The 989,254-nt window shown below is 38.3% G+C and overlaps 3 protein-coding genes across 6 annotated transcripts; 2 read left to right on the top strand and 1 right to left on the bottom strand.

Moving 5' to 3' along the window:
* Nucleotides 1-24,786: 24,786 nt before the first annotated feature.
* Nucleotides 24,787-222,842, top strand: ITGBL1 (integrin subunit beta like 1; the record flags this gene model as incomplete). Its single annotated transcript, XM_081084144.1, has 11 exons — nt 24,787-24,884; nt 25,739-25,956; nt 111,292-111,438; nt 118,097-118,219; nt 121,881-122,021; nt 125,746-125,886; nt 132,306-132,452; nt 201,100-201,216; nt 214,164-214,310; nt 220,851-220,964; nt 221,978-222,842. The coding sequence occupies 11 exons, from the start codon at nt 24,787-24,789 to the stop codon at nt 222,067-222,069; spliced, it is 1,485 nt and encodes a 494-aa protein (XP_080940270.1). The 3' UTR covers nt 222,070-222,842.
* Nucleotides 222,843-227,263: 4,421 nt separating this feature from the next.
* Nucleotides 227,264-796,397, bottom strand: FGF14 (fibroblast growth factor 14). Of its 3 annotated transcripts, none has more exons than XM_081082495.1 (5): nt 795,375-796,397; nt 354,310-354,420; nt 347,762-347,865; nt 233,650-233,848; nt 227,264-229,400 (listed from the first exon to the last, which is right to left on the bottom strand). In XM_081082495.1, the coding sequence occupies exons 1-5, from the start codon at nt 795,580-795,582 to the stop codon at nt 229,264-229,266; spliced, it is 759 nt and encodes a 252-aa protein (XP_080938621.1). In that variant the 5' UTR covers nt 795,583-796,397; the 3' UTR covers nt 227,264-229,263. The 3 variants fall into 3 exon arrangements, with proteins under 3 accessions (XP_080938621.1, XP_080938619.1, XP_080938620.1); XM_081082493.1 differs by lacking the exon at nt 795,375-796,397 and adding an exon at nt 405,132-405,872; XM_081082494.1 differs by lacking the exon at nt 354,310-354,420 and having other exon boundaries at nt 227,360-229,400; nt 795,375-796,316.
* A 110,548-nt stretch (nt 796,398-906,945) lies between these two features.
* TPP2 (tripeptidyl peptidase 2) lies at nt 906,946-988,273 on the top strand (the record flags this gene model as incomplete). Of its 2 annotated transcripts, XM_081082490.1 has the most annotated exons (30): nt 907,037-907,201; nt 916,565-916,693; nt 923,212-923,307; nt 925,050-925,154; nt 926,897-927,021; nt 936,465-936,628; nt 939,953-940,107; nt 940,965-941,041; nt 945,163-945,290; nt 949,488-949,587; nt 953,367-953,515; nt 956,033-956,148; nt 956,684-956,852; nt 957,796-957,953; nt 958,249-958,325; nt 960,581-960,687; nt 963,120-963,274; nt 964,692-964,808; nt 965,065-965,165; nt 965,759-965,855; nt 966,636-966,773; nt 968,020-968,264; nt 968,518-968,596; nt 970,388-970,426; nt 975,944-976,095; nt 980,697-980,793; nt 981,747-981,877; nt 983,116-983,323; nt 985,679-985,798; nt 988,044-988,273. In XM_081082490.1, 30 exons carry the CDS (start codon nt 907,037-907,039, stop codon nt 988,131-988,133), a joined length of 3,789 nt encoding a protein of 1,262 aa, XP_080938616.1. In that variant the 3' UTR covers nt 988,134-988,273. The 2 variants fall into 2 exon arrangements, with proteins under 2 accessions (XP_080938617.1, XP_080938616.1); XM_081082491.1 differs by lacking the exon at nt 970,388-970,426 and having other exon boundaries at nt 906,946-907,201.
* Between the last annotated feature and the right edge of the window lie 981 nt (nt 988,274-989,254).

Raw genomic sequence — 989,254 nt, 5'->3', positions numbered from 1 at the left:
ATAAAGACAGCAGTGTCCCCAGTCTCAGTACCACTCTTTGCCAATCAAGCATTGCAGACCCTTCTCTGCACATGCCTGCTGCTATGTCAGTATCTCTAATTCAGGCTTAGGAATCAAACAATCTCCTGGACAATGGAGAGTGTCATTGGAATTCCGTGGGTTCAATGAAGTAGTCATGGAGAAACTCAGTGCACCCATTGAGGAATCTGTAGCAACTCACTGTGTATAGGAGTAGACAATCATCCTAAAAGGCAGATACTTACGTCCCAGATACCACCTTACTCCTTCTACCTGCTCATCATTCTTCTATTTTCTTATCAGTAAAATTAGGGAAGATGGATAAGCAACTTTTCCAGGTCCAATGGGATCTGTAACTATGCTCATTTCTATAATCTAATGAAAGTGAGTTGCTGCCCTATGGGTTCAGTATAATTCAGAGGTGTGTTTTATTTGGCTTGCAACAAATTTTTGACAAATTAAGATCAACTATCAACATTTGAAAATCATGAGGTTTTTATTTACTTTATTTTTTAAAATTTTTCATTGTTGAAAGTATTACATATGTCCCTCCCCCCGCAATTACCCTTTCTAGTCCACCACCACCCCTTGCCCCAGGCCTTCACCACACTATTGTCTGTGCCCATGGCTTATGCATACAAGTTCTTCGGTTGATCTCTACCTACCTACCCACCCAATCCCGCCTTCCCTCTGAGATTCAACAGTCTGTTCAATGCTTCTATGTCTCTGCATCTATTTTGTTCATCAGTTTATTTTGTTCATTAGAGTCCACAGATGAGAGACATCATGTGATACCTGTCATTCTCTGACTGGCTTATTTCGCTTAGCATAGTACTCTTTAGGTACCTCCATGCTGCCTCAAAGGGTAAGAAATCCCTCTTTTTCACTGCTGCATAGTATTCCATGGTATAAATGTACCACAGCTTTTTTACTAACTCATCTACTGATGGGAACTTGGGCCGCTTAACTATTATAAATTGCGCTGCTATGAACATAAATGTGCATGCATCCTTTCTGATAGGTGTTTCGGGTTTCATAGGATATATTTCTAGAAATGGGATCACTGGGTCAAATAGCAGTTCCATATTTAATTTTTTGAGGAAACTCCATAATGTTTCCCATAATGGCTGCACCAGTCTGCATTCCCACCAGCCGTGTAACAGAGTTTTCTCCATATCTTCGCCAGCACTTGTCATTTATTCATTTGTTGATGGTAGACATTCTGACAGGTGTGAGGTGATACCTCATTGTTGTTTCAATTTGCATCTCTCTGATGATCAGTGACTCTGAGCATTTTTTCATATGTCTCTTGGCCATCTGTATGTCCACCTTGGACAAGTGTCTATTTAGATCCTTTGCCCATTTTCAATTGAATTGTTTATCTTCCTTTTGTTAAGTTCCTTTTATATTTTGCATATTAACCCTTTATCAGCTGTATCATTGGCAAATATGTTTTCCCATACAGTGGGAAAAATAGATGCATTTTAATGATGGATGGCCTGGGCAAGGTTTAACACAGTTTATTTCTACACCTCCCAGACAGGAGCATGATATTGAGTGCCTCTTGGGTGTCTTTGTCTTCTCATAAAAAGAATTTCCAGGAAACCACAAAGCATTAATTCACCATTCAAATATTGGAAGGTTCTGGAAAAATAAGACATCTTACTCTTTCCTTAAGGCAATGTTTCCCAAGTTTTCTGGATAAGGATCACCTGGGTGATCTTAAATATTTTCAGGACAATTCTGATTAAGTATCTTTGAAGTGAGATATGCAACTATGGAGGATCTCTCTTAATAGAACAGGTACCCCCTTAAGCAACACAATTCCAGTGGTTGGTACCTATTCACAAGCATTTCTTTCTTACTAGACCAGAGTGGATTTTCCCACTCTCTTCCCTCTCCTACAAGTCCCCTGCACCTCCATCCTCATATAAACCCTGGAGCAGTACTGGAATCCCAGTAGACCCTGCACTTATGTTGTAGCTGTGTGATCTGAAGCACTAAAAATGTGTGAGTGAAACTAGGTGGTAAAAGACCATCTGCTGAGTCAAATGTGAGGTCTTTGCAAGATTGTCATATGGCCATTTAATGTTTCACATAGTTCCTATTTGCATTTAAATCAGCCATAGATAGGAAATAGGCTTAGCATATCCTCAACAGCAATTTTTTTAAAGATGATAAATACCTTAAACAGAAGCTATGGATATTAAAACAGGCAGAAATGTATTGGAGCAAGAAATGCAGTTGATTTCTCATATGGAAAAATAAACTGCCTAATGATCTGAGAGAGATTCCAGAGGACACACTTGACTTGGAAAATCATATGATGTACAGGTAACTGTGGCCCTCCCCCACTATGCATACTTTACAGGTTAATTGAAAAAAAAAATCTTGGCTCACCATTATTCCTACTTTAGATTACATTTTCAGAGGAAGCTAAATTCTAGGAGAAAAAAAAAAGGAAGGCTGTGAAATCTGGGATAAACAATAATATCAGTTAGGCAGTCAGGCTGGGAGCTAAACAGAGGTCTCATTGTACTGAGCAGGAGCTGAGCTGGTGGCCCAAAGGAGCTGGTGGACTATTGAAAGCAAAGGGCATGTTTCAAGACAATCAGTCAGTAATCAAGTGGTGCAAGTTTTGACTATTTAATAATAAAAGCTTCTCCCAGACAACAGTAACTATTTGAGTTTAAAGTAACCTTGAATATCTCATTTATTATATAAAATATATTAATACGTTCCCTTCAAGGTTGATGGAATGGGGCACTCCTCAAGACAACCCACTCAAAAGTGCTAGCTGAGGGGAGACGGGTTCCAGAATGGGTGACAGGGAAGAGGTGTGATGAGCATCACTTATCAACTTGGGGCCGGGAGTGGGGGCTGTTGTTCATAGAGCTCATTTTCCTCTTGTAAATCACCCAGAAGTTGGGAGCAACCAGAATCCTGTGCCTGGGTGGATTAAACAATGGGAGAAACAAGTAGATCTCAATAGCACTACAAAGGGGCGGTCAGTGTTGGCTACTATTGGTGCCATCCCCAGAGCTCTTTACCAGGTCAGGATGCCCATTCCCCAGTTGCTATTAGGATCAGTGCTAATGTCTCATAACTGTCCCCTTTTTCAGAATGGGAGATGCCTCACCCTGGCAGATAAAACCTCACTCCCACCCCAGGGAAGGGGGCAGTCTGAAACCAATGAGAAATGGACAAGCTGGCATTTCTGTGTAAAGGTGGATCAACTCTAGTGTAATTCATCTCTAGAGTTCTCAGTATCACCCAGCTGAAGCTTGACTCCAACGACATCTTTCCTTGGCTCCTTCTCCTATTCTCCCCTGCTACCCTCACTTCCTTTCTCCTGAAAGTATCCCTTGAATAAACCATGTGCCCCTGAATCCTTGTTTCAGTCCCTGCTTCTAGGAAGCTAATCTAAGACAACTTTCTACTTTGCATGCTATTGCAATAGGAGTTAGTACTTTCATTCTCTTACTAGTTGTCTCTGTATCCAGACACCTTATAAAACTTTAGTCCTGAGAATTCTAAAAACGTAATATGTTCTTTATAGATTTTCTGCATACATAAGAACCGGATCTCTGGGCAAATCACACTTTTGCTTTCCCTTTCCAAACTTACACATTTTTTTTTCTTTTCCTTGCCTTTCTTGGCTGGCCACCTTGGAGATATTGGACACAGAAGTTGTTCTGGATCTCCAAGGGATAGCTTCTAATATTAACATTATGCATAATATTTGCTATTGGCTTTTTGGTTGATAATGTTTTTTAGTTAAGGTTATTTTTATTTCTAGTTTACTAAACATTTTCTTTTCTAATGTTGAGCAACTTTAAGAAATATACTTTTTCTACATCTATTGAGAAAAACATGATATTTCTCCTTCAACCTATTCATGCTGTGAATGATAATATAAAATCATCTTTAGTGTTCTCTTAAATTATGGTATCCATTGAAAGCATAGACAACTAGAGCAAATGGACAACTAGAAGAAAATTATTTACAATGAAAAGCTGCTTTATATCTGGATCAGAACAAGATATTATAACTTTTTGTTTCAGGGTAAATTTTCCTCATTAGATGATTAATAGTCATTACAAGGTGGAGTAATATACTCAGCAGTCACCTAAAACAAAGCCTTTATTTTTAGATAGAACAAGTCCATTTGGAGACATCAGAAAAAAATCTATAATGTACTAATTTTCTTATGAAGCGCTTCCAAGCTACTCTATATTGTAACTTAAAGTTGCTACTTCACAAAACCCTGGGATTGCCATTACAGAGTGTGAAATAAGGGTGTTTGGCCTCTGCTCTAAAACATGTTCATAGTACTCCTAGCACAACATCTGTTGGAAAATTTAAAAAGCAAGCATGATCTTACACATACTTAATGTTGAAATCATCTTCTAAATAAAAGTGTTGACTTATTTCAAGCATAATTTTCTATCATTCACCGTCAAAGATGTATCAAATGATTTATTGTACTTCACTTTGCAGAGTCAGTGGAGAGCTGGGCAGACAAGACCTTTCATACTGTGGGGGAGGTCCTTGAGAAGATGTGACCGCCAGTTGACCAGCAAGCCCTTTGGTCAGTTATGGTCTCCATTGAAAGCATAGACAACTAGAGCAAACAGACAGCTAGAAAAAAAAAGCCCCCTCTGTCCTTGGAATATATGTTCTGCACACAGAGGGAGCCATTTTCAAGAGCACAGCCTTGAGAGGGCAAGATGTTGAGGCCATGTGGACTGAATATGTGACTGACACTCAGGCCTCTATGTAACCTTTTAAAGATTCTGGTGGGCAGGTGCTGGGATCTCCTCATTTTGAGTCCACCTAAGAACAGCCTAATAAGTATGTTCCCTTGCTTATTAAACCATTATATATCCAGATTTGTTATTGCTTTACCAAGGAAAGATGTCTGGTCTTGTAAATTTATCATATTTTTGGACTTTTTCTGAATTTTAGATGTTTTTTTCTGAATTTTAGAAGTTTTTTTCTTAATTCATATCAGTTGTAATTATTTTACTAAGTTTAATGGGGTGCACCGAAGAATACCTCTTTTCTCTTTTGAGTGGTTCTAACATTGGTATTCTTTAGTTAACAACTATTTCTAAAACCATAGACTTATTTGAGGTTTGTATTCATACCTGAGAATGTTGAATAATGAACAAGGAATTTATTTAGATCTCCTTGTCCATTATCACTTCAATCATTGGACACCAGAGACTGAATTATGGAGAAATGTTTCTACATTTTCTGGGAGTTTTCAATCTTGTTACATATAAAGATTATCAGAGGTAAAAACTTGGGTAAAAAGTTTTCAACTTATATTATGTCAACTATTTTAGGGTAGGCATTAAGACCAATTTTGTTGTGTCCCCAGCACTTATAAGACTAACTAATAGCAGCAGTCAACAAATATCTGTTGGGAAAAAAAATTGAAGAACTGCATGTGTCTATAGGAGAAAACTAACCTGATACTGACAATGAAAGGCTTTGGAGTGAGTTTTAGCCAAATTTTTCTAGCGAGAGTTCTTGCCATTTCTATAAACATTCATCCTAAACACATACTAGCAGACATTGTTGGTTGGCTGACAAAATAGTTTTCTCTCTTCTTGGCCACATACTCAGGGCAGAAGCCAATCATCAACTCCAATTATCAGCTGAATTAATTCCATTTCCTCTCCAGTAGTTGCATTAGACATATGCATATGACATATTTCTGGCCAATGAAATGTATGAGAAAAACTTCTGGAAGCTCTTGAGAAGAGTTTTTCACTCTTAAAAAGGAACATTAGTCAGAGACATGCTTTATTTATTTTCTGAAGACATTCTGGGTGAGTTGTGTGAATTGCTGAGACTTGGACTTGATGTAATCATCTCGTGACTATGAATGGATGAGTCTGAGACCAAAGCCAACAGCCTGAAGGAGATGGAGCAAAAAGAAAAGAACCTGGCCCCTTGTGTCATTGGTGAGCTGCTGAAAAAAAACCTGAGATTTTGTGAATTAACATTTATACCACCTTTTACTAAGCTTCCAATTATGGGCAGTTGAAAGCATTCATGAACCAATGGATACAAATGATATTTAGAAGCACACATAAACTTAAATGAAATAAATAGCCCCTGTCTACTGTATTAATAGTAAAAACACTTTCAGTCTTGTTTTATATGTTCTTTTAAAAGGAATAAGAACTTTATATTCTTTTAAAGAGAGGGATTCTTCAGACATTTGGGGAAAGAACATTGCAGATAGGACATAGAGGGCAAAGGGCTGGAAGTGAGGGTAATTTTGAAGAAGATCAAGGAGCTCAGTGTGACTATGATTAGGTGAGCATAAAGATAAGTGGGTGAGGTGCAGGGCTTCTGGGTCCTTTTAAAAACTTTGACTTTTGCCCTGGCTGGTGTGGCTCACTTGGTTGGGCATCATCCCCCACACCAAAAGGTTGCCGGTTCTATTCCCAGTCAAGGCACATGCCTGGGTTGTGGGCTCAGTCCCCAGTAAGGAGCGTATAGGGGATAGCCAATCAATGTTACTCTCTCACATTGATGTTTCTCTCTCCATATCCCTTCCTCTCTCTCTAAAAATTAATAAAAATATTTTAAAAATAAATACAAACTTTGGCTTTTCTATTTCCCCAAAGAATGAAATGGTTTTCAGCAAAGGAGTGCTGTTTTAGATTGTTCTTACTAAATTGTTAAGAATACACCTAAAAGGATTAAGAGCAAAAGCAGAAAGACCTGATTAGGTGACTTCTTCAATTCAGGCGAAAGAAGATGGTGGCTTGGTTTGGAGTGATAGCAGTAGAGATAGTGTGATGTGCTCAGATTCTGAATATTTTTTGAAGAATCTGGCAGGATTCACTCATGGGCTATGAGAGAAACAGAGCAGGTGAGGATAACCCTGAGGTTTGAGGGCCTGAGGCTGTGGAAGAATAGATTTACCATTTATTGAGATGAAGAGGACTCTAGAAGGAGCAAGTTTAGATCTATGTGTGAGGTAAGGCAATAACAAGAGCTTGGTGTTAGATAGGTAACATTTTATATGCCTATTTTGCATTAAAGATGAGACTCTGAGTAGGCATTTGTGTCATATATATACACACACTCAGATATAGGTATATCTGTATGTATATGTATGAGCAAGCATTTGAGTATTTTATATATTTATGACAGTTTCCGGGTGCCGAGAGGGGCTAGAGTTATAAATTTGGAAGTCTCTGGTATAGAGAAGGTATTTAAATCAAGAGACTGGATGAAATCGTCTAGGTTTCTTTCCTATGTGTAAACATAAAATAGAAGTAGACCAAACTGAGCCGGTGCACAGAATCATTTAGAGGCCAGGGAAATAAGAATGCAGACATTATGTATAAACAACTCTTTCAAGGAATTTTGTTATAACCGAAGGAGAGAAAGGCAGTAGGAACTGAAGGAGGAAGTCGAGCCAAGACAATTTTTTTTTTAAGGATAAGAAACTTAACAGTACGTTTTATGCCAATCTAGTGGATAGCGAAAACTTGGTGACGCAGGGAAGACAGGAATAAATCGAGCATGTCCCTAATGAAATGTGGGAATCCTCTCTGCTTCTAGGTCTGGAGGGCTGGCCCAACCTAGAAGCAGAGATGATTCATCCACCCATTCATATTAATACAAAGTTAATTCCACTGAGTGTAAGTCCTAAATGCAGGGAGGTGGGTAGTTTGGTGGCACATGCTTCTGGAAATTATCCTCTGATTTTATTATTATTTTCCATGAAATAGGAAGAAACTCATTAAGGAGAGTGAGGATAGAGGAAGGACTTGAGAAAAAATAAATGGTGAAATTATTAAGTAGGAGTGTGGGGGAGTGGCTGGATGAGAAAAACATAGCATGATTACTGGCAATCTTATGGACCCACTTGAGATTATGAATGTAATTTGAGGCATGCATATTTCTCCTAACCATGTTCAGTTGTGTGAGTGGAGGTAATGACTGCAATCTATTTTTCCAAAGGTTGTAGTTTAGCCTGGTGAGTAATACAATATCTTTGAGCCCAGTACAATGGTAACAAGGCTTCTCGTGAAAGTTCATTGATTTCACATCACATTATTTCTGCAGGTACTAAAGTATATGCAAATGTTTGGGCTAAAAATAAAAAGAATTCAATAAGCTAACATCAGATTTATGTTACTTTGTGAAGTCAGTGAATCTTACACTAACACAGATTTCTTAGAACTTGATAGCTCTTCTGTTCATGGACGATATCTACAAAGAAGGGAAATAAAATGTATTATCAAAGGGGAAAAAACACACACACACAAAAAGCCATTTGGAACAAATCAAGTAAAAGATGCTTTAATAAATATGCATTGTGGTTTATCTCCAAAACTACTTAATCTTATTCACCCCAATGGTAACCTGAAAATTTTATTTTGAGATTTTACAGCTAGACTCTATCAAAATATATGACTGTTTCTTAAATAGTACAAGTACAGTAGTTGAGAAAAATTTCTGAAAGAGATGGGAAATATATTCACCCTATATATTATTCTATGTTAATATTTTGAACACATTCTTATTTTCATACTGTCTTACATGGTAATTATTTACATTCAGAATTATGGTAATTATGGCAATTATTCTTATTTAGATTTTAAGGTTTCGAAAGAGAGTGACCTAACCTTATACTGTAAGTCTTTGCACTATGTTGCCTTATCTAATACTTCTTTACCCTATAAGGTGCTTAATCAGTATTCACTGAATAAATTAACTAAATACCAATTAGTTCATAAATTCAATTATTGAAGATTTAAATGTTTTGCATGAAAATTTTTTGCATTTGATCTAATAGGTATTTCGGGTAAGACAAATATTTGTGTATTGGAAACTGAAAATTTTCCATTCCCTGACCAGAAACCAATCTCAAAACACAGCCATGATAATGTCTAATTACTAAGCCACCGGGGAACTGAAGTTTCCTATTTTAGTGTGAAAATAAAATGGAGGGTGATGTTGAATAAGAATGTCCTCATTAGTCTTCAAAAGAGCCTCACATTGAAGAACTGGAAAAAGCGTTCAGATGTCATTGAAGTTAGCATCTATATCTAGGCAGGAGGATAACTAAATTATATAAAAAAATATTCTGCATTTTACACAAAAATAATCAGTAAAAAACATTCATAAAATGTTCTATCTGTAAATTTTGATGTTTTATAACAAAAATTATGACTTATAAACATAATCTGGATGTTTTCTTTATGTAACACCAAGCCATGGGTATAATGAATCTTCGTAACTAAATTTGTGTACTCAAGCAATGGTTTTCTTGTTTTCAAAAGCCATTCAGTTATCCAAGAGTATATTAATTTTTTAAATAGTCACCAAACTTCTTCTTTTTCTATTTAAACCTATGTCCTGCCCTGGTCACATTGTAAATGTATATAAACGATTGCTCATCAGGAATTCTATCATGTATGTGTGTATATGCTTATATATTCCTAGAGGCCCGGTGCACAAAAATTTGTGCACTCAGGGGGAAGGGGGGGGGTCCCTCAGGCTGGCCTGTGCCCTCTCGCAGTCTGGGACCCCTCGGGAGATAACGACCTGCTGGCTTAGGCCTGCTCCCGGGTGGCAGAGGGCAGGCCCAATCCCTAGGTACAGCCCCTGGTCGGGCTCAGAGCAGGGCCGATTGGGGGGTTGGGGCACTGTCCCCTGTCACACTCAAGGCAGGGTCGATGGGGAGGTTGCGGTGCCACCCCCTGTCACGCACAGAGCAGGGCCCATCAGGGGGTTGGGGAGCTCCCCCCTGTCACTCACAGAGTAGGGCCGATAGGGGAGTTGGGGCACCACCCCCTGTCACACTCAGGGCAGGGCGGATCAGGGGGTTGGGGCACCGCCACTGTCATACTCAGGGCAGGGCCGATGGGGAGGTTATGGCTCTACCCCATCACACACAGAGCAGGGCCCGTGGGGGGGGGGGGGGTTGGGGAGCCACCCTCTATCACCCACAGAGCAGGGCCGATCAGGTGGTTGGGGCGCCGCCACTCTCACACTCAGGGCAGGGCCAATGGGGAGGTTTTGGCTCTACCCCGTCACACACAGAGCAGGGCCCGTGGGGGGCGAGGGGGGGGGGTTGGGGGGCCGCACCCTGTCACACACAGATCCGCAGGGGGATCAGGGGGTTGGGGAGCTCCCCCCTATCAGGCACAGAGCAGGGCTGATCAGGGGGTTGGGGCACCTTCCCCTGTCAGGAACAGAGCAGGGCCGATAAGGGAGGTTGTGGCCCCGCCCCCTGTCACACACAGAGCCGCAGGGCGATCAGGGGGTTTGGGCGCTGCCCCCTGTCACGCTGATCCCGGTGCCAGGAGGCCTCTCAGCTCCGCTGATCCCGGTGCTGGGAGACATATTACCCTTTTACTATATAAGATAGAGGCCTGGTGCATGGGTGGGGCTGGCTGGTTTTCCCTGAAGGGTGTCCTGGATCAGGGTGGGGGTCCCCACTGAGGTGCCTGGCCAGCCTGGGTGAGGGGATGATGGCTGTTTGCAGCTGGTCACACACCTTTTAGGGTGGGGGTTCTCACTGGGGTGCCTGGCCAGTCTGGGTGAGAGGCTGAGGGCTGTTTTCAGGCTGACTGAAGCTCCCAACTGCTCCTTTTTTTCTTTTCTTTTTTTTTTTTTTTCTGGGCCAGCTTTAGCTCTGGCTCCAGCTCTGAGGCCTCTGCTGCTGAAAGAAGGTATCTGGTTTGTTTAGGTTCTATAATCAAAACTCTGTATCATGTCCAGCTCTGAGATCCCGGGCTTGCTGAAAGCAGGTTTCTTGGGTTTTGTTTAGCTTCTATATTTGTTACAATGTTTCTTAAACTGCAAGCTCAGAGGCCAGCAAGGCAGGGGGGGATCGTTGGAGTCCTCTGTCACTGAAGCAAGCAAGCCTCATGTTAGTTTCAAGCTGCCTGGCTGCCGGCGCCATCTTGGCTGGCAGTTAATTTGCATATCTCACTGATTTGCCAATGGGAAGGGTAGCGGTCGTATGCCAGTTACCATGTTTCTCTTTTATTAGATAGGATTCTTTACAATGGCAGTGCTGAATGTAGCCTAACTACTTTCCCTCCAAATTAAGTAATTCATTTTCTCTTGATCAATCATTCAATATTGAGCCACAAATATTAGATAGACCTGACCATATTTATTGGTCATAAACAGCTGAATAGCATCAATCTTATATGCTGCAAGCTAATATATCCTACATAATGTTAGTTGCTACATGCAGTACACAGAAAATATATAATATGTCATTTTATTTTGAATTTTCCAGAAGCAAAATTTTGAGTGTTACTAATTTTTAAACAAGTGCTCCCAAGAGAGAACAAATGGGGAGGATGCAGGACAGGAAGAGGAAGAAGATATATGCAATTGTGCATTTTTAAGCACAATTTTAGGCATGTGAGTTTTGCCATGGGGAATAGGATTTAGCAGGGTTATGTAGGGGAATGCTGGGTTATAATTTATACCTCAGAGTTGTCTAAATTTTGGCAAATTTTCTGGGCTTACAGTCATTGGTTCATGGCTTTGAGAGGGTAAGTGGGAGGCAAAGAGGGGTGAGGGTGAGGGAATAAAAAGGAACATCTAGGCACTTTTGTTTGCATTTGCTGACAACATGGTCTAATAGTCTGAAGGCAGTGCCCTGAAGAAGATATGAAGGTGCTGGGCTTTGGAAGTACACCAAAGGAATGCCACTTACACCTTCAGGAATTGTGAATCTGAGACAACTTGTGCAGGGCGCTGATTATGTCTGCCACCTACGGTAGATTCCTTGAAAATGCTGAGAAAGTTCAACCACATAAGGTATATGAGGCAGTTATATTACAATACAAAAATTAGTTAAAAATGGTCACTATAAGTCTAACAAAAGTTGAGATAGTCAAGATTATTCTTATGGGTTGAAGAAGACTGGACTTGTGGAAAGCATTGCACTAAAGTAGATATTTTTTTAAAATTAAATTTATTGGGGTGGCATTGGTTAATAAGATTATATAGTTTTACATGTACATTTGACTCATATGTAGGATATAAACTAAAAGCAGCAAATGAATATACAAGAAAAACAAACAAACTAAATTAGATCTTTTAGATCTTTAAAACTTGAAGACAACTGCATAGAAGATAAAAGGGCATTTCAAGTGTCTGAAAAAGCAAAATTTGTATATTTTGAAATAAATGTTGAGAAGAAATTAAGAGTACAGAAGACTTTGCGGGGAGTAACACCTGAGAAGAGGAAAGGGAAGAAGCATGATTAGGCAGGGGAAGCCATCATATTACTGTGCTGACCTGACATTGCTCTATGCCAGCCCCTGGGCAGCTCTTGCACAGTGATTGTCCCTTAGAGGATACCACATTGGGCAGAAATGGCTAGGCTCTCAAACACTGCCTTTAACAGTCAATGATGGGTCATCCTGAGAAGAGCTTGACCTTGGCTAGAAAATTAAAATAGTCTCTGAAAGGGCCAACAACTTGAGACTTTCAAAAGACCACATTCCTCACATCTGGTTAACTAGTCTCTTCTACGAGGGGTTCTATGCAGTGTATCTTCATTTCTGCACTTGGGACTAAGTGAAAGACGGCATAAATTATGGAATCATGCAAACCAAACCACTAATTTGAAAGAATATATGCACCCCTATGATCACTGCAGTGTTATTTACAATAGCCAAGATTTGGAAGCAGCCCAAATGCTCATCAGTAGATGAGTGGATAAAAAAGCTGTGGTACATTTACACAATGGGATACCACTTAGCTATAAAAAAAAAAAGAAGCAGAAAATGTTGCCCTTTGTGACAACATGTATGGACCTGGAGAACATTATGCTATGTGACATAAGCCAGTTTGAGAAAGACAAGTGCCAAATGACTTCACTCCTATGTGGAATCTAACAAACAAACTGAACTAACAAGCAAAATAAAGACAGACTCATAGGTAGAGAACCAACTGACAGCTTCATGTGGCGGGCAGGGAGGGTGGAGGGATTGAGCAACAAAGGGGAAAAGAAAGAACTCAGGGACATGGACAGCAGTGTGGGGATTGTTGGGGAAGGGTGGTGGGTGGAGGTAGAATAAGATATGGGGAGATACATGGTGATGGGAAAAAATAAAATAAGAGATTCTAAAAAAATTTATGGGAACTTATGACACAACATCCCTGATTGTAAAAGTGGACTATGAACCACTTTTTAAATGAGAAATATTAGAAATTGTGAAAAATATTTCTTGGGTCTGTCCTCCTAATATTTTTCTTGTATCTAAAACCTGGTATTCTTAATGGTATTCACAGATAAACACTATTTTTTTTTTAATGAATCGATGAATGATTGCAGGCAGGTAACTGTTGCTAAAGGAAGGCTGTGAGGATGTTCCAATATTCAAGCTAAAGCAAAGAGCGCTGAGTTATCAGAAAAGAAGTAGCAGGAAAGGAGAAAGAAGTAACTGAAATGGAAAAAAGAGGGGTGAAGGACAAATTTTGCCTTTTTTGTCATTTAACTTAATACTAATTCTGTTCCAAAATTAAACTTAATGCACATATACTTTATCTATAACTTATTAGCATTTTTAAAATTAATCCTCACCCAAGTATATTTTCCCATTGATTTTTTAGAGAGAGTGGATGAAAGAGGGAAAGACAGAGAGAAATCTTGATGTGAGAGAAGCACAGCAATTGCTTGCCTCCTGCCCACGCCCCAACCAGGTCCGGAATTGAACCCTGGACAGTCCTCAGTCCAAGGCTTTATCCACTGAGCAAAACAAGCTTGGGCAATTTATTAACATTTTAAACTTGGTTTATTTGCATGACTTTTGTGAGCAACATATATTCCACCTAAGGATTCAATAAGATAAAATGTCACATCTTGCTGATACTCAGAGGCAATTATTTTGTTCACATTTTTAACAAATCTGAAGTAAGATCAGTAACAATTGCTGGCATCTTGCAATGTCTGTTGACCAGGCAGTCATGATGATGCACCAAGGTCCAAAGCTCTCATCTTAAAACGTGCAAAAGTAGCATCAGCCTCTTGAAATAAAATCCCAGAGACACTAGCAGAGCAATCTTGGAATCAAATAGGTGTGGTGACCAAGTGCAGATCATGGTGATGTAGATGAGTTTAGCAAACTTCTAGCAGTTGAACCCAAAATCTGCCTAGCTCTACATATATGCTAGTAAATCAGCACAAAAGAGATTTGACTTTTTATATAGATTGTTTAAGTAAAACTGCATCATCAACACTTATTGACATAGAGGATTATGTGGTAAGGAAAAAACATAATCACACAACTCTAAGTTGAATAGTGAATATTAGATTCTGCAACATTTTAGGAATATCTCAACCAACTTACTTCACTTGTGCTTTCCCTTTTATTTATAGAACAGAGAGCTATGATAAAAATAAGTGTACTTCTAAAGAAGCTTAAAAGGTCTCTTTCAATAATTATGAAATAAAAATGTAACTGATAAGAACATATGTTATAGTTTAAATGGCCACATTTTTCTTTCTCAGTGGTATGTAAAATGATGACGAATCTTACAATAACTAGCATCTGTATTTAATGAAATATGGCATGGAAAGTGACTGGCATGATAGGTTCTCAATGAAAATAAATGGATTGATTTTTCAATTATTTGTTACTTCACAAATCTCAGAAAACCTAGGTACTAAAATCACTGCAGTAATTCTTTGGAAGAACTAACACAATGGAAGTAAAAATAAAAATATACAAGTTAAATCATTTGATTAATATCTTCTTGTTCCATTTTATAGTTTTATCTTAACTTAAAGAAGTATATGCTATCTCTTTCTATCCACAATTATATCTAATCAATTGTAAATAGTAATAGGAAGAGAGTTAATTAAAAATATAGCATGTATGGCAGTTTTTAAGTTATTAGCTTTTAAAATTAGTACTTTTAAAACAACTTGACCAAAAATCTGTCACAGAATTTTGAGACCCATTAAAACAAAGTTTAATGAGAAAAAAATCTGACAATTGTGAAACAGTGAACTCAATTTTCCCAATTGTGTTCAATACCTTTTCAGTATACCAGGAACTATGAAAGACATTTAGATTTTCAAGAATTTTTGAATATTAAGCTTTATTGGACTCTACAATGCTAAAATAACTGATTTAGGGGCAGAATTAACTAAAGGAGAAAGTTGTTTGACTATTTCAACCAGAGCTTGAAAGGCAAGAGTAATTGCTGATGTTTCTGTGGTCAAGAGGGGAGCAGAAGGTGAAAGAAGTGATAATTGACAGAGTAACTCACACACAAGATAAGGAGCTGCCCTCTTTTCAAGAACTGACTGTATTATTCCGGTTCTTAGTCAGCTACTCAGTTATTTTTCTTTTTGGTTACTGGCTTTATTTACTTCTCTCACTTTTTCAGAGGCAATTTAATTCACACCCCAATTACAGTAATGTATCTCAATTGATTAACAGACTTATATCAAATAAAAATGTTCTGTGAGATAAAAAGTTTTGCTGACAAATTTCTAAAAAGAAAATTTTTGCAAGTTGCCTAGTCAAACAAATTGCATCCCATTTGTATATCTTTTATACCTATCATTTCAGTTTTATAAATTGCATATTACTGTGGGAAAATGCTTAGCTCTGATATGGGCTCCTATACCACGATTATTATTCCCATGATACTTATCAATGTCTCAGACAACACACTCAGGGCAAGCATCCTGACTGAGATACTAGCACATAATCCGCCAAGCATCTTATTTGGAGAATGAATCCTACTCATGTTGGAATAAGAGTGAAAATAATGGAAATAGTGGTGTGAATAAAATTTTTAAACTAAGTGGTGTATGGTATACACCACACAACAAGCCTAATAGTGCTTCAATGAGGAGGAAGCAGAGAGGTTACTGAGTATAGCTTCAGAGACCAGCCTGTGTAGTGGGAAAGGCCCTGGCACAGAGTTCAAATAAAAACGTACATGAATGAAAAAATGTTTTAACTTTTGAATGCATATGTTATATAAAATAGCTCTATATAAATCTCATTACCAGAAAACTAATTACTAGTTTTCACCATTTTCTCCCTAATGTAGGTTCAAATGTAAACATATATATATATATATATATCTACACTAATAAAAGAGAAAAATGGTAATTGGCGTACGGCGATACCTTTTTCATTGGCTAATCAGGGCTATATGCAAATTAACTGCCAACTAAGATTGGCAGTTAACTGCCAACAAGATGGCGGCTAATTTGCATATGTAGGCACAATGCAGGGAGGCGAAAGGGAAAGCAGGAAGAAGCCCCCTGCCACTGACAGTGATCTGAAACCCAGGGGGGAGCTAAGAGCTTGGGGGCAGGGCAAAGGTGGTCCTGGGGCCGCCTTTGCCCTGCCCCCCAGCCATGATCAGAGAATCAGGCGCCTTTGCCGCCCTGGCCAGTGATAGCAGGAAGTAGGGGTGGAGCCAGCGATGGGAGCTGGGCATGGTCGAAGCTGGCAGTCCCGGGAGCTAGGGGTCCCTTGCCTGGGCCTAAAGCGAAGCCCACAATCGCGGCGCCCCCCGCTGCCACTGCAGGTCCCCGCTGCCTGGGCCGGACGCCTAGGCCAGGGGCGTTAGGCCTGGGCAGGGGCGGAGCCTGCAACCGCGGGGAGCTGGGGGTCCCCTGCCCAGGCCTGACACCTCTGCCGGAGGCCTCAGGCCTGGTCAAGGGGCCGATCCGGTGATTGGTGATCGGAGGGTGATGAGGGTCAACTCCTCTGGCCGAGGCATCAGGCCTGGGTGGGGGGCGGAGCCGGGGATTGGGGGGATATGATGGTCCCCTTGCCCAGGCATGATTCCTGGGCCAGAGGCCTCAGGCTTGGGCGGGGGCCAGAGCCAGTGATCGGGGGGAGATGGGGGTCCCCTGTCCAAGCCTGACACCTCTGGCGGAGGCATCAGGCCTGGGCAAGGGGCTGATCAGGCGATCGGAGGGTGATGGGGGTCAACGCCTGAGGGCTCCCAGTATGTGAGAGGGGGCAGGCTGGGCTGAGGGACACTCTCCCCCCCACCCCCACCCAGTGCACGAATTTCGTGCACCGGGCCCCTAGTGTATGTATATATATATATATATATATATTAGAGGCCCGATGCATGAAATTCGTGCAAGAGTAGGCCTTTGTAGGGCCCAGCTGCCTCGGCCCTCACAGCCCCAGCTTTGTCCAGAAGGTCATCTGGAAGGTTGTCCAGGTGGTTGTTCCGCTGTACAGCCGTTCAGTCAATTTGCATATTACACTTGTATTATTATAGATATTCCTATTTTCCTCTTTATTACAGGAAGATTTTGTAAAAATATTTTCAGAGAGAAAATATAAACACAGAAATTAAAATGGGAGAAAATCAATGTTCTCTTAAACCATGCCACTTTGGAAACTGAAATTCAGCAGGTTAAAGAATGCAGCCAAGATCAGCTATGGGACGATGGAGCCAGCATCAGAACAAATAGTGCAGTGTTCTCTCCCCTTGTCTGTTTCTGATTATATCCTTCCAGTTGTTATCAACTGATTAACAGCATCATTTTATGAATTAAGAGTCTATTAGTTATGATAAAATAATATTGAAATGATAAATCTTTTCCCCCTGTAGTCAATGTAAACAACGTCTAGATTTGTTTCCCTAAACTTTCCCTTCAGCATCAACCAGAACTGTAAAAATACTCAGAAGACTGAAAGATTATTTCTTATCCCAGAGGCTACTAATATTTCCAGGTGTTTTTACTACATGGGAGGAAAAAATGCTTTCTGGTCCTGCACTAATGTCTGGAAAAGATGTTAACTAAACACCTTTTTATTCCACAGCTCAGGCCCAGCTGAAAAGTTCTTTTTCTTGGAAATTTAAACTTATTTTTATTGCTGCCTGGGAATATTTAGTCTTCCTGAAAGCTTTGGTGTACATTTGACTATTTGAAAACCTGGAAGCCTCCTTTTAACTGAAAATATTATCCAAGTGGGTTTTAAGTGAAATTAAGATTTTTAAAAATTCAAACTTGACTCTGGGTGATTGAACAATTAGTGTACATCACATATATGGAGAGTTTTATAGGAGCTGCTAATTATCTGACTCTGGATTAGCTTTCTTGTTTTTTTTCTTTTCTTTTTTTCATGAAAAATACAATTTTCTTGCTGATTTTTATACTTTAGTTGCCTAAATTCATTTAATAACAGGGTGTAAATTCTTTCCTTCCATTTTACCTGAAATACTCTCCTTTAGTTCAAATTGTTGAATTTTATCAAAGTGTATCAAACTTTTAAAAGTCATTCATTCATTCTTTCATTCATTTATTTATTCATTCAATCAATCATTCTCTAAACAAATACTTGTTGAGATGCTACGCTGCACCAGGTACTGGAGTTATAGCAAAGTACAAGGGAGCAAAGGTCCCTGAGCTCATGGAACTTGCATTTAAATGGGGAATGGTTGACTATACACAGAAGGTAAAATAAACAAAAAACCATAATGTTAGACCCTGGTAAGGGCTGCCAAGAAAATAAAACAGAATTAAGGGTGCTTGGTCAGGGCAGCAGCTTTAGGCAGAAGAAGAAAGAAAGGAAAGAAAAAAGGAGAAAGGAAGGAGGAAGGGAAAAACACAAACACACGTACTCCTAAATAATAGATAAAATAAATAAATAAATTCTATATAATAAAAAGGTAATATGCAAAATGACCATCATGCCCTCACACAAGATGGCCTCCCCTATGTGGTCAAAAGATAACCATCATAAGATGGCTGGCTGGGGAGGCAGTTGTGGGCAATCAGGCCAGCAGGAGAGGACAGTTGGGGGCAACCAGGCCTGCAGGAGAGGACAGTTGGGGGCAACCAGGCCTGCAGGGGAGGGCAGTTAGGGGCAATCAGGCTGGCAGGGGAGCAGTTAAGCGTCAATAAAGCTGGCAGGTGAGTGGGTAGGCAGTGATCAGGCTGGCAGGGAGAAGCGGTTAGGGGCAATCAGGCAGGCAGACAGGCAGGCAAGCAGTTGGGAGCCAGCAGTCCCAGATTGTGAGAGGGATGTCCATAGGGATCAGTCCTAAATTGGCAGTCAGACATCCCCTGAGGGGTCCCAGATTGAAGAGGGTGCAGGCTGGCCTGAGGGACACCCCCCCACACACACACATGAATTTCATGCACTGGGCCTCTAGTAAGTAAATAAATTAATTAAATAATTTTTAAAAACTTCTTGTTTAGCCTCACACCTCACACATCGTGTTGCCTTTTTAATTTTGAGTCTTTCTTGCTCTGTTGATATGAAAGACAGTGATGAAGGTGTCCAGCTCTACAATTTCCATAGTGGAGGGGATATAAGAATGTCAATACTGTTGCAAGTGGGGAGACTGTCTTGGATATGAATGATCAACTTTAGTGGAGGCTTTTTCTGACATGCAGGGCAATTCCTGGTTAAGGGTGCAGCTGTGAGGCATTAGCAGCCAATACTACCATCAGCTAGGTGATGGGTGCATGGGCCCTGGACAGGGAATCCTGGTGGAACATGCATTATGGAAGTAGAGTCCAAACATAAAGTGTCTTGTATAAAATTATAGAGGACTTCAGCTTTATGCTATAAACAATGGAAAGCTATTAAAATATTTTTCAATAGGAACGGATATGATGAAATTTGTATTTGATCTCCTAATGGAGCAGGATAAGGGTAGATACAAAAGAATGAGAATGAATGTAGCAAGACCAGTCAGTAGTCTATAGCCATGGTGTACAAATAAAAGTAAACGTAAAGATGTTGAAGTGGGAGGCTAAGAAGAAGAATCAATATAATTCAGGGATTTACTGAATAATCCAGGCAAACAATAGAGAGGAACTAAAGAGAGCTCTCAGAATTATGGTTATAAGAATTAGGTAAAAATGATATAATTAATAAAAATTGTGAATATGAAAAAAAGGATCTGATGTTTTTTAGATTAATTTTGTATCTACACGATGTCAGGAGGATACTAAAGTTTACAAATGTCGTGTGACAACTGATCCAGAAACCACTGTGTCACTCAAATTCTCTGTTATTTAAGTATTACATCATTTCCAATGAATTTATTTATGCCAAAAATATATATTGATATATAATATGAATTGGGCACTATTGTAGGTGTTGGCAGAAAAGGTGTGAAAGCCCAACTTTTACCTGGTAAACTAAAATTACTGAGACCACTCTTGGGACTTTCCATAGGACTCTTATGAACATGATGAAGACATAGGTTGATTGCAGACAAAGCAGGACACTGGTAAGTGGTTGGATTGCCTATTCAGTGTTTGCTGATGAAGGGATTGCTATGAGCTTAATAAAATTCTCACCTAAGTTTGGGCCTATTTTTTTCAGCTATGTCATCAATAATTTGGATAAAGAAGGAGAAAATGTATTCATCATAATTACTTTTGAAGGATGTGAGAAATATGAAATAGTATCAGATAAAATTGAACAAAGAGAAATAACAACTTGTATTTTGGGGAAAATATACCTGTGAAATCCTACTAATGGAGTAATGAGACAGTCAAAAAGTTAATTTGATCATCAGTTTATTAGTAGAAATATAGTATATGAACGGAGTGCTGAAAGTGCCAACCTATGAGTTAGACCTAGGCAATAGGATGCTCCCCTCTCCTTCCCCTGTCTATGGAGTATACATTCTGCCCACTGTTCCAACAGGGGGAACAATTTTCAAGGACACAGCTTTGAGAGAGCAATGTGTTGTTGATGATATCTGGATGGTGCATGTGACTGAACCCAATTAATAATTTTATTAATTATAAAATTATATAAACTTTTAAGATACTGGTGGGAAGATGTGGAGATCTATTTTTCTTGTGGTGATTACCCAAGAAAAGTCTCAATTCTCTTATTAAACTATGACCTATGCATCTAGAGTGGTCTAACTCTCTCTTTGGTCTCTCATTTCCCTCTATGTACAGGAGCCAGTTTACAGAAAAACAATTCCACACACATTAGACAACCCCTACTTTATGGTCTCAGTTGTGCATGTTATACTTTACAGAAGCATCCACACCAGACAGAGCAAAAACACTCCGAAAATCAGAGTATTGAAGGCTTGAAGTTGTAATACACGAGGAAGTGGTGATAAAAATGAGAATATGTATCTTGGGAAGTGTAGAATTATTTGGATAAAATGATGGGACTGGGGTACCTACATGTTATAGCTTAAAATATTAAGCTATGGCCAGGCTGAATGACCTCTTGGGGTAGATCTAAAACCAAGGGGTGAAAACGGTACAGCTACTTTTACAAAGAGTTGTGTTCTTCTGAATGTTTGTTTTCTTGATGAGTCTACCTAATCATTTGGCAGTTGTTGTTGCATATTGTCAACAAATATAGTTTTGAATTAGATAACCTTATTTTATTTTTATTTTCAATTTATTGATTTTTTTTAGAGAGAGAGAGGAAGGGAGAGAGAAAGAATATTCAATTTGTTGTTCCACTTATTTATGCATTCTCTGGTTGATTCTTGTATGTGCCCTGATGGAGTTCGAACTCACCACTTCGGCATATCAAGATGACACTCTAACCAACTGAACTAACTGCCCAGGGCAGATTAGATTGCCTTTTCACCTTTAAAAAAATCCCTTGAATCCTTAGATTCTGTGATTTGTGACCTGAGGAGTCAAAGACTACATTCAAGGACTAAGATGTTTTCAGTTCCTTTGAGTTTGGTTCCAGATGCTGGGGGTCCTCCCAGGCTCCCCCCACTGTGTGTCCACTACCTTGGCTTTTCTTCAGAGCTCTCACAGGGTCTTCAGGGTCAATGAGAGACTCGCGGCCTCCCATTCAGCAATGGAGCCCAGCATCTGCTCTCACAAGAAGGCGTGTTCTTGAAGTTTCTGCAAACTGGGAGATGGGAGATAGTAGGCATTTAGGACTTTGGCAGAAGAACAAAAACACCAACAAGAAGTTTGCTAAGATGAGATAATTTTAAGTTGGTCTTTTTATTTTGACAGAGTTTTTGTGGACCCAAGACTTTCTACTGAGTCAGCCATAATAAAACTATTTCAACTTACTGGGAATATTATTTCTGAGTCACAGTAATACAATGATCAGAACATTTAAATGTTTTCAGTCACTAGTACATACTATCTTTACGTCACAGCAGCATACTCTTAATGATAATACTTTTTATTGCACACCACACTATGAAAACACCACAAGTTAAAGACATTTCTTTTAATTCATGAAAGAAATGTTCAAACATCAGGTCCCAATTTCACAATGATTCTTTCTTTTCCCTCAGAAAATATGCAAACAGTAAGTAACTCATGACTCATTTATTAAAAGTCCCATGATTTCAGTGTAAATTCCTAGTGAGGCTTTGGAATTGAGGCTTCCTTTCTACTGTTCCCATAGTCTCTGAGTCATCAAGGTTTTTAGACATTGGCAGGAGAGCCTGCTCCTACATCCTCATAGTGTTACACGTGGCTAGGAAGGAATATAATGGCAGAACTTGAACTGTGAGTGAGTGTAAATACCATGCTTAGCCCCAGGCATCGTGGCCCCAGCCCGCAGCCCTGGACTTTGCAAGGCTCCTCCAATTGTGATGTGCAAATAGATTTATCAGGATGTTGTTAAAATACACCTTGTGATTCGGGAGGTCTGGGGTTGGGACCTGAGAACTTACATTTCTAACAAGAACCTGCTGCTGCTGCAGGTTCACAAATCCACTTTGAGAATTATTGCTTTAATGACTCCCGCTGTCTTTCCTCCAGACACACCTCCTCCCCATAAGGTGAGTCTTTCATGCAATGCAGGGAACCTGCCAACACAAAGCCTATGTCGTTCCTTCTAAAGCAGGACTCCAAGAATTCCCTTCCCAGATCACTCCGTGGCCTATGCACACCTCTCCCCAGTCTATTCACCCCATGGTAGATCCAGCCACCAGCCAGTACATGCCAGGGTCTGAGGGCTGACGAAGGACAGCTATGTGGAGGAGGCTTAGCTGTGGGCTGGGGTGTGCCCCAGGCAGAGCTCCTCCTGGTGCAGATTGAGGCTGAGGAAGGGAGAGGGAAGGGGTGGGCTCCAGCAGGCAAATGTTGGAATGGTCTTATATCTGTTTATATAACTGACAGGGAAATCCCATCCTTTATAGCTTATTCCAACTTTAAGGTTGTAGAATCACAGCTTGGATGGTTCTATTCACGAGAAACCACTGCATCCAAAGTGCTCTTGTGAGAACATGGGAACAATGTTTTCTTCCTTTCCATATAACCCTCCACAGCAATTTTCCCCAATGACCACACAATTTAAGGGACAGTGTGTAGTGTGTGGGGTTTGAGATGCCACAGGTTTTAGCTGAAATCTCGCTTTAACTTCTTGTGTGATTTTGAGAGTGTCAGTTACTTTTTCACAAGAGGCCATTCTTTGCCCTCAGTTTCTTGATCTTTAAAATGAGAATACAAATGCTTTCCTACTCTCTTGCACCTCTTCCCCATTTACACCCAACTTCTACTTTATCCTTCATTCATTAGCTCAAATGCCACCATACTGATTAGATCAGGTGCCTCTAGATCAGTGGTCGGCAAACTGCAGCCCCTTGAGTGTGGCTCTTCCACAAAATACCACGTGTGTGCGCGCACGTACAGTGCGATTGAAACTTCGTGGCCACACTCAAGGGGCCAAAGAGCCGCAGTTTGCCGACCACTGCTCTAGATAATCTGCAAGTCACTGCACTTTTTCATTGCATTTGCAAACCTTTGTTCTTTAATATTTGTCTTTTTGTTTTGATTAATGTCTATTAACCCACTGGATATCAAGAGCAGGGGTCATGTCTCCTTAATTTCCTTAATTGTGTCCTCTCCACCTGGCACAGAGGCCGGAACCTAAGAGATGCTAAATCCATGCTTACTAAATGATCAAACCAATGTTTGGTTATTGTCACAATTAGAGAAAAAATATACTAAGTGACTGGCACATAGTAGGTGCTTAATAAATGACATGGGTGAGTTTTCAGTGCAATTGATATTATAATTAGACATTTTATCTTGTTTCCTCATACTTGATTCATGGAGGGAAATGGGGTGAATTTGGGACAGCCATGATTTGAACTGTCCAAGTCAAGAAAAAAAATGTGGTGTGATAAACTACTGGCTTGAACAACTAGAATCATGATACACTTTTCAAAGGCTTAAGAAATGAAAAACCCACGATTTAAAACAAAGGGGGAAAGTACAAGTAAAAGTTTTGTTTTTGTTTTTTGTCAATGTTGCTAGTTCCTCAGAACTCATGCCCCAAACCGTGCATCTTCTTAAAAGACATGTGGTGGATAACTCCTTTACCCAAGTCCTCACGCTGACATCCTCTGCCGCCTCCTCCCCTCACTTCTTGGGGCTTATTTTATCTGTCCCTTCAATATCAGCCAGCCCAAATATTATCCTGTCAGATATTTCTGGGGCCTGTACTTGAAGAGACATTTCTTTTTTTTAATGTCAAAATAAACCATCTGCTTGTACAACTGTTTCTAATTACTTTCCTGCCTAAACTCTCCACTTGAGGGCTTTGGCACCAGCACCCCGCCCAGAGCGGTGCTGCTGCCCAAATCTTCACAGGCGGCTCATCAACGCACTTGCAGCTCCCGGCAGAGCCCGGGATCTGCGCGCCTGAGTGTCGGTGTGTCCGTCTGCCCTGCCTTCTGCCGGTGGCACCCCGCCCTCCTGCAGCCCCCCGCCCCCCACCCCACCCCCGCGGTGAGCCCCTCCTTGCAGAAGCACAGCTCGCCTCCACCGCCCGGGAGCTCAGCATGCGTCCCGCGGGCTTCAGGAACTTCTTGCTGCTGGCGTGCTCCCTCCTCTTCGCGGGGCTGTCAGCTGTTCCTCAAAACTTCTCGCCATCTCTGAGGTAAGTTTGGTTTGTTATTCAAGACAGACTTGCCCTGCTTTGTGCGGCAGGGCTCAAGCCTGCAGGATGGCTGCCCTAAGGAAGTTGGACACAGGATGAATGTTTTCAACCTGCTCCCCTTCCTTTCCTTATATCTGTGCTGCGCGTGGCTCCTCTTCTGTTCTTGTTGCTTGTACTTTTTAAAAAAGAACCACCGAATAAATAAATAATTTCCTCCTACGCCAATGCATATCTGGAGGAATTTCTGCCATGAGTTGAAGGTAGTTCTCTCTGTGTGTATCTATGTGTTACATTTTGTATTACATTTGTAAGAGACTTGGAGGCACATGGCAAAGCTAAACCTTTAAAAAGTATACTTTATAAGCACTGCTTAATGCAACTTTAGAAAGCTTTGTGTCTTATGCCATCATAACCTGTATAACCCTTTCTATATGTTCATTTCTTCCTTTTCATAAAATAACTGCCCTGGCCATCAGGTTGTAATGGGGCTTTTCAAAAATAACTGAAAAGGCAGCTAGCTAAGTGTCATACTTTGGATTAATCTGTATTTAATCTTAATGTGCATGTAAGATTCGGGTACACACTTCCCAGGGGCGGGGCTGGATCACCTCTGTCCAACCAGGAGATGGCCCTATGCCTAGGTGGGCAGGTCATTTCGGGTCAAGGTCATTTCTCAGGTGATAGCTTATGGGCGGTGCCCCTTGCAGGGGATGCCAGGGCACTTCTAGAGGAAGCTTGGCCCCCAGAGCAATGCGGGGCCTCGTGGGGTTCTGTCTGCATCTGGGTGGGCTCGGAGCAGCAGGAGCAGTGTCTGTGCTTGACCAGGGCCCTGCTGTGGTTTGTCGCCCATGCAGAAGCGGGCCAGGCGCCACGTGCAGGCTGTCCCGGGCCGAGTCCGAGCGCCGCTGCAGGGCACCCGGGCAGCCCCCAGGGGGCGCTCTGTGCCACGGCCGGGGCCGGTGCGACTGCGGGGTCTGCATCTGCCACGTGAGCGAGCCGGGCGTGTACTTCGGGCCCCTGTGTGAATGCCAGGAATGGGTGTGCGAGACCTACGACGGGAAGACCTGCGCAGGTAAGGGAGGGCGCCGTCTCCTCTCGCTGACTCACCCGCACGCGCGGGGGCCAGGAAACCCTCCTTCTGGGGTTGCTGCCTCTCCCCACAAGGGGAAAGGGCGGAGAAGTGTAGGGACTGACCTCTGCTCACAGCCCCCCAGGAAGTTACTGCCATCCCAAATGTATCCTTTTGTTAGTCAATTCGGGAATTATGCGTGATAATACTTTCCTCCACCCTAGAGTTCAAACTTCAGTGGAAATAGTATTTACAAAACTCATTCACTTACTTGTCTCACTTGTCTCTATTTTAGTTTCTTGTTACAGACGAAACCTCCCAACTTCCTCACAAATGGAGTTATTTTGCTGGGTTCCCCACTAACATCAGTCATAATCTTTGCAGAACATAAGCCTGAGTTTTATTTGTACTAAGGCAATACAGGGAAATACCATTTTCCTAAATTCCAGGGTGGGGCAGGCAGGGTCTTTGAACCCTGATTGGCCCTCTCATACTTAGGATATAGTTCACAGATATAAGTGCATATCAGGAACTGTGACAAGGAAAACACAAATCGTCCATATTTACTTAGAAGCAACTGCTTTTGTATTGTTTTAGCTGCTTGAAATTTTTAGCTGCAATGAAACTTGTTATTTTGTAAGGGTGGAGTGAAAATAAGTTCACTGCCTTGCACGTTTTTAAAAAACATATTTTTATTGATTTCAGAGAGGAAGAGCGAGGGAGAGATAGAAACATCAACGATGAGAGAGAATCATTGATCGACTGCCTCCTGCACACGCCACACTGGGAATCGAGCCTGCAACCCTGGCACGTGCCCTGACCAGGAATTGAACTGTGACCTCCTGGTTCATAAGTCGATGCCCAACTATGGAGCCATACGGGCTGGGCACCTTGCACATTTTTAAGTGATTTGGGCCCTGATTTTGGAAAGCGTCAAGCTATTTCTTTAGAGAGAACACCCCACCCTCTACCAGTTTCACCTAAATATGCCATTTACTTAATGCCAAGAACCTCAATTAGGTCATTGTGAATGACACAGGCACTCCATTAGTATAAGGACAACACAGCGCATTCCAACCAGGGTTTGGCATATTTGTAGGGGGGGGGGGGGGAAATCACAACTTATTTACCCACAATATGTCTAAGAATAGAGTCCAACGCTAACATACAGAGTTCAAAAATATGTTTATAGCAAAATGCTTTTTTCTTGACATCTGGGCCCAGGAGAGCATAGAGGGAATGCTTAATATGTAGGCTGCTTGGCAGTGGGAAAAATAGTCATATAAGTAATTCAGATGGGCACAGGTGCTTCTATGTGATTTGTTTACCCTAGGAAGGCTATAGCTCAACCCTTTAAAAATAGTGAATGCCACAGCTTGTTATTTTAACTTCATCACTCCCATAAGCTTCAATACTTAGCTTTGGAATGAAAGCTAAGTATTGTCTAATATTTCATTCCAAATTCAACTTCTACCCTGCTTTTCTGGATTTTATTGCCTCTGGCAAGGCCTCCTCAATATCGTGAGTTCTGAATACATTTTCTAAAGGGCATTTTTCTGTTGTTCTTTCATTGGAAAAGAAGAAGTAAGATGCGGTCTTCAACCAGTGAACTAGTCGTCAGATCATCAGCTAAAATCAGAAGAAGCTTCTCTGGCTCCTGTCTTTAAAATTCTGCAGACGGAACACTGTGGTATACAGTGTTCTTGTTTATCTTCCATGGAAAGTGATTTGTTGTTTAACCATGACATCTTAGTCACTGCATTCCTTCCTCCCTGATATAAAATGCAGTACTGAGTCACCCATGGCTTTGTTTGCTTGTGTGTTCATTCCTGTAGAAGTCAGTCAATGTCTCTTCATTTCAAGGTTGAATGAAATAACTGTTCATTTTCCATTCGCATCACTCTGACTGATGCCCTTTGAGGCCTGTGCTACAGGGCGTCATGCAGAATCTGCCCCTGCAAATGCTCTGACTCTCTTTGCCTGATCCAACAAGGAAATCCTTACATACAGACCACCGGACTGCCTTGCCAGCTTGCCCACTTGTTCTTTGCTTTAAATTTAGCTTCTCAATTTCATCTTCAATTGTTCCCCCTAGCTGGTTTGCTCAGTGGATAGAGCGTCGGCCTGTGAACTGAAGGGTCCCAGGTTCGATTCCAGTCAAGGGCACATGACTGGGTTGTGGGCTCAGTCTCCAGTAGGGGATGTGCGGGAGACAGCCAATCAATGATCTCTCTCATTATTGATGTTTCTATCTCTCTCTCCCTCTCCCTTCCTCTCTGAAGTCAATAAAAATATATTAAAAAAGTAAAGCAGTAGTTCCAATATTATAGCTAGTAACATTGAAAGATAGCAGGTTGTCTTTTTTAAAAATATATTTTATGCATGGCTGTAATAATATTATGTTTTACACATATTAATATGTATTGAGCACTGACTTTGCGCAAAACGCTGTTCTATGTGGTTTACATATGGTAAACCTCACAATAATTATGTAATATAAGTACTGCTCTTATCCCATTTTACAGACAATGAAATCAAGTTTAAGTAACTGCCCAAGTTCACATAGCTGATTTAAATCCTGGAAAATTTCCTCCAGAGGACAAAGTGTTAACCACTCTAAGATATACTACCAGAGCAGAATTTTATTTTCTTAACAGAGGTTGAAGAGGTCTCTGGAAGCTACTGTATTTCCAAAAAGTTCTTACAGGGGCTTATCCTAGAGGTGAAGGCCCAAGTGCCCATCCTATATAATAAAACCCTAATATGCAAATTGACCAAACAGCAGAACGACTGGCAGGACGACCGGTTTCTATGATGCACACTGACCACCAGGGGGCAGACACTCAACACAGGAGCTGACCCCTGGTGGTACTCCCACAGGGGGAGCACCGCTCAGCCAGAAGCCAGGCTCACAGTTGGTGAGTGCAGCGGTGGTGGCGGGAGCCTCTCCCATCTCTGTGGTAGCGCTAAGGAGCAGTGAGCCAAGTGGTAAGAAGCAGTGAGCAGGCAAGCAGTAAGGAGCGAGGGGTCCCTGACTGTGAGAGGGCGCAGGCCAGGCTGAGGGAACCCCCACCCCAGTGCACAAATTTCGTGCACCTGGCCTCTAGTAAAAGGTAAAAGACAACCTGCTGCCCTAGCTGGTTTGGCTCAGTGGATAGATAGATAGATAGATGGACGGATGGATGGATGGATAGATGAATAGATAGATAGATAGATAGATAGATAGATAGATAGATAGATAGAATATGAGAGAGAGAGAGAGAGAGAGAGAGAGAGAGAGAGGGAGAGAAGAGATGGCTTGGCTTTGTATTTGTTGGGCATTTGACTCAGTGAAGGCAATTTAGTTTTCTTAGTGTAGTCTGGTCCTGTTGTTATTGATCCAGAACTCAAAAGGTCAAGCAAGGATAGCTATTTTGGCCCAGCCTCACCGCAGCTGTATGAGATACACCATGCCCTTTTAAAGTTAGGTCCGTTGGGATTCTAATGCTGTGAATCACAAGAAACATAGTTATTTCAGTTTGCGCTGATTGAAAGTGATCGCATTTACAAGATCACAAGTGGTCTATTTCTTCCAGTATTCACTTGTTCCTGGCCCATGCATCTTCCTTAGACTTCAGTAGCATGAAGCCTGGCCCAGTGATTGGTCATGAGGGTGTTATATTCTAATAAGGAGTAACCTAATTTTGGTGAAGTATGTCTTGGAGAATAGTAAAATGTTTGGTTACATAAAAAAACACCTTTCAGTTAATATTTAAAGGCATCCTTGGAAACCCCCAACAGCTATGATTACACTTAAATAAAATAATTGGTTTCTTAAAAGACATTTGCTAATCACTTTTAATATAAGTAGGTCTACAGTTGTATATTAAACAGTTTATTCTTATATTATTTTTTAATTATTTTCCATACTAACAAATGTAAACCTACTTCTGCCATACCCCCGTAAATGTATGTGTGATATATATATATCACTTAAAACAGTTTCAGTTTTGCCCAGCTGGCACGTCTCAGTGATTGAGCATCGACCTATGAACCAGGAGGTCATGGTTCAATTCCCAGTCAGGGCACATGCCTGGATTATGGACTTGATGCAGGAGGCAGCTGATCAATGATTCTCTCTCATCATTGATATTTCTCTCTATCTCTCTCCCTTCTCTGAAATCAATAAGAATATATTTCAAAAAAAGAATATATATTTTTAAAAAAGAGTTTCAGTTTTAATAACTGGGAAGAGCTAACTGAATTTAGCAAACACTTACGACATGCTGTATATCTCTGTTTGCTATTGAAGGGGGACAGAAAGTTGAGGAGAGCTTCCCATTGAGTAAGGAGGTCAAGAGAAATACCAAATACCTATAATTCAACCCAGAATATAATTTCTACAAATTTCTTTGAGGATTCCTTTAAGGTAGAAATTAAATGTTGTGTTATTGTGGTTAGACATTCTGGAGAATGTGGTAGCACATCCATCTTTAAGTTTAGGAAGGTTTTTAGTCCAAAAGGTGGACCGTGGGAATTCTGAGTGAAGAAAAGTTCAAGCAAGGGTGTAGAGGAAGAAAAGTATGTGGGTGTGTTTGGGGAATAGTGAGGGATTCTAGGTTTGGCTTGGCTGGATCCAGGACTGTGGGAAAAGTAGAAGATACATTGAGAGTTATGAATGGATATATTGTGGAGGACTTTGAACGTGGATGTGAAGTTTGTGCTCAGGTAAACAACATACGGGAGCCATGAAGTGGCTGAACATGGGAACTGTGGTTAGCGCTCGAACTCATGGCAGGTACTGTGGTGCCTGAGGGCACAGCAAATTGGGGTAGACACTCGAGGGGAGGAACTCTGCTTAGATGCCACTTATATTACAGTCCAACTGAGAGAGAATAAGGTTTGAATTGTGATGAATTTAAACTCTTTGAAACCTGCTCCTTAACACCCTCTCCAGTAAAGGAATGTGTTGCACAGGCAGACTCTGACTGCCTCCTTTCATGTATGCGCATTTTCATCGTGGTCCTTACATCTCCTGTAGTTTCTATTTATTTAATTTTTACTTCGCATCCAAGGATATGGTTTTTTTGTTTGTTGTTTTGTTTTTGAGTGAGAGGATAGTACAGAGAGAGAGAAATACCAATTTAAGAGAGAAACATTGGTTGGTTGCCTTCCATATGGGCCCCGACGGGGGATCGAACCTGCACACGTTTTGGTGTATGGGATGACACTCCAGTCAACTGAGCCACCGGGCCAGGGCTCCTGTATTTTTGGAGAACGCATTCAGGAGTCCCCCTCTACTAGCTCACTCACCCACTCTGTGCAGTCCTCTTGTTCGAGCCCTACCCTCCCTAGGTTCATCCAGTTTGGATAAGTGTACCTTGTCTTACGCCCAGGGACACATAAAACTAAAGGTTTCCAAGCTCAGGAAAGTGCCAGACCTGCACACCACTTTCTGTCAACTGCACTGCTTTATGTGCACACCCCTCTGCAGCTCCAGCACAGAGACCAAAACACATTGTCTTTGAGCCAGGCCATTCCCACACTTTGATAATCTAAAAAGCATACTTATCATATGATGGTACTTAGGTCAAATAGTGTCACTGTGACAAGTTCAGCAGTTATTTTTTTTAGTAAAATTGCCCCAGAAAGAAAGAGGAACATATGGGAACAAAATTATTAGTGTTACAAGTTTTAAATTTTCAAAGCATAAACCTCCTTCATAGGGTTCTCAAAATTCAATATATTTTGAGACATGATGCTAAAAGTGACATCCCATGTCTCTTGAAATCATAACATCCCCTCCCCAAACAAACAAACAAACAAAAAATTGCTCAGCTCTCTGGGCCTCAGACACAGATGTTAAATCTGACCAGTGACTCATGATGCTCAGGGTTTGGAGGTGGGCAATCAATGCCATAGAAACAGAGATCCCAGATATAGCCCTTTGTCTGAAGAATTTCCTGTCTGAGGAGTTATGACGTGAGACAAGACATTTCCCTAAATTCTAACTCCTAGTTCATGGGTCGACGCTCAACCACTGAGCAGCACAGGCCAGACCCTTCCCCCTTCCTAAAGCTAAGTATGGACGTGGAATAAAATCCTGGCCAAAAAGAAGTAAGCAGACGGAGCGGACTTGCAGAGGTATTTGTTTTGCCCGTGTACCTTTCTCCACCTGGCGTTCCAGCGTCCTTTGAATCAAGAGATGAATAAGGTGACCACCGGTGAGGCTGGCTCAGCACACAAAATAGGAATCTGGCTTTGCGGGACTGGGAGCTGCCATACCATTCCCAGACAGCTTGCCTCTGGACTACTTTTGCACATAAGAATAATAAAACTTTTATCTTGTTTGCCCCTGTCATTTTGGGGTTTTTGTCATTAGCAGCTAAGGGTAAACCTATTTGAAGCAATGGTTTTATTCAAGAAGTTCAAAACTATTAAAATAAAGCAAGAGTAGAGTATGCATAGTGATTGAGAGCTTGAGTTCCTGAGAACAATAGGGCAGGGCTTCATTCACACCAGTTCACCTGATATTTAGACTTCAGCAGTTTGGATAAACTGCACAAGACTCCGTTTGTTCTTCTCTACAATGGGGTCTAATTAACACCCTGGGGAGGCTTATGGTAAAGTTTAAATGCTAAATGAAGCACTTAATAAAATAACTGACACATAATCATCATTCTAAATAGTAGCAATTATGACTGTGTTGTTATTAAACCTAGAATCTCTAAGAGGATTATTCTAAGAAAAAAGGGAAAACATCTATGCTTTAAATGTACTATAAGTAACTAAGTGAACAGTGATGAGCGAATATTCCCTGAACCTCTTTTTAAAGTTTTATTTGTGTTGATTTTAGAGAGGGAGGAAGGGAGGAGAGAGAGAAACATTGATGGCTGCCTTCTGCATGCCCCCTACTGGGGATCTAGCTTGAAACCTGGGCCTGTGCCCAGACCAGGAATTGAACGGTGACTTATGATGCCCAGGGTAACGCTTAATCAACTGGGCCGCATCAACCAGGGCCCTGTACCTCTTAATATACTCGATATAATCTAATTTTTTGCTTAGCAGTTTTTAGAAGGTTACTATTTCTAGAAAATTGTGGTGTAATATTTAAAAATCTGGTTTACCAGAAATTAAATGACCATAGAAAATATAAAAATTATTTATGTATTTAAATGCTTAAATTTTTAAAATTTATCAGTATATTTTAAAAATATTAAAATACAATGCATGTTTGCTACATGTGTGTAAATAAAAATTTACAGTGGAGATGAATTTTGTGTACAGAACAGGTTCTACATTAGCACATTTGAAATTTTGTGGTTTGTTTTTTTAATGTGTTTTTATTGGTGTTTTTAGAGAAAGGAAGGGAGAGGAAGAGAGAGAGGGAAATATCAACGTGAGAGGAACATTTCCAAGTGCTTCTTATAGGCAGGGATTAAACCTGCAAACTGGGTATGTGCCCTGACCAGAAATTGAATGGGCGACCTTTTGGTACATGGAGCAATGTACAACCAACTGAGCCATACATACCCAGGTTAGACATTTGAAATTTAAATAATGCCCTGACAAATATCTAAAGAAGGCTCTATGTTTGAGTTCATTACACTGTCTCCAGCACAGGAAATACTAGGAAATAAGTGTTTACTCCATGACTGGAAGGCCATTTTGGTTTGGGGCTGGGTATTAGATAAGTATCAGGTGGATTGTTCTTTTGGGGCCCCTCAGCCTGGTGAGGTGCTCAAAGTAGGAGATATACACCAAGAACCTCAGCCCACAGAAGTAACATCCCTTTCACACTCCCATTTCACACCCACTTGGGGCCTCTGCTCACCAAATGGAATGGCAGAATCTCTACACAGTTAAAATTATTATTTCACCTCCCTTTATTGCCAAATATATATGATAAATGCCTAAGCTCATATGATTGAATTCAGGTAAATTAAATATGTATGTGTGGGACTCCCCTTTAGTCTACCTCTTAATCACAACCTTTGGAATCAATCAACATTAAATTTAGGGTGTATACTTTCATATTTCCCATAGTTATATAAATATTAGAGGCCCGGTGCATGAATTCATGCACCAGTGGGGTCCCTCGGCCTGGCCTGCGGGATTGGGCTGAAACCGGCTCTCCAACATCCCCTGAGGGGTCCTGGATTGTGAGAGGGTGAAAGCCAGGCCAAGGGACCCCACTGGGGCACGATCGGGGCTGGGGAAGTTCACGGGAGGTTGGCCAGCTGGGGAGGGACCACAGGAGGGTTCCAGGACATGTCCAGCCCATCTTGCTCAGTCCCGATTGGTCAGACCCCAGCAGCAAGCTAACCTACCATTGGGAGCATTTGTCTCCTGGTGGTCAGTGCACATCATAGAGAGCGGTTGAGTGGCCTTAGCATATCATTAGCATATTATGCTTTGATTGGTTGAACAGATGACCGGGCGACCAAATACTTAGCATATTAGGCTTTTATTATATAGGATAGGATGTGTGTTAAACACACACACATATACACACATACACACAGCTATGTTCCTCTCTTTCTTGCTTTTTCCTTTAAGAACATATCATGGCCTTCATTCTCTTTTAATGATATGTATAATTAGGAATTTTAATAGGCATACAATGTTCTATAGTATGAATGTATTACTTTGTTAAACTGAGTATTACTGAACATTCTGGTTGTTTCTGGTTTTTGTTATTTTTTTAATATATATATAGGAGGACTTTAAAAAGTATTTTCAAATGCCAATTTAACCTTGTACAGATACACACATACAGTTCTGGCTCTTGCACCTACATGTAGACATTTCTATCAGAGGAAGTTGGGTTCGAAGGCACAAGGGAGGAAGAAAGGGAGTCGCCAGCCAATAGATGTGTTAATAAACGTGTCTTCAAACATTGCTGATCTCAGCAAAGGGAAACTTCACATGAGGTGAACTGGGATATCTGAAGCTTTTTTCTTTAGGAAAATTTAGATTCCAAGCCTGGTGTGGGATTCAAGGTCAAGAGTCACATCTGAGAAGGGGAGAAGTGTGGTATTGTTGGTGCCGAGAGTACCAGAGGGATTTTCCATGGCATTTTCAGGCCTCTACACAGGTAAATTCTCAAGATATTTTCCATTAACTCTTAAATTGATAAGGATAGAGAGCTGCAAGAAGGTTGCAAATCTCATTTTCTTTGGAAAAGAATGCTTTGTCTTTTCAAAGATCACATTTCCTGGCAAATAAGAAACTATATTTCGTAATAGAACTCATTCTTCTGTCTGCTCTAAATAATCTTAGTTAAGCCTGGGTAGAAGAATGACGGCTTTATAAAGGGGCAAAAAAATAAGACCTTTTATAAAGATGCTCACTGGTTTGACCTTGTGTCACCCCAGGCATAACTTGTGAGGTAAGATAATTTTCTATGGCAAAACACCTATCATCCTAATTATACATAGACTAGTTCAAATACGTAATTATTCCAAGTGGATAGTTACGCACTCTGTTTTCCTGTTTTATTATTGTATCCACATACTTCCTAGGGAATGGCAGGCTAAAAATGTTTTTTAAAAAAGGTCAATGAGTTTTGGTATTGCTTAAAAACTCTTATGGCAAGGTATTAACTGTAAATTTGTGAGTTAGTTGGGGTGGTAAGGAGCAAAATTAGAAAGTCAGAACATGGTAACTATATTTCCCAATTGGTCACTACTGCTCTTTAAAAACTATCATTTTCTGCTGTGCAAAATAGTTAAACAAAACTAGTTATTTTTTCTAAACAAAGTGACTTGGCCATTTAAGTATTTTCCTCATCAAAACACAAAAGACAAATTACAGACTTTTGTTTCTTGTTTTCTTAGTCAACACCATTAGTTATATAAACTTCAAGAGCAACTTGACATGTAAATAATTCATTTGTTTTAAGAAAGAAATTGTTTGATCTATTAGCTATGTACTGGATAGACTTCTCTCAATTGCTGCTTGGATGGATTTGAACCTTAAAATTAATGCTGCATAAGCAATGGATGCAGACAACAGGGGGTGAGGGTGAGGGCAGGACTGGGGGGATGAAGGGACAATGGAGGGATAAGGACACATTTATAATACCTTAATCAATAAAAGAAAATTAATTAATTAATTAATTAATGCTGCATTAGTAATGCAAAAGAATAATGGGAAAACATCTACTTATATTTGAATATCTTTGTACATATGACTTCATTCAATTCTTATATATCTTTTAAGAGGTAGTCAAAATTATTATTCTCCAACTATCATACTATGTAATTGAGAAGAAATCATTAGATGGTTGCTCTTCAAGCACATTAAAGTTGTTCTGAAACCACATACTTAGGTAAATATTTTCATAAATTTGAAGTTCTAAAATGATAACATAATTTTAGAAACCTCATTTTTACATTTAAAAATATATATTCTGTTGACATTTTTTTTCATGGGAAAGCAGATTTGGACCCTCATTTCTGTCTTATGTCAGAGAAGTACACATCGAAGCTCAAATAGTGAGCAGAACACCTTACTCATTTACATCAAAAGAAATTCAGGTAACAAAAATCACTTAAATTATTTGTCATACCAACAAAGAACATTTTTCTTAGCTATAATTGAAATTCTTAGAGTGATTGCATTTAGCACCAACTATTATCCAAATAAGGATTCTCTGGAGTCAGCAATGGGGAGAAATTCTTTCATAATCTTTGGTTTTCTTTGTCTATAAAAGTGAAAGAAAAGCTAGATAGGAGAGTTGAGTGTATACATTTGTTATTTCATGGATATTAACTAGTGTTATTTTGTGTATTACATATTTGGCTATTATGAATAGATAACATTAGATATTATCTTTTGCACTTATGAAATCAAAATATTTGTTATATGAAATCTGAAAATTCCAGTACATAAGAATTTTAATATGTATATCCTCTTTGAGAACAAAGAGATTCAAATGAACAGAAATGCATGGGGAGGGAAGAAAGGTGTCTATAGAAAACTGAACAATTTTGATTGGATCATCATGAGAGTTTACTTTGTACTTTGAAAATGAGTGTGTCAATCTTTGGGTTGTGACATGAAGGCTTCTGGGGACATCCTACAAATGTCATTCATCAATCTGCTTGGGATTCCTGAGATTCTACTGCTTCCAAATATCATTCCTGCTATTTTGTCAGGTGTGGGATTCTAAGACTCATGAGTGGCAATGCCCTGATCTGTTACTAATATAGTCTTTATTGAATTTAGTCATCTTTCCTTTGAGAAAGCTAAGTGAGCAGGTTTGGATAGGATGGAAGTGCAGAGGCAGAGCGCTCTAAATAGTGCTTGGGAATTGGAAAGAAAAACGGACTGTTCTATCTCCACTAAAATTACTTATGCTGTGACTTTGAGCAAGTCACTTGACTTCTCTGAGCCTCAGTTATTAAATTCAGCAAAAAATTTATTAAATATCTCCAAAATATGTCTAGAGGAGGACAGGGCATTGGTAGCTGGGGGACTAGAACCATCAGAAAGAAGCAGGAGCTGAATCCAGTGAAACTGCAGGTTTAAGGAAGGGGTGGAAAGACTTCCCTTGCCTACAGGTGATCACTAAGGAGAAAAGCCCTGTTACCTTCAGCTCACCTTGAAAGCTCTACTATTTTTGAGAATTTTCAGAACTTTAATTTCCATCAATTATTATTTAATGAGTTCTCAATGTGTGCCTGGTATTGTAATATAGGCATTAATATTGTATAGAGTGGATTTGGTGTTTAATTCCCAACTATCTGCACAATCTTTTAGAGTATAATAAAATAATATTTATGCGCATATTAAAATTTGTCCCCTGAGTGTGAAGGTATCAAAAATTACAGTATTTGCTACTCTTTCCATAGACAAGTTAACTAGTCAACCCAGCATGAGTTTGAAGAACAATTAGTAAATAATAAGCATGGGGTATTTGGGGGAGAATAGCAAGGTCTAGAAAAATATTCCTTGGAATATAGTTAAAAGTTGTTTAATTATATTAATGTATCCCATATTGTTATTATGAAATTGGAACATGGTAATGATAATACAGTTAACATTTATTTAGGATTTGATGTATGCTTCTTGTGTGGTGTTAAATTCTCACAGTCAGCCTATTGGTTAGGTCATCTTGCCATTCTAAAGATAAACACCTGAGCCTGAGCCTGAGCCTGAGAAACATTAATGGAACATTTATGATCACATTTTGTTTGACATCAAATGCTATGCAGTCACTCCTATATTTAGCGCAGTGCCCCAAAATATTTGAATTCCTTTTCTGCAATTTTGAGTTAGCATATGCAGTATTAATACACAATAATTAAATGTGTGCGCTTTTCCAAATGTGGAAGTGCGAGAGGCATGTTAGTGAGAATAATTCAAAGGGAAGAATTCTGTGCTTCAAAAATTGACTCTGCCCATTATGAACTATATGATCTTGGGAAGTTAATAAACTTTCTTGTGCCTCTGTTTCCTCATCTCTGTGTTATTGTGAGAATAAGGACTCAGGAAAATCCCTGTATAACAAAAATAACCTTACTTTTTGTTATAGATTTTATTAGGCTATTTCCATATAAGTACAATTCTGTACTCCTCAAAGGCAGGCATGAATTTTATCTAATACTCTCTCTTAGGGCTTTATTGTTATTGATATAAGAATGCTCCATTACAAACCAGCCCAAAATTCAGTGGCTTATCGAAAAGAACCAGAACTAATAGGTATGTGTTATTCTTGGGTGTGCAGTTCAGCTACAACTCCGCTGTGCTCAGATCTGGTCCACATTATCCTTATGCTCTTCAGGGTAGGCATATATCATGATAGAACACAGTAACACTGGAGGGTGAGAGGAAATACTGGCTATTTCTAAGGCTTTGTGTAACTGTACTTCATAACCACATACCATTAGGCCAAAGGAGCCACATGGCCAACTCCGGTATCTATGCTGTGCCTTCTCCTGTGCTCTACAAGATGGCGTGGCAGGAGGGAGTCAAGTTGTTGACAGCAATAATTCTGTCAACCACAGGATTTAACATAGGCTTCAAATATGGTGGCTTCTCAGTGAAATTAGTTGATTGATGTGATTGTGAATATCTGACTGACACTTAAATTTATTTTGGAGGTAAGTATGTTTTGTTTTTAAATGTACCTAAATTAATTACATAGAAAATTATATGGCATCCTGAGGATCTTTATGAGGGGCCAAGAAAACTAAAAAGCAAAAATATATCTAGAGCTAAAATACAATGAGGGAATTTATCTCAATCTCATAAAAATGAATCCCTTAAATATAGACTTAATGTCCTAAGGGTCAAAGGAGACGTGTTCATTTCCACTACACTTAAATTTACTCAATATGTCATTTTATGGCATTGTCCACCTGATCTTTGTATAAATGTGTGTGCCAAATTTCATAAAACTGGTTTGGTCAAAACCAAACTATTGATACATGTCAATGAGAAAGGTTCAATAATTTCTGTTTTCATATGAACATTCACTAAGCCATTATCTACCATTAGTTAAATTACTCCCTTTAATTTTCAGATATTTTCTACCTTAAAAGAATATTTCATGGTAATTATTGATGTATAAGGATTTCTTAAAGCCCTTTTATCTGTTGTTTTCTGGTAACTCTGTGCCTCAATTGGTTCTTTTCCTTTATGCTTCTTCTGATGTTAATTTAAAAAAAAATATTTTATGGCTCTGGCCCATGTGGCTCAGTTGATTAGAGCATCATCTTGTACACCAAAAGTTGGCAGGTTTGATTCCTGGTCAAGGCACATACCCAGGTTGCAGGTTCAATCCCTAATCCAGAAGAGGCGGCCCATCAATGTTTCTCATATCAATGTTTCCCTCTGTCTCGAAAAAAAAATCAATAAACATTTTTAAAAGAATATTTTATGTAGCATATGTTTGATTCCTTCAATAAGTTATTTTTGAAATTTCTTTTATCTTCTGTGAACCTTTAGAAAGCATAGGAATTAGTCAACATATTTCATATTATTTAGATTTCTCTTTTTCAAATTAAAAAACCACTAGAATTTAATTTACTTAAGAATAAAGGAGAACGTAAGGAGTTTTAAATTGTGTGAGCTGTCAACAAAATCATTGGTTGGCTAGCCAACCAGTGTAAACTAATTGATAACACTGTTAGGTAGTTAATTAACTGAATGCAGAATGTATTTCCTCTTTCTAATGAGGGACTGTAGGTCCTTTAGGGACTAATTTTTTCATAATGTTTGATTAGTTTTAAAATTTAAAATACTTAGTTTTATTGGAAGTTCATAGAACTATAAATATTTTTGACAAAAATATGTGTATAATTGTTAGAAAGGTTGTATAAATTAGTCACCATCTTTAAGGGTTTAAACTCTGAAAATTGACTGTTTTCTTATATATGAAGAGCCAAGGACTTATATACAGATATAAAATAAGAGATGTACATATTTGTGTTGTATGTGTACAATTTTATGTCATTTGTTTGTTCAAGCACCATGTATTTATTAAGCAACTGCTGTGGCTCAGACCCTGCATTGGTAGCTGTAGGGGTTCTAAATATTAAAATATATGATTATTTTCCTTGGGAAATGTAGTAGTAGGTTTAAATTATAGTATTCTGAATTATTAAAGAGGTACAAAGTGCCTCACACAAGGGGAGTTTGAGCTGTTTTGAAGATGAGTAAGATATTGACTAGTGGATGTGAGAGTACTGGCATTCTAGTTAGGGGGCAAAAATAAGCAAAATTTGAAGGTAAAACACAATGGGCTGTAGATTTGCTTGCTTATGTCAATGGATTTTTTTCTGAGAGGTTATCCGAAAGAAGCCTGCAGGGATAGGTGGGAACAGCTCATAGAGAGCCTTTCAGTGCAAAAAAAATGACTGGACAGCCCTTGGCAGGCAATGGTGAGCGGGTAATTTCCTTTTCCAGACAGAAGTTTCAGGGACATTGATCTTAGGATAAGTGAAAAGAGAAAAGTCTTTAAATGGAGGGAACAATGAGAAAGTTATTTTAGTAGCCAAGAGTGAGCACTAATAATGTGAATGATGTCGTTGTCCATAGAAAGAAAAGGGAAAGAATGATGTTAACTACATCGTTATATGATGGACATGACAGAGGTAGGAAATTGTACTGGGGAGGTGGCGGCAAGATTTAATTGGTAAATGTAAACTATTATGGTCATACTGGTTTTCAAAGAGTCTGAATCCTGCCACCTCCCACCCGCTCCCCAGAGTCCTGGGCCTATTTATCACTAGAAATTAAAGGGTTAAATCTCTGCATATGTAGAGAACTCTTCCCCTGCTCTGGGGCTAAGTACTGGTACCTTTCCTCATTCAAATATCTCCTACCTGAGAGATTGGAGGAAGGTATATTGGGGTTAGAAATAGGAAGTTGAGAGGGCAGTGTTTTTGAGAGCAAAGGGATGAGGAGCAATTGTTCATAATACAGCCCTCTGAAGGTGGCAAGTGGTGGCCGAAAACTACATGAATTCCCAAAGATTGCCCATTTATCGCATAATGAGCATGTCCTAGGACAGTGATGGCGAACCTATGACAGGCGTGTCAGAGGTGACACACGAACTCATTTTTTTTTGGTTGATTTTTCTTTGTTAAATGGCATTTAAATATATAAAATAAATATCAAAAATATAAGTCTTTGCTTTACTATGGTTGCAAATATCAAAAAATTTCTATATGTGACACGCACCAGAGTTAAGTTAGGGTTTTTCAAAATTCTGACACACCGAGCTCAAGAGCTTCGCCATCACTGTCCTAGGAGCTGAGAAAATTTTAAGAAGTTAATGACCCCTGATCTCAACTCATTTTCTCACAATTCATTTCTCAACTCTAGATAAGTTGTTAGTTATTTAAATACCTATTTTTATTTGTGGATGTCTAGGACACTTTGACTCTTTAGCTACAGGTAACCATTTTTCTTTTAGGAATTTGAAAGGTGATTGAGAAGTGAAATTATACATTGTATGGTAAGCAAACAGTAGTTACAACTCTTGAGTATAGTGTTATTTTTACTGTACTCAAAATAAAATAGTAACTGTCTTAATTATATTCATTTGTAAAAATAGCTTCAATTTTAAGTCAGCAATGAAATTCCTTATGGAAATATCAGAAACTTACAACATTTTCTATGGAAAAAAAATCTAGGTATTAGTTTTTTTGTGTGTACCTCCAATATTTCATTACAAGATGCTATGAAATTTAATTTTGGTATATCATGAAGTATGAAAAAACCCTAAATATACTATGAAATCTATCTATTCTGTGTAATAATTTCCTCATGACTTCCCTTCCTATACTTTTAAATGTATAAGCACTAAATAAGATGGAGTAATTCATGCTTATTTGGGAGGTAGGTGTCTTTCAGATACTTAGGCATATTGGGTAGGACACTTTTGGGGGTCCAAGTAATAGAAAACCCAACCCAAACATGTGAAAGACAAAAAAAATCACTATTTATTGGCCCACTTAATTGAAATAGGCCAGTGATTTCCAAAATGTGGTTCTTGAGCCAGCCTCAATTGGGGACTTGTTAGAAAAATGCAAATTCTGAGGCCCCAACCCAGATTTACTGAACCAGAAAGTCTGACTGTGAGGCTCAGCCATCTGCTTTAATAAACCCTCTGGGTTGTTCTGATGCATAGTACTTTCAGCAATAAAGATAAATTTAAAATTTTTTGAGAATTAGTGGTCTAGGACTAAATCTTGCTTTAGGTGCAACTCAATTTAGGGCTCAAAGGATTCCACCAGGGTATGAATGTGGGCTCTGCTACCCCTGGGATAGTCCCATTTCCAGGTTTCACATGGTGGCCAGTGACAGCTGTAGATACCTGATAACTCAGCACCCTGCTCAGTGGACAAGAGAAATTATTTCACCTCAAGTTGAGTGTTTAATATCAGACACAAATCTGGATCTACATAAGGAAATGAAGAGAACTAGAAATGATCACTACAGTGGGTCAATATATACAATATATTTTACTTGTATTCACATCTCTTTTAGACAGATCGAGAAGTATGTAACTGTGAAGAGGGCCAAAGTCAGGGATGAGATATTGGGAAAAAAAAAACAGGAGATTAGGTGTGGGATAACAAAGACTATTTGAGAAGTAGGGAGAAATGGTAAATAATGCAAATAAGCAACATTGGTTTCACAATTTTTTTAAATATATTTTATTGATTTTTTACAGAGAGGAAGGGAGAGAGATAGAGAGTTAGAAACATCGATGAGAGAGAAACATCGATCAGCTGCCTCCTGCACATCTCCTACTGGGGATATGCCCGCAACCCAGGTACATGCCCTTGACCGGAATCGAACCTGGGACCTTTCAGTCCGCAGGCCGATGTTCTATCCACTGAGCCAAACCGGTTTTGGCATGGTTTCACATTTTAATAGACTTGTAGCTTTCAAACTTCATAAGCTATTTAAATGTTATGTTTAATATTATAAAATAATGATAATTTTAATTATTCATGCTAATTGCTATTCTCTATGGCTATATTACTATTCATTTATTCAATCAGTGCATGTTTATTTAGCACTGTAAGGGACATAGGCACACCCAGTATTCCATATTCCACTTAGGTTAGTTTTACACATAAAACATGACTATACTAGTTTTTTTTAATCCTTTCTAAATTGCATCAGTCAAATGGCAAAAAAAAAAAAAAAAAATCTAAAAATATGTAAAGAACTACCTAAATATATTCTTAAGGTCAGTATTTTATAATAAAATTTTCTTTATAATATGTCTTTCTAAACCTTGAATTTGTTTTATTGCTGTCAGCATTTTTAATAACCTACCTTATGTTTTGTTACTATATCTGTATTGGGTAAAAATGCCCAGGTTTATCATATTATTTGAGCATATTACAAGAGAAATGTACACTTATGGCTCCAAGGCAGGTGTTGTGATCCTGTCAAGTCACTCAAGCTAATTTCGAGCCATGTCAGGTCAGTTGCAGGGAGACATTTAAGCAGCACAAGAAATCATATGGAGCCTGTTGATAACAGCTTGTCCTGTACAGTGACCCAAAATAATACCAAGCCTGCCATATTACCAACCCTCTTGTTCAAATAGGAGGCCCGTGTTGGAGGTTTATAACACCACTAAAAGAAGAAAACTAGGATGATTTTAAAATATGGTTGCAATTATTGAAAATTTGCCACTGAAAATATAAATAAAATTGGCAATTCTATATAATAAAAGCCTAATATGCAAATCAGCCAAACAGTGAAACGACCGTTGGAATGACTGGTCTCTATGATGCGCACTGACTACCAGGGGGAAGACGCTCAATGCAAGAGCTGCCCCCAGCCCACAGGCCCCAGGCCAGCCAAGGTGGGGGCCCCCTGATTGTCCTGCCAATCGCCCCACAGATTGGCCCTGATTGCCACCCAGGCCTAGGGACCCTACCCATGCACAAATTTCATGCACCGGTCTCTAGTTGTAATTATATTTGCAAAAACATTCTTTTAAAATAAATATTGTATGTTTAGCTAAATTACTTCCGTTCTGTTTTACAAGCTTGGGTGATCATAGGAATTAATTGTGTTTTTCTGTCATCAGTTTCCTAAGCCCCTATTCTGGAGAAGTGCATTTCATAAGTGTGCCTATTTAACCTGCGTCCCAGGTAACTGAATGCTCAGACATAGTATGTTGGCAAATCTCTGGCCTAAAGTAAGGAATTTGTATACTTTTCAAGTAAATGAATATGGGGAGCTCATATAAATATATCCAACCTTAGCTAATAAATTTCATTTCCTTTACATAGTGTTCCCCTCAATATTTCCAGTATCCCAACTGGCACCAAACATAGGGAACACTATGTAAAGTATGTGATTTTCTAACCACTAAGCTGTATACCTGAAACCAATACAAATTTAAAATTGAAAGAAAAAAATATTGCATATCTTTAGAGTTCATTTAGATCAGAAAGAGGGGTCAACCTTCCTGACTTAAATAACGCCTAGGAAGATAGATGAAGGGTTAATAGGTCTATGTTCAGTGTGAAATTGGCAGAGAAGGAGTGCTGCATACAGCGGTGCAGAAAGATTGAGGCCAAGGAAGTGGTGATACTAGAAATACTGGGGTTCTGAGGAGAACATCAAGTGGGTCGAAGTTGGTCATGAAAGAGGGGGTAAAGAGGAGGAAATTGATGGGGGCCCTAGTAAATGGAGATATTGATTTTTCCAAAAGGATGTTTAGATTATACATGCCAAACCTTTCAAACCAAAGAGCCAGTGCCCTTGCATTGCCATTTTGGGGGAGTGTACAGTCCCAATGAGGCTGTTGTCAAATGAGTCATTGCTGTCTGTATTAGAAGGCATGGTCTTTCCAGAGCAATCTGCTCATTCTTTATTGTCATTGTAAAGGGAGTTTAGTTTCTAGCTTGACATATACATTCAACTGAGTCTATATACTTGGCTTAAAAAAGTGGATGGCATTCCACAAAGAGCCGGGTTCGTTCCTTTACTTGTAAGTAGGTGAAGGACATATGCCTGCTTAGTTTTCCCATGTTCCTTGTGAAACAGGGATGCCTTCAGGAACTGACACCGCAGGAGATTCAAGGTCACAGAGTTTGTAACCAGAAATATTTAAACTGACTCCTAATTCTCCCCTGTGAGAGCTGTGTCAGAATGTAAAAACTACTGAACCCGCCAGAGAAGTTTCCTAGTCTATAAACTGAAAACTAGGACATTTTAATAAAGGTGCTATTTGCCCAGCCTATGCCATGTGTGCCTAGGCACTGTGCCAGGTATCCTAAATATCACTCAGAGTATTCCCACTACAAGTTTTTGAGATCAGCATTATTGTGTTCTGACAATAGCAATAATGATGGATCTTTCTTACAGGATTTTTGTGAGTAACTAATGAGATTAGAAATATTAAATAAAACAAATAAAGATCATGTTCCAAAGTAGGTATCAAATTCTACTTTTTTTTTGGAGACATAAACTGTACACAGCTTTGAAGTCGTAGTTCTTCTCCCCAACTCTCACCCATTAAATTTTTATGGATCCCTTTCTCACCTATTAAACACATGACATATAGGAGGTGCTCAATATACTTTAGTTCCCCTTCAATGCTTAGGCATGTGACTTGAAAAGACCAGATGGTGTAATTGAATATATATGGGCTTTGGAGCTAGAAAAATATTGAATAGATAAAATCTTGTCTGTCTTGGATTGGCTGGGGCACAATGAACAGCTTATTTCACGTCTTCTAAGTCTATTTCTCACTGGAGGAATGAGAATTATCTTTTAGTGTCTGCCAGGGCTGACCAGCAGGCCCTTAGCGACAGAGGAATGTGAAAGAGAGGGCTAAGGGAATGCCTGGCTGAAGGAACCAGACAACCTTGATTGCCTACCTCGTTAGGCTTTTATTGCAACAGCATTTTGAGATAAAGTTTATCTTTTAGACACAATCAGTAGAGTAAGTAATCTTGGGAGACACATGTGTTTGTAGTGTCCTTTAAGCAAGGACACCCAAAGATTAAGCATAAGGATTCCAGTAAACACCTGGGGGTCTACACATGCACAGATTTGTTTGGAAAGGTCAAGGAATAATTAGGGGCACCGCCTTTGGCACTCCCCTAATCGGACTTCCGATAAACAGGGCAGGTCGCCTTCGGCACACTTTCCTTATCTTGGAACATCCTCCTTACAAACTTTCCAACCAAATCTCCTGTGCTCCCCAACAAGTGTCCTTAAAAAAAGAATGTCAGGTGACCTCTTATAGGGATTGTAAAAAATTAGATTATATTTTAAATGAAATATCACACTTGAATGACATTGTATAGAATAATTCTTTGTAAATGTGAGTCTATGATATTACATCTGAGGCAAAAAGAAAAAGGTCTGTTTTCCGAAGTGTGAATGCAAATAATGTTAGAATAGCATGTTTTTATGTAACATTGGATAAGATTCATTCTGAGTGAAGGAAATTAATGAACTTTTGTTTTATTTTTTTCACACTGCTAGGGATGAGGCCACTGACCTCAAAGGACATTGAAAATACTGATGCATGCTGATAAAATAGATGTCAGTTTGCCTGACTCATTGGTGAAAAAATAGAAACCACTGAGAGGTGGACTAAAGGTCTAGATGTGGGAATTGCTAGCTTTTAGAACAAATGAAAAACAAAATGTCTTCATTTTAGACTTTGTCTCAAGAGCTTACTTGCAGTGACGGGAGCACACAATAAGGGTAATTGTTTTTTATTCAAATTAGTTAGCACTTTGTTATGGACTGAAAGTTTGGGTTCCCTCCCCTAAATTCACATGTTGAAGCCCTAACCTCAAATATGATGGTATTTGGAGGTCGGGCCCTTGGGAGGTAAATAGGATTAGTATATGAGGTAGTGAGGGTGGAACCCCCATGATAGGATTAGCGCCCTCATTCAAAGCGGAAGAGATAAGAGAGCTCTCTCTTTCTCTGCCAGTTAAGAATATGGAGGTAGCTGTTTCTAAGCCAGGAAGTGGGCCCTTCCCAAGAACCAAATCTGCCCCTTGGATTTTTTTAGCCATTAGAACTTTGAGAAATAAATGTCTGTTGTTTAAGCAGTCTATGGTATTTTGCTGCAGCAGCCTGAGCTCAGACACACTTGATGAGCAGCTGCTATGCGCAGAGTCCTCATAAATAAAAAGGAACAGTCCAACCCTGCAACCAATGAAGTCAAGAGTGATTAAGATAATGTTATAAACAGAGGTATGAGTAATTTGCTGTTCAGGTACAGTGTGAGAAGCCATTAATCAAAGGGAGCTGCCCTTTGAGCTGGGTCCTGGAGAATGAGAGGGATTTGTATCTTTGGGTGTGATAGCTTGAGAGGGGTAAAAAGTTATAAATGAGTAAAGAGAAGAGGCTAAGCTGCAAATAAATGTATTGGCAATATGTGCCAAAGCTAACTAATGTAGGTCAACCCAAATGCAACAGCTCTGGCTCTGTTTATCTCCTTGTTTCAGATTTTAGTGTAACAGATTTGCAGAGAGAGGAAAGAGGGTTTCTTAGTCATTAGAAAAATTGTCACTGAATAATACGTGTTTTGTTTTTTTTTCAGTTGATAAGCTGGGAATCCCTTAATGTTCCCAGCATCAGTGTTGCCCAAATACTAAAGACATTTATTGACATTTAGTAAAGACCGCTAAAATTTCTTCTTCATACTGGCTTCATTGTTAATAAGTGGTAGACCAGCATATTGCATGAGTAAGATCTTTCTAGGGTTCAGGGTGAACCATTTGGCTAAAAAGTCAATAGGAGTGGTTTTTTAAAAAGGTTTTAATGACTCTTTTGCTCTATAATTTGTAAGTGCCAATATCTCCAACTTACAACTATGTAAATTTCTATAAGTTAAATGAGTTTGAATTTTGTTGTTAATATAACTGTCTGGCTCCCTGTTTCTGCTTAAAGGTTGTAAATAAAATGTTCTTGTCTCCTTTCAGCCACAGTCTCCTCTTCCAGGTCAGCAGATGACCAAGTTTGTCAGGGCCAACCTCTCTTTCTGACTGGCTCATTAGGTCAACTTACCTTCCCCATCTCAACAACTTACCATGTAAAGCTGATAGCTTCCAAACTAAGCCACATTTTGCCTTCTCTTCCTGAGGAAGTTTGTATAAGCAGGTATGAGCTATGCATTTGTGTTCACATTTTACATTTGAAGGGATTTTAAGATTAGATAGACTCGTAGAGGGGCCGAGCCTACACTCATCCCAACACCCTTCCCTCTATCCTGCTTTGCCATTTCCTTACACCACACATTCCTTGATGATTTTGCATATTTCACCTGGTCCTAAACTGATGAATAAGATGACAGAACCTGAGTCACCGGGATGAACATTTTTTTTTTCTACAGGAGAATCTGGAATGTGGAACTTCTTTTTGAAGTTCAAACTTCAAATATAGGGCTGTATTGGTGGTCACGCTCAGCAGTTACACATTTCGTAGGTGGTTTTGCTATTTTTGGAGAAAAGGGAAGTGGAATAAATGGGGTTGCTTTTAGAGTCCAGAAATCCATTTGGCTCAGTGGAGCTGACACACCTTAGTGCAGTTTTTAGGGCCTCTTTGTAATTTACAGTGGATTCTAAATTCCTGCCCAGGTTTCCTAGGGCAGCTCCCGTTGAGTTAAAAAGGAGGCCAGGGCTGGTAGTTTTATGTGGAACAGCACCCTGAGAGGGGCGGTCCAGATTCATTCTTATGGCTCTATTTCTCCTTCTTCCCCCCTCTGGTCCCCTGTTTCTTTGCCTTTCTTTTCCCAGAATTCCTCAGAGCTTGAAAGGATGAGATTTTATTTTACTTCCCTTTCCTGTGCTCCTGGGATCCATTACGTAAAACACTAGGATTAACTTCACCAGCCTCAGATGTTAATAAATTAAAAGGAATTTAGAAAATCCTCTCTTCACAGAGCCTGGCTCTCATGTAGATTGTCTTGCTATACAATCCTCTTTTGAATGTCAGGAGCCAAATAATAATCCTAAACTTTCTCATTCCCTTTCACCCTCCAAATTCCCATGGAGAAGCCTCAGGCTGCCTGAGGATAAATGCATTTATGAAGAAAACAATAATTCCTCCGAGCAGGCATTTTCTGGGAGTAAACCCCAAGGATTCTGGGAGTAAATCCTTTGCTAAGCACTTGGTAGATGGTCTATAAAGTTTATTGCACAAATAAGTAAATAAACAAATAAATAGGTGATTGGGTGAAAGGGGAGGCGGAACTGACAGTTTTTGTAGAAAGAGCAGATTTCAAATAATCCTTAAGTTTTCAAACCTTGACTCATAAGAGTTGCTATGTAGAGCTAAGAAAACCTCTATTAGCTCATAAATAAAGGGTTATTTGAATTCTCTAACTTCTACCTGCTGAAAATGGAGCTCATGCCTTTCGATCTTTTACCCTGTATCCCAACAATTTGACAAAGAATGATGAATCTAAGGAGCACTGGGGAAACTTTAAGATGATACCAAGTTTCTCTTTTTGGAAAAAAAATTAAGCTATTTCTTATTAATAATTTTAATGTCCCTTACATACTCTTTTTTTTAACATTATTAATTGAGTTGAGCAGAGGCTGTAAGGTGGCCTTCTGCAGGCCTCCAAGGTGCCTCGTGGGCCCGGGCGGGCACCTGTGAGGGCCCCAGCCATCTAATGAGGACCTGCCACCGAGGGAAGGGACGGGCCTCCGCCGCCAGAAGACTCCTATTCTGAGGAGTCAGCTGCTGCAGCTCAGTGGCCGTCCTTCTCTCCTCCGCCCTCAGGAAAGCAGGGCCCTTGGAAGGCCCTCTGGAGCTGTGAAGGTGTTCTGTGCTTTCTCTGTTGGTGCTCAGAGCTGTGAGATGGGCCGCGGGATGCTCGGTGGTCTCCCTCCTTCTCCTCCTCCGGCTGGGGGGGAGGGGGAGGGGAGTGGGTGGGCTTTCGGATTCCCTCTCTCTGAGGCCCTTTTATCCCAGTGTTTCCTTCCCCAGGAACCAGCTTCTTGTTCGGAGTCCCTGGCAAGGCTTCTGATGTGCTCGCGTTTGGGCTGGCGACTATCTTGCTGGTCCCCGTGTCACCAGATTGGTTACTGCGAATGGCCCAGCAGCTCTTTATATACTGTCCAGCTTCTAACATGAGGCCAGGCGTTCCCAACTTGGTGCCCTGTCCCTGCCCCCATGCCCAGGGCGAGGGGTGGAGTTTAGTGCATCCCTGGGGAGACCCAGGCTCCACTGGCCCCTTGAGAGCAGGAGCCAACTTCCTTTGTGGTGGGAGCTGGGCCATGATGTCCGTTATATTAATCCCATCTTCTAGATGAGGAAACTGAGGCTTAGGGAAATGAAATTAATTTGCATACACAGGTCACGTGACAGGAAGAGAGGAACCTGGAATTTAAGAAGTTTGGGTCCAGTTTGAGCGAACCTTTCTGAAGAGGGTGAAGAGTGGAAGTCTAGAGAGAGAAATGGATCTGTCTGAAGTCAAACAGCTTAGCCCTAATGATGGCAATAATAGTCCCTGCATCTGGTTGGCCTGCAGAGCAGTGTCTGACCTAGGCATCAGTCAGTTCTTCTGGAATGAATGACTGAATGGCCATTTGCTCTGATCACTTGAACAGCAGCAGTTGGGCCTGACTCGGATCAGCCCTAGGCATTCCAAGTGGTGGTGGTGGTGTTGTTGTTGTTGTTGTTGTTCTTCTTCTTCTTCTTTTTAATATTTATTGTTGAAAGTATTACATAGGTCCTCCTTTTTCCCCATTAACCTCTTCTAGCCCACTCTCATCCTACCCCCTCTACCCAACCCTCCCACCTCTACCCCTCCATACCAGGCCCTCACCACCCCATTGTCTGTGTCCATGGGTTATGCAAATATGCATACAAGTTCATTGGTTGATCTCTTCCCACCCACCCTCCCCTGTCTTCCCTCTGAGGTTGAACAATCTGTTCATGCTTCTATGACTCTGGGTCTATTTTTGGTCATCAGATTATTTGGTTCATTAGATTCTACATAACCTCATGTACTCTTTATTATGATTATCAATGTTGCAATAAATTGTGTTTTGAGAGTCTTTGACTAAAACTTACATTTTTATTTCATTTACATGTGGTCTGGAGTGGTTCTGATCCGTGGGTGCAAAAATGACATTGGAAATCAGCTCCTCTTTGTCCAGGACATGCTTTAACCACACAGCTCTCATCTTGAGTGATGTGTGAGTTTGGCCTTCATCACCTGTTCATTCATTTTCCACATCTGCCCTCCCAGTCACTCGAAGATTTATTCTCTATGCCCTATGGCAAAATATCCTTGTACCTGGGGGATGGAAGCCGGTAGAACATCGATCTCATCTTCTTTCTTTGACACAAGTCCATCTGTCTTGAGGACAATCTCAGCTAAGAGCCCATCTTATTTTTCTTCTTTGGAGACCTTTCAGAATGTCAAGGTTATAGAGAAATTGGCTTTGTGCAAAGTGTGTTACCATCTGTTGCTAGTTTCTAATCTCAGATCCATTTAAGAGATTTGCCAGGTTAGATTTATATGGACATTTTAACTAATTGTATTTTATTGTACTTACCTAAAAAGTACATATTAGGTTTGTCTTTGCATTATTATTTACCAAACTATTCTATTATGCCTTTTTTTGGGGGCGGGGGTGGGGGTGGGTGGGGGTGCTGGACATAGTGTTTATCTGGCATCTATTGTGATAAGACATTATATATAGCATGTGTCTATTTGGTAATCATAAAATAATAATGAATATGAATAGAGTCAAAAAACAAGCAGGAGATTTAGATGTCTCTTTTTATTAATGAGCAAATTGAAACATACAGAGTTTATGTGGCTTCCAGTCAAAGTCTCAAAATTAGCTTGTGTTTCAGATGAAATTTACCTTGAAGTTCTAAATAAACTATAACACTGAAGTTTTGTGACCATTTCTTTCCCCTCAGATTTTGTTTGATTCCTTGATTAATAAGTGATTCTTTTAAAAGTTTTGAAAGGTATTTTCTAGTAAAACTGAAAGAGGCTAAAATATATGACAACACTGTGGTCAAAATATGTGAGTATACTCTCTCTCTCCACACTGGTATTGCTATGTGTATGGGAATTTTCTGGGTGCCCATTTTTTTGGGGGGGGAGGATATAAAGTACTAACTAGCACTCTTCCCAGAAATGATTTTTGGTACTTCCCAAATCGTACTGTATAAAGGGCCTACTTCACATAGGGTGGACCCAGGTTGAGGGCGGGGGGCGGTGGGTGGAAGAGAATTTCAAAGGTCTTCACTTGGAGTGACCAGGGAGATGTGGGGGATTTCACATACCTCTCTGGGGCATGATAAGGATCAGCTTTTCCATTTGGGTAGGTAATTTACATAACTTACATAACTGGCATAGCTTATCTTTATCTTGAAACAATGATTCCAGGTAAAAGTAATTTATTGAAATGAAAGTTTATTTCCTACTAGAGGCCTGGTGCATGAACCTCGTGCATCGGGGGGGAGAGGGAGGGTTGTCCCTCAGCCCAGCCTACACCCTCTCCAATCTGGAACCCCTCAGGGAATGTCTGACTGCCAGTTTAGGCCCGATCCCAGGATTTGGGTCTAAACTGGCAGTCAGACATCCCTCTCACAATCCGGCACTGCTGGCTCCTAACCACGAGTCTGCCTGCCTGCCTGATCACCCCCTAACCACTCCCCTGCTGGCCTGATTGATGCCTAATTGCTCTCCTCCTGGCACAGTTGCCCCCAACTGCCCTCCCCTACCGACCCAATCACCCCCAATTGCCCTCCCCTTCCAGCCCAATCACCCCCAACTGCCCTCCCCTGCTGGCCTGTTCACCCCAAACTGCCCTCCTCTGCCAGCCTGATCACCCACAACTGCCCTCCCCTGCCAGTCATCTTGTGACGACCTGGGGTGGCCATCTTGTGATGATGTGAGGGTGTCACATGAGGGCATCATGCGAGAGCACGAGGGCCACCTGGGCTTTTATTAGTATAGATAGTTTGTATTTCATAATCAAGTGGTAATTTTTAAAGCTTTATTTGTGCGGTGTTGGTTTTCTTAATACTCTAATCTTTCCACGAGCCTATTTCTACAATTTATCTGCAGGTAGATAACCCCTGCTCCAAATCTATATTTCCCAGTCTGTATTACTCCAGTTTCTATTTTTTGCAAAACATTTCTACTTGGATGACTTGCTAATATTTGAAAATGAATATATTAAAGTCAGGGTTCAAAAGGCATTTCTGTTGCAAAACAACAGATAGTACTCAGTATAGAATTCCACACTCTAATCAAATCTCATTTACTCCAAAGGTAGATAAGCTCCCAGCAAAGACCCAGCCTGGGCTGGCAGTCAGGAGACCTGGGCTAGGGTTCCCTCTGCCTGAGGACAGCTCTGTGATCCAGTAAATCATTTAACTTTGGATATTTCAAACTCCCTGCTTGGGAAAGGAGTGGTTTGACCTATGTAATCTCAAAAGACTCTTCAAGCTTAAAAACACTGGTTGATTTTAATATTTAACAATACTCATAATTGTGCTTGTGTTGCATGATAATCAGGCATGAAGATAAATGGCTCACATGAATGGCTGTAATTAGTTATAATCTACAGAGAACAAATCTATTTTTAAATCTTTCCTCTTCTCATTTGATTGGTTTTTCCAATATCAATAACCAGTATTAATGGCCTTTGCTTTTTCCCTTGAAACCTTGCACCTTTACCCATTACCATCCTCAACTCCTTCCTCTCCATTGTTTTCTTATCATTATACTCCTCGTGATCATACATGGACACATATGTTAAGGACTATTGCATTGAATATTATTTCCACACTGCTGAATTCTCCCTCTTCTGATTTTATGGTAGGTGGTGCTCTCCCGTGTCCTTCATTCTCATTCCATGAAGATATTATGTTGGTACCTTCCTGCCCTATCCTGACAAGGGTGTCCTTAAACACCCAGAGATGGAGGACTTAAAACAGGACATTGAGGGTTGGAATGTCAAGCATCTACCATGGCCAGGGAACATGGTAGAGAGCAACACCCACAGAGAGAAAAGCTTTGGAGCCTGCCTTCCTATGTCAAAGGGGAAGGAGAGGGAGAGGTGGCCTTATAGGATGGGAGAAGCTAGAATTGAGGCCACTAAAGTAGCCTTCTGGCTTTGTAAGTAAATTTACTTGACAAGCATCATATTCATTATGATAACAAGTGTTAAGTGAGCACTATAAATGCGCAAGGCACCATAACAAGTACTTATTATTCTACTCCTTCCTTTATTACTTTTAGATAAATGCTTTTGTAATACCTAAATCATAGGTCAAGTTCTAAGACCTAGAGAGTTTGGGAAACTTAGGTTTAGTCACATGGGTAGGAGATAACAGTGCCAGCTTTAGAAAATAGATGCTTTAGGAATGAGGAAAAGACATTTTCTTTCCCTTTATCTTACCTCATGGTATTTAGTCCTGTTCCCAAAATGTATAATTGATATATTGATTTTTCTTGTTGAGTTGAGCAAGGACACTTAAATAAGGTAGGCATTGAGACTCTGAAAGTTCTGTGTAATTGGATAAACTAGTCAAAAAGTAAACCTGGAAATATAAGGAAAACTTTGATTGCATGTGGTATATTTTAATTTAAATTGGCTACTTGGAAGTCCCGAACAAAGGTGGTCCATGTCCTGCGTGGCCTGGTACTTGTCTTCTTGAGTGGAAAGGGCATCATGCCTTCTATTACCCTGTGACCCCTCAGGTCCCCTTAAGGGCAGTCCCTTTGAAAAAGGACAAGTGGTCTTGAGAAATAACCTGGAAATTGATTCTGATGCTAAGGAGTCCTTGAGAGAAATAGTGTTTGTCTCTTTTTTCTAAGTAGTTCAGTTGAGATACACTTCCCTTCCGGGAAGATACAAAAGTCCTTGCTGTCAGGTTCAAAGATGAATGTTCCCTCTGTAGGGTTTAATTATTTGACAGCTCCAATAGAGGAGTGGGAGATTTGGATGTCAACCTCTGTGATGTTTTTCCAATAGTAGTATTTGGTTCTGTGGTAGGATTTCAGTCAGTAAGGTTTCAGTTATATGACTTGGCATTTCCTGGTATTTACATCTTAATTTAATATATCTGACCCATCACTTGAATTTTTTATTGCACTTTTCTTTTTCTTTTAATTTGGAACTGAAAAACATGTTCTCTCCTTGAGACCTCATATGACTTCCATTGGGAGTGGTCTTCACACTTTCAACTTACATTTCCTTTGAAATTTCACTGGCTAGTCTTAGTTTCCCCATGTAATGATGAGAAGTCTCTCATATAAAGCCTGACCATTGTATTCCTCTTGCAGATGTGAGCATGTTTGTTTTTTAACTTCTCAAATAGGATGTGTAGCCAAGACTGTTAAAATAATCTGTAACTATGCCCTGGCTGGGTGGATCAAGTGGTTGGAGCATCATCCTATACACCAAAAAAAGTTGCTGGTTCGATTCCTGGTCAGAGCACATACCTCTGTTTCAGGTTTGATCCCCAGTCAGGGCATGTACGTGAGGCAACCCATCAGTGTTTCTCTCTCATTCTCTCTCTAAAATAAATAAAAACATATTCTTGAGTAAGGATTAAAAAATAATAATAATCTGTAACAATGTGTTTTAGGGTAGAAATATGCAGCATATCTTTCTATAGATATACATAATACAACCATTTTTCTGTAAAGATAGGTATTAAAAATAATATTATATCATTTAGTACCTATGAAATACCTTTATAAATTGCTTTGCTTCCTTAGGACATTTAGAAAAGGGTGAGGTTAGTGTTGGCTTATGTCTAGAGATCAGTAGCAAAGTATTCAGTGTGATTCATTTAGGATTCAAGTAATTTGGATTCATCAAGGCTTTAGGATTTTATAAAAACAAGAGAATTAGTTAAGAAGATGTCCTAGCCAATTTTGCTCAGTGGATAGAGTGTTGGCTGGTGGACTGAAGGGCTCTGGGTTCAATTCCAGTCAAGGGAACCTACCTTGGTTGCAGGCTCCTTCCCTGGCTCTGGTCCAGGTGTATGGGGGAGGCAACCAACTGATGTGTCTCTCTCAGATTGATGTTTCTCTCTCTATGTCTTCTCCCCCTCCCTTCCACTCTCTTTAAAAATCAATGGAAAAATATCCTAGGGTGAGGATCAACAACAACAATAATAAAACCCCAAAAACACACAAAAAAAGAAAACATCATTCAATTTAAAAAATATACAGGTGACCTGAATAATTTATTCAGATGCATACTTATATACATGAGTATGATATATGTATATCAGCTTATTAAATCACCAGTCCTATCTCCTTGAGCCTAGTAGCAGACACGGCCCAAGATGAGGATTTCACCTTGATTCACAAATGTTCACTTCCATCACAATTTTGCTTTGTATTGTCTGTGTCTTTAACTTTTTTTCTGATCATTTCTTAGCTATCTATTAAAAACAAAACAAAACAAAACGAACACCTTCAGACTCCTTCTGCCTTTACCCCATGTCTTTTTATTATGATATGCAGCCTCTACTCATGTAGGAAAGAGCTATCACTGGACATTCGCCTTTGGTTCCTACTTTTCTCTTAGCTCTGTCAACCCTGATCTCATGTCTCTGTACTTACACTTACACGGAGGTACTTCATTCAAAATGTATTGTACTGGTGACACAGATGGCTGCAGTAGTGATTGCTTTACAGTGGAAGGTCACACAGTATTTTATGGTTTTATGTGGAGAAAGAAAGAAGACTGTTGACTAGCACTGAAATATTCTTTTCTCTGTGTTCTTTATGTTCATATTTTCCCTTTAACTTTCATTATAAAATGTCCTGACTCAATTTTGGAACTAGATAAAAGAGAGGAAGAAAAGTTGTCTAGAGTTGCAACTTCTGGTTTAGACAAAAAAGTTCTCAGATTAACCCTGTCCCCTTAATGTGAGTCACATGTAAATAAACAGACTTTGGCAATTGAGTTTTCTACTTGTAATCAGATGCCCCATAGGGATTGTTAATGGATGACTCTGAAAAAGGAACCCACATTTCTATGAGTTTGAACATTTTTATAACAATATTTGGAGAAAAGAGAAGTGAGAGGTGGTTCAGGGCTTGGGTGACTGACTGTGTCTCCTATTTTGCTCCTCAGATGGAACCCTGGGCCTAGAACAGCCGTGGGCAAACTACGGCCCGCGGGCCAGATCCGGCCCCTTCCGCTGTTCTATCCGGCCCTCGGAGCCGAAAGAGCGGAGGGTTCTCTTGCTCTCCCCTCCACCCCTTCACCAGCAGCAGTGTTAACATGGCAACGTCGGGAAACACGGCTGCAGGTCCTTCTTCTGAGTCCAGCTTAAGAACCCACTGTGGCCCTCAAGTCAAAAGTTTGCCCACCCCTGGCTCTAGTTTCTTCTTCCCTAACACATTAATATCATTTCTATTAAAATCAAAGTTAACAAGTCCCTATACCAGGCAACCTTCTTGACTCACCTTTGCCAATGCAGGTTATACCCTTACCTGACAGAATGCTAACTTGTTTGTGATCTCTAGGTGTATATTTTCACATTTGCTTTGTCTCACTGAACACTGTTTTAAGTTCACCAAGAGTAGGAGCTCAGTATTTCCATTTCGTGTCTCTTACAGTGCCAGGTGCAATGCAGTCCCCATTGTCGGTACTTGGCAAACACTTCTAAAAGAAGAAATAGCCAATTTATTTATTTTCTTCTTCCTGTGCATTTTGCCCTTTCATTAGCTACATGATGATGCCACTGATTAAATTGACTCTTTTATACATATGTATGCAGTTAAATATAGAAAATTCTGTATTTAATTATAGCACCTGTACTATACAGAACCTCCCCTTTCTTTTGTGCTACAAGTAAAGTGTCTCCCCCAAGTAGCTATTTTCATCCCTTTTAGGTTATGTTGAATGCTCCTTAAATGTGACTTTGTTTTTTATCCAAAACACTTATTTTGGAGTTGTCTTATAAGTATAAGGCAATATTTAATTTGTTGACCTTTGACCTTTTGGTCCCGGGTAGGGGTTGCAGCCGTGGGCAAACTACGGCCCGCGGGCTGGATCCAGCCTGTTTGAAATGAATAAAACTAAAAAAAAAAAAGACCGTACCCTTTTATGTAATGATGTTTGCTTTGAATTTATATTAGTTCACACAAACACTCCATCCATACTTTTGTTCCGGCCCTCCGGTCCAGTTTAAGAACCCACTGTGGCCCTCGAGTCAAAAAGTTTGCCCACCCCTGGCCTAGAACCTATTCCTGTCTTCTGCTGCTTCAGCTTTCTGTCCCCTCCCCCCACTGCCTCTTAGACTTCCTTCCCCTCAGTTTGGCTTTCCCCAGAGCCACTGACTGATGTGGTCTACCTATCACTGCTCCCTTCCTCAGGCGCCATCTCCTATTGACTCTGTGGCCTACGGGTTTATCCCACAGACCAATTACACTCACCAAATGTGGCGCACAAGGCATTTTCATTTTATGTGGTCTCTCAGGGTAAAATCATAAAGATAAAGACAGTAAATTCAAAGTAGCCTTGTTTGATTGGTTGTGGTTAGGATAATTTTTGATCATGGCCTGCAAGCTTCAACTAACTAGCATAAAGTCCAGTAAAATGTATCATGAAGTATCACTTTATAAATTATTTTAATAGTTATGAACAAAGTTCATTCCTATTGAATTTTTATGTATAACAGTGAGTTTAATGTAGTTAAATTTCTGTTGACTTACATTGGAAATATAAGTTTTATTTATAAGGATGCAGTGAAAACATTGCCAAGTTAAAAATGTCATGTCATCCTCTGTCAATGAGGTTCATTGTGCTATATAGTGAATTTGTCTGAATCTTTTCTTCTAGGGAGCTAAATATTCTCTCTGAATATTAAACAACTGGCAAGATTATTCTTCCAAATGACATAAAATTTAAAAAGCATTTACTAATTAATTCTTCCAAATCTCTTAAGAGTAGGGAGAACTCAAGCAGATATACCCATTGAGAAAGGGGACATCCCCCTTTCCAGTGTGGTGTTGTTATTGCAGTATCCCTACAGTTATCTTTTATGTAAGTAGTTATAGAAGCAGAAGAGGCATCCTAGTGGGTAACGGCATTTTATATCCTTCAAATAGCTTTCCTCAAACAAATAATAATAAAAACTATACAGTCTCAAGGATTAGTTCCTGGGGAAGTCTGTGTCTAGCAGAAGGGTTTGAATGGACTCCAATATCCCATCTGGAAGTGCCCTGGACTTTTCACGACAAAAATAAATAAAGTTTGGAATCCTACACCGGTGTAAGTCATTCACAATTTATCTAACCTAATTGCTCTGCCTGCTTCCTCGTGACAGTAAAAAAAAATAATGAAAAGATATTTTTAAACATCAAAGTGGCATATATTTCAGTGGTTATTACTATGATTATTACCAGGCACCACCTGTTCTGTTTCACGGTGGAGAAGGTGCTTGGTTTGATATGGGTTCACCTTTTGGCTCCTGCTGTTTGTTTGATGCCTTCAACTTGTCCTGCTTGGCTTGTGTTGTAGGTTCTGGAATCTGTTCTAATTCAAGTAGCTGAGATACGATTACTCTTCTGGAAGGAAAGAGGGTGAAACCGGGAGGTGGTAGGAAGTTCCCCCCACAATTCCTGGTCTTCCTGGCAGCCCAAACTTCTGGAAACCCCTGAATCACATTCCTCTACTGAGCATTCACAGCAGTGGTTGATTATGGTATGGTGAGTTGTCAGCTGTCCCTGTCACCTACTGCTAATGCTGCCAACTGTACTTGGCCAACTCGTCCTGTGGTTCTCAGGGTCCTGATGAGGTGTGACAGTGTGGCATGCAGTGCCCTGTCACTCTTCTAATGATTTAGTTTCCTGGAAAAACCAAGGAAGAACTTTCCCATTGAGAGTCCAGCTGCCTGACATTGATATCCTCACTTGAAACACTGACTGCAGGAGACCGAATTGAAATCATGTGAAAGGGCAAATGATCTTTGATGTCCCCTGGCAAGGAAACCACAGTGTTTCAGAGAATCGCAATGCCCCACAATAGCCCTGAGGATCACTCGCCTTAAATTTTCTAGTTGAAAACTCTGTAAGTAGTGTATGAACTTAGACTCTACTCTCCAAGGGAGTTAGTTTCTTTCATAAAATGTACTGTACTTTTCATTGTTTGGTTCCCATGAGGTCAAGATTTTCTCCAAGGTCTGTCACATGGATAAGCCTTTGGCACAGTAATAAATGAACTATGGCTTGGGGGTGGGGGCATATGTTGCCTAACCAGTGTCCTGAAGTGGCTCATGATCTAATTTTTGAAATCTCTGATGAAGAAACTGAGGACCAGAGGATCAGATGTAAGCCAGATTTGTTCTGCTTACTCTGCGTATATGCCTCCCCGCAAGGACTCCAGTGATTGGCCTGATCAGGAAGGGCTACTGGGACTAGCCCCATTACAGAAGGAACGGATGCGGGCAAAATAACAAGAATGTGTACTGTTTCCCAAGGAGAAACCTCAATTTAAGGGCCAGATGGATTTCATGAGCATAAGTATACACTTAAAAAAAAACCAAACTTGATGATCTTTGAAATACACTATTATATAAGTAAGAAAAACACTTTAAGCTGTTAAAGATCCTTAATTTTTATGCAAATTCATATTTTTATTCTTTAATTTAAAAACAATGCATTGTTAAATAAAATACAGGTCAAGAAAACCACACAAAACCATGTATGACATAGTGAGTGATTAGAAGATTGAACACTCTGGCCAAGTAATTGAAATCTGCAGCCATGCCAGAATCCCACCCCAAATCTGACCTCACTCTCTCCCTTCAAAAGTAATCATTGTAGGAGAAACCAAGATGGTGGCATAGGTAAACACCTGAAATTGCTGCCTCACACAGCCACTTCAAAAATACAACTAAAAGACAAAAAGGACATCATCCAGAACCACAGGAAGGCTGGCTGAGTGGAAATTCTACAACTAGAAGGAAAGAGAAAAGCACACTGAGACTCAGAGGAAGTAAAGTACAGAGGTACGAAGGTGCGCGGAAAGGGCTGGCAACTGAGGACACTGTTCTCTTTTTCAATCGGGAGGGAGACACAAGCTCCCGACAGCCCTGACTCCAGTTCTGGGTGAGTCTCTGGGGACCCAGACTCATATGGGGAGAAACTGGACTGTCTGGCAGTGGGCGGAACTCGAGGGCAGCTTTCTCTCAGAGGTGTTTGCAGTGATTACTACTGGCTGCTGAGACCCGGGACCTCTTAGGGCAGGGCTGAGGATCAACCATAGCAGTTTGCTCCACCCTGTTGATTCCCTGAGACGCCGCCCCACCCAAGTTGTGTGCAGAGGTTTTTGCATATGAATGACCTGGCCCTTTGCAATTAAAATTACCTAACAAACTGCAGCTGGGTCAGAGAGACCCAGAACATACAAAAGAAGGCCCAATGCCCCACAGCAGACTGCATTGCTTCACAGCTGGGCCTCATCTGGGCACCTCCAAATCCCAAACAAAGAAGAGGAATCTGCAGATCTCTCCATACCTCCTGCTAGGTAGCCTCAGGCAGAGGCTAAATTAGCACCTCCTTAGAGATCCAAGTGCCAGTGTACCCAGTGGTCAGAGTGGGACCATCCAGATTACAACTCCTCAGATCCATAAGGGACACACTAAGGGGGCAGACTCAGTGAGCACCAAAGCCTCATTGAAACAAGTCTTGCCCCATAAGGGTGTCTCCAGCACAGAAGTTCGCCCACCACAGACACAGCTGAATCTCACAGCCAATTGACCTGGAGGTCAATTCCTCCCAGTGATATGAACTACAATCAAGGCTTAACTATAACAAGACTGTGCACACAGACCACAAAAGGGGTGCACCAAGAGTGTCCACCTCAGGTAATTGGGGTGGCTGAGCCAATGGGCACTATAGGACACCTAGCACAGAAAACCACTCTATCAACACAGGAAAGCAGTGAAAGACAAAGAAACAGGTCACAAATGACAGAAAAGGAGGAAAGCAAACTACTGGAGATAGAGTTCAAAACCACGGTTTTAAGGTTTTTCAAGAATTTTTCTAGAAACGGCCGATAAATTTAGTTAGACCCTCAATAAGTCTAGTGAGACCCTCGAGGATATGAAAAAGGACAAACTAGAAATTAAGCATACACTGACTGAAATAAAGAATATTAGACAGAGATCCAACAGAAAACTAGAGGATCGCAAGAATCAAGTCAAAGATTTGAAATACGAAGAAGTAAAAAACACCCAACAAGAAAAGCAAAAAGAAAAAAGAATCCAAAAATATGAAGATAGTGTAAGGAGCCTCTGGGACAACTTCAAGCATACCAACATCCGAATTATGGCAGTGCCAGAAGAAGAGAGCAAGATATTGAAAACCTATTTGAAGAAATAGTGACAGAAAACTTCCCCTACTTGGTGAAAGAAATAGACTTACAAGTCCAGGAAGCACAGAAGACCCCAAACAAAAGGAACCCAAAGAGGACCACACCAAGACACATCATAATTAAAATGCCAAGAGCAAAAGACAAAGAGAGAATCTTAAAAGCAGCAAGAGAAAAACAGCTAGTTACCTACAAGGGAGTACCCATACGAATGTCAGCTGATTTCTCAACAGAAACTATGCAGGCCAGAAGGGAGTGGCAAGAAATATTCAAAGTGATGAATAGCAAGAACCTACAACCAAGATTACTCTACCCAGCAAAGCTATCATTTAGAATTGAAGGTCAGAGAAAGAACTTCACAGACAAGAAAAAGCTAAAAGAGTTCATCATCACCAAACCAGTATTAGCTGAAAGATATTCTTTAAGAAGAGGAAGAAGAAGAAAAAGGTAAAGATAAAAATTATGAACAACAAATACATATCTATCAACAAGTGAATCTAAAAATCAAGTGAATAAAAAATCTGATGAACAGAATAAACTGGTGAATATAATAGAATCAGGGACATAGAAAGGGAGTGGACTGACAATTCTCAGGTAGAAAGGGGTGTGGGGGTGCGGGAAGAAACTGGACAAAAATCATACACCTATGAATGAGGACAGTGGGGGTGAGGGTAAGGGCAGAGGGTGGGGTGGGAACTGGGTGGAGGGGAGCTATGGGAGGAAAAAAGAGGAACAACTGCAATAATCTGAACAATAAAGTTTTTTTTAAAAAAAGGGAAAAAAAGTAATCATTGTCATGGTGCTCACTTCCTCATTTATTCATTTACTATTCAACAAGCATTTATGAAGGGCCTGGCATACATCAGCCTTTTCTCTTTCATCTCAAACATATAGAATGGCATTTTAGATATCTAAGACACAGTTCTAAATAAATTTGAGTCTTCTGGCCTAGAAACTTATTCTCAAACCTGCTATATATTATGGCTGCTCTGAGTATTTGGGTATAGAGAGGCTGGTTCATATAGTTACTAATTAAATATACTTTTATTGGTAACTTTTAATGTTTGACACCTTATGTTGGCTATTATGAGAGATGAATAGGAATAAAACACAATATTTGTTTCTATAATACTTACACTATAAGGGCAGCAGACATAATACAAAGGAAATGTTATTAGTAAAAATGTCAGAGAAAGAGAAATGATTTGGGATATTTCTTTTCTCCACTAGCCATTTCCTGGGAGAGAAGAGAATAAGGCAGGATGAATTGGATTGTTCCTCATTCCTTTTCAATTATACCTCTCCATCTGCAGATTACATCCTCTAACACTTCCTTCCTCTAATTTAAATGCAGTGCTCCTGGGAACTTATTTTATATATACCCAATAAAACAGCATTAATCTGATAGTCGTTTCTTCAAACTGGCACAAAATTTGAAGCAAGTGCTATTTTCAACCTCCCAGATGTCTTATTTGGTAAAAGAAATATGGAATAATTGATTTTAAAGTCTCCAGGGTCTTTCTATACTGTGAAATTTAGGGGATGTAAAACTCAGGATTCAGGCAGAAGGATCCAGGACACCAGAAGAAATAAAGTCGTGTGCTTAGCCACTAGCCCCATGCATTCTCCCCCTACCCCCCAAATTTGAGACTGTTTGTAGTGAGGGTCAGGAGTGAGGCTGTCATCTCTAGGACCACTTCAGACACTATGGGATATAATAGGGGTTCACCAGGTGTCTATTCCCTGAAGGGGTTGCTGCACCTGTGAAGAAATGGTGACAAGAATTTGAGCTAATAGTCAAGGATAGAGAGGCTAATTAAATATACTTTTATCGGTAACTTTTAATATTCAACACCTTGTGTTGGCAATTATGAGAAAAATAAATATGAATAAATCATAGTGGAAAAAATGGAATGGAAAATGCTATTTGGAAATAATGAAGGAAAACACATCATGATCCTACTGTAGGAACTGGAATCAAGGACAGACCTCCAGGTGAGTCAAGAACTCACCCTTTAGCTGGACAGATGCACCTTATTTGTTCATGGTTAGTGGAGAACATATCTTTGAATATGACACTGACAAGCAGCTTTAAAATTACTTCCAACAGACCCCCTGCACCTCAGATTCCTTCAAAAGTGAGGAACCATTAGACTGACAGAACTAGTTTCTTTTGGGGGCCCTTAGTTCCTGCTGGGAAAAATTCTTACTTAGCCTCAACAGCTAAAACTTCCTTGCAAGCTAACAAGTTAGTCTGGCAGTTTCATGGGTGCTGACAGAACACATGAGATTCTTGGGTTGAGACTGTCCTCTTTTGCTGTTTAAAGTGACTAAATAGGGTCTTTGGACATCAGAGCAATTAATATCTGAACAACAGCACATGATATATGGTGGGGGATAGTCACTGGGAAGAGGAGTTTTCAAGTCTGGGTAGCTGTAAATCCTGAATATATTACTCTAATTTTGGTGGTCATTTTAGTTTAATGTGACCTGGCAATGCAAGTATTACATGGAAAACTCAGGTTGTAGGTGAAATAATGGCTTTCCCTTTAATCTGTAAAAGATAAAATCAATTTTTAATAAAAGCACTAAAATACCATTAATGAATAAAGTAAGTGTTCTGTGCATTTCCTTAAATATCCATGTATTCATCAAGAACAGCAAATGCTACTATGCTTACATCACTAGTGTTTGCAATCAATGATTTCACAAATTCACTTTATATATACAAAACACATCCTGTACATACATTTTATGTGAAAAGCGAGTAGTCTTAAAATAAATACCAAAATAAGACACATTGCATGAGCATTCTACCTTAGCCAGAATTTCTTTTGTACCTATTTTGGGGGAAAGTAATTTAAAGAAGCCAAAATAGTACATGGCAAATGATAGCTGGCTAGCTGACTCATTGCTTTAACTTGCTTTGGTAGCTGCTGCTTCTTTCTCATCTATGTTTAAAGGGAAAATATACCTAGCAAATTTCTCTAATGTGCATTGCACTATACTTGAAGAAAATGACATCTTCACAAAATGCCAAAGAAAAAAGCAGCATTGTGTGGCCTTTTTGTACAATTAGGGATAATTCTACCTAAGTGGAAGAAGGTGAGGGCAAAATAGAATGTTCAGCAGGTAATCTCTCCAGGAAGTGGTTAATACTGAGACATTTTGGGTTTCCACGCTGTGCTTTAAGCTGTTACCAACTCTCAAGCTTGCCTACTTATTTGTTGTAAACATTTAAATCTGAGACCTTCGCAAAAGGCCAAAATTAACAGTGAGCGTATTTACACTAAGAAAATGAATTTGAATTAGATTTTTCTACTGCTAGATGGGTTGTCAGTAGAATTGTCTAAAAGGATATTTGTGCTTATCTCCAAGTTGTTTGGCTTTGACAACCAAGAATATGAAGATAGCTATCGTAGGAATGTGCACATACATGGCTTTTCTTAAACCAATTTCCCAAACACTTTTTAAGAGCCTACTATGTACTGGATGTGTAGGTGTTTGAAGAGCTCCTAGTCTAGCAAAAGATATACATAAGTGGATAAATATTTATTGTGCCACATGATGAAATATTTGAGGGAAAGGTGTTCTTTGTGCCCTGGGAACCCTATGTAGGTTGTGGCTAACTCTGCCTAGAGGATTTAGGAAATAATAATAGCTAAAATAATGGCTATTTTAAAGGTAGTATTTTAATAATATTCATAATTTAATTTAACCTTTATTTAGTGCTTTATTGTATGTAGAGCATGGTATTTGATGCATGGAAGACACTAGTGACAAAACATAACTGTGTCTAGAACCTAAAGGGTCTGAGACTTTTACCCTCCTTGTATGCTAACAAGTTAGTCTGGGAGTTTCATGGGTGCTGACAGAAGACATGAGATTCTTGGGTCAGAGACTAAGCACTTTACTTATCATTCATGTCACAGCAGGCAGCATAAATTTCATATTCATAGAAGTTTTTCTTGCTCTACAAATCATATGGGGAATTGCAGTGTGGGTCCAGGTGGATGCTGTGTATACAAGTATGAATTCATATTTTCTACTTCTTGAGTAAATCTTAATAATTTATATTTTATCTCAAAATTACTTGTTAACATTAAATTTTTCAAATTGTGTTACCACTTAATTACTATGTAGCTCTTTATTATTAGTGAAAATGTTTTAATTTTTACTTACTTTTTATTTTCAACAGTAATTTTATTATTTCATATGGCCTTAGCTTTTGTTCTTCATAAATGTCTGAGTTTTACCTTTCCTTTGGCTAGATTTTAAAGAACACCCTATTGAACTTATTGATCAATTTTACTAATTTTAATCAATTTTTTCTTTATATTTATATTTTCTCCTTCTGTCTTTACTAAAACTTGTGTTATTCTTTTTGTTACTTTTTAAATTTAGAACTTAATTTTTTCCATCCTTTTGCTTTTAATTCATAATCATTTAATACCATGGATCTAATTGTATACTGATTTGTTATTGTGTATATTAGGCCACAAGAGATGCATGAAATATCTGGCAGACATTTATGTATCCAAACAGATAAATTTAAAGCTTTGAGTGTTTAGAATAGCATTTCTAACCTGCCCTTTGCCCTGAGGAGTAGGCTTTTGTGATCAAGTCTACTTAATCACAAATGACCTCCTTCTTTGCCCAGAAAGGTCATTCTCAGTAAAAGAGGATAAGAAAAGAATAAATTGAAAATATTAATGTATAAAATATTCTTATTCTTATATTTTCTCTTAAACAAAACAAATAGATCATTCTTATAAGATGGAATATATATATATATATATATATATATATATATATATATATATGGTCCCAAAATTCATGCAAGAAATAATTTTGATAGAAAACACAGGTTTATAATTAAAAATTGTAAATTTTTTATTGACTCATAAGGTATACAGTATAGGGTTATGTATTGAATAACACATCAGGTAAATGGCCTTCATGGCTTTGCTGGCACATATGCAAAGCCTTGGTCTTCATTGGTCTTCATTGGTCTTCATTGTCCCTGCTCCTGGGCCATATTGGTACGTGGTAATGCTTATCAAATTGAAGGGATTGAAATCAAAGGGCAACAGATAGTAGAATCTGATTCAATCAACCAAGTAAAATTAGGCTTTGATTTTTTGTTGTTGTTGTTGTTAATGCTCATGCAAAATTCAAATCTTGCGTGAATTTTGGGACACCCTATATAATCTAATAAAAGAGAAACATGCAAATTGACTGCACCTCTGCTACGCTCAAGCCCTGCCCACCAGCCAATCAGAGCAACTATATGCAAATTAACCCAACCAAGATGGCGGCCACAGAGCTGGAGCAAGCAGGAGGCTTGGTTGCCCCGGCGATGGAGGAAGCCAAGCTTCCCACCTGGCTGGCTGTGGCCTCTGCTCAAGGCAACAAAGTTTAAATTATAGAAGATAAATAAATCCCAGATACCTGCTTCCAGCCAGCCTCCACTGGGAGCTTGGGTGACTGGGGGCTGTAGCCAGCCTTCAAACAGCCATTAGCCCCTCACCCAGGCTGGCCATATCCTCATGGGGTGAGGGTCCCTGCTGGGGGGCTTGGCCAGCCTGCAAACAGCCATCAACCCCTCACCCAGGCTGGCCAGGCACCCCAGCAGGACCCCCCTCCCTGAAGGGGGTGTGACCAGCCTGAAAACGGCCCTCAGCTCCTCACCCAGCCTGGCCAGGCACTCCAATGGGACCCCCACTCTGATCCGGGACACCCTTCAGGGCAAACCAGCTGGCCCCCACCCATGCACCAGGCCTCTATCCTATATAATAAAAGGGTAATATGCAAATTGACTCTAACAGCAGAACGACTGGGAATGACTGGTCACTATGACACACACTGACCACCAGGGGACAGATGCTCAATGCAGGAGCTGCCCCCTGGTGGTCAGTGCACTCCCACAGGGGGAGCTCTGCTCAGCCACAAGCCACGCTGATAGCTGCCAGTACTGTGGTGGTGGTGGGAGCCTCTCCTGCCTCCTCAGCAGCACTAAGGATGTCCGACTACAGCTTAGACCTGCTCCCCGCTGGCAAGTGGACATCCCCCGAGGGCTACCAGGCTGCCAGAGGGATGTTTGACTGCCAGCTTAGACCCGGTCCCCCGGGAAGTGGTCCTAAGCCAGCAGGTGGACATCCCCTGAGGGGTCCCAGACTGCCAGACTGTGAGAGGGCACAGGCTGGGCTGAGGGACCCCCCCCCCCCACCTGAGTGCACAAATTTTTGTGCACCAGGCCTCTAGTATATATGCCTAAGCTACCACCAGGGGTAGACATTCAATGCGCAGGCATGGAAACATGGAGCAGACTGATGAATCTCAGACATGGAACAGACTGATGAATCTGGGTTTGTGCATCGGTGGGGTCCCTCAGCCTGGTGGTGGGGTTCAGGCTGAAATCGGCAATCTGACTTCCCCCAAGGGGTATAAAGAAAAAAGTGAGAGATTCCCCTCCACCACCACCATTGTGTCCTGAGACTCACAGAAGTAACCATATTCTTAATTCCCTGTTAACCATCTGTGATACCAACAAAGGATCTGATCTCAGGACTTTCTCTGGGCCTGAAGAACCATCAGTAGCTGGCTTTACCACCCTCTTCCTGCATGCTAGCACTCACAGAAGCAATTGTACTACTGCTTTACCCAACTACTGCACAGATGGACAAGTAAATTTGGGGTGGCAGATTTTCATTTCTTCAGAAACTAGTAAACAGACAGAAAAGAAATTGGACTTGCTGGGACTAGGTCACTAGAATTGAAAGTTGTTTTGGCAACAGAGCACCAGCGTCTGAGTTTCCTTTTTGGCTGCGTGTCACCCCCAGGATGACAGTGCAGTAGTGACATGAGAGAGCTCTATTACCAAGAGGCTCAGCTACTTCTGAAGAGGTAGGTTTTCCTGCCAAGTGAATATTCTTTTGATGATGAACTTACTGCAATATGTTCAATGAGGGACTAACCTAGGGACATTTGAGAATATTTCAGATGTGCTAACATGTGATAATGCACTGCTGAGCTAAACAAAGCCATTCCTGATGTGTTGAGTTTTACTCCTTGGTTTGATTCAGGACAAAATACCAGGAGGCATATCTTTCTGCTTTTATATAGCTTCTTGACATTGAAGAGAGAAGAAATGTTAAATGTGTTTTATTGTTAAAGACAAAAGTAAAATATGTCAACTACAATGTCATATTTCCTTCCTTTTTTTTTTTTATCCTGAGATAAATTTCTAGAGTCATGGTAAGAATAGAAATGAGGTTTTGGTGACTGGCAATTTTTCCATAGCAACCAAGAAAGACCACAGGCAGCAGGATATTAGAACATGTGGAAGATGTGCCAAATATTCAGGGTGAAGTATCAGGAATATATTTAAAGAGTAATCCCTCTCCATGCCCCAGTCGTCTCCCCACATGATATACCACATAATTACCTGTTTTTTTCTAACCTCATGACATCTTTAGGAAGGCATTGGTTTCTCATCCATCTGTTGTGAATTCATAGCTATCTGGTGGGGTTGCTTTTTTTGTTTTGTTTTGTTTTCTGCTTTTCTCACTGGAAGTTCTTTCATGGAAGAAGGATGGCCTGTTCTATTATCTGCTTTAACATAACACCAAGGATAGTGTTTGGCATAGAGTGAGTACCCTATTAAATACTTGTTGAACAAATATTTTTTTTTTATTTTTATGATTGTATGGAATAAACTATGTTTTCCTTATTCGTCACTCCACTTCAATTAACACCTATTTTCTAGTACATATGCTTTTAAATTTTTTTCATAAGATAAAAAATGTAACAATTTTTCAATATTTTTAATACATAGAAAAAATGTGAGGCAGGAAAAGCATAATTTCATCTACCTTTGGAAACCATTAGCTCTTTACATACTTCTTTATAGTAATCTTTATATAGCCTATGCAATAAAAGCCTAATATGCTGTCTAGTTGTCCAGTCCTCCATTCAACCAATCAAAACATAATATGCTAATGATATGTTAAGGCTGCACAGTCGCTCACTGTGACATGCACTGACCACCAGGGGGCAGATGCTCCAACTGGTAGGTTAGCTGGCTGCTGGGGTCCGGCTGATCCGGACTGAGTGAGGCAGGCCATACATGCCCCGGAGCCCTCCCACGGTCCCTTCCCAGCTGGCCAACCTCCCACATCCCTCCCAGGCCTGGATTGTGTACTGGTAGGGTCCCTCTGCCTGACCTGCACCCTCTCACAATCTGGGCTGAGGGACACCACCCCCTCCCCCCAAGTGTACAAATTTTGTGCACTGGGGCTCTAGTATTGTTATATAGTTTTCTATTAACTATAGCATCATTTCTATAGTCAACTCAAGATAGTATTTCCAGGAGAAATAGATATAACAAGTTCATTGGCATAACCAAGTCTTTGTAAATAACTTCCCATTAATCCTATTTTCTTTCCCATATCTTCTTGTAAAACTGAGGTCCCCTGTGAGGTATTGCTTGCAAGGGAGTCTGAGAAGTATAGTTCTTATCCCATGAAACTCTTTCCTATGTATTGGTTCTTGTACTTTTATTTTGCTTTTCTAGAATACTCTTCTTACTGTTGTTCACAAAACTGACCCATTGACATATTTCATGTTTCAGTTCAAAAATCTAACTCAGAGAAATCTCACCTGCCCACTTGGCCTCTCTCAGTTTCTCCACCCCACCAGCCAGTTCATTTTCTTTGTAGCATTTCTGACAGTCTGTAATTACTCATCTGTGCCTCTTGGTTCTCTGTTCCACTTGAATGTAAGCTCTATGAGGGCAGGAGTTTGTTTCACTTACTATTATACTCATAGTACCTAGTACTTTGTCAGGCTTTACATATTTTTATACAAATTTGCTATGTAATAGATTCACCTAAAGTTGTATCTTCAGTTTATTTTCAATTTACCAACATAAGAACTGCATTGGTGAGCATCTTTGCACAAAATACTTTGTCTACATTTCTGATAATTTCCTTGGATCGATTAATAGGATAGGAGCTATTGGATGCTCAGGACTGGAACAGCTCACATTTTCTAAATTGCTTTATAAGAATACTGTTCCAGTTCACTTTCCTGCCAGCAATATGTGAGAACTTCCATCTTATCACATCACCACCGGAGCTGAATATTTTTGTGTTTAAACCTTTACTAATCTTTTCCCCCTGAAATTTAGAGGTGTATTTTTAAAAATAACTATCAAGTTTTTGTATATTATGAATATTTATTCTGGTCATATTTTTTGAAGTACAATTTACACTGTTGTGTTCTATGCTAGAAGTATTCAACATCTATGTAGTCAAATCAATTTGGTTCTTTCCTTTATAATTTCTTTCATTGTTAAGAAAGCCTTCATTCAGAGACCAGATGAATATTCTATTTTAAATTCTTTGATGTATTCATATTTAGATTTTGGGGATAATTTCCTTATCTAATTTATTTTCACAATTTACCTTTTAAGAACTTTTTAAATTGTCTTTATCAAATTTGAAACTGGATCATAATAGTAGGTAATACAAAACATGGCTCAGAAACTAAACATAAATCACAGACAATAAAGAAAGACCATAAAATTGAAGTGTTTATAGCTTATATATTTGTCTATTCTTGTACCAGTATTAAGCAACTCTGAAAATCACAACCATACATCCCTAATTTTAACTATATTCACAAATATAAATTAACATTATGTTCTTGTTCTAAATGGAATGATGACATAAAGTCTGGTTTGCAGAATGTTGTGATTGTTTTGATATTAATTATTATTGGATAGTCTGATTATTAGATGGTAAGTTTTGTACATTGACCTCATTGTAGTTTTGAAACTGCTCACAGTTCTTCCCCCATAAGCAACAGGGGAAGAAATTTGATTTTGGCAGTGCAGGAAGCCAGTCACCCTCTGTGTCTGACTCTAGAGTAGAGGAAATAACATGCACTCTGTAATTCCTTTAAGGTGCTATCAGCTGAAGCCCTTAAGACTAATATCTTTGACAAGCACTCCTCAAATTTTCTGTTGCTAATTGCAGGTCAACATGAAAATAGCCAATATTTTATAACTGTGATTAGTCACTGCAATAATTAAATTTAGCAGTGTGCCCTCCTAGACATAGATTATGAAGTGACCTTGAAAGAACAAAGAATATTATACAAATTGAATCTGCCATATGCTGATTTCTTAGTTTTCCTCCTTTATTGGCTTTTTATTTTTAATAGTCCTTCTCTTCTACTCTATTTGGAAACAAAACAAAGACAAGTTAGAATGGGAGGTGATTTTAATTTGCAGAAACTATGGGTTTACCTGTTTAGTCAGTATAAGTGAGTACTGTGAAAGGAAGTTTAGAACTGAGTGTAAAGGAATAGTGATTGAATATAAAGTAGTATGGAGACACACCCTAAGGGGATCCCAATGAGTCACCCCCTTGTATAATCTATTCCCCTTGAGTGGAACCTAGGAGTTGCCTCTCACAAACAGAATATAGCCTAAGGGAGGAGTTGTCACTACAATGATCATGCTAGTTTATATGGCAGAGGAGAAAGATATTGCAGATGTATTTGTCCCTAGTGTGCTGTCTTGAGCTCATCAAAAGGAAGATTATACTAAGTAGGACTGACCTTATCAAATCCTATATAATAGAAGCGTAATATGCTGTGTCTAGTCATCCAGTTGGCCATTCAACCAATCAAAGTGTAATATGCTAATGATATGCTAAGACCGTTCAACTGCTCGTTAAGATGTGCATTGACCATCAGAGGGAAGACAGTCGACTGGTCGACCAGTTGCTATGACATGCACTGACCACGACGGAGTAGATGCTCCGAATGGTAGGTTAGCTTGCTGCTGGGGTCTGGCTGATTGGGACTGAGTGAGATGGGCTGGACATGCACTGGAGCCCTCCCGCGGTCCCTCCCTGACTGGGCAACCTCCCATGTCCCTCCCCAGCCTCATTCATGTACCAGTAGGGTCCCTCAGACTGGCCTGTGCCCTCATGCAATATGGGACCCCTTGGGGGATGTTGGAGAGCTGGTTTCGGCCTGATGGTGGAATGACCGGTCACTATGACACACACTGACCACCAGGGGGCAGACGCTCAATGCAGGAGCTACCCCTTGGTGGTCAGTGTGCTCCCACAGGAGAGCGCCGCTCAGCCAGAAGCCGGGGTCACAGCTGGTGAGTGCAGTGGTGGTGGCAGGATCCTCTCCCGCCTCTGCAGCAGCACTAAGGATGTCCAACTGACGGCTTAGGGGGAGCGGGCCTAAGCCGTCAGTCAAACATCCCCCAAAGGTTCCCAGACTGCAAGAGGGTGCAGGCTGGGCTGAGACCCTCCCTCCCCCCGCCTCGCGGCCAAGTGCATGAATTTCGTGCACCGGGCCTCTAGTGAGTATATAAAGGAAGGGTCAGGCTTTCCTTGAAGTTAGAGATTCAAAGCAGCAGCAGTGCTTTTTCCCTCCTTCACTGGCCTTGAAGGAAAAGGTGTCATCAACCCTGCAGTCACTAGGAATGAAGTTCACTAACAATTTGAGCGGACTTGCAGGTGGAGCCTCCCTATTTGAGCTGCCAGATGAGAATGCAGCCCAATATATACCTTCACACCAGCCTTCTGAAGCTCTGATCAGCTTGTTCAGACTTTTGATCTACAGAGACTGTGAGATAATAAAGAGAATAAAGCAGTGTAGTTTTAAGGCTCTCAGCTTGTGGTAATTTGTTGTGTTGTAACAGAAAACTGAAACAAAAAGTTTCCTTCAGGGCATCAGCTAAAGGAGGGAGAGTTTCTTCTCTCAGACCAAAATGTTAAATTCCTCTCTCTGTTTGTAGCTTAATTTGAATGTTGCCATTCTAATTTGAAATTATGTCCATGCTGAGTATTGGTCGTACTCTTTCTACTTCTTTCTTTTTAGACTATTTTATTAAGGGATGTTGATAAAACTGCCAAAGGAAATATTCTTGAAATAATATTTCCTCTAATAGTATCACTTATTCCTGTGAATTTTGAGTTTCCCTACAATTGTACTACTCTTCTAATCTTGTCTATTTTCAGTTAAGTCATTTTACTTTTAAGTTCAAGTGGACACTCCTTTTCCATTTGCCATTGTGTTTGATTTCCTGATCTCTTCTTCCCCATGTCATTTGAACCTTGTCTTTGCTGGGTGATTCTGCATTTCCCCCTTAGTTCTACAGGGTCAGGGTGCTCTTTCCATTTTCATTCTGGGTCCATTCTTGACCCTCCGTGCCAGTCAGCACCCAATAAATTTCTGTCTCAAATTTTCCTCCTTTAAGATTTACCTCCACTGAAGAATTTCCATTTTCTGCTTGACAAGGTTCAAATTTGGAAATATGGAGTTTAGGCCTATTCCTTTGTAAGATTTATGTTTATTTTCCTTGAGAAAAAGTGAACAAATTCGTATGCAACTCTGAATGAGTGTGCGGTTTTCATCATCATTAGATATGAATCACATATAAGCATTTTACCTGAGCTCTGAAATTGTGGGACTACTATTCAAAGGCTGCTAGTGAACATGAAGACCACTCCCCATGGATGTATGACCCCTTAAGAGCCAAAAGCATTGCAGGAAAAAATGGTTATTGCAGGACATCTGCTATAGGCTGAGTGTTTATGCCCCCCAATATTCACATGGTAAAATCCTAATCTCCAATGTATTTGGGGGTTGGGCTTTTGGGAGGTGATCAAATTACGAAGGTGGAGCCTCATGAATGGGATTAGTGTTGGCATAGAGAAAATTTGCTCCTTGTGCCACCTGAGGACATAGTGAGAAGACAGCCATTTATGAACCAAGAAGTGGACCCTTACCAGATACTAAATCTGCTGGCACCTTGATCTTGGACTTTCCAACCTCCAGAAGTGTAAGAAATACATTTTTATTGTTCATAAGCCACCACAGCCTGTGGTGTTCTGCTATAGCAGCCTGAAAAGACTGTGACAACCCTTTTTCTGCTCTGAGGTTTATGGATTCTCAGCTGTGACTGATTACCTTCCCTTAAGCTTACCTATGTGCCAAGGTCTCCCTCAGTTCCTGTATCTGTGCCTCATTCTCTCCGAAGCTGGATTCAGAAATGTTATAACAGAAGATATTGTAAGGATTGCTTGGGTGTTTTCTACACCAGGACATAGCAGTGGCTTGGTGTCCTGCCCATTTGTGTGGCAGGAAATACTTTTATTTGTTCTGGTGAACTCATTTGTCTGGGATTTATTCCCTCACTAAAAAATTTTGCATTATTTTACTGAGGAAACACGTAGTGAGTAATGATGTTTTCCAGCGAGTGTGCAAAGGGTTATCGAAGGTATAAAGATGGCCCTCTGAGAGGTGACAAATGTAAAATATACTGGGAAGGTGACACATATGTGGTGGGTGCACATCTGGCACAAGGTTGGTACATGGTAAGACTAAATCTTTTGGGTAAATTTCTGGCTATGGAGCTTGGGGGTTCTTATGCAAACTAAAGTTTAAGAACATTATTACCTGGTGGCAAAATAATGTCATTGTTCATAAAATACCACAAATTTTCCCATTTCTTATTATGTCATTAAGATAATATTATAATTTCAAAAGAGAAATCAAAATACTCTTCAAAATTGTTTTCATTAATCAAAATTAGCTTTTGGGTTAAGGCTAGAATTCCTGTGCTTTTATGGTTCTCTTCTACTTGTAAGTCTAAATCTTTTAATATGTTTTTTCATAATTATACTTCTGATTAATGGAGAACCATTGACCCCGTGAAATCAAGTTCTGAAATTGACCTACAAGTAATGAATTTTTAATAAGGATGTGTTATTCACATCTGCAGTGATTATTTTGGGCTAATAATATTTTAGATTGCAATGATCTTGGAAAATATCTCACAAGCAATACTTCCTGATCTCAAAGCACAACTTAATAATGAATGATGTATAGCTACTTCTATTTTCCTGTGCTAACTGGGAATGAGGTACTTGCCCTGAGCATATACAGATGTATATATGTAGCATTCATTTATCCATTGTTTGAATGTAATTATATTAACTAATACTTTCTGCAGTATTAGCTACTGCTTTGTATCATGAGATTCAAAACATTTATAATGTTTAACATGTTGTGTTTTCATGTGATGATATGTACATGAGGACACATTCTGAAATTAGAAGCAAAATGGCCTACATCTAAATATTCCCTCCTACATATCACCATCCTTTTGCATTGTATGAAGAAGTGTGTTGATTAGTTTATACAAACTTAGTAAGTAAATATACATTTATTTCTGGATTGAAGATAAAGGGAAACATGCATCTATAAGTGGTCAAATGTTGGCATTGGTATAAAACTTGCTCAGTTTCATCATTGAAATGACCATGACATAAAATCCTCCAGCGAATAAATACCTTCCTTGGAAGAAACTATCACTTTTAGCACATTAACTCTTCCAGGTCATAATGATGCTATACATTTAATTTTTTTTTTTTTTAGTTAGGAATTATTTTTAGGAATTAATTTTCTAAAGTCTTTCATTCATATTTTGTATGTCATGTGTGTAGTGAGAGATAAACGTTTATGTGATGATAAACTAAAAACAAAATAATTATATCTATTAATATTATGAATTTTCCATTTTTCCCTGCAGCTGTTGTCAAAATCACTGGCATTTTATATGACAGTCTAACTTTGAATTTGAAACAACCACCAAATCTTATGTTAAAAACCTGTAGACATGTGAGCGTGGTATGTGCACACCCTCACTTATCTGAACTTGGGTGACTTCAGTTCATTCCAACCCTCTTTGTTCCTGAAGCCCTAGACCAGGTGAATCTGGGTTGTACTAACAAGCACTTTAATATTGGCCACCAGAGGGCTCCCATATTCCTTCCATCTAAGTAAAAAACACATAGTGCAATTAACATAAAGTTCACTAAATAGGAAGCATGTACGGATTTATAATATAGTTACCTATAAGAGGAAATATTCCAAATCCACTGTGTTCTTCTTACGCAAAATACTTTCAGTGGACACACGAGAAACTAAACACGTCTATTAAAGTGATTAAGTTGTGCAGTTGATTTTGTTTTTGTTTCTGGAAGCCATGGCACTGACTTATAATACTTAATACTCAGTGACTCCATTTAAAAACTATTTCCATTAGTTAATTTGGGTGTAAGTCTATTATATATTTATGGGTGATGTTAAATATAACTGATTCTAGCCATTGGAGTACAGGTTTTTTGTTTGTTTTTTATCACAAGCTAAGCTATATAGATTATCCTGAAATAAAACGTTGGGTATTTTTATTAGCCCAGCTTTTGATATTACACAAAGTTTTATAGAACAAGATGGTGGGTGTCTTGAGGGGGTGTTAGTGGTAAGAGGAATAATGTCATGAGCTATAGATATTTCCACTGGAGAGGAAGGAAAAGATTGCTTTCTTCGTGGGTCTTTCTACTGGTTCTTACTGAGCTGTGTTAGCTGAAAACCAGTCCCAGGAGCTGAGGCTTGCCGGGGTTACTCTAAGGGCTTCTAGAAGCAACAGAAGCATTTGTCATTTTTCTTTTCTTTAGTTTGTGGTCATTTGTCTGGGTTGGACAATCCAGGTGCTGTCCATAGAATTTATGTATGCAGGGATATTTCCTCCCTGAGATAGAGCGTGGGGTCAGCTGTTAATGGAAATGTTATAATTTGCAGCAGAGCCAACTTGGAAACCAGCATCTTTAGGAACTCTTTGGATCGAGGTGAAACACTTCAAATGAGTCATGACATTGATCTTCCCTGTGATGTGTTTAAACTACATTTCATTTATCATCAGTAACTGAAAATGCTATTTAACCATTCTACATTTTTTCAATTACTTTTTGTAGAACACATTAGTTATTATGCCTGCACTTAAATGTGCATCAAAGAGAATGACAACACGTAAGGCCTGATTAGCTCAATTATACACCCACACCTACATGCTGTCTTTTTTACTGTAAGACTGAAATATCATGTTATAGGAGAAAATAAAACAATCTGTTCCCCCTTTTATCCATTATGTTCTTCTGGTCTAAGAATTGTTTTGAGTATTCTTTAGAGAAAGAGAATTTAAAAATAGAGCTAATTTTGGTTTATCTTGCACTCACTGCAATACTTTTAAAGCAGTGTTATGAATTCTGTTTTAATCTGTTTGTAGTTGAAATGCTATTTCCCAGCGCAGGCTTTCTTTGAATCCTGCATTTCAACCATCGCTTTTTCTCCATGAGACGATGGTAATTTAAAAACCACTCTAGTCCGTGGGCTTAGATTACCATGTCTAAGTGAAACATAGATGTGAAATTATCAGAGCGTAAAACCTATTCTGGAAGTTCAAGTACAGTTATAGTTGTGACCAGTAGTAACCAGTCTAGTGCTCATGATTCACTGGATTTAGATTTGACGCCATTTCTACTCAAGGAAATCCACAATATTGCAACTGGTAATTCACTGCATTTTAAGATCATTGCTAAACTCTAGTTCAAAACATGCACAAATAAAAGAAAAAATTAAAAAACTTGATAGTGACCCGTAATATCACCTAGCTTGTAGCTAATTATGTTTTATATTTCTCATGAAAGTCTTTAAATTAAAAACCAAGGAAAATTTTCTGGATTAGATAGATTCTGTTCAGGAAAGTCTTTGCTAATTACCATACCATTTCTAAGATTCTATTATTTAGTAATAAAAATATCAGAAATTTTTAAATTAATATGTCCAAACAATTTCATGTAAAGTGATTGGTTCCTAGGTTTCTGAATAATTGCTTCAATTCTGAAATTTAGTATATTTAGATACTGCTCCAATTGTATGTGTTTACCACTTAGGAAGAATTATTTTTTCCAATCTAGACTATGTAAAATCAAATTGGTATAAAGTAAACTGCCTCAAAAGAGGCTCCTAATGTTTATTTGCAAAGGTTTCTATGGCCAATATTCCTGCTACCAAGGTGATATTAAGCCTTGTCGGTCACCAAGGAAATGTAACTTTTCTCTTCACTAATTCTGAGTGTGAGAAGAACGGTACTACTTGAGCATATGCCAACCCTGATGTGCCTCTTTCTGCCCCTAGCAATACATTTCAGGCATAAAAACAAAAATCTCAATTCTCAGCACAGGTGGACAGTGATCAGGGAGAGACCCTGCATTGCCCAGCTCTTAAAAGCTACAGACGTACCTGTTTCTAAGCCACTGGTGGTACCTAGAGACCTTCCTTTCTCAAGTTGTTGATGCATATTATTCTTTACCCAGGATTTTGGGATCTCTTTAGCAAAAAATAAAATGCAAGCATTATCTTAGAATCCTGGTGCTCAATCTTGGCTGCACACAGCAGTCACCTGGGACTACGTTTTAATTAGCAATGCTCAGGCTGCATCACAGACCAGCTACATCAGAATGTCTGCAGCTGGAACCAGGCATCAGTTTTCTTAAGTCCCCAGGTGACCACAACATGGAGCCAAGTTTTAAAAATCACCGTCTTATAAGCAGACATCTCCCACTGATATCATAATCATATATCCTGGCCTGCGTCGTGGATGGGGATCTCAGTCTACAGGTCCATATATTCCAGAAATACAGGTTATTTTTTTATAGCCTAATTTAATTTTGATTACGAGTTAGTCACACACTCTAGCTTTTGTAATTCAGCCAGTGTGGTGAAGAGCTGATCTTGGACACTTAGGGTTCTTTCTTTCCCTAGATTTGCAAGTGGATTTCAAGTTATTTCTGATACTAAAGTGTTTGAGAGTGGGACTGGAGAGGGCTCTGTCCTAGGTTGCTCCTTACCTGTGCTAGCTATTGAAATGCTCTCGAATGCATCTGTCCCATGATATGTCGGTGGTCCCCTGGGTCCCCACAGCACTGCCCTTCACCCATTTCCATCTCACCTGAAGGGCCTTTTCCTTCTCCCATGCAAGTCATGGTGTGCAGCCATGAGGTGAGCTGACTCTAGTCTGCCTTGTAGTACCATCAAGTTTCTCCTCCCCGTCTTCCCCACACTTGAGAAAATGGCTATGCATTTGCTGTTTCTAAGAGACTTGGTGTGATGTTAAATAAAATGTTAAGAAATGGACCAGCTGAAACCGGTTTGGCTCAGTGGATAGAGCATCGGCCTGCGGACTGAAAGGTCCCAGGTTCGATTCCGGTCAAGGGCATGTACCTGGGTTGCGGGCACATCCCCAGTAGGAGATGTGCAAGAGGCAGCTGATTGATGTTTCTCTCTCATCAATGTTTCTAACTCTCTATCTCTCTCCCTTCCTCTCTGTAAAAAATCAATAAAATATATATATATATATATATATATATATATATATATATATATCTACACTAATAAAAGAGAAACATGGTAATTGGCGTACGACCGCTACCCTTCCCATTAGCTAATCAGGGCGATATGCAAATTAACTGTCAGCCAAGATGGCGGCTGGGAGCCAGGCAGCTGAGAACAGAAGGCTTGGTTGCCCCAGCGATGAGGAAGCCAAGGTTCCCCATCTGTGGCTGCGGGGGCTCTGAGCTCCTGAAGCAACAACTCCAAAAGATACAATGTTTCAATTATAGAAGCTAAAAGATGGCGGTTAATTTGCATACTCAGGCTCCAAGTGGAGCGAAGCCAAACAGCCCTGAAGCGGCAGGGCAGAGAGGCCTCAGGGCCCCGGGATCAGTGGAGCCGCGAGGCCTCAGGACCCCGGGATCAGCGGAGCGGAGAGGCCTCCCGGCCAGAGATCAGTGGAGCCGAGAGGGGTCCTGGCCCTGGGATCAGCAGAGCAAGGAGACCTCCCAGCACCGGGATCAGGGTGACAGGGGGCAGCGACCAAACCCCTGATCGCCCTGCAGCTCTGTGTGTGACAGGGGGCAGTGCCACAACCTCTCTATCGGCCCTGCTCTGTTCCTGACAGGGGGGAGCTCCTCAACCCCCTGATCGGCCCTGCTCTGTGCGTGACAGGGGGTGGCGCTGCAACCTCCCTATCGACCCTGCCTTGACTGTGACAGGGGGCGGTGCCCCAACCCCCCAATCGGCCCTACCCTGAGTGTGACTGAGGTTGGCATCGCAGTCTCCCAATCTGCCCTACTCTGTGCATGACAGGGGGCGGTGCCCCAACTCCTCAAACGGCCCTGCTCTGAGCCCGACCAGGGGCTGCACCTAGGGATTGGGCCTGCCCTCTGCCACCCGGGAGCAGGCCTAAGCCAGCAGGTCATTATCTCCCGAGGGGTCCCAGACTGCGAGAGGGCACAGGCTGGGCTGAGGGACCACCCCCCACCCCCCCCGAGTGAACAAATTTTTGTGCACCGGGCCTCTAGTATATATATATATATTTCTTTATATATATATATAAAGAAATGGACCAATATGAAACTAGAGCTTCTTTCAGCAAAATCATTACAGGTATCTTCCATCCCACCCCCCCACCCCCCCATTTCCCGTCTGGCCTTCACTACATTGTTGTCTGTGTCCCTGGCTATGCATATATGCATATATGTTCTTTGGTTAATTTCTTCCATTCTCCCCACCAGCCTCCCCTCTGAAACTGTTTTTTCTTCTTCTTTATGCAAAAGCCTATAAGTTCCTTTTCAGTTTATAAGAAACCATAAAATTATGCCTCTTTTCTTGAAATGATGTTTTTTTAGCATGGGATTGTTTGATTTAAAATTATTGTTTAAAAGTATATTAATATAAATATTCAACTCAAAATGGTTTCACTAGATAAATCTAACTGTGTCTGTCTTCCTCAGGTACTTTTGTCATCTGCCTAAACAGTATGAATCATCTTTAAAATTATATCAACTGGTGCCACCTCCAACGGAACAAGGCAGAGTTGCCTTAATTCTGCTAGGGCTATCCATTTTGTCATTCAGAACCTTTCCTTAATTATTGATTTGAATTAACTACTGCATTTTAGTGACTCAAGGAGAGAAGAAGAACAGTTTATTGTTAGTACCAATACTGAGTACATCTGCTCAGTTTGTCTAACTTAGGGAACCTCCACCTTTGTATTACCTTGGCCTTAAGAAAGTATGATTCTTCCTTACAAAGTCCAAGTCAAATACACGTAGCATTTATGACACTATCATTGTAACAATAAAATTAATCACATGCTTATTATGTCTCGAAACTATGCTTATACCTTGTAAACATTGCCTTGTTTAATTGGACAATCTCCATTTCACAGATGAGGGGACTACTCAAATCACTTGTCCAAGTTCACTCACCTCATTAATTGCAGTTAGGACTTGCTTCATGCTCTTGCCCATTATGCTTAGACATATGAATTGAAGGCAGTTCTTGATGTTTGACACTGATTATTTTAAACAAACACATGTACACAATAGAATACTCCTTTTTTTTTCTAATAGGTACTAAACTGGGAAAATAAAATTAGTGCCATGCACTAAAATAAATATGTCCAGATTCATAATGGAATATGAAGAGAAGCTTAACAATAGTTGGGGAATAAACCTTTTGAAGGTTATGTTATAATATTCTACTCAAGCCTCCACAGAAAGTGTCTAAATGCCCATGTATGATACAGGGTATTGTGCTAAGGGGGCCATGGTCTGACCCAGAGCTGCCTGATAGAACTACATGCAGTGATGGAAATGTTCTTTATTCACACTGTACAATATGATAGCTTACTGAGCACATAAAATAAGGCTAGTGAAAATAAGGAACTCGATGTTGAATATTATTTGAGTTAAAAATTATTGGACACTATTATCAGAGATAAAAATTTGACAGGAAAACAGAAGGCTGCATTACTAAATCCCAGACAAGAGGGTTACTGATTAAAACACACAAATAAAAACCCCTTAAGACAATGTCCCATGTACAGAAAATGTGGCTCTCTTTATGTTAAGATGGTTGAAGTTGCCATGTAGTAATTGCTGGGGTGGAATGGGGTCAAGTGTGGCAGGATCTTTTGTTTAAGTAGCTGGTGAGAAAGACCCAAAATCTTATTTGAACTTAATGAACCTAAATTTAAGTAGCCATATGTGGATATTGGCTGCTATATTGGAAAGTGCAGTTTAACCTTCACTGAACTTTTTTCTCTCTCTTTTTTTTTTTACTTTCTTTTGTCTTTTCTCTTGAATAAAGGGAATATATACAAACTTTGGAGTCAGACAGAGAAAAGTTAAATTCCTAGCAATAATCTCCTAAATGCAAACAGACCTACTTACATTACTAATTTGTAGGATGAATGAGATAATCTGCATGAAGCATCTAGTAGAGTTCCTGCTATAAATGATGACCTCTTGATGATGATGGCAATGCTAATGCTAATGGTCAAATGGGATGAAAGGAGGTCCTCATGTTACATTAGTGTCTCGTGCTAAGTCATCTATTTCCTCAGTAGCATAGCAACATTTCACATGATGTTAGCAATGTCATGTGTGCATACAGTGGTTTATGAGTATGAAACAATTTGTCACTCACGAGCATGTACATGTTCTTTTGAGATAAGAGTTGAAATATTAGGCTTATATTGTTAGTGATAACATGAAAACCTGGCAAGGGGAAGATTTGTGATAAGTCACATAGAACTTTCACTCAAATTTCCATCTTCTGTTTCTGTCTACTTCTCTTACTGCACTATCATATTGCCTCTTAAAAAATCTCTATATATAAAAGCCTATAAGCGACTGTCTGACCGTTCAACCATCCGCTCAGTAGCTATGACATGCAATGACCACCTGGGGGCAGACACTCAATGCAGGAGCTGCCAAGCTGCGGTGACTTGGCAGCTGCGGTTCTTGTGTGACGCACCCGGAATCAGAGAAGAGCGAGCCCGATTCCAGGGTGTGTCACCCAAGAACCACCCTCTCACAATCTGGGACTCCTAGGGGGATGTCAGAGAGCTGGTTTCAGCCTGATCCCTTCAGGCCAGGCCAAGGGACCCCACCGGTGCACAAATCCATGCACTGGGCCTCTAGTAATAATATAAAGACTCTAAGGTGCATTGAAAAATATAAATACTTGTGGGACTTCACTAAAGCCTTTAGTTATGAAATAAAACAAAAATGTATTAGAATCAGTGGTTTAGTAAGATCAAAATTCCAGATGAAATTATTTTTCAGTAATGTCATCTCTTTATTAACAGACCACTAGTGCTGCTTTGTAGAGGTAGTATTTCTTTTGTTTAATCCTGTATTTGGAAAGTTTCAGCTACTTGAAATGAGTGCAGTAGTGGTGAGTGGTAGAGGAAATCCAGTGTTCTTAGGGGATAAAAATTAAAGAAGTAATTCTTTAGCCAGGAAACTTGCCAAGTCATGTATCATCTTCCATCTTCCACGTTGTCATAGCTCCATGGAGGAGACAGCACCTCATCATGTTTTTAAAAGCTAATCATTGTTCTGCACAGGATATCCTGCCGACTTCACGGCGACTTTGGCAGGATGTGAGAGATACCGCAAGACTGGTTCACTGGAACCCAGGGATTTAGCAAATGGCAGGAAAGGATAAGTTTAAGCTAAAAATGCAAGTGATTTGCTAAGATACCAAAGCAAGAATAATGAAACCAGATGATGGCTGGGTACCTCACACATCTATGGGGCTAGGGGAGGTAATGCAGAATGTTACAGGCCAAAATATGCTTCCAATCAAACACTGGTGGCAAGGGCTTAAGAGGGAAGTGGAAACCTCATTTATTAGTTCATCCATTCTTTCACTCTTTCCATTCATTTCTTGGGACTGTTCTAGAATTAGAAAATACAGAAAATAAAAACCTACAAAAATCTCTGTTCATAGACAGCTTTCATTGTAATATGGGGAAAATACAATAAGAACAAAATACGTAAAAAATAAAGTATATTAGATGGTGATAAATACTACAGAAAATTTAGATAGGGAAAGGGAGTAGGGATTGTTGGGGTGAGGAGAGCTGCAATTTTAAATACAGTGGCCAGAAAGGCTTGCAAATGTGCAAGACCTTGCCTTCATATTCAAGGAACAGGATGAAGACCAGTACGGCTGGAATGGAGGAGATGGAGGGCAGAGGAGTAGGAGATGCAGTCAGAGGAGCAGTGGGTGGTAACAGGGGTACAGTAGAGACTCACAGACCCGCACCAGAAGGCCTGGACAGGATGGTTTTCCCACCACCCACAGAAGCATCATCAAGGCCTCCTAACAATGCAGAACAGCTTCCCATTCCCTTTTCTTGACATTATTCATCCACAATGAGCACAAGTAAAATCATAATTGAAACACTGTACTGATTACATCTGTCCCTCTAGTTATTTTTTCTAGATAACTACACTAAGAAGAAAGAAAGAAAGAAAGAAAGAAAGAAAGAAAGAAAGAAAGAAAGAACCACCTACTATACCATCCAACTTAACTCTATTGTCCCAGCCATGGAGGTCACGATTTCTCTTACTCCTAATACGTCCAGAAAGAATTTGAGTTCAGCTGTGTGATACCATTAAAACCCTCTCAAAAGTGAGAAGAGAAATAGCTTTGTCAGAACCATGATTTAGGGGGGGAAAAAATACAGACAACTGCTTCCTGGGAGGCAGAACCATTAGGAGCAGTAAGACCAGTCCACCAACTTTTTGAGTACACTGAGAGAAATACGATGAGGTTCTTAAGTGGGACACTGATGGAGGTTTATTTAGTCAGCAAATGTTTATTGAGTGTCTGCCATGTGCTAGTATGTACAATGTTCCATCTGCATAGTTGTAGGTGCCAGGAACAATTCAGGACTCCTTCACTCATGGTATTTACATTTCATGAAAAGAATGAAAAAAATTCAAGGAGCTTTCAACGCAGACACAGGAAGACATATTTTTGAACTATATCGACAAGTGTCAAAGAGCAAGAGCAAAGATTAACAATGGCATAAAATGTCAAAGTTCGAAAAATGAAGCAATATCTTCAGAGGTAAAGAGGGTGGTTGGTTATACAGCTAAAGGCAAAATAGTGCTAGTGGACGGACATCTCCATTCTCATTCATTTCTCACCCAATGATTTCACCTCAGGTCATTCAGAGATTTTTTTTTTCCTTTTGTTTAAATTCAAAATGTAAACTAAATGTAAATACTGCTGCTTTAGGGAAAGCCACTCTTTCGCTACCTTTCTTAGAGCATATCAGTCTGTTAAAAACACACACCACTGATTGCCCATCCCAGTTTCTTTGTTCTTGAAATAAATATTTGGTCCTAGATCCAAGATTTCTTAGGAAATTAATTTTATTGTTGGAAGTGTTTCAGCAATCTGTGAATAACCCTAAATTACCTATTTATAAGAGGAGAATGCCAGCCCTGTGTGGCAAACAAAGTAGCCTTTTCATTTTTATCACGACTTCCTGTCCTTGGCAAACCATCTCAGTCTTCTTTGTGGAGAGCCCAACTCTCTGATTTCCTGGCCATTGAAGTTGGCTTAGAAGTGTCCTGGAGCCCACAACACACCACCCACTATGTTGGAAGCTGTAAGTGTTTTTGTTAGCTGAATGTCAGATTAATGAGATTTTACTATCTAGGAAGCATGTTTTGACAAAGATACTCTGTATGTGTACTGACAGTGAGCCTTCTGCTCTGGATTAATGCTAATTCAAGACTGCTTATTTTTCACCTTAGAAAACCATAGACTTGTTTTTAACGCAGGTGACTTCCAAAATGTCAAAAACTAAACACTATGTTGTTCACATTCGGGGTTACTTATTTTTAGTCCATTGACAGCACTTGGAACTTAAAATGGAAGCATATGAGAGAGTTCCAGAGTGCCCGTGACTAGTAAAAGAAAATAGAACCGTGTGCTTATGTGTCACTCCTTCATAGTAATCTTTGATTTTGTCCCAGACCCAGGGTGTGTCACTTCCATAATTCAGAATCAGCTTGTGGGAGGGACCATCACTGCACATTGCCATGAGCAATTGCCACATGGACCATGATGACTTTCGTAAAAGCTTTACTCATTGCTCCTCAGACTAAATCTGTCTGTTGTAGTAGAGGAAACGTGATGGCTGAGAATTACGGACTGTGTGTCAGTCCTCGGTCTTAATGTGGGTTCAAAAGAGAAGGTGACAGAATTGTTTCACTGCAGTTAAGGATGATTAATCTATGCCTCCTAATGAAATTAAGGGAAAGCAACTATTTTCTCTCTCTCTCTCTCTCTCTCTCTCTCTCTCTCTCTCTCTCTCTCTCTCCCCTCTTTTTTTTGCCAGCTGTCCTCTACACTGTGAGTTAAGTAACATATTCTGCTGAAGTTATATAGCAGGGAACAGTGGTTCCTTTGTTGGAAGTTTTCCCAATTAAAAGCATAGCTTTCTTTTCAAAAAACAATTAATACTATTGATGATATACTTCAGATTATATATAATCCTCTTGCATGGCTACTATTGTGATTTACTTTATGTAGGAAATAATCCAGTTCTTTTATTAGTGAGAGATAGATTATAGAACTCAATATTTTCTCACGCATTCTTTTTTCAGTTATTCTTAAATCAAAAAATTTAAATACGACAGTAGAGTTTGATACCTAAAGTAGAGACTCTCAAAAAATGAATCCATATCATGTTTGGGAAGAATATGCTCATTAGACCAACTGATTTATTCATAGAGCTATCATTGCTAATGTAATTTTACATGTGTTGTATAATTTCTTAATTAATATCTGCCTCCTCTACTCATGTATAAGGACTACGAAGACAGGAGGCATAGATGTGCAGGCTCACCACTCCTTTAAGATAGCTAATAGTGCCTTTGGCCCTCAGTACCTAACACAGCTTTTGACCCAGAGTCAGCACTCCATTTGAATGTTCAGTTAAAGAATGAGTGAAACAACTACCTACCTCTAACTAGAGTTTTGTGCAGTTTCTCTTTTTAAAAAAATAATATATTTCTATTTATTTCAGAGAGGAAGGTAGAGGGAGAGAGAGATAGAAACATCAGTGATGAGAGAGAATCATTGATCTGCTGCCTCCTGCACACGCCCTACTGGGGATCGAGCCCGCAACACTGAGCACACTGACCTTGACTGGAATAAAATCTGAGACCTTTCAGTCCGCAGGTCCACACTCCATCCACTGAGCCAAACCAGCTAGGGCTGTGCAATTTCTTTTTAAAGTGGTTGTTTAAACTATTTTGAACACCTTCAGCAATAAGAGAAACCCTTTTTTCACAAGGATACCCAATGCATTTTAAATAGTTTTGGCCACTAGAAAGCTTTTTCTATTATTGAGCTGAAATATGTTGATGTGTAGTCTTTACTATTCAAAAATAAATGTGGTATTGTGTAGAGTAGAATGACTGACAGTGTTAATGTAAAAAAAGAAAAATACTAAGAATGTAAAGGCACATATTTGAAAGTACCCTGTAGGTTTATTTTCCTTTTTTATTTTCTCCCCGCCCCCCCCCCCCCCCCCCGCCGCCTCCTCCTTTTAAAAAAGGGGATTGGCACTGTGATAGGAGTTCCAATTCATTCTAGTAATTAATTTTACAGGAACATTCTGTTGATTTTCAAAACTTTTGGAGGTATATGGATAACATTTAAATGGTCAAATTCACTAAATTTACTAAATTCATTAAGTTCATGAAATATCTAAACCATATAGTTAGTTTTACAGTCTTATTCTAGTGGTTTCAATTGGGGGTTTTCAATATTCATGTAATGAAAAAATGACCAAGAGACTTACTGAACAAGAAGTAGAATCATTGCCTATAGGATGAGCTCAGTGCTCTGATCTTTCTGCTACTTCACCACTGGACTAAAATTCCTTCTTGTAGCTTAAAGGTGGTTTAAGCTTTTCACAATCATTAATGTTTATTCACTTATTCAGTTGTTAAGTATTATCTAAATCCTATTTTATTTGAGTTAGATATTGGGCTGTTTAAAAGCAATACAATTAATATCATGTGAAGTCAAGCTCATTGAGTGTTTTCACAGAATTGGAAAGATGATGTGTGTGCTGAAACACAGGGACTGCTAGCCCTGCCCATGTGACTCAGTGGTTGAGCATCGATCTATAAACCAGGATGTCATGGTTTGATCCCCAGTTGGGCACATGCCCGGGTTGTGGGCTTCATTCCCAGTAGGGAGTGTGCAAGAAGCAGCCAGTAAATGATTCTCTGTCATCATTGATGTTTCTATCTCTCTTTCCCTTTCCCTTCCTCCCTGAAATCAATAAAAATATATTAAAAAACAAAACAGGGACTGCTAGTATCTGGAACATGCTACATTATTTTGTGTCATAGCTTTGTTGAAAAAATAACTTGCCTATTAAGTAGTTTAGGTGCTTTGTTAGTGAGGTGGTCATTTCTAGAGGGTTTCATTCTTTTTGATTTGCTCTAAAAGATCCAAGACAAATAAAATGTACATTTAAAAATAGGTTATCTATAATAATAAAACTGTAATATGCTAATTAGACCAGACATCCTTCTGGACGACCTTCCAGATGAAGCCAGGGCTGTGATGGAAGCCTGGGTCCCGGGTGCCTGCCAGTGGCTGGAAGGAAGCCGGGGTCCTGGGTGCCAGAGGAAAGCCAGTGCCGGCAGCCAGGGGAAGGCTCTTGCACAAATTTCGTGCATCGGGCCTCTAGTACAATTATATTTACAGAACTAATCTCTTTTTGTTGTTGTTAATCCTCACCTGAGAATAGTTTTTCCATGATTTTTAGAGAGAGTGGAAGGATGGGGTAGAGACAGAGAGAAACACCTATGTGAGAGAGACACATCAATTGGATGCCTTCTGCACAGGCCTGTTCGGGGCTGGGGATAGTGCCTGTTACATGCCCCTAACCGGAATGGAACCCTAGACCCTTCAGTCTGAGGGCCAGCACTCTAACCACTAAGCAAAAGTGACTAGGGCTAAAGAACTAATATTGTCAAATTATTACCTAGACGTAAGTTATTTGTTTGAAGCAATGTTAATTTTTTAATGATTTTTGATACCATTAAGTGCATTTATACAAGCAAAAAGTAAATGCATACAAAAATTATTTGCAGTAATTCTCTGCTTTTCTAAAAAGCTAATTTCTATTTTAAGATCATACAGAAAGTAAATATTCATACACTATCTGACAAGTGATGGGTTTATTCATCACAAATTAAAACTCCAGTTCATAATTGTTCTGCTTAATAGATGCTTAAATAAATTCTAAAAGATTCCAAATATATGTTAATGTATATTTTTGGAGTTCAATATCAGCATATTTAGATGGTAATTCCCTATTCAACTTTCTTTTAAAATTTTAAGTTCCATGGATTATAAATAGCATCCCTATTAAACATTTTCTAAATACTGTTTCTTCCAGGAAAGTTCTTTTTACTCCCTGGTGCTTAAGATTAGAAAGAGGAAAGAAAAGCAGGTGAACATATAAAATCTTTCTTTCAACATGAAGTTATAAAGAAAGAATGTACAAATGCAAAACAATTTTAAACTGTCAGTTTGAAAATGTTTTGTTTTCTACAATATCTATCTATCTATCTATCTATCTATCTATCTATCTATCTATCTATCATCTATCTAACCCTAATATGCAAATAGACCAAACAGTGGAACAACCGAACAACCAGTCCCTATGACATGTGCTGACCACCAGGGGGTGTGTGCAGAACATGGTGGACATCAGCAGCAGGCAGCAGAGCAAGGAACATGGCGGGCATCAGCCTCAGCAGGATGGTGGAGTAGGTGAACAGGGTCTCCAGACCAAGGCAGGGCGCCAGTCACTGTCATCGGGGCAAGCCTCTGGTGGTTACTGAAAATTCTTTGGTCCTGTGCTCCACGGCCTCGCCCAGCACTCGCACCTGCTGCCAGCATCAGCCCCGCTTACACTCGCTGTCGGCACCAGAGCCACCGCTCGCACCTGCTGCTGGTGCCTGGCGTTGGCCCTGATCACTTGGCACTGTCAGCGGGTGCGAGCAGCAGCTGCCAGCCCTGTTGCCCCTCAGGGCTTCTCCACCTCCCCCTGCTCCTAAGGTGCAATTGGGGCTAGTAACTGCCTCTCACACCCCCTGCTGGCAATGGCCCCGCTCACACACATTGCCGGTACCCGGCACTGGTCCCTATTACTTGGCGTCGTCAGCAGGTGTGAGGGGCAGATGCCAGCCCCGATCGTCCCTGAGGGCTTCTCTACCTCCCCCTGCTCCTGAGGGGCAATCAAGGCAGCAGCTGCTGCTCGCACCCGCAGATGGTGCTGGTCCTGCTTGCACCCACTGTGGGAGCTACAGCGGGAGCAGGGCTGCTGGCAGACAGGGGACCAGGGGCCATACTGGGAGGAGCTGGGTGAGGGCGTGGAGGATGGGCCGAGACCCGCCCCTGTGCCCACCACAGCCTCGCGGCCCACAGTTCCTTTCAAGGTACACAAATTTGTGCACTGGCCCCTAGTTGTTTTGATAAATTAAAAAGATTAATTGAAGTAACAAATCTAAATAATAGCCTATCATACAGATTATTGTAGTTATCAGTGGAAGCTTAGAAACATTAGTCCCTAACTCCTAACATTAGGTCCAATTTTTAGTGCATGGTTAAAGACATATAATTAAACCAACATAAGATTATTTGGAAAATAAAAAACTATTGGAAGCAATATTAACATACACAATGACGTCAACAATACCATATTCTCAATGGCTGTGTTCATATCAACATTCAACTGAGTTTAAGCCAAAGCTGAATACCATAATCAAAGAACAAACTTCTATAATTACAAGAATAAATCTGAAAATTGATCAATAGTTTAATGGTATTAATTTTACCATTAAAAGGCTTAGTGGTCAAATTTCAAAAGTTATCTGGTCAAAGTTTAGTTTGAACTTTTCGCCTCTTCTAAAACATCTTCAAACCCATATGGAAATCATGACTGGAGAGATTTTTCTCCACTTCTTTTCACTTGCTGGAATTTGATTGTGTATCTCCATATAGAAGTGGATGTTTTTCTATGTTGAGGAGTAAAATCTACATTTCATTAAGTTATTCCTTAAACCTATTCTAGCATCCAATGTTTCTCTCCCTGATATGATCACACATATGTTACTAGAATGGTGAGCATATAGAGGGGATAGTGTTAATGTGGTATCTCCTGCCACCTTCCATGATTAGTCTCTTGAGATATATGAAATTCATGATATTCTAATAAAATGGACTACTATAGCCCTGACTGCAGAACAATTATACCAGCTCTGCCTGGAAGCACGTCTTGGCAGTCAGAGACCGGCTCTCCAGGCTATTCTATGTCTTTATTTGGGAAGAACTAAAATAAATTTTGGCCAAGGAACTTAGGCAATATTCTAAACTAGAATACATAGCTTAAGTAACATAAACGTATTAGATTAAAATAATTTCATATACAACTTAGTCTTTAGCAATACGTAACATTTTAAAGAAAAGTTTTGATTTCAACCATTAGGACTGACAAAATGTGGCAACTTGGAGATGCTGTGATGTGGCTTTGGCAAAAGTTAAGTTGAAATAAAAATGCAAATTTTGACAGCTGGGCAATTTATTTAATTCAACACATAACATTATGATAATCTCACTAAAGTTCCTAGATTCAAGGTTGATTCAATAATCCTAAATAAGCAAAACTATTAATTTTTTTAAATTTATCTTTATTGTTTAAAGTTAAAGCACACATTGTTCATATAAATCAGAAATGTTTGTCTTCTTTCATAGAGAATTAAAGTTGTCACATAGATCAAAAGTTATTAAGTTACTATAATCAACTCTCAGATATTTTACCTAAGAATGGACTCTAAATGTAGTAGATATCTTCACTTGAAAAAGCAATATGGGATTCTGTATGGTTGTTTGCATGAGGAGCAATTGAGTTTGAGTCACAAATATCTATAGTTGGTTAGTGGCAGCTTAATCAAAATAGAATTATGCAGTAATTTTATGAGGCTTTATTAATCTCATGTCAAACTCTGGTTACATAGATAGAAACTATATCTGGACCAAGCTTCAAAATCCATATGAATTAAAACATATTATTACTGTCTATGCAAACCATACACCATAATTTTGTCAGTATTAGAATGAATAAGAGTCATTTGCAATTTGAAGGATAATTATAAGTCTGCGAAATAGGTTTTTGACCTAGATGCAAGTCCTTTCATTTATATTCATATAATTTGGAACATTATAGTGGAAAAGTATGATTTGTAGGGAGAAAGCTGGATTCATAATCTACTTGTCCTATTTACTGGAACTGGGCCTATGGACAGTAATTTTGTATTACCTTTACTATTTATGTATTTATCAAACACTTTTAGGGGACAACTATTATGTGCCAAAAAAAATTGGATATGAGCCAAGGATATAAAATTAAGATGACACAGCGTTAGTCCTAAAGAAGTTAACAATTTAGTGGGGAAGAGAGCCATGTAAAGAGATTATTAAGTTTTAGTGAAGTAATAGATACATACATGGTATAATTGGAGTCTGGAAAAGGTTCCTCTCTCAGTTTAGAGTCAGATAGCATTTTATTTTATTTTGAATTTATTGGAGTGACATAGGTTAATAATGCTATATAGGTTTCAGGTATACTCGGGTAGCATTTTATGAAGAAGGAAAAGCATAAGCAATGCAAGGCAAGAAGTACTGACTTGCAATTATTGGCAGAAATGAAAGTCACAGACATTTTAGAGAACATTATGGCCATAACTATTAAACTTAAATATACGTATAACATTTAATTCATCAAGTTTACCTTTAGAAATTAATAATAAAGTATTTACACATATGTGCAAACGAATGTTCATAGAGAAATTCACTTCTCTTTTTCCTCTCCACATTATCTTTTCAAATATAATTGTTCCAGAAAAAAATCCCTTTCATTTGTGATGAATAATAATAAAGTAATTAGCATAAGAAAATATAACACAAGAAAGAAATACAAAACATGAACATAACAAACAAAACTCAGGTAATAAATCAACACCTGAAAGATCTTACTATGGAGCTGATAAAAATTATGAACCATTTTTGATGTTATGAAATTAAGAAGAGTTCTTTATAAGATTATATATATATCACTTCCAGGCAATAGAGTTAAACGGAGAGATGCAAGTACTCCAGGAGGAAAAGAGATAATTTATATAATAATTTAATAAATACTTACATAGTGTTTATTATGTGACAATCACTGTCTTAAGCTCTTTACAATTATCTGAATTAATCCTTATAGGAACACTTTTACGTAAATACTACCATGTCCCCATTTTACAGATGAGTATTCTGAGATTAAATAACTTGCTCAAATTCACACAACAAAGCTATATAGTGAGAATTTGTACACCAGCAGTACAAAAAGTACTTTAAACTTTGTGCTGTGCTGCCTATAGAAAAGTAAAATGAACTGGTGTTGTGTGTCTAGGAGTATATAGGAGTCTTTAAAAAAACCACAGTAATGAATGCAGAGAAAAGAATAGGCACTTCTTAGGTCAGTCAGGAACAAGAAACACAGGCTTGAGACTATTAAGAATGAAATGAGCCCTAACCGGTTTGGCTCAGTGGATAGAGCATCGGCCTGCGGACTGAAAGGTCCCAGGTTCGATTCCGGTCAAGGGCATGTGCCTTGGTTGCGGGCACATCCCCAGTGGGGAGTGTGCAGGAGGCAGCTGGTTGATGTTTCTCTCTCATCGATGTTTCTGGCTCTCTGTCCCTCTCCCCTCCTCTCTGTAAAAAATCAATAAAACATATTTTTTTAAAAAAGAGTGAAATGAAAAATAACCAACTGTTTTACCAAAGATTAGAGAGAAAATGACATATGAAGAAGGAAAAAAGGAGATCTAACATAATTGTAATTGGTGTACATACATAGAATTTGTATACCATGGAATTGGTATACAATAGAATTGACATATAGAAGAGAAACAATAACATGAAACTGAATGATTTGAAAGATATAATTCAGAATTACTTGGTTTAAAATATGTTCACTTTAACCTCTAGAAAGGGAACAACATGTTCCAGAAAAACATACAGATCAACAAACAGTAGAACATAACGTGGTAAAATTATTGAGTTGAAAGAGAAGGAATCCTGTGGGAGAATCAGGCTCAATACAAACAAGAAACCAAAGTCACTTTGTTCAGGGACATTTAGATAACAGACGACACTTAGACATATTTTCAAATGTGCAAAAGCTGAGAGAATATGTATGGTTATAACATTTTTTTTTTTAAGAAACATCCAGAGAAAAAAATCTGTCAAGGAAGTAAAAGATGAAAGTGTTTAGTAAATTCGTTTTCTAGGTACTTTGCATACAATCGTGAATAAGACAAGACTATCTTGGTTCTCATTGAGCCAACATTCTGGTTATATAATGGTATAGAAAGAAAGAAATCATAGAAGAGAAATTCTAGAGTATGTTCAAGAATATTTATAGTCAGGGTAGTATACAGCTTCTATGTGCTGATTAAATTAGAATAGTTGTTAATTTTGAAATACTGCTAATTAGTGCATAGCAGGTGTTAAGAAGATGTAGCCCTGGGTTCCTAAGATCCTCCAGCTGTTCTCTTCACTGCAGGACTTCACCTGGAGCCTCAGATCTGATGAGGACCCAACCACTAGAGCAGTGGTTCTCAACGTTGGCTGCACATGAGAATCACCTGGGAATCTTGTTCAAATCCTGATTTCTGGGCCTCATCATTAGTAACAAAGAAACAGAATTTCCGGAGGATGAGGCCCAGAAATCAGGATTTTAACAAGATTCCCAGGTGATTCTAATGTGCAGCCAACGTTGAGAACCACTGAACTAGAGGGATCAGCCAGAGGCTAGTTGGGAGCTTCTAGGCTGGCCTGTGTTTAGACATGTTACTCATAGTTGTTAAATATTTCCAATATCTCTCCTAATTATAGTCACATTATTGGTATTGACACTACTTGAAACAAACCCAAAGTCCAACAGCAGCTGAAAATATAGTTTTCAAAAATAATAATGCAATGAGCTACTAGTATATTAAATGAAAATGAATAAAATACAAGTACATGTGACAAGATAAATGAATCTTACAAACATAGTATTAAGTAAAAAGTTGTTATAAAATTAAATATAACCTTGAGTGACAGAGTATTGATATAGTATTTTATAAAAGAAAATATGTAAAGTTAAACCAGTATCTATGCATGTATACAAATGCAATAAAATATAAAGAAAATTATAAACAAAATTCAGCGTAGTTTGCGCAGTTGTAGTTGCAAATGGGGGTTCGGCACTTACTGTGATCTTATTCTTCATTATCTGGGTAGTGAGTACAAAGCCATTCATTACTGAGTGTTAAATTGAAATTGGTAGACTGTTTTTACCTTCTACATTAGTGTATATTTGTTGAATTTATTCTAAATTAATCTTTATATTTAATGTGTTTAATGCTTCTTTCCCCAAAGTTCCAAAAAATTATTTTTAGAATTAAGCTGAGTCTAAAGATAAATACTGAAAACAAAGGATACAAAAAAGAGACTAGACCTACTAAATATTTTTAAAAACACATTATTACAATCAAGCATGCAAAACAGTTTGGCATTCACACATAATTAATAGAGATAGAAATACAAAATTATACAGAGCTGAGAAAAAGATATGTAGTACTAATAAAGGTGATGTTTTAAATCTATGGGAAAAAAACAAACCATGTATTAGTGGTGTTGGAAACCATATCTCACTACATGGAAAAATAAATATAGACACTTACCTTCTAGCACCAAAAGAATTCCAGATTTATACATGAAATCAAACTTTTAAGAAGAAAGCATGAGAGAATTTGATCAGGTGATTTAGAATTATGAGAAACTACATATGTCATAAAAATATTTCTAATATAATGGTAGTCAGAAGACTAACTTATTTAATATATAAAACCTAACAATGCTCTTAAAAATAATGAAAATGTCCAACAAATTCATTAAAAAACAGGCAAAATACATAAGCATAAAATTCTAAGAAAATGAGACAAAAATGATTTTTAATAAAAAAATACTTGTAAAACAATGAAAAGATGTTGAACCTCACCCATAGTTGACACATGCCATCAAAGATATCCAGTATGATTTTTAACGCTCAGATTGACACAGATTACTTCAAAATATCCTGAGTTACGTGTTGGCAGGTGTATACTCACACACACATGGTTGGTGGGAATGTATTTAGTATAGTTTTGGAAACAAATTTGTCTATATCTATTAAAATTTTAATGGTACGCATACTCTTTTATCCATAAACTTCACATAATAATAATTCCCCCAAATCTATTCACACTTCTGCCCAAAGATACATGTGTAAGGAAGAATAATTCTGACCACATTGTTTGTATGGCAAATGATCAAAACTAATTAAGTGCACACCAATAAAGGAAAGCTAAGTTATTGTGCTTATATACAATGGGACATTATGCACCTGTCAGAAAGAGTAACAGAGGTGTCACTCTTTGAAGAGGTGTTAGGAGATAATTCCCCATGGGTCTCTTCTGTTTCTGTAATTCTTTTCTACACAGGCACTCATAATTCTTTTCATAGATGTTTGTACAGAGAGCAGCCTTGGAAGTTGGACCTGGTATTTCCCTCTGGAGCAAAGGAAAATTTGTTTACAATTGAGTAAAATAAAATAATGTCTCCTTCTGGGAAATGTTCAGGCATGTTTACTGCCCATTATACAAGAGTTGGGATCTCTATCCTAGGGGTTCCTTTCCTGTACACAACTCACCACATGTGCAAGCATCACCTGGCCCTTGTCATGTTGTCCTGTGGGAATTGGGGCTTAGATAACTGACTCAAATTGATTTTTCAGTTACTGCTATTGATATCCTATATAATAAAAAGCTAATATGCAAATTGACCAAATGGTGGAATGACAGGTCTCTATGATGCACACTGACCACCAGGGGGAAGACGCTTAATGCAGGACCTGCCCCCTGGTGGTCAGTGCACTCCCACAGGGGGAGCTCTGCTCAGCCAGAAGCCAGGCTCATGGCTGTCGAGTGCAGCGGCAGTGGTAGGAGCCTCTCCCTCCACCTCCAAGGCAGTCGGACATCCCCCGAGGGCTCCCAGTCTGTGAGAGGGTGAAGGCCAGGCTGAGGGACCCTCTCAAGTGCACGAATTTTGTGCACCAGGCCGCTAGTGAGTACTAAAGTCCTTTGACTCTAACTCAAAAGTCTCCTGTCTTCTGCCAGAAACCAGGGAACTGTGGCAGGTTAATTTATTAATTTCAAATGAGGGAAAATCATATCTCAGTTCCCTTTCACAGTTCTTGACAAAAGTTCTCCAAGATATATTTTACTTGGAAAAATAATTGTCTCAGAACAATGTATATGCCATATTGCTAATTATAAGAAAACTGTTAAGTGTGTGTATGTGGCCAATTCAACTATATTATCTTGAAACTTGGATATTTAGATATGCAAAGGAAATTTTGCTTTTAATTCCCTTTTTCTTTTCTCTGGTGTTCCTTATGAGCTTTCTTCCCTACCCTCAACTTCTCATTAAATACCAGGAGGAAAAATTAAACAAAACAGTAAAACTTAACAGTTCAAGCCTGCTTAAAACCTAATATGATTCAGTAATGTAAGGATTATCTTTGTTTTAATTAAATCTCTTTGGAATAAATGCTCCAGTCTTTTTTATTCTTCTTACTTGCCTTGTCTTTTCTAAGACGCATTGGGGAATGTGGATTTTACTGATGCTATGCATTTAGACTTGATGGGGGAAGCCAAGGAGCCAGCGAAGAGTAAGAAAAGGTGTGGTGGGGGGGAAGGAGATGTCAAAGGACAGAGAAGTGAACAATATGGCTAGGACTTAAATGTTAATTGAAGTAAGGAATAAAAAGCATGCTGGTTATCTTAGAAACACTGATAGAATGGTGGAAATGAAATCCAATTGTAGAGAAAAGGTGAGACTGAGAGTGAAAACTTCCTTTTTGGAGATTTGAATAAAAAAGGGAGAATTGAGTTGGAATTGAGACTAAAAGTAGGGCCATGTGTTTACTAGAGGAAGTATTGATTTTATTTTGTAAAGATCAGGAGATCCTTATTCAATTTCATGGCATAAGGGGAAGGTGCTAAGAATGAGGCTTAGGTTGTAATAGAGGAGAGAGAGGAAGTAAGGCCCCCAATGAACCAGAAGACAAGGAAGTCAAGGCTCCTTGAAAGGAATGGACCTTGATGTAGCCTCTGGAGCTGGAGAGAAGGATGCAACATGTGGGAGGGTAGGGTAAGACGATGGAAGGGCAGGAAGTTGGGAATTTCATTGCTCCTGAGTTTGAGGGTACCCAAGCTGAGTGGATGACTTGGGACCGTGGCTAAAAATTTGGAGGAATCATTTAAAGATACTACCAAGAATCTCATCTTCTATGAGAATGATAATACTTGTTTTCTATTTTTTTGCATCATTTGGATAGCCATAACCAAATAAGATAATATAAATTGAAGTGATTTGTAACTCAGAAGTTTGTTTTATGCATTATAGTGTAGGTTAGTAATGCTATTTTCCAAAGTAAATATCTGTATGCCAATGGAAAAAGAAAGACAAGATACATTATCTAGAATTCTATAAAAATGGGTTGCCTATAAAATTTAATGATAGGTGAAGCTTATCTATCATGAGTTATAATAACTATAGACTTCCAGATTGGGGAATGGCACAGCTCATCAGTCAAGAACAGGAAGAATATCCTGGACAGGGGTTGGTAAGTTTTGAACTGTTCTTATTTTCGCATGAAGCTGTTCCTTCTCTTTGGAGCAATGACCACTACTGTTATGCCCTTTTCTCCATCTCCAAATGCCTTGGTTTAAATGGCTTCGGGACAACTGAGTGCACTGGCTGTTATAGAAACTTTTTCTTTCTATTTTTATCACCTAAATGCACACCTCAGTGTGGTTTGCTCTCCTCTACAATATATGTGATTTCAGTAAGAGTGCTACTTCAGGTGACTGATCTTTGTATTGTAGAAAATGTCATGACTTAAAGTGCTTTTACCTGCTTGCAAGAGAATTATTTCATTCTTTCCAATCAAGTCAACCAAATTGTCAACAACTTTTATTAACTACCCACTTTAGAACAGCTGAGAGCAGAAAACCCTAGGGAGTTACTGAGTTAATAGAAAAGTCATTGCAATTAGAAGATTTACAATAAAGTTAACTGAACATACAAATGTTTGTTAATTTTTGAACTAAGTGAGAAGGAAATAAGAAATAAATCATTGCCATCTGCTCCCGTTTAGTTGGAATAGGAGAAAATAACATTCCAAAGAATTGCTTGATCATAATATTTGAAAAATCATGAGATGACATAGATGATGTTCAGTTTAGCCATTGCACAGACTTAATTAAGGAGCAATAAAAGAGTTCTTTCTTAAAAGTACATTTTATAAAAAGTACATTTTATAAAAAGTCTCAGGCTTATTTTGGAATCTTTGACTGGGGCACCTTTATAAACCCATTGGAATTTAGTAATGGAACTCATTTTAACCACAGTCCTCTTTAGCTAATGACCTTCCCTCTCCAAAAATTTGTGATTGACCTGCTGTGCCCTGCTGGGTCTGTAGGACACTTCAAGGCCTGTGTCAGATACTTGCTGCCTTTGAAACCTTTTCTGTTTCTATTGAAACTGTTCCAAGCTGGTCCAGACAAAATTGGCAAAGCTCTCCAGAGATGTGCAGTTGGATCTCCAACCTGTCTCTCTGTGTCCCATACTTTACCCCTTCTGCAGAGGGCAGTGACAGATCCCTTTCCTGGAGGCCCACACAGTTCATTGCTCTTGCTAGCACCTTGCATACAGCATGTATTTTTCTGAATAATAGTGTCTTCCCATTCAGACAATCAAGTACACTCTATCAAGTTCTTCATAGACCCTCAGGCTATGAAGATTTATATTCCTCAGTCTGCCCCATGCAGTGTCTTTTGGATATGATTCAGGATTGTGACATCTCCTGAATGCCACTGAAGTTCTAAAATGTAACTCTTTGACATCATTACTTATATGAGTGCTAAAGGCCCAGCGCACGAATTTGTGCACAGGTGGGGTCCCTCGGCCTGGCCGGTGATTGGCGCCAATCAGGGCATCTTGCCCAGTCCTGATGGGGCCAATCGGGGCTGGCCATCCTGGGGGAGGGGCCATGGGAGGTTGGGGGGAGGGGCCTGGAAGGTTGGCCCAATGGAGGGTGAAGGGAGGTGGGAGGTTGGCTGGCTAGCTTGCGGAGGGGCCACAGGAGGTTGGCCAGCTGTGGGAGGTTAGCTGTAGGAGCAATTGACCACCAGGGGGCAGCTCCTGCTATGAGCCTCTGCCCCCTGGTGGTCAGTGTGCATCATAGCGACAGGTTGACTGGTCGTTCAGTCACGTTGGCCTTTATATATATAGATTAATTCTGACAGATGTGGGGTTTTTTTTCTTTTTAATTTTTTTGAGTGAAATAGTATCAAGAAGTGTAAAAGGTAACAAAAATGATATTATTCTCTACCACCTAGCTTAAGAAATAGAATCTTTGTTATAAATTTACAAACCTATTGCTTAAATCAATTGTCTCAAAACCCTGATCATACATTTAAAAAATGAATTTACCCATATATAGGTATACTAATTTATAAATTATGTAGATCGCTTCTCGGCCTTTTGGCTAAGATCAAGTGTAGTATCTGTTCTTATCAGTATAAATTATGTAAACATGTTTTATATCAATAAATTGCACACATAAAATCTATAAAATTATTTTAAAGACAATGAAAATAAGCATAAATATTAATTCTAGATATTTTCTTCTTGCATCACAAATATCATCTTGTACACGCCTTGAATTATGGCTGTCACATTTTGGAAACTACCAATTTGTCAGGAGCTTTGCTCTGAAGCTGAATAAAAAAGATAAACATTTTTGCTGCTTTTTGTATTTTTGGTGCTTTCCCAAAGGCATCTAACGCCAAAGTGTGCAGGATGAATGTGGGGAAGTTTTAGGGACTTTAGAAAAATACATAGATGCACACACATATAAATAGGTATATATTTGAGAGCACATTAGCACTTTGAAATGTTTAAATTATTATTCAGCCACAATTAATCATTCACTTAGCTTGTTGGTCAGTGTACTCATTAGTTTTGTGAAATGTGGACTCATCCAGGGAAAGTTTTTTCCCTGTAACCCAGATGGACTATTAGTCCTGGAGGAGGGATTTTTCTCTGCAGTATGGGAGAGGGAGAAACATGAGTCAGAATTTGCACTTAACATCCACTTTTTACTCTACACTTAAGTTTAGAATTGCAGTAATCATGACAGTTGTGTTAGGGTGACCTGCTCTCCCAATATCTTCAGTATAGATTGTAATAGCTAACATGTTATTGATGGGCAGTGTTTGAAATGATTTGTGGGAATGAACTCATTCTATTCCCATAACAATCCTGTGAGATAGGTATTATTATTTTATCCACAATTTACAGATGAAGCAGAGATAATGAGAGGTGTTATGGATTGAATTGTGTCCTCCCAAAAGAAAATGTTGAAAAAATCCTAACCCCTAGGATTTCAGAATGTGACCCTGTTTAGAAATAGGGTCATTGCAGATGTAATGAGTTAAGATGAGATTACACTGAAGTAGGGTGGCCCCTAATTCAATATGACAGTTGTTCTTATAATATAAGTAGAGGAGAAGAGACACAAACAGACACCTGGAGGAGAAGTCCAGGTAATAGCAGAGGCAGAGATTGGAGCAATGCAGCTGCAAGGCAAGGCTCTCCAAGGATGGCTGGCTCCCACCAAAAGCAGGACGAGGCAAGAAAGGGTTCTATTTAGAGTCTCAAGCAGCTTTGGTCCTGCTGACACCTGGATCTAGAACTTCTAGCCTGCAGAATTGTAAGAGAATTAGTCTCTGTTGTTTGGAGTCACCCAGCTTGTGGTACTTTGGTAAGGCAGCCTAGGAATCTAATTAAGTATATGCTGAAGGTGAACTAGGCAGCAAGTCATAGAACCTGGCAGTCTGCCTCTGGTGCCTGCACACGGAGGCCCTGCATTATACCACCTCATGGAGTAGACAGTTGTCTCCATTTTGACACACAATTCTTTAATGCTATGAGGAATAAAGACATATACAGAGTTTGCTCTATGGACAACCACTAGAACTTGAGATGAAGGTTCATATAAATAGATGAAGAATATTATTGATATTTATCTAATGTAGAGATACAATAAGTTCTGGGGAAACATTTCAACATTGGGATGGACACTAAATACCATCTTATTTGGTGCTTTCCCTTTTGGGAACCATATTAAAAGACAAAGTTTAGAGTCTCATACATGCACATACTTACATATGTATATGAACACACACATATATATAACACAAACACATATACATATATCTCCATTGATTAGATTATTCATTGCACATTTACAATGTGGAAGGAGTAAATGGTAAGGGTGGAGCTACATTTTTTAAAATTTTGTGTGTTCATTTATTTTGTTCTTTAAATTCCACATATAAGTTATATCATATGGTATTTGTCTTTCTCTGTCTGACTTATTTCATTTAGTATAATATCTTCTAGGTCCATTCACGCTGTCACAAATGGTAAGATTTCATTCTTCTTACGGTCAAGTAATATTCCTTCTCTTTCCCCAGTACAGCTGAGGAGATTTCATTAGTTCAAGGTCCCCTGCTCTGGTTACCATATTCTGAGATTCTTATATTCCAGTTTGAGTACATTCATTTCCACTGACTAAGAAATATCATTGGTGAATGTTAAGTTTCAAAGGCTTGAATGGCTTTTATCAGTTGATGTATTTGATACTGACACTCCTGAATCAATAACCCAACAGAGGACAAAAGGCCAAGGCAGAAACGAAAGGAAATGAGGGCTCTTTATGTGTATTTTTTAAAATATATTTTTATTGATTTCAGAAAGGAAGGGAGAGGGAGAGAGAGATAGAAACATTGGTCGATACAGAGAGAGAATTATTGATCAGCTGCCTCCTGCAAGCCCCCTAATGAGGATTGAGCCTGCAACCCAGGTATGTGCCCTTGACCTGAATGGAACCAGGGACTCTTTAGTCCTCAAGCTGACGCTCTAACCACTGAGAAAAACCAGCTAGGACTGTATTTTTTTATTGTAGAAAAAAGTGAAGGAATCTCTGAAAGCTTTCTGATGAATAAAATCTTACAACTGGAAGATAGAAAGAGGAAAAGAAAATTGAGCACTTCTGTCATTTAGTCAAGTGGTCTTTCCTCTCTCTCTTTCCATCCTCAGGAACCTGAGAAATGCAGCTTAGGCTCTTAGTATCATGGATTTTCAGATAGGGAAGGGAGTACCAGCTTCCTGGGAAATGTGGATAAAACAGGGTCTGGGAGACAGGTCTAATAAAGAAACATATCCTGCATCCCTCGAGAAATACTGAGAGACGTACATTTTTAATTTACCAGACCCCCGCCCCCCCCCCCAAAAAAAAATGAGGCCAGAAAAGTTCAAAGATTAACTAGCCTGTTGAAGGTGACAAAACCAGCTGTGGAAGAATCTATACTAACAACTAGGTTTTCTGAATCCACTAGCTTGTGTGTGTGCGCGCGCGCGCGCGTGCGTGCGTGCGTGCGTGCGTGTGTGTGTGTGTGTAATTCTTGCAAGAATTTGATATATAGTTATATGGTTAACTTTATAAAATGTGCTACCTAAGAGTCATCCAAAATATTATGTATTGTTTGCTATAATTTATATTTTATTCCCCATTCTAAGGTCACCAGAATTTTAATTTTAAATCCATTAATTTTAGCAGTACTGATTCATGCCAAACCCACTTTAAAAATAAACATATCACGATAATCTACAATATTGTAATGGGTGCTTTTAAAAACAAACAAGATTTTAACTGCTCATGATTGTTTTCAGTAGCAAACAATATTTGGCAACAATTGATGTCCACTGCCATTACCTTGTACTAATATGTTGAATGCCTATTTGAAGAAACCATTTTGCTTTGTCATGAGACAAAGAAACTAATTGAAGCTATCTTATGGAATTTTCGAGATGAAAGGCATCTTGGAGTTAGTTAGTCCAACTCTTACTTTTGCAGATGAGCACATTGAGGTTTGGATTCCTGAACTCTTTTATCTGACGGCTGTGGCATTCTTTCATTTTAAATAGTAAAGTGGGATAATTTCACTGTTACAGTTCTTTCACCAGCTATGATGAATAATCCAATTCTATGCTTGTGAGTCCTGAAAGGAAACCTCCAAAGCTAAAGCAGTGTTGTCAAGCCACCAGACCATACCTTTTACTGGCATCACCTTTCCGAGAACAAAAGCGCCCTCTCAAGTCTATTGTATTGCAACTAAACAGATAATGCTGGGTGTAATGGTGAAAACATAGCTGTTCAGTTTACAAACCATGTTACTTTGAGCAAGTAAATTATACTTTAGTCCTCGTATTTGTAAAACTTGGAAATGAAATCTATCTCACTGGCTCCTTATGGAAATTAAATAGACTAGCTAGCCTGTATAAAAGACCATCAGTACCTGAGAGCCTGTTATTACTGGCTTCCTGTTTTTCTTTTCCATTTTCCTGACCAAGGCCACATGACTGATTAGTGTCCAGACAGGAGGAGAGAACAGACCTTTTAATTTCTTAGGGCAAATGTTCCCTCTACACAGAACTCTTCTATTGTTCATATTGTAACTTTCTCAGGATTGAGAAGCAGATATATTTAAGTCCTTTTTTGTTAGCCTGAGAAGCAAACGGGACTGATGCCCCATCTTGAAAATGGTCAAGTTTCTATAGCAAACCATAATAATTGTAATATTACTTAAGGGATCCTTTCACAATCTTTTCTTAGAATTCTAGATGTGGCATAGTTAGTTTTTTGTTTGTTTGTTTGTTTGTTTGTCTTTGTACCTATAAAAGACTGGGAATCTATAGTAGCTCAGAAAGAATAGGAGAAAAATTGAGTGTGTCTGTTATTAAATGAGCATGTTTGAATCTACTGGGAAATAGGACACAATGCAGGTCTTGGGAATATACATATTTGACCAAAGCAAATAGATTTGCAGGGCCAACTGGGTGCTCAAATTTCAGGGGTATCATGAGGCTCCATCAGTGGTATACCTTGCTAATTTGACACCCAGAATCATTTTTGGAACACCCACCCTCTTCCATATAAAATTGTTGTCAGTGGTAATGAATAATAATTAATAACCAGGACTTTTGCTGTTTTATTGAGATATGATTGACATACAGCACTGTGTATGTTTAAAATATACAGGATAATGACCTGACATACCTATATTATGTAATAATTTCCACAATAAGTTTAGTTAATATCCATTATTTCATATAGATACAAAGAAAAAGTTGTTTTCCTTGTGATGAGAACTCTTAGAATTTACTCTTGCAAGCATTCAAATATACCAGATAGCAGTGTTAGCTACAGATCATGTTGTTCATCATATCCTCAGCACTTACTTATGACTGGCAGTTGGTACCTTTGACCACCTTCACCCATTTCACACACTCCTCACTTTTTGCCTCTGATAACAAATCTGAGTTTTTTCTGTGAGTTTACTTTCAGTTGTTGTTTGTTTGTCTATTTTTTAGATTCTACACATAAATGAGACTACACAGTACCTGTCTTTCTCTGACTTACCTCGTTTAGCAGAATGTTCTCAAGGACTATTCAGGTTGTCCCAAGTAGCAGGATTTCCTTCTTTTTAGTGGCTGAATAACAAATATTATCTTCTTTATTCATTCACCCTATTTCTATACCTAATCTACCTATCTATTATCTATCTATCTATCTATCTATCTATCTATCTATCTATCTATCTGATTTACCTAAATACCTACCTATCTACTTTTTACCTTTTAAGACTTCAAGAGGACTGAAGCCAAGGACATATAGCTAATCCAATAAACATATTCATTTTGGCAGTTTATTTCCATCCAAAATATCAGTAAACTTGAAAAAGAGAGATAAGGGCTGTCTCTTTCTATTTTTTCTTCTTCCATATATTTGCCAAAGAAAAGTATAATTATTTTTCATTGGTATTTAGTAATGGCTGATTGGTTTTTAAAAGTTCTTTCAATACTGGTAAAGTCCTTATTTCCATGTTGAAACAGCTTTTCATTTAAAAATAAATAGTGTCAACTCCCCTCTATTGTGCACTAATGGATTTTAATGAGTTCATCACCACTGCCTTTGCATTACTCAGGTGAAAAGGATTATGAAGAATGGTGATGCTGCTGCTGTTGCATTGTTTAATTTAAAATTACAAATTTTTATACTGTTTGTTGGAATGCCTTTATCAGTGGAGATCAAGGCCCCAGCTTACTGGAAGCACTGGAGAAAGCCAACCACACCCCTCTGCCTCCTTACTGAAAATGAGACTAAACTATTGGGTTTTACTCTCCACTCTGGTTTGTCTTCCCTAAACCACTGAAAGCCCTGGAAACTAAGCCTTTTACATCTCCATCTTCATTATTTTGGCTGGGAGTTGTTTTGGCATTTCTCTGACATTCTTGTTTTGTGTGCTTGTTTTCTTTGGATTCCTTAGGGAATTTATTTGAAGGGCAACAGATTTATTGTCAAGCATGTTGGACTGTTTATTTTAAGACCGCATTTTGTAGTTGTGGAAATTGACTTATCTGGAGAAGAACCAGAACTGGAATGGTCTTGACCAGTCATTTTCAACTGGTTTGCCACAGAAATGTTTAAAACATGCAATACTTGACTATTGAGTCAGGAACACTGACCTCTTTTCTTTTGGATTGTGAAATAAAATTTAAAAATGACAACAGTGAACACAACAATAGCCTTCCAGTGTGAATGAATCAAAATTATACCCTTTTTTTAATCTGATAAGCAAAAAATATATTTTCAATGTGCCAAAGAATTTTAGTAATTGGTTTATGTGTGCCATGGGATGAAAAACGTTGAAAATTGCTGGTCTAGACAGCCAGGAATGGTGAATGCTGTGCTGGTTAGGATTTCATGTAGCTCTAGGCAGGGGCCATCCTTTTATATATATACTAGAGGCCTGGGGCGTGAAAACTCATGCACTGGGGGTGTCCCTCACCCTGGCCTGCTCCCAATTAAGCTTGTGATACTTTGTATGGAAGCCCCAGAAAGCTAATACACAATGGATAATTTTTTGAAAAATGTGATATTTTTAAAAACCATGTTATTGATACTTTAATGGAGATTACCACAATAATATCATAACCTTATTCCCCAAGGTTTTCCAAAGCTCTTCCTAACTGTGAATAAAGAGTAAAAATCATCTGAAGATAATTTTCTTTCTAAAAAATTATATATTTATCTCCAAATAAACTGTCCCATCCGATATAAATAAGAATTGAGTATTCTTTTATTCCAGATTTAGCAAATCATTACTGTTCCTTGTTCTTCTAAATCATTTCTATTAACATTGTTGATATGAAGACTGTATATGGAGATGAAGATAAGAAATAGCTGATATTCAACTTAGAAAAGTTAAAATATTATGTGGTTCAACCTAATACACTAATATTAAGAGTCCTTACAGTTACCAACACACTTGATTTATCAAAAAGGCTTAGCTCCTTCAAGAATGTGGCTTAATATATTATAAATAGACTGAATGGTTGGCAGGAGAGATCACTTATGTTTGTGAATGATACCAAGTTGGCGGAGATTAACATTATCATGTAGGGCCAGACAGGAATGCAAAATGAAACAATCAATTTGAAAGAGTAATGTGCACTGGATGAAGTGAATTACAATTATGGTGCATGCAATATTTGAAAAATGCAACAGGAATAGAAACGTTTACATGGACTGGGTCACACACAGAGGACTTTTAAAGTCACAGCCAATCACAGATGCAGGCTCTGCTGAACTTGCCCAAATGGGACCTCTGAGCCTTTCATTCTGACTGACCATCTGGACCTCATCATGTGGATTTTGGCTGCCACATTGAATAACTGTTCGCACCAGATCAATGATTCCATTCCGTTGTGGTCTATGAATTTCAGGCATTAAGACATCCTATATAATAAAACCCTAATATGCAAATCGACGGAACGGCAGAATGAACGGTCGCTATGTCGCACACTGACCACCAGGGGGTAGACGCTCAACACAGGAACTGCCCCCTGGTGGTCAGTGTGCTCCCACAGGGGGAGCACTGCTCAGCCAGAAGCCAGGCTCATGGCTGGCAAGTGCAGTGGCAGTGGTGGGAGCCTCTCCAGCCTCTGCAGCAGCGCTAAGGACCCCTCAGGGGTGGACTGCGAGAGGGTGCAGGCCAGGCTGAGGGACCACCCCCCCCCCCCCATGCACAAATGTCGTGCACCAGGCCTCTAGTAATATTATAATATAAGCGAGTCAGAGAAAGATAAATATCACATGATCTCACTCACTTGTGGAATATAATGAACAACATAAACAAATGAACAAAAACAGATCCAGAAACAGAGAAGCATCAATCAGACAGTCAAACCTCAGAGGGAAAGGAGGAGAGGGTGGGGGTAAGGGGAAGAGATCAACCAAAAGACTTGTACATGTGCATATAAGCCTAACCAATGGACACAGACACCAGAAGAGTGAGGGCATGAGTGGGGAGGGGGGCGGGGGGGGGGGCAATGGGGGGATAAGGACACATATGTAATACCTTAATCAATAAAAAAATAAAATAAAATAAAGAAGAATACTATCCCTGCAACCCATTCAAACTCTCCTCACCTTTCAAGGCTTATTTAAAGGTCAAGGAAGTCCAGAAAGTCTCTTCCTTTTTATTTCTATAGGTCATAAACTGTATTGCTCAAACTTAACAGAAAGTCTGACATCAATTCTCTTCATATGTCAGTCTCAACTTCGAATTTGTAAATTCTTAGAGCCAAGGTCCAAGGGTTATACATATTTTGCACTTCAATCTAACTTATATGTAGCCAATGAAAACATTACTAGGCTTCATTAAGCAGATTTAATAAAGTTAATGATCCCAGCAATAAAAACAGCAAACTGTAGATTTGAGAGCACGAAAGGTTGAGAAACTTGTGTGGCAATAGATGAATGTGGGTCTTATTCTTTTGATTCTTGAACCAAATTTCCTCATTGAGAAACAAGCTATATACTTAGCTTTCATGTCAATCTTACCCAAGGTGATATTTATATATCTATACAATTTTATTACATGTTAGATTCAAATAAATAAAAGGCCAAAGTTTGGTTGAGTGGAGATTCATGTAAGATTCCTTACTCAGAATTTGTAGTTTTATGTGCTATAAAGTGTACTTACATGAAAATAATTTTTACTGGGCTTTTGTCTCTGTAATGTGGAGGTACTGAGGTTTTCTTCTATGTTAAATTTTTTTATGTTTATTACACTTCAGATTTATTATCTATCCTAATGTCTCTATAAATTAACGTTTTAGCATGATTTCTCAAAGTTGGTTATTTAAATAAATTTTACATACTCCATTATACTGTATATAATAATATCATTACCCTTTAGTCAATGTAATATATATGTTTGAATTTATTATTGCTCAATCTTGAACCAACATTACCCTTAACTCTTTTAGTTATAATAATGTGTGTTTTTTGTTTTTTGGAAAACAATTTGAGTCTAACTGGATGTCGTTAAATCCTCAGGCCATGGTAAATGTGACTGTGGAAAGTGCAAATGTGACAAAGGATGGTCTGGGGATGCTTGCCAGTACCCAACTAATTGTGACCTGACAAAGAAAAAAAGTAACCAAATGTGCAAGAATTCTCAAGATATCATCTGCTCTAATGCAGGTAAGAATTTGATTCTATGAAGATTCTTAAGTGAAATAATCAAATTTGGGTTTTTAATGGAAGTACTTATGCATTTTGGAGTGTTGAACCTCTGAATGAAACTGCTTCTGAGTATATTTTTTAGAAATGAAATTCAGATAAATCAATAGAAAAAAATGTCACCTTGCTGAGACTGGCAAGTTTGATATTCTCCAGCTGTTCCAAATGCCTCCTTCAAGTAGGAAATTCACTGGAAACAACACCCCGATGACATTTGATGTACATTGTCGGCCCTGATTTTGAATGCTGAAATAAATCTTTGAAAAATTATTTATATAAACTGACTTAATTATTTTCTGTTACAGATCCAGATTTGTCAGCCATCAAATAAAACCAAACCTTTTTAATTAAATAGAAGTTTCTGATGCACTATGTGAAACTCATTAAAGAATACAGTGACAGCAAGCTTTTTTGTTTGATCAAAATATTTTTACCTCTCACAGAAATCATTTAAAATATATTTTTAGAAATTTAAAGAAAAGCTGTTAAAATTAATTACCAAAACGCTATTTAAAAAAATAAAACAACTACAGTTTCATACAGTTTCAATTCCAATGGTTTTCAGCCAGTATTGCTAGAATTAAATTCTCTTAACATTTGGTCACATGGAGCCTCAAAGTCAGATTTTCACAACCTGACTGGACTTGAGAATGTTGGTGTCCTAAACTATAGGCTGTGATTCAGTTGTCTCAGGGTATGGTCTCTGGACTATAGTGGATTTTTAAAGCTCTTGAGTAATTTGTATGTAGATCCAGCTGTCTGAGCCTTTGCTCTTCCTGTTATTAGCAAGGATTTGACGACAGGCATGACTATCTTCCCTCCGGAAGCTCACTTTGTTGGTAGAGTCCTGCAATCGTAGATAAGACCTTTCCAGTTTTTGATTTGCAACGAATTGCTCTTGTGCAGCCCAAGTGCAGTGAGGCTTTCTGCTCTTGCTCCTGGGAATCAGAGCCACGTCCAATGCAAGATGTGAATGGACCAATCAGGGGCCATGACTAATGGTCTCAGCAGCCAGGCCACTTTCTGTGTTGACTGATATTCTTGCTTCTTTCAGTCTTTTCTTTTCTCTCAATCAGATTTCTCTACTTCCAGTTCATAACACCCACCCCTCCAAATGTGTGTGCACCCACACGCTCGCCCCTCACACCCCCACACAGCTTCTTTTGTTGTGAAAACTTTATGCTTTCCAAACTTTCTTAAGTCATAATACTTGAATTTTGTTTGTTTCTTTGTTCTTTATTTTTTGGATTTATTTATTTTGTTTGCAAGTTAAATTCAAGGTATTGGGTTTTGGGTTTTTGGTTTTTTTTTCTTCTTTTTAATAATATACTCAACAGGTAGATTTTAGCTTAGGAATCCAAAGATGTTTCAACATAAGAAATCTAAACATGTGATGCACTACATTTAGATATCTTTAAGGAGAAATTTTACAGAATTCTTTTAATAGATAAAAACATTTAGTAAGGTACAAAACACATTTCTCAGATATCTATATCCCTATATTTTTTAACATTAATACAAAGCTTTGATGCAATCTGCCATTCATATTCCAGTTTTTTCAATTGACCCAACAATGTTTATTCTTTATAGCCTATAGTCAGTCTTATTTTGACCAGCCTAGTTCAGGACCACTCCCCTCAAATTGCATTCGTGTATGAGTTCTTTCTACTAATCTTTCTTTCCACTTCATATTACAATGTGGTGTTCTGGAAGTAGCTTGGAGCAGAAGAGGAAAGAGGTAAATGGAGTGGGGCATAAGACTGAAGAGCAGGCTGAGATGGAGCTGGGGACTAATGGAGTTCCAGAATCTTCTGACTCTGTAGGGGCCCAGAAAGGCAAGCACAGTCTGCAGGGTGAAGTAAAGTGTGATGCCATTGCACAAGGGTATAGGGCGGCCAATGTTCAAGACTGGGAAGCTGCCCTAACCGGTTTGGTTCAGCGGATAAAGCATCGGTCTGCAGACTCAAGGGTCCCAGGTTCGATTCTGGTCAAGGGCATGTACCTTGGTTGCGGGCACATCCCCAGTGGGGAGTGTGCAGGAGGCAGCTGATCGATGTTTCTCTCTCATCGATGTTTCTAACTCTCTATCCCTCTCCCTTCCTCTCTGTAAAAATCAATAAAATATATTAAAAAAAAAAAAGGACTGGGAAGCTATCCTAGAGAGACAGCTACATTAGTCAGAAGGATGTGTCTGTGCTAAAATAATCTGGCATAACAGAAGACCAGTCCTAGAACCTGAGTTAACTGGCAACCAAGAGAGAGAAGCAGTAGGACATAGCATGAACACAGGAGTCTGGCACTTTTGCCAGGTCTTCCATACGCCATATCTTGGAGCCTCAATTGTGATTTCTCCTTGGTAGGTGAGACAGGAAGTCTTTGAGCTGTTGTAAACTTCCTACATCAGCCAGGAATGGTTCCAATGTGTGGAAGGGAATGAGCCTGCCTGTGGGAGATGTCAGTGAGAAGTTGTAGAATTCAGAGGAAGAGACCGTTTCTTCCCATCTTTCCTGAAAATAACTACTGCATACACTCCTATGTTATATCTTTCTCTCCAAAACCACGAAGCCTCCAGGAATTCCAACAGATAAATTCTAAAATTTTTCACTAGTAGTCTTGATCCTCTACTATCTGGCTTCAACCTACCCTTTTCTTCAAACTCAGGTCAGATGCTTCACTGTTCTTTAATTCCCCACTTGTAATCCTTAGCTCAAGCTCTTTCCTCAATATCACATCTTTTCTTCATTTCCACTTGTTGAAATTCTATCCATGGTCAAGTGCCAGCTCTAGAACTTACTCTTTTATTGTGCCTTCCCTCCTTCACAGAACCAGACTAGGATTTAAGTTTATACTTTCTATAAAGCATTTGTCACAAATCTGTTGCAAATGCCTTTGTATCATCTGGTTTTATCTACACTAATAAAAGAGAAAAATGGTAATTGGCGTACGGCGATACCTTTTTCATTGGCTAATCAGGGCTATATGCAAATTAACTGTCAACTAAGATTGGCAGTTAACTGCCAACAAGATGGCGGCTAATTTGCATATGTAGGCACAATGCAGGGAGGCGAAAGGGAAAGCAGGAAGAAGCCCCCTGCCACTGACAGTGATCGGAAACCCAGGGGGGAGCTAAGAGCTGGGGGGCAGGGCAAAGGCGGCCCTGGGGCCGCCTTTGTCCTGCCCCCCAGCCATAATCGGAGAATCAGGCGCCTTTGCCGCCCTGGCCAGTGATAGCAGGAAGTAGGGGTGGAGTCAGCGATGGGAGCTGGGCACGGTCGAAGCTGGCAGTCCCAGGAGCTAGGGGTCCCTTGCCTGGGCCTAAAGCGAAGCCCACAATCGCGGCGCCCCCCACTGCCACTGCAGGTCCCCGCTGCCCGGGCCGGATGCCTAGGCCAGAGGGGTTAGGCCTGGGCAGGGGCGGAGCCTGCAACCGCGGGGAGCTGGGGATCCCCTGCCCAGGCCTGACACCTCTGCCGGAGGCCTCAGGCCTGGTCAAGGGGCCGATCCGGTGATTGGTGATCGGAGGGTGATGAGGGTCAACTCCTCTGGCCGAGGCATCAGGCCTGGGTGGGGGGCGGAGCCGGGGGTTGGGGGGATATGATGGTCCCCTTGCCCAGGCCTGAAGCCTTGGTCAGAGGTGTCAGGCTTGGGTGGGGGTTGGAGCAAGCGATCAGAGGGAGATGGGGGTCCCCTGCCCAGGCATGATTCCTGGGCCAGAGGCCTCAGGCTTGGGCGGGGGCCAGAGCCAGTGATCGGGGGGAGATGGGGGTCCCCTGTCCAAGCCTGACACCTCTGGCGGAGGCGTCAGGCCTGGGCAAGGGGCCGATCAGGCGGTCGGAGGGTGATGGGGGTCAACGCCTGTGGGCTCCCAGTATGTGAGAGGGGGTAGGCTGGGCTGAGGGACACTCCCCCCCACACACACCCAGTGCACGAATTTCGTGCACCGGGCCCCTAGTATATATATAAAATATTATAAATAGATACATATATACATACACAAAGATTAGCTAAAGCAGGTTTACAGTTGTATGTGAAACAGAGTTTATTCTTGTATTACTATTTATTATCTTATTATTTTTTGTATTACAACTGTAAGCCTACTTTTGCTCACCCCTGTATAAATTATTAATCATCTAGCTCTTTCTGCCTGGTCTATGATTTACTTAGTTTTAATTTTATTCATCTTATTATCTCTTATAATTTTATTCATCTCATTATCTTCTATAGTTTTCCTCTTATTATCTCCTATAGTTTTCCAATAATATAATAGGCAACAAGAAAATTTAATGAATACTTATGTGGATGGTTGAGAGACAGCATAAATGTGACAATGAAAAATAAGGTTAATAATTAAAGAAAAAATTGAAATGAGGCAGGACCATGAATTAGAGCACTAGATTTGAAACAAACTTTTATAAGTTAAAATCATTTTCAGAAAAAAAGCACACAAAAAATGAAGTTTAATAAAAGTAAAATTCATACATGCATTCTCAAGGAAGAAAAATAACAAGCTCAAATTCTGCAAAATCACGCATTTATATGTGACTATAAGATAAAAACAAGTGTTATAGCTAATAACAAATTTCAAGTGACTAGAGAGTAACAAAATCATGCAGAGGGTATGAAAACAGGGGTGCATAAATATAAAGTGTACCTGAAGAAATATACTAGGTATCTTAATGGGAGAAGAGGAAAAACCCAGTTTTCTGGAAGACTACTATATACTAGACACAGTAGTGTTTTTAGAAAGATGATTGGATGATATCACTTGGTCCTCACCGCAGCTCTGTGAGGTAGATATCATTTGTAGATAAGGAATTTGAATTAAAGATTAAAGTAATAACCTCAGAAAGGTGTAGCTAGCCCTGGCTAGTGCAACTTATTTGGTCTGGCATTGTGCCATGCACCAAAAGGTTGCTGGGACTGATTCTTGGTTAGGGCACATGCCTGGGTTGTAGGCTTGATCCCCAGTAGGGGGTGTGCAAGAGGCAGTGTGTTAATGTTTCACTCTCACATACATGTTTCTCTCTCTCCCTCTCTATTCCTCTCTCTCTAAAAATCAATAAAAATATAGCTAGTGGGGATTAAAACCTGGATTTGGCTACACGTCTACCTAAATCCAAGATTTTCAAGTAGGTCACATATAGAATCTCCAATATCGAGTGGCTTAAATCATTTATCAATATCACCTCTGGTTCTTCCCTGTTCTTCACCAAGTCAAGCCCAATCAGTCACCAAGTTTTGTCTGTTTCATCTACAAAAGGTGCATTTGTTTCTTTCTAAAGTCCTTGCCATCACCTCGGTCAGCTTCTACCTTCTATGCAATAATTCTTTCCTCGTATCTACTTTTCCCCTCATTTCAGCTTATTCTTTGTATGACAAATAGAGTAATCTGATAAAAATTCATAAATTACCACATGACTCTGTTATAAATATATTTATGGCTTCTCATTATTCTTGGATTACAGTTCAAAATTTTTAACATGACCTATAAGACTTCCATAAATTGCACCTTTAGTTGCCTAATTCTTTTTATGCCACTTTTCACATTATTGTTCTTCACTATCTCTCATTTCTCTTATTTTTTTTTTTGCTTGGTTTTTAGTTTTCAGCTTAAATAAGAGCTACTTCTCCAGGGACCCTATCTTTGACTTTCAGGTGTCAGTTAAATCCCCTTGCTATGTGCTTTTGCAACACTTTGCACTTCTCCATTTACTTTGTCACATTGAGTTCTGCTCATATAAAAAATCTGAGAGAAGGATTTGATTGAGTTGATCTGTTATATTCTAGAGTCTAAGGTGGTGTCTGGTGAGTGGTAAAGTCTCAATTTATCTTTAATGTTGTGATGATCAATTAAAAATTGAAAATAAATATTCAAAAGGAAGTTCCTTAAATGAACATTCTATCTCTCGGTATCATTTAAATGCTGTTTTACTGTCAGTGAAATCACTCTCAGGAGTTGAAGTGAAATCCTCAAACTTGGCTGAATATGTGGTATATGGTAGACCAGATAACTCCAGCGCCTCTATCACCCTGAGCTGCCTTGTGGTTCTGATGAGCTCCTAGGTTTCTCTGCCTAAGAAAGCCCATTCTGAATATGTATATCAGTTTGACACTGTGGATAGGAAATTATTAGGGGCATCTACATTTTTCATTTATGCATTTAATAATGAATTCCACAAATGTTTATTACATAAATAGTATGTTCAAATATTGTATCAAGCATTGAGTAAATACTGGTGAGGCAGATAAGTAAGGTTACTTTCCTCACAAAGCTTAAAATTTTCTGCTTTAGTTCATTTCAGACCCAGGTAAATCAGAAGGTATTCATTCATGCATTGATTGGAAGGACATGAATAAGCAGCTTTGCACTGAGGAGGTCAAATTTAAATTCATGAAACTATTAGAGGTCAATCATAATGGCTGTGCTAGAAAAAATAATTTCTGTGCTACAATAATCTTAAGAAAGAATGTCTTGTTATCTATCTCATCATACCCAAAAAAGTACATAATTTCAATAGTAAATTGATTTGAATTTTCTCTTTTTGAAAGAGGTTAAAATTCATTAAGTATAATTTATATGCATTTGACAAATAATTTTTGCTTGGTTTTAATGGTTTAGGTACATGTCACTGTGGCAGATGTAAGTGTGATAATTCAGATGGAAATGGACTTGTTTATGGCAAATTTTGTGAGTGTGATGATAGAGAATGCATAGATGATGAAACAGAAGAAATATGTGGAGGTATGTATATTAACTGCAGAAATTAATAAAGTACTTGATTTTTCACTTGTTTCATTGTGCTTTTATCTCTCTATAAATTTCTGTACCAGCTTTATGAATTTTATCTGAACTTACATTATTTGGAAAACATTTTATATAAGGAAAGTTATACTAAGGCATTCAAAGTAACTTGTACTTTTTAAATGCAAAATCAGATTATTGCTGGAGGAGAGTCAGATCTTATGTCAAGCAGGCCAACTACATAGTTCTGAAGTGGTTCGACTTCATCTTTTCTGCTCATCTTATCTGCTTTTATTGTCTCTTTTCTCCCAATCTTTCAATTGCATATTTTATTTTCATTCTCTTTCTACGTCATTAACCTTTAAATGGTCTCAGGTCCTATTGGAGACATGAGGCCAATAGATTTATTAGCTTAGTATTTATCTACCCCGCAACACACACACACAGATAACATTTTTCATGATCTTTTCTATGTACCACCATTACTCAAATCATTTCTGTCTGTTGTACTAGTGATTGCATACTTGCTAGTGCCAATCACTGGTACAACATGAGGTAATGCCAAAGACTGTACTCTTGACCCCTCCCCAATGAGAACTGCATCAGTGCCCAGGATGTGGCGTTCCATGAGAAGATCTGCTCCTCGCCACCCATCGTGTCCCTCTCTTCTGTTTACCTAACTGCAAGCCTGTTCCTAAAGTTTCAATTTGCAATCATGACCGACACAGGAGAGGAAAGTAGAGAGCAATGAAAATCCCTTTAGTTTAGGTAAACCCTTCTCTGCAATTGATAATTTGTTTTAGTGTGAGATCATCTTTCTACTAAAAGCAATTGCTTATTTCATTTATTTCTGACAAGATTCCAGATCATGGAATCCTATCCTGTTTGCAGAATGGGTGATTTCAGAAGAGTATTCCCTTGGGAGGATCAGGGGAACCAAAGGCCATTGAGAAAGGGTCAATAACATAAGACAAACTGTCCCTTTGTTTACTAAAACAAATTAGTGCTTCGATTCCCGTGGTCATCCAGATATTCTTATTTAGGTCTGCTTGGTTCTTTCTCTCTGGCTTCATTGCTGGGCAATCCACCAGGATAAAGCAAACAAATGCAAAAGTCTTCTTTTTTTCAGGCCAGTGACCTAAGCTAGATACTGCTCAGAGAATTCTGCTAAAGGGCTCAGTCCAAAATAATTAGAACAATTAGATAAATACACCCACAAATACGATGTATTTGTCTTCCTGCTGTTTCAGTTAAAATTATTACAAATCAAAAAAAGAGGAATGGAACATGCTTGGGGCCAAGGTGTTCTGATGCAGACCACCAAAGCCAAGTCTATTTGCTTTTGTAAATGTAAACATTTAACTTGAAACAACACAACAGGAGATTGTTAACTCTCAACCTTTCACTTAGATTTCCATTTGTTTGAGGCTTAAGCAATTTCATGGTGCAAAGTCTCTGACCACAGACCCCAGCTTTCTGGTAAACCCTCTGGGGGTGACATTGACTGGGCTTGTAGATCTTTCCACCTGTCATTCACAGGGAACCAATCTGTTGAGAGGTGATTCTACAGCCCATCAGTGAAGCAAGGCAAAATGAGATTTTCTTGCTCCAACAGTTTATACAAAGCAAACAATGATCTTTATTGTCCAGAATGTGTATTGCCCTGAAGCTTTTATTTTATCTCAATTATTCAGATGTCTTGTTACAATATTTTCATTTGAGTTATGAGGATATCTGCTTACATTGCTATACATGCAGAAAGGTGTAGCTTTACATGATTTTTCTTTTCTTTTTCACCTCTACCTCAATGATTGTTTTTAGTAAAACTGAAATTGAATACTAAATTTTATAAATATACAAAGATTTTGGTGGGAAGAATGTAGATTTATGATCATTTGTTAATGTCAAAGTAATCCTTACATATGTAGCAGCTTACATAAATTTCCTGAAATTACAGAAAAAATAAATTCTGGTTTAAGAAGTTAATCAAGTTTTTTTAAAGAACTGGCTCATAGGAAAAGCTTTCAGTACACTGTTGTCTTTCTATTTTCCAGGGTAGCCCTCAAGTTTCTGAGGCTTGTGATATAGCATTTTAATGTAATATTGTGTGTGTGTGTGTATGCAGAGATATTTTTAAGTTCATAAACAAAATATATAATACATACATATAATTATAATATGTAATTATAAATATAAATGTATAATTTAATAGCCTTTATATTTACTTATGTGAATAAATTAAAATTAAATCTGTTGTGGAAATTATCATATTGGACTAAGAAGAGGTGTGTGTTTTTTTATGAGTTTCTCATTTACTGCTTATTCAGACAGAAAACATGGACTTGTATGCATGGGTCTCTTCCTCTGTATCTCATTAGAGCAGTTTCTCTTCACCTCTTGTTCTTCCTCTTTATCTCTCTGTTGTGTGTCCGCTTGAAAGAAGTCTCATCTGAAGGACAAGAGTTGCACAAGAAACCCTACTGAAACTCTTGCCATTGGCCAGGTTGCCATAGTGTTTAGAAAGAAAAATAGCTTCACAATCAGTTTCCTATGGATGCTCTGGAATTATGGCTGTGGGAGGAAAAAGAGGGAAGTTGAAAGACGTTAGCCATAGACTCTGATAAAACATAAATTCCTATATTACAGAAAAAATTAGACTAAAACACAGTGTGACCCTGGTTCTTATCATATTTACAAGAACAAGAAACACACATTCATGTTTGGAAGGCATAACTACAAAAAGGGAAGACATAAGAAGGATGTTAAAATCCTGACTCATAGGAAAAGCTTTTAGTACAGGGTTGTCTTGCTATTCTCTGAGGTTGCCCTCAAATTTCCGAGGCTTGTGATATAAAAGAATTGCCATCTTTGGGAATTTGTAGAAGGACTGATAGATATGGATGCAGGAAGTGATGGCATGATGATTCATTACAGATTCATTGGTTGTAAGTACAAACAAGTAGGATAACCGTTTGAAAGGGTGTGGTGATATCTGGACACAAAATGATGGGGTGCCTTTACCTACCATTTGTGTCCCCTTCACAGTTATGGTGGGAATTTGACTGTGAGATCCAAGGTCTAGGATATTTCATTGATCTAAATGAGTTCTAAACATTGATTTAGCTGAAAACCTTTTTCCATGTGGTGGAACACAACAGCTTGTGGGATACAGTTGAATGGAAAGATGAAACAGTTCCTCTGGTTTAAGCAATGGTTCAGTCATTAATAATATGCATCCAAGTAAATACACACCATTGGTTTCTCAGTAGTTGATTTCATAAATAAAATATTTTAATGACCAATTCAAGAAGTGCCCTTAGAGTAAGTACTTAAGTGCATTTGAGTTTGGTGCATACATTTGAGATTTGAATGTAATAGACTTTCACAGTCTTTCCTATCATTTCTTTAAAATGCATTCATTTTAATCAGCTGCCTGGCTAGGACAAGTTAGAGGACACTTTGACTTGCTCGGTGTGTGTGATTATGTAAGTATAGGCATAACTATAATGTTTTGGGGAGAAACTACTTGATTATTTTAAGCAATAAGTGTGAAACAGATATATTATTTCAGAAAGCAACAGTGACCACAAAGAGGTAGAAAGTTAATTCTGCTTTTAAAGTTGCTTTTTTCCTCACTGTATAAAATTCATTTTGGGTAAAGGCCATGGAAAGTGTTACTGTGGAAACTGTTACTGTGATGCTGGTTGGCATGGAGATAAATGCGAATTCCAGTGTGATATCACCCCCTGGGAGAGCAAGCGAAGATGCACATCACCAGATGGCAAAATCTGCAGTAACAGAGGTGTGTCATTCATACACATTACTATGGATTTGGGAGGCAAACAGAGCTCTTAATTGTTAACACTCCTTTTCTCTGCATTTCCTTCTGTGTGGGAGGAAGTCATCTTTGATAGTCATTGACTTTGATGAAAATCAACATTTATTATACCAACAATTTTCTCTTTTTTGTCTGTTATTGGGTAGAAAACAGAAAAATTAGAAAGCTACTGTCATTCATTAAGCTTCACTGAACAAATAGTTAACATAGGAACTGTAATTTCTTTGGCGGCCGTCCAGAAATAGCATAGTGCTGCTAAAAGGCAATTCTTGTAGATACTTCTGTTAAATGTCTCTTGACTAACAGAACCATCTACAGCATGAGCATCTAATTACCCAGAGAACATTAAAAATATAAAATCTCCTCTTAATGATGAGTCAATTGAAGTCTTGGTTGAAATACAGAATTGACATAGAGTCATTTTACTTTTATATACAATAATAGAAATGTCATATTGAACATAATATATTTGGAAATGTTATAAAAAGCCATATGAAATTTAGACTGGCCTTAGGCATACATTTAAAAAATATATTACTATTGACAAATTATCATTTAAATTAACTGTTGATATAAACTGTAAATCATCAGCTGGACTGATGGATAAAGAGAGTCATGCTGTAGGTGTTCTTTGCCTACCTGATGAAATGAATAAGTCGTCATATTTCCTTCTATAAAAATCTAGAAACTGGAAAAATATTTTTTCATTTCTATAAGTAAATGATGCATTTTCAGAGATAATACTTCCAGGGAAAACCTTAACACACACCAATTTTATCCTTTTAAAAACTGACATAGAACAGTAAAATGTGCCACATATCTGAACATAGAGAAAAGAAAGGAAAAGACCTGAACTTGTAACAAAAATCCTTTAAAAGACTTCTCTCTTCAATTTATATAGAATAGATATGACTGTATATCATACTAATTCACGCTATGTTTTCCTTTCATATATAAGGACCCTTTTCTGCTTCAGTTCTTTTATGCAGTAGGGTCCATAGTCTCTGTAAGAATGTCAGTGTAAGAAGCTTGAACTGTGTGACAGTGGGAAATAACCATTTAGGTGTTGAAGAGAGAGAGGAGAAAGGTGAAGCTGATTGGACTGTGGATCAGGTCCTCGTTCTGCAGGGATATGTGGGCTGTGAGGCAGACATCGTTCACAAACACACGTTACTTGCCACCTCTCCATCTCACCTCCTGCCTTCCCTCTCTTCTGGTGCTGAAAGTTTTCTGATTTGGAGATGGGGCCGAGGCAGAACAGGAAGCAGCATGTCTAAATGAGGCTGGTAGCAGGTGAGATTCAGGAGTGTGTGAAGGCAAGCCAGGGCAGGCACCACAATGAGTTCCTTTTCCCAGAGCTACTACTTATGTCTACCCTAGAACTCTCCTTATCATTGCTTCCCCGGTAGGAGAGACACATTAATCCTGCACATGTCTGCCTCATCTTCCTTTTTAGCCCATCTTTAAGGACCAAAACTCCAATGTTGTGAACACAGCTCATCGGTGATAGAATAAATGTTCTTTATTGCCCACTTTTGTTTAATCACAATTTCTCAGTGGACCCAATTTAACACATACCCATCCCCCCACATCCTGTAACTTATTGCAAAAGCAATGCATATTCATCTTTAAAAATGCAGATAGTAAAGAAGAAAATTAGCCATAATCTTAACATACAGATATAACCTCCTTTTACATTTTGGTGCATAATATTTTGGTCTGTTTTATTATTTATTTTTTTTAAATTCATAATTTGTGTGCTCCCTGACATGTATTTTCTTCTAATTTAATACAAAAATTAAAGCATACTATACATACTAATTTTTAAAAATATATTTTTATTGACTTCAGAGAGAGGAAAGGAGGGGGAGAGAAACATCAATGATGAGAGAGAATTATTAATCTATTGCCTTTTTCACATCCCCTACTAGGGATCTGAGCATGCAACCCAGGCATGTGCACTAAGAATTGAGCCCTGTCCTTCTGGTTCATGGGTTGGCACCTAACCACTGAACCACATCGGCTGGGCTATAATTTGTTGTTTTTTTCATATAATCATATATTTTGGGTATTTTTCCATGCTCACAGAGCAAAAGCCTAATTTTTACCTTTAATGGCTGCTTAGTAATCCAAGCTACACATTGTACTAATCCCTTTTTGATTGATATTTATGTCACTAGTTGTTTTTCAATAACATAAATGCCATCATATTTAATATTCCTAAACATATACTTTTGTGTACTTTTCCTTTCCTGTGGATATATTATTTGAAGTAGATTTTTATACTAAAATTCCCACATTTTCAGAGTACATATTGTGAAAAAAAGTACATCCAGAGTTGTACTATTTTGTCTTCATACCTCACCAATCTTTGATCTTAGCCATCTCTTCACCTCTGCCAATCTGACATCCAAGATAATTCTAACTCACTATTGTTTTACAGATTCCCCACCCCCACCCGTTAGTAATCATAGGTTGAGTGGTAAACAATTGTATGTTTATCTATCCTCATTACATCTCTACAAAATTTCTGATTGGTGTTCTTTTTGCCTTTGTCTATTTCACTTTAGGCATATTTGTCCTTTACATATTGATTTCTAAGAATTGTTTAAGTTTGTGAAAGTAGTTCTTTGTCTTTTGCCCACATATGACTATTTATTCCAACTGTTGGTTTTTGGTGTTTTGTTTGCAACCAAATTTTTACATTTTTATATAGATCTATTTCTATTTTTCTTTATAGTAATTTTCTTTTGGGATTTTGAATAAAAAAGATTTATTTTATGATTTTAGTTTATATTTTTAAATCTTCAATCTAACTAGATTAGAATGTACTCTGATGTGAGAGGTGAGAAAGAAATTTAACTTTATCTTTCCCTCAAATGATGATTAGCTCGTGGCTCTAAAGATGATTATTGATAACTCACACAAAGTAAATATGATCTATAACTGGGCACTTCCCCTTTGGAAATCTACATGTGACCACAGTTATATTTCTCTATCTAATCCAACATACTCTATAACTTGAGCTCATCCTAGCTAGCAAAACTTATCATTGGGTTTCCTTACATGTACCTTCTGCTCCTGGGACTCCTTAGGATCCCCACACCCATCCCTGCCCTTCTTTGCTTATTCTTGCTTTCTTGACTCTTCTTGATTTGTTCTACTTCCAATCGATCCTAGAATATTTCCCCATCCCCCTACATATCCAGACCATCTGCCCTAATTACTTCAGCCCACATTGATTTCTTCTCCCCCAAACTCTTACAGTATTTCTCACAGTATTTATGTCTTAGTTTAAAAAATGCTAGTACTCAGACATTTATTGTTTGCTTATTTTTCTTTCATTAGCTTTCTTTTTGTCAAGTATATTGGAAGCTTCTTGAGGACAAGGATTTTATCTTGCGCTGTTTTAATTTTGGGGGTATTATCTTTGAGATGAACCAACACAGAGCTAATGACATATTCCACAATCCCATATAAATATTGACAGAGATAATAACTTTTGTTTATTAAAAAATCTCTGCTATCAACTTTAGATGGAATTTTTCTTTGTAGAATAATTTTTTTCTGAATACATGTATTTTTCAAATACAAAATAAGTCACAGATTTTTAAAAAAGTAATGTATAAGCCTTTTGCTTTCATGAATTTTTCTCACTAGACTCACATAAAAGCATTTTTCCATGTAGGGACTTGTGTGTGCGGTGAATGTTCTTGCCACGATGTTGACCCAACTGGAGACTGGGGAGATATTCACGGAGATACCTGTGAGTGTGATGAAAGGGATTGTAGAGCTGTCTACGACAGATATTCTGATGACTTCTGTTCAGGTAAGTGCTCTCTAAATTCCTATTTAAAATTTTAAAAATATTCATTTTCCTATTTGAAGATTCATTCTGATTCTCACAGAAACTATAAAGGAACTGAATGTGCATTCTGAAACATTGGATATCCACAGCACTCCTATTAGTCACTTGGAAACCTTTAAGATAATTCACACTTTGAGCAAAGACTGAAGAGGAAAATGCATCACTCCCTTAAAATTAGTCTAATTTCCCACCAGGGAAAGCCATTAGCTCTAGATATCCATTGCTTAACTCAGAGAATTCAAAACTGGCAGACCTTATGACAATTAACAGAATAGGTACCATGATGACAAGCTATAGTCATATATTGCAAAACTTAGGATAATACATCTCTCATGGATATTTTAATGCATTAATTCTTCAATATAATTTACATACCAAAATTATTCTGCAAATTAGTTTAAATTGAATATCATTAGTGGATTCAAAAAATTGTTTCATAAATATTTATTGAGGAAATAGTATTTGCCAGGGTCTGGACTGCATCTGGGCTTCTGGGCCCAGCAATGAAGGAGCTAAACATGATTCTTTTTATAAAAATTATATTTTATTGATTTTTTTAACAGAGATAAGGGAGAGAGATAGTGAGTTAGAAACATCGATGAGAGAGAAACATCAATCAGCTGCCTCCTGCACACCCCCCACTGGGGATGTGCCCGCAACCAAGGTACATGCCCTTGACCGGAATCGAACCTGGGACCCTTCAGTCCACAGGCCGACGCTCTATCCACTAAGCCAAACCTGTTAGGGCTAAACATGATTCTTGACTTTATGGAGCTTGACATCTAAATGAAAAGGGATAAATATATGACCTGCCAGAATTTTTAAGGGTTCAGTGGGAAAAAAGGATCTGTCTGCATAATCCATTTAGCAAAAATGGATTATGGGTGTTCAGCCCAGTTAGGTTTGATAATCCAAAAGGCAGAGACATATGCATAGACATCTCTTTAAGCTTGACTTCTTGGTGGTGTACATGGATAGGAAACACCACTGGTCTATTCAAAGCAAAGGGAGATAAAAGAGCTGCCCTATCTAAGTGTGATTTTACAACTGCAAAGACCTCTGGCCTGCTGCTTAAACTTCCCACTATGGAATGTTTTCTCTTCTGATTAGCCCTCATGTTCAGGAGGATTTCCTAAATATTTCAAGAATCCTGTTCTCTTGAGGGGATGATGCTCTTTTCAGATTTTTCTATTATTCATTAATATGAATGTTCTTTATTATCACACCAGCATAATGCAGGGCTTGACTCTATTGTAAAGACAAGGGGGAGTTTGTGATGGTTTTATGCAGTGGAGGGCTGTAGTCACGGGTCTGGTTGTGTGGGTGAATGTTACTGAGATGGGGAATATAGAAGGAAATTGTCGAATATATCAGTCATAAAGGACAAATGGCAACCTAACATTTATTGAGTATGTGGGTCTGAAGGGTCAGAACTGAATGTGATAAGCACAGAGTTGGTAATGAGAACTGTACTGCGACGCAATGAACATCATTTAAGAATGTCGTTTTAAGATTGTGAGTTAAAATATGAACTCACACAATTTAAAATAAGAAAATAAAGGAGATAACCAGGGTTTTTATGTATGAAAAAATGTGTGTGGCTTTCTGATAAACTCCCCCCCCCCGCCCCCCCCCCCCCCCCCCGCATAGGGTGTGTTCTTCCTTGTTAAATTCATGATCTGGATTTGGGAGTGGGGCAGAAAATTTCAAAATAAATATATTATAGTGATAATTCAGGCGCTTGTGAATTGGTCTATCTCAATTGTGAGGGACTAGGACCATGAGGTGAAGATGGATATTGGCATTTCGGTTGATATCTCTATCCTTTTATAAGTTCACAATTCCTGTTGCATGTTACTTAAGCTTAGAATTACTATTATATGTTGGGCAGATAAAAGCTATTAAGAAGGACTACTTGGAATCTGAAACTTTGCACTTCATGTAATCCCTCCCTTTTTCCTTCTATCCCATTTTTCTTTTCCTCTCATTTTTCATTCTTCCATATCCTATGAGATTTCAGACAAGAATGTTAAGCAGTTGAGGTTTCTCATGGAAGGCAGCTAGAGGAGAATGATTAACCGTTTATATGTGGTTTCCATGCTGTGGGTATAAACAGGTAGGAATGGGCAAAAGTGTTAAGGTAATAGGCTGCAGTTTGAACAATAAGAAATAAGACAATGAGACGTGAAATCTGTAATTGTGATTTTGTCATTATTTGAGTGAACTGAATGTGTCCAGTTCTCCATAGCCTGCCTCTCACAGTTAAGTTGAGGCATTTAGGAAAGAAGAAACATTGACAGAGATCCTACTCTGATAGATACTTACCAAGTTCTTTCACATATCTCATTCCATTTTAGGCTCATACTAACTCAGAGAGGGAGACATGATTATCTGTATTTTAACAGAAGAGGAAACAGGTTCAATGAAATTAAGTAACTTGAAAAAGTTTGCACTGCCTTTAAGTGTCATTTAAAAACACATATGGCCCAAATACTCATGTAATTTAATCTCCAAGTGATGAAAATAAAATTCTTCAATTTATTTTGATAAGGAAGAGCTATCCTCTTGGTGCTCAAAATTCTTATAAAACTAAACTTCTCTGAACATCATTATGATCTTGGGCAGGCACCAATCTCAGCAGTATTTCTTTATTCTTACTAAATCTGTAATTTTATATATAAGGCTTAGTGAATTATTAGTCTTTACAATTTTTTCTAATTGCCTAAGTCACACCATAGGAAGGATGCCATGCAGCTGATTACTGAGTTTGTTAATAGCTTAGTTTTATGAGACAAAAGTAACCCAACTATGTCAATATTCTCTAGTGATTTATATAAGACTGGAGTATAAAATGGTTCAGATGAAATGCAGCTTTATTTTTAGTTTATATTCTTGCCATGCAGAGAGTGTTGGTCTTATTTAAATCCAACAGAAATCTCCTGATGGATTAGTTTAGGTTGGCTCTTCTCAGTAATACACTTAAACGTAGATATTTTGTGCCTACTCCATCATAGGTATGAAAGTACAGATATTTTCAAACATAATCCCTGCTTTCAAATAAACTTGCTTTATTTATCTTTTCTTTTATTGCTGTATATTGTTCACCATTCACATGGTGCATGTGTTAGTATGTATTTAGTCATACACAAACATCACACACGCATACACACAAACACCTCAAAGATGATATTATTGACAAAACTTGGGTGCTACTAAAATGGCCAGGACATGACCAGTAATCCTAAAGTATACCAACTGCTACTTCAGTTCTATGAGCTGCTCCTTTGAATTTACTTTCTGATTCTGAAATACATTTCTATTCCTGATGATTGCTTACCACCCTGGTCTCTTTCTCAAATTTCCATAATTGAAAAATTATGTTGCAGTGTGACCTTAAACTCCATCTTTCAGTTTGGGGTGCCTATCAAAATAATGAAAATATAAGATTAGTCCTGGCTTACAGTAGTTTGGAAAATGGAATCATTTGATAGAACCTATATTATGTGGGAAATTTTATCATTGTGGATTACCAAAGCACTAAGGAAAGAAACTGAAGGAAATTATTAAGTATGTTCAGTTTGCATTGTCTTGAAGGAAAATCAATATATTGAAGGATTTTTTAAAATAACAAGTACTGATTAGATCTAATTTATTCCCCCAAACTTTTCTCTATTGATTGTCTTCATATTACTTGGTAAGAAACTACTTGTCAACATCAGATTCCATTTCATGACCATTTTAAAAGAAAGGAATGTCCACTATAGCATAAGAGTGTTTGTGTTTGTCTGGAGTGAATGAAACTGCATTTGTCCTGTATTTCTGAGTTTAGATAGCTTACATCAAAGGAGCACAATAATTGCAAAGAAAAAATTAGTTTTGGTGTCAACAGTCTCTAATATCATGGCTTGAGAGCCTTTTTAGTTTTACCTGCCCAACATAGCCATGATGACACTTGATGTCTGGTCTTGCTGCCATCTCCCCACCCATATGGTACAGATTTGGCTGTGATCCCATTTACCGTATGTACCAGCACCAACACCGTGCTGTTCTCCCACTGTGTGTGTGTGTGTTTGTGTGTTTGTGTGTGTGTGTGTGTGTGTGTGTGTGTGTGTTAATGTATGCTTACAGATCTTTTGAAAGCAGTTCTCCTCATATTTGATATCAGGAATAAATAACAATCTGTATCTTTTATTTCTGTTTTGTTATCCCTTGCTTGCAGAGTTTAAAGGAATATTTGTTAGAAGCAATGAAATTAACTCCTGCAGGCATACTCTACAAGCTTGATAAACTAGCATGGAAACATTACATATCTGATCAGAGTGGTAAAATTCACATCTTTTAGTTCTCTCACTTTTAAAGTCCAGTGAGATGAGGCCCCAAAAGATGAACTAGTGACACATTTAGATCAGGGACACAAGTATTCTAATTTCTTTTATGCCCTTTCTACTATTTGTGTATAAAATACTCTGATAGTGTATGTTATGATAGTCTAAAAGATTTTGATACTAAATACATCTTATCTTTTCTAAACTTTTCTTTGTATATTAAAACCATGCATTCTCATCTTCTTTATTTTATCTTTATAAAATGATTCCTTCTCTCTCTCTCTTTCTCTGGCATAACTTTTACAGAAGAATTGAGAGGCTAGGAACTCCAGAAAAATTGCAGTTTCCTTTATGACTGGAGGTGAAGCATAAATTCATAGGATTCATCCTTAAGATGCCCCATGATACTGCATTAAATGTACAGGAAATAGAAGTGCAATATTTCATAGGCTACATCTTCCTCTAGTGTTTATAGCAGAGCACAGAAATAGCAAAGGATTAAAAAAATGAAGCTACAATCATAACATAGAGCTATTTTTTCTAGGGCAGCTGCATTTTTCCATAATTAATGCATCCACAATGAATCTGAAATATTTTGATATTAATTGGACCATATTTTAACTCTAAAAATACCTTATTAATAACTTCTGACTGTCCTCACAAATTTGTTTTATTCAGCCACAATTATTTTAGTATTTCCATGTGGATGATCCTCAGATAGATAATAATAACCACTCTTAAATCTGTGTCCAAACGATACAACTTGAGATTGTTCTCCCTTCAGTCACAGGTGTCCCCAGCACAGGCTCCTGCTTCATTTTAGGTGCCTAGTTATTGGGACCTTCACACTGGGCATGGGCTGCTGCCCGAGGATTTCAAACTGCAGCAGCAGGCGACATCCTCATTGGTAGGGACTTCCTGGCATCTTAAACCTGCTGGATATTTTGTTCTAACTTTTACAGCTATTTTAAACTCTCAAGAGTAAAGCTTCCCCCCTTTCAATCTAACTCTCTTCTTCAGTTTTTTTGTTTTGTTAAAGTGTTAACTGATCTTTCACAAATGACAGCATGTTCTGTACTTTGCCCGGTATCCTCATGGCAGATCTAAATGTTCTTGAAATGAAAACGCTTTGTCTTCAAGAGTTTCAAAGCCATTAGCTCTTATAAGATGGCAGAATAGATTGTACTTTAAATGTTAAAGATTTTGTTTTTATAACTGTTATTTACCTATGCATTTGCAATACAACTCTGTTCACAAATTTTGCTTGAAATGGCATGAGGGTTGAGGAGAAGAGTAGGAATTTCTTAAGCTGGGATAAATGGCAAAAAGCCACAGGATCTACAACCAATGAAATCTAATTGCTAATAAATTAAACTACTAAAATAAAAATCCTCATATTTGAAGGCCTAAATGATCCTATCCACATGTTATACATACAGGGTATCCCCAAAAATGTATACACACTTTGAATAAGTATTAATTCCAATGGATTAAATCTGAAAAGAAAGAAACATTGACATTAATAATTATTCAAAGTGTGTATACATTTTGGGGGAACATCATCATTGATGTTTCTATCTCTTTTTTCCTCTCCCTTCCTTTCTGAAATTAATAAAAATATAATTAATTAATTAATTAAAGAAATAAATATAATGAAAATAATGTGTGGGTGACTTCAAAAGATAAGACCCTGTTTCACAAACAAATTATTTTCCATTTCCAATGCTTTCTCCACATGAATTAATTGTCAAATCCATCAAATATTCTATTTAGGCTACAGCAGGCCAGTACAATCACATGCATATGGATTTTGATAAATTCACATTTATAGCCCTATAAGCCTGTTAATCATATCTGGAGTTGTTGCTTTTCTTTACCCCTTATGAGCAATTAATATAAATTAGTTATTTAGGATCTTGAGAAAAATGTACCTTTGCTTTAAGGTCTAATATTGTTAACTAAGATCCTGACTCATAACATTCCCTATTGAAATGAATTCTGACTTCAATATATTTTTCACACGTATATATATTTTTTACTGCCCTCATTGTGAAGGTCATGGACAATGTAACTGTGGAAGATGTGACTGCAAAGTAGGCTGGTATGGGAAGAAGTGTGAGCACCCACGTTCCTGCCCACTGTCGTCTGAGGAGAGCATCAAGAAGTGCCAAGGGAGCTCCGATCTGCCCTGCTCCGGAAGGGGTAAGTGAGGGCTCTCAGGCCTTACCACCACCTCCTAATCCTATGCGACAGACGAATTCAGTTCACATATATCCTATTGAAAAGATAGCTTAGATTCCTGAATGAGCGATGAGTCTTTTAAGAACTAATAAAACATACAATGTATCAGAATTGTACACTTGAAAATGTATATAATCTTATTAACCGATGTTACCCCAATAAATTTAATGAAAACAAATCCAAGTTCCATGAATGAAAGTACCTGGAGAAATATAATCTCTCTTTCCCTTTCTGTCCCACACACCCAGACACACTCACATGCTATCAATTCACTGTAACCTTAAGGTTTGTTCAATTTCAGTTCATTTTGACTCAGTTCAATGATACATTAAAAAGAATATAAAAATGTTTGAATATTTTCTCAAAATGTTCTGAATGAGACCATCTAATAGTTCACTGCCATTTCTGAAACTCAATAACATTGTATTGGGGAGAGTGTTGGCTTCTGAAAGAGCATTGTATACACAGATAGTTCTGAATAGGCTTTTGTTGTCTTAGAAGGCATGTGGTCTCAGGTGCACTCTTGGTACCAGATCTGTACAAATTGAAGAAGAAGGCATTCATCTAGCGGAAAGCTGGTTCCATTCTGTTTGATTTATCAAAATAAGAAATACAATTTCACCTCTAACTTGAAAACGGCAACAAACATTAATATAAACTATGCTTTCAGAGGAACTGGTAATTGAAGTTATTGTAAATTTTATTCGTGAGAGAGGAAAAAGAATACTTCCTTTACCTGAATGCTGGGGTCCAACCCCAGCAAGTCCAGGGGTCCCCAAAGGTGTGGACAGAGTTGGCGAAGAAGGAATGACATGGAGACAGCGTTCAGTTGATCAGCAGCCTAGCCAGGATCTCTAGCCAAGTTCTGGTCAGGATCTCCAGCCAGGTTCTGTGTCCATGTTCTCTTGCTAGGTTCTCCAGCCAGGTTCTGTAGCCATGTTCCCTCGCTAGGTTCTCCAGCCAGGTTCAGTCACCAGGTTCTAGTCAGGTTCTCTTGACATGTTCTATCCAGGTTCTGTAGGTTCTCCAGCCAGGTTCTGTAGCCAGGTTCTGTCCAAGATCTTTTGCCATGTTCTCTCGCTAGGTTCTGTCTCTAGGTTCTGTGGCCAGTTTCTGTCCAGGATCTTTTGCCATGTTCTCTCCAGCGAAGTTCTTCTGTCTCTAGGTTCTGTGTAGGTTCTGTGTCCTGTTGTCTTGTTACATCTGTATTTATACCAGTTGATTCCAATCCTATCAATCTCTATTCCAAAGGTTAGGGCGTTTCTTATCTCCATTGCAGGGAGTAAAGATTATGTAGCTTAAGCATGATTGTTCATAGTTAAAGTGATTAATTACCCGCCTGGCACTTAGTTAAGGGGTTTTATTCCCTCCCTAACTTCAGGGGAAAATCCCTACCTGGGGAAACAACCTTTCTCAGAGAGGTGACCTTGGTTAAAACACATAGTGCCAAGAAGGTGAGCAAACATATTAAAAACAGTATGCCATATATGCCAGATCCCTTGAAACAGCAAGGATGGACCGGCTCCCGGAACCTGAATGCTAGATCAGATGTTTAATTTTGTTACAGTTTTCTTTTTGAAAAATAAATTTGTTATTGCGATATAATTCCAGTACCATAAAAGTTGCTTTTTTAAAGTGTATAACTTAGTGGCTTTTAGTATATTAACAGAATTATGCAACTATCACCATTATCTTATTCTAGAACTTTTTCATCACCACAAAAAGAATCTCTGTCGCCCTTACCAGTCATGCCCCATTCTCCTCTCCCCTCAACCCCTAAACACCATTAATCTATGGATTTTCCTAATCTGGGTATTTCATATAAATGGGATTATAAAATATGTGACCTTTTTGTTTCTGGCTTTTTTTCACTTAGGATGTTTTCAAGCTTTATCCATGTTTTAGCATGAACTTCATTCCTTTTTATGGCCGAATAATATCCATTTGTATGGATAGGCCACATTTATTTATCCGTTTATCTTTTAATGGACATTTGGAACATTTCTACTTTTCAGCCATTGTGAGCAATGTCCTATAAACATTCATGTATAAGTTTTTGTGTGAATTGTGCTTTAATTTCTCTTGGGTTTATACCCATAAGTGGGATTTCTGGGTCATATTGTAATCTAGGTTTAACTTTTTGAGGTACTGTCTTTAAGGTGGCAGTCATTTTACATTACCACCAGCAATGCTAAGGTTCCAGTTTCTTCACATCCTTGCCATTATTTGTTATCATCTGCTTTTAAAAATTACTCATAGTTTTCCTCATGTAGAAAACTCCCAAAGTCTCCAAGATTATTTGTACCATAGGAATTTTCCTATACTTTGATACTTGTTCCCGATGATTGTAAGTAGGAAGATAAGAAAGATATGGGTAGAGGAATATTTTTATTTCACAAGCATTTCTGACTTACCCCATCTCTCACTGATAGCCCTAAACCAGTGATCTGCCTGTGTTAATACAGTATTGCCATTGTAGTGCTTGAGTCTCTCATGCTTTTAAAGTAAGATTAAAAGTTAGTATCTTTCAGACTACTGTTATTTATTTATTTACTCATACATACATTCATTTATTGTTAAAAATAACATATAATGGGGGAGAAAAACAAAAACATACAAAATATCTCTCAGAGATATTTTTCTTTTTTCTCTAAAATTTTAATATAGTGCTAGTGCAAGAAGGTTCTTATGGGCTTTATCTATAAATTTTTAATAAACTCTAATAAACACATATTTGTTTCTTACCTTTCTAGAGATTAGCTAATAAATTTAGCTACAATTTGAAGAAGTAGAGTATATCTAAAGTTTGTTATCAAAAAGGTGTTGAATATATGGATTAAGTTATAATTTCTATTTCTTATAATTCATTTAAGCCTTTTGAAATACTTTACAGATAAATAATAAGCTTTTCTAGTTTCCTCATGGAGAAATCGAGGTATTGATGAGTGAAGTGATTTCTCAGGGACCATAACAAAATATAAGGATATTGAGAGTGAAGACCAAGGATTTATGGGAGCCAGTACTCAGACCAATGATCATAGACCCTTCCTTTTTCATAGTGCTACATCTGCAAACTCATTGGCATTGGATGTTTCATAGAAAATAGTCAATATGAAACTTGCGAAGGATTAGTTTTGTAATATATGAGTGACAATTGCATCAGTGGTTACATGACTGAGGAAAGCAATTACAAGGCCCATCGGTTCACAAGCCAGAGAGCCTCTTCAGCTTACCAGCTGGGGCCAAGAAAAATAAATTATCCTGGAAGAATGTACTGAAGTTCCTCAGTAGAGTCCACCTCAGAGGTGAGGTGAAGGCATTTTCCACTGGAAATTAAATTGGATGACTTGCTACTGCTGGTGATGACTGAGTGTGCTCCTGTGTCTTCAAGGTAGGGGAATAATTTACATTATCTCTTACATATCTACTTATCCTCTGATTCCTTGATTTCTATTTCCTATTGGCTAGGAATAACTTTTCATTTAATTTAGTTGACTCTCATGTAGTCAATATGGATATACAGTTGTTCATCTTAATTTCTACTCCTGGGAGTTAGGCATGATGTACAACTTTCTCTATTTTCATACCAATGTTCTGCTAAAAAAACTGAAATGATATGTTACACATTAGTTTTAAACTCTTCGTGACTTAGAAATACATTTATTATTATTATTGAGGTTCTCTTCCTGAGTCTGTGTCTGGCTTTGTTAAAAATTTGTGAACAACGTGATGTGTTCATTTTGGAGCAGACGCTAAAGAGGTGCTGAGAGATTTGCCATCTCCGTTTTCCTCTGGCCCAGGGATTTGGAGTATTTGAGATGGTGGCTGGTTAGCCGGGGTCTCTGAAAGAGGATAATTAGCAGAAACCTCTGCTGACACCACCAAGGGACCTGTAACAGGAGCAAGAAATAAACCTATCTTTTTTTAATCAGCTCAGATATTGGGGTACTTTGTTACTGCAGCAGAACTCCTGACTCATACTGTCTGCCATGTACAAAATTTAGGGAACACATTTAAACCAAAGCAAACAAACAAGCAAATGCAACAAAAATCTCATTTCAAACCATAAATGACAACTGAGGTTAATAATATATGCACATCATATCAATATCTAAATCAAAATAAATATAAACGTGCATATTTTACAAATGATGTATTTATGCTACTCTATCAACAGCATGTTATGCACACTTACTCAATGGGTAAAATGTTAAGAACATTGCACGCATTGTCTTTTTTGCTATCCCCCAAATATAATGAGGTAGGAAAAAGAACAATTATTCTTCTCTTTACAGAAAAAGAAATTAGAAGTTTTAACAGTTTGATACCTTACACAGTAAGTCCCAGAGATTCAAGTTTTAACACAAACTTTCACTACAGGCCCTCCGACTCCAAAGCTGTCATTTTAGATGATTTACTGCTTCTTTTATTATACCAGTTTGCTGAACAATATGTAATGAATATATTTATTTCTATGTTACAAACATTCTTATGCAAAATCATTGGTATAATTGCATGGTATTCCATAATATGATTGTAACAAAAGAACTAACTTTCTTTTCTTAGACATCTAAATTGTCTCATTTTATTCACATTCTAAATATTATACTTTATGCCCTAGCTCAGCGGTTCTCAACCTGTGGGTCGTGACCCCTTTGGAGGTCGAACCACCCTTTCACAGGGTTCACCTAAGACTGTCGGAAAACATATAATTACGTATTGTTTTTGTGATTCATCACTATGCTTTAATTATGTTCAGTTTGTAACAATGAAAATACATCCTGCATATCAGATATTTACATGATGATTCATAACAGTAGCAAAATTACAGTTATGAAGTAGCAACAAAAATAATTTTATGGTTGGGGGTCACCACAACATGAGGAACTGTATTAAAGGACCACGGCATTAGGAAGGTTGAGAACCACTGCCCTAGCTAGTTTGGCTCAGCCTGCAGATTAAAGGGCCCCGGGTTTGATTCCATCAAGGGCACATACCTCGGTTGCAGGCCCCTCCCTAGCCCAAGCCCTGGTCAGGGTGCATGCAGGAGGCAACCAATCGATGTGTTTCTCTCACATTGATACTTCTCTCTGTCTTTCCTCTCCCTCCCACTCTCTCTGGAAAAATATCCTCAGGCGAGGATTTAAAATTAATAACAATAATAATAATAATAAATACATATTGTGCTTTATATTCAGATAGCCTAAAAGTTGCACAAATTGTTAGTGTTAATTCTGACATGTAGAATGCATACACCTAAATGAATAAAAATACATTGAAGTTTTTCAATTAAAAATTGCTGCACCCAACAATTTATATTCTCTATAAAAATTGTGCCAGTATAGCCTCCGCCAGGAGCATATCAAGGGTTCTCTTCACCCTCCAATGCTGACAGTTTAATCAGTAGCTCTTCTCAATCTATTTTTCTTTTAGTGTTATGCACTTTTTATCAAACTCATTTTATTGACTCCTATAATCGTAAAAGAGTAATATTTATCTGCAGGCATTATTAGTTAGAGGCTTGTGTTGAGGTATTTTTCCTTCTTTGATCATTTGTCCTTGTACCCAAGTCATCTTTTTGTTTGGTACTCAAATCCCGTGTGTTTTTGTTGCCTATCCTCAGTGCCGTTTGGTTTTTTTTTTATTAGACTTGTTCTAAGAGGTATTGTATATGTTTTAGTCCTTAAACACACAAAGGGAAGGTGTGAAATGGAGCAAGAATGATAAATTGAGGTTAATTATTTAATATTATAGCTTCTAGAAAATAGAAAACATGTCCTCATTTTTATCAATTAGTATGTTTTAATTAATGAATTAAGCAAGTTGGTTCAATTCCCTTACCTAGGAACATACTTTCAAAGAATAATAGTGTGCCAGATTTATACCATCTGGAGATTTTTCAGTTTATCTTTCTTTTTTTTTTTACTGGCAAAGCACAGCTTTAAAATGTCTTGCTTTTATTTATCAGAGACGTTTTCCATGATGCATATACTTTTTAACCCTATGTATTAATTACTCTATGTGATGTTTTACAAGTGAACATTATTTTTCTTATTTATGTATACAGAGATGTTATTATTGGGAAGTGATATGCACTTTTTAGAAATTTGAAGTCCTCTCTATATATTTATTTTTAATTTGGGGGGAGAGAAAGGCTTTTTATTTTTATTAAAATTTTTTTTACAGCTTTATTGAGTTACAATTGATATACAAAGAAAACCTGCACTTATTTAATGTATGTAATTTGATGAGTTTGGATGTATGCATACATCCATGATGCCTTCACCACAATCAAGATATCTGCAAAAATGTCCTTGTGTCTCTGTGTGTGTGTGTGTGTGTGTGTGTGTGTGTGTGTGTGTGTGTGTGTAAAGAATACTTAACATGAGAGGCATCTAAAATAGTCAAACGCATAGAAGCAGAAAGTGGGATGGTGGCTGCCAGGAGATAGGGAGGGGAAAGGGAGTGGCTATTCCATGGGTCTAGAGTTAGAGCCATATCAGATAAATAAGTTCTTGAGATCTGCTGTACAACCTAGTGCCCACAGTTAACAATGTGATATAGTGAACTTATACATTTATCAAGAGGTTAGACCTCCAAATATTTTACATTAAGCACCAGACCACCTATTGTGATTTTGATTATATTTAAAAAATTCTCAGTAGCCTAATTGAACGTCATTGTAAGTTAATTGCAATGGGAACTGCACAGTTTTCGAGTGGCAAGGAAACCTGGTGTGCGGTTTCAGCAGTGCTTTGGGACAGTGAAGGGGATTCAGATTAGCTCTATTCTGAGTGCACAGATTGGTCAATCCACTGCATCTGCCAGTGCTCGAGGACTCTGGAACAGACATGCACTAAGTTATGGTACTTCAAACAGTCGTTAAGGACCACAGCCAAAGAAGAAGAAATGACCCTGTAAAATCAATTTCTTTATGTTTCCACACCCAGAAGGAATGTCCTGCTTTTAGTGCTTCACTAAATGGGGGAAATATCAGTGAACTGCTAAATCATGTCAAAAGCAAAAGTTTGCACTTTTTTGTATTGTGACATTAAAGGTCTGTGCATCTCGAGAGTTTTCTGTGGATCTCTGAGGACACTTTTGAACTTACAGTGTTCCCTCTCTGTTATGTTTTTTATATGTTCTACTAGAGGCCTGGTGCATGAAATTTGTGCGTGAGGGGAGTAGGGGTTGGGGTGGGAATCCCTCAGCCTGGCCTGCACCCTCTCCAATCTGGGACATCCCTCTCGCAATCCGGGATCGCTGGCTCCTAACTGCTCACCTGCCTGCCTGCCTGATAGCCCCTAACTGCCTCTGTCTGCCTACCTGATAGCCCCTAACTACCTCTGCCTGCTGGCCTGGTCACCCCTAACTGCCCTCCCCGCTGGCCTGGTTGCTACTAACTGCCTTCCCCTGCCAGCCTGGTCGCCCCTAACCACCTCTGCCTCAGCCCCCGCCACCGTGGCTATGTCTGGAAGGACGTCCGGATGGATGTCCAGTCTAATTAGCATATTACCCTTTTATTAGTATAAATTATACAACATAAGCTTTAAGGTAGAATTGCATTAGTAGACATGAAGAGACATTTCATTAAAAAATGTATATTGGTTTAATATAATTCAAATCCACTTGTTTATGACAAAAATCAAGTCTTTAAGAATAGGATTCTTGCCCTAGCTGGTTTGGTTCAGTGGCTAGAGCTTCGGCCTGAGGACTGAAGGGTCCCAGGTTCGATTCTGGTCAAGGGCACATGCCTGGATCACAGGCTCGATCCCCAGTAGGGCACGTGCAGGAGGTAGCTGATCAATTATTCTCTCTCCTCATGGATGTTTCTATCTCTCTCCCTCTCCCTTCCTCTCTGAAATCAATACAAATCTATTTAAAAAAATAAAAGAATAATATTGCTTTGCTATCAAAGCCAAGTAGGGTGTGTCATTCATTGTCCCTGATGAAGTCTGAGCAGCTCAGTTGCTAAGTGACTTCGCTGGGTTCTTATCAAATAAACTCCATGGAGAAGCAACTACACCCACCATGCATTTAAGCTATAAAGACCGAAAGTTGGGGAGGACAGAGTGCTTCTGGGGTAGGAGACAGTGAGGGTCAGCAGCTGGGAGGCAGGGAAGATGCAGGCATGCCCAGTGCCTGGAAGCACCAAAGGGTCTGAGATATGCAAATCTGCTGGAGGTGAGGTCAGGCCCTGTGCTCCAAGAGGTCAGGTCCAGAGGGAGGGCAAGGGTGCGGTTCCCGGGGATCTCCATCCTGCGAGGCTCCTCCTCCTCCCCTTAACCCCCTAACCCTGTGGTTGTCAAACTGCGGCTGGCGAGCCGCATGCAGCTCTTTGGCCTCTTGAGTGTGGCTCTTCCACAAAATACCGCATGCGGGCACATGTACAGTGCATTCGAAACTTTGTGGCCCATGCGCAGAAGTTGGTATTTTGTGGAAGAGCCACACTCAAGGGGCCAAAGAGCCACATGTGGCTCGTGAGCCACGGTTTGCCGAGCTGCAGTTTGCCAACCACTGCCCTAACCTGTCCATTTGGATGAAGTGGGTGGGAAGCAAGTATGCAATGCCTGGGTGGGACGCCTCTCAGTCCCAGATCCCTCCCGAGGAAGGGGTGTTTGTATTGGTTTATTTAATTCTTCTTACATGTTGAAGGGGGTGGCAGGGGAGTCGTCTGCCAGACATGGTTTCCTTCTGCTTGCTTGCTCGAGCTGCCCCGCGTGATGCCTTTTCCCTTCCTTCCCCGCTGCCCCGAGCTCACATGCATGAGATTGCCGGGGACAAAACTGGAGACCTCGTTGTATTGCGTGGAGATTGCGCTCCACAGGAACCTGCTTGATCCAGGGAGGGTTGGGGTCATTCACTGCTGAAAAAGCTTGATTTAAAGGAGCCGCTTAGATCGGCGCCGGCTGAGCCATTTGGGGAGGGTTTATCATCCCTTCTGGCTGTTTCCTTGGAAACCACAAACTCAAGATAGCAGTGGAATGCTGCATCCCCTTATCTGAAAGCCTGATTCTCTAGGCCAGAGACTTAGATGCCCCAGGCAAGTGTGGGATGTCCCTTTCTTACTGATATGATGGCACACAGCCACGTTTTAGGTCGGCTAGGATTTGGGCTCCTACCTGGGGCCGGCCCAGGGGGAGGGGACGCAGCCTGCTGATCTGATGTTTCATGAGGGCATTCCAGGCAATTTGCATATTCCTCTATTATTAGTATAGATTACCATCTATTATTAGAATAGATTACCATGGAATGACCTATAACAGTAATATGGTATCTAGAAAGATTAAACAGCCTATTTATCATTTGCTTTCTTTGGACTCAGGAAAACTCATTAGAATGTTATAAACTGTAGATGCAGCCTATATTTCACAAAATCTCAGAAATTTAAATATTATTTATTATGACTTTACTAAAGATAGTATGGAGACAAAACGATTGGGATTCAGGGAGAACTAAATATGGTGCCTCCAGCATGGTTCCTCTATGTCCTCAGGATGTGCTGGGACTTCTGTGTGTTCGGATATTTTCTATCCTCATGAGCAGGCCAATGGTGTGGGTGCCCAGATGTGATGGTTTACTGGATGGTCCTGATTAAATCCAATATTAAATCTCTCACTCATATGAAGAAGCAGCATTTACTAAACTAAAACCATGATCTTCATATAATGAAGGGAATGATTAAAACAAATCATTAAAACAAAGAGCCAAATTAAACAGAAACGGTCTGGTCTCATGAAAGATGTTTCTTATTTCTCCATCTTTATTTTATCTAGCCTTTCTTCTTGTTATTTTTATATTCAACAGAACATATAGGAGAAGAAATGCAGAAGCTGAATTGTGTATCTTTTTAAAGGATGATAGAAATTATTTCTGTGGAAAATAATAAAAATAGTATTTTTTTCAATTACCTGAGGTTCCTCTAATCCATAGTCCAAAATCTGTATCATCCTCAAGAGAGTATTTTATTTTGTGTTCCATTCAATGGTCTTGTTTAAATTTTTTATCTATGGCAACAGAACATTTTGTTTAAAAAATAGAATCTATCCAAATCAATAGATAGTTTTTATTACATTTTGCATAATATAAATTGAAAACCAGTGAAATTCTTTGGCCAAGAAAACTTCCTAGGAAAGGCTGCAACAAATATTGTCAACATCTATTTGAAATGAAAATAGAAACTTGGACAAAAATTCAATCCTAATTTCTTTAAGTGAGCTTAAAATGAAATGTGTGACAACTGTGACAATTTTGTTACCAACATTATATATTTATTTCTATTAAAGCACTAAATACATAGTGAAGGATGTAATGTGGGGCTCTAGTGTTTATTTACTTGATTTTACTCAATATAAACAAGCAAACCAGATACTTTTAGTGGGAAACAATCTGGAATGGTTATTAGCCAAAATCTTCATGGAACCATACACTCTACAGAGAGTGTATGGCACACAGAGTCTAAAATATTTACTATCTGGCCCTTTACACAAAAAGTTTGCAGACCCCTGTACTAAGCCTTTGTGATAAATGTGAAACTATGGTGAGAAAAGGGTTTAAGTGTCTTGAGTATCAGAAGAGTAAGATAATCTTTTCTAAATACATTTAGGTGCAAAAATATGACTTCATGAAGTAAGTGAAGCTAGACTTGAGTCTGCAGGGATGGGTAGCAATAGACAGATGATAATTTAGTTAAAAGTGCATTCCAGGTCAAGGGAGCAGCATAGAGACACTAAGTTAACAAGGGAATGACTTTCACAGGAAACATGAAACAAATTCACTTTTGATATATAAAGAATAAGGAAGTGGTGGGAGACATACTAGGGGCAAAGGCCATCTCTCCCATTCCCTCATAACTCTTCCCCATATGGCAATACATTTGAGACGGAAGAAGGAACTTATTTGAGAGCTCTTGTTCTCCTAATTGTCTTCTGAGGTCAATTGTTAGTAAGAAAGACACACATTGGAAGTATGGATTGTAAATACACTGAAATGATGTCATGGAAATGCCAGGCTAACCTTGCTTAGTGCCCATTCCATTACGCCATTGCTAAAATACCATGTTTAGCATAACTAAAGTTACCAAGATCCAACTATTTCCATGAAACAGAAAAATGCATTAGCATCCTCTCATGTGCCTTTCTTCCTCTTTCTTGCACATCAAATCATGCTTACTTATTTATTGACAGCCTATGAAAAGACAAATACAGATCTAAAGTGGCTGTTTTATTCATATAAGCAAAGTAGCAAAATGAGAACAGTTTAGCAGTCAGATTAGTATCTGAGGGTCACATTATCTGTATTGGGTACATATACACATACCTCCATGCTTTAAATACAGAGGGAGATCATGTCACAGCAAGGCAAGATTGGGGGTTATTGGTATGGGAGTGAGAGAATGTAGACTTAGGCTGGGCTCTGTTAGGTATGTGACCCAACAAGTCACAGACTAAAATAGCAGCAACATCCTAATGGTGGCTTTGAACTTAGTTTCTTCAGGCTACTTTCCCGCCTTCTTTTCTCTCTGCAGTATGTGAACTTGATTCTATGTTCCAATTCATTTGGACCCCTAGATTTTGTATTTACCTTCATGGACTCCATGCCTTTTATTTCCAACTCACTTTTGCAATAGACCGTGTGTCTGGTTTGGCATTGTTAATGAGACATACAGAGAGCTGACTACTTAGGAGAATCAGGTGACTAGCCAAGCTGTCTTTCTCGACTCTGCTTTCTACCACCAAGTGACTGTTTTGAGCATAGAGTAATATATTCCTCAGTTACGGCATCCTTTTATTTGGAATATAACAGTTGAGATGGATGAGTTTTTGTTCCCCAAAAATATTTATTTCTCATGTGATGCCTTTTATTTGGATACAAGAGGAAAATCAGGATTCTTTGGCTGCTTAAAGTTTCTAAATAATTTTGGCCTATTTACTGCTTAAAATGTCCATGGCATGTGGTTGCTTGTAAATAGCACCAAATGGTCTGGCATAGTACAGTCGTGAGTTGTTAAAGGTTTAAATGGTCCCAAAGATGAAATAGCAAATATTTGAGGTCATAAGTAAAGTCCTTTATAAGGACATTAAATCTTTTGCCAAGATTTCTTTCTCTAAATTTCTTCTGAAGACCCTGAATTGCACAATAGTTAACTGAAGGAGCTTTAGAAAAGCATGAAAAATGCAAGCAAATGCAGAGTATATAGTGACTGGAGAGGTCTCTTGTTTCATTTGATTAATTTGCTGGACGTCTGGTTATGGTTAATGTCACTAGTGAATTATTGTTGCATTGGTGAAACAGAATAACAGAACTTATACTCTTGAATGTAGTTTATTGTAATTGTAAAAGAAGTAGTAGCCAAACCCAAGTGGTGTGATGCATGTTGATTCTAGATCCACTCTTCTGGATGATTCTACTACATAAAGAAACAAATTTAGAGGAATTATTGGTAAATGAGTTATTGGATATGTTATGAGCCTGAAGTCTTGTGGTTACACAAGGGTGTGACAGGCCTAGTATATGCTCATGTTGTCCAACCCTCTTTCCAAATGTTACTCCCATCCTTGTATGATGCCTGAGAAAACTATCAACAAACTTCACTTTCCTGGTTGGGTAGAGAAACTCAGACACCCTGCCAATATTGACTTTCTTCTAGAACCTTCACCAGTTAACCACTCTAATTATGAGAACATAGCTTTTGAGGGGACAAGAATTAAAAGGATGGCCACATGGCTTATGACATCCATACAAGGCAGATGTGCTCACACCATTTATTAGTGTGCCCCTATAAAGATATTTTTGTTTTTTTTTTGTCTTTGGATGTTTTTTTAGTTCCATGGAACCTGTTTTGTTATCCATAAAAGCAATATTATAACTGCTCTGTTTCTTAAAAAATATTGTTGTGAAGCAAATTAAAATGGTACATAGGATGTTGTTCTGTTTACTTAAAATTAATACGCAATTGTAAAGGATTACAAGGGTTTAAGTAGATGACCACAGATGAATTCAAGGACATAGAGTTTAATAGAGATAATATGTCCAATATTAATTCACTCATTCATTCATTAATTCATTTATGCATTCAACATATATTTATTGGAATCTTACTATGTGCCTAGAACCAATCCAGGTGCTGAGGATAGAATAATCAATAAGGCAGCCAATGTCAGGGATTTCATAGAGATTCTAAAAGTTTGACTGGAGAAGTTAAACAAGAAAATAAATAATTGTGGTTAGTGCTGGGAGAAGGAAGTCAGGATATTACATTAGAGTGGCCCAGATGGACCCTCCAGAGGGAGCTGCTCCAGATGGGGTGGTCAGGGACCGTCTCTGAGGAGGTCCTGTTTGGCCAGATCTGAGTATTAAAAGGGGACCAAATGAGAACTGAAGGAAAATGGCTGGAAAATCGCGGCGGGTGGGGGGTCGGGGGGAGGTGGAATAGGTTTGCACAAAATTTTAGACTCAGGTAATGAAGGTTTCCAGGAAGAAATCAAAGTCAGGTAGCCTTTGTCCTTCAAGAGTCCATGGAGGAAACCTAGAATTTGTTGAAGAAGTATCTTAGAAATACCAGTGCTGAGCTTCCACATGATTTAATTTGTCTGTGATGTGGCCTGGGCATCAGGGATTTTAAAAGCTCCCTGGTGCTTCTTTCCTGCAGCCACATTAGGAATCACTGCTCTGCGAGGTTGTGTAATGGGCAGCAGAATGGACTGAGCAGAAGACACTTTTGATTCTGCCCTACTTCCCACAGAGCAAACAGGGCTTCAGGGAGTGCTTCAGATTGCAGAAAAATTACTATCTTGTGGGGTCTCTTCTGATGCTCTGTTGAATATGCAGGAAAGCAATAAGGGAGGGGCGGAGGTTTGGGGGAAGATATGCTCTTGGAAAAGAGGGACAATAGTTTCAAAAACAGGAAATTGCATTAGAAGACACAGAAATAAGAAAGAATATGGTATGTTTGTTCAGGGAATTATTCCATCCCAGTTTTTACGTATCTGTGGTGGAAGTGAAAATCTGTATTTTTAAATAAATCTCCAGTGTAATTATGAAGCATTTGGGTATGAATTCTGGGGGTATATTGCTTGCACAAAAATGTCCTTCCATGGTCTTTAATCGCTCAGAAGCCTTTAGTCCTGCTTTCAACCTTCATAGTTTTCTTAGAACTAATCTGTGATGTGTTTCCTCGACCAGAATAATTTGTATCGTAAAGAAACCTATAGACAGGGATTCTTAACCTTAAATTCATGCAAACTTTGCAGTTTATGATTGGGTATCAGGGCAAAAAGAACCTCTTAAAATGGCACAAATATATTGTATATGCCTTGTTGCTTATATTTTTATGAATAGAGTGTCCATAGCTGTTTTTTAACCAAATTCTAAAAATACTACATGATATTTACAAAAGGTGACAGCTTCTTAGATATAACTGTATAAAACTCAATCACTCTAAGAGAGGTGTGACAGATTGTTAAGGAACATATTTTGAACTAGATGTGCCTTTCCTATACAATGCATAGTTTAATAATTAAATTAGTAAATATTTCAATAGAGATAACATGTCTAATGTTCATTCATGCATTCATTCATCAATTCATTTATGCATTCAGCATATATTTATTGAGACCCTACTATGTGCCTAGAACTAATCCAGATAAAGATAAAATATATAGATACTTTGTGATACCTAGTTGTATATGGAACTTATGATTTGGCTTATTTTTTTTGATGTGTTCCCATGATTCAAATTTGGAATGTAAAGATGGATCAAACCCAAAACCATTTTATTCAAATTCATGACAATTTGTCATTGAAAATTTTTATTAGGATGGAAAACAAAATTCCATTCATGTTTTTCTCTCAGAACAGAATGACATTTCTTCTGTAATGCTTTAGGTTTTAGTTTGTACCCATGAGAGTTGTCCATTCTGAATAATAAATGTTGAATGCTCGTAACAGTACAACCTGGCATTCTAGGAATAACAGGAGTATAGGTACAAAAACAGAAGGCAATTTAATTTGTATGCTAACCCAAGTTTCACTTGGAATTGTTTTAGGAAGACCCATTTCATTATGTGAAAATAGTTTTTTATTAAAATTTTTACAAAGGAAATATATAAAAATTTAATAAGGAAATGTAATACTGTTTTGTGATTCTTACATGGTTCCAAACTAAGATTTAGTTATTATCAACTTATTTCCAATCAACATTCAGCCACATTGCTCTAGTTTTAACTGTGGCTAGGTAATGTCCCCATAGATCTTGGAAATGTGTGGAATAGGGCTAAGTTATCAAAGAAATTTCAAGCAGTGTTACAGAGCACATAATGTGAGGAAATAGTAGAAAAGGTAGACAAACACATCACGAAGCAGCTATAACTGCTGTTTATTAACATTGAATGATCCAGGGCCTATATTCTGGACTTATCACTGTTCATCATACATTCATTTATTTATTCATTTACTTTTCAATATAATTAATTACATTGGTAACATAATATGATAAGGAGGATCTCTATAATATTTACTTATATGAGATAAGCTGGGTAACTGTTTTTTTGTTTGTTTGTTTGTTTGTTTTGTTTCATTTTGTTTTTTCTTTCTGATGTAGCTTCATCCTCAGGTTGAGTCCAAGGGCTCAGTTTCTATATCATAAACTGGCCACCCTGAGGGAAACGATGTTGAGTGAGAATATTTGCTATAACTTGTTTAATGTAAATTTTAAATTGTTCAAGAGACCACGGTTGATGCCTTCTATAGATCAAAGATGCTCAGCTACAAAAAGGTGTAGCATGACCGCCATCTGATCACACTTAACAGCAATCTCCAGTTTGGGACATGTAAGAGCTGCTTAGTTCTTATGTCCTGAAAGAACTCTAGCTTTCTTGATTATGTTTTTAATTTCTTTGTCATTAATTACAGTACTGAGGATATAGCAAAATTACACAGCATCTATTTTAATTAAGAGTCATCTGGATGCAAATGGCAGAACCCCAATTCAATCAGAATAAACAAATGACTTATGTGCTCACATAACCAGAGATAGGGGGTAAAGATGACCTTTAGAATGAGTGGAAAGGGAGTTAGACAACCTCACAACAGTCTTTCTCGTTCTCTCTATCACACACACACACACACACACACACACACACACACTCACCTGCCTCCACCACACACATTTCAATTTCTGTCAGCTGTTTGGTTTCAATCTTGCCTACTGTAAAGTGAGTTTTGTCCATGTGAAAGGAGCATGGATTTTTAGCATCATTTAAAGTTATGTTTTCACTGTTACCTGATCAAATAGGATGAGAGACTGTTTCTTCCCTGGCAGTTCATGGGGGAGGTAGAGGAAATCTGAGAAAATGCTGATTGGCTTAGCTTGGAACAATGATTAATTTGGAACCAATCACTGTCTAAACAGAGGGATGGTAGACTACTCAACTTGGCCCAACTTGGGGCAATGCTGGAGGGGTGAGATGTAAGACTAAGCGAAACGAGCCAGTCAGAGGAAGATAAGCATCATAAGATCTCACTCATTGTGGAATCTAATGAAAAAAATAAATGGATGAACAAAATAGATCCAGAGACATAGAAGCATGGAGCAGACTGATCAACTTCAGAGGGGAGGTGGGGTCCAGGAGAGGGTGGGGAGGAGTGATTAATAGGGAACTTACTAGTATATGCTTATATGCATAGCCCATGGATACAGACAATAGAGTGGTGAAGGCCTGGGAGGGGCAGGTGGAGTGGGTCAATGAGAAAACAAACAAACACACAAACAAAAAGGAGATCTGTAATACTTTCAATAATAAAGATAAATTTTTAAAAAAGACTTAAAAGAATTCCTATGAGCAAAACAATTTTTACTAATTACAGCTGCCTTTAGGGTTGATATCAATCTTGAGAATCTTTGATTACATGAAGAGCCTTCTCGGTGTAGGAAAGATGATATATAGCATATTTTCAGATTTATAACTAAAGGACAATACCACAGGACAAGACAATTCATTAATGATTGTGATAAGCAAAATAATGGGTCTCAAAGACATTCATTTTCTGATCCCTGGAATCTATGACTATGTTAGATTACATGGCAAAGGGAGAAAAATTGCCTGTGGAATTAAGATTGCAACTCAGGAGATTATAGCGGATTATCTGGGTGGATCTGATGTAATCACAAGGGTCCTTCCAAGTGGAAAAAGGGGCAGAAGAGGAGTCAGCATCAGAGCAATTCAATATGAGGACTTTGATGGTGTTGCTGACTTTGATGATGGAAAAATGGGGGCAGAGAATGCATTTTGCCTCTAGAAACTTGAAAAGGAAAGGAAATAGATTGCTCCCAGAGCCTCCAGAAGGAATGCAGTCTTGCTGATATCTTGATCTTAGCCAAGTAAAATCCATTTAGATCTCTGATCTCCAGAACTATAAACTCATATGTTTATGTTGTTTTTAGTCTCAAAATTTGTGGTAATTTGTTATAGAAACAATAGGACACTAACACAGTCTTCTATCAAAATAATTCTTCTGCCTAGTCACTAAAATTACATCAGAATCTGTTACTGAGCAAATTATGTATTCCTGGGAATTACTAAAGTCTTTATACAGATAATCTGAAAAAGATTACTGTTAAAATGCTTATTTCTTTTACTGCTAGTACTTTAACTATTTGCATAAACCTAAAGATATTAGCCAAGGCATAATTCCCTGTTGACTTCCCCTTGCATTATTTTTAAATAATGGAAACTAACTTTTAAGCACAACTTTATATCCTGCTTTTTTGCATTTATATGAAGTCTTACACTTTATTCTGTGTTGTAATATAGTCTGGCTACATTGTTTATAATGGCTAATGTTATATTAAGGTATTTTGCCAAAGCATAATAGGCAACTTTGTTCCATGATTTAAGCCATTATTCTATGTAAATCGCCCATGAGTACAATTGTAAGAGTTTAATACTCTGATTTCAATTTTTTCCTGTTTCTCCATTGTCATTCTGCATTGTATTTGGGTACACATTATTACCTAGATAGATAGGTAATCCAAGTTTTGCAGGACTTACATTTTGGGAGCCCTTTTTAAAAAAATGAATTCAAAATTGCAAATACAAAATTAGTTAAGGTGAATATACACTGAGTGGCCAGATTATTATGACCACCCCATCAGTACTTCATTGACACTTCCAAAAATACTGAATATTGAAAACTTCCTAAGCAAATACTCCCAAGGTTTTATTATTATTATTATTTGCATAACTAATTCACTTCATTGTACTGATGGGGTGGTCATAATAATCTGACCAGTCATAATAATCTGGCCACTCAGTGTATATTTAGGACTAGAAAGTAAATCAACAAAAATTATAATTTTTAAAGCAGGCAAATACCACAAACATCACAAAATTCAGAATATTATGTAAATATAATTTTATGAATCTGTTTTAAGTAGCTCTGTGTACTTTAAAACTTGTTTCTTTTCAACTTCTTAAGTGTGGGCTGAGCATTATAGAATGTATTCAAATTATGAAATGATCTCTGTCCTTGCATTGTCATGACCAAGGGGACTTTACAGAAGCCATTCCTACACCCTGAAAAACTATGGAAGTCACTCTTCCCCAACTAATTGCAAGTAAATGTATCCTCAATTCAACCTCCCTTTGGCTGAATCCCAAAAGTGCCGGAGCCATCGCAGGGCCACTTAACCTGAGGGATAGTATGACTGAGTGGAAGTTGGGAAAGAAAGAGAGAGTGCCTAGCCCGTTTGCTCAGTGGATAGAGCTTTGGCCTGAGAACTGAAGGATCCTGGGTTCAATTCCGGTCAAGGGCACATGCCCGAGTTACAGGTCAATCCCTACTAGGGGATGTACAGAAGGCAGCCAATCAATGATTCTCTCTCATCATTGATGTTTCTATCTCTCTCTCCCTCTCCCCTCCTCTCTGAACTCAATAAAAATAGATTTTAAAAAAAGAGAAAGAGAGTGATCCTCATTGATTCAGTTAAAATTTCTTATTTTTTGAAATTTTCAAAAATATATGTCACCTCTTCCAGGATCCTCCCCCGCACCATGGAAAAGACTGTCACGGGTGAAGACATCTGAGGATTCATTGCCATTAGCTCCATGGTCAATGTGGTCTGACTCTTTGATGATTGACCCTGAAGAACTGCACTTAGGCTATCCCTAAAGTAAAGTATGCCGAGTTTTACGATCTGTCATTGACTTTCTATGCTTCCCTCTTCTAAAGAAGAATAAGCAAATCATTTGCACAGATGAGACACGTGCTGTGATTCCCATCCTTCGTGATATCACTATATAAAGTGAAGTCTGTCCTAGCTCTTTAGGGTGCTCCTCCCCCCCTCCCTGGGGACTGCAGCCACCTCTGTAGCCTGGCAGCTGTCTGTTTCATGATAACATTATAAACATTCTTCTGAACTATTAACAGGAAAATATCTGTTTAGAGTTTTGTTACATGTGGGTGCCGCCAGCGCAGGCATCCTTCCATATTTGTCACATGATCAGCTTCCAAATCATTTTTTTTTTAACTGAAAGTATATAGCCTGGAGCCTCAATGTTTCTATTTTTGTTTATTTATTATACAAGATGCCACTTCTCACCCAACCCCTTGCAGACAGTAAGCTCTTCCACCAAAATGTAATATGACCTTGGGTTTTAGTTTCATGGTCCATAAAATGCTAGATTTTTGGTGATAGAAATTCAGAGTTGGATCCCTCACTTAAAAAGAAATAAGGAAGCTGATCCATTGCAGATTGATGCTAAGCCTAAACCTAAAATGAGCTTTGCATCCTCATTGAACGCGTTCCCACACTCTAGAGTCCTTATTCCACCTTTTGAAATGCTTGTGTCCATCTCTTCGCAAAACTTTGGAGACAGAAAATTTTCAGAGTTTTTAATGATATTAAGATAACACAAGAAGAAAGTTTCTCAAAACTTTTTTATTCTTTACAACTCTTGGAGAAAAAGCAGACCTTTATCTTTGTCAAAAGGGAATAAAGCTGTTGGCATGACAAATGAAGGTTCTAGGGGGATAAGTGAAATAAGGAAGTGGAGAAGTGTGGTGGATTATTCCCAAAGCCTGGTCCAGACAAGAAAATAAACCATAGGCAGCACAGATTGAAGTGAAGATGTGTATCCTCAGGTCAAGGGCCTGGGCTGGTTGGAAGAAAAAGATAGAACAGAACAAAAAGAAACGGGAGGCCCAGCCGGCGTGGCTCTGTGCTTGAGCATCGATATGAGCCAGGAGGTCACGGTTTGATTCCTAGTCAGGGCACATGCCCAGGTTGCAGGCTTGATCCCCAGGGTGGGGCATGCAGAAGCAGGCAGCCAATCAATGATTCTCTCTCATCATTGATGTTTCTCTCTCATTCCCTCACCCTTCCTCTCTGAAATCAATAAAGAAATATATTTTTAAAAAGAAATGGGAGGAAATGTCTTAACAATGGTGTATATATAAGCAGGGCTTTTGCAGGCAATGGTTAATCCCCCTATTTCTTCACATAGAATAGTACCCAACAAGGTACTAGAGGCTTAAGTATTGATTGAGTGAACCTTTCCCTATATGCAAAAATCTGTAAGAATAAGCTTCTGTTCTTATGTAGTACTTCTAATATTAGATTTTGAGTGAGTGATAGTACTTAACACCTAATGAGTACTTACTAAATGCTAGTGCTAGGTACTGTGCTCAGTGCTTGATATATGTATCTCAATATTCTCATGACCTTATAACGGTCGTACCATAATTATCCCTACATAGCTAATAGCAGCATGTCTCTCTTTTTCTATGTAAATTTCATTGCTTTTATTTCCTTAGATACTATTTCAGCCCAGGTTCTAGCGTGTGTGTCCTTCTCTGTACCTAGAATATCCACTGAGACCTTATATGCTGGAGTGAATCAAACTTCACATGTAAATGTAATCATTTTTCTCCATGTTACAGCTAACCCCGTGGATACCTTTATTTTTGCATATAACCTACTTTATTATAATTATTTATTTATGTTGGTCTCTCTCACTCCGGGCTCCGTGAGTGCTGGTATTTGTATTTCTAGATTCTAACATCCAGCAAAGTCCTTGGCTGAGAGTAAAGAACAGTGATTGTGAAATAAATGACTAAGTGAATCATACTGGACTCCAGTATTCCCTCTTTTAAATAAATGATCATGCACAAGTAGTTAAAGAGCAGATCCTCAGCATGGGTTTCTAACTAGTTGGAGACTCATGAGTGGAAAATGTTAATTTCAGTGAATACAGGGTATGGGTTTAGCTCTATATTCCCTAGCAGTACTCTGGGAAGGAAAAGGAAAATTGAATCTGGAGTGAAGTTGGTGTGTGTGTGTGTGTGTGTGTGTGTGTTTTCCTGTACTTGTGACTTAATTCTAAGGTCAACTAGCAAAAAATATGGAATTTTTCATTACCTATGCTTTTTTTCTCTAATTGAGTTTAGACTACATTTATATTTTGCACACATATGAACAAAATTGTAATTCATTGATAATATGTAATTTCTATACATCACTGGCACTCATTAACATTTAGATGAATTTTATTCTCCATTTAAATTGTAGGTTTTAATCTTTTTATTAAAAGTAATTCTCCACAAATTTGAAGAAAACTTTAACATTTGATATAGTAATGCAAACTATTTAGTACTTTAACTTGATTGTGTGATAAAGTGAACTATTATTTAATATATGATTAACAACCTATAAAAATGTTTATAGGTTACCTGTTAGTTATTCTAATAAGGGTAATAACTGCTGTTTTTTTCAAAGTTAAGAAAAAGTTTTTTAAATGAATTAAATCTCATATTTTTATACTGAAATTTTTTTTTTAATTTCTACCCATATACCTAACCCATAGCTTTATTTTATTTCTTATTCTACATAGAAAGACATTATGTCATTATTTTTATAAAAGACATAAAAATACATTTACTTTCTCCTTCATTTTTGGTTCCATACAGATTCCTGACAAGATGATTCTATAAAATTATAAAACCCAGGTCTCCTGTTGACTTGCATCTGAGGACAGGTAACGAGGTCACCTGTGAGTCATTGTAGTTAGTTCCAGAGATGTAAAGAAATCTCTTGCCATCACACTTAACCTTCACAGAGCATGGATTTCAGGGGGAGATGCCCAGATGTAAAAATGGGCAATTGACATAAGAACTTTCTCCTCCACATTGAGTTCATCAGAACAGGCTGGTGAATAGTCTGATTATAGATCATTTTAAAGGAATGAAGTATTTTTTTTGGCTATACATTCTATAGCCTTTTGATCCCAATTTAAATCTCATTTCAAAATTCCCCACTGCATAAAACAACTAAAGGAACAAATTTCATAAAAATTCCATTAGGCTGGTTAAACATGCCCCTCTGCAATCTATTTAAAATAGCCGTGCCCGGCTGGCATGGCTCAGTAGTTGAGCATGGACCTATGAACCAGGAGGTTATGGTTCAATTCCTGGTCAGGGCACATACCTGGGTTTCGGGCCGGATCCCCAGTTAGGGGGCGTGCAGTAAGCAGCCAATCAATGGTTTTCCCTCATCATTGATATTTCTCTCTCTCTCTCTCTCTCTCTCTCTCTCTCTCTCTCTCTCTCTCTTTCTCTCTGAAAACAATAAAAATGTATATTTTAAAGAATAGCACTACATATAGTCCATTGTGTTCATTCAGGGTTGTGATGTGCACAGGCTGGCCCCCAACTCCCATGATTCCTAGAGACATTCTCCAGAGGTTACTTGGGAGAGAGAAAGGTCTGGGTCTGGTGCTCGTTGCCCATTCCTACCTTTTGCTTCTTCCAAGGGGTTTCACTTATGTATGGTTTATTTACCAAGGGTCTTTTAATGATTTATTTTGGACTAGAATGTTTTTGCAGGTTTCTACTTCTTGATCGCTCAAATGTGAAAACCTTTGCTTTAGTGAAAGCAAGCATCATGTCTTCCCAAATCACATCTCCACTCCAGGCAAACATTTACATTCTAGGCTCCAGTAACCACAATCCCTTTAATTTTCCCTGATCGGAGCCTTTACGGGTTCTCCTGAAAGCATTTGGTCCGTCACTCTAAAAGGAAAGAAGTAAGGGTCCCTGGAAGTGGGGCTTGGGGAGGGCTCAGGATTACAGATGTCCCTGGGCTTGGTCAAGGATTGAGGCCGAAAGCAAAACGAGGTAGAATAAAATCAAAAGAGAAGAATGAGCATCTGTGTTCTCTCTTTGTCCAGTACCGACACGTGGCTCGCATCTGCTCTGCATTTTATTCGTTAAGTCAGTGACTGTACTGAGAAGCAGGCAGGAGAGCCCAGCATCGAGGATTTCCTCTCCCTTCAAAGCCTGGTCTCTGCAACCTGCGGAGCCAGCCCCAGATTCCCTTTGTTGGTAAGTGGTTCAGGGAGATAAGGGAAACCCTTCCATCCGCAGGCTGCAAATGAACTGAACTGCAGCCCAGTTCATGACAGGACGAACATTCACCCTCATTTTTGTAGGGGATGGAAAAGGTATTTTTAAATAACAATAAGGTGCACGCTGCCAATCCTGCCATATACCAGATTAAAGGAGCCCCTGCTGGTAGAGCAGTGCACGGAGGGAGAGAGGAAGCAGGTAGTTATTCAGAGATAATGCTTCTGGGACAAAATGTTGTCACCACATAATGGTCCCCTGCGGGTAGATACAGAGGCAAAGGCAGTGTACTTATTTTTTAATGCAAGAGACACTTTGTCGGTGACACAATCACAGCTCTCATGATTACCTTTCCTCTTTTACCAGATGAAAGGCTGTAGATGTAATCATCATGCTGGATGGAGGACTGGTGTCACAAAGCCATAGAAGTAAGCCCAGTAACAATGGCCTGCTGTGTGCAGGTTGACTTAGTAAACACTTTCGGAGCAGACTTTAGCCATTGAAGAACTATTTAGTTATAAATGGGTAGATTCTTAATTATGCATTTTCTAAAATTCTTAATCCTTTCTAGTCCTGCCAGGTAAAAATTACTGTGTTTGCTTTGTCAATGAAAAATCATCTGGCCAATGACATATGAGAGGATACATTTAATTTGATTATAGGGATGACTGTTTCATCTCTAGGTTGAGGGTTATGTAGAGTGGCTAGATAGTTCTATAAGTACACCGTGCTACAAGAACTCATCTGGCCCAACTGTATTTAAATCCAATAATAACAGCAAACTACATTGAGTACTTTACTTACAATATGTTAGACACTGTTATAAGAATTTCACATAAAATTTTCATTAATCCTATAATATTTAAATATATGGAGTATTTCATGCAGATCATTATATTGGAGAAAGTTGGCCACATGGTCAGAGAGGTAATGAGAAGCAGATACTTCAGGGCCAGGTCCTGTTAAGGATTTTTGCTTTTACTTTGAGTGATTTGAGAAGCCATTTAAAGGTTGTGCACATGAGTGGTATGGACTCAGCGTGAGCAGTCCACGCTGTGTTTTGTGACAAGACACAGAAGAATGGCAAAGGGAAGACAAGGATGCCAGTTAGGAATCTCTTGCAATATTCCAAGAGAGAGATAACTGTGGCTTGAGATAAGTTAGTGGCATTTGGGGTTATGATGAAGTGCTGGGTTCTAGATATTTTCCTGAAAATAATACCAATAGGATTTCCTGACAGAACATGAATGGAATACAAAATAAAGAGGTCAAGAGTGGATCAATAACCAAATGGAAGAGAGTTGTTAGTAACTGAAAAAAATGCAGTAGATATTCTCATTTTACCCAGGAAGAAATTAGAACTCGGAATGATTTGTGCAAGATCACATAGCTAATAAATGGTGAGTCTTTGACTGAGGTGAATTGAATGCTGATACTTGTCTTCTTAGCCTTTGTATCTTTGCTTTTCAAAGTGTGGTCTTTGGCGTGGTGGTAGAAGCATTGCATCCTCTGGGAACTCATGAGAAATGCAGACTTTCAGACCTCACACCTGACCTACGTAATCAGAATTTGCATTCCAGTGATATCCTGGGTGATTGATATTCACCAGGTGGTTTAATAAGGACCATTTTTGTTACATGTTTGCCCATATGTCTTGCTCTGTTGGTGAAAGGAAGTGTTTGAGTGTCTGGGTGGTTGATGATGACTTTCTTGAAAAATCATAGCAATGCCTAGAGGTTGAGACTTTTATCTGAACATGGTGGAGAATAAGAGCTTCTGCTTTTAATGACAAGAGGCAAAAGATTACCCTGGGCAGTATCTCTACGAAATCCTAAAAGAAAAGAATGACAAATTCAGAAAGAGATTTAGAGGTACCCAAGCATACTTTCAAAATAATTTCCTCTTATGACCCTGGGTAAAATATTTTGATTCTTAATTACTTCACCTCATGTCCTAGCACAGTGATGGTGAACCTTTTTTTGCGTGTCAAAATTTTGAAAAACCCTAACTTAACTCTGGTGCCATGTCACATATAGAAATATTCATATTTTTTTGATATTTGCAACCATAGTAAAAAAAAGATTTATATTTTTGATATTTATTTTATATATTTAAATGCCATTTAACAAAGAAAAATCAACCAAAAATATGTATAAAATGAACAAAAACAGAAAAACAATGTACATTTAGGAAAAAAAATAATAAAAACAATGATAATCAAATGGTACGAAAACTAGAAATTAGTGCCTTTTTTGGTGCTGAAGTTTGTCTGCTAATTCTTCGATTGCAGGTTCATACTTGGTGCACTTCAAGGCCAATCAAGTGCCACTAACTTCATCTGTTAGCCGGTTTCTTTTGTTCATTTTAATATTATTTAATGCTGAGAACAAAGTCTCACAAACATACGTTGATGAAAAAATTGTTAGCAAAGCCATCGCTAGATTTTTTATGTCGCTAAAAGTGTCAGGTACTCTGTTCCAAGAACTCAAAATTTCTTGTTCGTAGTTGCACTCTTCTTCATTATTCAAACGATTTCATTCCAGATTTTCAAGTTTCGACCATAAGTCGACAAACACATGAGTCCAAATGCTACCTTGAAAATCTGCAAGTGCATCTCTAAATCGTTAATTTGCATCCATTGGAAATCCTTTAATTCCAAAGTACGGTAAACAAGTACATCCGGATACTTAATTATTTTAATGGTCTGTTCTAGGCTTCTAAATTGGTTGAATCTTTCACTGAACTGTTTAAATAACGAGTTTATTATATTCTGGTACATAGGTATGGACTCCATTACACTCGTTGTAGTGGCCTTCTCGAAATACTTTTTTATCCGAGCAAAATACTTATAAGTTTTAGTTTCAGTATCTCGCTTGAAAATCTTGTTTACTTTCAAAAGATTTGATGTATGCAAACATAACGTCAATACTTTTGCCAAAACCTTGTAATTTTAAGTTCAGTTCATTCATATGAACAGAGAGATCTGTAAAAAACATCAAATTGCTGACCCACTTATGATCATTGATCTGAGGAAAGTTTGCCAGATCCTTATTCTCAATGAATACCATAATTTCTTCAAAGCACTCCACAAATTGCTCAAGTACTTTACCTCGACTCAGCCATCTCACATTATTGAACATCAGTAGTCCACTGTAGGTTGAATCAATTTCCTGTAAAAGTGCAGAAAATTCTCGCTTGTGAAGGGGTTGAGAAGCTATAAAATTCAAAATTTTTGTTACAACTGACATTAAATCATTCAATTCTGAGAATCCCGATTTGGCACACAACACCTCCTGATGGATCATGCAATGAAAATGTACAAGTGGATGTCTAATAGCTTCCATAAACAATTTCAGGAATCCCACATTTTCCCCACCATATTTGGTGCCCCATCTGTCGTGACTGACACAATTTTAGAGATATCAATGTTTAGATCACTGAATGTTTTTATAACAACTTTACATATTTTGTTTCCTGATCTACTTATTGGCACTGATTCTAACTTTATCAACTCTTCTCTCATGGTGAGACCATCAGAATATCTAGCAATAATGGCCAACTGAGCATTTGATGTGTCATCAGTAGTTTCATCAAGAGAAATCAAAAAATATTTACAACTAAGTCTTTTTTTAATTGATGTACGTTTTTGTTATGATCTATTATTCTGTTTTTGATAGTATTTCTACTGAGTGGTAACTCAGAAATTCTTTTAATAATATCATCTTTATTTTTCATATCGTGAAATAGAGCTGGTGCACATCTTAGAAATGTTTTCTTAATAAATTCTCCATCACGGAGGGCTTTTCCATGCTGAGCTATGGAGTGAGCAATACAGTAACTTGCTGATGTTAAATTTGTAGAGCATCTTACAAATTTAATGATGGAATTTGATTGACTTTTATAGAGGTGTAGCTGCCTAGAAATGTATTCCTTCCTTTCATCGATACTTTTTTTCAAGAGCTGACAATGATTAATTTCAAAATGTCTCTTTACATTCCACGTTCTGCTTACTACCGTTTCATTACACAGTGTGCACAATGATCTGTTGTTTCTGTCGACAGTCCCGTACATCTTGGTTCATATGTCTTGAAAGGGTCGGCTACTGCTACTTCCACTTCCTTTATCATTCAGTCTTGCTTTTTTATTTTTTTGATTCTCCATCACAAGGCTGCAAAAAATAAATAAATATAAATCACGGCGTTTTTTATAAAAGGTTGATAGGTTTCTTACCTATTAACTTTTTGCAGTGTTGTTGCACTGACTCCTGGTGCAAAACAATTCAAAGATAGTATGTATAACCAACAAATATATGGTGCTGTAATCAATTACCCGACACACAGAATGTCTCGTGGAGCACTGTTGCACAGTATATCTTTTTCTTCTAACCCTTCCACTCCTGTCTCCTAACGAACATGGCGATCAAGTGCGTCCGTTTGCCGAATGCCCCCGAACGCTCGGGAAGCTTACCTGAGGCACATGTTGACAATAACGAGGCCGTTTCCAGAATTGGGCATTTTGTCACTTGAGTAAAAATAAAATGTCATGAGTAAAGATTAATCTCTTTATAGTGCAATTCTCAACCTTTCTATATTAATGTCAATATTGGAACAATGTATCTTGGATGTTTTCACTATGTATCTTTGCTACGCAACACCGATGTACATGTTTACATCCGGTTTTAGAATTGCATTATTGATCATGAGTAACGTGAGTAATAATATTACTTGAGTGATGCCCAACTCTGGCCATTGCGAGAGACAAATATTTGAATTATGCAATTTTTTGTCTCTGTCTATGTGTGTCATCCAAAATGAGTTCGCCTGTCACCTCTGACACGCGTGTCATAGGTTCGCCATCACTGTCCTAGCACTATCCTGGAGGCCACTCGAGTCACATTTGTAAGATCATATGAGGGCCCTACATCTAAGCATGCTGAAGCCAAATTACCCGTGAAGGTGTGCTGGCCCCTTCCAAACTAAATGGCAAATTTTAACAGAAATTTGAAACCTGTAACTTAAATACATACATTAGTCATTTGCTTATTCATTACAGTTCTGAAATGCTTTCTCAACACACAACATGGAAAAGCTGATATTTCAGCATTTGACAAATTAATGTTTAAAAAGGAGAGGACAGGAAATATACTTTCAACAGTTTGCCATCATTGCGGGTAGTATTTCAATTCAGTATTTCGAATAGGCCCTGGAAGCAATGTAAGTGCATGGTTTTAAATTAGAAACAAAAAGCTGTAATTGCAAAGCCTGAAAAATAAACCTAATTACTATGATCATATTCTATTATATTACTTTTGTTGTTAACTTGAATTATTTGAAGAAATGAAACTGATATCTCAGGTTTTATGATGCTTGTCAGCTTCAATATTACCATCCTAATGAAATTAAATTTGAGTTGAAGTGTTCAATGAAATAAGCACAAATTGAAACTTTGAAAACAGGTGAAGTGGGTGGATATTGATCTCTTTCATGGAGACAGTTGTCTGGAAAGGACTGGGGTGGTCCAGGAAAGGAGCTGTAACATCCCACTACGCCAAGCCCAACCTATTTTCTACATGTCAAACATTCAATGATAAAGCATACTGATGACTGGCAATATTTGAATAACAGGTTCACGCATAGGAACACCATATACAATGGCTAGATTAAAAAATTGAAAATAGCAAATATCTATTCTTATTTATATATATAAAAGCCTAAGTGACCGGCCGACTGGCAGGTAGCTATGATGCATACTGACCACCAGGGGCAGATGCTCAATGCAGGAGCAGAAACCACAGGCATGGAAACATGGAACAGACTGATGAATCTCAGAGGGGAGGGTGGAGGGTGGGAAGAGATTAACCAAAGATCTTATATGAATACTAGAGGCCCGGTGCACGGATTCATGCACCTGTGGGGGTCCCTCAGCCTGGCGGCCTGGCCTGCAGGGATCAGGCTGAAACTGGCTCTCCAACATCCCCCAAGGGGTCCCAGATTGTGAGAGGGTGCAGGCCAGGCTGAGGGACCCCACCAGTGCACAAATCTGTGCACTGGGCCTCTAGTTTCCAATAAAATAAAATTTAATCTAAGCCTTCTTTATAAACAGTGACTACAGACTCCACATAAGCATTTTTTTGTTGTTGTTATTTTAAGACATGCATCATTATGGCCCGTACATTTTTATAGCCTTTCCCATAATACTTGATCTATTAAACATTTTGAAAATGACACTATAATTTCATGGCACAAAAAGGAATAACAGAGTTTTTGTGAGCATTTCAAGTTTTTAGAAATGGAATTGTAAATGAATAATTTTCTCCAAGATAAGCCACTTATCTTAAAGGTTAGCTTGTCACTGATTAGTTTTAGTACTTGAGTCATGGCTCTTTTTAAAAAAAAATATTTTTAAATTGATTTTAGAAAGAGAGGAAGGGAGAGGGAGAGAGAGGGAGAGAAACATCGATCAGTTGCCTCCTGCACACAACCCTGGCATCAAACCCTGCGATCTCTAAGTGCATGGGATGGTGCTCAAATAACTGAGCCATATTGCCCAGGGCTGGGTGATGGTTCTCTCTCATCTAGCTTTCAAAAATACCATCTACTCCAGGAAACCTGGCATATTCTACTGCCATTAACTGCATTGATTTTTGCTTTGCCTATGATAGTCTTTTTCAGGTACAGTAACTTTCTTCTGTTTCAATGATTTGTAAAGATATGTTAAATACAAATGAAAGATTTGAATTGAAATTAAAATCCCACTGCATAATTCAATTGAGAAGAAAATCTAATTAGTAAATTTTCTATTGGTGTTAATTTGCCTATTCTTAGGCAATGAAAGTACATCATTTTTTTAAAGAAATAAATGTGATTCAATCTAATTTCAGAAAACTTAAAATATGAAAAAGTATTTTAGAATCAAGGGACTAGCACTTAAATGCTTTCCAGTTATGATCTTAGTCATTCAATAGAGAGCTCATGGAATATCTTGAAAATGGCTCTGGAATAAGAGACAAGATCTGGGTTGAAGTCCCACGTCAGCCACTTTCAGGCTGTGTGACTTTGCAGTGATCACTTAACCTTTCTGAATCTCCTTTATCCTGTCTACAAATAAGAATAAACCTCTTGTTCGGATTAAGTAAGGATTAATTTGTGGACTTTTCTTTTGTTTGTTTGTTTGTTTTTACAGCTTTATCGAGATATAATTGGCATGCAATAAACTACTCATATTTAATATGTATACGTTTGATCCATGTTGACATATATATGAACATATGAAATCATTACAATCAATATAATGAACCCATCAATCCCCAAAGTTCCTCGTGACTCTTTATAATTCCCTTCTAGTCCCCAACACTGCTTTCTGTCACTATAAGTTAGCTTAGATCTTCTAGAATTGCACATAAAAGAAATCACACAGTATATAATGTTATTTTTTTTATTTGACTTCTAATCTCTGTGACAGATTTTATGTTTAACTTTTATTTTCATGGCTTCCCAAAGTGTAGGATTTCTCTTTCAGTTACATTTGTTTTGGGTTATTTCTCTCTAGCTTTATGATATGATCACAGAATATAGCTTATAGAAACAATGTTTTAGAATATTTCAATGATTTTTTTGGTGTGATGTATATCATGCAGATAATTTTGGTAAATGTTCTATGGATAGTCTTAAAAAGTTGGAATTTAATAAATTAGCCCTATTGCTTATTTTATTAAGATCATATATGATTTTCTTTTGATTGAATCTATCCAAGACTAAAAGAAGAATATTAAATTTTCCCTAGCAATAATCAATTTCTCACTTTGTTTCTAGCAGTTGTTATGTCATATGTATTGAGAATGCATGATATGGACAAAAAATTCATAACTTCACATATTCATTAACATTGAAATTTTAAAACAACTAAATAATACAACTTTCTTGTTTAGTTGTTTTGTATTTCTACTGTGTCTGAAATTTATGTTGCCATCTGTTTTATTTTTTTTTCTATATTCTTGATAAATCTTTTCCAGCCCTATTACTTTTATCCTTCTTCATTTTTCAAGTCAAATTTGTCTCTTGTGAGCATTACACATTTGGATTTATGATTTTGTTTATTCTTTGTATAATTTGTGGATCTTTTCTCTAAAAGGGTGGGGATTAAGCTATTTGAGTTAATTATCATAACTGATGTATTTGATTTTATTCCTGCTAACTTGTTTTACTCTTTCTTCATGTCATTTTTTATTTTCTGTGTTTTGTTTCAATCCCTGCATGAATCACATTTTATAGGTTTCTATCTCCAATGCTTTGTAAATAAATATATCAGTTTTTATTAATCCCAATGATTACCTTATGTAATTTTAAAACTATTGTCAGTATTAATTTTGCAGTTATTAAGATCTCAAGCTTAATGGTATCATTTGTTCTTCATCTATTTAAAAGGAAAGATTTAGCATCTCTTTATTTTCCTCTAATCTTTACTCATTGGAGGTTACCATTTGAATTCCCAGTCAGGGCACATGTCCGGGTTTTTGGCTTGATCCCCAGTAGGGGGCATGCATAGGGCAGCCTATTGATGTTTCTCTCTCTCTCCTTCATCTTTCCCCTTCCTCTCTCTAAAATAAACAACAATAACAAACCAATAGGATTTAAGAACTAGAAAAACAAATTAGACTATGACTATTTCATAGTATTTCTGTTTCAAGCACTGTTTTTTGAAATTTTCATTGAACGGTGTAAGCCTATTATATTGGCCATTAAATCTAACTACTGTGGGTAATGATTATAGTCCCATTTTCCACTTATCTTATATTTTTTAGTCCTTTTATTCACATTTCTCTGTTATGCTTTTTAGAGTAAAATTTTACAGGATTAAATTTGGGAATAGCCAACATTATATTTTCTGTAGTTTCCAAACCTGAGCATTGATTTACTTTGGGAAATCAATGTCTTGAACGATAATATTTGATATCTATATGCCCATTTTCTTCTGATGTTTTAATTATAATAAAATCTGATTCTTTGTAGATGATCTATGCTTATTTTCCACCTATATACTTAAATTCATCATTATGTGAATTTCTTTTCATTGATCTTTCTATGGAGCATGATCAATTGTTTTAGCTTTATACTCAGATGTGAGTTTAGGTACAAAATGTATTCTTTAATGATTTAGTCAATATCCCTTCTGGTATGTTGCACTTGATTCTTCCTAGGTAAGAGCCATGATTCTTAAATTGTATTGTTCTACATCTAAGATCATCTTTCAGTAATTTTGTCTTTCTTCATTTTCACTGCAATTTGGGAGATATTATAATATTTGTATTACAAATCACTGGTTCAATTGATCCCCTCTTGTAAGTGCTGCTCTTGATTGTTTTCTTAAGATAATTTAAAGTTACAGATATTCTTTACTTTGTTCTCTCTTTCTTAACATGTTCCCTTTACTCTTCGTTTTCACTTCTGTTTGGCTTTTTAAAAAAGGATGAAACCATGTGTGTTTATTGCAATCAATAGAGACAAAAAGAGTCTTCTTTCAGTGCTAAAACACTTTCCCATGCATGTATTTTCTTAACTTGGACTTGTTGTTTTCCTTGTTCTGTTAACTTACCCTCCCTATGTTGATTACTCTGGCCTATTCTTAGAAATACATAATGCCTGTCAGTTTGTTATAGGCACTGATACATCCTGCAGTAAGAAAACTCTTTAACTATCTCCATACCAATATCTCCTAAAGTTAATGGATCCTAGAACTTTCTTCTCTGTGAAATACCTCACAGAGCAAGTGTTTCATGAAATTACATTTTATCATAAATGGCTAAAAACAGATCATTTATAACCTGTTAACATTATAAGAAATTTTTGATTGCTATAATTATCAATTATAACTTAATTTCACTTAAGGACAATTTATTATGTTTTTATACTTAGCAGTGTCATTACAAATGAAAAGAAATAGTGATGAAGAGTTGACTAATGTTTTTTCTTGTTATGCAAAAATAATATGTAGATGTTAAGAATATATCTTCTAATTCTTTAAATGAGGAGGAAAATCATTTAATGAAATTTTTATAGATACCCACACAGAGAAACTGCAGAAGAAAATTGCAAAATCTATCACACGTTATACCATCACAGATCACATTTACTGTGAGAGAGTGCTAAAAGTTGTCAAAACAACTAATTACAGGATGTGAACTGTTTTTTTCTAACTTCACCAATTGGAAGATTCCCTATCGGGGGTTGGAACATTTCAAAGAATCTTATTTTTTGTGTGTATCTTATAGCTACATAGAATATAAAAGATGTTTGCACAAAAGTACATAAAAATGAAGAAGGAACTGCAACTAGTCACCAAGGTAAACCAATGAGGATAGGAAACCTCTTCAACAAATGGTTCTGGAACAATAAAATAAATAAAATAAAATAAAATACATGGACTACTACACACCAGATATAACCCAATGTAAATGTTAGGCAATAATATTGATATAAAAAAACATGAGACAATATTTTTATGACCTTAGTTTGGGCTGAGATTTTTATAGGGGACACAAACCATAAAATAAATATTGATAAAATGAACTGCCTCATAATAAAAACAATAAGTTCTATTATCAAAAGACACTCTTAATAAAACAAAAAGGAAAGGTGCACATAGGATAAAATAGTAAGATAAACACTTCTACCTACAATACATGCCAGTAAACAATCTTTATTAATCAATAATAAAAGATAAACAACCCAATTGCATGGGGTAAAAACTTGATTATACTTCACAAAAGACATTTGCTTGACATAACCATATGAAAATGTACTCAATGTCATTATCAGAGAAATATAAGTGAAAACCCCAGTGAATTGCTCCTACACAACCACTAGAATGGACAAAATTAGAGACTAGAAACACCAGATGTTGGTGAGGACATGAAGCCCAGAGCTCTCAGATATTGTTACTGAGAGAATAAAATACAACACTTAACTTTGAAAAAATTATACTATATTCTTTGACTCAGCAATGCCATTTAGGTGTTAACCCAAGAGAAATGTCTACAAAAAAGAGTTGTAAGTAAATAATGGTAATTCTTAAAATGGAGTACTAGTCAATAAAAGGGAATACAATCTGGCCAGCATGGCTCAGTGGTTGAGTGCCAACCTATGAACCAGGAGGTCAGGGCACATGCCCAGGTTGTGGGCTGGATCCCCAGTGTGGGGCATGCAGTAGGCAGCTGATTCTCTCTCATCATTGATGTTTCCATATCACTCTTCTTCTCCCTCTCCCTTCCTCTCTGAAATCAATAAAAATATATTTTAAAAATCTCTATATATAAAAGCCTAAGCAACTGTTTGACTGTTCGACCCTTCAACCGGTAGCTATAATACACAATGACCACCAGAGGGCAGATGCTCAATGCACATGCATAGAAAAATGGAACAGACTGATGAATCTCTGAGGGAAGGGAAGAAAGAGGAGGGCAGGAAGAGATTAACCAAATATCTTATATGCATACTAGAGGCCCAGTGCACAAATTTGTGCACAGGTGGGGTCTGGCTGGTCTGCCCCGATTGGGGCTGATTTGGCTGAGTAAGGCATGGGGAGGGGACGCTGGTGGTTCGTAGGCCAGGGAGGGAACACGGGAGGGCTCCAGGGTGTGTCTGGCTCATCTCGCTCAGTCCTGATCAGCTGGACCCCAGCAACAAGCTAACCTGCCAGTCAGAGGATCTGCCCCCTGGTGGTCAGTGCATGTCATAGAGAAAGATTGAGCGGGCTTAGCATATCATTAGCATATTATGCTTTCATTGGTTGAAGAGATGACTGGGCACTTAGCATATTAGGGTTTTATTATATAGGATAGGATGTAAGAGAGTGGTCTAATTTCATTTTTTTACTTGTATCTGTCCAATTTTTCCAATACTATTTATTGAAGAGATTATCTTTTCATCATTGTATAGCCTTCCCTCTTTCATCGTAGATTTAGTGTATAAGTGAGGATTTATTTATGGGCTTTCTATCTATTCTATTGATCTTTATATTTGGTTTTATGCCAATATCATGCTATTTTGATGACTTGTGTTATAGGATGGTTTAATATCAGGGAACATGATACCTCTCACTTTGTTCTTTCTCAAAATTTATTTGGTTATTTGGGGTCATTTGTGGTTCCATATAAATTTGTAGGATTAGTTCTAATTCTGAGAAGAATGCCCATTGATATTTTAAATGGGGCTGGATTGAATCTTTATATTGCTTTAGGTAATAAGGACATTTTAACAAAATTAACCCTTCCATTCCATGAGCAAAGGATAGCCATCCATTTATTTATATCTTGTTGAATTTCTTCAGTCTTTTATATTTTTCAGAGTATAGGTCTTTTACCTCATTGGTTTAATTATTCCTTTCTTATGCTTTTTTATTGTAAATGGTATTTTTTTCTTAATTTCTTTTTCTGGTTGTTTATTATTAGTGTTTATAAAGAATACTGGAGGCCTGATGCACAAAGATTCGTGCAAGAATAGGCCTTCCTTCCCCTGGCTGCCGGCACCGGTTTCCCTCCGACACCCAGGAACTGGGCTGCTTTGCTCCAGCCGCCACCAGGCATCTGGGACCGGGGCTGCTTTGCTCCAGCTGCTGCTGCCATCCACCAGGGGCTTGCTCCAAGCTGCACCATGTGGCTCCTTGGAGCATGCCCCCACTCCTGGGTGTGTGTGTCCCCTGGGGTGGGGGTAGCACACAGTCCCCTCCCCCCCATCTGCACTTGCAGCTTCTCCTGAGCAGTCGTGATGCAGCCTCCTCGAGCAGGTTGTGACGCCCGGCTAATTTGCATATTACCTGCTTATATATATATATATATATATATATACAGAAGATAATTTTTATTTCTAATAAGTTTTCAGGTGATGCTAATACTACTGGTCAGGGAACTGGATAATGGCTTCTCTTTGTAACAGCTGAAGAACCGAGAAGAATAATTAACTTTCAAATTAGTACTTAAAAGAATACATGAATATCAGATTATAGCAGAAGCCCCTACTGAGTCCTTCCCTTCCAGGTATATCACTACTCTGACTACTGTTTGAGTTCTTTTAGCCACTTAAGGCACATTCACAATTCATTGCATTCATTTGGGTCAAAATTTACTGCTTTCATATCTACTTGACCTGAGAAGTTGCAATCATGACAGGTTATTAAGCTTCTAGAGGCCCGATGCATGAAATTTGTGCAAGAGTAAGCCTTCGCAGCATCGGCTTTGTCCGGAAGGTGGTCTGGAAGGTCATCTGGACTGTTGTTCTGCTGTTCAGCCGTTTTGTCGATTTGCATATTACACGTTTATTATTATAGATGTCAGTGATTTATTGGAAGGGGTGGGATGGTGTGGCAGATTTGATTACTGAGCCTAATTCTTTCTTCCATGCATATTGTCATATGACTTATATTGCTGTATGGATGGGGACACGAGAAAGGATACTTTTTTACTTGACTAAAGCTTAGACATCTGAGTTGTCTTGGTTAACAAAAAGTGAGTTCTGCTTGGAAGCTTTGAGAACCCTCCTGTGATTTTTCAACTGTTTTCCTCCATGTGCCAGAAGAATAATATGTTACAAATAATGGCTGCTCCTTGGCTAAGATGAGAAATATATGTGCAGAAGAGTAATAACCAATATGTTATCTGAGCAATAAATGAATATTTGTTATTATATGTCAGTGACATTTGGAAGCTATTATTGTAGCAAAATCTAGAGGAAATTGTTGCATTGCCTCCTACTTGAAACCAGGTATCAGGTGAAGCTGATTATGAATAGTATTTTAATTTTAGTTCCCACAATAATCCTATTACTTAGATACTCATAGTCAGATTATAGAGAAGAAAATAAGGTTTGCAGAGAGCTTATCACACTAATTGCTAAGAGATTTCTATTAATTATACTAATAATGCATAAATGGTGAGATATAAGTAAATAAGATTATATCCAAAGAAAGTAAAATTTATTAAGAAATATTATGTTTACCCTTTCTCATCCCAATATCTTAATCAATGTGCAGAGTTAATGTAACAATAGATTATATCAGAATCTTCTCCACCAGAATTGGTTTTTCCACTCCAGAGTCAATTAAATATATTTTAACCACTCAGAGCAGATACCTCCAGTTAACAATATTTAATCTTCAAAATTCTGAGTATAATTTAATTGGTTTTCTTTTGCAGTCGATAGGCTAATCAAAGAATGGCCTAATGTTTTGATGTTTGGAAGTGGAAGATAAACTCCAATAAGTTGAATGAATGGGGAGAAAACATTAGCCTAAATTTAAGAAAAATTTAGTTGAGTTAATAAACATGATAACTTAATAGATCATAAAAAGATTGGTTGTTAGTGATGCAGTCAATGAGGAATTCCAAGGCGAGATGATAAAGGCCTGGCATTCAAGGTTTGTGGTCAGGAAGCCTGTGTTAGTGAAGCGTCTATGATTAGGGATGTACAAGGTGAGGTACTTTTCCATTACGGTGAGAAAGATGTTTTATGAGGTAAGATTAGAGAATCCACTGTGATTTAGGGCTAGCTTTCTCATATATTTTATTCATTCATTCTTTAAATAAGTGTTTACGAAGCACCTGCTCTCTGCCGAGTGTGTTAAGTGTGGGTTATATTCAGCGAATAAGAAATAAACCTGCTCTCACAGGTCTCTTACTTTCTGGTGAGGGGAAACAAACAGAAGCAATAATCTTTTGGAAATTATAAATTCAATGAAGAGAATGATGAAGGAAGACTGGATTGAGTGTGACTATTTGCTAGTAGGATGGTATTTGCAGGAGAGGCAGATGGAGTTACCTGGAAAGGACACTGAGGAGAACTTGATGTTTGAGGTGAGACCTGAATGAAGGAAAAAAACTAGCCAGGGAGAAGTTTGGAAGGATACTGTTCCGGGGTGGTACCTGCAAGGGGAAAATGCCTTAAACTTCAATGAGTTCTTCATGTTCCATAACATCACCAAGGCCAGTGATTCCTACATTTAAAAGGATATACAGCCTGGTTAGTGGGCTAAGTGGTTGAACGCCGACCCATGAACCAGGAGGTCACAGTTCGATTCCTGGTCAGGTCACATGCCTGAGTTGTGGCTCAGTCCCCAGTGTGGGGCATCCAGGAGGCAGGCAATTAATACCTCCTTCTCATTATTGATGTTTTTATCTCTCTTCATCTCCCTTCCTCTTTCTGAAATCAATAAAAAACATTTTAAAATAAGGATATATAAATATAGATACTACTAGTATATATAGCCTTTTGAATATGAGTGTGTGTGTTTCATTGTTAGGCTTCTTTTAAATAATTATTTTTATAGGCAAGTACTCTCAATTTCTTGTTTGATTTATTTTTACTTTATTTATTTATTTTTTTTTAGCTTCCAGGGCATGTCTTAACTATAACAGCTGTATTGGGAACATGGGAAATTATATACCATACAGTCAGAAAGAAAGTGAGAAAGTACAATTATCTGGGAAGTTTCATATGATTCATACACACGTTTTAAAACATAATCTTTGTTGTCTAAATTTTCTGTGCTGCACTTACAAATAAGTGTTTCTTAAGCTTTTGTGAAATTTTGACCCCAAATATTCTATGGAGCAAAAGATTTAGTCACTGGACTAGTCCCACCCATGATCCCCCCTCAATAAATCCCCAAAATATCAAACCAAAGAAAATAAAATACATGTTAAATATCGGGATAAATAAACCAAATTAAAGAACCCCAAATAACCACTATTTCAGTAGAATGATCAGGAATAGCATTTCTTTGAAAACAACTCCAATTTAGTGATAAGAAAATTACTTTTGTTAATCACAACAATGTCATTCTATATGACATAGTTGTATGCAGTTTTTAAAAGGTCAGTCTCAACGCCTGTTAAAGGGAGTACGATTGTGTTATATGATCAAAGGGTTAGAAATACATAAAACATGGCCCCTTTTCAATTAGGGCTATTGTATACATACTTCACTAATGCCCATGGCGGGGATAGAAGAGGCATCCCTTAATCTGAATGCACTCAGGTAGAGAAGATTATATGCACAGCTCTTTGTGCTTTTGAGCGAGGTCCAATCATTAATGTTAACTGAACTATATAGCGATAGTGATTATATATGAATAAAGTTGAGTGTATTAAGCTTTTCCAAATACTCTCATGTGAGGATATGAACTGAAGGAAATTCAAACTATAAAATGCTTCATCATTTATATTCATCATAGCTTAATTTTGGCATAATTCAACCAGTATTTAAAGAAAACTAAGAGGAAATGCATATTGTTCATCTAACCATCAATATCAAAAAACAAAGCTATTTTTGTCTTGAGTGACATATTTTCCAATGACCTATGAGAAGATATTTAGCATCTAGAACTCTAAAAATTAATATACTCATGTTAAATTGAATGTGTTTTCCAATGTGTAAGAGACCACATTTTGGTATTTTTCCTTCCATTTTATCTTTTATGTAGTATATTTTACAATTTCACAATGTGCTTCTTTTTAGCTTGTCCCTAATGTTAGCCAAGAGATTCCCAATGGCAATTCAGAATAGAAGAACATTTAAATCCAGGAATATAATTTGGGGCATCAGAAAGCTTTTAGAAATGATTTTCTTTTCAGGGAGAAAGGCTACTGTCTAATTAGCCAGTGACAAGAATCTAATTAGCCAGTGGCAAACCCACCTGATCTTCTAATCATCAATCACATATCTTGTTAGTGGGAAAGTTATCTTAGTTTATTATAATTTAATCTTATAATTCATTTTCAAGCTGAGTGAATCAGACACTTGCATGACCTGTTGTTTAATGAAGGGCTCCTAGAGGAACCAGCATATAAATATAGAGCATTCATAATTGACTAGATTAGACTTTTAAGTATATTACTTATATTTCCTCAATTTTTAAATAAAAGGAATCTATTTAAGTATTAATTGGAACCTTTTCATTGACTTTATTTGGATACACTGAATTCTACTCCTAAATTTGCAAAGTATGTTTCAGTGCATTGCACTACTTAAAAATAGCTTCAGTTTGTGCTCTGCAGAGGTGGCAAGGGCAAACTTTTGCAGATAATTATTCCTCACTTCTACTTGGTAATAAACTGGTCATGACAATTTTTAGTACTTCAGTGTGTCCCAGCATTTCTGAATTTTCTAGTCTTGATTTAGCTATACCTTGTACTGGAACTATCATGTCATATTATTTGTTTGGATGCCAAAGTTCCAGCCTACTGCTTTGATAATTTTTTTCCTACATCATTACATCAAATATGTTTTATAAAAGAATTTAATTAGAGTAATTTCATATGTGATGTAACTGAATAATCATATCCAACTTACTTCTGCAATTCTTCACTGAAGATAGGGTTTGAATCTACTGAGTCTAGACAATTCAATGAGTACTATTTTTAAAAATTTGTCTTAGTCATAAATAGTTTTATATGTTCATCACCGAAAACAACAAAATTGGAAGATACATCAAAAGTTGTATAGAGCAGGTATTGCTAAAACTGAATTTTTGGTACATATTGGCATTTTCAATTACTTATAGATGTTAAAATAATTTAAAAACACTTCAATTCAATGTGTTGTATTCATACCTTAAGATGACATATATATGTATGCATATGTATGTGTGTACATGCATTGGCTTTGAAATCAAATCAATGATGTTGGAAGGACAGTAAAACTGAATGGAACAATTATTTTAAGACATCAATTATTGTCATATTGACTACATTCCACACACACAAAAAAAACCTCCCACTACTCTATGCCAAGCACCTCTTCTAACCTTAGTTTACATGGAAATCCCATATCTGCCTAGAGAGAAATATATTTCCTAGAGAACTGGCAGTACACCTTCCCGTTGCCCAACACTGCTAGCACTTAAATTAACCTGACATCCTTTAGCACCTCATGACTGAGTTGAGTTGATTTTGTGCAGGAAGACTTAGTTCTACAACAAAAACAAATCCTTACTTACTTGTGTTGCCCCATTTAATTACCAAACAAAAACCCATTAAAATAAAATAAAGCCATTTTTAAAAAGAATATTCCTAGTAGACCACTAAATATATTAGCAAATATTAATGTGAAGTTAGAAGAAAGGAAGAATGAAATGAAAAACGTATTTTAAAAAGATTTTACTTGAAATACAAAATGTAAGAATATTTTCAGATATTCTCATGAAAGTCTACTGTTCATCTTTGGAAGTTCAATGCCCCCCTGTTCAAAGAGAGCCAATGGCATTATTTTATAGAATGTTTGGCAAGAATGAAATGTAATTTAATGCCATACAAAAACAAAAGCATTATATTTGGAATTGCTATATAATGTGTATGCTACAAGCTGCTGCTTCCCATAAGACACAGCATTGAAGTTCAAAGAGAAGAGAGTACTGTCACATCTTAGGGCAGTGGTTCTCAACCTTTCTAATGCCACAACCCTTAAATACAGTTCATGTTGTGGTGACCCCCAATTTCATTGTTACAAATTGAACATAATTAAAGCACAGTGATTAATCACAAAAACAATATGCAATTATATATGTGTTTTCCAATGATCTTAGGCAACCCCTGTGAAAGGGTCATTCGACCCCCAAAGGGGTCGCGACGCACAGGTTGAGAACCACTGTCTTAGTGTGATTTGAGGATTAAATGAACTAGCACATTGGTTGGCATGTATTTGGCTTTCAATATCTGTTTATTTTCCTACTCAAAAAAATCAGCCATTGTTTGGAATAATTATTATGAAAGGCAAAAGTAGATAGAACTGAAAATCTTTCACAGTAATTTCTTTTGGAGTTAAAAACTAATTTTTCATTCAATAGTGAACATAGCGTTGCATGTTTTACTTAATTGTTTGCATTTATTAATCATTTAGAAACATTACAAAAACATAACTAACTAGGAAAAACGGAAGTGAACAGTGCTATATTCAAATAGATAATCTGGTTTGCAGCATGTTTTCCTCCAAAAGGGCCAGCCCCTATCTCCCATCTGAGAACGCACCACTAGGAGTTCAACCCTTGCTTCCTGAAGTCAAGACCTAAAATAGCTGTTCACATTTGGAAGATATTATTATAAGTATTCTTTTTAAACACCTTATCTAGAAATGAAAAAAAGAAACTTTTTTTTTTAAAGTTCAGATATCTCATACATTTCCTCTACAATATTTTTCAACTCATGGCCACTGTTTTTCTAAGACAAAATTTTCTTTTATCCTGAGTTTCATGGGTAACATAGCTTGAATGAGTGATATTTGAAGGTACTGATGAATGTTTCACAACAAGCAAAAACAGACATATTTCATTGTCACTGGCAGTTGGGTGAATTGTGTTCAAATTATTTCACATTAAATATGATCAAGTCAATTATTAAAGTATAGCCTACAGATCTGGTGAAATTGCTATCTTTCAAATATATTAAAAATGTAAGTAAATATTTACTTTAAATATTTATTCTAAAACATAATATGTTACTACTTGGAATAAATGCAAGATTTCAATTTGGGTTTTTAGGTGTAAGGAGGGCTTTTCTCCCTGGTTTGTACTTTAAAATGTGTTTAAGTGTGCCTTTATTTGTCTATATTTTAGGCATAATCTCTGTGTGTTTCTAATTATAAAACATTGGATTCTTTCAGTCTTTTACAGAGTTTTGTTTTTGTTTTTGAAATATTTTGTGATTGCATCCTCCCTAAAATGCATTAAAGCAATTTTATTTAAACTTCGGATCATCCAATTATCAGAATAGCACTATATAGACAACACATGGAGAAATGAGTCATTCACCCATCTCCCGTCTTTTGTTTCCTTTCCTGATTGAAGGGTTCAACAAATTGCTTGGGCTGGTAATGACTATGAAAGTTAAACACTATTTTTATCCATTCAGCTGGGAAAGTTTCAGTACAACATGTGGACCCATCATTCTGTCCTGGGCAGAAGCTCTGGAAATTCTTGACAGCTTATAATCTTCCTTGCTCATATTCACAAGTGAAAATGATTATACTTAAAAGCAGGAACTTCACACACTAATTTTTGAATCAACTTTCAAAAAAGCAGCCACCCCATGAAAATCGCTTACACTCTATAGCTTTTGAGAAAGTACTTATCTCAGAGAACAAAGCATTCAGGGTTTAAGGATTAAATTTACTTGTTTGTCATAATTTAAAGAATAAAATATATGAAATCTATATATTTGTGATAACACTTTTGATTTACTTATATGTAATGTTCTGAGTAAAGTTGAATCAAAAAGTTGGGAGTCTATTTGGTAGAAAACATTATTTCCACATTAGACATATACAAGATCTGGCTCACTGGGGCTAATCTATATGGAGCACCAAGCCCCTTCACTGTTATATATTTTTTCGTTGATTTTTTTTACTATCTGAAATCATATATCTTTGTGTTTACTTCTAGAAGTCTATTTCACCCATTAGAGTAGAAATTATAAAAGAGTGCACATTTTTCTTATTTTCCTCTGTGCTCTTTAGCTCTAGATTAGTACATGGCACATCAAGAACTATGGTGTCCCAATGAATAGCTGATGACTGCCTGAGTCAATGAAAAATCCCTTATCTTGTTTATTTAGTAGGCGCATACATTTTGCTACCAAGTACTTTCCATATGCAGCATCTGTGACAAAAGGTTTTGAAATCGTCACTGCAGAACTTCACCGTGGATCTTTATGTCAGTCAGTACAGTTTCTTATGCCTGTTTTCTGCATGTAATTATTCTTTAGTTGATATATATATATATTTTTTCCAAGTTCCTGCCTATGAATCTTCTCAATTAGAATGGAAACATGCCAAAGGCAGGAACTTGCAATATCTTCATCTTATGAGTTCTGTAATATCTGACATAGATTAGGAGCTCAATGACTAGTATATGGTAAATGTCTGAGTACCTGGTGGGTGTCAAATGATGGTTATTAAATAAATGCTTTAGTTCAAAAAATAATCTGACTATTCATGAATAAGGTAACTTTCTCTTCTGTGTATGTATATACCTATATATACACATATCCTATATAATAAAAGCCCAGCAACCGAATGGCAGAACAACCAGAACAACCAGTCGACCAGTCGCTATGACCACCAGGGGGCAGATGCTCAATGCAGGCGCTTCCCCCTGGTGGTCAGTGAGCTCCCAAAGTGGCAGCACTGCTAGGCTGACCTGGATGAGCAGCTGCTCCCACTGCGAACCCCAGGCCTACGGCAGGAACCCGGGCAGAGATCATCGCCTCCTTGCCCTAGGCTCCTCCTCCTTACTCCCTGTCACTTCCTCTGGACACTCGCAGGCCACGCAGCATCGCTGCCAGGCCCACAGAGCTGACCCCGGAGGCTGGGAGGCAGGTTCGTGACCTCTGCGGGACTGAGGCCTACTCCGCCATCTCTGTGCTATTGTCCCTGGGCTCGGCTTTGACCAGGTCCCCTGGAGACGAGTGCTCTGGCTCCACGGGAGATGCCAGACCAGGGAGCAGCTGCTCAGAGGGCGGGTCCATAGCCGCTTGGCTAATCTGGATGAGTGGCACTCCCACAGCAGGCCAACCCTGCAGGCCACGCCTCCACCAGTGCATGAATCCCGTGCACCAGGCCTCTAGTTAATTCATAAAAGGAATTTTTTTTAATCTTCTCTTTGTATATTTTCTTTATTTTCTCTTTATATAAGAAAGGAGTTAAAATAGATTATTTTATAATCCCCTTCAATTTTTTCAGTCATCTGTCTATTCAATTAAGGTTTTTATTTTATTTTCAATTCTGCACAGAACTCCTTCAAACTTTATGTGTATTTCTCCATTCCATAACTGTGTTGTTTAAATCAAAGGCTTCATTTTCTCACATGTGATTTTTTAGCCACCAGTGAGAACAGACTTTCATTCCCTCATAATCTTGGTATAGGGTATCAGGGGGACCTTTGAGAGCCAGGTAGGTCTACGTTATGGCTTGGGAGAGTCACTTACTCTCTTCAGGTCTCTATTTGCTCACCTGAAAATCAGAGCCATTGATGTCTACTGTGGCAGGTAGGGCTGACTTCATGGGCCTGTGGCCTGTGCAGTCTCTCATTTCCATACACTCAGAACAGTGTGCTTGGTTTAATGGTCCACTATCGCTGCCCTGAAATTCTTAAGATTTTTTAAGCAATGAACCTTACATCTTTATTTTGTACTGGGACATGCAAATTATGCAGCTTGCTCTTTTGGCAGGATATTGTAATGATTCAATTAAATAACATTACAAAATATTTAGAGTACTTCGTTAAGAATAAATTATCTCTTCCCAATTATTTCTTAAAATGTATAGACTTGTGTATTTCTACAGAACATTCAATAGCTCAATGACCAATAATTGTGTAAAGAAATAAGTACATATATATAAATATTTTTAAATGAATTAAATAGCATTCAATGTCGGAAGATAGCGTTCTCACGTCATTCAGTTAGGTGCCTAGAGTTTTGCAAAGGGCCCGTTTCCCCCCATTGTATATAGTTACAGTAATCATAGAGAAAATACATTCAACTTTCCTTTCTTAGACTAATGACTAGTCTTAAGCTTTTCCATGGGCCATTTTTTTCTGTTTTCTATATGTATTTCTATATTCACAATATATTTTATATTATACATAATTATATAATTAAACATTATAATTGTACATATTAAAGAGAATACATACAAAATAAATGGCTGATGCAACATGATACTACAAAAAATAACCAAGTCTGTTTTCCATATTAAAATAATTTATAAATTAAAATAAAATGGAAAGAAATAGTTAGTTACAAAATAAATATTTAGTTTATAATTAAGCAAAACTAGACAAAATTTTTAAAGGACACATTTATAAATTAAGTGATAAATATAAAAAAATAAAATAAAAAATTTAAAGTAAATGCTAGCTATGTAATGGATAAAAGAGAATAAACAAATATAAGAAAATTAATCCAGAGAAACATGAAATTTCACTAACATAAGTTATTAAAATACTGTAAAAATCACATAAAGCTTTGCTCTTGTAGTGCAATGAAAGAACATACATCAGGAGGCAGGCTAAGTTCAAGGCTTCACACAGTCTGCAGAGAAGCTCAGAGCCCAGGGCTTAAGTCGTCTCATGGGCTTTGGACTTGATTGGCCTCTCATGCCTTTAGGGTCTGGCCAAGGGTCCCTGGCAGCTGCACCCTTCCCTGTGTGTGGCTGAGGGTGTATAGCCTGGGTAGCCCTCATTCTCTCACCCTGAGATTAAGTGGTTATCATGTCTCATGGTTTTGCAGTGAGAAGTGCTGCAACTTCTTAATAAATACCAAGTTCTTTCTCCTATTCCCAGGGTTGTAACCCAGTGATTCTTATAATTGGTCCACATAGTGTTAGCTCCTTTTCAAAACTAGGATCAACATTAAGACTTCTGGAAACTCTTGAAAAAGTGGAAGATCTGGCACCATTGGTCCAGATTCCTGACTGGCTACATCACCTCAACTGAATACTACTGCATGGGAGGTCACATGCTTCCTCATTGGCCCTAATACTCCACTCAGTCAGAAGCCAGGCTCATGGCTGGTGAGTACAGCGGCAGTGGCAGGAGCCTTTTCCATCTCAGTGTCAGTTGGACATCCCCTGAGGGCTCCTGGACTGTGAGAAGGCACAGGCCAGGCTGAGGGACCTCCCCCACCACCCAAGTGCACAAATTTCATGCACTGGGCCTCTAGTACTTTATAAAAGGCTCGGTTACTATTATTTTCTGGATATCTTCTTAATTATAAAACCAATTTATTATACATGTGGGTGTTTTTTTTTTTCATTTTTTAGTTAACTGTGGCTCTGATTTTCTATTTAATGAAAATTCAGTAACTCAGTTGACAAATAAAGGAACCAATTGGGTGGTATGAAGTACCTGATGAAATATTAGACTGTATAAATAAAAGTAATTTCTAGTTATATGATATGTTAAGCATTAGATTTTGAGAAAGTCTACTTAGTCAGTTGTAGAGGGAACACTATTAGATAGAATAAAATGTAATCAAAGTAAAGAGGCAGCAGAGGAAAACAAAGATGAGTTGAATGAGTACTTAGAGAATTGCATCAGTCAGGAATAACTTTTGGTTCTGATTAACAGACATCTCTCCTCCCAATCAAATAGTAGCTTAAACAAATTTTGGAGACCTTATTCTAAAGAACTTTGAGTGAAGGTAGGGTATCCAGCATGACACTTTCTAGTATGGCCACTATATAATGTCATCAGGGGCCCAGGCTTGCTTTGGTTCTTAGGGTGGGACGACCCTTGCCCTCACACTTTCAAGATACCTGTTGAGACTGCAGACATCATGCCTTGTCTCAGGAAGGATGAGAGTGAAATACCAAGGGAAGAAAAGTTGATTGCAAATACCTTTTTTAAAGGCGCTTTCTCAGGAGTCTACCCAATGGATTCTGTTTATATCTCATTCTACTATATTTCACTAGAGGCCTGGTGCACAAAATTCATGCACAGGTAGGGTCCCTAGGTCTGGCCAGCGATCAGGGCTGATTGGGGCCTTCCAACTGCTGGCCAGGGCCTTCCTTCGTTCTGCACCACCCCCTGCTGGTCAGCACACATCATAGTGAGCAATCGAACTCCCTAGGGGACACTTTGCACATTAGCCTTTCATATATATATATATATTGCCTTATATCTCTTTAGACAGGATACTAGCTGTGCCTAGCTACAAGTGAGCCTTGGAATAGGTTGTTTTGTTTAGTCACATTGCAAACATGAATAAAACAGGAGATTCGTCAGTAAGACATTAGGTTACCATTATATTGTATAGACCACTAGCATTATGTGACATTTTTCTCATTCAGAAAAATTAATTTAAATATAATAATATATTGATGCATAGTTGACAGTCTCTTTGCAAGAAACTTATCTGGTTTGGATCTAGCAATAGCCATGTGATAGAGTCAGAGTCTGGGCACAGGCCCTTAGAGAAGAAGGTGACAAGCTCAGGGATGGGTTATAGTATGGCCACTTCAAGACTTAGACCCTGCCTCCTGCAGGAGGGACATGTGGTCTTTTCTTACCTGTGTTATAAGAACATTGAATTTCAGTAAGTAGGTTTTATAAGTGAATCTCTCATTTCCCATCTTTTATTTGCTGGAATAGTTTATTTTTACTTTTTGAAAATTAAGTAGGAGAGCAGCCTAATATTTAGCTTTTGATGTTAAGAGTTTTCTCTTTTTTTCCAATTGAACTTGTCTTTCACCTGACTCCAGAAATAGTCTCTAATTTTGCTGCAGGAACAATATAATGCTGTTCTCCACCTAATGAAGAAAGTAGCTAATGATTGATGCTAATGAGTACGTGTTCAGTGAGAGGAACAGAACTGTTGGATATTTTCTTGAACTCTCCATTAGATTGATGTGTTTCCACTGGCTTTAACCCTCTGTTTCCTTATATTCCCAACAGTGTGAACTTTAAGCGCTATGTTGAGAATAACATGCCTTTAGTAGGGCACCAATTTGGAATGTATTCTACCCCTCCACTGAGTTTCTCAGTGAACAAAGAACAATTATGGAAATTTGTATAATTACTTTTCCTGGTTAGAGTTCAGTAGAAAAAAAAAGTCCTTAATATAAAAAAAAAAGCCCAAATATTATATGAAAAATACACATTACACAAAAAGAATGGTCGAAGGACTTAAACAACTTACCCAAAGGAAAAACATAATAAAAAAAATGTATATATAAAATTTCCTTTGAATTAGAAATGTAAACTTTTTTTTTTTTTCAAAATATATTTTATTGATTTTTTACAGAGAGGAAGGGAGAGAGATAGAGAGTTAGAAACATCGATGAGAGAGAAACATCGACCAGCTGCCTCCTGCACATCCCCCACTGGGGACATGCCTGCAACCCATGTACACGCCCCTGACCGGAACCGAACCCGGGACCCCTCAGTCCGCAGGCCGACGCTCTATCCACTGAGCCAAACCGGTCTCGGCGAAATGTAAACTTTTTAACATGTAAATTGGAAGAATGTTTTTATGCTATTTAGTGTTGAACATGCTTTGGCTTAATTTTTCTTAGAGTAATTTGCCAATGTCAATTAAAGAATCTTCAAAATCTATACCCATTGACCCAAAAGTTTTATTTCAAAGAATTTACTTAAGCAATTCCCCAAAAGGCAAAGATTTAAATGTATAAAATTAGTCTTTGCAATTTTACTCAATAGTGAAAAAAAGGAAAACTTCCTATATATCTAAAAATAATATTAAATGATTAAATGCAATAGACTAGAGCCACACTAAAAAAAAGTTTTCAAAGGATAATTGAAAACCATGGACAACGGTCATGATGTAATAAGTAAAATAAGCAAGATTAAAAATATATTCTTGAGTATTATATTGTGTATATAATCTGTTTAAAATGAACAAATAGGCCAAAAATGTGAAAGCAATAAACTCTGAGTGGTGAATTTCACAAATTTATATTCATTCAATCATCAAAGTATAATTAAATGTACTGGTTAACATGATATATATTATTCACTGAACTATTTGAAGTCAATTTTTAGGACAAATGGTAGCAAAAATGCCACATGATTCTGAGAATAGTCTTTTACACCCCTATTTGTCAAAATTAAAGAAACCAAGTAACATCAAGCAAGTGATTCAGTGATAATATAGTTACATGAATTAATATTTTCTATTTTCAAAATCCTCTGTGATGAAAAAAATAATATTTGTCTATAATTTATTTGCAATAAAATATAAGATTTTATGTGGCAAAACTTCAGTAAAAACACATTTTAAAAATTAACAAGTTCTGTTTCTCACTATAATAAAATAGTTTTAATAGACCTATGATATGGTCAAAGACAAGAAAAGCTTGAAAAATATCCCAAAAAATCTATTTGAAGGAGTTGGAATGCTTTTGAGACAGCCAGGGCTTGAGAAACCAAGACCTCAAAGAGGAGAAAAGCTAATTTAGGCGTGAACCTGGTTTCTGTGCAATGCTTTCCCCTCAGATCATTTGCTGGTTTTTATCTTGTACAGGGAAAGAGGGTAAGAAGCTCGCAGAGGGCTTAGATATAAGAAGAGAAGATAATTGAACTTTCTAGAGTATTAAGGGGATGGCAACAAAATATATAAGATTGAACCTACCAAGACTTCCAGGATTTGAGAGGTCATGATCTTCTTGAAGATAAGGGAGGGGCAGAACATGAGCCAATACTTCACTCTAGTTTTCTCTCCAAGGTGTTTGCCAGTCACAAGCAACTAAGACTCCAAGAAGAAATGGTCTAAGCAGCTGATTAGGACTTCAGGGAATAATATGGTCCTTGGGAGACAAACATTGAATCTCTGGAACTACTAAGAGCCTGGATCCCAGGTTCTCATAGAAGCCTGGAGAAGTATTGTTGAATCAGAGACAGATCAGACCTCACAGGAAATGCAATCTATTTGGAATCAGCTCAGTCCCTGACTGGATTGGGGATATCTACCTCTAATGTTGATGTTTATTAGAGTATAAGATAACTTATCTCTGGATAAGTATTACACTACTCAGAGCCTCTTCTGTGTCCTGCATTCAATAAAAATAACTTCAAGAAAACAAAACAAATAAAAAACAACCAACTAGGACCATTTGGAAATAAAGACCAAGAGAGGATGCTGGAATATCAGATATATGAAGTCTAAGTTTAAGAAAAGAGATGACAAACTGTAGAATTTCAACATATATTTCTAATGAATATAAGAATACTGCTGTGAATTATAGTTACTAATATTGGGAGCTCAAATGGTGGATTAACAGCAGATTGCACATAACAGAAGAGAGTATTAGTTAAAAAGAATGTAAAGCATATTTAATGGTGAAATGTTTTAAACTTTTCCACCTGAGATTGGGAACAAGACATGGATTCCTGATAGTACCACTATTGTGTTTATCATTGTTTTGGTGAACCTAGTTGGTACATAAAGGCAAGATAATTATAAAAAGATTTAGCAATGGGGAAAAAAGAAATAAAACTATCCCAGCAACAAAACTAGACCCAAAAGAATGTGCTCTGTATGGTCCCATTTATATAAATTTCAAAAACTGATCTATAGAAATAGAGGCTAGATTTGTTGTTGTGTTTGAGGGCTGATCAGTAGGGCAGAAGAGAAACACCTGGAGGTGTAGGTAACCTTATATTTCTTCACTTGGGTGTTACACTTAATGAAAATTCTGAGTCATACACTCTTGGTTTGTGCACTTTTCTGTATGTATATAAGACTTTAAAATTAATACACTACAAATAGACATCTAAGCAGGATTTTAAAGATTAAAATAATAGCCATAATTAAAATTATGATTAACATATTTTCCTCTTAATAAAAAGGCATATGCATATGAATCAAGAAAAAGATCATTTTAGTTTTAGAATCTTGTTGGCTTTTGAACATCTGCTCATTTTGGTTACTCACAGGTTTTTAATTTTTATTGAAATTCAAATGTGAAAACACATCTGTTTCGCTTATTCATATTTTATGGTGAACACTGAAATGAGACAATTGTGAACCAAGAGATCATTCAAAACAGGGCATGTGTCCTCATATTATTTATAGGGAAGAAGTACACGATAAAGTCCTTAAATATTTAATATAAAATCTCACATAAACAAGCCAGACAGACATACAACCTGTCTGTCTGGCTTGTTTATGTGAGATTTTATATTAAATATTTACTTTTTTACGTGTATATGTTAGTCTTTCTCAATTAGGATGTGAGAGGGTCCCTAAATAAATGATTGGGAAAAAATGAAAGAATGCAGAGCCTGGTTATTGTGATAATTTTGCAAGGCAACAGATGCTTACTAACTTAGTGTGGTAATCACATCGTAAGTGATATAAATGTCAAATCATTATATTGCACATCTGAAACTAATATTGTATACCAACTATACTTAAATAAAATGAAATAAATAAATAAAAATAAAGTAATGTATTTTTTTAAATATTTTAAGATATTGGCCACGTAGGTGATAATATTTCTTATGGAAATTTTATACTTGTTTAGATATCCTCCTTTCAGTTGAATGAAGAAATATTTCAATTTTTACACATCTCTGGTATAACCTTAGCACAGATCATCATCTCTAAGAACCTGTCACCTGGTTCCTCTATTACTTGTCTTGTGTACTTTTAGTTATATTTTCTCTGTACTGCTGTCAAATTTGCTTTCCTTTTTTTTAAATTTTTTTTTATTTTTTTAGTTTTATTGCTTAAAGTATTACAAAGGGTATTACATATGTCTCCTTTTTTCCCCCCGCCCTTGACATGCTTTCCATTTTTTAGCTTAAAGTGTATTAAGCCTTTAGGAAAAGTCTGGACCCCTTTCCTCCTCATGCCCTCCTAGGCTAACATTAGAACTCACTGCAGGTGTCACCTTTTCCAAAAGGCTGCTGAAGTCTCTGTTTTCTCCTTTTATCACATTCTCATAATACAGTGCTCTAATATATAAGCCTCTTTGCTCTTCCCAACAGAGTATAAGATACCTAAGGAGGAGTATTGAGAGGAAGAGAAAAACTCACAAGCATGTCAAGCTTGCTGCCCGCCGTGAGTTGACATGCTTAAAGGCATGGCGGCTCTCTTAGTTCACAGAGCTACTATTCCCAGTTTTCTCATCATGTCCTCAAATGCCCCAAAATAGTTTTGATTAAGGTAAATATAGCTGATGCCCAAACTATGGTTTTATATTTTGTCAGTTATACTAATAGCGTTAGGAGATATGCCCTTATTGTCTTTCCTTTAGAAGAAATAATAGGTTAGCTTGTTTTTCAAATGAACAAACTGGTTTGCAGATGTGTTTGTAAGGAGATGATATAAAGGTTTTTTGGACTTTCTCCCCTATACCTGATAGCAGATCCTTGGACTTTTGCATGAGACATTTCCCCAGTAACTGCCCTTGTATTTAAAGTAACTTTTCTAATATGACCCTTATTTTATTTTGAAAAGCAAGAAACACATTTATGCTAACTGATAATGTCAATTACTTATCCTTGGCATATGTCCAAAATAAAGAATAAATATAATCTAGATATGTGTTTTTGACTAAGCCAGATATTGGATGGAATCCTGGCTCTGCCTTTTACTGACTGCATCACTCTGAGTACATTACCTAAACCCTATCAGTCTATGGGCCTCATCTGCAAAACAGGGATAAAATCAGGACGTTCATCCATGGAGTCTCAGTGGAAAAGAAATCAAATGAGTACTTAGTACAATGCCAGGAAACTTGTATGGTCACAGTCACACAAAGGCAGCAGGCTGTCCTCAGCCCCCAAAGCTATATGTGGAAAACACAAAGTCACTGTCTAAGGACAATGAAATTCTCAGTGACTATCCACTCCCCTGCAAGTGATTTCTTAACACTTAAACATACCAACTTCTAGATGGGAAAAAGTGGAAGTGTTCAATTCAGAAACACATAGGATGCATGAGAAGGACATAGATATGCCAGAACTACCACTTTGGTTGATGGCATAGAATAGGTGTTTGGTTTATCGTATCTTTTATCTCATGTGAGAGGAATGGACATAGTTATTGCAAAAAGCAGTTGTTAGACATGCATATTTAAATGTAACAAAAAGCGAGGTGGCAGACAAGATAAATTTAGTCAAATTAATGCACTAATAACTTATCCTCAGAAAATGCAAACCCCTGTGGTAGTTCTCTTTCTATTCCTACAAATGTAGTTAAAGCATTGGTGTTGCAAGGAAATCAGATAACTGGAATTGAGAGCAACCTGGTATATGAGAAAAGAAGCATTGAAAATTGTATTTTTAAGTTCCTCTCTCTTCTGCTTTTTAATTAACATTTGTATATCTATAAATCCAATTTTCACTTCCCTTTCTTATGAAGCTAACTGATAGATCTTATGTCTTTACCTTCATTTAAAAGATCTACTATTATCTTTAAAATTTATTTGCTTCTCCATTGTTTAATCGGATGGTCACAACATCCCACTGATGTGCCATGTTGACTAGTGCATGAGCTGACCGGTTTGGTAACAGTTCTTGTCACAGTAGTGATGCCTTTTTCTATCAATTGCCACAAGTGAAAATTAAGATCAGCAGTTGCAAGCCTTCATATTCAGAGAATGTGATATATACTTATAGAGCAAATTGAAGTTCACCATATTAACTCTCTACTTTTTTCAATCCTCATCTCACCAAGGACATGCTTTTATTAATTTTGAGAGAAAGAGAGAGGGGGAGAGAGATGTCATGGTTGCCTCCCATACATGCCCTAACTTGGGATTCAACCCATAATCTTTTTGATGTACAGGATGACTCTCCAACCAACTGAACCACCCGCCAGGGCATTAACACCATACTTCTCAAAATGTACTTATATTCTATTTTGTTTGTAATAGTTGGCAATATTTTCCCTTCCTTTGTTAATAACTAATCTTCACCCTTATTGAATATCTTGTTTGAGAGTAGTTTAACACTTTTATTTCATCTCTAAGTCTATGTAATCTATTTTTACATCCTTCTTATTTACTTCTTTTTCTTTTTGTCAATAAAATACATCTTTGATATATATTCAGGCTCCTCATTAGTTCAAATAGTGTGAAGTTGATTAGACTGTGTCCCAGTATTGCCTCTGATGGAAAACTAGCCCAAATGCAGGAAGAACAGTGCCTAGACTTGGCCTGAACCACAATGAAGCTGTTATAGTGTTCATTGTATTTTGCATTTGAATATGGATGTAATTGCTACACTTTATTGAATTTTTTAAAATTATGTTTTCCCCAGCATAGCTTCAATTTTAATCCAAGTTGCATAAAAATTCATTATTTTGTTTTTTAATAAAATTATTAATTGTTAACATTTTACTTAATTCATTATTTAAGCTTTTAGTAAACATGCCCCCTGTCTGCTAATCTGATGTTATATTGGCCCTGGGTAAACAGTTTAATCTAACCCATACACCAAAGTCTATAACGAAAGTCTAATTCATACACCAAGGGTGTAATTCTACCTTCCTCTTCATTTGCCCATCAAACATAAACTAAAAAATAAATGTAAAGCATCTTATAATGTGTTCTTATCTCTATTCTGTTTTTTGTTGTTTGTTTTTTTATTTAAAGAAAAATTATTTTAAATGTAATAATGTTACATGCAGTAAAAATTAATATCTCAAGAAAAATGATTTTATTTTAATAAATTTTATTGATTTTTTACAGAGAGAAGGGAGAGGGATATAGAGCTAGAAACATCGATGAGAGAGAAACATCAATCAGCTGCCTCTGCACACCCTCCACTGGGGATGTGCCCACAACCAAGGTACATGCCCTTGACTGGAATCGAACCTGGGACACCTTCACTCCGCAGGCCAATGCTTTATCCACTGAGCCAAACCAGCTAGGACTCAAGAAAAATGATTTTAAATATAATAGCATTACATGCAATAAACACCAATTATTCAAGAAAAAATGATCTTAAATATAATAATATTATATTTTTTACATGTAATAAATATTTCTGTCCACATTAATATTTCAAGAAAAAAAGGATTTTAATTATAATAATATTACCAAAACTCTCTATTCTGCATTTTACTATGGGTCCCCTTTCTTTCATTTTGATTTGTTTTATTATGTATGACACCCCATTAACTAAACCTACTCAACCCATAATAGTGGTTTTCTTTATAGTTACAAAACACTTGGAGGTCAGTTTTCTTTCTGTGAAAATTGGAATTCCTATTGGAGGGTAACTTTCTCTTCCTTGGGGTTATCAATCTTCATAGACTCATCAGTTTGATTAAGATTTTAGACCCTCTCCTGTGTGCTGTCCACATGGTTGAATATTAATTGTTATCTCAGCAGATAAGAAAGCAGAGAGCAAATGATTCTCTATTAATAATCCACATTAGAACAATCCTGAATGAAGGGAGCAAGGGAAAGAGTTCCCAGGACCCTTACAATTCTTCTTATTCTTGGGTAGCACACAAGGCAAAGAAGCTTATTTGTGAGTTCCTGGGCAATTTTAAAAGAGTGGTATAGAAATTTTTTTTCCTCCTACAGATAGTCTAATTACAGATTTAAGTGATTAAATCATCACTCTCTCTTCTTGGGAATGAATGGCTAATTAGTCAAGCTCTTAGTAAATTAATGTACATTTGAAATTCTGTCAGCAGGAGGAATTCAAATGTGTGCAGCAGAGGTCAAGGCTGGTAACATATACTATCTGCTCCCTTGAAAAAAAATATTGTACTTTAGGATTAAGTCTAGCCACAGTTTAGGTCATGAAAAGGACTACTAAAAAAATGATCTCAATTAAAATGAATCCTCTTAAAAGTGCCCCTAACTAAAGTACTTATGTTGTAATTTTAGATAAAATATATTGCCTTGTTTAATCACATATGTAAAAATAGGTGTAGATAAAAGACTAGAATGAAATTCATTGCAACAGTAACAGGAATTGTCCCTGAAGCTGAGTTTAACAGGGAATTTCCTGCCTTATGCATATGTATTTTCTTTTTATTTACATTGATCCTGCATTGAGTTGTGATTATTTAGGCATTGCTTTATATAATATATTTTAAATCAGTGAAATCATAATTTAAAAAGTAAAGGCACTTAGTATTTCAATATGTGTGTGTTTATATGCAATATTTTAAAATCTTGATTTAAAATTAGGGGAGTGATTCTTAATAAGGGATAATAGAGGTATACATAAAAAATATAGTGAATGGTTGTTTTAGGAAATGGCATAAAAATGCTAATGATTTGCATAAGCACCGGATGCAAGATGCAAATGAACAGTTTAGAATTAAAAAAATTATGTAACAGACTTCAACACCATAGAACACATTTTAGATCAATCAATATCTGTTGGAACAGTACCCAGATTCTATTTTAAACATCATAATGATACTATTCAAGCCTCAAGTGGTGATTGAGTGTGTGGGCTGAGGCAGTGGCAGGCACTGTTTCTTAAAGGAGGTGAAAATGATCAGTCTTAAAGGATGAGGTGTAGACTTGCGTGGGGGTCATTTTCATGTGAGCATTTCTATGTATGTATGTCTGTGTGTGCATGAGCTCAGGTGACAGTGTTTTTGGATCTCTTGGGAAGAGGAGGGTAAACAAGATGTAAATGCAACTCAGTCTCTGGTGAGCTCAGCTGCTATTTGGATGTGCCTTCACTTTTCAGGTTTTCCCAATAGCAGCACTCTTTCACATTTTGGGCTGGAGTCTGTGCTGTGCTTTGTAGGATGTTTAACAGCATCCCTGGCCCCTCCCCATTAGATATAGTGCACCTCCAACCCATCACTACACTAAAAAGTGTCTGGGGACATTGCCAAAGTGCCCTGGGGTAAAAATATACCTGGGATGAGATACATTGCTCTATTTACTTACAAGAGGTGAACTCGCACTACTGCCCAAAGGCTCTGTAGTCCTTTCATATGCCATTTCTGACAATCAAAAAATGAGAATCAGGACCAAGGAAATAACAACAGACAATAGAAACAAATGCCTAAATGACCCAGTTATTGGGATTATTAGATACAGATATTAGAATAATAACAAATATATTCAAGAAAGAAAGTGGCAAGATGTCTAATTAGACAATAACCAGTATATAGCACAGAGCTAAAAAAAAAAAAAAAAAAAAAGTGTGTGTTTTTTCTGACTTTCACTCATGGTGGTTTGTTTCCTTATGTGTGCATGTGTTGTTTTCAGTATACGTGCTATCAAAGAGAGCACACATGTTGATCTTCAACTGTGAGCTTATACATGGTTTCTCCTAAACTTTGCAAAATCTTAAAGCTTAAATGCAGGACACTTTCCTTCAAGGAGTATTTGTATCAGTTTCTTACAGGATGTTACTGATCTTGGGTCTCTTTAAGTCCTAGTCTCAGGAGTCTCAAGTTCTATTTCTCTACTTTTATTCCTTAAGGTACCCCCAGGACCCCTTTCATGGGAGCTTATAGGAATTGCTCTTGGTCTAGCTCATAGTTTTTGTTTTTGGGTATTTGGAAAATTATATTTCTTCCCATAAGCCCAGCAATGGTATGAACACTTTATTTTATGTACAGATGTCACTTGCTCTTCATATTGCTGGAACCTAAATCCCATATAAAGTGTACTTGATTGGGGTATGTAGTTTGCAATGCTATTTCTTAAAGTGAAAATTAATTAAAACACATTTAAAATCACATTTTAACCAAAAAGTAAATAAAATTAAGTGGAGGATAAACCAAAAAGTAAATAAAATAGAAAATTAAGTGGAAGATAAACAATACACTTAGATTTGGGAGCGAATAAGTTTAGAATGTTTACTAACTACTAAAATCTAATGTTATGATTTCTCTACCCATTTTTCTTCCACAATGCTTTGGCTATTTTTTCCCTTTACATTTACATACCATTAATGGTATCTGAATACTTAGGGATGCATTCAACCTATAGATCAATTGTCGGAGAATTAACAATTTTTTTTTGTTTTTTTTTTGTTGTTGTTTTTTGTTAATCCTCACCCGAGGATATTTTTCCATTGACCTTTTAGAGAGAGTAGGAGAGAGAAAGACAGAGAGAAACATCGAAGTGAGAGAAATACATCAACTGGTTGCCTCCTGCATGCACCCCGACCAGGGCCCAGGCCAGGGAGCAGCCTGCAACCAAGGTATGTGCCCTTGACCGGAATCAAGCCCAGGACCCTTTGGTCTGCAGGCTGATGCTTTAACCACTGAATCAAACCGGGTAGGGCAACAATTTTAAGGTTCTAATTTATGAATATGGTACACCCTTCCTTCTATGCTTCCCATAAAGCAGTTGTCATTTTCTAGCAAAAAAAAATATATATATATGCAAATGAAAATTCTAGTGGAATTCATGTAACACATCATGGACTAGCAGCCAATCCTTTGGGCTCTCTGGCAATCAGATGTATTTAAGTCAAAGATAACTCAAGACAAGAGTAATCAGGGTCCTCTAACACTGCTTTTTGTGTGATGTGGAGCTTATCATTTTTTAAAGCATCTCACTTAGCCTTTTTTTGTTCTCTGTTATCACCTCATTTCATTCCCTGAATAGCTTTTGTGGTATGATGTTAACTATTGTTGCTAGGACTGACGGGATAATTTATTTCTTTTGATACATCAGGTGAACGCAAACGTCATTTCACTGCAGAGCAGATACTGCAATTTCCTGTTGCTGCAGAGAAGACACTGCTTTTCAGATAGCGGCAGGGCGTTTTTGACAATTAGCAATTACATGTGATTTTGTTTTGTTTTGTTCTTATGTTCCGTATTCACTTCTTTGATTTTATTGAAGATTTGAATGAGAGAGAGACATAAGCTCAGTTTAGCTCATAATATAAAGGCACCTAAAGAAAGCTCTGGTTCTACTTCAAACAAGTGATTATTTATCTTACATTTTCTTTTCTTTTTTTTTATTTTAATCTTCACCCAAGGGCATGCTTAGCTAGAGAGAAGAAGAGAGAGATACAGAGAGAGAGAGAGAGAAACATCAATTGGTTGCCTTCCTTAAGCTCCCAGACTGGGGAATCAAAGCCACAACCCAGGTATGAGCCCTGACCAAGAATCAAACCACCAACCTTTTGGTACACAGGGCAATGCTCAACCAATTGAGCTATTCTGGCCAGGCTATCCTACATTTTCTACGGTTAAGAAGTTGTGAATGCCTACATAAATGACCTGAATTTCAAAACCTTTATTTTCTGGCATTTTTTTTCCATTGCCAATATAGAGGATCACATGTATTTGGGTGTTATTTTTCTTTAAACACCTTCCTTTTCCCCCTGAATTGGAAGCGTATGTCCCCTCTTTCTTCATCTCTATACTACCCCTTTGATATTCTTACTAAAACAAAATGTTTTGTCTGATAGAATCCAAGGAGCACAGAGGGCCCTCATTTATTTGGCCATCAGACCGTTTTTCTAGTTAGCTAAGTTTAGCCACTGAGGTCTCCATGGTCTCTTCTAAGCATAAATATTTAATTATCTTGAAATAGTGGAAAAGATGGGCAAGTAACTTTTTTCATGTCTTCCCACAGTCTCTGATCTTTCCTATGACTTTTTACTGCTCTCTTTGGCCTTTACAAGTAATATTCATTTGTATATAATTTGAGAATATATGTATTTCCATAGATCTGGATCACTATGATCCCAGTAAGTCCCAATTACTTGAAACTGTATTTCTATGCTTAACTACCTTTACTTTGTAGTCAATGGTAGGAAGTATTTCTGTCTTGGTTTCTGTATTAATGAACATTTTGAGGATAAGTTGCTCACATGGAGTTTCAGCATCCTCTAATTTAAATGTACATATGCACCTACATCCTCGTGTATGTATACACTTACGTGTATAAACTATGTTCTTTCTACTGTTTTATGATTTGGGGGAATCAATATTGGTAAATTTAGAAACAAAGAATAATAAATAAATGATCAGTAGAAAATATTGTTTTATAGAATTTTTAATTGTAGAAAATTAGCTTGTTGATGGAAAATATGTTTGCTGTTATATGGATTTCACTGTTCAATTTTTAAAAAATGAATCTGCTAATTATTCCTGATATGAAAGAAAGCTCACACTTGCTTTAAATCAATTTAATTAACACTGCTTAAATGTGTACTAAGGAAGTGATATATTCACTCATACTTTTGAATTTCTTTAAGTAACAAAAACCAAGAATTTAAATGTGACTAAGGCCTGATTCCACCCCCAAAAAAGTTCATCTTCAAGAACTTTTTATAAAACCATTTCTCTAATTATAGCACACAGAACACTGTCTTGAACTGGTGAATAATATTTGTTTCCTGTGTCAGTCCTTTGGCATTTATCCCATAGACATAGAGTGTTTCATGGTGAATTACAGTTGCATGTATTTATTTATTATTTAGAATGGAATCATTAAAGTCCATACCAGGGATGGGTCCATGTGTGATATGATTTTTGTTTGCAGAATCCTAAAACCTTGTTTCTGAAGCAGGTACTGCCCACTGTCCAGTCAATGAGTTTACTAGGGAGGAAGAAGATTCTTATTCTAATTGATCATGGCCACTTCATGATGGGCACATTAATTAATTACTTAAGCTCCATATTTTCCATCTTAGTTCATTCATTGACTTTTTAACCCTGGTCTTGTCACTTAGTTTTTTAGTTACTTGGTAAATGAATATGATATTGCCACCTAATTGTATCGCCACCTAGTTATGATATTGCTAACTGTATTTATCTAACTTATAGTTAGAAAAAGTGAATCAAGCAATTTCAGTTTTTATTTTAGGAACTAGCTTAAGGTTGAAATAATGAGATAATCTAATTTAGAGGTCTAATAGACCTCCTCTGTGATATTTTTCTCCATATCTTAGGAAACCTTTAAGGAAAAGTGAAGCCTAGTGCTCTCATTTTCAATTTTAGACATTCTGGGGCAGACAACTGAAAATTATATTAGCACAACATTTGCTTAAATGTCTTTTTTTCTCTCACATAGTTCATGATTGATCACTTTAATCCTTTTGTACTAAGAAAGCACAAACAGAAGGATTGACATTTATCTGTGTCTTTAAAAGTCATGAGCAATTCTTCATTGGCTAGCAATTGTAATGTTGAGGTGGCTTAAATTATGTCTCACTGCCCATTTTGAAATGGAAGGTGAAAGGTGCCTCTTCTCTTTCAAATGATGGAAGATTACTTGATTCTCAAAAAAAAATATTTGAACTTGGATGAAATTGTACAGAATATTATAGTTCTCAAGTGCTTAATTCCTTCTCATAGAAATTTCAAGGGAACTTAGGATGCATTTGGCAGGAGCTTTTTCTCGTGCAATCAGGTTGCTATGGTAAACCAATTATTTTAGGCAAAGGAGGACTGTGTTAGTAAAGTGCTAATCTCTTTTCTGTTTTATGTGAGACTCTAATTACTCTCCAACTATTGAGCATGTACTGCAAGTGTGGTTTTTCCCATTTTAAAAAGTGAAAGAAAATAAGGTCATGGAGAGTGTGCCTGCTGTTACCATGCTGGCAGGCTCATTTGATCATATAGTGCTCTTCTTAAACAATCTCATTTTAGATCAGGAAATGCAGTTGTTTTTAGAGAAATGCAATGAGAAAGAAGAGGTATGAATTTTATGTGAGCAATTGAAACCCAAGCCCCCAACATGTTTTTATTATAAAAATATAAATAATATCTATAATTTATTAAATAATATTAGGTGTTAGGCCCTGTCTTGTGTACTTTATATGTATTACAATAATTAGCTTTTAAAATAATCTTATGTTATCATTATTATTTTATTCCCATCATGCAACCATGATAAAGGAGGTTTGATTTACTCTTCCAAGGAAACACATTTAACAGTGGATGTCTCGATAAAAATCTACATATATATAAATTCATAGCCCATGCTTTTAGTTATATCTGCGCCATAAACTTTATTAGTTTTCCTCTTTGCCCCATTGACGTTTAACAGACAATTTAAGACTCACTCCCAGGTCACCTTTGCCAGGGAACTTCTCTAATCCTACAGGGTGTGCATACTCATGTATTTTACCTTTATTCCCTCTACTATTAAACATTTTAAATGTCCTACTTAATTTTTTATATTCAGCATCTAGCACAATACTTAGCCCTTAGCTGATATTCAAAAGTGTTTGTAGAGTGTATGACTAGAGGGAGTGATCAAATCAATGCAGTTTTTCAAGGTTGATGAGCCTTATTCTTGAATAAGAACACATATGTGTTCTCTGTAGTGTAGTTTGAAGGAAGTTAAAATCATTTTTCCACAACTCAAATGTGAGCATAGAGGATAGAAATGATTTGTGATTGTGTGTGTGTTGTATTTTTACTTATGGCTTCTGGAGATGATTTCAGTTTTTAGCAATCATTGTTCAGGTCCACACATCTACCATGTGGTGTCTGAAAATTCCAAATATTTACTCCTTTACAAATGCCCAATGATATGACTGGTGGTAAAGAAGAGAAGATTGAATTGGTTGTTAACATTTAATGACCTATGAGTTTATCCATTTAGTCAATCAAAGGATTCTCTCTGACTGTTAATTCTTGGATTAGGATGTAGTGTCCCTTTTGCTTTTCTTTGTATCTCCCTATCTAGCATATAGTCGCTGCTAATTTGAAGGCTCTGTCCTATGGGAATAAGACATTATAAAGACGAGTTTGAAGAGAATGAGGGAAGGAGAAGACAAGTCTAAAGACTGAGAACTTTGTAATGGTTAAAACTGTGCAAAAAGAGGAATCCAAAAAGAAAAGACATAAAAAAAAGGAAAGGAGAGGGCATGTATGTGTGCATGTGAGTGCGTATGTGTGTGTGTATGTGTGTGTGTGAGAGAGAGAAAGAGAGAGAGAGAGAGAGAGAGAGAGAGAGAGAGAGAGAGAGAGAGAGAGAGAGAGTTGGAGGAGATGATTGGGGACAAAGAGAAGAAGTAGAGAAACAAGAGGAGAAAGAAAGAATGAAAGGAGGAGGAAAGGATATATAGCCTGAAAAACAAATGTTGTCACCTTCACAGTTCCATATAGTTACCCTGTACCAGTGTTAGAAAATTAATCTCTACCAGAGATAAACACCTTTTCTCAGACAATGCTTTGACATATCTCCCATTTTCATTAGCAAAGAGTCACACGACCATTCCTAACTATTAAAAAGGAAAGCAACAATAGGTATAGAAATGATTGAGGAGTGCCCCTTATTTACTCTGTGACTGCAAGAGATGACCTTTGGATCCCTTGTTTTCACATTGTGACCTCGAATAAGACACACGTTATCTCAGGCACAGAGGTTCATTTTCTCTTCTGTAAATTGTGGGGCTTTTCCTCCCTGTAAATTGACTTTTCCATCTCCAACAGTCTCCTATTTTGTGAAATAAATTATTATTTCTACTGTAATTGCACTCTAGCAGTTAATAAGAATAAAAACTAGTGAAATTCCTCAATAAATTTTCGATCTTTTAATTTATAAAAATGAAAATGAGGCAATCTACATTTTATAAAGGTATCAAGCTACTCTTTCTTTATCTCATCTTATAACTTAGTGATATTGAGTTATCTTATATATAGAATAAAATTTTTGCTTTTCCTTACTTTAGTGTTTTTGAGTTGTTGTTTTGTTTGTTTATTTGTTTGGCATGTGCCTTGCAGCATTTTGTGGGCAAAATCCAACAAACAATAAATGAGGGTTTCTTCCAAGATGTATAAGGTAAAATCTTATTAACTTAAAAGATCTCAGAAATTTTATGTATTTTAATTAAACCAGGTGACTTCTCAACAAAGCATAGTTATTTAAAATGTGTGGATTATTTTTAGGGGGTTTACTAAAAGATAAAAATAATTCACCATTGATAATAATTATCATGTATTATTTGTATTGTGAATGATCCATTTTTTGTCCTTGGTCTATTTTTCTTGTAGGTGTACATCATTTCTTATTTACATATGAGGCTTACATATAGTAATTTTTACTTATCTGTCTTATTTGTAGAAAAGTTTTGCCTCAGGTTCATTGTTTATTTTTAGTCTTGTGCTATTTGTTGATTTAAATAATTTAAATATCATATTTTATGGTTAAATTTATCAATGGTTAAATTTATGTTTCTGGTTTGTTGTCATATTTAGTTTTTCCTATCTTAGGGTTATGAAAACTCCCACCTATATTCCTGTCTAGCATTTTACGTTTTAAATTTTTACATTTAAATGTTGAATCCACTTGGAATCTATTTAGTTGTAAGGAGTTAAGTAAAGAAACTGATTAATTTTGCAACATGGCCCACCGTTATACTAGCCTTGTTTCTTGAAAAATCCATTATGCCTAGAAAAGTATATGGTGGGTTAATTTATAGCATTAGGAAGTTTTGTAAAGTAATCACACACCAAACCATGACTGAGGTGCAGAAGTAGAGTGAAGCCAGAATCCCAAGAGCAACCAACCTCTTATCTCCTGCCACATACCCCACATACCTCCCCCAAAAGATGACCATTATTCTCACTTTCATGGTAATCACCTCTACACCTGTCTTTAGTTGCCCAGCTAAGCATATATTCCTAAACACTAAGGTGTTTGGCCTTGCCTGTTTTGAAATTATATCATCTAACAATATGCATTATTTGTGGCTGGCTTCTTACACTCTACATTTTTAAGATTCAAGCATGATGTGCAACCAATGGTGCTTCCTTCATTTTAATTGTTGTAGAGTGTTCCATTTGAGAATATAATAGATATTTATCTATTCTATTATTGATAAACATTTGGGATATTTTTCCTTTGAAACTACTTGGAATAGTGTTTCTCTGGCTGGACTGGAATATCTCCTGGTACAAATATGTATGCTTTTCTCCAGGGAACGTAGCTAAGAATTGAGTTCCTAGTTTAAATATTATGCATATTGACTTTACCAGACAATGCTAAATAGTCTTCCCAAATACTCTACTAATTTATACTTTCACTAGCTGTAAAATAATATCAAACAAACACCTGCTTTGTACTTCCAAACCACTGCCAAACTTATGGTCATTTTTTGAATGCTTGTTTATCTGATTAGTTTTGGAAAGAATCTCATTGTGGTTTCAGTTTGCATTTCTCATATGCTTAAGAGGAGAGGATCTTTATATATTTCTAGTGATCATGTGAATTTTTCATTAAAAAAATATTGAAAAACTTTAACTTTTAAATAACATGACTTATTATTTCAGAATAAATTTTTATTATAAAAAAGCCAATAATTTTGCTCAAAACAATTAAGATTTTGATACTTAGAAATCATTCTACAAAATTTGTATTTGGAGTTAATACTTAGTGAAAATAAATTGGAAATTATATAGCATATCAGAAATTACAGGCACGTACCTTTTGTTTAACATTAACAATATTATCTAATCAAATTATTCACACAAAATAGGTTCTCAATAATTATTGAATTTCTTATAATAGATATTTTTGAGTAAGTGCAGCAGGACTTTAAATTTTAATCTAATACTTGTGGCAAATATAAACACATCTTAATGATTGTGAGAAATTTTAAAGTAAAAAGATCTAAATTGAGTGAGATATATTTTATTTGTTAAAATGATTATTTGCACATAGAGCTATATACTGTGCTTCTTGTAAATGTATTGACTTTTTTGTATTTTATTTGAGTATCAAATTTGAAATGTTTAAGTAAAATATATTTTGATCAAAAATCCTAGACATCTGCCTTATTTCATTACTTTTCTTTGCTAGTAGTTTGTCTCTCTGTCTCCACAGTCTGGGTGATTATTATTATTCATACATCCACTCATGGTGAGGGCTGGCATGGTTATGCACACCAGAAGGTAACTGGGGCTCAGATAATCTGGATTCTAGCACCAACACTGCCGATGTCTACTTCCCTGGCTATAGGCAAATCATTTAGCCTCAGCATGCTTGAGTTTCCTCATCTATTAAAGACATTGCAGCAAGTCGTGGATCTTCCTGACATTTTACAAAAAATAAATGTGTGCTGGTATGTTCTTCCAGGGAGAGATCTGGAGTCTACCAGTTATAGTTCTTGATAGCAAACAACAGAAACCAACTTTATGAACTGGAATGAAACAGGATTGAATTAGAAGGGGTTAGGCTCAGAATGCAATGCTGCACAATCAGCTCATGCAACACTCCAGCTAAGCAAGGCACTGCCAAGACCAGCCCCAGCTGCCACCACTTTTGAACTGGCCGCTGTGTGTCAAGCTCACTGCTCCTGTGCCCTTGAAGTCACCCTCAAAAATCAAAGCCCTGCCAAGAGTATCTGGTGTGTCCCTGTCCTGTCTGCCAGGGCATACAAAGAGGGAATCTCGTTGGGCAAGGAAAGGGACTCTGTCTTCTGCTGAACTTGGGACCGTCTCCAAGTAGAAAAATAGACAGGTTGAAGGGCAGCCAGCACAGGAGTATCTATTGCCATGTCTTTCACCAATTTCTCAAAGGGACCACGACCTCAACACTTCTGCCAGAAAAGATAATGAATCACTTCATTGGATCATCTATCATTACAGCTCTAAAATTATATGATTCTAAATACTAATTTTCCCTTCTCCCATTCTCTACCAACTTGGAATTTCTTTAACAAGATACAAATGCAGCAACAGAATGACTAACAACAGTGTGGGGTCAGTCCTGAAGCATCTCATGATCATTTCAGTGGGTGTATAATTATGATGGTTGGCTAATGACAGAGAGTAACAGATGTCTCAAAGTAGTTACCCAGCTGAAATTTTGGCAAACTAGTCCAAATTCCTCAAACAAAAGGAATTTACTCTCTTGTATAGTCTTCTGGTGCTCTGTTATGGGTATACTCAGGTGCAGCATGGCTCAATGGTTAAGTGTGCATGGATATAATTTTAACATTAATGAGCATGGATATAAATTTTGAATCTCTCCCTTATGAACTGGGTCACCATGGAAAGTAACTTGGCCTTGTTTTTTTCTTGTTTAGTAAATGATAGTGGTTATGCTAGTCAATGGGTGTTACTATGAAAACAAAATGATGGAATTTAAGAAATTACAATGTTTGACACATACTTACAGCTCAGGAAGTGATGATAAAAGTCATAATGATATTAGGGAAGTCCCCAACGCTGAACCAAACTCGTTCCAAAAAAAATGTCTACATGTTTATTTTTAAGTCAAAAATGATAAAGATTTTTAAGTCATGTGCAGTGACACATGCTCCATGTTAAAATGTGTTTAATGAACTATAAAATTGATGCAAAACAATCACTAAAATGTCATGTTGGAATGTACCAATGAACATTTTTTTCTTTATGTGGTGGATACACCCAAAAGAAAAATATTTTTAAGTGAACACATTAGGCTAAATTTCTCAATATATGTAAAGTTGATTCAGTTACATTCAATGGTACCATCAAACTAAGATGAATATGAAATACCCCGAGAGTTTAATAACTGAATTAGTCTTCAAAGATGAAAGAAACAAAAGGTGGACAGTAGTAAAGGTGAATGACTTCTGAGCCAGCAGTTGTCACTGGAATTGTCACTTCCACTCCCGACCGCCTTGGTGCTTGTGTCTGACCTTCAGCTCACCATAAGGGGTTCAGAAAAGTTGTTTGCTGAGCTAGAAATGGTCCAGCCTAGAACTGGTCCGGAGGTCTGGCTTTAATAGTGTGCTTGTTTCCTTTGAAAGCCTTCCTGGTTCTATAAATCTCCTAATGTATGTGCTCCCCCTTTGTATTTTGCAGGTAAATGTGAATGTGGCAAATGTACCTGCTACCCGCCGGGGGACCGCAGGGTGTATGGGAAGACGTGCGAGTGTGATGATCGCCGCTGTGAAGACCTCGACGGTGTAGTCTGTGGAGGTGAACAATTTAACAGCCTTCCGCTACTGCATGCCACATGCTTCACCTGCCTTCCTTATTCTACTTAACCTTTTTTTTATTGTTGAGAAGAAGATAAGCAAAAAACAATACACAATTCAACCTAAAAGCAATATACAGTTATGCTTGTAATGACCTTTATGTTCTTGGACTCTTGATTTCGGGCATGTGAAAGTACACAGTGCACTATTGAGAAAAGGTGGTTGAGACTAAACTAAATTCTATGGAGATAGTAAAAGGCTTTGCTGCCACTGAACAGTTTAAGATGATTTTTATTATTGTACTCATAAATCCTGAGGGAAGTAAGTATCACCCATAAATTTGAAAAATAAAACACACACACATAGTAAGATAACTTCCTAAGTTTAATTACAAAATCACAGGAAATACACAATATCTCAGTTCCCATGATGGCTCTGAGACCCAAATGAGAGCTTATGAAAGCAAGAAACTGCAAAGAACAAACGAGACAGATAGAAGGTGATCGGCAAAACTGAGAGTCCCAGAGACAGAAGGTTGACAGTGTCTACCTGGTCTTCATTCAGGGGAGGGGATGGGAGTCAACATTATTCTCATAGTTCAATCTTGCAAAATCTGATACTGTAGGGATGATACATGCTGATGATACCTCCTCCTAGGTTTCCAGTACAACCGAGGAGCACTGGGTATGGAATCAGACTAAAAGAATATAGCTGTATTTCTTTCTTTTTTTAAATATATTTTATTGATTTTTTTACAGAGAGGAAGGGAGAGGGATAGAGAGTTAGAAACATCAATGAGAGAGAAACATTGATCAGCTGCCTCCTGCACACCCCCTACTAGGGATGTGCCCACTACCAAAGGTACATGCCCTTGACCAGAATCGAACCTGGGACCCTTCAGTCCGCAGGCCGACGTTCTATCCACTGAGCCAAACCGGTTAGGGCTATAGCTGTATTTCTTCAAGACAGTTATCATAATGCAATTGGGCATTTTATTGGATAAAATCAACATGCAGGTACAACATAGAAAAGGCAGGGACATTATCACTACCATCTGTCTAATGTCCATGTGTATCTATCTATTATCTCTCTAACCAACTATGAAACACTTGCAAGTTGACTGAAAATTTCTTCTTTCTTTTCTTTGTGAGCCAAAGTAAAGGCCCTTTCTAAGGACTGTGGTGCCAGGTGGTTTATTTCACGCAGCCCTCACGGCAGCCACCTTCAGTAATTGTTCCTGCTTTCTTCATCTTTCAAATAGAAAAGTGAGTGAGGTTTGAGGTGTTGATGTCCCGTAGCTAAATAGCAGCAGTCCCAGGATCTGACACTGATGTTCGGCTCACAGATCTCTCCCTATACCACAGTTTCCCCCAGCATAACATTAAACTGTTTGGACTTTATCTCAATATTACTTTTAGTTGAGATTGTCCCTTCACTGGTATTAGTTACCAGAAGTATCTAGGCAGAGAGCGGTCTTTTTTATTAAGTACAGTAGGTATATTGACTCATTTAATTCTCACAACGGGGTATAGAAAGCCTGCCAGGCACCTAGAGAAGACCTTGTTATCATTGCCATTTTCTCTGGCATGCAGTGTCTACCTCACCTGGGTCTCCTTACCCAGCTGCTCTGGTGACTTGGTTGAAATGGTTGATGTTGTAGAAACCTCTTATATCTACACATCCTTTCACATTCCAGTGAGTACGTTTTTTGTTTTCCTTGTTATTGATTTCTTCATTTTTCCTCTTGATGGTTAACCCTATTGCTTGGAGAAAGAGCTCCAGGAGGGAGAGAGTGAAATATCTTCATGCTCATGTTTATCCTAAATAACACAGCTTGTCAATATCTTTTGTGACAACAATGTGTTCAGAGCTGTGACTGTCTGGTCTTCAGTTTTAGGTGGCATTGATTTCTCCTTTCTGGTCATTCTTATCACACTTGACACAGCTATCAAATCAAAGTGACTGTCACTCATCTCAGAAGTATGTTTCGTGTCTCTTACCCTGCGGTGCATCTTCTGTGGAGAAGCTTCACATGGATTCGCCCAAGCATGGAGGAGCACAATTAAGAAGACACTGGCCATTAGGGTTCCTCAAGCCACAAAACGCACTGGCAAAGTTTCTGTGTTTCTCAGTCTATCTAAAAATGCCCATTATCATAAGGAAACCTCTCTCATTATTTAGCAATATCCTATCATGTATATAGCACAAATTTAATCAAATCAGCAAATACTTACTGCATACTTATTCCACATAAAGCCCTGCATTGCTCTTTAAACATATATGCCCTTAAGTATTTTTAATCACTTGATGTCATTACCCCTGACCTATATGCTAGCATTCCTCTTGGTTCAATCTTAAGTCCATAGAAACTTGCTCTGTCTCCAACCATTCCACATAAGCGATTCTTCCTGAGTTTATTAATAATTCTAGTTGCCCAGTTCCTAGTTGATTTTTAGTTCTCATTCTACATGACCACTTTTTAGCATAGAGTTATAGTTACTCTACTCTGAAAGCCCCATGAAATGGTCTCCTCACTGGGCCTCAGAAATACCTTCCCCATCCATTTCTTCTTAGACCTCTCCCTTAACCACTTAATTTTTTATTCTTGCTCATCTCCCAGAGCTTACCAATGACTCTGTTTCCCTTAAAATGGATGTTGTTGGTTGCTGTTCTGCTTGCTATTTGTTGCCCTTGAGTAATCTCAGCCTCTTCCACTTGCATCTTTAGTTTTCAACTAATTTGGAAAGGATGGATTATGAATGAACTCTGTATGTCTGATGGGAATGCTATGCTTTTGGCTTCTGTGAGTGCCATGACTCTACAGGCATGTCCCTTGCAGAGTTTATGGAAGATATGTTAAGGAATTGTTAGAAAATATTTTAGCTCCTGTGGAGCATGAGGCTTCTTTTAAACCAGAGGAGTCTCAACATCTGTGCAACATGGATCTCATCTCTTTGCATCTGAGTTGTGTTATCTGAAGAGAAGGTGGTCCCCAGACCACCATGTTGAGTTGTCATCCTCATGAATCCTTGCAAGGATTCCCATGGAGATGAAGGCCCAATATTATCCAGCTGCCAGGATGTGGTTCCTCCCCATGTCCTTCTAAGGAGACTAAAAATACTTAATCTCCTTCAATCTAAACACAGCTGAACCTGAGAAAAGTTGCCCCTCCTGCTCCCACTGCTGCCTTGAGGGTACAAGCAGCATTTATAGAAATTCATGATTGAATAATTTGAGTGAGGGGCAGGGCAGAATCAAGGATGAATCTTGATGGCTTCAGTGATTGGATGGGTGGAAGATACTATGCTTTTATTGATCTAATTGTCTCCATTTATTGAAAAAGTGAGGGTTTTTTTTTTATAGAGATGGGGGCAATAGAGATGGACAAACTTAAATGTATTATGGTTTTGTTCATTTTACCTGACATTGTATTCCTTATCTTTGCTTCTCCTTCTAAATTACTCCTTATCATTTTCCCATTCTTCCAAATAATCTCCTTTAGAATGCCTTTCTGAAATTATTTTATACTTCCTCCATACTGCAATGCCTTCATTAAAATACCATCACATTTTATTGTAAGTTCTTTTCTTCAAGTTCTTCTATACAATTCTCATGGATATAATAAAACCTTTTTTACTCTGAAAAATTATTGTATCCTCAAACTTAGGATAAAAGTTGGTGCTTAAGAACTTTTTTGAATAAATTATAAATTAAGGAAGTCACAAGTAAATTAAGGAGTAGAGGAACACATGCAATATTGACTCCAGTTTTGGATCAGAGAATTCTTCAAGTTGGAGTTAACATTTGATGTGGGCCTAGAATAGCTAGTATTTAGAGATGTGAAAATGGGATGTGAACATTTTAGGCCTGAGGAAGCTAAACAAAGGCACAGAGGTAAAAATATTTGATATATGGAGGGAAAATATTTATTTAATTTTCTTACATCAGAGGTTTTCCTCAGCTGCTCTTGAATCCATCCTTGGAAGGATTTTTTTTCAAACTATTTACTCATTTATCATTTACAACAGATATTATTTCCTTCCATTTATTTTACATTGCTCATCTTTAGATATCAGGACATTGTGAAATATTTTTATATTAATGTTTTTCCTTCAACACTTAATAAAACTAAAATAGTATTAAAAAAAAAAGAAAAGAAAAATCACCCACGAATCCACCATCCAAAAATAATACCTGATAACATTGTGTTGTGTTTCCTTCTAGTTTTTTTTGAGGGGTAGATCTCTTTTTGAATCTAGACTTAGGAATGTTCTTTGGGCATTTTGTATTTTGTGTGGAGAAAGCCCACATTCTATGGTATGTTCACTTGCTTCAGTTTGTGTTGTGTACACTCTGCTACATTTTTTTCACGTGAGATTATAGTGGGTAGAAGGAACCATTTTCTTTTAAGCAAAGTGAGGAAATGCCCTACAACAAAATGAATATGAACCTCATATTCATTAAAAAAGACCAGCATTTGGATTCTGGTTCTGTTTTTCACTAATTGTAGTAACTTGGAAGGGCCATTTGGTCTCTCTGCCTTGGTTTACTCACGTGTACAATAAAGAAAATAATGCCCACCTATTGGCTTTATGTGAGAATGAGACACAAAGAATGAAAAGTGCCTCGTACTATGCGATAAGCAGACAATCAATGAATGCCCTATGTATGCAATGCAAAGTAGAAGATTCAAGTGTCCATCACCATAACAGAGCAAAACAACCCATTTAAGATCTCTGGAGGCACCAGTTACATAATGTTTTGGAAGGAAGTTGGCATCCTACAGATCTGCATGTCTGTGTCAGGGAAGGAATGGCAACTACTTTGTTCAAAGCCTTTGGTTTCCTATCACTTGGCAGCCAGTGGTGAATGGATCTTACTACCATGACATGTGAAACTCACTGACATCATCCCTCTGGTGTGGCTTCAGAGGAAAACAAAATTGAGAAGCACTAGTTTGAGTAATTTTCTCAGTTCACCACCAGACACTGGGCCATCCCTTCTATAGCCTTTCACCTGGAGGGATGAACTAGAACCCCATGTATCTTCTGTGTGTTCAGAGCAAAAGGCTGGTCCCTGACTCCAAAGCAGCATTTCGGCAAACAACAAACAATAAAACAAAAAACATTCATAAACCTACCTAATCAGCACATGCAGGAGAACTGACAGCCAGTGTTGTTTCTCCACCTTCCTAACAATAACACTGAAGATGATTAAACCAGTTCTGGCAGGCTGGGATAAATTAGCAATTGTACCTGAAGGTGATTGTACGTAATTACATAATTCTAAGCAGTTCAGTTTTGATTACAGCAAATTACAACCTGAAAATGACTGGCAAAGAGAGTCAGTATGAAGACCGTTCTCCATTTAATTAACTTATTGGAGAGTTATGTTCAATGATCATAGAAACAGATGTGGACCTTCTCAAAATATCTTTATTAACAACAAAAATTTTACATGGCCTATAAACGCATGGATTTTTAAAATCAGATAAGTCATTGCTAAAAAAAAAAATGCTTTGTACCAAGTGATAGTCCTTAAGATATACTTATTTTTATTAGTATATGACTTTAATATTTCACAAAGAAAATATATCTACAGGCTGGCTCGTGTGTATTTGTTTGTAGCCTAACATAAGCTGGACCAGAGCCCTCCCTCCTGTACTCCATATACCCGGGATGAGATTAAGAAATAGACTGCTTATTGCTTGCCTTCTTCCTTCTATGCTCCTGGAATAACTGCCCATGAGTCCAATTTAAAAAACAAGTGGGGATAATGAAGAGCCACCTCTTAATCACACAATCCATTTACATTTCTCCGGGGAGTTCTTCAGTTGTAGCTACAATTGGAAGGAGCGCACGCAGCCTGAGTGTGTGAGTGCAGAGAGCCCAGCACCACGGGATTTCTCACGTTGAGGAGGACCTCGGGCCAGGTCTTTCTTAGCTGGACAGTATCGGCAGTAGTGGGATTGTCTCCAAATGACGTGTCAAAATCATAGACCTCTTTTCTGAGTTTGTTAAGTGTATCAGAAGGTAATTTACGCATATAAGTCTGATGGATGTTGAGGTGACTGCCTGAGATCCAGCAACACCCCACACCCCTCCTATCTTCCCTGCCACTCCGTCCTTCCAGTATGACTTTTACTGTCATGCTCCTAGAAAACCTCCAGCTGTGTCCATCTTCCAGGAAAGAAGAAAGGGGAAGGAAAAAAGGGCAAAGGGCAAAGGACACATGCTGACTGAGCCTGTCCCATTTTCTTTGGGAGACAATCACTTTCCTGGAAACCTCACCCACAGGTTTTCTCTTGTATCTCAATTATTAGAGCTCTGTCCTAGGGGCAGCTCTAGGTAAAAAGGAGCCTGGGTAATAAAACAGCTTCCATATGGACATATTATCACTTCCCTGAAAAACAAACAAATAAACAAATAACAATAACAAAACAAGTGCTCTCCTAATATTAACAAGGGGAAAAAAATGTCAGCCAGGCAGAATATCATATCTGATACAATCAGTACCCATTCATGGCCCAGTTTCCCAATTGAGAGCCATCATTGCAGTGTTTTAAGGAAATGTGTCTCTGAGCCAGTGAATTTCATTGGAAAAGGCCATTGCCTAGAGCAGCACTGTCCAATAGAATTTTCAAAGATGATGACAATGTTCTAACTCTGCATTATTCAACACAATAGCCATTGGTCACATGTAGCTGCTGAGAACTTGAAATGTGACTAGTGCAACTGAGAAACTGAATTTTTAATTTTGCTTAATAAACTTAAATTGGACAACACAGGTCTAGAACATTCTTGGGGAATATTTTGGTGTGGGGGAAGAAATCGGACTAAGAACAAAAATCACTGATGGGAGTAAGTATCTGGGACAGGATGGATGGCACTGGAAATGGAGATGGAATGGAAAACTACTCTACTCACCTGTCTGAAGATTTGAGAAGTCAGGTGAAGGTAGATTTAGTGTACTTCAAATGGCTCATTAGGTTGGCTCTTCCTCCATCTTTGTTCTAGAATGATCTATTATTGTACACTTATAAGAAGATAACTTATCACTAGATTCTCTGGATTCTACCACCAAACAGAGACAGTGTTCTCACTGAAATCTGTAGATTTCTACAATAGTTCTGCAACCCCTAGGAGAGCTATTCAGAGACCTATGTGGCAACAGAGTAGGCTTGGTACAGCAAAAGCTGACTGAAACTACTGTTATAGTCTTATTTTTTTAAACCAATTTTTAAGAACATTCTACTTAGTAGGCTTTGTCAATGGCCTTCTCTGTCATTTTATGAGACAACACAATCATTTTATTTTTCTCCTTCTGTGCTGAATGTTCATACTTTGTCTGGCTTCTCCTCCTCTATGTTAGCCGTAAATATTGGAGTTTCTTCCTAAGTAGTTTCATTCAATTCCAAAGCTTTAAATGCCATCTTCTTGCAGAAACTGCAGCATGGATATGCTTAGCCCTAACCTGTCTTCCCCACCAGACTTGTGTCAATTGCTTCCTTAACTTTCCACATGGTTGCCTTAGAAGTATCTCATTAAAAAGGTAAAAAGAAAACAAAACCAAGAATTAATAAAATGACAAAATAAAACCACTGACAATACCATTTACTGATGAAGATGGAGAGCAACTAAACTTCCATATTTTCATAGTTGGTGTAACTTCTGACAACCACTTTCAGAAACTCCTTGTCTTCTAAAGATAGACTTGAACATGCCTAAGACCCCAAAAGTCCACTTAGTAAATGCCCAATAAAAATTCCTACAAAAAAAAAATCTCAATCACATGAGGATCAAAATAGCTGATTTGCTGCTCTCAACCTCTCCCCGCTAAGCTTCTTTAGCTAATAAAAAGCATCATTATTCAAAATATTTTCCAGCTTTCTTTCCGTCACCTACCACATCCAATTCAATAGTAAGTCTCATTAGCACCACTACCAAAGCATATCTCCATCTCCTCTCCATTTGCTCTGCCACCATTCTATTCTAAGCCTCTATCAACTTTTTCTTGGACTATTGCAATACTCTCTCACTTTCCCCATATTCACTTTTCCCAACACACCTTAATTTTTCTCACTTATCTGTCAAAATAAATGTATAAATTGTAAATTATATCACATCTCTCATGCTTAACACTCTTCTATGATTTCCTATTTCTATTGGAATAAAATTTAAACTCCTTACCAAAAATAAACAGTTTGTTATGCTCTCACTCCTGCATATTTCTCCAACTTTATTATTTATTCCATTTTTCTTACTCATTATTCTTCAAACACATTGGCCTTTTTTTACTGCCTAAAACGTGCCAAGTTCTTTCTTATTCCCAGAAATTTTCATTAGCATTCCTAGAATATTGCCTCTATGGCTGCTTCTCATCCCTTGTGTATCACGGAGCCTTCCCTAACAAGTCCAGTAAACAGCATTCTCACTATTGAATATACTAATATTCTCTCTAATGTTTCCATAACTCAAGTGCGTTTGTTCATGTGTTACTTGTTTTCTTCCTTTGTGCACTGAAAACACTATAACGGTAGGTCTCTATTATGATATCTGGTACACCATAAATAGCTATTGAATTGTATGACTTAAATTATTAAAGTTCATAAAGAAGATATTATTGGAAGCATTTAATATGTTTTTAGCTAAAGGGAAGTTATGTAAATGGTGAATCAAAACATGTAAATACCAATGCATTTTGACTATTGTGTAGGCTAGATGCCAACCTAATGCTATAGAAAGATATGATAAATGAATAAATAAAAACCAATCACCTATCCTTACATTGAATTATTCTCAATGATATTCTAAGTCAAAGGCATAATGCCTTTCTCTGCAATAGAGATTTAATTATTCTAATTATGCCAAAGTAATTATAATTCTTACTAACCTGAGCTGGTAAGAAACATAGACATTTTAAAAGTCCACATAGCTCAATGGGTTTGGTATTAGATGTTCTCTTTTGCTTTCTTACTTATTGTGTACAACAGATTATCTGCCCCCAAAGATGGATACCTTTTTTTTGAACTTCTAAGTAGACCTCACTTTAAGTGAACTTTCATTTTATTGGAGAAGTCAAGATACCATCAATTGATTGTGTAGCTCTTATGAAACACCAATTCTCTAACTTCACTCCAATTTATAGAATGTAGAAATAAAGTAGTCATCCAAGAACTGTCTATTGGTCTTGAAGGACAGTTATTTAACCAGATGACCTATAAAAATGTCCTGGATTCAGTTTACAGTTCCAAGTTGTGATTAATTTTGTAAATGAGGAGAGATTGTTTAAAAAATAATCTCAATCTAAAAGTCTTTTGAGGATCTGCTAAGATTAAGGCAGTGTGCTTGGCACTCTGAAGGGCTACAGTGATGGTCAGAAGTGATTCTTACTCTCAAGGAATTCACAGCCAAGGAATAGGTTTATTTAATAAATAAGTACATAAACTACATCCTACAAGGTGGAAGACAACCAGTTCCACCATAGAGGTGAGAAATAAGGTGATGCAGAAATTCAGAGGATAAGATGAATTTCCCTTGAAAGTATTAGAAAAGTTTTCACAGAGGTTTGAAAATTAATTCCAGCTTTCTTTCTGTCACCTACCACATCCAATTCAATAGTAAGTCTCATTAGCACCACTACCAAAGCATATCTCCATCTCCTCTCCATTTGCTCTGCCACCATTCTATTCTAAGCCTCTATCAACTTTTTCTTGGACTATTGCAATACTGGATGTGTGAAGTAGGGGAACAGAATGACAGCATTTTTTTTATCAAAAGTATGAAGTCAGAAAAGTGCAGGGGATGCATTGAGAAGAAGGAATAGGTCAACTTGGTAAGATCAAGAGGTATATGCAAGGGAGAAGAGAAGAGATTATAAGGTTGGAAAAGTAGCTTGGCATTCTATTTCAGGAACCTAAAACATAAGGAAAGTTATAGTAGGTGCACTTCATATCATAAATATTGGGGAGTCATACAGCACTAGATATGAAGGCTGTGATGTGAGTAGAGTGGTGTAATAGGAAGCGGTGAGCAAGAATATTGGAGAAGACATGACAGGAAGGTATCTCAAAGGTTTATGATGGTGATATGAGTGGATATGTTGGAGTTAGTTTCAACAGGACCTGGCAACTCTTGAGATGAGGGCAGTAACAGGGATTCAAATGTGATTCAAAACATTTCAAACTGGTTGACTGAAAGGAAAGTTATATTATTAAAATAAATGGACAATTCAGAAAAGGAGCTTTTATTTTATTTTATTTATTTTTTTATTGATTAAGTTATTAAATATGTGTCCTTATCCCCACATTACCCCCCATGACCCCCACTCATGCCCTAAGAAGAGCTTTTAGAAAGGAAATTGTATATGCAGGTTGAGAAGTATCAATTTTGTATGCTAGTGGAACACAAAGTATGGAATCACAGGTGTGGTCCAGTCCTGTGATCATTGAGGTTATCAGAAACCATATGAGGTGATGAATTTTTCAAAGGAGACATTATAGAGAGATAAAAGATGATTTATGATAGACAATCGGGATGCCTACATTAATTGGATCAGGAAAAAAGTAGAAGGGTAAATAAACAACGGAGGAGTATTGAAAGGATAAGGAGAGACTAATGCAGCCGTGGGCAAACTACGGCCCGCGGGCCAGATCCGGCCCTTTTGAAATGAATAAAACTAAAAAAAAAAAAGACCGTACCCTTTTATGTAATGATGTTTACTTTGAATTTATATTAGTTCACACAGACACTCCATCCATGCTTTTGTTCTGGCCCTCCGGTCCAGTTTAAGAACCCATTGTGGCCCTCGAGTCAAAAACTTTGCCCACCCCTGGAATGTCATGAAAACCATACAGGAAACACTTTTCAAGAAGAAAGTGCCCATGAATATCAAAGTATGCCTTCTAACTATGTAGCAGCTAAACAAGATAGCAATTAAGAAAAGATTTCTAGTTGTCTCAAATTGATAATCATGAAATATAGAAGTAATGTGAACCAATGGAAAAAGAGTGGACATTGAAATCAGAGAAATTGGCATCAAGGTCTGATTCTGTGTGGTTGAGCTATGTGCTTTGGGGTAAAATTGCTTTGTTTCTCTGGACCTTAATTTCTTTTTCTTTTTATTTTTTTTAAATATATTTTATTGAGTTTTTACAGAGAGGAAGGGAGAGAGATAGAGTGTTAGAAACATTGATGGGAGAGAAACATCGACCAGCTGCCTCCTGCACACCTCCCACTGGGGATGTGCCTGCAACCCAGGTACATGCCCTTGACCGGAATCGAACCTGGGACCCCTCAGTCCGCAGGCCGACGCTCTATCCACTGAGCCAAACCAGTTTCGGCAATTTCTTGACTATAAAATGGGGATGATACCTGAATCAAAGGGCTCTGAGATTAAATTTAGTAAAAACAACATAGGGATAAGAAGAGCCTGTTGGAAATAGGTCTGTTAATCTAGGTCTCTTTTGAGTTTGCCTCCCATTTGCTTTCCATGAACTTCAAGATGATCATGTGTTATAGAAAAACTTACCTGAGTTTGTGGGAGTTTAGGTTAAATTATCATGACCACAAATTGCAAAATATTCAGCATTGGCCCCTAATCCCTCCTGTGCAAAGCTGAATATAGGAGGAAGCAGATGGAATAGGTTTACTCTGAAAGTCCTGCCACAGCAAATGTTCAAGACAGAATGGTGTCGACAGGTTCAGAGGGCTGAGCAGTTGGAATGACAACAACTGTGTCCTTGATGCTTGCTTTTGCAAACCCTGGTGCTTAGCAAAATGCTCTGTTCATAATAGAGACTCGGTAAGACTCAAAGCAGCCAAACAAATAGCTGTTTTGTTTGTCCTGTTTGGAGAGATCTGGCTCTAAGGTAATACACATATTAGAAAAGGATTTTAAAAAAGGATAAAGCATTGATTGGAAACAAGAAACATTTTAGGAAGATGGTGCAATCTAATGGGGTATTGGTAGCAAGCAGCTAGACAGATGTGTAAGCCAATGCATACTTGCCACAAATACAATGTCATATATGTTGCCAAAAGATAAACATCCCCCAAATCAGGAGTCAATGATGGAAACAAAAGGGGAAAAAAAGCTGAAGACATGAATCAAAGCCTCATGCTGTTTCTAATTTGTAGACAACAATAGAGAGACATGGCCAAAACTGGTTTGGCTCAGTGGATAGAGCGTCGGCCTGAGGACTGAAAGGTCCCAGGTTTGATTCCGGTCAAGGGCATGTGCCTTGGTTGTGGACACATCCCCAGTAGGAGATGTGCAGGAGGCAGCTGATCAGTGTTTCTCTCTCATTGATGTTTCTAACTATCTCTCCTTTCCTCTTTGTAAAAAATCAATAGAATATATTATTAAAAAATAAAATAAATTGACAAACTTAAAAAAAAAACACAATAGACATGGTTACTTACACTTAGATCTGTTCTTATTAATAAGTAGAGAGGCACACAGATAAGGAAATATAATACCAGATGCCATTAACTTATTATGGAAATTGATCTTTTATTTTTATTAGTAAACAGTAGGATTGTAATCAATAAATGCTGCATCAACGGTCAAGTGACTAGCCTTGTCCGTTGGTCTGGGTATCATGGTGTGCACCATGAAGAAAAGCACCGAGACCCCATACTGCTAAAAAACGCAAATGACGTATTTTGTATCAAGAAAAGATGGTAAAATTCCCTGTCAAATTGTTTCAAGGTTTCTTTCTCTCTCGAGTCCATCTCCTTTGCTGCATTCAAATGTACTATGAGAGTTGGAACTTTGTTGTGAAGTTCTTTTCAGCAGTCACGAGCCCAGTGACTATGCATAAAGGGAAAGTGTGTTTGCTGGATAGGAAACGAGAGCCCGTGGTTTACATATTTCTTCCTTAAACACTGCAATCAGCCGGATATTTACCATCTCCTCCTCTCTCCCCGCCCTGTGATTGCTTCTCAGGCCACGGCACGTGTTCCTGTGGCCGCTGCGTGTGTGAGAGAGGATGGTTCGGGAAGCTCTGCCAACATCCCAGGAAGTGCAACATGACGGAGGAACTGAGCAAGAGTCTGTGTGAATCAGCAGATGGCATCCTGTGCTCCGGAAAGGGTGAGTCTCTCTGCCGGAGCTTGGCCTGGATCCCTGCTGGGACACATGGCTTGTACAGCAGCCCGCGGCAAACATCCCTTTCAGGCCGCACTTTGCCTGAATGAAAATCACTCTGTCCTCTGCTTGTACCGGACCTTACTAGTGTGAAAGTGAACCACGTGAGGCTTAGTATCCAAGGAAATGGAATGCATGAGGTGGGTTGCATGTGAAAAGATCCTCAGCCACTTGTAGACAACCTCATTGTGAATGAAATGCAATTAATAATTGTATAAAGAAGAAAGAACAATAAGATATGCTGGGACCTGAATGGGCCCCAAAAGGTAGAGGTACAATCATTGAGTTCACCTGTGAAAGAGCAGAGCCAGGGACGGGTCTGCATAAAACGCTCTGGAAGCTCATGGGATTCTCACTAAATGTTAGGGAGCTGCCCTGCCTGGAGCTGAATGTCAATCTCCCGCTCTCCTCTTCCGCTCAGCTGCCTCCTTGCAGAACAAACCACCCCCCTTTCCAGACTTTTATAGCTGAAGCTACATCTACCCTCCAACACCTACCCTGGGTCAGGAGTGCAGGTAAATGCTTTCTGAAGAAAACACAGTGAAGCAAAGTCAAGCTGCTGAGGAGGCCTCAGAAGCAGAACTCGCCTCGGGGATGTGCCCCTCAACAGTGGCTGTCGCTACCGATGATCACTCAAGGCCAATGCTCTCCGGATGAAAGAGTCCTCTTGACGTAATTGCAAAAAATAAACTCGGATGGAGGCTGTGACCACATTCGGTGCCAGGAGGAAGGCTGAGAATGGATACAAACATGCTCATTTTAATAGCCGAGCATGTCCTTGGTTTCCAGGAATTCTGTGTTTGAGACTGGTGTTTACAGAGTTCTGGCAAGGAGGCCATGCCTTCCACCGAATGCAATCACAGCAGCCAAGCAGCACTTAAATGCATCTAAAGCAATCGCTTTGTTCCCCGTTTGTTCTCGTGTGGAATTCATGCTAATTCCAAGTCCTAAGCAAATCTCAGCATTTCAGTTCTCAGGGGCCCTCAGGTCCTGGATACACTTGCTTTAGGTTCAAGGAGTTCTGTTGGCCCTGGCAGGCTTGGCTCAGTTGGGTGGGCATCCTCTTGTGCACTGAAAGGTTGCCAGTTTGATTCCCAATCGGGGCACATGTCCGGGTTTGGGGCTCCATCCCAGGTAGGACGTTTTGCTCTCATATCGCTGTTTCTTTCTTTCTCTCCCTCTTCCTACCTCGCTCTCTAAAATTCACTTAAAAAATCTTTTTAAAAGAAAAAAGAAGCTCTGTTGGGAGGAGGAAGGAAAGGTTGAAAGGAAGAGACAGAGGGAAGGGATTGCCAAGGAAGAGATTAACAAAGAGAACAGTAAAGGTGGTAGGAATAGAATTAACCATCAAGGTGGAAGCTGGGAAGGAAAAAGAAATGTTATCAGGTCAGAAGGGAGTGTCCTGTGTATAAAAAAGTACTCAGAATGATTAATTTGTTTGAATTAGAGTTATTTTTTTCCCTGAGTATAGCTTCAAACACAGAGCCCTAGCGTTTAGATACTTTTGTTGTTGGTTTTCATGACGGCATTATCCTTGGAATAAGGCTATTAGCTTTTCTGAGAAACTCTACTAAATGGAACTTTTGTATTAGAACATTGGTGTGCTTGTTTATTTTAAAAATCAGCCAGTGTGTGTGTTTGTGTGTGTGTGTGTGTGTGTGTGTGTGTGTGTGTGTTTCTTAGACACTATAAAATCACTAACATTGTTCATAAGCGGGTCTTTGCTAGTCATGTTCAATTGCAGGTACAGAAGGAGAACACATCACACAGCCATGCTCACCTGTGTGGTGAATACCATTCTGTCATTTCCTCGCTGAATTTCATGCAAAGAAGAGGAGTAGTTTGTTTTCAAGAAATAAACATTCTCATTAAAGTCATTACATTCTGAGGAGAGATTTTCAGCATCATAAATATCGAAAAGGCCCCCAAAAGGGGGTGAACCCAAAGGCATTTCCTCAAAACAAAACAAGAAAATCTCTCTAGCTAATGCCTTTTTCAAATTGCTTGCTTTAGGTGATGGAATAATATCTGCAGATCAATGAAAGGTTGAAAGCGTATATTTTAAACTGTTTGTTTATCCTTCAATGGGGAGAGATCTTCAAAAGGAGACTGGATGTAAAATCTGCCTCAAGGCTGTGTGCTTTGAAGCTGGCGCTAGAGAGGATGGTGGGCATTCTGTTTGCAGCCACTGACTGCAGGCTTCTTTCTTTCCACTTACTCTGGAGTCATCAGTGCTTGATTCTAGAACAGGATTACAATGGTGCCCATGGAACTGTGCTCTCCCATAGGCACAGAGACCTGTGGGGATGCAGCTGTTATTTCTGTCTCCTTAGAGGGTACCATCCACCCCTTGCCTCAAGAACCACAGAAAGAGCCTTTGCTGGTTTGGCTCAGTGGATAGAGCATTGGCCCTTATACTGAAGGGTCCCAAGTATAATTCCAGTCAAGGGCATGTACCTTGGTTGCAGGCTTAAAACCCAGCCCCAGTAGGGCGGGGCACTTGCAGGAGGCAACCAGTTGATGTATCTCTTTCACATCAATGCTTTTTTTCTCTCTCTTCCCCTCCCTTCCACTCTCTTCAAAAATCAATCCTTGGGTGAGAATTAGCAAAACAAAAAGAGAACCACAGAAAGAGTAACTCACAAAATAGACAACAGGTTTCGATGTGGTAGCAGAGAAACCTATTCCAAGTTATTTGACTGGGGCCGGGTATTTTTTAATAGGTTTTATGGACTTACCAGAATTCCATATACTTTCCCTCAACATAGTAAATGAAAACCCCTCACCCTGATCTTCACAAAGGATGTTGGAGTGTTTTCCTTTCTCCGACTAGGGGACAGGGAGGAGCAGTGGGCCTGAGGTCACCACCTGGTAGCCTGTACCCAACTGTTTCCACCAGGCGCTCCCCATGATCTGTGAATAAAGCCGTCACCTCAGGAGATGATAAAGAAATAACGTTTTATTTCTTTACAAATTTATAGCCAAGACAATAAATCACTCCATAGAAAAATTTAAAACTAGTTACATTGCTGTGACCTTCATAACAGATGGAGTTGTGAGTACAATAGTGGAAACTGCCTGCTGGGATGTTGGTTGCAGCATTTTGTCAGGCTTGATGAATGGAAAAGAAAGTCCACTTTGAAATGGGGCAGCTGACAAGGGTGCTCGCCCTTACACTCAAGCTGTTCATGTGAATCACCAGAGAGATGAGCTTAGAGCCAGGTTTAACTCCCTTTGCAGAATCCATGCTGTAATTCGTCGGCTGTTTGTTTGCTTGAGTATTTATGTGTATCCAAGAGTACATAATCTCCTTTCTAGGTCCGGGTCATCATCTCTAATATTCTTAAAGATGTTGTCTGATGATGGCTGTAATTGCATGTCACTAAATGTCTCCTTAGAACTCTTACAAAGACACTGTTGAGTCCCACATCATCCGAATAAGTCCATGGTACACACCCACCACTCACCTATCCCTCACCTATACCCCATCCTGGCAGATTCTTCATCCCTGAAAAGAGACAGGGTAAAAGTTAGGCTTCAAAAACCAGACTCGGACCTGTGTTTTAGTTGCCTCACCCAATATAACTGTCAGTGGGAACACACAACTCATTTTTTGAAACTATATGAAGGTTTTTCTTGTGAGAGGCATCACAGATAGGCAGCTAGGTAGGTAAAACAGTAGATGGAATGGATAGAAATCTTTTTTTGCCCCCATGGCCCTGGGCAATTCCATTATCCTCCTTTTATGTCCATTTTCTCATCTTTGAAGGCAGAAGAATTTCATTTCTTTCCCTTTCTTAAGTTCTAAGGATGCTCTGAAAAGGTGGCTGAATCCCCAAGGAATGGAAGCCACTCAAAAAGTACAGGAGGGAAATGGAAGCATTCTTAACAGTCCTCATACTGAGAAAGAAAATAAATGGATTAGTGGTGTTGTGGTCAGGAATTTACCACCCTAGAGTTCCTGCCAAGATGGACCAGCTTCTCCCTAAGGCTGGACAGAGTCTCATGGGCACGAGTGGGTGCTGGTCCAGCTGAGCTGAATAAGCGATCACCTCCTGGCAGCCATGTGGCTTATATCTTTCTGACAGAATCCTTTTCCTAGGATTTTCCCTTTCCAGAGTAGGGCAATTTGACCCCTGATTATTGATGAAAACAGCCAGGTTGCTCTATAACAAAGGCGCTATAAAACATCCTATTAATGACCACGCTGTGTTATTATGACATGCCATACTACTCCTAGTTTCACAAGCAGTAGAAGAATTTCCTACCTCTGAGATGCACTGAGAATTCACAAACAGGAAAAAACAACCCAGCTGGGGAAAACGCTGACGAGAGAAGCTAGTTTTTCATAGCACATACAAAAATCAACCCCCGTTTTTCATTCTAAGTATTTCAGTGACTAGCAGACTTCTGAAAATGCATTTACTTGTCAAATGGTCTAGCAATGTATGCCATATTCACTTTAGCTGAGCTGACCAGTTTTAGAGAAATACTATACAATGGCCTGAAGCTAAGCATTGGAAGTGAGAACAGTGATCAGAATAGTTCTAGAGCCAGGGGACAAGTTTAAAGATGAAATGTGATTTTTTTTTTTCATGAATTGTGGCAAAAAAAAATTATATCCCTGGAGTAATACATAAATATCATGGACATATAAAGTCATTTACATCTCCATGTGTTGTAGAAACAAGTTTGAAATATAAGGGAGATAGTATTTTAGAAACAAAAACAGTGGAATTCTTCAAATAATCTTCCTCCACTCATAAAGCACTAAATATGATACCTTCTGAGGATATGTTAATGAAGTCATTAAAATGCCCCAAGTTTTCATAGTTTTCCAATATTGCTCTATCCATTTGCAAAATGCACAGATGACTGTTGAACATTTCTGTGCCTAGAGATTTGACAGAAAGTTTTTAAAATTAGAATAAATAAATTTCTAAATAAAGAAACACTGTGCCTGGGTGAGATGACCAACTCTCACAGACTGGCCTGGGAGGCCCAGTTACAGGCCCTAAGCAACCAGGAGGGTACTGATCACTCCTTAGAACGGGAAGTTGTCTATTTTGCAACCTCGCCCCTCAGTAAAACAAGTAAATGGAACCATGCTGCGGTTAAGTAAGAAGTTAATAAATGTAAACACAGTTCTCAGCATGTAACTAATTCTGACTGCTCCCTTACCCTGAGAAGTGTGACAAGGAATATCAAAAGTTTAATTTGGCCATTGCGGATTCTTGCAGCTAAAATGCATATATGAGTTTCCATAATATAAAATATCATGGGGTGCTTAATGCCTGGGACACCTTTATGTGCATCCTTCCATGATAGCAGTAGTGCACAAAAGTTTCTTTCTCTAACCATTTTTTAATTGCAATGTTTCATAGAGACACTAATGATTGATTTCTGCCTCCTCCCAATATATTTTGAATTTACCAAGTCTGTTATCTTATAGAATATGTCAAAATAATTTTTCTACTTCACAGTCGTTTAAGGTGATAGGCATCTTTGGTAAAAGGAAATCACATCTAGAAAGAACAATCAATCCAAGGAAATAGAAGGAAGCAGAAAACTATTCTTTGTGTTCATTTTTAACTTGAAAACTTTCTTTACTGCTATTGTAGAAGTAGTTTTGCCACATGAAGATGTTTAGGCTGAGGGAAATTTCTTCTCTGACACTATTTAATTCCTATATTTTCTTTTCTAAATGTGCCATTAATAAACCTGTTTCTCAGCAAGCCAAAATATCTTTAATAACCAAAAAAGGAAGTTTTGAATTAGGTAGGAAGTAAAAAGAGAGGAAATGAGTGAAGTAATGGAAAAGGTGGTTGGATCAAGAGCCTCATAAAAGATGGACATTTGAGGCGAGGGATTAGAGCTCTCCTGGATGGTGGCGGGAAATCCCAAGGGTGAAACTGGGTAAGGTAAATATACATGAGTGATTGTATGTGTATTTTTAGCACTTTAATGAGCCACCCAGTAGGCAGGTGAGTCCTTACTTTAAGAAAATCATGTAAACAAAAATCCAAAATTATAAGCACAAAAAATTTAGTAGTTGTTTTAATTATAAATTGCACCCTCATTTAATAGAACTTACTATTCAATTCCTTTAAAAGACAGACACTTTGAAACATGATTCAATTCAGAAAAAAAAATTTTGAAAACACATATATTTTGAACACCTTTTTAGAAGGCCATCTATAAAAATCAGCCACATTCTGCCCTCATTGACATTTCAACCAGACTGAGCCATGGAACATTTGCTCAAGGCTAATTGCAGCCGTCTAGATCCATAATGAAGCCTTTCAGGATAACCTTTATGAATTACAGTAAGTAACGCTCCCTTTTAAGCCACTGGCTATTCCATAAACTTTTACCTTTGGAAGGTTGGTTATTAGAAGCCGATTGCTGGTACATTGATAGTATTCTACTCTAGACAGAAACCTTTAGTTGTGTGGTAACGATCAATAATACCCTTTGTGATTTCAGGTTCTTGTCACTGTGGAAAGTGCATTTGTTCTGCTGAAGAATGGTACATTTCAGGGGAATTCTGCGACTGTGATGACAGGGACTGCGACAAACATGATGGTCTCATTTGCACAGGTGCAGTACTGACCCACTCTAATTGATCTATGCCACATTTTGCAATAAAGGTGAATGACACTCAGCACATTTTGCTGTGGGTCACTGGGCAGGAGAGCTTTCATGTGCTGAAGGGCCAAATAGTAATATAAAGTACGTAAAGGGAGGTGGGTATTTCAGAATAAGCACTAACATTATTCCCAGGCATAAAAGTATGCACCCAAATTATATGATTTGGAGGAAAATTCCATATAAAGTAACTTCCCCCAATTTACACATATGCAGTTTTATATATTGCAAAAAGAACATAATTCTCTTGACAACTATTTCACTTTTAACATGGTAGAGGGACTAGAATATATTTTAAACAGGACCTAGGCACCAAAGCTGTTTGATGTGCTAGTTTGTTTTTAGGGAATGGAATATGTGTGTGTTGGGGGGATGGGAATAGGAAAACAATTTAGGAATATAATAGATACTGCTATGCTGAGTTTCTGAGTCCTAATAATTGGTAATTAAAATATTTTCTTAAACAATGTATAGGGGAGATAGAGGCATATATTTATTCTCCTTGTTTTTAACTAACGGTAAAAGATGAGTATGTGTGTGTCATTAAGATAGACATTCACGTTCTGCCCACCCCTACTACACAAGGCTCCTCTTCTAGCTAATTATTCAGCCCACCTCACCCTCTGTCAAGGAGCGGTATGTTCGTTAGCATTTATTGTTACACATAACCTGCTCTCTACAGAAAAACAAAATTATTCATGGAAGCCCAGCTGGAGTGATACTGATGGTCATTATTAGATTGATACTAACTGGATGGTAGCACCAAGGAGGTGCCATTAATTGTTTAAAAGGTCAGATTTCCTATAGCTGCTTAATAAGATAATAATAAGATGGCTGCACAATATGAAAGTTTTCAGAGGATGAATGAAATTGCTTTGATTATGAACAGTTATGTTTTATAATAACATATATTAGCTTGGTATATTTCAATCATAATAATGAATCTCCTGTGTATTTTACTGCAGGGAATGGAATATGCAGCTGTGGAAACTGTGAGTGCTGGGATGGATGGAACGGAAACGCATGTGAAATCTGGCTTGGCACAGAATACCCTTAACAATGAGAGCAATGAGAGAGGACTGGGTTCTTATTTGTCTAGGCCATTAGAAATATAAATGCAGAGGAAACCATGTATAATCACCACGAGGACAGGTCCAACAGACTGTTGTATGTTTTTCTATTTCTGAAAGCCCGATGAAATCTGGATACCCATTAAAAATGAGTTAAGCAAACTCAGATGTAAATAACACCAGAAAAGAAATTTTCTCCTACAGTTTACATCAGTGGTTCTCAACAAGGATGACTTTACCACCCAGAAAACATCTGGCAATGTCTACAGACAATTCTGATGGTCACACTGGGTGGGGTTGGAGGGTGCTCTTCAGGCGTCTAGTGGGTAGAGGTCAGGGACACTGCCAAACCCAGCAGTGCCCAGGACAATCCCAACGATGAAGAATTTTCTGACTTCAGATGTCATTAATTGCAGAGTTGAGGAAAGCTGAATCACATGGTTGTTAAAAATGCACATCCCTACACAAGAAAGGCCATTTTAGACTCAAAGAAAAAGAGCCTTACATAAATCCATTGATCCTATGTTGCCAGGATTCCCCATCACTCAGTGTTTCCATATGGAAATGAAGACAAACACACTTGAAGTACAATGTTGGATTGGGGTAGGGGGGCAGAGGCCAGATCACCAATGCTTTTAGTCATTAAGTCATTTGTCTAGTTTCACTTTAAACTCACAAAAGAAGTTCTCTTAAGATGAAGGGAGAAATTATGGAAAATGTACAATTTAACATTTTTAATAAATAGTGACATAAGTTGTTTACACTCTGTGTCAATATGTATTTTACCAACTGAGGACTGACTAACAAAAGAATGAATTGCTGTTCAAGAGCATCCATTTTTACGTGACTAGAGCATGTTTTAAACTGGACATGGGTTACATGTACAAGGAATCTGATTTTTCCCTAGAAGTTACTCCATGGTAACTTGCCTTTTAAAAAGACAATATCTAGTTAGGTCTATGATAGGCTGATATATGTATTCATTTCTCTTAAAAGATTCTATTATTTCTAAGGATACATTTCTCACTGGAAAAGTAGGGCCATACATGGAAGTCAAGAAGAGACATTGCGATAAAATGGTACCAGTCCCACAAGCTCAGAGGATAAAAAGAAAAATCTATAAATGGCTTAAATAGAAGTTACAAGTATTCACTCAGTGATAGGAACAAAATGTTTATTTTCATAATGGTGAAATTTCGCTCTGTATGAAATTCACATCAAATTATGAAAATGTACAATAACTTGGACTTCCCTTACATATTTGCAATCACGTCTACTTATACCCATTAGTTTAGGCAACCTTTAATTATTTAGAGCTAAAAAAGACCCACTTTTTATTTAATGTGGATTATATTTTGTAAAATCCTGCAATAATGTAATAAAATCAGTTTATTATTGTTTAAGATGAAAAATTTTACTTGGACATTTTACGTAATGATGTAAATATTCTAGACTCATGGTTTGGACTTTATAAATCAAGCCACCAAAAGTGAGGAAAATGTGTACCTGCAGGGTTACTTAAAATTTACATTAAAAATTATTTAAGAGAAATTTAATTGATGCTGATTTTTAGAATACTGACAGTGTTCTCTGACTTTAACAGATTTATAAAATTGTTATCTCTATCCTGAGATTAAGGAGTGCAACCACACCAGTTGTATCTCAATTGTTCAGTGCATCAACTGAAATATCAGTTTTGTAAATGAGGGAAATGTAAGCAGTTAAGAAATTACAGATATATAGATAGATATCTATACATCTATATATATGCATATATATATATATATATATATATATATATATATATATATATATAAATATCCTTTCCTCTTCTCTAAACATTTTAAGCCTCAAACAAACCTATTTTAACTGTTCAGTAGCAATTTCAATGCTGACTGATTTGATGATGGACCCATGGGCATTCACTACATTATCACAGCGCAGTGACATCCGTAGTCCTTACTGCAGAGCTCTGCTTTCAGTGGAAAGGACCAGATAGTAAACATTGTAGACTTTGTGGGCCACATACACCTCTTTCACATATACTCCTTTGTTTGTGTTTAAAACTGTATCAAGAAAAAAAATCCATTCTGAGCTCCTGCGCCATACAAAAGCCAATTGTAAGCTGGGTTTGGCTCACAGCTGAGGAATAAATTATCAACCTGTGCTTTGATGGAACTGCTGTTAATCTCCTGTTTCCTCACATAACCCCAGGTGTGTCTTATTTTTCTTGTAATTATCTATATTTGTTATCCCTTTTCATTAACAACTACAGCAAAGGTGTTTCTCTTTTAAAAATTTAATATAAGAAAAGAGTGCTCAGCATTTATGTTTTTAAAGAAAAAGTTTAGATATGGAGAAATGTTAATTATAAAGTTCAGAATGGGATTTGTCCAAAATTTTTGACAATGAAAATATATTGCAGTCAGCTATATTCTGGGTTCCTTTAGTTAAAAATTATTGAACCAAATTTTTCATATTTCTCCTGTGCGTGTGTATGTGTGATGTTTGACTCCAGCTTGCAAACATCAATAGATCTATTAAGAATTTAATTTATATGTTTAAATCGGGAAAAGTTAAACATAGTTACATATAAAGACCTACATTCTACCCTTCTTAAATGTGATTTTGTACTTTGATTTTTGATTCCATTACTAAGATAGAAACTCCCTCTTAAAAAAATGCCAAGGCCAGAGCAAATTTGTAATAGGAGGGAAAATGTGCCAATCTCATTGGCCGGTTCAAGTTTGTCCCAAGTTACAGTGAGATTAATGTGAATTGAGAATGATACAATAAGTGATGTTGGCTACAACCTTGCTTGCTTTGCAAACCATCACTGAGAAATCCTAAGAGGGACTTCTCCATAGAATTCGACTAAGGTCTTGAGACCTAAGAAGAGAATCATTATACCCCATTTCTCCCAAGACTCCTTGAGCTAATTTAGATTCCTTCAACACATTGAAAGAAATGACCACACTGTCCCAGATGCAAATGCAGTCTCTGCCAGCAGACATCAGGATTAGACTGAATAGTATAGAAAAACAAGGAAAAAACCATAATTCAGCTTTTGTTTTCAGACTCTATCAAAACTTTGAAACCCAGTTCAGTATTCAAGCATCAACAGGTTCTATGTACCACCTCGTAAGCTAAGGAACTTAAGCTATGAAATGTATTTTCTCCAAAGTAACCCAATTCACATCTGGATTTTGATATGCCTACATTTAGCTGAATTGCTTTCTCCAGATATAGTCTTGTTCTGAAATGAAATTAAAAATAAATTTCAAATATTTTCACTTCTAAATTAGAGTTTGAAACAACCTGATCTCCCCTTGAAATGTTAATTCTCCGATTTAATATTTAGGAGAAAACTGTAAATGAAGTGATACATATCTAACGTTCAATACATATTTAACATGTTTTGTTTTGTTTTTTTAAAGAGAACCTAATCTGATATTGGTCATCCTGAAAAACATTTGACTGTTTTAGTGCTTTAGGTACTAATTAAGCAACTAGCCAGATGTGATAAAGAAACTGTGCTTACTCTTCAAGAGGCAATTAGGCCAGGCCAGTGTGGCTCAGTGGTTGGGTGTTGACCTGTGAACCGGGAGGTTGTGGTTTGATTCCTGGTCAAGGCATATGCCTCGGTTGTGGGTTCAATCCCCAGTGTGGGGCGTGTAGGGGAGGCACCAGATTGGTGATTCTCTCTCATCATTAATGTTTTTGTCTCTCTCCCTTCTTGTCTGAAATCAATAAAAAAAATTTAGAAAAAAGAGGCAATTAGAAGGGCTGTGGCAGGAATTTTATGGGCCCATTGTAGGTCTCCTGAAGTCACCCCCTTCCCCAAAACACTCAGTGCAACCTAACAATTAAAGCAAGAATTTCTAAATTCTCTAGGATTTATAATGAAATCATGCTTAGTTTCAACTTACTCTCTACAGAGGGTGGACCATTTGCATCTATTCTATAATTTTCCCAAGTAACATTTTAGCAAAACATTTTAGAAAGCAAACATAAGAAAATAAAAATGGTGTCACTTGAAATACCAAAACCATTAAACATTAAGCATTGCTGAGGGATGGGTGAAGCAATCAGCTAACATAACAAATCAGTAGAAATAACCCTCCCACACCAGATATGCATGCAAATGGATGAGATATTAGACTTGATACAATCAACATACATACATGTAGGTACAAAACACACGGTTTCTAAATACAAATGAATTCCATCAGATTTACTATACAGAACATCAATGGTGACAGTTTGCACTTACTTAATAACATTAAACTTGATTTTGAGGGGGAAGAAGAGGGTCTTATCCCAGAAAAAATAGCGAGAGAGGTATCATCAAAGAGCTAAAATTTTCTTTGGCACGGTAAAGGGGGAAATTGAGTTTACCAACTTATTTACATGACATGTCTATATTTGTGGGTGATGCAATGCCATTTCATTACATAAAGTTGTTTGATGTTTTATAATATACCTTCTTATAAATATTTTATTCAGTGTGTTGTATTGGTGAATATAACAAATGATATTAAACACAGAAACTGTACAAAGCAGACACACTCTCTGTATGTAAATTGAGAAATACATACTAACAGTTCTTGATATCCAGGCCCTATTACATGCAGTCCATCCGTGCTGCCCTTGTCCTGTGCAACAGATGAGACCAGACACAAAGAAAGTGATCAGACTAATTTACAAATAACAAAGACCCCTCTGCAATATGTCTAAACATATTTTGGAAGAAAGTATTTTGACATCCATTCATAGGGATAAAGGCCCATATAGACAACTCATATAAAAAACAAAACAGGTGTGTACATAAATCTCAGTTATTTAGAAAATAAATATTGTCTTAATTTTAACCGTTACACAGGCTTGCAGGGGAAATGAAACCATCAAATGAGGTCTGATTACCAAAAGCAAATTGGTGGGGTTGCTTGATGTGTGTGTTGGGGTGGGGTGGGGTAGGGTAAGCCCATCTAATTGGAATTTTAAGTTAAATTACTCATAGTTTGCCACATGTTATGAATTATATGTATTCCCTAAATAATTAGTTAATGAAATTCATCTAATATCTTTTAACTTATCCTGTTAAAAAAAATAGGCATTAAAATGGTGTAACAAGAAATCAAGAATGGTCTAAGGAACCATTTTTTTTTGTATTTGTATTTTAGCATAATCAACAATAAATCTACTCAAACATTATGCTAACTTTTTATTTTATTAAAATGGAATCCGATATGAAAATGAAATAAGCATAAACAGTTAAATTTATACTAAATCTTTAATAAGCTAAGCAGGACAATATTTTAAAATGCTGGGCAAGGGCTGTCATGGAGACTTAGAAAAGCAGTGACAAAATAATTTCCCAGTAAATACAGTGCAAATGTGGGTAAATGGCGACTGGGCCATCCTCCTACATGGAAATAATAACAAGAGGCCAGGATAATGATCCCACATATAGTTTTCTATAAATGAGGTTCAGTTTGGTCTCCATTAACTCTTCCAAGAACAAAACATTGAATTTTATTAAGTGTACACAGAGTTAACAAATATATTTCCAAACAGTTTAGTATTAAACATTTTGAAACTCTTTATATCCAATATTGAACATTTTGCGTAGTTTCTTCACTGTGTAGACAATATTCGCGGCCTTTCTTGGTAGTTGTCTTCCCTAAGCTCAGAGTTATTTAAAAGGAAATTAAGAAAGCAAATAAAACAAAAGCAAATCGGTTGAACGGACCGAAAACCTGATGTTTGAACGTGTTGGTTTGCCTTTAATGTGATCTAGAACAATTCAAGAGACTGCATTCTGAGATCGTGGCAAGGCACCCCTCTATCCCGGCCCTTGGGCAACTTGGGCCCCAAGAAGCTGAGTTAGAGGTATGGACTGGTGAAATACACAGTACCTGACTCAGCATGCTGAGCTAAAAAAAAAATATTATTTCCTAATGTGTCCAGTTTAAAAACGTGTCATTAAACACCAAAAATATTAAAGTCTAAGTTATAACTAAGGTTTGCTTTGCTGCTTCAGAAAAGAACACAACAGCCGCCTTGCCCATGCTCTGCTGAGTATGAGTGGAATGCAGCCAAAACCCGGATGGCAATAAGTTCGGTTCATTAAAAATAGGAAGGATTATATCTGAAATGGATTTAGGTAGCGCACTCTTGTAGGTTGTAATTATTGTGTGTTTTTTTTTCTCTTTTTCCAAATAATGAGGATTAGTAGATGAAAAAAAATGAACCTTAATCAGGCCTACAAGGCCTACAGAGTTCTTTGGACCCACTTTCTCAAAAACCAGTGGGTCTTGCTCGCTGGGCAAGGCAAATGTTACCATTACCAGTAAGCTTGTGATATGTATAAAACACACACACACACACACACACAAAGAAACTAGAGGGGGGTGTCAAACACATATCGGAGAGAACTTCCCACGGACTGTGTTTGACCCACTTCTCACCCCGGCAACGCCGACCTCAGGAGCACAGTACCTGCCACTGAACAGAGCGTATATGTGTGTTTAATTGATAGTGTGAGCCAGAGACAACACTCTTAATCTTTATGATGCATTTTGTAATAATAGGTTTAGAAGGCTTCCTGATTCCCTGATCGCTCTCCGAACTAAGCCAACTGCAACGTGTAAGATTTGGAGGAGCACAATCCCTGCAAAAGGTCACGGACAGTGGAGCGAGCAGCCCTGTAAAAACGGGAAGAAGAGAAATCCATAATAGCACAGGTTTACAGCTTCTAACTAGAAATTACTCAATAGTATTTGTGTGCTACAAAAGTGAACTTAAACACATGGATTTTGCTGAAACAGGACTGAAAAAGGATTATGGGTAGCTGTCAGCAGGCAAGGTATCGAGTGTACTTGTGAAGTATGTCATTCACATGAAGTGTCACAGTCACAGAAAAGATATTAAAAAGGCATTCCATATCTGGTAGGGCATTCCATGGTCTGAGTTTAGCTGGTTGTCCAGGTGTCTTCTTGTTGTAGGAGGCGCAACAGGTGGAGATTTATCCTCTTGCAACCAAGAAGTTCGAGACAGCAGCGAGCAAGCATCCGCTTACTTCCAGCTGCTCCTCGGCCACGGGAGCAGAAATGTCTGGCAAGGATAAATCACTCAGCTGTGCTCGGGACCAGTAAGTCACAACACCTGTGAGGGTCTGGCTATGTCGTCTTACTTTTGTTGACTGGTTTGCCTCCATTCATTATTGCAGACGCACTTGTGCTTTTACTTGGCGTCACCCCAGCCTTCGGGACCGTTTCTCCAACGTCATGCAAAGACGGTTCTCGGTACATGGCAACTAATGACAGGAAGGAGGGCACGAAGAAAAGAGGAAAAGGAAGCGTTACCAAGTTCAGTTCAAGAATCAGTACACGCACACACCACAGCAGTCTGCCCTGTCCTTGTTTCCCTGAAGCAAAGCAATGCCAGTGAGAGGGATACCTGTTTTAAAGCAGTCATTACCCGTCCCCAAATAGAAGATATTACTACCTTCACATTCTCTGGCTTATATAACTAAAACATGTACATAGGTGTGCATGGATGTGTGTCCAGGAAAGAAGGTTTAAATGGGAGACATAGCCTCTTTGAGGGCCTAAGATATGAAACACACACACACACACACACACACACACACACACACACGATGTACAGTAGGAGAATGGCAAGCTTAAATCTAATTCTCTTTGCATAGCAAGGAAAATTCAAACTTCCCTCACACTGCACACTGTCAACACTTGAACCACTCATTCCTATTCATCTTGTCAAGTGTTTACACCCTAGATCAGTGATGGCAAACCTTTTGAGCTCGGCGTTTCAGCATTTTGAAAAACCCTAACTTAACTCTGGTGTTGTGTCACATATAGAAATTATTTGATATTTGCAACCATAGTAAAACAAAGATTTATATTTTTGATATTTAGTTTAGATATTTAAATGCCATTTAACAAAGAAAAATCAACCAAAAAAATGAGTGTCATAGGTTCGCCATCACTGCACTAGATCATTAAGTTACTTTTCTCTCAAGTGGTTCAAAAGCAACATAGTCACACTAGTGTCAACATCCAAGCTATACAAAACAATAACAAAGAACTCACTTTCCCTAATCAGGGCCTTCAAAGGTCATTGTTTATATTTTCTCTCTCGGGATAATGAAAAGAGACCCTTAAATAACTGAAGGCAACTGCGTGGCATTTTCTATTTTTATGCCTCATTTTCTAATATATTATTAAACATCTAATAAGTGATGTCATGCAAGGCAGAAGCACAAAATGGTAAGAGAGCAAGTGGGACTGACATCTGGTAAGCTCTGAGAAATTGCCTGAATAGTGTCTGGCTACACAGTTAATCACAAGAGTTCATGTGGCTTTTTGGAAAATGATTATCAGGAATCCTGGGGGAAATATTTAAGAACGACTGATTCTTGGGGAAAACTAGGTGAGTTAAAATCATCTGCCATCAGAAACAGTGTATTAGATCTACCCAGCCTGCTTTTTTCGGCTTTTGAGAGTTTATGATGCAGCAGGTCCTAGAATAATGTAATTTGGTTCCAGTTCATTTCATTATAATGTTGATGGGAAAAAATTGATTCCCAGCTGGGACTACTATCTGTGTGGAGTGTGCACATTCTCCCCATGCCTGTGTGGGTTTTCTCTGGGGCTCCGGTTCCTCCTGCATCCCAAAGAGGTGCACATGAGGTAGGCTGGCATGGCTACACAGTCCCAGTCTGAGGGAGTGGAGGTGGGTGTGAGAACTCCTGTGATGAAGGGGTGGGTCCCAACTTGGGCACTGAGCTGCAGGGATAGGCTCCGTCATCCTTGACCCTGAACTGGAATAAGTGGGTTGGAAAAGAATTTTCTTGTTTTTATTCATCTTTCTTAAATGTATGTATAGCTCACATTTATTTCATTGTTTAATCTTAAAAGTGTAATGGGTGTTTATTTAGAAGTTTGGTGATATTTTTGCGACCAGAAATATGCAGTGGGAACTTAACTCTTGTTTATACCGATTATCTTAAAATTGGTTTCATTAAACACGTTTTGCTTAAAATTTCAGTTTCCAAAAACTTATAGATAACATTAAGTGTGGTCTTACTGTACTTTATGAAGAGACCTTATGTTTAGTTAGGAAGAACTACCACATACATTCTCCATGTTCAAGGTGGTAGAATTTTACCTTTTGCACCAATGAATCATGTGATTTTTTAGTAGCACACATATTTCAAAGTGCTGGTGTACATCAGACCTATATTAAATGACTCAGCAAGTTGGTAAAGGGGATTCATCCACAGTCCTTGAAGCACTTTCCAATTGCTTACCAATTCAGTTAGGAGACAACAGCTCAGAGCATTAACCTTGATTGTCTAGTATGAAACTGTATAAGAGACATGAATTCTCCAGAGCAGTAATGATTAATTAAGTAGCTAATTTGTCCTAACATTCCAATGATATAATTTATATGCTGTATGGGTCTTGAAAGCTTGAAATTAATTTCCTCTATTAACTGCACTGTGTGATAACCTCTGTCACTCCAATACACCCTCGTTTATTTTAGAGTACTTCTATCTGCTAATTATTTGAAAATACTATTTCTCTCTTCTTCATATATACATATAAACAACACATGCACACAACAATAGTTCAGTGTGTGATTGAAATACAAGTGATATTATTACACCACACCTTTAGACTCTCAAGATATTTCTTGTTGGTTATACAAAAGATCTGGTTTCTAGAGTTTGCTTCAGGTAAGAGAAACATAAGGACTTTTTTGGTTTTCATTACATTTATGCAGCTAAGAAACAAATTTTTAGAAATTTAGTCAATTCTTAACTGTCCATATTAAAAAGTTAACATAAGGAGACAAATCGAGAAAGTGAACAAATAAAAATTTCTTTAGAGCTTCCATTGACAGTCTTTAAATTTTTCACTTGCTTTTAAATATTGGTAAGTCTGATGGTTTCAAAATTCATTTAAAAGAATAAAGCAAACCTGCCAGTGTGGCTCAGTGGTTGGGCTTGAACTATGAACCTGGAGCTCATGGTTTGATTCACCGTCAGGGCTCAAGGCCAGGTTGCAGGTCCATCCCCAGTGGGGGTCATGCAGGAGGCAGCCAATCAATGATTCTCTCTCATCATTAATGTTTCTGTCTCTCTCTCCCTCTCCTTTCCCCTCTGAAATCAATAAAAATATTTTAAAAATAAAAGATTGAAGCAAATCATAGAGATGTTATTTTAGAACAACAGAGAAACCCTCTAATTCCTTATTTACCCTCTAATTTGTACTATGATTTATCATATACTAGTAATGAGAATAATTTACTAATTTTTCAGACTCTGGAACAATTTTTCTTTTCCTAGATAGGTCCTGCTGGTTAATCATTTGGGTTTAAATGACTTGTTCTCGAGGCAAATTTAGTTAAGGGTGATAGGAAGTCAACATCATTGAAATTATAAAGATGGTATTAATCAACAAGAGTAGTTTTCCAAACGTAGGCAAACTGAAAGCTAATTATACATTGACATATAATAAATATTTAACTTTCAATATTTCAAATTATCTTATTCCTATGTAAAAAATATAGATTATGAAACCAATGTGGATTTTTTTCTTTATGATTAAGGCTTTCCTGTAGGAATAAAGAATAAACAGAAAATCAAACCTTCTAAACTAGTTTAAAGTATTTATTTAGTTATTGTAGATCTAATTTTCTGTGAAAAGTAAACAAAAGTATTTAAATAGAAAACACTTGTGAAAAGCCTCGATATCAATTTTTTGTACTTCTCAAATAAATTTATATAGATAAAAATAAATGACACTTCTAACAGAATCCTTGATGAAAAAGGTGCAGATATTTCTGATTAATTAACAAAAGTTTATAGCTTACCTCTGAGAATCTGATAAAAGTAAATGCCTTCACTGTTTACAGGAGAATGTAAAAGAAGGTAACACCACAACTAAGGATACTAAACAATTATGCAGCTTGGAAGGAAGATATGTAAATCAATAAGTTCTTTAAAGGACAAGTTATTGACTCTTCATTTTCTGTATTTATAATAATTAATTCACAAGAATATGGTTTTACTTTAATCTAGATAACATAAAAATGGGCAAGTGTATTTATTCTGTAATACTCAAAACTAAGTTTTTCTAATATGCCTATTATCACAGTCACAGACTTGTAATGTTATTACAAATTTTTAAAATGTTAAAGTTAATTAAAATTTTCTAGGGACAGAGAGGATTTGAGACTTTAGAAGTATCAGAGATAGGGTTTTGCTGGAATTTTTTAAATTAATGGATTATGTATGTGTATACATTCTATCAATATGTGTATATATGTATCTACATACACATACAGACACAGATATACCTATACACAATAAAGTGTACAACTCTTAAATCTACAACTTAAGTAGACACCTGTGCAACCACCATACAAGTCAAAATAAAGAGCATTTCCCAAGGGTTCCTGTGGCCACAGCAGAGCTATCAATGTAAAGAATAAATGTGTACTAAATCTGATAAGTATAAGACACACAGAACACTCACCTTCCAATGGCTTGGGTAGAAAATGAGCTGCTGGTTTCGTTTTCTTTACTCTGTTTCCTTTCATAGCTTGCCCTTCTTTATTCAAACCCAAAAACCAGGCTCTACCAGATTCTTGTTGTCTGTACAGCATGGACGAGTAGATGACATAATAGTTTTCAAAAACAGATTCTTTAAACTTGCATTCAGGGGTAAAAAGTTCCTGCCAAGAGAAAAGGAAGAAAAGAAAGTTAGAGGAAGGAACGGGGGTTTCACGGTGGTTTCTCTTCTCTTCTCCTGCAGTTTGTCCACCACGTTGAAGGAGTCAGCTCTGGGGCAGGGATGGCCAGACGCACCTCTTCCTACATGCATGACTTATCCATACACTTTTCCCAATATGCAATACACAATGAATTGAGAAGCTGCTGTTATCAAGAATATATTTATAGACAAAAGTACAAGTGTTCTTTAGTAAGAAAATAGAAGGCATAATCAAACTCAAAATCTTTTAAACAAAAAGACAATGCAATCAGTGTATAACTAGAAAGAAGACCACAACACAGTATCATATCCACAATACACTAAACAAATAGCAAATACCAGGTATATATTTCAGGTGTTTGTAATCCATAGGGACAGTATATGATACCCTAACAGTGGCCAGTTGTTCATTAGATCACTGATAATATAGGGTGATACATTTTACCAACAAAGAAACAAATGGAAACCCCAAACTAAAATCATAACAATCAGCTGGCACACCAACTAGCTCCTAGAGCTGAGTCCAGGTGTGCTGGCTGGTCATAGTGACAGAGATGAAAATAATGACCCAATTCCATGGTTTGGAGCTACATTGGAGAAAAATATCCAAAGGTGCCCTAACTGAAAACAATGAGTTAAATGCTATAACTCTCAATGCCATGATCTATATTGACTGATGAGTAGCACAAAGCTTTACTATTTTATGATTATCATTAATAACACAAATACCCATAGATGACTTTTACATACTTCTGAGATTTAACCTACAAAGACATTTCTGATAGACCTCTATTAAAATTAATTTAAAAATTCAACCTCTGTAGTTGTAGGCCTGGAAAGTCACTTAACTTGTTTTTATGGCTATTTTAAATAGGCTGAACACTGTGCTAATATATATATATATATATATATATATATATATATATATATATATTTGCAAAAGAGAGTTTTATTGTCATTACATTTTTTTAAAATATCACTGTACTTGGAAAAATTTTTACCTTAATAGGTTTTCATGACTACAGAAGAAAAAAACTAACTTTCATTTTTCTTTTAAAAAGTAATTTTCTATACACATTCTAAAAAAAAACATCCTTTCAGTCTAAAAATTAAAACTTTTAAGAGTTAAAAGTTATGTAACCATAATAAGGTATGTGACATTATTGCCAGTAGAAACTTTACTTCAATATTTCCCAGGAGAGTATGAATTATCAACTAGTATCTCTTGCAGGTTATAATTTATTCAGAGTAACCCATAACTCTAACTAATTCACTGGAAGCAAATAGTTTGCCAAGAGGAAGATGCTTTTCATGACAAAAATGGAAAATCCAATGATTACTTTGATGATATCAGAATAGCCAAAAGGTAGGCTTAGCCTCCTTCTAAAGGAATTATGTAGACCTTCACTTCTTCTAGATCAGTGGTTCTCAACCTGTGGGTCGCGACCCTTTTGGTGGTCGAACGACCCTTTCACAGGGGTCGCCTAAGACCATCCTGCATGTCAGATATTTACATTACAATTCATAACAGTAGCAACATTTCAGTTATGAAGTAGCAACGAAAGTAATTTTATGGTTGGGTTACAACATGAGGAACTGTATTTAAAGGGCCAGAAGGTTGAGAACCACTATTCTAGATGATTCCACCTCAGGCTTGATGATGATCCTGTTGAAATAAATGTTCTTGCCTTCTACTAAGTTCTATTTCTCCAAATACACTCTTATTAGATCTCTCACTAATAAATAACAGTCTCTCCCAGTCAATATCCAGACCCGCCTCCGAGGAAAGACTAGCAAAAGGGTGCTTGTTCATACATTTGTGGTGAGGAAATAAAATGAAACACTGTAAATCTGGCTTATCCTCAAAAAGACTAATAAATATAATATCCTAGAGGTTCAGTGCACAGATTCATGCACCAGTGGGGTCCCTCAGCCTGGACTGTGCCCTCTCACAATCTGGGACCCCTAGAGGATGTCAGAGTGCCAGTTTGGGCACGATCCCCTGTGGCAGTCTGACATCCCCCAAAGGATGTAGCAGTGCGGGAAGTGGCAAGAGGTTGGGGAGGAGCCCAAGCTGGGGCCAGGCACGGCTCATGCTCATCCCAGCCCCACTCTGCCTGCTGCTGCCACCACCCCTGCTGCTCGGTAGCGCTGCTGCAGAGGCAGGAGAGGCTTTCGCAGCTGCAGCTGCGCTCATCAGCCATGAGCCTGGCTTCTGGCTGGTGGTGCTCCCGCTGTGGGAGTGCACTAACCACCAGGGGGCAGCTCCTGCATTGAGCATCTGCCCCCTGGTGATCAGTGTACATCATAGCTACCAGCCGGTCATCCGGTTGTTCGGTCACTTAGGCTTTTATATATATACTAGAGGCCCGGTGCACAAAAATTTGTGCACTCGGGGGGGAAGGGGGGTCCCTCAGCCCGGCCTGTGCCCTCTCGCAGTCTGGGACCCCTCAGGAGATAACGACCTGCTGGCTTAGGCCTGCTCCCGGGTGGCAGAGGGCAGGCCTAATCCCTAGGTGCAGCCCCTGGTTGGGCTCAGAGCAGGGCCTATTGGGGAATTGGGGCACCGCCCCCTGTCATGCACAGAGCAGGGCAGATTGGGAGGTTGCGATGCCACCCTCAGTCATGCTCAGGGTAGGGCCAATTGGGGGGTTGGGGCACTGTCCCGTCACGCTCAAGGCAGGGTTGATGGGGAGGTTGCGGTGCCACCCCATCAGGCACAGAGCAGGGCCAATCAGGGGATTGGGGAGCTCCCCCCTGTCATGCACAGAGCAGGGCCCATCAAGGGGTTGAGGAGCTCCTCCCTGTCATGCACAGAGCAGGGCCCATCAGGGGTTGGGAAGCTCCCCCATCACGCACAGAGCAGGGCGAATCAGGGGGTTGGGGCACCGCCACTCTCACACTCAGGGCAGGGCCGATGGGGAGGTTATGGCTCTACCCCGTCACACACAGAGCAGGGCCCGTGGGGTGGGGGGGTTGGGGCGCCGCACCCTGTCACACACAGAGCCGCAGGGCGATCAGGAGGTTGGGGAGCTACCCCCTATCAGGCACAGATCAGGGCCGATCAGGGGGTTGGGGCGCCTTCCCCTGTCAGGAACAGAGCAGGGCGGATAGGGAGGTTGTGGCCCCGCCCCGTGTCACACACAGAGCCGCAGGGCGATCAGGGGGTTTGGGCGCTGCCCCCTGTCATGCTGATCCCGGTGCTGGGAGACCTCGAGGCTCCGCTGATCCCGGTGCTGGGAGGCATATTACCCTTTTACTATATAGAATAGAGGCCTGGTGCACGGGTGGGGGCTGGCTGGTTTGCCCTGAAGGGTGTCCCAGATCAGGGTGGGGGTCCCCACTGGGGTGCCTGGCCAGGCTGGGACGGAAGCTCCCAACTGTTCCTTTTTTTCTTTTTCTTTTTTTATTCTGAGCCAGCTTTAGCTCTGAGGCTCCAGCTCTTAGTCCTCCACTCCTGAAAGCAGGTATCTGGTTTGTTTAGGTTCTACAATCGAAACTCTGTATCAACTCCAGGTCTGAGATCCTGGCTAGCTGAAAGCTGGTTTCTGGGGTTTTGTTTAGCTTCTATTTTTGTAACTATGTTTCAAACTGCCAGCTCAGAGGCTGGCAGCGGCAGGTGGGGAATGTTGGAGTCCTCCGTCACTGAAGCAAGCAAGCCTAATGTTAGTTTCAAGCTGCCTGCTGTCGGCCACCATCTTAGCTGGCAGTTAATTTGCATATCTCGCTGATTAGCCAATGGGAAGGGTAGCGGTCGTACGCCAATTACCATGTTTCTCTTTTATTAGATACTATTGGTTGAAAGTGCATCTTCTAGGACAAACAAAAGAGATTTATCTTTTTATTGAGATATACCAAGGCATACAAGCATATTACTTATATTACTTATTAGTTAAAACTTATCTCAAATCCAGCTGAAGTGGGATTGGTAAAAGCTGATGCAAGCTGAGGTCATTCAGGGATCAGAGGAGCTGGCACCTGCCTTCTGGGAAACCAGCTCTTTGCCCAAAGCCTGGCTCAACTTATTGATAGGATCATTGACGACTGGCTTTTATCTAGAGAAACCAGGGCCTCCAGCTTTGGAAATTCAGATCCGTAGGGTAGTCAACCCTTAGTCTTATCTGATTCCTCCCTGCCATAATGTAAGAAACATGGAGGATAATGCTTGCATTACCATCAGCAAATTGGAAATGTATTGTCTTCACTCTAAGTTGACTACGTTGAATATGAAAGAGAAGGAACACAGTTGATGTGGAAGAAATCACTCTTTCTCTGAGTATACCCTAACGACATCTGACACTAAGTCTTTTTACTAGTAGATAAAATATTGCATCTTAATATTCTCAGGTAGCCAATTCCACATCCCCTTTCTGTGAGCTGTACCAGAGGCTTCATAGATAGGTGATTCTTTCTGTCTCCTACAACAAGAGCCATTCCTTTAGTTGCTTGTGATGGTGGAGACTGGTCAGTATATTTTCAGTCTTCTTTATTCTTGGTTAAATAACTAATATATGCACAAATGTACTACATTCAAAGACACTATAACCTAATACATTTTGTTAGAGTTCTCTAGGCTTTTCAAGAAATCAATCTGCTCATCAATTATTGGAGCACAGAAGGAATCCCTGCATTCCCAGAAGTACTTAATGAAAATTAAGATTAGTTATTATTTATTAGGTGTCATAAGGGACAAATATACATAAATGGGAGGCAGTAAAGTGACTATGAACACCATCTGTGCAGCCAGATCTCCTGGGGCTCAACCTTGGCCCCACTTCTTGCCAGCTGTGTCCTTTGGGAAATTACTGAATCTCTGGCCTTCAGTTTCTGCCTCTCTAAAAAAAGTACAAAACCATAGGATAATAGAATGGTTTGGAGGATTGAGTGAATTAATATATGTTATATATTTAGAAGAGAATATGGTGTATAGTATGTACTGACTACTTAATTTAAAAAAAATATTCCCCATCACTTATAATCTAAAATATATTATTTCAATTATATCAATATTTCAGCAAATGAAAATTTAGGTAAATAATTAGCCAATGAGCCCAATTGGGCTCAGTATCAGATACACCAAAATAAACATATACAAAGCAAACAAGATTCTTCACTAGAAGAATTTTGTTAAAAGTCTTGTGATGAGAAAATGACAGTACAGTGTAATATCTGCTGTGATAGACTTACCTTCAAAATGCTAGAAGGATGGTAGGTGTAATAAGCATTGTGAAGGACGGTGGTGGGCAATGCCATGGTACATTTGAAGAACTATAATTAATCGATTACTATGGCTTTGTGGGGGCAGCACTGGATAGGAAGATGGGTTGGATAAATGTGACAAAGGATCTTGGACACTCTGATAAACAGACTAGATTTCTTAGAAGCAAGAGATAGATGTGAAGAGTTCTTAAATAAGCAAGGGAATAATGGCATAGAATAATTAGAAATTACTTAATCTCTGGCCTTCAGTTTCTGCCTCTCTAAAAAGTGTACAAAATCATAGGATAATAGAGTGGTTGGGAGGATTGAGTGAATTAATACCTCCTATATAATAAAAGCCTAATATGCTAAGTGTCCGGTGGTCCGGTCATCCCTTCAACCAATCAAAGCATAATATGCTAATGATATGTTAAGGCCACTCAACTGCTGCCTATGATGTGCACTGACCACCAGGGGGCAGTCATTCAACTGGTCAACCAGTCACTATGATGTGTACTGACCACCAGGGGGCAGTCATTCAACTGGTCAACCAGTCACTATGACATGCACTGACCACCAGGGGTCAGATACTCTGACAGGTAGGTTAGCTTGCTGCTGGGGTCCAGCTGGTCGGGACTGAGTGAGATGGGCCAGACACGCTCTGGAGCCCTCCTGCGGTCCCTCCCTGGCTGGCCAACTTCCCGTAATCCTCCCTGGTCCCAATCATGCACCAGTGGGGTCCCTTGGCCTAGCCTGTGCCCTCTGGCAATCTGGGACCCTTTGGGGGATGTCGGAGAGCCAGTTTCAGCCCAACCCCATAGGCCAGGCCAAGGGACCCCACGGGTGCACAAATTTGTGCACAGAGCCTCTAGTGTTATACATCTAGAAGAGAATGTGGTATACAGTAAGTACTCACTACTTATTCTAAAAAAAAATCCCCATTTATTTTATAAATACAAATCTGTTGTTAATTTGGAGGGTGACTTTGAAAAGTTAGTGTACATATCACTTACATACTGATGTATTGAAGCCCGATCTCTTGCAAAATGGACTTGAAAATTGTAGAACATGTTAATGTGTGTGCTCATTTTAGTAATTAGTATTAATGCAATATTCAAGGATGCATAAAGTAAGGGAGAAATACCACCAGAATTATGGCATGTTATAAATTGAGTTCTGAACTTCCTTGTAGCCAAAACAAAAAGAAAGTGGCTATAGCCCTAACCGGTTTGGGTCAGTGGATAGAGCATCACCTGCGAACTGAAGGGTCCCAGGTTTGATTCTGGTCAAGGGCATGTACCTTGGTTGCAGGCACATCCCCAGTAGGGGGTGTGCAGGAGGCAGCTGATTGATGTTTCTCTCTCATCAATGTTTCTAACTTTCTATCCCTCTCCCTTCCTCTCTGTAAAAAATCAATAAAATATATATTTTTAAAAATGGCTATAGGTTATAAAAATTATGGAAAAGAGAAAATCTTTTCTTTTTCTTGGCACAACTTCCAAAAGGCATTCCTTGCAAGAGAAAAGTGATATTCACCAACATAAACAAAAAGATGCTCTTGACAGTAATTGTACAACTAATGACTTTAGTGTTGTGTTTGAGTCCTACAATATGCTCTAGAAAGATAGATGAAGTGAAAAGTCCCTAGGTAGGACATGACATAATGGTAATTGATGAAACCCCCAGGAATCATGTACAGAGCAGGAGCCATAAACTCAAATGCCTATACTGTCCAGGAAGATACAAGAGTGGAAGCAAGCTGGTATAATCAGAATACCCTTCTGAGGATAAATGTCCCCTTACTCAGGCTTGGAAGAAGAGACAGAGAAAATAGTAGAAATAATGGTTCTTACTTGAAAATAAAAACTTTAGATCTTCAATAGAACTGATTTTTTTAAAGGAAGTGTGAAATCCAGATTTCTAGATAGCATCTCCTTTCAAGGGTGACAACTATTTCTTGGTTCTTGTTTTTGTTCTTCAATAAAGCATGGACCAGGGGCCTGAGATGGGGCTCAGGCGCCTCCAGCTGAGACCTCCAATGTAGAGTGGCAAGAAAAGTACTAAAAGAAGAAGGAACCCCAGGTGGCTTGGCATCACTGTATCTCCAACCTCACTTGTGGTTTTTATACTTGGAGTAATATCATGATTGTGCCAGTGAAACACCCCAAAACAGGCAGTAATAACAAGAGACTGCTTATTTAAATGTAAGCTTTACATATACACTCTTCAAAACTGCCGAAGATAAATAGATACAAAGTGTGATGTATCCTTTTCTCATCTTGCCTGTCTATATTTAGAACCACCAACACCAAAACAACCAAGTCAACAACAGTTGAGTTCCAGCAGGAGCTTAAATATTAATTTGTATCTCTGCCAAACTAAATCATCAAACCATAGAATAGGAAAACATAACCACCAAACAAAAATTTCATATCTCCTTTTCTGTTGTGGTTGTTTTCGAAATGAAAGCACCATCTGTGGTGTACGTACTTTGTTAACAGTAGTAGCAGAATTCCTCTTCTAAGGGAAATGTTTTTGTTTAGGAAAACACCCTGATGAGCCATTATCATGTACACAGCTAGGCTTCTGGGTTCAGGATAGAAGGAGAGGGCGGCGGGAAGAGAAGGCCCAAGTTCCTTAATTTATAACCAAGGAATCAGCCAGAAGCCTGGATAATTAAGCATAACCATCACCAAAGAACTTGAGAATGTTAGGGGTTGGCAAACTGCAGTCCATGGGCCAAATGCAGCTGCTGTCTGTTTTTGTAAATTCACACCAGAAAGTTCAGAAATGAGTTGTTGAGACAGAGACTGTATGGCCTGCAAAGCCGAAAATGGTTACTGTATGATCCTTTGCCAAAAATTTTTGCCAGCCCTGTTGTAAGATAAATTTTGAGGGTTTCAAACCAAGGTAATCGGGGAGGGGTTGTTACTCTGATTTCAAAATTCCTAAGGTGCTAAGAACCCCCAGATTAAACTTGGATTGCAAGTTTATTTTCATGTATAAATATGCATTCAATTTGAATCAGAATTTTCATTAGAGTTTCATCCCTGGAAAAGCCTTTACAGTATGTTATGAGCCTGGGCTAATGGTAAGAATATGGAAGTGACATCCCATAAATTCCATTTATGTAGTTCCTGCATCATCTTTGGTATAATCTGTGACTAAATAAAAATAAAAACTATGTTTGGTTAATGTATGCCTGTGTACCTAGCACCAGCACCAGCTCCACTGTTTGAAAGGGAAAATTTCAGAGTTATCAAAAAATTCAGTTCTTTTTCATCATTAGTAATGACCCCGAACCTGGACTTCTTATGAATATTGCTCTCCAGGCTTAAATTGAGAAGTTCTTAGAGAATAACAAGTCACAAAGTTGTTTTTTTTTTGCAAATATTACATAAGATAATAGAGGTGGGAAATGATTTGTAAAATATAAGTTGAGTTGGAAACTATATTTATAAACTATGACTAAATCAAAAAGTACCAATTGAATGTTGTTCCAGGGTGGTAGTTATTCAGTTTTTCTTGACAGGTTTCAGCTTAAATAGCCATATCTTTAAGTGTGAATCCCAATGATCCACTTAACCCACATTCCCAGTTTTTCTACTTTTTGGAGATGTAGTCTATTAGAGTATATCCTGAAATCAGCAGAGATTTATGCTTCTTTCCCTCATTTTTATAGTTTTTAAATCAATCATGTCCTTTAATGATATTGTTCTGACACTACTCAGGCCCTTCAAAAACTGCAGAGCATTCTTAAGATTACATATAAAGGGAAAAAAATTCTGACCTTTTAGCAGATTTTATACTTATAAACTTTGAAACAAAGAAGGATTTGTACTTAATACTCAAAAGTAGAAAATTTAGGTTTGCTTATCTGAAATTCTACATAATCAAATATTTATAATATTGAACTGTAACTAATCCCTACAAGGAGAAAAATAGCAAATTGTTTGTGAATATACTTCAATCTAAAGTATAATTATATATATATAGATTTTATTTAATTATAGGAGCCAGTAATTTTAATTATATATCCACTAGTTTCTACTTTATCCTTAAAGGGCCAGAAATTGTTACTTTAGTAGTTTCTAGAGGAAACAAGATTTTAAATGAACATGTTATGGGTTTATTTGTTTTTTGCCAATAAAGATATGATTTGACATTTATAGAAGTTATACATGTATAAAGCTACACATATGTATCTTTAGACATTATTTTATGTATAAAATATATATTTTTAATTTATTATATGATATTTATATATCTTTTTTTCTTATGACTTATTGACATGACTTTTAAAATTATGGCAAGAACATTATTTATTATAAGGATTAAATATTAAACAATTAATTACTTTAATTTATTTAATATAAAATGTATTTTTATAGATTTTAATACATATTATATAGACACAAATATATAAAAATCTTTACATATACATAATGACTTGCTCCCAGGTATGACTGACAGACAAGTACCTTCCCTATTTCACCCAGACTTGGCTGGGCATGAGTCCATTCTCCCCCGTTAGTCCCTGCCCCCAGCAATCTGCGGGGCAGAGATGGGTGGCTACCTGGGGATGTTAAACTGCAGCTTCCTGGCAAAGCTGCACAATGACATGCCTATAATATTTGGCCTTCCCTTTGCTCCTTCCCTGTTGTTATTAACTAAATTAAATTATAATGGTATCATATTATTGGTAGGCGGCCTCCGACATAGCCCACACTGGGGATTGAGCTTGCAATCCTGGCATGTGCCCTGACTGGGAATCGAACTGTGACCTCCTGGTTCATGGGTCCATGCTCAACCACTGAGCTACACTAGCTGGGCACTCATTGAGCTATATTTTAATAATATTCCTATAAATCTATATACTTCTCTCAGGCCTATTTCTACAGGCATTTTCAAGCTTTTCTATTTGTCTTTCCTTAAATCCCATTCTATCCTTTCTTTAAACCCCATTCTAAATTAGACTTTAAACTTTTTTTTTGTATTAAGCTTATGTGTTATAGATGTTTCCTAAGAAAACCAACCCAGCCAAAAACATGTACTTATATAAATAAAAACTTAACCAAATAAAACAGATCAAAAGTACCTATTTATCCAACCTCTAAAATGCAAGCTTCCATAGAAAATGAAAGAAGCTAGATAAAATAGACCCCATAGTACTCCTAAAATACAATAGTCATTGAATACTATTTCCTTGTTGGGAGCTTTATTGTTTTCAAAGACTATTCACATGTTTTGATTGATTCAATAATGCTATAAAAATGCTTTCAGAAGAAAAATACCATTGCCCCATGTCACAGATGATGACTTTCAGTCTCAGGGGGAACAAGTCCTAAGAAGCAATGGATTAAGAATTTTTTTTTAATGCATGTGATATTTTTACCTACACCATGCTGCTACTTAGCACATATTTATGAGTTATAACACTGTTGAAAATATGGACCACATGTAAAAGGTTTATTTCCCCCCCCCCCCCCAAGCAGCAAAGAAATCATCTTACTGGAATAAGGGAAAAGTCAGTATCTGATAAGAATCATTAAGGCTAAATGTGTGGAACACGGAGAAGCAGCCCATGAGGTGCTAAAATTAACACCTCAGGGTTGTATTCTCTCGATTTTGCTTTATTAGCTAGAAACACATTGGCTATGATTTCTGGTAACAACTTGTTCGATAATTCCAAAGGTTAACCCAAAAGGACAAACATTGACCACTGAATCCAGAGGCCAACAAAGTAAGAAAGGAGGTCATAGCAATACCTTCTAAGGAGGAGAGAAACATGTCACACTGTTGGCTAAGGAACTCTGATTAGGTGAAGCTAAAGCCCCTAATGTTCATTTCTGCTATGGACTGCATTCTCCCTAACTTAGCCCTGAATTATTTTAATGTTATATTATGAAATATTATAGCATTGATGAAGATATTGTCTCACTGCATAGGTTATTCATTGAGAATGTTCACTATGAAATAGGTAGAATTATTTTATTTAAAAATAAAAAGACTGGTTTTAAAAAAAGACTATTACAAATAAACTTCCTGCCCCAGAAATTAGATAATTTTATAAATATTATGAGTAAATGGAAACAATTTTCTACTTATTCTATAAGCAATGGAGTCTAAAATTCATGCAATCATTTATCTAATAAATATTTAGCAAACTTCTAGTATTTGACAGTACTGTTCTTTTTGTAAAAAAAAATGAATCTATTGAGGTGACATTGGTTAATAAATTATATAGGTTTAAGGTGTACAGGTCTATAACACAGCATCTGTGTTATAGAACACTGTATTGTGTGTTTAACCCCGCCTCCCCCCCCGAGTCATGTCTCTTTCCATCACCATTTATCCTTTTACCCTCTCCTGCCTCCCCCACCTCCATTCCACTCTGGTAATGACCATACTGTTGTCTGTCTATGAGTTTTTCCCTAATCCCTTCACTTTTTTCACCCAGCCTTCCACTCCCTCTGAGAGGTATGATCTGTTTCTGTCTTGTTTGTTACTTTATTCTGTTCCCTAGATTCCACATATAAGTGAAATCATATGGTATTTGTCTTTCTCTTACTTGCTTATTTCACTTAGCATAATACTCTCTAGATCCATCCATGCTGTCAAAAAAGCTATCATTTCCTTATTTTTTATGGCTGAGTAGTAGTCTATTGTGTAAATGTACCACAGCTTTTTTATCCACTTATCTACTCGTGGGCACTTGGGCTGCTTCCAAATCTGAGCTATTGAAAATAACATTGCAATGAACATAGAGGTGCTATATTCTTTCTAATTAGTGTTCTGGGTTTCGTCCGATAAATTAACGGAAGAAATAAGGCAGTTCTATTTTCAATTCATTGAGGTAACTCCATTGTCCATCACTGTTCTTAATTTTGAGATATAATAATGAGAAAAAATTGATATAGTCTGCGTTCTCTTGGAGTATACAGTGGGAGAGACAGATGTTTACATTAATGATCATATCATTACAAAATAGGACAAGTTCTTACATGGAGAGAATGATTTCTATGAGAAAACACAACAAACAAACGTGACCAAATCCGGGTTGGTAAGGAAAAATATTAAACTCTGATATGAGATCTGAAGCATTAGTATGAGTTAACTAAGCTTAGAGTATGAAGAAGAATATTCCTTGAAAGATAATATTTCTTGCAAAGTCCCTGGGGAAGGATCAGGCACAGATCATTTGAGGGACAAAAAGGAAACAATGAAATTGGAATGCAAATGTGAAGGAGAGAGAGATAGGAGTAGAGATCTAGGTGTTAGGTATGAGCTAAGCCAGGATGTCATGTTAAAAGGCTTTGGTCTTTTTAAAGGCAATGGGAAGACATCAAAAGTTTTTATGCAACAGCATGTAATAATCAGGTAGGCATTTGGAAAGACCACTCTGCCTATAGTATAAAGAAGGGAGAGTCAGTTTGGATCCAAGAATGCTGTAATTACTGCAGTGCCAGGCCAGGGCATTGGCAGTGGTGATGGAGAAAAAAAGGGCAGAATGGGGAAACATTTATTTATATATATATATTATTGATTTTTTTACAGAGAGGAAGGGAGAGGGATGGAGAGTTAGAAACATCGATGAGAGAGAAACATTAATCAGCTGCCTCCTGCACACCCCCACACTGGGGATGTGCCCACAACCAAGGCACATGCCCTTGACTGGAATCAAACATGGGACCCTTCAGTCCGCAGGCCGATGCTCTATCCGCTGAGCCAAACCAGTCAGGGCAGAATGGGAAAACATTTAGGAGGTCAAGTAGTCACTGCTATGTGATTGTACATCGCAGCTAGGGAGAAGGAATGTCAAGCACGATGTGTAGGTTTCTTGCTTGTAAAACTGGATGATATTTGGTATGTGTTCACTGCTGTTTCTGAAAGGTCAAATACTGCACTTCTGTATTCTTGGGCAAAATAAGCTTATGTGTATAACATACATTTACACAGTGCTTTCTGTCCTTTTATAAAATACTAGAGGCCTGGTGCACGAATTTGTGCACGGGTGGAGTCCAGCCAGCCCGGCCCTGATGGGGGCTTATCAGGGCTGGGCCGGCAGCGGGGAGGGGCCGAGGCAGGTCTGCCAGCCCTGTCCCCGATAGGGGTGGTGGGGGGACAATCCCCTGGCCAGGGGAGGGGCTACAGGAGGTTGTGGGGGAGCGATCGGGGTCCAAATCGGGCCGGTGGCCACCACAGCACCCGTCATAGTGACCAGTCATTCTGGTCATTCTGGTGTTCCGGTCGCTTGGCTTTTATATATATAGATTATTTTCAAATATCCATGGGGTAATTTTCCACACTGTCGTATTTCAATTTTATGCTGAAGTAGCCTGTTATGTGTGTATTTTCAATTCCAGATTACTTTTACAAAATATATTTATTCTTAGAACAAAAACAAATCACAGTTGAGGAATTATTATTAGTTGCAGAGCAAATAAAGTTGGAGGAGAAAAAAACTGGAATTTGATGGAAATAGTTCCTTAAATTCCTTATAGTTTTTTGTTGTTGTTGTTTAAGTCCCAATTAGTAAACAAAGCGGTTCCCTTATCACCACTAAAACACCAGAGGATGATGGCCAGTATAAACTTCCCCACTGAGGGCAGAATGTTGCAAAAGGAAAACTTATAAGTGTACTACAATAGGAAACTATTCTATTCCCAGTCAGTTCAGTTAAATACGTAAGAATGACCCACAAACATTGTCAAAAGAAGTAAATTTTGTGACATTTTTAGAATAATATGAAACACAGTTATTCTTACTGATGCCAGAGCAAGAGTTGAGAGGTGGGCTCCTGTTTGTTTCCTTAATACATGTTATTTGTCCATCACTTATGAATTTATCTGGCCCTTTAAAAATAATTTTCACTTTCACATTGTATTATTATAAAACATCACAAATTCCATCCCTGTTCTCTGCATTAATCTGTACATGTTTATCCTGACTTGCCACATTTATCATTCTGCATTGAATTGTATAAACTTTCAGGTATAGTTTCATAGATTAGTTCTTCTATTCACTCAATTGGTCCAATTTGCTTTTCCAACTAAAGAGACCAACCAAAAGGTAGGTGCCCTGAGGAGGAAAACTGAAAATAAATTAACAAGTATCATCACACCTTGTTACAGAGCACAATGATCAGGCCCTTAGAGACTTGTGTGCTCCTTGAATCACTACACTTTTAGGAATAATATATACATGTAGAGAAAGACAACCAAATCAATCCAGGGTCAGAAAGACGTTGGAATAAGGAGATCAATCAACGGGAATGTGAATTAAAGTCATCAAGAGAGAAAATCACAGATGAGCGCCAGTGATCACTGGGTACCGCCCACCCTGAGTGCAGTAAAGGGTCAAGGTTGAGGGCCTGAAAAATTAATGGGCATGGGTTTGCATCCCACTCTGGCCTCTTACTACTAATGATCATGGAAAAGTCATTTAACCTTCAAAATAAAGTTCTTATTTCCATGGAATAATTGGATTGAGTGAGAATTTTTGATGCAAAGTACCCTCAATAAATGTTAGCTATTGTTCTTATGAAAAGATTAAGGATAAAGAGAACTGTAATAATGTCAAACAGGACTCACAAAAATGAAGAAACCATATAAGGGTGTTCTATAATTCTCCTAATTGCTGTATTCATCAAATACAGTAAATTCAGATCTGTTTATCATGGAATTATAAAAACAGGAATAAATGCAAAAAGGGAAGATGAGGGAAACAATGAGTGGGAGCAACAGGGGACCAGGGAAGGGGGAGTCACCAGCAGGAACTGCCAGAGGGAGTATTATCAAGTAAGGATTATTGGGCAGTCTTAAAATTGGTGAGTGCAGGAGGGGAAGTGGTTCAACAGAGGATACCATAAAGATTGTAAAAAATAATTTATAAAGAGAACTTTATAAATCTGAGGATGCTACTGAGAGACTGGCCAGATTTAGACTGTTTCTGATTTCACCCTAGAAAAGGACAGTGGAGGGAGAGATTGGCAGAAGGGAGGATAAAGACCTTTGAGGAGAAATCTGTAGTCTATGATTGGGTATCACGGTTTCAGTTAATGATACAAAGACCACATTTGTATTTAAATTCTTGCAATTCTGATCTTAAAACATTGATTTTATGATCACAAAATAATTGTAGCCTAAGCCTGTCTTTTTGTGTGAGAGATGGGAAGGATATTCTGTTTTGCTAATATGGCAATAGGACATTAGTCTGGTAGCATTAAAGGAGAATGTGGGTCAGTGGTAGCATCGTTATAGTGTATGCAAGATGAATATAGTGAATATAAAACTAGCTTTGAGTAGCATATGGAGAATTAAACTTATAGATAGCAAATACTGAAGGACCTATTTTTCTTTATACAGTATTTTTCCAATGCTATTCAATTCATTCATTTATTTGACAAATGCTTGAGTGTCTCTGTGCCAATCATATATTAGTTACTGGGGGTGAAAAATAGCTAACATGTAGTCCCTGTCCTCTAAAAATTTCAGTTTCATTTTAGTGAACCGAATCAATATCCAATCAAAATCACAATGCAGAGCTTCTAGTACTGTGATGGAGACTAGAGAAGGGAATAGCTATTTCTGCCTAGGAGAACAGGAAACATTTTTTATTTTCTTTTGTCTTTTAGATGTTCTGCTATTTTATTGTGATAAAATACAAATAACACAAAATTTATCATTTTGACCATTTTTAAATGTACAGCTCACTAGCATTAAGTACATTCACATTGTTGTGTAATGATTAGCATCACCCATTTCCAGAACTTTTTCATCATCTGAAACTGAAATGTAAACGTGGTGCTATTTAGTTAGGGCTTGAAAGGTAAACTGGCATTTTTGAGGTGAAGGAAAAAGAGTTGAAAATTTACATCGTCACAAAAACGAGCACATCAAAGTTTAAAGCAACTTCATTCATAACTGCCAAAAATTGGGAGCAACCTAGGTAGCCCTTCAATAGGTGAATGTATAAACAGATGGGTAAATTCATACAGTGAAATATTACTCAGCGAGAAAGAAAAATTATCAAGCCATGAGAACTTTATGTGTATATTATTAAGTGAAAAGATGCCAATCCAAAATGTTTACATATTATATTCCAACTCTATGATATTCTTGAGAGGCAAAATTATGGAGAGTAAGTAGATCAGTGGCTGAAAGGAACTGTAGGGGGAGGAGTGGATAGGTGGAGCATGGGATTTTTAGGGCAGTGGAACCATCTGTATAATGCTGTAGTGGTAGACACAAACTATTATATATTAGTCAAAATCCATAGAATATACACACAAAGAATAAATTCTAATGAAAACTATGGACTTTAGTTCATAATAACATATCAATGTTGGCTCATCAATTGTGACATTTGTACCACACTAATGTAAGATGTGAGTAAAAGGGAAATGGGTCGAGGGTGATGGTGGCAAGGGGCTATATGTGAACTCTCTCCACTCTCTACATTCTACTCGCTTTTCCTATAAACCTATAACTGCTAAAAAAAAAATAAAGTCTATGTTTAAATTAATAAAGTCTGTTAACTAAAAAGAACACAACAAAACAAACAAACAAAAACTTGACTCAGGGTGGAGGATGATTTTAGTCCAAAGGAGGACACTGCAGGCTCTGCACAGGTCCCCCATTGATGTCTTACTATATTCCACAGGAGAAGTTCTCAGCTATCAGGCATCGAGAAAGATTCATATAGTAACAATTCTCAAGAACAATATTTGAAAGGCCAGGTTAGTGAGGCAGAACTGAAACCTCCAGATCAGGAATGAGTAAACTACAGCCTGCAGGCTAAATCCAGCCAGCCAACAGTTTATGTAAATAAAGTTTTTTGGCACACATCCAAGATAATTAATTTACATATTTCCTATGGCTACTTTTGAGCTATAAAAAGCAGTTGATTACTAGCAATTGAGACCATCTGACCTACAAACCTACAACCTTCATCTGGCCCTTTAGAGAAAAAAAACTTGGCCAAACCCTGCACTGGACTCTGAATTGGGGCTGGTGGAATACTGCTTTCATAGGGTTCCTTCATTTTAGAATTAATAATTTTGAGATACAGAAACTTTCTCTTAAAAAAAGAAAGAAAGGCAAAGGAAGGAAGGAAGGAAGGGAGTGAGGGAAGGAGGGAGGGAAGGAGGGGGGGAGAGAGGGAGGGAATATTTTTTCATAAAATTGAAGAATAAAAACAGTTGGATAAAAGTAAATAAAGGAAGCTTAAACTTTCAAGGAATTCAGATAAATTGGGGCAATCTAAGCTTAAACTGGGGAAAGAACTGAAGACAGTGCCTGATGAGTACTCTCCATATGCACAGGAACTGTCAGATCTGAGCAGGTGACAGACATTAGTCATATTCATCATATAGTTAGTCATAGTGTACACTTGGAAGCAAAGTCTGAGTGGCATCATCATGAAGTAATTGAATGCATGTTTCTCTTTTAACTCTAATTTGCAAATGACAGTTTAGTTCCATATCATCTTTAGGCTGTGGTTGTAAGACTATATGCTTCAGACAGACAACAGTATATTGGTTGGCAGAGGAAAGGGGGCAGAGGGTAGTAAAGGGTATAGGGGGTCAAATATATGGTGACAGAAAACAGTTTGACTTTGAGTGGTGGGCACACAATGCAATACACAGATCAGGTATCATAGAACTGTACACTTGAAACCTATACAATCCTATTAACCAATGTTATTAACCCCAACAAATTTAATAAAATTAAAAATATATAAAATAAAATAAAACGAGTGTATGTTTATACAAACTCCACATACTTTTCAAGAATGTCTTCTATAGTTTTAAAATGGGAGTTATTTAATTAATGAAAAATACCTAATCTTAAACATAGAAATGTTAGCAGATAAATAATATATTTATATTATATAGAGGGAATTGCAAAGTAATCATAGTAGTTCTTAGTAATTCTATATAAAAACACATGCAACTATATGTAGATACTATTTCAATATAGATCCACAGCAACCTTATTTTTTACTGGGAAGAAAGGTTTCTATTCAGATTGCAATCTGTTCCTTCAAGAATATATCAATGAAAACCAATGAAAAGACTTCTTTCTCTCTAAAGGCAATCTCTTATCATAAACTGATGCAAGTTAAAAACTAATTCAGACTAATTCATGCCGCAGAAAATCCTTTTTTGTATTTCAATAGGTATGCATTTTATAATGCTGCATTTTGGGGTTTGTAGAGGTGGATAACAATGAAAACCCGTATATGAGAACCCAAGTTTAATTACTGTGGTCTTCTTTTGCATGAGGTTAATTGATTTTCTTCTTGGGGGGATAGCTATCATGTGTCCTAGGAACATTTTTTTTTATAATACTCTGAGAAAACAAGCAAATTTTAGTACAACCTACATGTTTTAATTTAATAGCATTAGCGCTATCCTCTACTAAGCTTTTTTATGTTAAAAATTATTAAAAATCAAAGTAGGAAACATCTAGTATCTAAACCATGTAGACTAAATAAATATTACTTAAATTCTTCATTCTGCAAAATGTTTAATTAATTGTACATGCTACAAAAAGGTATTTACTAAGATGGTTTTTAAAAATAACATGGAATTCTAATGTCTAGTTGAAGATGTTTAGCAGTTATAACATTTACAGAGATTTTACTTCTTGAATCTAAACTTTGAAAAAGAAAACACATCTGGTGGTCAATATTAATTTTTTAGGATTTGACTGAAACTGAGCTCTCTCTTCACGGTGGAACATCCTAATTGTGCCCTTGTTCTCTGGTAAATAATGTAGAGATTGTTTGTCTTACTTTTTAAAATCACAAAATGGAACTTAACAATATCCTGCAGCCATTTGTTTTATTATGTTTTTATAAATCAAAGTGAAAGAGTTTTCTTTTTTCATATTTTCAGTTGTACATTTTTTTTGGGGGGCGGAGGCGGGGAGGGACTTTTGAGAAGGGACATTTGAGAAGCAGAATTGAAACATAAAAAAAATTTAAAATTCAGACTTGCATTTATTAATAAGGAATTTTACCTTAAAATACAAACTGAAGTTATGGGACAGCTCAGTTTTAAATGTCCCCATCAGACTCCTGGATGAGTTAGAAAAGGGCAGTACCGCCGGTCTGAGTTGGCCTGAGAGGTGCCTTTGGACTCTCCCTCGCCTTCAGTAAACAGCAGCACAGTCTAATCTTGAGATGACTACAGAGGATGCCCTCAGTACATCTGCACCCTGCCTTAGATAAAGGTCACCCTCTAGTGGGGTTGGTACGTATTTCAATCTCCATCCTCACTTGGAGAAAAACCGTCACTTAAGATCCTTTGGAGTTGAAAAAATATGGATTTGGAAAATCCAGATTCAGGGATTTTTATCTGGGTGTCAAAGATAAAGAGGTAGAGATTTTTGTACTTTGTGTCCAAAAACTGGTCCCCACTTAGGAGTAAGACACTGAAAGGCCCACTAAGGCTATTAATATCATGTTAAAGTCACCTGTCAATAAGTTTTAAACGGGCTTTAAATGAGAGAAGAAAAATAGACAGACTGGTCCTAATTTTAAAAATGGGGAATAAAAAAAAACTCATTTCCCTTGTTAAGTACCACAATTTTACAGCATCTAGATCCCTTTTATAATCTTTATATGAAACCTGTAATATGACTGCTTATAGTATAGGCCCGTGGTCGGCAAACTGGTGCTGATGAGCCACATGCGGCTCTTTGGCCCCTTTACTGTGGCTCTTCCTAAGCCTTAGGAGTACCCTAATGAAGTTAATAACAATGTACCTAGCTATATAGTTTAAGTTTAAAAAATTTGGCTCTCAAAAGAAATTTCAATTGTTGCACTGTTGATATTTGGCTCTGTTGACTAATGAGTTTGCCGACCACTAGTACAGGCAATCTATGGATTCACCCGAAATTAAGCAATTAGAAAATTGGAGCAGCTTAAAAAACTAAATATAGACTCAATGATATTCTGACTATGTATTGAACACTTACCTTGAGCCAAGTGTCTTTTGGTCCATTAACATAGTTTAATATTACTAGGAAATAATACGAAGAAAAACTATGAGGTATGAATTATTACTGTTAACATTATTATTATATTACAGAAAAGGAAGCTTAGAGCAACAGGCTCAAACTTGGCATGCATCAGGACCACCGAGAAAGCTAGTTAATACATAGTTCCGGGGTGTGTGGGGTGTAGACAAGAAGTTGCTTTTCTAACACATTCTCAGGTGATGCTGATGCTGCTTGCCTGAGACCACACTTAGAAAGTCACTGCACTGCCCTGGCCAGAGCTGCTCAGTGGGTAGAGCATTGGCCTGTGCACCAAAGAGTTGAGGGTTTGATTCCCAGCCAAGGGCACGCACCTGGATTGCAGGTTTGATCTCTGGATGGGGCGTGTGTGGGAGGCAACCAATAATGTGTCTCTCTCACATCGATGCTTCTCTCTCTCCCCTTTCTCTCTCTCCCACTTCCCCCTCCTTTCCACTCTCTCTGAAAATCAATGGAAAAGCTATCCTCGGGAGGATTAAAAAAAAAAAGAAAAGAAAGTCACTGAGTGGATTTAGAATACATATAGGACTTTTGCAAAAGCAGTTCCTTCAACATAGATGTGATAAATGCATAGCAGGGGCTTTATATATTTTAGCTTTCTTCCCTTGCAGACCATAAAGACATAGGAACTATAAAGACATAGTGACCACAGGCAGTAAGGAAAAAATTGCAGGGGCTCTACACACAGTGATCTAAAGCTAACTACTCCCCAATTCTGGATCTAGTTGATGAATTCTCTAGTTCTCTGTGTGACTGGAAACAAATTGGGGGAGTTAGTGAAAGGATGTAATGCCCTAGCAGAATGTAGATATTTGACCTGAGTATAGATCAGTGGCTCTCAATTCAGTGTGCATCTGTGTCTAGGCCCCACGGATTTTGATTCAGCAGCTCTGAGTTGTGAAGAGGTATCTACTTTAAAAAGCAGATGATTCTGATGCAGGCAGCATTCAAAGATGCTTGGAAACACTCTGCCTTATAGATTTAACAGATGTCTGGTTGCTTCTAACATGAGAATAACAACAACAATGACAATAATCACAAAAGTGCCTTTTGTATCAGGGCTGCAATTCTGAGCCAAATCTTGGTTCAAGCTGCCCGATCACGCTCTATCCAAGCCCTGGGACTGCTTTAAGAGTCAAGTAAGTGTAAAACAGAATTACATGCAGAAATGTACGAGGTGTACTGGGTATTGGTCATATTATCTACTCCAAACTTGCGGGGGGCCGGGGGGGGGGAATCTCAAGATAGGCAAGAGGTAGTGCCCCACTGGCTCTCCCTTCACACTCCTCCCACTCCTAACCACTAGGCCGCTGCATTTAATATAAGGTGGCTGGTCAGAGTCTGAATCTGGAGGGAATGAAGAACACACCCAGTGTGTGAGGGAGCCGGAGGGGAACAGAAAATGAAATCATGAATCAGATTGTGATTGTGATGGGGGCAGCTAAGGACCACAACATCATTCATGGGCAGTAAGTGGTCAGTGGAAATGGTGTCAATGGTAAGTGATATGCAGAATGCTTCTGACGGGATGTGCTTCTCTTGGCTCCCATGGAAGCTTGGTTAGCCAGCATATCTCTGAGTGCTTGCTATGCTGCCAATACATTGCTATAAAGCTTACCCTCCGGTCCCTAGGTTGGAGTGGCAGGTTGACATCCTTCAGTGAATACATTTCTCACCTATTTCAACTTTACATAAGACCTTTCTATTGGTGTTACTTTGGGGGACAGGATTTAAACTGTTGGGTCTCAGTTTGCTCAACCGTAAAATCAACAAGAGGAAGGACTCAGTGACCTAAGGCAGTGGTCGGCAAACTGCGGCTCGTGAGCCACATGTGGCTCTTTGGCCCCTGAGTGTGGCCACGAAGTTTCAATCGCACTGTACGTGCGCGCCCGCACGTGGTATTTTGTGGAAGAGCCACACTCAAGGGGCCACAGTTTGCTGACCACTGATCTAAGGCATTTCCCAGTCCTCAGATTCTGTCCCATTTAGCCTTAGACTAAATGCCCTAGGGTGGGAACAATTACTGCGGAGGAAAGAGAACCAGATTCATCATCAAGCTCTTTTCTGAAGCAGAAATGGAATCTAGATGAATGAGAGGATCAGCCTGCAAGTTTCAGAGGCTGCTCTCTACTTTTACACGCTAAATTTAGTGGCAGCTAAATAACCTAATAAACGCCTAAGGCGGAACAGGATTTTCCAACTGACAGGGAAATCTCATGTCTATTCATCTAGTACAAAAATGGGGGTGACGCCAATGTTTTGTTTTGTTTTGTTTTGTTTTGTTTGACATATCACAGCACTAGCAGCTCAAGAGAAAAATCTACATTTTAGTCAAGGTAGTGTAACCAAGTGTCCTTAGAGGAAACAATTTTGACAGAGATACATCTGAGTGAAATATGAAGTAGTTTTGAGAATGAAAGGCAAGACTATTCCAATTAAATTCTTTGGAACCATTTCAGTTTCTGAAATCCTGGAAATAAATCTATCTGGGGCTTACTCTATGGTCACTGCTTCTTGTTTAGCTTCTACCTTCGATTAAGAAGACCTCCATCTAAGACAAGGGTGGGGGCGTCTGGCACGCAGGCTTTATAAAGCCCGATAAATCATTTGGTCTGACCCTGCCAAGGCATTAGGGGTGAGTTAAATGTTTCACCATATACAGCAGGTTAATTTTTGAGTTTATAATTTTGTATGGCCCTCCATTGATGTTATAAATATCCAAATGGCCCTTGGCAGAAAAAAATGCTTCACGCCTGGTCTAAAACCTCAGGTTGTTTGGTGACTTAATACCTATCAACACCTATTATTGCCTATTCATATAACTTTCAGGTTCACAAAGACTGTTACAAGGAGAGTAAAAGTGGCAACAAAATCTATGAGAAAGAAGCATGAAGTGCACTTTTAAATGGCTTTCCAGTGTTCCAGGCGCTCAAAGTGCTGTTCACGCCATTCCCCTGATCAAAAGCCATCAGTGGCTCCCCAGAATTTAAAGTCTAAAAATCTAAATGTCTTTTGACATGTGATGTAATGAAATTGCCTTAATCAACCATCTTGTCCACCCATGTATTTATTCAAATAACTAACAGTAGTTCCTGAACACTTTTGTGTGTTAATTAATAGCCTGGCAATATTATTTTTCTTTAATTCCTTTTAGCGTACTCCTTACACCCCAGCAAAATGTCACTTTCTCATTACCACGTTTCCTTCTCATTCTTTGTATCTTCAACAATGGCAATCCTCCAAGCCCCAGATCATGCCACTAACTCCATGAATCCCTCTACAATGTCTCAACTGTAATGAACAATTCTGTTTATCTTCCTGATGGTAGTCTTATAATTGTATTATAATAATGGGGTGGGGGCTGGGTGAAAACATGAAGGAACTAGGCAAAACAACAATAACAACTCATAGACACAGACAACAGTATGGTGATTACCAGAGGAAAAGGGGGGTGAGGGAGGTAAAAAAGGGTAATAGGAGCATAAGTGGTGATGGAAGGAGATTTGACTTTGGTGGTGAAAAAAAAACAATACATTATATAGATAATGTATTATAGAATCGTACACTTGAAACCTATATAATTTTATTAACCAATGTCAAAACCAATAAAAATTGAATAATTTTTTAAATAAGGTTTTATCAGAGAAAAAATACTATCCATGTTCTGAGTTGTATCATATTTACTACTACATATGTTTTATCTTTAAATCTGGATTATAAACTCTTGGTTTATACAGAAAATGTCTAGAAGTTGCATATGGTAGCTTGCAATCAATATCATTACTAGGTATCTTGAAAAATAATTTCCATTGAGGATAAGGAAAGAAACATAAAATTTGTAGCCCTATAACCCAAACCCATTTTTTAAATTTCTCTATATCTTAAGTCTCTTGTTCAAAATAAAGCACGTCCCACCTACTTATGGCCACTTGTGTGTTCTTCCAATTCCCAGCATCCAAATGGGTCAAGTCCTTGGATGAGAAACTTGGACCTGACAGTGCTTCAATTGCATTATAGTCATCTATTGCAACAAAATACTATTTTATAAGTTTTATTTTACTTCACCTGCCCTGTAGGAAGTCTGACAGCAGATAAACAGTTATTTAGATTTCTTGATCAAGTTCACAGCAAAAGCCTCATTATTCCTCATTGGCTACAAAGGAGTGGGCATTTCTCTGAAAAAAAATTTAGTTCACAACCCAAAGACTTTAATCACAATTAAAGTCTCCCATGTCTGGAGAAGGAAGCCAACAGAAGGGTCTGAGTTGGAGACAGAGACAGAGATAGAAGAGAGAGACGCTGACAAAGAGAACTGGAGAGAAACTTTTTGATTCTGCTGATGTCAATTTACATTCTGAATACAAACAATACGTACTGATGATCTGTGTAGGAGGCAATACTAGATACTGGATTGTACTGGAGACTGGTCCAGAGTGAGAAGACGAGTAAACTTGAAGCCCAAATCCAAATGCTGTGCCATTTTGTCCAGTTCCTAACTGCACTCTTAAACTTGTTTTGAAAAAGCTTATAGAGATGTGTGCTAACTTGAAAGAAGGTTAAGTTACATAATGCTGCATAAAATCTCACCCAGTAATGCAATATTTTGAAATAGCATGCCCTAATGCAAAATTGTTGATATCTGCCTTTGGCTGGGTAAATTTTTCAGTGAACACTTCTAACCCCACTGTGGAAAATCCAGGCTTTCATATTGAGTTTGAGGTCCTAGACAATAAACTCACTAATTTATTATACCAAAAGATGTTTTGTTCGGAGCATTACACTCAAGTAAAAGCAGCCATAATTGCCCTTTTCACTCCAAATGCTTTTAGCTATGCATTTAAAGACTAAAAAGAAACATAACCTTAGGTAAAATATATAAATATAACACAATTCAATCAGCTGTTCTTCATTTGCATCATTATGTAACATGAGTAAAGAAATGGAAAAAAAAACCCCAGCAAAACCAAAAGCAGCTGGCCCATAAGGCTCTGTTGTAAATGATACTCCCCTAGTTAAATAGAGATAACCACCATGGTGCCATCAAAATAATTTTAACACTTTTCTTTTCACATTAATACCTATACACTTTTTATACACTTAAATACCTTTTAGAAATCTGAAGTATGCCAGTTTTCATTAAACTGTATGGTATTAGCAATTGTCACATTTCATTTCCCCAGATCTGTATCATGTCAAATCCTGCCTCCCGCCTTGTCATATTTTTCCTCTTACCCTGAGAAATATTTTCATGCTAGTCAAAGAGTTATATTTTGGCAGGCTGCTGACACAGCCATAGGGAATATCTTTTAGTGCTGTGCCAGAATACACACCCCAGCTCCAGCTCTTAGCCTTCTGTCCAATCACGAACAGGTCAGGGGCTATCTTTCAGACTGCCAACTGCCATTTCTCCTTCTCATCAAAAGGAAAGTCAAATATAGGGCACTGAGTATTTTTTTTTAATATATTTTATTGATTTTTTTACAGAGAGGAAGGGAGAGAGATAGAGAGTTAGAAACATCGATGAGAGAGAAACATCCATCAGCTGCCTCCTGCACATCCCCTACTGGGGATATGCCCGCAACCCAGGCACACGCCCTTGACTGGAATCGAACCTGGGACCTTTCAGTCCGCAGGCCGACGCTCTATCCACTGAGCCAAACCGGTTTCGGCGACTGAGTATGTTTTAAGTTTGCAAAATACACAGAAGTAAGAACATGTGGCCTAATGAGTTTGGTTAGGTTAGAAGTTATGAGAATGAAGAGTGAGGAAATGGAAGGCACCGAACAAGGACCTGTAATTACAGTTATAAAACATTATTTTACCTGTCACAGAATAAATGACCCATAAAACTCCCCAGCGGGTCATCCCCAGCAGTGGCAAGGCCAGCAGAAAGGCAGGAAGAGCTTTCTGTATCACTGATTGGTATAAAAAGGTTAGTTGACCCAACTGGACCCAATGTGCCACTATGAATATGTAATCTGTCCAACCTACTGGATTTAACAGCATTTCTATGTCTTCTTTCCCTACAAAGGTATTCTACTTCAATGATAAGATTTAGGCTGGGATGGTGAAGGAGCTTTGGCTGCATGTAGAGATACCAGGTGTGAAATTTGATCCCATATGTATGAATTCCCCTTTCCTCTCTAGTTTTGGAGGGGTAAGGCACCTAACCTCCCAAAACAATGTCAGACCAAGATAGGAGGCTAGCAGAGATCAGTCTCATGGTAAATACTGTTTCATCCCTGACACTGCTTAGAATGGCAATTCATACAAAGCAGCACAAATTTCAGTAGGTTTCATTATCACGATTTCTTAATCCTCTACAGACAATGCACTCTCCTGTTGTCTGAACGCAGGGACTTCTTCCACTTACCATGCTACCTCCCCTTAGTGAGTCTCTAAGCTTCAGTTCTCTAGTTTGGATATGACAATTTCAGTACCTGCCTCTTCTACCTCACAGGATTCTGAAGGTCCAGTGTGATAATGGGTGAGAAAGTGTTTTATAATTGTCAAGCAAATTGCAGCAGTTCAGCTCTTGATTATCTTGAGGTGTGGAATAGAGTGAATATGGTAACAAATTGAAACTCACTGGTGATCTCCTACCCTCTTCTTTGCTCATGTTTTAGAACAGTCCTCTAAACCAAAAGTGTGTACCAATAAAGTGAGATTGATTAAATTGAGAGCCAGCTTTTTCATTCTCCTTGTTTACTTTAAAGCAGAGCATCTCCACGTAGGCACTATTGACAATTTGGATCTGGTAATTCTTTGCTGAGGGGGCTGTTGTCTGAGTTGCAGGATGTTGCATTCCAAGCCTCTCCTGAGATTCCATCAGCAGCCCCTCTCCAAATTGAGACAAAAGTGTCTTCCAACATTGACTATGGTGCAAAATCACCCCTGGTTAATAACTTTTCTAAAATAATGTCACTATTTAAGAATGACATAGGCAAAAGATAGAGGTGCTTTAGTAAGGAATCCAAATTTTTTTCAAAGGAGTAATTACTTCCAAATAATCTCAAATTCACTTTTTAAAAGCAATTACTCCTACATTTTAAATCTGCTTATATGGAGTTTAATTTGACCTTGAATGATAATCAGCATTTTAATATACCACTAAGTGATAGTGATACCATTATTTTCAATATAATCACTCATAGACAATAATTTTACCTATCTAGAGTCTCCATGTATCTACCATAAATAATATGTCATGCACACAAGTAAGGAATGGCTTAGATCAGTATGACTAAACAGTGGACTACATGATACTACTATGCTTCTGGCACATCCTATATAATAAAAGGCTAATATGCAAATCAACCAAACGGCAGAACGACTGGTTGCTATGACACACACTAACCACCAGGGGGCAGATGCTCAATGCAGGAGCTGCCCCCTGGTGGTCAGTGTACTCTCACACGGGGAGCGCTGCTCAGCCAGAAGCTGGGCTCAAGGCTGGTGAGCTCAGTGGCGGTGGCGGGAGCCTCTCCCACCTTCCAGGCAGCGCTAAGGATGTCCAACTGACAGCTTAGGTCCAGGGAGTGGGCTAAGTCATCAGTTGGACATCCCCCAAGGGCTCTCGGACTGCGAGAGGGCTCAGGTCAGGCTGAGGGATGCCCCTCCTGAGTGTATGAATTTCGTGCACCGTGCCTCTAGTGTAGTTATTAATTCTATATTTTCCCTCCCTTCTTCATATTTCAGTTGTAGGAAATTTAAGTTGACCAAGAAACTCACACAACAGAAAAGGAAATCATTTGAAAATCCCTCATATATGCCAATTACATGCAGATCCAAGTTGACCAGAGCTGTAAACCTCTGAAGCCTCTAAATGATGTGATTCAACAAATCAAAATATTGGTCACAGGGGCCAGTGCCATAGATTAATTAGGATAGTAAAAAGAAGCTTTGCTGTGAACTCTCAGATTGTGCTGGAAGACAAGGGCATTTTCCATTAAGAGCTGCAGGTAAACTGCTTGACTAGGTGAATGTTTCAGAAATGGCCTATGTTGTATGTTTCCTCTTTTTTCCTGAAAGAATCTCTATTTGCTAAGTAAATATTTCATCCCACAGGGTCCTACATTGTGGAACTTAATTAAGATCTCATAGCTGTATCAGCATACAAAACAAACCCTTTTGTGCACATATAGAAGCCCTTTATTCCCTGAACAAATATGTGGAGATTATATTTCCAAAAATCATGAAGTTCAATAACTTGAAAAACACGCCTCACCAGTTATCAATCATGACCTATGGTTTCATAACCAGAAACTGTAATAGTAGACCTTTGTCTTGCTGCTGTGTTTAGGTGAGTGGCCCCACATCCTTCGCTCTCATTCTTTCTGTCTTCCTTTCTAGAGCTTATCAAGCAAGAGCTTGTATAAGCCAGCAACCATGCTAGGTGTTCATTTACAGACCTGAATAAGTCACTCTCCCTGCCCTCTAGGATTTCACAGACTGTGGGAGCAAGCAGGTAATTATATAATAATATACCTTTGCAAAATGTTGTTAGGGACATTATGACAGAAAGAAGCAAAAAATGCCAACTATATAGATAAGACCTGGGGTGGGGCAGTTTTAGGAAGACTGTTGAACATCATCAAAAATTGCAGAGAAATTAAGTAATGTAAGGACTTCTGGGCTCTATGGTGTCCTCTCAAGTTTCATGTCCATGTGGAACTTCACAATGTGACTTGACTTGAAAAGAGGTTCTTTATAATTAGTTAACTTAAACCTAGGTTACACTGGATTAGGGTGGGCCCAAAATATAATAACTGACATCTTTATAAGGAGAGGACACATGCAGACCTAAGGAAACACAAAGGGGACACACCATGGAAAGACAGAGTCATATATGGGGTTGCTGCATCTACAAGCCAAGGATTGCCAGCAACCACCAGAAACTGGGAGAGAGGCACAGACTAGGAGAGAGGAACCTTGATTTCAAAGTTCTGGCCTCCAGAACTGTGAGAAGACAAATTCCTGTTGCTTTCAGGCACCAAATTTGTGGAAATATTTTACAGAAACATAGGAAACTAATATAAGGACTAAGATGAACTTTCCAGCAATTCTGTAAAGCAGTATTATCAATAAAAGCATTTCCCTATATTATACATGACAATCCTTACTAAGATAGAAATGTAATTTATCACTATCCTGGCATTTTGTCTGTCTATCCTCTTAATTGATATTGACAGGAGGTAAATACCAAGTAGCCTAAATTATCGCAGGCCTTTAATTATCTTCTTCCAGATTTTTTCTAGCCACCTATGTTATGATGAATTAATACAGACTATGATTAATATCTATAAGGCTACAGCCTGTTCTATTGTATGAAGCCATGGTTTGCTATCATCATTTCATTTAAGAATCACCAGAGAAGCTGTTTTAAATACTGAAACTAGAATGCTACCCCCTAGATATTCTGATTTAATTGGTCTGGTATTGATGCTGCAGGGGTACACGAGTGGGAACCCACTGTGGTTTGTGGGGTTCTTGAGGCAGTGCTGAAAGAAGCATTTTCAGAAGCCCCGCTCCCCCCTCCCTAGAATGGGAGGTGGTAGAAGATTGTAATGGCATGGAGTTATATTCCTCAGGCTGTAAAGTCCCATTTCTCCCAAGCCAGTCCTGAAAAACAGGCAGCGGGGAGTTCAGCAAAGCCAGAAATCAGGCCAGTGTCCAGAGTTGGGTGTTCCATGTTGCAGCCCAGTATAGTTCAGCATTTAGGCCAGATTGAAGTCATCAGTCCATGGGTGTGCCATGCAGCCATAGTGCAGTCCCCTGCAACACAAGTCCCAAGAGGGCTTGGCACCCTGGGGTCAAGAGTGAGAGTGGCTCCTTTTCTAGAAGTTTATATATTTAGATTTCACACAATTGCAGTGGCCACGCCCATCCTGGCCAATTAGCCATTTCCAGGTGTGATTTACTGGCAAGCATTTTTCCAGGTCACTCAGACCTTACTGGGCATGCATCTAAACTGCCTTTGTCTAGTCCAGCCATGGGCAAACTACGGCCCGCGGGCCGGATCCGGCCCGTTTGAAATGAATAAAACTAAAAAAAAAAAAAGACCGTTCCCTTTTATGTAATGATGTTTACTTTGAATTTATACTAGTTCACACAAACACTCCATCCATGCTTTTTTTCCGGCCCTCCAGTCCAGTTTAAGAACCCATTGTGGCCCTCCAGTCAAAAAGTTTGCCCACCCTGGCTAGTCCCTTCTCCCATCAATCAGCAGGGAACAGACTTGGAGAATGTCAAATGCAGCTTTTGGCAAAGCTGTATGAATGGCATGCCTATACCATTTGGTCTCCCCTTTCACTCCTTTCCTTTTAAATAATAACCAGGTTATTACAGCATCATCAGTATGATACCAGGTCATACTTTTTTTTTAAGTTCCCCAAGATTTCACAAGTGTAGCCCAGATTGAAAACTATCAATACAGAGCAAGGCTTTAGCAAGGCTTTATCAGACGCTGAGAATGTTACATGATTCCCTGAAGACACTAGGTTGAAAATTTAAATAAAATCAAAGAATAAGCTCTAAATTTGTGTTTATGTTTTACTAAATCTCGGTTGTTATAAATTCATGCAACATTTTAAGCTGATATGATTTCAACAGAAACTGGGGAAAGTAAAAGATTGTGGAATGTGACCTGGCTAGGCGAGAAATCAGTATCTCATTGGCTTAGAGACAGGGCAGACCACAAGTTGGGGGTAGAGAAAAATCGTCCCAGAGTAGCAGAAAAAATGGGGGTTGTAATTTAAATACAATAATAAAACCATTATTACCTTTTGAGACAAAACACTCAAGAATAAGCAACTAAACAGAAGAATAAAAAGGGTCACATTTGTTACCAAATGCATTCTAAAATGATTTATTCCCTTTTACATTTAACAGTATCTATTTAAATTTAATTATCTTGTTATGCAAATGAGGAACTTTTGAATACAAAATCCTATCTAATAAAAGAGAAACATGGTAATTAGCCATACCTCCGCTACCCTTCCCATTGGCTAATCAGGGCGATATGCAAATTAACTGCCAGCTAAGATGGCGGCCGGCAGCCAGGCAGCTTGAAGCGAACATGAGGCTTGCTTGCTTCAGTGATGGAGGACTCCAACATTCCCCGCCTGCTGCTGCCGGCCTCTGAGCTTGGAGTTTGAAACATTGTTACAAATATAGAAAACCCCAGAAGCCTGCTTTCTGCCAGCCGGGATCTCAGAGTTGAAGTTGAAACAGTGTTTTGATTATAGAACCCAAACAAACCAGATACCTGCTTTCAGCAGCCAAGGCCTCAGAGCTGGAGCCAAGCCTCAGAGCTAAAGCTGGCCCAGAATAAAAAAAAGAAAGAAAGAAAGGAGTGGTAGGGAGCTTCTGTCACCCGCCAGCCTGAAAACAGCCCTCAGCCCCTCACCCAGACTGGCCAGGCACCCCAGTGGGGACCCCCACCCTGAAGGGTGTGTGACCAGCTGCAAACAGCCATCATCTCCTCATCCAGACTGGCCAGGCACCCCAATGGGGACCCCCACCCTGATCCAGGACACCCTTCAGGGCAAACTAGCCGGCCCCCACCCGTGCACCAGGCCTCTATCCTATATAGTAAAAGGGTAATATGCCTCCCAGCACCAGGATCAGCGTGACAGGGGGCAGCGCCCAAACCCCCTGATCGCCCTGCGGCTCTGTGTGTGACAGGGTGCGGCGCCCCAATCCCCTGATCAGCCGTGCTCCGTGTGTGACAGGTTGCGGCGCCCCAACCCCCTGATCCGCCCTGCTCTGTGTGTGACTGGGGGCGGTGCCCCAACTCCCCTATCGGCCCTACCTGTGAGTGACAGGGGGGAGCTCCTCAACCCCCTGATCGGCCCTGCTCTGTGTGTGACAGGGGGGAGCTCCCCAACCCCCTGATGGGCCCTGTTCTGTGTGTGACAGGGGGGAGCTCCCCAACCCCCTGATCGACCCTGCTCTGTGCGTGACAGGGTATGGAGCTCCAACCCCCCTGATGGGCCCTGCTCTGTGAGTGACAGGGGGCAGCACCCCAACCCCCTGATTGGCCCTGCTCTGTGCGTGACAGGGTATGGAGCCCCAACCCCCCTGATGGGCCCTGCTCTGTGAGTGACAGGGGGCAGTGCCCCAACCCCCTGATTGGCCCTGCTCTGTGCATGACATGGGGTGGCGCCACAACCTCCCCATCGACCCTGCCTTGAGTGTGACGGGGGCGGTGCCCCAACCCCCCAATCGGCCCTACCCTGAGCGTGACTGAGGGTGGCATCGCAACCTCCCAATCTGCCCTGCTCTGTGCATGACAGGGGGTGGTGCCCCAACTCCCCAATCAGCCCTGCTCTGAGCCCGACCAGGGGCTGCATCTAGGGATTGGGCCTGCCCTCTTCCACCCCGGAGCAGGCTTAAATCAGCAGGTCATTATCTTCCGAGGTGTCCCAGACTGCGAGAGGGCACAGGCCGGGCTGAGGAACCCCCTCCCCCCAAGTGCAGAAATTTTTGTGCACCAGGCCTCTAGTTGATAATATAAGTTGACAGCCTAAAATATCTTTCTCATTTTCCTATTTAATGTCCATATTTACATTTTATTGTTTATAGAAGTTAGAGTAAAGGATTATTGTTACCAAAATGGACATAAAGTGAATCATAAATGCCATTTAGACTTTTCGACGTGAACAGAGAAATCTCTAACAATATATAAGATAAAATGTTTGTTACTTTTCGGACCACACATTCTTAAAAATTATTTTACTCCAAAAAGACTGAATGAATATACACGTAAAATATTAGAAAGATGTTTGAAGAGGTTCATTTATATCAAGGTTTGTATTCCATTCAGGGTGGCCAACCATTTATGAGTGCTTGAATATGATTATAACATTTACAAATTTTATTTATTTATTTATTTATTTATTTATTTATTTATTTATTATTTTTTGTTAATCCTCACCTGAGGATATTTTCCCATTGATTTTTAGAAAGAGTGGAAGAGAGAGGGAAAGACAGAGAGAAACATCTATGTGAGAGAAACACATAGACTGGTTGCCTCCTGCATGTGCCCCGACCAGAGCCCCGGCTGGGGAGGAGCCTGCAACCAAGGTACATGCCCTTGACTAGAATCGAACCCAGGACCCTTTGGTTCACAGGCCAATGCTCATTCAAACCATTTGCTATGGACTGATGTGTGTCGACACATTCAGAATAAGTGATATTAATAATTTCCTCATCTTTACTTTATATTTGCATTTCTATTTCATAGTGCATATTAGTAAAACTTAACACAAGGATACTCAGATATGTTAACTGGGATATTAAGTATTGTTTTATAAGTGGGACTTATTAAAATAAAAATTTGAATAATATATGACAGGTTAACTTTTATTTGATAATAAAATAAACATTACATTTTAAAAATAATTAGTCTGAAATACTGGGGGTAGTCCTATTGCCTAACCTTGGAGTTGAGTAAATTACTAGTAAATTACTAGTAAGACAAAACATATCTCTCTAATTATTTTCTTGTATGAAATTTCTGTAACTGCAATAAAAAATGTAAACCATATATTGTATTGATAAGTAATTACTATTAAATAGCATAGTCTAAAATACCAAGTACGAAGCTTAGAAAAACTAAGATGGTTTAGTGTAATGGTTAGATAATAAACCTGATGCTTTAAAAAAAATGTTGTTTTGGAGAAGATGGATAGAATGCAGTGCATTTCTAAACAACCCAATTAATAGCATTGATATATATATTGCAGTGTGCCAAAAACATTATTTGGAATCAAATAATGACATAGAACTATAAACTTCCTGGGAAAATATACAATAAACAGTAAGTAATTGACACAAAAACACATGGGAAAATTAAATTAAAAGAGTGCACAGTAGTATTTTCAAACTGTCAATATAATATACATTGGGTCTAAGGGATTTTACAAGATGCTTAAACGTACATAAATGCCTTTATATATTTCAGAAGGATATTTTACTGCAAATTAGCATGGATGTTCATATTTCCCCACCATGTGGAAAGACTCAAGCCTCTACAGACTTAGCTTCAGTTGATAATGTATTTCACTGGCGTTCTATCTCAACATGCACAATGCACGGAGGGGGTTTAAGAAAGCCTCAGTGAATATACTGAGGCTAACAAGACACATGATAAAAAGGTTAATCTAGCATGTTGCAAGGCTTTAATTATTTAATGTGAGAAATGGCTCCCTTTTTTTCTCAAGTTTTGACCTCAGATAAGCAATTTCTTCTCATTATGGGTAGGCTAAGAATCAGCATAAAAGCATTAGTAGAAAATTATAATATATATGAACCAATTTTACTATGTAGTAAGTCTTTTCATGCCACCCAAATGCAGCATTTTAACATGCTACAGAGAGCCTCAATGAAATTATATTTACTTAGAATTTTTGGCTTTAAGCAAATAAATGTCTGGTTCTTTACTCAATCAGGGTTGTTGTAGTATTGAGTACAGTGGGGCCTTGACTTACGAGTTTAATTCGTTCCGTGATGGAGCTCGTAACTCAAATTACTTGTATGTCAAATCAATTGTGAACGAGTGAGACACGTGATGCTGGGCTGATGTGGTGTTCACTGTGACCTTTGCTGTGCCAACTAGCGGTGGGGTATCTGAAGCTGGCTCGTAACCCGAATTTTAGCTCGTAACTCAAAGCAAAAAATCCACCAAGAGATGGCTCGTATCTCGAAAAACTCGTTAGTCGGGACACTCGTAAGTCAAGGCCCCACTGTATTTATTTGGTCCCCAATGTAACATATAGCCCAATTCTCTGATCTATGAATTTAGGGAAGGGGCTGACAAAATATTTTCAAGTCAAACTCTGTAAAGTTTTCAACTGGAGATTTGTGGAACTCCAGAGATCCATGTATTTGGTTTTTAGTAGACAGACATGAGCAGAGCAAGGACAATGGGCAAGGTACAGAAACCCAGCACGGCAGAAAGCCTTAGATGCCTAGCAAGGGGCAAAACTGGGAGAACAAGAACCTCACCCCAGAGTAACCTATCCTCCCCTGGGATATCAGTGGTCATGTGGTTTGGACCCCTGGTCTTTTATATCGCTGGTCATGTGGTTTAACCCCCCCGACCTTTTCCTCCCTAAAGATAACATGTAGGCCTCAGTTGTATTTCAGCTCCAGGCCCAGAAGAGTTGCAAAACCAGACAACTGATGCCTGGGTTGCCTCAGAACCAGCTACATTGACTAATGACCCCCTGCCCTGGCACTGACCAATCGGTAGAGATCAGGACCCTGAAAGAGCACACCTGGAAAGCTGGTGAATATTCTATTGAGACCTTCCCCTGAGATTTCCACCCGGAACAGAGAGATAAATATGATCAGGACAAAGGGCTTAGTGTGAGCTCTCTCTCCAAGGAGCATGCCCTTGCCATTCCCTTGCCCCTCTCCTTCCCGCACAGGCACGAATCCTAACCTCTAAGGGACCCAATGAGAATTGCAACCAGGGGACCAAAGGGCAGCAGCAGCTCATCCTGGATTATTCCCTTGAACCTGTTTCCAAGGCCCCCCTTTTCTCTGACTTCTCAGTGGCCCAAGGCAGTCCAAACTAGGCTCTCCTGCTTCGCCTATGTCCTTCCTTTTTCACTGTCCTACGAATATTTTTTGCTTCACCATGGACCCAGTACCCTTTGGCTCAGTGCTGTGTAGTCTTTCCCTCTTGGATAAACCCATCTCCCTTTTCTTAAATAAATTCAATTTTTATTTATTCACCATTTGAGACGGCCATTTAGCCTGCCTGCATATCACTGATTTTAATCTTCCAGGTTTAACTTCTTTTTTTCAAACACATTTTAATGATTTTTTCAAAATAAAAATATACATAGCTTAAAAAACAATTTTAAAAACTCTTTGTTACCAGTAAATACTTGTACCTCTTTGCCTTGCATAAACATTTATATTAAAAAGTAATGACCTTGAATAGATGTTATTCAATGCCTGCCTTTGATACAGTACAAGAAAATACAGAGGAAAAAAAATAGAATACTCAAACACAGCAGCACTCACATTCCCAAGAGAGAATGGCACTGTAGGAACCAGGCATGAGTTACTGTGTGGACAAGAGCACTGGGGAAGCTCCCTAGCCCAGGGACAGTCTGGCGACATTATGAGAAGCCATCAAAGAACTAAGACACTGAAAAGTGACAGGAGATTTTTAAAATATGTTTTTATTGATTTCAGAGAGAGGAAGAGAGAAGGAAAGAAAGATAGAAAAATAGATGAGAGAGAAACATCGATCAGTTGCCTCCTGCATGCCTCCCACTGGGGATCAAGCTGAGACCTGGGCATGTGTCGTGACTGGGAATGGAACCGTGACCTCCTGGTCCACGGGACAAAGCTCAACAACTGAGCCATACCCACTGGGCTACAAAAGAATTACCTGCAAAATGTAAAAGCAATGTTTCTAATATTTCTTCATTGTTGGTTTCTAAATATCTTTTTTAAGTAGATAGTAGAAGAGACTCTTGGGGACTTCATGGACCCATTGTCTAAGATTAAGGCAAGTTTGACAATTATTATACTTTATCTGTCCATTTTGTATGGTTTGGGGACCACCGTTTGCTAATTTGCTTCCTTCTGTTAGTGGATGGTGGTGTGATGCTCATCAGTCCATGTTGGTGCATATTCTGCATTTCCTTCTCGCCACACCCAGAAGAAAAGATTTTTAAAACGCAGCATATTGCTTTAATACATACTGGCTCATAAAACTTTTAATGCAGGGAAATCCCTTCAAAATTCTCAGCCTGGTTTCTTTCATTTCACAGACGAGTAATCAGATGCTCTGGGAGAGGATGCTATCTGCCCAAGGTCACTTAGCTAATAGAAAATCCAATTTGCAACTAATGACAAGTGCATGCTCTTTCTTTCACAGCAAGCACTTGTGGACATTTTTTTTTTTGCCAGTGATATGGCTGAATTTCATAAAATTTCATAAAATTTGCAGATGAACAGAAACTGAGAGAAAGAACTAATATGTTTTAGATGATCAAATAAGAGTTCAAAAAATGTTGTCAAGTTAGAGTAAAGGGAAGAAAGTGGCAAAATAAAATATGATCGAAATCTACGTTAAATTCTCCTCTCAGCTGACCATGCATATGTGGTTCCTACACAGTTCCACAGTGACATGATTCAGGAGGTCAATCTTAAGAAGGGCTCATGGCCAGACAACTGGTTTCAAAAACTGAGCCTCAATACAAGTGAATGTCCACTTCAGTGAAGGTGATGGTCCTACTGACATTGTTTTGGAAGCAGAAGACTTGGGCTAAAGTTTAAACGCTCTTAAACTTAAAGCTCTTACAGGTGTGATTATTATTTGAGTACAGGTAATAATTTTTTAAATGTATGCTATACCCACTAGATTGTAAGAGCTTCAATAGTGGTACCATACTTGTTGTATTGCCTTCAATATCCTAAGATTTTTGAACTGCTTGTCACACAATAGACAGGCAATACATACTTGTGAATTAATCATTAAGGTATGTGGCTTATCTTCTCTAAGCCTTAGTTTCCTCATTTGTAAAATTAAGGACCTAGAGTTGCTGCTGTGTGTGTAAAATAAGAAAGTAAGTGGGAGTGTTTTGGAAACTCCAAAGTACAATTTATACCGTCTATACCTCCCACTTTCTTAAAAAATTCACTATGTAAAATTCTAAATAGGAAATAAACATAATTGTGTATTAACATATAACTATGACTATATATATATGTATATGTATATATATATGTATATATAATGCAGATACATGCAAACACACATATAATGCAATTACATAGAACAGTTATTTCATTTACATATTTTATTCTGGCATTTATGTGAACTTAGTTGTCAAATGCATTAACCTGCAGAAAACTCTTTGGGAATTTATAAACTTTGAATCCATTTAGAATCTTTCTCTTCTAGAATAAAAAAAAGAGTGTATGTTTTTAGAAAAACATTTGGCCCAAAGATGATATAAGGAAAAGCCTTCCCCATTTAAATAGCTGCTATTTTTATAAATGGAACAAAATCAAGTTTGCCATAAGGAGAAAACACCCTTGTGAAGAGCTGAGAAATTCTGGGAGGCTGGGGGGAGGGGGAGAGGAGTCAGAGTTGCCAAGTAGTTTTCTCTTACATTTCAGCAACATATCTTAGTCGGGGGGGAAAGCGAGAGATGCACATTTCCTTGCACCTGCGTACAGCAAAGAGTGAAGTCTTAAGGGAGAATGATGATACTCAGGGAAAAGTGCGATTATGCCTAAAGGAATTTGTGGAAGGCGACAGGTAATGTAAAATGAAATTGGAAAGGCAAAGAGGCTGTATTCCCCTTGATGCCAGTATGTGCTTTCATTTGATATTAATAGTCACTGAGCCACGGCGGGGAAAATCATCTTTACCCTTCATAATTATTTGTTGCTACCAATTATAAATAAGAGCTAGAATGCTCAAGCCACATACACAGACTTCTTAATTAGAAACACTGTATTTCTAAGAGTAATTATAAATTCTATCACATGGAAATGTTTTTCCAAGGCGAAGGAAGTTCATGGAAGCAATATATAACTCCCTGAAATTAAAAACCAGCCTACTCAACAGAGACTACCTTCTGAAGTTCCATTTTCTTATTCACATGACACATTTAGCAGTTCCATTAATACAGGTGGAAATTACACCCAGGTACCCAGAAAAGACGTCTCAGGCTTTCAACTCTTCCCATTATTATCAGTGGGAATATCAGAGGGCATTTTTCTTTCTGCATGATTTCTCTCTCCAAGTGAAAGCTTATTTAACTGCATTTGTTGGTTAATCAGTCAGAATGTGAAGACATTAAAATTTAAAACAGGGCTACAGAAAGGTGGTTGTTCTGTGAAACACCAAAAGGAAAATTGCTTGATGTTATTATGGCCATCTTACCTTGAAGCCACAATTATTAGGATGCATTTCTCAAGGGTAGTGTCTAGGGAGCACACAGATAAGAATCAGAGTTTATTTTCTCCCAAAGATTGCCACTCGGGGACTCCATTTTCAGTTCAGGGTAATACACTTAATCCCCTACCAATTTCTACAGATTAGTGTCAGATCTCAGCTGGCAAAAGGCAGCTTTCAAGTTGACCTCTTCAAAATGTAAAAGCCACAACTCCCAATCCAGCCACTGTGGCTGGTCAGAGCTGAAGGAAATTCGGGCCACTGAACAAAATCCACATCTTCAAATCACAGCCCTGAGTCAAGCTCTGATCGCGTGATGTGTTCTAAAGCTATGAATCCTGGGTCCCCCCTCCCCGGTACTCCCTCAATAATTCCTGTGCTATACAAAATCTCAGAAGGCATATAACACTCCTCCCATTGAAATATTTGTCATTAGCCCAAGAACAAAACTGCAAACTCCAAGGTTTTCCCCAAAGCAGCTGAAAGCCCAGGTCATTCCAAGTCTTCCAGAGTATTCCCATGGGTCTGAATTCCGCCAAGAGAGCTTGCATCGTCTGCCCTGTCTACAGACAGGCATAGAAAGTTAGCCAAGTTTGGAGAGAAAGTGAAAATAAGAAGGAAAATGTGTTTGTATCAGTTCATGAGGCACCATATGCCACAATTACTTGAACACAACAAACTGGGGAGATGATTCTGATGACCTACAACAGAATAAAGCAAATGTCTTTATTTCTGAAGGGAGAGTACGGACACAGTAAACTCCATTCAATTTACCTTAGAACGGCCCAGTACTGCAAATTCTTAATTCCTGGTATTTGTCTTATCTCTTCATCTAACTCCTAACTTCCTAGAGGATAATACCACTGTTTTGTACCCCGTTTCCACTAAGATTTCTTTAAATGATTGTCAGCGGAAATCTACTTTGTTACAAAAAGAATTTGTTCTACACTGGAGAATAAAGGAGGAAGAGTTATTAAGGATGGTCATTTGTTAAGGTGCCAGTCTTTGTTAGGCAGTCTTTGTAATATTATAATTGGTAAAATTCAGAAATTGATGTGAGACCTAGCGTAACCATGTTACAAGCCAGGGCTGCCACCAAAGAGCAGGTTGACATCTGAATTTAACTGACACTGCTTGCTTTGAGGCCGCCTTCCCATTGTGTCTCCAACTGCAAAGGAGAATGACTCCCTGAGGGAAGCCTTTGGAATCGCAAATACATAAACATCTGGGATTCAAATCTCTTTCAATTACATTAATGATCTACTATGTGCAGGAGAAAGTTTTGACTCTAAAATAAGATTAATTTAATCTCAAGGTTAGAGAGAGAGAGAGAGAGAGATTTTAAACTTTCTCTAAACCACAACTGCCCTTTAAAACACAAAACACAGAGGGGAGAAATTTATATGCACACTGTAATGAAATTATGATTAAACATGTGAAGGGAAGCATATCCTTGAGCTATTTTGTGAGGGATAAATCAAATGGCTATGATTCTTGCGTCAATAAATTGGGTAAAGCAAAGTCCAGGTTGCCAAATTATTTACCTAAGAAATGGTTATATGTTATTCTACTCAACAGCAATTGTCCACATACAAAGCTTAGTGCTGAAGTACAGTTAAATTCTGTTGGTACTTACTTTGAAATCTCACATTTTTCTGACCTAATGCCATCAGTTAAGCCAAACTATTGCCTACCTCTTTCTAATAATACCCACACCATGTGAATATCAGAGCAACACTCCCAGCATGTTTCTTCTTGTGTAAACAGTCCATGTACAAGAGCAAGCCTAAGCCTTCATCACATAGCCTAATTCTTGCAGCCAATGCTTTTTGCACCATTTCTACAGGGAGCCTCTTCCTGCAGAATTGGCAGGCTCTTGGACGATTCACTGACATTGACATTGCTGATTCATTGACTCAAGTCTTTGCATATACTATGCTATGTTGCATGACCGAATGCCCTTCTTCTTCTTCCCTGCTTGCCATTATCAAATGCTCATCATTTCCAAGATCCAGTTCAAGTTCTACTCCATCTATAAACCAGGGCTCTTTTGGCCCTCATAAATCCCCCCTCCTCTGTAAGGTGTTATAGACTGTTTCATGTGTTTTGAATATGGTTGCATGTATTTGGGTACATGTGTGAGTAAATGTGTATCCTTTGATAGACACAAATTATAATTTCTTAAGGTGGCCTCTACTTATTTTGATTTTTCCAAACAATCTGAGACCAATTTGTGAATTCCTCTGTACTCACAAAACATGCCCAGAACGATGGATTAGCTCTATTTTACTGCCAATTAACAAAAATGACTAAAATGTCACAGAAGATGTCAAAGTATCATCTTCGTCTCTTGCCTGGGCCTCCTAATTTTGAAGTATCTCCCTTAGCTATCTCACCTCCTTGTCTTTATGTGACATTAAAGAATCCTTTAAAAGGACCAGACTGCAGCTGGGACCAGACGTCTGGTAGACAATGAAGTCATTTGTACATATCAACGATAAAAGTTCCATCCTAGTTTAGAAATCAGAACATCATTTCACTACAAAAAAATACACACAAAAAACACAACCCCACAAAAAAAACAATAGCCTAATACTTAGAGCCACAGAGATATTAAATTTCTCATATTTCTCATAGTTTTAATCTATTTCAGGATTAATAATACTTTTAAAGAAATAGCAATTGATGAAATATTGTGCCTCAACAATACTTTTAGATTAAAAATTAGGCTTAAATTAATACTAATTCTATTTTGAAATATTTATTAAGAGTTTCTCATAAATGTAAAGAAAGCTGAATATAAAAGACAGAAAAATCAATGCATTTGCATGCATCTAATATGAAATTATAAATGTCTGGGGTTTAAACTATTGATCTGATTATTCCACTGAAAATACTCCTACCATTATTATCCTCTTAACATGCTCATTTATTGTCGAACGTAATTGAACTTATTTAATATGTTCCAATAGTAATTTGATTTGACTATTATATTTATAATTAACAAGCTATCATGTTCTTTTCTGGCAAACAGTAATGTTAAGGAGGAACAGTGACAAATTCCTTGAGCTATGTGCTTCAAATTTAAATTAGTATCTCTCTTTTTTTAAATATATTTTTATTGATTTTAGAAAGAAAGGGAGAGGGAGAGATAGAAACACCAATGAAGAGAGAGAATCATTGATTGCCACCTGCACACCCCCTTTTGGGGATCAAGCCCGCAACCCAGGCATGTGCCCTTACTGGAAATGAACTTGGGACCCTTCAGTCAGCAAGCTGATGCTCTATCCACTGAGCCAAACCAGCTAAGGCAAAAAGTAGTATCTCTTTATAAATTTAATAGAAGAGAAAAAATAAGAAGGTATATCCAAGAGCTTCAGAACAACAATAAGAACACAGTAGCATCTCTTTATTTTCAAAAAGTATAATGCTCTGGAAAATCTCCCCACCCTGCTGGCCTATGGTAAGATATCAAGGCCATAGACGTTGGATCCCAGTGGTTGGCACAGCTATGTATTAACTGAATGGCATTGGCAAGTCCCTTAATATGCTGGAGCATCAGTGTTGTATCTGGAATGAATATGAATAAGGTAGTGGTGGTTCAATACCTACTATTTAAAGTTAAAATAAACCTAAGCTAAATAATTATAAGTAAGTTGTGCCAGTTACTTGATAGAAAGAATTACCTCTACTGACTAAAGGGTAACAAGCTGCAAAATACCACCAACTGTGTGGCGTTATAAAGGCACCCCTGGTTGCTTTGTTACCCTGTTTTTGGGAATGGTTGTCACGGCGTCTCAGCAGCCAGAAACATTGCTGCTGATTTTGTGGTTTTCCAGCAGGCCCTTATGAAACAGCAGATGCTCTAATTTTTTTAAAAAGATATTCTTGCAACATTTTAAAAAGTGGAGTCATTCTGTGAATGCCAACCTACAACATAAAGTCTTTGTTACTTTTCGTAAACGTGAAGTCAAAGTCTCCCATCGTTAACTTGTAATGACTGATGTCTTTGTCTAAATAATAAAACTGTGTTTAATGACACATACTGGAATTTTCATTTTTGTTTCTTGGTCTGTTTGAAGTAACATAAGGGAAAGGTGTGGTGCCCTGGAAATTTGTCTTTTCTTTTATTAAACCTTCCCAAACCCTGCAAATAGTGTGGTTCTTTTTTTCTCTGTTCAGAGGTGGAAGGACCTTTGCTGCAGTTCACCAGGAACAGGGCTCACAATACAGCACTGATACCTAGGCTATGGGGTAGGGGAGGAAGTCAGAGGCTTAGAGATGCACAATTTAAAGGGTTAGTAAGCATTTCTTTACCTGAATTTAGGAACTCTAATTTTCCTCCAAAGAGGATGATGTTACCTCCTTGCTCTCAAATCCCCAATGGCTTCTCATCATCCTTGGAAAAAAAATGCAAACTCTCCATTCTAGCTACAGGATCTTAATGCTGATGACAGCTCTAACATCTACCCCTTGCCTGTACCACTCCAGCCACAGGGCCGGTCTTCTTGATGTTCTTCCTATTTGCCACCCAGTGCCACCTCATGGACCTTACACTTGCCATCATTCCACATGCCTTCTCTGCCCAATCATTTCCCCACAGTTCTGACCCTCCCTCCCTCCCTCCCTCCCTCCCTTCCTTCCTCCCTCCCTCCCTTCCTCTCTCTTTTCATTTGTCTTGTCCCTTGATTGTTACACTGTAAAATAGAGACACCGCCATATAAATCTTGTCATTTTCTTACACCACTTTATTTTACTTTAAAGAGTTTATTACTGCCTAAAATTATAATTTCAATTAGTTTGTTTTCTCTTTCTTCCACTACTTTATGAATCTCAAGAAGAGTATAATTTGCCTCTCTCTCTCTCTCTCTCTCTCTCTCTCTCTCTCTCTCTCTCGTATACTTAGCATCTGAAACATGGCTGATAATGATAGATACTCCAAAATTAAATGAATTAATGAATGAATGACCACTGTACATAAATACTGAATGTGGCCTTTTAACATTGCATTTTATAAGAAAGTAGGGAAGAATCAGAAACTAACATTTAATTTTTTATACATAAAAAATATATAATTTTGGAGTATCCTTCATCCTCATTTTATAGCCTTAGATTTTAGAATTTAAGTAACTTGCCCTTAGGCAAGATATTTAGCAAGTGACTGCCAGAATTTGAGCCCTGAGTGATATGTGAAATAGGTAAAGGGATTAAGAATAAGAGAAAACTCATGGTTTTTAGAGTCCAAATTTGATAATTTTGTCTATATTTGATATAGATTTAAAAAAGAAGTTTTAAAGAACCTTAGAGAGCTTGGCAGGCTTACTAATGTTTAATTAAGTGGTTAACATTACAACTCTGACTCAGAAGCTGGGATGAGGGAAAAATAATTAAATGAATGTTTATATAAGGAAAGAACAAAACTAGCAAATGAATCAATAAAACCTAATATTTCTCATTCTTATCTGGCTTTACTTCTTCCCAATTTCCCTTGAATGTAGGTATCCCTTAAGGTTCAATATGTATTCTTTTCAATCTATAGCTTTCCTTTAGAGAATTTATTCCTTTTTATGGCTTCACAACTTAATTCTTTATTTATATGACAATTTCCAATTGAACTTCTGTCTTATCTCCTAATATCTCATTTTGGGTTCTAGCCATCATGCCCCCAAGTGAAGTCATTATTTCTCCATGTCCAATCACTAAGGGTTAGCCATATTTAAGTACTTAAGCAAAAAGTCGTTATATTTGATCAATTGTTATTTGAATTATTTCTATTCCTTGTATTTGCCCCATCTTTACTATTTTAACTGCCAAAATATTTCAAATCTTTGTGGACTCACATGGACTATCAAATAGCTTCTTAATAGATTTATCTGTTTTCTGTGTCTCCCTATTAGAATTCATCCTGTACATCACTGCAAATTAACAGTCCTGAACATTCTCTGAAAAAGTCGCTATCTGCAGCTTAAAGTTTGCACATGGTAGCTTGGAAGTAGCCATGTACAATATGGTCCCACTATGCCCTTGCATCCTAGCTCCACTATTCCTTCATATCCTCCAGTTCAGGGATGTCTTCTAGATATGCCCTGTCATTTTGTTGGCAGGGCTTTTTTCACACTGACCATTTCTTGGAAGGCAGTTCTTTCTTCTCTCCATTTGTTCAGGTCCATCAGTGCTCAGTTTATGCCAGTGATGGCGAACCTTTTGAGCTCGGCGTGTCAGCATTTTGAAAAACTCTAACTTAACTCAGGTGCCATGTCACATGTAGAAATGTTTTGATATTTGCAACTATAGTAAAGCAAAGAGTTATATTTTTGATATTTATTTTATATATTTAAATGCCATTTAACAAAGAAAAATCAACCAAAAAAATGGGTTCATGTGTCACCTCTGACACGCGTGTCATAGGTTCGCCATCACTGGTTTATGCTCTATTATCATGAAGACTTTTCTGATTGGGTTGCCACAGGATTCAAATCGAGGAGATCCCATTAGCATATTTGTGCTCGCATATTTCTTTTCCATTCTTGGACATAGCTTTTCTTCCCTGTAGCCTTTAATATCATGTAATGTTTAATTAATGTCATTCTGACTATTCTTTAATCATTCTAGTGCTTGAATTGTATCAGGTCCTGAATATAATCTTTCCATTTCCCATCTATTTTTCCATTCCTATCTAGTTTTTCCCTGCTTCTACTTGTCAAGTCCTGACCTGGCTTTTAGGGGTCAGCTAGTATTTATTAAGCACATGATTCTTGTCCTGGATTATTGAAGGCAATGGGTATATAGCATTAAATAAATCAGACTGATCTTTGCTTTGCTGTGAAAGAAAGCCATCACTGACATCATTGTGCATTAGTGCATGCACGCTACGGGACCCAGGGAGATGCACCTGACTGTAGAGGAGCTGAGCAGTGGGCAGGTAGGGTCATGAAAGGCCTCAGCCATCTATTTTATGAATGGCTCTCGGGGTCTCCTCTAGCTTTACTCATTCTGCTCCCCATAAACAGGGAATGACAGAAAATTTGTCCATTTTCCCTCATCACCTCCTAAATGCTCTGCTTTGGAAAGCACATTGGGTTAGCATGCCAGCTAATGAAGATAGCTCCTACTTTAATACTCAAAGTTTAAAAGGCCAGCTTCCCTTCCCTCTCAGGCTTAAAAAATGACTAATCCAAAAAATATAAAGTACAGTAAAACAATACTGTTTCTGAGTGCTGGGCAATTTGACATAGAGTTTCTTGCAGCTTGACGTTAGGTTAGTAACTGGGCGCTGCAATTAAACATTCCTACCATTAAGTTTAAAGGATTTATATATTAAAACTCTATTAGATTATCAAAGTACCTGGCGTGATAGTAATATATGTGTTAAATCCTTACTATATGTAATATGTGTGTTAAATTGTTTCTAGGGCTTTTCTAAGGGGTAGGAATAATTGAGTGTAAGAGATTAAGTTAATCTGTAGTGCTTTTTATTTGGCTATCATATGATCCGTATGTTCCAATATTAACACCTTGAACATCCTACTGCCAATGATTGGGGACATAGACCAACTGCAACTTTTTTTTCTCAATTTTCATTATTACCAACCTCAGCACTAAACTGGAGAAAGACTGACCAGTGTTCCCAAAGACCCTTCTCAACCATCTGACGCATTCCCTGAGGTGGTGTCCAAGAGCGTAGCTGATGCAACCAGCCACCGATGTCACTCTTACTCTACACCAACTGGACAGGACTGGCTGGAATAACTGCCATCAGTGTACCCATCACTGCCTGACATCCTGGTACCAAGGCGTTGCCTCATGACTTGGGCAATATCTTCTACACTATTTCACAGAATTGTAAAGTACTGGTGTTCACTAAGTATCCTGAGCTGTCTGTTTCTGTTTGATTTACCCAGTTATCTACAAGAAGAGGGCTTTTACATTTAGAGGGTTCCACTGATTCTCACTGTGAAGATAAGTCACCTTTTCTGTTTGTTTTCTAGGGCTGCCATAAAGTACCACAAACTGGTGGCTTCAACAACCGAAATGTAGTTCCTCACAGTTCTAGAGGCTTGATATCCAAAATCAAGGTCTCTGTAGGGTGTTTTGTTTTTGTTTTTGTTTTTTTGTTGTTGTTTGTTTGTTTGTTTGTTTGTTTGTTCACAAAGGCTCTCTCCTTGGCTTATGAATGGCTGTCTTCCCCTTGTGTCTTCACATGGTCATCCCTCTTTTCTTGTGTTCTAATCATCTCTTTATATAAAAACAGAAGCCATATTGGATAAGGGCTTATCCTAATGACCTTAGTTTAACTTAATTACTTCTTTAAAGGTGCTATCACAAGATCCAGTCATATTCTGAGGTAGTGGGAGTTAGGACTTTGACATGAATTTTTGCTAGGATACAATTCAGCACATAATACTTTTATTTCCCAATCGGTCTGTTTTTTTTGTTTGTTTTGTTTTATTTGTTTGTTTCCTCCTCTGGTTGGTGACTACCAAACCAAATAGCATTGATATAGGTTGCTAGAAGGCTAATGATATGTCTTGAAATAAACTTTTAAAAAAATCAACTGTCACCTGGCCAGTTTTTCTCAGTGGTTAGAGCATCAGCCCCCATATAACTCTGTTCAGGCTCTATTCCCAGCTCTGGTTGGGGCTAGAGTGGGAGGCAACCAGTCAATGTGTCTCTCTCTCACATCAATGTTTGTTTTTTCTCTCTCTCAATACCTCTCTCTCTCCCCCTTTCTCCCTCCCTTCCACTCTCTCTCTAAAGATCAATTGGAAAAGAAATATCTTCGGGTAAGGATTAAAAAAAATTAACTGTCTTCATGATGGAGAGGTCAATACTGATAGCTCAAGTCATGTTGCTATTTAATCCTGTTCCACCTGCCAATATACAATCTGTAATGTAACAAATTACATTATGTTATATACTATCCAAAAGCCAGAATCTAGGGCTAATTCTGCTCATTATCTTCCAATGACTATTCAAAACATGGAATAAACTTTATGGAAAATTACTGAACTATAATTTAGAAAATGTGACATCCCATGTTACTAATTAATGATATATCCTTTAACGTATTGTCCAGAGTGTATTGTAAAACTAAGCCACTCTTGGAGGATATTGTTCTAGCAAAGAAAGTTTGAGTCTATACAGATATCATTTGAAAGCCATAAAGTACTATTCAAACACTACATTGGATAGTTATTATTATTCATTTTTGTGATGATTATTGCCTGAGTGAATGGATGACCCACTGTTTCTATATCTAAAATTCAGTTAGTTGCTTTTCCCATGTATTCCCATATTTTTCTCCACTTACCTTTCTTATATTTTAATTAAGTTCACTCATCTGTTTTCCTACTGAATTAGAAACTCTGCTTCTTCAACGCATAACCCTATGTGGTTCTCAGGAAAAACACTATGTGCTTTCTGATTGTTGACTGCACCTCCTCAGAGCACGTCAGCCTGATTTTCATTCTGGGTAACAAACATTCTGTCCTCTTTCCTTCCTCCTCCCCAGACAGCTCAGGGCCTCCATCCATCCGCCACGATTGTCTAGGCACATTTCCAATGCTCTTATATTGTCACCCACAGTGTGTGGTATTATAATTAGTTTTGGTGTTTTCACCCCATTGTTCACCTCTGCCCACTGAGAAGATTAAATCACGCAGAAATGCCTGACTCTTTCCAATTACTTTTTTTTTTTAATCACCTGGGCAGTTCTGCTGGCACTTGGAACATGCAAAATGCAGGCACAGTAGTGCAGGGTGCCTCAACAATTTGGGAAAACCACCCAGCTAATTTGAGGTTGCTGAAATATCTGCCTTACTGATTTTCCCATCCAGGCTGCCACTGTAAGATTAGAGCAATTAACTGGTAATTAGGATTCTGAATAGGAAAATTAATTTGGGGCTGTAATCACCACCTTCCCTCCAGGAAATCTACACATGTGCATAAGCATTGAGGAAAATTCTGAAATATCTGCTAGTATAATAAAAGCAGCAGTCTTGAGATGGAATGCTTAACTAACTTATTATGAACCCAAAGCATGTAATTATCAGAAAAACCTAATCAATTCTTTTCATGTGACTTGGGCATTAAATGTTTGCCTTCTTTGTTTATTTTGAATGTGACTAAGTTTAAAATCAAATACCAAGGGAAGGAGATGTAAACAGTTATTTTTAAAATGCATCCTCCCTATTTTGTATTTGTAATATCAACCATAAGGATTTGCTTTAAGTTCTACAAGTATCAAAAGCCCCACGTCTATAGTTTTTGGATATTTCTTCACCTTTTTTTCCTTCAGGATGCTCCCTGATTTGAGAAAAATTCTTACTCAATTTTTCTCTGTGCTTTTTTTTAGCAGACATTTTAATATATTTATTAGAAGATATTTTTGTTTCCTCCCACAGAAGGACCCATGGTTTGGTTTGCCTTTTTCTCTATATTCACTACCACATTTTCAATCACCATGGCTCACAATTATCTCTGATTTCATATCTTCCTACTTCCTTTTCACGATGTCATAGTTGAACATGCTCTGGACTTTCTCCACTCTTTCAGTAGCTAGAATTAAGTGTGTCTGGAATAAAGCTCTCTTCCTTAAGAAATCATTTTTCCGAATTTTTATGTTTCCCATCATTCACACTGTCTTTCTGCATCTCCAGGCCTATAATTCTAGAATCCTTTGGGAGTATTTTCTATCGGCTTTGCTCCTGATCCTCAACAGGCACCAAAGCAAAAATATGATTTTCTTTTGATTTCTAACATCATCAGCTTTTCAGAGTTTCACAGGTGCCCTAGTTTCTGATCTCCTTGTTAGTCTTTTAAGACTCTGTTTTCATTTCCCACCTTAAATCATAACTTCTGAACTGCCAAGAAAACTATACTCTTTACTCTCTATCAAATCAGTCTCTCTCTTCTTACTATTCACAGATTCCCCAGCCAATGTGGAGTTGATGCATATAAACAGTCTAAACTCTACTCTAGTCATTTGGATCAATCACTTCAAAATTTAAAGCACCAACTATCAGTCACGTGGGATTCATGTGTTCTCCAATTTAAGAAGATTATAGGAAATTACTAAGGATCGTAGAGACTTAAGATCCTATGGAAAACTAGGGTGAAAAGACTAATTTTTGGAATGAACCTATGAAAATTCTTACAGATAATATTAGTTTCCTAAGATGGGATAATACAGAGTATATTAAATGAAACCAATATAGTGGCATTTTATACATATCAATAATAAAAAAAAGAACTCTCTATTTTAAAGGATTTATAATCCTTTGATCAGCAGATAATCTTCAGACTTTCTTTCTGTTAATGTTTCTTTTTAAAAAATATATATTTTTATTGATTTCAGAGAGGAAGGGAGAGGGAGAGATAGAAACATCAATGATAAGAGAGAATCATTGTTCAGTTGCCTCCTGCATGCCCCACATTGAGGATTGAGCCCACAACCCAGGCATGTGCCCTGACTGGGAATCAAACTGTGACCTCCTGGTTCATAGGTCAATGCTCAACCATTGAGCCACACAGTCTGGGCCTTTCTGTTAATGTTTCAGTGAAATGTCTCTACATTTTTTTTTTACTTTATTGCAAATAATATACACTGTAAGAGGCTCCACTTCCCTGCTCTTGAATGTTAACTAGTTATTGTGTCATTCTAATTTTATGACCCTTACTTTCTGCCTCCTGAGCCTCCATCTCCATCATCTACTCTTATAACTGTCTCAGCTTTTTCCCTGGATGAAGGTCTAAGTCTAACATTTCCTCCAAACCTCATTTTTATAAAGATCTACTTATTTGTTTGTTTATTTATTTATTTACTTGCTTGTAATTGCCTCTTTTCACTCTCTGCTATCTGCTCTACCTCTTTTGTTATTTTTGTAATCCTGGAGTTCCCTCCTTTTTCTCATTATAGCCACCACTAAGAGTATGCAAAGAATGTATAAAAACTAATGTGTTCTGAGTTTCTAGAGAGTACAGATAACCATATTTGAGTGAGGGGAACTAAAACTTGAGTAATGCTACTGGCTGACTTTACTTCATTTTCTTTTAAATATCTATATTTGCTTCAGAATAAGTGTAACATCATGCCTAACACATTAAATGCTAAATTCTACAGGCTAGCTGTATCTCTCAGACTTTGGTATGCTTGTTGTAACTTTAGAAAAAATGTTAAAGGCTACTCCTGGGTCCCACCACAGTGATGCTGGTTAAAAAGTTTGGGCCTCATACTTGGAAATTGCCGGGGTTCAACCCCAGCGGGTCCAGGGGTTCCCCATAGGTGTGGACGGAGTCGGCGAAGAAGGAATGACACGGAGACAGCATTCAGTTGATCAGCAGCCTAGCCAGGACCTCCAGCCAAGTTCTGGTCTGGATCTCCAGCGAAGTTCTGTTTAGGATCTCCAGCCAGGTTCTGTGTCCATGGTCTCTTGCTAGGTTCTCCAGCCAGGTTCTCCAGGTTCTCCAGCCAGGTTCTGTAGCCATGTTCCCTCGCTAGGTTCTCCAGCCAGGTTCTGTCCAGGTTCTCCAGCCAGGTTCAGTCACCAGGTTCTAGTCAGGTTCTCTTGCCAATTTCTGTAGTCAGGTTCAGTCCAGGATCTTTTGCCATGTTCTCTCGCTAGGTTCTGTCTCTAGGTTCTGAGGCCAGTTTCTGTCCAGGATCTTTTGCCATGTTCTCTCCAGCGAAGTTCTTCTGTCTCTAGAGAACGTTCTGTGTAGGTTCTGTGCCAATTTCTGTCTCTCTCTCTGTCTCTTGCTGTCTTGTTACATCTGTATTTATACCAGTTGATTCAATCCTATCAATCTCTATTACAAAGGTTAGGGCGTTTCTTATCTCCATTCCAGGGAGTAAAGATTATGTAGCTTAAGCATGATTGTTCATAGTTAAAGTGATTAATTACCCGCCTGGCACTTAGTTAAGAGGTTTTATTCCCTCCCTAACTTCAGGGGAAAATCCCTACGTGGGGAGACAATCTTTCTCAGAGAGGAGACCTTGGTTAAAACACATAGTGCCAAGAAGATGAGCGAACATATTAAGAACAGTATGCCATATATGCCAGGTTCCTTGAAACAGCAAGCATGGACCGGCTCCCGGCAGGAAATAAATATTTTCAATAAGGATTAATGTGATTTTGATGAAATTTGACTTTGGATTGTATTATGATACACTTTGATAAAGAATATGAAAAGAGCCATTAGTTGTACATCTTTAGAGTATGAGCAACCTGTCATACTTGTTTTCATTATAACAACTATATTGTGTATTTGGTATAAGTTTTTGTGCCAACAAAACTCTCTAGGTTTTCTGAATTTGAAAGCACATGCTGTTTTTTTTTTCTTTTGCTCAGTCAATAAGCACATTGAAGTGAAGGATTGGCAGTGCTGATGGAAAATATTTTCTGTGATGAACATACAGGTTAGATATTCCTGAGGGTGGTTGTGAAGAGCTGCCAGGTGTGCAAATAAATCCTTCACTCATTCCTGGCACTGTGTCTTTTTATCTGTGTGGTCTTTGCTGAAAAACAAATCCTCTTAAAACATACTTCCCCTCTGAGTCTCATATGGGAATGTCACCCCTTACCTTAAAGGGTTGTTCTGAGAATTAAATGAGAATTTGCTACAAGGTGCTATAAATAGGAAACACTATTAGGTGGTGTTAATGTTTTGGGGTATGAAGCATTGTGAGACTTCATATAATATATGAGATGCTCTGGCCTTAAGGCACTGATAATTCTACTCTCCTTTATTTCTACAATCTCCCTTCCACCCAATTTAAATTATAATTTTTAAGTTCAGAAATCTCATCTTGTTTCTTTGGAAATCTCCAAAATATAGCAGTCTATCAAGAACAGCAGTTCAAAAAATGTTTCAAGTGAGAATTTTACAAGCATATCTACACGTTAGTAAACATTTTTTGTTAATATTATTTTCAAACCCTTTGTCCAAAAAAAATATATTTTTATTAGTGAGTCTATCACCACCTCTGCAATAGTAGAATGGCAGATTTCTAGAAATCTAGGCTCCAGTCCAAAGCCTCAACTTTATTACCTTTCACCCACCCATTAATATTAAAATTTCACACTTTTTTTTGGCATATTTCAAGTAAAGATTATAAATGTTCACTGAAACCCACAGTATAAAAAGTGTCTACAAAATTTAGGATTTGTATTCTTTAAGGAAATAGGTGACTGAGTTTAACTCATTCATTTGGAAAGTAAAGTTCCCTGGATGTAAAATGAAAAACTGGATGTGTTTATGTATTAGAATTTAAAAAGAAAATTAACACAGTACTAACTTGTCTTAGAGAATGAATGTAATTAATTATAGCACGCAATAAAAGTGAACAGAAAAGGTTATTAAAGTCCTATGACAAATGAGAAAATAAACTCTATATTGAAATTGTTACAGTAAAAATATCTGGAATTGTCACAAGGAATAATATTAAAACCAGAAACCATCTTACTAATAAAACAGAGTTTGAGAATAATTCAGGTAGAATACGTAAAAATAAAGAAAAAACAGAAAACAATTGGTCATGGTGATAAAAAGATGAACAAGTACAGTGAACTGTAAGCTATTTTTCTCTGTCAAATGAAATCCTTAGATTAGAGGTAAAGACCTCTGATTCACACCCAGACACCACCGTAACTTTGGATCCCTGAAACTACAGGAAATAAAGCAGATACGTTTCTGGTACAAAATGACAGCTTTTCACTCTAGTGTCACTCAGGTTGACAACTGACATACAAGACATATGTCACAGCTCATCACTGCCTATCTTGTACATATGGTCCTTGGAAGTTTCCAGCAAAACATGAACAGCACAGTGAAATCCCATTTCATGAGATAAGCTAAGATCAAAGTCATTTTTGTGAAGGAATAAAAACACATAGGAAGCAGTTATTAATCTATTACTCTAGACGGCCATTGCAAGAAGGCTATAGAAAATCAGGCTTGTCTCACTAATCATCTGAGAGATGCAAATCAAAACAACAATGAGGTACCATCTCACACCTGTCAGGCTGGCTATCATCAACAAATCAACAATCAACAAGTGCTGGAGAGGATGCGGAGAAAAAGGAACCCTCATGCACTGCTGGTGGGAATGCAGACTGGTGCAGCCACTATGGAAGACAGTATGGAGTTTCCTCAAAAAACTAAAAATGGAACTCACATTTGACCCAGTGATCCCACTTCTAGGAATATATCCCAAGAAATCAGAAACACCAATCAGAAAGGATATATGCATCCCTATGTTCATAGCAGCACAATTTACCTTAGCAAAGATCTGGAAACAGCCTAAGTGCCCATCAGTAGATGAGTGGATTAGAAAACTGTGGTACATCTACACAATGGAATACTGTGCTGCTGTAAAAAAGAAGGAATTCTTACCATTTGCAACAGCATGGATGGAACTGGAGAGCATTATGCTAAGTGAAATAAGCCAGTCAATGAAAGAAAAATACCACGTAATCTCACTCATTTATGGATAATAAAGACCATCATTAACTGATGAACAAAAATAGATAGAGGCAGAGCAGCATCGAACAGACTGTCAAACTACAGTGGGAAGGCAGGGGAGGGATGTGGGGCTGGGGCGGAGGAAGAGGGGGTGGGGGAAGAGATCAACCGAAGGACTTGTATGCATGCATATAAGCATAACCAATGGACATAAAACACTGGGGGGTAGGGGGTACCGGGAGAATGTCAAGGGGGGAGGGGGGAGGAGACATATATAATACTCTTTGTAATACTTCAAGCAATAAAACAAAATTTAAAAAAAAATCAGGCTTGTACAAATCATAAAACAAAGCTTGGAGCACAAATATTTTCTTTGTCCCTATACTACTTTTTAAAACCAATTGGACCTACATTTAAAAATAGGGGAACTGACGTAAAAATTGAGATTTCTAGCTTTTCTTGAAAAATCAGAAGATTTAGCAACATAGGCCTTATATGCCTTTAACACAATCAGATGGAGCTGAATAGAAACTGCCTCCTTCTTTGCCACCGTCGCCTATTTCCTACACTCAGACTAATTCATTGATTTACCTGCCTGAGCTCATAGGCATGTGAGCCTGAGATCTTTGCTAAACCACAAATAGGACTGTTTTTGTGATTCACTGCCTCTGCATCTTATTACTGAAATGATCAAATAACGGTACTTACTAGTGGAACTCAAATGTAGTAGGTCTGTTGACCTTAGGTGATAAGGCCTCCTGCAAAGATGCATGGAGATACATGGAGATCGGTAAATACACTGAGGGAGGACTGGAGTGCGCTCTCTCTCTCTCTCTCTCTCTCTCCCTCTCTCTCTCTCTCTCTCACACACACACACACACACCCCTCCAATGCCATATCAGCAACACACCCAGTTATCTCCTTGGAAATGGGTATAGTCTGCCTCTGACCACATTCAATCTGTCATTTTTATGACTCAACTTCTTTCCTTGCTTCAAAAGGAAAGGCTGATTGCAAAATTCATAATAGTTATCAGTAGATTGTAAGATTGTTTTTAATTTTGAAAGTATCTGCTAAAGGCATTTCCTGTCCTTAGATAAGCTGGTCTGAATTTTCTTCCATTTTATCTCCTCTCAGTACTTTAAAGGGACTTTATTTGTTTGGTTTTTGTTTGCTTGTTTATTTATCTTCAGATTTGGTTGCTAAGGACATCTGCATTGTTATTTAAAAAAACAACAACACATAACAAAAACCACCCAGATTTGAATAATTATTTTTCTAATGGAAGAAAACAAATCCCAATCTCAATACATCTTTCACATTTTCTCTAGAGTAATAATAACAATAAAACATAGCCCCAGACAGTGTGGCTCACTTGGTTGAGTGTTGACCTGTGCAACAAACTGTCGTTGGTTTGATTCATGGTCAGGACACATGCCTGGGGTTGCGGGTTCAATCCCCAGTTGGGGTGCGTGCAGGAGGTGTTTCTCTTTCACATAGATGTTTATCTTTCTCCCTCTCCTTCTCTCTCTCTCTCTAAAAATCAATAAAACATATTTTGAAAATAAATAAGTAAAACATAGTAAGAGCATGTAGTGAATAATTTAACTTCGCACAGATGTTTTGCTGTGATGTAAAACCATCAAATAAGAAGGTAAGAATCAGTTTTTTAATTAATGATGTGTGCTCTAGAAAAGCTCTGATAAACTTTCTACCTTTAATCTTGGCCTCTGCTCTGAAAAATATCTTATGATAAAATAGTTTGACATTAAAATAATTCAATTATGTTGATTCATAAATAGCTGACTTTATTGACATTGTAACTCATAAACAATTTTTCCAGAAATTAATAGATGAGGGAAAAAATGTAAACTTAAGTTGGAATAACACTATTCTACAAGTCAGATGTCTAACGGGTCTTTTTGGGGGAGGAAGTAGTGGTCAAATTGAATATGCCTAGAGGACAGTGATGGCGAACCTTTTGAGCTCGGCGTGTCAGCATTTTGAAAAACCCTAACTTAACTCTGGTGCCGTGTCACATAGAGAAATTTTTTGATATTTGCAACCATAGTAAAACAAAGATTTATATTTTTTATATTTATTTTATATATTTAAATGTCATTTAACAAAGAAAAATCAACCAAAAAAATGAGTTCGCATGTCATCTCTGACACACGTGTCATAGGTTCATCATCACTGCTATAGGACAATGAGCAACCTTGCTATGAATATGCTAATACACATTTTAAATCATATACATCCTGAATGCTGTCATTTTAAGTGTTATATGGGAACACTTAAGGGTTGTGTTTTCCTGTGTGTAAGAAAGGGCTGTGCAGATATGTACCTATAAAAATAACTGAACTACGGAATTAGGTAAAGATAGGTGATTTACTCCAAACCACACAGTCATAATTCTACCTTTATGAATTATGACTGTGTGGTTTGGAGTAAATCGAAAGGAAGTCAGCATAACCAATAACCTTGTCATGACATTTGTGCAATTTTGTGCTAACTTCAATTTTGAAGTATTGTTCTCTAAAACTAGTTACAATAGTCTGCTATTAGGCAGAGGTATTGTTAATTAGCGCATTAATCACTTGGCAAAGAGTTGATCTGAGGCAAAGATTGCCTTGTACAGATAATACTAAACACAAAATTACTAAATGCAGAAGACTTGCATTGAGTTTTTAATGCAACATGAGTGTACAAGTTGGCACACATCTACTCAAATCTCAGTGTTATTTGGCTTTTTCTTCAACTCAAGTCCATTTGGGGATGGAAAGTTGGAGACATTTGTCTTCTGTCTGATTTTTCTCATTTCCCACTTAAGCTGTTCCTTCTGATATCCCCTTTGTCTTTCAAATCTGAAATATCTTAGGATTTAAGAGCCCAAAGGATAGAGAAGTCACATCAATACCTTGGTGTGACAGTGATGTGATGTCTCCTAAGCCTTCCTTCTCTTCTTTCCAGTCTCAGCTGTTGTTCTCCTGATAAGCAAAGCAGTGAAGGCACATGCACCACTGAGGCAATTTGTTCCGGCAAAACATATCTTTTCATAGTTTGGTGCTGACACGGGGGAAAAATGGAGCAAATAAATGTGGCTTTAGGTTAATTTGAATAATGTGTGGCACTGACAGAAACCCTGAGCAGTTAAATGTTTGGGGAAAAAAATAAATATAGAGTGTCCCCAAAATACTATACACATATTTGGAATAATTATAAAGGCATTGTTTATTAAAATACATTTCATTTTCAAAATTGAGATATCAGCTGTTAAAGTGTGTTTACATTTTTGGGGACACCCTATATATATAGTGTGTGTATGTATTATTCTGCAATAATCATTTTTTTCTCATGGTCTTGATTTCAGAATTTTAAAAAATATATATTTTTATTGATTTCTGAGAAGAAGGTAGAGGGAGTGAGAGATAGAAACATCAATAATGAGAGAAGAATAATTGATCCTCCTGCACACCCCACAAATGTACTCTTTTCTGTGTTAGGCTTTAAACCAAAGCATCATTTTCCTCCTCTAGTATTTTATAATTTGTAAAAAATAAAAGAATGACGTGCTATGGGTAAATACACAATGCTCTTAAGCTAAGGAAAATAATTGCTGAATAAACATAATTTTTAAAACTGGAAAGCCATATTTACTTTATATCTCTTGCAAACAAAGGAGTGAATGGAAAGAAAGTGGCTAAGAATCACAGGTTTGCATTCGGGGTGGTTGGAATAGATTTATACTTGTTGCCAATGCAGGGAGATATTTCAATTATTCTGAGCTCACACTTTTGTTAAATAATTTCACAATGATATGTCATGGAAGAAAAATGCTAGATTTCCAGGTCATCAGCTGGGTTTTATGTGGTACAGTGATAATTTTATTTTGCACAATTCTGGTTATGCCCAGGAATTACTGTGTCCGGTAATTCATTCTGAATGGAGCATGTAATGGTTTAAAGGTTGGAGAAGTTAAAAAGTTATAAATAATGGCTGATGAGCAAGAAATATGTTTTATGTCATTCTCCTTCACAGAGTTTAGTAATGTGCTTTGCATCTAGAACGTACAATATAGGTTTATGAGATGAGTAAAAGAAATGAATAAATAAAGGTTTCCAAAAAATAAATGGCAAATATCAACTCAGATCTCAAAAATGAGCAGTATAATTAAATAAGAGAACACCATTCATTCATGCATCTATGAATCTACTAAATATTTTTGTGATTGTTTCTACCATGTTGTCCTTCTCTTTTACCTTTTCTTCCATATTTCTCTCTTTCTGTGCTTCTTTACTGGTAACATTTCTCCATTAATTAATCATTACTTAACCATTAATTAACCATTTTTAACCTAATACAAATTATGTAACCTCATGCTTAATTTTACAAAGCTATTAATTTAATGATTTCTATATCTTTAGAAACCCACTTCATATTTCTCAATAAATTATTAAAAAATACTGTCTCTACCCCAAATCTGTAGTATGATAATCAGCTTTTGCTAACAGGACCAGAATAATCAGTAATGAAAATACGGCTTGGTGGCTATAACTTGACATCATTCCCTGTTGAAAGGCATGATTCTGCAACATCCAATTGATACTGGAAATACCTACTGGGAGTAGGTGTCTAAATAGATAAGACATTGACCTAATTTATTATTTTAGAAAATTTCCAGGTAAAGGTTTTGAGCATATACTGAGGTTGGTGATGTCTGAATATTAAATAGAGAACTAAAAAACTTACATTATTCTTTAATACTTTATTATTAATATAGGGAAAACCATAAATTATATTAATTTAGTGTATGATATAGTTCACAATTTTTTTCCTATATTACTTGGAAACCATATTTTTTGCATCCTTGCATATAATTCTTATGAACTCTGCTCAACTTATCTTACTCTCTTCCACTCTAATTAGTAACCCGAATTTCAACATTTAAGTGCATGTGCATGTGTTAAATCTCCCGGAGTTCTTCACTTTCAGGGTACTTATTCAGTACTATTTTACTTGAGTATATGTCCTGTATTAAATGTGTGACAGTGACACCTACTTTTCACAATTCTGACAAATCTTTTAAGCTATTTTATATGTTTTACAGTGAAATAATGTGTCAAGATAAATTGATGAAAGTGTACGCATCAAAAAATACTTCATATGAAAAAAAAAACTTAATTTGGAATCTAGGATTTTTTTAAAAAAATGATGATTAAAAATCTGTAACCATATGCCTTTTTACAGATGGCCCTTTATTGCCACAGCAGTCAATAGCTTCATGTCATATTTGTAGATGTCCCAGGTGCAGGCTATGAAGAGCTTATCATAAAATGTAAAACCAGCAAAACTTACAATAGTGAAACAGGACTTCATTTGTCTATTCTAATTCACAATTATATCAATTATCCTACAAATGAACTCAGAGGAATGTTACTAATTGAGATGACTGGAACTAGTGAAACTAAACAGGCAGAGAGAGTCTCATAGAAAAGTATAATAGCTCATAAAAATTCTACACTCTAAATCTAGGGTAAAAGATCCATTCAACGTGTATGGTATACAAAAGGATTTTAATATAATAGAACATGAAAAGTTCATCCAGAGCTTTCTAGGACTCTTAAGATTTGCAGTTCCTGAAGACTGCAGATTAATTCTTGGTGTTGATTAATAGCTGTTAATCCACCAAATGGGGCTGGCTATCCAACCACCTCATTTATTCCTCACAACAGCTCGGTCAGGTGTTTCAGTGTAATGCATATTTTGTAGAGGAAGAAACTCCCCAAGGCAACATAACTACTTAGTCAGCTAAGGAAGTGGCTGAGTTTGTATTTGAACCAAGAGTTTGATCGCTTAACTACTTGAGATTGTAAGTTGTTTGAAAACAGAATAGACACAATCACTTTTGTTTTTAAAAATTAGTAGTCCTTTGGTCTTTGTACATAATTGTACTAAGACACTATTTCAACAATCCTACTTCATTATCACCTTCCAAGTGTTCACAGTATAACAGCCACAGCTCTGTCCTTCCCAAAATTCATTTCAAATGGACAACAGCACAATTCACATTACCGCTGTTCTTTGCATCAAATACATATCTTTAACTGGGCTATCTAACACACTGGTGCCCACACAATTGCTCTTATGCCCTGTGGTTTAGAAATATCCAACTCAGCCAGGCCAATCACTCACTCTCTCCTTGGCAGGCTTCCACATCACTGCAGCCCTCTGTCATCCTGGCTCTGCTCAGGCTGTCTTACCACCTCCTCCTCACAGTCCACATGCTCAGACCTTGTGGACATCACTAATGAACGCTCAGAGGGGATCTTTCTGTAGTCTGGTTCGCAATCTAGTCCCCCCCACACAAAGGCGTATTTTATAGTTTTCAAAATATCCTAACCTTGCGTATTTCTAACCTTAAATTTTCAGAAAAATCTCTGAATACTGTTCTTTCTGTGATGAAATGCTGAAGGGCAAAATTAGAAAAGCCTGGGTCATCTTCTAAGTGTGTGACCTTGGACATGACACTTAATCTCTATGGTCTTCATGTTTTCATCCATAAAATCAAAGCATTGGCCTAAATATTTCAGCTTACACTTTAGGTCTAAAGTTTGAAGGTCTCTATCAATTAATTTTGTTAATGTTTGAATTTTATTATGTAGGGAAAAAATAAACAAGCAAATTCCAATGATTTAATTTCCTAAATGAAAGGATGATATGAACTGGGTCCTAGAAGCTATCAGATCTGGTTCCAAAGGACCAGTTATGTGACTTTGGCAAAAACACTTCAACTTTAAGTTGCCTCATCACAATAAAGGAGATTAAAGACATCCTTATTTCCCCAATAGGGTTGTTCTCTGGGGAATATGTAATATCATTCTAAATTATTTAATAACATTACAGGACAAAAACTCTTTAAATTATTATTCAAATCATCATCAGCTACTTGCTTAATTTTAAATCTTCTGGAGTTTCTAAAGCATATATTCTGAAACTGAGGACCACAGACTTCTAAGCAAGTAGTGAACAGAATTCAGAGGATTTGCAAACTAAAATAAAAAATAATGCATTTTTTCATTAGCCTGTTACTGAACATTAGTATTTCTTTCCATTATGAAAACAAAAAGCAAACAACAGTGGTACTATCAATATCTAACATTTTTTATTAATATAAATTATGTTAATTTATATTATATTATACTAAGGTATAATATACTTTTATATTATATTAAGCTTTTACAGATACTCAAAATATTTACACTCATCATTACTTAGATTTGCCATTGGAATTTATTTAATACTAGAGGCCTGGTGCATGGATTCGTGCACTGGTGGGGTCCCTCGGCCTGGCCTGCGGGGATCAGGATGAAACTGGCTCTCTGACATCCCACAAGGGGTCCCGGATTGGAGAGAGCAGTTCTCGGGTGATGCACCCTGGAATTGGGCTCCCTCTCTGGTTCCAGGTGCATCACCAAGAACTGCAGCTGCCAAGTCACCGCAGCTCAGCAGCTCCTGCGTTGAGCATCTGCCCCCTACTGGTCAGTGTGCATCATAGCTACCGGTCAGACAGTCAAACGGTTGGATGGTCACTTAGGCTTTTATATATACTAGTGGCTTGGTGCATGAATTTGTGCACATTGAACGGAAATTAATTAGAAGACATATTTTAATATCACTATTCGCCCTTTCTCTATAATAGAAGTGTCAACCAAATTCACAATCAACAATGACAGATCGAAACACGTGCGTGCGATTGGCGCTGGTGAGAGCTGTATATGTATTGCGCATGCGCGAATCAACTTAGACTTTTATATATATAGATAAACTTGCTTAATTAGACCTGCTTTCTGATTTAGCTAAACTTTTTCCAGCCCAGTGAAGCACCCCAACTTCTCTTTCAGGTAATTGTCAGCAACACAGCAGTAAATATCAACACAAAGCAGATTATTATTGTATATCACGCAGGGAGAACAAAGGGTAAAATATTTAACTGTAGCAGTGTTCGACTATATTCTGTGCAGTGAGAAAACTTGAAGTCATTTTCAAGTTCCACCATTTCTTACTTCTTTTAAGTCAGGTCGAGTTTCTAAAGCTTTCTAAATCTCCATTTCCCGGCTAATGAAAAGAAAAGAGGAATCCACCAAGTCTCCTATCTACCTACTCTAGGACTTCTGTGAGGATCAAATAAGATGAGACATGGGAAAATGCTTCACAGACATTTGGTTAAAGTGTAAAATGTTTCCACCTGTGTTCCTGAAACTCCAAGGAGGCTAGTTGCTAGGAAGAAGAAGCCAGGCATTGCTACCTGACGTCATTACCTGGCACCCACAGTGACCGTCTCCGGACTGGGCTAAGCTATGGGCTGCATTTTGCGACATGGGATCTCGGCAGCGTCAGCTGTGATTTGGTGGACTGTGGCTCCAGGGTGGTGGGGGGGGGCCTGTGTCCCACCTGGGATAAGCTGGGTGCCAGGTCCTCAATGCCGCTTCTCTGTGTGTGTTACGGCAGCTCCTGCATTGAGCGTCTGCCCTCTGGTGGTCAGTGTGCATCATAGCGACCAATCGGAAGGTGGGAAGGACACTTAGCATATTAGCCTTTTATAAATACAGATAGATGTTAACTTGGAAAAGCACATACAAAGTGGAGCAAAAGTAGGTTTATAGTTGTTCGAATAAAAATAATACCATGATAAATAATAATACAAGAATAACCTGTATTTTGCATACTCATAACTATAAACCTATTTTTGTCACACTTTGTATATCACTCTATCATTTTTTATATTTTGAAAACTCTGCTTTAATATAATTGTTTTCCTTAGGAATCTATCTTGAACTTCTATCTTGTGCATTTCAAAATGTTTTTCCTTAGAAGGGGTCCAAGGGTTTTAACAGACAGTCAAAGGGAGAGGTCCATAGCAAAAATGTTTCCACTTACAGGTGAGGAGAGATGCAAATACAGTCACACATTAGACATACAGGCAGCAGCAGCTCCTCTGCCTGGACCCAAATCACCCGAATGTCAGACTGGGTAGTGTCCTTTCTCCCATGGTCTGTCTTTTCACTAAATCATCATTACAAAGCCCTTGTCTTTGAACCTTAAACGCTATTTAGACAAGAAAAAAATAATTTCAAACTGACCCAGTATAACGTCTTCCAGAAACAGATGTATTTAAAACTAAATAATGGTTTCAGGTATTTGAGTTGTTGTTTCTAGTGGAAAAAATGTAGGTAGGCAAGCTGCTCCTTCAGAACTATTCTAAGGGACACTTGTTCATAAAACAGTATTAACAAAACTTGGGCCAAAACCGGTTTGGCTCAGTGGATAGAGCGTTGGCCTGTGGACTGAAAGGTCCCGGGTTCGATTCCGGACAAGGGCATGTACCTGGGTTGCGGGCACATCCCCAGTAGGAGATGTGCAGGAGGCAGCTGATCGATGTTTCTCTCTCATCGATGTTTCTAGCTCTCTATCTCTCTCCCTTTCTCTCTGTAAAAATCAATATATTAAAAAAAAAAAAAAACGTGGATGGGGAATCAGAGAGACTAAAACAATCCTTGGGCTCAATTTAAATGGCAATTGAGAGCAGTCCAAGGCAGCTACAAATATTTTAAAGGTCAAATGGCCTAGTACTGACATAGCTAAAGAACTTATTCATTAAACAGGTTCTTTGCATACCATAAACTATGTCCTAAGAAACTATGAATGTTCCCACTTATTTATAATAGAAGACAAGTAACCCTTACAGGCCAAGCAAGTAGAGAGACAACAAAAGACTTCATAAAAATGTGTTGCCAGTTCATAAAAATGGGCATTACCCGGGAGCTGGTAGAAATGCAGAATCTCAGCTTCCATCTCAGAACCACTGAACCAGAATCGCATTTCAACAAGACCCACAGCTGATCCACGTGCACATTGAAGTTTAAGAAACATTGTCAAAAGCAGTGGTCGCCAAATGATGATCCTGAGAGGTCCGAAAGGTTGGCAACCACTGGTCTAAAGTACAGTGGAGCTGAGAAATAAAGGGGGTATATGAACAGAAGAAAATGCAAAACAGAACTATGGAAAAGCATAGTTTTGGGGATTTTAAAAACTGTATATTTGGAGAGGAACCAAGATGGTGGCATAGGTAAACCCCTTTACTCATTGCCTCCCACAACCACATCAAAACTACAATTAAAATACAGAACAACTATCACCCAGAAATGCCAGAAAGCTGGATGAGTGGAAATCCTACAACTAGAGAAGAAAAAAAAAAAAAAGCGCACTGAGACTGGTAGGAGGCGTGGAACTAGCTGGTCCGACACCCACACGTGCCACTTTTTTTAAAAAATATATTTTATTGATTTTTTACAGAGAGGAAGGGAGAGGGATAGAGAATTAGAAACATCGATGAGAGAGAAACATCAACCAGCTGCCTCCTGCACATGTCCTACTGGGGATGTGCCCGCAACCAAGGTATAGACCCTTGACCGGAATCGAACCTGGGACCTTTCAGTCTGCAGGCCGACGCTCTATCCACTGAGCCAAACTGGGACTGGCCATATGTGCCACTTTTTTATTTGGGAGGGAGACTGCCTCTGTGGAGTCGCTCCGAGGAGCAAGGGGTCCCAGCCCCATAGCAGAAGCCCATCCCAGGGTCCCAATACATAGAAATAAACACAGGGAAGCAGCCAAAATGTGGAGATAAAGGAACATGTCACAAATGAAAGAAATGGAAGATTGCAAACTACTGGATACAAAGTTTAAAACCATGGTTATAAGGTTACTCAAGAATTTTCCAGAAACCTCCAAGGGACTTAGTGAGACTTTCAAGAATCTTAATGAGAATCAAAAAAATGGAAAAGGACCACTCAGAAATTAAGCATACCCTGACTGAAATAAAGAATAATACACAGGAATTCAATAGTAGAGGATTGAATTCTCAGAATCAAATCAATGATTTGAAATATGAAGAAGCAAAAAAAAAAAAAAAAAAACCTAACCAGAAGAGCAAAAAGAAAACAGAATACAAAATTATGAAGATAGTGTAAGGAGCCTCTGGGACAACTTCAAGCATACCAATATTTGCATTATGGGGGTACCAGAAGAAGAGGGAGAGCAAGATATTGAAAACCTATTTGAAGAAATAATGACAGAAAACTTGCCTTACCTGGTGAAAGAAATAGACTTACAAGTCCAGGAAGCATACATAGAGAGTCCCAAACAAGAAGAACCCAAAGAGGACCACACCAAGGCACATCATAATTAAAATGCCAAGGGCTAAAGACAACGAGAGAATCTTAAAAGCAGCAAGAGAAAAGCAGTTAGTTACCTACAAGGGAATGCCCATACAATTGTCGGCTGATTTCTCAACAGAAATTATGCAGGCCAGAAGGGAGTGGCAAGAAATATTCAAAGTGATGAATAGCAAGGACCTACAACCAAGATTACTCTACCCAGCAAAACTATCCTATAGATTCTCAGAATGAAGGGGGTTAAGGGTGTGGGAAGAGATTAAACAAAGATCTTAAATGCATATATGCATTACCTATGGACACAGACAATAGGGTGGCGAATGCCTGAGGTGGGGTAAGAACTGGGTGGAGGGGGGCAATGAGGGGAAAAAAAAGAGGGACATCGGTAATACTCTCAATGGTAAAGATTAAAATAAACACCGTATCTTCACAATTTCAACAGGTTTTTTGAAGCAAACTTCATATACCATAAAATTCACCCACTGAGGGTACATTCAGTGAGTTTTAGTAAATTTGTATCATGCCTTCACATAACCACAATTTAGTTTTAGAACACCTCTTTCATCACCAAAGTTCCCTCATGCCTCTTTGCAATCAATCCCCTCTTCCAACCCTGCCCCTAAATAACTACTTATCTGCTTTCAGTGGTTATAATTTTGTTTTTTGTAGAAATCCTATATAATAAAGAAGTAATATGCAAATTAACTCTCATGCCCTCACAAGATGGCTGCCTATGACCAGGCCAGGAGTGGGGTTAGTGACGGATGACCAAATGACTTAACAGCAGGCTGTGTGGGGTGACCAGGCCAGCAGGGGAAGCAGTTGGGGGTGACCAGGCCGGTGGGGGGGGGGGTGCAGTTGGGGTGACCAAGCTGGCAGGGGGTCAGTTGGGGGAGATAAGGCTGGCAGGCGGTCAGTGAGGGGCAACCAGGCTGGCAGAGGGGGCAGTTGGGGGCAACCAGGCCAGCAGGGGTGGGCAGTAAGTGGTGACCAGGCTGGCAGGGAGGCAGTTAGGAGTGACCAGGCTGGCAAGGGGGGCAGTTGGGGGTGATTAGGCTAGCAGGGGGGGCAGTGAGGGGCAACCAAGCCTGGCAGGGGGTGCAGTTAGGGGCAACCAGGCTGGCACGCAGAAGCAGTGAGGGGTGATCAGGCCGGCAGGGGGAGTGGTTAGGGGTGACCAGGCAGGCAGGCAGGTGAGCAATTAGGAGCCAGCGGTCCAGGATTGTTAGAGGGATGTCTGACTGCCGGTTTAGGCCCAATCCCCGGGATCAAGCCTAAACCGGCAGTTGGACATCCCCCAAGGGGTCCCAGATTGGAGAGGGTGCAGGCTGGGCTGAGGGGACACCCTCCCCCAATGCATGAATTTCATACACCGGGCCTCTAGTTTCATATAAATTGATCATGTAATATTTAGGATTTTTTTGGCTGACTTCATTCACCTAGCATGATGTTTTCAAGGTTCACTTACAACAACCATTAATATGCTTTTTGTTGAATACCATTCCCTTGTATGGATATACCACATTTTGTTTATCCATTTGCCAGTTCATGAATATTTAGGTTGTTTCAAGTTTGGAGCTTACTATAATGAAATGAACATTTGCATCTACGTCTTTGTGTCTCCAGAATGGTTTTGATAATTATCAATCAAAATCCAATTTGCAAGTAATATGAAAATAAAAAAAACAAAGTATACAAATAAACTTATAGTCTCTCTGACAGTTACTCATACAATAGCAAACAACAGTTTGTACCAATGAAGTGAGTATCTCCTCATATGAAGAGAGAACCCCATACTGTCAAGTAGAGGAAGGAATGGAGTTGTTGTGTAACTCTGCAATAGGGTTAGAGAAAGATAGACTTTGTTACCAGATCTGTATACTGATCTTTGAACTGGTGGAAAGAAGGAAAAAGTGTGAACCTACATTAAGCAACCATGTCTGTGTGAATGTCCAGTAACTGGATTGGTGTGGGGAGGTAAAAGGGTGGACTAAATTTTAAATCCGAGAAACAAATGGCATTTTTGTGAAAGGCAATAGAGGAAAAGCACTCAGAAGGTAATTTTAAGATCAAAGGCAGGTTTACTAAGAGTATCCAAGTCTTAGGTCTTCAAAGAGTGCTCACTGACTACACAATATGGCATTTCCAGAGGGTAATTACACAGCACCTCCATCAGCCCATGGATGCTCATCTGGGATTCTATCATGATGCTGCAGCTACTAGGGATGTGACTCAAGGTACTTGAGGCAGCCCTTAACCTTATAATTTAAGGAGCACTAGAGACAAGAGAAGAACAGGTTGGAGACACGTTGGCAAAAGCAGATAAATGAGGCCAAGTAAGAGACATCACATTGATTTAAAAGGAAAGTGTTTGTCTGCTAGTCAACTTACCCAAGACACTACCCAGTTGCAGCTGGAGTGAGAGGTGATGTGGTGACTGGGGTAACATCCTTTGGTGTATATTTCTCCTAGGCATATTTTGAGTAAGGAACTAAGTGTGAGATGTGGGATGGAAAGGTACCACATGCCTGAGTGTGCAAAAGTCAAGGATGACTAAGGAGTAGAGAGCTGACAGGTGGGTTATTAGCAAGAAAAGGGATAAGCTTTCTAGGCTACAGACAAGAACAATTTTTTTCAAATTTAACACAGGCAAATTCAAACACTGATTATTCTGGCATTACTGTGAAGGTTATAAAAAAGTTGGCTTGCCTGAAATCTAAAAAGAGATTCAAAGTTTGAAAGTTTTATTTAACATTTACCTTCCCCAATTTTGGAACATCTTGTTCTCTCTCTCCCCTGCCTAATGTGGTAAAAGAGAGGGATTAAAAATTTACCTAAAAGTGAAATGATATAATTGACTAATAAATAACATAATTTCAATTTATTCCCTACAATATAATAACCTGGGTCACCATCTTGATCTAAATAATTTATTAAAACAAAATTATGTAAAAACTCCTACAGCTACAGAGATCTAAAAAAATTTTACAGAGCATAAACAGTAGTTTTACTGAAAAAAATTTAATCTCAGCATGATTTTTGCATATTTGAAATAAAGAAAAATATGTTGTTTTGTACTTCATTAACCTTCTTATACCCTCATGCATAAATGACATTCTATTATATATATGTCTGATTACAGAACTCTAGGTTAAAATGGAAATCCAACATGAAATTTATAATATTTATTTTTATCATAAAATAAAAATCATACATATTCATACATAGGAAGCATATTTTAAAATCATCCTTATTCCTATAAGATAAAGATATATACTGTTAACATGAGGAAAATTTCCCTATTGTAATTGTTACTTTGCTAAATTCAACTTCTTTACCAATTTTGACTAAATGGGCAGATTTTTTAACTATGTAAAATAATTTTATCTTCTTTAAAACAAAACATGATCAAGACCACATCTCACTTGCCTCTTCCTCTCATCCTATCTAATAAAAGGGTAATATGCAAAATAACCATCACTCTGTCAAAAAGATGGCGGTGCCCAGTCCCCTCAGCCCCACTGGAGTCCCCCAGTCCTGGGGGAGGGGGGCCGGTGAGAGGGGCAGCATGAACGGCCTGGCAGAATGCTTGCTTTGTCACCATGGCAATGAGGCAAGTGTTCCGCCCCGGCCTCAGAGGCAACAGGCAAGGATGGGAGCGGGATGGGGATGCTACATCCAGTCTAGGTGCCACAGTGGGGCTCTGTGTGCAGATGGAGTGCCCAGCCCACGTAGGGGCATGGGCATTGGGGAATGGAGAGCCCCTATTTGGGGAACGGATGCGCAAAGAGGAGCAGAGCGGCCACATGCAGCTCGCCCGCCTCCTTTGGAGGAATTCCAAGGAGAGAGAGGTGGGAAACAGAAGGCTTCAGCTGCGCCTGCCTCCTGTGGGTAGCACTGCTTTCACTCACTCGCTCACACTCCGCAGGCTCGCTCCTTCCGGAACACAGATTGGCGGGGCCGGCGGCACAGGGCCATCAGTTCTGGATTAGAGGGCCGCCGCCTCCTGCCCCAGGATAGGCAGGACGATTCACATAGGAAACTAGGGTGATGCCCCCTTAGAGGGCCCGACTCCCTGAAAACCAGACTTGCCCAAAAAGGATAAGCTCTTTGCTATTGTACTGATCCCTCACCTTTAAGCATTATTCACACATTAGACACTATCCCTATCGTTAGAACGTTATAAAATAGATGTGTGCTTTTTTTAAACTTTATTTTCCAGATAAGGAGAGGTAGACTCAGGGTCTGAATCCACAATTATCTGGGTGGAAAGCTTCTGTTCAGCTCTGAAAGCTGGGCCTGTGGCAGTGGACGACCATCCCAAAAGTATTAGATGGTGAAAGGAGGAGATGGAAATGAGACAAAATGCCATGTGTGCATCTTCAAAGGAAAGTGGATGCTGCTCCCGTCTAGGCACTTTCTAGGAGACCTTGACAATTATCGGCAAGCTGCCATTCTGAAACAAGCAAAGGTGAGGAAGGAGTACAGGTAATACAGAATGGAAACTGCAGTTTGGGCAGGTCAAGGACTTTGACCTAGCAATGTAATGCCATCAGAGTTGGGATGTTCTGGGATTCTCAGAACTTTGCAATTGATTTCTATTGTTTGCTTCAAGAAATTTCAAGCAAATGCCCTGAGATTTTATATATCCTATCTAATAATAGACAAAGATGGTAACTAACCGTACCTCCAACACACTTCCCATTGGCTAATCAGGGTGATATGCAAATTAACTGCCAACCAAGATGGCGATTAACCGCCAACAAAGATGGTGGCTAATTTGCATACTACAGGCAGGTCGGGACAGCACCATCTTGCCTGCCCCCCTGCCATCCGGGCCTGCTATCTGCAACCGGGGTGGCAGGCAGCCCGTATGGGACCCGACCCAGGGCTGGCCAGCAGGACCACAGCGATCCGCCACCGGACATACCCACAAACAGCCCTCTCGCAGGGATGTGTGGCTGGCAGATGCTAATGCACTGATCAGCCACTGGCCACACCCACAAACGGCCTTCCCGTGGGGATTCCGGGTTGGCAGGTGCTAATGCACCAATCCGCCAATGGCCACGTCCACAAACGGCCCTCCCATGGGGATTCCAGGTTGGCAGGTGCTAATGCACCAATCAGCACTGGCCACGCCCAAAAACGACCTTCCTGTGGGGATCCATGGCTGGCAGGTGCTAATGCACCAATCGCCACTGGCCACACCCACAAACGGCCTTCCCTTGGGGAACCCGGGTTGGCAGGTGCTAATGCACCGATTAGACACCAGCTGCGCCCACAAATGGCCTTCCCATGGGGATCTGTGGCTGGCAGGTGCTAATGCACCAATCACCACTGGCCATGCCCACAAACGGGTTCTCTATTCTTTTCCATTGATCTATATGCCTGCTCTTATGCCAGCACTAGGCTGTTTTGATTACAATGGCCTTGTCGTATAGTTTGATATAGGTAGTGTAATACCTCCAAATTTATTCTTCTTTCTTAAGATTTCTGAGGCTATTTGGGGTTCCATATAAATTTTTGGTTCTATATAAATTTTTGGAATATTTTTACTAGATCTGTGAAATATGCCATTGGTACTTAAAAACATTTTTAGATGGTAATATTCCTGGACCAAACCCAAACTTAGCAATTCTGATAAATAAATCATTCCCAACCAAATGATTCATTTTTTTCATCAGTTTTGCTCTTCCAAAGAACTTGAGCTTGGATGTTTGCCAAAGCAGGGTCCTCCTTTTACTCTACTGGATATTTTGGACAATATATTCCTTCCTAGCTTTGGTTAATCCTACTGCTTTCTTATAATGGTGAAAGGCCATTGAAAAAGATGTGTGTGTGTGTGTGTTTGCACGCGTGTGCCTGCGCACGCAAACAAAATGAAACTAATGGGGAATCCCTGCCATAATTGTAACACTAATTTAAAATCCTCTTGGCTGCTTTTGGGTATTACAAATATACTCTTAAGTGTTTGGATGTTTTAGAGAATTTTATGAATACTTAATAGGTATCTTAGGCAGATTTGCAATCCATCAATAGTATTTCCCAATAAATTATATTTCTAACCATTTTAGAATAGCTTATAATATTTCAGGAAATAACACAAGTTAATCAATTTATGATGAACAAAAATCTATTTTACCAAAGGAAGCACAACATACACTTTTCAAATGTAAGCCTACCTGATTTGTTTTTATTAATAGGATTTCCAATCTACCTATAGTTCCAAACTTCAGCTTGTCTAGGCATTATCCATCCATCACTCCAAGTCAAGCATCATTTCTTTTATCAATTTCTTCATCTCCCTTTATGTGAGGCTTACCCTCACCCCCAGCTAGTCTTGAGCAGTTAACTATTTTTAAAAATAACAAAAAGTGATAGCCATTTGTTGAGCACTTAACTTATGCCAAGTACTCCATATGCATTTATTCCTCATAATGTAAAGCTTATAAAGTAGTGAATATTCATTCTAAATTGGGAGAAGAAACCAAAGCTCAGAGTGTTTAGGAGTTCACCTAGTACCATAGAGTTCTACATTAATTGAGGTGTTACATTAATTGGTGGCAAATTAAATTATTTAGAGAAGAGCATCATGAAAATCCGGGGAGAGGGGGAAGACAGACAAACATTCAAGATCCTTCCTTCATAGGCAGTTATTTTTCTTATAAGAAATAAAGTAGACTGATCTGAAAGACCCAGAGGGTGGCATGACTTAGCCCAAATGTCTATTATGATAGCCATGTGTAGAAAGGGGAAGGCTTGCTTCAAAATTGGGTCCAAGGACTCAGGATGAAGAAGAGAGAAATCCATGTTTTACTAAAGAAATAACTATCTTCCTATCATTATATTCAACCTATCAATAATTTAAAAGTTTACCTACATTGCTGATAGATAGAAGAGAAATAATATGGTATAATTCTGGTACTTAAAATAAGTGAAATGGACTATTTAAAGTAATAACTGCATTGCCAATTATCTGCATAACTTTAATTGTGGCATTATGATTCAGAAATCTGCATTTTTCTAGTATTGTTGTCCCATTCACTCCCAAACTATCATAATAATGGATTTTTAGAATTTTTGTGAAGATACATCATAGATCAACTACAGTGGTATGATAAGAATAAAAGCAGTATTACCCAATCTTTTCCCAATCTCAGTGCAAAGTATTGAATGCTTCTTTATTGAATGCAGTGTTAACTATAGGTTTTGCTGTAAAGACATTTTATCAAATGAAGCATGTTCTCTTTTATTCTTCATGTGCAGAGATCTTTTATTTTACTACAAATTAATGTCTGATCAGCTTTTTATGTTATTTTCAATTGTGTATCTGTTTTCTTGTTTTATTGATTTTTTTTAAGCAAGGCAAATATCTTTACTCCTGCAGGAGGGTGCACAGGCACGGTCTGACAGTACGCACACTGAGCGGGTAGACCTCTCGGGGTTTTATGCCTGATGAACGTCATCTGTCCCTCACTTTTGATTGGTCAGAGCTTAGGCTCACATTCTTGCACAATTGGATAATTTGAAGGAAAAAGGGAGGGCTTCCGTTTTGTCATTTTAAAATGGCGGCCCTCAAGGGGGCTGCAAGTCACGCAGACCAAAATGGCATTTGCCTAAACTCCCCTCTTTGACAGAAAAGGTTACTTGTTTATCCTCACAATTCCCCCACCCCTTTTCTTATTTAACTCTTTTCTTCAAACTTGGCTAACATTCAATGACTTTCAGGCTCTGTAGGACATTATATTATCCCATGTATGACAAGTATTATCCAAAGGTTAATTGAAACTGCATTGACCAAACAGAAAAATGATTTATTTTTTAGCAACTTACTGAGGTCTAATTCACATGCCATGCAATTCACCCATTTAGAATTCAAGGGTTTTTAATCTATTCAGAGCCATGTATGACCATTGCCACAGTTAATTTTAAGAATGTTTGTATCACCTAAAAAGAAACCTTACACTAGTTAGTTACCATACATTTTCACATCCTCTCACCCCAGTCCTAAGCAGCTGCGAATCTGCTTTCTGTTTTCATGTGAATGGAATCATGTGTCTCTTGTGACTGGCTTCTTTCACATAACGTAATTTTTTCAAGGTTCATCCATTTTTTAAAATATTTGAACATTTTTGGTGTAATTTATTTATAAAAATATGTTGGATAATGAAAAGAGTATATTTTAATCTAGGATTTTTATTTTTTTTATTTTTTTTTATTGCTTAAAGTATTACAAAGGGTATTACATATGTGTCCTTTTATTTCCCCCGCCCTTGACAATCCCCTGGCCTCCCCTACCCCCCAGTGTCTTATGTCCATTGGTTATGCTTATATGCATGCATACAAGTCCTTTAGTTGATCTCTTACCCCCCTCCCTCCTGCCTCCTACCCTCCCCGGCCTTCCCGCTGCAGTTTGACAATCTGTTTGAGGCAGCTCTGCCTCTGTATCTATTATTGTTCAAAAGTTTATAATGGCCTCTATTATCCATGAATGAGTGAGATCATGTGGTATTTTTTCCTTCATTGACTGGCTTATTTCACTTAGCATAATGCTCTCCAGTTCCATCCATGCTGTTGCAAATGGTAAGAGTTCCTTCCTTTTTACAGCAGCATAGTATTCCATCGTGTAGATGTACCACAGTTTTCTAATCCATTCATCTACTGATGGGCACTTAGGCTGTTTCCAGATCTTAGCTATGGTGAATTATGCTGCTATGAACATGGGGGTGCATATATCCTTTCTGATTGGTGTTTCTGGTTTCTTGGGATATATTCCTAGAAGTGGGATCACAGGGTCAAATGGGAGTTCCATTTTTAGTTTTTTGAGGAAACTCCATACTGTCTTCCATAGTGGCTGCACCAGTCTGCATCCCCACCAGCAGTGCACGAGTATTCCTTTTTCTCCACATCCTCTCCAGCACTTGTCGTTTGTTGATTTGTTGATGATAGCCAGTCTGACAGGTGTGAGATGGCACCTCATTGTTGTTTTGATTTGCATCTCTCGGATGATTAGTGACTTTGAGCATGGTTTCATATGTATCTTGGCTTTCTGAATGTCCTCTTTTGATAGGTGTCTATTTAGGTCCTTTGCCCATTTTTTGATTGGATTGTTTATGTTCCTTTTGTTAAGTTGTATGAGTTCTCTATAAATTTTGGAGATTAGGCCCTTATCAGATATGACATTGGCAAATATGTTTTCCCACACAGTGGGTTTTCTCGTTGTTTTGTTGATGGTTTCTTTTGCTGTGCAGAAGCTTTTTATTTTTATGTAGTCCCATTTGTTCATTTTCTCTTTAGTTTCAAGTGCCCTAGGAGCTGTATCGGTGAAGAAATTGTTTCGGCATATGTCTGAGATTTTGTTGCCTTTGGATTCTTCTAGAATTTTTATGGTTTCCTGTCATACATTTAAGTCCTTTATCCATTTTGAGTTTATTTTTGTGTATGGTGTAAGTTGGTGGTCTAGTTTTATTTTCTTGCATATATCTGTCCAATTTTCCCAACACCATTTATTGAAGAGACTATCTTGGCTCCATTGTGTGTTCTTGCCTCCTTTGTCAAATATTAATTGAGCATATTGGTTCGGGCCGTAAGATTTTTATTAACCAGATTGTTTATGAGTTTAAAATCATTCATGGTAGCCAAAATCATGAAATATGAAATTAATAATTACTGCTCACTTAATTGAAATAAAACAAAGATACAATGTTTTACTTTAGCTTCACTAATAGAATGAAGACACTATAGATCTCCACTATTATAAGATACTTTCGATTACTTAGAGATATTAACCTGAATAATTACAGGTGAATTTAGGCAAATCACCTGCGAATTTTGATAATTACTAAAAAAAAGGAATGTAGTATTGTGTTATGCTAACTTTATGAATGTCAAGATACAGATTTCAGTGTCATGTCTGAATTATTATGAAATCGGCAAGTATATCATTCATGTAATCATATATTACAAAAAAACATACTACACAATACAGCCTATATATAGTATATATATATATTATTTATACACTGCATACTATATATACAAATACAAACATATATAAATATATATTTATGCTACCTATACACATATATACCTTTTATTATGAATATTTTGAAAGGGCTAAAGACCATGATGAGGTGATTATCAATTGTTTTAATGCAGTAGTTGCATTACCTGCTACAAGTCAATTTGCAAACCTCCCTGTGTCCAGAATGCCACAGCTGATTCAAGCTCAGTATAGTAAAACCATTTCCTTAAGAATGAGTTGAAAGCTGCTCATTGAGAATGGAATATCCTCAATGGATCCTTCAAGCCATTTAAAATTAACATATTCATTTCTCATAGCTGTTTCTGCCACTATATGTCACTCATTAACTGCTGAACAATTCCCTGAGCTGTTTGAAAGACTCTAACAATAAAACAGACTATTTTTGGTAAGGAGATGAGAGAAAGCATGCCTCATAATAACTGCTTCTCCGTTCACCTGGTAATCAATGCTATCATGAAGTTTCCACATTGAGGACTGAAAGGACAACTGGAATTCTTAGGGTGCAGCACAGCACACCGAGTTCTACACAACCACATGGCCAACGCTGACTTTTAGATTAGATCCATAATAACCATGCTATCCCAAATGGATGGGTTTAATCCATGCATGGATTAGTTCAACTCCTTACATGCTCTAATTTTATTCCAATTATGCTTGCTGGGTTGAGCTAAAAATATCTCTGGCTTTAAAACAGGAGGAAGGCAGTTTAAAGAAATCTACTGATTTGCTTTTGTTGCATTTATTTTTATACCCATGCTCAGCAAGAGAAAGGCAAGAATGGGGAGCTACCCCTAGTTCTCCCATACTTTTCCTGTCTTCTCATTTGAAACTTACTAGTGTTACGTTGGGCAATACAAACTCCTGATGTCAAACTAAGTCAAAGTCACTGAAACTCATTTGTGGTCTCTGCCCTTTCAGATCTGCAATGCTATGTCCTTGGTGCTTCCAAATTCAAGCCTTTGCTGTTTATTACTGAGACATAGATCTAACTGCAGGAGAGTACTGACATTCAGAGTAAAAAAAAAAGCAGAATCAAGAAATAATATAATTCCCATCCAAAAGTTTTTACAGGAAGCACAATAAAGAAAGTTGAAAAAGAACTAGCTAGTGTGCAGCCAGGCTGCTTACTATAAATTCGGGGTCGGGGGGAGGCACCTTTAAAATGCAGTTTTCAGGGAGCACAGAGATAACAACTCTGGTGGAATCTGTGTAAAGTTAGTTCTAGGCCTATGTCACTTTATAAGGAAAAAGGGACTTTGCAGATGTGATTAAGTTAAGGACCTTGATATGGAGAGACTGATTATCCTGTATCATCTGGGTAAGACCTGAGTTCCATCACACACCTCCTGTGAAAGAGAGACGGAGGAGACATGAAACTCAGAAGAGGAGGGGGCAATGTAACCATGGAGGCAAAAACTGCAATGATGTGAGCACGGGGATGCAGGCAACTACACAAAATCAGAGGAAGCAAGGAACAACGGATTCCTCTCTAGATCCTCCGGGAGGACCATGGCCCTGCGAATACCTTGATTTTGGCTCACTGACGTTTATATCACACTTCTGGCCTCCAGAACTGTGAGAAATAAATGTCTGCTGTTTTCAGCCCACAGGTTTGTGGTCATTTGTTACAGCAGGCACAGGAAACTAATACAGGCAGTATTGATCAGATGGCGAATTGAGATGTTTACAGGGAAGGGAAGTCACTGAATCTAGGATTTAAAGGGTTGAGTTAGTCATTTCTGAAGAAATTTTTCAGACCAGCTAGACTTTGTGTTGGAAGAAACAAAACAACAGGATAAAGCATGATGAGCTACAAAATTGTTGGCATTTTTTAACCACAAAAATTAAGAGAACTGAAGAACAGAGTAGAGTAAAAGCAAGCAGACTTGGATGGCAGCTGACACTGAAATTACACCACCTCCCCGACTATTGTGTGTCCTGGAAATGAGATCACTGCTCCACAATAATGACATGATGGAGAGAAACGTGCACGCACTTTAAATATACAGTAAGATATGGAGCCACAGTAGTGCCTGAGGTGGTGATGTAGGAGTGGTGTGGGATAAGTTTATATCACAAAAATTAATATAAAGATGAAATATTGGAGTTATTCATAAAAGTTGTCCTATAATCTTATAAAGAATTTCTCAATGTCACTGTTCCCCTATTGTTTTCTCACAAATTTTGGTTACTTCTGTGTAAGTAAATGAATTATTACTTGGCCTAATCTCATTGGTACCCCTACCAGAATAGAACCTCAGACAGGAAAGCTGTGGTTCTGTCCTACAAGTAGGAGTCTAGCCTAGTCACTCAAAGCAGAGGTCGTTTTCCCTGCTCTCAATCAGGACAGCGAGGTCAAAGACAGTTTGGGTAGGAGGTAGAATCCTTCCACACAGTGCACAACCCTTTCCTTACACCTTCCCAAACAGGCATGACACCAAAAACTGACTTGTTTCTAAAGCATAAATACAGCAATGATTCCAAACTATTTTTATACAAAAATACTTTTCAGAATGGAAATGACAAATGCCTATAAAAAGACATATATTTAGCTAGTCCGCTGCTCTTTTATATATACTTTCCTTTTAACATGTGAGGGGGAAAAAAAGCCAGATTCCCATTTAAGAAACATTATCAAGTGTATTGATTGAATGATTACTACAGTCATAAACTATTCACTGCGTGGGGATACAGAGATGTAGGGTTCTTATTCTTCAGAAAAAAATGTATGGTCTATAGTTTTCTTAATTTATAACTACAGGACTGGAAGACAGTCCCTGGCAAGTTGTTCAAAGATGTGAGATGCTTGCATTTTTAAAAGAACTGTATATAACCCTGGCTGGTTTGGGTCAGTGGATAGAGCATGAGCCTGTGGACTGAAGGGTCCTAAATAGGATTCCAGTCAAGGGCACATGCCTGGGTTGTGGGCTCAATCCCCAGGAGAGGGCATGCAGGAGGCAGCTGATCAATGATTCTCATCATTGATGCTTCTATCTCTCCCTCTCCCTTCCTGTCTGAAATCAATAAAAAACATATTTAAAAATTGGAGAAACCAAGATGGTGGCATAGGTAAACACCTGAAATTGCTGCCTTGCACATCCACTTCAAAAATACAACTAAAAGACAAAACGGACATCATCCAGAACCACAGGAAGGCTGGCTGAGTGGAAATTCTACAACTAGAAGGAAAGAGGAAAGCACACTGAGACTCAGAGGAGGTGCGGAAGTAAAGTGCAGAGGTATGGAGGCGCACACGGAAAGGGCTGGCAACTGAGGATGTGGTTGACTTTTTCAATGGGGAGAGAGTCACAAGCTCCTGACTGCTCTGAACTCCAGTTCCAGGCGAGTCTCTGGGGACCCAGACTCATACAAGGAGAAACTGGACTATCTGGCAGCGGTGGAACTCGAGGGCAGCTTTCTCTCAGGGGTGCTTGCAGCGATTACCTCGGTACCCTGAGACCGGGGCCCCTTAGGGCAGGGCTGAGGATCAGTCATAGCTGTTTGCTCTGCCCTGTTGATTCCCTAAGACCCCGCCCACCCAAGCTGTGCCCAGAGGCTTTTGCATATGAATGGCCTGGGCCTTTGCAATCTAAAATTACCTAACAAACTGCAGCTGGGTCAGAGAGACCCAGAACACCCAAAAGAAGGCCCAAGGCCCCACAGAAGCTTGCATTGCTTCACAGCTGGGCCTCATCTGGGCACCTCCAAACCCCAAACAAAGAAGAGGAATCTGCAGATCTCTTCGTAGCTCCTGCTGGGTAGCCTCAGGCAGAGGCTAAATTAGCACCTCCTTAGAGATCCAAGAGCCAGTGTACCCAGTGGTCAGAGTGGGACCATCCAGGTTACAACTCCTCAGATACATAAGGGACACACTCAGGGGGCACACTCAGTGAGCACCAAAGTCCCACTGAAGCAAGTCTTGCCCCATAAGGGTGTCTCCAGCACAGAAGTTCTCTCACCGTAGACACAACTGATTCTCATAGCCAATTGGCCTGGAGGTCAATTCCTCCCAGTGATACGTACAACAATCAAAGCTTAACTACAACAAGACTGTGCACAAAGCCCACAAAGGGGTGGACCAAGAGTGTCCACCTCAGGTAATTGGGGAGGCTGAGCCACTGGGCCCTATAGGACACTTTGCACAGAAAACCACTCTATCAACACAGGGAAGCAGCCAAAATGGGGAGACAAAGAAACAAGTCACAAATGACAGAAATGGAGAAAAACAAACTACTGGATATAGAGTTCAAAACCACAGTTATAAGGTTTTTCAAGAATTTTCTAGAAACCGCCGATAAATTTAGTGAGACCTTTGATAAATCTAGTGAGACTCTGGAGGATATGAAAAAGGACCAACTAGAAATTAAGCATACACTGACTGAAATAAAGAATATTATACAGAGATCCAACAGCAGACAAGAGGATCCCAAGAATCAAGTCAAAGATTTGAAATATGAAGAAGCTAAAAACACCCAACCGGAAAAGCAAAAAGCAAAAAAAAATCCAAAAATATGAAGATAGTGTAAGGACCCTCTGGGACAACTTCAAGCGTACCAACATCCAAATTGTGAGGGTGCCAGAAGAAGAGAGAGCACAAGATATTGAAAACCTATTTGAAGAAATAATGACAAAAAACTTCCCCTACCTGGTGAAAGAAATAGACTTACAAGCCCAGGACACACAGAGAACCCCAAACAAAAGGAATCCAAAGAGGACCACACCAAGACACATCATAATTAAAATGCCAAGAGCAAAAGACAAAGAGAGAATCTTAAAAGCAGCAAGAGAAAAACAGTTACCTACAAGGGAGTACCCATACGACTGTCAGCTGATTTCTCAACAGAAACCATGCAGGCCAGAAGAGAGTGGCAAGAAATATTCAAAGTGATGAATAGCAAGAACCTACAACCAAGATTGCTTTACCCAGCAAAGCTATCATTCAGAATTGAAGGTCAGATAAAGAGCTTCGCAGATAAGAAAAAGTTAAAGGAGTTCATCACCACCAAACCAGTATTATATGAAATGCTGAAAGGTATTCTTTAAGAAGAGGAAGAAGAAGAAAAAGATAAAGATAAAAATTATGAACAACAAATACATATATATCAACAAGTGAATCTAAAAATCAAGTGAATAAAAAATCTGACGAATAGGATAAATTGGTGAATATAATTGAATCAGGGCCATAGAAAGGGGGTGGATGACAATTCTCAGGAAGAAAGGGGTGTAGGGGGTGTGGGGGGTGTGGGAAGAGACTGGACAAAAATCATACACCTATGGATGAGGACAGTGGGGGGGGGGTAAGGGCAGAAGGTGGGGTGGGAACCAGGTGGAGGGGAGCTATGGGGGAAAAAAGAGGAACAACTGTAATAATCTGAACAATAAAGATTTAATTAAAAAATATTAAAAAATAAAAGGACTGTACAGAAATATTGCTAAATATGTATCTATATATACTAGTACATCTATATCATGCTACTTAACAATAGGGCTATGTTGTGAGGAATGCACTGTTAGGCAATTTCATTTTTTGAACATCAGAGAATGTACTTACACAAACTTAGATGTTACAGCCTACCACTGTAATTGTATGTGCTATAGCTTTATATGATTGGCAGCACAATAGGTTTGTTCACCAAGATCGTGTAACATTCCAATGACATTCCAATGTCACTTGGTGATAGAAATTTTTCAGCTCCATTATAATCTTATGGGACAACCACCATATTATGAGGGACCAAAGTGTTATGTGGCATATGACTATACATACTAAATAATAATATGTAATACATGTACCTATACACATATATATATCAGTAGAGGAAACCACAGACTATTTGTTTTATGTTGGCTAGTCTGCACACTGTTTAAATCTGTAAGGAATTCACCATTACCACTGTTTTAATTACAATTCAGCATCTTGCCAACTGCCATTATAATTCAAACCCTGTTGTGTATTGTTAGTTAATTGTAGACCTGGGGTAACTAAACTTATGCTGAATGCAGAAGTCAGCAAACCTCCTAAGGTGATGAATGCACTTAGTTACATCTTGATATACATCCAAGATATTTAATGGAATGTTCTCCCAAACAAGATCACAGTCCTAATTCATATATATTCAAACCATAGCTAATTTACTTATCAAACCAATAATAGATTCTGCTAGTGATCAAACAATTACCTCTAAGTGAGAGTATGACAACACAGGTTGAAAGATAGAAAATAGCAGAACTGGAACTGAAACGTTCAAGTATTCCTAGCAAATTTTGACCTGTAGGTAGCACATTTTTATTTGGTATACATTTTTTTTTTTTTGATTTTACAAATTTACTCATTCTAGTGAGCAATGGCCTGTTATCACATCATAGTGTTGATCTCTGGGTACTTCCACACTTGCATCAAAGCACTATTATAATCTAAACATTGGGAATGTGGTACCTTAAAGATGTCTCATTTTTCGAACAAAATGAGACATTCCAAATCAAACAATTACTAAAGAGCTGGCAAATATGTGGAAATTTATAAATATAAGTAGGCACTACCTGAAAAAACCAATACAGGCCTTTCATTGATTCATTAAATGAAGTCAAAAGGTTTTTCCAAATATACACATAAATGTACTAAAAAGTAGGTAGTATGTGTTATTTTCAAACTAAAATAAGAATACTGAGGAAGATCTGGGAGAAAAACTGAATACTTTTGAATATCCATTCTCAACAGAACAGCCATGTGCGATGTAATCCATTCATCCCATTACAGACAATTAAGGACAAAAAAAAGGACTGAAATTGTATTATAGGAGGCAGTTAGTCCCTCAAAACCTAGATGTCAACGGTGACAAGCCACAAGTAAAGTATAAGAATACATTAGAATAAGGATGTGCTAGGGATCTAAATATACTGGTAAGGTGTCCTGGTACCACAATTTTCTTGCTAATCTTGATCAAGCCAAAATACATGTGTAACATTCCTGTAAATAGTACTCATATTTATAAGGCACACATGGACTAGACAGAAAACATCAGTTGCTGGTCCCACAGGGAGAATGAAAGTTTAACTATAATGGCATATATATATATATTTGGGTGCAAGCAAACATTTTTTGTTAATTGTGACAAAGAATTTCACTTTAAGTCATTTATGATAAATCTATATATTCAGCCTTTCTTATTGTTTCAGAATAAGAAAGCTTCAATTTGCCTTTTAGATTGATGCATAGGGATTGTCAAGAAACATTTTGGAAGATAAATTAATAGTGTTACATCTATTCAGCCTTCCTAGCTGTGTGAGTAGGAGAGAGAGAGAGAGAGAGAGAGAGAGAGAGAGAGAGAGAGAGAGAGAGAGAGAGATTATTTTGTCTTTTTTTCCCAAATCCTCAATGTTAAAGAAACTACTTCTAAATTAACTCAGCCAGGTCAATTTAGACGACAAACTTTTTGACTCCAAGAGAATCATAAAGCATTACCAAACCAAATATGACTACACAGGAACATAATAACATTTTCCAAGCTTGTAAGAATAGGATAGAATTAGACAAAGTCTATGAAAGGAGTAAAATAAATGTATGACATACTACCAGCATGTCATAAACTGGCTGCCTTGGTGATAAACTTTACTAGTTCAGTTCAACGCTCTTTTGACTTGGTGTCTGTCCCCCTCCCTTTATGTACACATACCACTCAACAACAGCACCTAAGGGTCATATGAACAGTAATGTGTGCCTATTTTTGTCACTATTGTATGTTCAACACAAAGAACAGTGTGTGGCACATAGTAACTATATAAATACATAAAATATAAATGAATAAAATACTTGGTGAGGTGAATGAAGTAGGGGGCATGCAGGAGGCAGCCAAAGAATGATTCCCTCTCATCATTGATGTTTCTATCTCTCTCTCCCTTTCCCTTCCTCTTGGAAATTAATAAAAAAATATCTTTTTAAAAAATGATATGTTGGAAATATTTAGTAAAAAATCACACATTTTGAAAATGAAAATAACTTTACACATGAAAGACCTTTATTTTGCAAAAATATCAACAGTGGTATCTAAAATTTGTGTAGCACTTTACAAATTACAGAGTACTAGCGAGTATTACTGCCTTATCCAAATCACAGCCCTAAGAGGCAGGTATTAAAAACTACCAGTTCATGTATGAAGAAAGCTCAATGGAAAAACATAGCTAGAGATTAACTGTTAGGCTTTAGACTTCGGGCTTTAACTTGAATTTCTAAGAGTTTAAGAAGCTTACTCCTATATGTTGGTAATTAATTAAACACTGACAAACTATTTAGTAGCACATGGAAAATTACAACACTTCTGTTCTTTCACAATGCCTTAATCCAAATGGAGAAGTCACTGGAAATAAGAATGTCTAGTATATGCTTGAACTTACACATACTGAATAAACACAGATAGTGGTTATATAAGAAAAAACAAAACAAAACAGTGCCATATATATTTATACCTAAAACACAAATCATGGAAGCAAGGGCAAAATAATGTAATGAAAGAGTCCAAACCAATGGTTATCAAACTTTAGCATATGAAGTATCACCTGAAGTATTTATTAAAATACAAACTATAAGATTCCACACCCACCTGGAGATTCTGATGCAATGGATATGGATAAGATTTAAATTAGTGGTACCCAAATTTTACTATATTTGAGGATTACCTGGGTTGCTTTTAAAAATCCCAATTCCAGGCTGAACGTGAGAGCCATTAAGTCAGAGTGTCTGGGCAGGAGCCACACATCAGTATTTTTTAAAGTATTTTTCTCATGGATTAACTCGGGATTAGTATTTAGCTTATTTATTTTGAAGAAAAATTTTACAATTAATTACATCAATATATTTTGAAATGCAGTCTAATTGTCCTCAACAGAAACTTATACTGATTCTGTTCATATTCGAGAAAGGAAGGGAGGGAGGGAGGGAGGGAAGGAGAGAGAGAGAGAGAGAGAGAGAGAGAGAGAGAGAGAGAGAGAGAGATCCGTGACCCTGCCCTATAACTTATCTCAGTTCCTAGGAGTTTTGTTAGATGATGTTCTACTTCTCCAAGAGGAGACATGGGGCCAGAGAGTTCTCCCGTGATTCCTGGTTGCCTCTTGGATGCTCTGCTTCTTCCTTGACAAAGAATTTGCTCCAGGCACAGTGATTCATCCTGAAGCCTGAAGCCAAAATGTGCTTGGAAATCACTATTTGGAGATTTAAGTTTATATTTGAAAGCGAAATAGTGGTATAACTAATGAGTGCTTATGCAGTGAATTTTAGTTGCATGGTAATCATATCACCTTCAAAAGATTGCCTGGAGGTAAAATACTTTTTACCCTCTGCTCTTATAAGGATCTAAAGTAAATAAGCAAGAAGTTGTGGTGCCGTGCAAAGCAGACCAAAAATAAAGCCTTCACAGATATACACACTGGCATAATGTGAGTTTAAACTAAGCAGGCAACTCAGGTAAAAAGAAGCAGAAAAACCAGTACAAATGATTTTTACCTGATTAACACTCCCAAATAATGAGAAACTTGATAAAGAATGTGTATTATGCTAAGCAAGATAAGCCTTTCCGATAAAGACAAGTACCATATGATCTCATAAATATGTGGTCTAATGAACAAAATAAACTGACGAACAAAATGGAACCAGAAGCATAGACACATGGAACAGCCTCATGAGAGCTAGAGGGAGGGGGTAGGTGTGAGTGCATAAAGGAGCTGAAAAACATATATGCACACCCAATGGACACAGATAACACTGTGGTGAAGGCCAAGGGAGGGGAAGGTAGGAGTAGATGGAGATGGGCAAGGGGGGATGGGGTGGAGGAAGAATGGGGAAAGTCAGCAAAAATGTCAACATTAAATAAGTTAATTAAAAAAAGAACATACTAAAACACACACACACACACACACACACACACACACACACACACACGAAATTAAATATCCAAGAAAAAAAAATAAAAAAGAATGCTCAGGGAAGCAGAAACTTACTTTTCCAATTGTTTTCAAAGATTTTTTTGACTTGTCTACTGTTAGAGGTATAGGCAGATAAAACCTGGGTTTTCTATTTTATTTACTTAGAAAGCTTTGAAAATTATCAACACAAACAACAATATCCCTTCCAAAACCAATTATATCATATTCTCAGGTAATGCAGCCAGGTATTAACATATTTTAAAAGTTGCCCAAGGTGCGGTTAAGGCTGAAATCCAATACTTTAGATTAACATGAAAGATAGGATAACATTAAGAATGGTGCATGTCTATTAATAAACAGAATCTAAACACTTGAATGCTTCTCTATTTCCCTGCACCGTGCAGTATCCAATGAAACCTACCATTTTAATATAGTATTTCAAACACTTTATGAACTTTAAATTGAATGCCAATTGGGATCTCTTTGGTTCATTCTAGCAATAATGGCCCATGAAACACCATGTGAAATTTAATTTGCAGCCCATCTACAAATGTGATATAGATAAAAGCCTTGGTTTTTTATTATAAAGAAAATAAAAATTCAGTACATGAAGAAGATATTTAGAAGTAAAGAGAAAGCTAAAATTATGACACTCAGGAAAAAAGGTAAAATTCAACTATCAGTGACACCAGCTGAAGGCCATCACGAAGGGAAAAATGAGCTCAGGGTAACCTCAGAAACAATTTGGATATAAAGCTTCAGCATAGGTTTTGTCTACTGTGTTTTTCCAATTGCTCTCTTTTACTATTTAAACTGAATTATAGTTCATAGAATATTAAAGAAAGTCCCAGGACTATGACACGTGATTTAGAATATCACTCCATGTATACGGACTCAAAACGAAAAAAATGCAATGTTTCTTCTAAGCTTGGAAAACCCATTATATAGTCCTTCTTCACTCCAGAGATGCTTTTGTCTAAAGAAATCAGACAAGGACCTACTGTCCCTGGACAGTTGGAAGAGAAAATAAAAGCAATCCTACCCAGGAATAACAGTATGGGTTTGTGTGCCACTAACACTGGTAGTTTAATAAATACTTGTGATTCAATGCTCAATGAAGACATTACTGAAGGAAAACCATGCCTCACTCTTTCCTTGGCGAATAAGAAAAAAAAATAGTCCTGAAATGTAAATACTAGTTCAATTAATTTCAATGTAAAGTGGATACCTGCTGATATGTCATATCCACTTACAGAAGAAATATTGACTATATCTACTTTAAAAAGGATTCTAATGTTGTAAATTATGAAGTAATGTTTAGTTCCTCTAGCCTATACTTCTATTCAATTAATAAATATTAATGTGGTAATTTTATATGTGTCATTTAAAACGTATGATGGGGAAGCAGGTCCCAGTTTCTTATAGCTTATTTTATTACTTGAAGACTTCCCTTCTATTTCTCATTACTTAAAATCTGAAGTTTAAATGTCAATTATTTTATTTCCCTCACTATTTAAAAATATTTATGAATGCCTTTTCAGTGATATGTAATAACTCTCTTGTCCACTAATATAATGATAATTTTATAATAAATAGTAATGCGACCAGCTCTGTTATGTAAATTGGATTGATAAGATGCACATTCATAAATTGATAGTCAAAAGATGCACAGAGGATATTAGTAAAATAGTACTAAAAATATAATGGATTTCAGTCAAAGAATTTGCCTCCTGTATTAGATCTTTCATTCATATGGCAAATGTAGTGTTTTGTACATGTGTAACAATCAAGTAGATAAAACATATAGGTAACTACATACATACAACAGAGCATGTTTTTCTAAAATAGCTTATACATTCTGTTACCATAACTTTAACTATTTAAACTAATCTATATCCAAAGAAAATCAAGAATATGTGCTTTTATGTTTTAATAAATGTTATTACCATCATTTAGTAGTTTTAAAATTGTTATCTCTAGAGAAAAAAAATGGATTCTTACAAAAATATCATTATCAGGGCATTTATCATCTGGTTCTCCTTGTAATAAGGGGCTGTTTACGATTTCAAATGTGGGGCTGTTTACAATTTCAAGTATGGGCTCCAGTGGAAATCTTCCTTGGGAAGTATACTACATTAATTATTTTTTCCAGTATGGATACTATGAAATCAGGAAAGCCCAAATAATTTGCAAAGAGAATGTATCCCATTGATATTTTTGATGCAAATTGGTACCTTTGTCATTGTAATAATTATCTTTTGATTTTAAAAATAATCTTACGTAGCATATACAATAGGGGCCAATAACAAGGGGACACTGACATTGCTTGTTTTATTATTTGGAACCTTCACATCATATTACCCAGTCAGAATACACTGAGCACAGCACATGGGGACAGTGGTTTCCCAGGAAACACCCTAATCGACCATAGGTTGAATTGAATAAGAGAATCCCATCCATATACTCTTTTTAAAAATATATATATTTTATTGATTTTTTACAGAGAGGAAGGAAGAGGGATAGAGAGTCAAAAACATCGATGAAAGAGAAACATCGACATGCCGGCAACCAAGGTACATGCCCTTGACCAGAATCAAACCTGGGACCCTTCAGTCTGCAGGCCGACGCTATATCCACTGAGCCAAACCAGTTAGGCGCATCCATACACTCTTATACTAGTTTAAAAAAAAAATCAAAGATCTAAACGGATGTTTTTATAAAATCTAAACTGCTTTTCATGTCAAAGAATTTATGTTAGTCCATTTTAAATTAAATGCTAGCTAATAGATTTGTTTTTGAACATAATTTACTACTAAGCGTGCATACAATTTACTCTGAAGCATAATGCAAAATCGCATCATGTTAAATGCAACAATTAAGCATCTTCAGATGAAGTCATGAAACCTAAGACAGGACAAATGTTCAGAGAGGGAAGGCAGTTGCCAGTGCTTGTTAAGCATCAGAACCGTGCAGGCTGTCAGTAGAATTAGTAGCGAGGAAATCAACAGTGACCCTGTAGTAGTTGCAGGGAGGCCCAGTTCTGACTCCTCTTCTTGCGGAACACAAACTGCCATTTTGTCAATTCTCTCTCTAAATCACACCTCAGACTTTCTGTTGGACCAGTGGATGTTTTGATCATCTGAGGGCCCCTGGATCACAAACGCAAGAATTTCTGCTTCTTCCAGATCTGCTTTGTCCCTCCCACCTTTTCTACAGTGACTCCAGAAAGTGCTTTTATGCATTAAGGAAGAATACTCACTGTCCTCATTTAGTAAAACATATTACTACTGGGCAGAATATAACTAAATGTGCATATAATTAAATACATATCAACGTTTAACTAGTTAAAGGTTTTTGGATATTTATTAGGGTATTCAGTTATAGGATATACTGCTCTTTTTTTGCATATTTTTATGCTTATCTAACCTTTTTTTGAGGAACCTTGGATGTTAAGTCATTGGAAAAAAGGAATTAAACTCTGCCTGGTGCTAAATTTTTCCTGTTCCTCTTCCAATATTCCTCTCTGCACTCAGAAAGCAAGCATCATGGTTGCTAAGGCGTCCTCCTTTCATCTTTGTGTCTCTTCTCCCTGCCTAACACATGTGGGACACTCCTCTCTTCTTGCTTATCAGCATAGTAACAATTATTGTTATAAGGTTGAGCTTCACTTTTCAGTGTTATTATCTGTGAAATATTAGTCTTACCAATGGTAAATGGAGCAATTAAGATGCTCCTTCATGCAGAACCCCACAGGGCAGGAATGCTGATCAATTAAATAGGTCAAATTCAAACCCAGAAAAGTGGGTGGGTGAATAAATGTCAGAACATGTTCAGGAAGTCAAGGGTAATTGTTAACGGATGGCTGGGTAGGAGATGTTGAAAGTACTCTGTGGAAAGAAAAGGGCTATAAAAGAGGATTCTTCTCAGTGTAAAAAATAATGGTGTTCATCTCTACACCAAGGAAGGGAGAGGAAAGCTGAGGGGAAGAAAACAGAGGTAAGTAGGCAGGTCTTGACCATTGTGGCTTGAATAGCAACAATCATCATCAAGCAAGTCTTATCAGAGTTTATTATTTTGACGGAGGCATTGTTCACTTCCACTGCATCATGAATGTCCATACTCAAATTAATTACAAAACAACTTCAAATATAATTATACTTAGGGTGACCATATAATGGATCCTGCAAACTCAGACAAGTGTAAGCCATTAAAGAGGGCACTATTAATGTTTATACCAGAGCAACTTGTATGAACCAGAACAGTCCTGGGAGAACTAAAACAAATGGTTATCCTAAGTATTATTCATCTACATGGAGATATACATATAACTGAGGCTCTCAACAACGAATATGTATTACATATCTGTACTATGCTGGGTATACAATAGAGCTGAATGGGTGATCAGATTCTAAAGTCAGCAAGTAAGGCAAAGTTAAATCTAGTCAAAATTATTCTTAAGTACTTCTTAGGGCTATATCATTTTTGGAAACTAGTATAACATTTGGATATATATTCAACAGACCCAGTTCTTCCTCCACACTAAAAACCAGTCACTCCTCCTTGTGCATGCACCAGGCAGCTTGCAGTTAGGAACCAATGTATATTATAGTTTCATATTGTTGCATATTGCATATATTGTACACAGCGAATTATACTCCTTGTGCAGATATATTACGAGAGCTCATGAAACTGATTCTTTTTTTAAAAAACATTTTTGCTAATCCTCAACAGAGTATATTTTTCCATTGATTTTCAGAGAGAGTGGAAGGGAGGGGGAGAGACAGAGAGAGAGACACATCAATTTGAGAGACACACCAATTGGTTGCCTCCTCGGGGCCAGGGATGGAGCCTGCAACTGAGGTATGCCCGTGAGCCTGCAGTTTGCAGGCCGACGCTCTATCCACTGAGCCAAACCTGCTAGGGCTCACAGGGCTGGTTCTGACAGAAGGAAAACAGATCAGTATGACCCATCTACACTCACTCTGGGCAATGCGCATATGTTCCAACCAGTACCACTTGACCACTTACTAGATTCCAAGTCAGTAAGTATGGCGGGGCGGGGGGTGGGGGGGCGCGGAGACTTAGCTTAAGTTAATTATAAAGTGATACTATTCACAAAGTTGAATAATATATAGTAAACTTGAACAGTTCAACTCTAACTGTAGAAGTATATAGCACTGCAATCAAATCCTTACTATCCTATACAATAAAAGCCTAATATGCAAATTGTCCCCTCGACCGGGGTTTTGACCGGGAGTTCAACCAGGGGTTTGACCAGGGGGCAGGGCTGGCAGTGGTGGTGGCAGGTGTCTGGGGGAAGGGAGGCGCCCTCGGCTGGCAACCGCTAGGGACCCTACACATGCACCAATTTCGTGCATTGGGCTTCTACTGAAATATAATGAACAAAAGGATCATGTGTCTAGATATAAAGGAGTATGGAAGAAACAGTGAGTGAATTGGCTTCAGGAGGATCAGTAAATGTGAATTTTTTTCCAATCCAAGACCAATGAATGGAAGTTTTCCTAACAGAGCAAAAGAGTGATGGCTTGGAGGAGAGATGGAAATATACTGAGAGAGAGAGAGCAAATTTCACATAAGAAAGAGATCTCTCCAAATCTATGAGGCTTACAATAAAAACAGCAGACATAACAAATAAACCAAATAATTTCACTTATCTATAGCTATAATTTTGAAATTATTATGAGAAAAGACCCTATTAAGAGACTTATAAAAGTAATCTATAGTGTCTGATTATAAAGGTCTGCCATTGACAAGATAATAAAATAATTTATATTAAATGAGTGTAAAGGGACAGAGTTAGTTTTGAAGGTATAAGCTTTTTTAACTATTAACATAATGTTCCATACATCAAAGTCTATCTGTGATGATAAACATCAGGACACAAATTAAAGCTATTAAAATAAAACATTCTTAAAATCAAGACAAATAAGTCATAGAAAGAATATCCCAGCATTGCTGACACTCAGGCATTTACGGCAACTAGGAAGGCTGGATACATGGCAAGACCAGTGTTATCAGTGATTTTTGATGTTATATCAGCTGTAAATAGACTCATGTGTCCCCATATATGTTCTCTGTACTCTCATGCTCACTTAAAAGCATCATTCCTGGAAATTAGCTCGAAGACCTTGCATGAGAACATCATCAACTTCCACTGAAACTTTTTTGCTTCTGAGCCCTGGTGACTAAAGGACATATACTCAAATACCATTTATCACAATAACCACATATTCACAGGCTCTAAGCCTTTTGTCTAACACATTTCAAAGTTCTCCTTTCTTATAGTATGGGTGAGTTACTTTTTAAAAAATTCTTTGCACTGTGGCAGAACAGAATTGTCAACTTTATAACATATGACACTCTGGGCTCAGCATAGTCTGAGCATTTGTGCTTCTCTTTTATAATCCCAAAATTAAGTGTTAAAATGGAATCATTACATATATCCTCAATGTGCATTCTCATTAACTTCTGATTTGGGGAAAAAATAATTTGCCTAAGTCATGTGCAGCTATTTCGGAGATATTTCCATGGAGGTACACATGTACACTTGAATATACTTGACAAATACAAAACAATTAACTCAGCGTATAGAGTTATGATGTTGGAAATCGGAAAGCATTGCAAGTGCCAAGACCAACACTCCCACCTGCCCTGAAATTGCAGAAATTTACAGAAATGAAGTTAGATCAAGAAGAGTCTCTCTAGTATTGGGTAAAGCAGAAATAAATCCTCATGACCTACTTAAAAATGTGAAATCCCAGCCTTGAAGGACTTGGCTTTTAAGGTATTTTTCACCGTACATCTTCTAGTACTTTGTGAATGGAATGGAATGACAGCAATGCAGAAAATGGGAAATTAAATACATTTACAATGAAAATCCTTATGCAATAATAGATATACCTTAGGGTTTAGTGACATTTTAAAATATCTGAGATAAGAGAAATTATGTCACTTGTAACTAACACAACCTTAATTGGTAACAGCAAAGTTTCTTTAAAACCTTAATGGTAGTCTAAATTTAGATGTGTTGGATTTTTCGATAAATATCACCACAGCTTTCCCAGCCTGTTGCATGTTGGAAGCATTGCTAATCCAAGATCTTAAATGTTTGGCTTAATAAGTCTTTATTTGAACATAACTTGCAAAACAACAAATGACATGAAATCTGATATGAAGACATGGGAGCCCTTCCTCTAACTGTAACGGCCGGATGGGAGACACGGCCGCTGGCATGGAAGAGAACAGACTTCTAAAGTGGCCATTGCAGAGGCACCTGTAAAGCTCAATGATGCACTTGAACACATCTTGTGGCAGAAGCTAATTGTGATGAAAGTCACAAAGAAACAGAGGAACCACATCACAGGCATGCTGAGAGAGACAGAAAGAAAATCAAGGCTACAGGAAGGAGAAGCAGGTGACCATGTAAAAGGGTAACTTGAGAAAGAATCTGAGGCTCATAAATAAATGTCTGTAAACAAAGAAAGAATGGCATCAGAGACATTAATGAGGTACAAATAACATGTGGGCGTTTAAAGGTTTCTCTTCGTTTGGGGATGTGGTGGGAGGAAGGGCAATATATCTGGCAGGTTTCATAGGTTAGGTTGGCAGCAGCTTTGACTTCCAGGGCACGGAGTCTCGGCGGTCCCTTATAGGGGGCCGTGCTGACGGCAGAGGTCGGTGTGCAAGTGTAATAGCGTGGAGAGTGAACATATTTGTTCAAAGTGCCAACAATCTGGTCAGTGTACAACGATGCACGTAATTCCAACATTTCCCCACGCTGCTCTGTGCAGCGTGGACTTGAAATCCTGTGAACTTCAACTTTATCTAATAGGAGTTGCATCTAATTTATTTGCCAAGTAAATACATACTTCAGTAGTATTGCTATTGTGGCACCTAAGACACAAGTAGAAGTTAAAAAAAGATGACTAAAAATAAACTAATGGTCCGAGAAGAATAATACAGGCTATATAGTCTGATCATTTTGAAAATTTATCAGCCTCTGGAGAATCTCTAACAAAGGAAATAAAAGTTAAAAAGTGCACAAAGATTAAGTAACTTCATAAAGGGTCTTAGCAGGAAGAAACAATTTAAAATATTATCTGGGCTTCCTGTCTGCTCCCTTTTAAACTTATAAGGAATTGAGCTGAACCTTAAGCAGGTATTTTTCCCCTTCATTTTTTTCAATATCTTTTAGAAGAAAACAGTAATATTTCATTCAGCTTGGCAATGTGGATATCCAGAGGTTTCACTCATGGTTACATATACATTAAATAGGATGAAAATAATTTTATTCTCCTTTATTGTTACAGAATTACAGTTATTAAGTGGAAAACATACTGAAACCAGCCTCATAGTAAATATGAATAAAACACTTTTCTCATAATACATATATATCAGCAACTTAAATACTAGTGTTTTCCTTGAAACATTATTTCTCTCGTGCAAATAAGAATAGAAATATAGTTAACTTTTAAACAAATGATTACTGTCAGGAAGATCCAGGAATGTATCACAATTAAATAAAATATGTTTTAAAAATCACCAATGTAATAAAAATACACATATTTTCCTTAAAATAAGTTAGTCTTTTCCAGGTGAAGTGACAAAGTGGCATAGGACACACATGACCACAAGTTGAAATAAAAGTTTTACTAAAATAATCATCAAAATAAAGTTATATTCTCTTTAATATCTTAAAAAGCACAGATTAAATTTATTTAATTAGTTTTCAAGTAAGTAAATATAAAAGCAGTAACAAGTAACCCTTATAATCATTCATAAACTTTGTAGTTGTATTATACTTTATTTATACTATGTTGACATTTTATCTAATTTAAGGACAAAACTGGATAACATTGGACATGTTATTTTATGGTATCTACTTCCACAGGAATTTTTCTCGGAGTGAAAGCAATTTGACATTAAATAAAAGATAGTAATAATAATTGTAGTGATGAGATAAAGGAACCTTGAAATATACCAATGAAATAAACCAAGTTGTAAATCTTTTTTAAAAAAACAAAAAGGATGGAAATCTTACCTTTTGCAATAGCATGTGTGACAGGGAATGAAAAGCATATAATTTTTATACAATTCTGTACTAACCAGAATTAAATGTACTAACTAGCAAACTAACAAGTTTGTTGGAACAAAAACAGAAACCAGATTTTATGCTAACAACCTCTATTTTAGCCTCTATTTTAGTACATTGCAGGGACCAGCAGTACCTGTCTAGATAGGAGATGACTGACCACAAGAATTCGGCTGACACTGAAGGATTCAACATGCTGACACCAAGATCTTTGTCGGAACCAGCAAGAACACTGCCCACACATCTCCACTTCCCCTCACTGTCCTTATAAAAGCCACTGGCTTGCCTAGAGATGTTAAAATGGTTTTTAGGATATGAGTCCACCTTCTTCCTGGGCCACTGGCACTTGAATAACCTGGAGGTTATTGTGCTAAGTGAAATAAGCCAGTCTGAGAAAGACAAGTACCATATGAGTTCACTCATATGTGGAATCTAATGAACAAAATAAACAAACAAAACAGAAACAAGCTCATAGATACAAAGGACATGCTGACATCTCTCCAAGGGGTAGGGGGTTGGAGGGCTGGGTGAAGAAGATGAAGCAATTAAGGCAGGGGTGGGGAACATATAAGGCCCGAGAAATCATTTGGTCTGGCCCTGCCAAGGCATTAGGGGTGAGTTAATTAAATGTTTGAGCAAATGTAGCAGGCTAATTTTTAAGTTGATAATTTTGTATGCCCATGAATGATGTTATAAATATCCAAATGGCCCTTGGCAGATAAAAGGTTCCCCACCCCTGGATTAAGAAAAGAAAAAAGAACAACTCATAGACACTGGCAACACTATGCTGATTACCAGAAGGAAAGGTGGGTGAGGGGAGGCAGAAGCGGGTAAGGGGGTATAAATGGTGATGGAAGGAGACTTGACTTGGGTTGTGAACAGATGATGTGTTGTAGAACTGTACACTGGAAACCGCTATAATTTTGTTGACCACCCCAATAAATTCAATAAATTTTTTTAAAAAGAAAAGAAATAAAGATTTTGATCCAAAAGCTACAGACTTTCTTTTTCCTATGGGCTTGTTGTGTTAATAACTGGAGTACTAGGTAAGAAAGGCTTTTTCATTTTTATTCAGAACTCATATTAGATTTTATGAAAACCTTTACATCTGCAGGTCTCTTATAAGTATCCAAATTGTGTGAGCACTATCTTTGAAGAACCACGTATTTGAATGTAATCTTTCTCTATTTGAGATTATAACAAGTATGTATACATACTCATGGGCAAATAAAAATGCCCTTTGAGGATATCATAACTCCAGCCATCCTACAATTTTGAAGAGGGACCTGGGAAAGATAAGCAGAGAGGAGGAATAGCACCCACTCATGCCCTGCTAGCCCTTGTTTCATTGCTGGGATTTCCCTGCAGCAGGAGACGTGGCAGAGAGGACAATACTGCTCTTGGCATGTGCCCACCAGGCCAACTGCGCAGCTGGGAAATTCTGACTTGTTCTTAATGTGTATATGATAGGCATGGCAATGTTTGCTGACCTAATGTAATTCATTGCCATCATTCTGCTAGACATAATCACATGCAGTATCTGAATATTAAAGAAACCATAATTGAGTGTTTCATCTATTTCTTGGAAAGCATTTCAAATGTCATCAACATGTTACAAAAAGTCATTCAGAATTCTCAAGGTCACCCAGTGGGACCAAATGCTTAAATTAGTGTGGGCAGCATTGCCAGCTTTCATTCAGTCTTCTCAGCTGGGTGTCTGTTCTCATTATATCTGTCCACCTATCACTCCCACTGTCTTGTCCACCTAAGAAATGAATTATATAAGGCATTTGCCTTTGAAGAATTAAAAATAACTGGAGTATGAATATATATATATATATATATATATATATATATATATATATATATATTCTATACAATAAAAAGATGGATTTTATTCTCACAGTACTTCACAAATGAGTATGCAGAAAAATCCCTAAATGATAACTAAAAGAAAAGTACCTACATGTACATATCAGAATATTATCAGAACAAGGAATATTCTTTAATAGTTTATGGCTATAGAATAATTATACACAAATACACACCACACAGCGCTCACTGTATAACAATTCTACTTTTCCCCAGTGGCAACATATCCATGTGTTCTGCAGTTACCTCTTCAGGCTTCTGAACGACCCTTTACCAACTCACTTTGAATTGGAATTAACAAAAATAATTCAGGAATACATTATGTATCGCTCTGAGGTTTTGCATTCCCCACATTTGCAGAACACGGGCATTATGTCTCTTCAACTTTACCTTGCTGCTCTCACCATCTCCGCCTCAAATGTAAAATCACCTTGAGTCACTGATAGTACAACACATCACTATTTTTTTTAGAAAATAATTACTTCAAATGTTTCTAGGTAGAACACTATCATTAATAGAAAATACAATTAGGAATTAAACAGAATTTAGCACACCTTGAGCAAGTCTCTTGTTTTAAAAAGGATTGGAATATTGGATAATTCAAAGTAAATGCTACACTGTGCCACATCCCATAGTTTTCCTTAGTCAGACAAGGAACATAATGCCTAATGAAGTTATTATTCATAAAAATGTTTAAAGAACATGATCTTTTGGTGCTGGTAGTTAATGGTTTAATGATTCTGAGGAATTTCTAATCAGCTCCAAAGGCTGACCGCCAGAAAAAATAAAATAAAATAAAATCGTGACTGATTTTTGTGGCACAGACAAGCAAGATATGATTGAACACCCTGTGCTTTGAAATAACTAGGTATCACTGACATGGTTTCTTTTTTAAATTATTATTATTGTATGAATGGTGCACAAAAATTAACAAGAACTTTGTCTGCATTTAAATTCCTACAAGGCATTATTTGATTTTTTTTTTTTTTAGGTAAACACAGGGGAATTATTACCCACGGCAATTCTTTTGTCTACCCATTTCTATGTGCAAGCCCTCTCATGTAATGCAATTTTAAATTAAAGGCTCACTGCTATTTCTCCTGGGTTATACAGTTGGCTTTGCTAAGTCAATAAAAGAGTCTTTGAAAGGATTCCAACTGCATAAGGAAAATAGCTAACCCATTTATGGTTCCTGTGGAATAATTTCTTAATAGTTTCCTCCTTTACTTTAATATATTTCACATTAGAAATTATTACTTCATGGGCATTAAGAGAATGCCTCACACATCAACTCCAGGTAAGAGTTGCCTAGAGATCTTTGAAAAGTTTAAACGTTGATTTTTATGTTATTAATATGGCTTGAAATACAGATCCTAATTGGTATTGGAATAAAACAAGGAAGTTCTGCAGAGCCACCATTAAATGGTAAGTAGAGTTATTGAAATTGCCAATTCTTAACAAAAAACAATTTTTCATTTCCTCCCTTGATATCATTAATTTAAGGTTATAGGATAGAGAGCAAATGGCAATATTTAAATAATTAATAATATAGGAGGTCCCATATCTTCCAAAGTGATATAATTTTATCAATCATTTTACCATTAACACATTAGCAATTATAATGTGTCATGATTACAGAGGAAATACATGCAAATAAATGCTCATTGTGAGCATTTAATGTGCCCTCTACTAAAACAGTAGTTTCTCAGACCACAATAAATATGCATCTTTTAAGGCAATATATCATCTTGCCATGATGGTACTCTTCATTATCTAAAAGCAAGAAAGATATCTATTTCTTCAAAGCTGCGTCTGAAGTACAGGCCAGGAAACCAACATCCTTGAACCATAACAGAGTATTGCTCCCCACAGAAAATGATTTGCCATGACAAGGATTGCACTGAGTCTAAGGTTAGTGGAAACAATGTTATAAAGGTTCATAGTTAAGAAACGAATGAGTTAATTGGAGAAGTTTACATTAATGGGGAGTCACTGAGGCTCAACCGTTGTTGTTATGCCCTCACCAAAGGCACTCACAATAAATTTATTATGTGACATCAGTAAAATTATCTGCTCTCATTTGTCAGGTTAAGTAATTAATTGTAGTAGGTTAAAAGTAAAGTAGGATAATGTTTTCTGTTTGCCCACATAACTATTTCTGCTAAATAGTGGCTCAGACCCAGTATAAATAATCAAATAAAATATCTCGACCTCATCAGAGATGTTGCAATTCCAAAGCCTCACAAAAATATCTTGTTTCCAGTCTCTGACTTTATTTGGCAGCAAATAGCAAACAATTATGATGCCTTTGCATGGGTTGGGACATGTCTACTAACAAGTGACTCATCTCTCTTTATTCCATACTAGAGGCCTGGTGCACGAGAAATTTGTGCACAGGTGGGGGTCCCTAGGCCCGGCCGGTGATCAGGGCCTATTGGGGCCGTCTCACCCAGTTCCGATCAGTACGGGGCCTGCCTGACGGCAGGTTTGCCAGCTGGGGGGAGGGACCAGGGGAGATTGACTGGCCGTGGGAGGTTGGCTGTGGGAGCGCACTGACCACCAGGGGGCGGCTCCTGCATTGAGCTCCCCCTGGTGGTCAGTGCACATCATAGCGACTGGTGAACTGGTCGTTCGTCCCAGTCATTCAATTACAACGGAAGCTTAGGCTTTTAAATATATATAGATAGATAGTAGTCAGGTCTTAAAGCCCACATCTAACTCCAAATAAGAGATCTACCATATACATGCTCAGAAGTGTATTAAGTACCTTCCATGAACTTGCATTCCAAACTGAATACATTACTTTGACAATCAATATCAACCTTTAGTGAAATGCTAAGTAGCTCAGAGAACAAAATACCTTTCCATAAGGTAGAGAAATCATTCAAAGTTAAAATGCACTGTGTGTGGAACTAACATCTATAGAAATTGTAATTTCCCTGAAGTTAGGGGCCGTGTCTGTTTTTCACCATTATTTCTCTAGATTCTAGCAGAAATACTAGTTGAAAGGTAATATTATAATGGAAATGTGGCCAATATTTTCACTTGAGTAAATGGTCATCATTCTTTCAATAGTACTAGAACTCCGAAACCAATGAAAACAAACAGAAAGCATAGAAAAGAGGAAATAACCTGGTTAGTGTGGCTCAGTGGTTGAGCGTGAACCTATGAACCAGGAGGTCATGGTTGGATTGCCGGTCAGGGAACATGCCTGGGTTGCAGGCTCAATCTCTGGAAGAGGTGTGCACATGTCTCCTACTGGGGATCGAGATCGCAACCCGGGCATGTGTCCTTGACCAGAATTGAATTTGGAACCCTTCAGTCCATAGGCTGACGCTCTATCCACTTAGCCCAACAGACTAGGAAACAGTTTTTAAATAGGCAGAATTTCCCCCTCAATTTTAGTAGCTATTAATTGTTGCTTTCTTGTTAAACACAATTTGTCACTCACTGTATGGTATATTGGCCTTCTTAGCATTTCTGTAGTTTACGGCAATTTCTTCATGACTTTGAAAATGAAAACAAAGAGATGGTCATTCTCAAATATTGTTTATCTACTGTTTTAGGACTTAACCTTTTGGGTATTTTTAAACTCTCCTCATATATAAAAATTTCTTGCACCATCTACCACTTACCATCTACCTTCACAAATACAGATTTTTAAAAATTGAAACATTCTTTTTAAAAAATATATTTTATTGATTTCAGAGAGGAGTGGAGAGGGAGAGAGATAGGAATATCAATGATGAGAGAAAATCACTGATCAGCTGCCTCTTGCATGCCCCCGATTGGGGATGGAGCCTGCAACCCAGGCATGAGCCCTGACCAGAAATCAAACCCTGACCTCCTGGTTCATACAACGCTCAACCACTGAGCCACACTGGGCAGGCAAAAATGGAAATATTCTGATCAAACCTAATTTTGTTACTACTAACAGTACTTTCTAATGTTTTCAATATTAAAAAAATCAGGAAAAAATTGCCAACTACAATAATATTTTTTCTTTGATACCAAAATGAAATATAAAACCAAAATATCTCATGTCATTTCATGAACATATAGAAATCATAAAGCCCTTTCTCTAGTTATCATTATTCATGCACTCGCTTTAAAATGTCCACATGTAAGTGGTAGTGATGTTTATTAGAAATCAAGCTTTATTTTTCTGCCCCGAGATTCTTGCTTAAGGTGAAGACATTACCACTCACCTCATCAATGCAAATATGAGCACATTCGAAGGCAGACATTGCATGTCTGAGCACTGTCTCTGAGTTTCTAATGCTCTTTCAGGAAGGAATGTATAAAGAAGTGCTTTCCTGCAATTCAGACTTGAGAGATAAACAGACTCATATCTTCTTTGCCAATAATTACTAGTAATGTTTTTCAATGGGGTGAATATGATGTGACATGCATTATAATTATCATTTACAGGAGGGCATTCAAGGAATAATTTAATAAAATATGCTGGTAAAATTAATTCCACCTTCACAATAATCAATCAGGAACTTCATACTGAATACTTCTTCCCTTCCCTTCACTATTAAAGAAAAGATAGGAAATGTACAAATATAATCATGGAATCATAGATTCTGAGAAAAATAGAATCCAGCTAGTCCAAATGATTTCCAAATGTACTCCAAATGATTTCCTTCTATCTATTGGACTTCAGGGGGTTTTCGTCTGTTTGTTCATTTTTAAATATGGAATATTTCACATATCTTTGAAGCCCCAGCACTTATAGCACAATAGCTGCCATTGAAAGGCATACAGTAATGTTGGTTGAATGAATGAATAGACAAGTTCATTAATACACTCATCCATATCAAGTATTTGACTTGTTCGTCAGTCATTGAGTGTAGAAATGGTCTTCCACACATTTCAGACAAACCCTTTTGCTATCAGATAGCTGTGTCCACATTTCTGTTAGGTAGATATTATGGGCTATGGTACAGTTAAGAAATTTTTATAATGATGGGCTCCTATGGGACAATCCACTCTCTCTATATAAGACCCAGAAAAGAACCTCAAATGTGGGCCAAACACCAGGGTCCTACAGAAGGAGAAGAAAGTCTCCTTTGTTCCAAAAATGGGACCTGTGTGGGAAGGCCCTGCTTAGAGGAAAACAAAATTATCTCAGAGAAAATAGGGGGCTAGGAAAAGTAAACAATGTATTAAATATAGATATATATGGGTGGGCAAAGGGAAGTGTATAATTGTGAATACACAAAATACAGTTTATTCCTATATTATTTATTAATGATTGTATTACAACTGTAAACCCACTTTTTGCTACTCCTGTATTTATTTCATTAGTAATTTTTCTTTAAATCTAAAAAGCAATCACTTCTGAAGCAACTCAGATTTGCAGTCAGCTATAAGCTTCTCTGACAGGATGCCATTGTCCTAAAGCACACCCTTCCATTCAGTAGGTGCCTGTTGGCCTCCACGCTGATTCTCAGGCCGATTTCTCCCCCGAACTTTATGTGATAAAAACCACCTCTCTTTTTCAGGATTGCAAACCAGTCATTATTGGTTTGAAATTCAATATTTACTTTGTTTTATATTTTTCTTTATTTCATTTTTTTCAAGTCTCAGCAAAATTCCTGTCTTTCTGTATATTATATATTAAAATTTATCTTTATTGTTGAAATTGCTACAGATGTTCCCTCCTCTCCCCCCATTTACTTCCTACCCCCACTACTCTCCTCCCCAGGCCTTCATCACACTACTGTCTGTCCGTAAGTTATGTATATATGCACTTAAGTTTTTTGGTTAATCTCTTCCCACCTCCCCCTTTTCCCTCTGAAATTTGTCAGTCTGCTGCATACTTCACTGTTTCTGGATCTATTTTGCTCATCAGTTTATTTTGTTCATTAGATTCACAATATATATGAGTGAGGTCATGTGATACTTGTCTTTCTTTGACCGATTTATTTAGTTTAGCATAGTACACTCCAGGTCCCTCCATGCTGTCTCAAAGGGGAAGAGAGCCTTCTTTTTTAGAGATGCATAGTATTCCACTGTGTAAACGCACCACATCTTTTTTATACACTCACCTACTTATGGCCACTTAGGCTGTTTCCAGATCTTAACTATCTAATATAATAATAGAGGAATATGTAAATTAGCTGGGGGGCCGTAACATCACCACTGATCTACAAGCAGCAGATAGCTATTGGAGGGTAGGGCAGCGGGCGGAGATCTACAGGAGGGCGGGGAAGCAGGCGGAGAGCTAAAGGAGGGTGGGGCAGTGAGCTAGGAGAGGCAGAGAGCTACCAGTGGCAGTGGGAGGGGTGGCCAGCTGCGGCAAGCATCAGTGAGCCACGTGCAGATCTACTAGTTGTAAATAATGCTGCTATGAACAGTGGGATGCACGTATTTTTTCCAACTCTTAGGATATATTCCTAGAAGTGGGATCACTGGGTCAAATGGCAGTTCCATTTTTAATTTTTTGAGGAAACTCCATACTGTTCTCCATAGTTGCTGCACCAGTCTGCATTCCTACCAAGAGTGCATGAGGGTTCCTTTTTCTTCACATCCTTGCCAGCACTTGTCATTTGTTGATCTGTTGATAGTAGTCATTCTGGCAGATGTGAGGTGATACCACATTGTCACTTTAATTTGCATCACTCTGTTGATTAGTGATTTTGAGCATTTTCATATGTCTCTTGGCCATCTGTATGTCCTTCTTGGAGAAGTGTCTATTTAGGTCCTTTGCCCATTTTTTATTGGATTGTCTGTCTTCCTTTTGTTAAGTTGTATGAATTTTTTATATATTTTGAAAATTAAATGTGTCATTGGCAAATATATTCTCCCATACAGTAGGCTCCCTTTTCATTTTGTTGATGGTTTCTTTTGCTGTGCAGAAGCCTTTTATTTTGATGTAGTCCCATTTGTTTATTTTTTCCCTTTGGTTCCCTTGCCCTAGGAGATGTATCAGCAAACACATTGCTACAAAAGATTTCTGAGATTTTGCTGCCTAAGGTTTCTTCTAGGATTTTTATGGTTTCACAACTTACAGTTAAGTCTTTTATCCATTTTGAATTTATTTTACGTATGGTGTAATTGTTGGTCTAATCATTTTTTTTGCATGTACCTGTTCAATTTTCCCAACACCATTTATTGAAGAGACTATCTTGACTCCACTGTATGCTCTTGCCTCCTTTGTCAAATATTATTTGAGTGCAATGGCTTGGGTCGATTTGTGGGGTCTCTGTTCTGTTCCATTGGTCTATATGCCTGTTCTTGTGCCAGTACCAGGCTGTTTTGATTACAATGGTTTTGTAGTATAACTTGATATCCAGTATTGTAATCCCTCTAACCTTGTTCTTCTTTCTCAAGGTTGCTCTATATTATCTTGATGCTCAAGGACACATTTTTTGTCCTATTCTTTATAGACTGGGCAGAGCAATTATCCAGGATTTTTCTCCACACACTTACTCAAAGGCCAGTTCACTTGGTTAATGTAAAAGGTGAGCATTACTTGTGGTCATGTCATTATGCTTATTCAAGGGGCTTGAACTGGACCATGAATTTGTCATCATTATTATCATCGTCATGAACAGCAGCAGCATTTGCTCAAGGTAAGTATAAAACAATGTAATATTAAAGTCATGGTTCATGAGACAGTGATGTACACCATGTTTATCAAGGTATGTTCCTTTAGGCACCTACACAAGGAATGCCTGGGCTGCATATTCAGTTCTTGAGGCATATGGAACTCACTGAATTGGAATCTTTTGGGTAAATGTTCTGGGATTTAGATATTTGCAATGTTATCAGCATAAGTCTTATCTATGTTAAGGAATGAGAACCACTATGAGACTACCTTAAGGCTTAATATTCTCTTCCTATATTACCATCATTTTTATAAAGACACAAGTTATAAATTTAATTCAGCTAATTCTCTCCTCTATACCCAGTGTCCAAAATTGCCTCTATTGATTATGTAAACTTAGGAATCAAGGGAAATATATTAGGAAGCTTTTTAAGAAGTTATGTTACTTAATAAAGCTTTTTATTTCTAATATCTAACTTTACCCATGTAGGTGTTATTCACCCCATTTCTTCATCTTTGGTTCACATGCAGGAGGAATAGGGAAGCAATCACCATCCATCATAGAACAACTCTTTATCCACACACCATTCCTCAGACAGCCCTTCGACTTATTTCTTCCATGATGAACGAGCTTGGTCATCATGCAACAGTCACTCAGCGGGATTGCAACCCACGTGGATAAAACTGAGTGCCCTGCATTCTTCCAAGCCAGTCCCCTCCTCCTTCCAGGTTCTGTTTTCTCAGGGAAAAGCACCACAGCTCACCAGATTCTGAACGTGTCATACCCGAGCGAGCGGTGACTCTGTCACCTCCAACGCCCAGACAACCTCAGTGCTCTTATTACTCCTCAAAGACCACTTTCAAATATCTCTCTTTCTTTCCAGTCCCTTCACTGCGGGGTTGCCAACACCAACGTCTCTAGGCCCAGAAACAAAGTTAACGTTAACGTGTGCAGTGTCTGCCTTTCTAAATTGAAGAACTGACATTCAGGTCTCTCTCTCTCTCTCTCTCTCTCTCTCTCTCTCTCTCTCTCTCTCATACACACACACACACACACACACACACTGATGCTCCAAACTAAACAAATGTCTGTAATTTGCAAGCCCTATTTAGTTTTTTCCTCGTTATTCTCTTTTTCTTTCATTCCTTGATTTCCCTGATAACCACTTTTCGAATCTCTGTTCCCATGTAGTTCACCTGTTTAGATTACAAAGGCAAGATCATGCAGCTATTTTTTTATGTGCCTTACTCACTTCAGTTTACTTTCCAGTGTCTTCCAGGTGTATCCGTATTGTTGCCAATGCAGAATCTCCGTCCTTTTTTTATTAAAATGAATAACGTTCCATTGTATACAGACTGGGGCAATGGAACTGTAAGTTTTACAGTTGTGAGTATGCAAAACAGAACTTATTCTTGTATTGTTATTTATTATATTTATCGATTATTGTATCATTTTCCATATGAACAACTGTAAACCTAATTTTGCCCCACCCTGTATACTCAGTATTCCTCACTGGACTACTGATTGCATGATTTTCACACGGCCACTGATCTGTTTCTACTAATTCTCACTGTCACAGGTATAATCCTTTAGAAGTTAAACATGGCCATATTGTCTCCTTGTCTGGAGAATGACATTAGCCATTCTGAAAAAGGACGTTAAAGGAAACAGGTGAACGTGTACGGAGCTAGAGCAGAAAAAGTATTGTGGGTGTGGTTGGAAACTCTAGACTAGACTTCAGGAGGGAAGATTTTGTTTTTTCCACCTCCAAGTGGGAGGCTAGAGCTGGGGCCAGGTGGGTTCCAACAGCATGATGGAGTGAGCAGAAGGTATGGGTCTCTCTCTGCTCTCTCCTTGTAATATGTTCTCCCCACTTCCTTCCCTTTGCTGTCTCCTCCTCCCATTCTCTCGTCTTTCTCTTTCTTTTCTCTCCCCTTTTCCTAACATGGCTTCCTAATGCTGATTAATATGCTTTTCTTTTCACTTCTCTATTTTCCCTCTCCTTCCTCTTAAGCTCTCATATCTTTTCTACCTCAGTTCCTTCCTTTAAACTCCATAAAATGGCATATGAACTTGGATAGCCTAAAAAGGTACATTTATTGCTTTATTCAGGGTGGGGCAAAAGTAGGTTTACAGTTGTTCATATGGAAAATAATACAATAATAAATAACAATACAAGAATAGACTCTGTTTAACATACTTATAACTATAAACCTACTTTTGCCCAACCTTGTATTGCCCATTATCAACCTAACAATAGAAAACATGGGATGTTTCATATTTGGACAAGTAGCCTCGTCCAAAAGGCTACTTTAATTTAGTTATATGTAGTCTATCATTTGTATTTGTTTCTGAAGGGCATTTTCTCTCTGGTAAGTGACCCTAAGTAGAATGAAAGCATTCTTTCCTTTGTCATAATCAATTGTATACTGTGCATTGAGGTTCAGTGTTGTAGGAATTATATGAATACTGAAGGGAAATTTACTGAAGTACTGTACTTGCTTCTTTATTGCTATAAATTATCTTAGTCAAAATGCCAAGAACAGATAATAGCCATTTTCAACCTGGGAAATATATTAAAATAATAATGATGTGGGCAAAAGCATAGGAAAACTTAATAAAAAATATTTTTAAGCATATCAAGTAAAGCTTCAAAATATGTGTAAATTAAAGAGCTATTATTTAACATTTATAAAAAGAAATAAAAACACTCTGACCAGAAGTATAACAATGTGAATAAATGTGTCTTTAAGTATATGCATAATTCCAATGAAACACACAAATACACACACACACACACACACACACACACACACACACATATATATATAGATATAGATAGATGTTAGATATTGTTTCTGTAGAAAAACATGCATATAGAGTCAAAGTCATAGATTGCTAGAATAAGAGAGACATGAATAATCACCTGAAATTTAATATATTTTTTAAGGTAAAGAACTCACCATTCAGAGAAATGAAGAATGAGGGATGAAAAATGAAAAAAAGTCCATTTTGAAAGGGGTACCTCTTTATATCCAGAGAAATCTGGGATCCTGCTTGGTTATAGTTTTGCCTCCCTCCTCCTAGGAGTCACATCAGATAACAAAAGACTGGTCCTCAGGATAAGCAGTCATCAAATGCCCTTGGTCCCCTATAATGGATATTGATTACCAGCGATGGTCACTGTAGCCCAGATTATGTGGTTAATCCCACGCACTGCCTGGTACCTAAAGAAAAAAACACTAGGACACAGGGATAGGATATGCCTACCTGCACTAGAATAAACAGTGAGTGGCTTCCGGAGGATAGAGTCCATAGATGTGCTTCAGAGAGACAGAGTGGGTACCAGAGATGGACAAAGAACACACAAAATACTCCTTGTGCATAGAAATACAGGCGTGTGATGGTTGTATGCCTTTGTATTAGTAACTCTCAGGGAAGAAAGGAAAGATTTCGGGGGAAATTAAGTACCACACTGAAAAATCAAAGTAGTTCTATTTCTATGGCCCAAACTTGAACAATGAACACAAGAGCCAATGATAAGAAGAAAGGACATTGTTGCAACCCATTTGGCTAGAATTTGAACTCTGCGTGGAGACGTACAATTAATGGTAGAATGAGGCGAGGAGCTCTGAGGCTTTCCTGACTAGGAGGCTTTGAAAAACTATAGATGGAGAGCAACACAATTCAAGAGACATCAGTACGAGATGTCTGCTGGCACTGAGGAGGGGAGGTGGAACCATCTTGGTAAAAGAGGCTTATGAATATATTTCTGAAATATGACTGTGATATTAGAACACTAACCCATATAAAGTAGATAAGACTTGGAAGGTCTTGAAAATGCTTTTTGCATAATACATCGCATTTATCTTTTTTCCTTTAACTGAAGAACATTTCATCCCTATGCTCACATTCATTGTACATTGTTGGATGGGTTGATCCCAGCATACAGAGGTGACAATATACAGGTGTCCCAGAGCTTCTTGGTTGCTGCATTAGCTAAGAAGAATATGGAATTTCTCTAAACCTCAACTTAGTAGGAGGTGAAGTTAGGAAAACCAAATGATTTATTTTATTCCATGTTGGTTTTTGAGCCTGGCTAGTCTGTCTACCACTGTCCTCAACTCTACTCTCACCAGTTGGTCTAAAGCTGTCATCATCTCCCCACTGGCCATTGCAGCAATGCTTGTTGTGTGGTTATGGATTGTTGAGCTTTAGAATCACCCACCAGTGGACAGGTGGGAGAGGTAGATTCTTGGGCCTCCCACCAGACCTAATGAATTGAAGTAGCTGGAAGTTGATCCATGGAATCTGCTTTTTCCTCTCTTCAGGTGATTCTTTTGGGCCCAATTATTTGCAAAAACACAGTAGCAGAGCATTCTCTTGATTCATTATAAAAATCTACATGAAAAGGGATTATCTTCCTCTCTACTTGTATCTCTTGGTTATTAGACTCAAATGCAATATTAATTTCAGGAGAATACCAGGGCTTACTGCCTCCCAGATGGCAGCCTGTAGGTAACAGAGACATTTAGAGCACCATTTGGAAACTAATATTCTCATAAATGCCAGCCAGGGGTAAGACAGCACTAACGAATCTTTACACATTTTATGTACATTTTTTACTTCATCATCCAGAAAAATCAATCAGACTAACACCAGAATTTTAAACCTCAAAATTAACTTAAAGCATCCAGGGAAACCCTTTCATTTTACAGATGGGAAGAATGAGAGCCAGAGTGTCTGCGACATGATAACACAAGTATCTGCTGTCAGATCCAAGATCCAGGTTTTCTGATAAAAGCCCAGGACTTTCCCCATTGTATATCAGTCTCTTTCCTTCCCTTCCTCCCTACCCCTCTTTCTTATATCAGAACTAGAAGCCCGGTGCACAAAAATTTGTGCACTCGGGGGTGGGGGACCCCTCAGCCCGGCCTGTGCCCTCTCGCAATTTGGAACCCCTCGGGGGATGACCACCTGCTGGCTTAGGCCTACTCTCTGGGGGATTAGGCCTAAGCTGGCAATCAGATGTCCCTCCGGCAGTCTGGCAGCCATCAGGGGATGTCCTCTTGTCAGCGTGAAGCAGGCCTAAATTACAGTCAGACATCCTTAGCACTGGTGAGGAGTCAGGAGAGGCTCCCACCACCATTGCTGTACTGGCAGCCGTCAGCCTGGCTTGTGGCTGAGCAGAGCTCCCCTATGTGGGAGTGCACTGACCACTAGAGGGCAGCTCCTGCATTGAGCGTCTGCCCCCTGGTGGTCAGTGTGTGTCATAGTGACCAGTCATTCCCAGTCTTTCTGCTGTTAGGGTCAGTTTGCATATTACCCTTTACTATAAAGGATAGAGGCCTGGTACATGGGTGGAGGCCAGCTGGTTTGCCCCGAAGGGTGTCCCGGATCAGGGTGGGGGTCCTGCTGGGGTGCCTGGCCAGCCTGGATGAGGGGCTGATGACTGTTTTCAGGCTGGCCACATCCCCTTCAGGGTGGGGGTCCCCACTGGGGTGCCTGGCCAGCCTGGATGAGGGGCTGAGGGCCATTTTCAGGCTGGCCAGTGACTGAGCTCCCAACCTCTCCTTTTTTTCTTTTCTTTTTATTCTGGGATTTATTTACCTTCTATAATTGAAACATTGTTGCCGTCACTGGTGCTCCCAGCTCTGAGGCCATGGCCAGCTGAAAGCAGGTAACTGGGGTTTGTTTAGCTTCTATAATTGAAACATTGTTGCTTTCAGGCTCAGAGCCAGGCCTCGGCAGGCAGGGAACCTTGGCTTCCTCCATCACTGGAGCAAGCAAGCCTCATGTTCACTTCAGCTGCGTGGCTGCCGGCCACCATCTTTGTTGGCAGTTAATTTGCATATCGCCCTGATTAGCCAATGGAAAGCATAGCAGAGGTATGGTTAATTACTCTTTTTGTCTTTTATTAGATAGAATGACTTCAACTATTCTTTATCTCTGGTCAAATAAGGAATGACAGGGGTTTTTTTCATTTCATGTTTTTCTTCAGTGTTCAGAATTTACTTCAGAGGATTGAGTCTCTTAGTCCAAGTCATAGATTGTTTGGAAGAGGAAAAAAAAACTTGACTGTTCCTTACAGCACCATAAATAGTTTATAGTTGATCAAAGTACATTTTTATCCTAAATACCACTACAGACTCATTTTCTAACGAAGTATTTCCTTGTCAGTTTCTGTTCTGCAACATTGCAGTTTACCTTCAAAGAAACTGTTTATATCTAACACTAAATTTCTTGGGGTACATCTTCAAGGAACATATTACAATCATTATGACCACAAATGATATCACTGCTGTCATATTAAAGAAAAGATTCCATAGGTGACAAGTAGCTTCGGTATAAGAAAGGTGATATTTACATCTCAGTCAGATAACTGTTTTGTCCCACTGAGGCAGAATTACCTGACAAATTAAATATCTTTATTTGGATGGCAAGGGATGATGAGAGTTACTTCCTGAAACGCAGAGGAATATATCTACCTTGAGTCAAATCACTAGTGTGATTTTCATTTAACATAATTCACTTTGTTTGAGTATTTTATTGCCTACATTCTCAATAAAATTGCTCCCATATTAGACATTGGTGTACACTCCACAAACATTAAGTTGATCATTTTAAAGTGGGTATAAGCTTAAAACAGATTCCTTCATTTCCCAGACTTAAATCTTTATTAACTTTTTTCTTTAAACCTGAGCTTGGAGTTCTCCTTTAAAAAAATTTACTCAACCTAGTTCAAAACTTCTTAGTTGGGTTGGCCACCCTGGCTTTTAAATTTAAAGCCCAAATGTTACATGTAATACACTTTAAGAATATTTAACACCCAGTACTTAATATCAAACATTTCTTGAATAAATAGAATTTCCTATGATTTGTATTGTTTTATTTGAGAATCTACAAAGAAAACAGATTATTTCAAATTATACTTTTTAATATCTAAAACGAAGTTACTTCCCAAGGTACCAAATCCCTAACGGTTTTTATTACATCATCACATGCTTATCAGTTGTTACTAGAATAGGTGCCAGACCATTTATGAAAATGTCTGGCACATGGAAGCAATACTGTATAGTGAAACAGTTAAAAAGTAACAGTTAGAGTCAGACTAATAGTGCTCAAATCTTGTCTGCTCTACTTGGATGACTTCGCACAGCTTCTCAAACTTTCTGTACATCGGTATCACCATTTTAACAGTATTTGTTTGATAGGTTGCTGTAAGGATGGAATGATCTACCTATAAAGTGCTGAAATCAGTGCTAGGCCGAGTGCCCTATATACATATAGTGGTCATTATTATTTTATAAGTAGAACTACTATTACATAGTATAATAATTGTTGTGTTGTGCTGTTATATTATTATTTTAGTAGGCTCTCAGTAACTAATTATGGAATAAGTGAGTGAATGAGGGAAAACTTTCTTTTTGCCAAAATATTTGAACTTCAATTTTTATTACATTTGAAATACACAGGGCAATTTAAGCAGTATTAGTAAAAACTGGAAATTTCATTTGATTTTTATCTAAGTTCTTTTCCTACAAGATGGTTGAGGATCCTAAGGGCCTGGTCTGGGCAGAGGGGATCTCTTAGGGTAGGGATTGGGTGAATAGAGTGCCTCTTTCCAGATCCTGGTCTCGGAGCAGAGAGTCAAAGATGGGAAGGGGAGAAAACCGAGATCTGCAAAGCAGAGAGAATCAAGCCACCAATGGATGGTCCAGAAACCAAGTAACAGGAGAATCAGAGAGTAGAGAGTAGAGGATATGCCTGAAGTTGTCATGAGGACAATTCCTGGGGCAGGGCTGTTGCCAACAGATGTGATTCCTGGGCGGGGAGGCCCTATTTAAGATGCCAAAGACTGGGCCAGTCAGTTGGTGCCTTCCTCACTTCTATTCCTGCTGCACTGCTTACACTGCAACAAATATAACCAGGACTCCCTTGTATTTTAGGCTAATGCACACACTCCTACCTTGAAAAAAAATAGCACACTTGCACACAACCTCATCACAAAAAAATATAAAGTATCTCTCTCAGTAGCAAAAGTAAAACAAGCATTTAAATTTCTCCTGACATCAACACATATACCAGAGCATAACAATGTGATCTCGGGAGGGGGTTAATGGTTGGGGGAGGGGACATCTGCAATACTTTCAACAATAAATATGAATTTTAAAAAATCATCAACAGAAACCAAGGACGAGAGGCTATGGCAGATACTGAATCTCATACTTTTTAGGCATCTCAAAGATCACTTGGGAAAAGAGAAACAAAAGTAACAGAATAAATGTCAAATCAATAAAGTTGATTTGAATCTGAAATAAGCATCTTTAGAAAATGATCTTCCCCTAAATCAAATTTTTCCTCAAGGGGGACAGGGAATTCTAGCTTGAGCATGCTTGCAGATGTTGAATATTCATCTTATGTAACAGAATGCAATTTGCATAATGTGGGGCCAGGTCTGCATGCAGGAACACCTTCAGGGAACTCAGAAGAATTAACAAGAGCATTCCCCACCTCACCACAAAAGGAATCCACAACTCACATTTTATTTTCTTTGACAGATTTTCCAGATTTTTTAAAGAAAATTTATCAAATTTCATGGGAGGCCCCAGAGAATGTTTCTGCTTAAGTTCTGTGTGCATGTGTGCGCCTGTGCGTAATGTGTGTGTGTATATTTACATGTAGTTTTTTTGATGATGTAATTTAACAACAACAGAACTAGTATTTAACAACAACAAAAGCAAAGAAAAACATTTTTCCTTGAGGCACTATGACTTTGATCTATTGATTTTTTGCTCAAAGGATAGTAGAAAGAAGTACTTTCATCTAGGTCTCTAATACTGGAACCTGTGTCGGAAATTAACTCTAACAGCATTATAATGTATGTATACAGCACATGTTAATGAAAATTATTTGTAAAGAGTAAATATTCCAGAAGAGGTCATATGGCTGGGAAAGTGCTCAACTTTATAAACACAAAACAAGGAGGCTTGATTAGAGTTAAAAGCAATATACACTTTGATATTAGAAGTATGTTCCCAGTAAAATGCTTACACATTTTGAATTCTTATTTTTAAAAAAATAGTCCCTTTAAATGTTTCTCTTCTCTTTTCAGAATTCACATTAATTCTTTCTCTTTTTATAAAATAATCTTTTACAAGAGGTTCTCAAAGACAAGTACTTTCTAAATAGAAATAAAAAGATTATATTAACATCAACTCTTTCAAAATTGCTCAATTTTCTATAAACTGGGTCACTTTTTAAAATATGCAAATACACAATTTTACAAGGTAATAATGTCATTCTGCTGCTTGATATGCTGATATTAACAAACACTGATGAATAATGAATAAACAGCTCCCACAACACTGCAGCAAAGATAAAAAATGGCAGAGGCAATAAATAGGACTTTCTCATTCTGTTATTGCTGCTATTGCTATTGCTATTTTGCAAACATTGAAAGAAGGACCAAAGACTACGGCATGTTACTTACTGATGGGTAGAGATAACCTTCTCCATTCATGGCTATGTACAACCCTGTCTTCACTCCCTGGATGGCAACAACGCGCAGTCCCACTGGTATGAGGTTGAACAGTGCTGGAAAGATAAACATGGTCTGTCACAAATGGGCAGAAAGTAGCAAGGCACTGCCATCACCGACCTCTCATTTATTTTATTTAAGAAACATCATCTTTGTTACAACCTCCTGAGAAGTTCCAATTAACTAACTTTTATTTCTCTTTATAATTAAGAAGTGTCTGCTATGAATAGTATTAGCACTTGAACTTTAGTTTGTAGATCTTAGCAGTGTGCCTATAGCATTTTGAAGAGCTGGTGGGAAAATGAGCAGAATCAAGCCTGTAATTATGCTTCTAGTATCACAGTCTCTGACACCACTTGATACCAAAGTAATCAGCTGTAAAGATTCTCAAAGAGGAGAATTTAAAAAGCTCAAGTTGACTGTTTAGCCTGGCCTTTCCTGCAGAAGGTGTGCTTAATTATTGCAATATAGCACAGCCCAGAGCTAAAAAGGTAATTCCAAAACTCAATTACTGTTGCTGAACCAACATGATAACCCAGCAGAGCCAGGAAAGATGTGCATCTGATAATGTGCTAAATCTAGAAAGAACTAATCGAACTGGATGCAATGCAAATTTTAGAAAGACAATGCTCTTTATTAATAGTTCATAAAACTATTAGTGAAAACTAAAATAAAAGAGGAAAAAGTTCTCAATTTTACCCACCTTAGAGGAAAAGAAATCATCTGTTACCATGTTTTGTTTCTTCCCTTATCGACAAAGAACTGTTTTTATATGTTGGGGTGTTTTTTTTTTTTACAGAGTGTATAGTAATGTTATATTGTTTTTTTTAAAAAGTCTTAACATCTCCTTAACACACTTCCATGCCAGTGTCACATGTTGACTGTGTAGTGAGTTTTCTGGCATCATGTTTAGCAATTATTTGATGATTTGTGAGACTTTATTATAGATACATTTATAAGAGAACTATTAATTATCCACAGTGAGTTTGTCTGCTCCCATCCAAGTTCTTTTTAATTTACATGTAATCCTAAGCAATAGAACCAGGCCAGAATAGTCAATACAAAATTAAAATGTTGAAGTAAATGTATAAAGTATTTTCACTTTTTGTTTATCAACTGCATTACATAAAAGGTAAATAATTTGAAAAATGTAGGAAATTTTGACTTCAATCTATGGGTCTACTCAGTATGTAGATATATATCGTGCTCTATTTAATTTGGAGGCATATTTTTTAATAGGGTAGACAAAGTTACACCTTCTCTTCCAGGTATTACATCCCGATCCCAGCATCCAAAGATGTCTGTGCTACACAACTGATAAAAGGCAGGCGATGGCTGTAGGTAATTTTCCCTAGAAGAATACTCAGGGGCATATATGATTAGGTAGATCATTAACTTTCATGATACAAACTAACATTGGGCTGTTCAAACTGATGAGATTTATATTTGCTTATTTCTATTATTTAATATTAAACATGAATGTGGAGTTGATGAATACTATGTAGCTCTTAGTATTCTTTGTTTGTAGAAGACCATTGGCCATTTTCACTCTTGTCTAGAACATCTGAACTGTTCCACCTTCATCATAATTTGAAAGGATGGGCTCCAGGATAATTCCTGATTTATGTGCAAAACTTTTTTGGGGAAAACATAGTTGTATGCCTGACCAGACAAACTAGTCTAACCTAATATATTTAAATACTCTAAGCTTCATATCCCTAATGGTATTTGTAGGTTCCATATATTTGGTATAGACCAGCTGGTATAATTCACGAACTCACCAAAATAAAAGGGTGTGGGGAAAATAAAAATGATAAAGGATAGTCTAAAATGACCATACTAAAATTAACACACTGGGTTTTTCTTTCAGGATTTTGTTTTGGACCTGAATTATAAATACAAGTTATCATGTATGAAATGATAATAAGAAGTGAACCCAATAATCACTGTCATGTGGAAGACCATCCAGAACTGACCATGTTGGATACATGGGGCTAATTAAAGCCACAGGTCTCCACATTAATTGAGACATCATTGTATTTTTTAATTCTTTTTGTATTATACATAATTATAAAGCAGTGTCACAAAGTTTAGGGGAGTGAAAATAATGAAGAAGTCCATGCTATTTTGTTTACTCTGTGGAATACTCTATGTCTCCGCAAAGTAGTGATTTTCAAAGCTGGCTGTATTTTCCTAGTAAAACTAGGCAGCCATGTCCAATCCCAAATAAAATCGAATCTCAGGAAGTGGGTATAGGGCATAATCCATTTATTTTGAAAGCTCCCCAAAGGCCCCTAAGATATAGCCAAGATGAGAAGCACCATCCTAAGGCTTGTGGGGTGGTGGTAACTGTGAGCTACCAACAATTTTTACATATCAAGGTATTATGTTGAGAATTTCTAAGGTGAGAGGGTTGGTTTGTGTGAGGTTTTAACATTGCTGTAGTTACTAGCATATTGATATTTCTGTAGTCCTACTCTGCTTGCAGTATCTAGTAGGTCTGGTAACTGGAACAGTGGAGTTTGGCAGCATAAAAAACAACTGCATGGCAGCCCCAAAAGCAAAATGAAGAGAAGAAAACCACTCCCTAACCAAATCCATAGTTCATGGTACTACTACCTACCATAGTTCATAGTTCAAGGAGGTAGAAGGGAAGAGCTAAGATTTTTAAGGAAGTGCCCCCTGAAAAGTAGTATGGTCATGAAGCAACCCAAGTGTTCACTTCATCTTGTGAAAGATCCTTCAAGGGCATAAAGAAGTCAGTGATAAACAGTCAAGTTGCTGCAGCATCCTCTCTATTATCAACTTTTTTTTTTTTTTTTGCGCCACTTTTTCCTCCCAGAGGTTCCTGGATCTCAGGCTGGAAACCCTGGGACGACATTAGTATCAGCTTCACCTAACTGCTGGCCTTTTCCCTCTTCTTAATTTATCTAAAAACTATGACAAATGCAGCTTAGCAGGGTGGTTCTGACTTTGTCTAGTTGTAAATAATTTCGCATTTAAAAGTGGGATATGCGTTGAACTCAAATCACAAAGATTTGAAGGTTTAAGCCTCAGGCTTGTCCTGTTAGTAAATTTGGGTGGCATCAGGGCCATTCTTCGGCTATTTCTCCTTATTTTCCCTAATTATGGATGACTAATCCTTGCTTTGTGTTCAGAGAATTATCATAAAACTGAAACATGTTGGTGAAAAATTATATCACACCCTTCCTCCAACCAAAAGGACAATGCTTTCATCAGGAACTGCCTCTAATACTCACTCTCAGTTAAAGAATACCTTTCTGGACTAACAATTTTCTTAAGATTCATAAGACTACTGCAATGAACCCGAGAAAAGAAAATATCTTAAAATTCATCATTAACAAAACTGTATACTTTAGTTCAAAAGGTGACAGTACACAAAAGTAGAGTTAATTAGCAATTCCTATTGCTTTTGTAAAGCTGCTATAATTCCGCCAAGTTTTATTAAATTTTATAGTTATACAATTTTTATAGCCTTTTGAGGAGAGGACCTGTGTCTCACCCTGCTTTATACTGTTCTGCTACGGCTCTGCAAGTGTTGAAATGGTAACAAAACTAGCCAAATTAGCTTACAGTGCATAAAAATGCAATGTAACTTGTAAGAAAAGAAGCTGCAGACCAGATCTTAGAATAAGAATTTCACTCCCTTGCCCTAACCGGTTTGGCTCAGTGGATAGAGCGTCGGCCTGCGGACTCAAGGGTACCAGGTTTGATTCCGGTCAAGGGCCTGTACCTTGGTTGCAGGCACATCCCCAGTAGGGGGTGTGCAGGAGGCAGCTGGTCGATGTTTCTCTCTCATCAATGTTTCTAACTCTCTTTCCTTCTCCCTTCCTCTCTGTAAAAAATCAATTATTTATATATGTATATATAATTTATTATATATATATTATATATATAAATATATATATATCTATATATATCTATATATAAAGAATTTCACTCCCTTGAGAGTGGGCAATGTGATTTAGTTCTGGTTTGCTTCTACACAGGGGCTCCTGTCCCTGCTTCATGCCCAAAACTGTTCATCTGCAGCATTTAAGGGGATAAGAGGTGATCTCAAGAGTTACCAAGAGATTCTGTTCCTTCTAATGCAGTTACACAATAGGAGGAAAGAAGCCCCATACATTTAGAGAAGAGCAAGTCACGTATCTTTGAGTATGTGAGCTTTCCAGTTTAGTGTGTGATGTTATTCAGATAACCAGACATAATTATGCATGGATGTATACAATGTCTACATCTGCACTTTACAATTTAGAAAATATTGTGCTACTTCTTCAATTCTGAAGGATTATGTTTTTAAATGAAGTCTACTTGACCATTCTGAATCTGATATTGATTCTCATCACTAAAAGGAACCAATTCAATTGGCATTATAAAAACCAAAGAAGAAGGTAGGAAAAAATAATAAAACATTCATTTGAAGGAAATTATTTTTCTAAGAATTCCAATTATTCAGCATCTTCTACAGCTATATTTTATTTCCTTTTTTAAAAAAAACTTTTGTCGTAATAGATGACAACAGCCTCTATTCTGATAAATCAGAGAGTCAGCTCTTGTAGTGATCAGAGTTAGGAAAACTAGTTCCTTTGCTCTACTAGACTCTGGTCAAAGGAAATTAGAGAACATTGAAGTCATCAGAACTTATTAATATCAAAAGTTCATGACCCCCATAACTGTGAGACGTAAGAAAAGGGGAACACCTTTTTTGAAAAAATTGCCAAGGAGTTAAAATATTTTTTTTAAAAAAAGAGCAGATGTATGTGTGAACTTGAACCAGGAGAAATTGACATCTTTTACAGGACAAAGATGGTCAAGTACCGATAATTTTAAAACATTCAACCTAATTATAAAAATGCCAAGTAAACAATGACACTGGTCTTTTAATAAAAATGCCTCATCTTTCTTCTGTCTGAATTAATTTACCTTCTCTTTGCTTAAATCAAAAAAGGAAATAAAAAAATAAACCAATGAGCAAATATAATAGGGAAAAGTTAAAAAATATAAAATGATGATATAATAGATACATAAAGGGAAAACTATTAGAAATTGAAAAAGAGTAAAGTGTAGATAAGTCAAAAAGAATTTTAAAGTTAAAAGAAAAATGAAGCAATATCCAAGTTTAAAAAATAAACACAGTGGCTTTAAAAATATTGATATTTCACATAGTAATATCAATTGCAAAAATATTCTATTTCATATGATTAGGTGCTATCAGAATCAGTGTTAGTGAAACTTTGATTACTAGAATTTAAAATTTTTTTAAAAAATGCCCATAATTGGCTTACATGCATTCAAATACTTCCTTCTTGGCATTGGAATGAAGTTTGATAAAGAATAAATGAGCCTTGGCCAGAAATCTCAGTGGTTACAGTGTTGGCCCCTGCACTGCAGGGTCCAGATCAAGGGCATGTACCTGGATTGCAGGTCCAATCCCTGGCCCAGGTCTGAGCGCATGTGGGAGGCAACTAATCGATGTCTGTCTCACATTGATGTTTTCCCCCCACCCCCGCCACCTCCCTCCCTCTCTCCCACTATCTCTAAAAAAAAAAAAAAAATCAATGGGAAAAATATCCTTGGGTGAGCACTAATAGTAACTAAAAAAAGGATAAATGATAAATGGATGAAAAGATTCAGATCCATTCCTAACCCACTGGTAATATATGGTTAAATATTTTTAATAAAATAGGGTTTTGCTTTTCACTAATTTTCCTGAGCAATATAAAGTGTGTCTATTTTAGAACTGATGTGCTAAATTAAAAGGAATGAGATGCCCAGGTAAATAGAAAATGGGAAAGGAAAACACACAAAAAATGAATAAGGAGAGACACTAGAATACAAATACAAAAAAAAATTATATATAAAAAATAGTAAAATGAAGACAGACATTAATATGATAGGAAGAGTATGGCTTTTTACTAAAAAAAAATCTTATCACCGACCCAATTCTATATAGTAGTCAAACATCATATACAATGTATTTAGAGGCACACAGCCTTCAAGTCCTTTCTATAAAGAGATCCTTTCTTGTTGAATGCAAATGTTTAAAAATTAAATGTTTATTATTTAAACCAATTTGTATCCCTTGAGTTTCCAGACTTATCATTAACAAGCTACCGTCCTGATATAAGTAACACTTCCAAAGTAAACATGTAACCAACTTCTATTTGAAAGCTCTAGGGTACTTATTTGACTTTTATGACAATGAGGTTAAAAGTAATAATACTATGTGAGTGAAGACAATTGTTTGAAAAATACTTAAAATATGAACAGGGTTATCTTAAAGTAGCAGGTTTCTTTCGTTGCTCTATTCATATTTTCATCCATGCGGTCCAAGTAAAATTGTAAATGTTATTCTAGCTGTAACATTGTAAAAATGAGCCAACATAACCAAATAATTGCAAATGTATTATTTAAGCAGTCAGCAGCGTGCCTCCTACCAACTGTGTTGACGTAACCGGCGGCCTGAAGTTGTCACTTACTAGAGTTAGTGCTGTCATCCTTGGTGCCGTCGAGAGCGCCATCGGGGTGCATTTGCAAGTAGTAGCCTTGCCTGCAATATAGCCTGGTCACTATGCCCTTGAGCTGGGGATCTGAAAGGCAAACACAGTTGTCATGAGCCTCACACTGTATCACAAGAGAATTTCGTTTTGTTTGTTTTTTTTCTTTATTTTTAAGAAACAAGAGGGCATTTTAGAGAAGTAGCATCTTATATTTTGTGAGTCCCAGATTTCTCTGTATTTGTGAAACCTGGAGTATGCGAAGCACAGAAGGTAAAGAGAACATTGTTGTAAGCTGCCTTTGTCAGCGGCAGAAAATGGGTCATTTTATAAAACGAATATGCGTGCATTTAAATTATTAGTTAAGATGATTAAACTCCTTAATCTTTGCGTTTAGCTGTTACACGAGTCCTAAAATAATTAATCTAATAGTTTAAGCTAATATCATTCCGGATGTCAGCACAAGAGTTTTATAAAGTTCTGACTCAGACAAACCACGTTAAAGCCCTATGAGTGGATTTTAAAACTTAATTTAACAAGTAATCCCCAAGCGTGAAAAACCTGCATTTTAAAAAAGAAATCATACTGGCCCTGGCCAGGTAGTTTAGTTGGTTAGAGCATCTTAACCAGACGTCGAGGTTGCCTATTCAATCCCTGGTCAAGACACACAAGCGTCAACCAGAGGATACAAACATTAGAAGAGCAACAAATCAGTCTCTCTCTCTCTCTCTCTCTCTCTCTCTCTCTCTCTCTCTCTCTCTCTCTCCCTCTTTCTCTCCCTTCCTGTCTTTCTCTCAAATCAACAAATAATTAAAAAATTAAAACAACAACAAAAATATACAAACACTTTAATGCACATTATTAGAAAAAGCCCCAATATGGGGAATGTTGCCTTGATGTCTAAAGGGTCACTCTAACTTGCATGGAGGGATCTTTGGTTCTTATGCATGATCCAGAGGAAAAATGAGAAAACTGGCTTCTGAACTCAGGGTGAGACCAAACAACAAGCCTATGCTGTGAGGTCAGCTCTGGCCACAATCTAGATAAACCAGACAAATTTCATAGATAACCCTACTCATTTATAGAACTAAGGAGGAGAGTAAAATTATCAAATATGGATTATGGTTCTTGGCCAAAGGTCTTGAGGTAGAGGACAATGGAAGTTTATTAAAATAAAAATGGAACTCATATAGGAACACACTTCTCATGTAATGATTCAATGAAAACAGGACCACTCTAGTGATCAGTGCTTCACAAAGAGCCAGTTGTATCTTTGAAAATAAATATTGGCCGGTGGCTTTTCAAAAGCCATGCCCATATCAGAACTAGATTTGATGTGGTCTATCACATTCCTCACCATCTCCACAATTGCTGAAGGGGACATGCACATCTGATCATGCTATCAAAACAAGAGGATGTCACAGAACAATGAAGCCTAGCACCTTGTAATCAATAGAAAAATTGTGGTCACCATTCCAACTCAAGTTTCCTCCCACTGGAGTGGTGAACACACAGATGATATAAAACAGTGCACCTGAAACCTATGTAATTTTATTAACCAATGTCATCCCACTAAATTCAATAAAAATAAAAAAATATTCCTTGCTATAGTATAGTTGTTTTTTTAAAAAAGAAAAAAATGTGGATTTGTAAAAAGGTGAACACAGTACACATACATGCAAAAACAAAAACAGAAAAAGATGTTCAAAAGTAGAATATTCTTAGCCTTTCGTTTAGTCCTCAAGAAATTAAAAATGCCAGTATCTGTTTAAATGTCCATCTGATATAACTAATAACTTGAAAAATGACTCCATGGTACACAGATTTTCTTCAAAGGTAGCATAACGTTATAGAAAACCTGAAACATAATGTATGAACGCCACAGCACCACATCAGTGTGATTAAACGGATTAGAATATAAATGTTTTCAGAAGGCTAGGATTTTAAAAAGAAACATCTAAGTGATTATTAGATCGTGCTATGTAGGTGCCTTCTTCTGTAGTATATCACTTTAAAAATCACATCACTCTAAGATATGCATTAGTGGGGGGAAAAAATTACTCTTGCACCTTAGTCTGCCCATCACTAAGTAGGACTTGGCTGGGCAATCAGCCCTCCAAGTATTGAGGGCTTCTTTTCTTAGGTTTGCTGCAGCAGATTTCTGCTCATCACTGACAACAGCAGCATAGAAAAGAAGAGAACAAAATTAAAAAGGCAGCGGAGGGGAGGCAAATTCTTAGTTGCTGTGAAAACAAAGAGTTTTAGAGATTGGCATTTTTTTCTCTAAAATGTTTATGTTCTGAATCACTTATTTTAAATAATCACATATTTTAGCTCCTAAATCTTCTGAACTTGAATTAACTAGGTCAGCCAAGGCAGTGCGAAGGCACAAACGCCCTCACACTTGCACGAAGAGAGCCCTATTTTTATGATTTTTCTATTATCAGAAAATAAAAGAGATAACAAGTATTGATGGGAATGTAGAGAAAAGGGAACCTTCATGCACTGCTGGTGGAAATGTAAATCGGTGCAGCTACTGGGGAAAAAAGGTTCCCCCCAAAATTAAAAACTGAACTACCATATGATCTAGCAATTCCATTTCAGCGTACACATCTGAAGGAAATGAAATCAGGATCTCAAAGAGATATCTGCATTCCCATATCAGGGATTGCATCATCATTCACAGTATGCAAGATATGGAAACAACTTGTGACCATCAACCAGTAAGTAAATAAAGAACATGGGAATATTACAATGAAATATTATTGCGCTTTAAAAAGAAGGAAATCATGCCATTTGTGACAACATGGATGAACCCGGAGGACATCGTGCTTAGAGAGCCCTGCTTGACCTCACTTTATTTCTGATAAGGAAGTGTGAGTAAAACATGGAATTGTGGTGTTGAGTTCTCATTTAACTCCAAGGAAACAAAATCAAATTGAGTTCTATTTATCTAGTTTCACATTATCTGATATTTTCTTTTTAGAAACCATAACAACATTGTGTTCTTCTCAGGTGCCAGGCACTGTTCCAAGTACATCACAGGACTAACTCATTGCTTCCTCACCACAAGTTATTTAATAGGAAGCCCTTTCTGACAAAGAGGAAGTGGAGACACGGGGCTAGTAAGTAACTTGATTAAGAGCTCATAACTAACGAGTGCAAAGCTGGGTTTTAACATGTTCCTGCCCACTTCCCTCCTACCCTATGTGGATTCTATAAAATGAAGAATCAGCTATAACCGGTTTGGCTCAGTGGATAGAGCGTCAGCCTGTGGACTGAAGGGTTCCAGGTTCGATTCCGGTCAAGGGCATGTACCTTGGTTGCTGGCACATCCCCAGTGGGAGGTGTGCAGGAGGCAGCTGATTGATGTTTCTCTCTCATCGATGTTTCTGACTCTCTATCTCTCTCCCTTCCTCTCTGTAAAAAATCAAAATATATTTTTTTAAAAAAAGGAATCAAATTGAACCATCTTAAAAACCGAAAATAAAACGGAAACCAATCTGGTTTGTTTTCTGAACCAAGGAGTTTAAAGATCAACCACATTTGTATCTAAATGCAAATCTGCAGCCAAATCTATGATATAAAGCAATGACATGAAGTTAGAAAGAATCAAAGTTCTTGAACATCTATTCTACAATCCAACCCACTTTGCCACTGGCTGCATTTCCAATAAATCTCTCTACCCATGCAATTTAATACTGTAAGTTTAAACCTCCTCCAGTAACACCTTCACCAACTCCATCCACAAGGTATTTCTACCCCTGACATGACTACTTATATTAACAGTATCTGCCCCCTAAAGATCAACTCCATGCTTGACTTTAAAAATATATATTTTTATTGATTTCAGAGAGGAAGGGAGAGGGAGAGAGAGAGAGAGAGAAGCATCAATGATGAGAGAGAATCACTGATTGGCTGCCTCCTGCATGCCTGACCGTCTGGTTCATAGGTCGAGGCTCAACCACCAAGCCATGCAGGCTGGGCAATGCTTGCTTTTTGATTTTTTTTTTTCCAATGAGTTGCCTAATATCTACAGATACTGTCTTCCCGAGCTCCTTCATTCTTTCTCCATTTTCGCAGCTAGCAGCAGCTAAGCCCCTCAGGGCCTCTCCTAGGTGGTCTTTCTGTTTGTACTGTGCCTGTTCTAATCCATCAGATCCTGAAACACATAGCAACTTTTTGCTGGCGGCTCTATTACTCAAACACCCTGCAGCCATGGGGCCTGTCTCATCTGCCTGGCCTTGTTTTCCACTGCTCCCACGCAGTGCCCTGTTTGTAGCCCAACCTGGGTCACTGTGGACTGCCTGCAAACATTCATCCTGTTCCTTCAACCTTACCTGTCGCAAACACGCCCACCAGCATGAAGCTGCCCCTGGAACATCTGTGCGCATACACCCACGTGCACACACGCATCCTTGCATAGTTAACTCCTTCTCCTCCTTGCCAAGATCAGCTCCATAGCACTTCCTCTGGGGCCCTTTCCTAACACCTCAGACAAAGCCAGATTCCTCCTTGAATGCTTTTATGGCAGCATATTTCATGGGTGTAACTTATTTTTTAAGCATCAAAATTATTTTTCTTTTATATGAGCAAAAGTTTTGGTTTTTTTGGTATGACATAGAAAAACATTCAAGTTATTTGAAAAATGCTGGGCAAACACTGGATGTTCAGTATGATACACATTTTTAAACAAATATATTGTGCAACCCAAGTTTCCTACTCCTCTTATCTCTTTTATTTGATTTTATTTTTTATTTAAATTAAAAAATTTCCATCACTATTTATCCCCTCTATGCCTTCCTCTATCTCCCCCAACCCCCTCCCAATCCTCCAATCACACACTGCTTCCATGAGTTCTCTCTCTCTCTCTCTCTCTCTCTCTCTCTCTCTCTCTCTCTGCTTAATCTCGCCCCACAACAACCTCCCCACCCCACCAGAGATGTCTGCCTGCTCTCTATGAGTCTGTCTGTATTTTACTTAGTAGTGCTGATATGTCTCCTTGGGCAAGGAAAACAAAAGAAAAAATAAATAAATGGGACTACATCCATCTAAAGAGATTTTACACAGCAAAGGAAACCACCAAAAAAATTAAAAAAGAGAGCCCACTGAATGGGAGAACATATTGGCCAATAATACAGCTTGATAAGGGGTTAATGTCCAAAATTTATAAAGAACTTCTAAAAATCAACACAAACCACCACCCCCCCCCCAACAATTCAATTAAAAAATGGACAAAATATCTGAATAGAAACTTCTCCAAAGAGGACAAACAGATGGGCAATAAACATATGAAAAGATGCTCAATGTCACTAATCATCATAGAAATGTAAATTAAGACCACAGTGAGATATCTCAGCTGTCAGAATGACTATCATCAATAAATCAACAAACAACAAGTGTTGGGGAGGATGCGGAGAAAAGGGAACCCTTGTGCACTGAGAATGCAGACTGGTGCGGCCATTGTGGAAAGCAGTGTGGAGTTACCTCAAAATATAAAAAATGGTACTGACTTATGACCCAGTAATTCCACTTCTGGAAATTTATTTGAAGAAACCCGAAACACTAATTCAAAGAATATATTCACCCCTATGTTCACTGTAGCATTATTTACAATAGCCAAGATTTGTCCATCAGTAGATGAGTGGATAAAAAATCTGTGGTATTACATAATGGGATTCTATTTAGCCATAAAAGCAAGAAAATTTCACCCTTTGTGACAGCATGAATGGACCTGGAGAACGTTATGCTAAATGAAAGAAGCCAGTCACAGAAAGACAAGTACCATATGATTTCACTTATACGTGAAATCTAATGAACAAAATTATTTCACGTTGAAATTTTTTTAATACATGACAAGATATAGAAAACAATGAAACCAACATCCATATACCCACCACTGAGATTAAACAGATGCTAATATTTTGTGTTAGAATTCATGGTTTTAATTCCACATTTATTTTTGCAATTATATGATGCATGTCTGTCTCCAAATTGGACTGCAAGTTTCAAGAAGAAAATTGAAATGTATGTTATTGCTCACCGTTACATCTTCAGGGTCTAGATAAATAAGAGCGATGCAATATATATTTTCTACATGAATTCTGATGAGGTAATTTGTAATTTCATATATTGCTGGTACAAGTAAAAATTAGAACAACATAAAAAGCAAGATGGTGATCACAAAAAAAGCCTTAAAAATGTTCACGATTTGTCGTGGCCTGGTAGCTCAGTTAGTTAGAGCAACATCATGATATGCCAAGGTTGCGGGTTCTATATCTGGTCAGGGCACATATAAGAAACAACCAATGAATGCATAAATAAGTGGAGTAGCAAATTAATGTTTCTCTCTTCCTTTCTCAGACACTCTAAAATCAATTAATCAATAAAAAATGTTCACAATTGTACTTCCCAGACTTATTTTAAATTAAATTTTCAGTGTTAAAAAGTTTTGTGTGATAATATACATATATATAACATGAACATGATTATTTTAAAATTACTATCCATAAATAAAAATACATGGGAGAGAAAACATGAAAATGTTCAATATAACGGTATTTTGATAGTTACTGAAACATTTACTTTTCAACAGCTTACTATTTGCAAAATTTCTTTTTTTAAAAATATATTTTTTATTGATTAAGATATTACATGTGTGTCCTTATCCCCACGTTACCCCCAACCCCCCCACCGCTCATGCCCTCGCCCCCTCCCCCCCGTTGTCCGTGTCCATTGGTTAGACCTATATGCTTGCATATAAGTCCTTTGGTTGATCTTTCCCCCTTACCTCCACCCTCCCCTACCTTCCCTCCAAGGCCCTACAGTCCAATCAATCCCTCTCCGTCTCTGTATCAGTCCTTGTTCATCAGTTTATGTTGTCCATTATATTCCACAAATGAGTGAGATCATGTGGTATTTATCCTTCTCTGACTGGCTTATTTCACTTAGCATAATGCTCTCTAGTTCCATCCATGCTGTGGCAAATGGTAAGAGTTCCCTTTCCTTCTTCCTCTTCTTAAAGAATACCTTTCAGCATTTCATATAATGCTGGCTTGGTGGTGGTGAACTCCTTTAGCTTTTGCTTATCTGTGAAGCTCATTATCTGACCTTCAATTCTGAATGATAGCTTTGCTGGATAAAGTAATCTTGGTTGTAGGTTCTTGCTATTCATCACTTTGAATATTTCTTGCCACTCTCTTCTGGCCTGCATGGTTTCTGTTGAGAAATCAGCTGACAGTCGGATGGGTACTCCCTTGTAGGTAACTGACTTTCTCTTGCTGCTTTTAAGATTCTCTCTTTGTCTTTTGCTCTTGGCATTTTAATTATGATGTGTTTTGGTGTGGTCCTCTTTGGATTCCTTTTGTTTGGGGTTCTCTGCGCTTCCTGGACTTGTAAGTCTATTTCTTTCACCAGGTAGGGGAAGTTTTCTGTCATTATTTCTTCAAATAGGTTTTCAATATCTTGCCCTCTCTCTTCTTCTGGCACCCCTATAATTCTGATGTTGGTACGCTTGAAGGTGTCCCAGAGGCTCCTTACACTATCTTCATATTTTTGGATTTTTTTGATTTTTGCTTTTTCAGTTGGGTATTTTTTGTTTCTTCGTATTTCAAATCTTTGACTTGATTCTTGGGATCCTCTTGTCTGCTGTTGGATCTCTGTATATTATTCTTTATTTCAGTACGTGTATGCTTAATTTCTAGTTGGTCCTTTTTCATATCCTCCAGGGTCTCACTAAATTTATCGGCGGTTTCCAGAAAATTCTTGAAAAACCTTATAACTGTGGTTTTGAACTCTATATCCAGTAGTTTGTTTTTCTCCATTTCTGTCATTTGTGACCTGTTTCTTTGTCTCTGCATTTTTTATGCTTCCCTGTGTTGGTAGGGAGGTTTTTTGTGCTAGGTGTCCTGTAGGGCCCAGTGGCTCAGCATCCCCAGTTACCTGAGGTGGACACTCTTGGTGCACCCCCTTGTGGGCTTTGTGCACAGTCTTGTTGTAGTTATGCCTTGATTGTTGTTGGTCTCACTGGGAGGAATTGACCTCCAGGCCAATGGGCTGTGAGAATCAGCTGTGTCTGCAGTGGGAGAACTTCTGTGCTGAAGACACCCTTCTGGGGCAAGACTTGCTTCAGTGGGGCTTTGGTGCTCACTGAGTGTGCCCCCTGAGTGTGTCCCTTATGGATCTGAGGAGTTGTAACCTGGATGGTCCCACTCTGACCACTGGGTACACTGGCTCTTGGATCTAAGGAGGTGCTAATTTAGCCTCTTCCTGAGGTTACCCAGCAGGAGCTACGAAGAGATCTGCAGATTCCCCTTCCTTTTGGGGGGGTTTGGAGGTGCCCAGATGAGGCCCAGCTGTGAAGCAATGCAAGCTGCTGTGGGGCCTTGGGCCTTCTCTTGGAATTTCTGGGTCTGTCTGGCCCAGCTGCAATTTGTTAGGTAATTTTCAGGTTGCAAAGGGCCAGGGCATTCATATGCAAAAGGCTCTGCCACAGCCCTGGGTGGGGCGGGGTCTCAGGGAATCAAAGGGTGGAGCAAGCAGCTATAGTTGATCTTCAGCCCTGCCCTAAGGGGCCGCGCATCTCAGTGTCCCGGTAATTGCTACAAGCACCTCTGAGGGAAAGCCACCCTCAAGTTCCGAGTTCTGCCTGCTGCCAGACAGTCCAGTTTCTCCCCATATGAGCCCTGGGTCCCCAGAGACTTCCCGGAACCGGAGTTCAGAGCAGTCGGGAGCTTGTGATTCCCTCCCGATTCAAAAAGACAGCCACATCCTCAGGTACCAGCCCCTTTCCGTGCGCTCGAGCCTCCGAGCCTCCGTACCTCTGCACTTTACTTCCGCAGCTCCTCTGAGTCTCAGTGTGCTTTTCTCTTTTCTTCTAGTTGTAGAATTTCCACTCAGTCAGCCTTCCTGTAGTTCTGGATAATGTCTGTTTTCTTTTCGTTATATTTTTGAAGTTGTGGGAGGCAGCAATTTCCGGTGCTTACCTATGCCGCCATCTTGGTTTCTCCCACAAAATTTCTTATAATAATGGCTTGATACATTTATAACGAAAATACAGAAATTTTAATAAAAATGTATCAATGCCTCCTGACTGGTGTAGCTCCACAGTTGAGTGTTGACCTGTGAACCAAGAGGTCGCCAGTTCAATTCCCAGTCGGGCATATGCCCGGGTTGCAGGCTTGATCCCCAGTGTGGGACGTGAAAGAGGCAGCCAATCAGTGATGTTTCTCTCTCATCATTGATGTTTCTATCTCTCTCTCCCTCTCCCTTCCTTTCTCTCTAAAAATCAATAAAAATATATTTTGCAAAATTTATTAATGCCTTTTGCCAAGAAATGAGTAAAATTATAATTTCATACATACTTGAAAATAATATTGCACACATATATGCAAATAACCTAAATGTAAACACAGTGTAGATTAACTTGTTGCCCTCAATTTTTAAAAATTAAATTTATTAGTTTCTTTTTGTGCATAGTCACAATCCATGAAACCTTCACTATGATACTTTATTATTTATAAAACTGACCCTTATGCAATGTGACTGTTTATACTTGAAGGGCATTCTTTCAAATAATTAAAATAAAAGGAAAAGAAAACTTTCTCCCAAGGTAAAAAGTATGCAACCAAATAAACATAGCAAAAAATAAACAAAAACAGAAAAACTATTTTACTGAGAAAACAACTACATCAGTTATGTGCCGTCAGGCAAAGCAAACATACTACAAAACTTCTAAATCTACTGTGTATAGAAGGATATAGCACTTCATTTTTGCACTTAACTTCCATCTAATATGTGCTGGACAGCTCACTTCCATGTATTATTTCCTGACTCTAGAATAGTTGAAAAAAGGGACTAAGAAAATCTCACACAAATGTCAGCGGACAGGAACTAGACTGGGCAGTTGCAATAATAGCACATGTCTCCAAAACAACAGCAACCCCTTGCATTGTGTGAAGACCCAGGACTAGAACTTCCTGTACATTTAGTATCTCCAAAAATAAAACATGTTAGCTTTGCTAACCATTTACATGAGTTGACATCGAAGTTTTCAGGGTCACATGTCACACTGGGTTCTTGGAGTGCCTGAGGCAGTTTGGGTCACGCCCTAATCCTGAGGGGCTGACATAGTGACCCTGGCTCTCAGTCCTGTTGCTAATGAGTGTTTGCAATATGCTGAAGTTTATGTGTTCCTGACTAAGTAAACGTATAACTTATATTATTTAGCTTAACTAAAGTTATTATAATTTAGGGAAAACATATAAAAACAGAGGTAGTATGGATTAAAGGTGATGCTGGGGGGAAAAGCAAAAGCTAACACCAACAATATAGCTAATATAATATCTTTGTATATATCTGCTGCATGGATTATATGGTTAAGAACAAATACACACAATTCTTTGATTATTAACAAATGGAATTTATAAAATTACATTATCAGTAAGTCAACGGGTAGATAAGCTCCAGGTATGATGAGGTAAGAATCATTTTGTTTGAATGTGCTCCTTAGCCAGGCATGGGTCCCCCTGGCACCATCCCCCTAAATTTTATAGGCTAAGTATCAGGGAAGAGTGGCTCCCAGAAGGAAAATCAAAGTACTATTAAAATAACCAAGTAAAATAGGAGTGGAATTGTGGCAGTTACACCAACGGCAAGATAATATGGGAGCCCAGACTCTACCTTTCAGCAAATGGCAGCAAACTTCCCTAGTTAGTAGCACTATGGAGAACTGTGGATTTAGCCCTGCGTAAACTAGACAACAGAAATAAGGAAAGTGAAATGACATATTTGAGCACTGTAGTGCCAAGCATAGTGTTAGTAGCAATATTTGTTCACCTCCCCATAACTACTGCTGGCCTTTCAATCTTCTTTGAAAGTTATCACATGAGACTATATTGGCATTCAGCCTGAACTACTGGATTGGTATTTAGAGTTCCTTAATTGTGTTCAGGAAAAATCAATAACCATATGGGTTTTCGAAAATGAATGTTTTGGGTGAAAAAGGTGATAGATTAAGAGGAGAGAGAGAGAGAGAGAGAGAGAGAGAGAGAGAGAGAGAGAGAGAGAGAGAGAGAGAGAGAAGCAAGTACACAAGGTAAATAACAAAGCAATGATTATCTAGTCATGTCTAACAGGAACTCAATCAAGAGAGTATGAAATGTTAAGAAGACAATCTGAAATACATCTACTATCCTAAAAATGGAACATCACCCTCAATGAATATTATGTCTCGATATATTACAAAACAGTAAAAATATTACATGTGTGAACAAACTTTTATTGAGGTACATGCTCACTTTTTATTTAAATAATGGGATAAGAAGTTTTGGTGACATTCTTCTAATAAATGTTAAATATAAGACCTGCCAGGAAAGGATTTTGTATTCAATATACTGATATATTCCAAACTTCTATATCTGAAGTTCCACAACCATATTTGAGTTAGCCATGTAAAACTACAAAATATTTTTCAATTCATTAAATTGTTAGAGTTCTTTATTCTTTTCCAAAAAAAACTTATGCATTCAACATATCCACTCTGCTTAAGAAAATAAGAAAGCTTAGGTTGTCTTAATTTAATTTTCTCCTCTTCTTTTTCTACTTGCTGTCCCTCAAGTATTTTGAGGATACTTCTTGTGTGACACTCCATTCTATGCCCTCTGATATTAGTTAAAATAGAAATAATGAAAGCTAATGTCCATGTACACCAAGGAAAAAAAAAAGATGTTTTATAATATGTTAGCCTCATCACTCAGAACTGAAAGAAATACAAATCAGTCCAACTGCCATCAGATATAGGGGGGGAAATACCCAACATTTTAATTAAAACAATCACTCTCTCAGAAGTGGTTGTATGTAAATCAATCACTGTCACAAACTGTTTCCATCCAACATGCAAAACTGACAAAGGAGAAATCAGGATAACCCCTAGACTGATGTATACATTTCAATAATAATTTAAATTAAAAGATGTATGACATACAAACATTTTTATATACCAAATATATAAATATGTACACTGTTTTTTTCCATATAAATTTTGGTACTCATTGGTTATCAGTGTAGGTTCTTGAGTATCACTTCTCTGTTACCCATGGAAAATCAATGTTTTTTACAGGGTAGAAAACAACTTTTGAAATATACATTTTGTGGTAGATCTAATTAGATTTGGCACTCCTAAGCAGCAGAAAATAGTATTGTGAGCAATTTACTCAGAGCCATAAATTATCATATAATTCAATCATAAAAATAAGCCAGGCCCAGGAACTCTTCCAGAGGGCTGAGGGGAAAGGGTGGGTGGGAGTACTAAGAATAATGATAAATAAAACTGAAGGTATGTGGAAATTTGCTATTATTTTTAACTCCTCAGGATGGCATCTGGTTTCTTCTAGGGACTGACCCCATGCTACCTTGAGAGCTTCATATGGCTAGGAAAGTTGGTTGAGCCATTTCAAAACCTAACCACCTTCATTCAATGCATTGTCATGCCTGTTAAATTTTAATTGCCACCTTTGTCAACCAGAATCCTAAGCCTGTAGGCCCTAAGGGTAAATCTTGCATTAAACAAAACAAAACAAAAACAGATTTGCCCTCAAATAGCTTGCTGTCTATTTTGAAAAGATTTGGGAGAACCCAATAAACCTGTGACATGGCTTTCTGCCAATTAATCATGTGCTAAATTATTGGGTTTACACATCTCCCTTCCTTTCAAATACATTGTAAGACCATTGGCAGTCTGCAGCATATATTATTCAAGATAGCCTATCACTATGCTTTGCACACAGCAGATGCTCAAGAAATACTTATTGAACTAAATTCATTTGCTTCGAGTTTTTAAAAGAGTCTATACATAAGCCATGAAAGGCAATCAGGGCAAAATGCATTTATTATCTTATTTAAGAATTGAAGAAGCTGAGCATGCTTAAAATAAAGACAAATGTGGGTTTTGAAATGGAAACACCAATACTTTTAAACATGTTTTCTATTTGGCCAAAACTAATCCCTGTATATAGAGTATATGAAGAAAACAAAAGTGAGTAAAGCCTCTTCTTGGGGAAAATGTTTGAGAAGATCACTAAGGAAGGCAGGCAGTCAGCTTCCTGCGTAATATCTGACAGAAGTTCCCAGGAGCAGGCAGACCTCAGAACAGCATGTTGGGGTTCCTGGCGCAGGGTTTCACTCTCGCTAGTTTTATGGATACACATTCAGGATATACAAGCTCCAGAAGTAAGCAAATCTTTGGAGTTCAGTTAGAAAAGCACCTCTTTTGAATAATATTTTCCAGCAAGTTTCTCTAATTACAACCTTCCACACTAAAGACACTTCAGAGCTACCAGAGTCCCAACATAATCCAGAAATGGACAATAAAATGGCCAAAAAAGGTTGGATCTATTGTTCTACCTTATTGATTCATCACTTACAAAGGTGAATAATTACATCATAAACCATTGTGTGCTTTCTTGCACTAATTTATTCCATCTAAAGTTCAAATATTTAAAAAATAAATTATAAATGTTAATTGTATAATTGCAAAGGTAATATACAAAATTCTTGTGAATATTTAAATAAGAAAAATATGCGTCCTTTAGTGACAATACTTGAGATCCAAGTCAATTCATTATAATTATTACATCTAGAGAATGCTTCCCTGATAATACACTGTGCCAGGGATTCCCAATCTATGAATGACTTTATTTGCTGCTTGCCAGAACACATAAGTGCATGTGCAGAGAGGCGGTATGCTCTGTCTCATTCAGTGTGCTGATGTGTCATTCTGCATAGCATCTGCTGCACGTGGAAGTATGAGCACATTATTCATGTGCAGATTCCTCATTAACATGTCAATGACACAAAATATTAAAAAGAAACAATAGTATCTTGAAGACATTTTATATCTTCTTTGTTATGTTAGCCTAAATATTAGCAAGGACTATGCTGCCTGCTGACAAAGAGTAAATATTTCTTAGATTGCTAAGCAAATAGCTAAGCATTTTACTTAAATTTTCAAATGCTATTGCTATAGAAAGAGTGGAATATGAGATACTGTAGAGTAATTGTTATCTGCATGTTATTATTTTTTTAACTCTATATATACATCCTGGTGTGTTCCTAATGCTGTTTTTATTGCAAATAAATACATATAACTAGATATTAAATACCACAATAGCCCATGCTTATTCAGCAAGTCTCTAAATGTTTAGTAACAATCTTATTTCTATTGCTTATTATAGGATTCTTTTTTTATTCCTAAGGAAACCACTATGTCAATAACTATTGCAGACCTCTTTTGGAATAACTAATTCTGAAAAGAAACTGTACCATCTCGAAACACAAATTGTGACACTTTGCCATAATAAAGAAACACACACACACACACACACACACACACACACGAGCAACAAATAGCAAAGATGAAGAAAAAGTTTTTACTTTACCATGTAAGTGACCAAAATTACATTCTTTAATTTTAATAGATAATCCTACATATAAATGATGGAATACTACTCAGCCATAAGAAAATATGAAGTACTGGCATTTGGGACAACATGATGCACCTTGAGTATATCATGCTAAGCGAAATAAGTCAGACAGAAAAAGTTAAAAGCCATATGATTTCACTCATATATGGGATATAAAACTTAAAGCAACAAATGAACAGACAATGAAACAAATAAAAACTCATAGACACAGACAACAATATGGCAGCTACCAGAGGGAAGGGAGGCTTGGGAGGGGTAGTAGAGAGTAAAGGGGGTCAGACAATGGTATGACAAAAGATGATTTGACTTTAGGTGGTAGGCACACAATGCAATATACAGATAATATATCATAAAAATGTACACTTGAAACCTATATAATCATATTGGCCAATGTCATTCCAATAAACTTAATTTAGAAAAATAAAAATAAAGAATACACAATCCTTTCATTTCTTACTGCTCAACACAAAAGTCATTTTATACTAATCATAATACAAAATATAACTCCATATTATAAATATTAATCATGTTTCTCACTATGTTCTTCATAACCTGTGAGGCTAATCAAATGTAACTGAATGGCTTGAGGAATATTATTACCATTTGCTAATATTTTATAGTCACATACTATCATCATGAACAAATGTCAATGCTGGAAGTATAACTGAAAAGAATGTGAATGTTAACAAGAATCTTGCCCCATAATCTGAGAGCTTAATAATTATGCAAACTTTCTTTAAAAGCCTAAGTGACTTCTACTTCTGACAGATAGAGTAACAGAGACCAGAGGGCCCTCTCACATAAAACAGTTTGACAAATTGAGTTTTTCAGGACATCTGACATTAGGAAATAAAGGACAGCCGTCTCTGAGAAATGAGAAACAAATAAGGTAAGTCCTACTATTACTTGAGTTCCAAGCCTTGACAGAGATTCCAGGATATGGTAAAGGGAAGGAACGCCAATGGGTTCTTTAAATTGAGAGTCCCAGGAGATCAAGGTAGACAGAGTACAGAGCACTGGAGAAGACAGAGCTGTAGAGATAGAGAACTTCCAGGATGTGCAGAAGAGTCCCTCAAGTACCATATTCAGCTGTGTACTGATCAGCAATTTTATGTGAAGAAACCACTCCAGGCTGGGGAAAACCACCTGAGAGGATCAGAGTTTAGAGGTGACCTGAAATAGCACCTTTTCCCACTAGTAAGACTGAATAAATTCATGGGATACAGAGTATAAATAAGGGTCTTGCATCAGTAGTGGGGAAAATTAGTCTTAGTCTAATCACTGATTTAGTCTCACCTAACAAATTCTGAAGGAAGAACTAAAAAGAGTACATATACTGCTTCCAAGCAACTTAATTTAATCCCAGAATAAGCTCAATAATATTTATAGGAATATAGAAATATCAAGCATCCAACAAAGTAAAGTTCAAAATATTCTGAATCCAATATATGATGGTACACATGAAAAAAAGCAGGAAAATGTGACCTGTAACAAGGGGAAGAATTAATAAGTCAAAAGTGACATAGAACTGACCCAGATATTAGAATATTAGACAAGGACATACACACAATCATAATAACTGTATCCCATGCATTCAAGCAGTTAAGTACAGACATAGAAAATGTAAAGAAGGACCCAAATCAACTTCTTTAGATGAAAACCACAATTTGTTAAATTGGAAAGACACACAGGATGAGATTGATTGCTGATTAGAAATTGAAAAATGCAAGTGGTAAACTTGAAGACAGTAATAAAAATGATCCCAAATGAAATCCATGGGGAAGAGAGAATTTTTAAAACTTAACAAAAGCCTCAGTCAGTTGTGGGATAACTTCAAGTGACTAGATAAATATTTAATTTGAGTCTCCAGAGAGAGTATCAAGAGGGCAAGAAAAGAAAAATATTTGAAAAAATAATGGCAGAAATTTTTCCAAATAGGTTAAAACTATAAAACTAAAGATCCAAATCGGTTAACTCCATGTACAAGGAATATGAAGAAAAACTACACCAAGATACATCATTTTGAAAGTACTCAAAACCAGTGATAAAGAGACAATATTCTCTTTCCCTTAAAAGGGAAAAACACAGTATATACAGAAGAACAAAGATAAGACAGCAAATATTTATATGTAACAACAGAAACAAGAATACAATGAAGCAACATCATCAATGTACTGAAAGAAAAATAATATCCTAAAATTCTAAAAACAATGAAATTAAAAAATAAAGGTAAAATAAAGATGTTTTAAGACATACAGAAATGGAGGGAGTCTATCCCCAGAGGATCTTCACTACAAGACATGTTAAAGGAAGTCCTCCAAGAACTAAGAAAATGATACCAGATAAAAATATGGATCAAAACCAAAGAACAAAGAACCTTGTGCTAAATATACAGGTTAATATGTGCATGGATTTATTAAAGGTAATTGATTGTTTAAACAAAAATAATAACCATCTAATGTGGGGTTCATAAAATATGTAAAAGTCTGACAACAATCCAATATAATAAAAGGCTAATATGCAAATAGACCAAAAGGCAGAACCACCGGCCGCTATGGTGTGTGCTGATCACCAGCAGGTGCACATAGAACATGGCAGGCGTCAACAGCAGGTGGCGGAGCGTGGAACATTGTGGTTGTCAGCTGCGGCGGAATGGCGGAGCACATGAACGAAGGCGCCAGACCAAGGTTGGATGCAGGTTGCTGTCATTGGGGCGAGCCTCTGGTGGTTACTGAAAATTCTTTGCTCCCGTGCACGATGGTCCCACCAGGTGCTCACACCTGCTGCCAGCACTGGCCTAATACGCACCCACTGCTGGCACCAGCCCTAATCGCTCTGCGCCATCAGCAGGTGCGAGGGGCCAGCCCTGTCAGCGTGTGGGAGCAGTGGGAGCAGGGTGCTGGCAGACGGGACCAAGGGCCAAGGTGGGAGGGGCCAGGTGGGGAAGCTGAGGATGGGCTGAGACCCGCCCCTGTGCTCACCACAGCCTCGCATTCCACAGTTCTTTTCAAGATGCACGAATTCATGCACTGGGCCCCTAGTCATATAAATAATAGCAGGAATAAATAAATGGAATACTATATGGTCTCAAAATGATGGTTCTATTGTTGAAAAATTATTAAGAATTTCAGGACGGTGTCAGCAGAGCATTAAACTAAGTGTGGCCTTACTAATAGCATATTATTATTAGCATTGTTTATTATTTCCTATTCTTAAACTAAGTAAGGCCACACTTAGTTTAATGCTCTGCTGACACCGTCCTGAAATTCTTAATAATTTTTCTTTTTTTTTTTTTTTTTTTTAAATATATTTTATTGATTTTTTTACAGAGAGGAAGGGAGAGAGATAGAGAGTTAGAAACATCGATGAGAGAGAAACATCGATCAGCCGCCTCCTGCACATCTCCCACAGGGGATGTGCCCGCAACCCAGGTACATGCCCTTGACCGGAATCGAACCTGGGACCCCCCAGTCCACAGGCCGACGCTCTATCCACTGAGCCAAACCGGTTTCGGCTCTTAATAATTTTTCAACAATAGAACCATCATTTTCATTTTGCCCTGGTCTCCTGGATTTTATATACCTGGTCCTGTCTTTAAACATGACACCAAAAGCATGATCCATTTGGGGAAAAAATGATAAATTGAACTTCATAAAAATTCAAAAACTTATCTTCAAAAGAAACTGATAAGAGACTATAAAGACAAGTCACAGACTAGGTAAAAATATTTGCATGTTTTATATCTGATGAAAAGCTTGTATCTACTAATATACAAAGACTTAAAACTCAATAACAAGAAAACAAACAAAACAACTGGGTGAAACTGTATAGCACTTTATCAGAGAATACTTATGGATGAAAAAGAAGTTCATGAAAAGATGTTCAAAATCACTAATCATTGGGGAAATGAAAATTAAAACCACAATGAGATAAAAATACACAGAGTAGAAGATGGAAATTAAAAAGAATACATTCCAATTGTTGGCCAGAATGTGGATAAAATAAACTCAAATAAAATAATGAGAGAAATGAAAAAATGTTCCAACCACTTTGGAAAAATGTTTGAAAATTCTTAAAATTTTCAACATAAACCTGTCAACATTATCCAGCCATTTCACTCCTAGATATTTACCCAAAAGAAAATAAAATCGTAAGTTCATACAAACCATGTACAAGAACACTCACAGCAGCTTTATTTGTAATAGCCCACACCCAAATACCCATTCAACAGACGAATGGATTAAACTGTATATATGCGTACAATGGAATACTACTACTACGAGAGAGAGAGAGAGAGAGAGAGAGAGAGAGAGAGAGAGAGAGAGACTGAACTATTGACAGATGCAACAAACTGGATTAATTTCAAAATAATTATGCTGAATAAAAGTAATACCCACTGTGGATTTCCATGTGTATAATAGTCTAAACAAATATATACAAAAACAATATCTGTGACTATTTGGGGATTGGTGAATGGACAAGAAGAAGCCAGGAGGTTAGAAGTACCAAGGAGCTTAAGAAAAATTCTGCAGTGATGGAAATATTCATAATCTTGGGTATGATAATGGTTTCTATGTCAAAACTCATAAAATTGTATACTTTAAATAAGTAAAGAATATTTCATAATAATTATACCTTAGTAGAACTATTAAAAATAAAAGTAAAAGAATAGGAAATAACTAATGCTAATAATAATCAATCAACATTAATAAAGGACAAAATAGATTTCTGGGCAGAGGATCTTATCCTTTCATAATGATAGAGGATTCAATTCATTAAGAATACATAACAATCATAGATACTGTACATCTACTGACAGAGTTTCAAGTACATGAAGCAAAAACTGATAGAACTTCAGGGAAAAATAGAAAAATCTAAGATTATAATTAGATATTTCAACTCACTCTTAAAAAATTATATAACAAATAGAAAATCAGAATATGGGGGAAAGTCGAAGGCTTGTAGTATTATATATTAAATTTAAAACACTCAGTTAAATTGCTGCAAAGTGATTCACATCTCCTTTCAGGAACTGAAATGGGATTCCCTAAATGTGAAGGATCTGAAAAACAACTACTAGTTGACTCATTTGTAGAATTACCACAGCCAGTCAATCTAATACCAGGCTGTGTTAACTTGCTCTCCAGCTGTTATTATATTAACTGAAATTGAGGATTAGCATGTCAAAAAGTATGATGTTAAAGAATCAAGGGCATCTGTTGACGTGAATGTGAATTACTTTAAGTAAAATCCAGTATCAAAGGTCTTTTGGTGAAAGTTATATTGTAATCAGGATATATCAAATTGCATGAAGAAAAAAATTATGGTAGATGTGTATTTTAATTAGTTTTTTTTTTTGTTTTTTTGTAACAGAAATTGTAGAGCAGTAGACTGCTAACTTTGCATGGAAAAAAAAAAGTTTCAATTTTTTTTAGCATACATTGTCTTTAGGGTCAGGAAGCCTTTCCTACAGGTATTATGCCAAGAGAATCATAAGAGAATCATCAAGACAGTGGATGAAATTAAGAAAATAATTGCAAAGAGACCTCCACATAATGGACAGAGTTGGCTGTGCAAATAGTTGAAAGTGGTACTGACAAATTCTTTCAGGCTACTTGCATTTAAAGAAGGTGCAAATATCTGAGGACTGCTCCCTGCGAAGTTTCTGTCTCAGACATTTGTCTTCCAGTTTCCTTAACCAGTGCCCCTCCTCCGAAATCTCCAGAGCAGCTGGGGAAGGAGCAGGAAGGAGAAGGCATCAGGGATACCTATTCGTCACAGTGGACATGGGCACTTTCAATGACAGGGGGAAACATGTAAGCCAGCAAAAATGAAAACTGCATGGGTATCAATGTGGAAGTCCCATAAATAATGATGTAAAATTAAGTCTCTAATTCAGAGTTCTGTTGTGACCAGGTGTATGTATACTGACAACCCAAACCTTCTGACTATTTTATCACCAGGAAGTGGTGCCTCTCCATTTTTAGTTAAGGTTTAAAATGAATGGCAGACCATAACAATTTCCCCAAAAAATCCTTAATGGCACTTTAACCACAAAAACTCAACAATGCATTTCACATTGGAAAACAGGAGGAAAAATTCTTCCCATGTTCTGCTTAAGAATATTTTCAAAGGCCAAATACTTAACTTGCTTATTTAGCAACCATTTCTTAAACATGTCCCAGGCTCCTTGCTAAGAGCTGAGATAAATTTATAGCCAAATTAGTTTGCTGTCCATTATTCCCGGCACCAGTAAGCCAATAGTATGATGTGGGCCCTAAAACCACAAGGTTGCATAAACAGAAAGGTAATATCCAAACCAATTATAACAGTAATAAGAATAACACTGCCATTTCTTGAGCATATACTTTGGACCAGGAACTACTTTAAATTCTTTAACTATATTAATTCATTTAATCCTATAGCAACTGATTGAGTAAGGGACATTATTATTATTTCTTTAGATAAGAGGAGACTTAGGCACAGAGTGGTACGTTACTTGCCCAATGTAACACAAGAAGGAAATGATGGAGCTTGAATTGATGCCCCTGGGCTGACTTCCCAGCCTGTCCATGTGCCACTCGGCCAGGCTCTGGTTGAAGACCCCAGTGTACTCAGACCACATGAGGTCACAATGACTCATTGAAAGTGCACAATGAGGGGGCACAGATTAGAGGAGAGCAACTGACACAAGGGCCCTGGTAAAATTCTGTTGGAGAATGTTTAATCTGAAGGTGAGATGTGTTCATTTCCCAATATTTGTGAGGCTGTCATGAAGAAAGAGAGTAGAATTATTTAATTTTGCTTTGGAATACAGAAATGGAACAAATTACTAGAGCGATACCAGTATTGAGTATAAATAAGGGCAGTGACTGTCATCTCTTTAATCACTAGTATATCCCAGGTGCCTAGAACAGTGCCTGTCATAAACAAGGCTCTCAATACATAAACGATTAATATATGAATCCATAAGTTAATAGGAACAGGGAAATTTCCAACTCTGTTATCCAGTGTAAGAAATGAATGAATCCCCCACAAATTCACGGAACATTCCCAGGCACTGATTGTTCAGTGAGTTTGTGGGAGATTTGGTCATTTCTTGCACTGGTTATTTATTAAGAGAACTAGGGAAATAATTGCTACTTTTTGCCCTAATTACAGGCTTGCTTTGAACAAATTATCTGAATATACAAAACAAATATGATAAAAAGCCAAATTTATAAAAAATGTGAAAGTCTAGCTCCATCTGAAAAGGACCGGATTAGGACCACTGCCCTCTCCTCACACACAGCAAAGTGCGGCAAGCACTGCCCTCTCCTCTCCCTGAGGGTGGGGCCATGAACTCTTGAGAAGTGAGGAAGAGTGGGCAGAAATGAGGGACCATGGGGGAGAAAGGAAAACTATTTCTTACTAAGTTGTTAAAGGAAAACACACAGACCTTGCTCAGTAGGGCAAAAGATTAGAAAGGGGAAATCCATAGCAATTGAAAGATTGAGAAGTTTCCATACCTCATAAAGCCAACTGTGAGGTGTGGAAAGGTAGACAAGCAAAGGACATTTTAAAGGGAGTTAAATCTACTCAAGTCTAAGAGAAAATTTGCAGTTGATTTTCTTTTTTTTAATTTTTATTTCAATATTCTTTAAATTTTACTTTAACTGATTCACAAATATAGTCACATAGACACAGTGTGCTAATTTAATAAGCAATCTCACTTTCAGGTGCAGGGTGGTGGGAGGAAGAGAAGTGGGGGAATTAATTGAGAATGGGATTCTCCTTCCACCCTACCCCACCTCTTCTGAATATACACTCATGTCCTGAATCTTGATTTTCTTTGCTAAAATTGGAATTGTGGTTTGTGGCTCTGGCATCTGATCCAAACCTTTAATTAAAAAAAAAAAAATGAAACAAAAATCCTAGGAAAGGCACTATGCGGAGAGCACATTTGGCACACTCCTTTAGAAATGGCAAAGAGAACTGCTTCTTCCTTCTTCCACAGGCTCCCGGCTTTCATCCACCCTGCAGCTCTGTTCAGTGCATTAAGTTCTTCTTGACCCAAACATTATTCTGACCTGTAACTGATCTGGTGCTGGGAAAAAATCTCAGTGCCCTGCAGAAGAACCAGAGAGGCCAGCGTAACCGGGGGCCACAGAAGAGGACAGGGTCTGGCAGGTTTGTGGTCACACCTCAGTGAGCCTGGTTTCCAAGGACGAAAATAGCGAGAGAAAAAGGCAAAGCATCACTTTATGACACCACGCTCAGAAGCATCACTTAACTACAGCGTGTCCATGCCCGCCCTTTCTTTTTATTTTATAATGCAACTTGGTAGGACGCAGACGTTCCAATATTTTTACCAATTTAAAAATCTTAGTTCAGCACATGTACATAAGACAAATTTAAAAATTCTTTTAATTCCAACTCTGTACAAAAGACAGATCTACCAGGAAGCGTAAGGTGTATTCTTCCTTACAGAATTTACAGCTTTATGTGGACTTCAGGTTGGATTAGACAGAAAACAGATCAATAATAATAAAAGGCTTAACCATTCATGTATAGAATGCCACTGGCCAAAAAAGGTGGCTATCCTGCATAAATAACTGAGAAATGCATGGTATAGACATCAACTCATGGTAAGAGAGGGTCATTCTAATCCTTGTGGTTAATGGAAGGCTTCGGAGAGAAAGTGAGTATGAGCCAAGCCAGTGACAGGATGTGGATGATGGAATGAGGAATTATTTTACAGGTAAGGGGAATGTCTTCATGAGGGAAGTAGTTTCAGAAGACATTGTGACTGACAGGTGGGTTAGGGGTTAGGTAATGATAGATAAGGCTGAAGGCAGTCTGCAGTTGGCTCAGGAATACATGACACACAAGCTGAGTGGATGGCATGTTAAACAGTGGGCTGATAGGAAGCATGCTTTCTCTGTCTGGTTTTCCTGCTTGAGAAGCGATCTGATGGTGCGACATTTTTGAGAACATTATCAACTGCAAACTATTGCTCTACACAAAATGAATGCTGGCTAAAATAAAATTTTAACCTGGGAAATTAATTTGTGTTTCTGAATTGTCAAATCCAAAATTTAAGCTTTGCCGTAGAGAATTTTAGGGGTGTGTGTGTGTGTGTGTGTGTGTGTGTGTGTGTGTGTGTGATGAAATTTAAAGACTGGATATAGTCAGGTATTGGAAGACTTTTAAAATGCTATGACTTCAGGTGATTCACAATCATTCTTCCTGACATTTCTACCAGAGATTAAGTAATATCAAGGAAGCTTACTCTATTGTTTTATGAAGGGTGGATATGTAATAAGATGACTGATAGGAAAAAAGCTTTAAATTTCTATCAACATTTTTCTGAAATGTGCTCATGCCTATAAACAAATTAGTATCTCCCTGACCAAATTAAAGGAAGACAATTTTAAAAGGCCATGTCTTCTTTTCTGAGATTGAATTCTGAAAAAAAAAAAAAACCAACTACTTCTGTAAAAAAAACAAAAAACAACAACAAAAAACAAACACATAAACAAAGCCACTGTAAACTGGAGCTGGAGCTACCATCCCAGAGAAACTGCCTTGCACCTTTGGAATGTTAAAATGGGGCGAAACAACCTCTGGACTGGACCTAAAGCAACACTGTGTCCCAAAGAATGGTTTGCAAGGGTAACAACAAAGCAGATATTGTGACCACTGGACTGATGGCTACCAGACTGAAAATTAAAAATACTCTTTAAAATAAACATTACTATGCTCTGGCCCATGTGGCTCAGTTGGCTGAGCATCATCCTGTGCACACAAAGGTGGCTGGTTCAGTTTCCAGTCAGGGCACAGGCCCAGACTGAAGGTTTGATCCTCGGTCAGGGTGCGTACAGGAGGCAACAGATCTCTCTCACATCGATGTTTCTCTCTTTCTCTTTCTCTCTCTCTCTCTCCCACCCCAACTCTCTCTAAAAAACAATAAAAACAGGTTTTTAAGTAAATAAACATCATTACGTTCTTCCCCAACAGAAATGCTTTCCTTCTATTGATGGAATCACTCCTTCTCTTTCGCATCAACACACCTCGCCTTTGTCTCCTAATTGGATCACTATTTGGGTTCTGGCTGGATCAGTCAGTGTGTCCACATATCTACTCTCTTTGATCTCAAATAAGTGCGTATTGCCTCTCATTTTGAAAAGCCTTTTATTTTTAAGTTAACACTTCTTAAGAGATTTATTTATCTTACTTATGTACTATTGTGTGAAAGCTTCAAAGGGAGTACCAATTAAAAAATAAAATTTAAATATCATGATGACTGACTTAGTGTAGAAACAGATGAGAAAAATCTGAGCTACAATTTTCACCTCCCTGGAGAGCTGTTGTCTTTTATCATGTACAAACATATGAGAAGAAATGAATTGGAGAGAAAAGTGGTGTCTCAACATCAGTAATACAATGTATTCTACAGAATTTAAAGAAATTATAAAATTTTCTTATTCCCCCAAATTTAATCAAGGGTGCATAAGTAAATAGAAGAGACACAACTGAACATGTTTATAAAGCCACCCTTGCAGAAATCTGTCCATTTCCATGTTGGGAAGTAAGTTACAAATCACGGTTCAAAAGCAAAATGTCAAGTAGATCTTTCATTAGATAAAAGAAAGGGAAAGAGAGCTTTGGAATATGCTTACTTGACCTAGAACCTTTTAATGAACACTACTTGTTTCAATCTTCAGCCCAACCCATGTAATACACGGAGGAAACTTGCCCCTGAGAACACACATCACTGCCCACCATTGCCCAGTTAGTGAGAGAGAGAGCTGATTCTAAGTCGGGCATGTTCTGGGCTCTGAGAGTACCTTTGCTTAGTGGTGCTCCTTTGCCTACACATTCTCATATTTAATATATGCATCTTTATCCAAACTATTTCCTTTCCCTTTACACCTGCTGAAATACTGCCCTACAGCAAGGCCTCACCTAGATATCCCACTGTTTATGAAATGTACTTTTACCCTCCCTATGGGGAACTAGTCCTGATTTCATTGATTAGATATTTTACTAAACCAGCTTTGTTTAATTTTAAAGCTCAATTTATTTACACAATATAACGTAAAACAGAACAAAAACATAACTTCTCCACAGTGAAAAATGTTACAGTTGAGTTCTGATATAAGTCTTGATTTAGGCCAAAGCCTGAACACAAGGTAAGAAGTGCTTACATAAGAAGTGCAGGTTTCAGTGGCTTTCTTGAGAGTGGTTTGGTGCTTTCTTGTACAATGGCTTGGTTCTATCCTCATCAGCTCACATCTGTGAAACACTATTAGAAAGTTCCACTAGCAAAAAGTGTTCCCTGGCTCACCTGAGAAAACACCGATCTCATGAATGGACTAATGCTGACTTGTCGGGACTCCTTTATAAAACCTTTACATCTGCTTTGCTCTGCAGTGTGCCAGGGAGAGCCATTTGGTGACTGCTGTTCACATAAGTCCCTCTATTCAAATGAGATCTGTAGTTCATAAGGTCATCCCAGAAAGGCAAAGCTTTAAATAAAATTGGAACTAATAAAAAAGAACCCTCACATACCAGAGAGGACAGCATAAAATAGGTTATAACAATATGGGTTGTAACAACAATGCTCTACTTCCACACAGATGACAAGCTGGAACAAAATGCTTCTCAGTCAGAGCTCAGAGTTCACATGTCTGTACATTCATGAAAGCAGACCAAAGCAACGGGGGACCCTATAACCGAGTGATCCTCTGGCCACGCCTTGCACAGTACAAGAGAGATCCAAGCACTTTCTCCAGCCTTCTGCTCAGACACCTGCAGGTCTTACTCTAGAGAGAATGGCATTTGGGGTGGAGAGAAAATGCCTGGATTTGGGGCAAAGATGGATGGGCTCAGGTACTCTCAGATTAGTTTGTTGGATAAATGCCTAACTTTTCAGAGCCTGTTTTTGCATCTGTGAGAAGACAAGCGGAGTAATGTCCACCCATCAAGGCAGGCCCACTAATGAGATCAGGTATGTACTGGTTTGAGGACTGCACCTGGCACTTAGGAGAAGCTAAGCAGAGGTACCACCCTTCTACCATTTATTTTCACCACTCCTTTTACAGGAATTTAAATTAGAATCCCTAATCTCTAAATCATTGGTGAAATTGGAAACAATAATAAAGTGAAGTAAAGTGGTTTGGGGGGGGGGGCACTCTAGCCTCTGCCTGTGCCTTTTCTTCTACAAGAGCACCTCTGGTCACCACATTCCGGACACCTGGGTCCTCACAAAGCCCTCACCCATCCCTCTCCCCAGCTGTGCGGATGCTCCTCATGGAGATGGGTCCCTTTGTCTCCCAGCATTCAGACAGGAGCATAGCAGAGGAACAGTTCATTGCAGCCTACTTCCAACATGCACCCTCATGTCTAGAAATAGCAGCATGAATCCTTCTCTCTCCTCATTCCTCTATGATCTACACAGAGAGAACAGTCCTCACCTTTAGTTCATATCTTCCAAACTGTTGTGGTGATGCGAATAGTAATAATAATAATGACAGCCATCATTTAGTCATTATTCAGTATGTGTTAAGCACAATACTAAGAACACAAACCAATTAATATTATTTCATTTTATTTATTTAAACACATATTTGAGATTTAACCAAATAAATAATTTGACAGTATTCACACAGTAAGATGTACATCTAGGCTTCAATCCCTGTTTTCAAAGCTGCTGGATGTAGTAGTAAATAATTACAGAGTTTTCATTTATTCCACTAGTCACAAAGAAATCATCTAATTAATGCTTCTGATGGATCGTATTAGAAATAGTGGGAGAGGATGCGGACTGAGAACTATATGTACAAGTGCAGAGCCTGAGAGTGTCCATGTCAGAGGTAAGGAGACTGAGGTAGACAAATAAAAGTTATCCAGTTCTTTCATATGACTTACATTATAATTGTTAATAGTACCAATGGTTAAACTTTAAGACAACTAGAGTTTGCATAGCAGGGGAAAAATAATAAGGAAATGGACAGCTCATAGTCGATTCAATGACATAAAATAAACAGGTTCCTTTTTACATTTCTTTGTGTATTTTTTTAAAAATTGTGTCCCTTAAAACTCATAATTTTCTCTGAAAGAAAAGTGCCATATATTACATAAAAACTTTTGATATGAAGATTTCCATATGTCTTTGTAAAGTCTTTAAAAAGTACTTGAGAAACACAGGAAAATAATCCTCACCCTAATTGTTTACCAGTGAGCCACGTAAATTATTTGGGCATCAGAAAGGGCTTAGTAAAAGCTAATTAAGATCAAGACATTCCTAACTGGATAATTATCTTAACAGTAGAGAGGAAGTGCCTACGCTTTGCAATTATGTGGGCCATTAAACATGTGAAGTAAAAGGAATTAAACTTGTTATGACTCACGATGATGCCCCCCCCCCCAAAAAAAAAAACAACAACAACACAAAACATCACAACAAAACAAAAAAACAATCCCAGTGTATCTGGTTTCAGGGATAGTGAATTTTCAGAAAACAGTGGGATAGTTTGTCCTCATATCCCTGAACTACCCAGGAACAAAATCTGTAGTTTGACAATGAACTGGCCTTACCACACCCTTGGGAAGAACACAGGCATCATCCATTTATTGGCTGTGTGGTTTGAGGACAGTCATAGCCTCCCAAATCTCTCTGTAAAATGGACATAAAAATACTTGGCCAACCAATTTCACAGGATGCTACATGAATTGCATACCTTATTTTAAAGAAGTGAGGAGCCCTAGCTGGCTTGGCTCAGTGGATAGAGCGTTGGTCTGTGGACTGAAGGGTCCTAGGTTTGATTCCGGACAAGGGCACATGCCCGGGTTGCAGGCTCAATCCTCAGTGGGGGGTGTGCTGGAGGCAGCTGATCAATGATTCTCATCATTGATGTTTCTATCTGCCTCTCCCTTCCTCTCTTAAATCAATGAAAATATATTTTAAAAAATAAAGAAGTGAGGAGCAAAACCAAGGAATGAGGCTGAAATGTTGGGTAACTCACTATCTAAAACTTAAGAGGTCTGGTTAATTACATCAAAATGAATTTTATCCTGATACTATGGTTAGTCAATAAGTTAAAGTAGGCAAGGGACAAGACCCTATGGAGATGCTTAATGTATTGTCTGGTCACTGAACTGTCAGATATGATGCATGTAGTTAAAATACTATCCTTGTGACCATAGTATAGATGGCAGGGCATTTCTCAGAGGCGGGAGCAATGGGATGGTGAATGCACAGATGTGAGAGCTATGGAGGTAGAAATGGAAAGATGAATTTATTCTAGGCCTATTATCTGCATTAGCTACCTGCCGTTTAAAGATGTAGAAAGATGAGGAGGAATTCAACTCAATAACCATGGTTTCACTAATCAAGACTGTCAAATATATTTGCACTTCTTTATTTTAGTACTAGTTACCTTTTAATTTTGCAATTTCAGCATAATTTGTATTTGTAACATTGAGAGCCCAGCATGGAAAAAGGAAAAATATTAACTCTACTGTAACTGAAGACAACAAAGTAAAATAGATTAAAAAAAACATGTTTCCCAGTTAAGGGACACAGAGAGAATATTTATTTATCTATTATAGATCATTATATTCCCAAATCATTAATCTGGGACTTATAAAGTAAATTATTTCCTAAATATATAGTTGATAATTTAACTTTTCAAGACTCAGTTAATATTAATATCTACCACTGGATTTCCTTACATCAAGGTCTAAATGTATTTCTTTTTGCCATAATTTTATGTGGGAATATGCTTCAGAGCTTTTATGCTATTCATTTTGTAATGACTGCTTGGGAAGGATCATTTTACTTTTACCAAAGCGTATTGTCTTTTCTTAAAAATCCACTGGATTTTCAAAGTTTGATCACTTAATTTTCTTTCAAATGCCTTGAGTGCTTCACAAAGTAAAGCCATCAATTTCAGTACATACTTCTATCAGGTGAAGCATTTTATGAGTTTCTTCTCCATTTTCCCTTCATTTTCTCCCAGGTTCATTCTTTCAAAGTTGGTTTTGCATGGTACACATGCCTTGTTCTCACATTGGACGTAAATATAACATAGTCTTTCTCTTTAGGCAAAGAATCATTCAGATTTGTAAAACCCTTTAACCCTTTGAGTGCCAACCAATATCCTAGGAACTATGCTAAAATTGCCAAGGCATTTTTGCTGATTTTACAGCAGTTTAGGGAAAAAAATTATGAATCACATGTAAATGAAGTTACATATTCAAAAATTTAAGGAAACCTTTACTACATTGACATATTTAGCAATATCATCAGCACTAATAAAAGCAGACTTAGAACTGGACGCCATTTCGAAGCTTTGATAGCGCTCCCGGCACTTTTGGCGAAAGACAGGAGGAGCGCCATCGCGCTCCCTGGCACTCCAGGGGCTAAAAGCCGATGAAAAATAATTACTCTTACGATAAGGGGCACAAAAATGCAAACACGGATGTACAGGAGAAGTAACTTAAGCAAATTAAAATGTAGAGGCAAGAATGCATCAACTAATCTAAAGATCTCTGCAACACCACGGCAATTAAGGGAGGGTCCTGAACTAGCACCAGCATCAAAGAGTGCCATGGAGTTCAAGTAGAAATACTCAATTTCTTGTCAGGAGTACTCCAATTTCGCCAGAGAATTTGTGAGCAAGAATAAAACTGTTGTCCAGAGTATTCATAGCAGCCTGGATCTTAGAATCTGCTATTTCATCTTTCATGTAATTAGACACCCACAAATTAGAACACCCACAAATCTTTATATTACTCTTTATAAGGTAAACCCACAATTTCTTTTTAACATTATAGAAGGTGGCTTGATAATCTACAACTTTGTTGTTGCTAGCAACTGTCAGAGAACAAATTTGAAGAATGGAAGAATGACACAGTTTTTACAATAAAACACAAAAGGTTTAAGATAACTCTAGCTGACAATATTAGCAGTATAGTAGCATGGCAGATATACTATACAAAAGATGTATATCCAGAAACAATTATTGACAAAAATGTCCCTCTTTGCCCCAGATTTTATTAGAAATTAGGACTGGAAATGAGTTCAATCAGTAGGTAACATTTCAAAAGATCAAATAAAATTAAAAAACTGGTCAAAAATTTTCTCCCAATAAATCCAAATGGCTTACCAAAAAAATGTATTGAAGAGTTTATCATATTTATTAATCACAAAAACTCAATTTTTCTCACAATACTGATTTTCTTTCTATATTTAGGAAATAGAAACCAAAAAGGGAGATAATTTCTAATTGCCAGTTTCTCTGAAAGTTAGATTTAAAATTAGGAAAACAATTTCCCTTCAAGTTATGAACAACTAACCAGTATAAGATCAATTCTCCTACCAAATATGAAAGCTAGATTTAGAAATAGAACACACACACACTTGAAAACAATCTTCATAATAATCCCATATTAGAATAATTTGGGATTTCCTGCCCCTACTCTAATTACCACCCTCCCCAATACTTTATATGGAAGATAGAATCATAGACAGCCTCCATGGTTTTCTATCCAAAATGTGCAGTACTAAATAAAACCTGCCAAAATTACCAAAGAAAATACAAAAATATTGAAGAGAAAAAGAAAAATTAAAACAGATGCTTAGATGGTTCAGATATTACGGTTAACAGAAACAGACTTTAAAATAACTCTGATTAATATGTTTAAGAAAATAGAAGAAATGATGGAGTGTTAATCACAGAACTGAAACAATGAAGTGGAACTTCTAAAATTGAAAAGAAATAATTGAAAGAAAAATGTCAATAGATGAGTCTAACACCAAAAAAGGAAAGGATTAAATAATTGAAAAGTAACTCAACTGTCAATATCCAGACTAAAGCACAGGGCACAATAATGTATAAAATCTAGAAAAGAGAGTAGAATATGTGGGGCATAATGAAATGAATGAACATAAATGTAACTGAAGTCCTGGAAAGACAGAAGTGAGAGAAGGGTATAGTAATATTTGAGTATAATAAAAAAAATCTAAAACTGACACAAAACCTTATATCCCAGATTCAGAATGTGCTGCAAACCTCATCCAAGATAAATACAAATAAAGTGACAGCTAGCCACATCATGATATAATTGCTGAACTAAAGTACAAAAAAAAATCACAAAAGCATCCAGAGAAAAATGATTGCATATTCCCTTCAAATGAGAAATGATAAGATGATAGTTGAATTTTCAATAGGAAATAATGGGAATCAGAAGATAATGGAATGACAGCATTAAAATGAGGAAAAAAAATAACTTCCAATCTAGAATTCTATACCCAGTAAAAGTACAATTCAAAGATAGAAACAAAATATTTTTTATGCAAAAAAAAAACCTGACAGAATTCATAACAAGTACACTGCACTAAAATAATAGTAATAAAAATAAGACTATTGGGCAGAGGAAAAAATCGCATATAAAATACAAAAATGTAGAAAGAAAGAACAATTAAAAGGAAAATATCTAAATAAATATTGAGTGTATTAAGCAATAACTTCTGTGAGTTTTAAATATACTTAGAAATAAAAGCATGACAATAAGGAACAAAAATTTGACACACTAAATGGCAAAGTATACTAAGGTTCTCATATTGTATTAAAAGTGTTAAGTATTCAAACCTATGTTAAATTCTATTACATCAACATTAAATGTGGTAATACCCAGGGTACTCACTAAAATATATTGTGATATATTTATAAGCTTTGGGCTAATAATAGTGGAAAGTGGAGTAATAAAAAATATTCTTAACACATTAAAAAAATACAAGAAAACAAAAAGGAATATAAAATACCTGGACAAATAGAAAACAAATATTGAGATATAATTAATCCCAGCTGGTGTAGCTCGATGGTTGAGCATCGACCTGTGAACCAGGAAGTCACGGTTTGATTCCCAGTCAGGGCACATGCCTGGGTTGTGGGCTTGATCCCTAGTGTGGGGTATGCAGGGGGCAACGATCAATGATTCTCTCTCAACACTGATGCTTCTATCTCTCTCTCCCTCTCCATTCCTCCCTGAAATCAATAAAAATATATATTTAAAAAGAAATATAATTAAACTCAATTATATCAATAATTTCATTAAATGTAAATAGACTATATATTCCAAAGAAAAGTCAGAGAATGTTAAATGGTGTTTAAAACAAAAAACCAAATAAATCCTTGCTTACAGAATGTCCACCTTAAGTATAAGGATAGAGAAAATTTTAAATTATGAAAAAAATTACCATGCAAGTATTAACCAAACTAAAGTTGATATAGTTATACTAAAAGAAAACATTAAAGCAAAAATCAGGGCAGTATGATAAAAGGGCATATGTACCAGTAGATATAATAATAATTTTTCATATTATCCTATGGAAAAAACTGACAGACGTAAAGGAGATGTGGAAAATCCACAATCATATGGGAGGTTTTTATCACAGCTATCTCAGTAATTAACAAAAGTGGAGACATGCAAATAAATTTTAAAAGAGAACACTTAAATTACATAGTTAACAAAGTTGGTATAATTAATATACATAAAGTGTTGCGCCTGCCATCTGAAAAAAAGATTTGTTGTCAATGTTCACATATTTCTTTGTTCTCTGATTGTGGTGAATTTTACCTTGGAATTTAATTATTTATTTTTATGAAAATATTTGAAAATTGAAGACTTTTAAATCCTCATGAGTCAAAGAAAAATATCACACTGGGGATTAGAAAATATTTTACTAAATGAAAATTAATATATAGCACAGCACAACTTATTCACTGCAGCTAAATGTAAATGCTTACAGGTGCCATGTTTACAGGTAAATTTATATTCTTAAATGTATGCTTAAGCTCCTTAAGGCTTAAACTTAATAAGCTTAAAATTTATATTCGCTACAAGTTTAAAAACCTGCAAATTTAGTCTAAAGAAAATAGAAGGAAATAAAGTTAAGAACAGAAATTACTAAAACACAAAAATGTACAATAGAAAACATCAAGAAAGCCAACTGTGGCTCTCTGAAAAAGACTAATGAAACAATATATATTAATAAAACTGTTCAAGAAAAAAAGAGAAAAGGCACAAATGATTAATATCAGGAAAGTAGGTGATATTGCTATATGTTATGAACTACTCCCAGAGTTAACATTAATGTATCTCCAAACATATTGTTAAGTACAAGAAGCCAGACACAAAAAAACACATGCTGTATGATATTTATATAAAGTTTTGAAGCATGCAAAACTAACATATTGTGTTAGAAGTCAAGATAGTGCCTACCTTTAGGGTTCATTGATTGGAAAAACATTAACAGTGGGATTTCTGTTCTATTCTTGATTCAGGTGGTCTCTGTACAAGTTTTATACTGTGAAAATTCATGTTGTATATGATTTGTGCACCTTTCACTGTGCATGTTATATTGCAATAAAATATTTATCTTAAAATTGAGATAGCATTTTGAATGTAAAATTGTGATATAATATATGAAATAATCTCAGACAATTTACATTATCATCTGCAACTTACAGGACATTTAATAACCCTTCTTAAGTGTTTCACTCTAGGAATTTTTTACATCTTCAACTCAGTCTTGCATGAGAAACACTCAGAGGCTTTTCAACTGTAGTCTTGCCTGAGAAATACTGAGAGAAATTTCTAATCCACAGAAAACAAACCCTATTTAAAAAATGAAAACTAGAGATGGACAAAGAGAAGAATGATACTGTTTCCCAAAGTTGGAGAAGAATATTTATTCTGTTAGGTTGTCTCCTGGATGTCATCATTTTGCAAATTTTACAAAGCAATAAAAATAAGCAAGTCCTTCTGAAAATAAATGGAGTGGAATTGTTCATAATTATATAGAGGCACATAAGAGAAAGCAGAGGTGGGAGGTGAACTGGAGCCATAACTTCTTATCATCTCCCTCTCACTTCCTAAGGGCAGACTTCCAACCCTGATTGGGAAGAATGTTCTCTCTACTTGCAATTTGTTCCCAGAATGGGGGACAAGAACTTTTCATTACCAAGAAACCTTCAGAGAAGAAGGTAGTTGGATCATAAGAGAGCAGCCTTCACACTAGAAATCCAAAAACACAAGGTTGTTAATCCTACTACTCCTCTGGTATAGACTAAATAACATAGAAAAAATTGCTAATATCCATAAGCTTCCATTCTTTCATGAAAAATAGTCATAATGTGGTCTACTTTAAAGAGTTTTTATGAGGTTCAACACAGATAACAGTAAAGTTTGATCAGCTAAGATATTTATTGTCTTACTAGGAGCCCAGCCCGTGATTTGAAATCGCGCAGCACACCCACCCTCAAGTCACCAGTCCAGCCTTGCCTCCCTCTCCAGCACTTGAAACAGCCCTGGTCACTACTGATCAGGCCCTCCCCCAGCGCAGGCAGGTGAAGGCCCCTGCCGCCCCACCCCCAACGCTGCGTGCACAACCTCCTCCTGTCTGGTTGACCCATTATGGAGTCCTGGTTAATTAGCATATTTCTCTATTTTAGATAGATAGATAGATAGATGATAGATAGATAGATATTTGCAACAATGAGACTATATCAGGATTATCAGTTTACTAATCTCTTAGATTATGGTCAACAGATGTTTAAAGATACAACCACTTGGCCAGGGCAATACATGCATGATTGTACAAGGTCCCCAACCATTTAGAATTCTGCTTGCTGACTACTTGCTCACCTTTTACATGTGTTTCTTTCTTTCTCTCTCTCTCTTTCTCTTTCTCTCTCTCTCTCTCTCTCTCTCTCTCTCTCTCTCTGTGTTCTGTATTATTTTTAGCTTCTTGATGGTGTTTCAATTTAAGTTGTTTTTATTATTTTGGGGGGCAGTCAGAAATATTTGAATGAGACTCATATATTTTTTAAGAATAAACCCATCAGGCAAGTATCAAAAACTCCTCTTTCTGTGATGTACTATCCTAACTGCAACTTGAAATCCCATACAAGTATATGCAGTAGATGGATCATTCACATTTTCCCTCATGAAATAAGATGCTTGCAACCAATACAGCAGCCATTAAGCCAGAATATTTAATCAAACCACTTACATCTAATGCACTATTTAAATGGAATCACCTTGGATGCGAGTGCTAATAACCACAGAATAACCATCTCCCTGAAGCATAAAGGAATCCTCTTGACTTATAATTATTTTCTTCATTAGAAAAAGTACTATTTACTGAGATTTTTACTAAAGGTTATTTCTCCTGTTCCAAACCCTGTCATGGTTTTTGAGAATGGAAATTTTCACTGGCTAATCAGAAACACTTTAGTCTAACCTACTTTCAAAACCAGCACTTTTGATACAAATCCAATAGCTTTAATCCTATGTTTGATTAAATCAACATTTAAAAAGGGAGAACATCACTTATTTAGTGCTTCTCCATCTCTTCCAAAAATAGGGGTTGCTGTCTCTTTCACTGGTTAATATCCAACCATCTTATTTTTCTAGTCCTTCAAATGTTGCCATTAGATTACTTTTCCCAGTTTTCTGTTTGAGTTTCTTTATCACGCTCTTTAAATGCATTCTAGTTGCTATTTATGAGCATGGTACACTGTTCTTGAGGAATGTGTTCATATTACTTAACAAAACTTAAAATTGAAGATTAAAATTCCTCTGGGCACCCTGACATCCATTTAAGTTGCAGATGTGTATGTGTATGTGTATGTATGTATGTGTGTGTGTGTGTGTGTGTGTGTCCATTCATTTTAGTTATACATTTTTTTCTAGGCTTCTCATTGTTTTCATGTTCTCTCATTGAAGCTTTATTCCTTTCATATAAGCTTCAATTTAGTACTTAATTTAACTTTGGCATGTGTACCAAGCTGTAATTTTTTCAAAGAAAAATCTGTGCAGATGTCAATCCCAGAAAAATATGATGAGGTTTGTTAAGGCAAAAATAAATAAATAAATGAAGGTGTCTAAAGCAGCGGTTCTCAACCTGTGGGTTGCGAACAATGAAAATACATCCTGCATATCAGACATTTACATTATGATTCATAACAGTAGCAAAATTACAGTTATGAAGTAGCAACGAAAATAATTTCATGGTTGGGGGTCACAAAATGAGGAACTGTATTAAAGGGTCCCGGCATTAGGAAGGTTGAGAACCAGGAATTGAGTTCTAGAAGTACTGACTTTTAGTAGAGACCTGAGTAAGCTTCTTTTTTATTTTGTCTGAATATGCACATCTGTGAATATAGGGGAATTGTAGCTTTTATCTGCATAATGATGAAGTGGCTAATTACAGGGCTGAGAAGTTAGGGGGCTGAACACACCAATTTGAAATCCTATATAATAAAAGGCTAATATGCAAATTGGCAGAAGGATGGGTCGCTATGATGCGCACAGACCACCAAGGGGCAGACGCTCCATGCAGGAGTTTCTCCCTGGTGGTCAGTGTGCTCCCAAAGGTGAAACGCCACTCAGCCAGAAGCCAGAAGCCAGAAGCCAGGCTCATAGCTGGCAAGCGCAGTGGCCATGGCAGGAGCCAAGGAGTGAGGAGTGATGGGTCCCAGACTGTGAGAGGGCGCAGGCCAGGCTGAGGGACCACCCTCCTCAGCGCATGAAATTTCGTGCACTGGGCCTCTAGTATATATACAAATTTTTAATTGAACATTCTTAGCAGTTTTTATGCCTCCTATTTTATCTGTAACATATAGCATGCTTTGCATTAATCATTTTATTTATACATACACACACTATACGCTCTCTCCTTTTCATACATACACACACACAAACACACACAGAAACACCTTTAGATGCTGTTGTGTCAAACTTGAACATACAAGAGTGTAATTATTTGATTATAACTAATAAGTAGAATTAATAGGATAACATAAAGGATAGTTCACTAACTACATTCAAGCTGTATTTAGTGAGCAGCCACCATAAAGCATGGAACCAGAGTAAACCCAAAAGCATAGGGGTTCAGGAAGCACGAGGAGATGGGATTCTAGAGCAGGGCGACTGTCACTGAGAGCAGACCAGAGAGGACAATTCTGCTCCGTGGAAGGATGGACTTTTGATTTGAATGTAACCTCTGAGACAAAGGAATGTAGCTTTGTCTTGATTTGTCTAAACAAATGAGCAAAAGAATTTAAAATGGAAAGGTGTCTTCCAAATCATCTTATCCAACCTGCTCAGTCCATGGAGGTGTCCACTTAGCCACAGACATGCTGGAGTTTGCGCAGGCATTGAGAACTCGGCCGGTAAGAGGTACAGGGCAGCCTAGCATTTCTCGTGTCTGAATCCACGCTCTCACCATTCAGTACCCCAGCGCACCTGGGAGGGTGGGTGCTGCTTGTGGAGTGCTGGGCTGTATAAGGGCGGTGGTATATAACAGTGAGGGAAGTGTGTGAGAGAGGCAGTGCAAGTGAGATTTAGGTATTTCCTTTCATTCACGTTTTACGAAGAAATCAACAGGACAACCTCAGAAGACAATGGACATTGTAAGGGAAAGTAGAAGAAAAGGAACAGTAGGAGAAGCCACCCAGCTCTGACAGCATTTCAGTTCATGTTAAAAAGCCGTGATTGCAACAACAACAACAACAAAATATTTTGCAAAGTGCTGTTGTTTCCTTTTTTTAAAATAGTGAACCAATAAGAATACTTATGCTACAAATGAATGTAGCTAGGGAGATTGTGCTGAATTAATCTCTTGCTACTATTATCATGGGACAAAAGAAAAATCCACACAGATATGAAAATTTTACCTTTAGACTGATTTGTTGGTGTAGAAGTTGCAAAAAGGGCTTAATACTGTACTGTGATTCTCAGTTTTACTTGACTGTACAGCAATAAACAATCAAGAAAGTGAAAATGAAAACAGTCATGGGAGCATTTGGATACTAGGGACATTTCTAATGGTAAAAATTGCATCAGGTCAGCAGCAGTGGCATGAAAAGAGGAAATGTTTGCTTATTGTTGCCATATTCTTGAAATTTCAGCAACTTTTATTACTTTTACAATTTTCCAAACTGCAAAGGTCTTGGGGTGAAAAATATGAAAGTTCTACAAACATCAAATGCTCCAAGTCTTACAGGAAAACTTCCACATTGCCACATGCTCCGTGATGGCTTGCTCCAAGAAGAAAGTCTAAGAGATGATGGAATCATCGTGACTGGGTTCTGGCATCCCATGCAGCTTGATGACCTGGTGTTCAAAGCATTGGACAGAAATGGAAAAGTGGATCATAGCTGATGACATCACTTCTGTATGAGATGGTTCAAATGTGCCGCATTGCTGCTCACTGTGGTTGCTGAAGAACACTTGTTCTCTCATATAGAGGCTTTAAGAATGAACAGATGCAAACCTTGTGATTGATATTCTAGCCCACCCCAGGGATGAACCCAGAAAGACACTGGAATATGAGGTTGAATACTGTTACTATATATGGTCCACTGAGTTAATTTTAAAGATGTACACCCTGTATCAGTTAGGCCTGCAATCAAAGATCACTTCTGCCAAGTATAAATCACTGGGAAAAATTACTTCATTTCTTCTCTCCTATGAAAATGAAAATAATACCAACTATTTCCTGTGACTGGGAGAAGTAAGAGATGTGGAATACAGTGCTTCCAATCCCAAAAGATGCAGTGAAGATGTTTGCTTACTTTCCCTACATTTTTCTTTTATTTGTCAGGCATGAAGTCAAGACTTCTATGTTGCATAAACTTGTCCAATTTCCTCATTCCTCCATTCAAATCTGACCCCACCCCCAGAGAGGAGGGATAGAGCAGATGCATTCAATCTTCTTCTACACTGAAGTTGGCCTTGGCATAAAATCCTTTTCATGAAAACAGCAGTCATCTCATATGATGGAATAAGGATGCGGTAATTATTGAACAATCTAAGCCACAGAAATGATTAAGGCACTGGTGGCATTTACTTCTGCAGAAAGATTAATAGAGTTAAACAATTGTAAATTGGCCAAAAGGTAAGGAGGATAAGAAGCCATGAACAAATATTTAAAGGGCATACTGTAGCTAAGGCTAGGCAGAAATTATTTACAGAAATTAAAGGGATAAAATGAGGCATGTTGCAGAAAAAAAAAAAAAAGACATTAAGCAATAAGATGCTGACTGTTTTGAAGACCTTTTCATAAGGAAGAAAATTACTGGATTCTGAAGAAAACAAATAATTGCCCATCAAAAATTCAGGAGTTTCCTGAGAAAAAAGACCCTATTCATGGATTAGCCACTGAACCTTGTAGTTACAATGACCCTGGAGAACCTAACCAGGAAAGATAACAGAACTCTATCTAAAAATGTATTCCTAAACTCCAATTGCTAGCACTTTGCCATTTCTCATTCCACAAAAGCTCTTTGTCGTTCTGACAGGAGATTTAAAAACATCAAAACCGCAAATGTGAAAAAGTTAACTTTGTCACCAGAGTTTATTAGGTACTTATATATAATAGGCACATACATAAGAGAACATATTACTTAAAACCAAACATATCAGTGAAAATTTTCCACATACACAAAATAAGCTATGTTAAATGGCTCTTCCTATGCTGGAAGCCGATCCACCCTTGCTGCTTGACGCAGTCGCTGCAGGGATGTTTCAAGGGACCTGGCGTATATGGCATACTGTTCTTAATATGTTTGCTCCCCTTAGCGCTATGTGTTTTAAACAGGACCACCTCTTTGAGAAAGGTTGTTTCCCCAGGTGAGGATTTTTATCAGTAAAACCCCTTAACTAAGTGCCAGGCGGGTAGTTAATCACTTTAACTACAAACAATCACGCTTAAACTACATAATCTTTACTTAGAATAATCTCCTTCGGTTACTTCCTTGTAGCTTAATAGAACAATAGAGTAACCTTGGAATGGAGATAAGAATCGCCCTGACCTTTGGAATAGAATAGATAGGATTAAGATCAAATAGTATAAATACAAATGTAAGAGGACAATAAAGAGAGGAACCTGGCTAGGAGGAACCTGGCCATGATGATCACCTGAAGGCTGCCTCCGTGTCATTCCTTCTTTGCTGACTCCATCCACACCTTGGGGAACCCCTGGACCTGCTGGGGCTGGACCCCAACATTCTTACATTTATGACTATTTCTTTCTATATAATGCTTGAATTTGAATGATGTTTTTCATTTAGCAAATAAACCAAATATTTTACTTTGTGGAAATGTCACCCAGCCCCAATACAAATATGTTCAATAAAAATAATATTCTTCACAACTAAGGAGACACTAAGTATTGCCTTTTTTAATTGATTTTTTTAGAAAGAGAGGAAGGGAGAGGGAGAAAGTAAAACACCCATTGGCTGCTTCCTAATTCCTGTTTCCTGCACATCCCCCAATGGGGGCAAACCAGTGACCTCTCCATGCATGGGATGATGGGCATATCACATGATGGCAATAGTTAACATTAACATACTCAGAAATCCAGATATCTCATGAATATGAAAAGATGATCACCTGTTTAGTGGGGCAAACAATATGTTAAAAGTATTTTGAAGGAAACTTCATGCACATTATTGTACAAGTGACAAATTAATTGTGAAAAGTTGAATTCTAAATCCTGTACAAGTAGGATAAGGGCTGAGAATAAACCCTTGGATTTGACCATTTGCAGGCCATTGGAGATCTCAAGAGTGGCTTATTGTTGGGGACAAAAAATCTGATTTGAAAGGGTTCAAGGGAGGGCAAGAGATGGGAAATTGGAGATTCCTCTTTCAAGTATTTTGCCAATAAAAGACAAGTGGTTTAATAGCTAGAGAGGAGTGGATGACCAAGAGGAGATTATTTTTTCAAAATGGGATATATTATAGCATATTTGTATGTTTATTATAATAAGACAGTGGGATATAAAAGTTATATGATGCAGAATAGAAAATTATTGAACTGATTTATGTCCCTGAGTAGGAGAAAGGATTTATTTCTTAATATGAGGAGGTCTTCATCTTAAATAGGTACTCTAAGAGCTCACCCCCAAGCTCAAAAAAGAATAAAAAAGAAAGAGAAAAAAAAAAGAAAAAAAAAAAGATCTGCAGGTAGGTTTGTAAAAGCAATTGTGGCATATGTGAAAATTTAGTTCTGATCATTTCTATTTTCTCAGAGAAATGGAAGTAAGGCCATATTTGATAATGGAGATGGGAGATGGGGTATAAGAGTTTTGGAGAGAAAAAAAGGTAAAAAATAGCATCTACTAAAGTGGTGGCTCCAGGCATAATCGAGTTTTCTCTGCTTGTGAGTTAAGTTGGGAATATTTACCCCAAATCAGAAAGCTCAGGAAATGGCTGTGGGGGAACAGGTGTGCTGGAGGGCCTGCGGTTGAGAGGGTGGTGAGAGGTGGGAGGAGGGCCTGGAGGAGCAAGAAATAGCCTTTTCACTCAGCTTAATTTTCCTTCCAAAACAAGGCAGGCCAGCCACTGGAATCTTGCTGCCCGGCCCTCTGCTCCTCCCATCCTAAAAATAGGGGATACAACCCACAGAGAGGTGGGACTGTCACACTGGTGTTGAGGGACCCAGGGGCTGCTGGGCGTCCTTGTTCCTTTCCAGAATCATCCACCCCTGGAAGAGCACAGAACCTGGGGTCTGGGCTGAGGCCCTGGTGTTCTCTTACAGTTCCTAGAGGTCCTTTAGCCAATATCCCAGGAAAGAACATACATCAAAGCTAGAATGTGAATATGATGTTAGTGGACCAATAATAAAATACAAGAAGCCCAATTGTGAGAAAAGTGAATTCTCTCAACACTGCTTCCTGTTTTCTTCCTCATGTCCCTCCAGGGAAAACCACTTTATTGCTTCATTTCTGTATTTTTCCCCCTTCACATATGCACTTTTGGGCCTTTTACCACCTCACAAACCTGTATTTAAAAAGAAACAGAAATGACCATGTGAGATTTGCCTCTGTCCAAACATTTCATCGGTTTGTATGAAGCCATCATTCATCTGTTCATAGGGGGTGGTTGTCTCTCCTTGGTTTGTCTGGTCCCCTCCCTTGTGGGCTTGTGCTTGGGATCAAATCCGTCTGGCCTGTTAAGATTCTGAACATTTGACTTAGACCACAAGTCAATCTTTCTGGTGATTCAAATAAAAATATAATTTTAAATAAATAAATAAATAAATAAATAAATAAATAAATAAATAAAAATATACCCAGGGTCCACTTGATGTTTTTTATTATAGATTTAAAGTATATTCAATTCATATATACTAGTATGTGTGTTTTCTCTTAGCCAAAATCAACTGTGTAGGTGAAGGCACAAAGTAGTTTGGCAGTTGAATTAACCAATTCGTTTTACTATGTAAGGTAACAAGAAAATAAAAGCCAGGTAAATCAAATAATGTATGACTAGATTTGTAAGGCTGTCCCAGAGTTAAATGTTAATCTGTGTGCAGTTTCTACAAAGTATGTTACACAGTTTACAAGCAACTTAGATTTGACTACATTATGTTTTCTGATTTCAGTATTAAGAACAAGATCTAGAACTTATTAGAAAAGAACTTTGAACCAATGTGTTAAATCAAAAGCAGCATATAACACAGAGTATCTAGATTTCTAACAGTCTGTAATTTTTGTGATTAATGTATAACCTTGATGGTTTACTTGTACAATACGGCCAATAATGAATGTAACCAATAAGGCATCTTATTAGAAATGAGAAACGTCTAAAATACATAGTCATGAAAAATTAATGAAAGACTTAACATGAAATTCATTACATGCTAATGAAAGCACTCTAAATTAATCCTTTGCAGATTTTTGGGTCAATGTTGCAATTCATTAAGGAGGTAATATCAACATGTCTCACATCCAAACACTTGTTGGGGGAAAAAGCCTATGACAGAAAAGGCTTGGTAAAATTCAGCACTTTTTTGTCTCTTCTCCCAAAGTCCACAAAAATGTCTCTACTTTTGAGACAGACCTTCTTACACCCTCAATTTAAAAGAACATAATAATACACTATTATGTGAGTCTAATCAACAGCATATGTTGAACACCTACTTGCCTTGTGGTAAAAGGTATTCCATTAATTATGAGTTCACAATGTCATGACGAATTGAGAGTGTAAAGTAGTGGGGAAAACAAGATTTAAGGACAGACAGATTGTTTTTTTTTAACTCTGGTTGTGTCACTTGCTAGGTCTAAGTCTTCTGGAAAAACGTAAACTTTTTGAGCTTCAGTTTCCTTTGCTATGAAATAGTGATGAATCTCAACTAATCGAGATGATAAAAAATATGGTAATTGAGAAGTGACTTTTGTTAAGAGCTGGTACTCTGGAGTCAGCCTGGCAACCTGAGTTTTAATCCCAGCCCCCCACTCTCTGAGTTTTTATGGAACTGAACAATTTATTCAATGGGGGGGGGGGGGGCGCAGTGTTCAGATTCCTCATTTATAAAATGGATGGATGGAGAATATTCGTGTATCATCGATTAATTTAATGTATCCATGAATGGTAGTATAGTGTATCTACTACATAAGTTTGTTGTGAGGATAAAAGAATATTCAATGGAACAGAGGCTGATACACAGTGTCATATAGATTAGTTGTTAAACATGTTAGTAAGTACTGAGTCAATTATAGCCATTGCAATGTGCCCACTGATCTCAGCTGTCACTCTTTATCACTTTTGCAATTTCTACATGTAAATCCTTGGAAATACAGGATTTTTCCTTTAACTCAACAAATGCTGTGGAATGTTAATTATATGCCAAGCACTGGTGGGACACTGACTTTTAAGTGGCTATCCTCCATCTTTACACTATATGGATCCCTATTAAACTTGATATCTAGAACTATAAAAGCATAGGGCGAAACACATATTACACACACTCTCACACACACACACACACACACACACATTTCAGACAATATAGCTTTATGAAAAGAATCTTTTCCCTGAATGACAAAGTAGTCATTAGCCTAAGATGTTTTTGTTAAGTGTCTAGATTTCTACTAACACTCCCTACTACTGGCCTCTCACTCCCAGTAAACAGTAGATTGTGACATATTTATGTAATCTGAGTGTCTTAAAATGAACATTGAAATCATTATAAATAAAAGTTCTAAATTAGCTGTTTTCTAGTTATGCCAACAAGTGTGACTGACTTTAAATTGCATCAATCCCCCTAAAATGGTATCTTATGTGTTTGTGTACCATTATATTTTTGTTTGGGTTATTTTTTGTTTTTGTTTTTTTAGTTCTTAAGTGCTAAAACAATAATATGTAAAACATCATATACAATTGGTATTATCAAAACACACAGTCATTTAAGGCTAAAGTTCCTCACTATTTTGGGAGAAATTAATATAAAGCATACTTAGAAAGAAACCTAGATTTCCATAACTAAATGAACAAATCAGATTAAAAAATATTTCATCTACATTTTCCTGTGTTTCTGCCAATATTTTTAAGTTAAGTAAATAAAATTTAGAATACATCATTTTACATTGAAGAGAGGGAGGTTCATGTGTATTTGAAAAAAAAAAATTCTTATAGTAGCATTATTTAACCCTTAGAGTGCCAACCAATATCCTAGGAACTATGCTAAAATTGCCAAGGCATTTTTGCTGATTTTACAGCAGTTTAGGAAAAAAATTATGAATCGCAAGTAAATGAAGTTACATATTCAAAAACTTAAGAAAACCTTTACTACATTTGTTTACATCTTTGACATATATTGTTTGCTGATTGTATTATAAAATACTAGTAGAAAAAAAAAATTGCCGATAGTGCTCCCAGCACTTTTGGAGAAAGACAGGAGGAGCGCGATCATGCTCCCCGGCACTCTAGGGGTTAAAATAATTAACAGAAAAACAATTTGGGGGCCAAACACAAAACTATACTAATAATTCTACTCATCCTATATAATAAAGAGCTAGTATGTTAATTAGACCAGACAGAGGAACGACCTTCCGGAACAACCTTCCAAACAACCTTTGGGAATGACCAGTGGGCGGGGCTGTGGGGCCGAGGGGCCACGGAGGCAGTGAGGCTGCAAGGGCCAAGCCCCTTACATGAATTTTGTGCATTGGGCCTCTAGTTTGAAATACAAAGTGAAACCTGTGACTGGTACTGGTAACCAGGAGGGTGGCTCTGGAGGAGTTTGTTCTTCTAACATCTTATATTAAGAAACGCCAAAGGATATCTTCACCAGCTAACAATACTATTTTCTCAATATATGTAAACTCAATTCAATCTCTGACTCTAATACACCCCAAAGCAAGCCATCTTACTTAACCTAACAATGTACCTGATCTACTATGCTATCTTAAAGATTCATTTTACTTATCGCACCACTTCTGAAGTTATTGCACCACTGTGGCATTAACCATTTCAGAAGCCTATAGAAGATGTGGAATGCGGAAATCATAAAAAGTCAACCTCAAAAAATATACATAGGCAAGCAAGGACAGCATCTCTAGAAATCTTTAACATTATTTTATTTACCGGTATTCTCATAAAGTCTCTCACTTAGAAATCCTAAACTAAATACCCTTGTTTTTTAAAAAAAAAAATGGACATTTCAATTTAGAAAAACTATAATTTTGTCTTACCTTAATACTACTAACAAATAATACAACTCTATCAAAAAGTTAGCAACAGGTATTATCAAAGGGTATATAAGAAGACGCCCACAAATTGCCCTTATTTAAAAAGCTAGACACTTCCAAAAGAAAAGAAGCGTGATCCTTTGGGGAAAAATATAATCTTGTTTTATTTTTACCTAAACAGCCAAAATACCCATGTGGTCTTGGTATTTTCACATGGTAATAGCTCTGCAGCAGTAGCACAAAGAAAGGTGTTTTTTTGAAGACTCTCTGCTGTTGATTATTCTCTGAGAGGTGGACAAGTATTGCCTTATACAGTACCTTATAGGAAGGAAGACCACTTTTTTTAGGATAGCTGATGGGTTTCATTAGCACACTGAAGCAAAGCAGTTTTGTGTTTATTGGTGTGATGCACTTGTGCTTTTTATAGTACAGAAAAACTTGAAAACAAATGACACATGATACATGGTTCCTATACAGTAGCCCAAACAAGTAGATTGCAAGAAGCAACTGCATTAGCCGTACTGAAGATTTTGAAAGGTTATTATTTTATAGGTAATGAAGGTTCTTGTTTAGTTTAAAAACTCACAGTAAAAATGTAACAGTTTAGGATAACATCTTCATTATCCATCATTGAATGCAGTTTCTATTTTAGTTTCATTTTTTATTAAGATTCAAATAATAAAACCATTGTTTGTTGCCTTGTGCCTTCTTTTTTAGCTAATTTAGCATATATATAGCTAAATATATATTATTATGAATTAAGTCTTAAAATGAGATTGGTCGTATTCTTGCATTTTTTAGAATAACTTCTAACTATATAATCACTTCCTAATTCTTTAAAAATGGGATAAATTACATATGTATATATTTAGGGAAAGTAAAAAGATATAAAAGTTTTAAAAGTATATTTCTAAAATGGCCCATATAGAGCAGTGTGGTTCAAGGACTTGATTGTTAGCTTTGCACCTGTTGACCTTTCTTAATTCACTTCAATTCAAGGTCAATGATGAGTGTCTAGAACATGGCAGACACTCTATCAATATTTGAGAGTCTATAAAGTGCAGGTAACATAGACTTGCTCCTAACTACAACCTATGAAAATATGTGCTGGGTTAAAGAGCATTAGTGAGGTATAAAATGCCACAGGAGTATTATTTTTACTTATCTTCAATGAGCAAATACTTCTCAGAGGAGATGGCATTTTCTCCAAGCTTTAAGAAATCTGGATAATTTCAATAGGTGAAGATGGAAGACAGAAGATTCTATGCACAAAATAAAGCACAAACAGAAGCACAGGGATTTGCAATCATGTGGCTAATTGGGGGAATCTGAATGGTGCTTGGACCAAATAGGCAGGGGAAGGATAGAGGGAGATGAATCTGGAAAAGTGGGATAGAGTCATGGTGCCCACACAACCACAAAATGACACCTTGCAAATTCCTGTCCTTCATAAAATACAAAATGGTACAACTGGTACACAACTGGTACAAAAATCACTCTTTTATAGGGGTTGGAAGTGATTAGAGTGGGGGATAGGATCACCCAAAAGGGCATAAGTGAATATGTCATACTGTTCACATTGATTTAATTACTACTTAAAGAAGCATTAAAAATAAGAAAAGAAAAACTCTATACTTAAGAAATGTATATTACCCTTCCCAAACCCACAAAATAAGAACTTATTCTTTATTCCATTAGTCAAACTGTCAAATGTATTTGTATTTGCGTGTCAAAATGTAAACTTCAGTCAAAATATAAAATGCAGCCCAAATGGACTATGATATAAGATGGAAGCGTACTTAGTTTCCACACCTCCTTTGCTTCTCCTAACAGGCTAGGATTTTTGCCACATCATGGTCTTCACACATATACACACATTACTCTTGAAATCTTTGTATCCATCTCAAAGATCAGCCCTCAACCTGTAGCTCTCAGTGTGACCTATCCTAACTTAATCAGAACTATTGGTTTCTTCATTTCCAGTTGCAATAACTTTCTACCCCATATTTGTAAGCTCCATGATGGAAGGAATTTCATCTGTTCTATTCACTATTTTACACATTCATACCTGAAACAGACCTGACATATTATAAAGATTCAATAACTATTTGTCAAATTAATGATTTTCAAATATGAAGATATACAGTGTTGTCACACCTAAAAATTGTATCTTTAAATTTACAAAACAGATTTTTTAAATTTCCTTGGGCGAATGAGTATTGGGGGGGAAAGGTAAATTTGAATAAAAATATTTCCAAGAGTGTTTAATAAAACATTGAAATAATTATGTATAGTTATATATAATATGAATTCATATAAGTATATTAATATATAATTTACATACTATAAACTTTTAATATTTATTTTGCTTAAATTAAAAATAAGAAAATAATTTATTTCCAATACTCGAGATATAACTATATTTTTCTTCACTAATGGATATATTTGTTTATATATAAGAAATATAAAGGCTGAAACCGGTTTGGCTCAGTGGATAGAGCGTCGACCTGCGGACTGAAAGGTCCCAGGTTCGATTCCGGTCAAGGGCATGTACCTGGGTTGCGGGCATATCCCCAGTAGATGTGCAGGAGGCAGCTGATCGATGTTTCTCTCTCATCGATGTTTCTAACTCTCTATCTCTCTCCCTTCCTCTCTGTAAAAAATCAATAAAATATATTTTAAAAAAAAAAGAAAGAAAGAAATATAAAGAAGATAAAAAAAGAGGTTCTGACAAAACTTCCTTCTACCTATCTTCTTTTCCATGCTCCCATAAAAAATAAGATAGCAAAAGTGACCTCAAGTATATTTTTCCTACAGATCATTGAGGCATGTATATCACTTTTAACTCATGAATACCAAGAGAGCAGACATGGCTGAAATGGTGAAACAGACTGCTGCGGAGCTCAGATGTCTTTCCATATCTGAGAAAAAAAGTATAATCCCATCTTAAAACTCTAAAGTGCAAAAGAAACCCTCCATCACCCAATAACACAAAACATTTACTGTATCTACTTATAAAATAACCTACTGGTTGTGTATTTAAAGAAACACACAGTAAGTTTTAATCAGTTTATATTAAAATAATCTTATCTAGAAGGGAATATGTTTACTTCAAGTAGATGGCAAATTTGTAGCTCTACCTGCTGAGAACTGTGTTCTAAAAGATAATCTGATGAAATAAGGGGAGAAGCAAACACTTTAAGCCACGATAATGTGACCCTCCATGCATCAAAAATATTTAAAATAGTCAAGTGGGTCTTCCAATACAAAGTTTTTTAGATAAAGCTCTAAGCTAAAGTGGAAAATTAAAATCCATTTTTCTTAATAGCTTCTACACTGTTCTAAAAATATTGTCCCCAAAAACTTCATCTAAAAGTATTATATTTATTAATTTTTTATTTTTAAAAGTCTTATATTTATATAATTATTACATTCACATAATTTTATCTCCCTTAAAACGGCCGCTGTTATATTTCTCAAATTTTTTTAAGCTTGATTCTAAGAACAAGTAACCTCCAATTTCTTATTGTAACAATAAGGTATTGTCCTTGAAAAATATTTAGCTCAGCCTTTAAAAAAAAGGAGCATTAAAACTTTTGGTCATAAATCTGTAAATGTGTGGAACACTCACCTAGATTCACATGTATAGTATATGCTTCTCTCTCCTGTCTTTGGAACAACAGGACATTTAAAACAAATACAGCTGGGAACTGAGAATACAATGTGCTGGGCAAACATATACTCCTATTAACGTAAATATATCCTTTGATGTTTCCTGACAAGCCCATAGTTATGAAAAGCAAGCAATCCCCATTTCTCCCACAGAACACCGCACATGCTCTCAAAGCAACCGCCCTTAGCAACTGGATGTGGAGACAGGCAGCGATGAACAAAAGCCGCTGGGCTCTGGCTCCTCAGTGAGTTGCTATCTCAGACCCTGACATTTCAAAGGTAGCAACAGAAGGTCATGCTGGGCACTAGTTCCTTCTATCTTTTTTAAGGCATAGTATGGCAGCTACAGTAGTCATCTGTGATGTAGTAACTGCTTGGTTTGCCTCACGTAATTCGCAAGTCCTTGAATTAAAATTGATACATATGGGGGATGTGTACTTCGCCAATCCGCTAATTAAGACTCATTCTCCCTTAGTCTGCGCCCCTCTCGAAGATGTGACTCAGGGGCTTGGGAGTGCGCAATGCCGCAGGTCAGGCAGCCTTCCCTAAATCTCCACTGAACTAGCCCGTAGTTCACACACATACACCCTTCACACACTTCTCCTACACCAGCCCCTGCGGAGGGCACTGTGGGGCTCACCACATTTCATGCCGGTCTAGAAGCCAAGGAGGTTTCCAGACATCCTGGGGAACCGACTGAGGTCAGACACACACAGAATTCCTGACACCTCCAATCAGAATGGAAGCAGCCAGCGCGACCCCGAGGGGTTGCAGAGATCTTTGCCCGGGGTTCGGGAGTCAGACTCCATCCCCGGGGGGGAACCAAGCCCCTCCGAGTAGAGAGATTTTCTCCGGAACCCAGCTCGAAGGAGACTCAAGAGACAGCGGGCCAACTTGCCGGCTCCTGGCGGGGCTGAGTTTTCAGGGGCTACAGGTTGCCTGGGAGCACGTTCCCAGCTCCCGTGGTCAGAAGGCGCTCAGAGCGCTGGTCAGGGAGACGCGGGGAGGTGGGGGAGACTGGGAGGCTAATGGAGGAAAGGGGAAGCCCCGAGAGGTCCATGCAGGCGGGGAGATGGGGAGATCCGAGGGTGCACCACCCAACAGTGACCCACACAGACCTTGGCGCCGCAACCTGCGCTTCTTGAGACCGAAGATGCGTACTTTGGAAAAAATATCCACCAGGTTGCCATTGCAGAGCCCGCGGTTCTTGCTGGGGCTACTCCGCCTCCTGCTGGCAGACGGCCGGTCCCAGTGCTGCTCCCGAGCCTGCCGCTTCTGGCGGATCAAGCCGCTGGCGATGGCCGCAGCCATGGTGGCTCGGGGATGGGTCCGGCTGAGGTGGAGGACAGAGGGAAAGGGAGCTGGGGGCACGGGAGAGGGGAGAGGCGGCGCGGACCCTGGCTCGCCCTCGGGGGGGGCGGCTGGGGGAAGCCGGAGGGGTTGGGGAGCGGCGTAGGGGCGCTCAGTCCCGACTGGGACCCATGGTCCTCTCCACCGGGTCGCGGGGCCAGGTGCGCAGATGCGCCCTGGGCGCGGCGGGGCGAGCCCTAGGAGCCCGAGGTCCGTCCGCAGGTTTCTGGCCGCGTTGGAGCTGGGAGTGGGTTTGGGGTTGCGGCCGCCGCGGTCACCACACAACGCTGGAGCCCTCTCGGGGACCGCCACCGCCACTCGCGCTGCCTTTTTGCCCTGCCCACCTTCTCGGCAGGCGGTGGGACTCGCCGCCTTCTTCCAGGGCACTGGATGGAGGCAGGTCCCGGCTGGGACCCGGCGGGTCCGTCTGATCAGTGCGCGTTGAGTGGGACTCAGCTTCTGGCTGGAGCTGCCCCGCGTCCGGTGCCGCCGCCGGCGCAGCCGCCGCCGCCCGTGCTGGGGTTCTGCTGGTGATTGTCAAGTGCTTTGAAAATCAGCATCTGGAGAAAGCAATCTTCTCCTTGGAGATCGCTCATCAAAGCGCTTCACTGCCATCCACTACCCCCACCTGACGTCCCCCTCCTCTCTTCAGGAAGAAAAAAAAAGTGTGCATATAGAATACTATGTTTAAAAATATTATTAACGATAAAGACAGCTCAAATGGACTACAAGAGATGTGGGGCTAAGAGGCTGAGCCAAAGCAGATGGAACTGACGGAATACCGCCGCGCTTTTTCTTAGATCAAACTCATGGGTTTCCGAGGCGTCTGTGGCCTAGCTGGGGCTGCGGGATCTCCCGGTTCACAGAAACTCTGAGCTTCGGTTGAAGGGTGAGGTGGTTTCCGCCCTCCCCAGTAATCCCTCTGGCACCAAAGCCACCCCACCCAGGGAAGGAGGAGGAGGAAGCGGAGAGGCTGGGAGGGAGGAGAGTGTGTCCTGAGGAGGGAGGCGCCTCCAGTCTTCACCTAGTCCGCCCAAACTTGCTGCACTCTCCCTTCTGCTGCCAGGAAGGGTAGGCTTGTCATTTTGAAAAGGCAACACGGAGCAAAAAGGAGGGAGGAGGGGAAGGTGAGAAGATGTGGCAAAGTGACTTGGGAAGACCCTTTTCCAAATTTGCTCTCTGGCACTTAGAGGAAGAGACACAGCCCCCTGCGGTTGCTACAAAACAGCAGCTGGCGAGGATAACGGCCTAAGGAAAATTGAAGAAGTCACAGAAATATTAAGGGTGGGGGAGCATGTCACAGTATCCCAATGACAACAAAAAGCCACCAGACTGAAGGGCAGTCCAAACTGAGCTCCCCACTTTGTGTCCCTGGGTAAAGAAACTCTGTCAGCGGGCAGAGCCATGAGGACTGTGTCTGAAATTCATGCACAACCGTGCTGCTTCCCCTCCAGTCCCTGTCTGTGTCCCCGACAGTGTTCGGTCTTGGATAACTGAAAATTGGAAGGCCCTCGAGGAAGGGATCAAGTGGAAGGCACCCTAGGAAAGGAGGTTTGAGGGGAAAAAAGAAAAAAGAAAACACTTCACGCCTGGATGATACAGATCCATGGTTTCTAGGATACACTCTGAGTGACAGACCTAGTGTAGCTGTTGCTAGTGTGGCTTCTTACCTTTTCCTCTTGCCTCTCAGCTGCTTTGCTTACCATTACAGGGAGACAGAGAAAAGAAATGCCAAACTAGACTTCTCACAGTCCAGAATGAAGAATGGAGGAAAGAAGACTCATTTGGTAATGAGAGACTTGTAGCAATCAATTCTCTGGTAACTGCTTTAGAGCTGGAGTGAAGAGGCACCATCTAAAAGCAACCCAGGGAGCAGTTGTGAACCAACACACACTTTCTCTTTGTTTCAGGAATAAGCAGCAAAGTACTACAAGGACTTGCAACCAGGCCAATGAAAGAAATTCAGCCAACAGCTGATTACAGAGAGGCTAGACACCTTCTGCTCTACAGAAGTTTCCCACATTCTCTCCATGCAAGCAATTACTGCTGAGCTGGTATTTGTTCTATTCACTCCATTGTTGCTAACAAGTCTCCTTTGGGGAAGATAATTTAATGTAAAGGGAGTACATGTAGATTTGGGTCCAAAGCAGTCAGGACAGTGTATATCATATTTAACATTAAAGAACATACTCTGTTAGCTTATTTTCCCTATCTTGTTATGTTATATCTACAAAATAACCACAATATTAAAAGGAATAGGGCTCTGGCCTGTGTGGCTAAGTGGATAGAGGATAGGCATAAGCACCAAAAGGGGCATAGGATCAATTTCCCATCAAGGGCAATACCTGGGTTTCAGGTTCCACCTCTGGTCCTGGTCAGGGTGCCTGTGGAAGGCAATCCATGGATGTCTCTCTTTTCTCTCTCTCTCTCTCTCTCTCTCTCTCTCTCTCTCTCTCTCTCTCTCTCTCTCCCTCTCTCTCCCTCCCCCTCCCCCCTTCCATACTCCAAAAATCAATGAAAAAAATATCCTCAGTGTGGATTAACCAAAAAGAAGAAGAAAGAAAGAAAGAAAGAAAGAAAGAAAGAAAGAGTAATTTTGCCAGTAATTTATAATCCCTAATCACCATGAGATAGTAAAAATGAGGGAAAGGGAAGTATTAGCTATTTTGCTCTATCTCTATCACTTTATTTTCTGTTTTACATATCTTTGTTCTTACATTTTTACTAAGTATGTATTAAAGTTGTGTGGCCATGCCCCTGCTTAAAAAGGAAAGCCATCTGCAGAGATGGATACATCTAATAAAAGGCTACCAAAGTATGTCTTTTTAAAAATCCACTAAAATAAGTCCAAACTGAACATGAAGAGTAGCTACTCCTGCCTTCCATTATTGAAGACAGGCCATTTGGACATTTAGGATGTTATGGCTTGGAATACTCAAATGACTTTACAATTAAAGCAAACATATTTACCTAAAGCCACTGGTGGGTTTTTCTAATAAGCAAAATGTTAAGCATATTGGCCTATTAAATATAGTACAACTCCCTCAATCAACATATCCCAGTCTGCTTTGCAAGGTTTTTCTTTTTTCTCTTTATATGTGGCTATTATATTAATTGAACAGAGTTAGATTAAGCTTCGTACTATTATTGCTGTTTTAATTATTTTATTTCCAGGCATTTTCTTACATTGCAGTCTTTTCCCCAATCGGGATTTGGGCTCCTTTACTGTCCCAGCAACCTACAGACAAGGCTCTGATTCAGCACCACGGACAGGGATCCCGCCCCAGCCACAGCTCTCAAAGCAGAAGCAAGCTCCCCCCCAGAGTAGGAGCTTTGTCCTCAGTCTCTGATATTGTCCTCCCTAAAGAGCGCTTTCTGCCATTTTTCTTCCCCACCTCCCCCACCCCCCCGAGATGGAAAGAAAATTAATCCCCACAGTTTACCTGACATTAATAACACACACCTTGGAGCACAAAGCCTTTCAGCTTTTTGATAACGGAGAAATACTCTCTCTTTCCTGATGCATTCCGACCACCTGGTGCAGCGCCTAAAACAGCGGACTCCTCAGTGTCAGGGCTTCTATTCAGACGGTGAATTTCACAAGCTTAGAGCAGTCGTTTCTATTTTATGTGATTTCCTGTTGTTAAAGGAGTTTGGAGTGGGGGCAGCATGGGATAATCAAGGTCTTTTTTTTTTTTTTTTTTTTTTTTTTAGCTTAATCTCTGCGTTTCCCTTTTACCTTCCCACAACACTGTTGAGTTGTTTACAGATAGAGGTAATAGAAAGAAAACGCAAGAGAGCCATCTGCTGTCTTAAGCTGTGATAAAAGCCTGTGCAAAACTAGAGTGAAAAGCCGTTCAGGTTGGATGAACACAAATCCACCCTGAACACAAATTCCTCACTCGTGAGAAGCTCCTTGCGGTTGTTAATTGCACTGCTGACTTGATAAAAACAACAACAAAAATGAAGTACTACCCAGGGAGAGTGGCTGCTGACCAGCCCGTTAGGAGTCTGAACTCGGATTTCGGACAGCCTTGGTTCATGTCTTGACTCTGCTACCTCCTGGCTGTATGATGAAGCAACTATAGCAAGTTGCTTTATTCTCTCTCAGCGTCAATGCCTTCATTCTAAAATTAAGATCCTAATAGAATCTCCTTTCCAACTTTTGTGAGATCAAATTTAGTAAATGAATGTAGAGATCCCAGTTCAGTGTTTGGCACAACCCAAGTGCTCCAAAATGACAGCTATTATTTTTATTATCTTCCAGATCACTCATTTCTATCTTGTAATTTTTTTCCAATTTTCAATATCAAAATATATGTATTCTCATGTATATTTTCTCACCTCCTAAATGGGTACATGGTAAGACTTTAAACAATCAGAAACATAAAAATTATTTTACATTTTGGCTAAAGAGTCCAAGTGCAAACCTTAGTTTATCATTCACTAAATTTGTGAACTCCATTCTGTAAGTCTACTGCCCTATTCATTGAATACTGATAATAAAAACAGTTTCCTTCCTTACAGAGATTAATATGAGAAAACAGGTCCAAACTGTAATGTACCACAAGAGCATGAGTTTGCTGGAAGCTGATTATTTGACTGAGTCTCTGTGCTTTCAGGTCTCCTGAAGATGTCATGCTCCCTATGGCCCCTCTACTTTGCATATGTTGTTCCCTATGCCTGGACATTTTTATTGCTTCTTATCCATATCCCTCTTGGTAATATAAAACTTGATAAAAACTGGAGTAAGGTAAACATAACCTTAACTGTGTGTCTTTGAGCAATTCATTTAAGCCTAGGTCTCAATTTCCTCTCCTGTAAAACTGCCATAATAATTTAAGGCTATTATGAGGATTAAATAAGAACACATATGTAAAACACTTAAAGCGGTGCCCGCCACAAAGTGCTAATTCAGTAGATAATAGCTACTGGTAATCACTTAACTCTGCATTGATCTCAACCCCAAGTCCTTCACTGACATCTCTGTGAAGATGTCTAGTGAGGATCCCATGACTCACATAGCCAAGATTGAATTCTCCTTCTTCTTTCTCACACCTGGTCTTCTTTAATCCTCCCATCTCTGTAATGACAACTCCCATCTTCTTGTTCCTCAGGCCCAAAATTTTGACAAGGTACTAATCTCTTTTCTTTCTTTAATAGCCCATATGTAATTCCTCAGCAAAATCTATTCACTCTGCCTTTAAAATATGATTACTTCTCACTATCTCCACATCTGCCAACCATCATCGTATGGACTATCACAAGAGCTCCTGACTGGTCTCTTTGGATCCAACCTTGCTTTTCTTTGATATGCCCTCAGTTCTGTGGCTAACATGATGAAGATATAAAATAGATCACACTACTGCTCAAAATCCTATACCTCAATAGAAACCTAAAACCTCACAGTACCTACAGTCTCTATATATATAAAAGTCTAAGCAACCGTTAGACCATTCGACTGGTAGCTATGATGCACACTGACCACCAGGGGGCAGACGCTCAATGCACAGGCATGGAAACATGAAACAGACTGATGAATCTTAGAGGGAAGGGGGGAGGGGGAAGGGTGGGAAGAGATTAACCAAAGATCTTATATGCATACTAGAGGCCCGGTGCACGAATTTGTGCATGGGGGGGGGGGGGGAGGTCCCTCGGCCTGGCCTGTGGGGATCGGCCGAAACCAGCAGTCCAACATCCCCTGAGGAGTCCCAGATTGCAAGAGGGTGCAGGCCAGGCCAAGGGACCCCACCAGTGCACGAGTCCATGCACCAGGTCTCTAGTGCCCAGAATAATTTGCATTTCACATGTGCATTTATTTGGTATCTGATAGCTCTACTTCTTTCTTTTCTTTTTTTAAAGTATTTTTTTATTGATTTCAGAGAGAAAGAAAAAGGAAGAGAGAGATGGAAACATCAATGATGAAAGAGAATCATTGATCGGCTGTTTCCTGCATGCCCCCCTACTGGGGATCGAGCCCACCAGGGTATGTGCCCTGATGGGGAACTGAACATTGGTTGATGCTCAACCATTGAGCTATAATGGCTGGGCTCTAGTTTTTTCTTTTCATTCACCAGTTGCTATTCCTCAAACCATCGGGCATGCTCCTATGGCAGGATATTTATACTTGATCTTCTATGAGATTCTCACCTCTTTCAGTCCTTTGCTTACATATTATCATCTCAGGTGAGATCTTCTCTAACAAATCTATTTAAAATTGCAACCTCCAAACACAGTCAATCCCTTCTTCCTTCCCTGCTTTCTGGTTCTACTTAGCACTTTCAACTATTTAAAATTCTGTGCATTTCCTTTATTTATTTGGATTATCTTGCTCTTAAAATATAAGCCTCTGAGAAAACATATTTTTTCTCATTTGTCTTCTGCCGTATACCCAGTGCTTAACATGGTGCTAGGCAGAGTAAGTACTCAATAAAATATTTGTTTATTGAAAGCATTAATAAGTTGGATACATATATATACAGACATTAATACCAAATAAGAGGAACAGAAAATCCTGCTTAGTGATGTCTTTCAAAGATGAATTACCCTCTGATGCTCAAACTCTTTAAGCACCAAGACATCTAAAATTCTGTGTGGATTACACACAATCTCAACCCCATGAATAGGATATACAGAGAGTACCTTAGCCTTTGCTTGATGAACTTGGGCTCAACCTAACATGGCATGCAGTTTGAGTTCTGAATTCCAACAGTGATAACTAAGGCAGCGATTTTCATCCTTTCTCATCTAATGGAACATATAAACTAGTTAATAAAATTCTGCAGTTCACCAAAATATATATTTTTTGCCGATTTGACAAAAAAAAGGTATAATTTTGATTCATTCACACCAAATGGTTATTCTTGTGTTGGCTGTTGTCATTTCTTTCTTTCTTTTTCTTTTTTTTTTTTACAATCTAAGGGAAAAGAGGTCAGTGCCCCTGACTAAATAGTCAGGTATTGTATGTTTTAAAAATTCTTGCAGCACACTGTTTGAAAATCACTGTGCTAGGGGCTTATTGAGGATGGGAGACTGATTCCGCCTGATCTGGACAGGACTATACTACTGACCATTGTGACTCATCTCCCTGCACCTTGTTTTCTCCCTTGCTTTCGGTTGCCAGTTGACAATATGCCCCCTTTTAAATTTGTTACATTGAATCCATCATGAATTCATCAGAAATTGGAAACTAGATGAACATATTTATTAGAATTATCTGTAAATATAAACGTAAATAAAGTTTAAGGGAAGAGAGTATGTAAACAAATACAGTCTTATTGATATTGGTTAAATTATTTAAAAAGCCTTTTCCCCATTGTCTTCTGAGTTTTTGTTATGCTTCAGTGGATTTTGTTATATAGATTGCTTAAGTTCCAAATAGATAAAGTTTCTATAATTTTGTGTTTATTTCAACTTCAAAGAAACAAAATGTCCAAAGAACATATTTTGTGACATTGGTGTTTATATTAAATTATATCACTTCTTATTTTTAACAAACAACCTATTTTTTCTTTTATTTCTGCCATTGCCATAGCCATTTATTTGATCTTAACCAAATTCCTCAAATCTAATAAATCATTTAAGATGCATGATTATTTTAGGTAAGACAAGAAAAAAACACCCATGTTATTAAATTATATCATACCATTAATTATAAGTTTTATATCGATTTCAGAGGTGTTTTTGCATTTTAGAAGTAATGAAATTTCATCTAATGGGATTTTATAAGTCTATAAATGTGAGTTGTACTCTTATTAAGTCTGTTTTACTATATTTTGCTTAGACATTACAAATCTTTTGGTTAAAAAATACTTTCAGTGCCTCAGAGCATCTGAGTTGTAAAACATCTTTAGTTTTCTTGCTGTTATCATTTTAATTTCTTTATCTCAAAGTTGTTCTAAATTGGAAAGATACACAGGGTAGAAGCAAATATTCCTCAAATGCTCCCTGTCTACTTACTTGATTATCTCCATACAGTGAGTGACTCAGCCCACTTTTGTCACATGGTCTCCTTTGTACATCACTTTTGAACATTTTAAACATCTCCTAAATTAAGGATAAAATCTCAGCGTCCAACATTTTTTTACACAACAAAGTTATTATAGACTAATTTGGCGTGAGCTAGAGTGGGCTTTTTAGGATATATTGGCATTAGTGTTTTTAACCTTTATTCTGGATAAATAAGTTCTACTTGAAAGTAGACGAGATAATCTGAGAATGAAGGAAATACTGATGTCCTTTACATTTTTCACTCATTTGGGAGAACATAAAAAAGAAATGTTAAGTTGTACTTGGACAAAATTTCAGCTAGTTAATTAAGACTGACTGTGTCTCTACTCATTATAATTCAAATTCATATTTTATAATTTTCTGTGACAGTATTAGTGATCTTTAGATACAAAGGATAATCTAAATAAATGTTAAAATATTTTAAATTAGATTTTTTAGGAAGTGATTGCAGTATGTTATAACAGTTTTGTTAAATAATTTTGATGAATATATTTATTTCTATTAGGCAGCAGATTTCAATTTATTAAAAAAAAAACAAAAAACTTTACCGGGCCGATGTGACTCAGAGGTTGAGGATTGACCTATGAACCGATTGACCTATGAACCAGGAGGTCATAGCTCGATTCCTGGTCAGGGCACATGCCCAGATTTGCAGGTTCGATCCCCGGTAGGGGACATGCAGGAGTCAGTGAGTCAATGATTCTCTCTTATAACTGATGTTTCTAACTCTCTTTCCTCCTCCCTTCATCTCTGAAATCAATAAAAATATGTTAAAAAAAAAAAACCTGGAAGGAATTTATGGTTGCTTAATATTTTGATTCAATAAAGAAAAAGTGAAAACTATTGGTACCAAAAACTTGTGAACATTCTTCCTGATAGAAGCAATACCAGATTGATAATAGCAGATGGCTTAGCTTTACATATCTAGTGTATTTTTTAAATCTAACTAATATGTTGGAAAAATATTCTCAGTGTCTTCCAGCCTTCTATTTTAAAATGAACCCAAAATGTGTACAACATTCATTTCAGAACTATGAATATTGACTTATATTTCCTTATTCTATATCAGTAGTGAGAGATGATAACATCAATTTTAATGATATATCAGTGAATTGGCTGTTTAAAAAGACTATTAAATATCTCAATAAAAAATTTAATTTCTAAAAAGATTTTTTTGAAAATTTTCATTTATAGTCTCCATTCAAAGATTCTGTGTGCATATATGATATAATTTTATCAGTATTTAACATTGTGACCAATTTCTATTTAATGATTACTAGAATGACCACTTTCATAACAATTAATTGATTATGTTCTTTGTATATATGGGTTAAACATGTATATAAACATATGCATCTGCACACACATGCATACATACACTTACATACACACATGCATGCAACATAAAACTTAACTAAATTCCTGAAAGATAATTGTGAAACATCGGTGATTTCCAAAGAAAAACAACTTGCAATTCAAGTCTCTTAGATTCCCAACTCAAGACTTTTAGAAAACTATTTTCATTACCACCTGAGAGTGTAGGTTCCTAGGACTCACGGAAGTAATTTAAGATTTTTCAGTTCTAATGTACTAAGTAGGAACTCGGCTCATAAATGTGACCTCAATTTATAATAACATTTCTTAATTAAAGTATATGACCTGGAAGTCCATCAGGAAACAATATATTCTACACACCTCCAAAAACTCTTTACAACTCAGAGATTACTTCCTTCTAAACTCTGGGACCAATCCTTGTCTTAGGGTTCAGAGTTTAGGAAATATAGCTAAGTACCTTAAATCTTAGGGTTCTGGAAAAGTTGTTATTTATTTATTTCAGATCATGTAATCTACTTCTAAAAGATGTATATGAAAGTAATTTCCAAAGTGCTTGTACTTAAGAAATGTTATTATTATAAACTAGAGGCCTGATGCACGAAATTCGTGCATGGAAGGGGGGGGGGTCCCTCAGCCCGGCCTGCACCCTTTTGCAATCCAGGACCGCTGGCTCCTAACCACTCACCTGCCTGCCTGCCTGATTGCCCTTAACCACTCAGTCTGCCTGCCTAATTGCCCCTAACCACTCGCCTGCCTGTCTGATAGCCCCTAACTGCCTCTGCCTGCTTGCCTGATCACCCCTAACTGCTCGCTTTCCTGCCTGATCACCCCTAACCCCTCTGCCTGCCTGATAGCCCCTAAACGCCTCTGCCTTGGCCCCCGCTTTGTCAGGAAGGACATCCAGAATGATGTCCGGAAGGCCATTCGGTTGTCCGGTCTAAGTAACATATTATGCTTTTATTATTATAGATTGATTCCTGAGTCTAATCCCTACTTTTTAGGTAAGAACTGAAAATTTGACCCTTAATTATTCCCCTGAGTCCCAGGAACCTACAAAATACTTCCCATGTTTCTGTAACAAATTACTACAAAAGTAGTTGCTTAAAACAATATATTTATTCTCTCAAAGTTCTGAAGGTAGAAAGTCCCTAGTAAGTTTCACTAGGTTTTGTCAAGGTATCTGTGGAGTTGGTTCCTTCTGAAAGCTCTGAAGAAAGAATAACCTTGGTTTTTTTTGTTTGTTTTTTCTTCTAAAGGCCAACTTTATCCCATGACTCATGGTCTTTTCCTTGCATCCTTCCAAATTCTTGCTTCTGTTGTCACATCTCTTAACTACTAATTCTGATCCTCCTGCTTCCCTCTAATATGAACCCTAGTAAGTACACTGGGTCCACCCAGATAATTTAGAATAATCTCTCTATCTCAAAGTCTCTAATTTAATTACATATGCAAAATATCATTCATCATGTCAACTAACATATTCATAGGCTGCATGGATTAGGACTTGGACACCTTTGGGAGCTACTATGCAGTCTTCCATACCTCCCCGATATCAAAAGCACATGGAATTAGAGCCTTACCCTAGCATTTGACACTCACCCACCCAAACCCACTACCATGACAGGATAATTGCTTCAGAATGTTTTTAAATTAAGAGTCCTGCTTCCTGCAAATACACACACACACATACTAGAGGCTCAGTGCACAAATTCATGCATGGGTGGGGTCCCTCAGCCTGGCCAGCTTTCGGGCCTGTCTCGCCCAGTCCCAATAGAGGCTGATCGGGTCCAGCCAGCTGGGGTGAGGGACCACAGGCGGTTGGCCGGCTGTGGGAGGTTGACTATGGGAGCACACTGACCACCAAGGGGGCAGCTCCTGCATTAAGCATCTGCCCCCAGATGGTCAGTGTGTGTCATAGCAACCAGTTGACTGGTAGTAACGGTCGCTTAGGCTTTTATATATACATAGATATTTTTTAACACCAACTGCTTACTTGGTTGACTCTCTGATGACTGCCTGCCTCTGTATTCCCACTGCATTACTCCCTGCTCAGGATAATGTCTTATTATTGGCGGGTGTCTCTGATAACACCCTTTTAACTAAATTTCTTGACTTTACTTATTGCATCTCTCAGAAAGAAATGTATAGCAATTCTCAGTAGTAGTGGAAACATTTGCTCCCCTGGGGGTCATGAGTATGCATTTTCTGAGACCCACATAAATCCATGGAGAATTTAATTTGAGTTTATAACATGCTTTTCATGAAATTTAGAGCCATAGAATTGAGCTGACTAAAACTAAAGCTAGACTGGTGATGCTCCACAAGCTGAGATTTGGTGCCTCAGGCTATCACCAAATGAGGAAAATAGATTCTGAAAATCCTTTTTTCCCCCCATTCCATTTTCATTCTTATGTAACAGTAGGGGCAGTAGATAATTGCTGTTTTCTTTTTGAAATGTAGACTAGCTCTGTAAGTAAGTATTTGCCTTAAATATAGATTGAACACTAACTAACTATAAACGAAAGATGTCATTCACGTCAATGATTTTTAAAGGAGTCAAAAATATTTTTCACAGTTTGATGTGAACAGAAAGAGGAGGAATGTCAGAAAAGAGAATAATTTCTGGTGAAACACCATGGAGAGTTTTACATAAACAAAACTTTCGGGCCCTGGTCTCTTCGCCCCTTTGCTCTCTCCTTTGCCCTCTTGTCCTTTTATATTGTCACTTACTTTTCCTTCCTCTGGGTCCCTCCAGGGATTTGAACTGATTTCCAGAGATGAGAGTACCCAATGGTTGAAAAAAATCTCTGTCTGTGATTCAAGAATAGCAGGTATTCTATTTTGCAGGTAGATACAGATATATTTATATAGTATACCTATATAGATATATAAACTTGGAACACCAAGATATTTCAGTACACAGATCTCTTCCAATGGGCAGGAATAAACTGTCCAAACAGAATTATTTTTCCCCAGATACCTAATTGGTGCAGTCAGCTGGGCGAACAAAAGGGTAGCTCTGGCCACACTCGTAGGCCTATGTTCATCTCTCCATAAAATGGGCTTCATGATCTGCTCAAGTGATTTAATTCTAACAGGACAAGTCTCATAAGTAATTTATATCAGAGACTCTTGACTGCAAACAGAAGAAAGGGCTTTAACATATCTTTATACTATAAAGTTTAAAGTTTAGTCCTTGTTGTCCTTCTATAAGAGTCAGAGCAGATATGCAAATGGTCCTTTTTACTTTTCAGGCCCCCTTAGGCAGAGATAAACCAGGTGTCCTGACTTCCAGACCCTGACTGTGAAGTGCGTGAAGTGCTCCTCTACTTGCCCTTCAGAGGGACATTCTACCTTCTCTCCATAATTCATGCTCACTTACTCCCAGCTTCTCAAGCTCTCCTGGGATGATCTGTTTTGGCTCCTAAAAACTCCCAGCCACCCCTGGGCCTGGCATATGCTGACACACCATAGGTATTCAGTTTGTGTTTGTGGAAGGGAGGAAGAGAATAAAAAAAATAGCCTCAGGTTCTAGACTTTTGATCTATTTAATTCTTTACCCAACAGTAAAATATACCTACCCTGGGTCCCATTTCCCCAGCAACACTATAACTTTTCAAAGGATGTGGAAACAATACCCAATACCATCTCTGAAAGAAGCTACTCTTACTCTTGAAGCAATAAAAAGGGCCCAAGGGGAAGAGGCTTGTGTGTGGGTGTGTGTGTGGGGGGGGGGGGGAGGTATTCAGATCCCCTGATTTTGGTTAATCTCAATAAATAGGAAAAAATACTAATATGTGCACCAGACTCATATTTTATTCCTCAATTCTAATTATTTATGGATTTGAACTGAAATCTTAATTTGTTACATTATATCATTATCTCCTATCTTTAAAAAGTCAGAACAAGAAGTAACCTTAAAGATGACATAATCTAATAAGCACACTTTACTGATCAATAAACTCAACCCTAAGGAGGTTAATTAATTCACTAAGTGAATTCATAAGCTAGCAGGAAGCAGCTCCAGGCCTAGATTCCACATCTGCTGAGGACCTCTTGATTACACCTCTCCACTACCTAGAAGAGCTTGGCTACACTGGAGAAGAATGTCCATTCCATTGTCCCCAGAGCAATTCTGGAACACAACTATCCTCATTCCCTTCTCGTTCAGCACAGTCCTTTTCTCCTATACAGTCATATATACTATTCTTAAATAACCTGAGTTGCCTATGAATTATTGCTTCTGATATTTGGAAAACAGGTTCCCTTTGGTTAATATACTGATAAAAAGATACTTTTCATAAAAGCATATATTTTAGTTTACATGACCAACCTTCGTTCATTCATTTAGTCAGTCAGTCAGTCAATTAGCAAGTCTGTTGAGCACTATACTTGACCCAGTATGCAGACATTAAAACATGACTCTCCCCTCAAGCAGCTCAGAGTAGAGGGGAAGCTCACTGCCTGCATGTATGGGATTACTTGTTACAGATGCTGAGTGCAAAGATGGAGCCAGAGTGGAGAGAGGAGTCAGTTCTACCTGATGAGAGTCAGGAAGACGTCCTGGAAACAGTTGCACTTCACACTGAGATTTAAAAGATGGGAAGTATTTGCCAGGTAGACAAAGCGGGCAAGGAGATTCCAGAGGGAAAATGTCAAATGAGAGAAACCCCAAGTGAAGGCACAGCTTAATGTGTGAAGGTCAGTAAAAACAGTTTTGGCACCAAACACACCCAATCCGTGTACAAAGAGCCTCACCTGGTGACCATGTTAAGAATCATATGTCATTGGAGAAGTTTGCATCAGCTTTAGAACTGGCAGAGCAAATAAATATTATGTGCTAATTCACGGAGACAAGTTTTTCCATATAGGTTTGCAATGTGACCCACTTACCTGAGTATTTTCATGTCATCGCACTATTCTCATACTCCCTTTTCCCCATACTTTTTTACTAAACCGAGGGACAGGGTCTTTGGAGTTAAAATGTACACAAAATAGGATATATTATATATATGTATACACACACACACACACACACACACACACACACACACACATATATATATATTTATATATTTGGTACTTTTCTTCCAATTCTTTACCAGGAGTATGTTCTACCTTCATAATCATAAAAGGTTATCTTTAAAAAAAAAAAGAGAGAGAAGTTGATTTAGAAAAAACTTGGAAAACACATATATAAAGGAGAAAGTCTTTATGTTTAGCTGAGGAGCTAGCTGTGGATATCCATTACCTGAATAGATTATTCTTTCTTCTTATTTTCATATAATCCTGTTGCACCTTTTAACATGAGAGCATATTCTATTTATGTGGCATCACAAGCCTTGCATTTAGAATACTTAAATATAAAAATCTATCCCTTTCCCTTTCTGCATTGAGATGTCAAATATTACTGTTTCAATGAAATCATTATAATAAAAATCAATAAAAACAATAATATATTTTCCTTGCAAAAACACACAGTTGCAGTCTTTAGACAACCTTCAACATAGCTTTTTTGCATATGGATAATATAAGTTATGGGTTGAGAATATTTAAAAGGTTGGTGCCATAAAGAGCAAAATTAATTTCCTGCAATAAGTATTGCACTCTTTATGGCCATATGTTGGCTCCTGGGTTAATGACCTGATTTTATTTATAATTCACTCATGTTCCCATATTTCAGTATTAATTATGCACTGATAACCCAGAAATCATCTCTGTCACTGGGGTACTCAGTTCTCATGATGCTCTCTGTGTGGTTATGCTATCACACAGATTCTTTTTACCTTAGAGAAGGGGTGGGCAACCCCTGGAACGCGTGCCAAACATGGCATACCAATAACTTTTGCTGGCACACAAAACCCTCTCTTATAATCTTCCATTTACAATTTTTTTCTTAATATCGACTTTTTTATTTTTCAGATAAATTCAGTGTAGGTGCATCTTAGATAAATAAATAATTTTACATAACAAGTTATCTTAAAGACCATAGACATGGATTGACAAGAGAGGGGAAGAGCAATTTCTATGCCTCTGCCTTAACTCTCCCTGCCTTCCTAGATCCGACCAGTGTTTTGGTTTCAGCCTCAGATGCAACAGGTTTTCGTTGACAAGACAATCACCTCACCTACTTATTCAAAATTTCACTCTATAAAAATGAAACCTTCTCTCTCGCTTTGCCCACTAGTACTAACGAAAGGGAAATAAATTTCTATGTTTCTCTCAGTGCGCGCTACAGCAGTAACCTGGTGACGTCATCATCACACATGTTTTCAAAAAATTAGGGTTGGCACGCAGAAAAATTGTGAGTCAGAGATTTTGCTGGTTTTGGCATGCACTCACAAAAAGGTTGCCCACCCCTGCCTTAGAAAAACTTAGTCACTTGCAAAGTTTCCTCCATCAATTTTCCTGGCTAGTTGGGATAATAGTTCAATTTCATTTTCTTCACAGAAGTAAATTATTATTTTATACTGTGATGGGCCTTGCACATTCAGTCTACATTAAAACTCACACACAGCTAAATAAACATTCTTAAACCCTCTGGGTTTGCCAAGGAAAATAAAGACAACTGCTTCCACACAGAGTTCCAGAGACTAGCTTGTTAAATTCACATGTATTCTTCTGCTCGGAATTTCCATAGGAAGGGTCCTTCTAATCACCAAGTCCTATTTGGTTCTAACAATGCTGTTAAGAGGATGTCTGATTTCCTCTTGAATTCTCCAATGATTTAGGACTCACCAGACCCAGAGTCACCCCCTCCTTTTTCAGACGGCTCTAATTTTAGAAGGCTCTTATCGGGATTGGGCCCGAAGCCTCATTTTGTATCACCCACTGAAACACAATGTCTCCCTCTTCCACATGACAGTCTGTAAGTATTTTATTACAACACATACCCCTCTATTTCTGTCCCTCTAGTTTCAATACATTTAAATGGCACTGACTCATCCATGAGAGCTATCAACAAGGTCACACAAAACCTTTAGGCTTTTTTATGCTTGTCTGTGGGCATTTTCTGCTTGTTTCTAGAATTCCAATGAACCTTTTCACTCCCAGTTTCTCTTTCCCTTCCCTCCGTCTGGATGTTATGTTTAGTCACAAAAATTAAGACGTCAAAATAAAGTTGCTTTTATCTTGATTCTCTTAAAATCTTTGGACTGGCTGCTCACCACATTCCTCCTCTACCATGTTAGAAAAAGGAGGGAGATTTTCAGCTTCACTCAGTTAGGGAACTTGTCCATTTTATTCACTGCTCCCATAAGCTAGCATCTGGCCCCAGAAGTGATTCAGTGACTGGTTGTTGTATAACTTTGGAAGGTTGATATACTCTGGGCATACTGGACAGGATACTGATTAAACCTTCAGGTCAGAATTTCACACTGCAGAGATAAGTAGAGTATCTCAACGGGTATGTACCCTTCACTGGGCCAAATGGCTAAAGAACTCGTTTGATTCTTTCTGAACTTTCCCTTTGCAATATTATAAATTAGATTATTATCTTAGTCTAATCAAGCTCCACAGCTGCTGCTCATGAGATTCACAACTTTTAAAAAAGAATTTCTGGGGGTGGGACTGTTGTAAGTATGAGAATCTTCTCGAAAACTTCTCTAAAATCAATTTCAAATACTAATATATTATGTTAATGATCAGAAAATCCCATTAAAATTAAGAGTGTAGCTATTCAAAAATATTGGTGAAGCATCTGATTTCTTTCAAGTGCCAACCTGTAGCCTTGCTCTATAATTTTTCTCATAGCATATGGAAAATAAAGTCTTTTAATGAAAGATAATCTGGCCCTTATTTTGAACTCATTGGGGGGAAAAAGAGAATGTTGTTCTTTTCATCATCGTTTAAAAGAAAATCATAAATGCATAAAGTAGACAATATTATTACAAAATTTCATGAGCATAATTAAGAAACCAAAGTTTCTCGGCTCTCATGTAATTACTGGTTGAGTTGAATTAGGCCGTGGGTAAGTTTTCTAAAATAATTTTTTAAATAAATGAAGTTATTTGTCAATCAGTTGCCCTTACTTTTGCTAAAGCCTCTTTTTAACATTTAATTACATTAATTTTTTAAATAAAGCACTTAGGAAGAATTCTAAGGGCAAGAAGCAGGTTCTGAAATTCCAGGTCAAGACATTTTATTTTTGCTTCAGTGTTTAACACAGGGGACACATTTAGAGGGAAGGGAAAACCCCAATCAAATGACTCGAAGGTAGAAGATAGAAGCTAGGGGGAAGATGGAACAGCTAACCAGTTACAGCAACACCTGAAGTCCTGTTTTTTTCTCACTTCTGTTTCTTTTTCCTTTTTTATGACAATTTTTAGCCTTAATTTTTAATTCTGTCTATCCCTATTTCTCATAATGATCACAATATAGAAATAGCTAAATTAGCATTAAAAACATTGATGATATTCTGTACTTTCTTATTATCATTTTAAAAGTGGAGTTCAATTATTGTTATTCCCCAAAAATATGTTCAAAAAGTAGATTAAAACTAATCAAAATTACTGATGTTATTTTTCTTTAATTTGTAGTCAGATCCCACTATCTTCTTATCTCTAAACTCCCATTGTTCATAAAACAAATTCTATAATAACAATAAATAATCATTCACTACAAGATTCTCTTTTGTGAATATGTTTGTTGAATTAGATTAAATTAATGTTATTCATTACCTATCAGTATATTTACCTAATTAATTGGTGATTCTAAGTTTGCAGATTATTATACTAATCTTTGCAATTTAAGTAACTCAATATTAGTATTATTATTGCTTCTATGTACACAAATATGCAGATTACACACATATACACATATATATGTATAAATATATATATATATATATATATATATATATATATATATATATACATTTCTATTTGTTTTTTTACAAGTATGACTCAGAATAGAAAACACATTTTAATTTCACAACTAATTTACTTTGGATTGTAATTGTTAGCAGAGCGTGAAACTATAAATTTCCATATCCAACAGGTCTTTTCTAATAGCCAAGGGAAGATAAACATTGTAAGTACTTGCTAATTCCAAACTTTTAATTTGTTTCATCACTAAGGCAAGGAAGTAAACCTTGAAAAAGTCAGTGATACACATATTGGAAAAGTTCAATATATATTCCAATTTTCAAGTAAGGAGATGCCAAGGAGTATACTAATAGTAACTTTAGGACCACTGATCTAATTTCCCACATAAGTAAAGTGATGCTCAAGGTTATGTAGAGCAGGAAGTGCGGGATGTTTAAGCTGGATTCAGAAAATGAAGAACCACTCTAGATCTAATTGAGAGCATTTGCTGGATGCTGGAGTGCTCCAAAGGATTTCAGAAGGATAGTCTGTGTTGTGTCGACTATAGTGCAAATCATGAAGAGCTATGAGTTGTTCTGAAAGAAATGGGCATGCTCAGCACTCTGGTGACCTGGTTTTTTATTTGCATTGTGTACAGGAAGCCACTGTTGGGATAGAATATGGATAGAATGGTTTTCTAAAGGCAAAGGTGTAAGACAATGGTGCATTTTATCTCCCTAATGTTTAATCTGTACACAGAACATATCATTTGAAAAATTGGCCTAAACTCAGAGGAAGGAGGAGTGAAAATTGGTGGAATAGATATCAATAACAAGACAGGCAGATGACACCATCTTACCGGCAGAATGTAGCAATGATTTGAAATGTCTTCCAATAAAAGTGATAGAAGAAAGTGCCAAAGCAGGAAAGCATTTGAATATCAAGAAGACAAAAATCATGACTACAGAAGAAATACACACTTTAATATAGACAATGAAGACATTGAAATTGTTAAAGATATTGCTTACCTTGATTCAGTCATCAATTGAAATGGAGACTGTAGCCAAGAAATCAAGAGAAGGCTGAGACTCAGAAGGACAGCAATGGAAGCATTAAGAAAGATCCCCAAGAGCGAAGATGAGTCATTAGTGACCAAGGTTAAGATCACCCATACCCTTGTATTCCCAATTACTATGTATGAAGGTGAAAGTTGGACAGTGAAGAAGGCTGATAGGTAAAAAACTGATTCATTTGTAAGATGGTGTTAGAGGAGAGTTCTATAGATACCCTGGACTTCCAGAAAGGTGAAAGAAAAAAAAATGAGTCCTAGAGCAAATGAAGCCTGAAACATGGCTGGAGGCAAAAATAACAAAACTGAAGCTGCCCTACTTTGGGCTCATCATGAGCAAGCAGGGTTTTTTGGAAGACAGTAATTCTGGGAAAACAGAAGGTAGAAAGAAAAGAGGAAGACCAAATGTAGCACAATTGACTCCATAAAAGAAGCAAGAGGTATGAGTCTACGGCTGAGCAAGGCTCTTGAGGGCAGGATTTTATGGACATCACTCATTCATAGGGTCACCAGGAGTCAGACCTGACTCAATGGCATACAAACACACACATGTTATACTTAAATAAAGTGCTATTAGAAGAAACAACAATAGCAAAAGCATCTACTCAAATGAACCTATAGCCTTTCTCACAATTACAGCACATGGAGATTCTCTGAAAGTTCATATTGCCCATAATCTGAACTTTCTCATTGCACCCCAAGTCATCTTCACATCACTTCTCCATTGTCTCCATTAAAGACCTTCTTAACAGTAGGTGAAGATTTGGGGGATATAGTGTCCTCCTGCTACAGACTGTCGGGTAGTTGGGTTGGTTTCATAGTCCAAAATGTAACAAAGAAAATCAATTCTGTATTTGTCTTAGACTCATAAACAGAACCACAGATACAGTACACTGGAGTTGAAGAGAAGTAAATTCAATGATTCACGACAATGCTTTTTTAAAAACATCTTCATCTGAGGATATGTATTTAGATAGAGGAAAGGGAGTCGGGGGAGAGAGACACTGATGTGAGAGAAACATCAATCAGTTGCCTCCCAAATGCACACTGAGGCAGGATTGAACCAGCAACCTAGGAATGTGCCCTGACCAAGAATCGAACCCACAACTTTTGGTGTACAGAACAACATTCAACTAACTAAGCCACCCAACCAGGGCCCAAGAATACATTTTAATAAAACATTTTCTACTAGCCCTGGCTGGTTTGGCTCAGTGGATAGAGAGCATCAGCCTGTGGACTGAAGTGTCCCAGGTTTGATTCCAGTCAAGGGCACATGCCCGGGTTTCCGGCTCGGTCCCCAGTAGGGGGGCGTGCAGGAGGCAGTCCATCGATGATTCTCTCTCATCATTAATGTTTCTATCTCTCTCTCCTTCTCCCTTCCTCTCTGAAATAAATAAAAAATATGTTCTTAAAAAATTCTACTAAAGTTGAACTGATAACAGAAGCTCATCACTTTCTATAATTAGTCATGGGCAAATTGTGACTGAGTTGAAGTGAGACCAGTTTCTTCTTTTCAATCACTTCAGCAGCCTATTGGGCTCCTAATATCCATTGTTGAGAGCTCACTAAACAGGCAAGGCTGACCCCTCACATCCTCCAATAGACCTGCCCTGTGCTTCTTGGTCCTGATATCCTAGCTACCCCCAACTACAACCCTAATAAGCACACATTAGAAACAAAATCCAGAATGTACTGGTATACAGTCATCTGCTCAGGAAATTGTCTCTTTTCCCCACCAGACTTCTAAATTGTCATCTAACAATTGTGACTAGTTAATCTGAGAATGCATTAAAACCATTTTCTTTCTTGATTGGTAAGATGTTTTAATTCTTAATAAAAGATTTTTTAAACATAGTGTTTACTCTTGAAAGAATAAGGGATTGGTAGACCTGTGGCAGGTTAATGAATGGGGAGATTTTGAAGGTTGGATGGTAATGGTGAAAAGGGTCTTTCAGGATCTCAAACATCTTATATAAACTACGATTTATTGAGTGCCACAGTAACAGACATGATCTCTTTTAACTCTTGAGGTGACCTTATGAAGGAGAGATTCCTTTCCATTAGCCAGATTGGGAAAGCAAGTATTCTGTGGGGTCAGAGCATTCGTTGTCTTCTGGGACCAGATCAAAGCTGCTACTAAATGTCCAAACCATGAAGGCTGTGCATGTTTATGCAGTCCAGAAATGAAAAGCACTTCTCAGTGTATTTGTTTGGAAGGACACTTACAGGAGTTACTTATTGACAAGAGTTGAGTTTTGAAGGATGCGCTCATCTTTCCACTTGCCTCCAAAATCCCCAAAGGCCATGTTTCAGGCCATGTCCCATTTCCCGACACAGTGCTGAGTAATACAGTCATATGATTTCCAGAACCCAAGTATCATCTTTTGAAATATGAGATGCAGACCATTGCGGATAGCAAAATGTAAGCATTTTGGGAACATTTCAACTACTTCTGGAAATCATGGAATAAAATATTTTAATTAGTGTCTGATCCAAAAGAATTGAGGGCCACTATGCCAAGTTAGCACCAGAAATCTATTATCAGGGATCTTAACTGCTCTCTTCCTATAGTTCTCCTATTTTCCAGAGCAAAGTGAGTCATGTTCTTTGTTGTGACTATCCCCCAATATTCAGCATATGCAGTAGACCGTCCATAATACTTGTTGGGAGAGTAAATGAATGATTGAATGAGAGAATATGCTCAGAACACATGGTTAAATCAGTTGCCACAAAACCTTAATTTACCCTGTTTGCAAATCCATGTTCTTTTTCTAGACTGGGAAAAGTAGTGAGTATGCAGGAGTACAGAGGGGTCAGATTAAAGGGTGGAGATGAGGGTTCCTGGAATGCCAACAGAATGAAGGCTGTTTTATGCAACTTGAAATATAAATCTCCCTTGCTAAAAAAGATGGCACAAATCTGTCACAGCAAGTCCAAGCCTGCCTCAGCCGTAAAAGACATTTAGGAAGATTTGAAACCCTCTGTCACTATGTATAAAATTCTCTCTTTGCATCTACTTCCTTGCATGGATTAATACAAGCAATTGAGGATAATGAGTGTATGAGAATAATTCCTCACTTGCATTACATTAACATGCACAGCCTTTATTATGGACTGGATTGTGCTCGCCCAAGAACCATATGTTAAAGCTATAATCCACCGTACCTCGGAATGTGACTGTATTTGGAGATAGGGTCTTTAAAGAGGCAATTAAGTTAAAATCAAGCTCTTAGGAGGGGCCTTAATCAGTATGACTGGTGTTCTTTTAAAGAGACAAAATTTGACCCATAGAGAGACACCAGGGGAACTTGCCCAGAGGACAGACCATGTGAAGAGTCTGTGAGAAGGTGCCATCGATAAGCCAAGGAGTGAGGCCTCAAAAGAAACCAAACCTGCCAAATCTTGATATTGGATTTCTGACCTCCAGAACTGTGAAAGATAAATTTCTGTGGTTGAAGCCATCCAGTCTATGCTACTTGTTATGGCAGACCTAGGAAACTAATATACTATTTGAAAACAGACTGTCTTCTGTTAAAAGGAAAAACTCTGAGGTCAAGCAGGCTAGCCTTCACACTGGTGACACTGCTTGGACTAGTGATTGCTTTATACAAGCTTCCTGACAAGGTGCTACAGAGGCCAGACCCTTCATGGTTCTGCCAGCAGGTACTACCATGTTGGCATCAATGGGTGTAAGAAGAATCAACTCATCAGGTTTTCATTTGTGACTTTGAAGTCTGGTCTTGGGAAGTACATCCATTTGTGAATATAAAGCACCATCCCCATAGAGCCAGACACCCCTTTCAGCCATTTGCTGAATACACAGTGAAACTCATCGGCATAGAGAAAGGCTCATCATGTGTATTTACCAGGAATGTTTTTTCTTAACCAACAACTGTTAAAATTAAAATGAACTAAGATGAACATCTGGTAAGGAATGTATTCATGATATTGATATTTATAATTATTCCCTCTGCTCTTATCTCTTGGGTTGATAATAGATATGAGCATAGGAAGAACATTTATTTAGTTCCTGATAAAATTATTACTAAAATAATGCCATGGCATGTTTCTATTAATTAAATAAGGCCAGAAAGAAAACCTCACTCAAATAAAACTGTATTTATTTTTCATCAGTCAATAAGAATTATATAACTGATTTTCCTTTTAAATTTGTCCCCTTGGAATCTCAAAGCTAAATGTATTCTTCAAATATAATTGGTATCTTCGGCATAGATTTCTGGTATGTCTCTCTCCTAAATAACTTCATATTATTCAATACTTAGTCATTGAATTAATAAATATGCCAAACTATTATTTTCCCCATGAGCTTCTTCAAATCCTTTTTCTGGAATGAGACAGGACATCAATAATGAGTACGAATTATCCTTCTGGAAAAAAAAAAAAAGCATTGGTTTTCCACTGGGATGATTTTGTCCCCCAGGGCATATTTGGCAAAGTCTGGAGACATTTTTAGTTGTTATAATTGGGCTGATGGATGCTATTGGCATTTAGTGGATAGAGGCCAGGAATTCTGCTAAACATCCTACGTTATTCCCCACAGCAACAAATTATCCACCTAAAAGTCAGCAGTGCCAAGGTTGAACAACCCGGCCATAGAGCTAGCATATTTTCAGAATTAGAAATGCTTGGTAAAGCCATGGTTGAGGAATGAATGAAGTGGATGTTTGAGGAATGAATGAAGTCTGATGAGTTTCAAGTTCTATATTGATCTCTAACTTTTCCCATGGTATACTTTCCAGTTCTGGAAAAATAGTCACTTAATACAATTCTATGCATTTCAGAGACATTCTGGCTTTGGCCTCTTTTTCTCTGATTATTGGTGGCAGAGCTTATCCAGTTCTCCTGGAAATAGCTTTAAAGTTACTAACAGCATCAATATACATACTCATTGAATGATAATTAGACATGACCTGAAGCTGTGGCTGGCTTACTAAAAAACCTTAGTCTATCACCTCCTTTATTTTTGGCTGACTTCCCATGATTCCAAGAGTGAAAGCACATCCCCTCTATACATTAGCCCTGATTGTAATCCCAACTCTCACCTTGAGTAGGGATCAGTGAAGAGGTTAGAATTAGGCCAGGAAGGCCTGGGTAGTTAACACAGGACCTAAAATACACCATTAGCCATTGTCAGGTCCGCATCTTTAGTATTAATGCTTTCCAAAATTCTCTTCACCATGCACTTCCATCTTCTTCCTTGCTCCTGATTCATAGACTGCAAATGGCAATCGTTTTTGTACAGCTGCACTGTCCATCTGAAGTTTCAATGTGTGTGGCCTTACTATTTATATTCAATCCAGTTCCTAGCAGGAAAAATAGGCTGTTTGGGTCAAAAGGTCACCAAACACTCCTATTCAGTGGACATGGAGTGAAGAACTGGCCTGCTTTGGGAGGAAATAATAGCATGTGGAGTGTCAGAAAGGGAAAGAACCATGAGATCTAAGAGAAGAGGGGAAAGGTGGAGAGGAGAGAAACAATGTTGCCTAGGAATACAGTACAACAGACAGAACAATATAATTCAAAGAGCTCTGGAGTGGAATGCAGAATTCCTAGGTTCTTTTCCTCCTTAAATTGACAAAAGGGCCTTGGCCAAGTCACTTACCCTCTTTAGACCTGCAACATAGACTTTGCTTGAATGACCTTGATTAAAGTACGTCTAGGCAGTGAATATCTAGTTCTATCTGTGCCTTGTGTTGGCTGGCAAAAAATTCAGTAATCAGTGTCTAAATAAGCAGGCTTTCACATATAGGCTGAAGTGAAGCAGTTTAAAAGAGTGTGTGGGAGGGTGAAACAAGGTCACCTCTTCCTCTGGCACTACAGAGCGAGGCAGTGAAGAAGAGAGGAAGGAAGGCACGGGCCTTCAATGGAGCCATATTTCTCCAGTGGGAGCTGAGAGCGAAGTCTTCCCTGTGTTCACCTTTCCCAGATGAAATGGAAACAGTAAAGGGAGAAAATAGAGTTGCCTACTTTCTATTCCTCCAAAAAGCAAAGCTTGTGCCCACCTTGAGGCTTCAATACAAACCATTTTTTTTCTACCTGAAATACATAGCAAGGCGGCCACTTCCCTGTACATTCAGGTTTCCACTTCAATATCAACCCCTCAGAGAGACCTTCCTTGCCCATCCAATCCATAGCAACTACCTTCCGCTCTTTAGATCCCATCCTTTTTGTTTTGTTTTTTGGCCTGCTGAGGTCTTTTCTCAGTATGATACCTCATCTTAATTTTTCTCTTTAGGCACTTAAAATTTTTTCTCCCTCCATGAGAACCGAGGCCTCCTAGGCCTTCTAGGCTTATTGCTCTCCGCAGCCCCTGGTACAGAGTAAAATTCAGTAAATATTTGTTGAATGAATAAAAGTATAAGCAATGCTACAAATAACATCTGCATGTGGAAAGATCTAGAGCAGCGGTTCTCAACCTGTGGGTCGCGACCCCTCTGGGGGTCGAACAACCCTTTCACAGGGGTTGCCTAAGACCATTGGAAAACACATATATAATTACATATTGTTTTTGTGATTAATCACTATGCTTTAATTATGTTCAATTTGTAACAATGAAATTGGGGGTCACCACAACATGAGGAACTGTATTAAAGGGTCCAGGCATTAGGAAGGTTGAGAAGATAGAAAAAGGAAACAGAATATAGTAAGAACCCATAAAATCCTTAGGGAGATAAGACTGCCAGTAGGAGGTGCCTATACGACTAGAAAGGGGACAGAGCCAGATCCTGCGGATCAAGTGAGACCTGAGAGTCATGAAAGAATAACCTTGTGAACTGAAAGCAGTAAAATTGTGGACAGATTGCTATTATCGGCCTACCCAGTCTGGTGCCTAGAGGTAAACAGTTTTAAATCTCAACAACTGGAATTCATCACAAGAACAAATGAAGCATATAATTGAGCAATTGTTATCAATATGCATAGTCTGCACATAGGAAGCAGGCTCCTTGTAACAGCTGTAACTACTCAATCTCAAAGTTAATAAACACTCAAATTCTGCATTAGCTCTTAACTATCCAAGCTCGATTTCTATGACTAGAATAAATTACGAGCTGCTGATTTCTGTAAATTGTACCAACATGATAAGACCATTTTACCCATGCATCCTAAGTTTTCTCCTATAGCAAATAACAACAAAAAACACCCTCTACTTTTTCCCACAAATTCTAAGGAGAAATTTTAAAAAGGAACATAAATCTGTCCTCAGTTTCAACAAGTTTTACAGTTAAAATCTACTAGGCCCTCTGCTGCCTGATTTTGGCAGTGAAACACAAGACGTTTTTCTAAAGCACAAAGACTTCTTTTAAAAAGAGGGCAGTTCTAATTAGGCTTTTATCCAATTGTCCAGTTAAATAGATTTAATTCTTAGATGACAAAATTTCTTAAAATGTTTAGCACACTGAACTGTCCTTAAATATTTTGTATAAATTAAGTAAAAATATTTCTTTTTAATTATCTTCTACTCAACCTCTTCCAAACCTATGATAAATGACCTGAAAAGAATAAACCCAAGTAAATTTTTGGTAAATTTTTATTTAAAATGATTTAAAAAAATCAGTTTCATCACCATAAAATAATTGATGTTGCTTATTTGATAACACCAAATGTAATCTTCTTTGTGTAAACTTATATTTTCTACCCTCTACAATATGAAATCTTATTTAACTTAAAATAGAAATTTTTTTTTAATTTTTTCCCCTTTATTGAATAAGGTATTACAAATGTGTCCTTATCCCCCCACTGTCTCCCACCCCCCACCCCCAATCCTGCCCTCACCCTCACCTCCTGTTGTCTGCGTCCATTGCTTATGCTTATATGCATGCATACAAGTCCTTTGGTTGATCTCTTGTCCTTACTCCCATCCTCCCCTACCTTCCTTCTGAGGTTTGAGCATCTGATCAATGCTTCTCTGTCTCTGGATCTGTTTTTGCTCATTGGTTTATGTTTTTCATTATAATCCATAAATGAGTGAGATCATGTGATATATATCTTTCTCTGACTTACTTATTTCACTTAGCATTATGTTCTCCAGCTCACTATGTTTGTATTCTTTGATTTACAGAGGCAAATTATTAATTGGCTTTTAAACTAATAAAAACAAACATGCATATTTTTTAAATACCGTGGTATCCTGAAAGGGTATCCTTAAAACCCTTACCTAAAAATGCATCCCGATGAAGGTAAAACGTTGTTCCTGGCATATAGTAACTGTGTAAAGAATGTGCAATTATCTGATTTGCCAGCAGTGGACACTGTTACTCTAGCTATCACCACACAGTGACTAGGGAAAAGCCTGCTTAATATCTCAGGGAACGTCTGCTCTTTATTCCCTTAAATAGAGCAGCAGTCAGTAACATTGGTAACTATTCTGGGAAAATAGTAAAATAAATTTTAGTTAAAAATTGGTGTTATTCTTAGACACCCAAGAATTATTAAGAAATAAAAATTTACTTTACAAATATGGTTCATATGTGATGCTATTTTTTAAATATATGGAACATAGCTATTAGCTGCAGATCACCTAATTATCATCACTCTCATGTGTATCTTATGCATCTACAAAAGATCTCTTTCCTAGAAAATGTTGATAACTGGTGTTAAGAAATATAATGACCTGCAATTGAAAATAAATAAGAAACATACTAAACTGACCATCAGTGGCCCCAGTCCCAGTCCTGGATTCTCAGGAACTAGTTCTGAGACCCTAGGCAGATCATCAGTCCTCCCTGAGCCTGCTCATCTCCTGCCTATAAAGGAACTACCTAAACCAGCAAATTGCCGTGGAATTCTACACTTATGTCTAGGATTCTCTGCCTCTCTCAGGACAAACTAGAGCAAAAAGCCACACTTGTAGAATCAGATATGGGTGTTATTTGTTTAATCTCCATCCAGAAAAATGCCCTTATAAAACAGCTATTCTCTTTGTAAGGAGGCCAGAAACATAAGCTCCAGCCCTCAGGACAAGAATAATGGAAATAAACCTGCAGAGCTAATAAAAAGCAGGCAGTGGTCTCAAAATAGAAAGCCACTTCCTCTCTGCTTTCTACCCTGACAGCAAGGGCAGTATCTTGCACACAGAGTGTACTTTGTACTACTAAGAGTTTACTTTGCACTAGGTATTATTTTTATTCCCATTTTATAGATGAGAAAACTGAGGCACAGAAGATTAATATCTCATCCATGAGTAGCAGCTAGTAAGTGCTAGATCTGACTCCTGAATCAAGGCAGTCTAACTGGAAAGTCTATGCCATTAAAGCTACTAGATTTACTAGCTCTCAGTAAATACTCTGTATTTGCCCGCTGCCATCTACTACACTGTCAATTGCTTAGGAATAAGAAACAAGAGCAGCCTGGTGGAAAGACCAGTGGCTCTCAACTCTGGGTGAACTTCCACCCACAGGGGAAATTTGTCAACCTCTGTGGTTGTCACCATGGAGGGAGACGTGCTCCTGGGATCTGGTGGATAAAAGCCAGGGATGCTGCTACACATTCTATAATGCTCAGGAAAGCCCCTCGCATCCAAGAAATGCCCTGATCAAAATGTCAATGGTACCAGGTTGGGAAACACTAATCTAGAGAAAGAGAATCTGGGTTTCAATCTTAGCTCTGCCACTTACCAGTGAATGAATGAGCCACTTGCTTAAGCTCCCTGAACCTCTCAGTCTTCTCCCTTAAAAATTATAAAACAACAACAAAATCTACCTGGAAAAAGTGGTTATGGAAGGACTGAATGCTTTTCTATTTTCAAAGACGGTGCCATATAGTAAAAAATTTGGAGGTGTCGGAGGCAAAGTAGTGGGAGTTCTTCCGCCAACCCTCCAAGCCCCAGTTGTCTTCATCTGTTTTTAAAAAGAGGGGTTGGGAATTTCTACTCCACACAAATTTCCGCAGGATTAAATGGGGGAATGCAAAGATTCTCTCATATCTGACACATAAAATATCCCTAAAAGTTTAATTTCCGCTCTTCAAAGTAAATATGTATATGTTATTTCTGTCTGTCTGATATGCAAACAACACTCTCTACAAACCGCATTCCTTTCTTCCCAAACCAAATCCAATTTTGTTTAGGTGCCTAGCCTCACCTCAGGCAGCCAAGTGCTTCAGGAGATGACTGTACCCCCAAATTCAGAAATGAGCTTCCACAGAATTGATCCAAGGTCAATCCAGTGCACTTCACAAGTGACAGAATTAGCATCAGCCATGTGACCTAGTTCTGGCCAATAAACTCAGAGGACTCGGAGAACCTGGTTTACATTTCTAAATAGTCCCGGGAAGAGACAATCTCAGTTCCCCTTTGGATGTTGCTTCTGTTTTATGGAGCCAGGAATTGCTGTAGAGATTTTGCTACCAATTCTGTATATGACAGAACAGGGAAATGGGCAGATCAGAAGGGTGGAATTTGAGAACATAGTTGAACTACTGAGTCAGCCATGTGGCCTGCATTTACTTTGGACTTACAGCAATGTTTTTTAAAAAATGAACATTCTTTTCGTTTCAGCTGCATTCAGAGTGTCTGTAACCTGCAGTGAAAAATCATCCAAACTAATGCAAGTGGAGCCTGGGTCCCACCCTCTGTGCCACAGTGCACCTGCATCACTGCCATTGCATAGGCTTCACCCCCTTTCCTGCAATAATCCTGTGCGGCCACCTAGTCTAATAGTCATTATATAATGGAAATGGAGTAAAGCAAACAATGAACGACTCTTTGCTCTTTTACTCAATCATTGGTTGTTTTTAAATTATGGTAGAATATGTATAACATACAATTTACCACTTGAATCATTTTTAAGTGAACAGTTCAATGGCATCCTATATAATAAAAGCCTAATATGCTAAGTGTTCAATCATTCGACCATTCGACCAGTCGCTATGACGTGCACTGACCACCAGGAGGCAGATGCTCCGACTGGTAGGTTAGCTTGCTGCTGGGGTCCGGCTGATCGGGACTGGGTGAGACAGGCCAGACATGCCCTGGAGCCAACCTCCTGCAGTCTCTCCTGGCCTCTAAAATATTTCTAATTAATTTCCTTTCAATGTGCACAAATCTGTGCACCAGGCCTCTAGTTAAGTATATTCACACTATTGTCCAAACATCACCAGCATCTATCTCTAGAACTTTTTCATCTTGCAAAATGGAAACTATGGGTCTGTTAAAATCTCCATTCCCTCTCCCCCGGTTTCAGGCAGTAACTATTCTACTTTCTGTCTCTAAGAATTTGACCTCTAGGTATCTTTTATAAGTGGAATCATACAGCATTTGTCCTTTTTTGACTGGATTTTTTTCCTTAGCATAATGTCTTCAACGTTCATCATGTTGTAGAATATGTCAGAACTTTCTTTTCAAAACTATTATCCCATTGTATATATATACATTGTTTTGTTTACCTCTTCATTAGTCAGTGGACACTTGACTTGCTTCCACTTTTTGGTTCTGGTGAATAATTCCGTTTTAAACATGGTTGTAAATAGCAAGCTTCAATTTTTAATCTTTAATGCACATTTGATAGCCTAAATCAGGCATTGGTAAACTATGGCCCTCAAGCCAAACCTGGCCTGATGCCGGAAGCCAATTCCAGCATGTCATAATTGCAAGAGTTTCATCAAAAGGTTGGAGACTCAACAAGGGCTGAGTCACATATGTTGTCACCTGTTGGGAATGGCTGATGGCATTTCCCCAAACCTGAAAAGGGATGACTGCTTGCTGCCAGACAGCTCAGGGCATCTTAATCTACATGTTATTGCCTCCTACTGGCCAAACATCTGAATAGCCGGAGGCATTTCCTCAAATCTGACAATGGACTCTGTATACGAAACTTGACCCTTTGAAGTGTATAGCTCTGCTTGGCCACAGGACAATTTGGGTTAATAAAAAGCATGGGGTCCTGAGACGAGGGGACCTTAGTTTCTTTAACTAGGCTCCTCTCACCCCCAAATGCCTTTCAAAATTATATTTAGTCTCTGGACTACTTAAGTTACACACAGCCCCTTTTCCAGATTGCTGAACCCTTCTAGATGCTGGAACAAGAACCACAGCAGCCTGATGTCTGTTTTTATAAAGTTTTATTAAAACAAGGCCATGCCCAATTATTTACATATTGTCTAAGGCTGTTTCTTATTATAGTACAGAATAGAGCAGTTATAACAGAGACCACATGCTTTCTGAAAAATAAAATGGAAAAAAAATAATTCAAATTCTATTCAATCAGTCTATTTTAAGCCCTTCCATAGTTTCCAATCACTGGAAAAGATGGAGCCATAGCCCATTGGAACACCACCCGGACATCACCAATGGCCTTTACTCAATTTCAAGTGCATCACTTCTTCTAAGAAAGTTTTCCTTAGTCCTCAAAAATCTTTCCTAGCACAAACTAGTTGTACAATCTTTATTTAATTAATAAAGGTTTGGTTTTTGTTTTTACCTTTTTGTTACTATGTGTTTGAATGATTGCCTGAGCCTGCTGAAGGTGCCAAAGAGAAAGTACATGAATACTGCCAGGAGCTGTTAATGGGTTTCATCATCCCTAAGGTCCCCCAAATTCAGGACAGTCAGTTAGAATTAATCTTTTAAAGATGGTTGGACTGCATATTTCTGCTAATTATCTTACATTTAATTTTGTGTTAAAATTATATTTTGTCCATATAGGTAATCAGTATAACATAATAGTGTTGGTTCTATTTGGAGTTTCATTCATTTCTCTGAAAAAAAAACTATTGTATAATATTAGAAACATAAATTAATAACATGAAACATAGATGCATTCATATGAAATACAGATCTGATAAAAATCTGTTCTACATATTACTTCCCATAAATAGCATGAGAGTGTCATTTATGGTTGTTAAAACACTACTATCTGATCTAGAGAGTTAACTTTTACAAATCTTTTTTTACATTAAACCTAATGTGGCAATTATATATTATATCTAGAGGAAAAACTCTTTAGTGCCCAGAGTTTTTAATCACTTAATGGTGAGATTCTCTAATAAAGTAATCCTAGAAATAATCTTTCTTTAAAATGAGTTGTCTCCAAAAATAAGAGTAATACTTAAAAGGCAATTTAATGGTGGGAAAAAAGCCCTTTAATATAGGACTTATCCCAGGTCAATTAAAGGGTATTAATTCAAATACCAACAAAAATGTTAAAGCTTTACTTTTAAAGGAAGGAAAACTCTGTTCAGAGGCAACAGTGTCCAAGTCTGCCACTTACACACACTTCCAACACTATTTCGTAATTCCTCAACTCTGAGAGTTGTATTCAAGAGGTCCTTTAAATATACTTAAATTTAGCAATGATGTATAGCATGTCAAGATGAAGCAAAATTATGTGGTAATATCTTTGGATGGGTGATTATATATTATTATTTGAGTTTATTTTTTCTTATCAGCAGTTAATTTATTAATCATCGAAATGAATGTTAAAGTGTTGCACATTTCATTATGCAATATATAGCATGCCAAATGCATATTGAGAATTAATGTTGTTAAACAATTCTGCAGGGATGACAGAGAAAGAGAATGGTGTGACAGAGAGAGGGGTGGGGGAAGGGAGAGAAGAAAGAAAAGAAGTAACTGATGTGATTCATATAGCTGCATAACATTTTCACTCTCAAAGGGGCAGACTTGTAGATCATTTAGACTTTTTCTAATGTAGCCAGCTTAATTACAAATGCAGATATTTAAATGAGTTCATTAGAAATATTAAATGAGTTCCCAATGCATAAAACTCATTAATAAAATAAGGAACCAAATGTTAGAAGGGTTTTCTCTCTTTAAAAGGGGGGAGAAATAAAATAAGTTTGACACAAAATTTTCATGTTTGCAAAAGTTTTTGTAACTGATACAATCACCAAAACTTCCTAGAATAGGAAATATATCAACTCTAATTTGCCTTGAAGTTTTGAAATGAAAAGACAATTTTCCCTCAACTTTACAAACGTGCTCTTTTTAACTTGACGTTCCATGCACTAAGTCTAATTCAAGTGACTATGATGGTCTCATTTACAAGAATTTGAAGACATGTGAAAGAGAGGAGATTGATCTGCTTTCTCTTTTCTTTATGTGTATGTGAGAGTGGGGGGCAATTACAGAAGTGATATGATAGACTACAAGATACTTGCACTGTTCCTAACCCATCAATGGTTACCTTACATTGGGATAACCTTACATTTAGATTAATATTTCTGTACCTCAGTTGTCTCTTCTGCGATGTAGTCCAATTTTTTTAAAAGAGATGAATGTCAACATTTAGTCATCTTTTTACAAATGCTCAAACTTGTTGGTTCTCAAACTAGGTAATTTCCAGCCTGAATATTTCACCAATATATGATTTGATATCGTCCTCAAATAATAAAAGGATTTAAATAAGATTTCTAATTTGGAATTCAATTGATAAATATGTGACCTTGTCCTCAGAGCAGAATGTGCATCATCATCATTATTCATTTATCAGTGTTGTTCTTAATAACAGCTTTTATAACACAGGCCATTCTAATCCTTTTCAATCCTTTTTTTAAATATATTTTATTGATTTCAGAGAGGAAGGGAGAGGGAGAGGGAGATGGAGATATCAATTATGAGACAGAATCATTGATCGGCTGCCTCCTGCATGACCCAAACTGGGGATTGAGCCCACAGACCCGGGCATGTGCCCTGACCATGACCTCCTGGTTCAGAGGTCAACACTCAACCACCGAGATACACTGGTGAGGCTTCAGTCCTTCTTTAAATTTCTTAATACATCAAGGACAATAAAGTTTCATATTAAATTTCTTTGAATCACCTATTAAATATTTGGCAATGACCAAAATATCAAATCTACTTACACCATAGAGTTTTCTAGATATATTAATAAAACTACTCAACTTTGATAACTTGTGCATCATAAATTTGATACAATTTTTTAAAATTAAAGCCTGTCAACATTATAAGGTGCCTACTCTGATGAACACTGGATGATATTTTGTACATATTTTTATTTTATTCTTAAATTAAGCATGCAAACTATATATTATTATTATTCCACTTTATAAATAAGTAGTTTAAAAATGAGAAGATAACTTGTAAGTACTAGGATTGAGACAGGCTTTTTGCTACAAATTCAATGTTAGATTGTCTGCTATATACTCTATGTTCATCAGATGTTTCTCCTTATACACCATGAACTTAGATTTTAAAGGCAAGGCTTCTCTAGATTTTTCTTTAAAACATTATTCCTCCTGTCTTCATAATTACCACTTTACCCCTTTTTTATTCTCCTTTCTTTCTCCATTATCTGAAAGAACTAAGTACAAAGCAAAAAATAAATTTTGTTCTAAGTTGGTTTGTCTATGGCATAAGAGTAATAATTTAAATGATGACATGACATAATTGGCAAAAATAAATTCTATGGTTGTTTCCATAGGCAGAGTTGTTATTATGTCAACTATCTGCTGTCTTTTATTTCCTGACATGTCAAATAGCACTCAAGCTGTTTGGAGGAAACAGGATTCACACTTCCTCTGCCAGGTTTCCGGTCCCTGAGATTTGTGCAGTGCACACAAAGATAAGGTTCTCAGTGAAGTAGACAGAAGAATCTTAATGAAAACATGCAGATGAATCACTATAATGGACAGTGTTCCATGTCACTTTGAGAAGTTTGTCATCATCTCAAAACTCTTTTTTCCTACCTAGATTGAAAACCATCTTTTCTTCAGATTCATCTATACAGAGTTTTTATATGCTCCTCACTTTTTTCTATTTATTTTTTTCTTTCTGATTCCACTAACTACACACAGTTGTCAACTCTCTCTACTCAATCAGGATGATGGGCTGAGCACCCTGCATGTCTGTTTAACCCAACAGGAAATCTGGGCACCATTCTGGTCCAGCAGAGAGGAATGGACTTGACAGCAAAGTGACAGGCGAGTGTACCCTTGAACTTCAACTAGGTGATGTCATATTTACTCCTGTCATATTCCCCTTATCTAAATGCTCTTTTCACTGCTATAGGTGCCGTGAGATGTTGCTCGGCAAATTACTAGCTTGCTAGGTCTTACCTACCTAATAATATGAAATTTAGATCAAGACAGCTATTACCTCTGTCTATGTAGCAATCAGTAAAGACTAATTGAGTTTGAGTAAATAGCTAGAGAGTGCTCTAGTAATTTCTGTGTTTCAACGTTGTTTCCATTACAGTACTGTGGGCTTGTTAGAAGACAGGCCTCTTCTAATTTCTTGAAGAAGCAGATAAAAGCAAGGCTAGATTAAGTTTTACCGCTCAGTGTTGAGCACTGAGAGCATTCCTATAGAACTGAATGTACCATCTAATTATTAGGGAAGCAGATGATGTCAGACCCAATCTCTTTGTACTGTCGGGGCCCTGGGAAGGTTGTCCCAAGATATTCCACAAAGGTATGAACTATTTTTAGCTAAAATCACCTGAGAAGCAGGGGGAGCAGGAAGAGCTCTATGACTCTTCTGTTCTAAAAGCAGAAAATAAATCACCTCCCAGCTCCCAGCTCCCAGCTCCCAGCTCCTGGCCTGAGACAACCTTATCACAAGACATGAAATCCAGAATAAAAAAGTGAGTATAAACAAACCTTGTAACACCTTTAGTAATTTACTATCCGAGCCCAAACTTTGTGGAGATTCCTCACTAATGAGCACCCAAACCTTGCTTAGATTCCTTTCTAATGAGCACTAGCTTTCTTTGTCCTGTCAATTTCTCATAAATGTATTGTTTCTTTGTCTAGAAACTACTAAAAGGTGCATAATTTGAACATTTTTGAGCCTCATTTTATGTTCTGGGTATTATATTTTGATTCTCTCCTACACCCGTATTAAAATTTGGTTTTCACCCAGCCAGTGTTGCTCAGTGGTTGAGCCTCAACCCATGAACCAGGAGGTCATGGTTTGACTGCAGGTCAGAACATAGACCCAGGTTACAGGCTCCATCCCCAGTAGGGGGCATGTATGAGGCAGCGAATCAATACTTCTCTCTCATCATTGATGTTTCTCTCTCTCCTTTCCTCTCTCTGAAATGAATAAAAAACAATAAAAACAAACAACAAAACTTGATTTTTCTCTTGTTAATCTTTCTCTGTCATTTTAATAATTCTACCATCCAGAGGAAATTAATGACAAAGGGGAAAGTTTTCCCATCCCTGACGGTACCACAGAAAGACTTGACTGGGCCTGACCTTGACCCAGCCTGACCATGAATTGCTCTACTTAGTAACACGAGTCAGTCTATAAATATTTATGGAGCACCAACAATGTATGAGGCACTGGGGAGGGGTTAGCAGTAAAAAAAAAAAAAAAAGTAAGTTAAATTTAAGCTTGCATGAAACTAAAAGTAAGGATGTGAGACACTAATGGTTTCCAAACTTCTATTAACTATAGAGCACTTTCTTCAATAAATGGTTATTGGGAGTCTCATATATGAAACAGATACACTGAGCTATGCTCCCATGGCCCCTGTAGGGACTTGGCTCAGCAGTTTAGAATTGATTGAAACTGTGTATGTGTGCATATTCACAGTTGTGTTTGCAGATGCATAATCCATAAGACAAGTAAATTTTAAGTGTAACAAAACAGCGGTACAAATTCTAACAGCTGTGGAAGTTCAGAGGCCGGAGCAAATAAGTACTGAAAGTGGCCTTTGGGTTTCTCAGTTACGTAACATTTGGCCTGAGTCTGGAAAAATTGCTTAGGATTCAAATGGATTTAGCCTTAAAGAAAAGTGGCTACTGTAGGAGGAATAGAGTTAATCACCTTGGTCTCTATTGATAATCACCCTTAACTCTCCAAATTGAATGTAAAATAAGGATTGTTTCCAAAATAAAAATGAGAGAGACACTTTGCTGTGGTCTTTGTCAACCGTTGAGCTAACATTTCTCAGTTCTTTCTTTTGGACAAAATGTCACTTGTCCTGAGGCATCTTATTTAGTGCTGATGAAGGCCTTTCCAGGTGGATGCTGTGGGTAGAGCTAGCAAACCAGATTAGCAAGCTCAAGTTCACTGCACCAAGATCACTTTCACTTTGGACGTCTAAAAATTGCAGCAATATTTCAAAGTTGTTTTCCACATCTTTCAGGAATGCCCTTGAACTACAAGGCAACTGCCTAGGAACTAGTCTACAGTACAAATAGTTTAGCTTCTAAAATGCTAATCTAATGTGGCTTCAATGGTCCTCATAGGTAGCAGATCCACACCTTCTTCCTGACTATGCTTATGGCTTGTTCTCTCAGCCACGGATAAGCTGCCTTATTGTGAAACTATAAAGGAATGAAATTCTTAAAATTACCTGTAAAAGAACTCATTCTACTGCCTCATGTCAATAAAATAAAAAATGGCTTAAATATTACAAAATATGTACATATTTAGATTTCAGTATATGTGCTCTAGTGACAGTGTTGCACGTGCATCACACACCAAATTCAAGTCTCTTTAAAAGAAAGATGAGACATGAGTGAGCAATACTGAGCAGAAACTATGTGAATAACTCATTTCATAGTATTTTCTGTGGTAAAAATTATTTTCATAGCATTTGGATTTCTGAAATGACTGCTTCAGAATCAAGACCTTTTGCTCTCCAAATAACAGAAAAGACACATTTGATTTAGGAACATTTGCATGGATATGTGATGGAGCTACTTATTATGAAAGTTAACTTTTATTTGCTAACTGAATATTTACACCAAATTAAACCTCACATTAACATGTAAACCAAAGATAGCCACTTCTTACCTCTATCCATATAAAACAGAGGGCAAGAAGCAATTTTCGTATTTTCATTTTTGGTTTTCATTCAAGTACTTGGCAAATAGGTTCATTGGTGAAGACCCAGAGGGAAGAAATTCAGGAAGAAATTAAATATAGTGTCTGCAATAATATTGTAACTTTATCATCTCAAATCACTTCATCTTTTCTTTGCAACCCCTGAAATTTATCTCCCTTAGGGAACAAGTCAATTCCACCAATTTCCCAGACATAAAAAAAAAAAATTACATGAAAAAATCTCTACTCAGATAAAGCAAATGGCCCATTGGTTCAAATAGTCACATGATAAATTATGTTGTTAATATGAATACTGAAACTCAGATATAGATCTTCACTGTTAATATCTCACTATACACACACATGCCTATGTTATTTCATACTGTTATTTAACACTTCCAAGTTTAGATAACACTATCATGTTATAGTAGTGAATACTTTTTAAAGAAAATAGAGTGAATCCCAATAGCTATATAGGAAGTAATCATTCCATGAGGTGGGGTGGACTAGGCCTAGGATTTATTGGGAGATTTGCAGTTTTCTGCTGGCTTCCCCATGCACGAGTTAGAGTCCCTCCAATCTAACATTCAGTTCTCTACAAAATACAAACACCAAAGAAGCCCAAACAGTATATCCCTTAGAGTTGATGAGATAAAAAATATAATATTCATGTGCAATTTAAACAGTAAAACATCATGTGGAGTAACTATTATAACTATTATTGGATTTACAAAAGGAGCCACAGTTGGTGGACTTTTAAAACAAAGATCGCTGATGCACTTATATTATTCAGTTTACCGCCCCCCTCCCAAAAAGAAAGAAAATATATTTTAAAACTAACTTTCAAGACTATAAAGAAATAGGCTGTTGAGATGCTTCAAAAAAATATGGGGGAGGGGGAGAGATAAGATATTCTTCCTCTGTTCTTGTGGTCTCTCTCTGTGTTATAGATTTCATTATTTCATTTTAGAGGCAGAAAATTAGACTGTTGCTACAATGACATATAATTGGGATATTAACGAAACCATAGCTAAATGTAATCAATATGTTCAAGATAATATGTAGAACTATAATCAGGAATCTGCATCATGAATATGGATGGTCTCCAAACTCTAAAGAAGATATGGAACCTCAAGGAGGGACTATATGCCCTGTGTCTGCAATTAGGTGCTCAAATCTGCAATTAGATCTGAGAAGTAAAATGCAAAACAAAATATAAACAAAAGAGATAGGCACCATTTTCCCTTGAATGTCTAATTTCAAAACTTAAATTTGCTGTTTAAATGAAGTACCAAAATAAGTGGACTTTACTATGGTTACCCTTTATTGGGCAAATAAAGCAGAGATGAAAGTGAAAGAAGGACTAAAGAGAGACCATATATGTTAGGCAAAGGCAGGAGGAATGAGAAAAGAAAGAAAACACAGAACCTTGGGAGAAACTGAATGAGAGCTGAGAGAGGATTACATAGTTGAAAAACTAAGAACAAAGACAAACTGAGCCTTGCTGCTCAACATGTGGCCCCCAGGCCAGCAGCACTGGCATTGCTCGGTAACTTGTTAGAAACAGCAGTGTGGCATTATCCCACACGTGTTAGAAACACAGAAGCTGGAGTACCAACAAACCAAATCAGAATGTACATTTTAACAAGATCTCCAGGAGACTCGCATGCAGTTTCTCATTTGAGAAACATTAGATCAGAACTATCCTTTTTGCTTGCTATGATTTAGAGTTCAGCCTTTTCTATCTCCTAGTCTCATAACCAGGTAACTGTTCCCCAGAGGCAATCTTTATGCATTTACCCAGAACTACAGTTGTTGATATGCAAACACATATGAGACGCAATTCCAAAGTAGGATGTGTGGTATAGCTTAAGGAAATCAATTTCACTCCCTTAATATCCTATCATATGTGACTACATGTATGTTCCTAGGGGATCATTTTCCCTCCATCCATCTGAGTATGACAAGAAAAAAAAAGGGCAAAGGGCATCAAATAGAAGTGTCAGATGGGTCCAAATTCATGAATTAAAATATAATAAACTAGAGGCCCGGTGCACGACATTCATGCACTGGGAGGTTTGGGGGTCCCTCAGCCTGACCTGCACTCTCTCCAATCTGGGAGCCCTCAGGGGAGCCCTCTCCAATCCGGGAGTTTCTGTTTGTCTTTGCAATCATATGAGCGAATTGTCTGAGACCCCAACTCAGTTTGGTTTGTTGCTCACAGAATAATAGAGGCTTTTTTTTTTTCTTTGCTTCATTGGTGGAGATTTCCTGGAAGTTTTAGGATATCTTCCCTTTAATTTTTCCTAGACACTCTGATTTAACTTATGTCTCTCACCTTTGCTTTCCCTTCATTCTCCCACCTCAACAGTAACTTGCTCCAGGCTCACTTTGCTCTAATGTCTAGAAGGTCTGTCTGCCACCAAAACTACTATTCCCAGAATTCCTGGTGCTCCCCATGATCTTGGTTTTCACTTCCTGCTCTGTCTCCATCCCATGGCCTCCCACTCTGCCAAGCTCTCCCTCTCTGCTCTCTGTCTGGTGGCTTGGGGAGCCAATTTCCCCAAGCCGCTCCACTCTCCTCCTGGCGCCTGGTTATGCAAATTAACCCACCATCTTTGTTGGGTTAATTTGCATAATCACTCCTGATTGGCTGGTGAACATAGCAGAGGGATGGTCGATTTACATGTTTCTCTTTTATTATATAGGATAACCCCATGCCTATGGCAGATCTGCTAATGCTGAAAAAACACTCTCACCTGTAAAGTTGGCAATCCATAAAATAACATTCAGTTTCTACTGCTTCACAAGCAATGCTCAAAATGAATTTAGAGGAGAGACATTAATCCATGATTGGCAGCACTAAATGTTGGCAAAGATTTTAGGATGTGAAGCATGAGGGAGTGCTAGTACCTGGTCAAACTGTGAAGTAATGTTACCACCCCTTTACTCTGCCTTTCCTTCTTCCTATCCCACTTCTGAGTCCAAGGTCCTATGTGCGCCCCCTCTCCCCCAGCCCCATACTACAATGACCCTGTTGTCCATTCTATCTGGTTGGGCCATCTCATTTCTTGTCCAGACTATTGCAAATGGTCTCTTGTCTCCACTCTTTCCATGCTGCACTTGCTGCATCCAGGGGAAATGAGGCCAGCAGGCATTAATTCTTAGCTCACAAGTCTTCAATAACTCTCACCACCTGCAGGGTATTATTATGTCTTTTTTAATGACCTGAAAATTTTTTAATGAGTGAAAATTTATTAAAGGGCAGAAAATTACTATTATTTGTATTATTATCCTTTTGATGATGTTTTAAAGCTATAATCTTTTTTTTTTTTTGCTATTGTGAATAATGTTGCAATGAACATGGGAGTACAGATATCATCCCTTCCAGATAATGACTTCATTTCCTTTGGATATACACCCAGAAGTGGAATTGCTGGATCAAGAAAGTGGATCCTAAATGCTATCACTAACAATCACAAAAATGATAATTATGTGATGGGATAGAGATATTAACTACCCTTATTGTGGTAATCATTCTGCAATACATACATGTATCAAATCATCATGTAAACCAAAAATCTACATTTAGTATATGTCAATAATGTCTCAATAAAGCTGTAAAAAAAGAAAGAAAATAAAATCTTAAAAATGAAAAGGATTGAAGGAATGCCTAAGAAAATCATTCTAGAACTGTGAAAGTTCGGACAGTCAGTTTAAACTCACATCAATAGCTAACTAACTCAGTCTTTGAATAAGAACACCAAGCATCGACACAATGCTGCAGTGCTTAATTATGTGAAAAATAGTAGGAAGCCAACATTTATGTGACATTCATTAGGTTGTTCACCAGCAGAGCATCTCAGTAGGTGGCCCTGGGCTTCCTGCAACAAAGTCATGTAGAATGAAACTTAAAATTCACATTTCCAATGCTTATTGCAGACCTACTGAATTAGACAGAATGTGTGAGAAGAATGTGTGAGGGTGGGGTCTATTGAATCAAAATGCCAAAAGGTAATTTTAAAATAATAATACATTTATTTTTAGAGAGAGAGTTGGAGAGAGAGAGAGAGAGAGAGAGAGAGAGAGAGACAGAGAGAGACAGAGAGACAGAGAGAGAGATCAATTTGTTGTTTCTTGTATGTGCCCTCATCAGGGATCCAACCTGAAACCCAGGAGTATCAGAATGATACTCTAACCAGCAAGGGCCAGATATTTTTAATTACTCTCAGAAAATCTTTGTACATAATAAGTTTGAGAATGACTGTTCTATATTTTCCTTGACTGTGTTCATAGTAATTCCCTTCGGGCTATGTTAAAGGTAAAATTTTTGAGCTAAGTGTGTACCAATATAAGCTTGTACAGAACAGGCAAAGCATAATTATTTCAAGGTCATGTGGTGGAAACTTTTATTTTGTGTGGGAGGAACCTCTGCTTATTCTTTCTCACAAATAACTGAACAAATGGCAAGAAAAACAATGAAAACACTGGAAGTCATAAATAAGCTAGTCTGTTCCTTAAATGTTTTCCTTTCATAGACTCTAAATCAAGGGTGTTTCTTTAAAGATCCTACACATGGACTTGTTTATGCACCTGTACTTCTTTTCTATGATATTATCTTCGAGGGCTGGGACCATGTCTTGCTCATGATGTCACTGGATCTCCTTTGAATCCTCCACAAAATCTATCACATGTCACATTAAAAGCCACTAGACACAATAAATACCTGCTGCCTAGTTAGAAGACGGGAAATCTGATAAATACTCTTTCAATAAAAATTGAGCACATTGGTAACAGGAGATAACATTACCGTTTTCTGAATCTGAAGCTCACCTACCACTGTAGGGACGGTGAGTCACTGGGTCAATGGCCATATTGTGAATCTGTAACTCTCTGCCTATTGTCTGCATTTTATTAGCTAAGACTGATGACCTGGAGTGGAAACTATAATTGATTAAATACTACAACCAATTTCTGTTTCTCAAACAAGTGACAGTATAACACTAAGTAGATAAATATTGTCTCAGAAATGATGATAAATGAATATATGTGAGTAAAGGTGAAATTGTAATGTAATGGCTATGCCTAATTTATTAGGAGCATTGTCATAAATCTGACAAAAAGCCTGAAAAATACTTCTTGGATTTTTTTCCAACCTACCAAACATTTACATAACATTTTAACTGTTATATGTATTCTATTTTTATAGAAACTACTGGACACACTATTTTTTAAATCAAAAAAGAAAACATTTAGGAAGGCCCCACAGCTCAAGATTTCTAGTACTTTTTAAAAAAATATATTGTATTGATTTTTTACAGAGAGGAAGGGAGAGGGATAGAGAGTTAGAAACATCGATGAGAGAGAAACATCAATCAGCTGCCTCCTGCACACACCCCACTGGGTATGTGCCTGCAACTAAGGTACATGCCCTTGACCGGAATCGAACCTGGAACTTTCAGTCCGCAGGCCAACACTCCATCCACTGAGCCAAACCGGCCAGGGTGATTTCTAGTATTTTTATATTAAGAATGCCCAATGACCAAAGAGTCAGAGAACACCGCTGCTAAACTAAGTTTCCCCCATGGCTCCTTTATCTCTCTTCTCATTCATTCGATCTGCCATTGTCGATTGTAAATTTGGTTGACACTTCTATTATAGAGAAAGGGCAAATAGCAATATTAAAATATTTCTTCTAATTAATTTCCTTTCAATGTGCAGGATTTCATGCACCGAGCCACTAGTTGGTTAATAAAATTATATAGGTTTCAAGTGTGCAATTCTATGATACATCATCTGCATATTATATTGTGTACCCACCACCCAAAGTCAAATTCTCTTTCATCACCATATATTTGACCCCCTTTACACTTTACCCTCCTTCTGCTCCTTCCCATCTTTCCCTTCCTCCCTCTGGTAACCATCATACTGTTGTCTGTTGACCTCAAAGGCAAGTGAGGTAAAGGCAAAAATAAATGACTGAGGCTATATCAAACTAAAAAAGCTTCTGCACAACAAAGTAACCATCAACGAAACAAAAAGCAACCAACCAAATGGAGAAGATATTTGAAAACAACACCTCTGATAAGGGATTAATATTCAAAATATATTAAGAACTCACGTAATTCAACAACAAACATTCCAATTTAAAAATGGGCAGAGGACCTGAACAGACACTTCTCTTAAGAAGACATATAAATGGCCAACAGATAAATGAAAAGGTGTTCAGAACTACAATGAGATACCACTGCACAAGTAATAACATGTGTTGGAGAGGTTGTGGAGAAAAAGGAACACTCATTCACTGCTTTGGGGAATGTAAAATGATACAGCCACTATGGAAAACAGTATTTAGGTTCCTGAAAACTTAAGAATAGAGTTACCATATTATCCAGCAATACCTCTTCTGGGTATCTACCCAAAAAAGTTTGAAAACAGTAATTTGTGAAGATATATGCACCCTTATGTCCATTGCAGCATTATTCATGGTAGCCAAGGCATTGAAACAACCAAAGTGTCCTTGAATAGATGACTGCATAAAGAAGGCATGGTACATATATACAATCATAGCAATCTATACTAATAAAAGGGTAATATGCTAATTAGAGCAGACATTCATCTGGACAAAGCCACAGCAGCTGTGAGGCATGGGGCTCAGGCAGCTGTGTGCTCAGGCAGCCATGAGCCTCACAGCCATGGAGGCCAGAAGTGGCAGCAATAGCAGGGTGATGGGGGAGGCGCCTTCCCCTGATCAGCCTGGTTGCCTCCCACAGAGGGAAGCCAGACTATGTCTTAGGCCCGCTCCCCACAGAGTGGGCCTAAGCCATCAGTAGGACATCCCCTGAGGGCTCCCGGACTGTGAGAGGGGGCAGGCAGGGCTGAGGGACGCCCCCCTCCAGTGCACAAATTTTTGTGCACCAGGCCTCTAGTCTTATTCATAAAGTCTTTCCTTCAAAGTTTTTTGGGATTTTCTTTTGAGTAGGTAAGTCAAACCCAAGAATGATGGCATAGGGATACCTTTGCTGGAGGAGAGATTCAATTGTATTGAAAAATGTGGAGAGTGGCTACAGCATTTGGACAGGATCAAGCCTCAGACTGACGAGAGGACATGTTCCTCTTGTGGCAAAGCCACATACAAGTCTCAGCTTGGAGGGAAAAGCCCTCCCAGCACAATTATAGCCAAAGGCTATGATTGTATGTAAGCTTGACTTTACAGTCCAACCTTGTAGTCCTTGGTAGCTGAGGGATGTGGGCTGCAGGAGGTACAGCAAGTGCTGCCAAAACAAAGCTTGATAGAGCTCAGAGAATTGCAATAACAGGAAAGAAGCAAGAACACTGTAAATATCTGGACCACTCCCTTGTTTTGCTTTGTGTGATCTGACTATAAAATAAAGATTCGGCTTACAGGTGGGGTCACTGTGCCCTCATCCAGGTGCAATGATGCACCTGGCCCCAACTATATTCTCTTATCTGTTTTCTCTAATCCTTCACCACCCCTCCTCAGGTTCACCACTGGCCATGCTGGATGCAGTTCAGAGAAAGAGCAGATTTGACAAAGGAAATGGTAAACTGGAGATCTGAAATTTATTTTCAGAAATGTTGTTACCTTGGTAGGAGGATTTCACAAATAACCCTTTAACACTGTAGCTTCTCTCCCTTTAAAGTGTAAAACTATCTTCACCTTTCTCATACATACTATCTGTAGTTGATGGGACACGTCAGAAAATGCCCTTAATTTTCCTTTCCTTATTTCTGTTTTTAAAGTTCTAGAGAAAGCATTTAACCAGCTGGCTTGGTACATAATGTAAACTGAATAATACACACACACGTTTAAAAAAAGTTAGCCCCTTCCTCCAAGGTTGTAGTCATGGGAACCTTATAATACCTTTAAATAAAATATAGCCATTCATTCAAAGGAAAACGGCAACATCATTTACAAAGAGAAATGCAGGTTGGCTTGGAAATATTCCCCTTTGCCACAGTAATTATTACTTCCCCTTGTATACTTGATAAAGAAGTCCCATTTTGGTGATGGAGGTTGTTTAGTTCATCTGCTAATTACTGTCATACTTGCCTCCTTATCTATTCATTTAAAATCTAAATTTTTTGATGTAGTCCCATTTAAAAAAATAAAAAGCTTCTGCACAGCAAAAGAAACCATCAACAAAACAACGAGAAAACCCACTGTGTGGGAAAACATATTTGCCAATGTCATATCTGATAAGGGCCTAATCTCCAAAATCTATAGGGAACTCATACAACTTAACAAAAGGAAGATAAACAATCCAATCAAAAAATGGGCAAAGGACCTAAATAGACACCTTTCAAAAGAGGACATTCAGAAAGCCAAGAGACATATGAAAACATGCTCAAAGTCACTAATCATCCGAGAGATGCAAATCAAAACAACAATGAGGTACCATCTCACACCTGTCAGACTGGCTATCATCAACAAATCAGCAAACGACAAGTGCTGGAGAGGATGTGGAGAAAAAGGAACACTTGTGCACTGCTGGTGGGAATGCAGACTGGTGCAGCCACTATGGAAGACAGTATGGAGTTTCCTTAAAAAACTGAAAATGGAACTCCCATTTGACCCTGTGATCCCACTTCTAGGAATATATCCCAAGAAACCAGAAACACCAATCAGAAAAGATATATGCACCCCTATGTTCATAGCAGCACAATTCACCATAGCTAAGATTTGGAAACAGCCTAAGTGCCCATCAGTAGATGAATGGATTAGAAAACTGTGGTACATCTACACGATGGAATACTATGCTGCTCTAAAAAGGAAGGAACTCTTACCATTTGCAACGTCATGGATGGAACTGGAGAGCATTATGCTAAGTGAAATAAGCCAGTCAATGAAGGAAAAATACCACATGATCTCACTCATTCATGGATAATAGAGACCATTATAAACTTTTGAACAATAATAGATTCAGAGGCAGAGCTGCCTCAAACAGATTGTCAAACTGCAGTGGGAAGGCCGGGGAGGGTTGGGGGGCAGGAGGTAGGGGGGTAAGAGATCAACTAAAGGACTTGTATGCATGCGTATAAGCATAACCAATGGACATAAGACACTGGGGGATAGGGGAGGCTGGGGGACTGTCTAGGGCGGGGGGATAAAATGGACACATATGTAATACCCTTTGTAATACTTTAAGCAATAAAAAAATTAAAAAAAAAAAAAATAAATAAATAAAATCTAAATTTTTATTTTTACTTATAATTATAAAAAATTCCATGCAAAATAATTCATTGCAATCATTGAATACTGTGCTATTGACAACCCTAAAGTCTAATTAATAAATCACCTATGCCTTGTTAATTCATTTTAATTTGTTATAGTACAGTGATGGCGAACCTATGACACACGTGTCAGAGGTGACACGCGAACTCATTTTTTTGGTTGATTTTTCTTTGTTAAATGGCATTTAAATATATATAATAAATATCAAAAATACAAATCTTTGTTTTACTATGGTTGCAAATATCAAAAAATTTCTATATGTGACACAGCACCAGAGTTAAGTTAGGGTTTTTCAAAATCCTGACACGCCAAGCTCAAACGGTTCGTCATCACTGTTATAGTATCTGCTATTCAACCAAAAGGGACTATCTTTATCCTTAGTCTGAGGCACACTCTCAGGACTCACATGTGTTTCATAATCTTGACAAGAACTTTCAGAATTGGGTATTGTTTTCTCCATTTTGTAGTAGAGGATGTTGAGGCTCAGAACGGCTAAGTAACTTGTTCAAGGTCACATGGCTGACAAGTGTCAGAGCCAGAACCCCCCAGGACTGTTTGACTCGCAGTTTACTATGCAGCATGCCTCTAGACTGCAATCATGTACACCGAGTATTTAAAGTTCATTAATATAAACTAGCTTTAATGACTGGGAAGTCCACACAAGAAACTGCAAAGCTGAATAAGTACATTTGAAAATATCAACTACCATAAAACGATACACCTCAGTTATCTGAAACAGAGCCGTTTTGTTGCATGACTTCAGGGGGCACCAATACATCACATTCCCCAGGAAGGATCCCTCTTGGAGGACTGCACTCCACACCTAGCACAGTCATCCATGCCAGCCCTGAGGATAAAGTCTTCCTGACTCACTGGTTAAAACACAGTCTCATTGTTAAGCAATTATATAGATTGATCCCAAATTGGTCTAAATGCTCAGTGATAGACTTCTTAGACCTAAACCCATCCATCACCTCATCACATTTCCCGGTCAAGGTGGGCAAGTGAACTAAGATGATCAAATCAGAGAAAGGTCCCTGAATTCTCCTTCCTTCCTTTTCTTCTTCTTGCCCCTCTTTCCCTTCCCTCCTCTTCCCTCCCCTTCCTTTCTTTTTCTTTCTTTCTCCCTCCCTCCCTCCCTCCCTCCCTCCCTCCTTCCCTCCTTCCCTCCCTCTTTCCTCCCTCCCTCCTTCTCTCTCTTTCTTTCTCATTCTTGTTAATGTGATACTCTCTGTTTGAGCCGAATAGGAAAGCTGGTGATGCCAAAAACTTCTGACAGCAATCTTGCAAACAGAAACTGAACTAGCCTTGGAACAGAGCCAATATCACAGAAGGCAGATTGGAAAAAAGAGGAACAAGTAGACAAAAGCAAAACATGTTCCCCGCTATCATCTCAGAGCCACTGAATCAAGAGTGGACTTTAGCCCTAACTGGTTTGGCTCAGTGGATAGAGCGTCAGCCTGCAGACTCAAGGGTGACTTTACATTTATGTGAGCGAATAAATCCCCATTTTTCATAAGTAAAATTGAGTTAGAATTTTCTTTAACTTACATACTTACTAAATCTTAAGATCAGCTAAATTAAATATCAGCTAGCTAAAAACTTTGTAACAACCCAGCTTTCAAGTGGAAAAACTAGAATATAATTTTCCCTACAAGAAAGAAAATGCTAGTGAGCTAAAATTTCCATTTGAGAGAAAAAAAGCAGCTAAGCCAGCTTTTGCTATAACTAATTTATGTTACTAGAGTAAAAAAGATTAACCTGCCATTCATCCCTCTTGCAAAAAGGGCAATTTAAACAGGTTAACAAAAATTGGGGTGCTTTGTGATGGGTTTAATTTATTCTGTTTAGTGCTACTGTCTAGCTGCAATAGGCAAACAACCCCTTTTAATAGAGTTGCATTCTCCAAGCAAAACCTGGCTGTCCTTATCTTGCTAATGGAGTTTTCCACTTACCTATAATCTGTGTAGAATGGGGATATTTGATGTGGCATTTTCTTGACATTTCTGTCCTACTATAATCATATTCTTTAATTATATCTGCCTCGTCTGCATGGAGGAACTGAAGGCTCATCCTAGTTTCTCATTTTAATCATAAATCCATGAAACATGAAGTGTCAATAAATAGCATTCAGAAAACACTGTTATCAAAGACAATTCCCAAATGCTTTAGGAAGCCAAAGCAAACTATATTTTTTGAGGGGTAAAAAAGAGGTCATTTGCATATGTGAAAAAAACATAAAGAGATGGCTCTTAAATACCAAATGAGCTTTCTAAGCATTAACATAGGATAAGGGCAAAGCCATACTAGAAGGCATCTCTTAAATTATTCAGCTGATAATATCTGAATTCATTAGGTATTTGTGGAAAATAATGATGATTCTAGTAAATGTCAGAATTAGTCTCAGAGTATCTCTGTTAAAATAAATGTAAATTACATCTGTGAGCCACTAAAAGGTAGTATAGTACTAGAAGCAAGACAGTACCTTTATAATGGATAAGTCTCCCTGGAGAAGCGCCCCACCTCCTTGCCCAAAGGCCAGTTTTTGCTATTTATATCACATCACATTTGTTACAAAATGATGTAGAGACTTTCCTGGAGAAATAGCCAATATGTGTGATGGACTTCTAAATGGTAGAAGCAGACACAGAGCTGAAGGACAGAACTAATAGCTTACAACCATGGGCAAATCCTCATATAAGAAAACACTGTCAGCTCAAATCTTGTTTTCTTGAGTAGGAAATAAAAGGAAAGCATGACCAGCAAGGAGGGGTCGTGATTTGTTTAGGACCACGACCTTCCATAGTTAGACTTCCTAGCTCAAATCCTATCTGGGAGGATTGATAGCTCTATGGCCTTCAACAAGATACTGAAATGTTTAGTGGTTCAGTTTTCTCAAGAATAAAAATAAAGATGGGATTACAAGTGTGTACATGTGAAAGTATATCATATCTACTTGGCAGATGGGTTACAGTCAACCACAAGAAAATTAATGTAAGTTGATTTATATTTTTTAAAAATAGTAGAAATGGGAAAAAAATAATATTTTGGGGGTAGTTATAAAAATTAAATAAATTCACATTTTAAATTGCTTCTTATACTATTATGTATTACCCATGTGTTTGGTAAATAAATAAATTAAAAAACAGAACATTTACTATGACTTTTTACTGTAGTTTTACCATTTGCTTGATTCCACAAATGGAAAAGGGATGAAAATATGATTTATTTAGTGAAACAGGTATTTCACTTCCTCCATCTCATTAAAGTCCCCTTAATAAATTTCACAATAGGCATTATTATTACTATTTTATAAAAGAAAAAAAAAACGAGGATCATAGAGATTAAGTAACTCTCCCCAGTGCACTATAGTTTGCATCCAGGTCTCCATACCCTTGAAAGCTGGTGTGTTATGTTTGTTTGTTTGTTTGTATGCTTTTGCATTGCACAGCATTACATGTAGAAGTTGGAGTAGAATGGTGAAGGCCTGAAACTGAAATAGCAAGAGGATGAATAAAATAAAGCAGATAAAGGCAAATATTAAATAGGCTGAAGGCAATAGAGGATAGTCTCTCATTTCTTTGGGCACAAAGTTAGGATGCCCCATAGATTAACGAAATAAACCCTTTTCAGTGGTTCTCAACCTTCCTAATGCCGCGACCGTTTAATACAGTTCCTCATGTTGTGGTGACCCCCAACCATAAAATTATTTTCATTGCTACTTCATAACTGTAATTTTGCTACTGTTATGAATTGTAATGTAAATATCTGATATGCTATATGTGTTTTCCGATGGTCGCAACCCACAGATTGAGAACCGCTGCTTTACATAGAACTGGTTGATGCTGAAAAGGAGATGTCAAAAATAAAACAATATGGAAATTCACTTTGATGACAATGCAGAGCCATGTATTACAAGCCAAGGGTGACGTGGAACAGGAAAAAGCATCAGAAGTGCAGAGACTTCCAGTTTCCAATCTAAACCATCAGTCAACATTTAATTGTTGGTTGCAGAGAAAGCAGCTGCCCACCATCAGTAGCAAGTCAACCAATAACATTTTAAAAGACATTTTACTGCCTAGAAGTGCCAAGACTCATAGTGTTATTGCTACTATTTATAAGGACTGAAAGGATTAATTACCTGTGAGTAAAGCCAGCTCATAACTCCTGGCATGCTGTAGGGGGAAAAACACACTGTTGTCTCGTAAACAGATAAATATATAATAGAGTCTGATTTAATTAAATAAGTTGCAAAAAAACAAAAGACAAGATACTATTTCTAGTAATTTAAGTTACTCAAAAAGTACTGCTGGAATAAAGGCTAGTATATTTATTCTGACTTACATGGATTTAGGGGTTAGTTTTGTAATATTACTCAGGCAAGAAACAGCAAGAAGACATTCTAAGGTTGGACAGCATCTGAGTGTTTCTGAAAGTCGCTGGATATATGAGAATGTAAAATAAGTTTATTGAAAGTGAAAAATAATAAAACTACACAATCAGAATGATTTTGATTTTTTGGAAAGCAGATGATAAGAAAATAATTTCTATGTGTGGATTTATATTTGATTTGTCAAAATATTTCAGGGCCTTGAAAGAAATGTCTGTCTTCTCAAAAATATCTCTTATAGGCTCCAAAATATTCAAATAACTTGTTGCAATGGATTAAGTTATCATCTACCAAAAGCCCCCTCCCCTCTCAAATGTCAACAACAATCAGAAAAGTTGAAAACATCAATATATAAACCTAATGTTACATCTAAGTTTCAAACACAGGGCAGGACTCAGAAGGAATGGAGTAAAGATAAATACGTTTTGGAACAAACCTATTCAGGACATGTGACAGATGGAAAATTCAGGTGGACTCTACCCAACACCCTAGTGAAGCCAGAACTGCAAAGTATAGGTTTGATAAAGATCAGAGGATGAAAAGCACAGGAGAGAAAGTTGTAATAATGAAAAAGATATACTCAGAATTATGTTAGGCTGCGGAGAGAGAATATAAAGCAATTGATTCTCAAGCTTAGTTCATGTTGGGGCCATAAGGGGCCCATTAAAAACTAGGAAAATCCTTCAAAAGAAATACAAAGTCCTCAGACTCTTGGCCAAAAGGACAGAGATGGAACAAGTTAACCCCTCCATTAGCCAGAATAGCAAGAGATGCGCTGTTGAAAGGCATTAAGCCAAGTTAGCAATGCCAACTTTTGATGGAGCCCACCTTAAGTTCCACAGAATTAACTACTATGGTCATTTTTACTCCCTATTTGAGGGAATCTCAGAGAAGAAAAGATGGTTGAAAAGAAAAGAGGGGCCTTAGGTGTAGAGGAGGCTCCTTAGGTGCTTAGTGTAGTCACTGGATGAAAGATGGAATGACAGAAATAGGTTAAAAGACTCAAACCCAGAGCTGTGCTAAGGGTTTCTGGGTAGACATCAATTACCTGGAGATAAGACAAATTCTTCTAATTTCACCAGATAGTAGGATGATCATAAAGTTTAGCATTCAGAGAGAACCCTTTTGAGCAGGGTTGTTAGTAATGATTATGATGGGACAATAGATATAAACAAAGTAGACTAACTCTTCGAATTCCGATGCTTATTTTATACAATTTTGCTATTATAGTCATAGAACACAGCAAATATGTATTTCTAATTAAAAAACCGTTTTCAAATTGTGTCTTTCCATTTTATTAATAGGTTCCTATCTAAAAGTATTTGTTTTCAAAATTAAATTCATCTTCAAAATATTAAGGCTTGGCACTATGAAAACATTTTAAAATGTGCTAAGACAATTACAAAAGAGAATTTCCAACAAGGTTTGAATACTGCAGTATGCCAGAATAAGAGTGTGCACACCCTGCCACCCTGCAAAGTGATGAATTAAAATATAACATCTTTTATATGAGTGTCTAACTTGTTGAATATTCTCTAAAAAATAGATCACAACAATTCATAGATAATCTAAAAGTGCAAATTTGCATCTTAAATATGTTTGAGAGCTAGACATGCTGGATCTCAGAGAAATCTAAGGAATATATTATAGAGACAAAAAGCCTAGTATTACTCTTGCTACTTGAGATACGCTATGAATATAGTTGGCCTACACTGTCCCAGAGAAAAAAAAGAAAAACTGAATAAATTAAAATCTGGCTTATTGTCTGATCTAAATACCCTATTTTGGTTGAATCTACAGAAGGACCTATTAAGTCATTTTACCCAAGTCAATCTTCCAGCAAGTAGATGGAAAAAATATTTTCCTGTATAAACCTGCATTATTTAAGAGACAGGATATACCTGACTTGTTCCAATGCAATAATGTTATGCAGAGCCACTCTACGCATGAACTTCCTACCTAAAAATTATGGGCTCCATCAATCCAGATGCTCACACAAAAGCATATCAATCGATTATTTCCAACAGTTCATATGACTGGTGTTTGCAGTGTCTCTTTGGAGCTATAAATGTGACAAAGAGCCTTTCAGAAGTAACTTGTTAGGATGTAAATAAACTTTTGTGCAGCCACTTACTATCCGTAATCATTTGTACCCGGATATCCTTCCAAGCCAGCATCATTCAGTATTCCTGAAAAAGGAATTAACTTACAGCAAAAGGTTAGTTATGTATCTTTATACAAAAATTGTAAAACAGTCCACTAAATATTGAACTATTTTGGGGACATATGACATTCATTTATTATTAAAATATTTCCAATACTTTGCCATTGTAATTCAAGCCTTTTGCCAGTTCTCAAACACTCATTTTAAAGCTACTTTTAAATACTTAAAATAAATATGGTCCTTACTAGAAATCCTATATAATAAAAGGGTAATATGCAAGTCGCTATGATGTGCACTGACCACCAGGGGGCAGATGTTCCAACTGGTAGGTTAGCTTGCTGCTGGGGTCTAGCCTATCTGGACTGAGATGGGCCAGACACATCCTGGAGCCCTCCTGCAGTCCCTCCCCGGCCTGATCATGCACCAGTGGGTTCCCTCAGCCTGATCGGCACCCTCTCGCAATCCGGGACCCCTTGGAGGGGCCCTTGGGGGATGTCGAAGAGCCGGTTTCAGCTCAATCCCACAGGCCACTCTCCTTGGGAGGGCGCCAGACACCAGGCTCATGGCTAGCGAGCACTGCTGTGGCAGCGCGAGCCTCTCCCAATTGGGACTGATTGGGCATGAGCCCGCGGCAGGCACAGTGGGGCTGGGATGAGCGGGAGTGGCAGGTAGTAGCTGCAGGAGGCATTGGACTGCAGGTTTCAGCCTGATCCCTGTAGGCCACCCAGAGGGACCCCACCCATGCACAAATTCGTGCACCGGGCCTCTAGTAGAATAATAAAATGAGTAGTGAATGAAAAAAAACCCACCACATTTTCATGTCTTTCATTATTAACCCTGGATCTACCCAAAAAGGTATAAATTGGAGGCCCAGTTAGCTGCATATTATTTATCAATATAACAGAGATATTATCTATCAATATAATATAGATAATATCTTCCTCCTCATGGCATCATTGCAGGGATTAAATAATGCATATAAAGTAACAAGCCCTCAAATCTATAATAATAAAAGTGTAATATGCTAATTAGACCAGATGTCCTTCCAGACATCCTTCCAGACGACCTTCAAAACGAAGCTGCGGTAGCGGGGCTGAGACCTAGGCTGAGGCAGCTGTGGCAGCGGAGGGGGCCGAGGCAGCCGCCACAGCAGTGGGGGCCAGGCCCCTTGCACGAATTTCACGCATCGGGCCTCTAGTATATATAAATGACTGTTTTTTTTATATTGCTTTCATAAAAGGCCATGGCACTGTGATGCTTTTCAGTTTTATATTTTTCTCCTAAGTATTTCATGTGGAAGAAAATAACTGTGTGTGTGTGTGTGTGTGTGTGTGTATATATATATATATATATATATATATATATATATATATATAATCAGTTTCTAAGAACCTGGATAATTTAATATTTTGTCTATTGTTACCATGAACATTAAAAAATATAGATAAACCATGTTTAAAAAACACTTTTTCCATCTATCTAGTTCCCAATTTCACTCTCTTCTATAAGATGGGGGATCCCATGAAATTGCTATTCTTTGAAAGGCATTCAGATATAAATGAATAAAATAGATTTTACTAAAACTCATTTCCAAATAGAGTATTTAATAATATTTAAAGAAGGTATTCATTCAACTCTACATTATTTCATTATTATTTAACTCATGCTAACCTACATCACAGACCATCAGAATCACTGGCTCCTATGAAATGTAGCACTCGCATTGGCAGGGGCCTATTTTAGGAGGTACAAACATGAATTGAGAAACAAATCAAGACACAAAATGCACTGTGTTCATAAAAATGTAAGAAAAATTATGTTTTGGGGAAGCAGGCCTGAATTGTGAAAATATTACAATTATACCTATGCAGATAGCATCACAGAATAAGGATAATTATAACAAGAAAAGCACAAAAATATTCTTTTAAATATAAAGTTTTATAAAATTCTGTAGGCTATGGATTAAACTGTAATTTTATAGACTACAAAAGGCAAACACTTAAAATGTGAAAAAAATAGTTGTATCAATAAATCCTTTTAGTAATTATGAGTGTCTAAGAACTAACCATGAATTCAAGGATTTAGCACAACAACAAAATTATCTCAGAAATTTGCTTTAGAAAATAGCTTCGATCAGGTTACTTTTCATCAACCTCTAAAAGGATTTAACCCCAAATGGATGCTTAAGCTATGGAGAGAGATCCCAAATATACTAGCAATTTTTAAATTAGCTTTAATTAAGTAAATTGATTGAATTCCCATGTGTGCATATGATTTATATTTAGAAAAATAAGAGTTACAGTTATGTGTGTTTTATTATTTTCATACAACAAATTCTCATGTTAAATAGCTTTAAGAAAAAAAGTTTAACACATCCTCAAAAACATCTCTTGAACCTAGTATTACAATGATTACATTTTTAAATGCAGCAAAATCCCATTATTTTGGTACCTTGCTGTGTTTCACTGAATCATCAGCATTAATCATAGATGACATATTCCTAATGCATTAGTGCTGTCCTTCATGGTGTGAGAACATCTACCAGGAAAATAGCTTTTTCTTTGTTGGGGAAAAAAATCCATGGTTCAAATGAAGAAATCTGAAAGCATGTGTTTTTCATCTTTATCTCTAGCATTTTTTGCAGCTCAAAATGATCCTATAAAATGCTATACATTGATTTTTGAACAGTTATTACTATTCAGTTCACAATAAAAATTACTCAAAACATAAGCTGAATAGGCACAGGGACTTTGGTGCACCTTAAAAAATTAAAGTAGAAGAAAATGTACGCTGGGTTCTAATTTTCTCCAAAGTTTTGTCAAAATTGCTACTTATTAGGCTCTGGCATTTTCATCATGCCAAGTCTGCGAGGATGAGCAAGAGGCTCAACTTCTACACAACCCGTGGTTACATCCAGGATTCTTAATGACTGATCTATGTGCACAGAGAAAAACAGAAAAATCCAATTTCAAGTTAAGAAATTAATTCCCCCATCTCCACCCCCCATGACTCCAATCTGTAAGAAAATTCTGTCAGCTCTACCTTCATAATATATCTAGGACTTATTCACTATCCATCACTTCAACTGCTACTGACTTAATCCAAGCCATTTGCACCTCTGGTTTAGATTATTGTAAAGTTCTCTACTGATCCTAATCCCACTCTGGTCACATGCAGGCTAACAGTCTGATCTGCATGTATGATCTTTGTTCTTTGAAAACATAATTCAGATTATATCCCGCCTCTACTAAAAATCAGTGTAAAAACGCCACATTCTTGCCCTGGCTACCACTATCACTTTGTCTCTTAACAGTCTTCTAGTCCCAACTACGCTCCTGGAAGGCCAATCTCCTTGCTCTGCCCAAACACACCCAGTGGACTCCTGCCTCAGGCTGCCAGGCTCTGCCTGTAACTCTCCCATGATATTTGCATCTCGTGCTCCCTCATTCCCTTAAGTCTCCACTCAAACATCACTTTATCTGAGACACTATTCCTGACCACCACATATTTAAAAAGTCTTTGTCTCATCATTCTCTTCCCCCTTCCTTGCTTTAATTCTTTTTTCATAGCAACCCTTAACACTTAATTTTACAGATTTATATTTTTAAATTACTTTCACTTTTTCTCTACTAGAATCTTAGCTCCATAAGAACATGGTTTTATCTGCTTTACCCCTCCAATTATCCACAGTACCTAGAACAGTGCTTTGCACATGGATGTTCAATAAATACAGTGTTTCCCCCCAAAGTGTATACACATAATATCTGTAGATTCGATTGCATTTTGAAAATGAAATGTATTGTAGTTAATACTGCCTTTATAATTATTCAAAGTATGTATACATTATTGGAACACCCTGTATTTACTGAATTAATCAATGTGAATGTAACATGTAATATTTTTTGTGAAAAAATATCTAGGAAGACAAATCTATTTTCATTAGTATTTTTAAGGCAAAGTCGCTGCAGAGGTTACCTGAGTCACACTGGTCAAATGATCATCTCTCTCCATTAGAGCATAAGATCCATGAGGATACAGACGAACTTTTCCTGTTTATGTTGTTAGTGCCTGGAACTGATTCCGGCACATTTGTTAAATGTTGAGTGAATAGCTTTAATTTATTTTCATTCCCACCCTAGATTCATAAAATAAATGCATACATAACAATATTGCTTGCTTAAGAGCCATAAGGAATTTTTTTAGAGGAACTTGAATTTAGATGGGAAATACAATTTAGAATAGGGAAGGTAAGAAGGATCCTGTGTCATTAGCAAAGACAGGTGAAGAACCAGGATCTTAGATGGTTGTAGCAGACATGGAAACCAATGGTGATCAAATCAGATGTTAGCCATAGCATGATGAACAAAAGAAGGCACATCTAATTGCAGAGGTGGCAACCACAGCCAGAAAGACAGGTAGAAATATGCAAAATACGCAACTGGAGCTCAACCTAGTGACTAGTTAGTCAAGATAGCCAGAAAAAAGAAATGAAGACAGAAAAACTAATTAATGCCATAAATAGCATTAAGCAAACTGACATTTTTCAGTAAATTCAACCCAAAACAGATAAAGACTTTTCATCCACAGAGAGACAACTTGTACCTGAAGATTTCATGACCTGAGATAAAACTTTATTGCTTTTTTCGTCTCTGTTATTTGTTTACTAGAGGCCTGGTGCCTGGATTCGTGCACTGGTGGGGTCCCTGGGCCTGGCCTGCACCCTCTCGCAATCCAGGACCCTTCAGGAAATGTCGGACTGCCAGTTTTGGCCCAATCCCTGCAAGCCAGGCTGAGGGACCCCACCGGTGCAAGTATCAGTCCACCAGGCCTCAAGTATGCATATAAGATCTTTGGCTAATCTCTTCCCGCCCTCCCTCCTCCCCCTTCCCTCTGAGATTCATCAGTCTGTTCCATGTTTCCATGGCTGTACATTAAGTGTCTGCCCCCTGGTGGTCAGTGCACACCATAGCTAATGGTTGAATGGTCAGCCAGTCGCTTAGGCTTTTATACACACACACACACACACACACACACACACACACACACACACACTAGAGGCTCAGAGCATGAAATCATGAGTAGGCGGGGCGAGCTGAGCCGCTGGGAGCCGCTGCTCACAGGTGGGGGGGGGGGGGGGGCGCCTGAGAGGTGGTCAATGGACCTCATGGCAACTGGTCAAGCGGTCGTTCCAGTTGTTACGCTTATGGTCCCTGGCCTTTTATTATATAGGATATATTTTTAATTTACTGGGGTGACATTGGTTCACAATACCATACAGGTTTCAAGTGTACAATTCAAAAGAAAAAAAGCCTTATCTGCACATTGCATATTGTGCCCATTGCCCAAAATAAAGTCTCTTTCTATCCCCATTTATCCTTCCTTTCCCACCTCCACCTACCCCCCCTTTCCCTCTAGCTATCACCACACTGTTATCTGTGTCCATGTTATATATTTGAGTATGTGTTTGCTTAATCCCTTCACCTTCTTTCATCCTGCCCCGCAACCTCCCTCCCCTCTGGCAGCTGTCAGTCTGTTCCATGGACCCATGCCTCTGTTTCTATTTTGTTCTTCAGTTTATTTTGTTCATTAGATTCCACATATAAGTGAGATCATATGGTACATACTTGCCTTTCTCTGGCTGGTTTATTTCATTTAGCATAATACTCTCCAGGTCATCCATGCTGTTGCCACCGTCTTTTTTAGGGCTAAGTATTCCCCTGTGTCACTGTACCTTGGATGTGACTTCCTAACGTCAGGCAAACCTTGAATTTTACTGATTGCTTGAGAAACACAACTCTTTCAGTCTTACTACAGTGACTTGTCTTTTGTCAGTGATAAAATAATCTTTTGATAATCACTTAACCTCTTCAAAGGTACTTTTTCTAAAGAGCTGTATCTACTTGAAAGAGTCAATGAGCTTTAAAATAATCAAGTACTTTACTGTCCTCTCTGCAATATTGCTATTTGTAAATTTCACTATATTAAATACATAACATTTCAAATTTTAAATTTATAATTAATGAAAGCTCTTATGCACAAATAAAATTGTAAAGTGGATTTTTATGTCTTCCATCATTATGTCCTTCCTACGGAACAATTATTCATCAGTTTTCACTTTTCTGAAAGATTATAGGAAAATTTTATAAATCTATTTTGATTATGAGGAAGTGTGATGCACATTTGATTTCCTACATTATAAATATTTAGTCAATTACATAATGACTATTTTCTAACTCTATGAGATGGATAATTAACTCATTGGTGAAATTCTACAGTTATTTCTTTAATAAATAAAGCTTTCTTGAACCCTAAATATGCATGCATATGTGTTTTTGTGTATATAATTATATGCTTGTTGGTTTGAAGCTCAAAAATGTATCAGTTTGGTTCATTTTCCATATATTCAGTGATATTTTTCAATTTTATAAATATGGTTTAGTCTTAAACTGCTTATTTTGTATTGGTGTCAGGTATACAAAGTGGTTAGTCTTAAACTGCTTGGTAAACAAGTAAGCAAGCCTTAGAATTTCTCCCATGACAACCTTCATGAGATTTACCTGAGTTTTCTAGTAGGGAGCCTCTTATTAGATATTGCACTGCACCTATTATTTTTTTCATCTTTTTGAACATCATCCTGAAATTATTTCACTGAGAAATTCTAACTACAAAATGTTGCCAAGTTCTTTCTATGACTCATCCCAAACATAAGCCACATTTATAAGATTAATAAATTAGCCCCCTAAAAGAGCTCTGTCTCACAGTTTTGTTCTAACTTTTTATTTGAGAATAATTTTTCAAAATCACATGAGCTGCGGTGCTCATAAAACATTATGAGTCAAAGCTCAGAACACAAAGAAGAAACACTCAACTGATGTGTCTGTCCACATCTCACAAATGGTGGCCTCACTCCAACCAAGTAAGGCTGACAAAGATAGAGCCTGAATGCTGCCTCTTCCTAATATGCAGATATAACCATTAACATAAAGTTATTTGGCCTCACTAGTCTTCACACAGGGCCACAGGCAGCTGCTGCCAATTGATTGGGACTGGTTGGCACCGTGATTCCTACTTGCTATCCCTGAGTTAGCACATTGATTCAGAGCTTAGTGGCACTGGCCTATCTGCTTAAGAAAAGGCATCCTTTATTTTTTACATTTTTACTTTTATATTTTAATTAAAGTTTACATTCAATATTATTTTGTATTCGTTTCAAGTGTACATAGTGGTTAGACAACCATATACTTTACCAAGTGTCCCCCCGATATTCCCAGCACCCACCTGGCACCACACATAGTTATCACAATATTATTGATTATACTCCCTGTGGTATACTTCACATCCCCATGACCATTTTGTAATTACCAATTTTACATCTTAATCTCGTCACCTCTTTCACACAGTTCTCCAACCCCCAGCCGCTCTGGCAACCACCAGTTCACTCTCTGTGTCTATGGGTCTGTTTCAATTTTGTCCGTTTATTTTGTTCTTTAGATTCTACATATAAGTGAAATCATAAGGTATTTGTCTTTCTCTGACTGACTTATTTCACTGAGCATAATACTTTTTCAACGCTAAGTTAGGATGGGTGAATATAAAAAAATCTTATATGTTTACCTAGTTTGGGTTCTAATTAAATGCCTATTCATATTACACCTTGTAAGCATGCTAAAAGAACTTCTTTAGAGAGAAGGAAAATAATATAGGTGAGAAACTCAGATCTACATAAAGAAAGAGAATTGGAAAAGTAATAGGTGAAAGTAAAGGTAAATCTTTAATTTTTTGTATCTTAATTATCTAGTAGATAAAAAATTTGTTCAAATATTGCTAAAAACACTATATGAGGTGATTACAGCTTTGAATTTTAGTGACATGAGTGACAGCAATGTAAGCATGAACAGGAAGGAGAGAGTGGGAATACTCTGTTACCTGTACTACGCATGAAGTGGTATAGTGTTATTTGAAGTGGGTTAACATCTACTGTAAATATACACAGCAAATTCCTGGGCAACTATAAAAATGTTTTTAAAACATAAGTATAATTTATAAACAAAGAAAGGAGAGAAATGAATGTATATGAAAAGCTTAAATAAAACCTGGCTGGTATGGCTCAGTTGGTTGGGGCATAGTCCCATATACCAAAAGGTCTCGGGTTTGATTCCTGGTCAGAACACATACCTACTTTGTGGGTTCGATCCCTGGTCAGGACACGCATGGGAGGCAACTGATCGATATTTCTCTCTCTCTCTTTCTCTCTCTCTATTCCTCCATCTCTATAATCAATAAACATACCCTCTTGTGAAGATAAATAAATAAAGACACTAAAGACAGTAAGAGTGGAAGTGGAAAAAAGGAAATAAATCTATGAAAGATATTTTTGGAACACTTGGGGAAATATCAATAATGGGTTAGAAATTAAATAATAATAATAAGGAATTATTTAATTTCTTACATGTGATAATGGTGTTGTGGTTACATGGGAATAAGACTTTATTCTAAGAAGATGCATGATAATATATTTAGAAATTAAATGTCATGTTGTAAAATTGCCTCCCAAATGATACAGCAAGGGTGTGTGCGTGTGCGCACGCGTGCGTGTGCATGTATATTTGTATACAAATAAGTAGGTAAAGAAAATAGAAGGAAGTTCCAATAACTGTTGAATCTAGGTGACAATTACATGCATTTAATGTATAGTCCCTTCAACCTGTATATTCAGAAAATTATTTAAAAATTTTAATGAATGGAAAATGAATAAATGAAAAATTGAATAATGAATGGAAAAAGTTAATGTCAGTATAGACTTCACAGCAAAAATCTTAATAAAAATCAAATTTTAACTTTTAATGTGTCTTTAAAGAATATCAAGGCAGAGAACTTATTATTGTCAATGAGTTTGATGATTTCTGTTATTTAAATTTACAGATAACAAAATCTTTTTGTGTGTGATGTTGCTGCTTATTTTTCTGCTAATTTCTGGAAAAATGGATTTTAACCACAAGAGATTACTGAATCATTAGCTACCAGTTACTTAAACCCACAAATTATAAGTTGTGCAATTTCTATTTTACTTCCTAAGTAATATAATATAATTGTGCAATGAGAAGTAATCTGAGCCTTATAGGAACTACAGGAAATAAAGTTTAGTATGTGAAATTAAAAAGAGCTAATAAACACATTTTGCTAAATTTACAATTATACCCTTTATTGGAAAATATATTGTCCCTGAGTCAATATCCTTGTTATTTGAAAGATGACTTGCATTTTATAGTACATTCTCACCATGATTAAAAGACCTGTTACAGCAGCACTATCATGAATTGTGTTATCTAATTAGACATGACACATTAATATATGACTAAACTAATTGCAAGGCTCTTATAAACACCTATCTTTCTACTTTAAATTCTTTATGCTGGTATTTTAACCACAAGATAAAAAAATATAATTACAGCAGTTTGAAGAGAACATCTGCTACTTAAAGTAAGCATCATAATGTCTATTATCAACTGTCATGTGTAAGTGGTCATACAAATATCTGAAGGGTTGTAATTTTCTAAAAATTCGTTGAAAGTTCCATTTAGTGTTTTGCTTTTCATCATCCTTAGAAAAAAATACATTTGCTTGTTGATTTTTGAGTGTGCTACTCAATTTTTCTCTAGACAGCATGACCCTAAACCAAAAAGAATCATATTTTAAGGGAAAGAAAAAGTTCTCAGGGAGTAGAAACATAGGAGTATGAATGTGATATGGTACAAGAAAAAGATCATAATTGTTTTCCAGCTTTGGTGGAACAGGAGTGTCGCAGTAAGTCAAATACTCTGCTCAAGGAAGAGCTAAATCATGTTTTTATTTTATAACATATATCATGTCAACTTCCAGTGCTTAATTAAATTCAGTTTAACAAGTCCTAAGAATTGGAATGATGTAAAACTGGTTCCTCACTCTAAATCAGGTCATGATCTAATGAGATCCATCAACACCTAACTGTAGTAGAAAGTACTAAATAGAAGTAAAACTAACATGCCACAGTAGAGCAGAGAAGAGCAACCACTTTAGTTGGAAAACCAGGAATCCTGCATGGAGGAGGTGATATTTGAGCAACACCTTGATGTGAAAGGGGTTTTGAAAACTATTAGAAAGGAGGGACAGCTTATTTGGGGTTTGAACTGGTATAAGTTGTAGGGGATGTGGGAAATGAGTTTGAAAAAAGTACTTTAGGGCAGATTATGGAGGGTCTTTATTTGGGAGCTAAATAGACTGGATTAGAGCATTTTGTCAATGGAGAAACTTTCTGAGGAGGATTGTAATTAATAGCCATGTTTTTGGCATCCACCTTCAGTAGAAAAGTAGATGCTGAATTGGAGCAGACAACAGCTGGAGGCAGGGACTCTAGTTAGAATAATCCAAGTGAAACTATTAAGGTGGGGGGTGGGTGGGGAGGGGGAGAAGGCCACAGAAGCATCCAGGAGACACAGCTGACACACTCAAGCTAGACTGGAGGAAAGGGGATAAAGAAAACAGATGAGATCAAAGGTAACAAAAGATAACTTGGTTGAAATCTTGTGCTTGAAATAACACAGAGGAGCAGATCTGAGAGTAAAGAACTTTGAGTTTTTTGAATTCATGTTGTAGCCACCCTCCACATCATGTTTGCAGGTAGATTAGAGATCAGTGGTCAATAAATAAAAGGCACCCCTGATGCTCCACATGACCTCTCTTAGATTTCCTTAATTCTTCTTTTCAAATGTATGAGTGACAAAAAAGAAAGTTTACAAAATTACTATTGCATGGAATAAATTCTTCCACCTCCCAAACGCAAACCAACAGAACCCACCAGCACCCTAATTATAAAAGAAGGCAGTACATGGGTTTCTGATGCCCAGCACATTCCTGCCTCCAGGCATTGGTACCTGTAGTTCCATGCCCAGGACACAATCAGGTAACTGCATGGTGCCCCCCCTCACTCCGTCTAAATGCCTTCTGATCAGAGAGCTTATGCAGCCAGCTGAGTTAGCAGTGTTTCCCCCCTCAAGCACTACTCATCCTTTTGATCACATTCACAGTACTTCCTAGTACCTCTCACGACTAACCTTGACACTATATGCTACTCAACACATTCATTTGATATGTGTTTATTGTCTGTGTGCCCCCAATAGAAACTGTTCCATGAGAGCAGGACCTTTGTTTTGCCCCTTAGCTTCTAAAACAGTGCTCATTATGCAGTGGGTTCTAAATAAAAACTGAACGAATATTGCTTTCTTTTTGGCCTACGTGCTAGTTTCAGATTTCTTAAAATGATTAGTTACCACATGTGCAATTCTCAACAACTGCACATATCATAAGGCAACCATGTCCTTTCTTAGTTACTAACTGTAAATAAAATTATTTTACTACACGTAATATTATTTCATTCACGGAGACAGCTGACTAGAAAGTCATTTGGCATTTGCAGGGGTGGTTTTCAGACCTGAGCATGCCTCAGAATTGATTGTTGAAGCAGATTGCTGGCCTCAGGCCTAGAGATTCTGATTCATTGGATCTGGAGTGAGTCCAGCAAGCTCCCAAGTGATATTGCTGGCTAGGGGACCACACTTAGAGAAGCACTACATTAGCAGTAATAACATAATTGCAACAGAAGCATGAGAGAAGTCTACAGTCAGGGAGTTGAGATGTGCCAATGGTCTGGTGATAGAAGAGTAGGTCCCAAGGGGAACAGATGACTGTTCCTTTGTTCGCACAGCTTACAGCTTTCTAACCTACTTTTAAAATACCTAGAAATCTATTTTTGCTTTCCTAATTGAATTAAAATGTTAAAAACTCCATTTCATTAAGTTGCATTATACTGCTAAAAGAACTAAATTCATATCAAAAGAGCATTGAAGATATGATAGGAAACAATGAAAGTCATCATTAGAAGCAGAATGCACAGGACTTGCCGTTACTATCAAGACAACGTGAGGACAACAACAAAAACTGTCAGAAGATGTCTTGATGCGATTGTACACTACCAGGCCCTGGGGTCTCTTCACTAATGTGATCTCTTGGGCTTTTATTGATTTCTGACCTAACACCATACAGATTTTAATGACTGCAGAGGCATCTAAATAGAAGGGTCACATTGTGTATCATAGAAACCAGGACACTTTTAAAAGAGAATGGGGTGCTATTAATTTCACTGGATTAATAGCTATCAAACAGGACTTTTGCAAGGGATTAAATAATCCTAGATAAGTGAGGAAATTGTATTAAATGAAATTTGGATAATGAAAGTGTGTTTATTGGTTGGTTTTTGCTTTACCATGTTGAAGGATTTCTGAACTTCATTTACAGTTGCTATGCAAAACCTGCAGAAAGCCATACCTTTCCTGCTCACACACTGCAATTCTTCAGACGTGCACACAGTTTAGAGGTATATGCAGTTTGGTGTATGCGTATGGTCATGGTGCAACAGGAAGAAGTTTGGAGTTGGGCACAATGTAGTGTGTATCCCAGCTCTGCTGGGTTGCCCTGGACCTCTCTGGACCTTTGTTTCCTCAAGGGAGAGAGATGAACAGTGCCGGGAGCCGGTCCATCCTTGCTGTTTCAAAGGACCTGGCATATATGGCATACTGTTCTTAAAATGTTTGCTCACCTTCTTAGCACTGTGTGTTTTAACCAAGGTCACCTCTCCGAGAAAGGTTGTTTCCCCAGGTAGGGATTTTTCCCTGAAGTTAGGGAGGGAATAAAACCCCTCAACTAAGTGCCAGGCGGGTAATTAATCACTTTAACTACGAACAATCATGCTTAAGCTACATAATATTTACTCCCTGGAATGGAGATAAGAAACGCCCTAACCTTTGTAATAGAGATTGATAGGATTGAATCAACTGGTATAAATTCAGATGTAAGAAGACAGAACTAAGAAGACAGAACCTACACAGAACCTACACAGAACGTTCTCTAGAGACAGAAGAACTTCGCTGGAGAGAACATGGCAAAAGATCCTGGACAGAAACTGGCCTCAGAACCTAGAGACAGAAACTAGCGAGAGAACATGGCAAAAGATCCTGGACTGAACCTGACTACAGAAATTGGCAAGAGAACCTGACTAGAACCTGGTGACTGAACCTGGCTGGAGAACCTGGACAGAACCTGGCTGGAGAACCTAGCGAGGGAACTCGGCTACAGAACCTGGCTGGAGAACCTGGACAGAACCTGGCTGGAGATCCTAAGCAGAACCTCTCTGGAGATCCAGATCAAAACTTGGCTGGAGATCCTGGCTGGAGATCCTGGCTAGGCTGCTGATCAACTGAACGCTGCCTCCTTGTCATTCCTTCTTCGCCGACTCCGTCCACACCTTTGGGGACCCCTGGACCCGCTGGGGCTGGACCCCGGCAGAACAGTATGACCTACCTCCAAGAATTACCGACGTAGGCAGCATGAACCACCTAGAGAGGGCCCACTCACTACAAAGTTTGGGCCTAGTAAATGGTCATTTCTTTTCCTTTTCCAAAATGTACCTAAGACAAAAACCTAACCTTACTTTTCAAAGAGATTCATATAACTTATGACTCCAGTGAATGATTTCAACTGTGCTTCTCAGACTCTGGATAAGAAAACAAGGGGTATGAGTGGAGAGAATTAGACTGGGCATAATTTAGAAAGCAACGATGAGAATACTTCAACTTTGCTACTAAGCAGTCACAATATTTATTTCATAATTTGTCATTTTATTGAAGAAAAATCTGAGTTTTTAAATCTTCAGCAAAGGTGGCATAGATTTACAAGTTATGATAAATAGTAACAGAAAATAATACATAACTAGTTAAATTTCTGGGTAAGTTTCAAAAAACATTAAGCAAACCTATCAGTGTGTAGAGTCATCGAGAGGCCAGGATGCCGATGTGGTAAACAGATCACCCACAGTGGCACCTAACAGAAAATCTTTCTGCTTTTTAATGGCCTCTCTATTTCATTATTCTATTAACTCATGGATTCTCTAAAAGTGCCAAACTAATTTACAAATGAGTCTTCTTGGAATTCCATCAGCGTGCCATGTTATACAGCCAACTATTCTTCATATATTATCTTTAGTTACTTTGAATCTTAAAATGTCAGATTGAAAGAATCTGAGAGATAAACTAAGCCAAGACTCTAATTTTATAGATAAAGCGCCCAGAGTTGTGTAGTAATTTATCCAGTCATACTGGTGGTCAGAGAAATGCCAAGGCTGGAAGTCCATTGTCTTCAGGCTCCTGGCACCATGTTCCCTTCAGCGGATCACACTCCCTGTCCTCCACTTTAGCCATTAAAGTTCCACTCAAATCTCTATGGGTCTCTGGAATGATTACTTACTTTCTTAAAGGTCCCTCTTAAATAGCCTAGACAGCCAACAATAGGTATTTGCTAAATAAATTATGTAAAGTCTATTTTAAACCACAAACATATCATATTCTAGAATATTTCACAGCATGTGAAGATGTTTATGATATTTTGTTTAAAAATCAGGTTACAATATGACATATTTGTAAATGAAAAATGGCGTGTATGGAAGGTTACACATCAAAATATGAACAACCATTAACTCCAGGTGTTAATATCACAGGCAAATTTAGTGCCCTATTCATTCTGCAGTTTTCTATGCTTTCCATACTTTCATAAAGAATATGTATTATTTTGTAACTATAAAAGAGAAAAATGAACCAGCTGGATGGCAAGTAAATATTGCTGTATATAAATGCCCTGAGCCTTTTCTGGTCCTTTGTTCTTGGCTTGCTCCCTTTCTCCCTGACTCTATTTTTTCCCCTGGTTTCAGCCTTAATTCCTCTTGTATCTGCTCTCAATGTTTCTGCATACAAATGCTTATATTCATCTTCGGCTAACTCACGAACTGCATCCTGATCTTAGAGGGACACAGAGCTCTGTATGTACTCTCACAATTTGCCTGTGCTAGAACATTTCAATGGCAATGTCCTCTAATCAACTGAAATTATGAGAGGCTACGGCTGGAGATGAAGATTTAGAAGTCATCTATGTACAGAGAAATAGCAAAAGCCAAGAGAACAGAAGCCAAGAAATTCTTAGAGCGCTGAGAGGTTGAAACAGATGTCCAAGGCTGCAGTTTAGGGAGAGAGATACTGTTTGCGGTTGGGATGAGGGACAGAGTCAGACAACAAAGAGAAACAGCCACATAAAGCTATGTCATAGAAACCAAGAAGAAAGATCAAGAATATTGAGTGCTGCTTCTCTATGTGGAGTAGCAGAATCAGGACAATTAAAGAGTAAGTTGAAAGCATTTAAAAGGAACAATGGCTAGCCCGGCTGGCGTGACTCAGTTGTTGAGTGGACCTATGAACGAGGAGGCATGGTTCTATTCCAGGCAGGGCACGTGCCCGGGTTGCAGACTCAATCTCCAGTGGGGGCATGCAGGAGGCAGCTGAACAGTGATTCTCTCTCATCATTGATGTTTCTATTTCTCCCACTTTCTTCCTCTCTGAAATTAATAAAAATATTTTAAAAAAATAAATGGAATGATGGCTAACACATTATTTTAATCATTTAAGGACATAGAAGAGCAATTCTTTGAAAGAACACACTGAAAAATTTCCATTGTGTTTTATTACTAGAAATTAAGAAAATTATTCTAAGCATAAAGCCTGGTCTTAGAGGAGGGATAAATCTAGGGCGAAAATTTAGGTGTGATGGATGGTCATCAAGAAAGCCTTATGACAGAAAAACTAGCAACCATCAGGCTCAAAAGAAACCACATGGGGGAATCACAGAGATTCTAACACCAGACACTTCATAGGAATAGTCTTTGGGGTAACAGAAGATTGTACCCCCCCTCCACTCTCTAAGCCTCCATTGAAGGGCTCCAGATTGCTGAAATTATTCCTATTACAATGGTGCTGACCTGTATTTGTTTATTTTGAACCATGACTGCCTCCCAGACTTCATACCTCATGAGGATACAGCTAATTCATTCCCTTCTATTTATGCCTTTCCCTTTTTTTTTTCACCTTCTCTACCTTACCTTGACAATGAAAGTGTGGTTAATTATGGAAGGTAGTTAAATCTTTTTTTCCTATTAAGATTGAGATGCATTTTTTTAAAACAAACCTGGAATTTAAAACAATTCAGTAATGTATTGCTGTAAATAAAATTTTTCTCTTGTAAGCATTCATAACTTGTTCCATGTAGAAGGGCTGTACCTTTAACTCATAAATGCAAGATTATTCTTGGCTGATATTAGTATTAATCTCTAAGTTCCCGTGAAAAGCACCTGGAGCTTAAAGGCAGCCTTTCTATTACAACCACAACAATTATTATGCCAATATTTGATGAGCATTTGCTGTGTGTCAGATGATGTTTTAAACATACATACATTGACTCATTTAATTCTCACACAACCCTAAGAGGTAGTTGCTACCATTTCCTTCATTTGTAAAACCTGAAGGGAGAAAATTTAAACAACTCACTCAGGGTCACAGAGCCAGTAGATAAGAACTAGAAGTATTCCTTGTCCATTGCTCACATACAAGTAGATTGACAGTATAACTTCATTTTTATTCCTAAATTAAAGTCAAAAGTAGCTTTCCTAAAATATCAGACTAGAACTTAAACTTTTTATTATCTTAGCTATTGTTTCTTCGACTTTCTGTTTTCCAAATCAGCCTGTGAAATAGATTTGTAATGCTGTCTAACAGAAAAGGCCCAACCTATGAAGGTCGCTTTCCCCCACTCAACAAACTTACAAACTGCCTGTCATGTATCTCTCAGGCACTGTACCTGGTTTTGGGGATCAATGATAAACTCAACCATCATGGACCCCACGTTGAAGAACTTAGTCAACTATCATAGGGCTTTCCAAATATTTTCACATATTTCACAAATATTTTCTGGGCACCCAGCAAAAAGGACAATATTTGTACTGGAGTAAAGCGATGAGTGTATGTGGAGCTGATGTTGACACCTCTCTGCTACCCAAGCTTTACAAGTACCTCTGAGGCTAAGGGATCAAATGAACCACACAGTGGTTATATCCCACTCCCATAGCAATAACATTAGAATAAAGAATGCAGATAAATAGATATACTATAACATTGTAGGGGCCTAAGCCATAGGATAGGGACATCATAAGAGATTAAAAAACCATTTAAAAGGGAAGCCTAATTCATTTCAGGAAAGTTCAGGAAATGACTGCCAGCCAAGGAAATAACATCTAAACTAAATACCAATGGATGGATTTTCCAAGTGAAGAAAGAGGAAAGGGAAGCCAGCTCCAGGAAAACAAGAGAGGAAGGGAAGTAATAAGATTCACTTTGAAGGACTTAAGGAACTTTGATATGTGAGCTGCTGTGCTTAATGGTGTGCAGGGGAATGAGGGGATGAATTGACTCAGGAGTCATGTGCCTAGTTCTGTGGAAATATGATGCTGAGAACATTCACATTTTGAGACTATGAACCACAACTTAAGCTTAGTTACATCAATGATGTTATAAGCAAGGGGCTGGTTTTTTTTGTTGTAAAGGGTTGTCTTTCTTTGTTAATGTGGGCATGGGAGCAATTTACATAGAAAACACACCATATTGCGGGGAAAAAAACACATTTGAAGGAGCAATGCACCTTTTAGTTTGCCAGCTTTCTTCTCCTTTCAAAAATGATAATTTCTAGCTGGGACTAACAGATTTGTTAAGTGCTTCCAATGCCCATGTTTAAAGTCAAAATAGACATTAAACTCAACAAGAAAACGGAAATCACCATCCTGTTATCAAACAAGTGGAGAATGGAGCTCAGCCCTTCAGTTCACTGTCTGGTGATTTGGTTACTGTCCTCTCCGTGTTCTCATTCCTTTCTCCAGAGAGTTCACTGTATTGTATCCCCACTAACAGAAGAGCTACCAAGTAGAATCCAGTGCAGTAAAGTCTCAGATTTTGTCAGGGAATTTGTAGCCCTTGCTTCTGCACTGACTGGCATTATTCAAGCAACAAGTGTATATATATATATATATATATATATATATATATATATATATATATATATATATTAGTTACTTGTTCATCAAGTTGTTAGAGAAAGCATCCAGTGTCTTTAGCAAGGAGAAGGGGAATTAATAATAGGCTTACACTTGAAAAGGGACTAAATTATTCCAGGCACTTTCTATAATTCTGGTTTTGTTTGGGGAGACAAAAGAGATGACTCACTTTAGAATTTTATGTTGATATGATTCAACGCAGGCATACAAAATAGTTGTTTCATCAGATCAGATGTAAGCATGTCAGGCTTACCATCCTATACAGAGACCAAGGCCTGGCATAGCAGAAGTTTGAGCTGGAGCTGCCTTTTGGAACCAGTGATTCATCAGCCAAAGCATTCTCTAAACCGTCATCATAATGCCTGTCATCTCTAGTGATGCATCCCCTCCCTGAGAGTCATGGTCCCTCACAGCATTGATTAACCTGATTAACAGCTGAGCCTGAGGTTATCTCATTGCTCCTTAAGGATCTTGGGTGACTGGCCTTTGGAGAAACAAGCATTTATATAAAGGCATCAATTCCTTTCCAAGCCAGAGGCTGTATTAGAATGTCAGGCAATGAGTGACATTTTGGCGTTTGGACATTTGATTTAATCTATCCCTAGGATTTATTCTAAGGAAGCAATCCAAAATTTAAAACAAATTGGGCAAGTTTTGTTTTACTATCTATTTTCCACAGAGAGAATTTCTTTTTAGTTCTTATCCCCATTTAGTGATGCTGTTATAAAAATCTCCACATAGACACACAATCAAGTGCAAATAATCCCAAGAAATGTTGATTTTACTTTTGAATTACAGCATTCTTCATGCAAACAGTAGCTTTTAAACGTGCACAGAGCTTTCTCTGTTAATGCGGCTGGCCTCAGCTTCAAGGTTTTATTGCTTTTCATCTTTTTCTTTACACTTAGGAACAATATTAGTCTGTTGATTTTTCTAAAATGCTGTGTGCGTTTTTCTGGTTGGTTTTTTTTTTTAATTAAAATTTTTTTAATTTAAATTCTTTATTGTTTAAAGTATTACATGAGTCTCCTTTTTCCCCCATTGACCTCTCCCCAGACGCTCCCACCCTCAGCACATGCCCGCACCCCCCCTACTAGGGCAGTGTGCATCAGAACCTGCCCTCTCCAGATGAATTGGTTGAAAACAATATATACGAAGACAACCCCTAACTAAGAGTTCCAAGGCCAGCTGGAAAGAACATCAGAACACACCTTTCGATGGCCTCTCATCACTAACCAAACTCGAAGCACTCTGAGATATAAATTAATCTTAAAAACTAGCTTATAAAGTACATTAATCACATATAATATTTAAAACAAATGTTAATCTTTCTTAAAAGATTATTCCTGTTATAATCTGTAATCAAGTTGGAGAAATGGATCAACTTTTAACTCTCTAATAAAAGTTTTAGGTAAAACTTTTGTATAATCAAAGCCACAATTTTTATCATCTAGAAAAGGTATAAGAAACTTTTAAATTAATGACAGCTTTTTCCTGAACTTGCAGTTACATTAAGAGCTTGTATCAAATTTTCAATAATTACAAAAGGCACTATTATTTATCTATAAAATATAAATCAGCTAAAATGTGCATATTCAATTGTCTATTTACCCTCAATTAACTGAAACCCAATAAGGTAAGTACCAAATGTAGCCTAACTGAAATTTTCAACATGTAGGCTTTTTAATACCTGAAATAAGCTCAAATAAACAACCCAAAGCCTAGAAAAGAGCAAGGTCAGAAACATAAGTCACAAATCTCACCTCTAAGAGGTAGACAAATACCAATAGGTCAAAAATAAGTCAATTTCCTAGAAAACTAAGATATGACACTTAAACAAGTTGTTAACTATCATTCCCATGCAGTTTTATAAGTTAGCACAACCTTTGGAGTTTATTTTAGAGAAAACAAAAGGAAATGAAAGAAGTAGGGTTCCATGATAATATCAGGTTTTACTCCCTCTGAATCACAAGATGGTCTAAACTGGATGTATAGTGTACAGCGATATGTTCAGGTAAACCTGAGTGGCTATTAACAAGTTTCACGTTATGCCAAATGTGCCCAATAATCAAAGGGCCATGAATGCATTTATAATACAATGGAGATGTAAGAAATAAGATAAAAATAAAAGTGGGAAAACTGCAAAACTATGAACATATTTCTGAAGTTAGAGTGAGAAAACATTAGGCACTTATCAAGAATGATTGGGGAGATGAGTGTCTTTGCTGCTCTGACACTGTCCAGCAGTAGTGACATTCAATGACTCAATGACTCTATCTTCCAAATAGCATTAGTCAAACTCTTCCCATCAATCAAATTGTGCTGCAGTGAAATGCCAGAGTTCATCTCTGTGAGAGTACATTCTGAATAGGGGAGAACTATGGAAATGCCTGTGATTTTGCTATTCTTTTCATAATAGTGGAAGGCAGTTCCTCCTGGTGATATATTTGAGTTAATAATGAATTAACTATAATGAATTTAGAAAGCTATAATGAATTCCTATTGCATTTCCAAGACATTCCATTATGTTTTAGGATAAACAACAGCAGCAGAAGAAGGTAACCATGGAGTTGGGGTATAAAACGGTGAGCCTCAGATCCCATGAGGATCACCGGAGAGAAGAGATCTGACTACAGGATACAAGTGAATCATCCTATCTCACTGTATCTGTTCTGGTAATTGAAGTAGAAATTACCACAAAAATAAAGAACATCACTTTTCTAGAAGTTTAGACATCTTCTAATTTTCATCTTATTAGATGATACTTTTATGACAACCAAGAGAAAAATATAGGAAAACTATATTACCAAATAACATCTAACTGATGTGTCTGAGCTGTGTAGGCAACCAGCTGCTGGGAACTCTGGCAGAAATCTTTCTTACATGAAAGCTATGGAATAGTATTCTGATCTACCTGCCTTGAAAACATATTGATCCATTTTTCATTGCCCAGAGTTACTGAATTTCTTATTACTTTCCAAGTGAAGAACGGCCTCTCCAAATCACTTGAACGTTATTAAACTCATTTCTGCTGAATGTCCACTTGATGAATAGACATTGGTATTGAATGGTGCCATTCTGCACTTCCTGAGGCATTTTTGTATTTTTGGAGTTATATAAGTCTTGCCATTAAACCATGCTTATAATAGGGCAGGTGCTAGAAAACCCTGACATCTTACACTAGGAAAGTATAATGATGCTGACCCTAATTTATTTAAGTGTCCCACTTTTAGGTCCATACACTAGGACAATAGACATCCTTTAAACAAACAAACAAACAAAAAATGATCAGTATATTTATCAGTTCTTTGCATGTGATGATTTGATTATTTTGCTGAATAAAGAGAGTATGAATGTGGAGTGTTTTATAGAATGTGAACAGATGTTCCCTGGAGTTTGTTATGGGAGCTAACCTACTTAATATACACCAAACACATTTTAAATAGGGAGATTTAAGAGAGGGAACCAAGATGGCGGCATAAGGTATACACCTTTACGTGCTGCCTCTCACAACCACACCAAAACTACAACTAAAAGACAAAACAGCCATCATCCAGAACCATGGGAAAGCTGTCTGAGTGGAAGTTCTACATCTAGAAGGAAAGAAAAAAGCGCATTGAGACTGAATAGGAGGTGCGGAGGTGCAGGAGAGTGGAGGTACAGAGGTGCACAAAACAGGCTGGCAACTGGATGCGCTGTTTTTTTCAATTGGAAGGGAGACACAAGCTCCCAACTGCTCTAAACTCCAGTTTTTGGTGAGACTCTGGGGACCCAGATTCCTACGGGGAGAAACTGGACTCTCTGGCATCGGGTCGGAAAGAGAAGGTGGCTTTCTCACAGAGGTGCTCGCAGGGATCATTGTTACTGCATGGAGGCACAGGATGCAGGGACAAGGAGATGGCGGAGATGACTGACTGGCAGCCATTGCTGTTTGCTCCACCCTGGTGATTCCCTGAGACACTGCCCCACCCAATTTACAACCCCATCCAAGCTGTGCACAGCAGCTTTTGCATATGAATGGCCTGTTCTTTTGCAGCCTAACCTAACAAGCTGCAGCTGGGTCAGAGCGCTCCAAAAAACTTCCAAACCCCAAACAAAGAGGAGAAATCTGCAGATCTTGCTGTAGCTCCTGCTGGGTGGCCTCAGGCAGTGGCCGACTTTGCACCTCCTTGGAGATCCAGGAGCCATTGTACCTAGTGGTCAGTGTGAGATGATACCAGATTTCAACTCCTCACATCCATAAGTGACACACTCAAGAGGTAGACTCAGTGAGCACCAAAACCCCACTGAAGAAAGACCTGCCCCATAAGGGCATCTCCAGCACAGCAGTTCTTCCATTATAGACACAGAGGGTCCTCATAGTCAATTGGCCTAGAGGTCAATTCCTCCCAGTGATACAAACAGCAATCAAGGCTTAACTACAACAAGACTATACACCCAGTCTACAAAGAGTGTCCACCTCAGGTGATTGGGAAGGCTGAGCCATTGGGGCCTAGAGGACACCTACCACACAAGGCCACTCTATCAACACAGGGAAGCAGCCAAAATGTGGAGACAAAGAAACATGTCACGAATGAAAGAAATGGAGGAAAGCAAACTACTGGATATAGAGTTCAAAACCACAGTTGTAAGGTTACTCAAGAATCTTCTAGATACCGCTGAGGAACTTAGTGAGACCTCCAAGGAACTTAGTGAGACCTTCAAGGATCTTAATGAGAATGCCAAAAAAATGGAAAAGGACCAGTCAGAAATTAAGCATTCACTGTATGAAATAAAGAATAATATACAGAAATTCAACAGTAGACTAGAGGATCCCAAGAATCAAATCAAAGATTTGAAATATAAGGAAGCAAATAAAACCCAACCGGAAAAGCAAAAAGCAAAAAGAATCCAAAAATATGAAGATAGTGTAAGGAGCCTCGGGGACAACTTCAAACGCACCAATATCCAAATTAGGGGGGTGCCAAAGAAGAGAGAGAGCAAGATATTGAAAACCTATTAGAAGAAATAATGACAGAAAACTTCCCCTACCTGGTGAAAGAAATAGACTTACAAGTTCAAGAAGTGCAGAGAACCCCAAACAAAAGGAATCCAAAGAGGACCACACCAAGACACATCATAATTAAAATGCCAAGAGCAAAAGACAAAGAGAGAATCTTAAAAGCAGCAAGAGAAAAAAAGTCAGTTACCTACAAGGGAGTACCCATACTACTGTTAGCTGATTTCTCAACAGAAACTATGCAGGCCAGAAGGGAGTGGCAAGAAATATTCAAAGTGATGAATAGCAAGAACCTGCAACCAAGATTACTCTACCCAGCAAAGCTATCATTTAGAATTGAAGGTCAGATAAAGAGCTTCCCAGATAAGAAAAAGCTAAAGGAGTTCATCACCACCAAACCAGAATTATATGAAATGCTTAAGGTATTTTTTAAGAAGAGGAAGAAGAAGAAAAAGGTAAAGATAAAAATTATGAATAACAAATACATATCTATCAACAAGTGAATCTAAAAATCAAGTCAATAAAAAATCTGATGAACAGAATAAACTGGGGAATATAATAGAATCAGGGGCATAGAAAGGGAATGGACTGACAATTCTCAGGGGGGGGAGAGATGGGGGGGTGCGGGAAGAGACAGGACAAAAATCTTACACCTATGGATGAGGACAGTGGCGGGGGGTAAGGGCATGGGGTGGGGTGGGAACCGGGTGGAGGGGAGCTATGGGGGGAAAAAAGAGGAATATCTGTAATAATCTGAACAATAAATATTTATTTTAAATAAATAAATAAATAATAGGGAGATTTAAAACCAGTGAAACTGATAAGCAGTGAAAAAACCTAATTCATTTGCTGAGTGAAAAATATTGAATCTAATTTTATCAGTTATCTCTGATCTCGGTTCTAAGATTTTACAAATTCTATATTTATATTATTTCATCAATGAGAATCATATATATCCAACCTGATTTTCAGAAAAATAATTAAAAATTTAGGCCAATTTGAATATTTGTTGGTTATGAAGAGAAGATTACAAAAGAAGATTCTCTATTAATACAAAATCCACACATGTTCTTTGAAAAAAATGAAAAAAATAATGAGAAAAAACTCATAGTTCCATGTATATTACATTTTAATACCCTATTTTATATTATTTCATACTTTTACCATATAGATTTTTGTGTTTGCACAAGATCATACTGAACATAATACATTGTAACCTCTTTTTAATTTATAAGCATCTTTCTATGTAAACAGATTAGGCTGATAGATAGACATTATTTTTGTTGACTAAGTACTATTCTATTCCACTGGTAAATTTTCTAGTCAATTAGCTATTATCAATTAGTTGAAATGTGTGCTTTATGAGTTTGATATTCATGAGTTTGTGGTTTCACTGGGCCTAACAATAAACATATTTGTAGTTATATCCATATACATGTTTCACATTATATCTTTGTGATATAATCTTGAAAAAAAAAATTTGGGTCAAAATACATGTTCTTTTAAGTATTTTATAGAGATTTCAAAATTGTCCTTCAAAAAGTCTCTGCCAACTTACATCAGCATATGAGCTTTAACATTCTAGTTACATCTTGCTTTACCTTTCTAATACATTAATAATTCTAATAAAAGAGACAACTTGTTTGTAATTAAGTATACATTGATTATGAAATTCCTAAAGAAAGGAAATAATCTAAAGAAACACTCTCTCTTTTTCTTTCCTTCCCCAATACATACACTGTATAAGATAAAGCTTATTAGTCAAGTTTTGCAAAGCCAGACAGCAATGATACAAAGAACAATTCTTTACAGAAATATTGCTTAATTTGACCTCAACATGTCATAATCCAAAAATTCTTCCATTTTAAATGATGAAAAATATACCCAGACTAAAATGAGGGACAGAGTCAAGTCATTCTAAAATTCAGCAGCAGTCGAGTAGAGTAAAAGAAGATGGTATGGCTGTTTCCTATTTAGTTACTTTCACACTTTAAATGAGCCAATTCTTTTACTAAGTACGTCAGTTTAGAAACAGAACATTCTCGCACAGTGGATTTATATTATATAACAGGTATGAAACAGAAAATAAAATTGATGTGAAGCCATTAAACGAAACAGTTAAAATGGCAGCAGATGGCACCAGGCATGAAGGCAGAAGCCATTCCTACAAAGAAGGGAAGGAGTCTTTTATAAAGACAGAGATTTATTTATTTATTTATTTATTTACTTATTTGCATGGTATGTGTCTATTAAACACTTTTTATGTTGCCAATGCAGAGTGGGGGCCTAAGGAGGCAATCATAGCTCAGTCTGGAAAATGCAAGGTTTTAAAATCAAGGAGACTTCAGTGCAAAACTTGGTTTTACCACTTGTCCAATCATAATACTTACATATGTTAAAGTCTTTCAATGTAAGCTTTCTCCTTTGCTAAATAAAGATGATAATAATGCTTTCCTTGCAGGAGTACTGTATTGCAGATAATACACTCAGGGTGGAATGGTGCCAGGTAGAACAGCATATTAGAGTGACAATCACTTGCTCAATTTCAATCATCCGTGGGCAGGAATGAAGGGTGAGAGAATGTGGAGAAAAGTACACTTCAGAAAATCGAAGTGGGTTTTTGTTCTCTTGACACTGCATATATAAATCAGAATATGCTAACTTTAAGAAGTTAATATCCTTAGACCAGGTTTTCTGTGTTTAATGCTGCCATTGTTCATTTTAGGGTATGATTTTAGTGAAGCGCCCTTTCTGAGAAGCTGAGTCTTATCTCCAGGGGAATACAGTTTAAAGACTTGAAGACATTGTCATTGTTATAATGCATTCATTTGGGAATCATTTAGAATGGCATTATAATAAAAACATTGTATTAATTGCTTAATTGTTCATTATATTCTCCTAAATACTGTTCAGAGAAAATTACTGTGGCGACGTACCTTGATCTTTCTCTCAAGAAGTTTCCAGTAAAATTCACCTAACACATAAAAATACCTTCACTTGCAAACCACATACCTTCCCTCTTCTTAGCTTCTCAACACTCAAGAAAAAGACAAAATTTAGGTGTAGTTTTCTTGTGCTAAATGAATATGTAGCTGAGCTATAGAGCTTGAAGAGCAGGCAAAAAAAACAAAAAACCATGGACAAGATTACTTTAGGATAATTTTTTACAAGATGTTTTGCCATCTAGATAGTGGCAATCCATAGAAAAGTGTTTCTGTAAAGACCACAGAAGTGCAAAATCTTTGGGTGACAAGCTTACAGAGCATTTTCTGTGGTGATGTGACTGGGCACAATAATTCTATAAATACCCATCTCCAGTTTGCCCATCTGCCTAGGAAATATTTTTCCTGCACCTGAGCTAAATGGAGAACTGCCTCACTAAAAAATGGATGGAGCAAATCATCCATCTTCAGCTGTCATTCGCAACTTTGCCCATGAATGATAATTCCTGACAATGTATTTATTTTTCTTGCCACCAAAAATAAATACTGTTATTGAGATTTTTCTACGTTTAACTTGGAAACCAAACCAGGAACAGGGGTAAAATAGTCATGATACCTTATGCTGCTCTGAGGACACGGATCTCCTTAAGCCTTGAACAGTCTTTAACCCTTTATCACTTTGTGGATCTAGTGACCTGACAATGCCCTATGGAACTGAATAGGAGACAAGGATGATGGGGGTGAGTACGAAAAAGGCCATTACATCAGGTACACAGTGCCATGAATATGATAAAAATTAGAACTGCTCTATAATCATAATATGTCTCACTCTCTGTACTTGGGTTTGGAAAAAGACACCGAGGTCTTTGATGCTACATGACAAGTAGTTACGCTCATAATAATTTAGGTCTCTTCTCGGGGCTCTGTGGCACTTTTCTCTAGATTATTTTGACTGCATGTGGAGAGTTCATACACACCCTTCTGCCAAAGCTAGTGATCTCAAGAGATAGTTGTGGTCACTGGCAGGGTATCACAAGACAAATATGAAGCAGCTGATAAGGCAGGCAGGACATATGATCAGGGTATTTCACAGTAGACTGGTGTTTACAGTGAAATAAAATTGTCTTAGGAGTAAATAAAACAAAACAAGTTATGTAATTTAAAATAAAGTCGTGTGGTAACATTATAGCCTGGATTTTCAGAACTTGACAAGGTTAAGATGGTGAGAGAGAAGAGAAACCATTTTCAAGCGGGGGTTTGTGAGGATAAAGAGAAGCTTGTCCCTGGCACCACCTCCCTCCCTATTTCCAGTCTCTCCATCCAGGGCCCAGTTCTGGCATCTGCATAACTATGCCTCTTCTAGGTACCCCATACCTTTTATTAAGCCAATCTGAATTTTAGTTTACATTTCCACTATTTTTATTCATCAAACATTTATTCATTCTCTACTTTGTGATAAATAGTAAAGACTTCTTCTTTGAAATCACCATAATAATATTTTAACCTATTAACTTATGTCACATCATCATAGGCCCAATAATTACAAACATTTGGATTCCAGGAGAATCCCAATGAAATAATAAGTTCAAAAAAACAATTACCTTTAAGACAATATGTACCACCAATTATACATTAATTGGTCTTCACTGTCATTGTTCTTATGCACAGAAGGCCTTAAAATAAATTATTTTGAGGGGAATTCCTGATAGGCTGTTTCTAAGTTTTTGACCCTAGATATGCTGTTTGCACTGATTATCACATCTTTCTTTGTGCACATCAAACATGGAAGCTATATATATCCAGATTGTAAAGTCCATGTGGCAACAGGGCCTGGAGTATGGTGTGATGGAAATGCCATCTTCTAATTCTGTACTACTTTCCAAAGAACCTGAAGCAAAACTCTTAACAAAATTAAAAATTCAATGTATGCCAGTGCCTGAATTAAAACAAATTTGACTAAGAAACACTGTTTGCCTTTTTTTCCCCTATAGACTCTGATAATAGTCTTAGTTAAAGTTTATTTTTTCAGCTACAATAGCAATCTCAGCAAGTAGTGTGCCACCTTTTCAAAAAAATTACCAAAAATAATGGAAATATTCTCTCAAATCTGATACCTCATAATCCTCAAAACAAATCTGCTAGAATATAAAATTATTAGTCCCCACTCCGAAGCTCCCTTTGGAAGACAGTTATATGGATTTTGGCATAAATAGTATATTTTTCTCAATAAAATAAAATCCATTATTGTCATGAATAACAACTGTGATTTGAGTGGCCAATGTAAGTTAAGGCATCATTTTAAGTATTTTAAATAAATTAATTCATTTAATCATAAAAATGATCCCATGAGGTAGTTCAATTTTAATCCATATGGTTCCAATTTTAGAGTTGAGAAAATGAGGTTTAGCTAGGTTAAGGAAAACTCTATTCTTGTTTCCCACATCATCACATGTATGGACATATATTTAGACATTTTAACTAAACTATTATTAAGATATTTGAAAAGGCTTTGAAAATTTAGACATAATGCAAAATAAGTATTTTAAAATTAATAAGTTGAACAAGGCCACCTAGAATAAACAGGGAGCAATGTGTGAGAACTGAGATTAGTTACCTGCTACAGCTAATTTGCCTAGAAGTTTTCACTGTTGGACCAAGATCTATACAAATCCATGGACCTAAATATAGCATAACTTGTATTGCAAAGGTTTGGGAACCAGATAACATAATGAATAATGTTTTCAAATATTGCAGCTCTTTTCAAATGTGGCACATCTGAATCAATTATGGAATTTATATAATCACAGACTCACAGGTGACATTGTAGATCTGCTGAATCAGAACACCAAGTATATAAATGAAATCCATAAAACTGAACATGTACGTTTTACCAATATTCACAATGAGTTTTATGCTCAAAGCGTAGGATATATATCATTATAATTTACCACATCCAACACACTTCCTTATGTACCAATTCTCTATAAATGCAAGATGCTAAGAGAATAAGACTCAGTTCTGACTCAATGAAGACATTTCACAAGACATTAGAACAATATGCCTCGCTTTGGGATTAGCCAACCTGACACAATCATGACAATTTTGAGAGAACAGTTAGTACCTGAAACCCTATCCTTATATCCTAACCCTTCCAAGTCCTTCATCTTGAGGTCCAAGTGAATTAGAAACCACCCAAACTATCTCAGAAAAGGACACTGGTCATTCATGCCCTACCACTCAGTATGGCATGCAAATTATTTCGGCTGCTCTATGATCTAAAGAATCTGGTTCAGCTCTCCCTCTTTCCAGGCATGGCCACAACATCCCATGTGCCTGATTATCAACCTTCCCCTACTAGTCAAGACTTTCAGGAACCTGGGTTCCATTCAATAGAGTCTTTTGTGCCAGGCAACCCTGATTCCCATGAGAAATTATCATTCCATTTTTCCCTAATGGTCCTGCCTCTCCCTCGGAGACATTATAACTTGCTTGAATTATCATACATAGTAAGTTATAGAGCAGGTATTCAAATTCAAATTTCTAGTTCTAAAGGTCATACTCTTCCTACTTTTACAGCATAGTGATTAGATATTTCTCTCAAAAAATGAGCTGTTTTAAACAAGCCGGTAGCAGGGACCACTCAACAGAATGCACTCTCTGAGCATGCTAGGAATCCACAGCTCATCAGTGCAGAAATCAAACATGCCCAATTTATATACAAACAATGGTGACAAAATTGTCACAGCACACATGGTGACTTCACTGGCTTGGGACATTATCCAAAAAACAACCAATAAGCACTTCAAAGAGGAGGGCAGAGTACGGCTCTTGCATTGCCTACCATGTGTGTCTTTCTTCAAAGCCAGTGGCCAGATCTACTTAGACCAGATGTTCTTATGTCTATTCATTCCTCATCCGATCTTAAGATCATTGTGAACTGTTATAAACAGTAGCAGAAATAATCTCTATTTTAATATTTATTTTGAAAAATTAAGTGAAGAAGAAACAACACAGGAAGCAGAGGATTTCATCTACTGATCATCATGTTGTATCACAAATATGTCCTCTTACACTATGTTTAACCAAATGAACAAATACATTTGAAAATGAAACAACTTGAACCACTATAACATCGCATATTGTATATTGATATGAACTGCATCATTATAAATAACTTCAAGCTTAAGAAACACTAAAAATTTCTAATTCCCATTGTAGCTTTTCTTTCTATGATTTTAACAAATCTAACCCAGAGTAGAAAACTAGAAAATATTTGACTTTGAGATTTTGTAAGAGAAAAACAATGGAAATTTTTGAAATGGTGTAATTTATGGAATAAAAATATTTTTTCTCTCCACTCTCATCATTTATCCATATCAACCAATAGCCAAATAGAAACAACTAACATTTTCTTTGGGAGTCACATCTATTTAATAATAATGATGGGAAAGCCTTTGGATTGTTCAGTTCATTAGATTATTTATCATATAGTATTAAGTTTCTATTATGTCTTAGACTCAAGGATAAATGCTCAAAATAGAGGTGTAGATCAAGCATGTCAAACTCAAAGGCTAACAAGGTTTAAGTTTATCTGGGCCGCAAAAAAACAAAAGCTTCAATTTTTATAGAAATTGAGGTTTATTTCGTTAAGAGACACATTGAATACAAAGGGCTGAAATAAAATGAGTAATCATTAACATAAAATAATAGAACAGTTTAATAAAAATTAATATTATTAATATTTTTTCTTGAAAATTAACTTACCAGACACTGAATAACTGCACAAATTAATAAGCGTAATGCAAATAAACCTATTTTTCTTGTTATCTGAAAGCAAAATATTTCCTGTTGCATACACCAAACAAGTCAGTCCAAGACTAATGACATGGCAATTAGCTGCTAAAATATTCACTGCTGGTATTAGTGGAGAGAAATGGTGTGCCTGTGCATAAGGTGCGTAAGGGAAATGAATGCAACACCATTATAGTAATCAGTCATTAGCGAATGTTGTAGTTCGTTATTAATAATTTTGTATAACAGGATATTGTAAAAATTAAGTTACGAAATTTTTATTAAAATGTTTCTTACATACCGTTATATTGGCTGGACCACAAAAATATTCGTTGTGGACTGCATGTGGACTGCAGGCCGCAAGTTTGACATGCTTGGTGTAGACAAAAGAGACATGCTTTTTATCTTCATTGAGCTTACAATGTTGTGTGGGAAGAAGTCAATTAATAAATATAAACTCATTAATTAATTTTTGTTAGAAGGTGAGAAAGAGGTGTATGTGTTAAGTACACAATATAATTTTTTAAAAACATATTTTATTGATTTTTTACAGAGAGGAAGGGAGAGGGTTAGAGAGTTAGAAACATCAATGAGAGAGAAACATCGATCAGCTGCCTCCTGCACACTCCCCACTGGGGATGTGCCCACAACCAAGGTACATACCCTTGACCAGAATCGAACCTGGGACCCTTAAGTCCGCAGGCCGACACTCTATCCACTGAGCCAAACCGGTTAGGGCCACAATATAATTTTTAGCAATACTAGATCAACTATATGAGAGATTTTCATTCATATTATCATTATTCATTGAGCTCCCAAATCCCTAAGACAAAATAATATAATTTAATAAAAAGATTATCTGTTCATCAATGAATAATTTGTTTTCAGACAAACTTACTGGAAACGAAGAAAGAAAAACACATCTTGACTTGGTAAAGTTTACTAGATGGTAAAAATTAATATGCTAAGCTAATCAATTTGCCTGGGTTTCAGAGGTCGGTGTCCCAGGGAAGACGCACCACCACATAATTTCATGATGAGGTAAGAAGACCAAGGGGGCAGTTTGTGTAGACATGGCTCTGAGCATCATCACTGTGAAAGAGCTGCAACCAATCAACCAATCTTAACAGAAAGGGCTGTCGAAGCACAAGGGAGAGCAGTTAGCTAGCCAAAGTCACCAGGCAATGAGGGCTGAAATGAATGTATTTAGGGAAAAGATTAACCTAAGCTTTGTGGTCTAAGACCAGAAAGGGTCCTTAAAATCATTTCTGATCCTTTTTTTCTTTTTTGCAAAATTTTGAGCATTTCAAGGAGAGCTCAGGTATCCAACTTCAGGAAGGTATTCAGGAGGGCTGATCCCTATCTCACTATAATGTTACAGGTCAGTTTAAATGCTGGGGACTTTGATGCAGCCTAAAGGAAAGGTGACTGTGGTAATAGCAGAAGCAAAAGTCCCTCCAACTCCCCCATCCATGTCTCTCCTGGCACAGTAACTGCCTGGCCTTTCCTTCCATGACAATCCAGGCTCCTCAGATTATTCTCAATCGAAAATATAAATGAACACTCTGTGTGGATTTCCATGGGATCACATTGCAATTTGGGCATTACAGGGGGAGATAAAGATCCACATTATACAGAAATGCACTAGATATCACTATCTCCATGTGAAACATGACTTAAGCACTTGGTGTTTGGTAACAGCTTTATAACATAAGCCAAAATAAAATTGGTTTCCATGCCTCCCATATAGTTACATAAAAATCACAAGTAGCAAAAATGTTCATGCTTTAGTTTATGGCTTACCAAGTAGTTATCATTGTCATATTATGTAACTACCCACAAAAAGAATATAAACTGGTTAATTTTCACCTCTTCTATACATTGATTTACATCTTTTATAACTGAGGGCCTGATTGTGAAAAAGACCCAAGCAAAGAATCATTTTTGCAGCGAACAATAAAATTAAATTGTGCTCCATTAGCATGAGGTGGGTATGGCTTGCAGTTGAACAATGCATTGGTCATCATGTATTCCTCCCAATGAGATAAAAATTCTTATGCAGCGATGACACTTAAGGCTCAGAAATGCTAAGTAACTGGCCCACATTGTATAACTAGCTTTGGGATTAGAACACAGATCTGAGTTACTATGAAGCCCCTTCTCTTCACTAAAAGTTATTACTCCTAATTTATTTATAATTTGCTAACTGTTGGCATATTCAACCCATATTATGAATTAGAAATGTAAATATTCTTCCAGATAAAAAAGCAGATTAATCTATATTTTTAATTTGATTAAATTATGGCTAAGATCTCAATAAAGATACAATGAAAGCATAAAACAGAAGGGAAACAAATTGTAGCGATGCCAGCATTCCCCATTTTGGAACTTAGTGTTGAGTCCATAAATGCTTCTCCAAGGATATTTAGAGATTTATTTCCTTAAGACTAAATTAGTATATACAGCCCATGACAAATGTCGGATATTTATAGCTGAATCAATTCATATGGATATTGAGTGAAACATTTTGTAAAGGAATGAAACATTAATTTGAAGAATCATGATGATGTGGTTTCTATTCACTTGTTTATCAAGGTTTCTTAAGAGTAACAATAAAGTGAACACAGTTTGATGTACATTTCTAAAATTACAAACCTGTTAATCAGCTTCCTGGGGATGGAATGATGAAAATAATAGGGGGGGGGGGGACACTTGAATTCATATCATCAATATAAAGGTTATAAATCTGCTACTCTTGATCTTCTAAATAAAGATGATGAGTGCCTGACTCCAAATCTCCTGGGGGTCCACAGCTCCACACTGCCTTCACGCCAAGCAGGTGGCAACGCAAGGACCCTGCCCACTGGGTGCTTATGCTCATGATGGAATAAAAATTACTGAAATACAACTGTTTGCAGCCTTCCATCTCTCCTGCCCACTGGATATATTTGGTTGGCTTTATTCAGCCTCTTCCTTCTCCTCTCTTTCAAAGAAGGCCCTGATTTGTCTGCCTAGTTGCTGTGTGCTCTGTGAATGAGAATCAAAGAGAAAGAGAAAGAAAAAGAGGACAATAAATTGGGCAAAAGGATGAGGCCCGGTGGAATTATACATTTAAAAAAATACTCCCAAGAAAGGAGAGAGAGCAGTCGCAGTGCATGAAGGCAGTCTGTGGGGAAGGAAAGTGGTAAGACCTTAAGATATTTTGAGAAACTGTATTTATTCCCTCCATGGTATCTGAGAGATTCCAGTACAGATCTTGAGTTAATATGAAATATGTATAGTTTGCATCTGCTGTGCTCCTTCTAGAGCTGCGCTGTGTGGGTCCCTGCCGTGCAGGATGTGCGCAGGTTGTGGGGGAGCCAGGCATGGGGACGGACACTCTCCAGAGACAGTGTGCTCCTGCGGAGGTGCTCTGTGACTGCCACAGAAAGAAGGCATCCCATGGAGGCAGGGATCCATGAGAAAAGCGCCAGGGGAGACAGCAGTAATCCCAGATGTGTCCTACTCATCCTCTCCTGGACACTCACCTCCTACCAGTCAAGGGTTTTATTCCCTGGGAGTGTCCCTTATGAAATCTACACGAGGAGACTAATTGCTCAGAAGCCAGCTTTGGTCCAAGCCGCTTCAAAAGAAACAACCTAATGACAACATTTAAGACTTCACTTGACGCAAACCATGTATTTTGCTTTCTGAAATTTCCTCTTTCCCTATAAAAAATTCCATATAATAAGAAAATCCTTGAATACTCCACTCATAGATCTGAAAATCTAAAATCTTTTCCATGAAAACAAATGCTAGTCTGCATAGTATCTTCTTGGTCATTGTTACGTTTTCAATGCATTTCAAATAGGCTCTGACTTATAGAATGTTTTGAATCACATCTAACTGAAACTAACCATGAAAAAATCACAAATTGTGCCAAACAGTAGCAAGATCGTATAGCAGAATACAAAAGAAATAAACTAATTCTACAACTAGGAAGTGACTAGTTAGTAGGGTCACTTAACAAGAAAAGGTTTAGATTGGACCAAATCCTAGGAGAAAGAGCACTGTATATTTTAACAGAATACTCAGTTTAACAGATGCATCCAAATCAATATTTCAGCCTTCTAACCTACACACACACACACACACACACACACACACACAGAGCCACTATGAAACTCAAAGGGGACTTAAAAAGCCTATACACTTAGGCTTGTCACTTCAACATAACCTTCTCTTGATTTGCAAAATCCCTTGCAGGGCAAGTTCTGAGCAGCCAGTGCTAAAATATATGCTCAAGAAAGGGAAAGAGAGCCTGGCCCCATAGGCTGTATTGGGATGCAATGTCTATTCAACAAGAACTTTCACTGGTTCTAAGGCATTTGCATCAATTTTAAGGTGTATGTGCATGGAATCATTTGGCTTTAGCAAAACAGACATTAAAACGATTTCACAATTGCAATGCAAAGCACTTGACATCACCATTCCTATCAACTCTGCTCACCCATGTGGAGATGTACAGTATGGGGATGTGGGGCTGTATATTGCAGGGGGACTCTGTACTGCCTGCCTGAGAAGCAAAATGCTGCATCTCAGGAGATAAGCCTCGAAAAGTGAGGCCCTTTAATCAGAGGAAAATACAAGCTTTGTTTTTGCTTGTGATCTCAACAGCTGTGCCTCCCTTCATTCTGGGATCGATGCAGTCTTTTATCTAACAGCAGGAAAGGAGGTGACTGTGTAATGTGTCAGCAGATACAAACGGAGAGAATGTTAATGCAGAGGATACAACTCAATTTCCCTAGAGACTGTACCCTCCAGAAGCCCAGGACCCGACAGAATGAGATAGAGCTGGCGCAACAGACTGTGACAAGTCATCACATTACAAGTCAGCTGGAACCTCTGATGGAGTCATAGTGTTTTCTGGTTGCTGGGGAGAGAACAATGAATTAAAAGGCTCTTCAGAGTTAGAAGCATAGCTGTGAGGCAGGTGATTTGTACAGATGACTCCTTCATAATGCTGGCTGTTTAGGCAATCAGGGGATGGAGGTGGCAGCATTAGTCACTGAATCTAGACTTTCCATTTGTGAAATAAGGAAGGCATCCTTTCTCCTGTCCATCCCTCTCACAGCAGAAATGAGGGTTAGGCAAGTGAGGCCTTAGCCTTGAGCACTACATTTAAGAGGACGCCAAAACACTCAGAGTGAGGATATTATTCTAGTACAATATTTTAAAATGAAAATCAATGCAAAAGTATTCATAATGAACAAAATACCACATTTTTTCATTAAAAAAAACAACCAGAATATGATCCCATTTTTGCATCACTCAACTCACCTGCCTTACCCTAGTCCTGATCCTGCTCTTCAAAGGGCTATTCAGAGCATTAAATGGTGGATATGCCAGGAGGTTCTACAAAGAAAGAATACTATTGCCCTGGAGTACCTACTAAGGTCCATGTGTGAACCTACAGGCCTTTTTATAAACAACATCCCATCGAATCCCTGTAACCTTTTGAGGTCACCATTATTGTTTTATTTTACAATTACTGGAACTAAGATTCTCATAAGTCTCTGGGGGAGGATTTGAACCTTGAGTGTACAACTCCATCTCCTGTGTCCTTTCCACCCTACAGTGCCATTACCCACTGATAACGAAACTTGTACTGAAACCTGTTTGATGTGTTCTAAACACTTAAAATAATGCAGAGAGGCCAGGTGGGGCACTCTAATGCCTGAGTTGACAGTTCAACAACTGAGTACACACACACACACACACACACACACACACACACACACACACACACACACACCAAGAGCTCTATGCCCCAAGATATGAACCTGTCAGCAAAATCCATGTCAGAAATGAGGTTCTAAGGATATTCAGTGGTGAAATCAGAGCTGGGTAGAGAAAGAGAAGGTAGGGGAGAGCGTATGGTCTCTTGTTATTTGTTAACTTTTTCTTTCCTTTTGCAGCAATGTCGGGATGAAGATTGGCTCAAAGAAACCAGATAGCCTTGTTTAAATATTAAACCTCCAGGAGAGTCTCTCATCCTTCGTTCCAGTGTCCTGAAACACTTTCTAACACAGGTGGGCAATTTCCCATCTAGTTCTCTACTAGGCTGGCTCTTTTATTCTAGAATGCATGTGGCCGAAGGGGCCCATGTGTCCCTGTGTGTAACAGGTGTGAGCACTGCTACCCAAGAGGCTGTCGATCTTAGGACCTGTGTTCTCAGAGCCAAGCCCGCAGGCTGTGCCTGGATAATTAGTAAATCAAATAGCTGCTCCTGGATCTGTGCCTAACATTTTCACAGGCATTGCAATGCTAACCTTCATTTCTCATTGCTAAAGCTATTGGAGAAGGAAGTTAGATTTTTGTTATAACATCTTGACTTTTTTTACCTCTGTAATTCTTAAAGTTCATTCATTTCAGTATCTTTCTGTTGAGTCAGGGAATCAATATTCTGCTCTCCACCAGTATCCTAGGTAAAAAGGAAGTTGCTCTGCACATAGAAATTTGCAAATTCTAACCTGAGAGACACCAATAGGTCTTCTAGCTCTACAGTTCTGTGTTTATATCCTAGGAAAATACACTAAGAGCAAACATAGTGGAGGCAAAAACTGGAGCACATAAAGGGGAGAGAAATCAGAAAGAATTGCCTGGAGGAGAGAAAACCAAGAGAAATCACTTATATTATAAATTCGGCAGAAGGATTATTAAATTTTAACAGAAGCAAAAGAGGAACAGTGGCCAGTCTGTAAGCGTAGCTAGGGATGTGGGGGTTAGGTAAATAGAGGGAGAGAGACTATTCTAGGTATAGCAGACACAAAACTGGGTTTAACAAGCTGTTCAGTTCATTCATTGCTCACTAAAGTTTGAAAACCACTGGACTCAAGCATAGTACCAATGCCTTTCTAAAAGATATTTCCATTAAATTATTTGTAGTGGGAAGTCAGGGAGCTTTAAGAAAAGGTAAGAGTATAACAAGAGTTCTTGGCAAATGAGAATGAGACAGGCAATTTGCACACTCCTTTCACAGATGTCCGTGGGAATGTGGTAAGCATGGCATGCCTCCCGCCGTGATGATGATTGGATGCAGAACTACTGACCTGTCCCAGAACTGAGACTCTGTAACCAAAAGGAGAAACAAAGGTTACCGCTAATTACTTGAGGGCACCCCTGAAGTGAGAGGAAGGGAAGGGGTGCAGATTCAGCTTAGCTTGAGTGTGGTGAGAAGAAGCAGTTTTGAAAACACAAACAACACCTTTGCATTATCTGATGCTATATAACAACATGAATTTATCACAAATGCCTAAAGAGATAAGGAGATAAGAACAAGAAGACATTAAAACTTTGGGTCAAAGAGAGGAAAGAAGAGGAAGAAGCCGCCGCCACCCTGGCCAGTTTGACTCAGTAACTAGTGTTGGTGGAGGACCAAGTGGTCCCAGTTCAATTCCAGGTCAAGGGCACATACCCTAGGATGCAAGTTTGATCCCTGGCCCTAGTTGGGGTTCTGCAGGAAGCAAACAATGGATGTGTCCTTCTTCCATAGATGTTTCTCTCTCTCTCAATCTCTCTCTCTCTCTCTCTATCCCTCTGTCCCCTACAGTCTCTCTAAAAGTCAATGGACTACTACGCTGCTGTAAAAAAATGCTGTTACCATTTGCAAGAGCATAAATCAGCGGTTCTCAACATGTGGGTCGCGACCCCTTTGGCGGTCGAACGACCCTTTCACAGGGGTCGCCTAAGACCATCCTGCATATCAGATATTTACATTACGATTCATAACAGTAGCAGCATTACAGTTATGAAGTAGCAACGAAAATAATTTTATGGTTGGGTCACAACATGAGGAACTTTATTTAAAGGGAACCACTGGCAGAAATGGACCTGGAGAGCATTATGCTCAGCGAAATAAGCCAGTCAGAGAAAGATAAATATCACATGATCCCACTCATTTGTGGAATATAATGAACAACATAAATTGATGACCAAAAATAGAACCAGAAACATAGAAGCATGGAACAGACTGTCCAACCTATGAGGGAAGGCAGGAGTTGAGGGGGTAAGAGATCAATCAAAGAACTTGTATGCATGCATAGGAGCATAACAAGTGGACACAGACAGTAGTGGGGTGAGGGCATGTGCAGGGGGGTGGCAGTGGATGGGAAGGAGTCAGGGGGGGAAGGGAGACTCATGTAATACTTTAAACAATAAAGAATTTAAATATTTTTAAAATTACAAAAAAATAAATTAAATAAAATAAAAATTAATGGAGAAAATATTCTTGAGTAAGGAGTCACATAAAAAAAAGAGGAGGAATATGTTCTCATGATTCTATACTGAGCAGCAAACAATATAAACCCACTGAAACAAGTTATGGACTCCTACATTCAACTTCTGAGAACTGCAGAATTCTATATCACAACCCCATCTGAGGGCAATGAAGAATATTACCTTGAAAAGAGAAAAAAGAATGCTAATATTTCCTCTCAAATTTAAATAATCTTGGGAAGATGAGATAGATGAAGAAAAGGAGACATCCTTCCCTTTTATCAATCACAAAATCTGAGAGCGAAAACAACAAAATATACAGAGAAGCAAATTTCAGATTTCCAGAGGAGGTTACTCTCTGAACTCTATATACTCTACTTCACTCTGATGGGTGACTATGATTATCAGGCAGCATTTTGGAAAAATAATATTGTGGATCCCTCAAAATTAGTCGGTCACTTATTATTGTACATCAAAACAAAGGCTTCAAAGCTCTCTACTAATGTTCATTATTAAAGTATGTCCTACAGTCTTTCTCTATTGTATTAACTTTCTATTGTTGCTGTAATAAACTATCACACTTAGTCTTTTAAAACAACACAAATTTACCATCTCACAGTTCTATATATAAAGTCTGAAACAGGTCTCAAATGGGCTAAAATCAAGGTGTCAACAATGTTGTGTTCCTTTCTGGGGGCTCCTGGGGAGTCTGTTACCTTGCCCTTCCCAGCTTGTCATGGTCCCCACATTCTTTGGCTCATGCCTCCTTCCTCCATCATCTAATCCAGGGCATTGCACCTTCCTGTGCCCTTTCCTCCAAAGTCACACTTGCCTTTCTCATCACAGTCAGGAAAGTTGTCCTCCTATAGAGACCCATGTGATTGGATGGAGCTACCTTAATATTACAGGGTAAACTCTCTATATCAAAGTCCTTAACTTAATTAAATCTACAAAGTCCTTTTTGTATGGGAGGTAATATCCATAGGTTCACAGGTCCCATACATTAGGGCATGAATATCTTAGTAGGTGAGGGATGGGGGAAGCACATTGTTCAACTGACCACAAAGATCTACTTTTATTCATAGTCAGTGAAATATTTAAGTATTATTTGTAATATGAGTAAAATACTTTAAAACCCTATTCAAAAATGTTTAAAATTTTAACTTCTTCAAGAATTTTATCCTAAAATTAAAAGTGTGATGTGTAAAGGGAGAGTATTCATCCAGAAATAGAACAGAATAAGAGAATACAGAAAATATTATAACTGCTCTAATGACCAACACTGAATAAGTAGCTAGTGTATATCCGAATCTCTCCTAGTCAAAAGTCAGTCATTTGGTAAACTGATTTAGAATAAAGACTTGCCCTAAAATGGCTACATAAAAACCAACTAAACAAAGTCAGTTGCATATCAACCACATTATAAACCAATATCCAAATGAATTGAGCTTCCTCATACATTCGTGCCCTCAGTGCTTGAATGATACCCCTGTTCATCCGCTACATAGCAAGTCACTCCTGACTAGTATAAAGGTCTCTTTTTTATATTGTGAAGGAAGGCATCTTCTTTCACATCAGTGAAGAAAAAATAATGCAAATGAGATAGAAACATGAGTAAAACTAATTTTTTGCACCAGTCCTGTAAGAGTGAGGCATAAAAGGACATAACCCAGGGTTGGAGAGACGATGCAGAAGCCAGCTGAGAACTTCTAGGCTGGAGACCCACAATATACCTTCATTATTTTGCATGACATGCTACAATATTCAAGTTCAGAAATGCCCATTTTGAACTGTCTGATCATAAATTCATACTAAAGTTAAATATTAATGGGTTTGGATCAACCACCATTGAAAGATGTTTTAACTTCTTTCATTCCAAAATGGAAAAGGGATCCTATATAATAAAAGGCTAATATGCAAATCAACTGAATGGCTATGACGCACACTGACCACCAGGGGGCAGATACTTAACGCAGGAGCTGCCCTCTGGTGGTCAGTGTGCTCCCACAGGGGAAGCACTGCTCAGCCAGAAGCTGGGCTCATGGCTGGGGAGTGCAGCAGCGGTGGTGGGAGCCTCTCCTGCCTCCATGGCAGCACTAAGGGTGTCCAACTGATGGCTTAGGCCCGCTCCCCATAGGGGACATCCTTTGAGGGCTCCGGGACCGAGAGAGGGTACAGGCTGGGCTGAGGGATCCCCCTGAGTGCACCAATTTCTTGCACCAAGCTTCTAGTAATAAATAAAAACAAAACAAAAAAAGGCCAAAGACCTTAACAAATGCCTCATCAAAAAAGGTATATAGGTGACAAAGAAGCCAATAAAAAGATGTTCCATATCATATATTATCAGGGAACTGTAACTTAGACAATAAGATACAACTATACACTTATTGAAATGGCCTAAATCCAGAAACTGACAACACCAAATGCTGATGAGGACGTGAAACAACAGAAACCCTCATTCATCGCTGGTGGCAATGCAAAATGCCACATTTACTCTGGAAGATAGATAGGCACTTTTTTTAATAAAACTAAAATAATCTTACCATATGTTCCAGCAATCGTGTTCCTTGGTATTTATCCAAAGAAGTTGAAAACTTATGTGCACACAAAAACCTGCACACAGATGTTTATAAAAGCTCTATTCAAAATTGCCAAAACTTGGAAGCAACCAAAATGTTCTTCATGTAGGTGAATGGATAAATGAACAGTAGTACATCCAAAAAAAATGGAATATTATTCAACAATAATAAGAAAAGAGTTATTAATCCATAAAAATGCATGGAAGAATCTTAAATGCATATCGCTAAGAGAAAGGAGCTAATCTGAAAAAGCTACATACTGTTTGATTCAAACTATATAGCATTCTGAGAAAGGCAAAACTATGGAAAGAGCAAAAAGATCAGTGTTTGACAGAGGTGAGGGAGGAGGAAGAGATGAACAGAAAGAACACAGAAGATTTTTAGGGCAGTGAAACTATGCTGTATGATACCATAGCGGCATATACATCTGTTTAAATTCATAGAATATGCAACACCAAGATTGAACCCCAATGTAAATTATGGACTTTGAATTATTATGATGTTTCAGTGTAGACTCACAGATTGAAACAAATGTACTACTTTGGTAGGGGAGGTTGTAGTGGTGGAGGTTATGCATATGTTGGGGCAGGAAGTATATGGGAAACCTCTATTTCTTCCTCTCAATTTTGCAAGAAACCTAAAAATGCCCTAAAAAAACAAAGTATTTTTTAAAGCTAGATTTTATTATTATTAACGTGTCTTTACCCAATTTGAAATATAACAGAAAATTTGAACATCAGATTATGCAGAACATTGACTATTCAGTGTGCAGGGTTGTCTTCCACTTTAAAACACAATTTGAGGGAAGGGAGATCCTTAAGCCTGCTAAAGGCCAGAATGCTTTCCAGTCTTCCTCTAACCAATGTCCAGACCTCCCCTGAGGTGGCAGTGCCCCCCGAGAGAATCAGCCACCTAAGTGCTGGTTTCTTCAGACTGCCACTTTCTACATGACTCCAAACCTTTCATCAGCACCCCCAATACAAGCCCCTAATTCTCTTCCCATTCTTCTAAAGTCCTATTACTTGAGGATATACATCTTAATACCCTGACAGGCCAACCACAGCTGAACTAGGGCCCTTATGTAGACACCCAACACAAAATGTATGATAAAAAATGAACATATGCAAGAAAAGCAAATTTCTCTTCACGAGTCATTTCCTTTAGCATAAACCATTTTTCTAAATTACCATATCAATTTTCACACACGAGTTCTGGTTCACCCATACCTAGGGTACGGTAAGAGCCAATATGTCAAATAAAGGATGATGATGAGTTAGTTCACATCTGCATGACAGCTAACACCAATGTGGGTTAAAATATGGTATCATTTAGTAGAACAGGCACTTCCATGCATGACACTGAATTGTAAAAATGTGCCAATTCATCTCATTGCCAATGAATTAGCACAAATTACTCATTCTTTCTCACTTGTTAGTCACTGTAGCCTAGCTCAGTGAATTTAGATGTTATTCCTTTGTGACCCTGTCTATTCTTACACTTAATATGAACTCTAAGAGGCATTTTCATAGTAAGAACTCTCCACTTACAACAATAAATTCCAACAGGCCATGACTTGTGTCATTTTTGTGTCTGGTGATATAATCCAGAATTTCGAAGGGGGCCTGACATGTAATAGACACTTCTTTAAAAGTTTGGAATGAATGAATAAACAAATGAATACTGTGTCCACTATGTGTGAATCATCATGATAAACAAAAAGGTAAAAACAAAAACAAAACCTCCCTGCCCTCATGGAACTCTCAGTCAACTGGGAAAATAAATATTAGTAACTAGAAGCCCAGTGCACGAAATTCATGTACTCGAGTGGGGGAGAAGGGGTCCCCCAGCCTGGCTTGTGCCCTGTCATAGTGTGGGAGCCCCGTGATAGATCGCCCCAAAGAAGTAGATGCCTCGATGGATTGCCCCAAAGAGGTAGGCCGGAGCCAGGAGGCAGGACCCCCAGAACCCCCAGGTAGGCCTCGCTGCATGGAGCTGGGAGGAGGCGGGACCCCCAGGCAGGCTCTGTGCTGTGCATGCAGTGTCAAGCCCAGCACCGCCCACCTGCACGCACCTGCTGTGCGTGCAGCCATCTTGTGATGGCATGACGACCACTGAGTCTTTTATTAGTAAGGATGTGCATGCCAATATGTGTTTGTATGTTTTTAAAGGGTAATGTCAAATGCAGAGTACTAATATTTCCCTTGGGTTAAAGAGACAGGACAAAATTCAATTCAAACTAAAGCAGTGTGTGTTACCCTCAGCACTCTTGAGATTTGGGGCTGGACAATTCTTTGTTGTAGGGGGTCTGTTTTGTGGATTATAGAAGGTTTAGGTTGACTCCTGGCCTCCCCTCAGTATAGGCCAACAGCAAGCCTCCAGTTGTGACAACCAACAATTTCAGAGGTTTTAAAAAGAGGTTACCCCAGAAGAGAAACATAAGTCTAAAGAACGTGAATTGCCGAAACCGGTTTGGCTCAGTGGATAGAGCGTCGGCCTGCGGACTGAAGGGTCCCAGGTTCGATTCCGGTCAAGGGCATGTACCTGGGTTGCGGGCACATTCCCAGTGGGAGATGTGCAGGAGGCAGCTGATCGATGTGTTCTCTCTCATAGATGTTTCTAACTCTCTATGTCTCTCCCTTCCTCTCTGTAAAAAATCAATAAAATGTATTTTTTAAAAAAACAAAACAAAAAACAAAAAAAAACGTGAATTTACCACATAGAGGGAGGAAAGGAAGAGGAGAAAATCATGAGCTTCTGGATGAGAGCATCTGGACTCTATTTCTTTGCATCTGGCAAAATGCATAAAAAAAAATAAGTGCCTTATAATTATATTGTCCTTATAACCTATGAAATCCATTCATGCATATGTGATCCATACAATAACCTTATGGGAAAATAGGGCTGATATTTAATTCTTTAGACCAGTGGTTCTCAACCTTGGCTGCACATTTAGAATCACCTGGGAATCTTTTTAAAATCCTGATTTCTGGGCCTGATCCTCTGGAAATTCTGTTTCTTTGTTATGGGGTGGGGCCACAACATTAGTAACAAAGAAACAGAATTTCCGGAGGATGAGGCCCAGAAATCAGGATTTTAAAATGATTCCCAGGTGATTCTAATGTGCATCCAAGGTTGAGAACCACTGCTTTAGACACTAAAAACACAAAAGTAATCCAGAAAAATAAAATGACATGCCCAAGTTCCACCCGGGATTTTAGTGGTCTTTGTTCTCTTCAGAACATGTCTTTGATATTTATTTATGCCTCAACCACTCGGGTTACTTATTCTTCCAATCTGTACCTGGCTGCATTAAGTCATGACTGTTTAATAACTTTCAACTAACAGGCTCTATCTATTCCACAATGTCTGCTCTATGTCAGACACTTGGCTAAATTCTGAGGCTAAACCTCTGAGAAAGAGGTTTCCTTTTAAAATGGCAAATGCTGGATAGTTTCTTGGAAGTGACATTTTCCCCTTAAAGGAATAAAAATAAAGTGAAAAAGAAGTTCTTATAACTCTAAAAGCAGGTATTGGGGAGAAATTTAAAAGAGAAGGAAGGCAGTTTTTGGCCCAGAAAAACTGAGATACTTCTCAAGTAAAACCAGAGAAGAGCAGAGCAGGATAACAACAAAGACCTGCCCAACAGAGTGACCCACAGGGGAAATGGGAAACTTGGTCAGGAACTAGGAAACCTGGCTTCACCTTCCTGTTCCACTACTCAGGTGTTGACCTTAAGCAAGTCATTTAATCATTTTGATTCTGAACGTTCCCCTTCAGACTATTTCAGACTCTTAGGCCAGTTTAAATGGATTTGCAATGTACATTTCTCACATGCTACCTACCTGCTAAGCTATTGTCACTGCTGCTGCACTGTCCTTGCGCCAAAGCAAGGCAACTGGAAGGATCTCCAAGCCTACAGTATCGAGTTTTGTTAAGCTTCACACTGGGATGCTATGACTATGTTATGTAAAAATGACACTGACATGTGAAAACCTAAATTCAAGGCAGAGTGGCTTCAGCCAGCTGTGCCAATTGATCTTGAAAGGCATTTCCACAGGGGACACCTCCAGAACAGTTGTGTTTCCTCCAGAGTCTCACCTGAGGTCAAGATCCAGAAGGCCAACTGATAGCCCTGGCGACTCCCTGGGGAGCTGCAATTGAAGACACTCTCTAGATTCTACACTTACACAGGTATCTCCCTTCCTGTCAGACTCTAACCTAATTGATAATTATCCAAGACAAGATTCCCTCTTTTTGCTCCTTCCCCCAATTGCAAAAAAAAAATGAGAGAGAGAGAGAGAGAGAGAGAGAGAGAGAGAGAGAGAGAGAAAGAGAGAGAGAGATTGAAACTATAAAAGCTGCTTTTATTAAGTAAATTATATGGATGTTCTACTTTTGGAAAGAAGAAAATGTATAAAATTAATAGTAGTCGATAGAAACCTGAGCTGCATGTTCACGAAGTGGCAATTGATTTTCAGATTATTGATCCTGTTAAGAAAGCAAAGACTCCTTTTACTTAACAACAACAAAATACATAGGCACCAAATTTTGTGTCACTTTCAGGTGACATGGAAATACTCCGAAGCACTGAGTTAAACCCAGTTTTTAAAGTGCTGTCTTAAATTGACTACAACATTAATTATTTCCAAACCCATGAGTCCACAAAGCTATTTCATTGTTGCATAAGTCACTTTCAGGAGAAGAATGTAACTTCCGATTACTCTTCACTATTTAAGAAGAGTAAGAAAATGTATTGCTAGCTCCCTGACATCAAATGCCAAATAAATTATTTGAGCAGATACACAGAGATCCCTTTCAGTTGAATAAAAATATTGATGAGACATGTCAAGCAAAATATTCCAGGTCTACTGGAGAAATGTCATTGATGTGCTCTGACATCCCATAGTGGCCTGCAAATAGGGATGTCTTCTTATCATCATACTTGCACAAGAATAGAACAGCAATAGTGACCACAATATGTGGCTGGAACCTCACTGACATTCCACATCCATGTCAGTTAAGGGGTTATTTATCTGTGGCTTTGGCTTATCAGATCATTTTGATGTTCAATTTGAGCAACTACAATGTACCCTGGAGGATTAAATCCCAAGAATCATCTCAGATGCTTCTGATCAAGCACCTGGGTGAGCGCACAGGTAGACTGAGAATGTCACAGCATCAACTTGGCATGCATCCCTTAGGAATGATTCAAGGGGAAATGGTGGTCTGATGAAAGGCTGTGACACAGACCTACATATATGTAAATGCACACAGAAGTTTCAATTCTCATCGTTTACCTGAAATAAAAGTGCCTGATCTCTTCCACAAACATGACATTTTAGAATTTCATAAAGAGTGATGAAAATATGCAAAATGGTACAAAAGACTGAAACAGGAGGACTCGGTTAAGATATAAAGAAACCATCAGCACAACTCATACTTCTGATGGTAGTTACTATGCAGCACTGTGACATCCATCAAGAAAATTTCTTTAAAAGCTAGAGAATAATGGAAAGAAGCATTCGGGGCAGGGTAGTGGGGGTAGAAAAGACATTAAATTGTTCATAGGGACCCACTGAAAGAAAGAACCACAAATTGTACGTGTCTGGTTAGTAATCATAGTAATCCTACAATTTAGAGCAGTGTAATGTGAATGTTTCTTCCCCCTGATTCTGGTGGTATGCTTTAAATTGAATTAATACATTGCATGATTCAAATATACTATTCAGTCTGAAAACCTCTGCTCCTGGAACTTTAGGATAACCTGATTGGTAGCAATGTGGAAGCTACTATAGCATGTGGACCCAGCATGTCAAACTTGCGGCCCGCGGGGCGCATGTGGCCCACAACAAATATTTTTGCGACCCAGCCAATATAACGGTATGTAAGAAACGTTTTAATAAAAATTTCATAATTTAACTTTTACAATATCCTGTTATACATAATTATTAATAATAAACCACAACGTTCACTAATGACTGATTACTATAATCATGTTGCACTCATTTCCCTTACGCACCTTACATGCAGGCACACCATTTCTCTCCACTAATACCCGCAGCGAATATTTTAGCAGCCAATTGCCACGTCATTAGTCTTGGACTGACTTGTTTGGTGTGCACAACAGGAAATATTTCGCTTTTGGAGAACAAGAAAAATAGGGTTTATCTGCATTACACTTATTAATTTGTGCAGTTATTCAGTGTCTGGTAAGTTAATGTTCAAGAAAAAATATTAATTTTTATAAAAATGATCTATTATTTTATGTTAATGATTACTCATTTATTTTAGCCCTTTGTATTCAGCATGTATCTATCGAAATAAACCTCAGTTTCTATGAAAATTGAAGCTTTTGGTTTTTTGCAGCCCACATAAACTTAAACCTTGTTTATTTGGCCCATGTTAGCCTTTGAGTTTGACATGCTTGATGTAGACAGTCATTCATGCAGAAGGACCCAGAGTCTGACAATCACATTGCATAAGGACAAGACAAACTGAACAGCTAAGTTCCCTTCTAATGTGTCCTCATAGCATGACACATAGAAATTAGTAAGTAACCAGTCTTCTCCCTTCCCATCAAGGGCCTCTGTTGATGTGCTGATTTCAGCTCTACAACCCCCAATCCACCCACAAGAAAAAAGAGATGCCTTTTATCCTTGCCCCAATCAAAACACCTGGTTTTCCACTTATCCAACCTCTAACTTCTTCTTCCAAAGCTTCTCTCTAAACTCTAACTGATCTTTAAAGAGATATTCAGAATAAAATTATGAACATGAGGAAAGATACATCAATATAATAGAACTATAAACACTAAGGATTATGTTTAACTATACCCATGAATAAACATCAATATTTGTCCATAATGAGTAGGAAAACTGAATGCATATTGCCAGAAATATTTTTGAGTTTTATTAATATGAGAAGCACAGAGTTGTTACTATTTTATAGAAACATGAATTAACTATAAACACAAAGAGCAGGAGAACGGTAATGCAACAAATATGAAAAATTAGCATAGATGCTCAGTGTGGGATTTTAGTCATCAAGCTTTACTTGACAATTTTACTCACTGTTGTGTTAAACTACTATTTTGCTTTCCTTGGTCCTCCTTCAAATGGCAGAATTAACAACTTGCAAGTATTGTTTTTGATATCCAATTAAAGGCAAAATATTCTGAAAAAGTTTATTAAACTTAATTTATCTCACCGTCAGACAATTGTTGAAAAGCACAAGATTTGTATTGATAGATTGAAAGCCTTAATTTCTTTTCTACCATCATTAGTGAGGATTTTTCAAGATGAAAATGCATGGATTTACTGGACTGGAAACATGATTTTCACATCAATAAGTTATTCAAAATAAATGTTTCCTATCCTACTAATTCAGTCTCTGAATGACCAACATCACCATATTTACTTTGGGAAAAGGTTTTAATTGGGCCACCAAACCATCTTATTAGATCGATCTTTCCGGGAGGTGTCAGGTTAGTGTTACATTTTAGCATAAAACCAATAAAACTTTGTAGCTATATAGCTGCAATTTTCAATCATTTTTATCTCATGGCACACAAATTCATTAGTAAAATTCTGTGGCCGACCTGATAAAAAAGATAGGTATAATTCTGATTCATTCACCCTCTAGACCAGTGTTCTCAACCTTCCTAATGCCGCGACCCTTTAATACAGTTCCTCATGTTGTGGTGACCCCCAATTTCACTGTTACAAATTGAACATAATTAAAGCATAGTGATTAATCACAAGTACAATATGTAATTATATATGTGTGTTCTGATGGTCTTAGGCGACCCCTGTGAAAGGGTCGTTCAACCCCCAAAGGGGTCGCGACCCACAGGTTGAAAACTGCTACTCTAGACGATTATTATTGCATTGATTGTTGTCAATTTTTCATTTGACAATCTAAGGGAAAAGAGGTCAGTGCCCCTGACTAAATAGTCAGGTATTGCATGCTTTAAACATTCTTGTAGTATACCAGTTGAAAATCACTGCTTTGTAGCATTCTAAGAACCAACACATGTAACTCCACATATGGATCAGACAACTATATTCAGAATGCAAAACTCAGTTATCAAAACAAGTATTATATATTCTTCTAGTTTGTAACCTAGATAAGAAGAAAATAAGACATTTAAATGAGAAATTTAGAAATAAAATACAGCTACAATTGTGAATGATTATCATCCAAAAATTATTTGGATGGTTAATAGGCCCACATTTAAGCCACTTCTTTAGTAAACAAAATTAACCAGTTTATACCCAATCTCACCTCTCTCTCTCTCTCTCTCTCTCACACACACACACACACACACACACACACACACACACACACACATTTGGCCCAGTTACAATTTTTTATTTATTTTAAGAATAATTCATATGATAATGCAAAATTCAAAGATTCTTATTATAATCATGTATTCTCTTGAGAGATATTTAGGGATATTCATTTTTATAACACTAGCCTGTTGAGGACAGAATAAGGACTGAAATGTTTTAAACACCTTCACCTTCTCAAGTACTTTTTGTCAGCATTATAAAAGAAAGTTTAATCCAAGCTTTTTCTGTTGTTTTTTAGAAATATCCTTTGAAACAAGACTCTTTTTTTTTAATATTTTATTGATTTTTTTACAGAGAGGAAGGGAGAGAGACAGAGAGTTAGAAACATCGATGAGAGAGAAACACCGATCAGCTGCCTCCTGCACATCTCCCACTGGGGATATGCCCGCAACCCATGTACATGCCCTTGACCAGAATCGAACCCGGGACCCCTCAGTCCGCAGGCTGACGCTCTATCCACTGAGCCAAACCGGTTTTGGCGAAACAAGACTCTTAAACTAGAATTATTATTTTGGTTATTTAAAAAAGCAACTGATATAAAGTGGGGTTTTTTTAAGCAGTTTATCATGAATTATGAGAGTTTCTAATCCATGAAATGACCTATTATTGATTCATGTAATCAGGATTTTGGGGGTTGTTTTATTTTTTCAAAATAGCCTAGTACATACAAGCTGTTTAATGATATAGAAAAGTGGAAATTAAGCCTCTTATGTCGTATTCTGGCTCTGCCACTTATAAACTGTTGTGGCCTTAGAAAAAAATATTCAGTCTTTTTTTTTCTCTTCTGAAAAATTGGAGTAACAATAAATACCTACACTACATGATCGCTGTGAAAATATGAGATAGTGTATATGTGCAAAGCAATTAGCAGAGTGCCTGCTGTATTGTAGATTAGTACATGGTAACTGCCATTGTTTCGCTGTATCTCCATTATGGTTTCCCACGTTATATGCTCACAACACTGGGAGATAGAGTGTAACCTCCATATTCAACCTGAGCCACGTAAAGCTTAGCTATTCGGTGACTTTTCTACGGTCACATAGGACTCCTCTGCAAGTCTTCTGATTCCAACTGCCGCTGTGCGTTCTCACTCCTCCTACCTGGGCTACACTGCACCTGGGAGGTGTTGGCCAGGGAAAGTGATGTGCATCTGTGTGAGAAGGGGGTGGCCATGGCATTCGGCAACTAATCCAATGGGAAGACACAGCCAGGGATAATGGCACTGGCCACTGGAAACCCACAGTAACCAGAGCTTAAGTCTGACTTTAGCACTGAGGTTGTCCTCACTCAGGTACATTTACAATGTTCATCGGGCTTTTCTTTACTATGGAGGAAAAGCAGGTTTTTCCTATACGTACATTGCTGTGGAGTCCAACCTAATCCCTCTGATACCATCACACTAATTATTTAAATCTGAATAACTACCTGCCCTAAAATAGCAATCTCTGACATTGCTGTTTCAGCTGATAATGAAAGAAATTTGTTTCAAAGTAAAAAAAATAATAATAATAAGATACAAAATAAAAACATTAAAATATGTGTCTCCTGAGAAAACATCAATAGTCAAAACAAACTCAGTAAACCATGTAAAAGAAAAATTTTGGAAGAAAGATGCAATATATACAAACTTGAGTAAATATTAATCTAAACATGCCAGTAAATCCTCATAGACTATATATAATTTAAAATAAAAGGCACAACCTTTGACTTGTACAATCCAATTCCTTTTCCTTTATTGCCTTCCTTTAAACTCATTCTTTAGTTTAATGAATAACTGTGCTCTTTCTCCACCTCAATGAATCAGAAAATCCAATTTCTTATTGGCTCTAGAATCACTGTTCCAGGACACAGCACCCAGGCTAGACACATCATCTTAGGACCTCACTGTCCATGCAAACCCTTCTTTCTGTTTTGAAGTCCAGATCATCATTAATATCTACTGTTTGCCTGCCTGAGTGCTATGGTTTGAATTGTGTCACACACCCCAGGATTCATATGTTGAAGTCTTAACCCCTAGCACTTCAGAATGTGATCTTATTTGGAAATTGGGTTGTGACGGATGTAATTAAGATAAGGTCATAATGAGGAGGGTAGGTCCCTAATCCGCACGGGTCCCTAATCCATTAGGGTGGTCCCTAATCCATACGACTGGCATCTTTGTAGAAAGAAGAAATTTGGATACAGATGCACACATAGAAAGAATGCCTTGTAAACATGAACTGAGTGATGGGGAGGGGCAACTACAGGTCAAACCACAAGAAGCTAGGGGAGGCACAGAGCATGTTTTCCCTCACAGCCTCAGAGGGAGCTATCCCTGCTGACACATTTCCAGCCTCCAGAGCTGTGAGAACATAGGTTTCTGTTGTTCAAGACCCCCATTTGTGGTATTTGGTTATGATAGCTCTCCTAGTAAAGTAGGACAAGGTGGTTGTCTCAAAAAGTTGCTCCCAGGACTTGGTATTCTGTTAAAAGCTGTATAAATATAAGAAAAAAACAAGGCAAAGCCCAATGCAGTGCATTTTCTTTCAAGGCTAAGTGGATGATCAGGTTACTCAAATGTATTAAGAGTAAAATAAATGAGCAATCTCTAGGGCATACTTATTCTTCCTTCTGAATCAGTATAACTCAATAGGTTAAGGCAGTGGTTGGCAAACTCATTAGTCAACAGAGCCAAATATCAACAGTACAACGATTGAAATTTCTTTTGAGAGCCAAATTTTTTAAACTTAAACTATATAGGTAGGTACATTGTTATTAACTTAATTAGGGTACTCCTAAGCTGGCCTTTGCTAAAAACGACCTCAATCTGATTGTGGTATGTTTGCTGAGGTGGACCCCTTCCAACTCTCCCATCCACACTCGTCTTGTATACTTGTTTCAGATAAATAAGTGTGGATGGGTGAGTTGGAAGGGGTCCACCTCAGCGAATGTACCTCAAAACAATGTACCTCCCCCGCACTGCGTATCCCACGGCCCGCCTGCGCCACATCTCCCATCGCCCGACTGACCGACACCCCCCACTTCTTCTAACGCCACTTCTTCAAAATAGACTCGCCCAGGCCGAAAACCGACTTCTGCACATGGGCCATGAAGTTTCAATCGCACTGTATGTGCGCACCCGCATGTGGTATTTTGTGGAAGAGCCATACTCAATGGGCCAAAGAGACGCATGTGGCTCACAAGCTGCAGTTTGCCGACCACTGGGTTAAGGAATTTATAAAACTAAAGGCTTTCTGGATCATATATATCTGGGTGAGAGAAGCTCTCATAAGCAAAGAAAAAGAAATTTTGTTTATTTGGAACCACACTTCATGGTCATTATACCTGCAATCACCATAACTTGCTTAGTATGAATAGTCATAGCTGCCCTGCAGATACATTAAAATGTTGATTTGGGATTACTTCCCAGTTCCTTCTGGTTATGTGTAATATAGCATATGGTAATATCCTATATAATAAAAGCCTAATATGCTAAGTGTCCAGTCAGCCAGTCATACGTTCAACCAATCAAAGCGTAATATGCTAATGATATGCTAAGACCGCTCAATCGCTCACTATGATGTGCACTGACCACCGGGGGCAGACAGTAGACCGGTTGACCAGTCGCTATGATGTAACTGACCACCCAGGGGCAGACGCTCTGACTGACAGGTTAGCTTGCTGCTGGGGTCTGGCCAATTGGGACTGAGCAAGATGGGACGGACACACCCTGGAGTCCTCCTGTGGTCCCTCCCCAGCTGGCCAACTTCCTGCGTCCCTCTCTGGCCCCAATCATGCACCGGTGGGGTCCCTCGGCCTGGCCTGTGCCCTCTCACAATCTGGGACCCCTTGGGTGATGTCAGAAAGCCGGTTTCGGCCCAATCCCGCAGGCCAGGCTGAGGAACCCCACTGGTGCACGAATTTGTGCACCAGGCCTCTAGTACAGATATAATATGATAGGTATCTAAGTTTTTTTAATCTAAATTTTAAAACATATCTTCTACTCCAAGGATTTTGAATAAAGGATTATGCATTTTATATTCTTTTAACATTCACCACCTCACACCAATAAAAGAAATCAATCAATAAATTCTTACTGGATATCTATTATGTAATAAATGTTGCAAATAAGACATTTAATGCATCAGGGGAACTACTCTGTAAAGTACATGATTGTCTCATCACTTTGCTGTACATCTGTACATCTGAAACTAATACAGAATAATATTAAATGTATACTGTAATTAAAAAATAAGAAAATTCACCCCCCACACAAAAAGACAGAGCCTTAATTCATTGATAGTTTATAATCCAACTTAGATAATAAAAACATAAATCCGCTGAAAGAAAAGCTATGCTATAATAAACATCACAGATTATCCAAGATTAACTACCAAATTGAAGATGTCACATCTTTCACTTCTCTATTCCTTGTCCCTGGAGGCATCATTCTTTCTCTCTGAGCAAGAAATTGCCTGAAAAATGCTCCTACACTAGGCAATCCCACTTCACACTTAAGAACAAAGTGTCTGTCACCCTAGGCAAATAAATTTATAAAACAGGTTATCAATTCAAAGGCAATGTTGAACTAAGTTTAACCAAGACTCATAATGGCCCTGCAGGGTTTAGTGCAAGCTTCCCAACCTCCACACCTCCTGCTAAGAACCAATATTTATTCTAGCACTTTCTAAGTTCCAGATGCTTGCTCAGTGCCTTATAAATATTTAATCCTCACCTAGCCCTGAGGTATATGTACATTAGATTCATTTCCCAGAGGAAAAACTTCAGAAAAGTTAAGCAACACATACAAATGGCCTAGAAATTATAATTCGTGGCGTTGAGATTGGGAAATTAATTAAACAGCTGACTCAAAAGTTTATACTTTTCCTACCAACTTCCCTCAAAGGTGACAGTCAGAGTGAATTATAGGGAAAGAGATAAAATTTCTTCTCTCGTGGGCACATGATCTAGTGGGGTAGGTAGGAAAGTAAATACTTATTTTAAAACAATATATTCTTAATTATGTGGAACTGCTCTCACATTGCACATTAGAGTCTAGTACAGGGGTGGGCAAACTTTTTGACTCGAGGGCCACAATGGGTTCTTAAACTGGACCAGAGGGCCGGAACAAAAGCATGGATGGAGTGTTTGTGTGAACTAATATAAATTCAAAGTAAACATCATTACATAAAAGGGTACGGTCTTTTTTTTTTTTTTTTAGTTTTATTCATTTCAAACGGGCCGGGTCCAGCCCGCGGGCCGTAGTTTGCCCACGGCTGGTCTAGTATCTGTGGCCCCAACTACTAAAATTCCAGTAAAGCCCACATCCTATCACTAGAGCAATAGAAAATGCCCCACAAATGTTCAAAATGCCCTCCAAGGGTAGTGTAGTGCCTCTGCTGTAAAGAATGGCTGGCCCCCCAGATAGAGAAGAAGCATGTTAGCCCTTAGGATCTGGCTCTGGCCTTCCTCTTCAGGCTCCTCTGCTGCTCCACCTGCCTCCTAAACCTAAGAACTCTTCCTAGTTCCCTAAGAGGGTCACGGAGTCAGTCCATGGGCCTGAATGTCTTGTCTTCCTTTGCCTCCAAGAGGCTTACCATTTGTCCCCAACATTTAACATAGTACCTGGCACATGATACTCACTCACCAAGCTGTAAAACATGAATAAAGAAGATTTCACTGCTCAAATTCCTTTAGACCACAGGCATGTGGGCAACAATGATTTAATGGCTGATACAAGTCTCCATAGTTATGGACATTTATTCTTGGTTGTTTTTTTTTGTTTGTTTGTTTTTTGTTTAAATATATTTTATTGATTTTTTTTCAGAGAGGAAGGGAGAGAGATAGAGAGAGTCAGAAACATCGAAGAGAGAGAAACAGCGATCAGCCGCCTTCTGCACACCCCCCACTGGGGATGTGCCCGCAACCAAGATACATGCCCTTGACCGGAATCGAACCTGGGACCCTTCAGTCTGCAGGCTGACACTCTATCCACTGAGCCAAACCGGCCAGGGCTACTCTTGGTGTTTATAGCATTCTTTGGAACAAGGCAAGACAGAAAAAACTAAATTTAAATCTGTTGTCACTTACGCAAGGAAATACTAAGCTTGTGCTTTTTTAAATGTCAGTTAAAGACTCAGATCACATTTTGAGAAATAATAGTGGACCATGATATTAGAAGGCTGCAACTTTTGACCACATCTTTTTGGTATGAGATTATCATATTCATAATTTTCTTACAAAAATAAATTTTTAAAAATCAGTGGATTTAGAGATTTTCTTCCCTAGAATTTTAGACAGACGTCTATAGTGGACATTTATAATGAATATCACTTGTGGAGTATACACTGAAATTACACTTAACTAAAAACCAGCCATTTTGTAATATGAGGGAGAGGCTTATATCCCTCAGCTTGGCCATCTCCCCTGTAAGACCATGGATGAAGCATACTGAGGCACAGAATTATTCTCTGGATTAGAAAGAGTCCATTTTCTTAATGCCCTCCTCTCAGACCACCCTCATTGGTTAGTGTTAATCAGACAGACATTCTTCATCCTCTTCTTGGTCTTTAGACTTTCCCTGGGGTTTTTCATCTTCTTGGATGGCATCAGCTGCTACCAGTCTCTGCTATTACCAAATATCTCTACATCCCACATCTTAGCATCCTGCTAGACATTGTACCTGGATGTCCCAACCCAGATTCAACTTCCGCGTCCGAAACCTCAATCACTATGTTTCTCCTCTCCACCACCCACCCCGGCTCTTCCCACCACAGAGTAAGGTGTCACTCCTACACTGCCTAGGTAGTCACCCGTCATCCCTGCTTTTAACTCACCCCAACAGAAAACCAATCACCACTGCCATCGGTGTTACTTCCAAAGTATCTCCTGAAACCAGCTTCCCTTCCAGCTCCCACACAGCCACCTTAGTTTTCGGTGTTCTTCATCTTCTATTTGGATTACTGCCCAACCAGGCATCAGGTTCTCCCACTCCAGTCCCATATCCACACTACAGTCCCAGTTTTCTGCCTAAAAATAAAATCTGACCTTACCCACTTAAAGACTTTGCCAGTTCCTTTTTTTGTTTGTTTCTCACAGGTCAATGCCCCATTTGTAGCATACGAGGATCCAACCTAGATTTTTAGTCTTCTCTCCTACCTCATGCACATGTTTTTCTACTTCTTTTGAAGTTTTAAAATAATTTCCAATATATGCTGAGTCCTTTTGGATTCTCTGCCTTTGCACATACTTTGCCTTGCACCCGAAGTGCCTTTCCCTGCTTCAGTGTGATGCAGATCAAACGTCATTTGCTTTCTGAAATGCTTATTGATTTGGCCCTGGAAGGACTAATCTCTCTCTCTCTCTCTCTCTCTCTCTCTCTCTCTCTCTCTCTCTCTCTCTCTCTCTCCTTTCACAGTGCTTCATTCATTCTCCAAATAGCAGTCAATGGGATCTTTTTGAAGCATAACTAAGATTACATGTGCCTGTTGAACACCTTGCAGTGGCTCTTTATCCTGCCTAGAATAAAATCTAATCTCCTTACTCAGTCCTACTGTAGAGTCTCCCTTAGAATGAGGCAGTGAGGCCTCTGCTCTGGGCCCCACCATTTAACACATCAAAAACAAGCCGATGATTCATTTATTAAAGAACACGAGGGTGCCTCTGTCACTTGGGATCTGAAGTGTAGTGATGGCATAGCACACCCCAGGTGTGGCAGCCACAGTACAAAGGCCAGATCCAGATTACCTATTTTTGCAAATAAAACTTTTGGAACACATCTGCATCCATTCATTTACATATTTTCTAAAGCTGCTTTTGCCCTACAACAAGTGCATTAGTTGGGTAGTTGGTCAAATTCTATGACTCAGAAAGCCTAAAGTATTTGGCCCTTTATAAAAAAACTTGCCAAACCCTAGCTCAGTCTATAACTCTGAACGCCTGTTCTTGTGACTACCAACATTCAGGCCCAAAGAAACAACTTCTCAACATGTGTTGACCTTTTTCCTCAAAACAAAGGCTATTTTTTGTCCAAGTGGTGCAAAGGACTGTAGGTTATGCCACCACCACCATCAGTGATTGACTCTTCTTTGGGAGCCAAAGAAGATTTGAGCTTGTTAGCTATAAAAAGAAACATTAATTATCTTGTCAAATTATTCCTCTAAGCGAATATAGATGCAATTGATACTTAGATAACAAATAGTATTTCCCTAAAGTGCTGTGTCCATTTACTTCTCTTCATGCTCTCATTCGTGGTTCCAGAAGTACTCACAATTTAGCACATTCTATGTAACAGTCGTGAATGTTAGTCAAGAAAAATTCTGTAACATTAAAATATTTACTTTTGCCCTATCTCGCGTCGCTCAGTGGTTAGAACATAGGCCCATGCACCGAAGCGTCTTGGGTTTGATTCCTAGTCAAGGGCATGTACCTGGGTTGCAGGTTCAATCTGATCTATGGCCCCCATCTGGGCGCATGGGGGAGGCAATCAATCAATGTGCCTCTCTCACATCGATGTTTCTCTGTCTTCTCTCTAACTCCCACTTCCACTCTATAAAATATATAGATACATCTATTTATTTCTATCTTAAATTTGTATATAAATTGGTCTAGATATAACATATGAAGCATGATCCTAATTTTTTACCCTCACAACTATTTAACATTGAATACCAGCATTTTATTATATTTATAAAATGCTAGAGGCCCGGTGCACGAAATTAGTGCAGGGGAGGGGCGTCCCTCAGCCCGGCCTGCACCCTCTCACAATCTGGAACCGCTGGCTCCTAACTGCTCGCCTGCCTGAATGATTGCCCCTAACCACCTCTGTCTCTGCCCCCGCCATGGCAGCTTCGTCCGGAAGGACATCCGGAATGACGTCTGGCAGGTCATTCGGCTGTTTGGTCTAAGTAGCATATTATGCTTTTATTATTATAGATTATTACAGACAATATAGTTATAAAACAAAAAATGAATCTAATTATATATATAATTGAATTAAATTTAAAAGAAACAATTTTAACACGGATGTATTATAATCAGTATTTTCCACTTATTATAATGGGTAATTAGGAAAATTTTAGAAAATCAACTATTAGAAAATCAAGCCTAATTAGTGATTTTGCTAAAGTAAAAACACGAAAAATAAAATTTAAAGAGTAATAATAGTTGTTTATAAATTATGAATGTTTTTACTATCTTATAAATATAAGCTCACTAACCTATATCCAGAACATCCAAAAATAGGCAATAATGAAATCTGGTCATTTAAAATCGTTTGCTAACATTCAGTCACACAAATCTTACAGTTTTATGAGTATTTTAAAATCTTGTCTTTGTGAAGGTATATTTGTCACAGTAGAAGGAAGCATAGTTCAGTCACAGTTAATGAGTTTGATCTATAATCTTAGCTCTTTAGACCTATGGCACATGAGTCTCCATTTGCACTCCTGCCTCAGGCCAGACAATTGGAAGGGGTGGTCCTGCCTACTGTGCTCAGTGTCTGGCTCCTGACCATCTCTGAGCCTGCTTCCTAGGTTCCTGCCACACTCCTAACTGCTTCCTCTTTGGAGCTTTCGCACTCTTGTTCCCTCTGCCAGAGGTGTAGCTATTCTTGAGGCTGGTCTTATATGATATGCAGACCCCGGGTTAAGAGTCAGCCTCCGTTTTCTAGACCAACAACTTAAAGGGGCTCTCTAGATTCCCTAGCACAGCAGTCTATGTTTTCCTCACAGCATCCTTGGCAACCTAATATATCCTTATAACTTTGTTAACTTAATGTCTGACTCCTCCAGATAGGATATAATTGGTATGAGAACAGAAACTTAGATCTACCTTTTAACACTGTATTCACAGTAACCAATACGATATTTGAAACACTGGAGCATAAATATTTGTTGAGTAAATACCTATTTACAGCATGAATATTTCTATTGTAACTATCTGTGGCTATGATTTTTCTCTTGGTTGACAAGAAGCTCTTAATGCAAAATTCATTGCTGACTCAAAAATACTTACTGAGTAAATGAAAGAATAAGTAAATAGATAAATGATTAAATAAATTCATTAGTTATAAAGAGTATATTTCCAATTCAATTAATAAAGTATTTTAGACCTTGGGTTAATTTTTTTCAGCACCTTAGTTTCTCCATGTGCTGAATCTTATAATAACTCTCTCCCATCAAAAAAAAGTATTTTTGAGTTAATTTGTACAAGCCCGTAAAACTCCTCCACTGACAATCACGTAACCTTATTATTGTTGTGTCTCAGCCACCAGCTCAGAATGCCATTTGGCAAGAAAATGTTCAAAGCAGATGGACATGAAATATGTGAAGCTCTTCTTATTTTTATTAGCACTCATATTAAAGAACATGAGCCTCTATAATCAAACAATACTGCAGGGAAGCTGCTGCTCCTGACAGCCACAGCCCCCACAACACAAACCCTGCTTCTATGAGTCTGATTGCTACTAGCACAATCAGAGATTTTAGTCCAGTGCAGAAAAAGGGGACTGTTTCATTAACAATTTTCTGGCTTTCCAAGAAATCCTTGACAAATATATGGAAAATGAAAAACATGAAAATAAAATCTAGACAAACTCTCTTCACTTAGATGACATTTGTGTCGATTTTTCTCAATAACTCCAGCTCATTTTTTATCAGATAACAGACTAAAAGTTTGTCTGCATGTTGTTCTACCTTCTTAGAGGATAATTAACTGCTTCACTTGTCATCAGTGGATTTTATATTAGCTCATTAAGTTTAAAAAATGTATAATTCTTTCTTTCAAAAAGTGAAATTGGTATCATATTATTTAAAAAGTAATGTATGTAGACATTAGAGAAAGCATAGAAAACAAAGCTATAATCTTCTCTCCACTCAGAGGTTTGCCACTATTACATCTTAGAGCAGTGGTTCTCAACCTTGGCTGCACATTAGAATCACCTGGAAATCTTTTTAAAATCCTGATTTCTGGGCCTCATCCTCCGGAAATTCTGTGTGTGTGGTTTTTTTTTATGGGGTGGGGCCACAACATTAGTAACAAAGAAACAGAATTTCCGGAGGATGAGGCCCAGAAATCAGGATTTTAAAAAGATTCCCAGGTGGTTCTAATGTGCAGCCAAGGTTGAGAACCACTGACTTAGAGTATCATTTCTAACACACACACATACGTGCATTTTTTTTTCAAAATAATACCATATGTAGGTTTTGTAATTTGTTCAATTAAGGATGTCTCTATCTGCTTTTCAATAAATCTCATGTCATCTAGTACCCAATACTATTTGAAATGTCAGTTTCCCCCCAAATTTCTATTACTGCTGAGTTGTTTGAGTCAGGATCCAATGCAGGATCACACATTGTTTCTAGTTACCATGACTTCTAAGTGCTTTTCTATGTAGAATAGTCACATTTCTTATCATAATGAACTGCTAAAGAGACCAGAAATTTATTCTCTCTTAACTCAGAAAAAAATAGGGATTTATGAAGATTGGTAACTATATTACCAAAAGTATATCACTTCATTCCATCAAATTCTGATTAAATAACCAATAGGATTTCCCTGGATAAGGATTCTATGTGTTCTCAAAACTTAATGAGGGATGCTACTGTACATGCCAGAAACAATAAAGAAAGTCTTCTAGACTTAGGATGGATTGAATGAGATGGGAGGGGAAGAAAATGCCCTCTTAAAGTCTTTAATAACTAGAAGAAAGATACCGTGGTCCCATAACCCATTGGAGCTGGACATGGGACAGTCCTCAGCGCAGTACTGGCACCCAGCTTGGCATCTCCTGTGCAGTTGTAGACCAGTAGCCTTTAGAGTACACCAGTCACACTGGAGGACAGAGGACTCACTTCTGCCATGAGTGCCCACATCAAGTAGAGAGCAAGGCATGCATCTCTGAAGGGAAAAAATTGTGGCTCAAAGGCTATACAAAAGCCAAATTGATGTATGGTAATGTAATAAACAACCAACATTCAAGAATATTTAATTACTTAGAAATGCACCATCTAAGAGTATCCCTTAAATAATCCAGTTGATTATTTAAGAACAACAACAAATAAATTCAGCAAAAACAGAAAGAAGAAATCAGGTTATCAAGGATTGGTGGGAAACATGAAAACAGTTAAATATATATATAAAAAAATCCTAACAAATGTTATAAATGGTGTTACAAAATTAATGCCTCACAATATTTTGATAGAGGCCACCAATTATTTACAAAATGTTTTTATAACATTAAAATAAATAATTAAGAATGGACAAATAAAAATTCAGCAAAAATCCCTGGTATTCCAAAAAGACAAAAAATTAGTGGGTTTTAGTCACTTTCACAGATGGATGATATATGGTTAAGACGTCCCTGAAATTTTTCATAACTACTAGTAATAATCGAATGCCTATCATGGCACATTGTATTTTCCAAACATGGTCACAACACTGTTTCCCATATGCTCTTCTACAACCTGGTGGGCTTCTGAGATTGCCTCAGCTAGAAGAATACGATGGACATGGCACTATGTAACTTCAAAGCAAGTCAACAGGCAATACTGTATGGTTCTGCCTGTCTCTCTCGGGCCACTGTTCTTGGAGAGCCACTACTCTGTGGAAAGGCCCAGGCCACACAGAGAGGTCACATGTAGGTAGGTGTTCTGGCTGAATGCCCTGATGCGGTCCACCAGTATCTACTGCCAGACATAGAAGGGAAGAAGCATTTGAGAAACCTCTAGCCTGAGCCACTATTTGACTGACGGCAGCCTCCTGAAAACCCAAAGCCAGAGCCGCCTAGCTGAGAGGAGTCAACTCCCAGGATTGTAAGACATAATGGCAATCAACAGTTGTTGTATTTCATTCCACAATGTTTGTGGTGGTTTGTTATGCAGCCACAGATAATTAAATAACAGCTAACAAAGAATCTCTGCATAAAATAAAATGGATAAGCAGCAGCTGAGAAACTAAATTACAGAAAACATAACTATAAATCAAAAACCAATAACACTGTTTTTACAATAGATACAAATGGTCTGAACATTCCTCATCAACTGTAAAAGATATTCAAGTTGTATTTAAAAATAGGAAATCCACTTACAGCTACTGATAAATCCTCTCCTTCCCCTACCCTCAAATTTAAAAAGGTCAAAAATAAAAAAATAATAAAATAATGTAATATGCATTAAACTCAAGAAGAAATAATTTGAGAAATTTGCTTTAAAGGTTTTTGTTATTATTGAACCAAAGAACTTCTGAGTCTATAATAAAACAATGTTCATTCCAAGAGTATAGAAATCAGTGTTTTCCAAACCTTTCTTACTATAAAATTATGCTCTTATTCACAGAATAGTATTCATGTGCTATAAGATAGTAGAATGAATGACTGTTATAAACTTTAAACACAGATGCAAATTATGTCAAACTCAGTAAGGTAATATTGATATAGTCCTATTCATAACATCTAAAATTTTATACTAAAAATAGGTACTTCTGCTATAAATAAGCAACATCACTCTTAGTGTTAAAACATTATACACATTACCATTAAAATCATTTTAAAACATCTATTATCACTATTATTTTATTTTGATATAAAGATCAAAGCAATATAATAAAACAAGAGACAATGTAAGATGTACAGATTATCTGAAAAGAGGGATAAACTGATAAGAATTTGCAGATCATATACCTATATACTTCCAAAAATCCAAGAGAATTAACTGAAAAATAGAATTGATATATAGTACCAACAATTGTGATGGATTACTATGCAGGTACTAGAAATAATGTTTTTGAAGAATTTAGACATTTTCATTTAGGTAAAAAAAAAAGATTAAGGTATTATAACTATTGTAATTACAAGTTTCTTTTTCAAATACAAATTTAGAAATTAAAGGAAATAAAATTAATATTGATCTAGTTATAAAGTTATATACTTATAATTTTATTATTTGTACTTTTTTGTGCTATTTTTTTAAAAGAAGCATATGCTACCAGTATAATCAGGTTTTTACTTTATTTTTATTAATACACATTTTAATTTGGCCCTTTATTATATCCAATAATCCCTAAATTTAGTGAAATCTCTGGTCCTTCCTTGATATTCTACTTATCTAACTATATGCATTAGATGGCCTTTTTGGAATCCTTAACTTTAGGTATTATCTGAGTACTAATGACACACCCAAATATATTTAACTACCTATTAAATGTCTTCACTTAGTTGATGTGGTAGAACCTTATACAAATAATGTATGTCCAAAAGCAAAACCATTCGTCTTCTAGAAGTCATTCTTCTTTTCTAGAGTTAACTGTTTCAGCAATGGACATTTAATTTACCCAGGTGCTCAGACTCCCAAAGAATGTTGAAGAATTATATGATTTGAATGAATGATGGCATTAGAGAAGAAATTATATTTGAGATGGGTCTCATGACTAAGGTATCACCAAATGTCAACCTAAAAAATGATTTACTCAGGAAAAATTAATATATCTTAGAGGTAAGTGTAAAAATTGAAGTAAGGCATGAAAAGTTATCTATCTCTCTATATAGATAATCATTTAATCATTATCTATGGACGTCTAATCTAATTAAAGAGCATTCAGACAGTTCTGTGTTCAACATATTAAAAGTAATTTTCCTGCTATAGATTTTGCATAGAGGAAAGGAGCTCTTTTCTTAACTAGATTTCAGATTTAACTAGTTAGGAATGTCAGTTGCACAAGAATACACTTAAGTAATACATTAAAATAACATTTGGCTTAAAATCTACTCTGACTTTAAGCCGGAGATTATTAGTGTATTACAAGTTCATACTTATTATCACAGTAGAATGCTCAGAATTTTAAACAGGAGACTAATTCATAAGAGTTCATTTTAGTTTTAAAAAATTAAGTTTAGTTCGATGTCTAATAAGTGCCTTACCATGTACTTAAAATTCTTTACCATTATTACTGTAGCATATGATTTGAGAACATCTTAAAAAGCTATTGCTTTTTCTGACATCTAATTTGAATCACGTTCTTAATTTTCAACTGGAAACCAATTAGGCACTCAAAACAGAAGAACCATTGAAATGATCTTATTAATTACAGAGATATTACCAAAGACAGTCAGCAGTAAAGACACTGACATTTTTCACCATCAAATAGATTTTACTGTTTCAAGTTCATGTTTATAAAGATCCCATCAAAAAAGCTTATGAGGCCAAATTAATAATACAATGCTATCCCCTCCAATATGCTTTTTAATTTCCAAATGACACATTCAAATCATAGTTCCAAACTTTCTAGACAAACACATTTCTCTTCACACACACTTCTCTCTTTATTCTTTTGAGTTCTAAGCCCCAGTGTCTTTCACTAATTATGGTCCAATTATTACTGGGTCCTAGCTATACTTTCATTAAACTTTCTCTTGAGTCTGCAGAATACCTGCCTTTTCTTGGTCCAAGTGCTTATCACTTTGTATAAACTACTGCAAGAACCTCCAGGCTTCTGATCCTCTCTTGTTCTTCCCCTCCACACCACCCTTAAATCATGAAATATGCCTACTCAAAAGCTGCATGGGTCTCCATGATTTCAGGGGGGAAAAGTGTATGTATATTCAAAGTTTTCCACAAGCTGACATTAACTTACCTTCTCACCATATCCCCCACTGTTCCCCAGCAAAGGCTCTTGTATCCCACGTCACTCCTTGACACTGTGCCTCCTGAGCATGCCTTAGCCTACTCTGAATTCACGTTTCCTCACGTCTATAACAGAGGTTTGCACAAAACAAGCACATGTATGGGAGGTTTCCATTTATTCCAAGTCATGGAATCAGCATATTTTTATGACGAAAAGGCCATTGGCAATTGGGTGGTTCAAGTCTCTCGTACTATAAATACGAATATTGATTTGCAGTGTAAGATAATTGAATAACTTGTACATTGCCATCCAGCCAGATTTTGGCAAATCGGTATCAGAATTCTTCTTCCCAGATAGCTAGGTTTTGCTTAATTCATGTTATGCAAATAATTTAGAAACATCACTAATGGTAATGAATAGATGAAATGACGTGCTTTCACTGCCCACTGAAACACCGACGACACCTTGTTCTCTCAACCCCTAATCCCCATATTTGAGCTACTGCATAGAAAATATTTCCATTTCGCAGTAAGAGCAATATTTTGACAAAAGAATTGAATTATACCAGTGGGTTTCCATGAAATATAAGACAACTATGAAACATCTATTTAAATAAAACATATTTCTTCAACAGGATTTAGTTTCTCCTCTGTGGCATATAACATAAAGACCTATTTATAAAACCTGTCCTTGTAAATGATTCCATGAAGTCAAACAGCATACAAATGTTTACTCCAGTGGGTAACTTGTTCTCTAAAGACTGCATACTTATTGGCCAGAAAAATGAAACAAACAAACAAGCAAAAACACAAACAAACAACTGATCAATGAAAAATTCTCGAAGCAAATCTGACGGAAAAAGCATATGTGATCAAATAACTTACAACTTTAATGTCAGAATAAGTAAGAGCTTACACCAACAACAAAACCAGTCCTGATTCCTCCCTAATAAACATCACAGAAGAAAAATCAAAAGCCAGGAGTTATTTCCTGCCCTGGAAGCTCTTGTGTGTAGATAGTAGGTGACAAAAGAATAGCAAAACAGGGAGAGAGAGAACCTGGTCAAGAGGGGAGGTTTTGATACAGTGTCTTTGCACATAAGCCAAGAGAAAACTACCAAAGCAATTTTTTCCATTATCCACATAAGTCATAGTAAAGTGTGTTTCGGGATAGTTTTGGGTTGATGGTCATACACTCCAGCTACCTCCAGGAGATATTCAGTTTTAAATTACTGTAGTGATCTGATATATTACTTGCCTTCTTTTTTACTTTCTACTGATGTCCCTCTGTTTGTAGAGCAAACTATTTGTTTCACCTTTCCACCCTCTTGATATGTTTTTTTCATAATCATTATGTCAAGATGCAAAAAACAGCAAACTCTCAACCTCAAAAGAAACAGTAAACTGAGATTCATCACTGTCTTCCTTGTGATGAATGCTATGAGCAATCTTCTCACATGTAATAGAAAGAGATCAATTTATTTTCCCCTTGCTGCATTGCATCTTTGTACAACAATAGTAGATAACTAGATACAGCTACCTCCTATCTTTATTCTGTAGGATAAACTATAGAAACATTCCTAGAAATTATTGGAAAAAGAAAAATTGATTTGTAAACACTAAAATAGAAGCTGATTAAAAAAACAAAGGATGGAGAGCAAGATGCCACTCTCAGAATTACAGGATTACTAAGGATTCATCAAGAATGGAAGCAATAATAAAAGTGTATGAAAGAAATATTTCCTAATGAAAAATTATTTACACATGGGGCTCTAAAAGTTCTAAACAAAATGGATAATATCTCCCTCACAAAATCTTGCTAGCATTGTTAATCAACTAATATAGAACAATGGAACAACACTGTACAGAGTTTTGAGGCAAAGCCTGTGTGACTAATTTTACATACAGTTGAGTTGCTTGAACGTGTGATGGAAAAAGAAAGGCATTTTTAGATAAGTAAATACTGGGCAACATATCATTCACTTACACTTCTTGAAAAAAATTACCTGAAACCTTGCTCAGATAATAGAAAAATAGAAAAAAAGAATTTAAGGAATATGGAAGCAAAAGTTGTAAACTGAGGTCTCAAAAGCAGTCTTACAGGAGGAGAGCTAGTAATAAAAATGTGCAAGTTGGCTGGTGCAGGGCAATACACAGGAATCATATTTGTGGCAAAATGGAAATTAAAGTTATTGAAACACAAATGCTGAAAATATATCCTCTTCCTCCTTCTAGCCAGAGGGACACAACCATTTCTTGGCCTCTGATATGAAAGCACAGTCCAGTTTCCTTTCATGGGCTCACATGCCTAACTTAGCAGTCGGCTTGGATATTCAGTGGATTTTAACTCAGGAGCAACACTAGGCCCTGCAGAGTTTGCCCCAGTTTCCATCCATTAATTTCCCCTCTCAGGATGCATCACACCACATCGTTTACCATATACTGTAGTTCATGAAAAATTTGGTACCACCCTTGACAATGGTTAAAATAATGACAAATTCTGTTCTATTCCAGTACTAGTTAACAAAGCCTAACATTTATACAACTGGAAGACTCTGGCAAGAAATTAAAATTCATCCAACAAAACATATTTTCACCTTTTTAAGCTGCTTTATCAATACATAGTAAATTACTATTTTTAGGAAAGCAATTTGTCATTAAGAGTCTCATATTTTCTTTATAACTCTGGCTTAGTAATTCCATATAAAGAAACTCATACTAAGGAAATAATCAGATCCATGAAAAATGTATAATACATATTAATGTTCATTGTGGTACATAATTTAGAGAATTGAAAATCACTAAAATGGCATAAAAACATAAAAATTAAATTCATTTTAGTAGTCCATATGCTAGAATAGTATACAACCATCAAAATCATGTTTTCAAAAATAGTTGAATAATGGGGAAATTCTCATAATAAAATGTTAAGAGAAAAAAAGTATATGTACAGCATGGTTTTCATTATATAAACACATATATCAAGCTCACCATCATGGTTTATCTTTGAGTCATGATTTGCTAGAATAATTTGAATCTACCTATTTTTTATATTCTTAGATATTCTATAATGAGTGTATCCACCTTCCATAATTATAGGTTATCTTTCTTTTGTGGGTAGATATATCATTTATTCATTCATTCATTCATCTTTTGGGTTTCTCTTGGTTTCTCCAGGCTAGAGAAGCCGAAGTGCACTCACATTATATCTTGTGTCCACTCAAGTAGGATGGCCAGAGAAAATACAGGACACCCATTAAAATTTGGATTGCAAATGAACAATGAATACTTTTTAGTATAAGTATGTCCCAGATGATTTCCTGGCAACCCTATCAAGATGGCATCACCCAGACTTGAAGAGGGTCTTGATGGTGAGAAGACTCACTGATTTTATATTTTCATAACAAAGCTTGATGTGAATCCTACCAGGTATGTTCAGTCCCCTATAGATGGAACACTGGTGTGCAGGAGACAGCAGTGGATAGTGGATCCAGGGCTGTACCAACTCCCTGGTCATCCAGCCACAGCAATTCTAAGTGGCCTAGAGGCAGGCTGAGGACCCAGCCTCTCCGAGTATGGTTCCTGTCAGCAGGGCACAGGATCAGCCTCCTTGCATGTGAATCAGCTGCATCTTACCAATACAGCAGGACCATGACCCACTGGAGACATTGGGACTGTGCTTAAGTCATGGCTCTAATAGTGATGGGATGGTACTGAGGGCAGGCAGGGAAGAGACCCAATAGCCTCTGGTAACTGAAAACTTAGTGATGCTCAAGATTTCTCTTAGACAAGTTGGAATGAGGGGTGCCCAATCAAGCCTGCGAATATTCCTCTTGGGCTGCAGAGCATGGAGTTGAGTCCTGAACAGAAAGCCAGTGACTGTGTTGGTTGATCTCTACTTGCTCGCTCTCAACACACCCACCAGTAATTTCTACTCTTTCTGCTCTTCTCTGTGTCCACGTGGGGGTGTGGTAAGATCCCTACAATTGTAGCATCTGGGCTTCTTTGGCCTTTGGCTTCTAGCTAGGTTTGTCCAGTGGTGGACAGATGAAGGAGACAATACAGTAGAACAGAGAGATTGGGGTGTTTCTTCTCCTGCTATCTCTGGCCATAGTTTTGGCAGTGGCTACTTTCCTCCAAGGCTCCCATTTCTACCAGAAGCACCGTCTGTGTAGCTCCAGCTGTCACCAGCCTCTGGTAACACCATTTTCCAGGCCTAAGGGGTAGAGGCTCCTCACTTTTGTTTCCCATACCATGTTTTTCCCCTTAACACTGTCCACACCTCTGCAGACCTGATCTACATCAATGAGCTTCAAAGTCATAGCAGAGTGGGATTCTGTTCCCTGTTCAGAGCATGAGTGAGACACTCATAAAAATATAAAACATCCTAATTGAGGCCTTGATCTAAAGGGGGATTTTCCAGAGCCAAGGAAAGACCCTGGTGAGAATTTTCTCCAAAGGCAGGATACTTATTTGTATTACCCTTATCTCCCTCAACAAGACCTAAGACAAAGTTTTCCCAAAGAAGAATAGGCCACTAACAAATAACCATTCTTTATTATCCCCAGCTCCAAACATGCATTTCAAGAGGGAAAACGTCTTTCTTTTTTAATGGACTCTCTATCTGGGGAATATTCTTCTAGACTATGACCCACAGACATTGACATCTAAGGGGGGAAAAACATTCTCTCAAGTCTTGAATACCTAACATGAGACAAACATTGTGTTAGGCTCTGAAAACACAACTATAAATAAGGCAAACTTAGTTCACACATTCGAGAAACTTATAGTTCAGAGGAAACGCCAATATGTAAACATACAATTATAATACCAGGTGATGTGTAGAATCTGTACTGCAATGCAGGATTCTACTGGTCTCTTATAAAGATATCTGGCTCAATTAAGTAGGTATCAGGAAAGGCTTCTCATCCAAGATGAGATAGAGAAGATGAACAGAAGTGATCCAATTTTACAGGAGAATAATATTTAAGACTATGAACAGATTCGTGTTCATAAAGGCTCAGCAGTCCAGGAGAACATGGCCCAGACTAGAGTGTTAAAGATGGAAGAATAGTGTGCCATGAAGTTAGAAACTCCTATGAGATGCGTTCTGAACTTGAACTTTATTCTGTGATCAATGGAGGAGCTATCAAAGAGTTGTAAGCAAGAACATGACATGATCACATTCACCTTTTAGGAAGAGTTCTTCAACCAGGGGAACAAAGAAGAAGAGGCAAAATTGAAGTCTGTGAAACTTGTAGTTAGAATCCAAAGAGATGTGTGAACCACGGGAAATAACAGTGAGAATGAAAATAGAAAATAAGTATCACTACAGAAACATTTAAGAAGGAAATCTGAAAGACTCGGTAGTTCCTTGGATACCACTGGATCTGGGTGGCGGTCAGATCTGACCCTCCTCTTCTCCTGCTCCTTCATCTTCACCAACGGCCACCTAGAGAGCTCTTGGATGGTTCATCTTTGTGTCTCCTCTCCAGAGACACACATGGACTGTGCCACTGGTTCATGTCTTGTCATGCTGTCTTGTCTGTTAAGGTCTTCCTTCTTTAGCACTTAGTATATTTCAAAAAAATCACTGCTTATAATTTATGCTTTTTCCGCAGAATGAAAAACAATTCAATCTGAACTTTCAAGGAGCCATAGAAAGAGGAGATTAGCATGCTTTCTTTCCCAAAGCAAATCATATTAAAGATAAAAGTTACTCATTGATCTATTCAATAAACAAAATATTAAGAGTATATTAGATGTCAGGAACTGTTCTTGGTGCTGGTGGCACAGCAGTGAGAAAAACAGTCTGTTTCATGGAGAAACAAATGACCTAGATTTATATCTAGATATAGATATGATCTAGATATGTATATATAACATTTCAAGATGTGACAAGCCAATACATAATGTGTCAAGTAGCGATAAGAGGAGAGGTGCTGCTATAGAGTACTACGGAAAACCTCACTGTGAAAGTGGCATTTGAATAGAGACCTAACGGAAGTGACAGGAAATACACAGGTATCTTGGGGGAGAACAGTCTGGAAATAGAATCAATAGGTGGTAGCATGTATGAGAAATGGCCAGAAGATCATTATAGCTGGAGCAGAGTGAGCAAGAGGGAGAAGGCTAGGAGAATTTAGTGAAACAGTAGATGGCTGGGAAGGGAGCTGACCATAAGGACTTTGGGTCCTTCCTGCTCTTAATAATTCGGGAAGCCATTCCAGTGTTTTGAATAGAGGTATGACACCATCTGACACCAACAGACTCCAGCTGGTATCTGGACAGAGATGACTGTGGAAGGACAAGGTGGAAGCAAAAAGACCAGTTAGAAAGCTTTGGCAATAATCCAGAAGATGATGCTATCATGGGCTGGAGTTCTCTCAATGCAGGTAGTGAGAAGTGGACATTCTGGTTATGTTCTGAAGAAGTGTCCACAGACTTTGCTGAAAAAACCAAGGTGAGGTGAGAGAGAGAGAGGTCAGGAGGATCCCCCGGTTTGAAGCTGCTCTCATATTAGACAGGTCTTTTAGACAAGTCTGCTGGGACCTTCCTCAATTCCTCCAAATATGCTTTCTCGCCTCTGACTGCTGCTTCCTCCAGTAGCCATCCATTTTCTTCTCTTTCAAGACTAGCTGATTTAAAACATCATGCTTTCAAGTCTCAATCCAATCTCATTGCAAAATTCAACCATCTGCACTCTAAATGCATACAATGTTTGGGAAGCCTAAGCTATTTTTAAAGGTGTTATAAGTGATTAAGACCTACAAGGATAAATGTTGGTGTTTGTCTTCACAGCTCTTTTCCTCCCTCTCAAGCTAATAGATACAGCAGAATGGGGAATCGGCGTGGCTCCAGGAGAATTCATCATATTCTACAGGTAATGATCTCATTTACCCAGTTTTTTTTTTTAAGTTCATTTGCTAGATATATCATATTATGTCACTGAAACAAAAAGCAAATAAAACTTGCTTCTTCATATAAATCCAGGAAGCAGAAAGCATCAGGAGGCCTCCTAGGGAATTAACTAGGCAACCAAGTTCAGAGAGGACCCAACTGTCCTTCAGCTCCGAGGAAATGACTCATTCCTTTGGGCGATGGATGCTCTAATGAATTTATTCTGCCAAAAACCTTCTTCTCACTTTCTAGGACCATTAAAAACATTTGAAAGAGAAGACTGAAGTAGCGGGAGGAAAATGGTAACTCATGTAAAAAACAAACAGATGGGAAAAAAAACTAAATTCATGTATAGGATGAAAAAGGCCCCTCATGCTATTTAGCTTAAAGTCAAGTTGTTGTCTCTCTTCCCCATCATTCAGCCAAAGCATAATCCTTAACCCAGTCAGAAAAGAGACTTGCTTCCTCTTGCTTTTTGGTACCTATAGAGGTCCACTGATTCTTTGAAGTTCTTAATGTAGAGGCCTGACATGTTTAAGTATGCATCAGGTAAAACAACAAAACTCTGATTATAGAATTTAGGCATCAACCAATGAGGGAGAATTTTGAAAATCTCTAAAGGAATACCAGTGAATCTCTAAAACCTCTTACATTTTACTTTACCTTCACTCAGGTTGTGATGCTTTGCTCATCTCAATTCAACATTCATTCTTCAGCTCTGTGTGACTGCTCATCCCAAGAATCCCACTGACATTTGTTGAAATACTCCCAGTGTTATTTTTCTAACATCTTTCACTGAATGAAACTTTTCTCCTTTTGTTCCTTTTCCATTATGACATATTAATGTGAATACATGCTCAAGTTCTATTTTTTATAACTTGAACATTCTCACATAATTATCATAACATATAAGTTATCTATATATCTTAAAGACTTTTACTTATTTACATTGTTATGAATACATCCCTTTGTCTTCCATATGAAACTATAAACTCTTTAAATGTAGGGATAATATCTGACTGCTTAAATGTGTCAAAAGTATGACGTAATGTTATATTGACTCACATATTCATTGTAAACATGAATGTTAAGAATTATAAAAACAAACTAGGAGTTTCCAACTGTAAAATTATAATGCCTCAGATTTAGTATCTGTAAATTGAATCATATGTACAGCAGTATTTTATTTCAACTAAAATCTCTAAAATAGCAATTTTTTTTTAAGTTAGATATAATTATTTAAGCAACCACAACAAACAGAGAAACCAAAAATTCCATATCTGACTGTTTGAATTTATCCATTCTATTACTACTCTACAGGGACTATAAATTACCACTAAGAAATTGATGGTATGAGTCCAAAATGGAAAAAGCAAAATTAAGACCATAACGTTTTGTCAACAGCACCCTAAAGATTATTCTCTCTAACCTCCTGAAGCACATTCCTACTTCTCTACCTCTCCTTATTCCAGTAACGGCCCTAATTTTTTATATAACTCACGTCCCATCTCGAACAGAAATGGGAAGCAAAGGCTTAGAACATTCTCTCATCCTAGAATGCACTTTCCTCATGCCCACAAGGTGAACCCCCACAGGCCCTCCAAATGTTTATGTTTATTTGCAACTTCCCCACACATTCCCCAACCCCTGCTCTGCTCCATTTTTTTCCTTTGCATTCTTCATCTTTTTTTAACATACTTTATACTTTTCTTATTTATTGTGGTTATGCTTGACCAACTAGAATATAAACTTCATATTAGTACGATATTTTGATGTATTTTGGTCTCACAGATATATCCCTAGTACCAAGAATTAGTTGTCAGTATTTCTTAAAAAAGAAAAATCAATTAATGAAAGAACATCTTTTTTATTTCTCCTATTTAACTTTCCTACTAACAAGGCATTCCTAGTTCTACATTTTCCTTTTATTTTCTAACAGACATTCAGGGAGAAAAAAATTATAAACTGGTAATTAAAATTACTTGTGTTAACCTGCTGATCATTTCAAGATAGGGCATAAAACTAAGGCCAGCTCTGAAACCTGGAGATAAATATCATCATAATAATGGTATGAGTTATATATAATCAGAGGAAGCAGGAAGTTTTTGAGGCAATCACAGAAATAAAAGGCAACAGGAAGGCTTTGAAGACATATGCCCCAGATACCTTACCATCAAAATCGGCATAAGAGAAATGCATTTTGTAGGAGCCCCTCCTTGCTCAGGTATGAAATCTCTCATTAGCATGCTAAATAGATTGCTTTTTAAGTGAAATGATTATGACAGTCCTTACTACAAAGAGCTAAACTGTCAGAAATGGCTCCCCAAAACACTCATTAATATTGATTATCAATGCCTCCTACTATCACAATTTTTGGTCATTATCCTTTAAATGGAAAGTCCCAATACTTATCTTTTAACTACTTAAAAGTTTCATAAGAAATGCCATTGACCAAATATGAAACAAAGCAAAGTTTATCAGAGGAAATTAAAAAGTAGTATGATTGGCCTTAACCTCTATCACATTTCCTCTGCACACTCTGTGCCAGACACTCTCTATAAACATTTTTTGATCAGTAAAATAACTGAGCTACCATTTATTGAGCTCCTGTATGTACTAAGCACTGTGATGGATCCAAATTCATTTAATCTGAAAACAGTCCTAACATGGAGGTTCCTTTGCCCTTAATCCTTCTACTGATTAGTGCTAGAGAAACGATTTGGTCTAAGTGTTGCAATTTACAATTATATGTTATTTTTCTAATCACCTTATTGTTTCTGTTAGAATCAATGGGGTGATGCCAGTCCATTTTCTAATTAATTATTAAGAGGAGAGCTCTGATGGAATTGACAGTGACTATGACAAAATTTAGGAGCGAAAGATAGAAAATGTTATAATTTGATATCCAAAACAAAAATGAGTTCGCTAGTTTCTCTCACAATATATCACCCTGGGGAATTAATCATTTATGTTTACTAAGGTGAGAGTAAATGTCTCAGGTGGAATAAAAAGCTTGGGAACTGAGAGACCTATGCAATGAGACCAACCACCTTTTTCTTTGCCTACTGGAAGGTCAGTGACAATAAAACAGAATTTCCTCAAATGAACCTGAACCTTGAGGTTGAAACCACTCTACCTCACATATGGAGGAAAAGAAGACATGGTAAAAACAGAGATAGGAAAGCACCTTAAATTTCTATTCCTGGAATTTTCTTTTCAGTAGCTGTCTTGAAAATGTAACTCTATTAAGTTAAAACAAACAAAAAAATGGTTGTTTAGTATGTGTTTACTATCCAAGGTCTCTAAAGCAAAGAGAAGGGCAGGCTGCTACCTTGAAAACCCGTTTAGAGATTATTCAACAGTTAGAAAGGTCCTCACTATGGAGTTTTGCTAAATGACAGGTCTGATTAAAAGCTGCAGACAATGCTTTTCTTAAACCTAATTTTTCATGGGCTGTGGTTGATGTCAACTTTAAATGCAATTTTCTAGTTAAATTCAACTCCAGTTAAATATAGACTTAGAGTGGAGAGGTACTTCAGACCTTACTTCATCAAATCTCTTCATTTTACAGATGAGAATGTGACTTTCTCAAGAAAAAAACAACAAAAAAGCAAATCTGTATTTTAAAAATTCTCAAGCTTTGAATCTCATATATGCTAGCATTGCTGCATATTTTTTCCTTTCCTCCCATTCTGATTTCAGGTCCAAATCATTGATTCAGTCTGACTGAAATTCAAATGTACAGTTGTAACTATATTTCAGATCACTTGACAAACATAAAGCTATACTTTAACTTTTTAAGGTTTCCAGAGTTACATAGGGTGAGTATAGGCTGCTTAGCTTAGACTGAAGGTGGTCTGACAACATGGGGTGAGCTGAGAAGCACAGCACTACCCCGAAGACTTCCCTTGCTGACCTTCTCCCTTACCTGGAAGTTCCTCTATGAGCCTAATTTATAGGATCTGTGGCAGAAAAGCCAGTCTTTACGAGGCAAATGTGTCGTTTTCAGGAGGAACAAAGGGATCCAAAAATAGCCTGCCGAAATTTAGTTCATCAGATTAGTTAGCTCAAGAAATAGGACACAGGCTGGTAGAGCTTGATGGGATGGGAGCTGGAAAAGACCATGTGCATTTCTGGAGATGATATACTGTGTGCGTCCTAATGTGCAGGGGCCTGTGTGACTGGAAATGGCATGCAGTCATGACTAGGTAAAGCATCAAAGGAGAAGAAGAACTAGTACAATTTAAGGACTTCCTAGCAGTGTGACTTGGGGCATTTTTCTTCATGTCTACTTTGCCTGCACATAGTGAAAATTAGAGATTGCAACTCTAACACAGGGTCTGACACAAAGCAGGTAGAATGCAAAAATGTATTATAAGTTGTCATTGTTGTATCTGCTCCGCAACTTTTCTGCACCAGATACTACACTAAACATGGTGCACACAATTCATTTAATACTCACAAAAACCATTTTACAATGGAAATGAAAACTTTAGAAACAGGTAGAGAAGATGATATTGATACAGATGTTTGTCTGATTTCAAATCCCATGGCTTTTCTACTTCTCCATATGTGTGCAAAAATAATATTGATAATTAACTTTACATAAGAGGAGCTAAAGCACAGAGGAGGTTGGGTCACATGCCCAAAGTCATACTTCAGTGAGTAAAGTTTTCCATTTTCACTTGGTTTCTCTTCTTTATGACAAACAGCTAACACAGGTACTCAACTCTCAATCTGAAATGAGCCAGAGATTAAGTTTCTGCTGATATTTTGCCAATTTTTAGAAATGCTACATATTAATAAAGGCTAGACTCACTGTCAAGTAGGGAGAAACAACCAAAATGGTAAATTTGATAATCAGAGAGAATTGTATTAATAAAAATAGATCTCAAAGTGTGGTATACCTACCATGAATTTGAAAACATGTTAGTGTTAAAATGTACAACTTTTGTAACTTAGAAAGTTAATGAAATTATGTCATCAAATGGAATATTCTTTTAATCCTCAATGCATGAAATAATATTTAGATCATAAATGCATAGTTTCACACTTTATGGTACAGATATTTCACTATATTTCCTTCTTGAGAAATTATAGTCAGTCTATGATGTATTTTGACATATACAATTAAATAATAAAAATATAGTTTCACTGGAAAAATATATAGATTTAAATTTCTATAATAGAACATGTAGAAACATATCTTAATTAAATGATTTTCTTTCAAATTTGTACACTTTATGATAAAAGAGACATATATCATAAAAATTTTCTAAGTAATATTGTAGAAAATTCGTACTACAGGTCAGGTAAAAAAGATAAATGCTTCATGTATAAACACATATAACCCTCACAATTACCTTATAAAGTGGATACAGGTTTTTCCCCTAAATTTTCTAGCTTAGGAAACTGAGCTTTAATCAGAATTTGAACTTGAGGCAGCATGATGCCAAAGATTAGGCCTCCATAGCAGGCTAATGGTCAAAGCTCTTCTGTTTAAATTCTGACTATTGAAAATATTTATAAATCAATTTATCTTCCTTAATAGAGAATTCAGAATATGATCTTAATTTTAGAGTGAGGTGTTCGAGAGTGTAGGGAAAATTGAGTGCCAAGGCAATATATTTTAAATATTCCTCCACATTCCTTTGAGTACAGTGAGATAGTGTATCCTTTTATGCTCACAACAAAACCAAATTGTATTCTATCATAATTGTATCCACTCTAATAGGTGAAGGAGAAATTGTTTAGCCTATATGTAAAAATGGCAGATAACTTCTGTAAATGTATTTTCTATCCAGAAGAGGGCACTGGCAGACATTCAACCCAGATATTTTGGGAAAAGGAAAGCAAAGTTTAAATATAATAAATGCATATTTCAGCAAGATGTGCTTCCTTTCATGCCCTGCAATGCGACTATAAGGAACATGGATATATCTGAATAAAATTATGTTTCAAAAACTGACGATAGCGGATAGCCAGTTTAGCAGCCAGCATAAGAATGCGATTCTAGTCAGGGTTACTGCCTGAAGGTTTCACATTTTCCCCAAGTTTTACTTTCAAGGAAGTTTACATTTAGCATTCACTTACAAAAGCCCTTTCTATCCACAATGACACAGTATTATGTAAGGTGGCTATGAACAAATGTTCATTATGATACTGCCTTCAAAAATGATTCTGCTTTACCTAAACTTAGAAGACACAGAACTAGAAACAATAGTAGTTTTGATCAGTCTGATTTCCTGAGTGGCTGAGACACATAACTGCTTCAGTTCATTTTAATTACTGGCTTTGTCTGCTAAGTAATTCTTTTCTGCACTATACAGATATGAAAGCACTCTTCTTTGTGTCCAAGGCTTATACTTGAAACTCTCTGGGAATAAATGTCATTCTTATGGCCTTATCTCATTTTCTCTGGTGTTGTAAAATTCCATTTTCCACACTTGAACCTTAAAATGACAGGAGATTCTGTTAAAGAATCGTCTTCTAGTGTTGGGTGATTAACTTTACTATGTACATCTAGCCTTCTAGAAAAATTAGATAATGCACTCAAGGTCAACATGGATCAACTTGAAAATCATCATTCTAACAAAAATTCTTATTAATATATTCATATATATTCAACATACATTTACTGATATTCTAAAAAGCATCAGGCATTCATATTATGGATTTATTGAATCTTTCAATTAATTACTGTCCATGAGTCTGTCAAGTAATTGCACTGCTTGCAAAAATAACCCCTCACATGCCAGGCTAGTGTGGCTCGGTGGTTGAGTGCCTACCCATGAACCAAGAGGTAGCTGGTTTGATTCCTGGTCAGGGCACATGCCAAGGCTATGGGCTCAATCCCCAATAGGGGGCATGCAGAAGGCAGCTGATCAATGATTCTTTATCATCGTTGATGTTTCTATCTCTTCTCCCTCTTACTCCCTCTCTAAAAAATAAAATAACCTTGATAGATAATGACATTTTTGTCCTGTCTTACTACTGGAAAGCAGAGCGGAAAGGGTAATTATAAATTATAAGAAATAGACATAGCGAACCTGGGATCTCTCACTCACTAGCTGACACAACTCTCAGGTCTTTATGGTCAGTTTCTACATCTATAAAACATGGGTGATATTTACTACTCAGAGACTGTTGTGGATAAGTGTACTGTGTTTATAACTTGTAGCAGAGTGTCTAACTGCTGTAGAAGTTCGACAACTGGTAACTATTGTTTTTGAATATGATTTTCATAAAAACCCTAGGCCCTGGCTGCAATTCCACCACTAAAATGACTTAAAAGTAGCCGTAGGATATGTCATTCCCTCCATGGACGTGCATAGCCTTTAGAAGTAGCACTAAAGAACCAGGGAAAATCAGAATGACACTGGGGTTCCCATTCCCATTAATGCACGCCTCACTCCAAGAACAGTATGCAACTGTGAGATGGTGCCTTTGATGCAGTCAAATTCTAAAAGCACATGAGGTCCTTTTCATATTCAAGCCTGAAGCTGATATCAGACGGCACTGCCACTCTGAGTTGGTGAGGAGCCGACAGTCAAAACTCTAAATGTGTATTATACCATCTGAACCAAGTCAGGGGCTCTCAACACTGTCAGACTCAATACGCACTTTTGATAACAAATATTTTATAATGTCTCCTCTGCTATTTAGAAATGAAATTAACTCCCTCCAATAAATCAATGTACTGTGTTAATTGTCATATAAAAGAATAATAGAAAACTAATACATAAAAAATATGTATACATATATATTTCATGCATTATAGTATGTTTATATGTATTTATATTTATATAGACTTACATGCATAATAATATGAAAATGGCCAGGAACAAGTATACTAGATGACATGGTTATATAAGTTTGGATTTAGGATATGTGCCAGTTACTGATTCATTGTCTCTCGGCTCCTAACTTACTCTCTCCCACGCTCTGCTTCCTGATACTGGGCCTGGGACCCTGCAAACCCCATTTCTGCTTTGCCTAGCTTCTCCTGTTCCCGTCTGCCACTAGGGGCACTGCAGACCTCAAAGCTGGGGGAGGAACAGGAAACTTGCTCCATCCCTCCACTTTCAAGGTCCTCCAGGCTGCTTCTGGCTTCTGTGCACCTCGCCCTGCAATGCTTCACCACCTTGGCAGCAACAGATCTTTTCCTGGCAGCACTTGAATACAGTTTGTGGTTTTGTCCAACACTTGGAAAAGCAGCTTTATCAGACTCTGCCTCCCCAGACACCAGCCAGCCACTGTTTCTCCTTCAGAGGCCTGGATCCCATTCAGGCCCCTCCTCTGAGCTCAGACATTAAGCACTAGGCACCCTCCCTCCTCCCTAGAGGTCTGAGAGGCTGAGTTTGAGCTTCACAGGGTCTTGCCTCCAAGTTCCTAAGTGTTTCCCTTTGTTCCATCACCTCTGGCAGTGGTAGTTGCTGCTTCCTGAAGTTGCTATTTGCATGATATCTTAGGGTTTCTTTTTTACTTTTTTAAGTTCTAAACTGACAGCTGATTGCTAATTCAGAATTCTTTGTAATTTCTTTGTTCAAATTAGTGATGTCATTTATACTGACTCAACTCTGACATCTACTGAAGATAACTTTTTTACTTGAGCATTTAAAATAAGGAGTGAGACATATGTTTATAGCTACACAGAAAATGATCATAAATACAACTGCTGCTGATGCTGACATGAGGATGACACGTTGGTGATTGAAACACCACCAGAAGCGTTGCTACTGATGACACCACTTTCCAAACTGATGAGCCACTGAGCAAAACAAACTACGATCCCCCCTGATTTACAGTGCAGTTTATTCCTGGGACGCTCAGCACATTCAGGAAAATGGTGAGAGAATACTTTGTGCTTATATGTGAAACACAGTCATCTGAGATGTGCACCAGTTGGCGGTGCAGGACAGCCACGCATTGCTGTATTTCTCACGACTCTGACTCCTGAACCCTGACCAGTGCACTTCTCCCCAAACTGCCCACAACCTCTAAAAACACCTCTGGGAGTAATACCGCATCTGTGGAAAACCAACAAAATGAAATAATAGGCAGGTGAAGCCACTTCCTTTACAGAGTGAACTGAGGGGCAAGCCATCCATTGGCTTTTCGCGTGGATAGAACCTCCCCTCATATTTCTTTCCACTTGACGAAAGTCTGATTGAAATGAAGAATTTTTCTAGGAGAGATAAAATCGTAAAACAAATTATTTACTACCTACAAACATATTTTAAACTCAATATGTCAATCAAAAAAGAAAAGAAAAACTAATACCTAATAGTAATATAACACTAATTTATGTTAATGCTATATTATAATACACAAATGCCTTGGCACAACTACATTGGATCCTGAGAGTGAATATGATAATCAGTCTAGCTGTACTGGGGGGCCCTAACTCAGGACACCAGAAAGGTTATTATGGTTTGAGAAGAAGGAGGGAAAAGAAAGATGATAATAATAGTTCAAAATTGTGGCACAGATGCTATACAGCAAAAGTGTTATGAATAAGGGGTGAGCATGAAAGCATAAGGCTAAGTTGGGGAGCCCTAAAAATGCAGATGGAGTTGGGTAAGAGCTCAGTACACGTCTATTTTCACTCTGGAAATCTATTAATGTGGACATAAATATATATGGAGAGAGAGAGTGAACAAATTACACATATATTTCTACTTATTTGACATGAGTGAGACATTGTCTTTTTTGTATCATATTGAATTTTGTTAGAGTCTGGATACATCAGTTTGCATATCCAGTATATCAAATATAACAAAGAGGAGTTATTAGGGTAAATTAGAAATAACTGTGGATTTTAGCAAAAGTTAGTTCCAGAAATATCTGTAAATCTAGTAATGAATGACAAGTTATAGAGGAGTAGTTGTCAACTGAAAGAAACAAATGTATAAAAAGTTAAGCTTCTGTCCAGTTATCAGTAGAGATAACTAATGGTAAAGTTCTAACTTCATTTAGACACTAAGTGAAGATTAATGGTGAAGAATGATGATCAGTGGACTCGATAAGCGAAGAACAGTCCTGATTTATGCCTGTCATCCTGGTGTTCATTAATATTCATTCAAAAAGACAACCACCACCAAAACATAAAAATAAAAAAGACCTGGATGATGGTCACCTTGCTGAAAAACTTAAAAGAATTAAGTTTGATAAAGACACGTAATATTCATTAAAAACCTAATAAGGGCAAGGGACTATACTCCCAGCTTTCCATCTGTGATTTTACTTACTCATTTGAATAACCAAGAATGGAGGTACATTTATCCTGTTTTACATCCCAGGACTCTGAGTGACTTGGAGAGACTCTGTACGTGACTTTTCCAAGGACATGCAGCTTCCAACTGTCAGAGGATTCCAACCCACAGCTATTTAGACTTTAAACTGCTACTTGACAAGCCTGAACTATTCCTTTTGAGCAAAGGGTGGGAGCAAAAGACAACTAACCAGAAAATACAGATTTCTTAGGCAGCCAAGAAGAAAAGAAACTGGACCAAGTATAAGCCAGGACCTTGTTTGAATCATGAGAAACTTTAAAAAACTAAGAAATCATCGATGAGATGCAGACTAAAATTTATGTCCACCACCAGTGTCTACAATGGCCTCTTTGTATAGAGGCAGTCACCTCTGAGTACATAGAGTCTGTTCTCCTAGAAACCCCATGCCTGTAGTAAATGGCATCTATCTGCCTCAGGCAAACAACCAAAGGGCATCATTTTTTTTCAACTGACTATGGGACTGCGTCGTAAGAACAAAAAAAAAGCTATGTTCTTGAAAAGATTTCTCCCATGTGGCTAGTTGCCACAAAATGCCTTAGACTAACTTTTGTTGCTTTGCAATTCTGACCATGTTAAACTGCAGGTGGTCAGCTTATTCCTTTCACAATATAGTCATGTGTTGCTTGTTCTAAGCTGCATAAAGATTTAGCTCAGAAAGATTCAGAATTGAGCGTTTTCCTAAATTTCCATAGATGGTTAGAGACTTAGAAACATACCAGCACTTGGTGCATCTGTCTAAGATGAATAATTTTCTAATATGCTGCTAGACAAATTTATGGTGAGTTTAATAAATACTTCTGTCTACTTCATCATAGTCTCAGAGCAGATATATTTATCATGTCTCCTTTGAACAAGCAGCAAAACAGACTTGGCTGACACTTTGTCATATTCTTTATGATCCAAGATATTAAGAACCCAATATCTTAGGCCAACCCAGTAGCGCTCAGATGCCCAATGATAGCGCCGGAGTTGAGGGCCAAACTATTGACATCAAAAACTCCCTGTGGTATGTAAAATGATTGAAAGGGTTTACCATCTTCCATTTCCAAATCACCAACCGCGCCTCCTTCACAGGCAACTGCGTTTGTCTTAGAGCACATCTGTCAAACAACACTCCAAGGAGCGTTTGAAGCCACTCTGTGTGAACAGAGCAGAGGCGATGGGAGAATAACAACCACCTTGTGTGTAAAGCTCACTACTGACTGAGGTCTATGTCCCAACCGTGAGCTCAGAGCCCTGCTCCCCCATCACAATGAGCAGTCAGTCAACCAAAAGGAAATTGCTAAAGATTAGCCCAACTCTGGGGGACCAGCTACTACTTCCTTTAGGCAGCGGTTCTCAACCTTCAGAATGCCGCGACCCTTTAATACAGTTCCTCATGCTGTGGTGACCCCCAACCATAAAATTATTTTCGTTGCTACTTCATCACTGTAATGTTGCTACTGTTACGAATCGTAATGTGAATATCTGATATGCAGGTTGTATTTTCATTGTTCGCAACCTATAGGTTGAGAACCGCTGCTAGTGCGCTCCAAATTGCATCGTGGACCCTCTGTCTTCAGGGCAAGGACTAACTCCCATCTCCAGCATTTCCTGTCCTTCCGCAAATGGACCCGCCCTAATTCTGCACACTGGATGAAACTGCCTTGCAAGTCCACTAGCTGGCTCTGTGTGTCCTCATCAGCAGCAAATAAGGGCTTTCTTTCTGCATCACGCACCCAGGGTTCTGTATGCAGAAAGCAAGAGGACCGTCACCAATTTGCTTCTTTATTTAATAACCCATTTCTGGAAAGACACCTCTCTGGACATTCAAACTTAAGAGTGATAATATGGCTGATATATCCAGATGTAACATCTAAATACAGGTTTCCCCTGCTATTTAACACTGGAGTGTTCCTGTGAAAACTTTCCTAAACCGAAGTGAAGAAGGAATCACCGAGGACATATCTTGCTGTGAATGCATGAATCTGGATAAAGCACAGATGCTTGTAGACACAGTTCAGAGATACAGTGGCTCGATGCTGAGATGGCTTCCCAGGGAAGGAGCTTGGCAGGGCCACTCTCACTACTTCCGGGTGCCCGCTCCAAGGCCCTCTACAAACAAACGCTGAATGCGATTTTTGCTTTTCTCATAAAAGTAAGATTCTTCTTGGAATTTCTTTCTGTTAGCAAAAACAGGTGCTAATGTAGGTCTTTTGTAAATTGAAGTTGCCTAAAGCAAACTTTTGAAAAGCAGGGTATACCTGTGATCTCCTAAACTTTGTTTCTTACAAAGAAGCTATTGTGGTTAATCCTAACCCCACCCTGACCTGCTGGAGGAGAAGTTACATTTTCACAAGGTCTCCGCGTGGCTGACATGCACTTAACATTGGGGAAGCACTGCATTAGAAGACTTCTAGGTTCTTATCTGCCCCGCCATAGGCTCTTCCTCCCATTCTCAGCCACAGGACAACACAGATGTCACTGATCATCTCAGAATGAAAAATCATTAGCTCCTCAAAGTCCTTCTGCATTATCAGGCTCCAGGGACATTTGCCCAGGTCATCCAGCAAGTTAGTGACAAAGGCTGAGGTTCAATCTCATTTCTCCAGCTCCCTACTGCAGGGATCGTCCCATTTATCACGTTACCTTTGTTGTTTGCCATCCCTGCAGCTCCTCCTCATACTAAGCCTCCTCCCCCAAAATAAAAGTCATCAAGCAGGGATGACCAAAGTGAACGCTGTAGTACAATACATTTATCTTCAGTATACTCAAGCACTAGGCTCCTTTGGTTCCATTCTTTCCCCTAAAACAGTCATTGGCAGCATTATCAACATTCTACTCAGTGGTCGGCAAACTGCGGCCCCTTGAGTACGGCTCTTCCACAAAATACCACTGTGGGCGCGCACGTACAGTGCGATTGAAGCTTTGTGGCCACACTCAAGGGGCCAAATGCCGCGTGTGGCTCGTGAGCCACAGTTTGCCGACCACTGATTCTACTCACCAACAAAATTTCACCATGAGCTAGGATCTGGACTTGTACTGCGGTTGCAAAGGAGTTTCAATATAACAATGAAAGTATTTGCAACCAGCATCTATTAAACAAGCAGTATTTGGCAAGCACTGAACTAAGCACCTTAACTATTTAATCCTCACAATATCTCCATAATCATAACTCATAACAGTAGTGAATTTTATGTTCACTACAGTTCACAGGCAGGAAAACTGAAGGCAAAATGCTGCAGTAACTTGCCCTGGGTCACACAATTAGCAGCACTGATTCAACTACCCCTGGCTTGAAGTGACTTATAATTTAAGAGTTCTATTTCCCAAAAGCGTTTGCATTCCAGCAACATTAAAAACCCTAAGATACAGAATGCGGTTTCAGCAGCCACCAGCTTTGGCCCCAGAAAGCATAAGCCCTGAAACAGTGCCCTATTTACAAACTCAAAGGGATATTTAGGTATTAAGTCAAGAATTAAACACATTTCCAGAATCCAAATTAGGTTGCAAGCAAGGATTATGTCTAAAATCCAAGTCCAGGGTATGTGCAAGATATAATTTATGCAAGGAAAATATCTATTTTCTACTGTAAGAAGGTCCTACTTCGCCAAACTGTTACCACGCTGTTTTGATTGAGAGGACATTTGCTAAGCAACTTAGGAAAATAAGGCTAGTTGGCTCCTTTCTTAATGCCAATTAAGTAATGATTGTATCCCGAAGGTGCTGTGTTATGATATGCTGCTGAAGGTTAGAATTCCACATTTTAACTGAAAATAAAGTATTTTTCCATTGCTTCAGGCAAAGTCTTTGTTTTTCCAAGAGAAAAGAATAAAATTTCTGCCACTATTAAATAGGTCTAGAGAAATAATTAGGTATTTTCCCCTGATCATTTAATTGACCATAGTTGACCTCTATGGGAGGCAATTAAATTTTTTTAAGGAGGAACCACTGACCTATTTTATGTCATTTACATGCCTCCCAATATTTGACAAGATGGTGAAAAAGAATCTAGTTTCATTATAGCTGTTTATAAATTCCTAATTGCTAAAAATTCTAAAACATTTACAGGCATTTTTATTACTGATAATCACTAGCTTCAATGGAGAGGTTTTCTGCATTATTGGAGAGTAGATTTCTTAAAGTATGAAATATTACAATGTTAAATACAGCTAACTGGGACATGAAGACTGTTTCATTTATTTTGTTTTTCCAACAGGGCTTGGCTGACAATGTTCTTGCAATATATTCAATGATCCAGAACCAGTAGTTTCTTAAATGGAAAATATTAAATGGGAGCTGCTTGTCATTTTGTAAACTCAAACTCAATTTTCAGAGCATTTCAGTGCACTCAGCCAGATGAGTTAGGTAGTCAGAATATCATGAGAAACTGAATTAAACACAGATTGTGTTTAATTTTAAATGATCAATGTAATTATTTATTAATAATTGTGAGTGCCAATATATACTGCCACATATTATAATCAATATTTTGCTTATTCAATAAACATTCATTGAAGATTGGGGTAAGTTCCAGACTATAGTAGATACATTGATTACAGGTTCTCTACCTATAATATTTTACATTCAAACAGGTGAACAGATTTTGACATTGGATCACAAGATTACTGCTGAAAAGCAGCTCAAAAAATGGTTCAGGCCTGGCCAGCATGGCTCAGTGGTTGAATGTCGATGTACCAACCAGGAGGTCATGGTTTGATTCCCAGTCAGGGTACCTGCTTGGGTTGTGGGCTCGATCCCCAGTGTGGGACATGCAGGAGGCAGATGATCAATGATTCTCTCTCATCATTGGTGTTCACTCCTATTATCCATTATGGTTATTCAAATTTCATTCTGTCCCTCTCCCTTCTTCTCTGACATCAATACAAATATATTTTTTAAAAAGTTGTCCAGCTTCAAAAAAATACCTTTTAGAGAAATACAAATTCCTTTATAAGAAACATTTAACTGGAATATTTTTCTGTTCAGTGAACCAACTTAGTATGAAGTGACACCAGATAAATCAATTTGCATGTACCACTAAGATTGTAAAAGATCTAACATTAAATCACTCTTAATAACTGAAAAAGCTTTATCCCTAAAGAACATGATCACAAGGTAAATAGTTGTATGGAAACATTTCTATTTGTGTTCATAAATAGTAGCTTCACATATTACCAACAGGACTGGTTTAAGAGAAAATGCACGCCTGTGCTTTCTTAACATACAGAAAGTAATTTATGGGTTTAGTTAATAAGTAAAACAGTTAACTGTGTACTGATTTCATCTTTATCTATACTAAAAACATATTCTGTTAAAGTAAATATCAGTCATGAGTGAGGCAAGTGAATCAGGTGGCCCAGGCCTGCACAGAGCCATTTCAAGAAGCTTATGCTATGGACTATTCCAGAGTGAAAGCAACACACATTAATGTCCCGTTAATTTTCTCTCTTGATTAAGCTCCGGTATGCCTTGTAATACATAATTTTGGAACTCTGGCAATTTTTATCCACTTCTGAACTTCAGTTTGGTGAAATGAAGCTTTTCAAAAACTTGGTTACTAAGCCTATAAGAGATTTGACAGAACAACGCGGATTGCCTTGTAGCGCATGCAGCATAAAGTGATCTATGAATCAGGGGACATGTACCCCTAGGCAAACACAAACACTTCCCAAGGTGCTCATGCATCAATGGTTTAAGCCTTTAAGGGAATCAGGTTCAACATCCTTAGCACCATGGGGAACTCTTTTCTAAAATTCTTCTGCCTGAAACAGTACCTGTCTTGGCAGTCTCATTCACACTCCTAATCTGTTTGCCTGCCATTGCTTCCTCCAATTCAGAGTAAAAGCATACCTCTCACCGACCAGGAATCTTACTGTGGCGCATTGCCCAGCAGTGGAAAATCTGGTCAAGAGGCAATAAAGCCCAGCTGATGTGGCTCAGTGGTTGAGCGTCGAACTATGAACCAGGAGTCTGGTCACGCAGGGTTCAATTCCCAGCGAGGGCACATGCCGGGTTGCAGGCTCGATCCCCAGTGTGGGGCATGTAGGAGGCAGGTGTGCAGGAGGCAGCCGATCAGTGATTCTCTCTCATCATTTATATTTCTGTATCTCTCTTTCTCCCTTCCTCTCTGAAGTCAATAAAAATAATTTTTAAGGCAGTTAAAAATAGTGGTGTTGCCGAAACCGGTTTGGCTCAGTGGATAGAGCGTCGGCCTGCGGACTGAAGGGTCCCAGGTTCGATTCCGGTCAGGGGCATGTACCTGGGTTGCGGGCACATACCCGGTGGGAGATGTGCAGGAGGCAGCTGGTCGATGTTTCTCTCTCATCGATGTTTCTAACTCTCTATCTCTCTCCCTTCCTCTCTGTAAAAAATCAATAAAATATATTTAAAAAAAAAAAATAGTGGTGTTATCAAAGTCTCCTTTGCCCATTTCCTCCCCCCCCCCCCCCGCCTGCCCCGTCCATCTCAAGAATATATGGGTATCTAAAACATTTAGTTTTTCTATGTACCAAAAAATTCTATTTACCAATAAATACCAAAAATTTTGAAAATGGGATTCTATTTTGATTCATTGTTTACTAATACTACTTATAATGAGAACCAGTGCAGAGGAAAATTATAATCCTTTGAACCTTGCCAAACCTTCCCTCCCAGATTTTTAATTTAGTTTTAATTTGTAATCATATTCTGTTGCTGTGTACTATATGCTATAGGCTGTTGAATATTTGAGTAGAAATATTTGCTTATATTAATCTATACACTCTTGTATTTTTCTATGAAAATGTTCTTAAGTATATAAATGTATATACCCAAATACTCCTATAAAATTTAGGAGTATGTCTTTGAATTGGGAGTGGGAATATAAGGGAACCACTAACACAGCTAATAAAGTATAAATGCCATCTAGCTCCTAATTAAAGGTCTGTCTCTTCTGCATAAAGGCAAATAAAAATGAAATTCAAGATGTCTAACAAGTAAAACTATCAGTATAGCTTATTGGTGTTCACTCCTATTATCCATTATGGCTCTTCAAACGTCGTTCATTCTCTTGAAAGTCTCACCACATCCCTTCCCTTGACCTTTTTTTCTCTTAGATATTTCTGACAGTAAGCCCTTAGCTCTCGTCTGTCTACATCCACTTTCTCCACTTTTACAGATATGATGATAGCAGGAGTATTTCACCTTATGTGGTAAATCTTTCCATATAGTCACTAGAAAAAGCCCTTTTTACCTTTTAACCGACTTCCCTTCAAGATTTCCAGCCTTTACTTTATTGTTAAATCCAATGAATATTTTTCAGTCCTTGTGAACCTTGACTATTTTTAGATAGCATGCTGAAAATCTAAGTAACTTTTTATAAGCATTTTGGTGATAATAGTTTTAGTTATATCCCCTCTGGCAAGAGATGAGCAACTTGGTTTTGGAAAGACTATTAAATTATTTTGAATTAAACCTTTTTAATAATAACAACAGCAAGTATGGATTAATTACTTAAATGCCCCAAGATCGCTTTTAAATATTTCATATTTATTAGTGGATCTGACCCCAAATAACTCTGTGAGATGGGTATTAATATATTTTTTTCAACTTACATAAGATAAAGTTTAATTAAATTGCTCAAGTCTATAGAGGCAGCAAGAGTTCAAACTCAGATTCCTTGACTCCAGAATCTATCCTACTGCCCATCAAATGATGCTGAGTCACCCATAAAATTCACTTGACCAGAATGCTTCATGCCACCAAGTAATTGGGATTTGGTTCTAAAGTCTGAAGCATTTTTTTAAATGTATATACAGAAAAAGATGATGATGATGATGATGAAGGTGAAGAAAGAAGAAAGATGAAAAAAATAAAGAATGGAAGGAAGAAAGGAAGGAAAGGAGGGAGGAAGGGAGGGAGGGAGGGAGGGAGGAAGGAAGGGAGGGAGGGAGGGAGGGAGGGAGGGAGGGAGGGAGGGAGGGAGGGAGGGAAGAGGAGGGGAAGGGAGGGGAGGGGAGGGGAGGGATAATGGGCAAGTCTGGTAAAAATAAACTAATTAAGAAGATACCTCCATGTCAAGTAGCTTACCAGTAAGTATACTGAAACCAAAGAACAGGAAGATTAAAGGACTTGTTGAAGATCAAAAAATCAGGTCTGTAACAGTTTTCTAGGTCATATGCAGCCGACCATGCCTGCTATTAGATTGAAAAGAAGCTGCATTTTCCTTTTAAGCACTTTGCTAAGTAAAATTACAAAGATGGCAGGAGGAAGAATGAAAGGTTAATCAATAATAAAATAAAGGTAGAAAATGAAATTTTGTTTAAGAAAAAGATTAGAGAAAAGCATTAGAGCAATTCATTAAAATGTATATAATGCAGCTGATACAGGAATTTAGCCCAGAGAGGAAGATTAAGTAAAAATTGATTTTTCTTGAGAGACACTGATATTCAGAACATCAAGAAGTGAAGAAAGAAATGATAATAATTTTTTTAAACCCAGATGATCAAAGCTTTGCTCTTTTTCAAATTCAAACAATATGAGCTTTCAAAGCCCTCCTATTTTTCCTCCACCCCCATTACTTTTCTGTGTTCATATCACTCCACATTTTTTATTGCTTAAAATATTACAAAGAGTAGTACATTTGTCTCCTTTTTTTTCCTCCTTGACCTTCCCCCAGCCTCCCTACCCCCCAGTGTCTTGTCTCCATTGGTTATGCTCATATGCATGCATACAAGTCCTTTGGTTGATCTCTATCACTCCACATTTTTAAGGAGTTTTTGAACTACATGCAGCTGATGTCAGCAACAGTTTTAAAGGTAAGTGGTTTTTGATAAATCTCATTCCCCCTCCCCACCCCCAACCAGATTTTAAACTCTTTGCATACTGAGACTTGGTGTTAGATTTATTTTTAAAGAACTCCTGCAAGTCTGTGCACATAAAAGGCATGAAACAATAACAATAACAACAGTCATTTGTGTGAATTAAATGTTTTAAAGTAGAAGTGTTTATGGACCTAAAAACATATTCATAAGTGACCTTAGTCAATAGAAATACTGCTCTGTTTATGATCATTCAACATTTCTCCAGGACACAAAGTACCTTCAAAGTTAGGCAGACTTGCATGTGGATAAAAGATACTCTCGGGCCAAATTCTCCAAAATCCAAGGAATAGCAGTGGAGTAGGGATAAGAAAAAATGGTGACATGAAAAGGATTTGAGGGTAAAAATCAAGAATGAGAGCTGTTCATCTCAGGTAAATTCTAGGGAACAAGGTATGCATCATAAAATAGAGGGAAGGTCAGACAGTAGTATTAACAATCACTAAAAAATAAAATTGAAAGTATTAACAGGGTTACTAAAAAAGAAACCTGAAAAATTACTGTAGGCTATGAAATGAAGATCTGGGACAAAAGATGGTATAGGTAAAAGTAATTGATAGAGTGGAAAATTAGATGGAGTTTTTTAAAATAATATTAATTTTGACCACCAAGATGGAAATAACGTTGAGGTAGAGCCATATTGGGGTTCTGTTATAGCAAAAGTAGAAAACAATGGAACATTTATCTATTAAATTATGGGGGAAGCCGAAACCGGTTTGGCTCAGTGGACAGAGCATCAGCCTGCGGACTGAAGGGTCCCAGGTTCGATTCCGGTCGGGGGCATGTGCCTGGGTTGCAGGCACATCCCCAGTGGGAGATGTGCGGGAGGCGGCTGGTCCGTGTTTCTCTCTCATCGATGTTTCTAATTCTCTCTATCTCTCTCCCTTCCTCTCTGTAAAAAATCAATAAAATATATTTTAAAAAAAATTTTGGGGGAAGACAATTTTCTATACTAATAATTGTTAGTTGAAATCGAAAAGATTTAAAGCAAAAAGGAAATCAGACTCCTCTTTTGCTTAGAACAGACCAGTATAAAATCGCATCTAGAAGCACTCTGAGTTGGTCACCTGTCCAATCATCTGATCTGCTGGAAAGACTCTTGCCTCTTCTCATCCAAGAGTTGCAGGGCTAGCGCATACCTTACACCAAGCCAAGCTTTCCAATATTTACCTTTTGTCCTTTTCTATTTTCTGTATTTATATGTGTTCATAAAAAAAAAATCTTTTAGCATCCATTTTAGCCAAGGAAGATTATGATGGTAAATAATAATATTACCTTTAGCCTCTTTTTCTCTACAGATTTAAAAATAATAATTCCTTTACTCTTTACTCTTAGAAATACTATTCTATTTACTTTAGTATTCAGAACATGCCTCAGCTTGTCCAGGTTATCTTTTTGAAGTTTAGCAAACTACATAAAATCCCAATAATTCAAAGTAGAAAAAAAATTGCTATATTTTCCATCAGATGTTGCGATTGTTTTTAGTTTACCTCTTTTTAAAATTTTAAACTGTTGACTGCTTCTTCTTTTGGTAAACTCAACCCTCAGATATTATTGTCTAATATATAATCTTGATCACACTTACCCCGTATTGCATTCCTAATAATTTATTTGCCAAGGTTGTCATGCTAGTTCTCCGGTTTATTAGTCAATTGATTTCTTTTTTCTAAAGACAGCAAAGCTTTATCAACTTTTCTTGTTATGTATGCATTCATATTATGAAAATATTACATTCTCATTGTAAAAATGTTAGAAAAGTGTAAGAAAGTCACAATTCCTCATCCTACAGAGAGCCATTGTCATGGATCATTCTGCTATGGATCCTTACTTAGAATTGGAGCTCTGCCTCTCAAAGAGTGATAGGTAAAACACTTCACTTGTGAAAACCTGTCATTGAATTGTTATAGGGAGAAAGAAAATGTTGGCTCATAATACCTGTTGATGTATGAGTGTCTCCATCAGCCACTGGATACTAACCATTCTGGCTCTGGGATCTGCCCTAAAGATCTGTAGTTTGATACAATTTATCATAACATACCACCTTCAAGATATGTAGTTTGACGTAACTACCTCTGGGAAGGCTCCTCTGACCCCATGGCCTAGAGATCTGTGCTCTTGTTGCCCCTGACTCAATCCCTACTACTGGTGACCTGACCATCTCTGCCCAGGACTGAGGCTGCTTGAGAACATGAACTGAGATTTTGTGCAGCATAGTGTTGTGCTTATTGTAGAAGCTTAATAAACATAAATAATAAATTAAAATTATGTCATTTGTATCCAATACAACTTTCATTATTAACCACAATCACAATCCATAATCAATCAGAAAGACTCATTTCAGTAGAATGCAAGAATTGCTCGTCCCTGTCTGGTCTGCTCACCTCCTCAGACATATGGTCAATTCATTCCCACTCTCATGATCTTGCTTATGCTATCTGGCCTATAATTAGATTCTTTTCTCAAAACCATCACAATATCCAGATCCCAATTTCTAAATGAAACCTTGGTCAAATACTACAATACACATTAATCTCAGACTCCAAATTCCTATAGTATTTAGGCCACAGATTGCTAATTTATGTGTTGCTACTTTTTCTGATCTTCAAACATATTGTAATCCTACATCTTATTTTGTCTTTCTTCCAATATTTAAAACAGACTTAAATTCTTAGCCTCACTAATAGTCACAGAAACATATATTACAACAAGAAAATAATAAAATAATACATTGGAACCATCAAAATGAGGGAATTTAGAAAGTTCAATATTATCAACTGTTAATAAAAATATCAGGCATCAAGAATTTTTATGTATGTGTGCATATAAATTCTGGATGTAAAATTAGCAGGATTTATGAAATTAAGAATTTTTTTGCCTTAAGATATAGCAATCTTACCCCTGGATATATATCCCAGATATATTCTCACAAATTTCATCAGAGACATGAATGAAAATGTTTACCATGGCCTTTTATGTGGTAATAGGAACTTGTAGGTAGAACAGTAGAATATTCTGGAAGAACAGTAGAATATACTGGAAGCCCACTTTAGAACAGTAGGCGGCAGAGAGCAGCAACATGATAAGACTTTCAAAACAGAACATGAAAAAAAAAAGACAAAAATTTATAGCACAATACTACTTTAATAAATTTAAAACATATACACACAAAACATTACATATTGGTATATTTAAGAACAGTTGATGTGTATATTAGCAGAAAATAGTAACTAAATAGATGATAGGTAGATTAAATAAATTAGACAGATGCTAGATATATAAATTATATATATACTGTACTAGATAGGTATTAGATAGATGATAGATAGATAGATAGATAGATAGATAGATAGATAGATGACCTTACAAAGACTATTTTTAATATAGAGCTATTAAATTTGAAGCCTGATGAACTCAATCTGAGATCCAAATCAAAGGTGATGATGAACAGATGTAGATACAAAAACTCTAAGACTTTATTTAAGAGATATAAGTAATTTTCTGTCCCTCAAGATGATTTATTTTTTACTAAGAATAGCATTACTTGCCTTTATTTGAATTTAAAAATGACCAATGAAATGTTTTGTAAAATTGTTGGAAAAGACTTTCAGGTTTTTGTTGACCCAAATACATTTCCATTGGAGCAGTTGCATTTGTCCCTGAAAATATAGTCAGCAGGGAGCTTTGAAGCATCTGCTATCAAAACCATCAAAAGAGAAGGCCTTTCCTATTCCATGTCCTACAATTACATTGAAATGCATTGCTGACCATTCACTTTTACTCTCAACACATTTATTTTCATCAACAATTTCCCACAAGCATAGCACCATACTATTTAAATGGGAGTGTTATTTTTAAGTAATTGTTTTTATTTGTGATTTTATATCTGTACTGCTTTTAATCTGACAAATTATTCCAAACAGCTTTTTGTTCGAAGTTATTATATAAAATTTAGAATAACATGACTAGTTTGGAATTGTTTCTCCTAGTTAGTCAAGCATATATAGAAAAGTTTGTTTACACTTCAAAGAAAAAAAAGAATCAGATTTACAAGGTCTTACTAAAGTGGACTATAATTTAGACCATGCCAAATCAGTTTTCTTATATACATATTAAAGTATAACACACACACACACACACACACACACACACACACACACACTGAGTGGCCAGATTATTATGACTGGCCAGATTATTATGACCACCCCATCAGAACAATGAAGTGAATTAATTATGCAAATAATAATAAAACCTTGAGAGTATTTGCTTAGAAAGTTTTCAATATTCAGTATTTTTGGAAGTGTCGATGAAGTACTGATGAGGTGGTCATAATAATCTGGCTGGTCATAATAATCTGGCCACTCAGTGTATATCCACTATACTATGGAAGACTATATATGACAATATATGGTATATATTACTCTTCTGTAGAGAAAAATATATAAAGAGACTTTAGAAATTGAGAAAGTAGCATTTCCCCAAAAGAGAGAAAAAAATAATTCTAATCTATCAATCATGATTCACTAAGTTGAAAATTTAGTTATAATAGTCCCATCATTTCTTGATCAACTAATTGTTAACCGACACTTGACTTAAAGGAGACAGGCTTAATTAGTTAACAGTTTTATTGGGCCTCATTAAAAAAGCATGTGTGTAACTTCTGTATGTCATGAACACAGAACAGCCTGACACAGTGCAGAGGGAGTGGACTGTTTACATGTTTCCTTACTATCGATTATGGGATAGTGAACACAACATGCTTTCCTTAATTTCTTTCTGAAAAATGCACAATTAGCAAATATCTGAAGCATCAAAAAATAAAAGCAATGAATGAATCAAGCTCTGGATTATTTCAGTCCTGTTTTCCATGCCACCTTACTCTTTCCAGTGGGAAAGAAGATCCCCAGCCAACATCACTTGACCAGACCTGTGAAATTTTCCTGAATGTGCTCAAGAAGAATGACACAAACATGTATCTGCCACGTCCAGATAATCAAGTAAAGTAGACAGAAAAGCAGTCCCTATGACTGGCATATGCACACAGGCACACATACATACTCCCAAGGAACTCAGTAATTAAAGTAATCAAGGGCATCAAATTTATTTAACCTGTCTTATGATTTATGCCTTTGTACATGACAGAGTTAACAGTCTTAATCACCTTGGTGTAGAAATTGTGAGGACAAACTCACAGTGTAACCTGGCAAAGAGGTTTCCTCTCCAATGACAAGTTGGTCTAATTAATAGTGGCTGTTTGGGGAACCATGCTGAAACGCAAGATAAAGTTAAGAATGTTCCTTAATAATGACTGAAATGGCATCTGAAATGGAAGTCAAAATTTATGATTTGTGGTTATCTTTCACAAAGTTGTTTAAATTAAGGCTTTTTATTTTTTATCTTTTTTAATCTTTAATGTTGAATTATTACATATGTCCCCTTTTTTCTCCCATTAACCCCTCCAACCCATCTCAGCTCCCTGCCCCGGGCTTTCACCACCTAATTGGCCGTGTCCATGGGTTATGTATATATACATACAAGGTCTTTGGCTGATTACCTTCCACCCACCCACCCTCCTTCGCCTTCCCTCTGATATTCTGCACTCTGTTCCATTAAATCAAATGAAAAACCCTCCATTGGTACAAATATTTCCTAGATATATCTAAATTCTAAAATGCAAACCATTTCAATGAATCCATGGACCAAGTTTCTCTGAAATAACAATCACAGAAGGAATTTCTTAGAAACTGTTTCTACGCAGGCTAAAAAAATATGACAATTGTTTCCTCTTAGAATCTTTGCTTCTATCAGATTCAACGGAGATCTGGTATCAAGCCACTTATCTAAAACTAAGACCACTTGCACTACGAAAAAGCTCAATGGCATTTAGTTTCTACATGTCATATAGACAAATAGCAGGTTTGCAGGAAAGCAATTACAACAGAGCTTTATCTGAGCTATATTCTTAATTTTCATTAAAAAATTCTTTAACTGGTTGGGTTTTTTTTATTATTAAGACTAGCATAAAGGGTAATATAAAATGGGTAAGATAGTAGGATTTTGGATGGCAGTTCCATAATGAAATCTATGATATTTACAAAACTGCCTGGAAACAGCACTTCTCTACATGTGGGATTTGAAGCTCGATTCCAGTGGAATTTTAAATAAGACTTTTGCTCTAGTTCTTTTCCTCTCATTTCAATGGATCTCAATGCATTTGCTTTGCAGAGCTGGGTTCCCTGAAAGAAGTAAAATCTCCAAAAGGGAAATATATCACATTATGACCCATATCTCTAGCCAACAATAGTCTTTTAATACTCCATTACATATCAGTTTACATCCTAACAATAAAAATAGTACTAATATCTGGAATGCAACTTATTTATTATGCATTTATTAGACCATGCAATCCTAACAGCAACCCTATGAAGTAGAAATTATTATAATCATCATTACCTCTATTTTATAGGTGTGGAAACTGAGTTACAGAAAGTTCAAATACCATGTCCAAGATCACATTAAGTGGCAGAGCTGAAGGCTGAAATCAGGTAGCCTCATTACAAGTTTGATCTCATGATTGTTACACTAACTAATCTGCCTCATTTATTAACCAACAACCCCCCCCACACACACACACAGAATATAGTCAACTTCAATACACCCACAACATTGCCTTAAAAATAAGCCCTCTAATCCAAAAAACTTTAATTTCAAAAAGCACTATAGCAACCAGAATGGTCCTGCCAGAAGTAGTTCTCCTAGGATCAACACAGACAGCAAGGCTAGCTTTAAAGCAGCCCACGGGTTAAATAAATATATTTTAAGTAAAAAAAGAAATAAACTGAGATTGAGCACATAAAATAATCCAATAAAAATGACTAATATTAATATGAAAGTTTATTGTGTCCAGTTAGGGGGAAAAAAGCCAAAAAAAGTAACATATCCTTTCCCATGATTATTACCTTAACTAGCTCATATATATTTGGCTTATTCCTGATAAAAACAAAATAACGGTTGCTAGCATGGTGCCATTGCTTCTCTGAGCTGTTATACAGCCGCATGATCATTCCTCCAGCACCCACTGTCTATCTGACACTCTTGAATAAACTAGATTTTTACATTGTTTTTCTGATGATCGCAATGTATTTATGTTGAAGCAGCCTCATTTCAGACTTCTATCTCTCTTGGCAACCAAATCTAGATAAAGGACAAAGGTTAAAAGTCAAAATTTATGACTAAACAGTGTTTTCTATCTTCACAAATTGTCATCATATCCTCTAGAGACACACTCTGGATAAACAAATTATTTGAGCAAGAATATATGGAGGCTGCATGCTCACAGATGTCTAGAATTTAGATTCCTGCATCATAATAAATAATACGCAACCAAGGTATTTGTTCATAGGCTTGGTGTGTCCTGGGTAAGTTCTTGGGAAGAAATGGACTTACGCTGGGTGTAACCCCACTTGTTCTGGACTGTCAACATCCCAAATTTGTAGGAGGATGCATACATACGAGTTGTTGTTCACTCTCCTGACATAGTTGTTAATAGCTCCTTATTCACTCCCAAATACCTTGATTTAGTGAATGAATTGCATAGTCATCATACATCAGTATCCTTCAAGTCTGATGACATAAACCTTGAAAACTCAACACATATTTTACTATGATGTATTGTCTTGTTAGGGCCATAGGTTGGGTACCACCCATCAGGTGGGTTGAGACTTTGAAAGGAATGGATGGTCTCGTTGTCAGTCAATGAAAGGTGTGAGTTCTGGGATAAGACATGTTAACACAGGAGATTGATTGGCTTTAAGCTAGGGTGACAAGGACAAAAAGTACTTAACCTGGAATTCATATTTCAGATTGACCCAGACAATGAAGTATTATTGAGATGTCATTATGGGGGAAAGTGAACTGTCCCTTGCCACATGGAGGAGAGTCCAAAGGTGAGAAAGGAGACATGATAAAACAAAACCTGTCCTCATTATCACAAGACACCTCCACAGTTTCTCATTGCTAGTTGCAATGTGGGAATTCAGAACCTACATGTTCACTTGGCAAAAACAGTGGAGAGCTAGGTGCCTGCCATACAACACCAGTGTGGCAACAGCAGGAGTGGTCAAAGGTGGAGGGCTGGGTACTTTGTGAGGCATCAAACCCTCTAGTGTTTCATTACCTGAGGCAGCCCTCTAGTGGCCTGAGCAGGACCAAGGAGAAGACATTTGTCCCTGAATGGAGTAGTGGGACTTACTGAAATGGAAACTAATTTCTAGAAATCAGGAGTATAAATCCAAGAATGGCTTGTGCCATTATATGAAGCATAGTTATTGTGAGCCATAGGAACTGTTCACAAATGGTAAGCAGCTTACATAAATGACTGTAATTGGTGGTGTTTTTATACAGCTAAACCACTTTTTAATTTTTCAATTCTTACTTTGTAATTGTTCCAGGATCCATGATCAAATTTAAAACTCACAATCTTCCTGTATACCACATGCTTTTCAATTATTTATCACTACATACATTGTCAGACAAAAATCATGGTTCTATTGCCCTGTACTCTGTATAATTAATTCCCTTTGACAGCCTGGCTGTAAGCTCCACCTGTGTAATGCACTCAAATAACCCCTGTGGCCTTTTTTGAAGGCAAAGGCAGATACTACTATCAAGATAGAAAGTCCCTGAGGTCAACACACCTGAGTGTGAATCTTGGTTTTTCCAACTGGAACTTAGAGACGTTCAAAAGCTTGTAACTCCTATGAGTCTCAGTTTCCTCATCTATAAAATGGGAAAAAACACCTACCTGGTAGAGTTAGTGTGAATATTAGAGATGAAATATGTTAAGTGCTTACTAAAGTCATTGAAAAATGGTAAGGTTATATTGCTAATCCAGAGAAGTTGTCCCCATCATTACCTGCTATGTCCCAGAAGCTCTGCCCCATGGATGACTGCTTGATTACTGTTAAGGGGAGGCAAAAGAATCCTAGTTAACGATGGAAGGATCAAACCAAGAACAGACTCTTAATTTACAGAGTCAGAGGGTACTTGGGCAGAGCAGTAAGACGATCGAAAGCAATCAGTTACAGGAGGAAAGACCGGAAGTCTCTGTGTCACAAATGTTTCCACAGCAGGTTGGTGCTCAGAACTGGCCAGCTACTGGAAGTAATTCAGCCATCAGTCTCTCAGCCTGGTAGCCTGCTAACAACTGAGCCGTAGGTAAGCATGGCATACCTTCCAAGAATGTCTCATAAGCGTAATTGTTTCAATTTACTGTCACTGTCTTGTACTGAATTTAGTGGAGTGAAATTTTCACACAAATTTTATTATATGCATATCTTAAGCAACATCAGTTTTAAGGTGGTGGCTTTAGGCCAAAATCTTTAAGATCCTCTGAACTGATCACTTATCCAGGTTTGATGCTTTGGTAGAAAATTGTGACAGAGTAGAAATACTTATGAACAGTTCCGCTTCTTATTAGCTGTATGATCTTGGGCAAACTCTCTAACTTTGCTCATTTATAATAAGAATAATAATGGAGGCCTTGAAAAGTTGTAAAAACTAAAACTTATTATAAATAAAATGATTATATATCATCTGGCATATATACACAATAAACATTGCTAATATGTTTCACTAAAACTTATCAATGTTCTATGTACTAGACATACACTTAGTGTTGGATCAGTTCAGAGGTAAAAGAAGTATGCCCTCAACCAACCCAAATATTTTTATACTTTTCCTCCTCTCCTTTCCAAAATTACTTGAAAAAAAAAAAAGACAAAGTTTACCATTCCACAATTTTAGAAATAAAAGGCTTAAAAATTACCTGGAAGAGGTAACATATTGTAACAAACAAACTCCAGTGTGCTTGTAATTTAGTATTGCATAGTCTTAGTAAGGGAGAGTGAGAAAGCAATAATACTATCGGTATTTAAATAAGAGGGTTGGGGTGCTTTTAATTAGGAGTGAAGAGGCAGAAATTGGACTTTGTAAACCTCTGTAATGAACATGCAACACATCGTAAGTTTGTGAGGGTCACTGCCTGCTACTTTAGCAGAAATTATGCCTCCAATTTCTCTCTCATTGATCAATCTATAAAATGGTATGTGAGAAAATTTGGGAAGAAAAATTTGACAGTATACCCTGTAGTATTATATTAGTTTGGTGAAAAGTGATAGAAACCAAACTTGAATTTAAATTTACCTAAGCACAACGAAGATTTTATTGGACTACAAAATCCAAGGACAGATTAAAAACAGGTACAAAAGTTATAGGGATATGAAAAGGGCAGATAGCTGGATGCCAGTAGAAGTAGAAATCAGGAATATATCCTTGACTTACCATCTGTTACTAAAATTTAGCAATTAATATGGCCACCATTGTTTCCGTATGTTTTAGTGTCTCCTATACTAGACATACACTAACGCTCTTTCTCAGTTCTAGTTTCGAAAACCCTAGGAGAGGATTCTTACTGGCTTGGTTTAAATAAAGAGTCCATTCCTATAATAACTTTGGGCATGTAAGAAAATAGATGTTTCAGATGAAGGCAGCGGCAATTTCAGGAAGAGGAAAAAGAACAGGGTGACAATCCAGTAGAAGTCTAGCAGAGCCATAATGCCAGTATCTATTTCTATATAGACAGATATTTTCTAAGAGAGTCCACTCTTGCTATGTGAAACAAGAAAGTTTTTTTTTCCATGCAGTTCTTTCAAGATAATCATCAATACAAAAATAAGACACAGGTTATGGATTAATGCAACAACTTAGAAGAGTTTTTCATAAAGTGAATTCTTAGAAGAAAAAATGCATTTGGAAAATGTGCTTACTTTTCCTCAAAGAATCACAGAATTTTGCTGAACAAATGAACCATAGAAATCATGAGAAAATATACTTTTGTGAATTAAGATCTTTCTCTAGCTAAATGGTGGTTTATTTTTTCAATCCATAATTTTGATGCATTTTGAAAATATATAAAACTCAATTACATAAGATTTTTTTCTCTAAGTGTGTGTATGGGTAACATTATTCAATTATTTAGATGCTGAATCATTATGTACTGAAAGAAAAAGTCAGCGTTCTCTAACTTACTGAGAAAATTTATGCATCTACCACTAGAGGGCACAAATAAGGCTGTCTTCTGCGGAAAGGGGTTTTGAAAATGACAAAATTCCATTATTTAGAACAGTGTCTGAATGAAGATATGTAGATATTGCATGTTTTCTTTAAATGTGAAAAGAAAAATCAAAATATACCCACATTTAACCATGAACCACTTTTTTCTGTTCTCTTCCCCTCCCCTACCCCCATCCCCAAAAATTCATATATGAGGAGAATAAGAAATATTTCTGGTTCATAAAATTTTAGACATACAAAGTTATGGAAGTTAAATTATTATCAAAGAATAAGCTAACATAAAAATACTGTTAACAGCAACATGGCAAAAAATGCCATAATTTGGCAAAACTATAGTTGTTTAAACCACACTTAGAATCTTTGGAGTAATTCTCACCTAAAATCAGCACAGTCCACAAAACTGATTCTAAATCTTGTAACTATCAGGTATACATTGCATATCTTCTTAGCAAATGCAGCACTATGGTAAAAATAGGATATGATTTGGTTGGTATCTTCACACAATAATATGCTTGAGTCAGACTTGTAGGATACTTTCATTCTTCACCAATTGTTTTACTCATTTAAAAAAAAGTAAGAAAAACAACTTCCCCAGAAAAGGCAAATGCTCCCAAATCTTTTCACCCTGGGTGCTTCACAAATACTAATAAATGTGGTTAGGTTTGATGCCTCCCATTACTTTGGGGTATTCTACAGGGAAGAAGAATATTCTAGAACTAATTATTCTACTAGAAATAAAAACAGAACAAACTGAGCACAAAGTTTGCTGAGATGTTTTTAAGGTAGAAAAAGGATAGCAAGGTAAATGGTCATAATGATGTGAATTCAATGATGAAAAAAAATGCCACAATGAATTGTATAAAAATAGCAGGTTGGTAGTTTCTATGCCTTTTACACCAAGATTTCCCCCCTGATATGTTTCAAATTGCTAATTTGAGAATCTCTCCAAGATAGATTGCCTTCATCTTATTGAAATTTATCTACAACACCAATTTTCAAGGTTATAAATGAGTTAGAGATTTTCATAGAATTGCTCAGTTTAGTCCCCTCTGATGTTTCCTTCTAAAATAGCATTGTTTTAATTTTCCATGCCACAACCAACAAACCTTATACCTCGTGAAAACGTTTTCCTCTACTCAAACCCTGTTTCCTTTTGCGCTCCAGATTTTGTCACTTTCCTCCTGATGCCAACCTGAAATTCCACCATGGCTCATTTCTATAACAGGGACAGGTCCACAGGAAATGTTGATTATGATATAGGTACACATTTATCCTCCCACTGACACGCATCCACATAGAACTAAGTATGCTTTTTCTGAAACAGCTTGTCTACAAATCAGAGCCCCAGGGTAGAGTTTCTTCCACCAAATACTTTCAAATGCTTTTTGTCCTATAGGATTTCTTGGTATTGATGAATTTCAGAGGTATGAGGAGAGGGGCACAACCTGCTGCTATGTGACAGAAGTACTCTTACTCTTCCTACAAAGACTTTGATATTTGCCATTTAATACACAAATATCACACACACACACACACACACACACACATCTATAATGTTAATAATGATGCATTAGATATAAATAATATATGTTAATATATATTAGTAATTTATATGTAAATGTACGTATCTACTCTATCTATATTTATATCTCTATAAGTATTTAACATCAACAAACCTTCAAGGAAACAGAGAGGGCATGGCAAACATTTTGAAACCTATCATGACCATCTACTAAAATATAACCAAGCCACCTCCCTCAAGAAAAAAACAACAGCACTCTTGTTTTTCATTTTACACATTAGTATTATAAGAAACTGACCCACTGAAGAGATAAAAGGCAGCTTATACAGGCCCAGTAGTTTCTGGATCTGAAAACCAATTTTAAGTAAATAGTTGAACTTTAACCCATGTTTCTACTAACCTGATATAGTCATATTGACTTCAAAATTATTTTTAAACCCCAAAGAAACTGTGTTTAAGAGATTCCCATCCCCAAAAAGCATGACAAAAATTGCTTCTCTTTTGGGTTCAATGGATTTCGTGTGGAGGGAAAGGCTAAGTATTCATGTAATGGTGAAGTTTAGGAAGATTCTGGAAAAACAAGAGGAGGCAGGACTTAGTATCTAATTTCCCTAACAAGTCCCACAGCAAGGAGAAGAATGAGACATGAGGACTTCTGATAGCAGCAGAGATGGCCATGGAAAATCCAGCTGGCAGGGGTTAGCTTGATTCCTTCCAGAGCCCTAGGTCAATACCAACTCTGTCTTGGCTGTCACACCTGCGGCATTCGAGTTTATAAATTTCATAGTATTATGTAGGTTCTCTAAGACAGCAATGTTTATTATTAGTTTCCTGCAAAGTGGAAGTGTTATAAATTATCATGGAAATGCCCTCAAGTCTTAAAACGCAAACATCATGCATCATGCAACTTACAATTAAGGAATAAAATAATATGAATGTATCATGTTACAACTTAGTCTCTGGTGGGTTCTATTGCATCCATCATTCTCCATGGTTTCTTTTTAAAATAGTTTGATTACATGAGGATACATATTTTTCTGCCTTGAACTGGTTTTGTTTGTTTGTTATGATATGTAAAAGGATGAAAGTGGCATTTTTACTATAAATGTATTACATTTATACATCTTATGATAGCTATTGATAAAACAAATGAGAAAAGGGTCCATATTTACAAAAAAATTTTAAATACTTAGTCTTCCTTTTATCTCTCCAGTTTATTTCTGTCTTGTATCTTAGCTGTAGAGAATTAAAAAATCCTGAATCATTCAGGTAGTTGTAAATTGTAATAGCTTTTTTTTCAAAGAGTTTGCCTTGTAAACAGTATAGTCTTCTATTATACTGATCCAGAAGCCTCTGAGAAGACTGATAGGAAAATTTTAATCTATAAATTGAATAATTATAGTATCTATCATTTGATATAATTCTTTATCATCTGCTATGGAACTGAATGTTTGTGTCACCCCAAATTTTATATATTGAAGCCATAACCTCCAATGTTACAGTAGTTCAAGGCCTTTGGGAGGCAATTAGACTTAGATGAAGTCATGAGGGTGATGCTATCATGATGAGATTAGTGTCTTTACAAAGAGGAACGCCAGAGAGTTAATATGTGTTCTCTCTCTCTCTCTCTCTCTCTCTCTCTCTCTCTCTCTCTCTCTATATATATATATATATATATATATATATATATATATATATAGGCTTCTGTCATGTGAGCTCACAGTGAGAAGTCAGCGATCAGCTCTGCAAGCCAAGAAGAGGACCCTCACCAGAATCCAACCATGTTAGATTCTGAGACTTTCAGCCACCAAAACTGTGAAAAAATTAATCTCGGTTATTTAAACCACTAAGTCTATGGCATGTGTTATAGAATCCCTAGTAGACTAATAAATCATCATAAAGAAAAAAAACAAGTATCTAAAACCATAAATATGCACCTGGCCATCTAAATTACAATGATCTCATAATGTGTACATGGACTATGACACTAAGTGCTAAGGCTTGTCCAGCATTTGATTCAGCAACTTATACACATACTATAGTAGCAATTGTACCATATTACACACATAACATGGGTAAACCTAAGTCAAGGTAAGTGAGAGGAACATAGAATCACAACTTCTATAATTAACCACAGCCTATCAGAAAATCAATTATATGCTGTTACGTCTTGTGGGGAAGCATGGGACTTGGTTGGAATTCTGTAAGGAGGATTCTCCAAAAGGTCGGGGGCCTCTGGAGGGACGTTGCCAAAGGCGGCAGCCCCTACCTTGACTTTTCCAAACAAGTCCGGTGTTTTGCTAGAATCTCTATGTTTAGTCTTTAAGACCCAACCTTGTAGAAGCATGTGTTTTATCAAGGATATTTACCCTGATGATTGTATCTAGAGGTTAATTTTAGTTCAAGCTGTTGTTACAATAAAAGCCTAAGGAGGCAAGCAATCTATGCTATTTGCCCCTAAAAAAAAACAGCTCCTTAGCCTCTCTTTGACAGAAATGTGTGTCAGAGTAATCTATTCATCCATCACTCAGGGTCTGCTGGTCAGCCCTGGCAATATCTGAAGTCATTTTTATGAGTTTTGCCCTCCAAAATGATTTCAGTATTAGCACAAGTTGGTAAACTCCAATATGTTAACATAGGAGACTATTTGATATTAGTGTGATATTTATTATAGTTTTCAGTAGATTTTTAAGATATGCTTCAAAATAAATTAAAATATAGTAATAGCAGAATCTTTAAAGCATCTCTTCAGAATTATACTATTTCTTGAAGCACAATTTGAATACCCTTAGATGAAATGATAAATATTGCCTTTTATGATCAGTGGATGATCAATATGGGATGATACCAATTTCCATTTCTACTATTCTCTGGCCATCTAAGTATCCTAGCTAAGCCACATATATTTATAAGTGCAGCATTCTTCAACAAATCCCAATAATACTTTCTAATTTGAGTACAATTCTCAATTCATTACAGTTTACCCTCTATTCTTGATATTATGCAACTCAAAGCTTAAGTAACCAACATCAAAAGTAAAAGTATTTCAAACAATTCTCATCTAAATGAGCATCACACAAATATAAAAAAACACAGACTCTAAAAATAGCTAAATCAGAAAAACTAAATCATTTTGATGAGCATCGGTAACATCGATCTAGCATCTATTTTAAGTAAAATGAATATGGATTATCAAGTAACTCTCCAATAAACACATGATACAAAAATTCCAGAATTAACATTTTCAGATTTTATGTTATTTGACTAGTGTGACAAATGATCTTGGTTGCCAACAGCCATTATTTCCTTTCTTCAATTCTAACAGAACCTCAATTATGTTCAAGGTATTGTGGGTAGAAGTATGAATTGCACCACCAAAGGAGAAGGAACCCTCACTAGTGCTACTATGTGAACCCTAATTAAGGTAAGACAACCTGATCATTGTTTTTCCTTGACAATGACTGATTTAGGAATATGCAAGAGATACAATTCTGGCCAACGCATTGTATAAGTTCAACTGGGATTGTAGTGGGGCGGGGGGGGGGGGGGGTAGTGCTTTGGACATTGCTGGGTGACATCTGGACCTGCTGCAGCCATCTTACCATTATGAGGCAAAAATGGTGGGAAAACGGTTGTGGCAGCCATGGTGGCAGGGTGGAAAAATAAAAAAAATAGATCCTAGTTGAATGGCATTGAACTAGTGAATTTACCAATTTTAGAACTTCTGTACCTCCAGACTTATTTATATTTAAGTCAATTTTAGTTGGGTTTTCTGATTTTTCAGTTTAAAAATATTTTAAATAATATGACCCATGTATGTTCAAAAAAATACTCTTCAGTAGATCAGTTGTAACTCTTAATAACATTCTTTATACTTCAGAGTCACTGTAGTTTTTTCATGATACTCATGAATTGCAGAAGTGATATGCCTTCTCCCAAGAGCTAAATAAGGCTACCAACCACCTCTTGAGTCATTGGTACATTAATAAAATTAACCATTGTATTGGTTACGCTAATGCATTTTGGAACAAGAAATCCTGCCAAAAGGGAAAGAGAGTATTTAGAGAAGTATATAAACATTATTTTACTTGAGTACAAGAGATATGAAATCCATTTAGAGTAAAAGAAACAAACCAGAAAACATCCTTGCAAAAAGCATTCCTATTTACTTTCTAATAATGTTCTACTTAGACTCCAAAGATTCTGCATTAGGAAAAAACAGTGAGTATATCATAAAACAGTAAGTACAACCTAGCACTCTGATAAGCAAAGCAAATTACTGAAATCAATTACTCAAGAACTCTCATACCCTCCAAGTCTTGTTGCTTTTTTTGTGAATCATAAAACATCCTGGTTGCTTATCCAAAGTTACTTCACATTGACTGTCAATGTCAATGGAGAAAGAGAGTGGTTTTTTTCTGTTTTATTTTACCCTTTACAGTAAAATGTGTAATTTATATGCAGTACATGGTAGCTTAGATTGATTTAGTAGCTCTTGATAGGGCTTTGAAGAATTAACTACCTAACAAAGGTGAGTGTTGATTTTGGTGGTTGCCCAGGCATTTTGTGGGCTGAGCACCAAAGTCATATTAATTCTAAGATAAACATAAATATGGCATAAGAGTACTACATGTCCATTGACTCATTCAGAAAGGTGGACCCTTTTTCTATGCTTGCTATAGCCTAGAGCAGTGGTCGGCAAACCGCAGCTTGCAAGCCACATGCGGCTCTTTGGCCCCTTGAGTGTGGCTCTTCCACAAAATACCACATGCGGGTGCGCACGTACAGTGCGATTGAAACTTCGTGGCCCATGTGCAGAAGTCGGTTTTCGGAAAGGAGATAGATGAAACAAGTATACAAGACGAGTGTGGATGGGAGAGTTGGAAGGGGTCGACCTCAGCGAACGTACCTCAGTCAGATTGAGGATGTTTTTAGCAAAGGCCAGCTTAGGAGTACCCTAATTAAGTTAATAACAATGTACCCACCTATATAGTTTAAGTTTAAAAAAATTGGCTCTCAAAAGAAATTTCGATCGTTGTACTGTTGATATTTGGCTCTGTTGACTAATGAGTATGCCGACCACTGGCCTAGAGGACACAAATACAGCAATATTTCATTAATTCCCTAATTCATCCAACAAATACTTTAGAGACTGCCTCTATGACAGAATTATAAAAGAATAAATATTGTAGCTAGAAAATACCTTTACTGAGCTCTTTATAAGTGAGAAAATGGAGGCCCAACGAGGTGAAGTAATTTACATCAGTACAGCATTTAGTGGCAACATCAGAACTCCATTCTAACCTTCTCACCTCCCAGGCCACTGCTCTTTCAACCACACCATGTTGCTTATACTAGTACAATAATAAAAATCCTGCAAATCACTGCCTGTGTTCAACTTCACCAAGCAAGAGCATGTGCTTCACATTAAAAGAATGAAATATTTTTCCAAGCCAGTCCTAATGGTCTGACTCATTCATGAAGAACATTAATGAAAATGGACTGTGCAAAATGCAGCGAAGAACGTCACATAAAATAACAGCAGCCATGAAGGGAAAGAACAAAGTCCACTGTGCTGCTGAAACTTAATTATCAATCCTTGGCTTCATTTTAGCTTTTGCCAGTGGTTGTGGCTTGAACTCTGACATCAAAAGTGTTACCAGTGGTGCATACGAACCAAAGCTGAACTGACAAATAAATAGCACCATAGCAACTCCCTAGAATGAATTATGGTATCAACTTAGTGGCCCTGTTTTGTTGAATTATTTTAGACCACGCTTAGGCAAGTATTTATTGGAAAAAAAATGTACTTATGTCCAGTCAAGACTCTTTAATAGCAGATGGAGAAAATAACAATCAGAGTGATGAGACTGACCCAGTGTGGGCCAGGGAATAACCGACAGGACTTGAATTTGGGTTTCTGAACTCTAGGTCATATTTTCTTCTACCCTATGTTTGTCCAGATAAGAGTCACAGGCTTGCTGTGAAGGCAGACAGGCTTTGTGAGTATATGGGTGCATATACTTATTGTGCAAGTGTTATATATATAAATAAATAAGACAGGGCCTGCTTTCAAGGAACTTTTGTGACAAATGGAGAAAGACAAATACACAGACATCTCATTACTAAACAGACATTTCATTACCACCATAATATGTGGTAAGTACTATGACAATGCAGTAATTTGAAAGATTACCAACAGGACACCTTTTAAAAATCACTTCTCATTATCAAAAATATCGCTCTTTTGTCATGATCATTGGTCTACCTACTTAAGACTTTTAAAATGTAAATATTCCAGCACAGTATCCTAGAGTCTTGGCACGGAGGGGGGCTCATCTGCATGGTTCCCTGAAAGCGCAGGGGTTGGAAAGAGGCTGAAAAGACTAAGAAGAAGGCAAACTTCACTGAATTTAGCTTTCTGTCAGTGATTTTGTGCTCACCCAGTAGGAAGATTTTGTGTGCCAAAACTGCTTCTCTTGTTGAATAGTGGAGAAACTGTGCATGTGTTAGTCTATTATGTATGCTAGACCACGCCTTTAGAGAACTGCTGTGGCACATACACAATATAAGTAATAATTATTCTTCAAAATTTGGCAAGTGCCCAACATGCAGCAATTTTGCCATACCTGGAAGGTATGTGGCTTTTAGTAAAATCTTTATTTAATAAATCTGAACTGAAATGTTTTTCCAAGCATAGAGCCTCCAAGGATAAAATGGATAATGTGTTAATGGTCCCTGAATCAAAAATGAAAGTTTTACTCTGTGTAAAAAGCTCATTTATCTTCTGTTCAGTTACTTTCTAAAATCTTATACATAAGGTCAACTTAATTTTGAGGGAAAAACAAATCATTTTAAAACTTCAAAGGGAGAATTTGATAGAGTAATAAATTATTTTTACAGGAAAAATATAAAATTTAATTCTCGTACTGATTATAAACAGGAAGAATTTTTATCTGAATTTTATATTATATAGTTTTTCAATGTAATTATAATTTTTGAATGAAAAATGAAAGAATCATAATAACATAGAGTGGGGGCTCAAGCTTGTGTTAGGAATAGAGTTTTAGAGAAAAGTTTCATAAGGCACAATTTGCTCTACGTGCTATACATTCTATTTTCATGACAATACGTTGAACAAATAAACACGTATTGGTTATTTGGAATAGATTCTAAATTGAAATCTAGATGGTGAGGCTCTTTGTGTGCACTGACAGACATATACCTTAAAGGCACAGTAGCGTCACACATGCACAAACACACTTTATATATATTAGGATGTGAATAAATTGATCATGGAGATGCAGAAAAGTGCAGCTTATTATCAAAAATTTCTCAAATTTATTAAATAGCTATTATGGATCAGGATATATGCTCAATGCTTTACCTAGATTATCTCACTGATTATAAAAATGTAATTTGGTCCAAAAAGAAGTGTCTAAAGTATCATGTCATTATTTTAAATAAATGATCTCCAAATATATGTTTTAAAGATTTATTGGTATAAAATAATGTCTCCTATGGTGGATTCTAAGAAACACTCGTTTTCTTTGACTACTAATAGGTATCATTTTTAAAAAATAGACACAATGATGATTAATTTTATCTATCAATTTGACTGGGCTAAGAGATGCCCAGATAGCCCTAACCAGTTTGGCTCAGTGGATAGAGCATCAGCCTGTGAACTCAAGAGTCCCAGTTTCGATTCCGGTCAAGGGCATGTACCTTGGTTGTGGGCACATCCCCAGTAGGGAGTGTGCAGGAGGCAGTTGATCGATGTTTCTCTCTCATCGATGTTTCTAACTCTCTAGCCCTCTCCCTTCCTCTCTGCAAAAACTCAATAAAATATTTTTTTTTTAAAAAAAAGAGATGCCCAGATAGCTGATAAAACATTATTTTGGGGTGTCTGTTTGAGGATGTTTCCAGAAGAGATTAGCATTTGAGTCAGTAGACAGAGCAAAGCATTCTGCTCTTACCAATATGGGATGCATCATCTAATCCATTGCAGGCCCTAAATAGAACAAATAGAAAAAGGAAGGGAGCATTCTCTCTCTCTCTCTCTCTCTCTCTCTCTCTCTCTCTCTCTCTCTCTCTCTCTCTCTCTCGTTGGGACATCCTTCTTTTCCTACCTTTGGGACATCAGAGTTCCTGGTTCTTAGGCATTTGAACTCTAGGACTTATACCAGGGCTCCACCTACCCAACCTCTCCCCTTCCCCAACCCCACACCATTGCCTCTCTTGGTTCTCAGACCTTCAGTTTCAGACCGATTTATACCACCGCTTTCCTGCTTCTCCAGCTTGCAGACAATATATGGTGGGATTTCTCAGTCTTCAATTGCATGAGCCATTTCCCACAATAAATTTCCTCTTATACATCTACATATAGCCTAATGGTTCACCTCAAAAGAACACTAATACAGATGGCAAATAAGTTTAAGAAAGGATAAGGCAAAGCAAGTCAAACACAACTTTCATCATAGCACTTCTTTTTTTAAAAAATTGTTTTATTGCTTAAAGTATTACAAAGGGTATTACATATGTGTCCTTTTTTTTTCCCCTGCCCTTGACAATCCCCTGGCCTCCCCTACCCCCTAGTGTCTTATGTCCATTGGTTATGCTTATATGCATCATAGCACTTCTTAAAGCCTTTATTATTCAACTACCTGTGGAACTCTGCAAGAGAGACATTGCAGACCCTGACTCCATGCTCAGGCCAAAGTGTACCCTACATTGTAAAGCATCTCTCCAACACTCTGTTCTGCAGAGAACCCTGTGGGAAACATTAATACAGAAACTCAAAATGCAACGCATGTCAGTGTCAGGTGGGAGAGCCATGCTCCAGAAGGACATTAGATTTGAAATGTGTTTAAAAGGAGACTTTCAATTTGATTGATAGAGGGAGAGGGGAATGATGGGGGTGGGTGGAATGTCAAATTGCCTGGCAGCACAAGGTAAATAGATGGAGATAAGAAGGCAAAAGCAGGTCGGGTCCCATCAGGAAAGGCCTTGAAAATCAAGGTAAGGGATGGAGAAATAAAGGGAGCCCTACTCTGCTGTGTTTGCTCCTCTTTCCTTCACTGGGGATAACGGAAAATCACAGCACCTGACTACTGCCTCTGTTTAGTCATGATAAAAAGCATAGGCCTTTTACTTTACCAAAAAGAAGTTTGAAAACTGAGTCCGAGACAAAAATCATCAGAGTTACACACTTGTAAAAGAACTGGTCCCATTGAGATGTAAGCACTGGTACATCTTAGAGTGTGAATTAAAGGGGAAAACTGCCCTGGATTAAGCAGCATAAGATGATGGAAAGATCAGTGAGTGACCAGGGAATAGAGAAATATGTTCTAGTCCTAATTCAACCTTCTGGGTGACTGTAGATAAGTCCTTTAACATCACTGAACCTCACAGGGCTCATCAGTAAAAAAGGCCGATGTGGCTGGATGGTCTATTGTCTTATGGCATCCTTACAGTCTATGTTCTCTAGAGCTTAATGTTTCCTTGTTTTTCAAATAGCAGCAGTAAATACTGTGGTATGAAGTGTGGAAGATAATACCTATATGGAAGACATGCTACAATGTAAGTAATTAACAATACAATTCAAATTGTTCCATTATTTCGCTTACATAGAGCTACTTGTACACTGGCTTCTTCATGTGTCCACCATTCTCACCTGTAATCTTCCAAGTCACACTCTCCCTCCATGCTTTGTGGTCATACTTGCCCCATTACCCCCGATTCCTCTTGCCTCCCTTGAATATGACAAGTCAAGAAATAAGGCAGTAAGGAAGAGTGAAAGCTCTGAGTGGGGAGGAGAACTAAAGGGCTTTTTTTCTCCCCCTCATCTTGGCATCAGCCTGCTCATCTCATTTTTACATTCTTCTCAGAGAGTCCTAAAAGCATAATTTCCTTCATCTAGACCAATTGTTTTCAACTATGGGTAATTTTCCCCACCAGGGGACATTCTGCAATGTCTGGAGATATTTTTGGTTGTCACAGATGGAGGAAAGAGATACTACTGGCATCTTGTAGGTGGACCAGGGATGTTGCTAACCACCCTGCAAAGCACAGGATAGTCCCCACAACAAGTAATTATTCAGCCCCAAGTTTCAGTAGTGACAAGGCTGAGAAACTCTGCCTACCTGAGTTTGCTGTTTGCTGACTATAGGAAAAAGGGTGCATTAGCAGTAGGTAACAGAATTGTGGGTACTAACCTTTTTCTATTACTTGAGCTCTTTTGAATCTTAAAATATTTTTCAATGAATTTATATTACTTTTACTTTTTTCCCTACTATGTAGTAAAGAAGAGGAATAAATGCTATTGAAAAAGTCCATTGCTTTTGAGGGCTTTTTTAAAATAATAGAACACCGAGAGTCAGATGATCATGAGGCTAATTTCCAAGATCTCTGATTCCTTTCCACTGTGCTGAGCTATAATTTATGGACCAATCTCTAAATCCAAATGGAAGTGGAAGCTGTGGGGTCATGTTGATTATGTGCTTCTGGGGGCCCAATTCATCCAGAGCAAGGCTGTGAACCCCATTTTCTCACCTTTGCTGGGGACCCTCCCACCATCTTAAGCCTCATTTGAAAAGTCAATTAAAAAATGAGGAATTTAGCATCCATACTAATGTTAAATCATATGCCTAAGATGAGCTGAGCTTAAAATGCCACCAGTTCTACTTTTACCTTCAACGGAAGGGTCCACATATAATAATGACTCACACTGTTATATAACACTTATATAACGTTGACAATTATATAACTGCCATTTACACAGTGCTGTTTCCATAGCCATTAGCTCGCCTGTTTCTCACAACAATCTTATAATACATTATTAGCCCATTTTACCAGTGAGACAACATCCAGAAAGTTTAAGTTCACACACCTCGCAGAGTCTTTAAACAAATCCCAATTCCCAAGTGGCTACTTGTTCACAATGCCCAACATAAATCATGAAAGTCCTGATAGTATTTACAATATTCTATCATACTCCACACTCAGGGTCACAAATGCTGGTTTTCTACCCCTAAAAATGAAAATGCGGGTTTTCTTCAGCAAAGCTAGGTTAGTGTTACTGCTGACAACCTTTCATCACTTCGTTGGAACTTGAAGATGTGGCCAAGCTCCTAAACACCATGGCCAAGGCTCTGGTCACTACTTGTCTTAGTTTTCTAGAGCTGCCATAACAAAGCACCACAGGCTTAAACAACAGAAGTTGATTTTCTTACAATCAAGAGGCTGAAAGTCCAAGATCAAGGTGTCTTCTTCTGAAGCTTGGAGTGGGTCATCTTCTCCCTGTGTCCTCACACTGTCTCCGCTCTGCGTGTTGGTTTCCTAGTCTGCTCTTATTAAGGACAGCAGTCATACTGCACTAGGACCTGCCCTACTTGCCTCATTTTGACTTAATTTCTCTTTAAGGAAATTTCCTCCAAATACAGTCACACCCTGAAGCACTAGTGTTTAGGAATTCAACACATAAATTTTGGAGAAATGCAATTCAGCCCATAACACTGGTGCCAGGGAATTTTTTAGAGCTAAAAATATTCCACAAACTTATACATACCACAATATTTCAACCATTCGCCTATGAATAGCTAAAACCTCAGTTCCAAAATAGAGCTTTGCAGAGTTATGCCACGTTCTGCTCTCACCTATAATTGTTTTAATCGGTTAAAAAAAAAATACCTAAACAGTGCACTTTATTCTTAGAGCTTATCTTTGTGCAGTGATGTGGAAAATGTATTGACAAGTTAATCTACTAATGCTTCAAATTCTGCTGAACATTTAATTTTAAAAGATGTGAGGGGGCTGTTCGAGAGGTCTGTTTTTGGCTGCTTGGGAAACCACCTTTTGCCTTTCTATGTGACTTCACTCTCCCTCCTACACCTGCACCGTTGCAGTCCCAAGTCCTTGCTAATATCAGCTTCAGAGGGCTTGCTGTGAGCAGTCCATGCTCTCCTTTCTTCTAGGTGCATTAACCTGAAGGTCTCCTATGTAATGAAGTGATTAACTGAATTTGGAATTATCTCAAATAAGACAAAGCCTTTCAAAATATACCTGACCTGACATTTTCTCAAATTCTGAGAGGCTGGAAGAGAGACAAAGAACAGTGTAGAAAAGGGAACTGCCAAGTAGTGCTGCTCTGTGAATAGAGAATGAAAAAGAACTAGAATTTTATCTGTAAATTCTCCCTGACATACATATCTGTTTTTCTCGGGGGGCGCAGGGGGGGGGGGAGGGGGGGACGATGTTGTCAATTGATATACACAACAACAACACATTACAGAAATAGAAGGAACTTGGTGCTTGGGTCATTAATCTGATTATATGGCCAAATCTGCCTATGCTTCTTGCATGCCCTTGGGCAAATTACTAACTTCTTTCATATTTACTTTCTCATATACAGAAGAGTGGTTAATCATCTCAGTACTGCTTATTTTATAGGCTTTCTGTGGAGCAACGAAGGTAGAGTGTGTGACGTCAATGTAAGCTATCACCATTTTGAAAAGAATTTTGACTAGTAATATATTTCAGCTAAGAGTTCATTTTCTACAACTTTCTACTTATTTTCTGGATGACAAATTCTATTCTAAGGAGTTAAACATATACCACAATATTTCAACCATTAGTCCAACTCCAAATGTGGCCTAAAGTTTAAGTGAAGGGTTTGTTTTCAAATAGAACGGTAGGTATATCTGATACTCTTTTAAGGAACAAATTTACCACTATGTAGATTAGGATTTTCAATCTTGTACTGGCTTCCATTTTTCTTCACACTGAGGATACTGGGAAGGTGGGGGGCTGGGGGAGAGGGCATTAACACAACTTTGTACAGCAAAACACACAAAATAACCTATTTTTCCTTCCTTTAGTTAGAAATTCATCTAATCTCAGAGAATGATAAAGAAGAAAAAATCATAAATAATCTTACAAGGAACTATAACAACTAGTGCTTAATAACTTCTTACTATGTCCAGGCACTGTGTTAAACATTTATAAACATTGCCTTATTTAATCCCCAGGAAAATCCTTTGAGGTAGGCATTGTTCTTCTACCTTGTTCTAGCTCCGAGGAAATAAAACTTATGTTTAAAGAGGTAACAATCAAAGGTGGGATTTGTCTTGACATCCTGCTTTTAGCTCTTGCATTATATGGTTTCCATGAAGAATAACAAGAATGTGATTCTTATTATTAACAGTTAAATCTTTGAGATCAAATAGTGGCTCCATTTCAAGAATTCTAAAATTGCTTTTGAGACTCTACAGATTGATTTATAATTTTTATATTGTGAATCAGTTAGTAGACTGGCAAATTACTGTAAATTATTTAATTTCAATCAAAATTGTATTATTTCCCATTATGAACAAAATTCATGGAGTTCACACATATGTTTCCATATGAACATATGAAAAACTAGCCATAATATGGAATAGAATATGGTAACTGTAATAATTTGTGATAAAAACAAATATTATCAAGGCATAAAATAAGGCATTAAATGAATGTAACATTGTCAAGGAAAACTTCATGGTGTTGGAATTTTAGCTGGGCCTCAAAGGAGAAATTGATTTTCTCCAAATGGGGAGAAGGGGTAGCAGGAAGAACATAACATCAGTATAGAGTACAGAACTGAGAGATGGTTGATACGATTCCTTAGTAATTATAGTTTAGAAAGTTCCCAAAAGAAAATTACAATTCTCCTCCATTATTCTTGAATGGGTTCTCAAAAAACCAAGCTTAAAATGAAATAATGAAATTTTATATCTTCAGAAGACATATCAACAATAAAATCAAAGATATAGCTCATTTTTCATTTCTCTCTTATAGCACCCATCAAATTTTAGCATACTGATATATTATTTCTTTATGAAATTTTAACTTATTTATTTTTGTACACCAAGAACCCTGCATAGTACCTGACCCACAGTAGAATTTAATACACATTTGATTAATTAAGTGCCAACTGCTCTGTATTGGCTAAATTTCTATTAAGGCTTCATTTCCTCTTTTAAATTTGTAATGTAAGAAATCTTACAATTAAAGGTTTTCTCTATCAGACACCAAGAAAATTACTAGTTGTCACCAGCTTATTGAACTGTCCCATCTCTTAAAAGATTTTATATTTTCTTCATCAACATTCCTAAAAATATGCTATGTCAAATCCTCCTTTCATATGGGGTAGAATATTTGGTCATTAAAACTTAGTCCAGGCCAATTTAAAACTTAAGTCTCATCTCCAATCAAAGCTTTCCTTCTCCCTGCACATAATGCTCTGCTCATGGCACACCCACTTCCTCATCACTCCTCTAGGCTCCAAAATTTGGGCTCCAAGAAGGGAAGGAAGAATAGGTACATATTTATTTTTCTCCTTATCAGTCCTTGCAAGCAACCGAGGGGAACACATGTGCAAGTCCTCTGAGAGGCGCCCCATGTACAGTTGCCTGATGTGGGAGTCCTGGTGCCTCCCAGTATCCTCCACTCTTCTTCAGATCATGTCACATATAGTTCACCCACTCTTCCTTGATGGTATCATCTCTTCTTCCCAGGGCATCCCCTAGATACTGTCAGAGCAAGATGCTCAAGCTCAGCTAAGTGCCACACCACCAAGTTCACCCCAGGATAGTTAGCATGGAAATGAATGAATGAGTGAATGATATTGCTCACTCTGGATATTGATTTTTATTTTATTAAGAAAAAGCATAATCTTGCATTTATTTCTTCATGCTAAAGGTAAATTGTTGTGGTTCAAGAAACATTAGAAAGAAATATATGTATTAGAGAGAAAGGAAGGAAGTGGGAGAGAGATAGAAAAGCATCGATACGAGAAACACTGATTGGTTGCCTTCTGTACATGCCCCAGCCAGGGACTGAACCCGCAACCCAGGTATATGTCCTGACCAGAAATCAAAATGGCCACCTTTCAGTGCACAGGGTGACACTCAACCAATCGAGCCACTCAGGCCAGGCTAAGAGCATTTCTGGTATTTTAATACTATCTATAACTTAGAATCTAAATGCAAAAGCAAAATGAAACAAGGAAAATCCAATACCTCTAAGACATTTAGTTACAGGCAGCTTTAAGAATGTGATCTCTTGGCTTATAAGAAATACTAAGAGAAGGGACTAGAATCAGTTGCACGTTTCTTAACTAGGAGCTAAGCAAAAGCTAGTTAGTAGCACATTTTAGCTATTCAAACAGTGTTGTTTTAAATAGCAATTCAAGTTACAGCAAGCACAGAATCTCTTGGTCAGAGGCGAACAATGCCTGCTATTTGGGGCATTTCACAATAAATTGTAAGAATGGGTCACAAAAATACATTTACTGGAAAGTAATTGAAGAAAAGTCTTTTAGAAAAACAGATTTTTGGTGAAAGCAGCCATAAGCTATTCTGGTCTTTGGCATTATGAAGCCCATACAGCAAATTTCCAAAGCAATTAATATAAATGAACATTATACTAAAAAATCAATTCTTTTATATGAAATCCAAGGAGAGGCTAATATCTAATCTTATGAATGAGCACTTTGCGTCATTAAAATTATCACAAAGGCTGAAACCGAAAGAGTCAATCAAGTATTAGTTATATTTCATGCACTACTGGACAGGTGCCCTGAGCTTGGACTATAACCAATAAAGTTTCTGGCATCTCCAAATGTAACATGAGACTTCATTATGTGTTCATTGAGAGTGAAGCTTAATTTAAAATGGAAATAATAGGGAGTAATTATCTGGGAAGCAATAGCTACAGTTCCTATGGAGGGATTCATAGAACTTTCCCTGAATAAATGAAACATTTTATTTTCTTTTTTTTAAAAAGCTCACCAAACACACAGTCCAAACTCCCAATAATGTAAATACTTCTAAATGCTTTTCTGCCCAATGCCACAAATAACCTTTTACACATAAATTCTATCTGTGATGACAATCAAGAGCATACTGGGTAGTTTATGTGTATAATACCCATTCTGCTTTAACTTTATCAATTATCCTCTAGCACAGAGCACCAGAGAAGGAATTTTGCTATTCACCTTCCTTAGAGAAAGGCTACCAGCCGTGGGCAAACTACGGCCCGCGGGCCGGATCCGGCCTGTTTGAAATGAATAAAACTAAAAAAAAAAAAAAAAGACCATACCCTTTTATGTAATGATGTTTACTTTGAATTTATATTAGTTCACACAAACACTCCATCCATGCTTTTGTTCCGGCCCTCCGGTCCAGTTTAAGAACCCATTGTGGCCCTCGAGTCAAAAAGTTTGCCCACCCCTGGGCTACATTAAGCATGTGCTGTGAAGACACCATTCTGGGCACCACACTAGTAAAGATGAGTAGTGTCAAGGCTCTGAGGGACTTTAGAGCAAGTGGGAGGACAACTATGTAAACCCATGAATACTTCCAGTTTAAGAAATGCTACCTAACAGGAAGTGTGTACCGTATCTTATGGAAGCACTGGTGAGGGTGCAAATCTCTCTGCAGGGCTGCTGGCCATAATTCTCAGAGGTCATTTTGGGCTAGCTCTCTGCAGGGTGGCTACCAGGGATAAGTATTCTAGTAGGTGACTGGCTGGTTCCAAAGACTGGAGATTTGGGGCGAAAAACCATAGGGTGCACCGTGGGAACATGACCAATACGGGGCTTGATTGTGAAGATTCGCAAACACTAGGCTTTAGGATTTTCACATACAAAATAGGGAGCTTTCCAGGGCCTTCACATACAATGAGGAAATGATCCGATTTGTGCCCTGGAAAACATTCTGGAGGCTACCTAAAAGATAGGCTGTAGCAGGGAGAAATGCAGAGAGATGGGTTAATGAAGCTATTCCGGGGGAAATGGTGGAAGCCTAGCGAACATCTGATGTCCCCCATGTAGAAGAATCATAAGTTTCCTCCCTGTTGACCCCAGCAGTGGGCAGATGATTTGCTTTGGACAATAAAATGTTCCTTGTCACTGACAGGGAGACATTTCAAGAGACTGATGAGCAGCCGAGGCCCTGGATGGAGCCATGGAGTACAGAGCATGAACAAGAAGTAAGTCTGTCTCTGTATGCCGCTGAGATTTGTTCCTAGTCTAGCCTGGCTCCTCAACCCCAAAACAACAGACATTTTATTTCTCTTATACTTATGTCTTGCAAAGCACTGCTCACAATTGATCAATAAATATTGGAAATCTACTTGAATGTTAGATACTGTGCTTACTGCCAATAAGTTTTCAACCTTGAGTCTACAATCATGGTAGGAAGAATTGACTTTTAACAGAACAATATCTTTGGGAATTCAGAAATCCCTACCACCAGGATGGGGTGGGTCATGAGTGGCTGGTTTCCCTCAGGGTGGAATGTGAATAGGGAAAACTGAAGAGAGCAGGCAATAAACATCAGGATGGGGACCAGGAAGAGGGTAAAGTTATATGGTCAAAGGCAAGAAAGAGAAAATGTGTAAACCATCTTTGGGATAGAAGAAGCAGCCCATTTCTAACAACTGATAATAACTGATATTGATTCCGTCCAATACGTTGGCTGGTGCTAGAGTCCAGCTATAATACTTTAACATTTCCTCAGTTGCACTAGCCATGATTCAAGCGCTTTTTAGTCACATGTCACTAGTGCCATACCGACACAGTACATCCACCATCACTGAAAGTTATATTGGGCAGCCCTGGCCTAGGAGAAGTGAGGTATAAAATAAAAATACAAAACGAGAGTCCTTAAATGCCAAGATAATGTTTAATTTAACTTCAAAAGTTTAAAATTTGAAAAGGGCAGTGACAATATAAAAATAAGTGAAAGAGTAGCAAGATGGGAGAATATATAGGAGACAAGGCTGGGAGGAGAGAGAGAGAGGGAGAGAGAGAGAGAGAGAGAGAGAGAGAGAGAGAGAGAGAGAGAGGTGTTGCAGCAATCTAGGAATGAATAACCAGGACCTAGAACATAATGTGAGGGTAAGAATAAAAACAAAAGAATACTATTCTTATTATTTGCCAATTCTGTATATGTGGATGTACTCACTCACTAAAATTATTTGTAACCCTCAACATCAATACTTTCTACACTTTCATGGTCACTGGGAGACATGTGCGGACTGGAGAAAAATAAGTCCGCCAGTGGCTGTGCACATTCCAGCTGAGATTCAACTCCACTTTCTTGTTTCAGCTCATATTGTGAACAAGTGTCCTTTCTGGGGTCTATGTAGCCTCATGCTTCTGCATTTTTGTTCTTTTGTTGGTGATTCACTGTTGCAAATGGCCCCCAGGTGCAGTTCTGGAGTGCTGTCTAGTGTTCCTAAGTGAGAGAAAGCTGTAATGTACCTTACAGAGAAAACAGCTGTGTTAGATAAGCTTGGTTCAAGTGTAAGTTATAGCAGCAATTTTCAACCTTTTTCATCTCATGGCACACAGAAACTAATTACTAAAATTCTGCAGCACACCAAAATATATATATATTTTTTTGCTGATCTGAAAAAGTAGGTGTAGTTTTGATTCATTCCCACTGCACAGCTACTGTTGTGCTGGTTGTTGTCATTTTTTAAAATTTGACAATCGAAGGGAAAAGGGGTCAGTGTCCCTAACTAAATAGTCAGGCATGGCATGTTTTTAAAATTCTTGCCACAGCACACTGGGTGAAAATGGCTAGTTATAGTATTGTTGCCCATGATTGCAATGTTAATTAACCAATATTTATTAAATAAGGTATCTTTAAAAAAAAAAAAAAGCCACCCATAACTAAATTTCCCAGCATGCCTACTCAAACTACTTTCTTTAAATCTACTACTAGTGCTTTTTTTGCCCCAGGAAGCAAAATACAGATTTTAGTTACTAAAGAGGCTTACATGAACTAATGTATCAAAACAGTAAAGCAAATTGAGAAGATGATGCATGGTAGTCACTTACAACTAAGAGGTGTGTTCCTATGTAACAGGCTGGAAGTACTCAAGATTCAAATTTGGGTCGCAACAATAATACACATTACCATATATCATGGGACATTGAAATCACATTCAAAATGCATGGTAGTCAGCAATTTAATTCCCCAAAAGCTGAGGGTCTTGTGTATACCATACTTAGAAAGCAATTATCTATCCCTTATTCTACAAGAAGATTTCAATTGTATGTACCACATTTTCAAGTTTACAGAAGCTTATATTTTAAGATATAAACTATATTGACCTCTTACTCAGCTATTAGCACATACAATAAAGGTTAAGCTGGTCCACTTCAACTTCAATCACAATTCTCAGGGAACTGCCATTCATATGTCCTTACCTTTGACATTATTGCTAATTTTGACACAGCTTGGCTATGCTCTGAGTAAAGATAAGGTGTGTGTTTTGTTCTTTTTTTATGTGACCCACTTTTCCACAGCATACTATTTTTCCTTTTGTGGAATTAGAGGCTTCAGCTCTAAAAATCAATGCTATTCTCTCCTATGAGAATTATATTGCACCCAAAGGAACTTGTGCAAAATCAAAGTGTTTAATGTGGCAGTGGACACATTCATAACTGAAAATCAAACTGAATAATGAAGAGCTACCACCCGACTGGGGCACTGAGATAACCCAGATCCGTGGCAGAAAACACAGGAAATGAGAAGTATTTGCTCTCGTTAGGAAAAGCATCTGCCTTCATTATTGGGCGGGGGGGCGGGGGGGGGGGAGTATGCAAAAGAGAACCAGAAACTGCTTTCATTTTATTATTTTTAGAAGCAATGAGCATATATTTGATAAGCCTTCCAAAGTGTGGGGGGTAATATAACATCAATGCAATTACAGCAATCCTTTTCTTGGGGCTAAATGGCGGGTTTTAAAGCGCAGCTACCCTTTGATTAATGTGGCAAAACAGTCTGTAGAAAATGAAAAGTACTTTTACAAAGTTGTATGAATGCAATGCACATACCACGATAATAACTGAATTCCTTATTTTGACCTTCTAATAAACCATAGACACAAATATCATTTCTTTAAAATACATTGAGTGGAGGGGGTCAACAGGGGATAAAAGGGGACATCTGTAATATTTTCAACAATAAAGATAAATTTTTCCCTCAGACCCAAGGCTGTCAGGATACTCTCCTTTCACTTCTGACAATGACTGAGGGCATCAACAAAATCACATATTTGCTTAAGACAGACCCTTGCTCTCCACAGCTGAGCCAGGGTAAGGAGGATTCATGATGAACAAAGGGAGGTCAACCAAATCCAGTGAACATATGTCAGAGAGCCTTTGGAGAGAAATGGAGGCGGTTCCCAGGAGAGAGTAACCCCTGGACAAATGTCTACTCCCTTCCTGGACTGTTTGAGTCAACAACACACAAGAAAGATTTACTCTATGCTAAGGAAGATCCAGAGAAGTGTATGGTCTGATCCTTGAGCTTAAGCTACTAGAATATAGTTAGGAGAATAACAGAGATTCAGAGTCAGTTAGATGCTCAATTATACCTTGAACAATACAGAGAGGAGAAAAAATACATACTCACAGTTTACTCCCTTACCTCTCTGAGACTGAGAGTACTGCTCTATCATTCATTCCAGATCCTATCTTTGGATTTCAGGAAGATGTGTAATCTTCAGGCAACTACATTACACAAGCAATGCATCTAAGCCAGCAAGCCTACTCTCATCACAGCTTGGCTCTTTCTCAACCTCATTTGTGGCGCTTCTTTGTCCTTATTTTTGCTTCACAGTATTTTCCTAATGTCTTCAGCCCAACAGCTCTCACTTCCTACTCTGTTTCCAGTCTCCCAATCGCCCCTTCTATCCCACACTTGGTCACCCTGGGACACCTGTCCTGAGACACCTGTCCTTGGTCCGGCAGCGAGTTTCACTCAGGCCCCTGAGGAGAGAACTTGGACCAGATCATCCGACCAAGTTTTACATGTGTTTCTTAACTGAACCAAGTGCCAAGGAAATAATAAGCCCCAAATGGGAAGTTATGAAAAGAGAGCACTCGTCATTAAGCATCATCCCATTAGACATTCCAGAAAGCAAAAGTAATAACAACAAAAGCTCCTTTGCAGGGAAAAAGAGATAATTCAATTCTTTAAAGTTTTATTACCAAATTTAAAAATTCACACTGCTGCGCACAGATGTGCAAATAAAACGTATATATAATTACTAGTAAAATAAAACATAAAGATTAAATATATGTATTTCTAAACATGTATAGTTAAAATAAACTATATATAAAATACATTTTAAAATATATTTATTTTAAATACAAATAACTTTCTTGTTTTTATATAGTTAAAATATAGTTTCCTTGTTTCCTATTAACTGATTTAACCCTGCTTTTCAAACCCTAATAAAAAGTAACCTAATGGTTTAAACTGTATCCCAGCCAAGAAGAGGAAGTCCTCTCAGATGCTCAGCTTCACTGTGGAAGCTTCCGAGGGGCCATGTCCAGTAGAACTCTGCAGTGATGGGTATGTTCCAGACTTGCATCATACAACACCATACCCATTAGATTCAATGTGGCTACTGAGCTCCTAAAGTGTGGCTCGTGAGACTAAGGAGTGGATTCTAATTTTAATTTAAATGTATTAGGCCACGTGTGGCTATTGACTGCTAAATGGAACAGCACAGCTATAGAACCTAAGTGTCCCTGTGGGTGTGTGGCTGATGCAATGTCATGAAGTTGGGGAGGAGGAAAATCCTTGTCCCCATTTATCCTACAACAGTGGGCTGGGCCAGAAGCAGGCTAGGGCTTGCCAACACCCTTTCTTTGTCATATTCTCCTCTATCACCGAGCATTCCTTAATGCTCTATGATATAGTTGGCTCCTGGTAAGTTAAAAGAAGTGGTAAGGATATTTAGATCAGAATTTACTTTTTTGATAAACCCTGGATTTCATGTCTATTACCTTGATGAGGAAACAAATATTCTATTATAAGAAATATTGGCTCATTTTTTGTCTTCTTCCCATTGTTGTTGTTTTTGTCTCCTTCCTCTCATTTTATAGCAATGCTACTATTTGTGCCCTCTACCCAAGCAAATGCAGTCATGGTCTAACTTGAGCATAAAGCCACTTACCGACAAATACAGCAGAAGCAGCACAGTATGAATTTTCTAAATATACCTTCTATCATAATAATATTCATTTTATAATCAGTTCAGTAAAAGACCTACACTGACCAAAAACATAAGGCAGCCTCTGTTATCATTAAATTATAGGTGGACCAAGAAGTTCCTTAATAATTGTTTGGAAAACAAAACAAAGAACTTTCAGTGACATGCAGCTTCTTGGTATTATATTCTTCCACGCCATGGAAACCCAAGAGAAGCCTTTTGGAATGGCAGGAAGTAATGGACTGTTACTCTTCCAAGCTCTTCATAGCTATTGCACATCTGCATCTTGTAATACTTGTTCTATTCTAACTTGTGGATTATCTGCATCTACATTATAAACAACTTCTGTTGAAAAAAAAAGCTTCATGTGTATAACTCACAGAGCATAGTGAATTACAAAAAAATTTTATTGAAATCAATAAATCAATACAAATGAACAAACTGAACTAACAAGCAAAATAAAGACAGAAGACAGACTCATACATAGAGAGCAGGCTGACAGCTGTGTATGGGCTTGGGGTGGGAGCAAGTGCTGGGGATGTGGAGGGATTGAGCAAAAAAGAAAAAAGAAAGAGAACTCATGGGCATGGACAACAGTGTGGTGATTGCAGGGAGGGGGGCAAGGTATAGGGGAGATAAATGGTGATGGAAATAAAGAAAACATTAACAATGAAAAACTTCAAATGCATGCAAGAATTTTAACAAATAATTGTTTTTCTTAAAGCTATTTTAGTAAAATATAAAACTAGAGGATGCTATCAATTTACAGCACGCTATACCTTAAAAGTAAGCATAAACTGGGGATATAAATGTATAATATTTGAAGCAATGTGGACATAGGCACTTTTAAAAATACTTGCACAAAGATGTAATGTATTTCAGATCAGTGTTTTACACATACTGTCCCAGTAGCTGTCTTAAAAGAGGTAAAATCAGCTTTAAGACACTACTTCCCAAGAACAGCAATGGAACAATGATTGAGTTGATGAATAAATGATTGCACGGTGAAGCATTTGAGAAAGAGATCTGCTAATAGTGTCTTCAAGAAATCAGGCAATTAACCACTTAAATTCATAAGAAATGACAAATAATAATATAGATTTTAATATTGGATTCTTCAGCTAGGAATAAAAGAAATTTCCTTCAAGTTAATTTTTCCTTATTTGAAAAATCTTTCCAGGGAGAGACCAAAAATCTAACCTTCATTTTTATCATACGAATAAGCAGAAGAATATTAAAACAGCAAACCTTAATATCTTTCATTTCTCATTTTAATCTTGCTGAAAAATATTTAACTATTTGTATAAAATGAATAAAATCATTTAAGCAACAAGTAGTTTTGCAAAAGTTGCTTACTTTATTCTGAAAATTATGTATTGCTGAATTTTAAAAATATCCATATTGAAAATAATTTATGTTGCCAGTTAGTGAAACATTTTAATGACAGTCTTAAAAGCACCACAAGATATCACCATTTATTGATAACTAGACATTGTCAACCTTCCAATTACCTTCTAGTAAATAAAAACACAAACTCTGTTTTCTACTTTGGGTTTTTATTTTTGTTTGTTTTTTTGTTTTTTGCTGTACTGTATATTTCAAAAGATTTCAAAATAAATTTTGCAAAGAATTATCACTATATATTTACCTTTTTTACTTAAACGTATGTTTCTAAAACATTATGATAAAATACTTATATCAAATTTCAGGGGAAAAAATGTAAATATTGAGTAAATTCTTATAAATTTGTTTTATTCAAATAACCTAGCCTCTCCCCAGCCTTTAGGAATGATCTTCCTTCAATACTGTTTTCATCAGAGTGCCCATGATTATAGACTCTTGGAAGGCTGTTGGAGGTTGGGGTAGGGTGGACACAAGAATAGGAAGGTTATATTGTAAGAGATAAAACTGAGACATTTTGATAGAGAAAAAAAAAGAGGGAGATGAGGGTAGTGTAGTGTCTAGTCCAGTAACATGGTAACACAGATTCACACTCCCCTGGTACCTGAATTTGAATCAGCTGGAGAACTTCGGTCAGTTATTCTGAAAAACTATTCTCTTGTTTAGTCTTCCTGACACTCTGCCCTTGAATCACCTCATGTCTTAAGGACGCTCTGCGGTGGCAGCCCTGCTAGCTCAGCATCTCTTCACACCTCTCTCAATGTGTTTAACCCTCACCGAAGAGTGTCAGTCTGACAGGCCCTTATTTGTTCACACAAAATAGACATTTTCTCCACCAATACATTTGTACTTTTTGCCTGGAGCTAGAGATCAGCTTGCAAATATGTAGCAAAATTAGAGAGGCACATCTAAGTGACCTAGCACATAATCTGGAAGTGCCATCAGGCAAGTTTCTTCTCCTAGTCAGCTCAGTTACCCAGCACAAGTGATACTTAACATATTTACCAACAGGTAGACACAGAAATCAAACATCTTCTGCTGGCCGTGAAGTACCAGAACAGCCCAACAAGGGCAGATCAGCCACACATGGACCCTGGACAATATTTTATCAACTTGAATCTCCTTAATTCAGAGCATCCTACAACTCAAAAGAAAGCATAAATTGGGAATAAAAACATAATATTTGAGGCAACATAAACATGGGTTTTAAGTACTTGCACAAATCTACAATGTATTAATTGTCACCTCATTTTTAAATCAGGGCTTACCATGTGTTGTTTCTGTTTCAGTCTTAACAAAGGAAGAGTCAGCTATGAGAAGAACAGCAATGGAACAATACCTGAGTTGATGAGTGAGTGATTGCATGGTGAAGCATGTACAGGTACTTGGGTCTACTTAGCCCAAATCCAAAGCATGCCCATTGGTTCTTACTAAGGGGTGTGGTCCAGTGGGAAATATGTCTTTATGGAGCTTGGAGTTCAATAATAAAACAAACTTACTTGAAAGATTCAAATTTTCCATAAAATGAATGCACTATCCATTCACTGACAGTATAAAGGGGATAGTGAGACCTTGAGCCTAGGTGACCGGCTCCCTCAGCAAGCCCCGCCCTGTCTGATAGGACACAGAATGATGCCAAATGGCTTTAGTCCTTCGTCCTTTCTCCAGGTTCCTGGAGTGTCTGTCCTCCTCTAGACTGCAAGCTCCTCATTTTACTGAAAAATTAATACAATGTTCAATTCTTTTTCTGAAGGAAAGTCACTAGCTTTTTTAGTTAATATTTGCCACAGGGACTTGACTTTTCTGAAATATCATTATGTTTCTGCATTGCCTCTTCTTTCCAATTTTGCATCTGCTGATGTTTGTGCAGCAAATCTATCCAAACCTGTTTTGTCAGCAAGTTATTTGCAGAAAAAAATGCAAAATTCTCAATGTCTGCTTGAGTGATTTCTCAAGAACCTGATGGTTCATTAATATCCCACATTCATGCCAAGGGGAGTCTATCACCAAGAGCTAGTCAAGGCAAGAATGAGAGAAGAAATTATAAAGAAAGAAAACTTCCATCTTAGAAAAAAAGATGCCATTCATTTAATAATTTCTACATGAAAGTTAGTATTATTATACTCCTTTAAATATGTTATTAAAGAAAATAGATAAATATTTAATAATATCCCCAATAAGCATATATGAAAATAACACAAACCAAGATATTGGTCCATCACTTACACCACCAACACTTGTCTCTCAGCTCATGCCCTGTGCTTCCTTTGACAGTACATATCATACATCACACGGACATCCTAGGTCAGCAATCGCTCAACATCGTACCTTTATCTCCAGCAAAATCATAGGGCCGAAGCGTCCTTGACCAGCTTCTCTGGCTTCCCTGGTATCTTGACTGACTCAGCCCCTCTCCTAGCACGGAGTCCTGACTTCTGGAACTCCCGAAGCCCAACGCCACAGTTCTGCTTAGGTTGATGAGAGAGCCAAGTGAGGATTGTGGAAAGGCAGCAACTGCCAATGGGGATTACAGAGACACTACTGTGGATCAGAAGGTTGGAGAACCAAAATTCTGCAAACCAAATCATACTCCTCCCAGAGTGTAAACCATTGCCGCAATGGCTACTAAAAACTGACTTTGAGTCACCAATTCTAATGAAATCCCTACTTCTCCAGTGTAACTACTAAATACTCACCCATTACTTTTTAAACTTCAGTTTTAAAGTGCATTGGCCAATATCATTTAAATTCAAATGCAAATGCTTTATCTAATTCACTTTTTGTAAACATAAAACTATGTATCCCTTGGGGACTTGCTATTTTGTCAACAACAAGCAGTGATGAGGAAGAAATACCAAGGAAACCATGTTAGAGAAGGATATTAAAAAAGAAATAGAGAAGAAAGGAAAGCTAAAAGAAATCCCAAATGTAGCCAAAGAATGAAATTCAGTAATGCAGCCTATGGCAAAAATGCGACCACATGTCAAACAGCAGAGCAGAGGGGATGTAACATGAACGCCCCACTCTCTCCTGGTTTACAGCAAGTGGTAAAGAAATAGGAATACCCTGGACAAGTATCCAGTTTGCCTTGAGAATCTGTGCAGTCCCAGTGACTGCCTCCTCTGCCACCAGCATGCTTCTGATCCCCATAAAGGTGCTGATGATGGCCTACCCTCCCTCTCCAGCAGGCTTCCTTCAGTCCTGGTTCAGGTGTTTCTATGACAAGCCAGGGTCTCTCACCTATCTAATATATGCTTAATGATTAGAGGACTACCTAATCTTAAAATAGCTCTCGACTGCCACATTTCTTAACACATCTGTTTTTTAATAAGGGGCACTGTACTAGTATCACTATCATCACCACACTACTACTGTTACTACTCTCAAACTACCACAATTAATAATGATAATAATCAAGCAAAGAGCACTTATATAATGTTTATTACATGCCAGGCACTCTCTTAAACACTATATACCCACATACTATCTCTATACCCATTTCACAGAGAAGTAAATCAAGTCTAAAAAAGGTTATGTGACCTGTTAGGCAATAGTAGATCACAGATTTAAACCCATGCAGTCTGGCTCCAAAGACCATGTTCTTTATCACTATTTTGTCATAACTCATAAAGCTAAATAATAAATTTAAAAGAGACCAAATATAAAATTAAATTTTTGAAGAATATAATTCCTCACTCAAGAAAGACTTATGAATGGGATTAGTTCATTTCTTTGTCATGTGGATTCTAAATCATATTCACCCATTAACCTTGATCAGATTTATAAATATAATCATTTCATTTATTTCCCATCCAAATTAGACCTCCCTAACTTCACATTTTATTATTAATGCAAATTTTAAAAAATATGTTTTTAGCAAAAGGTTATAGAATTTCCATGGAAATCTGTTGAGAGGAAGGCTTTATAATATTGACTTCCAAGGCGAACCAAGGGCTAGACAGCTAAATGTCAACAGATATAGTAATTTCCTTATTTGGAAAACACACTATTTGAAATTGATGATGTTTTCCTTTTGACAGTATGCACATTAATAAGGATTGTTTACCATCATTTCCATACTGTAATTCTGCTAAAAGATTAAAGTTTTTGAACACCAAATAGAATGATCTATTTTATATAAGATATACAGACTTTTATGAATTAGATAGTTTTTTTCCTAAGTGAACAGTCTAGTCATATTATCCTGCTTTCTAGTAAATGCCTAGGAAGAATGTGTGTAATATATGAAATTCTGAATTATACATACTAGCCTGGAGAAATACAGGGGTTGATAAAGTAGGTTTACAGTTGTGAGTATGTGAAAGACAGTTTATTCTTGTATTGTTATTCATTTAGTAATTATTCTATTTATTATTATTATTATTATTATTATTATTACTATTATTAACCTATTTGTGCCCCACCACTGTATTCACAGGTGTAGGATATTGGCATTCCTTTGAAATAAATCAATAATAAATATTAAGCATCCTAAATTTGAAAACTTTGCTCAAACTACTCAAAAGGGTCCGTTTTACTATGTGATCATTCCCACATATGTATCCCAGCCAGACTAGGACTAGAATTTCTAATATATTTTTAAAATCAAGTTTATCATTACACTAAATGGAATTTTAGTAACACACTCATAGGTTTTGGTTTAAATAATATTTTGTTTATAGTAAGAGCAAATAGAGTCTGCTAACCAAGTGCAACTCTACCTGTTTTTATATGACTCATAGCTCAGAATGGTTTTTCCAGATTTACAATCAATTTGATGATGAAAAAGACTAATTTTAAATCCCAATCAAATCACATGTAATCTCCCAAGGAAAATAATTTTAGTGTTCTTATCAGTAGGTGAGGCAGGAAGAATAATGGCCTCACAAAATGTCCATGCCCTAATTACAGAACCTATGAATATTTTTCTTTACAAAATAAATGGGATTTGGCAGATGTAAGTAAGGTAATGGACTTTTATGGGTTGAATCACATCCAGAAAAAGATAAGTTTAATCCCCATTACCTGTAAATGTGATCTTATTTGGAAATAGGGTCTTTGCAGATGTAATCAAGTTAAGATGTGGTCACTAGAGTGAGACCTAGTCCATAGAACTGGTGCCCTCATGACACAATAAAAGAGACAGAGACACACAGGGAGAACACCATCTGATAACAGGAGCAGATATGGAAATGATGCAGCTACAAAGCAAGGAGCACCAAGGACTGATGGTCACCACCAGAAGTTAGGAAGAGGCAAGGAAGGATTCTACGTAGAGGCTCAAAGGGAACATGACCCTGCTGACAACCTGATTTTGGAATTTTAGCCTCCAGTACTGTGAGAGAATAACGGTTTTCAACCACCCATTTGTGATACTTTGTTACAAGAACCCCAGGAAACCAACTCATGGACCTGGTATGAGAAGATGCATTATTCAGGTGGAACCAACATAATCATATGGATCCTTAAGAGTGGAAAACCATTCCAGGCTTTGGAAAGAAGAAAAAAATGTGACAACAGAAGCAGAATTAGAGACATGCTATGCTGCTGGTGTTGGAGATGGAGGAAGGGGGCTATGAGCTAAAGAATGCAGGAAACTTCTGGAAGCTGGAAACAGCAAGGAAACACCTACAGTAGAGCCTCCAGAAGGAACACAACCCTGCCAACACCTTGGTTTCAGCCCAGTGAGACCTGTGTTGGACTTCCGACTTCTAGAACAGTAGGATAATACATTTGTATTGCTTAAGCCACCAAGTTTTTGATAATTTGTTATGGTTGGAATAGAAAAATGATACAATAATATTATATTATAAAAATTATTTTACTCAATTATCATTATTATTGTTATTATTTGAACTTCATAAAATTTTGTGAAACTTTGTGTTCTCTCTTGTTATGTAAGTACCTACATAATGTCTTCGATTTATCATTTTGGCCCACAAAGCCTAAAATATTCTCTATCTGGCTCTGTACAAAGTTTGCTGACCCCTAGTTTTCAGTGTTAGCAAGTTTCAAGTTTCTTAAAAGATGAATAAAATATAGATCTTACATTGTTCAATATTTCTTGCTAAGTAGTGTACTGAAGTTCAGATTAGAGATGCAGATTTATGGTATAGAGTTGCATAACTGTAGACCTCAAAAAGAATTAGAAGGGACATATTCCCTGTTACTATAAGATATTCTTTTTGTTGTTGTTAATCCTCACCCATGGATATTTTTTCCATTCACTTTTAGAGAGAGTGGAAGGGAAGGAGAAGGGGAAGAGAGAGAGAAAGAGAAAGAGAAATATTGATGTGAGAGAGACACATCTATTGGTTGTCTCCTGCACATGCCCCAAAAGGGCCATGGATCGAACCTGCAACCCAGGTAACATGCCCTTGAGCGGAAATCAAAGCCATAACCTTTCAGTGCTCAGGCTAACACTCTAACCATTTAGCAGCACTGGCCAAGGCAACTATAGTTATTCATTTTTAAAATTCATTTGTGCAGTTTGTAATGTGCCACCATAGTGCAATTCGCACAGCAGGCATGTGAGTCAAAGGTCAGCATACTCATTTCTCTTTCCAGAGACACATGCCCATTTGACCAAGAGAAATGGATAAATAACACTATTCCTGCCCACATATAGTTTTGTAGTAGCACTGGCAGGATGCAAACACTGTATAAAAGCCATGTGTTTTATAGGAATGTGCAAGATTGGGGAAGTAAATATTTTCCTCTTTGAATAATGAGGCTCAGCATTAATATGATCATAATTCTTTCCCCTAAGGATCGCTTCAGAATCCAGAAATTATGAGTTAGATAACCAGTAAATTTAAATAAAACACTATTTTTACTTATTAATCATCTATTCAGAGAGTTCAAAACTTACTCATCTTAATCACATTATTTGGAACTTGATAGCCTCATTTTGGAGAACTGGAAGAAAGCATAAATAGATTGCTGAAGACAGGCCGAGTCATTAAGAAAGGGTAGATAAGCACTGTCAGTTTGTCCCTGCCCTACAGACTAGTGAACCCTGCTTTCATTTGAGAGAAGATAAGTTAAAGAAAAAGCTTTTTTCATTCAGTAATAACAAATAGTTGTTAGTGCCCACCATGTGCTGGGAACAGGAAACCCAGACTTGCCCCTGCCCCTCAATGAACTCAGCCATTTGCTGGCAGAACAGAAGGTGCATTTGACATTTACTTCCTCCCTCCTCACCTCATCCCACACAAACCCACCCCACATGGGTGGGTCTGAGTGCCACTTTAGCAGAGAACAGGCTCAAGCGCGTATTTCCCCACCCATTACCAGGCGGTTCAGGAAATACAGCAGAGAGGCCATGCATGGATTACAGATCAGTCAGACTCACATTCAGATTCACTCTCCTTATTAGCTATGTGACAGTGAGAAAACGGCCCAACACAGGTGAGCCAGTTTCCTAGAGCTCAGAGGTAAAACACAGCAGTCCACGGTGCTGCTCTCAGGACTGACTGAAAGCACATGGGAGCCCAGTCGGCTTAGCACAGGTGTTCAGTCAACTCTAACCCCCATGAACGTCTTTGAAGGAGCTAAAGTAAATATAAAAAATAACAGTAATAACAATGCTTCTTTCTCACTAACTCGGTTTCTGTCTCAGAGGGGCCCCTGCTGCATGCATAGGCACTTTATATGCACACATGGTAGAACTGTCCTGGATGGTGAAAACATGTAACGGAAAGGCAGAATGGCACTTTAGACAACCTGAAACAAAGGCAAAATATTGACGTGTATTTCCGTAGCCTCATGCAAGCCTACTAATCCCAGAATATCACCCGGCTGCCAAAGATTTGAAATTGAGGAGAGAACAAAATGGTGAGGAAAATGCATGGAAAAAAGAGAGGGAACAAGTAAAAAGGAAGGGTGAGAGGAGCAATAAAGACAGGTATGAAGCATGTAGGCACATGCTATTAATTACCCAAGAGATCGTGGTCCACTCCCTAAACTCACATGTATAATGTGGCTACACATCCAGCTGGACTCTTATGTATAGTGAGGAGTTGAATCATGCTCAGTTAGGCTCTCAAGCTCTATGATTGAAATAATTCTATCTTTCTGAGGTAGATGGTGATAAAGGATGATGGAGAAGATGATTTACCAAGCATGTCAAACTCGTGACCCATAGGTCGCATGTGGCCCACAGTGAATATTTTTGCAATCCAACCAATATAACGGTATGTAAGAAACATTTCAATAAAAATTTTGTAACTTAATTTTTACAATATCCTGTTATACATAAATATTAATAATGAACTACAACGTTCACTAATGTCTGATTACTATAATCGTGTTGCATTCATTTCCCTTATGCGCAGGCACACCATTTATCTCCACTAATACTAGCAGCGAATATTTTAGCAGCCGATTGCCACATCATTGGTCTTGGACTGACTTGCTTGGTGTGCACAACAGGAATATTTCGCTGTTGGAGAACAAGAAAAATAGGTTTATTTGCATTATGCTTATTAATTTGTGCAGTTATTTAGTGTCTGGTAAGTTAATGTTCAAGAAAAAATATTAATTTTTATTAAAATGTTCTATTATTTTACGTTAACGATTACTCATTTATTTTAGCCCTTTGTATTCAGCATGTATTTATCGAAATAAACCTATGTTTCTATGAAAATTGAAGCTTTTGTTTTTTTGCAGCCCACATACTCTTAAACCTTGTTTATTTGGCCTGTGTTAGCCTTTGAGTTTGATGTGCTTGATTTAGACAGTATTCAAAAGGAGAAGAAAATGGCTAGTAAGTATGAGCAAAACAAATGGTCCAATTTTTTAATAATACAAATTAAATCAATGCAATACAATGTTTGCCTATCAAATGGACAAAGAATTATCACGAATATTAATGCAGATGAGAGCCAAGTGAATTAGATGCATTCAGACATTGATATCGGAAGTATAAATTGGTAAGAATCTAAAAAGCAATTGGTGATATTTATCAAAACAATTTAGAGTGTTTCTATCTTTTGACCTCCTTTTCTTAGAAACTACCATAAGGTAGTTATGAGAAGATAAGCCAACGTGCCCACGAAAAGTTACGTACAGAAGTGTAGTACAACAGTGAAAAATTGAGTATCTCTCAAGTGCTCAATATTAGGATGCTTTGTAAAGCCACATTACATCCATATGATGGAAAACTTTGTAGTCATTAACCAGTTAACTAGCACGCATCAAAAATGGAAACCATCCCCACACGCCATGATATTTTGAATTTAATTTAAAAAATCAATTTGCAATGAATATTATAAAAATATATATATTACTTACAATTCGGGTGTTCTTGAATATTTTCAGCTGAAAATTCTCACAAAAAAATGATTTTAAAGTTGGTCAGGACTGCCACTTAGGGAAAACATTTTTTTTTTATAGACGCGTTTGGCGTGTAGGGAAGGTCTACTGCTTGTGTCTACAGATGCTTATGGCGTACAATGGGTTAAAAATGAAGGCTTTTCAATAACATTAAAAATGCCAAGTAAAGAAAGCATATGTTCTCACATAAGCTAAAAATGTATTGATATAAAGACACCAAGGAATTACTATTGCTGGAATTATGAACACATATTTTCTGATTCTCCATATTTTTTCAAATTTTCTACAAGCATACACATTAGCTTTAAGCTCAGAAAAAACATAAAGCTAAATTAATTACCATAATAAAAAAAGAAAGGAAACAATGAAAGATAAGATTTTGACAATTTTTTGAAATCGTTAATATGGAGTTACCCATATGTCTTAACAATTCCACTCCAAGTTTACACCCAAGATTATTAAAAACATATGTCCACACAAAACTTGTATATAAATGGCTATAGCAGCATTATTAATGATAAAGTATAGAACATGGGGAAGATGGCGGCATAGGTAAATGCCTGTACTCGCCACCTCCCACAACCGCATCAAAATTACAACTAAAATACAAAACCATCATCCAGAACCATTGGAAAGCTGGCTGAATGGAAGTCCTACAACTAGAGAAGTGAAGAAAAAACACAGAGACTGACAGGAGATGCAGAGGTGCGGAGGCTTGGAACGGGCTGGTCCGGCCCCCATGTGTTCCACTTTGTTAATGGGAGAGAGATCACTGCTGCGGAGGTCACCCAGAGGATGAAGGGGTCCCAGCCCCATACCAGAAGCCCAGTCCAGGGTGCCAGAGTCGGGAAAAGAAGTCCCTAGGGAAATAAGAACTACAGGCTGTAAAAAGCAGTGTGGATTGGGGTTCAGTGACACAGAAGCTGCTGGAGACCCAGCTGTTCCTCTTAAAAGGCCAGCACCATGAACTGAACGTACAAGGTCCTGCTTCCTCTGAACTCCAGCACCAGCGCAAGGCTTTGGGGAATACAGACACATATGAGGAGGAACTGGATTGTATGGCATCAGAACAGGAACTTGGGGGTGGCTTTCTCCCAGACTGAGGAGCTCACAGAGATCATTGTTCCTATGCTGGGACCTCTCCAGTTGCAGGACTAACTAGCAGCCATTTCTGTTTGCTCTGCCCTAAGACCCCAACTCATCTAATTTACAACCCCACCCAATATGTGAGCAGCAGCTTTTGCATATGAATGGCCTGTCCTAGCTCAGTCTAAAGCAGCTGTGGGCAAAGTACGACCCGAGGGCCAGATCCAGCCCATTCGGCTGTTCTATCCGGCCTGCGGAGCCAAAAGAGCGGAGGGTTCTCTTGCTCTCCCCTCCGCTCCTTCACCAGCAGCAGTGTTAACATGTATAGTTCACACAAACACTCCATCCATGCTTTTGTTCTGGCCCTCCAGTCCAGTTTAAGAACCCATTGTGGCCCTCGAGTCAAAAAGTTTGCCCACCCCTGGTCTAAAGTCTCTCAACCAAGCTGCAGCTGGATCAGGGAGCCCAAAACTTCTCAATAAAAGGCTCAGGACCCGGCACCAGCACCAGCCTGCCTTGCTTCATAGCTGGGCCTCGTCTGGGCACTTCCAAACCCAATACAAAGAGAAGGAATCTGCTTATCTCTCTGTAGCTCCTGCTGGATGGCCCCAAGCGGTGGCTGACTTTCACCTCCCTAAATACCCAAGAGCCAGTATACTCAGGGGTCAGTGTCAGACCATACTAGATTACAATTCTACACATCCATAAGCGCCACACTCAAAGGGCAGACTCAGTGAGCACCAAGGCCCACTGAAGTAAGTCCTGCTCCACAGGGTGTCTCCTACACAGCATCTCTCCCACTGTAGTCTCAGCTGGTCCTCACAGCCAATTGGCCTGGAAGTCAATTCCTCCGATAGCAGTCAAGCCTCAACTACAACAAGACTGTGTTCATAGCCCACAAAGGGGTGCACCTAGAGGGTCCAGTTTTGGTGACTGGGCCCTGTAGAACACCTACTACACAAGGCCACTCTACCAACTCAAGGAGACATAGCAGCTCTACCCAATACATAAAAACAAACATAGGGAAGAAGCTAAAATGCAGAGACAAAGAAACATGTCAGAAATGAAAGAAAGCAAATTACTGGATATAGAGTACAAAACCATAGTTACAAGGTTACTCAAGAATCTTTTAGAAACCTCCAAAAAAATGAAAAAGGACCCGTCAGAAATTAAGCATATACTGACTGAAATAAAGAATAATATACAGGGATTCAACAGTAGTGTAGAGGATTCTGAGAATCAAATCAATGATTTTGAAATATGAGGAAGCAAAAAACACCCAACCAGAAGAGCAAAAGGAAAAAAAAACCCAAAAATATGAAGATCGTGTAAGGAGCCTCTGACACAACTTCAAGTGTACCAACACTCGAATTATGGGGGTGCCAGAAGAAGAGAGAGTGCAAGATATTGAAAACCTATTTGAAGAAATAATGACCAAAGACTTCCCCTACCTGGTGAAAGAAATAGATTTATAAGTCCAGGAAGCACAGAGATCCCCAAACAAAAGGATCACACCAAGACACATCATAATTAAAATGCCAAGAGCAAAAGACAAAGAGAGAATTTTCAAAGCAGCAAGAGAAAAACAGTTAGTTACCTACACGGGAGTGCCCAAACGACTGTCAGCTGATTTCTCAACAGAAACTATGCAGGTCAGAAGGAGTGGCAAGAAATATTCAAAGCCATGAAAAGCAAGGACCTACAACCAAGATTACTCTACCCAGCAAAGCTATCATTTAGAATTGAAGGTCAGATAAAGAGCTTCACAGACAAGAAAAAGCTAAAGGAGTTCATCATCACCAAACAGTATTATATGAAATATTGAAGGGTATTCTTTAAGAAGAGGAAGAAGAAAAAGATCAAAAATATGAACAAAATGACAACAAATACATACCTATCAACAACTGACTCTAAAAATTAAAGAATAAGAAATCTAATGAACAGAATAAACTGTGAATAAAATAGAATCAGAGGCATGGAAAAGGAACAGACTGACGATTCTCAGAGGGAAGGGGATGGGGGGGGGGAGGCGGGAAGCAATTAAACAAAGATCTTAAATGCATATATGCATTACCTACAGACAATAAGGTGGTGAAGGCCTAGGGCAGGGAGAGAACCAGGTGGAGGGAGACAATGTGGGGGAAAAAAGAGGGACATCTGTAATAATCTCAACAATAAAGGTTTTTTATAAAAGGATAAAGTATAGAAAAAAACACAAATGTCCATCAATTGAAGAATAGCTCAACAAAATGTAGTATATCCATACAATGCAAAACTACTCAGCCATTAAAGAAATAAAGTACTGATACATGCTACAATATGAACTTGAAAACATTATGCAAATTGGAAGAAAGCAAACAGAAAAGATCACATATTTCATGATTCCATTAACATGCAATGTCTACTGTAGGCAAATGCAGAAGGTAGCATTCATTGTTGACATGGGCCTGGGGTTGGAGGGGTGTGGGGGGGAGACAAGGGAACAAAGAGTGACTGCTAATGCAGAAAGGGTTTCTTTTTTGGAATGACAAAAATGTATGGAATTAGGATGTTTGCATAACTGAATATAGTAAATGCCACTAAATCAAATGCTTTTAATAGAATGAATTTTATTATATGTAATTTATACATTAGTAAAAAAAATTGGGAGGAATTGAAAGACTGATTGATAAAAAGAAAAAGAAGTGATTTGTTTTGTTGGAAAAAAATGTGTTTTATAATGACTTTAGGAACATAAATATGAAATAATAATAGTAATGACCATAGTTAAAATTAGATAACCTTCACAAAAATCCTATGAAGCAGATACTATTTTTACCCCTGACTTTCAGATAAGAAAATCAAGTTTATGGTGACAAGGAAACCTGCAGAAAATTATCCCAACAGGGAAAAAAGCAGCAAAAAATAGAATTCAATCCCAGATTCTTTGGTTTCCTGGCCACCAGCAGGAATAACGCCCCTGCTGAGACCACATTTTCCTGGTACAAACAGACAAGTAGACAAATAGTAGCCATCTAATAACAGAAGTCTCAATGGAGAGAGCTTTGGTAAAGGAAGGGGGACAACACAAAGGATAACGTCAAATTCCCCAGGCAGAAAGGACGAGAACATTCCTTTCAGATGACTAGCGGAACTGAAGTCCTACAACCAGGATTTCAGATATTTTCTTGATGCCTTTTGACATCTGCTCTCCCTCTCTACTACCTTAATTTCCTGCACCCTCCACACACACACACACACACACACACACACACACACACACGAGCATGGCAAGGGCAATTTAGATATTAGCTGAGCTTCTCTCTATATATAAAAGCCTAAGGGACCGAATGACAGAACAACTGGTCGACTGGTCGCTATGATGCACACTGACCACCAGGGGGCAGACACTCAATGCAGGAGCTTCCCCTGGTGGTCAGTGCGCTCCCACAGTCAACATCCCATGGGCCCTACCCCCAGCTGGCCCACCTCCCAGGGCCCTTCCCCACAGCCCTTCCGCCCCAATCAGCTGGGATTGCTGGTCAGGCCGAGGGACCCCACCCGTGCAGAAATTCATGCACTGGGCCTCTAGTAACTATAGAATTAGTTACTTCTAAGGTGGCCTGGTTTGTTACTCAGATGGGTTTAAAGGCTGTGCTTATATACTTGAATACAAGCCTTTAGGTTCAAGTGTATCTCCTAAACATTGAACTCTTCAAGTTCTTGTTTGAAAAGAGTTCATTTAAATTCATTCTGCACACAATTATTAGTAGCCTATGCATTATACTACCATCCCTACCCTGAACAAAATATGTGTAAACAGCTGTTAATCAAATAAAAGGAACACCACCAAGAACACACAAAGGCCACTGTCTCGTACACAGAGAGAACAACATCACATTTGGATAATGATTTCTCTGATTAAATTTGTTGCAGACAGACAGAGAATGGAATTAGATCAGCAGTGAGTTCACAGTGTAGCAGTAACAATGAGAAAAGAATTGAATCCACAAATGTCACTATGGAGAGAGGAAGCAGGATGCATATGTCGTCTCTTAATAGATTAATTATGATAAACTAAATAGCATGTTCAGAAAGTTTATGAGATTGGCAAGTAATGTTTTGGTAAGGTCATTATAAACCATTCAATGGCTATGATGATGATAATTTACAGCCGTGACAGTTGTCTAGACAAGAGAATTAAGACCTTACTGGTTCCAATTTTAATTCGAAGCAAAGCTAACCGTATCCTATTAAGTGTCCTGGTCTTGTGGCCTCCAGCCACTGGCTGCAAATGTTAAACTCATTTGCTGTTTTTGCCCAGAACAGCTCACAGGAGGGAGCAAGGGCAGGAAGAAAAAAAAATGAGTCAATTGTGAAGAAACTTGGATTCAAGCAAAAAGATTTAGGAAAGGAAAAAGATCCTTTTCTGCACGGCAATGCTATCCAAACAGTGGAGTGCTCAGATTGCTGTGGTGGAGGACAGCCCATAATCAGCCTCTGGTTGGGTTGCGTATGGGGTTACTCTGAAAAGAGTCCACAACTGAGCATACTCTGCTTCTCCTGCTCTTACAACATAAACACAAAATATAGCACATGAATTTCTTCTAGAGAGGGTGGCCTAATCATTGTTCATAATTCGAATAGAGGATATTTCAGGTATGTGGGCCTTTCTGCTTTCACCGACATTATATTCTATTGGCAGTTGCCTAGTCCTCAAATTGCCTTTGGGAAGCCATAGGAGAATGAACTGGAAAATGTAGCTAGGGGTGGTAATTTTAGTTCCTCCCTCAGAAGACCAGAGAAGATTTCTGCTCCACCCGACAAATTCTATATCCTTTTGGACTTTTAAAATACTGCTCCTGGAATTGACTGTCATTTAAATATTGAGAGGAAAATCTGTCACAGCGATTTGATTATTCAAGTTCTTTAAAAATCATTAAAATCCTGACCCTGGGGGAGGAGAGGAGCTTTCCTACTATTTGATGTTGTCCTCATACAGTCGATGACACACCTAATAGACATCCTCAGCCTTCCCATAGGGCTTAAACGTTGATTTCATTGAGCAAGTGGAAAGCACTTCTTCTTTGCAAAACTTCTAATTTGAAGTCACCTCCGTATAGGCCCAAATGATTCTCCTAAGTCTAAATGTTGCAACAGTGACAAAATATCTTTTTATCTCAACTGAAGGAACTGGCTCGAAAACATGAAAAACTATTATCCTCCAACAACGTACCTGTAAAGATGTGTACGCTGTGTAGGTGGTTCTTAGTTTTATTATCTTTTTCATGAGTCACTAATATTGCAGCATGGGAGGAATAATCCATATAAATGAAAATAGATCTTGTCCACAGAGAAGGCAGGTATCGGCTGCTTATTAGTAAGAACAGCCTAGTACCTTGGTTTGATAGAGCACTGTTCCTTGAAGGAATTCAAACATTTTCGTGCAAAATGCCATCTTTTAAAAATCTCACCTCTTACTCTGGCCAGGTCGCTCAGTTAGTTAGAGCATTGTCCTGATAAGCCAAGGCTGCAGGTTTGATCCCCACGGTCAGGTCACATACAAAAGTCAACCAATGAATGCATAAATAAGTGGAACAATAAATCAATCTCTCTCTCTCTCTCTCTCTCTCCCCCCCCCCCCAAATATATATCTAACAGTTAATGAGTGTTTACTAAATGCTAGGTATGGGGCTGAGATTAGCCTTATGTGGACTATTTCAGTTATCATCAAAACAAACCAATCAAGCAGGAACAATTATGACTTGGGGAAGATAAACAACTTGTCCAGGTCACAAAACCAGGGGTCGAAGGGGTCCTTATTATCCAGCCTTTTTTTTTTTAGTCACCTTTTCTCATTGCTGCAAAAGTCCTACATATCACCTCTCTGGCTCCATTCCACATACAGTCCCCCCTAAATTTCCTAAGTGTTGGTTTCATCCTGCACTCTGTTACAGTCACTCATGTAGTCCAATCCTTCAGAAAAAAAATCTAAACTCCATGTTCAGAACCTGTACGGAAACAACAGATCATACTACTTCCATTCAAAACACTGAGTAAAATTCTTCTTTCACAATATGTCACCTTCCGAACTTTACTGCACACTCCTCTCCCTGTCTGAGGTTCCCTTTCCTTCTGAAATGTCCAAGGTTCTTTTCATGCCCCACTTTCTCCAGGTAAGCGTTCCACAGCATTTACCGGTTATACTATGTTTTGGGAACTCATCCTTATACTGGTTTAAGAAAAGAATTTATGCTTCAATAGAAAGGCCAGAGAGCTTAGAATCCAGAGACCTGTGCTGAAATTCTAGTTTTACTTGCAATTTTACTTAATATCATGTAGCCTCAGGGTTTACATCTATGATGTGGAGACATTACTCTGTATCACAGAGTTGCTATAAGGATTAAATAACATTATAAATACACACAAATACACATATGTGTATGTACAGACATACAAACAAATAAATATATGTATATGTTTATACAGAAATAATTTCATACATGTATGTTTCATTTAATCCTTATACAATATTTATACACAAATATATGTACATGTAATTTTGTACTCACATAAAATAGCTTTGAAAACTATAAAATTATCTCAAGAGGTATAAAAGCATTACTGTGTCTTAACTGGTATATATTTCCTCAAGTAGATTTTGGATTTCTAGAGAGTAGCAACTTTTTATTGATTTCCTTCTCAGGTTATAACACAGTACTATACAACATAAAGAATACTCAGCAAATACTTGAAGAAGAATTTTTCCAAACCCCCTAGGGAAAATCCATTATTCACACACTATACATTAGAAAAATGTAAAGGATAGAGAAACGCATCAGTGAACAGCCAACTATTCTGCAGCAAATGCACAATTCCTAATTATCACTGGAGATATTTTCCTCAACCAGGCTGCTCTGTCAACGCTTTATCTGACGAATCGGACTTAATTTCTACTAATGACATTCAGAGAATATACTCACTGTTAGTGGTAAGCACCACGTGGGTGGAGCGTCAACTACATTTGGATGGTGTTTCTGCAATTCCAAACAACACTGACAACCTGAAGTTCTGAGCAGATGTAAACAACAGCATTGAGAAGACCACACATTTTTTTAAAAAAGGATCAATGTCTTCTTTATCAAGTTTAAAATGAAAATGCTGAAATTTAAGATCTGGTAACAATTTCTCCATGCTACTAAAAATTATTTAGGAACCTGTGACTCCATCTCTACTTTAAGATACCACGATTTGACAAGCATCGAGAACATAGAGAAGGTTAGGAGAGAATAAGAAACATACCTAATGGATTAGTAAACTCTATCAGCACACAGGAAAAAAATAATAACCTAATTATACCCCACAAACGCAGCTACCATCTTTTTCATATCCCCCCACAAGATTTACAAATTCCTTAAGAATACAGTTTGATGGAAAAAATTATCTGAGGCACACACTGCGATCTTAATTCTTCTGCTGTATCCCTGGAGACCCTTTACAGGGCAGACCACAAAATCTCTTTTGAACACATGCATCTGATTCTTGAGCAAGAGTTTATAGGATGTTAAATCTTGGGTGGTCCAGAGGTTCCATGATGAATGACTGAGCATGATTCATATGACAAAGTGGAAAAGATAGTGGTGAAAAATGTTTTAAAAATAATAAGCTGGCACAGCTGTGATCCTGAAGCTGAAGAGAATACTGGGGGCGAGGCGGCGGGGGGGGGGGGGGGGGGAGAGGGGCAGGGGGATGACAAATTTCCAAAGAGAGGAAAAAATCAAAAACTGAAGAGCAGCATTTCCCTTTTCCTGTCACTGGTGACAGACAACAGCTGGGCCTCCCATAAGCCAGTGTACTGAGTAAAGTTATCATGGTCCCTGTAACATTCAGTTGGTCCAAAGAGCCTCTAAGTATGCAGACATTGACTAGTAAGGGCAGTGCTGAAGTTGACAGCACTTGTACTCGTTCACCTCCAAGAACAGGAGTGTTATTAGCAAAAAGCAAAATGATACCTCATACCATAGAGTTCTGGGATGAGCAATGGATGAGTGAGGATGATAGGCAGAGGGCAGAGGAGCAATTACAAGACTTCTTGAATCATCACTAGTCTGTTGTTAATATTAAAGGGAAAGCATTCTTTTTATGTCAGACTATATTCTGCTGTATTGGGAAAAAATCACTTTTAGCTGTTTTTCAGAATTAAACTTTATCATCCAAGCAATTTGGCTACTGCTGACTTTATAAGCTCCCTAGTGAAGGCAAACTCATCTTAGAAAAAGGTCTGACCCTGCTGTTTTTAGAGTTACTGTTTTACACTTTTAATTGCAGACCCACAAAAACATTTGCAGAGACATGCTATCCTTAAGCTGTAGACAATTTGACAAAATCTCCATTTCTAAACTCATGTCATTACTCTGACCACCAGCAACAAAAGGGTTTAGAGTCAGAATACTGAAATGCTGATTTGATTTTTTGTTCATGCTTTGTCCAAAATCATGTGAGAGGTGAAGAATGGGGAAAGGAATTCACAGGTCTCTTTATCACAGCTGTGAAAGCAGTCCTGACCCAAATGTTATACCATGCCTACCCCACCCCACCCTTGAAATTCCTTCAATCTCCATATAGATAACTAACAACCAGATAAGGATTTCCCTAAGTGAGTTCAAGACTGAGATAGAACAGGTAAGATAGGAGACCCTATTCGAGCATACTTATGAAGAGCTGTGACCAAAATAATCCAAAGCATGGGGCAAATTCTACTTCCCTTAGACATTATAATAGGGCTTGTATTTTTCCTTTGTTTTGAGAGCAGATTTGCCTTCTGAACTATACTTTGCTTAAGCAAATACTATAATCAATCAGTTTGCATTCTCCAAAAACATATCAACAGCTAATGCAGTGAGGTAGCTTCTCAAAAGGCTGAGGTGGTGACAATAGTCTGCTTTTTAAATATATACTTATAAATCTCAAATTGGATGAAATATGCAATGCAAAATTTTGGCATAGTTTTTATAAGGAAAAATTAAATCCTGAATAATTTTGAGAAAATATCAAAACAACTCTGTCATTCCCTCTGGAGGGAAGCACTGCATGGCTCTCTCTTTTCGTATACTCAAATAAAGTTTAGTAACATTCACCTATTAAATCTTTGAAAATACATAACATAATTAACCGTTTTTCATAAAGAATGAGACCAATGTAAGAACATTAGTGGAACCAAATTATATTATCATTTGAATCTAGAAGTATCAAATTTGGGATGCTGCTGTTTAAAAAGTAAAATTCTATTGAAACAATTTTAAACACTTTTCCACTTTGCTTTTAAGTGAACTTCATGAAGTCTAATTTTCTCTTGTGGAAGTAGGTTGCAATTTTTTTTCCTCCCAATTAACAGAGTTTTGACACCAATTTGCAAATACAATTTAACTCAGTGAGACCATTTTCCCTTCCCCCACCATTAAAGTTTGACTGTGCAGTTGAAAACTGCTTTAATTTTTACCTACTGTGCACTTTTCATTTAATTAGATAAGTGACTTCTGCAAGAACAACTAGCTTAACTATGCTCAGTGGAAAAGACCATATAGTCAGGTACTGTAAGTGGGTATAAGTTCTCCAGTCTTGCAGAACATGGATTTCCATAGTATGCACCTATTAAAACTTTTCAATTAGAGCAGGGAAAATTGAATCCAGGGCAGCAATAGCCAAAAGTGTAATGACTCAGCTTGCAAATTCAGTCAGGTTCCACAAGACCAAGGTAAAGCTGGGAGGTAGGTAGCTAGGCACTCTGCCCCTCGGACTTGCTTCAGCCAAGCTGTCACACTACCTCATGGATGCCCAAAACCAGCTCTTCCTTAGCCCACTTAGTGCCATTTTCCCAGGAGACATGCCCCCTGCCCTCCTCACTCCCCTGCCTACCATCTCAAACATCTCATATGAACTGAGAAACCTCACTTCCACCACCTCTGTGTGCCACACCTCATTTTAGTGGTCAAGGAAGTATAGGAATATAGTAGGTTGATTTTGTACTTCAGAGAAAAACTGATGCAAATCAGATTGGAAGTATTTGCCTTCTCTGCAGACACTAACTCCGGTGCCCTCATGAAGACAGTAGCCAAATAGCTTTCTTCCCTCCTGCTTATGGAGCCAGCAGATACTGAGAGAAGAAGGTCTTGGGCATGAGCCAATGGTGTATGTGTATGGATGTGTGCACACAAGTGTGTTAACTTGAGTGTGTTAACTCGAGTGAGTTATTTAACTTCTGTGAATCTTGTTTTTTCCAACTATACAATGGGGATTATTTCTAATAGCAACGGGCGCCCGGCTAGCTCAGTCGGTAGAGCATGAGACTCTTATTTCTAATAGCAACCGTACAGGATTGATGGAAGGACTAAATAAAATGGTGCATGTGAAGTGATAATAGGATACAAGGCACACAAAAATAAAAATTCTCAATAGAAACTATTATCCCCAAAATGAGGGAGGTGGGTTCCAAGTATTTTATTAACCACTCCACTCCACACCTAAAAAAAGAGAAAATCAAAATACCTGGAAAACATTTGGTCTTAAAAAAAAAAAAAGACATTTTAACAATTTTTACAAAATTGCTCCTTAAGAAAGAAAGGAGAGCCAGTTTTTATAAGGATTAGATGGTGTTTATGGACCTAGAAAGGCTCTCAAATGAATGTTTTGAAGGTGAAAATCAAGTATATAGCCCAGCCGGTGTGGCTCCATGTTTGAGCATCAACTCATGAACCAGGGGGTCATGGTTCAAATCCCGGTCAGGGCACATGCACAGGTTTTGGACTTGATCCCCAATAGGGGGTGTGCAGGAGGCAGTTGATCAATGATTTTTTCTCATCATTGATGTGTGTCTCTCTCCCTCTCCCTAAAATCAATACAGATACATTTTTTTAAAAATCAAGTATATATAAGATTCTTTAAAATGTTTTTGATGAAACAATGTTTGAAATCATCTAATCCAACCTTGCATTTTTTTAAATTACAATGGTGACATTCAAAGAGGTTAAATGACCTGCTCATAACCACATGGTGAATCGTAGTTTTTCTTACCCAGTGAAAGAAGAAGCTGGTTGTTCTGTCAGGACTACTTTCCACTAACAGCACTGAATCGGAAAAGCTATAGATTACAGATTTAACAAAATTTTCTTGGCGGGGGGAGGCGGGGGGGGGGGGCGGGGGTGTACTTTTCTTGTGGGATTGTGCCTTTGGTTTATGAAGAAGAAAAATGTGTTTTTGTGTTGTTTTCTCTTGGGACTCTCACTTTATTAAAACTTTAATTTCCAAGGTAAGTTCCAAGGTTAAAATAGCATTTGAAAAACAAAACAAAAAAAAGTAATCCTTCCTCATTCAGCTGAGTCCACACACAGCCCTTGAGAAGCAGTGCTGGTGGGAAGTGGGCAGGGGAAGATGGGAGCCCCGCACTCAGATGGTTCTCCTTTGTCGTCTAGCATGCAGCCGGAAGCCAATGCTGGCAAATACTCTGAGACCCTGCAATGGGATAAGACCCAAATCAAATAATGTGTATTAAAAATAAAATCCCTGGTTGTTCAAAGGTGTCTGTGCTGTTTGTGCTGCTGTTTTATTTCCTAATTCTCATATCCCTGGCATCAGAGCACATGCCATCATTCTTCCATAAAAACAGTAATTAAGGCTTTTAAAAATATACATATTAGCAGAGCACACACTCCTATCAGTTTATCTTGAGAATATCGTAAATATCATGTACACAACAGATGGAAATGGCATAAACAGCAAAATTCTGCATTATTCATGAACTGTAGTGAGCTTTTCCCTCGGCTCCATGCTGCTGAGGAATATGTGTATGTGTGTAAATGTTCCCCTGTTAAAAACCAAGTCTTTTAACAACAACACAGTTTATATTGAGGCATTTTTAATTTGAGGATTATTAAATTTGAGTATGTTACCCTACCTCTCACACCAGAATGAAAACACATCATCTAAAAGGCATAGCCAAAATATTTTTTGGTTCATTAGGAAAATATAAAGGAGTCACATTTTCAACAGTATCTTCCACTGAACATCTGTCTATATAACATCCAAAACGACCAGACAGATGACCAAACACCAGGCTAGGGAGCTGAGGGAGCCGGAGCTGTGGGCCCAAATGACCAAAGGACCAGTCCGGCTCTCACAGCGTGGTGGGGCAGGGCTGCGGAGGCTGAGGAGCCACGCGGCGGGGGAGGTGGAGGGGGCTGGGAGAGCTGTTAGCATGGATCATGTGGGGCGGCTGAGGCCAAGGAGCCTCGCAGGGCAGGGGCTGTGAGCATGGAGGTTCACGGGGCAGGGGCCATGGAGATGGAGGAGTGACGCTGGGCAGTGGACATGGCCCTGATTACAGCTAGGCCTAGGGACCCCGCATGATTTAACCGTGAGCTGGGCCTCTAGTAGCTATATAATACCACAAATACCACAAAAAAAGATACCACCAACTATAATCACAGTTAGTGAAATAAGTTCACTATATTATTTCCACCCAAAATAGAGTGATTTTTTTTCTCCCTTCTGTAGAATCACAATTTGAAGTGCAAGTTAATGAATGGGTGTTTTCCCGTGGGTTTCCTGAGAACAGATGCAGAGGGAGAAAGGCAGATGGGGCTCAAGCCCCCAGGAATATACCTGCAAGGATGTGAAAAAGCCAGGACTAGGAAGAATGAAAATCAAGACTCAACATAGTTACTCTGGAAGCCTCCAGCCAATTCTACAGGGAGCTTTGGAGCTAGGATGACCCTGCAGATATGTCCCCAGCTGAAGCCAGGCTTTGCACCTCTGTACCAGCCAGACACTGCCTGAAACTCCGCAGGCTTAACCTTGGGCCAGGCAGTTCCCAGTAGCCGAGGGTAACTGCCAATGAGAGGTATAGTGGTGAGCTATTAGAGGCCCATGTGGCCAGCATTTTTGGGGGTTGGTACTTCTGACCTCACAAAGGCACCTAAAAAGAAGAGTATAGCATTGTCTACAAAGTAGATTTTTCATTGTAGTAAGCACCATCAAGTCAAATTTCAAACCATAACAATATTGATTCAAACTTTAAGACCTATGATAGATTAAGGATGTCTAGTCAATGAAAAACAAGCATCTATCAAACAAGAGAGAATAAGCAATTTTTAAATTAAAGGGAAGAGAGGAAAGATAGGTAAATCTTTTTATCAACCCATTTATATAAGTGTTCTCAGTACTTAAAACTAAAATTAAAATGGAATTTATACTGAACCTTTTCTCATTCTAGCAATAGTAATATTCACCCAAGATACATGAACTAATTAAGCTTTTTTAAAGGCTCATACATTTTATTCCCATGCATTTTAATATAATTTTAATGATGTTTAATGTTCATCAAATCTATAAATTTTATTGTTTTGATCAATGATTCTTATGAGAACCTAATACACAAAAAACTTTTTATATAAAGATTTTTATTACAAGACATATAAAAGGATGATTAATAAAAGATTTTCAAGAATAGATATATTACTTTAAGTTCTGTGAGGAAAGTTAAATGGAAATAGGAGTCCCAGGAGGAAAGAAATTGATGGAAAATTTCCATATGTCAAAAAACTTTTCACATACTTTTTAAATGGAAAGGGTGATTAACAAATAAATGTAGTTTCCCGATATGATGATTACCCTGAAAAAAGAAATGTTATTCTTTTTAAAAATATATATTGATTTCAGAGAGGAAGGGAGAGGGAGAGGTAGAAACATCAAATGATGAGAGAGAATCATTGATTGGTTGCCTCCTGCATGCCCCACACTGGGGATCGAGCCCGAAACCCAGGCATGTGCCCTGACCAGGAATCAAACCGTTACCTCCTGGTTCATAAGTTGACGCTCAATCACTGAGCCACACCAGCCCGGTGAAATGCTTAATTTTTAACATGAAAATACTTAACATACATTAAAATGACCTATTTTGCAACTATGATATAAAATTTAGTTTTCATTGTAAAATGTGCAATTAACAGATTTTCAAACCTTTTTGTGGTGAGCAGTTTGAAAGCAATGGATTTTAAAGAGCATCTATTTTAAAGTCCCTCCTGACTCATAGCTACTCATAATTGTAAATTGTGTATTTCCCCAAGGTCCTGAAACTATTGCCCATGTAGCACCTCAGAACTACCAACAGAAACATGCTTAATTTAAGGTCAAGGAAGCATCTTAAGAAGCCTATTGGGCACAGTAAAAGATTGAAAACTGATCACATTTAAAACAATCTAGGGGCAATTGTCACTGGAAAATGAGGGCTTTGCAAGGTAGAGAAAAATCCAACTGGAAAAAATCAAAAAGGCGCAAATAGTCCATTGTGTTGAGCCAAAGCGGTCATACTCAGCTTCTCGACCACACTGTACTCCCAATTCAGTGCTTTCTATTGTAGTCAGACAACTCTTGCCTTAGAAGGCAGAGAACTTCTTGGGACAGAAATTAAGACTCCTCTAAGTAATCTCACCATTGGTAAATGCAACCTCCCATCCTGGCTACCTTTGTTTATTTAATTTTCTTTTTTTTACTGTCCTTCCTTCTTTTTATCTTCTCCTCCTCCTCCCTCTTGCCCTGCTTCTCTTCCTCCTCTTCCCATTCTCTTCCTCTCGTCTTTTCTTTCTCTGTCTCTGTCTCTCTGTTTAAAGACCCCTATCTCAATAAAAAGAAAAAATTATGATTATAATGCAAAAGTGAGCAATGTGAACATCAGTCATTATTTTGCCAACAGGAAAGACAGACTGGCCAAAGTAACTTTATGAGAAGAAAGAGTAAATTAATGACATACCCTGATAAGTCTCTTAGATCCTTATCTTTTCCTATTCCTCAAAAAAAAATAATTACATATAAACAATGTGCATGTGATTGACCATGCCCCCCAGGCTTACCTAATAAAACATTTTAAAGAATGCCTTGGCCTATTTATTGCAAACCTGCTTGTTTACCACATCCTAATCAGAATTTTTATGTTAATATGATGCCTTTAAATTTCCCATCCAAGATTATTTTGATGTCTGCTATTTACCTTGAAACCAATCAGATTTTTTTTCCCTGCTTGGTACCTCTTTTGCCACTTGGATACAGCAAATCCAGGCTGGAACCCTGCATGTCAGGCACCTGCTGGGCCCAGGCATAGCATGCCTCAGAAGTACACTTTAAAATTTAATTTTGTTCAAGCATTTTTCAATGAAATGTCAATCCTCTTTTAAACTCTAATGCTAAAAGATTTTAAGATTGACAACGTTACCGAGGACTTTATTCTTACCCCAGAAAAATGTACCAAACGAAGCCGAGGACCTGGGAGAGAAGCATCTCAGGTGGCGAGCAGTGAGGGGTGCACTTTAGACTGATTTTCATAAAAAGGACTTGAATGTTGAGACTTACTTTTGTTAATACTGTTTCTTAGTTCAATTTGATGTGCATATAATTTTGCCCTATTTTACCTATTTCAAGCCTAAATTCCAGTTCTATTAATTAAGTCAAATGCTCTGATTTAGTTAAATTTCCCTTTCACAATTGCTCAGATGTCTTCTACGAGAGCAGTGAGAGCCCTTTATTGACAGGTTTTCTTTTATTAGAGGATATTCAGGAGTGAGAAGACAGTCCCAAGTCCAATCCCGTAACGGGTTCCATAATGAGCCTCCCAAAGGAGTCAGCTTTGTGTGCATTTTATTGCATATCAGTTTCCACTGACTTTCTTCTCAGCAATTTCAGGCCTCCTCCAAAACATTTGGTGGTGTTTATTTAATATCATGCATTTGTCCTAAACCTCTAATGTAGGCCAGAAGCAAATGGAGAGAGAGTCTCAATCTTGAGCATCAGGCAAATTCATTGCACACAGTCAGTCTGAAATGCAATACCCCAGAAACTTACTAAAGGGAGCTTAAAGCATCCTTGAGCTTGGATCCTTCTACCCACTGCCCTACCGCCCCCCCCCCCCCCGCCCCGAGCTATGCACTCCTTGGGGGCCACTCTTCACCTGATTTGAGGTTATTTCAGCATGAGCCTTTCTCTACCACCAGATCTTTAAGCTTCCTGAGATCACAAGCCATATTTTTCTTCTCTTTCTCTTGACTAATTTATAGCTATAAGTGACTTACTCTGAGCACAGTTTTGAAAATATTCATTGAATGAAGAAAACTGGATGATTCTGCCATCCTTATCAGGTTAACAAGAACTAATCACAAGATTGATCAGTGGGGGGGGGGGGGAGACTATCTTCCGCTTCAAAATGAGCAGATACCCTAAAAAGTATGGGTATCTCAATACCTATTAGTGTAGTTGAAGCATGATGGTCTTGCACTAGGTGCTGTGGAGCAAAGCTTTTTGCAAGCTCTGCTCAGGTAGGAGTCTTCATTATAACCAGGCAGTCTGCTGAGACTAAATCCAAATAAAGTCTGAAACTCCTCTTCCCCCCTGTGGTGTGAAACACCAGTAGCTTTCAACAAAAGGGACAGAAAGTAAGCTGAATGCTGCCAGCTGTCAAGCTTTCTTTATATGTATTGTTGCAACTGCCACTTTTAAAATTATTCAGCACCTTGAAGGAAATAGTGACAAAGATGGAGATTTCTTAGCAAAGAGCTTGAAAGCAGCCTGCTAACTGGCAATTCATGCCTGCAGCCAGTGTTCACCCATTCTGTTCTGCAGTGTAAGGATCAGTGTACATTAAATAAAGTGAACTGCCCAAGGAATCCTGCCATTACCTTTTTATACAAATAGCATAAATATTAACAGAGTTTTAGTTCTTTTTAATTAAAGGGTACTATATGTTAATACAGTAATTGATACATGGAAGTGTTTAGAACCTTGTACTTAGAAAATATCATTATTCCCCCTAGACCATTACTTTCACTTGTAGATTTCAAAGCACTTTGCATTTCTCCAACTAGTGGCAGGGCTGAGAGTAGGATCAAAATATTTAAATAGTAGGTGAAAGAAATGTTCTGGAGCATATATATCAAGGTGATATTTTAAGGGTATGTCAATAGATCCATCTATAGGTCTTTAAAGTTAAGAATATATTAGACTAAAGGTATGTCAATCTTTTTTATTTTTTCAAAGAACCAGCTCTTGGTTTCATTGATCTTTTGTATTTTTGTAGACTCTACTCTGTTTATGGCATATTTCTAATTTTTATTATTTCCTTCTACTCAATTGGGGCTTTATTGTTCTTTTTCTAGTAACTTTAAGTGAAAAATTAGATTGTTTATTTGAGATTTTTCTTGTTTCTTGAGATAGGCCTATAATGCTATGAATTTTGCTCTTAGCACTGCTTTCCCTGTGTCCCATAGGTTTTGGGTTGTTGTGTTCTCATTTTCATTTGTTTCAAGGTGTCTTTTGATTTTTTTTTTCTTTATCTCACTATTAACCTTGAACTCATTGTTAACCCATGGATCAGGTGATATATTATAGAATTGTATACTTGAAACCTATATTTTATTAACCAATGTCACTATAATAAATTCAATAAAAAATTAATAATAAAAAGAATATATTGGAGTAGCTGCCGAGAAATCAAGGACCAAAGGAAAAAGTTCTTAAGAAAACCTGAAATATTGTACATTTTAATAATTAATGTTATTGTCGATGTTAAGGAAAAAAGCAATAAATTAGAAGGATGACATTAATGATTTAGAAGAAGTAGATTCAACAATTTAAATGGAATCATTTTTTAATCTCCTTTCTCAATAAGCAACTTAAACAGCATCTGTTTCTGACTGCCAGACAGTCAAACCAGCATGGAGAAACCTCCTCTCTCTACTCCAGGCACAAAATAGATCTTCAGGTAGTCAAGCTTCCTTAGACTGTACTAATGAAGAATAGCCCATTGCTCTTCCCATCTCTATAATTATAAGGGATTTCTGTCTTTGGTACCAATAGACATTGTTTAGAATGGCCGTGCCTCAGAAATGAGGGAATACTGATGTTGCCTTTTGCCTAAGAAAGCCTGCAGGTGCGATTTCAGATCATTACTCAAGAGTCAAATCCTATGAAAGAAAATGGCCCTCCTCTGAAATGACTGACCAGTTGGGAAACAAACATTGAGTCCATACTGCAGAATTCTCTTTAGCCTTGACTTAGCCTTTGCTTTCCCTCTCTTGAACTACACTGCATAACTTGTAATTTTGACTTAATTGCCCTCAGCAATAGTAACAATATTGTCCTATCATTGTCTCCATGGGAAGACCCTTCCATTTTCTTCATTTGCCCATCAATTCCCTTTCTTTGCCATTAATTACTTATAATCAAATAATAAAGTGCCATCATTAGAAAAGGGTCTGTTTATTTTGAAGCAATACTTGTGAGTCATTTCACTGTCTTATTCTTTTTTAAAAATTATATTTTAAATTTATCTTAATAATAGTTAACATGAAATATTATATTAGTTTCAGGTATACAACATAGTGATTCATTTATATACCTTATGAAGTGATCACCATTAGTCTAGTAACCATCTGTCACCATACAGTTATTTATTATTGACTATATTCCTTATGCTGTACATTACAACCCATGACTTACTTTGCAACTATAAATTTTTACTTCGTAATACTCTGTTTTTATTTTTAATGTGAGGATTTGACCCACTATTTAAGATTCAGAAGCTTCAAAATGTTACTTTTTCTTTCTTGGGATATGTCATTGGGTAACCCCAAGATGGATTCAGTCTTCTATGAAATATGGGAGCAAATTGGTCATCACACAGTAAACATGACAAAAACAGTCACGAAGTTAAGTAAGTTTACCCTCAGAGTCCCACTCCCTGAATATCATTTAGTTCCAGCCTTCAGCACTCCCTATGGAAGTCAGGTAATCATCTGGAATGGTCTCCTCACACCACATTGTTAATAAGTTCATTATTTACAGTTTACATTTCTAAATAAGAGGCTCTCAACTGGAAGTGTCCCTGCCTCCTTGCCCCCAGAGACTATCTGGCTACTGGTGGAGACACTTCTGATTGTCACAACTTGGGGGACTGCTAACGGCATAGGGCAGTGGTCGGCAAACCGCGGCTCGAGAGCCACATGCGGCTCTTTTGCCCCTTAAGTGTGGCTCTTCCACAAAATACCACGTGCGGGCGCACAGGTACAGTGCGATTGAGACTTCGTGGCCCATGCGCAGAAGTCGGTTTTCGGAAAGGAGATAGACAAAATAAGTATACAAGATGAGTGTGGATGGGAGAGTTGGAAGGGGGCGACCTCAGCGAACGTACCTCAGTCAGATTGAGTACGTTTTTAGCAAAGGCCAGCTTAGGAGTACCCTAATTAAGTTAATAACAATGTACCTACCTATATAGTTTAAGTTTAAAAAATTTGGCTCTCAAAATAAATTTCAATCGTTGTACTGTGGATATTTGGCTCTATTGACTAATGAGTTTGCCGACCACTGGCATAGTGGGTAGAGACTACAGATGCTGCTACACATCCTATAGTGCACAAGACAGCCACTGCCCCCCCCCCCAAAAAAAAATTATCTGGCCCAAAACATCAATAGCATCAAGGTTGAAAAAGCCTGTTTTAGATATATGCTCTTGAATGCCTTGTTCATATTTGGTGAGCAAAGACTTTTTATTCAACAGCCTAAAGCGTTCCCATAAGTCCTGAAAGAACAACTCACCTATAAATAAATGAGTGGGAAACAGATATACCCTTTTGGTAGAAAACGAATTTCACCACCCACATTCTGTGAAGGAAAAGCATATCACCATTCACTCTTCTAGGAACATTAAATTGAAATTTTCATAATTTACTTCTTTTGGGTTCATATGCAAATTATAATGCACTAAAAATGAAACACATTGACAGGTTCATTGTTCCTACTGCTCTGGTCCAGCTGCACAGAACTAATGCTGAGGAATCCCAGAGCAGGAAAGGGCATCAGACAGGGTCAGCCTGCTCTGCGCGCCTGGGTGCATCGCCATCCCTTGAGTGTTGAGTTAGACAGACTGATACTATAACACATGTACTTGACATTTGCTGATTTGGTTTCAGCTTTTTAAAATAGTATTTTAAGAAGAAGCTAGCACTGCTTTTGCTCTTGTATTTTTCCTTTGTACTTCTTAAAAGTAAAATATAAATGCAACATGTATTTCAGGCACATTGGCTCAGAACTCTGAAAAGGTAGAAAGAACTCTGCTAGATAGCCAGTGTTCTCAAATACAAATCATTTCCAGTCCCCATGGCTGCATCAAGCCTTTCTAGTGTGTTATATTTTATTCTAATATCCAGATTAAACCACCACACATTCCTATTAGCTCTGAGCCCTTTCCCCATGGCCAGCAACATATTTATCATCCATGCTACCATTTGTGTATTTATAGACCGTTTATATAATTCTGATTAGAACATTTTGTATCGTTCTTGAGAGGATAAGCTTTTCAAAAGTGAACTGTGACTTTTTTCATCATCTCAAATTCTTTTTTTTCAAGCATGGGGTTATACAATACTCAACACATATTGGTTGATAATTTCTATTGCTGAGTAGAAAGGGAATAGAGAAGTTATGTACATTATTTTAGCTACATGCCTCCTCTTCTTAAAGCACTGTTCTTATTCATGGTTTGAGTTAGAATTGACATTGTAATGTTTAAGTGTCTAAGACAGTTGGAAAGAGAGGAACACATGTCAGAGGTGGAGGTGTGGATCCCACGTAGGCCCAGATATGTGAACTTAGGCACAACAGAAGGTGAGCTGAGCAGAAGAATATTTACAGAAAGGAGCTAAGAGACTAAATGGATCATAAAGTTAAGTGGTAGGAGGAAGAAAACCCATAAAATCTATGCAAGCTTTACAGAAGGAAAAAGAGGCATTCACATCACTTGGAGACACAAAGTGTTCTCAGGTGCTATCAGGCCAATCTTTCATACAAAGCCTAAATCTATGACGTGCCTTATTCCAGGCTCTCAGCATAGCTTGGAGAGAAAGTATGATGCAGTTGAGGAAAACAACCATTGAACTTGACAAAATGGGCTGCTAGGACTACACCACCTGTCAGCTGGGTGACCTCAAACAAGTCACTTCAATCTCCTCATAACCTACTCCCTCATCTTTGAAATGGGGACAATCAGGATTACCTAACAGAGCTGAGGTAACATATATAAAGAATTGGATGCATTAGAAAATGTTATGTGAAAGGTTTTATCATCACATCATACAGAGAAAACATTTTAGCACTAACAATGCAAAACTGAATTATAAACATTCTTAATCCACTGGCAATTTAAAACTTCATGGGCTAACCACTAATTCCCAGAGGAGAAAACTTGTTGGTCTCTGAAGACAACTTTAGAGCACTACACTAAATTCTAAGATTAAAAAACAAACAAACAAAAACTGTTTTACTGCTATTTCTCCCCAGAGAAGAAACACAAAGTACTCTTAACACCTTCATAGCAGGACATTTCTGTTCTAAAGGAAACAGGAGTCCTTTACAGAATTTCCAAGCCCAACATCAGTGTTACATCCATTGTGCAGAGAATATCTCAACTGATTACTAGCCAAAATTATTTTATGTCTTAAAAAATATTTGCTTAAAACAGTGATGGCGAACCTTTTGAGCTCGGCGTGTCAGCATTTTGAAAAACCCTAACTTAACTCTGGTGCCGTGTCACGTATAGAAATTTTTTGATATTGGCAACCATAGTTAAACAAAGACATATTTTTTATATTTATTTTATACATTTAAATGCCATTTAACAAAGAAAAATCAACCAAAGAAATGAGTTCACGTGTCACCTCTGACACACGTGTCATAGGTTCGCCATCACTGGCTTAAAATGAGGTAAGTAGACATTTCAATACTCGGGAAATAGCATTTCATTCTATCAGTATCAAATAAAAGCCTACTCTTTCTGTTGAAACGAGAATTTAAGTTCCTGGAATAGTGACAAACATGAAAATCAGGGAAAGAAAATATTGATTTAAGAAAATAAAGATAATTCATAAGTAAATCAAAAGTCAACTCCCCATCCCCCTCACACAGCTCCGCAGACAAAGCAACATGCAACCAGCCGCAGCGAGTTCAAGGTCCTTGCAAAGCCTTACAAGTTGGGACAGCTTCAGATGAAGTGCCACGACTAGCGCCCTGCGGCTGGTGAGGATGGAGGACCATGCTCATTAGGGGAAGCTGTGAAACCAGGAGGCCTGAGGATAAGGTTCAGGACCAGCCCAACCCAATCACGATTACGAAGAGCTAGTCAATATTGCAGAATAAGAAATAATGTTTACAAATTAACACTTAACGTGGCTTAGAAAACTCTCCTCGGGATCAAAATTCTGACCGTGTTTCAACAAAGTCCTGTCTAACATTCACGTCTTCCACTTTTTCGTAGCACAGTCTCCTCTTGGACTTTTGTCAACTCCAGCTTTGACCAACTCTGCAAGTGCAGTATTGATTCCTAGAAGAAATCAATCGCAGCATGAAGTAAGGTCTTTCATCAAAACCCCATTTTTCTCCTCAATGCCAGAGCTCTGCTGGAATAAAATACACAGACCACAAACAGGAATTTCTCTCCTTCCAATCTGTTCAGCAAGTATAACTGAGAGTTAGAGCTCTGGCCACATCAGTAGGGCCCTGGACCAAGGGAAAGGGGGCTGCAAAGCCCACACCTGACCTGAAGTGCTTGGTGGAGGATACTTGGGCATGTGAATTAGAATTAGAAGTCAGAGTGCAATTTTTGGTTTGGAATTTGTGACTGGAAAATGTATAAGTCCTGGTTGAATTTTAAAGAGTTTAGAATCGTCTGTGTAGTGCAAGAAAACTTAAAGGAAAGGAAATATGATATATTAAGGGGAAAATCCCATCACTCAGAGCTTACATTTATTTCTTTATTTAAAAGGCATCAAATTAAGCTAGAGTGCTAATTATCTTCTATTGTATCTTTTTCTTTCCCCCTGCACCCACAGCACAAACTACCTCCTTCCTTCCACCCAACAAACCCATTTTTGTGTGTTTGCATAAAATAATATAGTGGCATTAAACAAACATGAGTGTATACATGAGTATGCAGAAATATAAACATGTAGAATGTTTTATATCTTTATTTAATAAAACTAAGGTTAGATCTTGTCAATTAAGAGCAAATTCATGATTAACTCATTTGTCATGCCTGCATAATATTCCAGTTTCTCTTGTTTTAAATTCTCCCTTGCTCAAAAGAGGTATACAGATTAAAGACCATTTTTCTTTACTGTGCTTGTTGTTCAGTATTGCTTTACAGACCGTCCATTTCCAGCACCTCAGCAGTCTTCTCATGGCCTATTTACATGGAGGCATATTCCCTCACAGGGACTCCTGGGGCTGCTCCCTCCACACAGTGGCTATACCAGAGACAGGAGGAGGAATTCTTAACTTAGACCCTATGCTAATCGTGCTTTCCTAGTTTTCTACAGTCAAGTGAGATTCTACCATTTCAAATCTTGCAAAAGTTGCTTGTAGAGTTGAACCTTCTGAACTTGTGGAAATTGGTTTGAAACTTGAATACATAATGTCTTCAGTCATGAAAGAAAACACAATATGCTTCAGGTAAGAATTTATAATGTTTACTTTTTAACTTCCTCCTGGAACTGGAAGGCTGGATTAGCATTTGAGAGAGTTACAGTCAGCTGTTGAAATTGATACTAAAATGCCCTCAATTTATATATCTCAACCCCCAACTCACAACTCACAGCTCTGAAGTCTGTAAAGTATCTCCAACATAATGATCAGAATAAAGTCAATAATGGCAATTAAAAAGCAAAAGACTTCCATTTATCTAAATCTGAGCCAATTTTCAGATCTTCTCAATAAATATTTAGTCACCAAACCTAACCCTAGGACAAAACTTGTACTTTATAGTTTGGGTATATCTCAATTTAATCTTGTTAGCAATGGTATTAATATAAATAATAATCATATAAATGCATCACTTTGGGAAAGTTACCTTACATTTTTCTTTCTTTTTTAAAAAATATATTTTATTGATTTTTTACAGAGAGGAAGGGAGAGGGATAGAGAGTTAGAAACATCGATGAGAGGGAAACATCGATCAGCCGCCTCCTGCACACCTCCTACTGGGGATGTGCCCGAAACCAAGGTACATGCCCTTGACCGGAATCAAACCTGGGACCTTTCAGTCCGCAGGCCGACGCTCTATCCACTGAACCAAACCGGTTAGGGATACCTTACATTTTTCATTTTCCTTTCCATAAAATCTAAAAGTTGGGTGAGAACCAAATTTATAAATTTTTTTCATATTCAGTCTTTTTTAATTCTAAACTAAACCTCAGAGATTATATGACCCAACTCTGCATAAAGATGTTTATAACTGAAAAGAGGTACTTAATCTTATTTTAGTAATTCTCCTAACAAAAATAAGTGGCTACACTTGTCATTGAGAAGATAAATAAAGGAGTTAGACAATTTAGAGCCCAGATCAATTGTAAATGAACCTCATTTTCAGTTATCAGCAATTAAAATCTAGATCCATACAAAAAATCCAACATTGGATATTTTAGGTAATCATTCCTAAAACAGATGCATAAATTTAAGGAAGAGAGTTAATTATCCAGCATTTCAAGATGTTAAATATATTTTTACTTATGATATTTGCTAAAATACAATTCAAGTCCCTAGATATGGTAACCTAATGCACAAGAGTAAAACCTTTGATCATGTTCTTGTTCTAAAACACAGCAGAATTTTTCAAGTTATTATATACATTTTGCAAAAGCACATTTTGATGGTTGATGTAAGTTGGCACCAAGAGGCACTTCACACAATGTTCACAGCTAAGATTTACTAATGTGTTTCCCTATTGAATTCACGGCATGTGCACATTCCACAGCATGAGAATATACATGTTAGCATCATGATTTATTCATGAAGAAAGAGCTCCAAGCTGAAACTTGCAAGCTGGTCTCAGCTCAGCCCCTCTTAAGCCATATAATCTTGGACAAATCACTTAATCTGCCTGACACTCCTCTCTCTGTCCCTCTATAAAATAAGGAAGTACATATGGGTACTGAGATAACAGCTGTAAAAATGAAGACATTTGATGAGTACTTTGTAAATGGGTTATGGCAACATAATACTAGAAGGAGAACAGACATACAGTTGATCCCGTAAAAGAATTCTGTCCTATGAGTCTTTAGTCTCCAATGTCCAACTAACTCTAGATACACAAGTGGTGCAAAATAGTTAAACAACAGAATTTTTACAAACACATCCATATGATTTTTAGCAAACTGCATTATGGAGACAATTATTATTAGAAAAGAACTAGACTTGAAGATCAAGTAATTTTTGATGGAAATTTTATGAAATAAATCAGAACTTGCAATCATCTAATGAACCCAAACCTACCAATACACAGGAGGAATATTAAACTCATGAAAACGTATTTCTTTCAAGAACACTGAGAACAAGTAAGTTTGTTAAGAGGCCAACTCTAAACCTGTTGCCTACCACTGCTCTAAAACTGAAGGAATCCTAAAGGAACAAGCTAGATCCTTGTCCTTAAGGAGCTAAAAATCTAACATACAAAACTCATAACATTGTTGATTTCCCAACTCGACTAGAAGTTTCTTGAAGGTAGAATGTTTGTCCTTTGTTTTTATATCCACACTACTAATTAGAACATTTTTAATAAACAACCGTTGGCTAATTGTCTATTCTAACCACTTAACTGTGTAGGCAATATGAATTTTTATTACTGATTTGGAATTAAATAAGAGCCAGGAATGATCTGTCTTTATCTTAAGCTATAACATTTCCGGTACTCAACAGCACTGGTACAATTACAAAGTTTATTTGTATACTGTCAAACCCTCCCCACTCTATACCAATAAGTCTTCAGAATAGGAAGCTGAGTTACACTTTGAGGCTAGAACACAGTAAAATGCTTGTCAGTAACATGATAAGCGTGTAATATTTGCTGAATTCATTAAGTGCTATTCCCTGGATCCCCCTAGGACTTTTTCACTGTCATTACACCACTTACACCATATTATACTCAGTTTAGATATGTCATTTCTCCAATTAGATTGCTAGACCTGTTTGCAGGGTTTATGGTCTATTCAGCACCATATTTCATAGTTCCAGGGCAGTTTCTGGTACACATGATCAACAAATACTTGTTCAACAAAGCATACAACTTCAAAAGTAGAAAGCATTGTTTAAAAGACTTCTGCCCACTTAAGAAAGTCTGACCAATGGTTTGCCAGCTCCAGCTTAAACACCCCCGGCAGCCATAACCTCCTGAGGCAGCCCCGGTAGTTCCACAGGAGATTGGCCCTAGTATTCACAAACTCTCCTCTAGGCTAAAAGCATTTTCCTTGTATGCTCTGCCTGTGGTTATAACTCTTTATTCAGAGAAAGGTGAATAGCTTGTTCTACTACTTCTAGCCTATGTCCTTTTGGAATATAGGTCAGCAATCCTGTCTCAGTCAGGACATTTCTTCCCTTCCCCAGGGTACGCGTCCTGTTTCCTTTGAGTAATCCTTGTGGTATGTGGTCTCTGGATCAATGACCAGCCTAATCATTCTCTCCAAACACTCCTCCAATTTATGTCCTTCTTGAGATTCAGCATCAGATAGGAACACAGTCCTCAAAGGTACTGATTACATACCAAGATCCATTACAGCACAAGTCCTCCATTAAGACAGCCCAAGACCCTCCTTAGGATACAAATGAAGGAAATAGAGTTAAACCACATTTGTGGAGACTATTTAGAAATCAGCTTTCAGTAGGCTTCTTTCATCATCTATTGGGGTGCTGTCTGGGTCAATTAAACTATCCTGGAATATGCCAGCTTCCACTTTGTTGAAAACCTCATTTTCTACTTTTCCAAATATAGCTTTCAAGTTTTCTAGAGGGAAAAAAAAACACCCTAGAAAAATGTTAACACCGCACACTCACATCTGTGCCAAACTTTGGCATGGGTGATGGTAAGGGTGTTTGTAAGACCACTTTACTAAAAGTTGTAGTTTGTGATTCAGTGCAAGCACCACCAGTGACTAGATCCAGACAGGTATTTGGCTGGAAAAGAGGGTAGTACATAGAGATGGGAGCTTGTCAATGCAAGAGTGACAACTGTCATAGCTACTGGAGATATAAAAGGGACCCAAATTATCAGTAATTTTTATATCTTCCAAGTAAACCTACTTTCAGTGCTATCCCTGACACCAAGACACTCTTGACAGTTGTGTGGTTTAAATATTATTTAACAAAGACTAGAATTTTCTTAGAACCTCTCTTATCTAAATGTGATATGATAATTTTACTCTGCTTTTTTATCTGCACAGTGGCAGTCATCTATTATGGTCCACTGCTTTCAAAAGAGTTTTACCCTATTTTTTAAACATTTTTAAATCACCAGGCTTACCCTATCTTTTTAATCTACTGTCATAATTTATATGTATCCTGTTTCAATCTCCATAACATCTATCCTACATATTCTCCTATAGTTCATTAGCAAAACATCTAAAATGTACTACTTTAGAATACGTTATATTAATTTTTTTATTTTTAATTCTGTTGTAAATGATGGAATAGCATAATGGCAATGAGAACTTGCATTGAGCTACAGCTGTTAGGACAGTGAGAGGTGAATTTCCACAGGCTCTGAAAGGGCACTTTGATTTTTATCACATGGCTTTTGTTTTCATATAAACAAATTAAAACTAATAAAATGTTATCAAAATTATTTTCATCTTGTAAATTCCCCTATCAGAAAAAAATGGAATATATAATCTCTATCTCCCAAAATGTTTTCATGCATTAGTACACATTCAAGCATTCCTTAGTTTGAAAGATGCTCTGTCCTGTATCATATTGTCAGACTCTAGACAGCTTGCTAAGAAAGTTCAGATTAAAGGTTATTAGTATTATGGAAATATTATTTCATAATCACTCCTATGATTGTATCTCTACAGAAAATCTCTTTTTCTAAATAAGAAATTATTGTAATTGTACTGTGTTGAGGGTTATCGGGGTACTAACTCTTTTGTGCAACATTATATGATACACATTGGTTGCTATGGTGAATTAATGGATTCCATTTATCATTTTTACAGGTTGTCCTAGAATAAAGAGAAGGCAGCATTCAGGGTCCTTTCCAACTGAAACTGAGACAATAATAACAATAATAATTTTTAAAGGCAGCATTTCTAGATAGTAACTTTGTATTATATATACCTAAATAGATTGTAAATTATTAGATAAGCTGCTTTCAGTATCCTCACACCACTGAGTCGAACCATCAAATATGAGACGTGATACAACTACTCAAAAGTTAGCTATAGTTTATCCCTTTGAGTAAATACTTTGATGATCAATTATTATGGCTACCTTAGAAGATGCCATAGAGAGAAAATGTTTGAGCTCGATTTTGGCAGGTTTTCCATCTCCAAGTGATTATTTTTGGTGGTATGTTCTATGTCTTCCATTGCTAAGAATTGATCATTTATAGATCCTATTGTTTCCCACTCTCCCAATGCGCATTGAAAGAAGTAAACATCTCTTTAAAGCATTTTCAACTAAGTTAGTGCTTTAGTACTTCAACTTGGTCCTTTATGCTGAGCAGCAAATATTTACTCTTACTGATTCCCTTCCTTCACAGAAATGTTTCAAACCTCTTCCTGCTCCCAAGTCTAAATTCAGATCCCAATGCCCAGCAGAATATCTGGCTCTTACCTCCCTGAGGACAAAGAAGCCCTTCTAAACGTAACAGACTTTCCTCCACATTAGCACACTTCCCAACTCAACCTGCCTTTCCTCTTTACTTACAAAGCCTTCCTCAGCCCATGAATAAGCCTTCGACCCTAAGCAGCTTCCTTCAACTCTGCTTCCCCAAAGTCCCCAGTACTTCACTGTCCAGCAGCTCAAGGTTGTAATACTAGGTACAGCAACTGCTGCATACATTTTTTACTATGCACTCATTCAAGGATAGATCAGATATGTGGGCACCCTGGACCAGCTAATAATTTCAAGCCCTGACAAATCATTATTTTACTTTTTTTTATTTTATGATCTTCAGAGATAATCGTTCTCTATTAATTCAAAGTGCATGCCTCTCTGTCAGTTCAAAATAAAAGATTTATTTCATGCACTAAATCTGCATTACTGTTAACTGATTTAGAATTGTCTTTCATTTTGCATGTTTTAAATTACCTCTATTTAGATGATATTAGTCTCTCTGGGTATACACTAAAGAGAGCGGTAAAATACTGATTAAAAACTGATTTCAAAAAATTTATCACTTTTTCCTTGCAGGTCAGCATTTGTTTGATTACAGAACTTACAAATTATGGCTAGCAAGCTGAGCAACTGTGACAGACAGACATGTTTATCTACCTATCTTCAAGGGCAGATCTGCCAAGTCATTCTTCCATGTACTGCTCAAATGTCTAGCTTTCAGTAACCTCCCCTCCAGCCAGAAATAATTATTTGGGGTGTTTGCTATGTACTATATCTTTATGTCTTCCTCTACTACCTTGCAGTCTTTTTGAGGGCAGAAATAATATCTTATATGTTTTCCTTTCTCCTGCCCTGCCACACCAATAGCTAGAACAATGTCAGACATGTAGTTGATACTAATTTTTGGCAAACACATCATAAATTTGTGTCCACCATAAAAACCAGTCTACATCACACAAATATATCCAAGGTCAGTCATACATCTGCTTCTAAGACAAAAGTTTTACTAATCCTTGTCTATTTATAAAATTATTTATACTCTGCCTCCCCAAAAGGACTTACTCCAACCTAGAATAATAGATATAGGTATTAAAAAAACATAAAAGTCTACATACAGAGACTAGACTGATGGATGCCAGAGGGAAGAGGAGTTAGGTGGGTAAAAAGGTAAAGGTATTAGAAGTCCTGCTTTGTAGTTACAAAGTAGTCATAGGGATGTAAATTAAAGCACATGGAATATAGTCAACAACATTGGAATAACTACGTACAGTGCCAGCTGGGTACCTGAAATACCCGGGGACCACTTTGTAAAGTATATGATTGTCTAACCATTATGCTCTATATCTGAAACCAATACAAGACAATGTTAAATTCAAACTGTAATTGAAAAAAAAACAATTAAAAGAAAAGTAAGAGTCATGAGTGAAGGGGATGTGAGAATCTAGGACTCTGCCCATTGTGTTCTCAGAGAAACAGGTGGGGGCCTTCTCCTCTGAGTGCCATTCACTCAAACACACAAACCATCTGGCATCGGAGCCACGTGGACCACCCGCTTTTGTTTTACATCACATATAACATGCACCACATTTTTGACTCACAGACATTTCCAGATTTCTTTATTTGAAATATGTTCACAAGGGAAGCTTTGCATATGACACTCTACGTTGCTTATTGAGTAACAGCCAGCTTTTCTTATTGAGTGTTTATGTTGACCAACATTCATTTTCATATTTACTAACTATAAAATGACAAAATGGAAACATACTTTTTTTGTTGTTTTCTCATGGCAGCTTTCCTATTTTGATGATTTGTTTTCACTGGAAATGAGTGATGTTAACTTTATCCTACTATATTTATCCTCATGTATGTTGGACAATTTTACTTCTTTACCAACACAAATGTGTTTTCTAGTTGTTCAACGGCAGCTTAAAAATTAAGATTCTAATCAAAGGACTTGTATGCATGCTTATAAGCATAACCAATGGACACAGACACCAGGGCAGTGATGGCGAACCTTTTGAGCTCGGCGTGTCAGCGTTTTGAAAAACCCTAACTTAACTCTGGTGCCGTGTCACATATAGAAATTTTTTAATATTTGCAACCATAGGAAAACAAAGACTTATATTTTTGATATTTATTTTATATATTTAAATGCCATTTAACAAAGAAAAATCAACCAAAAAATGAGTGTCATAGGTTCGCCATCACTGCACTAGGGGGTGAGGGCACAAGCAGAGGGGTGGGGGACAATGAAGGGGTAAGGACACATATGTAATACCTTAATCAGTAAAGAAAAAAATACAAAAAAATTAAAATTCTAATCCATATGGCAGGGGGCACCATTTAGGAAATGGTGAAGGTAAAACAAATAGAATTCTAAACCACTCAGTCTAAATATCTTCCCTTCTATCCTGACACTGATGGTGGTTAAATTTATGCAGATGTATTTATTGAATGATTTATGTGATTAAAAAAAGTTAAGACTAGAATTGCCTAATTAATACTATTTTGCTGGGACTGCAGAGTATCTATCTACCTACCTACCTACCTATCTAACCTCCATTAATCCATCCATCATATTCTATAATCTTAACAATACCTATATTGATTGATCTTTCTTTATGCACCAGGTCCTCTGCTATGTTTTTTGATAATGTGATTCAATTTCATCCTTAAATTAACTCAGTAATCCGTTAGCTATTATAACTCCCATCTTACAGATATGAAAACTAAGACTTAGACAAGAAAACTCTCATGACCATACAATAAATATGTTCTAGTGCTGGGATTTTTGTTTAAGATTTTAGTTTGCACTCAACAGCTCTGTTCTACTGCCTTCTAAACATAGCATACCTCTGTCCTATGCAAGCTGAATATTAAATTATAAAACCTCCTCCTCCGTCACTAAGTATATTTTTAAAAATAGTTTCAAATATATTTGGGTTGATTTAAAACTAATATTCTCAAAAACTTGATACTGAATTTTATCTCTCACTGACTTCCTTCTCATATTTCTTTTTTTAAATTAAATTCATTGGTTACATAAGATTATATAGGTTTCAAGTGCACACTTCTATGATACATGATCTGTATATTGCATTGTGGAAGAATCAACATTGTTAAAATGTTCAAATTACCTAAATAAATATACAGATTTAATGCAATTCCTATCAAAATCCCAATAACATTTTTTAAAGAAATAGAGCAAAAAAATGAGATTTCTATGGAACCACAAAATACCCCAAATAATCAAAGCAATCCTGAGAAAAAAGAACAAAGTCAGAAGTATCACACTCCCTGACTTCAAATTAAACTACAAAGCGAAGATAATCAAAACAGCATTGTATTGGCAGAAAAACAAGACACACAGACCAATGGAACAGAATTGAGAGCCAAAAAAAAACAAAAACCCACATGTGTATGGGCAAATAATTTTTGACAAAGAAGCCAAAAATATATTGTGGGGGAAAGAAAAGCCTCTTAAATAAACGCTGCTGGGAAAACTGGAAAGCCACATGCAAAAGAATGAAACTAGAATACTGTTCGTCCCCACATATAAAAATTAACGCAAAATGGACCAAGACCTAATTATAAGACATGAAACAGTAGATTTCATAGAAGAAAACATATGTACTAAACTTATGGACCTTCATTTTAGAGACTATTTTATGAATTTGACCCCAGAGACAAGCAAAGTAAAACCAAAAATAAATGAATTGGACTATCTAAAATTAAAAAGCTTCTGCACAGCAAAAGAAACCCCCAACAAAACAAAAAGGCACCAATCAAATAGGAGATGATATTTGCAAACAACAGCACCAATAAAGGGTAATATCCAAAATATATAACGAACTTACACAACTCAACACCAAACAAGCAAACAATTCAATTTAAAATATAGGCAACGGACCTGAACAGGCACTTCTCCCAAGAAAACATACCAATGGCCAACAGATATATGTTCAACTTCATTGGTTATTATAGAAATGAAAATCAAAACTACAATGAGATACCACCTCACACCTTTTAGAATGGCTACTATCAACAGATAAGTAATAATCGGTGCTGGAGAAGTTGTGGAGAAAAAGAAACACTCACTTACTGCTGGTGGGAATGTAAACTGGTACAGCCACTATGGAAAACTGGATGGAGGCTCCTCAAAAATTTAAGAATAGTTACATATGATCTAGCAACCAGTCTTCTAGGTATCTTCCTGAAAAATTTGAAAACACTTATTCACAAAGATAGATGCATCCCTATGTTCTTTGAAGCACTATTCATGGTGCCCAAGCTAATGGGTCAAGACATGGAAACAACCAAAGCATACTTTCATAAATGATTGACTAAAGAAGATGCGTTACATATATATATATGTATATATGCGGGGAGGCAAAAGTACATTTACAGTTATTCATATGAAAAATAACACAATAATTGATAGGTAATAATACAAGAATAAATTCTATGTTTCATGTACTCACAACTGTAAATCTACTTTTTCCCCACCCTGTACAATAGAATACTACTCAGCCATAAGAAGAGATGAAATACAGCCTTTTGGGACAACATGGATGGACCTTGAGAATACCATATGCTAAGCAAAATAACTCATATCCATTTGTGTCTTAACCTTACTTCTATTTTTAGGGAGAAAAAAGCTTGCTTCTCTTGGTTCCACCTTGAATGGATATATATCCCAGATGAGGCTCCCAGAGATCAACTTGTCCCGAAGCCTAGAAGGCCAGGAACAGATGCTGCTTGCAAGTTCTCACTCCTAGCAAGCTTGGTGGATTTTATGGATATGCTTTGTTTGCTAGAAACAAAAATCTTACACGATGGTATCAAGTTCTATTTTACTTATTTCATTCAGATCACACAACCAACAACAGTATTAGTACCTGATGTTTAACACCTTCCTTATGCATGGCTCCACGCAGGGAATTTCACGTGACTTCTATACCATCATCCCCAATGAGATACCACCTCACACCTTTTAGAATGGCTATTATCAACAGATAAGTAATAATCGGTGCTGGAGAAGTTGTGGAGAAAAAGAAACCCAAGACAAGCTAATGGGTCAGAAATGACTATTATCCTCATTTCATGGGTAAAGTGACGCTAAGAAAGGCAAAGAAAGGAGACGATGAAAGAGGATATCAGCTGCTATGTTTTTAATTCCCATGTAGTATTCCTTCCTCCCGCTACATCTTGGTAATGGTAGGTATAAAAGATTCTAAAACTGACAGGCCACTGTCTTTTCCTGAAAATTCACTGCTCTCTTGGCTGGGAAGATACCATGCCCCAGTGCTCCTGTGCTCTCTTCAGTCATGCTTCTCAGAATCCTTTTCTGGATTCTCTTTCCCTATCCAACCTTAGGGTTTCTCAGGACATGGTGACGGTGTAATAAAAGAGGCTCTGCCCTTCCCTCACCTGCATGTGTCGGCTGCTAACAGCCATGATAGGAGACTTAGGGCTAAATAAAGAGGATGTTGAATACTCAATTTGCAGATGAAAGTTGCGTTCTGACAGGGGATCAGTGGTAAGCCTGGGGTAACTTGATTGAATATGCTGTGAAGGGCTTTATCACAAGAGAAAAACACTGATTAGCTTTCAATTATCCAGTAAGTATTTGTTTATATAACGAATCCAAGGGTTGTACTAATCACCAATAATCAAGATTATTGAAACATAACCTTTGTCTTTAAAAAACTCACAGTCTAACAGAGGATAGAATCAAGTAAACACATAATTTACAAGTCAAAATAGAAAGAGTCTTATAATAGAGTTCTTAGAAAGGTCTAATGGGGGCAGAAAGGAAAGAGTGGTTAATTCAGATGGACTCCATGGTCCCAGTCAGTCCAACCCCACACTGATGGGAAGTAGGTCTCAGGAAGCTCCATGGAGAAGACTCAAAGGGAGCTGGTAGGCAGTAACTGGTGGAAATGAAGAAGGGAGTGTACTCGGTTACTATTTATATTATTGTGTTAATTATCCCAAAAAGAAGTTATATTGGTTATTCCTGAAAGCCTCAAACTTCTAAGTTATGAGTGAGCAGATGGAAGCAATCAGTGCATTTATTTGCAGTCTGCCATAATACTTATAGAGAGCACTGAAAAATGCAATAATATAAGCTGAAGCTTATTAAATAAATGTATAAAGATAGCTGAAGCCAGATTTTATAAACATATTACTAATATTCAAACCAAATGGGGGGGGCTTAATTCTTAATCACCCAGTGAAGAAACATACTTAAAAAGTTAAAGTGACTTCCTCAAGATCTCAGAGGTCTTAAATGATGAGGCTGAATCTGACCTTGGGCATCTTGGTTCAAAATATATTCTTTCCACTATTCTTTTCTTCTGCAATGTCATATTTTGATTTCTGCCAATCCGTTGAACCAAGTTGCCACTAAACATATTTGTCTCTTTCTTCCTTTCTCAGATACAGGTTTAATATATTGTAGAATGTAAGAATTTCAAGCCAGAGCAAAAGGCAGAGTTGGACTTGGAGGGTGGGGTTGATATCTCCATAGACAGAAGTAAAGAACTGTAAGGAATAATGCTTGACATTTATAACACAGATATCCTAATTGTGATGCTTTGCCATTATACTGTTTCTTAAAAATTCATTAACAAGCCAGCCAAAGATAGCATTGTTATGTCCTTCTCCCTGCTACACTCAGTCCAAGAGCTATTTCATAACTCATGAGAACCTTCTAGAGAAAGAATGTGGAGTAAGAGTGCATCAATCCATTGAGGTTAATAAGACAGACTCTTAAGTTCAGTTACCGACTTCACCTCTTTCTGGCTGTAAGACACTGGGCAAACTACCTAACCTCTACCTACTCTCTTTCTCCATCTGGCAGGTAGTAAGTATGACAGTAATTGCTAACTCACAGAGTAAATAATTTCAAGAATTAAATAAAAGAATTCAGGAAAAAATACTGGCACATACTCAATAAACATTATTATGATTAGTTGTTACTAATTGTCATAGAAAAATAATGCCTTGAAATTAATGTGCAAACTATCTAACTGAAGTATGCTCTGGTTTACATAAGGATTACATTTATTGTTTCCTAATCCTTTCACCCACTCTCCTTGGTAATCAATCAAGAGAGGCAGACTACTTTCAATATGAGATTGAATAAATGAAGCCCATAATTTTTAAAACTAAGTATCGAGAAGTCATGTATTACAAATAAATAGAATAAAGCTACCTACAGTTAACACTATTTACTTTTTCAATTACAGTTTATATGCAATATTACTTTTTATTAGTTTCAGGTGTGCATCACAGTGATTAGTCAATCAAAAAGTGTTACCCCTGATAAATCCAGTATCCACCTGACACCACACACAGTTATTATACTATTACTAGAGGCCCAATGCACGAAATTCATAAATGGGGGGCAGGTGTGGGGGGAGGTTAGAGGGGGCTGGAGGGTGTCCCTCAACCCGGCCTGCACTCTCTCGCAATCTGGGACCCCCCGGGGATCCCTCTCGCAATCTGGGACCCCTCGCTCCTAACCACCCCCCTGCTCACTCCTTACCACCCACTTGCTCGCTCCTTACCTCTTGGCTTGCCGCTCCTTACCACCCGCCTGCTCGCCACTTACTGCTTGGTTCACTGCTCCCTAGCGCCTCTCTCGCCACTGCCACTGTGCTTGCCAGCTGTGAGCCCATTGAGTGTCTGCCCCCTAGCAGTCAGCGCACGTCATAGCGACTGGTCGTTCTGGTCATTCCACTGTAACGGTTGCTGGGCTTTTATATATAGAGAGACTGACTATATTTCCCATGCTGTACTTCCCATCCCCATGACTATTTTGTAACTACCAATCTGTACTTCTCAGTTAAAATGTAACCACTACATTATTTAAAACACAAAGAAATGATTACAGTGATGTTGAGCCACAAGTTGACTAGGAGCATAAAAATAAAAATAATATCTGCACATTCACATCAGTATCAACTTTACCTGAAAAGTAAGTTGCAATTTTATATACCCTATCAAAATATAATAGGAATTATAAAAGTTAATAACACTGGAAGGAGACTTAAAAGGATTTATATCCAATTAGGCTTTAAGAATAAAAACTACCACATCTATAATGTGTTATTTTCAGAAAAGTGCTTGCAAATATCAATCTAAATTTTTATTTTGACATATAGAAATAATAGAGCATAAAATTATGAATTATAAATAAATTGATTTTATATAAGAATTTTAAATTCCAAATCATAAGAGCAATTTTGAGCTACTTTTGATTCCCTAACACGTTCAATATATATTTTAACATTATTTAGTCACAAAAATGAACATAATACCATGTCCTTCTAAATTTTTTAATCACACTTCTCTTTTACAATCACTTCAAAGTTAAGCAATATGCAACACATTTTAGTTGGGAAAAAGTCAAAAATTGCCCTCACAGAAAGACAAATATAACATGATCTCACTTATTTGTGACATCTAATGAGCAAAATGAATTGGCCAATAAAATAAGACCTGAAGCATGGAGGCATGGAACAGACTGACATATCTCAATCTGGAGGAGGGGAAGAGGGGAGGAGGAGAAGAGATTAACCAAAGAACTTATATACTTATAGGCAATAAGGTGGTGAAGACATGGGGGGTGGCTGGAAGGATGGAGGGGAAGGGGAGATATCTGTAATACTATTAACAATAAAAGTTTATTTTAAAAATTGCCCTCATAAATAAATATTAAGAATCACTAAATAAAATATCTACTTTTATATTTGACTAGAGGCCCAGTGCATAAAATTCATGGACTTGGAGGTGGGGTCACCTCAGCCTGGATTGCAAGAGGGTGCAGTCCAGGCCGAAAGACCCCACCAGTGCTAGATCAAGACTGAGGAAGGACATGGGAGGTTGGCCAGCCAGAGGGACTGCAAGAGGCCTCCAGGGCATGTCCAGCCTGTCTTGCTCAGTCCTGATTGCCTGGACCCCAGCAGCAAGCTAATATACCGGTTGGAGCGTCTACTCCCTGGTGGTCAGTGCACGTCATAGTGACTGGTCAACTTGTTGACTGTCTGCCCCCTGGTGGTCAGTGCACATCATAGACAGTGGTTGAGCAGCTTTAGCATATCATTAGCATATTACGCTTTGATTGGTTGAGCGGATGACCGGACGACCAGACACTTAGCATATTAGGCTTTTATTATATAGGATAGTAATAAAAATAGTTGTTTTATTTAAAAATGTGTCTATCATATGTTAAGTGAAATGAAGGAGGCTTTAATCCAATTATATATTAGAATCAAGGGGTCACTGGCTCAAAAAAACTTGAGGTATTCCATCTATGGTTCTTCCAGAGATACACCAGATTGGAGAGACAGACTTGTGTGCCTGCCTCTGCGAGTAAGGGATGCCATGCTAAGGACTCAGAACCCACTTTCTGAAGGTAACATGTGGAACTAAGCTATGATTATATCAGGAATGAAGTTAAAACACGCTTCAATTGGCTTCTAGGGTACTACATGCCCCTATTCTCCTTCCTCACTTTCCTCTCATCCTCTGCTGACTTCTCTTCATCAATACATACTCCCTGCACCTCATTAAGTCCCAGTGCCCTAGAGCTCAATCCTTGACCACTTCTCTTTCTACTGACAATTACTCCCTTCTTAGTGACCGCTTCCAGTGGTGAAATACTGAAATACTCTTCAGACTTGATGCCAGCCTAGCTGTCTCCTGAAAACACCAGACCCATACTCAGTACCAATTGCCTCGCCCTCATCTCTACCTGGATGACCAACAGGCTTATCAAGTTTAACAAAACTCTGGATCTTCCCTCTCATCCCTTTTCTGCAGCCTTCCCCATTTTTGTGACAGGTCTATCCTTCCAGTTGTTCAGGCCAAGAACTGCAGACTTATCCTTCCTAATCTTTAGGCAAACCCTGTTGTCTCTACCTTCCAACCATGGTTTGCCACTTCTCTTGCTACCACTCTGGTCCAAGCCACTGAATACAGATCAACTGAATTTCTGCAGCAGTCTCCTGACCATCACTTCTACTTCTTCTCTTGCTCCCTTCATCAATGAGGATGACTCCTCTATAACAAATCAGATCAAGTCATTACTCTGCTAAAAGTCCTTCAGAGGCTTCCATCGCCTGTCAAACAGCCAAAGTCTGTATAATTGACTAAGAGGCCTACCTGCTCTGGCTGTCTGCCATCTCTCCAACCTCCTCACCTCCCACTTCCCCCCTCACTCTCAACTCTGACCAAAGTATTGTCCCTGGAGTGGACCAGGGTACCAGACCTCAAAGCTTTACCACCTGCTGTTCTCTGCAGGAGATACCACACGTCCCCGCCCACCTCCCTCCTCTCCCTAAAGTGTATCCTTCTCAGCTTCCCTAGTCCTACCTCACACCATTCCACGCCCTCTTTCCTGGTTAATTTTTTGCTAAAACATTCCTCATCACCTAACATATGATATAATTTTTTTTAATTTAGCTGGCTTTTTGACTAGCATCCCCCACTAGAATGAAAGTTCCATGAGGGTAGGCATTTTGAATCTGTTCTTTTTACAGCTATAATCCCTGCATAATAACGGAAGCTGGCAAAAGAAAAAACTCAAATTAAATTGCTGAACAAAAGAGCGAACTTGGAAGATCATCTCTGATTCAAACCCTTAATTTTGTAGATGAAATATCTGAGTTCTCGGTGGCTGAGGCAGAGCCAGACGTGTGAGTCTGCTATGACGGCATGCTGCTTCCATGCGTTAGCAGAAAGTCTAGCGACTTCAATACCACACTTAATGTTGCTGACACACAAATGAATGAAGTCCATGATAAATTGGGCTCTTGCATTCTTGAATCTGCATCATGCTGACTTTTAATGTGCCTCTAATTGATTTCCTATCAAGTTGTAAGCATCTATCTTCAACTATTAAATAAACTATGCTTTTCCATATTTGACTGCAAAGCTACACAATTTTCCACTTATATGAGGTACCTAGAGTAGTCAAATTCAAAGAGAGAAAGTAGAATAGTAGTGGCCAGGGGCAGGGAAGAGGATGAATGGAGAGTTACTGTTAAATGAATACAGTGTTTCAGTTTTGCAAGATGAAAAAGTTCTGGAAATGGATGGTGGTGATGATTTCAAAACAATGTGACTATAGTTAATACTATGGAACTATTAATTTTAAAATGCTTAAGGTGGTAAATTTTATGGTAGGTGAATTTTAACACAATTAAAAATAAAATAGCCCTGACTGGCTCTGTAGATAGAGCTTCGGCCTGTGGACTGAAGGGTCCCTGGTTCGATTCCAGTCAAGGATATATACTTTGGTTGTGGGCACATCCCCAGTAGAGGGTGTGCAGGAGGCAGCTGATCGATGTTTCTCTCTCATCGATGTTTCTAACTCTCAATCCCTCTCCCTTCCTCTCTGTAAAAAAAAAATCAATAAAAATATATTTTAAAAAGTAAAAATTTAAAAATTAGTAGGCAGTTTTCAACATATTTTTCTGAAATGCCTAGATATTATATCACTATCTTCAAAGAGTTCAGAATTATTGTCTCAAGCTCTATACATATTTTTGATATGTATACATATATGAGTGCATATAATTCATAAATTATATCTGAGCTTATAAAACTTAAAGCTTTGCTATCTCCCCAGGGGTGTACATGAGTTATAATGCATAGGAATTTGGAACCCAACTTACTTTCTATAGATAGTCAAACAATATGTAGAAACGATTTTAAGAGTTAGATGAAGCTTTAAAAAAATGTTTGAGTGGGAGAAATAAAATCTTTTGATTCTCAGAGAAGCATAAATTCTATTTCAGGTGTATCTATAGAAAAGATTTACAAATAGAAAATACTGTCCACATTCATACTAAAAGAGCCCCAAAAAGTGAGATCTCTCTTTTCTGGTCAAATCAATGTATTATTTGTAGTTATCTGATTCATAAATTTGTTTTTTTGACAAATACTATTGCATATATGCCCAGTTAATTTCTGAAACAGAAATCACAAAATCACTTTGTGGTACTTATTCCTTTGCAAATTACATTTGGGGATTTATTTATATTTTTCTGTAATGTTTAATAATACTCCTCAATAAGATTTGTTAATCATGTATGATAATATTAAAATTCCAGCATGTCACTCAAGTTTTATAAATGAATAAATTAAAAATCATAAATAATTCAGAAATCTAATCACCACTCAACTAGCAATACAATCAAACATAATTATCCACTGAAAATTCTCTAAGTCTTTGTTACTCAAAGTTTGGCCTGCAGGCCAGCAGCACCCAGGTGACCTGGGAATTCAATGTGCAGGATGTCAGGCTTCCCCGAGACCTTGTTTCACAAGAACCCCATAAGATCTGTGTGTACTTTAAAGCTTAAGAAAGACTTCCCTCGAGATATATAAAGATATACAATAAAATCTGATTTTTAAATTGGTCTCTTTTCCAAATTTATGGTCACAGGTGAACCAAATCAAAGAAACATTTGCTATTTTTCTGATAATGTAAACTGTTATTTCTTATCTAGTAAAACATACTAAAGTGAACAACAAAATATTTTGACACAAGATCTCTGCATTTAAGCTTTGAGATAATCAGATCGGGGTAAAAAATAGGAAAAAGTAATTAGAAATGGCTTTAAAATGCAGGCCTCTTCAGAAGGAAAATGCTACAACAGCCTCAGGAAGAATTCTGCATACAGTAAATAACCCATCAATGCTTGCTGACCAGCTGACCAGTTACATGGACAACTCTCCCAGTAAGTAATTTCTTTTCCCAGCCTCACAGTAAGTATACCAAAAAATAAAAATGAAAAACAGAAGAGTAACAATTTGTAGCAAGAAAACTACAAAATGCATGGCCTTGGGAAACCAAAGATAACTCAGAAAACGATAGAGTAAGTGTAACTATATTGGGAGGGGGTGTGAAAAAAAGGTTCCATTTCTGGATACTGCCTGGGGTCCCCAACATTCACCCGTGGCGTCCATGGCAACCGTGTCATGTGTGTACCCTAGTGCTATTCGCCTTCTGAGTAAGAAACTCCATGACTAAGAGTTAGAAGTGTGCCTGGGTGCAAAGGACATAACTGAGCAAAAAGTCCACAAGGAGAAGGGTATGAACATGTTCTTTCAGTTGGCTGTCACTGGGTGTGCAGTAAGTCAATGTGGAGATGGGATTTGGACCCGTGTTTGAACCACCAGCTTGGAGCAGGCCCTGGGGCATTTCCTTCACTCATGCTGAACTGAGTCTATCAGAGAAATTAGAAGAGCCTGGGCTGGTGGGCACTGGGCATTCAGAGGGCCCTTCCCCTCTCTCTATCCCCCGCCCCCGCCTGCCCGCCAAGCTGACTGGGCCTTCCTTCTGGAGGGACACAAGGCAGGGTGAGGAGCACAGGTTGCCAGGGCTGGTGAACTATGTTCCACCCCCTGAATTTGCTCCCATAATTGTGATTCTCCTGTCTGACCTCACCTCACAAATCTTCTTCCCAAACAAGGACTAAAGGAAGGGATGCTGCAGGGGGTAGGATGGCCTAGTGATGTCCTGTTGTTTGCTCAGACCACTGGGAGCAACATTTTTCGGGTCAAGCTGTGACTCATTCTCAGTTGCTCACCTGAGACCTTCCTGCACACATTTACCTATAGTTAAGACACCTGGAGACTCACGGTGTGCTTCCTCTGAGCCCATAAAAAAAGGGGGTGGGTCCCTCCATCCAAGGCGGTATAACATGGACAGGCATACATTCCTTGTGGAGAAGTTGGAACTGGACCTGGCATGCCTTTCTCAAGCACCAGGAAAAGCCCCAGGGAGACTCTGCCACAAAATCAGTCAAGGGAATAATGGCCTATGCAAGCTGGGCATGAGCAGGGCACAGCCATCCCCTTGAGAAGTGGAATATCCCAGTGTGACTTATGTTTGGGAGGGACAACCAGCCGCTGCAAACTCTACTCAGCAGGACCCGTATTTGCACTTGGTTTCTAACCCATCTGGCACGTCTCCCCTCTTAGAAAGAAGGGGTGTAGCCTGGCTCAAGTCAAGCAAACACACAGTTTTAATATTATTGGGAATGTTTAAGTCAGCAATGCCTAAACTACATATATTTTTTAATTATCTTAAGGTTTTCAAGGTAAAAATTTGACAGTATAGAACACCTGAAAACCCTACTCTGCAAATTAACAAAAAAATTCAAATCTAAAATAACAAATCTAAAAGATATCTTAAAAGTAAAGTGTTGAATTAAATAACAAAATAATTTGACTCATAATTATAGATTCATATGCAGATTTTTGGACCACTTATATTGAAAAATCAGTGTTTTGGCATCCACTGTAAACTAGTATTAGAGACACAGATCACCTGAATAATTGTGTTTTTAAGATCTATGCAAATTTTAATTATGCAGCTATTTATACTCCTCCAAAATATAATTAATTATCATTCATATGCCCAGCTTGCACATAATAGGCAACATTTTACTTATCATCATTAAATTTTTCTCTTGACTAAATTGACATGCTTACTAAATGAAATAATTAGGACATAGGAAATTCATATTGTAAAAGCTGCACCAAGTCAAAATATTCTGCAATATATTAAAGAGCTTTAAGAGATGAGATAAGGTTAATTCAATGATTAACAAATGCCAAAAACAAGTCAAAATAAAACAGGATGCAGGCACTCTTTGAGAGACAAAAAAAATGTACAGAATATAAAGAAGGTTTCCATCTTCTGTATTATCATATATATCTTGTCTTTCTACCTCCACATAACTCACAGACATATTTTGATTCTGAGATGTGCTTCTAAATTACAAGAGATATAGTACATTTCATCAGCATGCCTGGCACTCTATCTTTTTCAATGAAAACTCATTTACATATCTCATATCTAAATCAGATGCTATTTCAGAGAGAAGGTAAAACTCCCTTTCCCTTTCTTTATGATGTATTTATGGACACAGTTCATAAGACTGTAAATATTTAAAATGTATCAGTGGATCAGAGCATCATATCTGCACCAGAAGTTTCCCTATAATATTATGGCCAGAAAGCCAGGTTAGAATAGAAACGGGCAATACAGCAGACATCCAGGGTCACTGATTCATTTTTAGACCAAATTAGCAGTGTTTAGTTGGAAATTTATTAATGTGATTTAAACTATTAAAATAAGCTAAATAGTGATTTTACACAGATTTCCTCTATCCCTAGTTCACTTATACATCTGTGTGTCTGGTTTGTCTCTGCCCTTAGAAAGGGAGTACATACAGAATAAAAGGCAACTCATTGAAAAGAATATTCCTGTGAACTACTTTATCAGCTTATTGTAGTGGGAAACAGAGTGGAGTCAAAAGACAATGGAATTGAGAGTCAGAACACTTCATTTCAGCTGAGGTGGAGGAAAAGTTAAATAATTTTACTTATAACAAAACTGGTAAATCACAAAATCAGGATTCCAGCCCAGGTCTACCAGACTGCAAAGCCCTGAGCCAGTTCTTAGAATGAGTAAACTTCCATTAACTGGTTACTGTAGACATTTAACTTTCATTAGCCAAGTTGGCCTTCTTTTCCCCTGCTCAAAGAAATATCTGATGTAGTATTTACCAGGTGAGCTAAAGAAAATAGAAATTTAGATACAAGCTATGTGTGCTCAGTTAATGTTGCAGAATAGTGCTTCTCAAACATTAATCTTGTAAAAGAATGCATATTTTGATTCCCTAGGTCTGGGGGTGGGCACTGCTAGCAAGCTCCCAGATGAATCTGATGCTGCTGGTCCAGGGACCACACAGAGCAGCAAGGCTAAGGCAGACGACGGGCAATTTCTGCTTTAGGATCTGAATGGGACTGACTAAACTTTGAAATTGGGTGTAGGCATTTACAGCATTAGCTACACATTTGTCTAATACAGCAATCACCTGCAAGCTTGAAAAACAGATGAAGATATGAAATAAGGTCCTTATCCAAAAGGGATTCCTTTACCTTCTGGAAGCACAACAAATGAATGGAGCAGTTTTACTAGGTTCTAAACCGTAGTACTTCCTTTTCTTGCTGCAATCCCTCTAACATATTAATTATTTTCATTCTTTACTTACTCAGGCTAAGCTACTTTCCAAAAGCAGGAAAAGAAACTGTTCTCATCCAACACAATGTTTGAGGAAATGCACCTTTAAAAAATGTCAGTGGGAGCAGGAAAGTCTTCCAACAGCACATGTCATTAGGATCAAAAAGTCTAGACTGTAATTTCACAAGGAAAAAACAAAGGATATATCAGGATCTTATTCTGATTAGAAAAAGATTATTTCTTTAAAAGAAACACTCCCAAAATACGCTATTTTGCAATGGAAACTTGAATACAATTGAATTTACCACTTCTGAGCACAGCCTCTCTCAAGGATATTACTAAAAATGCTGGCTGTCCTTCTGCACCTGCATTATTATTTTTTAACAATATCATAGGGAGAAAATACTTCTTATAGATAACACACATAACTCTCTGCAAGATTACGAACAGGGGCTCAGAGATAAAATATCTCTATGTATAGCAATCTTAATTCAAGACGGAATAGAAAGCATATGGCCAACCAAATGCAGTCCTTCTGTTATCCCTGCTCCATTAAATCATGCTTTCCTGGCTTACACATCATATACTAAGGGCTTGCCTTCACTCTGAAAAACACACTTTTCCTTCCTACCTGTCCTGCAACATTGCCCAACTAGAATAAATCTTGTCAGTAAGTTTGAAAATGGATATTTGCAATTTTTTTTAGAAATAATAAACCTATGTCCTATGTTTCTCATGACATCTGGCTCCTTTACTCCCTTATATTCACAGAGTAGCAGGATGGAAACACATGGCTTTTAAATGTAGCAGCTGTAACCCCCCAGTTCTTCCCAAAAAGAAACCATTCAGTAAGTGTCGCTGGGCTTTGGGGGCAGATGAGAAGGAAACGTAAACCCTTATCACAGGATAATATTTCTGAATTACAGAAGGACTGAAGATTCAAAAATCAGTGGAAAAATATATAAAATTAGAAGAAACAATACAAGACAATAATTTTACCCTCTTATTGAAGGAAATATTATAAAACATATAGTAGTGAAATGTTTAAAGTCTGTAACAGGAAAAAACATTTCTACAAATCACTAATAACCCAATACAAAAATGGACAAGGGTTCTGAAAAGATAATTCCCAGGGAAAAAGAAAAAAATGCAAAGGTCCAGCAAACATGAGTAAAGATTTTCTTTCTTAACCATAATCAGGAAAATATAAAAATTTGAGCCTATATTTCCCACCATATTGATAATAACATGGATATAAAAAAAGAGATATTCTTGCACACTGAGCTAAATGATTCTATCTGCCAGGCAATCCAATGCTTGTTCTTCAGCTGCGCATAAAAAGGACAGATTACATACATGTGTGAACTACTCCACAAAAAAAAGAAAGCATAATTCTAAATTCCATATACATTCACCCTAGTAAACACAAAATTATAGGGGTCACATGATACCGTCACTTTCCCAGGGCTGTCCTACACAGGGATTGTACCCATACAATCCACGTAGCCAAACATGACAGCCCTGTTTGTTTCTTTCCCCACCATGAAAAGATGCTTTAGAAGAAGCAACAATCAGGTTAAAAGATGTGCATTTCTTTGTTGAGTATCAGTCAAAAGGAAGTGGGACAACTAACAAACACAGCTGAGAATCCCCCTGGAGTTATGATATTAGAGAAAATATGACCTGTCCACCTGCTTTGCTAATTTGAGCTCAAGAATTTCAAACATATAGTCTATTTTTTCCCATTATTAAATTTTTTTCCGTGAGTAGCAGCCAACACGTCCTCCCATTACCTACAGAACAATCCACTTAATGAAGAAGGAACGTATTTTGTTTAAAGTACAGTGAGGATAAGACAAACCACTGGAGACAAGCTTTTGCCAATGAGAAGCCCAAAAGCTCTGATCCAGCAAATAGCTCCTGCCAGGAAGTCTTATTTTTAGTTAGAAAATAATTTTATACAAGCCATGCAAGTTTTGCTTGCTTTGTATATAAGATTTAAAGAATCTTGGTTCCTGTAACCTACAAATAAGAAGTAAGCTAGATGCTTTCTTTAGGCTCTCAGACCCCCAAGTGAAGTAATGCAAGGCCTGGTGGTTTTTTATTATGAGAAACTAAACCCTTGCTCCTTCCTGTCATTGGCCTGAATTTTAAGTATAAAGCAATTATATAATGAGAATTATCAGACTAACCTAGTTTGAGAGGCTAAAATAAAATAATATACCTATGAAAGATATATAAACTATATACATAAGTTTTGAACTCACAGAGTTTCTGGCCAATCCTACTCTCACTTCCTTTTTCTCTAGTATTCCTCAGGCAATAGGAAAAATATTACACTTAAATGTAATATTTACATTTTTATTTATATGTTCAACATATTTAATATTAAAATGCACTTAAATTTGTAATTTGGACAGAAATAATCTGACAGGCAGGAAGAGCCAAGCTCTAGCCATACCATGAAGTGACATGGTAGCGTCTCTTCTGGGCCTATCCCCTTGACATATTTAGCCTTTGTCTTTTTCCCAGTATTTTATTTTGAAATTTATTTGTTCAAACAATCCTATCTTTTTTTAGTACTATTCCTTCCAATGTGTGGAATAGTACTGCTAGCTTTCCCTCAATTTTTTTCTCTACTACGTATTGCCCTAGGCACCTGGCTGCACAGCTAGAGACTCCATGTCCAGCTTTCTTTGCTGTGACTTAAGTTCTTGTCAGTGGAGGTGAGTAAAAATATATGCCACTTCCAAATCTTGACCATAAAACCCAGGGTATGCACTCCACCATTCTTTCTCTCATTTCTCACAAGCTCCAACAGTGACCAGTTGAAACCATGAAGATGAGTACAAGGCCCAAAGGAGACAGAGCAGAAACATGGAAAGAACCTGGGTCTCTGAATGACTTCCCAAAACAGAGCTAACCAGTCATACTAAATTGGTTAAACTGCTACATAACAGAAAAATAAATTTATATCTTTAAGTGACTGTCATCTGGGGTCTCTTTGTCATAGGAGCTTAGCCTGTACCTTAACAGATACAGAAGAAATCAGTTTGTACAATCAAAGTCTACTCTTTAGAAATGCTACATTTTTCCAACAGTAACTGCATATGAATATGGACTTCTGGCAATTAAAAAGTTCTAAGTCCAAAATAGATTAATTTTTATAAAACCAAGTCATATGTCTAGGCCTGACATGTATTTATAACAATACCTGATTGAATTATTTAACTAAAACTAATTAAGGGAGAAAAAGAACCAATTTCCAATTACTGCTATAAAATAAGTTGGGGTATCAGTGTGGTAAAAGTGTGGCAAAATGGAAGGGTGCCAGGCAGGCCATGGTTTACATACAAAATCTCACAAACATTAGCAGTGGAACTTTTGATTTTACTTAATTTTTCTGAGCTCTAATATAAAGTAATGTAATGCCTGTTATAGGAGGCTAAAACAATTCAGCATATGAGATTATAATAAATCTTTACCCTGGGAATGACAAATAGTAGGCATTCCCTACTAGCAGTAATTCTTTAATTACTGTAGCTACTAGCAATAATTCTTTAATTAATGAACATATTTATATACAACAGCTATAAAGAACAGCCCCTCTCACTAAAATACAAGTAAAACTCCTTTGACAACTATGTTAATGAGAACTCTTTCATTTCAAGTCCCATTCTGCTGCGGCTTCTTGGGTTGTCTACATTCAGCTGATCCTCTCAAGTACCTCTTCTTATTCTCCTCCGGTATGTTTGCGCTGGCATGTTTTCTTCCCTGAAGAAGATCCTCAACATTATATTTAGAAAATGCTAATTCTATATTTGCAATTGCTTCAGAGTTTCCCCTAAATTCTAAGTGTTTAACAAGAATACTGCTAAGGAGGTTTGCTTCCTTTGTGTGTCCTATAAAATTTAAACTGGCACTTATTACTCTGAGACTGAATTTTCTTGGGGTTTGGAGAGTACTGTAGATCTGCACTGGATACAAATCCTTCTGCATTTTGGGATCTGTATTTGGTCCTGAGTTCTTCTTTTATTGAAAAATGTAACTTGACAGTTGGGTGTGAGATGAAAATGAAAAGCTCATCCCCAGTGAACAGAAATCAGGAGGCAATAGCTCTTCCTATGCAGATCCCACATCCTCTCTGGTTTTTCAGAATTCTATTCTTTGCCAATTCACACTCACAATTGTGTAAGCTAAATAAAAAACAGAATTTTAAATGAAAAAAAATCCCTCAAATTATAATGTAATCAAACTAAAAAGGTTTTTTTGTGTTGTTGTTTTTTAAATAGGTTTTTATTGATTTTAGAGAGGAAGGCAGGGAGAGAGAGATAGAAACATCAATGATGAGAATCATTGATTGGCTGCCTCCTGCACACTGTCAGCCTACAACCCGGGCATGTGCCCTGACCAGGACCTCCTGGTTTATAGGTTGACACTCAACCACTTAGCCATGCCAGTCAGGCAAACTAAAAAGTTTTGAAGCCTTTTGTGGAACAACAGATGACAGAGCTATGTGTAAAAATAACAGGTGAATCTACACAAACTGCCTTGAGTCCTTTAGACTTTTCATGCTATGGTGTATATTTTAATCATGTGCAAATAAAGGTGTCATTTGATCATTCATTCATTATTTGATCACAGCTGGTTTTGTAAAGCAAATATATCTTCTCAAATAAAGACTATTAAAAATAACAGTGAAATGTATCTGATCTGTTGCAGTGAAGAAGACTGCCTCAATCCCGACAGAAGCTGGGTAGAGTGGACCATTGTTATAAATATCCTAGATTCCCTTTCTAAGGAAGAAACATACATGCTTCTGTGAACACAAGTGCACAAGAAAAAAGATTTAATGTGTCTGAGCCAAAAAATGAAAAAACTTCACAATGATAGCCCTAGAAAACCAATTTGTTCTCATTGCACAAAATGTAGAAATTATTAACTGTCTCTAATCAATACCAAAAGGAAAGGAAAGAAAAGATGTTGCTCACCATTTAGGGAATGGCACCAGATATACTTATTTCATCTTCTCTTCAGAAATCTCAAATCAGCCTTGGGCATGTGCCCTTTCTTTAACTGATCCTTATGCCTTCTACTGCCTGCCTGAATGTGGGTGAGTTATAATCATGTCTATAAAACAGACATGATACTACTTGAACCATCTCTCTTAAAGGTTATTGTAATAATTACTCCAGAAGAGTAATGTAGGTATGTCTTGCCAAGCTTACCGTGATATGTAAATATAAGCACTTCTATTAGACTCTGTTAGGAAGGACTTAATCATCTTGGTTAACTGAAATTTTATGTCCATTGAGTAGCAAGAAATCAATGGACAACATACCTATAGTCAACAATAATGTATTGTATATTTAAAAGATTTGTTAAGAGAGATCTCATGTTAATATTCTTACCACAACAAAATAAAATTTAGAAGAATCTGTTAAAAAACATAGAGAACAATAATTGAAACTTTCTTTAAAGTCTTTCTAATGAGTATTTACACTAGGGATGGAACCATGTTGGTCTTATCCATATTTAGAGTAGTGCAGCTTATCAAAGCTCTGCCATATAATAGGCATTCAACAGAATGGTTACTAAATGAGGGAATAAATTAATTAAATAAGTAATAACATCTTAGAATTAGAAAAGTATTACCCATAATCTCTAAAAAATATAAAAATTATATTTTATATAATTTCTTCTGGCTTTTATAGGGCCCTCATGAAAAATAATTTTATAACATGGTAATAATAGCTAACATTTATTTTTTTATTGAACACACTACCCATTATACTAAAAAAAAAACACCTGATAGCATTAACGCATTTAAAAAATACAACTGCATTTTTAAAGGCTTCTTATATTTTCAAGAAACAAATATGGGAATTGAGATATGGATTTAAAGTGTTATTTAATGCCTAAAATTTGGTTTTTGTTCAATATTCAAGGACAAACCCAAGTGCTATATGCCATCATTTTTTTCTTAACTACTTGAAAAATTTTACCTGCAATTGAAAACAATAACAACAATCACTACAAATATTCTGTCATCCTTTCTTTTTAAAACAGATTATGTAACAAGTGAACCATCATTTTCCTTTGTCTTAGGAAAGAAGGAAAGCACAGAAAGGTCAAGTAACTTGGCAACAATATCTAGCAGGCTAATGGAAGATTTATTACCAGAATTCATCTCTCCTTAATTTCTAAACTACTACTTTTGTTACATGACCTCTCAAAAAGTTAATAACGACCATACTAAATATAAAAATTCAAAAAGTAAATGATTATCTACGTTAAGTTGTTACACTACTTTGCAGTTATGATAATGTTAAGATTTTTCAAATACCAATTAGTCTTCAAATGTTGAACTAGCAAAAGAAAGTTGCCCTGACCGGTTTGGCTCAATGGATAAAGCATCGGCCTGCGGACTCAAGGGTCCCAGGTTCGATTCCAGTCAGGGGCATGTACCTTGGTTGCGGGCACATACCCAGTGGGGAGTGTGCAGGAGGCAGCTGATCGATGTTTCTCTCTCATCGATGTTTCTAACTCTCTATCCCTCTCCTTCCCCTCTCCCTTCTTCTCTGTAAAAAATCAATAAAATATATTTTTTTTAAAAAAAGAAAGCAATGCTACACAAAAGGTCAACTTTTTAAAATCAAGATGAGTTGGCAAATAATTTAATCCACTTATGTCAGAAGCACTTGAAAGAGGAGGCGTTGGTATTGGAAGAGAAGGCAAAGCAAATTTGGATACAGAAAAACACAAGTCCCAGTTATCCTGGGGAAAAAACTGAGGAAACTTCATATTCAGGCTTGTTAGACAATTTATGACTGGCTCTAATATGCCTCAATCAGTTAATATTAAACTAGTATATACTTCATTGGTAGGATTTATCATGGGATATATATAAAGAAGTAGAATATACTATGCCTGTTTTTAAGACTCTTAGAAAATATTAACGTGTAGTTCTTTGCCTACTAAAATAAAATGAGGAAACAGGTAAACGAGGAAATGCTGCAGACACACATTATTACAGAAGTTTAGAGTATACATGTCTTCTTTAAGGTTTTCAAGACTCAAATGAGAGGAGAGGGGTGGGAAGGAGATTTAATATGTTCAATATCAGAACATGGAGGCCAGTCTGACTCAAGCAGCGTGTCTACATGAAAGAATAAGTGGAGTGTAAAGGAGGAGAGCAAGGTCGGGGCCAGATTGCAGAGCTTTAGATTCCAAGCTAGGATTAAAGTGTGAATTTGCAAGAAAATTGTTAGATTTCTGTTTTGAACCTGGAATTAAGAGAATCAAAGCTATGTTTTAGGATGGCCTCAGGTGAAACATACAAAATACATGACATGCAGAAAGAAACCTGACAGCAGAGAAAACTGTGCAGGCCCGTCAGTCGTGATATAAAATAATGAGTGAACAAGACAGGTAGTGAAAGAAGGGGAGAAAATCACTGAAAGGAAAGAACTGTTGAGACTTGATAACTGGTCTCATATAAAGCAAAGGAACAGAAATCAAACACCAAAATGTAAAATCTAAATGATCAGAAAAAAAAACAGTGCTAATTAAAGATTAAGGAAGCCCACGAAGAAATGTCCTGGGAAAGCAACAATTAATTTAGTTTGGGGCATATGGAGTTCTGGGAATAGCGGGCCATCTATGTAGAAATGGGTACTGTCCATGTAAATGGTGCCTGTAAATGAAAGCTAGGAGCACACGGCCCAGGAGGAAGATTTATTATCTATTGCAATGGAGGAAATTCCCAAGAATGGCAGGAAGACTGACAAAGGGCTGAGAGTGTGTCCTTGTGCTATTCCTTTAAGTGGGAGCAAGGAAAAGAAGGGACACTCTAGAGAACTAGTTAGAAAAACAGAGAGAACCATGATAGCATACTGGTGTTACAATCAAAAGAGCATGAATACTGAAAGATAAATGAATTAGACATCAGGGAAAAAACTGATGCTCTTACAGGTAGAAGTTTGGAATGATGGTGGCAGTAGCTGAAGCTCAAGAACACAGTAGACAGTAAGGAATGAAGGCTGAGCATGAAAAATCACCAACTATTAAGAAAATTAAAGTATGGTGTGAGAACAGTGTATGGGGGGGGGGGATATCTTCTGTGGTGGAATAAATAACCCCAGGTGTTGGAGTCATTTTTACCTGAGTCTATTTCAGCTAAGTCACTAACCCGGTATTGCTCAAATAACCACATGAGCAAGAAGGATAGAGTGCACCCTCCCTGTCCCTCAATTCCAAAGCAGTATTTAGGAAGAGAATCACCCTAGGAATCTTTTCCATACTTCTTGAACTCTCTGGTGAGACTAAAGATACATAAAGGATTTCTTCAGAGTTAGAAAGCAGTAGCATTTCCTTCTTCCACCTCATGAGAAACCTTAAGTGGATTCTAGAATCAATTACTGTGGGCTGGGAGAAGGGTCAACCATCCTTTTTAAAGACAGACCCAGGGTAACTGGAGCTACCAAACTCATCAGGCCAGGGATGCACAAGTGCTTCTCTAAGACCAGATCCGAACCAGAAAGGAGAGCAAACAGGCACTGGTCCCATCCATGTAAGTCTGGAACAAGAGGAGACCTCAGCAAAATGAAGCAGGGGGTACTGTGGTCTAGCATTTGGGAAGAGACCACCTCTGGCTATAAAAAAGCATGTGTTCCATGTCAATGAAATTGTGGGAGAAGAAGCCTACGAAAGCACCATCAGGAGAAAAGGATGAGCTTTAACATGGGCCAAGATGAGAGAAAAGCAACAGAACTAGGCCACACCTGTCTTACCCACCCTCTTACCTACTCCCCACCATTTCAAGGAATTAAGTGGCAGATGCCAACGGGAGGATATTTGTATTTGCTCTGGATCCGGGTCTTCCATTCCACTCCTTTCAAGCTCAAATTTTGCTCAAATTTAATCAGAAGAAATGGCCAGGGGACTTACAAATCATAAGGGAGCCATTTGCTTTCTCAGGACGGCAGCAATGAAAGAGGGAAATTTAGAGGTGGCCTTCACTGTATTTCTTGTTGAAAAGGATAAAATGATCCCCTTTTAATTGATGGAAACAGAGCACTGAGAACAATGACCAGGATAAAAGGGACAGAATGTGAACTCTTGTTTCAGAGCAAAAGTCATTTTGGAATCTAAAGTGATGGGATGAGCTACACTCAATTAAGCAAACACATAACAACAAAGAGAAATGAAATAAAGCAGGGTTAGAAGGGAACCAACCCATATAAGGAAGTAAATTAGAATTACAAAACAGGAAAGAAAACAGGCTATCATGTACAGTCAATTGTCTCACTATTCATAGACAGAAATATCATCAGTAAGGTCTGTGATGAAAGAAGATTTACCCTTGCTAGTAAATGAGGCAAGATTACAAAGTAATGTAATTTCCTGGATATGTTTTAAATAATTATCTCATCAAGAAATTCAGCTTCTGGAGGATAATTAGATAAAGAAACACAGCCTTTCATCAGTCTCAGAAACTTCTGCTGGGAGACTCAAGACCACTACCCAGTGACTTAGTATATGTCTACTTGGATTTAAACCATACAGCTGCAGAAAGGAAAACACTACCCGCCATCACCAAGTTTCTAAAGGGCTAATCTTCAGACTGAGTACCCTCATCTACAACTATAACTCTTGGTATGTCAATGCATGCTTCCTCGAACCTTTGCCACCCTTATAAGACATACCTGATGTGGGGCAGATTCTGATAGAGAAAGTAGGTTTTAGACGATAAAATTGGAATTTGACAATGAAAAGAAAATATACTCATTGATGAGAAAGGTACCCAAGACCAATTGGTTGCCAACTGGGACTGGAGTTTGGGCAAGGCACTCACTCAAACTCCAAATTATTACTGAGTGGTATTTTGATTTGAGAGCATGAAGAAATGGTATGAATTGCTAAAAGACAGGAAAAAATGAAAAGAATATCAAAAACCCAGATCACACATATCCAAGAGTTCTTTTAAGAATAGGTAAAAAAAAAAGGCCAAATAGAAGTGCCAGCAATCCATCAAATTTTGCTGGATGGTTTTCCAAACTTAACTTGAGAACTACTGTATTAGATGCTCCAAAGAGTTAACACATCTTCTGAAATTTCTCATGTATTAAGGAAAACTTATTTTATCCATAGGATATGCTCTAAATTATTACATTTCTTGCTAGGAATTGCTCATGCTTGAACACAAGGGAAGCTTAATAAATGGGTGGCAATGCTTAATTTAAAATTAAAAGTTGAAACCTGGCCAGTTGTTCAGTGGTTAGAGCATCCTCCTGTAGATAGAAGGGTTGCAAGTTTGATCCCCACCCCAATGATGGGCATGTTTGGGAGGCAACCAATCAGTGGGTGTCTCTCATATCGATGTTTCTCTCTCTCTCCCCCACTCCACGTTTTCTAAAAATCAATGGAAAAAATATCCTCAGCTGAGGATTAATAAAAAATAAATTAAAATAAAATTACAAGTTAATGCTGGTAATACAATAAAATTATTCTACAAAGAACATAATTTAATTGTAATTTATGTGTTACACAATACCAGGTTTATAAATTAAATTTTGGTTGCTTAAACTTAAAATTTGTTGAAAAGATAAATGTTATTTTTCCCAGTGAAATAACATTTATTTGCCTTAACTTTTTAAAAACAGGATTAATATGTCTCTAAATGAATTTAGTGGTTTGTTTTGAACTTGTTTTCTGGTATATAATGAAAAGGGAGGATTGGCTTATATAGTAATTGGCATAATAATAAATACAGTAAGATTATCGCAAAATGATTCATTGGCTGGCTTAAAATTGGCATATTTTTCATGACAATACTATCAGAGTACATGATGGTGGATATATACAATTTACCATTAGGAAAAAAATACTAACCACCAGATAGAAATTTATTATACCCAAGAGTAAGTCTTCAGAATCACATTTTTCTATAAGTAGATTATTTCAATAGTTAATGAACGTAGACTATTTCAATAGTTTACTGATGATTTTAATGCCATCTTCTTTATTCCTTTTCATGCATATCTAATCAATAGAGTCTCCAACTACCTATCTTGTGAAAATGTTTATTTTTTCCATCTATACTTGCATCTACATTATAAAAGGCCAGGGGCCATCACAACCTAAACAACCAAAGGACAGGTCACCAGGAAGTGTATGGAGCACCTCTCGGTCCCTCCCCCGCAGCCCACAGGCTCCTATCACAGCAAGGCTGGTGGCTGGCGGGTGGGCAGGGCAGCGGAGGGTGGGTGGGGCGAGGCAGGCACGGCGAGGGCTGAAGGCCTAGAGACCTGGTCACTGCCGTGGTGGCTGCAGATCAGGCCCAGAGAGAGGCCCGGAGAGAGGCCCGGAGAGAGAGGCAGGGCCTGATCAGCAGCCCCTGCAGCTGCTGGCAAGGCCCAGAGAGAAAGACAAAGCCTGATCAGCAGCTGCCAGGAGGCTGCGGGTCAGGCCCGGAGACAGGCCCAGAGATAGGACCGGAGATGCTGACTCGCATAGAAACCGACCAATCAGAACCTAATCTGGGTGAACTGCGAAGGCAGAACCTAAGGTGGGGGCTGAGAAGGGGTTTAAAGGGCATAGCTGTTTGGTGTAAGAAAGCAGTTCAATTTTTTAATGACCGGTTTGGCAGTATAGTGCATATGGCTAGCTATCAGTCCAGATATAGGGATTATGTATTTTTGTCTGCCAAGAGCATCTCCTCCTGCTGAAAAAGGCTTCCCCCCCCCCCCATTTAAACAATCCTATCCTATATAATCTATCTGTACTAATAAAAGGGTAATATGCTAATTAGACTAGGTCAACCGGGCATCTTCCGGACATCCGACTTCCTTCCAGACAAAGCCATGATGGTGGGGGCCGAGGCAGAGGCAGTTAGGGGCAATCAGGCTGGCAGGGGAGGGAAGTTGGGGGCAACCAGGCAAGCAGGAAAGCAGTTAGGGGTGATCAGGCAGGCAGGCAGAGGTGATTAGAGGCAATCAGGCAGGCAGGCAGAGTGGTTAGGGGCAATCAGGCCAGCAGGGGGGGGCAGTTAGGGGCGATCCGCCCGGTAGGGGATAGTAGTTGGGGGTAATCAGGCAGGCAGGCAGAGGTGATTAGGGGCAATCAGGCAGGCAGGCAGGTGAGTGATTAGGAGCCAGTGGTCCCAGATTGCGAGAGGGTGCAGGCTGGGCTGAGGGAAACCATCCCCACACACACACATGAATTTGGTGCACTGGGCCTCTAGTTTTTTCATAATTGGTTCCCCTAGGCCACAAGGAAAGGTAGAGCTTCATTCAAGAAATAAAAATTTTTGATGAAGCTACTATTCTGCAGTTTCTGGATGGATCACTTTTAGTTTTCTCTTTTCTTTTTTTTCCTCCCAGCTCTTTAAGTTGGGTTCACCAATGTCCCTCCCTGCTCCAGTTCCCCAGCCGGTTATGCCTATAGGTAGGAGCACAGTGCAATTTCAGCCCACTGATGGCACAGGAAGGAGGTAACACATTTCTCTTGTACACACCCCAGAGTGGGGGCAGGAAGCAGGGCAGCCATGGATCCCACTTGCCTCTCACCCCTCCTGCTGATTGCTGCTTCCTTCCAATTGAGGCCATAGGGAATTTTTTTACAAATGAAGTTGTGCTAGATGAGCCTACAAAGATTCAATTTGTTAAAGTTATCTGGATGGAAGAGGGGAAATTGTGAGCACAATTGTGCTCACAATTTCCCCTCTTCCTGGTGCCACTCTCATCTCAGTATTGTCTTAGCTCCCTTTTAAGACTGTGCCCTTACCCTAAACATTGGCCTGCTAGCCTAGGACTCTAACAGGTTGCCTACTGCTTGTCAAACCTCTACTGAAGTAGCCATCTTTTGCTCTCTTGTACTCCTATCAGAGGACTGGGAATGTATGGGAAGAATATGGCAGCAAATGGTTGACTCCAGCATCCCCCGAGCCTGTGCCCCCAAAGTGACAGCTGTCTCAGTAAATTATTTATTCCACCCATTGTATGCTGTGGACAGTGTCAGAGAAACTGTACATGAACTTGTGAGGAATGTGCTCTTGGTTTCATTAACTGGATGGAGGATGTGAACGCTAACGTAAAAATTTCATGATCAATTAAGCAGGTTTGAGGAAAATCCTATTGAAGTAAAAGTAATAAAACTAAATATAAAATGATAATGCTAAGAGTTTAAACACCTGTAATCCATGGGTGAGCTTTATAGGTATCTCCTACAACCATATTGGTATAGTTTTACCTGGAAATTTGTTTTTTCTGGAGATAATTTTAATATTCTCAAAACAGAGCATGATCTGAAAATTAGAAACCATTTATTTTCCTCATTCATTTGCTCATTTAATAAATGTTGCCTCCAAGGCATAAAGTGATTGTCATGAAGTGCAAATATCATTATCTCACTCCCCTATTGGAAAGATTTCAGTAGCTCCCTAACACTCTCCAGATAAAATTCAAAGCATGACATACTTCGCCTGCCTAGGATCTGGCCTTAGCCCACCTCCACGCTGATGCTACCACTCATCAACATGCATACTCTATCACACAAACTGAATACTCACAGTTCCTGAGGGCACCATACTTCCCTTTGTGAGCACAATTTCCCCACTTCCACCCAGATAACTTTAATGAATCGAATTGTTATAGGCTCATCTAGCACAACTTCATTTGTAAAAAATTCCCTATGGCCTCAATGCTCCAGGCTCTACGACATACACTCTTACTTGCTTTTGTAGCAACCTGTGTATACCTCTCTCATAGCACATATTCCATCCCACTATTAATGACCATTTGCTTATTTGCTTGTCTCTGCATGTATTGCTCCTATGGAAGCCCTATCCCCCAACCCAGCTATTTGAAAGTAGAACTTTTCTGTTTTCACAACCCCCAGACCCAACACAGCTCCCAGACATTCTAGGTTCTCCATAAATATTTATTACATGAGTGAATAAATGAATGAATAAATAAAATTTGAATTACAGAAGATAAAAGATAAAGCACTGAACATCTTATACAATGATGTTTCTATTGTGCCCACTGCATGTCTATGCTCTGAAAAAAAAAAAAATCAGGAGCATTTTTTTTCTGCATCTTTTAAAAACATAAATGTAATGCAGTGGCTGCTTCCTCAGACTTCACCAGGCAGAGGGAGCTGTTTCTCACCTTCTCTACAAGGATTACTCTGACCTTCCTGTTCTGGGGGCTCTGTAATTTACATGTTGGTTAAGTGTGAGTTCCTCACTAGAGAAGCCCTAGTTCTTCCTTCACTGGGGATGGGGGTGGAGGAGGAGGAGGAGGAGGAGGAGGAGGAAAACAAGGAGGGAGAAGAAAAAAAAGGGGGGAGGAGGTGGAAGGAGAAGAAGAAAAGGGGAGGAGGGTTGAGATGGAGGGAAAGAAGAAAGGGCAGGAAGAGGGGGAGAAAATTAAAAGAAGAAAGAGAGGGAAGAATCAGGAGAGGAGAGGAAAGCAGAAGAGAGAATAATTTTAGGCAAATTATTTTTAAGGCACCAGTTGAAGCCTAATTACCTTTTGTATGGGTAATTGACACTCAAATCCTCAGTTATTTATATCTCAAGTAAAAACTAAATCTCAAATACAAAATAAATTGGGTCACCATTGATTATGGCAACCCAACCACACATTCTGGAAAACAGAAAGTTTGAGTATCAAATGAAGATATTCAAGTGTAGGGCAGAGTGATATCCTAATAGGCACTACGATGGCCCGATGCCAGTTTGCTGGCCTGTCCTGAGCTACTTTGTGCTGAGCTCTAATGATATTCCCAAAGGGAGTATCACCAATACTGTATGTTTTCATTCCCACTGCAAACTTTCAGTTGTTTCTCTTCTCCAATTCACTGCAGCATACTAGGGCAAGTAAAAATAAAAATGTTGTTCCCCCTCTTTCACAGTGACTAATGCTCATTGCACTGACAGATGCCAAGAAGTAGAATGAACACCGGAATTGAGAGGTAAATAACTGGCCATATTTGAAGACATTCTGCAAATAGCCTGGCTCGTACCCAGCAGTCTGCAGTATCCCCAGTGCATCCTGTCCTTTCTCACTGTCTTATGTTTAGATGTGCTGATCCCTCTGCTTAAAACGTTTTTCCTTGTCCCAGGCCCCATCTCTGAATGACACTTACTTTATTCCATGTCTCTACAGAGCAGTTACTTCCCCAGGAAGCCTTTCCTAATTCCTCAAAAGAAGTGAGAGGCCCTCCTATAATTCCCTGCTTTTTAGGTCTCCCTCCCAATACATTGTCAGAAACTCAGGGGCCAAGACTGTGTTCATAACAGAAACTCAAAAATATCTGAAAAAAATGGACAATTTAGACTATTTTTACAAATAAAATTCAGGTAATTTTATTTTAGATCAGTATCTGAGGGAAATAGCATCAATCCTTCAGGAAAAAAACAAAGGGACCATCCATTGGGACAGTCTTACCAGTAAAACAGGACATAAGTAAGCACCAAAAATGAAGCAAGAATCCTGCATGAGGCAATTAGAAGACTTTGCGAAATATTTAATGAGGTTTACCCTTAGCTTCCTGGCTGGCTTAACAACTTTGAATTCAGCTTGGCTGCAAGTTGTAGAAAAAAAATCTTTGAAATATTTAAACCAATAGCAGTGTAACCAGTTATAAAGAAATGGGGGGGGGGGATGAAAACCAAGATAAATGTAACATCTTTAAAGAATAATAAATTAGCTGGAAACAGCATCCAAAAAGCAGTTCCCAAGATATCACTATGTAATTATAGCTCATCAGCATATGTCTCGCATATTCCAAAATTACCCATTTCACTACCCTCTTTCTCCCAAACTGGGAAAGGAAGATGACAGCAGGCTTCAAAAATGCAAACTAAATGGTTCTTTAATAACAGAAAGCTTTGAATGTCCAATATTTTCTATAAGTACATCATACCTAAAAAAATCTGAAAGCGTATTCCTAGAATTCAAATTACACTTAGTCCATTTTCAAGGATTTTTATAATGCTTTGGAAAAAAAATAAACTTTCCTGTCAAACTTTAAAATAAAGAAGAGGTTATTCCCTAAAAGCCAAGTGTAACTAACAGGTTTTGTTGAGTCCAGGACCTGGTAAAGTCTTTCTGCCCTTGGCTTCGTTGGTGTGATCGTCCAACATGATGCACTGATGTCATGAACAGATTCATTAGTGAGGGGTTCCAGGAGACATGGAGGGTTGATATCCATTTCTGTCCCCTGGTGATCAGCTGCCTAATTATCCCTAGAAGCAGGTGGCTCATGTGTTCCCTCAGTACCAGCTGTAGCTGAGGCTTGGGTAAATTTCGCTGGACAACTAGATTTGAACATTGTAAAGCAGATGCTAATCTTTAATATCACAAAGTTGGGGGAAAACTGCTCCTCATAAAAGTGCAAAAAATACTTGCATTCTTTTTAATGTTTTAGATGCTTAAGATAAAATATTTTGAGGTTTATATATTAAACAATAAACAATTAAAATACTTAAGATGAAATATTTAGGTTAAACATACTAAAACTTTACAGAAGCAGTCATTTGCCATCTAAAACGGAAACAAACCTTCAAAATCGCTAATTACTACCTATTATTTCTTAGACCTCCCTATCAAGTGATGAAACTCAAAGAAGTTTTACTTCTTATTTCTTGCTCTTTCTGTCCCTTCAAGAATCTATATGTAGGAAAATGGTGGTATAATCCCTGTTGCTAAGACTCTCTCAGCCTTACTGTCTCTGAATAGGTAGTTGTTCATTTAGATCACTTAGGTGGGGATTTTTTTTTCTGCCAAGGACCATTTGGATAATTATAACATCATTTGCAGGCCACACAAAATTATCAACTTAAAAGTTAGCCTGCTGACCAAAAAAACAATACAAAAGATCAACAAAACCAAGAGCTGGTTCTTTGAAAGGATAAACAAGACTGATACACCTCTAGCCAGGCTCACCAAGAAACAAAGAGAGAGGACCCAAATAAACAAAATCAGAAATGAAAGAGGAGAAATAACAACAAACCCCATAGAAATACAAAGGATTGTTAGAAAATACTATGAACAACTCTACTCCAACACACTAGACAACCTGGAGGAAATGGACATATTCCTAGAAAAATACAACCTTCCAAAACTTAACCAGGAAGAATCTAAAAATCTCAATAGGCCAATAACTATGGAGGAAATCTAAGCAGTAATCAAAAAGCTTCCAGCAAGCAAAAGCCCGGGGCCAGATGGCTTCACAGGGGAGTTTTAGCAAACATTCAAGGAAGACCTAAAACCTATCCTCCTCAGACTATGTCAAAAGATCCAAGAGGAAGGAACACTTCCCAGCTCATTCTATGAAGCCAACATCACCCTAATCCCCAAACCAGATAAAGACAATACAATGAAAGAGAATTATAGGCCAATATCCCTCATGAACATAGATGCCAAAATCCTCAACAAAATCCTAGCAAATCGGATCCAGCAGTACATCAAAAAGATCATACACCATGACCAAGTAGGATTTATCCCAGGGATGCAAGGATGGTACAATATACGCAAATCAATAAATGTGATACATCACATAAACAAATTGAGAGAAAAAAACCACATAGTCATATCAATTGATGCGGAGAAAGCATTTGACAAAATCCAACACCCTTTCTTGATAAAAACTCTCAGCAAGATAGGAATTGAGGGATCGTACCTCAACATAATAAAAGCCATATATGACAAACCCACAGCCAACATCATACTCAATGGGCAAAAACTAAAACCATTCCCCCTAAAAACAGGAACAAGACAGGGATGCCCCCTCTCACCACTCCTGTTCAACATAGTACTGGAAGTACTAGCCATTGCGATCAGACAAGAAGAAGAAATAAAAGGCATCCAGATTGGAAAAGAAGAAGTAAAACTGTCCTTATTTGCAGATGACATGATACTGTACATACAGAACCCTAAAGACTCCATCAAAAAATTATTAGACTTAATAAATGAATTCGGCAATGTAGCAGGATACAAAATTAATGCTAAGAAATCCATGGCATTTCTTTGCACCAATAGTGAACTTACAGAAAGTGAAACTACAGAAGCAATCCCATTTACCATTGCACCAAAAAAATTAAAATACCTAGGAATAAACTTAACTAAGGAGGTAAAAGACCTATACACAAAAAACTACAGGACACTGAAAAAAGAGATAGAGGAAGACATAAACAGATGGAAGAATATACCATGTTCATGCATTGGTAGAATCAACATCATCAAAATGTCCATACTACCCAAAGCAATTTATAGACTTAATGCAATCCCCATTAAATTACCAACGGCATATTTCACAAATTTAGAACGAACGTTCCAAAAATTCATCTGGAATAAAAAAAAGACCCCGAATAGCTGCAGCAATCCTGAGAAAGAACAAAGTAGGTAGGATCTCAATACCAGATATCAAACTGTATTACAAAGCCACTATTCTTAAAACAGCTTGGTACTGGCACAAGAACAGACATATAGATCAATGGAATAGAATAGAGACCCCAGAAATCGACCCAAACCACTATGCCCAATTAATATTCGACAAAGGAGGCAAGAGCATACAATGGAGTCAAGATAGTCTCTTCAATAAATGGTGTTGGGAAAATTGGACAGATACATGCAAAAAGATGAAACTAGACCACCAACTCACACCATACACAAAAATAAACTCAAAATGGATAAAAGACTTAAACGTAAGACGGGAAACCATAAAAATACTAGAGGAATCCACAGGCAGCGAAATCGCAAACATATGCCGAAGGAATTTCTTCTCTGATAATGCTCCTAGGGCAATGGAAACTAAAGAGAAAATAAACAAATGGGACTACATCAAAATAAAAAGCTTTTGCACAGCAAAGGAAACCATCAACAAAACAACAAGAAGACCCACTACATGGGAGAACATATTTGCCAATGATACCACCGATAAGGGTTTAATTTCCAACATTTACAGGGATCTCATGAAACTTAGCAAAAGGAAGATAAACAATCCAATAAAAAAATGGGCAACGGACCTAGATAGACACTTTTCGAAAGAGGACATATAGAAGGCCGAAAGACATATAAAAACATGTTCAAAGTCACTAATTATATGAGAGATGCAAATCAAAACGACAATGCGTTATCATCTCACACCTGTCAGAATGGCTATCATCAATAAATCAACAAACAACAAGTGTTGGAGAGGATGTGGAGAAAAAGGAATTCTTCTGCACTGCTGGTGGGAATGCAGACTGGTGCAGCCACTGTGGAGAACAGTATGGAGCTACCTCAAAAAACTAAAAATGGAACTCCCATTTGACCCAGTGATCCCACTACTAGGAATATATCCCAAGAAACCAGAAACGCCAATCAGAAAGGATATATGCACCCCTATGTTCATAGCAGCACAATTCACCATAGCTAAGATTTGGAAACAGCCTAAGTGCCCATCAGCAGATGAGTGGATTAGAAAACTGTGGTACATATACACAATGGAATACTACGCTGCGGTAAAAAAAAAAAAAAGGAACTCTTGCCTTTTGCAACAGCATGGATGGATCTGGAGAGCATTATGCTAAGTGAAATAAGCCAGTCAGAGAAAGATAAATACCACATGATCTCACTCATTTGTGGATTATAGAGAACAACATAGACTGATGAAAAGGGACAGACCCAAAGACTGAGAAACAGCGATCAGGCTATCAATCCCCAGAAGGAAAGTAGGGGAGGGCGCGGGTAAGGGGAAGAGATCAACCGAAGGACTTGTATACATGTATATAAGCCAAACCAATGGACATGGACAACAGGGGGATGGGAGCATGAGTGTGCGGGGCGGCGGGGGGTGGGGGGGTGGGGGAGGGGGAGGTTGGGGGTTAATGGGGGGGATGAGGACACATTTGTAATACCTTAACTAATAATAATAATAATAATAATAAAAAAGATATAGTTAGTGCTATAAAAAATAAACTCCTAAATATGTAATGTCTCCAACACACACACACACAAAAAAAAAGTTAGCCTGCTATATTTGGTCAAACATTTAATTAACTCACCCCTAAATGCTTTGGCAGGGCCAGATCAAGGTATTTCATGGGCCTTATATAGTTCACAAGCCGGATGCTCCCCACCCCTGATTTAGATAGTCTTTGTAAAATTCCTAGCACAGGGGATCACTTATGATAGCTTTATGTAAATGTAAGTCTAAGAAAGCTTTATGCCTTCTTTTATTATATCAAGTAACAATGATCCAATATAGATAATTATAGCAATTAAGAGGTAGGCATATGTTAGGTATCGAGCACTTAGAAATAACACATTTCCATTGGTTTTTGGACTGTTTATGAGCCCTCAATGGTTCATATTTTTTTACTGTACTATATCTGTGTTTTCATTTCTCTTAGTTATCAGTTATTCATTTTTAAGTAGCAGATTTGATAAATATTCCTTTGAGATTATGTATGATGAACTTATCATTCTCAAGATAGGGCAATGAAGGATAACAGTGAAAAATTACAGAGTAGGATTTGATTTAAAAAACTAAGATTCTGCCCCAAGTGCTAAGGGTTTATATATCATGTTTTCTTTTTCACTTAAAAAACTTAAGAGGCATTCACGATAAAGATAATATCTATTGTGCATAAAGATTATGGAGAGAGATTATGAGGTTAATAAATTCCAGTATTCTCATTTTATGTGAACTTTTACTAAAATATATGCAAACATCTTTTTTTTTTTTACTTTATCAGTATTGATATGTTAGACCCCATATATTTCTATGGAATCTGAAATAACATTCTGTTTTTAGATAATAAATATTAGTAGAGATAAAAATGTTTCTAGTGAAGTGCTTTTGACTATAATATTGTCTTTAATTTATAAACTATTACTAAAATTCAGATTTTTTAATTCTAAACTCAGAAGAAACATTGCAATAAACACTCTTACATGGTGAAATAATTTACTCTGTAGTACATGGTTCTGCTTAAGGTAATAAAATAAAGTTCAAATTTTAAAAAATAAAAATTCACTGTAATTTTAAAGCAGAATAAATCAGAAGCTTTGGCTCAGTCTTTCAAAACATGGCTGCATATCAGAATCACTCGGCCATTGGTTGCTTATAAAAACATCCATCTATGTACATATATACTTACAAGATGTATATGAAGTTATAAGCACATACATATGGTTATAAGAATATATATGTACATACATACATATAGTACTTATATATGTACTATTTATCTTATAAGAGTATATCCATATAACCCCAAAAGATTTTTCCAGCAGACCTGGGGTAATTCTGGCAATCTGGATTTTACAAAGAGCTTCCTATGTACTTCTGAGGTACAGCTGGTTAGCGGAACCAACTTTTGGTGTTTGAATCATAGCTCTGCCATTTACCAGTTCTAAGGCATTGGACTAGCAACTTAAGACTGTCTAACCTTCATTATACTCATCTATAAAATGAAGGAAAAATACCTTCCGTATGAGAGTCTTACTAGAATTACATAGGATAATGAAATGTTGAGCACTGATATCAACACAAAATTGATGCTCAAAAAAGGTTTACATCCTTTCTTCTCTTTCCCTAAAACTAGCCTCTACAATTGACATGGAAGGAACACTTCCAGTTCTCTTACTTGATGAAATAATATTATGTAGGTTTCCATTTAAAGCATAAAAGCTGGCCAAAAATAATTTGCTGCCTATTGAATGACTGAGCTATATGGCCACCAGGCCATCTGTGTTTGTTCTAGGTGGATTTTAGACACTACAAAAATACTTACATAAACCAAATTAAGTCTAAGGCCTCCCATGGCCCCATATCATTCAGGGTTCCAGCAGAGAACTATATACTTACATTGGGTAATTTGAGAAGGGGGGTTATAAAGGAATTGTTTATAAGAGTCTGGGTAGGATGTACAGAAACCACAAGTGATGGTAACTACCCTGGAGCTAAAGATGGGGGGCAGGGAGCAACACACCTGAGTCAAAGGGGCAAGGTAGTGAATGATTATTTAAACCTGGAGTCAGAGGGACACCCTCACAGAACCTGTGACCTTGATCAAGGGACACAGCTGGCCCACACTGAGCATTCAGGAAGACAGTGTGAGGAATAAGTCCCCAACCTCACTCTTCTCTCTCTTGCTAGCTGCTTGCTGATGCTCCCCATTCATCAAAGGTCAGTATCAGCCTCCCAGGGCAGGATGAAGAGGTGAGGGGAGATGGGAGGAGAAAAAGAAAAGGCATCCTGCATAAAACCTAAGTCATTCTTTTAGAATCACAAAAGAACATAGTCCCTCATATCAAAGTATTAAAAATAGTTCTAATATTTATTTGTATGTTTTGAAAACATTTAAAAAGCCAAATCCATAACCAAAAATAATTTTAAATAACTTTTATCTCTTCCCCTCCCATTCTCAAAGTCTCCCTGCAAAATGAAGTCTTCACCACTCTGTATTTCTCTATTATTTTTTTTTCTGTTTAGTAAACATTGGCTCTTTCTGGTTCAAACTCCTCAACCCCATTTCAGTTCCCTCCATCAGCATTTCTGCTTTGCAAATGTTAAGAAACAGAACTGGCAGGTTCATTATCTCTTTTAGCAAACACAGAGGAAGGTGAGGTAAAAGGGAGAATAGTTGCAAACACTAACATGTAAGTATGTTCTTCTGTTTATAATGCTTACTTTAAAAAATAGGAGCTCATCTGGAAACAATGCAAGCAAAAAGCAAACCTATTATTATTGTCTGAAAGCTATGACCTGAATGTTTTCCATATATAAAATGGAAAAAGTTCCCATATATAATATAAATATTGACTGTATCTGATATATGCATTGCAAACGGTAGCATTCAAACTTTCATATGTCGTATTCTACTGGATTCTCATAAAATAGTCCTATAAGGTAAGTAGGAATTTTTATCCTCTTAAGACTAAGAAAGTTAAATAAATAGAAGAACCATAGCTGGTAAGGAGAGAATCAAATAAGAATCCAGAAAATACACATTTGTAGATTTGTCTCTAAGAACTATATGTACTAGTATACACACACTACTATATTTACTTAGATCTAGTTGTTCATTTATATTGATTCAGCACTAATCTTTAATATAGAACATATTTTGATTTATCGCTTGTTTGGAAATATATAATACCAATACTTCAACTGCCTTTTCTAAAGAAAAACAATGAGATTTCTTGGGAAATATACAAACAAAAACATTTGTTTACTCCCTGCATTGTCACTTACATTAAAAAAGTAATAAAAACAAAAATTGCAATCACAACAAAATTAGGAAACTATAGCAACCCTAAAAAACAGACTAAGAAGCCTATTGCAAAATACAACAGAATTGGGATAAAATGAGAAAATAAATTGTGGGCAGTTTGTATTTTTCTAGATCTTGGTCAAGATGGCAATTTCTTAAAAGTAAGTCATGCCCTAGCCGGTTTGGCTCGGTGGATAGAGGGTCAGCCTGCGGACTAAAGGGTCCCAGGTTCGATTCTGGTCAAGGGCATGTACCTTGGGTGCAGGCACATCCCCAGCAGGGGGTATGCAGGAGGCAGCTGATCAATGTTTCTCTCTCATCGATGTTTCTGGCTCTCTATCCCTCTCCCTTCCTCTCTGTAAAAAATCAATAAAATATATTTTTTAAAAAAACAAAAAAAGTAAGTCATAATTTCAAATAGTACTACTTAGTGATCCTTTACTTTAGAAGGACAAAGCTCAACTTCCACTCCCCAGAACAGCAGAAGGGAATGGACTAAAGAAGAAATACACACATTGGCCACTGAGGTTTTTCCCATTAAAACTCCTGACACCAAGAAACTGTTCAAGATAGAGGTAGGAGGGCAGAAGAGAGAGCGTCACTCCTCCCAGTAGTCACTGACCAGATTCAGCAAATGAGTGATAAACAAACACTAAATTACAAAATAAAACTCATGTGATTTAAATGTTCAATAACAACAAGCCTAATGCTCTGTGTGGGTGATCTGCTCATTTCAAAGAAAGAATATAGGAGAGAGAGAGAGAGTATCAAAGATCACAGAACTGCCCCTAATAAGCAAAAGCAAATTTAAACCAGATGATATGTGATTCTTGGCAAAGAATTTTAAAAATAGATCAAAGAGATAAAAGGAAGATCAAAGGTAACAAACAAAGATAAAAAGTGAACAGACCAATTTTAGGAAAGAAAATTTGAAATATCAGTACTGCCATTTTTCAATAGAAATCTACAGCAAAGAGTAGAATACATAATGTTGAAACCAGTAAGAGACATAAAAGGACAGGCTTGAAAAGCAAATCACACAAAATAAAAATATGCATATATGCATAACCCATGGACACAGACTATAGGGTGGTGAAGGACTAAGGTGGGGGGCCGGGGGTGGGGGTGGAGAGGTCAATGCAGGGGAAAAGGGGACATGTAACATTTAAACAATAAAGATTTTAAAAAATAATAAGAATAAAATAACTTCAAAACGGGGAAAAAGCTAGATAAATACTATATATAAGTTATTATGGGTGATATTACATTACATATGCAATGTCGTTTATATAGGAAAATGTCTAGAATAATATATACGAATATATATAAAAATCTCAGTAGAGGTTCTTATGAAGGAGACAGAGGATGCTGGCAGGAGGAGGAGAATAATTTCATTCTTCATTTCTGACTTGTCATTCTAACATTTTTTGCAATTAACATGTTAATTTTATAATTTAATTCACTTAGGTTAAAAATAAATAAAGGCTACAAATGTAATCAGAAATTTTCTATCACTATTCCTGACATAACTTAAATATTTGGGAGACAACACACTATTTTTAATTAAGAAAAATCTTTACATCATAAGCCTGACTAATCTTATAAGTGTAATGATAAACTCACCATAGTAACCAATTTTATCCCTTCATAAATAAGATGGTTTAATCAGTCACCAAAAAGATAGAGATAAACTTTATGCTGATGAGATAAGCTTCAGATTTTATGCCATATCACCTAATAGAGCAATCTGGAGAGATAGACCTACTCATTAAATATCCAATAACATTAAACTGAGAAAAACATACTTCAATTGTAATGTTGACTCATACAGAAAAGGTGGTTTGAAGCAGTCAGTAGACAATTTGTTAGGCACAAATATGCCTAAAATTGAAAACAATTAATTAGAAAAAGAAAAAGCCCTAAAGTGCTAGGTAGAGTCCAACGAGATATATGTGAACTCAACAGTTAAGGCAATTTCCGTTAGTATACCACATACTACATGGATGAGCATGCAAACTACAAGTGTGAAATAAAATCCTTTTTATGAGCTCTAAAAATGTCTCCAGGTCAGCTAACATTTATTGAATGGCACTACACAGAAAGCACTATTCTAAATACTTCCTATGTGTTAACCCATTTACTTCACACAAAAGCACATACACACACAAAACCACGCAGAGGAAGAGGCGGTCATTATCATTATGCACATTTTAGAAATGTGAAACTGAGGCACAGAAATGTTAAGTAACTAGCCCAATGTCACCCAGATATTGCGTGGTACAGCCAGAATTAGAATTATGTCACACAGACAGGGGGCCCCACTCTCTCAACCACTGTACTGTATGCATCTTATTTTAAAATAAAGGGGGAAATTCATCTGAGATATTTTTATACTCTAGTTTTAAATCTATTTTGACCTAATAAAAATATATCTGAGTTCAAAGAAGTACATTTTTAAAAATAAAGCAGAGTAGCTTGTCACTGCAGAAATCATACCTTAGTACCTGTCAAGAGACAAATAAAAACCAGTGACATGGGAGCTAACCTTAGAAAAAGGCAGACTTTCTTTCCCCTTAGCTGAAGGAACTACATGGGACTTTACTGCATTGTATTACCTTGAAAAAAAATACTGGACATATGGTGTAGTTCAAACCCCTGCTGAGGAACTGTTGGACAGGAATACTATAAAATATACCTAACCTGGCTAATAATAGCAAACCACTGATCCTTCACTAACGGTGTTTATAGGAAATAGAATTCATGAGAAAAAGAAATAGCAGCATGAGACAGAATTAATCCACAACATGCAATTTCCTTCTCTGTGCATAGCCTTCACTGAGAGGAAATCTGAAGACTCACCACCTGTTCAGATGTGACTTTCCTAAGATTCAGAATGGCCCACCACCAAAATGACTACAGGCATCCATTTATGCCACATAATAAACATTGTGTTTGCAGAGAGGTAAATTTTGTTATCTAAGGAATGAAGTAAAAACTCGTTACTGCTGAAACCGGTTTGGCTCAGTGGACAGAGCATCGGCCTGCGGACTGAAAGGTCCCAGGTTCGATTCCAGTTAAGGGCATGTACCTTGGTTGCGGGCACATCCCCAGTAGGAAATGTGCAGGAGGCAGCTGATCGATGTTTCTCTCTCATTGATGTTTCTAACTCTCTATCTCTCTCCCTTCCTCTCTGTAAAAAATCAATAAAATATATATTTAAAAAAAAAAAAACTAGTTACATTCTCAATTCTCAGTCTCTTAATTTCAGTAACAGGTATTTTGTGTGTACCAGTTTAGAACACCTGAAATTTAATCTGCAAAAGTAGTGATTTTTAATACTTATAATCAATCTGTGTGTCCAATGCACAGTAAATGCTTTACTCATCTTAAAATTCTTCACCTTTCCTTTCTTTTGGTGCATGCAGGTCCAGTTTAAACACCCCTTTCAACTAAATGTTTCTTTCTCTGCTCTTTTCCTCCCTTCTTGGTTCTCTCATTTATTCCTAATAACTCCATACTTTGCACAAAGATTAACTATTTTCTTCATGGTGTGACCTTATAGGTAAACTTTCTATGATATCTTGCAGAAGCCACTCATCTGCCTCTTGACACATCTCTCTTTGGTAAGTCTTAAATTACAAATGGTTCATCTTTGATATTTTTAAATTAGGAAATATGCAAATATACTATCAAATGAAGAATTTAAATCATGATGTCTAGACTAGGTGCTTAATATTAAGGACTTGTTTTTTCACAATTTCTGAAAATGTTTCATTTAACACTGGATTTCTCCCCTAATGCTTACATTTAAAATAACATTTGAAATATTTGGAAAGTAAAGAAGATAAACATCAATTTGAGAATAATGAGCTAAACATTCACACGTGCAAGCATTCCATTGGAGTAACTGCCAATAATTCCAATGGCTTACGTGAATAGGTATTCCTGCGAAGAACACCAGATACAGATTTTCTGTCTTAGACTTTTGTGACTGATGAAGACCTAGGTTTTAAAACAAAAAAATGGTACTTCTAAAGTCCTGTCTTATGATTTGAGTCCAAATTCTGGATCCTCAAATGAGAGTTCCCTTACCAATTTCCACCTCTGCTTAGCCCAGTAAACTACTCTGCCTCCAATTTTTAAAATCATCCCAAGACTCATAAAAAGGAAGAATTATTTTTAAAACATTTTGTATATTAAATTTCAATTGTTCTAAATTCACTTTGCAAAGTGAATTGAACAGACATGATCCCAGCTGTGTGCCATTTGCAGTCTAACAGATAATAATGACCTGGACTAGGATAGTATGAATGACAGAATGAGACCACTGATTGTTCATGTATAAAAGCAACATATTATCAGCCTAGCCCAGCGGTTCTCAACCTGTGGGTCGCTACCCCTTTGGCGGTCAAATGACCCTTTCACAGGGGTTGCCTAAGATATTTACATATCAGATATTTACATTACGATTCATAACAGTAGCAACATTACAGTTATGAAGTAGCAACGAAAATAATTTTATGGTTGGGTCACAACATGAGGAACTGTTTTTAAAGGGCCAGAAGGTTGAGAATCACTGCCTAGCCGGTTTGGCTCAGGAGATAGAGCATTAGCCTGAGGACTGAAGGGTCCCAGGTTCTAGTCCAGTCAAGGGCATAATCCCTACTGGGGATTGTGGGCTCAATCCCCAGTAGGGGGCGTGCAGGAGACAGCTGATCAATGATTCTCATCATTGATCTCTCTCTCTCTCTCTCTCTCTCTCTCTCTCTCTCTCTGCCTTCCCTTCCTCTCTGAAATCAACAAAAATATGTTTAAAAATTTTTTTAAAAAGCAACATATTATCAAATTGGATTGAAGAAAAATAAACAGTAAAAATACAACTTGCATCATACATACTTCTTGAGCTACCATCTTACCACTGTACAAAGACAAAAGTGGAATATACTAATATTAAGAAGCACTATAGGATATAAAATGATAATGAACTTTGGAGTCAGTCTTCATAGAATAATTTCCAGCAAATTATTCAATCTGATTAATAGTTTCCATTGGTAACATGGAAACACCAGGTTGGCCTGATGGTTGCATGGGATAATATAAGTGAACATCATTGCACAGATGAGGTCTCAATAATTGTGCTTTTGCCTTAACTACTGAGTCTTACTAACTAGGGCTTTCTGGTTATATGTATAGTTCATTTTCACTAAATCAGAAGCACTTCAGCAAAGAGCTCTTAGAATCTCCACCAAACTACTGACATATTTAGACTGTGGAGCCTTTCTTATAGTCTATTACATTTGCTGCAAGCCATCAAACAAAAATTCCGCGGCTCTGTGAATACTGTTTGTTCACTGTCAGTTCAAAGAATTCTTTATTCTTTGGAGAAGCATTTTAAAGCCTCTGGTACATCATGCAAGTTGCTTAAAAAACACATAACTGTTATGGCATACATAGTCAATTCTGCAAAGAAATCTATGTGTTTGGACGTTAGTAATTTTAGAAAAAAAAAATGTCTTATATAAGCACCTAGAAACACATGATGTGTTTTGTTACTAACATGACATTTTAAAGTTGACAGTGAGTGATGCAAAGAATTAGCAGTTGCAAGACCTTACTGTCACCATTAATAACAGGAGAATGTGACTTTGAATAATTTGGTGGCATGTTTATGGGTATCTGTGCTAATGACCACCCTTATAAAACTAATGGAGGTCAAGAAGTATTGATTATGAACCTAATGATGCTATCTAAAGAATATCAACCTGGAAAGATGATGCAAGGGTTAATACTTTGCCTGTCCTTTTTACTCATTTTTTAAAGTCAATTACTTTATCTGTAGTTATTTTTGTAGATTAATTTTATCAACTGCCACATTACCAGAATATGGCCCATTTACCAACCTTATTTTTAAACAGATGCTAGACAACAGAGAGATTGTAGCTGATGAAATTCTATTTTAGAATGACTGTCAAGAAAATCTATTTTAGAAATAATTACTGACTTTACACAACCTATTTTAAACAACCACGATGTCTATTTGCCTTAAATGTATACATTCCATTTTAATTCTAAAGTTGTGTTTAAGCTGAAAGTTATTTAAAACTTGGAAAAAATCAATGCACTCGTTATCACATAGGAGAGACTCCCCTGCCTCCTCTGAGGACTGTCCAATGGACGTGGTGCCCCACATCACATGTGGGAGCATCATGCTGGTCCCAGGACGTGCCAGCTGGGGTTATTTAGAAGACTCCTCATAAATTGAACTCCCAGTCCAACATGTAGCCTGCAGGCTCACTCTTCCTTGTCCCAGGGGGAGGAACCAGGATGAACTCTAGGGAGTATCAGGAGGCCAGCCCCAGGCTCTGCTCTACTGCCTCCCATTATTCTGCTGGAGAGCATCTCACATAGGAGAGGATCCCAGGAGACCTTTCACAACTGCAATCATTTACCAGATCTCACCCAGGGAAGACAGCCAAATGCTGAATTCCCCTTTTCACTAATTTTTCAGCTCTTCCACCTCTTCTCTGACACATATTTGCATCTGCTAATATGAACCCAGAGAAGTGATCCTGCACTCAGTGACTTCATAGCCTACATATATAACTGGTCTAATTTAATGCATGTGTGTTTTTAAATTTACATCCTTACTATCCCTGTCGAGGTCATTATTATCTGATTGAAACTGCAAATGACACACAGCTGGGATCACATCTGCTCAATTCACTTTGCAAAGTGATTGGCCGGCAACCAAATGTGACCCTTAGAATAAATGCTCCTCTGGGAGCGAGAATGGTCTCTGAAGAGCCCTCTTAAGAACTTCAGTCAAGGTGGGAGCCCATCCATCATTCAGCTTAAGTGTCTCAGCCACCATATTCCATAAATAAATTCTAATGAAATAACACAAATGCAGCTGAAGTCCCGCTTAGATATACCACATCTGCAGCCCATTAAAAGAGGCTTCCTGGCCATGGGCGAAGGGTTCTGAAGAGCCTGATTTTTCAGAGAGGAAGAAATGAAGGCGTGAATGCTAAAACATTCGTGAAAAATCAGAGAGCTAATCGGCAGTCATCTCTGAGTCTCAAGGGTTTGCCCTCAGAGAATGAGTAGTGGACAAGTTAAAAATTCTAGAAAGGTACAGTAAGATAAGAGTGAGCAAAACAGCAATATATATTGACATCAGTTACTAACCATTCCTAAAATTATTTTTTATAAGCTAATGGATTTCATCAGCAGACTGGGTGGTCTAAACAGGGGTTGGCTGAGCATAGGCTCAAAATACATCATTCCTTCAGAAAATAAAATCAAGATACTCTAAAATGAATTTTAGACATGAGACCCCAAATGTAAACTGCACTCTACACATACTTAGTGTAAAAATATTTCTTTAAGCTCCAGTGTATGTATTACTCAGCAAATCCCTCTCTACTGCCATCATAATGTTCATTTGTTAATTTTAAGCTAAATGATTGAAAGCAAACAACAATTATAAGAGAAGGAATCGCATTCCGCCACATCGAGAAGGGCTGGTGCCATCTGTTCCAGGGAGTAATGATGGGAGGTGCCGTGAGCCCCCACACAAACAGAGGGCACGTCTGAAGTCCCCCCCTCCCCGAGGAGACTTTGCACAAAGTATATAACAAGGAGAGATACTGTGATAATATCTATTCTATATTGTGAGGTTTATATACTGACTGGGTTAATTCTTCAATTGTATTTCAGTGGTATTTTATAACTATAAAATATTAGGAACTTGTTGAAGAAAATTGGGGGAAAAACTAAATTACCCATGATCACTTATCAAGAGATTATTATAGGTAGGTATCATATATCTGTACATGGCTCCAGTCCTTTATGTGTGTATGTATGTATTTATAGATAAATAGATGATCCATAGACATATAGAGATAGTTTGTTTATAAAATGTTTTAATATTTTTCCATATGTTACATTTATGTGGGAACATGTTATGGGGGAAACATGGTATTTTGTAGCTACCACCATATTTTGTAGCTTAACTGTTTCACTATTTCTCTAATGTTCAGGTTCCAGTTACCTCTATTTTGCTATTAAAATAATACCGCAATAGCGATATTTTAACAAAATATAAGTGCTATATTTAATCAGTTCAGTTGCCAGGTTTTCTTCTTAATGTTCCAACTGTGAATTATGTATTATATTATCTATTGCACCTCATCAACTTATAATACTAATACTAACAAACACTGATTCTTCACTGTGCACCACACACTGTTCTAATAGCTTCCCACATATTTACACATTTTTAAACTCTACAAGAACCTCATGAGATTGAATTTTATAATCTTTTATCACCTTTAAAGAGAAGAGGAAACTAAGACGATGAGAGAACCGTCTAATTTGCCAAAGTCACACGGATAACACAGCAAGAACTGGGCGTTTGAACCCAGGAGTCTGGGTGCCTGAGCTCTATTCTGAATCACAGAAGGTAAGTACACCATCTTTCCAAAGAACAAGAGCACATGTTTATTAAGCATACTATATTAATATATTTCTCATTTTTAAAAATAGCACATACAAACGGGAATATTGATGTATTTAGATAATGAACAGTTGTACAAGAAAAAAAATTATACAAAGGAAAATAGACATAGTGACTCATTCCTTTACTGAAACAGCTTTAATCTCCCCAGAAATGACATTTGTCTTACTCCTCTTGTGGAATTACAAAGTGTTGTGCTCATATTTTTTGAGAGAAAGGATGAAAATACAAAGAAGTTCAAGAAGTTAACGATGGATAATTGTGATTTTGATATTCATAACTATCATGGCAAGCAGGACCTGATTTGAATCCTTTTCTAATAAAACCACTGAAGAGATATTTACCTCTTTTAGTGCCACATTTCTATCCTTTAAATAAGAATGTTAACTTCTCAATATTATTGTGAGGCTGAAATCAAATGCCCCACATAAAGCAATTAGCACACTAGCCAATGTATGTCAAGCAATTTTTTTTCTTCCATCTGCCTTGTTTCCCTCAAAAAAAAAAACAACGAATAAATCAAAATAAAACCCCTCTTGGAAACAACAGAGCTTAAAAGTCTGAGCTTTTATAATATAATCACTAACATCTTATTAAGAATAAAATCCTTTGGGAACTCTATTTGAAACGTTCCACTGAAAAATACCCGGCCATCCCTTCTCCCTGCTGAGCGCACAGGATGCCTTCAGCATCTGCTCCCACACATTACCCTTATTGTTTGCAGTTGACATCTACTAGAAACACATACTTGGGGACGTGGTGCAAAGGGCATGGACCTAAAGCTGAACTCAGTGCTTGATTTAACTTGTCAGGGAGGAAGCTAGCTCTCTACATATTAAAATAACAAAACAGAGTTCATCTGAGTGTACTGTGGATGCAGCTCCATACACATGAAATAATTTTTATTATTTCCTTTATTCACTCTGTTCAAATAACAGTTCTGACTTAGGCAATGTGCAGGGAAATAAGCAATTATTTCAGCAGTATCCAGGCATGTCAGCCATTGAAGAATAAATAACACATTTATCTTTAAAAAATCATGTAGCAGGTTGAAAAACCACTGGCACCACAGTTCCTCTAAGTGAGAGAAGTGTTTTTATTTCAATATACCTAGATATATTGCTTTAAGCAGGGAAGTGTGTCCCAAAGTACTGCTTTACGTGAAAACAGCAAAACCAAGTGATAGCCAGACTGCTCCATGAGGTGTTACTAGAAACTGGAGAGTAGAGGAAGCATCTAGAGAGGAGAGTGGGTCGGTAAGTAAGTCATCAGTGAGAGTGGAAGGCGCTGTGGACATCAATACGAGAAGGTTTGATCAGGTAGAAGAAGAAGTTGGTAAAAAAAAAAATTCAAGTGGCAGGGGATTTGAGGCATTCAGTTATTAACTAAATCAGAGTTTGGTTCTGTAAGTTAAAACTCCTTCATCCCTGAAAACCTTCAGTAAAGCCATTTTACACATCATTCAATGCCTTCTTTGAATGGTGGTTTTGGTTTAATTTTTGGGTATGCATGGCACACAGAAATTAGAATACCTCCAGGAGCTGAGATTAAAATGAGATGCAGAGCTCAAAAGAAATATGAAAACAGATTTAGGGTGAACATGAGCCCCTGGAATGTAACAGGATTTGGGGGAGGACACTGAGCTTCCTATAAAGTAGAGAATAGAGAGTTTTAGTCAACTCTCTGTAAATTTCAAAGGTACCTAACATCAGGGTTACATGAATGAATAGAAGCAATCTACAGTCTACAAGCATAAAAGGAACAGGACAAAGAAGCCAGTTCCAAGGTGCTTGGAAACCTGAATTTAGATTCATCTTTTTCTGTTAGAGCTTTCTATTCTTTTTCCCAAAAGTTTGAGATGTCAAGAATAATATCTTCACAAAGGTAAATATAAATTGAAAAGCATTCTAAATAAAATCAAGTTATTGTTTTGATGAAAATTAAAGCAGTCCTATTATTGGCTGTAAGTAGAATAGTATCCAAACTGAGTTTCCAAAACTGTAGGCTCAGCGTGTGCTCAGAAGACAGGAAGTGGTGCCCAATGGTTCTGCCACTCTTCCTGTAACACTTTATGGGTTTACAAAGGTCCAATGGCCCTCTCCCTGAAAACCCTACTCAGCATCCCAGCAAAGTGAGCATATTCCTAGACTATCCTCATCTCTTTCCTCCCAGTTATCCATTCTTCAAAACAGAGCAACCAAATCCTCACCCTTATAGTCCTCTGACATTACCTACCCCATCACAATCACCACCAACCTCCTAATTACCCAAACTATCGATATTCCCTTTGTCCCCATGCCATTCCTCTGTCCCTCAGTAATAGAACATTGAACATAGTCTTGTCATAAGACTATCCGCCCCACCTTGAAATCCTTGACTCTGTTTTTCCTATTCACCCCATTATTACTCTGATCCAAACTTCTCATTCTACAATTCTTCTTCCACAAGTGCCTCAGTTTGTGTTTCTAAGATCTTATCTTCTGTTTGTCTGTTTATTCTACAGACATTCCATGCTTGAACTACTACTGAAAATGACCCCTAAACTTACTTATCCATGTTTCTCATCTCTCCCAGCTTCAAGCCCATGAAGCATGCTACACAGGTGCATCAAAATATCTTACCAAATATCTATCTGTATGTTTCAACCAGTGGAGGCAACAAGGGATAACCTGGTCAGGATTTATGCTTCTTTCATCAGGCACCTCTCACAGTTATACCAAAGAAAAAAATCATATATTTGCAATGTAAATGCAGTACCTTCTTCTAGATATATATTAACCAAAAGCCCTGCCCATACATAAATTCAGAAGACACCATGAACCCTAATCTTGCTCTTCCTCCTAACCCTTTCTCCTTAAAGATCATCACATAAGGACCTGAGCAACCTTTTATTAGGAAATTATTTCATCTGTCTTAATACCATAGTTAGCTGAATACCTGTAACTATAATTGATTTTCTTTTCCTTCCAAAGAAATGTATCTTTACCTCCACAATACTTAGAGCTCCTTAACAATATGTTGAATTGAATGGCACTCTAGACCAAAACTTCCTTGTATGCACATCTACCCTCAATGTACCACCTTCAACATATATCTTACATTCAGCCACCTTTGTCTTTCTACTACTTGAGCATCCTTGAAATTCTCTTTAGTCATCTTGTTATTCCAAGCATCAGACACAATTCCTAGCATACTGTAGGCACTCAATAATCATTTGATCAATGAATAAATGAGACTCTTTTGAAGCTATACAAATGAACTGAAATCTTTTGAGGATAAATGATAAAAAAAAGTTTGCAACCGAGAATAAAGTCATCTTTGAAGTTGAATCTAAGAATCTAAAAATTCAAAGACTTTTCTACATTACCCTGGCATGTTATTATAGCATTTTGAAACAAGGATTTTATTTTATCTAGCTTTATTTCCTTCCATTATGATCAGAAAAGACTGCTAAAGTATTTGTGTTCATGTAAGCCTGAAAACTGGAGCCTATTGCAAACTCATGAAAACAATCTGTCATGATTATCCTTAATATTCTCAACAACTAACAGGAAAACTGATTCAAAGTTCAAAGCTCAATTCAAACTAATTCAGCTTTTTACTAACTTGAAAATGAAGACTGAGATATTTACTTACCTCTTTTACTATTCCATAATGATAAAGAATAAAAACAAGTGAACTACCAGAAAGAGAAACTAAGAAAACTTTCACATACATAATTATAATCAAAAAAAGGTACCCAGGAATAAGTTTAACCAGGGAGGTAAAGGACCTGTACTCTGAAAATTATAGGCACTGAAGAAAGAAAATGAAGAAGATAGAAATAAATGGAAGCATATAGTGAGTTCACGGGTAGAAAAAGTTTTCATTAAAATATACATGCTACCCAAAGCAATCTACAGATTCAATGCAATGGCTATCAAAATACCAATGGCATATTTCACAGAACTCGAACAAATATTCCAAAAATTTATATGGAATCAAAAAATACCCCCGAGCGCCTCCGAAATCTTGATAAAGAAGAACAAACTTGGAGGTATCACACTCTCTGATATAAAACTGTGCTACAAGGCCAGAGTAATCAAGACAGCGTGGTACTGGCATAAAAACAGACATATCCATATATTAATAGAACAGAATAGAGCCCAGAAATAAACCCACACCTTTATGGTCAATTAATATTTGATAAAGGAGTCAAGAACATACAATGGAGTAAAGACAGTGTATTCAAACAGTGGTGTTGAAAAAACTGGACAGATACATACAAAAAAAATGAAACTAGACCACCAATTTAAACCATACACAAGAATAAGCTCAAAATAGATTAAAAACTTAAATGTAAGACTTAAAAACATAAAAATCCTAGAAGAAAACATAGGCAGTAAAATCTCAGACATTTCTCGTATTTTTTTTCTAATATATCTCCCTGGGCCAGGGAAACAAACAAATGGGACTATATCACACTAAAAAGTTTTTGCACAGCAAAGGAAACCATCAACAAAATGAAAACACAACCCACTGAATGGAACAACTCATTTGCCATGATATATCTGATAAAAGATTACTCTCCAAATTTTGTAAAGAACTCAACTCAACACAAAAACAAATAAATAATCCAATTAAAAATGAGCAAAGGAACTGAATAAACATTTCTCCAAAGAAGACATACAGATGGCCAATAGGCATATGAAAAGATGCTCAATATCACTAACCATCAGAAATATGCAAATTGAAACCACAATGAGATATCACCTCACACCTGTCAGAATGGCTGTCATCAATAGATCAACAAACAACAAGTGTTGATGAAGATGTGGAGAAAGGGTACCCTGTTGGTGGGAATGCAGACTGGTGCAGCCACTGTGAAAAACTGTATGGAGTCTCCTCAAAAAAATTAAAAATGGAACTGACTTATGACCCAGCAATTCCACTTCCGGGAATTTATCCAAAGAAACCCGAAACTCTAATTCAAAAGAATATATGCACCCCTATGTTCATTGCAGCATTACTTACAACAGCCAAGATTTGGAAGCAGCCCAAGTGCCCATCAGTAGATGAGTAAATAAAAAAGCTGTGGTACACTTATACCATGGGATGCTACTCAGACATAAAAAAGAAGGGAATCTTACTCGGGACAGCATGGATGGACTTCAAGAGTATTATACTAAGTGAAATAACTCAGTCAGAGAAAGACAAGTACCATATGATTTCACTTACATGAGGAATCTAATATACAAAACAAACAAAAAAAAACAGAAACAGTCTCATAGATATAGAGAACAGAATGATAGCTGGTGGGAGGGTTGGGGTACTAGGTGAAGGAGTAAGCAAAAAATAAAAACTCACAAATATAGACATCAGTATGATGATTATCAAAGAGAAGAAGGGTGGGAGAGGGAGAAGAGGGTAAAGGGGGGATAAATGGTAATGAAGGAGATCAGACGGTGGGTGGGGAACACACAATAAATATACAGGTGATGTATTAAAAAATATGCCCTTAAAACCTATTTAATGAACCAATGTAACACAAATAAATTCAATAAATATTTTTTAAAAATTTGTTAAGTACTTTGAGCCCCTGGCCACGTACCTCAGTTAGTGAAAGCATCAACCCGATACACCAAGGTTGCGGGTTCGAGCTCTGGTCAGGGCCCATACAAGAAGCAACCAATGAATGCATCAATAAACGGAACAAATCAATACTTCTCTCTCTCATATGTGCACTCTTTCTCCCTTCCTTCTCTCTCTCTCTAAAATCAATCAGTAAATAATTTTTTATTAAAAAAGTACTTTGAATCCCTCGGAAGAAAAGTGTTAGTCTCATAAATTTTAAAGTCAACTCATAACACAAAAATAAGAAATTTTTGCTTATTTCTGGAGTAAAATATAATTCTATCATTTCATATATCTGTACAGGTGGTATCTTTTCTCACTTGTAAAAGTGTGTATCCTTCAACATTTTTTCCTGCACTCTGAATTTGTCACTTTTCTTTTTCAATTGCAGTACCAATAAGTACCAAGGTTAGCCAATAAAGCCTGAGCATCACGGGATGTTATTAAACTCGTTTCTGGCCTTTTGGCCTTACAAATCTTCAACATCAGATTAGAAGAGATTCGGTGAGAGAAAAAAAAAAAGGCCTGGGGTGGGGTTGGGTGGGAAGCAGGTGGAGGAGGGCAATGGGGGACATCTACAATACTCTCAACAATCAAGATTTTAAAAAAAACACCTACACACATAGTATTACTAGAATTACATTACCAATTACAGTTTGTTCATCACTCCCTGAGTGTGTGTGGTCTCTTTTGAGCCTTATAAAGAATTACACATAAAGTGATGATGCTCAGCCTGCCTACCATCATTTCTACATCACACTATATGATATTCATGTGTTTATGTACCCTTTTGACCCAGCACTCACCAGACACCTATATTAATGTTGTGATAATCTGCTTAATGTCCTTCTAGTCTATTATAAACCCACTGACAAACTTTTTGTTAGTTAGATATTAAATATTTTTATATATTTGCATTGATTTCTGAGAGGGAGAGGGAGATATAGAAACATCAGTGATGAGAGAGAATCATTGATCAGCCACCTCCTACATGCCTCACACTGGGGATCAATCTTGCAACCTGAGCATGTGCCCTGACCAGGAATCGAACCATGACCTCCTGGTTCATAGTTCGACACTCAACCACTGAGCTACGTCGGAAGGCAGATATTAAATATTTTAAACTTCGTGGACCAAAAGCTCTCTAATTACTCAAGCTAGTCACTGTAATGTTAAAACTGCCACAAGCAATACATAAATGAATGAGTGTGACTATGTTCCAATAAACTTTATTTCACTATCCTTACACCTAAATTTGTATTTCACATAATTTTTCACATATCACAAAATATTAGTCATCTATTTATTTTTTTCAATCATAGCTTGTGAATGGTACAAAAACAGTTGGCAGTGGATTTGACCCATAGGTCATAGTTTGCTGACCCCTGCATTAGACTATAAAACCCATAAGAACAGATTCTGTATCACCTTTCATTTGTCAACACAGGTTCAGGCTTTGAAAAGTTCTCTGCACACTGCAGGTGCTCAACATGTGTTTATTAGCCAAATCACTGCTGAATGATTTATGGTTCTCTTAACACCAGGGTTAACTTGTTTAGGCCTAAGAGAATTTTTCTCTCTCTCTTTCTCTAGGACTCTAATGAGGCCAAAATATGCTAGTATTAAAGGGTTAAATCATTTCCATTAAGTTCAGGAATATTTAGAAAGTGACTTAGTTGTCAAAGGAAAGTTCAGGTAAATAAGTAAAATTGGAATAGGCCACATGGCACGTTGTTAAAATTGTAGCAGCTGCTCCCTTCGCCCAGTCCTTGGATGCAATAGTCAACAACCCTTAAGTCTCAGAGGAGCATCTCATCTTTGGCTCTCTGGATTTGATCTACTTTGTTATAAGGCCAAATACTGATTTTTCCATTAAATTATTGTGCTGCGCATGAGCCCAGCCTCGATGTAGCATCATGTCCCTCTGCATATACAGGACCTGGCTGTAGTCTTGCACTGTGTCTGAGTGAGTGGTTAGATACAACCTTGAGCTAGATCCAAGGCCATGTCACCCCTGCCTTGCAGTTTTACTGCCTTGTCCTTGCACATCCTTTTTTATATCACATAATTGTTTCACCCTGTGCAACTGTCATCAGCCCTTGCCAGAGAAACTCCACCCTAGAGATGGCATATCTGCAGCAAATAATAACCCTGTCTTGGTGAGAGCTAGATGCCCCACAGCCCTATGCAAACCTCTATAGTTGGTAATTGTCCTTTAGTGGAACATACAATGTTTCAGAAATCATATATGCTACATAACCAATAACATTCTAGAAAACAATGTCATTCTTTTACACTTTGTATAATTTTAACATAATTTTTTTAAAGTGAAACAAAGAGATCATTAAAATTAAGTAAAATTCTTATTTAAGCTGCATATTTCTTGTGCATGACTATAAAAACAAAAAGAAATTTTTCCTAAAAAGAGTATTAATACAGATTCTCTAACTTTTTAGCTACAAACTGTTGAAATTATTTAACTACCAAGTAACTCAAAATAACCTTCTGAATTCTCTTCATACCCATGTGAACTATCATTGACATTTAAAATTAAACATTTTCTTCTTTTCAAATTAACAAATTTTAAATCCCACCTTGGATATTTCATACACTGAGCTTGACCCTACCCTTCATAGGAGAGAAGCTGTATTTACAGTTCTCAGTAAATGCAGAGAAAGGAACTTGCTAACTTGTTCAGGTTTGGGAGAAAAAAGTCGGGAAGGTTGCACCACGATGCTAAGAGTAGCATCATGGAGCTTATTTCTTCCCTGTCTCAAGGATTTGTTATTTATTCATAAATTAAAACAGATAGGTTGAGAATTAAAACTTTTCAGGACCAGATAATCACCATGCACAAGCTAAGGGACCCACATGATATCAAGCTACACTGGAGAAACTGAGGGCAGAATTTCAAGGACATAATCTGGATAAAATTCGATCCTATGAATGAGAATGGCAAAAAAGACAGAGCACAGAAAAAAAATAGCAGTTATAGTGAACTTCAAAAAATTCAACAGGTCCCTGGGCAGTCTCCTCCCATACCCTGGTTTGGACTACCACATAGGGGAGTAGAAGGCCCCAGGCCACCTCTCCTGCTTGCCTACATGAAGCCCACTCAGCCTTCTTTGATCACCACTTGGAAGCACTTAAAAGAGGAAGAAATGTTTCAGAGTGGCTCCAATGAGTCAGCACAGTAATGCTGACTCTACAGTTACATGATTTAGAGCCAGCCTGACTTATTTGTTGACCCTGGGGCCCTTCTGCCCAATCTCAAATGCTGCAAAATGGCCAGCTGACCAGAGCCAGTGCAAATTTATTCCTCTGGCTTGCATTTAACTATTTACCATAAATCAGTGATCAATTCTAAGTTATCCCTCCCATTCTTAATTCTTTCCTCACACCAGAAATTTGTTAACAGACTTCTGAAAATGGCTTGATCATATTCCACTAATAGAAGCCCAAATTCTGTTGGACTTTGTTATTGTTAATAAAAGGGCTGCTTTTCGTGAATTTAAATGAATTGACAAAAACTCACAGGGTTTTAAAGAAGACAAATTTTTACCTGCCAAGCATTTTCTAATATAGACTCCAAAGCAAAATAAATATGGAAATTTCTAAGTATTTTCAAAGCAAGATATGTAAATGTATTATTCTTCTTGAGGGTAACTCTTTCATGTTATTATCTTCCAGAATTTCAAATATAACAGTAAAATGTGATATCAGTATCTTAAACAGTTTCCAGAGATAAGACTAGATTGTTATTTTTTAAAAGAGGCATGTATCAGCTTGTAGTGGTCTTTCATATATAAAGTACTTACTACAACATCAGACACCTATCAGGTACTCAATAAACATGAATTCTTTGCTTTCCTTTTAAGGCTTTGTAAGACTGTGATTCCCAACTCAAAAGTTAGCAGACAAAAAAAAAAATCATTCACCTGCAATGGGCTTGAGACTCAGTAGGATAAGAAACATCTCAATATGAATACATTTTTTCAAAATGTGGAGTTAACCCCTGTAATGAACAGCAGGGAGGGAAGAGGCAAGGGGTGGTTTGGGCATCTCTCCGAAACGCAGTAAACCATAACAGTGGCCCCAATTTCTTTACAGCTGATATGTGTGGCATTTGGCCCCTCGGTTAAACTGAAGTCATCATTCTGTGCAGGAACCACCGATTTAAGGAGCCCTTGACATGTACTCATCAAACTAAGATGAAAATTACCTTTGCCCAATTCCAACCCTTTGCCTGTGTTCTCTCTGTGGTCAGTAAAGAAGGGGAGTAAAATTATCACCCCCAGTTTTCAGGCAGTAGAAAAAGAATCAGAAAATTGCAGTCTTCTCGCTAATCCCACCTTCCCATCTCTGGTAGTCGCCCCTCCGTCTCTACCCCCAAATCAATAGGCTGTGTGTTTCCCTCTCCAGAAAGTGAGAGGTCAGGTTTCAAAATGTCACTGAAGGCTCTTCTTAGCCATGACATGTTTTGGCATCTCATCAGCTGGCTACCAAATCTCACTTTGTAAAATGAATTAACTTATGAGAATTTTGCTGATAGTTTCAGGCTCCACACTCTCAATATTAGAAAATGACAAATCTTATTTATTGAGTTTATGTTCTGTCTTCCTTTAGAAAAGAAGGCCTTCCCTTGTTGCTACCGTGAGTACTGCATTTGTCCTGACCAACATTTTAACATAAAGGGGCTATATCTAAGGCAAATGTAGGCTGCACATGTCATTTCGTGGTTCTTTGCTGAGGGTATTACTTATTTCCAGATGTGAAACTAGTTTGCCCCTTAATGTAATCAAAGGCTGAAAAAAGATGACACTTGAAAGCCATTTGGGAGAAGAGAAGAGGAGGGGAGCAAGGCCTCCGAGTTGTTATTTATAATGCAGTGCTGAATTTCACATGACCTTCAGAAACAAAGAATCGCATGTTAAACAACATTTTACCAAGCCATCATTTTCTAATAAATCTCCTTTTGTTTTGCATTCTCTTTGCCGTATAATGTGCAAAAAAGAAAAGAACAATGGCTGGAAACTCTGTCTCGGTGATTTGAAGTGCTCTCACTTGCATGCTGAGAAGTGTTACAATGAATATTTTTGGCCTCAGCTGCTGATAGCAGCTTGGTGTTAGCAGCATTTGATTCAAATGTCATCTGATACAGTAATACACAAATTGAGCGCACAGAGGGGGAAAATCATACAACCTGTCATAGGTACAGCAATTTTTCATGAGCATTCGGAGAGAAATATAGAAGGAGAAACCTAAAAACTGAAATATGAAAAAAAAACACTCCACAAATACCAGGAAAAGAAATTATTAACAAGTAGAAACAGCAATTTTTATGTTATCATAACACCAGTGGTTTCTTTAAGTCAAAATCTTACGGCTTAAATCTATGAATGATCTGATGTAACTGAAGTACTTAACTCAATGAGAAAATATATTTGCTCAAATATGATCCAACAGTTCTCCTATTAATTTTCAACAATTACCTTTCTTAAAATAATAGTTATTTTTTCTACTGCTTAATCTTAGCCTTCCACTGGTCTTTCTTCAGAAGCAGATTTTTAAAAATCAATTCTATATCCTGAATATGATAACAGAACTGCCTTATCCAAAATACGTTTAAATATTAGCAATGAATTATCTAATATTTACTTTTAAAATAAATACATTGCAAATGTCAATTTCAAGGACATTTATTCAGTATCATGGCATTCCCTTGTCCTGATTTTACCAACTGTTTTTCACTATTTGAGTAGTTACTGGTACTGGATTGCCAAGTTGTGTTTGCCACTCCTCCTTTACATTTCTAATTGCCAAAGCAGCAGTTTTTCCCCTGACCCTATTAATGACACCTTCCCAATTTGGTTTTTATTTAATATTTATCATTAGACTGCCTTTTCCAAGTCCTGGCTCCCTCAATGCCAGCTATGTGACCTCAGCCACATCATTTCCTGTTTCTGTGCCTCAGTTTCCTTATTTGTCTCATAAGGTTAGTGTGAATATTAATGAGTTAGGGTGGCATTTAAAACAATGCCTGGCACACAGTGAGCTCTGCCTTAATGTTCTCATCTTGAAAACTGAAGTGATTTCAATAAGAACACATTATTATTCTAAATATTTTAAAATATCTATTTTTATTTGTTTCCACCATTAGTCTATGGATTACATCAATTTAAATAAATGATTATTTTTAATTAGCCATTCTTAGGATTTTAAATACAGGAAGAACCCTAAAAATCTTGTTATCCAACTTCCAATTTCTATAGTGATTACTGCCATCAGGCATTTATTAAACAGATAATTGTACTTCTCATGTATTCTGATGCCACTGAAGTGCCTATGTAGTCTAAGTTTTGGGCTTGAAGACATTTTCAACATTATTGACAAATACACTCTCTTCTCCGTCCTTTGGATCCACGTATTTTTAACAGCACAGATATTCACCACACCTGGCACTGTGGTACCTAACAGCAAGTGCTGTAGGTAGAAAGGATTTCCTATAGACTTTTCCTTAACCCTTAGCAATTTTACATTCTTTCTTTTCCTTTGTCCATTACTGTCTAGCCTATAATACATTTGTACAATTATCATGCACTGGATCCTAAAGCAACTTTTCTAAAGATAGGCAAGGCAGTTATAATTGTCCATTCTTCCCCAGAAAACACAAATTAAAGGTTAGGATCTTTTTCAGGGTCAAAGAATTAGAAATACCAGAGAGAACGAAAAAGGCCGGCTCCTAGGATTTCCCCTCCAAAGCTATGTTCACAGCACCATGCTGCTTTTTCCCAAAAATGTTTTGCTTCATACATATCATCTGCTTATCATATCAGTGAAAGCAAATAGTCCAGCAGTGTGCGGAGAACCAAGACAACCACGTAGAAACAGTAAGATTATGTCTGAATGGGCAGTAAGCTATTCACGTCATTCAGCAGCCCAAGATTAAGTTCACACAGAAGCTTATCTACATGATGGGAATATAGAGGAAATGGATGCATGAATTCCATATTTAGCCAAGATGGAGTTGAAAATAATGGCCTTTGGGCTACAGAAGAGAAAATCTTGAAAAGAACTGACCCCAGTCTTATTTTACATTCATACTGATAATGTAGGACTAAGTTTAAATGGCCAGGACCATTTAAATTAATGGCCAGGACAGTTTCTGTTCTTTTGTGAGGGTTAGGAAGCCACTGTTATTTAGGCAAGGTAAATGAATTTTCATTCTAAAATGAAATATTTTCACATTTTTGTCACAGAAACTTAGGTAAAAGGAAGTTTGTATAATATCCTCATGGTATCTCCAGGCCCCCAAAGGCAACAGATGGTCTCTGAGTTTTAGAGATCTCTTCGTGTTCTATTTTAAAATGTTTCCAATAGATTGACATAGTGTAGGAGTCTGACTCCTTATTAAAAGATTGTTTCTCAGGTTTTGTGCATCTTCTGTAAAGTATGAGATTTGAGCTGTTGTGGTTTGCAGGTTAGGTCAATGGCACAAAACTACTCTTTACACCAAACTGAAATCACTTTCCATCTTAGGCGTGATCTGCAACAAGAGCAATGAACTTGTCAATCAATCCTTAATTAGCCTTGGTCATCCACTGATATGCTGCTGCAAGGTGAATTGATTAGAAAGCACATTTTTGCTAAATGCACTCAAGAGTAGTAAGAAAAAAATTTAATTGCCATAAATGCTAACCACAGATTCAAATAAAACTGAACTAAGAAATTACATTTTACTCTTGAGCTTGAAATCCTGAATCATGCACTGCAGAAGCACAATTGTGCAACCATAGTGCTCCATTTTCCTGCCAAACCACTGCCAGAAAGCAGCTCTGGAGCCTGTGTTTCCTTCGGTTAGAATTCAGTGGTTCTCAACCTTCCTAATGCTGCGACCCTTTAATACAGTTCCTCATGTTTTGGTGACCACCAACCATAAAATTATTTTCGTTGCTACTTCATAACTGTAATTTTGCTAATGTTATGAATCGTAATGTAAATATCTGATATGCAGGATGTATTTTCAGGGGTCGCAACCCACAGGTTGAGAACCACTGGGTTAGATACTAACACTCAAGTAGCATGAAACAAGACAGCAAAACTGGAAATCAGGAGGCATGCAAAGATGACAGGCGGTACACTTCTTCCAGCTCTTCACAAACTATCTAATTCTATTATGATGATAATCAGGTTAAGAGAATTTACCTATCCGCACATATGCCCATTTTGCTGTAGTAAATAAACCATCTATACTAATAAAAGGGTAATATGCTAATTAGACCAGACATCTTCCGAACAACCATCTGAACGTCCTTCCAGACAAAGCCATGGTGGCGGGGCAGAGGCAGAGGCGGTTAGGGGCGATCAGGCCAGCAGAGGAGAGCAGTTAGGGGGATCAGGCCAGCAGGGGAAAGCAGTTAGGGGGATCAGGCCAGCAGGCAGGTGAGCGGTTAGGAGCCAGCAGTACCAGATTGCGAGAGGGATGTCCCTTTAGGGGTCCCAGATTGGAGAGGGTGCAGGCCAGGCTGAGGGGATCACCCCCCGCCCCCATGCAAGAATTTCATGTACTGGTCCTCTAGTTCAAATATAAAAATCTAACAAATGCAGCAGAGGAGAAACCTGACTATACTACTTGGGCCAGGTAATCAAAGATAACTTGAACTGTGATAAGTCATGTTTATATTATTGATAGGTGCCCTTCATATGATGTGATAAAAATGGTGCTTTATCTCTGGACTCTCTCTCACAAAAACCTTTATCATCTCAGGCTAAACATGAGGGAAACATCAGACAAACCCAAACTAAGGAGCATTCTACAGAACACTACCAAGTGCTCCTCAGCCTGTCAGAGTCATCAAAAATAAGGAAAGTTTGCAACACTGTCAGTCTAGAGAAGCCTAAAGAGGTATGAATATTAAATATAACATGGTATCCTGGATGGGGTCCCAGAACAGAAGAACACCAGGTAAAACCTAATGATATCTTAATAAAGTGTGGGTTTTCATTAATAATAATGTAATAATATTAGTTCATTAATTGTAACAAATGAACCATACTAAGCTGAGATGCTAACTAAGGGAAAAACCGGGTGAGATAGATAGATAGATAGATAGATAGATAGATAGATAGATAGATAGATATAGATATAGATATTCCCTGTACTGTCTTTGTAAATCTTCTATAAATCTAAAACTATTCTGAAGTAAACGTTTTCTTAAAACTAAAAAAGTTATTCCTTTTATTTTACGGCTATCTATGGATCAGAATAATTCAGTTAACTGACTATTTATTTGTTCTTCTGTTTCACAGAGGAATGCAATGAATTCCCATGGGAAGCTGTCGAAGTGACTGGGATGCCCTCACAGATTTTCCAGGCTGTGCAGTTTGGTTCTTACCAACACACGACTCCAATCTTGTTTATACAAGCTGTACTTGTTATTTTAATTATGTAATTTAATTATTTTCAAAATCACAAGTATAATTGCAAAGGAGAGTTATTATTTTCATTGAAAAAATAGATTGATTTGAAAAAGTTGATAAAGGCAAATGGCTAAAAATACTTCTTTGAATATGTGTTCTTGTACCATAAAAGATTGAGAGAAAATGTCATGAAAATCAAGAAGGATTCTGTACTAGATTGCTTACATTCTTCAAATTCTGTTCCACTGAAAGACACCAAAATTAGAAATCATAAACTATGGGTATGATTTCTGCAGGAACTCAAATCAGTTCAACCATAATCAAAGAAAACACAATGGGGCTATCTCAAAGTACTATGAATGAGCATGTATATATTTAATATAACATAAAATATATAAGGCACATGTGGTATCATTTTTAATAATTGCCATGTTTACTGTCTTTATCATTACCTTATCTCTTCAATTACCCAATTACTACTAATCTCAACTGACTAACCAAGATGTTCTATTAAAGACTATTTTTACTTTCATCTTTCATGCATTAATATTTCCTAATACCTTCGACTATCTTTCCTTTAACTGGTAAATTCAGGTTTTTATTTTGCACTGTTTTATAATGAGCCCATTATACAATTCTGTCACCTTCTTTCCCTGGTGGACTCTAGACAGAATGGCGATTGCCTAATTATGCTGTGCTGCCCATAAGAAACAAATTTGTTCAACTGCCTTCATAGATGAACTGTGTAAAGCACATATGAAAGCTGGAGGGAAAATCCCCGAGAGGAAAAAAAAAAGGCTTAAAATGTTTTTGTTTTAATTCAGGGTCTTAGGAAACATTATCGTTTTCTGAAAATTGAGTCTATCTTCAAAGAACTCTAAGTAGGAGTGAAAATGGGAACTGAATAAATGTGATGTGCTCCTCCCGTGCTTTCTGGGTAATAAATTCCGCACCGGACGATTACACTAGATGTGAATCTGTTTCTTGTAGCATGCCGAAAGCAACATCACTAAGACATACATTACCTTTCCCAATAGAATCTATCTTTCTCAAAGATGGTGAAAAAGCTATTTCTCTGTGCATTAGTAGAAAACACATTCTAATCAAAGTAAACCAAAGAGCAGCAAGATGCTGTAAGGATACAACAAATGAAATTAAATGCTTATTTACAAATTCAGCTATTCACCCCCCAAAAAAAAATCTTTTAGAAATTAGTGTTGTTTTTGTCTAGAATAGGCTTTGGAGGAATAATTTTTAAAATAGGGAATTTATAAAAATATACTTGTGAAAAAAATCGAAGAGAGTCAAAATGGGTTCTAACTCTCCCTCCGGGATAGAAAGCAATGCAGGGGACCAGTGCTCCCCTAGGATTAGGCAATGTGCGGGTTTGGAGGTTAGGATTTCCGGCGTGCACACAGTTTGGCTGGACTTGTGATATTTCCCTTATGAGCACACCAATGCCAGATATAGCAGCTGGCAGTAGGCAAGAGATGGGGAGGAAAATCAAACAGGGAAAGAACTTCTAGGGCTGACTGGATTGCTACCCAAGACCTCAGTATTGGCATTTTCCCACTCTCCCGACTTAGGGAAGGAGGCTCACTGGAGAGTGGGACGTGAAGGCAAAGAGAAAAGCTGTGGAGGACTGAAGGGGGAGGCTCCAGAAAGCAAAGTCTCAGGAAGACAAAGGTTCCTAGTTTGTTTCTTCTTCTTTGCTTCCCACAAGAATTAACAGTAAGACTAAAAGTACAAGATGAGGAAAGTAGCAAACAAGATGACTTGGGCAGCACAGCAGGAATTCCCTAGGCCGAAGGAAAGCCAGATTTTGAGAATACATCAACATGAGTATCCTCCAGTAATATTTTAGGAACATCAGGGAGAAAAACAAATACCTAAACCTAACACAAAAATCCAGCCCAGCTGGCATGGGTCAGGGGTGAGCATCAGTCAATGAACCAGAGGATCACAGTTTGATTCCAGGTCAGGACACATGCCCGAGTTGCGGGCTCAAGTAGAGCATGCAGGAGGCAGCCGATCAATGATTCTCTCTCATCATTGATGTTTCTATCTTTCTCTCCCTCCCCTTTCCTCTCTGAAATCAATAAAAATATATTTTTAAATATCCAGCTAAACTTTAAAAGCTCACTTATCACTAAAAAAACTTCTGTTTGGGCATGTATTGCATATCTCAAATATTTGAAATTAAATTTTATTTAACTGATATTTTTAAAGCTATCTAATGTAATTTTCTTTCCTGCTACATTCTCATAGAATTTCAAATCTGCTGTGAGGAGAAAATACAAACCTCATATTCAAACACTAAAATTAACTACATACATAAGGCATACCAGCACTGCTTCCTTAATAAATGGAGCAACAATGAGCATCCTTCTCTTTACAAATTTCCTGTTGTTTTGTCAAATTTTGCCTCCCCTTCACCTAAAAACTGTAACGCATCATGTAAATTTTCTCCCTTTTCACCTAATTCCCAGTGGACATTTCCTTACAAATACTCGTATGGATCCTTCAACAAAGTACGCATCCTCTAAATAAGCATCTTTCCCCTGTCCTCTTGTAATCCCTGTAAAAACTGCCAACATCTTCTCAGGGTCAAGACTTCTGTATGATCTTCCATAACCCTCCCTCCCTCACCTCCCACAGTTAGTCAGTTACCAGAATCTGCCCATGCTATATCCACAAGGATTCTAGTTTACAGCCCTGCTGGATTTTAAAACCCATGACCACAAGAATCTTATTTTTTTTTTACCTGTTTTAATTACTGTAGCCCAGCACCTAGCGTGGCACCACACACAAGAAGATACACCACACAAATTTACTGACTGAAGTCATACAGTACTACACACCTCAAGACAATACTTTCAGTTGTTATTCTTTTATGTTAGGTCTATTCACACACAAAAGAATATTTTTAGAGGTCCTTTGCAAATCACTGACCACTGACCTAGTTTTTTTATATTCCATCTTCTCTTACCTGTCCTACCAACCCCCTATCAATAAACACACATGTGCTGATACATCTATAATCAAAAGTAGGCTTTGAATTCTGAGCTTCCCTCATCTTCTTCCTGCCCTCGCCTCTGGTCCTGCCCACTTGGATTTCATGGTGCATCATCATAATCAGCCCTCCCTACCTTACCACTCTTCACTTCGACTTACCAGCCAAAACCTACTCCACACCTGCACCCGTGCGGCTGAATATGACTGGAGAGAAACACACAGTTTGCCTGGCACACTCCCCTTAAAATCCATGACTGCTAACCTCAAGTGGGTGGTTACTGCCGCAAGATAATTTTATAACATTCCCCAGAGAGTATTTTATACTTCCTTTCTTCTCAAAATGCCAGTGCTCTCCTCCACCTTTATTCTGGGTGGTGGCTTCACTCCAGATGTCTCTGGGAAAAACGAAACTCAGAAGAGGACTCCATGGTGCCACCACAATATCTTCCAACCACCCACATCCGTGCCGACAGGCGGTCTTCCTTCCTGTTACTTCTGCTTTTGGACAAAGCCTCCTTCACTTACACCCCAGGCCCCTCCTCATATTGACTATTCAAGAGCATTCCATAGTTTTACTCCTGAGTATATTTTACTTTCTTGCCAGTTCATGGAGAATTCAAAAAGGTTTTAAAATATTATAGCCCACATTTTCACGGTTTTCTGCATAGGATCGAATGGAGTGACAATTCACCATGCTGCAGATAGAGCGATGGTTAATTCTCAGTTATTATCTTACTTGATATATTAGCGGTATCCAATATAATTGGTCTTTCCCTCTTTCTTGAAACACTTGGTTCCTGTGGCTTCAGGAATCCTGCTTTCTTAGTCCTCGGAACAGAGGTTCTTCCTCAAATCTGTGTTCTATAAACACTGGTTCATCCTCACACATTCCTCTTCCCCATCTACACTGTTTTAAGGAACCAATCATTTACAACTCCCAAATTTAAGTCTCTAACTTGCCATCCTGCCCCCTGAATTCCAGACTCAGAGCTCCAACTCTCTACTAGCCATCTCCACTTAAATGTCTGTAAAAATGCTTCTCAACTTAGCATGTCTGAAACCAGATTCTGATCCCAGGACTCAGACATCCTCCCACAAACTCCCCATCCCAGATAAATAACTACATCTTTCCAGATGCTCAGGCCAAGAAACTTGGGAGTTCTCCTCAACACTGCTTTCAGTAATGCCCAGAATCAGAACCTCTTTTCTAACACCACCAACACTCCCCTAGTCCAAGCAACCGTTATTATGTGCCTCGATCCTTTCCATAGCAATAGATTTTAACTCTGGCCTTGCAGTCTATTCCAAAACAACAGCTAGAGTGACCCCTATAAAATGTAAGTCAGATCATGTTTTTGCTCAAAACTCTCCAATGTCTTCCTATCCCTTGGGAGTTAAAGGCAAACTCCTCACTAGGACCCACAGAACCCTAAATGAGCTGACCACCCACTGCCTCTCTGCTGTCATCCCCTACCACACCCTCCCTTCCTCTGCTCCATCCCAGGTGGACTCATTGATGTTCATCAACATGCCAGGCATGTCCCCACCGAAGGACCTTTGCACCTGTAGCTCCCTTTGCCTAGAATGCCTTCCCAGATACCTGCCTTATTCTTTCCCTCACTTCTTTCAGTCCTCTGGGCAAATGTCAGTGATGATTCCCTTGATAACTCTACAGCAAATAGCATCCCATTCTCAAATACAGCACTTGCTTTCATCCCTCTCAGTTTTATTTTCCTTGCAGAATTTATCACCAACTTAAATACTTTGTTTTTGTGCCTCCGTTATGGTTATAAGCACACCAGGGGGATAAGGATCTTGACTCTTTTATTCATTTTTCTTCCTCAGATCCTAGATAAAAGGAAATCAATAAGTAAGTATTAAATAAATAAATGAATTAAATTTTGAGAAAGGATATTTATGTAAATAATAAGAGTTGACATTACTGAGTGTTCCCTGGCAGGCATAATAAGTGTTTTATGTGTATTGTCTTACTAACCTTCACCAAAATCTCTGAAGGTTCTTTTAATCCTCAATTTTACAGATGAGGAAATTAAGTCTTAGAGAAGTCAAATAACTCACCAAAGTCCCAGAGCCAGTATGTGGTGGACTTTAGACGGATACTCAAGCTTGTTTCATGTCACAGCCCATTACTTTCCTAAATTGACTCTGAACATCTCTTAGCTGTGTTGCCAGGATAAACCTCGATAATGGCCTTAGTGTGCATTAAACACTTAATAAACATCAGCAATTAGTGTCATTAAAATCAAACTCCACACAGTAGGTAAAACACTAAATGATAACTTATCAGATTCTAAAAGCTATGTAGCTTGCTAGGCATCACATTTTCCCCACAGAGATTTTAGACATTTTGTATAACTTCATTTATCGCCTTGCTGAATGGAGGGACACCACTGCTGTAACCTTGGAATTAGCATATATTCAAATTAGCTACAAAAAGCTACAAGATCTTTCTTGGTTCAAGTTGTTAAAATCTATTTGTCAAGACACTGCTGAACCCAATTCACCATCATAATATCAATAGCAAGGTGTGTTTCTTGCCTTCCTGTCTGAAATCTGTTCCCCAGAGCCCTGTCTTCCTACCTCACCCCACAAACTCCCTTGATCAAGAGGCATTTTCCCTGGGATGTGCTTTGATTAATACCTACTCTTTTCTGGACTTGTCTTCCTGACCCAGATTCCCACTGCTACTCTGATTCTGAATTCAGCCCTACTATTTCAAATATTGGTAACCCTGTGTTTTACCTGACATGGGTTCTCTCTTCGAGCCTAAATAAAATTAAATTATATTTTCTAAGTATGCAGAATCAGCCATTACACTGCTAGTTAGGCTAAAAAAATAAAAAAGAGGAACATGTGTTTGATAACCTGTCTCCAAGAGGACTCCAGTGATTCTTGCCTCTGGGTATTCACGTTCTCATATGGCTGCCTCCTATAATGAACAGGCAGACCTACGTGGCTGAGGCTAGCCCTTAATGGACATTGTGGGATCTGCCCTATACTCTTCGATCATTCAAACTGGAGGAAGCCAGAGATCATCTGGTAAGAACATTAAAGCAACCCTATGGAGAAGCCCAGGTAGGAAGCAACTTGGGCCTCCTGCCCGCAGCCAGCACTCAGCTGCTATCCACGTATTTGGAAAAGGATTATCCAGCCCAGGCAGTCTTCAGATGACTGCACCCTCAATCAACATCTTAATCACAAACTCATGAAAGATCCTTGAGCTAGAACTATCAAGCTCAGACTCTCCTGAATTCCTGACCCACAGAAACTATGTGAAAAGATAAATGTTTATTCTTGTTTGAAGCCACTGAGTTTTAGCATAATGTGTTATACTGTAAAAGATATGCATACGTACTAAACAACACGCATACAAAATCCATTTGTAAGAAAAGTAAACTTTAAAAGACATGAGCCCTCTAACAAGGAAAATTGTGCATAAATTCAATTCAGAATTAAAATATATGTGCCATACAAGAAAAATAAAGTATGGGATTTGTCTTTTTATAGAACTTAAGAGTTTTGATTGTAGGTTTTTAAAAAGGCTATTAGCTGACTTTTCCTGACCTACCGTAGAGCCCTAAATGTCAGCATTTCAATAAATTTGTGTAATAGCACAAATAGGTTACATTACAGAATATAGAGTTCCAGGGACTTTGAACTTTAAACTCTGAACTCTGAGAAACATTAAGTTAACATAATTTTCTGCTGTTAATGTGCTAACCTGGATTTAAAATATAATAATAACCAATCAAATGTAGATTGTCTAGGACAGGCACAGAAGGTTAAAGTGCAATAAAGAAGAGTAAAGACAATGCCAGGCCATGACTATGAAGAAAATATCAAGATCAGGAACAAGACAGAAACATTTGCCTCAAGGTTAAAAGCTTGGAGTTAATACTAGAATGACATTGTAGTTACATCTGTATACTTATTGTACTTTCTTATATAAATTTGCTCTAGGTAACTAATTAGAAATCTGAATATTAGTCATTCTCAACTGATCCTTCTGTTGGACTGATGTTAAAGAGAGCAACCAAATAAATTCAAATTGCCAATTGCAATCATCATAAGATATTAAAGTAGGGGCATTTAATACTGCCATTATTTACCCTGGTCTTGATATATTAAACATTAAAGAAATAAAAATGTTATAAATATGAAATTGAAGATAGAAAACTTGAAATAATATTTGGCCTCTGTTTTGAAGTTCTGAAAAGCATCTCGGAGACAAAAGTTAAATAATTCAATGACCTCTCTTGAGCTCAAATAAAGCATTTAGCATTCATCTCTTCATGATAGATGTACAGCTATTTTGTCAAAGTTATACACTTTGATGCTTCCCTAGAAATTAGGCTACAAACCCCTAAGTTACTAGAATTGTGTCTATTTATGGCTCTGCCTCTGGTCCCAAGTTTTATATTCTGTGTTTGGCCATAGATAACAAGTGACAGATTAGACAAATGCTCCTCTTCTAATCAGCGCCCTGGAATACAACCATCAGGAATTGCTTATCTCTACCAGGCACTGTATTAGGTGCTAAGGATACAAAGCAGGTGAAGAAACAATGCTAGCTGTGAAGGAGCTCACAGAGCAGCAGGGGACCCAGGTGCACAGACAAACACAGGACAAAGGAAACATGTCATGACTGAGAAAAGACAAATGAGAGAGGGAAAGACAGAGAGAAGAATCTTAAAGTCTGAAAAAAGTAGGGGACACAATGACTGAGGGGATCACTGAAGAAAAGGGCATGACAAAAACAATTGCCTTTGGCCTTTGAGCTTGATCTGTAAGTGGAAGGTTTCCTGATGGATGATTAGCTTTGGACAAGGCAAGAGTGAACACTATGCCACAAATCTGAAGCTTCTACAAAATAAGACACACTGTGTGCCAGAAATACTGCTAAAAGAGTAATCACCAAATAAATGTATTTCTACAGTCCAATAAGACCAAAAGAATAAAGAGAGAAATCAACATGTTTTCTAGCAATGTATTCAGGCTGTTTCACCTTTTGAACAATGAAATTTGGAGCTCATACAGTAGTATATTTACTTTGAGCTACATACAATTAATAAGGTTCATAAGCCAGGGCCACTTTTTAAATTCTAACTGAAGAATACAAAATAATGCCTCCTCCCAAAGATGTCTGAATCCTGATCCCAAGAACCTGTGCATATGTGATCAAGATTAAGGACCATGAAGTTCAGGAGGATAGCCTGGATGATCCTGGTGGCTCCAATCTAATCACGTTTGTCCTTAAAGGCAGAGAACAGCCTTGCCGGCTGGGCTCAGTGGTTGAACTTAGACCTAGGAACCAGGAGATCATGGTTCAATTCCCAGTCAGGGTACATGGCCGGGTAGCAGGCTCGATCCACAGTAGGTGGCATGCAGGAGGCAGCCAATCATTGATTCTCTCCCATCACTGATGTTTCTATCTTTCTCTCTTCTTTCCTCTCTGAAATCAATAAAAAATATATTTTTTTAAAAAGCAGAGAACATTTCCTGGCTGTGGTCATGGGATGGATTTGGTACCCTATAGATTATTCTGTAAGGTAGGGCTCTGCATGCAAATGCCAGAAAGAGGCCACTAGATGCCAATGGAGGCCCTAGGCTGGTGGTCAGTAAGGAAGTGGAGACCTGGATCCTACAACCACATGGAAATAAATTTTTCCAACATCTAAAGGAGCCTCCAGAAAGGAACGCAGTGGGCTGACACCTTAATTTTAGTCATATGAGACCCATATGATATTTCTGACTAGTTGTAAGATAATAAATTTATGTATTTTTATATGACTAAATTTGTGGTACTGTTACAGCTGAAATAGAAAACTAACACACCAACACATTCTATTTTTAGCTTAAAATTGGAGTGATAGCCCAGCCTGCTCGGCTCAGTGGTTCAGCATTGACCAGGCACATGCCTGGATTGCGGCCTGATCCCCAGTAGGGTGCATGAAGGGTTTGGCCAATCAATGATTCTCTCTTATCATTGATGTTTCTATCTCTCTCTCCCTCTCCTTTCCTCTCTGAAATCAATAAAAATATTTTTAATGAAGTTATAAAGTTAGGCTTATACTTGGTTTTATAAAAATAAATACTGTTCACCCTAGCTGGTTTGGCTCAGTGAATAGAGCGTCGGCCTGAAGGCTGAAGGGTTCCGGGTTCGATTCCAGTCAAGGCACGTCCCTTGGTTGCAGGCTCCTCCCTGACCCTGGCCCTGGCCCTGGCCCTGGCCCTGGTCAGGGTGTGTGGAAGAGGCAACCAATCAATGTGTTTCTCTTACATCAATATTTCTCCCTGTCTTTCCCTCTCCCACTCTCTCTCTGAAAATCACTGGAAAAATATCCTCCGGTGAGGATTTTTAAAATAATAAATAAACAAACAAACAAACAAATAAATACTGTTCAAGATCCAGAAATGTTGTTACAATGATACCACTTATTTTTATAGACCAGTTCTTCTAAAAGGAAAGAAAGGATAAATAATAATGAACTGCTGTTTACTTAATAGATACCATGTACTAGTTAGTGCATTAGATGATTTACATAGCAATTGTAATCTCTAATATTTTGTAGCATATGTATATGTATGTTAGTAGTTGATAGGCATTGTCCTAAGCACTTTATGTGCATTGATTCATGTAATCTTCACAACAACCTTATAAGGTAACTACTATTATCATCTCCAGACAAGGGAATTGAGACACAAAGAATGTAAGTAATGTGCTAAGGTCACACAGATAGTAATCATTTAATTCCCATAGCATCTGAGCGAGCACTTATCAGGAGCACGCTGTGTTCCAGGTCCTGGGCCAAGCATTTCCCATTCATTTGAGCACTACTGTCCCAAGAGCACCTCATTTTACAGATGAGAAACCTATGATTTACAAAGGCTCAATAACTCATTCAGTGTCTCACAGAAAACAAAGAGCTACAGTTGGAAGTGACCCCAGAACTGACCCTCTTACCCATCCAGTGTGCTCTCAAGAAACCCAGGAAGGTGGGGCAGCAGCTACTTGAGGATGTCCTTTTCTGAACATTCTTCAACAAAGTATTTTAGTTAAATGCTCTCCAAACACTCAAATCAAGCCAGGTCTCTTCCAAAGCACACTTGAGATCCTCCCTGTTTTTGGCCAAGGGTGGGCTTCACATATACCAAGTCAACATTTGAAAATATTTGTATTTAACAAATAAAAACTTCAGTCACCTTCCCACTTGATTACAAAGTGGTTAATTAACATCTACTGAGTACCTACTATATGCAAATCAAAATGGAGCATTAAGGAACATCCAAACAGGTGTAATTTACCTGAGTGTACTGATTTCTATCTTATAATTCAAGAGAAGTTAAAAGAGCTTCTGTGATCTGTTGCTTAACAACCATGACACTAAAGAAACTTATAGAACATATCGAGGGAACTTCAATCAATTTCTCATAATCTTCTAGAAAAATTAAATGCAGTTATGTCAGGGAAAAAACAACAACACTGAACTACAAGTCAGCAGATCCAGGTTCTACCTGTGTGACCTTGAATAAATCATTTCATTTGTTACCTCCATGTCCTCATTTGTAAAATAAAAAGATTGGTCTACAAAATATCAAATAACTTTCTAGTTCTGATTTTTGTCTTTGTACAAGAAGAATGCCTAGATTCAGGAAGTGTGCTAAACAGCAGACGGGAGTACCTGGGATGGTACCAGGGACTGAAGATGGCAGATAGCCAAACCCGAGAGCCACTTATTTATGAATTAGGCACGTTTCTTATATGTTTAAAAAAAGGACCCTGGAAAAAGAGCACTCCAAAGTATCAGCAAAAATGTAGTGAATTTTCCAAGACCTGAATAGAAATGAGACACCAGAAATAGTAACCTTGCTAAGTAAGTAATCGCAGATGTACTTGACACTTGGTTAATGGGATTTAAAGAAAAGTAAACATGCACCCACACAAATGCATACATGCATATAATACACACACATCCCCTCACACAGAAATGAGTGCTTCCCACTCTCTCAAGTGGAGTGATGAGCCAATCCAAGTTTTACCATGGAGCTATTACACAAGCTTGCTGCACTGCACCAAACGCACTGAACACACGGCACTCCTGGAAACGCTACCACCGTTTCCTATGAGCACAAAGGAGGCCCTGGAACTCTTCCAAACCCTGATGCTTTTATCAGCTAGGCAAAAGCATTCACTTAACCAACTGAAAAGACAGGACCATCAACCTGTACTGGGCAACCCTAGGAATGGCGGTTTACAGCCCACTCTGCAGTACCAGAGGGGAAAGGAAGTCTTCCCGGATCCAGGTAGGAACGAATCAGAGAGAGGGAGAAAGCTGCATTTTAATATCCACAAGTAATCTTTCCTGTACAAAAAGATCGTGCAGTTTGGGCATAAAGCATAGAATCATGAGAAAGTAAATTAAATAGTAAACTGCAGAAATAGGGAGAGCACTGAGAGGTTTCGTAAATAGAATGCTAAAATTGGTGTTGTCTATTGCAATAATGCAAAAGCTGCTGCAACTGCATAGTCATCTATTAAAGGGATTATAAAGATTCTGCAGAATTAAGTAATAATCTTCTCTGAACACATATCTCATCCATTCCCTGCTCTACATATATGATGTCAGGGTCCTCTTTGATTCTTCACCATGAATTGAGTTTAGTCTTTGAATCTAAGTAATTCTTGAACCACTTACATTTGAATCTAGTATTCAATAGAAACCACTGATAAATCTCCATGACTTTTCATTTTTCACCCATGTGTAAGTATCTCTCACAAAACATAGAAAGTGCTCACTGCCCACAAGTTAGGACTCCTTTTCTTATCCTATAAAATGAGAAGTTTGCTTCCTGCTTGCTCTATGATTCTGAGATCAGTTTACCTTTAAATGGCATGGCTTTTAATTGGGAAACTTTGAAGAAATTTAACTCTAATAAGTCCAAAAGGTAAAAAGAAGGGTAAATGGGAACAGTTTTATTCTTGCCCAATTTGGTCTTGGTTAAAGTGAAACACACACACACACACACACACACACACACACACATCCTTTCTCCTTCCTTGGAGTCTTCTTTTGTGTCTATTCTACATTTGGATTGTCCTATATAATAAAATCCTAATATGCAAATCGAAGGAATGGCAGAACAACCAGAGGAACGACTGGTCGCTATGATGCGCACTGACCGCCAGGGGGCAGACGCTCAACACAGGAGTTGCCCCCAGTCCGCAGGCCCCGACCAGCAGTGGCAGCAGGGGGCGGGGCTGGCGAGCAGGCGGCGCCAGGCCAGCCAAGGCGGATGCCAGCAGGGGGCCCCAATCGCCCCACGGGTTGCCCCACAGATTGTCCCAATCACCAGCCAGGCCTAGGGACCCTACCCATGCATGAATTTGTGCACCAAGCCTTTAGTCAACTATAAAAAAACTAGAGACCTGATACACAAAATTCATGCACTGGGGGGAGGGTGGTGGGGGCTTCAGACTGGCCTGCACCCTCTCACAGTCCAGGACCCCTTGGGGGATGTCTGCCTGCCAGCTTAGGCCTGATGCCCCTGGGATTGGGCCTAAGTCAGCAGTCAGACATCCCTCTTGCAGTCCAGGGCTCTCACAGTCCAGTGCTCTCACAGTCCGAGACCCCTCGCTCCTTACTGCCCACCTGCAGTGGATGCGGGAGAGGTTCCTGCTACTGCCGCTGCACTTGCCAGCCATGAGCCTGGCTTCTGACTGAGTGGCACTCCCCCTGTGGGAGTGCACTGACCACCAGGGGGCAGTTCCTGCATTGAGCGTCTACCCCCTGGTGGTCAGAGCGCATCATAGTGACTGGTTGTTCAGCTGGTCATTCCGCCATTCAGTCAATTTGCATATTAGGGTTTTATTATATATGATAAGGAATTCTAACAGACAAAATCCTAGCATTCTAAAAATAGATGTGACCTTGAGGAGCACAAGGGTTGAATAAAGTTGATAAATATTAAAGGAGAAGAGAGTTTACGTTTTAAAAATTAGAATGGACTCTTTTCCCTTTAAGTATGAACTGTGCTCCATATGTCTCTTTGTTGCATCTACCCTCAGAGTTTGTGCCCACAGGGATGGAAAGGTATCTTTGGGGGCCAGGAGATAGTAAGGCAAAAAAGAAAACCTCTCTTCTTTGCTGTTGGTGAAGAAAGCTTGCCTTACACCAGGCCTGAGGTTCCTTCTCTCAGGAGTTAACCAATCATTTGAGGCCAGATGCTAGACCAGATTGTCCCCCCTTGGGGGCAGGAAGAGACTACCAGTGTCCCATCTTCAGGAGCTGAAAACTGCATCCAGGGCATGACCTAATTCAAGCCTATGTCCTTCCACTATGCCAGCATTATCTCTGTTGATATTACCAGCTGTGTCCCATATGGCCCACTTCTGTTCACTTGCACGCACGCGCGCACACACACACACACACACACACACACACACTTCAGAAAAGATTTGGTCAACCATTTAAAGAGGCTAGCTGCTCTAATTGTGTTTTCATTCAGTGTCTTCCATTCATTAGGTAGCGTGGTCCATGGGAAGAGGTTATTTCTTAAGGGTCTGAGGAGAGATGCATTTGAAAATGCACTCCTTAGGGAGAACTGAGGTGTTCTTTTTTAAGAAGGTCATGAACAGATCACTTTGCATTAGGAGTTTCTCTTGCCCTGGTTTCTGGGCCCTGGAGAGTTGAGCTTTATGATCTACTAGGTACAGTTATCTGATTAATGCTGAAGAAAACATCTTTTCTATGTGAGCTCTTTAAAGCAAAACTGAATTTTGTCAATCATTCTTCCCAGGAGGGAAAAAAAGTGTTTTGTGCTACAATGCCCCTGCTGGCAAATGTCCATACCTTCCCAGAGCTGAATCCGGCCAATTTAAAAGTCACCTCATGAATTTGGGACAGGTTGGAGGTATGGAAAAACACCATCATTACAATTCAGAAGTACTGTTATACTACCAATAACCAAAAATAAATCTTTAGAAAGGAGAGGGGAAAGGAAATGGTAAGCAAAAGAAACTCCGACATAGGCAAGGCAAAGCATTTTAAAAAGTGTATGATACAGGATATTTAAAATGAACAAAAACCTGGACCATTCTTAAGCACAACTACAAACACTATTCTCAAATATCTGTGATCAAAGATAAGATCAGAACAAGTTATCTCTTTTTCTTCCTATTTCTTAGAAATACACAGTATATATCACATTTCTTAAAATAAAAATAACTAAAAATCATACTGGCATGATAAAAAGTTTCTTCCATGTATTGAGGTAAACCAAACAGCAACAAATATTTAAATATTAATAGGAGCTGATATTTTTCAAGATTTGTTTAATACAGCTCAAACACAAAAGCTTTCACTAAAAAAATAGGGGGGTGGAGGAAATTTTCACTTTTATATTTCAAAGTCTGAACTATATCTTACCATTTCATATTAATGGGTTAATAACATTTGAATTAGGAACCAAGTGACCTGAATTATAGTTCAGTTATGCTGCTAAGGGCTGTTTGGCTTTTCATAAGTTACAGCCTCTGAGTTTCTGTTCTTCATTCGTAAAAACAGTACTCCATTCCCTTTGAGGCTGCCTAGTGCTCCCCACATTTCCCTTCTATTATATAGCAAACAATGTAAAGTCAAGGTAAACTCAAATTGATCATTTAAATGAAAGAGAGAAAAAAAACTATCTTAAATGGCAGAGGACTTATAATTACAACCCACTAATAGTTTGTTTTCAAAGAGGCTTCATCGCCTCATTCAATTCTTACAGCAAACTTTGGAGACTAATATTCATCACTGTTTACCGGTGGAGAAATTCAGTAGTTATCCAAAATTACCAAAGACATCTACACTAATAAAAGAGAAACATGCAAATTGGTGTCACTCCGCTATGCCCACCAGCCAACCAGATGAGTATGCAAATTAACCCAAAAAAGATGGAGGTTAATTTGCATACACAGGCACGGAGCGAAGACTGAAGAGGCTTGGCTTCTCCGCTGCGGCTGGAGCGAGCGGCTGGAGCGAAGGCCTGGGTCCCGGGTGCCGGAGGAAAACCAGTGCTGGCAGCCAGGGGAAGGGAAGTGTATTGCATGAATCTCTTTGTGCAACGGGCCTCTAGTCTTATATAAAAGAATCTCTAAGACTGAAACACAGCCCAAATGATTTCAAATGTCTGTATATTCTTTAACAAATCAAATCCACCAGAAATTGTATCTCCCACAAACACTTATTGCCTGCAGTATGTTATTTCACTATCAATCCCAGTACTGTTAGATATTCCAACTACCTCCTGAATAGCTTAAACCAATAAAGACACTCAGTGGTAGCCCTGAGTGTCTTTTATACTCAAAAGGGTATATTATCCCTTTCAGGCACAGGTTTGAAAGCTACCTACAGCAGGAAACTCTTGTTGATGATTTTTGGTAACAATGTCCTCAGAAACATTTAGAGAATTAAAAAAAAACTAGCCCTTACATCAGCCGTGGGCAAACTGCGGCCCGTTTGAAATGAATAAAACTATTGAAAAAAAGACCGTACCCTTTTATGTAATGATGTTTACTTTCAACTTTTATTAGTTCACACAAACACTCCATCCATGCTTTTGTTCCGGCCCTCCGGTCCAGTTTAAGAACCCACTGTGGCCCTCGAGTCAAAAAGTTTGCCCACCCCTGCCTTACATCAAAGCACTGATTCTGATCTCTGTCCACAGCCCCCTTGGTTAAAAAGAGGGTAGTTGGGTAGAGAGGAGATGAAACCTGAGAAAGACAAGGGAGTCCCTCTCCTCGGCCATATGACCAAGTGCAGACCAGCCTATCCCTTCCTGGGCCACAGCTACAAAAGCAAATTCAGATTTAATTCAAGGACAATAGAGCACCTTCAGAACATTGATAGCCCTACGGTTCTTCAAGGAGAAAGGAGAAAGGAAGTACAAAGCAAGGCTCCATAGCAAGGCTCCAATTGATCTAGAAAGCAATACACCCAACAATGTATCAAACCTCAACTGTGAACAGGGCACTAAGCCTTGAAGGTATGACCCAGCATAAAACACAATCCTGAACATGAAAGAACACGGCCCATATAAACAAGGTTTAAGTTTATGTGGGCCGCAAAAAAACAAAAGCTTCAATTTTCATAGAAATGTAGGTTTATTTTGATAGAGACATGCTGAATACAAAGGGCTGAAATAAATGAGTAATCGTTAACATAAAATAATAGAACACTGCCGAAACCGGTTTGGCTCAGTGGATAGAGCGTCAGCCTGCGGACTGAAAGGTCCCAGGTTCGATTCCGGTCGAGCGCATGTACCTAGGTTGCGGGCACATCCCCAGTAGGAGATGTGCAGGAAGCAGCTGATCGATGTTTCTCTCCCATCGATGTTTCTAACTCTCTATCTCTCTCCCTTCCTCTCTGTAAAAAATCAATAAAATATATTTAAAAAAAAAAAAATAATAGAACACTTTAATAAAAATTAGTGTTTTTCTTGAACATTAACTTACCAGACACTGAATAACTGTACAAGTTAATAAGCGAAAAGCAAATAAACCTAATTTTCTTGTTCTCTGAAAGCGAAATATTTCCTGTTGTGCACACCAAACCAGTCAGCCCAAGACTAATGACGTGGCAATCGGCTGCTAAAATATTCACTGCGGGTATTAGTGGAGAGAAATTGTGCGCCTGCGTGTAAGGCACGTAAGGGAAATGAATGCAACATGATTATAGTAATCAGACATTAGCGAACATTGTAGTTCGCTCTTCATAATTATGTATAACAGGATATTGTAAAATTAAGTTGTGAAATTTTTATGAAAACGTTTCTTACATACCATTATATTGGCTGGGCCGCAAAAATATTTGTTGTGGGCTGCATGCGGCCCGTGGGCCGCGAGTTTGACATGCTTGGTGTAGATAGTCAAATTATAGGTATGTGTTCAGTCTCTTTAAAATTACAACAGAAGCAGAGAACTCAGAAACCGTCTGAGACCTGGAAGGTAACATTTGAGCTTAATCTTGAAAGACCAATGGGAATTTATCATCAGAGTTGAGGGACAGGCATTACACTCACAGGAAAAGGTTTATGAGAATGAATATCGACATTTAAGAAAGAGCATTAGATTTAGAGAAATAATGAGTTCATGTTGAAATTGTAGTTAACGGTCCAAATAAGAAATTCTTTGGGAATTCTCTCAGAAATGCATCAGTCACATTTTAAAGGGGAGAAAGAGTCAAAATACTTCAAATTCTTAGTTTTAATTGATTTTTAAATTACTAACAGAATGATGTATGAAATGTTTATTTCCATTGTCAATTAAAGAATATATGCATCAAAACCTTTCAGATTAAATTATGGGAAATCATCCATAGCCATCAATCCTATGATTTCTTCAACAGTAAAAACGGAAGAGTAACAATATAGTACGGACACTTCCTAAATCCCTCCACAAAATATGATCATTCAAGGTAGAGAAATGAAATAAGCTTTGAAAGACAGTAATTAAACATCGCTGCTTAAGGATTTACTTAACGGCAATTCTTTTCTCTGAACTCACCAACCCTGGGCCCATCATCAATCAGGCAGGAGAAGCAGCGATTACCCAACAGCTTTGCCAGACTGAGGCAGAAAGATTCGGCCAACATGCACATACCAAGATGTTTGTACCATCTGAGAAAATGTTCCATGTGACTGGCAAGCCACTCTCATGAAGCGCCACATATTAAAGAGAAATAAATGGCTCATCTTCGGAGAGGTCAATTGGGGGTTGAGGGGGGTGGCAGGTGGGTAGGAGAAGAGTGAAATATCTTTCTGCTGCTTGTACAATAATAGAAAATCTATCTTATGTCAACGTCATTTAACAGCATTACAGTTGGTCTGACACAGTGATCCTACAAATTGAAGTTATCAACATCTCCACTTGCCTATCATCAGGTTTTACTCAAATGAAACTGTCTCTCTTTCCACAGACTTTCCAAGATATGCATCACAGACAAAAATCAAGCACTACATGTCATATACTGACCACTTATTAGTAATTTCTTCCCTGTATGTCCTTAATTGTGCCATAGCCATTTCCTGAAATGAAGAGGCCATGTCCATAACTCTTCACAGTATAGATCATTTCAACCAAACACATCTTGAGTATTTCCATTTCCCAGATACTGTACTAGGATCAAAGATGCAACAATTAATAAGAAACCATTTCTTCCCTGAGAGAGTTTAATTTTCCCAGTAACTCACAAAGCCATTTTTCATAGTAAACACTTAAGAAATACTTGGTAAGTAAATGGATGCATGAACATGAATGTAAATAAATGCCAGCCACTATTTCAAAAATGTTTACAACAACAGAGTTGCTGTTTTTACTCTGAAAAGTTCATTTCTGCTATCCAAAAAAAAATGGTCTCGAGTATACTGACTCCAAGAGATTTCCCACTCGACTCTGAAATCAAGCACTTGGCCACACCTGCCAGGACAGTTTGGTGTTTGGTGACATGAGAGTAAGAATGTTTTGTTGATCTAGTTTCTACACATACAAACAGATACAAGAAGCCCCCATTGTCCACAGGGGATACATTCCAAACCCTCCCAGTGGATGCCTGAAACTACAAATAGTACTAAACCCTCTAATTACTGTTTTTTCATATACATTCCTATATACACATGCCTATGGTAAAGTCTGATTTTTAAATTAGACAGGGTAAAAGATGAATAACAATAACTAATAATAAAATAAAATAATTGCAACAATATACTATAACAAAAGAGATATGAATAAGGTCTCTTTCTCTTAAAATATTTTATTGTACTACACTCACCTTTTCACTTACAATAAGCACTTACGGCTTCTCTTTGACATATCTGAATTGTCAGCATCACTACTCTTGTGCTTTAGGGCCATTATTAAATAAAATAAGGGCTACTTAAACACAAGCACTGTGATACTGCTATGGTCAAGCTGATACTCAGATGGCTACTAAGTGAATAATGGTTGGTGCCGGAAGCCGGTCCATCCTTGCTGCTTGACACAGTCGCTGCAGGGAAGAAACATCTGCACAGCATATGTTTCAAGGGACCTGGCGTATATGGCAAACTGTTCTTAATATGTTTGCTCCCCTTCTTGGCGCTATGTGTTTTAACCAAGGTTACCTCTCTGAGAAAGGTTGTTTCCCCAGGTAAAGATTTTTACCTGAAGTTAGGGAGGGAATAAAACCCCTTAACTAAGTGCCAGGCAGGTAGTTAATCGCTTTAACTACGAACATCACACTCAAGCTACATAATCTTTACTCACTGGAATGGAGATAAGAAATGCCCTAACCTATGGAATAGAAATTGACAGGATTAAAATCAACTGGTATAAATACAGATGTAAGAAGACAATAAAACACAGAATCTGGCTGGAGAACCTAGCAAAAGAACATGGCAAGAGAACCTAGACAGAACCTGGCTGGAGATCCTGGATAGAACCAGGCGAGAGAACCCAACCATGCTGATCAACTGAACGCTGCCTCCGAGTCCTTCCTTCTTTGCCGACTCCGTCCACACCTTTGGGAATCCCTGGACCTGCTGGGGCTGGACCCCAACAGGTTGGGTAGCATCTGGAGTGGGATACACTGGACAAAGGGATGATTCACATCCCAGGCTAGATAGAGAGGGACAGCTCGAGATTTCATCATACTTCTCAGAACAGTGTGCAATTTAAAACAGATGAATTGTTTATTTCTGGAATTTTCTATTTAATATTTTCAAACAGTGGTTGACCAGGATTAACTGAAACCATGGAAAGCAAAACCACGAATATGGGGGGGGGGGGGGGCGGGGAAGGGGCTACTGTACTGTAAAGATATGCCTTCTATAATAAATAGGTCAAAGGAATCCGTGGTAAAGAGAGAATATCATAACACCTGCTATTTTCCTTTTTACAAATTTTCAAAAAAACATAGATTGCTCTGAAAGTCTGTCGCACTTACGTGGACATCAGAGAGCACACTTCCAGTGCGCCTCCCAGCCTGCACCTGACTGAGCAAAGAAGACTAGAGCAATCCTCTAAGTCTCACTTTGAGTTCAAGATCTGTCACTCCCATGAACCCTCCCCTGTAAGCAGAACCTGTAATATTTCACTGCCTACTTTGCAGGTCTGTTTTACTTGACCAAGCTCCCTGAAGGCTGGCACTGTGAACTGTTCATCTTTAAATGGCCCAATCCAGGTCAGACCCCCCCAGTGCAACAAAGAGGATTCAGGGCATATATTGGTTTATTAAATTAAATTTAAAATGCACTTTCTTTTGAGATATTTTGTAATACCCCTTGAAATAGTTGAGGATCCTTCAGCATATCACAAACCCAGAGTTGGCTATGGCTGTCCCAAATATCATGCCTCTAAAATATATTAGCTTGGGTCCCATGTACCTTAGGGAGAACCCCAGGCCTGGAATAAGCTAAGTAAGACTTCAAATACAGCAAGGCAGTGAAGCTTTAATTCCCTCTTCTTATAATTCCAGCAAATTACTCCCTTTAATAATATCCCAGGATATTTAAAAAAATGTTGTATATTACATTACACTCTTTCATGAATGTGAAAGAGCAGAAAGTAGGACATAACTACTTTGATGCACAGTAAGTACTATGCAAACCCACAGTAACACTGCTTAGGGAAGAATAAAGCATTTGGTCAGTATGATATAATTAAGGGGGGAAATGCCCTGCCTGGATGCAAGACTCTAAACTAGAAGATGCCTTGAAGTTTCATAATAAACCCAGGGAATAGCAACTAGAAATTGAAAGAAGGGTAACCCTAGAGAAAAACTTAACTTTCTTAACTCCTAAGCTCCTGACCCTTCAGCCACAGTACTCAACAAAGTTTCCACTGGCATTCTATTATGGGCAATCAGTTGTGGTATCTTGCTATCAATAATAATTAAAATATTGAAGTTTGCAGATAATGTATTTTTAATAAATTAAAGCAGATTCAAAATTACCTCTCCAACATTATTACTGTCACCTGCATTTCAACAGGTTTTCTTGATGCAAAAGAGAGCAGAATACACCAAGAACTGAGCAGCCAAAGACTATGTCATGCACCATGCAAGTCCACTCTGAAATTAAATATACTTAAATATGGAGGAACACTTAGGAAAATTTAAACAACATATGTTCATAGATTGCCTGAAGTAGTTCTCATCTGTGTGTGTGTGTGTGTGTGTGTGTGTGTAGTTCTCATCTGTGTGTGTGTGTGTGTGTGTGTGTGTGTGTGAAATATTGCACATGTTGACACCCTGTTTTCAGCCATGATACTATAGAACTTAATTTTTTGTTCAAAAAACTCAAGTAGACCTCTTTAATATTCAGAAAATATTTTAATTTAACTACTTTTATCTAAGTCTAATTAGTTAACCTCTAAGACATCTGAAAGATTATAGTAAAAACAATGTGATCCTCTCTCAAAGTAATCATTATAATCATCAGTAACATACACTGACATCGTTTGCATGACTGAAATGTGGAAGATACCTCACCTGTGTGAAGTAGGTCCACAGCATTATACTTCTTTAGGTCGGCTGGCTGCTTGTCATTGTTTTCGTGGGTCATTCCACAGTCCTTAATTCAACTGATTTTTCAGACATACAATATAGAGAGGACACCTCGCTGATATCACTATGCCTGCCTCTAGTAGAGATGCACTTTTCCTCCATTTGAGTGTTTTTCCTTTTTTCTGGATAGCTGTGAGATGTGCTAGTTTCTAAACCTTCCTTTCTTCCACGTACTTCCCAAAATGCTGGCCCAAATTTTCAATGTGCTTGGAAGGCTTGAACAAGCACAGGAAGCTGGAAATCTGCAGATAACTTCCCTGCTAGGCAAGACCTGCCCCTCATCACTGCTGGGGAGGAAGCATCCCACTCCATCTGCCCTCTACCCAATGCCTCTACTTGCCTGACTGGCCTTCACCCAGTGCCTGGTTCTAGTCCTACTCCCACACTCGGGTTGAGTGGCAGCCAGCTTCCAAATTCCAGTTTGACCAAGTGAAACCCTTGCTTAGCTCCTGCCAGGTCCTTTCAATAAATTGCCTTTTATAAAGTATCTTTCCTCAACTCAGATAAACCCTCCCTTTCCACAATTTAGCTTCTTACAACAATTGCAAGACTGCAAATCCCTACAACGTAAAAGTCTAATGCTACTATGTGCCTTGGCCTTTTCTCTAGATCCTTGAAAATCAAAATTGACCCCAATCATACTTTAATTTTTATTTTGGTGGCTTAAACTGGTCTCTCTCTTTTTTACCATCATGCCTCACATAAAAATCGATAATAGTATTTGACACACTCAGGAAATGGAAGAGGCGTGAGGCTCCAGCAACCCTAGGTCCTTCCCAGTCACCATGAGGACTGAGAGAATAAATATTTCAGCACTCCTATAGGCCTTCAAGGCACCAGAAGAAGGGGTGAGGATGGGAATTTGAGCTCCTGGAAGCATCCAAAATTCAATTTGGACTCTATCCACAGAGGGAGCTCTCTGGACAATGTGTGAGCTGCCAGGAGCAGAGGGTACCCAACTACATTAGTTTGCTAGGGCTGTGTAACAAAGAGCCATAAACTAGAGGGCTTAACCAACCAAAACTGACCGTCTCACAATCACTTCTGGAGGCCAGAAGTCCAAGATCAAGCTGTCAGCATGGTTCATTCCTTCAGTGGTTTATCAAGGAAAATCTGTCCCATGCAGCTCCCCTACTTTCTGGTGGTTTACTGGCCATCTTTGGCATTTCTTGGCTTGTAGCAGCATCACCTGATCTCTGCCTTCATCCTCACATGACATTCTCCCTGTGTGCATTCTCCCTGTGTGCATGTCTCCTTTGTATAAGGATGTCAGCCATACTGGATTAAGGTCACCTACCCTACTGCATATGGTCTCATCTCAATTAATTACATCTGCAACAACCCTATTTCCACCTAAGGTTCACATTCTAAGGTACTGGAAGTTTAGACCTCAGCATATGAATTTGGGGGGATAGAGTTCAACCCATAAAAACAACGATGATATTACCACTACCTGAGACAGGGCCTAGCACACAGAGGATATGCAATACATGTGTGCTAAATAAATGAAGACATGAATGCAGAATTCCTGCCTAGTGCAAAGACTCACTGAGTAGGGATTATTCATCTACTTTGAGGTGATAAAGAAGTATCTGGCTTGAGGTGATGTGATTTTATGATCACTGAACGCAATGGAGAACGAAGCTGCTTCTGTGAAAAAGTTTCTGAGACTGTTTCCTGAAAAATGGAGGTACTCAGCTGTCTGATCACAGAAGACTCTGAATTCGATGTTAGAGTGCTATAAACAGCAGCTAATATTATCCTTAAAAATGTCATATGGACTTATAAGATTTTAGTGCCAGATAAAAGTCTCTGAGTATTCAACTTATAGGAAAAGGAGGCCAGAGAGAAATAACTATACTATAATTAATTACATATGCAAATGATAGACTAAATTTAGACGCACAATTACATGTCTAATCATAGCTGGCAAAGGTTGGAAATTGCCTGCTTGGACTAAGGAGCATGCCTTCCGCTCTGCTCAGGTGCTCAGATCCCATCAGTCACCTCACTCTAGATCATGCTGGCTTGGAATATGATCCTGGAAGTGCCCAGGCTCCAGCGTCAGGAGCCTTGGTGATGTCACTCGGTCTCTCTGGGGCTCTCCCAGCATACAGTGCAGATATTACGCAGCATGGCCAGTCTGTGGTAAAGGCTGACCTGCAACTGCAGCTATCATGAAGTGAGGGGGAAGACAACTTTGTTGTCATTGCTACAAAGCAAACAGCTGTTACTGTGTGCAATTGCTACTTAAATATAAGCAATACCAGAAAAGTCCTTTTGGATGTATAGGAGCTTTCCGTGCACTCTAGTTAAAGTACAGTTTGCTGTGTCCTTCCATCAAGTCTGAAACAATTAGTTCTATAGTCTTATGCTGATGGCCACTGTGCATTTTTTTAAAGGACATTAGCTAAGGAGAGTGACTGATATATATAGATGTGTGTGTGTGTGTGTGTGTGTGTGTACAGAGAGCAGAGAGACAGACTGATGAAAGTCACATTGCTGATATCCCAAAATTGCCATTAAGCTATAGTTTCCAAGATTATGAAGCATATTATTGGTTTTTATTCTGATGATATCTACCAAACTGTATCTGTATCTGTGATCAGATACACACCTGTATGGTTTCCAGTGTCAAAATGTGTGTGTGTGTGTGTGTGTGTGTGTGTGTGTCTTCCCAAAGCAGCTGTAGGGTACTACAAAGAATAATGGTTTGGAAGTTAATCAGGAGTCCTAAGTTTGAGTCCCAGTCCTACCATTAATGAAAAATGAAAAGAATGATTTTTATTACTCAGACTGTGAGCATGAAATGACGTTATGTGAAAGCCTTGTAAACTACAAAAAATAAAATAAAACAACACTCATGAGTCTCACAGATCAGCAACGATAAGAATGGTGTGGTGCAAGTTTCAGGCAACCTTGTATTCTTCAAGGTGGAGACATGAATGACCAAGTCTTCCTGACATTTCTGAATACATCACCAGGATGCATGTCACTGGGGTCGCACTGGAATGGCCACAGGATTTCATCCTGAGCCTCTGCATGGGACTAGAGTTATCCTAGGGACAGTGGGGACTAGGCCAAGTTTCTCTCCAATATCTATACTTAGCCTTTTCATGCCCATTCACTCTCTTGGGGAGACATTTTCTCATATAATCTGAGAGGAAAGGGATCGGTTTGCTTGTTCAAAATAAGAAGTTGGAGTCAATGCAGTATTCTTACTTGGTGCAAGCGCTCTTTGAAAGAGAAGGCCTGGCAAAGACAAACCTGGGAGCACGGGGAGAAGTGCTGACCAGCCTCTACCTACTCACGTACATGCCCCACACCTATGTAATCATGTTCCCTTGAATGGGGCTGAAATATGGAAAACAGCAATGTGACATATGATGAAGCCAGGATGTATGTTTATTATGAATCCCCTAAGGAATAAGACCTAATTTCCTATTCCCTTGGCACCTCCCACCGAATTCTTAGCCAACTCCACATTTAAAAATTCCCTCTAGAACCAGTATTACTGTACTCTACATAGTCTTTATCAAATATGACCTCAGTTCATAACCTGGGTAGTTGATACAGTTCAAACACAGAGGAACTTTAGGCAATTCAAAGTGTTAAAATTTCTATTTCGGGCCGAAACCGGTTTGGCTCAGTGGATAGAGCATCGGCCTGCGGACTGAAAGGTCCCAGGTTCGATTCCGGTCAAGGGCATGTACCTTGGTTGTGGGCACATCCCCAGCAGGAGATGTGCAGGAGGCAGCTGATTGATGTTTCTCTCTCATTGATGTTTCTAACTCTCTATTTCTCTCCCTTCCTCTCTGTAAAACATCAATAAAATATATTTAAAAAAAAAATTTCTATTTCGGCTTGACAGGCTGGAGAGGAAGGGCACCAACTTGTAAGTCGGGAGGCCAGAGTGCATGACCTTGGAAAAGCCCCTTCATTGCTACGGGTCCCATTTTTTCCTTGAGAAAATGACTGAATTGAAATTATAGCTCTACTATTCCTTGACTCAGAGTTAATAAGCAGATCCAGCAAACTCCTACTGACTGCTTAATATATGTATGTATGTGTGTATGTATGTTATTCATGTATAGAGAGTGTTCCCAAATATATACACACACTTTGAATAATTATGAAGGCAGTATTTATTAAAATTTATTTCATTTTCAAAATTGAGCTATCAGCTGTTAAAGTGAGTATACATTTTGGGAGGAATATAATACATATATAAATACAAATAAATATATATGTATAGATAGATAGATATGGCTGGAAATTCAAGTTATATGGACTATTTTAATTTCCAAAGTATAGATAAGTGACCTAACATGCTGGTGGCAGCTCATAGTATGAATAAATGATAGGGCATAACAGTTTGGTTAACTTGGAGTTACCATATAACAATTAAAATTTTTCAAGGAATCATAGGGAAAAAATATGTATTAACAATGTAACTACACAGAATATAATTACTTTCAATTTATAAATGTGAATTTGAAATGTAAATACCTCCCAGGGTCATTATAATCATGCATTTTTATTACTAGTAGAAGTTGAAGTGCTAGTTAATGAAAATTTTATATAAATTCTTATTAGACTTTTTTAGACTTTATTTTTTAAAGTGTATGTGGGCATATGAGGTTATTACAGGTGAAGGTAACTGAACATTTGGACTTTTGCCAAAATGTGCTTTTATTTCACTAATTTTTATTGGAATTCGATGTGTTTTCTAAATTTGGGCAGGGTATGCTAAATACAAATACCACATCTGCTTCATTACAAGCAGCATTCCAGTAGTTTGTGATTCTATAACTAATAATAAAAAATCATTGCTCATCCTTATTAATTGACTCAGATTAATTAACACCTCCTCCCTCTCCCCACCTTACATTTTAATTATCTTCAAACCCCAAAGTTCAAAGTGACCTTAAATTTATTTTTTTTAAAAAATCAAACCAAACTGCCCTAAGAACAGACCAAATTTCCTCAGGCAGACCCAGGCCAGGATGGTCTGACCTAGACAGGGTTAGATTGAACCCAAAAATCTAAGGATCTGAGAGAGGCACTAGGATCTGAGCGCTAGGACACAGGGTGGCTCACCAAGCACATTCCTTTCCAGCATTCACTAGAATGAAAAGCTAATGGGCAGGAGATGTACCTTCTAGGAAGAGTGTAAGCATCACTTTTCTAAACACACCTACATATTGCTCTTTAAATGCCATGCCAAGATCCACAGAGTTTTGCCATGAACTATTTGAGCAGTTAATTCAGTGGCTGCTTAATATTTGCAATTTAACAAACTTAAACTATAATCACCTGAAACATGCTTTCCTACCAAGATTGAGGCATCACCATGTAATGGAGAAAATCAATTAAATATACCCTGGCCTGGAGTACAGGAACACATCTACACTAATAAAAGAGAAAAATGGTAATTGGCGTATGGCGATACCTTTTTCATTGGCTAATCAGGGCTATATGCAAATTAACTGCCAACTAAGATTGGCAGTTAACTGCCAACTAAGATGGCGGCTAATTTGCATATGTAGGCACAATGCAGGGAGGTGAAAGGGAAAGCAGGAAGAAGCCCCCTGCCACTGACAGTGATCTGAAACCCAGGGGGGAGCTAAGAGCTGGGGGGCAGGGCAAAGGCGGCCCTGGGGCCGCCTTTGCCCTGCCCCCCAGCCATGATCGGAGAATCAGGCGCCTTTGCCACCCTGGCCAGTGATAGCAGGAAGTAGGGGTGGAGCCAGCGATGGGAGCTGGGCACGGTCGAAGCTGGCAGTCCCAGGAGTTAGGGGTCCCTTGCCTGGGCCTAAAGCGGAGCCCACGATCGCGGCGCCCCCCACTGCCACTGCAGGTCCCCGCTGCCTGGGCCGGACGCCTAGGCCAGAGGCGTTAGGCCTGGGCAGGGGAAGAGCCTGCAACCGCGGGGAGCTGGGGGTCCCCTGCCCAGGCCTGACACCTCTGCTGGAGGCCTCAGGCCTGGTCAAGGGGCCGATCCGGTGATTGGTGATCGGAGGGTGATGAGGGTCAACTCCTCTGGCCGAGGCATCAGGCCTGGGTGGGGGCGGAGCCGGGGATTGGGGGGATATGATGGTCCCCTTGCCCAGGCCTGAAGCCTGGGTCAGAGGCGTCAGGCTTGGGCGGGGGGTGGGGCAAGCGATCAGAGGGAGATGGGGTCCCCTGCCCAGGCATGATTCCTGGGCCAGAGGCCTCAGGCCTGGGCGGGGGCCAGAGCCAGTGATCGGGGGGAGATGGGGGTCCCCTGTCCAAGCCTGACACCTCTGGCGGAGGCGTCAGGCCTGGGCAAGGGGCCGATCAGGCGATCGGAGGGTGATGGGGGTCAACGCCTGAGGGCTCCCAGTATGTGAGAGGGGGCAGGCTGGGCTGAGGGACACTCTCCCCCTCCCCACCCCCCACCCAGTGCACGAATTTCGTGTACCGGGCCCCTAGTTTATTATGATTGGGAAAGACCTATTAGGCCTGTCCATCACATGCCAATATATAATGTATCCCTGAGGCTTTGTGGATCCCATAACTGCCATGATTTTAATGGTGGTGAGTCACAGGCATTTAGGAAGATGGAGTACTTCAGTGACTATCAATTGGACTCTTGAGATGCACATATTCTTTTAAAAGATTATCCAAAATGTCTCATTCCCTGACTCGTACATGATTTTCCTTAGGTGAATTGTTATTATTTACTTGGCAAAAATAATGTGAAACAAAACCCACATGGAACTTTTGTAATTTCAGAAGATTAGTATGTTTGTTGCTTCATACTAAAACATATATAAAATCATTCCTAAAACATACATTGTAATGTGTTCTAATCCCACATACCTATTAAATAAATAAATATACATCCTTTCCCTTTCTGTCCAAACCCCACCACTCCCAGTTCATCTTCAAACAAACAAAAAAAAAAAATTTCAACATGTGATATTAAAATCAAAACAAAATAAAAGTTAGTTAAAAATTCTACTTTCGCCCATCCAGGTGTGGCTCAGCAGTTGAGCATCAACCCAGGAACCAAGAGGTCACCGGTTCAGTTCCTGGTCGGGGCACATGCCCGGGTTGTGGGCTCTATCCCCGGTGGGGGGCCTACAGGAGGTAGCTGATCGGTGATTCTTTCTCATCATTGATGTTTCTGTCTCCTTCTCCCTTCTTCTCTGAAATTAATAAAAAATATTTTTTAAAAAATTCTACTTTGACCTCTTCTTACTTTTCTCTCAAGTTGATCCTTACGCCAGCATTTTTTAAACGGGCAAGCAGCATAAAGATGAAAAAAATCCCGGTGGTTTCTGCCATAACATAAAGTTGGTTAGTATTGACTCCAGTTATCCCCCCCCCCTTTTTTTGCCCAAGTGTAAAGTTTAAAGAATTGCTTCAAGGTCAGTTTATAAATTATTATTAACACTGTGTCAGCATTTGACACATTCCAGTATGTAAGAAATACAGTGAAAGATAGCTACATGTCAGTTTGAGTCCTTTTAAACTGCATTATTCACAGATTTCTCTAATATCTGTAATTCTGAGTCTTTACATGGAATAAGAGTTATATGTAGTTAAAATGGAATTATATGTTTGTTTGTTTTTGTTTTTGTTTTTAAATATATTTTATTGATTTTTCACAGAGAGGAAGGGAGAGAGATAGAGAGTTAGAAACATCAATGAGAGAGAAACATCAATCAGCTGCCTCCTGCACATCTCCCATAGGAGATGTGCCCGCAACCTAGGTGCATGCCCTTGACCGGAATCGAACCTGGGACCTTTCAGTCCGCAGGCCGACGCCCTAGCCACTGAGCCAAACCGGTTTCGGCAATGTTTTTATAGATCTTTAAACTGCCCCTTTTATTCTGTTTCTTGTCTTTATTATTGATGATGTATGCTAATCGGATGCCATTAGTCTTTTCATAAACTTTATATGAGTTATCTAACAAATAACTATGAAAAGATGGTTTTACTATTCAAAAGTATTGACATGACACTGGTAAAGGACAAAAACCTATCTCAGCATCAAAGTGAAATCATATTATTTTATACAGTAATCCATGTTAAATTTAGCAAACATCTTTTTAAAAACTTTGTTGGCTCCTGTGTGAATATAAGCATTAAGGTCTTACCAGTCTCCCCTGTTTTTTTTAAGCTTTGAGCATTGAAAAAGATATGTGATCTAGAATAACTGACATCTGAGCAATCATTTTTTAAAAGTTTGTAATAGCCGAAACTGGTTTGGCTCAGTGGATAGAGCGTCGGCCTGCGGACTGAAGGGTCCCAGGTTCGATTCCGGTCAAGGGCATGTACCTGGGTTGCGGGCATATCCCCAGTGGGAGATGTGCAGGGGGCAGCTGATCGATGTTTCTCTCTCATCGATGTTTCTAACTCTCTATCTCTCTCCCTTTCTCTCTGTAAAAAATCAATAAAATATATTTTTTTTAAAAAGTTTGTAATAAAATTACTTCAAAATATTTAATTCATAGTATCAATAAAATGTCTCACCTGTAGGGAATTTAAATTCAGGTTTTGAGATTCATTGGCTGTTCTCTCATTTGCAACATACAACTGAGGGAAACAACTTTAGTCCAGATCAGTGATTCTTTCCCTGAGCCTCCAAACCATTGCCGAACAGGAATTTACAAGAATTATCTAGCATAAGAATATTCAGAGAACCCTGGTGTGCAGCCCCTGAGTGTCTGTATGTGTGTGTGTGTGTGTGTGTGTGTGTGTGTGTGTGTATTCTGTGCCTCCATTGTATTTGAGCACATGCCCATTTGGAGGTATTACCATATTTATCTTTTGCTTATATTATTGGGGAAAGAAAGAAACATAGAGAAACATGATAATAATTTTACAGTCAAGAACAATAATCATAGCTATTAAATTCAGTGTTCCCAAAACATGTCTTCATTCTAAAATGAAGACATGTATTGGGTACATGTCTCTTGCCTCCCTCTCTCTTGCCTTCATACAACATACATAAGAGCCTGCTGGTGGTCATTATTAAGAGCTAGTATTAAGCTGGTCGGTCTGCCCAGGTTCAAATTCTGGCTCGACTATTTATTTACTCAGTGCTTCCTTGGGTCATTTATATGTCAGTTTCTTCATCTACAAAATGGTCATTTCTTTTCATTCATTCAACACATGTATACAGTGTCTAATATATGCCCACCATTGTTCTCTGTACCAGATAGACAATATTCACATGAGATTTGTGTCCTTGTGAAACTTTCATGCCAGTGGTCCTTGCGAGGATGAGATCAAACCATGGGTGCAAAGCCTTTAGCAAAGTAGCTGAAACAGAGAAGGCCTTCAATAAAAATGTCAGTTAATAGGATGATGATGATTATTATTATTATTGCTGTTATTATTATTATAGGCACTAGACACCATGCCAGACACTGCACACATGATCTCTCACCTTCAAAACAACTGGGTACAATAGTGATTAACCCTGTTTTACATGTGACAAAACTGAGAATCAGTGAAGCAAACTGTCTGACCCATTCACAGTTCCTTCTTCCTCTTTTAAAGATAGACATTACACTTTCATGTGAGAAATCCTGTTGTGTAATCACATTACAAATATTAACATTCATATAACTTCTTAAAATCCACCATCTTCTCTTATTCGATCATATTGTCTGCTAAACATTAATTGATATTTATTTCTGTTGATAAATTTTAGAACTATTAAAGGTGATTTTTTAGAAACTTGACTGTAATTCTCAGTCCATTATCATAAACACACATGCACACACACATATAAACAGCACAGTCATGTTTTAAAAATAAACATCTTTGAATTCAAAGTATATCAAAGAGAAAAATGTTCAAAGGGAATAGAAGGAACCCAACAAGAACTGATGGGGCCAGATCTCCAGAAACAGCTCTCAAACATTACCCTACAAAAATAATGAATATAGGACATGAGGGAAAAATGAAAAGATTATCCTGGTTATAATCTGATTATAATACTGATTAGAAAGATTACTAGAGGCCCAGTGTGCAAAAATTTGTGCACTCTGGGGGTGGGGGTGGGGGGGTCTCTCAGCCCGGCCTGCACCCATTTGCAGTCCAGGACCCCTTGGGAGATGTCCACCTGTCGACTTAGGCCCACTTCCCAAGGGGATCAGGCCTAAGCTTTCAGTCAGACATCCTTCTGGCAGCCAGGGAGCCCTCGGGGGATATCTGACTAAAGGCTTAGGCCCCCAAGGGAGCTGTGATGAGGAACCTGGGGTGACAGAGGAGCCACGCTGTCCCGCCCCACCGCCCTGGATCGGGTCGCACACGGAATGCCCACCTCCCCCGGGTCACAGATAGCAGGCCCAGATGGCGGCAGGACAGGCGGGATGGCGCTGTCCCGCCCCACCAACCCGGGTGGCAAATAGCAGGCCTGGATGGTGGCAGGGCAGGCAGGATGGCACTGACCTGCCCTGCGGGCAGTATGCAAATTAGCCACCATCTTTGTTGGTGGTTAATTTGCATATCACGCTGATTAGCCCATGGGAAGCGTAGCAAAGGTATGGTCAATTACCATGTTTGTCTATTATTAGATAGGATGATCATAGCTAGAATTATTTTTTCCAAAGAATTTTGAAAAGGAACAGAATAACCTTTAATCAGATCAAGGTTATCAACAGAAGAAAAAAATCTTAGAAAAATATTACTATTAAATTATTTTTCTCTTTTTGTTGACAAGAAACAATATCAACAGTCCTTACAATACCACTTTGGGCCATTCTCAGATTATTCCCTTTGCTGAGCATTTCCTTAATGATCTTGTCTCCATCACACTCCCTCTTGTTCACATCACTCTGCCATTCTGGCGACCCAGCAGTGTATGAATGGGCAATGAGACATTCTCAGGCTGTTTCCTCTGCCTGGAATTCTATGTTCCAGATAGTGTCATGATCAATGCCCTTACCTCTTTGAAGAGACCTACCCTGACCATACTATTTAAAATTTAAATGTGCATCTTCGCCTTCACCACAACATTCCTAATCCCACCCATCCAACTTTACATTTTCTCACAACACTACCATCTATACTAATAAAAGGGTAATATGCTAATTAGACAGGACATCTTCCAGATGTCCTTCCTGACAAAGCCAGGCCCAGGCGAAGCTGCCCACCCTGCGGTCCCGGGTACCAGTGGCTGCAGCCTGGGAGAGGGAGAAGCCACCCGCCCCTGGTCCCGGGTGCCTGAGGTGGTTAGGGACGATCAGGCAGACAGGCAGGCAGGCGAGCGGTTAGGAGCCAGCGGTCCCAGATTGCGAGAGGCATATCCAACTGCTGGTTTAGGCCCACAGGGATCGGGCCTACACTGGCAGTTGGACATCCCCCAAGGGGTCCCGAATTGGAGAGGTTGGAGGGTGGTCTGAGGGACCCCCCCACATGCACAAATTTCGTGCACCAGTCCTCTAGTCCTCTATAACACTGTATACTACACTTATCTGCCCATGTTTGTTTTTTAGTTTGTCTATTTCCCCCCACCTATCACAAATTAAATATAAGTTCAATGAAGATACAGAATTTTTTTACTTTGTCCATCTGTTCATTGATGTATCGTGAGTGTATAGAAACAGTGCCCAGAATAAACAACCAAAAAGTATTAAATTTTAAATGCCAATTATTTTTTTCACATTGGCTCCAATGAACACAGGTGATGCATAAAAGCAAAACAAAACAAAACAGTCCTTGTACTTCTGGCTGGGCATTCTTGAGAGGAAAGGAAAACTTAGATTCTCTATTATTTAAGGGATTGAAATGTGAGATGAATCACAATCATTCTGAATATTCTTTAATTCAAGTTTTAAGGCACAATCGCAAATAACATCCAAATACAAAATGTAAAGAATAACCCAGAAGTCCAGGAATAATAATCAAAACTCCAAATGCAAATAACTAGAGAAAAGAAATTTCTCCACTAAAATAGACACTTCTTCAAAGATGGTCAATAGACATATGAAAAAAACTGTTCAATGTCACTAATCATCAGAGAGATACAAATTAGAACTATAATAAGATATCACCACACAGCTGCCAGAATGGATACCATTAATAAAGCAATATATAAGTGCTGGTGAGGATGTGGAGTAAAGGGAACACTAGTACACTGTTGGTGAGAATGTGGAGTGGTGCAGCCACTATGGAAACCAGCCAAAATATTTTTTAAGGTCACTTAATATGCTAAAGTCACAAACTGCAAAATGCCAAGAAAAAAAAAAGAAAGAAAGAAAGAAAACCAACAACAACCCACAATCCATAGCTCATAGCTGAGCATTCTCACAAATGAAAAAATGAGTTTCTTAATATAAGCACCTATTATATATTAAGAGTGCAACCTACCACTGCTTATGTACTAGGAGTTAGAATAGAATTACAGATTTATTGGTGCTCCCTGTGAAACTGACACTCTCTAAGCCTCTACAACATCATTTGCAGGAATAGGAGAATCCCAACACCTTATACGCTTTTGACAAACCTCTCTCCTTCCTGCCCACTCATCACACCCAGTCTCACCACCACCACCTGCCTAGAGACCATTGGAGTTAACAGGATTTTCCACTCTAAAAAAGCCCAGGATTTTCAATTAATTCCTTCTCAGACTGCCATCCCATAAGGGCCTTAACATGCTCTTCTCTGACCCAATCCACCATGCCCCGAATCCTGAAATTTTTCCACTGTGTCCACCAAAGCTCATAATCATGAGTACAATCCCCTCCTTGCTCAACTCCTTCTCTTGACTCTCTTCCTTAGTTTCTTGCTCCAGATTGATACCTGGCTCTCCTTGGAGGACTCAGCTTCTTCTTCTTAGCTCTGTGAGTGAACGCTGCTTTCTTTTCCACATAACCCTAACGATCCTGCCAAAAACTAGGTTGGTGTCCTCCTTCTCCTGTTTGCCAAATAATTCTCCTATCCTCTTCCTAAAAGACCCACAGCTCCTCAGGAGTCATTATGAGCAGATCATTCTGCATCTTTTAAAACTTATCAATAACAACTTGTTCCTTCTTGCAATCATCACTGACCATTTGCTACAACCCCTTTCCTTTCAGAGTTCTTTAGCTTTTAACTCACCATCAATATCTAGAATAAAACCTGAAAAAATCGTGGTAATTTCTTTTTCCAGTTAACAATGTTCTTTAAGTTCTTGTACCTTTCCTCCAATGATCTTGTACTCTGCCCCACTTCAGCTGCTCAGACCTATGTTTACACAAGAAGACTTAACCCCCTGAGTAACCTCATTATCAAGCATCCCACTCTCCGACCACCACCTCCTGTTTTCCATCTCCATCCCTCATTCTTGAACCCTAGCAAGACTTAAAATCCATTGAGCTCATCACCTTACCCATGTCCCTAACACCTCCATATGTCCTCATTTCCCACCTTCCCAACTTAAATTTTATAATTATCTCTTTATTACACTCTTATGGTAAAATGCTGACCACAATGAAACCCAATTTTCCACCTACTCTGTTGATCCTGACCTCATTTGAGAAGCATGCTCACTCCCCAGAAATTGAACTTACAACCACACTGATCATTCTCACTCTGAATACATGACCACTTACACCAAGTGAGCCTTTAAAGCTGGTGGACAATGAAACTGTGGAGGGGTGCTCTGGTCACTTCTGGAGGATAATTCTGCACTGCAGCTTCTCCCATCTGCACCCTCTGCTCAAGATTTGAATTTTGCTTTTTCAATAAAAAAAAATGAACAATCAGAAGAGAATGCCTTCAACTCCCACATATCTTCACCAACCAGTACAATATGCCAATCCTCTGCCTTCACTCCTATCATTATGAACCATTTTCCTTGCTCCTAAGATCAAGCCCTCCACTTCTATATAAGGTCCTATTCCACCTAGTCTGGAACATTGCGGTAGCAATTCTCACATCTCTCTCCTGCATCATCAATCAATTTTCCATTTATACTAGACTCTTACCCCATATCACTTAATCATGCAGTATCTCAAATCTTTAAAAATAAAAGAGCCCACATTCTCCTGATGTAGGACCAACCTTTTGACACATGTCTCTAAAGAGTTGTCTCTACTCTTGCTCTCTCCTGTTCTTCTGTCTCCTCCCAGGTTCTCTTTAGCCTCTCCCACTTCAATTATGCCTTTGCTCACATCTTTGTTCCAGTCTGACCTTTTCAGCAAAACCCTCAAAACACAGTAAGCAACCAACAAATGAATGCCCACTTTTATATTATCCCAGATCAAAAGGTACAAAGCAATTTAATGCTTATGTTCTGAGCTGCTCCATTTTCTAATATTCCAATATCCAAAGGTCCCAAAAGATATTATTCCAGCTTATACAATTTAATATAGATATTAGTACAGACCAATACCTTTGGCTCAAAGTGGAAATGTTGTCCTACTCCATCATATGAATATCTATCAGTTTTCATTTATTAGCTAAACTTTTGCCTCATTCTTATACATTCACATTTTGCTAGGCCCTGAGGGCAATAGCATATGATGCTGCTACTGTATGCCTACACACACCATCCAAAAAGGCATAGAAAATCACTGCAATGATATAAAGCCTGGCTTGTTCAAAACATGGGACCTGAGGCAAAATGTCATCATCTGTTTAAAACGCTTTGTTTGAGCACTGTTATCACCAAAAGGTATTACAGCATTACTTCTCATGCCATCCTTATAAACAAGGTGAAATATAAATAAATAAAATGGAATATGGCGAACACAAGCTACATAAAGTGCACAATGAAGGATGTTAAAAGTTCAAATGCATTTTCATGTATAATTGACTAAAGAATGATATAATCACAACAGTTTGGGGCTGGTGGTATAGCATTCTCATTTTATAAATGAGGAAACAGCAATGTACAGCACAGGGAATATAGTCAATAATCCAATATAATAAAACCCTAATATGCAAATCAACCGAACGGCTGAACAACCGGTCGCTATGACGCACACTGACCACCAGGGGGCAGATGCTCAACACAGGAGCTGCCCCCTGGTGGTTACTGCGCTCCCACAGAGGGAGCGCCGCTCAGCCAGAAGCCAGGCTCATGGATGGCGAGCGCGGTGGCGGTGGCGGGAACCTCTCCTGCCTCCACTGCAGGTGGGCGGTAAGGAGCGAGAGTTCCCGGACTGCGAGAGCCCCAGACTGCGAGAGTGATGTCTGACTGCCGGCTTCGGCCCAACCCCTGGGGGCATCGGGCCTAAGCCGGCAGGGGGACATCCCCCAAGAGGTTCCAGACTGCGAGAGGGTGTGTAGGTTGGGCTGAGGGACCCCCCTGAGCACACGAATTTCATGCACCAGGCCTCTAGTATCATAATAACTGTGTGTGGTGACAGATGGTTACAATGGTGATCACTTCGTAAGACATGTAAATGTTGAACCACTCTGCTATACACCAAGCATGTCAAACTCGCAGCCAGCTGTGAGTATGACATGCTTGCTATACAACTAAAACTAATATAACACTGTATGTCAACTATAATTAACTATAATTAAAAAATAAATTTAAAAAAATAAATAAGGAGACTGAGGAGGTCTGCTGAGTTAGTATGAAGAGAATGGGCATGGGAAAAATGCTTCCCCATGGAAAGAAAAGTAACTTCTATAGAGCAAATCCCCTATAGCAGAGACAGGCAGGAAATACAATAAAATAGAAAGGGCACAAAAATAGCAACCAGCACAGAACTGAGGGCAATAAATATTTGTGCAAGAACTGAACTAAGAGTGAAATGACCTGAATTCTAGTTACAGCTCTGCCCAAACTCTCCTTAAATAAATTACTTTACCTCTTTAATCTTATTTTTCTCATCTTTGTACTTACATTACAGTTGGTAGGTTCCACTGACTTAAGGACCTGTTTGGGGGGCTGACTGTAATTTGCAGGGGCAGGAAACAAAGAAGAAGAGAAAGTTTATTTTTTTATTGATACCTAGAGAGAGGAAGGGAGAAAGAGAGAGATTTGTTGTTCCACGTATTTATGCATTCATTGGTTGATTCCTGACCAGGGATCGAATCTGCAACCTTAGGGTATTGGGATGATGCTCTAACCAACTGAACTACCCAGCCAGAGCAAGAAGAGAAATTTTTTTGTACTAAGACTATAGGGTTGCTCTGCGATATGAAGGCCCAACAGTCACATTTTATTTCAATAAATAAAAAATGTACATTTGAACAAAAGGGTAAGAATAAACCAATAGTTGACTGCCCATTTTCCCAAAGAAAATGCACAAATAAAGCATTAGAAGTAAAATAGTCATTATTCTGAGGCGCCATTATACATCAATATTTTAAATATATAAATTTAAGATAGCATTTTAATTATCACATATTTTATGTGTGTGTAAAAGACTAATGAGAATAAAAAAAAATGCATAATAGTGAGAATCCCTTCTGCCACATTTGTAAAGCTAAGGGAAAATTCCATTTTCCCAGAATTTGAGGATGCAATCCATGAGTTCTCCTGAAAGAGCTTTACCAACATATTTTTTTTATAAATTCAACTGCTGTGCATCATGTCCTTAAATACATCATCCACAGATGATGACTAACTCACAGCAGACCTGTCTCCGCTCAAGGGCTAGTTGAAGCTTTGCCATCCTTTTTGACAGTTCTAAGTATTTCAGTCATCAATAATAATCTTTACATATAAGTTTCTTAACATTTATAAAGCCCCCCCAAAAAAAAAAAAATTTTGCAAGTCAGGCAGATTTTGCATATATATTTTTCAAGTAGAAATGAAGAGACATGAAAAGTGCTATTTCTCAAGAAACAGCTCAGTTATAACCAAATCAAAAATAAGGGGAGCACTATCTCAATTCGTTGAGGTTCTGCTTCCGGCATATGTCGACAGTTTGGCTCAAATAAACTCACAAAAATTCTTTACAGGTTTCAATGTTTTTTTTTACGTTAACATAAGGAACAGCTAATGAAATGCTTTGTAATTTCTTTAACACTGTTTTGCTATAAAGGATCATACTGCACCCTTGGTCTCTGGCACATGCTTCAAACCTTCCCAGAGGGGGAAGGTGCGGGCTGTGGTCAGCTGGCCAGCTTAATAAAGGCTCTTAAATTTAAAAAAAAAAAAATAAGGCCAGAAGTCTCACTTTTAATTCTCTGACCTAACTATCTCCAACTGCTTCTAACTAGTGAGATGACTTAAAGCAGATCACAACATAAAGGTCATATGAAGATGGTTCTATTTGTGGCATTTCTAGAAACATTACCAGTTCTATGTGTCAAGCTATGTAAAATTTGGGAACTAGATTATCATACTGCACTATGTAAATCTTGGGGTATCCAACATGCCACCCACAGGCCATATGAAGCTTTCAAAATTGAAAAGCCTCATACATATATAGCAGATTCACTCCAAAAAGTAAAACTTCCCTTCTACTTTAACCCAATGTGGCTCTCACATATGGGAAATGTCTACTGCTGAAAACACATCTAAGTCCATGATTTATAACCAGAAAATCAGTTGGCATCTGTGAGAACATGACTCATAGATTTGTAAGCAAGGTGGGGGAGGGAAGATGTCTTTATTCCAAATAAAGAGAAACTGGGCCAAAAAAGAGCCTAGTTTAGGGTCCACTGGTTAATATATTAATGATTAGCAATTAATGCAATGACATATCAAATCTTAAAAAATAAAAGATCTCACACTCTCCTCATCCAGGACCAATTTTTTGACATGTTACTCTAAAAAGTGACCTTGCTCAGGGTCAACTTGTTAATATGTGAAGATTAAACGAGATTTAAAGATTATGTCTTTGGTCTGAAACGGAGTCCCTTGCTGTACAGTGTCCCTTGGACTCCATGAAGAGCCAAAAATATGGATGTTACACAAGAAGAGGCCCCTCAGCTTTCAGTACAGTAAGAACACAAAGGCACTGCCAGAGATATTCAGCATGACTCCTGCTTATGATTTCCTGTGTTCTGATGATGGGAGATATAAACAGTTACCAACCAGTTACCAAAAATACTGAGCAGAGTCACAAAGGACACAAGCGTCTGAGAGTGAATAAACAATGCCCCTCCAAACCTGCTGCTGTCCATTCAGTGCCAACATTTGCTCCCTGACAAAAAAAATGTCTTTTCTGAGACACTACCTGGCCATTTGTTATGTTAATCTCCAGTATGTGAAGGGCTCTTCCTACCAGAGAAATCACCCAACAGTCACTACAGGATGTTTCTTATTTTGATGACTGAAAGGTACATGCTGGGTCTGAAAGAGGGAGCCATTGATTTATTTTCACCACTTTTCCCTGGCTGGCAGCAATTTGAAAGAGAAGGAACAAGCCAGATCACTCATCTGCCTACTTGGCATGCCTGGTAGTCATGGGAGCCTGTCTCAAGGCCATCTGTTAGGACCCAGCCTCTCCGAACATACACAGAAAGATGATGTCAAAAAGGGTGTGCTTGGGGACTCTTCCCCCTCCCCACGTGGGAGTCTGTGCTGTGAGATCTTTTCCCTTCCCCATGTGGGAGTCTGTACTTGTTCTTTAATAAATCTCCACCTTTGCTACACCAAAAAAAAAAAAAAGAAAAGAAAGGAAGAAAGAAAAGGGTGTGCTCTAGTCCTGCTAATGAGCCACCAGAAGACCCAGGCTGAGCAACCCACACACTTCATTACTCCCTCAGCAGTCAGGTCCTATCAAGTCATAGATTTGGGCTGAAAGAATTACTTTTAAGTTGATTTGCCAAATAAATGTTCAGCTGATTGAAATATATCTGGCTTAGCCCTATCTCATAGACATGTAGGTAGGTAGATGCAGTGAATCAATAGAAATGCACCTTGCACACAACCTACAAAATGAAACCTGCCTTAGAGGACCTCATGCTCAGCACTTGCTTGATGGTGTGTTTCTGTACCGTCAAACTCAGCTCTCAGATGCCCCCTAAATTACTGCAGCCAGAAAGGCAGTCTGCAGCATGCAGATGATGGCTACTTTTCAGAAATAATGGTGTCATGTAGCTCTGCTTCAGTGAAATAAAAACAAACAAGATATTCTCTCTTGCCTCAACATCACCCTGTTGCAAAAGATTCATGATCTATTATAAAGAACTGCCAATCACTACACATCAGATTGAGATAAAAAGAATACATTGGTATTGGTTTTTTGGAATCAGATATCTAACTTCATGTTTAATGCACAGTATTTATGAACTCTACTGGAAATAATTTAGCCATCTAAGACATTTCAAATTTTACCTTTGTACCCTATAATGTGTCTTGTTTTTTAGTTATCTATGACATGATCACGTGAAAGATGTCCTAGATTTTTCAAAATAATTTATATGAAAACGAGTGAACTTCTGGGATCTAGGGCCACTTAAGCAGTTGTGTTGGCGGCACCCCTTCAATGACAAGAAAGCACCCATTTTTAATCCACACTGACACCTAAAGCTATCAGGCAGGCCGAACTGGTTTGGCTCAGTGGATAGAGCGTTGGCCTGCGGACTCAGGGGTCCTGGGTTCGATTCCGGTCGAGGGCGTGTACCTTGGTTGCGGGCACATCCCCACTGGGGGGCGTGCGGGAGGCAGCTGATCGATCTCTCTCATAAATGTTTCTGGCTCTCTATCCCTCTCCCTTCTTCTCTGTAAAAAATCAATAAAATATATTTAAAAAAAAAAAAAAAAAAAGCTACCAGGCAGCACCTGGAAGCCACAGTGTTAGAACCATCAACAAATCTGCTTTTTTCCTCTTCATACCCCTTCTACCGAAACTACCTTCCCTTCTATGCTCAGCCCCCATTCTTTCAGGGGCCTTCCTACTTTACATCTTTCAGTTTATATGTCTGCATTTTCAATTAGGCTCCCTGTTTTATAAAGTCCAGTCTCTAAAGCTATTGTGCAAAGAGAGAATAACATCATCACAGACAACACTAAAGTACCATAATGTTAGCCTTCATATCACCATTCTTTGATTTCCCATATAGATTATTTTGTTTGGTCCTTCCTGCTAAAAACTTCCATTGCTTAGATTTTGGACCTTGTGGGCTTTCTAAATTACTTCTAGTTGAATTCTCTCTATATCTACCAGTATATACCAGCCTATTCCATAAATAATGTAAGTCTTCTCAATAAGACCAATCTTTTGTTAAGATCAAGTAATTTTAGCGGACATACCCCAAACCCTATTCCCACCAAGAAATAAGATACAGCCAAATTTTAATAGAAATGAGTATCTACTAAAGTGAGACACCAATGAGATGCACTCCACCTTACCCTGCAGAACCTAGTAAAGGTTCAGACGTTGGAAGCACCAGGTAGAATATAAAAGAAGATAAAGGGGATAAATGGTGATAGATAGAGACTTGACTTGGGATGGTGACACACAATATGGTGTACATATGATGTGTTGTAGAATTGTGCACCTGAAACTTGTATAGTTTTGTTAACCAGTGTCACTCCAATAAATTCAATAAAAAGGTAAATAAATAAATACAAAATACTTTAGATTTCCCTAGTTCTATATTTGTACAAGTTATTTTATTATCTAACCTGAGCCAATTATAATACAAGCATACTGGCAAGATTATTTAATATCTATTCTGAAGACTGAACTAAGAATTCATTTTATAAGTTAGACTAATTTAGAAAGGGAGAAAATATTTGCATAATAAAAACAATTTAAAAAGAGGGTTTGAAAATCGCTATAAGAAACATTTATTTCCCTGTGTCCCCACCTCCAACACAACCTATTACCTGCCTACCCATCCCTCAGTCCATAAGAGTATTGAGAAATATTCCACAGAGAAACTGAGCCTGAGAATCTTAGAACTCAGGACATCAGGGACAGTGGGTGGTGGGGTGAGAAAACGGTGAGACATCCAACTCTTCCTTCTGACCAGGTCTAGAAAGTCAGTAGCCAGGTTTGTGCTTCCTTACAAAGAAATTAGAGGATCCTGCTCTGGAGAAACTAAGGAAAGATATACTGATTGTTAGTGGTCCCCCACTAAAAATGATCTGCCTGGTCACAGAAAAGCTGATCAATGAACAAACCCAACTATCTCACAAAGCTTGTATCAGTGTTCAAGCAGGAACATGAGAAGACAAGTAAGAATTCCCAAACATTAAGAAAGTCTCCAACTGAAACAAAAGATAGAGAATAAAAGAGGGGAGCGGGATAAATTTTCAAATAATTGGAAATTGGTATAAAATTTAGCATTATGAATTAAAAATAAGATGGCATAAATAAGAATTTAAAAAATCTGTTCTTTGAAATTAAAAATATGAAAGTTAAATATTTTAAATCCAATAAAGAGATTGTTCCTGGAGAGGAAGAAAAATACAAAGAAAGGGCTTATAAACAAACAAAAAAGAGAGAAGTAATTTAGAAAATCCATGTGGTCCAAAAATCTAATAGGAGTTTCATCAGGAAAGACAAAAAAAAAAATCTATTTAAAGATTATCAAAGAAATAATAAAAGAACATTTCTCAGAACTAAATGATGTGGGGCTCCAAACTGACAAGTTCTTGAAAATGTCTAGTAAAATCAATACAGATCCACATCATATACCTAAAAATTCCAGGAAATGGATTGAGAGAGAAGATTCCTTGTAAAGAATTAGGACAAAGAGACATCAGATTCTCAACATTAAATTGGAAACTAGCAGATAGTCGAGTTATGCCTTCACAATTCTAAGGAAAAATAATTTTCATTCTAAAAGTATGACCTTAGCAAAATTAACAGTCCAGTGTGATGGTAGAATAAAGTCACTTTTAGACATACAATGTCACATATTTTTCCTTTCTCAAGAAGTCAACAGAGTGAGGGGTGATATAAGGTTCTAGAGACAGAAGGTCCCACATAAAAAAAAGGTTAAGAAAATTTCCAAAATGATAGCCTGGACTACATAACTCAAAGTAAACAAGAATAAAAAAGGAACACAACACATGAAGTATGTTGAGCATCTATCAAAAGTCATTTTCCATTTTCACTAGTTTGGTAGAAGGCAATGGAGGTTAAAGTGGAGTTAATGACACACTAAATAAGAAAGTTGTCTACTTGGGTTTGAATAAAAGGTTAATAGAATTTCAAAGGCACTTTGATCAATTCAGCTTACCGAAAAAACAATAGTATCTTTAAATTTCTGGTAGGCTTACAAAAATTCAGCCAAATTCAGTTCATTTGCAATTTTGTCCAATGGAGCAGGGCTCTGAATTTCTTTCCACTTGTATTCTTCTTATATTCAAATTGATCCTGTCCCCATCTTTTTTGGCATTTTGACAAATCCCTTAGAGGGGATTCATAGTTTGGAATTAGAAGCAATTGTATTCCATATCAAAAAATATTTTATTTGTGAGAAACTGGAAATGGAAAGTATAACAGTAATACTAAGGATAGCCTTTATTCTCCTTCTAGTTACCTATAGGACTATTCTTTGCCCTCACATCCTTGCCTCAGAGCACACACACACACATGCATGCACACACACACTCCAAAGAAGAGTGTTACTAATCAGTTCTAGGAGGTCCACAAAATTTGCAAGTCTTTTACCCTGAATTCTTGTTATGCATCACCAAATACCTTTTCATTTACAACCAGAGATACTGTTACTTGCCAGTCCTTTTGTCTATCAATCATGTTTCCTGATTCTGAAACAATAACTCGTAACTAGGAAGGCCTTTAATATCTGGAAAGGAATACAGTAACGTATCCAACATCAAACCTTAAATCAATATATGGGTCATGAAAACAGTAAAAATATGCAAAGTGTTTCTTAATAGCTAAAGCTCCTGCAAAAAGAAAAGGTGATAGATTAAATTATCATGATGAATGTACTACTGTAGATATTCAGAGTCCTTAATAAAATGACAATCAATTTATTCAAAAGAGTCAGAGTCCCCCATATATCTGTATAGTTTAGTCAATTCAGAAGTATTTACTAATTACCTACTATGGGCTCAGCACTGAATCAGATGCTGAGAATTTTTTAAAATAAAATATATGCTATCACATTGCCCCATGTAATTATCATAAGAAAACTAAGCATCAAGTAGAGATAGGAAAAAAGTAGAATAACCAAAAAGAAGCTTCAAGGAGGTGCTGCTTGAGCTGTACCTTGGAGGCATCATTAAGATACGGGGGGGGGGGGGGGGGAAGAAAGGCTGGCCAAACCTGTGGAGAAAGATTTTTGCTTATGAGAACTGTGGACCAACTGTAGAGAAATCACGTATACTTATGTCTGGACAAATATTAAAAGATCATTTTTCCAGGTAGTATTATTGTTTCCATTTTAAATGAGGGGATATCCATCTTCAAAGAGTGTGAGCCATGCTGCAGAGAATTCAGAAGTAAATTGGGAGGGAGCAGTAAGTGGCAGACCTTGGAGGTGCTGAGCGTCAAACAAGAAGAGGTGGTATGGCAGAGAGGAGGGTCCTTTTGAAGGTACAGACATGTGGAAAGCCAGAGAGATAATTAAGGGGTTGAATCCAAAGTAGAATGAGATGTAATCCAGAAAAAAAGTGGATAGCTTTACAGAGAAGGGAGTTTTTTTTTATATGAGACTAGAGAAGACTAAGAGGATAATGCTTTTATTTATGCAAATAAAAAGGAAGAAAACATGTTCCATTATGAGGAGACAAATTTATTTTAGAGATCCTGTGACATTAAAAAATGATAAAAAGTAGATGTAAAATATCCATCCATTTACCCATCCATCATCCATCCAATAAACCCATCCGCTCATTCTGCAAACGTAAGTGCAGATTTGGTGTTTAGTACAAGTGGAGGCTTTAGAAGATTTTTTAAAAAGTATAGTTCTTTTCTTAAAATGTCCTTGATGTATAATTAGAGGCTCTTCGTTTCCCCCTCCCCCACCCCACTCGCTGTCCCTATTATCAGCTCAAAGCAGGATTTGAAATATTTTTCTATGACTGAAAGAGTTACCTTTCTGCAAGATTTCCAAGACAGGGCATTTTTCAAGAACGTTTTATGTCCTTCTTACTATGAATAAAAGGAAGGAGGCTGACAAAAAGCTATGGTATAACTTTTTTTTACTTGAAGTTGCAAAATGATTAAAGCCACCTAGCAACAATAGCTGACCTATTGAGGAAAAATGCCAGTTAGATGGAGATACATTTAGAAAGGACTCCCAAGACTATTTCTATTTGTTTCTGAAGCCCTTGACTCAGTTATTAACTAATCCATAGCTCCATGTTGCCACCCAAGCTACCCTGCTCAATATGAACTCTCATAACCCAAAGGGAAGCAATAGGCCCATTTGTTAACATAAGTAATTACAACTTGAGACCTTCACTCACTTAGTCAAAGTTTCTGCTAATTCAAGTAAAAAATCAATGTTTCAGATACTTTTAAGGTATCGCCTAAAAGTAAATACAGTGGGGCCTTGACTTACGAGTGTCCCGACTAACGAGTTTTTTCGAGATATGAGCCGTCTCTCGGCCGATTTTTTGCTTTGAGTTGTGAGCTAAAATTCGGGTTATGAGCCAGTTTCAGAGACCTCACCGCTAGTTGGCCCAGCGAACGTCACAGTGAACGCCACAACATCAGCCCAGCATCACGTGCCTCACTTGTTCACTTTAAGATTTGACATACAAGTAATTTGAGTTATGAGCTCCGTCACGGAACGAATTAAACTCGTAAGTCAAGGCCCCACTGTAGTCATTTGATAAAGCCAGAAGTTACAAAGCAGTTTTGTGCTTCAATCTCTTCTCTGAAGGACTAATTATTTGTGTAGCACTCTCCTTCAGGGGACAGTAAAAAAATCAATGGAAAGCAAGCTATAGTGTAACTCCCAGCTCCAAGCCTGGTACCTCCTGGATAGTTGCTGCACTGCAGTGCCACTGGAATGATTTTCAAATACAAAAGGCAGGGACTTGGAAATACTTTGTATATGGCTCAGTACTTCTCTGTGCCATGAAATCCAAGATAAGCCACTAAGATTCTGAGCTTATGCTTTCTCAACTTTAAAAATAAATGGAAGATGGACAAAATTCACCCAATATTCTATGATTCTACCTATGCCCCAGTAATGATGACTACTTTGGAATTTACTTTTAAGCCCGCAGACAATGGCAAGGACTAATTCTATGACTACCCATAATACCTGACATGCTAACCTATAATTTTACATAATTTAAATAACTCATACATAACAATAATCCAGTAATCAAGATTGGTAATATCACAAGGGGAAAAAATAACATAGAATCTCTTTAAGTAGTCATAACATAGAATCACTCTAAATAGGAATTTAACTAAAAATGGTGATAGCTTTCCCATATTTGCTCCCCACAATATCCTAAACACCTGTAAGAGCAAAATGGGTCACAGAACACATTTTGGAAAACAATTTCCATGGCGGAAAAAGGAAAGGTCAAAATTGAGAATTTTGTATTTGAATTAGAGTTGAAATTATAAAACAAAGCTACTAATGTCTAATGTTTTCAACTACAATATTAAAACAAAATTGCTAAGTGCAATAATAAAAGTTCAGGGAAATATCTCAAGCTGGAGACAACTTATCTTGAAATAGCAAAACTTCCATGAAATATATTGATTTTGAGAGTAGACACATGCAAAGATCTCTCTCAGGTATCGGTGAATCCATTCATAAAGTGCCACGCGGAGATAATAAGAGCTTAGAGTCTAAGAGAGATGGGTAATTGCACACACAAAATTACCCAACTCTTGAAAGTACAGTAGTGTAGAGGTGGATTATAAATGCGAAGGACGGAATTGTCAATTCCCCTGGGAAAATGGGCAGAAGTCACACATTCTAGGCAGAGATGGTTGCTGAATAAGAAGTAGCAAATAGCTGAGATGTTCTGGGCACTAAGAGTTGCTCCTTGTAGTTTAAATATGGATTTCAAGGGCATTTACTGCAAGTCCTTTTGGGGAAGGGCCTAGTCTTCTAAGCTAAGGTATCTAGATTCCACAACTAAAGGGCTTTCTTTATACAGATGAATCACATATTTACATTTGCTTTTAGAAAGATAACTGTACCAGCTGCATGAAGAATGCATTGGAGGGGTGTGATATGTGAGAGTGCTGGCTTTCAAACTAAATTTAAGCGACCCCTTTCTACAAATTCTATGGGTCTGACCTTATACTAAATATAGCTCTCATATTCTCATATATCCTCTTTAGAATCTAAAGATATTTTGAAAGTTAATATGTTTTTTAATATCCTGTTAGATTTCCTTAGCAGAAAAAAAAAGCTACTCAAGGCTGACATTAAGATACATTCCTTGAATGGCTATTTTGATCATTTTAACCCAGTCTTCCCCTACTATTCAAAATGACATAGTTAAGCTTCTGCAGGGGAAAAAAAATCTAAAAACCATATTCTCTGCCTTGTGTTTTTCATACTCTATTACAGAAAGAATATGAGGTGCTTTTTAAACTGGTTATGTAATATATGGAAATATATGTTCCATTCTTAGTTATAAGTAAAATTATTAAGTTAGGAGCTGCAATACACATACTTTTTTTCTACTTTTATAAGAAAAGAGGGGATGAAAACTCACCATATAAAATGATCCTCTATAAATAAATTATCCTGTGGGTATGATGTTTTAAAATTCCCTCATACCTATTAAAAACTAAATTAATCAAATCACTTGGGTGTCAGAATGGTTTAAAAAGGTAGATATTGTCAAAATTTCTGGTAAAAATTCCTCTAATCTCTTAAGAAATCTGAATTAAAACAGAACTGCTTTCTTAAAGAGCCTTACCAAACCCATTAGCCATTGAGATTGTAACACATGTTGCTTCTGGATAAAAAATACTCATGTTTGCCCACTTGGGCAAATCACTAATTAGATGTGTGACACAAACAATGGATATTGCTGGAATAATCATTTGAAAATCGTAATTTCAAAAATCAAACTGAATTTCTTTCTAAATAGAGTATGGTCCAAGAGTATTCATTTGTTCATTAATTTAGATTTCTGCCATATCCTATTTGGTACAGCTGGTTTGTCAGTTTAGCCCATATTAGCATATCTGAGCACTCACTACATGTTAGGCTCTGGATGTGCAAAGAAATTATAGTAGAGTAGAGGAGAGACGCATAAAGAGATAGCTGCAATATCAAGTGCTAGGACAACCATGCATACGCCCTATCTGGAAGTTGTGAGAAGGCTTCCGGAAGGAAAGGAGTTAAAATAAGAACACTGCAGGTAAAGAAAGGTGTGAAGGGCACTTTATTCAGATGAACCTATATGGCCCAAGACAAAAAGGCATGAAGTAGTATTGATACGAGAAAAACTACTAGCACATGGAGTTCCTGGAACAAGAGATATGGAATGAGGAGCTGTGGAGATAAGGCTATGAAAGCAGGTGGGAACCAGCTCTTGATGTTCTTCCAGAAACAACTATTTGAGTTTGGCTCACTCCCAACAGGAGGAGAGGAAACTGTACTAAATTCCAGGTGAGGATCCTTCTAATATAACCTCTTATTTCTGATCTTAATTCCACTAATTACTTACTGTGACCCTCTGGGGAAAAATCACTTAGTCTTTCTATCCCTCTTTTCCCTTTTGAGTGATATCCTACCAACCTACTGAGATATGTTGGAGAACTAAAATAAATAAATAAGAGAGCACTTAGAGAGCATAACCACAATATTATTTAAAAGTATTATGTTAGGCGGGCAAGAAGGCCACGCAGGCCTCCCAAGAGTACTGAGGCCGCCGCCGCCCCGCCACCACAAAGGCCCTTTTAAGGGTCACCAAAAAATAAAAAAATAAAATAAAATAAAATAAAAGTATTATGTTATTTTAATAATAATTATCACTATCACATCCACCCAGGTGGATAATAAATAGAAGACATAACATATACATTTTATAGTATGTTTGGGGAGCATTTATTTGTATGTATGTAATGCTACAATGACTTTATGAAACATGGTACTATGGAATATCCTTTTTTTTAGATACACTATTATCCCATGTGGAGAATAATGAAGAAAATAAAAATTCTCTCCGTTAGGGAGAAACTAAGATGGCGGCATAGATAAACACCGGGAAATTGCCGCCTCCCACAACAATTGAAAAATACCGCAAAGGACAGAGCGGACATCACCCAGAACAGCAGGAAGGCTGGCTGAGTGTAAATTCTACAATTAGAAGGAAAGAAAAGCACGCTGAGAGCCAGAGGAGCTGCGGAGGTGAAGTGCAGAGGTATGGCGGCTTGTGCGCGCGCGGAAAGGGGGTGGCACCTGAGGACGCGGCTGTCTTTTTGAATCACAAGCTCCCGACTGCTCTGAACTCCGGTTCCGGGAAGTCTCTGGGGACCCAGGACTCATACGGGGAGAAGCTGGTCTGTCGGGCAGCGGGCAAACTTGAGGGCGGCTTTCCCTCAGAGGTGCTTGCAGCAATTACCAGGTCACTGAGACGCGCGACTCATTAGGGCTGGGCGGAGAATCAGCCATAGTTGCTTGCTCCGCCCTTTGATTCCCTGAGACCCCGCCCCGCCCAGGCTGCGGCAGAGGCTTTTGCATGTGAATGTACCTAACTGCAGCCGAGCCAGGCAGACCCGGAACTTCCAAGAGAAGGCCCAAGGCCCCGCAGCAGCTTGCATTGCTTCACAGCTGAGCCTCTTCATGGCTCCTGCTGTGTGGCCTCAGGCAGAGGCTGAATTAGCACCACCTTAGATCCAGGAGCCACTGTACCCAGTGGTCAGAGGGGGACCATCCAGATTGCAACTCTTCAGATCCATAAGGGACACACTCAGAGGGCAGACTCAGTGAGCACCAAAGCCCCACTGAAGCAAGTCTTGCCCCAGAAGGGTGTCTTCAGCACAGAAGTTCTCCCACTTCAGACACAGCTGATTCTCACAGCCAATTGGCCTGGAGGTCAATTCCTCCCAGTGATCCTACAACAACCAAGACACCAAGAGTGCACCAAGAGTGTCCACCTCAGGTAACTGGGGAGGCTGAGCCACTGGGCCCTACAGGACACCTGGCGCGCAGGGCCACTCTATCAACACAGGGAAGCAGCCAAAATGCGGAGACAAAGAAACAGGTCACAATTGGCAGAAACGGAGGAGGACAGACGACTGGATATAGAGTTCAAGGCCACGTTTATAAGGTTTTTCAAGAATTTTATGGAAACTGCTGATAAATTTAATGAATCCCTCAATAAGTATAGTGAGACCATGGAGGACATGAAAAAGGACCAACTAGAAATTAAGCATACACTGACTGAAATAAAGAATAATTTACAGAGATCCAACAGCAGACAAGAGGATCCCAAGAATCAAGTCAAAGATTTGAAATACAAAGAAACAAAAAATACCCAACCGAAAAATAAAAAAGAAAAGAGATTCCAAAAATATGAAGATAGTGTAAGGAACCTCTGGGACAACTTCAAGCGTACCAACATCAGAATTATAGGGGTACCAGAAGGAGAGAGAGGGCAAGATATTGAAAACCTTTTTGAAGAAATAATGACAGAAAACTTCCCCTACCTGGTGAAAGAAATGGACTTACAAGTCCAGGAAGCGCAGAGAACCCCAAACAAAAGGAATCCAAAGAGGACCACACCAAGACACATCATCATTAAAATGCCAAGAGCAAAAGATAAAGAGAGAATCTTAAAAGCAGCAAGAGAAAGACAGTCAGTTACCTAAAAGGGAGTACCCATACGACTGTCAGCTGATTTCTCAACAGAAACCATGCAGGCCAGAAGAGACTGGCAAGAAATATTCAAAGTGATGAATAGCAAGAACCTGCAACCAAGATTACTTTATCCAGCAAAGCTATCATTCAGAATAGAAGGTCAGATAAAGAGCTTCACGGATAAGAAAAAGCTAAAGGAGTTCATCACCACCAAACCAGCATTATATGAAATGCTGAAAGGTATTCTTTAAGAGGAAGAAGAAAAAGGAACTCTTACCATTTGCCACAGCATGGATGGAACTGGAGAGCGGATAAATACCACAGGATCTCACTCATTTGTGGAATATAATGAACAACATAAACTGATGAACAAGGACTGATCCAGAGACGGAGAGGCATTGATTGGACTGTCGGGCCTTGGAGGGAAGGTAGGGGAGGGTAGGGGTAAGGGGGAAAGATCAACCAAAGGACTTATATGCAAGCATATAGGCCTAACCAATGGACACGGACAATGGGGGGGGGTGTGGGCATGAGCGGGGGGGGGGGGGGGGGTAGAGGGTAACGTGGGGACAAGGACACATATGTAATATCTTAATCAATAAAAAATATATTAAATAAAAATAAAAATAAAAATTCTCTCCGTCTTCAAACCTACCTTTTTTCCCCTTTCGTTCCTCTCTGCCTCCAAAACATACCTTTCACCCCTTTCTAAGTAAAAAGCTGGAATGGATCTACCACATATTTTTATGGATTTGTGGCTATAGATTTTTCCTTTTCCAGAAATATTGATATTTTAAATCATACATCCATAGTATCTATATTATTAATTAAAAGTGTTAAAATTTCAAGGAGCTAGCATTGATTTAAGTAAAAATTCATCAGACAAACCTTATTTATTTTTATGAAACTCGTACTGGAGAGGTATGATGAAAATACTGCAATGATAATATATTCTTATTCAATCAGAGCTTCTGGCAGGATTTCTCTTGCCTTTCCTTGAGACCAGAGAGAGAAATTGATCAAGAATATAGCAATTAATTTAATTGATTCAACACTCAATAGCCTTAACCAAAGTCTGCTGGTTAGTGTATTACTATCTCTAGGACAATGGAGGGAGGGGATGCTACTGTCTTCTATTATATATTTACTATGTTTAACATTCTTATCTATAAATTGTATTAAATATCTGATTATCAAATTTCTATATGATACAGAGATCCAAGATATAAAGATTAAAAAGTATTCTAAAATTATTACAAAGCCTGAAAAATTTGGTTGAAATCAACAAGACAAAGTTTAACAATGTAAAATCCAGCTTTAGAATTCAAAATCAAATTGTAGTATTAGGGGAGACCTAGTCTAAAGATGCTGTAAATTGGTATATCCATAAAATGTAATACTATATTAGCTATATAAATTATATAGCTATTATAAATATGGTATATAACTACCAGTACATAACTGAAATTTAGAAAAAATAAGTAACATACCCAAGGTCATAACAGCAAACTAGTGGTAGGGGATTATAGAGCCCAGATCAATCTGAATTCAATTCCTGGATTCTTTTTTTTAATCCTCACCCAAGGATATGCTTTTATTGATTTTAGAGAGAAAGGAAGGGAGAGGGAGAAAAAGAAAGAGAAAAAAGAAAAAGAAATATCAATCAGTTGCCTCCTGTAGGCACCCCAACTAGGGCTCGAACCTGCAACCAGGGTATGTGCCCTGACTGGAGGTCAAACCTGAACCTTTTGGTGTACAGGACGACACTCCAACCAACTAAGCCACACCAGCCAGTGCTCAATTTCTGGATTCTTAATCACTATGCACATTGCCTCCCAAGGCAAAACAAAACACAACTATATTTATTGACATGAAGAGACATCATAATAGAAAATGAAAATGAGTTTATAATACACACACAAACATATACATATATACTCACATATATAAACATATGTGTATATATACAAATATATACCTATATACATGCATATATATGTACTTATATCAACATAAATAGCCCATGGGAAAAGTCTTTGAGGTGATAAAATTTTAACCCTGGATGTTCCTGAGTGACAGCATTATTTGGTGATTTTATATTATTGTTCTTTTTCATCTGAACTTCCTAGTTTTTTATAGTGGTCATATATTGCTTGTATTGTGAAAATGCATCATGGGAATAGCTGAGGCATTGCAGTGACTAGAATTTTAGCATTAGCCAGCAGTGTGACTCAGGTGCTAAAAACATTAAAGCAGTGCTGATGTGTATTAGAGAAGGATCAAGCTCAAATAGAGGAAAAGAACACTTTCCTGTGTTCTGTAAGGATACCCAGAACACTATGTTCAACTGAACATCCAAAAGTGGGTAGTCAAGATGGCAGGAGGTCTGGAGACCACATCCTACGAAAAAAAGCTAAGGAGTTTAGCTCTCTAAGCAGAACTTAGAGAACAAAGAGGGAAAACAAAAGGAAGACATGTGATCATTGACAGTCAAATGGGAACACTTAGAAGCAGGGTTCTTTTTTTTTTTTTTTTTTGAGTTATGCCAAAGAGCAGACAGGATGAATAAACCCACTAGTCACTAAATACAGAGGTGCTTCTAGGCACCTGCTCTCAGGCACCAGGGATTCACAGTGACCCAAAACCCAGGCACAGTCCTTAGAAAACTCACAGGCAAGTGAGTTGTTCCTCATATTATTACAGATAGTTAAATAATTACACTGTGCGAAGTTTTATAAAAAGGAAGTACTGGTGCTCCTAAGCAAATGGCAGGGTGTATTAGCCTGGATGTCATTCAAGACCCTTCTGAGGAGGGGGTGATGGTCATGTGCAAGCTGACACTTGAAGGTTGACCAGAAGTTAGCTTGGAAAAGAGCGGGCAGAAATCTGTAAACGTGGAAGGCAGCTTTGGAGCATGTAAAGAGCTGGGAGCAAAGAGGGCCTATTGCTGAAATCAAATCAAGTCTTCTATCACTGCTGCTTAAGGAGCAAACATTTCTAACGGTGCTTGCAATCCAAATTGCCCCAGCCATGAAACACACCTACAATAAGCATACTGCAAGATCCACTCGCAGCTCATGGTGGGTGATTCACTGGGGTCAGCTCTTTAAATTGAATCAAGTCTAGGAAAACCATGTGGTGCTAGAGAGGAAATAGTCTACTTCTGACCCAAAATTGGAATGGGACTGAATGGTAGCACAATATGCAACCCCAAAATATGTGGCCTGGATATATTGATCATTTTGAGCTGTGGGTACTTGCAAAACAGTAAATGCAGGGAGTTTTCTACTTAGAGACAGATTTTCCTAAAGGAACTCAATTGTCATAAATCCCTTTCCCTGAAGTTTCACCAACCAGAGATGACTGACTCTAGTTAAAGACAGGAGGCTAGAAGTCAATACTACACACTGGCAAACTTTATCACTGTTATACCTCCCAATATTCTTCTCAGGGCCCATTCATCTCTAATAAGAATCACTTAGTCTCCCCTAAGAGGCCTACATCCCTTTCCCTTTTTCCTATTAAAATAATGGTACTTAAGTCTGAATTCTAATCCACCTCGGGGAGTTACTCAATTTTCTCCATCTCTAATGCGTACAGGAGAAATGCATGTCAATAAACTAGTTTGTTTTATTTTGTGAATCTGTCTTTTATTACAGGGGTCTCAGCTAAGAACTCAGAAGAATAGAGAAAAATAATTTTTCCTCTCCAACAGGGTCCTGGGATTCTCTTTGGTCATGGATAGAGAGCTCCTTATCAACATGCAGCAAAGGGAACTGATATAAAAATATAAACAGTGGTGGTCTCCCAAGGACCAATTGTCAGGGTCTCCCGCAGACTGCCCCAAAATACCCTGCAAGGGCTTATCGATTACTTTGAATTAAAGTTATTTGACAAGCAGCCACTGCGAGAAGGGCACGTTGACCCTCCAATGTCTCCTTGAATGCAGGAAATAAATAAATCTCCTCTGTGAAAGGTGCCCGCTCCCCTTGCTCAGAGGGCTGAAAGAGACAAACTTATCACCAGAATTCAGGAATCCAAGGTCAAAAAGCCTGTATAAACAAATGTTGCTACTCCTTTACTATTTTGCTACACCAGCCCAAACTTCACTTAGATTCTTCACTAATGCGCACCCAAATCTAAATTTCATCATCCTTTAATTCTTCATAAATTTATTGTTTCTTTTCCTGAGAAGTATAAGTAATTGCCCACTTCAATGATTTCTCTGAGCATCAGTTATGATCTGCTGTGTGCATTTATGAACTTGCTTTTTCTCCTGTTAATCTGGTTTTGTGTCAGTTTTAATATCAGTCTAGCCATAAGAACTAACATGGAGTAGAACACAATTTTTACATTTTTTAAAAAACAAACCATTTTGATAACTGAGAAAGGGTAGGATATAGTAATAACTCTAAGAATGCACATGACAGTAATATTTAATGAGTAATCTCATAAGGATATTTAAGTGGGCAGGAAATTCACAGATAAGCTTTAACGTGGGCAAGTGTAAAATTATACATTTATGCAAAATAATTCAAAGGTCCCTTATAGAAAGATAAGTTCCAATAAATCATTTACAGCTTAAAAAGGATCTAAAAGTTAGATATTTCCTAAAAATGTGTTACTATATTCAAAATATCATCTTAAATGCGAAGACACCCCAGATTTTTACAACTGTGGAGCATATACATAATCTATCCTTAAGGCACAGATATCCTGAAAGATGGGCAACCTTAGGACAGTGGTCAGCAAACTGCGGCTCGCGAGCCACATGCGTCTCTTTGGCCCCTTGAGTGTGGCTCTTCCACAAAATACCACGTGTGGGCACGCCCGTACAGTGCGATTGAAACTTCGTGGCCCATGCGCAGAAGTCGGTATTTTGTGGAAGAGCCACACTTAAGGGGCCAAAGAGCTGCATGTGGCTCACAAGCTGCAGTTTGTCGACCACTGCCTTAGGAGATGGTACAGGATGCAGCATGAGGGAATCTCATATAATATGAACCATATAATATGAACCAAAGAAAAACTGCCCGGTGAAAAAAACAAAAGAAAGATGAGGCATCTTCCCTTCACCCATTAGTACAAACTGTAAATTAAGGAAGACAATTAAAGGACCATGGGAAGTAAACAAGACAAGGATTAAATAGAAAGAGCAAATGTGAACAAGAAAATCTAAAGGTAGCAAGCCTGTGCACAAAATCTCAAAGGTAATCAAGGAAGATCTAACACCAGATAAAACCAAAGGCTGTTTATTCTAGAAAAGTGGTTCTCAAAATGCGGTCTCTTTGTGATGCCACAGCTTCATCTGGGAATCTGTTAGAAATGCAAAGCTTCTCTCAGGCTCTTAGATCCACTTACTGAGATCAATGAATCAGAAACTGGGGAGGCCAAATAATCTGTAATTTAATAAGCCCTCCATCTGATTCTGATGCACACTCAAATCTGTAAACCACTACTCTGGAAAGTAACAGTCATGAAGATACCACAATATTTAAAGAAAGGGCCCCGAGGTCTGGGTAGCTACCTGGGAAGATGTGTTTGTAGGTGGCCTCATCAGTCAAAGGGCCTTTGACTTTCCTTTAGCACAAAAGGCAGTTCCTTCTCAGCAATCTCCTCTTTTTTATTTTTTAGTGTTTAAAGTATTACAAATAGTAGAACATGTCTCCTTTTTCCCCTATTGACTTCCCCCTCTCCTCCCCCACCCGCCCCCCACCCTCACACATGCCCTCACCTCCTTAGTGTCTGTGTCCATTGGTTATGCTTATATGCATGCATACAAGTCATTTGGTTGATCTCTTACCCCACCCTCCCTGCCCCCGCCCCAGCCTCCCCTGCCTTCCTGAAGTTTGACAGTCTGTTCAATGCTTCTTTGGTTTCTGTATCTATTTTTGTTCATCAGTTTATGATGTTCATTATATTCCACAAATGAGTGAGATCGTGTGATGTTTATCTTTCTCAGACTGGCTTATTTCACTTAGCATATAATGCTCTCCAGTTCCACCCATGCTGTTGAAAATAGCAATCTCCTCTTAATTGCAACTTTAAACGTATACTAATACTATACTAATACAATACTTCTATACTAATACAATGCTTCCCACCGGCTTATCTACACCAGTGGTTCTCAACTAGTCACTTTGACTCTCAGGGAACATATGGCAAAGTGAGAGACAGTTTTGTTGTCAAAAAAGGAGGGATTAGAGTAGTGCTACTGGCGTCTATGGGGTAAAGGTCAGGAATGCTGCTAAACATACTATAACACACAGAACAGCCGCCACAAAAAAAGAATTGTCCAAAACATTAGTACTGCTGTTGAGAAACTATGATGTAGATCAGTTGACCAGGAACTAAATTCACACCAAATATCATCTAATTTGTTCCTCCATCCCTCCAATCCAAATTGGTTTCACTAAAACTTGTGCAAGCCTGGTACCATTTATATGGTCAACTCCCCTTTATACTCAAACTTTTTCACATCTGCCTTCCATCTACTCATCTTAATTATACAAGGCTTTTCACAGGTGACACACCCTCTCAGATACAGCCTCTGTGTCAACATTTAGTCTATCACCTAAAACTCCCCAAAGAGACCTGATGTCATGTTATTAGCTCTTTATCTTTTCTGACTTGAACATGTTGTATAAACATAAAAAAATAGTTTCCTTAATGACACTTCATGGGGCAACATAAAATTCTGCAAATTTTCATTCTACAAAGATAATACAAAATGCCTATCTCTACAGAATCTGTTTTAAAGATAATACAAAATGCCTATCTCTACAGAACCTGTTTTAAATTTTTTTAAATAGATTTTTATTTATTTCAGAGAGGAGGGGAGAGAGAGAGAGAGATAGAAATATCAATGATGAGAGAGAATTATCAACTGGCTGTCTCCTGCATGCCCCTACTGGGAACAGAGCCCATAACCCAGGCATGTGCCCTGACCGGGAATCGAACCCTGACCTCCTAGTTCACAGGTCGATGATCAATCATTTTACACCAGCTGGGCTGTTTTGTTTTTTTTATCAACAAAAACTCAAAAGCTAAGAAGCTCAGAGTTGAATTATTCTAGGAACAAAGTTAAAAAAAACTTGAACATATTTGGTTTCTTGGTTTTACCTAAATATACTAGTAAATATTATAAACTCACTGACTTGGGTCAAAATAGTATAAATTCTCAGTACTCTATGGAAAATCTTGATGCAATAAACCTATAAAGTATCTTATAAATCACCAATTCCATAAAAGTGTCAGATCCTATATTTCTCCTTCAGAATGAACATTAAGTGATAGGAAATATATGTGTGTGTGTGTGTGTGTGCACAAGTATACATATGTACATATTCCAAATTATGACCTGATGTTTTCAGATATAAATCTAAGAAGAGAATGGAGGTAAGAATGAATATGGACTATGGGTGGCCTATTAAACTCATATGTTTGTGAAAATATCCATAGCAATGAATTAAGACCATATTTACCAAAGCCCTGTGTGATAGCATGCAACAGAAAATTTAACGCCTCAGCAATCATTTTCATCTGAGCACAGAGACTGACCCAAAATATTCCCAGAATCATCTGCAAAAATTCACCTCTCTAAAGGGCTTAAAGAAAGAAGCTATGGGTATTACAAAAATTATCCTTTGAGCTCATTTGGAGCAAGACAGATTCATCTCTCTACATTTCCAATCCACATAGAAATTCTGATGTCTCTCATTTTAACCAACTCAATTTGCCTATATTGCATATTTAACTTAAACATCTTCCTTTGCAAATTGCAAAACTTATTAGGATGAGAAAGTTCTTTCAGTACTGGCAAAAATTAAGCTGGCTTTTATACAGAACACATGAAAGGGGCAATCAACTGACAAATATTTATGGACATCAATCAAGGTGTTCAAGTATAAAACAATAATATGGAAATTCAAAGAAAGCTAGGTGGGATATCAATATTTACATTGAAATAAGGAGTGGTATAAGAACCAGCCATCTATATATATAAAAGCCCAAGCAACCGAATGACCGAATGACCAGTCAACTGGTGGCTATGTCATGCACTAACCACCAGGGGGCATTGCTCAACGCAGGAGCTGCCCCCTGGTGGTCAGTGCATTCCCACAGCGGGAGCGCTGCTCAGCGAGCTTACTGGGTGATGGCAGCAGGCACAGCAGGGCTGGGATGAGCGGGAGCGGAGCCCCGCCTGGGCTCAGGCTCCTCCCCAACTGCCTGCCACTTCGCACACTACGGGGGATGTCAGACTGCTGATTTCGGCCCAATCCCCACAGGTCCCTCAGCCTGGCCTGCGGGGATTGGGCCAAAACCGGCTCTCTAATATCCCCCGAGGGGTCCAGGATTGAGAGAGGGTACAGGCCAGGCTTAGGGACCCCACTGGTGCATGATTCTGTGCACGATTCTGTGCGCTAGGCCTCTAATATTTCATACGCAAGGTTTCTATATATGAATGGTCAGTGGCTACCACCTCCATCTCACCACATTAAAATCAAAGTCATTCCAACCTAACTTGCCTCAGGGAACAATGGATTTTCTTCTTATTAGGGTGGAAGTACTGCATTAATATAATATTTGTTGTTTTTTTCAAGTGAATTTGCATGCACTGTGTTCTCACTCTTCCCTTTTCAACACTAACAAATGGCTTCCACTTCTTTATCATATTTCTCTTCAACCCTCTTCTTCCTTCACATCTCTTCCAAATCTTCCTTTAGAAAAATCATATTTCCTCTCTCACTTCTCAGGCCCTCATTGTAACTCTTCAATATATGAGTATAAGAACAATTTTTTAAGATTTCATAAAAGTACAGTCATAAGTATAATAAAATTATATTCAATTTAAAAATAGGAAAGAGAAAACCAAGATGGCGGCATAGGTAAACGCCTGTACTTACTGCCTCCCACAACCACATCAAAATTACAAATAAAATACAGAACAACTATCATCAAGAACTGCAGGAAAGCTGGCTGAGTAGAAGTACTAGAACTAGAGAGGTAAAGAAGAAAGTGCACTGAGACTGGTAGGAGGTGTAGAGGCCCCAAACAGGCTGGTCCAGCACCGAGGTGTGCCCCTTTTTTAATCGGGAGGAAGATCGCCACTTTGGAGGCCGCCTGGAGGAGCAAGGAGTCCAAGCCCCATACCAGACCCAGCCTAGGGTCCCAGAGCTGGGGAAAGAAGTCCCTATGGGCAGTAAGAACTACAGACTGTAAAAACAAATGCAGATTGGGGCTGAGTGACACACAGGCTGCTGGAGATCCAGCTGCTCCTCTTAAAAGGCCAGCACCATGAACTGAATTTACAAGTTCCTGCTTGCTCTGAGCTCCAGCGCCGGGGGAGGCTCTGGGAGACCCAGACACATACGGAGAGAAACTGGACCGCTGGCATCAGGGCAGGAATGCAGGGGGCATCTTTCTTCCAAACAGAGGTACTCGCAGCAGTCATTGTTCCCATGCTGGGACGTCCCTGGTGGAGGGCTGACTGGCAGCCATTTCTGTTTGCTCTGCCCTGGAGATTCCCTGAGACCCTTCCACACACAATTTACAATCCCACCCAATCTGTGCATAGTGGCTTTTGCATAGGTATGTCCTGTCCTTTCTCAGACTAAAACCTGTCAAACAAAGCTATCAATAAAAGGCCCAAGGCTGGCACCAGCACCAGCCTGCTTTGCTTCATAACTGGGCTTCATCTGGGCACTTCCAAACCCGATACAAAGAGGAGGAATCTACAGATGTTCCTGTAGCTCCTGCTGGGTGGCCCCAGGTAGTGGCTGACTTTGCACCTCCTTAGAGATCCAAGAGCCAGTGTACCCAGTGGTCAGTGTGAGTCCATACCAGATTACAACTCTTCACATCCATAAGTGACACACTCACAGGACAGACTCAGTAAGCACCAAAGCCCCACTGAGGCAAGTCCTGCCCCATAAGGATGTCTCCTGCACAGCAGCTCTCCCACTGTAGTGGCAGCTGGTCCCCACAGTCAATTGGCCTGGAGGTCAATTCCTCACAGTGATACCAACAGCAATCAAGGCTCAACTACAATAACACTATGCACACAGGGCACAAAGGGGTGCACCAAGAGTGTCTACCTCAGGTGATTGGGGAAGCTGAGACACTGGGCCCTATAGGACACCTACTATACAAGGCCACTCTATCAACTCAAGGAGACTTAGCAGCTACCCAATACATAGAAACAAACACAGGTAAGCAGCCAAAGAAATGGTCACAAATGAAAGAAATGTGTCACAAATGAAATAAATGGAAGAAAGCAAACTACTGGATATAGAGTTCAAAACCGCAGTTATAAGGTTACTCAAGAATCTTCTAGGAACTTCCGAGGAACTTAAGAACCTTCAAGGATCTTAGTGAGAATGCCAAAAAAAAATGGGAAAAGACCAGTCAGAAATTAAACATACACTGACTGAAATAAAGAATACAGTGGGGCCTTGACTTACAAGTTTAATTCGTTCCGTGACAGAGCTCATAACTCAAATTACTCATATATCAAATCATAAAGTGAACGAGACACGTGATGCTGGGCTGATGTTGTGGCATTCACTGTGACATTCGCTGCGCCAACTAGCGGTGGGGTATCTGAAGCTGGCTCTTAACCCAAATTTTAGCTCACAACTCAAAGCAAAAAATTGGCTGAGAGACAGCTCATATCTCAAAAAACTCATTAGTTGGGACACTCGTAAGTCAAGGCCCCACTGTAATATACAGGGATTCAACAGTAGACTAGAGGATCCCGAGAATCAAGTCAATGATTTGAAATATGAGGAAGCAAAAAACACCCAACCAGAAGAGCAAGAAGAAAAAAGAATCCAAAAATATGAAGATAGTGTAAGGAGCCTCTGGGACAACTTCAAGCGTACCAACATCCGAATTATGGGGGTGCCAGAAGAAGAGAGAAAGCAAGATATTGAAAACCTATTTGAAGAAATAATGACAGAAAACTTCCCCTACCTGGTGAAAGAAATAGACTTACAAGTCCAGGAAGCACAGAGATCCCAAAACAAGAGGAATCCTAAGAGGACCACACCAAGACACATCATAATTAAAATGCCAAGAGCAAAAGACAAAGAGAGAATCTTAAAAGCAGCAAGAGAAAAAACAGTTAGTTACCTACAAGGGAGTGCCCATACAACTGTCAGCTGATTTCTCAACAGAAACTATGCAGGCCAGAAGGGAGTGGCAAGAAATATTCAAAGTGATGAATAGCAAGAACCTACAACCAAGATTACTCTACCCAGCAAAGCTATCATTTAGAATTGAAGGTCAGATAAAGAGCTTCCCAGATAAGAAAAAGCTAAAGGAGTTCATCACCACCAAACCAGTATTATATGAAATGCTGAAGGGTGTTTAAGAAGAAGAAAAAGGAGGAAAAGGTAAAGATAAAAAATTATGAACAACAAAGTCACAACAAATACATATGTATCAACAAGTGAATCTAAAAATCAAGTGAATAAAAAATCTGATGAACAAAATAAATTAGTGAATGGGATAGAATCAGAGGCATGGAAATGGAACAGACTGATGATTCTCAGAGGGAAGGGGGTGATTAGACAAAGATCTCATATGCATGTATGCATTACCTATGGACACAGATAATAGGGTGGCGAGGGCCTGGGGTGGGGTGAGAACCAGGTGTAAGGGAGCTATGGGGGGGGAAAAAGAGGGACATCTGTAAAAATCTCAACAATAAAGACATAAAAAAAAAATAGGAAAGAGCCACTGAAAGTTGCCAACATTCCATTTAGAATCTTAAAACAAAAAAGCCCATCTCCTTCCTCGTCATTCTCTAATATGCTTCTCCTCTCCCCACAAAAATGTATTCAAATCATATTATTTATATAATGTCTCCTTTGCTTAAAATCAGATTTTGAAAGTGTTTCACTGGAAATCAGAGAATGTTTCAGCTGATTAAACAGGTTCTGATAGGTTTGTTAGTTATGGATAACGAATTATTATAAAATTTAGTGGCTTAAAATACAAACACTTACTATCTGACAGTTTTTGTGGAACAGGAGTCCAAGAGTGGCTTAGCTGGATAACACTGGCTCAGAGTGTCTCAGGAGTTTGTACTTGGATTACCAACCAGGACTGTGATCATCTCAAGGCAAGACAGGAACTGGAGGGTCCATTTCCATGATGGAGCACTCACAGGCTGTTGGCAGGAGGCCCCTTTCCTCACTGTGTGGGCCTTTCTATAGACCCCCTGCACATCCAGAGGCACCTGGCATCCCTCAGTGCCAGTAACTCAGGAGAAAGGGAGGAAAGGGAACTGGGCTGCCTTTTATAATCGAGTCTCTCAAGTCACACTCTGTCACATCTGCTTTTTTCTCCTATTCCTTAGAAGTAAGTCACTAACTCCAGCCTACACTGAAAGGAGAGGAATTAGGCTCCAAGGTTGGAAGTGAGTATCAAAGAATTTCTGGACATATTTCAAACCACTTCTGTGGGCAAGGCTTGAATCCAAGTCCCACTTATGATATTATTTCCACTGGGGAAAACGTGCTGTAATCTACCTGCCAGCATCTGTTTACAACACAGCTTTCTTGTTATATGTTGTGTGACTATATGGTTAAGGAAGTTGCCAAATATTATAATGTGTCATGGAGACTGAAACTTGTTATAAGCTATAAGGTTATAGTTTTTGCCATTATAAAATACCCCAAGCAATCAGAATATCTACATCTACACATACACACACATCTCCAACACTTTAATCCAACAATTTAATTTGAAAATTAAAACAACTAAGGAATACCAATAGGGTTCTATAGTAAATAACAGGATTAGATGACTCACCGATGAAAATATGGGGGAAATTTTAACTAAGGGGACAAGTTGTTTTAATAACTCATAAATCTTATCTACACTGCTTCATACACTAGCACAAGTCCATTGATAGCCATCAGTGAGCACATAATCTAGGTAATCTTTTAAAATAGAATCTGTAAAAGAACAATATGTCTTTAGGAGATAAAAGCTTTCCTCTCAGAATATCCTCTTTTATAATGCATTGTTCTAATTCCCACCTTCTTCCCACTCCCTTTTTCTATCTCTACTGTCCTAAAGGAAAGGAAGGTGTCTTGAACAGTCACCATGACTGTAGGTCCCTGGCTGCTGAAACCTTGTGTACTTATCTTTGCATTTCTGTTACAGGAAGGAAAAAATAAGAGAAGCCTAGAATAACAAAAACTGACAAAAGCCTGCCTGAACAAAGACGGCATTGAATCTGACTCTGGAGGACCTGAACCTCATTTGCATTTCGACACACTAGCTGGTCCTACTTGGGCCATATAAGGGGGGGAAAGGATGGCATCATCTAATGCCAAGTCCATATTCTAATTTTCTCCAATTGCTCCTACAATGTCTTTTATAGCAGGCTTGTTCAAACCAGGATCTAACCTAAGACCTCACATTGCATCTGGCTGCTATGTCTCTGAATTTTCCTTTAGTCCAGTGATTTTCAACTGGTGTGCCACAAGAATTTTTAAAACATGCAATGCCTGACCTCTTTTCCCTTAGATTGTAAAATTTTTTAAAATGACAACAGCCAACACAACAGTAGCCACCCCGGGTGAAAGAATCAAAAGTTTTTAGTGTGCTGCAGAATTTTAGTAATGTTTATGTGTGCCATGAGATGAAAAAAAGTTAAAAATAGCTGCTTTATTCTACAAAGTGTGATATTACACTATTTCTCTTTGCAGTCAAACCACTTCCTATTTACTCTATAGCAACTCATTATGATCTAGCTTCTACTCACCACCATTCAACTAAAAGTACTGCCTGCAAAAATCAGTCATGTTCTCTAGTGACCTATTCTCAATCCTACTTCTCAAATACTCTGCAGCACTCGACACCAATGGCCACAAATTCCTTGAAATGTTGTTGTGACCTATTCTCAATCCTACTTCTCAAATACTCTGCAGCACTCGACACCAATGGCCACAAATTCCTTGAAATGTTGTTCTTTGCCTCCATAACCCTGATTGTTCTATCTCTGTACCTTCTGGGGTTACCTCTTGATTTGCCTTCCCTTTAAATGCTGATGTTCCCCCATCATTTGGCTCTCTTCCCTTCCAGCTCTACACTTTCTTCTTTTGCAATCTTACTCCCATGGCTTCAATTATGAATGCAAGTGTAATTGACTTCCAAACTTTTTGCTTTGATTACTATTTTGAACTCTGGATGCTTGAAACAATTTCAGATTAAACATTTCCCAAACTGAGCCTACTGGTTATATCCCTTGTATTAACTTGCTTTAATTGATATAGACCCCAAATAGCATTAGCTTAAACTCAATAGACATTTTTAAATATATCAAATAACAGTCCAAGTATAAGCAGACAAGGTTGTTAGTTTCATGGTGACAGGAGCTCAGGCTCCTTCAGGCTTGTCTCTAGAGTTTGTGTCCTCTTCTCCATTCCCATGGCCACTGCCTTAGCTCAGAACTTCATTTCTTCTTTGGGCTAGTGTTATGGCCTTCTTTCTTGCATCATTGCTTCAGGCAGCTTTCTCACTACTTCTAGAAACTGACCTGAATTGATTATTTCTAGAAGAGTGTAAATTAATTACCATGATAGTCAATGCCCTTCGTATTATGGCTAGGGTTTACTATTTCCCCTTCATTTCCAACCACTCCCTTGCACTAAATCACCATTTCCAAACGCTTCCCAAACTTTCCCACCTTCCAGATTTTGCCATAACTGAATTGCCCTCTTCACCTCTATTCTGTCTTTTTCCTGCTTCATCATTATTCCAGGTCCACTTTGAGTATTATCTCATTTGCTAAATATTATCTCCTCAATGAACTCTTCTGTCCCAACTTCTGTCCAGTCAACTAAATTCAATAAATATTTAATGATCATAAAGAAGAGAAAGAACTGGAGAATCTGAGATAAATAACCTTCTGCCCTCAGAGGTTAAATATTTAGTATATGAGATGGAAGCTTTACTCATTATAATAAAACATTATCAATAGGATAACTTTAATATAAACAGATTGATATGGGGGCACTTAATCTTGGGTGCAGACAAAAGCTATTGTTCTGCATCTGTATGCAGTAGTACTTTGTTAACGTAGTAATTGTATGTTCAATAAATATGTTTATATCTGTCTTCTTCACCAAGTTATGAGTTTGTTAAGAACAGAAACCATACTACCCACACCACTATTTTATTCATCACCAAAAGAAATAAAAATGACTTCATCTTGACACCCATTTGTACAAGGAAAAATGTCAAACTTCAAATAACTATATATTGCACTATAAAATTTTAAAAACCAGATTAAAATAACACTGAGTTATCTCTAGCCATATTATGAAGAGAAAAAAGTTGCATGTGAACTAAATTCAAGTGGAAAGATTACTTTTTGAGGTATTGATAAAATAAATTATTAATCTTCCATGGGAAAATAAATAATTAAAAATAATAAGCATGTTAAGAAACCTAAACCCTTAAGGCATAATACTTTTTAATCTAATATAAATTCATTTAATTTTTAAAATACTTTATTATCACATGAAATACAATAAAATGATTATTTTAAGAGATATATATACATGTGAAAGGAAAACACTTAAATATCAGATATTGAGATGTAATTCCAAATCAACCTCTTCTAATCATATGTAAAATTAACATACTCAAAAATCAAATTAAATGGGTAACTGACAACATTTAGATCAGTTGATTGTGACCTTCAGTTGATTGTGGTTGCTAATTTATTTATAGAGAAAACATCCTCTTATTATTTGAAAAAAAAACCACTTGTTTAGGATGGCATTAATTTCCTCATTGTGCAACAAAAAGAAAGTGATTCTGGGAGAGGTTTAGCAATTTTTGCATTTCACATGGTAGGTCATATGGGCAATCAGAACTAGAACTCCAGCCTATTAAATGAGATGATAAGTGTTTAAAAGAGCTTCAAAAACTGTAAAGAGCTATAAAAATGTAGGTTCTGTAATATTTAATTAAAACACTATGTCAAATTCACCTCATCTAAATTACACTACAAAAGACTCCTTTCCCCATAACATAATACTGCTATTAAGAGGAATGTTTATTGTTATTTGAAAAAGAAAAACAAAATCATTTCCTTGAACTGAAGAAAATAGATTTTAGTTTTTGATGTGATGTCTCTATCATCAGCTTGTGACAGCTGTTGGGAGCCCTTTATTTGTCCTGTTGCCATTTTGAATAGTTTGATTTCCTTTCTATCCACCCCCACAAATATATTGCCAAGAGTCTTTACCCTCATATTTAACATTGAACAGGGAGATAATTCAATTTTTCAGAGGAAAAGAACTTGATGTCCTGCAGCATTCTGACAATAGACTCTCTGTGGGTCTTTTCTTGAAGAAAGGTCTTAACTGTGAATATTTTAATAAGATATTTGAATATCTTATTCCCCAAACACATTTTCAGCTTCCTTGTCTCTACCTGAGATGGAAGCAGAACTACAAAAGAAATTTTTTTTTAAATTATGTGGATATCTGGGTTCATGGAAGTGAATCTGAAGGAAATTATGTTATTTTTATGATTTTATTACAGAGAAGATGCTATAAGTAGCAGCAGATTTTGCTCTAAGCTTTTAAATTAGCTGCCAACAGCACAAATGTGTGCATCCATATTAATGTGATAGTGTTGATTTCCTTAGTAAACACTCAAACGATCAAAAACAGTTGTACTGTAAACTTATTTCAGGGGGCCATGCTTGAGGTTAAGAGCAATCTGGGATGCTTTACCCTGACACTACTTTCCTGCCCATTTGTTCTTATGGCTTCGAATTTTATATAACAAGCTAAAACCTCATAGTGGACTCAATTCAACATCAGAAAGTTGCTGGCACATTTGCAGTAACAACAACTGAAGCATTCTTTTATCCATGCAGTTTCAGAGTCCGGCCCCACCACTCTAGTTCTTCACTAGTTAACACTGAAAAATGCTCCTATTTACTACTTCTGCAGAAAAAGGAACTGTGGCAATTGAAGGACTTCTCAATAGACATTTCTATATATTGCCAATTTAACCTGAAATTTTACTAACGGAATGTAAACAGATGCATTGGACTTTAGGTTATAAAATGGCAGAGACAGGCCCTTGATAACAAAATCTAAGCTTGTTTTTAACAAAAGGCACCCACCCCTCATTGGAGCCATCCACAGAACCACACAGACAGTAGTCAGAAACCACAGTCTCCCCAAACTTCCCCATTCAGTTCCCCTGCGGTTGATCATCAGCACGCAGCAGAGTGCAAAATTCACTGTCTACAGAAATGCCAGAAGAGATGAGAAACCCCATGCATATTGGTGAGTTGAAAGTAAGTCCTCTGCTTTGTGAGAAAATCTATGTAGCCTAAATTCATAAGTCCAACTTGATTTTCTAATTGGAATCCAGAGCTAGCCCAGCCTCAAAAAGTTTTTCTTTAGAAGTTCACTGAATTCCAACACTCTCGCTTTTCTCTCTTCATTCCACTCAGGACTCATCACACTAGGTCACTGATGGCGAACCTATGACACGGGTGTCAGAGGTGACACGCGAACTCATTTTGGTGATTTTTCTTTGTTAAATGGCATTTAAATATATAAAATACATATCAAAATATAAATCTTTGTTTTACTATGGTTGCAAATATCAAAAAATTTCTATATGTGACACGGCACCAGAGTTAAGTTAGGGTTTTTCAAAATGCTGACATGCCGAGCTCAAAAGGTTCGCCATCACTGCACTAGGTACCACTATTCTGGAAATGCATTTTTCCAGGATCTAATTGTTAAGTAATCTCTCCTACTACATTATACTTTTAGTCACAGGGGCTAGGCAGTAACCAGGGAGAAACACAGTTCTTACACTCCGTTGAGTTGTGACCCCTTGGAGAACCTTAAAGTCTGGTTCCTCCAACCAAAAAAAAAGTAAAACACTCAAGTATACATGACATTTTAGCGCTCCACTGACCCAGGCTGAGGAATATCTGGAAATGGAAAGATCCCTAAACATATTTAAAGACAGACCCCACATATACACACAGATTCAAATTCCAGTTTTATCCCTTACTAACTGTAAGACTTTAAGCAAGTCAATTAAAATTCTTTGAGCTGATGTTTTCTCATTTACAAAATGGTGATAATAATTCCTGCTATAATCACTTCTCTGGGTTCTATCAATAAAATGTGTTTTGTACACCAAAATACTGTAATTATATATCACTGTACAGGTTAAAGTATGTTAGTTAGAAATTTTGGAGTTATCTTTGAGTCTTTTTTTCATTTGTCTCCTAAAATCTGTTATCAGCGGTTCTCAACCTGTGGGTCGCAACCCCTTTGACGGTCAAACGACCCTTTCACAGGGGCCGCCTAAGACCATCCTGCATATCAGATATTTACATTATGATTCATAACAGTAGCATCATTACAGTTATGAAGTAGCAACGAAAATAATTTTATGGTTGGGCCACAACATGAGGAACTGTATTTAAAGGGCCAGAAGGTTCAGAACCACTGTGTTAGATGTTCCTTGAATGTATCTCTAATCGACTCAAGCACCTTGGTCAAGACCTTATGTTTGGACCTCAATTTCTGCTTCACAGCTGTTATTGATATGCACTGTTATATATGAGTAAACAAATACAAGTGTACAGATCTAATGTCTCTATCTATGTTTGTATATGTATACATTCAACATTTTATATGTAAATGTAATATATATTCACTTATCTCTCTGACTTGGCTATGTTTCTATGAGATACCCATGTTTCCACAATAATGTGTTGTTTTATCTAAACAATGTGCTCTATCATTTGCCCTCTGGCACAAAGTAAGCCAAGATAGAAAATTTAGACCATATATAGAGTATGTGCTAATGGAGGTGGAAATCAATGGGAATGAATAGCCAATGAAGAGGCTTTTGCTAAGAAAATTTCATCTCATCCAACAAAACAAAATTTTTGAGTAAGAGTTATTAAGAAATTGTTAAGTAGAATAGGATGGTAGCTCGTTGCCTTTTACAGGAGTTCACAGACTAAACCCCTGAACACTGGAGAGTAAAATATATGCAAATAAAATATTAGAGGCACAAAATAATGATACATGTCATACTGGTGTTTGAGGTTATATATTTCTGAAATCATTATATTTGTAAGAATAGCGTGTTCCTTGATTAAATAATCTAAGTATCAATAATATATAATCACATAAAAATGTTAAGGTCTGAAATCCAGGATATTATTAAATCTGTGATTCACACTTGATCCATATTTGAATTTGGTGAACATTTTGGTTCATTGGTGCTGCCAGTGGCTTTCTGCCCTCCACTGTGGGATTCTGTTTTATGAGTCCTATTCTCCTTTTGCCCAAACAATACAGTATTGGCTGAAAACACCTTGCCAAGAAGCATGGAGTTAATTCTATATTGTTTTCCTCCCTACAAAAAAACATCGTTGGCTTGTTCTTTCTCACAACATCATAATGTGATTTAAATATAAAATAATCTCACATAGGTAATAGCTTTAAAGCAAAAAAATATACATCTGTTGGAAAGTAAATTTCAAAAATTCTCTCTTCTGAACTAGCATGACATATCACTGCTTTAGTACAGATCTTTACACCAAATTTGCTTAGAACTACCACTGTCCATTTGATTCTTTACATTCCCCATCCTCCTTACAGTGAGGTGAATCATGTGACTAGTTCTAGCCAATAGACTATGAAAGAAAGTAGTATGTGTAACTTCCAGACGGAAGCCTTAAAAATTCATGCATGAGTTTCCTGTCACTTTTTCCCTGCCACAATATCCAAGGAGGTCCTTGCTCAGGGCAGTGAAACTGCAGGGTGATGGTGCTTCTCTCAGCCTCCACTGCTGTTCCAGAATATGTGTCAAGGAGGAATTGCCTTGGAAAATTAGCTGGCATCATAGTGAATGTGGTGTAAGCAAAAAATAACTTTACATTATTAGGCCACTGATATATGGGGTGTCTTTGATACCATGTATAATGTAGCCTATTTTAATTTACATATCTTGAACAATTAAACTGAAACAAAATTTAACATCTAATTTCTTCATCACCTCAATTCTGAGTCTGAGTCTGTTTCCTCATTAGCAAAAAAAAAAAAAAAAAAAAAATGGAATATGTTCTCACACTATTGCTTTCACAATTAAAAGAAATAAAATACATGAAAAAATTTACCACACACAAATGAGATAATAAGCATTAAGCTGGTGTTTTTTCCCCTTCTTTCCTCTGAACTATCATCAGAGGTGATTTAGAAGGTCTTCTTCCTCCCATTAAACTTGCTTTCCTCACATTCAAAGCCTCAGAGTCCTTGGGAAGCTAACATACTGCATTTATTTCATAGTTTCAACAAAAATATCATGTTTTTTACTTAAGACATAAAATGTATGATAGAAATGTTAACAGTTTAAAAGATTTACCAATCCTGAAACAAATGGAATGACTTCATTTCAGAATTAGTCTAAATTAGTCATTATTTCTTAAAGAAAATGCAATTAACCTTTTTAAATGTTATTTAGGCCCATAAATGTCACCCTTCAGGACTTTTGTCCCACCATGAGAGCTATGTAAGAAGGAACTTGACCTGTGTCATCTCTAAACTCAATAACATAAAAAGCTGAAGTATAATTGGAACCACTGAGCCTAAATAAATATGAGTAATAGGCAATCAGGAGAATAATTTTATTTAAGAGAATTTAGCCATTTGTGTGTTGACATTCATTACACCGTTTCACAGGATTTGTTCCAGAGAGATTTATCAAGAATACACTGTAAGCTCTCAATCAACAGACTAGTAGAACTCATCTGTTTCCTCATTAAAAACTAATCACATGTGTCTTTGTGATGTAAGCCATGTGATCAACGGTCCATCTCTTCCTTGTCCAAGTCAAACAGCCTAACACTGGAGTGCTGTGTCATTGGAATGTGGCTTTTCAAACACATGGAAGCTCCAGATGTTAGTGTAGGTAGCTAGCTAGTTATTAATAAAGGAAGGGAGCAAATGGAACCAGACATTACGCCTAATAAACTAGGGAGCTTAATCAGCATTAAGCCGCATTCACTAGGAGCCATAGCATTCACAGGCTCCCCAGGGGACAGCCACATCCTCCACAGAGGGACTTCATGCCCAAAGCAGACAGGAAGAATTGGCTACATGGCATTAGCTTGAGATTACTGAGGGAAGAATAAAAATGGTGGAAGAAACTTCTCTCCAGTAGAAGCCCAAGATGGCACAGGAGGAAGTAAGCGCATGTGCAGTAGAAACCAGATGAGGAGGCAAAACTGTGAGGCATGCCCAGTAGGAGCCAAGATGGCAACCATAAAGGGAAGGTGTCTAGCCCGGATTGGATGTGGGTATGAAACCCCGGGAGAAGTAGGAAAGGGATTGGATAGGGGGAGACCCAGCACAAGCCCAGGAAGGATTAGGAAAGAGACTGGAGAGCTTGAAAGAAAGCCTGCTTTTTTCCAAAAACCAAGAAAATACATGGAGAGTTATCAGGGATCTCAGAGCAGTTGCTACTAGAGCCTGCCCGCCCTCTACATCCCTGAGGGCATATGATTTCCCTTCATCCCAATAAATCTTGCCACTCGCCTTAAACTTCTGCCACAGGTGTGCCCTTTGAAAGTCCTTCCTCATGACACCGCAAGAACCCATTTCCATCAACAGAGAGACACTTTGGTGTTTTCTATCACTGTCCTTCACTGAGAGACTCCCAACAACAGCCCACATGCCCACTGCAGCACAAAAAAAGTAGAACAGCATGCACTCAGCTGCTCTCCCTCTCCTCAGCAGAAGTGAGAAAATACATTGTCCAGATCCATTCTGCTCTCCTCTGTTGTAGCCAAAGATCCAGGGCAATGAGAGATGCACTGTTGAAATGCAGGTGCTGTGTCTCAAACTAATCTCCATCTGACAGACCCGCCTTGCTCCTCTGTGTGTTCCCTGTGCTGCAGGATCAATGTGTGAGTGAGCTGAGTCATGGTGACACAGTATCTTGCTAAAGACATTAACAAATGAGTTGTTACAAGGTCATACTCTCTCCCTACTGTGGCCATGAAGCTCTTTACCTGTTCAAGGTTAAGCATTGCTGCCTTAGAGTATAGGTGTTTAAAGACCTCACACAAGACCTCCTCAACTAGTATGCTTACCTTAATGCACCCATGTAAAACTAAATTTATCATCAAATAGCATTAGATGTCATCTAAGTAAAAAAATTACACAGAAAAATAAAGTATAAGAATAACGTGTAATAATATTTAAATAGCACAGTAATTGTTTTTGTGTATATACTAATACACTTCTTGGAACATGAAAGCCCTTTTTTAAGCATCACTGATTGTTGCTTCTTTATCTCAGGACTGATTTGCACATTGAGCTATAAAACAACCACAAATTCACACCCACAATTGGTTTGTCTCATACTTCCCTAGCACACTTCTTTAACTGTAAGATTGGAAGAACAATTCCATTGACACATGAAAAAAATTAAAAGGATTATAGACAACTAGAGGCCCAGTACACAAAATTCGTGCACTGGTAGGGACCCTCACGGCTTGCAGCGGCCAGCCGGGTACTCCCTCCCTTCCCCTGGCTGGTTCTGCCCCCTGGTCGAACTCCCGGTCAAGGGGACAATTTGCAAACTATGTTTTTATTATATAGAATTACATTTTAAAGTAAATGGTAACAATTACAAGACAGAAGACATTATTCAACCCAGAGTTTAATTTTAATGAATTCATTATATTATCAAATACCTGGATTATTTTATTTAACTGAATTGGATGAATGAATTTTGCACTATGCATCCTAGGTTATTCCTATAATACTCAACAGATTTATAATAATAAAGTACAGATACACAAACATTCCCCATCTTATATATTTTGTTTCTTGTTTGAATGTAACAAGAATTTATTATGCATTGTTTAATGTGCTGTGGGGAACCCAAAATAAAAGTGTTAGAAGATTGTCCCAACCTCTAATGACCTAAGGCCTAGGGGAAATAACACACACACACACACACACTTGATTTATCCCTATAGTTTCCCTCAAACCTTTTGCCCCTACACCAAAAATAAATAAAAAATGGAAAACAGAATAATTGTTCAAATCCTAATGATTCTGAGAAATGTTTCTCACTGAAGCTCTCTCAACTCCTGCAACTACTCTATTCCTATACCATCATGTCATTGCCCAGAAACTATTTGCAACAACTGGCCACCTATCTTTCCATATTCCAGGTATATGTCTGAAACATAAGCAATTAAGTGTTACTGATTTAAAACTTTAGGTAATTCCCTATTGACTAGACAATAAAATCAAAACTCATAACCTGATATGAAATGCTCTTTAGCAGCTGATCTTGACTGTCTTCAAACATAATCACAAACTTCATACATACTACCGAGTACTCCCTCCCCCTGCCATCTTCATCTTCTTACAATTAACAAGTTACGCTAGGTTCTCTCAAAGGCTAGATCGTTGGGGGGTTTCCTCTTCATCTTCTCTCTCTCCTCCCCCTTCCTTTCCCCCCTTAACTCTCCTTCTGGCCAACAAGCTTTTACTCATACTTAAAAACCCAATTTCAATGTCATCCATTTAGTGAAGCCCTCATCAAGCTACTTTTTGTGACTCGAGAAGCAATTAATTTCATTGTTATAACACTAGTCATATTGTATTATAATGTCAATTATTATCTCTCTCTTTCCAGAGCTATGCTGTGAGTTCCACATGGGCAGTGATTCTGCTTTGTTTATTTTTATAGCCCAGCACCAAGCACAGTTCTTCACAAATTGAAGATGCTTAGTCATATTGAATCAATGAATGAATGAATAAATACCAAACAAGTGCTTTAAAAGTTTACAGAAGGGAGAATTCAATTTGTTCTGGTGTGATCAGGAACTGCTACATTAAAACATATGCAAACAAAATTTTTGTACATTACATTTTACTTTTTTTAATCTTTATTCTTGAAAGTATTACATATACCCTCCTTTTTCCCCCAATGACCCTTTCTGGCCTGCCACTGCCCCAGGCCTTCACCACCTTATTGCACATTACTTATTTTAAATGTACTAGTAAAGTAGGGAATATTCAGAAGCATGAATAATCATTCTTCAACCCTTTTTAACTTCAAATGATACACTTATACTATCATAATGTTCTTTAACATGCTGTAAGTGTGTAGTTTGAAGAATTTTAGGTTCAAATTCATTTAAATTTTGTGGATTAGAGAAGTAGGAAGACATGTTCCTAACTGCATCATCATTCTCTAATTTTACTTATTAATACTAATCTGTAACAATTATATTTATAGTATTTCAACAAATGAAGCCATTTTAATGCTAAAAATTAGCCTTTTCACTTATTTAAGCAGTATTTCTCGCTTCTTCATTCAGAAATACTACCATTTTACTTTAGGATAAAACCCGCCTAATATTTAACCCAAAAAATTCTTCTTTTTTTTTTTAAATATATTTTATTGATTTTTCACAGAGAGAAAGGGAGAGAGATAGAGAGAGTTTGAAACATCGATGAGAGAGAAACATCGATCAGCTGCCTCCTGCACATCCCCCACCGGGGATGTGCCCGCAACCCAGGTACATGCCCTTGACCGGAATCGAACCCGGGACCCCTCAGTCCGCAGGCCGACGCTCTATCCACTGAGCCAAACCGGTTTCGGCAACCCAAAAAATTCTTACACAGCATGTAGGTAGGATTGCCAAATTAAAAAAAATAAAAATAAGAAACCTACAGGATGCCCACTTGAATTTGAATTTCAGGTAAATAATGAATAATTTTTAGTATAAATATGTCCCAGGCAATATTTGGGCATACTTATACTAAAATAAATAGTTATTTATCTGAAATTCAAATTTAAATGAGTGTCCTTTATTTTATCTAACATCTCCACATGTAGCAGACAAGCAGCCTAGGATCAAATTGATGAGAGGAGGGTCTTAGCTAACCCCCAAAATGACTAGCTAACCCAAAGACCTCAACCATACCCTATGCTCTATGGCCTTAAAGAGACCCATCCTCACTCATGAATTATAGTATTAGGGCTCTCAATAGGAAACCCAGTTTGGTGAAGGCACAATCTAAGATCATGTCTGAGGGTAGTTTTTTATAAAGTAGAATAAAGATAATGCTTTCTATAGAACTAGATTCATGAATTTGTTCTGCTGCTGTCTTAAAAGAACTTCTTTTACAAGTGTGATCTGCTCAGGTAATACTGATGATATACAAAAGGCCAAGAGGTATATGAAAAGGTACTCAATATCACTAATAATCAGGGAAATGCAAATCAAAAACACAATAAAATATAACTTCACACCTGTTAGGATGGCTGTTATTTAAAAAAAATAAAAGAACATATGGAGAAACAGGAACTCCAGTAACATGGATGGTGGGAATATAAATTGATAAAACCATTATGCAAAACAATATGGAGATTCCTCCAAAATTTCAAAAATGAACTACCATGGGATCTAGCAACCCTACTTCTGGGAATTTATCTAAAGGAATTTAAATCAAGATTTTGAAGACATATCTGCATTCCCATGTTTATAGCATTATTCACAAGAGCCAATATATGGAAATAATCTAAATGTCCATCAATGGATGAATGTAAATTGAAAATATGGTGCACTAGTATACATACAAAAGAATATCATTCAACCTAAAAGAAAAAAATCCTACTATTTATGAAAACATGGATGAATCCAGAGGACATTATGCTAAATGAAATAAGCCAGACACAGAAAGACAAATACTACATGACATCCCTTATATGTGGAATCTAAAATAGTCAAACTCCATAAAAGCAGAAACAGAATAGTTATTGCCAGGGAAAAGGGGAGTGGAATAGGGAGATGATGGTCAAAGGGTACAAAGTTTCAATTATGCAAGATAAATAAGTTCTGAGATCTACCATACATACAGTGCCTATAGTTAACAATACCCTATTATATATTAAAAATTTTCTAAAACAGTAGATTTTATAAGTGTTCTTATAAATAATAATCATCATCATTATCAACATCATCATAATAGCTACAGGAAACTTTGGGAAGTGATGGATATGTCTATGGCCTTAATGGTTGTGATAACAGATATATATTTATCCCCAAACTCATTCAGTTGTAGACATTAAATACGTACAGCTTTATATGTCAATCATACCTCAATAAAGTGGTATAAAAGTTTAGCTAATGAGTACTTCCAATAACCTAAGGGCTATTGTGAGACTTTATATGCATTACTATTAGTCCTCATAACATCTCTATAGGATATGTGTCATTATCTTACAAATAGAGAGAGTGAGGCTGAAATAAAATAATATTTTGCCCTAGGCAACACAGTGAGACAGGATGGGAATGATACTCAAATCCAGGTTTGTCTGACTCCAGAACTATTTGAATATTTAATAATGATATTATATATTGACTTTTAGGACACAGATTCTCCTAAAGGAAATGCAAAAGTGCTCAAATGAGTTTACATATAGGTAAACCGTCTCAGGGTAAATAAGTTCCTAAGCAAGAATACAAGGTGTCTGTTTCTCTCTGAATGGTCACATACAGCTTTCGCTAAAAATTCTTCTCTAAAATCAGAGACTTACAAAACTAAATCTTTGCCATTCCCCTCTCAGTATATTTGAAGTTTCCTATGTGGTGCATTACCATCCTAAGAAGATAGCATATTTCCAAAAGGGTCTGCCTAACTTTCAACTATAAACATTGTATATTAAATCAGCAAGGTACAGGCAGGTAAATACAAAAATAATCTGCCCATCACTTCTGTTTCCCCAAGTACAAAAAAAATAAAATGATTATAATGCTCTAAAACAGGGCAGAATGTTCATCTGAGTCACACCAAATAATTTGATTACTGCTAAAGTAAAATTTAAAAATGATTGAAGTAATGATTATGATCAGCCTTTTGAAAGTCATTCCAAAGTGCTGCAATACTACTTCAAAGAAAATAATTCAAATTTAAATGTCACTATCTCTTTAGTGTTGTTTATCAACAGTAGAGTATCAAATTGGTGAGCCTGATTTATGTTATGTAATTTAAACACTCTTATAGAAGTCGCAATTTGATGGTGTATTTCACAGAACTAGAACAAATATTCCAAAACTGTATATGGAACCACAAAAGACCCCAAATAGCAACAGCAATCTTGAGAAAGAACAAAGTTAAAGGAATCATGCTACCTAATATCAAACTGTACTACAAGGCCATACTAATCAAAATAGCATGGTATTGGCATATAAACAGACACATAGATCAATAAAGCAGAATAGAGAGCCCAGAAATAAACCCACACCTTTATAGTCAATATTTGACAAAGAAGGCAAGAACATAAGGTGGAGTAAAGACAGTCTATTCAATAAATGCTGTTGGAAAAATTGTGCAAAAAAATGAAACTAGATCACCTTCTTACATGGCACACAAGAATACACTCAAAATGGATGGAAAGCTTAAATGTGAGACTCGAAATCATAAAAGTCCTAGAAGAAAACACAGGTAGTAAAATCTCAGAAATTTCTCATAGCAATACTTTTTATGATATACTAGAGGCCCAGTGCACAAATTGTGCACGGCTGGGGTCCGGCAGGCCCTAACTGATCGGGGTAGGGGGGCTGACTGGGGGCTGGGCCAGCTGGGGGGAAGGGGTTGCAGGAGGTTGGCCAGTCAGCCCCGCCCCCATCAAGCTGGTTGGCCAGCCACAGTGCGCATCATAGCGACCGGTCATTCCAGTCATTCTGGTGTTCCAGTCGTTTGGCTTTTATCTATATAGATTTCCTCAGGCAAAAGAAACAGAAGAAAAAATAAACAAATGGGACTTCATCAAACTAAAAATTTTGGGCACAGCAAATGAAACTATCAACAAAATGAAAAGTCTACCCAATAAATGGGAGAACATATTTGCCAATATATCTGTTAAAGACTTAATATCCAAAATTTATAAAGAACTTACAAAACTCAAAACCAAAAAATCAAACAATCCAATTAAAAAATGAGTAAAGGACTTCAATAGACACTTCTCCAAAGAGGTAATACAGATGGCCAATCGACATATGAAAATATGTTCAACGTCACTAATCTGTAGAGAAATGCAAATGAAAACCACAATGAGATATCACCTCACACATGTCAGAACAACTATCATCAATAAATCAACAAATAACTGTTGGAAAAGATGTGGAAAAAAGAGTACCCTGTTGGTGGGAATTCAGACTGGTGCAGCCACTGTGGAAAACAGTATGGAGTTACCTCATAAATTTAAAAATGGATATGCCTTATGACTCACTGATTCCACTTCTGGGAATTTATCCAAAGAAACCCGAAACACTATTTCAAAGGAATGTATGTACTCTTATGTTCATTGCAGCATTATTTACAATAGCCAAGATTAGATGAGTGAATTAAAAAGCTGTAGTACATTTACACAGTGGAGTACTATTCAGCTATAGAAAAAAGAAGGAAATTTTACCCTTTGCGACAATATGGATGGACCTGGAGAACATTATGCTAAGTGAAATAATCCAGTCATATGATTTCACTCATACGTGGAATCTAATGAATTAATTAATAAGCAAAAAAGAGACAGACTCATAGATGGAGAGCAGGCTGACAGATGTGGGGGTCAAGTGGGGCTGGGGAAAAGTAGAGGGATTGAGCAAAAAAGAAAAAAGTGAAAGAACTCATCGACAAGGACAATAGTGTGGTGACTGCTGGGGGGTGGGGGTGATTGGAGGAGGATATGGGGGGATAAATGGTGATGTTAAAAAAATAATAAAATAAAGAAAAATATATAAATAGGAAGTCATTATTTGAATAAATGGAATAAACACAAGACAAATTTGATAGTGAGCTGCTCATCTCCAGAAGACTTCAATCAAAATGGAAAATATTTGTTAGTGATTTTGTAGAATATTGACTCTGAATCTTAACTGCACACTGGAATCACCTTTAGCTTTAAAAAAAATAGTGATGCCTAAATCCAATCCACAAAGATTCTTATACACTAGGATTGAGAGGCTGGAGCACTGGGATTTTTAAAGCTCCTCACTTCATTCAAATAGGTGACAAGGCTGAAAACCACTGCTACAAAGGGAATTCAATTGCTGGATGGGAAGTTGGGATGGATGACATTTCAGGACCCTTCCAACACTAAGAGTCTAAATTTGATATGACTGATATATATATATTCTTGATATGACCCATGCTATTAACATGGTTCTAGAGTAGACCTGAAGTTTCTTTGGACATACAAATTAGGAAAAAATTGTTTCAATAATATTGTTCCTTGGGTATGATTTCAAAATACAAAGAGGATGCTACTATCATTTACACCTCCTCTTACAGTATCCAATCTTCTCCAGGTTATACATTGAAGAGACATTAAAACAATAAGTCAATCAATTTAATTATTAAATAGCCACTGAGCATCTACTATCTGCAAGACTCTCCTCTACGTATTGAACATTCAATAATGAGTTAGCCAGAGTCTTGGATCTAATTGAAACTTACAATTTAATCAGTACAAATGGCTGAATTACAAAATTAAGGTATGTTTTAAGTATAAGTGCATCGTGGTTCATTTAAGAGATTACATCCCATTGTGAAGAAGAGGTAAAGCAGGCAGAAGTATTTTCTTATCAGCACAAAAAGCCATACCTTATACATTGTATTGAAAGAGAATAAATATCAAAGTAAAATTTAAAGTTGTAGGTCAGACTTTATGTATATCAATAAGCACATGTGTGAGGCTCTTTCGCCTCACTAAACATTTACTGAAAGGAATTGTTTTGCAAAATCAAATCAATCCCTTTGAGAGATCTTTTTCAATAAAGGGCTAAACAAAAATCTTCTAAGGTGACTCAAGACATATTGGTAATTTATGCAAATCTTAAATTCTCAATAAGTTGAAACAACTTCCTTAAAAGACTGGCTTGTTAGTGAATTATGCTGCTTCTACAGTATAAAGAATATTTTAGAGAAGAGAATGTCAATTAACATACATTGGCTAAATTTTATCTGACAACTAAACTTACACAAACCAGAGTTTAGAAAGGCAGAGCATTGTATCAGAGCAGAGATAAAGAAAACTTTTAACTAAATAAATCCTAACATCATTTCAGCCAACTGTACCCAAACGGAACTGAAAAGTCAGAGTGGTAGAAAGGGTCCCTTACTCTGATAAAAAGTAATGCATCTGCGACCATAATTACACCCCGGAAATGAAATTCACATCTATATGTGGTCTCAGTTCATCTTCACTACTGGATGCAGGACCAATCTAGGGGCAGGTGCTCAGCAGGAGCCAGGAGCAAACTGTGTTCCTTGTCCCCTAATTCCAGCAAGGTGTACGTATCACACCTGTGGTCAAATCAGAACCAGCAGATAGTGTGATACAAATAATAAGCTATGTTAGCTGAAGGTAGAAGACTTTGGAGTTCATAAATGATTGGAAAGTCAACTCTTTGACACAAATTATAATTCTTTAGTGATAATGATGTAAGACTAAGCAAGATTTAACAATTTTTAAAAATCCAAGTAGCCCGGCTGGCATGGTTCAGTGGTTGAGCATCAATCTATAAACCAGGAGGTCACAGTTCAATTCCTGGTCAGGGCACATGCCTGGGGTACAGGCTCGAACACCAGTAGGGGGCATGTAGGAGGCATCCCATCAATGATTCCCTCTCATCATCGATGTTTCTATCTCTCTCTCTCCCTCTCCCTTCATCTCTGAAATCAATAAAAAAACATTATTTTTAAAAATCAAATTAAATCTGACCATATAAAACCCAAGTGCAGTCAGTTAAAGACGTGAAGTTCAGAAGATAAGACTGCTTATGTGTGAAGTTGCATTTTGAAGTCTAAACTTTAGCTTCTATTTTAGGACTCTGTATTGCAGTAATGAAAAACATTCATGCGAATTTTTTCCATACAAGAAACAATCCTTAGCTTAAAGAAAACCCAACCTCAATTCAACCTATAAAATACCAGTAGCAGTCCTTCACATTGTTTTTTTTAATCCTTCTCTTTAAAAAGATCAAAAACATATTTAAAACTATACACATAAAACCAAAAAAAAACATTTAAAAAAGAACAGGGTACCCTAACATATATTCTTTCTTTAAATGTATCTTCTTTTTTTATTGAGTTCAAATTTGACTGAAATGAAAAACTCTACTAATTCTGAAGCTATAGTATCTAGAGTCTATTTCTCACATTGATATTGAAATTTTAGTCAGTGGATTCTGCTGTGAATAAAAATGCCTGGCTAGCTTATTATTTCACTGAATATGGGAGTCTGTAAGAACCCTGTCTTCTCCTTCCACTCTTTGTCTCCTCTGTACCCTCGTTCACTCCTAAGTTATTATTTATTGTCTATATACTATATACCATATACCATATACTATATACTATTACTATACACTATATACCATATACTATATACTATACACCATATACTATATACTATATACTATATACTATATACTATATACTATATACTAATGATGCCAGCGTATCTTTATGCAACCCAGGCCTCTCTTTTGAGTGTTAGATACAATTGCCTAGAGTCTACAATGCTCTTCAAGATATATTTTCCTTACCCACCACCTCCCCAGGGAAGAAATGCGACTACTACATAATTCTAACTAAATAAAGTAACTAATATCAGAGAAAGTATAAAGTAACTTTAATGAAACTTCATTGTTCCTGGTACCATATTTTCAATAGGAAGTCAATTATATAGTTTATTGACGTTTTCAATCAAGTCATCTTCACTTCCTAGGTTCTATAAATGATATTTTCTCAGAAAATTTAGATTTTGTGTTTTCCAATGGTTTTACCAAGAAAAAGAGAAGTCTGTTATTCATTATCACTCCCACGAAATAAGTACCATAATAAGCCCAGTGGTGCCAAGTATTAGAAACGGGCACCAGGCACCTGAATCCTGAAATAAGATGAGTGCTCATTGGGTCCAACCTCTCCCACCCAAGCCAGGATTCTCATTTATGAAGCAGAGCATTTCCTAGAAGGCCCTCGAAAAAGGCAAATTCAAGCTAGACTTTACTGTAAATATCTAGGTTATTTTTTTCTAAAGAAAATAAATGAATAACGGAGCCTAAAGTAGGAAGGTAGGAACAAAGGAAGAGCTAAAGTTTTCATGAATAATACAAAATTGACACGATAGTCTATTTATAGTGTTCAGGGTATAAGCAGCATGGACAATAGCAAAACTAAGAATTAAATAAACAATGGGGATGGGAGGAGGAGTTGAAATAGTAAAAAGAAATAAAAGCCCAGTAGCAAAATAAAAAGCTCAAAGCTGTAAATGAGATTTTTAAATGCAAAGAAGTAAAAGAACAGTTAGGCAGAGAATCTCTTAGATAGAAGAACAATGATAGGAAAAGCTTGCTTTAAAATGTTCATTTATAACTAGGTCAAAAAACATCAGAGGAACAACCCTTAGAATTTACCTCAAAGTTTTTTTAGGTAATTATTGCTATATGTAAACAATTAAGGAAGATAATAAAAATAAAGTAAAATTTACATATTAGAAAAACTATAAAATATTTTATAATACTCATTTAAGTATATATAGATGATTAAGACAACTCTACAAGATATAAGGGAGAAACTAATTTGTAATATGCTAGCACAGATATCTGACAATGTAATTTAGCTCTAGAATGTATAAGGGCTTCAAAACTGTCTGTATGCAGCCAATCCCACTCTGGGCAAAGTACAAAATATTCCAGGCTCCTTTAGGCCCTGAAGGCTTACAAGTAAAGGACTAGTTTGGCCCATAAAGTACAAAAGGAGGCTTACAGAGAACATGGCTTCTAATAAGCCTTCCTTCAAGCTTTACTTGGACACTTTTAAAAATGTATGTATGTACCATAAAGCATTAGCTGTAGTTACGTGCTTAAAAATATTATATTAATTAATAAAAAATAAGAATTGTATCATAGGTCACGCAGAGGAATATGTAAGAAAGAAACTAACATTGTATCTGACAAGGAAATAGGGAGGAAGGAACTAAAAAATAAATGTCTATGTGCTAGTTATTTTTAGGTACTTTACTTACATATTCTCTTTTAGTCAGTACAAATATATAAAGGAGGTATTCCCCTTCTTCCACCAAAAACAGAACAAGCTAACAAACAAAAACAACTTGAGGTACAGAAAAATTACAGCTAGGATTCCAATCTTTATCTAACTCCAAAGTTCTCAAACTTATACTGCTGTCTTTATCAGTAAAAAAAAGAAAAGAAATTATTTTTTAAATATACAACTACCTAACAGTAATTGTCAAAGAACGACAAGAAGAACACAGAACAGAGAGACACTGAGTGGCTACACAAAACTAGCCCCTCTAGATCAACAGGACTGGGGACATCTTGACCAGCACAAACCAAAGAAGATAAAAATCATCTGGCTTGAACATATATCAGAAGATTATTCTATAATATGGAGAAAGACATAAAAGATCAAGGCTCTAGACGGTTTGGCTCAGTGGACAGAGCGCTGGCTCGCAGACCTAAATATAAGGGCTAAAACGTTTACAGCGGTTCTCAACCTGTGGGTCGCAAGCCCTTTTGGGGGGGTCGAATGACCCTTTCACAGGGGTTGCCTAAGACCATTGGGAAACACATATATAATTACATATTGTTTTTGTGATTAATCACTATGCTTTAATTATGTTCAATTTGTAACAATGAAATTGGGGGTCACCACAACATGAGGAACTATATTAAAGGGTCGCGGCATTAGGAAGGTTGAGAACCATTGGTTTAGGAGAAAACTTAGAACAAAATCTTCATTATGTTAAAATAGAAATGGTTTCTTAGACATGAAAGCTAATAAACAAATGACAAAAGAAAAAAATAAATTGGACTTCATCAAAATTTAAAACTTTGTGCTTCAAACAACACCATCAAGAAAGTGAAAACAACCCACAGAACAGAATAAAATATTTGTAAACCATATACTTGATAAAATACTTGTATCTAGAATATAAAAGAAACTCTTACTACTCAAAAATGAAAAGATAAATAACCCAATCAATAACTTGTTACCAAACAATGAATTTAGTTCCAATGAGATCAAGGCCAAAATCAAAAACTTACTAGAAAAAAAACAAAAATGAACACGTAACAACCCAAAATCTATGGGACACAGTGAAAGCAGTCCTGAGAGCGATGTTCATAGCATTACAGGCCTACCTCAAGAAACAAGAAAAATCTAAAATAAACAATCTAACCCTACAACTAAGAATTAGAAGGAGAATGACAACAACAAAAAATGGGAAAAGGTTTGAATAAATATTTCTCCAAAGAAGATATACTAGTAAAAATAGTGAATAAGAAATGATACTCAATATTGTCAGTCATTAGAGAAATGCAAATCAAAACCACGATAACATATTTCACACTTTTTAAAGGATACAGAAAAATTTTAATAGCTTTCTTAAAAAGGAGACCAACCCTCAAAGGCTAAAATCTAAAATATTCATTCTCAATCATAGTGTCCCATCGCTCATATGCAAGTCTTTCTATGCAAAATATCACTCAAGAAATTTGTTGCTATTAAAGTACCAATGTTGCCCTGGGTGGTGTGGCTCAGTTGGGTGAGCACCATCCTGTGCACTGAAGGGTCATTGGTTCGATTATAAGTCAGAGCATATGCCCAGGTTATGGGTTCGATGCCCAGTCAGGGATTTTACAGGAGGCAATCAATCAAGGTTCTCTCTCTCTCTTTCTTCTCTCCCTCTCAAATCAATTAAAAAAAAAAAATTAAGTACCAGTGTTTGGCAATGATTAACTTTTTATATAATTAAAATTATTCAAGGCTATTCTTAAAATAATGTCTTTGTTAAATTTTTCTAATGGTATTTCTTGAGAAATAAAGAGAAAAGTTACAACTAGTAGGCAGAGACAATTACTCATTAGAGTGTATTAAACATGAGGATATTATCAAACATAACTCAGTCAGGGTTTGATTCCTTCCAGAAAGCCCTCCATACTCTTTGTTGGCCCTATAGCACCATAACCAGAAAAATGAAAGATCATTCTCTATTACTATCCCCTATAATAGTAACCAGAAGATATTAGTAAAATATTATCCCTGAAGATATGCACTACAAGTCTACCTATTTTGTTTGTTTTATTAAACTATCGCTTCTGATCAAATTGAAGGTCAGGTCAAAAGTGATCACAGGTGATTAATTTTAACAGTCTTCTAATCAAAACTGTTATCTCCTCCCTCTTTACCAAGTACCTAAAGCAAGCATGTCAAACTGTCGGCCCACAGGCTGCATGCAGCCCACAATGAATATTTTTGCAGCCCAGCCAATATAACAGCATGTAAGAAATGTTTTCATAAAAATTTTGTAACTTTTTACAATATCCTATTATACATAATTATTAATAATGAACCACAATGTTTGCTAATGACTGATTACTATGATTGCGTTGCGTTCATTTCCCTTAAGAGCCTTATGCAAAGGCGCACAATTTCTCTTCACTAATACCAGCAGCAAATATTTTAGCAGCTGATTGCCACATCATTAGTCTTGGACTCTGGTGTGTGCAACAGGAAATATTTCACTTTCGGAGAACAAGAAACATAGGTTTATTTGCATTACACTTATTAATTTGTTCAGTTATTCAATGTGTGGTAAGTTAATGTTCAAGAAAAATATTAATTTTTATTAAAATGTTCTATTATTTTATGTTAACAATTACTCATTTATTTCAGCCCTTTATATTCAACATGTCTCTATCAAAATAAACCTACGTTTCTATGAAAATTGAAGCTTTTGGTTTTTTTTGCGGCCTACATAAACTTAAACCTTGTTTATTTGGCTCGTATTAGCCTTTGAATTTGACATGCTTGATCTAAAGGAAAACCAAAAACAAACAAAATCCTACTTAATAAAAGGATAATATGCAAATAGACCAAACGGCAGAACAACCTAACAACCTGTCACTATAACGTGCACTGACCACCAGGGGGTGTGTGCCGAACACGGTGGGTATCAGCAGCAGGCCACAGAGCACAGAACATGGCGGGCATTGCCTGCAGAGGGATGTTGGAGCAGGTAAGCAGGGGCACCAGACCAAGGCGCGCCTCTGGTGGTTACCGAAAATTCTTTGCTTCTGTGCACTGCAGTCCCGCCCAGCGCTCACACCTGCTGTTGGTGCTGGCCCCACTCACACCCACTGCCAGCGCCCGGCACCAGCCCTGATTGCTCAACGCCATCAGCAGGTGCGAGCGGCAGCTGCTGGCCCCCATCGCCCCTCAGGGCTTCTCCATCTCCCCCTGCTCCTGACGGATGATTGGGGCCAGCAGTCGCCTCTCACACCCGCTGTCAGCACTGGCCCCGCTCACACCCACAGCCAGCACCAGAGCCACCGCTCACACCAGCTGCCAGTGCCCAGTGCCAGTCCTGATCACTCGGGTGATCAGCAGGTGCGAGCTGCGGCTGCTGGCCCTGAATGCTCCTAAGGGCTTCTCCACCTCCCCCTGCTCCTAAGGGGTGATTGGGGCAGCAGCCGCTACTCTCACCAGCTGATGGCGCTGGCCCCACTTGCACCCGCTGCTGGCGCTGGACCCAATCGCTCCACACTGTCAGTGGGTGTGAGTGGGACTGGCACAGTCAGTATGTAGGAGCGGCAGCAGCGGAAGCGGGGCTGCCAGCAGACAGGGGACCGGGGGTCGTGGCAGGAGGGGCTGGGCGGAGGCGCAGAGGATGGGCCAAGACCCACCCCTGTGCTCACCGCAGCCTCGAAGCCCACAGTTCCTTTCAAGGTGCACGAATTCATGCACTGGGCCCCTAGTAAATAAATAATAGTGCATGGCAGCATCTAAAATCAAATAACCAGGGATTTCCTGTTTTTTGTTCCTTTAGTCGGATGATTAATAAGGAAATATGGAAGAATCAAAGCACTCCTTAGATTTATAAAGTAAAAAACTACTGGCGCTTCTCATTAAGTATGTCTCACCACATACAATGGGAATCAATGATAGTGGACATCTGAAAACCCTACCATGACCCATATGGAGACAGTAGCCACTGAAGTTGTTTTAAGGGTATTTCATTTCCTCCCAGTTAATTTTTTTTTAATATTTTTTATTTGTTTTTCACAGAGAGGAAGGGAGAGGGATAGAGAGTTAGAAACATCAATGAGAGAGGAACATCGATCAGCTGCCTCCTGCACACCTCCTACTGGGGATGTGCCCGCAAGCAAGGTACTTGCCTTTGGCTGGAATTGAACCCGGGACCCTTCAGTCCACAGGCCGATGCTCTATCCACTGAGCCAAACCAGCTAGGGCCCGCCCAGTTAATTTTTAAATAGTCTAAAGCCCTATTGACAATATCTATTTGTTACTCCATGTCCTATTTTCTGATTTTTATCTAATACCTGTCAGTATACAGAAAAATCATGATAGCAAAACACTGAAAACTAAGGAAGAACCTAGAGTGCAACTTAAAATATACCATATATTGGGAGGTAACAACTCTGACTTCTATATGGCCTACTTGCCTGTAAGAAGTTTAAAAGGCTGGTTAGACTGTAGCAGTCCTTAACTACCACATCAAGATATCTGACAAGTAAACCTGATGTAGGAGATAGATATACTTTTAAAATATTTTGTTCAGCCATTACATCCTATGCTGCCAATCTCAGCATTTAATTTTAAATCATCTCAACAAAAGCTACTTTAAAGCTATGAAATGGGCTGATGTGCATATGAAATATTCAGTTCTGTTTTTACATTTCAAAATCCCAAGTTTAAAAACACAAAATATGTAATCTATTAATTATTTTTGTATTGATTCTACTTCCTGGCTATTTCTGTTCTCACATTTACTGTTAATATGAACCCTTCTTGATGGCTCTCATGGGTAAAAGATTCTAGTGACATACAGATCTGTAGGTGCACAAACATCCAGGATTTAGCCATGAACTAAATATCTAGCTACATCCACACCCGTAAATACATTCAACAGGCTTAGTGTTTGCTTGTCAAATTAGAAAAATTCAAAACACAATTTAGTTAAAGCAGTATTTTATTATTCAGCAGCTCAAAATATGCCCATTTTCCCCTAATGTAATATAGTAATTAGGAATTGCTATATTATGTCTGCTACCTGAAAAAAAAAAAAGTATATTATCTGAAAATTTTATGTAAATTTTGAAGTTCCTTTCACCTATATTGCTATATTGATTAGCAGTACCAACTTCTAACATTTTCCTTAATTATCCTGTAAGTCTAAAGTGGAGAGAGATAAGAAAAGCTCCTAACAAAATATACACTAATACTTAAAAGTATTTCTACTAATTATAAATTTAAAAGGATACAAGAAAGAAAGACTCAAAGATCTGTCTTACACTTAAACTGTAACAGTGAAAGAAAGAGCATAGGCAAAAGCTGTTACCAAGATTATAGAGATAATAGCTCCTTCTGCTTTAGATAATAAAAAGAGAGAAAGATTATGATTCACAGAGTTGAAGGACCCTAATTTCCTTTTCTCGAGGCTCTCACAAATACATGTTAGTGGGCACCGGAGAGACTGGGTTAAAAAGTGTACATATCTATGCCAATCCATATGACACAGCTTGAATTGTGATTCTGAAGTGGAGTCTTTCTATGCAAAGGGTGTACATTTTAATTTTTTATTCAAAGCTATGCTAATGCAACACATTCAGACCCTCTACTTAACTCTGCAGTATTCAGGCCTTTCCTATTGTACAGCTGTCTATTGCCTTTACTCTAATTTGCAAAGTATTTGATTAAATTGCTTTCTCACCCACTGAAATGACAGAATTCAGGTTTACGCTTCCAATTTGCTCCCAACACAGTGTGTCTACTACTGTTGTCACCACCTAAAATGAACCCCTTCTTCTTCTTGTATGAATTATGCTTGTGGCCCTACAAATATCAGTCTTATAAACTGAGATGTCTAATAAGAATCCTAGCTTTAAATTGAAGAAATGAAACTACCGCTTGTAAGGCATTATTAGTTACATTTTGTAAAGTTTGAATAGGCATTAATAATTTAATGTGTTTTTGTTTTAACAAAAATTATTTTTATAAATAAATTTTGTGGCCTCCTTAAACATTAAGACATCCAAGAGGCAGATATTGACCACCTAATAAATAATTTATATTTTATAACAGAAAGAAGTTGAAAATCAAAATCCAGTCCCAAAAGTTGTAGTTTTTAGCAAAATATTCCTTAATGAAACTCTCCACTAATCCTTGATCATGGTCATCAACAGATACTAAAACATATGTCCCAACTAGAGCCAGAACAGCATAATAGGATTGCTATAGAAAAAAATGTGGTCTAAGTTGTTAAAGATCTAAATAGCTTGTGACATTTTTTAGCCCTTCCCAGTTGTGGAATTTCACAAGAAAACATCATCTTGCAGAGAAATAAATTGCTGCTACAAGTACCTATGTACCACAAAGATGTTTAGTACTCTATCTTGAAGCAAGTATTAAACACGATTCTCCCCTTATTTAGAAACCATCAGAACAACATAATTTGAACTATGAAGTGGCCTCAAATTATACATATATAACATATATCATATATAAAATTTGGAAATTAAAAAATGATCCTGGGGTTTTGAGTAGACAATATTCAATGTTATACATTGAAATTAACAGCTACTGGGAGATGTTTAAAACTTTCTGTAAATAATGTAATAGTAATATATATGCTCATCTATCAGTTAGATGTAACTATCAACAGTATACTTAGTAGAGCTACATTTCCTGTCACATTCTCAACAAATCATCTATGACTTCGAGTAGTAGACTGAAGCCACCCTTCTCATAAGCCTCCACAATGTACACCTTTCATTTACATTTACACCTTTTATGTCAGCCATCCTTCAAAACTCAGAGGAAGCAGGTCCCTTCCGGCTGCATGATTTCTCCACGTGCCTTTGGCTTATCCCTTCCCAACTGCTGGGCAATTTTTTGCCTGCCGGTATTCTGCCACACTCAGAAAAACCATCCTTTCACCCCAGTCCCTGTTTTCCATTTCCAGCTAACGAAAGGACATTTTCACTTGATTGAGTTCTCATTAGGAAATCTCTCCAACCTCCCAGTACTGCGCCTCCCACAATCAGTTACACCAGTTACACTTTCCAATTTCAGTAGTAGAGCAGTTCTCAAACATTTCACTCCCATTTTGGAAATGTTCTCTAGTTCATTTTTACCACCTCTAGTCTAGCTCATCTGCCCTGCTTTTGGACTTCAAGTTTTGATTCCCCTAATCCTTCAAAATATGACTCCACTAACATTCTCACAAATCCCCAAACATGTACCTTTCACTCAGCCTTTGACTTTCACTCACTTTACTTCCTTGCCAAAAATGTACTTATCTCTCTTGTCAACTGAAATATGCATTCAAGAGTCCACTCAGGTCACACTTCTCGGAAAGATTTCTCTTTCTTCCCCTAACATCCCAGAGGATTTACAGTGCTCCAGTTAGTCTTCAGTTGTTCTGGACTCTTTCTCATTTCTAGTATTCTCTGTACATTTAGCTTAAATACGTATGGTCTAAAAAACAAATCTTTACAGAATGTGTTAAACATCTCCCAGTAGCTGTTAAGTTTATCGTATAAAACTGTATATTGTCTATCTTCTCAAAACTTCAGGGTCATTTTTAATTTCCAAATAACAGATATTTTTTCTATAGATTAAGTTCATCTTTGGAACAATAAGAATGTCAGTCATGAGAAAAATAGAAAGGGAAGAAAGGGTTATTTTACAGAAACAGATTTAAGTGAAGACTTATCTATGGGATTTCTGCATGCCCTCTAACTCCTTTTGTCTCAGACTCTCTCTGCAAGGATATTGAAACCTTGGAATCTAGGGATAGAGCCTCCTTCCAAATTAGAGGGCAAATTCATTTCCTGACCAAGATAGTGCCTCCCTCAAGATAATGCCTCCCTGCCGGGCAAAAGTTGGACAGCTTTGCAGAAACTCCTTAAAACGTGGGGACTGCCTAAGCTCAGAGTGCCTCAGCTGTGAAACAAACCCACTCTGTGCAAGCATCCACTTGGGCCAATTAAACACTGCCCCTAGTATTTGGGGACAATGAAAATGAAAAGCTCATGCTGCCTGCTGTGCCCTAAGTAATAAAGTCCTTTACCTCTGACCCAGAAGTCTCCTGTCGTTAGGCAGCATCGATGTAACTAAAGCAGGCTAACTTGTTAACCTGCAAGCTGGATCAACTCTCAAAATTTTTGTAGTTTAGGACAATTTCTGCATATTAAGTAAAAGTGAGTCTGTTCAAGGAATTTCTAGTTTACAAAAACAGAAACTATCGCATCAAATTCCATACATCTAACACACAATGACACGGCTAAATCTCAAAAACAATGTTAAGTGAATTCAAAAGTGTGAGAACTCCATGATTTAATGGTATGAGGTTCTACTACAGGTTAAGGTAGAGTGAGAGACCTCACAGTGGTGGTTGCTTCTTAGAGGAGGCACAGATGTGAGCTAAATGAAACCAAGAGGGAGTTTTCTGGAGTGATAGGAATGTTCTATATCTTGATTGAGGAGTTAGTTATAGAGATACACACAATATTCAAAAGACATCAAATGCCCCAATGAAGAACTATGTGTTTTGATGTATGTAAATCATGTTCAATAAGAAAGCATTACAAGTTCTGAAGAGCTTAACAGTGACTATGTTACAATCCCTTTTAGTGTCAGGATATAATAAGCCACAGAAACACAAAGACAGTACTGGCCACTCTCACATACATTCTTTTAACATGTTCTTTAGAGAGGTAGCCGCCATACAGGGATTTAAGAATGTGCACTACGGTTTGTACCCAGATATTTCCATTACTAGCAGAAGACCACCAGGCAACTTCCTTAACTTCTTCATGCCTGGGCTTCATCCTCTAAAACAGCGGTTCTCAGCCTGTGGGTCGTGACCCTTTGGGGGTCAACCAACCCTTTCACAGGGGTCACCTAAGACCATTGGAAAACACATATATAATTACATATTGTTTTTGTGATTAATCACTATGCTTTAATTATGTTCAATTTGTAACAATGAAATTGGGGTCACCACAACATGAGGAACTGTATTAAAGGATAGCGGCATTAGGAAGGTTGAGAACCACTGCTCTAAAATAAGTGTAACAAAAGTTCCTACCTGTGGCTTTGAGGATTCAAATAGGTAAAGCACCTAGTACATAGACAGCGTTCTCTAAATATTGTTATTACTACTTATTTAGAGCATAGGTCATGATAAAACAAGATTCACAATAAATCAATGTTTCTGTTAAAGTAGAAGAGTAGCATGCTTTTTAAAATCTAGTAAGTTCAATGTGCCCTCATTAGTAGGAATAGTAGGTGGACTATTTACTTATAATAATACTCCCAAATCATTTAATTAAAGCAATAGATTCACATCACAGTTTTTTACATGTTATTTGAAGCACAGGAAGAAATAAATGAAGTCGAATAAATGCTGCTCTGGGTAAAAGTCTCAAGTTCAGACAGACGCGCCTCATTTACTTTCTGATAACTATATTGTTAGCATTTCTTTTTGCCTTTTTCCCTAATGTAATGCATTTGAAAGTTGAAAATCCATTTGAATTCCAATCTCTGAAGAGTAAATTGATGACAAAACTTTTGAAACACACAAATAAAGGAAATATGTGAAAGGACAAAATCTGGAGTGTGACAGTTCAAAAACAAGGAGAGCAGGACAAAGGGGTGAATTCTCAGTGATGGAAAAGTTCTTGGCGAAAGCAAAAGGCAAGAGGTCAGAACAGAGCTGACCAGACTTCATGGCTCTGACGATCGGGCGACACTCTCTCTTTAGCATGTATGCCCCTGGCTAGCGTCCCCATAAAAAGGCACGTGTGCCACAGATGGACCAGAATCACATCAGCACTGTGTTCTCTAAAATTATTCCCAAGATGTTAAAAGGAATATACTTAGAAATGCAATAATGATGCAAAATTTCTATCCTTTCTCTTTTTTTTTTTTTGCTACTGCATCATTAAAATGTTTCTAACATCTAGTATTTCCAATACTTTGTATCCATTGTTATATGTCTGACAAATGAGGAATTTTATGTCACTTAATTTGCATGTCAGTAAACAACTTAAATGTAAAAGAAAAAATAATTACATTAATAAAAATATAAATTCCTAGGAAACAAGTCAAGTCATTGTATAATAAAGGAGGAACAAGCATATTGGGTCACTGTTTCAATCTGCCCCACTAGAAAATGTTGAGGCAAAGCGAAACTGACTCGGGCGACCTAGCAAAGTCCTTTCTTTGCTTAAGAATTACAACACCTGGTGTACAACAGTAACACAGTCAAAGAAGATGAGTTTCAGACTTTGAAATAAGTGGCTGTTTAAAAAAAATTAAACCCTACAATTGTTTTCATCTTTAACCCTTCTTATTTTCATGTTTCTTCTTTTTTAAAGCACAACAATAGTATACAGGGGTGGGCAAACTTTTTGACTGGAGGGCCACAATGGGTTCTTAAACTGGACCGGAGGGCCGGGACAAAAGCATGGATGGAGTGTTTGTGTGAACTAATATAAATTCAAAGTAAACATCATTACATAAAAGGGTACGGTCTTTTTTTTTCAATAGTTTTATTCATTTCAAACAGGCCGGATCCGGCCTGCGGGCCGTAGTTTGCCCACGGCTGGATAGCATGTGCCCCACACAGGAGTTGGAAAGAATAGAGATTACAATCCCTCCCAAACTATACTTTATCTCAGAGGCAGCATTACAGAAGAGGGTACCACACACTTCAGGGACCCACTATAACTGTGCAGACAACAAAATGTTATATGGGAAAAAGGCATTTTAATTACAACTACATTCATTTCTATCTTAAACATGTAAATTCAATAAGGTCACACTTCCTTTTCTTTTCTTCCCAGACATGAATAGTTCATCTGAAAACTTGATTTCAAGTGCACTACTTGAATTCTCAAACTGAACAAAGTATTCTGCACAAAAACATGCTATTGACAAAGAATTGTATATTATCATAAAAAGAACTTTTAGACTTTATTATAAAGCATATTTTCCTTTCCTAAGTACTTCCAGGTTTGAAGTCAAGAACATGAATTTTTTGTCCCAGAGCAACTCTCGTAGAACTGCCTATTTAAATCTTGATCTAGAAAAAAGAAACTTGTTCAAGTTTTCTATTTCCTATTAAAACCTACCACAACCCCTTAAATATGAGCAGTCTGGAGAGAGCCGAATTTGTAGTCCATGTTTCAAGGAGATGGGGATATTCTATTGGCAAATGGTCAGAGAATCAGGATCAACAGTTGTCTAAATAAAAAAACCTGTGATCAGAACCACCGGTTCTTTCCCTCCTTCCCAAATTCAAACTAACCACTGAGACATTTGGACTCCCATTCCTCTCCAACCCCTGTCACCACTTTAGTTTGGATTTGACCACTTCTACTTTGCTTCCTCTGTGACCTTTCTACCAGCAATCTTGTCCCACTCAAAGCAATGTTCCACACTAGCCATAATGAATGTCTAGGGTAAGCCTGACCATGATCTGTTCTTGACTACTGAAAAGTTAGCTCATACCTGATGAACCCACAGAATGTAGACCATCCCACTGGCCTGGCAGATGAAGGTACCACTGAGGCCTTTTAGTTGGCTGGCTCTTTGGGCCCTCTTAGATTCAGCTCTGCTTATTTTGGGCTCTGAGCCCTTCAAGTTTGTATGTCTTCATTCTTCCAGGTGAAAAACTGGGGTGTGAGAGACTCCAGATTTTCAATGTGAGACGTAGTGAGCTACATACAACATTTGGATTTGTGGCCAATTTCATCTATAAGGTAAACACCTTTGAGAGGTCCTTTCAAGCCTCAAGAATTGTGCACAGGCAGCCAGAAATTCAGTCTGGTTGAATTACGGAGGATTATTTCAAGGGACAATAATGGGTATTCCTAAATCTAAAAAAAAAAAAAAATAGCTAAATGGCAGCTGTTAGGGGACTCACAAAGTCTCAAGGCTAGCCCACTGCATACACAGCTGGGGCACTTAGGGAAATAAAGTAAGACAAGAAACTCAGACTTTCCTGAGTTTCATCATCAAAATCTAAGTAGATACAAGTTGGATTATTAAAAGCCAAAAAGGCATCTCCCACTATAAGGAAGTCTTCTCATGAAAGGAACAGATCTATTGTTAATAAAAATCTCGGTAGCCAATGTCACAGAATTGGTGGGCACAAGATTGAGACTTAAAAACTGTTAGAACGCTCGCCACCTAACTCTAAGACTAATAAGCTGGTCATGAAAGCAGTTTGCTGTAAAACACTACAAAATCCCCAACCCAGCAACATACCCCTCATAGGTATTAATTTCGCTCTGACAGACCCAAGGCTTAGTTTAATAAAACAGTATCCTTAAGTTTCAAGAATTACGCATGCTACCTGTTTAGTTTATGTCTGAGAACCGTGGTCCTAGAAGCTGTATCTATCTACAAAAATGGCAAAATCTTACTAAGCCAACCTAGAATTACAATTAGACAAGATCATTTAATAAGTGCACTTGAAAGTAAGGATTCCCAAGTCAAACAAACAGAATAGGATATCTTTTTTTTTTTTTTTTATGGTCATAAAACCCTCCAGAAAGCTTAGAGACGCCAAAATAGCTTCACTGAAAGATTGATTGCAAAAGGCTAAAGAAAAATTAAGGACATAAGAGGCACCTAAAACAAAGACTGTCAGGCTGATGTGACTCCTACTACTCCCCTCTGTTTACCTCAGGACTCACAGAGTCTATTCATCCTCTTTCTGAACTGCCTTTCCACTCAAAGAGACGAGAAGACCGTAAACCAAAGTCTACCAAGTTAGTGGCCTTACAGATGCCCCAATATGTACCCTCAAAGGAGTGCCCCCACATAGGCCCCTCTCAGGATTGACAAGACTGAGGGATTCTCCAGTAAACCGCAATCCAAACACCCAAGAGGGAACTAAAACTACAATTAATGCAAAACCTTCCTAAACTCTCTACTTTAAACACCACTCATCCCAGAGCCTGTAAATGGGATCCTGAAAAAACTGGCAGAAGTGAGCAAAGACTGAGAATTCTTACCAGTGTCAGTTCTCCTGGATCTCTGCCTGTCCTGAGTGCCCAATCGAGAGAGGAAGGTCGAATTTTATGTTGTCCCTTATTTTCCAAGTCCTGTTGGTTCCCCATCCTTTCTTTCCCAGGGACAGCTAATGCCTTCTTCTGTGTCTCCTTTTGTGTCCTGAGAACTTGGTTAGGCAACTGTCAAGTTGGTGGCCCCCAAAATATGGCCAGAAAGAAGTGTGGGCTTCAATCCATTTCAGATAGATATGGCTGGACAGAAATATGGGTTGCACTCCATTTGGGGCTAGTGTCAGACCTCAGGGGAATTGTCTACGTCTTCCTTTTGGCTGTCTTTGGGGGTGCCTCTCGATCTTGGGAGGGTGGAATCTTTTGCACCTTCTTTGGGGAAACCTCTTGCATTCAGCGAGTTGTTCAGTAATGCCACGAATATTTACAGATTGCCCCAACTGAAACCTGACAAGATATTTAAAAGGACCTTTTTTTAAGTAGTTCTATGGTTAGAAGTTGACCAATTTGGAAGCTGATATTCAGAGCCTGATGGGAACATTTTTTAGGCCTTCTCCCCTGAGCTAAATAAAACTATGTACACAGAGGGGAAGAAATCTAGAACACAGGAATCTTTTTATTTCCATCTTAGTAGAAGACCTTCTCCCTGATCTAGAGAAGCAAATAGAAGATAACAGAGTTGAATGGATGGTCAGTCCTTCGATGTAATATAGGTTGCAACCCAATTCTTTGAGGAATTAATAACACGTTGTCTTAAAAATCTAGTCCCTACAAGAACAGAACTGCAGCTCTAGAAGCCATCCAAACCCTATCTATCCTTTTTTAGCAATTTCAACACCTCCCTATTCATCTATAAACACTTGTAAGTGTTGTCAAAATCTGGATTCTGGAAACAAAAGTCCTTCTCGGAGGAACTTGCATTCTTTCCCAGTGCCTTTGTGATGTAAATATCCTCCCAGTCTTTTCTAAATACTGGGGGCCATCTCTTTGAAATACTACAAACTTCAGGGAGGTAATTCTTATCAGAAGGAAAGGCTATTTGGAAACTAGGCCAATGGGAAAAAAAATCTTTTAAAAGTTGAAAGCTGCCCGTGCAGGTAACCTTAATTGATTCCATCTGCCAGAAATACAATTTAGATCCAGCTGTTCTTTAATAAACTAGTGAGTTTTGCACCTTTGTGCCCTCAAAACAGTCTTTTCCCTTTCTAAATTTACAATGAAGTTGTTGTTGTGTTTAGACTTAAAATTCTTGTGATTTCCCCGCCCCCCCCCCCCCCCCAGCCCAAAGATGATAGAAGGAAATACAAGGTAAACTCCTCCCCCACAACATTTTAAAGATAGGAAAAGATCTGGGGGCTAGAATGGATCGAAAGGAATGCCATCTGTTTCAGCACCAATTGCTCAACTCTCTAAACTGCATGAAGAACTCTTGGTGGTGTCACCTGTAAAATACCACCTGCTGCTTCCAAGGTCCAAAGCCGCTGTGTTTGTGTCTACAACTCAGAATCGGCTCTTGGGACAGTCACTCACTCCGCTGTGAATGAGTCGACACGCCTCCACAAGGAGCAGGTCACGCATGAGCCGGGGGGCAGTCCTCCATCTCTGACAGTCTCTGATTTAGGAATGCAACTTACTTATACTCAACAAAGTCCAGGAGAGACACAGCGAAGCGGGGAGTTCACTTCCAGCCCAAACTGGGTGGAAGTTACAGAAGCCTTGACCACGAGCGGCGGGGCCCACCTCAGGTCACTGTAATGAAAGCCGCTGGACGGAAGCCCACAGAATTCAGCAGCCAGCTGGGTCTTCCAGGGGCTGGTGGGGAAACTGTGCAAACCTGCTCACCCTCTCTGCCCTGAGCGCGGTGAGGACAGCGCCTTCCTGCAGCCCAGCCCACGCCCGTCTCCTCTCGGTCCCAGAGCGGACAGGAGGACGGGCGCGTGGAGGCGGCCACCTGTGGGCCCCGGCGTGGATGTGGGGCTCGTGGACCCCACGCGTGCGCAGCGACGGAGGCGCCGGCTGGTCCGCGCGCAGGGTCTCGCCAGCACCAGGGCCCGCCACGTGGTCTCCATAGCAACAGCAGTGCTGGCGGCTAAGCTCTCTCGCGCCCAGAGGACCCTCAAGGTCAGAGGTCATCTCTGTGGCAACACAAACTTCCCGCGCTACGGCGGCTCGGGCGGGCCACTTCTGTCGCATTGCGCAGGGGAGCCCCCGGCACGCAGAGGCGAGGAGCGAGCGCGGTGGTCGGTCCCCGGGGATCTTGGCCGCGGGTCACACACCCCAAGGAAGACCGCGCCTCGCCTTCCTACCCCTCCTGTCAGGGCTCAGTGAGGCCGACTCGGAACCGGCGTGGGTCGGACCGCCGAGGGGCCCGGCTCCTGGAAGGAGATCCGCGCCGCAGAGGCGGCCGGCTCTGGGCTTGCAGAGAACAAACGATCACAGAGGCTCTCGGAGCGGGGCTCTGCCCCAAGCCGCGCTTCCGCTTCTGCCAGGCCTCGTCCTGCAAGCTCCGGTCTCCCGGCCCGAGGCCACAGGCCCAGCGCCTCGCCTTGGACAGTGGCTCCGGCCAGGAGCCCGCTGAAGAGCTGAGTGTGCTGGTGGGACGTGCAGCAACTACAAGTTCGAGGATGGCTGCTTCACAAAAACACGAGCTGCCGCGGGGTGGGGGGAGGGCACCCCCCTTCCAGCCTCCTGGAACCGGCAGCCTGGAGGTGCAGACCCTCGAGGACAAGAACATGCCCCGGGAAGGGCCCGGGTACCATCTTCAGAGAAGAGTTCGCAAAAGAAAGGAGGAACACGACCGTTTCTGCGGACCGTCTTCCTTTTTAAGGAGAAGAAAAGCAAAGACTAGAAAAGAAAATGACTGCTTTCTCCTCTGGCAGAGGGACACGAATGGTGCCCCTTCTGTTTAAAGGCCGCGGGTGCCAGAAGGGGAGAAGTTCACTTTCTCAGAGAACCCGATTTTTCACTGTTGATTCCGTTAATAAAAATGCATTAAAAACCTGCTGGGTTGTCATAACCAGAGCTTTGGTCAGGGGACAGTGATAAAGGCAATAGTGCCCAACAATTGTTGGGTGACTTTCTGAGACGTTGTTAGTAGATTAAATAAATAAGAACTGATGTGTTCCCTATAAAACGTGTCTGCATTGTACCTCTTTTTGCCTTTATGTTTAGGAAGGCCCTAAGGATTCTTCCTTGCAACTTCCCTTGCCTTCATCATTCTGCCTTCTACATTCTGACCGAAGCAGAAAGTTAGTTTGTAGCCACGAGAGAAATACACACACACACACACACACACACAAAATCATCAGGACAGACTTGGTCCTTACAAAGCAGAAAATAAGCTAGTATATTTCTTGAGGCAAATGGAGGAACTGAAAAGTCTCCCTCAGAAAACTCCCTCCCCTTCAGTGCTCAGGTTCGACGCATAACTAAATATAGTATGAAACCCTAAGAAACATCACAAACTGAAGCCCTAAGAAACATCACAAACTGAAGCCCTAAGAAACATCACAAACTGAAACCCTAAGAAACATCACAAACTGAAACCCTAAGAAACATCACAAACTGAAGCCCTAAGAAACATCACAAACTGAAACCCTAAGAAACATCACAAACTGAAGCCCTAAGAAACATCACAAACTGAAGCCCTAAGAAACATCACAAACTGAAACCCTAAGAAACATCACAAACTGAAACCCTAAGAAACATCACAAACTGAAGCCCTAAGAAACATCACAAACTGAAGCCCTAAGAAACATCACAAACTGAAGCCCTAAGAAACATCACAAACTGAAGCCCTAAGAAACATCACAAACTGAAACCCTAAGAAACATCACAAACTGAAACCCTAAGAAACGTCACCCAGACTATGGAACTGAGCAGGTAGATGTGTCAGTAGGAATTTCCCTGACCCACCGCCCCTGCTGGAGATGGTACTAACTTGGGCTCGACGATGTTATTAATAATACAGGCACAATGTAATGTTTCAAATATACCATTCAAACATCCCAACTGTTTCCGCTTAAGGCATAGGAAAGTATTTTGAATAAATGCTTCCATTTTGAGACATCTACACAGTATTTATAGAAAGCTTATGAGTCAATGGAATGAGTTATGATGCCAAAATGTACAAAGGAGTGATAACTTTGGTTGTTATTCTTGCTACCATATGTATAACAACACTTCACAAAAGTCCCCAATGTTTGTGTTGCTAAAACATGGAAGACTGGTTTTGAACATTTTTAAAGGAATGATTCCCGGTAGGCAAAGCGAAATATGGTATAGAATTAGCTTTAGCACCTTCTCAAAGCAATGCATCATTTGAAAAAAAAAATGGTATCAGTTATGGATGGAGTCTAAAGTGAGAAGAGGCTGGAATGGGGTCAGCCAAAGTCATCTTCATCTTTAAAGCCAAGTTTAAAGTTTAGATTATCATGCATTGGATTTCACACTCGTTAACCTGGATATAAATTTCAAATAAGAAAAATCCACTCTCCCAATCAGTCAATACTATGAAGCCTATCTAAAATGCCATACCTGAGTTCATGAAGTGACACTGCTCTGCAAAACCCATTTTGCGACTTCAGTAACTCAAACTTCCTGGATGCAGTTCAACCCAACTCATACTACACGAGATCCCACTCTAAAGACAAGCATGTGAGAAGGAGAACCCTTCACCTGAATGGTGTTCCAGGTATGCAGTCTGAGCTTAATGTCTCCATCTGATATAGGCTCAGTGTTTAGAAATTCAGGTTTGTGGCCCATTTGTGGCTCGCCCAGCTCTAGAGGATGAGTCGGCAGGCTCAGAAGGAGGAGTGAAAAATGCTTACACTTTTGTCCTCCCTCTCTCCCTATCTTCTTATTTCTAAACGCCATGACAGCCCTTGATGTAAAGGAAGTAGCTTTAAAAGAACCATCTGTATTGAAATGAGTAACAGTGCCATACCAGGTGTTTTGCCACCTAAAACAGCTTAGGGAAAGGCAAAAGCAGAGCTGAAAGACACCAAAACGAGAGGAAATAGAAAGTGCCAATAAATTCTGCGAAGCCCTACTTGTTTCATCTCCAAGTTACAGGGTAGAGAGGGAAACTGAGTTCAGAAAAGGACACACTCAGGGCCTCAAGTGTGTGGGATTTTCTAAATATGCTCTGCAAAAGTAGATCTAGGGCATCTGCTTCCTGCCCCCCCTTGCACTCAATAAAAATTAACTTCAATTACAATTCATCTAAAAATCTGTGCTTTCTAAGATCCTCTCATTCCATGGAAGTTTGGGGGACTCATCTGTATGGTTGAGTGGCTGTATGTATTCAAGGGTCTGTGACTTCCTGTGCTTGTTGTAGAGTATGTGTCTGAAAAGATAGTCATGACATGACCTTAGTATTTATCTTTATTGCGTACTTTTTTTCCAACCACATTTCTTTCCTTAGCAGGGTCAAAGTTCAATGACCTAGATTATTTCTCAAACTGGTCTGTTCTGGCTAGTCTATATTATCATTACTGGTTTAAAGAGACATAGCAAACCCTCCACTAGGCAAAACAAGTGCCTTGGACTATTTATCTTTATTGTGTACTTTTTTTCCAACCACATTTCTTTCCTTAGCAGGGTCAAAGTTCAATGACCTAGATTATTTCTCAAACTGGTCTGTTCTGGCTAGTCTATATTATCATTACTGGTTTAAAGAGACATAGCAAACCCTCCACTAGGCAAAGCAAGTGCCTTGGACTTATTCCTATGTAATGCTTTGCCTACAATACAGTCATCTTGCATGACATACAGTGAAAACTGAAGCAGGTAACATTTATTCTAAACACTTAACAATTGCTGTGCTGGGAAAGTAGGACATTTAAACTGTGTGTGTGTGTGTGTGTGTGTGTGTGTGTGTGTGTGTGTGTGGTCTTGGATAATAGTTAGTTGTATTGTGAGATTTTGTTTATTTTTATTAAGATAATAAATATATATCCAGGATTTCTAAGCTATTACCATTTATTTTTAAAAGCACATATTCTTCATGTTTTACGTAAAAACAACTACAAAAAACCTATTTCATTAACACCTCTAATTTAAATACTAATTAATAACTTGGGTAAATGAATACCTTTGCCCTTAAGTTCATGGCTCTATTATCTGTTTATTTTCACACCAGCCTGATTATATAGCAGAACTCTGAAATTCCTCCCAGTACCTACACTTGTTGACAGTTTAAAGAATTGGCAAATTATTTTATAATTTGCAAAGATTAGGAAGGAAAATTAATCTCATAAGAAGTCTGCACCAAATTTATGATCCTAGTACTGGTATTTTGTGGTATTCTGCCAAGCTCCTTAGTTTGAATATAGTTAATTGTCTTCATTTTAGATTTAAGATAACATAATAGGTAGTAGTCAATCTGTTCTTTTTGGTTTTAACAGTCAAGAGGATTTTAGTCTTTGCTTTATTTTAATTACCCAATTAACTTCTTAGTTATACTGCTATCTTGGGATCAAAAACCTGCAAATGATTTTAGGCTTAGTGTTAATAGCAGAAAGAGAATGGAACTCGCCAACTACAATACTGAAAGGGAATGACTAGGCATGAGTATATTCCAGCTCAAATAACAAAAACTTTTAGAAGGTGGGATTGATAGTGTGACACATTAAAGTTCTATTATTAAAATAATTTACAAAAGGCTCCAACTTCCAGGTCGGAAAGTTAACCCTTATCAATCCAAGACTAAACTAGAGTAGTTGGTGATGTTGTTAGCACACTTTGAGTTAACCCATCAAATCACACACAAGTGCTTTAGCATTCATAAGGTTCAAAATTGCTCTAAAAATAATTTGTCATTTGTTTGACACCTTCCAAACCACTTTGGAAGAATAAAAGGGCATCTACTTTATCCCAGAGAGATGAAAATGAGGGAGGTGAGGGAAGTATAATGAAAAGATCTTGCATCTTGTGTTGGGGGAAATTAGTGTTTCCAGTGAAACTTTACCATATATAAAGGCCAGTAAGGAAACTTCTGAGTTGGTGCTGAATTATTTCCCACTCTCCAGTACTATGGAGGGACAGAGTTCAAGGTCCCTAGACAAATGGCTGAGTCTTAAAAAACAACAACACTTTTGCAATATTCCTTTCTCTAAATCTTTTCAGAGGACGCAAGACGTCTTCAAAACCCACTATTTTTACTGTGTGAAGGAGTAACCCCTCCTTTCCAAGCCCTTGGCTAGTCCCACTTTGGGAAGTCTTGTAAAAAGGGAGTTCACATTCACTTGTGAGATAGTGTTTGGAATCTAGGACCGACCAAGGCATCAACAAGTGTTGGGCTGGATGCTGGGCTTGGGGTACCCCTCGCCGCTGAATTGGCAATGCGGCTGGTAAAGGGACAACACTGCTCTCTGCTTGGGTGATGCTCTGGTGATGCTGGTCTCACCTCCGAGCTGCTAAAGGCGGAGTCGAAAGAGAAGGGTAAAGGGCAGGCAGGGGAGGGAGGACTCGGAGGAGGCAGGAACCGACGGCACGGAGAGATACAGGTTAGAGCTGAAGCAGCACGGGGAGGAGGAGCTCAGGACAGAGGCACAGAGCCCACTGCAGCACCGCGCCCGCGGGCCAGCGGCTACTCCCAGAGCCTCAACAGCCACCCAAACTTCCTAGCTGGGGCAGCTGCCCAGTGTCCTCCGCTGCACCCGAGCAGCTATCTGCCCTTTTGGACCGTCTAACCACTCGCCGTTTCTCATCTGCGGCAGCAGCGGGGACTTCACCGGGTGCTCAGCCTCCACACCCACCGCCTCCACCCCGCCTACCCACACCTCCTCCTCTCCCTCCGTACCCGCAGGCGCAGCACCCCTCGGAGCGCGCCGCCCCAGCTCCAAGGCTTTTGCAAGGCTCCGGGGGCCGGGAGGCAGCAGCCACTTGCTGCCCAGCGGCTGGGGATCCGGGTGCCCGCGCGGTCCCCGGCGGAGCTCAGGTTGTCAGGGCGGCTATGGGGAGCCATGATCTACTACACCGCAGTGCCAGCGTCAGGAGCTTCCAGGGCCCCCGGCTGTCGCTGCAGGAGGGCCCTACCCTCACCCCCGCCCCCGAAAGCCGCCCCAGACACCAACACCCGGCCCCCTGGTTCCTCCCCACCCAGAACCGAGCCGCGTGACGACACACACCCCCTATGCCGCCGCGCACCGCTCCCAGGCCCGCTGTGCCCAAGCTTCTCGCCAGTGTGCCGCCGCCTCCACCACGCAGCCCTCCGGCCTGGCCTCCCTGGGCTGCTCTCCCGCAGCTCCGCGGCCTCCCCGAAACACCTCAGACAGAAATACCAGACAGCGAACCCGGGTACCCAACTCCTCGAATCACCTGCATTTGCATTTCTTATGTAATGTACTGCAAGTTTCCCAGTTGGAGCCCTTTGGAATGGGGGCGCAAGATCACCGGAGGCTGACACGGGGACTCACGGCCGCCCGGCTCCCACTCAGGGGTCGCCGGCGTAGGGCTGTGATTCTGCTTTGTAAATGGGGGTTTAGTTACATACATTAGGGGGGACCGAGCTAGTCTTCTCGGTCTGGAGTCCCCCCAGCCATAGAAGCCCTGCTCAAGTATTCCCAGCAGCAGGAGGTGCGGGAGGCAGACCCCGGAATGAGTTAATACTCCGGCACCGGGAGCGGGAGGGGGAGGGAGGCGGGGGCTGACGGAGGAGCGGGGCGCGAGGGAGGGGGCATCTTTTACTTTGAGTAGAGGTGATGGGGTGGCGAATATTGTGCAAGCTAATCAGAAAGTCTAGAGCAGGTTCCGGGCACCGAGCTACGTCCCTGAACCTGCAGCAGAAGTAAGGAGAGCTCGCGGTTCTTTTTTTCCTGGCAACTACGGAAGCTTCATCTGCCTCGGGCAGAACCTTGAGCCAAACCCCTTCCATTCCACCAAACATCGGCAACCAAATACATTTAAAAAAAAAAAAAAAGTTTCCTCCTCCCTCCTCCTGATGGATGGTGTCACAGCCAAGAGAAGCTGATAATGGTGTTCTGGCTCACCGACCGATCCAGCTGTTACTTGTTTATCCATGCAACACCTCTACATGCAACACTGTCCTGGTTCCTTCTCTGCCTCCCTCGCCTTTCTGCATAGCAGAACTGCAGATCTAGCTCAGTGAGCAACAGACAGGTTATTACGAGGAAAAGCATAACACGATGCATGGTTTGCTTACCAGTTGGGTTCTTGTTTTTCTTAAGACTCTTGCCACAAAGACACTGCAGCATATGCGTTCCTTTGCTGAAAATGTTCCAAAGAAACCACATTGATTTGGGCGAAAAGCAATCCAGCAGCTTAGACACCCTGAGAAAGAAGAGATCCTTGTGGTTGCATAATAATAATTTGAAATCAGTTCTCCTGAAGAGGGGCACCGGTTTTACCATAGGAAAAACGATAATATTCCGAATCTTCTCCCAGTTTTTTCCCCTCACGTGGTATATTTCTTTGAGACTTCTCAGTGACTGTTTTTTTTCGGCCAGGATGAATGATTTATCTCTCTTGATCACCACTGGGTTATTACCAAAGGGTTGGGGGAAAAGTCCTTTTTCAGCATGAAGCCAAACAAAAAAGCCAAGAAATCCCAACTGAGCTCAGAACTAATCAGGGAGAACAGTGATGCACAAAAGATCGCCAAAGAGAAAACCATAGCCTTTACTTGATCGCTATGAGGATGGGTGGGTCTGCAGAAGGCGAAGCAGGATTCATCTCAGTGAGAGAAGACTGCCATTGTGTAGTCCCTAGGAGAGAAGGGGGGGAACCAAAGGAGAGAGAGAAAGAAAGGAAAAAGAAAGAAAAAAGAAAAAAAACCACCGGTACACACACTCACACACCAATACCACCTCCGAGATTGAGAGTCTGACAGCCGAAGACACAGCCGCCCAGTGTCGATTTTTTTGTTTTTATAATCAATCGCCAGTGCCCAGTGGGATCGGGTTGAACCTGCAGTTCTCAAATCACCACGAAGAAAAGATGCAAATCTAGGTGCCCCCTCCCCTGGTCAGGCCGGCAGCAGGTAGAGAGCGCCACAGATCCCCTTCCTCCTTCTTCTCACTCGCCCAGTTCCCAGCCGCGGTGAGCATGAGGAAAACCTCCCCTCCGGATTCCTCGCCCAGTCTCGGCTGTGAGTTACTGGCATTAGAGGGAGGAGGAGGAGGAGTTGAAGTTTGCATTGAAAAGACTGGCTTTCCATGACGTAGCCACGTGCTCTCAGACCCGTCACCAGTGAGATGCTTCAGCCCGCCCAGGGAGGGCAGTGTCACTGCAGTCCCTCCGCTAGTTCCCGTCCTGAAGTCCCCCAGCCGCCCGCACCGGCCCCAGCCTTGGACCCTCTCCCTCCTCTGCCCAGCATGAGGAGGCTTGCTGATGGCTCCAGGAGCCATCTAACAGACCTTTCTGTTAAAAGTGAATTTGGAAAAGAAAAATGAACAATTATAATAAGTAAACCTTAAAAAAATACATGAGGGGGGGGGACTTAAAGAGAAACAGTAGTTTAATACCACTCTTCACAGCTTACATGAGTTCCACCTTATCTTTTCAAAAGCAGCATCTAAACCATTAAGGAAAACTCACGTTCCTTTAGTTCGTATTATTGGAATCCTACTTAGCGTGCTGTTTGGAAAATATAAACTAGACATAGGACAAACAAATATGTACTTGCAGAAGCAGCCTGTTAAAAGGGCAACCACTAAAATCTAGGTGGTAAGATGTGTTTTGGTAGGGAGGGCCATATGTACATGGGAAATAGTATGCCTTGTCTAGACAATTAATTCATTATCATCAAATAATTTTTTGAACAGAAAGCACTCTGCTTAAATCACACCCTAATTCATTGCTTGTTTCTATAACCATTAATTGAACATTAAATTCACCCTTATTCACTCCTCATCTACGCTAATATACAACCTTGTTATCAGCCACCACAATCTAACCTAACAAAATGGGCAAACATAAACCAGCTCCCTACTTTCCCAGAAAAATAAAAAGATTTAGGGCTGTTGTTTTATTTTATCTTATTTGGGGGAAACAATGCTATGTACAAAAATAGCACAAACTGTTACAAAGAATAAATAACAAACCCCATGTACTCCCCACTCAACATTAGTACATGTTAACATTTCACCATATCTGTGAACTGGGAAGTTTGGGAAAGTAAAATTACCCACTCTCACTCTTGTTAGGTGAATGAATTAAAGTTATTTCAGCTTATTTCCATTTCTATAGGAAAATTGACATAAAATTTTAAAATATATATGTAGAAGCTCCATTTTACTATCAAAATATTAAAAATGCTTCTACTCCATAGGATTTCAAACTATCTTATAAACAAATAGATGCAGACTTGTGTTGTTGAGAATAAAATGAAGAAATTGATTTTGAAGAAAATTAACGCCTCAGTTATCAAAAAAAGAAATTGTAGTCAATAACTTCCTCACTGCTATAGTTTTCTAATATTCATGAGACATTTTGAGATTCCAAAATGTGCATCCAATATCTGGAACCCTTTTGGGAAACATCAGTCAATTTTAGATAAGGTAGTAAGGGAATTTAAAACAAGTAAATTCTATTTAAGTAAAGGAACCAGAAAGCTAAATAGTGATGGCCTCAATGTACCAAAAGAATCATGCCATAGCTTAAAAGAATTACTATGATTAACTGGAATCTAAATAAAGTTTGGGAAGTAAAGAAAGAGGAAATACTAAGTGTTTATGAATTTAATGACAAATGACTTAGGAGAAGCAGGATGAAAAGAATAGAATTCTTTTTTTTTTCTTTTCTAAAGAGTAAAACTGGCATAGCATTGCCAAATAATTAGGATTATTTTTATATCAGTCCATCGGGGATAGATATCATATGCTGCTTCTATCACATTTTGGTGTCCAGTTCGGGGGCGAGGGGTTCTGGAATATCCCTATCTATTACCACTGCATATATTCCAGAGAAACAAATGAATAAAAAATATTCTCCATCTAGGTCTTTTGAACTCTCACATCTCTAAGTTTCCCTAAAAACTTGCTGAGTCCCCTGGGATATTTCACAAGTAAAATAAAATCTGGGGAGGTGTTCTGTAACTATTGGATCTTTTTGTATGCTAAGTTTATGTAAAGAGAGTATTTCTCAAACCAGCTTCTCTTGCATTTCAAATTGAACTCTCTTTTCTACATGGTAACAGTGAATTTGATTCCTATTACAATAAAGAATGACTGCGAAAGCTATGGGATGTTTTACTATATATTGGTGGAAAGCTGATTACTTCTTTGTCCTAGTGACCAACATAAAAGGTAATTAACTGTGGCTACTACTTATTGAGATTCTATTATTCCAGGCTGTGCTAGTTCCTTCTCATCTTTTATGCTCTTTAAAGGAAGGAGAAATCTTTTATAATAATGTATGAAAATTCTATAATTCTTTTCCATACTTAGTTTACATAGGCTATTATTCACATTACTCAACAAACAAACAAATACCAAATTTTTTGTCTAGAAAAGATGGCCTAATACTGATTCAGGTTACCGTTGATCCAAAGGATGAAGGGTGATCCAAGAGTCAACCCAGGTTTCTGGGGGCCTCCGGCTTAAGGATGATCCTAAGATATTTATACTGACCTGAGTTTAGACCATTATTTAAGTTGTGTGGGTTTTGGGTTTTTTTTGAAGATATCAAAATATTTACTTACCCTTTGCCACACTACATTCAAATCAATATTAGATGGCAAAAAACTGAAAATTATCAGAAAGTAAATGTAAGCATTAGAATGCATGTAAGTAAAGATAGAATAAGGAAAGCCTCATGGTAACTGTAAAAATGAACAGTAAAATCTGTACTATATATAGGTAGAAAAATCTTAAAACTATTTTCATAAGGTTGAAACAAGATAAACCCAGAACTCATCATCGAGTTCAGTTAAAATTGAAACTTACCTTCAGCTATATCATAGTAAAGAGACTAAAAATAAATGTAGTGGCCAGAATTCCAGGTCACAATAAAATATACATTTTAATTTAGGACATGTAAATGTCTATGAGATTATCAAAATCTTTGTGACTGTCTTAGCATGCTCTTTCTAATTGTCCCCAATAGTTACTCTTCTATTTTATTCTTCCTTTTAATAATAAAACCCCACCCCACCACAGTTTTGAAAGGGCTCATGGGTACCCAGATAGAAAATATAATTCCCAGCCTCCATTGCAATTAAGTATGGTCATGTGACTATATTCTAACCAAAAAGATGAGAGCAAAAGTGACCCATTGAACTGCCTGGTCACATTCTTCAAAGGAAGTCTCTCTCTCTCTCTCTTTCTCTCTCTCTCTCTCTCTCTCTCTCTCTCTCTCTCTTGCTCTCTCTCTCTCTCTTGCTCTCTCTCTCTCTCTCTCTCTCTCATTAATAAATAAAAAGAAGTAATTTAAAAAATAAAAGTAATTTTTAAAGTATTATCACTTTAGTACCATTTGCTTCCTCTCCCCTCGTTCCTATATTGACTCATGGCATAGAAAACCTCTGCTCCTTTCTCCTGGAGGCAACAGTCTGGAAAGGTAACTCCGGTTCTTCTCTCTGCCCCCTCCCAGGTTCTCAATGAACAAGGAATGATTTAAGTGGTCTAGCCCCTTCTTTACTCTGTCTCTTTGGTTCTGCCTACATGCAAAAAAAAAAAGTTTTCATGATCCTCTGCTTCAGTTCCCCTCTGCAAAAAGCATTGTGTGAGCCCTGGCCGGTGTGTCTCAGTTGGTTGAATCATCCTCCCATACACCAACAATTCGCGGGTTCGATTCCTGATCAGGGCATATACCTAGATTGCAGGTTCAGTCCCCAGTTGGGATGCAAATGAGAAGTAACCAATCAATGTGTCTCTCTTCCTTCCTCTCTCTAAAAGTCAATGAACATGTCCTCAGGTAAGGTTTGAAAAAAAGCATTTGGTCAGCCTTGAACCTACAGTCTATCTTCTAGAAACAGGTGTGGACACCAATCTTTCTCGGAACTCATTATGGGAGACATCATCAGTACTTCACATATATCCTTTTCATCCTGCCTTATCAGTGTGCTGTGGTTGGCTTCCAGCTTCCAGTGTCTCCATCTCTGAACCTGAGGCATCTTTGTCCAAACCACGAAAGGCCCCTCTCTGTGCCCAGGCACTCACAGAGAAGCCTGAGAATGAACACTCCCTCAGAGAATGTTCCCATGACTAAACACCACAGCTTCCTTACCTTGTGGGAAGGATAATGATGAGGCATGTGTTTTATATCCTTTCCCAGATTTTCCTTGTGGAATAAGACAGTCTCCCACCAGGATAGCTGGTTTACCAGCACACCATTGGCCCTCTCCCCTTCCCTATATCCATTCCCCACTCATCTACTATATTCTCTCCCTGAGAAACTACTTATATTAGAACCTTTATCCTACATGGAAACTCAAACCAAGACAGGGTTGAAGAGAGAAGACAGTAGCACTGGGTAAAAAAAAAGTTTTCAATGATTTTTGCAATTTCCATATGTGGGAAAAGTATTTAGCGCAGTGGTTCTCAACCTTCCTAATGCCATGACCCCTTAATACAGTTCTTCATGTTGTGGTGACCCCCAACCATAAAATAATTTTCATTGCTACTTCATAACTGTAATTTTGCTACTGTTATGAATAGTAATGTAAATATCTGATATGCAGGATGTATTTTCATTGTTACAAATTGAACATAATTAAAGCATAGTGATTAATCACAAAAACAATATATGTGTTTTCCGATAGTCTTAGGCAACCCCTGTGAAAGGGTCGTTCAACCCCCAAAGGGGTTGCGACCCACAGGTTGGTGACACACAAGTTGAGAACCGTTGACTTAGGGAGACCAATTCTATTTTTCTTTGCAATTTTTTTTCTTTAGTGATTAAGGTATTACATATGTGTCCTTATCCCCCCATTGCCCACCCACCGCACCCCCACTCATGCCCTCATCCCCATGGTGTCTGTGGCCATTGGTTAGGCTTATATGCATGCATACAAGTCCTTTGGTTGATCTCTCCCCCTTACCCCCACCCTCCCCTACCTTCCCTCTGAGGTTTGATGGTCTGATCAATGCTTTTTTGTCTATGGATCTGTTTTTGTTTATCAATTTATGTTGTTCACTTTATTCCACAAATGAGTGATATCTATCTTTCATGTGATATTTATCTTTCTCTGACTGGCTTATTTCGCTTAGCATAATGCTCTCCAGTTCCATCCATGCTGTTGCAAATGGTAAGAATTCCTTCTTTTTTACCACAGCGTAGTATTCCATTGTGTATATGTACCACAGTTTTCTAATCCACACATCTGCTGATGGGCACTTAGGCTGTTTCCAAATCTTAGCTATGGTAAATTGTGCTGCTATGAACATAGGGGTGCATATATCCTTTCTGATTGGAGTTTCTGGTTTCTTGGGATATACTCCTAGAAGTGGGATCACTGGATCAAATGGGAGTTCCATTTTAGTTTTTTGAGGAAACTCCATATTGTTCTCCACAGTGGCTGCACCAGTCTGCATTCCCACCAGCAGTGCACGAGGGTTCATTTTTCTCCACATCCTCGCCAGCACTTGTCATTTGTTGATTTGTTGATGATAGCCATTCTGACAGGTGTGAGATGGTACCTCATTGTTGTTTTGATTTGCATCTCTCGGATGATTAGTGACTTTGAGCATGTTTTCATATGTTTCTTGGCCTTCCTTATGTCTTATTTCGAAAAGTATCTATTTAGGTCCGTTGCCCATTTTTTGATTGGGTTGTTTATCATCCTTTTGTTAAGTTGTATGAGTTCCCTGTAAATGTTGGAGATTAAACCCCTATCGGTGATAACATTGGCAAATATGTTCTCCCATGCATTGGGCTTTCCTATTGTTTTATTGATGGTTTCTTTTGCTGTGCAGAAGCTTTTTATTTTGATGTAGTCCCATTTGTTTATTTTCTATTGCCTTAGGAGCTGTATCAGTGAAGATATTGCTGTAGCATATGTCTGAGATTTTACTGCCTGTGGATTCCTCTATTTTTATGGTTTCCTGTCTTATGTTTAAGTCCTTTATCCATTTTGAGTTTATTTTTGTGTATGGTGTAAGTTGGTGGTCTAGCTTAATTTTTTTGCATGTATCTGTCCAATTTTCCCAGCACCATTTATTGAAGAGACTGTCTTGACTCCATTGTATGTTCTTGACTCCTTTGTCAAATATTAATTGAGCAAATTGGTTTGGGTCAATTTCTGGGTTCTCTATTTTATTGGTCTATATGTCTGTTCTTGTGCCAGTACCAGGCGGTTTTGAGAACAGTGGCTTTGTAATACAGCTTGATATCTGGTATTGAGATCCCACCTACTTTGTTCTTTCTCAGGATTGCTGCAGCTATTCGGGGTCTTGTTTTATTCCAGATGAATTTTTGGAGAGTTCATTCTAGGTCTGTGAAATATTCCATTGGTATTTTAATGGGGATTGTGTTGAATCTATAGATTGCTTTGGGTAGTATGGACATTTTAATGATGTTGAGTCTACCAATCCATAAACATGGTATGTTCTTCCATCTGTTTATGTCTTCCTCTATCTCTTTTTTCAGTGTCCTGTAGTTTTCCAAGTACCTGGTACAGGTCTTTTACCTCCTTAGTTAAGTTTATTCCTAGGTGTCTTAATTTTTTTGGTGCAATGGTAAATGGTATTGTTTTTTTAATCTCTCTTTCTGTAAGTACACTATTGATGTATAAAAATGCCATAGATTTCTTGGTGTTAATTTTGTATCCTGCTACATTGCCAAATTCATTTGTTAAGTCTAATAATTTTTTTGATGGAGTCTTTATGGTTTTCTATGTACAGTATCATGTCATCTGTGAATAATGACAGTTTTATGTCTTCTTTTCCAATGTGGATACCTTTTATTTCTTCTTCTTGTCTAATTGCTATGGCTAGCACTTCCAGTACTATATCAAACAGGTGTGGTAAAAGTGGGCATCCCTGTCTCATTCTTGTTCTTAGGTGAAATGGTTTTAGTTTTGCCCATTGTGTATGATGTTGGCTGTAGGTTTGTCATATAAGGCTTTTATTATGTTGAGGTATGATCCCTCAATTGCCATTTTGCTGAGGGTTTTTATCAAGAAAGGGTGTTGGATTTTTGTCAAATGCTTTTTCTGCATTAATTGATATGACTATGTGATTTTTGTCTCTCAGTTTGTTTATGTGATGTATCATATTTATTGATTTGTGGATATTGTACCATCCTTGCATCCCCGGGATAAATCCTACTTGGTCATGGTGTATGATCATTCTGATGTACTGCTGGATCCGATTTGCTAGAATTTTGTTGAGGATTTTGGCATCTATGTTCATGAGAAATATTGGCCCATAATTCTTTTTCATTGTTCTTTATCTGGTTTTGGTATTTGGTGATGCTGGCTTCATAGAATGAGCTTGGAAGTGTTCTTCTTGAATTTTTCAGAATAGTCTGAGGAGGATAGGTTTTAGTTCTTCTTTGAATGTTTGGTAAAACTAGGGGAGGCCAATTCTTGGGCACATGTCAAATTTCATTCCCTAAAACAACCTTATCAGTAATAAAACTAATGTTTTTATTTTTTCATTTTTTAACTCGTGTAGTCCTATTTCTTAATTGAATCTGAACTCAGAAGTAGTAAGGGGAGAAGAGGCAGAATTATTATGTCTTAAGGCCCCAAATACTACAAAATAATACAAGAAAAAAAAACCCTTTGTTCCTATTATGTCCAGCGAGTATTGTAATAAAACAGTGAGGAAGCTGCCAAGAGATACAGGCAAAAATAGGTGAATTCCCCTGAGACCTCAGAAATATGAGCTTCTCTTGACAAAATGCCACAAGGCTTCCTTTCACACCTAAAGGAACTTTATCTCAGCCTATATAAGTATGTCTGACAGTAGAGCCCCAACTCCCTGTACAGCTCCAATAAGAGTCCAGAGGACATTTATTTGCATCCTCTGAGGCAGGTATGAGTTCATCATAAACAAGTAGGATAGGCTCTAAACAATTTGAGGACTTAATGCAGTGTAACCTATTTTATCAATGTCTCTAGACCTTTGAAATGCATGCCTCCTATTAATAAACATGTTAAACCTTCTTTAATGTTATTTTAATATGAATTAAATATATTGGCTACAACCAAATGAAAGTAATGGTAACTTTTTATGGACTACTTCAAACTACACTCTACTTTCTTCCCTATTCATGCAAGATTTGTTATCCCTAATCCTAGGGAAGTATGCCCCCAGTGAAAAACATTGTTGTCCATGATTCGAAGTGTTCTAAAGGGAAACTACATTTCCTGTAAATAGAATTCTGTTCTTTAATCTCTATAACTATTGAGTAGGACAGCTTTGGATATATCATTTTAAATTCATCATTTTAATTTACAGTGGAGAAATTTGTTTACTTAACTTTTTCAATATGGGGAGAGGCTTATATATTCAAAATTTTAGAATATCATTTATCCTGGAAAAAAAGAATATTCTTTATCCCAGACAATAGTTTATTTTCTAAAATTTGGATAACTGAGGAATAAGAATAACATTATTGAATATGTGCCTAAATATAAGAGATACATCCTTCTGTATAATATACTGCCTGTGGTCAAGTCAGCACCACCAGTGCCCCATTCCAAGCTGCCTGAAGAAGCCAGGAATACATGTCTCAAGGAACCTTCTCTCTGTGGTTCCAAGTTTGCGCTCTCCGATGAGAGGCTCTCAGATAGATTTGAATGGAGAAGAGATGTAAAGGTCCATTCTCTGAAGGCAACTGTCGGTCAATGTGAGATTCGCAGTGGATTCCTAGTACATTTTTTAGAACGATAGGTCTCCAAAGAATCATAGCAGCCAATCAACCTGACTTTCATTCCCAGCTTTTTGAGTAGTTCTAAGTCCCCAATTCCCATATTAAAACAACTTGAAACCAGGACACATCAAATGGCTTCAGTTTTCCTGACTTTTCCCTGATGAATACACGGTATTTTTTCTGACTAGGTTCCAAAACATTACAAGTTACCAGGTACATCACTGATAATTCCCTTTGAGTTTGTGATCGTTGACTTGATACCTAAATATCTGGTATGACGATTAGACTTTGAATCCAGTATTATATACTATTAGATGGATAAACAGAGATGATTTCCTCCTTATAAGTATTTGCTGGTTATTCCACCCAACACAGAATTCTAACAGGCCACATTTAAAATTTATCTTTATTGTTGAAAATATTACAGATGTCCTCTTTTTTCCCCATTGACCCTCTCTACCCGACTCCCGCCCTCCCCCAGGCCTTCACTCCATAATTGTCTATCTATGGGTTATGCATATATGCATATAAGTTCTTTGGTTAATCTCTTCCCACCCACCCAACCCCCGTTCCCTCTGAGATTTGTCAGTCTGTTCCATGCTTCCATGTCTCTGGATCTATTTTGTTCATTAGTTTCCACCTGTAAGTTAGATCATGTGATATTTGCCTTTCTCTGTCTGGCTTATTTCGCTTAGCATAATATTCTCCAGTCCCTTCATAATGTCTCAAAGAGTAGGAGATCCTCCTTTTTTTCACAGCTGCAGTGTATTCCATTTTGTAAATATACCACAGCTTTTTTATGAGCACTTAAGCTGTTTCCAGATCTTAGCTATTGTAAATAACACTGCTGTGAACATAGGGTTTCATATATTCTTTCTGATTGGTGTTTCTGGTTTCTTAGGATATATTCCTAGAAGTGGGATCACTGGGTCAAATGGCAGTTCCAGTTTTAATTTCTTGAGGAAACTCCATATTGTTCTCCACAGTGGCTGCACCAGTCTGCGTTCCCACCAGCAGTGCAAGAGGGTTTCCTTTTCTCCACATCCTCACCAGCACTTATCATTTGTTGACTTGTTGATGATGGCCATTCTGGCTGGTGTGAGATGATACCTCATTGTCATTTTAATTTGCATCTTTCTGATGATTAGTGACTTTGAACATTTTTTCGTGTCTCTTGGCCATCTGTATGTCCTCCTTGGAGAATTGTCTATTTAGGTCCTTTGCCCATTTTTTAATTGGATTGTCTTCCTTTTATTAAATTGTATGAGTTCTTTATATATTTTGGAAATTAATTCCTTATTAGATGTATCACTGGCAAATACATTCTCCCATACAGTGGGATAAGTTGAACCTGCAGCACTTTCCACTTTGAATTGAATGAAAATGATTTGGTTGGGCTATTTCTTATACTTCCTCAGAAAAGAAGTTTATAAAATCAAATTCAATTCTAACATAAGAAAATGAATGGAATTATTTTACATTTTAACCAAAATTCCTGTCATTAAGTTAAAATGTGGCACTCATAAAGAAATTTATCAAAATTAATGTAAAAATTACAATAAAAATGCATCTCATTTCTAACACTTAGGTTACAAACTAAGAAAAATGCCTGCCCTAGATGATTTGGCTCGGTGGATAGAGCGTCAGCCTGCGGACTGAAAGGTCCCAGGTTCGATTCCGGTCAAGGGCATGTACCTTGGTTTTGGGCACATCCCCAGTGGGGGGGTGTGCAGGAGGCAGCTGATCTATGTTTCTCTCTCATTGATGTTTCTAACTCTCTATCTCTCTTCCTTCCTCTCTGTAAAAAATCAATAAAATATATTTTAAAAAAAAGAAAAAGAAAAATGCCAACTCAGAGACAATTTACATTCCAAAAACTAAGTGGCACAAGTCTGTTGGACCATAACTTTCTAGAGGTCAAAAATTAAAGCTATTTCACTTGCTTAGTACATCACCCTAATAATCTTAGATGTACACATATTTAATTATTCATATCTTGAAATGTAATTTCCACATAAATTTAGATTTTGAAGATTACACTGTGATGGGGAAAATCCCATTTATCAGCTCATATAAACATCCTAATGAGCATTTATAATATTGTAGATTTAAGTGCACATAATTGAATTGCTGTCCAGGCAGGTGTAAAAAATGTCTTAAATGTTGTTTTTGAACATTGATTTGGTGTAATATAATATTGGCATCTGGACAATAATGCACTTTCACTTTATTACTTGTCTTAATGAGGTAAACAGTAGAATATACCTATATGTATAATGGCTCAAGATAATTATTACTTAGCATTAACTGTTTTTTATTTTATTTATTTTTTTATTGTCCAAAGTTTTACATATGTCTCCTTTTCCCCCAATTGACACCCCCTCCCCAGCTATTCCTACCCCAGGCAAGCCCCCAGTGTCTGTGTCCATTGGTTATGCTAATATGCATGCATAAAGTCCTTTGGTTGCGTTCTAACCCCTCCCCTCACTCCCCTACCGTTTGTCTCTGGATCTATTCTTGTTCATCAATTACGTTGATCATTATATTCCACAAATGAGTGAGATCATGTGATATTTATCTTTCTCTGACTGGCTTATTTTGCTTAACATAATACTCTCCAGTTCCATCCATGCTGTTGCAAATGGTAAGAATTCCTTCTTTTTTACCACAGCATAGTATTCCATTGTGTAGATGTAACACAGTTTTTTAATCCACTCATCTGCTGATGGGCACTTAGGCTGTTTCCAAATCTTAGCTATGGTAAATTGTGCTGCTATGAACATAGGGGTGCATATATCCTTTCTAATTGGTGTTTCTGTTTTGTTGGGATATAGCAGTGGGATCACTGGATCAAATGGGAGTTCCATTTTTAACTTTTTGAGGAAACTCCATACTGTCTTCCACAGTGGCTGCACCAGTTTGCATTCCTACCAGCAGTGCAGGAGGGTTCCCTTTTCTCCACATCCTTACAAGCACTCATTTGTTGATTTGTTAATGATAGCCATTCTGACAGGTGTTAAATGGTATCTTGTTGTTTTGATTTGCATCTCTCAGATGATTAGTGACTTTGAGCATGTTTGCATATGTCTCTGGGCCTTCTGTATGTCCTTTTTCAAAAAGTGTCTATTTACAACAGATCCTTTGCCCATTTTTTGATTGGATTGTTTATCTTTCTTTTGTTAAGTTGCATGAGTTCTCTGTAAATTTTGGAGATTAAACCCTTATCAGAAATATCATTGGCAAATATGTTCTCCCATGCAGTGGGCTTTCTTGTTGTTTTGTTGATGGTTTCTTTTGCTGTGCAGAAGCTTTTTATTTTGATGTAGTCCCATTTGTTTATTTTCTCCTTAGTCTCCATTGCCCTAGGACCTGTGTCTGTAAAGATATTGCTATGACATATGTCTGCTATTTTGCTGCCTATGGAGTCTTGTAAGACTTTTATGGTTTCCCGTCTTACATTTAAGTCCTTTTGCCATTTTGAGTTTGTTTTTGTGTGTGGTGTAAGTTGGTGATCTAGTTTCATTTTTTTGCATGTATCTGACCAAATTTCCCAGAACCATTTATTGAAGTAACTGTTTTGACTCCATTGTATGCTCTTGCCTCCTTTGTCAAATAGCATTAAGCATTAACTGTTCCTTAGAAGTAAACATGCCAATAAAGAATACATAATTAATCAAGCATATCCAGGCTAATATTTTGGGTTATATTTAAGAACTTTATAATTTGAATATAATTAAAATAAAAATATACCAAAAAAAACATATTTTAACTTCAAGATCAACCACTTTCCTTTAATTTAAAGCCATTACTCAGGCTCTGACACACATTAGGATATATGTTTAGTTTATATTTATTTTAACTTTCTGTAGGTATTCCCAAGTTTTGGAAGTGTTCATTTTAAAGCTCCATTAGTAAATTGAGTTTGATGTTATTCATTAAAGAATATTTTAATGCAAGATTTTCAAATATCATCAGGTGGTGGAAGGCAGGAAGTCATGGTGTTCATGGTACACAGCTGTATGAAATATTGTTATAGTAAACAAATTTACTAAAAATACTTTTCTGATAATACTTCTACCACTTTTATTAGATTAGAACATGAACATTAGCAGCAGGCACCAAAATCTCAAGTCAATTTTAGGAGGAAAATGAAAATTGAAAAAAAAAAATTAATAATGTTTCAGTTTTATTTCCTAAATATGGGGGAGAAACAAATCACTACTTTGCACCAAAACATGATCATTTAATTCTTGAACACTGAAACTTCAAAGGCAACTAACCAAGGGGGTGGAAGTCGGGACTGAAATGCAAGCTATGCCTCACTGAGCCAGTGTACTAGACTTGGAAGGGCATCTTCTTCTAATTGGTTCACACTGGAACTGCCTTTGCCTCAAGGGTTCTCCAGAAGTACTGCCTTTTTCTAATTGGTCAGTCCAGAGGGCATGTTTTTTCTGATTTGCATATAGCACTGGATGCATGTCCTTCCTGCCTATGTACTGTAGACCAATGAGAAGTACCAGTGAGACCAAGGAGAACCATTTCGAGAAAAGAAAGTGTTCAGACACATGAGATTAATCAAAAAATATAGACTCAGGTTAGAAGGAATAGTAAATTTTAAATACAATACAAAGTTTAAAATTTAGATTGTGGCTCAGTTTCTATCTTTTTCTAATTGATCAGCCCAGAAAATAATGTGCCTGATGATATCCTGAAAAAATTACTTTTCATTCCTTAAAACCTGAGTGCTAATCACTGGACAAATTAAAATTCTTTGATCCATAGTCTATTCTCAAGCACCACATCTCTCCAACCTATTATATGTCAACTAGAGGCCCGGTGTATGAAATTCGTGCATGGGTAGGGTCCCTAGGCCTGGCCAGTGATCAGGGCCAATCTGGGCCTTCTGGCTGCCGGTCGCGGCCTTCCTTCATTCCGTGCTGCCCCCTAATGGTCAATGCACGTCATAGCTAGCGATCAAACTCCCAGTCTCCCTGTCAAACTCCAGAGGGGACACTGCATATTAGGCTTTACTATAGACTAGAGGCCAGGTGCACAAAAATTTGTGCACTCGGGGGGGAGGGGTGGGTCCCTCAGCCCGGCCTGTGCCCTCTTGCAGTCTGGGACCCATTGGGAGATAACGACCTGCTGGCTTAGGCCTGCTCCCAGGTGGCAGAGGGCAGGCCCAATCCCTAGGTGCAGCCCCTGGTCGGGCTCAGAGCAGGGCTGATTGGGGAGTTGGGGCGCCGTCCCCTGTCATGTACAGAGCAGGGCGGATCGGGAGGTTGTGATGCCACCCTCAGTCATGCTCAGGTAGGGCCAATTGGGGGGTTGGGGCACGGCCCCCTGTCACACTCAAGGCAGGGTTGATAGGGAGGTTGCGGCGCCACCCCCTGTCACGCACAGAGCAGGGCCTATCAGGGGGTTGGGGCACTGCCCCTTTTCACTCACAGAGCAGGGCCCATCAGGGGGTTGGGGCTCTGTACCCTGTCACTCACAGAGCAGGGTTGATCAGGGGGTTGGGGAGCTCCCCCCTGTCACACACAGAGCAGGTCCCATCAGGGGGTTGAGGAGCTCCCCCCTGTCACTCACAGAGTAGGGCCGATAGGGGAGTTGGGGCACTGCCCCCTGTCATACACAGAGCAGGACGGATCAGGGGGTTGGGGTGCTGCACCCTGTCACACTCAGGGCAGAGCCAATGGGGAGGTTATGGCTCTACCCCGTCACACACAGAGCAGGGCCAGTGGGGAGGGGGGATTGGGGCGCAGCCCTATATCACCCACAGAGCAGGGCCAATCAGGGGGTTGGGGCGCCACCACTGTCACACTCAGGGCAGGGCCAATGGGGAGGTTATGGATCTACCCTGTCACACACAGAGCAGGGCTCGTGGGGGGGAGGGGGGTTGGGGCACAGCACCCTGTCACACACAGAGCTGCAGGGCGATCAGGGGGTTTGGGCGCTGCCCCCTGTCACGCTGATCCCGGTGCTGGGAGGCCTCGCGGCCCCGCTGATTCCGGTGCTGGGAGGGATATTACCCTTTTACTATATAGGATAGAGGCCTGGTGCATGGGTGGGGGCTGGCTGGTTTGCCCTGAAGGGTGTCCTGGATCAGGGTGGGGGTCCTCACTGGGGTGCCTGGCCAGTCTGGGTGAGGGGCTGAGGGCTGCTTTCAGGCTGGCGGGTGACTGAAGCTCCCAACCGCTCCTTTTTTTCTTTTTTTTTTTATTCTGGGCCAGCTTTAGCTCTGACTCCAGCTCTGAGGCCTCTGCTGCTGAAAGCAGGTATCTTGTTTATTTGGGTTCTATAATCGAAACACTGTTTCAACCCCAGCTCTGAGTTCCTGGCTGGCTGAAAGCGGGTTTCTGGGGTTTTGTTTAGCTTCTAAATTTGTAACAATGTTTCAAACTGCAAGCTCAGAGGCCGGCTGAGGCAGGCGAGGAACATTGGCTTCCTCCATCACTGTAGCAAGCAAGCCTCATGTTCGCTTCAAGCTGCCTGGCTGCCCACCGCCATCTTGGCTGGCAGTTAATTTGCATATTGCCCTGATTAGCCAATGGGAAGGGTAGCGGAGGTATGGCTAATTACCATGTTTCTCTTTTATTAGATAGGATTTCTGCACATGAATAATGTTTATCTCAAGCATATAAAAGTCAGCATTGAATGGCATTCAACCAAAAGCAAAGTGGACTGCTGGTCTGTATCTAATGTATTTGAGGATTAATAGGTCTAATTATTTAATAAATATTTGCAAATCTGCATCATGTATACCTGCCAGTTTTATCTCCATCATTTAGCCAGCCAATTCATTAGAAATTTGGCAAGCTTCTTAATTGTTAGAATAGCTGTTCTTGAAACTCTAGCATATTTCAGCTCTTTCTACGTTAGACCAACCACTAAAAGTTTAAAAATCCAGGCCATCTTTGTTAATACTCCCCTCTCCCCCTCCTCTAACCTGTCTAATTCCTCTCTTATCCTCTCTCTCTCTCTCTCTCTCTCTCTCTCTCTCTAACATGTCACTTGCATGGGCACTCACATAAACACAGCTATTTGAACTTAATTTTTCCTAAATTGACCACTGATTTTTGTAATGTTTAAAAAGAACTAAGAGCATGGTGCTGTCTGCAGAAAGGGCTTTTCTTTTGTGGGTGTTTCTTTTAAAATACTGGATTTAGGGACATACAGATATGGTATTGGTTTGAGCCATTTCCAAGAAACAGAGCTGAGTATAATCATATAATTTTACTTTCAAAAACTGTTTCCAAGGCTAACACATCCTTACCTAAGTTAACCAACAAGTGATGAGCAAAATGCCTCGTTAATACTTTGCATTCTCCAATGTTACATTTGTGTATCTAAAATTAGACTAATTTGTAGAAAAACATCAGAAAGTGTATTTTACTTTTAAACTGCTCTTCACAATAAATTATAATCTCAGTCTTTTAATTATCCATTTAGTATCTTTCTGTTTTTGATTCCTATATTATTTTTGTTATTGTAATTCTCATTTAAAGGTGCTCTGAGAATATGGTGTGTTGAAAATGCCATAGAGCCTGGTACATGGTTAATTTCTACTGTCTGGGAACTCAAGATTTTTCTCCTATTGGTGTATCTATCTTTACTGAGCCTACATTCTAAACAGTGTATTCTCTCTTTCAATTCCAGAATTTTCAGTTATTATCTTTTGAAATGTTTATTCTTTGCCATTCTCTCCATTATCTTTCCCTGGAAATTCTAATACAGAAATATTGATCCTTTCTTTTTTTTAAATATATTTTATTGATTTTTTACAGAGAGGAAGGGAGAGAGATAGAGAGTTAGAAACATCGATGAGAGAGAAACATCGATTAGCTTCCTCCTGCACATCTCCCACTGGGAATGTGCCCGCAACCATGGTACATGCCCTTGACCGGAATCAAACTTGGGACCTTTCAGTCCGCAGGCCGATGCTCTATCCACTGAGTCAAACCGGTTTCGGCATGATTCCTTCTTACTTTATGTCTTCGGTTCATGATTTCTTGATCAAACTTGATGTAAGTTGTGTTTTTATTTCTCTTTTAAAGCATCTTAAAAATACATTAAAGTCTCTGTCATATTGTTTGATGCAAATGTAACATGAATTAAATTCACATTCTGATTGTTGATTCTGTTGGTGGTCTGTCTTAGCATGCAATTCAAAAGCATGTTAGAATTTTGGCTTTTCAGAAGGTGGGCAGGGAGATTTTTGTTTAGATATTTGTTTTTCTCTCCTCCCTGCTCTCTCTCACTCTGCCTAAAGGTTGCTTCCATCCAACACTTCCCAGCCCACAGCCAGACCAGAACTGATGGCATTGCTGGTACCAGCAAGGTTCAGCAATACTCAGCATACTATATATTAAATCCCCAAGACAGTACTTGACCATGAGGACTTGTCTTTATCCTGAGCTCATAACTGCACAAATCTCAGGTGGTAGCAAGAACACTTATGTTTTAGAGCCCATTGAAAAGGCAGGGAGTACCATCCCAGTCCCTGGCTTCCAGATCCCGTTGATCATCAATAACCAAACTCCCAGCTACTTCTGCACCATCTGGGGCTCACTGTGGCTTCAGTCTCCACCTCTGCTGGGATTTTCTGTACAATTTCTGGTCCATGAAAATACCAGTCTTGCCCTGGCCAATGTCACTCACATGGTTGCACCACGTCTCACACACCAAGAGGTTGCTGGTTCTTTTTGCAAATTTGATCCCAGATCGGGATGGTATGCAGGAGGCAATGGATTGATGTTTCACTTGCACATGAATGTTTCTCTCTCTCTTTATCCCTCTCCTTTCCTCTCTCTAAAAAAAACAATTAAAAAATCTCTTTTTAAAAATGTCAAACTTGATTTTTGATCTTAGCTATGCAATTTGGTTTCTGGTTTTTATATTATTTTAGAGGCCCACTGCATAAAATTTGTGCACAGAAGGGGAGTCCCCTCAGGCCAGCCTTCACCCTCTCCAATCCGGGACCCCCTTGGGGGATGTCTGACTGCCAGTTTAAGCCCGATCCCGGGGATCAGGCCTAAACCAGCAGTCGGACATCCCTCTCACAATCCTGGACCATTGGCTTCTAATCATTCTTTTTATTAACAAAGATTAAATGGAAGGAGCAGCAAGGGATGTGCATCTACTTTTTTTCTGATTAATATGTGAGACATCAGCCCTTACTTCTCTACTACACACTTCTTTTAGTAATCTCTCTGACTTTATACCTTATTTTTCTAAGTCTCTAAAATCTGTATGGCCAACTGCAGACTAGCCATTGCCACTAAGTAGTTTCATTTGAAACTACTATTTCATCTGAAATATTTCTTTTAGTATTTAAGGTGTCTTTGGTTGTAAGTGACAGAAACACAGCTCTAACTGTTGACTCCATTAAGTATGAGAAGAGCAAAAAATTTACTGATCCTCAAGGCTGAAAGGAAAACAGGTTTTCTGTTCTATTGTCTCTATTTCTCTCAGTGTGTCAGCTTTATTCTATCAGGACAGCTTGTTCCTATAGTTTGGGAAGAATTACTCCTGGAAGCACCTTGGTCTTAACATCTCTCAGCCTCAGCACCAGAGGTTTGAGACTTGTTTTTTGGACCCAAGTTTAGAAATTCCAGGGAAATGTTCTGAATGATTCAGCTGAAGTCAGTTTACTATCTCTGCATCAGTTAAAGTGGTCATGAGTGTAGAGTATATAATAACATGGCAGCACTCATTCAAACCACATGGATAAAATGGGAAAGTGATCTTGTCAGACAAGAGAAAAGGTTTCCATCATGGCTTTTATTTATTTTTGAAATTAATCTTTTATTCAACTTATTGGGATAAATAAATTTAATTTAAAAGTGGCTAATAAGATTACATTAGTATAAGTAAAGGAGACCAAATATATGGTGACAAGATAATCTGACGCTGGGTGGTGGGCATACAATGCAATATACTGATCATGTATCATAGAAATGTACACTTGAAACCATCATGGCTTTTAAATAGGCATATAAGTATAGATTATATTTGAACTTGCAGGAAATAAAGATTGTATCAGTCAGAGTTTGATTCAGGAAAGAAATATCACTTCTTTCAATCACTCAAATCAACCAAGTCTCAATCAGATCAATGTGCTTAAGCTTCAAATTTGAATTACATTAAGAATGTAATATAGGCAATTAACTTTTTAAAAAGTCATTGGAACCAATGGAGGAAATGACATCAGCAGGACTGGTACTGAATTATAGACTCAGGGACAAAGTAGGACAATGAATTATAGAAGTGTCAGGCTATCTAGACTAAAATGTCAGCAATAATTATATAGATAGTGAGTCATTTCTTTAGGTTATGGGAAGATTAATAAGTGTTATCAGAAACTCCCTTATATTCTTTCAAAAAATTAAGAAGAAATGCAGGTAGAGAATTAATTATTCAGATAAACAATACATTGAGTAAGGTCTGGAATATGATCAGTGCCCTCTGAAATTTTCAGAGCTAAATCACACTCAACTAATTTGTGTTATTTAGAATCCTGCTTCCTCTTGATAAAAGACTGCATTTTTATTTGTGCTTTGTGTTTTACGTGAATTATTTGTGCCTGCCTCTTTCCACATTGTATGTAACAAAGTCAGCCTATTAAAAGATACTTTCGAGAATATAGAGCAATAAATTAAGTAGATAATCACCCCAGGCTCAATCTGATCATTGTGTTTAAGCTTCAAATTTGAATTCTCAGGCAGTCAGGACAAAAAGAAAAACATGATATATTAGAAATGTTTCGCTATTGTAAATAATGAAGCAAATCGAATCACCAAGGAAATAAAATGTAATCAGTACCTGAAAAACATAGTGAGTGCCTTCATGAAAACCTGGAAATACGAGAAATAAAAATTTACTATAGCTAATGCTAACAAAAGACTATTCATTCTAACACTCCAGCTTAAGACATATTCCTCTTAAAATAAAATAATAAATATAATATAATTAATATAATAATATGAAATTACTATGCCAAGGTCTTGGATGCAAAAATCATGAAGAGACTTTAGCTCTGTCTATCCAAGGGGAATTTATCAAGTAGGAACTAACTAGCTGAATTATTCTTGGGACAATATTCCAGAGCTATGGCAGCAGCGGTCAGAGAGTCTTGAACCAACCAATGGCTGGATCCTAATGGGCTCTGCCCCAGGAAAAAGGGTGACTTCAAGGACTTTATGATAGAAGTTCAGCCTTAGGTCAACTGGGGAGACAGATAATCTCTGTTTTCTGGGAGTACCTCCCCAGCTTTTTGTTCTCCATGCTACTTGCCTCAGCTCTCTAGAGGTCTTCCTTTTCTCCATTATCCTCTACTAAAGAAATCCTTGTTGTTAGTGTCCCAGAAGGAAAAAAGAAATCTCTACAGAGAAAGATAACATTACCCTATCTTTCTAAATATGTTTACAAAGAATCTCATCACCTGTGTCTTCACTCAGAAGCTTAGTATGAGAGGGTAGCTGCTGTCTGGAATATTTCCAGTATTGTGACAGTGCAAGAGAGAGCATGAAAAAGCATTCACTCATGTTTAAAACCTTCTTAAAAGTGACACACATCAATTCTGCTCATATTTCATCCTTTACTGCAATACATATGGCCACACCTCGGTTTGATAGAGTTGTGAATCCTGCTACAGAATGAGGGACCAGAAATTGTAATTAATAATATAATTTTCAAGTCCTGTCCTACTAAAGATAAAACATTAGTTTCCCTCTCTTTTCTCAGTGCAGAGTACACTCAACCCATCCTCAAGGGAGATATCCAAAATTTCCATCCAATCTGTTCAAAGCCAGGATCTCTGAGTAATTCACAATAGTTTCTATGTCAAATCTAGATGTGGCTTTTGATCTGGAGACTCAGGAAATAAAAAAACAAGCTGCCCCTCAAACTCCCAAAATACAGTGGGAAAGCATAGTACCAGTACAGTCTCCTACACTAGAAGACCAATAGCATGTGACATACCTGGTACAGAAGTCACTAGTAAATAGCAATTTCAAAAGCAGATGCCACAAGAGACTTTGTATTCTGGGGGTGGGATGTGCTTGTTTTCTGAGAGTACCTCCCCAACTCTTTTTTCTTCATGCTGCTTGGCTTAGCTCTCTAGAGGTCTTCCTTTTTTCCATTATCCTTGACCACAACTTGAAAGAGCATTGAAAAATACGCCTTTCTTGAGGGTTGAACTTCTTAGCCAACTTCCTTCTCGTGGAAATATGGATGCTATCATAGTCTGTCCAGGCTGCTATGACAGAACACTATAGACTGTATGACCTATAAACAACAGAAATTAATTTCTCACATTTCTGGAGACTGAAAGCCCAAGGTCAAGACACCAGCAGATTTCGTGTCTTGACAAGACAACTCACTTCCTGGTTCATAGATGGCTGTCTTATCACTGAATCATCATATGGCAGAAGGATCAGGGATCTCTCTGGAGTTTCTTTTACAAGAGCACTAATACTACTTATGAGGTCTCTGTCCCAATCACCTTCAAAAGCCTCCTCCACCCAATACCATCATATTGGGGATTAGGTTTCAACATATGAATTTTGGGAGGACACAAACATTCAGTGTATAGCAAGCATCTAAGTGGCTTCCTTAGTATCAGTCACACTCTCATTAATTCCAAGCTGCTAGCTCTTTATGCAGTACAATTCTCTGAAAAATGTAAGCAGCTTATTCTCTTTTTTTTTTCCCAATCATTTTTTGTTGTTATTTCATGTCCCACAGCAGCATAAAGCAACTATCTTGTGTTTGTATTTACTGGGAGTAAAGTATTTACTGGGAGTATCTTAGTCTATTCAAAAATGTTAACAATCGATGAGACAACCATACTCTTTATTTGATCCTTCCCTTAAGACCGATTTTTAATTACCTGTGACATTCGAAGAATTCATCAATTTGATCGTTTAATATTTGAGAAGCATTGTTTCAACCTACAAGTCCCTGAATTTATAGACTATCTCTATTCTTTTTCATTTTTGTTTGCATATCAGACAATATTGTTCTGCTCATAAACAACAGAAATTACAAGACTCTTTCTTGTAATAAATTTTCAAATGCAGCCAACACATGCTATTAAAAATCTGTTTTTCTATAAAACACAAAATTATTAGGTACATAATTTGCCTTCTAAGTTAATACAGGCAATAGTTTTGCTAAGTAATTTACCACTATATAACATGGTGACCATTCTTCTAGGCTCCATTATCAATTTCCTCACAGACTAATGTCTAGCCCATAAACCAAAGCCACATTTTTTTTAAATTGTTTGTTACAATAGCACTCCAATCCTGACTTCAATATCTATTTCAATCAGATAGTTCTGATTATATTGCAGTAATAAACAACCCCAAAATTTCAGTACCTTAAACAATGAATGTTGTGTAATGTTTCACTCTCTGAAACATTACCAATAACCACAGCAAAAGGAAAGAAGAGCATGGTGAAGCATGTACTGACTCTAAAAGCTCCTGCCTAAAAATGACACACCTCACTTCTGCTCCCATGTTCACACACACTTGAGTTCAATATGGTAGGTATATATAACCCTAACGCAGGAAGCAGAGCTAGATGTTGCTGGAAAATGTTAGAATCTATCGTTAAAATGTATCAAGTAAAAAGACTATACTTATTATTACTTAAGGAGAGAAAAGCCAAGCTTGAAAAATTCATTAGCAAACTGGAAAATATGAACAGTAACACGGGAAATACAAATAGAAGTAGATATGCAGAATTCTAGAATTAAAAATGCAACTGAAATTAAGAACTAGAGGGACAGGTCTATGAGCACATCAAGCGAGGATTAAAACAGAATATGTGAACTGGAAAAAAATAATCTATGCAGCATGCTATGTAGAAAGACAAAGATATGGCTTAGAATCATAGAGAATGTTGTGAATTCTCCATTCACAAAACTATATTAAAGGAAACAGTAAATAGTATTATTCAAGAAGAAATAAAATCATCACATAATGGGGCCTGTCTGGTCTGGCTCAGTGGTTGAGTGTCGACCTATAAACCAGGAGTTCAAGGTTCAGTTCTGGTCAGGGCACATGCCAGGCTGGATCCCCAGTGTGGAGCATGCAGGAACCAGCCAATAAATGATTCTCTCTCATCATTGATGTTTCTATCTCTTTCTCCCTCTCCCTTCCTCTCTGAAATCAATAAGAAATATTTTTTAAAATTATCACATAATGGAAGGTCAGAGATACAGGAATATATGAAAAGCAAATGAAATGAAAAGCAAAAAAGTTAATCTAAATAAATGTGGACTCTAAAACAGGAACAATAATGCCTTATGTTTCTCTCTCTCTCTCTCTTTCTCTCTCTCTCTCTCTCTCTCTCAAAAGAGAAATAAATACATAATAGCCACAGTATTTGAGCAAGTAAGAGACAAGTAGAGAAAAAGTCTTCTTAGATCCTTACATTTCCTGTGAGGAGAAGAAAAATCTCAATAACATTAGACTTTGATAAGTTAGGAATGCATGTTGTAATTTCCAGCCTAATCAGTCTGGCTCAGTAGATAGAGCATCAGCCTGTGGACTGAAAGGTCCTGGGTTAGATTCTGGTCAAGGGCACATGCCCAGGTTGTGGGCTTGATCCCCAGTAGGGGGCATGCAGGAGGCAGCCAATCATTGCTTCTCTCCCATCATTAATGTTGCTGTCTCTCTCTCTCCCTTCCTCTCTCTGAAGTCAATAAATAAATGTATATATTTTAAAAAGAGAAGAATTAATAAAAAATGATATAAAAATAAACTAACAATCAACAAGCTTTGAAAAACTGACAAAACAAACTAATTCTACTTCCAAATAAATAAATAAATAAATAAATTGAGGAGTTCATACACAGACAGTGTTAGGAATGAAGAAGGGGCTATCACTGCAGATATTGCAGATATTAAATGGATAAAAATTAAAAAATTATGAGCAACTTTGTATGAATAAGTTTTTAATGTTATTTACTTGCTTGACATGGCTTTGTGAATTATTACTGAGTACACAGACAAAGAAAAAGAACACACCAGCTCCCCACCCCAGGATTCCCCAGTGTGTCCAATACCAAGCATAGCTCTCTCCCTCCAAAGGAATTACTTACCTGGCTTTTATAGCACTCACTTCCTTGCAGATATTTCAAGAAAAGAGCCTGAGGAAAATCTTCCAATAAGATAGATTTATGGAGTGGAATGTAACAAGCCAAGACAAAAGACGTGAAGTAGAGAAATAAAGTGATAGTGGAAGCAAGGGTACAGTGCTCCAACTACTGTCAGATGGGAGGGGCCAAAGGTCATTAATACCTGTGTAGGAACGGTCCAAGTGGAAGAGAAACAAGTAAAGTCAGAGGGTGGAGAACTATCAGAGTGTGCAGAGGCTAAAAGGATTGGATGCAGAACTTGAATGAAGGAGATGGAGTCATTGAACTGTTATAAAATGAACTCCCTCCTTTTGGAGGCAAGAGGACATGGGTTTAGAATTAGATGCAGATAGGTTTCCAAACTTGAAAATGAGAAGATAAAGAAATTCCTAGCTGATATTTTCAATATGTAAGTGAAATGATAGTCACAGTTAAAAGTAGGGATCAAAATATAGGAAGGGAAAATGAGAAGTTTGTGCAGAAAGGAAAAGGAACAAAAAAGTTAACTCATGCAATGAGAGTGCAATTTACAAGATAAATCCAGTTGAGTTGTCAGTCAGGTTTGAGTGCCCCCTTGGAGTTTTATATGATTTATTTGAAGAGAAACCAATCTGCCTGGCTGGAATTCTTTCCTCCTACAACATTTATCTGTCTGTATGTAAGCACAGAACTCATGGTTGGATAATTGAGTCATCACAGACTGGGGTTATACCGGGCCGGAGGGGGGAGGGGGGGAGGGCGGAAATGGCAGAAGAGAGAGAAGAAAGTTAAGGAGATTGCAAGAAGCAATAATAGTGTTAAGCCCTGGACTCTGAGTTGCACAAGGAAGAATGTGAAAAACAGGAGGGGATGCTAGATAGTAAGAAAATGTTGGGTTAGATTAATTGAAGAGAACTGATTGATAAGAAATTTTGTAGTAAGATTATTTGAGCCATGAGCTGTTAGGAAAAGAGGTAGTTGCAGAATTGGAATAAATTTCAAAGGCAGTGCATTTTAAACAAGTGACAAGTTTCAGGTTGGGCTGTGGGAGTGGAAGTCTGAGGGGAAGGAGAGGAAAGAATATTGGAGAAATCTTGGTCAAGGAACCGAGAGGCCAGGATGTTGGTTGGGACATGTACCAGGATGTCCAAGTCAATGGGAAGGATGGCATGAGTTCGGAAGAAGGGAAAGCTTATACATCAGGGAAATTATTAATGAGTAAGGATGAGAGGCCTGAATACTTATTTCCCAGGTTGCATCAGGCTGACTGTGTACCTTGGCTAAAGGTGCTAATTGTTCAAGGCAGCCAATCCTACATGAGTCTCTCATTCTGGATTTTGATAACAACTCCCTCCTGCCTCCCTTGAGGTGCCCAGTGTTACTGGTTCCAGGATCCCGTAGTATTCCCTGTGGTTCCTCTACATTCTATTTGTACCTTTGTAAATGTTCCCTTTTCTAAACCCTCTTTGAATTTTCCTGCTTTGCGTGTGCCATCTGTTTCCTTGCTGAGATTCTGACTGATACCATGTTAAAATCTAATGGTGTGAGCATGAAGTTTTGAAGGAAAAAGAAAAAAAAAAAAGAAGCCTAATGATCCAGAAGTGATGATGAGAATTTAAAAAATCACTACCCCACTATGTGGCTCAGAAGTATGTCATGGATGAGAGAGAAAAACATGCCTCCAATTGGAGGGTACAAGGAAAGTAATGTCCTTAGGGACATGCGAGGCATCTATTAGGGCCCATGAGTGTTAAGAAGGCAAAAAAAGATTTATGGATGGAAGGGAAGATGGAAATAAAGGAAGACTGTCAGATCCTATAGATCTATGACCATAGACCTATTCAGCTGCTAATGTGTACTATTCATCAAGACAATGGAAGAATGATCCCAGAGGCAATTCAGAGATCTTCAGGACTACTCCTCAGCTTCAACAGGCAAGATGGAAGTCACCTGGGATTTGACCCACACCCAGCAGAATAGCAGAGGCAGGACCTCTGCCCCAGGGAATCTGAAAGACTGAACAATGAACCAAAGAGGATTCTTCTCAAGCTTTAAGATCTGATAATATTTACTTCCTCGGGACTCATCACCTTTCGCTGCTTTCCTATTTCTCCCTTTTGGGTTGGGAATATCTATCCCGTGTCTGTCCAATCATTGTATTTTGGAACTATTTGACTTACCTGGTTTCACAGTTCACAGCTGGAGATGAATTTTGCCTCAGGATGAGTCATAACTTGAGTCTTATCCATTTCTGATTTAGATCATAATTAGACTTTGGACTTTAAACTTCAGTGTTGATGCTGAAACATGTTAAGACTTTTGGGACTCTTGGGATGAAATTAATGTATATTGCATGGGAGGATAACATAAATTTGGGGGCCCAGAAACAAAATGTATGAGTTGAATGTTTGAGTCACTCCAAAATTCATTCGGAAGTCCTAATCCCCAATGTGATGGTATTTGGAGGTGCGGCCTTTGAGAGGTAATTAGGTGTAGATGAGGTTATGAAAGTGGAGCCCCCATGACAGGATTAGTGTTCTTATAAGAGGAAGATACTGGAGCTCATTCTCTGCATTGTGAGGACACAGCAAGCAAGCAGCTGTCCACAGCCAGGGAAAGAGCTCCCACCAGGAACAAGTCTTCCAGCACCTTGATCTTGGCCTTCCCAGCCTCCAGAACTGTAAGAAATTGGTGTTAGTTGTTTAAGCCACACAGTGTATGGTATTTTGTTATAACATCCTGAGCTGACTATGACAGAAGAGCTGTGGCCAATCATAGAGCAGGAATTCTAGAGGAAAATCACATGAATGGAGGGAAAGGTTGCAGTTGGGACAGATTAGTGGTCCACAGAGAACATAAAGGAGATTTCAGGTGATAGTAAATGTTTGCAAAGGTTTAGACTTGGGGGTAACTGGGAGTCAAGGCACATAGGTTTAGAAACAAATGGGTTTGAGGTTCTAGCATTGCATTATGGCCCCGAATATTTCAATTACTGATATTGCAATTGGTCACTAAGTCATAAGCAGACTTTTTTGGCAGGCAATAGGGCAAAGTCACTCTTGTAAACTTTGGTCAGTGGTCCAGCTTCATGAAGGATGCTATTCTCAGAATGCAAAGATTTGGCAAGTTGATACAAAGCTTTGTTAAGATGGAAGATACTGGAATGTGTTTTAAAACTGATGAAACAGAGATCAAGACAAAGCAAGGGGTTGAAGACACAGAATAGAGCTATCAATGAAGAGAAGTCTCCTAAGGAGCTGGATCCTGAGAGTGGGTGTTGGAGCTGGCCTCTTTCATTCTGACAGGGAAGAGGTATCTTGCTAAAATGCCAGCAGGATCTGCTGAGAATGGGATGTAATTTACTAAGCATACTAATTACTTACAATGAATTAATAATGATGCACTGAAGTAACAAGCTCTGGGCTGGGCAGGTCTGTATCTTCCTCGGTCTATTACTAGTTCCCGGTTTGACTTGGAATGTCTGCTTCTTTCTTTTTGGCCACTAGGAATGTTACCAGTGGTTCATACCTGTGAGCACAGAGCTGTGCAAGGCTGCATGTCTTTCATGTACGTGAACACTCGAGGTGAAAAATAGGGGTCAAAATTTTTTGGGCTGGAAGAAGAAAAAGATGGATAGAACTATCTACCAGATCACTCCCACTACTTGTCTACTTTCAAGAAAAAGCACTACTAATTAGTAGAGTTGAACCTAGATCACCAATATGTAAGGTCCAAGAGTCTGTGGGCTATATTTGCACACCTGAGGCAGGTAGTTCAAGTGCCTCTGTGTCACATCTGTATGTATAATGAATGATGGTGACTCAGCTCATTGGAAAGAAGTGTCTGAGTGGAGGAGCGAAGCCAGACAGCAGCCAGAGATTGCATCAGACTTCCAGGTAAGCAGGTCTTTCAGGGAGGAGAAGTTGCGGTTGGGAAGCTCAAGCCCAGTTTTTGGAGACAAAGGAGACGGCATTAGGGTAGCTGGTCAGCCTGTGTTTCAACAGTGACACCATGTGGCAGCAACAGCTACAGGGCCAGCAGAGACCATGAGACTTCTGGTTTTCTCTCTGACACTATTTAGTCTTGAATATCTAAAATGATTGACATTTCAACTGAGAAAGCCCCTCATAGTCGCGCACCTATCCCATGTGTGCGTACGCATGCGGGCTCTGGGCAGGGGAGTTGATAGGAGTAAAATGCCAGGGGCAAGGAAGGAAGACCTTCAAAGATGGGAGAAGAATTATATTCCTCGTTTAATTTAAGGAATAAGAGCCATAATTACTTTTACTATTGGAGAAACAGGTTACTGCAGCTGTAAGACAGGACTTCTTTTGTAATATCTGTGATACTCAGGAGCCCCTCTGGAGTTGCACAGTAAAATCGCATGAAGTCAGAACAAGTACAAACACTACAGAGAAAAAAGCGTGGATTTTGGTGAGGCTGACTTGGGTTCAAATCACAGTTCTTCTATTGATTAGCCGTGTGAACATGGACACATTTCTTCAATCATCTGCACTTCAGTTTCCATATCTACTAATGCAGATGAGGCATAGGGTCGGTGTGATTGTTGGCGTCATCATAAATTTCCAAATCTTTTCTCTCCTTCTCAGGACATTTTGATTTGATGTTTTGGCTGTCGGCATAAGAATAAATAACTATTCAAGATCAAAACTGGTCACATCTCTGAATTAGTTATAATAATGATAAGTTTGGATTAAACCACCTGAGAGAAAAATGACTAAATAAATATAAATTAACATTAGGAAATATTAGTCAGTCATTAAAAATGAAGTCTTCAGTGAATTTCAATGACATTAGAGACTGTTGACAGAATAACATCAAGTGAAAAAAAAGAGTACTTAAAGCCTCATGTTATATGTAATTTAACCAGAATTATATTTTATATGTAGTAGTCACATATGCATATATGCATCACTGTGGAATTCATACAGGTATTGAAATAGATATGACGGAGATGCAAAAACTTTAACAATGCATCCTTCATGATTTTTATTTTATTTTCTTTCTTTTTTTTATTTTATGCCCAATCCCTCCACTACCACACCATACCCTCAAGCTGTCTGCCTGCTCTTCATCTATGAGTCCATCTCTATTTTGGTTGGTAGTTCAGTTTGTTCATTAAATTCCACAAATACTACTCTGCCATAAAAAGAAATAAAATTTTACCCTTTGCAACAGCATAGATGAATGTGGAGAACATTATGCTAAGTGAAATAAACCAGTCAGATAAATAAAAATACCTCACAATTTTTTAAATTAGCTTGCAGGGGGCATATTCTGATTTTATCTTCATTAAGTACAGCCTTTTAAAAGTTAGATCAAGTAATAGCACTACTTTATGACTTTCTCGATGTAAATTCAGCTATCATCCTATGAGATTAGGGCTTCATCTTCTCTTTCTCATGCTCCAACTTTAGATAAATGTATGTAGGAAGAGGCTGAACCTATGAAAAGATGAAGGAAGGGAGGAGGGAGAGGAGGCAGGCTTTTCAGTCCTCTTGGCTACATTCTGGTTGTTCTTGGCATATTTTGGGGTGGCATATTCTGTTCCCCTTCAATGTAAAGAGTACTCTCCTACGACTCTACAATTGTGCTTGGATAATCTTGATTAACTCCTGGAGAAAATAAAGAAAATAAAAAATATTCTGAGAAATCATAATCTTTTATAGAGATATTGTAATAATCATTTGAATATAAACATTTATGCTAAATATAAAGTAGTGACACCATATTAATATAAATATCTATAATAATAAGAAAAACTACTACAAGTAAAATAAAGCACTTATTATACCATAAAATATTTCAAGGTCAAAATATGAGTCTGCAAACTATGGCCCAAGAACGAAATTTGGCAGACAGTCTGTTTTGTAGAGCATACAAGCTAAGAATTATATGTAGTAGTCATATATGCACCAATTTTATAGTTTTAAAATATTTTAAGGGGAAAAAAGGAAGAATATGAGACCATGTGTATCCTTCAAAGCCTAAAATATTCACTACCTGACCCTCTAAGCAAAAAGTTTGATGACCACCCTTAAAAAGGATAATGTTACTAAGCAGCAATTATCTTCTAAAGCAAATGTTATATGTTTCAGAAACATGGGGGGAGAGCTTAAATTTAGCTTGTTCGAAGTGGTTGCATTGGTAATGATCTTGTTTCTGTATGTTTAATTTGTTATTTCATGCTGTAAGAATCAAATAGTGAACTATTACATTAGTTCTTCAGAGGTAAGCATAATTTCTGAGAAAGAGGTATATACTCTAATTAAAAGAAATGTTATGTTGAGAAAAGAAAATATCTATAGTAATATCTAAAGTTAGTGTAACAATTATGCTCCAGTGGACTGTCTTACCAGTTCAGTGGGTTAATACTTATATATTGGGAATTTAACCATCTCCCAGAATATGTCGATATATGACAACAACTTGCACAGTTCAGCCTGCATGCTGACATCCGCAAGTCTCTGCTTCCCACAAGCTGCCCAAACAACTCTGCTCACCACCTCACTTAACCTTTTTGCAGTAGTCCACAATGTTGATCCCTTCCTCCTTCCCAAAATACTCTCTTGCTTTGTCATCACGACTCCACACAATCCTAGCTTTCCTCCTGTTTATCAGTCTTTCTCAGACCCTGTAGCCATGTTCTCTTCCTGTACTTGGCCTCCAGGCATTAGAATCCACCATCATCTGCTCCCTGCCTGCTCTTCTTTCTTGTCCTGGGGGATCTGATCCAGCATATGCTGATGCCTCCCACCTCTCTGTCCTGGTCCAATCCATTCTTCTCAGCTTTGAATCTACTAACTCTGCTAATGCTCATATGTAGGTCAAGTATGAGTCTGCTTGGTGTTTCTTTTTCTTAACAAGAAAGTAATAACAATCTCTTGTTTTTGGTTGATGTCATATAATCCTGTCTTTCTTTATGACTAGTATTTTTTTTATGTCCAACATTGTGTATAAATAAGTTTAGATGGTGTTATTCTCTACCAGAGAAGATCCTCCTTTTCAATGTTAGGTATATTATAGGGCAAAACATTGATCACTTCAGTCCCATCAAGAATTAGGGTGGGTTGGAGCTGGATTTCAGTTTTGGTAAGACTCCAGATAGATTTGACTTCATCCAGATTTTATATGGTAGTCCTCCTAACTTTATGTTGAGAGCCAGTTCTGCACTCTAGAAGTTTTTAGGTCAGCTCTGTAGCCTCCCTCCACAGACTTCAAAAGTCGGTAAATACATTGAATAGGATAGCACTCTCTGTTGCCTCTTACATGGTCTTTCACATGGCCCAGACTCGGCAAACATGTTTGAGCCAACCCCCACCCCACCTTGTTTCTAATTTGTCAATCCAGACCAGTCTTACTGCTAAAAGCTTTGCTGAGTTTCTTCTCCCAGCAGAGGTCTCTACATGGACCAAGTCGAATCCTCAGCCCATCCCCTCAAGCAACAAGAATCTACAGAAGAAAAAAAGGCTCTGGTACATATTATCTAAACTTGCAATGGTCCTCCCTGCCTGATGCATTTAACAAATGCACTTGAAAACTTGGAAATATACTAGTTGCCATTTAAAGCATCCTATTGTTTCATATTATTTTAGGAAAACCATATTTTGTGAGTATGTTATGATAAATATAAAAATCATGGAGATATACATAAATAAATCAATAAACATGTTAGTGAGGATGTGCACTGTTGGTGAAAATACAGATTGGTGCAACCACTATGAAAGTTCCTCAAAAATAAAAAATAGAACTGCCTTATGACCCAGCAATTCCACTTCTAGGTATATATCTGAAGAAACCCAAAATACTAATTTGAAAGGATATGTTCATTGCAGCATTTACAATAGCCAAGCTATGGAAGCAACCCAAGTTCCCATCAATAGACAAGTGGATAAAAAAGTTGTGGTGCATAAATACAATAGAATATTACTCAGCCATAAAAAAAAGAATTAAATCTTAGCATTTGCAACACCCTGGATGGACTTAGAGCAGTGATGGCGAACCTTTTGAGCTCGGCGTGTCAGCATTTTGAAGAACCCTAACTTAACTCTGGTGCCGTGTCACATATAGAAATTTTTTGATATTTGCAACCATAGTAAAACAAAGATTTATATTTTTGATATTTATTTTATATATTTAAATGCCATTTAACAAAGAAAAATCAACAAAAACATGAGTTTGCATGTCACCTCTGACACGCGTGTCATAGGTTCGCCATCACTGACTTAGAGGGTATTGTGCCAAATGAAACAAGTCAGACAGAGAAAAACAAATGTAATATAATTTCACTTAAATGTGGAATCTAAAGAACAAAATAAATGAACAAACAAAATTAAAATAGACTCATATATGCAAAGAACAGACTGATGGTTGCCAGAGGGGAGGGGGATGGAGGGCTGGGTGAAAAAGGTAAAGAGATTAAGAAGTACAAATTAGCAGCTACAAAATAGTCATGGGGATGTAAAGCAAAGCATAGGGAATATAGTCAATAATGTTGTAATAACTATGTATAGTGCCAAGTGGGTACTGGAAATATCAGGGGGAACACTTGTAAAGTATATGATTGTCTAACCACCATAATGTACACCTGAAAGTAATATAAAATAATATTGAATATAAAATTTAAAAATAACATTTAAAAATATCATACAGATTTATACATTTCAATTCATCAACTCAAGATTTAATATGGCAAAGAAATATGAGGAAAGATTAGAATTGTTTATATTTTTATGATAAAAGGTAAATGTTTTGAGTTATATAATCTACCTTCATTTCTGTTGCACTATCATTTTCATCATTGATATTTCTCTCTCTCTCTTCTCCCTTCCTCTCTGAAATCAAACCTAATATATAAAAACTGTGGGTTCATCACATCCATAACGACGGGAGGCTTGACCTATCACCCAGGCTGCGATCGCAGCAGGCTCTGGTGGGTGGGGACTTGTGGCAGCAGAGATGGGGATGGGGGAGGCCCTGCTGGCACTCACACTCACTGACAACCGAGCACACACACAGACACACACAGTGCCCAGCAGCTCACAGCCTTTTCTCCCTTTCTTTCCCTCCCTCCCAGCTTGCTCTTGGATCCTCTCTCTCAGAATGAGGAAACAAAACATACTGGGCCTGAAGAGGCCTGGATGGAAGGGAGGGTGGGCAGAGGGTGGAGCGGCCCCCACTGGCCCCGCCCCCTCCCAGCCAGGAAAGAGGAAGAGGGAGATAAGGAGGCAGGGAGGCCTGGAGGACTACTGAGAAAAACAGAGACTGGGCGAGATCAGGCCCGCAGGGGAGGGCAGGTGGGGGCAACCAGGCCAGCAGGGGAGGGCAGGTGGGGGTGAGATCAGGCTGGCAGTGGAGAGCAGTTAGGGGCAATCAGACAGGCAGGCAGAGAGGTTAGGGAGATCAGGCAGACAGGCAGAGGGGTCAGGGGCAATCAGGCAGTCTGGCAGGTGAGCGGTTAGGAGCCAGCAGTCCCAGATTGCGAGAGGGATGACTGACTGCCATAGGGATCGGGTCTAAACCGGCAGTCAGACTTCCCCCATGAGGTCCCCGATTGAAGAGGGTGCAGGCTGGCTGAGGGAACCCCCTGCCCTGTGCATGAATTTCATGCACTGGGCCTCTAGTTTTAAAAAATAGGAGAATGCTGGCCTTTATGGGCACAGCAGGTGGGCTGCATGGAGGAGGCAGCAGGCACAGCCCAGGCATTGTGGAATGGCAGCATCCATGTTTCCTTTCTGCTTCATAGAGAGGACCTGTCTATCAGATTATATCTAGCCAAACTGTAAATCTGGTTTTATACAAGACCTTCCAGAAGGGTCCAGGAATGCATTGATTTCATTTCTGTCCAGCCCCCTTGAACCAGAGCAGACAACCATTTTAGTACATGGATCAGCACTGCTCAGGCTGCTTTTGCATCTTTGATGACAGCCTGAAGATGCCCACATCCCTGTCTGAAGTGCAGCCCCAAGATGACAGGGATCCCAAGGACCCAGAGAGCCAGCTTGAGAGGGAGGCCCAGTCCCAACTCATACCATCCACTCCAAACTCAGCCTTCTGCGATAGCTTTCAAAGGATTTCTGCATCCACAATTCCCCTTTTATATCTAATCTATATTCTATACTTTCAACATAATAATTTCCTTAATCTTAACAACTCTGCCTAAAAATCTTTATTGCCTCTTCCTTACAGTATATGCTATATGCAGCAGAATAACACAAAAGCCATATGCTAAATATTCCTTTTGAGAAATGTTCTGTGTGGATAGAATGGCTAAACCTCCAGACTTTGCATAGTAAATGCTGAAAGGAGAATAGATTCTGCAGTAATTTAAAGTTGATGTTAGCCTTGATCACTAGGAAGTAGTAAATTGTAGTTTTGGTCATCACCAGAAGATTTACCAACTTTCCCCTTCTGTCCATTGTGACAAATCTGTGGGTGCAGGATAAATTAGTTATACTTTGTCTGCCCTTGTAAACTGTGAAATTTCAGAGAGCAGTAATCATATTTTATATATCATTGTATTTCCAGAGTCTAGCATGTCAGTGCCAAAGTACTTGAAAAATATAGCAAACCGATGAGGGAGTGAATAAATGAATGAATTGATGAATGTCACTCACTTAGTATTTATTTAGCTATCACTTGGAAGAGAGGCAGTAAAGTAAAGTGGAGCAGGACTCCAAGGAAAGCATAAACTACCAACTGCAAGCGTGGTTACTACTGGCAAACTGATAGATAGGTATGGCCAAAGGACAAAATCCAGAAACACACTTCATTTTGCAAGCCAGGTCTGACCTGAGTTTAATAAGAACCTTATCTCACTAAGTGCATCCTCACATCCCACTGGAATAATCATGCTTAAATTTTCACAAACTGTATCAGAAAGGTGCATTCTTGTAAGTTTAAATGTTTTCCTTTTTTCCACCAGTTTACTCTAGAAAATTGGATCTAGGCACCTATGAAGGTCAGCAGTGCTGTTCAGGAAGTGTTTTCAGTTCTGCCCTATTTCTGGGCATCTAACTTGAAGTTAAGCATGATTGGGTGACTTGCTTTAGACAACGATGGGTGTGACTTGTAGTCAGAACCGTTAAGTGCTACTATGCACTTGCCACAACTCTTTTCCCCACTGGAACAGTGATCAGCAATGTTCCATAAAGTGACCAGGACCTGGAATGGTGATGATAAAGAGCAGAGCTCTCAGCCAAACCATGGTGGACATATAAGTGATAATCTTTCTTATTTTAGACTGCTGAGATTTTGCAGTTGACTATGGCATAGCTTAGACTTTCTTGATTAATGCCATACTAAAGAAAATGATAGAATTTTTTAAAGAAAAACATGGATTTTTCTTTTCTTTCTAGATAGGTCAACATTTTTGAGTCCAATAGTCCCTACTGGAATCAATTTCAAGTTTCACTATTCACTAGCTGGATGACCTAGGATAAGTTACTTAAACACTCTGTGCCTATTTCCACGATAATAGTAGCTAACTTCAAGAATTACCATGAAAATTGAGTTTAATGTTTATGTCTTAGAGCAATACCTTATATAGCCTAAGTATGATATATGTGAAAACGATTGTTATCATTTTTAGAATTAGTGGACTAAATATTCATTTGGAGTTCCATCATCTAAATTCATTTCAGAGATGTCCTGTCAAAGACCACATCTCAGAATATAACCCTGTGAATGACTTTACAATTAAGAGCTACAGAACATGGAAATACAAAATTAAACTAATGAACAAGTAACAAAACAACAAAACAAAAGCACAAACTCTTGGGAGTCACAAGGAGATGGCAGGAGAATTCACCAAGAAACAACAACATTAAACATACAGTTTTTGGTATATTAGACTTGCCGGGGTCCAACCCCAGCGGGTCCAGGGGTCCCCAAAGGTGTGGACGGAGTCGGCGAAGAAGGAATGACACGGAGACAGCGTTCAGTTGATCAGCAGCCTGGCCAGGATCTCAAGCCAGGATCTTCAGCCAAGTTCTGGTCTGGATCTGCAGCGAAGTTCTGGTTTGGATCTCCATCCAGGTTCTGTGTCCATGTTCTCTTGCTAGGTTCTCCAGGCAGGTTCGGTCGCCAGGTTCTGTAGCTGGGTTCTTCAGCCAGGTTCTGTCTAGGTTCTCCAACCAAGTTCTGTAGCCAGGTTCTGTCCAGGATCTTTTGCCAGGTTCTGTAGCCAGGTTCTGTTGCTATGTTCTCTCGCCAGGTTCTGTTGCCATGTTCTCTCCCTAGGTTTTGTCTCTAGGTTCTGAGGCCAGTTTCTGTCCAGGATCTTTTGCCATGTTCTCTCCAGCGAAGTTCTTCTGTCCCTAGAGAACGTTCTGTGTAGGTTCTGTGCCTAGGTTCTGTCTCTCTCTCTGTCTCCTCAGTTCTGTCTGCTGTTGTCTTGTTTCAACTGTATTTATACCAGTTGATTCCAATCCTATCAATCTCTATTCCAAAGGTTAGGGCGTTTCTTATCTCCATTCCAGGGAGTAAAGATTATGTAGCTTAAGCATGATTGTTTGTAGTGATTAACTACCCGCCTGGCACTTAGTTAAGGAGTTTCATCCCCTCCCTAACTTCAGGGAAAAATCCCTACCTGGGGAAACAAGCTTTCTCGGAGAGGTGACCTTGGTTAAAACACACAGCGCTAAGGGGAGCAAACATATTAAGAACAGTATGCTATATACGCCAGGTCCCTTGGAACAGCAAGCATGGACCAGCTCCCGGCAAGACTTACACACCTTCAACATTGAACAAAATATCTTAAGAATTCTTTATATATTGATTCTAACATTTTCTACCCACTTGGTAGTCTGGCCTTTTCTATAGCTGAAGCATTAATTAATACCCTCTTTGTAGGGGAAGAGATTGACCTTCTCGTAAATGGTCTTAAAATAGCTCCAGGGTGAGATTGAAAGTTGCAGAACTATATGTCCAAACTGGGATATTGGGGGGAAACTCTAGACCTTTGCACAGAATTGTCACCTGTACAAGAAATTCCAAAACTCTGAATTTCACATTTCTTTTTTTAAAAAAACATTTAATCACCTCTATTTATTTATTTATTTATTTTTATTTTTATTATTTTTTTTTATGTGTTTGTTTTTGTTAATCCTCACCCAAGGATATTTTCCCATTGATTTTTAGAGAGAATGGAAGAGAGAAGGGGAGACAAAGAGAACATCAATGTGAGAGAAACACATCAATTGGTTGCTTCCTGCAGGAGCCCTGACCAGGGCCCCAGGCCAGGGAAGAGCCTACAACCCAGGTACATGCCCTTGACTGGAATCGAACCCGGGACCCTTTGGTCTGCAGGCTGATGTTGTATCCACTGAGCTAAACCGGCTAGGGCTCACATTCCTTTTATGTGGGGGATAACATGACAAAAACAAATCTGGAGGGACGGGAAAGAAAGAATGCACTTAACTCCTAAGAATGGGGGATTAAGCTCATAAGTAGAACAAGAATTAACAACAAACTCATAATTATTTATTTTAAGCATTCTTTTATTACTTTGAAATAAAAATAGACTTAGGAAACTATGTGGCCTTAAAAGTTTAGATTAGCAACAGCTAGTATAGAAAAAAATTATTGTCAAATTGATATCTCCAGTGATGATAATTGGGTTATCAATTCTTTTCAGTATTCCAGAAATCCTATTGTCAATCATACATAGGCCATGGTAAGATTTCTGTCTGAGCAAGACAAGTCACTCCTTTGCTCTGAAATGGAATTAGGGCCCAAGACTTTGGAATAAGAAAGATCTTGGGTCAGAACCCAGTTTCACAATTTCTGTGTCACTTTGGGCAAGTTATATAATTTTTTTACCCGTAAAACTGGTTTAGTACTTACCTAATAAGGTGTTGGAAAAGATTAAAGGAGATAACATGTAAAGTGTTTAGTAGGTAATTCACTTTTGATCACATAGTAGGAAATTTTAGAATCTGTGGAGAAAATAATAATAAAGGATTCTGGGAGTCATTCCGTTAGTTAAGTGCGTCCCCAGAGTACTTGGAACTACCTCAGGAGCTTCTAGAGTCTGGACATGGAGAATGTGGGCCACACTTATGCCAGAGCAAAGCAACTAGGAAAGCTCTGCTTTTATCTGTCTTACATGCTCATGCAATGCATGTGGTTTATAGGATTTTCCTGAATATCAGTAAACAGTTCTGCTGCTACTGAAAAAATGTTTGACAGCCAAATATAAAATATATATTTGATGTTACCCAAAACTAGTTTTTTCATTTAATGATGTCACCTTGGCTTGGCATCATTTCGCCCCTTTCTTAATCTGCAGGGGGAAATATTTATTTGGGGATTTTGGAATCTTGCACGTAAAAGTCAAAAAACAAATACTTGTACCATCACAAAAAGGCATTTTTATTAATTCAGTATCACATTTGCATTTTCTCCCAAGGCTTTGTCACCATGAATTACTGAGTTCCCAATGTATTCCACCAAAGGTAACCTAATGACAATTATTGCATGGGAATCCTGATTGAATATGGTGATGGGAAAACCACCAAGATACCTTTGTCACTGGCTGACTATGCTGTAACAAAGAATTATCACCATGCCTATAAAGAACTTGATTTATTCTTAGCTAACTATTTTATAAATCGATACTGAGGTCTTGAGCAGAAACCACATACTATTTATTCTTGTTCAAGCCACATATCAGTCTTCACCAAGGATGAAACCAGATGTACCCTAAGAAGGGAGAAAAGAATTATACACGTTGGCTGTGGTTTCTAGGACGGGGCTTTATCAAGGGCTGTAAATAAGACGATCAAGGAATCAGCATTTTTTCTCTAGCATTATTTCTGTTTTGCTTTTTTTGTTTCTCTGGCTTACATTCTAGTGAGAAGTTCCCAAACTCAATAATGTGTATATATATATCTACACTAATAAAAGAGAAAAATGGTAATTGGCGTACGGCGCTACCCTTTTCATTGGCTAATCAGGGCTATATGCAAATTAACTGCCAACTAAGATGGCAGTTAACTGCCAACAAAGATGGCGGCTAATTTGCATATGTAGGCACAATGCAGGGAGGCGAAAGGGAAAGCAGGAAGAAGCCCCCTGCCACTGACAGTGATCGGAAACCCAGGGGGGAGCTAAGAGGTGGGGGGCAGGGCAAAGGCGGCCCTGAGGCCGCCTTTGCCCTGCCCCCCAGCCATGATCAGAGAATCGGGCGCCGTTGCCGCCCTGGCCAGTGATAGCAGGAAGTAGGGGTGGAGCCAGCAATGGGAGCTGGGCACGGTCAAAGCTGGCAGTCTTGGGAGCTAGGGGTCCCTTGCCTGGGCCTAAAGCGGAGCCCACGATCGCGGGGCTGCTGCAGCTGCGGGTCCCCGCTGCCCAAGCTGGACGCCTCAGCCAGAGGCTTCCTGCAGGGGCAGGGGCAGAGCCCGCGCCATTGTGGTGCCCCCTGCTGCCACTGCGGGTCCCCATTGCCCGGGCCAGACGCCTCAGCCAGAGGCGTTAGACCTGGGCAGGGGCGGAGCCTGCAACCGTGGGGAGCTGGGGGTCCCCTGCCCAGGCCTAATGCCTCGGCCAGAGATGTTAGGCCTGGGAAGGGGCAGAGCGGGAGATCGAGGGGAGCTGGGAGTCCCCTGCCCAGGCCTAATGCCTCGGCCAGAGGCGTTAGGCCTGGGCAGGGGCCGAGCCTGCAACCGCGGGGAGCTGGGGATCCCCTGCCCAGGCCTGACACCTCTGCCGAAGGCCTCAGGCCTGGTCAAGGGGCCGATCCAGTGATTGGTGATCGGAGGGTGATGAGGGTCAACTCCTCTGGCCGAGGCATCAGGCCTGGGTGGGGGGCGGAGCCGGGGATTGGAGGGATATGATGGTCCCCTTGCCCAGGCCTGAAGCCTGGGTCAGAGGCGTCAGGCTTGGGCTGGGGGTGGAGCAAGTGATCAGAGGGAGATGGGGGTCCCCTGCCCAGGCTGATTCCTGGGCCAGAGGCTTCAGGCCTGGGCGGGGGTCAGAGCCAGTGATCGGGGGGAGATGGGGGTCCCCTGTCCAAGCCTGACACCTCTGGCAGAGGCGTCAGGCCTGGGCAAGGGGCCGATCAGGCGATCAGAGGGTGATGGGGGTCTACGCCTGTAGCTGAAGCATCAGGCCTGGGCAAGGGGCAGAGCCAGCAATCGGAGGGGTCTGGGGGTCCCCTGCCCAGGCCTGACACCTGGGCCAGAGGCATCAGGCCTGGGCTGGGGCAGAACCAGTGATGGGGGGAAATGAGGGTCCCCTGTCAGAGGCGTCAGGCCTGGGCAAGGGGCCGATCCTGCGATTGGAGGGTGATGGGGTCAATGCCTGAGGGCTCCCAGTATGTGAGAGGGGGCAGGCTGGGCTGAGGGACACTCCCCCCCCCCCACACACACACACACACACACACCAGTGCACGTATTTCGTGCACCGGGCCCCTAGTATATAAATAAACCTAAGCAACTGTTATGACTGGATGACCGGCCTGTAGCTATGACACACACTGACCACCAGGGGGCAGATGCTCAATGCAGGAGCTGCCCCCTGGTGGTCAGTGTGCTCCCACAGCCAACCTCCCTCAGCTGGCCAACCTCCCGAGATCCCTCCGCCCCGCTGGCCAGCCAACCCCAAACGGTCCCCATCGCTGGCCAGGCCGAGGGACCCACCCGTGCACAAATTTGTGCACCGGGCCTCTAGTAATACATAACAACCCTTGCTATTTTAAGTGACAGAATTCAAACCCAAGCTGTCTTGGCTTCAGAATCCATACTCCTAACCATTACTCCTTACTGACTCAAGTGTCACCTTATAGGCAAAAAGGGAAAAGAGAAGAAATGTAGTTCTAATTCACAGGCTTATGACTAGCCCAAACAAGAGGGATTGTCACATTATCCAGGCAACCCTGAGGGAGTCATATACAGGGACTTACGGTCTAGTCTCAGACTAAAAGAAATGCCCCTTTCCTGGGCAAGTTTCTCTGCATGTATCTCATTCAAGAACCTCAAAGGAAAGAGTAATACATATAGGACAGACATGTATTCCTTTCCCTCCCAGCCTAATGCCGTCTTGAACTCATTCCACTCATTCTCTAGATAGATCCTGAGGTGCAGGATATGAAAAGGTGTAGGCAAGGGTCAGTCGACCTCCATGCCTAGTCCAGGAGATGGCAGCATGGGAAACAAAAGAAACACAGGCAAAGCAAAACCGGCTCAAAAGTAATAGGACCCCAAAGACTTGGACTTGGTTCTGAGTTCTGAGAGGAAGATCCTTTGCTGTGGGGGGAGTTGCGGAAGACAGGACAGAACGTGCATGAGTCCAGTCACCAACATATTGAAATCCGGTCTTCAAAGCTAACAGATGGCCTCCGCCAAAAGCCCTTAAGCGTGTGCTTGAAGCACACATTGTAAGGAGTGCTGGCAGATAAAATGTTTCCTGAGCGCTGACAACTTTCGACATGGCAAGCCACGCTCTGAAAGTCACTTGCTGAAAAGAAAGTTAAGGAAGGTGGTGAGACACTCCTACCTATCTGAGAGTTCCCTGGCAGAGAGTGGAAGACAAGCAAAAATGAACTTGATTGGCTACATTTGAATAAAGGAGGTGCGCAAGTTGTGGAAATCAAAGAATTTGATACATACAAATACCAGAATTTGAAAGGTGGGGCCAAAAGAAACCTTATGTGTCTAACTATTCTCTTACTTTTAGGAAAGACTAGTGTTTTGGGTGGTTTTTTAATTTGTTTGTTTGTTTGTTTTATTTAGACTTGGAATTTTCCTGAGAAGACTTTCTGCTTTCTTTGTAAATGTGTCAGGGTTCCTCTCATCCTTGAACAGTCACCTGAGGGCTCAGAGGTTTTATCTTTGTTTATAGACCTGGTTGCACAAATTGCTGCATTAATCTGTATTTTTCTTTTGCCCAAAGTAAAACTCAACTACTGAAGTACACTCAGGAGATCATTGTATATATAAATCAGAATTGTTGATGAGATAAATAATAATCCAGCACATGTTTGATATAAACTTTTTCACCATGAACTAAACACAGAATCCCATCACTCTAAACATGTGGAAAGGCATTAAGCTAATACGTCTTCTGTGTTGTCATCCCTTCCACACTTCAGATGTCACTGGAGGTCGCTTGACTCTGAGGTTTTGATTACTTCATCCCTCCCAGAGGTACTTAGTAGGAGTCCACTCAAATATTCACCTTTGACTCAAGTTCCTTCCCACCTGAACTTGCCTCTTGTGGCTGTTCTCTTATCCCTGTGCTGACCCACATGTAAAACACAACCTCTTCTCTTTTACTTTCCCCCCAAAAATCCAAGCAGTACTTTGTGGATGAAGCACTTTGCTAAAGAAGGAAGGGCAAATGAAGGGCTTATGGTGCAGGAATGCAATCAAGTTGAAATTGGGTATGAAACATTCCTATTGTCAAAGTTACCATCCTGTTCCTCAGCTTATGCATCAGCTACTTTCTGGGTAGGCTGGGCCTCCAACCAGGCTGTGGCTTCCTTCCCCCACTCTGACCACTTCCATCCCCATCCTACTCCTCTTTCTTTCTGTCTTCTGTGCTCCCTAACTTTTATACTAGTAAAATAAACCTTTTTATTTTCTAGTAATTACCAAAATCTCAAATAAATTTGGGAAATGCTGCCTTATCATTCTAAAATATTTTTAAAACTTTAAAACATTTCAAATACTTTCTGCTCCTCTTACCTGAAAATTCAAATGAAGTCATTCTTCACCAGCTATGAAACTCTGGGTCTACTCTCATATATCTTAAATGTTAATATTTCTACTGGGGGAAAAGGGGCTCTCTAACCTGAATCTCACCCAACAGCAATGTTGATGGCTAGTATTAAAAAACACAGAAAAGATTAAGTATTGGAGAGAATGGCAAGAAATTGGAACCCTTGTGCACTGTTGGTAGGGATGTACACTGTGCAAACACTGTGGAAAACAATATGGTGGCTTCTAAAAAATAATAATAGCACTACCAACCATATGGTTCAATTATCTCACTTCTCTGTTTATATCCATAAAAGTGTTAGAACTAATAAACAAATTCAGTAAACTTGCAGGCTACAAAATCAATATACAGAAATCATTTGCATTCATATACACTACAATGACTTGTGTGAAAAAAATAAACAAACTCACTTATAATAGAACCAAAAACAATAAAATACTTTGGAATAAATGTAACCAAAGTGGTAAATGGATTAAAGGAAGGGGAATAAAAGTGATAGAGAATACTGTTAAAAAGCCAGTGAAGCCCTAACCGGTTTGGCTCAGTGGATAGAGCGTCAGCCTGCGGACTGGGGGGTCTCAGGTTCAATTCCAGTCAAGGGCATGTACCTTGGTTGAGGGCACATCCCCAGTGGGGGGTGTGCAGGAGGCAGCTGATCGATGTTTCTCTCTCATCGATGTTTCTAACTCTCTATCCTTCTCCCTTCCTCTCTGTAAAAAATCAATAAAATATATTTTTTTTAAAAAAGCCAGTGAAATAAGGAAAACTTGAGGAAGGCTGAACCTGCTCAAACACATGAGAAAAAAGAAAGAAAAAAAGATTTAGAGATAATTATAAAGTAGAATCAGCAGCATTAATTGACAAATTGACATGAAAAAGAAAAGGAAATAGACTGCTGTAAGTAGATTCTCTTCTGGTGTTTTGTGTTTTTTTCTTAAGTTGAGCCTTATTAATTTCCATCCTTTCTTCTTTATGTATATAAAGAATGAATGATATAAATTTCCTATTAAGTAGTGTTCTAACTGTATCACAGAAGTTTTTGTGTGTGGTGTATTTATTATCAGTTCTAAGCAGAAGAATGCAGACACAAAATAATTCATCATGTAGTTTTCCATTTAAATCAGGTTTTTTGTTTTATAAGAGCAAAATTAATCTATGGTGTTCAAAATCAAGATAGTGGCCTGGCCAGTGTGGCTTAGTTGGTTAATCGTCATCTCATGAACGGTTCAATTCTCAGTCAAAGCACATGCCTGGGTTTCGGGCTTAATCCCCAGGAGGTAGCCAATGGATGTTTCTCTCTCATCATCAATGTTTCCATTTCTCTCTCCCTCTGCCTTCCTCTCTTTGAAATAAATAAAAACATATATTTTTAAAAATAAGGACAATGTTTCCTCTTTGGAGGCCTAGTGATGGAAAGTGAGAACAATGTGGGCATCTAAGGTGCTGACAATATTCTATTCTTGATCTAGTTGCAGTTATGTTTGATTTGTCAAAGCTCACTAAGCTATATACTTTTGTCATGTGTATACTTATCTGTATGAATATTATATTTTAACAAAAAGTTCAGAAAGAAAAAATAATTAAATACTTAAGAATGAATCTAACCAGATATGTTCAAAACTTCAAAACAGAAATTTATAGAACATTTTTGAAAGAAATTGAAGAACAAAACAGAGAGATAATGTCATGTTGTGACTCATAGGACAATTTTAGGTGCTAACGCTACCTAAATTGATATACAGATTCAATGCAATCCCAACCCAAACACTAACAGATTTCCTTTTCTTTTTTTTTGGAGGAGGGTGCCCTAAATTGATCATATAATTCTAATACTTTATAGAAATGCAAAGGACCAAGAATATATAAGGCAATCTTAAAGAGTAGAAGTAAAATGGGAGAATTACATTGCTGGACATAAAGACATATATAAAACTTCAGTGATTAAAATGGAGTGGTATTGACATCAGGATAGATAAATATATCAGGGTAGCAGACTAGAGTCCAGCAACACATTCATGCATATATGAACTCTTGACTTTTATTTAATGTAGCATGACAGAACAGTAGGAAAAGACAATCTTGTTTTTCTCTTTTGTAAAGGAAAATCTTGTCTACAAATCATTTTGAGTCAATTGGATATTTATAGGAAAAAAGGTAAAACCTGTCTCTAACCTCAAACCACATATAAATATAAATTCTAAATCAATTTAGATGTAAATGTGAATAGCAAAACCATAAAACTTCAAGATCTTGGGGTAGGAAAAGTTTTCTTAAATGGAGCACGGAAAACATTACCAAATGGAAAGGATTGATCAATTGGACTCCATTAAAATAAAAAAAATGTCAATCAAAAGACAATATTAAGACAGTGCAAATACAAGGAATATAGAGGTAAAAGATATATGGTCCACAGAACTAATAAAGATTTCATATCCAGAATCTATAAAGAACTCCTTCAAATTAATAAAGAAAAAAAAAACAGTCCAATAGAAATATCATGAAGAAACTTGAGCATGCATTTCACCAAAGAGGATATTCTGTCAATAAACATATGAAAAGATGTTCAACCTCATTAATAATTACGGAATACAAATTAAAATCATAATAACCTAGCATACACACCGTGCTAAAAATAGAAGATCTGATAATCCCATGTGTTGGCAAGGTTGTGGAAATACACAATTAGTGTGAGGAGTGTAACTTGATACAAGCTCTTTGGAAAACTCTAACAAAATCTACTACTAAAATTGCCTTATACATACCCTTATGATTCAGCAATGGTGCACCTAGGTGTATATCCAATAGGAGCACATACAGATGTACTACAACAGCTGTACAAAATGTTTATTGTAGCATCATTTGTATTCATCTTCAAACTGGAAACAATCCAAATATCCACCAACAATAGGAAGTATACATAAGTAAGTGTACATTCATATGACGGAAATTTTTGCATCGATGAAAAAGAATGAAATCCTGCTAAATACATCAATAGGATAGGTACTAAAATCCTAATGTTGAGTGAAATAAGCCAGACATAAAAGAACGCATACTGTGTATTTCCACTTATATACATTTTAAAACCAGGCAAATATGGGAATAGTGGACAGGAGAAAGTTGATAATGATTGAAAGGGGTGGCAGGTTGGTGGTAGAGGGGGTGCTTTTGAAGTGTTGGCAATGCTCTATTATCTGACCTTGCTCATGGTTATATGGGTGTGGTAACTCATTAAAGTATATTTGTGTATTCTCTATGTGTATAATATTTCAATTAAAAGCTTTTAAAAAAGTGCCTGGCTGGTGTGGCTCAGTGGTTGAGCATCAACCCATGAACCAGGAGGCCACGGTTCGATTCCCATCAGGGTACATGCCTGGATTGTGGACTCGATCCCCAGTAAGGAGCATGCAGGAGGCAACTGATCAATGGTTCTCTCTCATCATTGATGTTCTTCTCTCTCTCTCTCTCTCGCTCTCCCTTCCTCTCTCTGAAATCAATAAAAACTTTTTTTTAAGTTTTTAAAAAGTAAGTGAATAAAAAAATAAAAACTTCTGTGCTTGAATGCTAGTCATGGCCCTGTGTATAAATCCCTGCCTTCTTCCTAATAGGTTGCTCATGTCCCATCACATTCCAGCATTCACCAGCTCTTAGCCTCTCATCTAACCTCCCACACTGGGATCTGCTCTCACCCTTTGATTGCAGCCGTTTTCGCTTAACCTTTAGCTTTCTTCTGGTCCACCTCCAGCAGCCCCAATGGGCTCAGGCCTCCTCAACAGTATGAGACACGGTAGCTGGCCCAGACACACTGATGAGGTCTGTCTTGCACACCCTGAGCATGTCTGTCTCTCTCAGGAGATCATAAGCTCCTCATCAAAATTATTTCACTCATGTTTGTCTTCAGTAGAATACCTGGCACAGGGCCTGGCAAGCAGTAGACATGCAATAAATGGGGCATGATGTTGGCTTGACAATTATTTGGCATAAGGTTTGGGAGTGTTAAAAGAGACCAGGCTGGGGGAGAAAAGGATACTTTCATATTTCTCCTTCTTAACAAATTGATTTTGTTACATGCAAATATCTGAGAACCTTTAATGTTTTGTTTGTTTCTTTTTATTTTGCTCAACCTTTTAGAATATGTTTTTATTGATTATCAAGAGAGAGGAAGGGAAAGAGAGATAGAAACATCAATGATGAGAATCATCCATTGGCTGCCTCGTGCATGCCTCATACTAGAGATTGAGCCTGCAACCCCGGCATGTACCCTCACCAGGAACTGAACCTGGGACCTCTTGGTTCATGGGTCAACAATCAACCATTGAGCCACTCCTGCCAGGCTTGCCCTGCTTTGAATTCAAGTATTCCTCTGCTAATTTCTAACTATGGAACACTTTGCTATAATTACCTGATTACCAGAGAGATTAATAAACCTTTTCAACTTGGCTCATAAATCATAAATTTCTACAAGTGGGAGATTTTCAAATAAGAGGCAAAATCCATTGCTTAGTCAACTCGATTGTCTACTTGAATCAGTTTTAGAATCTAACAGCACTTCATGTTCACAGGCATATAAAAGTATTGACTTTGAGATAAACATTATGTTCTAATGACCAAAAGTGATAAATATTGTATCGAATGGAAGTAAGACAAGCCCAATATTTCAAAAGACTGTAAATCTTTATGTTCTTCCAAGCGAAAACACATTCCTGTTTTATTACAAGGGAACAATTTGAAAGATTTAAACTACAAAAGAGACTAAGTAATATTTTGTCTGGTAAAAGAACTTGGATATTATTGTACCCAGTAGGGTTTATGGCTTGGAGAAGTTGATATTAAAGAAACATTGAGTGGATGCCAGATTTTGTTCGTGAGGAGAAACTATCAGGGGACAACCAAGGTAGCACCGATTGGGAAATTCTAGGGAGGCTTCTAAGAGCAGTAAGCAAGGACTTTTTACTGAGACAGCAGGTGTGTTTGAAACACAGGAAGCATTGGCTGCTATTATTCAATTTTCTATTGTGTGAATCCTTTCCCAACAATCCAAGCTGAATGACATCCTATTACCTACTCCTTAAACGACTTAGAAAGTTAAATTTAGCTAGTTCACCCCACAATTTCCTTCCCTACTCTTATACACTTTTGGCATTATTAAAGAAAATTCTGTAAGAATATGTATTGGGGCCTTTTTGAACCAATTATTTCTCATTTTAATTGGTGTCAATACAGGGCCAGCGGAGTGCTTAGTCAACTCCCTCTATCATTTCCTTTAGAAGCCTTTTCAAAATACATAATTAACTTTGCAGAAAGATGGCCATATCACTAACTTAAACTTTTGTGAAAAAAGAGGTAAAATGTAAAATATATCAGAATGACACCAAGAGATGAGCAGGCTCACTTTCCATAGTCCCAATTCAAAAAAAAAAAAAGAAAATCCTTGGGGAAAACTCTAGCTTGGCTCACACACCCATCTTTGAGGACAAAAAGACTGAATACTATATGACCAGCAGATTCCACCATAACAAAACTTTCAAGTAGAGACAAGGAATAGTTTCTTCCCACAAAAGAAAGCATTTTATTCTCAGAAAAGACCAAAAAATAGATTTGTTCCATAACCGCATGTTACAAGGTTTGGGGGATATAATTAAATATACTTCTTGAACTATGTTTGAGTTTGGAACTGATTGCGACATAAATGCAAGTGTCTGATGAACAAAGATTAAATCACCTGTATTATTGTTAAAGCTTAATTGTAGGGAATAACTCAGATCTACAGCCAGTATTCCAATACCTTACACTTGTCTCCATGTCTAGATCTTATAGTTACACACCCAATGGAGAATTTGGATCTTCAAAACAGATCCACTTATCAAAACAGCTTCCTCCCACTAACAAACCCTGCATTAAGAATAAAGATAAATATTTTATGTAATGATGTAATTATTGTGTGAGCAATCTGTGTATATAAAGAGGGATATTCATAAAGAAATATGTCATTCAGCCGAAACTGGTTTGGCTCAGTGGATAGAGCATTGGCCTGCAGACTGAAAGGTCCCAGGTTCGATTCCCGTCAAGGGCATGTACCTGGGTTGCAGGCACAACCTCAGTCGGAGATGTGCAGGAGGCAGCTGATCGATGTTTCTAACTCTCTATCTCTCTCCCTTCCGCTCTGTAAAAAATCAATAAAATATATTTAAAATAAAAGAAATATGTCATTCAATACACATCTAATGATTATCTCTGATGTGCCAGCCTTGGCAAACTTCAGCGAATTAATCGAAGATGCCTGCTCCTGTGGCACTTACCTTTTAGAGGTAAAACAGGAACTGATGGATATAAAAGAGAGAGGATTACTCAGTAGCAAAGAATACAGAAATATAGTAAAATGAACTTGTTAAAAATAAAACCATGAGTTTTTGAGTTAACAGTACAAAATAACTAATAAATCCTGGGTAAAGAAAGAGAAAAGAGAATTTGACATCTACCAAACCACTACAAAAGAGAAAATTACAAGAAAGGGAACCAATAGCAAAAAGAAGTATATGAATTTTTGTGCTGGATATTGTATTATTCGGAGTTCAACCAGAGAATGCTGGAGGCTAAGACCAACAAGTAGTTAGCATAATTATGCAAGAAGTCCTTTAGAAGGCTAATGGACTTTGATATTCAGCAGGGCTGAAAATCAGCATAATATTGCCCTGTTCCTAACCTGATAATCTTTTTATTGTTTACCAAACTTTACCATTGATATGCCTGTTTGCTTTGCTAAAGGGCAAATGTGTATTCTAGTAAATAAAAGCAAAGGGGACCGAAGATTCAGAGAGCTTCTCTGCTAGAGTGAATCCTCCACCTGACTCCCCCATGCCTTCTAAATTCATATTTCTTGTCTAGTATATCCGTTTGTGCACAGCCCCTTCTCCAGACCTTGAACCCTAGCCGCAAATGGATGTGGCGTTCACAAGAGAAGCAAAACCAGTAGAAGATACACATTTATTGAAAGGGATTGGCTTTTCCACTTATGGGAGCTGGATAGGCAAGTCCAAAATCCATGGGACAGGCTGTCAGGAATAGGAACCACAAAACTCACAAACCTATTGTTCACTTTATATAAACCACAGTGATTAACAGCCAATAGCAGTCCATTTTCTATATAAGCAGTAGTGTCTACTCACTGTTCTCACTGTTGCTATAAGTGATACATTTTAAACAATGATAAAGACTTGAACTCAAAACCTCAAAAAGCCTCTAAATAATTAATAGTAAGTCTCGTGACAACTCAAGAGTTACATTTAAACTCTCTTTAGGTTTGCAAAATGCCTTGCCTTCTTTTATGCAATATTAATGTTCCAATTGAATGATACAATTAATGTTTGGCCAACTTAAAGATAAAGAAAAGACTATGAAATAAAATGCTGCAAAATTAATTCAAAATAGTGACTCGTTTATATATTTAGAAACAAATACAACATGCCTCATAGAGAAAATTTGGTAGCTTTTCACCACATTATTGATACAGTGACAATATAGCAACTAATAAAATTTCTTTTTTTAATGTTTTTATTGATTTGAGAGAGAGAGAGAGAGAGAGAGAGGGCGAGAAAGAGAGAAACATTGATGAGAGAGAAACATCAATTAACTGCCTTCTGCATGCCCCCTACTGGGGATCAAGCCCACAACCCAGGCATGTGCCCGGCTGGAAATCAAACTAACAACCTATTGGTGTATGGGATGACACTCAACCAACTGAGCCATACCAGCTAGGGCAATAACATAATTTCTCATTAAAGTTACCAGTAAATCCAAATTGAGTTTACTTTTTCATTTTCAATCATGCTTTTAATACTGACATTATTGTTAATGGAACAAGTTAGATTAATTTTTCAAAAGCAAAAAATGCTTGTATATCTAATATACTTAAAGATGGAAAATTAGAGGGGAAAAAAAGAGTAGCAGATGCCCTTCCAGAATAGCTTCCCTGTGGGACTCCGCATGACCTGTTCATTATTTGATTCATTACTGGGACATATATATTTCCAGTCGCTGTATATTTTTATTATGTTCTTGACTGTAAAAGTAATACATACACATTGCAGATTTAGAAAACATATCAAAGAATCAGTTTACCTCTATGACCAACTTTCTTTTCTGGTCCACCCCTAATTTTGCCCTCAGTCACACTTAAAGAGCTCTTTTTGCCCAAATACGTTTCCATCCCTTAACTAATCAAAATGCCTCTAAGTTTTAACCATGAAGTTAAGCAACTCTTTCCTGAAGGCTTGTTCAATGACAGGAATAACTTACTTCTACTCACAGCTACAGTTAAAAGAGCCAGGGCTCTACAGCCAACCCAGTGTTTCTCCAGGTGATTATTCAGGATGGTTTTTCTATATTTTAAATATATTTTTAAATTGATTTCAGAGAGGAAAGGGAGAAGGAGGGAGAGATAGAAGAAACATCAATGATGACAAAAAATCACTGATTGGCTGCCTCCTGCATACCCCATACTTGGGATCGAACCCACAACCTGGGCATTTGCCCTGACTAGGAATCGAACTGTGACCTCCTGGTTCATAGGTCAATGCTCAACTATTGAGCCATGCCGGCTGGGCAGTTTCTCTGTATTTTAGCTGTAATTCCAGTTTGGTCCTGGGAGGGTGTCAGTGTAGCTTCCACTTAATCCACCGCCATTTTTTCATGGGCCCTAGTATTTCTCTTATCTTTCTCCCGAAGGCTCCCTCACCAGATGGAAAGCCACTAGACCCCACACTAGAGATATTTCTAGATTTAAATCCAGTTTATTTCATTCAACTTATATTAAACTCAATTTCTATTCACAGGCAAATCTTGATTAAGAAAACAAACTCAGAGAATTAAAAAAAAAATACAATTAGTGGCAAGCAAAAGATGGGGGTCTGGCTGCTAAAAAGGGTGGGGCTTTCTGAGTTGGGCCCTTGGAGGGAAGAAGTGGCAGACAGGGGAGCCTCGCTGGAAGGGAGGGTGGTAGGAAAATGCCAAAATTGTGCTGTTGGGGCAAGGGAAGAAGCTGCATGACATGATGAATGGGCGTGAGACTCTCCATTATTTGGCAGTCTGGGAATGGTCTGAAATGCCCTCATGCCCATACCTGACATCCCTACATTTTAGAACACAGAAATGGAAACCTTTATGAAAGAAGAGAATAAAAATGGTGCAACCTGGCAGATGGCCTTTTATAACTTGTCCCCTGGGGGAAACTCTTACTCACTGGGTCAGCAACCTGAGTCAGCCCTGAAGAAACCGTGGCCATCTGAAATGAACACCAGATTGAGAATAATTGCTCCCCTGGGGCCTCGCAGAATTTCAAAATGACTAGATGTCTGCATACCTCTAGTTTGGGGAAACAAGAATGGCATACAAAAAACTGAATGCTGAATTGCCATTAAGAACACTGATAATGATGGACTTCCTTAAAATTTTTTAAATTTGTATAATAATCACAATTAAAAATTCCAAGTACAAATTTCCCCCCTGCAGTATTTGAGAACCTGTTGCTGACCCTATTGCCAATGTATATTTAAGGTATTTTTAATTTTTTTAAAATATATTTTTATTGATTTTAGAGAGGAAGGGAGAGGAAAAGAGAAATAGAAACATCAATGATGAGAGAAAATCATTGATCGACTGCCTCCTGCAAAGCCCCTACTGGGGATTGAGCCCGAAACCTGGGCATGTGCCCTGACCAGGAATCAAACCATGACCTCCTGGTTCATAGGTCGATGCTCAACCACTGCGCCACACTGGCCAGGCTAGGCTAAGGTATTTTTTAAAATGTAAAGAAGGATGTTTTCTTACAAAGCCACAATTCAGTTAGGAAATAAACATTGATACATTACTGCTTTGTTTTTTTAGGGCAGTTTTAGGTTCACAGCAAAAGTGGAAGAAGGTACAGCGTTCTCACACACATGCACGGCCTCCCCTACAATCAGCATCGCCCGCCAGAGCAGCACATTGTTACAATCCACAAACATACACTGGCGCATCATTATCACTCTGAGTCCCTAGTTTATGTTAGGCCTCGCTTTTGGTGGTGCACATTCTTTGGGTTTTGACAAGCGTATAATGGCATGTACCTACCATTACAGTATTGTACAGGATGGTTTCACTGAACCAAAGATCCTTGGTGCTTTGCCCATTCATCCTTCCTCTCCAACCACTAGAGACAACTGATTTTCTACTGTTTTCATTGCTTTGCCTTCTGAAATTGCCACATGATTGGAATCATACAGTATGTGGCCTTTTCAAATTGGTTTCTTTCATTTGTGCATCTAAGTTTCCTTCCTATATTTTTATAACTTGATGGCTCATTTCCTTCTAGTGCTGAATAATATTCCCTTGCCCAGTTGTATCACAGTTTATTTGTCCATTCGCCTACTGAAGGACACCTTGGTTACTTCCCAGTTTGGGCAATTATAAATAAACTAGAGGCCCGGTGCACAAAAATTTGTGCACTCGGGAGGGGGGGGGAGGGGGTCCCTCAGCCCATCCTGTGCCCTCTCGCAGTCTGGGACCCCTCGGGAGATAACAACCTGCTGGCTTAGGCCTGCTCCCAGGTGGCAGAGGGCAGGCCCAATCCCTAGGTGCAGCCCCTGGTTGGGCTCAGAGCAGGGCCGATTGGGGAGTTGGGGCGCCACCCCCTGTCATGCACAGAGCAGGGCCCATCAGGGGGGTTGGGGCTCCGTACCCTGTCACACACAGAGCAGGGTTGATCAGGGGGTTGAGGAGCTCCCCCTGTCACGCACAGAGTAGGGCCAATAGGGGAGTTGGGGCACCGCCCCCTGTCACACACAGAACAGGGTGGATCATGGGGTTGGGGCGCCGCCCTCTATCACCCACAGAGAAGGGCCGATCAGGGGGTTGGGGCGCCGCCACTGTCACACACAGAGCAGGGCCCGTGGGGGGGGGGGGTTGGGGCGCCGCCCTCTATCACCCACAGAGCAGGGCCGATCAGGGGGTTGGGGCGCTGCACACTGTCACACACAGAGCAGGGCCGATCAGGGGGTTAGGGCGCTGCACCCTGTCACACACAGAGCCGCAGGGCGATCAGGGGGTTTGGGCGCTAAGCCCTGTCACACTGATCCTGGTGCCGGGAGGCCTCACGGCTCCGCTGATCCTGGTGCTGGGAGGCATATTACCCTTTTACTATATAGAATAGAGGCCTGGTGCACGGGTGGGGGCTGGCTGGTTTGCCCTTAAGGGTGTCCTGGATCAGGGTGGGAGTCCCCACTGGGGTGCCTGGCCAGTCTGGCTGAGGGGCTGAGCGCCGTTTTCAGGCTGACGGGTGACTGAAGCTCCCAACCGCTCCTTTTTTTCTTTTTTTTTTCTCTTTTTATTCTGGGCCAGCTTTAGCTTTGAGGCCTCCGCTGCTGAAAACAGGTTTCTGGCCTTTGTTTACCGTCTGTATTTGATACAATGTTGCGGTCTGGCTGGCTGAAGCCCAGCTGAGTAAAGCAGGTTTCTGGGGTTTTTTCAGCTTCTATATTTGCAACATAGTTGCTTAGAGTTGCAGCTGAGAGGCCGGCAAGTCAGGCGGGGAACGTTGGAGTCCTCAGTCACTGAAGCAAGCAAGCCTCCCTGTTCGCATCAGCTGCCTGGCTGCCGGCTGTCATCTTGGCTGGCAGTTAATTTGCATATCTCCCTGATTAGCCAATGGGAAGGGTAGCGGTCGTACGCTAATTACCATCTTTCTCTTTTATTAGAAAGGATTACTGTAAACATCTGTGCACAGGTGTTTGTATAGACTTAAGTTTTCAACTTACCAGGGAGTGTGATTGCTAGATCATATGGTAAGAGTATGTGTAGTTTTGTTAAGAAACCACCAAGATATAATATACATATGATCATTTTGAATAACCTCTGATTGGTTGTTTTTTTAAATGTTACCCTTCATTTTGTTAAACCTTTTATATATTGGTACTTTATATTCTGTATCTGATGATGTTGATATCTGAAATATTGGAGTCCTAATTCAATCTTGTTGTTTCTGTTAAATTTCATTCGTGGTGATTTATTTCCTTGTGTGTCTGATGATTTTTTATTATGAGCTTATACTTGGTTTATCTTAATCTGTGGGGAAACTAGAGGCCATAGTTGAAGATTATTTCACTCAGGAAATATTTGCATGTGTTTTCTCCGGGGACCAGGGGTACTGCCTGCCTGGGGCTCTATTATCTCCTTCTGGTGTCTTCAGGATAATTTTGAACTCAAATTTCGTCTCCCCAGATTATACTTATTTTACATCTCGGTCTTCTGATTAAAAGAAGATATTTATAGGACAAAGTTAAGCAGGAAGAATGAAAAGGGAAGAGTGGAGCAAAGACCTGAGTAGCTTGGGACTGTGGCACGGCACTGACAGAAGAGGCAGACCCAGAGGGGGTCCCCCTAAATGAGTATTGAACAGCATAGAAAGAGGCAGAATAAGAAAATAAGTATGAGGATGGAAAGAGTTCTATAAGACTTAGCTTGGGAATGAAAGAAAAGTTCCCAAAACAAACTAAATACCTTCTTTCAAATTTTATCTGAAAAAATGTCCTTTCTGTCAGCTTTCAGACATTTCTAAGATTCCTTTCCAACCTTATTAATATTAATAATATTTAAATAACAAGGTCTTGTTTTGCTAGAATCCCAGCCAGTCTAAACGGAGTCATGTCAGTTAAACAGTGACTTGGCTACTTTGAGCAGTAAAGCGTGTGAGTAGTATTTCCTAAGACCAAAAGGAACTAGAACATTCTCCGTTTATGAGGTTTGTAGCCCAACTTTTCCATGAGGTCACAGCTACTTATACTGATCTGTAACATATTTGCATGCACATATAGTTAGCTGCCAAACCTGCACTATAATAGGTGACCTATTTCCATGTCTATAACAATCCTTTTTGTTATATAAGTTATACTGAAGTATAAAGAATATGCCCTAACCGGTTTGGCTCAGTGGATAGATTGTCAGCCTGCGGAGTGAAGGGTTCCAGGTTCAATTCCGGCCAAGGGCATGTAGTTGCGGGCACACTAGGGGATGTGCAGGAGGCAGCTGATTGATGTTTCTCTCTCATCGATGTTTCTAACTCTCTATCCCTCTCCCTTCCTCTCTGTAAAAAAAAAAATCAATAAAATATTTTTTTAATAAAAGAATATAATTGCTTGGTTATATATCCCTCAACCAGGGCAAGAGGCAGGTTGTTAATTCTTAGATTTTATCAATGTTTAAATATTCCTATTTTGAATATTTTTAAACACAATAAAAATGGAGAGAACAGCATAGTAAACCCCATTACCCACCAATCAGTTAAGAATTTATCAAGATTTTTATCATACTTAATTTAAGCTTTTTAAGGTTTTCTTGTTTGTTTTTTGCTGTCTTTTAAAATGGGATGTTTATTTGTAAGCTTAATAATTTTAAAGAAAAGCAAAAATGGGATTTTATTCAACAATAAATATTTCAATATCTATTACTAATAACACGGATATTATCTCACATAAGCACAATATCATTATTAGACCTAAAAAACTTAACATAGTGCAGACTACATAGTAAGAATTTTTCAGTTTTTTTAACCAGTCCTACACTGAGGATCATTTGGGTTATTTCCAAGTCTTTTACTTTTATAAGGAATTATCAGACCTTCCATACTAAATAATTCCTCAAAAAATATAGAAATTTATTTTTTTAAATTTTATTAAATGTATTGGGGTGACATTGGTTAATAAGATTATATAACTTTCAAGTGTACAATTTAGTACATCATCTGTATATCATGTATTCATTACCCCAAGTCAAGTCTCCTTCTGTTACCTTATATTTGACCTCTTTTACCCTTTTCTGCTTCTCCCTACCCCCTTCCCTTCTGGTAACCACTATACTGTTTTCTGTATTTATGAGCTTTTTTGTTTGTTTTGTTTATTCATTTGTTGCTTTCTAGAAGTTTAATTTTGATTTGGGGCTTCTTCTGCCAATGTATGCATGTCGAAGATATGCAAATCCCCCTATACATAGCCTGCTGTGAGTTTTGGCAGGAAGAGTAGAGAATATGTTTATTCAGAGTGTTTCTTGAAATGTACTAATGCATTTTGGTTTCGTGAGGAGTAGATAACAAGTCAATGGCAGACACACAAATGTGGCATAAAACATGTAATTTATAAATAGAAAGCAAAGCCAGTCTCTGGCCACCCTAAAAGAAAATGTAATTTGAATAGCTTCCTGCTGATTTTAAAAAGAACAAATCTTGGAATTTTTCTCAATTTTCTTATAATCTAACAGTTATTTGCCTCCACCTCTATGAGTTCTTTTTAATCAAGTGAGGGTTTTGAATATATGAGTCAGTATTAGGTCAAGAGACAGATTTTTATATTCACCATTTGTTCAGTGAAATGGAACTTTAAAAGACAGTCAATAAATCACTCTGTCATTTGAAAAGTGAGCTAGAAAAGAGATAATGGGAGTGGTAAGAAAGATCATACAATGCCAAATATATTCAGTGCAATTCATTCATGAAACAGAAGAGAGCTGATTTCAATCTTTGAAGCATAATTCTAATATAACCTTTCTTTTGCTTCAGTCAAGGAGCTCTGAGAACCAACCTCAGCTCCAATGTTTCTAAATATAGAAAATCAGTTTGAGGAATATGGGGCTGTAAAATGTTAGTAGAATTTTTTTTTTAGCTGCTGCAGTCCCAGTTTTCAAATGTACACTCTGTTTCTAATATAAAAGACGAAAAACAAAGCTATATCATCAACTCCCATTTACCTAGGGCAGGGTCTCCTTCCTCTCCCTGCCCTACTCTCCAACGTGTTCCATCAGAGCAGCAAACTAGCTCCTGGAAAAGCACAGGCCTGGTTGTCAGGGAGAGCGGCATCCCAGTCCTTGCTTTGACACTCACTAGCTGCATGACTTTAGATCATTTATTTAACTTCTTTATCTTACTTGTGCCACTATTAAAACTTGGACTCCTATACCTAACCTCTAAGGCAGTGGTTCTCAACCTTGGCTGCACATTAGAATCACCTGGGAATCTTTTTAAAATCCTGATTTCTGGGCCTCATCCTCCGGAAATTCCGTTTCTTTATTATGGGGTGGCGCCACATTAGTAACAAAGAAACCTCCAATGTTGACTCAAGAGCAAAATCTACTGAGAGACAATTGTTTAAAATCAATTTATCAATATCTGCCCAAGGAAGAAATAAAACAATGAGCACTAATGTCCAGATGGCTTTTATGATTAATAAATTGGATTAAATTATGTCTAAAATCTATGAGCTTCCTTCTTACATAACACGATTTTTAATTATTTTAGCTGATTATAATTCCAATTAATAAAGTAAACTTGACACAGCAGCCACTTGAAAGTGATTTCAGTGAGAAGAAAACTATCTGTAATTAGGTCTTTCAACTGAGATTAGAAAATATTTCATTCTTCACAATTTTCTAATAATCCTTAGTAGAAAGAAGTCAGAAGACTTGAGTCCCACTTTTAGAAGCTCTTTGGCTTTAGAGACCACTTAATGTCTCCAAGCTTCAATTTCCTCATCTGTGTAAAATGGGGATGATAATACTTGTCTTGCCAAGTCATTTTGAAAAAGAAAAAAAAAGTGATAATACTTATGAAAACACTTTGAAAAATACAAAACAACATGTACAAATATAAGATACTATTAGGTCAAATATTCTTTGATATTTCCATTCCATACTTTTCCCCTGGATCCTCCAGCTATTTTTCTGTCAATAAATGGACTAAAACTAAAATGTTCCTGTTATTACTAAGCTGCAATTTCACCATTTACACATTTAGAATTTAATGTGAAACTCCAAACCTAGATTCCAAGCACAATTCATCTCCGGAGTAATGATTAGGAGCATGGCCTCTAGACCAACTGCCTGGATTGGATTCCTGTTCAGCCTCCTCCTCACTGTGTAGCGTAGAATGCATCATTTAACCTCCCTGAGCTTCCGTTTCCTCTACCATAAAATCAGAATAATAATGGCATCGGGGTTCTGATGAGCATGAAATGGGTTCATGCATGTTATGTGTCTAGTGGCAGACACATACTAAGCCCTCAGTATATCTGGTTGTTAGTAGTGCTATTACCCCCAGCCACTCTCCACCTTCCCACCAGCTTCTCCTCCAGTGCTGCCCTACTACCCAGCAGATTACCTGCTTCTGTGGGGATCTGAAGACTAGAAAATCCTGTTCTGCCATCTTGCTGATGCCATTTATTCATTCCTCAACTTTCAATAGCTTTATACTTCCTTTTCTTTACTTTTGTCTCCTCATCTTTAATTAAGATCTCTTGGTCCCATGTATTTTTCTTTTCCTTTTTCTAAAAATCTTTATTGTTGAGAATTACAGATGTTCCTTTCCCCACCCCCCATCCCCCCCCCCACCCCATAGCTCCCCTCCACGCGGTTCCCACCCCACCCCAGGCCCGCACAACCCTATTTTCTGTGTCCATAGGTAATGCATACATGCATATAAGATCTTTGTCTAATCTCTTCCCAGACACCCCCCACCACCACCACATCCCCTTCCCTCTGAAAATCGTCAGTCTGTTCCATTTCCATGCCCCTGATTCTATCCCATTCACCAGTTTATTCTGTTCATCAGATTTTTTATTCACTTGATTTTTAGATTCACTTATTGATACATATGTATTTGTTGTCATTTTGTTGTTCATAATTTTTATCTTTACCTTTTTCTTCTACTTCCTCTTCTTAAAGGATACCCTTCAGCATTTCATATAATACTGGTTTGGTGGTGATGAACTCTTTTAGCTTTTTTTTTGTCTGTGAAGCTCTTTATCTGACCTTCAATTCTAAATAATAAGTTTGCTGGGTAGAGTAATCTTGGTTGTAGGTTCTTGCTATTCATCACGTTGAATATTTCTTGCCACTCCCTTCTGGCCTGCATAGTTTCTGTTGAGAAATCAGCTGACAGTTGTATGAGCACTCCCTTGTAGGTAACGAACTGTTTTTCTCTTGCTGCTTTTAAGATTCTCTCTTTGTCTTTTGCTCTTGGCATTTTAATTATGATGTGTCTTGGTGTGGTCCTCTTAGGATTCCTCTTGTTTTGGGATCTCTGTGCTTCCTGGACTTGTAAGTCTATTTCTTTCACCAGGTAGGGGAAGTTTTCTGTCATTATTTCTTCAAATAGGTTTTCAATATCTTGCTCTCTCTCTTCTTCTGGCACCCCCATAATTCAGATGTTGGTAAGCTTGAAGTTGTCCCAGAGGCTCCTTACACTATCTTCATATTTTTGGATTCTTTTTTGTTCTTGCTCTTCTGGTTGTATGTTTTTTGCTTCCTCGTATTTCAAATCATTGACTTGATTCTCGGGATCCTCTAGTCTACTGTTGAATCCCTGTATATTATTCTTTATTTCATTCAGTGTATGCTTAATTTCTGACTGGTCCTTTGCCATTTTGGGTTTTTTTTGGCATTCTCACTAAGATCCTTGAAGGTCTCACTAAGTTCCTCAGAGGTTTCTAGAAGATTCTTGAGTAACCTTATAACTGTGGTTTTGAACTGTATATCCAGCAGTTTGCTTTCTTCCATTTCTTTCATTTGTGACATATTTCTTTGTCTCTGCATTTTGGCTGCTTCCCTGTATTTGTTTCTATGTATTGGGTAGCTGCTAAGTCTCCTTGAGTTGATAGAGTGGCCTTGTGTAGTAGGTGTCCTATAGGGCCCAGTGGCTCAGCCTCCCCAATCACCTGAGGTGGACACTCTTGGTGCACCCCTTTGTGGGCTATGTGCATAATCTTGTTGTAGTTGAGCCTTGATTGCTGTTGGTATCACTGGGAGGAATTGACTTTCAGGCCAATTGACTGTGCGGGGACCAGATGCGACTACAGTGGGAGAGCTACTGTGCAAGAGACACTCTTATGGAGCAGGACTTGCTTCAGTAGGGCTTTGGTGCGCACTGAGTCTGCCCCTTGAATGTGTCACTTATGGATGTGAAGAGTTGTAATCTGGTATAGTCTAACACTGACCACTGGGTACACTGGCTCTTGGGTCTCCAGGGAGGTGCAAAGTCAGCCACTGCCTGGGGCCACCCAGCAGGAGCTACAAAGAGGTCTGCAGATTCCTCCTCTTTGTATCGGGTTTGGAAATGTCCATGCAAGGCCCAGCTGTGAAGCAAGGCAGGCTGGTGCTGGTGCTGGCCTTGGGCCTTTTATTGATAACTTTGGGGCTCCCTGACCCAGCTGAAGGTTGTTTGACAAGTTTTAGACTGAGAACAGACAGGCCATTCATATGCAAAAGTTGCTGTGCACAGCTTGGGTGGGGTTGTAAATTGGGTGAGGGAGTGGGGTCCCAAGAAATCACCAGGGCAGAGCAAACAGAAATGGCTGCCAATCAGCCCTGCACCAGGGAGATCCCAGCACGGAACAGTGACTGCTGCGAGCACCTCTGTCTGGAAGAAAGCTGCCATTGAGTGCCTGCCCCGATGCCAGACAGTCCAGTTTCTCTCCATATGTGTCTGGGTCCCCCCAAGCCTCACCTGGCACCGAAGCTCAGAGCAATTGGGAACTTGTAAATTCAGCTGGTGGTGCAGGCCTTTTAAAAGGAGCAGCTGGGTCTCCAGCAGCCTGCGTATCACTTAGCCCCAATCCACACTGGTTTTTAGAGTCCATAGTTCTTATTGCCCACAGGGACTTCTTACCCCAGCTCTGGAACCCTGGGCTGGGTGTCTGGTGTGGGGGTGGGACCCCTTGCTCCTCTGGGCAGCCTCCTCAGAGGCAAACTCCCTCCTGATTAAAAAAGAGGCACACCCGAGTGCCAGGCCAGCACATTCCGTGCTTCCACACCTCCTACCAGTCTCATTGTGCTTTCTTCTCTACCCCTTTGTTGTAGTACTTCCACTCAGCCAGCTTTCCTGCGGTTCTGGATGATAGCTGTTCTGTATTATAGTTGTAATTTTGATGTGGTTGTGGGAGGCAGCAGGTACAGGCATTTACCTATGCTGCTATCTTGGTTCTATCTCTCTTATGTATTTTTCAATGTAACAATGTTTTGTAAAGATATCAGATACTTAGAGCTCACAAGAAAATATTGTTTGTCAAGTTCAGGTAATACTTTGCAATTGATATGAAATGAAAGTAGTCAAATTTAAATTTTTTAACTCTTCCAATGTAGTCTCTTAATATTAGGAATTAATATCTAACTGAACAACAGATTACTTAATGCTTAGCTAGACATGAATTATTTATTGGAAACATATTTTTTAAAACTCTTAGTTTCTTAATGGTTAATACAGAGATGTCTCTGTGTAACCAGAATACTCAGTAAATATTACATTAATAATGACACTAAAACGAAGGCTAGCTATATTGTTGGCCAGGTCCAGTGCACAGTGAAAATTCAAGAGTCCCAACTGGATTGGGGAATTAATCTTCCCTTCCCACCAGACCACCTGCCCCAACCCACAGTGGATCACCTACTCTCAGGGATTGCAACCTCCTCCCAGGACCTGTATTGGGGGTGCGAGGTGACTGGAAGGAGATGGGCCAGAGCATCAGGTGCTGCTGGCTGCACTCTGAGACACCCAGCATGTGTCTGACATCACCCATCCAGGTGCCCTCAACCAGGCCCTCACCCAGGTAGTGAGTGGTGGCAGAATAGGGGCCTCCTCACAATCATACAACCAAGTCAGTTGTTGCCTAGACTAAGAGCGGCAGCGCTGCAGAGCAGGGAGCCCCAGGCACCCGGTAGGCAAGAAACTGTACCAGGAAGAGGGAAAGTGGTAAGGGAGGCAAAACCACATGGGATACAGACTCCTTTGTCCCATTGGACTTCACGTACAGAACACAAATTCAAAGTTAAAATTATTAAGAATCTCAAGACAGCAATTACAGAGCTTTTTATCCCAAGCACAAGGCTCTCTGAGTGCAAAGTCCAGTGCTCTGGCCACCTTCCTGTGAAGCCGACCCTTAGACTTATTCCTGTGTTAGTTCAGCTGAGGCAGTGTAGTTAAATGTCAATTAAAAAAAGAAAACAGACATTTCCAATCAAGGTAAAGGTTCTATCTCTTTATTCTTATCAATCATCAACTAGTGTTTGCTCATTACCAACTTGTAATAATTTGATACTCACAGGAGCCATTAGAATCAACTAAGATTGCAGCATTTTAGAAAGACAGAATATAGCTACATATTTAATTGCATGAAATAGCCTGTCTTGAATAATATTAGATTATTAGGATATTAATGATGAAGAGAAGGAGGAACAGAAGAAGGAGGGGAAGAGAAAGATAGAAAATAGGGAGAAATAGGAGGGGAAGTAAGAGGAAGAGGAGTGAAAAGAGAGGGAAAGAAGAGGGGGAAGAGAAAGAAGAGCAGCAAGAGAAAACAGAGCTCATATTTTTAGCAAATTCCAATAATTCCTATGGATTTTTTCTTACCTATTAAAAAAACACACACCAAAAAACCATGAGCTTTTGAGAAAAATTGATTTAAAAAATACGAAAATATGAGTTAGGCATGATTAGAGAGAATTCAGATAGAATAAGGTCAGTTATTTCTTGTCATTAGCCACATAACTAGTTGAACTTGCTATGAGTTTTCCTATAGAAAATAAACATAACACAATTTAGTAAGTGCTGACTGACAGCATTTACTAGATTTTAAGGGCACCAGGAGTTACTCCCTTTGTTTTCCAGGATATATTTATGCAATTTACTTTCATAGCGTGTCTAGGTTTTTAAAAAAATTACAATGATATTTGCTGCACATATTTTCATTTACTGGCTCATTTTGTTTATGCCTCATTTTGTATAAAGTTTCATTTTGCTTACATCTCACTAAATTTCAAAAATTATACAATGACGTTCATAATCATTATCCCCCCCAAAAAAATGATTAGTTTTTTACTGCTATTATTATTTTTCAATTCCAATCAAGACAGAAAAATCTGTTAACCTAAATAAGCTAGAAATATATATTTTAATGATATCCAGTTTACACATTACTATTAATAATATTTTAAAATATTATTAAAGTATCAGTCCAGTACTGTGCTTTGCCTTTCCAGTTTTGATTTGGATTTATGATATATAAATAAGTTGTTAAAATATTTTGTCCTTATCCTAGGAAAAACTGACGTTTTGGATGTATGGAATGAGCTGTAATGACTACCCATTGAATGCCTACCATGAGCTACAGTACTTCTAATTATCATGTAATAATCTGATACTCACAGGAGCCATTTGATATAAATGCGACTCATCCACACAATTTCTTGTTTAATAAATGAAGAAACTAAATCAAGTAGATTAAGCAATTCAAGAAAGGATAAAACAACCACTAAATAGATGAAATCCACTTCTGAACAGCTCCAAAACTCTTGCTGTTCCCTAGCTGAGATGCTGCCTTTCTTCTCACAGGGGTAACCCTATAGTTTATCTTATGAGACCTTTGTCTTAAGGCTTCAGTTTGAAAAGAGGTGAGGTAGAAATTTAATGAGCCAAAGTGTTTTCCAAAATAAGCTTCCTAACATCTTTAATTACATATGTATATACTAACTTCTTTCATGAGCTTAAACTTGGGAACTCTAATAACCAGTAGTCTCAACTCACAAACAACAGTAGTCCAAGCCTTTAAAATATTCCACTTCAGTTTTACTTGAGTCACAGCTGGGGGAGGTAGAGGGAGATGCCGATCTTGGCCCAGCATAGCCATATTGTGGTGAAGGGCCCTCAGAAGGGGAAGAACGCCTGGGAAATGAGAGCACCCTGCTTTATCCCAAAGGATTGGAAAATATAGGATTGCATAGGCAGTGCCACTTCCACACAGAACATTTGGATATTTTCTGTTTGTTATGTAAGTACCTGGGTATAAGTCTTCCAACCTACTGGAGCACGAGGATGGATTAAAGAGAACCAGAATAGGCTGTCTCTGGTTCTTTTAGCAATTTAGAAGCCATCTGGAATAGTGTCAGTTTCTTTATGTATAAAATGAGTAATTTGGACTATGATACTTCAACGTTTCACTAGTCTAGGTATACAGTGTCCAACAATACACTAGGAACTTGAATCTTGAACAACTAAATGTCTGAGTCTCCCAATATTTTGAAATGGAGAAATTTTACTTCCTTATGACCATTTTTAAATATACTTTTTATTGTTGGTAGCATTACAGATATCTCCCCTTCCTCCCTGCCCCCCTTACCCTCATCTTTCCAGCCCCTACCCACCCCCATGTCTTCACTACCCTATTGCCCGTGTCCATGAGCTATGCCTATAAGCATATAAGTTCTTTGGTTTATCTTTTCTTGTTCCCCCAACTCCACATTGAGGTATGTCAGTCTGTTCCATGCCTCCATGTTTAGGGTCTTATTTTGTTGGTTAATTCATTCTGCTCATTAGATTCCTTATGACCATTTGTAAATGTCAAAATTTATCAGTCTCTTCTACAAATGTCTATTCTCCTAAAAAAACTACCTTGGAAAAAATGTTTTTATTAAAATAAATAATATAGTGTATAGATTGACAAAATTTATTTTGAGGAAAATATGGCCATTCTTACATTCTTGGCAATGTTAATGACAGACAGAACCAGATAAGTTGCATATACACTCTGACAAATTTTTCAGCAATCTATCACTAATACAATTAAATAACAAGTAATCAAACATGAAATTGTGAATTCAAAATTATGAAATGTGCCCGGCTGGTGTGGCATTGTCCCATGAACCAAGAGGTCACCAGTTCAATTCTGCTCAGGGCACATGCCTGAGTTTGGGGCCTGATTCCCATTAGGGGGCGTGTAAGAAACAGCCATTTGATGTTTCTCTCTCATAGATGTTTCTATCTCTCTCCCTTCTCTCTCTTTAAAAAAAATCACTAAAAACATTTTTTAAAGAGAGTTGAATTTTAAAAATTATGAAATGTATGTATTCAAACCCAGTCTATTTTATATTAACTATCTATCGAGCCATAAAACTCCAAATTCTGAACTATAATATTTCAGCATACATCATGAATTCACAGAGGTATTATAACTGCAAGAAGAAAAGTATGAAAATGTCCAACAATATTTTTCATTGTATAAGTTCAGTACAACATAGACTTAGAAGAAAGACACTTGCTTTATTAACAGGAAAACATATTTTTCTTAATTAAGATAATTCCTGTAAGCATCATTTAGTAAGTCTCAAGGCATTTAAATACTATTCATCAATATATAAACTACATAATTTTTTATTTAATACAGTGATTCATAATATTTTTTAAATCACAGATCCTTTAAGGGAGATGATGAAAACTCTGGATCCAATTTTCTTAAAAATACATATACAAAATTGTGCAGGTGGTTCATGGACTTCAAATTAACAATGTAAGAGTTTCTAGAACCTACTCAGATCTTTAAATATATGTATATTTATTATTATCATGTAACATATAATATAATATATATCTTCTACAACAGCTTGAGTTTGAGCCAAGTTTATAAGAGTAAATCACATTCCTATGTTATCATTTGTCATAGGATTAGACTTACACAAAGTAAAACCTACTTACATTTTATTATCTAACTTGTAAGGTTTCACTGATTTCTGCCAGGTAATGTAATAATATAATTTTTAAAAAACATTACATGAAGAAAATAATAATTTATTAATCAGCAAATTTATTATATATTAAGATTTTAGGAAACATTTTCATTTAGGATAATATATCAAATAACTACAAAGCAAGAGAACATAAAAACAAAGAAAAATTGTTTGCTTATTTAGCAACAATAATTCCAGGACAGACACTAGTTTTCAACCCTTTGCTTGATTGTGAAATTTGAACCTATCTAATCATAGGACGAGGAACCATTTTTTTTATTCAGTTCTTTCCCTCTGTCAATAATGCCCCCTTATCTCCCAGGAAAACATGGCTGTCCAGGCTCAAAAGCTCTCTTCAAAACTCTACCTTGACCTTGGTACTATGTGCTGCTGCAGAGTAGGGTGGATTCCTTCTAAGAAGGGAAAGCTGTGAGAAAGGAGAATCATCATAACTGGCATATTTGTGGGTGGAAATACAGGTTCTTAAAGGAGCTGGTTTATCTGATTCATCTTTCCATCTTTTCCCCATGACAACTCCATGGGTGAGTCATTCAGCAAGGAGGCTGACAAGAGAAACACACAACACACATTCACACACACACACACACACACACACAATAAATCAGAATGTCAGCCTTGAGCACAATGCACACTGCATATAATGGTCCACAGAAGTCAATGCTCTTACCGCAAAGAGCAGCTGCTCAGTGTTTATGCAGGGAAATGAAATCCTTTTCTTGTTGCTTTTCCTCCCTGTCGCTAGAAGTAAACACTTGCCACCTGGACTCTTTCTGCTCTTGGGTTTCTGTTTGAATGCTGAAGCAAGCCTGGCAGGATAAAAAGCATGCTTTTGAGATTAGAAGTAAAAGTGAGCTGTGCGCATGTTTTACTTGTATTGCTGAAGCAAGGCCTTGGCCAGGTTGTAGCTCTATGATTTAAGCACCACACTGTGGACTCAGTTCAAATCAGTGAGGACAGCCAAGCAAATTACCTACTTCTATATGCATATTTCCTTCTTCTGAATTCTTCCACGAATCATACATGTAGCATTAATAAGGTGCCCTGTAATGTTTTCATGTTTGTATTTGTGTGACTCAATTAACTGCCGTATATGACACTTTTATGCTCATAAAATTATATACATACTTCTTTCCTACCTCATCATACTAGGTCCTCAGGAATGTGTTGATGATCTTGAAATGAAAGTCAAGTACGTGACTTTCTTTTAAACGAGTTTACAAAAAGCATATAGATCATAAACTGTTTAATTTCTCAAGTAGATTGTACAGAATTTAAAATATACAATCTATATTATAAAGAGGTAATATGCAAATTAGGCCAGGACTCTGTAACTGGTCACAACCAGACAGGAGGAGGTTGTGCGCACAGGTGAGGCCTGGAGCAAAGATGAGACAGAGGCAGGGGGGTCTGCCCGAGCCGGCATGGTGGCTCAGGCGGCCCCGGAGCAGACACAGGCAGAGGGGGCCAGGGGGCCAGGGGACGCTGCGAGTCAGGTGCGGATCCCGGCCCCCCATGGTGCGGGCCCAGCCTCCTGCAGCACCGTTCGGCCTGACTACCACAGCGCCGGTGCTGTGCGAGTCAGGCACGGGTCCCAGCCCCCGACGGCACCATCCAGCCTGACTCCTGCAGCAGCCGGTGTGACACGAGTCAGGGGTGGGTCCCAGCCCCCCACGGGTGCCTCCTTCCACAGTGAGTGGCAGGGCACCTCCTCGCGCGCTGGGCCGCTAGTTCTTTTATAAAGAGTAAATAAAAGGGTACGTAAAACACTTACTATAGTGTACGCAGGTACATGGCAAGGCCTCCGTTTTTTGTTGTTGTTGCTATATTCTCATCAAGCTCAGCTCTTCGTAAGTTATACGAATTGAATAAATATTTGGATAGGTGTGGCAATGGTTGAAGAGAGAGTTGTCTCAGCCTTACAAATGGATATTTTAAAATAATACCATAAATTGCTTAATTAATGTCAGTAAAGTTTGCTTGGGAACATTAATATTATAGCAGAAAATGATTTTATGGATTATATGCTTCACTCTATCTCTGATCGCTACATGTCTTTTTTTTTTTTAAATATATTTTATTGATTTTTCACAGAGAGGAAGGGAGAGAGATAGAAAGTTAGAAACATCGATGAGAGAGAAACACCGACCAGCTGCCCCCTGCACATCTCCCACTGGGGATGTGCCCGCAACCCAGGTACATGCCCTTGACCGGAATCGAACCTGGGACCTTTCAGTCCGCAGGCTGACGCTCTATCCACTGAGCCAAACCGGCCTCAGCTACATATCTTTTATAATACAAACTGGAGGCCCGGTGCACAAAAATTTGTGCACTCGGGGGGGGGGGGGGGGATCCCTCAGCCCGGCCTGTGCCCTCTCGCAGTCTGGGACCCCTCAGGAGATAACGACCTGCTGCCTTAGGCCTGCTCCCGGGTGGCAGAGGGCAGGCCCAATCCCTAGGTGCAGCCCCTGGTCGGGCTCAGAGCAGGGCTGATTGGGGAGTTGGGGCGCCGCCCCCTGTCATGCACAGAGCAGGGCTGATTGGGAGGTTGCGATGCCACCCTCAGTCCCGCTCAGGGTAGGGCCGATTGGGGGGTTGGGACACCGCCCCCTGACACACTCAAGGCAGGGTCTATGGGGAGGTTGAGGCGCCACCCCCTGTCACGCACAGAGCAGGGCCCATCAGGGGTTGGGGAGCTCCCCCCTGTCACGCACAAAGCAGGGCTGATCAGGGGGTTGAGGAGCTCCCCCCATCACTCACAGAGTAGGGCAGATAGGGGAGTTGGGGCACCGCCCCCTGTCACACACAGAGCAGGGCGGATCAGGGGGTTCGGGCACCGCCACTCTCACACTCAGGGCAGGGCCAATGGGGAGGTTATGGCTCTACCCCATCACACACAGAGCAAGGCCCGTGGGGGGGGTGTTGGGGTGCCGCACCCTGTCACACACAGAGCCGCAGGGCGATCAGGGGGTTGGGGAGCTCCCCGCTATCAGGCACAGAGCAGGACTGATCAGGGGGTTGGGGCGCCTTCCCCTGTCACGAACAGAGCAGGGCAGATAGGGAGGTGGTGGCCCCACCCCCTGTCACACACAGAGCTACAGGGCGATCAGGGGGTTTGGGCGCTGCCCCCTGTCATGCTGATCCCTGTGCCGGGAGGCCTCGCGGCTCCGCTGATCCCAGTGCTGGGAGGCATATTACCCTTTTACTATATAGTACAGTGCATATAGATCCCTGGTGCATGGGTGGGGGCTGGCTGGTTTGCCCTGAAGGGTTTCCTGGATCAGGGTGGGGGTCCCCACTGGGTTGCCTGGCCAGCCTGGATGAGGAGATTATGGCTGTTTGCAGCTGGTCACACCCCCTTCAGAGTGGGAGTCCCCACTGGGGTGCCTGGCCAGTCTGGGTGAGGGGCTGAGGGCTGTTTTTAGGCTGGTGTGTGACTGAAGCTCCCAACCGCTCCTTTTTTTCTTTCTTTTTTTATTCTGGGCCAGCTTTAGCTCTGGCTCCAGCTCTGAGGCCTCTGCTGCTGAAAGCAGGTATCTGGTTTGTTTGGGTTCTATAATCGAGACACTGTATCAACTCCAGCTCTGAGATCCCGGCCGGCCAGCTGAAAGCGGGTTTCTGGGGTTTTGTTTAGCTTCTATATTTGTTACAATGTTTCAAACTGCAAGCTCAGAGGCCGACAAGGCAGGCGGAGAACGTTGGAGTCCTCCGTCACTGAAGCAAGCAAGCCTCATGTTAGCTTCCAGCTGCCTGGCTGCCAGCCGCCATCTTGGCTGGCAGTTAATTTGCATATCGCCCTGATTAGACAATAGAAGGGTAGCGGTCGTACACTAATTACCATGTTTCTCTTTTATTAGATAGGATACCTACCATTTATAATTATCTATATATATAAATACTCAGGGTCTGTAATGTCCAAAACAACCAAAGGCTCGATCGAACACGGGAAGTCAGCCCTGCAGTCAGTGCTGCAAGCACCTCAGCAACCCAGCACTGACTGCCACGGGTGCTGCAATCAGGCCCAGACAGAGGCCCGGAGAGAAAAGCATGGTCTGATCGCAGCCCCTGTGGCAGTCAGTGTTGGGTCAGCGTGGCGAAAGTCAGTCCTGCAGTCAGTGAACATAGGGTCAATTAACATCTCTTTGAGAGGCATTGAGAATATAAAGTACAGTGTATAGCAATTACTTATATTATTTCACATAAAACTCTTTTCAACTAAGATACTTTTCTTTATTTAAAATGTATCTTTATTGTTGAAATTATTACAGATGTCCCTTTGTTTTAGGTTTTTTCCCCCCCATTGATCTTCTCCACCCTGCACCTGCCCTTTCCAGGTCTTCATCAGACTAATACATAAAAATCTAGAAAGATTTAGAGAAAATAAAAGATATGCCAGGTAAATATTGAACAGAAGAGCAGAAGTTGCTGCATGAATACTGGATACAGGCTTGAAGCCAAAGCACAACTCATGAGATAAAGTTAGTCATTATAACATAACAAAAGGTTCCTTTCATTAAAGAGATAAGATTGTTCCCAATACTTATACCCATAATAGAATAGAACAGTGTGGGGGTTCAGAATGAGCCTCACCAAGATGTGTTTCAGTGGTATGCAGATTTTTGAGCTAAGGGCAATTTTAGCTTCAGGCTCAAGTGAAAATTCTGCTCCCCCCTTTAACTACCAAAAAATTGAATTAGAGGCCTTGCCCATAATAAGACATTATCCTATATATTAATAAAAGGCTAATTTGCAAATCAACCAAACAGCAGAATGACTGGTCACTATGACACACACTGACCACCAGGGGGCAAATGCTCACTGCAGGAGCTGTCCCCTGATGGTCAGTGTGCTCCCACAGGGAAAGCACTGCTCAGGCAGAAGTGGGGCTCATTGCTGGCTAGCGCAGCAGTGGAGGTGGGAGCCTCTCCTGCCTCCATGGCAGCACTAAGGATGTCCAACTGATGGCCTAAGCCAGTGATGGCAAACCTTTTGAGTTCAGCATGTCAGCATTTTGAAAAACCCTAACTTAACACTGGTGCCGTATCACATATAGAAATTTTTTGATATTTGCAACCATAATAAAACAAAGACTTATATTTTTGATATTTATTTAATATATTTAAATGCCATTTAATAAAGAAAAATCAACCAAAAAAATGAGTTTGCGTGTCATAGGTTCACCATCACTGGCCTAAGCCATCAGTCGGACATCCCCTGAGGGCTCCCGGACTCCGAGAGGGTGCAGTCCAGGCTGAGGGACCTCCTCCCCCCTTCCGAGTGCATGAATTTCGTGCACCGGGCCTCTAGTTAATTAATATTCCTAGGAGGCTTATTAGGATATGTGATCAATGAAAACTTTACATAATTCAGAGGATCACAAAAAAATCTCATTTACTAAAGGTGGAGTGGGCTCGAGATTCCAGTTCACCATTTCCTTCAACTAACACAAAAACATAAATTTTAACATAAAAATACACAATATGCCTATGTCTACATTCAATTAAATGCAAGAAAAAGGAAATATAGACTATATTAAGTTAATATACAAAATAGGGAAATTTAAGTGTAAGATTATGATAAGGAGTATATGCAGCCTGGGTTAACGTAGGCCATGACTAGAGACCAAGCAGTTGTTTAGAAGCACATTCAATAGTTAATTGCTATTATAAATAAATATTGTTAGTTTTATACCTCATTTGAGAAAGACAAACCTTTTACCTCAACTAAGGCCTTAAAACAATATTGAGTGGGCCTTGCTGCCTAGAGTAAAGTATGTTTGCTTTTCATTTCTAAGTGAAACCATAGAGTATCCTTCATTTCCTGATGTATTTATTCAACCAATATTTACTGAGCGCCTACTTTGGGTGGGAGGAGAGATTATAACCAGCCCCTTGCAGTGTGGTTCTTGCTATGTGCTGTGGTTATTAAATTGGCAAGATCTTGTTATACTGTGTGGGCTGCAGTGTGGGCAGAAAGATGACCTGTACACTAATGGCAGGATTTCACAGAAAACAGAAAGTCATTCATTTTGTCACTAACATAAGAAAGGGATTCTTCTGAGCCCAGAAACCAGAACTAAACAGGAGATTTTAGTTGGACAGAATTCAGTATAAAATACTGTGCCCAGGGAACTGGAAGGGTCCCATGGGTAAATTATATTATAAGTCAATACAAAAGGAAAATCTACTTTCCTTGGGTGGTCCTGGTTCTACATCAGAAAGATTTCAAGTAAGTAAGGGCCTGGTATCGTTTATATATCTGTCTGCTTTGAGTCCTGAACTTATTAGCAATTATTATCAGCTAGTTGGCTATGAGAGGAGACAGTACCCCTCATACAATTTGGTAAGTTATATTAGAATGCTTCAGAAACTCAGAGGAAAGGGTAAGTAATACATTGGGTTAGGGATTTGAAGACTGAGCGGGAGAAAGGAAGGACATTCTAGGAAGCAGGAACAGCATAAGCAAAGGTACAGAGGTATAAAAACGTGTTTTATTCAGGGACTAAAAGTGAGCCGTCTGATGTGGCTAGAAAACAAGACGAGGTAATAGATTAGCAAAACAATTGTTAACGCCGTTAATGGCACACACACACAGCCTTACTTAAAAGTGTATAACTGGGCACTAATAAACAAAACAGGCAAAGGCTCTGCTCTGTGTTCAACCTGTGAAGCAACCGAGAAATGTTAAGGAGCATAGAGATGCCTGAGATTTAGTTCTATCTCTGTCATTAATTAGATGTGGGACCTGAATGAGCACCCCAATCATTCTGTACCCCAGTCCTCAACTACAACAAAAACAAGGGAAGGTAGCTCTAGCCAGTTTGGCTAGGTGGATAAAGCATCAGCCTGTGAACTGAAGGGTCCCAGGTTTGATTCCCGGCAAGGGCACATGCCTGGGTTGCAGGCTCAATGGGCCCTAATGTAATTTGGGGGATAGTGGTGTGTTGATTTAGGTTCATTTGGAGGGAAGATGATAGAAACTTCTATGCTGCTATTATGCTGCTATTTTTCTGACCTCACTCTGCCCAGAACCCTGCAGGGCAGTTTCTCAGAGTCACCCTGAAGCAACTGACATTCCTTCCAGCACCCTCACTTCTGGAGTGGGACCTAGAAAAGTGCATTTTAAGCAAGTATCCCTATTTACTATGAGGCAAATAGTCCATAAGCCACACTGAAAAACATTTCAAATATAAAGGCTTTAGGTCTCACCTGCCTCTTCATTTTCATGTTTTTGCCTTTGGAATAGCAAATTCATTCCTGGATTAAAAACAAACACTGAATAACCAACCTATTCTTTATCTAAAGTACATTAGGACGTCCTGTCTCTGTGTAAGCCAAGTGTGCCTCCTCTGTTATTAACTATGATTGTTAAAGTTGAGTGCCCTCAATTAACCAAGAACAAGCTAAAGCCATTATCAATATTAAATTGCTAAAATTGTTAACATCACTGAGAATAGGAAAGAGAAATAAATGGGCCTCTTCAGGCAATGAATTAATAAGTGAAATGGTTTCACTTGCCAGGAAAATAAAAGCTATTCCTTATGTCAAAAGAGTCTTGGCAAAGAACCACTGAAGCCAAAGCTTGCCAGTGACAATTAGAAATGATCAGCTCTATCCGCTCACTATCTTCTGTCCTTCTGCTAGTGATAGGGTATAGAGTAGTTCTTAAAAATGTGGTTCTCAGACCAACAGTATGGGCATCACCTGGGTCCTTGCTAGAAAAACAACTTCTTGAATCCCTCCCAGACCTATTTATTGAATGAGAAATTCCAGGGGATTGAGCCTAGCAATCTTCACTTTAATAAGAATTTCCTGGTAAAGACAATGAGTGTTGGTGGGGATGTGGAGAAATTGGAACCCTTGTACACTGATGGCGGTGCAACTGTTACCAAGCAAGGGATCACTGCCTGATGCACGTAAAAACCAATACTGTGGCCATAACCGGTTTGGCTCAGTGGATAGAGCGTTGACCTGCAGACTGAAAGGTCCCAGGTTCAATTCCGGTCAAGGGCATGTACCTTGGTTGCGGGCACATCCCCAGTAGGGAGTGTGCAGGAGGCAGCTGATCGATGTTTCTCTCCCATCGATGTTTCTAACTCTCTATCTCTCTCCCTTCCTCTCTGTAAAAAATCAATAAAATGCATTTAAAAAAAAAAAAAAAAACCAATACTGTGGAATCGGCTTTTGAGAAAAGAAAAGGCTTTATTGCAAAGTCAATGAGCAAGGTTATGGGAGGCCAGGCTCAAATCTGTCTCCCCCAGTGAGGGTTTGGGGCGGGATTTAAAGGATTAGGAGAGGATGGGCTGGTATAGGAAAGCACTAGCCAGACAGGTTTCAACTGGAGGACTTTGGAATTTGACCATTTATGGCAAGAAAGGGTAAGGAGCTTCAACACTGATTCTTCCTGGACAAGGGACCTTCATTTCTGAAAAGATTCTGGTGTTCAAGCTCTGGTCATGTACCTGGTCCTTTCGTTCCACGATTGAGTGTGTGTTAGAGAGAGACTGGTTCCAGGTGTCAGTGAAGGTGAAAATTCTCTCCTGTGCCCCTGCTTCACTTACATGACTTGCGGATGTGGTCTGTTGTCTCTGAAAAGCAACTCAGTATCTTGTTAGAAACAGGATAGGGCCGGTTAGAGCTGGTTCTGTGTTTATACAGTCACTGAGGAAAATAGTCTGGAGGTCACTCAAACAATTAAAAGTACAACTACCAATTGATCCAGCAATTCCACTTCTGAGTATTATTTTAAAAAAATTAAATCAGGATCTCAAAAAGACATTTGCTCTCCCATGTACATTGCAGTATTATCCGTAATAGCCAAGATGTGGAAACAATCTACATTTCCATGGACAGATTAATGGATAAAGAAAATGTGGGCCCTAACCGGTTTGGCTCAATAGATAGAACATCGGCCTGCGGACTCAAGGGTCCCAGGTTCGATTCCAGTCAAGGGCATGTACCTTGGTTGCGGGCATATACCCAGTGGGGAGTGTGCGGGAGGCGGCTGATCTATGTTTCTCTCTCATCGATGTTTCTGGCTCTCTATCCATCTCCCTTCGTCTCTGTAAAAAATCAATAAAATATATTTTTTTAAAAAAAGAAAAGGTAATATATATATATATATATATATATATATATATATATACTATTTAGTCTTTAAAAAGAAGGAAATTTACCCAGTTCAGTGTGGCTCAGTGATTGAGCATTGACCTATGAACCAGGAGGTTATGGTTCAATTCTCAGTCAGGACACATACCCAGGTTGCAGGCTCAATCCCGCGGAGGGGGGCATACAGGAGGCAGCTGATCAATGACTCTCTCTTATCATTAATGTTTCTATCTCTTTCTCGCTTTCCCTTCCTTTCTAAAATAAATAAAAATATTTTTAAAAAGAAGGAAATTTAATGGGAGACAAAGGGACATATGTAATATTTTCAAAAATAAAGACTTTTAAAAAAAGTAAAAATAAAGATATAATAATGATGATGATTTAAAAAAAAAATAGGAAGAAGAAGAAGAAGAAGGAAATTTTGCAGTATGCAACAGCATGGATGAACCTTGAGGACATTACACTAAGTGAAATAAGCCAGTCACAGAAGGACAAATACTACATGATTCCACTTCCATGAGTCTCTAAAGTACTCAAAGTCATCCAAGCAAAGGATAGAATGGTGGTTTCCAGGGGCTGGAGGAGGAAGAAATGGAGAATTACTAATCAACAGGCATGCCAGTAAACTTTCATTTAAGCAAAATGAGTAAGCTCTAAAGGTCTGCTGTACAACATTGTTTCTATAATCAATAACATATTGCATTGTACACTTAAAAATTTGTTGAGAATAGATCTCATGTTGTGTACTTATTAAGATAAAATAAAATTTAAAGTCTCCTGGTGACACTGATACAGGCTAAAGTTTAAACCCTCTAGTGTAGAGAAAAGTCAGGAGCAAGCTATATCTGTATCATGAAATGACTTGAAAGTAAAACAAGGAAAGCCAAAGTAGTTATAGGAAAGGATGAAAGAAGCACTAAGGAAAAAATCTTCAACACAAACCAGATTTACATTCAGGAATCTGGTTCCTTTCAGACAACTGAATCAGCTGCTCTAACCTTTTATGGCATCCTATTCCCACCCTTGGTCTATGTGTTCCTCCCACTGGAAAAAAAAAATTCTTAGGCTCAATTTACTTAGCATTACCGTGTACAGTATGTTTATTCAAGTTATCTCATTGAACCTCATAGCGATGCATTGTATATACAAACTTTTCTGAATGTTATTTAGTTTGTATGTTGAATATATAAACTAAATAACTAATAGAGTGGGGGTATCCTATATAATAAAAGGGTAATATGCAAATTCACCCTAATGGCAGAACGACCAGTCACTATGACACACACTGACCAGCAGGGGAGAGATGCTCAATGCAGGAACCGGCCCCTGGTGGTCGGTGCACTCCCACAAGGGGAGCTCCACTCAGCCACAAGCTGGGCTGACGGCTGCAAGCGCAGCAGGGGTGGTGGGAGCCTCTCCAGCCTCCTCAGCAGCGCTAAGGAGCACTAAGGATGTCCGACTGTCTGACATCCCCCGAGGGCTCCCGGGCTGCCAGAGGAATGTCTGACTGCCAACTTAGGCCCACTCCCTGGGGAATCGGGCCTAGGCCAGCAGGTGGACATCCCCCAAGGGGTCCCAGACTGCAAGAGGGGTGCAGGCCAGGCTGAGGGACCCCCCAAGTGCACGAATTTGTGTGCACTGGGACTCGAGTCCTATCCTATATAATAAGAGAGGAATATGCTAATTAGCTGTAATGCCCTGAGACGTAATGACCAAGAGCATCACGACCAGACAAGGATCAGCAGGAGGGTGGGCCAGCGAGGTACAAGCAGTCTGCAAGAGCTACAGGAGGGGGCAGGGCAGCAAACTATGAGGGAAGGGATGGGGGAGGGGGACGGGGGAGCTACAGGCGGGCGGCAGTGACCTAATTGATTCATGTGTAGGGCTACTAGTCTGTAAATAAAAGAATGTTACTTTTCCTTTTCATATGTACTATTTTTAAATTAAAAATATAAAGGCTATAGCTAAGATTCAAAGTAGAGAATATCATAAGTTAACAGAAGCCTTAAGATTTTATCTTATTTAGAACAAAATTTGCTTTAGAATTGAGTCTAGATGATTTTCTGGTTCAATTTTGTCTGAAGAGCTGATTTACTAGATTTATTCAAATAGGCACACTGGCGACCTAATATTTATTTCCCTGTTTAAATATAGCTTCACACTTTTTTTTTCTTCCTCTATACGTTTTTTTTTTAAAGTGATATTCAGTGGGCCAATCACCTGTCCATAGATTTTGAAATATTTTGAACTTTTTGTGAAATAATTTAATGAAGAAAGTTGCATATTTCTTTCACATTAATAGAGAAAGTGATGTTTGTGTAATGTGACTACAAATTATTTTACTTTGATGGTGCTAATTGAAATATAACAAATATATTTCTGTTACATACCTTCCTTTTTGGATCGACTTTAACATTTTAAAAACTAAGCATTCATATTTTAGCAACAAATAATTATGTAATTATAGTCTGTATATTTTTAAGTGATTAAATGGCTAATGGCATAGGATAAATGTCTTATAATTAACTAAATGTTTTATATAGAAAAATGGTAAAATGACTCAAGTTACTTTACTTCAGTTAACTAGGATATAAGTGTGAAATGGGTAATTCATTAAAATGTTCTATGGCTTATTCACATGATAGAAGAGCTTTCTTTGCCGATATAGGTAATGAGAAGATTGATCTTCAGGATAAAGGTTTGTTTATGTGTGTGTGTGTGTGTGTGTGTGTGTGTGTGTGTGTGTGTGTGTTTCTTTTTCAGGCAAAATTTATTTTCAACATAGATTTCATCCATTTTTCTTCTTCTTCACAGTGTCCATCTTTACATGCCTAGCGATTCCAAGTCTGCATCAATTCTACCATCAACTAGAACTAGATGGTTCACCAGAGAGATCTGATACTCTGGCATGCACTGGAGGCTAGCTTTCCAAAACAAAGAGGTACATTTTCATTGCAGTCTTTAATGGTCAGCGCTAAAGGAAGCCCTTCAAGTCCCAGATCCCTTGGCTCTCTGTGCCATTGTGGATGCAGACCAAAGCCTCCAAACACTTCGGAGGGCCAAAGAGACTCCTGAATCCCTGCTATTAGAGGCTTCCAATAGTACATATCATGAAGACCAGACCAGTCTCACTGCCATTATTTTCACATAAATTGTTCTACTGCTTTTTTTTCCCTCCTGAAATACTGGTTGCAGGGCTCTCCCCTTATCCCTTCACCAAGTAACCAATTGGTTTGTGATCATTTAGTGACAGAACGTGAATCTAATCCCCTGAAACTCATCAATCAGGAAAGGGAACCTGAAGACAATTATCTGGGTGACACAAGCCAATGCTTCAGTTGTATAACAGAAATGAAATCGGACTTGGAGATTATTTGATAAGAAAATAAATTACAGTAAGAAACCTGGGCATTTATTATATTTCACAAAGTAGATTTATTTTGAATTAGCCATTTGTGCTCTCTATTCAATCTAAACTAAACAAATAATGTTTAATCTACATCTCCCACAACAGCTTGAATGCACTCAGACTCCACTGTTTGAATATCTGAGGGAAATCTGTTTCTGTCTTAAGCCATCTACACAATTCCCTTGTTTGTCTGCTTCCCACTGGGATTGTAGACTGCCTGAGAGAGGCCTTTTATCCCACCTCCTTTCCAACACAGGAAGTCAACAAAAAAAAGGAGCTATTTACATTGTTAGCACTTACTAAAGTAACATGGAAACATTTCAAAGACAACCATGGGAATTTTTTAAAGGAAAACTGAATTGGGAAAGGTAAGTCATGCCTTCCCTTATTTTGTTTCCTAGGTACAAGTATTGAACACCATGTGCACAAACTGTGCTCATGATGATGGATGCAAAAGTGAGTAGGGTATAGCCTTTGCCTTCAAGCACTTCATGCTCTAGTACAAAAGACAGATAAGTAAAATCAATCCTTGTAGATGACTATACCTACAAATGCTCCTAACTGCTTTAAGAGCAGAGTTGGAGGTCTTTATACTGCTCTGGGCAGGGCATGGTTGAGGGAGTTGGGTCTGAGTAGAAAAGGGGGGAAAGATCTCAGAAGATCAATGGCATGTACAGAAGCTGTATAATTAGCCTTGAGGCTTTCATGGTCATGATTATGGAAGGTTGTCCAGTTATGTGTCAACATAACGAATTCACTTTAAAAAGGGAAAGTACGCATAAAGAACTTAAAGACAGCCTTGAACCTGAGGGGTGTTTAAACACGTTAATTTTACCCTTTTCATATTTAAAGCCCAAGTCAGTCTTGTTAAGTGTCATGCTTCTGTGTTTATGAATCTCCCAAGGTTGTTTATATTAAACACCTTAGTTTTGAAATAACTGATATTTTCTGTTTAAGTCTCTTAGCCTCCAAAGAGCTTTTCCCTTTTATGTATCAGTTTTCTACATTTCTTTGCTCCCTGAGGTTAATAATAATGAGTCAATGTGAAGCCTTCACAAAACACATTAAATTGCCCTAGAAATAAAAATCTCAATTATTGTGATTAAATAATCCCTCTACAGAAAAATGGAGGGTAATTTGTGCCTGCTAACAAATTTAAGCAAAAACAGTATCCCAAAATATGGTTTCTTCTAAGTCTCTTCAATTCCCATTAATATTTCTTGGCATTTTAACATTATTTTTCTGAGTGAAATATAGCCACCTCCTTTGTATTTTTTTTTTATAATAAATAGAGCAACAAGAACCATATCAGCCTTGGGATATAGTCCAAAAGGAGCAAGCCTTGGGATAGAGACAAATAGAACCAGAAGGACTAGGAGGAACAATTCCAGAGAAATTCACCACGTGGAAACCGTATTGCCCATCATATGAAAGAATAAATACTTTGTGAAAGAATAAATACTATTTTATCAACATGAGAACATAGAGTCCTGTGGACATTCTGGTGGAACTACAGTGATATATACATACATATACAAATACACAATATTCTCTGTATATATAAATATATATATAATTACATATGCCTACATATACACACATATATATTATGTATGTATATACACCTACACATACTATATATATTGTATATATAGGTATCTATTTATATGTATAAAGTACATATATATTATACATCTTTTATATCTACTAGAGGCCCGGCACACGAAATTCGTGCATGGGTGTAGTCCCTAGGTCTGGCCTGAGATCAAAGCACAAGAATCTGGTATGGAAGGGCAGGTCCCAGCTGACCTCTGAGACCTGGGCAGCACCTGGGCCTCTGAGCCCCTGCGTGCCCCCCTCCACTTGAGTCATCGGGTCCCCGCCCGGCTCCCTCACCTGCATTAGCCTTGTGCCACCCGCTCAACTGCTCCACCATCCCGCCATGGTCCTGCTCTCATCAGGGCCCATTGGGACTGGCAGCGCCTCCCCTGCCACCCACTGCCAGCACCATGTCGCCAACTCCTGCCGTGTTCCCCATGCCACCCCCTGGTGGTCAGCACACATCATAGCAAGCGGTCGAACTCCTGGTTGCACTCCTGGTTGGGGGGACAATTTGCATATTAAGCTTTTATTATATAGGATTATATATTCATATATATACACATATATATACTAATGGCCCGTTGCACGAAGATTCATGCAATAGACCTTCCTTCCCCTGGCTGCTGGCACTGGTTTCCCTCCGGCACCTGGGACCCAGGCCTTTGGTCCGGCTGCAGCAGCGAGGCTTGGCTTCTCCACTGTGGCCTCAGAAGCGAGGCTTGGCTTCTCCCCCAGCGACCCAGGTCCCCAGCCCCTCCTTGAGCAGAGTCCAGGGCCAGCGGGAAACTTGGCTTCTTCCGTCACTGGGAGCAACCCAAGCCTCCTGCTTGCTCCAGCTCTGTGACAGCCGCCATCTTCAGTCATCTTCAGTCTTCGCTCCGTGCCTGCGTATGCAAATTAACCTCCACCTTTGTTGGGTTAATTTGCATAGTCACTCTGATTGGCTGGTGGGTGGAGTGGAGTGGCAGAGTGACGGAGTGATGGTTAATTTGCATGTTTCTCTTTTATTATATAGGATATGTTTATGTATATCACTATCATGCCACATGTCAGTTGTACAGAGAAAAGTTTACAGATTTTTAAATTCAACAGTGGGGTTCTTTTATTCCATGGCTACCAAAGCTTGGTGACTACATTAATAAGATATTGACTTGATAAGCTCTTAGGTATTTTTTAATCACCTTTTCTCATAAAACATTTTATAATACATCTCAACCCAAATAATTTATTTACATTTTTTGAAAATATGGTTGTGTTTTTTCACTAAAAAAAACTTGAAGATTAAAAATTTGGCTTCGGAGGTTATATGCCTAGCCATTTGTAAATGTCTAAGTAGAAATATTTCCTTTTTTGACATGTGGATGCTGTCCTGAGCAAAGCTTCAAGCAGTTTCCAGAGGCATTCAGTTTGGCAGGGCAGGGGGGTGGGGGGGAGACAGCCAGGGGCCACGGGGGCAGCTAACTCCACCCCTAATGCAGTATAATCTCATTCTTCTTGCCAGTGATTGGCTCAGGACTCTAACTTTTGGGAGACTCAGGGGAGGGGTGTCTGCAGCAACCATCAGTCTGGCTAACACCAACAATTCAAGAGCTACTGTGCCAAATCCTGAAAGCCACCTTGCTGCTGGACCCTCTGTTAGGCTCAGGTCGTATATTTCCATATGGCTTGAGTAGGAATTTCTGTTATTTGAAGCTGAAAGAGTCCTAAAAGATACAGAAATTATTAGGGTTTCATTTAAACTATGTCCAAACTATTCTGTTCCATTAAATGTGTTTTTGTAAGTGAAACTACTATCTTAAGCCATTAATAAAATCATAGTAAGGAGGTGCTATAGACCGAAGGAGTCACCCCAAAATTTGTATGTTGAAACCTAATCCCAATGTGGCGGTATTAGGAGGTGGGGCCTTTGGGAGGTGTTTTGGTTATGATGGCGGCATCTTTATAAAGGAGACCTTAGAGAGGTCCCTTCCTGTCCCTTCTGCCATACAAGGACACAGCAATATATATATATATATATATATATATATATATATATATATATATCCATTTATGAATCAGGAAATGAATCCTCACCAGACACCAAATCAGCTGGTGCCTTGACCTTGGACTTCCAGCCTCCAGAAGTGTGACAAAATATGTTTTTTTTGTTTCTAAGTGCCCAGATCATGGGATTTTGTTATAGCAGCCAAAACAAAGTGAGACAGGAAGATATAGCTTCCCTAAAACAATTTGTAACTTTTCCATTGATCAAGAGCTTAAAATGTTTAATTTTCATAGTTAATAGAAAGAGGAAAAAAGAAAAGAGGAAGTGACAGCTTGAAAACATACCACAGCTACAGGTTATTTGAGTTCCTGAAAAGATAAGTCTAAACGGAATTTTAATAAATTAAACCCTATTTTGAATGCATGGCGGACAGGATGAGGGCTACTTAATACACTAGGGGGTGACTCCTCCAGTGATTGTATTTGAACATTTATTGAAGGGCTACTCCTCACCAGACACTGGGTTAAGTACTTTTACATGTGTCCTTGCAAAATCTTCACAAAATATCTGTAAGGCAAGAATAAATATGGCCTACTTTGTAGATGAAGACCTGAAGCTTGGTGGGATTTAATAACTTGGATAAATCTCCACAGAGAGTAAATAACAGAGCCAGGAGCCTGACCCTCAAGCCCATACTATACCTCCTGAGCTGGACAATAATAAAATTTTTAATATTTATAGCTTCCTGTTGCTACTATAACAAATTAGCACAAATGGAGGTTTAGTATAATATATTTATTATCTAACATTGCTTTTTCTGCTTCTAGAGGCTGCCTGCATTCCTTGGCTTGTGGCCCCTTCCTCACCAAAGTTACTCACTCCAACTCCCTTCCATAAGCACATCACCTTCTGGCTGATTCTGACTCTTCTTTCATCCAAAGCATAAGAACCCTGTGATTACACTGTCCCATAGAGACAATCCAGGATAATCCCCCATCTCGAGATTCTTAATCACATCTGAAAACTCCCTTTTGTAGTGTAAAGTAACATTCCCAGGTTCCAGGGATTAGGTGGCTATCTTCGGAAGGCCATTACTCAGCATACCACAAAAGGACAATCAAAATAAAGATAAAAGAGAGGTAATAAACCATAGAGAATGAAAGACGATAAATGGGTAAGAAGCTTACTACAAATAAACGTACATATATTGGTGACTTAGCAGCAGTTAAGGGCTGAAGGAAATAGGATACACAGTATTACATAAGCTGCAAAAACATGCCAGAAAGCTCAACAATTTCAGAAGCAGAATTAATTTGCTCATTTCCAGTTGCTATAGTCAGCAGTACCACCTAAATTAAAGCCTAGCATAGGAGTTGTAGACACACATCAAATGCCCGTACCCCATTCCTCCTAAAGCCAGGTGTGAGCCCCTTCCCTGACTGACCTAAACCAGGCACTCCTGGGGTTTCCCAGGCCTGTGTAACTGCAGGATAGGTGGGAGGACCCAGCTATAGAGCATGAGAAAAAGTTGAGCCTGTGCGCACCCCTATTTTCTGGAAAGCCTCCGTTTCCCCCAGGGTCACAGTCTGGCAGATCACGTAGGGCCTTGTGGGCCGTTCTAACCAAGTAGGGTTTTACTGAGAAAGCACAGGGAGCCCTTGGAGGCTGTAAGCGGAGAAGTGCTGTGCTCTGCTATGAAGTGTTGTGGTTAACCTGAAACTGGAGAGAGAGCAAGGCCAGAGCATGCAGGGCTAGGAGAAGCCTCCTGGTGCTACAGCCTGTTCCTCCAACATCTCTCTCTGAACCACAGCAATGATCATCTAGTCCAGGCCACACATCCCTTCCAGCTCTGGTCAGTCACCCGTGTGCCTCCCGCTGTCTCACACACAGGCCAAACTCTATCCATGTGCTTTGTATCATAAAACCCTAACTCTCTTCATTGTCGTAGAGGTCTGTTCCCCATCTATGCCCTGGCCTCATTGCTCACCACTCTGTCCTTCAGCCCATACCTCTACCACACTGAATCCCTGAGTGTACCAGGCTTTCTCATGACTATGCTTCTTAATGTTTTCATTTGTCTCGAAGAAAAATAATCATGCCCAGCCAGTGTGACTCAGTGGTTGAGTGTTCACCTGTGATCCAGAAGGTCACGTTTTGATTCCCGGTCAGGGCACATGCCCGGGTTGCCGGCTCAATCCCCAGTGTGGGTATGCAGAAGGCAAATGATCAATGATGCTTTCTCATCATTGATGTTTCTATCTCTCTCTCTCCCCCTCCCTTTCTCTCTGAAATCAATAAAAACATATTTTTTAAAAAAGAAAGAAAATACATAAATGTGTGTATTTGATTGTGTCTGCATGAAGAAACACTAACAGGACACATGGAATTAATAATGATCGATGACTGGAGATTGATTAGACTTGTAGGAGAATGGGCAGAGATGGAAGTAAGAGCTACACTTCTCAATGTATATCTCAACACCTTGTTTTAATTTGAAAATGTGTCTCTATTACCTATTCAAAAAAATAGGTAATTCAAATGTTTAAAAAAAGGCACATGAGATTATTGAGAATAAAGGGATTACATGTTATTTATCTTTGTGTCCTAATTATCTGGCATTATGATTTCTCTAAAATAAATACTTAAATATTGATTACGGGAATTTTATTCTTTTTTTTTTTTTTTTTTTTTTTGCTTTTTGCTTTTTAACTGTTTTTATTTATTTATTTATTTATTTTTATTGCTTAAAGTATTACAAAGAGTATTACATATGTCTCCTTTTTTACCCTCCCCCCCCCCCGCCCTTGACAATCCCCTGGCCTCCCCTACCCCCCAGTGTCTTATGTCCATTGGTTATGCTTATATGCATGCAAACAAGTCCTTCGGTTGATTTCTTACCCACCCCCCTCCTGCCCTCCCACCCTCCCCGGCCTTCCTGCTGTAGTTTGACAGTCTGTTCGAGGCAGCTCTGCCTCTGTATCTATTTTTGTTCATAAGTTTATAATGGTCTTTATTATCCAGAAATGAGTGACATCATGTGGTATTTTTCCTTCATTGGCTGGCTTATTTCACTTAGCATAATGCTCTCCAGTTCCATCCATGCTGTTGCAAATGGTAAGAGTTCCTTCTTTTTTACAGCAGCATAGTATTCCATCGTGTAGATGTACCACAGTTTTCTAATCCATTCATCTACAGATGGGCACTTAGGCTGTTTCCAGATCTTAGCTATGGTGAATTGTGCTGCTATGAACATAGGGGTGCATATATCCTTTCTGACTGGTGTTTCTGATTTCTTGGGATATATTCCTAGGAGTGGGATCACAGGGTCAAATGGGAGTTCCATTTTCAGTTTTTTGAGGAAACTCCATACTGTCTTCCATAGTGGCTGCACCAGTCTGCATTCCCACCAGCAGTGCACAAGTGTTCCTTTTTCTCCACATCCTCTCCAGCACTTGTCGTTTGTTGATTTGTTGATGATAGCCAGTCTGACAGATGTGAGATGGTACCTCATTGTTGTTTTGATTTGCATCTCTCGGATGATTAGTGACTTTGAGCATGTTTTCATATGTCTCTTGGCTTTCTGAATGTCCTCTTTTGAAAGGTGTCTATTTAGATCCTTTGCCCATTTTTTGATTGGATTGTTTATCTTCCTTTTGTTAAGTTGTATGAGTTCCCTATAAATTTTGGAGATTAGGCCCTTATCAGATATGACATTGGCAAATATGTTTTCCCACGCAGTGGGTTTTCTTGGGAATTTTATTCAATTCAATAGCTTTCCCATTATTAAGTACCTACCTAACTACATTCATAAGGGCTAGGCTAGTTAAAAAATAAGTGAAACATATAACTTGTAGCCTCTGACCTTATGGAAGTTACAGTCAGGTATGGAAGCAAACATATAAAACAGTTAAAGAACAATCCAATTATTTGGGTGATGTACAGATTTCCAGAAAAAGGAAAGTGAGCTAAATTAAGCTGTGAGCCAATTTATCAGCTGCTTCTTTCACTGAACATGCAAATTTGTCCTCTGTTAATTTCCAAAGACATCTAACTTTCATTTAATTGGTTTACTATTTTAGTTAGTGCAATGAAGCATGGAACTGAAACAGTGACATCATAGCACACTCTAAAAGAGAAGATGAAACAACTAAACCAACATGGATTCACTTAAAATAATTTAACATCATTCCATCTGGAATAATGTCATTAAGTACTGAGGGATTGCTGCCCCCAAGAGGTAAATCAATAAACTCCAATATAAGAAAGGATGACTCATTTAATTTCAAGAGCCAAGCAATTAAGAAGACAGGAGAGGCCTTGTTTTATGAGTGAAACCCACACTCACTAATTCTGGTTGGGGGGTGGGAAGGGGCGTAGGAAGATAAGGTTATCTGGAACTCCTACGAGTGGAGAAGGACATCATAGGCAACTTTGTAGTGAACATCATAGGCAACTTTTCCAGAGAATAATTATTACTTATAAGTTTTTACCTTTTTATTGCTTCTGTCCCATATTTCTCCGTAGATGCTAGTGGTTGACAACCATTAAGCATATTAGAGGGCTCTGTGCCCTTAAGAAGGAAGACTCCTAGTAGAACTATCTCTCTACTGAATGAACCTCAAACCCATGTTGTGTCCAATGAACTCCAGTACATCTCTCTTGAGAAAGTAGGAGAAAAAATAATGTAAGACTAATGCCTTTTCTTGATGACTCTGCTTTGTTCTTCCTTCTTCCAATAAGGCCTACACCTTATGAAGTGGCATTGTGTAATTCATTCTAAGCTCTGCTGTATGATAGTGACAGCCAATGTAGGACACTAACCGGCCTAAGAATAAATAACACAAACTAGTCACTTGGCAACTAGTACAGTCACCTTACTGTAGATTTCAAAAAGAAAGCAGGTAGCTATTCTCCTGAATCTCTGAACTTAACTGGGGTACATAAAGCAAATACAAAGAGTAAGGGTTATGGCTTCTTTTTTAAAAAAATATATTTTATTGATTTTTTACAGAGAGGAAGGGAGAGAGATAGAGAGAAACATCGATGAGAGAGAAACATTGATCAGCTCCCTCCTGCACATCTCCTACTGGGGATGTGCCCGCACCCCAGGTACATGCCCTTGACCGGAATCGAACCTGGGACCTTTCAGTCCGCAGGCCGACGCTCTATCCACTGAGCCAAACCGATTTCGGCAGGGCTATGGCTTCTTACAGAAATAAAATCTTCATGACAGATGTGGAACATCAATTTCTATAATTTTCAACCACATAGTATTTGAAAATCTTAAAAATGTATTTGCATGTCATCATTGATATGAAAACAAATCTTGTTCAATTTAGCAAAAATCTTTAATGTCTAGTATGCACTATGACTTTGGTAAGAACAAGAAAAAATAGAACTTAGAATTCAGTGAAAATAAAATTAGGGTCACTCAGAAAGCAATAACAAAAAGGAATTGACTTCCTATCTTATGACTAGATAGAATGGTCCTACTCCTAGTTCAGATCTATTTCTGGGAGCTGACAATGTCCATTCAACTGCTCTATGTCCTTGTGACCCCACCTATCTGACCACAGCTGAATCATACCAGGATGCATTTGTGAGCTAAATTGGTCAATGGGATTTCCTTGGGATTCTTGACTGCCTGACCCAGAAATCCAAATAAACCACCGCCCTCAGGCATTAGAATATGAAAGACTTGGAACTTGATACTTGAGAGAGCTAAAGGGCATTCTTTCTTTAGTGGCTGAAACCGTGAGATGTAAAACAGGAAGTCAGCAATTGTGTGTCCCATCAAGTGCAAGGAGTGTGTGAAATAAGAGTCACTGAAGCCAAATACTGAGTAAAGCAGAATCAAGAACTGAAGAAAGGAAAAGGCCTCTGGTGGTATTTGAGTCCCTGGTTCCAGCTGGTCCTCAGGCTCCGTTGCATTGCTTCTCTTCCAGGGTCTTGTGTGGCTCACACTTCCTTAGACTCCTTCGGGGCCTGAAGCTCTCAAATAACTAATAGAAAGCCATCTTTAATCTAATAGATTCCTAAGGAACACAGAGTCCTGTTGTGACACCCCCAGGAGAGATGGGGAAAATCAGCAATTGTCAAAAGCACTGCTGCAAAGGTTGTTTGTACTCTGATGCATCCATATCAGACAAGTTAGCTTGCCTCTGATGATTTCATCCCACAGACTCTAGCCACTGCTTCTCCTCACCTCAACACACTCTCCCTCCCCTACACATAGCATTCTGGTTCTTGCCCTGCACCCTTCCTTTACTGCTGTAAATGATCCCTTTACCTCAACTCATCTGGTAGTGAGGGAACATAGCTAGCCAATAGTGAAAAATCACAACTGTCCCAAATCTGGCACAAACCCCAAACATGAGTAAAACCACCTACCGCATTATGAAATGTAAGTCAGTATGTTCTCATGATAGCAAAAAATAGAGGACTATCGTTGCTATCTTAGAGATATCTTCCACTATCAAGACATCCATGATAGATAAAGAACATTATAAACTGTTAAACAAAAATAGATAGAGGCAAAGCTCAAACAGACTGTCAAACTACAGCAGGAAGGTAGGGGAGGATTGGGGGGGTAAGAGATCAACCAAAGGACTTGTATGCACGCATATAAGCACAACCAACAGACTCAAGACACTGGGGGGAGGGGGTCGGTGAGGGCAAGTGGGGGGGGAGAGGCTGGGGGGAGGTCAATGGGGGGAAAAAAGGAGACATATGTACTACTATTTGTAATACCTTAAACAATAAAAAAAGAGAGACATCCATATATCCATGATTCCAACACTACGATTTTAGCCACCATTTACATCTATGTTGTCACCATTTACTAGGTAACATACACTCATCTTGTCACACAGAACAGCTCTCATCTAGCACTAAACTCCAGCATTACTCTTACAGGTACAAATTAGGAGTAAATTCTCAGATATCCCTACAGTGACCTGGCAATACTCCCTTATCTCAGCAGTGTTACATGTGCAAAGTAAATAAGTGAATTAGTTACTTTATTAAGACATGAAGAACTTGAATCATTCTTCATTGCCTAGAAGTACATTTTCAGCTCATTGTCAAAGCCAGCTATGAAAACCCTCTTTTGGGGGTAAACTTTGTTAGATGGCACATTTTTGTCTTGGTATGGGACTAATATATCCCTGTATATTCATAATTTTTATCTCAGGAGCAAATTTTTTTCAAATGTTGAGTTAAGAAATCTCTCTTCTCTGTTCACTTTACATTACAATGAAAACAATTGCTACATTTAGCTAGCAAAACCATGTCCTCACCTTCACATTTATGTTAACTTAAGCAATATGTAAATTTCTGGGTTCCTCCAGAAGTAGATTATAAATCTGAAACACTTTACTAAAGAAGAAATGTAAGCAACATCTATTTGGGAGTGTACAGTTTTCCAATGAGCTGGTTCAATGCCAAAGTGAAGACATTTTTAGCATGCTTTCCCAACTGAGACCAAACAGATGCCTTCCATTTGAGGGGGTGTCACTGGGAATCGTCTGAGCAGTCGTCACATATGTACGCTCAACAGAATTCAGCATAAACAATGGGGAAATTGCAGTCTGGTAGGGAATGTATTATATTTGACTGTTTCCTTAGGTATATTCGTACTTAGAAATGCAGGGCTGGCTTGTTTTTGCAGAACTGCCATTTCTCCAGCCAAAATGGTGGGCTGCAAAGATGGCGTCCATACTGCAAATCCTAGAAACCAGTAGTCATAAATATTCATGAAGTACCTATTGTACTCTAGGCATTTTGCTAAAAAAAAAAAAAAAAAAAGACAAAAAAAACACCTAAGAGTCTGTTACATCAAATACTTCTTTCAACACATGGGAGCTTTTCCTCAGTGCATGGCTTTGCCTAACAGTGAGGAAGAGCCTTTACTGTGCCGGACATCTGCCAGGGAAGACATGCCTCCCAGTGTGGGCACCTTCTGCAATCTGCAAGTAAGGGAGCTGAATTCAGTAACATGGTCACATTTAAAGGACACGAAGGACCAGACATAAGAACTGTGGATGACAGTCCACAAAAAAAGCATGTGCAAAAGTTAGACCTGCAAATCTCACTGCATGACTGTCCTGTGGTTCAAGACTGCTCCCTCCCAGCTGTTCCTGATACTGTGTGCCTCCCCTCTACCCATCCTGCACTCTGCTGATGGCCCCACCTCCAGTGCCCCCTCCACCCAGGCAACATCATACTTGTTAAATACTGAATTGAAAAAAATAGAGTCCCTCTCCATGCTGCTTCCATTACTTCTCCACCTGAGCCCCTCCCTGTGTATCTGCTTTACAAGAGACCGTCTTATTTTTTAAAGGGAAAAGAATATTCCTGCAAATAACACTTTGTCAGCCTATTTACTGCATCAGAAGAAAGTATCTTCCCCAGTACTGCCCCCCATTGAGCCTTGGAGCTAATTTCTTCAGAAGTATTATCCATTCATTTCTCCCTGACAGTCTGCAAAAGAATCACTATACACTTACAGTATTTTTGTATTCAATCTAAAGATATCAAACAGTATTCAAAGTAAGGAACTCTTACTGTAGACTGCATGGATGCCGCAGTTTCATGAGATTCTACCACTGAGTCTCCAAAGATGGTGTATTGAAAGTCCTTGCTAAAATTAAATTGCATTTTCAGGAGGCTTTGAGATGCCACGTCTCTGGAGTGTCTGCCAATTGGCAGAATGAATGCAAATATAAGTAGTGACTTTTGAGAACATTTAAAGCAGGTTAATATAGAAAATAAATTCAGGCAAACTCCATGGCTGGCTGCAAAGAGGAATTTGAGTGCAGGTATAGATATCAAAATTGGTATTTCTCTGCTGCTGTCTTTGGCAGAAGACAGGATTGTGGAAAGTGGGGGAGAAGCAAGATGCCATTGTGACAGCCAGAGCCAGAGTGCAGAATCCAACAGCAGAGGTGGAGATGAAACCCAACCAACAGGGGCCACAATGCCTTGGGGGTCCTGCAAAAAACCACAGGTAGGGTGGTTCATTTTCCTGGTCAGAAAATTGTGGATTGTATGAATTGGCACCATTTGTTTGTAGGAAATAGTGAAGAAAATATTGGCAGAAGTAATATTTGAGGATAACAATGCCAGTTGGGGAAATCAGATTTGCAGTGACAGAAAGGAATCCAATTTAGTGATGTGGAACATTTGGAACAGGCCATAGTCGCATGCACGCCCAGGACTAGCTTCACTTTTAAGATAAAGCGTATAGAGAGATTTTATTTCAAGCAGAAACGCTCTTATTTAAGTATGCTCAAGTTGAGCATCTGGGAAGCTATAAATTGAGAGTAATAAAGATTGATCAACCTTAGCTAGAGAAAACTCCTACAGATCTTGAAATACTTTTGTGTAGGAGATGAATAATGCAGATGACTAATGATCCCAGAGGTCCAAATATAGCAGGTGAAGGGGGGGGGAGGACAGTCTATAGGTGCTTCCTTGTTTGGAACACTGCTCAGGTCCTTTGTTCTCTGAGGAAAATCTATCTTTGTGAGCAGCCAGGTCTGGTCTGTCAAATCTGCTTTCAATTTTGGTAATTGATTGATGTCCAGGTAACATTAACAGTTTTTGCAAGTGATTATATAAATAGATGTGCGTGCCCTAACCGGTTTGGCTCAGTGGATAGAGCATTGGCCTGCAGACTCAAGGGTCCCAGGTTCGATTCCGGTCAAGGGCATGTACCTTGGTTGCGGGCACATACACAGTAGGAAGTGTGCAGGAGGCAGCTGATTGATGTTTCTCTCTCATCGATGTTTCTAACTCTCTATCCCTCTCCCTTCCTCTCTGTAAAAAATCAATAAAATATATTTTTTAAAAATAGATGTGCGTGGTTCAAGGGCTTTGCATGACATTGGATTTAGAGAAGGAATAAAAAGAAACAATCACATATGTACTACTATTTGTAATACTTTAAACAATAAAATAAAATTTTTAAAAAAGAAGCAATCATATCAATCCTATATAATAAAAGGCTGATATGCTAAGTGTCCAGTCATCTGGTCAGCCATTCAACCAATCAAAGCGTAATATGTTAATGATATGCTAAAGGCTGCTCAACTGCTTGCTATGCCATGCACTGACCATGAGGGGGCAGATGCTTCAACCAGTAGGTTAGCTTGCTGCTGGGGTCCAGCCAATCAGAACTGAGCTAGATGGGCTGGACATGCCCTGGAGCCCTCTGCGGTCCCTCTCTGGCCCTGATCGTACACTGGTAAGGTTCCAGGTCCTGGCCTGTGCCCTCTTGCAATCCGGGACTCCTCGGGGGATGTTGCAGAGCTGGTTTCAGCCTGATCCCTCAGGCCAGGCCGAGGGACCCCACTGGTGCACAAATTCTTGCACCAAGCCTCTAGTTTCTTAATATTCACATATATCAATTCATGACTAAATTTTGGTTTGTGTACCTCAAATGAGATCAAGAGGCCCTTAAGTCTGTTGAAAAGTTTGACAAGTTTAGAAACCAAATAATAATAATACTGTTAGTGGCCTCAGCTTAGGGAGGTTTTACTTTATGTACATTTTGAAAGGTTGAATAAATGAGAATAGTGCACCTATAGTCATTGAATTTCGGGACGTTTAAATGGGGAATTCTCAATCCAAGAGTCTCAATTTAAGTTGCATTGATCACTTGTGGGATTTATTTCAAGTAAATTGTTGCTACTAAAAAAAGTACCGCTTTATTTTTTGTTAGCTAGGAGCAATTGAAAGGTGGGGATTTTCTTATCCTTATCCTGAGACTGGATCCATGAAGCAGTGTAGGAGGAAGTCCTTGAGCTTTACACACTAATTCAAGGGTTTTCCTATAACAAAGAGACTCACTCATGTCTACAGTTTCTCTGAGTGAGAAAGTGAACAAAGGAGATGGGGAACTGTGTATATCATGTTCTTTAGGAATCAGTAATTTTAACTGTTGAATCTGAATAGTTCTGTTGAATACAAATTACTACAATGCATTATTTTTACCAAAATAAAAGTAGGAGATTTTATTAAAATCTGGGTATGTTGAGGCAGTTGTCTCAAATTTTAACTTTCATACTTAAAAGATAAAAAGGTGAGGGGGCTGAGGTATAGCTTTATATTAACTAAATATTAATTTGGCAACATTCAAATGTTTATATGAAAGCTAAGCAAGCGTCTCTAGTGGCCAACAAGACTCATCTAGGTGGTTCCTGACTAATTTACACCCCAGCTTTTAAGAGAGAGAGAGAGAGTGTGTCTTGGACACAATAATTTAGTTTGTAACTCTTTTAGTTCACTTGTATCTTTCCAGAGGAAAATTGATCAATCAGGAGCAAAGAAGCATTCTGAGTTTAGACACATTATTGGTTTGTTTATATGCTTGGTGCAACTTCTTAGTTCTCTTTTGTGTTTCCTGGATTCTGTACGCTTGTTGTTGTTTTTTTAATCTCTAGCACCTGTCTGGCCATCATCTTTAGGGGCAGTCTGCTGGGATTGATTTACCACGGCTCACTAACAAAATATCCCACAAAATCGCAATTTACCTAGCAGGGAGGTATGGGTCTGGACATACTGGCTTGTAAAGGCAAGCTCAAACCAGAAGGTGGCACTGTTGCAAAACCAATGCTGAGATAAAAACCTAAAGTGCTTTTCATATATCCACATTTTCTAGGATTTACTCACGCACACACATAGATATTAAATCAAAGTTTATGTAGATAAAAGAATTTAGAAAGTTTTACTCCTGTTAAAGATATTTATCATGGGATTATAATGTTAACACTGAACACATTTTAAGTTTGTGGCCACACTGTCATAGGCAGTCAGACATGAGCAAAGTGAGGATGATGGGCCAGGTACAGAAACTCACCTGGGCAAAGAAAGCCCCAGGTGCCTAGCAAGGAGCAGGACCGGGAAAACGAGGACCTCACCCCCAGGGTAACCTTTCCGCCCTTAGCATATCGCTTGCTGGTCATGTGGTTTCAAGCCCCTGACCTTTTCCTCCCTAAAGACAACATCTAGGGCTCAGTTGTGCTTCAGCTCCAGGCCCAGAAAAGCAGCCAAACCAGACAAATGATGCCATGGCTGCCCCAGGACCGGCTGTACTGACTAAGGACCCCCTGCCCTGGCTCTGACCAATCAGTGGAGACCATGACCTGAAAGAGCACACCTGGAAAGCTGATGAATATTCTACTGAGACCCTCCCCTGAGATCTCCACCTGCAGGAGAGAGATAACTACCCTCAGGATGAAGGACCCAGTGAGCACTCTTTCCCAGGGGAGCACACCCTTGACAGTCCCTTCCCCTTCTTCCCTCTAAGGGTCCCCAGGAGACTTGCAACCAGGGAACAATGGGCAGCAGCAGCTCATCCTGGGCTGACCCCCTGAACCTGTTTCCACGGCCCCCTTTTCTCTGACTTCTCAGTGAGCCAATGCAGCCCCGCCTAGGCTCTCCTGTTAATTCGTCTATGCCCCTCCTTGTTTCACTGTCCTAAGTATATTTTTGCTGTAACCAATAAATTCTTACTTGCTTGGCTATACGTTGTCTCTTGATTGAAACCTTTCTTTCAAGAAGACAAGAACTGCCTGCCTGGCTCAGTGGTTGAGCATCGACCATGAAGGAGGAGGTCATGGTTCGATTCCCAGTCAGAGCACAAGCCAGGTTGTAGGCTCGATCCCCAGCAGAGGGAGTGCAGGAGGCAGCCAACCCATGATTTTCTCTCATCATTGATGTTTCTCTCTCTCTCCCTCTCCCTTCCTCTCTGAAATCAACACAAGAACGGAGGTCTCGTCATCTTGCCGGTAACAACACCAGCATGCTTTTTCTTGCCACATTCACATTCACACTTTACTTCCCACTGTAACCATTGTAAATATTAGAACCATTTAAGCAAAACAGCAAACACTTTCCTGTCCCTCACCCTGTGTCAAGAATAGTTCTAAGCATTTTACAAAGTCAGTTCATCCTTGGGATTGACCAAGGCTGAGAATACTTCTTTCAGAGCCCTTGAATGAGAACCCTCTCTGGCTGTTTTCTACCAAGTGCTCCATTCTCTATCTGCTGAGCTATAATCTAGTATCTGAAAATGTCCTTGGTCCATCTGCCTTGAAATTCTCTCAAAAAGCTGGCCACCAAGGTTCTATAGAGAAAGTCTGTTTGCTTACGTATTTATTTCTTGTCAATTCATTTATTTTCCACAAGTTCAAGTTTTCAAAATTCAAATCTGAATTTTTTTATGCATTATGATTAAAAATATTAAAAATGTTCATGCACTTTGAAAAATTCCAAACTTCTGGGAATTTTTCCAAGGGAATAATCAGAGATGCAATCGAGATTTTGGTTTAGTAAGGATGTTTGCTACAGCATTACTTATCAAGGCAAAACCTTAGAAATAATTTAAATGTTCAAAGATTGGAAATGGTTCAAAATATTTGATGCATCCAATAATTTTTAAACACCGAAAATGTGAATGATGTTAAATGAAAAGTTTATATATAGAATTGGTTATTGTTCACTATTTCAGAGCAGTGGAACTAGGATGTTTTTAGTTGTAATCAAAATCGCAATGATGTATCACCTCACACCTGTTAGGATGGCTATTTTTTTTTAGGTGTTGGCAAGGATGTGGAAAATAGGAACCGTATACACTCTTGATGGGAATGTTAAATGATGTAGCTGCTATGGAAAACAGTACGGGGGGTCATTCAAAAAACTAAAAATAGAACTGCATATACTCCAGCAATCCCACTTCTGGGTATATATCCAGGAGACTTGAAATCAGGATTTCCAAGAGCTATCTGCACTCACATGTTCATTGCAGCATTACTCATAATAGCCAAGATATGGAAATAACCCAAATGTCCATCAACAGATCAATGAACAAGGAAATTTTACTATATACATAAAATGGAAAAATATTCAGCCTTAAAAAAAATAAGGAAATTCTACATTTTTTACAACATGGATGGACCTGAAAGATACTATGCTAAGAGAAATAAGTCAGCCACAGAAAGACAAATACTGCATGAGTTATTAGGCATCTAAAATATCAAAGGCATAGATGTAAACAATAAAATGGTGGTTACCAGAGGACAGGGGGAGGAAACATGAGGAGTTGTTCAATGGGTATAAAGTTACAATTATACGAGATGAATAAGTTCTAGAGAACTACTGTGCAACACAGTGCCCATACTTAACAATAAGTTCCTGTGGACTTACAAATTTGTTAAGAGGGTAGATCTCACGTAGTGTTCTTAATACCCGCCTACACACAAAGGACACAAGGCAATTTTTGGAGGTAATAGGTATGTTTGTTACCTGTATTGTGGTGATGGTAACATAAGTGTATAAATATTTCTAAACCCATCCAAATTATATACATTAATTACTAGTATATGCAGTTTTTTTGTACACCAATATTATACCTCCATACAGCTGGGAAAAATAGAATTTAAGGTATGAAATACTCAATATAACTCATAATCTGGTGTGATACCAACCAAAGAGGAAATACAAAGATCTAGTCTGTCTTTTAATTGAGGTATAATTGACACAAACATTTTATTAGTTTCAGGTGTACAACATAATGACTCAATATTTGCATATGTTGCAAAATGATCACCACAGTACATCTAGTTAGTATGTCAATATACATGGTTACAAAATATTTTCCTTCTGATGAGAATTTTTAAGCTCTACTCTCTTAGCAGGTTTCAAAATAAGCAGTACAGTATTATTAACCATAATCACCATACTGTACATTACATTCCTATGATTTAACTTATTTTATAACTAGAGGCCTGGTGCACAAAAATTTGTGCACTCGGGGGGGAGGGGGGCCCCTCAGCCTGGCCTGTGCCCTCTCACAGTCTGGGACCCCTCGGGAGATAACGACCTGCTGGCTTAGGCCTGCTCCCGGGTGGCAGAGGGCAGGCCCAATCCCTAGGTGCAGCCCCTGGTCGGGCTCAGAGCAGGGCCGATTGGGGAGTTGGGGCACCACCCCGTCATGCACAGAGCCGGGCAGATTGGGAGGTTGTGATGCCACCCTCAGTCCCGCTCAGGGTAGGGCCAATTGGGGGGTTGGGGCACCGTCCCCTGTCATACTCAAGGCAGGGTCGATGGGGAGGTTGCAGCGCCACCCCGTCATGCACAGAGCAGGGCCAATCAGGGGGTTGGGGCGCTGCCCCCGTCACACACAGAGCAGAGCCCATCAGGGGGTTGGGGTACCGCCCTCTATCACCCACAGAGCAGGGCCGATCAGGGGGTTGGGGTGCCACTACTCTCACACTCAGGGCAGGGCCGATGGGGAGGTTATGGCTCTACCCCATCACACACAGAGCAGGGCCCGTGGGGGGGGGGGGGGGCGGGTTGGGGAGCTCCCCCCTATCAGGCACAGAGCAGGGCTGCTCAGGGGGTTGGGGCCCTGCCCCCTGTCACACACAGAGCCGCAGGGCGATCAGGGGGTTTGGGCACTGCCCCCCTGTCACGTTGATCCTGGTGCCGGGAGGCATATTAACCTTTTACTATATAGGGTAGAGGCTTGGTGCATGGATGGGGCTGGCTGGTTTGCCCTGAAGGGTGTCCTGGATCAGGGTGGGGGTCCCCACTGTGGTGCCTGGCCAGTCTGGGTGAGGGGCTGAGGGCTGTTTTCAGGCTGGGAGTGACTGAAGTTCCCAACCGCTCCTTTTTTTCTTTTTTTTTTTTTTTTTTTTTTATTCTGGGCCAGCTTTACCTTGAGGCTTGGCTCCAGCTCCTAGGCCTCCGCGGCTGAAAGTAGGTTTCTGGCCTTTGCTTACAATGTTGAGAATCTGCTGGATGAAGTCTGGCGGTATTTGTTACAATGTTTCTTAAACTGCCCACTCAGAGGCCTGCAGCCGCAGGCGGGGAACGTTGGTTTCCTCCAACGATCCTCCGTCACTGAAGCAAGCAAGCCTCATGTTAGTTTCAAGCTGCCTGGCTGCCGGCCGCCGTCTTGGCTGACAGTTAATTTGCATATCTCGCTGATTAGCCAATGAAAAGGGTAGCGGTCGTACGCCAATTACCATGTTTCTCTTTTATTAGTATAGATTGGAAGTTTATACCACAAAAGTCTACTCTTAATTATTTGCTTAAAAAATGTTGTTATTCTATAACTTTTTTTATTGTGAGAGTATCATTTTTATACCTAGTAAATTCTATTGCAAATGGAATAAAATATATTTTATTGAGGACTAGAACAAGGAAAAGATATATTTTACAACTTTTTCACTTGGCCATCTATCCCCAAATAAGCAATTTTTGGAGGAATTTTTGTAGCTAATGCTTAGTTTTTGGTAGGGATACTGGACATTCTAAAATAGTTGTTGAAAGGTCTGACCCTGTGAACAGCTCTAAATGGGATGTTCAGGATGGCCCACAATGAAGTGATAATAGAGAAAACTAAGAATCTAGGTTTCAGTCCCACTTTGTTAGTAATACCTACCATTTTCTGAGTCCTTACTACATACCATGCCCTTACTTTATGTGCAGCACCTTAGTTAGGGGAAAGCATTTTCTGCAGGTGGAGGAATGCCCTGCTAGAGGAGGGTAACACTGGCCTGGCCGTAGTGACACAGTCTCTTCTCTATGCGCTCTAAGCATCAAATAAGTATGATATCACTGCTCTGGCTTTGAAACCATTGCTATTACAAAAGTCATCCTTTTGCCATCCAGTCTATGGTATTTTGGTATTTTGTTACAGCGTGCTGAACAGACTGAGACAGAAGGTCACTGTGACGACACCATAGTTTAGCCTATCCTGACAGAAGAAGCTACGTAGAATCCACACAACACATCCTGTTGGCTTGGTGAAAGAGTTAGCAGTGGAGTTTATGAGAAGTGATGGATTCTGGGTATATTTTGATGACAGAGCAAATAGGTTTTTCAAATGAGTTGGACTAATGATAAAAGAGTGAGGAAACAGGAGGATTCCAAGATTTTGGGCCTAAATAACTAGAAACATGAAGTTTCCAGTAGTTGAGAAGGGGATCACTGGAAGAAGAATAGGTTTGGGGAAGATCATCAATTGAGTTTTGAACCATGTAAATTTGATATTCCTGTTAGGTAACTAAGTAGATATCAGATATTAGATATCAAACAGGCAGGTGGATTTTGGAAAGAGAGACAAGCTGGAGATTTCAAATTTTGAAATCTTTAGAATGCAGATGACCCTAAAGGCCATGTGCCAAGATTTCATCATTGAGGGAGTTAAGTGTAGATAGAAAAGAGAAGTCCAAGAACTGAGTCCTATGGCATGCTATAATTCACAGGTCAGGAGAAAAGGAGGAACCAGAAAAGGAAACAGAAGCAGGGAAACAGGAAGACAGGGAGGAGAAGACCAAAGGTTTTTGTTTGAAATTCAAAGAAAGTCTATCAAGGAGGAAACAGCATTCAGCTGTGTCAAATATGACTGGTCAAGTGAAATATAATGGTCAAGTGAAAACATGAGAATAGCCTTCCGATTTACCAGTGTGGAGGTCCTCGAACAAACAGCTTCAAAGGTGGAGAAGAAAGACTACTTCTAGTGGATTTTTAAGAAAATGGGAGGAGTTAAATTGGAGACACTATAGAAAACTGGCAAAGCTTAAGTGTGCCATCTTGGCAAGGAGGACATATTTATAAGGTCCAGTATCAAAGCAGGGCAGAGAAGGGAGCTTTTGAACCTGAGAAGCAATACATTGGTAACTGGCACCCTATCCCATGGAATCGATAGTAATAAAAGCGTAATATGCTAATTAGACCAAAAGTCTTTCCGAATGTCCTTCCAGACGACCTTCCAGATGAAGCCAGGGCTGCGGGGGAAGCCTGGGTCCCAGGTGCCAGAGGGAAGCCGGTGCTGGCAGCCTGGGAAGGAAGGCCTACTCTTGCATGAATTTCATGCATTGGGCCTCTAGTCTATATATATAAAAGCCTAAGCAACCATCCGACCTGTTGATATGATGTGCACTGACCACCAGGGGGCAGATGCTCAATGCAGGAGCTCCTGAGCTGGGGTCACTTGGCAGCTGCGGTTCTCGGGTGACACACCCAGAACCAAAGAGGAGGGAGCCTGATTCCGGGGTACCCGAGAACTGCCCTCTCGCCATCTGGGACCCTTTGGGGGATGTTTGAGAGCCAGTTTTGACCCAAGGGACCAGGCCAGGCCGAGGGACCCCACTGGTGCATATTTCCATGCACTGGCCCTCCAGTAAAAAATATTAAAGAAACCTTTTCATTTTAATTCTCTGCTCTGCATCACTATTTAGAATGGGGTACAGCAAATCAGTCCCGTTGAGCAGTTTTCCAAACTTCCTGATGAGAAGAATCACCTAGATCTTTGTTTAAAATACAGATTCTCATAAACCTCCCCTAAAGATTCTAATTCATCAGGTCAGAAGGAGAGCCCCAGGTAATCTATTTTTAACAAGAGCACGAGGTGATTCAGATCACTGGTTGAAGAAATATTTCCCTCAGTATTCAAGTGATAACTGATTCTTGATTCTCAATGTGGTATACATGTGTGTGCATGCGTGTGCATGTGTGTATTATATATATACACACACATAATGTAATTTTTGTTAAAATGTTCGTTTTAAATTGACAAATATGTATTTAAAAACTCAGACTTTATTAATAAAGACTTTATTTTTTTTTAAAGACTTTATTTTATTGAAGTCTTTTATCTTTCCTACCTGCTTTCTCCTTAATGCCTTCTACATTCCTGAACCCACCCCAGAACACCCCCCAAAAAAGCTTTCTGAATTTATGGAAATTGTTTTTTTCTAAGTAAATACTTAGTTTCAGAAGACTTCAAAATTCTGTTTGCCACTCCAAATGCTACTACCCCAGTATATGTGGTGGTACCTCTCTCTCTCTCTCTCTCTCTCTCTCTCTCTCTCTCTCTCTCTCACACACACACACACACACACGTGATTTTTATAACCTGTCCTCCACTTATCATCCTTTCATTAAAGGAAAAAAGAATAGTTCTATGAGAATGGAGATGTATTTTGTTTTTAAAAATTAAGTTCTAAAAATAGTAAAAACTTATCTGTCCATATTATGTTTCACAAATTATGGAGTAAATTGTTTGACCTACTTACCTCAGGGAAACAGATTTATAAGGTATCATGACTATATACCTAAATTGATTTCATGCAAACTAAAAAAAAATTTTTTAAACGTTTTAATTGGTTTGCCTACTTTATCTAAGTCCTAACTTTAGGTAGCCCACTGCCTGAATGGTAGTGGTAGCCCACTGCCTTATGCCAGGTGACATGACCAGCCTTAGTACATTGAAGTTCTAGTACCTACCAGACACATAGTAATACCAATTATGTATTACCGCTGTGGAAGGTGCCTTTTATCATTTAACTCTGATAAAACCTTCAGATTTGGAATTGAGGACACCGAGGTCTTGTTTAATGTCATGAAGCTAATTAGTGTCAGAACTAGTCCTAGAAGACAAGATCCCCTTAACTTGTAAGTGCTTTTATTAGCATGTTCTATGCTTCTTAGTTCAAGTCAAGGTATTCAGGATCATCATTAGAATTAGCCTCTAATTGGAACCCTAAGCCTAACATGTTTTTTCCTGGCAATCCAGGTTCAGGCCGATGGATGGGACTTATGAAATCCTAACCAGATGCTGGAGATAATAACAGTCTGGCTGATCCAGGCCTGCACTGGTCCAAAGACCCATGACTCTATTGCAGTGAAGTAATAGCAAGCAGGAACTGCTCCCTGAACAATTCCTGCATTGCACCATTTAATTCATGTATGTCAACGTAAACATGATTTACTCTCCTAGAATTCAGTGGGAGTATGTTTGGTTAACTAATGTATATCAGCAATTGGGGCGGAACAAAATAATTATGGTATATGTGCTACATTCTTCCTGCCCACTTAGCAGGAACTGAGGGCTAAATTCCTCTAAGGATGGAAATGAGACTAATATAAGCTATATATGGAAAGCTGACTTTGTCAGAACTAAAGTAAATGAAGCGTTTTGTAGCCAGAAAGGTTTATGTTTTGGAAACAACTATACTTGAAGGGAAGTACCCATTTCCAACTTCACAAAGAAGAGATTTTTAGTCTTGGCCAGTGTGGCTCAGTTGGTTGGAGCTTTGTCCTGTACAACAAAGTTCCCAGGTTCAATTCCTGATCAGGGTACATATGAGAGACAGCAGATTGGATCTTTCTTTCTCTCTCTCTCAAATCAATAAACATATCCTCGGGTGAGGATTAACAAAAAAAAAAAAAAGAAAAAAAAAGAAGAGATTTTAAAACAAACTCACATGGCTAAGTAAATGATGATATGCCCAAATAAATAGTATGCAGGTACTAAAAGGAAAGAGAAATAATTCTATGCACTAATACACAGCATTTCTGGAAGGATGGACAATTCAAAGAAGACTAGAGAATTTCACACTCTTCAAGTTGAGATGTTTCTTGGGCATTCCTATTTATCTATGGTAGTAAATAAAACTATTCAAATATCCTGGTTATTGTTCCCTCTGGCAATGACAGAACTGTTGTTTCTCTGCCCCCTTGAATGTGGGACTTGCTGCAGCCGATGAAGTGTGAGCAGAAGTGATGGAAGCTTTAAGAGCCAATACATGTTTCCCCATGTTCTCATTTCCCTGCCCTGGTGACCAGCAACATTCCAGTTAGTGCTTGCTCCTTCAACCTGGATCCAAGAGTGAGAACTTGGAGCAGGGCCAAGCATAAGAAAAAAAATGTCTTTTATATCACTGAAATTTGGGCTTCCATGTTGTCACAGCACAGCCTGGTCTATACTGACTGAAAATCAGCTTCTAAGCAGTTCTTCACTGAAGATTCCAGTGACTGTTCCTGGAGAAGGCTACAGAAATGGACACAGAATTAGGCCTTGTGCCCAGGACTGAACTCTCTCATCTGTTTGTGCTACGCATGGAGGGGAGCCTCACTGCCCAAGTGCTCCCCAAGTTTTCCCCGGATATACCATCCCACCCGACACAAATAACCAAGCCCAATCCACCACATACTTCTCGTTTGTCTGTAAGTCTATAGGCCTCAATGTTTTCTGCCAGTCAATGCATTTACTGTTCTGGCCAGTTTTTACTGGTTCTGCAGAGGGAAGAGGTGGGCCTCTGGTCCCAATGACAGCTGGTCAGAGCTGTCAGAAAGGGAGACAGGGCAGCTCTGGTCCCACAGGTGAGAGGAAAACTATGAGAGAATTTCACTGAGGTTTGTGGCTTGTTTACTTCCAAATTAAACACAGTTAACCACTCCAAATATTAATTTCCTTCCAACGCCACCTATATTTCCTATGTGAAAATTCCATATTTCCACTATTTATATAACACTCACTCTATTTTTTGTGTATGAATTGACACCACTAGCCTTATTACACTAAGAGTACATGGCCTCTCTCTGCCTTAAGGGACATTTTTAAAACTTTCTTACATTAACTGTAACTGGCAATAAAGTGCATTGTTCTGACATTGATTCAAATTCCACCACCACGCCCCCCACTACCCCCACAGCTATAAAGAAAAGAGGCTCCATTTACTCTTTCCCCTGCAAATGAGGGAACTGAGAACCCAGATAGATTCACTGTCTTTTGATCAAAAGCCAAGACAGAGCTGGGACAAAACCTCAGGTCTTTAGATTCCTAAAGCTAGTTCCCATCCACCTCCAAATGTCAACTTCTATACAGAGTTAGACATTGATGGCCACCGGACATTGCCTCACCCATTGGCCCATGCCCTTACCATTCTAATTTTTCAGGAATTTCTTCCTATTTCCCTTATAATTTTGTATAGCTGTCTGGCCACTCAGCTGGAAACTCTCTCATCACAAAGAAGACAGCAGTGATGTTATAGCTGAACTCATATAAACTAGTTGACATATATTCTCATGCGCACGATTGGCTCAGATCCCAATGGGTAAAAAGTGAAAACTTCAGCTATGAAGAGATAATAGAGGGACCCCAGAAGGAATATTTATGATACTAATTTGATCAAAAAGTGATAGCTTTTAGATAAATTTTCTTAATGACAAAACTATAGCTAATTCTTTTCCTGTCTAAAGTGATTATCATGTAGGGAGGGTATGATAAAACTAGTGACTCAGTGCACGGATTTGTGCACATTTGAAAGGAAATTAATTAAAAGGTGGCTGGCAGGGCGGGACTCGGTGAGAAGGGCAGGACACGCCTTGGAGCCAACCTCCTGCAGCCCCTCCCCCTCCCTGGCCAGCCACACCTGGGGTGGCTCTATGGGTCAAAGGGCATCTGTGGAGTAAGCGGGGGTCCGTCCTGCAGGTGGGGTCCCTCGGCCTGGTCTGCGGAGATCAGGCCAAAACTGGCTCTCTGAAATCCCCTGAGGGGTCCTGGGGTGTGAGAGGGCACTCTGCAAAGTTGCTGTTGTACAGGGTGTGGAACACAAACGCAAGTGTGCAGTAAACCAGATTCAGGGCTGACAGTGTCCCAGCAACAACATAACCCACGGCCGAAGGTGGAATTGCATGGCCCCTCGAGGAGTTGGGCTCCCTCCTCTCTGGTTTCGGGTTGCATCACCTGAGAACTGCCACTGTCAAGTCACTGCAGCTCAGCAGCTCCTGTGTTGAACGACTGCCCTCTGGTGGTCAGTGTGCATCATAGTGGCCGGTTGGATGGAGGGAGGGACACTTAGCATATTAGCCTTTTATATATATACTAGAGGCCCGGTGCACAAAAATTTGTGCACTCCAGGGGGGTGAGGGGGGTCCCTCAGCCCGGCCTGTGCCCTCTCGCAGTCTGGGACCCCTCAGATGACCACCTCCTGGCTTAGGCCCGCTCCCCGGGGGATTGGGCTTAAGATGGCAATCAGACATCCTTCTGGCAGCCCGGCAGCCCTCTGGGGATGTCCACGTGCCAGTGGGGAGCAGGCCTAAAATGCAGTCGGACATCCTTAGAGCTGCTGAGGAGGCAGGAGAGGCTCCCATCACCACCACTGTACTGGCAGCCATCAGCCTGCCATGTGAGAGCTCCTCCCATGTGAGAGCGCCCTGACCACCAGAGGGCAGCTCCTGCCTTGAGCGTCTGACCCCTGGTGGTCAGTGTGTGTCATAGTGACCAGTCATTCCCAGTCCTTCTGCTGTTAGTTTGCATATTACCCTTTTACTATATAGGATAGAGGCCTGGTGCACGGGTGGGGGCCAGCTGGTTTGCCCTGAAGGGTGTCCCGGATCAGGGTGGGGTCCCGCTTGGGTGCCTGGCCAGCCTGGATGAGGGAATGATGGCTGTTTGCAGCTGGTCACACACCCTTCAGGGTGGGGGTCCCCACTGGGGTGCCTGGTCAGTCTGGGTGAGGGGCTGAGAGCTGTTTTCAGGCTGGCGGGTGACTGAAGCTCCCAACCTCTCCTTTTTTTCTTTTTTTTTTTTTTTTTTTATTCTGGGATTTATTTACCTTCTATGGCTGTCACTGGAACTGAGAGCCAGCTTTAGCTCTGAGGCTCGGCTCCAGCGCTGAGACCTCGGCTGCTAAAGCAGGTATCTGGGTTTGTTTGGCTTCTATAATTGAAACGCTGTTGCAGCTCCAGCTCCAAGGCCGGCTGACTGAAAGCAGGTTTCTGGGGTTTGTTTAGCTTCTGCAATTGCAACATTGTTTCTTAGAGTGCAGCTCAGAGGCCAGCAGCGGCAGGCGGGGAACCTTGGCTTCCTCCATCACTGGAGCAAGCAAGCCTCCTGTTCGCTTCAGCTGCCTGGCTGCCAGCCGCCATCTTGGTTGGCAGTTAATTTGCATATCACCCTGATTAGCCAATGGGAAGTGTGACGGAGGTACAGTTAATTACATGTTTCTCTATTATTAGATAGGATAGATATGTGCTCCTGAAAAGATAGATGCAACCAGATCTAATATTTTCATCCCCTATTTCAGAGTTTTGCAACCTTTCAGACATCATTGCACTAACAGAAAAAGTATTTGTATGAAACATTGAAGAAAATGTGAGAGGCTGTTCAGTCTACGGCAACCATCCCTGGGGGCTCAATAACCAAATCCTACCTGTCCTGCTCTGAGGCCTCAGAGGATAAATATGATTGGGAAGCTTTATTCTGTGGTGGCTAGTGTTCTTAAATATAATTTCATATACACTAAGTGGCCAGATTATGACTACCTGACGTTTGTAGGCAAATTAGCTGTACACTGCATCGTATGGGATATGGAAGCCGAAGGCCTGTTCGAACACCTTTGCTGTCTGCAGTTACCAAGATAAAATGTCTCCAATATGCACAGAACACAAGGATTGGATAGTTGAGCATTGGAAAAAAGTCATGTGGTCCAATGAATCACATTTCCAGTTGCATCATGCAGATGGCAGAGTGAGAATTTGGTGGAAACAGCATGAAAGCATGCACCCCACATGCATGAGTACAACCCTTCAAGTTGGTGGGGCCAGTGTTATGATTTGGGCCCTTTAATTCGTGTGGAACAATGTCTGAATAGCACAACATACCTAAGTATCGTTGCTGATCATGTTCATCCTATCATGTTGATGGTGTATCCCAATGGAGATGGCTTCTTCCAACAAGACAATGTGCCATGCCACGGTGCTCGTATTGTGCAGGAGTGGTTTCAAGAACATGAGGGAGACTTTACCTTGCTTAGGTGGCCCCACAATCACCAGATCTCAATCCAATTGAGCATTTGTGGGATGAAGTGAAAAGAGCCATCAGGCAGCTGTTTCCACAACCATCAAATCTCACAGAACTGGACAGTGCTATTCATCAGGCATGGTGTCAGATTCCTCGCATCACCTTTCCACATCTCCTGGAGTCAATGCCAAGAAGAATCGCCATAGTATTGAGGCAAAAGGTGGCCCAACGAAGTACTGATGGGGTGGTCATAATAATCTGGTCACTCACGTTCAAATATATCCCACGTTCAAAGGCTGTTAAATTGCGTTGTTTACCCATATCTTCAGAAAAAAAAATCACTTCTACTGTGGTAAACAACCTGCTTCCCTATTTATAATGGTCTGGCCCTCTAGCAACTTTAGCGCGAAATTATAGCTAATTTGCCTACAAACGTCAGGTGGTCATAATAATCTGGCCACTCAGTGTATATATATATATACACACACACACACACACATACGTACATGTATACAGATACACAATTATCTTAAATATCATGTATATTATCATATCATATATATACCTAAGTAAAGATATATAAGTGTGTATATAAACATTCGTAAGGGTCCACAAAAGGCTGGGAAAGCCATCAGGCCGCTCGCTAAGTCTGACCCTGAGTAAAGAAGACAGAAGCAAATGTTAGGTGAAAACGTCCTAGACTAACATGTGGAGTCTAGTAAAGGCTTTTAGCAAAGCAGGTGGGGAATCCTTCAGCCTAAATCAGCTGTCAAAGAAGTTCCCCATCTCCCAGGAATTGATCAGCCCTAGTGTTCCTACTTCACTCAATGACTGCCTGGGAGCCGCCCGTGGGAGGAGTGGCCTCGTGTCAAATGCTGCGCAGGATTTCACAGTCTCTGCAGTGGACTATTTTCCATACACACAACTCAAAGGCTAACATAGGCCAAATAAACAAGGCATGCGGCCTATGGGCCACGAGTTTGACATGCTTGCCATGGTTTCAGAGCTTGATGAAAAAATGTTCTCGCCCTGGCCTATGTGGCTCAGTGGTCAGAGTGTCAGACCTTACACTGAAAGGTCCGGTCCTGAGTTCCTTCCCTGCCCAGGCCTGGACACCTGCAACCAATCCACATGTCTCACATCTCTCTCCCTCCCCCTCCACCTCCGCCTGCCCTCCGACTCTGTCTAAAAATCAATGGAAAAAATATCCTCGGGTGAGGATAACACCAATTTCTCTAAATGATATGGTGCAGCAATAGTTACAAAGAAGGTGACTCATGGGATGCTTTGGCCTCTCCCTTACGCTGCATTGGCTTGCAGCCTCAGCTGGCAGGTGATGGCAAAGGGAGGTGGGCATCAAGAACACCTGCCCCGCATTTCCTGCTTTGCACAATGCAAGGTGGGAGGTTCTTGAGTGTCTTGCCTATACTGTAGCCCAGATAGGGTGACTGACCTGTTGTGTCCTGTCCTCCCCTTCCTCCTCCTCCCATTCCTAAGCCTTGTTTTATTTATCTCTGTCTTATTTGTTTACTCCAAATATCCTCTACTTGTTCCCTTCCAATAGCCAATGAACTGTCAGGCTGTTTGTCAATTTGCACAGGTAAAAGCATTGAAAGACTTCCCTTAGCTGAGCATGCCATTACATCAAAGAAGAGGTGTAAACCCATAATGTGGAGAATACTGGGTTTTGAAGACAAGAACAGAGGACTGAATATATAGTTTAAGTGATCTCAGGGGTTATATAAAATGTGTGTCATGTGTCCTTGAGGCAGCTCAACTCCTGGCGACCCCAAGAATGACTGATGTCTACAGTGTACAGTCCCTAATAACCCTGCTCAGCACCTGTAGACTCATATCTAGCGCTTCTTTTATGGAGTCAATCCAGAACTTTTCTAAAACAGTTTTATGGACCCATAAAAAAAAATTTTTTTTGAACAACACTGTTACAGGAGTCTAATGATTTACTAATGAACAGTTCCTCATCCGCACAACTGGTGTGGTAGAAAATATTGGGGGTAAAATAGTGAGAACAGAAATGCAGCTCTTTCAATAACCCATTTTGTAACCTATGGCAGTCAGTTAACCTATCTAGCTTTGCCTTCTCATCTGTAAAATGAAGTGATTGGACTATGGTTAATTTGAAATTGGGAGCTATTCTGTTCTGTCAGTGTAAGTTCTCTTTGAATGTCTCCTAAGAATTTGTCTTTCTCTTTTCTCGCCTGTTAGTTTGAAGTTCTTTTCTAGAGGTAACACACACTGTTGGGAATAGAAAGGAAAACATTACCTACTGCATTTTCCTTTTCCTCTCCACTAAAGAGAACATGATTCTCTGAGACTTATAAAATGAATAAATTGTCAAGTAATCAATTAAAACTATTGCTCAGCCATATCAGTAATTTTTGAGACTTCATGGAGGATCTCCTAGATCCCATGGGTTGGAAAAAGGCATACACAGGCCTTCCCTTTACACCTAGGATCCATGATAGAATCCAAGGGGTTCAAAAACTTGTGTAGCAAAAAATATATATTTATTTTCACTAACCTCTTAATTACTTTCCTTCAACTAGGAATATAGGCAGTAGCCAGAGTAGTACTAGCAGTTACTGTTTGCTACTCTGTCACCAATAAAAATCAGTGTCTTATAGCACGATTGTTACAGATGTTTCAAAATGTAACTTATGCTCTTCACTATTTTTAAGTTGTGGAAGCTTACTAGATTTGGCTCTAGCTACCGGTATTTGAAGCACACATACAACTATGGACACATATATAAAACAATCGCTATTTAACAAAGGTGGTTTTAATATATTTGATGACTATATTTCAACATAATTTCTTTGTAATCATCTATTTCATTTTATGTGTTTAAAAACATTGCTCTGAAAAGGAATCCGTAAACCTCGCGGGGTTGCCAAAGAAGTCTTGGAGACGCACGCACACACACAGACATTATCCTGGCATAAATACAGACATAAAGATCATTAAAGGGCTACTAGTGCATCATGGAACAATTGGTAGCCGCCACCGTAAATCTGAAAAACTGCCAATTATGACCCTATAATTGAGTGGATGGAGAACCTTAAGGAGCAACCAAGAACTGCAATTTAAAGAGAAGAAAAAAAAAATGTTTTTCAGAAGCAATGAGGATAGGAAGGCTCCACTTCAGTTTCACCTTTTGCTACCGGCCAGGAGGACTGCAGGCACAGCTCACTTCCTGTTGACTGCAGCTGGGACCTCACCCCCAACCCTCCCGGCCCGGGCACAGGGGCACACGCCAGGCCGGCGGGGGAACGCACGCCACGGAATCAAAGAACTCTCTTTAGCATGCCCCCCAGCGACTTCTAGTGGGTTAACGTGCGTGAGTTGACTCCCTTTTCTGTCAACTGTTGTAGAAGCGCAAACTGACCGGAGAAAAGTTTCGTCCACAACCTCAAGTTCGGAAACCATCGCTCGCCAGCGCGGGAGCCTGGGGGTGGGTGGGTCGGGGGGACGTCCCCATACTCCAGAATGTTGGCCCATTTCCCACCCCGTCCCTACAGGAGTGGTTCCGCCCGAGACACACGGACCCTTGCGTTGAAGGCCAGCCCGGTCCAGCCAGTTCCGCGTGCCAGTCCCTTTAAGGCCCAGGTTCCAGCCCGAATCCCCCAGCCAGTTCCCAGACTCCGCCTCCTCCTCTGCGGCGCGGGCCGCACTCCGCAGCGTTCCTGAGTGCGCGCCGTTAGCTGACGTTCCGCTCCTGATTGGCCGCCGCACCCTGGCGAGCCGGGATTGGCGGGCGGCTGGTCCCGCCCCTCGCCCTCGCCAAGGCCCGCGGCCGCCCGGGTGTCCTCGCGCCTGTCTTCCGCGCGCAGCCTGGCAGTTTGCCTTTTCCTCGTCTTCCAGCCTGCGTCCATGGCCGCCGCCGCCGCCGAGGAGCCCTTCCCCTTCCATGGCCTGCTGCCCAAGAAAGAGACCGGGGCCGCCTCCTTCCTCTGTCGCTACCCGGAGTATGACGGGCGGGGGGTGCTCATCGCCGTCCTGGACACGGGGGTTGACCCCGGGGCCCCGGGCATGCAGGTGCGGGAGCCGCCGAGGCCGGGCGTGGGGGCGCGGGGCGCGGTCGGCCGGGGGCCGGGGACGCGGAGGGGCGCAGCCTTGGCGCCCGGAGGCCGAGCGGGAGCCGGGCACTGGAGGGAAGCCGAGGACACCGAGTGCGCGGTGTCCGGGCGGGGGGCCAGGGGCCCGGCGGCCCGATGACCCCGGCTGCTCGGGGATCCCGGCCCAGACAAAAGCGGCGCGGCCGGTCGGGTGCCGGGGGCCGCCCTGGCCCCGAGAAGCCCCTTCCTGCCCAGATGCTGCCAGGCCCTGGCCCTCGGGCTCCCGCCCATCACTCTCCCTTCCTCCGCAGGTCCCTCGTGCCCCCGCCAGTGTCTCTTTTCAAATGAGGATTTTTACAATTCTTGTTATTTGTTGGGGGTGCGGGGAGGGGGGGGGCGCGGAGAAAGGGGGCAAATGACCTACCAGAACTCATTTTTATTGCTGAGTTTGGGAGGTTGGTTTTGGTAAGAATTGTTTATCTTGAAACACGAAAGCCGGGTTTCACGGAGATAATGCGGTCAACTTCCGGAATTGTTTCCTCTGGTACTTTTCTGTGTTCTATTTTAACCCATCTTCTGCAACCCACTGGTTTAGGGTCACGGAGACGCGTGGCTTACTTAGTCTTTATTTGACATAAGAACAACTTTAATTTAGTTTGGCTTTGGAGAACTTCAGACTTGATTAAATTATACTTAGGTATATTTTTAGCCTCCAAATATAAGACAACATACTTTTATAAAAACTTAACCATGACTTTGTTTTGTCTTAGGCAGCTTTATAATCATGAGACCAGGGTGCCATACTGAAGGGTAATTTTAAAGGATGTGTCTCTGGATTAAACGTATTCTGCTTAAAGTTTCCAAAGTTTGACTTATGTAAATTTAGTCTTAGCCTGTTACTGAAATCCAGTAATAAACAATTTCACTGATCTTGTTCAAGATCCATCTCCCTAAAAGTCTGGATAATCCTAGTGTGTGCTGATCTCTCCCTTATTTCAGTTCTTCATCTGTGTATCTTCACCCTCTTTTCTACACCAGACGCTGAGATTAAATAAATCTCGTCTTCCTCCCATGCCTCTCCCTCCTCTGGACTGTGCTCTCTAATAATTGAGGTAGCGTTTTGGAGGCTAGGATGTAATACAGGAGGAAAAGGGAACCTCTGGTTCCTCCTGTGAATTCTTCAGCAGCACTCTGGACAATAACACAAACCGGGCAGCTTGGTGAATCAGAAGAGCAGGTACGGAGCCCCCTCCTGGTAGCCCTAGTGGTACAATTAGTTGTTCTAGTATAACTCTGAAGACTTAAGACAATGACAGCTCTAACCTCATTGAGGCTTTATTACCGAGCAGTAATGGTTTCCATTCTGTTGTGGTATAGTATGTTCACTTTTTTTCTTTATTGTTTTTTAGAGGAAGGGAGGGAGGGAGGGAAGGAGAGAGGGAGAGGGAGAGGGAGAGGGAGAGGGAGAGGGAGAGAGAGAGAGAGAGAGAGAGAGAGAGAGAGAGAGATCAGCGTGAGAAAACATTGATTGATTGCCTCCCCCATGCACCTGCTGGGGCATCCAACCGGAAACCTGGGTGTGTGCCCTGACCTGGAATGGAACTGGCCACCTTTTTGGTGTAGGAGAGGACTCTTCCAACCAACTGAGCCGCACCCGTCAGGGCAGTATGTATACTTTTTATAGGGGTAAGTGGGAAGGGTACAGCTGGGGTAAATGGTTCACTGGTTCTTTGTCAGGATAACAACAGGATCAGATGAGTTTAGATGAGTACCATCTCAGTAAAATTACTTCAATAGAATTTCCCATGTCTGCTTACCAAATTATTCCATTACTCTCTGTCCAATAACAGTAATTCTCATCCCCCAGTGTCACTATGAAGTTGATTGAGGTTAATTACATGTAACTTTTTAAAGTGCTCAAGTGTTAAACACTACTTTTTTAAGCGAGGATATTTAGTTAAAGGAGTTTATACTGGGTCTTAAATCACCCAACTATCTGGAAGATAAATATGCATTAGATGTTTCCATGTAATGGCCCAGCTGGTGTGGCTCAGTTGGTTGAGTGTAGTCCCGTGTTGCCAGTTGGATCCTGGTCAGGGCACATGTGTGCAACGACATGCAGGAGGTAGCTGATCAGTGTTTCACTCTCACATCAATGTTTTTCCCTCTCCCTCTCTTTTCCTCTCTCTATAAAAATCAAATCATAGCAATTTGTTCATATATCCATATGGCACTGAGGATGTTTCATTACAGTATTCTGTTTACATACCTTTTTCCTGGTTATGTTAAAATTCCCCGAAAGCATATGTCTAATTTTATTCAGAATCACATGTGTGGCATTGACTATTTTTGCTGAATGGATAAAATGTATCATGGAGATAAATAATTCTATCATGGAGATAAAATGGGGAAAGAGGTTGCATGTAGTCCTAAAAAAGTCTATTTTTATTTACTAAAATATAATAAAAATATCATTATATATAATTGGTTACTAATGGGTGCTATATAATTCATTTTGATTTTTATTCTTCTTCAGTTAACCTTTCCTTATTCCCCCAAACTGTGTTTTGTGTTCTTAAATGCTTTTATAGATTCTGTCTTTACCTTTGTTATTCATTGTCCTACACAGCAGCTATCTCTTTAATCATCTGTTTTTTTAACTGGATTGTAAGCTTTTCGAAAGCAAAGCCTGGTTTGTTCATTACGTTTTCAGAATGATAGTCATTTAATAGTATTTATTTATAAGCTATCTTTCCTTGCTTAAGACAATATTGTCAGTATCTTCCATGAAATTTCAAGTAAATATTTATACATTCATGTTGTTTTGTTTGTGATAATTTGTGAGCCCTCCCCGCCTTTTGTTTTGGTCTTCTACAAATGTTTAATGGATGCTTCCCAAGCCTTACACTCCTCTACCATAACTATTTCAGTGGAGATAAAAAGGAACTTAGATTCTTGACTTTTGGGGAAAACCTTTGGACATTTTATGTTTTGTGCAGCGAGCTTGATGGGCCAGTAAGCATTTCACAGTCTCCCACCCAAAGTACACAGGGTTGATTACTTTAGCTCTACTCAAAATAACTGTCCCTGTCTTCTTCAGTCCCTCCTCCTGTGACAGCTCCCTCTCCTGAAAGATGAGGGATATAGTTCTAATGTCAGCAGTTCAATTTCCTTCTCCCAGAACTCCATTGCAAAATTCTCAGCGGGTTTGCTGTTTTAAAACTTCTCATCCCTAATTCTAAATTCCCTTTTTTGACTTATTATCTCCAGTGCAGTGGTTGCTTTCGTCTAATGGTGAAATAAGAAGTACATGGATAGAAAATAGCATATATAAGACATTTTTGAATGAGAGAGAGATCCTAGTAAGTAAAGCCCTGTCAATAGTAGGTGTTGCCCTAGCTAGTTTGGCTCAGTGTCAGCCTGCGGACTGAAGGGCCCCAGGTTTGATTCTGGTCAAGGGCACATGCCTCGGTTTTGGGCTTGATCCCCAGTAGGGGACGTGCAGGAGACAGCCAATCAATGATTCTCTCTCATCATTGATGTTTCTGTCTCTCTTTCCCTCTGGCTTCCTCTCTGAAATAAAGTTTTTTTAAAAATAGTAGGTGTTAAGCCAATAAATCGCATTAGGCTTTCTTCCTTTGCTCACATGCTGATAATGAGGTTTCTAATGAGAGGGATCTGTGTCTGACTGTTAGTGATCTCTTGTGATTACTTGATCTCAAGTTGTTTACTCATTAAATGAGAAAGGTGATTTGTATTCTTAGTACTACAGTGGGGCCTTGACTTACGAGCGTCCCGACTAACGAGTTTTTCAAGATACGAGCTGTCTCTCGGCCGATTTTTTGCTTTGGGTTGTGAGCTAAAATTCGGGTTACGAGCCAGTTTCAGATACCCCACCAGATACCAAACGTCACAGTGAACGCCACAACATCAGCCCAGCATCACGTGTCTCGTTCACTTTAAGATTTGACATACGAGTAATTTGATTTACGAGCTCCATCATGGAACGAATTGTAAGTCAAGGCCCCACTGTATTAAAATACTTGTATAGACAGCTCCCAATGAATAAACATCTAGATTGAGAACTACCATACATAAAAATCACAGCAGTGCAGCCCCTAGCAAAGCTATCAGCCCCTGGTTTTCCATGGCAACATGATTGGAGTGAGATTTGGAGTCCACCAGCCACTCCCTTGCTTTGCCTTATAAGGAAAAAAGGTGTGCCTAGTGACTTTTCCTCTCCTTTCAGGTATACCTTAACTACAGAGCATTTAAAATTAAAATTTATTTTTTATTATTTTATTTTATGGTTGATAGTATTGCAGAGTATTACATATGTTTCCATTAGCCTGGCCTTTGCCCCCATCCAACCAGCTTCTGCCCTCCCCAGGTCTTTACCACACTATTTATTGTCTGTGTCCATTGTCTATGCATATATGCATATCTGTTCTTTGGTTAATCTCTTCCCTTTCTTCCCACCACCATCCTTTTGGAGCCTGTCAGTCTGTTCCATGCATCCATGCCTCTGGACCTATTTTGTTAGTTTATTTTGTTCATTAGATTCCACAAATAAGTGAGATCATGTGCTATTTGTCTTTGTCTTATTTCACTTAGCATAATAATCTCCAAGTCCATCCAGGCTGTCACAAAGGGTAAGAAATCCTTCTTTCTTTTCAGTACCCTGTATTCCATTGTGTAAATGTACCACAGCTTTTTTATCCACTCATCTACTGGTGGGCAATTGGGCTGTTTCCACTTCTTAATTATTCTATATAATAAAAGCCTAATATGCGAATCGACCTAATGGCAGAACTACCAGCAGAACAACTAGTTGCTGTGACCTGCACTGACCACCAGGATTCAGACGCTCAATGCAGGAGCTACCCCCTGGTGGTCAGTGTACTCAGCCAGAAGCAGGGCTCATGGCTGGTGGGCGCAGCTGCAGTGGCAGGAGCTTCTCCCATTTCCGCTGCAGCGCTAAGGAGCAGCAAGCCAAGTAGTAAGGAGCAAGGGGTCCCGGACTGTGAGAGGGCACAGGCCTGAGAGGGCGCAGGCCAGGCTGAGGGACCCTTCCCCACAGGGTCCCCCCCCCCCCCCAGTGCACAAATATTGTGCACTGGGCCTCTAGTTATAAATAACACTGCTGTGATCAGGGGCGTGCATACATTCTTTCTGATTGGTGTTTTAGGATTCTTAAGATATATTCCCAGAAGTAGGATTGCTGGTCAAACTGCAGTTCCATTTTTAATTATTTTAGGAAACTCCATACTGTTTCCACAGTGGCTGCATCAGTCTGCATTCCCACCAGCATTGTACTAGGGTTTCCTTTTCTCCACATCCTGGCCAGCATTTTTGTTTGTTGGTTTTTTGATAGTAACCATTCTATCAGGTGTGCGGTGATACCTCATTGTAGTTTTAATTTGCATATCTCTGATAATTTGTAACTTTGAGCATTTTTTCATTTGTCTCTTGGCCATCTGTCCTCTTTGGAGAAGTGTCTATTTAGGTCCCTTGCCCATCTTTTAGTTGGATTTTTTTTGTTTTCCTTTTGTTAAGTTGTATGAGTTCTTTACATATTTTGGAAATTAACCCCTTATTAGATGTATCATTGGCAAATAATGTTCTTCCATAAAGTGGGTTCCCTATTCATTTTGTTGATGGTTTCTTTTGCTTTGTAGAAGCATTTTAGTGTGATGTATTCCCATTTGTTTATTTGTTTCTCTTGCCCTAGGAGATGTATCAGTGAAAATACTGCTATGTGAGACATCTGAAATTTTGCCGCCTATCTTCTAGGATTTTTTGCTTTTGTGACTTAATTTAAATATTTTATCCATTTTGAGTTTATTCTCGTGTGTGATGCAAATTGATAGTCTAGTTTCATTTTTGCATGTACCTGTCCAATTTTCTCAACCTTATTTATTAAAGAGAATATCATATCCTTACTCCATTGTATGCTCTTGCCTCTTTTGTCAAATATTAATTGGGCATAATGACTTGGGCTGATTCCTGGGTTCTCTGTTCTGTTTCGTTGGTCTATATGCCTGTTCTTGTGCCAGTACCAGGCTGTTTTGATTACAATGGCATTGTAGTATAGTTTGACTTAAATTGTGATCCCACCCATTTTGTTCTTCCTCAAGATTGCTGAGGCTATTCAGAGCCTTCTCTGGTTCCATATACATTTTTGGAATATTTGTTCTAGACCTGTGAAATATGCCATTTGTATTTTAATTGGGATTGCATTAAATCTATAGATTGTTTTAGGTAGTATGGACATTTTAATGATGTTAATTCTTCCAATCTATGAATATGGTATATGTTTCTACTTGTTTGTATCTTTCTCTATTTTTTTCCTATGTCTTACAATTTTTTGAGTACAAATTTTTGTATCTCTGAGGTTAAGTTTACTAGTATTCTTAGGTTTTTGTTGCAATAGTAAATAAGATTGGGTTGTTTTTTTTTAGTTTCTCTTTTTGAGTGGTATATAAAAAAATGCCATCCATTTCTGGATGTTAATTTTATATCCTGCTACTTTGTGGAATTCATTTATTAAATTTAGCAGCGTTGCCCTTGCTGATTTGGCTCAGTGTATAGAGCGACGGCCTGCGAACTGAAGAGTCCTGGGCTCGATTCCGGTCAAGGGCACATGCCCAGGTTGCGGGTTTGTTATTCCCTAGTAGGGGGTATGCAGGAGGCTGTGGTCGATGATTCTCTCTCATCATTGATGTTTCTATCTCTCTCTCTCCTTCTCCCTTCCTCTCTGAAATCGAATAAAAATATATTTTAAAAAATTTGGGGGGGTGTTTTGGTGGAGTCTTTAGGGTTTTCTATGTGCAATAAAATTTCATCTGCGATAATGACAGTTTTACGTCCTCCTTTCCAGTTTGGTTGCCTCTTTTATTTTTTCTTGTCTGATTGCTGTGGCTAGGACTTTCAGTACTATGATGAATAAGAGTGGTGAAAGAAGACAGCCCTGTCTTGTTCCTGTTCTTTAGGGAAACACATTTAGTTTTTTCCCATTGAGTATAATGTTGGCTTTAAGTTTGTTATACATAGTGATAGTTATGTTAAGGTATGATCCCTCTGTTCCCACTTTCCTGAAAGTCTTTATAATAAATGGATGATCGATTTTGTTGAATGCTTTTCTGTTTCTATTGATAATCATGTGTTTTTATCCTTCATTTTGTTTATGTGATTAATCATGTTTATTGATTTGCATATATTGTAACAGTCTTGCTTCCCTGGAATAAATCCCACTTGGTCATGGTGTCTGAGCTTTTTAATGTATTGCTGGATCTGATTTGTAATAACTTGTTGAGGATTTTAGCATCTATGTTTGACAGGGTTATTGGCTTGTAATTTTCTTTGTGATATCTTTATCTGGTTTTGGAATTAGGATAATGCTGGTCTCATAAAGAGAGCTTGGATGTCTTCACTCCTCTAGAATTTTTGGAATAGTTTGAGGCGGCTAGATGTTACCTCTTATTTGATTGTTTGGTAAAACTCACCTGTGAAGCCATACAGACTTAAGGACTTTTGTTTGCTGGGAGTTTTTTGATTACTGCTTCATTTGTTCTTATAATAGGTCTATTTAGGTTTTCTGAGTCTTCTTGATTGAGTTTTGGAAGATTTTATATTTTTAGGAATTTGTCCATTTTACCCAGGTTGTTCAAATTATTGGCATATAATTGTTTGTAGTATTTTCTTACAATCCTTTGTATTTTTGTGATGTCAGTTGTTACTTCAGCTCTTTCATTTCTCATTTTATTTGGGTTCTCTCTCTTTGTTTCTTGATGGGCCTGGCTAGCAGTTCATCAATCCTGTTTATCTTTTCAAATAACGAACTCTTTATTTTTTTGATATTTTGTTGTGTGTTTTTTTAGCCTCTATGTCATTTTTTTCTGCTCAGATATTTAATATTTCCTTCCTTCAACTTACTCTTGGCTTTTGTTGTTCTCTTTCTAATTCTTATAGTTGACCTTTTTCGTCTGGGAGATCTACCCAGTGGCTGTGAGTGGGGTGTTAAAGTCCCCTACTATACCTGTATTGCTGTCAGTCTCTCCCTTAAAGTTTTCTAAGAGGTGTTGTTGTTTTAAGTTATTATTATTAAATATATTTAGGGGCACCTATATTGGGTGCATATATGTTTGCAAAGGTTATATGTTCTTGTTGGATCGATATCTTTAAATATTATGTAATGACCTTCTTTGGCTTTTAGTTTGAAGTTTATTTTGTCAAATAGGAGTATTGTTACCCCAGCTTTTTTCATTTCCATTTGCATGCAATGTATTTTTCTACCCATTCACTTTTAGTCTGTGTGAATCTTTTGCTCTGAGGTGGGATCTCTTGAGGGGTCACATATGGCAAAGGCTTTTTATATTGATCACACAGTGAATCCATAGCAGGGTGTTCAGTGGAGGACTGGCATTATACAGTTTGTTTGGCTATTAATTTCTGTGGGGGCCAAGAATAGACACTGGGAGACACCGGCATTTTAGTATGAAGGCAAGAGAGCATGGTTAGTGGAGGGTACTGATAGTGAAAATCCGGAGAAGAGGGTGGATTTGAATTATATTTTAGAAGTAGAATTAAGAGGACTTCCTGACAGATTTGATGTGGGGGATAAACTAAAGAGCCAGAGAAGGACTTAAGTTTCTGGCTTGTGTGTTGATTTCCTGAGGTGGCAAAGCGTGATGAGAAACAAGTTTTAGTGTTAAGTTTGAATTTGGATATTTATGAAGTTTGAGTGCTTATTATGGCATCCAATAATGACATGTTATTAAACATTTTCCTCCTAAAGTTTTGGGCTTGTGTAGCTCCAAGCTCACCTTCAGATCTTTTTTCAAGTGTTACCTCTTCAGTGATACCTTTTTTGACCATCTTGATTAAAATAAAAACTCCCATACTTCCTGTGCCCTTTTCCTGCTTAACTTGTCTCCATAGTAGTTATCACCAACTGATGTGTTATATTTTTTACTTGTTTAGTGACTGTTTAATATAAGATATGTGAGGTCAGGGATTTTTGTGTATTGATCATTATTATATTCCCAACCCTAAAACAGAGCGTGGTCTATAGTAAATGCTCAGTATATATTTATTAACCAAGTATGTGAAACCACTTGAAGGATTCTGTGGTGTTTTCTAGGAGTAAATTTTCTTTTTAGAATTATCAGACTTTTGGCTTAAAACAATTCAGTTCTTTTTATAACAAATGCAGATTTTTATAGGATGTTTTATATATGTGTACCTATGAGCGCTCGTGCGCGCGCACACACACGAGGATTGACTTTTTTTAAGGAAAAAACTTAAAACTATAACTCATATTTTAATTCTTTTTAATTTTTAGGTTACATCTGATGGAAAACCAAAGCTTGTTGATATCATTGACACAACAGGAAGTGGTGATGTGAATACTGCTACAGTAGTAGAGCCAAAAGATGGTGAAATTATTGGCCTCTCAGGAAGAGTACTTCAGGTTGGAGCTTTTATCTTTGTATGGATTTTTTTCTTTTCATTTTTTGTATTGTCATCTCAGACTAATAATTTTAGCTTATATTTGATGGTATGGTGAGTATTAGATAGCTATTACTGTATAACAAATTACTCTAAAACTTCATGATTATAGCAATAAATATTTGTTATCTCAGTGTCTGTGAGTCAGGAATCTGGATGTGACTTAGCTGGGTGCCTCTCATTCGAGATCTCTTCTGAGCTTGTTGTTGGTCAGGGCTGCAGTTTCATCTGAAGGCTCCACTTGTTGGGGAAGGGATTCAGTTTCCAAGCTTGCTCAAGTGGTTATTGGCAGACTTATTCTTTGCTACTTAGACCTCTCCATGAGTCTCCTTCACAACAAGTAGCTCTCTTCCCCCTGGGAAGGACTCCCAAGAAAGAATCCCCAAGATGGAGGCCATGGTCTTTTTATAAATTAATCTTAGAAGTGGCATCCTATTATTTCTGTTATGTTCTTAATCTTGGAAGTGACACTTGACCATGTTCTTTTCATTAGAAGTGAGTCATTAATTCCAGCACACACCTAAGGGGAGGGGATTTTACAATGGCATGAATACCAGGAGGGTGGGGGTTGATAGGGACCATCTTTGAGGAAGTCATTGTTTTGTTGTTTGATAGCAGGCTTAGAATGTGTGTGTGTGTGTGTGTGTATGTGTGTGTTTCCTAATGTGATTGCCAGATTCTTAAACTTTCAAGTTTTGAATAGAAAAATGGGAAAAGTGACCAGATGACAGTTTTGCCTTCATCTTTTCCTAGCCCTTCTGGGAACTTGAACATGAAATATTTAGGCTTTAATAATTATAGACTTAAGTGATTAGCTTTGTCTTATCTAACCATATAATAAAACCCTAATATGCATACTGATGGAATGGTGGAACAACTGGTCGCTATGATGTGCACTGACCACCAAGGGCCAGACGCTCAATGCATGAGCTGCCTCCTGGTGGTCAGAGCACTCCCACAGCAGGAGCACCACTCAGCCAGAACCTGGGCTCCTGGCTGGCGAGTGCAGTGATGGTGGTGGGAGCCTCTCCCACCTTCCCTGCAGGCAGGTGGTAAGGAGCAAGGGGTCCCAGACTGTGAGAGCCCTGGACTGCAAGAGGGATGTCTGACTGCTCCCCCAGGGATCAGGCCTAAGTTGACAGATATCCCCTGTGGAGTCCCAGACTGTGAGAGGGCACAGGCTGGACCAAGGGGACCCCCCCATCCCCACCCCCGTGCACGAATTTTGTGCACCAGGCCTTTAGTTCCTTATAATCGGTAGAAAGACTGGAATAAGCAAAAAATAAGAAAAATTATTAGAAAACAAACATAGACCAGTTCATGAAGCATTAGCTAATGAGTTTGTTAGATGGCAAGAATTTGATTTTTATTCAGTACTCATCTTTTAAACCAATAAGCAGAATTAGTTTGGGAAATAAGTTTGTGGTTATTTATGTGTGTAAAGAGCTATATTTAACTTTTTCCATTCTTTACCATCTGTCTGAATTATGTTTGAGCATTATCTACTGAAAAAGTTTGTTGTGGCAATGGGTTAGTTTTCTGTGCTGCATAACAAAGTAACAAAAAATTAGCAGCTTAAAATCATATACATTCCTACATTTATCTTACTGTTTCCATGGGTCAGATGTCCAGGCATGGCTCTTTGCTCATGGTCTCAGAAGACTACAGTCAAGTGTTGGTGGGGACAGTGGCCTCATCTGAGACTCCTCTTCTAAGTTCACATGGTTGTTGACACAATATATTTTGTCCTGATAGCTTGCTTATTGAAGGCCAACAGAAGAATCTCTCTGACCTCAGGAATGGCCTCAGTCTCTCTTTTAAAGAGCTCACCATTAGGTCACACCCACAAAGCTAATCTCCCTTTTGATTAACACAGTCACTTGATTAGGGACCACAATTGTACCTGCAATATCCTTCATCTTTGCCATATTACTTACCATAACATAATCACAGGAGTGATATTCATAGATCCTGCCTTCACCAAGCGGAGAATACTATACAAGGGCACGGGTCATCTTAGAATCTGCCTATCACAGACAGACAGCAGGCAATAATAGTTTGCTTCCTTTTTCATGTGTTACAGACCGAATGTTTGTGTGCCCCCAAAATTCATATGTTGAAGTCCTAACACCCAAAGTGATGATGTTTGGAGGCAAAAAAGACCTCTTTAATAGGATTTCACTGCATGGAACATTAACACTAAGGATGACACTTGACTCATAAGAAAATATTCATTTTGTTAGGCATCTTTAAAAGACCCAGGGAAAAGAGATGTAATGACTAATTTAAGAGATTCTGTTTCTTGTGTGACAATCAGTCTTATTATGTTATAGTGATCATGTATTTAAAACCATTTTAAAGATACCAACTTAAAATGGTCAAAATATAAAGTTTTGATTTTTTTTTTTTAAGTTTTGATTTTTAAAGAGACTGAAAATGTCTTCATTTGTAAAGAATACTCAAATAGGTAAAATGACGTTTTCCATAATTGCCTCATAAAGAATGGTTAGCTTTATTCTAACTTGGTTAAGGTTAGATATCAGAACCATAATTTCTGATTTTTTTTTTTAGTTTAATTTTTGTGGCAAAGTATTCTATGAGGAAAGGCCCTGGCTGGTTTGGCTCACTGGATAGAGCGTCAGCCTGCAGACTCAAGGGTCCCAGGTTTGATTCCGGTCAAGGTCAAGTACCTTGGTTGCAGGCACATCCCCAGTAGGGGTTGTGCAGGAGGCAGCTGATCCATGCTTCTTTCTCATCGATGTTTCTAACTCTCTATCCCTCTCCTTCCTCTGTGTAAAAAATCAATAAAATATATTTTTTTAAAAAAAGAAAGAAAAATATCTGGTTGCTGTCTTGGCTGGGTGGCTCATTTGGTTGTAGCTTCATCTTCATCCCATACACCAAAAGGTTGTGTGTTTGATTCCTGGTCAGAGCACATACAAGAGGCAACCAATGTTTCTCACATCAATGTTTGTTTTTCTTTCTCTCTCTCCCCCCCATCCTCTCTCTAAAGTCAGTAAACATATCTTCCAGTGAGGTTTAAAAAAAATAAAATAAAATAAAAAAACGCTTTTATGAACAAAAGTATCTGGTTGCAGGGAACATGCAGATTTTGTTTTTTTTAAATAAATATAAGTTATGTCTATCAGATTATTTTTATTGTATTACATATACTTTATTTTTAAAAATTAAATATAATTTTTTAATGCTCACTAGAGGATATATTTTACTGATTTTAGAGAGAGGAGAAGGGTGTGTGTGTGTGTGTGAGAGAGAGAGAGAGAGAGGGAGGGAGGAGAGAGGGGGGAGGGGAGAGAGAAAGAGAGAGAGAAAGATATGAGAGAAACATAGAGAGAGAGAGAGAGAGAGAGAGAGAGAGAGATGAGAGAAACATCGATTGGTTGCCTCCCATATGCGCCTTCACTGTGGATCAAACCTAGGTATGTGCCCTGATGGGGAATCAAACCCACAACCTTTCAGTGCACAGGATGTTGCTCCAACCACCTGAACCACACTGGCCAGGGCTGTATTACATATATTTTAAGTAATTGTAATTAAATAAACAGCTGTTCATTTCACAGTTCTTGTAATTACTTATTCTAATATCGGGTGGGGAACATCTGGCCTGAGGTCCATATAAGGCCCAAGAAATTATTTGGTCTGGCCCTGACAAGGCATTAAGGCAGTGGTTCTCAACCTTCCTAATTCTGCGACCCTTTAATACAGTTCCTCATGTTGTGGTAACCCCCAACCATAAAATAATTTTCGTTGCTACTTAATAACTGAAATTTTGCTACTGTTATGAATCGTAATGTAAATATCTGATATGCAGGATGTATTTTCATTGTTACAAATTAAACATAATTAAAGCATAGTGATTAATCACAGAAACAATATGTAATTATATATTTAATATGTGTTTTCCGATGGTCTTAGGCCACCCCTGTAAAAGGGTCGTTTGACCCCCAAAGGGGTCACGACTGATAGGTTGAGAACTGCTGCATTAAGGGGTGATTTAATTAAATGTTTGACCAAATATAGCAGGTTAATTTTTTTAAAATATGTTTTTATTAATTTTTAGAGAGAGAGAGAGAGAGAGAAACATTGATGAGAGAGAGAGAGAAACATTGATGAGAGAGACACATCGACCAGCTACCTCCTGTATGCTCCCTAATGAGGACAGAGCCTGCAATCCTGGCATGTACCCTGACCTGGAATCGAACTGGTGACCTCTTGGTTCATAGGTTGACATTCAACTACTGAGCCACATCATCCTGGCTAGCAGGCTAGTTTTTAGGTTGATAGTTTTGTGTGGTCCAAGAATGATGTTATTAAATAACCAAATAGCCCGTGTCAGAAAAAAGGTTCCCACCCATGCATTAAATCCTTTGATAGTTCAGGGCTTTTTTAATCTCTTAGTAAAAGAAGTTGCCACTAACCTAGGGTTACAAAGTCCATTGTGTAGTAACACGCCTGTGATTAAATATTCTTTGAATTTGCCAACTAGTGACTACGTAACGTTTTGTTGTTGCAACACTTTATTATTATTGTTACATCATCGGCTATTGCAAGAACATTAGAGCTTAGAATTCCTATTGTCTAAAGAAGGTTCGGTTTTGAATGAAAAGTGCTAGTTTATATGCCAACATAGTTCAAATGTCTCATAATCCAGACAGTCCAATTCATTCAGAAATGATTACTGATATGCAGGCTTTTAAAAGGTCAGTATATCTTTTAATTTTTGTGAGTGATTCTTTTTTCTTATTTAGTTGTGAGAAAATTTCATCCCAAAATTTCTTATCTGGGGAACACTTTGATGAGAGATGTGGGGATGAGTTGGCTAAGGATATTGCATAAATGAGAATTGATGAGTGAACCAACTCTGAGTGGTTGAGAATTTGACCTTATAATTTATACACATTTAAAAGCTGTTTTTAGTGATTATAGGTCCTATGATTACAAAGAGTCTGAATCCTCCGCATTTTCCTTATTGACATTTCAACTTGGTTGATGTTCAGTGCATTTTGTTATTCATGAGAATCATAAGGTAGGGATTATTTTCTTCCTTTAAACATGAGGAGCTAGAAGCCTGTGGTTCCCACCTAGTTAAGAGGTTGGATTCATAGCCAGGTTTATATGACTGTAAATTGCATACTCTGAATTTTATGCTGAATATTTTGGTTTTCATAATAGAACCATATTCCAGTTTCTTTCCTACTTTTCTGTTTGGGCAAGCAATTTAATTTCTTTTTGCTTCTTTGCTTTCTCCATTTGTAAAACTGGCCATACTGCTTACATCATTCTGTTAGTTAAAAGCTTTAATGTTATTTTTAAATACTTTGAGATAATTGAAAAGACTATTATAAAATCTATACTAATAAAAGGGTAATATGCTAATTAGATTGGACATCTTCTGGACAAAGCCGCAGCAGCTGCGAGGGCCAAGGCCCAGTGGCGCAAGAGAGGCAACAGTGTCGAGGGCCCAGGCCAGTCCCACGCACGCCGGGTGGCCCCTCCATCTGCAGATGCGGCACTGGGAGAGGCGGGCTGGTTCCACCGGCTGCCACGTGGCCCCTCCATCTGCAGAGGCGGGGCGGCCTGCGGTCCTGGAGCCTCCACAGAGGCTGGACAGGGTGCGACCCAGGTGCCTCAACCTCCCACAGCCCCTCCCCCAGCCAGCCTGGCCCCAGTTGCTCCCCCCACACACACAAGTGGGCAGGAGGCAGGGCCAGTGCTAAGAAGCCAGGGCAGAGGGGCAGTAGCCCCCATGAAGGCAGCTGGCTTTGGCAGCAGCAGTGGAATGATGGGGGCAGCACCTTCTCCTGATCTTCCTGGTCATTTCTCGCGGAGTGAGGCCAGACTGTGGCTTAGGACATCCCCGAGGGATCCCAAGGGGCAGGCCAGGCTGAGGGAACTGCCCTCCAGTGCACGAATTTTCGTGCACCAGGTCTCTAGTGTTATATATAATTAAAATGATCAGATAGAACTTTTTTCTTACTAACGCAAAGAGCTCTTACTTAGTTTCTAGACATTATCTCTGTTATATCTTAGAGCCCAATGAAGCTCTTGTTATTAATGAGAAATTGAAGATTAAGAGGCTCTGTAAATTGCTTCCCCTCCCAACTATTTGGTGAGCAATAGAATGATGAAGGGAGAGGTGAGGTGTCATTGATACTTAAGAACTAAAGATCTTAGTGGTTTAATAAGGTTGCACATGTTGAAAGCACTTTATTAACTATGAAGCATTGTGTAAATGAAGGCTATTCTAGTTGAACCATCTTATTTATGGCTGAGATAAAAGGAGCCAGAGAGAGATTTAAGTGGCACTTTAGAATATTAAAAATAGTGCTCTAGTATGTGAGCCTGATCATCCAAGATGAGCCATTAGGATAGAAGTGAAATACATTTTTCTCCATTAAGTAAGTTGTTGGAATTGGGAAGCATTTAGTGCATCAATAATTTACTTTTTTTTTTCTATAGATTCCTGCAAGCTGGACAAATCCCTCAGGCAGATATCATATTGGCATAAAAAATGGCTATGACTTCTATCCAAAGGCTCTCAAGGAAAGGATACAGGTGATGTTCAATCTAGTATCACTGACTTATTTTCTTTCTCAAATTTTATTCCTACTGAAGAAAAAAATTATTAATTCTCACTAACTTTTAATTATTTTGGATGATGGGAGACTTTCAAACAATGACTTCTTAAAGAAAGATTCTGTTCAATGGAATTTTACCTATTAAAGTCACTGTTCTTAATATTGAACACATGCATAAGCTTAGGGAAACTGGATACACTGAAATTATATTAAATGTTTGTGCATTTGCGTTTTTCTGGGAAATGGCATATAGCTTTCATTGGATTTTTGAAAGACTTTTTTTTTTAACCTCAAAACGATTAAAGACAGTTGATTTAAAATCCATACTTTTTAGCTTTTATGACCATTTGTCCTATTTTTCCATAGGTTAGCCTTGATTCCAGTTAGTTATCATTCAGTACTAAGGAAAGTGTTACTCAAACCTAAAGCAGCTGCAGTATAGGAAGCACAAATCTGTCATTAGAAAAGTAGAGCTGTGACTAGAGGGATAAGGAGCCTGCTTTAAAGCAGCACTAGTCAGTAGACCTTTCAGTGATGATGGAAATGTTCAAAATGTTCAATATCTGTTCATTATGGTAGTCAGTAGCCACAGGTAGCTATTGTGAACTTGAAATGTGACTAGTATGACTAAGGAATTGAAATTTTAATTGATGTAATATATTAGAATTTCAGTTTAAAAAACACCATGTGGCTAGTGGCTCCTATATTTGACAGTGCCACTGTAGAAGATGGCTATGATACTAGTTACTGATGTAGACAGGGTTCAGGGCTTCAACTGTAAAATGAGATGTAAACCTTGAAAATGAGTCTGAAGGGTAAGACCTCTGGGTCCTTTTATCTAATCATAATATCATTATCTGCTTCTCCAGGGGTCTATGGACCATAAGAAGATATATTACATTTATAATAATCAATACTTGTTAGATTCCAATCATTATTACAAAAATAATGCACTTAACTTTTATTTGGTACTATTTTATTTTAAAATTTCAGGCTGAAGTACACATATGCAGCACAATGTTTTTATGCACTGTATTAAATTTAATCAACTGTGTTGATTAGGTATAAATTAACATACAAAAATAGAGTGATAAAGTTAAAGCTGAACCCCGCACTCCTTAGCTCAGTCAAGTTGCTTATTTTTCTGGAAAGGACTTTTCCTTTGGGAGGCACCATGGGTTAAAGACAATGGAAATTAAGGTAAGACCAATTTTAGTAAAAAATAAACCTATCAAGTCAAAGAGGATCAGAAATTAATATGCCAGAGAGGGGGGAAATTAAGGAAGCCTGCATGTCCATCAAATTCAGCTGCAATCTTCCTTCTGGATCCTATGCTTCTAGTTATCTTGAGACATTTCTCAGTTCTATAAGGTCCCAAAATACAGGTTTGTTTGTTTTTTTACTTTCATTGACTGGGAATTCAGTTATCTGACATTGTATTATTTACTCTTTGAAGGATTTAAATTGTGGCATACAATGCATAAAAATACATTTAGGTGTGTCTTGATAAGCTTCTCTCAAAACCTGGATGCAGTGAATGAAATCATTTTTTAATAATCCATTCATTGCTTTATCAACGTGATTATAAATGATTTTTTTATCCTCCTTGCGAGAATCATGTAGCATCACAGCTGATAACTAGGTCCACATATGAATGAATGCCATGTTTACCTGAATATCTGTCAACCTCATTGGGAGGTAATTTTTCTGTATTTACAGAAAGAACGGAAGGAAAAAATCTGGGACCCTGTTCACAGAATGGCCCTGGCAGAAGCTTGTAGAAAACAAGAAGAATTTGATGTTGCCAACAATTGCCCTTCTCAAGTTGGTGCTCGTCATTTTTATTTAAACATTACTATATGACCCTGTACCATAGAGTTCTTAGATAATTATTAATAGACTGTTTTTTCCCACAAGTTTTAAGTTGTTTAGTTTTACTCATTTTTTCTTTAGTGTTTATCTGAAATCAGTTCACATATGTACTAATTTTTAAAAACTTATTGAGCATATAAGAACATGTAAAGTGCTTAAATCTAAGTGTGTAGTCATGAATTATCACAAAATGAACATCGCATATTAGCAGCAGCATCTCATGCATCTTCCTAGTTATTGCTTTCTTGTTCCTTCTTAAAGGCAACCACCATCCTAACTTCTTTTTTTTTTTTAAATATATTTTTATTGATTTCAGAGAGGAATGAAGAGGGAGAGAGAGAGAGAAACATCCGTGATGAGAGAGAATCATGGTGGATCGGCTGCCTCCTGCAAGTCCCCCACTGGGGATCGAGCCCACAACCCGGGCATGTGCCCTTGACTGGAATCGAACCCGGGACCCCTCAGTTCGCAGGCCGACACTGAGCCAAACCGGCCAGGGCTTAACTTCTAAAACTATTGAATGATTTTGCCTATTTTGAAGTTTGTAAACTGGAATCATGCAGTGTGCGTTCTTTCATGTGTAGCTGATCTCATGCAATATATTTGTGAGATTCATCCGTATTTGGGGTGTTGAAATAGTTTGTTCACTTCCCTTGATATTTGTTGGATACAGCACAAATGTATATATCCATTCTACATATTGTTATTTTCTTTGTTTTCAGTTTTTGGCTATTATGAAAAATACTATTTTGAATATTCTTTGTGTGTGTGTGTGTGTTTAGATTATATAAGTGAAACCTTTGGTATTTGTCTTTCTCTGTCTGACTTAGTTCACTGATCATAATACCTTCCCATTCATGCTATCACAAATGGCAGGATTTCATTCTTTTTTATTGCTGAGTAATAGTTCATTGTATATATCTATCACATCTTTTTTTATCCAGTTACCGATTGATGGATGCCTAATTTGCTTTCATATCTTGGCTGTTGTAAATAATGCTGCAATGAACATAGGGGTGTAGATATCTTAAAATTTTTGGAATTTATAAAAATTAAATTTTTATTCACTAGAACCATTCAGGTGAATGTACAGCAGTCTAATGTAGTATGTAGTTAAAACATACTTAGGTTGAAGCATATGAAATTCTCATTATTGTAGATCAAAATGGTTAAATAGCTTATATGTACATGATAATGTATATAGTATATACTTAACGTAGTATAATCTAAAAGAGATAAGATAGTTTATGGTTCCTATTATTGGGTTCTTAAGAAACAGATTTTAAATGGAAACAGTCCCAATATAAAAATGTAAAAGTTGATAACCTATTTATAGCAATTTTATAATTACTTTTGAAAATGAGTAATGTAGATAAAGGATATGTAACGAAAACATGTTTTGGCCAAATGATATCACCAACATAAAACATAGTGTCCTTCTCAAAGTGGGTGGAGTGAGTGAATGAATGAAAGATTGAGTAAAGGAAGTATTATTTTTTAAATGTTTAATATATTAATTGATGCCTGCATCATTAAATTGAATGACAAGTTGCATAGATATAAAAAGAAAAATTTCTTAAAATTTTCCAGGGCAAAATAACTACTGTTAGGTCACAATGTCTTTTGTTATATGTTAATACAACTTTTCAAGAGTACAAAATATACTAATATTAATGTATTTTCCCATTGGTTAGGTAAATAAACTAATCAAAGAGGAGCTTCAAAGTCAAGTGGAATTGCTAAATTCTTTCGAGAAAAAATATAGTGATCCTGGCCCTGTATATGACTGCTTGGTATGGCACGATGGTGAAGTCTGGAGGTAAACTTCATGTATTTTACTAGAGGCCTGGTGCACGGATTCATGCACTGGTGGGGTCCCTTGGCATGGCCTGTGTGGATTGGGCCAAAACCAGCAGTGCAGTGTTGCCTGTCGCTCTTGCCTGCCACTCCAGCTCATCCCAGCCCCGCTGCGCCTGCATGAGCCCTGCATCTGGCGCCCATTGGTCAGCTGAGCAGCGCTCCCACTATGGGAGCACACTGATCACCAGGGGGCAGTTCCTGCATTGAGCGTCTGGTGGTCAGTGCGCGTCATAGCGACCAGCCATTCTAGTTGCTTGGGTTGCTCCAGGCGCTTAGGCATTTATATATTAGTATACAGTAGATAGCTCTTCATGGCAAAATATTTTTTGTCTACCCCGAAGGACATTAAACCCTCAAAACTGCCAGAGATTTGTTTTATTATTACATTAATATCACTAAGCAAAACTATTTGAAAGCCAAGTTGGCTTTTGGGTACTTTTGGATAAGCCTTTTGAACTTCTTAGTACTTTAGACACTAAACCTGACTCTTTTTCGTTTAAAGTTTATTTCACTAACCAGATAGTTATCAGTAACCAGAATTTATCAGTTTAATAATTGATATATATAAAAGTGTTCCTGATTGAAGTTGGGCAATTTGGAGAGTAACTTCAAGAGAATATTGCAAAGCATCTACTTTGGGCAAGCAAGGAAAGTTGAATGAAGATATCTAAATTGAGACAAGGTAGCTAAGTTGAAGTGAGGCGTTATAATACAGGTGGTATGATACAGATTTCTAAGATGGAATCCTAGCTGTTTGACCTTGAATATCTCTAATCTTGTTTTCTCATCTGTTGATTGAGATAATAATACTACTTTCCTAGAGGATTTTGTAAAAATTAATTTTGTTTCTAGACACAATATGCACTCAATAAATGTAAGCTTTTTCTGCTGTTACTAATAATAGTAATATTGATGATTTATACTAAGTTACCTATCCTAAACATTTTCAGTTTTTTTCTTAGTAGAATTGTATACTACAGATACATTTCTTGGAGTTGGTAGTATGACTTCTTGAAAACTATCTGCATGGAAATAGGAATGTGTTCTTAATACAGATATATAGGCATATGTGTATTTTAGGGTACCAGCAGTAAACCAGAGGCTTTCCTTAAAACTCCTTTTTTTGTTTCTTTTGCTTTGGATAGAATTATATTTTAATTTTTTTAAACCCCTAAAGCTTGAAATCAAATATAGTTTTGTAGTTTGAGTCCCTGTTCATATGCAGAGAATCATTTCCCAAGATACAGGACAAGATATGATGACTTGATTACTTTTCTCAGATTGTTTACTTTACAATGTACCCTTCTTAAAGGAGGTATTTCCTCCTATGGATGTCAGTACTATCTCATCTCTGACAATGGGTATAAATTTTTAATTGAATGAGAAATTCCTGCTCCATTTGCATTTTTCATTCAGATGATATTAAATATTAACGTAGTTTTTGCATGTATTCAGTTATGTTGTATGGGTGTGTGAATACATGTGAGTGTACACACATTTGTGAACATTTTTTTTTCCTACAAAGCTATGCAGAAAGCTTTGATCATAGTGATTGTAACATAAAAAGTGTTCAAAGGTATGGTTTAGCAAAATTTTGTATATCCTCTACATAGTGTAACATGAGACAGTCATTCCTAGTGATAAGGCTTAGGTGAATTTTATTGTGGGAGAGGAGTCAAGGTTAAATGTGAGGAAAATACTAGATACAAAACTGAGTATATGTGGGGAAAATGTACTACAAAAGGACTGAAAGAAATACTATAAAATTAGTAGGGATTGCATAGTGGGGCAATAGATGGTTTCAGTTACAGTATTTTACATGACTGAGAACTGCAGGCTGTTTTGTTCTCAGGGAAGGGAATTTAGAATCACGAGGTCCAGGGTGCCAGTGTATGTTTCCAGAAGGTTTACTTGGTCGTTAAGGCAGTTGACAGAGTAAGTGATAAATTATAACAGGTTGTCAACAGTATTCTAAGACACCTTTAGAATTTTTCTGTTGGAAATGATGTTTAATCAAACATTAAATGAAATGCAATCTGAAATCACTAGAGTAACTTTTAGAAAATATTATGAGTGAGGAATGTAGCAGAATTATGCTTCAAGTGCTACTGGGAATACCTTTTTTTAAAGCATCATAATATATCACTTAGGGCTTTAATCTCCCCACCTCATTTCAGAGTTGGATCCAGAATTTTTTTTCGGAGAATCTTAAAAACTCCACATCACACCTAAGGCCAACTTAGGCACAGCCATTTCTGAGGGAGAGTAAAGTGACCTTAAGTATCATGTGTTTGTTTTGTTTTTGTTTCACAAAGAATGCCAAGTCTATCCTCCCCCTGCCACATTTCCAGTAATTGTTAAACCCACATCTCTGCACTTAGTAGATAACCTAATATAACTATACTCTTAAGCAGGGGTCCTCAAACTTTTTAAACAGGGGGCCAGTTCACTGTCCCTCAGACCGTTGGAGGGCCGGACTATAGTTTAAAAAAAAACTATGAACAAATTCCTATGCACACTGCACATATCTTATTTTGAAGTAAAAAAACAAAACGGGAACAAATACAATATTTGTATTTGCATGTGGCCCGCGGGCCGTAGTTTGAGGACCCCTGCTCAGGAGGTATGGTGTCAAACTCACTATATCCTTATGGAGCAAAAAACTGGTTGAGAGAAATAGTATGTATTTATAGAGGATTACATAAAGGAAAGACCATAGATTTGTTTGTTTTCAATAGTTTTTTATTTTGTTATCTCAGGTTTTTTGTTTTGTTTTGGGATTTTTTTTTTTTAGATTTGAGGAAAGCTGTGGATTTTTTCCATAGAAAATTAAACAAATGTATTCAAAATGTTTAGGAATTTATAAACCCTAAGTCCCTAATTTTTTCCATGAACCTCATTTTCATATTCCCTTTCTCTGTATTCTGACAACTGTTCCTTGAATTAAGCCAACCAGATCTTCAGAAAGTTATAACCTTGCACCACATTCATGGAGTTATTATTGAAGTTACTAATATTTATGTTTATTTTGATAGCATGTTTGAATTGTTGAGTCACTTTATATTGATGGTGGTTATAAGAAACTGATCTGTGAAATGCATCACTGTATTTGCTGTGATAATTTTTAAAATCATTTTTTATTTTCCAATTACAGTTGACATGCAATATTATATTAGTTTCAGGTGTACAACTGAATCAAAATTGGGCATTATATAACTTACTAAGTGATCATCCTGATAAATCTTGTACCCATCTGACACCACACATATTATTAGAATATTGTTGACTGCATTTCCTGTGCTGTACTTTACATCCCTGTGAATATTCTCTAACTACCAATTTGTACTTCCCAACCCCTTCACCTTTTTCACCCATCCCCATTCACAACCATCAAAATGTTCTCTGTATCTGTGAGTCTGTTTCTGTTCTGTTTATCTTGTTTTTTTAGATTCAATTTTTATCTTTTCTTTTTCTTCTTAAAGAAGACCCTTTAACATTTCACGTATTACTGGTTTGGTGGTGATGAACTCCCTAGCATTTTTTCTTCTGGGAATCTTTTATCTGTCCTTCCATTCTAAAAGATAGCTTTGCTGGGTAGAGTAATCTTGGTTGTAGATCCTGGCTTTTTGTCACTGAATATTTCTTGCCAATCCCTTCTGGTCTACAAAATTTCTATTGAGAAATCAGCTTACAGTCTTATGGGTGCTCCCTTGTAGGTAACTAATTACTTTTCTCTTGCTGCTTTTTATATTCTCTCTTTGTCTTTATCTTCGGCATTTTAATTATGATGTGTCTTGATGTGGGTCACTTTGGGTTCATCTTATTGGGACTCTCTGCACTTCCTGGATTTGTATGCCTTTTCCTTTACCATGTTAGGGAAGTTTTCTGTCATTATTTTTCAAATAGGTTTTCAGTTTCTTGCGTTATCTCTCTTTTTCTTCTGGCACCCCCATGATTCAAATGTTGGTACACTTGAAGTCAACCTAGAGGCTCCTTACAATATCCTACATTTGTTTAATACATTTTTCTTTTGCTGTTGTGCCTGGGTATTTTTTTACTTTCTTATTATCCAAATCACTGATTTGATTCTCAGCTTCATCTATTCTACTGTTGATTCCCTGTAAATTCTTCGTTTCAGTTAATGTATCATTCATTTCTGACTTTCTTTTTTATGGTTTTGTATGTCCTTATTTTAAGCTGTTGACGCTCTCACTAAGTTCAGCTACTCTTTGCTGGAGTTCATTGAGCATCCTTATAATTAGTGTTTTGAACTCTGCATCTAATAGATTGCTTGTCTCCATCTGGTTAGCTCTTTTTCTGGAGTTTTATTCTACTATTGGTCTGGTGCACAGATTCGTGTACATTGAAAGGAAATTAACTAGAAGAAATAATAGCAAACAGTGCCCCAACAACAAGATAGCACACGGCCGAAGATGGAATAACATGGACCCGTGAGGAATCGGACTCCCTTCTCTCTGGTTCCGGGGTGCGTCACTCAAGAGCCGCTGCTGCCCAGTCACCGCAGCTTGGCACTAAACCAGATTTGGAGCCGACAGTGCCCCAGCAACAATGTATCCCACGGCCGGAGGTGGAATTGCGCAGCCCTGTGAGGAATTGGGCTCCCTCCTCTCTGGTTTCGGGTGCATCACCCAAGAACCGCTGCTGCCAAGTCACCGGAGTTTGGCAGCTCCTGCATTAAGCGTCTGCCCCCTGGTGGTCAGTGCATGTCATATGTACTGGCCAGTCGGACAGTTGGTTGGTCACTTATATATATAGGTCTCTTTCAGTTGGGACATGTTTCTTTGTCTCCTCGTTTTGGCAGTCTCTCTGTTTTTGTTTCTATGTATTAGATAGAGCTGTTGTATCTCTCAGGCTTGGTAGGGTTGCCTAATGTAATGTCCTGTAGGGTTCAGTGTCACAGCCTCCCCGTTCATCTGATCTGGGCACTCCAGGTGCACTCCCCCCTCCAATCCCCTGTTTGGGCTGTGTACACCTTTTATAGTTGAACCTTAATTGCTGTGGGCACCTCATTGGGAGGGGTTTACTCTCAAGCCAATCAGCTGCAAGAACTGGTTGCAACCAGCATGGTGGATCAACTGTGTAGGGGCCCACCCAACAGAGTAGGACTAACTTCAGCAGGGCTCTGATGTCCACTGAGCCTGGTCCTTGAGTGTGTGCTTGTGGAGGTGGTTGGATGCTGCTTCTGTATGGCCTGAAGCTATCCACCCTGTGCACTGGCTCTGGGGCCTCCTGGGAGGTGCAGGCCAAGTCAGCCACATGGCATGAGCTATAAAACAATCTGTAGGTGGCTGCTATTTGTGCTGGGCTTGGAGGTGCAGAGGCCACGTTGTGAACCAAAGCCAGCTGCCACTAGTGCCAGGCCTGGGGCCATTTCTTGAGCAGCATGTGGCACATCCATGAGATTCTGCTTGTTTGAAAGATTTTAGGAAAATCTGAAGCATGATCCAAGACAGGTCATTCTTATGGAAAATGCATTGGAAACAGCTGGGTGGGCCTGCTAGTTGGGTGGAATGGAGTCTCAGGGGAATAACCAGGGTGGGTGAATGGTGTTAGCCATGTTGATGGAGACTCAGACATGGTGCCTACCTGCCAGTTCAGGAGGGGGAGGGTCTACAGGGGGCTCATCAAAGGAACAATGGCCTTTGCCAGCACTTTTGCCTGTGAGAAAACCACCCCTGCTCTTGCCCTGATGCCAGACAATTTAGTTCCTTCCCATATGTCCTTGGTGCCTTTTGAGTTGCTTCTCCAGCACTGAAGCTCAGAATGAGTGAGTCTGAGTACGTTTGTGTGCTGGCTCTTTAAAGGAACACCTAGGACTCTAGCCTCCCTCTATTTCACTTAGCAACAATCCCTGCTGCGCTTTATAGCCAGAAATTATGGGGAGTTCTCTTCCTGGCACTGGAACTCTGGCTGGGGGGCTGGTGGAGGGCTGGGACACCCCTCACCTCCCCACCCCAACTCCTCAGGGTGTTCTCTGTAGCTGAGGTAGCCCTCCTGATTTTTATCCACCATACATGGGTGTGGGACCAGCTCGTTCTCATCTCCTCTCCTCCAACCAGTCTCCATGTGGCTTCTTTATACCCTTAGTTGTAGGACTGTGTTCAGCTAGATTTCAGGCAGTTCTGAATGATAGTTCTATAGTTAAGTTGTAATTTTGCTGTGGTTGTGGGAGGATGCCAGTACCCCATTTACCTACACTACCATCTTGACTGCCCTTGGCTGTGAGAATGTTGTTAAAAGTGTTGATTCATCCGTTATTTCATCATTTGGCAAATATTTGAGTAGCTTCATTGAGTAGGTGGACTCTCTAGAAGCTACTCCATGGAGCCTAGACCCTGTGGAATCAAGTATTGGGGTCATCTGAATCCATCTAGGAGTCATCAAGAAAGGTTTCATTGAAGGATTAGCAGAAGTTAGCTAAGCAAAGAGGGTAGAAAAGGGGAGGTGAAGGTTAGAGGGGGAAGATCCAGAGGACAACAAGGAGCTGGTAGAAATTTACAATGTATTATAGGCTACACAAAAGAAAGGGAGGGCTTAGAAGGGATTTCCAGGAGGGATCCTAACCATCTATTTTGGAACCAAAAGTGCTGCTCTGTCTTGCAAATACAGAGGATTTGATGGAATACATTTTACCTTTTAACTTCAGTCCTACCTCCATTTGACATGCTACTTGTTTTCTCTTGTCCTAATTTTTCTCCTAAGTGTTCAATCTTATATATGTTGCTATATTGTATGTTTTTTTTGAAATGTTGTAAATCATTTTGGCTACACATTGATTGAAGTCTATACATAAACACAAACTGACAGTTTTAGAGATCCTTCTTTCCAAATTGTTGTAGTTTGTTCATAGAATATACATGCCTTAGTGTTTATAATAAACTAGTGGCCCAATTCATGCACATTGAAAGGAAATTAATTAGAAAAAATATTTTAATATTGCTATTTGCCCTTTCTCTATAATAGAAGTGTCAAACAAATTCACAATCGACAATGACAGATCGAAACACATGGGTGCGTTGGGTGCCAGCGAGAGCTTTATATGTATAGCGCATGTGTGAGTCAACTTAGCCTTTTAGATATATAGAATAAACTTGCTTAATTAGACCTGCTTTCTGATTTAGATAAACTTTTTCCATCCCAGTGAAGCACCCCAACTTCTCTTTCAGGTAATTGTCAGCAACACAGCAGTAAATATCAACATGAATCAGATTATTATTGTAGATCACACAGGGAGAACAAAGGGTAAAATATTTAACTGCAGCAGTGTTTGACTGTATTCTGCGCAGTGAGAAAACCTGAAGTCATTTTCAAACGCCACCATTTCTTCTTTTTAGTCGAGTCAAGTTTCTGAACTTTCTAAATCTTTGTTTTCTCGCTAATGAAAAGAAAATAGGATTCCACCAAGTCTCCTATCTACCTAACTCCAGGATTTCTGTGAGGATCAAATGAGATGAGGCACGAGAAAACGCTTTACAGACATTTATTTAAAGTGTGAAATGCCCTGACCGGTTTGGCTCAGTGGATAGAGCGTCGGCCTGCAGACTGAAGGGTCCTGGGTTCGATTCCAGTCAAGGGCATGTACCTTGGTTGTGGGCACATCCCCAGTAGGGAGTATGCAGGAGGCAGCTGATTGATGTTTCTCTTTCATTGGTGTTTCTCTCTATTCCTCTCCCTTCTTCTCTGTAAAAAATCAATACAATATATTTAAAAAATAAATAAAAAAAATAATAAAGTGTGAAATGTTTGCACCTGGCTATAAAGCAAGTCGGGTTCCTGGGTTGAAGAAACTGCAAGGAGGCTAGGTGTTGCTAGGAAGCCGGGCGTTTCCGGGTTGGGCTGAACTGTGGGCCGCATTTTTGGGCATGGGGTCTCAGCAGCGTTGGCTGCAATTTGGTGGGATATTGCTCCAGGATGGTGGTGGGGCCTGTGTCCCACTTGGAGGAAGCCAAGTGTTGGTTTGTCGACACCGGATCCGTGGTGTTGGCCAGTGCACATCATGGCAGCTCCTGCATTGAGTGTCTCGCACCTGCTGATGGCACCAAGCGAACGGGACTGGCACCAGGCACCGGCAGCAGGTGCAAGAGGTGGCTCTGGTGCTGGCTGCAGGTGCGAGCAGGGCTGTTGCCAGCAGTGGGTGCAAGAGGTGGCTGCCAGCCCCAGTTGCCTCTCAGGAGCAGGGGGAGGTGGAAAAGCCCTGAGGGGTGATCGGGGCTGGTGCCAGGTGATGACAGCAAGTGTGAGTGGGACTGGCGCCGGCAGCAGGTGCAAGCACTGGGTGGGACCATGGCACGTGGGAGCAAAGAATTTTCAGTAACCACCAAAGGCTCGCCCGGATGACAGTGACTGGCGCCCTGCATTGGTCTGGTGCCCATGCTCACCTGCTTCACCATCCCACCATGGCTATCGCCTGCCTTGTTCTGTGCTCTGCTGCCTGCTACCGTCACCTGCCATGTTCCACGTGTACCCCCTGGTGGTCATCACACATCATAGCAACTGGTTGTTCGATTGTTCGACTGTTTTGTCTATTTGCATATTAGGGTTTTATATATAGAGATTAGAGACCTGCTGCACAAAAACTTGTGCAATGGGGCAGTGTCCCTCAGCCTGGCCTGCCTCGTCTCACAGTTTGGGAGCCCTCAGGATGTCCTACTAACAGCTTAGGCCCACTTCCCGGGGAGCGGGCCTAAGCCGAAGTCTGGCCTTTCTCTGTTGGAGGTGACTGGGCTGATCATGGGAAGGTGCCTCCCCCATCACCCCACTGCTACTGCCACTGCCGGCCGCCCGCCCTCCTTGGCCCTTGTAGCCGCTGCGGCTTTGTCTGGAGGGACGTCCGGAAGACGTCTGGTCTATCTGGCCTAATCAGCATATTACCCTTTTATTAGTATAGATAGATGGCTTCTATACAATTAAAAAGTTAAACTGGGAAAGAGCAGATAGGACAACCATAAACTATGTAGAAAATGCTTTTTGTTAAATAGTTTGCCTAAGGCTGTTACAACTGTGGGATGGTGGCTCAACAATAGAACTTGCTTTAAGGAGCTTGCATACACAGTGGGTCCAGCAGCCACTTCTAGAAGAAGCAGGAAGTAAGGCCTAGGCTATCTGTGAAAATCATCCTAAAAATATTCTTAGCTCTAGGCTAAGCTTTGTTCTAATTTCTTAAGTGGGCTGTAAGGCTTCCTGCCTGGAATTTTGTGACACTACCTTACCTAATCTTTGCTGATGACTGTGAAACAGAGAAATTTAAACAAGGCAGTTACTGTGTTTGCTGTGGTTGAAACAGATAGGGTAGTAAGAATATTCCTGAGAAGCAACATTATGTAGTTTTCTGGAAGATAAGACAATAGATTTCATTATCTATTCTATATTCTGAATTTACAGAGCCTGCATTGATTCGAATGAAGACGGGGACTTGAGTAAATCTACTGTATTGAGAAACTACAAAGAAGCCCAAGAATATAGTTCTTTTGGCACAGCTGAGATGTTGAATTACTCCGTTAATATATATGATGATGGAAACTTGCTCTCTATTGTGACCAGTGGAGGTATTCTGTTTCAGATATGCTAATTAGAGTTAAATTTACAAAGTGCAAGATGATAAATTTCTATAGCCAAAAGCAGCCTCATAGAGAATTTAGAGATTGCAACTGAAGAACTAGGTCTGGAATAATAGATGTAATTTGGTTCCTTGGCAAAGTGTTGTTCCTTAAAATCATAGTCATGTAGGATCCCTTCCAAGAATATAAAGTCTGGCCTTTCTCTGTTGGAGGTGACCAACACAGAAAAAATGTGGTGGTCCAACCACAGAAAAAATCCATCAGCATAATTCATCTAAAGAACAGTAATTTCACTTCCAAATATTAATCTGAGAGAAATTCAAACTGTTTTTTAAATGACACCGAATGCTATAGTAAAGATCTTTTTACCTGATTGTACTGTCAGGTGAAACAATCTAAATACCCATCAACAAAAGAATAGTTTTTTTAAAAAATTGTGTTATTCATACTGTGGAATATTATACAGCAATCAAAACAAATTTTTATATACCTATATCTCAAATATATAAATTTTAAATATATTAATGATAAAACGTGTGTAAAATATGCCATATATACACAGTGTTTATGGATATGTGTGTGTATATGGTAACAATATAGATGTAAGTAAATGCACACTAGCTTCTGGATAGTGGTTATTCCTGGTGAAGGAGCAAAAGGAATGAGGTCAGAAGACTTTAATTATTTTTTTTTAATTTAAATTTCATTTTTTAGCTACAGTTTACATTTATTATTTTGCATTAGTTTCAGGTACACAGTATAGGTTAGACAATCATATACTTTCCAAAGTGTGAAAGACAACTCTTTATCACCCCCTTCCCCAACTTAAGACATAGCTGAATAGCTAAAGCACAATATATACTGTGTGTGTGCGCACACACAATTTGATAAGTTTTGAAAGATGCATACTCTCAGGAAACCATCACCACAGTCAAGATAATGAACATTTCCATCACACCCACAGTTTGCTTGTCTTCTTGTATAATCCAGCCCTGTCTCCACCCACAACCCCAGCTAGCCACAGAACTGCTTTCTGTCACTCTAGATTAGTTTACATTTTCTAGAATTTTATGTAAGTGGAATAAGAATATGTTTTTTGGGGTGTTTGTGTGTGTGTGTGTGTGTGTGTGTTTGGTGTGTTTCTTTTGGCCAGCCTTATTTCAGGGTAATGGTTTGAAATTTATTTATATTATGATTATAAATAGCTTATTCCTTATTTAGGAGTAGTATTTCATGATGTGAGTACATCATGGTTTGTTTATCCATTCACCTTCTGGTAGACATTTGCATTGTTTCAACATTTGTGTACAAGTCTCTGTGTGGAAATATGTTTTTGTTTAACTTGGAATGATATCTAGGAGAACTGGTTAGTTACAGTAGGCATATATTTAACTTAAGAAACTCCCAGGCTGTTTTTCTTCAGTGGCTGTACACTCTGCATTCCACCAGCAGAGCATGAGTGCTCCAGAAGCTCCACATTCTTGTCCCCACACAGTGTGGCCAGTAAACTTAATTTTAGCCATTTTAACTGATAGGTGGTGGTGGTGGCAAAGTTTTTTTGGGTCTTGGTTGGGGAGATTACATTAAAATCCAACTTTCCTATTTTTTTATTTTTGTTTTGTTAATCCTCACCTGATGATATTTTTTTCCATTGATTGATTTTTTGAGAGAGAGTGGAAGGGAGGGAGAAAGAAAAAACATTAATATAAGAGAGATACATCTATTGGTTGCCTCTGTCATGCACTCCAACAGGGGCTGGGCATCGGACCTGCAACCCAGGTACATGCCCTTGACAGGGAATTAAACCCACGATCCTTCTGTGCACGGGTGGAGTGGACACTAACCATTGAGAACACTGACCAGGGCTCCAGCTTTTTTGTTTTTATTGGAAAAAAATAAGACAGGAAGAATTGTAATGTTGGATCCATATTCATACAAAACAACAGTTGTCTAGAGTAGAGGAGTCTCAGCATAGCAGCAGACCCAGTTGGAAGAGTCTTACTCTCTCATTTCTCCTGGAGCTCCAAATATTCCAGTGTCACTCAAACATAAAGGCCCAGTACCAGTTGTAATTTATCATTATGTTTGTTTTACTGTTTATCTAACAGTAGTGTGACATTTCTCTCTACCCAAAGTCTTTTAAAAAACTTTTCAATTAAAAAAAGGCCCAATTTTTTTTGTTTTTGTTTATTTCATTGGTATATGACATTTATAGAGAAAAGTATACAAATCACAAATTGTATATGCATTGAATTATCACAGGTGAATACGCTGTCTAACTACCACCCAAGTCAAGAAATAAAAACATTGGCACGGCTCCCATTATTTCTCTTCCTAACTACTAACACACCCTCCCTCCCAAAGTTAACTACTGTCCTTATTTCTATTAGCACATTAGATTGAACCATCTGGTATTGCTGTTTATGGATCAGAAATGATTAAATAGTGGTAATTGCACAGGTTCAATGTTATTATGGTGATATTTCCATTTATATAAGTGGATTATTCATTATATACCCTTTTGTGTATGACTTAAATAAGCCTTATTTTTGTGTCCCTCATCCTATAGTGAATAGAAGTTCATATTTATTGCTGTATAATCTTTAATTCTGTAAATACAACATATATTCATTCAACTTTTTTAATTTTATAAGCAATGCTGCCATGAGCAATTTTGCATTTGTTTTTTACTGTGCACACATTTCTGTTGGGTACATAGCTAGAGGTGGAATTGCTAAGTCATAGGGTATGCCTGTGTGCAGCTTTCCAAAATGCTAGTCTGCTCTTACACTAGCATTGTGTGAGTGCACATCCCCATCCATGGTTGCTATTGTCAGTCAGCCTTAGAGTTGTAGCCATTCTGAAAGGTATGTGGCTTTGATTTGTATTTCTCAGACAGACTAATGAAGTTGAACATATTTTCATATATTTATGAGTCATTTGAATTCCTCTTTTGTGAAATGCTTTTTAAGTGTTTCACCCATTTTTCTTTCACATTCCTTCTTTTCCTTTGGATTTGAAGGTTACATTCTGGATATAAGTTTTTTGTCAATTATATATATTGCAAACACTTCCTCATCCGTGTGAATTGCATTTTTGCTCTCAATGAACAGGGTAGTAGAATAGTGTATGGAATTCAAAGAGTTTTCATTTTTTTGTGAATTATTGATAAAATTAAGGGAATATATTATTAAATATTAAGGTGAGGGTATATTATTAAATTATTTTTATCATGATTAATATAAAAATTGAATGGTTAGAACTTTGAATCTGTGAGAGTATTTTGTCACGTTTTCCTCTTTTTGCCTCTAGGAGCTCATGGAACTCATGTAGCTAGTATAGCTGCTGGGCATTTTCCAGAAGAACCTGAACGGAATGGTGTGGCTCCTGGTGCCCAAATTCTTTCAATCAAGATTGGTGATACAAGACTGAGCACAATGGAAACAGGCACAGGCCTTATAAGAGCTGTGAGTTTTTGTGAGATGTTGATGAGAAGTTAATAATTGATGATCTGCGATGTTTTTAGGTTTATAAAGTGCTTTGGGCTTACCAAGAGTATTTTTCAGTTGTTTTGTTAAAATTATTAGGATAAAGTTTCTTGGGAAATATACAAATATTATTCATATTATACTTCTCATTTCTACTAAATCTCCTAACGAGCTATTTTGAGGTACTTTAAAACAACCAAAAAGGCCTCTTTACCATCTTACTCCATTAGCCTAAGAAGAATTTAACTAATACACTACATTTTATTTTAATATGAATCATATTTTAATTTAATTTTGGTAAGAACCATTCCATTTTCTCTTCCTCTCCCCTATTCCGATCTGCAAATGCTAGTTTTGTTTTGTGTGTGGGTTTTTGTTTGTTTGTTTTTGTAATTTTAAAAATCCCTACCTAGGGACATGCTTTTATTGATTTGAGGGAGACAGAGGGGGAGAGGGAGAGGGAGAGAGAGAGAAAACCATTGATGTGAGAGAGAAACATTGATTGGTTGCTTCTTACAGATTCCGATTGTATATCAAACCCAAAACCTAGTATGTGCCCTGACCAGGAATTGAACCCACAAACTTTTGGTGTATGCGACTATGTACCAATTGAGCCTCACTGGCCAGGTCTCTAGTTTTGGTTTTTATAGATATTTACTATACGCTGTCTCCCCCTACCTTTTTAAAAGTTTATTAACCATTTGCTTAGAAGTAACATATATTTGGATTTAAGTTAGAATATGATTAAGAAACTGTGGGATTCTATGCCTTTATTTTACTGGCATGTCTGTTTCTGTGCATTGCTTCCTAAATTAGATTATTCATCTTTTTAATAGATGATAGAAGTTATAAACCATAAGTGTGATCTTGTCAACTACAGCTATGGAGAAGCAACTCACTGGCCAAATTCTGGGTGAGTGTTCTTTGTCTCCTTTTACCTATAGATACTTAGCAGAATAAGAATATGAAATGCTTTTCATAACTGGGTTGAAAATTATAATTGAAAAATGCAGTCATTATGTTTCCTAGATCTGGCCCTCCTTCCATGGTCGTATTCATGATATCCTTATTTCCCCTACCCAGGGATATCCCACATCCCATCTGTCACTAGAATTCCTTATCCATAATCAGCCTCAACTCTTCCAGGTGTAATTACCTGACCAAACTCCATATTGTGGAAACCCTGGCATTCCCTTCAGTGATCCCATACCTGCACTGCCAGACTTTTCAGGAGAAACACACTGACAACCCACTTCAGGTTTAAGATCACAGATATGAGATTGTTCATACAGCATTGTCTGATTACATTGCATTTACCCTTTCCCTCCTGTATGACCATTTTATACCTCTTAAAGACCTTCGGTGACCTTCCCTCTCTTTCCTGAGTAAAGTTCTCCCCTCTTCTTTTCCCAGAGAGAACAAAAGCACTAAGCAGGGGACTTTGTGCCCTTCCTGTGACCTCCTCTAACCCCACCTTCTCTGCCTTCCCTGTTGTGTAATGAAAGAAGTGCCAGGATCAAGTCACTCAAGCCTCTGAGATCTCTATCTCATTTCCTCTCTCCTTTACTGCATTATTATACAGATATGCTCTAGAGTCGCCAGCCTTAAAACAGACACAAAACCTCTTCATTTCATACTGCTTTCATTCACTTTTCCAGGAAAACTTAGTGTGTATGTTCACATTCTACGTCTTTTCCCAACCCTTCCTCCCTGTGTCATGAGTATCTTCCTGCTGCCAAATCTAGTGGTTTAGTCTTGACCTCATGCTACCTTACCTTTTTTCTTCATAATAGTAACTTTGACATTACCTTACTTAGAGTATTATCATACTGATCATTTTCTCCCTCCCACCACCAGGCCATTCATATATACCTATCATTCAGTGTCTGAGGTTCTTTAATAAAATACTGCCAAAGTCCAAATTTTACCAAGCCCAGACCTTGTAGTTTGCTATTTTCTAATAACTTACTGTTTCCAGAAAGCTAGTACTACTAAGTTTCTATGACACATCCTTTTCTTGTCCTTTTAACAAGTACCCTGTCATCCTCAGACATTTTATTTGTGAATGCAATCTTGTCCCTTCTTTTTGCTTCAGTATCTTATTTACCTACGTGTATTTCTTTCTCTCCTTTGATATGCATCCATTTAAAGTCATTTCCCCTGATACCCTTCTTTTGTACTTTGGAGTATCCTTAGCCCTATACCTTTGTTATATTGACTCCATTTTCTTCATGGTCTAACTTCATCTCTTTTAATTAATACCAGTACATTTTTCTTGTTTGCTATCAAGCTCTAACCAGATTTCTTATATTTTAAATCATTCTCTTAAGTTCTCCCTAGTGGTTTATTTCCCCTTCACTTTTGCCACTAATTACAAATATATCTAGGAATTCCCCAAGAGTTGTTTCTGAATATGTTACTTTAAGTGGAATGGGACTGAAAGTACCAGTTGCCCCACTACTTAGTCACAGCTAATCATTCAGTATCCTTTTGTAGTTTTCCCCATATGTATTCAATTTTGTATCTAGCATTTCTCCACATTTAACCTGGCCTCATAACTGCTTCCCAACTCTAAAATCTAACTAGGGTGCATCACCTGGATTGGCTGTATCATGTTCCACCAATGGTGGCACCAAAAGTTACTTAACCACTCATTTGAACAATATTTTGCTATTATATATACTTTTGGAATAGAGGCTAAGCATTTATTGTTTAAGAATGTCCCGATCTCCATTTCACCTAAGAACAGGAACAAGACAGATGCCCTCTTTCACCACTCCTGTTTAACATAGTACTGAAAGTGCTAGCCATAGTGATTAGACAAGAAGAAGAAATAAAAGGCATCCAAATTGGAAAAGAAGTAAAACTTAATATTTGCAAATGACATGATATTATACATAGAAAACCCTAAAGACTCCATCAAAAAATTATTATACTTAATAACTGAATTTGGCAATGTAGCAGGATACAAAATTAATACCCAGAAATCTATGGCATTTTTATACAACAATAGTGAACTTACAGAAAGAGAGATTTAAAAAACAATCCCATTTAGCATTGCACCAAGAAAATTAAGATATCTAGGAATAAATTAAGTAAGGAGGTTAAAAAACCTCTACTTGGAAAACTAGACGACATTGAAAAAAGACATAGTGGAAGACATAAACAAATGGAATAATATACCGTGTTCATGGATTGGTAGAATCAACATCATTAAAATGTCCATACTACCCAAAGTAATCTATAGATTCAGTGCATTCCCCATTAAAATACCAACGGCATATTTCACAGATAAACTCTCCTAAAATTCATATGGAATAAAAAAACAGACCCCGAATAGCCACAGAAATCCTGAGAAAGAAGAACAAAGTAGGAGGGATATCAATACCAGGTATCAGGCAATATTACAAAGCCACTGTCCTCAAAACTGCCTGGTACTGGCACAAGAACAGACATATAGACAAATGGAACAGAACATAGAACCCAGAAATAGACCCAAGCCGTTACGCTCAATTAATACTTGACAAAGGAGGCAAGAGCATACAATGGAATCAAGACAGTCTCTTCAGTAAATGATGTTGGGAAAATTGGACAGATACATGCAAAATAATGAAATTAGACCACCAACTTACACCATACACAAAACTAAACTCAAAATGAATAAAGGACTTAAATGTAAGATGGGAAACCATAAAATCATAGTGGAATCCACAGGCAGCAAAATATCAGACATATGTCATAGCAGTATCCTTACTGATACTGTTCCTAGGGCAATGGAAACTAAGGAGAAAATAAATAAATGGACTACATTAAAATAAAAAGCTTCAGCATAGCAAAAGAAACCATCAACAAAAAAATAAAGCCCACTGCATGGGAGAACATATTTGCAGTGTTATTTCCAGTAAGGGTTTAATCTCCAAAATTTATAGGGAACTCATACAACTTAACAAAAGGAAGATAAACAGTCCAATAAAAAAATGAGCAATGGACCTAAATAGACACTTTTCAAAAGAGGATGTACAGAAGGCCAAGAGACATATGAAAATATGCTCAAAGTAATCATCTGAGAAATGCAAATCAAAACGACAATGCGGTACCACCTTACACCTGTCAGAATGGCTATCATTAACAAAGCAACAAACGACAAGTGCTGGCGAGGATGTGGAGGAAAAGGAACCCTCGTGCACTGCTGGTGGGAATGCAGACTGGTGCTGCCACTGTGGAGAACACTGGAGTTTCCTCAAAAAATTAAAAATGGAACCCCCATTTGACCCAGTAATCCCACTTCTAGGAATATATCCCAAGAAATCAGAAATACAGTCAGAAAAGATATATGCACCTCTATTTTCATAGTAGCACAGTTTATAATAGCTAAGATTTGGAAACAGCCTAAGTGCCCATCAGCAGATGAGTGGATTAAAAAACTGTGGTACATCTACACAGTGGAATACTATGTTGCTGTAAAAAAGAAGGAACTTCTACCACTTGCAACAGCATGGATGGAACTGGAGAGCATTATGCTGAGCGAAATAAGCCAGTCGGAGAAAGATAAATAATCACATGAACTCACTCATTTGTAGAAAATAATGAACTACATAAACTGATGAACAAAAATAGATCCAGAGATAGGGAAGCATCAAGGGGTGGGGAGGGTAGAGATCAACAAAAGGACTTTTATACATGCATATAAGCATAACCAGTGGACACAGACAGTGGCGGGGCGGGGGGGGGGGGGGGTGAGGGAATGTGTTGAGGGGCATGGGAGGGGGAGTGGCTGGGGTAAGGCCAATGGGGGAAAAAGGAGACATGTAATACTTTAATAATCAATAAAGAAAAAAATAAAGAATGTCCCAATCTGAGTGATTCTAATGCACATTTCCTTATATATAGCCATTGTTTTAGTTCTGTTACTTGAATCCATATTCTAGTCTTTTTTTAAATATATAAACCATATTTGCAGATATTTTCATGTAATATAGATTTTGAAAAGTGGGACAATTTTTTATGTTTAAAGGAATTCTCTCTCTCTTTCAGGAGAATTTGTGAAGTCATTAATGAAGCAGTGTGGAAGCATAATATAATTTATATTTCCAGTGCTGGAAACAATGGTCCATGCCTTTCTACAGTTGGTTGTCCTGGTGGAACTACATCAAGTGTAATAGGTGAGTTTCCTATTTTAGAAATGGACTTGTTTAAAAAATCAGCAAACAAAAAACACCTCAGTTAATCCAATGTTAATTGGATCTCGTCTATGCAAGGCACCATAAACCTTAAATACAACCTCGGGAAACTGAAATCTAGTTAGAGGTCTGCTGATCTGGAGTTGACTCTGAAGTAGACTGGAGTAAGTGGTTGAATGAAGGTACAGATAAGTGCTGTGGGATTACAAAAGTGGCTACTTCTGATTTGAGAATTTAGGTAAGAATGGGGGATTAAGGATTTCCATCAGTAGAAATGATCAAGGAAAGGGCTTTCCAGACTACGTGAACAATGTAAAGACACTTTCTTTACTTTTGTTTTTCCCAATATATTTTTATTGATTTCAGAGGGGACATGAGAGGGGGAGAGAAACATCAATAATGAGAGAAAATCATTGATTGTTTGCCTCGTACACTCCCCACATTGGGGGTAGAGCCCACAGCCCAGGCATATGGCCTGACCGGGAATTGAACCATGACCTCCTGGTTCATAGATTGACACTCAACTACTAAGCCACGCTGGCAGAGCCACTTCCTTTACTTTTTATTTATAGTGTATGACTACTTAGTTCATAGTATAGTTTTCTCCTTTCATTTCTTAGAAAATGCAGAAAGAACCAGATGTTGAAGAAGAAAGCTCTATTAATGAGAAGCACAGTTGCACCACATTTGTTCCATAAACGTGGCTTTTTTTCCATTCTTTGATCTTTAGATATGCTGCAGTGTTGTCCTTTTCATTGTACTCTAATGGGAAAAAAATGCCTATCTACAAGAGCTATGGGAAATCAAAATTAGTTACAGTCATAGTATGAAAATAAGACAGCTTGCATTATAGTACTATCTGCTAACTTATGCAGAAAAACCCACAAAATATAAAACCCACACCCTGTTCTTTTTAAATATTTAGTGTGAATAAGAAGGATGAATTGAAAGAAATGATGCCTAAAATTTATTTGTTTATTTTTATTTGAGATCAAAATAAGGCTTCTGCTTTTTGACATTTGTGATTGTATACATGACTATAAAAACTATTGTGTCCCAAATACTTTTTCTGAAGTATATATCAATAATTGCATAGATACATGCATATTATAGGTGTTACTAGTATGTAGATTCTAAAGATGTATATATAATATTTGGGTATCAAAGCTTCAAAATTGCTCCTTTTATAAAGATTTTTATCTTAAAATAAAGTGATCTTATAAATATAAGATAAATATAAATATAAGACTTACTTTTATTTATAGCTTCTACAGTTTAAGGTATATTTTACTTTATGTAATTTAAAACCTCTTGTTTAAGTATTTTGTTAAATTATGTGTTAAGACAACAGGGCCTACCAGTGATACATACATTGTGTATTTCAATTATATTGAAACTAGAGGCCCGGTGCATGAAATTCATGCACGGGGGGGGGGGGGGGGAGATCCTTCAGCCCAGCCTGCTCGGGAGATGTGAATTGGGCCTAAACCGGCAGTCTGACATCCCTCTCGCCATCCAGGATCCTTCGCTCCTTACCGCCAGCCTGCTTGCTCCTTACCACTTGGTTCACTACTCCTTAGCAGCAGGCTCCTTACCGCTTGGCTTGCTGCTCCTTAGCACTGCCGCGGAGGCGGGAGAGTCTTCCACCACCACTGCTGCACTCACGAGCCATGAGCCTGGCTTCGACCTGAGTGGTGCTCCCCCTGTGGTAGCGCCCTGGCTACCTGGGGGCAGCTCCTGTGTTGAGCGTCTGCCTCCTGGTGGTCAGTGCACATCATAGTGACCGGTCGTTCTGGTCATTGTGCCATAATAGTCACTTAAGCTTTTATTATATAGAATAGAGGCTTGGTGCATGATATTCGTGCGCAGATATGGTCCCTAGGCCTGGCCTGTGATCAGGGTTATTTTCCCTGGCTGCCTGCAGCCAGCCCCACCACTACACACCCCCAGTTTCCCGTTGGCCATTGGGCAATCAGAGCCTGCCGGCCGGGGAAAGAAACCAAGAGGTGGTCAGTGCACCTCATAGTGACTGATCAAACGGTCATTCTGGTTGTTCCGCTGTTAGGGCAATTTGCATATTACCCTTTTATTATATAGGATAAGATAGAGGCCCGGTGAGGACAGCCTGCCCTGATGGGAGTCCCAGATCGGGGTGGGGGTTCCCGCTGAGGGGTGGGGCCGGCTGGGGCGAAGGGCGGTGGTTGTTTTGGTCTCTGGTTGTTCCACTGTTTCCATCGCTGGGCTTTTATTATATAGGAGGATTATAAGCATCTAATCTAATAAAAGAGAAATGTGCAAATTGACCTCACCTCCGCTATGTCCCAAGCCACGCCCACCAGCCAGTCAGAGCGACTATATATAAATTAACCCAACCAAGATGGCGGCCGGCAGCCATGGAGCTGGAGTAGGAGGCTTGGTTGCCCCGGCGATGGAGGAAGCCAAGCTTCCCACCTGCCAGCTGTGGCCTCCACTCAAGGCAACAAAGTTTCAATTACAGAAGATAAATAAATCCCAGATACCTGCTTCCAGCCAGCCTCTACTGAGAGCTTGGGTGCCTGGGGGCTGTGGCCAGCCTGCAGCCATCAGCCCCTCACCCAGGCTGGCCACACCCTCATAGGGTGAGGGTCCCTGCTGGGGGACTTGGCCAGCCTGCAAACAGCCATCAGCCCCTTACCCAGGCTGGCGAGGCACCCCAGCAGGACCCCCCCTCCCTGAAGGGGGTGTGGCCAGCCTGAAAACAGCCCTCAGCTCCTCACCCAGGCTGGCCAGGCACCCCAGCTGGACCCCCACCCTGATCCGGGACACCCTTCAGGGCAAACCAGTCAGCCCCCACCCGTGCACCAGGCCTCTATCCTATATAATAAAGGGGTAATATGCAAATTGACCCTAACAGCAGAAAGACTGGGAATAACTTGTCACTATGACACACACTGACCACCAGGGGCAGATGCTCAATGCAGGAGCTGCCCCCTGGTGGCCAGTGCGCTCCCACAGGGGGAGCTCTGCTCAGCCACAAGCCAGGCTGATGGCTGCCAGTACAGCAGTGGTGGTGGGAGCCTCTCCCGCCTCAGCAGTGCTAAGGATGTCCGACTGCAGCTTAGACCTGCTCCCCGTTGGCAAGGGGACATCCCCTGAGGGCTCCCGGGCTGCTAGAGGGATGTCTGCCAGCTTAGGCCCAATCCCCTGGGGAGTGGGCCTAAGCCAGCAGGTGGACATTCCCTGAAGGGTCCCAGACTGCGAGAGGGCACAGGCCAGGCTGAGGGACCCCCCGAGTGCACAAATTTTTGTGTACCGGGCCTCTAGTATGAAAATGAAACCAAAAATAGATCTGAAAGAGGTACCTAAAGATCAAGTTTATTGCTCTGCTCTAATACTCAGTGTTTTTTTGTTTTCTTATCCCCATATTCACTGAAAATTTTAAATTTTATAAAATAATTGCAGTTTTATGTGGTAGCATTGTTAACCTAAATCCTCTTAACTCACAAATGTTTTATATAGTCTTCTACTCTGAATGTGTATATGTTGTAAAGAGGAATTACTAGTAGATGCTGGTATACCTAGATTCTAAATCTTTTCTCTGCCAGTCATTAATGTGTATTTTGTATATTTTTTTCAATTTCTGTAGGTCATGTTTCCCTAATTTCTGAAATGAAAGAACCAAGTTTGATCTCTATATTGTGTTTCAGAGTATAACGAGGCTTCATTTTCATATGTATCTACAAGACTGGCATGTTCTGTCTTTGTTGTTTTGCTCATTATTATAGCCACTTTTGAGCAGAGGGATACTGCCAATATTATCCGTGGCGTTTTCAATAGAATGGTCATTCATTCAAAAATGCCAGTCAACTAACTCCTTTATTCCTCTAATGTTATATTTTATAGTTTAAAACACATTTCTTTTTCTTTTACATCTAAATACACTTTCAGGTACATTATTTGTAATCCACATAATAATCTTAATGGATATTTTTATACTCAATGACAAGTCCACATAGTATAATGTTTGGTACATAGTAAATTTTTCTTGGTTAAGTTTTTTTATCTTTTCATTTTATGACAGAGCTGTGGCATAGGGACATCAAACAATTTACCCAAGGTCACGTAGCCGAGTGAATAGTGGATTAGAGTTAACATGCATATTTTGTGTCCTTTTGTTAATTATGAAATCTAATCCCACAGGTGTTGGTGCTTATGTTTCACCTGATATGATGGTTGCTGAATATTCTCTGAGAGAGAAATTACCTGCCAATCAATATACGTGGTCTTCTAGAGGGCCCAGGTAGGTGGAGGTAGGACAGGTAGACTATTACAAATATTTGGCTAAATTTTACATGGTAGGTGAGGCAGAGTTTTGGTAATTTTACTGATCCTTTCTAATAGTTTTTACTTTTCAGCATTTTCATTTTGATTGAGAATTTATCTCAAGGAAACTGATAAAGAAGTAAAATGCAGCCATTTCATTGTTGTATTCTGAGTGTAAATTCTTAGGCCTGTTCCCCAAATCCTTTATTTATAAGGATCTGAATGCAAAGTAAGGGCTAGATTATCTTTAGAAAGTAGTGAAGGCCTTTTTTTGCAGTACTTTTGATGTTTAACTTAGGTGAAACAAAGGACCAAGCTTTTGTTTGGTCTGTTATAGGCCTGCAGTCCCTGTGTTTATGTGTTTGAAGTTATAATGTATTGAGCAATTTTGGGTTCAATCCATAGTAGGCAAGTTCTGTTTGATAAATGAATTCATCTATTTTGGTTTCTTGAAGCCCCTCTGTGAAGTATATTTCTCTGATTCCAGGAACTGATTATCTTTCTCAAGAGGTATAGTAAGCCCACATTTATATAATCCCTCATTATAATCCCTCATTCCAGAAGTACCTTCTGGAAAATAAAGCCTATTTTAATTCATCTTTTTACCTCTTTGGAATTATTTTTTTAAAAAGAGAATCAACTTTGAATTTAATTCAGCAAATACCTTACTGCCTTCAGTAATAAATGAATAGGTTGTCATCTAAGTTCACAATTTCATTTTAGGACATTATATTGGTGGGAGTATAACTTCCTTTTGAGTGGAACCCTTCAAAGAGGTGATGGTATTAGAGTGGGCCTTAAAAGATGGATAGGACCCTCGCTGGTTTGGCTCAGTGGATAGAGTGTCAGCCTTCGGACTGAGGGGTCCTGGATTCGATTCTGGTCAAGGGCATATGCCAGAGTTTCGGGCTTGATCCCCAGTGGGGGGTGTGCAGGAGGCAGTCGATCAATGATTCTTTCTCATCATTGATGTTTCTGTCTCTCCCTCTCTCTTCCTCTCTGAAATTAATAAAATAAAAATTTTTTTTAAAAAAAAGATGGATAGGATTTTGAGATAGAAGTAAGGAATTTTATACGGCAGGAATAGCATGAACCCAAAGATGAGCAGGTGTTAGTGCAAAGATTTGGGGGAAATAAGTAGTAATTGGGTTTGTTAAGTGTATAAAACATATCAAAGGGACTATTGGAAGACAAGATTAGAAAAATTGGTTGGGATCAGATCAAATATGATAATGCTAAATTTAATCCTCTGAGTTACAGGTATCTTCCTAACTTTCTCTAGGTAATTTCTTTTTTAAAAAATAAAATTTATTTTAGTAGTTTTTTATAACTGTCATTGAAAGCAATCAGGCTGTGGGTCTGCATGTGGTTGAAGAAGCTTTGCCTATATTTTCACCTATGTCATAGACTGCCCTCATTAGCCCAACTAACTGGCCTAAAACTACACATCATTGAGTAAGAGTGGCTAGAAATAGGATAAGAGTCAAAGTCAGCAAATGTTTATATCTTTTATGTTTAGTTAATAAATGCATTAATTATTAAACTTGTTCTTTTCTAAAGTTGATTTTTAAATATTGTTTTATCTTATAGTCAGGATAAACAGCAAATTATTAGAGAATGTTTTAACTAGCTTTTGTTAGTCTTATTTTTATATAGAACTTTTAAATAATTATTTATTTATTTATTTATTTTAAATATCCTCACTCGGGTTTTTTTGTTTGTTTGTTTGTTTTTATTTCTTTATTGATTTAAGAGATAAGAGAGGAAGGGAGAAGGAGGAAGAGATAGAAACATCAATGATGAGAGAGTCATTGATCCGCTGCCTTCTGCACAGCCCCCACCGGGGACCAAGCCCGCAGCCCGGGCATGTGCCCTTGGCCAGAATCGAACCTGGGACCCTTCAGTCCACAGGCCAACACTCTATCCACTGCGCCAAACTGGCCAGGGCTAAATAATTATTTTAAGAAAATGAGTTTATGAACTGTGGGAGAAGCTCTGATGAAGCAGATAGTGGTTCACAAACCAGTTTTCCTAAGAATTGAGAGAATTAGTTTCATGTTTACAGTACTATAAACTTGAATATTATTGAAAAGATTTGGTTTTTAATTATTAGACAGGGTGTGAATATAAAACATTGACTAATGATCACTGAATGAATATATTCTGTAGGCCTTTTTTAAAAATCCTCTTTATCAGGAAAGACTGCCAGACAAAGAAGTTACTTGTATTCTTGATGTTTGCAAGTGTGGCATATATCTTAAAGGCAGATTACCAAGTAATAGCTACAGAAACATGTTTTGAATATTACATGTTGTATTTTAGAAGAAAATAAAAGTTTTTTATTTTAAGGAAATTTTAATATAATGTTTGCATAAGGTTTTTATAAGAAATATGTAAGGTTTATGTTAGAAATTTTTAATTTTTATTTTAATACAATTTTTATTTACATTTTATAGAACCCATTTTTAGAACACAGATTAAGTGCTTTCCTATTAGCCACTTTAACAGATTAGTGGAAAATTAATACAGGAAGTAAGTCTGTTAGAATTGATGACTCTTCCAAGTTATTTTTTTAATAATAAGATACCAAATACTCATTATGAACATTGGTAGACAATATAGATGATGCCAAGAAGTAAGCAAAAATTACCCTAAATCTCATCTGTAGTATATTTGGGTAACAACCTTTTAGTCATTCTGTGCATAAATGGAAGATTACACTATTCAGGCACTTTTGTCACTTGATAATACTACAGGTCAACAGATATTTACTTCACAATATTTGTTTTAAGATAATTATTAAAGGGGAATGCCATCCATTTCATGAGGAAGATATGATTTGCATGCTTTCAGATCTCTGTAAAAATATGAAACCAAATTGCACTAGTATCCCTTCCAAGAATAAAAATAATTTAGTCAGCTGGGGAAGAATAGTACAAAGGAGAGGACAGCATCGTCTGTGGGGGATTTATGGCCACTCTTCCAGGTGGAAAGAAGTGTAGTGTGCCTTTATTCTTCCTTTACTTGGGGCAGAGGGCAGAGCTTGTGTTTGGGGACAATGCGATAATGAACTCTATGGACTTTAACTCATTAATTTAGAGCCAAAGCCCTAAACCAGGCAGCACTGTTGATTTTAGTTGTCCAGTATGTCAGCCACTAATCCCATGAAGTTAGTCTGAATTAAGATGTGCTGTAAGTGCCAACTTTACAAATACTTTCCAGTACAAAAAAATATAAATTAACTCACATTTTTCTATCAGTTACATATTGAAATTATATTTTGGATATGTTGAATTAAAAAGTACATCATTAAAATTAACTTCAAATTCTTGTCACGTTTTTTTAAATGAAGCTTTTAGAAAATTTATAATGACATGTGTCCCACATATTTCTATTGGACAGTGCTATATTAATTCAGACAAAGGCAAAGCTTTTACTCATGGACAAGAGAAGTATATTCATCAAGGAGTCTGAGCAATGGCAAAATTTATTTTAAAGAATTTATTTAAAATTTTTTTCATAAACATACCCGATAACCTTTTACACCTAAGTCTGTTACACACACACACACACACACAGAGATTTTGATCTTTTACAAAGGAAAAAACTGCTCAATGGGGAAACAGTTGTGCTGGGTATTTTTTCCATTGATTCCAATGATTTCAAGTAGTCCACGGGATTATACTGTAAATTACTTGAACACCCATATTTATCCAGTTATTATCATTGTAAGCAAACTAATGGCCTTTTATTCAGTGCTGATGGGGCCCTTGGAGTGAGTATCAGTGCACCAGGAGGAGCCATTGCTTCTGTTCCTAACTGGACATTAAGAGGAACTCAACTAATGAATGGGACATCCATGTCTTCTCCCAATGCATGTGGAGGTATCGCCCTGATACTTTCAGGTAAGGACATTTCTTACTGCTCTACGTGGTACTATTTCCAATAAAGCAATGGTGAATTTTTAGCTATTGTACATATATTTTAAACAGCTTAATTTCCTCCCTCCCTCCCTCCCTCCCTCCCTCCCTCCCTCCCTCCCTTCCTTCCTTCCTTCCTTCCTTCCTTCCTTCCTTCCTTCCTTTTTTTGTTAATTCTCACCCAGGGATATTTTTCCCCTTGATTTTTAGAGAGTGAAAGGAGCGGAGGGAGGGAGGGAGAGAAAGAGACATCAATGTGAGAGAGACACATCATTTGGTTGCCTCTTTCATGCAGGATAGAACTTGCAACTCAGGTACCTGTCCTTGACTGGGAATCCAACCCAAGACCCTTCAGTGTGCGGTCCTATGCACTAACAACTGGTTCACAATGGCCAGGGCTAATTACTTTTCTTAATGAGATAGACATGGCATATAAAATGGATTTAAAATGTATTATTTTATAATTTACCTTAGTCCTGCTACTGAAATGTATTGTTTATTTATAAGATTAGGTCAGTAGGTATTAAGTATCTAGACAATTTTATGTTTATAGCATAATATTTAGGTAATAGACGTAAAAAACTAGAGGCCTGATGCACGAAATTCCTGCAAGTGGCTCAGCCCTCGTGTTCCCCCCCCCCCCCCCCCGCCTCTCCAGCTGCCTCTCCGCCCTGCCCCTCACCCACTGGTCCTTCCGGAAGGTCATTTCGCTGTCCAGTCTAATTAGCATATTAGCTCTTTATTATAGAGGATTATTGAATAAGTTTATCTTACCTTATTGCAGACAGTTGTTTTCATTTTCTGAAATTCTTATGGTGAGAAAATGTGATAGAATTGATAATGTTCAGGGACTCAAACTAAGTTTAAGGTGAGAATAATTTATGTGATGATAATGATTTGACTGTGTATTCATTATCCATTCAACAATAGATTTATTTATTGGCTATTAATGACTATCAAGCATTCTTTTAGCTCAGGGGCTAAATTAGTGAACAAAACATCAAAAATGTCTGTCCATGTGGAGTTTATATTATGGTTGGAGGAGACAACCTATGAAAAAAAATACTAAATAGTTATCACCCAGGCTGGTGTGGCTTGGTTGGTAGGAGCCTCGTCCTGTACACCAAGAGGTGGCATGTTTGATTCCCAATTAGGGCACATACCCAGGTTGCAAGTTCAGAAAGACATGCAGGAGGCAACCAGTCAATGTTTCTTTCCACCACACCCCCACCCCCTCCACTGCCCCACTTCCTCTCTCTCTAATCTATTTTTTAAAAATTATTTTTAAAAAAAGTAATAGTCTGCATTCGTTATTGGAAGGTAATGAATATTTCTGTGGAGCAAAGTGAAGTGGAAAGGGACGTAGGAATTTCTAGTGTGCTGTGCAGGAGGCTTATATCATGAAATAGGGTGGCATTGACATTGACTAGCACTCAAAGTTAGGGTACCCAGACTGTGGTGACAGTTCCACCTCAGAAGTGTCCCTCTGATATAATTTCCAGGACTCCCCTTATGACTAGTCCTGTTCAACCTCTCCAAATAGTTCAAGTTTGCACATGCGTCCTGCCTTTGGTCATACTGCTCTCTGCCTAGAATTCCTTTCTCCCATTTTTTAGACTTGCAAACTCCTGTACATGTATTTGTCCCTCGGATAGAGCTTCACCTTATTTGCTCTTACAGCAACATGATGTTTCCATGTTTGTTTTGCTCATTTCTTACAATATCATAAGAATTTACACGTTTATTGAGCTCTGGAGAGGGCAGGAATACTGTATTACTTATCTTTGATCCTTAACAGCAGGCATTAATGCAGGGTTTACAGATTGGTGACCTCCATATCCTTCCTGTAGAACAGTCATTCCCAGCCTGGGTGCTCCCTAGCATTACCCTGGAAATCTTTAATTCATATTTGTGCCTGGGATCTAGTCTCAAAGATGCTACTTTAATTTGTCTGTGGTGAGGCCTCAGCATCTTTTCTGCTTGTTTAAGTTCTCCTGGTGTTTTTATTACATGCAGTCAGGTTGAAAACTACTGCCAGCAACTATACAGTAGGAGCAAAAGTAGGTTTACAGTTGTTCATATGGAAGATAATAGAATGATCAGTAAATACTAATATAAGAATAAACTGTTTTGTATACTCACAACTGTAAGCCTACTTTTGCTCAACCCTGTATTGTTTGACCAACAGTGTTTTAAAGCGAATGTCATTGGAATGCCTTTAGGTATATGCTTCTTACATTTACATTATCTCTGCATAGCCTGTTTTCATGCCCTTGCATAATGGAAACACAGTCATTTTTCTTATGTAAGTCTTTGTGTGATGCCAGCAGTTTTGGTTAGATTGTTTAGTGGGTTTTTTGTTTTTGTTTTTTTAAGGTTTAAAAGTGAGTGTTGAAGCACAAGACATGAAAACCAGGGAATGAACATGTTGTCTGTACTGGTGAAGGGGGAAAGGTTTCAAAGTAGTGAGTTCTCTAACACTTTTTTCTTTTTAAATTTTAGGTCTGAAAGCTAATAATGTTAACTACACAGTTCATTCAGTTAGAAGAGCTCTAGAAAACACTGCAGTGAAGGCTGACAATATAGAAGTATTTGCCCAAGGACATGGTATTATTCAGGTATTGTTGTTTGTATGGAAACTGTGTTGTAAGTCATTGAGAAAATATTTTAGCTTTGTTAGATAGTATTTCCTGTTATAAGGATGATTGAGTATATCTAATTCTAGATTTTGTCATCATAGTGGTCTCTGAACTGTAAGCAAAGAGGATATTAAAACAAATTTTTTAGTTAAGACAAAATTTGTTGCAGTAAGATAGAGAAATATAATACATGTAGAACATATAGAAGGTAGAAATTCAAAGCAAACAGGTCAAGGGCAAAAACTGGTAAATTATACTGGCATATGGGAGAGTTCCTCACTTTGGTCAGTTGGGAATAATAATGTAAATGAAAGTAGGGTAGGTGAGTCCAGTAGTTAGACTGTAATTTGTCTATGAAGGTATCCTTGTTCTCTTAATTTTAGAGAGCTGAATATATATAGAAATTAACTTTTTGCTTGTACTTTACCACAAGTGAAATCAAATTGGTAACTTGCAACAAAATATTTTCTTGACCTAACCATTTATATCTTACTCTTTGTGTTCTTATAATTAGGTTGATAAAGCCTATGACTACCTCGTTCAGAATACATCATTTGCTAATAAATTAGGTTTCACTGTTACCGTTGGAAATAACCGTGGCATCTACCTCAGAGATCCTGTTCAGGTGATGGCACCTTCAGATCATGGTGTTGGCATTGAACCTGTATTTCCAGAAAAAACTGGTAAGTACTAAATGTATGGTAAGCTAAAGTGCTCACATTTATTATTTAAGTGAATAGTATCATAATAGAGAAATGCTGTTTGGGCTAATGTTCTAAAGAGAAAACATAAATTGACAATATTGTCATTATTACTCTATTATTATTATTATTAATTATTATTATTATTATTATTATTTTGTTAAATCCTCACCCAAGGATATGTTTTCATTGATTTTGAGAGAGAGAGAAAGAGAAACATCAGGGTGAGAGAGAAACATCAAACAGTTGCCTCCTGTACATGCCGGATTAGCAGTCAAACCTGTAACCTAACAATGTGCCCTGATCAGGGATCAAACCCGCAACCTTTTGGTGTATGGGACGACTGACGCTCCAACCAGTTGAGCCACACAGCCAGGGGCAGTGTATTCTAAATATTATAGATTTTAGAGAAAAAATGATGGCACTTAGGGATTCCAATACTATGGCAATTCAGTTAGCATTCTGACTACCCAGGAAAATACGCAAAATGGGTCTTCAGTGACCTATGTTTTTTATTAAATTATGGATGAATGATCAAATACCTTTTCTTTTCCACTTTTGCTACTTGGGTATAAGGCAGAGTAGGAAGTGGAAGCAGCCAAGAGTGCCTCTGCTCAATGAGGTAAACAAAAGAGTCCTCACTGTATATTTGACAGTCTTCATGTTGATCAAATATCATTTCCACATGCAGTAATGAAAAATATCCACCCAAACTCCTTATATTAATTTAAGGCTGTAGCAGTGTTGAGTGAATGTGTGAATGGATTATAAGTGAACTAAAGCTTGAGGAAGATTCTGTGATTTTTATTTAAGCTGTGTTTTGCCTAGTGCCTTTTACAAATTTGCTAAATTTTTTTGAGAAGATTGAACTTTTTAAATGAAAGAGAAAGTACTAATCTTTAATTTTTGTTTTTCTTTAATCCAGAAAACTCTGAAAAAATATCCCTTCAGCTTCATTTAGCTTTAACTTCAAACTCATCTTGGGTTCAGTGTCCTAGCCATTTGGAACTCATGAATCAATGTAGACATATAAACATACGTGTGGATCCCCGGGGCTTAAGAGAAGGATTACATTATACAGAGGTATTGGTGTAACTTCATTTATTTTAAACTTTCTTTTAAAATGTTTAAAAGTACTTTAGGTGGCAATCCTTTTCCCCATTAGTGTGAATTAGACAAGGGTTGTCCTGCATGTATTTATTTAGGCTATTTGCCATTAATCATGTGACCTGACAGCAGAAAATTAATCAACTTGTGCTTAAGACCTTTAAATTTTCATATTAGATTAATTTATTCTATGAGTAGATTACACTTTTTCCTTTTTTTCTTTGTTTAATTTAATTTATGGATATCGAAATGTTAACATGCTGTTTTTTAGGTATGTGGCTATGATATAGCATCCCCTAATGCAGGTCCTCTGTTCAGAGTTCCAGTCACCGCAGTTATAGCATCAAAGTAAGTAACACGTTACCCGTACAGTAACAACTGACCCTTGAACAACACAGGTTTTAACTGTGTGCGTTCACTTACTTGTGAATTTTTTCAATAAATGCCTGTACTTACACTGTTTTTGATTCGTAGTTGGGAGTCCACAGGTGTGGAAGGCTGACTCTGCTCTAATCTATACCATTTTATACAGAGGCTTAAGCATCTGCAGATTTTGGTACCCATGGGTTGTCCTGGAACCAATCCCCTGTGGCTACTGAGGGACAACTAAGTTTTGGGGGAATCAAAAATTATACATGGATTTTTGGCTGCTTACAGGGTCAACGCCCTTAATCCCCATGTTGTTCAAGGGTCAACAAATTTTTTTTAATGGTTACTTATGACAACAATGTGAACTTCTAAAGGGTTAATAGGCAAGAACTAGATAACCAGGCTTTAGTTCTGCTCCTTGCTCAAAGTTCAAGTGGCACATAGTCAACCATGTTATTCCTTGTTCACTGTGAGAATAAGTGATGACATCTGTTCTGTGTCCCTGCATTGAAACTGCCTTCCACCAGGGTGCCCGATTCAGAGGACCTCTTAGTCTTCATCTTGCCCAATCCCTCTGCAATATTAATATATGACTTCATCCTCTTCTGGTCCCACTCCATTTTGATCCCCTTGTCTCTGGGATTACTGTTTTCTCCTGGTTCTTCCACTTTTCCAGTCACCTGCTGTTTCCAGACTCTTCGCTTTTCATCTTGTCGTCCACCTGAAGCCAAGGAATTCAAGGTTGATCATTTTGCTTCCCATTTAAATATATCAGTGGCATGTTCAAGGACCAAGTTGTGCTCCTTAAAATAGCAAACAAGGATCCTTTATAAACCAGTGTTTCCTGTCATTTTTACATTCACCATATTCCATGAGGTCAGAGATGCTGACACTCCGGGCTTCCTCGGGACTGGGTTGATTTCTGTGCTCCGGTTTCCTGTCTCAACCACCAAGCGTGTTCCTGGTCATCCCCAGGGGAAGGGAGGCCCTTCTTGCTGCTTCCTAATGCTTTTTACATGCCTGTAACACAGACTTCAGCGAATATATTGTCATTTTTTTATTTAATTTACCCACTTACCCACCCATTTGACTGTGAGCCCACTGAAAAAAACACAGGAACTGTATCTTACATGTTCAATATGGAGCCCATTTTACAGTATTTATATAAAACAAATCGTTGAGTAGAATAAGGACAGGATTGAGATTATGTGAGTATTGGAAACAGTAGAAAGTTCTAAGTTAACAGGTTTTATATAGTATTAGTTACCTGGTAAATATTAAATGTGTAATAGTCTCAGCCTATAGGAAACATAGCATGGAATTGAGGAGGTAAAAAGTGATGTACACATGGAAAATTCCAGGACAGCTAAGTTCTCAACCTAATGTTTTCTAGAAGTCCAGCAGGAGCCTAGATAAAGTAATGTATAAGATTCAGGCATCAGCTGAGACATTATCTCCTTCAGGAAGCTTTCCCTGGTCCCTTTGCATGGACCAAATCTCTTCTAACACTTCCTGTCTACCAGGAACGTGTTGCATTAAATGTCTCAGGTGGTTTTTCTGTCCCCTCTAGATTGTTTGTGGCAAAAGACTCCTAATAACAGTGCCTTATATATAGTAGGCTCTCAATAAATTTTTGTCACACTGACTAGAATTTGTCCTTAGTGTGTACTTTAGGTTTTCATAGTAGGTAATATACATTAGACCTTTATGCTTCATTGACTTTTTACAAAAATGTTATGAAAGTAGATTTTTTCTTTACTGTGTCATTATGCTTTGTAAACATTTTGAAACTACAAAAGGGGGTTTATTTAATAGTAGTCTTAGAGCTACAATCAGTACCAATGACATGAAAAATTACCTTTGGTTGTAATATTTAGATCTCTCTAAGAGCCCAAATTCTGATAATTGGAAAAATTCTGTGAATGAAGCACAATTTCTTTAGTGTAAAAAGTGAACTTGCTTAGTGTGTGTGTGTGTGTGTATGTGTATCTTATAGATTATAAAGCAGACAGGTAAAAAGTAGAAAAATCATTTATACTGGACTAGCCAGAGTTTATCTCTGCTAATATGTTGCAAAAATGAGATTGTATTATGCACACTGTTTCGTAACCAGCCTTTAAGTTTTAATTTCTAATGAACTATTAAAATCTAGAGTACTAGTGGGCTTACAATTAATATAAAGCCTTTTTTTATGAGAGTATCACATTTAATCAATAATTTATATTAATTTTCAGAGTAAATGAATCCTCACACTATGATCTAGCCTTTACAGATGTACATTTTAAACCTGGTCAAATTCGAAGGCATTTTATTGAGGTTCCTGAGGGTGCAACATGGGCTGGTAAGTAAAACTAAAGTCTATCTTGAGCACTTATCTTTTTGTACATTCTATCTCTTTTATGATTATGACTATATAAAGTTCATGTATTTGTAATGCATATTTTCCTCATAACAATATACACTGAGTTGCCAGATTATTATGACCACCTGACGTTTGTAGGCAAATTAGCTATAATTTCCCGCTGAAGTTACTAAGAGGGCCAGATCATTATAAACGTCTGAATAGCACAACATATCTAAGTATCAGTATCGTTGCTGATCAAGTTCATCCTATCATGTTGATGGCGTATCCCAATGGAGATGGCTTCTTCCAACAAGACAATGCGCCATGCCACGGTGCTCGTATTGTGCAGGAGTGGTTTCAAGAACATGAGGGAGACTTTACCTGGCTTAGGTGGCCCCCACAATCACCAGATCTCAATCCAATTGAGCATTTGTGGGACGAAGTTAAAAGAGCCATCAGGCAGCTGGTTCCACAACCACCAAATCTCACAGAATTGGACAGTGCTATTCATCAGGCATGGTGTCAGATTCCTCGCATTGCCTTTCAACATCTCGTGGAGTCAGTCCCAAGAAGAATTGCTATAGTATTGAAGGCAAAAGGTGGCCCAACGAAGTACTGATGGGGTGGTCGTAATAATCTAGCCGGTCATAATAATCTGGCCACTCAGTGTATATCTGGCACTCTAGATTTATTAGTAGATTTTAAACTTTTTAAAGATCTGTTAATATTTATCATTGGCTCATACATCAGATCATCTAGGCCATCTTAATGTTTTAATATTCAAGATTCTAACTTAGTTTAGCATAATGCCTGTTAGTGATTGGAGTAAGAGTTGCATTGTTGAACGACTCTGGCTGCCATGCGTGTACACAGAGCCCCTTGCAGATACATAACGTTAGGCTCTGATGAAATGTACACTAGTTATTTTAAAGAATAAAAATCTACAGGTAATGCTGATTCTGAAATCTTTTTGATGGTAGATGTTAGTAATTATAATGCCCTAATTGTGACTTGTTTAGGCTGGTGTTGAAAATAATTAGTTGTGTTGTGTTTTTTTTAAAAATAAAAAGTTATCAGATGATTCAGAATGGAAAGAGATCAGAGCATTTAACAGTCTCAGATTAGAAATGTACTTCAGAGGGTGGAGGAAATGGGGAGATGTTGGCTGAAGCGTACAAACTTTCAGCTATGAATAAATTCAAGAGATTTAATGGTGACTGTAGTTAACAATACTGAATTGTATACTTGAAATTTGCTAAGAGAGTAGATTTTAAATGTTCTTACTATCGAGAAAATTGGTAACTGTATTGTGTGTTAACTAACCTTATTGTGGTAAACATTTCATAGTGTTTAAGTACATCAAATCCTCAGGTTGCATGCCTTAAACTTAATGTTATTTGTCAATTTGATCTCAGGCAGGGATGGGGCTAGGGCTAGGGCAGTGGTCGGCAAACTGGGGCTTGCGAGCCACATGTGGCTGTTTGGCCCCTTGAGTGTGGCTCTTCCACAAAATACCACGTGCGGGCGCGCACGTACAGTGCAATTGAAACTTCGTGGCCCATGCGCAGAAGTTGGTATTTTGTGGAAGAGCCACACTCAAGGGGCCAAAGAGCCGCATGTGGCTCGGGAGCCACAATTTGCCGGCCGCTGGGCTAGGGGGTGTCAAAAAGAAAAAAAAGTACTACAGATGATTCCTATTTCAAATAAAACTTACTGTTAATAACATCAGGTTTTGTATTAATAGCAATTGATTAGGTTCACAGAGCTCTGTGCCAACTTGACCTTGTGAACCAGAGAATTAAGCCCTGCTTAATTTCCTGTATTGGAGTGGATATTCAGTAGATAAGCTGCTTCACAGTGATTTGGGCTTACCTCCACCTCTGCCTCGGAATAAAGCTGAGCATATGTAGTTTTGACATTATCCCTTCTAGAAGCAAACAGAATACAAATAAGCCAAGAGGGAGAGACTAGGAGAAAATATTAATGAGGTTGAATAGATACTAATGGAATTTAAGCATGATGACAAAATAGAGGTTTCTAAAATTAAAATCCTCTATCAGGAATTACTTGGCTTTCTACTAAAAGAGGAGGAAAGGTTGAGCTTACCAGAGGGGAGAGGGATTTTAAAAGGTGCCTGATTAGGATAATTGTGTGTCCACCTATGGAAAGCTTGCTGTTTCCTGGTATTTGCAGCATAGTGGTTGTTTATTTTAATCCTGATTTATTTATTTTCCATAGCTGAATCTTCTGCCCTTTCAGCTTTATTAATACTCTGTTGAGTCTTTGTTTTTAAGAAAATATGCAAATTTCATTTGAATATATAATTTTATTATTGATATATTATTTCCTAATAAGTGGGCATTCTTAAAATCATTTTATGTCCATTTTGAATCTTACCAGTATAAAATTTTGCTTCTTTTTTATTTTAGAAGTTACAGTGTGTTCTTGTTCTTCTGAGGTGTTGGCCAAGTTTGTTCTTCATGCAGTACAACTTGTGAAGCAAAGAGCATATCGAAGCCATGAATTCTATAAGTTTTGTTCCCTTCCAGAAAAAGGAACACTGACTGAAGCTTTTCCTGTCTTAGTAAGTTTTAATTAATAGTTCGAAATCCTGAAACAATTTCTCTTCCCTTTCGGTGTGGATAAGTATTTGAATTTGTATTTATAGTTTATATTCAGAGTTTTTTTGGGCTCTTTATTTTGTTAATGCCAAATAAATGAAGTAGGAAAATAAGTAATCTAATTTGGATACTTGAGATCGAGTCTGAGGTAAATATTAATTAATCGCTTTTTAACTCTTAAATAATTTAGTCAAAGAAAGTGCTGGTCTGACAGATACTCTTGCCTTGCATTGGGACCCTGACTGATAGTGTGTCTTTATCCCACTGTAGATTATTTCCTTAAGACGGTTCTATGCATCACTTAAGTTATTTTATTACTATCCATGAGGTTAATTTGCTTTCTAGGTGAAACTGCTACTGCTTCTTACAGAAACTACTTCAAATATGGCAGGTCTTCATTCTTACCCATAGTGTTAGAAATAATGACTAGACCAGTGATGGCGAACCTATGACACGCGTGTCAGAGGTGACACGCGAACTCATTTTTTTGGTTGATTTTTCTTTGTTAAATGGCATTTAAATATATAAAATAAATATCAAAAATATAAGTCTTTGTTTTACTATGGTTGCAAATATCAAAATATTTCTATATGTGACACGGTACCAGAGTTAAGTTAGTGTTTTTCAAAGTGCTGACACGCCGAGCTCAAAAGGTTCGCCATCACTGGACTAGACCTTCCTCCATTGAAGGTGAATGTACTGACGTTCTGTCTTGAACCTGCTCCGTAGTTGGTCATATGATCTTGCCTATATCTTACTTTTCTGATTGCTTTCACTTGTGTTCATGTATGTATCAGTGTCATGATTCATCTTTAAACTTTTTAATGTACTGATTTCTTAGAAAATGTAATTTAAAACTCAGCACTGGGAAGTTTTTGTTTTTCATTATTTTAATAGGGGGGAAAATGTAAGTAATCATAATTTCATTTTGTTTTGGTTGTCAGGCAGCTTGGAGCCTGAAATTCATCTGTGGCTATTGAATATGCCTTATAAAGCTGTAATACCCTTTCTCCTATCATTGTTTTTCCTTTGGTCCTAGGTTTTTATTCCAGTTTGTTTTCACCATTATTTTATTGTATATGTTTTCAAAAGCTGCCTCAGATCTTTTATGACAAGCAGTGTAGGATTATGAGTAAATAACTGTATGTATTTAAGTGCCTGCACTATACCCCTGCAACTGTAATTTCCATAACTCCAAGCACAGTTAAAAGTTATTGTGTTCTCTTGCTTTACAAGTAGGAAAAGTTTGAAGGCATAGAATTGCTTTGAAACATCTACCATTTATATTCTATAATTTGAAATAAAATGAGAACATTGAGCATATGTAGTTCTGACATTATCTGAGATTATTTATACATTTGTAATTATTTTTCTTTGCAGAGTGGGAAAGCAATTGAATTCTGCATTGCCCGTTGGTGGGCTAGTCTTAGTGATGTCAATATTGATTACACCATTTCTTTCCATGGGATAGTGTGTACCGCTCCTCAGTTAAACATTGTGAGTTCCACATTTTCATTATTTTTAAAGTCAGCTGTTTGTGTTATTGAAAAATAATCTCACTGGTTGAATTTATACTTCATTGGGGACATTACCAGTAGTTCTTAAAATAAACACAGGTAATTTAAAAGTAGTCCTGTTTATGGGTGCTTACCAACTTTGCATTAAACATTTATTTTAGGTCTTAATATTGTTATAAAATAGAGTTTATTTTCAGTGAAATTTGAGAAACTAATTTGATAAATATCCTTCATAGCATGCATCAGAAGGAATCAACCGTTTTGATGTTCAGTCCTCCTTGAAATATGAAGATCTGGCTCCCTGCATAACTTTGAAGAGCTGGGTCCAAACACTACGGTATCATTAAATGTTTTAGGGCTAAGGATGTTGAATATTAATGTGGCGGGGGGCAGGAGGATCTTACACTCTTTGAAGAGATAGTAATTTTCTTAAATCCATCTGAATGTTGGAAATGAAAATTCAGTTTATGACACTCTAGCCTCAATCCTGGCAGGTCTCTGAGGCAACCCCAGCAGTAGCTTCTAGCATTGTATAGCATGTATGTAAAATTGTCAGTGCACCCAACAGGACCTATCCTGTGAGGAGTGAGCACCACCTGCAGTCAAAACCTGTTCTTCAACACTGTTAGTGATTGCCATTCTAGCATCTAACATTGGGATCTGATTATACTAAGGACTATTAGTTGTCATTTGAAAATGTTTTTATTGTGAAAAGATTATCTTTATAATGTTGCAAAACTTATAATATGTATTGCTATGGCTCAGTCAATAAAGAATTAGGTAAGTTATTGATTAAAATACTATAAAGTTTACTGAAAAGGGTAGTATTTAGGAATGTGTATTTGTAATATGTTATTGATTTTGTTGATTATAGTTTTGTCTCATTAAATGAATTCTTGAATCAAATAATTATTCATTGTCTAATTACAGCCCACTGAGTGCAAAAACAAAACCTTTAGGATCAAGAGATGTTTTGCCAAATAATCGTCAACTTTATGAAATGATCCTTACCTATAACTTTCATCAAGTAAGTATCTTTATAATAGAGTAGACTTTTACAGTGCACTTTTGTGTTTTGTTAATGAATCAGAATTTAAAACAGGAGGATGATAAATTTAGTCTATGTAAATATGAAATAGAATCAAGTAATTAACAGTGCTTAATTTGGAATTATTCTTAGGGAAATTATGATTTGTAATAAACAAGTACCATTCAAGTCTGAAGTCACAAATTCTAGTTTGTGGGGACCTGGCCTTTGAGCCTTAGTTTTTGTAATCACTGAATCTATTCAGTGGTACCTGGACAGTATTACCTGTCCAGTGGTTAGGTGTCTCATCAATGCCAGATGCCTTCAGAGTATGGTAGTAGGTGGCCTGTTTGCTTTCTGTGAAGCAGGCTTTGGAGCAGTGAGACATTAGAATAATTCCTAGGTTGAATGAGTGGTAAGGGTATTTGAGGCCTGTACAAATGTTGGATAAAAGAGTTTATGTAGGATCCATAGATTTCAGTAAAACTCTTATTGAAACATAATATTTGAATTGGGAGATGGATTTCAGTGAATATAAAATTTCAGTTTTATAAAGAAATTATATGTTAATTTATTAATACAAATGGCTAGGTTTGTATTTTTAAAAGAGAAGTACCTGTTATTAGTGCCAAAATACCGGATGTTCTACATTTAAAAAATTGGCTATCACAAGAAAAAAATTTAATACTTTTGTTGTAAAAGTCTCATCAGTAACAGTATTACAGATCTTCATTAGAAATCATGTGAACCATGTCAAGTAATAATTCTTTATTTTTATAGCCCAAAAGTGGGGAAGTAACTCCAAGCTGCCCACTACTTTGTGAATTATTATATGAATCAGAATTTGACAGCCAACTGTGGATCATCTTTGACCAGAATAAAAGACAGATGGGTTCAGGCGATGCCTATCCACATCAGGTATGAAATTTGCAGTGGTTTTAAAATTAACAAATTCCTGATTTCTTGTTATGGTAATATTTGTGTTGTGTATTTTTGAAGCTCAGTTGTCTGTTGTAGAACAGAATGGGACTATCTTTTAGCTGTGTAGTTTAGCTGATTAAGTTTGGGGGTAGAGGAAGGCAAGGATGACATAGGCACTACTGGCCAGCATAGTTTTTTTTTGTGTGTGTTTTTTTTTTCTGCTTTCTACCAACTGCTTCCACCCATCTGAAGGTTAAAGGCAAATCTTCTGATATACTAGTAAGTGAGCACCTGGAAATGATCTTAGATTTTAGCTGGATAAAGAGCACTATAGCAGTCCTAGAACTTTCAAATTTATCTTTTCATTAGACAACTGTGTATTGAGCACTTTCTGTATGCCAAGCACTCTGCTTGCACTATTGTATTGAAGAAAAAAACCTTTTAAGCATAAATTATAGAAATTTTATCCCTGATTGAAATATTTCTACAAGGAAATAAGGTAAATCCTCTAACATTTATAATTTTATACTAAATAATGACAGTAACTTATGCAGGTGGGTTTTTTTGTTTGTCATTCAAGGAATGATTTCCTTTTGTTCTCAAAGCAAGCCCCAGTCATATCTCTCCCAGTACAGACTGGATTGTTGCAGAGCCATTACTTTGGTTGCTTTTAAAATCTCATCAGAATACAGGTTAACTAGGTGGAGCATAGTAAATTTTATTCCTTAATCTCTGATTGCTGCGTCTATCAGCAATAAAGGGATGGGGCATTTTGGTTATAATAGAAAGATTACCAGTCATGTGTATACACATGTGTGTGTATGTGTCTTAGGTATTATATGGCATCTCAATTTTGCTAATTTTGCGTGTTTTATAAATTCTTGAGTAACCATGAACTAGAAAATAATAGCTTTTGTCAGCCTGGAATAGACTGATATAGCTGAGACTATGGGAGTAACCTGTAGTTGGAAGAATGAGGGCTTGGGAGTCAGACCTGCCGTCAGCTCCCTTGTCCTTTACTCTATATGTGACCTTGGACATTTCACTCATGTCCCTGGTCCTGCTTGCTCACGTGCAAGATTGAGATTTTTTGCGTATGTAAAGGTGTATGTAGTAACTTGTGCTGTACCTCATCTGCTGTTAAGCACTCTAAGTTGTAACTGTTCCTATTTATCCTCTTTCTATAATTTCTGTTTACTTGGCTAAACTTTACTTTTTCTAAATGTTGTTTTTCTTTTTTTAGTATTCGATGAAATTGGAGAAAGGAGATTATACAATTCGTCTACAGATTCGTCATGAGCAGATCAGTGATTTGGAACGTCTTAAAGATCTTCCATTTATTGTTTCTCATAGGTTGTCTAATACCTTGAGCTTAGATATTCATGAAAATCATAGCCTTGCACTTCTAGGAAAGAAGAAATCGAGTAATTTGACACTACCACCCAAATATAACCAGCCATTCTTTGTTACTTCCTTGCCTGATGACAAGTAAGTGAGGTCGTTGCTTATACTTAATGCCCACCTTGCACACTATATTCTATTAATGTTAGTTCATTACCTTAGTAAAGTAGTATGTTGTGATTTACCATTTTATACTAAGGTTATTTGTCCCTTTGATTTTTGAAATCTTAGCTATGGAAATTATTTCAGAATGTAATGATTTTGTCCCCTTTTCCCCCACTCCTAATTATCTTTGTGAAATGTTCTCTTTTTCTCTCTCTCTTTTGAATCTTCTTATTAGAATACCTAAAGGGGCAGGACCTGGATGCTACCTTGCAGGATCCTTAACATTGTCAAAGACTGAACTTGGAAAGAAAGCGGTAAGTACTAGTTTTGTTTTGTTTTTTACACTGAAATTACCTATTCTAAAATTTCCCTTTCTTTAAAGATGGGGATTAATTCCACATTTCAGAATGGGTAAAAGAGAAGATCTCCCTGGCCAGAATATGTATAGTTTCCACGCCCCCCCCCCCCTCGGCACCCCCCCCCCCCCAAGTTACTAGTAGAGATCAATTAATATTCTGTTGTATTTTAAAATATTTAGTATTCTTGTTCCCAAGTATAAGTTACTCTGGCCCTGAATCTGTCCTACCTTGCATGGCTAATATACTTGAATTTTCCATTAAGTCAAACTTACATCTGATTTAAACTTTGCTTAAATGAACAGGTGGCTTCTAAAAACTAGTCAGAACAATTATTGCTAATTAACGATATTTTTCACACTGTACAGACCTTTCTCTTGTTCAAATTTTATATGATTATGTTGATAATTATAAGGTGTTTCTTTTGGCATTGCCTTTTATTTTAGAGTTATAAAATTATGGGATTTTTTTGTTAAAAACGTTTTTCTGGTTGTTAGAGAAATATTATAGTTCAATAAGTAACTCTTAGCTTTTCTATCTTTTCATTACACATTTATTATGAGAAAAGTTTATATAGCTCTGTCACCTTTTGTGATATCATTTTAGCTCAGTGCTAGTAAAAGTTGTCATTCTTAAAGTTTTGTATTTCTCTTTAGCGTTAATTAGTTCTTACAAGCTAAGCCTACTATCTAATGCTGGAATCTAGAAATGCTGTTATCAAATGAATAGATCTCATACATATTAACAAGCACACTTATTTCTTGTCACTATTGAGCCAAAGGTCATTTATTTGCTGTCATATAGGCATAACTTGGGAATTTTGTGCTTAGAAAAAGTTGTTTTCCCTGACATTTCTTGAGTCTCATTTCAGTTTATACTGTGTATTTATATATTCTTTAGTATGATTTGAAGTGAATGAGTTGCTAATTGTACTGGAATTCATGGATGCACTGATTTAAGAACTAGTAGTCTTTTCTTGTAGACATCATTTCCTGGGTAGCGTGGCCACTTCCTCCATGGGGCTTCAACAGTGAGGCTTCAGTGATGATGTTCGCACCCAGATAACTCTTCTGAAGTGTCCACTTCCTTGTGATGAGTATGACAGAAGAGCATTGTTATTAAATGTATGCTTTTTAGCAATTCAGAGATAGTTACTACTTCCTGGCTGCAGTTGTGAAATTATAAACATCTGGGATTAACTGTAGTTATTACTTATCAGGGTAGATTTTCTTGAGAGAGAGCAAAAAACTAACACTATAAGTTAATTATATTTCCTAGCACATTATTTATTAGTTACTCTTCCCTCAGTAGTTTTGCATTTTTTATGATTTTTGGTAGTTGTGAAGGTTCATTTTACTTCTCTTTGACTTGAATGATGCTTTTTCTATGAGAGCATGGGTGTATGTGATTGTTGTGATGTCCTTAAAAATCAGACTCTGTAGACTATCAGCTAAATTTAATATTTCCAAAAGTGTTTTGATAACTAATGGGTTTTGCTCTACTGAATTTTTGAAATAAGTTGAAAAACATTCACCCTTAAGAATATCACTTCAGTGCATTTTTATTTTTAAAAAATCAAAGTGGCAATGTTGCTTTATTTAAAAGCATGCCATCTTGATCACAGACAAGACCCTTCTAAGTATGTGACACATACAGGTGGAAAGTAAACTGGGAGAATATTATACAGAGGTGGTGTCTCCATCCTGTGTAGATGCATGTTTTCTTACAGAATGTTGTTCTAACTCCCAGGGGCAGTCTGCAGCAAAACGACAAAGAAAATTTAAAAAGGTACTGATTGTCAGTTCTTTAAAAAGATGTCTTAAAGCCTTATTTGCATATTAGTTAAACTTTTTTTCTGTCACTATTATAAATCCTTTAAAAACAATCTCTCCCTTAATCTTTCTTTAAGTTCTGCAGTATAGTGCCTTTAGCTTATCCGTGTTGACATACTGCTTTCCTAAAGTCACTTTTCTATCATAAATTGCTAGAGGACCCCTGTTTTATATGTATATAGCAAAAAATAATGCTATTTATGTCTTACTACAGATAAATAATAGTATTTTAAATTTTGCATATCTAAAATCTTATGTAGAGAGAAATGAAACTTTGTGGCTATATAGGCCAAACAATTATTTTTAAAGTCTAAAAAACATTCTTAAATTGGATGATTTGATTAAAAATATTAAGATTTTTCAAGTGAAGTTGATTCCTTGCTCTTGCATCTTCTTAGTTCTTAAAGGGCAGAGACAAACAGAGCAATGGACAAAGCAGGAACAGAAATAAGGACTGTTGACCCAAAATTAAAACTTATACTAAGAGCATAAGCAGATTTTCAGGCCATAACTAGTAAGTAATCTGATCAACTTTTCTGCAACTTACTTGACAATCTCTGATTGACTACTAGGGCCAAAGTTAACTCAAAAAAGAAAAATTCTACTTCAGGTGTACTTTAGAGAAAGGGAAACATATTCAATGAGCTCGCTGGTGAAAACCTGCTGACATCTTTTAGCATTTAGTGATTTTTCCCATTCAAGCTGGAAGCATTGCAGTGGGAGAATTAGTACTTTAAGGTATGAACAAAAGACACCTTTTATTTCTTAATTCAGAGTGATATGAAATGGGCTCACCATTTTATAACAGGTTAAATTCCTTTACAAAAAAGACCTCTGAAATGTCCGTATTATTATGTAACAATAAATACTTTGTTCAAACAGAGTACACTACTGGTAATCACCTTTCCAGGTTTAAAGAAAAAAAAAGTGCAGTACTTCTTAACTGAGATTCTTGATTCATTTGTAAGCTATATTATTCATTTAATGAAACATCACTAGCATTAAAATAAAAACAGAATAAAGTAGGAAATGTCAGTTCATCAGACTGATGAAACTAATTTCATGTTATCTATAGATTGTTTATCTTTGGGTCAGTGTGAAAATAGCTTGCCAGCCACTGTTTTAGAGAATGAGGAAATGGTATTCTAGGAGCCCATTAAAAATAGAAGATACATATCACAAAGGCAAAGATTTTTTCTTCTTCTACCTGTTGTATATTTTGGTTGAGTTTTGGGGGAGTTTTGGTGGTATTTTGTTTGGATTAGGATATGAATAGAAAACTATCAAATGAATAGAAAGTTTATTATTATTATTACTTGATGGTTAGTAAAGCTTTATATAAAGAACTTAACAGCTAGAGTTACCTCTTCCCATTTCTCTCTTCAGTGCAAGTATACAGGAAGCTCTGATTTTAAAAATAATTAGTATTATAGTTTTATAGTCACAATACCAAAATATATTATTAACTTATTGCCTGAGAAAAATACCAACTAGGTTTTTCTGTGGACTTTTTCTTTGGGTTTCAGTGACTTTTGACTTAAAATGTGTTACACTTTTTTAAGCTCATTGTAATATGAAAGAATATAGTTACTTTTAACAGATCATAAATAGCATTGAAATATACTAATCTTTAAAATAGCTAATTAGTTTGTGTGAAGGTATTACAATTTTGAAGTTAGTTAATAATTTAAGAACTAAGGAAATTGGTTTTTTACTCCAAATTTTAATGATGGTATGTTTTATCGACCAAAAAATAGTTAGTTACTGATTATATGGGTATGTTTTACTTTCTCAATAATACTGTTCAGTTCAAACACTGTTGAAATACTTTGTGAGCAGAATAGTAAATAAACCCAAAAACTTACTGTTAAGTTTCCACAGTAGAGCACTTTAGCATTTCTGCTCTGAAGATTCTTTTTGACTATGTTTTAAAATCATAATACTTCTCAAGGTTTACTGGTACAGAATCATTTTTATTAAATTGACCCCATGCTAGGTCCTTAGAAGCAAGTTGTGAAAATACTGTCAAAAAGAACAGATGACCGTGATAAAGCAAATGAAAAATAACCTCATTTTTCTTTTGATTAAGAATTAAAACTACCATGTTCATAATTCTTAGTAATAAACATTCTTGTCCTGATATACTTTATAGGATTATATATTAACATTTATAATTTATAATTGGATATATTTAAAAATATAAAAGGCTGATTACAAAATCTTGATCTTCTCCCCTCTCTTCCCCCTAAATCACTCATCATAAACTTTCCCTGTCTCTTTTGTGCTTTTAGTGATAGTGTATGGTTGTTGTGATAAAGGGTTTCTTCCTATTTGTAGATCTTTGTTAAGTTTATTGTTAATCATAAATTAACTTTAATGGATTGCTCATTTTAAATTGAGTTCTATTTTCTTCCTTCTGTACTAAAACAAATACCTTTCCTCTGAGCTTCAGAGGAGGAATTGGCTCGCAACAGAGGCTGCCCCTCTGGAAGTTTATGTCTCCCTAATCAGGCGAAGAGGAAGGAAAATGAAGGGAGCTCACGTTAGGTTAGAGTGACTGTGGACTGCCTCTGCAGAAGCATGACCTCAGAGAGAATAGGAGAGGAATGGTTGGAAGCCATCTATAACTTCAATCCTTAGGTTTGTTGTCTTTGTTATACAGATGACACTGACATCTGTTTGGGTAAGAACTTGGTGCTAAATCATCAACTCAACTTTTTCAGACACTTTAACTTGGCCTTGCCCAGGGCAGTGCCCACCAAGGAAAATAAACCTCAAGAAGGAGAAAAGGGGGGGGGGGGGCGGTGCAGGGTCCAGAAGGAGGCAGCCCCAACAAAATACCTGCTTTGTTTTCCCTACCTCACACTTCACATGCAGGCTCGGGGGGGCGGGGGGGGGGAGGGAGAAAGAGAGATGGATGGATGGTTATTTTCCATCATTGGTTTTCTGGCCTTAAAATTAGTCATATTGAAATAGTAATTATTTTATGGTGGAATACTATTAGAACAACTATAATAATAGTTCCTTATAATTATATCCCAAAATAAAGCTTAATTGTGAAACATTTAAAATGGCCACATTTATGTAGTATTTACAGCTAAAAATCCTATTTGGGGGAAGGTGGGGGCTTGCAATACTATTTTTTTAACTCTATCTAAAGCTTTTTCTGGTGACTGTGATTACAGCAGTAAAAGTCTGTTTGGTAATATAACTTTTTTTCATTTTACAAGTTTTAAAAATTAAAACATATAAGAGTTTATTTTAATTTAGTGTTATTTTTAATGTGAACCTGAAGATAGAATTTGAGAAATTCACTTAATAAATAATGGGGATAATGAAAATAAGTAAATAATGATTCAATTAAGGACACCTAGTTATTGTGCTAAAAACCGAACTAGTAAATACAAGAAAAAATTTCCCAGATAATGCAATACTTTTCATAAGTAGAGACTTATGTGCTTTAATAAAATAGATGGAAATACATGTAATTGGATATAATTACCCCATTTCTCTGCTCTCTACAAAGAAGACCTTTTCAAAAGACCTATCATACTTCTTACTTGATTTCTCTTTATCTTTCTTGGTCAGCCTTTACTGTCCACTGAAACTGGACTTGTCATGGTCATCAGTAGCCACTGGCACCAGGCTTTCCAGTTATTTCATTCTCCTATCTTACATTACCTCTCAGCTATAGTCTTCAGTTGACCTCTCCCTCTTTCTTCACACTGGCTATTCTCAGGGCTGCCATACCTCAGATTATCTCTGTGTCCTGTCTCTGTTTTTCTTTCTTTTATAGCCTGTTTTTTTCATTCAAGGCAGTGTTGTGGTGCCTAGGTTTGCTTACTAACTTGCTTTTCCTTTTTTCTACTTTTGCCCTCTATTGTCCAAAACAAAAACTTTTAATTTATACAGGATTCAGTTATTAAGCAAAAATCTTTAATCATTTCATCACCTTGCATAAAACTCATCTGGTAGACTTCCTCTTGCACTTAGAATAAAGTCTGGATGTTCCTTTTTTTCTCCCACATTTTATCAGCCCTATTTAATATGGTCACTGCCCATTTGCTCAGTACATATAGCTGTGCTCCCCAGATACCAAGCTCTGGTTTTTGCACATGCTCATCTTCTACCTTCAAACACTTTCCCTCTCCTCATTTATTTGAGGTTCTTTTTTTAGGTCATTTAGGTTCAGTTAGATTGGATGACACCTCTTTGTAGTGGCCTTCCATAACCACTTTGTCTACAGTGGTTCCCCCACCTTACCTAGCAGTCTTATTTTCTTCATATCATGTGAAAATCTGATATGTATTTACTTATATGTTTGTTGTCTGTCTTCTCCCACTAGAATATATGCTTCCCGAGGGCAAGAAAGTGCCTTGTCTGCTTTGTTCTTCAACACTCAGAGCATTCACTGGCACCTTAAAGGGCTCCATAAGTCCTGTTAACTGAATGAAGAAATAAATTTTTCTTTAAATTTACTTACAGAAAAAGGAGGATCTTTTTTGTTGTTGTTCTAACTTATTTTCTCCCCTTCTCAGATAGAATATGTGCAAGACTCACTATACTTTTGTAATTAGTCTATCAAGTAAAACTAAGAATACCAAATACATTCATGTAGAGAAAAATTTATTCTTACCTCCCTTATTTAAAGGAGATAGCAGAAGCGTTGGTACTTTAAAGTTGGGGAGAAAATTACTTTGATCGCAGATTGGAATTTTTTATCTATTACATGATACATTAGAGCAAGCGTGTCAAACCCAAAGGCTAACACAGGCCAGATAAACAAGGAAAATTTATATGGGCTGCAAGAAAATAAAACTTCAATTTTCATAGAAACATAGGTTTATTTTGATAGAGACATGCTGAATACAAAGGGCTGAAATAAATGAGTAATCTTTAACACAAAATAATAGAACATTTTAATAAAAATTAGTATTTTTTTCTTGAACATTAACTTACCAGACACTGAATAACTGCACAAATTAATAAGCATAATGCAAATAAACCCATTTTTCTTGTTCTCCGAAAGCGAAATATTTCCTGTTGCGCACACTAAACAATTCAGTCCAAGACTAATGATGTGGCAGTCGGCTTCTAAAATATTTGCTGCTGATATTAGTGGAGAGAAAGGGTGCGCCTGCGCATAAGGCTCTTAAGGGAAATGAATGCAACACAATTATAGTAATCAATCATTAGCGAACATTGTAGTTCGTTATTAGTAATTATGTGTAACAGGATATTATAAAAATTAAGTTACAAAATTTTTATTAAAATGTTTCTTACATACTGTTTTATTGGCTGGGCCGTAAAAATATCCACTGTGGGCTGCATGCGGCCCATGGGCCGCAAGTTTGACATGCTGGCATTAGAGTCTGGAATACAGTGTGGTACAACTCCATGATATGTAATATTTAGCTATTAAAATATGTAAAATTGCGCATGTTAATTTAAAACTCTCTCTCCACACTCATAGGATGTAATCCCTGTTCATTACTATCTAATATCTCCACCAACAAAGACTAAGAATGGCAGCAAAGATAAAGAAAAAGATTTAGAAAAAGAGAAAGATTTCAAAGAAGAGTTTACTGAAGCATTACGAGATCTTAAAATTCAATGGATGACAAAGTAAGTTTTTTAATGTATTTTAATCCTCAAAGAGTTTACTTTTATTTTCTCCTTTACAACAATATTATGTGTATATGCTATATTCAAAAAATGTTAGCAGTAGATAGTAGGATTACAGGTACTTTTAAATTTTCTTATATTTATTATAGAATTCTCTTTTGTGATAAGAATCTTTTAAATTTTTATGTTAGTTTCTTATTCTGATTTACTCTTAGAAGAGAATTTTATTGGAAGGTATAAAAAGAAAATAAAAGCATGGAACAGACAGATCTAACAGGAAGTGGGGAGGGGACAGGAAGAGGTTAACCAAAGAATTTATATGTATATATGCATAACCCAAGGGTATAGACAATAGTGCAATGAAGGCCTGGGGGGGGGGGGGGGGCGAGAGCCAGGTGGAGGGGTGAAGGGAGGGATGGGAGACATCTATAGTACTCCCAACAGTAAAAAAGAAAAATCACTTTGCCCATTCTCCAAAGATCATCAATGTGCTAGTGTTATTTACCTCTGTATTTACATGTAGCAGTGTAAATGATATTGATGTATCCTAGTTTTCTAATTACTGTATTATATGACTATTTCCTATGTCATTTAATAGTCCTTTAAAATGCCATTTTTATTTTTTTAAATTTTTTCTGGTTTAAGTAAAAATAAAAGTTTATCCATTTCTCCCACTCCCACCCTCTGCCTCTGGCAAACACCAACTGTCCTCTATATTTATGTGCTTAATTTTATTTTCTTTGGATAAATACAAAGAAGTGGAGTTGCTGGATCATATGGTAGTTCTATTTTCAATTTTTGAGAAACCTCCATACTGTTTACTGTAGTGCACAAGGATTCCCTTTTCTCCACATTCTTGCCAACAATGTTTTTTCTAGTCCTTTTGATAATAGCCATTCTAGCAGATATGAAGTGATATCTCATTGTGATTTTGACTGGGGCATTTCCCTGGTAATGAAGATGCTGAGCATCTTCTCATGTACCTATTGGCCAACTATATGTCTTCTTTGGAAAAATGTCTATTCAGATTTTTTACATTAAATTCTTTGGGATAACATTGGTTGATAGGATTATATAGGTTTCAAGTGTGTGCATTTCTATAATATATGATCTGCATATTATATTGTGTGCCCCACTCAAAGTCATATCATTTTCCATCACCATATACTTGGCCCCTTTAGCCTTTACCATTCCTCCACCCCATTCCCTCTGATAACCATGATACTGTTGTTTCTGTCTGTGAATTTCAGTTTTATATTCCACATATGAGTGAAATCATATGGTTCTTAGTTTTTTCTGACTGACTTATTTCGCTTAGTACAATATTCTCAAGGTCCATTCATGTTGTCACAAATGGCAGTATTTCAACTGTTCTAATAGCTGAGTAGTATTCCATTGTATATATGTACTACATCTTTATCCAACCCTCTTTTGAGGGCACTTTGTCTCCGTGTCTTATCCACTGTGAGTAATGCTACAACGAACATAGGAGTTCATATATCTTTGCAAATAAATGTTTTCAAAATTTTCCAGTAGATACCCAGAGAGGCATTTCTGGGTCATATGATAATTCTATTCTTAATTTTTTGAGGAAATCACCGTACTGTTTTCCTTAGTGATTGCACCAGTTTACATTCCCACCACCAGTGAATGAGGGTTCCTTTTTCTCCACAGCCTCTCCAACACCTGTTGTTATTCCATCTTGTAGATGATAGCTATTCTAAGATGAATAAGGTGGTATCTCATTGTAGTTTTGATTTGCTTTTCCCTAAAAGCTAATGAAGTTGAACATCTTTTCAAATGTTGGTTGGTCATTTGTATGTTTCCTCAGGAGAGGTGTCACTACAGGGCCTCTGTCCATTTTATAATTGGATTGTTTGTTTGGTGTTGTGTAAGTTTTTTATATATTTTGGATATTAAGCCCATGTTGGAGATGTCTTCCATTCAGTTGATTGCCTTTTTGCATTGTTGTCTTTTTTTTTTTTTTTTTTTTTTTTGCTGTGCAGAAACTTTTTAGTTTGATATAGCCCCATTTATTTATTTTCGCATTTCCTTGCCTTTGGGTTCAAATTCATAAAATGTTCTTTAAGACCAAGGTCCATAAGTAGTACTTATTTTTTCTTCTATGTAATTTGCTAGAGGCCCAGTACATGAAATTCATGCACGGGTAGGGTCCCCAGGCCTGGCCAGTGATCAGGGCTGATCAGGTTCCCCACCTCCCCACCTCCTCCTTCCCTCGCTCCCTCAGTGCTCCGTTGCCACTGCTGGTCATCCACCATGTTCTGCACCACCCCCTGGTACACGTCATAGCAAGCGATCAAACTCCCGAGGGTACAATTTGTATATTAGCCTTTTATTATATAGGATTGTTTCAGATCTTATATTTAGATCTTTGATCAACTAATATATCTTAATAAAAGCCTAATATGCTAAGTGTTTGGTCGTCTGTTCAACCAATCGAAGGGTAATATGCTAATGATATGCTAAGGCCACTCAAACACTCTCTATGACATGCACTGACCACCAGGGGGCAGATGCTCCGACCAGTAGGTTAGCTTGCTGCTGGGGTCCAGCCGATTGGGACTGAGCGAGATGGGCTGGACATGCTCTGGAACCCTCCCACGGTCACTCCCTGGCCCCGATCGTGCATTTTTTTAGTAGCTATTAAATTTGAGCTTTTTAGCCGAAACCAGTTTGGCTCAGTGGATAGAGCATCGGCCTGCGGACTGAAGGGTCCCAGGTTCGATTCCGGTCAAGGGCATGTACCTGGGTTGCGGGCACGTCCCCAGTGGGAGATGTGCAGGAGGCAGCTGATCGATGTTCCTCTCTCATCGATGTTTCTAACTCTCTATCTCTCTCCCTTCCTCTCTGTAAAAAATCAATAAAATATAATTTTAAAAAAAAATTTGAGCTTTTTAAATGTTATTCATTCGTTGTATAACTTCTGTCAGTTGAACCATATTCTTTGCCTATTTTTCTATTGGCACATCAGATTTTTCTTTTAACATAGATATATTAATGCTCTATTGTACTTGTCACAGAATTTTTCCCCAGCTTATCATTTGACTTTTAGCTTACATTTTACATAAGAATGTATTCTATGTAGTAAAATTGATTGCTTTTTCCATTTGTGATATGCAGTACAGTGGTGCCTTGACTTACGAGTGTCCTAACGAGTTTTTTGAGATACCAACTGTCTCTCAGCCGATTTTTTGCATTGAGTTGACAGAGTGATTTGAGTTAACGAGCTCCTTAACGAGCTCCTTAATGAGCTCGGTCTCAGAACGAATTAAACTTGTAAGTCAAGGCCCCACTGTATTTCTTTTACTACTGATTTTCTGTTGGAGTCCTCATAGCTGATTATGTGTGTATCCCTGCAGTCATGGGGTCTTACAGAGAACAGACATCAGATTATGAAAATGATTCCCATTATAATGTCAGTCCATATTCAAAAGTATCTTTCCATTTAAAACTAGGTTGTATCTGTCAGAAATCAAAGTCTTTAGGTTAGCCTCTGGCTGATTGTAGGATGTTATAAACAGTTGAAAATGTGATGTAAATCACTCAGAAGTGAGATTGACTTCTGGCATGATAGTGATGCAGACATTTTATGCCAGGCTGGTTCTCCTCAGCTCTAGGTCACAGGAATTTTCTGGGAGGAGCAGGATTTTGGAATTTCTCATATAGCCCAGCTGCCTATTGTTGAGGCTAATTTTCAGGCAAATGTGGTCAGAAGTACGGGCTCTTTTTTTCTGCTCAGCTGCTACTTTTCTGCCTTGGGTTTGAGGCTCCAGTCACCTCACCCCAGCTCAGGATGCAGTGGTTCCATTTCAGGCAAGTCAAACCGAGAAGACTACAGGCTACTGCTTCCCACTCCATGTAATCAGGAAGAACTGGCCTAGTTTTATTCATTTTCCCCATCTGGGAACATGGAATGTCTCTTTATTCAATCAAGACTTTAGATTTTTCAGAAAGAGTTACATTTTTCTTTTGATCCCGGACATTTCTAAATCTTTATTTTTTCTTGCTATTTGTGAATGTTTTTCCCCCTCCCTTTTTTTAAAAAAAAAATAAAACGTTGTTGTCATTTGTCATTAATATTTTTTAAAAATATAGTTTTATTGATTTCAGAGAGGAAGGGAGAGGGAGAGAGAGACAGAAACATCAACAATGAGAGAGAATCATTGACCAGCTGCCTACCACATGCCCCTAACTGGGGACCGAGCCCACAACCCAGGCATGCGCCCTGATGGGAATAGAACTGCAACCCCCTGGTTCACAGGTCGATGCTCAACCATTGAGCCACACTGGTCGGGCTTTTTCCTCTATTTGGGAAAGCTGTCGATGCTTATTTTTATCTTCCATCCTATTGAACTCTTAATTGAAATGATTTTCATTTTTTTATTTCATTGATTTTTTTAGGTAAGCATATTTATACCACCTGCAAATAATGATAATCCTTGTCATTAGGTATACTTATATTTCAAATTGAAGCCTTATATTATTGACTGGAACTTTAAAACAATGTTAAAAAATAGGAAATATGGAAATTTTCTTTCTAAAATAAATGAAATAATGATTTTTCTTTCTTTTGTATATAGGCTGGATTCTAGTGATATTTATAATGAATTGAAAGAAACATACCCTAATTATCTTCCTCTATATGTTGCACGACTTCATCAGTTGGATGCTGAAAAGGTTGAGCCTGTTCATTTTTAATATGAGTATCTTATTTTGTTTGTAATATTAAATAAGGTTTGTGTTTTGAATTAAAAGACAAACTTATATTTGTCTTTTATTCTTGCTAAAAATGTGTTTCCTCAAGTTGACTGTTCCATTAAGCTGTTTTCATTTAAGCTAAGTAAAGAACCTGACCATTACTATAAGTTTAGGATTCTTGCTCTTTGATCACTGGGAGTAGTAATAGTAGTTAAGATACTCTAAGGATTGCTTTTCTGGCGTTAACTTACAGGGCAAGGAACAGAAGGCAGTGGTCCTAGCCTGTGCACATTCTATCATCTTCAGCAAAAGAAGCACCCCTTACTTTGCATTAAGTTTGTTTACAGTTCTTGCTTTTAAGAAATAGCTATAATTTCATACTTTATTAACATGGCCAGCTCTCATTAGTAATCATGGTAGTAGGAATAAGCTAGCCATAATCATTTAAAAATTATCAAGGGTTTAGAGTGAACTAGAAAGTGTTGAAAGGAGACCTAAAAGACTTGAACAGAGGAAGCAGATTGCTAAGAACACCATGAATAATCGTAGACTTGTTTCATCAGCTAGTGCTTTTTTTACTTCTGTTTTTATGTGGCAGGTGGCATGGGACTGAGATAAATAGCCAATCTCTAAAATATTTTCTTAAGATACCCAGAAAAGGAGTTGCCTTTGTAGAAAACACTTTACATTTTTATGAAATTTATCTTTTGCTTACTCTCACCACTTAAGGCCAATGGGGAGTGTAAATTAGGTATTTTCTTGTCTAAGCTCAGCTTTTGAAGAGATGCTGACAGTTACAAAGATCTTGGTAGGCAAGTGGACTATATAGTCCCCTCACACTGGAGTTGAGACAACAGACATGAAAATGCTTCAATATACTCATTGATAACATGCTTTCTTTTCCCTTCCTTTTACCTTTTTTTCCTCTCCAGGAACGAATGAAAAGACTTAATGAAATTGTTGAAGCTGCAGATGCTGTTATTTCTCATATAGATCAAACGGCCCTAGCAATTTATATTGCTATGAAGACTGACCCCAGGCCTGATGCAGCTACTATAAAAAAGTACCTAACCAGTAAATAATCTTTCTTGCATCTCATTTCTTAGTTACCTTTTTAAAAATAGGGATTGATATTATTGAGAATATTTTTCCTTCTTGGTATTTGTTATATCCTTATAACTAATTTAGAGTTGTCAAGATTTAGATACTCCCTCCTTAGATACTTTGTAATAATTTTCTTTAATCATTTTAAGATGAAGCAGAAGAAAAGCAGTTTGCTTTCTTTACCATTAGATGCAGTCCTGGTAGAGATTTGTTACATCAGAAGAAGATAAAGATACCTGCCCTGGAGCAAGGCAGTTTACCTTAGTGATTAAGAGTAGGGATTCCAGCCGAAGCCGGTTTGGCTCAGTGGATAGAGCATCGGCTTGTGGACTGGGGGGTCCCGGGTTCGATTCCGGTCAGGGGCATGTGCCCGGGCATGTGCCCAGTGGGAGATGTGCAGGAGGCAGCTGATCGACGTTTCTCTCTCATCGATGTTTCTAACTCTCTATCTCACTCCCTTCCTCTCTGTAAAAAATCAATAAAATATATTAAAAAAAAAAAAAAAGAGTAGAGATTCCAGAAAAAGACTAAGTAGCTTAGAATGCTGGATCTGCCACTTCCTAATTGTAGGACCTTGAACAAATGCTTAATCTCTTTGTGCTTCAGTTTTTCCCTTTGCAAAATGGAGGTAATTAATATTATCTTACTTATAGAATGGTTTTGAGTATAAAATGGTAAAAGAGTTCCTGGCACAGAGTAAGCATTTTATTTGTTTTCTTTTTTTTTTAAATATATTTTATTGATTTTTTACAGAGAGGAAGGGAGAGAGATAGTTAGAAACATCGATGAGAGAGAAACATCAATCAGCTGCCTCCCGCACATCTCCCACTGGGGATATGCCTGCAACCCAGGCACATGCCCTTGACCGGAATCGAACCTGGGACCTTTCAGTCCGCAGGCCAACGCTCCATCCACTGAGTCAAACTGGTTTCGGCTTTATTTGTTTTCTGATGGCATTCTTTTTCAACCAAGTCCATCTGTTCTAACCCATTTAACCTGTGTAAAAATAGTGGCTCATTGGATGTTTATTAGAAGTTTTATTTGATGTACAATACAAATGTATATACATAGCTACTTAATAACATCTCTGCATTGTAAATATTAAGCAAAAAAAAATGCATGGGTTTGATTCAGATAAGGCTGTACTTTTAAAGAAATTTTACTTATCTGTGAAATGTATTTTGATTTGGTGTGCAGTGACATGGACAAACAAAAATCCACCCTCGTAGATGCCCTGTGTAGAAAAGGATGTGCCCTGGCTGACCATCTTCTTCAAGCACAGGATCAAGATGGAGCTGTTTCAAGTGATGCAGAAGGAAGAGAAGAAGAAGGAGAAAGTACTTTGGATTCTCTGACGGAAACTTTTTGGGAAACTACAAAATGGACTGATCTTTTTGACAATAAGGTAACCTTTCTGCTTCTTTTTTGTGCAGTTTTTGGTTACATCACAGATTTATCTTGTGCCCCATTGCCTAGTGTTTACTATTTCCCAGTTACTGGCCAGAAGAAGAAGAAGAGAATAAATGTAGTGAATGTAAGCTTGGCTCTGAAGAAGACGTGTTTAGCACTACCTATTTGTCATATCTGTTTTAAAACAATTTTTACCGTTATTTTATCTGTCTGCAAAGTGGCTATTCAACGATAATTTGAAAACAGTTTGAGAATGTATGTAGTATTCGTTTGATTAATCTAGCTAGTTATGTATGAAGCTAAAATTAAAAATATCTTCTAGAAAGTGTCTTCATGGTGTCCCAAAAATGTATACACACACTTTGTATAATTATAAAGGCAGTATTTAGTTAAAATACATTTCATTTTCAAAGTTGAGCTATCAGCTGTTATGTATACATTTTTTGGGACACCCTGTATTTATGTGCTAATTTGTCAGGGATTGGGGAGTGGGATGGTATCCTGGTTAATTTAGATATTTTTCTCAAAACTCTTAAACTTCTAAATAATTATCATCTTGATTTATAGCTGATCAAATTTTTGACCAGTTTAGTAAAAATAACATTGACAAATGTTTGGGTTTTGGTTATAAAAATGTGTTTAAGTCCTTTTAGCTCTCTACTATAACTCTTATAGTAGACATATAACTACAATTTTTTGTCAACCTTTTTTTCCCCTGGAGATAAAATAATAAAATGAAATCAGTGGAATTCTCCTTGCTTAGCACAAAAATTGTTTTGTTTTAGTAGACAGATGTTTATTTTCAAAATGAACTATGGTAATTCATAGTTGGAAAGACCGTTGGAAGTAGGTGGAAACTTCTTCCTGTATGCTTCAGGTTTCCCCCCACTGCACAGTAGTGCATATGTAGGAGGAACTCAGTTATATTCAGAAAACTGCACCAGAGGTTAAGAATTTGGATTTGAGCCCGGCCAGTGTAGCTCAGTGGTTGAGCGTCAACCTATGAACCAAGAGGTTGCGGTTTGATTCCTGGTCAGGGCACATGCCCAGGTTGCAGGCTCCATCCCCAGTGGGGGCATGCAAAAGGCAGCCAATCAGTGATTCTCTCTCATCATTGATGTCTCTATCTCTCTTTCCCTCTCCTTTCCTCTCTAAAATCAATAAAAATATATTTAAAAAAAAAAAAGAATTTGGATCTGAAATCAGACCCCTGGAGTTTGAATCCTGCTTCTTCTACTTTTATCGGTGTGATCTTATTCTGATGTCTCAGTTTCTTATCTTTTGAGTGAGGATAGTGAATGACACTACCTACCATAGGTTTTTATGAATGAGTATTAAGTACACAGGAGGACCTGTCACATATCTACTTTATGCCAAACACTGAAAAAAGATTTCTGCTGGAAAAAGACAAATAAGATATGGGTCCAACAGAAAGTTGATGAACATCATAATAAAATTGTTATAAATAATTATATTTCTTCTATAATACTACTATATTAGGGGCCGTACATTATATTACCTGCCTATTTACATTCAGAGTTAAACAATTATTTTACATTTTACTTGGCTCTAGAATACAAATAAATGTGACAGGATTTCTTTATTTGAGAATGTTCTTACATTCTAAAAGTAGAGACCAAAAAAGTAAATAAATGGTTACAAGTATATTTGACAGATATGATAGTTAGAGGTACAAAAATTGTATAAAAGTATGTAGTGGAAAGTTTATATAATTAATACATTTTTTTTATCTTTTATAATTTTGATCGTTTATAATAACTATACTTTTGTACTTCTGTCATAATTTGCATTTTTGCAATCATTTAGGTTAGCCCTGCTTTCTTTTTCATGAAGAGGTATTTTGGTATGGATTTCAACAGCTAGTGAATTTATTATAAAAAATTTCTTCCTTAAGATAAATTACCTGTTCTGTGGGATACCCTCCTTTTTTGAAGACATTGTTCTTTTATTTTTATTATTATTTTTTAAAATATATTTTTATTGATTTCAAAGAGGAAGGGAAAGGGAGAGATAGAAACAGCAATGATGAGAATCACTAATTGGCTGCCTCCTGCATGCCCCCACTGGGGATCGAGCCCACAACCCAGACATGTGTCCTTGACGGATTTGAACCTGGGACCCAGTTCACAGGCTGGCGCTCTATCCACTGAGCCAAACCAGCCAGGGCGACATTGTTCTTTTAAAAAATTTTTTTTTGAAATTTACATGATATAGAACATGTTCATTTTAAAAGCTATACTTCTGTAAAAGCCTTAATTTTTCATTAAAGCTATATGCCTTAAGATACTAAATATTTCATAGATAAGCTTTATCTAATTTTACATTACAGGTTTTGACATTTGCATACAAGCATGCATTAGTAAATAAAATGTATGGGAGAGGCCTTAAATTTGCAACTAAACTTGTGGAAGAAAAACCAACAAAAGAAAACTGGAAAAATTGTATTCAAGTAAGTGATATTTCAGTTGTCACCATAAGGGTCACTTCAATACTGCATAGTGACAAGATACCTAAAAAGCCTCATGGTAGTGATATAACAGTACTGACTTTATCATGAATAATATTTAATCAGTGTAATTTGAACAATAAAATAAAAACATAAAGAGGCAGTCAAAAGCCATTTAGATTTTTTACTCCTGTCCAGAAAACTTGTATTTTGCTTCAGGTGTTTTTAATATACACACAATGCATTATGAATTTTGTACAGGTAGAAGACAAAGTTTTCCTTTATGAAGGAAATAATTTCTTTAAATACATATTGGCTTAATTCTAAAATGGTTGAATTTTTAGAGTTTTATATTTGATTTTCTTCATTTGAGATAGGCCATTATGTTATTATTATTATTTTTATTAATCCACACTCAATGATATTTTTCCTATTGATTTTTAGAGAGAGTAGAAGGGTGGGGGGAGCCAGAGAAAGAAAGGAAGGAACAGAGAAACATCGAGATGAGAGAGACACATTGATTGGTTGCCTCTTGCTCGTGCTCGAATGGGCTGGGGATTGAACCTATAACCCTTTGGTGGGCCAGTGCTCTAATCACTGAAAAACACAGGCCAGGGCTTATTACATTTTTGTATCCTCACCTGAGTATATGTTTTTACTGATTTGAGAGAGAGAGCAAGGGTAGGGGAGAGAAAAAAACAGCAATGTGAGAGAGCAATATTGATCGGTGCCTCTTGTATATCCTTGACCACAGTCAAACCCACAATCTGGGTGTGTCCTGACTGGGATTCCAACCCATGACCTTTCAGTGTATGGGATAACACACCAACCAACAACCACACCAGCCAGGGCAGCCATGATGTTATTTTATCACATATTGTACTATATTGAGTGAAATTCTGTGGTTGTCCTTTTTGCAGAAGTTAATTGTCAAGTATAAAAACTTACTGAATTCCACAGATATTACTTATTATTCACCTTGTCTTTGTGATGCATAATTGGTTTATGCCTAAAGGGAGGTTGGGGAATGTTGGTTATGCGGTCAAGGGTCTGCTCTTTATATTTAAGGTATTCTTTGGGTGTAAAACTAACCAGTAGGTTCCTATGGAAATTTTTTATTAAACTATATGTTATCTTTACTCTTAGACCCTTTTTTGCATACCTTTACCAGTTAAAATTGTATGACATTTTAAATTCCTTCAGATCTCTGAATAGGTTAAGAGAACTCTTTCTGGAATTAATTGTTAATAAGTCCAGTCTCATCATGTAGGCTGTACTCTGCAAACTTGTACATTTGTGAAGCCAGTGATCCACCCAGACATTGATTTCAGGGGTGTTTTGTAACTTGTCTCCCCTCCACTCTGCTTCCCTATCTGTTTTTCAACTAGCAACCAGAAACATTGGCTTTGACACCTACTGGTGAATCTCCATTACATTTACAATAAAATCCAAACTCCTCACTGTAGCCTATAAGGCCTCATGTAATCTGTCTCCTGCCTTCCTTTCTAGCCATATCTCAGATCACACTTCCCCTGTTCACTCTGCTTCTGCCACACTAGCCTCCTTTCTGCTTGGGTAAAATCCTTGGCTATACCCTGTCCACAGGGGACCGAACTATTCGAGCTGTGCAGAAAGCTTTTCCTCAGATTGACACAGTACATTCAGGCTTGAACTTAAATGTTACCTCCTAAGAGATCTCTTTCTTGACCATGTAACTTCCCAGTCACTCTGTATTATATAGTTTTATTTTTACTGTATACCTGATTTTATATGTATATATATTTACTTATTTATTCATGTATTAACTTGCTGTTTTATTATTTGGTTTTCCTGAATTGAACATAAGTTTCTAAAAATGGGAAGTCAGTTTGTTCAGTGTTGTTTTCCCAATGCCTAATTTGACTTCTAGTGGGCACTCAGAAATGAATGAAAGGAAACTAGATTGGTAGGAAGGGAGCAAATAAGTTAATTGGTAAGGAAAGCAAAGGTTAGTAGGAAAGAGGGAAAGAAGGGAGGTTGGTTCGGATGATAATAATTACTAGGGTAGGTTAGCTGGTAGGAAAGTTTATAATTGGTAGTAAGGAACTTTGGTTCATAGAAAGGACGGTGGGTGGGTTGATGCTAGGTTGGATGGAAGGAGAGTTCTACATACTGCCACATTATTACTAAATTTTTAATGCAGAATTTGCCTTAAACATTAAACTTGAAAATCTGTTCTTTAATAATAAATCACTGTGTTTTGTTATAGCTGATGAAGTTACTTGGATGGACCCATTGTGCATCTTTTACTGAAAACTGGCTCCCCATCATGTATCCTCCTGATTATTGTGTATTCTAAACTGAGAACCAAGACTTTAAATTTTAAAAAAGAAAATTTTATAGTGGATGGACATAAAAACAAATTTGTGGCATTTTTAGTCTAATGCATGTTTTCATCTGCTGTCAGATATTATTAAAATGATGTGTATTTATCAGAGACTTTGCTGGCGTGTGGCTTAATACATGTAAATCTAGACCTCTGACATCATGGTGTGTTCTTACTGCCTCACATTGCTGGCAATGGGCTGTGCCCTGACTGCCAGCACCAAGGACTTTCATTTGGGTTGCAGCTACTACATGCATGATAAGTTTTGAAGAGTAACTTTTAACTGCAAACCTGTAAAATTCTATTTTTTATTTTATAAAAGAACAGGGTTTTAACATGTTGGACTTTAATTTTTCTCAATTGTATGAAGGCCTTAAAAAAGCTACATTAAGCGTAGCTAAAATTATTTATTGGACTAAAAAGTAACAGAATTTTACTTTCAGATATTTTTTTGGTTTGTCTTTTTTTTTTAACCTTTACATTCAATTAAGGGGGGAAATTTAAAGGGGCACAAATAAATAATGTGGCAATTGCTGGGGCAGAACTGCTTCTATAAATCTTCATCTTGGAGTAATTTCAGGCCAATCATTTTTAACATCCTTTTGATGTGCAGAGCATCTGAATGAACCAATAATACATGTATAAGTGCCAGATAGCTAAATCTTTATCAGGTATTGTAAAGACACACATATGGTATGTTTATTAAAGTTGAAATAATGTAAACACATGAATAAATGTGCAAAACCAAGATCACAGTACACCATATACACTGATACCTTAATTTTTTAATAAATAATAAACGTGAATATTGAAGCTTTTTAAAGTTGGTCTTAATTTTTCATAATTAAAATTTTGGATTAGAACAAAAGTAATATTAAATTCATAGACAAAAAACTTGAGGTAATTTATTTTATAATGTTTCTGATAGACTTGCAATTATTTGAATGTTTCCAATCTTACTGTGATTAGATTTTATGTATGTTTAACTTATTTTATCTTTCTATTATACTTGCTTCTCTTATCCTTTTTCCATAAAATAAACAGACACACATAGACAATATTAAAAGCCTCTCCTGACTTATAGCAAGTGTGTG

This window comes from Myotis nattereri (genome assembly GCF_964212035.1).
Source record: "Myotis nattereri genome assembly, chromosome: 2".
Classification (NCBI taxonomy): domain Eukaryota; kingdom Metazoa; phylum Chordata; class Mammalia; order Chiroptera; family Vespertilionidae; genus Myotis; species Myotis nattereri.
Note: the sequence above shows the minus strand (reverse complement) of the source record. Positions and strands in the feature narration are given on the sequence as shown.

Excerpts from the sequence above, each read along its gene's own strand:
- FGF14 (XM_081082495.1), bottom strand. The coding sequence starts at position 795,582 with ATGGTAAAACCGGTGCCCCTCTTCAGGAGAACTGATTTCAAATTATTA. Across the intron at positions 354,421-795,374 it reads GAAAAACAAGAACCCAACTG|ATCCCCAGCTCAAGGGCATA; the intron begins GTAAGCAAACCA and ends TTTGCCTTTCAG. Across the intron at positions 229,401-233,649 it reads TCTACCCAAGCCATTGGAAG|TTGCCATGTACCGAGAACCG; the intron begins GTGAGTGTTCTG and ends TCCTGTCATTAG.